The 1044516-nt window shown below is 34.8% G+C and overlaps 19 protein-coding genes, 2 long non-coding RNA genes and 1 other non-coding gene across 41 annotated transcripts in view; 17 read left to right on the top strand and 5 right to left on the bottom strand.

Moving 5' to 3' along the window:
• The first annotated feature begins 5079 nt into the window (after positions 1-5079).
• Positions 5080-33890, top strand: LOC135840103 (uncharacterized). Of its 2 annotated transcripts, none has more exons than XM_065356449.1 (3): positions 5080-5322; positions 30677-30757; positions 32363-33890. In XM_065356449.1, exons 2-3 carry the CDS (start codon positions 30684-30686, stop codon positions 33186-33188), a joined length of 900 nt encoding a protein of 299 aa, XP_065212521.1. In that variant the 5' UTR covers positions 5080-5322; positions 30677-30683; the 3' UTR covers positions 33189-33890. The 2 variants fall into 2 exon arrangements, with proteins under 2 accessions (XP_065212521.1, XP_065212519.1); XM_065356447.1 differs by lacking the exon at positions 5080-5322 and adding an exon at positions 28230-28593.
• A 1539-nt stretch (positions 33891-35429) lies between these two features.
• LOC135841870 (uncharacterized) lies at positions 35430-76063 on the bottom strand. Its single transcript, XR_010558007.1, has 4 exons — positions 75788-76063; positions 74359-74548; positions 36316-39743; positions 35430-36156 (listed from the first exon to the last, which is right to left on the bottom strand). It is a non-coding gene; the product is annotated as an uncharacterized LOC135841870 (long non-coding RNA).
• LOC135841869 (uncharacterized) lies at positions 49013-56080 on the bottom strand. Its single transcript, XM_065359075.1, has 8 exons — positions 55146-56080; positions 54943-55064; positions 54759-54825; positions 54521-54611; positions 53821-54428; positions 53503-53730; positions 53149-53430; positions 49013-52977 (listed from the first exon to the last, which is right to left on the bottom strand). The coding sequence occupies exons 4-8, from the start codon at positions 54589-54591 to the stop codon at positions 50690-50692; spliced, it is 3477 nt and encodes a 1158-aa protein (XP_065215147.1). The 5' UTR covers positions 54592-54611; positions 54759-54825; positions 54943-55064; positions 55146-56080; the 3' UTR covers positions 49013-50689.
• Positions 76064-96452: 20389 nt separating the features above from the next.
• On the top strand, positions 96453-188595 carry LOC135840435 (GATA-binding factor 2-like). 8 transcript variants are annotated; one of them, XM_065356975.1, is made up of 10 exons: positions 96453-96920; positions 140707-141622; positions 161648-161796; positions 164877-165212; positions 180589-180758; positions 185501-185629; positions 185759-185923; positions 186597-186669; positions 186933-187023; positions 187698-188595. In XM_065356975.1, the coding sequence occupies exons 1-9, from the start codon at positions 96887-96889 to the stop codon at positions 186980-186982; spliced, it is 2022 nt and encodes a 673-aa protein (XP_065213047.1). In that variant the 5' UTR covers positions 96453-96886; the 3' UTR covers positions 186983-187023; positions 187698-188595. The 8 variants fall into 8 exon arrangements, with proteins under 8 accessions (XP_065213047.1, XP_065213044.1, XP_065213043.1 ...); XM_065356972.1 differs by having other exon boundaries at positions 186597-186750; XM_065356971.1 differs by lacking the exon at positions 186933-187023 and having other exon boundaries at positions 96454-96920; positions 180592-180758; positions 186597-186750.
• Positions 188596-192584: 3989 nt separating this feature from the next.
• Positions 192585-221457, top strand: LOC135839590 (uncharacterized). The gene is made up of 11 exons (XM_065355681.1): positions 192585-192744; positions 211065-211235; positions 214119-214415; positions 214501-214607; positions 214722-214948; positions 215085-215331; positions 219081-219253; positions 219369-219497; positions 219604-219715; positions 220172-220352; positions 220578-221457. The coding sequence occupies exons 2-11, from the start codon at positions 211069-211071 to the stop codon at positions 220660-220662; spliced, it is 1725 nt and encodes a 574-aa protein (XP_065211753.1). The 5' UTR covers positions 192585-192744; positions 211065-211068; the 3' UTR covers positions 220663-221457.
• A 1634-nt stretch (positions 221458-223091) lies between these two features.
• On the top strand, positions 223092-223173 carry TRNAS-CGA (transfer RNA serine (anticodon CGA)). The gene has a single exon. It is a non-coding gene; the product is annotated as a tRNA-Ser (tRNA).
• Positions 223174-235253: 12080 nt separating this feature from the next.
• Positions 235254-278425, top strand: LOC135840425 (GATA-binding factor A-like). 3 transcript variants are annotated; one of them, XM_065356956.1, is made up of 7 exons: positions 235254-235624; positions 255763-255904; positions 268610-268754; positions 276349-276585; positions 277096-277268; positions 277354-277609; positions 277747-278425. In XM_065356956.1, exons 3-7 carry the CDS (start codon positions 268694-268696, stop codon positions 277995-277997), a joined length of 978 nt encoding a protein of 325 aa, XP_065213028.1. In that variant the 5' UTR covers positions 235254-235624; positions 255763-255904; positions 268610-268693; the 3' UTR covers positions 277998-278425. The 3 variants fall into 3 exon arrangements, with proteins under 3 accessions (XP_065213028.1, XP_065213027.1, XP_065213029.1); XM_065356955.1 differs by lacking the exon at positions 255763-255904 and having other exon boundaries at positions 235255-235624; XM_065356957.1 differs by lacking the exons at positions 235254-235624; positions 255763-255904 and having other exon boundaries at positions 268615-268754; positions 276353-276585.
• A 5438-nt stretch (positions 278426-283863) lies between these two features.
• On the top strand, positions 283864-285342 carry Gar1 (Gar1 ribonucleoprotein). Its single transcript, XM_065356559.1, has 5 exons — positions 283864-284019; positions 284213-284294; positions 284385-284461; positions 284545-284760; positions 284858-285342. The coding sequence occupies exons 2-5, from the start codon at positions 284213-284215 to the stop codon at positions 285167-285169; spliced, it is 687 nt and encodes a 228-aa protein (XP_065212631.1). The 5' UTR covers positions 283864-284019; the 3' UTR covers positions 285170-285342.
• A 1179-nt stretch (positions 285343-286521) lies between these two features.
• LOC135840156 (neuroligin-4, X-linked-like) lies at positions 286522-322767 on the top strand. Of its 3 annotated transcripts, XM_065356532.1 has the most exons (12): positions 286522-286711; positions 292542-292892; positions 293141-293314; positions 293391-293452; positions 311244-311396; positions 312630-312821; positions 316842-317115; positions 317242-317371; positions 317507-317725; positions 317818-317969; positions 318587-318705; positions 320532-322767. In XM_065356532.1, exons 3-12 carry the CDS (start codon positions 293241-293243, stop codon positions 322328-322330), a joined length of 3174 nt encoding a protein of 1057 aa, XP_065212604.1. In that variant the 5' UTR covers positions 286522-286711; positions 292542-292892; positions 293141-293240; the 3' UTR covers positions 322331-322767. The 3 variants fall into 3 exon arrangements, with proteins under 3 accessions (XP_065212604.1, XP_065212603.1, XP_065212605.1); XM_065356531.1 differs by lacking the exons at positions 286522-286711; positions 292542-292892; positions 293141-293314; positions 293391-293452 and adding an exon at positions 299566-300401; XM_065356533.1 differs by lacking the exons at positions 286522-286711; positions 292542-292892; positions 293141-293314; positions 293391-293452; positions 311244-311396 and adding an exon at positions 311996-312171.
• A 39-nt stretch (positions 322768-322806) lies between these two features.
• On the top strand, positions 322807-339201 carry LOC135840157 (transient receptor potential protein-like). The gene is made up of 19 exons (XM_065356535.1): positions 322807-323200; positions 326795-326975; positions 327135-327279; positions 328294-328389; positions 330153-330295; positions 330380-330581; positions 330652-330822; positions 330895-331129; positions 331215-331355; positions 331602-331747; positions 331862-331968; positions 332118-332251; positions 336538-336661; positions 336746-336941; positions 337044-337205; positions 337387-337621; positions 337725-337986; positions 338334-338524; positions 338592-339201. Exons 1-19 carry the CDS (start codon positions 323188-323190, stop codon positions 338939-338941), a joined length of 3234 nt encoding a protein of 1077 aa, XP_065212607.1. The 5' UTR covers positions 322807-323187; the 3' UTR covers positions 338942-339201.
• Positions 339202-339264: 63 nt separating this feature from the next.
• LOC135840158 (neuroligin-4, X-linked-like) lies at positions 339265-981503 on the bottom strand. Of its 2 annotated transcripts, none has more exons than XM_065356537.1 (11): positions 981155-981503; positions 869015-869157; positions 805477-805548; positions 591036-592391; positions 496121-496276; positions 472368-472568; positions 427822-428287; positions 422930-423314; positions 402297-402448; positions 375603-375721; positions 339265-343958 (listed from the first exon to the last, which is right to left on the bottom strand). In XM_065356537.1, the coding sequence occupies exons 4-11, from the start codon at positions 591601-591603 to the stop codon at positions 342970-342972; spliced, it is 3036 nt and encodes a 1011-aa protein (XP_065212609.1). In that variant the 5' UTR covers positions 591604-592391; positions 805477-805548; positions 869015-869157; positions 981155-981503; the 3' UTR covers positions 339265-342969. The 2 variants fall into 2 exon arrangements, with proteins under 2 accessions (XP_065212609.1, XP_065212608.1); XM_065356536.1 differs by having other exon boundaries at positions 981159-981503.
• On the top strand, positions 353617-357229 carry LOC135840168 (uncharacterized). Its single transcript, XM_065356558.1, has 7 exons — positions 353617-353796; positions 355738-355796; positions 355911-356005; positions 356245-356407; positions 356504-356599; positions 356710-356865; positions 356968-357229. The coding sequence occupies exons 1-7, from the start codon at positions 353748-353750 to the stop codon at positions 357097-357099; spliced, it is 750 nt and encodes a 249-aa protein (XP_065212630.1). The 5' UTR covers positions 353617-353747; the 3' UTR covers positions 357100-357229.
• On the top strand, positions 360638-363800 carry LOC135840161 (uncharacterized protein DDB_G0271670-like). Its single transcript, XM_065356546.1, has 7 exons — positions 360638-360790; positions 360978-361060; positions 361174-361268; positions 361952-362114; positions 362229-362324; positions 362438-362581; positions 362730-363800. The coding sequence occupies exons 1-7, from the start codon at positions 360748-360750 to the stop codon at positions 363492-363494; spliced, it is 1389 nt and encodes a 462-aa protein (XP_065212618.1). The 5' UTR covers positions 360638-360747; the 3' UTR covers positions 363495-363800.
• Positions 369445-371435, top strand: LOC135840162 (uncharacterized protein DDB_G0287625-like). Its single transcript, XM_065356547.1, has 2 exons — positions 369445-369624; positions 369798-371435. Exons 1-2 carry the CDS (start codon positions 369582-369584, stop codon positions 371003-371005), a joined length of 1251 nt encoding a protein of 416 aa, XP_065212619.1. The 5' UTR covers positions 369445-369581; the 3' UTR covers positions 371006-371435.
• Positions 381296-382773, top strand: LOC135840172 (dentin sialophosphoprotein-like). The gene is made up of 2 exons (XM_065356561.1): positions 381296-381513; positions 381691-382773. Exon 2 carries the CDS (start codon positions 381709-381711, stop codon positions 382312-382314), a length of 606 nt encoding a protein of 201 aa, XP_065212633.1. The 5' UTR covers positions 381296-381513; positions 381691-381708; the 3' UTR covers positions 382315-382773.
• Positions 402327-472222, top strand: LOC135840164 (tyrosine-protein kinase Src64B-like). 2 transcript variants are annotated; one of them, XM_065356548.1, is made up of 8 exons: positions 402327-402468; positions 466735-466809; positions 466884-467146; positions 467234-467374; positions 467478-467734; positions 471078-471228; positions 471351-471482; positions 471616-472222. In XM_065356548.1, exons 2-8 carry the CDS (start codon positions 466778-466780, stop codon positions 471822-471824), a joined length of 1185 nt encoding a protein of 394 aa, XP_065212620.1. In that variant the 5' UTR covers positions 402327-402468; positions 466735-466777; the 3' UTR covers positions 471825-472222. The 2 variants fall into 2 exon arrangements, with proteins under 2 accessions (XP_065212620.1, XP_065212621.1); XM_065356549.1 differs by lacking the exon at positions 402327-402468 and adding an exon at positions 449226-449366.
• On the top strand, positions 510089-568257 carry LOC135840159 (uncharacterized). Of its 2 annotated transcripts, none has more exons than XM_065356539.1 (7): positions 510089-510400; positions 510609-510692; positions 563405-563766; positions 564220-565086; positions 565185-565294; positions 565378-565724; positions 567715-568257. In XM_065356539.1, exons 1-6 carry the CDS (start codon positions 510329-510331, stop codon positions 565719-565721), a joined length of 1839 nt encoding a protein of 612 aa, XP_065212611.1. In that variant the 5' UTR covers positions 510089-510328; the 3' UTR covers positions 565722-565724; positions 567715-568257. The 2 variants fall into 2 exon arrangements, with proteins under 2 accessions (XP_065212611.1, XP_065212610.1); XM_065356538.1 differs by having other exon boundaries at positions 510090-510400; positions 565378-565701.
• On the top strand, positions 571268-582779 carry LOC135840167 (uncharacterized). 4 transcript variants are annotated; one of them, XM_065356555.1, is made up of 3 exons: positions 571268-571733; positions 576783-576843; positions 581507-582779. In XM_065356555.1, the coding sequence occupies exons 1-3, from the start codon at positions 571727-571729 to the stop codon at positions 582483-582485; spliced, it is 1047 nt and encodes a 348-aa protein (XP_065212627.1). In that variant the 5' UTR covers positions 571268-571726; the 3' UTR covers positions 582486-582779. The 4 variants fall into 4 exon arrangements, with proteins under 4 accessions (XP_065212627.1, XP_065212629.1, XP_065212628.1 ...); XM_065356557.1 differs by lacking the exons at positions 571268-571733; positions 576783-576843 and adding an exon at positions 576868-577590; XM_065356556.1 differs by lacking the exons at positions 571268-571733; positions 576783-576843 and adding an exon at positions 576869-577657.
• On the bottom strand, positions 613336-614168 carry LOC135841287 (uncharacterized). Its single transcript, XR_010557886.1, has 2 exons — positions 613859-614168; positions 613336-613773 (listed from the first exon to the last, which is right to left on the bottom strand). It is a non-coding gene; the product is annotated as an uncharacterized LOC135841287 (long non-coding RNA).
• LOC135841051 (putative per-hexamer repeat protein 5) lies at positions 616421-617426 on the top strand. The gene is made up of 2 exons (XM_065357839.1): positions 616421-616629; positions 616723-617426. Exons 1-2 carry the CDS (start codon positions 616544-616546, stop codon positions 617072-617074), a joined length of 438 nt encoding a protein of 145 aa, XP_065213911.1. The 5' UTR covers positions 616421-616543; the 3' UTR covers positions 617075-617426.
• LOC135839077 (uncharacterized) lies at positions 691465-696499 on the bottom strand. The gene is made up of 12 exons (XM_065354944.1): positions 696270-696499; positions 696013-696156; positions 695821-695882; positions 695400-695541; positions 695032-695202; positions 694761-694911; positions 693716-693780; positions 693190-693333; positions 693014-693075; positions 692551-692692; positions 692129-692299; positions 691465-692037 (listed from the first exon to the last, which is right to left on the bottom strand). The coding sequence occupies exons 2-12, from the start codon at positions 696151-696153 to the stop codon at positions 691888-691890; spliced, it is 1401 nt and encodes a 466-aa protein (XP_065211016.1). The 5' UTR covers positions 696154-696156; positions 696270-696499; the 3' UTR covers positions 691465-691887.
• A 59183-nt stretch (positions 981504-1040686) lies between the features above and the next one.
• LOC135840165 (rhodopsin-like) overlaps positions 1040687-1044516 on the top strand; it is a 15798-nt gene continuing 11968 nt past the window's right edge. The window contains exons 1-2 of one of the 2 annotated variants that reach the window (XM_065356550.1): positions 1040687-1040854; positions 1041243-1041399. In XM_065356550.1, the coding sequence (XP_065212622.1) occupies positions 1041263-1041399 (137 nt within the window). In that variant the 5' untranslated portion in view covers positions 1040687-1040854; positions 1041243-1041262. Of the gene's footprint in view, positions 1040919-1041242; positions 1041400-1044516 lie in introns of both variants that reach the window. The other variant, XM_065356551.1, reaches the window with a different exon arrangement.

Here is a 1044516-nt window from a genome sequence, read left to right as displayed (position 1 = left end):
GTAATATTGAGCTGGTGTGTGGGATTTGAAATTATTACATGTTAAATTAACTTTGGTATGTGTAGTGTGTACTTGAGCAATTTTGCTGGTGTTAGAGTAATTTCTGCATTGTCTTAGTCAGTAATTTCGATGGTAGGTATAGGTATTTGTCGTTTGGAGGCTTTTTGAAATGATACGTAGCCACGTAGGGTAGGTAAGGGTGAAAAAGCCGGGGAAGTGAATTTTGATGAAGTTTGATTGAAATCCGATGAAATTTCGATCAATATTCTCCTGAATATTCGAATTCTCCCAAAAAAACTAAAATCTGCTTTGAATGAGTTGTTTTTTTTTAATTTTCAAATTAAATAGAAAAATAAAATAAAAAACAAACAAACAAAAACGATTAAAATGATGTTTTGTTAGTATAATCAAGAGTATAAAAGATTATTTTTAGTTCAATATCTAGCCCTAGAATTGAAGTCCATCACCCAAAGTCTTCCCAGGACATCTATCTGAACGATGAGTAGACTGCCGAATAAGTTTCTGTTCTGTTCGAGTGAATTAAAAACAAATTTTTTAATACAGTTTTTTATTTAAGTGATTTTTTGGCGCTCGCCCAATCAACGTCAAATGGAATTTTTATCAGTTATATGACCTCATATACCTGCCTTCTTCACAATTAAGCCTCATTTTAAAGCAATACCTACGCATGACAAAGTAATCTCAAATCATCAAAAATTATTCCACTGCATTATTCATTTTTTATTCGTAGGTAAGTATGTACATATTTTAATGTGATTTAAATGTGATTTTTTGGTGATTTTTTTGTGATTTTTATTTTACAAATACCCTTTCATTCGTACGTTCTTTTTTTTCTCATTTTATCAACTTTTGCAAATCCCCCCCCCCTTGATTGGCCTGCGGATAGTGGTCGAAACCACCTTTGACATTTTTAAATGTTGAGAATCGGGCAAAATTTTGAGCCGAAACTTTTTGTAATAAAAAAATATGATTACGTACCCAGCTACCCACATAAATTAAAAATAAATCTAAAATTTTCATTTCTGTAGGAACTTGGAGAAAATATTTGTTTGCCCCAAATTTTAGAATTGAGTAATGTAGGCCCTGATTTCGCTGAGATTTACCTGAAAAGTTTGAGAATTTTTCAATATTTCAATAATCACTAATCAGTTAAAATTAGGAAAAATAAAACAAAAAGACACCCTACCCGAAGTCAAAATTGGGGATGATTCGAATCATGGTTCAGGCGGAGTCAATTTTTTTTAGCTATGGCCTTTCGTGATTAAAAACAATAAATTATAAGTCATCAATCACGTTTAAAAAAATTTTTCGTGATTTTTTTTTACATTTTATCCAAATTTTTCAAGTATAAATTTTAAAACATTGTTTGAACCACTTGTTGTCAAGTTTACCTCAATATTGTAGTAAAATTTTCCCAATTTTTGGGGTTTTTCCAATTATTTTAATGCCCCTTTTGCCGTTTTTATGATATTTCAAGTAATTTTTGCCAAATTTTAATCCACTTTGATCACATTTGATGAATTTTATTGATAATGGTTAATAATTTCACAAAATTTTCATGAAATTTTACTCAGGTTCATAGATATTTTATTATTTTTTAGTTTTCAATCGTTCAACAAGCTTTAGATTTGCTTTATTCATTTTTGCTTGAAAATAAATTCACTTGGTAGATACTTTTTAACAAATTTCATTACTTTTTTTTAAATTTTCACTCCAATTTTAACATTTTTTCAGGGTGTTTTTGGAAACTTTTTCTGTAATATTGCCAGTTTTTGACAATTTAGGATGAGTTCAGTACTTTTTCAGTATTTTTCTCTCATTTAAACAGGAAATTTTTCCTAAACTTTACATTTTATGTAAGAACATTTTAAGCAATTTTGGCTAAATCCAGCCAAAGTTTACACGCAGTTTTCGAATATTTTTCATTTTTTAAATGATTTTTTAATGTGTTTGTCATTTTTCCAACTTGTTATCACGGTGTTTCATGAAAATTATAAAATTTACTATAATAATGTTGCTAAAATCATTAGTTTTTGGCAATTTTGAATGATTTTAATGCTTTCGCAAATATTTTTATGGTACATATTTTATCTAACATATTTTAACGACGTTCTATAATATGCACTGAAAATGCAAAATCCTGCCAAGTTTTGATGAAATTTTGTTAATTTTTGGTGATTTTCAAAATTTATCTACGCACTTTTACTTAAATTTTCATGAAATTTCATCATTTTTTGTAAATTCTTGATAATTTTAATGATATTTTCATGTTTTGATATCATTTTAGTAAGTTTTTAAGCCTGTTTGAAATTTCTACAATATTTTTTAAAAGTTTTATTGGAATTTCATAATATGTACCTACCAATTTTTGGTGACTTGAAATCATTTTGTGTGATGCTATCAATAGTAAGTTTAGGTCAATTTCCACTTGTTTTGAAGATTTTCGTTGCTTACAATTTAATGTACCTAGTACCTACCTACCTGTAAGAAAACCAACTGAATAATGATGAAAAAATAAAAAAAATTTCAGCCGTTTGACGATGCATTTTAAATTCTTTCTGAAGTGTTTAGAACCCTAGTCCTGCTTCTATTATTGTGAGTTGTTTTTTTTTATTTAAAAGGTTGAAATTAAAATTGAACTTCTCTTTTTAATTCCGAGTGAGCCAGAGACAGGCGAAGAAGTTGTTCATTGGAGAAAACATAAGGACTATAAAAAATACAGGAGCGTAAAATGCTCGAACACAAGACTAAAAATTCTGAAATTTGTATGCTTGAAATTTTTAGTTTTATAAAAAAATAATGCTCCGTTTGACTTTTTCCATGCCTCCCCCCCCCCAAAATACACCAGCTAAGCCATCCCCTGCCAACCTTAAAAAAATAAAAAAAGATTTATCAAAAATTTAGATTTCTGCATCAGAACAGAATTATGGTATTCTATGTAGGTAGTAGGTAAGTAAATGATCTTCTCTTTAATTAAGAAAAAAAATCCCCCACAATCCGCCAACCAATATTGATTGTTTCGTAATACACTTGATTCTATTCTAATTAATCAGATCAGACGGAATTTCCACCTCACACAATTTGAAATAGGAAATGGCTTATTTCAAAAATGATTTTTGTGCCAAAATTGTTGAATCTCTATCAAAACAATTAACCAAATTTTGCTTAATCAAGGATCCCCCTCCAAAACTATATTATGAATTTTTCTATAATAGGTACAATTTGGGGTAGATTTGCTCCTCAGTAAACTTAAGAATAAATATTAAATTTTGAAATGTAAATTTAAATCCGAGTTTTAGAATTAAATTATATTCATTTTTTCAAACCTAAAAATCTAATTTTATGTCTTAATTTTAATTCAAAAATTTTAATTCAGATCTACTCAAATTTTGTTGTAAATTTACCAAATCATAATTTTTCAAACTTCAAACCAAATTTTAATTTGAAATTATTTGGGGAATATATCATGTTTCAAGGGTGAACTTCTTCACAACTCGTATATTCAACAAACAACCATAGTTTTTGGCAATTCTGGAGTCTCCAGCGACTTTTAAATTTTCTTCAAAAACTTCAATTATAGATTACTAAGGCTATAAAGCAAAAATAAACTATCCTCTTGACGTCTTGACCACTTTAAATGGTTACTGCGAAATTCCAGGTGTGCCAGTTCAAAAGTAAATGTTTGACACGCTCAAAAATTCCAGAAAAAGGTAAAAAAAAATTTAAATTTAAATTTTTAAAAAAAAGCTGTTTTTTGGCTAGATATCTAATACCTATTGTCTGGTGTGTCAACACGATCAATCGACCCGAAAACAATCACAATTTGGTCATTTTAGAGCCTCCATCAACAAAACTCTCTGAAAAAGGACCAAAAATGGATTCTAGCACCTGTAACTTTGGCCAGTACTTATTATAAGCACCCTCTCAACCGTTTTTGATGATTACTGCGAAATTCCAACAGTGTCAGTTCAAAAGCGAATTTTTGATCAATTTGTAAATTCTAATAAAAAATGTGAAAAAATCAAATTTTCCAAAAACGTAAATTTTGGAGGTTTTTTGTGAAAGGTCATTTACTCGTCGTTTTTCCACAAACAAGGGGTTCAAAAAGCTTCCAACTTACTTATTCATGAATGATTCATTCATCAAAATATCGTATATCTATCAATAGATCCCATTCAAACTACCTATATTACGTATCTGTTTCTCATTTTTATCACTCTGCCTTTTAACCATGACCATTCATCATCATCACACCCCAAATACACTCCACTCTCAAGTCAGCTCTTATAACCAAACACGATCACGAATTCACAACTACCTAGGTCAACATCGTTTGAAACCGAACCCTTCAATGTAACTTCCCATCCTGAATGAAAAAACCCAACACCATTGACACCATAAAAAACCTCTACAATACCATCATGCAGGCACATCTCAATAATAAAATCGTTTCCATGGTCATCGGCGACTCGACTCGCGACTCGTGTTCCATTCACTTATCCGTCACTCATACTCATACACGAGTTTGTATTACGTGTGCTAAACAATTTATCAATGAAATGCCGCAACCGCAATCAAATCGCCAATAACGCCGCGTTCATTGAAGACGAAACTCGTTGTTCACACATATGTATAGAGAACCGAATACCTACGAAGCGTAGGCAGAATTTTGTAGCCCAACCTTTAGCACGCTAAACTGGTCCCATAACTAACAATATTTAGTCCATATATGGATTATAATACATACCCGGGTTTCGGTTTTGAGTTTTTTTTTCTCCTCTCTCATACCTACAAATAGGTAAGTTAGTACCGTATCTGTAAGTAAGTATATTATACCATCTATGAGTACGCGTATATATTTAAAAAAGTTTAATAATATACGAGTATACGGTGGCTTAAGTCTATAACCGCACATGTAGTACCATACGAGACAAAAAAAAATATAATCACACCTACAGAAAACTCCTCTCTCTTTCTCCGTCTTTCTTTCTCTCTCTGACAGATTCGGATTTTGTTTTCCAGTCGATATTTCACTACACAACGGACAACTCGGTTCGATTTATTGTACTTTACATGCAGACTCGATCGAGTGGCTCTTTTGCACAATTCCACAAACGTGCTGGTCGGTTTGAGACGACGTTCATGTGTGTGATTTTTTTCCCCATTAGTAAACATATTTGTGAAATTTATTGTGTCTAGTGACTTGTGTGGTGGTATTTGTTATTTTCTTAAGAATTTATTTCCAGCAAATTTTCCGCAACGTAGTTCAATTTTATCACTATTTTACAAAAATGAAGTAAGGTACGTAATGAAATTGTATAATTTAGAGTGTTTTTCGTGATGTTTTAAATTTAATTTTTATAATTTCTTATCGAAATTATCCAATAAAATTGTTCAAAAACTGAAAATATATCTATCAGAAGATAATTGTAGAAGAAGAATGAAAATGCATTATAAACATGGTAAAAATATTGCTGGATTTAGATTGAAATAAAATTATCAATATTCTAATAAAAAAGGAATTTCTTACAAAAATTAATATACTTATATCGTATATAGGTAAATATGTATTTCAAAATTTGTATTTTTTGAAAATGGAACCTCCAAAAAAAACGATGATAGGAACTTCAATTTTCTACAACATTGGTCTTTACTATTTTTGTTGTGAAATGCTTCGTTTCACGTCCAAAAGACTTCAAAAGTGTCAAGTATTTCATTTCCCATACACCTTCACAATGGAAATTTTTATTGTATCTGCAAGAAAATCCACGAAAGGTGAAAAGTGGTTGCCTACGTTTAAAATAATTGCTAAAAATACAAGTCATATTTTACTAACGCATTGAGAACGTTGATTATTTTTCAAAGTTTCAAAATTAAATAAAAGATTGGGCAATTGTACCTATGTAACTTAGAACCTTCCCTTGACTTGAAAACATGCTTAAAATGGAGCTAAGCATTATAGAATCCTATTTTTGAAGTTATACTTAGGTACCTCACAAGAGAGTAACAGAAGTGTGATAAAAAGCTCTACACATTACCTTTTAGCATCTTAAATAGAATGCCCGCCTGCTTCAATAAAATTCTACAGCATTTGGAAAATTAAAACTTCAAATTCAGTTCAAAACACACCAAATGCTACCCAACTGAGATGAGCTGCAATAATTTTTGAAGTCCAGTACCTAAGATATTGGGTCGATATTTAATGAAAAACGCAAGAAATCATTTTTTTTTTTTTCATAAAATGGTTTAAGAATGAATGTTATAAAAATAGGAAAGATACAAAAATTTCTCAAAGTTATCAGAAATTGATAAAATAACAGAAAACAGTCAAAAGTTGAGAGAATTTTTTCAAAATGTTGATGAGATTTTGCAAAAGTTCCTTGAATTACTGAAAATTACTCAAATTGACCGAATACTTACAAAATTGAATGAGTTGTGAAATTTGTCTCCCAAATATTGAAAACTATACGTGTATCGTAAAATTGATTTGTAAATCAAAACAATTCAACATGATTTTGTGAAAATTGCTTGAAAATCTGTTAAAATATCATCAAAATAGGTAGGTACATATATAAAATTGACTAAAAATTGAGAAAACATATCAAACAATCAGAAAAATATCTCAAAAATGCTTAAATTTAAAAAAAAAAAAGTACTTAACAGTTGGTAGTATAGAATATTTTGTGATTTGAGCAAAATCCTGTGAAAATAACCTGGATCACAAAAAAAGATTTCATAATTAAATGTTTTCAAAATTGTAGAAAGTAGATCGATATTATAAAATTTGTCAAACTGATTTCTCAGTTATTAAAAATTACCATAAAAAATTATAACAAATCGCACCTCGGGAGTAATAAGGTCACATCTCAAAAAAGTAAAATTTTACAGGAGAGTGATTTTCTTTTTTTTTAAAACTTGATTCATTATTTTTATCAACTTATAATTAATTGTGAGGAATGAATAGCACCTCATTTTAAAGATCTGGTATCCTACCTTCATTTAGCATAAGAACACTTTGAAAAATAAAATCTTAAAGAGGAAATATTTCAATGTTTGGAAAACATTTTGAGTTATAACCTTTCATTAAAGTTGATGTGGAGGCGAAAGGAAGCGTCCAAAGAAATTTCACGATAGCAAAGTTGTAGAGAATTAAATTTCCAATCGACATACTGTCGTTAGTTTTTTTTTAGAGTGCTTAGTTTTTGAGTTTTTCTCAAAAAACTAAAATTTCATGATATGTGCAAATTAATTTTTCTGAAAAGTGATCAATTTTAAAAAAATTTTCCATTTGGTACAAACCAATAAAAAATGCACTCCTTGTGACTATTTCTAACTGACAAACATTCAAAACAATCAAAACTATTTGTTAACACTTTGTATGTACGAAATTTGCTCAAAAAAGGTGGAGTTTTTTGAGATGTTCACTTATAACTCCAAACAACTTGCAATGTTGTTGAGATTTTGAGTTAGGCCATTTGCGTTTTTTACAAGATCTAGATAATGTACCCAACTCAAAGTGTAATTTTTGGTTGAGGGGGGTCATACAAACCCCAAAAATGCAAAGACATCAAAATCAATTTTTTTTTGAGATGAGACCTTATTACTCCCGAGGTGCTAAATTAGCACAATTGAGAAAACTTCACAAAAATTTATAAAAAATTAATATTATACATATTTAAATTCCATGAAAATAATAAATAAAATACCTAGTTGAAGTTGTTGAAATATCTTAAAATTTGACTGAAACATTCAACAAATGGTAAAAAATTACGAAAAATTGATCAAATATTATCAAGTTGAACTAGAGATGTGCAGCCTGAAAAGTGAAAAGTGAAAAGTACTTTTCTTTCAATGAAAAGTTGAAAAGAAAAGTTCCTACTTTTCACTTCACTTTTCAGTTTTTACTAAAAAAAAATCGAGTGACCAATCAATTTACTCATCAAAGATCACTGACCTCAATGATGAAGTCAAATAACAATAAGTTTCACTCTCTCCACTCCTCCACCATCGCAATTCAGTACCCATTTTTGATATTTTTCACTACATTTTTTTCAAAACTGAAAAACCCAAAAATGTTAGAGGCTCTAGAAAGGCTCAAAACTACCACTATTCGATTAATTACGTGGAAAAAAATGATTTTGTTTTTTGTGTGTTTTAGATAGGCAAAAAATACATCAATTTGAAGCTCTTGCAGAGAGCTTTAAAATGAGACTCGCACGATTTACTTTTCACACTTTTCACAACTTTTCACACTTTTCAAAGAACTTTTCACTTTTAATTTCACCAAAATTACTTTTCTGAAAAGTGCACATCTCTAAGTTGAACAGTGGCGTAGGCAGGGAGGGGGGGTGAAGGGAGATCATACCCCTTCCTTGCGGGAGAAATATAAAATAAATAATGCAAAAATAAAAGTTTTTTCCTTTTTTGGTTCCAATTTTTCAAAAAAAAATTTGCTCTATTTATAATCATCACATTTGACCCAAAGTTTTCAAAAATTACCTCTAAATTTCGATTTTTCGAGCTTTAAAATCTGATTTTGTCTTCTCCTTGAGAAAATCACCCGTCATCGTCACAGAAAAATTTTAAAATTGAGCCAAACAAACACCCTAGAAACGCTTGCAGAAATTGCATAAAAACAATTACAATCTCACAATTTGAGGAGAATTTTATGCAATTTGCGTTGACTTTACAACAATTTCGATAAAATTGACCAAACATCATCAATTTCGACAAAAATTACACAAAGTGTCATAAAAACTGTAAAATAAACGTAAAAATAACTGTAAATTGCCAAAAAATAATTAAATTCTAGTCAACTTGAGGCGAACTTGGCAACAATGATTAAATAGTTTTTTTTTAAAGCCGTTAGTGGTTTAGGGAGGAGGGAGGGGGATAATTGACAGTGTTTTGAGTGATTCGAAAATTTCTTTATTTTTCAACGATTAAGTAGGATCCGAGGTTTGAAGTGTTCGAATATCGGAAGAAAATGAAATTCATTGAATGTAGTGACATTGAAATTTAAATAATCAAAATTTTACCACCACCCCCCCCCCCCCTCCAGAATATATCTTTCCCAGGTATTTCTGCTTCCCTATGCCAATGCCTCCAAGTAGGTGCTTAAATCATAGAAAAGATTAACTTATGGAAATATGTAATTGAAATTCTGATTTGTCTACGCCAATTTATGAAAAAAAAAAAAAAAAAAAATAGATGAAAAATCCAAAAATTAAGTAGAGCCGGTAGCAATTTCAGAAGGAGATCGAAATCGTCACCAAGTCAACCAATTTCGAACGTTAAAAGTAGGATGTGTGCCAAATCGAAGCTTTGAGTATATCTTAAAGATGAACCTTAACTGGATCAAATTATTTTAATCGTATTTATCATAAGCTATCAACATTTTTCATTACAGAAGTGAAAAGTTTGAGCTCATGGCTCCGGAAACATGATTCTAATGAGAGGAGATGAGAGAAAAACTGAAATTAATAACACTAAAATCCTTACAATTTTAAAAATTTAGTAAGATTTCATTTTTGATGACCGTGCGACCCCAAACCCCAAAATTAGCTCCAAAGGGTAGGTGCAAAATTGAAAATTTCCGAGGAAAAAAGTATGGGTATCAAAATCTTTGGTTTTAAGAGTGCAAAACTAATTTTTGAAAATCATTTAAGCACAAACCCCAAAAATAAGACTTCAATGGGAGGTTCAAAATTTAAAATTGAAAAAAAAAACAATATGGGTATCAAAATCGGAATTTTCAAAGACGCACCCATTTTTGAAACTACGTATTTGCTCCAAACAGGAGTCTCAAAAATAATTTTTTTTAAAAATACGATATTAGTAAAAGGCCCCACATGGTTGAAAGAGATGGAAGTCGCTTGGCCAAAGGCAATGAATTTACAATTTGAGTCCGAACCTGAACCTGAACTTGAACCAGTACTTATCTCGAATAATGCAGCTGTAATTGAATCGGTCAGTGCAGAAAGGTAACAAGTCACATTTTTGAAAAAAAATTTTTTTGCGGAAATGGGGGTTTCAAAGTATGGCGGATCGACTGGTGATGTCAGATTTCCGCAAAACTGCCGAGAAAGTGGTATTTGGGCGCAGAAAAAGGGCGGATCCGCATTTATGACTTTTTTGTAAAATTTTTTAAATTCCTTGAAAAATAACTAACATTTTTGAGAAGACCATTTTTTGAAATTTAAGTTAATCTCTGAACTGAAAAATGATGAAAAAATTAACAACTTCGACAAAAAGTCTTAGAACTCAAGGGGTTTTTGGTCAATTTAAACGGGATAGCAGTCTAAATGATGTGCTTAGATGTAGAATCAAGCCCCATTCGTGCCCGAGAAATTTCGAAAGAAATTTTGTCAATTCAGTGCAGAAAGGGTCTAAGTCCCATTTGTTTAGGCAGCAACAGCACTGGCGCACGTGAATATTTTTTTTTGGAAACTGCGCTAAAAGTTGTGTCTTGGGGTCCTCTTTCAATGACCTTAAGCATGTTTACTGAAATTTTTTGATTTTTGAATGAATCAGTTTTTTGTTATTCCTGAAAAACGCAAAAATGGACTTATGCCCTTTCTGCACTGACCGATTCAATTCAGCCTCCGTTTAAAATCGATTGTAGGTACTCAATTTAAAACCCTCAACTATCTACTTGATGCAACGTTAAGCTATATGAAAAATGTCAATTCGAATAATATTGTTCAGAAAACCGAAGAAGCTTTCAACCAGTGGATTATGTATATCCAAAACAAAAATTATCCTGATATTTCGCAACCTAATGCACTTGGTTAAAAACGTGATTCTCAAAATATTATACGTTGTCATGGACGCTTGGTTGAATCATGTCTCGACGATAATGTTAAAAATATTAAACGCGATGTAATCGTAAATTTATGGAAAAGATCTAACAATATTATTAATCAATTTTGGAACGTTTGGAAATTTCAATATTTAACTAGTCTTCGTGAACGTAATATTAGTATACTTAAAACAAAAGAAAAATGTAGTAGATTTAGTTCCTAAAGTAGGAGATATCGTATTAATCGAAGGTGATAAAAAATTTTGTCCTAGAGGAGAGTGGAAAGTTGGTAAAGTAATTAATGTTAATGTTAGCTCGGACCATAATGTTAGGTCGGCAATCGTTGAAACTAAAAATTCTAAACTTACCCGTCCCATTAACAAATTGTATCCCTTAGAAACATTGTAATCTCGTTTATACTTATTATTTTAAATTTAAAAATTCGTTTTTCGTCGGGAGTGTCGCGGATTCGCGATTATTAATTATATTTGGCTATGTTTTCGTTATATTTCAATTTCGCGATCTCGATAATATTCGGCTGCAATGTTTGTTATCTTGAAGATTCAAAAGTATTTTGTTATTGTTTTCATTGATAAATAAATGGAGTTACAGAAAAGGTTCGTTTTTGAAGCGATTAGAAATTAATCGCCCTGTTCGTTGAATTCCTTTTTCTTTACCGTGCGACCCCAAACCCCAAAATTAGCTCCAAAGGGTAGGTGCAAAGGGTATTCCTGGTTAAGATAGGTGAAATGGCCCTGTTCTCAGATTTGGAAAATCATGATGGATTATTGTTGGGTACCTCCAATAAAAATTTTCGAGCGGAATTTCCGCCCCCCAACCCACCCCCCTTGGTCAGTATAGCCAAAAAACGCGTTTTTTGCGCGAAAAATTCGGTATCCATGAGTGGTGAGGATAAAATTCTGGTACCACGCGGAATGTGTAGGGAAAGCCTGGGCCTTTCAACACGATTTTTTTCAAAATTTTTTATCGTAGTGGTGGGGGTAAAATTGACAAAAGAAAACTTTGAAGCGCCACAGCTCCGAACTGAAGGGTACTACACAAAAACTGTTTTCGCCAAAATGTGTCTTTTTACTAGTACTTTCTTCCTACTGATCCATGAAATTGAAATTTTGTCTGCAAAAGGCTCCTATTTGCAAAAAACTCTGAAAAATACGCGTTTTTCGCGTTTTTTTGCAAAATTATGCGAAATATGCGAAAAATGTATAGAACAAAACATGTTGAGCGTCGAATTTTACCCCAGAAAACGTGTTCAGAAGGTTGTCAAAACGCTCATCTACTGAAGTTAGCTTAGATTGTAATCATGAGCTCTCAGAATAAAAAGATACCAAAAATATTCAAATTGAGGTCAGAGCGATTCAGTTATAATTTTCACAGTCTTCTCATTTTAAACACGTTTCCACAATGCTTGGTCAAAAAAATTCTTCAAAATGAAAATATCGCAAGTCAAACTTACAAAAAGTTACCAAGAATAGGCAAATTACCCAAAAATTGTTCAGAAATCCAACTCGAAATCAGTAAGCATCTAAGCAAAAAATACAAATTTCAATTTCAATTTCAATTTTCAAAAATTTCAACAAAATCTTTTTCAAATCCAATAGGTACCATACATACATGTTCAACAAATCTGACCAAAATTCAAAAACTTGACCCATCATGAGGGACAAATTGTTTGAAAAATCAATTTTTTTTAGCATTTTTGAAGATCCTTTACCCATACTACATATTCTGTAAAAAAAAAAGTATACGTTTTGTATCTTATCCATAGATTGATGTGATAAACATAGGTACCTATCATTTTATTTACAAGTATGTATAATTGAACATTTTTTTCGGGTCAGAATTTTTCTATTTTTAAAGAGAACTGTAGAAAATGAATAGAAAAAGAAATCGAGAGAAAAAATACTTATAAAATTACAAGTATTGATTTTAAAAATGGGAAAAGCAGCACTTTTGAGACAAATTCTGATAAACCTTAGGACTTTTTGACAATTTTTTCAAAAACCGTACCTTCAATCTATTTTGGCTAACACGAGATTTTACTAACCATTTTGGCATAAAATAGATTTTTTTGGATAATTCATCAGAAAAAGGCCTTTTGCCCACAATATTTCGTCAAAAAAGTGGAACTTGCAGACAATTTTGACAAAAAGCAGTAGTTTTGAAAATGTTGGCTAAAATCAGAAGTTTTTTTTCCGATACCTAGGCATGTAATTTACCTATTTATTTTGAAATAACTATTAAGAAAAAATTAAATTTTGACAATGATTTGCCAAAAACAGGATTTTTTAAGGATAATTTTTGGAAAATCAAGAATTCTTGCCAATTCAGGCAACAACATTTTTTGAACATTTTGGCAAAAAGCAGGAATTTTCTTTTGGCAATTTTTACAAAGTTAAGAGTTTTTTTTTAATAATTTTGACAAAAAAGGAACTTATATTTACGATTCTGACGCAAACGAGATCTTTTTTAAAATTTAGGCAAGAGCAGAACTTTGCAGACAATTCTGGCAAAAAACGTAACACGTACTTCTTAGGATCATTTTGGCAAATGAAGGAAATTTTGAAATTTTGGCTACTAACAAAGTTTTTTGGTCATTTCTGCAAAAAATATTAGGACTTTCTTGATAACGTCAAAAAAAGGTATTTTCTCAACAATTTTGGCAAAAAACTGGGCTTTTTTGGAAATTTTGACAAAAGTTGAGATTTTTTACTTAGTTTTTTTTCACAATTTTGGCGAAAATGAGACTTTTTTTACAATTATTCTGGCGATAAGACTTTTTGAATATTTTGGCATAAAACATGTGCTTTTTTGGCAATTTTTACAAAAAGTCAAGATTTTTTGATAATTATGGCAAAAAATTGGAATTTTTGAAATTTTGGACAACAACAGGTTTTTTTGCTCATTTTTACAAAAAATATTAGGATTTTGATACTTAACTTTATTCAGAAGAAAATGTGTTTTCAACAATTATGACCAAAAATAGTAATTTTTTGATAATTTCGACAGAAGTTAGAATTTTTTTATAATTTATACAAAAATGTGACTTTTTTGATAATTTTAGCAAAAGCAGGATTTTTTGACAAGTTTGCAGTAGCGATTTTTCGCCTCATACTATGTAGCGACATCACCAACGTGACAATTATCACTTTATCAGATAGCGCACAGTGAGGTGCCATGGACCTCATCTCATGACTTTGCTGTAAAGATGTGATGTGTGCGCCCGCTTAGCTCAGTAGATGAGCGTTTTGACAACCTTCTGAACACGTTTTCTGGGGTAAAATTTGACGCTCAACATGTTTTGTTCTATACATGTTTCGCATATTTCGCATAATTTTGCAAAAAAACGCGAAAAACGCGTATTTTTCAGAGTTTTTTGCAAATAGGAGCCTTTTGCAGACAAAATTTCAATTTCATGGATCAGTAGGAAGAAAGTACTAGTAAAAAGACACATTTTGGCGAAAACAGTTTTTGTGTAGTACCCTTCAGTTCGGAGCTGTGGCGCTTCAAAGTTTTCTTTTGTCAATTTTACCCCCACCACTACGATAAAAAATTTTGAAAAAAATCGTGTTGAAAGGCCCAGGCTTTCCCTACACATTCCGCGTGGTACCAGAATTTTATCCTCACCACTCATGGATACCGAATTTTTCGCGCAAAAAACGCGTTTTTTGGCTATACTGACCAAGGGGGGTGGGTTGGGGGGCGGAAATTCCGCTCGAAAATTTTTATTGGAGGTACCCAACAATAATCCATCATGATTTTCCAAATCTGAGAACAGGGCCATTTCACCTATCTTAACCGGGAATACCCTTTGAAAAATTTCCGGAAAAAAGTATGGGTATCAAAATTTTCGGTTTTAAGAGTGCAATACTAATTTTTGAAAATCATTCAAGCCCAAACCCCAAAAATGAGTCTTCAATAGGAGGTTCAAAATTTAAAATTGAAAAAAAACCAATATCGGTATCAAAATCGGACTTTTCAAAGACGCACCCATTTTTGAAACTAAGTACGTATTTGCTCCAAACAGGAGTCACAAAAATAATTTTTTTTAAAAATACGATAGGAGTACAGGGGTCGGCATAAGTTAGTATTCCTATTCGAAAACTGGTGCGTTCTTTTTAACACCCTGTTGTGTGTAATGAGTAGATAGAAGGTCTTGTAGGTAGTGCGTTGTGTTCATGGAAGTTCCACCAACACTTTGGTAATAATAGTTTTTTTCCCCGCTATGTCACTACAGAAAAAAATTCATTTTCATTTGAAAAAATTTTCGTTTGTGCAAATCAGAATACTAACTTATGCCGACCCCTGTATAAAAATTTGTGTTTTCTTAAGGGCTTAGAATTCATTGCCCCAAACCTCAAAATGGATTCTTAAGAAAAAGTTCAACATTTAAAATTGAAAAAAAAAATCAATTGGTAAAACTATGGGTATCAAAGTATGAATTTTCAAGGGTGCAGAATTCATTTTTGAAGACTACCTATTCGATCCCAAAGCAAAATCAGCATTCTAAAAAACTAATAATTTGATACCCATAATAAGTAGCTTCTTACTTGTTGCATTTTTGAAAAAATTTTGAATTTCGTCTCTTTTTTCTTCCTTTCTAGGGGAATATTCTTTGTTTAAAACAATTCTATACCCATGTCGCATTTTTTCACAGCTTAGGTCAGTCTTTTGGACGAAAATTTTTCATCTGGATCACTGTTCTCCCCCCCCCCCCCTCTTCTCAATAAAAAAAACCTGCAGTACAAAAATTTCCAAAAAAAATGGGTAATGGTTTATAAAATTTACTTGATACAAGGGTATTGAATTCAAAATACGAATTTTATTGCCCATTCGCGAGTTCAAGTGGCAGCAAATGAACGTGTGTTTAAATTGAGTAGGCACCTACAAGTATTTTTTTGTGATTATTTCACTCGACGATAAATTTAAAAGTGCTGAAGATGAGTTCGAAAAAAATCGTACATGTTTTATCATTGTCAAAATTTCATTTCGAAAATGAAAATCAATTTAGAATTGGCATTGAAAGATAAATTATAGGTAGGTGTATTTCATTTGCTCTTTTCTTCAAGATGAGCCCAGAAAAATCTGTTCATGGCCTCTTTTAAAAAATCTTCATTTTTTTAGTACACAAATCTTCATTTTTCAGTACAAAAATTTAGATCTGATGGTATGGTACTCTCATAGTTAATCCATTTGGAGACGAGAGGAATCTAATAATTATTCGTTTCCTATTGACGACCACTTAATCATAACAAATCGACGATATACCGTTACCTACTAACAAGCTGCATAAATAAATTTTTAAAAAATCGATTATACATCCAAACTAAGTTAATATAAAATAGATCGAGTATATGTACAGAAGAGGGCAGAGGAAATCCATTACAGGCACTTGAATTTGTACTCGCATCCAAGTACTAATATTCCGGTACCATAAGGTAACAGGTTCCAGGTTCCTTGAACACATACGCTATACTACGCATCGAAGCAGATTACCGATGCAGTTTCATTATAAAAACGCATCGATCGGTACATTATACTACGAGTACCTATATTATGCATAGAGAACGATTAAAAAAATATATAGGTAATAATTACTAGCTCGCGAGGTTTTCTAAAAAGCATAAGCGAAAAAAAAAAACGTTGTCTGACGTCCACACCTTTTTATCTACAATGCACTCGTAACTCAAGAACCGAGACAAGTTTTCAAACCTACACGTTGTGAACGAATAAGAACGAACGAACGAAAAAAATAAGAAGGAACGCGGATCGTCGACCCACACGATTATCGCGCTTTTAATACTCGCAATTTCTAATCACCTCGTAGCCTATGTAGCCTATCGATGTTGGGTGAAGAGAGGAGGAAGGTGTTGAGGTACGAGGTACTTTTACTTTTAATATTTGGTCCAGATTTATGAAAATAATAGGAAGCTGTTGTATCGATGTTAATAATGAAAAGTGTCCAGACTGTCCACTCGTATGTTAGAGATTAATCTAAGGATGAGTTATAGAGATGATCCTCAAATCTTCAGTTCTCGAGACTAACATTTTTGAAACTTGTAAATGAGGTGTGGATAAGTATTTGGTACGACTTTTGAAACACATAGGTAGGCAGGAAAATGAACGTTGTAGAAGTGTATCATCCTTCTTGGAACATAGCTGAGGAATGAGGATGAACATGGGATTGAGCGAGAAATTGTACTAGTAGGAGCCTAATTCGCCTACCTATACTTGAGAGTACCAGTATCAGACATGCTAATGACTAATGACGAGTAAATATCCCAGAACATTATTGTGACTAATAATAAACGATATCGACTCGAACAAAATTCCAATATTGTATAGTGTGTGGTATGTTTCTATATACCTGGTCCTGTATTGTAAACTTATACTTAGGTATACGTACGATAATGGGCGATCAAAAAATTACAACAGGAAGGTATCAGATTGCGCGAATTATACCAATTACGGTATCATAATTTATGCGCGTAACTATTCGATTTGATTTTTACTAAATGCAACTTCCTACGCTAAAATTTGTGTACGAGGCGAACGACGAAGCAGAGAGATCAGGAGGTTCGGTAATAAAGAAACAACATTCAAACAATTATACACCTTTCTAGGTTAAGATTTTGTTTGTCTCGGAACTCACAATCAGCTATATGGAAATATAGAAGGTTGACGTGTGTGAGTTGAATTGTTGTTGTCGTCGTGTTAAGATGGATGTGTGATCTCACTTGGTATACGTGTTATGATCCAGAGGCGAATTTAACACAAGGGGAAAAAGGACGATAGCACAGTGGGCCATGGCTCCGATGAAAAATGAGTTTATACTTGGTAAAATGGGCCCCTTCTAATCATTTAAAGTACATATTTTGGTTTTTCATCCATCGAGTGTTTTAAAAGCTGCTCACAGGAAAAGAGCACTGAATCAAGATTGAGCAGGAAGGTTTCAAATCTTCAAAAAGTGTATTAAATAACTCTTATTATGTAGGTATATATTTGCTTATGACCAGACATGTCAACTTTGCTTGGCATATACCTATGCTGAAAAGTGAACAAAATTTTAAAATTGGTATAATTTCTGTTCTAAATCACTTATCAAAATTTTATTTGTAGATTCAATTTAATAATCTATGTGTTGGAAAATGTATTACAAGAAAAATTTTGAAAATGGAGTCGAAGTAATTTGAATTTTAAGAAAGTTAAGACACCACAAGAAAGCTTGAACAGCATAAAAAATTTTGATGTTTCTAATTTTTCCATGGGCCAATAAAACACTGAAAAATTTCAAGTCAAATTTGTTGTCGTGTACACTCAGGTCTCAGGTTCGATGTATTTACATACATCTCCACCGGCGCATCACATTCCACTCACTACAAATCGACTGCAGACCCTGCGTTCATCCTCGCGCCTTGATTTCTAAGCCATGCGCCCTCTGCTGGAAGTTTCTGAAAACTCATAGTTGACTTGTATAGTAAAATTAACCCATTCATTAGTTGACAAGTCTGGATCAGTGATGTACCTTTACGCGTCAAATGGAATAGTTGACATTTGACATAGTTGACATGTCAACTATGTAAACTATGTCAACTATGTCAAATGAATTGGCCAATCAAAATTCATTAAAAATAAAACTCCAGCCAGGCACCAGCCCATGGTGGTACGATGTACGTGTATGGTTCACGTAAAATTGAAATAATTAATAAATCTATACGGTTTTTACTCGCATTTTTCAAGTTGTTGATGCTTTGTTTTCAATTTTCATTCAGTTTTTGATCGAAATTCGAATATAAAAGTTTGACATGTCAAAAAATAGTTGACATGTAGACTATTGGTTTTTGACTTGACATAGTTGACGTCAACTATGTCAAACTTTTACCTACCTATATATATTTTTTTTAAAGAAAAACTTTGTTGCTTTGATATACCTATTATTTTCTTGATGGGAGGGCTATTTACCTAGAGCGAGTGTTGATCTTGGTTCTCATGAAAAATAATGTTCTCCAACTTTTCGAATTACATATTATTTTCAAAAACTTTTTAAAAATGCATTAAAATCTCTGAAAATCACCAAAAACTTGTGAAATTCTAGTAAATTTTTTCATTAACACGAAAAAATGTTTCAAAAAAAACTAAAATGATTCAAAAATAGTGGAAAAAAACATCAAAAATCCAGGGGTTGAAACTGTTAAAAACCCCAAAACCAAAAATGAAGGAAAACCAAATATAAATCTGTTTTGTGCAAAACTCAAAACCAAAAATAAAAAATATTTGATCACACTTAACCAAAAACCAAAAATAAAAAATATTTGATCAAAACCACTTGACCAAAAACCAAATATAAAAAATTTAAAATTTAAATCATCAAAAATGTCAAAATATGCACAATAATTAATAATACTAATACTACCTAGAATTAGGCGGCATAATGCAACAATTGGCAGGAAAAAAACCTGAAAACTGAAACCAAAAACCCAAAAAACAAATAAAAGTAGCAAAAACTGTAAACCAAAAACCAATTATCAAAAGGTGAAAACTGAACTGAAACCAAAAACCAAAAATCAATTTTTTAACAGTTTCAACCCCTGCAAAAATCACTAAAATTGAGCAAAAACTCCTAAAATTTCAATGAAAACTGACAAAATGCATGAAAAAAATGTTGAAAACGCGTTAGAATTGTGTAAAAATAGTCTTAAAAATTGAAATTAATGAAAATTATCAAGAAAAAAATGATAAAATTTTGGTTAAAAGTATTCAAAATATGCTAAAATAATGATAGAACATTTAAAAGCATCGGTAGGTCAAAAAAATATCAAATAGTGATGAAATTTTAGTAAAAAATTACTCAAAATACACAAAAAGGTTGTAAAAATCGTATTAAATTAATTAAAAACACCCCCAAAAAAAACCATAAAACCACCAGAACATACCCAAAAATACTAAAATTTCTAGAAAAATATTGGAAACGAGTTAGATTGAAATAAAAAATGCCTCAAAACTAATGAAATTTCAGCAAATATGGGAAAAAAATACATATAAAAAGTATCGAAAACCTGTCAAAATGATGTAAAAATAGGTACCTACCCAAACAAATCAATAAAATCACCGCAAATTACCAAAAAATAATAAAATTTCATTGAAATTTACAAATAAAGGTATGAAAATGTGTTTAAAAAATGTGTTAAAATATTGTAAAAATGTCAGAAATGCATTGAAATTGTTAAAACTTTTATAAAATAGACGAATTTTAGTAAAACTTGCCAAAAGTGCACAAAGAAATGTTAAACACGAATTAAAATGATGTAAAACTGCTCGAAAAAAGCAATAAGTCACTGAAAATTGCCGTAAGCTGCTTAAATTTAGAAGAAAGTTTCACAAAAATGTTTATAAAAATGTATTAAAGACTAAAAACTTGAAAAAAAAGCATTAAAATCACTGAAAATAAGAAAGAAAGTAACTAAATTGCAGTAAAAGTTGCCGAAAATGTATGAAATGTTGAAAACGCGTAAAATTTGATAAGTATGTATTTGTAATATACTTAAAAAAAAAAAAAAAAAAAAAACCATAAAACCACTAAAAATGATCAAAACGTGCCAAAATGTCATTGAAAAATCTCCAATATTCACGAAAAAGTGTTTAAAACGCGTTAAAATGGCGTCACAAACACTTGAAAAAGCATTAGAAACACTGAAAACTACCGACCAAAAAAAAATGGAATTTCCGAAAACTTACCAAAACACAAGAAAAAAATGTTCAAAATGATTTCAAGTTTCAAATGATGTAAAAAAACATTCGAAAAATGTGTTCGAATCTCTGAAAATTACCAAAACATGATGAAATCTTAGTACCTATATTTCTCTGATAAGCATGAAAAAGTGTCGTAAAATTTTCAAAATGCTATAAAAACGTCCAAAAAAGTAAAAAATTATTACCTACTTAAATTCAGCATAAAAATACAAAATTTCAGTAAGTATACTTTTTCCAAAATGCACAAACACTCAAAAAAAGCAACACATCGCTAAAAATTACCAAAAATAACAAAAATTTCACATAAAACTGTTCAAAATTAATCAAAAAGGGTTAAAATAGGTAGGTACGTACAACTTGTCAAAAATGCTTTAAAATCGTTGAAAACTACCCAGAAATTATTGATGCTGGTGTTTTGAAGGCATTTCGAACGATTTTTTTTACTATTTTCCTGAGATTTTGTATTTTTGACAATATATTGTTCAAAAATTCTGTCCATTCTAATAGCTCCATACTTTGGAGAAAAAAAATTGCAGGAATACAAATTTCCATGTTTCTCGAATTCTCACCAAAAACTGGAAACTCAAAATTGATTCCCAAAACCATTGGGGATCCAAAACCCCAAAATTGTTATCAAAATAGGTAAGTACAGTTTTTTAAAAAAATGTCCAATATTCTGTTTTATTTTGTTTCATAACGTCATTTTCAAAGCTGCCAAGTACAAAATATCAACAACGAACTTTTTTTTATTCGACCACTGAGCCTCGAATTTTCTGAAAATGGAAAATTGAAAAAATCGTATAGTTTATTGGGGGTTTGAAAGTTTTATCTTTTGGAATAACTGGACCATTTTTCTCAAAACACATAATTTTTCAAAGTGATTTTCAACTGAAAATGAAGCTTTCCCCAAATTTGGTCAAAATTTTTCGATATTTTTTTTCGCGATCTATACCAATGTAGCAATAAATATATGGTGTACATCTCTCTTGAAAATAGATTCATTCGTTCTCGAGCGAATCAGTTCCTCGTCTGTACTTGTTCACAAATGGCATTGAATTTTAGAAAATGATTAGGTATCGAAAATTCCAGAATATTTTTGGGAATCCCTTTCTTCATTTCAAATTTTGATATGTATCCATATGGTAGGTAGGTACATTTGACAAAATAAAAAATTATTCTTCCAACCACCGACCGTAAAACATATGCACGTAATTTGCAAAAAATTAGGCGCGATTTAATTATTATTACGTCGCGTCGATGAAATCTTTATATTGTACTTATTAGGACATTAATTACATTCGTAAAAAATTTTATAACGCCTTTTACAAGTAATTAATCGTACTTACACAAGAGGTGGCTAGGAAGGGTAAAGGGCAAGTACTCGTAATCGCATCGTTTAATTTTTAACACGATATTATTTCAATATGTCCGAACAACTTCACTCCAGTTTCCAGTGATACTTAATTACGTTCGTATAAACTAGTATACGTAGACGTATGTACGAGTAGGAATGGTTTTTAATTTAACCCGAGGGGAATTTTTTTTCTTCCTTTTTTTGCCACTCTTTCAACATCTAGTGCTGAAGTACGCTTATCATTCGTGACACGTGCGATGAAATATTATACCAAGTGAAATTAATTTTGGGCCAATGGCAGGCTGGACTGAGAGTAGGGCAAATTTGGATGTAATATCGCGTGCTTGTAGTAATTTTAGAAGCTCTGGTACGTACTACGTACCTATAGTAAGTTAATATTCATAGGTTTAGTGTAGAATTGAATAGACATCTGATTTAAAATTGGAACAAATTTTACAAAACAATTCATATAGGTAATTGTTTAATTTTGACAAACTTTGGACGAAGATGTTGCCTATTTTGAGAGTTGAAGGGGTTGCTCCGATTTGAAGAAATAAAAGTAGAATGACATGAAGAGATAGGATAATGGATATTGAAACAAAATACAAATACTATCAAAAAATGAATCGTTGGGAACAGGTAAATTATCGAAGAAATTTGTAACAAAAAAAAAAAAAAAAAAAAAAAAACGATTTGAAAAAAAGACAATAGGTACCTATTATTTAGTCGACTTCGGTATAAAAATGATGACACAAAAACCTTCGAATCACACAATTAACACGCATACTTTCTATTTCAAAACTCATTCCTGACACTTACGCACATAAAACTGAAATAATTCTATGTATTTTAACAAAAGATTCAATTTATTGTTACGCATTTGCAACAAATGTCCATATGCGACAACGGCAACGCCACCTCAGATATTAATATTATATCGCAACTTTAACACCAAAAAAAAAAAAAAAACACGTGCTCCGTTCGCTTTAGAAAATGACCTCAAAACGGATTAGAGAAAAAAAATCAGAACAAATAAATAAACATTATAAGTTCATCACATATGCAAACTTAGCTTGGTAGATATTATTTATTATGCAATTTATACGTGCGTTCTTTTCTTTCTAGTTTCTTTGAATACCTCTACAAATCCACCCACGAAATTTATAACAAACGTATACACGTCGTCGTGGTGAAAATTACTCGTCGTTGCGAACAATAATATAAGGTATTTTTTATGGCCTAGAATTGTTAAACAAACATTAGAATTACCATATTAACTATATACTCGTACATATACTCTATGAGATGAAAATCAACCGCGCGAATTTAACATTGAAAACGTTACATTACATCGCGAAATACGCTGTTATTTTTGTACACGTTTTAACCGCATAAATGAGAAAATTTTCGTAGAAAATTTGGCATTGAAAATTAGAAATTAACCTATCAATAGGTACCTACAAAAATTATTTCGAGTTGAAATAATGATTTCTTGAACTGATTAATTTTTTAATCTTCTGATGCAAGATTGGAACTTTTCTATCAAAAGTATAATTTTTGATAGGTACTCTTAAAAATGTTAGTGACTTCTTCAATTTTGAATTATATGAAATAAAACATGCATTTTTTTATCTTTCAAGAAAGATATCCCAACAGGAAGGAAAATTCAAGAACATGCAAAAATGCATCTCTAACCAGAATTTCAGGAACTGAAAAGAGCATTTTTCGATCTTTGTTGAATTTTAAAAAAATTAAAATTGGACAAAAAAATTCAAAAAAATTGAAATTTTATCCTTTTAGGCCAGAAAGCTGAAATTTGGTATTAATCTTGTTTTTGACACCCTGAATCGATTGAAAATGATTCATACCCGTTTTGAGTAGTTCTGGAGCCTCCAGCAGATTTTTAAAAGTTGAAATTTCCACAAAATTTTACCCAATGAAGCTGGAAAACTGAAATTGACTATACTTAATATATGTAGGTACCACAATTTTATTTCAACATGATTAGTCGATTGCAAATGGTCTCAAGCTGCACGTTTTGGAACCTCTAGAATTTTTTTTTGAGATTTCAGTTTTTTAAAGAAAAAGTTATGAAATCTATCCAAATCGACTTTAGCACACGTGTATTGAATGCAATTGGAAGGTACTTTGTGAGAAGAGAGGATCGAAAAGTGACTACCTATTACAAAATTTCAGTTTTCGAAATCGATAAGGTGAGATTTTGATTTTTTGCATTCAAGGCTCAAATTTGAGAGCTCAATAATTTCTTCAACAAAAAAAAAAAAAAAAAAAAAAAAAAAAAAAACTTAAAATCTCAAAAAATGTTTTATCCAGGTCCTCATATTTCAACTACCAACGCATTTTGGAGACTGATTTCAACGATTAGTGAGATAAAAATGTATTCTTGAGAGCCTAAATTTACAAAAAGAAAAAAGTGATTTCAAGTTTTGAAATATACGATTGAGCACCTTCAACTCTGAAAATTTTTCATCTTGGTCCCGAACCTCGTCATTCCAAATGCCTAAACGTGGACAAAAGTTTCGTTTTTGGTCAAAAATGCAGAAAAGATCTGTTTTCTGTTCAAACTTTACAAAAGTCTTGTTTTTTCACGAAATTATTGTGAGAACGATCCATTTTTTGTAAAAATTGCCAAAAGGTCTGTATTTTTTTTTTTTTTTTTTTTTTTCAACAAAATCCAAAATCTTGTTTTGTTTGTCAAAATTGCAGGAAGCTTCATTTCTTTAGATCAAACTTTTCAGAAAGTCTTGCTTTTTCTGTCAAAAAAATCTTTCTGTTTTTAATAAAATTACCAAAAATCTTAGATAAGCACTTCCTTTTTTGCAAAAAACTGAAAATGCAAAAAAATCCTACTTTTTTATAAAAACTGTAAAAATTAAGACCCATTCTTTGTCAAAAATACAGAAAAGATCTGTTTTCAGTTCAAACTTACAAAAGTCTTGTTTTTTGTCAAAATTGTGAGAACGACCTATTTTTTGTGGAAATTGCCGAAAGGTCGGTATTTTTTTTAAAACAAAATCCAAAATTTTGTTTTGTTTATCAACATTGCAGGGAACTTCATTTCTTCAGATCAAACTTTTCAGAAAGTCTTGCTTTTTCTGTCGAAAAAAATCTTTTTTTAAAAAAAAAAACAAAATTACCAAAAACTTTTATGTATTTGTACTTTCTTTTTTTTGCTGAAACTGCAAATGCAAAAAAATCCTACTTTTTTTCTATAAAAACTGTAAAAATTAAGACCCATTTTTTGGTCAAAATTGCCAAAAAAAAATCGAGTCTTCGCCCAAGTTCCAAAAAGATTTTTTTCTCGTCATTATTTGTCCAAATTGCAAAAAAATCTCACTTCCTTATCAAAATTGCAGAGATGGCCATTTTTTTGTCAAAATTGTTTATAAGTATCCTCACTGGCGTCGCTAACCGGTGTGCCCGGTGTGCACGGGCACACCTGTTCATTCTCAAAAAAAAAAAAAAAAATTACAAATGAATTACCTCCGGGTATAAAAAAAGTTTGAACTTGCAATTTGGTTTGCTAAATGGTTGTATTGATTCTTTCGCACGGATTCTTACATCAAAGGAGGATGATGAGATGATAATTGAAGGAAGGGCAAAACAAAATCAATAGATGTGTTCTTTTTACACGGATTTTGGCAGCTTTTTGCGAGAATCTGGATCTTGGCAGATTCATAAATCCACAAAGATCGAATCTGCTTGGGTAGCAGCTTTTGAAAATGGATTTTGGATTTTACATAGGAAAAGAAGACTTGAGGTTTTCAAATATTGGTGAAAGTACTCTCAGAAATGTTTAAAAAAGAGATTTAAAAAAACATCCAAAATCCAGATTCTCGAAAATCTTAAACTGATCAGAATCCATACTGTGCATAAGAATGACAAAATGAGAGACAAGAGACTGCACAGGAACAAACCCGTACATCATTTAAAAAAGAAGAACATTTTTGGGTCAGAATGAGAATTTTGGTGGGAGGGGGGATGGAAATTTTACAACTTGATTTCATAATTTTGAAAATTGGCACACCTGTTCAGATTGTCTAGCGACGCCACTGAGTATCCTAGTTTTGTTACTAAAATTGCAAAAAACTCTTAACATTTTAAAGTCAAGTTTTCGGAGAAAATTCGTTCAGAGAACTATAACTCGGGAAATAAGATTTAAGCGAATTGAGTCGCCAGGAAAAAAAACATCTATACTTATTTTTTCAGCATTTCACAACTTTCTTCAAAAATTTCACCCCCCTTCCTCCCCCCCAAAAAAAACAAAGAAAAAAGTAAACTTTTCGAATAGATCAAGCATTAGACAAAACTTGATTTTCAACTACCCAAATCTATTTTCTCTCCTTTTGGGAAAATTGTAGGATTCTTGGGCAATCTAAAATCGTTTTAAATGCTCCGTAAGGCAGGACATTATGAAATTCAGTTCGATGAGAGAGTTAATATTAGTTTCCGGGCTAATTTCCATCACTTTTCTGAATACATACACCTGTAGGTAAGTAAAGTATATTTTTGAAAAAGCATACATCATCGAAAGATGAATTTTGAATTTTCAAAAATTCGCTAAAAATCGAAAAATCAATTTAGGCAGCTAAAATTTTGGTTATGGAGGTTTTAGATCACGCTCTATCTGAAACACACAGTCTCATGTAACCGAAGCAGACACCTTGAAAGGTTTCCCTGTGAGTTCGAGCTTGAATATTCTCTCTGTTTTTACATAGAATTCGATCCTTCGTAGCGTCCCTGGCTCCCCATTTCGAGAAAAAAAGAGCAAATCGAGTATAGGAACGAGAAAATTACTATTTTATTTTACAATCAATTCAACAAAATTGATTTTTCCAATAGCTTAAAATCAAACGGTGACAATGAAATTACTTTTCAATCTCTTCCATGTTTTTTAAATGTTGTCTTCAGGCTACAGAAATCAAAAATTGAAAATAGGTAGTTTTCGAAAATTCATTCGTAATCACCTGTATTTCGTACTAAAACTTCGAATGAAAAATTTTCAAGCAATCAAAAAATATTTCCCCAAGATTACCAGCTTTTCAACTTTTTATCATTTTATTTCAAAATTTTATGCAATATCAATAAAACATGCCTTTTTTGGGCATATTATTAATTAATTTTTTCGAAAATTGAACCAAAATTTCACACCCCATGAAATCTTGAAATTCTCTCGATTCTATCGATCAACAGTTACTATCATGTAATTTCGATATTTTTAAAAAAACAACACTGTTTCTTCGAAAATTAAATCAACTCGAATCAACAAGAAACCACAAAAATGAAAAAATCTTGCCACTCGAAGCATTAAAAAAAAATTACAATACATATTAAACAATCTAGAAAAAAAAATTCGCCATTTACGCATCATCTCGTTTATTTCATCAACACATTCGTACAAGTTACTTATTACTCGGTCTTTTTTTCTCACTTCGACTAAACATAAACACGTGCTGGGCTAGGAAAAGAATTTCTAAAACGGCAGACACATGCTTCGGTAAATATTGCTCGTTTAAAAAGATTCAAATCTGTTCCAAGTAATTTGAATATACGCCTAATTAAGCCATGTACGTAGCCGACGACGCGACGTGATGGCCAAATTTAAAAAATATCCGCAACACGATGTAACTAATTCCTTCGCAGCAATTTTCAACTTACCGAGTTACGCAAAGTCCGAGTTTTGCCTTTAAAGTCTTGGTAATTAGTTTAGATAATACGAATATCATCTTTGAGCACGTGTTTTTCCATCCAATCTCCATCCTGATCATAAATTCGAATTTCAAATAATCCGAGCACGTTAAAAATTGGAAACATTTTTTTTTGTAACGTTTCGGTACCGATCCCCTATCCCTGCTTAGAAAACCACATCAAAAAAATCTGGGGGTCGAGATTATAGGCCATATCGATCATAAAACTATTTATAACGATGAACTTTCGCGAGAGCTGCTCTTATAAGGAAATATTTACACGAACAATATTGGTTTTTCAACTATGCCAAATCTGCTCGTAAAAAAAAATCCGCTCGATTAGGTAATTAACGAACGTAATTTCAAATCCAGCTCGGTATATCGCTAAAATAGTCGCAGGTCGAATAATTCATTCGTCAATCACCTCCCTACAGCGAGAAGAAATAGCCTGCGAGGAGAGAATTCAATAGCTAGAGGCGTCTGGTAACACTGTAAATTAAACATGTATAACGTTAAATATAGAAAAAGTAAAACTATATACGTGTTTTGCGAATGAACGCTTTATATAAAGACGCCCAACAAACAGCATCCAAATATGGAGCAATCTCATATTTCTACCGAGGTCTGAGATGAGCGTCCGAACGCTTCTTCCAAACTCAAATCACATGTACTCAACGGCGCGCCTAAAAAACACCAAATTTATATGCATTTTTCATCCCAATAGTGATTTTGATTCTTTCGGTCTCACTCTCTTGGTATAGCCTATCTTTCTTTTGCTCTCTCTCTCTCTCTGTCTACGATTATCGCGAAAACTCAGCTCTCTTTGTTTATGTTTTGCGGATAATTCGTATTATTTTTTTTGTTTCGATGACGAAGGTGGTTTTTTAAACTGTGATGATCGATTGATTGTAATTTTCACCTGGAGAATTTTTTTTAAAAAGGTGAGAAAATGCAGTGTTGGTATTTTTTGAGTGATCGGTTCTGTTGTTGTTTTTTTTTTTTTAGTATGGTTTGCTTATGTGAAACTAACGTACGTTTTTTTTGTGGCTGTTTCTTTTTCTCGAATTATTTAATGAAATAATTCTGAAGTGTTTTTTTTGTTTTCGTTTTTTTAAAATATTTTCGTTTTGTCATTTTTATTGTTTTTTTTTTTTTCAAAACAATATAATATTTAATTAATAAAAATTTTGAATCTAATTCACTAATTTGAAAACTTTTTTAAGCATTAATTGTTCCAAAAGATTCTACAAAAAATGATTCAATTTAATCTTTCTGTTATTTGTGAAAAAAAATTAAAAATATAAAATCGATATAAGCTCAAGGATATTTTTTTCTAAAATTAAAACACTCTTGGACATTTCCTCGGTTCATGAGAATAACAAAATGACTCGCAAGTTTCAACTACATCGTCGAAAAGTTCCTTCGAATTGAATATTACAAGAACAAAAGCACACGTAGTTAGAAATATGCGATTAATGATATTCGAAGAAAGGTTTCATTTTATTTCGATAACCTACGTTGTTGTAGTAACTTGACAATACTTCGAGAAATAATTAATTTTACAGATGTTGCTTTTAATTTCTTCAAAGAAATAAATACTTCTTACCTAGGTTTGGAAATTCGTCTGGGTTTATAAAAAAAAAAAGTAGAAATGATACGATCATTAATTAATTAATTTCAAAATTTTCCAACACTTGAAAAAATATAACCAATCTGCAGATTCGAGCTATCTACTACATTTATGAGAATACTAGCGTTGATATTATCATTTTTTAAAAGAAATATTTCGTAAAAAAAAAATACATAATTATTATTGATTGTAATTCAAAAGTTATCTCAATTCAGAGCCATCGAAAGCCAATGAGGACCCGGGGCAAATAGTATAATTTGGTTCGATTTCTAGAGACGAAACTACGATATTTATATAGAGTTTTTGAGAAGGGGATGGGGAGGTGGATTTGACTGAGAATTTGCTGACTGATATTAAAGAAAAAAAAAAAAATTTTGCCAATTGATATCAAATTCAAATGATTTATAATAATTTTCATTTTCTGTTTTGAATTTTTGAGGGACCAGATATGAATTTTTTCATTTTAAAACATGAAACAAATTGACCCCAGCAAAGCAAGGACGAAAGCTTTTAAAAATTTGATTTTAAAAGGCCTAAAAATTATGTTTTTTTTTTGAAGGAAAATGATTTTGAAAAAAAGAGAGGATAATTTTTTATTTTTTTTTGGGAGGGGGGGGGGGTGTTTTTAATTATTAGATTATTATACCCTTCGTCAGGAGGTTTATATAGGTTATTTTAAGAGGACTAAAAACTTTTTTTTTTCATGCAAGAAGTTTATTTTTTGGCTTTTTAAATTTTAGAATTTGAGAGATTTGTTTTGTGATGTTTATTTTTTTTTTAAAAGAAAAAAAATACACATCCAAATGAGGGTAGAAGCTCTTGAAAATTTGTATTTTGAGAGGCTGCATAAAAACGATACTTTGTATGCGAGAAGTTCATTTTTTCAGTTTAAAATTTACAAGTTGAATGATAGGTATTTTTTTTTAGAAATTTTAATTTTGAAAAAGAAATGAATAAACAAGAGCTTTCAAAAACTCATGTTTTGAGAAGTAAAAAAAAAAAAACAACAGAGTTTTCTTTCATCACAGGTCTTTCTTGTGCTGGACTCTCCAAAAAACACTTCATGGGGGAAATTGCCCTCTTTGCCCCCTCTCCAAGGCCTTGGTCTCGATCTCAGCATTCAACAAACTGATCATCTACACTGCATTTATGCTCAACACTGAAAAAGAATGAGAAAAAAAATGAGTGAATGATTCGTATAAGAAACTGATTGAAAAAAAATTATCTAATTATTTTTATTCGTTTACCTAATTTCGTTTTTTGATAACACTATCGTCTCAAACAAACATCCATCAATTTGACTAACATTAAACCTCTTATCTGGCCCATGAACAGCTGAATCCTAATTTTGTCGAAGCTCCTGCGATGTTAACGTTATGCATTTATATTTACAGACACGATATGCAAGTGAACGGCAATCCACAATGTAGGCAACCAGCCGTAGCTGATACAGCAACGAAAAATTCAAATAACCGGTAATGCATTACTCCTTTATACATAATTAAAACTAGTTACACTTTGTTGCTCATAATTAAGGCGTCTATTCAGATCATAAAACATGGAAAATTCTAATAGGTATTCAATTGAGAGTAAGATATTTTTTTTTTGAAAAAAGAAGTTTAATTTCAAAATTTTGAAAAAAAAAAGTCTTAAAAAATTCTTCAAAATTAAATTGGACCAAAAATAGAGAAAAATTAAAATTTCACCAAGTGAACCTAGAAAGCTGAAATTTAGTATGCGTCCTATTTTTGAGCCTTTGAATGAATTAGAAACGCTTTGTCGAACCGTTATTTTAGCAGTTCTGGAGCCTCCAGCAGATTTTTGAATACCTACACCTACCTATAATGTTAATAAAGTTTCCACAACATTTTAACGAATGAAGTTGGAAAGGTGAAACTTACATTGTACCCTAATCTCAGCATGCTGAGTTGATTACAGGTGGTTTTCAGCTGTTCTGGAGCCTCCAGCCATATTTTGGAAATTCCAATTTTTTATAGCGTGTGAAATATACCAAACAACTATTGCGTTTGTACGAGCTAAAGTTAATTTGGACGATTTGTATGGCACTTCTCGAAAATTTGAAATTTCCAAAATGTAGCTGGGGGCTCCCAAACAGCTTGAATTACGTATAAACGGCTTGAAATCGCCTCTTGTCGATTCAGCACACTGAAATTAGAGTATACAGTGAATTTTAGCTTTCCAACTTCGTTAGTTGAGATGTTGTGGAAGTATTGCAACTTTTGAAAACCTGCTGGAGGATTCAGAACTGCTCAAAACGGTTTGAAACCTTTTCCAATCGATTCGAAACCAAATTTCTGCTTTCTACGTTAATTTGGTCAAGTTTTGATTTTTTTTCTCGTTTTTGACCCAAATTTGATTTTTAATAATGCACCAAAATCCAAAAAATAGGTATTTTGGCATCTGAAATTTCGACAGGTGATGTACTTTTGAATGCTCATTCGATTAGCTGTGTCCGGTTCAAAAATTGTCTGCCAGTTGTCATATCTTTCTTGTCAGAGAGGAGAGAAGTTGGCTCAAAAATTACATTTTGAGTTGTTTTTTTAATTTACGTATTATCCTAGATTTCGAAGAAGATTGGAGAAAAGTCTACTCTGAGGGAAAGCGACTATTCAAACCTTCAAAATATTTGAGCTTTCTACATGAATTTTAAGAAGAGTGGGTCTCAAAAATTACTCAATATTTTTTTTCAATTTCAATAAGGCCCAATCCAGCGTTATTTTTTTCCAAAATGGAATTTTTACCGCTTGAAAATGCCTCAAGATAGACATTCATACCGTTTGATGTATGAACTAGAAAATAAAATTGCAAAAATTAGGTACTCGCGACACAGATTTTTTTCATTTTCAACCAATGTACCTAATAAAAATATTTTTAGGCAACGTAAGATCCAAAACAAAATTCATACAGAACTCAAAAAAGCTTAATCAGGATTTTGAAAAAATTTCTACTTTTATCACCATCCATCATTGAATATTCATCCTTCCTTCATAGGCTATAAATTCTCGAATTTGTAACAAAACCTTGATCTAATCTCACATTTCATCTTACCATGTTTACAGAGGCAAACGAAAAGCACGCTGGAAACTGAAATTCCACCACCAAGCTCTACCTCCGGAATACCTAGACCACTACGAAGCTTCTCTACAGCAAAACAAAGACCACCAACAACAGCAACCCAAATCACCAACAATAACACAAGCCACAACATCATCCTCGGGGACTACATCCACATCAAAGTCATCTCCCAAACCTTCAACGTCGTCGTCCAAAACTCCACCATCTCCATCTCCCTCACTACCAGGATTAACTTCTCTACAATCGACAGTTCGATACAAAGACTTGCCATACATGGGTGAGATGACTTTAGACAATGCGCGGCCGAGACGAGGACGTAAACCTAAAAAGGCTGATATATGTCATCTGATTTACAAAAATTACGGCACAACTGTCGTCGACGAGCCTTTAAATTTATGCCTGCGTGACCTCCAAGTTCAAAATAACAAAGAGACGCCTCCGAGCGAGGTATCCATGTGTAAGTTTAAATTCACCGGAGGTGCACAGCCTACGTTACAGGAGAAAAAATCAATGTCTTTGGACTCGACTGGTAATCTAAGACTGCTCGCCAATAGTCGAGCTCGTAGCAAAGAATTAAAACGTAAAAGTAGAAAATCACTAGCGAGGGAAAAACTGGAGAAAACTTTTAAAGAAAAAGGCTTCTTGATACAGACTCAACAGCTGGAGTCGGCTCAAGGGGCAACTTATTGTAAGTTTAGACAGTTACGTAAATTCACCAGGTATTTGTTTCGAAGTTGGAAACATCATTTACCGGGAGATATTGTCAATAATAACAATACGAATACGAGTAACAATAATAATAATGTTTAGGATGGTTTTTAAAAGGGACAGAAGAGAATTCGATGATACTTAGAGGTGAAAATGAAAAAACATGAATTATTGAGATTTGAGAGAAAAAATGCTCATACTGCCATGAATACAATATTTAAGTAGGCCTATTAAATGATAAGTACTTTCTTATATTCTTGTTTCTTGAATCGAACTCTTCTTCCTGTCTTTTTTTTTTCGAGAAAAAAAATGAGCATTTGATTGTTTTTATTTTTACTAAGTATACTTACTTAAAAATCGAATTAATAATAAAATACAATATAAGTAAACGCATAATCGGGGCTGTGATAAGATTATGTATACTGTGCTCTCGTTTTCGACTTTACCATAATTCTGGTCTTTACTTTGTAATTATCGTTTGATTATGTAAGTTCCTATTAATAAATTTATTTATTTCACGATGAAATAAAATTCATTATTGATTAATGCAAATAAATATCTACCAATGTAAAGTGTACCTTATCCGAGAGACAATAATACGATCTGTTCATGGATAAGGGTTTCTATAAATATTTTTTTTAATATGTACCTACCACTACGATTTGTAGAACCATAAATCGAGTGTTTGTTCATAAATCGCCCGATCACGTTAATATTTTATAATTAAAATTTAATTCATAAGCAATGTGTGATATTTAGATTTTATTTACGAAATTTTTATCAATATATTTTATTTACCATTTTTTTCAGTATTTATTACTGCCTATAAGTATTATGAGTACTGGGTGGGTACATTTCAGGAGCATGCTCGTGACCCCGTCTTGCCCTCTCCAGAGAGAACCCTAAAACTAAAACCAACGAACGACTTGTTCCTTCACCCCCCCCCCTTTCCATTTGAGGCCCCAAAATTTAGAAAAAATTGAATTTAATTTTAAAAATGAGGGGACAAGTTTTCATTAAAAGTTCGAAAATTTTTAAATAAGTGGAACTTGATTTTTTTACGCAGGATCAGTGTACTTTTTTTTAGACATCTCAAGCAAGTAAAAGACATTTTTTTTTATTGGAAATTGAAAAAGTCGTACGTAAACTCAAAAAGCTGAAAATTGATAACTACCTACAACTTCTAAATAATTATTTTTTTGTTCAGCCTGTAGGATATTTAATTTATCAAACGTAGTGTGCAGATTTTTACTGAACGTTCAGTTGACTGGTTCATACTAGAATATAAAAGAGTAGTGCTGTATGTAAGCTCGAAAAGCTTGATTATCGATTGGTACAAATTTTTTATTTAATCATTTTATTTCGTCGAATCTGTGCCTATTGAATTATTTAGTGTAGATTGCAGGTTTTTTTAGATCAAACATTCAAAAAGTGGTGCTGTAAGCTCGAAAATCCAGATAATCAACGCTCATCAATATAGGAGTACAATGATTTTTTTGTTGGATGTCAGGATGTGCACTTTCTTCTACATCTACATAAGTAACATTTTTTCAATTCAGAGCATCCAAGAAATTTCGAAAAAGTTACATTCAGAGTGCTGTTTTAAACATTCGATGATAGGCATAAATTTTATTCCATTTTTCTGCATTTTTTCAGATTGATAAGATTATTTTCAAAGCGATTTTTACTCACTTGCTGAACTTCAAACTTTTTGCATTTTTTTTTTTTTTTTTCGTCTTTGAGAATGAACGAAACTTTTGAAAATAGCATTTCAACGAAGAAAAACTTTTATGGTGAGATTTGCGAGTTTGAATCAGACATTCAAGAAAGAAGTTTCAAGATTTTTAATTTTTTTTTTGTATGTAAGTACCTAACTCTGTTTTAAAAAAACACAATTGAATGATTTTTTTTTTCAATTTTGAATGTTCGAGAGTAACTAGGTAATTGACTTTTTTGCGAATATCTGAACAAATGATATCGATCATATCAAAAATTTAAAATGCATTTAATCAGATTTTACATACGATTATACATGGAATAGGTAGGTAAATACAATAAAATTGTAACAACTTACATAATTATAGATAAGTCAAGTACCTATGTAAAAATAACAAAAAAAAATCTTACAAACTAGGAACAATCACCATTAATAAACACATAGAAAAACTTACTGTGAATAGAAATAAAGCTGACTCCTAATAGCTAGTAATTTTGGTAAACGATTTTGATAGCAGTCCAAACAGGTCCCTAATTAGACTCTTAGCTCGCAAATGGTTACTCAGAGACCTATTTACTTGTTCATTCTATCTCAGAACGCGATGTAACGGAAATAAAGCAAACACATTACAGATAAACTGTGTATTGTTGACTAGATTTACACGAAATACAACGCACAACTTATTAACACACTAATTAACGCAAATTCGCACAGAAAGGTATCGTTAATACAATTCCTACCAATTAACATATACTATAAATTTAGACACCTATTTACGTTCCCAATCCACCTATACCCTACCTCACTGTAAAGCATACATTGGCAGACTAGGCAGATTGCATGTTGGACCCATCCATAGATAGAAACATTACGTTGACCAGAGATCCCCTACTAGTAGTAATTTCCCTTCCTCCTTCCTAGGGGTACGGGCCACATTTACAGTTACATTACAATAAAATAGAAAAAACATACTCGTTGTTTCATCATGATGATAATGGCATTTATAATAAAAGAAAAAACCCCTGCGTTTTATTGACATGCATTTTGCATGAGAACAATGCAAAAGATGTCTTAGTAACTAAGTAATATTTGTAGAAGCTAAGCAACAGTTACACACTATTTAAGACTATCTGGGAGGGTGCGTAAATAAAACAAGTAGGATATTCTATAAAAGTGTCTGCAAATATAGATGGTGTCAAAAACATTGGACCAAATCCAAATGAAGAAGACAATGATATCATGGAGAAAGTCAAAGTCCAGTAATGCCAATTCGATCATGGAATCTATTTCTTTTATCATAAATCGACAGCATGCTGTGTAATTTGGTTTTTATTGTACCAACCAATTTTTAATCTGTTGAACAAGTACAAATTAGTAATCAAAAAATAAAAGTAAAAAATATATGACTATCACTATCGATTCCCGAAAAAAAGCGTAATGAAAGAAATGTTTAATTTTCATTCGCTTGGTCATTAGTGTTGTTTTGTAGGTATTAAGTACTAGATGGTTTACCTGTAAGGTCGAGAAAGTTATTTGTAAGGGAGCTTTCAAGGTCTTCCACACAAGATCTGTTCGCTGCCATGACTTTGTCATTCCATTGGGCTGACTTTTCACCTTTGTTTATAGGACAGCTTGCTAATTGGAGCTGTCCATGATGATATCTGTATTGATGGAAATGATTACCAGGATTTCCCCATAATTTAGGGTGATCGGATTTGGAGCCGTCTGTTCTTTGCTATGGGTTGTTTCCAGTTGAGGCTGGAACACATAACGCTAGAGCTACCACCACCATGGCCAGAATTGATTTTAAAATTTGTACATAAGTACATGGAGGTATCTTTGGTTGTTGTAAATCGCACCGGTTAAAATTAGTTGTGTGTTCTCGTAGGTACACTAGTTGTGCCAGTTGAGATAGAGGCATGCTGAAAGGCTGCAAAATGTACATGTACATTGGAGCGGTTGTTGCATCACCGGTGCTAGGTGTGATGTTACTGGAGTGACAACAGAGCTCATTGATGAGGTGTTGCAGACGATTGCATCAGCGATGCAAATAATTCTTTATAATTTTGGCTCTGAATTGGAAATATCTGAAGTAAGAACTCCGAAATAACCTTATAGGTATTAGTTAAGAATTTCCAACGAAATCAGATGATATTTTCAATGGAGAAAGTTTGATTACAAATTTCAGATCAAAATTACATATGTACTTAGGTACCTAGGTAAGAATTTCACAATGTATTTTAATGGATAAAATTTCTATTTAAAAAATTCCCTGTAAAAATTCCAAATGAAATCGCTAATACATATTTCAATGCAATAGGTGAAAAAATGAATATCACGAGAATTTTTACTCAATTTGTGAAATATAGGTAATTAGATCGTTAATAATACTATAAGTATACATATGAAAAAATTTCACATAAAATTTGGTTTCACTTTTCGCCGTTTTATTATAAATTGGTGATTATTCTTAAAGGGAATAGTTATCGTAGTAATTAGTAAAGTGGCACATATCCTTAAGAATTAGCTCATTTTATAAACATATACTTAATTGAATACACAGTTAGCTAATTACAAATTTTTAATTGAATAATTAGACTGTGTAGATTTGGGAAAGTTATCATGGATGAACTCGCTAACAGGATACATTTTTCGTTTGATAACTTCATTCCATATATTTTTTCATTTTTGAATACTTACTCGCATAGATGTTCCATGCTTGTAGTTTTCTAAATGTACCTATGTATAATAGGTATTTTGTTAATTGGTTAACTACATACTTTGATTTGAAATTTTGTTACAGATGAAAACATTTTGAAAGAATTAAGAAAATAGGTAATCATTTTTCTCATCATAAATGTTATTGTAAAATAATCTTCTTGATACATTAAGAAGGTGTAAATGAACAATATTCTTTCCTGTTCTAGACATACTTAGATTAACTACTGGCGTTGAAGAAATGCTGCAGCAGTGCAGCTTGATGGATAGCAGTTCTTCAAGTTTATTTTGTATTGTTTTTCTATATTTTTTATTTTTATTTTTTTACCTAAATCTACTCGTAACTTGTAACCCTTATTTGCAAAATGGCATGTACTTTGTTTATTTTTTTGTATCTATTAATACCTAAATTTTTGTATGTACTGCCCTGACATTGTAATACAGCAAAAGCTGTCGACTACAATAAAGAATATTTGAATTTGAATTTGAAGTTTTTCCTAAAAGCAGGATCTGTTTAATTTGATCATTTTACTTGACTGAAATTATTATTGAACTACCTACTCAACATCAACTCATCGTTGTTATTTGTGGTAAAAGAATCATCCAACATGGTAACTTTTGTACATTGTATTTACTATTTTTTAATGTGATACAGATACATTTTTTCAGCCTTTAAATTAACTTTGAAATTTGAACTTCGTTGAGCTTTCTATCCCAATTTTCCAATCACCATATTACACTTCATTTTCCGTTTAGAGGAAAAAAAGCGCAAGGAATTTTGAGTCAAAAATGTCAATATTGTTAAGGGATGGTCATGGGTGCACTTTACCATACAAGAAACAAAAAGACTGTCCATGCAGTAGGTCAAAATTCCTCTTAAGTCATAAAGTTTGATGTGTTTTTTCAGGTGTTTTTTCAAACTTCGACGCAGCTTGAGAGGAATTTTGATGTTTGTACTGCATGAATGGTTTTTTGTTTCTTGTGTGGCAATTAGTGCACCTCACCTACCCAAGTGTCGACTCTTTTTGCAATTTCCACTCAAAATTCCTTGCGTTTTTTTTTTTTTTTTTTTCAAAACGGAAAATGAAGTGTAAAATAGTGCTTGAAAAATTGGCATGGAAAGCTCAACGAGGTTGAAATTTCCAAGTTAATTTAAAGGTTGAAAAAAATGTATCAAATTAAATAGTAAGTAAATATGCAGAAAAGAAGTTAAAATATGTTCATAAGTAGAATCCGAATCTGTTTTTTTTTCTATGTCTTGATTTCGTTCCAGTTCCAAAGTTACAGGGTTGGAAACCTTACTTTTAAATTTACTCTCGTACTTCATTTGTGACCAGGAGAAGAGCACTGATTGTTGAGCACTAATTGTTTTCAAGAAATTAAAACTAAAAAACAAAGGAATATATACATGTGAAATTCTGATAAACCAAGTGGGAAGTTACCAAAGTAAGTAATTTGAGTTGTTAGGTTCCCTTCTGTGAAGGAAGATGCAATCGGTCAGTTGTTTTTTTTTTATCAATTTTTCTAAATTCAACTCATAAATTGGTAGGTACCTACTAATTATCATTACCATATACTAGGTACTTGAATATTCGCGAACATCACTTCACAAATTACCAAAAAACCAAGGTATCATTGATGCATGCGGAAGTCAGTTTCCTAAAAAAAAAAAGATCATTGATAATTTAATGATTTGCTGCAAGCACTTTGTGGAATCTAATTACAGTAAGTTCTGTTCATAGAAACAAATTTCATCATTAGTCAATATTTTGTCAAATAAAAAATCCATTATGTGATAGGAAAAGGAGAAGGAAAAGTAGGGGAGATTGAAAGTAGGTACCTACATAGATACTACATACAGCTGGTGGCCAGAAATATCGGGTACCCCTAAGAAAGTTTTTCATTAAAAATATAGGTTGGCAACGTGAAATATTAGATGCATATGATTGGTGGGATGTTATCTCTCCAGTCCAACAACCAATCATTGTGTTATCATTATTATCATTCACAGTGACCAACCGAAGTATTTAGTTAGAAAACTTTTTTAGGGGTACCCGATATTTCTGGCCACCCTGTACATACAAGTAGGTAAAGATCCAATAACAATAACGTCTCAATTCATCGACTTCGGTTTCATATCAGCAAGAATTTGTAAATTATTATACTAGGCAACTGCAGATTTGTGTTCGGGTTGAAAATGGGCTTAATCGGTACTTCAGACCCTAAAACTAAAAACAGAGTGGGGTTTTTAAATCAGAGTTGTTTTTGTGGTCAGGAGAGACAATCAAAGTGTTGCAAAAATGCCTGTTTTTGTTTTTGCCCTATGTACTTCAAGAGTTTGTAGCGACATCAGTATTGTTTTGAGAAAAAAAAAGTAATTTTTGGATTCTACGCGCTTTTTTAAGTAAACTACTTTCCCAATTTTTGATCTTTAAAGTTTCAAGTGTGTATGGAAGATTTTTATTTGTACAAATATTTCAGAACTCTGACCGCGCTACTCTGGCGTTACTCCACCACGTAATCGTGGCACGAAACTGTGTTCACCGGAAGTTCAAATTTAATTTTTTGTATGTGTTACCGTTAATGTGTTTACTCCAGGTAATTACATTAACGAAAAAGTACTTAATGCAAGTAAATTGTTCATAATTCATCTAGGTAATGTATGAAGAATCTAGTTATTCTATGAAATAGCGAGGTGGGATCAGTTAAATCATGAAATGAACTTAAAAATTGAGGTTTGCTGGACTCAATAGCAAATTTCTCTTAGAATTTTTTGATGCGGCTAATAACTGCACCATATCTTTAAATGAGAGTAAAAAAAATGGAATTTTTGAATTTTTTCCAAATTTTTGTTCTGCATTGAAAGTAGTGAAACTTTTTTACAAATTGAGATAGAGAGGTGAGAGGGGGGGGGGTTGCAGTACCAAAAATGTCTCACTTTTTCAATTCAAGGCAACTGATGAAAAGGATATGTCATGAGGAAAATTTTTTTAGGTTTTTTACAATAACAAAAAAAATGTCAATTTTTGAACATGTTTTTCCAATTATTTTGCTCGGTACAACTCTTCTTATTCATCTGGCGCAGTTATTAGCCATACTTATCAAAAAATTCTAAGTTGAATTTGCTATCAAGCCCCACAAACCTCAACACTCTACCTATCATGGTTGCTCAATGGTGTAATGTTGAAAGTAAAATACAAAAATAATGAAAAAAACTTTTTTTTGAGTGGCCAAAAATCTGCCTCTGGGGCTTGGAGGTTATTCTGAGGCGGGACACCCTGTTCTAGCTTTGAATCAACTTCCATTTCTTACTTTATCACAGTTCCTTCATTGATTTCATACTTTAACGATGCACACCTCGTGTATGTATGAAATAACTAGGTAAAATGTAGAAAAAATGCAATTTCACACTTTCTCAGGTGATGTATGAAATAACCTGATGTATGAAATAACTAGTGTGATGACAGGATCTCCGATTAATTAAAAAAATTAAAAGTTCGAAAAGTTTATTTAAAAAAAGTATATTGTTGATGAAACACACAAAACGTTAATCGCGAACAAGTAGGTATAACTTGATACACAAACTTTGATAAAAGTAACACTAGGTAGGTACTAGTAAAGTACATAAGTCAGCAAAGAAAGAGCTGAAGTTGAACTGATGATTTAGTGAGCTGAGAGCTGAGTATTTATTGGAAAAAGGTTGCATTGTGAAATATGGAAATTTACATTTGGAAGCCACTGCACTTTTTATGAAGTGGATTTCAAAGGAGAACTTTATTGTTTGATTGTTTTTTAGTATAGGAAGGTATAGGATGGATTTAAGAAGCCACTGGCGTTTTTATAGAAAACAATGGATGTACATTTTTAACAAGCAGCTCAATAAAACTTTGCGAGCCGCTTGTTTTTCTAAGTAGGAAGAAAACATTGGAAAAAAGTGGCGACACAGTAAAGTCAGTTTATGGTGGAAAGGTGAGGAAGAGGTATGGGATGGTTTTATAAGAGGCCGCTCTTTCTTATACATAGTTTGAAAGTATTTAAAAGAAGTGATAAAACTGAAACGAAGTAATACATATTTTACAGATGGGGTAAAATTATAAAGAAGTGAATACGGACGATTTTTTCGTCATTACACTAGTTATTTCATACATTACCTGGAGTAAACAGTAAACACATTAACAGTAACATATGTATTTAGAAAAATCAGTCTTATGCGCTTGAAACTTTGAAAATCAAAAATCAGGGAAAGTAGTTTACAAAAGTATGTAAAATCCTAAAATAACATTGGTTTTTTTCGCAAAACAAATACGGATGTCGCAACGAACTCTTAAAGTTGGGCAAAAACGGCCATTCTTGCAACTTTGCCACTTGACAGTCTCTCCTGATCACAAAAATAACCCAAATTTAAAAAACTCGCACTATTTTTTGTTTTAAGGTCTAAACTATCGATTAAGTAAGCCCATTTTCAACCCAAACACAAAAAAAAGGGTGCAATTTATCGTTACTTTAAAAAAGGGGGTTAGCACGATAACAATAGTGGGTTATCACGATAAATAAGTATTCACGATGAAAAAGAGGATTGCACGATAAAAAAGTGTATTTCACTATAAAAAAATGTATTGCACGATTTCTTAAAAAACGAACGATAAATTAAGTGGCATCCACGATAAATATGATAGTAAGAACAATAAAAAATAAACAATTTCCACGAGAAGTTTTTGACAGAATGAACGATAAATAAGTGATGTCCACGATAAATAAGGATAAATGAACGATAAATAAGTGATGCCCACGATAAATGAGGATAAACGAACGCCAAAAAGTATAAGATTCTTGCGAGTGAATAAAAAATGAAGTGTTCTGGTAGGTGCCTATTTCAATAAAGCTTCACGAGATAACGTCGGACAACCTCCTTTATGTTTTTGACCCAATGGGATGGATTTTGCTGCCAAGGGAGAGTTGAAATTCGGTAAATTTTCACCTGAGCCTAATACTTTTTCTCGAAATATCACAGATTTTTAATGAAATTACGAAAAATTCTATTTTTTTTACCTATTCGATGGCCTTTGCACCCTCCTGCTGGGGCCCCATTTGGGTTTCGAACCAAAATAAAGTCAAAAATGAATTCTGGAGCCCAAAAAACGTAAATATTGATACCCCGCCACTCGACTCTTCCAAAATATTTACCCCTTTGCACCCTCCTCCTGGGGCCCCCATTTGAGGTTCGAACCAAAATAACGACAAAAATGAATTCAGTGCCTCAAAATACCTGTGTGTCAAAAAGATTGACGTCCAAATTTGCATTCATTTCTGAAATATGATTTTTGACACCTTAAAAAATGAATCTGTCCCACTGTGTGCCAGCGTTTTCTTTTGTCAATGAAAAATATCGTGCTAATCAATGAAAAATATCGTGTTTATCAATGAAAATTATCGGGCTAACACCCTTTTTCAGTGATTGAAAAATGCTGTGCTTACCACTTAAACTATCGTTACTAAGCCTCGTTTTATCGTTCAAATGGTTATCGTGCAAACCACCTTTTTTATCTTTCGATTATATATTTCCCAAAAAAAAAGTCAAAAAAGTTGCCTAATGTTGTTGTAGTAAAGTGGCACATGTCCGTAAGAATTAGCTCAATTTATAAACATGAATAATTTAAATACACAGTTAGCTAATTACAAATTTTTAATTGAATAATTAGATTGTGTAGATTTGGTAAAGTTATCAATCATGGATGAACTCGCTAACAGGACAAATTTTTCATTTGGTAACTTCATTCACATATATTTTTTCATTTTTGAATACCTACTTACTTACATTAATGTTCCGTGTTTGTAGTTTTCCAAATGTACAATAGGTAGGTATTTTGTTAATTGGTTAACTACTTTGATTTGAAATTTTGTTACAGATGGATACATTTTGAAAGAATTGAGAAAATAATTTTTCTCATCAGGTATAAATATTAGTTATTGCAAATAATCTTCTTGATACATAAGAAAGTGTAAATTGAACAACTCTACTCAGTTCTAGACATGGGTAACATGACTGACTGAAATTTTTCCTAAGCAGGATCACGTGTTTATTTTGATCATTTTTCTTAACAAATAAAATTAATGAACAACTCAACATCAACTCATCGTTGTAATGCATGGTGAAAGATATCACTCGACATGGTAACTTTTCAGCATAAGTACATACCTATTTACTATTTAATTTGATAAATTTTTTCATTTTCAGCCATTAAATTGACTTTGGAAATTCAACGTCATTGAGCTTTCCATCCAAAATTTTCAAGCTCCATTTTACACTTCATTTTCCGTTTTGAAAGAAAAAACCGTAAGGAATTTTGAATTTGAGTCAAAATTGTGAAGGGTGTCGAGACAGACATAGGTACATTTTACCACACAAGAAACAAAAAGACCATCCATGCAGTACAAACATCAAAATTCCTTTCAAGCTGTGATTTTTTCAAACTTCACAGCTTGTAAGGAATTTTGATGTTTGTACTTGTGCTGCATGGATAGTCTTTTTGTGTCTTGTGTGGCAAAGTACACTTACCTACCTATTCCTCGACTCTTTTTGCAATTTTTGACTCAAAATTCCTTGCAGTTTTTCTTCAAAACGAAAAATGAAGAGTAAAATGGTGCTTGAAAAATCGGGATGGCAGACCACACATACGTTATTTTATTTTTTTTTTTAGTCATTATGTACACTAGTTTCTCCGGTTTTCCATCCGAATTTAATGATCAACCAAGGATGTGCGGGAGTATTATCGTCGGCAGTCGTAGATGCGCCGGAACGCGTCACGGGCATTCGAATACGTCGTCGAGAGCGCGAGAGAAATAAAGAGCCGAGGCTAAAGTTAAGAGCCTTTATTCGTGCATGTGTACACGTAAACGAAATTATACAGACTAAATTTAGTGCTAAATCAATGTGTCGCGAATATTCGCGTACCAGGACCAGAGAGCAACGAGAGAAGGAGCGTAAGGATAGCAACGGAAGGTGGCCCATGGTTTCTGTATAAAAAAGTTCTAGACAAAGACTTGCTAATATTACAAACTTCAATATCAAAGTAAGTAATTTGAGTTGTCGGGTTCCCTTGAGTGGAGGAAGATGCAATCGGTCAGTTGTTTTTCATCAATTTTTCTACTTCTACTCATAAATTTGTACTAATCATCATTATTATATTAGGTAGGTAGGTACTTTAGGTATTCGCGAACATCACTTCACAAATTATATATAGGTACCAAATAACCAACGTATCGTTGATGCATGCAGAAGTATGTTTCTTGGAAAAAAAATCACTAATAATTCAATGATCTGCTGCAAGCATTTTGTGGAATATAATTACTTACAGTATGTTCATAAAAACAAATTTCATCATTAATTACTTAGTAAATATTTTGTCAAATAAAAAATCTGTTTTGTGATATAAGAAACCAGGAGACATTTTGATTTAAATGAATTATTATTTATTTTCAAGTTGTGAGTCATTGTATGAAAATAGGTACCTACTCCAACTATTCGCAGTAATCTACCGGTACAAATGTGCTTGAGTTGATTTCAGGGTGTTTTTTTAATACAATGTAGGTACCGTACTTATTTTTCCAAAAGATGATAGGTAATAGGTATTACGATTTTCAAGTTCAGTATGGTAGGTATTGCGTAGCTTTTTTCACTCGATTCCTAACTTACCAAGAGCATGATTCATTATCGAATATTTCATTTCCAAGCTGATTTTCTCATCCATAGTTAGTAATTTGTTTACTTGATGCAATGAAGGGGGAAAAACTTTGTCAAAGGTTAGGTATGTATGTACCTAACATTACCACATTAACAAAACAAACTCGCATTGAAATTTTTCAGTTTATATAAACAATGAACATGTTCACCTAACAGCTCAAACAGCTGGATAAACAATATGCAGTTTCTTGTCATTATTTCATTGTTTGAAAAATCGATAACACTCGTAAAATGTAAAATGTATTACAAATGAAAAACATTATGACACGTAGCATGCAGGTTGTTTAAATAATTCACTATAATTGTTTCACATCAGTGAGTACCTACGATATTAGGCCAATTTTAAATTTTGAAATTTTCTTACCGAGTAAGTTTTTAAAAAAGTGTAAATAGGGGAAAGTCTCCCAATAGTGCGCACTTAGTACCAAAATCACTGTCATTCCGCCGCAAAGTTACCTAGGATCGTGATTTTTTGATATGTTGTAGCTGTATCATTCAGCTACATAATTCCAGAGTTTCAAAATTTTTCATTGATAACTGACTGAGAAATCCTACCTTGAGTAAAAAATGTCAAATGCGCACTATTAGGAGCCATGGGCTCCTTCAAAGTGCGCAGTAGGGTTCCTAATAGTGCGCGATGTGTAAATTTACTTCAAAAAAATTAATTCTTGACAAAAATCGCAATAATACGTTTCATTATCACGAGAACACTGAGAACAGATATAAAAAACATGAGTACTTGACGAAAATTGCGAAAATATGTTTTACTATGAGTAGGGGTTATGTGTGAGCTTATTTCTGCATAGAAAGCCCATTGTTCAAGTATTCTTTCACTCTTAGGAATGTTTCTTCACTGAAAACTAACACCCTTTAGCCTTTTACAGGTATTTAACACTCCATTCTATCAAAACAAAAGTCAGGTAGTGAAAAACACAAGCGTGTTTACAGATTTTCTAGGATGCGCACTATTGGGAATCCATGGTTCAAAAATATCCTCTATTTCTTTAAAAATTATTTTCAAGAAAACGAAAGGATGAATTTTCAAACTTTTACAACAATATTAAAGAGGATAAAATTCCCTACAAAATGATATAATATAAGTTATCTCATAAATTTTTGCAATTCAACGAGAGCAATACAAATTGTTAACTTTTCACAAAAAAAAATTACATCAGAAATTGAAAATTCACATTTTTTGACTTTGCACACGTAAAATTTAGCCAAGTGGCTCGTATGATACATCAAAATAATCGTCACGACACGCTCTTTCAAATGAGCTACCTCACGAATTTTTCAGTGGTGCCAATCGCGAGATATGGCACTGCGCACTATTAGGAGACTGCGCACTTTTAGGGGACTTTCCCCTATGTGACCATCCGGGACCAAACTGACCTTCGAGCCTAAAACAACTTTCTGAGAGAAGCGCTTTCGAAGTGTTGGCTTTGTATGAAGCAAAATCTACCGCAAGACGAAGTAAATTTTCAACTTAGTCCTTCAAGAAATTTGTACCCAACATTTAGCCTGTCCGAGCTAGAATAGAAATATGCTCAGAAAGCTCACCTTGTCCCTTTTCATGGATAAAACCAGTCCCCCCCCCCCACAATGGATTGGTCAGCACTGTTATTGTGATCAACATATCCGAATTCCAGCTTCCTACGTCTCATCCCCACTCCTTTCAATGTGGAAGAAGCCTAATCTTACCCTTATTTTCGGGGTTTTCCATCTTAAAAGGAGTGGGGATGGTCTAGGAAGCTGAAATTCAAATTTATGTTGATCACAATAGGAGTACTGACCAATGGTATGATTTTGGACCCTTTTCATCCATTTGGGACCATATTATGCTCCTCCAAAAAATTACCTTTCTATAATTTTCAACTTTATCAATTCCCATAAGTTACTTAATTCTTCTGTTTTCATTTTTTTTATTCATTTTTTCATTTATTCATCATAAAATATTCATTTTTTATTCCTTTTTAATCATATTTCTTTCATTTCAGTTCAATACATTCCCCCCTTTTTTTGGAAGGAGGAAGGCATTAATGTTTTTCAGTTTTTATTTCAATTTTCAAAATTATTTCCTTTAGTTTTTATATCGGGAAGTTGTGGTTTTTGAATTTTCACTGAAAAACGGGAGGGTTTCAGATAATTTTATTATCCTTATTGCTTGGAAAACTGTATATAAGTAAAGTCTGATTTCTTGTGAGTCTAAAACTTTTGAAATTGTTTCCTCTTTCCAACGATATCAAAATTCAAAACCATAGTACAATTCTTGATGTATTTTTCATTGAAATATTCACATTTGTATAGGTATATGCATCAGCTTCATCAGTTTGACAGTTCATCATTAGTTTTTGCATGAGTATAAAAGAGTTCTTTGATTCTTTTCAAAAAAATTAACATCTGTTCGATTCTGAACGTTTCTTCCGGCATTTATTTTTATTTCATTTCATTTAGAATAACGTATTAATTCATATTTCAAAAATCGATTCTTAGATTCGTGTGGATCATTTACATTACCTATATCAGAGTTGATATTTCAACGAAAAATAGTAGATATATTAAAAATTATGGTTTTTATATCGTTGGAAAGAGGAAACAATTCTGAAAGTTTAGACTCACGTAAAATCGAGTTAATAATTCAGTTTTCGAAGCAATATCATCCTATAGATATTACATATTTTGTTTAAGTAATACTGATTTCAATCAGTCAAATACATTCAATTTCTTAAAAAAATGCGAGAAAATGTGATACTTATTTGCAGTTAGTTAATGCAAAAAAACAATATTTTTCAAAATTTGAATTCAAAAAAAAAAAATTTTCAACGCAGTTTTTAATTTTTTGAAAATATTTTTGAGATGTATATGTTTTCACCGGACTTGGTTTGTACCATGCCCGGAGGGTCCGGACAAAGTGTTCGACTTGGTACAATTGTGTTGTGCAAAGTCCGAAATATGGTTTTATAGTGAATGAATTCGAATTTTACACCCCTTTATACACCACACATATTGAACCAAATGAAAGGAAATTTAAAGATGACTCTAAAATACACCACCAGCAAAATTTTCAGGTGCTGAAATTCATTTTTGATTTTTGGGGATTTTTTCAAGATTCAAATATTGCTATGCTCACTTCTCAAGAAAAAAAATAAAGGGTCGTATTTATGCACAGGCAAATTAAAATTTAGCATAAACTCGGGTTAGCCATCGATCTTTATGACCTTTTCGATCGATTTTTTCAAAACCATTTTTTACACTTCAAATCCAAAATTTTTTAAATTTTTTTAAAAATTAATGGAGAAATCAGCTATTAACTCAGAAAAATGGTACAAACCAAATTTCAGTCTTTCACGACAATTTGGTAAAATTTTGACTTCGAAAAATCCATAAAAAAATGAATTTGGAATCTAAAGTTGTAGTGCATAGTTTTCAAATGAGTAAGGTACGAGAATTTCACGACTCGAGAAGTTGAAAATAGAGAGTAAAAACCAAAAACCAAATTTCAGCATTTTAGTTGGTACCTCAATCTGATCTTTTTATTTTTTTTCTTGAGACGTGAGTGTAGCTGTTAGGGTAAAACAGGGGGTTCTTATGGTTTAGGGGAAAAGTCTTACTTTTGCCACCTGGTACCTTAACCCTAAAACAACCCAGTTCGTATAGAACACTGAACCCGCAAGGTATAAATACCTATCTCAGTCTACCCAACTACTACTCTCTACAACTCGTCGTAAATCAATGATCAACACAAATACATACGTTTCACCATATATTTATATCTCTCATTTGATGTACAGTGAATAAGAACGTTGCTACGATACTATTCAATACCATTCGTTTACACGAAAGATTCTGCTGGTGATGAGGCGTTTCCTAACAGACAGAGTTGGCATAAGCCAGCGTTAAACTTATTACTACTCTTTATGAAGATGGTTAGAAAACTGCAAGGCGGCTCGCTTCGGCAATCTCGGCCGTCGTCTCCACTGAACTAGTACACCAGATGGCGTTGTACCAGTTGCAGTGTTGCCGCCTGCCTGGGCATCAAATTACCACTGTAGAGTGGTAACATGGAGTCCCAAGTACCCTCTACATAATGCCCCGGCTGGGTATAGCTCGGGGGCCCGTCTGGATACGCAGCCTAAAAGAGGCCTACTCAGCGTCTCGTAGAGTACTTGGGCTCCCCCTGCCCCGCCTCGTATCACAGATGTGGCCTACTCGTCCTAAGACCCTATCAGACCCTATCTGGCTACTCGTGCAGAATCTTATAACAATACGCGAACTTAAGATTAACATATCTAAACATGTTTACATGAAATCATAATCTAATTACATTACTATGTTAACCTTAATTCTACACCATCCTTGGATTGGAATCTTGTCTGGAGCTCTGGATTGCTTCATTAATCTGAACTGGAACCTGTGACACTACTCAGGTGAGCTTCTCACTAATCTTGCTCTTTTTTCTTTCTGTTTCAGATTCTCGCTGGAATTCTTCTCACTGGGGCCAGACTCAGGTAACTACTCATATCTCTACTCATAATTTACCTCAGAGTGCTAACTCTTTATTTTCACAGATGCTGGCACTCGACACGTCTGGACCAGTTTAAACGTCTCAATTCCAGCTACTCACGTGAGTACTCCCAGTTACTCATACGATTACTTGAAGCTGCTCATCGATACCTATCACGGGACGTAATATTTTTACTTCTTTATTGCTCAAATTAAAGAAAAACTTTGTACTTTGTTCTTCGTTTTTCTTTTCACAGGTACCTCTGAGGTATTTTCGAGCTACTCAAGATCGTTATTCCAATACTCAACTTCTCGAATGGTGATATTCGCAACAAATAAAAACACCGTCTATTCCAACACGTAAGTTTTTATTTTATTTATCACAGCAGATTTAATTTCACCTCGTATGTTTGGTTACTCAATGATTTTAATTAAATTCCAAAAAACAATTCACAAAAAACATTGCTTTCGTAAACTAAACTACTCATTTGCCTGCACAAATTCACACACAAATTCACACTTATTTACATTTCGGCATACTCTACTTATTAGCACGCCTCAAAATTCAATAAACAAAACTTCATCTTTTAATTTGGCAAATGGTAGAAACAACAAACAACAAAACAATAGTATAAACAACAAATACCAAAACAAACTGCTCTACTCGAAAAATTCTCTTTTCCTCGAGGAGCTTACTCGTAATTACATCAAAAAATAAACAACAATAATAATAAAAAAAAACTTGAGACCACGATCGAGAAAAATAAAAAAATACAACATCAGGGAAAAAAAAATTTACCATTTTGGAACTACTTTCGTTCACTACTCGTAATACTGCAACGAATCGCGCGTGAGACAAATTTTACATCGAGAAAACAAAACTAAATAGACAGAGGCGACTCTTCGAAAAATTTTCACCGCATTTTAGCGTGCTTCTCTGCCATCATTCTGGTTCTGTTCGTTCTGAGGGTTTTGTCTTTCTTCCTCCGCCTCCAATCGCATTCGCTCGCGTCTCTCCGCCAGCCTGCCACGACCTCGTCCAAATCCGGCCAATCCAGGTGCTCGTGGTATAGCCACCTGTAACTGTCTTCCTTCTTGTGCCGGCTGCTGGCGACTCGGTCCAGCTTGCGGCTGCTGCTGCGGCTCAGGCATCTGTCGGTTCACCTCGTTGACCAACTGCGCGGCTCGCTCGGGCAGTAATTGACGATCTGCGCCAGGAAGGTGTCTCATCTGTCGCTGCACTCTTTCGATCAGCTCCCTCTCGTGTACTTCTCGTTCCAGCTGCTCGCGGACATTCCTTCGTTCATGCGCCGCCAAGGCTGCACGGTCTTGCCTCAACATCTCCTCGATACGTTGAAGTTGGTTTGCTTGGAGCTGCTCCACCGGACGCGGCGGATCCTGCTCTCGCGGAAACTGACCGTACCCCCATCTCCGCTCGACCGTTGCGTATTCAAATATCCTGACTAACGCCTCCGACGCTTGGTGCTCGTTCAAATACGGCGTCTCACCACGGAACGTCGCTGGAGGGCATCTCTCGATCGTTTCTTCTAATGCCTCCATATATACGTATCTGCCGTCGAACTCTGCTCTCGTCGGTCCTTGCCGTAGAAACTCCCGTATCCGGACGCGTATTTCCGGGCAGTGCGGCCACGTCAGCGGAGGCACCATCAAAATGTGTCGCGTACCCCGCCGATGCATCGCGCGCCAAAGTTCGAGGATTCTCTCGGTTACAATTTCGAACGTCTGCGACTCCATGCAAAACTGCCCCGCCGACATTACCACTCGCTGCGGCGCCCGCTGGACCAAGCTTCGTAGGTTTCTGCACATGGTGGTAGTTGGAATTCGTGAGCCCGCGAGCGGGTGCACACTCCACGCTCGCCTCGCCGCTACGTTTTGGTAGATCACCTCGCTTACCACCGCATGCGCGAGAGCATCTCCGATGACGACGAACGAGTTTATTACATAATACGTGGCGCCTCCACGGTATACTCGGCCCAGAATCCAAGCCCCGCCGTCTCTCTGATAATATAAGTCATCTCGTACCGTCAACTCATTATTGATCAAAATTCCTCGGCTCTGCATCGACTGTTGAATCGTGTCGCGCGTGACCGGAAAAAACATACCTCGAACGTATCTCTCACCGCGCGGCTCGTACCGAAACTCGGCCATCAGCCATACTGGCGCTGGTGGCGGCGGGCAATTTTCCAGCGGCTCGAAATAATCTTCTATTGGTCCGAGATCCATTCTTCCTTCACGTACTCTAGCGGCTTCTCGGTCGTGATGTCGCAACGCTATTTCCATGTTTCGTCTAAACTCGCGCTCTCGTTCTTGAAAGGCGCGCTGCGCCCGTTCGCCCGGCGTTAACTGCGCTAGACCAGGCTGCTGGTCCTGTAGAACTCGCTCTGGGCTCGGGGGCGGCGGCTGCTCAGGTGCCGGTACGTTCGGTAACGGTGGTCTTGATTCGGGCTGCTCCTCGAATTCACTCGCATCTGCCGCAAGCTCGAGCGTCTCTTGACTAGATTGGGTAACTTCGCCTTCCTCTACCGATTTCGACTCGCTTCGCGTCTGGCTACGAGTCTTCACTCCTTCAGGCGGTATTTCCGGCGTCTCGTCTCTCGCTACTGGGAGTTTACGCTTTACCGCCGGTTTCGTCGTCGCCGGTTTGCGTTTTTTCGCCGGTTTCTTTTTTGTCGACGTAACCTTTTTCTTCTTCGGCGACGCTTTATTCTTTGAAGTTGATTTGCGTTTCGTCGCTGCTCGCTTTCTTGACGACTTCGACTTTCTAGACTTCTTCGGTGGCGTTGACTCGGACGAATCTGAATCCGACTCGCTGGACGAGCTCCTCGATGACGCCCGCTTCTTTTCAATCGACTCAACGCCGCTTACTCTCGATCCGCGCGAACTACTCGATACATCCGTCTTTTTTGACGAGGAATCACCCGTGCTCGTGTCGCGCCTCCGTGACTCGCTCGTGCTTCGCTGCGATCGACTCGCTGAATCGGACGCCGGAGTATTCGGCGTGGCGTACCGCGGCTGTTGTTGCTGCGTCGTAATCGGCGTACGCTCTTGATTTTTCACCCGCGCCTCGAGTATCGATTTTTTGACTACGTTATCGGAATCTTGAGGCGTCTCGGTCTTCACCGTTGATGTTTCGTTGTATGAGTCGAGTATCCCTTGAATTCTTTCTTTAAGGTCTCCACGCGCTGCTCTTTCTAAACAGATTTTTAGCGAAGCATAAATAACCGAATCGGGTATAACATCCTCTAGCTTAGGGCTTTTTGGCGAAGAGCTCTCTTTAGACGACTCTGTACTCGTTCTTTTACGTGTCTCTCTTTTCGCACGCTCATCGTCAGGTCGAGGGCTTTCACCGTCGTTACTCTTACCGTCCGTCTCGATTCCGTCCAGGTTTACGTCTGGTGTGTTCGGGACCGAAGACCGCTTCTCTTTCGACGTTGATGGTTTCTCTTCGGTCTTTTGAGGCTTCTCAACTACCGCTTTCGCCGCCGGTTTCGTAGTTTCTTTCTTTTTCAGCGACTTTCTGGCTTCCAGACGCGCTCGCTCAGCTTCATCGTTGACTACCTCGAACACGTCGTCGTAACTTATCTCGAGCTGCTCGAGACGTCTGTTGAGTTCAATCATTCTTTGCACCGTCGGCTGCTCGATACCTAAAAAAGAAATACCCAGCGTGATATCTCGACTACTCATATTTTGCGACTCAGCGTTACTCAAATTCGTACCTGTCAATGACGGTAGCACGCTAATTCCATCGAGAACCTCTGACAATCTAACTTCTTTGTCCAGCGCTTCTCTGTCGATGTCGATTAAAACCATCATCCGTGCACTGTCGACCTGCGTGAATACTCTTTGTCGGTCTATCGCTTGCAGCGCCTCGTCGAAGTTCATGTTATTTTCTTCGATTTTCTCCGTAAACTGTCGGTAGCGCCGGTCGCGTTCTTCTCGGTTCACTATTGAAACAAAAGACACAAAAAATGAACGTAATTAATCTACTCATCGCGACCGCATTCACTTATGCGCTCCTCGAATTTTACACTTACGTCTGTCCAGCGATGACTCGAAACCGCGTCTCTCCGCCTCGGCTGCAAAAGCCTCCTCAGAGAGTTCCTCGACTGACCAATCTCTTGGACCTTGACCCGCGAGCAACAGCGCATCGTTCTGTACCACTAGCGTCGCAGCTCTTTGCTGTACCTCTGCCAACTCCGACTTGAGCTGCTCTATTTCGGTTTTCGCGCAGTTTAACTCAACTCGAATTTGCTCGGCTTCAGCACGCGGCGACTCTCTCGACGACTGGATCAGCGACTCGTTTTGCTCAATCAGCAATGTATTTTGCCGCATCTCTTTTATTAGCCGCTCGCGTAAGGAATCCTTTTCTTCTTCCGCGCACTTTGATACCTCGGTAGTACCGCCGCGTAATTTCCGCCACGTCTCAGGATCGACTCTGCCATTTTTCCGGCAGCCATTAACGAAGCAATCACACGGTAATTCTGCTTTCTTTTTCTTCAGGCACTTTTTGTGAAACTGGTGCCCACACGAAACCGCGAACGCCGTCGTATTCGATTTTTTCTTTTTCGGCCCTTCACCGATCGGCTTACCACATATCTGACACCGAAAAATTCTATAATGTGTGGCTTCCGTCTCCGAATCGCTAAACATAATACAAAACGACCGAAATTTTACTACTCAATTCTCACTCGTGTATTTCTACTTTATTTTTAAATAGGTACTCAAAATCTTTACCTTTCAGAATCGCTACTCTCGTTGGTATCATCCCAATCAGGTTGCTGCGGCTTCTCGCCTTTCATCGCCATCTTCTTAAGTCAAAAAATAGCTGCGAACAGTTGAACAAGTATAGGTAAGTTTTCTTCTCACGAAAAATGCATCAAGTTAGCTACTCGAAAATTTACACATGTATACATCTATTACGCTACTCATAGTTCTGAATAATTGTGCTCGAATTACTCCAATTTTAACTCACCTATTCTTCAGCGTCAAAAATCTTCGTCACACGAATCAGAATTCAATAATAACGTCAAATACTTCAGCTGAAACAGGTGACCGAACTAAATTAGTACCAACACATATTCTACATGTTTATACTCGTATACACATTTTATGGTAACGTATTCTGACTGTGAAAGCTACTCAATTGCTTCTCTTACCTTTCCGATAAAAGCTTCGTCCAACCAAAGTCGCAATTACTAATCGAGAAAAACTTTCTGGCAACTCAAAGGAATTTCCAACCTCAACTTTCACCACGTTGCTGCTCGTTTTGTTCTTTTAGCTACGCAACAATACATTAAATTACTATTTAAAAGCACCGAGCTTAATTATTTACACACGTGGTTATGTACTTTCAACCTACCAGGCACACGCGACGAGAGCTTCTCGATTTTTGAAATTCCCACGATTTTCAGCTAATTACACGCTCCAGATATACGAAACACAATACTTCTCGGCTATGAACATAGAAAACCGCGTATTAATATTATTCTAAATTGGACTTACTCAAATACCGTCAGGCACATTTCTGCTACAAAATTTTCCAACACCCGACCTGCACGAAGCTGCTCATTTCGCGAAAAATCACCGTAATTCAAAATTTCTTACCTTAATCGAACCGCAAATACGATCACGAACACGAAAAATTACTTTTTATACACCACCGATCGCAATTTACCGTAATAATTGCCAATAAATCACGAAAAAAATTCACATTTCAACAAACAAGCACATTTCAACATATTTCACAACTCAACGCAAAACACAATGGCCAAACCATCTGCCTTTTCATTCGATCGAAATATTTTTCTTATCAGTTGGTTGCCTGTTACAATGCAACCGGCTCGTTGTATTCGGCTCGTAACCACTCCCCGCCTACTCGCTTACACGCAAAACGACTCTTTGCTTCGTTGCAATGGTACGAGGGGAGCCGTTCCTTTTCGTTCTCGTTGCGTTCGGTTTACCTCTACCCCGCGCCTACTCGCTAGTACGCATAAATGCTTGCTGCTCGTAGTAACATGGTGCGGAGAGCCGTTCTCGCTTCGTTCTCGTTGTGCGGCGTGTCTAACCACCCCCCGCCTACTCGCTTACAGTACTCTTTTCCTATAGCTCATAGGCTGCTCGGGTAAAAACACTCTCGCTTTCGTTTGCCCAATACTGATGTACTGAAACCGATTAAAACACTTGCACGAGTAATTTTTGAATAAAATAAATTGTTTACAGGTAAAAAAAAAATTTACAGGTTTTGACACTGCAGAGCAATGTCTGGAACTCCAGCTACTCAATCAACGACTCTACTTCGCAATATCATCGTAATTTAAATACAGCTCGACGAAATTTATTCTATGGTGAGATTCCAACTTCTCTAACGCAATAAAATTGGCTGTTTTCTTTTTTCGCCTTTTCATACTCGTTGGAGGTACGTAATCAGGATCAGCTGATCCTGGTGGCGTCTCACCTGGCTTCAAAATTTTCGTACGTTTTCTCTCTTTATCTTTCTTTTTCGCATTTTCAATAATTTCTCCAGCCTTTTTACTCAAATTTACCGCTCTTTTTATACAGTCTTCGATTTTTTCATTCTCTTTATCATCCAACTTGCGCCTCGCATGTTTTTTGAGTCTCTGAAATTCCTGCAGTTTCTTACTTTTATTTTTCTCAACCTCTTCGAGTTCTTTCTTACGCATTTCTCTAGCTAGTAGCCTAGCTGCTCTTTCCGCGACTTGATCATGTATTTTAAGGTCAGTGACCTCTTCTTCGACCTCTTCCTCAATTTCTGACTTCTCGATTTCCTTCGGCGTTACTTTTTCTCTTATTTTCTCAATTAGGGGCCTATTATCGGCTTTTGACTGTAACTTAGGGTCATTTTTGAGCTTCTCTTGTTGTTCTAAACTCAAATAGATCGTCATTTGTCTGGCATTTACGATTTGTTCATCAGACTCATTAGCGATGCTTCTCACTCGGTACGCGTTATCACCAACGTGTTTCATGACCATGTAAGGTCCAAAACGCTTGGGAAACAGCTTTCTCGAGACCCCTTTGTCGTAGGAGCTCTGCCGGTGCTCTGTGAGCATAACTAGTTCCCCCTCCTCGTAACAAATGGGGTCACCCTTAAGTTTGTAAAATGCTACTTCGTCTCTAGATCTCTGTAGCTTTCTTCTCTCCCTAATGTACGAAATTAACGCCTGCTGCTCAGTCATTTCATCAACTCGTAAGTCTACTAATTCTTGGGTATACACTGCCTTACGTGCAAGCTTATCAGCTGCATGATTATTACGATCAAAGCTTCTCGCGGGGGTGTGCTTTAATTCAAACTTCTCAAATTTTTCTTTCAATTCTAAAATTTCTTGAAAAATTTCGCGGTGCACAACTGGTTTTCGACTCGCGTTCTTCCAGCTGTTGATTTTCCACTTCTCAACGTTATAATTAATCGCGGTTGTTAAATAGCACGAATCAGAAAAAATTTTTGCGCGTCTCGCACCTAACTTAAGCAACACCTTCATAGCTTTACTCAGAGCTACCGCCTCAGCTAAATTGTTGGTATTTCGGTACCTAGGGTGGTCAATTCTTTCAGAAATGTTGAATTCTCCATTAGGAGTCCAAGCCACCCCTATACCTGCGATGGCGTCACTGGAGCCATTGTTAGAGCAAGCTCCGTCCACAGCAGCCCAATAATAACCATCTTCGTCTCTTATCAGGTTTGAGAGCTCAATGGGTTTTTCCATGAGCGTCTCGCTAGTCACAGATTTAGGATTCTTTTCTAACATATCCTGCTGCAGCTTCTTGAGCAGGTATTTCGAATTTAACTTAGCCAACTTGGTTGGCATGTTGGCAGAAAACTCATCTTCGATGCCCCATACCTCATTTGGTTTTATGCCATACTCAGTAGGGGTGTTGTTTATCTCCGACTCAATTTTCTTAACATGTACATGCCAACCGTGGTGAGTATACTCATCATCTTCCGGCTCATTGTTTAACTTTGCTCGCAATCTATCACCAATTATGCGCATCGTGCGCTCAACCAGTGATGACTGCGGATTGTACGTCGTCGTATGGCCTACTTTTACGCCATTAGCTTTGAGCATCTCATTCCAGCTTTCGCTTCTAAACTGAGTGCCATTGTCCGTGATCACTTTACGAACTTTATGACCGAGCTTCTCGATATCTTCTAGTACTAACTCCATAGCGTGCACAACTGTCTCAGCTGGAATCGACTCCAATGGAATTATCCAAACTTTGCCAGTAAAAACGCACTTAGCTACAAACATGTACTTTGGTTCTCCTTGCTCATTCGCGATTGGTCCACATAGGTCCGCCGAGATGACGTCCGCTATGTTGAACGCCTCAATTTGAGAAAATTGCAAGCGCTTCTTCTCGCTATAGCCTTTGGTTTTTCGACAAGTAATACACTCACTTGTAATAATCCGTGTAGTTTTTACGATGTTTGGCGAGTAATAAAGTCTCTTAAATACTGCCTCCAATTTGTGAGCTCCAATATGACCATACATCTCATGCAGGTATACAATGGTATCCCTGAATAACTCGTCAGGCATCACTGGAATTCTCGAGCCATCTTTGAACTTTCTGTAGAGCAACTCTTTATCCTTCTCTTTGATCACTGCATACTTCGCCTGAATTCTTCTCTTCGACTCTAACTGCTTTGCAGTCATATCAAGCTCAAGAGCGTTCAGTTTGCGCACAATCTTTGTACACATCCTATCACGACTCTGGAAGATGTCCAAGCGTCTCAAGTGATCCAAAATCTCATCTTTGACCAACTCTACGAATGATACGTTTAACGGTATCATGTTGGACCAATTTGTGTCATAAATTGTCAACTCAGGCGCCTGAATTCCATACCATTGGCCACGTACTTTGTGTTTCAAATCGTACGTGAGATCATAACAATTCAACTCTGTTATCCAGCCAGCCGCCTTTCTATGCACCTTAGCCAGAGTTGTAAACTTGTGCACGACTGACTGGAGGTCTCCTCTCACATGAATGCGCCTCCCATGAAGCCACAACTGCAGCTTATTTATTACTCGAACCAAAGCATACATTTCGCGCTCAATTAACGTGTAATTTTGTTGGTGTTGTTTAAACGCGCTACTCACGAACATTACAATTTTATCTTCTCCTTTGATGTTTTGATACAAAACACCATTGATCGAATGCTCAGTGGAGACTGTGTCCAAGTACATGTCTTCTCCATCTACCGGTGTCATAAGCTCAAATTCTTTGGTAAACTCCTCAGTTAATTTGTCTACCGCCTCTTCTTGAGCGGTGCCCCATATAAATGGTACACCTTTTCGAGTTAAGTCATAAAGAGGCCTCACTATGTCTTGGTAATTAGGAATGAAGCGACTATAAATACCAGTTAAGCCAATCAATGCCAACACTTCTCGTACATTTCTTAATTTTACTTTACCAGTTCTAACGTTTGTTTTCTTTTTCAAATACTCCAAGTAACCTTCAATTTTCTTTTTTTGTTTTTTTATGCTTCTCGTTGAAATGTTGAAGCCAAGATGGTCCGTGGAGCTTGCAAAGAACTTACACTTGTTGGCATTCAGTCTCAATCCATTATCACGCAAGATGCCAAATATATAAATCATCAACTTCAGCATCTCGCGAAAGGTGAGTGACCTCAGTAGCAAATCATCTACGTATTTTGTCACTCCCTCCATATCCGGTATAATTAAATTAATGACTTTTACGAATTCCGCAGACGATATCTTCAGACCGTATGGCAACCTAATCATTTGATATACTCGGCCATCGACCTTGAAACCACAATACTTGCGCGACTCTGGGTGCAACACAAGCTGCCAAAAGGCTGTAGTAAAATCCAACGTTGTGAAAAAACGAGCGTCTCCATCCGAAGTAATAATTCTATCTAGGAGGCCCGCCTCATTATAATTAATCTGTAGTATAGGATTTAACTCTACTGGGTTTAAGCAAAGTCTAACGCTACCGTCCTTCTTCTCGTTAGGCACCAAAGGGTTAATGTAAGTTGTGTCAGACGGCTCTGCTACTCCCTGCTCGATCATATCAGCTAATGCACGCCTAACTTTTTCTAACTGCTTGTTTGAAGGTGTATACTTTGGGCCTACGAAGTTTGGAATTTTGTTGGGGTCAACGAACTTTAATTTGACCATTGCCCCAGTGTATTTTCCAGGAAAACGGCTAAAAACATCTTTAAACTGGAGTAGCTCCTCCAGCGCCTCTTCCGACTCAGCTCTCGTGATTCTCCCTTCTCGTACCGCCTCACCCAAATACCTCTTAAGATTTCTCTCAAAGATATCTGGACCATCATCCTTAGGCCTACCGTCTCTTCTAAAAAAGCTATGTAGGTCTGCTCGAGATACAATCTCAATGGACTCAGGTTCATACTCGTCTACAATCTGAATTTGGTTTGCAGAAACATCCTCCTCCCTGTACTCACTTCTCTTGACAAAAGCTACTTCTTCTGCTCTGTTCGTACCCGGGGGCTTACATTTAGCAGTACCTGTTTTCATATTCGTAGTTATTTCGAGCTTCTCGAGTGATTTGGAACCAATCAGTAACAACTTGTTGTCACCAGGCATCACGAAAAATGGCACCTTAATTTTGTGCTTACCAAACTTTAGAGGCACTACTATCGCTTTCTTCCAAGTTCTCACCGTTTGATTGTTCGCCAGTCTGCATTGCAATACTCTTTTCAAATGAATAAACTCGATTTTATCTTTATAATTATTTATTAACATATTTGCACATGACTCAGACATTATATTAGGTGTAGCACCGGAATCCAATTGTACGTACAATTTTAAATCAGCGAACCACAATGGCACCACACAAGACTTCGCTTCTTCAAAGTTCTCGATCTGGCTTCTCACTAGTGGCTCGACAGTACTTGGATCCGTACGCTTCTCATCAATTACGTCATTTTCCAGCGGGCTGCTCTGAACTGCATCCGCCTGATTGACCGTAACTGCTTCTTGATTGACTCTTGCCCCATCCGATTGCGTTGATTCTTCTTCTCCAGAACTTTCTTCGATGGCTTCACCTTTTTTGTTCTTCCAGGCTTTACACACCATTTTCACTTTCTTCTGCCAATCAGGTGACAGCTTAACTTCCATCTTGGTGAGGTCTTCAATGATTTGCGCCAATGGCCGGCTACTCTCTGGCATTTTTGCTTTTGTTTTTTCAACCGACTCTTTGGTGGTTACCAAGTAATCACCATCCGACTCAGTAACAACTTCCGCAGACAAGTTCGTGCTTGTTTCGACACATAAATTCTCAGAATTAAAAACTGACTTTTTTGGCTTAAACTTGTAATTGTAGCACTTTTTCAACTCGAATAATAGGTCTTTCTCGCCAGTTTCATTAGGCATGTATCGACTCCCTTTCTTTTGAAGTCTGTTATCTCGCGGAATAATCTTGCCATCTTTGTCAGGTTGAAACCTCAACCTGCCATCTTCGAGCTTGTTCAGTCTAATGAACACTGCTGCCGGCGACCACCACAATGTGACGGTTTCATTATCACAAACCTCCTCAAAGATCCTCCTCCAAGCATAATAACGTTTCGCCGTCACTCCTTGATTGTTTTTTCCAGCTGGAAAAATCATGGGAAAAAGCAACTTAATATCTTCAATGCCTTTCTCCTTCAGAGTGAAAATTACTTCTCGTAGTATGCGTCTCATATGGCTATCTCGAATACTACCTTTATTTATTTCATACGTGCCCAATGACAAAATTACTCTTTTTTTAGTAAATTCTCTTTTTTTTACATGTTCACGCACGGTTGCCATCGTACAGTTCTCAGAAATTTTTTCAACGCTACTCTTGCTTTCTTTTTTAGCATCGTCTCCGCTACCGTTGTTTTTAGCTCTAGCTTTTGTGATTTCGGTTAATAATTGCGCGAATGCGTCGCCAACTAAGTCAAACTCTTCGTAGGGGAGATCGGGCTCGGGGGGGGCTGTGGCTCTTTTCTTTTTTAAGCCTGCGTCACGTCGTCGTTTAAAGACGACGTCTGAGAACTGTCATCGGACACCTCATCCTCAGAGTAAGGTGGGTCATCCGGATTCATCTCAGAATAGCCTGCATCAGCCTCATTGGTGGTACCACCGTCTCTCGCTCTACGATCACGTCTGGCATCTCCTTTGTTATCGTCTCTTTTTGAGTTTGAGCCAGAAGCTGCGGCTCCGGAGTCGTTAGTACGTCTTCGCGAATCTTCTCTGTTCTCGCGGCTATCTCGGGAGTTTCGAGTATCATCGCGATTGCGCGTTCGGTTGTCACGGTTCTCCCGCGAATCTCTGTTGTCACGAGTGTCGCGGCTGTCACGTGAGTCTCGATTATCACGTGTATTTCGAGCGTCTCGGTTGTCAGATCTAGCTCTGTCGTCTCTACGGCCATTGTTGTCATTTGACCTATAACTACCACCGGTATTGTTGCGTCTCGTATCCACTGAGTTTGCTCTAGCGCCGTTGTTGTTACTAGCGCCTCTCTGCCAGTTATCGTTCGTACGATTTCTACGATTAACTTGAGGTTGAGCATTATCTTGAACTCTGAGCTGCAAGTTCGGTACTCCTTCAATGAACTCCTCGTTTTGAGTCATTTCTATGAGACGTCTCGCAAACAATACAATATCGTTACGCTCCTCATTCGTAATCCTAGTTCTTAAAATTGGATTAATTCGCGGATAGACGGCATTTATCATCTGCCATTCGGTGGTTTGCACATTCGAGACTACTCGCAACCAGCGCAGCGCCACTGTTGCCATATCAGTAGAACGTGTAGCAGGAAGTACTACTGCTCTAACGTGACTCATTGCATCTTCCTGACGCTGCTGGCTCCACATTGCTTGCAAGAACGATTGTCTCAACGCTTTGTACGATTTTTCGGTACCGGTGTTCGCTTTCCAGGTAGCCGCTTTCGGGTGTGTTACCAGTTGCCTAAACATACTAATATACATCGTCTCATTCGCATACATGCTCTCCATTGCCTCTTCAAATTGGCGCACGAAGAGATGCGGCTCAAACTCATTACTCTCATCGTAAATAATCTTTAATACTTGCAGCGTGCCTAACTTTGCTGCACAATTTCCCGCACCGTAGTTGATATTCTCGTTTAGCGGCTCATATGCAATTCTCAGCCCTAAGGCATTGCATTGCATAGATCTTATCAATTCAGCTTCGCTTCTGTGAGGCTGCGCATCGTTACTCAAACTTCCAAACGAATCTCCTCGACCCTCAGGTCTCGATTGCGCACTGTTCGATCGCGCATTGTTGGATTGCGCGTTATTCTGCTCAAATCTCACATCTTGTTGCGAAGCTTGTTGCGTTCTCATTTGGGGACCCTGCTGCCATCTTGCAGGAATGTCCTGCCACTGAAAGTGGTTGTCAACCCCGAATCTTCGGCCATCGGGTGGTACAGGGTCACTTTGGGGGATGTTAGAGCCAGTTTGAGCTTGTGAGAGTGGCCTCCCGCCTTGCGGCGCCTCAGCCTGACGCTCATTTTCCAACTCAACGACTCTTTGCGTCAATAATCTAATTAGACCGGCGTCTCGTTGTCTCGCTTGCCTTTCAACACGAATCTCATCGGCCAGCACCGCAACCGCGTCCATCGTTTGCGTCATTCTCAGACCTTCATTATGAATCTCATCACCGATACGATTTATAAGCCTAGAGTGTTTGGTACCCCATGCCTGTGCCATTTGGCGCATTCGAGCGGTACTCGCTGTGTCTCTATCAATTATATTATTTTGAATCTCACGGTATATTGTTTCCAAATCAACGCGAGTACGCGATAATTCGGTCTCAATACATTCGGCTCTATGGTCTAAGATTTCGCAATTATCGCGCAAATTAGGTATTTGCGCATTAACGTACGCGTCTGTAGCAGTTTCCGTTCGTCTATTTTCTACTCGGATAAGCTGGTGCTCAACGCCTAAATTCACCGGCCTAAAATCAAATCTTCGAATAGCTACGTTCACGCTCGGACGTGCGCGCGTAACTGCTGGTCTAGTCATTGTTTCAACTTCCTGTTGAAAATTGTTTTGAGCTCGTCGCGACTCGCCTCTAGTGCCTACTGGTGGCTGACCATTTGCGAGGGGGTCTACAGCAGAGTAGGGAGGAGGTGCACTCGGGTCCCTAGGTCTATTCTCGGATGGTAAAAAACCACCAAATAACGTCTCCCGGGGCCTAGTTCTTACGTTATTTAGGCTCAACTCCCTAAATCTACTCGCCATTTGCGCTTGCGCTTCTTCCTCGATGCTCATGGTGACATTTTCGACTGTCACCCCATAGACAGGTTCGCTACTCGCTCTTACACTTCGAGGGGGTGGTAGGGGGCTGATGCGCCTCGCAGTAGACCTTTGCACCGCACTTTGACTACCACTGGATTCACGACGCGATTCGGGGTTGTCTGAGACAGTCACCGTTCGTCCAGACTCCCTAGAACTCGATCGCCTCGGATTTATCGTCCTATTTAGTAAATCTTCAGCTTGCAGGTTTTGACCTGCAGCCGAATCGACATTATCTTGGTTTAAAGCTTGCTGTACATCAGCGTCAAGGCTATCCAACAGGCTTTGCATTGGGTTTGGCTCAGGTCTACTCACGACAGGTTCAGACTCAGCTTCATTTTGCACATTTGGAGCAGGTTCGTTCCTGCTCGAATTTGCCAAATTGGACATTGCTTGATGCATGTTCAATTCTGCTTGCGCCTCAGCTTCGTCTCTATTCGTCTCACTACTCTCACTTTCAAGCCTCGCTTGCTTTCTAGGTGCTTCCGAGCCTGCACTATTCTCATTTCTTCTCCTCGGAAAAGTTTCGTGAATTCTTTGGGTACAGGCCACTGCCGCATCTCTCGGTTGTCTTTGAGGGATTTGGGAAGCACTGGGAGTAGCTACACGATTACCATTCACGTTAGAGCCTATATTACGACGATAATCCTCTAATGATTCTAAATTATTTCCAGAATTCGATCTACTCAAAGAATTAGAGGAGCCACGCCCACCTCTGTTGGAACTCATTTTACTCAAATCAGGTAAATAATACTCAAATTAGGTAGGTAAACTTTCGTTTACTTCAAGAAAAATCCGGCTAAACAACGTCTACTTTCTTTGTTGCAGGACAGAACTGCACACAAATCAAGCAGGAATGGACTTGACCAGGTTAGTACAATCTTGCACAAAAGTGCAAATTTTCACTTTTTCACTATCCAAAACACTTCGCGAATTACGAACGATCGCGAATAAACGAATAACTTAACGAAATAATAAAACGTTCACCACTAACCTGGTTACACATGGGTTTGTCCGATCCGTATCCGAGCAACTTCGTTCCACTTTGCACAGTTGTGCAAACTTTCACTTCTCAACCTGCTCAGAACCTCTCAGAAAGAAACACCACGTTTATGGCGCCAATGTTAGGGTAAAACAGGGGGTTCTTATGGTTTAGGGGAAAAGTCTTACTTTTGCCACCTGGTACCTTAACCCTAAAACAACCCAGTTCGTATAGAACACTGAACCCGCAAGGTATAAATACCTATCTCAGTCTACCCAACTACTACTCTCTACAACTCGTCGTAAATCAATGATCAACACAAATACATACGTTTCACCATATATTTATATCTCTCATTTGATGTACAGTGAATAAGAACGTTGCTACGATACTATTCAATACCATTCGTTTACACGAAAGATTCTGCTGGTGATGAGGCGTTTCCTAACAGACAGAGTTGGCATAAGCCAGCGTTAAACTTATTACTACTCTTTATGAAGATGGTTAGAAAACTGCAAGGCGGCTCGCTTCGGCAATCTCGGCCGTCGTCTCCACTGAACTAGTACACCAGATGGCGTTGTACCAGTTGCAGTGTTGCCGCCTGCCTGGGCATCAAATTACCACTGTAGAGTGGTAACATGGAGTCCCAAGTACCCTCTACATAGCGATATTTGAATCTTTAAAAATTCCCCAAAAATCAACAAAAATGAATTTCAGAAAATTTTGCTGGTGGTGTATTTTAGAGTCATCTTTAAATTTCCTTTTATTTGGTTCAATATGTGTGGTATAAAGGGGTGTAAAATTCGAATTCATTCACTATAAAACCATATTTCGGACTTTGCACAACACAATTGTACCAAGTCGAACACTTTGTCCGGACCCTCCGGGCATGGTACAAACCAAGTCCGATGAAAAAGTAATATTCACGCCTGGTCTCGACACTTCGGAGATGGTACAAAATTGGCTGTACCAACCCCGAATTGTACAATTTCGGACTTGGTACACAACATATACACGTTGTTAACGTTGTTGACTTTCCACCTGTCTGCTGACTCTTTCATACATACGATATATGTAGCAGACAGTAGGTATCAATATCTTAGGGGCAAGTCAGGGAACTGGGCTAGGAAATTAGAAATATTACAATCCCAGATCGATGCTGAGAAAAATCTGACCTAAAACCTACGAACATAACCAACGTATTACCTATCTAGGTATGTATTTGTATAATTTGCGCATTGATTGTGTTATCTTTTTCGAAGGTAATTCTCAGTTAAATTAAAGTGTCAACATGTAAATTTGCACAATGAACATGAACCATTCACAGTAAATTTTTTTTTTCAATAATTGGTACATATGGTATAGGTACAATACTCGCATTAAGGCTTACATATTAACAAATTGTTATTTTCCGTTTTGAATAAAAGGAAATTTTAAAATATGGAATATTGTTTTAGCTTACGAGGGCAAAAGCTTTCAAAAATTCGTATTTCGAGAGGTACTAAAAGAAATGTTTGCTTTTTTGGCTCCAAAATTTTAGAATTTGAATGATGGGTTTCTAAAAATTTCAATTTTGAAAATGAAATCGCTGTGTGGACAAATCAGCGATTTTCTCCCGGCTTAATAACGAAAAATATTCTACTTAGGTATACTTAGAACTAGGGAGATTCCGAATCTATGTAGTATTTTTCAGGTGAAAAGTGTGTTCTGTTTGGTTTAAACGTTTATTAAAATTTGAAGGATAGTTTTTTTTCAAGAGGTCAATAGGGATAGAAAATACAGCGACCCGAGCAAAGTGAGGGCAAAAACTTACTTCGAGAGGTAAAAAACAATGTTTTTTTAAATTATTTATTTTACTTCACAAACAATTTTTTTTTTTTTAAATTATTTTTTCGACTCCACAATGTTGTGTGATGTCCAAGCCAAGGGATTACTTCAACGATTGCGGTGAGTTGTTTACATTTTTCTTGCATTTATTTCGACATTTTGTTGCAAGTGATTATTTTTCTTGAAGAATTCGTTCGAACTTGATGATGAATTGTTGACTATTTCGAAGATGATTATTTCCATCTTATGGATGATGGTTTTATCATCAAAAAGTTGAAAACTTGAATAGTCCCACTTGTCAAATTTTGCTTTTTTTATTTCGAGTCAAAATTTGAAAGGAATAAAGATTAATTTTTGAAGCAGATTCAGATACAATGAATTGAATATGTGAAAAATAAGTATTTCAAACTACGATGACTATAGGTATATCTACCTAATACCTACCTATTTGGATTTTCTAGATAGGTAAGGAGTGAGGGTGCTCGTCCTGTCCTCTGAATACATTAGTGCCCGGTATCAGGGGGTATAGGATTGGTAGGGTACTTTTTGTGTTTCTTTTTCTTTGCTTTGAATATACCGAAAAGCCGATGGCGAGGTGGTAAATCGCCAGACATCGGCGAAGCTACATGCAAATGATTGCTAGGTCCTCCTTTGGAAGGGTTGTCTTAAAGTTATCGTGAGTTTTCCCTATAGTTAAGTTCACCTACGGCGCAGCTTGGGGAAAATATTGCGCTTCAGTATTGTTTTGCGAAAAAATCCAAGGTCATTTTCGGATTCTACACACTTTTAAATAAACTACTTTCGCAGATTTTTGATTTTTGAAGTTTCAAGCGCATACGGAATAAGATTTGTATTTGTACATATCAGTGTTTTAAAAATCAGAGCGCGCGACGCTGGGCGTTACTCCACCACGTAATTGTGGCACGGAGCTGTGTTCATCCGAAGTTCAAATTGAATTTTTTGTATTTAGAAAAATCAATCTTATGCGCTTGAAACTTTGAAAATCAAAAATTGGGGAGATTAGTTTACTTAAAAAAGTATGAAGAATCCGAAAATAACCTCGGTTATTTTCGCAAAACAATACGGATGTCGCAACGAACTCTTGAAGTGAGGCAAAAACGGCCATTCTTGCAACTTTGACACTTGACAGTCTCTCCTGACCACAAAAATAACTCAAATTTAAAAAACGCACACTATTTTTTGTTTTTAGGGTCTAAACTATCGATTAAGCCCATTTTCAACCCAAACACAAAAAAATAAGTCAAAAAAAGTTGCCTAGTGTTATCCTAGTAAAGTGGCACATGTCCTTAAGAATTAGCTCAATTTATAAACAATTGAATAATTAAATACACAGTTAGCTAATTACAAATTTTTAATTGAATAATTAGACTGTGTAGATTTGGGAAAGTTATCATGGATGAACTGGCTAACAGGACAAATTTTTCATTTGATAACTTCATTCACATATATTTTTTCATTTTTGAATACTTACTTACATACATAAATATTCCATGTTTGTAGTTTTCTAAATGTATACCTACTTCGTAGTGGGAGAAAAATCTTTTTATCCGTCACTTGGTATACTGGGAGAAATTTACACACAAAAAGTTCAGTCACCTGTAATGGGAGAAAATTTCCCTGTCACCTAGCTGGGAGAAAAATTCTCATTCTCTTAAGCAGCAGAATATTTTTCTACCCCCTAGCGACAGATTTACCTACAATCATTTTAGTGGCCACTTATGACGTCAGTGACCAAGCCGCGGCAATTTTAACATCCTACTCAGTGGTGGTGGCCCTTACGTCCAATAATAATCAATTAATTCTCGAATAAGTACATCCGATTATACTTGAATATTATATCATCGTTTTTTAGGTGATGGCGCCAAGCTGTTCACCACTCTTGCAATAATAACCAATAGAAAACAAGTTAATCACGAATATCGCCGAGTATAGTCGAACATGATGTAATTCTAGCGCCAGCCGCTCGAGATAGCGCCGCTAGAAGCATTCAGCGCGTGCACTACTTACACCAGTCATTTCCCGCCCAATTTTTGTAAAAGCTAAGTTATAAAAGCTCTGATCCGAGACAAATAGGCAGGATTGCAGACATTGACGCCACCAAGTATAGATCAAACTTTACTTCCATCTACTGGGATGGGCTGGAGCACATCCAACAGAAGATACCAATAAATCCATCTCAAGCTTCAATATTTCCAACTGTATGTTCCTACTGTTTCCAGCTTTAGCTTCATACTCTTCGTGTTTTATTGAACTTAGATGAATTTTGGTGTCTGCAGCCTCAGACTTTGCCATCATCTTCAATGACATTGTTTCTCATGCTAAGTCCCTGTGGGTCAATTAGTGAATCTTTAGCTGTCTTGGATCACTCTTTGAAATGCACAGAGATAGATTTTAATCACAAGTGGTTTTGGTTCACATTATCCATCTTTAGTTTTAAGTTCGAGACCTTGGCTCACATTGTCTTACTTTATTTTTCTTTTTATTTGAAAATGACATATGGTTCACGACGTGCATTTTAGTTTCAAGTCCAGACAGTGTCTTTCTTTCTTTTTTCTTATTTTAATATTTATTTTCCTTTTTGTTGCTCCGACGTTTAGTCAATTCCCAAATTCCCCAGGGTTGCGATCCTTTTTATTTATCTTTGTTTAATCCTTTAATTAAGTATAAGAATAAATGTCCTAAATGTGAATTTGTCTTGGACTTTTTTCAACTTTCGGGACTTTGAAACTCCAATGAATATTTCCAACTCTATCACAAACATATCATTCCGTCAAAAGTTCAATCATTTTATAGCTCCATCGTAATTAATAAATCCAACTTTAACCCCACATATTATAAATATGTAAATATTTGGGAGGGAATAAACCAATTATTATATACATCCGCGATTCGTCCGATCCTGGGATCATGCTGAGCTAGTTATAGAATCACGAGAGATATCATTTTACATCACAATATTTCCATCACTAATTTTCTAACAGAACGAGAGTGCATGACCATGAACAGATATCCAGATGGTCAAAGAGGATTTGAATTAGTCTATATTTTCTTATCTTCAAAGAAATCAAGATTCAAAAATTTCCATTTTTGACCTCTTGGTGAAAATTCAAAAACTTCAAAGAAAATTATGTAATTTTTCCATCTATGGTAGTTTTTGAAATTTTCCGTTAGATTCTCCCTCCACAACTTGATAGGTATTTTGTTAATTAGTCAACTATTTTGATTTGAAATTTTGTTACAGATGGCAACATTTTGAAAGAATTAAGAAAATAATTTTTCTCGTTAGGTACATAAATATTATTGTAAATAATCTTCTTGATGCATAAGAAGGTGTAAATTGAACACCTCTACCCAGTTCTGAACATGGGCAACATGACTTGACTGAAATTTTTCCTACGCAGGATGTGTTTAATTTGATCATTTAATACCTAAGTAAAATTATTATTGAACAACTCAACATCAACTCATCGTTGTAATGCATGGTGAAAGAATCACTCGACATGGTAACTTTTCTACATAGGTAAAGTATTTACTAAGTATTTAATTTGATAATTTTTTCAGCCTTCAAATTAACTTTGAAAATTCAACGTCATTGAGCTTTCCATCCAAATTTTTCAAGCACCAGTTTACACTTCATTTTCCGTTTTGAAAAAAAAACGCAAGGAATTTTGAGTCAAAATTGTGAAGGGAGTCGAGACATGAGTGCATTTTACCACACAAGAAACAAGAAGACCATCCATACAGTACAAACATCAAAATTCCTTTCAAACTGTGAAGTTTGAAAAAACAATGTGTAGGTGTTTTTTCAAACGTCACAGCTTGAAAGGAATTTTGATGTTTGTAAATACTTACTTGTACTGCATGGATGGTCTTTTTGTGTCTTGTGTGGCAAAGTGCACTTACCTATTCCTCGACTCTTTTTGTAATTTTGACTCAAAATTCCTTGCACTTTTTCTTCAAAAATGCATCAAATTAAAATAGTAGAGGAAAAGGTACAAATATGGACCCCCTCTAGCTTTTTGGCTTTAAAGGGTAGAAAAAATCATCAAATTTTTTTTCGAATATACCATTCGAAAGGCCAAAGACTCTAGTATATTGTGTAAAAAAATATTTTTTTTTTTTTGTTGAAAACTCACGGAGAAATTTGAAATTTAGAAAAGTGACATAAAATGGTACAAATATGGACTCGGGTACAAATATGAACCCCCTCAAAAAATGAATAAAAATTTCAGAAAATTGAACAAAAATTTATTTGAAGATGTTTTTCGATGCTTTGGACTTGTCTTCTTTATTAATAACACTTTTCTCGATATTCTAAAAAACCATTGAATCAAAATTAGATGAAAAAAAATTTAGGGGTCCATATTTATACCCATGCAAAAAATTGGCCAAGTTTATGAAAAATGAAAAATCATGGTTCCATTTTCAACATTTTGGACTTGTCTTCTTTGCTAATAACACTTTTCTCGACATTCTAAAAAATATTGAATCAAAATTAAGTAAAAAAATTTAGGGGTCCATATTTATACCCATGAAAAAAATCGGCGCAGTTTAAGAAAAATGAAAAAAATTATGAAAATCAGTTAATGTAAAGACAAATATGAAAGTATATTTTGAAAGTACACATTGTAAGCTACTTACTTCGCTAATAATTTTTTTCCCAAACTTTATTTGAAGTTGATGAATTACCGAATGAAAAACTTGTAAAATTTTCCATTGTGAAGAAAATAATGCGCAAACAAAAACAATTGCTGATGAGAGACACCCAAGTTTGCATGGATCCAAAATAAGTACTTGGATCATCCATACTACACTACTAGTATATTTTTTAGTACCCAGAATGACCGTAGCGCTAGTGGATGTACACTAAACCATGGGGGGTCCATATTTGTACCTGGGTCCATAATTGTACCTTCTCCTCTAATTAATTATGTAGAAAAGTAGTAAAATGTTCTTAATCGCTTTAATGCGATGCTATACCTGCTTATTCACATTTGTTTTCAGAGTAAGAATGCAAATCACTCTGGGTCTGGAATTTACCAGCACAAAAAAAAACAATGCAGATGCCCATGACTCGCCATCCCCAGAGTTACTAGAGACAAGGCTGAACGTTCCTTCCATGCATTTATTTGAATTTCATTTTATTTAGAATAACGTAGGTATTAAGTAAGTAAGTAATTCATATTTCAAAAATTGATTCTTAGATTCATCGTGTGGATCGTTTACACCCGAGTTAATATTTCAACGAAAAATGTATACCAAAAATTATGGTTTTTATACTTATCGTTGGAAAGAGGAAACAATTCTGAAAGTTTTAGAATCACATGAAATCGAGTTTATAATTCAGTTTTCGAAGCAATTTCAATTCAAAGTTGCGAAAAACTGAAAATGAAAGAAAATAAATGAGCTCAACCGACCCAATAACTAAGTACGAACATAACCAACACATTCTTTGATTGTGTTAAATAGGTACCATACGTCTTAATTAGATTAGAGTAAGGTATAGGTAAATTCAATTCGATTGTTCGCGGAAAATTTTTTCTACGAGTTTAATCGGTTTGTTGAATTTGATCTTTATTCAACAAACGGAATGAGCTAAAAACGAAATAATTTCTCGGTTTGTTACATCGATGGAGAGATGATTATCTCAAATGGAAACATGCCTTTGCTACGTCACTGCGTGTTTACATTCTATGAATATAAAGGAAACATAATAGTGCTATCGACTTGCTTCAGCTGCTAAAAATACGATTAACCAAGTGTAAATAACTCAAACAGAGAAAAAAACTTAAACTGATTGTTTGTAAGCATAAAAATTCTTCGCACAATGAACCATTTCATGGTAATTTTTTTCTCAATAATTGGTACATAGGTACAATACTTGGACTCGTATTAAGGCTTAAATATTAAAAAATTGTTATTTTCTCTTTTGAATTAGAGAATTTCCAAACATGGAATATTATTTTAGCTTATGAAAGAGATAGGTATGTAGAAATAGACTCGAACGAAGCGAGAGCAAAAAAGCTTTCAAAAATTGGTATTTCGAGAGGTGGGTAAAAAACATTTTTAGAAATTTGTTTGCTTTTTTGGCTCCAAAATTTTATAATTTGAATGACTGTTTTTAAAAATTTCAAATTTTAAAATAAAAAAGCAAACAGGCCCTGAGCGGAGTGAGAGCAAAAGCTAGTTTCGAGAAGCAGAAAAACAACGTTTTTCGAGGTGAAAGGTGTTTTTTTTTTTTAGTTAGTACATTTCTTAGAATTTGAATACCCAATAGATTTTTAGAAAAGTGCTATCTCAATTTGAAAAAAAACGGCAGAGACCCGAGTGAAGTGAGGGTATAAAATTTCAAAAATTTGTATTTTGAGAGGTAAAAAACAATGTTTTTTGTGGTGACTGATGAAATTATTTTTTTGGCCACGTAATTTTAGCATTTGAATGTATCAAAAGTTGAAAATTCAGATTTTTAAATAAAAGAAAAGAAAACTGGCCCGAGCGAAGCGAGGGCAGAAGCTTGCAAAAATGTTTGTTGGAGAAAGTGAAAATATCATCTTTTTTTTGGTTTAAACATGGTCCTTGGGGGCCCCTTGGTGTCTCCGGGCCCCTGGCGATCCCCAGGCTACGTCATAGGCCAGTTCGCCACTGGCTTTAGGTAAGTTTTGACTTTAAACGTTTAGCTGATACAACATCAATTTACAAAAATTTCATAAGTAGTAATAGTGAAGAACATTCATTACCTACTACAATTTTTTTTTCATTTCATTAAATCGCATTAAAATAGAATTGAATGACATTTTTTTCATTTTTTTGTTTCACCTGAATTTTGAGAATTCATTTCTGCAAAAAAGCCTTTGAAAAAGCCCCAAAAAATGAACTTTTGGCTAGCTTTTGGCTTAGTGCAAAAATCTGCTCGGCTTTCAGCTTTCGGCTTTAAGCTTTTGGCTATAGCTTTTCATCCCTGAAGAAATGTTTATAACGCATTTGCATCACAAAAATTGCGGGTTTCAAATTATTTTACAAAATAAAGAGGTTTAGGTGAAATTTCATTGAACACAAAAATTAAAGATATTGAAATATAGTTACTATCGATTGGTATGATTATTTATAATTTTGAGCGATTATAACGACTTCGTAAGTGTTTTTATTCTCAGATTTTCACTGCATGCCAACTTCAAATAGGTATGAATTACTAAAAATTTCAATGAGCACCTAAACGTTTTAAAAAACCAATCGTAGATGGAAATCTCTACTGAAAAAAACGTTGTATAAATTTTTTTCCAACGTGGCTATTTTTCACTGTTTTGAGGGTTACAAAAGTTGAGGTGTATTTGAACATTTTGAACAGTTTGAAAGTTCGACATAATCGATATTTTGAAGAGCTGATATTGTAGAGGGGAATGTTTGCTGAAAAAAAAAGTTATATAAAATGCAAAAATTAAGCACGAAACCTATATCAAACGTATTTACCAGTACGTCAATGATCAAGGCACCCTGATTGAAAAATACTCGTACAAATTTGTCGCCGATTTCGTGAATGAAAAATAAAAAAATAAGCGACGGAATGGTCCGACTGAATAATGACTTTCATATTTAGGCTCTAGAGGAAGCTGAGCGGCGCGGCGGCGGCAAATTCCCAGAGTCAACTTTGCAGCTTCATCTAAAAATAAATACAAACAGAATATCGAATAAGCATTTTGACAAAAAACGGAAATTTTTTGACAATTTTGACAAAAGCAGTGGGTGGTTTTTTGTGCAAATCAGCATGACAAGAAAAGGACTGTTTGACAATATTGGCCAAAGTTGACCCCTCTGACAATTTTACCAAAAATGGGTAAGTACTTTTTGACAATTATATGACAAAATTGAGCACTCCTCGACTATTTCGCCAAAAATTGATGCTTCTTGGCACATTATGAGACTTGGGCTCTGGCAAAAAACCGAACTCCTGGAACAAGAAAGAAGTGAAAAAAGTTCTGTCTAGAAGGTATTCTGTTCAGAGATGAAAAATTTTCAAATACATACCTAACTTTAGTAGACATCAATTTTACATATTTATTTTTTGATATTTTTCTCTTTGGAGGCTTCATTAGAGTTCGGTATCTAACGGAATTTTTCAAGCGAAAATCACAACTTTTTCCCTACTTTTCCATTGCTATTTAGAATACATTTCTAGAGAATCTTAACCCCTATACCCCCTTATATTTTCACACCTTTTTTGTAGTATTCAAAGAACGTCGCCTTCGAAAACGGGGGTGATATTTTTCAATTTCAAAGCAATGATATCCAAAATCAATAGGTATTATTTTTGATTTAAAAAGTTGATTATGTTGATCTCGATATTATGTGTATGAACAGTAATTTTTCGCAAATTTCAATTTCGAACAAGAAAACAAAATGAGCCCTAGAGAAGCTAAGGAGAAATTTTTTGAAAATTCATGGTAATAAAGTACCTAACTTGAAAAGCGTTATTTTTATGCGAGAAGTCAATTTTGCTAGTCTTCGACATTTGACATTTTCAAAATCCTAACAACAATTTTTTTTGTTAATTTTAGAAAAGAAAATCATTGGCCCGAGCGAAGCGAGGAAAAAAGTTGTAAAATGTTTATATTTCAAAAAACTACATTCAAGATCATTTTTGATGCAAAAAGTTCGCATTTTTGTAAGTATTTATGTAATTGTCTTCAATGCAGACTATTTTTTATTAATAAAACTGCCCAAAAAGTGTGTCCTCGATTTTGATTTATTCTCATTTTTTGTGATTTTTTGAACTTCGAGGAGCCTCTTACTAAAAGGGCCAATATGGTTTTATAAAGAGTAGAGATACTAAATGAGTACAATATGATAGCTAAGTAGTACCTATGTAAAACTATGCACAAGCTTAATATACGTAACTTACCTCGACTAAGGGTTGCTAATGCGGGGCTAACCCATTCCAGGAACTTGACAAAAACAACTAAGAACAAGTAGGTACCTTACATTATACTGACTGTATTACCATAAAACGCGAAATACATGCACGAATATTTCACAAATACGAAAATACGAAAAGGTTAACTTGCTCCAATTCTTATTGCTATTTTTATACTTTTTCGCTGAGGGACGGAGCCCTCGTAACTTAAGATGCAGGTTTACGTGGATAGCCTCGTCCGACTTTTCCATGGATTGTGACGGTCGTGGCACAGTACTCTAGGCATCTTGGCTAAAGTGTTTTAGTCGGCTTAACCTATGACGCTCCCCGTCAGTGTTACCAGCTAGAAGTGTGCTATAATTATACTTTTCTTGCAGATGAGAGAAAAATTAAAAATGGAGAATTATTTTCTCACCCAAGGTAAGAACTTTGTCGGCTTCGCCTGGATGCGTTGGAACCGAGTCGGTTAAATCAAACTGACAGAGCAGAGCAGAGCAGAACGTCTCGAGCGGTTTTTTGACACGTATCACATCTTACAGAAGTCTTTATTGATTATATTATTGTTATTATTATTATTATTATTTATTTATTTTTATTTTATTTTATTTTATTTTACAATTTAGGTCTCTCCAACAGCGTAGGCCAATTACAGGAGAGACCATTTATAGCTAAGAGATAAAACTAAAAAAAAAACTGAAAAACTGTAGCTTACGAAAAATAAAAGTACATAGAACAAGTGAAAAAAAGCATAATAATAGACCAGCAAGAAACAATAGTGCATCATTAATATACATGTAGTTCCTCCCATTGGAAAAATAAAGTAAAACAAGCAAAAAAAAAGAAAACAAAAAGTATAAAACCAAATAGAAGAAAAGCAAGAAACAAAAGGAAAAAACCCAACAAAGGGCAGACAAAGGGGAAAAAATCTAGGACATAAAATGGCTCATAAACAGCTCCTACTGCACCCACGCTCCCATTCTCATGCCTTCCCCACCAAACGCCTAAAAGCAGACCTACCCATACTATAGATATCGGCATCCGCACATCTGCAGAGGAAAGTGTCAGAGATACCCATGATGCTATTCATAGGGGAAACCTTCATCCTAGATGTATTGTAATTGTGTAGGGAGAATATTTTTTTTGCCTAGAGTGGATTTTTGGTGCCCAGAAATTAATTTTTTCCAAAAGGTTGCTGTCTTTTACATTGCAGTGGATGAGATCATAATAGGAACATCACTGCAGTTATCTCTCTTCTTTTCACTAATAATTCTACCTCAAATCCATCTAAAAGCTCTTTTTGCGATAGATCATGGGGATAATATTCAAAAGTTTTAAAATATAGGTATTTCAGAAATCTGTTTTGAATCTTTTCAAGCTCTTTTACAAACTTTTTAGTATGAGGGAACCAAATTAGCACACCAAACTCAAGTATAGATCTTATGAATGAGAAGTATAGAACTTTGAGTGTACTTATCCTCTTAAAATACACTGAATTTCTGACAACAAAATAGGCCATCCTCCTTGCCTTCGCCAAGACAGTATTAGTGTGATATTTGAAGGTAAGTCCCACATCTAGATTTATACCCAGGTCCCGAACAGTGGTCAAATGACAAAGTTCTTCCTCATTAACTGTGTAAGTATAGGTACTTCAAAACATTTTTTTTCTCGAGTGAATGTTATTGTTGCACATTTGGAGATGTTAAGGGACAGTTTATTCTTGTTACTCCATTTCACAAGCCTATCCAAATCTGCTTGAAGACCCTGGCAGTCCTTTATATCTCAAATTTTCCTATATCTTTACATCATCAGCAAAAAGCTGTATTTCTGAATTATCTATCACCAAAGGTAGGTCATTTATAAACAAAAGAAAGAAAAGGGGACCCAAATTGGAGCCCTGAGGGACACCTGATGGACAGGGGTAAACTCTGGATATTTTATTTTTATAAGACACATATTGGACTCTACCATCAAGATAAGACCAGAACAATTTACACAAATTTTGAGAGAAGCCAAGTCTAGCTAGTTTTTTATCATTATTACCCACTTTTTTAAACCCTAAACTAAACCTCCACCCCCCCCCCCACAACTCCAGCAGGAAATTTCATGATTCCTTTGATTGCCTTCTACCAGAAGATCAACGTACCATAAGTTCCAGTTCCAGCCAAACCCATTATCGAACCCACGTGGAACTCATCCCAGTCAATCCCATTCCACACGAACTCATCAACCACATGGAAGAAACTGAATGATATCCCTGAGACCATCGGCGAGTATTTTCCCTAAATTTTCTGAACTAATAAGTACCTATCTACTTACTTTACCAAATTCATTTTATTTTATTTTTTCAACAGATCTCACAGGAGGACATAATGATGATGAAGAAGAAGATGGTGTTGTACCTACTTTGTTTTTTTTTTGTAGGTACCTACTTCAGAGTTCGGGTTAATAAGTAGATACTTAGTTGAAAACTTGAAATTTCATAATTTTATCGTCTTGGGACGAATCGGTTCGTCAAAACCATTTAGAACAATACCGCATACAACCACTCCGGGTCAAACTGTTCCTTTTGCCTCCTCTCGGACGACATTGTCTAATCTCAGCATTCAATAAATCAAAAAATTCATTTTTTACACCAAGCTCAACACTTCAAAAAGAACGAAAAAAAATGAATAAATGATTCGTAGAAGAAACATGAATGAAAAAAAAAAAATACCTAGGTGATTCTTTTCATTCATTTAATTTCATTTTTTGATATCATCCCATCGTCTGCAATTTCAATCATCCATCTGACTAACAATAAATCTCTCAACTAGCCCAACTGAATACTAATTTTGTCGAAGATCCTGCTATGTTAACGTTATGCATTTCTATTTACAGACACGATGTGCAAGTGAACGGCAATCCATATTGTAGGCAACCAGACATAGCTGACACAGCTACGAAAATTTCAAATAACCGGTAATGCATCGCAATTATACTTCTTTATAATGAAAACTAGTACATTTTATTGCAGCACTTTGAATTTTATCATGCATCCTAAGCTTCCTTCATAGGCTATAAATTCTCGCATTCGTAACAAAATATTGATCCAATCTCACATTTCATCATACCATGTTACAAAGGCAAACGAAAAGCACACTGGAAACTGAAATTCCACCACCAAGCTCTGCTTCTCTACAGCAAAACAAAGACCACGAACAACAGCAACCCAAATCCCCAACAATAACACAAGCTACAACATCATCCTCAGGGACCACATCCACATCAAAGGCTTCTTAATACAGACTCAACTGCTGGATTAAGCTAAAGGGGCACTTATTGTAAGTTTAGACAGTTACGAAAATTCATCAGGTATTTGTTTCGAAGTTGGAAACATCATTTATCGGGAGATGTTGTCATAATAACAATACGATAACAATAATAATGTTTGGGATTATTTTTAAAAGGGGGAGAAGAGAGTTTGATGATAGGGGTGAAAATTTAAAAAAATAAATAATTGAGATTTGAGAGAAAAAATACTCATGCTTACTGCAAGAATATTAAGTAGACCTGTTAAATTATTCTTGTTTCTTCTTCCTGCCTTTTTTTTTTTTTTTTTTTTTTTTTTTGAGAAAAAAAATGAGCATTTTATTGTTTTGGTACTTAAAAATCAAATTAATAATAAAATAAAAATAAGTAACTAAACGCATAATCGGGGCTGTGATAAGATTATACTATGCTCTCGTTTTCAACTTTACCATAATTCTAGTCTTTACTTTAATTATCGTTTGATTACGTAAGCTCCTATTAATAACATTTATTTATTTCACGATGAAATAAAATTCATTATTGATCAATGCAAATAAATATCTACCAATGTAAAGTGTGTACCTTATCCGAGAGACAATACGAACTGTTCACGGATAAGGGTTTCTAAAAATATTTTTCTAAATACTTACCTACCACTATACCTACGATTTGTAGAACCATAAATCAAGTATTATTGTTTTTAAATCGCCGAATCACGACGTTAATATTTTATAATTAAAATTTAATTTATAAGCAATGTGTGATATTTAGATTTTATTTACGAAATTTTTATCAATATAAATTTTATTTACTTACCATTTTTTTCAGAATGTATTTTTACTTATACCCATTATGAGTACTAGGTACACACAAATACGTAGGTACCTACTTCGTTCGCTAACAAATGCTAAGATTCTAGCCACAGATCGGAAAATTGAACGAAAGAGTTTACTAATTTTTAATGTTTTACTTAATTTTTCGAATATTTAAAGTAACGAACTAAATAAGGCAACAGAAAGGCTTATATTTTTCTTCCTAGAATTTTAATTGATAAAATCGGTACATTTTTAATTTTAAAAATTGACAATTTGACATTATTATTGGTAAAAAATTTGAAATAATTTAGGTCAGATCTGAAGCTGTTGGTCTCTGAAATGAAATAGGTATCAGATGAGTGGAAAAAAAAACAATTCGGAAATATTTTACTGCCATTATTCTTTCACGAAGTCACCACATAAGAGGAAAAAATGGGAAAAGTTCGATAAAAAATTTCAACATCATGATAACTTGAACTTTAGCTTCAAAACTTAGGGAAAAAATACAATTTTGCGTTTCTAAAGAATTATTGGTACCTAATAAAGTAACCAACTAACGATATTTTGAAAATAATTAATAATAGATACTTACCTTATTATTATTTTCTCTATAGCTTCTGAACAAGCATCGTACGGTATAATTAAAAATATCGGTACCCCTAACCTTTATGCTGATTGCATTGTAAGTTAGATAATAAAGGAAAAAACCGTACTTCAAATTCATCCACAAAAAAATGATTTTCAGTCTCCCTCCTTTTCATTTGCTCTCGCTGTAAATTTCATTTTTCAACGCAAGATTCTTTAAATTCATTTGCAGTCGAGTTGTGCTACTTTCTAACTTTAATAAATTTTCGACTGCGTAATTGCCTTCTGCCTTAAACTAATTATTACTATAGATGAAAATGGCGATAACACCAACATCACATGTATCGTACGTTTTTTATTGTATTTCGTACTTAATTGCAAGGTCACATGTCCAGCCAGATGTATCATTTCAATTTTCTGCGTAAAAAATGCTGTTTCAAAAACCTACCTAAAAAATTTGGTAATTTTGTTAGCAAATCTGTTACGTATTTTTGGGCTCTTTCAACTTTCACATTATTATTACCGGATTCAAATAGAAAAATATGTTTTAATAGAGGCGAGTGATTAAATTTTAGTAGGAATCAGCTCCCACCTAGCTAATAGATTAGGTATATAAATGTACCTAGTTTTTTCTCGTCGTGATCACAGGTCCCATTAAAAAAATTCATTTTTACATAATTTTAATACCATTGAGTTAGGAACTTAGGTAGGTAACATACTTATTTTGTATGTTTACTTTTTTTCACTATCGTCTCGTCGAGCTGATATCAATTTAAAAATTGATAGTAGGCAGAGGTGCCTAACTTGAATCCAAAAAATAAATAAATAAGGTAAACAAAAAGGAACAGATATTCTTGTTCAGAGAAAGACTTGAAGGTATTTAATCTTTTTAATGTTCAACAATCAAAGTAGATTTTTCATTCGACATTTTAGATTTTTAGAAGTCATTGCGAAAAGAGCTCTTCATTTCCTGTTGTTTTTTTCTCAAGCAAGGATGAAGCACCAGATTGAAAATATTGTTTAAGGCAACTACATATAAGTTATGTCCTTCTCTACTTCTGTATTGTAATACTCTTTGATTATATGTACCTACATAATTATGTAGTACATATTTCTTTTTTTTTTCGTTTTTTGTTTTTTTAAAGAATTAACACAAAAATTTTCATACTTATATTTTTTCAGAAACTTGAATTCGCACTTTCATTTCGGAAACCCAACCACCTTCGAATTATTTATCTCTTTGTTTACATTGCTGGAAGTTGGAAGTTACATGCTGAGTCAACTTCTTGTGAAAATTTCTCAATTCTCAAAATAATGAGGTAGGTACGAGCGCATATACGTTTTATACCACTTTGACAATACTTAAGTACTCCTCAAATTTATTGAAGTGTACTTTGGTTGGTATACTTATAGGTACAGTTAGTGCCGAAAATATTCGGTTTGAATTTAGCGTCATTGTTTATCGTTGCCTGCTCGCGTAATTATAACGATCGGTCAAAAGTAATTAGTGATTCTGAAAGCTCAAATCTTCCTCTTTCAGAATCACTATTCACTTTTGCCCGTTTGTGCTTTTAACTGGGAGAAAAATGAATATTCGTAAAACAAGTCAAAAATAGGCGTTCCATAAATATTCGGTTTCAATAAAAAAACAAAACAAATAATGATACGCTCCGGGAAAAAGTACAATGCGTCGGCAAAGGTCAAGTCGGAGATATTCAAAATACAAATACAGCGCATCTTTACGAACATTTCAAGACAAACCGTGCCCAAAAATGTTGAAAATTGCCGAATTTATTCAACTTAGAAGTTGAAGTATTGAAAAAGTTCATTTCGACATGAAATGACATGTTATCCGGGGTAATTTTTCGCGTAGAATTCGATGCTGCAGTCCAAATTTTTGTAAAACCAACTTGAGTACGCTTATTTTTGAAAAATTGTCTAAAATCTCACCGAAATAAACATGAGAAAATTTTCAGTCTTTTAGTTTTTCGCATATACAGGACGAACTGCACGTCCTACCAAAAATCTGTTACAGTGATCTGAAAGAGAATTAAATTTTCTACAATTTCGTTCATGAAATTTTTTGCTAGGATGCTTTGTTTCAAAACTGTAGATCTTTGAAGTTGGAGCAACTTTAAAAGCTCACCGAAATTGACATGAGAAAATTTTCAGTCTTTTAGTTTTTCGCATATGCCGGACGAACTGTGCGTACCAGCAAAAAGCTGTTACGGTGATCTGAAAGAGAATTGAATTTTCTACAATTTCGTTCATGAAATTTTTTGCTAGGACGCTTCCTTTCATAACTGTAGATCTTTGAAGTTGGAGTAACGAAAAATTGATCTTAAAGTTGATCTTTGTATGAGACCAACTTTTCGTTACTCCAACTTCAAAGATCTACAGTTTTGAAACAAAGCATCCTAGCAAAAAATTTCATGAACGAAATTGTAGAAAATTCAATTCTCTTTCAGATCACCGTAACAGATTTTTGCTGGTACGTACAGTTCGTCCGGCATATGCGAAAAACTAAAAGACTGAAAATTTTATCATGTTCATTTCGGTGAGCTTTTATACAATTTTTCGAAAATAAACGTACTCAAGTTGGTTTTACAAAAACTTAGACTGCAGCATCGAATTCTACGCGAAAAATTACCCCGGGAAACGTGTCATTTCATGTCGAAATGAACTATTTCAACACTTCAACATCAAAGTTGAATAAATTCGGTAATTTTCAACATTTCTGAGCACGGTTTGTCTTGAAATGTGCGTAATGTGTGCCGTATTTGTAGTGTGAATATCTCCGACTTGACCTTTACCGACGTATTGTACTTTTTCCTGGAGCGTATCATTATTTGTTTTGTTTTTTTATTGAAACCGAATATTTTTGGAACGCCTATTTTTGACTTGTTTTACGAATATTCATTTTTCTCCCAGTTAAAAGCACAAACGGGCAAAAGTGAATAGTGATTCTGAAAGAGGAAGATTTGAGCTTTCAGAATCACTAATTACTTTTGACCGATCGTTATAATTACGCGAGCAGGCAACGAAAAACAATGACGCTAAATTCAAACCGAATATTTTCGGCACTAACTGTAGGTATTTACTTAATAGCAATGATTTATTCGTCTACATATTTTTGTTACTTACATTTCAAATCACGACAAATTACAACCATTGAACCTGGAAGACGATACAGGAAGTGATAGAAAAAATAAACATCATTTTACATCCATCTTTATGTGACCGTTTTTGTTTTTCATTTCTCATTGTTCTTCATGTACGTACATTTGTAGAGCATACTGAAACAAATTAACACAAAGTTCAATATTATCACAATGTACACAAAAATAATAAATTTTCCATTTAAAATATCACATAATTTAATTATTTTTGCTTTCTACTAGATGCTAGCTGAAGAAAAAAATACCTAAATAAATCGAACAGTTCTAGTTCTAACCTCATCGCAAATCAGACGAATGAAAACCGCGATCTGCGTACCTAACTAATTAGTTCGGCATATGACAATAGGAGTAATTGCACCCCCCCCCCCCCGCCAATCCTCCGGGACGACTTTTTTCTTAAAGGGGACATCCTAAGGAACATTTTAGAGCGAACTTGCCAAAAAAAAGTTGGCCTTACTTACAAAATGGCGGCCATTTTGATTGACGGGTCAGCCGAAATCGCAGATTTTGCGTTTTAACATAGGACTTGCACGAACTCGAAAGATCATGCAAAAATTTATCATCTGTCAAAATTTCAAGTGCTAAAGTGCGTTTTTCGATTTTTGGTGAATTTTTGAAAATCGAATTTAGGCCAAAAATGAGGGAAAAAATCAAAATTTTACCAAATTGACCAAGAAAGCTGAAATTTGGGATATACCCTATTTTCGACATGCCAAATCGATTGGAAACGGTTTCAACCCGTTTTGAGCAGTTCTGGAGCCTCCAGCAGATTTTTGAAACTTTAAATTTTCACACAATTTTAACAAACCAAGATGGAGAGTCGAAATTCATTCAGCAAACTAATTTCAATACGCTACGAAGTTGACTGCTAGTAGATTTCAAGTCGTTTTGGAGCCTCCAGCAACTTTTTGAAAGGTTGTATGACGTTTTTTTGGAATATTGAAATTTCCTAAGAGTAGCTGGAAGCTTTAAAACCATTTGAAACCACCATGTAGTCTGCAAAGTAAATTTCAGCTTGCCAACTCCATTTTGATATGTAAATTTATGTTGGGAAAATTTCAAGTTTCAAAAATCTACTGGAGGCTCCAGTTTTTTTCAAAAAAAGTCGCTGGAGGCCCTAAAATTACTTGAACCCACCTGAAGTCGTCTTCAGAGGGTGTTAAAATTGGAGTGTAGAATAAATTTTAGCTTTCCATCTCCATTTGATGAAATTTTGTGAAAATTTAAAGTTTCAAAAATCTGCTGGAGGATCCAGTAATTTTCAAAAAAGTCGTTGGAGGCTCTAAAATGACTTGAAATCCACCAGAAGTCGTTTTCAGAGGGTGTTAAAATTGGAGTGTAGAGAAAATTTCAGCTTTCCACCTCCATTTGATGAATTTTGTGAAAAATTAAAGTTTCAAAAATCTGCTGGAGGCTGCAGGAATTTTCAAAAAGTCGCTGGAGGATCCAAAACGACTTGAAATTTGCCTGCAGTACTTCGTAGTGTATTGAAATTAGTTTTTAGAATAAATTTTAGCATTTTGATGGAATTTTGTGGGAATTTCGAGTTTCAAAAATCTGCTGGAGGCTCCAGAACTGCTCAAAACGGGTTGAAACCGTTTCCAATCGATTTGGCATGTCGAAAATAGGGTATATCCCAAATTTCAGCTTTCTTGGTCAATTTGGTAAAATTTTGATTTTTTCCCTCATTTTTGGCCTAAATTCGATTTTCAAAAATTCACCAAAAATCGAAAAACGCACTTTAGCACTTGAAATTTTGACAGGTGATAAATTTTTGCATGATCTTTCGATCTACCTTTGTAAAGTTTGAAAAAGTTCGTGCAAGTTCTATGTTAATACGCATAATCTGCGATTTCGGCTGACCTGTCAATCAAAATGGCCGCCATTTTGTGAGTAAGGCCAACTTTTTTTTGGCAAGTTTGCTCTAAAATGTTCCTTAGGATGTCCCCTTTAAGAAAAAAGTTGTCCCGGAGGATCGGCGGGGGGGGGGGGGGTGCAATTACTCCTATTGTCATATGCCGGACTAAATGTATCTACAAAAAAAAAAAGGATCCACATGGTTGATGGTAGGCCTCCTAAGGCCTACTTCTACGACAGGAAAACTCATGCTTGATCTGCAATTCTGCATACCTACAAATTGCATTGATAATGGTACCAATAACTTTATCGTAATCGGATAATACTTCTTATAGGTATGTACTTATGTAAATAATGATTCCCAATTCTCATCGTCTTACATCGTACCGTCCAACTTCAGATTGCATTGCATTGCATTGCATTGTATTGAATCAACTGAAAAGAGGCAGAGGGTTGATAAGGTACAGGTTTTTTCATAACAACAATAACCCAACCAAATACAAGTAAGTATGTCTATGTATACGTTTTTTCCCTTCTCTCTCCATCATCGGCCTTTCTGTTAAAATATTTTTTATTTTTACCACACAAAACGTTGTTTGTATTTTCACGAACTTCTAAATTGGAACGCATAGGTACCTAATACCTGTCTAGATCTACTACTCGTAATTGGATAACAGACCATCTATAATAGTCGATTGCTAATGCGAATATTCCGAAGATATAGGTAGATTCGTTATTCAATAAATTATTACTTTTTTTTACAAATTTTGAGGATGGAAAGGGTTAAATTAAACTAGACCTTGAGCAACATGTATGAATGTTAATGCTTACTTGATACGCACTTATCCGATCCTTTCCTCGTTTTACTCAGTATAATAAATGTAAATAATTAATTCCAAAAAATATTCAAGTTCGATATTGAATTCTCGGAACTGAAATACGCAGTATTACAAAGTTGACGAATTGGGATAAGCGCCAGTTTGGCGCCAACAACAACAACGAGGAACGACGACGACGACAAAATAATATGTAATTCGGATTTCGATTAATCCTGCAATGTTGCTATTCGCAGTATTTATTTACAAAGGAGTAAGCAAAGCGAACCAGTTGATTGTACAGTAGAGGTATGAGTATTTAAATTTATCTAATATTTATATAGGTACTTAGGTAAATGTCTAATGTTTGATGAATTTTGGTTTTACGAATTACTCACGTAGGTACCTTAAGCTACAATCAATTACTTAATTGGGGGTATGAGGGTCCATTTTTTTGAAATACTTTTCTTTAAAAAAAAAAAAAAAAAAAATTAAAAAATGTTATACCTAATCCCTGAAATTTTGAATGAATGAAAAAAAAAACATTAAAGTATTGAAGTATATACTCACGAAATGTGTATAATATAACAAAATGTAGAATCTCCTTTCAACTCAAAAAAGAAAAAAAGTGAAAATATTCACGAAAACTTACCTCAAACTGAAATTTTATAATTTTCATATGTTTTAAAGCTTTCTACAAAATCCCAATTTTCTCTGTATTTTTTTTCCCCCATACTTAGTTATCAAAAAATGTTCAAATTTTTATTTTTTGCAAACTAAAAAATAATACCCAAAGGAAAAAAAATCCACTTTTGAAATGACTGCTAAAAAAATAATGAAAAGAATAGGCCTAAAAAACATCCTACTGATTTGGAAATTATAACTATGAAAAAGGTAAGTATAGATATAAAAATGACGAAAAAACAAAAGTGAGAAAAGCTGCAATCAGATGAATTATTGTAGAAATAACACAAGATGATAACAAAAAGTTTATCGAAAACCCACGAAATAGAAATGTATAATTGTAAAATACCTTATGTTTGAATAAAAACGGTGAACTATTTTGAGAAGTCACGAAGTGTATAAAATTGAACAATATCAACTATAAAGATAAACGCACATTTATATGTATTTAAAAAAAGAAAAACGACGAGATAATTGAATAATTGTTGAAAAATATGAGGAAAACTCCAGTAAAAAAAAACACAAATTACAAATAACAATAAACATAGGTATAATTAACGTAAAAATTATCTAAAATGGTAAATAAATTTGGTAAACTAACATAGTTATGGAGAGGAGAATTCGTGAAAAAACACCATAACATAATGAAAATTAATGTAAAATTCCGTAGTAGGTAATACTTTAAAATTACAAAAAAATTGTAAAATTGTCATTGGAAACAATCTAAATTGACGAAAAAATTGATAAAGTTTCACCAAATCAATTCAAGTTTTGAAAAAATATCCTAAAATTACAGAAAATAATGACAGAAAAACATTTAAAAATAATGAGAAATCTATGAAAGTACCTACGTACAAAATTATTCAAAATTTAGGGGGCAAAAAGGTCTAAAAATTATTTTGAAAACGTAAAATTGACACAAAAAGAACTGGACACAATAAAATGAAAAAAAAATTACAATCATTTTTTTAAAAAAACTCCAAATGATTACAAAAAATGAGTAACTTTGGCATAAACCCCTAATAAATTGATAAAAAAAAATCAATGAAATATCGTAAAAATCATTTACATTTTGTAAAAACCTCCAAATATTATTTTTTAAAAAAAAACTCATAAAATCGAGGAAAGGAAATAATGAAAATTACAAAAAAATCAATAAAATATCATCAAAATTACGCGAAGTGCAGAAAAATGAGTAGGTAAAATTGACAGAAAATAACCTAAATTGACGAGAACATCAATAAAACACCACTAAAATTATCAGTGGCAGACTTGTCTATGATGTTGACTGGCGATCACCAGGGGCATCGAAACACCAAGAGGCCTCATGTTAAAACTAAAAATAGATAAATACTATTTTCACTCTCTCTATAAACATGAATTTTTGCAAACTTTTGCCCTCGCTTCACTCGAGCCTGTTTGCTTTTCTTTCATTTCAAAATTAAAATGTTTAGTTATTGCTTTTGGGGGAATTAATATTGATTTAAGAAATCGTTGTGTTATAGATCTGAGCATTTTTTGAAATTTTGAAACCTCGTGTCACAATTTGACGCTGATTTTCTGTGAAATTCTGAAAAGTATCAACGATTTTCAGGCACTTTTTGTCAATTTTTGGCAAAATTGTAGTAACTTTACAGTTTGCTATTCAAACAATTCTGATGGTAGGTACTCGAATTTGGTTCTAGATTATTATTATTATTTTTTTTTTGAGTTGTGTAATAATGCAAAGTATTTTCAGTGTTTTAGGAAGTTAAATTCAAAACTTTATGTAGCTTTTCTCTTTGTAGTACCTACATATTTCAATTGATTTCTTACTTTTTACCGACTTTTCGGAGAAAAGTGGAGTATTGTATTTGTTGCGATAGTGGAAGTTGGGTCGGGGAGTGACTTTTCTTTGCGTTTCGAGGGTCTGGGATCACGATAGGCTCATTCCCAAAATTTCAGGTTTCCTTATATAAGGTTTATATATATACATGTAAAAACCATACATTACGAGATCCGTTTTATATAAAATTGGGCATTGCGAGATCCTGAGATCCTTTTGCCGGATCTCGCAAGTTCTCTCATATGCCATGGTACTTGTGAGATCCGGGGGACCCTGTACACACATTTTCAGCCGGATCTCGTTTTGCCTACTATTCATATACTTATATACAATTTTTGAAAATAGATAAACGACGCATCTTGCGAGATCCACCCTCAAATCAGGTTTAGGCCGTTGGTGGATCTCGGTTTATGCGGATCGCGAAATTGATGGCGGCAATGCATAGAAAGGCGCTGTTTACACACTGGAACATGCGTTCGAACGAAGTTGTAGGGTTATTATTTGAGTTTTTAGCATTTTTCGAAATTTTTTGGGTCGGATCTCGCAATGCCTGTGTATATGTCGGATCTCGCAATGTACTATAAGACAGTATATATAGATAAATATTCTAGGGGGTAAACTCGTAACTTTTTTATAGATTAACCAGCAAACTCATAACGTTTTGACAAACTCGTAACCTTTTTAGGACGTGACTTTTCGATGAGGTGCCATATGAATCTACAAGGTGTGGGGAGTCTACTGGCAAAGTTTGAGCAGGGACGTGAGATTGCCGTTTATACACTTTCTCTTTTGACTCAATTTTCAAATGAGTGCATAGCCAAGTATTATGTACAAGGACATGAGGAAAAGGTGTTTATTGCCAAGAATCAATTTTTACGTTTTTTACGTTCTTTTTGGTGATTTTGGTGGTTGAAGATGTCCTCTTTCACATGGCGTGGTCAAAAATCGTCTAAAATAAATTTTTGACTGCTCAATTTTAATTTAGAGTTGATTATACAGGTCCGAATTTTCGTGTTTATCAGTCTAAACAGTGATTTTATGGGAAAAGTATGCATCCTAGGAAAAAAATGCAATGAAGGAAATTGTAGAGAATAAAATTTTCTTTCTGCTCAGAGCTGGTTATTTTTCTGTGGGATGCTTTGTTAAAAAGCTATTTGCGAAAAACAGAGACGTATGGGACTTTTAAAAAAAAGCTTTTCTGAAAAATTGATGTTTCGGCAATGAGATACCTCTCCACAGGTCACCCAAAAATCAAGTTAACGAATATAACGCGGCCTAACATCGAGTACTATCAGGCCTATGGGGTGACGCGTCGAGCGCATGCACAGCAACGAAGTTATAGGTGGGACGTGAGTTTGTATTTTATACAAAACGTTATGAGTTTACCTGTATGCGGCTATATATATATAGAGAGATTTATATATACAATTTTTTTTTGAATTTTTGATTTAATTCGAAAGCTACGAACTTTTGGATCGAAGTGAATATGCGAAATTATAGAGATCGTAGAGGCCTACTTAGATTTCAAGTTTCATCAAAATCGGTTCAGCTGTTTTCTAGGTAATGAGTTTTGAAAAATTTCGAAAAAAAATTTTGTCGCTCGATAAACTTGGAAGCTGCGTTCTTTTGGAACTTGATGATGATGCCAAAATGTTCGGCTAGTAGCCTAGTTGTGACATTTAAAATTTGATCAAAATCGGTTCAGCCGTTGCTGAGAAATTAAATTTTTAATAAATTTTGTGCAAAGTCACCCCCCGAAAATTTGAAAAAGCTCAATTTTGTTTTCGATTACGTAAGAAAGCTACGAACTTTTGGATCATGGTGCAAGTGCGAAATCATAGGAATGGTGATGGACTTGTGATATTTCAAGTTTCAGAAAAATTGGTTCAGTCGTTACTCAAGGTAATGATTTCTAAGTGAAAAATGTCGAAAAAAAATTTTGTCGCTCGATAAACTTGGAAGCTTTGAACTTTTGAAACACGATGATGGTGACAAATTGTCCGGCTAGTATCCAAGGGCTGACATTTTGAGTTTCATCAAAATCGGTTCAAAGGTTCCTGAGAAATAAATTTTTAAATGAATTTTTAAGTGAAAAATGTCGAAAAAAAATTTTGTCGCTCGATAAACTTGGAAGCTGTGAACTTTTAAAACACGATGATGGTGACAAATTGTTCGGCTAGTATCCAAGGGCTGACATTTTGAGTTTCATCAAAATCGGTTCAACCGTTCCTGAGAAATAATTTTTTTAAAAGTTCAATTTTAAATGAATTCGTATGCCAAGTCTTTACTTAAATATTTAAGTACTCGTATGTGATGAGGTGAATTTACACATAAAATTTAATTTCTCAGCAACGGCTGAATCGATTTTGATCAAATTTGAAATTTCAGAACTACACTACTTAGCGGAGATTTCGCCATCATCATCAAGTTCCAAAAGTTCAAAGCTTCCGAGTTTATCGAGCGACAAAATTTTTTTTCGACATTTTTCACTTAAAAATCATTGTTTTGAGTAACGACATGAACCAATTTTTCTGAAACTTGAAGTATCACAAGTCCATCACCATTCCTATGATGACAGACTTGCACCATGATCCAAAAGTTCGTAGGTTTCGCGCGTAATCGAAAACAAAATTTTCAAAAGCTCAAAGCTTTCAAATTTGTTGAGCGACAAAATTTTTTTTCAGAATTTTTCAAAACTCATTACCTAGGAAATGGCTGAACTGATTCACTAGGTTTGCTCGATTCCTATTAAGTATACGACCCTCAATTTTTTGTGAATCATTCGTGAACGAATTGATCAATTTTTTGAAAGAACCATTCGCCAACGAATCTTTAATTTATGAATAAATTCGTTCGCGAATGAGTCACTAATACGAATCAATTCGTTCGCGAATGATTCATTGAAAATTGAGTAAATGAATCAATTCGTTCGCGAACGATTCACTTGTACGAATCGATTCGTTCGCGAACGATTTACTTGTACGAATCGATTCGTTCGCGAACGATTCACTTGTACGAATCAATTCGTTCGCGAACGATTCACTTGTATGATTCGATTCGTTCGCGAACGAGTCACTTATACGGATCGATTCGTTCGCGAACGAGTCATTTATACGAATCGATTCATTCACGAACGAGTCACTTGTACAAATCGATTCGTTCACGAACAAGTCACTTATACGAATCAGTTCGTTCGCGAATCACTGTTTAAATAAAAGTGGATCAATTCGTTCGTAAAAGATATTTATTTTACGAAAAGTCGGTCTTCTCACGCTTAATGCGTGAGAGTTTTTTTATTTTGTAATTTTTACATCAAACTTAAGCACACTTTTTTTGTAATTCTGTAATTCTTATGGGTTATTTTTTCATATTTTAACCAACAGTTATGGTATTTCATCAATGTTTTTTTAATTTTTAGGGCATTTTTTTCAAAATCAAAATAACGTTAATGGTATCTCATCAATTTTTTTGTCAATTTAGGTTGTTTTTGCGTCAATTTCACTCATTTTTTGAAATTTTAGAGCAATTTTCTCCTGAATGTTACACAGTTTTTATGTTATTTTACCAATTTTTTATCATCCGTAATAATTTCTACGTTGATGTATCAGTTTTTTCCAATTCTTGGAATTTTTTTCAATATGTTAACGGTCGTTATGTTATTTCATTGACTTTTTTTTGCAAGTTTTATCGATTTTTTTAAAAGTTTTAATGGCGTTTTTCTGCATTTTACCCGTTTTGAAGATGGTTTATTGATTTTTCACATTACCTACTACCATTAATAGTAAAATTGACGAAATACGAAAAAAAAAGTCATTAAAAGTAACGAAAAATCTTTAGGAATGTTCTCAAAAATATTGTGAAATTGAAAAGAAAAAAAAACGACCATATGAAATTATCAAAGTGAAGCAAAATTGCTATAAAAACCACCTTAATTGACAAAAAAATGAAGGAAACATTAAAATCATTCAACTTTAAGATTACTGTCAAAAATTACAAAAAAAGCAAAATTAACGTAAAAATCAATAAAAATGTCGCAAAAATCATTAAAATACCATCAAAACTGTTTAAACTTGATTAAAAAACTTTCAAAAACTATACGAAAAAACGCGTAAAATTCATGAAAAAACTCTCTAAAAACTGTGAAAAATCAATAAAACATCATCAAAACGAGTAAATTGCAGAAAAACGCCGTAAAATTTTTAAAAAATGAATAAAATTTACAAAAAAAAATCAATGAAATAACATTACGATTACTTACATTTTGAAAAAATTCCAAGAATTGGAATAAACTGATACATTAACGTAGAAATTATTGAAGATGGTTGAAAATTGATAAAGTATCACGAAAACTGTGTAATATTCAGGAGAAAATTGCTCTAAATTTCAAAAAATGGGTAAAATTGACACAAAAACAACCTAAATTGACAAAGTTACCATTAATGTTTATTTTGAAAAAATTCTCTAAAAATTGAAAATAAAATTGATAAAATAGGTACCATAGCTGATTGTTTAAGACTTGAATAAACCTGTAAGAATTTTTTTAAAAATGTAAGTTTGACATAAAAAATACAAAACAAGAAAAAAAAGTAAAAAATCGATTAAAATACTACCCAGGTACTAAGAGAAGAGCTACCTATAAGTACGTACAGTTTTGAATAAACCTCCTAAAATACTGAAAATACGTAGCATTATTATTACACAAACAGAATAAAAAAAAAATTAATCAAGAACCAAATACCATCAGAATTGTGTAAATAGGCAAAATCTGTGAAAAGTGACCATAATGTTGCCAAAAGTTGACGGAAAAAGCCCGAAAATCGTTAAAAATAACTTAAAATAAATCAATCAAACGTACGATGAAGATGACATTTCACTGTAGGTATTCAAGTAATTTACCAACTACTAAGCGAGAGAGTAAAATTTAAATTACTAATTGAATTTCAATGTAACCTCTCATATACTCGTGCCCTGAGCACTGAACGTTTATCAATATTTTTCATCAATTCCGCAATGATTTATGATTTACTTCGAAAAATGTCACAATAAATCGAGAAAATTATTCGTCATTCTTTTCAGATTTTAAATCCGAACATTTCAATCATGAAATATGACAGCAAGGGTACCTATTTAACGATACCAAATACTTACCTATATACTTATGTGACTATGGAAAATTAAAATATTACGTATGTAGGTAGGTAAAAGTCATTTAGAAGTAGGTAAGGTACCTATAGAATTTTCGGAGAATTTTCAATACTCATACTATACGGATGCTGGTTGATGTATCAGATTTCAAATGTGACGAATGGAAATTCGTCATTATTATCGTCATACACTTCGAATAAAATGTATATAAATGGACGGATAGCGGCTGAGCTGACAACCGTAGTGATATTTCCGAGTAATGGTAGGTAAATTAGTACCTAATCTATGTACTTAGTTGATAAGTATAGGTAGTAATGTTTATTATCGTACGTGAATTTTAATAAAACGATGTAAAATGGACATAAGTAATAGTCCGGCATATGACAATAGGAGTAATTGCACCCCTACCCCCCCCCCCCGATCCTCCGGGACAACTTTTTTCTTAAAGGGGACATCCTAAGGAACATTTTAGAGCAAACTTGCCAAAAAAAAGTTGGCCTTACTCACAAAATGGCGGCCATTTTGATTGACAGGTCAGCCGAAATCGCAGATTATGCGTATTAACATAGAACTTGCACGAACTTTTTCAAACTTTACAAAGGTAGATCGAAAGATCATGCAAAAATTTATCACCTGTCAAAATTTCAAGTGCTAAAGTGCGTTTTTCGATTTTTGGTGAATTTTTGAAAATCGAATTTAGGCCAAAAATGAGGGAAAAAATCAAAATTTTACCAAATTGACCAAGAAAGCTGAAATTTGGGATATACCCTATTTTCGACATGCCAAATCGATTGGAAACGGTTTCAACCCGTTTTGAGCAGTTCTGGAGCCTCCAGCAGATTTTTGAAACTCGAAATTCCCACAAAATTCCATCAAATGCTAAAATTTATTCTAAAAACTAATTTCAATACACTACGAAGTACTGCAGGCAAATTTCAAGTCGTTTTGGATCCTCCAGCGACTTTTTGAAAATTCCTTTTAAATTTTCCAAAAAAACGTCATACAACCAGCAGTCAACTTCGTAGCGTATTGAAATTAGTTTGCAGAATGAATTTCGACTGTCCATCTTGGTTTGAAAAATTTTGGGGAAATTTCCAATTTCAAAAATCTACTGGAGGCTCCAGTAATGTTCAAAAAAGTCGTTGGAGGCTCTAAAATGACTTGAAATCCACCCGAAGTCGTTTTCAGAGGGTCTTAAAATTGGAGTGTACAGTAAATTTCAGCTTTATACATCTCTATTAATTGATGAAATTTTGTGAAAATTTAAAGCTTCAAAAATCTGCTGGAGGCTTCAGGAATTTTCAAAAAGTCACTGGAGGATCCAAAACGACTTGAAATTAACCTGCAGTACTTCGTAGAGTATTGAAATTAGTTTTTAGAATAAATTTTAGCTTTACAACTCCAACTTGATGAAATTTTGTGGGAATGTCGAGTTTCAAAAATTTGCTGGAGGCTCCAGAACTGCTCAAAACGAGTTGAAACCGTTTCCAATCGATTTGGCATGTGGAAAATAGGGTATATCCCAAATTTCAGCTTTCTTGGTCAATTTGGTGAAATTTTGATTTTTTCCCTTATTTTTGTCCTGAATTTGATTTTCAAAAATTCACCAAACATCGAAAAACGCACTTTAGCACTTGAAATTTTGACAGGTAATAAATTTTTGCATTATCTTTCGATCTACCTTTGTAAAGTTTGAAAAAGCTCGTGCAAGTCCTATGTTAAAACGCAAAATCTGCGATTTCGGCTGACCTGTCAATCAAAATGGCCGCCATTTTGTAAGTAAGGCCAACTTTTTTTTTGGCAACTTTGCTTTAAAATGTTCCTTAGGATGTCCCCTTTAAGAAAAAAGTTGTCCCGGAGGATCGGCGGGGGGGGTGCAATTACTCCTATTGTCATATGCCGGACTATAAGTATGTGAGGTTTTAGGTCCTAGATCAACTCATACAAGACCATGTGGAGTTTACTCGAACCTGAGTGAATAGTAAATTTGGACCTTGGGGTAAGATTTAGTTCCCAATCCCAACATATCCATTCCAAACGTGCACAGTTACACTTGTCACTCCCGAATAAGTTGTTCGAAATCCTCGACATGTTAAATTTTGATCATATTCCGAATCCTCGAAAGCTAGAATTCATTTTACATACAACATTCTCGATACAAAAATAGGCTACCTGAATAATAACATTCCTTCGAATCGTTCGGTTCCAAGAACCATACCTTTTATGTTCTTTGAGCCATTTCAATTCAAATCTTCGACAAGCCTCGACTAGCTATTTTCACCTTTGATCGTGATTCGTGATCTAAAACCTACAAGAAAATTTTGGTAGCCTTAGGTCCGGTTTTAGTACAACAAAGTAGACTTTAGTACTTCTACACACCACCTCACCTCCCACCATAGTTAAATTTTCCTTTTAGCTTTAACCCAACATACAACATGTAGTACGTAGTTTTACGTCGACGCAAGTCGAGTCGAGCGAAAAACAGTATTGGGTGTTGTTTCGTGCTTGTACGCTGCGCGCGCACCTGTTCGTCATTAATAATTCGGTTTTTATTCCGAGTCCGAGTTATTCGTACCCGTAAGTTCACGTTAAACGGCGATCGGAAATTTATCCAGGTTTTATCGCCGCTACTGAACGCTTACAATCATAATTTGATAAATTCTTCACGTCGTGATAAGTTTGAAAAACTGTAAAGCTTTTCTTTTTTGTGCATGTGATAAAGTATCACAATAATCTCTTTTTCTATTATCAATGTTTTATCTGAGTCGGGTTGAAAAAAATACTTCAAAAATCGTGATAAATTTCCCGTTATCGAATCAATTGATATAATTATCAGCCGGCTTATTTTTATTTATAATTTCTTTTTTTTTTTTTGCTAAATTTTTTCGCGTGTGATGTCCAAGCCAAGGGATTACTTCAACGATTACGGTGAGTTTGTTTACATTTTTCTTGCATTTACCTAGTATGCACTTCGATTTTTGACGATTATTGGTGAATTTTTTTTTATCTTTTTCTGCTGATTGATCATTGACCATTGTGTGATTCCGCGTACCTACGTTTCGGAGTATATTTTACGATAATGGCGGATGCGGGAGGGGGCGAAATGATCATCGTTGGAGCGAGTAATCATAGATGATTTGCACTTGGTAACTGGAGCGATTTTTTTATTAGATAAAAATCAGTTGAATTATTTTTTCAAATTGAAAATGAATTATTGATTTTTTTTTGTGATCTCGTTCGTCAAATCGTACCTTTATTTTTTCAATCATCGAGAAGAAAAATTTCTTTACACGAATTACCATCGTTATTCATTCAATTTTATAATAGGTAATACCTACCTATTTTCATTAATTAATATTTCGACATTTTGTTGTAAGTGATTTTTTTTTTCTTGAAGAATTCGTTCGAACTTGATGATGAATTGGTTGACTATTTCGAAGATGATTATTTCCATCTTGCAGATGTTTGGTTTTTTCCATCGAGTGGTTGAAGACTTAATATTAGTCCCACTGGTCAAATTTTGCTTTTTTTTATTTCGAGTCAAAATTTGAAAGGAATAGGATTGATTTTTGAAGCAGATAGGTGAAAAATATTTCAAAGTACGATGACTCGAGTTTACCTATACCAGTCAATGTTAATGTATCTCATTCAAAGAGCTATTAAGCAGCTAACCCATCCTTAGTCCTGATTCATTAGAACTACCTAATTAAGGACCAAGTCAATAACCTCTGAAGATGTGATGCTTTGTTTTTTGTTCGAAAAAGACCACTTTTTTTCTCATCGTGGAAGAGATTGGATTTAGTGTGCGAGAATAGGTACACATATTTTTAGGTAGGTATAGCCTATTGCGTGTTATTTTTATTTTATTTTTTCATCAGCTATACTCGTGTATCTCTCCGATGGTTTTTCGTTGAAAGAAGCATCTATTTAGAAAACCTGAATGAGGATTTCATGTTTTATAACTTATGATTGATTAAATCGTTCAAACTAAGGCAGATGTAATTTGAAGATAAGAACTTTAAAAGAAGAAGGGAAGGGAAGGGATGGGATGTGTTCGTATTCTATGAATATTCCACATATTGCGGAGAATTTTACGAACTGGTCCCCGAGGATTTCTAGCTGAAGGGGTCCAAATGGTAAATTGAAAGTTGAAAATTTTGGAGATTTGAAATTTATGAAATGAAAAAATTTCTTATCTCCCAAAAGAATTATACTAAAAATATGATCGAACCTTCAGATTTATTGATTCAATACAAGCTAAAAATGTGATAATTTTTTCTCTGGATTATGAAATTGAAAGAGTGAAAAATTATTTCATTTTAGACACTTATGATTGCATTTTCTTTCAATTTTTATGTATTGACGTCATTTTGAAAGTATTTAAGAACTATTTGGTCTTAATAAAGTCAAAAAAATGAAACATCATTCGAAATAATCAGAAAGCAGTAATTAATTGTGTGATAAAGCCATGCAAAAACTCAAGTACCTAGGTATAGGTATTTGGTTTATGAAATCCTTTTGTTACCAATATTTTTTCTCGTAAAAAAAATTCTGGTCAAAAAAGGTAAATGGACCCTGCTTGAGTTATTTATCAAAAGGTTCTTGATCGATCGCGATGATATTCTGGAATATAAAGCGAATGTAATCCCAGACAACGATTACGAGCAGGTTAAACATTTTTACGAAGCTAATCATCGTCTAGCTGAAAATTTCTACACCTGGATTTTCGAATCTCAACCTCGAATGAATCAATTCATCGAAGAAAACCGTCAAAACATGTGTTTGTTAACTGGCTGTTGTAATATCAAAATTACTTCAAAAGCTGTTGAAATTCTTCTAAAAAGAAGATTTTCCAATCCATTGACCTGTTTTAGTGACGAAGCTAGGGCGAAGGGAAGGGATGAAGTGGACAATTATTGCTCTCTTACAGATGAAAGTACAATATAAAAAGTACAAAAATTAGCGTTCTTGATTTTGGAAACATTTTGTAAAAAAAAATTGATCTCACTTTTGATCTTGTTTTTTTAAAACAGCCAAACGACGAAGGATTTTTTTCAGAATCATTTCAAATTTTGATTTATTTATATCCAAAAATCTCACTCGACCCTCCTTCGGGATTCATGATTACCCTAATGATCTGTTTTGAATCCCCCCCCCCCCTCAAAAAAATGGTAATAAATTTTGAAGGCTATATAATAAATTTACAAATTAGACTAAAAATTTCTGTTTTTCCTCTACCCAGGTTACTCTTTCAAGAGGAAAAATTTGTAGATGCAGGAATTTTGTTGTTTTTTTCTCTTATTTTTGTCGAATAGTGTTCAGTTATGGATAATGGGGGTCTCTGTTAGTATTTTCAAAGTCCAAAGTTCACGTTCAATTTCAAAATTCTCTTGATTTTTTTGAAAATTTCTCATTCCCATTTCTAAATTTTTCTGCATGATCCTTTTTTTCAAGAAAAAACTTTCGTCTGATCACCAAATTTTGTTGATTTCCTTTATGTAGGTATGACTTCTCTAAGTTGAAAAAAATAAATCAAAAAACATAACAAATTGCTCCCTGTATAAATTTTCTGATAATTTTTCATTTCTGAGCAGAATCTTTCTACGTGGCCCTGTTTTTAGGTGCTGTAAAAGCTTCCAAAGTTTAAAAAAATGAAAAAAATCAAGTCTCAAAAATTTAAAAAGATTTTTGATTTCCGGTCTGAACCCATCATCTATTTTCGAAGGACAAAAACCTCCTTCGATCTCCTAAACAATGTGACTTCCTTGTACAAAATTCCCCAAAGTTTAAAAAAATTAACAAAAAAAAACTCGTGAAAAACTTGAAAAATTTTTCCATTTCTGGTCTGAACCTTTCTGAAGATTCCCATTTTCAAAAAAAATACCTTTCTCGACCCCCCCCCCCAAACCAATGTTAACCCCCTTAGGTATATAGAGACCTCCAAAAATGCAAAAAAAATCTTAGAAGTGGTAGATAAAGTAAAAGTTGGAAAATCAATTATTTTTACCCAGAAATTTAGAGGGAACCAAGTTTTACTTTTTTATCAACTTGGGAGGAGGAAGGTGACTCGAAAACATTAATTGATAATGCTTTTCCAATGAAAATATGTTCAATTCAAGGATTAGAATGTAAAGAGGTAAGCATTTTACTTTTTTGATTTTTCTCATTTTTTAAAGGAGGAGGACGCATGATTTACTTTTTCATCATGTGAGAAGGTAAAAACTATTAAAAAGTGCTTCTTTGAAGGACATGGAGTAAATCCAAGAATTAAAATAGTGATATAAAAAACTTTTTAAAAAATGCATTTGGAAAACTTTTTCGGGGGGGGGGAATTTGTATAAGAGATGATTTTACCCATCAAGTAAGAACCTGCAGAGCTGAGATGTTGGAACTAGAACGTTGAAATCCTCTTAAAACTTGACAAAAATTTTTCTTGAAGCCGGTTGAGCGAGTGATTTAAAATCTCCCCCTCTCTTTGAGAGCCCATATCTTCCCAACGGATGTATCCAAGGTAGAAACGTTTTCGGGAATTTTTCAGATCAAAATAACAGCATAAAATTGGTCAAAAATTCAAAATCTTGTGACCATTTTTTCCACAGCCAGTTCAAATGACATCAAGCATCTTCCAAAAGCTAAATTAGAAAATTGAGGAATGACGTATACATATTTTTTACTTCTCCTCCCTCCCTTTCCCCGACAAAATCGGATTTTTTTTTGAAAAAAATGCTTAGAAAATTGAAGTTTTCTCCTTTGCCACTAATCTTTGGTTTGCCAGTCCATCAGCTTCGAATTTCGATCACCCTTACTCCCCTCGACAGTGCCTCAACATGGCGTCACTTTTCTCGAATTTTTTTTTCATTTTCCACCCATGACACACCAGTAAATAATTTTCACGACCCTAGGAAAAGTATAAACCAACACCTTATTGCTTTTTTCTCGGAACCGACCACATAAATTTTCCGTTCAAATAATATTACGCAAAAAAAAAATGGAAACACCAAATGGTCGACATAGAGTACCTATATCCTATACGAACGAAAGAAAGAAAGAAAGAAAAAAAAACATAAAAACCAACTATACACCTTGAAAAAGTGATTTCTAAACTTTTAAATGCATGTTCCGAAATATTAAAAACTGCCGAGTATTTTTTTCGTGTGTATTAGTGAATATGAACTTCTCTTATCAATTTGACGAACACACCGACACCGACACCGGTGGTGTTATAGTCGACCGTGTGTTAAATTTTTTCATTTATACTGAAAAACTTGTATGTAATATTCGTATTAGGCGTTAAGTACCTACCTACTCGCAGCAGTATTGAAAATACTCGAAGGAACTTTCGATGTAGGTCGATTTATCATTTACCCATATCGTAAGATTTTTGCTTTACACGACTGACCTGAAAAAAAAAATAGAAATTTTGTCAAAAAAAAAAAACTAGGTGAAGGTAGGTGACCAAGTGTTCGCTGAGGAGCTTGGTTTATTTTTCAATCGTCTTGTAAGTTCTAGATTGGAGAAAGAGAACTCTAGTTCACAAATAAATACCTACACATTTATGTACGAGTAGAGTATTCGAGTCGAATCGATTGCAAATTAGAAATTTAATAAGATTCGCATCATATCAGCGAGATTAACCCATTAAAATATTCTATCTAGGAGAAATTACGTACCTTCTGATAGATAAAAAGCTAATTTTTACTAGAGTATGTTGTTACCGCTCAATTACCCATACATATTGATACGTGTTGCATGCCTAAGAAACGATATCGTCTTTTAAAAAGAGCTATTTACGATGAGAATATCGTTCAGAGGAGATTTCCAAATCGACGAATACCTCAATACGAAAATACTTACTGAATTTGTACATACATGGACTGGTAACAAAGAACAAAAAATATAGACATTGCATTACAATATTTCTCATGAAAAGTTTAAAATATGCCTAGATCTTTCTCTCAATCAGTTTATCTTTCACTTGCCTAATTAATTGCTTTTCGAATCACTGATTTGGACTTTAAAATATTAATTTCCATATCTTGTATGTTATTTGGGGGTTTTGAAGAAAGTTTTGAAAATTGAGTAAGTAAGTATTACTGAATACATTCTAAACATTCAAGCTATATGCTTGTCATTATTGGTAATATGTACTCGTACTGATAACGATAGTAATAAGTCTCTCTGGAATACATGATCATTTTTCACTGATGAGAGATAGTGGGTAAATGAGGAAACGTTGGTTATGTTCAAACACCCATTGAACACAATTTCTATTTTATTTTGGAAATCTCCAACTGAAAACATTGATTTTTTTGTGCAAAAAACTTGGAAGACGTTCGAAAATTAATTATTTTAGGTATCATTTTTCTCACCTTACGTTTCTGATTTTCGTTGATAATTTTTTTTTTCTCGCAGTATAAACCAATGAGTCAGTTTCTCATCAAGCTGATTCTATTTTCATAAAAATTAAGTCTTCAAACTTCAAAGGAATTTTTTGCTGTAGGTAGTCTTTTCCATTTTTTTTTTTTTTTTTTTTTTTTTTTTTTTTGGAGTAAAGAAAAGTGGGAAAGTAAAGGGGCAGTCTCAAATGCATACATACATACTTACTTTTTTACATTTTTTTTTTCGAATTAAAAAAAATTAAGAATTCTAATGTGGGCCATATCAGCTCAAGTGAACGTTCAAAAAAGTTCACACATTTAACCCAAATAAGAGCTAGAATCCACAGTTTCAGAAAAATTGATAATTTTTGTTACTGTTTGTTCTGAATTACATTACCTATTTAGGTTAAAAATAAATTAAATCACCGTACAGCCCTCGAAAAAGTAAAAAAAACTCTCGAAAATGCTAAAAAAAAAAATAAAAAAAAAAGCATCGCGTTCATTTGGTGCCAAAAAATACTTTCAGGCGTGATTCGTCTTCGTGCAGAAATTTTTCAACTTTTCAACGTACATTTTTTTAGAAATTTTTGTGTACAATTTGAAGACTTTCAAAAATAGAAAAAATTGGGTTTTCACCACTTTTCTCGCCTAAATTTTTCAATTTGGGTCGATATTTTTTTTCTACAATAAGTAAGTAAATATTACAAAAAATTCCAAAACAACATCATCACTCATCAGCCTGAATTTGGATCAAATTCTTCAATTTTTTGGCGTTTTCAATTTTTATTAAAAAAAAAAAAAAAAAAATGAATCCAGACATTTTGGGAATCCTTGATCCTCCCTTTGAGGTTAATCTAGTGGACTAAAATTCATGTCTAGATCATTCAAAATCAAAAAAATCAAGAATCTTTGAGCTTTTTCTTTATTGTAATAATTAATGAGTGTATTTTTCCAAACTGAAAAAAATGTGTACTTTGACGACAATGGGGATCAAATTCGTCAATTTTTTGGTGTTTTCAATTTTTATTAAAAAAAAAAAAATTGAATCTAGACATTTTGGTTACCCTCGATCCTCCCTTTAGAGTAATCGACTGGACTAAACTTCATGTCCAGAACTCTCGAAGTCAAAAAAATCACAAACTTCGAGCTTTTTCTTTATCATAGCCCTAAGGAATGCATTTTTTCAAATTGAAAAAAAAATGCTTCGATGAAAAATGAATTTACAAAATCGAAAATTTTCAATTCTCGAAAAAATAATGCTTCTATTTTTATTAGAAATTGGATCTTCAAAAAAAGTGTCTGTATTTTTTCCATATATTTTTGAAGTGATGAAAGTTGGGGTGGTGATGGCAGGGATGATATCAAATAATTGCTTTTCCGCATTTTTTTCCAATTCAGGGGTCCAATGGTGGTCAAATTAACTCAAATTAACGTTCCAAAAATTTCAAATCTTCGATCCAAGTACATATAAGCTATAGGAAGAGGAACCACAATGTCGAAAAATTGGTCATTTTTTATTACTTTTCATTTCAAATTGCCTACATTATTCGAGTTGAAAGTGAATTAAATCACCCTTCAGTCTTCTAATGAATGAAAAGGCACAAAAATTCCAAAAAACTGCATCAAGTTGTACGAAAAACGAGGGGAAAATGTGCATAATGAAGAATTGAATTTATTAAAAAAAAAAAAAAAAATTCTGGAGATTTTTTGGCACTTTTAATTTTTTTGAAGGCTTCTTATTCATTCTGAACGAGATGAAGAATGTGATTTAAAAAATGGTGGAAAATTGAAAGTTTTAAGTACCTGACTTATTTTTCAAAATTTTAAAGCCACTATGATCTGAAAGTCTAAAATTTAAATTTTCGCTCGCTCGTTCAAGTCTACAGTACCTACATATTCATTACTCTTCACCCTTTAATAATTCGAAAAAAAAATACGACCCACTCTAGGTACCTACATTTACAACCACAATCAATCAACAATGGTTCGATAATTCTGCCAAGTCAAGTGATTCGGATCTAAACTACCTACTATTTTATTTTCCATCAATAATATTATAGATCCTCTTTTTGTACGCTCTAAACAGATATAAATCCACACCGATGGAACATTTTTATTTTATTATTATTTATTGTTGGCGCTATATTCCAATATTATTTCAAGACGAGCTGTTTTCTCTTTCTTTTTCCGAATACCGACCTTTTCGAAGTTGATACGCAGTGTTTTATTGTCCCGTTTGCAAAAGCAACAACATATTACAATGGAGGATTACTCAGAATGCCGGGTGGTTATTCGAAGTTATTTTGAAATTATGTCGCTGGTTTAGTCGCCTCATCATGCCTCAAACATACCAACAATCAAAGTGAATAATAAATCTCGAGAAAAAAAAACTCACACGACGCGATGGAAGGAATATAATTTTAATTTAAGGAATTAGGACTTGCAGTTGACTAACAATACGTTTTCTTTTCAACGTGGAAACTCAGCGATAATTTTTACAACTTTCGTATATTCATTAGAAAATATCAAATCAAGATCAGAAAGTACACGTGATATTGCTCTTGTATTGTACAGAAAATAGAAATGAAATGAAATCATTCTTTATTTCCTTGCTGTGTAAAAGGATGATTTTTCGATGAACTAAGTAATCATTGCTTACAGACTTCATTATTGATTTGCGAGTGATAATTTCTTCTTAGCTGTATCATTTTCTTAGAATTGTTTCTCTAGAAAGCTCATGTAAACTACCAACAAGAAAATTCATTGAATAAAATATTCTGACTCATAATTTAAATCGAATCTACTCAGTAGGTAAAAAAATACCTCCTTCCGAAACATAAATAGGTAGCTTCGAGTAACCTATTCAAAAAATATAGAGTTAATTAAACGATCCGGATTGAAATTTCCGAAGATAATTCATTCTCTCATAGTGCCTAATTACTTCATTATAATAAATTTTAACTCACGTTATTCACACCTTGTATAGTATACGTTTCAGCTGAATTATGGCTTTTTTTGTTTTTTTTTTCAACGTGCACCGTAATGATACAGAAATAAATAGGAATACGGATTGTTCAACCGTGGAAAAGTTAAACGTACTTACTTACATTCGAAAAAGCAAACTCGTTCGATTTATCTGACCAAACAGATAACCTTCTGTTCGCGATAAGAGCTCGGTAACATCATAATAACCAAACGATGAGAAATTATTTGAATGTATTTTTTTTTTTTTTTTTTTTTGTTCAAACCAAACGAAGGCGCTGTGTTTTTTACATTGTATTATTTTTTTCAAGTCGAGCTCGTTAAAATGTTCTCGATTCGTGAAATATACCCATTTTAATAGTTCATCGAAATTTCTCTTATCTTTTCCTCCCCCTTTTCGTTCCTTCTTCGGTCGGTTCGGTCATTCTGTTCTTATCAGAGTAAAATGAGTAAAGGCTGTGATTTTTTTCCAGTTTGTCCTATATTCGGAAACTGATAATTTTTCATCATTATTTTTTTCTTCATGAGTTCATTTTTATTTTTATTATTTTTTGTGTGTGATTTAATTTATATCGAGTAGCCTATTTATGAATGAAGGGGTTTTCCCATCGTTATTGAAATCTTCAAATTTCAATGAGTAAACGGTAGATAGGCCTCAAATTTTTGTTACAATTTGGCGAAAAAATTGAAGAAAAACTTCAATTTAAAAGCTGAATAAGTAATTGGTAGATTACGTTAAAATTTCAACGTAGAAATGTGGAGGGGAGAGGAGTTTGATCAAAAAACTAAATTAATGGAAAAAAACACATTTCGAACACATGTGAGGTAGGTATAGGATTTCCAGTTCGACATGTGACAATTCGAAAAAAATTTATTTTTCCTGTTTCTATTTTATTTTTAAAATCTAATGACTCATCTGGTAAATTCGAGGAAACGGTTTTATTTTCAATCATCCAGCTCATCGCTACGTTTCCCCACTTTTTCTCGCATAACAAAACAAACTTTCAAGAGAATTCTCCCATCCGAGCTGAAGGACTCGTCTGGAAAAACGTTAGCTCCCTGGTCAAAAAATTCAGAGTACTACAGAGTTTGAATTTTTCAAACCAATTTACAAATTATAAAAATATGAATATGAAATGAAAAAATTCAAAATAGGTATGATTAATTATTATTTCAAAAAATATTCTCTCTGGTACATTTTAGGGTAATAATAATAATAATAAAAAAAATATTACAATCACATTTCTAGGCCAAATTTCGATTTTAGTGAAGAAAATGCTGTAAAAGAGAAGGGGAGATGGGGTTAGAACTTTTCCAAAAAAAAATAAATAATAAAGAGTTATGATGAAGTGAATGTCTAAAAGTTGTAATTATTGATATTTTTCATGCCTCCTCCGCCTATTCCATTCCTCTTCTAAAAAACGGAATGAAATCATAAAAAACACCTCTAGTGATAATTTTGAGGAAAAAATTATTTAATCTCGTACTTAGTACGTTGATATATCGTGTCAATTTTTATTTGAAAACAATTCTATATATTTTTTTACTTTATTTCTATATTGTACTTCACATCCTCGTAATTAACATGGAAACCGTGGAATGATCAAATAACACAAAGATGAGTCAGAAGTTAGGAAAAATACGATTGTACCTACCCATTCTTGTGAAATATTTCGAACTAAAAATATTCCAAACTGATTGAAATATACCTAGCCTACTAATGGGTACTTTGAACTTGTCATTCTGTCCTTCAATTAGCGAGTGTATAGATCGTTCTATATTTTTCACCTTCTTTTTTTTCAAACGAGAAGAATTTTAGTGATCAAATTTATACTTGGTGTGAATCATTTTTTTGTTCGATTGTTTTTTTTTTCAATTCTCAGCTCTGTCAAAATATATATATATTTTTACAATTAATATTTTTGAAGTTGAATTGATTTCAAAAGTTGAGACTTGTGCTCAAAAATTATCTTGTAAGAATGGATTGAATTTCGAAAGGAAAAAGTTCAAGCTATATTTTGAATCAGTTTTCTATCGACGATCTAAATCTATTTCTAGCCAAATATTATCTTAATCGTTAATCACCAGTTTCAAAACATTTCTTCTTGTTTTTTTACCTACTTCTATTTATTGTTAAAAAATCATCGACTATTAAGTATAAAATACGTATAACGAACCACCCTTTCTGGAACCCACATTGCATCAGTCATTAGATGCAAAAAAAACACCAAAACCGTATCGTTGTCGAGTAAAAATCCCATTATTGAGAAGGTCGAGTTGTTGACTGTGCATATGAGATGAACGTGTTCGAGTCAGTTCGTAATAGTTAAGGTGTTCTGCATGCATATTGGAAGCTATAGCTGTCCTTATTGCGTTGGCACTACTAGCCAGACTAATTAGCTACTTACCTAATGATACCTCAATCGTGTATTTTGGAATGCGTACTTCAGTATCAAGTAACTATATACCTACACCTTTCGATCTAGCGGTATAGGTTTAGGTACAGGGTGCCCAGAAATATCGAGTACCCCTATAAAAGCTTTCTACTAAAATACTTCGGTTGGTCACAGTGAATGATAATAATGATAGCACATGATTGGTTGTTGGACTGGGAGCACCAATCATATGCATCTATTTCACGTTACCAACCTATTTTTTTAATGAAAAACTTTCTTAGGGGTACTCGATATTTCTGGCCACCCTGTATAAGTTAGGTAGGTACCTAACGAAAATGTTTTATGAGAGAACGATTAGTCGATTATGGCTTTTTTGTGTTATAATTATATTTTGCGAAAATCAACGTGTGTATTCGTTGCGTTTGGATTTGAAACGTTCTTTTTTTTTTTTTTTTAAATACTCGAAGCGAATCGTTAGTCGATTAAGTTAGAGGTGATTTCAGTGTCAAAGTATTCAAATGATTTCACGATTCCTTTCTTTTTTCCGAAGCAGGCCTGTGTAAAGAGTGAATATTTTTTTAGTAAAATTTGTAAATTCATAATAAATTACCTACTGTGTGTTGCTTTTATTGGGAAAAAGATGACTGATTTTTTTTTTTTTAATAATAAAAACAAACTTCTCTGAAGAAGGCGATTAGTGATGCGTAGAAAGTGTATAAAAAAGAGAGGGAAGGGTCATCTCCTTGAGCCATAAATTTGAGTGAGCACAACTTTGTAATATATACGAAGCCAGAAGCAGCCTTGCATGTAAAATATTGCTTATTATAATTTGAGGTTTTTGACCTTTTAACGTCCTTGAGAAAATCAACCTATGAATTTTAACAACTACATATCGCATGAGAAAGGGTAGACTGATAAATTGATTGTGATATTTGGGACAAAAATGAATTTGAGAATTACTTCAAAATTCAGAAATTCAAACGTAAACAAGAAGCTGGAAGCTAAAGTTGGTATATTGAGAATTCGAAGTCACGTGACTTGAGAGATATTTTCAATTCCTTCTTCCTTAATTTTTCGCAGAATTTCATTTTTTTTTTTTTTTTAATATCAATAGAAATATTAACAGCATCTTGTGAGGATATCTGATTTTAAAAAAAAAATAATTTCAGAATTTAAGGCTGATAGTTACTAAAGTCCTATAAGATGTTTAAGATGTTATATTACACTGATTAATTCATCTTGGGGTTGAATTCTGAAGTTTTGGAAAATCTGGCTGACTTAAAGTTGAGCTTAAATGTTGAATTCCTCTTTTTTTTTTTTTTTTGGAAGTTCAAATATTGTATATTAGATTATTATCAAAGTGTAGAAAATTGTTGTATCAAAGGAGTATCCTGCCCAAAAATGATTAAATTTCCCATACTTGGATTTTTAAAATTTTAATTGAATAATGTTGACCATCTCTAAACAAAATTTAGACCCGAAAATTGCCCCATCTCACCTCATCCTTCTTGACCACAATTCGATAAAACCTTCTTTTTTTTCAAGAGAAAAATCATACTTAACGTGTTTTGAATAAATTTAATAAAAAATGTCAATTCCACCTCAAAAAAGTAGAAGGGATGTCGGCGATTTTGTTCCCAAGGAGAGAGGGCGAATATTGACAAAAAGGAATTTGAATTATAAATTCGCTGCATCTTCGAATTCAATTCCATCGAATGGGATTTTTCTCTTTCAAAAATATGTTCAGACAAATACGTACTTTTTTAAAAAAATGTTTCATTTACCTACCAAATTGGTCATTATTTAAAAGTTGAAAAATCTCAAAAATGTGTTTTTTTATGTAAGTTAAGATAATGGCACCTGTGAGAAAAACGAAGTGGATGATAAAATAATTTCGAGTTTTCTAAATTCAATAAATAACAAAGTCATCCCTTCCTCCCATATTTCCCAAAAAATCCATATACAGTTCTTTCTTTGGATACACCCTTCTTAGTTTTTAGAGCAAAGGAATGTTGAAAAAATTACTGTCGTCATCATTCATATAAATTGAATCCTTTTAAATAAGAATATCATGTCACATTTTCTCTTGAGCACTCTAAAACGCCCCATTTGTACCTAAAGCTGGTTTTTGTGAAGAGTAGCAACATTTTCCCACACTTTCCCTCCTCCTCTAATGTAAAGAAAATGTCTCATTTTTACTTTCAAATCCCAAAACGATGCTCAGAATAGGTCAATTTTAGTACTTTCAACTCGTTACAAAAATTTTTATTTCATTCTATTTTTTTTTTTTTTTTTTTTTTTTCAATTCAAAAATATTGAAATTCATCTATTGGTTTTTTGAAAGTTCAATTTTTAAGCAATCATTTTTTGAAGTTCAAATTCGTAAATGAGTTTTTTTTTTTAATCAGAAACGTTTTCAACACTTTAATATGTAGATAAGCATATTTCTTTCCAAAATTTTTCATGATGTGGGAATTTTATTGCGAGCTCTTTCAAGTTTTCAATAAAAAAAAATCAATAAAATGCTGTATTTTTGGGCATAAAATTTTTCCTTCGTGATCATGTAGCTCAAAATATAGAAGGAGAGGGATTCGAAAATGTTCTAAGTGCAGATCCTTTTTCACGAAATCCGTCAAACTTCTTCGAGACTTCAAAAGTTATAACTTTCCTCCACCTCTCCCCCACCCTTCCAAAAAAAATATTTCAGATTCTGTGACTCGAAGTTAGACTGGCATCGTGTAATCCATTGGGTTTCTTTTGCCTTCAAAGTAAGTTCAGTATAAGCGAGTCTTCCGATTTTTCGGTCACCCGGTAACGAATACACACGAATATCTTTACATTTCACCGAAAATGAATTCAGAGATAGATATTCTGTGACTGGGAGATGAAAATTAAATCTGTGAGGAAGAACGTTTCCTGGGGCTTTTTCAATTCCTCTCTTTTCACACGTTTCTCGCTGTGTTCACGTTCAAGTTACAATGAATCGAAAGGAGAAAATTTTCCCAGATCAATGATATAGAAAGTATCAACCGTGTCTTGTCCCTTTTGGAATGTCACTAACCTGTCTCGACCATGAGAAATTTTTCCATCAGTGGATTATCTCGAAAGTTTCGAATTTCGATGACCTGGTATTTCCAGATGGCAGTTCGAGTCTTACAACTAGCACAAACGAACAAGTAGGTACTAGGTACCTTTGATCAGATCACGACCTTTAACTCACCTTGACCGGTTTACATCTCCACACGAAGAAAGTTTCGCCATTTATAAAGCTCATCTCGTTCTTCGTTTCCACTTCAAAATATATTCTTCGATTCGGTTTCTTTCTATAATTTGAACATCGATCTCACGTCACGATTACGTAGAATTTGTTAGATCGTCTCATCGGTTGTTTTCTTTCCTCGGCTCTCTCTCCTCTTTCATCAAGATTCGAGTTTTGTGCGTCATTTGACTATATTATTATTGAGCTCATTAGGTGTGTTCGTTTTCTTTTTGAAAGTTTTTTGAATATAAATTCAATTCGTTGGAATTGGCTTCTGTTCTCAGAAGCCATCTGTGGTAATTCCGAGATCTCCTGGGTAACCAGAGGTTTCAAAATCACGTACAAACTTTGGTTTCTAGCTCCCAACTCCCCCCACTACGTTATCGGTGTAAGAAACTTGGATAAAGGCAAAGCTGCGTTGGTAAATCGATGATAGTAGCCATCGCCGGCGATTGGTTTATCTGCAAAAGCGTCTCTCTCACTCTCGAGGAGGAGAACCCTTCCAAGGAACTGTTTACTTTATGCAGACCAAGGTTTGGCATGGTGTTGTAGGTAGTAGGTAGTGTAGGTATACTTAGGTAGGTATTATCGCTCGAAAAGGAAATAATATAACAATGTGTTTGGTGGCATAGGTGATATGATATTGCATTTATCAGCGCTTGTTTAAGTTCATATCACGAACCATATAAAACCCGAGAGTAAGAGAGTTCTTATCCTGTATAGCTCTCTCGATAAGATAATCTTTTGCCGGTTACAATATACGACTCAGAAAAAGCGTTTTTAGTTCTGTGTAGACATTCGACAAAGCTTGGGTATTTTTTTTTTTTAGTATAAATTTTTCAACTCGGCAATACGAAGTGCGATGCGGGATCGCGATCGGTCTTTCAAAAGGGTAATTTTTTTTCTCTCATCCGACGTCCAGATGAGAATATGTGGCGTGGCTCGTGCGCTTATGGCTGCGGATGCTGTGGAATATGTGGTGCGCGTGTAGAACGTGTGCTTGTGCTGGTGCGCCTCTCGGGCGATTTTTTTTCGGTGACGTGATGTACTCGTATAGTATGTGTAGTGTAGATGCGCGTTTAAATACGAAAATATGTATTAAATCTTCTTATCTGATTTATACCGTGGAGAAAGGCGATGTGTAATTAAAAAAATCGATCATCCAGAGTTTCAACAATAGTGATTTCCAAAATCTCGATCGAGTATCGATCGTCTGAATACACGAATCCGGATCGGTCTCGGTGATACCCGAACCTGACCAGGAGCAGTGACAATGTCACGAGGTACGAGAAAACGAAACCCCCTCGCTAAGGATGCTGCAATCGATGCACCAACTATGGCATTTAGTGAAATACCTTACGACATTTTGAGAAGTACTGCACGACGATGTGAACTTTGATACTTCATTATTGGGATTGCTCGGTGAAGCTCTTATCTCTTCGAAAGTACCAAAGTTGATCTTTGAATCGGACACGAGGTAAAATTAGAACTCACTAAAATCATCGTTTCGCTTGAAATGAAACACCAGACGAATGAATGTTTCGTAATCGACCTCTGATGAGATTTTTCTACTCGCTTGTATATCAAGATGAGAAAAAAAATCGAAAATTCGAAGGCACTCGAAGATATTTTTTCAAATTTTTTTTCACATGTAGGCTGAAAATAATCTCGTAGGTATTGAATTATGACTTCCAAAACGATGGTTTTTACGACGAAGGTACGTTGCGTTTTAGACTATTTTTGGGAGGGGGAGGGGGGTCCCATCTTGCTTTGGCAGGTTTCAATAAAATTGGAAAAATTGTCGGTGGTTTATTGCCTATAGATAAAGACTGATGAACCTCATTTGAACCCAAACTGTTCAAATAGTCTACTCGAACATAGCAAAATATTAGATTCTACAAATTATTATTCTATTTCCATAGCATCGTTTAAGCATATTTTACGTACGTAATTTCAGAAATTATAGTACCTTGCCGGACACCTGCAATGGTGTGTAGAATGGGAAAAAAATATGATAATATACACGTGACGTGGTTTTACACATAGATAGGTATACGACCATATATATATTTTTTTCTGAAAAAAATAAAAAAAAAAACGTCAATTCAATACTTTACGATTACTTTGCTGTACAGTACTGAGATAACGAAAAATTGCGCGCGTATTTAACGTGAACCCTATGGATTGGAAATACGAGCAGTGTTTGTACGAATATAACACAAACGTAGGTGAAGTTGAAGTACAATACATATTGTAATGTGTACGAGTACTTGTAATTTTTAACGATGCGTATACGTGTAAGAGTTGGTACCTGCGACGACTATGTGTGCGGTGAAATTATTTTCAAGAACGAGCTTCATCGACGACGACGGAGTGTAGTATTAAAATATTTGTTTTTTCCAATATACATATATGTGAGGTTAAAAACTTTTTTTTCTTTCGATAAGTTATCGCTGAATATTTGGTCACGGAAATTTGAAATTGTAGGATAAGACTTCCGCTGCTGTTACTGCTACAGTGCTACAATGATACATATTAGTGCTGCTACCTGTAGTGCGTAATTTTACCCCGTTTTTGAAAATTTTCCCCTGATTTTGGGCATGATTTTTAGTCAAGATTAGATTTAGGTTTGTAGAGTTCAGAGATATACTTAATATTCTATATTCAAAAAATTTCACCAGGTGCTTTCATTTTCTGAGACACCTGTATCTCTTTTTTCTCCCATTTCGAAAAATTGGCCAATTTCGTCAAAAATCGTTTTGTGTTTGTTTTGAAATGCAGGGTTGGAATTTATATTTTTGAACTTGACGAAGTTCACTAAGTTAAAGATTATTAAAAATTTGGATTTTTTCATTTTTTTCCTCCAAAAGGCTAGAAGGGGGTAAGATGAATGAATCAGTCTAAACAGAGGAATAACTTTGAGATTGAGATGTCTGCTTCTATACCTAATCTTAACGAATGGAATTTTTGGAAAAGTATGGTCTGAAATCTTTAAAACTAACTCGAATTTCAGCTGTCAAAATTGATTTTTCCATTTTTTGAAAATTCCAAAATGACTTTTTCTGAAAATTTATGTTTTCTCCCAAGTATAGGTACTCTCGAGTAAAAATTATTAAAATTCATTCTGAAGCTAATATTGACTTCTTCGGGTTGAAATTCCACAATATTTCTAACCACTTTTTGAGACTCCAGCACGATTTTCGATTTTTCAGAATTTTTGAATATTTCAATTTGGGAAGCTGTGAATTGGATTCTGGTTTATTCTCAGTCAGTTCAAACAGTTAATTAAAAATTTTGATGATTCTCAGTTGGACACCTCGAGTAGGTACGCTTTATTCACTGTTTTGGTGGGAATACAATTGGTCAGCAATTTTTGGTCACAAGAAGATATTCGAGGTGGCCGAATAAATTCAATTTTTAGCTGCTCAAATTTATTTCCAAGCCTTCCGAAGAAATTTAAAAATCCTGAAAAAATTAAAACTCTCACTCTGGGGAGTCCAGAATGGCTGGAAATTGTGGAATTCAGTCTTAAGGGAGTCAATATTAGCTTCTGAATTGATTCTCACCATTTTTAAAAACAAAGTACCTATGATTTATTTTATTTATTTATTTATTTTAACTTGAATTTCTATTAAAAATTTACCGAAAGTAGGAAAATAAATTCGAGTCGCTGAAATCGAGGTCGTAGGAGTTTCAGAACGTGCTCTTTCCAAAACTTTTACCATACTTCTGTTCAAATCGGAGGCAGATATCTCGACCTCGAATGGTTTCTTTTCAAGTCAAATTTCTTCATTCCTCAACTTTTGCAATGTTAACGTAATTATAAATTTTGAACCAATCATCACAATCTCGCCTTTCTATGGATGGAGGGAGAGGGAGAGGGGAGGTCTAAAACATATGACTTTCATAATCTGAGTTCGATAATTAATGGGCATTTATCATTCAAAATGAACGACATTTGACATGCTCTTTTTTGACCTCCCGAATCGATTTTAAAATTTTGAACCCCCTCCCCCTCCCTCTCCCCATCAACTATTGATTATGACTTACCAAAAAGTTAATTTTTGTACAGATTATTACTCAACGTATTCTCGAAACTCTCACTCTGAGGAGTTCAGAATGGCTGGAAATTGTGGAATTCAGTCTTAAGGGAGTCAATATTAACTTCAGAATTGATTCTCATCATTTTTATAAACAAAGTAGATTTATTTATTTATTTATTTAAACTTGAATTTCTATTAAAAATTTGGCTGCCATGCAATTGCGCCAAATATACCCTGAATTGCGCCGAGTAAAAAAATAAGCATACCAGCAATTGCGCCACTTAAAGAAATGTGTTCATGGGGAATTGCGCCAACCAAAAGAACGAATCTTCCCGATCCTTTGCTCACACTACGGAATGTCAGAATCGTAATTTTAGTGAAGTTAAAAAATTCGTTCTTATACTTAGGTGTAGACGTAGGGGCATAAGGTACTTATTGCTACTACTAAGTATATTTTCCACTTTTTATAAACATAAATTTTTGCAGTCTTAATACTTACATCGTTTTTTCACTTCTTGAAACAAGCTATGTCCTCGCTTCGCTTAGGTCTGTTTGCTTTTCATTTTCAAAATTGAAATTTTCAAAAAATCAACATTCAAATTCTAAATTTTTGAGCAAAAAAAGAAATAAGTTTTTAACAATTACATTGTTTTTCACTTCTTTAAATATACGAATTTTTGAACACTTTTGACCTCGTTTCGCTCGGATCAACTCCTACCTCGTTCCCAAATTAACAAATTTCATATTTGAAACTTCCATAAATTCAAAAGGAAACATTGCAATTTTTCAATAAGCTTTAATGTGTGAGTATTATAATATCAATTGGTGAAATTATCCTTTCATCTCCTACTTCATCTTAGAAATGCATCATTTTATCCGGCAAAATTGGTATTTTTTCCTCATACCGATTGGAAAATTTTCTGTCACCCTCCCCCAACCCCTCCCGAACAACCTCTAATTTTATTCCTGTTCGTTGGACTTATTTTTTGTGACATTAGGAGACGGAAGATTTTGGAGATGCGACTGAACGATTCGTTCGTTTCGCATTTTCTTAACTCGGCGCAATTGCCAGTATACTTTTTTAAACACCCGGCGCAATTCCGGGTACACGATTTTGGTGATTTGGCGCAATTGCAGGGCTCCCAAAAATTTAGGTACCAAAAGTAGGAAAATAAATTCGAGTCGCTGAAATCGTGGTCGTAGGAGTTTCAGAACGTGCTCTTTCCAAAACTTGTATGTACCTATTTCTGTTCAAATCGAGTCAGATATCTCGACCTCGAATGGTTTCTTTTCAAGTCAAATTTCTTCATTCCTAAACTTGCAATGTCAACTTAGGTAATTATAACTTTTAAACCAATCATCACAAGCCCATACCACTCCATGATTATAGGGGGGGGGGGTGTCTAAAACATATGACTTTCATAATCTGAGCTCGATAATGTACATATCATTCAAAAGGTATGACATTTGACATGCTCTTTTTTGACCTCCCGAATTCGATTTTGAAATTTCGAACCCCCTTCCCCCTCCCCACCAACTATTGATCATGAGTTACCCAACACTTCATTTCAATTTTTGCAAAAATTTCTCAATATATGTTCTCTACCTTTATTCTAATTTTTACAAAACTCTCTTCCTGAATAATAAAACCTAGGTACCTACTCGAAAGATCAAAAATAATAATTTCCTTACCCATGAACGTGCCTCTTTTGGGAATTCGTTTTCATCACCAAATTTTCGATCTTGCAGCAAATTGAATTACCTCAATTTTTACTTTTATCTCACGTTCATTCAGATAAATTTTCAAATACTTAGTTAATGCTTTCATTTCCATCCTATATAATCCGTAGATATGTACTCAATTTTTTAAATTATTTTAAGGTGATTTTAAAATACATATCAATATTACCTACCAAAAATTGAGCAAATGGTCGCCAAAACGTACACACCTTTTGGATCAGTTCAATTCCCTAAACACGAATCAGAGATTTGAGGTTGAGTTTGTGAGTAGGTATTGAGGGTTTTTTGGGAGGGGTGAGGAAGGAGATGAGAAATTCCACGACTTATTTTTGAAAACTAAAAAGAAAAAAAAAACGAGATATGAACGTGACATTTTTCAACGTGTGTTCTGAAGAAATTTTTTGAGAGAAACAAAAAAGAGTTATCTTGCAGCGTTTGATTACGTAGTTTTTGTTCCTGAAATCAAAACAATAGCGACGATAGGATACAATATAAGTTATACTTAGTTGAATCGGCCTGAATCTATTTTTTCAAATTTTTTCCTTAGTCGATCAGCATCTTACAGCAGTGAAATATATAATTTTTTGGGTGTTGGCAAGGAATGACCTCAAAATATAGGATTTTTACTCCTTTTAGCTCAAATATTTTGCATTTTTTGATAAAATATATAAATTTGTGGTTCTTAAAATACACAAGTACAGGATTTTCACATTTTTTCTTTGATTTTGAACGTGTAGAAGGCTTCCAAAATAAATGCCTCCAAATTATTTGAAAAAATTGTGAAGAATTTTTTGATCCATTCTACGAGTATAATAAATTTTATGAGGTGACGAAAATTTAATTTCATTCGAGTTTGATAAGCCTACTGACGAATTTCATTAATTATCTGAAGAATATGAAAAAAAGTATATTTTAAATCTGAACGCAGTTTTTATTTTTTTCCAATCCTGGAGCGAGATGAAGAGCGAATTAAGTAAGAATAATTTAAAATGTGCACAAATCTGCTGTTCAGTATTTTTTTTTTTTTTTTTTTATTCAAAGTAAGATTTTTACGAGTATTATATCAATCGATACGACCGTTGACCTCAAAATTCAAGATCCCTTCCAATTTTGCATTATTGAAAACAGGAAACCACGTGTATTATGTATATCATATGTAAGTGTATAATATAATAATTAATTCCATACTGTCTGCAGCACATGTCAAGGCACACTTTTTGACTGGGCGTTGCATGGTGAAACCTCCTTTGGGACTGGTTATACCGAGTGACGAATAACAACCGAGATGAATCTAACACTTATCATATCAGTTAGTTGCTTCATTAATTGGCAATAAAAGTTCATTGAAAGAAACCAAAATTGCCTCCATGTGTTATCGTTGGATAGAATAAAAAATTGTATATATGAAAACAAAAAATAAATCATGTTTATAATGAATAATTGAGGAAATGAGTGGTTCTCGTGAGTAATTCGATGTTCATCGTGTTAAACAAACTGGAAATTACTGAAATGACTGCAAATGCGGTGAAAAATTATTGAAAAAATAATTTTAAAATACTGTATGAAAATTATTTGAAAAAACTTCCATAAGTTTAAATATTATAAACACATGTCTGATTGTCTGTAGTGTGGAAAAATTCATGATGTTTCTGAAGTTGTACTCGACCATGTAAAAAATATCGCATAAAACTTCAATTTCAACAACAACTTCTGTATAGTGCTCGAAGGTACTTTTTCAAAATAATTTTGTGGGCGTGAAACGAGAAAAACGAACACCTGGATCGACCAATCGTATAAACAAGTTGCTTGTATCTTATATTCTTATATTGTATCCAACCTATCGATTCATTTGTGAGCTTGTGAGCTAGACTACAAGTTAAAAGAATTTTGGCTCAAGTGGAAATGAAGGTTCTTCCTTCGTTTTATAAATTTCACCCTTATGTACCTCTAAGGGGGTGGGGATTCTTACTTATTTGAAAGGACTCACTGATAACGAACTGGAAACACTTGCCAACAGTATAGGTACCGGACTACAGTCTCCAGGTACAGGACTACAGTCTCCAGGTACAGATAAGACATTGCAGACAGTACTGTGCCACCCTCAGTGTGATATTGCATTTGTAGGAATTTGGTTGTGCTATTTCTGTTTTTGTGAAACCGTCTTCCGCAGTATCTTTCAAAGGTTCGTTCAAAATAATGATTTTAAAATTCTCGAGCGTGTGTAATTGTGCCAGTATACTTTGTAAAGCGAATATGTTGGTAAGTTGTGCACTCATTAATCGTTGACTAAGCTTTTGAAACGTTTTATAAAACGCAAATACTAGTTTTTAGCATGTGAACCGGTATCTGAGTATTTATTTAAAGAAATTACCTACTTTTCGAATTGAACACGTGTGTAAGTTGTGCACTCACTATAGTTTTTCAGATTTTCAAAACGTGCAATCTGTATTATCATTTCATGAAGTTAAACGTGAAATTTTTTCCTCACTGTCTTCTATGTCTAGGGTTTTATTTCAAAAAATTAATTTTTAGATTAAACACAGGTGTAAGTTGTGCTCACTAGTATGTCGGGTTTTCAAGTTGTGCAAACTTAATCATTATTTCATAAAGTTAAACATCAATATTTTCATCTCTGCCTTCTGTATCTGGGTTGTTTATATTTTTAAAAATGATTTTTTAAAATTAAACACACGTGTAAGTTGTGCACTCACTATTTTTTCAGACTTTGAGTTGTGCCATTTTTATCATTATTTCGTGAATTTAAAAATCAGTTTCCATTAATTTTTTTCTCATTGCTCTCCTATCTTGTAAAATGCTCATCTTTTTGTCCAAAACTCTTATACGTTTTGCCAATAAATGCTAAATTTTTATCAAAAAAGCTCATTTTTTGACGAAAAAAAATATTCAGTTCGATCCAAAAATATTTTCTGCGAGGAAAGTTGTATTCCCAAAAGTGTGTGGTTTAGTTAGTAATACATTATTTTGTGGTTATGGTATAGATTTGTCGCACACAATCTTCGTAGATAAATCTTATCACTTGTAAATATGACAGAGAACGAAGGTCTCAATATATTTATAATGTTATCAGTCACCCACAATATCCGTTTACATTGCTTAGACACTTCCGCCCTCACAGACTGTTTGAAATATGTATCATAATAATCTATCTCGAAAACAGCGATGATATTTACAAAATGAATTTCACACCAGCGTATAAAATGAGAATAAAAATCAAGATCGGTTACTTTTGAACAAATGAGAGGCTCAGATAATTTCTAAAAAAAATCCTCCATCTTTGCTCTACGTATCATCTACTTCGATGAAAGAGTAGGTAGCAACCAAAGTTTTAAATTTATACCATTTCAAAGTTAACGATGTGGAAAAAAAATCACCACCATTTTCTACAGGTACACAATTCGTAGATTTAACAACGAACCAAATCATTTCAGGTTTAATATATTTGGAATGAGTAAGAAGGCCACTGTGAAAAAAAACAGGTACCTACTACTCGATGGGTGTTCTAAGGTAGGGAGTCTATTCACTAGGTACTTGTTTTTTTCACTGTTACTTCTTTTGTACCTAAATCTGCTGCGGTATCGATAGATCTTCTGATACGTGTGGTGAAGTTGAATAATAAAATGGTGGGGTTCCCTTAAGTATTGTAATGGCGTCAAAGTGGTCTTTGATGATGCTCGTCACGTCGGTCACCGCATTATCATAATTTCTTTCCTATTCTCTATATAAATAAAATGAAATAATTTTTTTATTCAAACGTTGTTATAGTTTCTCGCATCCCACTCGGATCTCATCTCAGACATGAGATATTTGTTTCGTCGAAATATTCAATAATAATTTACAGGGTGTGTTATCTGTGCCGCAGAATAACTGTGGAAAAAAAGTATCGCTACCGGTGATTTTTATCATTGAATGAGGCTTCCGTCATACTCATAAGACGGTTTCCGCTGGCAACCATGTCGATTCGAACGGTCACACTGCAGCATCCGGCTGACGGGGGTTTTGCTCCGAGTAAACCTGATGAAATACCGCCTTTGAATAGTGAATAATGGATAAAGTATGTGGTTGACGTCGAATCGAAGTTAAGCTTTTTAGTTTTTTTGACGTATCTAGGTGGATGATTTGCAACTCCCGTGATAATCGCCGGTTTCAGTCAGGAAGAGATAAACGTTGATCAGGAAATGATTAAAGTTTTCATCCGTTTGTTTTGTCGTTGAAAAGGCTCCTGATCCATCGGATAAAAAAATGTTAACTGATAAACTTTATTATTATGTTAAATATGAAAGTTTTTTAATTTGGGGGAAAATCCCGATTAAATTCGTTTCAAGAGAGAGAGAAATGATATGAAATTGCATGTTGAACTAAAAAATTGGAAAAAACATTGTTTTAAAATGGGGTATTTGCATTTTGAGTTTGACATGTGAAGTCATTTTCTTTTTTGAAATATCCGGCCATCCATGGCCAAAATGACAGCTGACAGTTCACCATTTTCAAATCTGTGCAGGTGGTTATGAAGCCTCTCACACGTACTCAATCTAGACCTATACTGGTATAGTTATTTTAGGAAAAATTACGAATGAAAAGGTTTTCAACAGTGACATTCACAAAATGGTACCTACCTGCTTAGTATAGATAATTCGTTTTTTTTTCAAAGCTAACCTTTGTTCTTCCATTGTTTAATTCTTCGTTGAAGCCACGAACGAAGGTAGGAGTACGAGTGAATGTATACGTTAGGTATTTCTAATGTTTTTCAACGTTCCATAAGACTTTGAACTGTTCATGGCGGACTTTGTATTGTAGGACCATTGAATATAGATATTGTGTGTTTGTTAAATAACAAAAGTTATGCGGTTCGTCTGTTTACTTTACTCGTATACAATAAATTAGGTAGGTACCTATTCCAATTCCCAATTTTCACTGAAAGACCAACACCAAACTCTAACTAATGGATGTTCATATGTACGATAAATTCGAACATTGATTCATTCATTATTCTTGTTTTTCAAGTAGATATGAGCCTAACAAGACATTTTTATGAACTAGAACCCTTCTTTTTGAACGAAATCAAGCTAGATCGAAAAAAGCATGTATTAAAACCCAAGTGATCACAATTTCAGTCCCTAAAATTCATTTTAGGATTTTCGACGAATTTTTGAAAGCATGAAAAATTGTTAAAAAGCTGTTTCAAGGGAGATTTTTTCAGCTTCTCCAGGAATTTCGAATTACTCTGAAAGGGACAAAAACGAACTTGAGAACCTGTAATATTGGCTAGTACAATGAGAAGCTGCTCAATAATCACCGATCAATGTTTTAAGTTCTCAAGTTCATTTTTGACCACTCCAGAATTTGAAATTTTTGAGAAAATGTGAAAAAAATTCGCTGGAAGTTCAAAACAAAGTTGAATTATGAATGTTTGGGAGTCGAATGATCGTGCAGACTCACGAAATAATATCTTGACCAAAAAATAGCTCGTTATATTACTTTCTTTGAAGATTGGATTTTTTCACATTCACTGAAACCTACAAATTATCAAAAATTCACTTCTAGACTGCATGGCATTCCAGGAGCTTCGCAGTAATTACCTCAAAACAGAGGGGTCAAGGATGCTCAATAAGCATCCTACCAAAATTATAAGTTCTGAAGTTGATTTTTAGGCCCTCTCTCGGATTTGAATTTTCTGGAGAAAATAATTGAAAAATCTCTGGAGGCTCCAGAATGATCTAAGACTAGTGTAGCAGACTCAGAATGTCCGCAGGTAGTGGAAGTAGTGAAAAGATAGTGACTTTCAGCAATTTTGCTCAAAAGGTAGTGAAAATGAAAAAAATTAGAAAATCCGATTTTCCACTTATTAAAAAATAAATATAAAAATCACTGCTAAAAATGAAAAAAAATCCCCATCTTTCATGACTTGAAAAAATGCTGTGCTCAAATTGATGAAAACTTATACTCCAATAATGTGAAAAATTGCAAAGTCCAAACCAAAAAAATGGGGAAAATGAAAAATCGATGGGGGGGGGGGGGTTGAAAATATTTTGAAAAGTAATAAAACAGTAGTAGAAGAACAAAACCAAAAAAAAAAAAAAAAATTAAAAAAAATTAAAAAATTAAAAATTTAATCTGGAGGGGGGGCTTTAAATTATGTTGGAAGGTAGTGATTTTTTTTTTGAAAAGGAGTGAAGAAGTAATGAAAACGCAGTAAAAGTCCAAACAATTGAAAAAGGGAGAAATGAAAAAAAAAATGAAAAAATCGATCTGGAGGGGAGGGGGAGCTTCAAAATATTTTGGAAGGTAGTGATTTTTTTTTTGAAAAGTAGTGAAAAGGTAGTAAAAGGTCAAAACCAAACAAAAGGGAAAAAATGAAAAAAATAGAAAAAATCGATCTGGAGGGGGGGGGGGCTTTAAAATATTTTGGGAGGTAGTTTAGGTAGTGATTTTTTTTTTTTGAAAAGTGGTGAAAAAGTAGTAAAAGAAATGGAGAAGAATGAAAAAAACGATCTGGAGAGGGGAAGGTTTAAAAATATTCTAGAAAGCAGTGATTTTTTTTGAAAAGTAGTGAAAAAGTAGTGAAAAGGTAGTGATTTTTGATCAATAAATCCTGCAGACACCCTCAGTCCCTCACATCAGTTCGCTTTGCTCATAACAATTTATATTTCATGAAAAAGTTCAAAAAAATCTCCTATAAAACAGCTTTTCCAAATTTTTAAAAATTCAAAAATCAACTTTGTGACATCAAATTTTGTTTACGGAGGGGGAGGGGGGGTTTTGAGCCTGACCTTTCGATATAGCTTGGTTCCGGTTCGAATCGGAGAGTGTCAGTTCAAAACCTTTCCTTGGAAAAAAAACAGTCTGTACGAGGAACCGGGGAGCTCACTCTTTAACCTTTTTTAAAAATTTGATAAAGTCCAGTATGGAATTTCGGATGAATTTTTAATTTTATGTCGAAAAAAGGGGACAAAAATGCGAGTATGCTCCAAAAATAATTTTGAAAACCGAAAATTCAAGCAATTGGAAAGTTTTTGATTTCAAATGGAAAAATTTGTTTTTTTTTCTTTCCAAAAATTTATCAACTTCAAAATTGAATTTTAACACATGAAATTTTGGTCTTGGAGTTTTTATAACGTGTTCGTTCGATCTACCAAGGTTTTTGTTCAAATTGGAGCATGTCAATTCAAGTGTGTCCTTCGTTGGAGTAATTTAGTTACATATTTTTTTTTTTTTGGGACTATCCTCTTTCAATTTATTATTATCATCAGCATTTTTCATCACATTTAAGCATGGTCGATTAAAATCTTAACGATTAATAATTTATGGGTGCAAAAAAATGCATTTTTGGTTTAAAAAATATTCGGATCTGGAACATTTCCACTGAAAATCAACCCTTTCTTCATGAATTTCACGACCTCCACTTCATTATTCATTATTTTTAGCTCTAATTGCCCGATGGACATCTTTGAAAATGTGATTTCAAAGATTGTATGAATGACAATAATACATTTTTGTAACAAAATGTGATTCAGAAAACCTGCTGCTAAGAATCTTCTACAACCAGAAACCAGAATCCTCGTCTCTCCAAATTCGCACCATCACTGTAGCCCATTCAAATGATACTTTCTCATACTGATTTCTTTCACTTCACACTCCTCGAAGCCCTATACCTACCTGAGGCCCACCGGTACAATTATCCCGGCGGTAAGGCACATGCAGCAGGCACACACTAGTACACATTCCAACCTGCTACGAGCGACCAGGCTGTAATAATAATGCACTTATGTATTGCACACATTAAACGCGCTCGGTGCATTGCATTGCAATTCTGGCACGTTTCGAGCGATTTTATTACCTTAATTCTGTACGTTTACATTATTTTTTATTTTAATTTATACGTTACACGTGTTTTATTTTAGGTATTGGTCGTCGTGGCTTCGTATATTCGTCAGAGAAGAAGTTTTGTTTTGTTTCATTTAAGTTCTCATTTTTTTTTTTTTTTTGCTCTCTCGTTGTAACGCGAATGTGTACCTAGGTACCTACCTACCTATACAAACACAGGTAGAAGTACTCGAATATATAAGTATGAACGACGAAAGCAGGTGAATGCTGGTATAATTTGTGCTGCCTTCTTTGCTTCTTTCTTAGGTTCTTTTTTTCCTCCTAAAAATTCCATACGCTAATACGATTTTTATTGACGAAGGTCACCGCGGTCTATGAGTAGCGTCTTAATATATTATGCTCGCTATAAAATCTATATACCTATAAGTACTTAGACTTACTTATGCGTACGTAAGTATTATGTACCAGAAATGGTAACTTATATTGCATTTATGCGGTTGTTTAAAATGGTATACCTGTATTCATTACTCATAATGTAAGACTGAAAACTATGAATGAACTTATATACGAGTACAGGTATAATATAATACATACGAACGAGAATATTTTGACAATGAGCCCGAGTATCGTAAAAATTTACCAATATGTAAACAGGCCTTCGACAGCACTCGACCATCTACCTACATATACAACCACATGGTAGGGTAGGTAAAAGGTACTTTCAGCACCAACGTAGCCCAATCTCGAGAAAGTACATAAATAATAAGGTTCTATGAAAAATATGGAACCAGTTGCAAAAAATTCTTATCAATTGTTCAATTAGTATTCGCGATGCTGTTGATTAAGTATACGAGAACTTATACCTAGCATTTGAATAATTTTTGTTATGTCTTTCGCGTCTCATTTTGCCAAACGAAGCAAATTTTCCGCATGTTTGAACCTTATACCCCTCCAGTTCGTGCTTTTTTTATTCCGCTGTAGGTATTTTTCCTTCAAGCATAAAAAAAATCATACCTGTTCTTCTTATATAGAAAATGAAACTACGCGATTTCATTTTTATTAGACCATGACCAGGGGTGGCAACTTGAATTTTCCCCGTGTGTAGCATAAAAACTTCGTCTTTTTAGTTGAGAAAATTTTTTTAGAATATCCAAAACTATTTCAGTGACTAGTTGCACTTTTCATTTTTGTGCCATGTGTAGCATGCTACACACGAAATCAGCTCGTGTGTAGCTGAAGCTACATAGGCAACAGGATAGTTGCCACCAATGACCATGACGTCTATGTGGTCGAGTAGATAAATACTAGGAAATATTTCGGGAGTTTATAGGTACTACATCAACTTTGTACTTAATCACCTTCCTTTTAATTATCCTTTTCTGCTAGTGCTGCTGTTATTGAGAGTATATCTATATTTCGCCTTCGCCTTCATTTCATATTTGATAGGTCGTTAGCCTTCGTCGTGATAACGTTAGGTTAAATTCTTTTTCAAATCTGCGCGATCAGAGGTTATCGACAGGGGAACAGATTACCTGCCGGCCTACGAAATATTCATCCAGATGACAAATTAGTGTGTAATTAGCGGTCGGTTGGTCGGTATTTACCTATACGTAGATATTGCATCGATTACTATTCAAGTAACCAAGTTCTGGAAGTAACTTTTGGCCACTTTTTTTAAAATTTCAGTTAAATACTAAAGTTATATACATTTTTTTTCAATTTTTAAAAATATTTTTCAAAAATCTCGTCCTTATTTCGTGAAGAAAACCAAAAAAAAAAGTCTCGCTTTTAGCCAAAAATTCCATTATTTTTTTCAAAGTTGCCAAGAGGTATTGTTTGTATGGTAAAAATTTCTAAAAATTAAGGTTTCTCAGAAAAAAATCCTAAAAAGTCTCGCTTTGTGGTAGAAATTATCAAAAATTACGCCCTGCTTTTTACTAAAAAGTTTGCAAAATGATTCAACTTTTTTGACAAAAATCACGAAAAATTAATGCTATTTTTTTCAAAGTTGCCAAAAGGCTTTGTTTCTATGGTAAAAATTTCTAAAAATTATGGTTTCGCACAAAAAATCCCAAAAAGTCTCGCTTTGTGGCAGAAATTATCAAAAATTACGCCCTGCTTTTTACTAAAAAGTTTGCAAAATAATTCATCTTTTTTGACAAAAATCACGAAAAATTGGCAAAAAGTCTTATTTTTGTAAAAATCGTCAAAGCCTTTCTTTTTAACAAAAATTATTGCTTTTTATCAAAATTGCTCCAAAGTCTCGTTTTCCCCAAAAATTACCATAAAGGTCTCGCTGTATTGCCAAAAATTCCCAAAAAGCATCACTTTTTGCAGCAATTATCAGTCTTGCATTTTGAAAATTTAAACTGTCAAAAATTATCGTTTTTTCGAAAAATTGCCAAAAATTGCTAAAATGCTCTGCCTTTTTGCCAAGATTATTGTCGAAGTCTTATTTTCTGCCAAAAATAACCAAAAGTCTTGGCTTTCGCCTAAATTATTGTTCCAAAGTCTCATTTTTTGCCAAAAATTGCGAAAAGTAATATTTTTTTTACAATTCCAAAAAGTACATATTATTTTCCATAACTTTGTCCAGTGTATCGTTTTTCTACCAGAATTCTTTTGCTGAAATTGTCAGAAATTTCGCTTTTTGGCTAGAAATTGCAAAATTCTCACTTTGTTGCCTCAAATTGCCAAAAAATCTTGATTTTTTTTTTGAAATCAAAAGGTTGCAAAATCAACTTTTTTAGCAAAAATTGCGAAAAAGTATCATTTTTTTGGGCACTAATTGCCAAAATATCATGTTTTTTTTTTGTTTTGCTAAAATTGTACAAGTTTCTATCGAGTTACATTTTTTGATTTTTATTAAAAACGAAAAGTTCCATTTTTTTGGAGAATTTTTTTTGAAGAAATGATTTTTGCAGACTTTTCTAGGTTTTTCATGCAAATTTGTGTAGTTTCGCAGATCTTTCAATCTCAGAATTTTTTGATTTTGACATACCAATTTCTTTGACCAGAAAACAAAATTTAAGAGAAATAAGAAGCGAATCTCACAGAATACGTAGTTATGATCTCACCAAGTCTATTTGAGGTGATTTATCCACAAAATTTTTAATAACGTAAAAATTTGGCAGATCTGAAAATTTTGTTGGCTAAAAAATTAAAATTGATAATTTAGAAACAGTATCTAGAGATATTTGGAACCTACGATGAATTGGAAGGGAAAAGGAGGGGCTTGAGATATCCCAAAATGTAAAAAATTAGTACTTACTTACTTCACTCAGTTTTGAACATTTTGTTGTCACGTTCATTTTTTACCTCTAAAAATTTTTTGCGAATCCTAAAAAATGTTGAAATAATTTGGGAGCGTTCAAACCTCTCTTGCAAATTAGGAATTCAGTTTTATTTTAAAAATAGATATAATAAATAAGTGCACATTTTTTCTTTCAATCCTCATCTAGCTTGTCCAGAAAAGAACGATCAGATTTGAACAGATGTGGTCAGATCCAAACTTCAATGTGATTAGATCAAATTGGATCTAGAATGTCCTGATCTGATCTGATGTAATCAGATTTAATCAAATGAGTATATAAGTTTGATCAGATCAAATCAAACTGATGTACCTAGATAGACCTGATGGGATTAATATCTGGACATTTTCTCTTTTGAACAGATGTTATTTTCAGGGTAGGCTGCGAAAAAAAAATCACCAAGAATTTTAACCAAATTCAGTAAAGAGCTTCATTTTGAGTTGAACGCCAGTAAGAAGAATTTTCAGTTCTGAAAGGTGCCGCTGGAGAAGAGATATGGATTCTCAAAGAAAGGGTATTAGTTTTTTTTTTTTTTTTTTTTTAATATCCCATCTTTGAGAACCCATATCTCTTCTCCAGGGGCACTTTGGGAGCTAAAAAATTTTTAAAGTGACTTTCAACTCAAAATAAAAATCTCCTCTAAATTTGATCAAAAATTTTAAATTTTTTTTCTCGCGATTTACTCCAATGATTTTCATATGTTTACATGAGCGCAGATGTTTTTAGATAATGTAGGGTGACTCATCTATCTTTTAGTGGAACATGAAATCCCCATTCACCCATCTGAATTTCAAATTTCAATCTCTCCTACACAGAGACAGATCACTCTATTTACTACTTCTCATCGAACCTTAATTTATTGTGAGAAAAACGAAGCAAAAAATCGGATATAATAAACCGTTATTATTTCATGATGCAAAAAGTTAAGTTCATTAATAACGAGCTTTTTTAACGTCACACGCGTTAAAAAAAATTAATTACAAGTTTTATCGTAAATTACGAAAATCACGTGTGCATGTTAAGCAGGTGTAAGGCGCAGAGTAAATGTAACATAATAATTACATCATTGATTTTGCGAAAAAAAATGTTACCTCTCGAAATTTTTTCTTCGTTGTTGTTTTTGGTTCAATAATTCTCAAGAGAGGCAAAAAAGATACTTCGTAAAAATCATTGAAATCGTTTCAAGCAAGGTAGACTTTTTTTCAAAAAATATTTTCCAATTTTAAATAAGTACCTATCAATTTCATGAGCAAATTTTTTTCAATACTTTTTAGGATTAAAAAAAAACGCATTCTTTACACTTGATTTATTTCTATAAGTATCACCTGTCTATCTTATCATGTATCAATTCAATACACATTAATGCCTCTTTCTCTTTACGTACCCACTACCCACCTTTATGTAAAAACTTGCACAGATTAGTTCAATAATATGAATACCTATATTACAATGATGAGCATTCTTATCGCAAAAAGCATACCCAATACATGTAAACTTCTTCGGGTTATGCTATACGTAAACGTAAATCCTTCGCTTTGGTCGGAACATGTAATGTTTTTCGAATGTTCTTTCTACCAGAAAATTCTTATCGCTTGAAAAAAAAAGTTCAAAGTCTTATGTTATCGTCAGTCTGCTGAGTTTGAACTGCAAAGCAGCTAACCCATTAACACCTTAAAAATACGAACGTGTGGGTGAAAAGGTGGAGAAGACGATCGAGTTTTATGTATTTCATTTCATTCGAAGTACGAACGTATAAGTATAGGTAATTTCACCAAATATACGAGTACGAACAGGTACATTGGTGGTTTTTTCCTCTCTGGCTTAAGTATATGTAGACCAAGGTATTGTTGCGATGTTATCAGTATTTGTCGGAGGAAAATTCCATTTCTATAAAGTTGAGAAATTATTCCAATGTACGAATTTAGAGCGAGTTTGTCAGAAGACCAAACATCTTCCATAATCCATCCTATGTAGATCTAGGTACAGGTACATATTAGATGACAAAAAAAAATTGAAAAATTTGCCATTCTCGACTTGACATAAGAACTGTAAGAGTTTTAGTTACGCGTTATTAGCAGGAAGTGTTATCCACGGACGTTTAGTTTAGGTTACGACTGCGAAAAAATATATACGCCAACAAAATACACCGTGTACGCATAAAAATGAAGGGAAAAAAAGTAGGGATAGGTTTAATTAGCTAAGCTCTCGTGTACCAGCCAGCATTGTAAAAACAAATCGAGAAAGTCGTAAAGAGCCAACATTCGCGTCCCAAGTTATTTTCACTATAAGGTGAATTCAGACTGGCCGTATCCATATCCATAGATCGCAGGTTCAACAAGGTCTAAATGCGGTTTAAATATTTCGCAATGTATCGTCGAAGGTAAAAAGAAATGTACTCAAAAAGTTCCCAGTTACCTTACCTACGTTGAGGGCAAAAAAACAGCTCTGACCTATTTTTTTATGGAGGGGGAGGGGGTCATCAAATTGAGTCCGTTCTCAGAAGCGTGGCTATTGGCTATAAAAAGGTCCAGTTAAAATTCGAAAATTACCCCCCCTCCTCCCCCCTTTTAAAAACTAAAAACTTCTTATTTTCCAGAAATTCGGTGATTTTGTTCTTTTTTTTTCAATTTTTAATATTTTTAACTCGGATTTTGACGATTATTTTTGAACTTTCTTACCTTACGCTTTCATTGAAGTATTTTTCACGTTCATTTTTTTAAATTAGAAAAAAAAAATGAAACAAGTTTTTTCAAAAAGGGAATAAAAAATCATGATAATTGTTATCTTTTCCGAACAATTCATAAGTATTTTATTAAAATGACCGAATAACTACGTCCACCTGAAAATTGATTCCATAAAATCATCGCACTGTATTTCTCCAGTTTTTCAATGTTTTTATTTACAACTTCCAAACTATCACTCGACAAACGATAAATTACGATTGTTATGAAAACATAGAGTTGTAAAAGTAATTGACCTGATAAACGAACTGTTCCCTTCGTCGCATCTCGAACCGAAAAGATAAGTGTATTAAGCGATAAAAAAGTGTAGAAAAAATGAGCCTTCTTTGTGTTATCTGAATCGAATGAACGTACGGTCGTGAAATATGCAACCTAATTCACACAAATGTCTTGTATACAACCTAACGTTTATATTTGAGGCATTTTTTAAAAAAAAATTCAGACTTGGACGAAAGGAGCATAAAATTATGTACCTATATCGAAAACAGAGAGTGGACTACCGAACAAGTTTGTCCTGCAAGCGAGACATAATGAATGTTGTATGTGTTTTTGAAAATTTATTGTTCATTTTTGAGTCATTCTTTCAAAAATTAGCTGAAAAAAACTCAAAAATTCTAAAAAAAAAAAAATAGTACAACTTTTTATTTTAATGAACATTTCAAAAAATTGTTTTGAAATTATTTCGTATTTTTGTTAATTAAATTTGAAATAAAAAATCAATTAAAAAAAATCTTAAAATGTAATTTTTTGAGGTTTTACTCCATGCTTTTATTAATCACACGTGGAATTAATTTTCAGACTACGTAAAATTTTCTAGAAATTATTTTTTCTAATTTTCATGTTATTAGGAGTACGATACCAAAATTTTAATTTTAACCCTAAAAATGAAAAAAAAATCTCAGAAAATTACAGAATCTCTGAGAAATTCCAACATATTTTTCAAAATCTTTAAAAAATCCTTTAATTTGGGGATCAATCCCATAAGTTGGCAACCCTGAATTTTAAGGCCAATTTGGAAGTGAACTGGATCTTTCATTTACAAAAAAACAACGTTTATGGTAATTTTTTTTCATTTTTTGAATACTACTTACTCAAAAAGTAATGTGAGGAGTACATTAAAATGCATTTTTTTAAAATTGATAAAAATATGTCAATTTTTACTATTTTGATCTTTTTGAAAAGAAGTAGTACATATTTTCTTGGTAATCTTTGAAATTTTCTGAATAGAGATTCTGAAAAAACGCCACCTGAGTTTTTCGATACGTTAATCAGTATAAAAAATTGAACTTGGGACAATTTATTCATAATTTTTCAGTATAAAAGTCCCTGAGAAATTCCATTTTTCAATTTTTCAGATAATTTTTTGTGCTCGAACAGATGGGAACACTGATTTTCACCACATCTCTAAAAAGCTCTTCTATGGACCCACGAACTGTGACTGTAACGTTTCATCAGAAATACTATGCTGAAAATTTTTCAAATTTCAACTACAAAATTGTTTTTTTTTTCGACTTAATTATTTTTTTACGATTTTCCAAATAGTCAACAAAATGTCTCAATTTTATTAATTTTTATCAAATTTGATAATTTTCAATTTAAAAAAATCTAATTATTGAAGAGGCACATTAAAAGATATATTTATGTACTTTATTTTTAATCAAGTTTTTCCCCGAAAATATATTTTATTCTTGAGGATTTAAAGCATATTTTTATTATTCTGTGGCATCAAAACCTTTTCTCTTCAAGCTTTTTTTTTTTATTGGAACTGTATCATCATTATTGAATTGGTCAATTTCACGAAATTTTTCACCATTAACTTAATTTTCGGTAGGAAAAAAGCCACGAGCAGAAAAAAATTCGAAAAAAATTATTGTGATTTCGTAATGTTTTTGGCAAAATAATTGCATGAAACAAGTTTAATTCCAGAAAGTTACTAAAACATCTGATTTCCGTTCTATGACGTTAAATACCCAAGAAGATGAAGAGAGAAAAGAGAAAATGAGATAAAAAAAAAACTTCTCCTAGAAATCATCATAATCGTACGAGTATCGAGTAACAGTTGAAAAAATGATGAGTAAATTTTTTCATCTAGATAAATTGAAAAATTTACTACAGATAGATTTTTTTTACTCTTCTTCTCAAATTTTTGTGACTTCCACTAAACGACTGAAATGGTCCATTTTTCATTACAATACTCGAAAATTCAAACTTAACTACATACTTTATACTAATACGTCGAAGCACTTGTTTAAATGAGCTCGTGCTTCAACAAAACCTATTGCAATTTGCATTACAACAAAACTAATAGGTACCTGATGGATTAATAACGAAGAACGTTAAAACACGACGATATTACGTCAACGATTATTACATATATCTGGCGGGAAAAAATTAATGACAATTTGTCACTAGGTACTTAATTAATAAAATTATTTATAACGTGTTTCTTCGAGTAAATTATAACATGCAACTTGGCATAGCTCTCGCTTACAAAAAGTGCTTCTGTGACTTTACAAAATCTATAAATGCTGTGCAAGTGTGCAACGATGAATTGAATTTTCACCGATGGATTCAAATTTTGAATAGAAAAAGATTCAATGAAAAAAATCAGTATCGATGGATTTAGAAACGAGTCAATGAGTCATCGAAGATTGAAAAAAAAAACAATCGTGTTACCAAAATTTTTACGTTATTTAGCCACGCCTGATAATAGTCGAGTAGGCAACTTATTATTCGAGTCTTTCGTTATCTATGTTAGCGTTTCGGTTATAGTTATTCAATTAGGGTGTTAACTGATCGCGAGTCGTATTCGAAGAAATTTTTATCAATATTAAAAATGTCCTGGAAGGTTCTTTAAATTTCATCATTTTACATAGATACGTTAGCAAAGTTACAAATTTATGATAACGAATACGCTTATAAACTTAATTATTGAATTTAAAAAAAAAAAAAAAAAAACATCATGACAGCTAAAAATAGTTGAAAATTCATCTGAAAAGACTTCAAGAATGGCTTAGTAAGTTGTAGCTTCCAAAAGTAAGTTGAATTGCTTTCAATCAATGGTGAAAGGGGGTGAAAATGGAGTTCATACAAAGTTTCTGTTTTTTAGCTAAAATTACTCAAAATTTTGATTTTTATTTCTCTTTTTTTCAAGGTTTAGAAAAATGAACTTCAGCGTCTGAATTTTCTGTTACGGATGTTTTAAGAGATGAACAAAGAATTATGACATTTTTTTCTGTAGAAATTAATTGTTCGAGTAAATTTGTCGGTGACTTTTTTTCCCATCTTTTTGCTCTTCGCCTTCAACTTTCGAAATCATTCCCATATTTGATTCAATTCGTATACATACCTATTAAAATAAATAAATAAATCCGAAAGTAGAATCCTAATCTGGAAAGTATAGGAAAATAATTATACCTATCGAGGTGGTAATTTCGAAAAACAGGGATTTCCACATTCAAAATAAGAGACGTAAAGCGTGCAAAGGAGTCTGAGAGAACGATGAGTCACATTCGTAATCACGTGACAAATGTAATAGATCTGCTAGAAAAATATGTGTGTACACTTGTCTGGCTCAGTCAAATAAGTAATCGTGTAGATAATTTTGTCACACACTGTCTAATCTAACGAAATAATTATGAGACGAGATTTTTGGCATATTTGAAACCCCAGACTAAAATATGTGCATATTAGTAATGTATCATCGAAGATACGAGTACAATTACCTACCAAAGTACAACAACGTTGCAATACCCTAGGGATCTGATAACCCAAAACATGTTGTTCGCAAGTCTCAACCCAAACCCACAGGCCATAATAGCCTTTGCCTATCCAGCAGACGAAAAATCGCCTCTCGGATCTCCGACTTAAATTGGTACGTTATTTACGATACCGCAGTAATTTACAATTCATTGATAAAAACGTCGACGCGTTTCATTTTTTTACTCAAAAGTCGAATTTCGAGATGATAAGCTTATCTTATAATTCAAGAGTCGTTGTAATCTCAGCACATAAGTATGGGTTCATCGATATCAGCTCAGCCTCCTCCTCGTGTCTTTTTCAAAACAAAACATTTATCATCGTCACTTTCAAAAGGTCTAGCTTGATGCGCGCACTAGTGGACGATTTCACGGATAAAATGACATATTTACAGCGTTAAACTTTTACTAATATCTCGCCTTCGCTTCGTTAATCATCCTCATCGCCCTAAAGCAATACGTCCGACGACACATCGATGTTTTGCGGTCATTTGTAGGCGTTACGTCATGTTTCTTATCATGCTCCTCGCAATCACAACTGGTTCGCGAGTTTATTTATTATTGTGTGTTTTTTCACACTTTTAACACTCTTATCTCTATAGTTCGCTTTCTTTGTAGGATTTTAGTGCTGTTTGGGTGTTCTAATGCGGCATATTGTTGCCTATATACATACATAGTGAAACCGATCGTCTCTTATTGTGACTTTTGAGATCATTATTTGCCTACAAGAATAGGCAGATGTAATTTCTAGGAGATGAAAGGCAATTTCACCCACAAAAAATCAGGGTATTTTGATAAAATTTAGCAGAGACCTTTATTTTGAGTGTTAAAAGCTACTCAGAAAACTTTTTAGTTCCAGAGGTGCCTCTAGAGGAGAGAAATGGGCTCTCAAAGAAAGGGAATTTTTGATCAAATCGTGGCTTTTTCACTCTTGACCTGTTTTGGGACTTTTAGAGTCCTTCTGTGCAATTAAAAATTTTAAAATCACTTATTTTTGGATACATTTATACGTGTTGAAAATTTGGTTCTTCTCTAATATTTCGCATTGATTGAGCCAAAACATCGAAATTCATTTTTCAGTCATTATTAAAAATTTCAAAAAATCAAAAAAATTAAAATTTCATAAGTTTTTGGTAATTTTTCTGGAAACTTTGCAATGGGCAATATAATTATAACTATCCGAAAATTGGCACATCTCCGTTCCAAAATATTTTCCCTGTTTCAGAAATTATACATTTTGATGTTTTGGCATGATTAATGCGAAATATTGGAGAAGACAAATTTTTCAAAACACGAATGAACAGGTTGGGTGGCGACAGGAGTGGAAAAACATGATTTTTTTTTTGAAAATTCTCTCTCTGTGTGAGTCTATTTCTCCCTTTCATGGGCACTTTCCGAAGCTAAAATGTTTTCCGAGTGACTTTCAACTCAAAGTGAAGATTTTTGCTGAATTTAATCAAAATCTGCTGACTTTCTCTCTTCTCACCCGAATTTTTACCACACAAAAGACAATTTTTTACTCTATTTCATGTTCTGTAGATTCTGTATCTAGATATAGGTATGAAAACTCCGAACAAAAAAATGATCAAATGATCTTTCAGTTGATCAAATCTAGATAAATAAGTATACCTACCTACGTAAAAGCAGAAAAAAATTGAATTCAAATATAACATCGATGCAGCAATATACAGTCAATTACCATCAATTTAATCATACAACGAGTACATCCCATAATGACGAAAATAATTAAATTCAAAGAAAGAAATGGAAAACATCTTTACCAATATTCGAACGTAAATTAGATTCGTTATCGATAAACGTGCCAGAGTATAAATTTGTCTTCAACGAACAAATCATCGAACCTGATAAGCAGCAGCGAAATTATTCCAATGTAATTCCTCATGTGTGTAAATTGAATTTTGCTTCGGATTATACGATAAGGATAAATTAAGTATACCTACTTACATGATGATGAACTTTATTGGAAAAAAAATCATCTCAAACGGAGATTTCTTCACGGAAACGTGATCTTTTTCTCGAAGAAGAGATTTTAAAAACGAATTTCAGCTGCTCGAAAAAGAAGAAAAAGTCCGATAAGGTGTAAAACACGAGCGAAAAATCGGTTGGCGAAGAGATTATCGCTGCTCAAACTAAAAGATTTACAAATATAGGTATTCTTATCTTCGTCCTCTCCCCCCATCCTCTCCCCTCCCCCACCCTTCAAACATATTCTACGATTTGAAAATTTAGAACATGAAAATTTGTGTTTTTTTTTAGGTATTTTTAAAAATTTTTTCATTTAGAAAGCGACATTGAAAAATGCAAAAGCCATATTTTTCACTATTTTTTACCACCGAAAGTATTGTCAATTTTGGTATTTTTTTCATTTGCAAGACATCATAAAAGGCCCTCAACATACCTACACAATCAACCTGAGTTTGGACAAAATTCGTTAATTTTTTTATGCTTCATAATCAAAAAAAGTCGAATCGCACTTTTTTGAAAACCCCTGATTCTCGTTTTGGATGACTCATCACAAGTACAAGACTCGAAACTCATCCTGGATATATTGTATAAATTCAAATAAATTTAAATCTTCTTTTAAAAAAAAACAAAAAAAAAACATGATAAGTGCGTTTGTACATATAAATTGAAAAAAAAACACATTATTTTGATAACCATCATCTCTATCAAAAAATTCCAAAACCCCCCTGTCAATTCTACGAAAATGAACCTGCATCCATCCAACATTACTATTCACCTGTCCTAAATTACAGCAAACAAGACTATCTCTCCAAATAGACTCAAATTCAATGACCATCCCAGACAACCCTTCTGAAATCCAAAAATTTATATTTAAATTCAAATTTTTAATTTTTCTGAAATTATAGGAGCATCAAAAATTTGTCTGATTTGACAATACGTTTGAATATAAATTAAAATAGAAAATCTGGAGACAGCAGGGTGGAGAGGGGAGGGGTCTGAAATGTCCTAAAATTTGAAAACTCAGATCTTCATTAATCATTTTCAAATATATTTTTGTTGCTGCGTTGATTTTTTTCAGCTTCAAAAGGATAATGTGGTACCCCATAAATGATAAACAATTTCAAGAACATAATATAAACCATCCTTCCCCAACCTATTCCAAGTCTCTCATGATGTTCCAAAATTAATTAGTTCTGTTTAATTCATAATAGGCTAGTAACATTCTTGAAATAAGCGAATTTTCATCCAAAAATTTGAGAGCACACAATAGCTCAGTAATTTTACACAATTTTTTCATACCTCTTCCTGTGAGATGAGATCTTCCCAAAAATAGGTTTTTCGCGTTTTTCGCCAAAAATAATTATGTTATGAAAGAAATTGCTAGGTATTATGCTACATTATATGCATAAAATTTGCAATAAAAAATTCTCTCATCATTCGTTTTATTGAACGTAGTTGAATGTTGACGACTCGTCAATTAAAAATTAAAATAAAAAAGGACGAATTTGAAGAATTTAATCAAAATTAACGCGAAAGGAATGGTAATCTGAGTATTTCGACATCTTAAAGGTGTTCCTGAGTAGACTTTTATGTTTTAATACCTATGCTCAAAAATTATTACAAACAAACGATGAAAAGTTGAATAATATTGGATGGGTTTTTTGCGATTATTGGTTCTCGTGGATTCGAATTCACCAAAACTGAATACAAGTAGTGAATCTTCGTAAGAAACATGCTTTTTGAGAACCGAAGTATTCATTCTTCATTTTTTAAAGGCTGCTTTGATTCATATTTTGCTTGCATTGTTCGGCTATTAAACTTGTTTATAAATGCTAGATCATGTGATGATGTGACCAAGAAGTCGGAGCACTCCAAAAACCGCACGTTTCTCGACAATTTTGCTCACTCAAATTCACTTTTTTTTCAAATTGAATATGAATTGTTTGTACTATACGGTTTGGTTATACGAGTAGGTCGCGAAATAAAATTATACTTAATAGAAGATTTTGACCGAATTCTGTGTGGATCATCATTTTACTTTGAAAATCATCTCAGAAAAATTTCAAGCTCCGGAGATCCTCCCTGGAGGAGAGATATGAGTTCTCAAAGAGGGAGCATTTTCGAAAAAATTGTGTTTTTTTTGCTCTAGCCTCTCCTGCTTTAGAAAAAATGTATGAGTTCCAAAAGATATTTTTAATTAAGATTTTGCATCGACCTCGGTCATTGTGATAAAAATCCAAGACCATCTTTTAAGCTTCTACTGACTACTTACTGAGCAATTGAAAATTTGGAAATCGCTTATTTTTGGGGTAAATTCGTGTTTTGAAAATATTTTCTTCTCTATTAATATTTTGCATTAATTATGCCAAAACATGGAAAGATATCTTCTTTGAAACCATATGAGTATTTTGGAATACAGTAGTGCCAATTTTTTGGTCAATATTGCCAAAAAAAACTTCAAAAAATTGGTAAGATTTTAGCTATTTTTATTGATTTTTTCCAAATTGGAAATAATGGTCGAAAAGTTGGCACTACTGCGTTCCAAAATATTTCCATAATCTTATAGAAATGGTATTTTCTTCTCTATTAATATTTTGCATTAATGCCAAAACATGGAAATATACTTATCTTCTGTGAAACCGAACGAGTATTTTGAAATACAGAAGTGCCAATTTTTTGGTCAATATTGCCAAAAAAAACTTCAAAAAAAATGGTAAGATTTTAGCTATTTTTATTGATTTTTTTCAAATTGGAAATAATGGTCGAAAAGTTGGCACTACTGCGTTCCAAAATATTTCCATAATCTTAGAAATGGTATTTTCTTCTCTAAAGATATCTTCTTTGAAACCGAATGAGTATTTTGAAATACAGTAGTGCCAATTTTTTTGGTCAATATTGCCAAAAAAAACTTCAAAAAAATTGATAATATATTTTAGCTATTTTTATTGATTTTTTTCAAATTGGAAATAATGGTCGAAAAGTTGGCACTACTGCGTTCCAAAATATTTCCATAATCTTAGAAAATGGTATTTTCTTCTCTATTAATATTTTGCATTAATGCCAAAACATATAGAAAGATATCTTCTTTGAAACCGAATGAGTATTTTGAAATACAGTAGTGCCAATTTTTTTGGTCAATATTGCCAAAAAAACTTGAAAAAAAATTGGTAAGATTTTAGCTATTTTTATTGATTTTTTCCAAATTGGAAATAATGGTCGAAAAGTTGGCACTACTGCGTTCCAAAATATTTCCATAATCTTAGAAATGGTATTTTCTTCTCTATTAATAGGTATTTTGCATTAATGCCAAAACATATAGAAAGATATCTTCTTTGAAACCGAATGAGTATTTTGAAATACAGTAGTGCCAATTTTTTTGGTCAATATTGCCAAAAAAAACTTCAAAAAAATTGGTAAGATTTTAGCTGTTTTTATTGATTTTTTCCAAATTGGAAATAATGGTCGAAAAGTTGGCACTACTGCTTTTCAAAATATTTCCATAATCTTAGAAATGGTATCTCTTCTTGTTTTGGCATAATTAATGTGAAATATTTGGGAAGAAAATATTTTCAGAACAACAATTTTATTTATTACCTACCTTAAAATAAGCGATTTGCAAAATTTCAACTCCTCAATAAGAATACTTAGAACTCTAAAAGATATAAAGTGATCTTGGATTTTGATGGCAATGTCCTTGGTCGACTTATAGAAACTCAAATTCATGCTATGTTTTTGGAACTGGGCAGTGAGCAATATTTCTCAAAGCAAGTTTAGTATGGAATACTTAATGAGAAAAAAACACATTTTTTTCGATAATGCTCTCTTGGAGGGGCAGTATCTTTCCTGCAAGTGCAAGAGTACCTTTGAAACTGAAATTTTTCAAACGTGACTTTCAACTCAAAATGAAGATCCCCAATTGAATTTAGTGAAAATCCTCCGACATTTTTTTGGCGATCTACTCCAAATGAATACATACATAGTTATATAGGAACCTTTTTTGTTGCAAATTTTGAAGAGATGAGAGAAATTTTGTCGAATTCTCGAACATTTCTCTCGACTGCGATCCCTGATTTGAACAGGATATCATCATGCTTGCTTAAAAAAAGGCATCGTATTCAATTCAATAGACATAAGTATCTCCTAACAGAATTGCAATTTGCTAGTATTATTCTTTCATTTATAGTTACCTTAACCTATGCAACTATAATGATCAATAATTTATTATCAATCAATGATAATACCAAAATCTAATCAATTTCGTTAATTTTCTGATTACAGCTCGCGAAGAATTAATCGAAGAAGAATGCGAAACCAGCGACCATCCGGCAGATCAGCCTCAACAACAACCAGTCTCCGGTCCGGTTCCGGCCTCAGTCCCTCCACCACCACCACCACCACCCTCGCACCAGCAACATACACCCGAGGATGGTGAACTTCTCAGCGAGCATAACTCGGTCGTCACGGCGCACGAAGATGAAGAAACCGGTCTCGACCAGCAACCGCTCTCGGTCGCAGGGTCGGATCGCGGTAGTGACGCGAGCGGACAAAATGGCGATCCGCTGGCAACTCGGAACTCTCAAACTCCGCCTTCTCCTGCGCATGGAAGGGCAGTACACATCACGCCTCCGGACACTGTTGTAGTCGAGCAGGAAATAGTCGACGAGAGTAAAGTACCGAGCAGTATAGTGATTAGAGAGCCCAACGGCGAGTTTCATTTGAGCTATGTTAGTACGAAGGAAGAGCATGTTATAAGATTCGCAGACGTTAATAACTTGGAAAAGCTTAATAGATATCCGGAGAACCTCGAACAGCCGCAGAGCCCAGAGATGACGTATCCGCACACGCAACAGGACGAGCACGCGATAAGATTTCCCGGCGACGTTGATAATTTGGAAAAAATACGCTACCCCGAAGCTCTCGAACAGTCCCACAGTCCGGACATGGCTTATCATCATCAGCAGCAGCAACAAGCGCATCAGAATTTTCTATTGCATTGTCAGAACAACGAAAACAACAATATTCATCCGAAAGAAGAACAACTGCCCATGTCACCGCATTTCCATCTGTCGCCTCACGAAAATGCCCTGTCAGTAGCAGCACACGCCGCAGCTCATCATCAGTCACACTTTCATCTCGCCCAACAGCACGACAATAATGCCCATGATCATCAAAATGTATCATCTAATTATTCAAGGTAAGCGTTACAACAACCGTTCGGTTTGTCTCATTATCTAATCTAGAATATGGTTTAGTGTTGGTGTTGATAATCAGCTGAGGGATGAGAGGAGGGCCGGAGGTGTAGATTATCTAGTTGCATGTACCATATTATATTATATAGAGATAAGTAATGTGTTTGAAATTTGACGTTAATCCGGGTTTTTAATTCTCATCCCAAGTGTGTGATAGAAATATGTAGATGAAAAAGTGTCGAGAGATTTCGATATAGTGATTTGACTTTCGAGTATGATTCAAATTCGAAAGGGCAGAATCCTCGAGGGATCTTTCAGAACGTTCAACTTTCACGTAGGGTCCTAAAATTGACCAATTTTTAAGTTTTTTTGAAAAGTTGAAGATGAAATGATTGATTATTTTTTCGTTTCGAATCGAATCAACAGGTGTGATAAGTTTCGTAAAGGCGAATGTTGTGTAAGGGAAGGGGGGAAAGTAGGGTAGGTATTGTTCTGGTGTGAAAATGCATAATCTGAATATCGAATCAGTCAGAAAATATAGGTCATATTATTTCAAATGTGCAAAAGCTCTCCCCCCCATTTCATCGCTTGATATACTTATTTGTAATTTGATAAGAAAAAAGGACACATGTCTATAAGTGAGATTACCTATCTATACCAGTTCTTGACATTTTGTGACTTGTGAGTAGGTATTGTAATGTGACAAGGAGAAAGTACAATATTGACCATGCAATACCCCGAATTTATTAGTTACTTCTGCTATGTATTTATGAGAATAAACTTATCATAATTTAAACATGAAGAAGAATTGAATGAAATTGAGAGCTTTCCGCTATAAGAATTTCCTACATATTGCTCTTATGTGAGTAATACAGGTCTTATCTTTAAATTTTCGACTAAAAGAACAAATTACATTCTGTTATCAGTTGTATTTCTAATTATTTCCTTTTATCGATTATAATAATAACATGTTTGCATGCGATGTACTTTTCTACCCCTACCTACCTCTACATTGAGAAAATTGGATTTTCAATTTCATCTGCGGGGTAATTTTATTTTCGAATTTAAAAACGATGAAAACGAAAGAATTTGTTTTTTTGAGATTTGGGTTAATTTTTATCGAAGGAAACATACCCCTCGAAACACACTTTCTCTTTTTCCGAAATGAGGAAAATTATTAGCCTAAAAATTGTTGTCTAAAAGTTTAAAACACAATTTGATAAATTTTCGAGATCTTTGACCAGAATTTTCATTTTGGAATTATTGTTTCGTAAAAAAATCTAAATTCTATTCGAGAATAAATTCGAATAATAAATTCGTTATTATTTTGAAATAACGAATGAGGGGGGAGGGAGTGTTTGGATTGATCAAAAAATTCTCAAAAAATCCCAACAATTTCAAAGTCGGTACCTAACTATCAATGTGAGATTTCCCACTCGATCAACAAATGTTCAAGGATGCTCACCATAACCCACAATATCAAGATTATGAGTGTGTGTTATTCTCACCCCCCCCCCACCACCAATAATTAAGGTTTTTTGAGATGAAATAGAACTACAAGCAATTCGAAATTATTTTTTGAATAATAAAAATGCATCGTTGAGAACTTTGTGTTTACTTTATTTACTTCTGAACTGAAAATTGTTTCATGAAATTGAATAAGTAGAATCCCATGCTTTATAATTTTGGGAAATTTTCATTTCTTGAACTGAAAAGTACAAAAATTATGGTCCAAGATCTCAAAAATATTTTCAAAAATGTATTTTAAATTATCGACTATTTTCAGACTGGATATTAATTGTTCATTTCGAATTGTTGGGGGGGGGGCATTTTTTCAATAAAAGTCAGCCTAGATCTTTCATTATAAGTGAAAAAAGGTTCATTCAATTTTCAATCATTTTTTTGAGGTGTACAAAGCAGAGGCGTAGCCAAGGGGGGGGGGGGGGTTTGGGGGGTCGAGACCCCCCCATTGGCGCAGGGTCACTGCTAAAATTTTACGATTAAAATTTCTCGTTTCTCCGCTGCACATGCATAATATTACGACAAACCAAATAGTTGGGTATAGTAATGAATAAATAGGTAACAATAAGTCAATTCGTATCACGTTCACATCCTCTGGCTACTTAAATTCTCAAATGTTACGTTTTTTGTTTATTTTAGCTATTCCTAGGTACCTGTTTTAAAATTTTCAGTCTTAAGAGACTTATTTGTCGACTTTTTTGGAACTTGATGGCACATTTTTGAAATATTTTGCTCTCATTGCTCGAGCTGAGTACAGTTTTTCTATTTCTAAATTTTTTTACACCTGTTCAAGGTACATAGAGCTACCTAACTCTTGAAAATGTCAAATGAAATTACGAATTGACTTCCTGTAAAAAAATCATAATTTACTGAACTGCTCACATTAAAAAAAAATTGTTACTTCTCAAAACATGATATTTCAAGAGCTTTTACTCTCACTTTGTTCGGGCCTTTTTGCTTAATTTCTAAAAAAAAAATCGTTCAAAAACTGAAATTCTGAAGCATAAATAATGAATCTCGTCCTATAAAAAAGCATTGTTCTTTTACATATCAAAATCATACTTTTCAAAAGCTTTTGCCCTCGCTACGCTCGGGCTAATTGTTTTTTCTCTCATCATGAAAAAAAATTGGACCTTTCTCCAACAACCAAACCCCCCCCCCCCCCCTCCAGATATGCTCTGGCTACGCCACTGGTACAAAGTTCACATTTCTGAACTGAACAAAGCTGTACTGAAGATTTAATAAATCATGCAAAAATGCATTATTATAACTAAAATTTTAGCTAGCTGCTAAAATGTATTTTTAGATTTTTGATGAATTTTTAAAAATTGAATTCGGTTCAAAAATGAAAAAAAAATCTAAATTTCATCAAATTGATCTAGAAAGTTGAAATTGTATACGTACCCTATTTTTGACTCCTCGAACTGATTGGAAATGGTTTCCAACTATTTTGAGCAGCTTGGAAGCCTCCAGCAGATTTTTAAGAGTTGGGATTTCTATAAAATTTTACTCGCTGAGGTTGGGAAGCTAAAATTTATACTTTATGCTCCAATTTCAACACATCGAGTCGATTGCAGGTGGTTTCCAGTCGTTTTAGAGCCTCCAGCCATGTTCAAAATTCCAATTTGATTTCTGCTAGTTCGAGATCATGTAATTTTCTCCATAAATAAGTATCAAAATCGCGACTATACCTGATGAGCTTTATTTGGACGATTTTTAGAGCAATCTTACATCTTTGAAAATCTGGAATTTCCGAAAATAGAATGATACAAACTTCAAAACAGCTCGAAACCTCATGTAATCGATTCAGTGTGTTGAAATTAGGTTATAAAGGGAATGATTTTACTTTTCAAACTTGATTGGGTAATATTTTGTAAAAATTTCAACTTTTAAAAATTTACTGGATGCTCCAGAACTGCTCGAAACTGTTTCCAATCGAATCAAGGGGTCGAAAATTGAATTCAAAGCAAATTTCAACTTCATAGATCAATTTATAATACAATTTTGTCAATTTTTACCACATTTTAAAAAATTTACCTAAAATCGGAAAATACAATTCGAGCCCTGAAATTTTATCTGGTGGTGTATTTTTGAAGGACCTTTCGATTTAGCTTTCCCTGGTTCAAAATTTTCTTCTTCAGTGGGATGGTCAGGTTATGCCTTCCTTGTAGGTGAAAATTTTGACAAAATAATAAAAAATCTTCAATTTTGATGAAAAATTTGAAACCACGATCGACTTTTGAACCTTTGGAACGAATTGCAGGACTCGAGTGTAGCTGTACTGGGTTTGTGAAAAGTTCTCAATCCAATTTGAATATGTAGTTGAATTCAATTTTTTTCAATTTTCTTATTTTTTCGAGAGTTTTCAACACTCATTTGACTCGAATAGATCAACTTTGAGACCTTTCCTAAGGTTGAGTATCTTAAAATTCGGATATTTTTCCTTATATGAGTATGATAGAGAGCCACCCTGAGAAGCAGCATTCTCACAAAAATATCAATAAAAGTGATCATCAGACTGAAAAATTCCAATTCTGTGAAGTTGACTACTTTTCTCACTAAAAAATTGGAAAAATAGTTGAAAAATCAGAGTTATTTGACCACCTGCTATTTTTATCCTTCTTTTACCTAATTTTCCTTCGTTTGATTCCACCCCCTCTACCTCTCCTTCTCTGTTGAAAAAAATTATATCAGATTATCAGATGCTTTTTTTGAACCTTTTTCTCGAATCTGAGTTGATGAAGCATTTCTGAAAATTGTCTAAATATTTTTTTTAAATCTATCTGATTTTGGTTTCTGTTATCAAAACCCCATTTTCTGTCAGTTACATTGTGAATTTTTTAAAATTTTCTCTCTCGATTTGTTTAAATCGATCTAAAGTAGACTACTAGGTACCTACTTGCTAGACCAGGCAAAAAGGTTTAAATCTGAATTAATCTGGGTTTTAAAAATTTACAAAATACATCCAATGAAATCCTATTGGGTTCATTGAATCAGATTTTGAATCATTTTAATGAGATTCGATCTCCCATTGAATCCAATAATTATTTACGTGGGTCAGGCAGATCAAAATGGATCTGTTCAGCTCTGTTTGAATGGATTTAATTAGAAGATTCTATTTGTAGATCCAACTAAATCAAAATTTTATCCAATTGGATCTCATTAAATAGTAGGAATTTTCAAAACTGTGAATCAATTTGAATCTAAAACTTTTTTCCTCAGAAAGTACATTAAAATCTTATGTAATCTTTAGGCCTTCTTGATTGGTTCATTTTTTCACATTGGAATTTTAAAAAATTGATAGGTAATTACATCTTTTCTTTTCCTCCAGCAAAAAAAAAAATACCATTACCTCAAGTACATGATTCCTCACAAAGCCTCAATTTCTCATTTTCGCCAACTCTCAACTCTCAAGGGAATAGGGAGTTGTCTCTTAGGTGCGTCAAATGACAAAATTCATTGTGGAAAAATTCGTTACACCGGTTTTTCTAGTCGTAGTACGAGAGAAAAAACAGCGAGAAATTTTGTTTTTGAAATTCGAAACATATTATTGCTATGTTCTTCCCGCCCTTTACGGCGCCTGAGGGAATTTCTGCGTGTAGATGGCATATAAATAACGTGTAGTCGTGTGTATATAGTACTTATTGGAACAGAATGAGTTTTGTAAATTTTTTTTTTGGTGTTAATTTATGTCCTCGAATAACAAACGCATAATTCTCGAAAGAATAATATTACATTACGGTCGTTGTTGACGATTAAAAACGATACCAAGTGTTTAACCATACACAGTTCCTCGTCCTAAAACAGGCATCGAAAAACGCTTGTTTTTATACCATTGGGAATTACCTTACCTACGTATAGTGTATAAGGCTATAGGCGCGAATTCTTCAGGCTTTTTTTTCTCCTTCGAAATCGGGTGCTTCGTGTCGAGTTGTTGATGTATTGTATTGCATACTACTTGCATAAATTCTCCAAGGGAAGTGCGAAGACCGGTATGGTACAAGGTTTGGCCGAGAAATCGTTACAAAAAGCCCGCATTTTTCTTTTACGAGCGCGAGGAAATGTTACGCGAGCGAGAAAATTCATCCTACATGGTGAAAAAATTGGTCAACTAAGTGTAGAGAAGAAGTGAAGCGAAAAAAGAGCCATCTGGGCGACGATGCGTGGCACGAGGACAAGGAACTGGCCACTGGGGGATGTGATGGTTCGTTTGATAAAGTAAAGACTATAAAGATGTTTAATTGATAATCGATGTTAAAACGAGGATTAATTATTTAGAAAAAAAATTAACCGAGGGGGCAGGCTAAATTTCAGACGCATGCTCTGGCACGTGGCTGAGTCTCGTGCTGTAGCGGATTTTAAAAGTCTTTTTTGCAGCAAGGGCGGGTGTTCATTGTTTAATTACTCAAGTCGGAAAATTATACCGTTATATCTTCTTTAAGAAGCATATTGCACATCAAGACACGAGCCAAGACCTATCAAAACACATCCTATGGGGGCAGCTGCATCTCTTATTGATATTTTTGTACTCTGATGTACTTTTTCCTTCAATTTTCTTTCAAAGTACCCGGAAAATATCTCTAGAGACGTGTGCTCGTTTATTGTGAAGGTTAAAACAAAAACTAATCACTTCGCTGATATCATTGTTCTAATGATTTATTTTCACACTGAGACATCTGCAAAAATGAAATATAGATAAACCACCCACAGTTCGCGGTCCAACTACGCAAAAAAAATCTGAGTAAAGAAAGATACTGCAGTCTGATAAAACCGCGTATTACGATTCTAAATGAGGAGATGTTTGGTAGACTGCATGGCCCTGCAAGTTCCTCTGACCTACTTTTTACATTACTTGTATCTTCTCATTCACCAGTCGAGGGCGCTATTTTTTTTCTACCTTATAAGAAGTAGTAGTTGCTCGCGAAAAAAAATCTATTATCGAAAGTGACAATAGAGACGAAGACAAACTAAGCCACCAGCATTCAGTGACTAATTGCAAGATGTTTACGAGGGTAGAAAACAAAAAAAGTCTTGGATGGTGAAGACGGTCTGAAACAATAGTCTTTAGTACATGAGGTATATTGGTGGTTTATTGGAAAAATTAGAATAAATGCGTAATAACCTAATTCCAGTTGCTGTGTCTATAGGTGTGCCTTCTGTATGGTGAAGTGAGATGCATTTGTCATCACCTATGTAGGTATATGGTAGTGTGTTGTACATCTCTAAGAAGGCTTAGTTCTATTGAATCAGGTGTCACGTAAAACAGTATGAAATCCTTTGTTTACTTTTTTAAGTAATGAAGATTTTAGTTTCTTTTTTTTCTAGTGAATGGCAACTCTTTTTTTTAAATTTTTCATCGAGTTATATTTTCATTAGGGTTGATAACAGATTTTTCTCGTTTATCTTATTTTTCTTATCTCTCATTATAATTAGTTTTACGCAAATTATTACTCTCTAAATTTGAAACAGTCAATTTCACTGCTTAGCAGTCACGACATTTTGCCTTTTTAAAGCAGTAGTTTTGTTTTACTGCAAAACAGTGAAAAATTACTGAATTGGTCAGTAAAAAATCATTTTGACTGACCAATTCAGTAATTTTTCACTGTTTTGCAGTAAAACAAAACTACTGCTTTAAAAAGGCAAAATGTCGTGACTGCTAAGCAGTGAAATTGACTGTTTCAAATTTAGAGAGTAGATATCCCTTCTACTCCGCAACCCACACAAACAGATGGTTGAAAATACGAGAAATGCTATGATATATAGAAAGAAGGAGAAATAGAAATAATGTATCAAGATTCTGACTGAAGTTCGGGTCCATTTTGGGTTGAAATACGAGCCTTGTTCTTCGAAGGTAGATGAATCAATCATCCTGCAAAATAGGATGAATGTCAAGTAAATTCGGAAAACCCATTGCTCATGCTAGCAGCTCTATTTTTCTCGGAAATGGGAGAGGGATAGAGTGAAATTTTACAGTAGATGACGAAAGATGTCGAGGGGGGGAATTTCGCCAATTTTTACTCAAAAATCAGGCAATTTCGTTATTAAAATACTAAATGCACCTGTTTGAAGAAAAGAAAAAATATGTGCCTTAATATTTCTGAAAATAGGCCACATTATTCTGATTAAAGATTTTTTTTGTCTGAAATATTGAAGTAAATGCTTCTAAAATTTTCGTGGTATGAAGGTCTTGAACGCATCGAAAGGCCGGAAGAGGTGAGAAGATTGAATGCTCTGAAGTTTTGAAAATTAATATTTGCTCCATTTTAAAACATTTTTTATTCACTTTGAGCTCTACAAAAACGAATGAGATGCTCCAAGATTTTTGTAATTACAATACTCTGATTTGAGGAATGAGAGACCTGAAATAGGCGGAGGAGGGAGGTTTAATGTTCACTTATTTTTTCAACTTTTCTTCGAATTTTATAACAATTTAACCCTCTCTCTCTCTTCATTTTCCTGTTCGAACTCATCCTGCATTGCAAATGTCTCTATTAGAGTGTTTTTTTCATTTCGCTTTTTAACACTCTCTCCCCCCCCCCCGGTTGATTTTATGAGAAAATACTCCCTTTTTTTCGTGAACTTTAAAATAATGGTCCCCAGTGTGCCCCTAAAGTTGAAAAAAAATACTGGTGAGTAAACTATTCGAGATGAAACTCTTCTGAATACACAATACACATGCAACATCTTTTCCAAGAAAAAATCTCCCTCGGTTTTTCAAACAGTATTTGCCCCTATTCCCCGCAGGCCTTTTACAGAGCCCTTCAAAATCGAAAAAAATCCATAATAATTGAAATCAAAGAAGAGTTGGTGAACCTTTTTCAAAAAAATACTCAATTTCTGCGCCAAAATTCGTTCAAATAGTCACATTTTTAAGGGGGAAAAAACATATCCTCCTTCATCAGCGTTGCTGCAGATTCCTTTGAGCAGAGTCCTCCTAAAATCGAAATAATGAAAAACACCCTCATGAATCTTCTAAAAAAAATTGAAAACATTTTCTTAGGTTCTTTTTTTTTTGACATTTTTCAACTTTTAGGGTTACAAAAATGTATCCAGAAAAATTGTGAGAACTTGGATGTTTTTGAAAATAACTATCGACTTCTTTCATATTTTAATTTTTTCCTATTTTTACATTTTGCAGTGCCTTTTCAAAAGGGGGGGGGGGGATTCGACATTACTTCGAGCATACGGAGTCATCAAAAATAATTCTGACGCAGATCTAATTTGAGAATTTTTTTCAATTATTTTTTACAACATTTTTTAAACAAATTTTCATGGGGGGAGGGGCTTTTGGCATTGTTTCATTTTCAACTGCCGAAGACCTAAAATTTTCAGAATCCCCCCCTCCCACTCCGTTAAATTATGAACTGTAGGAGGTATTCTTGGGAGCTCACTTTTTTGTATGTACCTTCTTTTTCTCAGTTTATCTTCACTCTCAAGGTCTCGATGCCCGGAATATGATCGAAGTAGGTATTTATAGGTACTTCAAATTTTCAGAGGAAAAATTCCTAAAATAAATGATTCAGCTGTAGGGGGCGATAGAATCCTAAATTTCAAAGTAAAAACCATCCCCTAATCCCAGATTTATGAACAATTAAACATTGACCAAACGTTAGTGGATTCATTGATAAAATACTTCACTGTAATGACGTTTGAAACAATTCGAATCCATCCCCCTGGTCCCTTCACTTCTGACCATTATTCCCCATCAGATTATTATAATTGAAGTGTAAAATTCATGTATCCTACTCTATCTCACACTTGAGGTTATTTCTGAAGGTTGATGCTGATAGAAATCTACCCTGGTTCAATATTCGTGTCGAGTAAAATGTATGGTTGCTATAAATTAATATTCACTCATACCCCTCCTCCCACCTCTTCACCAATTTTTGGACCATATCTTTATTTCTTTCGTAGAGTGTATCTTAGTTAGCAGAATGTCGAAAAATTTCCTAAACCCCACAAAAGACCTTACAATTAGATGAATATTTTTAAAAAGGAAAATAGGTCCACACTCTACCCCCCCCCCCAATTTCAAAAAATATCGTGTTACAAAATCACCAAAACTCAAGTACCTATCGAAGAAAACAAAGAAAATGCATCGAGATGACAAATCAACCAAAATATCTAATTATTTACCAACAAAAAAGGCAATCTAGAAAATTCGGGGGGAGGGGGAAGATTTTCCAGGAATTATTCGACAAGAAACATCATGCGAAAAGAAATATACGTTCCTTGACTGGAAGTATTCTGACACCTTGCATAAGTAGGTACCTATTTTCCGATAAAGTTCCTCAAAAACTGCGGGTTTTCCCTGCCAGAGTAGAGTAGGTATTGTTATCCGGAAAGAGAGACTCGAGAGGAACCATCAAGCCTCGAAAAAATTACAAGAAACGTTAACTGATAGGATTTCTGTCTCAATTTTTCATACAGGTTTAAAACAAACAACTTCTAAAGATCTTTTCTATTGTTGGCTCTGACAATAATACAGTACAGCGTGTTGGTCTTTTATTGGACTTTGGCACTTTAACTGCGTGTAAGTAAAATCTTTAGCCTGAAAACAAACCACCTCGAATAACAAAGTGTCTTGTATTGGTACAAAGTCTGATTTTCGCTACATCTGGCTATATTTACGAGTACTGTACATTATGTATCAATTAAAGCTACTTTAGTTCAATGTTGAATGACGTCAAAACAGCTCATCACGCCGATGCCTGTATCGTCAGTTGAGACAAACAGAGATGGTAAATTGTATGATTTTTTTGCGTTTCGATGTAGAAAATACATCTGAAATGGGAAAAAATGATGAAAAGAAACGCGAACAAACCCAGTAAAGAGATTTTTGCTTACTGTAGAGCATTCTTTTACTTTATTGTAGGTATACGACTCGTTGATGGAATGTCTTAGACGAGGTAAGAATGGTATTAAAATTCGCGTAATTTTTCTTATTCGCGATCGAAATTTGCATCGTGTTAGTTTTTTCATGTCTCATAATCGCAAACACCGCGTTTGAATGAATTGCCATTTAAAATTATAACGTCGTTGATGGTGGTTTTCATTATTATGGTTCGAGTTGGTTGCTTGAGTCGGGTTTTGCCTGATATACCTATATTTCATTTCAGTAGGTACCTACGCAGTTAGTTTGTATTTTTTTTAAAATAAATAAATAAGAAAATCTCTGAGATAATCCTGTTCCTGTTTGGAAAATAACCATAATCAGGTCTCAGTTTAGCTGAAATTCGAACCAAGAATAACAATAGATCGATTCTGGACTGATTTTTTTGACTGTCGAAGCCTAAACTTTTCCCTTTCTACTCCTCATCCAAAATATGGTACTCAATATGGACTCGTTGGGGTATTCTAATTATTCTGGAGACGAAAAAATTGACTCTCAAGTTCTTAAAATCCTATCTCTACATCCTGTCTAATTTTATATCTCGTTACAATCCTTTTTTCAGCTCGCCTTACGCGATATATATGTAGGATATGAACGAAGAGACTAGAATGAGATGTGAAACTGACAGTTCTAAGTTACGTACCAGGAAATCCTTTAGATAAATTTATAATATGGACGATAAGGGAGTCCTCTATACGTTTATGTACGAATAATATTCATTTTGTATGTATAAAAAACTTCAAACGAAAATTCTATCCATCCTGCATTCCTTGAAAATGAACGTCACGTCAGTCCTGTTGTCGAAGGTTTATACAGCCATTTCATTCTGTATTGTATAATATTATGTTAATGATGGAAAATTATTAATACATCTATCAATGTAATGCGGCGCTGGTAACATTTCAAAGTCAAACGCACATCGTCTCACAATACTCGTAACATTGTAGAGAGATCAAATTTCGCACAAGCGATACATTCTTGGCGGATTTTCTTGATCTTTGCGAGGTTGGCGTATTCGTCATATTTTTCATTCATGTATTAGTTTATGAAAATTACCGGTAGTGGCGACGGCGAGTCTACTCTTCGGCACCGGTAATAAAATAAAAATTAATATATGTAGCTCTAGACCGAGACTATAATATCAACGGTCAGGTTGCAGATGAACGACACAGGAAACGAAAATCATAACAAAGTAGACGCCGAGAAGCTAGAGTTTTGCTTCTTTTTTGTTTTCCGAGAGGGAGAGCGAAAAAAAAAGTGCAAAGGAATAACAATCTCCGAATACAGTAGCATAATAATATTCCATATCGAAATATTTAATTCTATAACTTTGCTCGAGTCGAAGAGTGTTAAATGAAAAGAACTCGTGAAAGTAAACGTAAACAAAGCATCGACTGAATATAGTAAACATGATACGAATGAAAACAAAATTTTCGTCGATCGATGTAAAATACGAGTACTTATAGGTAATGTGAAATATTACATCAAACAATAACTCATTGTATATGTACGATGCATATTGCATGCAGAATACTGCTTGATAAAGCAGATGATGATAGGTTTAGGTAGGTACATGAGTATTCGGTATTGCATTATAGGTATCTTTCTATGAGTGAAATACCCATTGAAAATCAACAACGAAGTGCTTATTGTATTAATCATTCGGATACCGAATAAGTATCTTACGTGTAGAGGACTATTGGATCTATAATGTATTATGGTTTATTTGTGCATATTTTATTATTAGTATGGGTTTAGGTATGCGTTTGTGTTCGAGCTTGGTCAGGTATACATGTCATCGAGTAAAATTAGGTAGGTGCGTGTCTTCAATTTCGGTGAAAGAAGAAAGCTGTTTAATGCGGAGAATTCGAAAGATTATCAGCAGAGATAAGGCATGAAGCTGAAAATAAACATTGGAGATTGAAATGAAAAAATGTAAATTATTATTGATGATTTTGCAAACGTGATTATTGAATGTCTGCAAAAATATCCTTCGTTCTGATCATTTTCATGAGAGTGAGGGGGGGATTTTTCTGGGTATTATTTTTCATTAATCTGCTACCTAAATATAATAACAATGATTCACTCTATTACGTGTTTTGAGATGAACATTACCCGCGTCAAGAGTTGATAAAAAATGCTTACGTCGACATCTGCAATAAGCTAGATGATTTGGTAAATTTTTGGACAAATTTTTCAAACAGAAGTTGATAAAATACTTGATATTTTTGTTCACAAATTCGGTTATAATTTTTTTGGAAGAAAGCTTTATGCTGTAGGTTAGCAGAAAAATGTTCTCTTGGGTTTTTATTTTTTCAAAACTGATATTTTTTTTCTTCATTTATTTTGAATTTATATTTCTATTATTTGAAAAAAAAATTGATCCAATTTGGATTTAATTAAGCTTAATCCTAGGTGTTTAAAAAAAAATCCTAATCCAATTGGATCAGGAAATACTTGATGGAATCCAACTTGATCTATCGACAACTCAGTATATCCAAAAAAATCCAAGCAGACTTGATCAAATCCAATTTAATTGGAAAAAGACGAGCTCCGCCCAGTCAAAATGCAATTTGACCCAAACACAATTGCGATCAAGTTTTTTTTTTTGGTGAATATTGTGTAGGGTGGTGTGCTGAAAAACATACAGTGGATCAAAGACCTCAAAATCAGTTTTTTGTCAAAAACTTCCGAAATATCAACTTTTGAGCAAAATGAGCTTAGTGATAATTTCATCTCCTCTCCAATACCTATCAAACGAGCTGTCAACCAACTCCCTAGCCCCAAGGGGGGTGGTGCTATGACCCCTCCAAGTGACGTAATTTTAATGTTTTTACATTTTATGACTTGGGACTTGGAACCTGTTCTAATTGATTAGGTAAATTAAGTAAAACTTGGGGAATTGGATTCTTTCAAGAGCTAGAGTTGACCTCTGGAGTGGGGAGGGTCAAAGTTGAAAATTACCAAGAGGTCATTTTTTTGGAGGGGCATAATATGACCTCAAATGGGTGAAAATAGTCAAAAATCATACCATTGGTCAGTACCCCCATTGTGGTCAAAATATCCAAATTTCAGCTTCCTGGGCCATCCCCGTCTCATTTTAGGCAAATTTAAGTTCGAACCTCCCTTATTTTGCCCCTATTTTTGAGTTTTTCCACCTCAAACAATCCGAACAAATTCCATCTAAACATATCAAAATAAATATATTTATGTATTTAGATCTGTTTGAATTACGTCATTTTTCGGATTACATTGAATTTGATTATTTTTTTCCCCCAAGTGGGAAGAGGCTGAAAAAGAGTTGAGAAATTCAGTTTTGCAAATACACTCGCTGTCTCGATTTTTTAGATTCAATTGGATCCAAATCTGATTTAATTCGATTCGATTTTTTTCGGAAGTTTCGCCTCTCGAGATGTTTGAAAATATTTTCCCCTTTCCCCTCTCGCCATTTCGAGTGTAGTTGATTAAGAACTGAAAGATTTCCAGCTCTCCCTTCCCTTCTCCCTCTCCCACCCACTTTCTCGACCACTCTCGACTGTTCTCTAATTTTTCTCGTTATAAAACAAAATAATATTGTAATTTGTTTAATAAAGTTGAGCCTTTTAAATTTTGATTTTGCTCAAAATGTTTTTAAAGAAACAGCCTTTATTGGAAAACATAAATTGCACTTCAATGATGAAATATTTCATGCTTCGGAAGGACCCTTCCTAGTTTTTTTCATTAGTGAGTGATTCTTGATTTTTCTCAATGACTAAATTTTTTGTGATGAGAAAAAAAAATGATCGCCGACATAAATCTTAGGTCAAGTTTTCCAAATATTGCTCAGGCTCAGAAAATCTCAAGAACAAAGCCTCTTTGAAAAACATTAATTACCTAACTTGAAAATGTGGAAAATTTCATTCTAATTTTTTTTGGCTTCGAATTTTTCATCGTGATTATAAACAATTGATTTTGTGAGAAAAATCAAAGAATTCTGTGAAATAAAATGAAAAAAATATATGTACATATATCACATTGAATTTCCCATTTTGTTAAGTACCTACATAAAAGTGCTATGTTTTCGAGATATTTGGAGCCTTTGGGAGACTTAATTCTTTTACTGGCAAAGGAATCCTTTGACTCCAAAATTTACGATTAGAACGTTAATTTAGTAGGTTGAAAATAGATCTCAAAAGACTTTCATCCCCCAAGTTTTAGCTACTGAAGTTTATTTTTAGATTTTTGAAATTTTTGTTCTGCAGGTAATGCAATGTTAATACAGTACTACTTATGATCATCAAATTGAATAATTTGCAGAGTGGGTGTGGCCGAATTCAGGATTTTGATCAGAAAATTGATTTTTTTGATTGTTTTCCTGTGACTTGGAGAAATCGCCATCTCCTCTTACGAATATTTCAGCAGCTAAAATTATTTTTCAAATTTAATGATAAAATAGCATCACCTGAGGAAGAACAATTTCAAAAATTTGGCAAAATTCTACAATAAATCAACTTCAACAGCTGAAAGTTGGTTGACGTTTCTTTCCCACGTCCTCATCCTCTTTCGACCTTTCCAAGTTTCGTTCCGATCGATGATTTCAAAGTGAAAGAATGCCTTTGTGAGCTATTCTCTCCCCCTCCCCCCTCCACAAAAAAATTAATAAAATAGACTTCCCACATTTTGTACTCATTTTTATGTTAAATGATTTCGCAACAAAAAAGTATTATGGGAAGTCTTACCATTCCAATTAGAACTCTGAAGGAAAGAGGGGAGGAAATTGATAAGACAGAAATAAATTCCCCTCCATTTTCAACGAGGAATGTTATTTCATCAATTTCTAATAATTTTGGCGTGATTTCTCGGAAATTAATATGAGAAGGGGAGAGGGGACTTTATGAGATCATCTCTGATAAATTAAAAAAATACTCGGAGCAAATTTATTTCCGAAGATTGTGAATAAAATTATGAAGAATTGGTGAAAAAATAGCAATCACGATAAATAATTTCAACATTATCATGAGAATATATAAACAGGATGCTGGATTGCTAAAGAAAGGGGGTGAAATGGACTGGTCTGGTACATATACGTCGTAATTCACTTCAAGAGTATATAGGTATGAGTAATATGCTACGTATAATAAATTCATCAGTATATTTTCAATTTGACAAGTATGGCATTATGTAATATAAAGTTCTAATAAAACGAACACGTTGCATTTTGGGTAAATCGACCAAAGAGAAAAAAGGCACGCTGACGATTCAGTTTCAAAGATGCCTTCAGATGGTTCAATATAGGCTGCTAAAGAATGCGATGATCACCTTGGTTTTTATTTTTCGATTCGGTCTTTTTGATCGAATCAGCATATTTTTAATTTATTACTTTCGCTCTCGTTCATTTATGTACTATCGTCGATATCGTGTCTACGAATTGGAAATAAATGTAAACAAAAAACGTTTCACGAAAATAATAATCGTCGTTGGTCGTTTTATATTAGTCGTAATACTCGTATATAGCATAGCCAAGCTATTGTGTTAGTCTCAAAATATAGACTTTATTGACCAACTTAGTCATCGTGTGTATAAAAGTGACTGAGATCCTATATTATAGAGAAAAGAAAAGAATTAACTCTCAGGACAATGGTTCGAAGTCGAATATTTCTCAACGTGGTGTGTTTATTTTATAATCGAATTCCGAGTAAACTGAATTTATTCTTATATTAATGGGCAGGGAACTTGTTTCTGAAGGAGGAAATTTTAGTCGAAGTAAAAATTAAAACTTACCGACATTCTTGGAATTGGAAAATGTCGTTATGTATTTTTGCTACGTATATGGAGTTATATGGTTGTAGGTTTATTGAAAATGCTTCGTATAAAAGCTAGCAGCTGATTTTGAATACGATCCACGATGACTGTTGCTGGATTAAATGTTATATTTAATTTTTTCCAAGCGTTTATAGTATAGGTATTGATGACTTATGCGAAAATGACTACGTGTAGGAGACCGGTAGGTGAGCCTTGGTTAACATTCTTTGCATTGTTTTGTCTATATTTTTGTCGTGGTTGTTGAGAGTAAAAGTGTATGCACAGTTATTATAGTCAAATATACCTAATAAATGTACCTAATTAATTTGAATTGGAAAATTTATGGAGTAATCTTCGAAGGTGTTTGAATTGTGTTTAGATGATATCTGAACCTATCTTTGAAGTGAGAGAAATAATAGTCCGGCATATGACAATAGGAGTAATTGCACCCCCCCCCCGCCAATCTTTCGGGACAACTTTTTTCTTAAAGGGGACATCCTAAGGAACATTTTAAAGCAAACTTGCCAAAAAAAAAAGTTGGCCTTACTTACAAAATGGCGGCCATTTTGATTGACAGGTCAGCCGAAATCGCAGATTTTGCGTTTTAATATAGGACTTGAACGAATTTTTTCAAACTTTACAAAGGTAGATCGAAAGATCATACAAAAATTTATCACCTGTCAAAATTTCAAGTGCTAAAGTGCGTTTTTCGATTTTTGGTGAATTTTTGAAAATCGAATTTAGGCCAAAAATGAGGGGAAAAATCAAAATTTTACCAAATTGACCAAGAAAGCTGAAATTTGGGATATATCCTATTTTCGACATGCCAAATCGATTGGAAACGGTTTCAACTCGTTTTGAGCAGTTCTGGAGCCTCCAGCAGATTTTTGAAACTCGAAATTCCCACAAAATTCCATCAAATTGGAGTTGTAAAGCTAAAATTAATTCTAAAAACTAATTTCAATACGCTACGAAGTACTGCAGGTGAATTTCAAGTCGTTTTGGATCTTCCAGCGACTTTTTGAAAATTCCTGAAGCCTCCAGCAAATTTTTGAAACTTTAAATTTTCACAAGATTTCATCAAATGGAGATGGAAATCTGAAATTTACTCTACACTCCAATTTTAACACCCTCTGAAGACGACTTCAGGTGGGCACAAGTCATTTTAGGGCCTCCAGCGACTTTTTTAAAAAATTACTGGAGCCTCCAGAAGATTTTTGAAACTTTAAATTTTCACAAAATTTCATCAAATGAAGATGGAAATCTGAAATTTACTCTACTCTCCAATTTTAACACCCTATGAAGACGACTTCAGGTGGGTTCAAGTCATTTTAGGGCCTCCAGCGACTTTTTTGAAAATTTCTGGAGCCTCCAATGGTTTTTGAAACTTGAAATTTCCCCAACATTAATTTATCAAATGGAGTTGGCAAGCTGAAATTTGCTTCGCAGACTACATGGTGGCTTCAAATGGTTTTGAAGCTTCCAGCTACTTCTAGGAAATTTTAATTTTCCAAAAAAACGTCATACAACCTTTTAAAAAGTTGCTGGAGGCTCCAAAACGACTTGAAATTCACCAGCAGTCAACTTCGTAGCGTATTGAAATTAGTTTGCAGAATGAATTTCGACTCTCCATCTTAGTTTGATGATATTTTGGGGAAATTTCAAGTTTCAAAAATCTACTGGAGGCTCCAGTAATTTTCAAAGAAGTCGTTGGATGCTCTAAAATGACTTGAAATCCACCAGGAGTCGTTTTCAGAGGGTGTTAAAATTGGAGTGTAGAGTAAATTTTAGATTTCCATCTCCATTTGATGAAATTTTGTAAAAATTTAAAGTTTCAAAAATCTGCTGGGGCTTCAAGAATTTTCAAAAAGTCGCTGGAGGATCCAAAACGACTTGAAATTCACCTGCAGTACTTCGTAGCGTATTGAAATTAGTTTTTAGAATAAATTTTAGCTTTACAACTCCAATTTGATGGAATTTTGTGGTAATTTAGAGTTTCAAAAATCTGCTGGAGGCTCCAGAACTGCTCTAAACGGGTTGAAACCGTTTCCAATCGATTTGGCATGTCGAAAATAGAGTATATCCCAAATTTCAGATTTCTTGGTCAATTTGGTAAAATTTTGATTTTTTTCCCCTCATTTTTGGCCTAAATTTGATTTTCAAAAATTCACCAAAAATCGAAAAACGCACTTTAGCACTTGAAATTTTGACAGGTGATAAATTTTTGTATGATCTTTCGATCTACCTTTGTAAAGTTTGAAAAAATTCGTGCAAGTCCTATGTTAAAACGCAAAATCTGCGATTTCGGCTGACCTGTCAATCAAAATGGCCGCCATTTTGTAAGTAAGGCCAACTTTTTTTTTGGCAAGTTTGCTTTAAAATGTTCCTTAGGATGTCCCCTTTAAGAAAACAGTTGTCCCGGAGGATCGGCGGCGGGGGGGGGGGGTGCAATTACTCCTACTGCCATATGCCGGACTATATGGAGTAATCTTCGAAGGTGTTTAGATGATATCTGAGCCTATCTTTGAAGTGAGAAAACAAGGGGATAATCTTCTCAGATGCTTGGGAAGTTTTCAATTCTAATTTGGATCTAATTTAATTCTTGTTTTAGGACAATGAAATGTTCTGGGGTGAGCCGAGGAGTTTCATTCAGCTCTTGCTGAAGTGATAAGTGTCCTTATCAGTGAAATGAATGATAGTATGAGGTTGAATGATTGACTCAGGAGGTCTTCAACCTTTCTCAGAACACAATACATGGTATCCAAGCTTGATCTGTGTGGCATGAAAGGGATAAAATGTATCGAAGTGGTGGGTTTTAGAACACTCTAAAGCTTTTTTATCTCCATTAGAGCATAATTATTGATGGCACATGTAGCAGTGTAACAGATAAGCGAGGATTTGTTATCATAACGACGTCGTGTATATAGGTACATTTCGCAGAGACGATTTTTATACTCGATCGATCGCGGTGTTTACGCGCTTCCCAACGCTGACGAAAATTAGGTGGCATTGAATGATCACATAAATCGTGCCACAATTCGTAAACATCTCGACCACCACTTTTGGTCACTGTGTTCGGTAGCCGGCTATAGAATGCAAGGCCATCGATGTCCATTCGAGGCTTACAATCGAGAACGAAAGTTTTTCATTACATATTTGTGTATTTTCTCGTACTCGGCTAGTCGTGTGTATCGATTCGGAATCGCGTAATGATAAAGAAATCGAAAGTGAAGCCAGGTTTTACCCTTATCGCTTAAAGGTGTGATCGCGATAACACTCTAGAGTCGAGTCCGCGTCCTATCTCGCGAATCAGGTGATAAAAATTCAAGCGCCGGGTCACAAGATGCATCTTCATCTGCATAGATGACGTTCTTAGTTCTTACCTACTTGGTGTTGGTAGATAATTAAAATTCGCATCGGTCTCATCGGGATGACTTGAACTGCATTGATCTCAATTCACGGTATGGTTCACTCTACGATAGGTTATTTTGCGCGGTTCGTTGTCCTACCTTGGAGCAATTTTTTTTTACTCTTGTGTGATCTGTTGATCGGGTTTAGGGGCTGGTGGTGTTGGGGTGAGTCGAGTGATTCCATAGTGACTTTGGATATATACTGACATGTTCGAAGTGGATATTAAACCAGCAGATTCTGCTAAAAGCTGGGAAAGGTGTGTGTGGGTTTTTGTATAGCACGTGTTGCGTTGTGTTGTGTTGTGATCGTTCATTATATTGTGTATAGAGATTTTGTAATATGTAATTATTGTCTTCGTATGTGGAATTTTTTTCCATCGTAGTAGTGTTATAATATTGTGTTTTTTGCTTCTGGTTTGTTTCAGTCCAATGTATTCCAGATCGTCGTCCATATATGGTAACAATGCACCCTCGGTGCCACCACACTATTTTTCACCAGCTAGTCCTGTCAACAGTAATGACGTAAATGTACATAGCATCAATGCTAGCAACGCCAATTTATGGTCAACGCAGAGTAAGTCTTACCTAATTTGATTTCGTTAGCCTTTTTGGTAGGTTTTTTTTTTTGAACTGGATCGGCTATAGACGAGTTTAGATTAAAAATGGTGTATTAAAAATTCCAAATTGATATTCCAAGTGTGGTTTTATGGCTGAAAGTGTAAAATATTTAGTGATATTGCGATGCAAAGAGTTGAAAACGTCAATTTTTGGTATTTTTTTTTAACAGGTATGATGAACAAAAAATTATTTCAGTTGCTAAGTTACTGTTTTGTCTTCTCTATTTTTCTTTTTAGAAAAATTTTCAAGATTTACGATACCTGTTTTTGACGTTGAAATAAAAAACAGCTTGAGAAATTTTGACAGTAAAATTACCTATTTTTGGACTTTGAGGAATTTCTGGAATTATTTTTCCAAGTCTATTCATCTTTCACTATCAAATACTTTTGAAAAATTAGAATGAGCAAAAAGTAAGGAGAGGCGAGTAATCGAACAAAAAAATGTTCAATTTGAATTAAAATCGTATCTTGAAGTTCTCCTTGGGATCTTCTAGGCAGTCTCATACGTGTAAAAGTTTGGCTATTTTTTCAGTGGTATTGAGTTTTTGAATTGAAAAAAAAAAAAAAAAAAATGAAAAACAGCAATGACAAAAAATCTTTTTAAAAAAAGGATAAAAATTCACTGAAAAATTCATCTTGAACTCGGTACGATAAAATCCTCTTTGATTGCGGAAAGATGAAATGAAAAATTGAGAATCGATTGAAAATTCTGAAATAGAATTAAAGAAACCTTTTGAACTCACACTTTCTGATTTGAACGAAACCAAAAGAGCATGACTTGAAACCTTCTTAATCAAAATTCAGGTGCTAAAATTAATTTCTGGAATTTTTACGAATTTTTGAAAATTTTGAAAACTCAAAAAAGCTATTTCAAAGGAAATTTATAAAGTTTTTCGTAAAATAATTTTTTTTGAGCAAAGTGAACCATATTGAAAATAATCCCTTCAATTCAAATCCCATACATCAACAACTAGTAGTTTTGAGCCATTCTGGGGCCTCCAGCGATTTTTCAATTATTTTCCAGAAATTTCAAATCGTTCTGGAAGCACCACAAAAATGAACTTTAGCACTTATAATTTTATTTGGTGCTTATTCTCGATTGTTTTTTTGGGGGTAGGGGGGGGGGGACAGAAAAATTCTAGGAGTGAGAGAGTTCAAAAGTTGATTTTTAAATAATTATGTTCATTCTAGAAAAAGTGAAAAAAAAAACAATTTTCTAAAAAAAAGTACGTAATTTTAAGTCGAAAGAGTGTCCAATGAGCACCAAAATCAAAGTTGTGAGGGCTGGTTTTCATTTTTGACCTTCCCACAGCGATTGAAAATTTCTGTAGAAAATTAAAAAATTGCTGGAGGCTCTAGATTGACTCGAAACTGCTAATTGTTGATGTGTGAGACTTGAAAAAATTATTGAAATTGGTTCATTTTTCTCAAAATAATGTGTTTTTTTAAAAAAAAGTTTGAAAATCGCCCTTGAAGTAGCTTTTTTGAATCCATATTAGACGATCATAATTGCACAGTTGCGTAGAAAATGTATTTGCAGTGAACTAGAGACACTAGCTTGAACTACCCACGTTGCTGTTTGATGAAAAATATTTTTCAAAACTGTTTTCTGGACCCTCATACCCTCTTCCTCTCTTTATTCAAAAAATAATGAAAATTGTAAGCTCATTTTTTTTTTAAATTTCAGAGTCACGAATTTTTTTAAAAATTGAACGTAAATCGTTATGTTGTCTTTTTAATACAAAAAAAAAATCCAATTTATTTCATAAGATTGCCTATACATTAAACTTGACAATGGCAGCGCTGCAGCGTTGAAAAAGCCAAAAAAGGCTTACAACTGAAATTTGTAAGATTGCAACGTCTTCAATTTTGAAGATGGATTCAGAAAGCTTCTTTCGTTCGCTAGAAAAAGTGATTTCAGTTCAACAAACCTTCAAAAAAAAAATATACTTTTGAAAATGTTGAGAATATGTCCCTTTAATTTCCAAAATCACAATTCTGGAAAAATTCAAAGTAGAGAACGGTTAATCATTATCCCTTATTCTGGTGACCAAAAGTAACTTCTGATCGTTTCCCTGATCGAACGAAGTGTATTTTATGTGATTCTCATTGGTCGTATTTGTGAAATGAGTTTGGCGCGCGTGAGTACGATATTTTCCACGACGTTCTCGTGGTAAACGTAACGCAACTGTTCGGGCTCTGTTCAGCATAATTATCAGGAATGCATTCTTCGAATCATCGTATTTACCGAAAGGAAATTTATTTTTGAGGTTTGAAGAGTATTATAATAAACTCTTCAGAACTAAAATGATAAATTTTAGAAATTATTGATTGGATGAGGCAGAGCTGTAATTAATCAAAGGACAATTTTCTTACGATGAAAGTGTAAGTTGAAAGCTACTTTTTGAAAATTGAAAAAAAATTACGCTGAAGACATTTTTCAAATGGGATCTCAACAACCTTTAGAGTACAAAAGCTCCAAATTTTTACCAAAATCTCTCATTGCTTCTTTAGTTTTCCATTTGATGAAAAAAAAATTCGTTAAAATTATGAAAATTTGGCGTGGCATGTCAATCATTAAGTATCTGATCCTCGAGCTCAAATATCTCGTGATTTTTTTGAAATCGATTCCTCAGTGTCTTTTTTTGCTCCTTTACCAGTTTTTCCAAGATGCCGAGAGGGGGGGTTGGCTGGTAAGATACGAAGTCTGCAGTAATTGAATGAAGCTTGTAAAAACACTCTTGGATAGAATTCTTCAAAATTTTCCAACTCTCTTTCTAAACAATTTCGAAATGATCTTCAGATCTGGAAACTTTTCTTCATTTTTTTTCAAGTACATTTTGCAAATACACAAAAAAAAAGCTAATGCATCACTTTTTCGTAAAATAGAATTATCCTAGAGAGGAATTGAGGAGATTTTTAAACAAAATCATCGCCTCAAATTCGATCCAAAAAGTGCCCAAGCCTAGACCAATTTAGATAATACCTATATCCAATATCCATTGAAATAACACCTTCTTGCAATCTACTGTTACAGTCAGTCCAGACGAGAACTATTCGCCGACCAACACGAAACCGAGCATAGGCAGTATACAAACATCCAGCGGCTCGTTAAACGCATCATTACCAAGGATTTCATCACGATACCTGCCGAATTCACACATTCCCACCTTTAGCCAAAACAGTCCTTCCTATCCAAACGTTCCAGGCGCTCCGTCGTTTTTAACCCCCGATTCACCTTGGCCGACGGCCGGATTGGGCGGTTATCCCAATACCGATGGACAGATTAATTACGTAACGATGCAGGTCTCAGGCAAAGGCAGAAATTCTACCTCGTTTACCCCGAATTCAGCCGCCTACTCTTTGGCAGCCCGTAAGTGAAATTGAATTTTTTATCACATGAAATTTTTGGGTGCATTTGACATTTTTATTTACTATTATACTAAATTACGGATATGCGTTATCGTACATATTTTACGCGTATAATCGTGCTCGAGTATTGAATCACGCATTTAATAAAAGTGATAAGAAGACCGAATATACAAGCGTTGAAAAGAGACTGCAGCATTAGAATCGTTATTGTAATTGCATAATTTACACATTATATTTTGCCAACATGTGCGATGAGTATGCGTAAAATAAAATACTCATCGTAATCGTGTATGTTATCTGTGCTCGTGTGTCTTACTAGTTAATAGGTCAGGAAAAACGAGAGCAGATAATGATAATATGTTTTCTGAATCTAAAGTACATAGTTTTCTGTTTTCTAAATTGGTGGAAAAATTAGTCATTTTTTTCATAGTTTCAAATTGATTTGTAAAACATCAATCATCAAGCCTATTCAATTGTTTGAGAAAATTATTTTTCTCTATTTTTTCATGAAATCGTCGAATCGTTTGCGAGCTATTTGCTTGAATTATAGTCGAGTACTACTCCTTATACTTGATATTGAGATACCTTCATCTTTCTCACGAAAGATTGATCCGAGTGTAATGGTTGTTTTGCTAATGACCTTATCTACTTATTGGTTAAAATTCATGATATTGTGTAAAAAAAATATGATTTCTCGTTCCTGTGAGATATGTTTTTTGGTTAGGCTCATTTTATGTTAATTATTTCATAAATGAAGAGTTGACAGAGCTACGAGAAAATGCTTAAATGAATTGCATAATTAGTCTAGAAAAAAAACTTTTTTTTTCAAACTCAAATGTTAGAAAGTAGGGTAGAGATTATAATTTTTTTTGAATGGATTAGCAGAGGATTATTCAACTTATGTATTTGCTTTTATTAGAACGTGTGAAAAGAAAGATGTTCTGATGTAACCTGAATTATTCACTTTGAAAATTGAAGATTTGCTCAAAATAATCAATAGGCTAATCGTGTAGATACAATACAGACGTAAACAAAAAGTTATGTGGTAATTACTTCAAAAAAAATTAAAAATCAACTGTTCAACATTGAAAATGTAAGACGATGCGATTGGATAGAGTCGATATTCTCTAAACCGTACAAAGGTAGATCGAAAGATCATGCAAAAATTTATCACCTATCAGAATTTCAAGTGCTAATGTACCTTTTTCGATTTTTGGTGAATTTTTTAAAATAAAATTTAGCCCAAAAATGAGGGGAAAAATCGAAATTTTACCAAATTGACAAAAAAAGCTGAAATGAGGGATATTCCCTATTTTCGACATGCCAAATCGATTGGAAACTGTTTCGAACCGTTTTGAGCAGTTCTGGAGCCTCCAGTAGATTTTAGAAACTCGAAATTTCCCAAAATTTCATCAAATGGAGGTGAAAAGCCAAAATTCATTCTGCGAGATAATTTCGATTTCGAATTTCAAAAATCTGCTGGAGGCTCCAGAACTGCCCAAAACGGGTTGAAACAGTTTTCAATCGATTTGGCGTGTCGAAAGTAAGGTATATCCCAAATTTCAGCTTTCTTGGTCAATTTGGTAAAATTTTGATGTTTTCCCTCATTTTTGGACTAAATTTGATTTTTAAAAATTCACCAAAAATCGAAAAAGGCATTTTAGCATTTGAAATTTTGACAGGTGATAAATTTTTGCCTGATCTTTCGATCTTTACCTTTGTCGGTTTAAAGAATTTCGTGCAAAAGTCCTAGTTGGAACGCAAAATCTGCGATTTCGGCTGACCTGTGTCAATCAAAATGGCCGCCATTTTGAAAGTAGGGCCACTTATTTTTGAGGACAAGGGCTAGAAATGTTCCTTAGGACTCCCCACTTGAGAAAAAAGTTGTCCTGGAGGATCTACCGGGAGGAGGGGGGCGCAATAGATCCTTATGCGGGATCCCCGACTAACATAATACATATTATATAGATACTTCGCTCTCATTTCTCAAAATTTTGGTCACTTTTTCTCAAATTTTTGGTCACTCTTTTGCTATTTTTCAGTCATTAAAGTCACTAAAAAAAATTAAATAGTAGATTTCATGCCTGCAGCATTTGCGAGATCTATTGCTGTTAGAAACCTTGTGCTGTCTCGAGGAATTTTTATATATATATATTTTTTTGGCCAATTTTTACAGCATTTCAACAAATTTTTTTCAGCATGAACCATTTTGAACAATATTTTTTTACAATTTATTTTTTCAATCAATTTTCACAGTGTTTTCTAGCAAATCTTGCCAATTACACATACCCTTACGTTACCAAGTTCAAATTTTGAGCTTTCATTTTTCAATTTCTATTTCTTTCTCATTTTCAAAACTTTTCACTCCAATTACAGAATGTGAACTTTTTAAATTTTGTTTACTTTCACGTTACCAAGTTCAAATTTTGAGCTTTCATTTTTCAATTTCTATTTCTTTCTCATTTTCAAAATGTTTCACTCCAATACAGAATCTGAACTTTTCACGATAAAAGTTGCACATTTTAATTAAATTTCTAGTCATTTTCACGATAATTTCATCTAATATTGTGAGACGTAATCAAAATTTCTTAGTTTTTTTTTTAAATTTCATTTTTTCCTGATGTGTTATTTGTCTACCTACTAAAGAAATTTTTCATCAGCAGGCCCAAATATATTTAGGCTGAATATCCTTTGAAAAATAAACGTCTAGAAGCAAAGTTTTATTTTCCAAAATTCGTTCACGAAATTCTTAATTTTGCTTTGATTGAGTAGAAAAATATTAATTGTGACCCTTCAAGATATGATTTCGAATTTAAAAATTTTTAAAAGTATTGAAATTTGATATTTTTATTACAAAAGCTGAAACAATTGTTAAAAAATTTTTCAAAATAGAAATTTAATCATTTATGAGAGCTTTGATCATTTTAAAAATTTCGAGTTACAGAACATTTGAAAGTTTTCTTCTTCAAAATCACACTGTAGGAAATTTTCAATTCAAGCAGTTGAAATCCAGAAGGAGATTGCCTCAAAAATTGAATTGGCTCTATTTCAGAACTCGAAATTTTTGGAAATATTCCCAAGTTTCCGACGAAGATAAATTTTGCACCCGAAAACGTTTGAATCTCAGACAAAAAAAAAATCAAAAAATTACGTTTATAAAAAAATTAAAATGTTGAATTTAATTTCCCAAATATCGAACAAATTTTTTGAATTCAATGTTTAACCCTTGAAAATCAATTTTTGATGTAATTGATTGCGATTAGGAAGCTGAAATTGAATTTAAACCTTATTTTTATCGTCCTCTGAAGTCAATTGATGGCGGTTTTGAGCTATTGAAAAGCCTCCAAACAGACCAATTTTTCATTTTCAAATTTCAAAAATTATTCACTGGAAAAAACTACGACTATCAAAACCTACAGAACCGCGTTTTGAAAAAGTCTGCCTGAATCTATCAGAAAGGCCGAAGAAATAGATATCTGGTGTAATTTGTTGTCACTGAATTTCATTTGAACTCATTTTTCAAAAAATTTCAGGATTTGAAAAATCCAAAAATTTGCTGAAAGCTTGAAAATTGCTCGAAACCAGTTCGAACTCAGATTGAAGTTCGAAAACAGCATTAGAATCATGCACCAAATTTTCAGCTGGTGAGAACGACTTTTGACTTAGTCTTAAAATCTTAAAAGAACGTAAAATTTCAATTTTTTTTAATTTTCAAGAAAATCAACGAGATGGAATTTAGCTTTGAAAATTTTGCAAAGTGTATCCAAAATTTCATTGGAGGGGGGGGGGGAGAGGTGAACCTTTTTTTCTGACCATTTCCATTGTAAATTATTGCCATAAACACAATAAACACAAAATGATCGCGTATTTTGGGTATCAAGAATCAGTCATTCCTTCTGTGTAAATAATTTTCCTCTCCAATTCATTAGAAAAATGGCGTTGAAAATGTCCTCTAAATTCAAACCCACCTCACAATCCACAGGTGAAAAAAAAGTAAAAAAGTAAAATAAAGACTATTAGTACATTATGGAAAACGGTTTCATTTGTTTAGGAACCAGTTGTTACTATTATTGTGTTGGTTATTGGTGTGTACGATTCGTATACGCCACGATGCGGGCAAAGACTATATTATATCGTCGTTGGGACGACGGTGGTTTTTCAGTCTTTTATTTCCTTTTTGAAATTATCCCAGGAAACTCACTACGATACATACGCGGTACAGTATACCACTGGACTTTAATCTATATATCCAGCCATCTAGAACCAATATTTGCATTTTGATAAGTGTGATGTACCTACACACGTTCATCGTCGTTGGGCAGGTTTCGTATTCGTTGTCTATGTATTGTACTTGTGACTATTGTATGTACATGCTGCTGTGAGTTGAGAACATTGCTAGGGCTGTGTGAGCTGTGAGGGTCACCAGGCAGGGAACAGGGGAATAAAATACTTGACAGATAAGAAGCTATAGGGCAATTACCATAGAGCGTAAATTCGAATTTCTCACAATAATGCGAAGAAAAATCCCTACCTATACCTACGTGTAGGTGGTTAGAATGCGTTAAAAAAAAAAATGAGGGCGACCTGCGAGCTGAAAAAAGATCCAAGTCGAGCGTGCGACGAGAAAAACCATCGTTATCAACATACGAGTCTATGAACCTTTGCTGATGACCGTTGAAAAAGCCACCTCTAGGTCTAATCTTGATTACTCCACAGTTCAAAGAGATCGAGCATCGGAGCAGTCGCTGGAAAGAAGATGCCCACAAACACCTGTTCACGTGTGGATATTTCGCGCTCGTCCTGACGATCAGAGTGAAAATCAGCAGCAAACATATGGTCTCGATTGAGTCTCTCGGCGCGGTGGCCACCGAATACTAGGCCAAAAAAAAAGCCAAAACTATACCAACACATAACCATCCTACCACGTGTGTGAATAAGCGCGCAAAACGTAATTTTTCGACCATCATTTACCCTACGCGACCTTTTATATAACTCGATCATCGATGTCATTAATCTTGCAACTAATTCCTCGTCATTCGACTGCTCCGCGAACTCTTACGGGTAGCCGCCTCCTTTCTGCAGTATCCCACTGGGACCGGTGATCATCATTATAGCCAACACTTCAGTGTTGTTAAAACAGAGTGTATACCGAATATTTACACGCATTTCAATAATTGCTTACAAGTTACACATATCTACGTACAACTAACCGAGCACCATATTAATATAGAGTATAATCAATATGTGTGTGTCTGGAAAAGCCAGTCTTGCGATGTTTTTTTCTTTACATTTTTTTTTACCCCCGAAATATACACTTCTCCTTATACTAATTTCTTAATTCGAACTGCGAACGTTTTTAGTGCGAACACATTTTCGATTTTGATGGGAATATCGTGAACGAATATTTTTTGTTACGATGTTATAACGTCGTATGGATTTTTATTTTTCGTAGTTTTGTTCCATTTTATATATTGTAATCCTTCCTAACGTCGAATGATTTCATTTTGTTTCATTACTTACTGTTTCATCTATGAAATGAAATCGTCCATGTAGGTAGGTCCTGCAGTATAGGTGTCCGGAAATTCATCAAGACCACGTTAGGTATACCGACGACAACGTTGAGTAAATATAGAAAAGGCTACGATACCGTTTGTTTCTCATTTTAATGCAGTATTACCGTTTCTTCGTCGTCTGCACTCTGCACCCCCGTCTTCTTATTGTAGTTCTTACTTTCGCCCTTATTTTGGAATCATTTTTTTTCCTTCCCTTAGTTACACGTACTAATTGGTAAATAAACATCTAAAAAGCATTACCGTTTCCTTTCATTTGATTAGTGACACCTTTTCTCGTATCTTTTATACTCTAAGCGCCGCAGTTGTATGTGTCATCGCTCGATGCTCACCTTCCACCTTCCACCTTCATCTACCTACCTTATAGGTAATTTACTCGTAATATCACTGTTTATAGTGGTTCGCATCACACACGAAGAAAAGATAACGGGTTTATTTGGACTTTTCGGCATATAGTCGAAAAGGTTGAAAGGAAAGTATTAATTAACCTGAGAAATGTACCTACGACGAGTAAATTGTCGTATAGTTTTCTTTTCATCAGGTATAGACATAGAGGTACCTTACCTATTCGGACTTCCAATCTGGGTAGCCAAATGTGCGCAGGTGCCAACTACGAAGCATGTATGCATCAATTAATTAACACGTTTTTTAATGTAAAAGGAGTATAAAAATTATTTCGTTTCGAAAAGTGCAACGGATCGCTGTGTGAATTGAAATATTAATTCAGTCTAAGAAGAGATAGAAGAGTAAAAAGGGCGGAAGTGTGATTTTTTCAAAAGTGTCTACGGTGCAAAGATCATGGAAGAATGAAAGAATGAGCACCACATTGTAGAGAGGCGGGGGAGGAAATTGAAATCAAAAATATCAAACTTCAAACTTGGTCACTGAACGTTTGGAATAGGTATTTTCTTTTTCGTAAAAAACTGAAATATCCAAAAAAATTACGAAGAACGACTCAGTCAGCTTCTTCTAAAATGTTGATCTGATTCTTCCATCGATTAGACTTTCTGGTCTGTTTTTACGCCTTTTTAGTCTTCTCTTCCTTTATTTTTTTCTTGAAAACAAAAAAGCAATGGTATCCATTCTACAGGACGTCCAATAAATTGAAGGTGCTATACGAACCCATTTTGAGAAAAAAGAAGATATTATAGGTATAGATCGCAACTTGAATACAATTTTCAAAGTGAATGATTCTGGTCACATCAGAACATCTATCTTTTCACACGTTCTAAAAGCAAATACCCAAGTTGAATACTCCTCTGATTACTCATTCAAAAAAATTTATAATTTCCATACTTTCTATAGCATTTTTGTTTAAAAAAAAAAAAAGTGAACTGATTTTTTTTATTACAATTTTTTGCCCAGAACTAAAATTTAAGAAGTTGTGAGAGCTCAAAGTTGATAAAATAATGATAAAATTGCGAACCCAAAAAGTTTGGATGTGAAAACTTATCAGATGTTAGTTCTAGTCAAAAGAAATTTAGCTAATTTTTGTATGTGTACCAAGCCACATTTTATCTCAAATGCACAACAATACATAGACAAAAGTCCAGTTATTTTTCCAAAATTGCATAAAAATTTCATTTTTTAAATTCAAAATTTGATAGAAAAATCTCTTTGATTGTCAGAATTATCAAAATGACCTTTTTTTTCATCAGTAATAATAAAAAGGTGTTTTTTTTGCCAAATTGCAGAAAAACACATTTTTCCTGAGTCAAACTTTTTCGAAGGTCTTGCTTCTATTTTCGTGAAAAAATCTGATTTTTTAGTTAACATTAAAAAAATTCAACGTATTTTCAAAATTACCTAAAAAATTTTACTTTTTTTTTACCGAAGTTGCAAAAAATCCTGGTTTTTTTGTAAAAATTGTGAAAAAGACTCGCGTTTTGCCAAAATTGCATCTTTTTTGTGATCAAAATTTCCAGAAAATCTTGATTTTTTATCGCAAAAAATCTGTGGTTTTTTTGGTTAAAAAAGCAAAAAAAAAACTTGTTTTTTATCAAATTATCAAAAATGTTTACTATTTTTGTAAAAATTGTGAAAAATTGTATTTGTTTTTAAAAAAAGGCCAAATTTTTTGTCAAAATTCCAAAAAATGAGTGTTTTGCCAAAATTACCAAAAAATGTTACTAACTTTTTTTTTTTATCAAAACTTTGAAAAATCCTAATTTTTTTTTATAGAAACTGTAAAATAAGTCCCATATTTTGCCAAAATCGTTAAGACGTCGTGATTTTTGTCAAAATTGCAGAAAAAACCTTCCTTTTTTTGGTCAAAATTTCCAGAAAATCTTGATGTTTTGTCGCAAAAAATCTGTTTTTTTTGGTTAAAAAAGCAAAAAAAAACTTGTTTTTTTTCAAATTTTTACAAAAATGTTTACTATTTTTGTAAAAATTGTGAAAAATTGTACTTGTTTTTTCAAAAAAAGCCAAATTTTTTGTCAATTCCAAAAAGTGAGTGATTGGCCAAAATTACCAAAAAAAGTCACCAACTTTATTTTTTATCAAAATTTCGAAAAATCCTAATTTTTTTTTTGAAGAAACTGTAAAATAAGTCCTATTTTGCCAAAATCGTCAAGACGTCGAAATTTTTGTCAAAATTGCAGAAAAAACCTTCCTTTTTTTGGTCAAAATTTTTCAGGACTCATATTCTTGCTCTATTGTTGCAAAAAAGTGAATTTTTTGTCGAAAAAAAAAACAGTTTTTATCAAATTACCAAAAAATTTTACTGCTTTTGCAAAAATTCAAAAGAATAATACTTCTCTGTAAAAACTGCCATAAAAAAACATTTTTTTTCAAAATACCAAAAAAATGATTGTATGACCAAAATTACCAAAAAAAGTAACCTACTTTTTTTTTTTACCAAAATTGCGAAAAATAAGACCCACATTTCGCCAAAATTGCCAGGACGTCAGAATTTTTGTCAAAATTACAGAAAAACCGTAATTTTTTTTGGTCAAAATTTTTCAGGCACCTAACTTGTCTTGCTTTTTTGTCGCGAAAAAAATTAGTTATTTTGTCAAAAAAAAAAAAAAAAAGTTTTTTATCAAATTACCAAAAAATCTTTTATGCAAAATTTTCAAAAACTCTACTTTTTTTGTAAAAATCAAAAAAAGAAACAACACTTATTTCTGTGCCAAAATTTCAAGAAAGAATCTGGTTTTTTCTTGTCATAATTTACCTACCTAAAAGTGTTTAATTTCTGTTTACCTACATGACAAAAAAAAAATCCTAGGTACAAGTATTTCTTCATCAAAATTGCAAGGAAAGGTGGATTTTTATCGAAATTGCTCAAGTTTTGTATTCATTCGAGGAAATGGTCGTTCGGGAAATCGAATTGAAGAATTCAGGGGAAAAAATTGGAGAAGAATTAGGATAATGAATTCAATTGATCGTCCCAGAATTCATCCAAATTCACCCTCGTGGTCAAAAATTGGATTTGATTAGGTTTAGGTATCATTTTCTAAAAAAGAAAGTCATCTAATTTGCCTCTTTCTCGAAGAACAGAAGAAACGAGCTTCGACAAATGAATCTTTTCGTGATTTAAAAAAATTTTTCCAACTTGAAACTCAGTCAGGGGGAGAGGGGGAGATGAAAATGTATGCCATTGTTCTTGGGACGATGGATCGAAAAAAGTTATCTTTTATTCTAAAAATCAAAGTACAATACGAGAGGTGAAAAAGCTGCTACCTGAATTTATCTGGTTTCTTCAAACTGTTGTTATTTCTTTAAAATTTTTCGAATGAACCGTTTGTTTTCAAGGAACTGTTCGTTTTGTCTGCCTCGGGAGGATGTGCCATTGTTCCTTTCTATATCCATGATTTTTTTATTATTAATTTTATTCTTGGATGATACAAAAGATGAGAAATTGTGGGATTCAAATTTTCCGAGTATTGTTAGGTACATACCTACCTGAAGAATATATTCACATTTGCTAAATTTTTACGTATTTTCCTCCAAAAATTTTCCAAAAACTGCCACATCTGTATTACGAATACTTACGTATATTGAAATGAGAGTTCAAACACAAAGTCTGTTCCTCGTTCGCGAAAAATTCATCTTGAAAATTTGAAACCATTGATCAGGAATTTGATCATTTTGACTCTAGAGAAGCAAAAAAAATCCCTATAAAAATTATAAAACTCAATCAGGAATTCAGGATTAATTGAAACGTGATCAAAAATGAAAATTTCGAAGTCTCAAGGGCATTAGGAAATTCCAACTAGTTAACCCAAACGTACGTAGAACATGCTTCATATAAACAATAAACTCCTACAAATTCGTCTGATATACTTGGAATACCCTCGGTTTGTTTCTTTTAAAACCAATAATAACCCTAACTACGTGTAGTAGGTACTACGAGTGCATATTTTGTTCCCATGCGTTAGATTATTTTGGTAAAACGTTTGCATTTTTCTCACGAATTAAAATCTCAACAACAATTGTCCATATAGCATGAAAAACGACAACGAGTAAACAGCCTGGCATGGCACGTTGACGTGGTAGCATTTTTACACGGACCGTAATAGGAATAAGGTTATTGACAGATTTACGTACAAGGGTTAGAGAGAGGTAGGTATGGTGTATATGGTACTCGGGCGTTGATGCTTTGGTCCGCCAAGGCGAAGGTTTCGTTTCAAAAAAAAGTCACGATGGACGAAAACGAAACAAAAACGATTGGCATTTTATTGTTATCGTTTAAATTGCTGCTGAATCGACATCTGATCGTGAGAGAATTACAAACACACTTGTGTGTGTGGTTCGAGTATTCGAATATTCGAGTATTCTTGGGTTATTTCGAATCATATGGTTCGAATTAATATGATTTATTCGTAGAGGCTTTGGAGGTTTCGAGTCGAATCCATGGAGTAATGTACTGCGTTTTTTTTTTGGTACATTTTTAGGCCAGATTTTTTTTACAGTACTCGATGGGTAATTTGAAGGCGCCTTTTAATAGGTTTCTTTGGGCCTCACAAACCAGGAAATACTAAAAAAAAAACTACATCGCTGCTTTAAACACATTCATCTGTTGAGTATGTCTATAACAAATGAGCTCCTGGTCAACAATTCGTACTGGAGTTAGCTCATGCAGCCTCCACATCAGACACGATGAAATTACGTATTTTACAAAAAAATGCCAAAACGTTATCGAAATCGAACAATTGTATTTTTCTATGAGCTTATCGATAAAGAGTTGCTTTTATTTGCTCATTTTTGTATACACAAGAATACTTACCTACGAATAAGTATTGGGTAGGTAGGCTACATATTTCGTTAGTTAGGTTTCAGCTCAGTATTGTTTAAACTTTATCGATTCTAGCAAACGTAGTTAATTTTGCAGATAAAACACAGGGAGAGGAAGAAGAAAAAAATACTGGTGGAAAAAGAATAAAATAAAAATTCAACTGGTCTTGGTCTCTATTGCCTCGTGTGGTGTGTGGTGTTGCTTGAGTAACCGAAGTCCCTCTTTTTTTTTTTAAAGCATATGTCACTGATAACACTTCCTTTTTTGCGACAATTGCATTATGCTATAGTCGATGAATTTATTATCGTCGTTAGAAAATTTTCTCGTATGTATTTTTTTTTTCTCGGCCATTTCCGACCATACGAATTGATAATTAGAGTCCGAATGCGCTGGTTGGTTCGGTATAATATATTTTAGCTCTGAGGAAATTCTGTTGGTTTTTTTGTTTTTTTAATACGAGCTATACGTAATGACCTCAATAGAAACCCTTCTTTTGTGGTACGTACTACGTAATTTATTCGACGTAAATGCGAGAACCATGAGGTAGGAATAGGTGCTTGGAGTGTGCTGACCTTCCTGTAACGTATAGGTATAAGCGAATCATCGACGATGAACTCGATTCACCTGAACGGGCTGTTTATGGTTTGTTGTGGAGAAGGAAAGGTGAGAAAAATGGCAGGAATTGGATCAGATCTGAATAGGTATCATTTTTGATCGAAATAGACTCTTTTATCGTCCAGAATCCGAAATAGAATGCTCTGAATTACTTGTGAGGAAGACTCACATGGCCCATGGGCAATTAAAGGCTTAGAGTTGGACTCTTGATGAGATGTGACTTGAATTACGCGACCAGGTTCTATTTGAGGTAATCGAACTTGCTTAAGGTATGGCTCGTGGTGTTTGATAAATAAAGAAAGAAACAAAATGAATCATTCTTTACTCGGGTTTCGTGGCTTTTCCAAGAAACGCACGTAGGGAATTGAATAGTTGAATGATTACGATCTGGTGTAATTTTCAGGACACTTTGTGTTTGAATTAGACGTAATTTTCTTTACTTTGGAATACTTTAGAAAATTCCAATTCATTTTAATGCCTAATACTACGATGGCAATAGTACAGAATCTTCAAAATATTTTGGCAATTTTTTTTTAGATTTTTGAAGCTTTTGAAAAGCTGATTTTTGGCGAAATTTTTAAACGAGTGATTTTGAATTTGGAGCAATTTATGTTAAGAGAAGGAATAGTTTGCATTAAACGTTGAAAACACAACAGTAGAATAATCTTCCTTCCCCTCCCCTCTCCTACCCTCCCCCTCAAAATTTGGAGAAAATTTTGAAATGGAAAGAGATATTGAGTGGGGTTCATGCAACTCACATTGCAAAAAAGTTCTTTATTGATAAGGGAGGGAGGGGGGAGTGGACAATGAGCATGTAAATAGGACGATTAGGTACAATATTGACTTCTTACTCCTGAAATTTTAAAATTACTTGTCCAAGATTTTCGAGTGAGCGTAAAGTTTAACTTGAAACAATTTTCAATCAATCTCAAAATACCAAACATTGTTAAATTATATTTTTTCGATATCATTCATAAAAAGAAATTCAAATTAATTTCTAGAAGAATTCCAGCAAACTTGTACCTATCTGTCCAAACGAAGCGAGAGCGATGATTTTTTTAAATTTTATTTTCAGTATTTTAAAATAAAAAGGTCTCAAAGGTCTCAGGGAGGGAAAAATAGTTCAAGTTATAGACATAGAGGACTGAAATTAAGGTTACATTTTCAATTTTCATTGAGGAGGGGGGAGGGGAGGGGGAGTCCGAGAGACTTGATATGCCAAGGTAGTGCAGTAAGTACGCAATTATTTAAAAACCAGAAAAATACTCTTCTTGAACTTTAAGTGTTTTGATGAGGGGTGGGGAATTAAGAATAATTTATTTGGGCCAAAATTTTTTCATTTTCCAAAGAAAAACTTTTTTTTCAATTTAAAATGTTCTAAAAGGAGATAAGAAACGTAAAATTTGGAATTTTAAGTAATTTGTAAATAAATAGGATTTTTTTTTGCGAATTTTGATTTTAAAAAAAAAGTCAAGTATAAAGTCTCTTTTCTTCTTAGAAAAGTTTTGAATCATGGAAAAGTTTTTTGCTCAAATTAAATCAATGTTTAGAATTCCAAATTAAAGAAAATTCTTAAAAAATATCAAAAAGTCTTTTTTGAAATTTTTTCTTATTGAGATGCAGAAAAAATGGAGGAAAAAAGTAGGTACAGAATAGTAGAATATTTTTGTAATTATTTTAATGAGGAAAAGGTAGATGGGGGGGGGTCATAATTTTTTATTATTATTAATATGGAAAAGCATGGGAGAAAAAAATCAAAATTCCGAAAAAAAATAAAATAATTGTAAAAAAAATTTAAAAAATAAAAATATTTTAAGAGGTGAGAAAAATGGAAAATTTGAAGTTTTGATTCATAAATGGAAAAAAACAAAACTCTTTCTTGAAAATGTTGTTTAACAAAAGGAAAATTTTGTGGAAGTTTTGGCAAAAAGTGGCGAAGAAACTCTTTGTAACGTTTCGACGGAGCATCTTTTATTTTCATTGAGAATCAGAAAACACGAAAAAAAAATTGAAATTCCAAAACTAAAGTGAAAAAAAATTAGCGTAGACTGGAATCGGCTTTTGGTTTTGGTAAAGGCGGCGGACAGTTAGAACTGGAATGCTTTCTTTAAGAAGAGTATCTTGAATTTCGTTGTCTGTAATCGAATAGGGGACATTTTTCATGACCATAGAAATTTTTTTCTGTTTAGGGTTACTAAATGTAAAGAATTGTCTTCTATCTTCTTCAAATTTTCTGGTCAAATTACAAAAATTATCAATGTCTGTCAAGAATATCTTAAGAACCTGATTCGTTGTTTTGGTTTCAAATTTTTTTGTGGTAATTTTCTTGATTTCTAAGAGTTCTGACATATAATTCACAACATCGGGGAGAATAATTGGAGGGATTCTAACCTTTGAAGTTTCTTTTGAAGTCGACGAATTCTCTTCAGGTTCTTCCACTGCTATGGAATTGAATTTGTTTTTCATAGAGATGTTGGATGGAGCAACATTTGTTGGATGTTTAACAGCTTTTTTAGGTAATTGGAATTCACCATCGTTTGGAACTCGAGGTTTGGCATTTTTCAATTCCGATTCGGCTAGTAAGGCCCTCTTGTTATCAATCGATTTCTTCAATATCGGATCGGTAATATTACTAGGCATTTTAATACATTGTATGAGTGTATACTGAGATGTTCACTCCACGAAGGTTCAACGATGAATGAGAATTTGAAAGTTTATGGAAAAAGCAGGACTTTTTGCAACTTTGACAAAAAAAACTGAGAACAAAGGCAGAATAGTCGGGAAAAAATAAGGAAAACAGGATGATGAGGGCTGTTTATTCAGACACCCTGAAACTTGAACCAATTTTTCTTTTATTGAGATAGTGATTTTAAAATTCAGTTTATAAAATTCGGAATAAATTTGCACGTATGGGGAAAATTCAATCATCTTTAGCATCAACAACAATTTCCAAAGAGAACTACTTCATACTCTCCAGTACTCCTGAAGGATGAGGGGGGAGGGGGGTGTCAGAAGAATCTCCTAAGAATCGGGAATAGGAAAATTTTTATAGCTAAAGAGTAAAGACTGGTTGAATTTGGAGTGAATCTGTTTGTGACATTCTGTGGAGATGAAATAAAATTGATACATAATTGAAAACCTGCGATTGAAGTTTGAAAAGATCGAGTTTCAACGTTCAATATCAGAGCTCAACTTTTCACAGTGAATGCAAATGTTGAAAGCTAAAATTTTTTGGGAAAATAATGGCAAAGACTTTTTTATATCCTCTTTCCCATAAACTAATTTTTAAAATAGAATCTCGCCAACCCTCATGAGCACAAAAGTCCTTAATTTTAGCCAAAATTTTAAAAAAATGTCAAAACTGCAGTGACATCTCGACGATTGTTATACTTACTAACTCGACGGTTCTGAGTTCGAATATTGGCTAATTTTTTCGATCTGATTCCTCTGAAGCCCTCTCCCCCTCACCACCCCCTCTCGTTCTTACTAATGATCTTGAACATGATCAGAATGCCAAAAAATTGAAAATAAATAAAATTCAGTGGTTAAGAAGAAACGAAAGGATCAGGTCTAGAATATAGATGGATCCTCCTGCTATTCTAAAAAATCCTCAAAAAACATAATGAACCGAAAAGTCATAAGCACAGTGTGTTTTTCCACTCAAAATTAGGTCAATCTGTCATTTTTCAAATATTGGTATAGGTATATTTTCAAAGACATCTACTTTAATACGCAAGATGAATAATATCACTCGTTGGCAAAATATAATGTGTCTATTTATTATGCTCGTCTTCAATTATACCTATTCTTAGGTATAAAAAAAAACTAGGAAACCTCGACGTACATACTTCGGTCACGAGTTGCTCGAAGAATAGAAAATCTGCGATGCTACGTAATTACTTACTTATTATGCACTGTACTACAAACGGTTAATACGAGGTGATTTTTAGCAGACGAAATGGATTATTACGCCGAAGGCAGAGAATGTGTGAATTGCGGAGCGATTTCGACGCCGTTATGGCGACGCGATGGCACAGGACATTATTTATGCAACGCTTGCGGATTATACCATAAAATGAACGGCATGAATCGCCCACTTGTCAGGCAGCCTAGAAGGCTGGTCAGTTTCAGAAAAACCTATTATTATAGAAGGAAAAAAACCGCTATTACTAAATACCTTCCTTTATTATAATTGTGGAACGATGCTTGTGCTCTGCTACGTTGGCAATTTTCCACATTTATTAACCTATACCTCTACCTCTACCTTCGGTATTGGAAAAATTTCAATAATTTGCTGTTTTGTCTCGAAAGAGAGGCTACAGAGCTGTATAGACCTGCGTGTAGTAGAATCAGCAAAGGAAGGTATTTCATATTACAAATAGAGGTGTTTTTATCCTTCTTCGTTCATATTCGCTTATGAGATATACTCGCTGGCTGGTAGGAATTATTTAAAGCAAGTGTACTTGTACATTTTTTACTATAAAACCACATTGGGAATTTATAAAAACAATTTTAAAAAAAAAATTAACATAACGATTTACGTAAGTAAAATTACCAACAACGCTTTTTTATACTCGGGCCTTTTTTTTAATTCTCATCCAGAGAGACCATTATCTTGTGGAAATCCCCTACCAGTCATCGGTTATCTTATAATGTGTGGGACGTATTCTAGTCGTTCAAGATGATGATGATGATGATGGTGATAATCTCGAGCATGAGATAAATTTTCAAACAAGAACAAAATTTTCACGTCGAATGCACCAAAAATATATAAAAAAATAAAAAACCTTGCGATTGGAAATTGTGTCTACACGAATGTTTGAAATTGAAAAAAAATTTCGGTGTTGCAGTGGCTTCCGGTCCAGGGGCTGGTTCAGGGGATTTCTGCAAGTTTGTTAATAACAACTACGGTCGAAACACTTTCGAAGAGAAATCACCGCGAAGACTGGTATGTATTTTTGTTTTGAGTTTTGTTGGTGTTCACTTTTTTTTCTTTTTTTTTTTTTTTGTAATGAAATATTGTAAAAAATATGGATTTTTTTTTACGTAAAAAGTTGATATTAAGAGATGAATAATTGAAAAATTGTTGAAATTTATTGAACGAAATTACCGCTATTGTTTGTCACGTGTGATTTTTTTCTGCTTATCAATGACTCGTGTTCGAATGACAAACAATAAAGTTGTACTTTATTTTCGAACTTTTCCTGTTTATGTTTGGTATAAATTTCGAGTTTACAAACTCGCAAAGTGTGTTTTGAAGTAATTCGACCAAAGCACGCTTCGTTTTCGTTGATTTTACTACTCGTATTTACCTACTTGATGGTTTTTTTTCTTCTCGTGTGGTGATTGGGTTTTTGTTTTTGAATGCTTACCAGCCTGCGAGGTTTAATTTTTAAGTTTTTATTTTACATAGATAATGAGTTTTATGCGATTTTCATCAGTGATGGGTAAATTTTAGTGGAAAAAGTACGCAGATTTTTCGATGTTCATTTTAATAGCAATGTCAAAGGAAGATGGATGAATCGACTGGAGTTTATTTTTTCACGTTTTTTGTAGCTTTTATTTGTTTATTAAAAAAAAAAAAAAAAAAAAAAAAAATGAAAAATTCACTTTTCCTCCTAGAAAGTCAGCTGATAAATTGTGGATTCGTATTCAGCGAGTTGAACTGCTCCAAAATGTAATTTTTTCAATTATTTTGGCACAATTTTTCGATTTTTAATTTGGAAGATTTTTCACGAAAAAAAAAATGTAAAAATGAGTGAAAATTAGAGCAATTTGACCAAATGGTACCGTATATTTTTTATTTTTTTAAAAACATTTTCGTCGATTAAAAATGATTTTAAAAAGTTAAAAGCCGATAACATTATGAAAAAATATGAAAGGATTCGCACTGGGAACCTTTTGTTTACATACTAAATTTCATGTCATTTGGCCTAAAAATGCTCAATTTGGAGCCAAAAAAGTAAGAATCATATTTTTTGACTTATCTTTCACCACAACAAATTAATAGAAAGCTGCAAAAAAGAATTGAAAAAATTTACTTCGGTAGGTTAATTCATCAAACTTATCCTCCTGCCTTATAAAAAAAAATTATTTTAAAATAGTGAAGAGATTTTTCCTCAATTTTTTTCATCATTTTATTCAATCAAAAATTATGTTATAACATCATTCGAGATGGAAAATAATGAAGTATTTGCCCAACACTGAAAAATACAGCATAAATACATTGATGAGTGATTTGGCGTTCTGTTCAATCACTAAATTAATTTTATTTATTTTTATTTTCATTTTTCAAAAATATTTTGAACTTATCGACCTTTGGAAAAAAATCAAAATTACTCGACTGTTCAAGTTTTTTAAAAATTTTGGATGTGGTAAGATCCAAAAAAAGATAAAGTACTACTTTTGAAAGTTGAATTTCATTACTGCTCAAAAAATTCCATTTTATTAATTTTTATGAGGTCGTTTTTTTTTTTTTTTTTTTTTTTTTTTTTGAACAAACGTCGTTCATATCGAAGACAAGTCGAGTAAGGACGGGGGAAGGGGAGGTTGCCCCTTTTCCAAATTTTTCATCTGCTGAGTTCAGACTGGTAGTTTTGATTTTTCAATATTGGTAAAAATAATCTTCCAGTTGGAAAAATGGATGACTATTGACTAAGTTGGAAAATTTCTAAAATCTACGATCTATTTCAACGTATTTGGTGAAAAAAATACTCCTGAGGGACCTTAAAAAGGAAGGGGACAGGGGAAAATACCATTTCGAGCAGGAAATGCAATTTTTTTCTATACTTAATATGATTTATTAAAAAAATTAATTCTGGCTTAAAAGTTTCATCTGTAAGATGAAAATGTCAACGGCTATTTATTTTTTGATTCGTCATTCTATTACGGGGGCAAGGTGGAGGAGGGTAGAGGGGAGGATTACTATTATTGCAAAAATAGAATAAAATTTTGATTAAATAATAAGAACAGTTTATAATGAATAAAAATTATATTGAAACAAATTTTTAAAAAAGGAAAAAAATCAGGAATAGCAAAAAAAAAATTTCAAGTGGTGGAGAATTTTGACCAAGCTCAGAAGATGACTTCATTGGTGTTGAAAGTCGCTCACACGCTCAGAAAAAATCTCAATTTCGAAGATTTCCTCACAAAGGAAGGGGGAGAATTTTTTTAAAAATTGCTATATTTCACTCTAGCCTTCGCTCAACCTGTTTTCTGAAAAAAATGGCCTAGTTCTAAAATATGGTAGGTACCTATTTGAGATACTGTGTTAAAATAGGTAGATAATAATTGTCGCCTCAAAATTCAGGACCACTTTTAAGGTTTTTCTGAGCGATTAAAAATTTAAAAATTGCCCATTTTTGAAAAATTTTCCTCTCGAATATTTCTCATTAAGAATGCTGAAACATGGAAAGTTATCATTCCTGATACTGAAAGAATATTTTAAAATACAGTAGTGCCAATTTTTTAGTCATTATTTACGCCAATTCCAAAAACTCGAAAAAAATTTGATCATTTTTTTGCTGTATTTCAATTTTTTGAATTGGCAACAACGATCAAAAAAACTGGCATTAAGTACTGTATTCCGAAATATATTCTCTCGAGTTTCGTAAATGAAATCTTTGATATTCTAGCCCAATATTAACGCACAATTTTCGAGAAGAAAATATTTCCAAAACACGAATTTAGCCAATTAGTGGTCTTGGATTTTGACGACGATGGCCTGAGTCAACGCAGTATCTCAAATACTACTCGAAACTGTGACATTTTCACCAAAAAACCAAGTTGGGCCAGGGTTAGAGCGAAAAAACCACGATTTTTTCTAAAAATCTCTCTTTTTGAGGATTCATTTCTCCCTTCCAGAGATATCTTCGGAGCTAAAAATTTTTCTGGGCGACTTACTTTTAAAAAAGGTTTGGAATTTTGGTCAAAATTCTTCGATTTTCCTCGATGAAAATTGAAGAAACCCCTTCCCTTCACTCGTATTGTTTTCAATTTTATTTTTCAATTAATTTTTCCAGGCATGTTTCCATTTATTTCAAAAAAATATATAAAAATGTATATAATATAGAGGATGAAAGCCAATAAATTTTTTTGTTTAAATAATACTTAAAAATAACAGCAGGCAGGTTAATTAGAAAACTCACTTTTTATTAAAACCTATTTTGAAATATTAAATAATACCTACCTACTGATAATTCATTTTGTTTTTTTTTTCAATTTTTAATTTCATTTCTCATTAACATTCATTAATTTGTACGTTATTTTTCACTATTATACAAGGGTGTCTGGAGAAATGATGTCGTATGAAACTTCAATTTAAGTAGGTATCGAAACACATTTTGAAAAAGCGAAACGTTGCCAATACTTAACATAAACAGATCAGTTCATTTAATTAGTTCTTACAAAATGAAGAAACCTACCAAAAAACATTTTTGAAAATTGTATACCTATTCGATTAAAATGATTTTTAAAGTCAAAATCCAAGATGAAACCCTGGTTTAAATTCAATAAACATATCATAGGTATATGACGAAACAAAACGTTGGTTTTTGGCTTATCTTTATCGAAGATGGACAATTTTTCAGTTTCAAGTTGCGATAATATTTTCTATAAAAAAAAAAAATGAGGGTGAATCAAGAAAAATCTGCAAGACAAGTTCAATAAACAGTGTATCTCTTCTTAATACCTACTCGTACGTTAAAATTTCAACAATTTTTCAATTTTATTCCCAATAATATTACTTCTTTCCACGATTGTAATTTTCGATTTCCTAAAATATACTCGTCGAATTTCCAAAACAAACACCTATACGGTCATTTAATAGATATTTTGTGTTGTTTTTTTTCTGACTTTTCGAAGCCGGTTATATGCAAAACAGAAATTTCATATCACGGTAATCGCCAGACACCCTATAATAAACCCCTTTCAAAGAAGAATTTCGCTCATCACTCATCAATTTCAAGAGCTTCTTGGCCGGGTGGTTTAGAGGTAAAGGGATCACATTTTTTGCTTTATCGTCTATACCATAGATACGATTTTTTTTTCTTTTTTCAAAACCCAAATTGTACGATATGATAATTTTATAATTAATGTATTGTTTTTTGTTTTCTATTTCAGACTGCTTCTCGTCGAGTAGGTTTGACTTGCTCGAACTGTCACACGAGTACGACATCGTTATGGCGTAGAAACGCGGTCGGAGAACCTGTGTGTAATGCTTGTGGTCTCTATTATAAATTACACAACGTAAATAGGCCATTAACCATGAAAAAAGATAGCATACAGGTAAACAGAAACTCATACTTGTACGAATATTTTTAATTTATACTCGTACGCCCGATAGGGATATATTTTTCGCGACTCTAAGGTCAGACATGAGGTACCTATTCGTGAGTCAGAAGCTTCGATATAGCTTATACTTATTCGAGTAGACGTCGTTAAGTTCAACTCGAGCATTGTGTAGTTGTCTAAACATATGCCTAAGTAATGATGGTTTATTAAAAATGAAGTAGGTACCTTTTATACACCTTTTGTTAGTGAGATTTACTCGACTAATTGCTATAAAGAGTGGACTTTGAAACCAAAAAAAATGAATAGATCTAAATATGGGTATGATTTTGAAAGAAATACTATTTTTGTAACTTTTGATCGACAAAATTGACATTACTGAAGAATAGAATGTGTCAATTTAGCATTTGAAGGTTTCAAGATGATAAAGTAATGAAATGAATCATTGTTTGTTCGATGTTTGAAAGAATTAACTGAACAAAACGAACATAACGGTATGAAATTATTATAGGAGGGAGGTAGGGGGGATTATTTCAGAAAGTGATCAAATTCGAAATCAAACATTGTACCTTGCTCATTCGAAATATAATTTTTCCAATCAACTTTCATCGTAACAAGTTGGAGTAAAATATATTTTACTTATCTATATCTTGATTTTTATATTTTTCAGACTAGAAAAAGGAAGCCAAAGGGTGGCAAAGGAGACCATTCTGCGCCGAAGGCCATCAAACTCGAGCAAAATGGTGAGTACGAGAAACCAGTTACATCAGGGATACCTAGGCCTACGAATCTACGTTTCGACAAAACGCACCGAAACCAATTAGGTATCTATCACAGAACCCTTCCCAAAAAATCCACCATCAACCCACCATTTATTGTGTACCTTTTATGTAGTAACAAAATCTTCAGGATGTGAGAATCATCCTTTTTTTCGAGGGCAAATGGCATCCTCTTATCTACGTTGCATGTTAACACTTTCCATTTACCACGAATTTTAATTTGACAGGTTCAGAACCAGAATATATGATCATCTCATACGATCAGTTTTCACTTTAAAAAATGTTTACCCTAAATATGTGTAAAAATTTATTCATCAGGTACAAATAAGTATTTGTTTTATCCATTTGAGTTGTCGCTTCAAGTTTAAATATCGCGTATGTGGTCTTAGAATTATTACGCACAGGGATGCTTAGCTTCGTTTATCTATATATTCTCATGCTTTTTACCTATCTACTGTACGAAATGTGGAAATGTTGGTATAGCTTTTTATTTAAAAAATTTCAGTCAGATGGGAGATGAGAGGAGAAATAGTTTGATGAGGAATAGATAAGATTTTTCATTGGAATATATTCACGATTGTGGGAAAATCAGAAAGAGGGTTTCGGAGGGTTCTTGGAATTATTCGAAAGTTGAATTAATTATTTTTAAAAAAAATACCACATGGAATGAGAAGTTCTTAGATATCGAGTTGATATATACAAAAAATTACGTAAAAATTGAATCACAAATTTATTATTTGAAAAAAAAAAACGATAAAAATTGAAAGGAATATTTGTATTATCCCTCTGAAGTAAACGATAATGGATAAAGCAAACCGTTGTACACGATTGACGATTATGGGACGCCATTCTGCATAAAATTTCGGCTTTAATCACCCGAATAATACTTAAAATTGCCATCATGTAACCCTTCCTCTTCATCACCTAACCACAATTTTTCCCTCATCGAATGAAATCTTCGTCTATTAATTTTCACTTTTTTCTTGTTCCAGGATACGAACCATCTGTTCATAATAACAGCGTCGGTGTAATTAGAGGTTTTTAAAGTCATCATCACGCGTTCGCGAACAAAAAAAGGATTGTTTTTTTTTATTTTGTTTGAATGTTTTGTTTTCTTTTACAAAGGAATACCTTTTAATGATAAATTGTTATACGTTTTAATGTTGATTCTTATACCAATGTTTTTAATTAAGTGAAAAAAAAAGAAACTATACCATTTATTTGATAGAAGTTTAATTTTACGTTTTATTTTTTTATAATGCAAAGAAAAATGTTACGAGTCTCGTGTTTTAATTTGAAAAAAGTAGTGTAATTTTTGATGACTCGAAAAAAAAATTTATGTTTTTTTAATTTCATGTAGACTAGTATAGTAAAACGTAGTGGTACTTATAGGACATAAAAAAGTTCTTTGTTTTGTTATGATTTTTTCCTTCTTTCAATTTTTTCTCCCCTTTTCGATGTAATTAACATTGAAGAGTGAAGGTTCTATTTAATATTTATAATGAATACGTGCTAATTTAATTAAGACTTAATTTTTTTAAAAGAGTTTTTTCGAACGAGTTTTTACTATAATTGTATCTCTGCTACTTTCTTTTTTTAAATGTCTCTCTCTTTACTTAAATACCTAGATCTGAACTTAGCATCTTTTTATTTCTCTGTTTTTTAACCCATTCGTATACTGACCGAATGGGGTTCTCGTTCAACGTTTGATCTGAATGATTCAGAATTTGTTTAGTTTAATTATTATACGTAATTTGTATCTATTATTTTTCGTTTGCCTTTTCGTATATAAAGTTGTACATTGATTTCAAATATTTCGCTTCGTTTTAGAAAATGTTACTAAGGCAACATTATGAAAATTTGTAAATAAAGTTTATTTTGATTTACCTACGTGATGGTTATTGGTTTTATTATGTTTTAGAAAATTTGTGTTTGAATTGAGGAGAAATGAAAACCGAGCTGGAGGCTACAGAATGACTCGATTCAGATTTCGATGGGTTGGTTTTGGACAAACTACAGCGATTCGAGTAAATTCAAAAGATTTCTTATTTCAACGCAGATAGAAAACTTTTTCATAGTCAAGTTATTAGGTAAATGAATAATTATCCACAATTATAACGAGTTCAAAATCATAAAAACGTGGTAAAGACTGATTTTTCTCAAACAGTTCAAAGAAAAAAAAAGAAGAATTAAAATCTTTCGAAATCGTTTTCGTTTTAAATGGGCGGGTATCTTAAAAACTAGCTGAAGAATTGAAAAAAAAAACGAATCAGATTTTGACAATTTTCGAACAAAAAATGAAACACTTTCAAGTAAGCAATTGCTACAGTGTCATAAAAATTAATAAACCGAAATAACGTTAAAAAAAACGCCATAAATGCTCTAGAATTATTTTTGAAATTGATTTCTCAATTTTATGAGAATGATTTCAATCATAAAAATAAAATCATAATTGTAAAAATTACACAGAATTTTATGCCATTAAAGCTTTGGGGAAAATCATAGAAATAAATTCTTGAAGGCAAGTTCTGCTAAATGCTCGTATTTTTGAAATGTCATAGGAATCGTTGAAATACTTATTGTACGAGTTTGAAGAGAATCAAAAACAAACTTTTTCAAAATCAATATCAGAATTATTTTCCATCATTTTTATTCCAATCGATACTTCAATATTTCAGTAATTTTTTCCAAATATTTGGTCATTTTATGAGCACTAAAATTCAAATTCAAACAGTCTTAGAAACCATTTTGGTTGCATTTTCAAGTTTTATGGAATTTTTAAAGACTTTTTATGAACTTTCTGTGCAATTTCTAGGCTATTTTCAGAATTTTAATGATATTTAGCCTTTTTAGATTTATACTATGATTTTTTCAAAGCGATTTTTCATGTTTTCATTTTTTTTTATGTTTACTACTATTCTTGGCAATTTGAATGTCATTTTTATGACTGTTTGAAAACGTTATTTATTTATTGCTGCTTTCATTTTGCATTGCTCAAACTAAATCCTAAAGATGGAGGGAGGGAGGAAAGGTGGCGGTGGCAACGTTATTCCAACATTTACAAGATCGTCGAGAGCAAATTTTGATGTACGTAAAATCAATTCTGAGCATCTGAAAAGAGAAATTATTTTGATTTTTTTTCTAATTTTAGTCTTGTTTTGATTAAAGAGACGGTGTCTTTCTTGATTTAGAAATTGAGTACAATATTGAATATATAAAATAATTTTTTCAAATTTCTTCAAAAACACGAAAAAGAATTTGGTAAAATTTTTTTCTGAATAAGCCTGGATTAAGCACTATTTTCTTTTTCATTTTTGAAATAATTACTTACTTTGGGTATGGTGAAATATCAAACATTACGAAACTAAACTTCTGGGAATAAACTTAATTTTTTTAATTGTGACGATAAATTCCAACTTGGTTTCATTGATATGTATGAATATGAATAATATCAAAATTTGATTTAGTCGAAGGAGAAAGTTTATATTTTGAACTATTTTGTATCTTATTTTTGGCCTTTCAAACCGAATGAGAAAAGTTTGAACCGCCCCGAGGCCTCTTAGAGGATCTATTAATTTCAGTTTTGGAAAAATTCCTATGAAATGACTCGACTTGAGTATCGCTTAGTTCTACAGACTTGAATTAATTTGTACATAAATATTTGTAGTTTTCACCACCAATTTCAAAAAAAATTTCCAACATCTGATCAAATTTTTCGTCAACAATCAATTTTTAAAAAAATGAGTGATATTTTCGTTTAAAAATAAACAGAAAATTGATTTTGGAAAATTGTGCCCAAAAATAATCAAATTTTCATTTCTTTTGCAACTAAGCAACTAAGTAATGATTTTTTCCTCTCAATCTCAAATTTACGCTTGAAAATCAGACTAGCAGAGAAATTAACTTTGAAGGTACTGAAGCGAGATCTAAACTTGATTATTATTTCAATTTCAAGAATTATCAAATTGTCGAAAAATTTTGACAGAATCAAGTATACCTTCACCCACAAAGCTAACATTCGAGCTGGGGGATCTCAAATTGGTCAAAATTGACAATTCGTACAATTATTTTCGTAACTTTTGTTGTTCTTGTATTTTTTTTTTTTCAATTGGCGTTTGCCTAAAGAAACATTCAAGGCTGTAAACAAAAAAACAAAAACAATATTCGAAAATTTGATCAAAATTGGGAACCTGTGAGAGTAATTGTTCTGTCCACCCCATGTCATGATTTTTTTTTAAAATTAATATATAAATTTAAATATATAAAAAAATTATTAAATCAAAAAATAGTTTACTAAAAAGAGGATGAAAAAGTGTCTCCAAAGCGATTTTTCAAATTTTTAAATGGCTTGGCAGTTTTCAACGTCTATAAATAAATTATGGCGAAGAATAGAGCTTCTAATACATAAGTATGGAGAGTCGAATTTGAGCCACTGACACTTCGAATTTCTCATTTTATTCTTTTAAATAGCTCATCAAACATGCTTGTCCAATCGTAAAGAGTTCAAAAATCACGAGATCCTTTCTCCCCCTCTTTCTCCTCCCCCTAACTTTACTGGAAAGGTATGAATATTTTTATAATTAATGTTTTTTTTTCAGAATTGGGTATCTGAAGGGGCACAATGAGACACCCTATTGAAAAATATCAACTGGACGCAGGCTGGAGATTAGTTCGGAGGGGTTTAATCAAAAAATAAGCAAACATTTGAACTCGACGTTTTCAAATTAATCGTTGTAAACATCTACACACAAAATCATCTCATTTTAGAATTTTTTTTTCAAACTTCAAAATGAGTAACCCTTCATGCCCCAGGAAGGTCAAGATCCCATTCTGAAAATTATAGGTAGGTAAACAAAAATGAAGGGGGCTCTTTATCTTTAAAAAAAATTGAACGAAATCAGAGAACCAGACTTTATTTTCAGTTTGAGTTGGAAGAAATTGGTTAAAACGAACGGTTATGGTTGTACAGAGAGCTGAGAGCACGCAGCTAGCAACATAGTGATTTCAATTTATCGAGTATGTAGACTTCAAAAATGAGCTCAGGGGATCAAAAAAGTATTAGTTATCGTCTGCACTTCTAACTCTTCTGAAATGTTCCCAACCTTATATTTTCATACTACACTTCGAGTCTTCAATGAACCTACTATCTCATTACTCTTTAGCTACTTCAAATTGGTTCCATCGAATAAAAACGAGGTCATAAAGGTCGGTGAGACGTACAGCTTGCAGTTGTACCAACGTATTTTGAACCTTCGAATCCACAGTATACCTACTTACCCACCTACAGTACCCACACCTGTGAAAAATCCATAAAAGCGTAACTTTGCAAAGCCTTCAGAACGCCTAAATCCATAAAAAAAATTATCTCTCTCAAGGACACACTTCGGATCAACCCAAGCCCTCTTCGTGCATCCAAACTCTCGAATTTTCAACAGGCTCTTCACTCAGTATGTGTTCTCAATCACAATGTATTCGATTCGATCTACACAGTACACAATACACATCTTATCTGTCAACCAAAGAAGGTACCTATCGAAGGTACCTATAATAACCAAACTATACCAAATTCGAGCGAAAGAAAAATATAAGCTCGTAAATGAAACATACGAATACGATTAACGCTGCCAGAAATAAGCGCCTCCCATTTCATCGGTGTATGCATCAAGCGTGACTTTCTGAAGTAAGCCTCTTCTTTCGACACTCTGTCGCCTATATATTACTACATATAGACTGAAAATGAAAAAAAAAAAAAAAACTAAACCGTACACGGCGAAATGATAAGCAAAGTAAACACGAATTTAGTGGGGACTGCGGTTATAATATGGTAGATAAGAGGATAAAAAATTCAGGTGTGTGGGAAAATACATATAGGAAAAAAAATGAGGGGAAGGAATGAAGCAATAATGAAGTGTGAAAACGAAATTGGTAATTATTTCTCGGTACATTTCAGATTAGTTTCTTGTTGCACTGTGTTTTCCAACTCAAACAGTTATCGCGTTTATCATTGTTTCGTTTAAAAAGTGTACATCTTCAAGATAGGTGAGAAATTTATCAGATTTATTTCATTATTGGTTTTTTATTATCTTATCGGTTGAAACACGCGATTGTATTTATAAGTAACGCGTAAAAATTAAAGTAAAATTGATAGTCGATTAGAAAAACTAACACAGGCCTGTGTTATTCCGCGGTATTAATCCGTCTTCTGGTCGACTGGACGGACTTGCGAAAGTTTAGCTTTTGGTGACCAAACACTCGAGGAGAGGTTCGAGTTTTAGATAAGTTTTATTGGTGTTATTTTTTTGCGTTATCGTTGCAGTTTTGATTAAATTGAGAGTTTTTTTTTTTATTTGAGTGCAGAAAAGTGACAAGTGATTTTAAGTGAAGAATTGAATGGGATTTTTTTTTTGCAATGCATAGAAAAGGTCAAAAAGGTGAAATAGGGTCGTTGTGTATTTGATTAGAAAAGTTAAGAGATCAATTATAAATTCGTGAACCAACTTACTTAACAAACGAATTATTTTGATTTTCGATTAAAAAATTTCTGGTAATGAAAATTCTCAATTTTTTTTTGATTTGGAGGAAAATGACTTCTACCCTCAATTTATCAATTTTTCCAGTTCCATCGAATTTATTTATTTATATTTCTACATTTCTACAAAACAAAACCTCTCTATAATAGAAGCGTTCAATTATTACGAAACAAAAACGTACCTACCTATACCTATACTCGTATTTTGAGAATTGGGAACAAAGAAATTTTCGAGGAAAAGAAACAGCTTGAAAGAAGGGAAAGTTCAGCTTCAATTATAATTAGACTTTTAAAATAATTATATGATCTCATTTCAACGTAAACAATTGGGACCTAATACATATAGGTACCTATTCATAATCATACCTACTCTCAGTCTAGTCTTGAAAGTTGAACCTATCTACCTAAGGAGCAAGTTTCAAGCGGTAAATTTTCAAAAATTATGACACAACAGGTGGTTGTTTTCGGTTATGCCAAAGGCTTGATAATAGTACTGGTAATAATTTTCCTAATCCATCATCAAATTACTAAGTATTTTTTCCAAAAATAATTTACACGCTACATTTACTTACTTGAAAACAAATCTCGATCCTAATAACAACACTGATTTAAATTTTCCATTATTTGAGATGAAAAAAATGGCTTACAAATTGAGTCGTAAAAATACCTATAAAAATATTAAAAATTATATCTAGGAGCGCGAATGGCCTTTAGAAAAATCGATGATTCAACAAGGTACATGCTATTGATAAAAAAAGAGCTCACTAAAACGAGTAATAGGCCTATTAAAATTAAATGTTTTTTGTTTATCTCAACTTTTAAAAAAATTCAACTAATCACCATACATTTTTGGCGCAGATTTTTTTTTAAAAAATCTAAATTTTTATACCACTTTTTAAATCACAAAACTATAACTAAGGAATCTCAAGCAACTGCTTATTGTTTATTCACCCCCATTTTCAAATTTCAGTCGATTGTTTCGAAGAGTGATTGGGGAGTAAGATTGCCCTTTTTCATACCTACTTGTGAAAATTTAACGATTTTTTTTTTTTTGGCTCCTATTCCTCAAAGTTGTTGATTTTTATGGGGGAAAATTCCTTGGAAATTTTTACCTCTCCCCTCTCCTGAAAATCAAGTCGATAACTGAACCTTTTCAAAGTTGAATCAAAAATTAAAGTTTCAAGAAAAAAAACGCCAAACTCCCTTCGTTCCCCGAATTCCTCAAATTGTGTTGATCTCCCCGCATACAGCCTCAAACAGATGAACAGCATCAAAATTGTAAAATGATACGAATTGTTTTTCAATCTTCACTGTTGCTCTAAATATAATTTCTTTAATTCATGAAACACCTTTCCTGATCCCTTAAAATAATGTTGGTAACGTCTGTGCAGTGTGCATCTGCATAGCCTCCCACTGCTGAAAATGAAAGGGTTTTTTCAAAAATGAAGGGGACGAAAGAAAGTTTTTTCTTAAAAACAGGATCATTTAAAGCAAATTCTGGCACAAAAACGAAACAATTTTTCAAAAAAAAGTTCAGTTATTTCATTTTGGGGGGGGAGGGAGAGGACGCTTCATTCAAGCATACTTACAGAAAGGCCATTATAGTAACTAAGGGTACCCTAACTCAAGAATAGAGCTGAGCTAGCTTTCGGCTTACGAAAAACTGCAAAAATTACTGGCTTTCAGCTTTTAGCTTTCGACTGACTTTCCAACTCAGGAAGATTAAAAAAATCGTCTTACTAACTTTGAAGGGTTCTCACTACTGCCTTTATTATCAAACTTGGAGGAAAATAGAAAAAAAAAATGTATAATTATTTTATCATAAGATCCAACAACTCCAAAAAGTGAGAACATAAAAAAGCACGAAACTTCAAAACAGAAGATACCTACCTGGGGTGAAGAGGGGGGGGGGGGTTTACACAGCTATCTACAGTTGAAGTTTCAGGTTTCCTGCTCAAGAATTCAGGGTCTCTAAAACCAATAACATTTTCAAAACAGGAATTATTCCCATGATAATTTTGAAAATAATAAATTGAATAAGTAGTCGATTGACAATGAGTAGGTAGGCTTTTCAAGCTTACAGTTAGCCCTAACTTTGTAAAAAAAAAAAAAAAAATACTAAGGCTTTTGACGTATCACGGGTTGCATATCGGTTTGTCTGAACTTTATCAATTTGGTGGGCATTCTTATCAGTGAGTATCAAAATTTCATATTTTGAGCAATTTTCACAAGATGTTTTGGAAATTTATAGCTTTTATTTAGTTTTTTCTTCAATTTTAAACGCTGTTAAACCCTGTGATGAAAAAAGATCCGCTCTTTCTCGAGGTTCAAAGACGTTTTGATAACTTTTTTAAAACTCGACGAAGAGAGGATCTTTTTCCATTACAGGGTTTATCAGTGTTTAAAATTGAAGAAAAACCAAATAAAAGCTATAAATTTCCAAAACACCTTGTGAAAATAGCTCAAAATATGAAATTTTGATACTCACTGATAAGAATGCCCACCAAATTGATAAAGTTCAGGCAAACCGACATGCAACCCGCGATACGTCAAAAGCCTTCTTGAGTATAGATTTGGAAAATGGGTGGAATTTTGTACATACTTTGTTAATTGAATTTGAGAATCATTATTACAGTCAATTTGTTCTGCTTCTAAAAAAAATGAATTTTTTTAATTTTCGTAGCAATTTTTTTTCATTTTTTGATTTTGAGGGGTGATTTTTTTCGTTGCATGTTTTTAGCCACTTCTTTCTATCACACCAAGCTATCGAAAGCTAAAACAGGTCCAAGCCAAATGCCATTCACCTCTCCCCCTCCATCTTTGTCTTATATAAAAAATTGACTCGTGATAAAATTGATTGAAGTAAGATCTTTTTTTCATCGATGATATTTTATTAAATACCTACCTACTTACCTAGTGTTTCTTTTCTTTCTTTTTTTTTTGTTGAAAAAATTGAAATAAAAATTTTTACATACGTAGGTAAATGAAGATAGTTTTAACAGCTCAGATCTTCCAGAAAATTAGAGTCTGAGGCCAATAACTCCATTATGCCGAGCACCCGAGCAATTTTAAGCAAAAATTATAAATTTCATCGTGAGAAATTAGCTTTGAATTCAAACTTTTTTTTTCATTGCAAAAAATTAATGCAAAGAATTTCCCAGAAAAAATTTCAACCAAGTATTTTTAAGGATAATTTCGTATTTTTGATAAAAATAGTGAAGTATGAACCTGGCAGGCAGAAGTGTTTCTTTCGTGTACTTAATAAATTCTTTTTTTTTTGTACAATGCGAATGACTGATATTTTTTCAAGTGAATTTTTCAAAAATAAGTACAACCAAAATTTTTTATGTTCTGTTAAAAAAAAAAAAAAAGTATTTTAGCTAAAAATATAAATGGGCTATTTGTGATTTATGTTCAGTTGAACTAAAACCCCTCGAAGGAAAAATATTGGATCCGATCAGGTCGCAATGTTTTGAATCCAATCAACCGATTAGATTAGGTCAGGTCAAATTGTACCCAATAAATGTCCGAATCTGATATAATTTGACTAAATAAGTCTGATCAGTTTTAATACGTACATAGGATCTGATCAGATTCAATAAAATAAGTTAAAGTACCTATAGGTATTTCAGCTCTGAGAACGGATATGATCCAACCAAAACTTTAATTATAGGTAGATCAAATCTGATTAGTACATTCGGTCACATTCAAAATTGAATCCAGAGAACTTTTGGACCTGATGTGGTCTGATCTAATCTGATTAAATGAAATAATTTTACACTGTGACTACAAAAACATTTTCGTTCATAAATAACAAAAAAATGAATTAATTTTTTCAATCTTGGTTATTTGTGATGTATTAGAAGGCAATTTGGAATACGAGTAGATAGTAAGTATATCCGATCCTAAGCTACCTACATGAAATTCCGTTCAGAGTCCATAAATATTCCACATGGCTTATAATGCTGCATAAATATACTAACAAATGCTCTGCAATCTTTCAGTTGTTCTCAAAAAATTGATTTTCGAGATAAATCAATGGGCCCTGCGATAAAAAAATAAAGGGAAGCAAAAATTATGGAGCATAAAATTGCCCATCAGTTCAGTATAAAGTACAATTCTTTGTATTTTGAGAACTGAATTTAAAAAGTTCAACTTGAATCGACTATTCATTATGAAAAATTGAAAAATTCAATTTTGTTCATCTTTTCCTCGCAAGAAACCAATTCTTGAGGAAACAGAAAGACCATATTAATTACGAAAAAAATAAAATAAAATAGGTAATACAAATAAACTTGAAGAGCATAAAATTCTCTGCAAAATTTGCATTTCATTTTATTTTTTTCAGAATGATATTCCGAACAAAAATTGTAAGTAGAGATCAACTAAAATACATCTATAATTTTTCATTGGAACCCTACATAATGAGCCACCTAAATATAAAAGTTCTATGCCCTGAAATTCATATTCGCCAGGCGAGAAAATCCCTTTCCCCTTTTCGTCTTGCTTCATGCATCGCTGATCTTACATATATTTGAGACTTGAGTTGATATGGGAGTTTAACGAGTCTTTTATTATCTATTTACAATAATGTAACTTAGTATTTTACACACATAACAACAGGCATATCATTCGATTGAGTTATTTAACGTCCATTCGTCAGCTCACGTGATAAATACGCGAGCTCGAAAGTTGTCATTTTTCAACAAGCTGAATATCCATTTAGAGTCAATTATACTATCGAGCGTTTTCAATCATTCGCCAATTTTGAAACGAGCACGTTACAATTTAATCTTGAAATAATCCTCGATCATTTATCCACTTGAATTTATTTCAAGTAACACAGCTCAGATGTGTGGTGGAAATTTCCCATCTAGATGTGTTGGTAGGTAGTTAACTTGTTCGATCGTCTTCCTCTAAGTACTTAATTTACATCTAGGACTAGGTAGGTACTGGCATTGAAATGAGTACTGGGTTACGCCTCTAGTAGTATCGTCCAAAATGAAAGAGTGGGAGAAATAAAAGGATTACCTAAATAAGATATTGTAGCTTTGAATACCTACCTACACGGACATACGTACATATGTTTTTTAAATGCAACAATTTACAGTTGCTCGTTCAAAAAAACGTCATAATCGTTAGAGAAGATGAATCATTTTATTATCGATGTAAAAATTGAAGGAGGACGAAATATATACGAGTACTATAGAGTGGGAAGTCATATGTAGAGTAATTTTAAAAAATATGCGTAAAATTGCTCTCGAGGGACGAACGACGAGAGAAAAAAAGAAAAAGAAACGGAAAAAATTACATAAATAATGCCAACTGATAATTCTAATGAAAGAAAATACTCGTACGAACGTATTCAGCTCGAAATTAATTAAAATGGGAAAAATTTTAGAAACACATCGAAACACGATGGGTATTAAATTTCTTTTTTCTCTCCAGTAAAACGAGTATTATTATACTTGTATTATAGGGATTATCAGCGAGCAGATTTAAATATACCAATTAAAAGTTCTCATCTTTGAAATTAATATCGTACGAGGCAATAAACTACGTATATAAAGCAAAGCAACAGATGGGTCAAAAAATTGGCAAAACGCCTAGTTCATCGCTGAAAGTTGACGAATAGAACAGGGCATGGGCAGGGGGAAAAGGTCAAACGGAGCCTCAGCATTAAAGTACTTGGTACAGTAGGTCCATTGGATATTTGTGGCGGTTTATGCTATTCGTGTATGTACTGAAAGTTTGATGCCTAGGCTACCCAGACCTCGAATTCAACGCGAAACTGCGCTTATATATATCGAAACTAGCTCAACAGATGGCTCAAAATGAGACTTTCGAGGAGCTCGATACCGGATAAATGGACTAGACACGTGATATGATCGATTAGCATTCGAGTATTATAAATTGATAGAATATATTTTCATATGGTTTATTATTAAGATACTCTAATCGATGAAAATTAGAACCTGAACGATTCCATAGTTGAACTAAATTCGTGGAAGTAATGCTATGCCTGTTGTTAGAACAATTTTCTTATTCGTGAACTTTTTCAGCGCTGATAAGGTTGAATGAACTTGTGAAAATATTTCCTTCGATACACGGTCAAGTCCATTTCAGGTGAAATCTAATCAATACCAATACAACACTCTTCCCGAAACACGCCTCGCTTATCTATAACCTCAACCTCATGTGAACTGATATCTCTCTTTCTCAAATCAAACACTTCGTTATAAGCTAAGAAACTGAAATGAAAAGAACAAAAAACAGGTACCTGTACCCTGCCTGTGTGCCTGTTTAATGAAATAATAGTATATTTGGTAGAGAAAAAAAAAAGGGAAAAATTTTTCCATCACAGTTCATCATACCATACTAGCTTAGTTAGAGTAAATTTAACCCGCACGATACATGGGAGTGTACATCATTCTTCCTTCATTCGTTATTTACTCTACACATAGTGTTATTCTATGGCTTAAGGAAATGGCATCAACTTTTTTTTTTTTTTTTTTTTTTACCATCGTAATCTGATAAGTAATTTCAACAACGCGTCTAAATATGACGCAAGCCCGATAACAAATGACAGCTACAATATACTTACACTCTTCGTGTTTCAGTACATATATATGTATTTCAAGTCGAGTAAAATAAAGAAAATCTTATAAACGACGAGTAAGGTGATTTAGAGAATCTAGACGCTTAGGATAGGTAGGTACTTAAGAAATATTTTTAATTCATATACGTGTGTCTGTGTATAGTATAGGTTAGGTAAGGGTAGAGGTACCTCTATCCATACATCGAGTGTTTGGTAGAATATAGCAGTATAAGTCTACACAGTCTGACAGCTGAGTTTAAAATTGCGAAAATTGTGACAGAAAAACCAACGTTTTATGGTAGGTGAGGTACTATTAGGTACATAAATTCGAGTTGAGAGGTTTTTTTAAGGTAAAGAAGGGAGATGAGGGGGGATTTCGTTTGCGATATGGGTTCAGTATGGGTGCGTTTTTATTAATTGATGAGTTGGCGAAAATGTACATATATTTTATATACGGTAGTCTGACGATATTGTTTTTGAAATGGATTATCGATCACATGAAATAGGATTAGAGAGATTAACTCACTTTTTTTAAAAATTTTAAACTGTCCTGTTCCTGTCGTTATTTTGATTTCATTTTTCAGGACAAGTTATTATTAAAGATTATAGAATAATACATAGGTAAATAATAATGTAGAAAAAATTTCGACTTGATTTGAAACGGATTGTTTGGAACTTATAAGAATATGGAATCTGGTTGAAAGAATTGACCAAAAACTCGACAGATATGTGGGGATTGCAAAAGTAAAACTTTGAGCAGCCGAGCAGGTCTATTAAAATTTACAACTTCCTAAATTTTTTGAATTCAATCTAAATCTTTTGATAATCGTCATTAAATGGACGAAGACCTTTATTTAACTGTTTCCAAAAAACGATATTAAAAAAAAAATGAGTTTAATTTCATTTTAATCTTCAATTCTGAACATGTGCAAAAGTTGAAATTATCAGCTCAAAATGGTTCGAACTTCGAAACTGTTTCCAATCGATTCAGCGGGTCGAAACTAGGGCAACAAACCAAATTTCAGTCTTCTAGTTTAATTTCGTACAAATTCTTCACATATTCGGGCCATTTTTTTCTTTCTTTTTTTAATTTTATGGTATTCAGAAATTCACCAAAAATTGAATAATGCACTTCAGCACCTAAAATTTTGTCTGGTGATGTATTTTGCATGCTCTTCCGATTTGGATTCATCCTATTCAAATTTGACCGGTTATAGGAAACCTCCCTTGTAAGTAAAAAATAATTACAATAATATGTCAGAAAATTTAAAAAAAAAATGAATTTGAATGAAGAGAAATTGATAAATAGAAAATGATCTTTGAGTAAATTTTTAAACAATATGCATTGGAAAATTAGCAAAGCTGGAAATATTTTAGTAAACATTTTTCAAAAAATATTGTAAAAAAAAGATAAAAAACTCTACAAAAATGGTAAAAAAAAAATACAAAAGCATCGTTTTGGTTTTTACTTTTAGGAAAATTAAAATTGTGATCGATATGTATTTATTAAATCACTTTGCCATGAGCAGATCATTTCAAAAATCGAACAATTTTCGACTTTCTTGAGAGTTTTACTTTTAATTTAGTTATAGTTATTAATTTTTTAGACTTTCAACATGTTTCGACTCAAAGCACTGATCACTGATGAACTGGTACAACTTTTAGGATTGTAAAACATGGAAAAAATTGAAAGAAAATTTCTTTAGTCAGGATTAAAAATTGTAAAAAAAATAGGTAGGTACCTATATGTACAAAAGTACCTAGGTGTATTTTAAAAAATGTTTGTTTTGCAACTACGAACATTTCGTGATGGGATTCTCAAAATCACTGGAGGGGGGGGTGAGTACAAAGCCCCCAAAATGAGTATTTTCATTATGTTTCCTTACTCCAGTGGAATCTCAACAAGACGAGCTGCCTTCCCTTACCTTTCTAGATTCTTTTCTGCATACAATACTGTATTTTCAAAGACCTAACACGTACTCGTATTAGGTATATACTTTCCACAGATCTCAATAATGTTGAATCTGAAGTTTTGGCTATATTGTTTTTCAATTTTCGCCTCGATCGTGCTCATGTTTGCTCCTAGCTTGCCATTTTATGATACGAGTGTTGAATTCATCTCGTACGAGCTCCTAACTCGATAAATGTCCCTATAAATAATAAATTAAACGGAGCCAAACGATTTACAGGAATGGAACTTGGCTCATTAGAACAAAGGGAAATTTTTATACTTGTGAACCTGACAAAGAGGCATTAAATAAGCATAAAAACTGAATTTAATTTTTTCAAATTTTCAAAAATTAAAAATTCAGATTAAATTTTTTAAAAAATTTGAAAAAAAAAAAGAATTTAATTAAATACAGGTACAGAGCTGGAATTAGGTTCAGACTCTGTTTTCGATCTACCGAATCGATCTGCAAACTTAATTTTACCATTTGTACCTATCACCCATTTTTACTTCAATCAGTTTTTGACGATTTAAATAAAAAAAATATTTCAGCAATTATTTTTGAAAAAAGGGACAAATCTCTTGTTTAAAGAGCACCCATAAGAAGTTGATATTTGGTTTATTCTTTATTTTTGATTTTTTCGAATCGATTAGCGATAGTTTCAAGTTTCAGAAAAATCAAAAAGCCAAAATACAAGAAAATTCAGCATTCATACACTCAGATTGACCACCTCGCAAACTCTCAAAACAATTTGGATTTTTAAAACCTACAAAAAAAATCCGGAACAGCTTTGAACTCCGATCTATTCCCGACTTTACGAGTTATGTAAGTCCAACTCCAATATAGACTTTCGCATGATTAAAATTTGAAGAAAAAAAAGTGAATTGCTAAAATTACGTTACACTTTCGAAAAATTGGAATAAAATTGGCGAATTCTTGAAATGAATACATGTAAAACTTGGAAACAAATTCAATTAGGGATCAGACTTCATAATAATACGAGTATGTTGTAATATCACGCCAGAATTTTAAAAACTGAAAAAAAAATGAATCAATATTCCAAAGTTGACATTTCATAATCGTACCTACTTAATTTTCAAGCAAAAACATACATTTATGATTCAGAACTTTTCTTTCGGAGGAGACTTCAAACCAATATTTTTTATATTCATTGAATTTTCATCTGTTCGATTCAAAAAAATGTCCACAGTTTGGCATATTTTCCTTCTGTTAAGGTCAAGGAAGTGAGGCATCAAATGCAGTGGCGTAGCCAGGATTTTCTCAAGGAGGGGGCAAAACCAGATTTTTAGGCATGAAAAATCGAAATGAGGGGTAATTTTCTGGAAATCTATTGTGATGTGTAGTGATTTCATGAAAAGGAAGCCAAAATTACTGCTCGAGCGAAGCGAGAGCGAAATTTTTTAGAAAAAATGGGTCCGAATAACGAAAAAACGTCCATTTTTGCGTGTTTTCTTTCAAATTTTTGCTCGCAAGGGGGGACATGGCCCCCTTTGCCCCCCCTTGGCTACGCCACTGATCAAATGGAGGACAGAGGAGTAGTCGTAGAAATTTGATTAAAATAATAGAATAGAAAAATTAAAAAATATATCATTCAGGTTCAGTTCTACATTGTTTGGTCGAGTAGGTAATCCTCTTTTCAACAATAAGCTCAGATTCATTTTTGTAGATTAGGTACTTAGTTAGAATTCGATCTGGGGACTAATTTTGAAATTTTCGAGTTGATTACTTACCACCATTGAACAAACAGGTAACTTATTTCAAATGGGACTTCTGTAAGTATCAAATTCTATTCTTGTATGTTTGATTTTCGTTTTTTCTTTTTTTTTTTTTGTATTAAAAAATATCTAAGTGCTTAAAAAAATCTATTTTTAGCACATTGTGAGATCAAGAGGCATAATTTCAATTTTAATTTGCTTTAGGTACCTATAGTACTAATCCTCTTAATTAGACCTACTAAAAATCATCAGGTAAAGTAACTTTTATAGCTTGGTATTCATTTGTAAACGTCATTTAATTACATAATAGGTATTACGATGGGCATTGTAAGAGTTTCAAATTCCTCCTTCACCCCCGCCCGCCCCCTCCGATAAAAAATGTTGAAAAAAAACTTTTTTTTATTACGTATTTGACCAGGAAGAAATTGATATGGTAATTAGGAGAATTGAAAAAAAAAAGATTCGATGACCTACTTACTTACCTATCAAAATCGGTTACAATTTCAAGAAAAAAAAAATCAAAAATTTCAAACAAAATTTCAAAACTTTTACTTGAGCATTTTTGAAGCATTACAACATTAAATTTGTTTGATTTTTCGGAAACTATCGAGAAAATGATACTATACCAAAACCAAAGCAGGTTAAAATCATACGAAAAAATCAATTATTCGAAATGCTCAGCAAAATGAGGCAGTGCTCAATACCAACCTGTAAAAAAATTGTAAAGCCCCGGCTATTTTGAAAATTGGAGGTTTTTGGACATCTCCGAAAATTCAGAATATATTTTTTCTGACATTTTAGACCCACGCATACAAAAATCCAACTGAATTTTTTGGGCCACGAAAATTCCAGCCAAATTTATTTTCTACCGATTTTTTTTTTTTTGCCAGTTGGACTGTGTAAGATAATGTGCCTAATCAAAAGTACTAAAGTAAGCGAGAAGGATTCAAATTCCTGACTTATTTTTACTACCTGCCTAGTAAAATTTGTCTTCAAAAACTGTAGGTAATTTTTTCAAACAAATTTTCCGAAAAAATATCACTATGACGAGAAATTTTTGAAATTTTTCTTTTTGAATGATCAAAATTGCACCAAAATGTGTAATTTGATGGAGTAAATTTTCAATTTCTCAAAAACATCAGTCGATAAATGACTATAGGTAAAATTTTAACCACCCAAATTTTTTACTGAAGTTCATTCAGTACGTTTTTGAATAAGTACTTCACACGAAGGAAAAAATTTAAAAAATTGGAAAGACACAAGCGAAGTAGGTAGCTACTTGCTACGTATGTATTACGTATATATAGGTACACAATATGTACCTACAGTACACTACACACTTCATCTATAAATTTATTCATCATCTTCATCCTAGACTACAGTCGACATTAATAAATTAAAAAAAAAAATAAACAAGCACAACATTGTCGACCCATTTAGTATAACAACGACACTAACATCTACACCGGTTCGTAAATCCATCACAGCATAAAATTTAACAACATTTGTTCACTAATACCTACTTCAGAGAGTCAGACCTCAAACGTGTCACTAGTCAGCTTTTTTTTTCGACCGAACGCGTGACATATGCGCCCATTAGTATCCGTTCAGCTGCGCAGCAGTAATAATTACACGTTAGCTTAGCACCCATTACTACTAGCGAATTAATTGACCGATGAAACAGCATAATACACACATAATATAGCACGCGAGACACGAGATTAATACACTTCATAAAGCGCTATAAACAATTAACACGAGCTCATCTGTATATTAAAAAGCATCATCACATCACATCACTGCACAAAAAAAAAACAGAACACTCGCATTAAGTAAGGTGAATAAGGAATTAGGTTCTCTAAAACGTATAAGCAAGCGATGGTCGAGCAAAATACAAGAAGCCACGATACACTCGAATAATTTCAGAAAAAGGGAACCTTTCGTAAACCACGATATTTTCAAACTGGCTAAGAACTGGTTAAATTTAAACCAGATAAGTATACGTATCATCGCAATTTTATCTTATTTTTACCTATAGATACGTATAAATATCTGAAAAAAAAATAGTATAATCTGTGGACGGCGGCGAACCGACCGGGTCCCCGAAAGATTAGACAAGAAAATGCTACGTTGTATTCGGCGTTATCAAAAAAAAAAAAAAAAGAAAAACAGTTCCGTTTTTATCAAACTGGTATCAGCTAAAGCAAATTTAGATATCCGTGTGACACAACATATTGATAAATAAATGAAAAATCAAGCACCTGATAAAAGCTTACGTAGGTATATAGGGTACATAAAACTCGTAGTTAAACAAATCGATTAATTTTCCTCACCAAGCTTCAAAGCTTTTAAAAGTATAGGTCTATATATTCGGCCTACTCATTAGGTAGGTCTGCAAAAAAAAAATTAGCCTAGACAAGTTAACTAATATGTTGCCATATGAGTATCATTTGTTTGTTTTTGTTTCGTTTTTTTTTTTCGCAACTCTTTGACGAAAGAGTAAAGACACGCGACCACCCAATTGCACACACTTATAAACCAATTCGTCACAATAATCACTTCTTCAAGAACAATACCACTAGTCGCCGCAGTTGCTCTTTAAGTAACTTCTAACGCACCGAAAGTAAATACCTACTTACGTAGTTTTTCTAGCCAAAATCTACGGAGGACTCGTGCTGGTAATTTCGGTCTGCGGAATAAATGGATTATTCGCCAGCCACCCAGACTCTTTGGCGAAATCGAAAACATAACTGGTTAAAAAAAGGTTTAAATGAATTCGCTTTCCGTTGCATTGTTTACTTTTAACTTGACTGGTAACGCTTTTGCTGTTTGTTTTTTTTTCATTTGGACGATTTTAAGCTACGTAGAAAAATTAGGTATCATTTAGATTAGGAAAAAAAAAACAGATGCGAAAAATTACTCATTAATTCCATGTCAATTTGACCAATTTTGCTCAAATTTTTTTTACAATATCTACCCACCCAATAAGTAAGAAACCCGCAATCAGTTTGGTCCTAGCCCTCTCAAGGGGCGGGTGGGGGGGGCTTCCATTATTTTCACATTATCTCGAGGTACTCAACTTCAGCAGCCCATTCCTCCAAAACTATGATACTTCGATCAAAACTGATTTCACAGTTCGAAAGGGTATTAAATTTTGAACTGAAGCATGTGTTTCCAAAACGCACTAAGTCCAAAAAAATATTGATAAGAAATTTATGGTACTTGGCACAATTTGGAAACGTAGAAGTGGACCAAATTGGCTGATTTTTTGATATGTTCTAGCCAAGACCCTTAGATACAACATATCAAAAAATCAGCCATTTTGGGCCGCAACTTTATGCTAGATGGCCTTGCAACCTCAGAATCTTTGAAAATGGACTTAGTGCGTTTTGGAAACACATGCTTCAACTTTTTAAGCATTTTGAAATTTTCAAAATTTGAAAGTTGAGCTTTCAAATTGAAAGTTCAAATTTCAAAATGGCGCTGTAAGTGGGAGCTACCATTTAAAATTCTGAAAAAATGCCCATAGATGAACCTTTTGATGTTTTTTCAAAATATTCGCAAGTTTCGAGATGGGATCTCTTAACAGGGGGGAGTACCCCCACTCCAAATTTTGGGCAAAACTTTCGAAAAATGAACTGGGGCATGTGATATATCGAATTGTATGTTCTTGATAACGTTAAACACGAATATGACATTAGATTTTTGATTGGACCCCATCCACGGCCCCCAGCACCTCCCCAAATGGGGTAAAAGTTCAAAATAGGTTTTTTTTCGTGCGACACATCAAATGGTATGTTTTTGGTGACGCTGAATACGAATATGACGTCAGATTTTTGATTGGACCCATCCACGGCCCCCAGCACCTCTCCGAGGGGAGTAACCTGAAAAAAAAATGGTTTCAATCGTGTGACACATGAAATAGTATGTTTTAGATATCGCTGAACATGAATATAGCCGTAGTTTTTCAAATCGACCTCACCCATGGCTCCCAGTCCCTCCCCCATTTGGTAAAAGTCCAAAAATATTGTTGGAGAGCGTAGATGGGGTCCAACCAAAAATCGGACGTCATATTCGTATTCAGCGTCACCAAAAACATACCATTTGATGTGTCGCACGAAAAAAAAACTATTTTGAACTTTTACCTCATTTGGGGAGGTCCTGGGGGCCGTGGATGGGGTCCAATCAAAAATCTAACGTCATATTCGTGTTTAACATTACCAAAAACATACAATTTAATATATCACATGCCCCTGTTTATTTTTCGAAAGATTTGACCAAAATTTTATTTAAAAAATTGAGATAAGTAGGTAATTAAAAGCAAATAATAATTTGCTAAATTGGGATGCTTTTTTTTCACAAACTTCAATGGAGTAGGCAACAAATTATTGTAAAATGGCTTTTGAAAAATTTGGTAAAAATGTGAAATTAATATTCCCGAATATTTGAATCATAGTTTTAAACACTTTTGGGGATTTTCAAGGAGGGAAGGGGAGAGGGTCAAGTCAAAATTTCTCATTTAAATTTTTGTACTTTTATAATGTCTTCAAACTTCTCAAGATTTTTTTTTCAGGGAAGTGATATCAAAAATATATAGGTAACGTTAACATTTCAATTTTTCATTTTATTTCGCACCTGTGAAGGGGGGGGGGTCCTCGAAAGCGCTGAACTTAGATATTTGATGATATTTTCCGCACCTAGATAAAACAGATGACCACTTGAGAGTGGTACTAAAATTGAAAGTTCCCATATTTTCAAAAAAGGTATCAAAAAATCTATGTTTCTCCTCCCCCTCTTTATTCCTTATTTTACGTACAAATTTAATCATGATTTGGGTGCAAGTGGTGTCATTTTACAAAGTGGGGGAGGGGGAGAGCCTACAGTTGGAACCAACAATATTTTTGAATGAGTAAGTATCTAAATAGAATAGATTTTTATCCCCTACTGATTTCAAATTTCGTCACAATTTTGTCTAAAATTCAACTAAGAGGCTCAAGAAGTCACTCAAGATGAATCCTCGATATTTAGAATTCATTTTTTTAAATTCTTAGATGAATAGATACCTAATGAGAGGAGCGTTTCTCGTTTCTTATTGGTTTCTATGGGGAAAAAATCCCTGAAAATTATTGCCTCCCTCACTTAAAATTAAGTCGAGAAAAATTTTCAAGAAATAAGATGAATCATTTTCTAACATTCTAATTTTTTGATTTGGAGCGTTTTCAATACCTACAAAAGCACTATTTGACAATTTTGAACCCCCCCCCTTCCAAACATGATTGAAAAAGGAATTTGGGCTTCCACAAAAAATTGATAAATAAAAATGAACATCAATAAAAGTATAGGTACCTATTCTAAACATTTTCATATTATTTTTGCATTCAAATTCTGGGATTTGGGCCATTTTTATCAGAAAAGCATCATTTTATAGTTTTGACTCTCCCTCCCTTCCCCCTTGATGATGATTAAGTGGAACTTGGACCCTCCTGAATTTCTAAATAAGATTTATTTGGCTCATCTACTAGAGGAATTCTGGCAAGGAAATAGAAAATTTGAATACACTTTTTATAGAACTTCTCAACATGAGGGGGCACAGAAAAGTTATTGAATCATTCTTACACACAGGTAAGAGATTTAAATTTTGTTTAAATTTATAAATATTTCCTCAATTTTGGATGACTCTATAAAAAGGGATCAACATTGTTTGGGGGATGAAATGAGGTTTTATACTCTTGAAAATATGTTTATTTGGAAGAATTCTGGCCAAAAATGAAACATTTTAAAGCAATTTTTTATAAATTTCCATTCTTATTATTTTTTTGATATTTATTAACTTTTAGTAGGATCGAGTTGGATTTTCTTTTGAAGAAGGAGTTATCTAGAAGAATTATTCTGACTCAAGAAATTAAAAAAAAAAATGATCAGCTTTGATATTTCATTTTTTCTGATTTTTTACGACTTTGGATGCCTGGATGGCTCATTACAAGAAGTTTGACCTAGCTTATTGGCAGACCACGAACAAATTTTTTCTTGAAAAAGGAATTAATTAGAAGAATTCTGACTTAGAAATGATTTTCGTTTATAGATTGTACCATAAATCGAATTTCCCACCTTTTTGGTTTTTTTTTTCAAGGGAGGGGGGAGGGGGTGTGTTTTCTTTACGACTTTTTGATTTCATGAGAAAATTGAAAAATATAGAATTATTTTCTTATAAAATCCGATAACTTCATGAGGGGGAGGGGGTGTGCGAAAAAGCAATATTTTAAAATAAGAGTCCTCTATTATTCCTGTTGAAATCTCAATTAAGGTGAAAAAACACTCAATAAAAACATTATTTTCTTTTCTATAGAATTAGAAATAAAAGTGCTATTTTCATCGCCAATCCACTTCATTTTGTTAATTTCTTATTGCTATTTCTCGATATAGTTCTCACTTTTCAAGTTCTTTCGTAGAAATAGAAAATTCCACCAGATAATACTTTCGTTCATCAAATGATTAAACATCTTTGATCCCTGAATCAACTTTTCTTTTCGCCTTGCTCTTCACTTACCAGAAACATTTTTCATCCTTAAATTTTCACAACACACTTACCTATTCATTTCTCCTCTCAAATAGAAAATAACACCTCTCTTCGTCCTTTCATCTAAATCCAGAAGACCCGTTACTTTGAAATAGCCTTCCATATGGGTAAAATCATCTTCACTTTCATTTTCTACGCGACATCGACACGACTCTACGATATGACAATAAGTATCTCGTTCTCGTAGTACACAGGTACCTATTTAAATACGTATCTCACATCTTCTCAGCTTAGATAGGTCCGGTGTGTGTGTATTTAAAACAAATACACGCCATTAGCTGAGAAATTTGTATGAGATCAAACTCCACTCGTATAATACGAATCCCGTTAAAAAAATGGATTTTAGAACATTGTAAAATAGTTTTCGTTTTCATTTACGGATCTATGTACTCGTTCATTACACTGGTATAGTCATCATATTTCCTACTACATCGGAAGACGAAGAGTTACTCTAGCATAGAATAAATAACTTGGTTCTCATCCGACTAATACATTACCTATACGAGTGTGAATCATTAAACAATTTTCTTAAGGTTATTATAGTATATATCGATGTGAACAAATATATAAAGTCGTAGTAAAGCGAAGGATATGACGCAAAAGTCAGCCGAGTACTCAAATAAAGACTTCCGGACATTGATGACCCGAATATTGGTCTTGGCCGATGGACAGGTGTGAAAGGTGAGAGGTGGAGGATGAAGGAGGATCGCGGATGAACCGGAAAAATCGTAGACTTGGGCAAATATGAGTACAATACTATGTTTCATATTATAACTATGGTGTATCATTATTATGTACTTACATAAACATAGTACTCACATAGGTTCATTCTTAAACCTAATATGTGTATACTTTCGTTCTTCTTGTAGTCGAAATAGAAAGGTTTCGCGTACCTATTTGTGAATTGCATGTAATTCTCAAGTACCTATTCGTTTTGCATTTTTTTAAAAATGGTGATCATCGATTACAGAAAAATGAGCGAAAAGAGCAAATCCGAAGATGAATGCCAAGGAGTTATCAGACCAGCTAAAACTATAAGGACTATAACAACCACCGGCCATATAACCACGTGGTCCGAAGATATCAACGAACAAGCACCAGACGATAATAAAGAACCTAAAAAAGATACCACAAATAACGAGTAAGTGGATACTTGATCTGTCATTTTTGTATACTGTTCGATATAATGATGATCCTCGAAATACTCGTGCTACGTATACGAGATAACCAAATCATTTTACAAAATGATTAGGTGTACCCGCAAACCTCCTGGGTTTATATATTCGAATTTCAAAACAAGTTACAGTATATACGAACATTATACCTAGCTTCTTATCTCATCGTTTCAATTACTAATTTACCAAGGCATTACCCTGTTGTGACTGTTTCTTTATCATCACAGATGATTTTTCCTCGAAAACAAAACAAAACATTTATCAAACTAGAACTAAACGCATCGTTTTAACACATTTCTTACTACCTACTTAAACGCTGCATGACACTAATCCCTTAGGTATCCCTTTTGTTAATCTGATCTAATCGACCTGGGTTCTTTCTGGCTTTGGGTTACTTGTCGACTTGATTTTTGAAAGGGTGAAGATAACGAGATGATTTAACCAGGGGGTTAATTTATTTTAGATACGCTTTCAACTTCAACGACTACGATGCAAAAAAATTAGAACGCCTATGAAGTATGTCAGTGTCTCAAAAATTAGACCCCTACTAAATATGAAAAAGTAAAACCCGAAATAACTGATCCATGAGAACTGAGGACATTTTATACGAATTTCTTAAGGGAAATTTAAATTCATTTTTTAAATTAATTACATAAAATTTGAAATCTAATAAAATAAATTGAATTTTCCTCTTTGAAAAACAATACAACAGATACCCAATAACATCATTCGGTCACTCATAAGTCGCTGATGATGACACACTCAAAAATGGATACTTAACTGGAAAGTAAATTTTTCACTTTTTCTAACTTTACAATCATTATTTCATTAAAATATAAAACTTTTGTACCTAATTCAATTAAAAAAAAAAAAAAAAAAAAAAAAAAAAAAAAAAAAAAAGTGCCTCAAAATAAAGTTATGATTTTTTTAGAACTTTTATTGAAAACACGAAATTTCCATCTTGGCTTTTATCATTAAAACTAACGATGTTTTGTGAATATTCTCATCTCAAAAATGAGAGTATTCTCAAATCTCTGTTTACAAATCCATGCCACACCTCAAAATGTGTGTCAGGTAAAATTGATCTTAAATATACTCATTCTTCTAGTAGGGTTGAAAGTCCTCAGCAATAACTTGAAAAAAGAAATCGCAAGAATATTGTAAGTAGTTCGTGAAAAGTCACAAATTCTCAGATTCTACACACAACAAAATGTCAACTGACTCAAAAAAATTTTGAATTAGACAAAAAAGGAATCAAAAAAGGATCTTAAAATACGCCAAGAGCGCAAATTTCAGCTGCTGAAATTCGTTTTTCGATTTTTGAGGAATTTTCAAAATTTCAAATTCTATTATTTTAGATGAAAAAAATCAAATTTTTTTAAAAATAACCGTAAAATGCTGAAATTGAGTTTAAAACATATTTTCCACCTTCTGAGTTGACGGTGAATGGTTTTGAGCCGTTATAGGGCTTCCAGTGGATTTTCAGATTCTTCAGTTTTCAAAAAAATTTCATAAATAGGGTCAAAATGAATTCTGTGAGTATAAACTCGAATTTACAGTCTTCGTGGCCCTTTCGATGGATTTTTGCAAGTGTTTTCAAAAGTAAATAATTTTGGCTTGAATTCGGTTTGAATCCTATTTGGGACCTTCCGAGAGAAATGATTATGGTTTTGAGGCATTCTGGAGCCTCCAGCAGATTTTTAAATATCTAAAGCAAAATATTTGAGAAGAAAAAGATTTTAAAATACGAACTTATCCAAAAAAATTAGCGATTTGCAAATTTTTAGCTGACCAGGAGAACTCTGAAGTGGTCTTGGATATTAATGACGATGGTCCAAGCTGTAGACTCTCCCTTCTTTGAAGATCCCCTTACTTATTTGATTTCTTTTCCAGAGGCATCTTCTGAGTTGGATTTTTTTCTGAGTACCTTTCAAATTAAAATTGATGCCTCCACTTCGTATTTGAAAATTCAAAAATTCTCCAAAAATTGAGAAATGAAATTTATAAATGGTGAAATTTGCCCTTGTAGTTTATTTTGAGGCTCTCTTTCGTATTCCCTTCGTTCGGTTCAAAAGTGTTTTTGTTCATACAAAAATTTTAAACATTGAAATCATTTCTTTAAAATTATGAAATTTTTATTTTTAAAAAAAAAAAAAAAACACGAAATGCAAAAATTGAAGTTGTTTTTAAACGAATTTCTATAATTTAAAAAACCGGTAAGTTAGACTTTTTTCAAATCCAATTTTCAAGGAATGATTAGTTAGTTAGGTAGTTACGTGTATTTTTTTCGCGAAAAATTGAAACTAAATTTTGTCATTTTATTACTTACTACGCTGTCCTCTCCACATCGTGTTTCCCTTGACAGAAAACAGCTTTCAAAGAAGCTCAGTTTTCAAATTAAGAATAATAACTCTCCATTTGAGACTAAAGTTTGGAATATAGATTGACCTAAAAATGAGAATTTCAAACACTTTTAAATTCTCTTCATAAAACTTACAATGACGTCTCTGAAAACGTTTTGGATTAGTTAACTAGGTACTCATCTCATTTTTCAGAGGAACAGATTTGAGATTTCATTTAAAAAACAATATTCCAACTCTCATGTTAATTTTTTAAAAAAATTAATAATTATAGCCAGATCGAAGCTGTCTTTTTTTCTCATACGTAAATAGGTACTTAATCTCTCTCCCACCTAGAAAAAAAAATGTTGGCTCATATTTGTCGACAGTGAAGAGACAAAAATCGAGCGTTAGTTTCTTTATTTTCAACAGATTCTAGTAATCTTACGATTCAAATACCACTTCAGGACACTAGTTCAATGATTTCACCATTAAAAATATCATTTCCAGATCCAAGACTCCGAGAGAATCGCCAACGTTACCTATGAAAATCGAACAAGCCGAAGAAATCAATTACGACAAGCCACAATCAAGCACCGAACTAGAAGAACACACTTACTTCAATCCACGATACGAAAATAAAGAGAAACCCGACCCTGAGAAAAAGATCAATATCCTAGAAGAAGCGGTAACTATTAATAATGAAAACTTGGATCAAAAATTTTACCAAGATGAAGAAATGCAAAGATACTCGCAACCGATCAATCATCGTTATCAGACAATTTTAAATCATTACAATTCGGAAAAGTAAGTCCTACTCCTATACGAGAGATGAAATTGAGTAGGTAAATGAATTGAGCGTGTGTAATAATTTTTTCCTTTTTTGACTCAGGTACATCAAGCACATAATCGTAGATTACCCTCAAGAAGGCCCGAATCAAAATTTCGACGAACAAATGCAGATGAAATACGACCACGAAGTTCAAATGAAAGTAAATGGTAATCACGTAGGTCACCCTGGCAGTAGTTACATACGTTAGGTTAGGTTAGAGTAAATCCAATCTCAGTAATAAAATAACCCGAGACAATTTTTTTGTTTACTCGATACTACAGATTATCAAGAAGAAAGTCCATCTTACGTACCAGAATCTGGAAATTACATGTATAAGAATACCGAACAAGAAAACTACACGTTTTATCAAGATACCAAAGACGTACCAGAGAACGAAAACGCATCTCCGGTCATTTATATGAAAGCTGGACCGAACCTACCTCCTGAAAAATTATACGGTAATGTTTTACCAGGCGGTTACGATGATCAGAATCAACAAAATAATCAAGTAGGTCTACGATAATCATTTTTTCAGCATCAAAATAATACCTACTTAGTTTAATTCAACTATGAAATGGTGTAAAGTATCTAGATAAAAGTTGCTAACGTTGTGTTTTTTTTTTTTTTTTTTTTTTTTGATAAAGGTTACTGTTTACACAAGCAACGGTCAATACATCAAAGCTTCTGGTATCGGAAACGAATACTGGCCAGCATGTTCACCTGGTACCATGGATTACGATCAATCGACCAGTAATGCTCCAGGTCCTCATGCCAGCGCTGTACTCCAAGTTGCTTCCGCCGATCACCAAAATAATCATATTGGGGCTCAATATGGTCTCTACAATGGCAACCAAAACCCCAACAATTGGTTAGAAGAACAGTACGATCCCAGTAAGTTACGAGTAAATAAAATAACGTAGAACTAATATTGTTTTACTTCGTATATACCTTATACTGTTGTGTGTTAGCTTTGAATACGTCAGAAGTCGAGACACACGTTGAGTTGCTATTATAGTAACTATTATCAGTGTATTATAAACTTTTATATTCGTTTGTAATCCGCCAACCTTGGTTTACGCATCGTAGGTATTCGCTTTTGGTACCATAAAATGTACATCATTAATATTGCTACAGATAACGGAAAAGAATTAACTTAAAACAGTGGACTTTCTAGGTAGGTAGAGGTACAAATAGGTGGCAAAAAGTAAAACTCGCTGGCTTAAAACAAAAAAAAAATTATCAATAATAAGGAACACAGGACAGGTGTTTGGGGACAATGTCCAGACGCGGAAATGGTTTCATAGTTTCTTAAAGCTCATCCGCATAAGAAGGAAGTGATAAAAGTAGCATAATAAAATTTTAAAATAAAAATCGCGAACAATTTTTTCCGAAGGTATATTTTACTCGAATACCTATTGATTAGAATGACGAGGTAGGTAGGTAGATGAAAAAAAAAAGTATCGCGAAACCTTTTATTCTTTGTTTCGCATTTGAATAGGTTTCTATGTCTATTGTCTACAGGGAGGATGTTTCCGTGATTTTATTATGAGGTGTTGCAGGTGTCTAGTTCACTGTCTAGAATCTAGATAGTGAACGCTGAAACCGAAAGGGATATTACACACGGACTACGAATAAAACTGGAAAAATTTTGGATAAATATGTTGCCTATCTCGAAGATTAGAGGAGTAAACTTCGTCTAAAGGGGAAAAACAATTTGTTTCAACTTTTTTAAAATTAATAAATAAAATAAGTGACAACATTCGAAGTAGTAATAAAAATCACAGACGAAAGGAAAGCATTTTTTTTTTATTTTCGAAGCTTGAAAAAGCCAATGGTTTTTTTTCAAATAAGTACTACTTAGTAACAAATTTACGGTTTAGCAAAAATTCGTTGATGGAAGTACCTAACTTTTGACCAGTTCTTCGTGAAAATATGCGACAAAAATTGACACTGAGCCAACTTTTAGGCACTTTGCGAGAGTTTTTTTTTACCAGCACAGCCTATAATAATACAGGATACATCTAAAATCGTACTGGAGGTTTCAGAATGCCTCAAAATGGCAAAATTCAGATTCTGGAGGTTTGTTAAATAAGCTAGGTAAATCACAATTGAGTCATTCCATGTCAACTCAACCAACGTTTTTGAGTCATGTCTTTCGATTTCGCTCAATTTTTTTTTACAATATATGCCCATCCAGTAAGTAAGAACCCCGCAATTTGTTTGGCCCAGCCCCCTCAGGGGGCAGGTGGGGGGGGGGGGCTTCCATTATTTTCACATTGTCTCGAGGTACTCAACTTCAGCAGCCCATTCCTTCAAAACTATGATACTTTGATCACAACTGATTTCACAGTTCGAAAGGGTATTATATTTGGAACTTTTTAAGCATTTTGAAATTTTCAAAATTTGAAAGTTGAGCTTTCAAATTGAAAGTTCAAATTTCAAAATGGCGCTGTAAGTGGGAGCTACCATTTAAAATTCTGAAAAAATGCACATAGATGTACCTTTTGATGTTTTTTCAAAATATTCAAGTTTCGAGATGGGCTCTCTTAACAGGGGGGGAGTACCCCCACTCCCAATATTGGGCAAAACTTTCGAAAAATGAATTGGGACATGTGATATATCAAATTGTATGTTTTTGATAACGTTAAACACAAATATGACGTTAGATTTTCGATTGGACCCCATCCACGGCCCCCAGCACCTCCCCAAATGGGGTAAAAGTTCAAAATGGTTTTTTTTTCGTGCGACACATCAAATGGTATGTTTTTGGTGACGCTGAATACAAATATGACGTCAGATTTTTGATTGGACCCCATCCTCGGCCCCCAACAATTTTTTTGAACTTTTACCTATTGGGAGAGGTTTTGGAGGCCATGGGTGAAGTCGATTTAAAAAACTATGGCTATATTCGTGTTCAGCGATATCGAAAACATACTATTTCATGTGTCACACGAATGTAACCATTTTGGGGGGGTCACCCCCTTTGAGGAGGTGCTGGGGGCCATGGATGAGGCCCTATCAAAAATCTAACATCATATTCGTGTTCAGCGTCATCAAAAACGCACAATTCGATATATCACATGCCCCAGATTCTCTATCGAAAGTTTCGCACAAAATTGGGGGTAGGGGTGCTCCCCCTCCATCAAGAGATCTCATCTCGAAACTTGAATATTTCGAAAAAAGCATCAAAAGGTACATCTATGGAAATTTTTTCAAAATTTTAAATGGTAGCTCCCACTTACAGCATCATTTTAAAATTTGAACTTTCGATTTGATAGTTCAACTTTCAACTTTTGAAAATTTCAAAATGCTTAAAAAGTTCTAAATGCAATGCCCATTCGAAAAATCAGTGTTGCCACTTTTTTTCGTACAAAAAATTAGCTCAAAAAGTTTCAAAACGTGGTTTTCATATCGTTCCGACTCTCAAAAATTCTGAAAAAAATATATTATGGACAACTTCTCATGCTGAACAACATATTAAAAAATTGAGATGGTAACATGTTGCAAAGTCGATTTAAAAAAATTTAAAGTTTGCGAAAAAATTGCGATTTTTTGATTTAAAACATGAAAAAAAGTTTTGATAGGTGAAGTTGACCCATTTGACCCCCATACGTACGTACCTGTTGAAAAAGTTGAAAAAGCCCTTTCACTCGATGAAATGAACTCCTCACAAAAAAATCAAAATTCGAAAAAAATTCAGTTTTCGATTTCAAACATAAAAAAAAATTCAAATTTATTCAGTTGTCTTATTTTGACCTCTTTCTGACGTATTTCGTGAAAAAGTTGTTAAAAATTACACTCACAACAAAAAAATAAAAATTCGTTGATTTTTTGAATCTTTTCGAATTTTTATTTTTTTGTGATGAGTTCATTTCATCGGATGAAAGCGTTTTTTCAACTTTTTCAACAGATACCTACGTGAAAATAGGGGTCAAATGGGGCAACTTTACCAATCAAAACTGTTTTTCATGTTTTAAATCAAAAAATCGCATTTTTTCGTAAACTTCGAATTTTTTAAAATCGACTTTGTATTAACATGTTACCATCCCACTTTTTTAATGTTGTTCAGCATGAAAAGTTGTCCATAATATATTTTTTTCAGAATTTTTGAGAGTCGGGACGATGTGAAAACTACGTTTTGAAACTTTTTGAGCTTATTTTTTGTACGAAAAAAAGTGGCAACACTGATTTTTATGATATCACCAAAAAGCTTTTCAAAATCTCTAACTATGGGAAAAAGTTCCATTTTGGTAGGTATCGCGGTTATCGAGTAACCCACTGCTGAAATGGATGATATTTTAGGTTCGCTGAAAACTTTAGACACTCCCTGGCTGCTTTTAAAAATAGGCTAGAGGGCTGCGATTTGCGCCATTGGTCATCCCTTCGGAAGGTCTTTCCACAGGAAAAATTTCAAAAAAATCGCCGAGCCCCCCTACCACTTCTTGGTCCAATTGACGTGGAATGACCCTCATCGAATAAACGTCGTGTACGTTTTTTCCTGGAAATCGACTCAAATGCGAATGAAATTTTCAATCAGATCGAGAATTCAATCTAAAAAAATCTACCTACGTTAATAAGTAATGGAAACTATCAACATTATAATTAATTATCATTAAAATCTTTCAAATCTCTGTTCCCAGATGGCATGTTAAACATCGACATAAAAGAATGCGTAAACTGTGCAGCGAACGTAACGCCTTTATGGAGAAGAGATGGAACAGGCCACCATTTATGCAACGCTTGCGGCCTATACAATCGAATAAATGGTGTAAATAGACCACCAATCAGATCAAATCAAAAGAAAATAACCCAAGTAAATAATCCTACAAGTACAATCGCGATACATATCGTATCACGAGTATTATTCGTATAAACGAATTCATTTTCAACGAGAGTATCTAAACCTACGTAAATTTTTACCTCAATAGCAAAATGGTAATAGAAGAACAGGCGTCGCTTGTGCCAATTGTAATACTTCAACTACAACACTCTGGAGAAGAAATAATAACGGTGAACCAGTTTGTAACGCTTGCGGACTTTATTTTAAATTGCATAGTGTAAGTCTTTATTTTACTCCTAGCACGTGTCTTAGTTTATGAAACCGTACTAGGAACCTAGTCCTGATTATTAATAAAATCACGTTTGTTTTTCTTTTTTAAACAGGTGAATCGACCTTTGACGATGAAAAAAGATGGTATTCAGACGAGGAAACGTAAACCGAAAAATCCTATGAATGTTTTACAAGCTAACGCAATGATGAAATCTGATATGAAAGGTATCGTATCACTCTCAATAGCAATACTCAGTGGCGACGCCAGACAATTTGAACAGGTGTGCCAATTTTAAAAATTATAAAACCAAGTTGTAAAATTCCCCACCCCCTTCCTTCCAAAATTCTCATTCTGACCCAGCAATGTTTTAAAAATTGAAGTAAGAAAAATGATGTTGATGCATCAAGAAATGAACTTAAAATTGTTCAAAAATAACTTTTGGTTTAACAAAAATTAGTTTTTGGTAAGGAATTTTTTAAATAATTTGTAAAAGTCAAGTAAAAGTACCTTTTTTAATTCTTTTTGGAAAATGAACAGGTGTGCCCGTGCACACTGGGCACACAGGCTGGCGTCGCCAGTGGCAATACTAAAACTGGCACTAATCGCATCATCAAATTCATATTCTTATTAATGAACATGAGAACTCATTCTTGAATCTTGTGGGTGTTTTTTTAAAAAAGGAAATTGCGATATTCCAACGTTATCGGATGGTACGAAGATAGTATTTCCGCACGTTTTCACTTCCTCTTCGGAATCGAAACAGAATTACGAATCTTTACTAACCCAGCAAGAACATCAATACATGACGCAGCCTTCTTTAGTAATTCAACCGAATAACTTACTCGGTCGTCAAATATCCGAGTAAGTAAAACTGTTCAAAAAATTAAAAAATAAAATTAACACTTCGTGACCGAAAGCCTTCGCAGTAACGCTTATACTACTCAAACACACACTGAAACCGAAGAAGTTGCCTAACAAGTTCGCCTTCTTATAACCTTTAACATCATTTAGACCATTTTTACAACGTTGTTCGAACATCAAAACAACATAAATTCGAGATCATTAATAATCTACTTTACCTTTCAGTATCCCAGCTTTAGAGCCAATAAACACCCGAGATGTTGTGACTAGCGTAATCACATCAACATCCAATCATCAACGACACGAATAATGATCGAACATGAATGAAAGCAATCACCGTGTAGTCACAAAATTATAATACCTATTTTATATATTATTATCGTTCGACAAATTACTGATAAAATGTTTGTTAAGATAACGAGACACTAGTTTAACTCGGTTATATCATGTTAAGGTGATTTGTTGTATCGAAATGGTTGACAATCAATGTAGTAAATTTTTTTTAATCGACTAGTTCTCCCATAGCTAAGTATGTTGTGTGTGATTTCGATACTCGTATATAGGTATAGGTACTCGTATTCTAGCGTGTTTAAATACTTGTTCATCACTGGTTCATTTAAATTATTCGATTCGATCGTATTCGAGTATTCGTGTACGAAAACCAGTGGTTCATGTACACTATAAAATGTTATTATTAATACTTAAGTATTTACTGAATATCAACCATCGTTTGTTTTTTGTTTTATAATTAGAGAGTAGGTACAATGCAGTATTTTTTTTTTATTTTTAGTTCGATTTTTTCCATTGTTTAGTCAAATGTGTATTATGTTGTAATTATTATTACCAATACGATGATTAATAGTACCTATTTAATTCAAATTATTTTAAATAATGTAAATATGAATTACTGTAGAGTAATTTTTTTCATTTTTAGTTCGATTTTTTCCATTGCTTAGTCAAAAATGTCAAATGTGTATTATATTGTAATATTATTATTACGATGATTACTTAATAATTAATTTAAATTATTTAAAATAATGTACAGTAAATATGAATTATTAGCTTCGTAGTAAACATCATAAAGTATATAATAATGTAATATACTTCATTTATTTTATTTTTCAGTATTGTGAAACCTCACACACAGTCACACAGCTTACACAGCTACCCTCGAATCATATTTATAGCTTCCTTCGATACTCCTATAGCTCTCATCCTTCGGTTACTCGATCACAGTATTTAATTCGTCGCATATAGAGGTACTTAAACAAAATCGAACATAGTATTACTCCTATAGATTATACAATCGAACTGTACAAGATTTTTATATTTATTCGAGTTCAATATTCGGTCCATGTACAGGTTTAATATTGGTAGTATAGCTGGTGTTTTTTTCCCCCTTAAAGTAATACCTCTTACGAGTGCATACTTTTTTACTTCCACACGCAGACAACGTCGTTTTAGAGAGAAGTCTGTAAAGAAAGACATAGGACAAGTCGTTAAGCATAATTGAGCTCCGGGACCGGTTGAGGTAGAGGGATTAGTCCATTAGTAAGATACAAGGCTATGCGCTTACAAGTGGCGCCCCATTTACTGCATTTTTTTTTCTTATATTAAAATAAAATAAAAAAAAAAAAAAAAACATTTGGCCACATGAATTCTTTATAACACGGGCCAGCACTCTAATGTCTTCAGCCGACCAATAATATAGACGAATTTATTATATTTTAAAAACTTGGACAATACGTAAATTTCATTTCATCTCTGGCTGCTGAGACCGAGTATGTAGGAATTTTTTCCAGCAAACAACAACAACAACAACACAGCTTTACTTAATCGAAATCATAAGCCTATAGTGTATTTTTAAAAAGGTTTCTGTGCTGTGTGTATGTATAACTTACCTTGACGTTACAATACACGTATAGTTTATAATCTCTCATTGACACAAGTACTGTTTTAGGTTACGACCTGGAAACGAAAAAAATAACATCTTGTAGTTGGTCTTCGCGTCCTGTAGTATAAGTAATAATAGCACACGCTGCGAAATTAAAACCACTCATCAAAGAGCTGCTTGTGTTGTGTGTTGTACCTACCTTAAGAATGGTATTTGTTGGCGGCTGCTTGTTTTACATTGTCTCGAACCACTTACTAAACTACCGTCGCGAAGTTCATCAGCTTCCGGTATATGTTGGCGGAAAATTTTTCTGTCGCGTGGCTTCCATCTATTTGAATTATTTATAGGCGATGTTACACCGAGCGAGCAAATTACGATTCCGGTGTGTGATCTGAGAAGCAGCGTAGAAGAATTCATTCGAGCCTCGAGGTGGTCTTTTTCGAAATATTGGATAAGGAATTGCATGTACTTCGAGTAATACCTGTACGAACAAAAAATAGGTACGAAATAGTTAGGTCGTATTGGTGCAAATATAGGTACCTACCTGAAATAACATGACAACGTGCCTGTATTATTTTCCATCGTAACAATTAGCTACCTATTAAGCTTATGGTAGGTATTCATGCTCCCCCTCCTTCCCCTCCACCTCACGTACATAATTGGTTTGAGAGCTGGTAACAGAGGATTTAAATTGGGAACTAAAAAACTAAAATATTGAAATTTCTACGCCTGCAAATAATCAAATAGGTAACAGAGATGCTTTATAATGAAATGATCAATAATCAACGCCAACGTGTAACACGTCAGTGAAGTTATAATTGCAGATTACGACGAGGCCTTGAAACGCTGCGGTGTCCGAGTGGTTAAGGAGTTGGACTCGAAATCCAATGGGCTCTGCCCGCACAGGTTCGAATCCTGTCCGCAGCGATGAAAGCTCAAAATTTTTTTTAACTGAAATTTTTTGTATTATTGCATCACCAACAAACCCAATGAAAAAAATTTCCACTAAACCTATAAATGCCGAAGATCTATACGTTCGATAATTAGTTCTATGAAAATGAAATGTGATCTTTCGATTTTGTTAATTTTAATTAGGTATCTCAGTTGAATCAGCACTCGTTTTTGTCCTTCATACCGTCTAGGGAGTTCGGGATTGGAAAGAGAAGAAGCTATACTCACACAGTTGTGATTTCTTTTCTTACGAAACTATCAAATCTTGAGGGCTCATATTACACTAGGGAACCTTTGGAACTTACGGTTTTTGATTTTAACGAAACTAAGCTAGATCGAAAAAACATGCCTTGAATCTTCCGTACTCAAAATTACAGGCGCTGAAGTTGATTTTTGGATTTTTGGCGAATTTTTGTAAATTCGAAAGATTTAAAAAAAGCTGTTTAAGGGTGATTTTTAAATCATTTCTTTATGAAATACAATTTTTTTTTGAGCATACGTGAATCAATGCGAATAATTACTTCAATTTAATACCCTCACATCAACAACGTACCAGTTTTGGGCAATTCTAAAGCCTCCAGCGATTTTTTTTATTTTTCTGCAGAAATTTCAAATCGCTCTCATGTTTTGGAAGTTTTAAAAATTAACTTTGATACCTAAAACGTTGGTCGCTGCTTATTGGGCTCTCTCTCTCTCTCGACCATTTCAAGTCTTTACTGTAAAATTCTAGTAGTGCCAGTACAAAAATGAATTTTTAAAAAGTTTCGTATATTCCAGAAAATGTGGGGAAAAAATCAACTTCTCAAAAGAAGTGAATAACGAGCAGTTTTTTAGCCATATTCGTCTAATGTGTCTACATACATTGATCACCCGACCAGAAAACAATCTAAATTTGACCTTTTTTGGGAGACTCGAATGAATTTTTAGTGAATTTTGGACTAATTTGTGAATTTGAGAAAAAGTGAAATAAATCAAATTTTTAAAAAAAAGGTAGCTTCTATAACTTTTGTTTGTGCATCGGACTGTAAATTCAAAAGTAAAATACTCTCAATTTTTTCAATTTTTTTTTTTTTGAAATTTATATTTGGTCAAAAATTTACTTTTGAATTCAAACTCGTTGAATTTTACGGTAACTAGGTACATCTACATACCTAAAACGACCGGGAGGGTGATCAATTAATAAGTACACCGAAAAAAGTTTATAGCTCCAGAAGTCCATTTCTGGACCTTCCAGAGCAATTTTAAATTTCCGGAGAAAATTGGTAAATCGCTGGAGGCTCCAGAATAGCCCAAAATTAGTTAGTTGTTAATGTTTAAGACTTGAATAGCAGGAGTTATTCACATTTTGGTTCATATTGCTTAAAAAAGTCTAAATTCGTAAAAAATTTTAAATCGCTCTTAAAACAGCTTTTTTGAATTTTTAAATTTTCAAGAATATGTCAAAAAAAAATTTTTAATTTTTTGTGAGGGTGAAGAGGAGAGGGTAGGGAAAATCTTGCATGCAGATTTTTTCGTTGTCCAATGTTTTTGAACATTCTACGATTTCTCGCTGTGGAATGACGTTGTATAAAATATGGTTAGCATACGAAGAGTGATATTCCAAAACTCGCTTTGTCCATTTTTATAAAAGTTGGGTTTTCAGTGGTACCTGGTAGATGAAGTATTAACTCATATTCCTACATCATCAACCTACCAAAATGAGGTGTTAAACTCACCTAAATAGCCAATTCACTAAAAATTAAAAAAAAAATAATGCTCCAAAACGTGCTTTGTCCATCTTTATTGAAATTTTTTTCAACAGTATTTAGTGGATGAAATGTATACCTACACTCCTACATCATAAATCCACCCAAATAAAGTGCCAAACTCGCCTAAAAAGTCAATTTACCCGTTTAAAGGGAAACTGTTTTTCCTCTCTCCTGAAAAGTTGTGAAAATGGACAAAGCGAGTTTTGGAATATCACTCTTCATATCAATTTTTCATTCGCTCGCAGAGCATTTACAAACACTTCACAATTTCTTTGGGAAGGGAAAGAGATCAGAATTAAGTACATCTACGCAACGATGTCTTTATAAACATTCTATATTTCTTCGAGGAGAGGAGGGTGTTTACAATACCTTTACCCATTCGATTTAAAAATTTTCAAATATTTACCTAATCTTTTTTGAGCGTTTTTTAGAAAAATTTTCATCACATTTTTTCGACGTATTTATTCTAAAAAAAAAAAACAAAACAAATTAATTCTCACAAAATTACTTTCAAAATAGCAAGACTGTCAGACACCCTGAATGATAGCTCCTCAGTGCCCTTCCAATCATTCAATTTTGATGGAATGAATTCGAAAATTTGTATTTCGAGGGGTATAAAAACGAGTTTTTCTTGTATAATAAAATATAAAGATGAGGTATTTATTACTTTTGCTTCAAAATTTTAAAATTTGAATGATGATACAAAAAAAAAAAATACACTTCATTGAAAAAGAAAAACAAGCAAGCCCGAGACCCGAGTGAAGCGAGGCCAAAAGCTTTAAAAATTCATGTTCAAATATTATATACAACATATAATTTGAAACCGCTGAGCTCAAATATTTAAATAAGTTATTTTTGAATTCACGTCTTTATAGTATCGTGCCCTTCCAGCCAATTCATTTTTTTTTTCAAACTGGGAAGCTGGAGAAACTGAAGGAGGGTATGAAAACACCCTACCATACCAAAAGTAAGGTCAATATGGGGTCTGAATCCACTTTTTAATTTTTCTCGCAAACTTCGAATTTTAAAATTCTGTTTTAATTTCATTGAAAAATTCAAAATTTGATCAAATTATTCACCGTGGTTTCGAGTCATCCTAGAGCCTGTATGTGGATTTTTAGATTCACGAGTTTCAAAAAATTCTTCCAAAAAAAGCCCAATGAAATTCAACAACGGAAAACTCGTGCTAATCGTCCTTGTGCATGACCAACTTCCATGGAATGAGATGAAAATTTTAAAAAATTTGATTTTGCCGATTCAAATCCAAAATTTTCTCCAGTACATTAGCAATTATTTTCGAAAAAAAAAAACGTTCGTTCAAAAACTCGTCCAAGTCTTCATAAATACTCGTATGTACCTATACTTACTCTATTTTCGATCGCTCGAATCTATTGATATTGGTAATAATTTCAAAGCATACAGGTCCCTTCAGCTGATTTTTGAATTTTCCAGTCGAAAAAAATTCTCATAAAAGGACCCAATAGGTATAATAGGGTAATTCTCAAAAAAAAGGTCAATTTTGATGTGCATAATTTTGAAAAATGAAAATCATTTTTTTGGAAAATTTCAAGTGTGAATCATTTGTATAGGTGTCCCAGATCCCTGTTCTAGTGTTGGGTTGGCCTCAATTCAATCCCCCCCACTGTGGACCCCGGCCCCCCCAAAACAGCGATAATTAGGATTCGACCCTCATTGATGTATAATATGTCGATTGATATGTTTTCGAGGTCGTAGAATTCGAATCTGGAGTTATTTTTTATGTAGAGGTGGAGGGTTAGGCGTGGGGAGGGGGAAAATGTCAAATTTTGCTTATATATTATCGTGTAATATGTCGATTTATGTTTTTCTGGCCGCAAAGTTCGAATCTGGACTTATTTTTTTGGTAGGGGTAGAGGTGAGGTGTGGGGAGGGAGAAAATGTCAAATTTTGCTTGTATTATCGTATAATATGTCGACTAGCGCGATAAAAGTACAGCTGTCTGAAATTTGGCCAAGTCGAAGGACAAATGGGCGCTGGACAAGCCGAAGGACAATCTCAACGTTTTTTCGTTTCTAGCCTTACCTAATGGACATTATTCGAGTTTTAACACGTAATAAATGTGTACTTATCATGTAGAATAACTTCCCTTTCTTAATTATCGTTTTTGGCGGGCTCATCAGGGTAAATGAAAAGGCAAGCCGAAAAACACCGATTTTGCGAAATATCATATTTTCAGAGACAAGTACGATCAGAACGAGCCATTGCGTAGGTTTTGAAAATAACATTGCGGGGTAACATTTTTATGAGGACAGTGAACCAGTGCAGCCACTCGCCAGAAAAAAATGTTGGATTGGGAAGCTATCAAAAATAATTGAAAATTGCTCTAAAATTTGCGCAAAAAGTGTGTGACAGTTTTCAAATGTGAAATGTGAGCTTCCTATGGACTTATTTCAATTGCAATTTGCACAATAATGAACCTTCGTGTTCTATGATAATGAGAATGTGTCAATTTTTCCCCAAAAAAATGAAGTTCGTGACACTTTATAACATTCATTTTCAAAAACATGGCGTGTGACAGCCAAGTTGAAGGACATTTGGGTTATAAAATCGAATGTACACCAATGAAAAGAGGGGCTAAAAATCTCAATACCATATGTGAAATGTGTGGAAGATGATCCTTGAATGGACCAAAAAAAAAAAAAAAATTCATGCTAAAACCTTTGAGAAATTTGCCATGTACACGATTTTTACCTTTTTTTGAGAATTACCCACAGTTAACACTCAGCATTCAAAAATGAAAATTAACTATCTTTATCGTGACTCCTTTGGTCGATTTAGATACTTTTTACGCTCACTAGTTCATACTCACTTTCAATTTTTTTGTTTTTGAGAACTAAAAAATTGAAAAGTCTACTGAAGATTCCAAAATCACTCAAAAAAATCACCAATTCGATACAATATTGCTACAAAGCTGCAAATGCTGAATTAAAAAAAAAAAAAAAAAAAAAAAAAAAAACTTGAAAAAGGTAAAATTACTCAGCATTAAGTACTGAACCTTTTGGTCTATTTTTATTTTGGTGGGTACAAAGGTAATAATTTCGAAAACTTTCTACATTCACTTTTTGTAAGTAGGTACATTTTCCAAGGCTGAATTTTTCCATAAACTTTTTTTTTAAATTTTTGGTTTTATGACTGACTATAGAGTAAGTATTTGTTCATGTATTTTTAAAACAAGATAAGTCTGTCGTTGAACTTTTTGTACGAAACTAAATGCAGGTTTAAGTAAGTATGGGTGATATTACCCTTCTCAGTACTAAAATAAACACAAACGACAGCTTGTTTTGAGAAATAAATACTGAGGTAAAATGTTTTAAAAAACTGAGTTGTAATTCAAGTTTGAATGAATTTCTCATTGAAAACATTTTTTTTTTTGTTTTTTTTTGCATCCCATAAATATACCTACTTATTCTTGCTTATAGAAAAAGTTGAACAAATAAAAAAAATTAAAATGAAAAAAATTCTCTGCAGCGTTACTGTCAGCTACCTCTTCATTTCAATTTATTGAATTAGGTACGTATAAATATATTCTATAATATTATCTTGCGTTATTTCTTCTAAACTTTTTTAAATTAAAAATAATTTTTCTCGTTGAATGTGAAAAAATTATACCCACGAGTGATAGGTATAGGTATTAGGTAGACTTAAGTAGGTATTCCTACCTCTTTGTAAACCGTTCTTAATTTCCAACTCGTGCCTTTCAGGTAGCTAACATGAATCACCAATTCAGGAGATACGGACTCGTGCGTTAACAATATAACGATGTCACGACGGGCACACCTTCGTAAAACAATAGTATAGTCCCTTTAGACTGGAAGCATGATGCCATATTGTACATTTCAAATGCTTCCCCAACAACACGTAGCAGTCCGACTGAACCATTCTGGAATTAAAACGACATTATTTTAGCATTAAGAATATACTGTTATTACGTTATTAAACCTTAATTATTAAAAATGTTCAATTGCGAAGAATTAAAAGAGTATGCGGTGTCGAGAGGAAATAACACGTTCGTGTGGATGGTCGTCGATCTATGATTAATGGATTCAGAAGATCTATTATACTTGTTTGAAAGTGTTAATTACAGGTGTCATATAGTAGGCATACGTAACGGTGACTATACAAAGTAGTTGATATAAGTATAGGCATACTTAATATGAATTAATATACCAATGGTAATTACAATTGAACACTTGAATCAGTCCTTAAAAACATTTTACGTAAAAAAAAATTGTGATGGTGTAATTTGATGTTATTGTTGTAGGTAGGTACGTTTTTTTCCCTTCGAACAAATACTTATAGGTAGGTAAATTACGAAAATCAGTACACCTCTACATGTAGTCAACATATTACGTCGCAGCCTTCTCAATATACTAAATAGGTAGTATTTCTCTATATTACAAAACACTCATGATGTATAGTGTTACGATTTTTTATAAAAACAAATTTACGAGAAAGTTACCAAATATGTCAACCAGTCGTGTCATTATCATTAGGTATACCTAATTAATGTTTTCCAAGAAAACGAATGAGTTTACCATAGCAGTTGTATAGAGACTATACGACTTGAAAATATATTCAATAAGTACGATGATACCTACGGATTGGCCAAGCTTCGTGATTGGCGTTCAAAGTTTCAACTTACACCCAAGAAGGTGAGGTACACAAGGTACCTGTGACACGTTTTTTTATCGCTCGAAAAATAGTGTAATTTCATTTAGCCACCTAGCCAACTATCTTTTACGTCGAGTAAAGTCGTTAAAATTTTCGGATAAGATAGAACTTTTGTTTTTGAGCTATTTATCGCTTCGCCAGTGTGTTTGAACTGAGGTAAATAGGTTCTGAGTTTTGTTTATGGGTATCGTAATGCTTGTGCGAATGAAAGTTTAAAAGAAAAAAATTTAAGTTGCATGATAAATGAGGTACGGATGAGCTAGGTTGGTGTTAAGGGGGAAATGAGTTGAAGACTGAAGTGCAGTTTTGTAAGTTAGTGAAAAAAAAAAAAAAAAAAAAAAAGGAAATAAAAATAAGACGTGTCGAATAAGGATTTAGAAAAATACATTGATAAGAATTTTATTGATTTAGTTTTTAGAAGATTGTTTCAATATGCACAGAAAGTCTTGAGAGTTTTGTTGAGTGTTTTATGGAGTATTAAAAAACATTTTCGTCGACTGAAAGTTAGCTACCAACATTTTTGGGGAAAATGATATTACATAATATTGAGGAAATTATTAATCAGATTCATTCATTTCGATTGGAGATTGGACTAAAAATCTAATCATCGTAATCAATGATTTAAAAATTTTTGTTTTTCTTATAAGTTGAAATTACCTACCTGTTAAGTGTTAACATATTGTTGTTTTTTTGCTTTTATCGAAAAATATTTCCAAACAACAAATACCTGCGCAGGTGAAATACTTGTTTTCGTTTCGGTCGTCGTTTTTAGTCCTCGCCGTATAGTATAATTGCCCAGTAAAATAAGGAAAAATTCCTATCAAAGAAATGTTTGTTGTGGTGGTCAGTACAAAGCTATTCTATTATAAACGTACTAAAAGTCCTCAAATCGTATTCGAAGGTCTTAGTTTTTGAGATATTTTGATCCAAATTTGGAAGACGATCAAAAACATGGCTTCTCAAGACTATAAATAACGAGTCATTTTATTTTTTCATAAATTTGAGCGATTTTTAAATTAAATTCTTTGGAAAATTCGAAACCCTGTCGGACCCTGAATTTTTTGTTCGGCTGGCTGAAAGTTCTTTAAGAAGCTGCTTTACGAATTCTCCTGTGTTATGGTGGTAAAATGAGCAAAATCGATGACATGGAGGATCAAGATGTTCTCTTGTCAGTTGTTTTACTATGGGTAATATATTAAGGAAAGCATCGTAACTGGCGGAAAAATTTTAAACTCAACGAAGCTAAATCGGAAAAGCTTGCAAAAATTTCAACCGAAATTTCAAGTGCTTAAATGCATTTTTCGAATGTTGACGAATTTTTGAAAATCAAATTTGGACCAAAAAATAAATGCTGAAAAATCAAACTTTTATACCAAATTGACTCAGAAAGCTTGAATTTGGTAAGTATCCTATTTTCAATCTCCCGAATCGATTGGTTATAGGATTTAGAATCATTTTTGAGTTATTCTAGAGCACATTAGCAGACTTTTATAAATTGAAATTCTCGCAAAATTTTACCCAGCGAAACTGGAAAGTTGAAATTTACTTTATATACTGTAATTTCAACATGCTGAGTCGATTAAATGGGGTTTAAAGCCCTTTCTTTAGCCTCCGTGTATTTTATAAATTCTAGATTTTCAAAAAGGGCCATTAAAACCGTCCAAATTAACTTGAGCATGATTCATAATTTAATACTGACAAAAAGGAACCTTTGAACCTCTTGAGATGAACGCCTCCAATTTGGATGGGACCACGGTTCTTGGAAAGAGCATTGTATGTACCTAACCCCCATAACCAAAATTTTTGCTGCTAATTTAATACTGACAAAAAGGAGCCTTTGAACCTTTTGAGATGAACGCCTCCAATTTGGATGAGACCACGCTTCTTGGAAAGAGCATTGTATGAAACCCCCATAACCAAAATTTTTGCTGCTCAAATTGATTTTTCGATTTTTTGTGCATTTTTGAAAATTCATAATTAGCCATTTTTGGCGGATTCTCTTTGTTGAAAAAAAAAAGTTAAATGTAGGGCCATTTGTGCAATAAAAATGATGAAAATTGGTCCTGAAACTAGTGTCAACTCTCTCGAACCGAATTTCATCATTTCTAGCCATTCTGAAGCCTCCAGCACGATTTTAGATTACTTCAGAATTTTTAAATTTTCTTAGGTGGCATAGAAATCAAGACGTTGAGAAAAGGTAAAAATTGATTTGTGGTTCATCTTTGGCTGATTTAAAAAATTTATTCAAATTGTAAGCGATTTCCCAGCGGACAGTTTTTATAACCAATATATTTTTAATGATGAGTAAATGGAGAACGCTGGTAAAAAAAAAACTCCCTTGAGGAGTTGAGGTGCCTGATTGGAAATCTGCTCAAATGTGGAAAAATTCTTTAAACAGGTCTAGGATGAGCCTCGTCAACTCATTTCTACGCCTTCTGGAGAAATTTTATAAGGAGTTCTGGAGATATCTAAAATTGCGCCAAAGGCTTCAGAATGGCTTGAAATTGCAAAATTCGGATGGAGGGGGGGGGGTAATTCTTTGACAAGTTATGGTCATTTGATGCAAATTGCAAAAAATTTCCATACAAACCGAAGAGTTTCGACTTTTTTTGAATTTTTTTCGTGAATATTTTGGTCAAAAAAATGCGCTTGAGGTACCGCCTGAAAATCGGTTCAAATTAGGAGAAATCCCTTAAACAGGTCGAGGATGCCCACAACTTAATCTTTAGCTGCCCAAATTCATTTTCATGACTTTTGAAGAAATTTTAAAATTCTTGAGAAATCATTTACTGGGTTTTAAAATTTATTAAGTAGGTACCTACCTATATATATCAGAGTTTTTGATTTCATTTTCACTTTTCGATTAAGTATGTTTTCAAGTTTTCAATTTGTTTCGAATTTTAAATTTCATTTTTCAACTTTACTTTTAGTTTTCAATTTTGTCTTCATAGTTTTCGGTTTTATTTTCTGGATTCGATTTTATCCTTGAGGTTTTCGATTTTTTGTACGTTTTTAGGTACTTCAATTTTTTCAGGATTTTAAAATTCATTTCAAGTTTTAAACTTTTTATCATCAATTTTCGGTTTTATTTTAAGAATTTTAGATTTGATTTCCAATTCTCAAGGTATTCTCGGGGTTTTCAATTCCATTTGTGATTTTCAATTTCATTTTTTTAAAGATTTTTAAATTTTATTTTCACTCTCTTATGTGATTATTAAATTGTGAGCCTACATGTCATTTGCTTAGTCATAATGTTTTACCAAGCAGCTCAGTTCTACGTAAAATTACCTAAACGAATATCTTTTATAAATTCTAGCCCTTAAGTAGGGTCATTCCACGTCAATTGGACCAAAAAGTGGTAGGTGGGTTCGGCAATTTTTTTGAAATTTTTCCTGTGGAAAGACCTTCCGAAGGGATGACCAATGGCGCAAATCGCAGCCCTCTAGCCCATTTTTAACGGCAGCCAAGGGGTGTCAAAGTTTTCAGTGAACCTAAAATATCATCCATTTCAGCAGTGGATTGCTCGATAACCGCGATACCTACCGAAATGGAACTTTTCCCAATAGTTAGGGGTTTTGAAAGGCTTTTTGGTGATATCATAAAAATCAGTGTTGCCACTTTTTTTCGTATAAAAAATTAGCTCAAAAAGATTCAAAACGTAGTTTTCATATCGTTCCGACTCTCAAAAATTCTAAAAAAAATATATTATGGTCAACTGTTTATGCTTAACAACATATTAAAAAATTGGGATGGTAACTTGTAACAAAGCCGATTTAAAAAAATTTAAACTTTGCGAAAAAATGCGATTTTTTGATTTAAAACATGAAAAAAAGTTTTGATAGGTGAAGTTGACCCATTTGACCTCTATTTTTACTTATCTGTTGAAAAAGTTGAAAAAACCCCTTCATTCGGTGAAATTAACTCATCACCAAAAAATAAAAATTCAAAAAAATTCAAAAAAAAGCGAATTTCATTTTTTTGCTGTGAGTGAGATTTTTATCAACTTTTTCATGAAATACGTCAGAAAGTGGTCAAAATAAGACAACTGAATAAATTTTAACTGTTTTTGATGTTTGAAATTGAAAATTGAATTTTTTAGAATTTTGATTTTTTTGTGATGAGTTCATTTTATTGAGTGAAAGGAGTTTTTTCAACTTTTTCAACAGATATGTAAAAATAGGGGTCAAATGGGTCAACTTTACCAATCAAAACTTTTTTTCATGTTTTAAATCAAAAAATCGCATTTTTTCGCAAAGTTTAAATTTTTTTAAATCGACTTTGTTACAAGTTACCATCCCAATTTTTTAATATGTTGTTAAGCATAAACAGTTGACCATAATATATTTTTTTCAGAATTTTTGAGAGTCGGAATGATATGAAAATTACGTTTTGAAACTTTTTGAGCTAATTTTTTGTACGAAAAAAAGCGGCAACACTGATTTTTATGATATCGCCAAAAAGCCTTTCAAAACCTCTAACCATGGGAAAAAGTTCTATTTTTGTTGGTGTCGCGGTTATCGAGCAATCCACTGCTGAAATGAACCCACCTACCACTTCTTGGTCCAATTGACGTGGAATGGCCCAGTAGTAATTTTGCCAACATGTAGGGGCGAGTTAATGGGAATAAAAATCAAAAAATCAATATTGTGCATCAAGATTCAACGTCTCAAATCGCATCTTTTCAACAGTGGTGTCAATTTTTTAGTCATTTTTGTCAGTTCAAAAAACCGAAGAAATTGTATTAAGTTGCTGTTGTTGGAAATTTCTCTAAATTTTTTCCAGCTGGTAAGAATGATCAGAAAATTGGAACCACCGTACTTCAAAATGTTTCCTCAGTCTCAGAAATGATTTATTATGTTTTAATTTTGGCATAATTAATGCAAGATAAGTTATTTATTAGGACGACAATTTTTTCAAAACGTGAATTCGCTAAAAAGTACACATTTTGCAATTTTTTACCACTAAAAAGGGTTTTAGAATTTGATGAAAATAACCCAAGTTGACGCATAAGTTCAAAAATCCTCTTTTAGAATTAAAATGAGTTTGGTAGAATGAGCTGGTGCGAAAAAAATGAAAATTTTCAAGAATGGCCCATTTCAGGTCCCATATGTCCCCCCCCCCCAGGACACCTCAGGAGCTAAAATATTTTCCAAGTGACTTTAATCTCAAAATGAACGGAATTTACAAAAATTCTTGAGAGAGATCGCATTTTCAAAATAATTTTCCACCAAGTAGGCAATCATTGTAACTCTACACCCCTGATCCCTGCAAAGGATATCACACACTTAACAAAACCTACATAAAAAATCCTTCACAACACTTATAAACCTCTCAAGCCTCATCCACAATGTCATCAGCACTTCCAGCTACAGACTTCACCTCACAAACGAGACAGTCTCCGCGTGCCATCCACATGATACCAAACCTTTCTCAACAGAACCCCTGCTGAACCTACAGGTGAACGACCTGCAACCAGAGCCACAGAACCAGCGACCAGCGATCTGTATTCAAATGGATCCGCGAGACCGCGACTCGAATTCTTTTTTTCCTCGTTGAATAATTTCCATTTATTTTCATACTCCTCGTACGAGTAATACTACTTACTCGTATTGTCGCGAAGGGAGGAGCTTGAATTGAAATTATTCGAGTCATGCGAGCTAATTCAGCTCCTCCTGCTTCATTAATATACAGCTCGAAGTAACGCCTTGAAAATACCCAACGTACTCTGGTGTTTATTCCGACAACTAAGCCAGGTAGCATCAAGTTATTGTCCTTCGATGATAACAGATCTTCACAAGTTGCGGTTTCAGGTAAACAATTCATCGTCTTATCGTGATCGTTTCGATTTGTGGGCACTGTTCGTTGTTTTTCGTGTGCCTTTTTTTGGTCGTTTGGTCTGAAATTTCGAGATTGTTTGTGATTTTTATGCTGGGTTTGATCGATGTGCAGATAGAGTTTTTACGTGAATGGTAAGTTGCATTTTTTTTTTTTTTTTTTTTTTTTAGAAAATTAATTTGCTAATTTATTAGGTAGTTTGTTTTTATTTTTTAAGCGAGTTAAGTATACGACTTGGTTGAAAAATTTGATGTGAAAATGTTCAATTTTTATCAATTTTTTGTTATTAAATTCATTTTTAATTTTTTTTTAAAAAAGAGTTATTTGACAGAATGGTTTCCGATTTTCAAATTTTTGGAGGAAAAGCATTGGCAAATTGTCTCCGCTTGGAAAATGATTTTTTTTTCTAATCGAATGTTAAGTACAAAAATTTATTTATTTATTAAGAAAACATTAACGTGAAAATCCTGATTCAGCAAATATTTGATTTTGATTAAGAACTTCAAAATGTTACAAAAAGACAAAAAAATTGTATGGTAAGCACCTTTGAAAAATTATACTTTATACAATAGGTAGGTAATGTAATTTTCAAAAATATTTTTATATTTTGGTACGGGTTCTTAATTTGAATTTCCCTCGCAACACAAACAAAAAGCTTCAAAAAAAAAAAAAAAAAAAAAAAAAAAAATGAAAAATAATCTGAATAAATTGAAATTGAAAAATATCCACGTACCATTTTTCAAATCACTCATAAAGATAATTGCTTTCAAGATATATCAAAAAATATATCCCATGAAACAATTAAGGTAATAATTTCCACGAGGCTAAAATTACGAATTTATTAGTTAAACCTCCAATTTAATTAAAATTCACCATCATATACTCTGACCTTTGATCATTAATAAATGTCGTATATGGCGTCTTTCAAACAACACCTCAGAGAATCCAATCCAAATACGAGGAACGAGCAAGGGTACAGCAGGAAAAGGGTTGACAAAATAAACAAAAAATATGACCACAAACACGCGTTTCGGTGATAAACAATATTTCAGAGCCCGGAATCGGCAATATTTAATCAAAATTTGATATTTTACGCACAACTAAAAAGGGGTGCAGGTTGCATGACTTGATTTCAGTAAAAGCTTATACTGGTTCTTGGTTTTTAATGTTTTTAAAGATAACATCTTATACCCAGCACCACACCCATTTACCGATTTCATAATTGCTCGCGTTTAAACCACGTTAGGTAGCTTTTTTGTTCACAGGCTGCAAAAAGTAAATAAATAAAATGTAAAATACAGGCACGATTTCGAACTGGCTAAATCGTATACTAGATATTGTAGTATTATTAAAAGAAATTATTGTAAGGTAATTATTTTCAAGATTATAGAAAAGCATGTATTAGGATTAGTTGGACAAGTAACGGGGTAGCGTGACTTGTAAGATTAATTTGGGCATTTGAAAACTTTGTTTGAGATTTTTTGTGTTTTTTTGGGGGGGGGGGGGGGGTGGGAGGAAAGAATTAAGATAGTAGAACTTTTAAATTGATTTAAAATTAATCACAAATGAATAGTGGGGTAAGATGGACCAATCGGCCTAAAAGTCGATTTTTTCAGATTTTTCAGCATACCCCTATAGACATAGTATTTTGAGTGAAAAAATATGATTTTAGAGCCCATTTACCACCATTACTACTCTTCAAGAGAGACGTGACCTTAAAATGTAGAATTTTCACACTTTAAACAGCAACCATGGGCATTTTTTTATCAATAGGTATTATAGGGAAGGACTTACCTAACCCAAGTATATTCAAAATTTGGTAGGTATGCTAGTTTTTTTTTAAAGACATGGTATTTCTTCAAAAGCAGACCATAAAACTTTTATTACCCCCCTCCCCTCCCCATATCTGGAGGTACCTAATTTAAGAGTTTGATCTTCGAAAAAAAAACATGAATTTGAAAACAGAAATTTTTTTCGGATTTACCCAAAGTATTTTTTCCAAGTTTCTCGAAAATGTTTTTAATTTAGTTATCTACTTCAATTAATAACGAAAATAATTACGTTTTGCTGAGCTCGTGAACATCTACCAAAAAACCACCTTTTTTAAGTTGGAAAATTCCGATTTTGAGGCAGAAGTGAAAATCGTTTTAATTTTCTAGTTGAATAAAAAATTTGAATCCTTTTTCGAAGGATTTCAAAAATAATGTTCGTTGCAATTATGAAAATTCACAAACTCGCAACCTGAGTAAAAACTACCTCAATTTTCAAAAATGTAAGAAAACAAATTGGTGCAAAATGTATATTTTTGAGACAAAAAAAGTCAGTTTAGGAGTCATATTAAAAGCAATCGTGATTTTCATGCAATAGTGCTATAGGAACTCTGTAACTTGAATGATATTTGAGGTAAGGAAACCAACTCTTTCGTAGCCCTGTTTAATTTTTCCATGCTTCTATCAAATTGAGAAAATAACTTTTATAATAAGTCTCTCCTCCAATAATGTGCAACATTGGGATTCGTTTTTAGATGAATCGAAACACAACTGAGTGTCAAATTATCTATTCTTTTAGAGAATATCGACTTTTCTGTACTTTTCCAGGCCATTTTTTCCAAGTTTTAAGGTCTTTAAATGACAAAGCATGGGAAAGGAGATATTTTTTCAAGGATAAATAAAAAACTATATTCAAATTACTCCCGATTTTTTAAAAATAAGGCGAAAAATTGAGAATCGAAATACCTGATGTCGTAATTATGTAGGATGAGAAAACTAACTAAACTAGGGTACAATTTTTCAAAATTGTATTTCTTGACCTTTTATTATATGTATAGATTTTTTCGTTCAAATGTCCTGTGCTTACCCCCCCCCCGTTCCCCGAGAAATAATACCTGCATAGTGTATTATTGTGAAACATTATTTTATACCTACGTTTACTTGAAAAATGCTGACTTATATTTTTTGAAAATAAATGTTTAAAAAAGCGATAAGAAGATTGAATTTGATGCCCAAGCGATTGGAATTTTTTTTTATTGGTAGCAGCATCAAAACAAGCGTTTGTTTTTGAAAAAATTTCCAGAACATGATCACTTACTCTTAAAACATTTTAGGATTAATTTCAAAGGTTTGATAACAAAATTTGATTTTCAAAATTTTTCTCAAACGTTAATTATTGAGGATGTTGTGATCGTATTATTTATTCAAAAATAAAAAAAAGAAGAGTCATTTTTTGAAAAGAGTTGAATAATTTGTAATTTGGTCACCACTGGTCTCAGGATAGTTAACTTACGTGTATTTATAATCCGTTATTTTCACAAATTTTGATCATTACCATTGTGAAAAGGTGCCCAGAAAACTGAACGATTGAAATTTTTGATTTGCTTTGAACTGAAGGTTGAACGAATCGTTTTGAGACAAAAACCTGCATGAAGGATCGAAGTTGCAGGGAATTAATCATTTCTCATTTTTCAATAGGTTTTTCGCTTCAAATTTTTTTTGAGATAAGTATACATATTTAATAAAATTTCATAACTTTGATAAACAATTGGAGCCGTCAATAAAACAATATAGCTTCAACATAAAAGTACATAGGTACCTATTATATGATACCTGGGTATCCATATCCAAATAAGAAAATACGAGCAATTTCAACCCCCCTCCCTCCCATCACTCAGAATTGCAAAGTAAATATTTCTACTAATAGAAAAAAACAAGGATGAAAAATCACTCTTGAGAATGTTTTCATGGTGAAAATATTGCGAGGTGCTAAAGCATAAAAACAATTATTCTTATCCAAAATTTTACTTTCTGAATTTTTGAAATATTGAAACTTTCTCTGATGGGTTAAGAGGCTCATGTTGAAATTTGAAATCATTTTTTTCATGTGTGGCTTCGCATCACGATATTTTTTTCAACTTATATTAGTAGGTATACCTATACTTATATACCCAGGTCTTTTTTTGTACTTCCTTCCTAAGGGGGACCCTATAAATTTGAAGTTGTAGGTCTCTAATTTTCACTACACCCCCCCCCCACTGTACTGTGAGAAAAAATCGAAGTAGGTACTTACCTACTTACCCAAATTATTTTTTTATTGTTTAAACAAATGAGGGGTTCCATGGAAAAGGGGCCTTAGTCATTTTTTTTTTTTACAATTTTGAATGTATTAAAAAAATGTTTAAAATCAATTTCACCATATTCAGTGCTGATATTGAGGCGTTCTTCCATGAAAAAAAAAACAAATTGGAAAATGTTTGCTTGTAGAAAAATTTTTCAAGTCCACTTGAACTTGTAAAAATCATTTTAAAAAAATTGACTAAGACCTCTTTTCCATGAAGCCCCTCAAATATTTTTGGAAATTAGGTAATAAAAAGTAATCTTTCGTTTTAATTCAAGTAAGTACAAGTTAGAGTATTAAGAGGTAGTAAAATGGACCACCAGTAGTTTCAGTGATATCCACTAGCGCAACCTGGTGAGAAATGACAGAAACTGGTGTTATTTGTACCTAATACTTCATTTTAGGTGACCATCACTCATTATTTCCGACTTTCGAAGTGATAAGGCAGTTTGTTTGAAATGTGTGAATTTCCCATTTTCAATAAAAAATTAAACATTTTGATTGGAATGCAGATTGTATTTTTTGTAATTAATTTTTTGGTGAACGATAACTTGAGTTAAGTAGTACATACTTTCAGCTTTATTTTCATCTATTGGACATATTTTTTTGGCTCGAGTTTTCATTATGAAATTCATCTGTAATGTATTTGTATCTGTCATACTTTGTGAGGTAGTAAAATGGACCACAACAATAATTCCTATTTTTTGATTAGATTTAGGCAATTGCGAAGTAATTTGATTCAATCTTCTTAAACTAGACATATTTACCTATCATTTAAGCCCTCGATGACCAAAAATGGCCAATTTGGTGAAAAGTAACCACAAAAATAAAAAAAGCTAAGGTGCTCTATTGTTCTACCATTTAAGTGTTTTCATGCGTTTTTTAAGGTGTTTTTTGCTGTGGTCCATTTTACTACCCCACAAAGTCAGACCCCCTTTTTTGATACCTTCGCCAAAATGAAAATTGCTCCACCTGTATATGTGACCGTCCGCGATAAAACCGACCATCCGTCGCAAAAAAATCGAAAATTTTTTTTCGCGAATTTTTGTTCCCTAAACCATTTGAGGCCTAAAAATAGGCGAAAAAACGTTTTCGATTTTTTGCGACGGATGGTCGGTTTTATCGCGGACGGTCACATATAAATTGTGAGGTAGTTTTAATAAATATTATTAAACTAGACACATGTATCTATCATTTAAGCCCTCGATGACCAAAATTGGTCAATTTGGTGAAGAGTAATCTCAAAAAAGGCTTAGGTGGTCCATTTTACTACCACTTACTCTACTTGAATGCTAAATTTTAGATTTAGATCAATTTCCAAATTTTCATCGTAATTATTCTGATCTCTTTTCCGCACTTTACTATTCTGATAATTCAAATTTTTTTGAAAAAGTTACCAAAATTTACTCATTTTTTCATTTTTTTCAAATTTCTTAAATTTTTTAGTTTTTATGGGAGTTTTTCGATATTTTGAAACTTTACTTTGGGGGAACTGCGCTGCGTCCCCCTGCGCTCCTCCACAAAAAAACCCTGCTTATACCTAAATTTGACTTTCCAAAAAATGAAAAATAAATCATAAAAATCAAAATGAAAATCATTAGAGGATCCTTCGTATTCAACTTTTACCATAATTAGTACTCCTATACAGATTTAGGGTGTCTATAGGACTTCTTTTACTAGCATTCAAACTACATACCTACCTACATTTTTAGACAATTTTTTACCCTTCCCGCAAACATTATCTAGGTACTTCAATTTCTTAAACTTTTTTTTCAGTTCGTTCAAATCAGTTCTTCTAAAATACTTGAATTTTTTATTTTTTTCCAAAATACCGACACCTGAGCCAGTGGCATAGCCAGGATTTTCTTAAGGAGGGGACGAAACTAGATTTTTAGGCATAGAACGATCATATTTAGAGGTAATTTTCTGAAAACCCTTTGTGATGTGTGATAATCTCATGAAAATGAAGTTGAAATTACTGCTCGAGCGAAACGAGAGAGAAAATGTCTCAAAATGGGTTCAAAACCAAAAAACATCCATTTTTGCATGTTTTATTTTAAATTTTCGCTCGTATGGGGGACAGAAATGGCCCCCTTAAAATTTAAAGTAGAATGCTTATAAGCTCTTTATCTACTGTAATTTTCAAGGGAAATTTATTTTTTGCAACAATCATTTTAGATGGAATTCAAAAAGTAGAGTAGATCTCATGGGTATAAAAAATCCGATTCCTCAAAGTTGCCCATCAATATATGTACGATTTAAACAGATAATTATTCGCTTCGATTCATTTTTAATTTTTACGATCTTGAAAAATTAAACACCTATAGAAAGTTAGAAATTCACGAAAATATTAATAGTCCATTAAGCATATCTGAATTTACTTAGAACCAATTAATAGGTAGATATACTCGTATACTATCATTGGAAAAGTAACATCGTTGCACTTTTTTAACAAGTCGTAAAATTTTGATAGTAAATTGGGCGCCGCTTAATAAGTTTTAGGCACCTATATTTCCCTCATTGGAGGATAGATGTTTTTTGGCATTTTAAAAATACACCACAAATTCAACATCAATCGTGATTTTATAGATACGTTGTTGTTTTTTTTTCGTTTTGTTTTTTAGTGCATGCGGTTCGATCGATCGCGTACAAAATTCAGCAATAAAATTCCTTATTTAACGACTTTCGATCTAATACAATAAAAAAATCGAAGATTCGGTAATACTCGATAGATACGATTGCTATTGCTATAGGATGAGAATAAAGTATCTAAAAATATTATGTAGATATCTTTTTTTTACAAAAAAAAAAAAAAACTGATAGATTTGATGTTATTTTGTGGATCATCATTAAAACATTTTCTCACATCGAAACATATTTGTATTAGTTTGAGTCTATAGGTAGTTACTCAAATGTGGATTCTTTAGCAAGGTATAGGTACTTAGTTCAAGACGTAAAAAATCTGATTTTAAAAATCTTTCGATTACTGATTTTTTATCCACATTTACTCAAACCACTCCTAAAATGGTTAAATTTTTTATTAGATAAGTGCATGATGTGCATTACGTTAAATTCACTTGCACGTTGCACAAATCGATCGACCGATCGTGACGACGATTTCTCTTTACAAAAATGAATTTTTTAGCTCACCAATCGTCGCATTTTACACAGATTTTAACGGACACTAACATGCCATTTATTTACACACAGATTAAAGTGTCATTTAAAACAACTACATCGTGGTGCAGTTATTATTAATCGTGTATCGTAATTCAACGCGTGCTCATATACTAATATAATAGTACTCGTACCTACTACTAAAAGTCATATACGCTGTTCTGCGACAAGATTTACAGACCACCCGGTACGAGGCTACGCGCATTTTTAATTTTTTTACCTCCTTTCCTCCTCGTCGTCGTTACAATTTCGACGCCAAATTCCAATAAAAAAAAGTTCGAGTTAATTAAGGCGCGCATTGGCGCCAAACAGATCAATCTACCAAAGAGGTTTTGTAAAAGTGTCAGGTCTCGAGCAGCATCACCGTTTTAATAGGTTTTATAAGATGAGCTACTTCCCAAGATAATGGATTGGATTAGATGGGTGAGCGATGAGGCGGGGTCGCGAGCTATGTTTTTCGAGTAGTGATTTTTTTTCTTACTTCTTACTCTTCGTACTCCTCTTCATGTTTACTATAGATTCTAGGGCCAGGGGTATCAATAAAATTCACATTATTTCACCAGATACGTACGTTACGTAGAAGAGTAGGTAAGAAAAATTTACGAGGATTGAGGCTTTACCGCAATGTACGTAGATATTTTTTTCTTGGTCAGCGATGTGGGTGTGGAACGATGGTGAATTCTTAACCAGAATTGGTCTGAATTGGAATTTATTTGAGGGTAGGCTGGGAAGTCGAAATGAGATTTGATACGGACTGAATTTTCTTTTCATGGGTGATAATGAACTGCTTTGCTTAGATAAATCAAACATGTGATATAAATAGATCATTTTGGAGAAAATTCTAATTTCGATAGTTCATTGACCTCGTTTTCATCTAATAGCCTACCTGTTCAATTTTACGTAAATTTGAATTCAGTGGAATTTTATGGTATTTGCATACGCACAAATTACTGATCATTAAAATCTACGTAGGTATAAATATTTCGAATAATATTAATATTTTCATAAACATCGGTACCTAACTACCTATCAATAATTCAATAATGATTGGGCGCTGAGCCAAAATAAAATATCTCTCTCTCTCTATATATATCTCTAAAAATCGTCCATTTATAAAGAAAATGACTCAAAACATCCTTTATAACTTGAAATCGATCCCCTTTTTTTATCCCTATTTCTCTCTCAAATCGATTGTAAGCACTTTTGGCCTAAAATTAGAGATAAACTTGACTCTTCAAAAAAAAAAAAAAAAAAAATGGTTGATTATTTCTGAACTCAACTCTTTTCAAAACTCTGTATCGAAAGATTCGAATGTTTATTATATTTTGTCTTTGTGCATCTGAGCCTATTCAAGCTGATAAAGTGAAGATGTGAAGACAGTTTTCACTGGAAGCTCAAGATCAGTTCGAAAGTGGTAACTGGTAACAATTGGTTTGACCGGGAAAGGGAGGGTCGACTTCTATTAGGTAGTAGAAAAACGCCTCTGTCAGATTCACATCTCAAGATTTTTTTAAAATATCAAAGAGTCTTGACAAAAATTTCAAAATAAAAAAGCAGAATTCTTGGCAGGACGTTTTTCAAACGCTTCATGATTTATTTAAAGGAGAGGGGTAGGAGGGGGGGGGTCTAACAGGATTTTTTTGGAAAAAATTACTACCTTTTTTCAACCCAATTCTCAGACAGCTCTCCATTCCCTCCTCATCCCACACATAAAAAAAATTAATAAAGTCAAATTTTTTACAGGAAAGTTTTCAAAAAAATTGAAATTGGAAGATAATTTACCAGCTAAAATGACGTCACATATTCCAACACTGTTGCCAATTCTATAAAAAATAAACTTTTTTTTCAATTTAAAAAAAATGATTTGAAGGTTTTTGTTGCGCGTTTGAATTTCATCACTTTTTCACTATTTTTTGACAAAGTTCACTACTTTCACTACCTGTTAGATACCCTGTCCAAATAAAATTTCTATTTTTTCAATGTCTCTAGACATTCTAAGATTTTTTCTTAAAAGGAGGGGGGGAGTCAAAAATGTTTTTATCACTTCAATTTTTGATCAGTGAGGAATTCTGCACAAATTTCGCAAGATTTTTTTTGGATGAGAGAAGAAGAGAGGTCGAATTTAACACCAAAATAACAATACTCGAACCATCCAATACATGTGCTCACAGAATCACAAGTATCAATTATTGTTCACTAAATAACCCAAGAGATAAATCTGAGAGGTTCGTTTAAAAAACCACCAATATCAAAAAATCAAATTGTGTTGGAGGGCAAAGTGACATTGTCGACGTTGTAGTTGCACTCCTATACAGGAGATAGCGTATATTTCCATCTATATTAGCCGGTTTCCAGCGTATATGATCGTTTATTTCAGGATCTTACAGGGAGAGTTGGCTAGTGAGTTTGTTGTTAACAGCTCTGATCGTTTCCTCCCTCTCGTCGATCTTTCTTGGATTTTCTCCTGTACCGCTAGCATGAAAATACCGTTTTCTCGTATTTTGTGAGCTAAATACTTTAGCTTTCTGTTTTTGATATCTTCTACCACGACTTTCCACTCCTCTCCTATTCTTGCTAATACTTCCTTGTTGGTAATGAAGTCCTTCCATGAGATCCGTAGTAGCCTTCAATAGCACCACATCTCGAAAGCTGATACTTTCTTCTCGCATTCTGCACTCATGGTCCATGTTTCACAGGAATACATACTTCAGATGAACAGTCCATACGTGGCATCGCATAATTCTCTTCCTCAGACCTATACCCCATCCCAATCTGTGATTTAATTTCTTTATGATCTCTACCATCATTGTTTACCAGCGCTCCAAAGTATCTGAATTGGTTTACATTTTCAATTTCTTGCGTTCCAATGTTGATTTTGACCTCTTTATCGTCTCCTTTTGTAAATCCCATCACCTTGGTCTTGTCTGCGTTTGTTTTCATTCTGTATTTCAATCCTGCGCTGTTAATTTGGTCGATCATCTTCTGCATCTGCGCTTCTGTCCCAGCAAGGATCACTTTATCATCTGCGTAGCTTATTTCGTTTATTCTCTTGCCATTGATCTTGAATCCCATTTGTTCGATTTTCGCTTCCCTCATTATTTACTCTGTGTACACGCTGAACAGCCTGGGTGAGAGGGGGCATCCTGGCCTCATACTTCTCTTTATTCCACATCAGGACCAGACCCATAGAACACGTGGTCTACCGAGATATCTCATTTTAACCCCCTGATTTTGGGCTCCTCAATTAATCAGCCAAATTTTTTTCTCCCCTTTTTTAAAGTGCAGGACAGTGAGCATAAAAATTCATTCAGAAATTTTTTAAGCGATCCGTTCTCCGAGTACTCAGATCCAATCTTGATGCTACTGCTTTGCTCCCAGTACAGGGTCCTGATTATTTGCAGGTCTTTGTCATCAATATTGTATTTTTTCAGAATCTCCAACATCTTCTCATGGTTGACACGATCAAATGCTTTCTCATAATTTCCCTATTTGCATTCAGTGCTCTTTGAATTGTCACTTTCAGCAGGACAATTGCATTCCTCATCCCTTTTTTCGCTACAAAGCCAATTGCGTTTCACTTAGATTTTCATCTATCTTCTTTTCAATTCTGGCATTTATGATGGAAAGTAGTAGCTTCAGTGCGTGGCTCATCAGTGAGATGGTCCTATATTCAGAGTTGTTCAACAAATTTGATAAACATTCAGAAAGTGCAAAAAATTCCATTAAAAAAAATTCCTGCATCAGAACTGTTGAAATAAATCCACAATGCCAAGCCATAAATTTGAAAAACGAGTAAGTATTTATTCTATAGAAAAATTGTCTGAAATTTCAGTTTCTATACAACCAAACTCCCCACTAGAAAATGACACGGCATTATAGGCTCCAAATTTTGGCAAAAGTTTCTTTACAAAATTGGATGAAAATTTTAAATTGCCTTCACTTTTGTGGAAATTGGTAATTGGTATCAAACTCATTGAGGTTCTAAATTTGGTAGCCAATAGCCTTCAAAAGACCTCGATGTCAAATTTTCCCCATAGTACTGATAGCTCAAGGCAGAGGGAGGGGTTGTTTCACCTCTCGCCCACTCCAGACAGAAAAATAATAGGGAAATTTGGTTGCCAATAGCCTTTGAAAGACCTTGATGTCAAATTTCCCCCAATAGTACTGATAGCTCAAGGCAGAGGGAGGGGTTCTTTCATCCCTCACTCCCCCCCCCAACCACAGACTGAAAAATAATAGGGAAATTTGGCTAAAGTAGAAAAAAAGTTGTGTAACCTGAGAAAATCAAAGAATTGCCAAAAACCATGGATTTTTACTTCATGAATTAGGTAGGTACCTACCTATAAAATTCATAAATTTTCAAAAGCTTTCGCCTTCTCTTTGCTCGAGCCAGGCCATTTTTCTTTTCCTTTCCCTGATCAAAATTTGAGAGAAGAAAAATTGACTCCTCGTATCAAAAATAATATTGTTTTATTTGAAATCCCACCCCCAAATCCAATGCATTCCAATCAAAACTGCCAGCAAATCCCAACTTCTGCTAAAATATCAAAGTTGGTTCTTTTTGAAAATCTGAAAGTTATGGCCTGGAAAAAAGTGAATAATTTCCTGAAATTCAAGAATGATGTCGTTTCACGTTTCGAATCATCAATTTTTTACTACTGTCACCCTTGCTTCGCTAGGGATAGATTATTATCCTTTCTTTTCTCTGACCAAAGTTGGAAAATAAAAAAAAAAAAACTATATTCTCACATCGAAAATGATGTTTTATTTTGAAAAATTAGGTATTTATTTTCAAAAGCTATTGTCAAAATTTTAAAATGTTGAAGCTATGAAAATCAACATTCTTGTATCAGTTGGATTACTCTTCAAATTATCAATTTTCTCAAAGCTTTTACCTCACCTCACTCGAACAGATTCAAGTTGTGTTGCACAGCAATTTTTCAAAAAATTTTCAAGAATGAAAAATTAAATCCAGAAATTTTTGTGAGTTTTCTCAAGCCTTCGCCCTCACTTCGTTTTGATAAAATTGAAAATTTTTCAAAAAATAATATTCTGTTTCTTTTTTCAAATTTTATTATATTTTCAAAGACCAAAATCCTAAAAAAAAACACGAAAAATAGGCAACAAAAAAAAACAGTGCGAATTTTGGATTTTGGATTTGAGTACCAACTTTACAATTGAACAATTCAAATTTTTTAAGATAATAGGAACATACTTAAAAGCATCGTTTTTTAAAATTTTATATTATTCAACATTTTTGTTTGCAACCCCCTCCCTCTTCAAAATTTGTTCGAACCACATCTGGCTAATTAGCTGAGGGTGGGATCTGGGGTTAAAAAGTTGGGAAAATGTAGCGAAAAAGTTGAGAAAATCTAACCCCCTTCCTACCCCCCCCCCCACTTGAATTTTCCAAAAATTACTTCAATTGATAAAAAAAATCCAATGATACCATTTCCATCACACTTTAAGGTGATGGGATTTATTTTTCATTTTTTTAGGGTGGTGGGGGGATTAAAATTATGCAATTAGACGGCTACAACTCCTGAGAACATTTCAACAGTGCTCTTCTACTAGGCTACTAGTTTTTTTTTTTTGGAAATGTCATATCGATTATTCTTTTCACACCTCTCTTCAGCAAGTGAACCGTAAAATGGATAAATAGGTAAGTCATTTGCACTTAAAAAAAGAGACAGAAAAAGTTGAACATTGCGATACAAACATCGACCCTCGTTTCACTATAAAAATATTAAATAAAATCTGCTACTGCCTATGTCTCATTTTAATCATATCTCAGTAGGACCTAATTCCGTATAATCTATACGAACCAAAACAAACAAAACAAATTAATCTGAAACCTATCAGCTTCTACATAAATATTATACTTCGTTGCCTACACCAAAAAAAAAAAAAAAAAAAAAACACCACGACAACCAACACAATACATAGCGAACAACTTTTTAACTCAGGCTATAGGTAGGTAAGTAAACTCAAAACTCGCTACAATAAATAATTCGATATAAGGATAGAATATTTTTAAAATCTTAATGGATCTGGTGGCTTACTAACTGGTTTATTTTAATTAATAATAAACGTCAAGATAACCGGCTTAATGTGTTACATTTTCGACAGATGGTATTACCTTTAATAAATATTATAAACAAAGCCCGATGCGGATAATTTTTCGTCAATTCTCCCGCCTCTCGCAGTCAACTATTCGACAATTATTGGCGATGGCGTGGCCAACCACCCTTATATGTTTGTATTTTCACCCTTTTTATTAATGGCACACTTTGGTTGCGTGATACACTCGTAGAAATGCGCATGTAAAAAGCCCATTCGTACTTGGAAGCTTTCGTGAGACTATGCTACAGAGTGGTGAAGAATACTACTATAACGCCATGTTGAGGAGAAGAAAATGCTCGACCCCCCCCCTCACTCCTCCCGTTATATTGGTAAAATTGAGTACAGTTTCAGAATCGTCCTCAGCTAGTATAGGTATACATATAAGACATGACAAACGAGTTAAAATAAAACTTATATATGAAAACAATGCGCGAGTAATAACATAGAAATCCTCTTAAGCATTTTATTCCATTTACCAGCAACCACGCCTGCGTATGCGGTTTTTTTGCTCACCTATGTATGAATTCGCGCGTGCAACTTGTAAAGTGCCATCTGTTAACGAAACCGAAACCGCAGCACGCAGCATATACTAGTAAGTAAGGTATTAAGAGGAAAGAAGAGAGAGAAAAAAAACGGAAATAAATGTTTTGATGCAACCGACATCACATCGCGACACAGGCACAAGCATTTAGCGCTAAAACGCCTACAGTGTTACCCTACATGTGTATTTCTATACACAAATTGACACATTAAATCAATAAGTCTATAAGGTATCCACCGACGAGATAATTCATTGAGCATAACATTGTATTGTTTCTGTATACCATACGATCATCGAAAAAAAACCTGAACCAGTTTGTGGCAGACGAGTTTTAAAACGTACCATATACGAGCCCACACTTCCAATGGGTAATTTATCGCGAGTACCTACTGTTATATCGATTGGCAAATTAATTTTATGCGTAAGCAATTTAGGGAATTGAAAATAATTTGGCTAATGGGTGAGTAAAGTATATTCAGAGATCTCACCACAATCTCAAATCCCCCCTCCCCCTACATTTCATGATCGACAAAAACCAGGACCTCAAGGAAATTCTTGGAAAAAAGAGATATTTTTAGCAATTTCTGCAAAAATAAATAAATAAATAAAATAACAGACATTTGGGTGGTTCTCAGAAGAAAAAATAGACCCTAGTTTTTGACAAAATAGCTAAAAATTGAAAAATGTTGTATAAAAGCAACAACAAGAGTGCAAAAAAATGACAAGGTTAGAAAAAAGTAGATTTTATTAGGTATTGGGAGGGGGGGGGGTGATGGGTACAAATTTTTTCAAAAAAGCAAGGTGGACAATTTTCGGAAAAATTTAAGACTTTTTGGAGTTCTCTCCAATAAATTAGCCCAAAAATTGTTACCATTTTAGCAAGAAGCATGCAAGATTTTGCGGCAATTATTGGCAAAAAAGAATTAATTTCGAATCACATAAAGATATACCCATATTTAAGCCAAATAAATTAACCCACACTGTGTCAATGAATATCTAGTTTTGAAAAAAAAAAATCTCTTTTCCCAAATTCAGTCCAAGGCTGATATACGAATCAATGTATATTTTTTATTTTTTGATGAATCACTGTTTAAACAAGCGCAAGCTTGTACTTTTAGAAAAACCTTTCCGAATTTTTTCTATTACCTTAAATTTTTTCTTATTTTGTTTTGTCTTTAATGTATCCGATAATCTGACCATCATTCTGAAACAAAAAACAAAAAATACATAGAATAATAAACTGTCGCAGTATGATAAAATTAAATCATACTTAACTTAGAACGCATTTATAAACAAAATTGAAAAGATCCCGGATTTCTTGAAGCCCCTACTTACAACAGATAAAATTACAATTCAAAAATCGTTCAAAAATTCAAAATTATAAACATCGATATACTTACTCGGTAGGTACCTACCTGCTGTACAAATGGACTTGAACGATTAGGATGCTGAGTGAAGTTGTTATTCGATCGATCCAATTTTGGAACTCCAAAACGATAGTAAAAAAAAAACAAAAAAGAAAGAAAGAAACACTTTTTAAACTCATCTTGAATTCGATAACTTTCGACCATGTAATAGAGCTATTGCTTCGTTCGATGCACTCGTTGGTCACTGATTGATCACTGATGCTTAATTTCAAAATTGCTCATTGGTGGTGAATTGGTGTCGACGATGCAAAAAACGATTCAGTACCTTCATTTTCAAAATTCCCACCTCCGACCCATCTTTTGGTCAATCTGTCACCTATAAATTAGTCTGCAGTTCGTCGCAGCAAAGTACGGAGGGGCAGGGATATATGTGATGAGCAGGTATGCCTTAATCACCTTGGTGGTTATTAATAGATACATTTTGTATACTGTGAAGTAACTGAAGTATGGTACGGTGAGAACTATCTTATGGCTACCTGGGTACCATCGCGGTGCTCGCCATAAGTCAATGACTTCACTCAGCATTGATATCTCAAGCTCGTCGGTACTAAATCAAATATGATGCAGATGCAAGATGCATACTACATATAACGATGTATAGGCAGAAGAGGACCCCCCCCCTGTTTAAGTAGATACCTACTGCATACTTATAATCAAAAATTTAATGAAACATCATTTTCCACATCCTTTGTTCTTCATGAATTTCTTCCCCTTAGATGACAATTTTTCACAAAAAAAAGTAAAAACGTATAAAACTAGTGAATTTTGTCAAAAAAAAAAACACAAAAAAAAACTGATGTTAATACCCAGATTAGGGTTTTAAACACATTTAAAACATGTTCGAAATGTCGAATTATGACAAATATGCTACGTTTCAAACAGAATTCTGTTACCAAAATAATTTTTTTTTGTTTTAAAGTAGATTTTTTAGAACTTTTTTTTAGGGGTTTCTATGTTTTTTATTTGTTTGTTTTTGTTTTCAAGAAATTTTATGATCTGTTTTTTATTTATTTTTTTTATTTTAGTGAAATTGTAGAAAAAATTCCTCTCAATTTTGATTACAAGACATTAGGCATGCGTTGCAAATAACTCAAATTTTTTTCACAGGATGTATAACAAAATTTCAAAATGAAAACGCAGGACTTTAGCAGGACATTTTTTTAATACTTGGTACAGCAACTACCTCTCTGTAGTTAAAGAAATTAACAAAGTGGTCAAAAAGACATACAACACCAAAATTCTTGGGAAATCGCTCAAAGTTCTTCTCACTGACGTCGATGACTTTAGAAATCTCACAAAGATTTACGACAACAACAAAATGAAATACCACACATACCTCTTACCTAAAGATCAGGAAGAAAGAATCTCTGTTGTTATCAAGGACATTCCTGTATCTATTGCTGAAGATGAACTCTTAACTGAACTTCGGAAAGACCTACCTGTTATCAAAATCTCCAGACTGTATAAAAAGAATCTCCCAATTCCAGTCTGTTCAATGCTCATCGAAAATAATGAACTTGGAAAGAAAGTCTTTGATATCTGTCATATTTTTCATGCAAAAGTTTGGTACCTTTGTTTTTTGTGTATAGTCTAAAAGGACTGACCCAAGTAATAAACCTCTCATCTCATCTCATCTCATCTCTTAATACTTGGGATTTCTTCAAAGGAGGGGGGAGGTGTGCGAGGCAAAATTTTATACCTATTCAAATTTTTCGCTTTTCTAATGTCTTCAACATCTCAAGATTTTTTCAAGCAAGCAGATGTCGAAAATATATAATTTCATCATTTCAATTTTTGATTTCATTTTCACCTTCAAGATTCTTGCTAATGGAACGAAATTTAATGAATAAAAAACTTTTTTCAATAGGTATATACCTAGGTACCTAATTTTTAAAAAATTAAAAAAAAATGTAAGGTAAAACGTCAAGTTTTCAAGTAAATAAAATTAATTAGGAGATAAATAAAATGACAATTTTTCCATTTGAAAGGTATATAATTTTGACAAAAATATTCATAACATACCTATTTAAAAATTTAAATTTCTTCTTCAAGTCTGGAATTTTTCAATTCAGAAAAGAGAAACAAACTGACCCTAAAGAAACTAGGACAAAACCTCTTGAGAGGTATAAAAAACGATGTTTCTTGTGTGATATCGATATCTTACTTATAAAAAGTTTGTTATTTTGCATCAAAATCTCAAAATCCAAATCAGATTTTATCTTGTTGAAAAGTTTAAAACTGAATAAAAAAGTAAATGGGCCCGAGTGAATAAGCGAAGGCAAAATTTCTCAAAAATTAGTATTTTGAGAGGCATAAAAAGTTTAGTTTTCTTGTACAATAAATGAAAAAGTTTATTATTTTTGCTTTAAAATTTTAAAATTAATTGAATGATGATTTTTTTTAAAAATGTTAACTCCAAAAAGAAAAGCATTCGAGCCAAAATTTTTCAAAAATTCATGTATTGAGAAGTTTACAAAAAGGTTTCTTTATGCAGGGGGGAGTTTGCTTTTCTGATTCAAACTTTGAACATTTCTTAAAATTAAACAATAAGTTTTTTATCCGGAGAAAAAAGCTCTCATAAGTGCGTAATTTAAGTTCTAAAAAATGGACAAATGAGTCCTTTTCTACGAAATTTTTTCAAAGTTGCGGGAAAAGGGGAAATAAATTAGATAATTTGAAGTCTGATTGAAAAAAAAAATCTTTTTCATGAAAAGTGCAAAAAGCAGGGACAACTACAGTACTTGCAGGACCGTAAGATCCCTTGTTTTACCACCTAAGTACCTACTAGATAAAAAAAGAGAATTAAGTTTGCAATATTTTCATTAGTTTATGGTAGTTGTACTAAGATCTACTTTTGAAACAGGGAGCCCTTCAATTCTCAATCAGACAATTTCAAAACCCAAGTTGGCCAATCTTTTGAGTAGAAGCTTTTGAGAATGTTTGGTTCTGATCGATTACATATGGTACCTACATAGGGTCTTTGAGTGTCTACAAAACCATTTGAAAAAATAACGTAGGTATTCAAATCAAAGTTATGGTATCAGCACAACTTTCAACTTACGATCTTCCCCTAAATATTAGATATAGGAATAGAAAGAAACAACCGACTGGACCAATCAAATAAAACACCTTCGGAAACTAAAAGGAAATAGGAAACACCAAACATAAAAAAATTAGTAAATTAACAAAAAAGTAGCCGGCTCGCGGCCGCATCCGTTTGAATGAAAAAAAAACACCACAGGACCACAGCACATAAAAGATGGTAAAAAAAGTCGTATTAGTCGTTTGCGGGAGTTGTTAAAGACAACGGAACGTATGTAAATTTGGTCCTAATTTGGTTTCGGCGCTACAACTCAATTAGGTATAAGGTGTTTTTTTCTCTCCACTTCTTTGATTTCAATAAATACGGATACTCGAATACGTCGTCGGCAACATTTAAGTTGTCGCCGGGTACGAGGAAACCGATTGGCAATTGCATTTACCCGAGCCACGAGCATAGCGACAAACACGAATGGCCATAGGCAATACAACCAAAACCCCGCCGCAACACAAAAACCCTTTCAGCTTGAAACACAACTTAATGGTTAAATGCTATCCATTAGTCTTGCAGTCTAGACTGCTAATATTTATTTATTGAATATATTGATTTTATATTAAACGCCGCGATTTCTTCGGTTTTAGAATAATCTGGCAGTCTGGTTTTCGCCTGCAGCGTGACCGAAGGAAGGTGTACACTGTACAGAGTACGCCGGGACGCTGCAGTGTACCTACCTATACTTACGTACTTAGTATTTCAATATTTTTCCGTTTGCCTCTTTTTTTCTCTTCTTTCTCTTTTCTTTTAATTTGATAACGTAGGTACTCTGTAGATAACGGTTTCAACATGAATTAAATAAATAGCACGCAGCGCGATTCGTATAGGTACTACCTATAGGTCTATGAGTAGAAGACTAGAGGTACTCTTCGCGATCGTTTTTTTTTTTCGCGTAAATATCTTCCATCTCTTCTTCTCTTTGGTAGGTTAAGGTATAAGGCACGATTAACCAATCCAATCGTTAAAGTCTATGTTGCCAATACGAATGCCATTGTAGTAGGTATCTTACCTACGTACTAGGATACTGTAAAAGCTTAGGAGTATGATTATTTATTCAAATATATTCTCAATCTCTTTGCTGCTTATCTATCGATTGAAACGTAAGTATTAAAAGCTCTGATTGGAGCATGAGTGTTCGCATTCGTAGCAATAGATACCCAATACCCATGTAGGTATATGTATAGTTGAACTGTATAAAGAAGGTTCCTTTTTATAAATGAATTATGTATCCTGTTTTATGGTCACGAATCCTGTTCAAGGACGTCTTACTCTTACTCGTCAATAAAATACACTTATTATACGATGGAACATGTACCGCGAGCTGATCACACCTCGTCGCAGTCGAGAATTTCAGGATTTCTTGAAATATCCCTGTTCCCAGAACTGGGAAATTAGTATAAATTATTCTGGGTATCTTACCTCTAAAAAAAAAAAAATTTGAGCAAAAATTTCGCCCCATGAACATCTTTCTGGCCCGGTATTTCTTTTGGCAAAATTTTGCCAAAAAATCTGTTTTCCAACTTTCAACAGTTTCAGTTTATACAAACAAGTAAAATTATTTTCGATTTTGGCCAAAAAAAGTAAGATTTTCTGATGTCAAACTTTGATAGAAGCTTGATTACAATTCTTATAAAAAAGGCAGATAGGTAATTAGGTAGAGGAGAAGGTACAATTATGGACCCAGGTACACATATGGACCCCCCATGGTTTAGTGTACAACCACTAGCGCTACGGTCATGCTGGGTACTAAAAATTATACTAGTAGTGTAGTATCGATGATCCATATTGTACTTATTTCAGATCCATGCAAACTTGGGTGTCTCTCATCAGCAATTGTTTTTTTTGCGCATTATTTTCTTGCCAATGGAAAATTTTACAAGTTTTTCATTCAGTAATTCTTCATCAACTTCTAATAAAGTTTGGAAAAAAAATTATTAGCGAAGTAAGTAGCTTACTATGTGTACTTTCAAAATATACTTTCATATGTCTGTACTTCAACTGATTTTCATAAACTGAGCCGATTTTTTGCATGGGTATAAATATGGACCCCTAAATTTTTTTACCTAATTCTGATTCAATATTTTTTTAGAATATCGAGAAAAGTGTTATTAACAAAGAAGACAAGTCCAAAGTGTCAAAATGGAACCATGATTTTTTAATTTTTCATAAACTTGGCCAATTTTTTGCATGGGTATAAATATGGACCCCTAAATTTTTTTTCATCTAATTTTGATTCAATGGCTTTTAGAATACCAAGAAAAGTGTTATTAATACTTAAAGAAGACAAGTCCAAAGCATCGAAAAACATCTTAAAATAAATTTTTGTTCAATTTTCTGAACTTTTTATTCATTTTTTGAGGGGGGTCCATATTTGTACCATTTTATGTCACATTTCTCCGTGAGTTTTCAACAAAAAAAATAATTTTTTTTACACAATATACTAGAGTCTTTGGCCTTTCGAATGGTATACTCGAAAACAAATTTTGATAATTTTTTCTACCCTTTAAAGCCAAAAAGCTAGAGGGGGTCCATATTTGTACTTTCTCCTCTACCTATCTAGTATCTACAGTTTTTACAAAAGAGTAGAGTTCTAGATTTTTTGTCATAATCTTGAGAAGAAAACTGAAAAGCAAAATTTTTCATATGTAATTTTGGTAAGCAACTGATTACTTTTTGAAAAATTTGGAGCAAAAAAGCATAGCAGACCTCAAAATCGAAGTAAAATTTCAGATTTTTTTATTTCTAACTGAAACAGTTGTTCAAATTCAAAATAATGTTCACGTTTCAACTTCTTTTATTACACTCTTTTTGCTTTAAAACAAGATTCATGGTATTACACTTACTCATCATCATCAAGTCGTATAACCGCTCGAGATGGTATCGCATACAAATCAACACGTACCCTTATGCCAAATTGGGTATTGGGCTAACATCCTTTATGTTGGTGTTGCCTCTATTGCGTTGATGACGTATCTCGTGGAGATTTATTTTTGACTTTTTGAGCTTCCACTAGTAGTTTCCCGCTTGCTTACTAGTGACATCTACTTACACAAGCACCTTGGAGCTAGCCAGGTAGTTTAGAGACCTTGAGCTCCTCACTTCCTCAGTGTTGACCTCTGTAGACGCTTGGACCAGTTTCATTTTTTTGAATCTGCTAACAGATGTCATGTGTGATCTGTTAGCTCGGCTGATAACTGGTAGTCCCCCAGTACTTGGCGTGTAATGTTAATAATTGAAAGTTCAAAAATTCAACAAAAAAAAGTGACTCAAATATTGACCCCCTAAAAAAACGTGTTAAAAATGAGTTTTAAAAAACACCCAAATCAAAGTCTGAAGGCATTAAAACAAATATTTATTACCTAATAAATACCTGAATATAAAGTACATATTTAGAACGTTTGAACGTTTTTTACAAATTATGAAAATTGGTCACTTACCAAAAAAAAAATACCCTAATATTTACCCCCTCAAAAGACGTGTTAAAATTTAAAAAAAAAGTCGTAGCAGTCTGCCGCTACGTAAGAGCCAAATTTTTGTACCAGAAACTTTCTAGGCTTTTCAAACACAATGGCAATGCTTGTCAATTAAACCATCAAATTAAATGGTGACACGATGAGTGTTTTTAAACATTAGGTAGGTATGTATTTACAGCTTCGCTGCAATGCTTTTTTCCTGTATGGGCTTTTCATCCCAAGATGTAAAATGTTCTTTTAGCATGTTTGCGAGAAGACTGGCCCTGAGGACGAAACCACTTTTTTGACCCTGTAGAGAGGTGAAATGGGGTTGGAAGGTTGAAACCTGCAAAAGGCACTTCGGGTACATCCTCTCATTATACTGTGAAAATTTGGACCCTCTAGATCAATTTGGAGGGGCTGCAGGTTTGGCTAAACGTCAAAAAACACTCACAAATCTACTTTTTTGACCCTGGAGAGAGGTCAAATGGAGTTGGAAGGTTGAAACCTGCAAAAAAGCAAGCAAGGGGCACCCTCTCATTGTATGCTGAAAATTTGGACCCCTAGATCAATTTTAGGGTTGAAGGGGTCAAAAGTTGGAGTCAAATGTGGTTTTTCCCATTTTACATAGGGTGGGGATGACTTAGGAAGCTGAAATTTGGATATGTTGTTTACAATGGCGATACTCGCCAATGGTATGAATTTGAACTATTTTCATCAATTTGGGGCCAAATTATGCTTCTCCAAAAAAATGACCTTTCTGTAATTTTCAATTTTGACCCTCCAAACTGCAGAGGTCAATTCTAGCTCCCAAGAAAACCCCATTCCCCAAGTTTGACTTAATTTGATCCATTGGAACAGGCTCCAGGTCATAAAACGTGAAAATCACCATTGGACTGAAACTTATAATATAAATAAATAAATAAATAAAATGACTAGCCTACCGCAAATAGCCCCATTTTTTACAAAAATTTGGCTGATGAGTGAAAAACACCAAAATCTAAGCCTGAAGACCCCAAAACAGATATTTATTACTTGACATATCAACATACAAGTACCTTAGAACATTTTACTGGAAACTTTGGCCCATTTCTTACAATTTTGGTTTATCTTTTGGCATGTCAGTAGCAAAAAACAGTCTTGAAATTTCCAAAACAATGTTAGGGGGGGGGGTCGAATTTAGGGCACTTCATAAAAGTACATAACTCTGACCAGAAATTTGAAAACTCACCATTGAAATAATCCAAAAAGTACATAATTAGCAATAGGTAATTATTCGTCCAAGTGTCAGCTTTAAATAAAAATGAACACGAAATTTACCCGCCAAAAACTATTTTCACAAGCTCACTTCAAACAAAATTTAAATGTTGACTTTCTGATTTTCGTTTTTTGCTTGTCATTTCTCACCATTTGGCTTTACAGAGGTGATTTTGGTCTCATTCGCTTTTTCTGTAAAAAAGGAATAAGGAGGCGAGTTGGAGGGGGGCCGATTTAGGGGAGGGGTCAATATTTGGTACCCTTACCCTTATTTTTTTGTGAAAAATTAAAAAATGAAAAAGAAAAGCCAGCGGGCGCGAGCAAAGCGATGGCAAAAGCTCTTGAAAATTAGTGTTTCAAGAAGTATAAGTGCTTCAAAATTTTAAAATTTAAATGACGATTTTTGAAAAAAAAAAAATCAAACTTGAAAAAGAAAAGCAAACGGGTTCGAATGAAGCGAGACCAACGCCAACAGCTTTCAAAAATTCATGTTGTGAGAAATTTAAAAAAAAAAAAAAAAAAAAACGTTCAATCAATTAAAAATTAGAATTTTTTTATGCAAGGTCCAGGAGTTTATCTATTTTTCTGATTTGAACTTTCAAAATTTTTAAAATTTGAACAACAAATTCTTTATTTGGAATAAGAAGAGCAAATAGCCTGAGCGAAGCGAGGGCAAAAGCTCTCAAAAATGGCTAATTCAAGTTCTAAAAAAGTCGACAAACGAGCCCTTTTTTATGATTTTTTTTCAAAATTACAGGAAAAGGAGAAATTAATGAAGTCTGTTTGAAAAAAATCAGCACTTTCCGATAAAAAGTGAAAAAAGCAGGACAACTGCAGGACTTGCAGGACTCATCGGCAAAAAGCAGAATTTTAGCACGACTTGCAAGGACCATTAGACACCTTGGAAAGGGTATTTCCAGGCAAGATAGGTGAAATGCCCATGTTCCCAGATTTGAAAAATTGCGATAATTATTGTTGGGTACCTCTAAAAAAATATTTCAAGCCAACTGTTTTTTGGGAGGAATGTATGGAGGAAAAATAATACTTGTACCTAGTACGTACCTTTATGAAAAATTAAGGCTTCGATTATCAATTTTTGTAGTCCATTTATCAAAATTTTTTAGAAATTTTACCGATTACTTACTTTTTCTTGAAAGCTTGTAATCAGTCAGACTTTTCCTTCGAACGGCATCGTTATCTACCACTTTCCAGAAATTATTACGTCAGTTCCTTTTCGAACACAATACTGTTGTTTGAATGTCAGTTCTTAAGAACTATTTTTTTGAAGAATACTCGTATTATGAAAAAATACGATTCAGTATGGGGTTGAGAAAATGTTACCACAACAGATTTCTAAATTGGCGCAGAAGCGTCTGAATAGCGAGAAACGAGTGTTTCCTCATCATATTTTCAATGATCCCTCTTCAGAATACATACCAATATACCAGTTCCTTTGACCGGAGGAGTGGGGGGGGGGAGTGGGGCAATTTGCCTCGTGCCTGCATTTCCCAAAGGGCCACGTTTTTTAAGAAAAAGTTTGTCAACTTCATTTAGTAAAGAGAAAAAATGAGAAAATGCAATCGAAATTATCCAAAAAAATTTCCTGAGTACAATATAGATTGACCATAGAAAAAAGGAAATATCTACTTACACTAATTGTAAGATTTTTTTCCAGAAAATATATAGATAAAAAATACCCAGACTGCTAAATCCCTACGAAATCTTAAATCCAAAAGCTATAACAAAATGGGAAATTTTCCAACCTCACGAACGTAAAATATTTCGGGGTATTGCGTAATCTACCTTATCCGTAACACGTAAACTTTTTCTAAAAAAACTTTTCATTCTTATCGTGTTATTTGAGGTTTCGTAACGACGAACATAAATTAAAACCTGAAATTTCGCCGATAACCCCGATAAGTTATTTTTTTCCACCACGATAACGTTGTCAGTGTCACGATTTTGTCCAATATACGCAATCATCCTTCACTAATGGTCATTTTAATGCTGAAATTTTCCAGCTAAAATGTACAAAAAAACGGACAATTTTTCAAGCTTGTCAAAAATGATTGATTTTTTTACGCAGTTTACGAGGAAAATATCCAAGTACATACAAATAGGCAAAGGTTCGTGCGCGTTGAACATAGAAAGAGGTGGGTGGGGGTGGGGGAAGAGTGATAAAAATTTATCAACGAATAAAAAACACGAGTAATGGGTTTTCAAAGGATAGCGTTGTCGGGCAAGGACTTGAGATAATGGGTTCATTATGTAGAATATAATAATCTATGGGTATTTTTATGATTCGAATTACCTCTTCAGATACTCGAAGAATCTATGATTATTATCTGATTGGGCATTTCTGATCAGTAAATTAATATTGCAGTTCGTAATATGTTGACTCGAAGTACCTCTTATTAAAATTTTAATTAATTATCAATTGAAAAAAATATATATGTAAAATACTAAAATGATTCAATGATCTGATAAATATAGAAATTAAAACTTACAAATTTCAATTTTTAAACAAACGAATTCATTTTTAAATTTGATCAACCCAACGTGTAATGATGTTTCTTTTTTCATTTACCCCTCCCCTCTAAAAAAAAATCATCAATTCTAAAAAAAAGTTCAAGCAGGGCCAATTTTTTTCAGCATTTTCCCTATTTTTGATTATTGAGGAGGAAGAGGAGGAGGAGCAGAAGGAGAAGAAGAAATTGACGGAGGCTTCCTTGCTCAATTTGGCTCCAAATTGAAGTATTTTGTTGCCTGCTAATTAAATTTACATTTTTAAACCACTCAAGCAAATACATCCAATTCGACGAGCACTCAAACTCAACAACACCTTTTCCAACACCTTAGACGCTGATTAGCCTATGATAAAATACCTCGAAATTAATTCAAATCCATGCACAATGGTTCTTCACTCGCACTTAGGCACATTTGCAGAACCTTGTGATTAATTTTATCGCTAATCGCGCGGAAAAACCTTGTAAACTATTATTGTACCTTACTATATCGGACCCCTTTTTTCATTCTCCCATTTGGCAGGCTGAAAAATAACTTCGCATCGAAATGTTTCACTTAGAAACAGAACAGTCAACTATCAATTTCCATTTCGATTCGTTGATTAGGTATGTTAAACAGACAAGATACGGGAGTCCTCAATTAGCATCGGTAATTTGAATTTTTTTGAAAGTGCGATTTTATTGTACGAATGAAGTTTTATTACACGTCCACGTCGACTACTGTATACCTATTCGTATGTATTATACCGCTGTCTTATCAAACAGTTAGTTAGTTAGTTTTTCAAGCAGCAAAAATTACTGATAAGGGGTGAAATAAGGGCATGCTTAAATGCGGGTTAACCAATATTCTACGTTGAAATATTATGCCGAAAGATAACACCGCGTAATATAAATAGGTATACCTGTGCGGCATTAAACATTATGCATTAATACCTACAGTAAGTAATAATGCCAACCTGAAATTCTTATCAGCCTATGACCACTATCATCTATTGTTACCACGATAAAGACAACAACTGTATCGACTTTTAGGTGTAAATTGAACGTATATACGTGACCCTATCCATATCCACACTATCGTCAATATAACTACTCCTTCAGATGCTTATTTAGCAACAATATTTACTTACTTAGGTAGATATATATGTACTTAGAATGCACCTAGTAAGTATAAATCTACCTTCGAACATCAAGTTAATAAATTAAACGTTCGCTGTTTTAAAATATAATCTCCATGTTTGCGAGATAACACATCGAATTATCTCGATATCATTTTTCCAATTAAACACGTTTGTTGTAAAAATATTATTAAGTAGGTATTACAAATTAATTAACTTGTTGTATGGTATGAGATGAGCTCTCGAGCAGGTAATTCTCATTATTAATTAAACTCCCGCGCATCGAACGAAAATTAAATTCCGTTATATTTAATGTCTTATTGAATATTTTTATACTGCACACGTATACCTAGGTCTCGTTATATTCAATGTTTAACAAATTAACAACCTATATCAACAACAACAACAACGACGATGCGCATAACCAGTTCAGTAGCGCGACCAGAATTACATTTTGTGTTTTACCTACTACATAATACTAAATATATAAGAATCTTGTTTGAAGATTCTTTAATTGTTTGTTTACAAAATAATAAACGTTGGAAGAGATAATTTGATGGTAATGATTGTTAATTGACAAGGAATCGTCGAATAAGAGCATTAAGGTGCAAGAATTTTTAGATAATATGGTCGAGTTATGCGTACAGAAACATATTAGATAAAAATTATTCAAAAGTCAAAGAGTTTAGTAAACATTATTATAGGCACATAATATTTGAGTAGAACAAAAATTTCTAGATACCTACATTTTACATTAGGATGGGTCATGTCATGAGAATAAATTCTGAGGATTTTAGTCAAATTCAGTTAGGACCTTTATAGTCCGGCATATGACAATAGGAGTAATTGCACACCCCCCCCCCCCCCGCCGATCCTCCGGGACAACTTTTTTCTTAAAGGGGATATCCTAAGGAACATTTTAAAGCAAACTTGCCAAAAAAAAAGTTGGCCTTACTTACAAAATGGCGGCCATTTTGATTGGCAGGTCAGCCGAAATCGCAGATTTTGCGTTTTAATATAGGACTTGAACGAATTTTTTCAAACTTTACAAAGGTAGATCGAAAGATCGTACAAAAATTTATCACCTGTCAAAATTTCAAGCGCTAAAGTGCGTTTTTCGATTTTTGGTGAATTTTTGAAAACCGAATCTAGGCCAAAAATGAGGGAAAAAATCAAAATTTTACCAAATTGACCAAGAAAGCTGAAATTTGGGATATAATATAACCTATTTTCGACATGCCAAATCGATTGGAAACGGTTTCAACTCGTTTTGAGCAGTTCTGGAGCCTCCAGCAGATTTTTGAAACTCGAAATTCTCACAAAATTCCATCAAATTGGAGTTGTAAAGCTAAAATTTATTATAAAAACTAATTTCAATACGCTACGAAGTACTGCAGGTGAATTTCAAGTCGTTTTGGATCCTACAGCGACTTTTTGAAAATTCCTGAAACCTCCAGAAAATTTTTGAAACTTTAAATTTTCACAAAATTTCATCAAAATGGAGATGGAAAGCTGAAATTTACTCTACACTCCAATTTTAACACCCTCTGAAGACGACTTCAGGTGGGTTCAAGTCATTTTAGGGCCTCCAGCGACTTTTTTGAAAATTACTGGAGCCTCCAGTAGATTTTTGAAACTTGAAATTTCCCCAACATTAATTTATCAAATGGAGTTGGCAAGCTGAAATTTACTTCGCAGACTACATGTGAGGGCGCATACGGAAAGGGACCTACGGACCAAAAAAAAAAAAAAAAAAAAGTTCTCTGAAATTGTTGTAGGAACGCTGTAAAGGGTTCCTACAACAATTTCAGAGAACTTTTTTTTTTTTTTTTTTTTGGTCGGTAGGTCCCTTTCCGTATGCGCCCTCACAATGTGGTGGTTTCAAATGGTTTTGAAGCTTCCAGCTACTTTTAGCAAATTTTAATTTTCCAAAAAAACGTCATACAACCTTTCAAAAAGTTGCTGGAGGCACCAAAACGACTTGAAATTCACCAGTAGTCAACTTCGTAACGTATTGAAATTAGTTTGCAGAATAAATTTCGACTCTCCATCTTAGTTTGATGATATTTTGGGGAAATTTCAAGTTTCAAAAATCTACTGGAGGCTCCAGTAATTTTCAAAGAAGTCGTTGAATGCTCTAAAATGACTTGAAATCCACCAGAGGTCGTTTTCAGAGGGTGTTAAAATTGGAGTGTAGAGTAAATTTCAGATTTCCATCTCCATTTGATGAAATTTTGTGAAAATTTAAAGTTTCAAAATCTGCTGGGGCTTCAGAAATTTTCAAAAAGTCACTGGAGGATCCAAAACGACTTGAAATTCACCTGCAGTACTTCGTAGCGTATTGAAATTAGTTTTTATAATAAATTTTAGCTTTACAACTCCAATTTGATGGAATTTTGTGGGAATTTCGAGTTTCAAAAATCTGCTGGAGGCTCCAGAACTGCTAAAAACGGGTTGAAACCGTTTCCAATCGATTTGGCATGTAGAAAATAGGATATATCCCAAATTTCAGCTTTCTTGGTCAATTTGGTAAAATTTTGATTTTTCCCCCCATTTTTGGCCTAAATTCGATTTTCAAAAATTCACCAAAAATCGAAAAATGCACTTTAGCACTTAAAATTTTGACAGGTGATAAATTTTTGCATGATCTTTCGATCTACCTTTGTAAAGTTTGAAAAAGTTCGTGCAAGTCCTATGTTAAAACGCAAAATCCGCGATTTCGGCTGACCTGTCAATCAAAATGGCCGCCATTTTGTAAGTAAGGCCAACTTTTTTTTTTGGCAAGTTTGCTCTAAAATGTTCCCTAGGATGTCCCCTTTTAGAAAAAAGTTGTCCCGGAGGATCGACGGGGGGGGGGTGCAATTACTCTTATTGTCATATGCCGGACTATTACTTTTATAGTTGAAAGTAGGTACCTATACTCGAAGAAAATTTGAGCTCCGGAGGTGCCTTTGGGGAAGAGATATGGATCCTCAAAGACGGGTAAGTGAATTAGTGTTTTGAACATTTTTTTCTCCTCAAATATTTCGTAATTTGCGCCAAAACATCGAAAGATATCATTTTTGAAACTGGGAAAATATTTTGGAACGCAGTGGTACCAATTTTTTGAACCTTATTGTTAATTTCAAACAATCGAGAAAAATAGCGAATAACTAACCAAAGTACGGTTGTTCTGAATTGGCGATAATGATAAAAAATTGGCACCACTGTTTTCCGAAATATTTTCCCAGGTTTAGAAACAATGCCTTCCGATGTTTTGACGCAATTAAGACGATATATATACTCGCAGAAGAAAAAATTTCCAAAATATGAATTTACCCAAAAATTAAGCAAATTGCAAATTTCCAACCAACCAACCAACCTACCAACCAACCAACCGCTCAGTAGAATATTAAAAGTGGTCTTGGATTTCAATGCCAACACCCTAGATCGATGCAGAATTTCAAATTCCATCTGTTGGAATTGGGCCATTTTTTCCAAAATAGGTTGGGTAAGGGCGACAGTGAAAAAAACCACGATTTTTCGAAAATGTCCCCTTTTTGAAAACTCATATCTCCCCTTAAGGAACACCTCCAGAGCTAAAATTTTTCCTGAGTTGTTTTCAACTCAAAAAATGAAGTTCTCCGCCGAATTTAGTCAAAATCGAGACTTTTTTTGCGACCCACGTCTGACCTGCATATTACTTTATTAGAGTGGATAAAAAAAAACATATCCTGGATTTTGAAGAAAATTATCAGGAAAGTTTACTTTTGAGTGGTAGACTACCCAGCAAATTTTTAAGCCTCCCAAATGTTTAAAGGGCTATAAGCCAGGAATCCTCAAAATAAAGGATCAAATTTATTACAATTTTCCATCATTTTTACAGCACTTTTCCACCATTAAAAATTCGTTTTATACAAAACCAACGTTGAATTTGTACTCAGTGGGTCAAAATACCCCAATCGCTACATTTTTCGAGATACTTCCGATCAAATTTTCAAAATTCATAATATTTTCCCACTCATTTTAGAGAATGCAAAAAAAAATTCAAACAAATAAGGTGAATTTGAACAGCTTGATCAAAATGATTGTGAAAGAAGTGGAAATTGGGATACTTTTACTTGCTGAACACGAATCCAGACGTTGGGTTTTCAGCAAAAAGAATTTTCCAGGTGGAGAAGTGCTTTCAAATTTATGAAAAGTTTTAATTTTCGCGGTCTATCAATCTTCAAGCTTTTGCTGGAGGGATAATAAAAGTGCTATTGAATTTTGAACTAAATGGGTTCAGAAGGTTCAGAAACTCAAATAGCAACTTTTGAGGAGGGGGTGACCGAGGGATTGAACTGCTTACACTACGCAAAGGTGGCAAAACGAACGATTTTTTCAAAAACTACCCTACTTTGAGGACCCCTGGCTCAGTCTCTTGTAGAGTTGTGGGGCTCAGCATTTTTCTGGATAGTCTGCCACTCAAGGTAAACTTCTCCAGATACCAATCTTTGTCAAAATCTGGGATACCTTTTTATTCTGACCAACCCACTAGACGAAGAGGGACAGTGAGGGGAGGAATATAGGTAATATTGGAGGAAACTACGTATAAAGTCTTTTTTTGGAAGCTTGGGCTTGGGCGATGGTTAACTATGAAAATTGGTTTTTGGAATACCAGTATTAGAAAAGGAGCAATAATCTTGATCAACTTCACAAAGGATCCTCTCAATCACTTGGTCTGCACCAATTTCGTTATTTTTTTTCTTGTGACATAAAGACTCTTGAAAATTTTTGTTTACAAAATTAAAAATTGAGGGCTCTTTCAAAGCTTTGAGTTTTGTAAAATTGTCTAATAATTGCTTGAATTGACGAAAAAAATCGAATGGTTGGAATTTCTGATTTTCAGCGTAACGTTTCGAAGCACAATTTAAACATACTTACCTAAATAAGAAAAATATTACTTACATATGTAACTTTTTAGGGCCCAAATCCCTCCCTCCCCCCCAAAAAAAAAACTCGTTAAATATCGGAAAATATACATATTTTTTTTTTGCAAATGTCAAAACATGAAAAGTGACCTAAGACATTTTCAAAATGTGAAAAGAATTAATAATACTCTCTACCTCATCAACAAAATAAATATTTCAAAAATTTATAATTTTCTGAGAATTTTTTTAAAAACATGAAGAAAACAAGGTAAACATAAACACATCCAGATAATAAAACAACGAAAATACATTTTTTAGTACTTATTTCAAAGTTCAAAAAATAAAAGAATTGAATCATTTTATTTTTAATTTTTTTTTTTTTTTTGATTAAGTACCTAAGATGATTTGAAAATTTGTGAAAAAGTAGAAATTTTTGAAAAAGAAGGACCATTGAGCAAAACGAAGCACTTTCCCTGTCCAACAGGACCCGTTGAAGACACTCTGCAATAAATTGCACGTTTCAAAATGGTTAGGAATGTTTGGAAAATTTGAATCCAAAAACAGCACTTTTTTCGCTTGGGTTGAAAGTGATCCTCAAAATACGTTAAGTAAATAGGTAGCTAGAATATGATCTAGAAAGAAAATTCTCAGAATTGCAACATCCCAATCACATAGTTGAAGATATTCAGTACCTAGTTTTTTTTAATGGACAAATTGGTTTATCGAAATGGAGCCAGGAAACGTTGTAGTTCAAATTTGAAGAAAAATAATAATTCATACTCATTAGATTTTTCACCAGTTCATCAAGTTTATGTAACAGTGTTGCCACCCCTTAAGATTTACCTTAGAATTGCAAGCTTTTTCATGCCTTCTCAAGAATCCAGTGTGAGTACCTACTTCAGACTTGCAGATTTCAATTAATCTCAAAAAAAAAAAAATTCAAAATATGTATTTCAATAAACAGAAACATTGCCATTGCCAAACAATTAAGAAAAAACCGTATTAAAATTTTATTGAAATTATCAATAATTTCGAAAAGTTTTCAATTTGGCATTCCCCTTCAATTTCGTAAATATGCAACTCATCATGTAAATACTTAGTTTTTACCGTCGATCGAAGGATTTGCATAACTCCTTGACCTTACAAAATGTGTATAACCCGTCATGAAAACATTCGTCTCTCGATGTGTATATCACCGATTATCATCGGTGCATCACTAAGTATTATAATTTATAAATATCGATAAATTGATGCAACAATAATTCACCTAACTGTAACTCGTCATTGTCGAACATCGCAAATCATGTGAACTACACGTACACACGAGTGCAGATATAAAAAATACTTTATCTTATTAAAAACACCAGCTAAATAAATTTTATTGACGCCGTTTTTGTTTCCAGGTTCAGATTATCAACAATTAGCCATCATCGCGAATAAAGAGTTAATTATCTGATGATGCATTTTAACTGATACGAGAACGAAGAATGTTTTCTTGTTCCGTACGAGCGGCGATTGCTCCAAATTACTCTGGTACGCTTCCAAACGGTACGTCGATGTCGATATTATTATTATTATACTTAATATTTTTAAAAATTAATAAATGGCGAAAATTAATCTGCCTTCATAACAGGTTTTAAATTGTATTTGGCAAATTGAGCATCTTCGAATTATACAATAATTAGTTTCGATGATGCTCTGCTCTTACAAACGTTCAAGTTGCGGGGAAAACTGGGTTAAGTATACTTACAATGAGGAAGAAAATACATACGAGAATTATTGAGAATTGGGCCGAGTTGATTATTGAAGTTGACATTGAGTGAATTTAGAATAGACTAAGAACAGACTTACCTATGTTTTGGTGGTGATGGTTCATTTGGTTCATATGTCCACATTCACATTCGATAGAAAAGACGAAACTTTAGCACAAGTGTTGCACGAAATTTAAAGTTATACTAATTTAAAATGTACGTTCACAAATTCTAATTCGAATTGTGGAAATATTACTCAGTGTTCATGTACTATTAGTAAATTGAGAAATTAGTTCGAAACTGAAAGTTGTGCACTCACCCAAATAACTATTTTGTTTTGATACGCGTCAACTGAAACACGAAACTCGAAAGAAAAAAACACAAACACAGACACACAGTTCGCACGATCGACGACGTTTTTTTCAATAACCAGTCACTGAGAATGTGAGAAATTTAAAACAATTCGATTCGATCAAAATTTCACGAAGTTATGAATTGATGATACAATTTACAAGATATCATTTGATTTGGTTTGCCTTTGCCATTGCAAATTAGCATTTCGAAATTCAATTCAATTCAACTATTTCAACTCAACTGGAAGAATAAGAAGACAAACAAAATGGATCCCAGTCGCTTGATAGCTTGAAAGTTAAAACAGTGTTGCTCTTTTGAAAATGATGACGTTAGTTTCCCTGGAATCTGGAAATTTGTATTTTGATTTGATCATCGACCTTTTATTCTACGTCGATTATTATTCGATATTCATCACGAATTCACGATTCATAATTTTTACTTTTCATTGTCCTTACTTATTTTGCCAAATTTTGTGATTTGTGTTACTGCTGAAGCTGCTGCTAAAATTGGTTTTCTGATCTTTGATACATTTTTGGCCAATATCTAATGGCGGAAGAAGCCCATCGATATTAATTTTCTACAAAAAGATTACATATCGGGATGAAAACTCAAAAATTATGTAGCTACATGCTACATGAGTACATGTTGAAGTGGAAGGGCCGAAGAAATCACGAGTAAGTACAATATTGTGGGACTAACTGAAATTCCATTTGAGCCATTTTAAAGAGAGTTTTTTAAACCAAAAATTCAGAAATTTACTGAAGGTGCCAAGGTGCCTTAAATCAACTTTCAGTCATAAGAAGTCGTAAATTCAAATTATCAGCTTTCTGCCTCGATTGGATCAAATTTTGATACCTACGATCCAGTAATATTTTGACACGCAGGAAATTTTGAAAAAGCCCAAAATTATTTTCTGGGACTGAATTTTATTTTTTTTATTATTATTTTTTTTTTTAAAGATTAGTAAGAATAATCTTTTTTAAAAAAAAATAATAAAAAAAATAAAATTCAGTTCCAGAAAAATTTTTGGGCTTTTTCAAAGATTTCCTGTGTGTCAAAATATTACTGTATCGTATCTACTCTTCTTTCGTTGAAATTTATTTTAAGCAGTCCTTTATATTTTTTTTCTCCTTTCAAAAACGCAAAGAAAACTCGAAGATGATGAAAAACTTTCGCATCAATTCACATAGGTAGCTACGTTTTCAAAAATTCTTGAGATGCGAGCTGCATACGTCTAAAAATTTCGTGAACGCTTTTTTTGTTTGAAGGCAGTGTAGCAATTCTTAACTTGCTTCAAGTCGTGAAAATTCTAAATCAGTTTTTGAGAGCAGGTGAATCGCGAATCCCAGTCGGTGGGTTGAAAGGATGTAATTTTATTCCTATAGGTACTCACTTACAAGGGAACCTCTTGAGGTGTCCGCCTCCGATTTGAACGGGACCACGATTTTTGGAAAGAGCATATCTAGTCTAAAACCCCCAAAACCAAATTTTCAACTACCCAAGTTCATTTTCGATTTTTGGCGAATTTTTTAAAATTCAAAATTGACTGTTTTTGGCGATTTATGCTTTTTTTTTTAAAAAGTACGTATACTTGACAAATAAAAATGGTCAAAATAAGTCTCAAAACTAATATTAATTCTCCAAATCCAAATTTCACCATTTCCAGCCATTCTGGAGCCTCCAGCGCTATTTTTCAATTTCTCCAGAATTTTGACTTCGCTCCAGAAGGCGTGAATATGCAATTGGGCAGCTAAAAATCGAGTTGTGTGTTACTTATACTCGATCTGTTTAACGAGTTTATCCAGATTTGAGTTGCCCAATTGCATATTCACGCCTTCCGGAGCAAATTCTAAATTCTGGAGAAATTTAAACATCGCGCTGGAGGCTCCAGATCGGTGGTAAATGGCGGAATTCGGTCTTGGGAGGTTAGGTGTGGACGAAATACAGCGATTCGCGCAAATTTGAAAAATTTCCTCGCAAATGGAAAACTTTTGATTTTTTTGGATTTTCCATTTGAAAAAATGCTGGTCAAAAAACCACTCTTGAGGTGTCCGCCCCAAAACCGACTCAAATGTGGATAAACTCGTTAAACAGATCGAGTATAACACATAATTCGATTTTTAGCTGCCCAATTTCATATTCACACCTTCTGAAGCAAATTCAAAATTCTGAAGAAATTTAAAAATCGCGCTGAAGGCTCCTGATTGGTGGGAAATGGCCGAATTCGGTCTCAGGAGGTTAGTTGTGGACGAAATACAGAGATTCGCGCAAATTTGAAAAATCTCTTCGCAAATGGAAAACTTTTGGATTTTCTATTTGAAAAAAGCTGGTCAAAAAACGACTCTTGAGGTGTCCACCCCAAAACCGACTCAAATGTGGATAAACTCGTTAAACAGATCGAGTATAACACACAACTCGATTTTTAGCTGCCCAATTTCATATTCACACCTTCTGAAGCCAATTCAAAATTAGCGCTGGAGGCTCCAGAATGGCTGGAAATAGTGAAATTTGGATTTGGAGAATTAATATTAGTTTTGGGACGTATTTTGACCATTTTTATTGGTCAAGTACGTACTTTTTAAAAAAAGCAAAAATCGCCAAAAACAGTCAATTTTGAATTTTCAAAAATTCGCCAAAATTCGAAAAATGATTTTGGGCAGTTGAAAATTAGGATTTAGGGGTTTTAGAACATGCTCTTTCCAAAAATTGCGGTCTCGTTGAAATCGGAGGCGGACAGCTCAAGAGGTTCCCTTGTTAGTTGAATTGAATCAGAAATTTAAAAGATTTAAAAGATCTCTAGATCGCCCTTTTTTTTTGTAAAAAAGTAGGTACTCAAAACTTCCTCTTGTACTCTGTAAAAAAGTGACTTTCTTGTAGCAATTTCAATTCGACAGCCACAAAATCCAATCCTACCATAATTTTTCAAAATTTCAGGTTTTAAAATTTGCAAAAAAAAATACAGTTTTTAAACTACTTACTTACCTCAGAAAATCGGAAATTACATTTAGTATATCGAACTTATATGACACGATCAGGATGAAAATTTCAACTGAAAAATTGATTACAAGGTATAACGCCTTCTGAACAGATTTAAAATTGCTGTAAAAAGTCAATTTTTGTTATAGACTCTGGATCGGATAAAAAATGATCGCAATCGATTCTGGGGATCGACTTTGACGTATACGAACTGATTTTCAATTTTTTCTTCAAGATTTAGTGTGTACTTGGACTCTCGGAGACAGACCTTTGGGGGGGGGGTACGCTTTTAATTTCTGGAATATTTCATTCGTTTTCAAAAATTCGCCCAAAATCTTAAAATTAATAGTCCGGCATATGACAATAGGAGTAATTGCACCCCCCCCCCCCGCCGCCGATCCTCCGGGACAACTTTTTTCTAAAAGGGACATCCTAAGGAACATTTTAGAGCAAACTTGCCAAAAAAAAAGTTGGCCTTACTTACAAAATGGCGGCCATTTTGATTGACAGGTCAGCCGAAATCGCGGATTTTGCGTTTTAACATAGGACTTGCACGGACTTTTTCAAACTTTACAGAGGTAGATCGAAAGATCATGCAAAAATTTATCACCTGTCTAAATTTTAAGTGCTAAGGTGCATTTTTCGATTTTTGGTGAATTTTTGAAAATCGAATTTAGGCCAAAAATGGGGGAAAAATCAAAATTTTACCAAATTGACCAAGAAAGCGGAAATTTGGGATATACCCTATTTTCGACATGCCAAATCGATTGGAAACGATTTCAACCCGTTTTGAGCAGTTCTGGAGCCTCCAGCAGATTTTTGAAACTCGAAATTCCCACTAAATTCCATCAAATTGTAGTTGTAAAGCTAAAATTTATTCTAAAAACTAATTTCAATACGCTACGAAGTACTGCAGGTGAATTTCAAGTCGTTTTGGATCCTCCAGCGACTTTTTGAAAATTCCTGCAGCCTCCAGCAGATTTTTGAAACTTTAATTTTTCACAAAATTTCATCAAATGGAGATGGAAAGCTGAAATTTACTCTACACTCCAATTTTAACACCCTCTGAAAACGACTTCTGGTCAATTTCAAGTCATTTTAGAGCCTCCAACGACTTTTTTGAAAATTACTGGAGCCCCCAGCAGATTTTTGAAACTTTAAATTTTGACAAAATTTTATCAAATGGAGATGGAAAGCTGAAATTTACTCTACACTCCAATTTTAACACCCTCTGAAAACGACTTCTGATGGATTTCAAGTCATTTTAGAGCCTCCAACGACTTTTTTGAAAATTACTGGAGCCTCCAGTAGACTTTTGAAACTTTAAATTTTCCCAACATAAATTTACAGTAGACTCCCAATTATCCGACTCCGAATTATCCGACTTTCGGGTTATCCGGTACAAATTCATCCGACTTACTTCTCGCATTATCCGACCCACCAAGGTCGGATAATCCAAAAAAACACCCAAATTTTTTATTTTGAAGTGTAAATAGATAATAATGCAGTGTGCAGCATTTTGTATTCTAATGGTGTTATTTTCCTTGAAATCAATCAAACCTATCTCAAAAAATTATAATTTGAGTCAGTATTTCATTGTCTTTCATGTACAAAAGTATATTATTTTAGTTTGATCGTAATTTTTTCGATTCTTTGTTCCTGTTTTGAGCCAAAACTTGATTTTCTGAATGAAAAATTGTCTTCTCAAGCTCATGCACTTCATTTCTACGCTAAAAACATCCATGTTGGATTATCCGACTTTTTTGGTATCCGACCTACCTCCCCCCCCCCGATTAGGTCGGATAATCGGGAGTCTACTGTATCAAAATGGAGTTGGCAAGCTGAAATTCACTTCGCAGACTACATGGGGGTTTCAAATGGTTTTAAAGCTTCCAGCTACTCTTAGGAAATTTCAATTTTCCAAAAAAAACGTCATACAACCTTTCAAAAAGTTGCTGGAGGCTCCAAAACGACTTGAAATTCACCAGCAGTCAACTTCGTAGCGTATCGAAATTAGTTTGCCGACTGAATTTCGACTCTCCATTTTAGTTTGATAAAATTTTGTGAAAATTTGAAGTTTCAAAAATCTGCTGGAGGCTCCAGTAATTTTCAAAAAAGTCGTTGGAGGCTCTAAAATGACTTGTAATTGACCAGAAGTCGTTTTCAGAGGGTGTTAAAATTGGAGTGTAGAGTAAATTTCAGCTTTCCATCTCCATTTTGATGAAATTTTGTGAAAAATTAAAGTTTCAAAAATCTGCTGGAGGCTGCAGGAATTTTCAAAAAGTCGCTGGAGGATCCAAAACGACTTGAAGTTCGCCTGCAGTACTTCGTAGCGTATTGAAATTAGTTTTTAGAATAAATTTTAGCTTTACAACTCCAATTTGATGGAATTTTGTGGGAATTTCGAGTTTCAAAAATCTGCTGGAGGCTCCAGAACTGCTCAAAACGAGTTGAAACCGTTTCCAATCGATTTGGCATGTCGAAAATGGGGTATATCCCAAATTTCAGCTTTCTTGGTCAATTTGGTAAAATTTTGATTTTTTCCCTCATTTTTGGCCTAAATTCGATTTTCAAAAATTCACCAAAAATCGAAAAACCCCCTATAGCACTTGAAATTTTGACAGGTGATAAATTTTTGCATGATCTTTCGATCTACCTTTGTAAAGTTTGAAAAAGTTCGTGCAAGTCCTATGTTAAAACGCAAAATCTGCGAATTCGGCTGACCTGTCAATCAAAATGGCCGCCATTTTGTAAGTAAGGCCAACTTTTTTTTTTGGCAAGTTTGCTCTAAAATGTTCCTTAGGATGTCCCCTTTAAGAAAAAAGTTGTCCCGGAGGATCGGCGGGGGGTGCAATTACTCCTATTGTCATATGCCGGACTATAAGTTCAGTAGTAAGACTAGCAAGAGTACCTATTTATTCTGATCTCAGTGACTCGGTGGTTCTCAAAGCATTTCTATCTTGAATTTCTTGAACTCATTATAAAAAATCAATTAGGTAGGAATAATTTTAATTTGGCAACATTTTTCTTCTTCAAATTTTCTAGTCATAAAATGAGCTCGTGCGAATTTAATATTACAACTTTTTTTAATTCTATGATTGATTATTTCCTATGAGGGAGTTTTTTTTAGTATTTTTCTTACAAAAATCGACCATAAAGAAATACAGTATTAGCATTTAGATAAGGAAACAAACAAAGCTACATATCTATACGCGTTTTTCAAACGTTAAACTACCTACTGAAAAGTGGTAGGTACCTGTAAATTATTTTCTGAAGTTCTTTCTTCATTACAAATTCAAAATTCATCCAAAAAAAAAAAAAAAAAAAAAACGTTTCTTACTCGTAAATTGAAATAAGGCTAATTTTTCTACAAATTCTTACAATGCGTAATATCGTGTTATTTTCAAGTTATCGGGCACAAGGCTTTCATTAACATTTTTCGTACACTTTTCCACGAAAACTCGTAAAATTAGGCAACGCTCTCGCGATAACATTTTCCTATTTGTACTTACCCGCTGAACGTTTTTTGAGCATTTAAAATTTTCCAAGGAAAATTTTTATGAAAATTAATTCTACTTGGATTCCATAGTATTGGGGTTTCATTTGATGTAAGTTGGACTTGAGCTATAATTCCAGTCAACTTAAATTTATAATTTGAGAGGAAGTTTTAAGTTTTTAACCAGAATATTCTATCGAAGGTGTTTTGAACTTCCATGATATTATGTTTCTTAATATTATGGTACTGAATAAAAATATTAATTAATTGGAAGACATGTAGGAAAAAAATTATTAATATTTCACAATTTCTACAGAAGTTTCAACTTTCAAGTTTCCAAAAAGAAATAATTACTTCTGAGCATACAAAAAAAATCTTGAACTTTTCATTTGTATTTAATTCATATTGCCTATAGTAGGTACCTACTCGTAAGTTTGAATTGTCGAGTATCGTGAATAATTTTTTATTTATTTATTTATCAATTTATTTATTGGTGCTTTTAATGACTACATTATTATACTTTTACACCCTTCGTAAAATTTCAAAGAATATTTCAATTTTTCAGATAGCTTCAGGAATCATCACCAACAACCAGTATACGTTCCTTGCAATCGGCCAACAGCCAGTATGTTCGGTCCTCAGTACACAAATTCGTCTCATAATACAAATTGGCACAGTGCTGCACATCCTTTGAGTGCCACAGCTCATCAAAATTCAGCCAATTCTTTAGCTAGTTCCTTTTATACAGCCCAAAACACGATGTTGTGGCCAAATCCTGCTTATCAGACTTCATCTCCGTATGGTAAGTTTAACGGTTTAGCTTTACTTATATTCACCTACTCACTCAATATTATAATTTTTTTAAATTAGAAGTATTCGATTCGTGGTATTGATAATCTGCATTATTAATTTTCAATAATGGGTACCTACTCATAATTTGAACTGTTTTCAAAACCAAAAATTTTACTTTAATTTATGGCTAAGTTTACCTACTTACAAGAGGACAGCTGAAATTAAGTATTAATCCATCATTCTTTTTCATTACCCATTACCTGATTAATTTAGCAACTAGTAAATATGAATAATAAGCCTTTTTAACCCCTCGTAGTCGCTTGTTAGAACTTATTTAAAACCATATTCTCCATATTCCAACACATCCGTCTGGAATGTGTTAAAAAAACGCATCTGGAAATCAGATAAAAGCATATCACTCTTCGTTCGATCTCTTTCATTGTACTATAGAATAAAAATTCTAAAATACTCTTACAACAAACCTTTTTACTTATTTTTTCAATTTAATTTTTTTCTACAGATGGAGCAATGGAATTTCAATTCGGCGAAGGCCGAGAATGCGTTAATTGTGGTGCAATTTCAACGCCTCTATGGAGACGTGACGGTACTGGTCATTATTTATGTAACGCTTGCGGACTTTATCATAAAATGAACGGTATGAATAGACCTTTAGTGAAACCTTCAAAACGAATGGTAAGTAAACATTACTCTATAATTCTATCATTTTGTACAAACATCCGTTTGAAATTTTTACTCAAACGAAATAAAAAATTTACAGACTTCGTCTAGAAGATTAGGACTTTGCTGTACAAACTGTGGTACTCGAAATACCACGTTATGGAGAAGAAACAATGACGGAGAGCCGGTATGCAACGCTTGCGGTTTATATTTCAAATTACACGGCGTTAATCGTCCACTGACAATGCGCAAAGATGGTATTCAAACGAGAAAACGTAAACCGAAGAAACCGCCTACAATATCATCCGGTGGCAACCAACATAACACATTGATCAATAGTATTTCCACTTCTCAAGGTACGTTCTACTCTACGTAACTTCATAATATTATAGGCTATGTTTTGTGGGTGGAGTTTCAATTTGAGCATTTTAAAAACCGTACCTATTTAAAAAATTTAAAAAATGCATTGTTTATATGGTATTTTATTTTACAGAATCTCTTAAAAACAGCTGTGATGACGAAAGAGGCTACCTTAATTTATTAACCAGTGGGACGCACGTAAAAAGTGAACCTTACACCGATAGTATCCAAGGATCCAACAGTAATCACTATTTGCCCCATAATTTTGCAGCAGCAACTCATAATCCGTTGAATTTCCCATTCCCACCGACTGGAACTTCGGATATTTACCATCGTCATTTTGCATCTAATCATAGCAGTTCGAAAATACTGTCTCCTACTTAGCATCATGTTTTCTTTTTTTAATTCGAGATTTTATATGTACCTATTATTTATTTTAAATTAGGCATCGTGCAATATTTAAGAAGACTGCTGATTTAGCATTCAGTACTTTCTTGTTTTGTTATGGTATCCTCTGCGGTGCGATGAGACCAAATATTATTGAGGTATTTCATCAATACCCATAAGTTAATTTTTTGCAATGTGTATTGTGTATTTGTTTTATAGCTTTTCATGAATCGATGAGTACATTTCTACTTACCATCTGCGTAGTATTGGGAGTGTTTCATTATTGTTTAGAGTATAATTTTGTAAAAAAAAAAAATCTGTAAGTTTAACGATACGATTGTGTACCTAGTTCTTTGTACAAATGTTTTGTTAATATAGGTAGGTATTTATTATGAAATAAAGTTGGGCCTGTGAATGGTGTGGTATATTGACTCTTATTTTATTGAAAATAAAAATTAAATGGTAGGAGGGCAAAGAGAACTCATGTTCACTCAGAAAATTGTTTAAGAGTTGAACAATTTTCAAGCAAGTCAATTTTCAAAATCTAGTGTGGGTCACAAAAATGAAAAAAAAATCAAAATTTGTCCAATTTGACCTGGAGAAAGCTGACTTATTTTCTAAAAGTCAAATCTGGACCAAAAAAAAATGGAAAATCTTACCAAGGTGACCCAGACAGCCCAAATGTAGGTACCAATTATTTTCGACTCCCTCGAATTTAATGGAAATGGTTTCAACCCGTTTTGAGCAGTTATGGACTATGGAGCCTCCAGCAAATTTTTGAATACTGAAATTTCCACAAAATTTCACCAAAGGAAGTTCCAAAGCAAAAATTAACTTTATAGGTACCCTAATTTCAACATTTCGAGTCAGTTGGAAATTATTTTATGTTGTATTGGAGCCTCCTGTAGTTTTTTTGAAATTTCAGTTTCTCAAAAAATGACATCGCTGGAAAAATACACGTTTACAAAGTGTCAGAAACCAATTTTGGGGAAATGTATTACAACCTTAGCAACATATTTTTTTGAATCGGACAAAAGGAGAATCGAAAGAGGACCCAAAATATACCACCAGCAAAAATTTCAGGTGCTGAAATTCATTTTTCGATTTTTGACGGATTTTTAAAAACTAAAATTTGGGTGTAGGTAAAGTGAAAAAAAATCAAAATTTTAGCAAATTGACTTGGAAAGCTTAAATTTGGTTTAAACCATATTTTCGACCTTCTGAGTCGATTGGTGAAGGTTTCGAACCGTTCTGGAGCCTCCAAGCACATTCTTATTTTTTATTTTTCACAAAATATAGGTAACCACTGAAGAAAATTTTGGATTTGAACAGGCACAAAAAGATTTTGGTAATACTTGTCTAAATCGATCGAAATGTTCGCAAAGATGGCACATCCCAGTTGATAGGTGATGAATTTAATTTTAAATTTTCACATTAATTAATAGAGCGTTTTTTCGAAAACTGGAGAAACACAAAATCCACTGGAGGCTCCAGAACGGTTCGAAACCTTCGCCAACTGACTTGGAACGTTGAACATAGAGTATAAACTAAATTTCAGCTTTCTAGGTCAATTTGCTAAAATTTCGATTTAAATTTAAATTAAAAAAATTTTCTAAAAATCGAAAAATGAATTTCAGCAACTGAAATTTAGACTTATGGTCTATTTTGAAGTCCTCTTTTAAAGTTTAGACTAGATAACCCGTTTTCGCGCATACTGCGCTCCTCTTCTAGACGTGAATTGTTCATTTTGAAAATTTTGAAAGTATCTTTTTTCGCTTATAATTCCCAAAAAGTCTTGCTTTTTGCTAACATTGTTATTGTTGCTTTTTGCCGGAAATTGTGAAAGTTTATGGCTGTTTTAATAATTGACAGAAAAAAAAATTGTTTCAAAGCAAAAATTCCAATAATTCTTACTTTTTCATCAAAAATAACCCAAAGCGTAAATTGTTCTCTAAAATATCCTGAAAAGCATCACTCTGTCATCGCTTCATCATTCATTAAAATAATGTCCTACTTTTCTACAAAAATTGAAAAAAAGTATCAGCTTTCTTATAACAATTGCCTGAAAAGTCATGGTTTCATTTAAAGTTGGCAAAAATTTCAAGTTTTAGGCAAAATTGCGAATTAGGCTACCTACTTATCACTTTTTTAGCAGAAGTTGCTGAAAAATTCCAAAAATACTTGTTTTTTTTCCTACAGTTGAAATGAAACTAACACATCGGATTAGATCTAATACGACATAACTGAAAATTTCAAAGTTTCACTTAACTTTGACCTGGAACTTTTTTAAGCTTTCTTCAAAACTGCGAATGTGTCAAAATGTATTTTATGGCAAGCTTTTTCTAAGCAGACTATGAGTACTCTAAATATTGGTTCGGTACTGGAGAATACTTCAATAAAATACTTACTTGACACAATTTTAGAAATATTCCAAGATTTCCGAGTCAAAAATGCAATTAAGAATTTCCTTAAAACGTGATTCTAATTTTGTGAAGGGCTCACAAAAAAAATTCAACCCCTCAGTTGGAAAATCTAAACTCCTACATATAACAGTAGAGATTTTCCCAAATAGTCCGAAACTTGCATAAGTTGATGAAAAAGTGAGATGCTAGATATAACCACTCCAGAACTCAAAAAAATGGAACCATGGTTCCAGGATTAATTTTGATACCCAATGTGCTAAAAATAGCACTTTTTCATGTGTACATCAACACCGTTGTTTTTCTGTTTTGAGCTATTTAAAAACTTTTTAAAGCTCCCTTCAGAAACTTTTCAACTTTTGATAAAAACTATCACAACTAAAGTTTAAAAGCTATTTTCAAATTAAAATATTATTGAGTAGTAGAGAATACTGATTGTATGAAGCTTTTTCATGTTTTTTAAGCTTTAGGATTTCATTTAAGCTTTCTTCAAAACTGCGAATGTGTCAAAATGTATTTTATGGCAAGCTTTTTCTAAGTAGACTATGAGTACTCTAAATTGGTTCGGTACTGGAGAATACTAATTTTTTATGTCATATCTGAAGCTTTCTAAAAAATTTTCAGCTTTAAGCTTTCTTCAAAATTTCACGAATATGGTCAAAAAGTATTTTTTGGCAAGCTCGATATAGGTAGACTATACATACTATAAAATATTCATTGGGCACTGGAGTATTCTAATTTTTACATCATATCTGAAGCTTTTTGAACTTTTTTCAGCTTTAAGCTTCCTTCAGAATTTTGCGAATATGGTCAAAAAGTATTTTTTGGGGAGCTCTTTTTAGGTAGACTATACATACTTAAAATATTCATTGGACACTGGAGAATTTTAATTGTTCTTATGATGTATGACGCTTTTTGAACTTTTCAAAGCTTTAAGCTCCTCCATGACTCACCCCACAACCTCACCAAAAAAATAACTGCAGATTCGAACACTACGACCTCAAAAACATATCAATCGACATATCACACAATAATATAAGAAACATTTGACATTTGAGCTTTTTTGAACTTTAAGCTTTTTTCAAAACTTTACGAATATGGTGAAAAAGTATTTTTGGCAAGCATATTCTAGGTATGCCATACATACATTAAAATAGTTATTGGGTACTGAAAAATTCTAATTGTTTATGTCATGTATAACGTTTTTTGAACTTTTTCGAGCTTTGAACTTTTTCCAAAATTCTACAAATATGGTCAAAAAACATTTTTTGGCAAGATCTTTCTAGGTACACTATACGTACTTGCTCGTATACATCGACACAGTCATTTATACTGCCTTGAACTTTTTGAAGCTTTTCAAAGCTTTAATCAGAACTTTCCAAAGTTTTGATACCACAACCCCACCAAAAAACTGACTCCAGATTCGAACTCTACGACCTCGAAAACATATCAATCGACATATTACACAATATAATATAAGGAAAATTTGACATTTGAGCTTTTCTGAGCTGTAAGCTTTTTTTCAAAACGTTACGAATATGGCCAAAAAGTAGTTTTTGGCAAGCACTTTCTGAACTTTTGACCAAAACCTGCACATCTACGGGTCAAAAGCTTTTTTTTGAGACATCGTCGAACAAAAAACACTTTGCTATTAATATATAGATATTGAGCTTTTTTTGAGTTTTAAAGCACAAATTTTTTGTGAACTTTTTTCTTCAACATTTGACTTTTTTAGATGCTCTTTCAAGGTATAATATACGTACTACTGTGAATACGTGATATATGCTACATATAGGCTAAAATCAATTATTGAGCTTTTTTGAGCTTTATGGCACAACTTTTTTGTAAACTTTTTTTTGACATTGGACTTCTTTCGATGCTCTTTCAAGGTATAATATACATATTTCTCTATATATGTCGAATGCACTACGTATAGGCTAAAATCAATTATTGAGTTTTTTTGAGCTGTAAGGCACAACTTTTTTGTGAACTTTCTTCTTCAACATTTGACTTTTTTAGATGCTCTTTCAAGGTATAATATACGTACTACTGTGTATACGTCGAATGCGCTACGTATGGACAAAAATCAATTATTGAGCTTTTTTGAGCTTTACGGCGCAACTTTTTGAACTTTTGATTAAAACCTGCACATCTACGGGTTAAAAGCTTTTTTTTGAGACTTCGTCGATCAAAATCGGTTCCGCCATTCCTGAGATCTCGCTGTCACAAGAATCCGGTCATAATTTTAATATATAGATTCCCCTTTGTCGTGTTCAAAAGTATTTTTGTGCTGGTTGCGTGGTTGGGATACCTATTACCTACTTCCTTTGTGACTTGTGAGCAGAAAGGTAATTGTAAAGTGGGATTATTTCAACTTTTCAATGACAAATTGTAACAGTTTCAAATTATTGCTGATTATGAACTATGAAGTTATGAACAGTTAATTTAAAAAACTTGAACATTTAAAACACGATGAACTTTTCCATTTGACTTTTTTAATTTGGATTTCAATTTTTAATACTTACAAATTACAATATTTCAAATTTTCAATTTATTATTAGCTTACTATGTACATAAACATAATAACATAAATGAGCTCTAATTCATGATTTTTTCAAGCGGACAATGACGAGCAGAGTTTGAAAAAAAAAATTAAAAACAAAACAAACATTTTTTTGTTTAAAATAGAAAAAAAACTGAAAATTTTATATTTTCATCACTTTTTTGATTTTTCCAATAAAAATACTTACAAAAACTGACTGAAAAATTTGGGCGAAAACAAGCTGATACAAAGAACATGTTTTAAATAGGTTTTTTTTTTAAGAACTTTTAAACGTCTTATTTAGTTATTTATTTTTCATAAAACTCAATCAATTTTTGTTGTAGTTTTTAACAGTTTTAAACTTTTAAGTTTTAAACATTGAGTTATTTCGTTTGAAACGTCCGAACTCTGCGGACAAGCGAAGCTTTCGTGTTTCCAGCATGCTTTCGATTCGATTTTCGGTTTGTTAACTGTTGAGTTGAGTTGAATAAAATAAAATAACTTAGGATTAAAAAAAATTCAAAATAATAATTACGAAAGCTTCATTTCAATCATTCATTTCGCTCAAATTCACAATTCGCAAGAAAAAAAACGCCAATCAGTTTTGATTTTTTGATTTTGAAAACTGAAATGATAAGAGATAAAGAATGATGACTTGATGACTGGACTCAGCTGAGGAAGTCAGGATCAAGTCATTAAGATTCAGGATCAGGAGGACTGCAAACTGCAAAGTGCAAACTGCAAAGTGCAAATGGGACATTATTATTAATTTATTATGTAAAAATAAATAACAACAACAACGAACCTAGGTGACGTGTTTTGTAACTAATAAAAGTGAAATCAGAATCGTTCAGAACTACGAACAGATCCATCGCTCATCGTAAGTAGTAAAAGAACGAAACGAGCCATACTTTCGAACAGAATTTCGTTGTAATTGATGTTCGTGTTTTTTGATCGTTGAGTTTCTTTTATCAGACGTAAACACCAACATACACACGTGCATTGAATACCGGGATAAAAGTATTAATTTTTACAATTAATTACTGTAAAAATAAAGGTAAGTGCTCATATTAATTATTAATACTGTTCAGTATTTCACTACGAGTGTTTCGATCATTTCGTGGTGCATTAGTATGTCTATATAAGATGATCTTTCATTCTCAATGTGTGTTTACTTATCCTGATAGTATTAGCTTTACGAACTTCTAATTTCAATTTTTGATATTTAATTGTAAATTTCATCTGTTCAGATGTCCTTCAGAGGAGGCGGTGGTTTCAAGAGTCGCAACGGACCCCCTAGAGGAGGCGGTGGAGGTTTTGGACGAGGCGGAGGTTTGTACCATATCACTATAAGTACGAATGTAATATCCATGCTGTATATATTGATGAACATTTTATAATGTATTCTTTTTATCGTTAAAGGTGGTCGTGGAGGCCGAGGAGGTGGTGGCGGTCGAGGAGGCTTTAATAGATTTCAAAACGACGAACCTCCAGAACAAGTAAATAATACTCAATCATACGAATCTATTCTATTCCCATATTAGTGTTACGAAGCAATACTAAAACTCTGCTCATCTTACAGGTGGTACCTTTCGCACATTTTAGCCATCCTTGCGGAAACGATCTAGTACTTAAAGTTGAAATGGAAGACGTACCTTACTTCAATGCTCACGTATTTTTAGAAAACAAAGAATCGATTGGTAAAATCGACGAAATATTCGGCAGTTTGTACGATTACTTCGTTTCGGTGAAGCTAACGAATGAAATGAAAGCTACCTCTTTTAAAGTTAATGATAAGGTAACTCTGTCGTGTTTTTTGATTTCACATGAATCTAGTTCGCAATATGTAGATTTGTGAATTATTTATTCTAATTTACGTTTTTATTTTTTCGTAGTTCTTCATCGATCCCAGCAAAGTGTTACCACTGAAAAGATTTCTACCTCAAGCACCCGGTCAAAAAGGCGAAAGAAAGCCAGGTGGAGGCGGTCGAGGTGGTGGCCGTGGCGGTGGCGGCAGAGGAGGTAGAGGCGGCGGCGGTCGTGGCGGCGGATTTGGTGGTCGAGGAGGCGGTGGAGGATTTGGCCGAGGAGGCGGCGGCGGTCGTGGTGGCGGATTTGGTGGCCGTGGAGGCGGTGGTGGATTTGGCCGAGGAGGCGGCGGCGGAGGACGTTTCAGCGGCGGTGGCGGTAGAGGTTTTAATCGATGATGAGCTTTCAAAATTTGGTTCTATTTTTTTTTATAATTTTGATAATTAATGATGAATTTGATGATCGCTGTTTCCATTTTTTAAAAGTTTTCATGTACATGTCGACCATGTATCGAGATATTTTCTTGTCTTTTTTTAAATAAGTATTTGAATAAACATCTTGTTAATTTTGATATGTTTATAGTTTTATTTGTTTCGAGAGGTTTTTTTTCTTCGATTTTTAGTTCGAAATGGGATCGAAATTTATGTGAATTATTCTGGTAAAAATTTTGTTATAAAATAATTTGATTCTTTTTTTTTTTAGTTTCTATCAAATAATTAATGATCTGAATTAGTTCCTGCTATCTTTATTTTTTATCACGAATTGAAATTTGAAAAATGGAAACAGTATATTTTGTAGATGTTCTTTTATGGGAAGGGAGAGGAGAGGAGAGGTAAAATTTGAGAATTACTTTAAAAGATAAAGATACGTTTGATTTAAAAGATCGAAAAATCACGAATAATGCTGGTGCCATTCAATTATTTCCCTCTTTTTATTTGAGATTTAAAAATTGCTCACCTATCGCTCATGGCAAATGATACGATGAAGAGAATTCGAACTAAATAGCTGTACAGTTTTCAAAATATTCTTCGTAGTGTTTGGTTAGCCTTTGTAGGCAGTATGATGGATTTCTGTACGAAACCGAAATGTAATATTGATGAATAAAGTAAGTAACTTGAAATGAGTGGAAATTGTGTCTTGTGTGCATCTTTAGTTTCGAATCGAGTTGAATATTTCATAAAATTCAACGAATAAGTACTACTGACATTTTTGAAATGTGGTTTCATTGACTTGAGTATGTACGTATTACATTCATTTTGTAATTTCTTGATTAATCCATCTGTCTTTATTTTAAAATATTTTATTACTAATATTTATGTATGATTTTGTATACACAATCCAAATCATATTCAAAGCCGGTGAAAATAGATCGTTTGAGAAATCATGAAAGGGAATACTCTACTGGAAGGTATACAGCATGCATGGATATTCCTATGTCGAATATCATCATGGTACACCTCTGACGTAAGTTTGTTTCTCTGATTAGTCTGATTCTTTCTAATTGGCTTTTCCATCTCAGTATCTAATTTTGTATTACGTAATTTGTTCAGTAGGCGGCGTCATAGAACGGAATGGTAACCCAGAATGGGGAACTAATAACCCAACCTCTCCATCCACTGCGAAAGGGTGACAGGAAATCGCAGATAAGAGTTGCCCAGGTTATGATATTTAATGCTGGTTAGTCGTCGTGATCTCGTGATGAATATGTGCAACTTAGCTATTAGTTAGATGAACAAGTGAAAATTTAGTATTATTTATTGCAGATGGTTAGTGATGAATACCGGTATGGAAACGAATAATGAAGGCGCTTTCAATCATCCAAACGCAAATTTAGGATATTATACGAGTAATAACTACCCTTCATATTTCGATCACAGAATTCATACTTGCCCTTGTGGATGCAACTATCCGTATCAATCGAATTACTACAATAATTTCAGGTAAAATGCATATTTTCAATGGTAGATTGATTGAGCTTGAGCATGCTTTTTTTATTTTTTTATTATTTGCCAGTCGTTTAATTGAAGATTTTATACCGTTTACTTTGGTTTTGGGTAATTTCAAGTGCTTAATACATGTTTGGTTATTCTAAATTTTGTTTCCGAATTAAATCTGCAGTACCATGTTATATTTCCTTGAATTTGGAATTTTTTTTGTAAAAGTTAATAAAAGATACTGATTATAGATCTCTTATTCTGAAACAACAAACCGTTTTGAAGAATCTCTCTATCCAAAAAAAAAAAACTTACAAAAATTTGACCAATATGAAAACAATGGCAGAGCTGTTCGCAATTTAAAGATCTCAGATTTGAAAATTAACAAAAGCTTAATCTAGAAAATTTTAAAACTGAATCCTAATTTTCTAAATTTAAATAAGTACACTACAAAATAAATGAACGTTTAAATGCCAATTTTCCCCAAAATTTTGTTTTTTCCCTCTCGATATTATGCACTACCTACCCATGGTTATATTATTTTTAAAATACTAAAACTCATTTTCGTAATTCATGTGAATGATTACCTCATCATCATTAGGTAAAAAATGACAAGTAAATAATTTTTCATCGAAGTTGATCAAATCCATTGTATACGTATGTATTTGAAAATTGAAGACAAAGGGAGAAAGAAAGCCCTTGAGCATTTTTGTGATTGGGGTATTTCAAAATCTTTTTTCAACGTCTTCATTCGCTTTATTGTGGCTTTTGATTTTTTTTTTACTGTAAACTCAAATTTAATGCGATAAATATCACACATAATAGCTTCGTCAGTAAAAAATTATTACTACATACCTACTCGTACTCAGATATTCTTAATAAAACTTCAATTTTCCAAAATAATGACTTGAAAATCATTCATTTCTGTAGTACATAAAATTCGAAAAAAACACTTTTCCATTTAGCAAAGATAATTAATATTTTGAACTAACGAGGAAACTTTTTGAACTGTCACTTTCCAATTTGGTGTATTGAAACCACCCCAGCCAAAATTTTAGGCACTGAAGTCGAGGTGTCTAATAATTCTGCTAAGGTTGTTAGTCCTCCTTTTGTCAGACTGTTTTTCAAATGAAAAGTCCTGCTTTTTTCTAATATCCGATTTTGAATTTTGTATTTTAAGGATATTCCTCGTTTGTGCAATTTTTTAAAATTATTTTCAAAGAATTGATGTGAGATGTGTTTTTTTTTGATTGGCGAAAGTTAAACAATAAAACAAAAACACGTTGGACAAAAATTTGATTCAAAGGTTTCAATTTTTGAAAAATAAAAACTTGAACCTATTTTTGACGACCCCTCGCCCCTGCCGAAAATTTTTAAATATTCGGTGACTTTGAAAAATTACCGTATATAATCTTCATTCCCCCCCCCGCCTCCTCTTCATCTTGAAAAAATTACGAAGTGTTTCAAAAATGTCTTGCCAAAATTTCTGACGAATTCCTGCTTTTCCGTTTCGAAATTTTGTTGAATACTTTGATGGTTCATTTTTAGAGTTTTAGCAAACTATTGCAAATTTGAAAATTTGGATAAAAAACAATAATTTTTATCCATTTTCTGACTTTTTCATGAATTAATTTTCTGCTCTCACCCACTATCACCCTCCGATTGCTTTGAAAACTACCATTTTCAGGCCATTCTGGAGCTTCTAGCGAATTTTAAATTTTTTTTTCAGAAATTTTGAATTGTTCTGGATGTTACAAAATTTTGTAAAAGCGGATCGTTTCCAAATTGAGTGGTTATGTGGTTCACATCAGACGATTCGTCCTGAAAAAAGCGCTCGTGGTGTACCGTTTTTTGAAAAATTCATTTTTCAAATTTTCTTTGGAATTCAGAAATAGTCAATGATTGTTTTTGAATTGTCATTTCTGAACGATCAGAGGGTGTTTAATAAACACTAATCAAAGTTAATAGTCCGGCATATGACAATAGGAGTAATTGCACCCCCCGCCGATCCTCCAGGACAACTTTTTTCTAAAAGGGACATCCTAAGGAACATTTTAAAGCAAACTTGTCAAAAAAAAGTTGGCCTTACTTACAAAATGGCGGCTATTTTGATTGACAGGTCAGTCGAAATCGCAGATTTCGCGTTTTAACATAGGACTTGCACGAACTTTTTCAAACTTTACAAAGGTAGATCGAAAGATCATGCAAAAATTTATCACCTGTCAAAATTTCAAGTGATGAAGTGCGTTTTTCGATTTTTGGTGAATTTTTGAAAATCCAATTTAGGCCAAAAATGGGGGAAAAATTAAAATTTTACCAAATTGACCAAGAAAGCTGAAATTTGGGATATACCTTATTTTCGACATGCCAAATCGATTGGAAACGGTTTCAACCCGTTTTGAGCAGTTCTGGAGCCTCCAGCAGATTTTTGAAACTCGAAATTCCCACAAAATTCCATCAAATTGGAGTTGTAAAGCTAAAATTTATTCTAAAAACTAATTTCGATACGCTACGAAGTACTGCAGGTAAATTTCAAGTCGTTTTGGATCCTCCAGCGACTTTTTTGAAAATTCCTGAAGCCTCCAGCAGATTTTTGAAACTTTAAATTTTCAGAAAATTTCATCAAATGGAGATGGAAAGCTGGGAAATTTACTCTACACTCCAATTTTAACACCCTCTGAAGACGACTTCAGGTGGGTTCAAGTAATTTTAGGGCCTACAGCGACTTTTTTTGAAAATTACTGGAGCCTCCAGTAGATTTTTGAAACTTGAAATTTACCCAAAATTTCATCAAACTAAGATGGAGAGTCGAAATTCATTCTGCAAACTAATTTCAATACGCTACGAAGTTGACTGCTGGTGAATTTCAAGTCGTTTTGGAGCCTCCAGCAACTTTTTTGAAAATTACTGGAGCCTCCAATAGGTTTTTGAAACTTCAAATTTCCCCAACATCCAACATTAATTTATCAAAATAGAGTTGGCAAGCTGAAATTTACTTCACAGACTACATGGTGGATTCAAATTATTTTGAAGCTTCCAGCTACTTTTAGGAAATTTCAATTTTACAAAAAAACGTCATACAACCTTTCAAAAAAGTCGCTGGAGGATCCATACGACTTGAAATTTACCTGCAGTACTTCGTAGCGTATCGAAATTAGTTTTTAGAATAAATTTTAGCTTTACAACTCCAATTTGATGGAATTTTGTGGGAATTTCGAGTTTCAAAAATCTGCTGGAGGCTCCAGAACTGCTCAAAACGGGTTGAAACCGTTTCCAATCGATTTGGCATGTCGAAAATAAGGTATATCCCAAATTTCAGCTTTCTTGGTCAATTTGGTAAAATTTTAATTTTTCCCCCATTTTTGGCCTAAATTGGATTTTCAAAAATTCACCAAAAATCGAAAAACGCACTTCATCACTTGAAATTTTGACAGGTGATAAATTTTTGCATGATCTTTCGATCTACCTTTGTAAAGTTTGAAAAAGTTCGTGCAAGTCCTATGTTAAAACGCGAAATCTGCGATTTCGACTGACCTGTCAATCAAAATAGCCGCCATTTTGTAAGTAAGGCCAACTTTTTTTTGACAAGTTTGCTTTAAAATGTTCCTTAGGATGTCCCTTTTAGAAAAAAGTTGTCCCGGAGGATCGGCGGGGGGTGCAATTACTCCTATTGTCATATGCCGGACTATAAAGGTACTATATTATGCAGTGAATTTCTTAAGAAATGAAAAAAAATCGTTGGAGGCTTCAGAATGGTTTATAATTTGCTGTAGTTTTCGAAGTTGATAGGTGTGTGGGGGGGGGCAAGGAGGCTTGAAATTTATTAATTATCCTTACTGGTTTATTTTGTTGCAAAAAAAAAAAAAAATGAAAAAGTTGATAAATCGTCACAAAAACTGCTTTTCAAAAATTTGTCAAAAATTCTCCAAAAATTCAAAAATAAACTAACAAGGAAAGCATCTGAATTCCCAACCGGCAGAAAAATCTTTAAATCGGACAGAAAGGGAATCGAAAGAGGACTCCGAAATACATGACAGTTTTTTTTTTTTTTAATGCTTTGGTCATTAATTTGATATGAAAGACTGAAATTGGGTTTATATTTTATTTTCGACCTCTCGAATCGATTGGTGACAGTTTCAAACTGCTCTGGAGTCTCCAGTAGGTTCAAATTCTTCTGTTTTCGAAAAATCCTTGTGAATAAGTATGGCGAAAATTAAATTCAGCATTTTCAAAGTTGGATTTACTTACAATCTTTCTGATCCTTTTGATCGATTTATGCACACATTTTCTAAATACTTTCGTACTGGTTCAAATCGGAAATTTACAATTTTTTCGAAAATGGGTGCTTGATTTTTGCTGGAGAAAATTTTGTATTTGAACCAGCACGAAAAGATTTTGAAATTGAGAGTCTAAATTCATCCAAGATGTCACAAAGATGGTAATCCAAGTTGTTAGGTGCTAAGTGTTATAGAGCGTTTTTTCGAAAGCTGGAGAATCCCAAAATCCACTGGAGACTCCAGAACGGTTCGAAACCATCATCAATCGACAGTCGGGAGATCAAAAATAGGGTGCAAACCACATTTCATCATTTCATATCATTTAGGTCTAATTTTGATTTTTTTTCATAAAAATTGACCAAATTTGAATTTTTTAAAATTCATCAAAAATTTAAAAATGAATTTTAGCTTTTAAAATTGTTGCTGATGGTGTTCTTTGGAGTCTTTTTACGATTGCGATGTTTCGATTTAGCCATAGTTTCGTTCAAACTGAAAATTGTCACAATTCAAGAAGTGTCGCACTTAATTTTAGGAAAGACCGGAAAGGGTTAGAGAAACTTGAATTTAGTTTCTTCGAAATGCATAAAAATTCATGTTTTCAATTTGTGCTCTAAGAATTGAAATTTTTTAGGTTACTGGAATTATGATTCAGGTAGTCAAATTCGAAAAAAAAATCGTTTTAAATCTAGCGCTTCTAATATGATTTTCTTCTAGCGTTTTCCTTCATCTGACGTGAGCTAATTAGGTAGATCTAGGTACATAAATTATGTTATCTTTTGATGGTTTATCGATTTACTCAAAATGTCGGACCATCTGAAAAATCGATCATCAGGGTCTTAAAATAAGTATTACTCATCGTTATCTAATGATTGAATTCTTATAGTGTCGGTCTTCTCTCAGTTCTCTGTATAAACACTACCTAAAGACAAAGAAATAAATGTTTGAACGTTGAAGACGTAAAAAAAAACGCGCAGATAAAGTTATTTTTTCCAAGAACCTGACGACTAAGTATAGCCCAGAAGATTTTTTTTTTTTTGATAAGTTCGATAGCGCTGGTTGTTTTTCAATAATTTCTTTTTCTCTCCTCCTACGAGCGTGAAATTTTCAATAAATACAATGATTCAGTCGCCAGTCTTCGAAAGAAATTGAAATCTATGTATGTGTAGGCAAGAATTGAACTATTCTTATCATCTGAAGACACCACAAAAATAACGTTGACAAAATATTGCTGTTTCACCGGACAGGATGTCCTTTTTTTTATACAGAGATAAAGAAATTCTGCGAATTGACCAGTGATGTTTTCAACCAGTTGCGTCATACGACGCGACGCGACGACGACGTGGCGTAAGAATATTTTAAAATGGTGCTTTGCTTCGAATTTGATTGTTGAATGCTTGGCCGCATGTCTGGAAACAATCTGTCAAACATTCATAAATATTTTCAATAGATATCGAGTGGTGATAGCTCGCTAAATAAATAATAATTGTCAATTCAATATATTTTTATTGTGTAGCTACTGAAGGTCACTCGCCATAATTTCAAAAAACATTCTGTTTCAGTCCGAGCATTGCCAGCAATTTATCATCAATTGATTCATATTATGGCACCTATGTACCAAACTCGAACATAAGAGTTCCGCCCACAAATGCACCGACGAGTACAACCACAACGCACATTCCTATTACCTCGTACGAGTATCCGAGTCCGAGTATCCGAGTCCGAGTATTTCAAGTAATACGTCTTCTAGAAATTCGCCATCATCAGCACAAACAGCAGCAGCCGGCAAACAGTTTCCAGATGACTCAAGTTCGAAGAATTACGTTAACGATTTTCACGATGAACGTGAAGTTTCTACCACATATCATTCGTTTACCGGTCCCAAAAAAAGCTATAAACAAAGATCGTCGAAGGTACTTCTACGTCGTATTATAGATTTTTGGAAGTAATATTCTTGAACATGTCTCGATGAGTTGATTTAATCGTGATTTTTTAAAAGAGGTAGAAGAGGGAGGGAAGTGTGAAATAAATTGAACCAATCAATGCTAGAAGATTTGTCAAATAATTTAAAAAATCACTTTTACGAAAAATAAAATTTTGAAGTGTGTGGGTTTTGATTCAGCCTATTATATTTCTACGAATTCGTTTGAATTTTTTTTAGATCTCAACGACACGAGAAATACGAGAATGCTCAAATTGTAAAACGCAGATTACACCATTATGGCGCAAACATTCAGCTTCAAAAGACCTTTTAGTCTGCAATGCCTGCGGCCTACATTACAGAAAATATGAAGAAAATAGACCACTGTCAAGGTGCAAGGGAGGACCCTATCAGGTAAATACATGATTATAAGATTTCATTATCGCTGAAAAAAAAATAGGATTTTTAATGTAAATTTTCTCTTTTTTAGGAAAGAAAAAGAAATAAACGATTACCATATGCAGAAACTTCGGTTTAAAATTACAGTTGCAGGTATCTATAATATTAAAAAGTATGCTTATATAAACAATTTAGTAATATCTATCTACATCATTATTGAATTATTGTGAATTTATTTTATTTTATTTTTTTACCTCTCAGAAAAAAGAATTTTTTTCTATTTTCATTTTGTTTCATATATTCTTCAATTTTGGCTAAAATTTGTAATTTGTTGGTAATTTTGCCGAACTTCCGAAAACAACTGCTTCAAAACATTCTGTAAAATGTTTTCCAGTCCGTTAATTCTCCCAATTTTTCGATTTCTATGCCTATGTGTATTTAAATGTACTGAGTACTGATATTGGTCTTTTTCTCTTCATTAGAAAATAATACTTATGTAAGTATTTTGAAGATTCATTTTACGAAGGACCTTCTTATAAAGACCTTCTCAGATTTAAACGATACCTCAAGATACGAATAAAAAAATCATGTTGTAAAAACCCCGTAGCAAAATTTTTTAGGCCAAACCTCATCTTTTGATTTTCTACAAATTGGAAATTTGTTTTGGTGATTTTTACTGCAGGATGGGCTAAAACTGGTAATTTTTTAATAATAAAGAAGGAAAGGGGTTGAAGTGAATCATTTATTTCTACTGGTTTATTTTGTTTGAAAAAAGGTGACGTAAAAGTTGAGAAAAATAAATATATATATTTTTTCACCAAAAATCCAAAAATGAATTTTAATACTTGAAATTTTCATATGGGCCTTTGTTCGCCCACCTTTTAGAAATTGATTGAAAAATTGAAAACTATGGGAAAAGTACAATGTTCTTTAGATTTATCTTTAGTTGTTTCTTTCTACACAAATGGAAAGCGTTAATTCAGAAGGTTCCTTTGTTAGACGAGAAGAGTAAAAAAACGAAATTTTTCATAGGGGGGAAATGCCTTTTAATGTTGGTAATTTCATTATTTTCGTTTAAATATTTTATCATCATCATCGCCGATGCTCTTCATTTTTTATGTTTTTTCGGTGTAATTATTTTTGAAACTTTACAATTTGCCTATTCTCAGGGAACCTATAGTTAAAAATCTCACTATTTTTAAGTCAATATTGTTGTAAAATTTTGTACCTACAAAAAGGTATGGTATAATGTAAAAAAAAGTGCTAATTGCTGATTACATAGGTTGTCTTGATTTTTTTTGTTTTTTAATTTGATAAGATGATCCAAAATTGAAAACAAATTATTGGATGACTTGAGACTTGAGAGACGTCCAAAGACTGGGCCATTAATTTTTTTTTTAATCTGTTGCTTAATTTCTACCGCCATTCGCCATTCAAGAGATACACGAATTTTTGCAAGCCTTTAAATGTAACCCTACGATTTTTTTTATATTCTCTCCGTAACTTCTAAAAATAGTTGAAAACAACATTTTAACTGACAAAAAATTGTATTAATGCTAATTCCATAACTAAACTTTGTAAATTTTTGAGGTGCTAAGTCCCAATTCATGTACTTACTTATAGTTATTTTGAAATATTTTTAAAAAAAAAATAGGTACAAAAATTATGAGTTGTTGATGATAAATTTTTTTTCAAGTCGAGTGTGATTTGAAAGCTAAAGTACTCATATCAAAATCCTGACTCAACTTGATTAATTCTTTAATTTTGGAAAACTTTTCGATTCGATGATTATCATTTTTTGGGTAAAAATATTATAAATGTATGCTCAATGCATATTATTTTGATAACATGGGTGGGAAAGTTTATTAAGATCACAGAAATGGAACTTTTTTCTAATACCGATTTTACAACTTCCAGTTTGGAGACTCCTCCGCCTCCACCTTCCAGAAAAATTAAAAACAGTAAATTTTCATTCAACTTTTGATAGATTTTTCTGTATTTAGGGTGTATACTTATTAAAATAATTGGGTAGGCTAATTGATTTTCGATGAATTTTGAAAAAAATTTTCTGAATAAATTATTCAAAAAAAATTCGGGTTTTCAAACATTCCTGTTTATTGAAAAATAGGTATTCTTTGATTTCACAGCTCACTACGGATATCTTTCATTTTTCTTCTTCACAAGGAGAGGGATTCTAACCTATACTAATATTTTTTGATTTCTGGTAAATCGAAATTTCGGCTGATTTTCCATGAAATGAATCAAAATTTGATCGATTTAACGTAAAGGACTGAAATTTCGTTTGTACTCTTTTGCAAATTTATTGTCGAAAATTCCCAAAAAATTTTTAGCAAAAATTACTAAGAAGCTCTGCCTTTTGCTAAAATTATTTTCGGTGTTTTCTTTTCTGCAAAAAATAGCAACAAGTTTCGGATTTTGTCAAAATTGCCAAGAAGTCTCATTTTTTGCAAAAAAATCCCGAGGTGTTACTCTTTTCCAAAAGTTTGTCCTTCTTTTTCTTCTTCTTTTTTTTGTTTACCAGAAATTGCTAAAAAGCCCGTTGTTTTTTCTGAAGTTGCAAAATTTTTTTTATTGCCCCAAATTGCAAAAATCTCATTTTTTTAAACAAATTTTTTAGCAGAAATTACGAAAAATGATAATTTTTTTGGCACTGATTGCCAGAAAGTTTCGTTTTCTGCTTAAACACTGAAAGAAATAAACAGTAATAGTTACATTAAAACGATGCACTCAGTGCATTAAAACGCGGTAATTTTGGTATAGGAATGAAACGCATTAATCAGTACAAATTTAGAGAAGTAACTATTACACAGGAGTGCAGTAACCATTCCATCGTTTTTATCCAGCAGTATTTAAATTTTAAAAAGTGGGGTTAGGTATTTTTTTTTTCTTTTTTATCAATTTCAAGTTTCTCTGCACATTCTAATGTTTTTCACTGCACCGAATTTTTCAAGACCTAATATCCCTACGAAAATTTTCCTACCTAACCGGGATTCGAACCTGCGACCTCTCGTTCTAACTGCCTGCACTTAACGACATGGCCGCGAGTAGAATGTTTAATTCAGGCCCTGGAAGTATTTATAAGTTTTTCACTGTTTGGAAATGTTTACCACTGACGATGTACTCAGTACATCGTTTACTGTATTCAGTAAATCACTACATGGTTCTCAGCCATGTTTAAGGAATGTAATCATTGCTTACTATACGATGTAACTATTACCCACCAAATGATGTTCTGAATACCATGTCTGCAGGACTGAGTCCCCAAAGAAATGTAATGAGAACATAGAAATGAATTTTGGAAGGTGATGCAATAAATCCATCCTGGCGATGTACTCATTCCATCATTTGATGCATTCTCTGATTTGAACTATGTAATCATTACATCAAAATGAGGTAATTTGAAAATTACTGTACTGTGCAGTAACCATTGCATCAATTTCGGGACTGAATACAGCGTTTTGAAAATCATTTCTTTCAGTGAATTATGCACGTTTCTATCGAGTTCCTTTTTTATATTTTAATTGAGAAGAAAAAGTTCTGGTTTTTTTTATCGATTTTTCTCTGCAATAAAATGTTTTGCTCATATTTTGTCACTTTTTTGGCTACTTTTTAGTTACTTGAATTACCTTTTTTCGGAGGAAAAAACGAATTATGAGGCCTGAACTTGGGACTTGGGTAGTCAAAAATGGAATGTAAACCAAATTTCAGCTTTTTTTGTTCGCACGTTCGCGGTTTGTATTTTTTTTTTTTTTATTAATTGCTTAAGGATATTGTTGATAGGTACCTACCTATGTGTATAGTCGCTGGATTTCAAAGGTATTATTGGCTCTATTTATAGCATTTTTTGAAAAACTCCAACTATGTAAAGTCGCTCCTGAGGGGGGGGGGGGGGGGTGTTAAATACTCCAGAACTTTGAAAATCGGTATTTTTTCAGTTTTTAAGTATTTTGTTTCCACAGATTTTGTGCTCCAAAATGTTCGAAAACAACAAAAATCAACCCATCTCAAGAATATTTTGATTGAGCATGAGAGACTCGAAATAAGCTGGTGAAGAGGGTTTCAATTTTTGTTCATCATTTTTAGGGCATCGCGTGATCTTCGTGAGCCTGAAAAGTGAATGAAGAATATCTTGATTTTTCAAATTTTTCCTCATTTCAACCTTTTCTCTTTTCCCCTCCTTATTCATCGTGGGTTCCAAATATTCCTGCTGTTTCCAGAATGTACGTATGTTTTAGATTTTAGTCGAAGTGCTGATAAATCCCTTTATAAATGGACTTTTTGAAGTCAAATTTATGCTTCTGGGTTCGTTTTTTACACGTTTTTCGGGTTTCCGATCAGAAAAGTCATTACGATGCCAGAATAGGCGAAAATTACTGATATGTTTCAAAAGTTTCAGGGCATTAATCCCCACCTCTCTCCCTCAGTTTCTTTAAAAACCCTAGTGCCCCAAATAATATGATTGGGTCGAACAGTAGCGTAGCCAGGATTTTCTCAAGGAGGGGGCAAAACCAGATTTTTAGGCATGAAAAATCGATATGAGGGGTAATTTTCTGGAAACCTGTTGTGATGTGTGGTGATTTTATGAAAATGAAGGCAAAATTACTGCTCGAGCGAAGCGAGAGCGAAAATTTTTAGAAAAAATGGGTCCAAATAACAAAAAAACGTCCATTTTTGCATGTTTTCTTTCAAATTTTCGCTCGCAAGGGGGGGCATGGCCCCCTTCGCCCCCCCTTGGCTACGCCACTGGGGTCGAGTTATGACTTCAGTTTTTGAGTAAAAAAAATCTTGGAAAGAAATTAAATTCCAAATTTTCAAAATAAAAACCACTCTAACCCTCACCCCTCCCCCTTTTCCTGAATCCTGATGTTTGCAAGATCTGGAAAGTTGTAAAATTGGTCTGGAAAATGGGAAAATCATTCTCTGCGAGATCAGACACACTGTTCAAATTTCCGAAAATTGATCAATTCAATCAGAATTCTTACTCAGCAGTGATAGTTAGTGGGAAACGTTTTAAATCATCAATAAATTGAATCGGTGGGTGCAGAAAGGGGCTAAGTCCATTTTCGCACTTTTCAGGAATAACAAAAAACTGATTTAGTATTTGAAAATCAAAAATTTTTGGTAAACATGCTTAAGGTCATTGAAAGAGGACCCCAAGACACAATTTTTAGCACTGTTAGGAAAAAAAAATATTCACGTGCGCCGGCGCTGTTGCTGCCTAAACAAATGGGACTTAGACCCTTTCTTCACCCAAACGACAAAATTTCTTTTGAAATTGCTCGGGCACGAATGGGGCTTGATTCTACATCTAAGTACATCATTTAGACTGCTATCTCGTTTAAATTGACCAAAAACCCTTTGAGGTATCAGACTTTTTGCCGAAGTTGTTAATTTTTTCATCATTTTTCAGTTCAGAGATTAACTTAAATTTCAAAAAATGGTCTTCTCAAAAATGTTAGTTATTTTTCAAGGAATTTAAACAATTTTACAAAAAAGTCATAAATGCGGATCCGCCCTTTTTCTGCGCCCCGTGCAAAAAAAATTCCAAAAATGTGACTTGGTCCCTTTCTGCACCCACCGATTCAATTTCAGAATATGATGCCAAAGAGTTTTTTTCACCTTTCTTACACTCCCTCCCTCCTTCCTTCCCAAAATACCCTTTCTTCATATCTTGGAGTCAAATTTTCCGTACATAATTTCCATGCAAATATTTTCGAATTTTTAGTATTTTACTCGTGTAAATAAATCAATTCTACTTTCGAGTACTTTCCATTCGTATTCTCTCGGCGAAATTCTCGTCATAATTTTCATCCTTTTATAAAATACAAACGATAAGTAGGTATCGAGTTGAATTCTGTTCAATCTGGTGGAAAAAAATTTCCATAATAGAAGCGATCTAATTACCCTCCCTTCATCATCGGTACAGTTGTACGTACTCCTAACTTTCTTATTGAAAAAAAAAAAAGTATAAATGTCGGGTAAGTTGGGCGTTTATCGCACGTGCTGTTGGAATGAGCGGTACACTTATTTAAAAAGTTATTCGAGCTCGATTATGGTAAAACGCCGGTATCGTCGGCGGCTACGAACTACGGTGACAGCGTTTTAAAAAGTTGGAATCGCGATTTTCGTCGACTTCCGCTTTTGGAAATAATTGAAGCAGGGTGAAGTACCTTACCTACCTATATAGCCATCTTTTAAAAAATAGTACTTCGCTAATTGAACGTATTCGTCGTGTTGTAGTTGTTTCGAAATACTCTCGAATGTTGGTCGTTGCTTTGGTACGGGAGAGATGCTGGTTAACGTGATCGTAGTGCGTATTTTTCTCTCTCTCTTTCTCTTTAGCTGACTATACGAGTACGACGATTCGGTGATTCGGTGCTACCTTCGGCTCTATTTTTATCACGTTTTTGTCGCTCCCTGTTCGCCAGATTCGCTGTGTGTTGGAATTTCGTAGATTCGAACGTGAAATAGACGAAGCCGCAACGTGGACGAGTCGTTTCGGGTTGTGAAATTTTTGAAATTTTTCACCAGTGATGCGACCCTACTCGCAGGAATCGCATGCGTTCGCGAGTACCATCGCCGATTATGTGGGTTTTTCCGATCGTCGTCGTCGTCGTCGTCGTGTATATTACGTTTCGATAATATGAAATGAAGGGTTTATTTTACGCCGCGGTGATCTTTCGAATAGTATCGTTGTACGTGGTGTCATCGGCCGAGAAGGAAGACTGGTACACGGAGATCATCACTTTGAAGCAGGGTGATATACGAGGCCGCATCATTAAACCGAAACGTAACTCGTTTCTGGGCGAAGTCGAGGTGTTCCTTGGTATTCCATATGCGGCCCCACCGGTGGCCAATTTGAGATTCATGCCACCGACCGCTCCGCTCCAGTGGTCCGGTACGTTGGATGCGTTCAACATGAAGCCGGTTTGCCCTCAAATGGTGCCAAATTTGGATAGCCAGGCTCAAAGGAAGATGTCGCCGGAGCGGAATAATGCCATCAAAAGGATGAAACAGTTTTTGAAAAACGAGAGTGAAGACTGCCTTTATATGAATATTTATAAGCCCAGACCTCAGAGTAGTAAGTTTCACCTTTTTTTTTCGTTGTCTTTCTCTCAATTTTTCTATACGTGTGATTAATATGTAGTACCTATTAGATGAGAGATGAGGGAGTGAAAAAGGTGGGAGGGGGGGGGGGTTATGGAGCTTGGCAGGAATTTTAGTCAATTCATTTCTATACCTACTGGAGATCAAAATCAACATTGTTGTTCATTTTTTTCCTTTAAATGTCACGTTCGAGAATATTTTTCAAGTGTGATTGATGTTTCATAATATTGTTTACTTACTACTCATACCTACGTCAGATCTCTCAACTGCGCATATTTCTATCCGGCGCCAGGATATTTACCACGATCATGAACGAAGTTTATAATTTTATTAAATTCAACAATTATTACAGTTCATTATTTCAACTTCAAAGCGAATTCTTTGGCAAGCATTTTTCCTGGTGAATGTTTCCCTGTTGATACTTAACGTTTTTATACGATCGATTATCCTATCTTAAATTAGGTATAACAATAAGATTTGGATGGATGAGGGGGAAGGGGAAGGGATATTTTATCGAATGTGTAAAATATTTACACTTTTGAAGTAAATTTGAGCATTTTTTTTTGGCCATTCGATCAAAATTGTGAATTTTATGTACTTGAAGTTATGTTCACAAAAAACTATAGTAATTTTTTTTTTTTTTCTAATCCAACTTACCGAATTTCCATATCCTAAAATTCTGGATCTTCCATCTCGATTTCCAAATTCTCCAGAAGGCGTGGAAAGAAATTTGGGCAATTGAAAATCGAGTTATGGCATTCACGACCTATTCAGATTTTACTCGATTTCCAAGCAGACTCTTCAAGTGTGTTTTTTTGACCAATGAAGAAAAAAGTTTTTAAAAATCGAAAATTTTGTGTTCTTGTGGAAATATTTGAAATTTGAACGAATGGCTGTGTCTCGTCTAAAATCAGCCCTCTAAAACTCAGAATTTTATAATTTCGATCAATTTTGCAGCCTCCAGTGAGATTTTCAATTTCTTCAGAATTTTAAAATTTCCCCAAAAGACTTGGAAATTAATCTGACCTACCAAAAACGAGTTGTTGCCATCCTCAACCTATTTTAGGAATACATCTACATTTGGCTCGATTTCCAAAATAACCTCTCGAGTGCGTTTCTCAATTGATCAGAATATTTAAGAGGGAAAAAAGTTCATATGGTTAGTTGAGACATTTTTTTAACCTGCACAAATGGCTATGTCTCGTTTAAAACCAACCCTTTAAAATCCGAATTTCACTAGATCGAGCCATTCTAGAGCCTTCGTCGTGATTTTTAATCTCTCTAGAAGCCCTGGACGTTGATTTGGCCTGCTAAGACTGCAGTTATGACCCCCCCCCCCTCCCGAAACCTGATTTTTGTTTTCAAGATTTTCTAAAAAGAACTTTTTTAAAAAGCATTTGCTTGCCTATTTCTTTTTTCTACCGCCTTTTCTTACCAAAGTTTTTGGACTTCAAATGCAAATAGTTATTCCTGGGCCTTTTTTTGTCACTTTTTTTTGGGGGTATGTAATGCTAATTCTCAAAAATGGCGAGTCCATAATTATTTTTATACCCCCACCCCCCCTCCCCATCAAACATCCAAAAAGAATTTATTTTCGCCTTATCTGTTTAAACTTGCTTATTATAAGGATCAGGGCTTTTTTTTGTCAAATATGCTCAAGTCAAACAGTTTTAAATTTTTAAAGTTGTCAAAAAGTTTCCCATTTTGGGCACAATTATCAAAAAGTGTACCTTTTGTGTCAATTTTTGTTAAAGTTGTCAAAAAGGGTCAATTTTTGCAAAAATTGCCTAATAGTCCTGTTCTCGTCAAAATTACCCAAAAAATTATCATTTTTTTCAAATTTTCAGAGAGTGTCAATTTTTGGCAAAGTTGTTAAAAAGGGCAAATTTTTGCAAAAATTTCCAAACAGTCCTGTTCTTGCCAAAATTTTCTAAGCAATTCCCGTATTTTTCAAAATTTTCAAAAAGTGTCAATTTTTGGTAAAGTTGTCAAAAAGGGCGAATTTTTGCAAAAATTGCTAAACATTCTTGTTCTTGCCAAAAATTTCCCAAAAAATTCTCGTTTTTTTCAAAATTTTCTGAGAGTGTCAATTTTTGGCGAATTGACGAAAAGTTGTTATGTTTTTTCGTCAAAATTCTCAAGAAGTGGTTATCTGATGAAGTGCATAGTTAGATGGTCGTAATTTTGGCAAAATTGCTGAAGATGCTTTTATTGCCAACACGTCCAAAATGCGTTAATTTTTGCATTGTCTGCCTAAAAACTCCTCTTTTTGTTTCAAACTTTGCCTCACACAAAAGTTCTCTGTTTTACAAAATTTCTTGAAAGCTTTTTTTTTGTCAAATTTCACCCCGCCATTCTTCCATTTTTTCAGTTTTTATGGCAATTTTACGTCACAAAAAAAAACTCTGATTATTCCTATTATATTCACGGAATGGAAGTTTTAACACTAACCGGAACGAGGAAGGAAAGAGAAAGAGGAATTAAATGCTCCCAATATGTTTAAAATTGATATTTTAGCGTTCAGCCAATTTTGCATTTGCACATGATTAAAAAAAATCAATGTATTATCATTTTTAGGGGTTGATTTTGGACTTTATAGAAAGTAATTATGAGAGATAAAAAAAACGCTTACCTATCAGGCCCCCCCCCCCAAAAAAAAACTGGCTATCATCCTCATTTCCTTCATAGAATTTGTCTAATTAAAGAATTTTGTTAATCAGAAAATTTCGAGTGAAGAACTGAAGGGTCTTAAGACAGACTAGGATTGGAAGAAAAGGATCCCCCCCCCAAAAAAAAAAACTGACAATCATCCTTATTTCCTTCATAGAATTTGTCTGATTAAAGAATTTTGTTAATCAGAAAATTTCAAGTGAAGAACTGAAGGGTCTTGGGAGGATTGGAAGAAGAGAATCCCCCTCCCCCCAAAAAAACTGACAATCAATCATCCTTATTTCCTTCATAGAATTTGTCTGATTAATGAATTTTGTTAATTAGAAAATTTCAAGTGAAGAACTGAAGGGTCTTGGGAGGTTTGGAAGTAGAGGACCCCCCCCCAAACTGACAATCATCATTATTTCCTTCATTTTTGAATATTTTACTTGCGCGTTGACTTTTTTGGATGTGAAACTGAATTTGTAGTTTTGAAGTGAACCTCTGGGAATAATTTTGGTCCCAAAAGAGGTCATGGAAGAAGGGAGCCTCTGAAGATGGAAAAAAACATGTACTAGATTTGGAAAAAAAAATGGCTAGGAAATTGACTTTGAAAGAAAGACTATCTGGAAAAATTCTAAGCCCCTCTAGCTGTTCAAGGAAGTGTGGATCCAGGGGTCCTCAAAGGAAGTCATTTTTAAAAAAAGTACGTTTTTTTTGTCAGTTTATGTGTAGTATAATAATACATATGTCCAGTTCCTCGGCCACCCCCTCCCCTCTAATAAGTTTCGATTTGAGTTTTCAAACATCTCTAAAATAATTAAATTCAAAATTCAAAACTACTTTTAGCGCGTTATGTTATTCACTTCGATCAAATTTTCAAACTCCATATTTTTTCTCCCATTTTAGTTGGAACTGGAAAAAATCAACTTCGAGCTGAAAAAAAATGAATTTAGGCAATTTGATTGAAACTAATATCAGTCAAAAAATCGGAGGTCCATTAAAGGGATTCGAATTTTTTAAAATGGGGTTAAAATTACCTTAAATAAAAATACGAGTAGATAGTATTTTTGAGCTTTTCAATTACAATATTCAAAATTTTGCCTTTTTCTTCCTGAACTATTTTTTTTTTGTTAAATTTTTTTTTCACTTATAAGGGAATTTTTGAACTGGCCATCTTTGATTTAAGTAATCTAAACTAAGCTTAATTGAAAGAGCACGTCCTGAAACCCCCTATCCAACCTTCGAAAGAGCCAACGTTCATTTTTGAGTTTTTTGCGAATTCTTGAAAAATCCAAAGATATTTTCAAGTAGATTGCAGTTTTTCAAAATTTTCAAAAAATATTTCGTTTTCATGAAAAACGAACCATTATGAATAATTACTCCATGTCGGCCTCCTTCCTTCGAAAAAACACAACTTTTTGGCTAATCTGAAGCCTCCAACTTGATTTCAATTTTCTCCACAAATTTCAAATTACGCTGGAGGCTCCAAAATAGTTCAAACCTGGTCATTTTTGGAGTAGAGGGTGAAGAAGAGAGGGGTGAAATGAAGTAATCATTCTCAGTAGTTCATTTCGTTTGGGAAAAAAAGTTTATGAAAAAATTGAAAAATTGCTCTTAAAATTGATGGAATTAATTTTTTTTATGAACGAGAATCTAGCTTTGGAGAGGGGGGGTTGTTATTCATCATGATTTCAAGTCAGGTGATTTTGATAAGTTCAAAACAACCTCTAAATAATATGTAACCAATGTGCTCATTTTCCCTCATCAAACCGCTCGGAAAATGATACAAAGATATACTAATGTTTTTCGACCTTGCGAAAAATATCAAAAATTCCCACATCAAAATTAGACGTTTACAAAAACAGCAAAGTAAAACGAACCACTCGCACTTTCGAAAATATTTCTCTCAGCCTAAATAAATTGAATTTGGCCAAGCAACTATGGAAAGAAAAACACTCGAGAATGATGTCAGCTCGAAATTTTTTTATAAATAAATTACCGCCGCGTATTGATCTCGTCCCGAAACTTCTCCCGCCACCACGTTCCCACCAACTTGAAAATTTTGTTTCATAAATTTGCTCAACTTTTATGATTTCATTCATTACACATAATATACTTACGCGATAGATAATCATAATTCGCAGAAGTGTGCCCTTCGCGTTTACTAATTGTTAAAAAATTTCGTTAAGGGATATTAAACGCAGGAAACACGTGTATCGCGTGGCACCATCGTCGTCGAGCTTATAGCTTATACCAACGCCCATGTGCGTTTTCTTATTTTTATTTTTATGTCGAAGAGCACTAACCTGCGGTCGCCAAATAGTAGCGATGATAAATGCGTACATTCTTTTGGACGCCATCATAAAATGTCCTACAGATGTGTCGCAATTTTTTTCCTTCTTCTTTGAACGACGCGATGAGAACGATTGCGAAGATTTTTGAAGTCAGGAACGGCCGGGCCGGGCTTGTTGTTTGATGACATCTCTAGACTCCGGATCCGGCCTCGTAAACTTTCCAAATCCTTTTTGTATAAAGTTTAAAACCTCATTTACCCAATTTACCTACACATAAGTGAGCCTCATCTCACGTGTAGGTAGGTATTTTTATTGCGACGAGTTTGATTCGTCCTCGTCGTATGCTTCTTACGTTCACGTTCGCAGAATCGTTCGTTAATTAGAATGTGTTCAGCCATGTTTATCGAAATTTGGCACCGGATGCTTCGTATTTCTACTACAATGTAACGAACCCTGTGAAAAATTAAAATAAACATTTAACTCGCGAAGCATTATTTATAAACTGGCAAATCGTATTTAGAGAAATTTAACCTATTTAGTGTGTTTTTTTTAAAATTTCATTTTCATTATTTTTTCATTAATAAACTGTAACAACGTCGCTCTCGAATGATTAATTTTTTCAAATTTTTAACCGGATGTGAGTAGTGTGGGTTTTCCACGCAACAAACTTGAAAAAAATTCGAGCTTATTTTTACACATTTTTACTTCTGAAATCTTGAAGTTTGGGGAGATAGTAATTCGTATATTTATGCCTTCGAATGAAAACATTTTAACGAAGCTGAGATTTATGACCGGCTCGTTACAAGTACACATTTTTGCCCTTTAAATATGTATAAAAATACTACTTACGTCAACTTCGTATTTTTCCAGTTTCTCCAAACTGTATAGAGCGGCTGTGGATGGTGTCGAGTCGAATGCATGTGTTTATCATCAATCGTTTTAAACAAGCAGTTATTTAGTACTATACGAGTAGTTATAAAATAGCTACCGTTTTAGCATTCGAGGAATTCTCTCGACGAGGAGGAGGACGAGGAGGAGGCAGAGGATTCGGCTATATGAACTGAAAATCTAGTTTATTATATTGAGTTATCGGTTATATGGTTTGCTGCACTTGATATTGACTGTGAGAAGGCTAAATATTAAAAACACCATAAATTGCAGAGGATTTGCCAGATATCTTCAAACCCATTCAAAATATTACGATTGGATTTTTTTTGGGGAGGGGGAGGGTTCTCTGATTGCTCATTTTGGACAACCAGCTGCTGGATCCATTTAGACAAACAGTGGGCATGGCTCAAGGCACAGAAAAAATATGGGTGAAGGAAATTCGAAATAAATGGAATCATTTCCCTCACCCCCCCCCCACCTCCACAAAATCTCGTCACATGCAAACATGAATGGATGAAGATGAACTCAAAAATGAAATACAAAAATTTGGACTCTGAATGAAAGCATCAACCTTTCAATTTCTCAAACTCACGAACGAGTATTTTTTTTTTTTTTGAAAAAGAGAGTCTAAGGATAATTTTTTGAAAACATTGAAAACAAATTAAAATTTGTTCTTAAAAAAGGCCACTTTTCTAAGTCTGTTGAGGAGGGGGGGTGGTGAATATTGAAAAGTAATAATTGAAAACGAAACGAATTTTCGCCGAAATGATTTAGAGTTCTTTGATTCTCGATCAGTTCGTCCCAAACCGACTCAGTGTGTTACCAAAATTGAAAAAATGTAACCATCTTGCCCCCCTACCAACCTCACTGCAATAGAACGCTAAATTTTATGATTGGGCTGCGTAACTTCGATTTTTTTATCAATGATTTTTAGTGTTTGGCCACTTTTAACAATGCACCTTCATCTTCTACCTATATTGTAGCTTCTTTTGCAAATTCTAGCTCAAAGATAGGTTCAGAGTCAGACTCATTCCATATCAATTTGACCCAGAAAAGTAATTAAATCAGTCTTCTGAGCTTTTAAGAAAACAGTAGAGGGGAGATTCAAAGTCAATAATTGAAATTTTAAAAGATCAGTGTAAAATTAAACTTTGAGGATGAAAGCTCAAATATTCATGATTAGGAGAAAAATTGAAAGCTTTGTTTGAAAAATTGAAAAAACAACAGCGAAGACCTCTTTTTGTTTTTCTTTTTGTTGCAAAATAATTTTCGAAACAGGATTTCAACATCTTCAAGTCTAAGCCTGATTTTGGGTCAAAAACGAAAAAAAAAAATTGAAGTGACATATACTGATTGTGACTTTAATAATGTAAAATCACTGAGTCCGAATATCGGCTAATTTTTTCAATTCATTCTTCTCTGAACCTCCTTCCTTTTTCCTGCTTTCTCCATCTCTCCCTTTGAAAACTTTTTTTTTTTTGAAATAGTGATGTTTTGTTTTTGGTCCTCAAGATGACACGAGTTTGATTTTTTTCACTTTTTTTTTTTTGAATAAAATCCTCAATGTCTGTTACTGTTGAGAGTGCTCTTTGTTTTAAATCTTCATTTTTTTATGCTCCCATTCCCTCAAGTTTTAAAATTCATCAAAAAATAATTCCCAAATTTTTAAAATTTTCGTAGGTTCGAAAAAAGTGGTCCCAAAAATTTCAAAACGTTAAAAAAAATAATTATGAAATTTTCAATGTTTGATCTGAACTGTTTTCTTTCTAAAATATCTCTCCTGGCCCACCAAGCAATGTTGACTACCCTTTATAAAACTCTCAGTATTGAAAAATTCAAAAAAATTGAAACAAAATCGTCGGAGAACTTTTTTTTCAAATTTTTTAATTTTTGCATCAAGGTTTCTTATACGTACAAACAACCTCATTTTTAAACAAATCTTCGATTCACCAATTCGTGTTACCCCCCCCCCCTTCCCAACTCCTTTCATAAGTTCCAAAAAATGTTAAAAATACAGAATTATTTTAGTATGTTTCATTTTTGTGTCAGAATTATTCTAAATACCTAATCTCATTTTCAAGAAAGAAAATTTCTTCAAAACCCCTTATTTTTGAAACATCTCTTTAATTTAAATTTTCATATCCTTGTCATTTTTTTTCAACTCTCTGGGGCTCCGTTTCAGAAGTTCTTACTGTGTATATGAGACCAGGAGAGCTTTTTTTGAAAAAAAAAAGTTTTTTTTTGATAGAAACAAAACATTCAAAAAAAGCTATTATTTTATTTTTTCGATTTCTTTTTTAACTTTTTCAGGATCTATGCTGGGGAACTATCATTATTTTTGAGGAACTAATAGGACAAATTGCTCTCGAGAAAAGGGGCCATCTGCTGAAAAAATTGTGGTGCAGAAATTGAGGATTTTAAATCCAAATTGTTTGTCGTATTTTTTTGATTTTTTTAAATTTTGGAAAGGTCCTGGATTTTTAGGTTTTTCTTAGGGGGAGGGGGGATTTTTAAATGGTTTTTCATTGTTACTGCTTACTCATAAATTTTCTGATTCAACTTACATGAAAAAAATCCCTGAAAATTTTAGTCTTCCCCAACGAATATTGCCCCTTTGGTCATCTTATTTTTTTTTAAATATTGAAAAATTATGAAAACTTGCTGATGCATGTAAATTTCTAGTAATTAAGGATGCTGAGTTTGGAAATTCAGTGATTTCTTGGATTTGAGTTTGACCCCTCCTCTTTCCAGTGCCTTGTTTGTCGAGTAGTTTTTCATTGTTTTGAAGTAATATTGAATTTTGTCGAACCGCCTACTTTGGTGTATTTTTTTTTGTATTTTCAATGTTTTTGAGGAATAAAAAAATATTCCTTTTAAAATTGCATAGATGAGGGTTTGATGTTGCTATATTCGCCTATTTTTGCAGTTTTAAAAGTTCTGGAGTAGAAAAAGTAATATACTAAATAATACAAAAAGGGGTCATACGATGATGTGAAATTTTAAAAACGAAACAAGGAATTTTTCAACTTGAAGAAATTTGATTTTAGTGGAGAATAAATCCGGTGTTTCGTTACCTACTCATTTTCGCCTATTCTCGTAGTGTTCTCTTTTATCATGTTTAGTTTTGTAAGTATCAAATCAGACTGATTGGCAGCTCGTTGAGTCGATTTTACCATCTGAATGTTTAAATAAAAATCCATGGAAAAAGGATTGGATGTGATCAGGGCTAACCAGATTAAATTGGGTTTAGGGTTCAGAGAATGCCCGAATCTAATCTCATCTAATCAGGGTTGTTCAATAGGTTTAGACAGATCTGACAGATCCGACCAGATCTTTTCAAATACATATAATCACAATACGATCAATTTCCTGGTCTGATCAGACGTGATTTTTCTCCTCGGGCAAGAAATTCCTCATCTATATACCTACTTACTCTTCTTTTAAATTAATTTTGATTTTGAACATAAAATTACCGCAGAATTGTCCAACAGATTATGTAACTTGGAGCTAAAAAAAGAGAGAATGTGCGAATATTTTTTGAGAAAACTCAGCGTTTTGCATTATTAATAATGTGTTACTTTGACCAAAAATTTGAAGAAAAAAAAAGCGAAAAATTATTGAACGGTTTTTGTGGGGGAAGGGGGGTTAGGAAGGTTGATTTGGGGAGTGAAAAACTCATCTATTGTTGAAAGTTTATAATAAGTCATTTTTAAGTGATCTAAATTAAAATCTTTCATGTACATTTTTTTTTCTAAATTGATTTTTTTTCAAGTTGAAAAAATACTTAGAACTGTTATCAAACTATACTGAGTATAACTTATGCTTCACAGATGGTTTAAAAATTTCTAATATTCATACTGGTTATGCTTACTCAATTAATGACAAAGTTCTCAGTTTCAAAATTCACAACTGTGCCTCAATTTTTACTGCTGAACTCACTGCCATAAAACATTGCCTAATAGATATAATTTCCAATCAATCAGAAAACAAAAAATTCTTAATCCAAAGCGACTCACTAAGTTCACTGCTATCCATTCAAAACATTTTTTCTGACCATCCCATAGTCCAAGACATACATAAGTCCCTTTTTAACCTCCAATATTATGATTACTCAATTAGCTTCATGTATGTTCCCAGCCACATAGGTATCACTGGAAACGAAACTGTTGATAGATTAGCAAAAACAGCCGCTACCCCCTCCCCTCTTACCACTCTCACTCCTGATGACATTAAATCTCTAATCACTCACAACACATTTACTAACTGGCAGAACTTTTGGTCACAACAAACTTCAAACAAACTCTTCCAACATAAAAAAACTACCCTCCCCTGGAAAAATCTAGGCCACCTGAACAGAAAAGAAGAAATCCTGATTACCAGAAATTACTCATAACCACTTATACCAAAAAGAACCAAAACCCTCATGCCAATTTTGCAGAAACGAACCCACATCCATCCAACACATACTTTTCAACTGTCCCCAACTAAAACAAAACAGACTTACACTACAGATAAAAGAAAACCCACCTACTATCCCTGACGAACCCTCAGAAATACAAAAATTCATCTCCCTAATAAAAAACATCAACCTCACAAACCAAATTTAACCCCCCCCCCTTACGGGTGTAATAATCTTGTAATTATAAACACCCAAAAAAAAAAAAAAAAAATCTTCTCAGTTGAAAAGGGTTTTAAAAAATCGAAGAATAATATCAAAATTGATTGATAGGTCATGGTCATCAATTCACTTACATTTTTGAAATTTATTTTTGCACCAAAAAAAAAAAAACATTATTATTATTAGAATTTTGTGTTCTTTATAGATACAGAGGCTCATAAATCCCTCTTTGGTCTTTACTCCCTTTTCACTCGTCTCTTCGAGTACGAACATGTTTATTAAATTACTTATGTAGGTATTATGTATGATTACAGTCATGTTAATTATTATTTTTTTTTTTAATTTAAATTTTTCATTTTTTTAGGAGAAGAATCGTCCAGTCAAAATTACCCGGTGATATTATTCATTCACGGAGAATCGTTCGAATGGAACTCCGGTAATTTATACGACGGTTCAGTCATAGCCAGTTTTGGAAAAGTGATCTTCATAACGATTAATTTCAGACTGGGAATTTTCGGTAAGCATTGAAAAAAAATCTCTTTTCAACTGTGCTCGATTTAGTAAGCCTTTAAAAAAGCATCGTGTATTCGACCCATCGAAATAAAAAATTACAACCATTCGAACAGATTTTGTCAGGTGATAAAAAAATTAAAAAATCGGTTTATTAGCTTATATACGAGTATAAAAAAAAATGCAAACTGCTGGAAACTGAAAACGACGACGGAAGATTTAATTACCTGATGACAAAAGTAGCCTAAAAAATGTCCGCTTGCACGTTGCGGAGATTACCTTCAAAAATATTTATAATTTCTTGAACCCATTTACGTTGGTGTATCCGATAGCTAATGAAAAACTTGGCTCTTCTCATAAACGGCTGTTTAGCTCTTGTTTATAGATCTGAATTGGCATCCGGCCACTGTTTAGTTTTTTAAGGCAGAAAACCCATACTATAGAACGGCAAGAGACCGAGGAGCTTTGTCATTTCGATGTTTGTTTAAGCTTTTTAGACGTAAATTTGAAATTTTTCTCCGATTTGTTTACATTGAATAATTTTTCTGGCGAATTTTTCGATTTATTTTTGATTTATTGTCGGCAAGGTTACAAAATTAAGTCCATATAAGTGGTCGCAGAAGTGCGACTGTTTCATTGTGAAAGTACACCTATAAGCTGAAGACGTTTGAAAAATTATCTTTGGCGTGACGTTAGTTAGTTTTGGTTTTTTCGACTTGCAAATGTGTATAAATACCTCAGGATGAGAGAACGTCAAACGTATACGTCGCATCGTGACATATGTGCGTGGAAAATTTGAAATTTCACATCACCTATAGTTGAACTATAATACTCGTAAGAATTTTAATGGCGTGGAAACGTATACTCTTTGTTGTGATGAATTTACTCATCGTCTGGCTCATGCTCCGATGTGCATTTGTTATAATTCAAGTGACCGATATCAATTCGACTATTGTTTGTAGCTCTTAGCTCGAATTTTTCCCTCATCGTCGTTCGAGTTCGAGCTAGCAGACGACAACGACAGTGACACCCCGGTCACATGTCGCGTTCGCGATTCCAAATAATATTTTACAAATGTCTTTAACAATAATATTTTGGTCCATATCCAAAATGTCTTTGTCGCGACCGAAACCGAACCGAACGCATGCCCATATATACTATTCGTTTCCAATGATAAATTACTTCTTGAAAGAATCTTTTTGAGATTTTTCTCTCACTAATGCCTAAAAATATGTCGCAGGGTTCTTGAAAGAAGGAATCAAGACGACACCTGGTCGTACGAATTTCGGACTCTCGGACCAAATAGCTGCGTTGCAGTGGATCAAAGGTAACATCGCCGAGTTCAAAGGTGATCCTTCTAATGTGACCGTGATGGGCTTTGGAACCGGTGCCGCTTGCGTGAATTTTCTTATGCTCTCGCCAGTAGCAGAGGGTAATGAGTTAGTATATTTAATTACATATATGTGTATATGAAAAAATGAGCGTATTGAAATTCTGATTTCATGATTAGGTAGGTGTTTGATAAGGTACCTACCTATATAATTTTGAGGCTGCATAGATTTTTAATACACCCGGTGTATCTGTAGAGGGTATTGATCTTAGTCAATCGTTTTCAATTTGGCAATGTAACAAACTTGAACTGCATCGAGTAAAATTAATTGATTGGGCGACTGTTTAGAGCAGACTAAAGATAATTATGTCTAATTAATTGAAAAATTCGATTTTTTTTGCAACCTACATTTTTAAAAAAAATATCTTAGCGGGAAAAGACATTATTTTCCCCCTATAATTATTGTTGTATAAAAGCCAATGAAACTGTCATGATTGAAAATTCAAAAATTCAGTTCTCTACAACTTAGATATTGTTAGTTTTTTTTTTTTTTTGATGAAACTTTCCGTTCAATCTCCAAAGAGCTTAAAAATGTCAATATGTGCTGTTTTTTGCAAATTCCAACTAAAAAAAGGTAAAAAAAACTCAAAAAATACATTGACGTATTCGTCAAATGTTTTGCCATATCTGCTCATTCATTTGAACTCATTTGGCCGACAAGGTTGGAAACCCCTGGCTATTTTCAAAATTCAAAAACGACCAACTAATCAACAACTGTAGGTTTCCTGAAAAAATGAAATTATTGCATAAATGTTAATGTCAATTTGTGATTTTGAATTGAGGAAATGGGTACTGTTTGAAAAACTTGAAAAAAAAATAATAATTCTGACAGAGGGCAGATTGGCCCCACTGCCGAAGGTAGTGCTTATGTAACATATCCCTTATAGTAAATGTAGGTAACGTGTATTCTTAAAAGAAGTAGGCTAAGTACACTATGTACTCGCGCATACAGGGCGGCACCCTTCTTTAAGAGAAAGGGTTCGCGAGCCTTTGACATTTATAGCTCGAGATGGGGATAGGGATTTTACAAGGCAACTGTCGCATTCTAGGAAATTGTAGTAAAAAACACCGGAACTAACGAAAGGTCCTGTTGTTATCAGTAATTTTCTACAATTTTCCTTCAATTTTCACAACAATACATTCCAATGTTTATTCGGGGACCTTTCATCAGCCAATCAGAAACAAGGCAACACTAGCGCGGCGACCCTCTGTCAAGTTCCTATTCTTGCCTCTTGGTGACATTTATAGCTCAAGATAGGAATTTTGGGCATAAATTAACAAAATCACATAAATTCTTCAATTTATGTGTACTTAGCAATTACGCTATTGGTACCCCACGAATAGGGGTGGAGACTTGACCATCTCAAGTCTCTTTATAATACCGATCTTCGCGCTAAAATCCTCAGAACAGTCTTGTCTCTTGTCTCGGCAATTTGCGGTGGTCGGTTCTGTAGCAGGACATTGATAAAAATTATGCCATGGGAGCACCTCTAGTGAGGAGACCATGGCAAAGCTCTCTTGTTTTCTCCATCTCTCTTTGATGGTAAATACTACTGAATAATTCCAGATTAATCAAACTATTTCGATTAATAACCAGTGTACCTTTTTGGCAATGTACCCTGAACCGGTCAGGTATGCATTGTGCAAAGAATTAAAGTAGATCTCTTTTAGTTAAGTTCCATCAAATGCCTTGGTATTAGGTAGGCACCCGAAAGAGATGGAAAACGTGTACAGTTTGTCGTAAGTGCTAAGTGGTAAGATAAGTACACTTATTTTATTTAATTACAAATCCTTCGCATAGATTCAGAGCAGGGTGTCTTAATCTATGATGACTAATTTTTATGTTGTTTTCTCGTGTAAATATTATCAAAATTACTTAGTTTCACATATCCTATCTTTCACAGGTATTTAGGGTAAAATCTCAAGTTAGATTATTGTTTCTATTTTTATGATCTACGTCAACACACGTATGGCGAGATCATCTTTAAAAATAAATTCATACTATCTTCAAAATTATAGATTATAACGTATGTCAATGAATTTATCGGTACCTTAATGCCAAATCCGAGTATGTCCATCCAAAAAAAAAAAAAAAATCGTCTTTTTGCGTCACTGATAAGACTCTGGGATGCCCTGAATTGAAAAATTTTCATCCTAGTGCAGTAAAAGTGCAACACAGAAGATGCACGAAGCTAACCGATGTTCAATCCGAACTCAACAAACTCTTCCAAGCATATCCGAACCCTTATCAGTGATGCGTAAAATCGTACTTTTTTTGGATGGACATACTCGGATTTGGCATTAAGGTAACGTTATGTAAAAAGTGTAAATATACATAGTAAGTAAAGCAAAGTCTTATTTATTTATTATGTATCATCTTTAAATGATGTTTTGGGCAGTTTAGACTGACTACACCCTTCTGAGCTATCTAGGTATTGGCAAATATTCCCCGCCTAAGGAATATTTCTAATCTTCCCCCAATGGTATTAATTCCCACCATATCATTATTAGGTAGTCGGGCCTTTCCCCCTTTTTCAAATCTAATGAAATTATAATAATTATTTTATTAATATTTCGACGATGATTTGAAAAATCGTGAAATTTTTCAATATTGATAAAAAAAATTTAAAAAAAAAACGTAGAAAAATATTTCGGTTTTTTTTTTGTTTCAACTACTCACGAGTACCAATTACCACAGAGGTGCCGAATAGAGGAGGGGGAGGGTGTCTCACTCTCTCAGACAGAAAAATTTAGATGAAAAGTTGAGAATTTTTAGAAAAATTAGTTGAATTGGAAAAAGTTGAGAAATTTTTTGAAAAATCATGTAAGCAAGGAAAATCAAACAATTACCAAAAACCATAGGGTTTTAGCCTTGAATAATTATAAATTTTCAAAAGTTTTCAATTTCACCTTCGTTTTGCTGGGGCCGGATCATTTTTCTTTCCTTTTTTCCAAACAAAGTTATAGAGTACAAAAATTGACTTCTCGCATCAAAAATTATGTTCTACTTGAAATATCTCCCCCCCCCCCCCAAGTCTCTTCAATGCATTCCATAATTCTAGTAAAACTATCAGAAAATTCCCACTTTTGCTGAAATATTAAAAAATGTCCTATCTATTTTTTGTTGAAAATTCGAAAACATTCGAGAGCTTTTGCCCTCACCTTGCTCGGATCCCATTCACATTTTTAAAAATATGTACATACAATTTTAATTTCCTGAGAACTGAAAATGCTAAGGCCATGAAAACTAATTTTTTGCATCATCAAAAATTTTATGTTTTTTTACGTCGAGTTATCAATTTTTCACAGCTTTGGTCCTCGCTTCGCTCGGTGTACATTATTTTCCTTTTCTTTTTTCTGGCCAAAGTTGAATGGTTAAAAATTGACTTCTTACATCGAAAATAATGTTTGTTTTACTGATGAAAGATTATTAATTTTCAAAAGCTTTTACTTTCGCTTCGCTCAAGTCTTTTATTCTCATTTTTGAAAATACATATTATAATTTCCTGAAACTATTGTTAAAATTTTTAAATATTTACAAGTATGAAAATCAACCTTATTTTAATTTTCAAATCATCAAGCTCGGACAGATTCGAATTCTACCTATTGTGCAAAAGGCTAAATAAAAGCGCGAAAAGTAGCTTGAAGAAAATTACGAATATTATTTGATTTTTGTACCAGCTTTGCAAGATAAGAGAATCAATTCATTAATTTTTTGTCAAGTATAAAAGCATTGTTTTTGAACATTTAAAATTATTCAACATTTTTATTTCCAACTCTCCCTTCCAGAATTTGTTCGAACCACATTAAGCTAATTAGCATGAAAAATATTGGAAGGGGTGTCTGGGGTAAAAATTTCAGTCCCCTCCCACCCAACATTCTTGCTTTGTTGGAAAAACGTTCTTAACTTTTTCAATTTTTTGGCTATTTTAACATTTTTATAAATTTAGCATTTTCTTCGGTAACTTTAATTCAAATGTTTATGTGTCTTACCAAGTAGACCTATTAAGGATGTATAATTAATTTCATAAATACATACTAATCTTCTTGATATTTTTGCAGGTCTATTTCATCGTGCTATTCTGATGGGAGGCACAGCTCTGTCCGAATGGGTTCTAACGGCTGTTCCACTTCATTACATTCATTTGGGCGAAGAGTTGAAGTGCTCTACCGAAAATATGATCAACTGTTTGCAAAGGAAACGAAAAGATGATATTATATCTGCTTTCAAGTCCTCTCAGGCTTTACCATTTGAAAACACTTTTACTCCTGTAGTCGACGAAGTGATTGTTTTGCAGTCACCAGCACAGCAAATGAATCATACTCTTTTTAGCAAGTATGCGATCATTATTAGAATTTTTCTTTTCAATTTTTCATGCTCATTAATCTCTAATCTAATGACTGAGTTTTGTTTGACTCAAGTATTACTTCTGTATGAAACATAATATTTGTATCATTTCAGGTATGATTTATTAGCCGGTGTTTCGGAAATAGAGAGCTATTATTTATTAGAAGATGATTTTTTAAAACGCGGGTTATTATTGGACGAAGCTAGCAAGTTGATCGAAACGTACACGAAATTAATTTACAAAGTAATTTGATAGTACACATTGAACTGCATAAAAACCTCTTTAATTTTTCAAAATTGCTGTGTCCGCAACTAAATTGTAATTTACTATATCTATCTATGTAATTTCTAATTTATTTTTTTCGATTAATTATTACAGAAAACCCCGGATATTGCCTTTGAAAAGACTGTTGAAAAATATCTCGGCCATTTAGCCGATAAAACGCCTATACCTGTTAGAAATTCAGTTCTGGATGCTCTGAGTGATATGCTGGTTACTGCTCCGTTGCTTCAGACTGCGAGATATCACGGCAGGACTCCGAAGCAGACATTTTTATATGTTTTTGGTCATCATACTACATCGGAGAATCATATCAAGGTGCACATTATTGGCCTTTGCTGATCAGTTTTTTTTTTGTTAATTTTTCAATTTTGTCGAATCTATTTTAATAATGACAATTTTTGTGGTAGGTTAAACGAACAATTTCTGGAGATGATTTACCATATGCCCTCGGAGTACCCATTGATGGGCCGTTTAATCATTATCAGTCCGATTACAATGCCGATGAAGAACGTTTGTCTGAAACAATGATGAGATATTTTACGAATTTTGCAAAAACTGGGTACGTATGAATACGATTGATGACTTGAGACAATTTTTTGAAGTACTTTTTCACTTTTTCGAGTTTAATATCTTCATCTATAGTTCTCGTACAATGTAGTAAAATAAAAATATCGTTCATTTTTCAAAATTACAAACGTTTTACTTCACTTTGTGGCAGAAAAAAATATAAATGTTAAAAAAATCGAAGCTTTCTAAAGTAGATAAATACATTTAGGTTTTTATTTTCATCTTTCTTTTTTCCTTAAAAAAAAAAAAATAACAAGAAACGAAATAAAATGAAAAATCATGAAAAAATTGCTTCATATTTCAATTATTAAAGAACTATTTTCTCTCCTCTACTGTTTTTTTATTTTTTTTATTTCAGTTTTTTGTTGAAAATTATAACTCATTTTAATTGTAACGAGATGCCGTTGATTGTGTTCCTCATGCCAGTTGTTATTTTGAAAAATTTTAACATCTACAATGGAGCCAAGAAAAATTAACTTTTTAGTAGATATCATTACTTTCATATCTAACATTTATTTTTTATTTTATTTCATTTAAAAAAATATATTTAAAATTTCCTAAAATCGTAATTTACCTACCTAGACTTTAATTTCTACGAATTTTTTTCAGGAATCCGAATATGCCAACAAGTTACGATTTTTTAACATTCTCATCTCATTTCGAGTTCAAGAATCATGCAGTGAGATGGCCTCGTTTCACATTGGATAGGCAACCGTACATGTATTTAGGTAAATGATGTCACTGGCAAAGAATTACTTCCCTCGCAGGGTGTCCAGTCTTTGGTAAACCTCTGAATCTGGGCAAACGTAAAGAATAAATTTTTGCGTCAGAATTCCTCTTGATAATCCTCTTATAAAGAAATGATGTTTCATGATTTCTCAAGTAATTTTGGCTCCCATTTCAGAGTCTCCAAAGGATAAGAATAATCAAACAAATTGAGCCATAAATTTTTCAACAATTTTCAATTTTTGTGTTAGCAATTATCACTCTGAACACGCACCTTTCAAGACACCCCCCCCCTCCCGGCTGACACTTGAACTATGTTAATCTTCCTGTACTAAGCCTCCAAGTTGAGAAAAATAAAAAATGATTTTTCAAAAATATTTTTGTAAAGCGAAGAATTTTTGAGGAAATTTGAAGCAAAAATTTGAAAATTTTTGAAAGATGTTTATCGATTCTTTTTCTGCTTTAGTTTTTTGATTTAAAAGGGGTTGCGCAGTAGGGCCAATCTCTCTTGGAAAACTGCAGGGGGGGGGCTTTTTCTTAGGAAGAAAATTATTTGAAATAATTCTAATGCAGCAACCTAGAATTTTAAAGAAATTTTCAATGATTCAAATTTCAAGGTTTTATGTAAAAGCGTTCAATTTCAGAAATAGAAAATCAAAATTCATCTATTGCATAAATTTTTTTTAACCTAGAAAAATGAAGAATTATTTTCAAATAGAGAGAGCATAAAAAATTGACACTTCAAAATAAACATTACCCTAATTATTAGAAATGATTTACTTCTCCAAAAGTCTTATTATTACTCTCAGAGAAAAACTTTTTCAGAATTTTATTGCTCTCAATTGCTAAATTGGTTCATTTTTTCCTAAAAATATGTTTTTTTTTTTAAATCTTAAAACTTGAAAATTCGTGTGAGGTAAACTGAACGTCAAGAAATAATTTTGTTCTCATAGACATTCATTTTGGGAAAGAGTTTCTGTACCTCAAAATTTTTAGAAACCGCAAACATTCTCCTAATGAAATGAGAGAATTTTTTCACGCAAAAATTAAAGTAGGTAGCACTTACGTAGATCTGAAGAAGCATCATGACCTTAAAATGGACAGGGGAGAGGGTTAAATAAGGGCAATTCTTTTAGAGCTAAAAAAGCCAACGCGGCAGCAAAATATTTGAAAATGAATATGAAGTGCTTTATTTTTGAAATTTTGTTACATTTTAAAGCAATCTTCCTCCCCCCCCCCATTCATGGAAGATCTTCAATATCCCTAAAGTCTCCAGATTATTTATTTAAATTTTTTTTATCGAAAAAAATGTCAAATCAGGTGAATTTGAATCCCCTAAAATGAGTTCCATGAAGTCAATTTTTTAGAGGTTTGCTTTTTATGTGAATATTTTTTGATCCAACTTTCAAAGTATTCAGGACATTCAACGCCACCCTCCCCTCGCTCCTCATCCTTAGCAAATCTTCCTCTCCAAATCTTAGCTTTGTGAAGTATTTGATAGAATTTGACAATGATAACGTTTAGAAAAATCTGATCTCCCTCCTTCTGCACCCTCTTCCCGGTCATTATTTCATTTTTTATGGACAAATGCTTGCAAGGTCTGGAGAATTCGAAAAATTCGTCCAAAGTAGGGGAAAATTATTCTTCAGTTCTGAAAGATTGGACACCCTGCTTTGAAAGTTGACTTATAGTATTTTTCAACAATAATCATACCTAAATAAAACTTGCATTTTTACCTAATTTTATTTACTTAAAAATTGATAAATTTCAAAATCATAATTTGAATATTTTTCCTCCGAAGTTGATAGTCTAATTACGATTCTTACAGGTCTAACGCCTCAAATCCGGTACCATTATCGCGAAGAATACGACAAATTTTGGAATCACGCCCTACCAAACGCGATTAAAAACATGAACGACGGTTTAAAGAATATAGACGCGGTAGAAAACGACGACGTGAATTACCCCATCAACGATCCAGATTTTACTTCTTCTCCAGATCGTCAAACTACTCACAAAATACCGTTCTCCTCATCAGAAGCGGTCTCCGCCAATCAGAACGTTGAAACTGCATCTATCACAGCTACAGTCTTGATAATACTCGGTGTATTATTTCTATTAGTCAACGTGACCACTATCGGTATTATTTTCTACCAAAGGGGTAAATCAAAGGTACGAGATAACCTGTTTCGGAATCGGTTTCGTTGTAAGGCGATCAGCGTCCCAGATATATTCGAAGAGAACGCCAACGGCGATATTTACGCGATAGCCGAAAGTCGTCAAAAAGAAGAGAGCGAAATGAAAAAACCCAAAAGTAAGAAGAATACGAGTACGTCTAATTGCGACGATAAATACGACGCGATCAGAGTAGCCAGCGTGAATCCGGAGGCGATCAGTGGTAAACGTCTGAAACGATGGCCTCTATCGAGACAGTGCAGTGGAAGCACTATTGTGATGGACTCGCATTCTAAGGTCCGAGACTGGATAGCGAACGAAATAGTTAGCAAATGTTCGCCTAGGTTTTTAAGGCGAAAAAAGAAACGAACACCGAACGAGGTGGATTCAACGGTGGCGAAGGCGACCACTTCGAAAAGAGGCTCACAAGACAAGAGGAAAGTTTCCATAGCGATAGACGCTACTCCGGCGGCCAGAACGGGCAGTGTTTTGAAACAGATCCCAATCGAAGTTACCAAATCTCTGGACGATGGTAAGAATCCGTTAACGAGTCAGATGAGGCCATCAACGTCGATGATGTGCATTCCTAAAAAACCCTCGTTCCTTCGCTCGTACGCTTTCTCGTCCGAAGACAGCGACGAATACTATAATCGTACAGGAACTCATAAGAGTTCGGCTCATATACGTCTAAGAACGCCGGAATTCTTACTAGACGTTTTGCCGGCTGTAGCTCATCATGCTCATTCCAAATCCGACGCTTCGCCGGAGCTGCAGGTGGAGGTGGATTCTCGTGAGTTGCTCTATACGCCGGTTAACAAGCAAGCTAAAAGACTGAAGAGTTTCGTCGATTCGTCCAAAAATACCAGTATTAACGATAGCGTAGAATCTACGTCGCATTACGAAGATATTAACATATTATCGTTGCACGAAGACTTAAACTCGTCTTGTTATCTAGCTCACGATCAATTATCCAACATCAAGAGGCGAAATTACCCAAAGGTTTTGCCCGATTTCCCCGACAACGAGAGGAAAAACTCGAAAAGGTTGTCTCTACCTTCGATTAACTTCGATCCGAAAGGAGCAGATTTCTCGAAGCATAGATCGAGAATACCTCCTGCTCCTCCTCCTCGATTATCATCGACATTAGGACGGAAATCTAGCTTGGATTCGGATAAACAATTCTCTCATATCACGGTCCAGCTAAAAAAACCCGAACCGGTTATCTTAGAGGAGAAATCAGCCGATATAATACAGACTGAAAGTAGCCAAGTTCCTAGTTCTGATTATCCCTCGGATCAGAATGAAAAACCTTCGCAAATACCTCGTTACAAATCCGACTCTACGAAGCCTGCCAAAGATGTACGATCGGTTACAACGAGTACCACAGGCATACCTAAACTTGTTCCTTATTCTAAGTCGAAAAATGGCAAAACTCAAGATGAAAAAGTATGAAAAATGCTTACGCGGTTATTTTTACTCGTATATAGTGATGTTATTTGCAGCTCAATAGGAGCTCAAATATCTGTAGATGTACGAAAGATGATATCAATCTGTTCGTACGTTTAACTTTCATTCGGGAATAATAAGCCTACGTTCAATTTTAACTGTTCAAATTCACGTAACCAAAAAAAATTCTCCAATTTGTAGTTCTTTTGTTGTGATCCCTTTTATTGACGAGCTAATTATTATTTTTTTATTCGTAAATCGTAAACGCGAACTGATTCATGTTTGTAAACTATTTTTCGTGTTTTTATAAGTTCGAAGTATTACGCTTGATAACTTTTATACCTACTAAATTATACGATTAAAATTTAAAATGCATTTTAAATAAGTGTTTAATGTTAGATTTTTTCCAGTTGATTTTTTTTAAAATAAATTTTTTGTACGAATTTTTTCAATTCATAAAATGTTTTAGAAATATGCTTCATCTATGTAGGTACGCGTTTTATTGCTCAGGTGTTTTTTTTTTCTTTCGTGGAAGTTGAAAGTTCTCAATTCATCTTGTATTTGTATATCGAGTTACTTAGGTACCTATACGAATTACCTACAATATATTCCAAAAAGTTTAAATACATATTGATTTAAGAATCCTTTGTACTACCAGCTGAAAATGGATATACATGGCACCTCCGAAATATACACTACTCATATAGACGAATATCCTAATTGGATTGTCTGTGAACCGATTTTCGAATTAGAGTATTTACTTGACATTTTCCTACGTTACCAGTCGTTGTGTTTTATATTGAAATATAACTATAGGTCAAAGCACTGTGAAACTGTATCTGTGTTGATTTCCAATTTTAAATATGGGTAAAAAAGGTGAGCATATTTTTAGAATATTTATATAATCGTTATTCTATTTATAAGTTCGAATTTTATCGAGTGCAAATAATCTTAGCGTTATTGCTTCATTTTGTATTCGTATAATGACTGATTGTGAGGAACGTTGAGTTCAGCATTTAGATCAGTTTGATTTTTAGTATACTCGTACCTATTTTAGATATTGAAACGATTCACTCACCTGCTAATTCCAATAGGAAAGCAAAATTAGATTTCAAGGCACAAAAAAGTCTAAATTTCAGCCAATTTCATAAAAATCTTCGAGTAATGGAGTAAAATTTTTTTTTAAAAAGTTTGAAAAGTAAAAAGATGCTCATTTTTGCTTTTACTTTTTTTTAAAAATCAAATTTTCAATCACTTGGGAAAAAGAATTGATTTTTTTCACCTGACCAGCCCTCGATTAGACTACACAACAAGAACTAGGTATTTGCTTTCATTTTTTTGTGATAAATTTCGGCTCTGAGAATTCCTACACTTTATTTAATTTTCATAGAAAGAGGGCCTAGAATACGATGGTAATCGTAGCTAAAATAATGAGCTTAACAAAACAAAATATTTTCACAAGGGAGCAATACATCTCGTCAGCTCCAATCAAGCTGAAATTTGGCTCACTGGAAGAACATATGTTATCCAGACCTCAGAATAGAATTTTCAGCGGCCGAAGTTGATTTTTCAATTGTTGGGGAATTTTTTAAAATGCCGGAAATAGCCTATTGGGATATTAATTTCTCTACAAAGAGAGAAAATATGGAGATAAAAATCTGGAACTCAGTTGATACACTAAAGTGGACCCCCTGAGTCGATTTCCATCATTTTTCAGCCGATCTGGAGCCTCCAGCAAAATTTGAATTTTCTCCAGTAATTTTAAATTGCTCCAGAAGGCGTTGTAATCAACTTCGGCAGCTGCAAATTTAATACTAGGTACATGTAATAAGTTTGACATTCCTAATCGATTACCTAAGGGTGGTGAATTACAAATCCAAAGTGACGAGTTGAAGATTGTTTAGTGTACTTTTTTACAAGTTGAAAACCGACCCTCGAATGAAAAAGCCTGATTATTGTGTCTTTTTACTTAATTGAACTATTTTATTATTATAATTTTTTTTTTAAATTTTATATTCCCTGTTCGGAAAGTTCGTGATACTTGCATCTCAGTTTACTTTTTTTGCTTGATAACTGGTCATTCAATTTTTTCATGAATTCGATGTAGGTACCTAGATAAGTACATATAATTATTGCATGAAATTTTTCGCAAAAATTTAAACTCTCTGTATAGGATCTCCAATTCTTTAATTGAGCTGTGTTCTTGTAAAGCCAGAACGCGAGCCTCGAGAAAATATAATTTTTCCTTCTCCTTTCTTTCTCTACAAAATACCTACTTACAAAAGAACAAAACTCATGTAAAAATTATCAGATTAATAATTAATTAGGTATTGATAAATCCAAAGTGGCGAATAAAAAAATAATTTTTGGAACCACTGAGTATTATTTTCAAAAACTTTTTTAGCGTAAAATATCTGTTCGAACCTGATAAACATTATACGAGGCAATTTTTCTATTTTCAACCCTCGGGGGTAGAAATTGGGAGGTTTTAATTTTTGAAAAATTTTGGAACCACCATTTAGAACCTACCTCTTTGAACCCCGCTAAAAAGCTTTCTACAGTTTATTAGTATCTGAAAGACCTCCATCCTACCAAATTTTGAGCTCAATAAAGTTTTGCTCTGGTACTCAAAAATCCAATTTTCCAATTTCTCGTAATTTTGATATTTTGGAAACCCCTGGAAAACTGGAAACTTGCGATTTGCGCCAAACGTAACGTTTTGAGGCATATATTCTATATTCAATTACCTTGGTGAGAAAGTTTAATTAAGCTCCCTGTATATTCGTAATTTTGAACCCTCTTTTTAGAGCCCCCCACTTTGGGCACCCCTAAAAATGGCATTAATGCATATTTTTTCAAAAAAATTGAAGAATTTACATTTGAAACACACTAGCAAGTGCCTGATAATTTTTCAATTGATTTTTTCTGTAACTTTCATATTTGAGCCATTTTTTGCCGAATTCTGAGATTTTTTACTCTTCCAAAAAAACGTTAAAGTCACGTTTTCACGATTTGAATGAAGTAAAATCTCAGAATTTGACCTAAAAAACCTCAATTATGAAAGTAACAGGAAAAATTGAATGAAAAATTATCGAGCGCTTGCTAGTGTGTTTTCAAATGGAAATTCTTCAATTTATTTGAAAAAAATATGCATGAACGCCTTTTTTTGGGGGTGCCCAAAGTGGGGGGCTCTAAACAAAGGGTTCAAAATTACGAATATACAGGGAGCTTAATTAAACTTTTTCATCTAGGTAATTGGATATATGCCTCAAAACGTTAGATACGTTTGGCGCAAATCGCAGGTTTCCAGTTTTCCAGGGGTTTCCAAAATATCCAAATTACGAAAAATTGGAAAACTGGATTTTTAAATAGGTACCAGCGTATGGTGGTTCCAAAATTTTCCAAAAATTAACCCCTCTCCCCCCCCATTTCTAACCCCGAGGGTTGAAAATAGAAAAATTGACTCGTGTAATGTTTATCAGGTTCAAACAGATATTTTACGCTAAAAAAGTTTTTGAAAATAATACTCAGTGGTTCCAAAAATTATTTGTTTATTTGCCACTTTGGGGACCCCTGGAGCCCAAAAAAACGATCATTTTGGGTTAACTAATCACGGATTCGTATTTGGGGGATTTATTACAACATTTTAAGAGTGGTTCAGAGGTATTGGGTTCAGTCGATAACTGCCTGGTGCCAAAAAATGGCCTTATCGATACTCCTCCTTTCGATAAATCCTGCACTTTTTTGATTCATACTTTTCTCTGCGATATTGTGGGCACACTCCCCTACTCCTCATTTTCAGAAAAAATGAACAAAATCGAAATCGATGATTTTAGTGATGCCAATCTTGTCCCCCTCCCCTTTACCTCAAGTTCCTAATTGTCTATCTATATAGGTATTTAGGATGTTCCATTTTAAGTTGAAAGATTGCTCAGAAAAAATTGAATTCCGGAGACATCTCTGAATGGAAGATATGGGTTCTCAAAGAAAGCGAATTTTTGAAAAAATTCTGATTTTTTTTAGTTCTAGTCCCAACTGAGGCTGTTTTGGGGAAAATTGGCCCAGCTCCAAAAATAGTCTGCGTCAACGTGGATCATTTCCATCAAAATCTAAGACAATTTTTAGAATTCTACCGAGCCTGAGCGATTTAACATTCACAATTCGTTTATTTTTGGGTAGGTGAATTCGTGTTTTGAAAATTATATTTCGCTTTGGCCATTTCGGCAATTTCAAAAATAATGAGAAAAATAGCTGAAAACTCAAGTACATACCTAGACCTACTTATCAAATTTTTCGGGTGTTTTGAAAACCAAATTTTTGCATTTCACTTTCTCAGATTCATGCATCTTATAAAGTTGTCCCTTTTCGTATTATGGAATATCATATTATGCACACATTAGAAAATGAATACCTACTTGATGAATAACACAGTGTACCTATTTTATTTTTATTGTCTTACTCAATTTATAGACAAACAGAAAACTGATGGAGCCAAATCCAACGGAAGCTTGACTAATTCACGAAAACGAGGAAGTAAACTAAGATCGAGTCTTTTGCTTTCCCAATTAGCTTCACCTCATTACTCTCTGACGCAGGTGGAAAAAATATTTTTACTTCATGCTGAACGGGGTGACTGTGCTTCAGTACAAAAGTAAGTACCATATAGAACCAGGAGCTAGAGACTCCAGAGTTTCTAAAATATTCAGTGCTGAGTACCCATCCCTGATAGAGTATAAGTACATTACATAGTACATAGAATAGTACATACCTACCTATTAAGTGAATACCTACCTAATAATTCTCATTTCAGAATAATCGATCAATATAAAGACAAGCCACCAGAATTCAATATAAATTGTTTAGATCCGTTGAATCGTAGTGCTCTAATTATTGGCATCGAGAAAGAAAACATAGATTTGATAAATTTACTATTAGAAGCAGGAATCCAAGTTAAGGTATGTTTCAGCTTTTGTATAATTTGTATCTTCACGAGATGCTTGGGGGGGAGGGGGATGTACAAAATCTATTTTAAAAATTGAATAAAAAAGGTCGTGTGTGTGATTGTCTACTTTTCCAGTATGAGTATTGTGTGTGTATTTGAGATATTATGAATGGAAACCGTATGTCCACTTCATTGCAATACCACGCGTGGCACGTTTACACATGTTGTGTAAGTTTTCATGAATGGATACCGCATGTCCAATTCATTAACATTGCTAAACAGCTGACGACGTACGACGTATTTGTTACGAATATCAGATTGTTCATCAATGGAACATATCTGCCCAACGTTGGGTGGGAATGGCCCAGTATATGGAACTCATTCCCTACACAGGTGACGCACCTTGTGTTTCATTATTATTGAATATAAACTAATATTGGTACCATAACAACCAAGCATGCAAAGTAAGGCTACATATACACGGGGAACCGGTTTGGGATCCAGCGTCCTGGATGCCCTTGACATATACACACACAACGACCCAGGCTCCTTGGCTCGGTTTAAGGGAGTACGCCACCACTCCCAGCCGATGAAGAGGTATTAAAAGTAAAATATAAATAGTATTTTCCTCATACAAAAAAAACAACATTTTTTTAGCCAAAATTTTTTTATGAATTTTGTTGGCTTATATGATATAATTCATGATGTACTACATCAAGCTTTAATTTTTTCCCCAAAAATTGATTATTCAACTACTAGGTTTAGGGTTGAATGCTGCGATAATTATGACCATTAAAATGTTTAGACAATTTATTTTCAAGCACTTTCTACGTGGTGTTTTTTCAAATGATAAAAAAAAAATATCGAAAAAATATTTTTCATTTTCTTCTTGAAAACAAGCGGAAAAAACTCACCATTTTTCCAAATTTTATCTACTGAATTTTCTTTTAATTTTTTTTTCATTTTTTTAAAACTTTAAGTAAGATGCTAGCAATTTTGATTAATTTTTATTCAAATCTAATTTTAGGATGCACTTTTACACGCAATCAACGAAGAATACGTCGATGGAGTGGAAATATTATTACAATGGGAAGAGAAAAGTCATATTGAAGGACAGCCATACGTAAGTTTGTTTGCCGGATTTGAATTTTTAATATTTCCAAGTTCAAGCATTATCCATATAAAAAGAGATATCTATCTAATATAATATTGTTTTGAATTTATTTCGTGATCGAACGTTTTTACTGATTCTTTTCGAGAATTAATTAACGATACCTAAAAATGTCGAAAAGTGTTGTGATGTTGATCAAATTTCTTTTTTCTTTTTTTTGCTCTAAAATTCCAGAAGTGCTCTTTTGACAAAAGTATTCTTTGAACAAGCTATAGCACTTTCCGATTTGAACGAAACCAAGCTAGATGGAAAGAGCATCTTCTAAAACGCCTGTAACCAAAATTTCAGGTGCTGAAATTCATTTGTAAAAATTTTTAAAATATAAAAAAAAAACTATTTTAAGCTCAATTTTAAAACATTGCCATAAAATATATTTTTTTGAGCCAAGTGAACCAATAGGACGAATAATTCATTTGATCTCGATCGATGTTATAGGTTCTGAAGATCCTTTGTATTTGACCCCTCCAGAGCGATTTGAAGTTTCTGGAGAAAATTGAAAAATATATGAAGGCTCCAGAATAGTAAAAAATTATAGTAGGCGCCTACCTAAGTACGTAGTTATTGAAGTGTGGGAGTTGAATTGAAAAAATTATTCAGATTGGTTCAATTTTGCTACAAAAAATTCACAAGGAATTTCATGAAAAAATTGAAAATTTGCAAAAAGTTCAAAAAGGAACTTTAGAACTTGTAATTTTGGTTACAGAGCTGTTTTAAGACTAAACTTACTCTTTCGACCTAGTTCGGTTTCGTTCAATTCGGAGAGTAAACGTTTTTCTCGTAGGTAAAAGTACAGGGTGCCCAGAAATATCGTGAACCTCAAAGAAAGTTTTTCATTAAAAATATAGGTAGGTGGCAACGTGAAATAGATGCATATGATTGGTGGAATTTTATCTCTCCAGTCCAACAACCAATCATATGTGCTATCATTATTATCATTCACTGTGACCAACCAAAATATTTAGCAGAAAACTTTTTTAGGGGTTCACGATATTTCTGGGCACCCTGTAGAGTTAGAAATTAGGTAGGTACTAGGTAGGTACTTTACGCTCAAGTGATAAAGCATATTTGCATACTCCTGAATATGAGGGGAGAGGGTTAAAAATTTTTATGGGGATACCTAATGAGGATATACATAACATACTGAAAAATTTTCAAAATCGGTTAAAATGGGGCTGAGAAAAGTGTTATTGATTTTTCAGAAAAGGGAAGGTCCCCAAAAAGGGGAGGGGGTGTGGATCTGAAATTTTTTGCCCAGATGTTTCTCTATGGTACCCAACTTTCATGCTAATATCAACTCGAATGCTTTCGGGGACCATTTCACCCCTCTTAGGCGCCTATAGCCTATATGTATTTTTCAGGGAACCCCCCCTTTTTTGAATGGTTGTGGTTCCACCCCCTTGAACATACAAGGAAAGTTGATACATCGTTAGATCGGAAATTTGACGTAGATTCTTTTATCTAATAGGTAACATATTTTTCGCTAAAATACAATGTGGGGGAGAAAATGACGAAAAACTGATTTTGGGGGCTAAGATCCACTCTGGGGGAGAACGCTCACGCGGTCGGGTGGGGGAGGTTGTGCGGTTTTACTTCTATGGACCTTATAAACATATTCCAACCATAAAATTTTTGTTCACAATTTTGTCATAATTCAGTTATTTTTAGTTCTAATTTGCCTGGACTATTAATTGAGAATTGAAATATGTACTTCGTAGAGTTGGGAATCGGTGGATAAATCATCATCTGGTTTCACAATAGACATCACACCTGTAATATTGGCAGCGCATAAAAATAATTACGAAATACTGAAATTATTACTAGACAGAGGAGCAACTTTACCAGTTACTCACGATGTTAGGTAGGTACCTAACTAAATTTTTAATTATGTAGGTAATTCCATCAGAAAAATATTCCCTCAAAAACCATCACAATTTTTGTACAGATGCGGATGTGACGAATGCGTCAGTAGCAAAGAACAAGACTCTTTGAGACATTCGCAGTCAAGAATAAACGCTTATAAAGCTCTAACATCACCTTCGTTAATATGCCTTTCGTCCAGAGATCCTTTATTAACATCCATCGAGCTCTACGCCGAATTAAAAAGACTCGAATTAACTGAAGCCGAATTTCGAGTCGAATACAACGTGAGTTATTAAAATTTCTTATCATGATAACCTTTATTCAAATACTTTAGCTCGTCTGTTTGTTCCGAAGGCAATGAGACACACTGTGCAGACTTTCGCTACAGCTTTGCTAGATCACGCTAGAACTTCCAGCGAATTGGAAATCATGCTGAATTATGATCCAGAAGGCGACCCTTGGGAACCAAATGATCGCCAGACACTCGCCAGACTGAAACTTGCCATTAAATATAAGCTCAAGATGGCGAGTAATTTATCGATTTAATTAATTAATTTTATTCCATACTTACCTACTTACATACATATTTGTTTACAGTTTGTTGCTCATCCGAACGTACAACAATTGTTAGCTTCGATTTGGTACGAAGGACTTCCAGGATTCCGCCGAAAAAATATGTTTTATCAGCTACTCGGCGTATTGCAAATTGCTTTTTCATTCGTACCCCACAGTATCGCTTACATGATATGCCCTTCTTCCTCGTACGGTGGTTTCTTAAGGAAACCTTTTGTGAAATTTATTTGCCACTCTGCGTCTTATGGATTTTTTTTAGGTGAGTTTTCAACTTCTCGCGAGCATTCTGATCATGAGAATTTTTCCAAGAATTTATAATGATTCAACTATTGGTAAATTTTCAGGTTTACTCGCTCTAGCATCTCAAAGGGTGGAAAGTCTATGTTACGAATTACTTTTCCAAGATTTTGCAACAGAATGGACGAGAAAAGAACGAGGTGCTCCGCCTGGTATAATTGAATCTATGATCATTGTCTATATTATCAGTAAGTCGTACCAAAATTCTTAATAATAAAGAGCTAGTAAATGATTTCAAAATAACATCTAACATCTACTAAAATTGTTCAAATAATTCTCAAAACTAAATAAATACTTAATAAAATTAAAATTAAAAAAAAATCACTGAAAAACCCCTGATGCAGTTCATTCAGCAGAACTGTAGGTATATGGTGTAAAGACTTATGCCTACTTGTTGCTTTGTGTATATTTACCCAAATTTCGTTTACTTCCAGGCTTGGTTTGGAAAGAAATGAAAGCTTTATACGTTGACGGTTTGTTTGAATATTTAAACGACTTATGGAATATTTTAGATTATATTTCAAATGTATTCTACATTACGTGGATTTTCCTAAGATTTACAGCTTTCTACGTTGTTTCGGTAAGTTTTTCCTTGCAATATGTGCGAGCAACGTTTTATAGTACATATAACGTTGTGGAATGAATTAGGAATCTATTTACATCGAAATTGTAAGTATTGTGTCGAATTTTACAGCTTGAGTATTCTCAAGGTTTTGACCCTTGGTATCCTAGGGATCAATGGGATAAATTCGATCCTCATATGTTGTCCGAATGTGCTTTTGCATCTGGTATGATTTTAAGGTGAGTTTAATACGTTATACCTTACTCGTTACTCGTATAAAAAGAGATAATAAGATTACATAATTAAGTAAATAAGTACATACCTAGGTACCTACTTGAAGTCCATTTTCAAATTCTTTTTTAAAATTTGACTCACTGTTTTATTGCAGTTTCATGAAATTAGTGAACATATTCAGTATCAATCCACATTTAGGACCTCTGCAGATATCCTTGGGAAGAATGATCATAGATATAATTAAATTCTTCTTCATTTATACCTTGGTATTGTTTGCATTCGGATGTGGTAAGAGTAATCATAGTTCTGGACAAAATTATTTCATATTTATTAATGTGCTTGAACCAAAAGTATAATGTCAGGTCCTCCGATTATGATAGGTACCTACCTACGTTTAAGGTTTTTTGCGCATGTTTCAAGTTTTGAAGGTTATAACTCAAAATTTGATAGAACTTCCACCAAATCTATCTACGCCTCGGAGTTTCAAAAAAACATATCAGAGATTAAAAATATCTGTAGCCGATAATTAAAATTCGAAAAGCTTAAAATCGAACTTTCACAGCGAAACCTAAACTATGTGATTACGAACGTTGAAAAAATCAGCCATTAAAAAATTAAAAAATACAGTGGATACCTTTTTAATTTTTTTGGGATCTGACCTCAACAAAATATACAGATTTTAAACCTTTTAAAGTTGGGGTAAAAAACCAATTTGAAAAAATTTCGAAGAATATAAACCCTCTCCTTGAATTGATACCCTGTAAGATTTAAATCATTCTTCAACAAAACAGCCTTTCAAACTAGTATAGTACACGTACATAAATGATACCCTTCAATTCAAATGAAACCAAGCTGGATCCAAAGAACACTTCCTGAAACCCCTGGAACCAAAATTTAAAAGCTCGAAGTTCATTTTTGAATTTTTTAAATTAATTTTTGAAAATTCATAAAAAATTTTAAATTTTTTTTGCACTGATTTTCCAATTTTTCAAACAAAATGGACGAGTGTCAATTTACTTCAGTTCAACCTTACTTTCCACCACTTTGAAAACGACTTTTTTCAGGCCATTTCAGAGCCTCCACCAAGTTTGATATGGGGGAGACGAGCATAACTACCTAACGTGATATAGGGGGGAACCAATACCAATGGGGGTTAAATTTAGAAATATTCCTTAGGCGGGGAATATTTGCCAATACCTAGATAGCTCAGACGGGCGGTAGTTTGTCTAATCTGCCCTATACATCATTTAAAAGAATATACGTAATAAACAAGACACTTTGATGCTTACTAAGTATATTTACATTTTTGTACACAAATTCATCGAAAGTCATTAATTAATAGTTTTGACAGAGAGTAAGTAATCCAATGAATTTACACATAGGAATGAACTCTGCATATTTACGAGATGCGAGTCATTAAGAAGGAGACAATAATCCTAAATATAAGATTTTACCCTATCAGACACAACAAATAGGATAGGCGAAAATACACACATGGAAATATATACACGAGAATAATCATATAAATAAAAGGTTTACGCGAAAAGCACATGATTTTGGTCACCATAGAGTTCGACACCATGGTCTACACTCCTATGGGAAAAAAGGCTTAATAATAAACGAAGTAGGTGCAAGCATCACTTACGTGAACTGTACACGTTTTCCATCTCTTCTAAAGCCCACCTAATACTTAAGGGCGTTGATGGAACTTAACTAAAAGAGGCACTTGTATCACTTTGCGTAATGAGGATATGCCCGGGTGCATTCCTCAATCACCAAATAGGTACACTTGTTATTAATCGATGGAAGATCGATTAATCTATAATTATTAAGTAGTATTAACCATGCGCGAGATGGTGTTAAATGAAAAAGAGCCATACCATGGCCTCCCCCATTTGGGAGCTCGTCCATGGTATTATTTTGTTAACACTGACTCAAGAACCGACTATCGCGAATATCCGAAAAAGAGTAATTTCTTGAAGCGAAGATCAGTATTATAAAAGCAGCGTAAAATGGTCAATCTCCCACCCCTAAAAGTGGTGGACCAATCACGCACTTGCTAAGTACATTTACTTACACATAAATTGTAGAATTTATGTGACTTTCCTTATTTATGCCCAAAATCCCTATCTTGGGCTATAAATGTCAAAGGAGCCGCGAACCCTTTAATAAGAAGGGTGCGCAGCCCTATATGCGCGAGTACATCGCAACTGAATAAGTATGTACTTAGCCTATTTCTAAAGTATTTCAGACGTTACCAATATTTTCAATATAAGGGGTTCATAACATAAGCACTACCTTTGGCAGTGGGGGCAATCTGCCCTCTCTCAAGTTCTCAATTTTTTCCAAAAATTTCAAAATTCTGTGGAATATCCAAAAATTAATTTTAGTCCTGAGTAATTATAATTTATTTGGAAGTTATCAGACACTTTTTGTTCATTTTCAAATTGTTAGTTGCTTAAATGCTTAATGCAGAATTCCAGTGGAGCCAGTTCAAAAAAAAAAAATGAAACATTGGAAAACGTAAAAAAGAAATAAAAAATTGTGCAAGTGGTAAGAAAGTATGCCGTTTTTGAAAATTTGAATTTTTCATTTTTTTCTGAAAATTAAAAATGGTTAAAAATCAACTCTTGAGCTCAGAATTTTATAGTAACGACGAAAGGGGGGCTCAATAAGTATCAACCAAAGTTACAGGCGCTGAATGTCGTTTTTGACTCTTCCGCAGCAATTTGAAATTTCTGGGAATATTGAAAACTCGCTGAATGATAAAGTAGAAGAGAGTAAGGGGATGTTTAAAAAAATGTCAAAACATGCAAAAGTTAAAAAGTTATTATAAAACTGATTTTTTTTTAAATTTTTTGAGTTTTTAAACATTTTTCAAAAATTCTAAAATGAAAATTAGGTATCTAAAATGTTGATAACGTTTTTAATAGGTACATGTTCTTTGGGTCTAGCTAACAAGGGAACCTCCTGAGGTGTCACACTCCGATTTGAACGGGACCGTGATTTTTGGAAAGAGCATAGTCTAAAACCCCCAAAACCAAATTTTCAACTACCCAAGTTCATTTTTCGATTTTTGGCGAATTTTTTAAAATTCAAAATTGACTGTTTTTGGCGATTATTTATGCTTTTTTTTAAAAAGTGCGTACTTGATCAATAAAAATGGTCAATATAAGTCCCAAAACTAATATTAATTACCCAAATCCAAATTTCACCATTTCCAGCCATTCTGGAGCCTCCAAGCGCGATTTTTCAATTTCTCCAGAATTTTGAATTTGCTCCAGAAGGCATGAATATGCAGTTGGGCAGCTAAAAATCGAGTTGTGTATTATTCTCGACTGGTTTAACGAGTTTATCTAGGTACATTTGAACCGATTTTGGGAGTGACACCTCAAGAGTGGTTTTTTGACCAGCTTTTTTCAAAATTAAAAAATCAAAAAAATCAAAAGATGACCATTTGTATGGAAATTTTTGAAATTCACGCGAATCGCTGTATTTTGTGCAAAACTAACCCCCCAATCCAAATTTTACAATTTCCAGCCATTCTGGAGCCTCCAGCGCGATTTTTCAATTTCTCCAGAATTTTGAATTTGCTCCAGAAGGCATGAATATGCAGTTGGGCAGCTAAAAATCGAGTTGTGTATTATTCTCGACTGGTTTAACGAGTTTATCTAGGTACATTTGAACCGATTTTGGGAGTGACACCTCAAGAGTGGTTTTTTGACCAGCTTTTTTCAAAATTAAAAAATCCTAAAAATCCAAAGATAACAGTTTGTTTGAAATTTGCGCGAATCGCTGTATTTTGTCCGTAACTAACTCCCCAAATCAAAATTTCACAATTTCTAGCCATTCTGGAGCCTCCAGCGTGATTTTCAATTTCTCCAGAATTTTGAATTCGCTCCAGAAGGCGTGAATATACACTAGTTTTGCCTTCATTCTCAGGATAAAGTCATAAATTATGAAGGGTTTTCAGAAAATCAGCCCAAATTTTGATTTTTCAAGTCCTAAAAATCTGGATTTGCCTCCCCTTGGTAAAATCCTACTGCTTTTAGAGCATTTTAAGGAGAGTGCCAGTCGAAATTTTTTGGAAAATTGATTGTAATAATTCAGATAGACCTGCCAATTACGATAAAATATTGCCTAAAAATACTTTAAAAACTGAAAAAAACGTTTTCAATCTAGGTATTCATAAAGATACTAAACCTACCCAAAATCTGATGGAAAAAAGTTTGTAAACACCCTTCCTTCTTCCTCTCAAAAAATTTTCATCCATCAATTATTTTATTTTGCTCACGAAGACAATAGTTGGCAGGTAATTTTAAATTATGATACTTTTTTCGAAATGTTTTCGTAGCCACTTCATTTGCAAGTTGGACTGAAATTCATCCACTCGGTTAAACTTTTGAAGACTTAAAATACTTCTTCACCTAGACCTATATTAAATGTTAATCCAAATATGGAGTTTGATCACTCATCTCTAAGAACATCTTATATTCTACAAGAGAATTTTTAATAAATATGTATATTATACTTACTTACCTGCCATTGTTATTAATTTTTACCTACCTTTATAGGATTGAATCAACTGCTGTGGTATTTTGCTGGTTTAGAAGAAGCCAAGTGTTACCATAATAACGATGGTATACCAGATTTCGAAGACGCTGACAAAGCTTGCACGATATGGAGAAGATTTGCCAAGTAAAAATCCCCCCCCACCTGGCTGTTTTTATGCTTGAAAAACTTACCTAATCATATTTTAAAACTCGATTTATTTTCTCTCAGTTTATTCGAAACATCGCAATCTTTATTCTGGGCGAGTTTCGGATTGGTTGACCTGACAGCTTTCGATTTAACCGGAATCAAAAGTTTTACTCGATTTTGGGGTTTATTAATATTCGGATGCTATTCAGCTATCAATATAATCGTACTATTAAATATGCTAATCGCCATGATGTCTAATTCTTATCAAATCATATCTGTACGTGATATTTTATAATTTTCTTAACGTTATTTACTAGTATAATGCTTTCTCACTACCTATAATACCTACCTTACCAACTATAAAAATAAATATTTTCAGGCAAGAGCTGACATGGAATGGAAATTCGCCCGCAGTAAATTATTCATTAGCTTTTTCGAAGACGGAGATACTGTCCCGCCACCGTTCAACTTATTTCCAACTTTTAAAAATATAGAACATTTATTTTCTTATAAGAAAAATAAAAAAACAGCTTCGAAAACGGTAAGTAAGCGTTATAGTGAATGTAAATTGTAAATTTCGTTCAACGTCGTCGTCGTCGAACGTATTAATTGAAACGTATTTCCTATATTAGTTTTTTTTCTCTTTTTTCCCTTCCATTTTGATGCACGATTCGATTTAAAAAAACGTTGTTTTTTTAATGTAAATTTTCGATATCGTTCAGAGAAAAATGGAAATAAATCGAGAAAAAGCGGATCTGCGATACGATATCATCATGCAATTACTTATCAGAAGGTACGTAACGGTAGAGCAGAAAAAAATGGAAGAATTTTCCGTCACCGAAGACGATATAGCCGAAGTACGTCATGACATATCCACCTTAAGGTTCGAGTTAATGGACGTCTTCAGTCAGAATAATTTCAAAGTACCGAAAATATCCAGACACGAGATAACTCCCGGTGAGTTTTTTTTTGTTCAAAAAAAAGTTACGTATAAAAAATATCCACTTACCAGGTTCAAACGAATACACGAGTATAAAACTTTCGTTCATTGTGTTTGCAGCTCAAGGGAAAAAAGAACGTATTATGGAAAGACGTATTATTAAAGATTTTCAAATAGGTATCGTCGAAGGCGTAGTCAATGAAATTATCTCTACCGAAAAAGTTACTAAAAATATATTCGGTAAAATTGCCAAAGCAATCGGACGAGCCGATTCGAAAAAGAGAGATTGGAATGCTTTAGTTAGACATAGCAGTATAGTTCATGATCCAATTGGCAGTACAAGCGAAGCTGAAAGAAAGCTGCGTCAGCAAAGCGTCAGAAGGTAAAAGTGTTTTTAATCTACAAAGAATTTACGAGAATTGTGCAGGAATTTTTTTTCACTTTCTCTCTTTCTCCTTCTCGTGTACTATATCTCTATGTCGAAAACACGAAGCTTGTTCGAGAGAAACTCAAATTCACATATTTAATACATTTTACGAGCTCGATGCACACAACGCGAAACATCTCATTAGGTTTTAACCGTCGTCGAGCAATCTTTTCCTTTACCCTTAAAATTGCCTTTTATATATTTCATCGAGAGTTTCCATTATACTTATACTTACTCGAGTGTTCGTGTTGAAATTTAACTGCATGGATAAATTAACGATATTTTACGCGTGTCCACGACAGGTATATTTTAGAACACCAAGGACCCTCGTTGATGGACATGGATCCGGAAAAATTAGTCGAATATAATCCACAGCTGGCTGAAATCAATCCTACAGCTCGTATCGCTTATGCTAAATTCAAAATGTCATTGATCAAGCAAGAGTACGAAGGCATTCGAGGAGTATCTATGGACGAAGGTTTATTAGATCAAGGTATTCATAACGAATCGATTATTCTATTTCCAGTCTACGAATATTTCTAATTTTCGAATAATTTTAGCAGGCAGTTTGACACCTAAAGGTAGTCAGTACAGGAGGCAAGATTCGATCATTCGACCACGACCTAAAAGTTCAAGTATGAAATTACGAGACGCCGAACCAGGCAAATTAAAATCAGAAGGTATTGTACCTGCATTGCAAGGCAAACATAGGGAATCTCTTCTGCACAGTTCGATCAAGGAAGAAGCTCCTTCAACGTCTCGTGCCGCAAAACCTTCAGCTCCAAGTGAAGCTAAAGGTGAAAAACCGAAGAAGAAAGATGAAGTTGTTTTGACTGTCGAACATCATCCTCATCCTCCCCCTCCCCCTACGTTTGTTAAAGGGAAACCTAGGGATGGCAGGTGGTTATAAATATTGTATGGAAGGACAAGGAGTAATAATATGAAAAATAATTCGCGAACTGTTCCAATACAAAAGTTTTGGTTTTCGAACGATTAAAAAAAAAACGCAAGAACAATATAAAAAATTAACAAAGTTTCGTTTTATTTAATTTTTCGTAATACATACTTCGTTTTCATGGTAAGAAATGTGTAAACAAGGATAAATTTATCGTAACATTAAATTACATGTACAAGAAACTTTTCAAGTATATAGATCATAATCTGAAAAAAAAAATCTTTATAAATTATAAGGTAACAAAATTACAAAATAATTAATTTGTACAATTAAATATTCATTTTATTTAATAAACCACGAGTGCGAAATACGAACAATCAATTTACTATAATATTCAAGTCGACGAATTTTTTTTTTTACTTTAATGACGTAGGTAGATAAATAGGTATACAAAACATAGAAAAATAATTATTCACTTACAGCAAAAACACACGTAGGTCGTTGAATGTACAATTGCTGGAAAATTTAAATGCAAATATGATTCAAAATCTGCAAACACAGACATGATTGTTGTTCAGATTTGAGTGAAATTTAGAACATACAAATGTTAATATAGGTAGAATATTTACTTCATTACTTAGTATTGCTTTATATCTATTTTCCTTGAAAAGAGAAACACAGATTCTTTAAATCGTGACCCTGGTTTTTTTCTGCTCGAGTAAACGGAATTTATTGATAATTTTTCTGATTCAATGAATTTTCTTTTACAAGCGATCAAGTTTAAAAGTATAGGTAAATAAGAAAATGGTAATATTTTGTTTGTTAATTTATATAAACACAAAATGATACAAAAGAATGTATTCACCAAGAAAAAGATGCCTACCTACTTACTTTTTTTGCAAGGTAGATACACTTTGTAGAAAAATTATTCGCAGAAATTTTATTATCTAATTATGTTTTTTATTTAATGGATACTTCGTCGAATTGAACATAATCTAGAGTGTTTGGTCCGCCTTAAAATCCAAATCATTCGTACTTACATATTAAATTTCACATTTACTATCGGTGAGATCTTATAAAAAAGAACAACTATAAGAGCGAACTTTCAACATTTCTAATTTCCAGCATAATTCTAGTCTCTCCTCGATGGATACGAGTGATGAAACCTTTTGCGTCGAGTTTTTTTTAGCGTTTTTAAAACGTTTCAAAGACAATTTAAAAATGGAATGAATTCGAAAAAAATCTTCAAATATGTTGAAGTCGACGAATGAAAGTTTCTACCTCTAATTGTAACTTCTCGCTCGGCCTCGTTTACTTTTCTTATTCAACAAAATTATTGTTTTTTTTTGGAGGAGGAGGGGGGATTAATTGCATGATTATTACACCTGTCGTGTGAAGGATTATATTAAGTTAGTTAGAAAGCTAGTCATTAAAATTTTAAAAAATAAGTATTGGATTTCAAAAACATACCTAAGTATACTTTTTGCATAAAAAATTAAAAAAAAATTTTTTTTTACTTTTCAAAATACGAGTTTTTGGAAGCTTTTGCCCTCGCTTTGCTCAAAGATCCTTCGTCTTTTTCAAATTTGAAATTTACAACAAAAAAAAGTTATTCATTCAAATTCTAAATTCTTGAACAATAATTGATCTCTGCAAACAAAAAATAATCAGTTTGTTATTCTCAAAATGATTTTTCGATAACTTTTTTTCTTGCTTTGCTCAGGCTTGTTTACTTTTCTTCTCAATTAAAATTTTCAAAAAAATATCATGTCTGATTTTTAAACCAAAAAAAATTTTTTATATAAAAAATATTGTTTGTTTTACTTTTTGAAGTACAAATTTTCGAGAGCTTTTGCCTTCGCATTCGCTCTTGTAAATTCGTCTTTCTTTTCCAAAATGGAACGAAATAGAAAACCAAAAATTTTTAATAGAAAATTAAAATTTCTATAAGTGATAAAATACGTATACCTATCAATTGACAAAATTATCATTTATTATCTCTTCAATATTTCTCTGGAAAAACTCGCCATTTTATTCGACAAAATTGGTACCTATTTTTTCTTATCCCAGTCAAAAAATTTTAGTTCACAGCTCTCTGAAAAAAAACCTTAGTTTCGTCTCTGAAGGGTGGCCCATTTCTAAGATTCAAAAGAAACGTCCAATTTATTAAAAATTTTACCTAAAAAATAAATTTAAAAAAATCCAAAACAGACCCAAAATGAAATTACATTTAACAAGTGGAAAATTCAATGGCCTTCCATTTTGTCCCTTTTTATTTTGTTTTCAGGGTCGTTCATTTTTCAAATCGAATGATCATACTTATTTGATAGAAAATATTGAAATCACAAAAATAAACAAAAAAAATTGAAAGCATAAAATTGCTCACTTAAAGAACGACGTATTTATACCTATACGTACTTCATTTTAAGGAAAAATGTTGTTTTTAATATTGAAATAAATTTAGAGAGTTTTAAACTCAATTAGAGTAACCTAATAATCTATCTATCTAATGATGAAAAGTTTGAAATTGTTAAGAACGATTATAAAAATCAATCAAGTGTTCGAAGAAACTAAAATTCCCACCCGGGGGACCGGGGAGTAGCTTGCAGGAGAGTACTCTTCATCGAACTCGACTTAATCTGCAGCTTTCAGAAAGGTTTCAATTTTCTTGGTTATTTTCAAAAGTGAAATGTAATTTCGAAAATTCACCATTTCCAATTTCAACTTCAAAAGTACTCTTCTGGAGGACAGAAATGTGCTTTCAAAGAGAGGAAATTTATGAAAAAATTGTGGTTTTATTCCTTTTAGCCCCTACACAGCCTGTTTTTTTTTTTTTTTTTTTTTTTTTTAAATGGCGCAGTTCCACAAAGTGACATTTGATATTCTGTGTTGAGCAAGATTATCGCCATCAAAATCCAATTTTCCCCCAAAAAATAGCCAAGGTCAATATTGTAGAATCTCAAATAGGTATCTATCATCTTTTGGAACTGGATCCTTTTTCTGAGACAAAAATTGAATAGAGACAAGAGCAAAAAACACGATTTTTTTGAAAACATTGAAAATGCCTCCTCTTTGATAATGTCTTCTCTCTAGAGATATCTGTAGAACTAAAATTTTTTGTGGATGACTTTAGATAATTTTTTACAGATGACTTATTTCAATCAAAATTGAGTTTTTTTTTCAATTTGGTCAAAATCTTCCGACGTTTTTTTTTCACGATGCACCTACTTAATTCCTACGTAGACAATTTCAAATATACTCACGTCATGATTTTTTGACGAAATTTCAAGTATTAAAAAATAATAAGTACCTATCAAAGTATTGAAAATCTATTTTTCAGTTCGTATTGACTCAATTAGTCATTTTAAATTTCTGCATTCCTTTTTGAAAATCGAGATTTGGTCAAGAAATCACACTCGAATTCTCGATGTGAATAATCTCAAAAATGAGTCATATAGGTACCTACCTACCTTATGATCAAAAGATCAACTTCAGTGTTTTTTTTGGATGGAATATATATTTTTTTTAAATGCAGAACCATAGTACAGGCTCCATTAGATTGGCTAAACATTTTAAAATTATTTTGAGAGGTCCAAGCGTTAAATCGAACATTCAAATCTATTGAGATGGGCTTGAATTTGGAGGGGGGGGGGGACGAAAGAAGAACCATCAATTTTGAAATCAGATTTAGATATTCAGTAGCCTATCCTTTTGTATCCATAGAGTGTGTTCAAAAAAAAAAATCGTTAAAAAATTACCAGCAGGCATCAAAAGGTATCGAATCGTATCCATCGAGGCTTCATCCAACTCAAAATAAACCTCATCATCTCACACCTCAAACATACAATCTATCCAAGGTCTCTTCAAAAAAAAAAAAAAAAACCACCACGACAAACAAATAAACGAACGTTTTGAGCAATAAAATGCAAACGTATAAATAAAACAGGAACGATAAGATTTGTGAAAAAAAAAATTGGAACTTAGTATTATATAAACAAAATTACCATAAATAAAGAACACTCTACACCACAGAATTACGAAGGTCAAACCCTCATTTCGCTGATCGCAGCAGCTGGAACTTTTAGTATACCGCCTTTTTGATGAGGCTGTATAGAATTACCCAAATGATGAGGTCCCGTATGGAGTAAAGGTTGAGACTCCGGAGGAGGGCTTGATTTAGGCGGAGGAGGCGGTTTAGGTAACGCCGAAGGTGGCATGATAATTGATCCATTCGGTGGCGAACTAACACAGTTTTCAGAAAACGTATGCAGCGATTTACCTTCACATATATGATCGCCGTTTTTGATGATATGTGATTTGGATTGATAATGCCGCGGTAACGTTGCTAAATTCGTTGGGTACTTGAACCCGTGCTGCGAAGATTTAGGTAACGTTCCACCGCTATTTAGGATCATCGATGCTGTATCCGGCTCGATATCTAACATTATACTGCCTGGTTGGTACCCTCTCGGAATGGTTTTAGAACCATAAGGCGAACTAGAGTTACTGCTTAGCTGTTGCTGATGCTGGAGTTGTTGTTCTTGTAAATTCTTTATCTCCATTCGGGTTTTATCACGTTGGTAGTAGACTCCGGCGAATATGAGGACGTTTAGAACCAGCAATGTGCAGCCTATGGCTATGGTTAGACCTAGAGTGGCCGAGTACGTAACTAATCCTTGAGGTTCTCCGGTACTATTTACATCTGTAGAGTTGTACGGTACAATATCACTAGTGGTTATTAGCGAAGGAACATTAACGCAGGTGGTTAAAAAAGGCTCCAGGGTTGTGATTGATTGGATGACTTGAGCCACTGTTCCATTATTGGTTAAGGTAGGTCTTCGCGTGTTTATACTCGGATTATTATGACGATCTGTTTTCACAACACCGTCGTAGAGATCACCTTCGTGGTTTCGGAACATGTTGTGCCTTAAGCTGACGTCTTCCATGCCAGCTCGATGTAGTTCTGGGATCAATCTCAGCCATACTGATAACTGGTGAGCTCTGAAGTGGTTTTTCACTTTTGGTTTGATGCCTGTGAACAGATAAACGAAAAAATATCGAGTGAATTGCTGATGATAAGAGCTCTAATATTGGTACCTATAGTATAGGTACATTTTTATGCAATAATTTTTGCTGCTGGAACATCATGCACATGTCATGAATTAGCAAACTGGAGATGATGGTTTTTTGGGAAGCCAATTTTTTCACTTTTTTCAAACATCATTTTCAGCACAAGTGAGAAAAAAGTGTAAAATTTTTTCAAAAAAATATCTCAAAATCTTGAAATGTATAATCAAGCTGATACGTAGGTAGGTACAATTCGAAAAATATTTTCTAGGCAATATTCTAAGTTCAAGCACATTTTAAGGACCACTTTCAACATATGTAAGTGAGAAAAAGTGTTTCTTTGGCTTGAATTTTCTCAAAGAAGGGTTCAAAATATCAAAATGAGCAATCATTCCACTGCAATTAACTCTGGAAATGTTTCATCTCTGGACTCTGGACCATACACATTGTACACTAATAACTATTGAGCATAAACATTTTATTTTTGACATTTTAAAATTTTTTTGAGAAATTTGAATTTTTGAAAAATATTATTTCCCCTATTCCTGTCAAAATTGACTCTCTGAGCATATTTGAATTCAAGTCTGACTAGAAAATGAGGTCTTCCGGGATACCTAAGTTGTCATATTTTAGTTTTTCTATCCGCTTACAAATGCAACATTTCGTGAACATTGGAAAATTCAAAATCCATCAAAAGTCTTCAATTTTCCATTATTGTTGCTGAAATTTTTCTGAAAATCACCCAGGTAAATATTATGTGTCTCTATGTTTTGGTAAAAAAAATTGAAAAATTGAAAAGTCGGTCACTGGGTGAGCAAACAATTTCCTAATGAAATACAGACAGGACAATTTTCCAAAGGTTACAATACTGAATAAAATACTAAAATTCATTTTCTTTGTAAAATTTATAAAAAAATTTTGTTTCAGTTTGGACTAAATACCATCTCCCAAAATTAAATTTCACCATTCCTAATACATCTGAAGTTTTCAAGTTATAAATATATTCAAACTTTTCTAGATATTGCTCGATTTTCTTCAAAGTTGCGAGAATTGATTACGCCTGCTGAAATTTATATTTCTGAAAATCCATTGTTCTCACAAATTCCAGCTGGACAAATCAGAGGGTGAAATCAACCGATCGTCCCTCATTCTGGAGAAAGAAATTCTTCTCTATACTGTCAAAATTCACCATTTAAAACCATTTTTTATTTTTATATCTACATAGATTTAAAAATTTGACTGTATAAAATTACTGAAAGTTTAATTTATACCGTCTTTTAGGGTGCTTTACTCAAAAATCCATTTTTTGTGAATTCAAATTAAAAAAAAAAAAATACTAAAAATTCTAAATTTGGGTAAGTATACCTACGTATCTACCTAACTGGCTCAGATATTTCCATAATTTTCTAATTTGACTACTTTCAATGTTTTGGGTTTTTAAAGGTTTAAACTTTAAAGTCTGATTTGAAAAGTTGCACTTGAGATTCATATTTGTCACTGGGCACCTTAGAGTAAGTGGAAGTCAAGTATTCAACTGTGTAAATTCATTTTCAAACCTTTTAAAAAATTGTAAATTTTGTAAAAAAAAAAAAAAAAAAAGGAAAGAGGTCAAATTCTCATTATAGAGGCTTAATGGTCATCTGAAAATGGCGTCATTTTCTTTCAATAAATTTATATCAGGTCAGAAATGAATTTTCATCAGTTTTATTGAAAATGTTAATAAGTAAAGCTAGGTAGGTGTAGGTACTGTACTGCATTAAAAAAAAAAATCACAATTATTTCTCTGGAATCAAACTCACAAGATTAGAAACCACCCTCGAAAATTTTCTTGATTAATTAAATTTAAATTAAATCAAGATGAAAATCAAAATTATTACCTAATAACCTATTAAAAAATTTGTTGAACGATTAAAAAGTGTAAAAATTGAACTAAAATTGATTCGAATCTGTACAGTCATTTTTGATTGATGTCACTGGTGGGGGGAGGCAGATTTTAGACAACCTATCGGAAATTTCTGTTTAGCAAGAAATTCCAAGAAACTTCAAAATATCACTAGATGCTCTAGGAAGATGAAAAAGTGCATCTAACCGATCTGCAATAGTTGAAAGTTTGTTTTTTAAATTCATTTGGCAAGATTTCGTGGGAACTGTATTTTTTAGAAATTTTCTAAAAGCTCTAAAATAAGTGAAGAGCTCAATTCCAAAATGTGCTTTGTCCCAGATTTTTGTTTTTGGCAAATCAAAAACATAATTCGTGAACACACAAAGATGTTTTAATGTCAATTTTCAATATCAGACAGTGTAGTGTAAAGTATTTCGAATATTTTCCCTGCAATTTTTTTTTTTCAAAATGACACCTATTTGTTCAATCTGTGTACGAAGTCGCCAAAAATGGGACTAAGCACGTTTTGGCACTGCATACAGATTATTTTCCAAAATTATCACGATGAAATGTGGTATTTAGCACGTTTTGGACTGGTACAATGTTTTGTTAGGTAACAGACTACTGCACCCAGTTGGACTTGGCACATTTTGGAGTGGTAGGTTGTTCAATAGATGTTGAATAAAAAGAATTTTACATAAAATTCTGCATTCAATGTACTGGATAGCGCGTTTAAAAACGAATTTTCGGCTATCTGACGTCCTACCTAACTGCGTAACAGTCCCATCTAACGGAATTCACTGAAAACGCATTTTTGAAAAAATTGGACAAAGCACATTTTGGAATTGAGCTCTTCAAGTATTGTAACCACTTCAAATCGATTTGAGAGATCATAAATAAGTATTAGACTTAGGGTTCATATCGAATTCAGCTGACAGAAAAATGCTTGAACCCGATCTAACTGGATGAAAATAAATCGAAAGAGTATGCAAAAATACATCATCAGCCAAAATTTCAGAGGTTCGAGTGCGTTTCCCTATTTTTGGTAATTTAAAAAAAAATCAAATTCGGGTCATAGATGAGTAAAAATGAATGAAAATTGCTCCACAGATTAACCAAACCAGCTTAGTGTCCAAAAAATCGATATCTTTTTTATAGTGGATATTAGTAGTACTTAGGGTGCTGAATCCGACTGTGGGGGTTGAAACGTTCGCGAACGATTCTCTTGACACTAAATCTGAGGTCAAAAAATAGAGCAACTACAGTAAAAGTTGAAATTTTTTTTTTTTTGATTTTCTCGAAAGGTATGTTTTGGGGAGTTGAAATACAGATTTTTGCAACAATCGGCCTTTGGAATTTGAGTAAGGCTTGAGCTGGAAAAATCAACTCTTTTCACATTGAACAAATTTGTTACAAAACGTGATAAATTTAATAATAATAACTTATTTTTCATTAATAATTCATACTAGGGTAGTTTTTGCAACATTTTTGGTGAAAAATTCAAAAAAATCAAAAAAATTTATTTTGGGAAATTTCGATTATTGCACTTGGCAACCTTGAATGCGATGATTTTGAAAAAAAATATCGGGTTATGTTGGCGCTCATGGGGGCCAAAAGTGGTGCAAGTTTCATGGACCTACAAATTTTAGATCGCCTGATACATAGACTCAAAACTTCAAATGCCCTTCCTGTAAAATTTACATTTTGGACACTAGGTTGGTTTTCTCGTGACATAAGCTGAAATTCAGTACCTATGTATAGGTATCTTATTTTCGACCTTCTTGAATCAATTTAAAGCAATTTTAAAGCCTTTTGAGTAAGTAATTCTGAGACCTCCAGCAGCAAAATTTTCAAAGTTGAAATTTTCACAAAATTTTACACTGCATTGAAGTTTGAAAGTTGAAATTATGTATTATGTAGTTTATTGATTAATTTCGACATGCTGAGACGATTGAAACTTGAAAGTGATTAATTACAAACCGTTCCGAAGCCTCCAGCTACCTATACTTGTGATCTGTCACGAGAAAACCAGGTTAGTGTCCAAAAAATCGATTTGGTTTTGTTATGGATATTGGTAGTACTCAGTGTGCAGAATCCGCCTGTGGTGGTTAAAACGTTCGCGAACGATTCTTTTGACCCTAAATTCAAGGTTAAAAAAATAGAGCAACTACAAAAAAAGTTTGAAATTTTTTTTTTTGTGATTTTCTTGAAAAGTATGTTCTGAGGAGTCAACTTGCAAATTTTTGGGGCAATCGGCCCACATTTGGAAGATTAGTGCCATTTTATTGAAATTTGAATGAGGCTTAAGCTGGAAAAATCAACTCTTTTCACCTTGAACAAAATTTTTAAAAAAATTGAAAAACTCAATAAATAACTTTATTTTATATTAATTATTCATTCTAAGTAGTTCTCGCGAAATTTTTGGCGCAAAATTTTTTAAAAAACGAAAAAATTGATTTGGGGAAATTTCGATTATTGGCCTTTGGTAACCCTGATTTTGAAAAAAAAAATGTCAGGTCATGTTGGCACCCCTTGTGGTCAAAAGCGGTCCAAGATAGGTCCACGTTTCACGGACCTACGAATCATAGATCGCCGAACACATAGATTCAAAACTTCAAATGCCCGTCCTGTAAAATTTACGTTTTGGACACTAACCTGGTTTTCTTGTGACAGATCACACTTTAGAAATTCCAGTCGTTGGGCTGGGGCCTATCTTTAATCAACTCAACTGTTGAAATCAGGTTGAAAAGTAAATTTTAGCTGTCCAAAGTGACTATAAGTAGGTAAAATTTTGTAGAAATTTCAACTCCCAAAAAAATCTTCTGGGGATTCCAGAACTACTCAAAAGATTTGGGACTGCTCCCAAACAATTTGAAAGCTCGAATAAAATACGTGCCAAATTAGAGCTTTCTTGGTTAATTTGGCGAAATTTTGACTCTTCTCATTTCTGACCCCTTGACTAATTTTTAAAAATTCGCAAAAAATTGAAAAATGCACGTATGCACTTGAATTTTTGGTGATTAAAAATTCACCAAATCAAACTTTTTTCAAGTTATCGATCAATATTGAGGTGTTCAGCTTCTGTTTGAAATACGTGGTTCCTATATGTATGAGGACTATAAGTATCTCTAAAATCAAGGCTCCCAGAAAAAACTGATGATATCGTAGAGATGGAAAATCGTATGCTTTATACCTTCTGCTCCTCTTCATTTTTTCATAACATCGTCGATTTTTCTCAAAAAACGATTGTTTCTAATGAAAAAGTTGGATTTCTCGAGTATTTATCTGTGTAAATCTTCCAATAGAATTAAGATTGCAATTTCATCCAATCAAAATCATCACGACAATGGCTTTTAGATCACCGTGACAAACATGCTCTAATCAACAACGAGTTCGAGAAAAAATCAACTATATAAGTAGAATGTTGATGAAAAGATTAAATCAATTTCAACAAAAGTAGCAGCTAAGAATTCACACCTAGGTGTAGGTATACGTAGAGGTACACATTGTAGTTCGTTGTAAATAAAAATAATCGCCGGTTTGCGGTGCTTGTGACAGTGTTTTCCTGCAGGTGGCAGGACGTTCGGAGTGGGATAGATTGTAAACGTTGCACCCGACACACGTGCATTGGATGAGATCCGGGGTTTGCCCACAGAAGGCCACATGCAACCAGTTCTCAGTCGCGAATTGAGTGGAATGCACTGACACAGTTTGCGGGTGTTTTCCGAAATACCCGATCATTTAGCCGCTGCCGGCGAACCGTTAAAGCTACCCAGATACCGTAACTTATCCCCACCAGTCAGGTCCCACCGCAATACACACATTGCAGACCAGAACGATTAGACCTCCTTTAGCTTGGATTACAGGAGCACGCCACTGCACCCGGTCTCTCGTGAGGATTTAAAAGTGGCATAGTAATTCGAAAATGAAATTTTCAAGAAAATTTTTTTACCAATTTTATTGAGTTAAATTATGCATTTGGTCATGTAGAGGAGTAGTACGCGAGTATTTCAAGAATGAGATGAATTTTTTGCAGAAAAAATATCATCTACAGTCTACACCTACCTACAATTTATTTACCTACTTACATAAGGTTACGTGTTCTATTGATTAGATCGAACTTGTAAAGAAAAAGAAAAATCAGTGATACTGAGTGATCCTTTGATTTTAAAATAATGCATTGAAAAGTTGCAAGGGAGTTTCTTGATTTTAAAATCAAAAATTGCTAATGCATTTGAACAAAAGAATAAAAATTCAAAAAATTACTGTTGCACTTTTCAACCTGTTTTTCTCATACCTAATGCTTTCTGACAGTGACAGAAGTTTCTTGATAAGTATTAATTCTGCGAAGTAGGTGTGGTATAGCCTACCTGTGTTACAATTTTCTACGTAAAAACACTCGTTCTTATCAATACAACAGTATGACACAAAAGTAGTGCCCAGTGGCTTTTATTTCTACGAAGAAAGAGCTAGAAAGATGAATGAAACGGCGTTGAGTAGGAAAAAATAAGAGCTTTCAAAAGCGACCTTGAAAATTTCCGGCCCGTGCACAGGGTGTCCACAAATTGAAAAATCGGATTGGTCAAAAAATTCAAACTGGTTTTTATTAGTGCAATGTATTCTACAAACTAAGGCGACAAAAAGTGATATGAATTTTTTGAAACCGGTTCATTAATTTGCAACCAGTTAACAAAAAATGCCCAAAAATTTTGGATAGAGAAAAAAGCTCGAAACGAAAGTTGTAGAGCGTGAAAAATTATACAATTCCGTCTAATCACATTTTGAAACCGGTTCATTAGTTCGCATTTAGCAACCCGTTTTAGACAATCACTTAAAAGTTGGAGACAGAAAAAAAAGCTTGAAAAAAAAGTTGTGAGGCATGGAAAATTACACAATTCTGTGCAATCACAATTTGGATTGAAACATTGGAACCGGTTTATTGGTTTGCATTTAGCAACCAGTTTTCGACAATCACCTAAAAATTGAAGATAGAAAAAAAGCTTGAACCAAGAGTTGTAGAGCGTGAAAAATTGAACCATTTTTGCTGATTGGATTTTGAAACCAGTTTATTAATTCGCAGCCAGTCACCAAAAATTACCCAAAATCGTAGATAGTGAAAAAAATTAGAACCAAAAGTTGTGGGGCATGAAAAATTACACAGTTCTGTTCAATCACATTTTGAAACCGGTTCATTGGTTTGCATTCAGCAACCAGTTATTGACAATCACCTAAAAATTGTGGATAGTGAAAAAAGTTTGAAACAGAAGTTGTAGAGTGTGAAAAATTGAACCATTTTTGCTGATCAGATTTTGAAACCGGTTCATTACATGGCAGCGAGCCATCAAAAGTTAACTGGTTGCAAGTTGATTAGCCATTTTCAAAATCCAATCATCAAACATGGTTCAATTTTCCACGCTCTACAACTTTAGTTTCAAGCTTTTTTTCATCTTCAATTTTTAGGTGATCGTCGAAAACTGGTTGCTAAATGCAAACCAATAAACCGGTTCCAAATTGTGATTGCACAGAATTGTGTAATTTTTCATGCCCCACAACTTTTGTTTCAAGCTCGATCTCGAATTTTTAGGTAATTTTTGATAACTGGATGCAAATTATTATGAACTGGTTTCAAAATCCGATGAGCGAAAATGGTTCACTTTTTCAGGTTTTTTTCTCTATTTCCAACTTTCAGGCGATTGTTTAAAACTGGTTGCTAAATGCGAACTAATGAACCGACTTCAAAATGTGATTATAGACAGAATTGTACAATTTTTCATGCTCTACAACTTTTGTTTCAAGCTTTTATCTCTATTCACAATTTTTGGGTATTTTTTGTTAACTGGTTGCAAATTAATGAACCTGTTTCAAAAAATGTATATCACTTTTTTGACGCATTAGTTTGTAGAATAGGTACATCGCGTCTATAAAAACCAGTTTGAATTTTTTGACCAAACCGGTTTTTTAATTTGTGGACACCCTGTGCATGGGCCGGAAATTTTCAAGATCGCTTTTGAAAGCCCTTATTTTTCCCTACTCAACGCCGCTTTGTTCATCTCTCTAGCTGCATTGCCTACATATATTCGCATCTTCCAATGGAATTAATATTGCAAATTAATCCCATCAAAATCATCAGCACAATGGTTTTTATTCGAAAAGAACACACAGTGAACGAACGTCGAACACGCTCTACTCAACAACGAGTTAGAGAAAAATGTATCTAAAACGTTGATGAAGAAATAATTTAAACAAAAATAGCAGGAAAGAATTCTTCAATACACATTATAAATGATTAGTTATACTCCTCCGTTCTAAATAAAATAATCGGCGATTCTCGGCGTACATGCCGCTCGATGTCTCAGAAGGTCGCAGCCAGGAATCTCACTGGCCGTCAGTGACAACATCCGTCAACGATGCACCCGACACGCATGCATTTGGATGAGCACCAGAGTTGGCTCACTAGGTACATATGTACACCTAATGCACCCGATCCTCATTCGCGAACTGAGTGGAATTGCATTGACATTGATACAACTAGCAAGTTTGGTCCGTTACAATAATGCCCCAATGCCAGGACATATCCCTACCGCAGACTCGACCGACCACCTGGGCATGCATCGTTGCCGACGAGCCATCCGATTAGACCTCCTTAGCTCGGATTACAGGAGCACGCCACTGCACCCGGTCTCTTGTGAGGATTTAAACGTGGCATAGTAATTCGAAAATGAAATTTCCAGAAATTTTTTTACCCATTTTATAGAGTCGAATGATGCATTTGTTCATGTGTAGGAGTATAGTACACGAGTATTTCAAAAATGAGATGAATTTTTCGCAGAAAAAATAATATTCACATCACAATCTACCATATACCTACCACCTACCTAGGTAGTAGGTACATGCATTAATTTATTTACCTACATATTCAAAAGATGATTTTGAAAATGAAAATCAGGATTACTACTCTGGAAAACTTGTAATTAAAAGTCAATTTGAACTCTACCAATTATACAGTATTTAGAAGAAAATAAAAACAAAATTGGTAGAATATTCGGTGTGCTACTAATTATATGTACTACATAGAAAGTGTGATTATGCCAGAGTTTAAATTATGGGAAAAAATCAGTGATATTAGCCCTTGATGTTTAAAATCACTGCCTTTTACACAATTTCAACACGTTGTCCTCAAAATGCTGGCTGACAGAAGTTTTATGAAGAAATCCACCCTTCCTCCTCCTCTCTATGATAACACACGAATAGGTATAGGCAGACGAGGCACAGAAAATTCATGATCTTCCATCAAAAAAATCATATTATTCTTCTGAAAAGGAAATGTTCTTGATACATGTTTTATTATATTATTAATTCTACGAAGGAGGTATGGTTTAGCTTATCATTAAGTATACGTTGGTACCTGTGTTACAATTTTTTACGTAAATACCTTATCAATACATAATATGTAGGTACTTAAGACGATTTCGAACTCGTTTGGACAAAAATAAAAGAAAAAAAAATGACACATTGAATTATTTGTAGGTAGGTATAGGTACTTATTCAAGCAATTTGATAGGTACTTCATTTTGATCCGATTTAGAATATTTTTAAATACAACGTTGCATACGATTGAAGAGAATTTTTGACAGTTCATCACGTCCAACGCGTTATTTATTTAGGTCCTTGAATCGAATAATTGGAAAAGATAAGATCGGTAGAAAATTTAGAATTTTTATGAGAGTCTATGCTCATCGAGTGTTTACCTGTATGTTCAGTTTGGCTATAAAATTATCAGTGTTAGGTGTTTAAATATTGAAAAAAGTACGGTACTGTATTGTCCATATTTTTGAAAGTATAACTGTGAATATTCAAATAAAGTTTTTAATCATGAAATTGTTCGCTGTGATCCTGACGATAATAATATGTGTTTCACCAGGTAAGTAAAATATAGGTACATGGGGAGAGGTCGTTTTTCTATTTTTTTTTTTTTTTTTTTTTTTTTTTAGAAATTTGATGGAGCTTAGCTAAAGAACAATGGGCATAACCTTAACATATGACGTTCAAGTCTATTCTCCTCTCCAGCAAGAGTTTAAAATTTTGATACTTTTTCATAGGCCTACGTTTCGAACAAAATCTTTCTTTTTTTGGTTCAGAAGATCTTTTGATGTCCTCTTTCACGTTCTGTTTCATGTTTGTTGTTCGATTTCAGTCAGGTAGGCCTGTAATCTTGAGGATAAGTAGGTACCTAGGTACCTACCTAATCACAAAATCAAGTTATCATATTTTGAGCGAAAAAATGACTTTGAGATTTTCTAATGGTTCAAAAGTGATGATAAGGATGTATAGGTAAGGTACTAAAGATATCGTCAAAAACATCTTAAACCAAGAAAATTGAAAAAAATTGAAACATTTGAGAAATTTTCAACTTTTTTGAAACTTTGAGCTTTTGTTTGCTACCTATTACGTTTTATTTGGCCATAGTTTTTTACTTAGATCTCTCAAATTAAAAAAAAAAAAAAAAAATGGAAAACGAGCTACTTAATAGGCGAATACCTACAATCCTACATGAACCCAATTTTCAAGATGAAATTTAAATTTTTTCATTTTCTTGATTTGGAAATATCGTTGATTATTTTCTAATACCTAAGTATTGGTCATTCTGGGAGAAATGATCTCCTTTGAGATAGTTTTAGCGTATTTAAACTAAAAAAAAAAACTTTTCAGCAAAGTTCAGTGAAGGGTTGAAGTGGTTTCTAAAATGGCGGGAGGAGACGAAATAGCCAAAAATGCCAACTCTCAAGATAGGTACCTATGTCCTAAAATTTCCAACTCATCCAATAAAATTTTACAAGTGCTTTTTTGCTTCACAAATTTTTAAACGATGTGGAGGAGTAGTTTTTTTTCAAATTTGAATAGGTAAAAAATAAATAAATAGGCCCGATTGAAACGAATGCAAAAGTTTTCGAATACTTATTATAATGTAATTCAAAAAGTAGAACATAACATATTTTTTAAAATGAGAAGTCAAGTTTTCCACTCTTGACATTTTTAAAACTTGGAACAAATCATTTTCCAAGTACGTGCAGTAAAATTGACGTACCTAAGTAATCGCTTTATGTACTTCAGAATAATTTTCTACGAACCAAATTTTCCTAAATTTTTATGAGTTTTAAATTCGTGTAATTTTCCAAGGTACTTCTACAATTCTAAAAGTACATTTAACGAATTTTTTGAATTCAGTAATTTTTTGATTTTTTTCAAAACGTTTGCACAATTTTTCAACCTTTTGGCAAAATTTTCCGATGTTTGTAGTAGGTAAATTGTTCGATTTAAGAAAGAAAAATCACCGAGGTGAGTCGTCATAAATTATAAAATTTGCAAATCGTTGTGACTAATTTTTCAAATTATGTATTTGAAAAATTTCATTCAAGTTGTCAAATTGATAAATTAATATGCTGTTTTTGATGACAAAATTTTTTGAAAATTGAATGATGAACTTCATTTTACTGTTAGGTTTCCATTTAATGATAGGCAACTGGAAAATTCTCTTAAATAGAGTAACTCATTACCATAGTTAAAACTCAATTTGATTCAAAACGAGGTAATTTGCACCTTCATAATTTATACCTACTTTTTTTATATATAAGTACCTTCTCAAAAAAACTTTAGTGAGCTTTTGGAACCTTTTTTTTTTTTTTGTCTAAACATGTTAAAAATGTTTTAAAGGATAGGGCTATCATCTTGAATGATTCACCAATGTCAGTTAATTTGCACGCTTGGTTTTCCTAAGTACTGCATTGCATAGGTACCTAAGTAAGTTCATTCATGTGAAGTTTAAAATATCTATTCATTTTATTCTGTTTGTTTTATTTTGAAGCATGCAAGTCGGAATCCACTACCGATGAACAAATTGTACCTGGGACATACCCTTCACACGTAAATAATTATTTCTTCCCCTTTTAAACGATCAAATAATTTTGCAACTTCCAGCTATACATACTCGTACCTATATCGAATTAATGAATTTAACACAGGCTGTATTCATTACAGGTTGTAATAAAGCTGGCTTCTACAGACTTTTGCATGTGCGAAGGCGTACTTTTGTCAAAAAATTATGTTCTTACTTCTGCGGGATGTGTAAAAAAGTGAGTAATTTTGCATTATATATATTTTTTATAATTTATGCACATATTTGTATGGATATAGAATACTCTGTGGTTAAAATTTTTTTAATGCCAACGAGGGGGTAAACACTCATTTTGCACTGAGTGTACCTACTGGTTCATTTTTTGGAAAATTTTCTCGTCTAATTTGTACCTACCTATTTGGAATTAACAACGTTAGCCTAATAATGGATTTTACTACATTTGTGATACTTGTAAAGGTACAAATCGAGCCTCAAATACTTGGAAGTGGTAGCTGGTATTATCTCAACAAAGGATATTAAATCGGAGAAAAATGCACAAATAAGACAAGTTACCGATATCGCCATTAATCCAGAATGGTTCAGTTCAAAACAACAGTCTGGAGATGTAGCCACTCTAAAGGTAAGTAGAAAAAGGTACCTAATATGGTACTTACAATAATAATGTACCATTGCATCGATGATCGACGTAAAATAATTATTTCTATACTCAATGCAGGTCTCTCCTTCGTTCGATATTAACAAATATGTTGATATTTCTGGATATGGAGGTGCATTTACAACTAATTCCAGCGTACGATTAGTCGGATACGGAGTAAGAATACCTAACCTTGCTTCTAATTGATGACTGATGACTGTTGCCTTCTTCGTCGTTACTTTAATACCAATTTTTTCAACTGTTTTTATTTTCAAAACCATGTGCAGGATGGTGAAAAATTAATCCAATCTAAACTGAGAGCAACTTCAGGTAAAGAATGCGGTTTTGCGGTTGCGAACGCAACTGATTCAAATTCAAGCCCGGCAACATTTTGTGGAAAAATTAGCTACGATGGAGAATACGAAAATACTTTTTATGATAGGGTAGGTAATCTATTTTATCATCTAATGCACCTACTTTGGATTGAACAGTAGGTTAGTACCTTGTGCGTGGGTTTCTGAAAATTATTTGTTTTTACTGTTCAGACGTATGCTGGAGCACCTGTATTGTCAGATGATGCTGATAAAAATGTACGTGGTGTGATGTCTGTTAACTACAATTCCATAACAAATGTTGCACATTATGCAGACTGGATTGAAGCAGCCACAAAAGTGTAAATGACACTAGAAATATTCGAATGGACTCAACTTAGTAAAAATAACGCCCCTTAATCGATCCAAATTTCAGCGATTTTTTTGTCTTTTATACCAGTTACAAATATATACAAATATACAAGTAGTATGATTATCGCTCGTATCTGATTTTTTAAAATTAAAATGTACCCATGTCGAGGGATTTTGACCAAATTCGGCGGAGACGTTAAGTTTGAGTTGAAAGTCACCAAGAAAAAGTTTTAGCACCGAAGGTGCCTCTGGAGGGGAGATAATATATGGGTGCTAAAACAATGATTCCCATTTATACACAAACCTGTGTCGGAAAAATGGCCCAGTTTCAACAGATAGTACCAACCTATTTGAGATTTTGCGTCGACCTAGGCGATCGCCATCAAAATCCAAGACCAATAATTTCAAGGTTCTCCAAATCGCTTATTTTTGGGTAGGTACCTAGGTAAATTCGTGTTTTGAAATTTTTTTAATCTAAAATATTTCATACAGTCAAACTTGGATAAGTGGAACCCATGTAAGTGGAAAACCTCTATAAGTGGAATAAAATTCGTTTCCCTAGCACTTCCCTATCTAAACCCATGTTAAAGTCACCTCTTTAAATGGAAACAGAACCTATGTAAGTGGAATTTTGTTTTGAGTAGCAGAACTTCTGGAACTGAAATGTTGCTTTCGTTTTACCTCTATAAGTGAAATTCTTTTCCTTCTTACCTCTATAACTGAAACATTTATCATAACAGCACCTCCAGAAGTGGAATTCGTTCCAGTTAAAGAGGTAAGAAGGAGGGAATTTCACTTATAGAGGTAAAACGAAAGCAACATTTCAGTTCCAGAGGTCCTGCTACTTAGAATAAAATTCCACTTATATAAGACTTCAACATAGGTTTAGATGGGGAAGTGGTAGGGAAACGAAAACCTCCGTAACTGGAATTCCAATTTGTTCAACCTCTATAAGTGAAACCTACTTTAGTGGAAAACCTATGTAAGTGGAAAAAAATCCGTTTCCCTTGCGATTCTACTTATCCAGGTTTGACTGTATTAATTTTCCAAGGTATACCTACTTACCAATATATCGAAGGATATCGTTTTTGAACCTGGGGAAATATTTTGCAATGCCAAATTTTTATTCATCATTGATGCAATTTCAAAAAATCGAAAAAAATTTAAAATCCGTCATTCAAATTCTAAAATTTTGAGCTAAAAAGATTAACAAATTTTAAAAAAAACATAGTTCTTTTACCTTTCGAAATACGAATTTTTAAACGCTTTTGCTCTCGCTTTGTTTTGATCAATTTCTATCTCTTTTCTAATCCACAAAAATCCATTTTTGAAACTTCCATAAATTCAAAAAAGAAAATAACAATTTTTTATAAACCATAATGCGAATTACGTCAATTGGCAAAATTGTCATTTTTCATCTTTTATTTCACTTTAAAATCTCGTCATTTTATTCGGAAAAAGTAGTTTTTTTTTCTCATAGCAAATTTTTCGTTCCCCTTTCCCAGCACCTCTATAGTTTTATTCATGCCACGTTGACTAATTTTTGCGAAATTGAATAAGAAGACAAAAAAAAATTAGTTGCACAACTTGAATTCAAGTTTTTGTTTGTTTGCTTATTTGTTTAATCGCTGAGAACAAAAAAACAGGATGAGAAAGACTCTGGGGGGGGGGGAAGGATACCTTTTGTAGGGGCCCCAACCGAAGCAGTCCAGTCCGCCACTGGAAATAAGCAACGAATGTTAATTTGAAATTTAAATATCCATAAGGCAATAAGTAAAAATTAAAGAAATTTTACGGAACCAATATATAAAATTCGTTTGCCCAAATTGCCCTCAATTTCAGAGATAGGCCACTTTGTGAGGAACTCTTTTTCGTTCGCCTTGAGAAGTTGAGCCAGAAACCATGGTCAATACGTCTTGCCCTTTCAATTTCTAGATTAAGGTACACAGTTTCAGAAAAAGTACTAATGTGGTTTACGTTATCCCTTCGAGCACATTACGTAGGCAAACCTTCGTTCACATTGGCAGTGAAAATTTTCAATCAGTCCCTGAAGGGTGACGTGCACTGAACACTTCATTTCTCTTAAAAGAAAACCAATTCCAATTTGAAAATTGAAGGGTCACGTACCCATTCGTTGAAAAATTTAAAATTATTGTCCATGGTCTCTCGCATAATTTTTTGAGACGGATAAGAAAAAGTTCTCACAAAATAGCTCATCTTCAAAAATCAAAACCAATACGGAGTTACGTACTCGTATAAGCTATTCTGCTAAAAAAAAACCTAATTTTTCTATCAATTTCTCAAAAAAAAATCCCATGGTAAGTAATTTTTCCAGATTAAAAAAGTCTTTTTGTAAAATTGCTTGCCTATTTCTGAACTCGAAGGAGCTGCAGGTAATGCATTTTCCCCCTAATTTATACGATTTTTCAGTGTTATGATTGTTGATTTCGAATAATTGACAACTTTTTTTTAAAAACTTGACGCATTGTTTTATAATTTGATAATTCGATATCGATCTTTACCAAGTATGGATAAACAATAACTTATTTCTTTTTAGAATGCCCGTTAATATTAGGTTTTAAAAGGATTTTCAAGGTAGCTATAGAGATTAGAAAATTAATATCGAGCAAGGGATGGAAACTTCGAATTAAAAGGTAAAAACAAATACCTAATCATTTTTTTTTTCAGAGAAAAAGAACAGAAATATTTTTTAAAAAATTTTTTAAAATAAATATTACTTACAATGTATCATCTAATTTTATTAATTAAGTATCAAGTATTTTTTTTATAGGTACTGAGATTATAATTAGGTACTCTTAGGTGTGTAAAAATTATGTGAATAAATTATTATTACCTATTGAAAAAAAAAAAAATGAGTACCTACCTACCTACCTATTAAAAATGGCTGATTAGAAAAGTTACTTAGTTTAAAATATTATGCGAGAAGTCCAAGTAGAGACGGATATCGGAAAATTGTCTCAAATTTTCAACTTTTCTGAAGAAATTCAGGTACCTAAGTTAAGTGATAGAACTTTGAAAATATTACCTGAAAGTTTTCGCAGCAAAATTCTCCGAACTCTTATGGGCTTTGACGTCTGATCGTGGCAAAAGAACCACAGATATACAAAATACAAGTACACATTGTACTGCAATACCTACTCCAAGTGCTCGATGACTAATTCTGCGAAGTGGATAGATAATATGTTTTTCAATTTCCCATACGTAAATACGTTACTCATTGTGATCTCAAATTCTCTCGTATATTTACTCACATGAACGCACACGAGAAAAAGAAAGAAAAACGAAATGACACATTGAATTACTTTTATCAACTATTTTTCAATTTTGGTCACATTTAGAATTTTACAAGTACTAATTAATTTACGTTAACCCAGAGAGATTCGATGACATATCGTCAAAGTGAATGAATCATCCGTCAAATTTTGTCTGTAGAGTTGAATTAATCATGAAGTGGATGTAAATTGGAAAAGATAAGATCTGTGATGGATTAAGAGTTGTTCCGAGTAGGTATTTATATTACATGATTTAGCCGCAGAATTTCAGTTTTATTCGATACCTATTGTACTAAAACGGTAAATATTTGTTAAAAAGTAAAAGTGAATACACGAATAAATTTTAATCATGAAATCGTTCGTTTTGATCCTGATGATATGTGCTTTACAAGGTAAGTAAATACCCAGGTACCTATTACCAGTGTGCTGTACTGATTAGGCAGTCGGGTGTAATTATGGATATAGGTACCGATTATAATTCAATTTGTTACCTAATCTCAATTTCGATTGTGTATTATAGTTTTCAATATCAATTCATTACCTATTTCTTTTAAAAAATATTTATTTTCATTTTAAAAGGCGCTCAATCCACGAATAATACACAAGCTGCTGCCGACGACTCAAATGATGAAAGTATTTATCCTGGAAAATACCCTTCTCACGTAAATAATCATTTTTTTCTTCTTAAATTTGAACGATCAAGTTCTTTATTCAAGTTTGCACAAATAACTACAAGTAGGCACCTATAATAAGTACATTTAACGCACATTTTCAGGTTGTGATAAAATTGACAAATAAAACCGCCTTAGTTTGCGAAGGCGTTATTTTTTCAAAAAATCTTGTTTTAACTGCTGCAGGATGCGCACAGAAGTAATTTTGCATAATTTATACATACTGCATACCTATATCATTATGTAGTTAAATAATTTAGTAACCGTAGATATTCAAATTCTAAAAAAAAAAACAAAAAATTGCTTTTTTTACATTTTCAATGTACCTATGTATTTCTCATCACTGATAATTTTTGCAAAATTTTTTTAATGGCGGTCACTGTTCCATCAATCCTATGATTGGAACAAACTCGAACAAAACCAAAATACTTAATCGAAAGAGCATACTTATCTACTTTTATGTAAGGACTTTAAAACCCCTTTAACCGAAATTTCAGTCGGCAATTTTTTGATACTCATTTCAAAAAATTTAGATTCTGTTTGAATTTCCAACTTTTTATTTTTTCTCCAAACGAAACAAAGTAGTGAGAAAAATTACTTTATTCTAACCAAAGGTTCAATTGGAATCATTCTGGAACCTCTAGCAAGTGTTAAATTTTCTCCAAGAATTACAGATTTATCTACATGATACAGATAGGTACAGAATATTTATTTCGGATTCTTTTTTGTACAAAATTTTCTATGATAAGGCAAAAGCCTCTCTATACCAAAAAAGGTGTAAGAGTCATGAGTTCAAAATTGGCCTACAAATAGGTTACCTTATACTTACATGAGTCAGTTCAGCTTCCTGCGTATAATAACATCATTTATTATATTGTTAAGGTACAAATCAAGCCCTACAGAATTGGAAGTGGTGGCAGGTATAATTTCAACTGAGAATATCCAATCAGATAAAAATGCACAAACAAGAAAAGTTATCAACATTACTATTCATCAAGATTGGTACAACTCGAAACAAGAGTCTGGAGATATAGCCATTCTAAAGGTAAGTAGCTATCTAGCTATGGGCACTCGCGATAATTTTTTAAAGATACCTTTCTTCAAGTTTTATTGATTTTTGAACTAATTCGAGTAAAATCACCTATTGCACTTGACATAGGTTTCTCCTTCGTTCAATATCAATAAATATGTCAACGTTTCTGCATACGGAGCACAACTTTTCACGAATGATTCCATAAGAGTTGTTGGATACGGAGTAAGACCATCTACCTACACTTTTTACTTTAATGAATGACTCGTTATTTGTTTTCTTTTTTTGATACTCGTGTTTTACTTACTTAATCATTTTCTTTCCAAAATTGTGTCCAGGAGAGTGATGACTTAATCAGTCATAAACTGAGAGTTCCTCCAGCAAAAGAATGCTACTACAGTGACGGTTCCTCTACGAATAATACTGAAAAGTTTTGTGCGAAAATCAACCGAGATGGATATGAAGAAACTTTCTGGGATAAGGTACATTCATCATTTAATACATAGCCTACTATTATGGGTTTAGAATGTGCGTTCACTGCATTCCAATGCCGACCCATCTTTTTGCACATATTTGTATACCTACGTATCTAGATTTATAAAATAACCTTTTAAATTTAAAATTGTTTAGTCATTTGCTGGAGCACCTATATTATTGGACGATTCTAATAAAGACCTTGCCGGCGTGATGTCTGTTAATTACAATGCTATCACATACGTTGAACATTATTCAGAATGGATTGAAAGTATCACAGGCGTAAGTAAAACCAAAAACAATCGAGTGCAGTCGAATTCATCAAATTCCATCTCGTCGACGACCACTACTCCTACTTCATCGCCGTCTTCAACGACAACTACGGTGCCTACAGGAACTACTATTTCGAGTACTTCAGCAAGTGCCTCATTTGAAAGCACATCGACGGCCACTACTACAGAATCTGCAGCTAGTACTACTTCATCGCCGTCTTCAACGACAACTGCGGTGTCTACAGGAACTACTATTTCGAATACTACAAGTGATACAACTACTGCAGAAGCAACCACCACCTCAGTTGCAAGCACAACCTCATCATCAAATGGAACGAAAACTGAGAGTACTTCAACAACTGCCTCATTTGAAAGCACGTCGACGACCACTACTACAGAATCTGCAGCTAGTACTACTTCATCGCCGTCTTCAACGACAACTGCGGTGTCTACAGGAACTACTATTTCGAATACTACAAGTGATACAACTACTGCAGAAGCAACCACCACCTCATTTGAAAGCACAACTTCACCATCAAATGGAACGACTACCACTGTAAGTAATGAAACAGGTGGTGATGATGAAGATGAAGATGAAGAAGAAGATGATGATGATGATGATGATGATGATGATGGTAGCAAACCATAAAGACGAATTAGTTATCTTTCGTAATTCAATCCATACAAACATTTTGAGAAACTAGCTATCATAATCCGCTCAATTGTACCTAGCTATAAATAAGGAATTGGATAAAAAGTGCTTCTATGAACAAATCAAAACGCGTGCAAATTGCAGCAATTTCAAAACAATACATAGTTAAGCAAACTTAAAAGTTTGAATGAATAAATAGGTAGTTAATAATTTCACTCACTAGCTTCATCAGCATTTTTGTTATTGATGTTAATGTGTGTTTTTTTGTAAGTATTCGAGTAATTAAAATAATGATTTTGAAAAATTCCGCTTTCACTTTTTGAAAATTTCATGGCAAATCACAAAAATTTAGGCGTTTTGGCAACGAATCCATTGTCGAGAGAATTGTGCACATGTTGTAAGGTAGAGTGGGGTAATTGCAAAAATGGGGTAATCGCAAAATAGTGACCTCATGCAAAAAAATATCAATTTTCTGTTTGCGCCAACTAGGGGGTGTCGAAGCAACAACTTTTACTGATATATTCACTTGCTCACAAATCGCGGCGTTCAACTTGTAGCTCCGTAGAAAATACTTTTATCGAAGCATGTTAAAATCACTTATAAGTAAAGTGAGAGGTGTTTTTTAAAAAAATGCACGTGAAATAGAAAAAACTGCCGATTTATCTAGAATTTTCACGATTTAGGGTCGTAAAGGATTGAAGTGTAAGATATCGAAATTTGGAATTTCCTTTTATTTCGGCCGTAAATTGCGTTTTTGCAATTACCCTAGAAAAAATCGACTTGGGGTAATCGTAAAAACGATTTTTTTTTCATTTTTTCAGTTACCCCAAATAATTTTTTGCCCTAAGCAGCTTGAAAATGGTTCGAAATTACAAAAAAAAATAAACTTCCACGGTCACATGATGAGTTACACGTTTGAGAAATGATTAACAGTTTTACTGAATTTTAAAATTATTGCCCCTTTTCAATGTTTTACTAATATAGGTATTTGACGAAAAATGTATTTCTATGATGAGTTTTTTTGCATAAAAAACATCAGAATTGATCAATACCGTACCTAGTTAATTTCTTGTTCATTTTAGCGAGTTTAAAAAAAAAAAATTTTTTCAACATTTTTTTACTCTCCTAAAAATTTTTTTGGGAAGTGGATATGTTATCGAATTTTTTTATTTTTAACCGAATCAAGACCACGAATACATCAAAAGTTAGCAAATGACACGTAAAATAGGAACAGTGATTGAGTTGAAAACGCAAAAAAATGAATAAATAAAAAAATCTCCACTTTTGCATTTACCTCAACATGGGGTAAATGCAAAAAGTTGGTTTTCAAATTTTAAAATTGCAATGTTCTCCATAATTTGTGGACCAAATTGTACCAAAATTTTGCCATTGGCATAAAACCCCCTGAAGTATAAGTGGTACAAGTTTCAGCTTCATCCGTGCAATAGTCTTCTCACAACGCCCTCTCAAAGTGTCATTAATCAAATTTTGTTTTGCAATTACCCCACTCTACCTTATACATACTTACACTCGCGCACTTCTCACCAATCTATGGTACCTTCTATCCACTCAAAATAACAATCGAAACAAAATTTTCGTCCCCCCCCCCATTTCATTGTGGTGCATTTTTTCAAATTAAAAAATACATACCTATCTATTACATTTATGAGCAAAAAAATCGACCGATAGAAATTAATACCTACTTATTGAAAATTTGTATTTTAATCAATCGAAAGGATAATGCAGGAAAATTCAACTTTAATTTTACACATTAAAAATTGTTGTCTGGTACTTGGTGTTTTCGATTTCTCTTTGCCTTGTTTGAAAATATTCTGTCAGTTAGAATACTTCCCTTATACGAGTAGTTAAAGATATAATTATTATTCTCTCCACCAGTTGGTCCCATTTGGGATCGCAAAATTGTTTTCTTGGACACAATTTGATTTTTCTGGTGCTTAAAGGCTCACTTTTGATATGAGAGTATAAAAAATACTCATTTTGAGCATATTTTTGTACTTTTTCAATCGCATAAAAAGGGTGATTTTGAGGTCTCCTCTTTTGAAAAAAATTTGCAAAACGAATAAGGTAAAAATTCAGATTTGAACTGGCTGACCGAAGTTATGTGTATTGTGTAAGTATAGGTGATAACTGATAAGTATTAAAATTCATGTTTTAGCTTTTCCAGAGTGATTTGAAGTTTCTGGATATAAAATTGAAAAATCGCAAAATATGACTCTGGAATTACCCGAAACTAGCAGTTTTTGACGTAGGTGTCAGTATGAGAGTTGAATTTAAAGAATTAGGTATTCACATTGATTCACTCAAAAAATTGGTATTTCATGAAACAGTTTAAAAATTGCTCTTACAATTAGGTAGAACAGCTTTTTAAATTTTTTTAATTTTTCAAAAAATGTACCATGTACCCACCAAAAATCCAAAAATATGCTTCTTTATCTAGCTTGGTTTCCTACAAATCGCAGAGTGCAAGTTCAGAAAGTTCCCTCTCAAGATCTAAATCTAAAGTAATACTAAATCACTTCGGAGCAGGATTTTTCATGAATACCAGCCCACAAAGGTAGGGAATACGTACCACGTACCTACCACAGTTTGATTTGAGTACCCACACCTCCTTGAAGCTGCCAGAAATTCACTATCGAGCCTACATTTTGGTTTTGAAGTGCTCTCCAAGAAGTTTCAGATCGTGAAAAATCATTTTTTTTTTTGTTTAAAAAAAAATAGAAAATATTATTTTTTTAAATAAAAATTTTGGTTTGTCGTTCTAAAATTTATATTATCCAAATAGTAAATTTTTCCAAAGGTAGTCTCAACTTGGATTTTGAAAAAAATTGCTTTCCTAGAATTTTTGGAATCTTTTAGGGGAAATATTTTTTGCTCGACAAAAAAGGGCGTCATCACGACAAGCATTTTTTCATTCATAAAAGATGAATGAACGACGAAAAATAATGATGTTCCACGCCAAATGACGCCCGACAATAAAGTAAATATTTATGAACGACTAATACGATTTAATTACGAGATAAGCAGTATTCACGACAAAATAATTTCATTTACAACAGAACATTGTCAGTTCAATTACAATTAAGTATATTTTGTACAAATTTTAACAAATAATCAACTGAGGGTTTCTTTCAAAAAAATTTGAGTGAAATTGTAACTCAGTAGAAGAGAACCAAATTGGTCTAAGCGAAGCGAGGGCAAAAGCTTAAGAAAAAAATGAGAATTTTTAAGACAGATTGGCGATTTTGTCGGCAAATGAAGATAATTAAATACATGATTGTAAGAAATTTGAATTTTTGAAAACTAAAACTAAAATAATGTTGGAATTTTTGTATTTTCCCAACTTTCCTGAGGTCAAAAGAGGAAGAGGGGTCGCCCATCAAAGTCCACAAAACATTACTTCTATAAACAGCAATTTTTTACATAAGTACCTACTTCGTTTTTTTGGTATCATTTTAATATTTTTTAAACGTTTATTTCTGTCGGTGAAATGCTTGTTTTTGATAGAAAAATTTTGTCGTGCATTGCCTTACATAGCAGTTGAAAGTAATAAAATGTCGCGAATTTTTTAATTCGTCGTTTGATACATTATTTTGTCGTTGGAGTACCTTTTATGTCGGGGTAAGCTCTTTATTGTCGGGAATTTCCAATTTAGTCGTGGTAATGATTTTTCTGGCGTGAAAGTGCCTATGCTTGTCGTGCTGACGCCCTTTTTTGACATGGTATTAAATCACCCCCAAAAGTGAACAAATTTTTAAAAAACATATTTTTTTTACCTCTCGAAATACGAATTTTTGAAATCAGTTGCATTTGCTTTGCTCGGGTCAATTTTTAGGCTATTGTTTTTTTAAACCAAAAAAATACATTTTTGATAGGTACCTACTTCTATTAATTCAAAATGATGAATAACAATTTTTTATAAGCCCTAATGCGAATTATACGTACTTATTATCAATTGGAAAAATTGTCATTTCATCTTTTATTTCACTTCAAAAACTCGTCATTTTATTCGGAAAAATTAGTATTTTCTTCTCATGGCAAATTTTTCGTCCTCTTTCTCTCCAAAAAAAACCTCTAATTTTGTTAGTGTCAGGTTGACTAATTTTTGCAAAATTGAATAAGAAGATAAAACAAAAATTAATTGCACAACTTGCATTAAAGTATCCAAGCTTGAGAAAACAACAAGATGAGAAAGACTCTTTAAGGGTAGGGGAAAAAATTTCGAAAGCCCCTAACCCACCCAGTCCATCACTGGAAACAAGCAACTAATCTTTGAAATTGAAGTAGCCAAGAGGCAATAAAACATTTATAGAAATTTTGAACGAATCATAATAAAATTTGTTTCCCCCAGCACCCTTAATTTCTGAGATAAACCATTTCGTGAGAAAGCTCTTTTTGTTCGCCTTGAAAAGTTGGGCCAGAAAACATGGTTAATTATTCAATCTTTACAACAAACTCAAAATACTTGCTCTTCAATTTCTACATGACAGGGTTTTAATGCTATAGGTTTCCCCTTGAAGTACAGTACGAAGGCAAACTTTCGTTCACAACGACAGTGACATTTTCTAATCAGCCCCTGAGAAGGGTAGCGTGCACTGAACACTTGACTTTTCTGGAAAAAAATCAATCCTAATGGAAAAATTGAAGTTTGAAAAATTTAAAATGATTGACGACGGTTTCTGGCATAATTTTTTGAGACGAATAAAAAAGATTTCTTAAAAAATAGCTCATCTTTAAAACCGACCCGGATTTACATTATAAGCTATTTACCTATTATGTTGGAAAAATGTGAATTTTTCTATAAATTTCTCATGTCAAGAAAAGTGAATCCTACGGTAACTTTTCTAAGAACTTGAAAAATGTCTTTTTGTAAAATTGCTTGCCTATTTTTGAACTCGAAGGAGCTGAAAGTGATGAATTTTTCCTCTGATTTTATACGATTTTTCAATGTTACGATCGTTGATTTCGAACGATTGGTAACTTTTTTTTCCAATTACTTAAGTAAGTATGGACACTAACAAACTTTTTTTTTTCTAGAATGCCTGTGTTAAAATTGTTAATATTAGTTTTGAAAAGAATTTTTATGGTAGCCAGTGACTGGAAGATTAAAATTGAGAAAAGGACGGGGACTTCAAATCAAAAGGAAACAACACAAATAATATATTTAAAAAAAAAAAAAAAACAAATATTTAAAATCAATTTTCAAAAAAGAAGTACTTACCTATTATAATGTATCATTTAATTTTATTATGTACCTATATTCTTTTTATAGGTACTGAGACTATTATAATAGTTGTGTAAAAATTACACAAAATAAGTTATTGTTTAAAAAAATTTTCCCATTAAAAATGTTAGAATAAAAGTTGAAGTTAGGTCAAAATATTGTGAGAGAAGTCCAAGTATACGGATATTGAAAATCAGCTTCAAATTTTCAACTTTTCCGAAAAAATTCATTTACATTAAGCGACCGAACTTTGAAAATATTACCTGAAACTTTTCGCAGCAAAATTCTTTGAACTCTTATGGCGTTTGACGTCTGATCGCGAGTGGAAGAAACAGACATACAAGTACATATTGTACTGCCATAGGTATACCTACTCCAAATTCTTGATGACTAATTTCTACGAAATGGATAGATTTACGTAAATACGTTACTCATTGTGATTTCAATTTCTCTCGTATATTTACTCACTTGATCTCACACGATAAAAAGAGAGAAAAACAAAATGACACATTGAATTACTTTTATCAACTATTTCTTAATTTTGGACACATTTATGAATTTTACAAGTACTAAGTAATTAATTCACGTTAACCCAAAGAGATTCGATGACAGATTGTCAAAGTGAATGAGTCATAGCTGCCAAATCTTAGCCGTAGAATTAATCCTGAAGTGGATGTAAATTGGAGAAGATAAGATCTGTGACGGATTATGAGTTGTTCCCAGTAGGTATTTATATTACATGATTTAGCTGCAAAATTTCAGTTTTTTCGTTACCTTTGAACTAAAACGGTAAATACCTACCTGTTAAAAAGTAAAAGTGAATACGCAACAAAATTTTAATCATGAAATCGTTCGTGTTTATCCTGATGATATGTGCTTTAGGAGGTAAGTAAATACCCAGGATACCTATATCAATGTGCTGTGCTTATTAGGCAGTCGGGAGTAATTGGATACCGATTGTAATTTAATTTACGACCCAATTTCCTATTTCGATTGTGTATTATAGTTTTCAATATCAATTCATTATTTCTTTTAAAATTTTTTTTCCTTTTTTATAGGCGCTCGATCCACGAATAATACACAAACTACTGTCGACGACTCAAATGATGAACGTATTTATCCTGGAAAATACCCTTCTCACGTAAATAATCATTCTTCGCCGAATTCGACATTTGCATCTAATGATACCAATTTTTCGCCGAATTCGACATTTTTATCTAATGATACAAATTCTTCGCCGAATTCGACATTTGCATCTAATGATACTAATTCTTCTCCGAATTCAACATTTTCATCTAATGATACCAATTCTTCGCCAAATTCGACATTTTCATCTAATGACACTAATTCTTCGCCAAATTCGACATTTTTATCTAATGATACCAATTCGTCGCCAAATTCGACATTTTTATCTAATGATACCAATTCTTCGCCAAATTCGACATTTGCATCTAATGATACTAATTCTTCTCCGAATTCAACATTTTCATCTAATGATACCAATTCTTCGCCAAATTCAACATTTTCATCTAATGATACTAATTCTTCTCCGAATTCAACATTTTCATCTAATGATACCAATTCTTCGCCAAATTCGACATTTTCATCTAATGACACTAATTCTTCGCCAAATTCGACATTTTCTTCTAATGATACCAATTCTTCGCCGAATTCAACATTTTCATCTAATGACACTACTTCTTCGCCAAATTCAACATTTTCATCTAATGACACTACTTCTTCGCCAAATTCGACATTTTCGTCTAATGACACTAATTCTTTGCCGAATTCAACATTTTCATCTAATGATACCAATTCTTCGCCAAATTCAACATTTTCTTCTAATGATACCAATTCTTTGCTGAATTCAACGTTTTCACCTGATGACACTGATTCTTCGCCGAACTCGACATTTTCATCTAATGATACCAATTCCTCGCCGAATTCGACATTTTCATCTAATGATACTAATTCTTCACCGATAAGCGGAACGACTTCTGGAAATTATACGAATCCGAATGAATCAACTACGAATGCTTCAGCTCTTCCAAAAACAACAACCGCAAATGGCACTGAATCATCAAATCCTCCTGTTCCATCAACTGCTCCTACACCACCACCAACAACTGAATCAAGTGGTAGGAATAATAATTCTACTAGTCCAACAGCTAGTGCAACTACTTCACCAGAAACAAGTTCAGCCACACAATTGCCGGATAAAGATGATGTAGATTATGAAGACCTGAACGACGATGAAGAGGATTAATCTTTTAGCAGTTCAATTCACAAAGTCTAGAGATTAATATGAAGAACTATGCCATCAAAATCCGCTCATAACTATCAATATTACAAACTTTGAGAAAATTTTATCGGCTAATCAATCAAAACGCATTTTTGGCAATATTTCAAAACATTACCAGACCTACTTAGAGGCAAACTGAAAAACTTGAATAGGTATTCCTTTACAAATAAGTAATTCACTTAAATTTTATCAACGTTTATTGTGGTTGTTTTTTTTTTTGTGAGATCTAATCACCTAATTAGGTAGATATAGCTATACTACGATTATATGTATCATATGATTTTATATACCTACTTATTGTGAAAATTAGCCATTAAGGTTAGGTACCTACTTATCTGATTTTATTGATCAACTTGTACATCATTCCACATATAATATACACTCTCGCACATCACACCAGTTTTGAAATACAGTTTCATTTACCTAAGTAGTACCTACATTTATGTACTGACTTCATTGAATATTACAATTGAAAGAATATAAGTATGTATATTTTTTCTTTCAATAATTTCATCGAGGTGAATTTTCTCTAACTGGGAAAATAAGTTAATTAGGTACCTAGGTATAGGTAAAACCACCGGTAATCGATTCGGAAGATTGAAAATAGGTGGTACGCAGGATACAAACCAAACTTCAGTTTTCTATGTAGGTACTTCAATTTCATGAAATTTTGAGTTTTTTTTTGTTGTAGAAAATCGGTCAAATTAAAACATGGAAACTCAGCTTGGTTCTAGAATTTTTACCATAGTGGTGTCCCACTCTTCACCTAATCTGAAATTTGTTCAGCCAGTTGAAATTCTCTTGTCAAGTTGAACTAAATTACGAAAGAGAGCTTGAATTAAAAAAAAAATCAAGAGAAATGCTTATATAAGATCGTTTTTCATGCCAATATCGAACCCATCTTGTGGAGTTCAGATTTGAAAAATGATACATATTAACCCCCTCTTCATTTGTAGATCCTTGGACTTCGATATAATTTTTCCACTTTAACTTGTTTAGTTTCACTCAAGCCTATGGTGTAGAGGAGGGAGGGGCAAAAGTTCGCACTCATTGAAAACTGTCACATCAACGCCTACTGAAGTGATTTTGAGCGAATTTTTTTATGCACACACCTAATTTCATCTTTCTCCTACATGTTCAACTGCTTAATTCATCATTTCGAGTTCTTAATTTTGCTAAAAATTTATTTTAACAAAAAGTTTCAATTAGTACTTTTGCCTCACTAGGTGGGGCAAAGGTACTATTTTTGTGAGGCAAAGATACTACGTACATACGATCAAAAAATCGTTAAAAAATGTATACCTTATCTACGTAATATTTATTAATAAGAAAATCGTGATCTACAAATCGTTTTTAACATTTACAATCATCACAAACATAAAATTCGACCTTGGAATTAAAATCTGTACATTTTATTCGCGCCCAATGCAGAATGTGAGGCAAAAGTACTATCAAATTTATTTTATCACACAGGTAATTAAAATAAGATATAGAGGTAACAATGAGCTTAACACTGTTTTTATTATGTAATTTTGCTAAAATATTATTGAAAAACCGCATCAAGTGTTGAAATTCATTGCTTTATATCATCTTATGTGGTAATTTGGATAGTACTTTTGCCTCACACCCTCATAGGACATTTACCCCGGATAAATATGCTGTAGAAATCTCGCAATTGAAGAAAATGAGGAGCTGAGAATCAAAACTCCCATTTGCCACCATAAACGATTTTGAGAAAAAAGCGAAAAACTGAGTTAGTAGTGTTGCCAGTTGAAAAAACTTATAATACCAAAATGAATCATTAGCTGATAGCGCTACTAGCACACGATTCCGTGTGTTGGCTGATTTTCACCTAGCTCCCTTCTGCTTTAATATCCAGACAAAGAATGGCAAATGTCAGTTTTGACTCCAAGATTTGCGATCAAATTTTTTTTCACTGTTTTAATTACGACGATAGGGAAAAGTTTGATAACAAGCTGAATTTTGGTACTTGGGGGTTTTTAGATACGCTGAACACGAATTTGGAGTGTCCAGGTGAATCCGGTGTACGCTTCCCCCTTTTTTGTGGACCTTAAGCCCCCAAATTTGTTTTTTTGCGTTTAAGTACGAAAATATGCAATTTTATGCAAAATTTATGTTTTTTGGGTCGCAGAATACGAATTTGACAATATTTTTTTGTAGGGGTGGGGGATGAGGGGGTGAGGGGGGCGAAAAATTCAAAATTTGACTATAATGATGTGTGATATGTCGAAATGTATGTTTTTGAGGGTGTAGATCACGAATTTGACAATATTTTTTTCGTAGGGGTCAATGGTGGGGGCTGAGGGGTGAAAATGGTTAAAAATTCAAAATTTGACTATAATGATGTATGTGATATGTCGAAATGTATGTTTTCGAGGTTGTAGATCGCGAATTTGACAATATTTTTTTCGTAGGGGTTAATGGTGGGGGATGAAGGGGGTGAAAAATTCAAAATTTGACCATAATGATGTGTGATATGTCAAAATGTATGTTTTTGAAGGTGTAGAAAAGGTGAAGGGTGGGGGATGGAGAATTTTCTATTGGAGAGCCGTCAAAGTCCCTGGAAGAAAAAATTTGTAACATTTAAACAAAATTCACCATGATTTTTCACTATAATTGACTGTTGTGGTCGCCGGGGCATTCGGGGGCAAAAATGGCAAATGACATCTTGAAATACACTATCTTTAGTACTAGCCCCTGGGATTTCCTGTGCATCTACGGGCAAAAATTTGTTCTATTCCTATTTATGTAGCAGAGTAGGCAAAACACGGAGTTTTAACGTAAATAAAACCTCTATAATGACTTTATAACAACTAAAATCGAGTAAATTGATGAAAATTACTCTTTTTCAGTTGAATTATTCATACTTGGTACATTTCGACATATCACACATCATTATAGTCAAATTTTGAATTGTTCACCGTTTTCATCCCCTTCATCCCCCACAATTCACCCCTACGAAAAAAATATTGTCAAATTCGTGATCTACACCCTCAAAAACATACATTTCGGCATATCACACATCATTATGGTCAAATTTTGAATTTTTCACCCCCTTCATCCCCCACCATTAACCCCTACGAAAAAAATATTGTCAAATTCGCGATCTACAACCTCGAAAACATACATTTCGACATATCACATACATCATTATAGTCAAATTTTGAATTTTTAACCATTTTCACCCCTCAGCCCCCACCATTGACCCCTACGAAAAAAATATTGTCAAATTCGTGATCTACACCCTCAAAAACATACATTTCGACATATCACACATCATTATAGTCAAATTTTGAATTTTTCGCCCCCCTCACCCCCTCATCCCCCACCCCTACAAAAAAATATTGTCAAATTCGTATTCTGCGACCCAAAAAACATAAATTTTGCATAAAATTGCATATTTTCGTACTTAAACGCAAAAAAACAAATTTGGGGGCTTAAGGTCCACAAAAAAGGGGGAAGCGTACACCGGATTCACCTGGACACTCCAAATTCGTATTCAGCGTATCAAAAAACCCCCGTGTACCAAAATTCAGCTTGTTATCAAACTTTTCCCTATGGAATTTTGCAAACAAAACTAAGTTTTGATTCTAACCCTTGGTTTTGAAAGTGAATTTCACACCAAAATGACTTTGATCCAAAAAAACCGAATATGTCACATTATAGAGTGTAAAACGGTATATCCAAATCTGCCATAAAACAGTTTTTTTTTTTTTTTTTGGCAAATGTGAGTTTTGATTCTCAGCTCCTCAAATATATTGAATTTATGCTAAAACAAAATATCAGAAGTTGTTACTTATCGAACCATGATTCAAAATCAGTTCTTGATATTTAAAATTCATCAAATATTTATGCCCGTAAATGAAATTTCATTATGCACAAGTTTTTTTTGAAAAAATCAACATTTTTACTATTTTTGAATTTCTCAGCTGCATCTATAGCAAGAAGGCTGTTTTTTTTTCTGGGAGTGTGAACAGTGTTGCCACACACTAAAACACAAAAATTTTCAATGAAAATTGTTTTGCACAGGTTTTATCTACGATAGTACTTTTGCCTCGTCGCGAACTTTTGCCCCACCCTCCTCTACTAGTGATGTTTTAGGTAGTTAAATGCACGCAAATTTCACAAATGAGTGTTATTTTCTTATATGTATTTGTGATTTTCAGAATGAAAATTTGTCCAACAAAATAAAAAAACGTGAAAAAACCGGACAAAGTCAAGACAGTTTTCAAATTTTATTTGAATGGAAGGGGAATTCCACACTTGACAACTCTCGAAAAAAAGAACAATTTCGCAGAAAAAATTTAATTTTCAAAAAATAGATCTCGAATTTACAATTTTGGAAGCTCCTACTTTTTCGATCACGCAATATGTTTTGGGTCTCAAAAGTCCCCCCCCCCCGTCCTTAAAAAAATCCGGGTCCAGTGCAATTGCACCCTCCTGCACCCTGTCTCGCCTTCACTGTATGAATCATAACTTTGATATTCCTTTATACCCGTGTAAAATCATCACTTATTAATATACTGAATCTGGTACCTACCTATTTCTAAATACTTCTGATGAATAGGATCGTATTCTTCCCACAAAGTACCACGAAAACGATTACGTTCTTTGCTGCCAACCAGAACAGGTTCTTGTTTCTGATATTCGTTCGGATTACTGCAACATTAAAAACATAAAAAATACAATTCGAATGCAATTTCATCCATCAAGCCAAACACTATAATAAATACACATAAACACGTAAACCATTCCCATAACATAATTTATATAACTCCATCAAAACCAATGACACCCATGATGGCCGTGATGGGTGGGGGTGCAAAAATAATTCCCTCATACACATAAAAACAATCGCGAATAACTTTAAGTGGTAATCTCATCGTGTAACCGTACCACGAATCCCGGACGCGGACGTTTTCATACAAACATCAAATTTCACTGCGAGTAAAATTCAATAAGTAACAAGTTACAAAGGTTTTATATTACATGAAGGATTAAGCTGTACGAAGAAAACTTTCGGCGGCTTTATTTCGCGTCATGGTAAAATTTAATATCACACCAGCAACAACAATACCAGATTTAAGCGAGCGCGAAGAAAGTGAAATTTTAACACATTCATCGAATGATAAGAAAGACACAAACCGTGCAAAGGGATTTCGGTTTCATATTTTACGAGCACTTAGTCGAACACTAGTGACAATAACAAAACCGTTACAATATTTCCAGCCGGAATATTTTAATGAAATTTTGTTCTAACGCTATAGTATGGTATAGCAAACGAAATACCACACCACCATCTTCTGTCACCCTCTCCTTCGGCTTCTGACATCGCGAACCAACCCTTAGGATACGTAGTAAGGGTTTTTCTAACATTTTTCTTGCCTGATTGCCGCTGCTGTTTCTGTTTTTCAAACGGCGATGATGATTTTATTGTATGAAGCGTTTTCAAAACTGCGATTTTCAATTGAATTTTTCACCCGTCGATAAAATTATTACTGTGCGATGCTTTGTTGGGAGGGGAGGGGGGAGGACTAGGGAAATTTTATTCCTTTACTTTTTTTTTTCAACGTTTGGCTATTTCATCGACTTAATTTATTAAATAAATCTACGGTACTCGACGTTCCTATATGTACACGTAATCATCAAATTTAATACAAAAAAAAAAAAAAAAAAAAAAAATAGAAAAAACGAATTTTAATTTTACACATGTGTAAATTCGATACTTTTTTCATTTTACTATTTTAATCGAATACAACGAAAATAAAATAATCACGTAGAATACACTCTACGATGATGTATAAAATTTATTCACATAGGAGGTACCTATGTAGTAAAACTGTACCTCTATGTACCTATTCGTCAACGTGTCTGCATTAACCAGACCCTTTTTATTTTCAAATCAAACAAATCGACTAAACAAATAAAAAATAAAAACCGGAGCAACGTTTTTGCCCGATTACTTTTAAACCTTAGGAAATAAACTTTCAACGGTATAAGTATGGTAAGTAAAATAGAATAATTACAAAGATTTACTCGAAATTCACGGTAGATTTGATCAAGCAAATGGTTCTAAATTATGAGAAAAGAACAGGTGAAATACGAAAGTAGCTAAACCTACTCCTACACACACCGGTCAAGATTAAGGAAATAAGTGACGAGGTTTGTTTACGGTTCTTAAAAAAGAATTACGCATCTATGACATTGTAGATTGTAAATTTTAAATGCACCAAGTTCTTTAAACTTTTGTCTCTGAATTATGGATGAATTTTCTTTCTCTTTACTCGTCGTCGTCGACCTTTTCCAACCTACAAAAATCTTTAATACCAGGTAGGTAGGTAGTACTTGAGAATGATTCGAAAAATTTGTAATCCTTATTTAAATATACCAAACTTATGCTAAATTTTACGCTTATAAGATTTCGCAAACAGTTATTAAAAAAAAGTACCTACCTACCGAGCTATATAATAATTCAAGTTTTAAAAAGATTTTTCAACTAACAAAAAAAGTCACCTTCTCGAACAAATTTTTACTCGAAAGTTTTTACTTACTAAATAAATATATTTTAATTTTTAACCTTCATAAATGCTGCTGCTCTGCACTATATACTTACCAAGTAGCTAATAGAAAATTACCAAAAAAAAAGACATTTTAAGCAAATTAATTTTTTTGCTTCATTCATAATGATCATTATACATTTTAAAGAAGTAATTACTTATTTTGTGGTAAAAAGTTTTTTCTTACCGAGACTTTTCTCGAATACAAGTCCGCTTAATTTGAACTTTTATATTCATCATAATTTTTCCAAGCTGTATTCATTTATTTTTGAATTTTTCATAAGTACGTAATGGCGTCTAATTTTTACAGGTTTTATAAGAAAGGTTATAAAGTTGTAATTAATGAGATGTAATATTCCGGTCAAATTAGAGGGTTTTTCTTTTTTTCTTTTTTTTTTCGTGAAAAAGAAAAGAATATAACTCGAGACGATGAGATGAGGTTTGATAATTTAGTGAAGGAAGACATCATTTTGTGCAGTAAAGTATCCTGGTGGATGGTTGCTTGTAGTTTTCATTGATTCGGAGGGAATATTACACTGATTAAGAAAGTGAATGAATATTTGGGAAGCCGTAAAATGGTTTCAAATCTTTTAAATAGGTACATCGAAAATAGCATAAAAATGTACTAAATGATTGAACCATGTACTGTAGATACAGCATGACGTTTTCTGGATAAAAATAATGGGTAAAGAAATTTTGAATTGTTTGAAATAATGTGAAATTGATATAGAATATAAAAATGTAGAATGATGAAATATTCGTAAGGAGTAGGTATTAGACAAACATTCGAGCATCTGTGGAATTTCAAACTTATGGTAAGATTAAATTTTCAGCTGCCGAAGTCGATTCCAACGAGCATTCTGGAGTGATTTGAAATCGCTGGAGAAGGGTCAAATTTTACTGGAGGCTCTGGATCGACCCGAAAATGGTGACAATGGATTCAACAGGTCGATTTTGAGAAGTAGTCGAAATTTTGACCAATTTTTTCCAAAAATTGACGATTTAAAAGAATTTTTTTTTTGGAGATCTTTCAACTCGTTATACCTATTAACCTTACTTTGGATTTGCGACTCACTGGTCTTTATCGATTTGGAATGTCAAACTTATGGTAATAATAAATTTTCAGCTGTCGAATTCGATTCCAACGCACTGCTGGAGGCTCCAGATCGGCTGGAAAATGATGACAATCGATTCAAAAAACTGATTTTGGTAGGTACATAAGTATGCAAACCGAGTTTCAGATTTTCGTTCCCACGTTTGTTCAGCTTGCAGTTCAAAATTAATATCTCAATCGGCTAATTCTGCCATTTTCAAAAATTCACCAGAATTCAAAAAATCAAAATTTCAACAAAAATCTAACTTACTATAAATGAACTTAAGGGCTTGAAATTTTGGTGACTGGAGTTTTAAGACATGTCCTTTTGATCTCACTTGATATCGTTCAAATTGGCGAGTTCTAGTTCAAAAAGTTTGATTTATTGGGTAGTTACCTTAACCGTACCGAAGTTGGTTTCAATGCCTTCTGGAGCGATTTCAAAATGATGAAAAAAATTCTAGATGTGCCTGTTTGAAAACTTGAAAAGGTCGAAATCTGGCCGAAGAATCAACAACCCTCTGACGTATGACATTTCATTTTTGCTAAGAAAATTACATCAATGCCACAATGTGATTGCTTTTTGGCTTCTGATAGCAGGAAAAATACTCAAAAAATTCAAAACTCAAAATTGGGCTTCTGGGAGTCCAAAAATCGGGTCAGACCGAAAGGACTGTTCACGAAATACTGTCAATAAAAAATGTATGTACTAAAGTAAAAAGCACAATAGTGCAACATGTCAGTGAATAAAAATACTCCATTTAGTAAAAAAAAAAATCAAATTGATAGAAAAATGCAAAAAATTTGGCGAACGAGTCCAGAAAAGTTAGAAAAATAAGTAACATAAAATGAAAATTGTCCGAACAATTAAAAAAAATAACAAAAACTCGTGAGAAATGTCACCTAAATTGAGTAACAGAGGTGTACTCAAAGGAGTGGGGGGGGGGGGGTAAAAATTGAAAAAGATGGACGTTTCTCAAAACACCAACCCTTCCTCTTTAGATATGCTCTGGCTACGTCTCTGTCGAGTAAATGGTCGAAAAATTGAGAAAATCAGTTGTAAAATGACCTAAAAAAGACTAAAAAATATAAGAAACACAAAAAACCTCGAAAATACCTAACATAAACAATTGAAAAAACTGGGGAAAAATTGTGAAAAAGAGCATCAAAAATTGTCTGGAAAAACGAGTAAAAATATAATGATCTAAAAATCGAAAGTGTACAAAAAATTGCTAAAAATACGTTAAAAATCAGCTAAAAAAGCGAAGAAAATAGCACGCTTATCAAAATCGGTTCAATTCAACTACCTACATATACGCGAATACTTAATGATTTTTCAAATTTCTATTATGATTAGGTAATTGAATGTGTTTTCAAGACATCAAACCACATGGCTGTTAATTTTTCCAGACTTCGAATCTTTCTGTTCACTTTTAATAAAGTTTACAAACAGAGCCAAAGTCAGTATAACAAAACAGCACCGAATGACTGTTAAACTTTTCTTGGAGGCTCGAAGGAGGTTAACTCCTTATTATCCGGACTTTTCGATTATCCGAACAAAATCCGTACCTATTATCCGGACAAGTATATGTGAATTACTTACGAGTACATAGTCAAAACATTTTGTAACCTTTGTTTTTGGTTTGTTTTTCTCTATTTTGTGAAGAAATAAAATTTATCTTTTGCACTTTTTATTAAAAATTACAAAAATACACCATTATCATTAAAAAACAGGCATTTTCTGCCAAAAATTCAACCAAAAACATACTAATCCATAATCCATATTATCCGGATTTTCGCTTATCCGGACAAACAAATTCCCCAGTTAGTCCGGATAATCGGAAGTCTACTGTAGTTATTTTTATAAAAAAGTTGATACATCGAATGGTTGTTTCATATACCTAGTACTTACCTATATAATTTTCAAAAAGTCGCCAAAAATCAAAAAATCAATTCCGACAGCTTAAAATTTCATTCTGAGGTAGGGTAGTTGGCTCTTTCAGTCTGATCATGGCAAATTTTGAACTTCTTTAAATTCGCGAAAAATTAATTTGGGCAATTGAAATGTTGGCAAGAGTAGGTGTAGTTTCGAAATTCGAACTAATTTTGAGTGAGTTTTAGCTTGATTTGATAAAATTTTGTGGAAATTCTAACTTCCTAAACTCTGACGGAGGTTGTAGAACTGCTGAAAACTGTTTGAAACTGTTTGCAAATTGCAATCGATTCTCGGGATGCAGAAACTTGTTCAGAATTCTGGGTCAATTTTGAATTTGGTAGGTAGATATACCTACCTAATAACATTTTGATTTTTTCTCAGTTTTGAACAAAAGATGTTCAAAAATTCGCCGATGAATCGAAAAATGCGTTTGAACGTTTGTAAGTAATAATGAATTGTTATGCCTTTCTATGTATCTCTTTGGTTATGGATGTAATAACCCGTATATAACCCGTTCTGTAGGCTGGAGCCATTGATCAATGGCTGGAGCAAAAGGGAGTTTCGATTCCCGGAATATCGGCTGGTAACTGGTTTCGTCTCGTCAGTCGTCGGCTCTTTTCCTCACTTCCTCAGTCCTCGTTCCTAGGTCGAAGTCGTAGTGTCGAACATTGCATCAGGTTGCGGTTCATCTGATTTTGAGGTGACTAACGGTGTTATTACTGTTACCTATTTTACTTTAAACTAGCTGCCTAAATGATCGTGCTTTTTTTCACCATCGTTCCGTGAAAGTTGAGAACTGTTGCGTATTTCGAATTACAGCTTTAGAAACTAGAAAGCGTGAATTTCGCCGTTGTTTTATTTTCCTGTAAGTATACCTAGGTACTTACCTATTATTGTCCGTTTTATTATTTGGAGTTTAAAATTATTATTTGATTAACCGAGTGAATGTGCTCTTAACGAATGTATTTTGTTCGAAATGTTATTTACTCGTACCTAAGTTGAAATAGGCATACAACGATAATACGATAATTTGATTTTTCAGACGATAGTTTACAGAAAAATGGACGATTCGCCGATGAATGTACAAAATTTGGCTGAAAACTCGATATACGTTCAACTACGAGTACTCGAATGGGCCTCAGGACCATCAATGGTCGAACTCCATGATCACTGTATTATGATGGGAAAATTCATGGCTGATTGCGCGGGTAATCCGACATATCCGTATTATTATAGTGATGATAGTACTACTAGTAGTGATGATAGTACTAGTAGTGATGATAGTACTAGTAGTGATGATAGTACCAGCAGTGATTCTAGTACCAGTAGTGATTCTAGCACCAGTAGTGATTCTAGTACTAGTAGTGATTCTAGTACTAGTAGTGATTCTAGTACTAGTAGTGATTCTAGTACTAGTAGTGATTCTAGTACTAGTAGTGATTCTAGTACTAGTAGTGATTCTAGTACTAGTAGTGATTCTAGCACCAGTAGTGATTCTAGCACCAGTAGTGATTCTAGCCCTAGTAGTGATTCTAGTACAAGTGAAGAAATTAGTGACGATAGCAGTGATGGTAGTAGTGATGATATTAGCGATGATAGCAGTACTGATTGTAGTGATGAAAGCAGTGACGATACTAGTGACGATAGTGATTATGATAGTGACTGAAGTAGTGAAAAAATCATCGGTGGTATTAGATATTAGCATTTGAAGTACCTATTTTTAAATAGGTATTAATTTTGATGAACGTTGAACATTTTTTTCATTTTTTTTTTGTTTGCACATTAAGTATTTTAAGGCTATTATTTTGTTTTAAAATTGAATCACCTACATAGGTAGGTATTTGAAAATTATTCTTAAATAAGTCGTATTTGATTTGCCTGTTTGTTTTCATACTTATTTTTTTACCTAAATTTTAACTTAATTAGGTATATATGTACCTAAGTTTAAATATTTTGAGTACGGATCCAGTACGAGATGATTGATTTATACCTACCTTAAGTACCTACCTATGCTTCCACAATCATATTAATATGCATTTTAATTAGAATTTACGATTTTTTTCTTTCTTTTGAAATATTTTTGTAATCAAATTTGGAATTGACTTATTTTTTTATGTGAAACAGACTGAGAGCTCAGGCAATTACTTTTGTCTATAATTTTAGATTGTTACTATTTTAGATTTAAATGAATAAATTTACAATATAGTGTATGTTACGTTCAAAATGCGTTTAAAGTTTTTGATCATTTTCAATTAGTTGTTTGTTGTTTGTGAATTTCTTCCATCATTCGTAGTGAATTTTCTTTCAGTTTATCAGAAATGAAATGTACCTCCATCAAACGATTCTCACGAGATGTTCTCAATCCCAGCGATATCAGTTAGATATGTTCCTCCAAATTTTTTGCAACTTTGGGACACTTGACTCCTTTTTTTTTTTGAAACTGGAGAAAATCAGAAACTAGGGAATTAATTTCTCCTCGAATCTAACGATTTTAGGTGATGGATGTGGATGGGGTAGTGAAAAAAAAAAAATGCAAAACCACAATATATCTTAGGGTCACCCTATTGGAACCATTAGGGGGGTTTACACGACTCTTTGGAAATTAAATTTCCCTTCATTGTAGAAAAAATTTTCTTAGCACGGTGAGCTGGTTGAATGCTGACAAATGTGACTTGATAGTTGACTGACTGGTTCGATAAAATATTTTTGTATTTTAATTCGTGTGAAAGGGAAGAATGAATTTAATATTTAATTGAATTTTCCTCAATGGACTGACTTCCATTTTGATTTTGCGAGAATTTTGAAATATATTGGAATCTGGAAAAAAAGAGAGGATGATGCGCTACCATTCTGAGGAAATTGAATAAGGAACCAACGTACTAGTTACATTTCTCGAAATTTTCTTCAACGCTCGATAGTTAGTTGTTTAGAGGTGAAATATAATTTCGGATCCCATTGCAACAGTCCTAACCACCTTCCAGATAGGGATAAGAGGGGGAATTTTGAATTCTTAATATAGGATTTTCACGTTGTTAGCTCAACCTTGGGTATTTTTTGCTCAAATATGGTGCAAAACTTGGCAAATTGGCTAATAAAAAAATGTTGGTACCCATATGTGATTATGAGGTGATTGATTATCAATCTGTTGACCCACGAATTTTTCATTTCTTTTTGTTTTTTCAAGCATTTATGATTTTGAGAAGGTTCGTAAGGTGAAAATAATTTGAGTAGGCACGATTTTATTTTAATGAAAAAAAAGAGTTTGATCGAGTTGTCTGATTTGAAGCCTTGGCCACCATGGAATGGAGGGAGAGGGGGTTAAATTAAAGTTTTCACGAAATAAGTACCTATAATTATACTGCTTCAAAAATTTGGGACATTTCAAACGTCTCCCCCTTTTCCTCCCAACTCTCAGTGAGCCCCGAATGTCTCTGGGTCCCTATAATATACTTATGTAGACTTCAGATCATCCATTTTTATTTTGTAGTTTAAAAAAATTGAAAAAATTGGTCCTGTGTGGCATCTAAACAACTCGTAACTTTTACCAATTCGTTGGTAAATAAAGTATTTCAGATTTCGATATCAGTAGAATCAAATGCTTGTTTTCTTTTTCTTATTAGCTTACTAGGAACGTTGGAAGGTAACCGAGGTGGCAAAAAAAAAAAAACTATTACATAGTTGAAAATGAAAATTTTTGACTTTTTGAGACTAAAAAAGGCATCTTTTTACATCCTATGTTTTTTAAAATAAATTATCAAATTTCGCAGCTGAAATTTCTGTAAAATTTCATCAAATGAAGTAGGAATTCTGAAATTCTCTCTGCATGTACCTACATTAATTTCAACATGCTTGTAGTCAACGGCAGCTGGTTTCAAAAAATGGATGTAGGTATGAATGGAAAATCGCTGCTGATAACATTTTCGGCAGTTGAAAAATGAAAAATATCATTTTTAAATTTTTTGAATTTTTTACAAACTAGGTAAATCTTATTAGGTATTTGAGTGACGAAAGTTCAATTCTCATTCATCCTAAATTGTTACATTTTTCTGCTCTAAAATATCAGGACTGGAAATAAACTGAAACTGAAATTAAAATGCCAAAAACTGAAACTGAAATTTGTTCAGTTTTCATTCTCTTTTTTGACCATTTCTCTTTTTTTTTGCCTGTGTATTCTTCAAATTCTAAATTCAACTTTTCTTTCTTCAACTCATAAGGCTCGAATACATTTTAAATTTAAAATAATCAAATTTCAATGTAGGACAAATAATAACTACACACAAACGGAGTAGTAATTTCTTGAAACTCCTCCTTAGAAAAAGAATTTGAAAGTTGAACTAATTTACGATTTAAAGACGACTAGAATTTGCATACCTATACTTACCTAAAACAGGAAAATATTTCACTTATTATAAAGTATTAGAATACGTAGGTAGGTACCTCAATCTATACCTTCCCAATTCCCCTATAACGTAATTTTCTGCAAGTTGATTATTATTAAAACTTGCTCGCTGTGTATAGATTTTATTACAGAGACAAAAGATTATTGAATTTGAAATTAGGACGATATCTGTGTTGAATATGCAGATGATACCGTTTATAGCGGATGAATTTCGGCGATTGGGAATAAATTCATTATTTATAATTAATCGTTGACCGATATTAATGAATATAGATATTTTATCGGCGCTTTTTGTACGTATAAATTTGGAAATATCATCGACGATGAGCAACGAGCGCAGCATTTTCAACGTTCTCGATGCCTAAATTTATTTACTTCGCGTCCATTAACGTGCAAATAAATCAATCGATATTAAACATTTATTTTCGCTAAATTTACGGTGCGTTTACACGAGTCGATTGGTTCTTTGTGTAAACCGTATATAGACCTACCAATATAATATACTTGAACGAAAAGCAAAAGGCAACGAAGGCAAGCTCCTCTCACGTGCACCGCCGTATACCTAATACCTCTGCAGGCTAAAGGTAAATCGTGTACGTATTTTCATCGAGAAAAGCAATACCTTCAGGAACTAAGTTAATTACTTAATTGTTGATAAGATGAAATAAAAGCTCGTAAAATCAAGCGAGCGAGTTAACTAAAAACAAGCTCGCTTTACGCGGTTTAAAAGCTCTATGGGAGCCCAGAAAATAGCTATAGAGCCCATAAACTGTCCCAAACTGTTCCTGATTGTAAAACGTTAAAGTCTTGTCGACGCCATATTTTTACGTGACTAGCGTCTCGTATATATGGATCGCCATATATACGCCCATCTACTAATTTTCGTTTCTTTAACAGCGTCCAGTATAACGTTGCCATATGTGAAAATCAGAATGTACGTGATTCGAATCTGCAGTATACTGCTTTAATTTAAAACGCATACCACTCTATATACAGAACAGAGTAGAAGAGAAAATGTAAAACACTATTCCCAAATTTAATATTACATTGTATAGAAAAAATTTCCTACGTACGTAGAACGACGACGACGTCGACAACGACCATAACGAAAACTAATTAATTTTCCACCACGACAAAGAATATAAAATAAGAGAAAAAAAAACAAATTACCAAAGTAAATAATGAAGAAGAAAAAAAAGCAAAAAGGGAAATCATTTATTTTAAAACAAAATGTAAATAAATTAATTAAAAATGAATAGTACATGGAAATAAGATGCATAAGAAAAAAAAAAAGAAGCAGACAGAGAGAGAAAGTGAAAAAAAAGGCAAAGGCAATTGGCCCGAAGTATAGGACTAATTCAGATTGAAAAGAATAGCGAACAATTTTTCTTGTTTAATTGAAAGTTAAAAGAATCGCGTGTCACTCGAATAATAGGGGGAAAAAGCCAAGAAAAACTCCCGATAAAAGAAAACAAAAGCGAAAAAAGAAAAATACATTAGTATTATGGGAGAAAGAGAGAGAGAGAGGAAAAAAAGGAAGCAACATTGCAAAGGAACCCGTCTCTTATTTAAAAGATTAATTAAACTTCGAAATGATAAGCTTGCAAAATTTCAACGCCGACCTAATGATTCTCAAAATTGGTTATAAATTTTCGCAAAAACAAAACAACAACAACAAGTGATCAAGCTTAAAACTTGTAGGTCCTCGATTGTTCAAACAAAAAGCGTACGCTACGTAATTTTCCTCTTCTCTTTTTCTTCCTCTTTAATCAAAACTTCAACTTTTTCCACTCTTTTATTTATCCTTTTTGTACATAAACTTTACCTACATACCTAATTTAAATTCGTCCATAATTGTAATTTCTGCAAAATATAAAAAAGAGCAAAAAAATGGAGGAAAAAGGAAATTGAACAAAGAATATGCAAACAACTTATCAGGAAATAAGGTCGTCAGTTTAGAAATTCAAAGCCGTTAATTTTAGCGTCGCAGTTGAAAGGAAACTGTTTTCGTTTACTATACGAACCTAACTATACGTATAGCTATAGCTATACAGTGATTCCAAAAACTTTCTCAATACAAGTGACATATTCGAAATTAGGTTAACTCGTAAACTACAATGACAAGTTTTGTATACTTCGTTGAATTGAAAATATTGCGAACAATTTTTTTTGCCATTTCTTTATAGGAAATATATTATAAGTTATTTGTTTTTGAAATTTTATTCTGAAATCGAAATAAAATGCCTGGAAAAACTTTGTGAGTACCTACCTACCTACCTATACAGGTAAGTTGAGAATTTCAGTTTGAGCACGTTGCTTGATGTATCCGAAGTTGTTTTTCGATGTGAAAAATGAAAATGAGTATTTTACATCAAGTGCATGTAGCGAAAGGAAGTATTCATGGATGGAAATTGATTGCGATTATACCGGTAGGTATATTTTTCTGCAAGTATGCTGAACTTTCTGATTATTTTACCCCACTTGAAACATTTCAATAGATAATTAGATACGTAAGTAAAGAAATTGAGCATTCCAAGAAATTATTTTTTTCCAGATCATTTGTGTCCGCCTATAAGTGTTGGGGGGGGAGAGGGGGAATTGAAATCATGAAAATGTCCATCATTATGGTCCTAATTTTTCTTAGCTGCATAATAGTCCGGCATATGACAATAGGAGTAATTGCACCCCCCCCCCCGCCGATCCTCCAGGACAACTGTTTTCTTAAAGGGGACATCCTAAGGAACATTTTAAAGCAAACTTGCCCAAAAAAAAGTTGGCCTTACTTACAAAATGGCGGCCATTTTGATTGACAGGTCAGCCGAAATCGCAGATTTTGCGTTTCAACATAGGACTTGCACGAAATTTTTCAAACTTTACAAAAGTAGATCGAAAGACCATGCTAAAATTTATCACCTGTCAAAATTTCCAAGTGCTAAAGTGCCTTTTTCGATTTTTGGTGAATTTTTGAAAATCGAATTCAGGGCAAAAATGAGGGAAAAATCAAAATTTTACCAAATTGACCAAGAAAGCTGAAATTTGGGATATACCCTATTTTCGACATTCCAAATGGATTGGAAACGGTTTCAACCCGTTTTGAGCAGTTCTGGAGCCTCCAGCAGATTTTTGAAACTCAAAATTCCCACAAAATTCCATCAAATTGGAGTTGTAAAGCTAAAATTTATTCTAAAAACTAATTTCAATACGCTATGAAGTACTGTAGGTGAATTTCAAGTCGTTTTCGAGCCTCCAGCGACTTTTTGAAAATTCCTAAAGCCTCCAGCAGATTTTTGAAACTTTAAATTTTCACAAAATTTCATCAAAAAATGGAGATGAAAAGCTAAAATTTACTCTGCACTTCAATTTTAACATCCTCTGAAGACGACTTCAGGTGGGTTCAAGTCATTTTAGAGCCTCCAGCGACTTTTTTGAAAATTACTGGAGCCTCTAGTAGATTTTTGAAATTTTAAATTTTCACAAACTTTCATCAAATGGAGTTGGCAAGCTGAAATTTACTTCACAGACTACATGGTGGTTTCAAATGGTTTTGAAGCTTCCAGCTACTTTAAGGAAATGTCAATTTTCCAAAAAAAACGCCATACAACCTTTCAAAAAGTCGCTGGAGACTCCAAAACGACTTGAAATTCACCTGCAGTACTTTGTAGCGTATTGAAATTAGTTTTTAGAATCAACTCCAATTTGATGGAATTTTGTGTGGGAATTTCGAGTTTCAAAAATCTGCTGGAGGCTCCAGAACTGCTCAAAACGGGTTGAAACCGTTTCCAATCGATTCGGAATGTCGAAAATAGGGTATATCCCAAATTTCAGCTTTTTTGGTCAATTTGATAAAATTTTGATTTTTCCCCTCATTTTTGGCCTGAATTTGATTTTCAAAAATTCACCAAAAATCGAAAAAGGCACTTTAGCACTTGAAATTTTGACAGGTGATAAATTTTAGCATGATCTTTCGATCTACTTTTGTAAAGTTTGAAAAATTTTGTGCAAGTCTTATGTTGAAACGCAAAATCTGCGATTTCGGCTGACCTATGTAAATCAAAATGGCCGCCATTTTGTAAGTAAGGCCTACTTTTTTTTGGGCAAGTTTGCTTTAAAATGTTCCTTAGGATGTCCCCTTTGAGAACAAAGTTGTCCCGGAGGATCGTCGGGGGGGGGGTGCAATTACTCCTATTGTCATATGCCGGACTATAAAGTTGATTTTTATTTTTAAAAATTTTTTTAATTAAATGAAATACCTTTTACGAAAATTGTTTTAAATTCTGCAAAAATTACGTATTGTTATACTCGTACGTACCATAAAAACATGGAGAAAATTGAAAAATCTTTGGAGGCTCCAGATTGGCCCAAACTGCAGTTGTTGACGAGTGAGAGTTGTATTGAAGAAATTATTCAAATTGATTCACTTTGCTCTAAGAATCTATTTTTTTTTTTAAATTTACGTAAAATCGCCCTTAAACTGTTTTTTGAATTTGAAAAAAAATCGCAAAAATTTAAAAATGAACTTGCGGATTTGAAATTTTGGTTATATCTATCTAGAGTTTTAGGCAATGTTTTTTTCGATCCAGCTCAGTTTTGTTCCATTCTGAAAGGATCAATTAAAAAGATACCCTGTCTCACTGGTACATATTTTTATGAAAAATCGATCTACTTACCTATAAGTATATTTTAAAAAATTCATCATAAAATTTAAAAATCAACTTGGGAACTCGAAATTCGAATGTTAGAGATCAGCAAAATGCTCATTTGGGGGTGAGACATGATCAATGTGTAATTATTTTGGTTTTAGTAAAATGCCTAATGCAAATTATGTACAATTACGGATCTGTTATATTCCCCAACCTTGATTAGTAAAAAATAAAATTTTAATTTGATAAATTTACAATAAATTCAATTTTGATTTTTGAATAAGTATAATTACCTAATCAAAATGTTAGAATAAATTCAGAATTTTGTAAAAATTAGAGTTGAATTTCAAGTTGGAATTTAAAATTTAGGTAATAGGTATTTATAGTTTGAAATTTCTCTTGAATTTGGATTTTTAAAAATTACATGAAAATTTAAATTTAGGTAAAAATTAGAATTTTAATCTAGATTTAGGCAAAGATGAAAAAAATCTTAATTAAATCAACGAAATAAATTCTTCAATGGAGACTTACTGATAATAGTAGAAATACAGGAAATTCATAGTGAGATTTCACCAAATTTGAAGCAGCAGGAGCAAATCTCAATTGTTCAATTCGCGGAAGAAATTATTGCCAATTTTAAAGTAGGTATTGAAACTTGTCAAAATTATTATGGAATTCGAATTCGCGATTAAAATTTCGTTGGAACAGTGAATTTATCGTGGAATTATGTACTCAATTGAACGTCGCAAAAATTTAATTAAGTATTAAAAAGAAAAATCTCAACGAATTCGTGAATAAATATTATCAACTTGAAAATCAATTGTAAATCACGGAAACGAACTTTAACTGCAGATTATAACTCGGAATGCAACTGAGAGTTAGCAACTACTTTGGGGGAAAAAATCACAAAATGCACATATTTGAAATGTAGGGTGACATTTACGATCGTTTTGAAAAATCCAAATACATATTTGAAAGAGGTAGCGAGGTATTAAGTTACCTATGCTAGGTGATAAAAAAATCGTCAATGTCATATTGAAACTTTGGATTGGTACTTGGTCATTAATTTTTAGGGGTGAGTATTCAAGTATTGGTCTTTAGTACATATTTAACAACACTTATACTAATTACCATGAAAGTAGATCTACCAAATAAGAGAATGTAAATTTCCAGTATGCTTCCAAATTTGACTTTTACGATTAGGTATGCGATTTCACCAGATTGTAAGGGCAAAACCTGAGCCTTCGGCCACGAAGATTTCATTTCTGACTTTTATGATCCATTCTAGATAGGACCAGTGAGAGTTCGGAAGAAAACATCGAAAATGTTGGTAAACGTTTGCACCTCTCAATATTATCTTATTCTACGTGCTGAAATTTCTTGAGCTATAAAGTTTTATTCGCCAATTTATTAACTGAAAAAATCACGAGTAAATCTTTGAATTAATTAAAGATCGCGTCATCGTATTCGTATCTGGCTAAATCTGGCAGGATTAAATCATGACGAAATGTGTTGTAATACCAAATGGTGCAATGTAACGAAATATAGGTAGTGGCTAAACCTTAGGCTAGATTTGGGCGGGATATCACAGATGATCTATTCATGGAAATGAAATTCTCGAAACTTTGATACACCATGTTGGATTGAACTTCTAATCGCAATATTGCATTAGTTTCTTTTTTTTAGGAGGCTTCATTTCGCAAAAATATGTAAATTTTGAAATTTCAAATGAGATGCTGTCGCGAATGCAACAAAAACGAGCGAAGAAACGTGCAATTTTATAGTTCAAAATTTCAAGTGTAAATATTACAGTGCATTATTTTTAATATGTACGTACGTAGGTAGATAACTTAGAATTTATAGCACAGTGGAAAAACTGAGAAATTTCGATTGTTCAAAGCGTACAGCTGTACACTCAACTGGCCATCCAATGAGCTTGGGTGGCAGAATAAAAAAATCGGTTTTTAATAGAGAGAAGTGATTGACTAAGGTATACACTAAAAATCTGTTGGCTTATTTCTTATGTCCGCCCATGGAACGAGTTGATTCATTATTAAGGTACGTACAATATTCGCGTTCGCGACATTCCAATAGAGACAAAGTAGAAATTGGGTGCTTTGAAGTTGAAGCTATAAGCCGCCTAGGCGTAAATAACATTTATTGTCACGGTATTTGAAAACGTCTAATTTATAGAGAGGCAATAAAAACACCATGTACTCCTATCGCGGTGTTTTGTTTTTCTTCTTTTTTTTTTTTTTTGTTACAAAACAGGGGAAAAAGCATCGCCAAAAGGTCTTAACTAATTCCAGAAAAGTCACGCATTCGCGAGTCGGTACCAAGTCAAAAGATTAAAAAAAAATAATAATAAATAATAAATGAAAAAGTAAGATATCCGGTTGTAAAACATCATTGGTACTCCGGTACTCGCATATACGCGAAACATTGGATTTTTTTGACCTGACGTTGAAGGTTCCTTTTCAATTGAAAAAAAAATACACAAAAGGAACACTATTTTTTTGAGAACTAAAAAAAGGCGCAGACTTCGCTTTCTCCTGGACAATAGGATCGTTTGGAATTTGGAAACTACAGCTGTTTAAAAAAGAAAAAAAAGACAGAGAACCGAAAGTGAGAAAAAAAATATAGAAGGGATGAACCAATGAGAAGTACAGGTAGATATTTTACCTCGAATAAGAGCATATCTTGGATTGCCCTAGTGATACACTTGAAATTCAAAGTTGTTATGATTTTTATGAATGGTTGGACCACGATTTCAAATCTTTCATCTTTGTCCGCTATTAAGTACGTCATCCCATTCACGTTTCTGTTGTCTTAAATATTTAACGAGCACCTTCGGTTGAAAATAAGGTATAGCCAATATGTATTCACGAGGTCTAATGGACCGAATATGTACATACAGACGCCGCTACTTTGTTATGCGTTGTAATAGTTACGCTTGTGAAGTGAGGCAAATCTACGTATAGGTACTCTTGTTTTAAATTTAATTGTTATTTCGCTAATTCGCTCTTCATTAAATTTCAGTGTATATTTCTCAAGGCTAGGAGTGGGCAGAATCGCGAAAAAATTGATTCGAATCACTTCGAATTATAATTAGAATCGTGATTTCGCGAATCATGTCAATTTTTCAAATCACAAATCGCAATTTAAAAAAAAATCGTTGATGTTGTCCTCATCTCTTTCTTTTATCGGTCATTTTTTTCGAAGGTTTACAAATTTAAGTTATTGATTGTAAATTTACTTAATTTTAAAATTGGAGTTAAATATGAAATAAAAAAAGAAACACTATTTTTATCGGGTGTAAAAAGTTTCAAGATTAAATTGAAAGAGAAAAAACTGATTCGAAGTATTGAAATTTTAGAATTTCGGATCACGAATCATTCCTTCATTTTGGCGATTCGAATTAGTTCAACTGTTCGAATCATTGATTCCTAAGAATCGATTTGAAAATGATTCGAATCATTTTCATAATTTCCTTCCTTAATAATTGCTTTTATCGAGCTCTACCTACTCGTTATTTCCGGTGACAGTGTTTTTCTTCTTCATCTTTATATCATGCTTATCATTATTTCAATAGGTATAACTCAGTAGGTACCTATTATTTATCTGCCACCGGTAGGTAAAGCAGCAGTTTTCAATTTTCATCTGCTTGGGTACTGCGATCTCAAAAGTATAAAAAAACTGAAAGAATTTGTTCATTATTTTTTCTCATAAACATCACACTTGTTTTGTCTCATTTTACATACCATTAGTTCAACTGCAGTTGAAACGCATAAGGCGTGGTCCGTTGCTTCCCTTAATTTTATTCTTCTCCAAAAATGCGTAATACGTGTTAAAATCGCCGCAGTCGGCGATTTTGTCAAACGAGGTAGCAAAAGCTATAAAATTTGTAATTCGACTCTTTGCAGCTGAATAGTTTTATATTTTTTATTTTCCTGCTGATTTTCTGTTCGGAAAGTTTGTGATGCGTAGCCCGTAGCATCAGATTTTTTATTATATTTTTTTAATAGGTATTCATGCTCTTTCTGCGTGAGTCGTGGTGCCTAGGTCCGTTAACACGCATTTCACGCAGGAACCAAGATACCGTGCTTTAAATGAGTCGATATGTACATATATAAAGCCACATGCGTGTGAGTTTAGGCGACCAAAAATTACATGCATACGATTTGCGTGAGATTTTCACCAAATCTTGTCTACTTGTACTGGAAAAAAATCGCGTCCCTATGTATGTATCAGTTTTATTCGGATATTTTCAATTACTGTGATGAAAGCTATCAATTTATCGGACCTTACCTCATATAGATTCTATTTGCGCCCAGTTCAAAAACGAATTTCTCGCCACCGAATCATTCTACCTAAATGTGTACAAAAATTGAAACTTCGACAAATTTACGTACACAATCAGCGATCTACACAATAATATAGGTACTCAGATTTAAATAACTCCGTCCACAATAGTTTCTGAACTGCACACAAATCGCATTTAGGTACCTCCTTCAGTCGCTTGAGTTTTTTTTTGAACGCGGCATTTTTAACCCTTTGAGACCCGAGAAGAATCTGACGGATGAAAATTGAAAAATTTCAATGTATGGGAAGGAGTACTTGTAGCTTCGTCGTTAAGCAGATTTTTTTTTTAATGAGGTTTATGGTCAAAATTTCATTTGGGAATTTGAGGAACTACTCAAAATGCGCATTTTTTTGATCCCGATTTCCAAAATAAATTTTTGATGTAGGGATACGAAAATTTCCCGAAAAGTTTTCTTTATAGGTAATACCAACATGAAGAAAAATTTGAATAATACTCATATTACTTACGTCAAAAATTTTTGAAGCCAAAATCCAAAATTTGATGAAAAAGTATAAAGTGATTTTCTGTACAAGTTGTGACAATTGAAAACGTGGGAATGACATAGTTTTCAAATCAGAAACATTTTTGGTCAAAAATGAAGAGATTGACGGTGGGTAATTTTATTTGTTGAAAAAATATTTTGTAAATTGGGTTTCAAGGTCGTTTCAGAGTTCATTGCAAAAAATATAATTTTTGTATAACTTTTCAAAGTCATCGTAAATTCAACCTTTTTACTAGGTATTTAATATCATGAACATTTTGAAAATCCTATAATATTATAGGTAGATATTTATGTATTTGCATGCACGAAAAAAAAAATATATATTTTTCACGGACTAATTTGAATTCCATTTTTCGAAATAATTTTTTCAACAAATAAAAATCCCCACTGTCAATTTCCTCATTTTTGATTTGAAAATTATACCACTCCCGCATCTGCAATTGTCACAATTTGTGCAGAAAATCATTTTTTATTTTTTCTCAAAATTTTGGATTTTGGCTTCAAAGTTTTTTGACATATTGTACCTATTATTTAAAATTTTCAGATTTTTATGTTGGCATTACTTGGAGAAACTTTTCGAAAATTTTTCGTATCCCTGTATCGAAAATTTATTTTGGAAATCAGGATAGAAAAAATGCTCATTTTGAGCATAACGTCAATTTAAAAAAACATCAAAAAATACTACTGAGATTTCCGCTTGGAAACCGGCTCAAAATTCAAATGTAGGCTACGTTTACTCGTTAAACAGTTCCAGTATAAGCCACATCTCGTTTTTCAGCTGTCCGAATGAGCGAAAAACTCATTTTTGCGACACTTTCCAGTTTCCACGAAAGTAGTGAAATTACTACTATCATTTTTTAGTCGAAAAAATTATAATAACGTGGATTTTATCAGCCATGAGTGTAAAGGGCGTGAAGGCTCACTGGTTCAGCCCTGATAGCGAGGGAATTATTCGAACAGACAAGAAAAATTGTGACCCTGAATTGGAAAAGGATGCTTCGGGTGAAGAAGGGCATGAAATGAACTTTATAGGTTTTCTGATAGAAAATTTAACGCTGAATCGAATGGTAGGTATGCTCATTTTTGCCGTAGGTGGCTTTAAAATTGAAGGACCTGTGGTCAGAAGAAGTTGGAAAATTGTGACAACTCAATTTTGTTTTAAGTAGAGAAAACGCAGTTCAAAGTTTACCTTCTATGTTTCCATGAGCAAATACTTGAAAAATCAAAAATGTCAAATTGATGTAAAATTGTAGCAAATTTTATGCTGAATTCAATGACATGCTTGAAATTTTTGTGACTATGAAAATCACTTTTCAATGTCTCTTTGAAAGTAGAAAAAATAGCTCGAGTTGAGAATAAGATGCAAAATGAAAAAAAAAAATGTATGAATGAAAATATGTAATTAGAAAAGTTTGCATTGATTCAAGATTTAAATTACATTATGAAGAATAAATAAAATAATGAACGATATAGGTAGTTCCATTAGTGTAGGTAACCACAATGAGCTCACAATGATCGATTGGAAAGACTTTTTCTCTACCCTTTTTCTATTCAAAAATCAATATTATTTTTTTTAAATCAAAACTATTTAAATTTTGTCACGTTTTTTTAAGTTTTGATTTTTATGTACAAAAATACATAAGTATGGCCTACGTATACGTCATCGTCACCAACCGAAAGGTTTATCAGCTGCAATGCATTCTTCGATTTTTGATGAATTTTTACTAACCACCTATAGGGTCGAAAATGTAGAAAAATTAAAATTTCACCAAATTGAACTCGAAAGCAGGAATTTTTTATACCTACGCCAATCTCAACATTCCGGGTCATCGATTGAAAACGTCTTCGTTGTTTTTCAGCTTCAAGCGACTTCTCAAAATTTCCAGCTTTACCCATTTCTGTGCCTACGTGATTTACAAAAATTCACGAAAATTCAAAAATTACGTCAAGGCGCCAGATTCTTTTTTTTTGATGATGTATTTTTCTAGCGTGGAATGCGTAATGCGTACTCTTTCCATTCAATTTTGACCGGTTAAATATTACACCCGGGAAGTCTGTTGTAGGATACCTAAAACCTAACCCTATACATTATGTAAACCGAAATTTCAGATTTTCTACTTTTCATTATAATGCTATTGACCAACTTTAGATTTCTTCAAGTGCGAATTGGAATTTCACCGCGTTTAACCCTTTCGGCTATGAGACAAACTGACGGATAAAATTTGAAATGCTTTAAACTGAGTGAGGTCGGTTGCTGCCTAGAACTCAAAATTTGCTGGAAATCGCACATTCAGAAAATATTCATGTCACAAATGGCAATAAACCTTAAATTGACTATTTTTCGATTTATGACATCGAATAGCATTATAAATCAAATTCAAGCCTTCTGAGGCATCTGATATTTCAAGATGAAAATATTGATAACAAGCATTTTTGAAAATAGAAAAAAAGATGAGCTAAAATAAAATAAGTTAGAGTAAAAAAAGAAATATTTGAAGAAAAACAAGGCGTGCGACTTCAGATGGTTATTCAAACTGCAAATGTTTGAAGGTAATTGCTTGTGGGAGGATTAAAATTGACGGAAAAATCGTTGTGTTATAGAGAGCATTTTTTGAAATTTTGAAAACTTGTGTCACAATTCAACCTGAAAAGTATGACATCATTTTCATTTTCTGACACATTCATCTCTCTTGAGGTGATTTGCTTGGGTGAGTAAGTTACCTCATAAGATGACTCGGTGAACTTTTGCAAGCATTTGAATTTTATGATAGATAGGGGAAAGTCCCCTAAAAGTGCGCAGTCTCCTAATAGTGCGCAGCGCCATATCTCGCGATTGGCACCACTGAAAAATTCGTGAGGTAGCTCATTTGAAAGAGCGTGTTGTGACGATTATTTTGATGTATCATACAAGCCATTTGGCTAAATTTTACGCGTGCAAAGTCAAAAAATGTGAATTTTCAATTTCTGATGTAATTTTTTTTTGTGAAAAGTTAACAATTTGTATTGCTCTCGTTGAATTGCAAAAATTTATGAGATAACTTATATTATATCATTTTGTAGGGAATTTTATCCTCTTTAATATTGTTGTAAAAGTTTGAAAATTCATCCTTTCGTTTTCTTGAAAATAATTTTTAAAGAAATAGAGGATATTTTTGAACCATGGATTCCCAATAGTGCGCATCCTAGAAAATCTGTAAACACACTTGTGTTTTTCACTACCTGACTTTTGTTTTGATAGAATGGAGTGTTAAATACCTGTAAAAGGCTAAAGGGTGTTAGTTTTCAGTGAAGAAACATTCCTAAGAGTGAAAGAATACTTGAACAATGGGCTTTCTATGCAGAAACTAGCTCACACATAACCCCTACTCATAGTAAAACATATTTTCGCAATTTTTGTCAAGTACTCATGTTTTTTATATCTGTTCTCAGTGTTCTCGTGATAATGAAACGTATTATTGCGATTTTTGTCAAGAATTAATTTTTTTGAAGTAAATTTACACATCGCGCACTATTAGGAACCCTACTGCGCACTTTGAAGGAGCCCATGGCTCCTAATAGTGCGCATTTGACATTTTTTACTCTAGGTAGGATTTCTCAGTCAGTTATCAATGAAAAATTTTGAAACTCTGTAATTATGTAGCTGAATGATACAGCTACAACATATCAAAAAATCACGATCCTAGGTGTAAGAAGGTGATTTTTCTCAATCTTTTTTTTTCCCTATCTTTTCGTTGTGTGCATCGTCTTGGTGCGTTTAGCGACATATAGTCGCGTGTTGGCAACCCCTGTCGCATGTTGGCAACCCCTAGTCGCGTATTGGTTCGCGGAGCTAAAAGAGAAAGTGGCGAACCCGAGTATGGGTATGTGTGAAGCGCGAACCTGTGTACAGGTATAGATACATGTACGCTATCGGAGGGTGCATCTAATTATATTACCCATTGAAGTTTGGGTTGTTTTTTCTAAGAAGCAAGATGCTTCTTACTATACTGGCTTCTTAGCTCGCGCTTTCTTTCTCTCTCTTTCCTGTTTCTTTTCTCTCTCATACCTGTGTAACAGTTGGGAGTGTGCCTTGTTGGTTTTTGGTGTAAAGGCTTAATAACATTTAATCGTACATTTCGCATGTACTCTCTCTCTCTCTCTTTACTGTCTCTTTTCTCTCTCACACCTATGCAACTGGTTGAGAGTATGTCTTGTTGGCTTTTGCTGTGGTGACAGATACACATATACACATTCTTTCTACATTCCATTGCCGGTCCTTCTGGTGGTTAAATATATTACCGAAGGGTTAGTTTAGAGACCAGGGTGAGTGGGGGACAAAGGTTCTCCCACTCATTTGGTACAAACATGTACCAGCAACAGTTTTGGCAAAGCACAGAGATCTCAGTTGATGTAAGACTGTGCCATTGGTAAGGTGCCTGCTCGTGTGTGTCGTTGCTATTTACCTGGTCGCCTAAGCTATACCTGTTTCGGTGTTGTACTGTGTATTGTCGATTACGATTAATATTACGCGAATACGTAAATTAACCGTTAGAAAAGTGCTTGCGTGTGTTGTCGCTATTTATCTGGTCGCCTGAGATATACCTTCTCCGTGCTAAATTGTCGATTATAATTAATATTACGCAAATACGTAATTGCGGGTGTTGTCGCTATTTTTCTGGTCGCTTGAGATAAACCTGCTCCGTGCTATATTGCCGATTACGAATATTATTACGCGTATATGTAAAATATCGGATAGCTAAGTGCTTGCGCGTGTCCTGCCGTTTTCCTGGTTGCCTAACCTATACCTGCCCTGGTGCTGTATTTTGTATTGACGATTTTGATTCGTATCACGAGAATACGTAAGTTATCTTACTGAGTACACTGATACATGAATACTTGTTTTTGTTTAGCATATTATGACCTGCTTTAATTATTTGTGTGATACCTACGTGCATTGTAGGTACGATGCCCGTAGGTATGTTTTATTGCATTGCTTTAATTATCTCAGTGATATCTTGTTACATTGTAGGTACGATGTACATAGATATGTTTTATTGCATTAGCCCAATGATTATGATTAGTACAGTGATTATGTGATTATGATTAGTACAGTGGTCCCCAGTTATTACGCGCATTGAACGTTTTGTCAGTGAGTCTATACCCTGCGGGGGACTCATCGAGGTACCACTATGCAGTATGTGTGACGAGCCATACAGGCGACGATGTGGCCTCGCGGATAAATCTGGGTTCGGCAACTAAAGCGTCTGTGGTATGACATTACTAGTTGACCGTTAAGGATCATTCCGTTATACTGACACTGATGGGTGAACCACGGGTCAATTATTGGCACTCGGGTCCGAAGCATCCCCACAGTTGGTCCATGGCCGAGATGGCGTGGCCTGAGACGGTAGTCTTTTGGGTGGTTAATATCCAAATAGATTAATTACGGGTTTAATTATAAATGATAGATACAAGTCTTGCTTGGTAGATGAGTAGTACATGTGTGTACTCAAAAGCGATTATTTTTACAGGTCGCTTATTATCCAGCCAAGCCTAGCCATGCCAGAACTCCGGACCTGCAACCTCGATTATTTGATTGACTGACTATCGATAATTATTTAGATTTATTTAAATTTAATTAGATCGTATTGATCGAACCTTTTATATTTAATTAATTAATAAAGTCAATTACTTCGTATTGGCTATTTCCTGACTCGGATTTCATTTAATATTTTTATACTCGACGTATAGAGTGTCGGTTATTATTTTTACGCCCAAATTTCTAGTACCAAATTTCGTACTTCTTACATAGGTAACTTTGCGGCGGAATGACAGCGATTTTGGTACTAAGTGCGCACTATTGGGAGACTTTCCCCTACTGTGTCATAATACAGCCCTCAATCTGTTTGTCATAACGAGATAATAAAAATAAAATACGTACGTCATGTTGTGGAATTACTGGAATTACTTTTTAGAAGTCATCTTACAGATAATGAATTGATTGAGCGCAGTCTTTATGACACAGTATCCATCATAAAATTCAAATGCTTGCAAAAGTTTACCCAGTCATCTTCTGAGGCAACTTACTCACCCAAGCAAATTATCTCAAGAGAGATGTATGTGTCAGAAGATGAAAATGATACATATTTTTCAGATTTTCATTGAAAATTAGCGTTGAATTGTGACATGGGTTTTCAAAATTTTGAAAAATGCTCTCTATAACACAACGATTTTTTCATCAATTTTAATCCTCCCACAAGCAAACACCTTCAAACATTTACAGTTTGAATAACTATCTGAAGTCGCATGCCTTGTTTTTCTTCAATAATTTCTTTTTTTTACTCAAACTAATTTTATTTTAGTTCATCTTTTTTTCTATTTTCAAAAATGCTTGTTATCAATATTTTCATCTTGAAATATCAGATGCCTCAGAAGGCTTGATTTTGATTTATAATGCTATTCGGTGTCATAAATGGAATAATAGACAATTTAAGGTTTAATGCCATTTGTGACATGAATACTTTCTGAATGTGCGATTTCCAGAAAATTTTGAGTTCTAGGCAGCAACCGGCCTTACTCAGTTTAAAGCACTTCGAATTTTACCCGTCAGTTTGTCTCGTAGCCGAAAGGGTTAATATTACACCCGGGAAGTCTGTTTTAGGATACCTAACAACCTAACCCTACATATACATTTATGTAAACCGAAATGTCAGATTTTCTACTTCATTATAATGCTATTGACCAATTTTGGATTTCTTCAAGTGCGAATTGGAATTTCACCGCGTTTAATTTGCGCTGGCTAGCCATGGTATTGTATACAGTCGGTTGGTCTTCGTCTTGTATTAATTTCCTAGAATATTGCAATATGGTAAGGATGGTTCGACGAATGTACGTAATACTACACGTAGCTACGTATAAAAAAAATGTAGTTAGCGTTAGGCGCCAGTCTGTCCCAGAACTTGCTACTGTCTTTCTGAGAAATGAGGATAGGGACAAGAACCTGTATTCACACCGGGGGGGGGGGAGGGTGTAAGTTTCGTGTAACTACTATCCTATAGTGCATTGTGCATTGCTTTGCATTACATTACACTAGTGTAGACTGTATGTACGCCGATGGCCGATACCTATGCCCCACTCATGACAGTCGAGGTTGGTTTTCTTTTTCTTCTTTCGTCATTGGTCGAGTTCAAGATCTAGAAGAAGCATTCTTCGACTAATTGTAACTGTATTCGCCACAATTCGCCATCGCCATCATCACTCCATTCGGTTTTAGGTTTTAGCCATTTCATTTCAACGTTTCTATCATTCAGTGCAGTTGCTGTGTTTTCTCTCCGATCTTTCGTAATCTCGAAATTTCACGTACACTTTTGTTCGCAGTTCGGGTTCGCGTACGAAAAAATCTTCCCTACACGGTAGGTTCGTTTAAATTCATCCAGACATCGTAATCGTATTCGTTTTTGAATGATCATATCGATAAGAACACTGTAATAAGTTAGCTCCACTTTGTTTTCTTATCTGAAATACTCGCAAGTCGCAATCGTCGTCTCGTCTGAATTCGAATAGGTTGGGTTGTTATCATAGGGCTACGTTGTTCGTGTTTTTACAAATCGTTTTTCGCCTTCGTGTGTTAGTTTATTATTTTAAAAAGTGAATAATTAATCTATTCGAGTTCTTGAAATTGGTTGCATTTAAATTGATTGTATGCATGTAAAGTAATACTATAACAAATTGTAACTTCAATAATTAATCTGTTGCTCATATTTACCCAGATCTCGCGAAATTGCCGACGTATATCATAAAAGCTTCGGATAACGCGATTTCGGACTTGGTGAAGTTTCGTGGAAAGTGCGTTAGGGATTCGGTTAGTGGAGCTCCGAATACGTAGGGTAGTTCTTCGCCATGAACCGTGCCCATTCGCTGAAAAACAACATGAACAGGTAAATTTTATTCAATGTACTTGACTACTTACTATTACCGAGTTACATTATTTTAATACCTATTTATATATCTGGTATGTACTATGAACTATTATTCTACCTACGTATAAAATTTAGCTATTTTTATGGAATCGGTGGTAGGTTAAACCAAAATGTGTCCTTAAGTGTTCTCCCCTTAATACGTATTGCGTTTTTTCGCTGGGTGGAGGAGTTAAAGGAGCAACAAGTATCTACCCATAGTATGTATTTAAAAGTAAATTTCATCAGCAAATTTTCAATTTGAGAATTTTTAGATTTATTTTGTTATATTCGGATCTTAATGGGCATACATTTTGACCTCGACCTCGTCGAGGATGAGCAGTCCATTAAAAAGAGCGACACATGAATTGAATTGATGAGTTTTTCATTCAATTACCTACAGGTGTAAATTGGGCTACGCTAGGGATTCTGCGAATAGATTTTGACAACTTTTTGTCCTTGGCTAAAATCTTGAAGGTCAATTTTTTTCGATATTTTTCATATTTTTTATTGATTTGAAACTCGGAACTTTTTGGATTTCAGTGACATTTGGTCAGGAATCCATGATTATACCTATCAGGATACTTTATTTGGACATATCCTTGATATCCTTCATAAATTTCTTTCCCATTAACTATAAATACTTGCATCTTATTATTTCAATTTTTAAAAAAATTTGAAAAAATTGTCATCAAAAAATCTGTATCTACCTATCTAGTAAGTACCTACTTTTTGCTTATTTACATCACAAAAATCTTAAAAATACGCCTGAGAAAGAAGTGGTCTTTGTACCCAGCTGATTCGAATAATTTCGAAAAAATCCAAGTTTGTTTTTACAAAAAGCGAGGATTTACTTGTTTTTGAGATTTTGGGAAGTGTTCATGTAGAAGAAACTCAAATCGTACTTTTTTTTTCTCTCAAAAATGTCACCAATTCCATCATTTGATGAGATTTCAAAACGTCATTTTTATCTATTTGATGTACTTAGGTAATTCCCTCTAAATAAAAAATCATAATTTTCGACGAAATACCTACCTAGTAAAAAAGAAACGTAAAAAAAATACAAACAATGAGAAAATATAGGTACCACATCTGTGGGTGGCCCATGAATTGAATCATCCTGCAGCCTCAGTATTATCCACCACTGCATATATTCGATCTAACTCAAAGGGAATGTTAAGTAGGTACCCCGAAAAATTTTTTTTGGTCCCATAGCCTCCCCCTCCGCAGCCAGGGGAGCCAAAAAACGTTTTTTTTTTCAGTGGAAAAATTCTGCATCAGCTCGTGTTTGAGGTGAATTTTTTCAGTAAACGAATATCTACATATTAGAGCGGGAGAATAACGTAGAAAAGCGAGGGCGAAAAGGAAAAAATGGGCACATTAATTTTTTCTTCGGGAATGTGTTCAGATGAACCCCCCTGAACTACCAAAAAAATCCCGACCCTCCTACACCTGGAGCTAATTTTTTTAGGGGGCTAAAACCGGTTGCGATTGATGTTTTTTGCGTTTTACTCCGCAAATATTAGGTTTACGATAGAAAGTACCATAACAAAAAATGTTCCCCTTCAAATTCTCTACAATTTGATTATACGCTCGATACCATCCCTCAAAAGGGGTGTCTAAAAAAAGGGGTGGAAAGAGTAGGTGTTTCAAAAAAGGTCAGTCCAATAAATTGATCAAAGTTACCACTTAATATCATTCGTTTTCGTTTAAATTTTTTTTACAAAGTCTACTCACCCGACTATCAGTCACACTACCATTGATTGGTCTTCATCCCTCCCTGGGGGTTGGTGAGGAGGGGGTGCTAGATTTTTCAAGTAACACACAACTGAATCATATATTATTTGAAAAACGAATCTGGACATGCGATATATCGAATAGTATGTTTTCGAGGTCGCTGAATACGAATAACAACTTATTTTCTAGGTTCAACTCCTCAAAGCCCCTCTGTGCCCCAAAAAGGGGGTTAAAATTTTGAAAAATCGTGAAAAATCGAGTGATATATCGAGTATTGTATGCTTTCGAGGTCGCTGAGTACGAATATGAACTTATTTTTTGGGTCCCACCCCCTGATGACCCTCTGTGCCCTAACAAGGGGGCCAGAATTTCAAAAAATCAAAAAGTCAAGTGATATATCAAATGGAGTGTTTTTGAGGTCGCCAAGCTCAAATATGAACTTATTTTTTGTGTCCCGCCCCACAATGTCTCTCTGTGACACAGAAAAAGGGCCAAAATCAGAAATCATTCTGAAAATGCATCTCAAAAACACTGACTGGAGTAACTTTTGGAGGAAAAAGGGGTGAACACATTCCCGAAGAAAAAATTAATGTGCCAATGTTTTCCTTTTTAAAATCGCTATTTGCCTGGTCTATATATATATATGTAGTTAGAGGATACATAGGAATTCCTCCCTGAATTTTTTCAGACTTTTTCATCGTATAGGGGGAGAAAGGGGAACAAAAGAAAACTTTAAAGCTACCTACTTTTGGAATGGAAAAACTAACTTGATATACTGAAGCGATTTTTTCGTCAAACTAGGACGTAGGGCACCATAACAGGGGGTATGCTGGTCCGCCATTTTCTTGCGAGAATACCAGACCCCCGGCCTGAGCGTAGAAACTCCGAAGAACGTATATGCAATTTTTCATGTAAAAAAAAATGCAATTTTTTGGTTGTTCTTGGGTTTGGGTGAACTGTTGTGTAGTCTTAAATTAAAGATAATGTAATTTAATTACCTATCGATTGATGTTAAATTTTCATCTCAAAAATAACGATTTTATGAATACTTCTATTTTACTGATTTTTTCATACTAACTACGTACGTCATCTTCAAACTAAAAATACTCGAAATGTTCATTGAATACATACGTACGTGTTTTAATTAATCAAAATGTTCGGAATTTCGCCCTCTTTAAAATGATTGTTTTCCCAAAACTCTACCTATCACCGTTTAAAAGTTCTCGAAGTTTGAAGTTGCAAAATCACGAAATGTGCAATTTGGCAGCTAAAACTCTTGAGAGTCTTCATTCTAAGAAATATTCCAACTACCAAGTACCTACTAATCAAATGCTTTTCAAGTCCATTTTTGAATTCAAGTCGGGGCAAAAAATGAGGGTCTCCTAAAAATTATTTATACCCCCTTCCTCCTCTAAAGCAATTATGTTTTTTATTTTTTGAAAATTTAGGTGGAAAATGAGTTGTTTACAGAATAAACGTTTTCCACAAATTTTTTTCGAAAAGGAGCTTCGTCTTTGCTGATGCTCTAAAAGCACGACGCATGCGCATGTGTAAAAATCTAAATCCAGCATTTCGAGTCAACTCAAGACTAAAAATAAGTAAAAAAAATGAAATCATAAAAGAAAAGGTTTGAAGAGTAAACAATGAATCAGGGGTTGAACTCATAAAGTCATTGAACAATTATCAATCTTGACGATTTTTTTATTGATAGAAGGGAAGGAGAAGGGTCGAAAAGTAGCATTCATTTTAGTCCGGCATATGACAATAGGAGTAATTGCACCCCCCCCCCCCGCCGATCCTCCGGGACAACATTTTTCTTAAAGGGGACATCCTAAGGAACATTTTAATGCAAAGTTGCCAAAAAAAAAGTTGGTCTTACTTACAAAATGGCGGCCATTTTGATTGACAGGTCAGCCGAAATCGCAGATTTTGCGTTTTAACATAGGACTTGTACAAACTTTTTCAAACTTTACAAAGGTAGATCGAAAGATCATGCAAAAATTTATCACCTGTCAAAATTTCAAGTGCTAAAGTGCGTTTTTCGATTTTTGGTGAATTTTTGAAAATCGAATTTAGGCCAAAAATGAGGGAAAAAATCAAAATTTTACCAAATTGACCAAGAAAGCTGAAATTTGGGATATACCCTATTTTCAACATGCCAAAATTTCCCCAAAATGTTATCAAACCAAGATGGAGAGTCGAAATTCATTCTGCACACTAATTTCAATACGCTACGAAGTTGACTGCTGGTGAATTTCAAGTCTTTTTGGAGCCTCCAGCAACTTTTTGAAAGGTTGTATGAGGTTTTTTTGGAAAATTGAAATTTTCTAAAAGTAGCTGGAAGCTTCAAAACCATTTGAAACCACCATGTAGTCTGCGAAGTAAATTTCAGCTTGCAAACTCCATTTGATAAATTAATGTTTGGGAAATTTCAAGTTTCAAAAATCTACTGGAGGCTCCAGTAATTTTCAAAAAAGTCGCTGGAGGCCTTAAAATGACTTGAACCCGCCTGAAATCGTCTTAAGAGGGTGTTAAAATTGAAGTGTGGATTAAATTTCAGCTTTCCATCTCCATTTGATGAAATTTTGTGAAAATTTAAAGTTCCAAAAATCTGCTAGAGGCTCCAGTAATTTTCAAAAAAAGTCGCTGGTGGCCCTAAAATTACTTGAACCCACCTAAAGTCGTCTTCCGAGGGTGTTAAAATTGGAGTGTAGAGTAAATTTCAGCTTTCCATCTCCATTTGATGAAATTTTGTGAAAAATTAAAAGATTCAAAAATGTGATGGAGGTTTCAGGAATTTTCAAAAAGTCGCTGGAGCCTCCAAAACGACTTGAAATTCACCTGCAGTACTTCGTAGCGTATTGAAATTAGTTATTAGAATGAATTTTAGCTTTACAACTCCAATTTGATGGAATTTTGTGGGAATTTCGAGTTTCAAAAATCTGCTGGAGGCTTCAGAACTGCTCTAAACGGGTTGAAACCGTTTCCAATCGATTTGGCATGTCGAAAATAGGGTATATCCCAAATTTCAGATTTCTTGGTCAATTGGGTAAAATTTTGATTTTTTCCCTCATTTTCGGCCTAAATTTGATTTTCAAAAATTCACCAAAAATCAAAAAACGCACTTTAGCACTTGAAATTTTGACAGGTGATAAATTTTTGCATGATCTTTCGATCTACCTTTGTAAAGTTTGAAAAAGTTGGTGTAAGTCCTATGTTAAAACGCAAAATCTGCGATTTCGGCTGACCTGTCAATCAAAATGGCCGCCATTTTGTAAGTAAGGCCAACTTTTTTTTTGGCAACTTTGCATTAAAATGTTCCTTAGGATGTCCCCTTTAAGAAAAATGTTGTCCCGGAGGATCGGCGGGGGGGGGGGGGGGTGCAATTACTCCTATTGTCATATGCCGGACTATTTTGCCTCGAGTTCGTTTCAGCTCTCTCAACTGCTTTCTCTCTAGACTCCCCGAGTATATTTCTCTCACTGTCACAATACGTTACTCTGTAATCTTTTTTTTCTTCTTGTTTTTTTCGTACCTATATACATAATCATCCCAACCAAAAGAAATAACCGCGAAGCACACAGGATATCGAATCCATACCGAAATCCTTCTAAATTACACAAAATAATGAAATCAGATCGATATTTAGCCTCACTAAACCAGCGTAAAAATTTCGTATCAGTATTTTTTCCAAAGGTTTCCTATTCATGCGATTTGATCTTTGAGCTATGGTCGGCCAGCAATCCATTCATATTGTTTTAATGGAGCTCGAAGCTCGTTGCAATAAAACAATGCATTCATCCGTGGAGAATTGCCGCCGTCGCCGCCCTCAAAAAAAAAGAAATAAAAAAAGCATAACCGCCGCTGTTAAATCCTTTGGGCGAACAGGAACAGCTATAGTACAGCAGCAACGTAGCAGCGCGAAAAAAAAGAGGCAAAAAAATTCGCCATAAAGGGAAACACAAACGTAAGGAATTAATTTTCAAGAGTTAAATATTTTAAAACAAATAGCCTACTCGTTTATCGCAGAAACAGGGATACGGTGGCTAAATTAATTTGTTAGATTATCCGATAAGGTAATTCGTTGGATGGTGTTTTACAACGCTACGTCGAGCCTATGTAGGTACCTTATATTATACCTATATATACGGTGTGTATATTGTGTGTATAGTATAGTGTAGTATATTTGTAATACGGCAAATATTTTATTTTCGCGTTTGAAAAATAATCCTCGTTACACGTTTTAATTCTTTGTACGAGCCGAGTAATTTTTCAATTAGAATTTTGTAAATGGAGAGGAGAAAAATCGTTGTACTTTGTAACACGAAGGGCGGCCAAATAGCTCGGCACAACGATAAAAAAAATTTCAAATATTATTTTTCGCTCAGTTTTTCATTTTTTTCTCTCTCTCTCGGTTCACATGTACATACTACGAGTACTACATTGAAAACGAAAACGATCCAACGAGGAAGGAGATAGAGGTGTGTTTTATATCAAGTGGATAAACACACGACAAATACGGCGACGACATTAATAACTATCAAATATTCTACGCTAAAGCCTACACATAGGGTTGTCTGTATAGTGTATCTCTACACACTGTATACGAGTAACTGTACATCTACATTCTACAATGTATTGTACATGCATATATACGATAAATAATCGCATTTCACGCGCCGGACGCCCGCAACCGTATATATGTCAACATTTTCAAAACCACGTACGCGATTAATTCGTGTGAACATCGAAGTATAGCCTACTACAGTACATGGTTCTGTGTCGAGCATTACACTCGAGCGAGGAAATGAAATGTTATGGTGAGAGGCAGAGTAAAGGAAAATGCGAGTAAAAGCCTATTTTTCCGTTTTTGAAGTAATTTTGTTGATCTTTTTTTAAAACTTCCCATGGCTGGATATGGAGGTAGTCTAGTTTGCGGTTTTGAAGAATTTTCTGCAAAAGAGACAAAGGGTATTCACAGGTAAGAGAGTCGAAATGGCCCTGTTGGCTGTTCCCAGGTTTGGAAAATTACGATAGATTATTGTTGGGTACTTCCAAAAAAAAAACTCCTGATTTTGGCTAAAATGTTCAAAAAATCCTTCCTGCTATTGCCAATTTGTTTTTTGTCAAATTATCGTCAAAATTCATTATTTTCGTAGTCGTAAAAAAAACTGTTTTTTTGTCAAAATAAATGAATTATCGTAGGAAAAAATTTCCGATTTTAACCAAAATTTTCAAAACTGCTGCTTTTTGTTAAAATTGTCAGAAACAACAAGTTCTACTTTTTTGACAAAATATTGGTTGGCAAAGAACTTTTTTTGACAAGTTATCCAAAAAATTATGTTTTATGCTGAAATGGTCAATAAAATCTTGTTGTTAGTCGAAATAATCTAGAAGTGCAGCTTTTGCAGAAATTTTCAAAAAGCACTAACTTTTGTCAAAATTTGTCCAAAGAAGTAAAATGTGCTGCTTTTTCCTTTTTTAAAATCAATCTTCGTAATTTTATATTTTCCTTTCGATTTCATTTTCTATTCATTTTTTCTAGTTCTCTTTAAAAATATAAAAATTCTGATCCGAAGAAAATGTGCAATTATATCTGTAAATAAATAATACCTATGTTTATCACATCCAGGTATAGAGATAAGATGCAGGACGTAATTTTTTCTCAGAATATTCAGTATGTGTAAAGAACCTTCAAAAATGCTAAAAAATCAGGCTTGTTAACCAGTTTTTAACCATTAACCATAACCAAAAATGAACCAGAAAAAAAATTAACTGGTAAGTTAACTGGAAAAAAAATTAACCTTAACCCTTAAAGATCCCTGCTAATCCTGAGATGTTGTGTAAAAATGCTTTCAATTTCTTGAATTAGATCATCACTAGCATCACTTTAACCCACAGTTCACCCCCCAGCCCCTTAAAGCCGTCTCGTAAAAGAGGTACCAATTTTTTCAATTATCCTCAGAAACTGAGGAAGCCAAAACCTCAATGAGGTCAATCATGGAACTGAATGATAAAGTATCATTAGATGTACTGAATGAGTGAAAGCATAATCCCAATTCTCATGATTGGAAACAACAACTTCTGCTCATGCAATTTTCATGGTGTAGAACGTCACCATCTAGGTATTGTTGAGGAGAGGTTGTGACCTCTTCATGAATGCTTGACTGTTATGAAATGCCAAAGATCAACAATCCTACTGCTACTAACTTTTGCGAGATGTAACTATTTGGTGACAAATATCGAGAAAGAATATCCACGGATTGATAAACGGATTTCCTGGGTGGATTGTAGATTTTCTGAGCGTCGGTCTGTTCAAAAGCATTTGTGTTCCTTTCAACTTTTTTTTCTGTCATTTCAAGCCTAAACTTGATAATATCTCCATATTATGTGCTCTGCGTATGCATGCTCTTGTTTTTTCGGGTTTTTATCGAGACAAGCGTATCAAATTTTCAAAAAATCGCTCTGGTCCACCCTGCACACACCTTTCATGATTTCATTTTGTGAAAGCTCTACCATCAATATGTTCATCCAAAAATGGAATATGGGTCCCTGTATTTTATCCCAACTTTTTTCAAAATTTGCCCCCCCCCCAAAAGGGGTGGGGTGTTCTTTGGGATTATGCTTTCACTCATTCATCTAATGATACTTTATCATTCAGTTCCATGATTGACCTCATTGGGGTTTTTGCTTCCTCGGTTTTTGAGGATAATTGAAAAAATCGGTACCTCTTTTACGAGACGGCTTTAAGGGGCTGGGGGGTGAACTGTGGGTTAAAGTGATGCTTGTGATGATCTAATTCAGGAAATTGAAAGCATTTTTACACAACATCTCAGGATTAGCAGGGGTCTTTAAAAGTTAATCACAAAAAATGTGTTTTTTGAAACATCATTAACCATAACCATAACCGTTCTCTGAGATCAAAATAAACCGTATTTTAAAGTGAAGTTTTTAAATTTATTTTTAACATGTGTGTTTTTCAATGTGATTTGTAGTGGTTTGAAATTTCAATCAAAAAAATGATCAAAATATGAAATTGAAAAACGTGAATAGAAACTTCAGAAAATTTGAAACCATACATGCATCATACTCATTAGTCATTAAACTATTAAGGCTCGATCTTGAATGATATTTCAATAATATACCTAATAAAAAATTGTTTCTTGAAAAAATTGTTGAATTTTGAATTCAAATGTTACCAGTTTTTCAATTTTCAAACTTTAAAATTTCAAACTCAGAAAAAGTTTAAAAAATTTCCAACTGTAATTTCAACCATTACTTAACTGAAATTTTAACCTCAACTGGAAAAAAACATCTTGCGCAGTTCGCAAGATCAACCGACTTTGCTCTAAATAACCCCCAGCAATTTACCAACATTTACCTCAGTAATTTACCAGACATTACCTCAAAATTTACCATATTTTTTTATGGCGAAGCACCTTCAATACACGACTAAAATAATGAAGAATAAAAAAAAACAGAATTCGGAGCTAAACATCATGGATCTGAATTAATGCATACGAGAAGTTTGAAATTAAATTATAATTATAATACAAAACTGAGTAAAGGAAGTGTGAGGATTCAAATTCCTAAAACGGGAAATGTCTGTAATAGGCCACTATTATTTGTATCTTGAACGTAATTTACAACGTACTTCCATTTTTTTGCGATCAATCAGTAAGGTACGTAATTAAAAATTCTCTTTATGAAAACTGAAAAAAAAATAACATCTTCATTCATTCATTCAAAATTTTAAACATAAACGAGTATGTAAAATCTAACAGGGGTAGTCTGTAATGAAAACGTTTGAAATTGAAAATTTTTACTCTTCATTGATTGCAAATTTTTCGTAAAAACGTTAAAAACGCGATTTTGAATTTTTTTGGAAATGGTTTTTGGGAATTTGGGGCCCAAGGGTGGCCCCAAATAAAATTTTTGTTAGAACCAAAATGTAGAAAAATGTTCAAGAAACAACTTTTATCACGTTATTTTTCTTGTTGGAACGATATTCAAGGTGGCAGGGGAGTTTTTGATGTGGGGGGGGGGCTCAAGAAAGGGGGAGGGGTAGAGATTGGAATACGAGCTAGATTCACTTGTTTCAATGTGAAAAGCAATAATCAATCATAAAATCGCATTCGAATCCTAAATCGACTGTATTTTCAATTAAAATAGCAAAAAAACGCCGATTCGCGACTTTTCAAACGAAACTGGGTGGGGTTAGCGGGGGTCAAATCAAAAAACCAATTACGTCATTCGATTCGTCATCTCAAATCGCAACTTTTGAGTGCTACCCGTTTTCGAAAAAAATGGTTATTGCTACTTTTAAATTCGAAAAACAGCGTTTTTTTCCAAAATGACCCTACTTTGGGGGGCCACAGTTCCACCGCAGGGGCACGTGGGGGGCTGAAAATTTTTTGGGGGTCATTTCAACTCAAAATCTCCAACATACTTCAATTTCAGCGAAATCGAAGACTATAAATTTTTTCCGCTCCACCCTAATCTATACCGTGACACGGGGTAATTTCGGCCACTTTTCGGGGTTTTTTCTCCACAGACCCTGCAATTTTGGGGAAGGGGGGCTGAAAATTCAAACTTAAGATACTTCTAACACCTATTAATGAATGACGTTGTTACATTTTACTCACCTCAATTACTCTGCTCCTGACATTGATTTGAATAGTGGCCGGAATTACCCCTCAAAACGGGGGAATTCCGGCCACCTTACTGTTTTTTCGAATAATTGAAAAAATGATACCACCATCTTACTGGAAATTTAATTTCCAACAAAAAGGTATCATCACTTTTTGCCTATCTTCAATCCCATGGACGCTATTGTCGCTATTCAAAGAATTCTTGACTTCATTTTTTTTTTTAGGAAAATTTTTTCATTTTTTCTTGAAATTGATATTTCTCCTCCAGTTTTGAAGATACCAAAAATATTCCAAGAACCTTTTTTGTAGGAAATTAAATTTCCTACAAAATGGTTTTTACACATTTTCGATATCTTCAAAATTGAAAGAGCTGAGAAGAAAAAAAGGAAAAAAATGTACAAAATCTTACTATGACTTTTTTATAAAGAATAGCCGTAAAAATCGCAAAAGTCAATTAATCGGGATGTTTTTTTCGCTAAAAGTTACTAGAATATTGGGCGTTCAACTGTACCTCCTTCATTTATTCCAAAACTTTTTTCAAAATATATTCCCAAACAAAGTTATTTCCATTATCTAAATTATCAAAATATGAACATCAAAACATCATGATCCATAGAATGTATAAATAAAATAGATTTGGTCATCATAGCACATAGATATACTATTTAAGATCTCCTCTTTCGATTGCGACCTGTGGCAAGTTCGTAACACCAACAGTAGGAGCTCTAGTGCAAGAATTAGTTGGAAAAACAGGAATGGCCGGAATTACCCCGGGTGTCCGAAATTACCCCAGATGACGGTATATCACACTATCAGTTCGCTGACTTCGCTTCACTTCGATTTTTTCACCGGCATAATAAAGTTTGTTCTTTTTGCTACAATTTCTACAACAATTTGTAGTAGTGTTATGTAAAATACAGAATTATTTACTACCACTTCTACAAAATCCTGCAATATTGTGGAAAATTGCAGGAAGTTGCAGCAAATAAAACGAAACGAACCTCTTGATTAATTATTTGAATTAGTGAATTACTCGCAACATAAGTATGTTTATTCCTTATTGTTTGAATAATTTTGACCAAAGAGGCTAGAGGCATACTATCATACTGCGTTCGATATATTTTTACTTGCATAGCGATGTAGGATTGTAGGTGGCTAAAGTCATTCATTATTTTTATCTAATTTTATTACTTTGCCAAATTGATGGTGATCGTGATCGAATTTACTCATAACGCATCAAAATGTTTCTCTTTCTTTTTTTGTATTTACATAAGCTTATTGTGTTAAGAATGGACGTAAAGTTATCAATTTTTCGATACCGCTTATTGATTTTTGCATTGCTAAGTTCAAAATTTAATAAAGATTAAAGATTTAAAGATTCGGTTTCGGCACAAGTGCAAGATTTGCGGCTGATGAAGGCGGAGCTTATCGAAACGCGAAGGAAAGGAATTGGCCAATCAGAGGGTGGCATAACTCCGCTTTAGCAATCGCATGTACAGAATGGATAAATGCAAAAAGCACCACAGCAATTTACTAAAATTTACCAATTTACCAAAAATTACCCCAGTAATTTAAATTTTCGACCAACTTTAATTACGAGTAATTCACCAAAAATAACTAATCATTTTATTTACTAAAAATTAATATTAATTCGCCAAAAAAAAAAAAAATTATCAAAAGTTACTGGCTGTTTACCAAAAACTTAATGTTTTTTGTTAAAACAAAAATTACACTAGAAATTTTTAAAAAATTTTGATTTTTTGTGTCAAAAAAATTTTGGACGAATAAAATTAACAAAATATTAACAAAAAAATCGACAAAAAAATTTCACCTCTTGACTCGCGCCCCTGTCAAGCCAAATTTGGATCAAGTTAGTCAATTTATTTTATGGTTTGTAATTATTTCCATTGAAAAACATAAATTGTATAAGTTATCATTCGGCTATTTTTGGAATTACTTTTTTCATTCACTTTCATGAGACGTTGACCAGATTTTTTTAAAAATCGCGTAAATTACCTCTTGATTTTGGGACAATAATCTGATTTTTAACTAATCCGTGATCTAAAATGAATTTTAAATGACTTTTTAGTACAATTTTGGGATTTTATTCAAAGTTTTTGAATTTTGGTAAGATTTCTTGAACACGTGTGTATGGTACTTGAAAATTGAAATGGAAATTTGTATTTTTTGTAATTAGGTACTGATTTTCAGTTACAAATTCTGAACCAATTCTTGGGTAATTTGCCCATTCTTGGTAACTTTTTGTAAGTTGGACTTGCGAAATTTTCATTTTCAAGGTTTTTTCCAACAAGCATTGTGGATACCTGTTTAAATTTAAAAGAATGTGAGAATTGTAACTGAATTGCCGGATCTCAATTTGAAGTTTTTTGGCATTTTTTTATTAACAGAGCTCATGATTACAATCCTTGCTAACTTCAGTAGGTAAGCATTGTGACAACCTTTAGAACATGTTTTTTAGGGTGAAATTTGACGTTTGACATTTTTTGTTCTCTTACATTTTTTGCATATTTCGCATAATTTTGCAAAAAAAAAAAAAGGCGAAAACGCATACTTTTCAGGTTTTTTTTGCAAATATGAGGCTTTTGCAGACACAATTTCAAATTTACGGATTGATGGAAGAAAGTACTTACTTGTATATGAAGACACATTTTGACGAAAACAGTTTTTGTGCCCAACCCTTCAATCCGAAGCAGTGGTGGTTTAAAGTTTTCTTTTGTAAATTTTACCCCCACCACTACGATAAAAAATGTTGAAAAAAATCGTATTGAAAGGCCGAGGCTTCCCCTACACATTCCACGTGGGGTACCAAAATTTTATTCTGACAAACGAATTTTTTGGATAACTTGTCAAAAAAAGTGTTTGCCTACAATATTTTGTCAAAAAAGTAGAACTTGTTGACAATTTTGACTTTACAATAATTTATTTATTTTGACAAAAAAACAAGGTGGTTTGAGATGGACTTTGCTGAGAGAGGATCATACGAGTACAATGAAGTAGCCTTGCTGTAGTCGAATATTTGATGATTACAAAACTGCTCTAATTCTCATTGTATTTCGCTAAAACTAGCATCAAGAAATTCGTTTAGCTTTGCGTTGCATTCATCAATAAAAATCAAACTTATGCAACGTGATTCGTGTTAACTTCCAATCCAACGAGGGGCTCGAGCGGTAGAAAAAAATCAGTACTCGAAGGCGCGTGAAATTACAATTAAAAATTTCTGTTTTTTGCCTCGATCGTCGTCGTTTTTCCTCCTCATAAGTCTCCCTTCTTTCGTTTAAAAGCCATTTTCTCGGTATAATGGTTCAACATCGGCACTGTCAATATTGACAAGAGTTGAACTAGTGTGGTAGAAAACAGATGCGGGGGTTCGAGGTGCGGGTAAGACGGTGGAACGTGTATACCAACCAAGGTGCAATTTAATATCGCGCGCCAACGGCTGCTTTGGCATTTTTATTGGAATTTCGCGAAAGAGTGAATTTTCTCTATTTTTCCGTTTGCTTTTAATCTATTTTTTTTTTCGCTTTTGCCGAAACGCACGCACGCACAAACCCGACACGAGAAGAGAAAAGAGGAGAGGCTGATGGTGATGGTATTTGGCTTTGGTTCTGCTGTGAGCTAGAGATGTTTTATAGTTGGTCGCCGTGCTGTCTTTTCTGCTCTTTAATGCATTATTCTTTGAGTTTCGTGCCTCAGACGACGCGACATGCGACGTTTTCTACTCTCTTTTAGCAGCGACAAAGTACGTTATTTTATACTCGTAAATTTACTCTCACGATAAAGCAAAGGAGAGAGCCGGAAAAGGGATGCAGAGTCGCCTCATCGCTTGTCGCTTCTGCGATGACATCGCGTCATAATAATCAACAACATTTCGCCCAAACGAAGCAATTATTTCGCTATGTGTCTTCTGCGCTCAATTTTGCTATCGTTGTCGTTATGTACGACGAGCAGTATTACGCGAATAAATTCTACGATGAGTCTCGTGTAGTACAATAAGCATTATGCCAAAAGTTTGTAGAGTATATAGAAATTTTCCAACAAAGTAAGAGTATTTATACAAAAAGATGACATTTTCAAAGCAGAAGGGGAAAATGCCACAATACCAGTCTGGTGTTGGTACATCTACGTATACATATTGATTATTTGTAATTTTCGTCACAAAGTTTTCAACAAATTTGCTTGTTTTATTTGGCTGGCGTGAAATTGAATGAAATTGATGTTTCCGGAAATGAAGAAAGGTTGAAACGTGATTAGATTTGTTTTGCGATATTCGTCTTGTATGCAGTTGTTACTTATAGTTGCTTAGTTGGTATCTAAGTCAAGTCGTTACTTTGCAGATTTGACAATGAAGCAAATGTGCAATTGGAAAAAAAATTGAGGGAAAAGGGATAACGAAATCGAAGAGCATCAATCTAATTAGATACCTACATTTGAATTGTGCGATAGGTACGTCGTGATTGAGATTCTCTTTTGTCATCCACGGGAGGCTTAAATCCTCAAAAAATGCTTTGAATTCAAAATTAACCACTTCGAAATTTCCATACAATTCCTCAAATTCTAAAGAAAGAGTAGAAAAAAAGAACGTGTATAAATGTAGGTTTGGTTTATATTTTGACTGACTCGTCAATGAAGTACAAAAAGAATCGTAGCTAAAAGATTCTAAGGGTAGCGATAGAAAGAACGACGAGACAAGTTGAATTAAGATTATTATTAGAACTCAATATGGCACTAACAATAAGTTGTGGACAGTAGAACATCCAATTGATTTAAAATTAATTAGGTCATGGTGCACTTCGTTCCATTTTATGAAACTATTAAAACTATAATAATGCAAAATGTAGATCTAGATCTCAGTGGACGAAGAAGAAGAGAGGAAATAGGTACACCATTAATATTTAATATACCGAAATATAACTTCTATTTAGTGTTTGTGCATAAATTCTAATCTATTGATTTGTACTCATTTGCAAGTCGTGTAGTCTTTTTTCCTTTTTTTTTTCATTTTTTTTATTAGGCATGCAATTTTTTTTGGCATGAATTCCGGTTTAACAAAACAAATTGCCTTTATAAAATATATATATATACGCGAGTATAAAAGCATAATACCTCGACTAGTGGTAGCAATGTTATACCCTGGTATAATTTGTTGCATTTATAGAGCGAAATAGATACCTACACAGCTCGGGTGCGAAATTTATAGCCGCCAAAAATGGGTCTGTAAATTTCGTGTTATTTTACACAGGCTCTCGCCTTTTTTTCTTTTCTTTTTTATTTCGAAATAATGAAGAATCGTAGCTGTAGAGTGCGGTAGGTCTGCCTTATGCATAGTGTCCCGTTTTGGTTTTGGTCAAAGTTTTTATTTTTTAATAGGTGGGGTGGCCGGTGGGTCGGCATAATACGTATAATTTTCTTTTCCAAATTTTGACAAAGCCAGGCAAAATTTTTTTAAAATGAAATTTATGGCATTACGAAGAGTAGTTCGAATATGAGGCCTCCTATTTGCTGCTATGCTTTTTTCATTTCATCCAATTTGAAATTTAAAAAAAATGAACATTAAAATATTTCATTAATTGTCAAAAATTTTTAAAAGGTTAAAGTTTCTAACCAAATTGTTTCTGAATCTCAAAATTCCAAAATCAAAATCTTACGCGACGTCTGAGCTAGTTTCATTCCATATTGTTATATTCCCAGAAAAATTTATGCAATGAATGAATTAAAACTAGTTATCAATTTAAAAATTGCACAAAATAAAACGGTTAAAATTTATAAAATTGATAATTTGTAAGAATAATAAAAATACCAAGAAAATTCAGTCAAATAAATTAATAAATTATATAATAATAATTAAAAATTTACAGTATCGATTCCTCGTTGCTCCAAGTGAAGTGAACTCAGAAATGAAAAAAATTACAAAATCTGAGATTTAAATTACATAACTAAAAAAAAAAAAAAAAAAAAAAAAATAGGTGTATAGTAAAACTGTACCTATACCTACATACTTGCAAAATTCAGAAATTGAAATTCAGATAAAACTAGGATAAGGTGAAAAAAAACTGCTTCGACTATTCCAGAAGTAAATCTTACGAAATTTGGATATGGACTGATTTTTAAGTCTCTCCCTTACGGCCTTACCTTGTATTTATATTAAATTGGACAATACAAGCAAGAGCGAGACTTTTGGGCACCTGGATGAGCTGTATGTTTTTTGTGGTTATTTTTAATAGCCAATTAATAAAGTTCCAATTGGGACGTAGAACAGGTATGGAGCGCTAGTGTGCATATTGTTGAGTAGGTAACGAAAAGGTGAACAACAAACCTCGACAACCAATCACAACATTGTTTCATTCAGATATAAATGGTTGCGTTTGTTCTTTAGGAGTGCAGAGAGGATGGCGGAGGGTTTGTTGTTCACCTTTTCGCACCTTTTCAATTTTGTCACCAGAGTTCAGCCACTCCACGCGCTACATACAAACATCGAGAATTTGTCGGCATCATTGCTCAAATGCTCAATGCTCAGTCATTCTGAGGTATGCGGTGATACGCGATAGTAACGAAAAGAACTGAACTACGGACTGAATGAATCACTTCCAAGATTTGGAGTTCGTTCGCGGATGTTCCAACATGTGTGTCAATATAACGCATCTCACTGTGTGTATTAAGATGACAATATTTATATTACAGTGGAATTGTGATAACTTGAAGCTGAAGGGAAAGAAGTTGACTTTGAGAACGGACCTTAGAGTTACTGGAGTTTTCAAGTTAAGGGTATTCTCTACCACTGCAAAAACGTTCAAAATGTGAAGCTGATTTGTTTGTTATTTTCATCATTCGTTCATAAGATTGTGTGTAATTGAGTGAACGAATTTAGTCATACTTATGTCCCACGACCCGCTCACATCAGAACTTTGGGCAGAGATTTCTCCAAGAATTTTCAAAATTCTTTCAATTTTTTTTACCAATGCTAATACTCCATCATTGAAAGCGTGGGTATGTAATCATATTTTCTAATTTAGCTTTTCCAATGGAGATCTGACAATGAGCATCAATAGTACCTCCATTCAATTCCAAATGACAGCCACAAAATGACATGAATCAAAAATATCTCAGCATACCCTCGCTTTTGAATGTTTTCCGAGTAAAATAACCCCATGAAAATCTGTCCAATAACGTAGCGTGCCCAGTGATCGACAGTGCTAAGAATTTTTTCCTCTAAATACTGATGTATCTTCAAAACAATTTAGGTTACTGAGCTGCATTTTTTTTATGTACCTTCTGGCACTATTTGGGTACACAAAATATATTTTACTTTAGATTTTTATTCATTATTTAATGTAGTAATTACGTATTTTCAAGATAAAGTCCAAAATCATACATGGACCAGTAATCGACACACATGTTCCAGTTATCGACAAAAAGGGTGCCAGTTATCGACACAATAAAATAAGACTTGTAAACTGCTTTTTGAAAATTGATTCATGTAGGAAAAATTAAATTATGCATTAAAATTTGAAACTTCGAAGAAATGAAATAATAAAACCATAACCACAGCTTTAATAATTTTATAATTTAGGTGGAAATATCAGCTGTCGATGATTGGTACTGAACTGAATAGGTATGGAATTGGATTGTACCAGTGATCGACAGGTTGCTTCAATGTACGTAATTTTCGAATTTTTTTTGGTGTTAGAATGGTTTAAAAGAAATTATATTTGCACTTCATCCGACTAAAAAAGTATTGAAACCACTCTAAATCAACAAAAATTGAAAATTCAGTGAAATTTGCATTGAAACAACAGCTGTCGATTACTGGTACGATATGCATTATTCGACACCCTATTATCGACAGTTGATATTTTCACTTATTATTTAAATATTCAGGCTTTCAGAACATCAACAAAAGCAAAATCCACTTCTTGAAACCTTATGAAATACATTTAAAATAAAATTTGCCACCAAAAGTTGATTTACTTACTCAGAAATCCTTAACCATTCGCCGTTGCTCCTTAGATTTGAACACCAAAATTTAGCTAAAAATGCCACCAAAATTCAAGCTGATAAAAACATTATTTTTTTTTAACTTTTGGGTCTTGAAAACAGACGATTTTGACAGGCATGAATAGTTGGAGACCTAATCGATTGTTTTTACTGCAGTAAAAGTGGTAATAACAGAAATGAATTTGTTTTTTTGCCTATGGAAATTAGGTGTCGATTACTGGCGACGTTTTGAGGCATGTCGATTACTGGGCACGCTACGTTAGTTCTCGCACAATCCCCGACCAAAGTTTGTAGTTTTCATCAAAAATCGCTACTGATAACAGGGGGTAGAGAATAGCCTTAATGGAGTTTGAGTACCTAATCTCGATTCCACTGCATTTATAATCTCAATGTTAACCAAAGCTTTATTTAATCAATTTTTTATTATCGGGTAAACAATATAGACTCATCCGAGATTTTGGGCAGGTGTTCATATACTTACCAAAAAAAAATATTAATAACAGTGGTGATTTAGTTAGCTCCTACTGAAAATGAGTAGGTAACCAATGTTTCATAATATTTCTTCATATTTTGTAATACAGTTTGTCCCAGCCCAATTTAATAACATTAATCAACCAAGGTATAACATAAACCGATTGAACAAAAAAGTGATTTTTTTGCCAAAAATTTTTATATAGTCAATTTTTTATTAGGTAAATATGTAGTTATTGAACTAAAATTTTGCAAAAATTGTGAGAACAAGTGTTGAAAATAGTTTAAAGCTTCAAAAAGTTATGAAAAAAGTATTAAAAAATAATGTCAATCAGAAAAAAGTCTGAAATTTCAGAAGAATTAGGGAAAAACTGGATGAAAAAGGGTTAAAAACATTTTAAAATTACATTAAAATGCAAAAAACTCTTAAAAATCACTTAAAAATTATAACATTATCCGATGCTCTAATTGCAATAACCGATGGAATTTCAATGTAATGAGATATAAAAGTTCGGGACCAAACCATTTTAATAACATAAAGCGATTTATAACATTAACCGTTATAATAATAAGCGACTGTTACTGTATTATGAAACACCCTTATATCTGTACCAATTTCAGGACTAGATTTGGCGAGATTTTGAAAGTATATGAATTACAATATTTGTTGTGAAGTGATAATTTTCTCCTCATGAACTGTCAAAGTACCTAGTTGTCAAAAAAAGAGAAAAAAACAATGAAGGGTTGTGTTCAAATTTTTTCTAAAAACGTTGAGAAGGAGGGATTGGAAAAATGTTTAGTTTATAAAATTTCATGGTAAATTTCTATCAACTTGGCCTCTTGTTTCCATTTGCATCTTTGAATTTAGCCTTGATTGAGAAAATCGAGGGTGGGTATCCAGAGCCTAATTTCCAAAGTGTGTGATGACTTGGATCAATTTTTTTCCCCAATTATCAATCCAATTTTTCACATGAATATTTTTCTAATCTCATTAGTTAGACTGCTATCAGAATAATTGTTTGTTTTCTAGCCTATTTTACTTTATTAGACAATGATGTATGCAACGTGAAGGGGAGGAAATGTAGTAACCAGGAGAATTTTTTTTCCATTATCGAATCAAGTCACGTATCGAGAAATACGCTGTATATTTTTCGTTCGTGTACGGAGGTATGTTTTGGGGTTATTTGAACCTGTGTCGATATTACGTTCAGTTTGTTGTACCAACTGCAGTACTAGGGCGAGAAAAGGACTGGGTGAAATTGCCTATACGAAAGAGAGCGTGAGAATGAGATTACAAATAGCAGATCGAAATTTAACAACAATATTGTCGTGTTATCTACCTTTTAATACATTTATCAAAATTGTCGTCTTGACCGGCGTACAATTTATTTTTTATATTTATGGTTTTCTTGGTCTAAAGTAGGTTTAGTAGGTTAAATGAGAGATAAAGAGATTAGAGATTCAGAAGTGACCTTGTATGTAGTTGAAACAAACTAAGACTAGTTAGGTACCTAGTAAATGAATAAATTGATTTGAAAAAAGATATCTGTACTAGGAATATTTTCCCTTACCTGAGGATAATCCCCATCCTTGGTTTGATAATCGAACACATAAAAGAAACTCTTGGTAAGACGAGGAGTAGAATTAACTTGATTCGTGGCACTTCCACCTCCTCCACTACTACTGCCACTGGAACTATGACCGGACGAAGATCTGCTGAACAAGTCACCAGTTTGTACCAGAGGTGCGACAAACTGAGCATCGCTGAGCGCCGCGATGGTCGAATCTCTGGTGTTGATCGGATGCAAAACAGTCCTTTCCCAGTCCGTATACTCGTTGACGATTGTGAAAAATATTTCAGATAAATGATAGTTGTACGTGTTCCGAACGTAAGTCCGCAGTATTCGATCACGTCTATCGCCCTCGAAACCAGATTGAATGTCGTTGTGGCTAAATCTGCACATTTGAATACACACACGAAAAATATTACTCGCGATAAATTTAGCGAAAAAATGAAAATTACGTAGGAGGCGAGCAAGCGATGAAGAAGCAACTGGTGCTATGCTATATCGTTGGCATAAGACCATCGACCCGATAAAATGAGAGTATTTGTTTGGATTAAAGGTTTACCATTTCCGGGTTTCCAATCTACACTGAACGAATACGACTGTATTATTTTGGATACGATACGAGTATAGGAAGGGTTGCGCATCTATGTGATTGAATTTATTGTTATGTGTCAGGGATTATAAGCTCGATGGATGGATATCTCTATTGACAAATGGTTATGAATTTGAGACGATTTTTTTCCCTCTCTTTTTTAGATCCCTTCGAACGTATAATATGAATAAGTATACGTACGAAATATGAAATGAGAAAAATTGAAAACATTTTCTTACGCAAATATCACATTTGTGGAAAGAGTTTCGATGAAATGTTTCGTTGTAAATTAGAATACTGTCATATATTTTAAACAATTTCTGCAAAATTAGACAGAAAACTATAACACTATAAACTAGTCGTCTGGTCGATTTAATCAAGCAAGAGAGAATATTTCAACCATTATTTTATCTTTCAATTTGAAACGATATCAAAACCAAACTATATTCGTGAGATTAAAAAGCTGAAAATTATTGGAATAAAGAACTCAGCTCGCAGACAATACGTAACTATTTGCAGATGAATTGCGAACATCAAGAGTTTAAAGAGGTAAAAGTGGAAAATTTCGTTCAATTTGCGTGCAACGTCTCGAGGGAACTTGGAAACTGTTTGGAAAAAAAGAACAACGAATTGATGTAGTATAATGTAGCAGGCTTTAGGGAACTTCCATCGACTGAATTTTCATGTATAAATTTCGCTCGGAAAGAAAACATTGAAATATTGAAGTTGAAAAAAAACGACGAATTGTTTTTTTTTTTGAATTAATTAAGCGCACACTTGAAAAAATAAATAAAGGGAGATGTATTGTGTGAATGAACTTTTGGTTGTAGGTTTGAAACTGGCATTTGGAGGTTGCAAATTGTGTGGTTTGAAAATTTGATAGGATAAAATTTTTAGTCTCTTGGCCCTTATAAAAAATCAATTGGTTGAAAAAAGTGAACATTTTTTTGGTTTTGAGATGGACATGAGAGGGAGCGGAATTAAATGCCCCAGAATTGTTGAAAATGAGTACTTCCTCCACTTTTCAATCATTTTGTCAAGTACCTACTTAGCTCGTTTATTTTATTAGGTCCAAAATCAAATAAGAAATTCCGGGCCCAAGTTGAATTAATATTCTGATTCGTGGTACAAAATATTAAGAATAGATCGAAAAAGAAGGTTTAAATGTACCTAAACGTTTAAACAGTTTTGGAGCCGAAAGCCGAAAAAGTCGACAAAATGTTCGAAAATGAGTGAAGAACTGATGTTTCAATTTTTGGAACATTCCAATCATCCCCCTTCTTACCACCTCATCGAGGATCCCAAATGTCCCCTCTATATAACTCTAGATTATATATTTCAATTTTTCCAGTCAAAAGTAGCCAAATCATAAGAATTTTTACTGTTTTTAAAAATGTATTGGGGGGGGGGGGGGGTTCTGCATCCCTTCAAATGAATTCTCCAGAGGGAAGCTTGGGCCTTAAAACGTTGAAAAAGGTGACGTGGGCATAAGATTATTATGATTTTCAAAGATGTTGATTCTGATTCTAAAAACCATTTGACCTCAAAATCAAAAATAGAGCTTCCTCCAGAGCACGACAATGAAGTTTTGAGACCGAAAATTTCAAAAATTCAATATTGGGGGTATGATTGTAGATTTTTAACGTCGCTGATTCTGATTTTAAGATCCAAATTTAGATTCCTAGATAGATATTTGGTCCCAAAATTCCGAAAAATACGATCAAATTTGGTTTTGGGGTCAAACAGATTTCAAAGTTGGAATAAAAACGACCCCCCCCCCAAAAAAAAAAACTTAATTTTGAACATTCATATTGAATTTATTCAAAAATTTTAGCCCCAATCCTCTCTTGGTGCATTTTATTTTGGTTTCTTCTGATTCCCTGGATTTAGAATGTTCGACTGGAGCTCGGTGAAGGGAATCTGATTTTATGTTTTAACCCATTTAAGAATCAAAATCGAAACCTCGAAGCCATGTTTTTCAATATAGAAGCTGCATTTTTCAAAATTGTGGGATCCAGTTTTGAGGCTTCAACAGACTCAATTTTTATTTCGTTGTTGAACGACTGATTTCAAAATTAGAATAAGTGTTTCTAAAAATCTCTATATTTCAACACTCAGATGGAATTTTTCAAAATTTTGAGTTTCAAGCCCCCTTCATCTGATGCTGCGATGAGGTTAGTATTGATTTTCAGGGTCATATGGATTTCAGAATCAGAATCATTGCTTCTGAAAGACTAGGGACTTTTCGATATCCCTTCGGAATTTTATGAAATTTTGGGCCTCAATTTTTGGTTTTATTGGGTCAAGTGGATTTCAGATTCGGATTTAGTATCGTCAAAAAACTACATATTTTGATATCCATTTTGGAAGGAACGACCTTTTTTGGAGCTCTGTCAGCGACAGGGAGGTTTCACTTTTGATTTTGGAGGACAATTTATTTCAAAATCAGAATAAACGATTTCATAAACCTTTAATTTTTTTAATTTTTTAAAAGTTTGGTTTGAAGCCTCCTTTCAAGGGATTTATTTTGATTTTATGGAGTCGGACTAATTTTAAAATCAGAATCAGTGTTCCTAGAAACCTAAATGCCGACACCAATGTTGCATTTTTTGAAATTTTTGACTTCAGGACCCCTTCTGATGCTTTGAGAAACTCAAGGGTTGAATGGATTCCAGAATAAAAATCTTTCGATACCAATAACTCCTACTTTTTTTGAAATTTTGGGCCTCGAGGCTCTTCTGGAAGGCTCAAGTTCTTGGTTTTTGGGTAAAATGGGAATCAAAATGGGAGTCAATGCCCTGAAAAATCTACACATTGATGCATACTTAATTATATTTCTCAACATTTTAAAAGCCAAGCTCTTCTTCAGAGCTCATGTGGGGGGAATGTGGGAGGGGGGGGGTCGTCTCAATTTTGATATTTGAGCTACCTAAACCTATTTCAGAATCAGAATCAAATGTCACAATTTTCTCATTTTTTGGCCTCAGCTCTCTTCTAGGGTCTCAGTGAAAATTAATTTTCATTTTGGAGTCAAAACGGTTTTAGAATCTGAATCAGTTTATTTTCAAAAACCCATAATATTTTGCTAAAATCTTATTTTTTTAAATTTTAATTGTCGATGAAGCTGATAAAATTTTTAAAAAAATTATGAGCATAATTATCTTTTTTTTTAAGGCTCCTCTTTTTGAATAAATTGTTAAAGTGTGAGGGAGAGGAAAAGTTGAGAAATGTGAATAAAATTGTAAAAAATGAGGCATTTTCTTAATTTTTCAATTTTTGTATCATTTTCAAATTCACTGAAAAATATTAACTTTTGTTCGGTTTTGAAAAAAATTTCGCAACGAATTATTTTTTTACCCGAAAAAAAAACTCTGCTTGCCTTTCTCTCAGAATAATAAACGTAATAAAAATGATAATAAAAGAGCATTCAGCGTACTTCGGCGCAACTAGACGTTGTATAACGACGTACTTTTTCTCTCTTGTACTTTTTTTTTTCGACGTGAAAACTAAGGGTAAAAAAACAAAGCCTAATTGTTGTGAAAAACGACCAAATCGTTGAATTTTTTCTTTCGAAAAAAGCCTCGAAAATTCCGGATTACGAGTAAAAAAAAATTTCCTAATGTTTTCGATAAGAAATTTTTTACTCGGTTGAAAAAACCAAGAACAGATGAGAAGGAAAAGAAGTCTTGGAGTGGCAAAGAATAAAAAGCCTCTAGTTTAACGAGAAAATAAACGTAATCTGGTACTTTGGAATAATACTTTTTTTTACTGTCCTTTTGTTTTCATTCAAATGTAAAATGGAGACAAGCCAAAAGAAAAATATAACCGGCTAAAATATTAAAAAGCAGAGAAAGAGAGAAAAACTATATAGCGGTTTAGTAGAATAACAACAAGAACGATGCCTATAAAAACTACTACCTACTATTGTCACATAAGTAAGTAGGTACGAAAAAAATGAAGAAAGACAGCATCGGAGGAGAAAAAAAAACAAAAGGAAAAAATCGATGACCACATTTTATCCGGTATTATTAAACACAGACACGGTGAGGAGGGAAAAAAAAGAGTAAGAAAAGGTATAAGTAATATGTTTGCTGGAGTTGAGTTTAAAGATATGAAGCGCGAGTGTGAGAGACACAGGAATAGAGATAGAAAAAGGATAAGAAAATGAGAAAAACAGCGAAGCTACGTTGTACCTTGGGCAGGGCGCATTTTGTCTTTTCGAAAAAGCAAGCACAGGCCAGGGCAAAAGCAAACCGAAAGCGAAAGAGGGGGAAGCAGGAAAACGCTCGTCGACAAGTATTACCTCCATAAAGCTTCGCTGGTGACACATCCGAATAATAAATCGTATTTATTCGCGGTGATCAAGGATTTGGAATCTCTGGGCTTGGAATTGGCGTGTAACTGCGAACCTCCTGCACCCCCCGATGAACCGGAGGCGCCGCCTGCGCCGGCTTTATTGTACGCTTGTAGCTCGGGTAATATATTGGTGAGTATTTCTTCTTGGTAATTGGTTTTTATGACGACGCCGTCGACGCTGGGCCCGAAAGCGTTCAGAAAAGTAGGCGCTACGATTTTGGCTTTCATTAATTCGGCGATGGGTACTTCGCGTAAGCAGTCTGTGATACGTTCGTGATTCTGAAAGGATTCTTTATCCGAGCCGGTGCAATTCATCTGACGAGCTATTTGTAAGCTGTAGATTACCGGCTCTTCGACGATCGCCCAACTACTCAGTGCTGATCCGGATAGCAATATTGCTCGATGGAATAAACCTGCAACAATGTTAACGTGTAATGTAACAGCGTGTTCAGTTTGAACGAGATACGATAAAAACAGATAAAGTGAAACGTAGGTATAAATGAAAGAAACATAGTAGAGAACAAGATGCGACGAGTGACGCTTTCTTGGTCGAAGTTCCTGCGAATATGCATCATGATTTTGTGCCACTGCAGTGGTACATAGTAACACTTTTCAGACCACTGTCTCTTCACATCGTCATTCTATGAGGATGAGACATTTAAAAAATCGCATAGTGTAAGCTTAAGAAGTGCTTCTTGTCAATTCACACGAAACTTTAGACAGGCATGAAACAAGGTCACTTAAAAAGTGACTTTGTCACTATTTCACGTGCAAGTCACTTTTTGTCACTATTTCAGCGAAAATGGCCAAAAAAAGTGACTTTGGTCACTTTTTTAAGACTTTGGTCACTTTTTTAACAATTTGTCGTGTAAAAAAGAAAAAGATTCGGCACCGCAGCAGTGCTGAAAGTGTAGCTCTGATAAAAGAAAAATATTATTTTTTACTTCTTGAAACACAAATTTTCGAAAGCTTTTGCCCTCGCTTCGCTCGGGCTTGTTTTATTTTATTTTTCACAATCAAGATAAAAATTTCTAAAAAGAATTAAGTTTTAAAGCCGAAAAATAAACTCTTTATCCTCACATTTAAAAAACATCGTTTTTATGCCTCTTCTCAAAATACAAATTTGCAAGAGCTTTCGCCCTCGCTCGAGCTTGTTCTCTTTTCTTTTTCAAAATTAACTTCCTAAAAAAACATCATTCTAATTCTAAAATTAAAAAAAATAAAAATAAACTCCTTGCATTTAAAAAACCTTGTTTTTAGGCATCTCGAAATGAAAATTTTCAAAAGCTTCCGCCCTCGCTTCGCTCGGGCCAATTTATTTTTCTTTCCAACATACGACCCAAGATGATATCTGCTCCAAAGTTTGCATGTTCAGTAACGAAAATAACATTTTTTACACCTTTCAAGTTTGGATTTTCCAAAATTTTCGCCCTCACTCCGCTCTGGCAAAATGTTCACCGTTTCATATCTATTTTATTCAACTTATTTGACTCAATTTAGTGTAGGTGCAAGTGGATTTTTTTTTAGTCATAAACCTGTAAATTTTTCAAAAATTTGTTTTATCTTTTTACGAATTCATACTTATAGGTTGACCTAATTCAGCATACAAATTCTAATTTAGTTCAGTAAATACGTAGATCTAATACACTCATTTCAATTTCGTCAAATTGTTCAATTTTTAAAAAAATCAGCAACTTTTTGCGTTTTTTTCCCTCAAAAGTTGACGAATTTGAAATTTTTAAACCTCCCTCAAAATTACAACATTGGCTAAAATATTCAAAGTAAAAAAATTCAAAAAAAAGTACACATGATTTTATTCGTTTGTTACACACTCCCTCCCCCCAATCATCGCCCCAAAAAAACTGGCGTCGCATCAGCAACTGGCGCCAAATCCCGGTACTTCGAAGTGCCCCATCCGCCCCTGGGTATACATCAACACTTTTCTACGCCCATGCAGGGGGCTGGGATGGTTACTAAAAAATTCTCCGATGATCGCTACATAATATATATTTTGTTCACATTTCTTAAAATTTTGGTCACTTTTTTTCAAATTTTTGGTCACTTTTTTGCTATTTTTCAGTCACTTAAGTCACTAAAAAAAATAAAATAGTGAGTTTCATGCCTGTTTAGACTTTCCCCATGTTTTGGATGCGTGAGAAGAGAACTTAGAGGAGGTGGGGGTGGAGGAGGAAGAGTGGCATAGCTCATGCATCTAAATATTATCAGATTATTCTGAAAAGTGTTTAATCTGGAAATTGACGAACCAAGAATATCTGAATTTTTGAAAACTAAATTTATGATCATTATGTCTGGGAAATATTAAATAACTTTCAGAAATGTTGAAATAAAAAATACAGAAAATTCTATACAGGGTGTCTACCAGGTAATGAAAGTAGTAAAAGTAGTGAAAAAGTAGTGATTTTCAGCAATTTTGCTTAAAAGGTAGTGAAAAATGAAAAAAAAGTGGAAACCCCGATTTTCCGCGCATGAAAAATTTTTGAAAAAATAGCTCATTTGTTAACTTTTTTAGGACTTGAATTAGGCACGTATTTTTGAAAAATTTTGCCCTCGCTTCGCTCTGGCTATTTGCTCTTCTTTTTCCATATAAAAAACTTATTGTTCAAATAGCAGAAAAATACTCCTTTACGTCCATAAAAAAAACTTTACTTCTTGAAACATGAATTTTTGAAAGCGTTCTTGGCCTCGCTTCATTCGGGCTCGTTTGCTTTTTTTTCATGTTTTAAAATTTTGAAGCAAAAATATTAAACTTCTTCATTCATCGCCCAAGAAACCAACGTTTTTATACCCCTCATTCAAGTTTTAAAATTTTGAAGCAAAAATAATAAACTTCTTCATTTATTATCCAAGAAAACAACGTTTTTATACCCCTCAAAATACTAATTTTCGTAGCTTTTTACGAAAAATTGGTATATTTTTTCCAAAATGTTGTTCAAATTTTCCATTAATTTTTTTTCAATTTTTTATTTTGAAGAAAGTTCTTTATTCGCCCAATTTCATTACAGTAACAGGAACCTTGAAGGTGAAAATAAAATGAAAACTTGAAATGACAAAATTATATTCTCGACATCCGCTTGTTTGATGAAAATCTTGGGATGTTTGAAGACATTGGAAAAGCGAAAAATTTTAATGTAAAATTTTGCTTCGTCCGAGTCCTCCCTCTCTTGAAAAATCCCAAGTATTTAAAAAATGTCGTGCTAAAGTCCTGCTTTTCTATTTTGAAATTTTGTCTGACTAGACACCCTGAAAAGTCGTTGCTAAAAATAAAAATAAAAAAAAACTTCATCTTTCATATTTGAAAAAATTTTATTCTCGAAATATCTAGTTGATTTGTCAATTTTTCGAGTAGCAATGGTTATAAAATCATTTAATTGATTTCAAATTGATGAAAACGTGTACTCCAATGTAAAAAATTACAAAGTTCAAACAAAAAAAAAAAAAAAAAAAAAAAAAAATGAAAAAAATGAAAAATTGTTTTTGTCTGGGGTGGGGGGGGGTCGGGGTAAAAATATTTTGGAAGACAGTGATCTTTTTTGAAAGGTAGTGAAAAAGGTAGTGAAAAGGTAGTGATTTTCGCCAAAAAAATTCCGGTAGACACCCTGCTATAGAACAGTTGAACTACCTGTATGAACAGCCTATTTTTAGGTCTCATGATCTTGAAAAAATGGTAATAATTTTAATCAACCTTGGAAACAGTTTTTTCCAGTTACAATTTTATTTCTTCGGAGTTCTAAGAAATTATTTTAAAATGGCATTTTCGTACACACAGATTTTTTTTCGAAAAAGACACTTGAAGCAGTTTTGTTTTAGTCTTTGTTTTTTTTCAAATTACTGAATATTCTATTTTCATATTTTTATAGACTTTTCAAGCATTTTTATGCAATTTAGCAGGTTTTAATGATCTTATGAGTATAATTTTTTCTGCTTTTTGCCAAATTTTTCTGTAATTTCATCAATCGGAAAATTTTCAATAATTTTTGTTCACTTTTTTTGGATTTGGTACATTTTAGCGATTTTGATAATTTTTATGATATTTTGTATACTCAATTATGAATTAATTTTATGAGATTTTCTAGAATTTTTTTCGGATATTTTTTGATTGTAATATTTTCCTTGTTGCAATATTTCGTCCTTTTTATTGGTTTGTAAGACATTTCAACGAATTTTAAAGCAGTTTATCAAAAATTTTGCCTAAATAAATATGCACGTACAAAAAAAAACTCGAAATAAAAGTTCTGGCCAGTGCTGATTATATATAAAGAGGATAACAAACCCCTTTTCCAACTTGAATTTTTTTGTCAATTTTGATTGAAATTTAAAAACAATTTTTTTTACCCTACCTACAAATTTTCTTTCAATTTCATTTTTTTTGTTGAAAATTTTCCTGTGAAAACTTTGACTACGTTAATTTTATTTATGTGTGAAAGGGGGGAGGGGGTTCGAGAGCTGAGCTTTCTGAAAATTTGGTTGAAGAAAGTAGTGATTTTTTCCAAATAAAAAAAAACGTTAGATACCGTGGTTATATATTTGAGCTATCTTTCTCCCCACCCAGTCTTCTTCCAAAATCTTGTTTATTTGAGATGCTTGAGTAGGGGAGAGGGAGGATGTTTTGGACATGTGGATGTTTTGGACAGTTGCTGGTTCGACGAGTTGGTTTGCTTTTTTTTGGCCGGGTTTTCACTATTATGTGGCAACATCGCACCACACCTGATATTTGACAACATTTACCGGCTATCAACTCCTGTGATAAAAATATTTTTAGTTTTTATTTCAAAGTGCTGTTTTTTGAGAAAATTGTCCTCTCACTTTTTCTGCTCTAGAAAAATAACCAGGAAGAATTTCATCAAGCGCCAAAGTGAAATGAAATCTCTGATTCCTCCTCTACAATTATCACTTATCACCTTTTTGTAAAAAGCTGATACTTTTTTCCTAGAGCCAGTTGAAGTAAAAATGTCACAGGTGGATGTTTTGGACACTTCGATTAATTTGTGTTAATTCGCTATGTTTGGGTGTAAGAATGCATCAGTTTTATCCGACAAATACAGGAAAGACTTTTAATGAGTCTGGAATGTTAAATGCTAATCAAGAATGATTTGAAGTTGCCTCCTGAAAATATGTCGATTCGAGCAGGCCAGCACTGGCTGAAAAATATGGCATAAAAAAGTGGACTCTTCAACATTGCCTCACTAATATTAAAAACAATCCGAGTCAACTGAAATCAAGTGAAATTGTGGACAGATACTGACGATTGATTTCTAATGGATTGAAATTTGGGATTTCCAAAAATAAACATTCAAAAAAACGTCTTTTCTCAGCATGTCCAAAACATCCACCCGTGGTGTCCAAAACATCACACCGTTGTCCAACACATCCACCCAAAATGGGTTTTCTTCAATGTCCCGTGGTTGGCTCAATTTGAAACTTAAAAATTTTTTGAGTAGGTCAAAATGTGCGCGTTGAGATCCTCTTTCAAATAAGACCAACCCCACCTTTCTAGGTGTTTCCTATCGCTCGCAATTTCAAATCAAAGAAAAGTGTCCAAAACATCCTCCCTCTCCCCTACTTGAGTAGTATAAAATATGGATTTGAACTGGCAGGAACATTTTGTGAGAAATGCCAAAATCTATCTTAAACTTCACAACAGCTCTTTATCTGAATTTCATTCTGGTTATTTGTATTGAAGATCCCAAGGAAGGCTCCAATATGGCTCTCGAGGAAGATCAAAAATGGGGTATGAATCACAACTTTCCACTACAATTAGATCAAATTTTGAGTTTTTCGTGAAAAATAAAATGAATTCCATTTTTCAAAGATTCCCCTAAAATCAAAAAAATGTATTCAACTTTTGAAAATTTTGATCACAAGTATGTGACATATCAAAGTATTTGTCAGAGATTGCTATTAACGAATAAACTAATAAAAACGCTTATCTCAACTCAACTCACCTTTCCCAAAGTCAGGAAATAAAATAATTCGAGCCATTTTTTTCGATTTCATGATTATTTCTTGGCGACAAGTGATGGATCTTGATTTTACTAGATCATTTAAGTAGGTATATTTCATTAATTTAAGCCAAAATAACTACCTAATAGAATTTTCTCATCTTCAATTTTCAAAAATTGAAATATTTGAAAAAGATGTTTTGCTGATAAATTCGACCCCACTCTCTGTTTAAAAAATATTGAGATACAATATTTTTGAAAAAATTGACCTGTTGTTTCATATGTTGAATCAAAGTTTTGAAATGTTCCATTTTATTCTTCCCATATTTTAAAATTTGAATTTTCAATAATTTTCTTTCAAGTAATTTAAATTTAGAAAAAAAATTATAATTTGAAAATTTGGGATTGAAATTTGAGCAATTTTTTTCATTCTATTATAATTTTTGGGAAAAGAGTGATAAATTTCTATTTTGTATTTTGATTCCCGAACGTTGAAATATTTAAAAACATCTTGCGCAGTTCGCAAGATCAACCGACTTTGCTCTAAATATACCCCAGTAATTTACCAACATTTATATCAGTAATTTACCAGACATTACGTAAAAATTTACCAATTTATCAAAATGCGCGGAAGTACCCAAATTTACCGATTTAATGAATACGAAAAGTCGAAAACATCGACAAAATAAAATAGTCAATCATAAGTAGCCATCATATTACACTTTTATGAAATTGATTTTCAAATAAAAATTAGCGTACTTATGAAGACGTAACCGTCATATTACAAGTGGAATAATATATCAGGAAAATTGTTGACAAAAAACAAAATTATTACCGAAATTTACCAATTTACCGAAATTTAGCTATTTACCAAAATTTACCAATTTACCAAAATTTACCAATTTACCTATTTACCAAAATTTACCTATTTACCGAAATTTACCTATTTACTGAAATTTACCTATTTACCAAAATTTACCTATTTACCGAAATTTACCAATTTACCAATTTACCGAAATTTACCAATTCACCAAAATTTACCAATTTACCAATATTTACCAATTTACCAAAATTTACCGATTTACCAAAATTTACCGATTTACCAAAATTTACCAATTTCCTAAAATTTACGAATTTATCAAAATTTATCAATTTACCAAAATTTACCATTTTACCAATATTTACCAATTTACCAAAATTTACCAATTTACTAAAATTTACCAATTTACCAAAATTTACCAATTTACTAAAGTTTACCAATTTACTAAAATTTACCAATTTACCAAAATTTACCAATTTACCAAAATTTACCGATTTACCAAAATTTACGAATTTACCAAAATTTACGAATTTACCCAATTTTATCAATTTACCAAAATTTACCACTTTACCAAAATTTACGAATTTACCAAAAATTAACCCAGCAATTTACTAACATTTACCTCAGTAATTTACCAGACATTACCCATTAATTTACCAATTTTCCATTTTACCAAAAATTACCCCAGCAATTTACCAACATTCACCTCAGTAATTTACGAGACATTTCCTCACTAATTTACCAATTTTTTTACCGAATTTTAATTACCCCAGTAATTTACTGTCAAAGGTTTTTACCAATTTACCAAACTTTACCAATTTACCAAAAATTACCCAAGCAATTTACCAAAATTTTCGACCAACTTTAATTACGAGTAATTCACCAAAAATAACTAATCATTTTATTTACTAAAAATTACTATTAATTAACAAAAAAAAAAAAAATTATCAAAATTTACTGGCTATTTACCAAAAACTTAATGTTTTTTGTTAAAACAAAAATTACACTAGAAATTTTTGAAAAATTTTGATTTTTTATGGCAAAAAAATTTTGGACGGATAAAATTAACAAAAAAATTATCAAAAAAATCAACAAAAAATTTTCTCCTCTTGACTCGCGCGGGATTCGAACACCCGACCTTCGGCGTACCAATCTGCAACCTACACACCCTAACCACCCCATCTGTTTGTTGGGGGTGAGCCGTTTGCGAGATATAAGGGTTTACACAAATTTCTGCTTATCCATAACGTTGAAACACACTTAAACGTTCATATCTCGTAAACGGCTGAACCGATTTCGACCAAATTAAAAATTTCTCTAGTTCAGTATCAAAGCAATATTTTGCCATCATCAGGTTCGACTTAAAGTTCGGAGCTTTTGAGTTCAGCGTGACACAAATTTATACATAAATTGATATATAAACTTATATATAAATATTCTAGGGGGTAAACTCGTAACTTTTTTATAGATTAACCAGCAAACTCATAACGTTTTGACAAACTCGTAACCTTTTTAGGACGTGACTTTTCGATGAGGTGCCATATGAATCTACAAGGTGTGGGGAGTCTACTGGCAAAGTTTGAGCAGGGACGTGAGATTGCCGTTTATACACTTTCTCTTTTGACTCAATTTTCAAATGAGTACATAGCCTAATTAATAGGTATGAGGACATGAGAAAAAGGTGCTTATTGCCAAGAATCATTTTATTCATTTTTTACGTTCTGTTTGGTGATTCTGGTGGTTGAAGGTCTCCTCTTTCACATGGCGTGGTCGAAAATCGTCTAAAATGAATTTTTGACTGCTCAATTTCAATTTGAAGTTGATTATACAGGTCCGAATTTTCGTGTTTTTCAATCTAAACATTGATTTTATGGGAAAAGTATGCATCCTAGGAAAAAAATGCAATGAAGGAAACTGTAGAGAATTAAATTTCCTTTCTGCTCAGAGCTGGTTATTTTTTTGTAGGATGCTTTGTTAAAAAAGCATTTGCGAAAAACAGAGACGTATGAGACTTTTAAAAAAAAGCTTTTCTGAAAAATTGATGTTTTGGCAATGAAATACCTTTCCACAGGTGACCCAAAAATCAAGTTAACGAATATAACGCGGCCTAACATCGAGTACTATCAGGCCTATGGGGTGACGCGTCGAGCGTATGCACAGCAACGAAGTTACAGAGGGGTCTTGAGATTGCTGTTTATACAAAACGTTATGAGTTTACCTGTATGCGGCTATATATATATAGATATGCAAAGGGTACCTCTACGTCACCTTTTATATACTCACGCGTTCTCTTGGTCACCGAAATCGGTGACGGAGGCGTTTTGCCGGTGACGAAAACGTTGCCCTGTGTATACCAAGTGCAAACGGTTTGTTTTCCCCTGAAACGTAAAAGGGCAAAAGTTTGTCCGGTGACGAAAAGGTCATGTATACACCTACTGTATACAGATTTTAAAATTTTTGTTCCATCAACACGGACATACCCTCGACGTCACCGTATATAAACAGTACCTTTTGGTCACCGCTTTTTAAATGCTTCCAGTTGTGTTATATTTTCGTATTCGTAGCCAGCGCAGTTGTAATCTATTAGGCAAGGCAGCAGGTGACAATTTGGTATAGTCAATATCTTTTTAAATACACAAGGTCACGGAAGAGATCGGTTTATAATCGGAGGCAAATTGGTACCATTCTCGTAAATTTTTTTTGTATAAACTTAAAGCATGTAAATCAAGTGGGGAAAAGAGTATAAGCACTATTACAACTGTGCTGGTTACAAATATGAAGTAAATACACCGCCGGAGGCATTTTAAAAGCTGGTGACCAAAAGGTACTGTTTATGTACGGTGACGTCGAGGATACTTAGGTCCATATAAATAAATATATATATAAACTTATCTCGTTTTGCGCCATATGTCTTATCGTGATCAGCACACTCCAAAACCTCAAGAAAACCCACCCCCACCCAATTCCTCAACCATCATGACAAATACAATACCTTACTTTTCCGTTTCCGGCAAAGTCGGTAAAAGGTGTCCCCTCTTTTTTTCTTTTTTTTGATATTTTGTACCTACTCACTTTTTTCTATTCTTTGATCTTGGAACAAAAACTTTGAGACTCCCCCTTCCGAAAAATATTGAGGGATTTTCGGGGAGATGTCTTGTTTTTTCATATTTCAAGTCAAAAACTTTCGAATTATTCATTTATTCTTCCCTTAGTTTGAAAATTTCTTCTTATGGAATGATAAAAATTGGGGGGGGGGGAGATATTCAAACATCAGAAAAATTGTGAATTGAAAAAAACCGAAATGTTTTTGTTCATGGTGAAAAAATTTATTGAAAATGTACTCACCTCCAGTAAAATTGATCAACATTTGAAAAATTGAGCAAAATATGGCATAAATTGCTTCAAATTTGATAAAATGACAAAATTGATGAAAAAAATCCAATAATTCCAAGAAATTGTTATAAAATTTCAAAAAGTATCGCCAGAATTGTTGAAACAGCATTAAAATCACTGCAATAATTTATGATAATACATACATTTGTGGAAATATAAAAATATTTCTCGAAATGTTGCGAAATTATGTCTTTTGAAATGTGGTGAAAAAAGTTGAAAATAAATTAAAAAATTGAGGACTCGAAAAAACAGGAAAATTGCCGAAAATTACGAAAACATGGCTCAAATAATGTCAAAATTAAATGAAATTTAACAAGAGTTACATTATACCTACATTAGTATCACAAAAACTGGAAAATTGAAAAAAAAAAAAACGAATTAAAAAAGTGTACAAAATTTCAGCGAAATTGAGCAAAACCTATAGGTAGAAGAAATCATTAAGATTCCAGTTAAAATCCCAAAAATGCTAAAGAACTAATAAGAAGGCCAAGATAAGTATACTCAATAATTTGTTCCAAAAAAACCGCTTCAAGGGTCGTGAGAACATATGTAAATTTAATTCTAACCAATATTTCCGCTCGCATGTGACGTGAAACGTATAGTGTGTGTACTTTTCTAAATTTAATTCAATACAGCCCGCATACCGATATACTTTTCATTCCAAACAACACGTGGAAATTGAGGTATATTTTCTTATTCCTGCAAGACATTCGAGCTGTTTTGCAAATCTCAAATTTCATCATAAAATCACTGAAATTCTTCTCAAATTACGTTCGAGCTAGAAAAACTTTTCGTTCGCTTCTCATTAAATGAAGCATTTGCCAATATCAACTTGCCAAATCCAGAGCAGTTGAAAGAGAAGGCAAGTGAAGAGGAAAGGTATCGCTTCGTCGGCTCAGGTGCCTATTCCTTCGATTTCGCGACGCACAATATGCGGGATTTGATTTCAAGGTTGAAATTTCCACAAAACCGTTGGCGTTTCAATTTTTCCTTCTTCAAAGACGATGGCTTATACCTAAATATTTCTAGATCCATAGTATTGAAAGCGAATTTACGCGAATAGCGAGAGTCAGTTCACGGTTTCACTTACGGGTACTCCTATTACTCGTGTATCTATACGCAGACTGATTTTCCTCGCGAATAAAATTGAAAAACACGTAATGAAATATGCGAGTATCAATTTACCATCGAGCTCTGCGAAAATGTTGGAAAATTATGCCTCGTCTCGAAAACCTAACTCAACCTGACTCTGTAGGTATAGGCTGAGCGAGTAATGTAAAGACAGAGGATAAAACCGAAAGAGAAAAATTTGCACCGAGAATGTAAAAGAAAAGAAAAAAAAATTAAACAAAGAAAATAATTTCCTTAATATTCGAACCGAAAGTGGAATAAAAATACGTGACATGCACGAGTAAAAGGTAATTTGAAAATCTTATTCCGCAAAAAGTATAATAAATCAGTTCGTTTGAAAACTGCTACGTGGTGCGAGGAGAAGGTGCGTTCAAGTGGCAGCACAGAAAACTACTACGATGTGCACAGAACGAGAAAGTTGAAAAGAAAGAAAGAAAAAAACGAGAAAAACTGGGACCCGAGCTCAACGAGCGCCTATTTCGTGTTTCCGTCGAATATCTTTTTACACGAGTTCTACCTTCTGTGTGTTTTTACTTTTGGTTTTTTATTGGTCGAATTTTCTTTCTTATTGTTTGGGTTTGAGATAATTTGGACTGTTGTATTAAAATTTTGCGATTTAATCATAAATTCTAGAGTTTATGCGATTTCCAATGTCCTGTAAAGGACAAGGAACCACGACGACGACGACGATATTACGAATGGAATCTCTCGATCATTCAGTCACCCTCCATTGGTGATTTTGTTCATTTTTTTATTCACTCATCATTAACCCTTAAAGGCCTAAACCAAACTGGAAGTGATCAGAAAAAATGCTTTCAATTTGTTGAATGGGACTTACATGAATATCACTTTAATGTGTAGTATGCCCCCTGGCCCCTCAAAACTATTTCGTAAATGAGGGGTCAATTTTTTCAAATTTTTGTAAATTACGAAAGAGCAAAATACCTAATTGGCCCAAATTTGAGGTAATCTTATATAATCGCATTCCACCCACCTAATTATTGAAAGCAAATCCTTGATGAGCCCCTTCCCATTTTTGGTGGGGCATAAATATGAAAAAGTTGACGTAAAATACAACCCAATGTCCCCCATTTTTAATTTTATGAATTTGTTAATATATGCATTCACAAAATATAATCACGAAGGGTATATGCAGTGGGGTACTAAGCGATTTTTTCAATTTTTGACTAACTGGTTTCGTAAAAGTTGCTGAAACATGAGACGTGAGTACATCAAGTACTGCATATGAGAATACACTGCACTTGAGTAAAAAGATATGAAAATTATAAGATGTATATACAAGCATGCCTGAGCTTTTTCAGGACTTTTCACTTTCAGTTGCACTAATATGTAAAGCTCATCTGAATAAATTTTACCCATCATTCGTAAAAGAACTGAAAATGGTACTTGCTGACAGTGGGTTACTACTGTACCCATACTGTAAATTCTCACTTCTTGCTAGTAGCTCGTAGCGAGTTGAAAAAATTTCACACTGGTTAACATTATAACTTGTAGCAAGTTGAATGTGTTGCCGGTGTCCCAGTATGACGTCATTATTGTCATCAAACACTGTCAAACGTCAATCGCACATACAAATGACATGTGTCAAAGCATAACTCCTCCCACTTACGCATTATCAAGGTTTGGGGTGAGTGCGCAGACTAAGTTCAAAATCAATCAGGTTGTGCTTGCTATATGCTACTATCTACACCCGAATCAACTCAATACCCCCCACTAGCGGGTTTAGCCGGTATTTTCACCAGATACTGGTTAGCGGGTAGTGTAACCATTTTCAGCTCTAATTCATAATTTGGAAGAAGTGAAATTTTTCAGATGATGCGGTTTACATGACTAAAAGATTGAACACACATAAAGGAATTATGATTAGTTACAAAAATTAATAACTAGGTATGTAAACAAGAATGCCTGAGATTTTACAGAAATTTAGGCTGACAGCTAATCACACTTGTAAAGCACATCTGTATATGTGACCATCCGCGATAAAACCGACCATCCGTCGCAAAAAATTGAAAAAAATTTTTTCGCGAATTTTTGTTCCCTAAACCATTTAAGGCCCAAAAATAGGTGAAAAAACATTTTCGATTTTTTGCGACGGATGGTCGGTTTTATCGCGGATGGTCACATATATTTCACACATTATCATACGTAATTAATTAGGATAGTGAAATTTTTGTATGATGATGCAGTTTACTCGACTAAAAGATGGAACACACACAAAGGAATCATGATTAGTTATAATAACTATGTAAACAAGAATGCCTGAGCTTTTACAGAAATTTAGGCTGACAGCTAATCACACCTGTAAAGCACATCTGTATATATTTCACACATCATTCGTAATTAATTAGGATAGTGAAATTTTTGTATGATGATGCAGTTTACTCAACTAAAAGATTGGGCACACATAAAGGAATCATGATTAGTTATGAAAATTAATAACCATATAGATGAGAATGCCTAAGCTTGTTCAGAACTTTGAGGGTGCCAGCTTTATAGATTTCTAAAGCACCAACAAGTAAATTTCACACCTGATTCATAATTAATTTGGATAGTGAAATTTTTGTACACTGATGCAGTTTCCTCCACCACATGATTGGGTACATCATCATCAATTAATCATGCAGAAATTTCACTATCCAAATTGATTATGAATGATGTGTGAAATTTATATAGATGTGCTTTAGAAGTATGAGTAGCTGAGAGCTTAAAATTCTGTAAAAGCTCAGGCATTCTTGTCTATATGGTTATTAATTTTTGTAACTAATCATGATTCCTTTATGTGTGTTGTGGAGTAAACTGCATCATCATACAAAAATTTCACTATCCAAATTAATTACAAATGATGTGTGAAATATATACAGATGTGCTTTACAGGTGTGATTAGCTGTCAGCCTAAAGTTCTGTAAAAGCTCAGGCATTCTTATTTACATAGTTATTAATTTTTGTAACTAATCATGATTCCTTTATGTGTGTTCAATCTTTTAGTCATGTAAAGGGCATCATCGGAAAAATTTCACTTCATCCAAATTACTAATGATGGGTAAATTTTATTTAGATGAGCTTTAGATATTAGTGCAACTGAAAGTGAAAAGTCTTGAAAAAGCTCAGGCATGCTTGTATTATACATTTTATAATTTTCATAACTTTTTACTTAAGTGCAGTGTATTCTCATATGCAGTAGGTACTTGATGTACTCACGTCTCATGTTTCAGCAACTTTTATGAAACCTGCAGCTAGTCAAAAATTGAAAAAATCGCTCTGTACCCCACTGAGTATACCCTCGTGATTATATTTTGTGAATGCATATATTAACAAATTCATAAAATTAAAAATGGAGGACATTGGGTTGTATTTTACGTCAACTTTTTCATATTTATGCCCCACCAAAAATGGGAAGGGGCTCATCAAGGATTTGCTTTCAATAATTAGGTGGGTGGAATGCGTTTATATAAGATTACCTCAAATTTGGGCCAATTAGGTATTTTGCTCTTTTGTAATTTACAAAAATTTGAAAAAATTGACCCCTCATTTACGAAATAGTTTTGAGGGGCAGAGGGGCATTCTACACATTGAAGTGATATTCATGTAAGTCCCATTCAACAAATTGAAAGCATTTTTTCTGATCACTTCCAGTTTGGTTTAGGCTAATGATGGTGATTTGGGATGTATTCGCCAAAAAGTCGAAGAATTTTGACCAAATTGAGTAAAAGACATTCATTTTGAGTTGAAAGTTGCCTAAAATTTTTTTTAGATCTGGGAGTGCCCCTATTAGGCTCGTTCAACAGGCTCCTCCAATAAGAGAGCACGAATGTGCCCAAACTTTTAATTTCTCTTCAATTTCACCAAAATATCAAATTCATTATCATCATTATTTATAATATTACGTATTATTTAGAGGGCATTAAACATAATACGAAGGTATTATATCACAATTCTCCTCCCTCGCACTCTTCTTCTCGCTAGTCAGCTCCTTTAATTCTCTACAAACATCGGTATATAGATGATAATAAAACACGTGAGAATCTTTAGTATTATACGACGAATTTTCCTTGCACAGGTAGAGAGGTAGGTATAGTATTTCTGTTTACAAACGAGCCTTCGCATTAGTGCGGCTTTTTAAGGTACTGTAAGTTTTGCTGTTTGGAATTAGCGGTGAAATAATACAAGCTAGTTTATTAATATTATCAACAACAAGGTGTTATATTCGTGTAAACGTGTCGCCTTTGCGTCTCACACCTCGCTGTGCAGTGTGCACCATCGAATAAAGGCACATGTGTATTGTTTACTCTACAGCTACCTATTCTATAGATACATCTACCTATCTATGCATGTAATGTGTGGAATAAAAAACAGAAATACGACTAGTTACTACTCGTAGATGACAGTTCCTCAACCCTCGTAGATCGGTATCTTTCACACCACAGGCTAGGAAAAACAGGGAAAACGGGGTAAAAGAGATCGTAGGAAGAGACAGTGATTCAATTGGTTACAGGAAAAGAGGTAAAAGAGATATCGGACATCTGAACTGGATGCAGAATACCCAAGGACATCGCGAGTGAAAGATAACGAGCGGTGAGGAGGAGGGAAATAGATCGTTACTCGAGTGTATTCATATAAAAAAAATCGAAATCTCAAATAGGTATACGGTTACATTGCTCACTTCTTTCATTTGCATAGTGATAAATTATGTAAATGAAAGAAATCAGCTTAATTTGTATATTTGAGGCATTTATTTAGAATTGAAATGGAAAAAAGAACAAAGCGATAGCAGAAACAGAAACACCATTGAGGATTAGATTGAATGGATGAATTTTTCACACTCTTTAAGTAAGAGGTATTTTAAAACAAACATATGTTTCAATAATGACCATCGTATAATTTACAAGTAACACTATACCTACCTAAATTAAATCTAACGCCTCAGCTAGAGGTCTTTTCTTCAACCTAGTCAAGTGTTGCCCACTAGGGTGCATTAAACTGGGTATGTGTTTAAATTCAAGACACATAAAAAATACATGAAAACGAAACAGGATAGGAAATGAAACAAAAGGACACACAGTACCAGATGCATTTTTTTTGGTTCATTCCCTTCTTTATCGTGTATCCTTTTACATAATTAGCCGTGAAAAACGAGGAAAGAAGCGACATATCCGAGGATAATTTAAACTGTAAGAAATGGTCACTTTTATTTACCATTTCTACAATTTATTAGAGACAAAATCGAGAGGCGAGAAACAACGGCAACGGCAATAAAATATACACCCTGTCGATATGCAAGGGATACCTCATAGTGAGTTTCGGTTCACTACACAGATGGGAGATACTCACCACTCAAATGCATATTTCGATACCTACCAGGTTTGATAAAAATCGGATCAACCGTTCCTGAGGAATTCAATTTTTAATGATTTATTCGTGTGCCATTTCACCCCAAGCGAATTACATAATTATTATTAGCGAATTTCCATGTCAGAAAGACGTAAGCTATTGTTGTTTTGCATGTCATCTGAACGATAGCATGACTCAACTCGACGCCACAAGCCGACGACGATTATTTTGAAGGAATCGTTTATTAACATGATGATCTGTTTTCGAACGAATTGTTTACTTTTAGATAAATTGAAATATATTCATTTTTCAGTGAATTGTTCGTGAGGGGATCAAATTCATTTAAGGGAACTATTCATGAACGAAATCACGGATAGATTCGTTATGATTCATCAAAAATTATTCAATTCGTTCGCGAATGATTCATCAACGATTAATCCATTCGTTCGCGAATGATTTACGAAAAATTATTCAATTTGATCGCGAATGATTCACGAGAAATTATTAAATTTGTATTTTTGTTCACATATGATTCCGCAACAAATTAATCAATTCGTTCGCGAATAATTCATCAAAAATTATTTAATTTGTTCGTGAATGATTCATCAACAATTTATCAATTTCACAATTTGTTCGAGAATAATTCACTAAAAATTATTCATTCGTTCGCGAATGATTCACCAAGAAGAATTCAGTTCGTTCGCGAATGATTCGCCAAGAAATTGATAAGTTCATTTGCGAATGATTCACCAAAATTTATTCAATTCGTTCGTAAATGATTCGTCAACAATTGTAATTAATCAATTCGTGTACAAATTGATTCATCAAAATACTTACCCAGAATAATTCAATTCGTTCGTGAATTATTCACCAAAAATTATTCCGTTCGCGCAATATTCATTAACAATTAATCAACTCGTTCGTGAATGATTCACAATAAATTATTCAATTCGTTCACATATGATTCCCCAACAAATTAATCAATTTGTTAGCGAATAATTCACAAAAAATTATTCAATTCGTTCGCGAATGATTCACCGAGAAATTGATAAGTTTGTTTGCGAATGATTCACCAAAAATTATTCAATTCGTTCGTCAATGACGTCAATGACTCGTCAACAATTGTAATTGATCAATTCGTTTACAAATGATTCATCAAAATACCAAGAATAATTCTATTCGTTCCCGAATCATTCACCAAAAATTATTCCGTTCGCGCATTATTCATCAACAATTAATCAATTCGTTCGTGAATTATTCACAATAAATTATTCAATTCGTTCACATATGATTCCCCAACAAATTAATCAATTTGTTCGCGAATAATTCACTAAAAATTGTTCAATTCATTCGTGAATGATTCATCAACAATTATTTAACAATTTGTTAACGAATGATTCACCAAGAAGTATGCAATTCGTTCGCGAATGATTCACCAAGAAATTGATAAGTTCGTTTGCGAATGATTCACCAAAAATTATTCAGTTCGTTTGTGAATGATTCGCCTATAATTGTAATTAATCAATTCGTTCGCGAATGATTCATCAACAATTAATCAATTTGTTTACAAATGATTCATCAACAAATAATCAATTCGTTCGTGAATGATTCACAAAAAATTATTCAATTCGTTCGCATATGATTCACCAACAAATTAATCAATTCGTTCTTTGTTCACGAATCACGAATAATTCACCAAAAACTATTTAATTCGTTTGTGAATGATTCATCAACAATTTATCAATTTTACAATTTCTTGTTCACGAATGATTCACCAAGGAGTATTGACTCTATTGAATTCGTCCGCGAATGATTCATCAAAAATTATCCAACTCGTTCGTGAATGATTCACCAACAATTCATCAATTTTACAATTTCTTGTACACGAATGATTCACCAAGGAGTATTCAATTTGTTCGCGAATGATTCGCCAAAAATTATTCAATTCGTTCGCGAATGATTCATCAACAATTAATCAATTTGTTCACTAATGATTCACCAAAATACCAAAAATAATTCAACTCCTTCGTGAATGATTCACCAACAAATTGATTAATTTGTTCGCGATTAATTCACCAAAAATTATTTAATTTGTGTGAGAATGATTCATCAACAATTTATCAGTTTCACAAATTATTGTTCACGAATGATTCACCAAGGAGCATTAAATTCGTTCGCGAATGATTCACCAAAAATTATTCAACTCGTTCGTGAATGATCCATCAACAATTGATCAATTCGTTCACGAATGAGTCACCACTCACCATGAAGGATTCAGTTGGTTTGCAATTCCGAATGATTCGTGAAAAAATTGATAAAATCGTTCGCGAATGATCCACCAAAAATTATTCAATTCGTTCGTGAATGATTCATCAACAATTATAATTAATCAATTCGTTCACAAATGATTCATCAAAATACCAAAAATAATTCAACTCCTTCGCGAATGATTCACCAACAAATTACCTAATCAATTTGTTCGCGATTAATTCACCAAAAATTATTTAATTCGTTCGTGAATGATTCATCAACAATTTATCAATTTCACAATTTATTGTTCACGAATGATTCATCAAGGAGTATTCGGTTCGTTCGCGAATGATTCGCCAAAAATTATTCAACTTGTTCGTGAATGATCCATCAACAATTGATCAATTCGTTCACGAATGATTCATCAACAATAAATCAATTCGTTCACAAATAATTCACTAAAATACCAAAAATAATTCAATTCGTTCGCGAATGATTCATCAACAATTAATCAATTCGTTCGTGAATGATTCACTAAAAATTATTAGATCCGTTTGCGAATGATTCACCAAGAAATCAATCAATTTATTCAATCACCAATTATCGTTCGTATAGGTAAATGATTTGATTTGATTCGCTTACTCGCTATGCAAACCGATCAATTTCTATGCAAATGTTTCACAAAAAGTGAATAACCGATCGTTCGTAAAAGATTCATGTTTAACGAAAAATCGATCTTGGAAGTTTCCTAGGTAATGCTTGGGCGAAAAAAAATGAACAAAATTAGTTATTAGCGACTTGGTGATCAAGCAGTTCTATTTCCAATAATTTCTTACGGAGTTTGTGACCCATAGATACCTTAGTAGTTCAAATATTCAGATGAGAATTTAGATCAATTCGAACTCCGATTCAAATAAATCACTTTTCATAAGATCATTCCCAACGCTGATCAGATTCAAATTCTCGTTGATTTCACATTCCTGTAGTAACCCATCAATGATTCGGCCAACCTTATACTCAAAAGAAATAAGAAATCGCTCAGAAATTCAGTCGGAATCTTACACTCTGAACATACGAGAGATATTTCAATTCCCTTTAGAAAGTTCTCTCAGCGAAAAATCGTCATTGAAATGAAAGCTATACATATATCCCAGTGTAAAGTCACACTCGTACAAGGGGCACGTATACACAGACGCACATTCAAACACGCAGAAAGTGTTAATCAAATTCCCCATTCAACAAGACGACAAAATTTCACGTCAACGTCGAAATCGCGTACACTCTACAGACTATAATATAGTAGTAGTATACTACACTACACGTATATTTTAACCTAATTTTACACGAGGTTTTTCATCATCGTGCCAATTATACATACTATATGCTATACCATACACAGCTACACATACAACATACATCTCTTTGAAAGATCCTTTCAGCCACCACCCTCTGCATGTTCATCATCCAGCTCAAAATGACGAGAGAAACACAAGTAGGTGCAGAACACCTCTTTACGTGTATTTTTCTCTCTCTAGGTTTCGAGCTATACTATACGCTGCGTGTCTCTTTTGGAACCCTGCGCTCTGCGTGATCGTACACCTACCATAACTTTGGAAAATATTACACACTGGGTACCGCTTGCTACATGTATCGAGCAACGACTACACAGTATAAAATATTATATTAAATAGATTTAAAGCTCTTTCGCCCACCCTGCGCCATCCCACCTCTTTGGCTCTTTCACGGTAGGTAGGTATCGTATCGGGTATACTATGTGCGTATGCGTGGTGAAGGGCAGACGAAGCGGGGGTGCGGCACCCTGACAAAGACATTATCTTTTATGTAGCCGGTTATGAAAGTGTGCTTTAATTAAAAGCTAGACATTTCGTTGTAATTAACATTTTAACGTTTAAATGCGAGCGTATTTTAATCAATACCTATAGTCTTCTTCATCGTCTCTCTTTCTCTTTCTTTCTAGCTCTCTCCACCGTTTCCTTCTACCATATCTCGCCATATGGAAAATCTGATTTTCATTATACTACAGGTACATCTACATGCATATTTGTACGTACCTGAATAACGTGCCTATGGCACGTGGCACGTCATTACCGTCGCCTTGTGTGAGCTCTACCACAACTCGTCACTATACATATCTACTCGCCAACTTATACCTGCACTCTGCCTTGCATATCTCACTTGTCACTGGGGAGGGAGAGGGATGGGGCTCGTCGGGTATTTGTATTTATTCGCAAAATTTCATTAAAACCTTCGGTTAAGGAACCACATTTTACTATGTACAAAATATGCCAAACTATGCGCTACAAATACTCGTACAGCAAAACGCACGAAAATAAAGCTATGTGAGGCAAGAGGATATGATTCAACGTGCTTCATTCTACCACTGTCCCCCTCTATTCTTTACTTTAATTCCATCGCTGAAGTCGACCTGCTGACTATTCTTCCATATGGAGCTTGTAGCGTACTTGTATGATGCACAAAACTAGTCAAATTATTGTGTGTTTTCGCGGTTGCCTAACGAATAAAATTCCCAAAACTTTATCCTGCTGCCTTAAATTTACTCCAAATTCCGTAAGTATATTTTTGCCTTTTATTCCACGTACATTGTACATTACATGCATAGGTAGTTGTATCTATACCTTGTTTTGCAAAGTTGGAATTTTCCACCTCATGTCCCCAAAGTTGTTAAAAAGTTTCCTTATTTTTGATTTTTCCCCTATCTGCAAAAAAGTGGTTCAGGTAGCCCCCCACCGTTGAAAAAAATCAGTTCATTATACCATTTTTTGTTTTTGCGTCAGAATTTTTATTGGAAAAAACAATCTGGAAAATTGTTCTGAAAAACCTGGAAAAGTCAGGGGAAAAACTTGTCAAAAATAATGGACACCCTGTACAATATATACGAGTAACTGAGAAAACGTGTTTTTTGAGCTCATTATTTTTTTCTTAAATATAAAATTTCAAAACATGCGATTAGGTATGCTTTTTAAATTGTTTATGGTGATTTTGAATAATAATTTTAATTGATTTTTTTCTGTGATTATTTTACAATTTTTGAAACATTTTAACAACTCGCGCAATATTGTAAAAACATGTTGAAAATTGTACAAAGAAACAAAGAAAAATAAATCTTGAAATCATTTAAGCTTTCATTAAATTACCTACACATAAGTAAGTTTCGAACGTCATTTTTTCATCACCCAATTCATTTTGAAAATTTTAAAATCCAGTAGCAACCCAATTTCTCATTTGTGCAGCTGAAATGTTTTCTGTAAACTGGTTTATTAGTTTCATGCCCTGATAAAAATATGCGCAAATCTACCAACGCGTTTTGAGGAGCATTTTTGACGGGAATGGGAAAAAAATTAGTGAGGTTTTTGAACTCAATTCGAATTGGTGCAATTGGGTGGCGATAACTTGGTGAATCTTTCCAAATCATTATCTCATTAGTCACTGCCAAGGCGTTTTGTAGACCACTTTTGACAGGTTGAAATGTGTAGGTCTATTTTGAAAAAAAAAAGTTAGTCCATACCAGAAATGATGGTTTCTTCTATTCGCATCAAATTTCATTAATTTGTGTAATTTTGAACCATTTTGGAAAATTTAAAACCTCGTACAACTCCCAATTTTGCATTTGGACATTTGAAATTTTTTTGATTTACCTGTGTGAGTTTTTTTTAAAGCGCGGAAAAAATAATAAAATCAATGGCTGTGCGATCCACAGGGTGTCCACAAACCTGGAAAAGTCAGGGAATTTGGTTAGTCTGGAAAAGTCAGGGAAGTTTGGAAATTTACAACGGTTTTTACTCAAAAGTCAGGGAATTTTGTGAAAGGTTACTTCAAACAGATTTTTCCATTTCTCGTAATGAAAAAAATCACCTTCGTCTCGCTTTGCCCAGGCAATTTTTTCGCTGGTCAGTCTGTCTTGTCATAAATTCCCAGAAAGTCTTGTTTTTTGCAAAAATTGCTGAAGTTTTGCATTTTATCAACTTATTGAGTTATGAGTATTGAGTATTGAGTATCATTAATAAATCTCGCTCTTTAGCGCTAAAATGTTTAGCTTTTTTGATAAAAAAATATGGTTAAGAAGCCTTGCCTTTTACTGAAATTGTTGTGGAAGTCTTGTTTTTTCTGTCAAAAATAGCAAAAAAGTGTGATAGTGCATATGGCCAACCTGGTGTACAACATACAATTAGGGTCTACTTCATATGGTAACACTGCATCTGTCCTTGTAACGCGGAGCTCCGTCAGAGCTACGAGTGATGAAACATTGCCAGTCGTCCGCTGTCGGTTATAGTGGATGCGAGTGCTCCCAGCAGCTGTCTCCTATCGGCCGAGGAGACAGCTGCCAAACAATGTCGTAACGTGAGTGCCCGTGTGTATATTGAAATGTTAACTTAATATATTCAGGTTCTCAATGTATTCGTAATATTGTTGTAAAGTAGTCGTAAAGTAAGCGTAAAACATAACATAACATAAACATTTTATCGTAATTGCGTCATTAAATACATTTTTACTTGTATGAGTGTGTTTATTGACGACGTATTTTGCATTGATTAATCGAGGCATTGCCTACATATTTGAGCTATCCGCACACAACAGGTAAGTCCACATAGTGGCTGATTTATTCCGTCTAAGTGGTATTTCCTAACCTCACTCCCTGCACGTGGTAATGTTTAGATTACTCTTTACATTGGCGCCCGAACTAATTTCCCACCCTCTGTGTTCAGATTTGTACACACAAGTGACTGACTGTCAAGGTCACAAGTGGTGCAAATCTTTTCCCCCCCTTCGGAAACTCTCAGTTTCTATATTACCCTTGTTTGTGTTGATCATTTCAATGGAAAGAACAAGGAAGGCTGTTGTCACGGCAATTTCAAGGGCGATTTTATACTTGTCATCCACCTTTCCTCAAGGTTAAAGTGTGTGGAAGATCACTTCCGCGGAAAAAACACTTTACACCGAAAGAAAAGGATGGTAGGCTCCTTTCTGGGGCTGGAATCAGGTCATAAAGTCATCCTTAAACCAAAACCACATTGTTCGCTTTTCAAGGTCATACTCTCTTTGACTGGAAAAAAGGTGACAATGGTGAAGTCAAGCGATTTCAAGCTTGAATAAAACAACATAAAAACACTAAGAGTTGAATTTCAACTCAGTTTTAAATTCCATCGTCTGCCGTATTTCCTCAAGGTCAGAAAGTGTGACGAAGTCGGTTACGCGTATCGACAGAAACGCAGCTTCTACCGAAGGAAACGACAGATAGGCCAATCTCAAGGCCACTTACGAGTTGATAATTCTCCTTAATCTCGAAAAAGTTCATCTTTTTGATGAACACGAGGTAGTCAAGGTCATTCCCTATCTTCTTTGTTTTGTTTCTCTCAGAAACCACGTTTGTATAATTTCAAGGTCAAACTTTCATTTGACCACGTGGTAGAGAAAACAATTCCATTTTAAGCTCATACCAGCTTAAATCCCTCCCTCTTTGTTCCGTTTTTCTCAGATACCACTTTGCACAATTTCAAGGTCATATTTCTATGTGACTACGTGGTGGAGAAAACGTTTCCTTTTTAAGCTTTCACCAGCTTAAATCCCACCCTTATTGTTTTCCTTTCTCTGGAACTACGTTTCCAATTAGTCCGTGCCAAGGTCACCAGTTTCTGACAATGTCCGTTTCGGAGTAATGTTGGATTCCATCGCGGCAATACACGCATTAATTTTAGCGTAGTAAAGCGAGATACGCATTTCTCTTCGTTTCGAATGACCTTGGATCCATAAACTTCATTTCGTCTCTGACTCAATATGTCGCAATATTGCATCATGTAACACCTATTGTGCGTAATGACTCTTAGCGCGCCGAGCACATATACAATTCGTTATCGAAACCGAACATATTGCGTCAGATTGCATCATCTAACTCCCATTGTGCGAGAAAGCATGGTCACGTAGCCCTTTACACTTCTGTGACCACGTGATCTCTTCACGCTCCCATTTACCCTTTTCTATCCTATTTTCCGTTAAATTCCCCAATCCAAATAGGCACTCACGCAGTGACGATTTTCAAGGTCACACGTGGTGCAAATCTATTTTCAAACCCTTATTTTCGTTGTATCTTTTCATAGGAGTCTCCTCTCTATGAAAGAACAAAGAAACAAACCCCATTCCCAATTCTGGTCGTATATTTTCGATTTGCTCCTTATAATCTCAAGTTTGCATTCGATTTTTCAAGGTCAAGGTTCTTGACATGGTTGTTTGTATACCTGTAACGCAACTTTTGACTACTTGAAAAAGCAAACAGGCTACTCTCGAAGCCAACTTACGAGCATTAATTGCGACTAGAGATTCCATAGAGATTTATTACAGCTCTTTCCCCATCCTACCACGTTTTCAAGTATTCCCAAGGTCAAACTTCAGACCACGTGGTACAATAAAAAGGCCAATTCCAAAGCCTATAGAACCCGTAAATTATCTCCTAAACTTCGTAAATCCCTCATTTGTACCCACTGTTACACGTGGCACAAATCTCCCTCTCATTCTTTATCACTTCTTTGTTTCGATCCGCAGAACTTATTCTCCGCGTGAAAGAACAAAGAAAATTATTCCAAAACTCTCGTCAAAGTCATATTATGATTAGTCTCTTTGCAGACACCCATTTCTCTTTTCAAGGTCATCTACTGCATTTTCGAGCAGAGGATCGCGACCAATGCTCAAATGCAACTGTTGACCAACGGAGGCTATAAATCAACTTCCCTTATCCTGTAAGAGAGTTCCCTTCTTTCCAATATCATATCCTACGACCTTGACGATCCTCTGAGATTAAGATCTTAGACAAAAAAAATTATAAAATTAAAAAATATAAAAATAAAGCCATAGAATTGGACAAAGAACATCATACTTGCCCATCTTATGCAGTCACGTGGCAACATCACTCATGCCACGTAAAAGGACTCAGAACTCGAAGTCGTAACTCATGGTTACGTAGCCCTTCACACTACGATACCACTACTCATTAACATCTCAAAAGCTAAACACGAAGCTTTCCAAAGTTGTATGTCAACTCGTCTATATCAATTCACATTGATATTATATCTCAAGGTCAAAGCCCGCCATGATCGATAAAAAACTCAAAAGATCAGAATATGGCTTTGTACTGTGCAACTATATAAAGAAGTTAAAATTCGTAGCACAGACGAGTATAAACTTCGATCAAAGTTGAACAAAAAAAAGAACTTACCTCATTGTCCAACTATGCAACCACATCAAAGGTTGCATCATACAACACCCATTATGTGAAGGCGATGTTCCCGCCGAATTCTCAGATAATTCGTCAAACAACATGGCTAACCAACGATTCTCACCGTTGGAACCATTGTTGAATATTGCGCAACATTGCATCACACAACACTCAGGATGCATGGCAATGATTACATTAACTCAAACACGAGGTGTTCAAGGGTGTGGTCACATAACGTTGCAATACGTTAATTACCACCATGATCCCTTATCCACTCAAGAAAGAAAGACATTAGAAACGAGCCAAATTTTGTGTGCGGCTATATTTACAGCTAATTCACGCATCAAGGTCATTGTAAACGAATTGAGACTTAGTTTACAAGTCAGAATTCGTAATTTCAAGGCCACTGGATGTTGCATCATCTGGTGCCGATATAATAGACCAACTCAACCTACGAACTTACACTCGTATTTCAAGGCCACACACCGAACGAACACACTGCCCGCGCACTTCATAATGGTTCAGCTATACTTCGAGCGCACCTCTCATCATCCGCAGTTGTTGTTTCGTGCTCGTTCTTTAACCACGTTTCTGATGCATCCTCGGTCGTTACAGTGAGTTATTTTACAGTTATACGCGTATCGCGTATTAACTTCAGATTCTAATGTTCCGAAAAATTTGGGAAATATTACCCGCATAAATCGGTGCTTTCTTATACACACAATCAGACATGCTATGCAATTCAGGCAATTCCCCAACATCAAAGAGCTAAAAAAGATAATTCACACGTCAAAGCTCATTCATATACACATATGAAAAATGACTTCTCAATCAAGGTCATTTCAGACCTGAATTCTGAGAGCACCGATAAAATTACGGTAATGTCTCAATCTTCCCAGATCGATATCGCGGATGCGTGTCCTGAAAACTGCAATCGCAGTCTCATAGATCTCAATGTGATCGAGACACTCAAGGACACACATCCGTATAACACTGATTATGACGCAACACCTACACCTGTTTCTACAGTGACGGACAGGGGCATGAGTATGATCCATATGATTCTCATCACTGGTTTACTTATCCTCCACACTTATGTAAGTGCCACTTATTTCGAGATTGCACGATTATAACACGTACGTTCACGTAGAAATGGGCACCCAAGGTCATAGCATATTCATTCCGGAAATTAACCAATTAGTCAAGACCATACCACTTATGCACCAACATTATTGTGCAAACTCTCATATGGTACAAGGTCACCAACTTGAAAGGACACATGTCCAAAGAAATCACCATCTATTTCCGGATGAATGCTACTAATATGTGTCGACAATTAGGAGATTCTCGTTTATCTCAGGCAATCGACACATACAAACTTCCTAATGTTGTCATTAAGAGTGTACCGATCATCGATATTATCCTTATTAAAGGAGTACGACTGTCATCGTACATCTCACGTGATGATTTTTCACACGGTACACTCAATTCTGAACTTCAAGGTCACAACTCAAATGCTTACCACCATCTTGCTGGTACAAGTCAATATAAACCACATCGTTAATCGTTCAATCTCTGTTGACATACTGCGGTATACTGCGGTGGAATACAGTAGGAAACATCGATAACGATGCACATTGTCAGCGACCTTGAAAAAACCATTATTATCGGATGTTCTTAATTATTTACGATCGATCGATACATTTGGATTGCCCATTTGTACACTCATTTGGCATCCATGGAAAACTTCGATCAACATATATTACGACCTTGAACTCCGGTAATAACATGACCGGCGCATATTCCTCATTGGATTGGCGCTAAGAACTCCAATTATGGAATGTGATGTAACCTGTCGTTCCCGATTTAGTATAAACTCGAAAAATTCAACTTTAATATATTGCACTAGCAATCTCTCGCAAAATCGGTTGACCTGATTCATACATCTTGGCCAGTCTCATACCATCACTTGACATTGTCAAACTTATTGAAGCCCAGTCCGTTCATTTCAGTAACGGTACTATTCGAGGCAACAAATCTCACGTATACGGCCAAGATGATGTCAGTTTTTGCTCAAGGTCATCACTTCCATTCCATTTCATCATGAACATTCGGAGACTTCAAATCCGAGAGATACCTCTGTCTGAGTCCATTACTCAAGGTATCAGACCTCAGAATTGAACTTTCTTTCACACAGGAAATCAGATCTTGGAAATCAGACTGTCTCCAACTTTCCGTGAAAGTTCGGTCTATGAGATCTATTTTTCCGTACATGCGAAATCTCAAACATGTCAAAATTTTATCCCTTCCTAAATATTGTGAGGTGTTGTCGACAAGTATCACATGTAATCACTCGTGATCAGTTGGCGGGAGATCTATTGTTCCAACCCGTGGATCCCAACCTCATATTTATTGCCAAAACCTCATGGTAAATGCTTACGAATTAATTACATTCGTGAGGGGCATTCGATGGCAAAATCTCAAAATTTTCTGTTGTCAATCACATAGCGTAGTCATGCCAAGTTCGCCAAACCATCTCAATTCGGACACTTCGAAACTCTCCGTAGACTTTTGTTCAAGGTCAATCACAAGACGAACTATGTGGAGCTGGTGAGCCCCGTCTTGATGAAACAGAAGTGTCCAGTTTATTTAAATAAACAAATACTCATATACGACTCACAGGCGCTTATAACATAGACTTCGGCGATTCAGCTACAAGTTGACACAGACCAATAACATCTTTTCAAGGTTAAATACAAAAAATGGCAATACTCAACACCAAGGCCATCTAGATCGGTATATAATCCTTCGATATAATTTCTGAAGACTCAAAATTTCAGAAGTGCAAGTACTCAAACACGACCTTGAAGTCTCTGACCACCTGTATACCCGATTATGTCAATCCAGGGGCAAGCTCAGACCATACTTCACAAAAAACTCATTTTACCATATGTTTCAAGGTCACCCCTGTTGCATCGTGATGTTGCAACACTCCATTGCGCAAGATGATACAAGATGACGAACAAACACTCAATGTTCGAAAATACCCGCCAAATTGTCCTTTGTCTCGATAGTAGGACAGGCAAGTATTTCCATCAATATTTGTAATATTTCGAAACAACAGTTTCGACGGTTAATACGCGGTAGTCTTGCTCAGAATTCTATCCCTTTTATATTCCAATACCAGCTTATCTATAGTCGCCAGGTCGTTACTTTTTCCGGACACTCCGGCACCAGGACAGCCATACTATCACGTGATTGCGAAATGTATAATTCCAAATCAAACTCCGTTCCACGAATCATTTTCCATCTAGCCACCATGGCATGAACACCTCGCTTTTACAAGGAGTTATCGCGATCACGTTGTCATATTTTTATTCAGTATAATTTATTTCGAAGACCTCCTGTCCTTACCATGTGCTCTTTGCGTATACCTCGTTTAACCTTGAAACTACTCGTTATTGCGTAAAGGTACGTAGCATATTCGTTGTATTTCGAATCCGGACAATTACGCGGGAACAATCCAACCACAAAACGAGTTGTTTACCGATGACTAAAAGCGCATTTTTGATGAAAGCCAACGCTTTCGTGGCAAGATAAACTGCAATAATTCGAACTTCGATATATCGGTTAATTGGGATAAAATATTCCTGACCCTAAATTTTTTAATTATTCCTGTGTTCCGGCTATTGCACAAGTACTGTCGTTTGTTGCAAAATTATCTTTCTTCTTTTCTTCTTTAGATTTTTCTTTTTATTTAAATTTTTCTCTCTTTCTCTTTCTTTCTTTTTTAATTATTCTAATCATATCCTATTGTATTTTCTATTTTCGATTTTCCTATTTACTCTCTTCTTTGTTTTTTCTTGATTATTTTTCTTTTCCCTTTCACCTAGATTTGCTTGCCTGTCTTACCAGTCTCAATTGCCCGATTTTGAACTCTTACGTTCGCGAGGGGCAGATGATTTAGAGACTAGTGGCAATCTCATGCGACAACCTCAAAATCAGTGATGGAACCATTACTGGATATCCTTTGTGAGGCATGCATACAACCTCTAACATCTGTCAGTCCCGTGAAGAAGGAGGAGGCTATAACACTCAAGCTCCCCCTTCACAATCTCGAATTTGATGATAAAATTTACACAGCTCCTTGTGCACACTTATACCATCTTAGTTGCCTCACGAAGAGACATCGTGAACTAAACTCGAATAGTGGACTCTCATGTTGTGCACATAGTGGTTGTGAAAACACCAACTTGTTTACCCAACTTTTTAAGTTGGAACCCATACTCAGACCTCGTACACATACGATAGCATCTACGTCGAAGGACCATGACGAAACTCAAACAAGCCATGTGTCATTGACGGATCTGCTTAGTAGTACGGAAACAACACTCCGTTCGGTCCAAAATCAATTCGATAAACTTAACAATCGATTTAACCAACTTAGTATTGTTTACGACAATACTAAATCGAAACAGGACAATGCTGAGCATACACACCCGGTTGAAGTACTGAAACAACCGGAGAATACGCCTCCATCTCAGGCAGAGACTCCACAAAGTGCAAAAACTCCATCGTCAATGTCTTCCGACACTCTTGCACACCAGGTTGTAGTACTCAGACGACCGAAGAAACTCAAGGTCACGAGTAGTGCAAACATACCGGCATTACTGTCCTTGAAAATCTCCGAATGTCATACTGTCCAGCCCTCTCAGGCTAAGCAAGCTAACCAAAATGTGAAAAACCAAACACATTTGGCGGCTAATGGACAAAAAAGTCAGGTTGAATTACTCAAACAACCAAGCGACCCGGTTATACTTATCGAACAACCGAAGAATATGTCGCCACTTAAGGCAAAAATACCACAAAGCGCAGTAGTTTCCGCGCTCCAACAGTTACAAAAAGCATACTCTTCCGCCAACTCAGGCGAAGCATGTGAAGAAAACGCACAAGCATTTCACGATCGCTTTCAAACCGATCCAAACAAACTTGCGCCATTTTACCCTCGAAATATATACCCTAGCTATTTCACGCTAGCAGGGATCTCATGTACCAACTATGAGCAGTTATCTGTCATCTTTGCTCACAATGTGCTAATTGTTGGAGACGGGCATGCTGTTGCTCTTGCCCAGTACCTATGTCAGGGTGAACCATTTGGTAAAACCCTACACCCGGATTTGTACAATCGACAAATGTCGATCACCGATTTAGTCAGTACCTTGGCATCTCTTGAAGGCCTCCCTTCGAAGTTACTCATTGCCATTGGTACATACGACATACAGCAAAATATGAGCGACTCTATTTTCATCCAGTAGTGGTATGATCTCATAAGACTATGTCTCAAAAGTTATGTCAAAGAGCTGTATGTCTTTCCTCCGATTATTCACTCATCTCAGACTGAGACTCAAGTCAACAACATCTTAACTATCATCAATCAAGATTGGGGACAAGATAAAGGCTTTTCTTATGAAATAGCTGACCATCTTATTCGAAACCTCACGGAAAATGAGATCTCAGCTGTGATGGATAAAATCGGACCCTACTATCCGAAGTATTATTATCTATACATCAGCAATCGCATTCGTGAAGCTCTAATTCCCAAGGTCAAAGGTGAATACCGAGTTCATGGTCTAATTCCTGACCTCTTTTCGGCAATCACCGATGCTCAGGAAGCCTCAACTGAATCCTCAGATTCGGAGTACGAACCTAAACTTACCATCTCACAAGCGCTAAAAGACGTTACTTCACGAAATACTGCTATTCCAACAGCCAACTCAGAGCCAGCAGCCAGCGCACAGTATACTGGGGCAAGTAATTCGGATTTACAATCCGATGAGCCAATCTCGAATGTCGATCAACTTACCGACCAAGACTCTCTATACCCAAACAAGACAATTTCACCTAAACACGTGGTGATTGACACTAACACGAATCAAGGTGTAGTACAATACAATCAAATACCATCTCAAAAGTCTTCAGAGTCTAGAGTATCTCGTTCAAGATCGAGAAGAACACCTAGACAAATTCAAAGTCCATATAACACTACATCAAAGACTTTGGACATGAATTTCGAACTCATGACACCGAAGAAGAGTAATTCCATCCTTCGATCTCTCTTACAAGGTCATGTTCATGTTCCAAAGCTCTCAATGAACAAAACTGTATCGTCGAAACCGACGAAGATCATTTTAACATCCAAGGTCAACACGGACACACCAATTCTCCGTTCCCACCTTGAAGGTCAAATTCCTGATCGCTATCCCTCCAATTCTGAACTGGTCTAACAGCGTAACTTACTGCCGCTATCTGACCGGAATACCGTCATACCTACCTGACGAAGTCTCACAATTCCAAAAACTCAACGATTGTCAACCACGACAATTCGGAACAGAATTGGAGGTGAAGCTGATTCAGAAGCTCTAATCTCAAACGACCTTAATGATCTCAATATATACTGGCCAATCTCACGCCGATGCCCTTTCTTCTCAAGTGAGGAAGGCTGTAAACAGCAAATTTTTTTTTTATTATAAGAGTTTGTATATTTTTAAACCTTTTATTTTTTATCAAAGAATTTTTTCATTTTTTATTTTTCCATTAGTATTAAGATTGTTTAATTTTCATCATCAAAACTTCAATGAATTTTGTGTAATTTCACATTTGAAAATTTTTTTTTTTTTGATTTATTTGTAATTTTTCTTTTTTATACTATAATTTTATCTCTTTTAATGTTCCAAATCATTGATAACAATTTTTTGTCTATTTTCCACTATCTTTTTATATTTGATTTAGTATATTCGTCTTCTGTCATGTATGAATCATTATAACCATGTAATAGTCCGTTTTTAATTTTAATAACTGTAATTCACAATTTGTCATTTATCATTTTCATCCGTATTTCGTTCATTTTCGAAAACTTGTATATTGTACCATTCTATATATCTGTAACATTTGTAAAATCCGTAATCAAATTTTCTCAAGGTCAACTCATCAAACCTATTCGATCCGGTCATATTCAAAGACAATTCACGATTCAATTCCGCTCCATTCGTACATGTGCAGAGGCGATAATTCAAGGCCACTTCACTTCTACGACTATCACGAAGCATTCCATTCGACGACCATAACTGAGATATTCGACGACGACAATTAATAATGATTCGAAACCCGCAGTACCACCAGATGCGAATTTAACAACAATTTATAACTTTCATGTGTTAATTAATATTAAGTTGTAAAAAATCTCACAGCTTATCTAAAACTAATGTCCAATCTCAAAGCTAGCAAATTGTCTCATCTCAGTAGACAAATTATACGACCGACTCCTGCTGAGGTAAATTTCGTAGACTCAATTCGAATTCAATCTCAATGCTTTGTTCCGTCCTCTCATGGCAAACAATGTCAAGTCATAAGGGCAAACTCAACAGTTGTTACCTATGTACCTTCACGTCCTAATCTCATGACGACCTTGTCATCGTGTCCTTGAGCAGTCGCCGTTCAAGGTCAAGTGTTCTCTAGTTAATGCGTTGGTTGTTTAACATCCTCGGACATTGGCAGCTGACGGTTAACTGTGGCACTGCCTTGTGCGGAAGTCTCTCTTGTGTACACAACCAGAAATTAAACTTTTTGTTTCTCCGTACTGTTACTCACATCCGACGAAAGTACGGGGGGCAGAAGTACTACAATTGTAGGTTGACAACAGGTTTACATATTGCTATCCAGTTTTTATCCGTGCTTTCCTCCAATGGTGAGGCCATTACAGCTAAACCTCAGAGGGGCATATGTGATAGTGCATATGGCCAACCTGGTGTACAACATACAATTAGGGTCTACTTCATATGGTAACACTGCATCTGTCCTTGTAACGCAGAGATACGTCAGAGCTACGAGTGATGAAACATTGCCAGTCGTCCGCTGTCGGTTATAGTGGATGCGAGTGCTCCCAGCAGCTGTCTCCTATCGGCCGAGGAGACAGCTGCCAAACAATGTCGTAACGTGAGTGCCCGTGTGTATATTGAAATGTTAACTTAATATATTCAGGTTCTCAATGTATTCGTAATATTGTCGTAAAGTAGTCGTAAAGTAAGCGTAAAACATAACATAACATAAACATTTTATCGTAATTGCGTCATTAAATACATTTTTACTTGTCTGAGTGTGTTTATTGACGACGTATTTTGCATTGATTAATCGAGGCATTGCCTACATATTTGAGCTATCCGCACACAACAGGTAAGTCCACATAGTGGCTGATTTATTCCGTCTAAGTGGTATTTCCTAACCTCACTCCCTGCACGTGGTAATGTTTAGATTACTCTTTACAAAAGTCTCACTTTTAGCCTGAATTGTCAAGAATTTTCTTTCTTTTTTCTTTTGAGCATCCGAAAACTCCCACTCTTGTCCAATAAAATAGTTCTAACGTGTCGTTTTTTGCCAGAAATTGCTAAAAAAAACTTTTTTTTGCTGAAATTGTCAAAAGTCTCCTATTCATTGCAAGAAATCGCTAAAATTCTCAATTTTTGGTCTAAAATATTTACCAAAAAAAATAGTCTTTTTTCAATCAAAAAGTTTCCAAATATTTCGTATCGTAGTTCAACTTTTTTGGCAAAAATTGGGGAAAGGACTGTTTTGGCTTATTTGCCAAAATGTTCTGCTTTTTGCTGAAATTAAACAACTTTTTATCGAGTTGAGACAAAAAGACGAAAAGACAAAAAGACAAAAAGACGGACAGATGGAAAGACAGAAAGACACCCTTTTGAAAAAAATACCAATAACTAGTTTCGAAAAACCAATCAGTTCAATCATTCGTTTTAAGTTCTAATGAAAGATGTTTGAGGGTTCAAATAAAAATTTAAAACATTTTTTGAGCTCAGCACGTTAAAATCTTGATTTTTCCAACTGAAAAACCAAAAAAAAATTTTCCCACCAAGTTTAAAGAAGGGCCACCCTATTGAGCACACAGTCATGCTTGAAAAAAAAAGGCACAACTGTAGGTCTATTAACGATGTTTGGAGCTTATGAATCTCATGATGTTCGAAAAAATTTGACACTTCAACCTCCTCCCCCCCTACCTGATCGCGTGTGTAGTTCATTTTTCAAGAATCTGAAAAATTGGAGAAATTGGTCTGGAAAACCTGAAAAAGTCAGGGAAGATCATTTCCAGAAATGAGTGGACATCCTGGATCCAGATCTAGAGGTTCTTTTGCAAGAGCCAGAATCAGCAGCATTAATGGAGCTTGTTGCATGTAAAAAGTTCCAATTTCAGTTGCCCAAATGATTTTTCAATTTTTGTTTAAATTTTTATATTTTCCATCTACATACTTACATACATGTTTCAATTCAATTCAACGATTAATTTCTCAAAAATGTGCACTGTAAGATACATATTTTTAGTGAATACCTACGTATGTACCACAGTGGGCTGTGAGCACCCTTAAAACGCCTGAAATTCAAAAACTTACAATGAATCCTATAACAATGGTACAGTGATATCCTCCCTTATGTTTTTGGGGTCGCAGAATACGAATTTGACAATATTTTTTTTGTAGAGGTGGGGGGTGAGGGGGGTGGAAACTTCAAAATTTGACAATATTGATGTGTGATATGTCGAAATGTATGTTTTTGAGGGTGTAGATCACGAATCTGACAATATTTTTTTCGTAGGGAAGAATGGTGGGGGGTGAAGGGGGTAAAACAGTGAAAAATTCAAAATTTGACTATAATAATGTGTGATATGTCGAAATGTACCAAGTATGAATAATTCAACTGAAAGTAAGTACTTTCCATCAATTTACTGGATTTTAGTTTTTATAAAGTAATTATAGAGATAAGATTCTTCTTGAAAACCCGTTTTTCTCCTACTTGGCTGCACAAATTGGAATAGAACAAATTTTCTCACGTACTCTCACGGGAAATTCCAGTGGCTGGTAATACTTGAGATAGTGTATTTCAAGATGTCAATTGCCATTTTTGACCGAAAGTGACCCAACGACCCCCATAGTCGATTGTAGTGAAAAATCTTGGTGAATTTCGTTAAAATGTTACAAATTTTCTCTTACTGGGACTTTAACGGCTTCCCAACAGAAAATCCTTCATCCCCCACCCTTCACCCTTTCTACACCCTAGAAAACGTACATTTTGACATATCACACATCATTATAGTCAAATTTTGAATTTTTCACCGTTTTTACCCCCTTCACCCCCCACCATTCGCCCATACGAAAAAAATGTTGCCAGATTCGTGATCTACACCCTCAAAAACATACATTTAGACATATCACACTTCATTATTGTCAAATTTTGAATTTTTCACCCCCTTCATCCCCCACTATTCACCCCTACAAAAAAAATATCGCCAAATTCGTGATCTACACCCTCGAAAACATACATTTCGACATATCACACATCATTATAGTCAAGTTTTGAATTTTCACCGTTTTTACCCCCTTCACCCCCCACCATTCACCCCTACGAAAAAAATATTGTCAGATTCGTGATCTACACCCTCAAAAACATACATTTCGACATATCACACATCAATATTGTCAAATTTTGAAGTTTCCACCCCCTTCACCCCCTCACCCCCCACCACTACAAAAATATTGTCAAATTCGTATTCTGCGACCCCAAAAACAGTAGGGAGGATATCACTGTAGCATTGTTTTAGGATTCATTGTAAGTTTTTGAATTTCAGGCGTTTTGAGGGTGCTCACAGCCCACTGTGCGCGGGGTACTCGTATCTGAGTAATAAATACGATTTTCTGACATTATCATTTGCATCATTCTGAGTTTTTTTCCCTTTAAAATTGTGATATTTTTCTCAACTCTTTAGGAACAAAATAACTCTTGAAACCTTCAAAAGAATGTACTCCCCCTCGACCCCCACCTATAAAAATTTCGAAAATTGGAAGCAAAAAAGTAAAAATTGAAAACCAAAGGATTTTTCAATTTTGAAACAAATTCAATATAACACGATGTACGACGTAAAGAAAACTAAATCATAAAAAAACGACAGACAAAGTATGAAAAAACACTTAATGCATATTTTCGATTTGTAAAAAAAAAAAATAAAGTGAAAAAAAGAATACGGTTGTTAAGGAGAAAAAGAATCAGCACCACGAATACGCATACAGTACACAGACGTAGTAAAAACGTATCAAAACTAGACCTTGTTGCGAGCCACAGAGGCATTTTAGAAAGAGAAAGGGTGCAAAGACACGAGGGAAAAAAATACTCGCTAACAACCATCCTCGGTTGTGCGAATGTGTGTCTATATCAAAAGTACATAAGTATTTTTGTATGGTAGCATAGAACTTACGTATACGTAGCTTACGTATATATTCAACGATGAAAAAAAAAGAGGAAGACGCAAGAAGAGTGCGGTAGGCGAGAAAGCGTGTAAAAGAAGAAAAAAAAATGTACTATAGGTACTCGGTTAAAAAGGCACTAACGCGAGAAGAATTATCGACAAAGGGAGTGGAAAGGGGGGGATGAAAAGAGGCCCACAGAGCGAATGTTTGTGTGGAAATATTTGCCTGTTTTTCGCGTCGGAATCTGCGTTTTATAGCTTTTACTTTGGTAGTAAAACTGATCAAGATGCAATGTATACGGACTTAAAATGGCGTTATAAATTTTCGCGCCGAGTTGCCGAGAGGTTGAGGTAGAGGAAGAGGATGGAAAACGCGTTATTCGCTTTCAAAGATACACGACTTACGTATAGGAGCTGGATTTCCTCTTACTTCACTTGGTCTTAGTTGTGGATTGAGAACACCGAAGGAGTAAATTTTTTCTCGATGCTGGCATTTCGGTACTACTCGTAGAATGTTTTGTTGGGCTGTTTTTTGGAGCTCGAGATGATGAGGCAGGAGCGGTATAAGACCGACGACGCGGCAAAAGGTGTGACTCTTTATTTACTACCTTTTGCATTTTCTAATGTAGCCGAATTACATCAACTGCGACTACCACCATTACCATCGAGTTGAGTGTATTGTATATCGCACGATGAAGGAGCAGAGATGGGTTTTGTGCGAGGCCGAGGCGCCGAAGCGTCGTAAATCTGGTTTTAAATTACTCCGCGTTTATCTGCTGCGAGTAAATTCTTCTTTTCTCTTCGTCGGATTACTACTTTTTCTTTTATCGTTTATAACGGATTTAATTAAGAGTTACGACGACTGTACCAGCGAGAAAACATTGTAAAATCTAAGGTAATTGAAAAATTTTTTCGCGTAAATGAAGATATAAAAATGAGCTGCTGAAGAAGTCTGTTAGTACTATGCTTTCGCCTCTCATTCGTTGCTCGAGTATCCGGCCGATTTTCGGCCCGGAATACAATTTTTTCCATGCTGTATTTTTCAACAACCGAGAGTCGACTACGCTCGAGTATTTAGTAGACATTTTTATGGAAGGAAAATAGGCTGCGAGCAATTTTCATTTTGGCTCGTTTTATCGTATTCGAAATATTGTGTCCATGACTTTCCCTTATCGTTACTCAAAGGCCTATGCAAGTGATTTTTTTTCGATTTTTTTTTTGAAGTCTCCTATTGTATGTGCTTGTGACGGTGAAGAATAATTTTAGAGTTCGTGATAAATCCTACCACCCTCTGGCAGAAAGGGTTGAAGGAAATAAATTGTTGAATTATGTCGATAAAATTATGTAGTACAAAGTGTTGCGTTCTTAATTATTCTTACTTTGTATTTTTTTTTTTTTTTTTGCAGCTCTGCTCTTAATCACTAGAGAAAAGGAAAAAGCGTCAAATTCATGGCCGGTAGTACTTTATATCAAAAGGAAGAGTAAGCTGAAACTTTTAAATTCGACAAATCATATTTTATGCTGTCAATGATACCTACATTGTGTTTTTTTCCAGTTGGTTCTTCGGAAAAATCACGCGTAAAGACGCCGAAGAACTACTTATGAGCAAAGATAATCCTCAAGGAGCGTTTCTTATCCGAAATTCCGAAAATGTGCCAAACGGATATGCGCTGAGTGTAAAATATTTGCATGAATCACAAGGATACTATTACGTTCGTCACTATAAAATAATTGGGGTGCACAAAAAAGCGCACTATATTTGGCCTAAGGGTCCGGGTCCTACGTATCCAACGCTTCAATCTTTAATTGCCGCCTACAGTGAGTAACTATCCAAACAATTCGTTTTACCAACGAAGATTTTAGTGATTTCTCATTCAATATGATGGTTGTTTGTGTTTTCAACAGAAATCCAAGGTTCACGTCCCTTTTTGGCTCAGCCATGTTGTAAACGAAAAGCACAGCCAATGGATCAGTGGGAGATCGATAGACGGGAAATAAAATTTATAAACAAATTGGCCCAGGGATGTTTCGGTGAAGTGTGGTACGGTAAGTATAGAGAAAGGGACTCAGCTATGCTGTGCCTACGTAGATACTTTGATGATTCGAGCTTCATTTGTTGATTTTATTTTATTTTTTTGAATTTTCCCAGGCATATGGCGTAATACCAAAGTGGCTGTTAAAATGCTCCGAAAAGATACTACCATGTCGAATAATGCATTCTTGCAAGAAGCAGCCACCATGAAAACATTGAAGCACCCGGGTATAGTCGCATTGTACGCAGTTTGCTCCATACAACAGCCTGTTTACATAGTGGAAGAATACATGAATAAAGGCAGTTTATTAGAATTTCTACGCGCCGAAGGCCCAGCTTTACTGATCAACGTCGTTATCAACATTGCTATTCAAGTAAGCTTTTTGTGTGTTTAAGAGAATCATTTCACATTAGGTTGAAAATCCACTGCGCACAATGAGCCAGCATCGCTCCAAAAATGAATTTACAAGCAAACAATGCCGTCCACCTTCACCAAAGGCGATTTTTAACTCTGAAAGTGAAAAAAATGACGTAATAACCCCAATTCATCACCTCCACTGTTTTGTACCTTCACGTGTCAAAAGGATTTGTACCTATGCATTGTCAGATCGCCTTTTGATGTAGAGTAGAAGATACCTAGCTAAATAGATAGTATTGCATGCATAATTAGCTTGCTCGGAGTCATGCAACAAAAGAAACTGTTTAGTCCCCTCATCTCCCACCCCCAAAGTTGTTACCTGGGGTGAGAAAATAATTCCCCAATTTTGTATTTTTTCCCTGCCTGTGTAAAAAGTGGCACTAGTAGTCCCCCAAGTTGGAAAAAAATCAAAAAGATTCAATTTATGAAAAATTTTTGTTTCTGCGTCAAAATTTATCTGAATAATCCCCTTTTCAAAGAAATTTTATCCGACTCTTCAAACCATATTTACCCCTTTGTAAAGAGCACCTTAGAGTTGAAAAAAATCACAAAATAATGAGAATACCTACCTAAATCAAAATCGGGAAAATTTTTTGAAAACTGGTATCTCATTTTCACATTAAAATTGTTCAACATACCCGCTTTTTCAAGAAAAATATTTTGTTGGACCCCCAAATGATGTTACAGCTCCCCAAATTCGAGAAAAACAAAAAAATTGACATCTTTAGACATTTTTTGAAAATTTTTCATTTATACTTATACTTAGGTAGGCAGAATCTTTCTAAATAAGCACTTTTTCAACAAAAAAAAACCTTCCCTTGGTCACCCAAATCATGTTAGTTCTCTATAAAGCCCCTCAAAGTCGAAAAAAATCAACAAAAAAATGAGTAGGTCAATTTTTTTTAAAATGTTTCATTTCTGATCAGAGTACTTTTGAATGATTACTTTTTTGTTGAAAAAAACCTCCAATCCTCAAAAATGATTTTGGATCCCCTGTACGTATGAAACCCCTAAGTCCAGATGAATTATAGCTCAATAAATAAGGGAGTTATGTAGAAAAATGGGAATGAAAGCTTGGAACTCGTATTAAAATAGGTATTTACCTACTGGGGGGTTTCAATTAGCTGAATACAAATTAGAGTAGTCAGAACGGATTGGGCGGATATTTCTCCTTTTTTGCTGATCTTAACCCTTTCGGCTACGAGACAAACTGACGGATAAAACTTGAAGTGCTTTAAACTGAGTAAGGTCGGTTGCTGCCCAGAACTCAAAATTTGCTGGAAATCTCACATTCAGAAAGTATTCATGTCACAAATGGCAATAAACCTTAAATTGACTATTTTTCGATTCATGACACCGAATACCATTATAAATCAAAATCAAGCCTTCTGAGGCATCTGATATTTCAATATGAAAATATTGATAACAAGCATTTTGAAAATAGAAAAAAAGATGAGCTTAAATGAAATAAGTTTGCGTAAAAAAAGAAATTTTTGAAGAAAAATAAGGCTTGCGACTTCAGATGGTTAGTCAAACTGCAAATGTTTGAAGGTGATTGCTTGTGGGAGGATTAAAATTGATGGAAAAATCTTTGTGTTATAGAGAGCATTTTTCGAAATTTTTAAAACCCATGTCACAATTCAACGCTAATTTTCAATGAAATTCTGAAAAAAATGATATCATTTTCATTTTGTGACACATACATCTCTCTTGAGGTGATTTGCTTGGGTGAGTAAGTCACCTCAGAAGATGACTAGGTGAATTTTTGCGAGCATTTGAATTTTATGATAGATACTGTGTCATAATACAGCCCTCAATCTATTTGGTCATAATGAGATGATAAAAATAAAATATGAATATCATGTTGTGAAATTACTGGAATTGCTTTTTAGAAGTTATCTTACAGATAATGAATTCATTGAACGCAGTCTTTATGACACAGTATCCATCATAAAATTCAAATGCTTGCAAAAGGTCACCTAGTCATCTTCTGAGGTGACTTACTCACCCAAGCAAATCACCTCAAGAGAGATGTATGTGTCACAAAATGAAAATGATATCATTTTTTTCAGAATTTCATTGAAAATTAGCGTTGAATTGTGACATGGGTTTTAAAAATTTCGAAAAATGCTCTCTATAACACAAAGATTTTTCCATCAATTTTAATCCTCCCACAAGCAATCACCTTCAAACATTTGCAGTTTGACTAACCATCTGAAGTCGCAAGCCTTATTTTTCTTCAAAAATTTCTTTTTTTACGCAAACTTATTTCATTTAAGCTCATCTTTTTTTCTATTTTCAAAAATGCTTGTTATCAATATTTTCATATTGAAATATCAGATGCCTCAGAAGGCTTGATTTTGATTTATAATGGTATTCGGTGTCATGAATCGAAAAATAGTCAATTTAAGGTTTATTGCCATTTGTGACATGAATACTTTCTGAATGTGAGATTTCCAGCAAATTTTGAGTTCTGGGCAGCAACCGACCTTACTCAGTTTAAAGCACTTCAAGTTTTATCCGTCAGTTTGTCTCGTAGCCGAAAGGGCTAAGCCCACCTTTGGTATTCTAGATTTTCATCCCAAAACTATGCCCAAAGTATAAAACAAAAAAAAAATGTACGAAACAACAAAATGAAAAAAATTCTAGTCAAAATTTGGACTTTTTCAGCTGATCTTATCTTATACTGACTGTAGTGACTGTGTGATTTCAAATTACATATATCGTTTGTGAATACATATAATAGTTTTATCCCCTTGAATCCGAACATTTGACTGATACCTAGTTACCTACCTTGGAATTATGATCGGAACTCCCTAAAAAATTAACTGGAAGGTTCAAATTGAGCATTAAAAAAAAAATCGATCATGCTGAGACTCGACGGAGATTGTAAGGGCTTTCCAATTTTGTACAGGAAAACGAAATTTAAGCTCCGATTACAATAGGTGCTGAAGTTCATTTTTGGCCTTCAGAGATGTTTCCGTTCCGTTTCCGCAGCACTGATTGAATTGAAGGTTCACTATAATTACTTATCACGAAAAAGTTTATAAATCACCCTTGAGACAGCTTTTTTGATTTTTTTTTAATTCTCTAAAATTCTCCAAAAATTCAAACTTGAAATTTTGGCTGCGAGGTTTTAGGACTATTTTTTTGATCTAGCGACAGTTCCCAATTGGATTTTTCTCCTTTCTACGAATTTCTACATCAGTGTGCGAGCGAATACCTAAATTCGAAATGGAACTTTTTTGGAACTGTGATCATTAATTTGAAGTTTGAACATATGCCGTTGATTTGTCCAGGTTGCCAATGCAATGCAGTATTTAGGAAAGAGAAAACTCATTCATCGTGATTTATGCGCCAGGAATGTGGTGATTGGCGATAACAACGTGGTAAAGATATGCGATTTTGGCTTGGCTAGATTTATGAATAATAACGCGTATTTTTATTGTGGTAGGCATTTATTTAAAAAAAAAAAAATGGTTTTTAGAGGATATTTCGAGACAAAACCTGTTTTTCTTCTACGAGTAAATGAGCAGATGATGTTCATTGAACAAGTTTGTATGTTTTCATAGGTCCGCCATTTCCTATAAAATGGACCGCTCCGGAAGCCATCATTTATAGTCATTTCTCGATCAAATCGGATGTCTGGTCATATGGTATATTTTTAATGGAACTGTTCACCTATGGTGAAGAACCTTACCCTGGTCAGTATTTATTTGATTTCGTAGCCTTCTCATTATCATGTACCTATGTAGCATTGTAGCTATACTAGCTGGTTAGGTGTACTAGTAACCTGTATTAGACATTTTATATCACTCGTTCATTGTTTTTCTTCAGGAATGAGTACCCAACAAGTGTTGGAAAAGATCAAACAAGGCTACCGTATGCCTCAACCTACCTGGCTATCTTTCCCCGATGCTGTGTACAACCTAATTTTCAAGTGCTGGAATCAAGATCTGAATAAAAGACCGACGTTCCAGAGCTTAAGTCAGTCCATGTCCGATCTACAACACTTATATTACGGAATCAAACTCTTCATCTACTAGTATTAACGATGCATTTCAATATTTCCTTTCCGCGTTTTTTTTGTTTTTGTTTTTTTTATCAAAGGAACAACATGTAAGGTGTGGGGTTTTCTGCTACGCACCTAGATCATCATTTTTTTTGTTGTATTTTCTGTCTTCTGTGCGTCTAATAATTTCTTTATGTAGCTGCATTCCAAAATTATAATTATCTAGTCAGTTGAAGGTGGCTGACCTTTCAATTCTTTCTTAGCGGATTTTATTTTTGTATTTTCTCTCTTTTGTCGTATAATAATTTCTTTATGTAGCTGCATTCCAAATAATATTATCTAGTCAGTTGAAGGTGGCTGACCTTTCAGTTCTTTCCAAGTGGATTTTTATTTTTGTATTTCTTTTCCAAATATAATATGTACCTATACGTAGTAAGTTTTTAACAATCTTGATTTTTGTATTGTCGCCCAGATTTGTCAAAAAGTGAAAAAAAGGGCGACTTACTCCGGAAAGAATCGAGCTATAATACACTTTGTAGCTAAAATATCGTAAAAATACTTGTCTCTTTCTCCTTACCTGGCATGACTGCTGGCGAAATCATGAGGAAATTAATACACGCTGCACCGGTTCCGTGTCCCATTAACGTGATGTTTTTCGAATCTCCACCAAAATGGCCGATGTTCTGCTGTATCCAGTGTAACGCGGCTATCTGATCCATTAAACCGTAATTAGCTACCCGGGCTTTTTGGTACGGTTCCGAGTTCGTGTTTAAAAATCCTGCGAAACGAAAAATAACCAGATAGAGAGAAAACCTCGTATTAGCTTTTTCGATATCAAGATTTAACGCTGCAGCGTTGACATCGTATAGAAATTAGTAGTACGTTATATTATTACTCGTACGTTACGTGCAAATAGAGAAGTATAGCTTACGTATTCCTAGTATATTAATGTAATTCGCGTATGTTGTTCCTGAAATTGGTGAGTTGAAGGATGGGGGGGGGGGGGAGAGGAATAGGGTGAATGGAACGGTAATAATGAATTTCAAAATGTATCGATACTTCTGCTATCGTGTTGTACGTAGATATTGGTCAATTTGGCTCCACAATGCGATGGTGCTTTTATTCGTATTCGTTGTTAATTGGTTCGGTACATATTTAATTAGAGCTTTAATTGAAATATTCGCGTTTATGGATCTTCTCAATTTGCACGGATATAGAGATACTCTTCGTTAACTTTTCAATATCGTACCTACGTGGTTTTTTTTATGTATTTTTTTTTAGGAAACAAAACGAGAGTATCATTTCGACGAAATTATACCCTCGTTATTTGATTTGGCATTGTTATAAATGTCCTTTTGTATCAGTTTCTATTTTGGTGACATTTCGTAAGAATTTTAAAGTCGAATATTATTTTCTAAATCATTTTTCACGTAGGTGTATTTTTTCTTCTCGTTGAAAAAAAAAAATTGGCGTATTTGCCAGAGATTGTTTAATATTTACTTGCCTGAAACAAACGATAAGGGTTGGTGTGAGGTTTCAGAAAATTCATACTTTTTTTTATTTATTTCGTAGTGGGCGTTTGTGTAGAAAAGAAGGTAGGTGTATTAAAATCTAGGTATTTGTACTCATTTGTAGAGAAATTTTGCCTCAGGCAGAGTGGAATTTCCCACTAAGATACAAAAAAATGGTGAATTGTGAATTCCTATATGGCTAAAAGGAAGGTGGATAAGATGCTATCCAGACATAGTGGAAAAAATACGTTTTGAAAATTATATGAACACGTTTTAGATTTTATATTTGAACTTTTCACATATTTTTAAGAAAAAATAGCACACGTAAAAATGATTACCACTTTATGTTGTCTCCTCATAGTGCTTCCAGTCATCGTATTTATAAATAAATCAAAGCATAGAAGGGATGGGACCGAAGAAATAAGGCCACTTTGTGTCCAGCATCTTTAAAATATAGGGCCAATTATTATCTGTTAGTAGTAGGTGGGTCACTTTGGGGGTCCTAGACTTTCCGGCGCCGACCCAAAGTGTCCCGTCTACTTTTTTTTTTCAATTTTTTGTTTGCATTTTTATTTTTAATATTCTTTTCCTGTGTGTTGACGATGTGTATTTTCACCTAACCTAACAGAGGTCTGTTGACTATGTGTATTTAAACCTAACCTAACCAAGGTGTATTGACGATGTGTATTTGAACCTAATCACCTCTATTTATAAGATGAAAATGTGGTGGGGGTAAATTCCAAACTTGAACAGCTTTATGCTAAAAATATTTTTAAAAAGTTGTTTTAGGTATCCCTATTTTCGCATATACTGAACGAACCGTACGTCCTATCAAAAATTTGATGAGAGTGATCTGAAAGAGAATTGAATTCTCTACAATTTCATTCGCGGGAAATTTTCCTAGGGCGCTTAGTTTTGAAACTACAGCACTTCAAAAGTTGAAGTAAAAAAAAATTACTTGAAAAAATGGTTTTGTCTTTTAGTTTTTCGTATATACTGCACGAACCGTACGTCCTAGCAAAAATCTGATGAGAGTGATCTGAAAGAGAATTGAATTCTCTACAATTTCATTCGCGAGAAATTTTCGTAGGACGCTTAGTTTTGAAACTACAGCTCTTTTAAAGTGGGAGTAGGAAAAAAATTACTTGAAAAAATGGTTCATTCATGTAGTTTTTCGCATTTACCGGACGAACCATACGTCCTAGTGAAAATCTGATGAGAATGATCTGAAAGAGAATTAAATTCTCTACAATTTCATGCGCGAGAAATTTTCATAGGTTGCTTAGTTTTGGAACTGCAGCTCTTTAAACATTGGAGTAATATAAAGAATTGCTTGGTTTTAGTGAAAATATGGGCAAAATGATTCTTTTTTCAAACAGAGGGTGTAATTGAGGGCATTTTGAGGGTTTTGTAAAAGCTCTCCAAAAGCTCCAAAAGTTGCAAGTGGGGATATTTTTGGAATCAGCATAACCTCAGCTTTCTAGGTACACCAAAATAACTTTTCAGTAACGGAAACCGAAACATAACTTTATTTCGTTATTTTAGCGTTATGGTTATTTGCCTACACTCATGCTGACTGCTCAGCAACTTGATTCAAAGCCTTCAAAGGTTCAGAATGTTAAAAGTAATGAAATGTACTTATATTTATAGTTTTCAAGAGACTGCACTGACACAAATACTGCATTCTGATTGGTTGGTAGGCTAATTCAAACTGACCAATCAGAGAGCAGTATTGGCCAGAAGGTATCCTTAAAAAACTATAAATACTGGTGTAGTATGACAGACTTCTCATTATGCAGAACAGCAGAGCTCTGGTACACAGCTAGTCTATGAGTGTATGTATACCCTGCATTGTTGAATGGTATACTTTACTACTCTTAGATAAAGTATGTAGCCATGTCTATATAAGGTGGAAAGCATCTTTTTCGAAGGTTTTCGTGCAAATTCAGTCAACTTTTCACAAAATTGTGTCTTTCAATCAATTTTTAATGATATATTTCACTAGTAAGCCCATTTTCATTTTAAAATATTTTTATCATGCATTAATTTTTAGATCTTTTTCGCTGATTTGATGCAATTTTTCAGCTATATAATTTTTTGGTTCTTATTCCATAACTTATTTATCAACTTTCAACACTTTTGTGCCATTTTTGATGAATTTCTGGAAATGTCGGTGCATTTTGTCTTCATTTTGTGTAATTTTTTAGCATTTTTTTGTTATCAAGATTTCATCATCAATGTTGATTTTTGGCATTTTTTTATTCAAGAAACTTCGAAAATAATTTTCAAAGAAAAAAGAATTCTCAAAAAAAAAATTCTGGCAACTTTTTGTTGAATTATTTTTGAAAATTGAAAAATGAAAATAAAATAAAATTTTTCATACTTACCTACCTACTTTCTGGCAAAACGGTGCTTACAAAACTACATATGAGAAAAACGACAATTTGGATGCAGGTGAAGAGGAGGGAGACGGAATAAATACATTTAAAAGCATTCAACTAATAAACATTTTGAATAAAAATTGAAAAAAATTAAACTAACAAGGAAACCTCACTGCTCAAATTAATTTTTTAATGTTTGGAGAATTTTTTGTTGATTGTCATTATTGGAGATTTTGGGTTTAATTTTAATTTGAAACTAAATTATTTCAATTTCAATTTCAATTTTAAATTAGATTTTATTTCCAATTCGATAAAATACTTACATTTTGGTATGCAATAATTTTAATTTCGAGTTGAAATCCAATTCTATTTTTGAATACAATTTCTGCTACCTATGTAAAAGTTGTATTTCGAATTTTAATTTTGAATTTTGAATTTGATCATGAGACGTTTGAAAATCCAAAAAGAGACCGCTTTTCCCCTTGTGTTTTTAAGATGAAATCATTCGTTTCGTTCATCCACATAAATTCCATTAGTTCAATTTTCAAAAAAAAGTGAAAATTACGTTCAACGTTACGTTTCATGTTTTTCTTTTTCAAAAAAAGGAAAAGAAAACAACTCCGATTCTCCAATGAAGAGAACCATAATGAGATGGGACCTAGCGAGAGGTAATTTTGCATCAATATTTTAACCAGCAACATTATCGAAAATTAAATCCAAAAGGAGACCGTTTTTCCTCTCGAACCGGCAACGATGAACAGAGAACAGAAAACGAGAGTTGTCGAGAAAATAAAAAAAGAGAAAGAAAGAAAGAAAAAGAGGAAAAAACATGCCGAAAAACTCGCTTAAAATAAAAATACTCAGAGAAACGAAAGGGAAAATAAAAGACGAAGTGTAAAGAAAGAGAAAAAAAAATGTCGGAGAAAAGTGAAGAAAACGAGAATATTAAAAAAGAAATAAAAAAGAGACGAGATATACACTAAGGAAAGGAGAGTGAAGCGATGGCCGGTAACTCGTATACTTATAGGGTAGTTTTTAAAGAAAGAGAAAAAGAGAGAGAAAAATAGTACGTACAATAAAAGTTGAATTAGCCAAGTGTAGTGGCGGCGGCGGTGATGACCGAGTAAGTGTCGAAGGGTTGAGGGGGTTAAGAGGGTATAAGTAAATAGCGTGCAATATAGTACAAGAAGCTCGTCGTGGACGACATTTTCACGACAGTGAAAACTTTATAAAAACTTTTCACGCGCGTTACGCGGTGCTTTCGAGATAAGGAAACGACATTTGGCTTCGTTTAAATAATTTTTAAACGACGTCAATTAATAAAAACTTTACCGAAGAACGTTCCAGTCGTCGTAATTTCCATTCCTGGACAGGTTATCTTATACTAATTTCACGATCGAAATGAGCCGAGCGAAATGAAGATGTAAGCAGAAGCGATAGAGCCGAGGCGAAGACCAGAGTATTTTTTTATCTTCGTAATTTCGTGCGAGTATAATACTTATTACAGTGCGGTGGAAAGAAAGAAACGGAATTAGGTTTTTATGAAATACACGCCAAGGTTTAATTTATTGTTTTGATTTCATTTTTTATTTATTTTTTCTTCCGGTTAATAGAATTTGGAACGAATAGCCAATTCCTTATGTTTGATGGTGGGGAAGGGGGTACCTATTTTTTAGAATATTTTGGACGGAGATGTATTTGAAGGTGGTTTTTTTGATTTTTTTTGGGTTCTTTTTATTTGACAATACATCACTACATCACATACAAAATTGAAATTGGTTATTTGGAGCTGGGTCATTCCACGTCAATTGGACCAAGAAGTGGTAGGTGGGTTCGGCGATGTTTTTGAAATTTTTCCTGTGGAAGACCTTCCCAAGGGATGACCAATGGCGCAAATCGCAGCCCTCTAGCTCATTTTTAACGGCAGCCAGGGGGTGTCAAAGTTTTCAGTGAACCTAAAATATCATCCATTTCAGCAGTGGATTGCTCGATAACCGCGATACCTACGAAAATGGAACTTTACCATACGTAGTTAGAGGTTTTGAAAGGCTTTTTGATGATATCATAAAAATCAGTGTTGCCACTTTTTTCGTACAAAAAATTAGCTCAAAAAGTTTCAAAGCGTAATTTTCATATCGTTCCGACTCTCAAAAATTCTGAAAAAAATATATTATGGACAACTGTTCATGCTGAACAACATATTAAAAAATTGGAATGGTAACTTGTAACAAAGTCAATTTAAAAAAATTTAAACTTTGCGAAAAATTGCGATTTTTTGATTTAAAACATGAAAAAAAGTTTTGATTGGTAAAGTTGACCCATTTGACCCCTATTTTCACGTATCTGTTGGAAAAGTTGAAAAAACCCCTTTCACTCAATAAAATTTAAATAAAATGAACTCATCACAAAAAATCAAAATTTGAAAAAATTCAATTTTCAATTTCAAACATCAAAAAAAGCTTAAATTTATTCAGTTGTCTTATTTTGACCACTTTCTGACGTATTTCATGAAAAAGTTGATAAAAATCTCACTCACAGCAAAGAAATGAAATTTGCTTTTTTTTGAATTTTTTTGAATTTTGATTTTTTTGTGATGAGTTAACTTCACGGAGTGAAGGGGTTTTTCAACTTTCTCAACAGGTGTGGCTTTGGCTAGGAATTAACCGTGAACATATGGCTTCCATCACATCAGATATTGGAACAGGTACATATTTCTAGTACAGGTGAAATTCTTAGTGACTGCTTTGCTGCTAAGTCTGCTGTTTCATTCCCCAAAATTCCTGAGTGGACTGGAATCCAGGCTATGGTAACATTCATGTCATATTGGAGAGATGAGATTTCTGAGGCAATTGGATGTTGCTTGTTGCTTAGATTTAGATCTTCGTTGAGAGATGGAATTTAGTGAATCAGTGAAGATCACAACTTTGTTGAGTCTGCTCTCAGTGGCGACGCCAGACAATTTGAACAGGTGTGCCAATTTTCAAAATTATAAAACCAAGTTGTAAAATCCCCCCCCCCTCCTTCCAAAATTCTCATTATTCTGGCCCAACAATGTTTCAAAAACTGAAGTACCTAGGTAAGAAAAATGATGTTGATGCATCAAGAAATGAACTTAAAATTATTCAAAAATAACTTTTTGTTTAACAAAAATTAATTTTTGGTAAGAAATTTTATAAATAATTTGTAAAAGTCGAGTAAAAGTACTCTTACGTTTTCACTTGAAACGTAACGAGAAACAATCGATCAAATCGATTAACAGACGTGGATAGACTTTCCAATCACGAAAAATTAGAAATTTATTTAAATAAAAATTTCAATAAAAAAATTGAACATTAAATTCATACGTACATAACGTATTTACAAATGACGATGTTATCGTCATAAAAATTCTCGGAGTAATTAACTCTCTCAATAACATTCAAGACAGAGTTCAAAATAACGGACAAAAACGCTGCTAGCCAGCAATAACTCTAATTACGCAAATGCGTAAATTTAGGGTACTCCGCCTGGCGCAGCCACATATTACCGAACAAAAACGTTTACGAATTTAAATTTAAATAATATTCCTACGTACTGTAACGAAAATCTTTACACTCCCCCTTAAAATTAACATTTTTTAAATAAAAATAAATTTTACAATATTTCACCGAACGAACGAACATAATAAATGGGGTGGTGTATACAATAACGCGTAACATATGTGGGAAGTCGAAAATAAAATAACAACAATAAAAGGTACGTTTGATAACGTTTGTAATCAAAACATGACGATTATTTCAATTTATACATTAAATTGAACATTTTCTTAAAAATCTTTCGCGTAAGGGATTTGGTCATTGCATCTGCAATTTGGTCAGTCCCTGCAATTTTAACGAGTTGTACGATATGTTTCTGTACGAGATCGCGAACGTGATGTACAGAAATATCAATGTGTCGCGTACGTTGACTTTCCGTAGTACTACCGATAGCAATCGCCGAAGAGCTATCAGAGAAAACGGGGATCGTTTCGATTTTTATATTTAATTCCGAAAGAAAATTTCGCCACGAAAGACCCTATTTAGCCGAATAAGAAAGCGCGATGTATTCCGATTCAGCACTCGATGTACTAACACAATTTTGTTTCTTGACCGACCAATCGATCAAGTTACCATAATGGTATATCATTACTCCACTAGTAGATTTGCGATCAATTAAATCCCCAGCAAAGTCGGCGTCTACGAATATTCGAAAATTATACCGGTCTTTAAAGTAAGAATCATACTTTAATTTTGTATTCAACGTAGTTTTTAAATATTTCAATATGCGTAATGCATACTGATAAATTTCAGAATTTGCAAACTGTTGGTATCGTGACAAGAAATTTACCGGAAACTCAATGTCAGGTCTCGTACCACGAGAAATATATCCTAAACTACCTAACAGAGCTCTCACTTTGGTCTCGTACGATTTATCGAGTTTGGGTTTAACGATTTTAAGATTCGGTTCCATTGGAGAATAAACGTTATTGGCACTTTCGAGACCATACTCCTTTATCAGCGATTTGATATACGCTACCTGGTGTAAGTACGTACATTTATTACTTTTATTTCTATCGATTTCAATTCCCACGAATTTTTTACTCTCCCCGAGATCACGAATTCCAAATTTGTTTTCAAGAGAATCGACTAACCATTTGATTAGTTTAGAATCCCTACCCGAAATCAAAAAGTCATCTACGAAAACTACAAAGAAACATCTCAATGGATCTTTGCTATCGAAATATACGCACGGTTCCACTTTGGATTGTACAAATCCCAACGATAATAAATACTCGTTCAATTTAGAATTCCAATTTTTAGGGGAGATTTTTAACCCATAAAGTGACCTTTTTAAAACGAAAATTTTTCCTTTATTTTCAGGTGAAGAACCCTGAGGTGGCTTAAATACAATCGTACGCGTAATGTCGCCGTTAAGAAAAGCAGTCGACACATCTAACTGATGGAGCGGCCAATCATTCACCGTAGCAATATTAATAACCTCACGAATGATAGGATTATTTGGAGTCGGCGCGTAAATTTCTGTTAGCTCGTACTTATGGAGGTCTTTAAAACCTCTCAAGACGAGTCGAGCTTTGAATTTTACTCCCCCTTGGGTATTGATCTTCTTGGTCAAAACCCACTTCGAGTCGACTTGAGAGTAACTATCGGTTTTAAGCTCATCCAGCGTACTTTCATACCAAACTTCCTTTTTCTCCATCGCTTCAAGCTCTTCTTGAATTGCCTTACGCCAAAATTTACCCTCCGGACCTGATATCGCCTTTTCGTAGGTCAGTTCATTCGACTGTTTTTCGTTAGTAACCAAAGCACTTTGTTTTGTTGATGATTCATCGTTAGTTTCAGATTCATCATCGTCACTATCCGAAGAATCATCGCTCGAAGAATTCACCGAAAGAACATCGCTACCTATACTACTCAAGTAATTTTGATTCATGGCACCACTGGTCGATGGTATTGGATTTGCCAAACTCTCGCTGTTTTGCGTAAAGTCGATAAAGTTATTATCTACGGTTTCTCCGGTCAAATCAGCGTTATTATCTACGGTTTCTCCGGTCAAATCAGCGTACGTTTTCGTTTCATCAAACTCAACGTTCGACGAAGGTACGATTTTGTTACGTTTTACATCGAGCATTAAATACCCAGTATCTGAAAAACCAGCCAAAATCATCGGTTCGGATTTTTCATCCAATTTATCGCGTTTTTCTTTTGGTTTCAGAACAAAACCTACACTACCGAACAATTTCAAATGAGACAGATCGGGACTACGTTTATTCCAAATTTCATACGGTGATTTCAAAGCCAACGAAGAATTTGGAATTCGGTTATACAGAAACGTTGCAGTGTACGCTGCATATACCCAGTATTTCTTCGGGAGATTCGCGTCAATAAGAAGTGAGCGCATTTTTTCTTGTAACGTACGGAAAAAGCGCTCGACAGCGCCATTGTGTTGCGCTTCGTAAGGCTCAGAATTTTGCATCGACATGCCTTCTCGATTAACTACTTCCTTAAACTTTCCACCTACCAACTCAGGCGCATTATCGCATCTCACTCTCGCTATTTTTCGATTAAAAATATTTTGTACCAATTTACTATACGAGTCAAAATAGTACCCTACTTCGTCCTTTGTCTCCATGGCGTAGGTTACCGCAAAACGCGTACAATCGTCTAAAAAAGCGACTACGTATTTTTCCCCATCAATACTTTTCGAAATAGGCCCCATAATATTGACGTGAATTAAATCCAGAGGATTTTTAAAACGATACCTAGTATTTTTATAACTATGTTTCTTTTGTTTTGCTTTACAGCACGTAGAACACTGATTTAATCGAGGACAATTACAGTTTTTTAAACCAGGAATCGAGTATAAAACTTTTTTCGACGAGTGTCCGAGCCTACGGTGCCAAATATCGGTTTTTAATTCATCGCGTTTAAAATTTGAATTTAAATTTAAATTTTCCATATTTCGAGTTATATCGTTTACATCACTGTTAATTGCAGAATTATCTGCATTGCCATTACCAGGAGTAGCAGAGTCCGAAGAATCTGCTGAATTTGAACAAAGTGCAACGTTGTACCAAGCAGAAGGAAAGTTTATTAAAAATTCCACTACGAATAAGCCATTCACTTTCTTCAAATACGTTACAATTGTACCGTTCTTATCTACTATACGAGGTTTCGCGTCGAAAATTACACTAAAACCATTATCGGTTAATTTTGTCACGCTCAACAGATTACAAGATAGATCTGGTACGTAAAATACATCACGTAAATCGAATTCGCGATCGTTTTCACCGAGAATTGGGAGATTCCCAATGCTTTCTTTATCGAGATACACATTTTCTTTCGCAACTATTATTTGTTCATTAAATAATTTCACCTCATTTTTCAGAATTCCAGGGAACCTGATCATGTGATTTGTGCAACCGGAATCGACGATAAAAGATATAAAATCTTCACCGTCGTTACAATTAACGTTACCGAAAGCTGTCTGTAATGCTGAATCAGAGCAGCCTGTTAAATTAGCTAAAGCACAGATCGACGCGTTTCTACGATTTAGATTCGAATTATCAATCAAATTTTGACTCACCGTTACGGACGACGAGGCAGGCGACGAAGCGGACGACGGAGCAGACAATGGAGCTACGTAACCAGAAGAAGTCGACGGTACTGGATCAATTGAGCCAGACACTGATCCATTTTGGAATGCAATCATAGCGGTGGGTGGAGGACGACCTCCAGGTCCCTTGCCAGTATCATTCCTCTTGTTCTTCGCGTCCTTGCTTCGCTTTTCATTCGCCTCGTCTCCGTAACGAGGGCACGATTTTCCGAAATGGCCTAAGCCGTTACATCTGTAACAGCGAACGGGTTCGTTTGGGTTTCGATCACGTTTCGTATCATCGAATTTTGAGCGACACGAATTTGCTTTATGTCCGACCTTGCGACATTTGTAGCATCTCGGCCTATCTTTCTTGTCCCTATTATCAGACGACGAATTCGACTTTTTCCCTTGTTCCCCAGAAGGGCCAGGTACCACTAATGCTGCACCCTTCAACGATTCCTTCGACGACGACGATTTGTTTCTGTCATCATAGTCCTTCAACAATGATGCCAGTAACTCAGGATCGGCTGGTTTGCCGTGTAATGCTGTGCGGGCCGAAACGCAGATATTATCGAATCTTTTTTTATCTTTGATACCCGTTAATATGTACGAGTATTTCTCCGCAGCGTTAACGACAACCCCAGCGGCCTCCAGTTTGTTAATGAGCAACTGAATTTCATCTAGGTAGTTCCTACACGTATCGAACCTATCTATATCGACTTTGGCCAAGGCCGTACGGGTCTCCACTAACGCGATCTCATCAATTTGCCCGTATTTATCGTCTAATTCTTTAAATAATTTTTTCGGACACCGTTCCTCTTTAATAAGACGCGCGATCGTATCGTGTAAACGTTCGAATATGAAATTAAAGGCTTTGTCCCTTTGGTCGGGTGTACAATCATCGGGGGTTAAAACGCACTTCTCGAGTTTTTTAGCGCGGAGAGCGATTAATAAACAACGCTTAAACATTACGTAATTACCTCCGACTGTAAATAACGAATAATTGGTTTCTTTTTTATCACCCGACATAGCTGAATAGTACTCGTCGCTGGTTCTACACGATGAACTGCTGCTGCACGAAGAGCTACGACTGCTAGAACGTTGCGAACTGGAACTACGACTGCGATTACGTATACGAATTGGCGACGGCGTTGGAATCTCAGCGTTTGACGGCGGATTCTCAATCGGCGGATTAATCGGCGGTTCTACGTTTACCAACGGATTCTCAGACGTAGGCGGCTCGACGGATTGCTCGACAGAAGCAGAAGACGTTTGATTTCTAGACGACAACGGAGTAACGACGGATACGTTTTTCGATTGATCACCGCTCGCGGACGACGCTGCAGCTTTCTTCAACTCGAGAGATTTGCGTAACAACTTCTTACGCGCGTTATGTTTGCGATTACGAGCTGTGCGGGCACTACCAGTAGTAAACCCACGACATTCACCAGATTCGTCCAAATTTAACGAATCGTCGCTCGTTTCGGAATCGGAAACTTTTTTCGTCGAACTAGTGCCCAAAATAGCACTCAACATCTACGTAATCGAAAATAACGTACTTGGAATCGGATCGGAAGGTCAATGAACCTTAGCTCTTGCTACCATCTTACGTTTTCACTTGAAACGTAACGAGAAACAATCGATCAAATCGATTAACAGACGTGGATAGACTTTCCAATCACGAAAAATTAGAAATTTATTTAAATAAAAATTTCAATAAAAAAATTGAACATTAAATTCATACGTACATAACGTATTTACAAATGACGATGTTATCGTCATAAAAATTCTCGGAGTAATTAACTCTCTCAATAACATTCAAGACAGAGTTCAAAATAACGGACAAAAACGCTGCTAGCCAGCAATAACTCTAATTATGCAAATGCGTAAATTTAGGGTACTCCGCCTGGCGCAGCCACATATTACCGAACAAAAACGTTTACGAATTTAAATTTAAATAATATTCCTACGTACTGTAACGAAAATCTTTACAAGTACCTTTTTTTCTTTTTGGAAAATGAACAGGTGTGCCCGTGCACACCTTGCACACACCTGGCACACAGGCTGGCGTCGCCAGTGTCTGCTCTCAATTGCCATGTTTAAAGATGTAAGGATAGCATATAGTTCACATGAAAGAATACTGAACAAGCACTGAAGTGGAAATTGCAAAACCTCACAATCACGAATGACCAGACAACCACATTGATCCATGGATTTTGATCCATCGGCGTAAAACAAAATGAAATCATTATACTGAGCAGTAAAGTTATTGATGATTTGAGTATTTAGTTGAGTGTGTTCAAGCAATGATGTATCAAATGAGAAAATAGTATTCTTAGTTTTTATAGGATTTTCTGGATAGAATGGTGGAAGAGGATATAGCTGAATGGAGTTTAGAATAGAAGAGGCTTTATGGATTTGAGATATGAGTCATAAGCATATGGAAGGTTGGGATCAATTTTTAAGTCTATGGTGAGAGGGAGACTGTCAAACGTTTTAAGGTGAATGAAAAATTTTGAAAGGATGAGTTTTGATTGTATAGAGGGGAGGATTTCAGATGCTTCCTGATATAATAAGTGTATGTATAGGAGTAGTTTTGAGGGCTCCAGTTGCCTGTCGAAGAGCTGTGTTGTGAATAGTGTTCAGTGATTTGAGTGTTGACTGTTTAGCTGATAAGTAAGTTGGCAACCCATAATCACATTATTTTTGAGCGAATCAGAGCTCTATAAATTCTGAGTAGAGATTGAGTGTCTGCTCCATTGTTACCTATATGCTTGTTTTAGATGGTTGATGTGGTTTTTCCAGTTTAGTTTGTTGTCAAAGCATAGACCAAGATATGTGATTTGGCTTTTGCAAGGTAGTGGAGTATCCTTTAATTTAATTACGCTTTGGTGATTGCACCCTCTAATACGGCAAAAGTGAACTACTGTAGATTTGCTCTCAGACAGCTGAAGCCCTTTGTCTTTTGACCAAGTAACTATTTTATTTGTTGATTGTTGAAGATCAGCTTCAGCCAGTGTTGAATTTGTTGAGGATGCAAATATTGTAAAATCATGAGCAAATATCGAGAATTCAGTTGGGAAGTTAATTTCATCTGCTACAGAGTTTATGCCAACACAGAATAGTGTGAGACTAATGAATTCACCTTGTGGGACTCTATTTTCAATTTCAACAATTTATGAAATTATGTTTCCTAAACTGATATATGCAAGTCGGTGTATTTCCCTTTTATATTCCATAAGAGGAGTTGATCAATAATATGCAGTGTTGGAAAAAAACGGTTTTTTTTTAAAAAAGACAAAACAAACGGTTGTTTTTGTTTAAAACGTTTTTTTTTGTTTTAAGCATGGTTTTAAACTGCTGAATCCTCATGTGTTTTAAACGTGTTTTAAACATGTTTAAAATGTGTTTTAAACACGTTTTTAACACAAATTCATTTGTTTTGGATTCAGTTTTTCAAATATATGTTATCCGGTCATCAACTTTCAAGATGCAACGTCATAAAATAGTTATAAGGTTCAAGAAATATTGAAAAATTGAAATCAAAACACAAAATTTGCCTTTGAAAAAAATTATAGGAAGAAGAATGAAAATCTAAAAATTCAGTTCCTTCAATTCCACTACTTTTTCAACAAGAAATTGAAAAAAAAACGTGTTTTTTTTTTAGGGAATTGGAGTTGAAAATAAAACTTGTTTTAAACGTTTTAAACACACAGTACTGTTTTAAACTGACAACACTGATAATATGCTGTCTATTTGCATTTGGGCTTATGAAAAATTCTTATTTTCCCTTCTAAATTTATGGAAGTTTCATAAGTGGTTTTTTGGTTCACAGAAGGGATAGAAATTGACCCGAGTAAAGCGAGGGCAAAATCTTTTAAAAATTTGTAAGTATTTCGTCAAGAAGTAAAAAAATAACATTTTTGAAAAGTTTGTTCACTTTTTTAGCTCAAAATTTTAGAACTTGAATGACTGTTTTTTTTTAAATTTCAATTTCAAATTTGAAAATGAAAAACAAACAGGCCCAGAGCCGAGTGAGAGCAAAAGCTAGTTTCGAAAAGTAGAAAAACAACGTTTTTTGGGGTGAAAAGTGTTTTTTTTTGGTAGAAAATTTCTTGAAATTTGAATAGGTACCTACATAACAGATTTTTATAAAAGTTGGATCTCAATTTGAAAAAAAAACCACACAGGCCCGAGTGAAGTGAGGCCAGAAAATTTCAAAAATGTTTATTTTGAAAAGTAATAAACAATAATTTTTGTGGTGACTGATGAGTTTATATCGGGATAGAAAAAATTCCTATTTTGAGCATTTTATCAAATTCAAAATAAAATTTTAACTTTTGAATTAACCTGGATTTTTGAAAAAAATCTGCCCAACGAAGTTTATACTCCTTCCCATAATACATAATGAAATTTTCCAATGTTATCCTTCAGATTCTTCTCGGGTCTCAAAGTGTTAAAATACAGACCATCCAAGCTAAAAAAAAAAATCATTCAAAACTTGTACAAATACTTTAATGGAACGAGCTGCAATTTGGTCGAATCTCTGCCTCTACACTCCACAAATATAACGGCAGCATTTTCACGCAGAATGGAATTTATTAATAATAATTTCGGGGAAATGGGCGAAAATTAACGTCATTCGACGACGTTCGTGGCAAATTCATCGCACATCGTCATTCATGTATCCGATTGAGTGATGGAAAGTGGCCCCGTTTGTTAAAAAGCTTTGATGTAAAGTTACAGATAATAGTGGAGGGACGCCAGCGAGTTTTTCAAACACTCGCTGTCGTCACCAGAGCAATTCTATTTATAAAATGTACTACCTCGCGTATTATACAGAACGTCGAATTTAATTGCGATGATTGAAGCTTATAGCGATGTACCAAAAAAAAACCTTTTCACTCATTCTGCTCTAAAAAAAAAGAACAACAAATGGATGAAAAAAAAAATGATAATAGGTAATCGTAGGCTTGTAAATTTCGAATTGAAATTCAACAACGCGAAATGATAATGAATTGGGTGTTTCAGAATGTTCCGAAGCTCGTCATTTTGTGTTGTGATTCGTCGAAAGCGAAAACAAATACGAATTGGAAGGCTTTTTGCGAGATGAAAGGAGAAAAAAAAGATGTTTATCGAAGAACAGCTCTTTTTTTTATAGAAGAGCAGCAGTTTAACCCACTAAGGTTTTCGTAGCGTTGGGTAATTTGACTTTTGCAACGTTTAAAAGCGCCTCTTAACTCCGGCTCGGCGTTTTCCTCGTATTTAATCTCGTACCCGTAATTAGATTACATACTTTGAAATTTTAGATTTTTTTCTCGAAATTTTCCTCTCTCGATTGCGCGAAACATGAAATCGCAAAACTACCGAGAGGAAGAGTTTTATAGTTACTCGAGTTACCATCGTCGTCGTCGCATCACCTCCCCTTACCCCTGTTTTGTTATCCTCGTCGTGTTCAATGGGACTTGGGATTTTTCTTGGAGGCGAAAAAGCGTAGTTTTTTTTGCTCGCTCATTTTCTTCGAGTGGAGTCAATCCGATGACCTAGTTTTTGCCATAAACCTGGTATATATACTTTTTTAATTAAAATAACTCTCGGTTGGAGAGATTTTACACCCCGCAGAGAATTCAACACAGTCGAAGAAATATTTCGTCGTTGAAGTGCGATTGGATACCTTTATAGTAAAGGAATCCCCTCCTCTGAGTTCCTCCAGCCTGGTCAATCCAGCCCTGTCACGACAACGGAGACCTGAGAAATAGAAATATATAATTTGAAAGAGAAAAAAAAACTTTTGCAAAGTAATGCCCCAAAGGAGAGGAAATTTGTGAAATCGCAGATTTTCCTCGAGATGCTCGTGCTGTTGCGCCTTGTGTTGCCTATTATACTCGTCCCGAAGAACTTATTATCACTTCTAATAGGCGCCTGAGTTGGACTTTTGTGTTTTTTTCTCTCTAGTTCTTCTCGATGTCGAAAAAGTTCTTTATTTTTGGGCCGTTGCTGTTGTTTTCGAAAGGGTTTACAAGTTCGAGTATTTGCTTTGTTTATGCGAAGAATTTTAACGTTGTTTTTCTGGTAAAAAAAAAACGATGTAGATTGTAGGTTGAGTGGGTAAGAGGTCTTTCAAGCGCCAAATTTGATCTCAGGAGGAAGGACTAAGGTACATGAAAATGTTAAATGTGAAAAGAAAAAAAAAATTATAACGTGTGAGCAAGCGTTTATTTAATGAAAAAACTCCTCAGCTTACCTACGAATGAAATTTGAATTTAATAATTCAATTGCTACTAAAAATTTATGCACATTACGTTCCAAAAATTCTAATTTTCAGAAAGTATAAAATAGAAAAATGACTTCACGTTCTTGAACTTAAACGTTTTCTCAAAATGAAAGTTTCAGGTGTTCATCAACCCAGATTGAGAGAGATGAGAGGAGTGAGTAAAAAAAATTTGCAGAGGAACCTCTCGAAGTATCCACCTATAATAATTGTAACAAGAACACGATTTTTAGAAAGAGCGCGGTCTGAAACCTCCCTAACCAAAATTTCAGCTGGCCAAATTGATTTCTCGATTTTTGACGAATTTTTGAAAATGTAACTAACTCCCTCGAACAGAATATTTTTCTGTTTGTAGGAAAATTTTTAAAATTTGAACGACGGTTGTATCTTGTTTAAAACTACCCCCGTTCGTTCCTTTCTCCCTCCCTCCCTCCCTCCCTCCCTCCCACCTAGAATCCAAATTTTGCAATTTTGAGACACTCTGTAGATTCATCCAGCTTAATTTTTGATTTCTTCAGAGGACGTGAAAATTAATTTGGTCAGATGAAAATCGAGTTCTGGATTATCCTTGAATCGCACGATAGGTCTTTTGATCTGTTTAAAGGATTTAATCACATTTAAGGCCGTTTCCAGGTCAACACTTAAAAGCAAATAGGTACACGTTTTTTTGATCAACGTATCTAGGTATTTTTAATGGTAAGTAAAATGGAAACCGTTGGTTAAAAAAATGCGCTCGAGGTGTCCACCTAGAAATTAGCTGAAATGTGAAAATAGGCCGAAAATGATCCAAAAATCGATTTTTAGCTGACCAGATTAATTTCCACGTTCTCTGGAGAAATTTTATAATTTTAGAGAAATCGAAAATTGCGCTGGGAGCTTCAGAATGGCCTGGAATTTTTGATCGGAGAAGCGTTTAGACAAGATATATTAACCATTGGTGCAAATTTCAACAAAAATGTTTAGAAAAAATTTAGATTTCTTGAATTTTTTTTTGTAATTGTTCGGTAAAATAAACGCATTCGAGGAGTCCAGCTGGAAATCGGCTCAAATGCGGATGCATCTTTTGAACAGCATTTATCTGACATTACAATATTTTATCTGACTTTCAAGAACTTGGAAAAAATTACATTCAATTCCAGACATTATGCTGGACTTTTGAAAACTTGAAAAAGACTCATAACTCATAAGAACTTGAAAAAAAAAATACTAAATTGCTGAGAGGCTCGAGAGATAGGCATACGACCTTGGGAAGCCATACAGAAGGGTCAATGACCTTAGGCAGTCAGACAGACGACCTTGAGAAGTCAGGCAAACAGGTCAATAACTCTGAGAAGACAGATAGGCGACCTTGGGAAGCCAGACAGATGGATCAGTGACCTTGATAGGGACCAGACAAGTAGACATACGACCTTGAGACGCAAGACAAATAGGTCTATGATCTTACGAGACCAGCCGGACGGTTTTGAGAGGCCAGACGGTAGCCTTGGGAAGCTATAGACAGACAAGTCAATGATGTTGAGAGGTCAAACGGGAAAACAGATAACCTTGAGAAACCATAGAGCCGGGTCAATGACCCCTGCCATGGGTGACATGGCAGATTTATACGGGAGTAGTACCATCTTGTAGCTCTCATCACGGGGAACAAGGGGCACTGCCTACAAGCCCCTCTATCTATTCATGGGAAGAAACTACGGGCCTCTAAAGTCTAGAAAGTGAGCAAAACCAAAAAATGAAAAATTTGACCAAGGGAACTTGTAGAACATTTTTTTATATGAAAATTGCAATTTTTGGGATTAGCCTACTTCCATTTTTGAAAGATCCATGCAATTTTGAAGTTTTGAAACAGATCAATTTGAGTAAATTTGAAATTTTTCAGAAATTCATCTGTTTTAAAACTTCAAAACTGCGTGGGTCCTTCAAAAATGAAGGTAGACTAATCCCAAAAATTGCAATTTTCATCTAAAAAAATGTTCTACAAGTTCCCTTGGTCAAATTTTTCATTTTGGCAAATTTTCATTTTTTGGTTTGCTCATTTTCTAGACTTTAGAAGCCCGTAGTTTCTTCCCATGAATAGATAGAGGGGCTTGTAGGTTTTTTTTTTTTTTTTTTAAAAAGGTTTATTAATGAATATTATTTACATCTTATAATTACTTATCCCTGCGGTGTGGAGGGCGGAGCCTAAGCCCCGCCCCTTCCGCAGAAATAATACCAGTACAATCTTAAGTTTAAGGGGAGGGTGATGTAAATTCTAACACTAAATGACAAACTTAATACTAGAATTTAGCTATAAAACTATGTACAACTTAAACTAAGCCAGGATTGAGAGTGTTTCAATTTTGCTTAAGACTAGGAGGGGGAGGGGACGGTTCGGCCACCCAGTGGTCCTGGAGCCGCGGTGAGTGGGAGGCCCCAGTTTTGGTTGGGACTGCTGACCCACCCCCCCCAGCACCAGGCCAAAGGCCCGGAGCTCCTAGGCAGTATCCCAGAATCGCTCCCACCACTTTGGGGTTGAGGGAGTGGTCACCCTAGGATGTAGCCCATTCCCCCCTTCCGCGGATTTGGAGCGACCCCCGACCCATCTCCCATTTAGGGGTAGGCCTAGGAGGTCTCCGGGCACCACTGTACCCTTAACTACCTCAGAAAGAGATCTCCTAGAGCAGGATTGTCCAAAAGGATATTATTTCTTATGTGTGAAAGTGGGAACACTCGGTCCCACCTTACATAGTGGATAAAGTTGAAGTATTTTTTGAATGCTGAGGATGGACACATACCATAGGTTTCTTCCATCCCTCAGCTTAGGGTAGTGCTACAATATACAGACTAGTGCCCCTTGTTCCCCGTGATGAGAGCTACAAGATGGTACTACTCCCGTATAAATCTGCCATGTCACCCATGGCAGGAAAGAAGTCGACAGACGACCTTTGGAAGTCAGACCTATAAGTCAATGATCTTGATAGGGGTCAGACACACAGAAAGACGACCTTGGGAACCCCAACAGATGGGTTAATGACCTTGATAGAGACTAGACTGGTAGACATACAACCTTTGGAACTGGGAAGCCAGATAGATGGGTCATTGACCATGATATGTCAGACGACCAAACAGACGACCTTGAGAAGTCAGTCAGATGAGTCAATGGTCTTGAGTGATCAGCTGGATGATTTTGAGAAGCCAGACAGACAGGTCAATGGCCTTGAGGGTCCAGACAGGAAAACAGATAACATTGAGAAGTCAGATAGCCGGGTCAATGACCTTAAAAAGCCAGCCAGCCAGCCAGACGACCTTTGGAAGTCAGGCAGATAAGTGAATGATCTTTATATGGGTCAGATAGACAGAGAGACGACCTTGTGAACCCAGACAGATGGGTCAATGACCTTTATAGGTCAGACAACCAAACAGACGACCTGGAGAAGTCAGTCAGATGGGTCAATGACCTTGAGGGACCAGCCGGACGATCTTGAAAAGCTAGACAGTAGACAGACAGGTCAATTGCCTTGAGAGACCAGACACTGACAGATGGCCTTGGGAAGCCAGACCGACAGTTCAATGACCTTGAGAGGCCAGACGGGAAAACATATGACCTTGAGGAGTCAGACAGCAGGATCAATGACCTTGAAGCCATGACACAATAGGCAGACGTCAGGCTGAAACAGACACATGGGCGTAGCTGGGTGTCAAACTGTAGTAGATTTTGAAACTTTCCTTGGAGAGGAGACGAGACTTCATGCCCACTTTTTTTCTACATAAGTAAGTAGGTATGCAGAATTAAAGCAAATCCCGAAATCCGTTAGAGGATCCAGAACTTCTCAAAACCATCATCAGTTGATTTAGGAAGTCAAGAGTAGGTAGAAAGTAAACTATTTTTTTCTCATGCAAAATGAGCTTTTAAATTTTCAAAAATTCAACAAAACTTAAGAAAATAAATATACTTAGGTACTTAGTTTTTGAGATTTGGTCTGATGGTGTATTCTATTGATGCTGCATCGATCATTTTGTTTGATCTAAAAAAAAATCCATCGCGTGAAATAGGTACCTACTTCCTTTGGGAGAAAACGGGTTAAAAACTCCTATTCTCATCAAAATTTGTGTGGTTAGAACATCTTACAGATAAAATGATTAGGCCGAGGTACAAATACAAACATTTTTCTTGCGTTAAAGAAGAAGTATAGGTACATACAATGAAATTCAGAATGTCTGCTGCAAACTATACCTACTTTTTTACTCGCACTGCAATATCCTTGTTACTCGAACATCGTTGAACGATTCCTTCACTCACAATTAGATGTCGAAAATCGTTCATCTTGATGGATTTTCGAATTACACAAAGGTAAACTGGAATGTAGTCTCATTCCAACAAAGAATTCGAACAATTATAGGCCATTAAATTGCTCTAAACATCGTACAAGTCGAACTTTGAAAAAAAAAAAAATTCATAAAATCATCCCAGTCAAGCTATCTGCAAGGTAGGACTAGACAGTTGTTTCAATATTGACTCCAGACATCAGACTTTTTCTGACCTTGATAAATACCATAACAGACTCGTATCAGGATTAAAGCAATACTCGTAAAATACCGCACCGATACCTTTTTCAAGCTAACGAGTAATAAGTAATTGTGTGTTTCGTATAAATGTAGGAATTCCATCGACGATCTGTTCGTTAACACGAAGAAATTGAAATTTCGTTCACGTAAAAGAATTTCCACAAAGAGAGAGAAAAAAACATATCGACTTTCGAGCTACAAAAATAGAAGGTTCCAGAATGGGAGAAGTAAAAAGAGCATACTTCAACTTCTCTATGGCTTTCTTTTTGCTTTTCTTCTTCTTCTTGGGGGTATTTATTTTCTCATCAATTATTTGCAGTGCGGTTATAAAAGTGAAATTGTTCATCAATCAAGTATTACGAACAGTTTTCAAAACAACTTTTGCTAATTTGTTTTAAACCTCGCTAAGTATTGCACAGTACACAAAAGAGTCGAGTCGACGAACGAGTTACTCGCTCGCCTTATATATTTTTGAAAAGATTTCCTTTTCTTTCGTCGCAGCGTCCTCGTCGTCCTATACCTACGTCACTTTTTTATTCAAAAGTATACACTTCGGCATATAATACGTACGTACCTACCTAAAAAAAAAGGAAGAAAAAAATGTGACGGATGGAGCAAGAGCTGCTGGGCAAAGAAAGAAAATTGTGGCTGGCGATCGTTCAAACGAACGAGCGAAGTGAACGGATTACTTGGTACTCGAGAATCGAAATTCCTCGACATGGTTCAGCGATGGAATTCGGCGAAAGGGTTGATGGAGAGGTTTGGAATGAGGAGGAAAGGAGATGTATCCGTTTCGTAAGAAAATACGGTAATGTATACAGACTTGTTTATAACGATCATTACACTTGAAATGTGTTTTCATTTTGTTAAATGTTTGGAACATGCAGAAAAAAAAACACCCTCAAAGAAAGAGACCAAGACTATAAGATAGAAAAAGAAAGGAAAACCTTCGCGAAACTGGAAACGTGTACCGAATCTGCCCTCCCCTTCGTCCGCTTTCTCGGTCGGTTAAAAGAAATTTCGTGTATTTTGAATGGTTGCTTAAGTGATTTCTTCTTGTAACATACCAACGCATTTCCGAAATTCTTTACTTATACTCCGGGTAAATTCGATTTTGAATTTTTTTTCCTCGTCGGGTGTTTTTTTGCTGTACGACGTTGTTGTTGTTATTGTTGTTATACGTAAAAATGCTACTCACCCTGAAAAGGTTTTAGACTTGAAGTATGTGACAGTTGGCAATTTACCTTTTATTTGGAAATTTTTTATCATCCCACGGCAGCAAAGGTCTCTTTTGGCTGGCTCGGGTATAGAGAAACGTTGTCGCATTTATTTTCCTTCAAAGGACCCACCCGTTTAACATAAATCTTCGTGAAAAACGCGTGTTTCTCGAATTATTGGACGGGTAAGAGCTACCTGCACCAATGCTGCAGCTATAGCGAGGTTGTTATTCTTTTTAGAAGAGAGATTATTTAGATAAACGCTCGTTCTCGTTGAAACAGATGTTGAATTTTGTCGTTCAAAGTACGTGTAATTGTATCTACTAGTTCACGTACCATGTACCTACCTACATACGAGGATCCGCAGCGAAATGAAATTTCGTGATTTTTTTCACCATTTTCATCACCCTGTTGTAGGTAAGGTATGGTGCCATATTTTGACACGTGTAACGTTACAGGGTAAAAAATTGTCGCCTAATTGTCGACTATACACATACGTATACGATGTTGTTGGTTGAAAAAAAGGTACGAAGAAAGCAGCGAGGAGAGAAAGCTCGACGTGCTTTTCAATTTTTTTTTATCCGCTCAAAAGGTGCTTGCGAAAAAAAGTTCTATATTTTATATCGACGGATTTCGGGTCGTTTTTAAGGAGGATCGGGGTAAGAGGAAGAATACAGTACGTGATGTTTGAACGATAACTGAGGTTTATTTGTCGGCATCTTTGTTTATACTGCTGTGCTCGTGATAATACATATTAGTTATTTTTGGATATAGATACTCTAATACTTTGATCGAGTAGGCAAGGTTTTCTTTTTTCTGTATATATTTTTTTTGGGTTCGTTTTTTTTTTTTTTTTTTTTTTTTTGATATATTACCAGCTATACCTATTTCTGGTTCTCAAGGACAGTTATTGGAACAGCTCCGGGAAATGGTGGCAGTGGCATAGCGAAATACCTGTGATGCGAAATTTGCTCCGTACGATTTACAGTCTATGTCAGTGTTTTTTGTAAACAGTTTTTTTTTTCATTAGAAAAATATTAGTTTGATGTGATAATTAATCATTGATAAAATCTTTCCATTTTTGGACCCCTGAATTTTAGCTCCCATGTGGAAAAAAATGAGATTTATAGGTGTAGATGACAACATCCTCTCATATTGTTCATTTGGAGAAAACGAGAAAATTGAAATTTTAAATGCTGGTTCTGCTTCCTTCACTAACAAATACCTAGGTACTTATACTTACATATAATACCTAAATCTGATATGAAACTTACCCAGAACGCCTAATCTGTAATTAAGAGTGATGATAATCAGATCGGAGTAACTGGCCAGTACTCGACCATCGTATGGATTTCCAGAATTCCAACTGTAGGATTCTCCGTGAATGTAAACAACTACTGGATACTTCTGCTCGGGTTCTTCTCTGTTACCTACGGACATATTTCAATATAAATTTATTAATTATTAAATAATTATAAAACAGAATAAAAATTACCGAATTAAAAAAAAAGACTGAATCATCATTCTGGAGCAAAATTCTAGATTGTAAAATTTATTAGGTATAGGGAAGTGAAAACAAATTTGTTTTCGGTTTTAGCTTTTAGTCATTGGGTTTTCAGTTACAGTTTTCAGGTTTTTTAGGTTAATAATTTTGGTATTTGTGGTTTTGATTTTTTTTTTTCAATATCTATTTTAAAGGTGTAGTACCATAATTTAAACGCTCGAAGGTTTGTTGAAAGTGCACAACTTCACATTGTCGAGTGATAACATTTAAAATTTTGAATTTTGAAATGTGAAGTGTACCTACATTTTTCTGTAATTTTTGAGTGTTGACGTTTGAATTTTGAAACATGAAAAATACAAGCTCTATAATACATTGTTTTTAAAGTGCTGTTATTTGTATCAAAGTGAATTGTGTATTGTGATAAAGTGAAAAAAAGCTAGACAAAATGTGGAAAAACAAGGGAAAAAAATCACGTTTTTTTGAAAAATAAATTAACCTTTTTTTCGAATGAAATGTGAAGATTTTGAAATATAACGTGCCCCTGGATAATATACATATTTTTGTGTAATTTTGTTGATTCCAGTGTCCAATGGTAATTACCAATGAAAGCACTAGTGGTACTACCACTGGCATTTTCAACAGGTACTATTGGTAACTATCCCACTGGGATACCGGTGACCACTGGTGCCCAGTGATATTGGTATCAATGGTACCTGTCAAAAATACCAATGGTGGCATCACTGGTGCTTTCTTTGGTAATTACCGCTGGTATTTTTTCGCGTGGGCTCAGTTCCAATCTCGATGTTTGCACTCTGCTCCCAGTACAGGACATAGGTTCTTGATTATTCACAGGTCTTTGTCATTAATATTGTAGCCTATTTCTTCAGGATCTCCAACATCCTCTCATGGTTGACAGGATCAAATGCTTTCTCATAATCAATGAAGCAAGCAATGATTTCCCTATTTGCATTCAGTGCTCTTTGAATGATCACTTTTAGCAGGGCAATTGCATCTCTCGTCCCTTTTTTGGCTACAGAGCCATATTGTGTTTCGCTTAGATTTTCATCTACCCTATTAACAAAAATTGTGCGTACAACATGCTGAAATGCATGCTTTTTTGCATATCACACTCATGCGTAAATTTGGACTTTTTCAAAAAATCGCATGCTATTCAGCCAGTGAATAGCATGCTAAAAAGTAAACCAAAAGTATGTACAAAAAGTGCTCAAACTCACTGGCAATACTATCTACTGATTAATTGTGAATTTTAAGACATTCTAATAAATAATTTTTTCAAAAAAGTTGAAAAAAAATTAAAAAATGTCCGTCATGTGCGGGGATTGATCCCAGGTTCCTGCAATGTGCGGCTATGAAACTCACTCGGCCACCTCGCCACTTATTAGATTATAGTCTGTTCACCGAAAGAAGGGACCGAGTCTAAACGGAAAGTTTTGTATTTTCGGCCAAATATTTGCGTTGCAATTTTCACTGAAAACTAAGGGTGCGCTTACTTTCAAGTACAAAACACATTACATGTTACGTAAATCGAATAAGTATGTAGAATGAAGTACAAATTCTGATCTAGAATGAAATGAAATATTGATTAGAGGTATATGATTGAAATGAAATAGGAACATGGACGTGAAAATGAAATTCATTATTGAAAATTTGAATACTTCTTTGCTGTTTATTGTAAGCGTACCTCGAATTCTCAATGATGGTCTCGATCACTCGCAAATATTTTGGCCACAAACAGAAACTTTTCTGTTCAACTCGGTCCCTTCTTTTGGTGAACAGACTATAGAGGTTATTTTTGCATAAATGTTATCAATTTTTGGACTTGGAAAAATTGTTACTCACTGGTGCATTTTAGAAAATACTTGGTTGCTTAGATTGCTTCTGTTTAGCATGCGAAAATGTACATTTTTAACGCGATAATGCACGCTTTTACACCAGTCCAAAATCACGCACTGTTATGCATGCCTTTCAGCATAATTTTGTCAATAGGGTACATATCTTCTTTTCAATTCTGGCATTTATGATGGTGAGTAGTAGCTTCCAAGCTTGTCCGACCAGACCAAAAAAACCGGACCGGACCTTGGACCTCTAAAAAAAATTTATGCGAATATTGACCAAACAGATGGCCCTTTTCAAAAAAAATAACAGGGACAGACTGATACCAAAGATCTTTCTAAAAAATCGGACCAATGACCGTGGTTTGGACCTCAGTTATGTCCAATTTTTCAAATTTATAATGCCATTTTAGATACCTATTTCGAATAAATTTCCATTGTGATTTAATTTCTTTCTAAGTTTCAATGTTTTGAAAGTAAAAATCCCATTTTTCAACTCATCTTATGTGTTAGGAAGCTTTTTTCTTTCTGAAAAATGAAGACTGTTTTTTGGACCTGGGATGACCCATGACCACGATGAAAATTTCTGGTCAGGACTGGACTGGACTGACCTACAAAGACAAAAAATGCAGAACCGAATGCCCGGAATAGACCATTTGAAAGCTCCAAACTAGGACCTTGATTTTGGAGCAACAGTAAAACCTGAGTGGTCCTACAAGCCTGGTAGCTTCAGCGTGTGGCTCATTAAAATGATGGTTCTAAATTCAGAGCATTTTTGCGAGTTATTCTTTTTTGGTATTGGTACAAACTTTACTGCTTTGAAGTACTGCTGCTGCATACCTTCCTTGTTGTATATTTCATTTATTATCTTCAACAGCTTCTTTTCATACTCTGGTGTTAGATGTTTAATCAAGTCTACTGGTATGAGATCTTCCCCCACTGCTCTGTGGTTTCTGGCTCTCTTCACTGTGTTCCTCAGCTGCCCACATTTCAATTTGTGATGGCTTCTCTATGAAAATTCCATTTGAGCCGGATGTGTGTCATCTCTATACAAGTTCTTATATGTATTTAGTTGATCCAGACCTCTTCTGTTTCTTGATTGTTAACACGATACTGTCTGTCTTTTCTTCACATAGTATAGGTACTTATGCTATTCCACTTCTCCTTTTCTTGTGAGCGACCATCAAATTCTTGAACTGGTCAAAAAAATTGAAGAAGAGTTCAAAAATACGAGCTAGTACTTACAACTTACATCGCAGGCTAATTTCATTTTTTTATTTTCTGCGATTTTTTGACAATCTAAATTCCAACAATAATTATTTTATAATCTGATCCGAATTGGTCAAAATTGAAGTAGAAAGCTGAAATTTTGCTACTTAATAGGTAAGTAGGTACCCTTCTTCTGACCTTTCGAACGATTACTGATGGTTTCGAGCAGTGTTGGAGTCTTTGGCGAATTTTTAGATTCTATTAGAAAAATTGCCAGTAAAAAAGACCAAATTGAAATTAAGCAACTAAACTCCATTCAAAACCACTCATTCACCTTCCTGTTTCCAACCATTTCATCACTTTTCTAATCAATTCAACAACCAGAAAAAAATGACGAAACTCGATCGATTTAATAGGTACCTAATCTACCTACCTATTGTAATGCTTACCTACCAGAAAAAAATGAACGTATAGCTATGTAATTTCCTCGAATGTTTTCACTCGCTGGTTATTTTCACTCGCATTATTATCTTTCGCGAAACGAATAATAATTCAAAAATTGTTATATTCTCATTAAAAACGTGATTTAAAAAGGGATGAAAAACACACCCGAGTTAATCTTCGCATTCCAAAAACCAAAAAAAAGGGGGTCAATTTCCATATTTTTTTTCACCTTTCGAGACAATTTCAACGTACAAGGGAGTGGAAAAAAATTACAAACACCGAATTTCTCTACAACAACAACTGTATTCCGCTCTGGCTAGGCTGATGCGACGAATGAACTACCACAAATATTTCAAAAAATCCGCAACTCTTTACGCGCCAACTTACCCTTTTTTTTTTCAGGCGCCATATTTCACTGAAACATAATTATTTTCGTATTTTTTTCGCCATAAATTAATCACACGCGTCACCTCATAAAGCTCGCAACAACGTTCACGCGACCTAAAACCTAAGCTTGTGCTAAAATAGGTGAAAATGTGCCCTCGCAACACTGTATCCTATCCTTCGAGGTATATAGTAAGTACGAAGAGAAGAGGAAAATCCTTTCTGTTTTCGCTTCGCTTTTCTCTCAACTGAGGTATAACCAAAAATGCATTCTAACCCCGTGAAAATTTTCTTCGTCGATGAAAAAACATTGTGCGATGTGTTCGCGTTTCGCCTTCTTTCATCTAACACGAATACATAAAATGAAACCACCGCCAGCGCCACATCACCGTGTCTCTTTTGCCGCGAGTTAAAATCACTTATTTTGTCTCATTTTCTTGTACATCTACCTACTCTTCTCTCATATATATATTCGCTGCACAAAACCGACTTAATTAACCCACCATTTATCATCTTCTCCTAGCCGTTTTCCTTTGTCTATGCTCAAAGTTCGTAAGTTGCTCTACGTACAGCACCCGCAGCGCAGCCGGAATCAATCAACCGACACACATCTCATCACGTATGAGTCTATGCCAATATCGTTCATTCAGTTTGAATGGAGAAAACTTGCTGACTAAAGGCTTTTTACTGTAAACTACCGCGAAACCTTCAAAATCAACGATCCACATTAACCAGAGTACAATGTATCAGACGCTGTCTTGTCTTTAAAACTAAATTAATGCTCGACTTTTTGCCCTTTTGTTTTCTAATTCTACGTAAAATCACGCGAAAGATAAAATTAGGCGGAGTATTCGATCATTAATTAGATCATTTTGATGGGTACATTTCCCCGTACCCCCCCCCCCATTTTGGAAGGGGCAGTAAAAAGCATCTAGAAGGATAGTGCTGGGTTAGTGCTGGTTAGTGCACGTATCGCCGACGTTAGTGCACGCCCCCTTCACCCCCATTTTTTAAAAAATATGTGGGGGGGGTACAGGGAAACGTGGTACCCCCCATTCGCGGAAGGGGGTTAAAAACCACCTAGAAGGATAGTGCTGGGTTAGTGCTGGATAGTGCACGCATTCCCGACGTTAGTGCACTCCCCCTTCAACCCAATTTTTTAAAAAATTTGTGGTGGGGGGTACAGGGAAATGCTGTACCCCCCCCCCATTCACGGAAGGAGGTTAAAAACCACCTAGAATGATAGTGCTAGGTTAGTGCTGGATAGTGCACGCATCCCTAACGTTAGTGCACACTTTCTTCACCCCCTTTTTTAAAAAAAAATGTGTGGGGGGGTACGGAGAAATGATTTACAAAAAAAGGGGAAGAACGTTGTTGAAAGGGTTAAAACCCACATAGTTCGATTCAGTTTCGTTAGTGCTGGTTAGTGCACACACTTATACCATTATTCCCCCTCCCCCTCCCTCAATATTAATTAAATGAATAATTTTACACGCTATGGTCCAGTAAAATGAGCATCGAATAGGGAAAATCAAAGTGGCAAGCTGATTTTCGGTATATTGGTCCATTTTGATGTCCTGAAAACGAATCCGAGGAGTCCCCCACTGTACCGAGTGAGCTCCCCCCCCCAAATCGGAGGTTTGGCCAAAATCTCGAATAGTACATATTGACTCTAGCGCAAAAATGGTTTTACAAAATGTTCTTCTACTTGTACGTTAAATTTCCCATCAGATGAGCCATTGATCAATTTTCCAGTCCCAAGGGGGGGGGGGTGGATCTACGGCATTTCGAACATAAGGGGGTTTGGGATAGCTTCATAACGTTGATAGTTAATCATCATTAAATCGGTTATATTGTTGTTTTACCAGGCGAATTATTTGACTCCTGTTACGAGAAGTATTTTTTAACTGTTTCAATGACTTTTCAATCCCTCACCAAGCGGATTTTCTCACACTTTTTCGCAAAATGTGATTTTGTGTCTTTGCTGAAGACTCATCTCTTCCCCTCAAACTTCCTTCAATTTTTCTAAAAGTCCCGTTTCTGTAACATTGAACAAAAATTCCCTTTAGGTACATTTTTTTAAAAGCGTTCCCATAGCAGTCCTGCTAAAAAAAAAATCATTTTCCTCACAAACTTCTAAAAGTTTGGAAGGGAGGAGTGGGATAGGAAATCACTGTAATCCTAATCTGCACTCTTCATACTTTCGGTTTTATGTGAAACAAACAAATTTTGGAGACTCTCATTTCCCAAGACTTGAGTGAACTTGAAGCAAATCTGATTGTGGAATTTTAGAAGAATTACGTAAGGGATTCCAAATCAGTGATAAAATTTGAAAACTTCAACTTGAAATTGGACTTTCAGGCAAACATATTGAAGTTAAAATCTAAAACTGAAAAAAAAAATATTGCGAATACTTTTTTTAGATTTTGTGTGTTTATAATTTCCTAATTTCACAGTTTTACGCTGCCTATTACGATTGAATTGAAAATTTCATTGTGAGAACGAGAAGGTAGGTAGGTGGTAGGTAATAGGTATTCAATGATTAGGGGTGAGAAATATGAAGGAAGGTTCCTTTTAGGGTCGTGCTAGATTCACCGACTCCCAGTCCAAAAGAGTCACTTCACTTTGATGATAATGAATGATACTTTACCAATATTAATTTTATTTGGTGTTACCGTACTATAATGTTATTATTATTATTGAAATGTGTAGTCTGCTTCTCTTATTTGAAATGCCTTCTTTGATCGATATTCGATTTTGAAAAATTATTGTGGTCACTATCAATCAATTTATTTTGAATTTTAATTTTGATTAAAACAATAACTGTTATGAAGTAAGTTGTTACTGGAAAAAATTTCCGAAGTTTCTAAAAATTAATTCAGCGAAATGGGTTTCAGTTTTCAACTCGTAATAATTCTAAAAGTACATAGATAAGTAAGCACTAACATTAGTTATTATAAAATTCATCATTCATGTAGGAAATAGCTAGGAATGATTAGCAGCTACAAATTGAGTATTGAATATTACATATAAAATTTTCAGCTTCTAACCAAGGAGTAAGCTGAATTTGTTGGAGCTCGTGAAATGGATTCAATTTTTTGATAATCTGTTTCAACTTTCAAGTTTTGAAGTTTTGCTGTTTTTCTTTGTTTTTGTTTTTTTTAAATAAAATTGCTCTGCTCTAAATAGTCTAGGTAATTGAATTGTTCATCATTTTTTTTTTTCAAAAACAATTAGGTAACATGAAAAATAAAAATAAAAATTAATTATAACTTTAACTACTTACAGACAGATTGTAGTGCATAGAAATGAGAAAGTTGGTACAATGTGACAGGACTTGGAAAATTTTTAGAGAAAAATGAATGAAATGAAACTGAAAGAGTGAACAGTGAAGTCGAGTGATGATTTGATTTAGATGAACGACTGACTGATTCATTTCAAGTTTGGACTGGAGTCGGTGAATCCAGCACGACCCTTCATTTTATGGCAAATTACATGAATTAGAACAGAACAATTGCACAATTTTTCCAATTTGACCCATATTGAAGAAGATGGATAGGAAAAAGTTGCAGGGGGCTTGGGACCCACAAAGGGTGTTTGCTGTTTGAAACTGGTATTAATATTCCATTCGAGATTTTCACATTTTTTCGTACATTTCAATTCACTTCACGTACGTTATATGGGCAAATAACTAAATGGTGAGGGGCAGGTGGGAGGGGTGACACTGGTAGTCCGCTCTGTACCTCAAAAAAAACAAAGTGAATCACCATCATGCCATTTTTGAATGATTAAAAATATTACGATCAATATTAACTATCAACGTTATGAAGCTATCCCAAACCCCCTTATGTTCGAAATGCCGTAGATCCACCCCCCCTTGGGACTGGAAAATTGATCAATGGCTCATCTGATGGGAAATTTGACGTACAAGTAGAAGAACATTTTGTAAAACCATTTTTGCGCTAGAGTCAATATGTACTATTCGAGATTTTGGCCAAACCTCCGATTTGGGGGGGGGGGGGGGCTCACTCGGTACAGTGGGGGACTCCTCGGATTCGTTTTCAGGACATCAAAATGGACCAATATACCGAAAATCAGCTTGCCACTTTGATTTTCCCTATTCGATGCTCATTTTACTGGACCATAGCGTGTAAAATTATTCATTTAATTAATATTGAGGGAGGGGGAGGGGGAATAATGGTATAAGTGTGTGCACTAACCAGCACTAACGAAACTGAATCGAACTATGTGGGTTTTAACCCTTTCAACAACGTTCTTCCCTTTTTTTTGTAAATAATTTCTCCGTACCCCCCCCCACATTTTTTTTAAAAAAAGGGGGTGAAGAAAGTGTGCACTAACGTTAGGGATGCGTGCACTATCCAGCACTAACCTAGCACTATCATTCTAGGTGGTTTTAACCTCCTTCCGTGAATGCTGGGGGTACAGCATTTCCCTGTACCCCCCCACCACAAATTTTTTTAAAAATTGGGTTGAAGGGGGAGTGCACTAACGTCGGGAATGCGTGCACTATCCAGCACTAACCCAGCACTATCCTTCTAGGTGGTTTTTAACCCCCTTCCGCGAATGGGGGGTACCACGTTTCCCTGTACCCCCCACTTATTTTTTTAAAAATGGGGGTGAAGGGGGCGTGCAGTAACGTCGGCGATACGTGCACTAACCAGCACTAACCTAGCACTATCCTTCTAGGTGCTTTTTACTGCCCCTCCCAAAATGGGGGGGTATGGGGAAATGTACCCCATTTGGATTAAAAAAAATTGATTGTTTTATCACTAACGAAATATTTCGAAAATCCAAACTTTTTGGCTAGAAAGAGTTTTTATCGATCAAAATATTCAGCATTCAATACGACTAAATTGGGGAAAAAATTAAATTCCGACGTAGATTTTTTCTCTCTCAAATGCCTCAGTAAAGGAGAAAAAAACGACTCGAGAAAAAGAAACTTTATCGACATCAGTCCATTAAGCAACCGTAAAGTATTCGTGACATTTCTCGTTTCACTCGTCGAATATACTGTATTAAATTGAAAATCTAGACGAGAAGAAATCTTCGGGTAAACTTTATCGAAGCGTTTATAACGAACTCTATTGAAAAGGATATCGCGGTCAAGGTAACCTCGTGACATATTATACCCCCTGTGCTGCCTTTATCCGCCGGTATGTGAATAACCGATGAAGCGTAAATAGAAAATTTCCTCTTTTTCCTTTAAACTTGACCCGAGAAATTTGTTACATAACGTACATATATTTTGAAAACACCATAAACGTGTCTTGCTGCGCCTACATTTCATCGAAATATACAACGATGAGATGGTCGACGATGACGTAGATTTTCCTTTTTGACTTTTTTTTTTCGTCGTTCAATATCCTATCTTATTCCTACGTACGTTTCGTACATTGTTTAAAAAATAGATAACGATTGAATGGAAACGAGGGCGGGGGATCGAGAAATAATGATCTGGCGACATCGAAATCGAACCAATAAAATAAACCAACCAACCAACAACGCAGTTAAAATGCGGAAAAAATGCCCTCCGAAGCGAGTTCTTGGCTCAATGTTCGATGATATTCTCACTCACTGCCTTTGAAATATCGAGTTTGATGTCAACGAGATGAGAAAAATAAGGGAAAAAAGATCAACGGAGGAAGACACGATGTCGATACGACCACCGAATAAGGAGAGAATCGAAACCCATCCAACCATATATATATACGAGGAGGAAGTATACGTAGAAGCGGATGAGAAGACGAGACGTGAAAAAAAAGGACCAGAGTCAATTGACCGAGTCTCTCGTTACGACCCTCCAGCCTCCCTTTAGGAAAAAAAGCAAAAAGAAAACAAACTCACTCAAAGCCCACCGATTAAAATCGCAATCCTAGAAACTATTCGCCACAGTAAAGATTTTTTTGACGATAATAAAGTTTACGAAAGCTGTTACAAAGGGCGATGAAGAAGGGAGTAAAGTTCTCGGAATAGTATCGTGATTATATTTTGGAGGTTTTTTCTTTATTTTTTTCTCTTTTTTTTTGGTGCTTCGTGTCGCGTCTTGCACGTTTAGGCTGCCATGCCACAGAAACCGGTGTAATTTAGATCTTACTTCCGGTTCCTGTTGTGTAGTTTTCTTTTTTATGTGCATTGTTTGCGAATTCGCCGAAAACAGGCCAAGAAAGATGGGAGAATATCGGAAACGAGGCGAGGTAATTGGAAAAACGAAAGAGAAAACTCATCAGCTGGTTTTTTGCATCGTTCATTGAAGTTGTAGTTGCTGTTGTTTTTTTTTTTGTCTTATAAGCAGGTGTTTACGAGGGGACTTTTTGAACCGGCACTCTTCGATTTGAACAAAACCAAGATGGATTGAAAGAGCAAGTTTTAAAATCTCCGTAACCTTCAAGTCTTAAAATTCATGTTTGGATTTCTGGAATTTTTGAAAATTTTGAAAATTTAAAAAAGCTGTTTCCAGGACGATTTTTAAATTTTTTCATGGAATAAAAAATTTGCTTAAGAAAAGTGAGAGGTGCCAGTTCAAAAATTAACTTTTGATCATTTTACGAGTAAAGGAGGAGTATCGATAAGACCATTTTTTGGGCCCGGACAGTTATCGAATCGACCACTCTTAAAATGTAATAAATATACCAAATACAAATCCGTGGTTAGTTGACCCAAAATGACCACTTTTTGGGCTCCAGGGGTTCCCAAAGTTGCGAATAAAGAAATAATTTTAGAAACCATTGAGTATTATTTTCAAAAACTTTTTTAGCGTAATATATCTGTTTGAACCTGATAAACGTCATGCGAGATGAATTTTTTATTTTTGACCCTCGGGGGCAGAAATTGGGAGACTGATTTTTTGAAAATTTTGGAACCACCATTTTGGACCTATACCCCTTTGATCCCCGCCAAAAAGCTTTATACAGTTAATTAGTATCTGAAAGACGTCCATCTTACCAAATTTTGAGCTCAATAAAATTTTGCGCTGGTACTCAAAAATCCAATTTTCCAATTTTTTGCAATTTCGATATTTTGGGAACCCCTGGAAAACTAGAAACCTGTCATTTGCGCCAAACGTAACGTTTTGTGGTATATACTCAAGAAGTATCCAAATGAAAAAGTTTAATTAAGCTCCCTTTTAGAGCCACCCACTTTAGGCACCACTAAAAAAGGCGTTTATGCATATTTTTTCAAATAATTTGAAGAATTTACATTTGAAACACACTAGCAAGTACTCGATAATTTTTCACATGATTTTTCCTGTAACTTTTAAATTGAGCTATTTGGGGTCAAATTCTGACATTTTTACTTCGTTGAAATCGTGAAAACGTTATTTTCACGTCTTTTCGAAGAGTTGAATCTCAGAATTTGACCTAAAATAGCTCAATTTTGAATGTTACAGGAAAAATCATATGAAAAATTATAAAGCACTTGCTAGTGTGTTTCAAAAATAAATTCTTCAATTTATTTGAAAAAATAGGCATAAACGCCTTTTTTAGGGGTGCCTAAAGTGTGGGGCTCTAAAAAAGGGGTTCAAAATTACGAATATACAGGGAGCCTAATTTTACTTTTTCATCGAGATTATTGAATATATACCTTAAAACGTTACGTTTTGCGCAAATCGCAGGTTTCTAGTTTTCCATGGGTTCCCAAAATATCGAAATTACGAAAAATTGGAAAATTGGATTTTTGAGTACCAGTGCAAAATTTTATTGAGCTCAAAATTTGGTAAGATGGACATCTTTCAGATACTAATTAACTGTAAAAAGCTTTTTAGCGGGGCTCGAAAGGGTAGGTCCAAAATGGTGGTTCCAAAATTTTCAAAAAATCAAACCCCCCCATTTTTGCCCCCGAGGGTCGAAAATGGAAAAATCACATCGCATAACGTTTATCAGGTACGCTGAAAAAGCTTTTGAAAATAATACTCAGTGGTTCCTAAAATTCTTTATTTATTCACAACTTTGGGAACCCCTGGAGCCCAAAAAATGGTCATTTTGGGTCAACTAACGAAGGATTTGTATTTGGGACATTTATTACAACATTTTAAAAGTGGTTAAGTCGATTACTGTCCGGGCCCAAAAAATGGCCTCATCGATACTCCTCCTTTCAGAAAAAGTAAAAAAAAAAACAAATTTTCGAAGAAAGTACAAACGAGCTAGTTGAGAGGGTGTTCAATAAGTCCCAACTAAAATTATGAGTTTTAAAGCTCATTTTTGGCCCTTCCAGAGTGATTTGAAATTTGGAAAATTCGCATGGAAGCTTCAAAAAGGCCAATTTGCGAATTTTTTTGAATCGGATGACGCGTCAAACACACTAGACGATATCCTGTCAAAAATTCACTCGCTTTGTATATATTTTTTTTTTACAAATGTTTTCCGAAATTTTCAAATTGATCAAAACTTTATTTTTGAACTGAGAATTCTGGAATTTTGGTTCATTTTTAGATCTTCCAATGCGATTTGAAATTTTTGAAAAAATTCGGAAAATCGCTGGAGGCTCCAGAATGGCTTGAAACTGATATAGATTTTGATGTCTGGAAGTTGAATAATTGAAAAAATGATTTACATACCTATGTATATTGGTTGCGGTTCACTTTTCTCAAAAAAATGTAAGTAGGTACATGGTACATATAAGGTATATCATAAAAAAGTTTAAGAATCACCGTTAAAATTTAAATTTTCAAAAATTCGTCAAAAATGAACTTTAGCACCTGAAATTTTGGTTACGAAGGTTTTAGGACATGTTACGTATTTCGATCTAGCTCGATTTCGTTCAAATCGAGAAGTGTCAGCTCAAAATGTTCCTTCGTTAAGTTTCCTTCTTTATTATGACTAAAGAAATTTTGTATTTTATTTTCAGACAATTTGTTCAAAAAAATTAACTCTCAATCAAGTACGACAAAAAAGTAAATTTTTCCCAACTTTTTTCAATCTTTTAGGTTATTCTTGTCGTGTTCTCCCCCCCCCCTCTCTAACGAATTTCTCGCTGTTTTGGGTGAACCAAAGTAACGTAACAAATTGAAGCCTTCATGCAGAAGTAAAATAAAATGAAATACTCATCGAGTGAAAAAAAGAGCTGATGTAATCGTTAGAAGTGATCAAAAAAAATTTTTCGCGTGAAAAAATTTTCCAACAACTTTTTTCCTTTATTTATTATTGACTTTGAAGCTTTTTAAAATTACGACAGTGATTGGAAAATTTATAAAGACTGTCTCTATAGTATTTTTTTCACAATTGTTTAACTTTTCTTCGATGATGGTCTTTTTTTGTTCATTTATTCGTTCGCTCCTTCGTTTATTTATTTGTTTGTTAGGTCTTTAATAGGTATACATTGTTTAGTGCTGTAGTAGCCTATTTTTGAAAATGGTAGAAATCGAGGGAAGCAACAGAAGAAACGAAGTTAATGAAAATAAAGTTGAAAAAGTTGCCTTATTTCGACAACAATTACGACGAGGATGAATTTCAGCTTCAAATTCGAGAATCTTTGTCGCATTGATGACGAATTACAAATGTATCAAATCACATCATAAAATTGTGTGTCGAATAAGTGAACGATTAATTGATTTGTGTAGGTACCTACTAATATTTTGTAAACGATGAAACGAGACTGGACATTTTGCGATTGTGTAGAGATAGAGAACTAGAGACTTCATCTGTTCATTGAAATCAACTCTGGTCTCGTGCACACTTCGCATATCTCAAATCGTTGATTTCCTAAAACGTAACTGAAGGGAAATTAAATCGAATTTAAACTTGAAAGTAATTCAAGTTCCTAGAACAGACTGAAAGAAGAGAGGGCCAGAGGGGAGTTGACTAACGATATCGAAGTACCTACTCATTGTGAAAATAATTTATATTTTTCATGCGATATGCAATGATAAGTGATTATATGTATTGCATCTGTTATCTCAATCTATTGGTTTCATTTGGTGCGACTGTTCTTCACGTTTTAGCTCGTTGCTTCTTATAAAGAATAGGTATAGAGAATTTCGGTCGTATATGTTGCTCAATTCAAAGTGACAAGAATTTTATAACTAATGTCGTGTTCGTAGAGTCGATTTTTTTGCTATATTTTCGGTCGAGATGCTCGAAAGAATAATGGAACGGCGACGAAGACTCGAAATTTGGAATTATGAACCTATCGACTTGTCTAAAGTGAGTTTTTATGTCTTTTTAATCTAGCTCGTAATATTTCTCGTTCGTAATTCATAAGATGGTTCCTTGATCGCGTTTGTATTTTGATTTTAAATTGCTAAAAGAGTATTTATTTCATGTGGTTCTTGAAATGTTTGTGGACATATTGTCATGAAATAGGCCATCTTTTTTAATTGATTGTTTTTTTGTTTGTGATTTTTTTGGTTAGAAAAAAGTCGTCGAGTTGCAACAACAGAAGATGGAAAAGCGAAGAATCGAATGTGAAAATTACGAGCCGATTGATTTGACTGAGGTGAGTTTCCATGTAATTTTATTCTTCAGTTTCGTGTTCGTATTTTATGAAGTAGGTTAAGGCGAATACTCCAAGTTGGGCGAGATCTGACCAAATCAGATCCGGATGTCGCCTGGATCCAATTCGATCTGGTCTGATCTGATTAGGTCTTGGCCAGGCCACAGCTTTGACCGGTTTAGATCTGATTCTGTTCAGACGTGATCTGATTAAATAGGAGAAACTCTTAACTAGTTGCTATGTGAACAGATCTGGAGAGTTGTTTAAGTATTTCTTTTCGATCTGGTCAGATGAGATTAGATATTATCCGATCCAGACATTTTCTAGATCTAGCATTTTTCATCTGATCGTATTGAGATCGTAGTTATGATCTGTTGAAAGGCAATAAATTAAGTAACAAGAGAAAATAGTGGAAGAGAAGGTGTAACTACGAAGTTTTCAAGAATTACAGCAGGTATTTGAAAAAAAAATGTTCCATTTGTGAGTTCTTTTGGGTACCTAAATTTAAATGCGATTTTTGAAGTTGAAGCACAAGAATATGTTGCTTGAACGTACCTACGTATTTATTTGAAAATGACCAATGTTTTGAGTGAATGTTTGTTACTTTTTCAAGTTTCACATGATCTGATTGTGTATCTCTATCTAGGTAGGTACAATTTTTTAAAGGAAAAAACATGAATGGTTGATAGTTTTTGTAAAATTTTTAAATCATTACACGAGGAGATTTAAGCTGTTTGAAGATTCTTAGAAACAGATTAACGTAATTTCGAAATGTGGCCTGAGCGTACCTATTCAATTTTAAAGGAGATAAGGATGGAAATTAAACAAAGTGAAAAAAGAGAAAATTTTTTAAAATTTACTAAAAATTATAAAATTGAAAAAAATGAAATTTTTTATCACAGTTCTGCAATATAAAAGGTACCTACATATTTTCTTTTGAACGAATTAAAAGCTGCTGCGTAGCGAAGGAATACGTGGAAGAGGTAGAGAGGAGCTAAGAGTTGGAAAAAACATTTTTTATAAAATAAAAAAATAAAAAAAACGAACAAAACTATTTTTTCTTAGTCTTATAATTTCACCATAACGAATGAGTTAGTATTTGAATATTTTCTGCCAAAGTTGCTTCGAAGAATTTTAAATATTTCTTTGGAGGGAACTTTACATTTGACCAAGGTATATGTAGGTAGATACCTATTTTGGCGAGTAGTAAAAAAAGACGAATTCTTAACGTTATCATTTTTTTTTGCTTTTGTTGAAAAACAAGCTGAGCAATTTTTGCAGCAGTTTTATGTACTCGTAGATATCTACTTAGAAAAGATATTAGAAACCTAGAGAAAAACTAAAAAACTTGTTGAAATCAGCGTATATTGCTTAACAAGATTCAGTACCTACCTATTTGTAAGTACAGGGTGCCCAGAAATATCAAGTATCCCTAAAAAAGTTTTCTACTGAAATACTTTGGTTGGTCACAGTGAATGATGATAATGATAGCACATGATTGGTTGCTGGACTGGAGAGATAACATTCCACCAATCATATGCATCTATTTCACGCTGCCAACCTATATTTTTATTGAAAAACTTTCTTAGCGGTACTCGATATTTCTGGGCACCCAGTACTTGAAAGCTCTAATTTTATTAGGTTGACCGAAAAAAATTATAAATTACAAAAAAATGAGCTCTATTTTTTTCATCTCTCCGGCATTTTTTCTGTTTTGTCAATATTGTAATCACATAGCCTAATTCAAGGTTTTTTTTTCACAAATTATTATCTAATCAATTGAGCTGAAATTGAAAAAGATCGAGAAATTAAATTAATAGTTGGTAAGTAAACATAATTTGCTCGGGTTTTTATCGAAAAAATCCAATAGACGTATTTTAACATGTTGTTTTTCATAAGAAACATTTTTTGAAACTTTTTTGGGATCAAAATTGGTCAAAATTTGCTGTGAAAGTTGCTCTTGTTTCGTTTGTTTTCATATAAAACCTAAAGGTATATTTAAGGGGTATGAAATCATATTTATTCAATTTTTTAAAGTGTTTTTTGAAAGCCAATATTTGTAACAGTTATTCAAGGTCATACAATCATTCAAATTTTTCCCTAAAAATGAATAATATTCTTTCTTTGAGAAACAGACGTTAGCGAGCTAAAATTCTGAAGATAAAGGGATAGAGATGGTAAAAAAATTAGGGAACGAAAATTAAAATAGGGTTCCTAAGAAAATGGGCTCAAATATTTCCCTACTTTTTTACCACCTTTAAAATTTTCACCAAACAGTTCTGATGAAAAATAACCAACTCATATTAGTTATAAGACCAGAGTGTGTACAATTCAGTGATGTACTCATAAACTCGTTTTGATGGAAATTAGCGTGTCTAATTCTTGAAATACAAAACACATTTTTTACTAACTTCTTTTTTTTTTCAAGGAAATCGACTAAAATTTGTATTTCATTTTTCAAAGTCCCCAGAACCATGAATGGAAAATGAAGCTTTTCAAGGGCATCGTGTTCCAAAAGAAGCACAAAACATATTGAAATGGTTTTCAAATCGATTCATTACTTTTGTCGCTTATTTTTGACAAAATTCTTGAGGAGTAGGTAAAAAGGAATTTATGATAAAATTTAAAAAATTTCGTCGTCAAAATTTCTCAAAAATTGTAATTCTATGGAAATTATGCATTTGATTTCATAGAAGGGAAAGTAGGCAAGTAACATTTTTCACAGTAATTTTCACAGAGAAAGATGATGAGTTCAAAAATTCAAATGCGAAATTCTTGAGGTTGAACAATTTTTTTGCATGAAGGATGACGTTAAAAGAAAAAGAGGATGGATGAGAAAATCTTCAGAATTGCTTAATTTTAATTTAAGATTAATTGGCATTATAGTTTTGCATTATTTGATGGCTTCCAATACAACTGTCATTATGTGCATCTTTTTTCTAGTTTTGAGAAAATCGCAAATTGCGAACGAAAAAGTATTTTCGGGCATAACACTTTTGTATTTTAGGTAAAAACATTGTAGAAAAAAATTATGTACCTTCGAATTATTTTTATATTTAAAACCCTTCAAGAAACGCAATCTTGTAATAAGGGGGATAGGATAGACTGGCTGTGGTGAGAATAATAGCTAATTACGTGTTAGGTAATTATCTTCGTCTAACGGCTCATATGAAAAAATCTAAGAATTATTCCTTAGGAAAGGAATAATTGCTCAGAACCTGACTAGCTCTGGGAACAGGCTCTTAGTCGATCTTTACCCAAGTACATTATAAATTGAGAGTATAAGTACCAAATAAATACTCGAAAGAACACGTAATGTCTCCTGTATTGGTCATGAAAATACATTACATGTTAAAAAGACTAAGAATAAGGATGCATTACACTTAATCATAAAGAAGGGAGAATACAGCAGAACAAATTACTGTATCTCAAAAGAATATTACAAAGGCTCAATAATCATATAAATATCAATTATTGATTAAGGTAAAATTACATAGCAAGGTTGAGTATGACGAAACCACGTCATCTCGCTGTCTTTTAATTAATTACGATAAAGCTATAATTAATCTAGGTGGAGGAACGCACTCCGAAGTTTTAAGCTTTTTTCATTACTTACACTGTTCACGTTAGTCATCTGTTCAGTGGCTCACCAATACTAGGCTGGGCCACTGGCGACGCCAGCATGTGTGCCCGGTGTGCACGGGCACACCTGTTCATTTTCCAAAAAGAAAAAAAATGGACTTTTACAAATTATTTATAAAATTCTTTACCAAAAACTAATTTTTGTTAAACCAAAAGTTATTTTTGGATAATTATAAGTTCATTTCTTGATGCATCAACATCATTTTTCTTACTTCAATTTTTAAAACATTGTTGGGTCTGAATGAGAATTTTGGAAGGAAGGGGGGGAGGGGAAATTTACAATTTGGTTAAATAATTTTGAAAATCGGCACACCTGTTCAAATTGTGTGGCGTCGCCACTGGGCCGGGCGATGACACTGGGCCGGGCAATGACACTGGGCCGGGCGATGACTATGAATAAAATCTCTAAGTTCACGTTAAGACAAGATCACACTCTCATGTCCGGATAATGAGAGGTGATCCAAGATTCCAAAATAAGGGTTGATCCCTTTGATACGAACCACGAATTTACGTTAATATTACACATATTTAACCGAACCAGCAGGTAATAAGAATTAGGTTAATCGAAGTGCAAGATGGACCCCAATTGGGGGAAAAGTCGCGCAATCGCGGATAAAAATCGCGCGCGTCTTTTTGGTACTAAATCGCGAGTGTTTTTCGCGTGAATAATCGCCAACGAATTTATGCGCGACAATCATAGCAATTACCACCATAGGAAAACGCTTATATTGTCGCTTATAAATTCGCTAGCGAAATTTTTCGCGTATTAACGTCGCGATTTAGTACCAAAAAGACGCGCGCGATTTTAATGGTGCGACTTTCTGAGCGTTTTTATTTGAATGTCGCGTATACATTTTAAAATTTCGAATTTCAAAAATTGAAAAAGAAGGGAAGGTGTGTACGAATTTATTTTATTTCTTCACTGATGAGATGTTCACACTGGTCTTCATTTTTCCTGCCCAATTTGGATCACTAAAATTTCCTGACCTATCTGGGGATCGAACCTGGGACCTCCCGTTCCTAACGCCCTACACCTAACCCTATAACTACCACTGCCGCGTACAGGAATGGGCATAAAATCAATTCTTTTGCGTGAAAGCGAGCGTTGCTAATTTATCTGAATTTATGGTTATGGCATGTTTTGATTTATGCAGAAACGTTATTATTGATATTGCATTCATTCGAGTCAAAAAAATTTACACATGTTTATATTGTCACCTGCCTATAAAAAAATTCTTGTATAGGTACCTAAATGATTTTTTTTTTGAATTTCAAAGCTAAATTCAGAAATTTTTAGACATTAAGTATAAAAATAAAAATAAAAAAATAATTTCAATTAAATTAAATTTTTAATTTATTGAATTAATTTACAAATTGATTTTTTTATTTTCATTAATTTGAGAAAAAAGTAGGTAGGTATTATAATAATTATTACTTTGTAAAATGAAATTCGAAAAAAATGTCTGAATTTAGCTGTAAAACTCAAAAAAAAAAAATCATTTACATAAATGAATTTTTTTATAGGTAGGTGACAATAAACATGTGTAAATTTTTTTGACTCTAATGTGTGCAATAATGAAAGAATTTCTAAACTGTCTTTTTCAAACTCAATTAAAACTTTATTTTTAAAATAGGTACTAATTAGGTACCCACCTAATTCGTTGTGAAAAAAAACAGGTTACTGATACAATTTTAATCGGTATCAATGAACAATTCAATATTCTTTAAATTAAATTTTTAAAAATTTTTAAAGAGAAAAAAATACGTTTTCCTCAACAGTTACCTACTTACTTTCTTCTTTTAATTTTCAAATGAAATTTTGAAACATTTTTAGAAGATAATTAAGCAGGTAAGTGTCAATTTTTTTGTAAATTTTAAAAATTTTGAGATTGAGACTTCTTAAATTCATTTTTGTTTTGTTTCAAAATCAGCCCATTTTTTTTAATTTTTAAAATTTTGTTTTTTTTGTGTGTGTTGGGTGAGGAGGGATTGAAATTCAAGTGACTGCATCCAGTGATTTTTTTGAGAATTACCCACAGATTTTTCAAATTTTTATATTCAGCTTCAAAATTTTCGTTTTTTCAAAAGTATTCCACTTAGATTTTTTTGATAATTTGGTTTGAATCATTAAATTGCATTGAATTTTTCTTTTTGAAACATGAGATGACTGTGGAGAATTTGTTTCAGTAAGTTCGAAAACGATGAACACTTTTTTTAGTTAAAAATATTTAAAATCATTTCTATATCTAACATTCATTTTTCATCGTTTTTTTTTTGTTTTTTGTTTTTTTTTTTTGATTTGAGCAACGGCGGTGAATTTAAATATCTCAAAATAGATACCTCACAAATTATTTTGCATGTTTTTTTTGTGGTTTTTTGTTTCTCATTTTTTTTAAAATTCGAGTGGCTGTAATGAATTTTTGGTACCTATGCTAAAAAAAAAACAATAATAAAAACTGAAAAATCAATTAAAAATTGGAAAATTCAATTTCCTTTGGATTTCAAAAAAAGTGTCCACTTAAAAAGTGAAAATTTTTCAAAATTAAATCAAAATTTAAGGGCCAAAGTGATTCATTTTTTTTTTGAACTTTCATCCAAAAATGACATTTTCTATTTTTTTCAAAACTCATAGCCGTAACCAATGCCTAAATTTTTAATCAAGTTGCAAAAAAATTGTACGTAAGAATTTTGAATGGGTAATTTTTTAAATTTAAAAAAAATAAAAATAAGTTATCTTATTCAAAAACTCAAAAATATACAGTAAATATCAATTTTGGAGGCATTTCGAACAAAATTACCTGAAAATTTTAAATAATGTGCCAATTTGGATTATAAAACGGATGCGTGCGCATAGGACAAGTTCCCCTTCCACAAAACAGTTGAATTTCATGTGTGCGTCGATTGGCGACTTTTCAGGCGATTCTATCAAAATTATTCCCACAAGAATTTTGTTTGCGACTTTTTTCGCGAATTTGCTGGCGACTATCTGGTTGTTGGTAAAATCGTGAAAAAAATCGCAACATGATTTGCACAGCGCGTATTTTTTGGCAACATTTTGTGTACGAAAAATACGCGAAGTGCGATTCGCGTCATTATGCGTGATTTTAACTGCTAGAAAATTGTTGGGCTACATTTTGCGCGCAATTATTGACGATTTTGCATTTTTCTCCATGCTATCGCGCTTTTTTCCAAGATTGCGCGACTTTTCTCCCAATTGGGAAAGTCGTTTGTTGACGAGAAGATCTACCATGGCTGCGGATAAGAACTCAAGTGAGAATCGGCCAGGATTCGCATAGAGACGAGCCCTATGCGAACCTGGGAAATGTAGGTAATAGACCGGTTCATGGTGAGATATTCGGTTTTAATAAGTGTACGGGTACAGCGTGAATTTAACTAATACTAGAAAACCCGTTAAAACCGCGCATACTGCGCGGTTCTCCTAGAGCGTGGAAGTATAAAATTTGAAAATTATGAGAAAAATGTAATTGTGTGTTTAGCAATATCAAGCTGATTGAGCATTTTGATATTCTTTTAAAAAGTAGTACTTACCAAAAAATTAAAGCTTTGCGATTTAAAATGTTGTTTAGAGATCAACAATAATTAATAAAAGTAGTGTCAAGCTTTTTGAGCTGGTAAAATTAGGAGTTGAACTCGAGATCAATAATTTGTCCGACGCCTTAACCTGTTCGGCCACCAACGCTGATGGACTACTTGCTAAATGCCGCGTTGTGATTGGCCGCATTGTTTCTCGGCCTTTTTGAGTTTTTTGACCAACTTTTAAAACTTTCAAGAATACCCCGCAAATCAATGCTTCACAAGCTTTCTATTGAGTGATATTTTATAAAAATCGGTTGAGTACTTACTGAAATCTCATAGAATCAAAAAAACTTTTCTGAATGCAGCGCTGTAATTGGCCGAAATGGTTTCTTGAGCTTTTTGAACTTTTGACCTTTTTCGAACTTTTAATAATAGCCTGAATATCTAACTACACATTCGCAAGCTTCGTATTGAGGGGTCTTTTATGAAAATTGGTTGAGTACTTACAGGGTATCTAACAAGTAGTGAAAGTGGTGAAAAGGTAGTAAATTTTGTTGAAAAGGTGTGAAAAAATGAAAAATTTAAATGCGTTCCTTTTTCTCAATCTTCATTCTGTAGAAAAGATCTCATTTGTAGACTTTTTTAGAGCTTGAATTACACACTTTTGAGAGCTATTTGCTCTTCTTCCTGCATGAAGAAACTTTTATTATTACTCGTACTTCTCAAAACGTGAATTTTTGAAAGCTTTTTGCCCTCGCTTTGCTCAGGCTCGTTTTTTTTCAATTTTGAGTTTTTCAAAACACTTCTCAAAATACTGATTTTTGAGAGCTTTTGCCCTCGCTTCGTCAGGGCCGGTTTGTTTTTCTTATCCGCAATTGAAAAATTCCAGACTTGAAGGAGAAATCAAAATTTTTATACCTACGTTCGTTGTATGAATATTAGGCAAAATTGTACCTTTCAAATGACAGAATTGTTATTTCATCTCCTACTTATTTTACTTTAAAACTCGCCGTTTCATTTCGAATAATTGGTATATTTTCCCCCCTAAATATCGTTCAAGTTTTCCATAAAATTTTTGTAAGTATGCATGTATATTTTTTGAAAAATTTTTATGTTGAAAAAAGTTTTTTATTCGCCCCGTTTCATTACATTAGCACGAACCTTGAAATTGAAAATAATTTGGATTTTCATAGCAGATAAGGTTCCAGTTATTTGTTTCAAAATTGGTGTATTCCAGTCTCAAATATATTTTTGTCCATCGATTTCATACTTTTTTGAAAATTTGAAATATTATCCTTCAGCCTCTGCTTGAGGAAAGACAAAAATTCAGTTAACATTCCATTTTTAACATTATTCCGAAGTGAATTGCAGGCCATTTCAATCCGCTTTGCTTCTGTTTTTTGAAAAACGTCACAAAAATTTGTCCGAAATATTTTTTGATTTCATTTTGCATCAAAACTTAATTTCTAGTCAGCAGTAGGTAGCAAAAATAACAAAAATTGAATCGCGAATCACGATTTTTCGGGAGAATTGTCCCAATTGAACCCAATTAATTATTTTTGTTAATCACCCCATCACTGGTCTCGTGGAATCAAAAAAACTTTGCTGAATGCTGCGTTGTGATTGGCCAAAATGGTTTCTTGAGCTTTTTGAACATTTAGTCAAATTTTTTGAACTTTTAATAATAGCCTGCATATTTACACTTCACAAGCTTTCTATTGAGGGGTCTTTTATGAAAATCGGTATCTCTGGTCTCGTGGAATCAAAAAAACTTTGCTGAATGCTGCGCGTTGTGATTGGCCGAAATGGTTTCTCAAGCTTTTTGAACATTTAGACAAATTTTTTGAACTTTCAATAATAGCCGCCTGCACATCTACACTTCACAAGCTTTCTATTGAGGGGCTTTTTATGAAAATCCGTTGAGTACTTATTGAGATCTCGTGGGAATTATAATTGCCAAATGCTACGTTGTGATTGGTCGAAATGATTTCTCAAGCTTTTTGAGCTTTTGGCCAAACCTTTCGAACTTTCAAGAATAACCTGCATACCTACATTTCACAAGCTTTCTATTGAGGGGCCTTTTATGAAAATTGGTTGAGTACATACTGAGGTCTCATCGGAACAAAAAAATCAACATCATTCTAATCGCCAAATGCTGCGTTATGATTGGCTGAAATGGTTTCTCGAGGTTTTTGAGCTTTTGGCCAAACTTTTCAAACTTTTAAGAATAGCCTGAAAATCTACACTTCTCAAGCTTTCTATTGAGGGGTCTTTTATGAAAATTGGTCAAGTACTTACTGAGATCTCATGGGAATAAAAAAACTGACATCGAATGCTGCGTTGTGATTGGCCGAAATGATTTCTCGAGCTTTTTGAACTTTTGGCCAAACTTTTCTAACTTTCAAGAGTAGCCTGCAAATCTACACTTCACAGACTTTCTATTGAGGGGTCATTTATGAAAATCGGTTGAGTACTTGCTGAGATCTCGTGGGAACAAAAAAACCGACATCATTTTAGTATATAGGATTTCGTAGTCGAAGGGTTTTTTCTTTTGTTGTGTGAGGGTTCACCGGGTTCACTGGGACAACTTTTGCATAAGAAAAACAATGCTTAGACACCCACTATATTCACACAACACTCGTACGCCAACGGGTCTATTGTCACCTTGTAACCTTCAAATCTCAACACGTTAAAAAAGAAGTTTACGTGGTAAACGAGTAGTATTTTAATATCTATACGATACCTAGTTATTTTAAGAATAAAGGATACGTGGTAAGTACAATAGGCACTACTATACGTATATAGTGGAGGCATTCCTGCTCATCACAATCTCATTCTCACCAGTTGAAAAACTTGTAAAAATTGTTGTCGAAGTTGATGAAACACCCTGTACCTTGTTCGATTTAAAAAGCTCGATGTGATAATTAAATTATTGTAGCTTTCTTTCGCTCGAATGCCCTAAACTGGAGGCTTTACATGAAAGTAAAAATGTAATAATGTAAGACGTGAATACAGAAGTATAGTCTACACAGTGCACGGTACCATATACCTAGACGTACGTATTTATACCTTCGTAACACATACTACATACCTACAACCTACACAAGCCAACCTACATTTTTCGAGGAAAAGAAAGAATTACGCGAAAGAAAATTAAATTTTCTAGTTCTCTCATTACTCAAACATAAGTTGTTAGAATTCGTTTTTCCTCGGTCGTGTTCTTGCTTTTTCTTTCCAAAGTATATAATATTTATTACTTATACGTTTCGAAAACCTACATCAGTATATCCTATCCTATATTTTATAAGTACCTATACACAGTATTGAGATACACGTGGCTGCCTTACTTGCATACATAGATACTTATCCTTATAGCATTCACACATCGCAGACCTAAGCTAAGAAGATATTTCTTCGTTCAGATGCATGGATGTGCAAAATTCCATGAAATTAGAATTGCAAAAATAAATTTTTACGTGACTACATAATTATCTTGTAATATTACTGTAATCATTTCAAAAAAGGGATAGGTACGTTTTATGAGAAACACAATCAAGTATTTTTTTTTGATCACTTAGTAGTTGAATCGTTGATGAAAATAGTGCATGAGAAACTGACGAAGATGATGAGACGATGAGCTTCATCTTAGTCAGCTTTCTGATTTGAACCTTTTATAAATTTTTCATCACACAGAAAACGAACAACAACAGCAACAACTTGATGTCGCGAGAAAAAGCGATTTGTATGGAAACATTGAACGCCGACGATGGCAATTATTAATTAAAATTCTTGCGCAGTTGTCTTTTAGAAACCGAACTTCCTTTCAAATATAATGGAACATTGTTTTCCTTCGCGCTATGTGTACTAACCTGTTTACCAAATATATATACACAAGTTTTCGCCTCCGCCGAGCCCTGAATTTAGCCCCTGCAGTTCAAAAAATTAACGACTACTTATGACAATGATATATTACATCCATTCAGCAACTCTTTAAAGTTTTCCTTGGAGCGTATTTTATTTGTAAAATTCGGATTATTATTATTGTGTTGTGTTGAAACAATAACGCCGAAATATTTCTCTATATTGTGAAGTTTTTTCCTACCATAAATATTTTGTTTATGTAGCTGTGTTTTACATTTTATACTATACGTTGATGTTTTCACCGTCGTCGTCACTTTTACTTACCTGTATGAATACCTAGGTTCCTGTATAGCTAGAGCTATATTTCAAGATGAGAAATTTATTTTGGTATGCGACAGAAATTTCAGACAGGGTGGCGACATTTTTTTAGTTTGTAGGTGTTGGATGATAAGATCCCCAAAAAATTTATTGAGGAATAGGCCTACATTAAAATGTATCAAAAAAATCACGTTCTCTTTCAAAAATGACTCAATTTTGAGAACCCCTGGCTCGGCCATCAGTGGAGTTGAAAACCTAAAATTTTTTTAGAGACAACTCCTAACCTCCCATTAAAAAAAAAATCATTTGCCAATTTTCGTCACATTACTTCCCATCGTGAAATTTTGGGAGAACTCGATCCTCTGGGACACCCTGTATAATACATACTTACTCTAAATTTGCATTTTCCCATTTCGCCTCATTTTTTCATCCCTTCTCCGCCGTTTCTACTCATATTATTATGTAGATGGAGAAACGCAAATAAAATTTATAACAAGCGGTGATGGGGGGGTCTAAGGAGGGGCACTCATTTTGAGCCGAAAAAAGATCGCGCCACAGTCGTCGCGATGCTTTTGTTTAATATTCAGCTCACGTTAAATCGCTGCAAACGCTAAATATTTCACATGGTGTAACGCTTATCAGAAAATATCTCTTTTTATCTTTTTCTCTTCTCTTCCTTGTATTCTGTTGTATATCTACTCCCTTCGCAGCCAGCTCTGGTGCGCTTTTCGTCTTATTTATTATTCTTTTTGCGAGGACTACTGGAAGCAAAACGCCACCGCGCCGCGTCGTATTTTACCATTAATCAGAGAAAAAGGTTTCAAATTCAAATTCAAATAATTTATTGCTGTAAGAGACCGCAAGCGGCATTTACAAGTCATGTTACAATATATATTATTACATGGTATTGCCTATTGAGCTACTCTACAACATTAAAAATACAATAAAATGAAACGCATAGAAACAAAACAATAAGATAAAGTAATGGATACATATAACTAATTAAATAGGGTTAGAGTTTAGGAACTCATCTACATCATAAAATGACCTTTTTAGTAGCCATTTATGAAGAGTTTTTTTAAATAGCTTTGTATTATGAATATCTCTGATTTGTGGAGGGAGACTATTAAAGATTTTGACTGCCATAGTATCTATTCCTTCCCTGTTCACTTTAGTACTCATTTGATCAGAAAAGATTGAGTTTACCCCTCTAGTATTATAAGTGTGGGTCAGTACTGAAGGCTGAATAATATTTTTTTTTATCATTAGTGATACCTGTAGTATATATAGGGATGGTGTTGTAACAATTTTTTCATCAATGAAGGTTTGTCTACAGGATTGGGTAGGGGCTAAATTAAACATTGTCCTAATGATTCTTTTTTGGATAAGGAATATCCTATCTAGAAGGGTTTTGTTTCCTCCCCAGAATGCAAGTCCATATGACATATTAGAGTAAAACAATCCATAGTAGGCTACTTTTAGTGTGGGAATGGCTGCTGTTTTCTTCAATTGATATAGAAGGTAGTTGTAAGATGTTTTTTTTCCTCCTCGTAGGAGAAAAAAAATTGCACGCATCGTCGATACTAATACTCGAGTAGTTTCGTACTTAGACTAACTACGAGTATACCATACATTTTTGCTACGTGTGGTAGGCCTGTGTGTGTATTTTTACGTTTTAACCAGATATCCTCTATATTCCTCCCTTTTGTATGCCCTTTCACCAGTAAAATTTTTTCAAATTTATAAAATACTAAATCGAGTTAGGATAACGAAACCGCCAGCGTTATTTACGTGGATTCGTGTAGTTTGTTTTTTTTTTTTACATTTTGAGGCAGTTTCCAGTCTCCTTGCATGATTAATTTTTTTGCAAAACGAAAATTTACAATACAGCTCTAGACTGAAAATATTTTACGTAGGTACCTACATTAGAGTGAGTCGAGAAAAAAAAAATGCTGGAGGATTTTGACCAAATTCAGTATAGACCTTCATTATGAGTTGAAAGTCACTCAGCGAAAATTTTAGTTCTAGAGGTGCTACTGGAGGTGAGATATGGGTGTTCAAATATTTTAGGTGAATTTTCAAAAAATTGTGATTTTTTCGCCCTAGCCCTTACACAACCTGATTTGGAAAAATCGACTTAGTTCCAAAAGATAGTAATTTGAGATTCTGTGTTGTCTTAGTGCATTATTATTTGATCAATTTTTTTTAATGTGAGGTTGCTTTAATGGAGGTCGTTTTATGAGGCATAACCTTATCTCTTTATGTGTTACCAAACTTGAGAAATGTATTTCTCATAAAAATGCAATTATTGTTCGATCTTGTTTCAAGTCCAGGTGCAAGTTTGTTGAATGATTTTTTTGTTCAGATTTTGTTTTCAAGTTTTTTCCATTTTTTTATAGTTCTCAATTTTCATTTTAATTTTGTAGTTTTTGTTTTTCGGTCTTCAGTTTGTGTTTTAATTTTTTTTTGGTCTTCAATTCTGTTTTTATTTTTTGGTTTTCAATTCTGTTTTTTTGATTTTGCTTTTCAGTTTTTGTTTAGTTGTTTTTTTTGGTGTTCAATTCTCAGTTTTTTTGTTGTGTTTTGTTGCCTATTTTTCGTTTTTTTTCGATTTTCACACCCCTGGTTTAATTGAATTTATGAATATTGAATACCTATACATGCGATTGGAAATCATGATTTGAACAAATTAATGAACCAATATTCTAACGAATTCGTTTCAGCTTTTTTTTTGCTTTTTAAATGGAAAAATTAGATCATTTTTTGGAGGTCAATTTTGAGAGATCTTTCTTTTTTGTATTATAGCTTGAGACTAATAATTTGAAAAAAACATCAATTGTCTTGACCTTGTTTCAAGCTTACAAATAGGATTGTGAAAAAACTTTTTTTCCCCTAAAAATCAGTGACATTGTCAGGATGTTTTCAAGGAAGGGCAAAACCAAACTTTCAGGCATGAACAATTTTTTTTCGAGTTTCAGGATTCGGGACTTCAATCAAAAATTTATTAGGTCTTGTTCTTGGATTGGGGTCGAGAAATTTTGGGTTTGGGTTTCAAGTCTCAGAGTTTGGGGCTTGAATGAAGTTTTGAGGGCTTTTCAGGACTTTTTGGGGCTTGTAATTGCAATTTTGATTTTTGATGAAGGATGTACCTACATATAGTGAAAACTTATCAATAATTTATTTTTGATATTTTGATCGATATTCTGTTGAAAAAAAAAAGACTTTAAAGGCAGATTCCGAATTTGTGAATACGGTTTTATTAATTTGCAGGCAGACTGGCAGAAAATTTGAATTTATTGGTCTGATGGGAAATTTATTGATTTGCTTAGTGGTCTAGTTAGTACGTAGTTCTAGTTCTCAGAATTTACCGACTGAAATTGACTGTAATTTGAAATACAAGTTCTTTGAGATAGTTTATTGCACAATATATGGCGTATGCTTCAGCTTTTTTCAAAATCTAATTTAGGTAGCAGTTTTTTAAAAAAAAACAGAATTAAAATTTTTTGAAATTTTAAATAAATTGTCCAAATTTTTTAATTCATAATTTTTAATGAACAATGAACTACAAGAATCAAAAAAAAATCTGGCCAGGGTCTTATCCCTGATGAAAAATCGAAATTATAGGTAATGTTCTGAAAACCTTTCGTGATGTGTGATGATTTTATGAAAATGAAGGTAATGTTACTTAAATTAAATTACTACTTGAGTGATGCAAGAGCAAAAATTTGTCAAAAAATTGGCTAAAAAACGAAAAACCGTCCATTTTTGCATGTTTCATGTTAAATTTTCGTTCCAAAGGGGGGGGGGGGTGGAGACGATGGTCCCCTTCGCCACCCAGAAGAAGACAAAATATCTAGATACTTGTGATAGGTAGTTTTAAATATATTATCTCATTTTGTAATTTCATGCTGAATTTCATCAATTTTTTTTACAAATCTCAGTATTGCCTAAAAACCACTTTTTTTATTTTTAAATTAATTATATTTTCATTTCTTCTTAAATTACCTACTAATTCATGATTATTTCAAGAACAGGTAGATAGACAGTTATTATCATATTTTGTCTCGGAACGTTTTCTATTCATCTTTAATAATTTGTAGGTACACAAAATCTGAGCTGAATTTTTCGACAATTTCATTCTCGAAACTGTTACAATATCGCTTTTTAGAAAACTGACACCATGTTCCATGTTCATAGTACAAATAGTAGATAATTATAAAGTTTTCTATTTCCAGCATCCTCATTTAACTCAAACTCGACGTAATGCTGGCGTTCGTTGGAACACTCTCTTGTTTCTGTATTCGATTAGTTGATAATTTTCAATTTCTGAAGTTTCATTAGCCATGTTCAAGTGTTGTTGTTAAGTTTGTTGAAACTGTTGCAACTTGGACGTAATAATCACTTCTTAATATTTAATCGTTAAACTTTATTGCTGGACTGATTAACAAAGTTGCTATGTTTTCGAATTTTTTTCCGAAGTGATTTGCTTTCAACTTTAAAACGATTCTATTCTCGAAGCTTAATTTTTGAAATTATGTTGATGTGTTTCAAGTACCCATACTGGAAGCCAATTTAATAGGATCCTATTTCGAATTTCATATGTGGAGCTTCGAAAGCAAACTTTTTCTGAACAATTTTTACTCCTATAGAATAATTTTTCATCTTTGGAAAAATTGATTATTTATCTAGGTACATTTTTAAAAATTCCGAACAAGATCACACTCTTAAAATGAATTAAAGACATACTATCCAATTTCTTAACAAGGTCTTGTCTAAAATTCCAAAAAGTTGATGTTTTTTTTTCGACCTAAGACCAAACTTCTCTCGGTAATTTACTCAAACTGACAAATTTTCTGTCAATTACCCACCTCACTCGTACCCTGCAGCCTCCTGTAAGGGTTCATTCATCTCACTCGAATTTGCGAAGCAACGTTAAATAATTTTCTTTTTTACAAACCATATATTTTCATTGAAGCTACTCCTCGGCAGCACGCGTTAAAGTTACCAAGTGAAAAGGCAGCAGCAATGGATGGGAAAATTTCAACTTCCAAGCTTAAAAACTACCAGTAGAATATAACTTTTCCCAGATGAAACAAGAACCAAGCGAGCGAGAGCGTCTTCTTCATCGTAGATGCGTAATTTATCTACGTATTATATTATGTTGTTGCGTAGTCGTATCTACGACTCCCCCCTTCACCCCTTTTCCTCATCAGAAGCTAATCGGCCTACGATGATGGCGATCTCGTCCTACACCAAGACTCGAGAACTTTTTCAAATTCGCCTTATCATTTTTTACTCGTTCCTTTTCCCCCCTCCCCCCTGCTCCGCTAGTTGATAATTTTATTAGGACTTATAGGCTTTAGTTGCACGTTGCGTTAATCTTATATGTATGTATACGATAGCCTATCTTTCTCTTTTCATTCTCCCCTCCCCCTTCTCATGTTTTATTCCGCGAATTTATTAATGAATGTTTTTCACAAAATGTTGCAAATCATATAGGAAACTTGCTTCGATGAAAGTTATTGCTGCAGAGTTGAAATTTTTTGAAAATTTATTCGCTCTAATGAGTTATTTATTGCTATTATTTTCGATTAAAAGAGTATACAGTAAGCGGCAACAATGTATTTTTTTATGGCTATACTAAATTAAGTTTAAAGGCGCAATTTTAGAAAAATTTTCGCTCGATTTTCTCCAGTTCTTTGGCAATTTAATGAACTTTTATGTTCGCTGAAAATAAAATTTAATCTTGATGGCCAGTTGGAGAAATTGTTTCGAGTGGAAAGGGGGTGAAATATGAGTTGCTCGGCGGTCAAGATGGAGAAATATGTTCGAATTTTTGCGCATGATTCACAAATTACTCGATTTTTAGTGGAAGAAAATTTTTTGAAGATTGGAATGCTCAATTTTTTTCAATTTCTGGTAAATTTGAATTTTTTTGAGCAAAATCTGATACCAAAAATTGTGAAAATCTAACACAACTCACTCCAAATACTGAAATACAGATCAGAGAAGTAGGTAAACCGAATCGATTCCACGATGAGCTTTACAAGTTCACTCGTTCTCAAACTGTAACTTTATTAAAATCTCAATTTCTTATAAAATTGTCTTTCGTCCTCGTCTCAATTCGTTTATCGTTTCCATCGTCATATTCGAAACTCGAAGCAAACTGGCCATTACATAATAACGCGTGTGTGCCAGATAAAAGAAGAAAAAATTTAATTTATTTCCTATACTCTCGAACGATGAGGACAACAACCGAGTTCAATTTTATACAATTTCATCGAATAGATTCGTATTTTCACCATAGCACAGCTAGCGAACAGTGTACAGCCAAATAAATTAGATAATGATAAATTTAGTTTAACAGAAGAGTACGTCGAGCATGTAATTTTGCGAAACAATCGTCTGAGAACGAAGAGAAAAAAATTTCATCGTTTTAAAATTGCCTTTACATTACTCATGATAAGAAAGTACACACTTTCGCCCCTTCTATGCGGGGCGAAAAGCCCTCTTTTCATCCCGGCACTTTCGACCCGCGTCAACTAAACACGTACAGAAGTTTTCCACCCGCGTTAACCAAACACAAGCCGAAACCTATCGAAAAGATAACAAACGCGAGTAGGCTTACATGAGTAACACATTGTTATGAGATTATTGAGATTTTTCTGGGTTTTGCGTTAATCAAGCATTGAATTATTTTGTTGTTTGTGAAGTCAAAAGTGTGTGGTTATGGTCAGTTCTTTCGTCATGTGCATGTGCTGTGTTTGTTCGAATTTTGTTTGAATAACGATTTATTTATCTTACATATTTCATTACCCATGTAATTAAAATTAATAACATGCACAATATTATACTCTGCATTCTGCAGAGACTCAAGACTCAACTGAATACCATGGTCCCCACATACTAGCAGCGACGAATGCGTATACTTTCTTATAATTCGTAATGTAAAATATCTTACATTATAAGGTGTGAGAGTGAACTTTTTAACGACGAGTAAATTTTGCTTCACTCGCCTTCGGCTCGATCAGCAAACTTTTGCTACCTCACTCGCTTCGCTCGTTCGGTAGCAGTTACTTCTCTCACCTTCGGTTCGTTCAGTAAACTCGTCCACTTCACTCGCCTTCGGCTCGCTCAGTGAACAATACTCGTCGTTAAAACGTCCACTTTCGCCCCTTATGGTGTAATATACTATTGCGCTCTTTTGTCCGAAATCTTTTCAGTGTGAGTTGTTGTGAAAACGCAGGCATCGTGTCTAACAAACTGGCTATTTCGTTTGGTCAAACCCTTCCCAGTTCCGATCCTTTTTACAGTTGCTCATTTTATAGGTTCCTATGTAAGAGTTAATATTGAACGTAGAAAGGAATCTGATCCATAATAACCAATCATAAACAGGAAAAGAGAGAGAGAAAATCAATTTACACATTTTGTAATCTAAAACCCGTTAAAAATACTAGATATTTGTTAAATTTTTACACGAATTGATTTTTCATCCACCTTATATTCTTTCTCGTATGCTTTTCGTTTTGGTTTGGTTGGTAGTTGGTACATTACTTACTTACGTAAAATAATCACGTCTCATTTTTATAAAGTTTCTCCAGTAGCTCAAATTTATATGAACTCTGGTATAGTTTGCTTATGTTCTGTCTGCTGCTTGTCTATTCTGACTCGAATCGACTTTTTGTTTCATCCTTCACTTTCGCAAAGCTCGATTCACCGCTGCTTTTATTTTTATTTCGTTGATTTCTACACTTTCTTTTTCTATTTTTCTTTTTTCTTTCGTTTATTTATTTAATATGCAGGACTCTATCTTCTGCGTACGTCATCAAAAAGCATCGAATGCTCGATTTGAGAAGGAAACTTTCGTACTTTTTTTTTTTGGTTTAACTTATTCTGGATTTTTTTTTTTTGATCTATAATGCCAATATTAGAAAGGAGGAAAACTTTCATTTTTAATGTTTTGCTTCCTGTTTTCGTAGTTTTTTGTGACCGAGTTTACACGTTGTAGACCTAGTAATTTTTCCATTTTGGAACTTTGTGGGATTTAATTTTTAAAATAGACATTCTCTGTTTTTAATTTGGATTTTGTGCATTTTTTTCTGATCTAATTGGACAGGAACTCTTCGAGTTGAATGAAACATATCAAAAGAGCATATCTCAAAATTCCTATAACTAAAATTACAAGTCCTAAAGTTCATTTTGCAAATCTTTTGGAAAATTTTTTGAAAATTAAAAAAATCCAAAAAAGCATCTTTGAGGACGATTTTAAAAATTTTTCACAAAATATAATTTTTTGATAATTTTTGAGGAAATACGAGTACCTACAAAAATTTATCATAATTCGCAATCTAGAATAATAAAAAGAAAGAGGGTAAAAAAAAATAAAATTTGCGTAACGTTGAAATAGGTAGGCACCTACTACCTACTCAGTTGGTTCTGTTCATTCGCATCCTTTTATCCTCAAACTCCACTACCCTATACTTTTTGACAATGAGGACGAATTTGTTACGTATCACTCGAAAAACGACAAATGAGTATTCGAAATGAAAAAAAATTACGATCGTGTCGTAGTAGGTATAATATTCGAAAACAACAGTTGGCTTGTATTTTATCATTGTCAAACGCAAACCCTTTCCTCTGCTCGTGCTGCTCGTTAAAGGTATTACGATATTGTAAAAAATTACTCATTCAATCAATCACTCGACGTTTGAAAAATTTCATAAACCGAATCGTATCGTCGAATTTATGCGACAAGGCGCGAGGAGAGACGCGGAACATCTGTTTAAATACAAAATTAATGCATCCTTTTTATAATATTATGGAGGTCGTTGAGAAGGGGGAAAGGATGCAGGAGTGGGGGCAAAAACAACGAAATGAAAAGAAAATGGGTGAGGTGAGATGAGATGGAAGATGGATGCTGTTTATTATCAATATATTATCGGAAGAGGTACTTTCCTATCTTTACCTACCACGAGCAGAGAGCAGGTAGGTATATTTTAAGCTAAAGCGGTAGATAACACAAATATTAATACGCTTGTTTAAGGGATTTTGTTCATCGCTGGGTGCAGCTTCGGCGGCAACGGTGGTAAAAGCTTGACAGATGCCGGTTTGTATTTCGAATAAAATTAATTTAAACGTCGTTATTTAATAAATAATAATGATACTGTATCGTTCCGACTGTCTCACGTCAGCTTTGAGCCTTTTGCTGTATGAACTATGTAGCTATCTTTTAACGGATTTCATGGTTGTATTAATAACAAGATTAGCTGTGGTTTTGCAAAAGATGATATTCTATTCCTAGATGAGATTTGTGAATGTATAAAAATTCGAATCAAGACAAAAAAATCTCGAGTTGAGACTGAAAAATCATAAGGTCTAAAATTTTGAAAACCTAGACCGAAGAATCTCAAACTAGAGACAGAAATATATCCAGAAGCACCAAAAAATGTCGAGTTTGGGTTAGTCATTAATAGAGACCAAAATATCTTGAGGAAAGACAGAAAAAACTAGAGTCAAAACTTGAATAATCGAATGATTCTCAAGACTAAATAATCTCAAGTCAAGGTCGAGAAATCTGGAGTTGAAACAGAAAAATCTGTAGATCTATAGTCAATGAAAAATTTTGAATGACTGAAACATCATCACTAGGAAAATATTTCCAGACAAAGCCGGAAACTCTCAAGTTGAAGCCGAAAATTTTTCGAGTAGGGAGTCCAGACTGAAAAAAATTGCGACTGAAAAATATTAAGTAGAGACCATAAGAATAATTATTTCAAGTCAAGACTGAAAAATCTTGAATCAAAACCCAAAAATTAGGAGTTCAAGGCGAGAAATCATGAATCAAAAATGCGATTTCAAGTTAAGATAAAAATATCTCGAGTTGAGGTAAAAAAGTTTTGGTAGAGACCAAAATATCTCATGTCAAGGCCTAAAAATCATGAGTAAAAATCAAAACATCCTGAGTCTGGGTTGAGAAATTTTGAGTTGAAACCGACAACTAAAGTATAAAGATAGGAAGATCTCGTGCTGAGGCTAAAAAATCTAAGATAAGTATAGCCTGAAATTCCTCAAGTCGACTTCAAAAATCTTGAATCAAGCCGAACAATCTGGAATAAAGACTGGAACACTTGGATGCTGAAAAATATTGAGTTGAGACCAAAAAAATCTTGAGACCAAAAAGATAAAATCTGAAGATCTTGTCGTCGGCGTAGTTGCACTCCTTTACAGGAGATAGTATATATTCCCATCTATATTAGTCGGTTTCTAGCGTATCTGATAGTTTCTTTCAGGGCCTTACAGGGAGAGTTGGCCAGTGAGTTAGTTGTTAACAGCTCACCCTACTGACAAGAAAAACGCGGTTAAATGCTTAAAACTGAGACCGCGTTTTTTGGCGCGTTTATGTCCGGCGTAATCGCGTAAACGCCGTACGTAATTGCTTTTATGAAAGACCCCCTGGAGTGCGAGATGGCATAAACGCAGTGCGGATGCAGTGGAAAAACGCGGTCTACTTCAACAAAACCGGTTTCAGGTAGAACATTGTGACAACGGATTTGAAAAAAGCTGGTGGATTTGATAAAACGCGGGCGTAATAGCTGAAAAGTGAGACTAAAACGCGTATTTCTTGTCAATAGGGCAGATTGTTTCCTTCCTCTCGTCATTCTTCCTTGGATTTTCCCCTGTACCGCTAGCATAAAAATACCGTTTTCTTGTACCTATTTTATAATATTGCTAAATCTGGTACTTACATATGTTTATGTAAGTATTAATATACCCACACCTAGTTGACCTAGTTCGTGTGTGTCTTTCCCAGCATAAATCATTTCATAATCTTTATCTGCCCAGTTTCTACCATTTCCAGTCCATTGGGTCTCACTTATTCCTAATACGTTGATTTTGTAATCTCCTGGCTTCTGTAATTACATTAGCGAGTTTTCCAATTTTGTACAAAGTTCTCACTTCTCACATTCCAGGTTGAGACGTTGATGTTGTTCCACCTTGTTTTGACTCCGCATATTCTGAGCACCCTATCCGGCTGCCTTGGCGGATGAGGATCAGCCTAATAGAGACTTCGGACCGTTACTAAATTGAAGCATACGTTTCCAAAACGCACCAAGTCCAAAAAAATATTGATAAGAAATTCATGGTATTTAGTACAATTTGGAAATGTAGAAATGGCTCAAATTAGCTGGTTTTTTGATATGTTGTAGACAAGACCTTTGGGCACAACATATCAAAAAATCAGCCATTTTGGGTCACAACTTTATGCTAGATGGCCTTGCAACCTCAGAATCTTTGAAAATGGACTTAGTGCGTTTTGGAAACGTATGCTTCAATTGATGTCTACATAATTCTAGGGAAATGTAATGGTGTTGGTTTCCCATTGTCTTCCACCATGATTTTCTGTTGGGGTTTAGGTACTGCCTTAGTCAAATTTGTCTGTTTTTAGGCACTGGTATTTGCCTTCTCACTCTAAAGCTCTTGCGCATCACTGGGGCTAGAACAAGTGAGTTGTTGGTGTTCTGCAGCTCTTATGCATTCTTGTTTGTAATCAGTATTTATGTAGAGGCTTGGCCTTCAACTTGCCACTCCTCCCCATTTTTCCACCAACTGGTGAATTCTGCTCTAGCCATGTTTATCAATTCTGAGTCCATCAAACAGCAACATGTTACCACCCCACACGATGTGGACACCCAGAATACCCCTGGTGTTGTCATTGCTTTCTCATCTGTTCTGGAGGACTGGCTCCTCTTTGATGATCCGAGCTACTACCTAGAGACTTCTAGTGACAACAACCTGTGCCCTCGCGGGGTCTGAGTATCTAGGGCATGAAAAATATCTCCAGACAAGGCCGAAAATTCGAGTCGACGCCGAAATCTCTAAAGTAGATACAGATACTTACATCTGCTGAAAAATCTATAAAGACACAAAAATCTCAGAAAACAAAAATTTGGAATAGACATCAAAATACAAATATTTCAAGTTGAAATTGAACAATCTTGAGTTGATGCTGAAAAATCTCAAGACACAGAAATCTCAAATCATGAAAATTTTGAGTAAAGACAAAATTGATATCTCCAGTAAAGACTGAAAAATCTCAAAGTTGGGATCGAGAATTAAAGTCAAGGTATGAAAATCTTGAGTTGAGATTGAAAAATTGAGTAGTAATTTAGTGAAATTGTTTTGTTTGTTTTTTTTTCAAACAAAACAAGTCTCTATTGTGAAATTTATAATTTGCCTGCTGAATTCAAAACTTAGGATGATATAAATTTTTTTGATCAAATAATGCCGTCCCAGGGAAATTCTATTTTTTTTTTTTTTTGAGATCACCAGGAAGTAGAGAGATTATTGTGATAATGGTCTCCAAATAATTACCTCTTATACCATCACAAGTAGGAGCCTACTGAAAAATTTTGAAAACTACTATTGTTTTTCCAGAGAAAATCGAAAACTCACTGAAGGCTCTAGAATGGTCTCAAATGGGATAACTTCCCTAGTTCTCACAGATTCGTTTTGTTTAAAGAAAAAATAGGTACCTATTTCATGAAAAAATTGAGAATTGTGATATGAAACACTGAAACAGCTTTTCTAAAATCTCTAAAAAAAAAATCCAAAAATTGCGGCTAAAGAGACTTTAAGACGTGCTCGTTCGATATATCTAATGTTTTTTTTTCTTTTCTTGTTTTCCATTTTTTATTTTTTTTGGAGGTAATAACGTGGCCACAATTCATTTGAATTCGTACATACTCGTATATTTCTGAAAAGTTATGATTTAATTTGGTGGAACGTTTTTCTGACATTAGAAAAATAAGCAAAGAAAAAGAAAAAGATCGCATTTGAATGATGGTGTTTTTTTAGGTTTTGTTTCTCAGCAGTAAATTTTCTTTTCTTTAGTTCTTACTTCTTACAAAAAAACCAAAAAAGAAGAAAACTCTCGACCACTTCGTGTGTTAATATTCGAGTAGAAATATCACGTACCTTAAGTACATTTTAGCGTCTCTAATCAGCTATAAAATTTTTAAAAGTTTTCAAACAGCCATTTCTTTTTTCTTTTTTCCTCTGTTTGGACGAGTTTTTTTTTCTCTTTGCGAGTAAGTTTTTAATATTTTCGCTCGTTATACGTACGAAGGAAGTTTTTCGAGGGTTTTTGGAAATGGCCGAAGAAAGAAAGCTGAGTTTGGTTCGATTCGAAGAAAACAGAGTAAGTTGCTTATGTGAGATATACCTACTTGTAGAAGTAGAGTGTAATTTGGAGTAATGATGGTTTCCGATATGCTTATCGAGGAGACATTTGCATAGGTAATTTTATATCTTCTAGATTCCGGATTGATTTGATGTCTTCTTATATGCAAAATATCCTATTTATTTTGATATATTCAACTCCACTTTTCCGACATCAAATCTTATTCCTAAAATTAGATCTCAAAACTTTAATTTCGTCAGTCAGTCAAAAAAAAATCATAACAAAGAAACCCACCAGCAAGTTTATTGCTATTTTTAGTACTTTTCGCCTTTATCCTTGCCTATGCTTCATCAACTACCACGATCAATTAACCATATCGCCGTACACAGCACCCACACACGTAAAGCGAAACGATGCCAAAAAAGTACCAACACCAACACATATATGTAGAGGCCAGGCACCCTGGACGTAGCATTGGGCAATTCGTGTGTGATGGATTTAGTCGTCTGAAAAACAATCAATCACTCGCAGAACCAGCCAGCAGACAACAGTCTCGGGTATATATACGTAATACGTATACGCTATATACTCGCATAAGGCAATTTATTAGCAGTATAAAGGCCACACTAAAGCCCTATAAAGAGAAGCAGAGTGACGTGGGTACAGACGGGGGAGGGAACGGCTCGGACACGACGGACGACGGAGCTTTTTACATGTATCACCGCGTTGGCTCGTCTTTCCCTTCGGTCCCTGCGTCGTCCGTATCATTATTCCTCATTTTACTCGGTATAGTCAGGTCATCTTTTCAGCATCCAGTTTTACACTATGATGTGGCCGGACTTGTTTTCTTTTTAATCTATAATGTAGGTCGTATAGGTAAAGGTATGCATATTATTAGGTAGTAAAAAAGCTTCATTCTCAAACATCAGACTAACTTTTGAAGGGATAGGATAATAAAATGATCTCAGTATCGATCCATACTTATATTAAGACCGAGATGTGCCTAAAAGTTCAAAATTGAGCCATATTTCTATCAATAATTCATCCCATGTTTCATGCAGAGATTATTTCTTCTCGCACGATGCAAATGTTGCCACTTTCAACCCAGTTTCAACATTCCTGAATGATAAGTAGATGAATCAAACTAATCTGGAAACTTAATTTTTCGGGCTTGAAAGCTTATATTTTTATAACATTGGTATGACGACCATAATATAGAAAATTTACCAATTCGTTATTTAGTTGCGGACTTCATTGAAGAGGAGGAGAATCAAACCAACCCAAAAATCGAATAAAATCTCACTCTTGAGAACAGATGAATTTTCATACTTATTTATGACGAAGATACGAGATTATCATGGATATCTAAGATGCTGATCATAATATCTAAGCAAAGTAATCTGACACTTTTCTGAAAAATTTCAACGAAATTGAGTTGCTTTGTATCTCATTATCAATATTTCAAAATTTTGTAAATCATCTCGATTTCTTTAATTTTCAGGAAAGCGTTCCCAAAAACTTAGTAAGCCATGGGGTTGGGGTATGTCACGAGGTTTAGGAAGTTTTAGAGTTTATAAAAATGTAGCAATGGCAGTGTTTGAAGGGCTGAATCAAAAAAAGATCAGTTGATATATTTTCTACTCGTATTCAGCGTCCCCAAAAATCCAATAAACCGCATGTCACACAATTTCTTCAATAGGTATCCAGAAAATTGATGGGTTTTAAGGGGGGGGGGGTTGCTGAAGGGATAAAATGAAGAAAATCAGGGTTCAATTCCTATCCATTGCTCTCGAAAATGTATAAAACAATAATACTTATGTCACAAAATATTACATTTTTTGAAAATTTTGATCAAAATTTTAAAGCGACATTTGATGGAAGTATTTTGTCATTATTAAACATTAGTGAGCGAGTTGTTTTGACTTTTCTTCTAGTAAACAGGATGTAGCTCAATTTTTCACTATTGATTTTGATTCTTCAAGTTTGACATCATTCGTTTATTGCATTTAAGTTGTTTTGTAATTTGTCCATTGTAACATCTGGATCAAAATCTTGTGTGGTAATTGCAGTATAGTCAGCAAATGTCGCCATTGTGACGTCGCTTGTCAAAGGGATGTAACCAGTGTAGAGAAGATATAATATTGGGCTCAATATGCTTCCTTGCGGTACTCCTGCTCAGATTGTTCTGAGGTCAGAGAACTTATCCCCTTGGGGGAAAATGGAAAATCTGCCCATACGCTGAAAAAGATGCCAAAACCAGCTGGTTTATTGACATATTCTGAATATACCTACGCATGAAAAAGCGCTATTCAGAAGGCGGATTGGTGCACCAAAAATAATATGCCAAAAAATATGCTAAGTGAATATTACGTAGCGTATATTTTGTGTTTTTTCACGCTGGAACAAACCAACTACAAAATATGCCACTAACCTGTTTTTTGGCGTATTCTTTGGTGTATTTACTAAATACACGCGTAGGTACCTAAATGCAGTATTTTATGTGAATAGAAATATTTGCATTCATTCCATTGCATGTCCTGGTGGTTAGGTCAGTAGTAAGTCACTCTCCAACTCAGAGACTCGGGTTAGAGACCCAGGTTTGATCCCCAGCAGAGCCAAAAAAAATTTCATATGTACCTTATATTGGACATTATTGGCAGAATTTATCGCGTAAAAAATATGCTTGCTGATTAATGAGCAGAAAAGTATTGGCGGAAAGTGTTGCAATTCCTGCCGCGTTTTTTGTTGTGTATCATTGGCAGATTTTCACCCAATAGGGTAGATAGTGAGCCAGAAGATTGTATAGTATGTCTGAAAACTGATTTTTAAGTTTCATTAAGATACCAGCATGCCATATACTTGATCAAAAACTGGGCGTACAACAAGAAAAGCTGCAGTGCAAATTTTTTCATCTTCAGGAGAGTTGTTAATTTTTTCAACAAGATGATATGTACTTGCGGAATGCTGAATAGTATTGTGTTTTGAACGAAATCCGAATTATATTTCACCCTAAAAAAATTTTTTGAAAGGAAAAAATTTGCCCTGGGTAGGGATTGAACCTAGGTTGCCACTCACTTCTATCACGTTCTCTAACCACTATAGACCATTGCCGCTGATGAATGGAGAGGCCTTAAAAGAATATTCAGTCCATCTTATTCTGGACTTGGAAAATTTTTCTAATTGTACGAGGTCTGTCAAATAAGTTCCCTGATAGCTATTTTTTCGCGGGGTGTGGTAACACTGGGGTGCTATCGAGGTACGTACCATGTTCTTACATCTATCCACTAGTAGTATTTGAAGTTTCAACTCGATCCGTTACGTTCTCAAATTTTGGCGAATTTTTTATCGAGGTGATAGTCGTGCCACGTGCCGAAATGGAGCTCGACTAAAAAATCAAACAAAGAGTCGTGATGAAATTTCTGGTAAAACAAACAAAGATATGTTGTCGGCAGTGTTTGGTGATCGTACCATGTGTCGTTCGAGTTTCTAGGAGTGGATAGAGTGGTTCAGAAAGGGACGTACCTCGGTAGCACATGATCCAGGAGAAGGAAGGCCAGTCACAGCACGCTCGAAAGAAAAAGTGGATGCAATCCGAACTGAAATCGACGAAGACTGTCGGAAACCACTCGGAAACCACTCAGAGATGTCGCTAGTAGTGTTGGAATATGAAAAAGTCGCACGGAGCCAGATCTGGTGAATAGGGAGGATGTTTGACCCAAAATCGGACAACGGTGCTCGAACACCCCCCCTATTTGCCAGATCTGGCACCATGCGACTTTTTCCTATTCAATAAGATCAAGGATTCCTTGAGGGGGACTCATTTGGGCAGTGCAGAGGACATAAAAAGCGAATCGGCGCGGCTCCTACGGGCAATTCCGGAATCCGAGTGGGCCAGGTGCTTTGAAATCTGGAAAAATCGAATGCGTAGGTGTATAGCTGCGGAAGGGGATTACTTTGAAGGGGGACCCTGTAAAAAATCGTAATTTGTAAAATAAATCATTTTTCTAGACAGTGTCCGGGAACTTATTTGACACACCTCGTATTGTCGACTCAGACATCGACAAATGAGTCGGCAACACTTCGAAATTTCTAAAAATATTTTATAGATCTTGTAATCGACATCAAACTTCCTCATCAATTAACCAGATGGTTGATGTCGATTACAAGATCTACAGAAGTATCTACTCAATGACGATATTTTGTAGATACTTTGGTAGACCCTATAATCGATATCGAAATTCAGGTCGTCTTGCCGATGCTAAAGTTGATGACAGTTATTAGATCGACAAAAGTAATTATAGTATAAGATCAAAATTTTGTAGATGCTTTTGTCGATTTTATCGTCTACATCAACTTCGGATCGACAAGTAGACGACCTAAATTTCAATATCGATCATGGGTCTACAAAGGTATCTACAGTAAGTATATCGAAATCTTGCACATGACTGTCGATACAAATGTAGGCAGCAATGACGACCATCAGCATTTTCACCATAGTTTTTGAAAATAGTGTCAATTTTTAATCAATCATCTTAAACGTAGTTAGATTAACCCCTTTGTGGATAATGTTCCGACTTTTTTCAATCAACAAACATGTAAAATCATGTTGATACTTTTGTCAAGGCTACTGACGATCTTGTCAGTGCTACGCGGGTAAGTAGTATTAACAATTTCAAAAAATTGAGAAAAACAGCCAAAAAGTTATGAAATTTTCTCAATTTTTCTGAATTGGCAATTATGACAAAAAAATTGGCATTACTGCGTTCCTAAATATTTCCTCAATTTAAAGAGTTATATTTTTCAGTATTTTTTCTAAATTAATGCAAAATGTTTGCAAAGAAAAAAAATTTTCAAAACACAAAATCCAAAAATGAATATTTTTTAAATTTTCAACCACTCGGTAGAACCTTAAAAAAAGTCTTGGATTTTGACGAAAATAGCATGGATCGACGCAGACTTTCAAATACTTTTATTTGGAACTGAACCATTTTCCCTAAAACAGGATGGATAGTGACAGGAACGAAAAAACACGATTTTTTCAAAAATACCCTTTCTTTGAGAGTCCATGTCTCCCCCTCCAGGAGCACTTCCAGAACTAAAATTTTTCACGAGTAATTTTCAATTCAAAATGATGATCTCTGCTGAATTTGGTCAAATTCTATCAATTTCTTTCTTTCTTTCTTTTTTTTGGGGGGGGGGGAAGCTCCTTTTCAAACATACATACGAGTATAGGTACTAAAGCAACGAAGAACACATGTTCAATTTAAAATCACATAAGAGTACCACATCCATAAATTTACAAACTCGACGATACATAAGTACGCCGATAACATACAAAAATACAAATAGAGACATTCGATGCCTTTCGTGCCTTTATTAAAGTTTCGTATAGCCTATGGTCTCTCGAAAAAATTTCACACACGCATCCTACAGCAGCAGGAGAAGGATGAGAAGAAGGAAGATGAAGATACATTCTGTACGTAGTATAGGAAAAAGCAAGCAATGCTGCACCTTCCCATCATCATCGTAATACACAACAAAAAGTTACACTACAAATAAACTCGGTCATATTCAGAGCACGTTTAAGTATTTTTTCGTGTGCATGATTCCACTACACTATGTAGGCCTGCGTAATGCACAGTACGCTACAAACATACGCTCAGCCAGAACTACGCATATTGGGCGAAAAGGTATGGAAGGAAGGAAGATACCGTTTACTTGATTTTTCTCTTTTTTTTTTCTTACACGTTTTATAAGTAGGTATAGTTTGTTGTACTCGTACAATCAAATTTAAGAAAAAATTGCCCAATTCTTCATAAACTAGATCGCGTTTGAATACACGAGTGATTCATTCTTAGATATTTTCAAATTTCAATATTCACGAATATCCAACGCATCCATTAGTAAAAGTACGCCAACTTCTTCACCCAAATTTCAACCCCTGCTACATCTCTCAATGCAGATAAAAATAATAACGAGTAACGACCAACCAACAATGAGGAAAACTCCAACTCTGTTGCAAACATTATCGCGAACGAAAACTGAGGTCACGTTTAATTACGTTCGACTGAATATTTAACACATATAGAATCATATTAACATCATCTCTACCAAACCAAGCCCGGTATGAATTTTGTTATCCCCACATAGTAGGTACATGAATTATACCACACAGCTAGCTTTTCACTCGCTATTATTTCTGCGAATAAAATCAAAAACGTAAGCCTTAACCGCCGACGAGACGAGACACGACGTATACATCATAGGTTACAAACTATACATAGGTGGAAGTCTCGTTCTGGTAATTAAAACCACACACCTATACCTACGTATACCTTTGACTACCTACATGTGCGAACCTGCAAAGAGCAAAAACACCGAATAGCTAACCATATTGCACGAAAAACGAGTAAAACCAGCCACGTTACATTGTAGTCTCTCGTCATGGAAAATAATGTTTGGTTAATCGTACGTCGCGTTGTGTTGTCGATTTTGCATCGAAAATTAAATTTAACTCGAACCATGCCTTTTAATAAAATTCTCTTTGATATTATGGGCTTGTAAAAAGCTAGAATTATGGTTCGTAGACGTGTGTCGTTTAAGTGTTTCATTATTTTGGTGGACATTTTCGTCTCGGTTTTTTTTTCAGAGGTTGAGATTTTGGAATTTTTAGTTTAGGTGAAATTGAAATTATATAATAAGTAGGGGTATGCGAATTTCTGAGTTTTCAAAACACGTCTGGTTGTGGCCTGACAAGAAAAGTATTCCAACTAGGAAAAAGTTTTTGAACCAGGCAGGACAGAGCTAAATCGAAAGATTATGCAAAAGCACACCACCACCCAAAATTTTATGCGCTGAAAAACATTTTTAGACGTTTGGTGAATTTTTGAAAATCAAAGGGGCAAAAATGAAAAAAAAATAAAAATTTCACTAAATTAACTTATAAATCTGAAATGACCTTCTGAATCGATTGTAAAATCTCTCATTTCATCACTCTGAGTCGATTGGAGGTGGTTTCAACAATTTTTTCAAAATCGGTTTCATTGAATTTTTTTTTATTTTTGGCCCTTTAATTTTTAAAAATTCACGATGAAAGTTTTTGCTATTTTTAGACCTTATTCGAGCTAAGCCTAAAAATTTTGAAACCTAGAATCCGATAGTTTCTTTTTTTGGATTGTAAGTAGATGCATATTTTTGATCTTTTCTTACTGTGATAGAGTGAGATCTGGCATAACTTGGTGAGAGAGAAATTACCTGAATTCCTACCTACGTGATTAAGTTAAGAAATATTCCCTTAGGTAGGGAATATTAACCTTGCCCAGGATAGCTCAATACTTGGAGAGGTTTCAGTCATACCATCTACCCTTCACAGCAATAATCTCCGATCACCAATAAAACTCATACTATTTACACGAAAGTGATAATATGTTTATTGTTAATCAGAAATAATATTAGAAAAAGGGGAAATATTTTTTGCACGACGAAATAGGGCGTCATCACGACAAGCATTTTTTCGTTCATAAAGTATGAATGAACGACGAAAAATGATGAGGTTTCACGCCAGATGAAGATCGACAAAAAAGTATTTTTGAACGACTACAATTTAAAAACGAAATAAGCAGTATTCACGCCAAAATAATTTCATACACGACAGAACATTATCAGTTCGATTATGGTTAAATTAACGACTTTACAGTTATAATTTTGTACAAATTTTGACAAATAATCAACAGAGGGTTTCTTTCAAAAAAATTTGAGTGAAATTGTAACTCAGTAGAAGAGAACCAAACTGGCCTAAGCGAAGCGAGGATGAAAGCTTAGGGGAAAAAATGTGAATTTTGAGGATAAGATCGGTGATTTTGTCGGCAAATGAAAGATAATTTAATACATGATTGTAAAAAATTTGAATTTTTGAAAACTGAAACTAAAATATTGTTGGAATTTTTGTATTTTCCAAACTTTCTGGAATTTCTTACAATTCCCCAAGTTTTTCCTACTTTTGCGGAACCGGAGGGGTGCTTACTGTCACCCCTTAGCCCCCTTTCGCTTCCTCCCTGAGGTCAAAAGAGGAAGAGGAGTCGCCCATCAAAATCCACAAAACATTACTTCTATAAACAGCAATTTTCTACATACCTACTTCGTTTCTTTGTATATTTTTCAATGTAATTTTTATATTTTTCAAAAATTAATTTTTGTCGGTGAAATGCCTGTTTTTGATAGAAAAATTTTGTCGTGCATTGCCTTATATAGCAGTTGAAAGTAATAAAATGTCGTGAATTTTTTAATTCGTCGTTTGATACATTATTTTGTCGTTGGAGTACCTTTTATGTCGGGGTAAGCTCTTTATTGTCGGGAATTTCCGATTTAGTCGTGGTAATGATTTTTCTGGCGTGAAAGTGCCTATGCTTGTCGTGCTGACGCCCTTTTTTGTCGTGGTATTAAATCACACCCTTAGAAAAATACACATCAAAGAGGTCATGGAGTATAAAATAACTATAGGGTTAGGTATTTTATAATAAATAAAAGCTCTGGCTTCTACTTTACGACTCGCGTTAATGAATTAGACTATAATTAATATACTTTAATGGATAATAGACGGTAATTACATACCCTTGAAACTGTATGCAGTTTCGGAATAAATGGTGACTTTCTCACCAGGCACATATACTGTCCACTAGGCCCGGCGGCAGAAATGTATTACACGAGGTACCTTTTCTGACGAGAAGTATTTCCGATGGCTAGCAGGATCGGAGAATACCCATTGAGAACGCGATTAAATTCGATCGATTATTTAAATCACGAAAACGAGAAACATTTTATCCACTATAGAAGTGGGTGATTCTTGAATAAAAGGGGATGAGTGTCCCACTAGGGGGACCTCATCCGCTCGTATCTACATAAAGTCACTTTTTGACCAAGAACCAGCTTCGCGATCACCGAATCCAAGATCAAGTTCATTTACAGGGAAATACAACTTGATTGGTATTTCAACCCATTTTAAATATAACTAGTTTGGCTCGCGGCCGTGTTGCTCTATTTATAGTCGTAGGTGCATCGTTCGATGCGCTTGCCGCGGATGCGGATATCGATGACATTGAATTGTCATAAAAATGTACCTAGTAGTAGGAGTAGCAATGTAGTAGGAGTTATCACATTACCATACTTGCAGTATAAGGGAGTTATGCTATTAATCCTCGCTAGGGTGATGATTAATTTAATCATCGCTAAGGCGATGAAGGCATATTTCCTCATATCAACTGTTCTGCTCAGCTCATTTGTTTTTTTTTTTACTCGCCGTTCCTTGTTTTGCAGCTTTCACCTTTCACGTTTTCTTTTTACTTCGTAACCACGAACTCTCCCCTTCGTACTGCCGGATGGTTCTGTATTATTATACTATATTTTTTACGATATTGGTTACATAGTATACCACACATCTACTCGGTAACTCACCACCCTACACGTAACAGCGTATACCGCAGAAATTGAAAAATATTCTCGTCGAACTCGTGGGAAATACATTTTAAGACGAAGTTGTATGTGTACCTACAATACCTAGGAGTTTTCTCATCCCCTATTTCTCTTTCGTATGTACGCTCATTCGTTGACATTCCAACGATTGTAAAAAAAAAAACAGCAAAAAATAAAAATATTTCTCGCAATACCTTCCATTTCAATTTCGTCTCGCCTTCATCGTATAGTACTGCAGCCCCGTCAACACACGCTCATAAAACAAAGGTGATGTAAACAAAATAAAATACCGAGACTTTTGCCCAGCTACGGTTACGTCGACCTCACACTCCTTCTCCTCCTTTCACACCTTTTATCTTATGGCTGTAGCTCTTCTCCGTTTCGATTCCATTCAAATATTATACGAGAATCCCTCATCCCATAAACTTATCCTCTTTCCTTTATTTATTCATTTTTTTTTTCATCGCCCTCGTCCTTTTCAAAACAAAACGTAATCTGTATTTTTTTTGCACTTGATTCGTACCTACATAGAAATGTTATGTTGTGGTTTTCTTTCACGTCTGTCTCTCAACTTACGCAGCCTTTCAATTTTTTTTCTTTTTTAATTTGATTAAAATTTGAAGTATGGTATAAGGGGTCATGAAAATAGTGACGAACTTACTGACAAAATGAAAGGAATTGAGATCGGTCTTAAGAATTGAGGAACCGCACCCGAATGTTTTCTGAATATTTTCGCATTTATTAAAAATTTATTCTCGAGAATTTATACGTGATGCATATGAGGGCGTTTAGATGTTGTAGAACTCGTCTGACTCTCTGGATGTTCGTTCTTTTACACTAATTTGTGCAAATACCGCGCAACGAAAAAGTTTCTTTCTTATTCGTTGCTTTTTCGCTAGCTTCTTTGTGAATTGCAAATATATCTAAGTGTGTGTGTTCAGATGTTCATATATCGCAGCTTTTCAAACTGTATGTAAGAAATAGTAAGAAGAATACACACGTTGATGAAAAACAGATTTCAAAACTCGTTAACTTTCTCACAGTTTCGATGTATACGAGCTCGTGTGTCATGCCATGTCACCGGAGGTTGCTTAACTTCTCGGTGATGGTGAATTTTTTATCGTATTTTACGAGTTATTGTACCCTGGTGCGTGTCTGCGAGAATTATTCGAGATCGAGGAAAGGAATGGGTCGAGTAATTTCTTGGTTTATATTTTTTGTTACGAAGATGGTTCTGAGGATAGAAATTGAATGATCGAGTATTATGTTTTGGTACAAGAACTTTAAAATATGAAAAAAAAAAACAATTAAAATTGATTTGAAAATTTCAATGATAAGCTGCAGAAATTTGAATAAAAGCAATATGGAAAGTCTCATCAGGTCATCAGTGATTTTCTGCAGGGTATCTAATTTCTTGGAAATAGAGAATTGACTTCTTTATGACGTTACAAATGCATGAAAATAAATCTTGGAAAAACATTTTCATCTGTAAGGGACTCATTTGTGAGAAGGGGGAGGGGGGTGTCATGTATCCCAAAATTTAAAAAAATCGATCAATTTAGGAAATTTTTTGATCAAGATTTGAAAAGAGTATCGTACTAATATTGAGGAGACAGTTGAGCATCAGGGACTTGTGGAGAGTTGAGAAGAGAGGGACTCGAATGTTCCCATGCTTTGAACTTTTTATAGCCATGTTGGCATTTTCAAGATGTTCAAAGTACCAAAATTTAAAAATTTCACCAAAAAATATTTTTTAATGCTGCTGGTAGAAAAATTCTCTATACGAGTATCTTAGCACGTGTTCAGTTCTTAGAACTCGAATTGATGAGTAAATGGAGCTGGAAGTGCTCAAAAATATGTATAGGAAATCGAAAATCCTAGCACTAGATTTTTACTGTAAAAAAAATACTCGATCTTAAACTGAACGTGTAATCGTTTTAACTCGATTATAGTGCCTGTTTCTTCTCCCTTTACACCTTCTCTTTCTCTCATCAACTACATTTATCGTGAAAAAAGAGTAGATAGGTATCTAGATGCTATAGATGAGTACTTTTTTCGTAATAGAAATTAGCAAAGGACACGAAACAATGTTTTTTCACCTCGCCTTCGTTGTACGAGTATACTATCGTATTACAAAATTAATTAAAACTTTTCCATTATAGAAAGCTGAGGCACTTGACCTTCAGCACGTGAGAATTCTTCGCAAAAAGAGCTCTTTTTTCATCAATTTTCCCTCGATTTCTTCTCGCTTTTGCTGCAGATTTCGTAAACGTAGGTACCTATCTACTGTATTGCTTAAGCATCACTGTATTATAGCAGTAGCTAAACTCTGCTAAATGCTTTAAGTATACCCAGAGTTGGAAAAAACGCATCGTCTCTTTTCATAATCCATCCAGCTGAAAACATCATCAGCTTTATTTATTAATTTTCCACCTTTTATTTGTACTCTTGTGTACCTACTTAATTTTGCACCATTTAACACGAATTTACAAATAGGTACCTATACAGAAGCTGCCAACACAAATATCTTCGACAAAAATAAGTAGTGATGGACGATAGTAGACGAAGCAGCCCTTTCGTGTACGTAATCCACTCATATGCTCGGGAACAACTGCACAAGATACAGGATACAGAATTGAGCTACTCTCAGAGTAGTGAGTAGGAGTACCTACGAGTACATACAATATAATACGTTGTTCTAGTAACCTTTTGTCCAGAGCAACGGCGGCATCGACGAGTTCCATATACCAATTTACCAAAACATGACCAGCATTTTATATTGAATTATTAAGGCGGCAAAAATGCTGTTTCGCAAAATGGTCGGTCACTTTAGTACATTTTACACGTGTACGGTACGCGAACGTTTTCGCAGTATAGTTGGGCATACGAGTAGCAAGAGAGTGTAGTTGTATCTTTAATATTCGACGAGTACGACACCACGACCCCTGGTAACCCCCTCATATACTCTCTCGGTCATCCCATGTTGATGTCGCTGCATCTGCTATGGCCGATGACGGTAGCAGAGCGTATATTTTTGGACCCGTTTCGAGCCCCCAAAATATTATGTATGGTGGATATTTGGTTTGGTCACATCGTTACCCTACCCATCTTCCTCCATTCGTCGCATTTCCTTCTTGAATAACTTTATTACGTACACGAGCATACCCTTATGCAGCTATTCAGCTCGTGTGTGTTAAATTATTTTCATATTCTGAACGTTACACCGCATTTTGATGCTGCTGCAGCGTTCTCGTGTGTACTCGTACCTTAAATTTCCGAAAATTCTCTTCCTCGAAGGATCGCACTACGAGTATTTGATTCGTTTGATTGTATTTCTAATAAAGCTAAGAATACGACTGCAGTTGAGGAAATGAATGCGAGAAATTTTTTTAATTGTTTTTCACGTACTTTTCGATTAATTTTATGAAAGAACCGTTACAAATACAAATCGACTCATTTTTAGCGAATCATTCGTGAACGAATGATTAATTAATTAATGAATTAATTCGTTCACGAGGGAGTGACTTATATGTACGAAACAATTCGTTCACGAAAGATTCAGATTCACCAACAATTTTTCAATTCGTTAGTGAATGATTTACCAATACCTAATAATTAATCAACTCGTTCGCGAATGATTCTCCAAAAGTGATTCAATTTGTTCGCGAACGATTCACCAAAAATTATTCAATTCGTTCGCGAATGATTCACCAAAAAATATTCAATTTGTTCGCGAATGATTCACCAAAATCCAAAAATTATTCAATTTGGTCGCGAACGATTCACCAAAAATTATTCAATTCGTTCGCAAAAGATTCACCAAAAATTAATCAATTCGTTCGCGAATGATTCACCAAAATCCAAAAATTTATCAATTCGTTCGCGAGTGATTCACCAAAAACCAAAAATTATTCAATTTGGTCGCGAACGATTCACCAAAAATTATTCAATTCGTTCGCAAATGATTCTCCAAAAATTAATCAATTTGGTCGAGAATGGTATTCACCAAAATCCAAAAATTTATCAATTCGTTCGCGAATGATTCACCAAAAAATATTTAATTTGTTCGCGAATGATTCACAAAAATCCAAAAAATTATTCAATTTGTTGGCTAATGATTCACCAAAAATTACTCAATTTGTTCGCGAATGATTCACCAAAAAAATATTCAATTTGTTCGCAAATGATTCACCAAAAAATATTCAATTTGTTCGCGAATGATTCACAAAAATCCAAAAATTATTCAATTTGTTGGCTAATAATTCACCAAAAATAACTCAATTTGTTCGCGAATGATTCACCAAAAAAATATTCAATTTGTTCGCAAATGATTCACCAAAAAATATTCAATTTGTTCGCGAATGATTCACCAAAATCTAAAAATTGTTCAATTTGTTCGCTAATGATTCACCAAAAATGGTTCAATTTGTTCGCGAATGATTCACCAAAAATTACTCAATTCGTTTGCGAATGATTCACCATCATTAATAGGTAATTAATCAATTTGGTCGCAAATGATTCTCGAAAAATTGATCAATTTGTTCGCGAATGATTCACCAAAAAATATTCAATTCGCTCGCGAATGATTCACCAAACTCCAAAAATTATTCAATTTGGTCACGAACGATTCACCAAAAATTACTCAATTTGTTCGCGAATGGTTCTCCAAAAAATATTTGATTCGTTCGTGAATGATTCACAAAAATCCAGAAATTACTCAATTTGTTCGTGAATGGTTCTCCAAAAAATATTTAATTCGTTCGTGAATGATTCACAAAAATCCAAAAATTACTCAATTTGTTGGCCAATGATTCACCAAAAATTACTCAATTCGTTCGCGAATGATTCACCAAAAATTACTCAATAAAACCCAAAAATTATTCAATTTGTTCGCGAATGATTCACCAAAAATGGTTCAATTTGTTCCGGAATGATTCACCAAAAATTACTCAATTCGTTTGCGAATGATTCACCATCATTAATAGGTAATTGATCTATTTGGTCGCAAAAGATTCTCGAAAAATTGATCAATTTGTTCGCGAATGATTCACCAAAATCCAAAAATTATTCAATTTGGTCACGAACGATTCACCAAAAATTATTTAATTTGTTCGCGAATGATTCTTCAAAAATTAATCAATTCGTTCGCGAATGATTCACCGAAAATTACTCAATTTGTTCGCGAATGGTTCTCCAAAAAATATTTTTAATTCGTTCGTGAATGATTCACAAAAATCCAAAAATTATTCAATTTGTTGGCTAATGATTCACCAAAAATTACTCAATTCGTTCGCGAATGATTCACCAAAAATTACTCAATAAAACCCAAAAATTATTCAATTTGTTCGCGAATGATTCACCAAAAATTATTCAATTCGTTCGCGAACGATTCACCAAAAATTATTCAATTTGTTCGCGAATGATTCACCAACAATTGTTCAATTCGTTCGCGAATGATTCACAAAAAATTATTCAATTCGTTCATCGTCAATGATTCAGTAATAATAATCAATTTGTTTGCGAATCATTCATCAACAATTAATCAATTCCTTCCCGAATGATTCACCAAAAATTACTCAATTCGTTCGCGAACGATTAACCTAGAAGTACATAAAAAATTTATTCAATTGTCAATCATTTGTGAATGATTTGTTTCGATTCGCTTAGCTTGTGAGCAGATCGATTTCTATGCAAACGTTTCACAAAAAGTGAATCGATTCGCTCTCAAGAGATTGCATATTGAACGAAAAGTCGGTATTCTCACGCATAATGTGTGAGTGTTTTATTCTTTTTGCTACACCCAGTTTCTATATGTATAGGTACTGAAATACATACCAATATATTATCAAGACGTATTCGTTTAGTAAGTCTAAATTGGAGATATTTCCCCTACACGGTTCGAAAACGAGAATATGACGTATCATTATAAAATACCATAACATATTTACCTATACTATACCAAAGATACGAGTATAGCAATACCACGAATATATGCTACGAATTGGCGAAGAGACGTAAGGTGAAGTGAGACGAAGTGACGTGACGTGACGCGGAAGCGATTTCTTTTGTGTTTCTTAATGACGTGTTAACACTCTCGTCTTTGAAGAGGTTTGTTCGTTTTTAACCAGGTTTCTCACCCGGGTAAGGTTAAATCCAGAGACCTGTTATAGGTCTTTGGTTAAATCAGGGGTAAAAAGTGGAGAGCGGAGTAAGGAGAGTAAGGAAAGTGTAGACCCGGTTAGACCGAGTAATAAAAACGAACAAACCTGATGTCTATTTCTTAAGAGCAGGAAAAAAGCCAGGAATTTTTTCTACGCCTGTCAAAAACACACGAAAACCAACCGATAATGAAAGGCTGTCGCGGAAACTGTTGGGAATCGCGAGCGTCAAATTTTCCCCCTCTCCCTCCCGTTCTATGGTTTCGATTTCATTTGATTTTACCCCTCGTCTTTCTTTATTCTTTTTTCTTCTCCTGTCTCCCTTTATAGACTGGACATATTATGAAGTCTGGCTGAGTATTTAATTGAAGATTCGCGGTTCGGAAATGGTGGTAATTTTTCTTCGATATGATCGTCTATAATTAGCTCTACACATAAGTATAGATATACGTACGCATTTCACTTGCAATGAGTTCTTTTCTTTCTTCTCCAGCCGTACCTATCCCTTTTTTCTCTCTTTATAGTGTAAAATTATTACCTACTCATTTTCCAAATTCTCAAAATTTCACTCGAAGAAAATAAAATTACACCGTAACTTTAAGATCCTCGATAACTACCTACCTCTCATCCTCACTCCTTCTCTTTCTGCATTATAAACGATTTATCGGTACCAACAATATCGTCGTACCCTTTAAGGCGTCTTCGTTGGAAATTATGTTCGTGCGGAGGGCGGGAGATGGAGGGGTCAAAGCAGAACATCCATGCTGGAAAGTGGATCGGAGAATATAACAGCATTTTAACATTCTCAAAGAAGACTCAAGACGATAAACTGCACGAGCAAGTCTGTAATCCAAAAAATAAAGATGGAAGGGGACAAAGTACGACGACGAAGACGATGGCTAAATTTCTGCGCTCTTTCTACCGTGTCCCTCCTTTTCTGCACTCCGTTCATTATTCATCTAGTATTTCACACTCCACCGCTGGAATATTATAAGGATCTGGGAACGGGAACCCGCGAAAACCTGCAGGACTTAACGTTTGGCCGGGCGGAAGTTTCGTGTAAACTATTTGGGTAAGTTGTAAACTTGTTCGAAACGTCCGTTTAGCATCCCCGCATATTATAACTGAGCTTTTATACCCCCTCCCTCCTCCTGCCTTTCGAGCACAGGACATCTTTACCGTCGTCGAAGTCGCCTTGGTCTGTAGAAAAGTTTATTCTAATTATTTTCTCTTCGATTCGATATATTTAACTGGTTAGTCGCTTACCCCCTCCCCCCTCCTTTTAGCACAGATATAGCGGTTGTCTATACGGTGTCTTGGGTGTCCCGTTTTCTATTCTTCGTCCTCTCTTTCTCCACTTAGTTATCCCTGTTCCCCTTAGGTCGCGAAAGTTTTCCTTTTACTTTTGTGTTCTTGCAGCATTGTCGCTGGCTGGGTTAGTTGCAAGTATTCGAAACGAGGAAATTAATTTTCTTCGACAAACGTATTAAAAGTTGTTTGAGAGATTCTAATTCTAATTGCGTCAATTTGTAACGACCACGATGTGATTTCGTTTTGGGTAAAAATATGGAAAATTGTTCATCTGGAAATATTCTTTGTTATGTTGAGTGGGTTGAAGTGTTATTCTTATTATGGGGGTCTGTTTGAGATGGAAATCGTAAAGGAAGAGTTATTCGACGTCATTCGTCTGGTGACTAATTTTTTTTATGAATTGGCTCGGATTGACTTTATTTTTAATCTTTATTGTGGCTCCACAAAAAAGTTTATCTATTTCCATAAGGAGGATTGCATATGAGTACATACCTATAATACCTATCTTCTGTACTTCGTGTACTTACATTCTGTATGAACGGCTGAAGCCGAAGGTGTATGGTATACGTAATGAATACATGTTTATCGATCAAAGAATGGGTACAAAATGGGTCAAAAAATACGACGACGCCTCGTATATGAAAAAGAAAATGAGAATTTTTTTTCCAACTTGAATGCCTTTTTGATATTACACGGTTGGTATGCCTTATACATTGAAAGCTACGTTTGCTGTGTGGATCTGAAAAGAGAATGTGAAGAGGAAAAAGAGGAAGACGACAAGTGGTATAGAGCGTCCGTGTGTTTATGCTCACCTCTTTTCTTTCTCTCTCTCTTTTTTTTTTTTTTTTGTTACCGACGATTTGATTGTTTTTCTTGATTTAGTTTCGTATTTGTTGATTGCTCTTGCTTTGTGTCGTTGGTGTGGAAAATTGTTACGTCGAGTGGCATCATCGTTGTTGGAAGTTGAATTCCAACGATGCAATAATAGTGAAAAGAGAAACAATGTAGAGGCTGTGAATGTTTTGTCGATCGATTATTCTTCGTACTCATTTGACGAATAATACCAGCTTCTAATGCAGGATTGAGAGTCGACTCATTGTCAGTCGATGTTGTACGAGATTTTCACTTATTTACATGATCTGATGATAAACTTGCAGTGACTTTGAGCAAGTTCAGTTGTCAATTTGAAAATCATTGTCGTAAAAAAAGGTAAAAATGAGTTTGTCTGAACTCAGAATTGACTTAAAGACCGGAAATCTGAACAGATTTTTTTCTTGTTACTATTCATCTGGTTTTTTTTGTTTTTTTTTTCAACAATCATAACTCAACCCCACTCATTTATGCTCAAGTGTTAATACTGTACTTACGGTTGGATTTGAAATTTGAGCTTATTGAAGTTGTATAACTCACCTGAAACAGAAATATAAAGATAAAAATTAGTCTTAGTTCCTATTAAAAAAAAAAAAAAGAATATTTCCAACGAGTAACTACCTATCTACTTAGCTGAAAGTAATAAATTTTAGCGTTGTGAGCTATTTTCTTGGAAAAAATTTTGAAAATGAACATAAAGATTGCGATTATTATTCATATTCGAGCACCTTTGAATAGATCTGCGAAGATGAAAATCTGGTTAGGTGGTCCCATTAGTTTAAAATATACTTCTTGATACTACTTATGGGTCATTCCGCGTCAATTCGACCAAGAAGTGGTAAGGGGGGTCGACGATTTGTTTGAAATTTTTCCTGTGAAAAGACCTTCCGAAGGGATGGCCAATGGCGCAAATCGCAGCCCTGTAGCTTTTTTTTAAAGGCTGCTAGGGGTTGTCAAAGTTTTCAGTGAACTTGAAATATCATCCATTTCAGCAGCGGATTACTCGATAATCGCGATACCTACCTAAATGGAACTTTCCCCAATAGTTAGGGGTTTTGAAAGGTTTTTCGGTGATATCATGAAAATCAGTGTTGCCACTTTTTTCGTACGAAAAATTGTCTCGAAAAGTTTCAAAACGTAGTTTTCATATCGTTGCGACTCTCGAAAATTCTGAAAAAAATATATTATGGATAACTTTTCATGCTGAACAAAATATTACAAAATTGGGATGGAATTATTTCGTAAAATCGATGTAAAAAAATTGAAAGTTTACGAAAAAATACGATTTTTTGATATAAAACATGAAAAAAAGTTTTGATTGATGAAGTTGACCCATTTGACCCCTATTTTTACATATCCGTTGAAAAAGTTGGAAAAACCCTTTCACTCGATAAAATGAACTGATCACAAAAAAAAAATTAAAATACGAAAAAATTCAATTCTAAATTTCAAACATCAAAAAAAGTTTGAATTTATTCAGTTGTCTTATTTTAGTTATTTTGACCTCTCCTGACGTATTTCATGAAAAAGTTTATAAAAATACACTCGGAGCAAAAAAATTAAAATTCGTTAATTTTTTGAAATTTTTGAATTTTTTTTTTGTGATAAGTGTATTTTATCGAGTGTTGCGCCATTGGCCATCTCTTCAAAAGGTCTTTCCACAGGAAAAATTTCAAAAAAATCGCCGACCCTCCTTACCACTTCTTGTTAGTCGAATTGACGTGGAAGACCGTTATGTAAAAAATTTCTCGTTCATTATGTTGGTGTTGTTCACGGAAAAAAAAATTATGGATAATTTTTACTATTTCATACAGTAACCGGATCCCATTCAAAAATATTGCGATTTTTACTATGAGATTAGTAAATTTTACTATGAGATTAGTAAATTTTACTATGAGAGTAATAAATTTTACCTAATTCTATAGTAAAATGTATTTTTTGGCTGAGTAAAAATCACTATTATTTTTGGATTGGATCCGGTTACTGTACTGAAATAGTAATTTTTATTGTTTTTTTTTTCAGTGTTGTTTTTTTTTTTGTGAAAAGTGATATATGTTAACGATCCTAACTGGTAAAAAACTTTTTGAACTGGACCCAACTAAATCGAAAGAGCATGGAAAAATATTTACACAAATAGTCAAAATTTCAGGTTCCAAAATTTATTTTTCGTAAATTTTTGGTCAAAAAATAGAATTTTGAATTAATTTGAAATTTTCGCCAAAATGTCAATCAAATAAAAGTTGAGAATTAGAAATGTATTTTATGCTATAATTTTAACGTGCTGAGTTGATTTTAGCACAAACACAATTAGTGTTTGTTTGTAATTCACTTGACCAAATTACACCCCATTTCCCAAAATATTAGGTTTCTGCCCAGATCGGGAACGAATATTTCTCTAGTTGTTTCATACTTTAAAATGTTAAAAATTCACTACTCGGGACATTTCACGAAAACAACTGAAATTCAAAATAATTGCCCTATTTTAGACATTACACGGTGTAGTGGAAATAATTTTAGGTAGGTAGTTTCGATCCCTCCAGAATTTTCTAGGCAGTATTACAAAGGAATTTAGCCACGGTGCCTATTTTTCATCTGCATTCCTTTTCTGAAGGTTCAATTTGATCTAATCTAATTACCTATACATTTGATCAAGCATGTTCAACCATAAGATCTTGATTCAAATGGTATTCTTTGGGACTAATTTGATCAGACCAGAAGTAAAATAGAGAAATCTGGTCGAATCTAATCATACCTGTCTGATGATCAGATCAAATCCGGACACTTCTTGGATGCAACTTGAACATGGTCAGATCAGTTCAGATTAGATCAGATCCAGTACCTATGAGATTCCAATCGAATCCGATCAGATATCACTGGATATGTTTAATCAGATCAGACTCAGACATTCCTTTGGATTCAGGTCAGATTTGGTAAGATCTAACGAGGTTTCTCCCGTTGAATCTGATCAACACTTGGAGCTGCTCAGATCTGATTAAATCTGGTCAGGTCAAATTGCAACTGTGGAATGTTCTGAACTGATCATATCAAGAAAATTACCATATCTGAGCAGATCAGGCGACGCGGTAGCCGTAGGTGGCGGTAAGGCAACACCGCGGAGTAATATTCTCAAATTATTTTGGACAGCCCTGGACATCACGCCAATGCAATTTTCTCGAGAAGTATGAACTTATTTTAAAAAGTAAGAAGGCCGATCTTTTTATTTTTTAAAAACCTTTCAGAAAATATATATAACAATTGTTATATGACGAACAACCACAAAGTTTCAAACAGCATTTTTGCTGTTATTTTGGTAATTTTCTTCTTCCACACTCAATTCAAGATTGAGAGTTTGGCCAAACCAAATTTTACGAAATTTGAAATATAGAATGATTTGATTTTACATCCATTATGGAATAAAACAAAAAAATTGTCAAAATCTTGAAAATTCAACCTTCACGCCCTGATTTGGCCCCCTAAAAATTTTAAAAATTTGGTGAAAATATAAAAAGGAACTAGCTCTATGTTCAAAGCATATATATTTAAAATTTCAGCTTTGTCTGAGTTGTAGTTTTTGCTGTAGCCTTGTCTAAAGAATCAATTTTTTATGAAATGAATCATGAAATCAGCGTTGACTTATATTGAACCAAAAAATATTGAACCCTTTGCTGAGCATATGTATTGCTAGGCATTTTATATATTTTTTCAGAAAATTTTCCGAACTACCTTAAGCATCGATCCGTATCCCCAAAAAATGAATGTGATTAAATGCAAATTAACGTTACTGAATTATACACATGTGCTTACTACTTCATTAAAAAAAATGACTGATATCCACAAAAAATCTTTGGGAAAGAATTCCAACCCCCGCCCACCCACTTTGGAAACATTCAAGTATTCTAAAAATAGAAATAATCTGAAAAACAATATCAAAAAAAATTTTAAAAAATTAAAAAAAATAGAAAAAAAGTAAAAATTTCAATTGTAAAATCTACTTACATAAAGAGAGTGTGACCCCGTCCGTCATTTAAGGCATTATAAAATTATTTAATTATGAATTATGGATTTTGATAATGTAATTCAGTAAAATAATGACTGCATTTTACTGTCAAAGAAAATAAAACAATTTTTATAATTTGATTGATGAAAATATATGATTCAAATTTGTTATGTTTAGAAAAATCTACATTAATATTTTCTAATAAAAAAATAAAAATAAAAAAAAGGCGGACAAAAGCCTTACACTTTATTATAACTCAATTCGTGAAAAAAAAATGATAAAATTCTATCTAATATGTAGATACAAAAAATGGGGAAAAGGCTTTTGTCCGCCCTTTTTTTTATTTTTTATTTTTTTATTAGAAAATATTAATGTAGATTTTTCTAAACATAACAAATTTGAATCATATATTTTCATCAATCAAATTATATAAATTGTTTTATTTTCTTTGACAGTGAATTCATCACTTATGCAGTCATTATTTTACTGAGTTACATTATCAAAATCCATATTCATAATTAAATAATTTTATAATGCCTTAAATGGCGGGGTCACACTCTTTATATTATCAGTAAATTTTATTGAAATTTTTACTTTTTTTCTATTTTTTTTTTTTTTTTTTTGATATTGTTTTTCAGATTATTTCTATTTTTAGAATACTTAAATGTTTCCAAAGTGAGTGGGCGGGGGTTGGAATTCTTTCCCAAAGATTTTTTGTGGATATCAGTCGTATTATTTCCACTCGAAGGAAAGTGATCAGATCTGATTAAATCCTATCAGACTTGTTTAAGACGGTTTGACTACACCTTATCAAGTCTATTTGGACATGTCTGATCAGATCAGATCTGGCTATACCTAGCTACTCCAAATACAATTCAATCTCATCTGATGCAATGCAATAAGATCTGGTCTTCTGGTCGAATCAACATTTGAATCTGATCTTTTATCAGATCCTATAATTTTCATCAGAATCATTGAACCGCACAGATAATAATATTGATACCACGGGGAAGGGGCATGAGAGAACGAAAGAAGTGATCCTTAATTCGGAGGTTATACCTCATCCCATGACTATAAAACTTGACTCCTCTATAATTTTTCATTCAAGATACGTTTCAAAAATAATTTTTTCATCGTTCAAACAATCATAATTTTGTCGATCTTTCGAAATTATTGAAACAAAAAACATGTCAAGTAATCACAATCCGATTGATTTGATCTTGATTAAAAATTCATTAAATTATCACGTGAAAATTGAAGTTAGGTTCCTATAATGCATTTTTCGGTTACCTACGTTTGAATGCAAAATGCAGCTTAATTGTCTTTCTCTCGTTCACTCTCTCATCACACCACTCTTTGTTGCACCCGCGTTAAGTCATCATAGCTTATACTGCCTACATGTCTGAGCTCTGTGATACCTAATCCTACAGCCTACCCACAAAGTCGCAGGCGATTTATAAATGGCGATAAATCCTTCGAACAACGATGGCAACGTACGATGTGATACCAGCATCTTATCCATCTGTCTTTATCTTCAGTTCTTCGCGATACCTACGTTCTTTCCTCGTTGGTGATGCTGAATACGAAGCACGTACACACCAAAATATCCGTAATCGTAGAATAATTCAGCACGGAAGTAATTCAGCGGTAAATGCTTTATCTGGTGCTTCGATTCATTCTTTCTCTCTCTCTCTCCATATTTGCTTTTTTTCATACCACCCTCTGCTCATTCCACTCATACTTGATATTATTGCTTAAAGGCAACAATGAGCCAAAATTTAGTCTCGGTGCCTGCCTATCGTCTCGTTATGAGAATTATTTCCACCTTTTCAATTTCGTTTATGCAAAGTGATGACTGGCTGCGATGGACTATATGGTCTTTGTCCTATTCTATGTCTTGTTAGTACCTAGGTATTTTTTTTTTCGCACGATATAGGTACCTATATAAGGAAGTCTTCTTTATTTATTTTAACCCTCGAAACCCTAAAAGGTAAAATATTTTATATTTGGAATTTTTTACCGCCCCAATGATGGGAGAGTTTGATTCCTGGAAAATATTTTTATTACGCTTTTCACGTAGGTATTCTATACCACCAACGCAACGTATCCTATCTTTCTCGGGCTTGGTTTATTATCGACTTTATCTACCTGGATAATTTAAGAAAATTTCAGAGCAGTGGAATCTAGAAAGAAGAAACGTGATTCGAGGAGGCAAACGAATTATATATTATGCTAAAAAGTACAGTAGGTACCTACCTACACAGAGAAGAAAGAGAGCTTTTTCGTCTCTTTCGATAGTTTCACGTTACCTACGCGAAAGAGCGAGAGTGAGATGAGAAACGAAGCGAAAGCGGAATGAATTAAGTATGAAATAACGAAGTCGCTCTCGCCATGTTTATCCTTGGCTTATACGAAGCGTGTTTATTGTACTAACTGAAGCTTTACTCTATCTGCTTTTCGGCGATGAAAAGTTAATTGGAATAATTAATTTTAATGATTCCCATTACGTCTTGTATACGTAGGTAAGTGCACAGAGAGTATACCTAGACTTACCACTTTACGTTAACGTAATTTTTTTATACCTTATGCCAGCTACTACCTCACCCAATGTTTTGCGAAAGGTCGACGAAATAGTCAAAAAAGATTCATTACTCGAATGATGAGCTTTTTCTCTACCCTTCATCGTGGTGGTAAAAGTATATTATACGAACGAGAATAGGTATTTGGAGGTTTGGAAACGAACTCCCGAATGCTCTTTTTTCTTTCTCACTGGTATGCCTTTGCCTCTCTTTGGTGTGAAAAATCATCCGCTACGTAGATTTTCATAATACCAAGATGAACAACTGAAAGGTCGTCGCTGTAAGAAGTGAGGGGAATTTTGTGTTTCTTTATTTCATCATAGTTTTGCAACACCGTAGTAGGCCGTAGGATATAGGAGAATAGGTAGAGAGGTAGGTAGGTAAAGGTATATGTATGCGTTGTACATTAATCATAGCGAAATCTCATAAGTGTAAAAATGTCGCCCTGAGTGAAACTCATTTAACGCTACATCGAGATTTTATCCCATATATTCGAGTATCCTGGTTGCATTGGTATATAGACTATACTCACTTACAGAATGAAATTCAAATTTTGGTTGAGGGAAATGCAGGGGGTAAGAGAGCGCATATGTGCATGTAAGTGATATTCTAATATCGCCTTGTGTGAATAAGAAAATTTTTCATCGACCGAATGAGGTGGTAGATTCCGTAGGTGTGATTAAATTGTGTACTGAGGGTGTTTATTTTGTGTGCGATGAACTACACGTACATAAGTAGAAAGATATCGTCGTACAAATACAAACGAGAGCTGTTGATTTATAAGAATTGTACTTACGTATATTGTATACCTAGTCGTAAAGTGGAAGCTAATGTTTCATCTGATGTTTAATTTGCTGTGCAAATACACCGCATACTTACACACATATTACAATACGATACTTACTTATGTTTACAACCACAAGATATCATACGTAAAAGCACAAAAAGTAGGAAGGAACAAGATTTGTTGAATTTGGATTTTTTTTGTTTCCAATTTATTTGCAAGTGAAATTTCTCACCTGCCGAAAAGCGAAATAATTCCTTTTTTAATTTGGTGTTTTTTTTGTTGCCAATTTTGATCATTTTTTCCCTTGAAGTCGTGTCTGTTTTTAAAATCTTTAGCTAAGTATATAGGTACTCAAGTTGGATCGAAATTGTATCAAAAATATAGGAGATTTTTTTATAAAAGTCACAAAATTGTGTTTGAATCATTTTTTTTTTTTTTTTTTTTTTTTAGAACCAACATTTTACCCTGTGAGATTCGCCTTTTCAAGTTCAAAAATTCAATCCATCGTCTTCAGATTTGTAAGCAGCAAGTCAAATTACCTCGGCGCAGATAATTTCGCTCGAATCCTCAAATTTCATTTTCCTTCTGAAAATGTTTCTAATTCACTGCTAAAAATTGAGAGCCAGGACGAGCATTTAAAAAATCACTCACGCATTTAGCGTGAGAAGACCGACTTTTCTTTAAATAAAAATTCTTTACGAACGAATTGATTCACTTTTTTGAAACATTTAGTACAGCAATTGATCTCTGTTACGAACAATTGGCGATTAAGTAAATAAATTGATTGATTTCTTGGTGAATCATTCGATTGATTTGTAGGTGAATCATTCGCGAACGAGTTGATCAATAGTTACTAAATCATTCGCGAACGAATCGATTCGTACAAGTGACTCGTTCGCGAACGAATCAATTCGTACAAGTGACTCGTTCGCGAACGACTCAATTCGTACAAGTGATTCGTTCGCGAACGAATCGATTCGTATAAGTGGCTCGTTCGCGAACGAATCGATTCATTTTCTAAATTTTTGGTGAATCATTCACAAACGAATTGAATTATTTTTTGTGAATGATTCATCGAACGAATTGATTTGTATAAGTGAATGATTCGCGAACGAATCGATTCGTATAAGTGGCTCGTTCGCGAACGAATCGATTCATTTTCTAAATTTTTGGTGAATCATTCACAAACGAATTGAATTATTTTTTGTGAATGATTCGCGAACGAATTGATTTGTATAAGTGAATGATTCGCGAACGAATCAATTCGTGTAAGTGGCTCGTTCGCGAACGAATCGATTCGTATAAGTGGCTCGTTCGCGAACGAATCGATTTATTTTCTCAATTTTTGGTGAATCATTCACAAACGAATTGAATTATTTTTTGTGAATGATTCGCGAACGAATTGATTTGTATAAGTGAATGATTCGCGAACTAATTGATTCATATAAGTGACTCGTTCGCGAACGAATAGATTCGTGTAAGTGACTCGTTTGTGAATGAATTTATTCGTATAAGTGACTCGTTCGCGAACGAATCGATCATCTGAGCTGATAAGTTTGAGACCACTTTTAGAGTTCTAATGTGAAATTGAAAATTCGAAAATCGTTTTTTTTTTGTGACTAAATTCGTGTTTTGAAAGTACAAAGTACATAATATTTGCTTTTCAACTCTGGAATTTTTTTTTGAATCTACTGGAATATTTTAAAATGCAGTGGTGCCATTTTTTGGTCATAATCGCCAATTCCGAAAAATCGAATACAAAGTTATTGCGCAGAAATTGATCAAATGTTTTCGAGTTTTTGGAATTGACCATAATGGCAAAAAAAAATTGAGCCCCTGCGTTTCAAATTATCCCTCAGGTTTCAGGAATATATTTGAAAAATGTTAACTTCTGACCTGATGACAACTTTGACCTGATTTGATCTGATCACATAGAATTGGATTCAAGAGGATGTGATCTGATTCTGAATGATCAAACACCTGTTATGATGTTTAGTCAAGCTAACTTGCAAGTCGGAAACATCGAGAGACGAGATTTGACCTGATCATATCGTATAGATACCTACTTCGATGCAATCATTTTCAGCTGGGGGGGGGGAGCCAACCCTACATTTTCGGATTATGGACATGAAGACATTTTTAGCATTTCAGAAATGTGTACTTCGAACAAAGTTGTTCCAACTTGCTGGCTTCTGTGGCATTCGAACTGTGAAGAATTTTATCCAATGTTGTTGTTTTTTTTTCAAGAAGAAAAATAGTAGAAAGGAATACTTAAGTACTGAATTTGGGTAAATGATGACTCACGTCGAATTTTTCTGCAAATTGAGAAGTATAATACTTGAATGAAAATATGCCCACACCAACCTTGCACATCTTTGTTTATAGAAGACGAAGATAGAACAATTAAGGGTTTTTAGCGCCATTTGATTTATCTTCTCTTTTCTCTCGCTTTAACAGCTGTCTCATTAAATTAATCAAAATGTTTAGTTTACATATCCAAGTTCTCCGTTCGCTTTTTTCTGTGTTTATCTTGATTTTACTCGCCAGCGCAGTACTTACCATGTTAATATTAAGTATGTACGAGCTGCGTCTCGACGTACCAAGTTCTGTCTGACGTGGTTTTTTTTATCGTCTTGTACCCTTCGTCTTCGTGTCATCGCCGCATCTTTATTCGCCAATTTTTAAATTAGGTACACGAGAACACTAGGTACCTACATAGTACGTACAGTACCTACCTACCTATAGTTACAAAAGCAACGAATTTACCTATTCGTGTATTTGTTTAGTAATCAAATTAATCTACTTCATTTCTATGTAATTAAGTAATATTAATGATTGAATTACTTTTAAGAACTTGGGTACCTACTTATCACAAAAAAATTAGGTATGCCATCATCAGTCAAAAAAATTAGAAAAATTTCAAAAGTCTGTGTATGTAGTGTACGTTACGAAGTTTAGAACCTTATCACTGATGTTAATTTATTTTTCTTTTTTTCTTTTTTTACAGCGAAATAAGAAAACTACAGAATCTAGTATAGATTTACACGTTTCAACAATTTCACTCATGGAAGAAGAAATGTCAAATATCGATACCGAATTCGGTCTACATCTGTCCTCGATTTTCGATCCTTCTGCATTTGACGTGGCAGACCAACGAGATCCACCTGCACCGAACAGAGTCCAACCAGACCAAAATCAAGTCCATCAAAATCCTTTCCAGCCTGACGAAGTTGAACAAAATTCATCTGCAGCTGATGACACAGTCCAAATAGTGGAGGATACGAGAAATGCGGCTCGATTGATTTATCTACAAGCTGAACGGGATTTTCATCATCTGATATATCGTACCTTATCGCATGAAGTCGAAGCGTAAGTAGATACCTATTACCTACTAGTTTGTCAAATAAATTTATATCATTCATTCCCACATCATGCACATTATCTAAGGGGGAAAATATTGGATAGGTATGTTTAGGTCTGAACAGATTTATTTGGAATTTTGATCAAAACTCTGATTTGATCTGGTAAGATCAAACTGAATTCGAAGAATATCCGAATCTGATCAAAATCTGACCAAACCTGACCAAACCTGATCAAACCTAATCAGGCCTTCCTTGTTGGATCTGATTAAGTTGGAATAAATCTAATGCAATCGAAACGGTGATCTGATTGGATCAGGTCGGATCAGATTCGATCCAGGAAATATGCAGATCCAACTCGATTAGTTTTTATTGGGTTTCCAATTGAATAATTTCATATTTCTTCCAACTTGATAAAATTTGCAGCTTTCCAAATAGCTAATTTAAATGTTCAAATTTTCAGGCAATCTAAAAATTCAAGCAGCTGGCCGATATCGGGCTCCAAAATTATAGCTCTACAGAACAAAGCAAAAGTGTACATCGATGAACTCAAGGCTTTAGCTGATAACACGACATATGACCATAACAGCCCAGCTGCTGCAATGTCACCAAATGAGGAATCTAGAATGAAAGACTACTCTCGCGACACTTTTGGTTATCGAATTGTGTCCATCGATGAGAGTGTGCTGGATGTTCCAGCGGACAAGACGACGTTTGACGATAATATCCCAACCCTAATACCACCAAACGAGGACTCTAGAGTGAAAAACGTCTCACTCAACACTTCCGGTAATCAAATTGTGTCTGTCGATGGTAATAGTTGCAAAGCTTTAGCTGATAACACTAAGTTTGGTGATAATATTCCAACCACAATACCATCAGACGAGGAATCTAGATCGGAAAACGTCTCATTCAAATCTTCCGGTAATCAAACTGTGTCTGTCGATGAGAATAGTTGCAAAGCTTTAGCTGATAACACTAAGTTTAGTGATAATATTCCAACCACAATACCATCAGACGAGGAATCTAGATTGAAAAATGTCTCCGTCGACACTTCCAGCTCTCAAATTGTGTCCGTCGACGAAAGCATGTCGTATGAACCTAGCTATAACATCCCATCTGAATATTCCTCCTTTGACACTTCCGGTTATCAAATTGTGCCCGCCGATAAGAATGGGCGGTATCGTCTTCCACTTGTGACCAATTGGAGCAAATTGAGCACTCTTGGTTATGTGCAATTACTAAAAATCGAGCAGAACTGGAGGAACGCAACCATGTTTACAAAAATTGGAAACCGTGAAATTTATCACTCCGATAAAATACCAATATGGTAAGTAAGAGAAAAATAATCAAAACAAATAGGTACTTACAATTAGAAAGTTGAGCAATAAACATTTGTCCAATCATCAACTCTTCCTGTTCCCACAGGGATGCAACCAATCCACAGGCGACTAAACCTGAGTTGCTAAAAAATTATGATTCTCACAAAGATGATACGTTCAAAAATGGTTTCGCTTTACCGTTCGATCACGTTTGCAGTGAGTGATGAAGCAAACTAGTGTTTCTCATTTCAAGAATGCAAAATTTGTGTACCTATATTAATTCGCGATTTTTGTTTTAGTGTTTGTTTTCGCGTGCAGAAAAAATACGTGTCGTTATTTTCACGATGTCCTTAGTTCTGTCCAGGCACATGAAAAAGCAAATGGACATACTTTTTCTTATACGAAACGTGCAAGACCACAAGACGAAAAATCTGACGAAGAATATGACCATGATAAAACAAGCGAGAAAAATCAAAGTCGAGATGTAGAAGAATTCATCTGCCTAGAACAATCATCACGACCGAAGAGACGCTGTACTGAAAAAAAGCTATCCCGGTTTCAGTCCGAGCCTTTGGTACTACATGGTCGAAGGTCCAAGCCTCAAAACAAGCCTCAGTCCTACGGTTTGTGTACACTATTTTAAATGGTGAGGGAAACTCGATCACAATTTGCTTCATATTCTCCTATACGTAGACAAGGCACAAAAAACAACAGTGTTACCCATATTTTTTCACAAATTTTGAAGCGAACAAAATTCTCAATAGGTAGTCTCGATTTTCTCATGATGGGCAATGGGCATATCATATCTTTGGGATGAAGAGAGTAAGGAATCTGGTAAAAAAAGCAACATTTCAACTCTCGGCCTCGAATTACAATTTTTTTTTTTTTGAAAAGTCAAGCGTGTTTTTTTTTTGAAATTGAATGGCAAAAAACGGAGAAAAATCGAAGGTTTACCAAATTGACCCTGAAATCTCAAATTTTGTATAGCTATATGCAGTTACTTACCTACTTCATTTTCAACACCCTTCCCCTCCACCCACTAATCGATTGTAAAATGTTTCGAACCTTTTGAGCAGTTCTGGAGCCACCAGCACATTTTTGAAAATTGAAATTTTTGCCCAACGAAATTATGAAGTTATTATAGGTACCTAACTTAATATTTACTCTAATTTCAATTTTTCGATTCGATATCTAATGCCAAATTTTCGACATGTCGCCTCGAGTTTAGAGAAGATATTCTTGGCTTTTTGGATCTTCCAGAAAATATTTGGAAATTCCACATTGTTAAATCAGGATTATATCAGGATGTAAAGCAAATTTTAGCTTTCCAACGGAACTGAGTAAAACTTCGAAAAACATAAACTATTCAAAACGCATTCAACTCGTTTCTAATCAATTCAAGAAGTCCAAAAAAGATTGCATATCAAAATAGGATTTTTACAAATTTAGCTCTTTCATGAGAACTTTGTGATACCTACAAAATTTGACTTGAAAATTTACAATGTTTTAAATTTTTTTTCTGGTAGCTTGATTTGACCTCCTTAGTCAGTTTTGGAATTTTAATACCTAATTACTCGTAGATATTCCAACACCTTCAGTTATGCATTCAAAAATATTTTCATTTCTTGCAAATGTTTCAAAATATTACCTATACAATACATAGGTATTCCTCACCTTTATACTGACCAGTTTTCAGCATTTTTTTTGAGTAGGTATAGATACGAGTATACCTAATGAAGTCTATTCATTTATTAGAACGTCTGAAGAAACTTATTTTGACAGCCTTTTCTGCCTTAGGCACAGCTTGAATGGATCAAAAATACTATTTTCGTGATAATATGTAATTTTTCATGAAAAATGTTTAAAAAATTAAACTGAAAAATTCACTTTTTCGCCCGAAAAGTCGACCCATGAATTTTGAATTTGTCAGCGAGCTAAACTCCCCCAAAAACACATTTTTTAGCAATTATGTTTTTTGCTTGAATTTTTGATTCGATTTTCCATGAAAAGATGTCGATTTTGTGGTGGAAAAATAAACATTAAAATTTTGCTAAATCATTATAAAATTGGAAGGAGGCCGGAGGGGAGATAATTTAATTAGTTTGGTTCAAATATGGCGATGAAAAAAATCTTGATCGAATAGAGTTGTTTTTTAGGAGGAAAAATGCTGTAAAAAGACACGTATTCCTGATCATTTAGATAGGTTTCATCATTAGCGAAAAGGTAGGGAATAAATTAAGAAAAGAACAGCCGAAAAGCAAAATTTTTGTTAACGCATAAGGCTGAAGATGTGAGGATAATTTTAAAAATTCCAAAATCGATTTCCGAGGTCGAAAAATCTGAAAAAATTGAAAAAAGCTGATGCGTTACTTACTGGTTATCATTTGGCATTTGAATAAAAAATGCTCTTGAATTTATTTTAACTTCCTACGTGCTCTTTTCTACCCAATATTTGAAAATTTGTTGAACCTAAGGCAAAATATTGGAGTAGGTAGGTAGGTTTCTTGAATTTATTGGATACTTATTTAAAATACCTATTAGGGCCTTGTGTACCCTTATGAGTCTTATTTCTACGAGCTGTAACACTTTGTAAGCTATCTACTCGCAATGTTTTAAAAAAATGAATCTATTTTCAGTTCCACCGACTGGCTGCAGAAGGAGTAAAAGAAACGTTTGGAAGTTGGCAAATCCGCCCCAAACAAACGAAAATCATATTCTGACAATAAAGCTCGAGAGTTGTCAATAAGACGTATGTTATCTACCTCGTATCCAGAAAACCTATATTTCAGGATCGCAGAAAGGAGCTATACAGAAGAACTTGTGTCCAGCAAGTAGATATAATTTCGTTTTAAATGATTCGTTACCGTATTTCTTGTTAATTATTTTATTTTTTTAAATTTTAATTTGTGATTTGACATGTCTCGAAAGCGTCATTCTAAAAGATACTTACAGCTGCGATCTCATGTTTAATAAGGTCTATCTAATTACCCAAGATGTTTAACTGAGATTTGTGAAATCGTTGAAAAAGAGAAAAGAGCTGACGCTTTCGAAACTTGATGTTTCGTTTGTTTTTTATTTTTCGTTTTATTACTAAGCTTATGAAGTTATTAACATATACCTACCTAATTCTATTTGTTAAGTATTTGTATCGGTTTATTTAATGTAGGTAATTTTTATCACTTAATACGTATTTATTTCATCTTTTTTAAAGGAAGCACCTCCATCTAAGTATACCTAGGTAATGATGGAGATCATAAGCTATGGAAGTTGGAGTAACTCTGAACAGATATAGCTGATTAGATGCTGCAATACGACGAGCTTTTGGAATCATCCGAAAGACAAAATGAAGAATTGTACCAACCTATAAAGCTCGTGCATTTAGCATTAAAAGTGAACGAACTCCTAAATACGATCCACTATACACATATCGATATTTCCATAATCAGTAAATATACCATAGGCGAGCCTAAAAAAATAAATATCCGATGCAAAACACGCTTAAAATGTAAAATAAACCCTCACGTCTGGTATCGTCCTCGTGAAAAATTACCGTAAATCGCTATTTACGATAAACTATACGTAAAGGCTCCGGGGCATAAAACATTTCGAATATTCGCGTTTTAAATTTTTTCGAAACGTGTACGAGAGATGACCGAACAATCGGGTATTTTGCATTCGAAGCCACGCGCCTTGGAAAAAAATATATTACCGAGATATCACGTATAGAGTCAGAAAGAGCTTTCTACTCGAAGAAATTCGACAACGAAGACAACTTACAGTATACGTCGTATAAGATTAATTGACACGACGATAGTGTTCGATTTTCGAGTGTAAACGAATGAATACTGATACCGGACTCTGTGGACCAGTATCATCAAAATTCGTAAAGCGATGACGACGACCTGCAGACGATCTGTTGTACCCTTTTTCTTTCTTTGCTGGGATGGGTTCTCCTTTTTTGGGATACATGGCCAGATTTGGTTTAATGAATTTTATCGAAGGATTTAAACGAATTAGAGAGTAACGATGGTTGAGTGATCGGTCATCTGAAAATTGTACAAATATTGTTTCGTCTTTCGTTAGAGACTTAATTAGTCGACCTCTTTTTGTCTTTTGTTACGAGTTTGGTTGTGATTGTGGAATATTTTATTACGGTTTTTTGTTTCTGTAAGGTTGCCTATACCTTAATTGATGTTGGTGAGTTTCTTGGACCAAAGATAATTGATTAAGTAATGGAACTTTTTTTTTTGTTTTTTTTTTTTTAGAATTTATTTCTAAAATGATTTTGAGAAAAAATTTATAATTGTACTCAGATGCATGGTTCTTCTGATTTTGGCCCATTCTCGATTATTTTATTCACACCTTCCCAAACACCCTGTACATCCGTATGATTTACCTTTATTCACACAACGAATACTAGTTATGAAAGTAGGTACCTACCTCTATATAATATAGAACAAGGCAAGAAACGCGATAATAATTAACATTTTGCATCGCAAAACGTGAAACTTCACCTAATACAGTACACTATGTGTAGGAGATATGTACCTTTTTGAATTATGACAGGGTAGGTTAGGACGAGAGGGATGCGCGCCACCGCCAAAAATGAAATTAACGCGACGACGCGATGATTTCGATGTAACGTCGCGTTAAAATATCCGTTTTCCGCCGTACAATTAATTTATTTACGCTATTCTGACGATGACAAGGAAATTGAAATCAAGATTAGCCTAAATGAGTTTCGACTGGATATGTATGTAAATTTTCGCCATCGCGTGGTCCGGGTCCCCCTCGAAATTGTGTAGCTTGTACCCTACAGTATGGGATATAGCTACGATTTTGAGAGCTCGTAATGTGAAAAATTACATATCTGTGTGTGGGGTGTGGAGTGGAGGGTTTTATGTTGCGAAGGTGACTGATTTTTCGGAGCTGGAAAAAGTTGGGATGAATTTTATGGCAGAATTGATGGAAATTTATTTTCCTGACTAATTTTTAAGTTTAACTGAAAAAATATGTGATTTATTAAGTAATTCATCATCTTGACAGTTTTTAAATTTACAAAAATAGGTCAGAAATACAAAATTCCATTTGTGGAACCCGAAAATGCTGATTAAGAATGGGGTGTTCGGAAACGTTTCTTTCCAAAGCAGAATAAAAAAAACGTGGCCGGAATAAGTTGAATTATTTTTGACTTAGGTATTTATTTATTCTGAAATTGACAATTTTTGATTTCCTAAACTATATCCTATTAATTTTTAAAGACGTGTGAAAGTATCGTGAAAAAAATGCCCCTGTAGTGAGTAGTGAGGAAGTGATATTATGACTCTTTCCCCTCACTTCAAAAAATAATCATACCTATGAATAAAAATGAGAGGAAAAAATTAATTTAGGTACACTTCAATTGCAATTGGTCTATAAAAATCCTATCAATAGGAATTGACCCAGCAACATCGGCTGCTCGTTGAAATAAAAAAAATAAAAAAAAACATGTACCTACTTGGGGGCCAAAATTTTCAAAAACACGTATCAAAAAATAATTTAAAATTGAAATTTTTTATCAAAACGTGGGTATTTCCCATTTTTAGTTTTACTTTGTAGAAAGTTGTTTTGGAAAATATTCAGCTTCCTTCGAGAAATTAGAAATATCGTTTCAATTTGATAGGAAATGAGGATTTTTCACCAATACCTCTATCCTTTTGAAAATAATCCTGCTTACCCAATGTACAAGAAAATTATAACTTATATAATTCATTAAAATAAATTTTTATTTCTTCATTTATTAGAAAGTTTATACTTAAATCAATTCCTGTTTTCTTCTTAAATATTTTGAGGAATAGAAATAAAGTTTTTACTCAGGTCTTTCTCCTTCTCATAGAAAATTTTTGTAAAAGAAAACTGAAAATAAAAAAATTTGAAAGCAGTTTTACAATGCTTTCAAATACAGTTTTTCAGGTTAAAATTTTCTCTTGAATACAATTGTTGGTTCCATCTTCCTTCTCCCATTTAATTGAAACCGTTGAAAAAAATTTCTACGAAGAAGTTCTGATTTCTTGCCAAAATGAAAAAAGTCTTGTTTTTTCCATTTTAAAAATTTTTTCCATTTAAGTATGTACCTACTGTTTCAGCAGTACTAATTTTTTTTTTCATTTTTTGGTTTGAGGAAATTTTTTAAAATGGAATTGGATCTATCAATTCTATAGTAAGTATTAAAAAAATTCGAATGGCTCAGAATATTTTCTAAAATTGAGTCGAATTATGTAAATCATATAATGTACCCATCTAATCAGATTTATTCACATTCAATTTGATCCTAAGAATGACTATCCAAATAGATCCTAATTCTGAACTGATCTATTTTGGTCTATTTGAATCGCACCATTCTTAGGATCAAATTCAAATCGAATCTGAGTAAATTAAATTATCTACCCAGGAGAAAAAGGTTGCCAGGTTTAATCAGATTCGATTTGAGCCTAAGAAGGCTGCTAATCAAACACGTTTGAAAATATATTTTTTGACAGGTTTGGATAATGGGAATTCTTGGAATTAAATCAAATCTGATTCAATCCAATAACCCAGGAAAAAAATTGTGGATCTACTCGTAATTGAATCTAAATTATATCAAGATCCTAAAGGAAGGTTTACCTACTCATGTCAGGTATTTGTATATAGGTGTCAGAAATTAGAATGTATCTGATGAGATCCCAGTATAGGATCAAATTTGAATCCAATAGGATCTGAAGATAAATTCAGTTGAATCTTATCAGATTGAATCTGATTTGATTTGACCATAAGAATGACGATCTTGAAGTAGGTATCATCTAATTTGAATCCAGATGGAATCTTTTTTTTGGGGGGGGGGGGGTTGAGGGGGGGCAATTTGTGATTCCAATTGAAATCTAAAAAAATATCTCTGCTGACCGTTCTGATCATGGATTTAAATGAATGTAGTTGATCCAACCTAATTCAATTGGTATCAATTGGATATCATTGGATACATTCTGATCCAAATGGATGAACATTTTTTCAAAACTAGGATTGAATTGGATTTTGAGTCCGATTGGATCTTAAGAATTTTTCGATTGCAGACCTAATTTTAGACGCAATGCAACCTGATTCAGTTGGATACAATTGGGTCTCATTGGATACATTCTGATTCAATTGAGTAAACTTTTTTTCATCATCATCATTGAACTTTGACCAGGTGATCTGATCAGTGCCAGTTGGAGTGTATTCTTTGACTTTTTGAGGGAACCGTTCATCAGGCATTCTGTCATCGTGTTTTATCCATTTCTTTCTGTAATCTTTCACTTGTCTAATGATTGGCTCTGCTTCTAGCTCCTTCAGGATGTCTTCGTTCCTTTTCCTATTCGGAGTTGACGAACATGTGTTGCACTCTGGTGGTGAAATGCAGGGGACTGCTTGTTTCGCCGCGCACGTTTCACCGCGCACGTTTCGCCGTGCACGTTTCGCCGCCACCGAAAAAAGGTCATTTCTGAAAAAGCGTTCGTTTCGCCGCCGTGCTGATAAATGAGCCAAAGGTCGGAAAAATTCCCATCAAGAGGGACTTTTTCATAAAACGTGTAGAATACCGCCCTAACAACATACTGAAAGTCCCCGCCACCGCTACGGGGTGTGCTAACCTCAGGAGGGGTCCACCCCCAAAACATGTTTTTCGTCATTTTCTCCCCCCGTATTTCATTTTAGTGAAAAATATGTGGTTATAAACAAAAGCATCTACGTCAAATGCCCGATCTAGTGATGTATCAACTGTCTTTGTATCTACAAGGGGGGGGGGGCTGCAGCCATTCAAATGAGAGTGGTTTTATGAAAGCTATAGGCGCACAAGAGGGGTGAAATGGCCCCCGAGAGGGTCCGGGTTGATATCAGTATGGAAGGCGGGTTCTAAAAACTTCCTTGTGGAAAGTTTTAGACCCCTGGCCCCTCCCTTTTTTGAGAAACCCCCCTTTTGTAAATTACTATAACATTTTTCTCATCCTCATGTTAACCAATTTTTAAAGTATGTTGTAGACATCTTTAGGAAGTATCCCCACAAAAATTTACAACCCCCTCCCCTCATATCTACTTATGATTTTATAATTTTCATTCTAATTAATACATTTTCATTTTTTATCTAAATTAAGTAATCTTTCACCACGGCGGCGAAATGAATGCTTTTTCAAAAATGACTTTTTTTCGGTGGCGGCGAAACGTGCACGGCAAAACGGGCGCGGTGAAACATGCGCGGCAAAACAAATGGTACCCTGAAATGCATGAAATACATGTTATCATGCTGAAAGGGGGACATTTCATACTCACGCATGCTTACACACATGCACACTCAACTTGTCGAGATGCGATTCTCTACAAAATGACGTCAAAATGTCCCCCTTTCAGCAAGTCGATGGTGGCGCCGCCACGAGATGTCAACGCCAAATCTCATCTAGTATATCCTGCTGTGGCTCACATGAATCTCATTTCCGCTGCAGTTACTCTGCTTTTTACATCCTTTCTCATTGTCCATGTTTCACTTCCATACAGCAGCATTGGTCTTGCCAGCATATTGTAGATTCTTATTCGAGTTTTGGCTCTGACTTTTCTTGGAGGTATGGCTCGGTTTATAGCTCCGCTTATTCTCAGGAATTTACTGATCTTAAGTTGTGCATCAACTTCTCCTTCATATGACAGCTCACATCCGAGATATTTAAAGCTTTTAACTTGTTCCACTGGCAGTCCATTTACAACGATTTCACTGCGTATTGGTTCTTTCCCCTCAAAGGCCATCACCTTTGTTTTTGACGACGAGACTCTCATTCTGTACTTATCAGCTACTTTCTGAAGGTTGTACAATGCTCTCTGCAAGTCATCTTTGTTGTCAGCAAAGACCACCTGATCATCAGCAAACAGCAGGGTATTGAGATGGGCGTCGTTGATGTCTAGCCCTTTTGGCTTGGTTTTCAGCCATTCTTCAATCATGTCATCAAAGTAGATGTTGAACAGGCTACATGACATTGGGCATCCCTGTCTTACTCCTCTTCCTATCTTTGCTTCTGACAGTTCTGACATGTTTCCTGATCTTACTCTTATTACATTATACGTGTATATCTCTTCAACTAGGCGTACTATTTGTTCATTCACTTCAATTTTCCTCAGGATTTCAAACAACGTCTTCCTTCGTACTTGATCATACGCCTTCTCCAGATCAACAAAGCACATGTGAGACTCTATGTAGATTATATTCTCGTCTCTTCTCCATCAGCAGATTTGTTGCGTATACCCCATCTATGCATGATCTTCCCTTTTGAAATCCATTTTGGCATTCCAATATTATTGGCTCCGCATGGCTCTGGATTCTTCTCGCTAGCATCTTTGCAAGTATTTTGTAAAACTTGAATTAAATTGCATTTTTGATACAATTGAATCCAAAGGAATTTTTTCGGCCCAAATTCTAATTTAGATTCATTTTCAAATCTATCCTGATTTAGTTGGATCCAATCAATTTGTATTGGATGTAGGTATTCTTATCCAATTGAATAAGTAAACATTTTTTTTAAAACTTAAATTAATGTGGATTCAATTATTGGATCTAAAAAAATTGTTTCTGTCTGATTTCAATTCTGGATTTAAAGATCCAACCTGATTCAGTTTGGTCTAATTGGATCTTATTGGATACTTTGTGATCCAACTGAAAAAACATTTTTTTTTAAAATTTGTATTAATTTGAACCCAATTGGATCTGAAGAGTTGTTTGCTGATTCTAATTAGTTGGATCCAATTTAAGTGCATCAGAAACATTCTGATCCAATTGGATAAACATACCTATCTTCAAAACTTGGATTCATTTTTGCCCAATTTGGTCTAAAGAAAAATTGTTTCTGGTTAGTTCCAATTCTGCATTTGATTGAAGATCCAATCCTGATTCAACTGGATTCAATCCAATTGGATCTCAATATTCTCATTGGATACATTTTCATAAACATTTTTCCTAAATCATGTATTATCTTAATTTGGTTTCAACTGGATATAAAGAAATTGAAAATCCAAATCCAACCAGATTCAGTTGGTTCTATTTGAATTGCATTGGAAACATTCTAATCTAATTGGACAAGCATTTTGTCAAAATTTGAATTCATTTGGATCAGATAGATTTTTATTCATTCTTAAGTCGAATAAAATTTTAAAAATTTGAAAAAAAAATCTGAAAAATGATCAAAAATGGTCCCTCTAATACGAGGGGTTTGAAGGTTTACGAACACAAACATACAAAACATAACAAATTAAAATATCGAATAAAATAAAATAGAAAAACTCCAAAAGAAACTTGACCACCACATTCCTATTTACTTTCACCACCACCACCACTAACAACAATACCAGCAATATCTTCACCACAGCACCTTATACAGTAGGTATTGAAATTGCACCAAACACGACGGTATGGTGTTAAAGTTCAGCGGTTGCTATTGCTGCAAGAACTTCGGTGGTGTTTTTTTCCCTCCATACTATTTATTTATCGTTACCAGCCTTGGAAAAAGTTTCGGTTGTGGTGAGCTCAATGTGGAATGCAAAAAGGAGCAGGTGAAGGGGAGCAGCTTACCTATATCTACAGCTAGTACAGCTGTACGCTATAGCTCGGTGTGCTGGCATAATTTACACACATTCGGCTATTGCAAAAGTTTCCAAATAACCGAGGCCGAGACCGAGTCGACGGCGACGACGACCAAAGTTGGCTAAATAATTTAGGGTCGATAATAACGCGAAATAAAAAATAAATCAAAAACTTTCCATACCTCGGCAAGAAAATGTCGCCCGACGGGTTCAACATTATATGTATTACTATGTGCTCAGCAGCGTTATAACCAAAGCAAACTAAAACCAAACTGTACAATATTGATATTGGATTTTAAACTTGTCGATGTGAACAGGATGAACGGAAGGGCAGCACCTAATACGTATGTTAATTAGAACGAGAGAGAGAGACGAATAGAGCAAAAAAATGTCGCAGACTTCAGACATAAACTCAAATCCTCCCGAACGAGGAAAAACATGTATGGGTACATAATACGAGTAGAGGTATTTGTAAAGGAAATTTTCATCTTCTTGTAGCCACCTTTTCGGATTTTATCGTTCTTATTACACATACCTATAAGACCACAAACACACCCTTGCCCTTCTCCTATAGTATAACTGAGTGTACAGGTCTGTTATCCAAAGAATGGTAAACCACCGGAAATATGTCGGTGGAAAAAAAGCTACGTAACCGGACGAGATTATATTATACCTATGTCAAAAAGAGAGAATTTGTTCGCCCCTTGTCCCTCGAGGTAGATATTTTTTCATTTTTATTTTTTATTCTGGTTTTTCGGCGGTTTTACCTGCGAAAAAATTCTCTGGCGTCGTTTTTCGCATATTACGAATCGTAATACATTCGCGAATAGCCAACGAGTTCAGCTTACGACGCGATGTGGGTTTTGTGGTCGGCAAATATTACGAGTACGTAACGAGGCTTCTTTGTCTTAAAGAATTTATTACGATGCATGCTTTAGGGACGCAGGTACGTGAAATAAGATAAGGGTAGATAAGCATGGTCATCGTATTTTGTTAGAATACCTAGCATACGTACTATAGTATAAGTTACCGAAAATGGGGGTTATTTTTGTCTGATTTACTTCTTTTTTTACCTTTCTCTCTTCTTTTTTTTTTCTAGGTATAGCAGCTATAGCAAAGGCGTTGAAATGGTGTTTGCTGTTCTGTTCAAGTGATGGCGGGTAAGTGATAAGGATCTACTTATAGTATTGAGTATTTTACATAAGATACAGATTCTCAGTGAATAAGTATTATGGTGCTAGGGAAATGTGCGAGATCCTACGAAAGTGAATATTTCGGAGTGGATTTTTTGAAATTGATTGAAATAAGAACTGAAGAAATTTTACTGATTGTGAGCTCAAAATTATAAATTAAAAAATAAAAATAAAATTCATAGGTAGCATATTTTAGGTAATTGGCAGATTTGGTTCGTAGTTCATAAGATCACTTGAAAAAAAAAAAAAAAAAAAAAAAAAAACTGCCCAGAACAAGTAAATTTATAAGTATGACACACGTGAATTTATTGGAGGCAAAGTCCACAAAATCACTCAAATCCTGACATCAATACCCATTGATAAAAGTGGTTAAAAAGGTGACTCATCGAGTTCTTTTATCTACATAAATAAACAAGTTAGGTCGTTGGATACCTCTACCTACTTACGAAGTCAAGTTTTCCAGGGTTGAAAGAAGAAAATTAGACAATAGACGAGCCCTAACCGACTCAATGATTGGGTACACTATACCTGTTCTTGTTTTTGTTTGTCGTCGGGATTGTTTACAACTTATTTATAGTTACATAGAACAGCATCAGTTTGCAAATTATATCTTGGACTTGATACTATTAGTTGTGGATGTTCGGTTAGTGCTCGTTAGCTTTTTTTTTTATTGGAGTTAGTTTCTTGAAGTTTCTTGAATAATTTCTAATGAGAGTGAGTTGAAGTTTAATGGTGTTCGTCGATAATTTACCAAGTTGATGAGTTGAAAATTTCAATATTCGTAAGTTTATTGCCTATCGATGGTTATTTAATCGTGTTCTTGATTTTATTGTTGAGTTAATTAATTTGCTAATGAGTTTAAATTACGTGATTGGAAAGTTTTACTTCTTATCTACTTAGGTATAATGTGAAACGTTTTTAAATTTTTGAAGAGTTGAATTTCCATCTCAATAGTGATGAAAATAAAGTAGCTGTCATTCGAATAATTTCAGTTACCTAGTTGGATTACAGTTGAACTTGATTTTTTCTCTTGAAAATTCAAAATTCATGTTTGAAGAGCAAAAATGATCTTTTTCTTAGACGTTTTCTTTTTCTTTTTCGTTTTGAAATTCATTTGTTCTCTTGCTCTTCTTATTATTTCACACGCGTTTTTTTTCTATTTATTTTTATTTTTTTAAATGAAATTTTCTTGAAAATGAGCTCTAATTATTACACAGTTTACTTTTGAATATTTTTTATTTTTTGATGATGATTTTCAAAACTGCGATTTCGAAATTTATTTCTGGAAGTGAGTCCTTGTGGTCCAAAACCACTCGTGGCAAAATTTTCAGATCGCTGGAGAATCTTATAAGTTATAACTCTTCCAAAAGGTATGAAATAACATATTGTTGTGAATAATTCTCTTTTGCAATTTTCAGCCTTCATTGCTGAGGTATAATTGGTGCTTTTTTCCAAATTGGAAAATAAAATAGGTACCTGTAGTTAAATTTGATAAAATTAGCAGGAAAACATAGAAGATTTCTATTTTTTTTTCTTCTGATGTTGCAAGATGATCTAAGTATTTCATCTTGATCCCAGACGTAAATTTTAGCTTAGTGGGTCGTATGGGGAGGGAGATCTGCAGGGGTTCCTAAAAATTTCGTGATCCAATTTTTTCAATGCAAATGATTGAAAATGAATAAAATTAATGAATTTGGTATCAATTTGGATTGACAAAAATTAACCAAAATTGACCACTTTAGACGAAGAAAATCGTTAAAAAATCAATTTTACTTGAATTTTTTTATATTTTGCTATTGTACAAAAAATAGGCATTGTAAAAAATAGTATTGTTGTATTTGTATCTAAATCTTGGCAAAACACACAATATTAAGTAAGTAGGTAAGTATGTAGGTATATTTTTTGTAGGTAATAATTGCATCTTCAAAGGAAGTTGCAAAAGCTAAAAAATACACGTCTTGCTGAGAAGATCAATTTGTAAAAATTTCAAAAAAAATTTAAATGACCCTTGGAGCTTGGTAAATGTCGAACTTTCCTGAAATTTTGAAAAAATTTGGTTGATGATTACCAAAGATGGAAATTTTTAATTGAAATGTGAATTTCAACACTTTTTGAAGAGGCTTGGAGGTGATCTAATCGGTCTGAAAATTTGGTCACGTTGTAGTTTTTGGACCTCGAGGATCCAACTTCCATTGGTTGGTTTCAGAATTCTAGCCGAGGGCAGATTCATCATTCTCAACCAATTTGCTCCAGGATTTTCAACTCAGTTTTATCAATTTTTTTGTTTCTTAATTTTTTTGACCAATGTAGGTATTGAAAAAAAGTGGGAAAAAATTAAGATATGGATCAAATTAACGTACTATAGGTGGTTCAACATTGAGTTGAAAACGACTTGAATTTTGTAGACTCGTTAGAGGAGCTGTACAGCTGCTACTCAAGTACCCAAAAAAGATAATTATTTTCAATAAAAATAAATAAAAAAAAAAATGAATATTACATTTCTTATTTAATTAGGCTTTATGAATGCCTTCCTCATATTGAGATCAGGTTTTAGACCATTTTAAGGGTGAAAAGCGTCCATTGAAAAATTGCAAATCACGAAAACCAAAATGTTTACACGATGTGTTTTTTTAAAATTTTTATTATTTACTTTTTTTCAATATTTTTTTTTTTTTGGTATGTACTTTTTACAAATATGAGTAAATTTAAACTTATTTTGGAAGCCCATAGCTCCTTTCTCCCTCTGATATGGTGGTCTCAAACTTTCATGGAAATTTTTCAACAAAATTCAAGCCATCTCTATGAATTAAAAAACTTTTTGAGTGAGAATTAATTTGAAAAAAAGTTACGATTTTTATTTTTATTGTGTAAGTGCTTATCTTCCAATTTTGCATTTTTCGAAGAAAAGTTGCCTTCTTTACAATTTTTTGGTGATTCTTTTTCGATCCATCGTTTCTTTGCAAAATATTAGAGGTTTTTATAAAACTTCCTGGAAAAATTAACGAATTTCGCAATCATTACACTACCTCAAATTTTTTTTTGGAAGCTTCAGAAAAAATTGAATAGTTGATTTTTTTTTCAGTGATTGATTTAAAATGAAAGTTGAATTTTTTGAAATTTGAATTGCTAGGGATGTCCCAAAAACTCAAAATCACTGAAAAAAAATCACCACACGAAAAAAATTTCAATGTGTTGAAAATGGCCAAATTTTTGAAAGATGAGTAGATTTGCCAAAACAATATAAGTACGTATGACATAGTTTCTGTCCTATCACATTGAGGAAGTAAAAAAATTAAAAAATTAAAACAAATCAAGAATTTTTAGTGCTATGCAACTTCTGTTTACCCGTTTATCGTATGCTTAACTAAAACTAACCTCATGAATTGATTTTTGGAATTCATTGATTCTTTAGAACCGATTCATTTGTCCAGAGTATAGTACAGTATAAAGAAAATCCTAATATTGTATTTTTTCATGTTCAAATTTCTTCATAAAAAACTCGTTCTTAATTTTGAGGACACTCTGTATACAAAGCTTAAACTTCTCCGTCCAGTTTGAAGAAACTTGCCATCAAAAGGGGGACTGCTTGTTTCGCCGCGCACGTTTCGCCGCGCCCGTTTCGCCGCGCACGTTTCGCCGCGCACGTTTCGCCGCCACCGAAAAAAGGTCATTTCTGAAAAAGCGTTCGTTTCGCCGCCGCGGTGATAAATGAGCCAAAGGTCAAAAAAATTCCCATCAAGAGGGACTTTTTCCTAAAACGTGTAGAATACCGCCTTAACAACATACTAAAAGTCCCCGCCACCGCTAGGGGGTGCGCTAACCTCAGGGGGGGCCACCCTCAAAACATGTTTTTCGTCATTTTCTCCCCCCGCATTTCATTTTAGTGAAAAATATGTGGTTATAAACAAAAGCATCTACGTCAAATGCCCGATCTAGTGATGTATCAACTGTCTTTGTATCTACAAGGGGGGGGGCTGCAGCCATTCAAATGAGAGTGGTTTTATGAAAGCTATAGGCGCACAAGAGGGGTGAAATGGCCCCCGAGAGGGTCCGGGTTGATATTAGTATGGAAGGTGGGTTCGAAAAACTTCCTTGTGGAAAGTTTTAGACCCCTGGCCCCTCCCTTTTTTGAGAAACCCCCCTTTCGTAAATTACTATAACATTTTTCTCATCCTCATGTTAACCAATTTTTAAAGTATGTTGTAGACATCTTTAGGAAGTATCCCCACAAAAATTTACAACCCCCTCCCCTCATATCTACTTATGATTTTATAAATTTTCATTCTAATTAATACATTTTCATTTTTTATCTAAATTAAGTAATCTTTCACCACGGCGGCGAAATGAACGCTTTTTCAAAAATGACCTTTCTTCGGCGGCGGCGAAACGTGCACGGCGAAACGTGCGCGGCGAAACGGGCGCGGCGAAACGTGCGCGGCGAAACAAATGGTACCCCATCAAAAGCACACAACTTCGTCAGATTTTCTAATAATTTTTTTTTTCAATTGACTCTTAGGTTATAATAACCTATTATCCGTTCTAAAATAGGTTTTAAACTGAAGTATATTTATAAGCAGCCCTTACGTACTTACCTACTAAATAATATTTGTATAATTTTTGTTGGTTACAGAACAGTTCATATTCATTCCGATAGCGAACGATTTCATCTTGATATGGATTCAAAAGATACGCAACCAGCTAACCTAAAGAATACTAAAGTAAACACCTCCAGTTCGAATCTCAGCTCCCAGAAAGACTCACCAAACGCTGAAAAAATCAACGATAATTCGAAAAAACAATCAGGCCAAGTCGACGAAACCGAGTGTCAAAATAACGTCCTGGATCAACTATTGGAAAAAATGCGCACAGGCGAAGCTTTCAATCGCAGATCCCGAACATCGCGAAATTCATCGTTCGAATTACTCCGTCCATCGCGAAGACCACCTCTAAACTCGCCCAAGGCGATGCTCAAATCCTACGTTACAACGACTCCACTATCGCCGAATTCAACACCTAGTAAAGGTCAAAGTACAACAACATCGAGTTCGAATCAACCTAGCGAACTTTTCCTCGATACCAGAACACCTAAAACGGTAGCTGAAATACTCGTCGATACGATCACCCCGAAACCGTACACACCTCCTAATGATACTCGTAGTCCGATTTTGTTCATCGAACAATTCGAAGTATGCGTTGAACTGCTAAACTTGAACGATAAACAAAAAACAGCCCTATTTGCTCGAATGGCTTTCGTTGACGAGACTGTCAGTTACGAGATCATGAGAAAGAAGTCAATTACGTACGATCAAGCCAAAGATTACTTTTTGAAGATGACCTGGTCGAATCGAAAACAAAAAGAGGTTATCGAGCAGCTGAGGAAATGCGATCACGTCGACGGCGATGTGGAGAAATATGTGAAGATATGGTTCGATAGAATCAAAGGCATGGAAAGCGACCTGTTGCGTGAAGCTTTTGCTATTCTGAAGTCACGTATGTCTTATCCGTATTACGAGTTTGTTTTAGAATTAGAAAAAACCATGGAATTGAGTCAGTTTCTCATTCAATGCAGTACGTTCGAGGATCCGATCCGATCGAGTGTGCAAAAGTGAGAGCGAATTGTAGTTTTAAAACCATCCATGATGGGTAGGTATGTTGGCAACAAGGATAGATATATTATTTTTATTACCTGCTAACGTTGAAAGTACCTGTGTGTATGTTGATGTTCTAAAAAATTAATTTGTTTTAATGATAAATGTATTTATAATCGATATATTCGTTAGTCGTTATTCCATTTTGAAGATTTATTGCTTAATAGTCGACATACTTTTTCAATTAAAATACGATTTTTCAGTTCCATTTGTTTTTTATGTAACTCAAGTACAAATAAAAAATTGTGTTGAAACTAGAAGTATTGTTGTCTAATATTTTATTGATATTTTACCTACATAATACCGTATTGAAAAAAGAAAAATCTGAAATTTTTCAAAATTACCTGAGTACTTAGCTTTCTGGTCATCAATTACTTATTGCAAGATTCATACTTATCGGAAAAATTGTATAATAAATCTATCTACTATCTACCTACGTATATATTCAAAATGACACTATCTACAGAAGCAGGAGTACCTAGGTAAGTACAATTACGTCAATTATGTAACATTGTAACATTACTTTTCGTGAATAATGAAATTAAAGAACAATTCAATTAAAAAACATCAAGTATATAGTTGTTCCAATTTTCAATATTTTTTGTTTCCAAAAACAGAATTTTCATGATGGTAGGTACTTATAGTTTTTGAAAAACAATTGTTAGGTACCTAACAATATTTGTCCTTTCAACAAACAGTAATAAATTTGATTTAATGGGATTAAAAAATGGTGAAAACATTAAAATGTGTTTTCATTTTTTTGCAAACAATGTTGCGAGTAATAAATATTGTTAAAAAGCTAATGTGCTTTGAAAAAACTTTTTTAGAAATATTTTTTTTGAACGGAATTTTTTTTTTTGAAGAATCGAATATTGTGGAGATAGATTTTGCACATTTACCAATGTGCAATTGATCGTCACCAGTGATGGTTAGTTACTAGTAATTTACTGGTAACTTACCAGTAAGTTACCGGTAATTTAAGTAACTTATAAAGTTTCACCAAAATGGTTCAGAAGATCAGAATTGAGATGATGGTTACCATAAAATCATCCAAAACTCCCAACAACTAAAAGAAATGGCTAGGGACTTGAGCAGATTTCCCAATTTCCCAATTCTGCTCATTTGGGCTAGGGCAGAACCAAAATTGCTGCCCCTCCCACTCATTCTTCAAAAAATTCCCAATCACAGCGCACCCCAACAATAATTTTCAAAAAAAAAATTATTATTGATGATTTCTCAATTTTTTTCCAAAATTCTTTCACATTTAAAAATAAAAAAATAAAAATGAATTAAAAAAAACAAGTAAAATGTCTGATTTTGAATTTTTGATGATTGTTGATTTTGCTCAATTTCTGGGATTTCTATTTTCTTCGCTTCTTTAGCAATTTTTTGATTTTTCACCTTGAAAAACCTTTGAAAATTTGATAAGTAGCTGTGGATGCGTTAACTTTTCAATTCAAATTTCAAAAAGTAAACTAAAATTAAAATCAGTCATGAATCATGATGTGAGATTGTGAGGTACTGAAATTTTAATTTCAAACCACAGTTTTTTAGGAACTCCTCACAGGGAAAACCTAAACAGCCAAATTCAAGAACAAAATTAGGTAAGTATTATGGCACAGAAATCAAATTTTATCAACATCAATTGTTTCTCAAGTTCAAGTTCAAACCACACAGACACAGCATTCAAAAAGAAAAAAAAAACCACAACTTTTGAAGATTTGTAATAGGTACCTACCTATTTATTTACACATTGAAAAATTGTAACTTGTTGTATCTAGACAGCTATAGGAGCACATGCAAACGTCCAAAATTGCCCTTGACAACATTTCTATCAAAAATTTATAAATTACTGTGGTAACTTATGGTAATTTATGTCATAGTAACTTACTGGTAACTTACCAGTAAGTTCTCGGGGAAGTTACTGTGGTAAGTTTCCATGCATCACTGATCGTCACAGATGCTAGCTACCTATGAGGTTCTAGTAGTACCTAGCTTCTATGAGCTTCCCAGGTACCTGGCGACTTACTGCCTTGTTACCTATTTTTCGGACACTGATTGTTTATTTACGAAATAGGTACACAACACAGACATTTACCTCATGAAATACCTAAGAAAAGTCTTCAGTTACACTTTGCATCGTTTATTGTTCAATAACGCAATTACATAGTACAGTGGAACCTCGATAACTCAAAATCCAAGGGGAATGGTCATTCATTCGGCTTATAGAGGTTTTCAAGATAATCAGTTTCGAGTTATGCAGGTAAGATTTTCAGAGCATTCGAGTTATAGAGGTCTTACGAAATGAATGAATTGAGAGATATGTAAGTGCATAAAAGATAAAAGTATGAGTTGAAATATTCGAGTTATAGAGGTAAACACCAGACAACGTACGAGTTATAGAGGCTTTCTCACTATTTTCGGTTAAAGTTTAGCTTATGGAGTTACAACTGAGATATGTAGTGCATAAAAGATAAACGTATGAATTGAAAAATATTCGAGTTATAGAGGTAAACGCTCAACAACGTACGACTTATAGAGGCTTTCTCACTATTTTTGGCAAAATTTTAGCTTCGAGTTACGACTGGTTTGTGTAGTCAATTTCGACTTATCCGAGTAAAGTTAACATTGAGTGTTACTGAGATTTCAAGGGGAATGGAGGTTGGTTCGGCTAATAGAGGTTTTCGAGTTGAAGAGTTTCGAGTTATCGAGGTTCCACTGTAATAACTTACTCATGCTAATTATACTGAGCCTGTACAGTCTTACATAAATGAGAAGTAGCATTCTAAATGCCTTTAAGGAGTGCTTTTAAGCACATTACCACGGGGAAGGGAACAATAAACGGATGTGGGAAGGTCCATCTACGTTACTCTTTCAAAAGAGATTTGAAATAAGGGTGAGCTTCATAGTTTTACGTAAACCAAGCACCCAAGTGCATTTGACAATCTCAATCAGTGTAACTGGAACTGAATCTATTTCGAAATAGATCACTTGATCTTAGCTTCACCAGTTCATATTTCGAAATACGACTGGACTTACGCAACTAGTTTGGATAACTAGATTTATGCAAATATGAGAATAGGTACAAGCCTATCTCATCTCCGGAACGCCGATGTACCAATGTTATCTCATTGGCAGTTGCCAAATGACGGGTTTCTCTAACATTTCTGTTGAAAATACAGCACAATCTGTCTCTACAATAGGTATTTAACAAATTTTTTTAACAAAAAATTAAAAAAAAAAACGCGATTGATGTGGGGTGAAAACTGAAAGCTATACCTAAGCTGAAATCTAAACTTCTATTAGAAAAACTCTCAGGTATGCAAAACTTGAAAATACATAAATAAAAACAAAATCATGACGATTGAGAAGATATCATTGAATTTTGTCCCAAATAGCTATAGGTAGTAATTTGAAAAAAAATTAAAATCAATAAAAATTTTCAAAAATGAATGTTTGCCAAAAATTAAAAAAAAACATTAAAATCATTGAACATGACAAACAGTGTGATAAACATTATTGATGAAACACAAGTGAAAGATTTTTAAAAATCTGAAAGTTGGTAAGCCATGTATCCAATTTTGGAGCCATCCTCCAATTGCTTGTTTCGAACCGTTTTTTAGCAGTTCTGGAGCTTCTAGCAGATTTTTGAACGTTGAGATTTCTAAAAAACTTTACCCAATGAAATTTAAAAGCTGAAACTTTCTGTATACCTACCCTAAATTCAACACGATGAGTCGATTTTAGGTGGTTTTAAGCGGTTTTGGAACCTTTTCCAACGGATTATTACAAATAGGTTGTTTAGTTTTGGAAAAATTGTCATAAAAAGATGAAAAATATGAAATCCATTGTCTCTTCGGTACAGGAGTGTATAAAAATATACTGGATCTGGAAGTCGTGATTGGCTTGAAATTCCCATCAATTGATATGAAAGCTCAAAAATCAGATGTGAGCCAAATTCCAGGTTTATATCTCGATTTTACCTTTTTAGGAAAAGTTCATTTCACTAGTCAAACTTTCAGAGTTGGAATTTCGAACTTTCAAAGTAAAATGTGAGTATGGGTAGGTAAGTACCTAATTGATTGCTCAAGATTGCAAAAATTTTAAAATTTCAAATATAGTGACATCAGTAAAAATGGTCAATGACATCTCCCTACGACTCTTCAAATGAAAAACAGAGCTCACGGATTTCGATCGAATTTGAAATCTTTTGCAAGTAATAAACACAACCGAAAACGTGAATTCACGAAAATTGTAAAAATCTAGGCAAAAAATAATCCTTTGTGTAATTTCATATACTGAAATTTCATCGCACATTTCTATCCTTTCTGGACCAATTACATAACAAGCCTTTTTTCAAAAATCGCATCGTAACATTCCGAACTTCCTCTATTATTATAAAAACAAAGCGTTTTTAGCCGAAAGTTGATCCATAATTAATATTTTGCGGCCTTTAATCGGGTTCGAATCAACTTTCAAGCAGCACTTCATCGATAACGTGTATAGCACTTTGGAGAACAATATCGTGAAATGGAAAAATTCTCACCCAATCCATCCCATCCCATCGACATCTCGCGAAATTACCATCGCTTTATTGTTAACGTTGATTTTACAGTCAATAAAATTTTACGATCGGTTCGCCCTAATTCTATTTTCGCAAAATACTGCAAACAAGTACAATTATTCATTTCGAAAACGTCGAAAAAAAAGAGAAAAAGTACGGAGGAAAAAAAACACAACACGTACCGCAAAAACCCCCATATCTAACGAGGAAAAAAACTTTGTAACTACTAAACCCATAAAAAGCGAGCATGAATACAAAGCTAAATTCTTTTTTTTTTTTAAACCAAGTTTTCTTTTTCTCCTTCTCATATACATTCTTACTCACATACATGTACACATCGAAGTAGAAAAAATAACATCGTCCTAACTGACCGAGTAACTATATTTGCCGGCTCGTAAACTGTAAGATTTTTGCCCCGATGGTCTACGGGTATTATTCGTACGATAACTCAGTCTATCCCTTTCTGTTTTACGCAATCTTTTGCCAATGCCAGTTCAGCCTCGGTTTGAACTTTCCTCGCTTTTCGTTTAAACCAGCCGGCCAGCAAACTTTTTCTGCACCTACCGTTCCTCTCTGTTGTTCTTTGCGACTGAGCAAAAATTTCACGTGCTCGTGGTAACGTTATTTTTTAATTTAAACAAAACAATAAAGCTTGTTTTGAGAGAACTTCTTTTTAAAAAAATTCTCCGCCACGCGCAGCCCTGGATGAAAAGTGAAAATACCTATCTACAGCCAGATGCTTTCTATCATTTGAAAAATCGAAAAATAGGTACTGACTTGAAGTCAGTTATAAAATGTAAAAAGCAATCATATTCCAAAAAAACATATTCCTGCAATTTCTGAAGATGTGCAAGACTTTTTGGATTTTTTTAAACGAAAAACCAACACTTTTTAGCCATTTTACTGAGAAACAAAATTTTTTTGATTTTTGAAAAAGCAAAACTTTGACAAATTTTTGCGAAAAGGAGGGCTTTTGGCCCAATTTTTGGCAAAACAGTGAAACTTTTTTGAAATTTTTGAAAAAAGTTGAACTTTTCAAAGTTGTAAAACTTTTAACAAGAGCTAAAAAAGCGAGAACCGGTATTTTTTTCGCAATTATTGTAGATTTTGTAACCTTTTTGTTTTTCTAAAAAACAGAGATCATTGGGTAATATTTTGGAAAAAAATTCCCCTTTTTTCAGCAATGTTCCGAAAAAGCGAGAATTTTTGTGAATTTTTGGCAAAAAGCAAAAATTTGACAATTCAACCTAACAGCTGAACTTCCTGATAAATTATTGGGAAAAAATTATACTTCTTCCCAATTTCTGTCAAACAAGCAAGACTTTAGGAGAACTTTGTCAAAAAATTGGGCCTTTTTGAAATTTAGCAATCTTTTGTCATTTTTCTGAAAAGCGTAAATTTTTGATAATATTTGAGAAAGCGAGAATGTTTGACAATGTTTGACAATTTTTGGCTCAAAAAGCAAAACTTTGAGACAATTTTTGAAAAAAATACAAATTTTTTTGAAGCTTTTTGCAACCAAAAATTTGTTGTCAATTTCTGGACGAGAATTGACTTGTTCTGAGGAAGAAAGAGCTGAAACGCTCGCCAACCATCTTGAGAGGGTGTCCCAGTCACATGAAATGGACTCACCTCCCCTCCCATGCCTCAATATGGTGAGGACATCACTGGCACCCTCTACCTCTCTTTAGACCAGTGGAAATCACCGGGGAAATAGATCAGAATCTAAGCTGCAAAAAAGCACCGGGCATTGATGGCATAAATGGTGCAATGCTGAAGGAACTCCCGAAGAAAGGCTTAGTACTGATAGCAATCATATCCAATGCAATACTGAGACTTGGCATTCTTCCTGAAACATGGAAAAGGGCCAAAATCATAATGATACCTAAGCCTGGCAAGCCACCTCAAAGTGCAAGCTCCTACAGACCAATCTCACTCCTCTCAGTGCCATCCAAATTATTTGAAAAACTACTCCTGAAGAGATTGATGCCAATATTCGAGAAAGCGATGATACCAGATTTCCAGTTTGGGTTTAGGTGAAAACACTCAACGGTAGATCAGCTACACAGGGTTACTAGCACTATCAGCTGTGCACTGGAGGAATGTAAATTCTGTGCAGGAGTATTTATAGACGTTCCTCAAGCATTCAACAGAGTTTGGCACCAGGGCTTGAAGAATAAAATTTCAAATTTGTAAATGGCTGAACAACAAGTACTATGACATTTATGCTCATACATCGAAAAACGCCAGTTTTGTGTGGCCCTGGGAGATGCTCTATCCTCCTGGAGAGGCTGTGAGGCTGGTGTTCCGCAGGGAGGAGTTCTACTTATCTCCTCTTTATGGCAGACATTCCGGTGGCAAATGGAATAGTAGCGTGGCGCCGCTGTTTGCTGATGACAAGGCTGTTCTTGCAGTAAGCGATGACTTCAAAGAGGCAATTACCTCCCTCCAAGCAGCAGTAGACAGCATTGCTCAGTGGATGTGGACATGGAAGATTGATGTAAATTGTGAGAAATCTGTACTCATTGATTTCTCCCTGCGCACTCACTCCTACTTGCCAGTTGGTATTAACGGTGCAATTGTGCCCTACTTGAACTGCACAAAGTACCTTGGCATGTATTTAGATTCAAGGCTGAATTGGACACATTCGTGCAAAAGAGCTCCAGATAAAAGAAAAAAATGTGAGAAGTACACTGGCTCATGGGGTGCAAATTGAGGCTAAGTCTTGAGAAGAAACACCTTTCATACCTGGCAATAATCCGACCTATCTGGCTCTACTGTATCTCTCTTTGGGGCTGTGCCTCAAAATCAAACATACTGATAATATAACGATGTCAGAACATAATCATAAGAATGGTGGCAGGTGCATACTGGTTTGAACAAAATGTCGACCTCCATGAGGACCTGAAAATGAGTTATGTCGCTGAGGAGATTTGCAGGCAAGCAGAACGTCACGAGAGCAGACTTCACAAGTACTGCAACCCCAGCCCCATCCAACTTTTGGACAATTCGAGCGCTTGGCACAGGCTGAGGCGATTCAAGCCATCCCACCTTCCAGCAAGGAGAATCAACTAAGGAAACAGAACAGTCAAGCTGCGGTGGAATTGTCAATGGAAAGCCGACGATGGATGCCCAATGTGGCAGGGATCGTGAAAATTTGAAAAAGAATTCTGGACAAGAGAGAATTTTTGACCATTTTTGGCACAAGGTCATACTTGACAATTTAACAAAACGTGGGAATAATTGGACATTATTGGAAAAATAGTGATAGTACATACTTTTCACATTCTGTCAAAGAACTTGAGTAATTTTTTGAAAATAAAGGGATGTTATATTGTCGCGATTTATGTTAGAAAAGTGAGCATTTTAGCAATTTTCTGTGTCAATAAAAAAACAAGACTTTCGGGTAATTTTTGGCAACAATCAACAAAGCAATTTTCTTATTTTGGGTGTTTTTTGCAACAAAAAAAAACAGACAATTTTTAGTAAGAAACGAGACTTTTGGCAATTTTTACAAAAGGCAAGATTTTTTACTATTTTTGGCCGAAATTGAGACTTTGACAACTTCAGAAAAAGACAGACTGATAAAAGGCAGTGCAGCCAGTTGGAAAAAAATGAAACATCGTATACGTCAATTTCCAATCCTTAAGGTTTGGTGGTTAAGTAAAAATATGTGCCTAGACTGGCCGACTGGGCAAGTTTCAAGCTTAAGCCGTTTCCATCGAGTTGCCCCTTTATTGGAAAACTGCCTTGAACTATAGGTCCCTGACTTGATATGAGGGGCATATGCCCCTGAGTGAAATACCTATTTAGGTGCGTTCTTTCGATTCAATTTTCTCCAGTTCAAAAAACATTCTACCAGGTTTACAGTGATGATACATACTATAGGTACGAGTAAGTACCTAGCTAAAAAATGACTTAAAAAAGTAGATTTTTCTTCATCTTACCTTGAGCCGGTGCGAATATATTTAAATAAAGGCAGTCTTCACTCTGATTCTTCAAATGAGGCAGCAACCTCTTCAAATGCTCCAGCCTTCCCCTGGGCATCCTTTCAAGAGCCACTGTCTCGTTACTTATATCTGGTAACCATTGAGGACACACTGGACCATACGTGTTGAACAGTTTAATACCCTCCCAGGGCGTCAGCGCCCTAGTCGGACTGAACCGGTTAGCCCCCGTCGGGGGAGTTGCATACGGTACACCGAGAAACAATTCAACCGGTTTCAAGTGTTTTGCCGATCCAGACGACGATTTAACGATACCCTGCATTTTACCATATCTCGTATGCACGATTCTAGTCAGCGAACCGGACCCGGATCCGGATCCTGGACCGGAATTTCCTTCGACTACGTTACCGCAAACCATTATCGATAGATACGCGATCACGAACACGATACGGAGGCGAAATTCGACTCTGCTTAAAATTTGCACCGATGATAGCGACGATTCCAAGTATCTAGATCTGAATACAGAAGAAGATTTGCGATGAAAAACTACTCGATTCGGTGTTCCCATATCGCATGGGAAAGGTTACATGTTTTTTTCCCTCCTCCTTTGGTTTTTTTTCCAGCACCTTTCCAGCTCAGCTCGCCTTCATGTTTGGTTTGTATTGTCGCGTGGCCGGAATAAGCGAATCGAGAGTAGTAGCCGGCCAACAAAACGACCGGGTGATTTGTGAAGACAGCTGGGTCTGCTCAGGATCAAGTGACCCGGACATGAGTTATGGCTCACATTGTGCTCGGCTGCTGGAAATTAGCTCGGTTACGCGATCTCGGAATAACGTTGGTAATTAAAATAAGTAGCGAGGTGTCACAAAGAATAAGAAAGTAGACAAGATGATGGCGATGATGATGATGGAAAATAGGCTAAAATGCGACCTACGAGGATCTCTTTCACGTGTACTGTGTGCGCTGGCAAAAGCGTTATCTTCTTTTATCGTCGTCTTATTTATTACCGCGCAAAGGATATTATCCTTTGTGGAGGTTTATTTTTTATTTTGTTTCATGGCGAGCGTGGTTTTTTTCTCCGTTGTATTTCTCTTTTGGAATCTCGAGGTATTCTTCGCTTAACACTTTTTTCTTATTTTTTCGTCGGTCTAATTTATCAAGATTTTCTCTTTCGACGCCTGCTGCTGTTGCCGGCTGTAGGTACTTTCTTCAACGAGGAGTGAGTATTATATAAGGGGTTAAAAATATTGTATAATCCTCGAAATGCCGAGTGCCATTTTGATTTGCTTTTTCATCCGTCGTCGTCGTCGGCGTCGTAATCGCCACTCTTGCTTTCGGTGGCTGCAACTGAAGATACTGTAAACAGAGAGAAAAAAACAAAAAAAATTAAGGAAATGAATTAGCATTAGAAAATGCTCGTTTTACGAGCTCGAAATTTGTACCGAAGACGACGACGATGACGACGTCATCATCGTCACTACACGATATCTCGAGAGCAAGGTATACAGACACTGAATGGCGATAAAAGCCGAGTATTTTTTCCTCATCGCTTGAATTACTTACTCGGTATCTACTCGAGTATAAAATTGAGGATGTTATTTATCCGCGATGAAGTGACATTGACGATAATTTACCAACCTCTCTGCCTCTCACACTTTGTTGTCGTGAAAAATATGCGGGGGCCGGGGGGGGGGGAGTGCAAAAGAATACGCTAGCGAAAAATACTCTTATAGCGAAGTGATCGTCAGTGTCGTTAGTCCTTTGGATAGGGGAAAAGGAAATTACCTACGCGAACGAAATACTTATTTGGTAATTTTTTTTTCTTTCGCGAGCTCTTCTTGGTAGGTACTGCTCGTGCTCGGTATAGTATAATAATTGTTTAGCAGGGTAATTTTGTTCGGAATACGTGTAAGAATGTCAACCTTGGGTGGTGGAAAATGGAACGTTAAGGGATGTTTTGCTGGCACGCATGATTGATGGATGGTTTAAGCCCACGGTATTTTTTCGAAAATTAGACTATATCTTTAACGACGATAACTTCTCTGAATCCTTAGCTGACTGTAATTTTTCATTGTTGAGGCGGAATTGAAGAGGAATGTGTATGAGTGAGAATGAACAGTTTTTGTACGAACGAGGATGGTTTTCATTGCTAAAATTTTGGGTGAGTTTCATCAAAATTGGAGAAAGGGCCGCATTTCACTATCTTATCCTTAAAGCCTCTTTCAAAGTTATAAGACTTGAAGTATGTATATTTTGGTCTTCCCAGAGCGATTTGAAGTTGTTGGAGAAAATTGAAAAATAGCTGGAGGCTCCAAAATGGTTCAAAACAAGTAGTTATTGATGTGTGAGAGTTGAAATGAACGAATTATTCAAATTGATTCACATTATTTGTTCAGATTGGTCTCTAGAACATCCCATCAAAAGTTGCACCTTGCAACTTGCCGACTACCCCCCCCCCCCCCCCGCAAGAGGTCATTGACCTTTTTCGATACAGGTTTTACGGCTATATCGCCGAAATGAAGGGTCAGAGGTAAAAAAGTGATTGAACTAAAATTATTCTACCTATAATCATGCCCAGTTCAGTTAGAATATATTTTTCGATTTTTGGTGAATTTTTGAAAATCTTTAGCTCAAAAATTAAGAAAAAATCAAAATTTCACCGAATTGAGCTATGAAGCTGATAAATTTGAGTCATACTCTATTTTCGACCTGTCAAATCGATTGGAAACGATTTCAAACCGTTTTGAGCAGTTCTGGAGCTTCCAGTACATTTTTGAAACTTGAAATTCCCACAATATTTCATCAAGTGGAGTTGGAAACCTGAAATTCACATTGCAATCCAATTTAAACACGCTATTAAGTTGACTGCTGGTGGGTTTGAGTCATTTTGTGGCCACCAGCAACCTTTTGAAGATTCTTGCAGCCTCCAGTAGATTTTTGAAGCATGAAATTTTCACAAAATTCCATCAAAAGCAGTTTGGAAAGATAAAAAGTCATTTTGGAGCCTCCAGCAACCTTTCTAAAATTCCTAGAGTCTCCACCAGATTTTAAAAACTTGAAATTTCATAAAAGGCAGTTGGAAAGCTAAAATTCACTCTGTAAACTAATTTCAATACGCTATGAATTCGACTACTGGTAGATTTCAAGTCGTTTTGGAACCTCCAGCGACTTTATGGAAATTACCGGAGCCTCCAGCAGATTTTTCAATGCTCGAAATTTCCATAAAATTTTGCCAAACAGAGACACTTCATTTTTGACATTATTCTGAGGTGGATTGCAGGCAGTTTCAATCCGTTTTGGAGTCTCCAGCGAATTTTCAGAAACTTCTGTTTTTCAAAAAATGTCACAAAATCTATCCGAATTGACTTTTCGGCTTTCCAACTCCATTTGAGGAAGTTTTGTAGAAATTGCAAGTTTTAAAAATTTACAGGAGACTCCAGTTATGTCCAAAAACTCGCTGAATGCTCCAAAATAGCTTGAAATCTACTTCCAGTTAACTCCCTAGCGTATTTAAATTAGTTTACAGAATGAATTTTAGGTTTCCATTCATCATTGAACCTTCATGGAGTGAACATCTCGGTACACTCATACAATGTATTAAAATGCCTAGTAATATTACCGATCCGATATTGAAGAAATCGATTGATAACAAGAGGGCCTTACTAGCTGAATTGGAATTGAAAAACGCCAAACCTCGAGTTCCAAATGATGGTGAATTCCAATTACTTACCTAAAAGAGCTGTTAAACATCCAACGAATGTTGCTCCACCCAACATCTCTACAAAAAACAAAATTCAATTCCATTGCAGTGGAAGAACCTGAAGAGAATTATTTGTCGACTTCAAAAGAAACTTCAAAGGTTAGAATCCCTCCAATTATTCTCCCCGATGTTGCGAATTATATGTCTGAACTCTTAGAAATCAAGAAAATTACGACAAAAAAATTTAAAACCAAAACAACAAATCAGGTTCTGACAGACATTGATTATTCTAGTAATCTGACCAGAAAATTTGAAGAAGATAAAAGACAATTCTTTACATTAATTAGTAACCCCAAACAGAAAAAAAATTCTGTGGTGATGAAGAATGTCCCCTATTCGATTACAGACAACAAAATTCAAGATACTCTTCTTAAAGAAAGCATTCCAGTTCTAACTGTCCGCTGCCTTTACTTACTGAAACCAAAAACTGATTCCAGTCTGCAGTATTGATGTTCATGCAAACAAAGCAGGCAAACAAATCTTTGATCTTAAAAGTATCTTCCATGCCCTCATTAAAGTAGAAGAACGTCAGAAACCCAGTGGTCCCGTTCAATGCCATAATTGTCAAAATTTTGGACACAAAAAACTTTTGCAGACTCGATCCACAGTGTGTCAAATGTGCCGGCAGTCATTTAACTTCAGCCTATGAGCATGGAAACGTAGCTACTCCAAAGTGTGCGATTTGCAGTGGAGACCACACTGCCAATTTCCAGGGATGTCCTTTGTATCAAAAAGTAGAAAAAGTGAAAGCGAATAAACTGACTGAGACAAGTCTTCCCACATCAATTGCTACATCGAAAACTAATGATTCATCTTCTTCAGAACTTTGTAAATTACAACCAAGAGATTATGCACAAGCAGTTTCAGCTACTCAAGTTACTCAGAGCTACGATGTTCTCTTATCCCAATTCGTTGTGGTATTGAAACCCTTACTTCCTTTACTGGAACCCCTTCCCCTCGTAAGTATCGCGTTATTATTGTATAAAAATTAATCACTTCGTGTATAGCGTTTAGACGCTGAGCCAAATAGATAAATACATACTTTTCTCTTTAGGTTTCCAACTGCTTTTGGTGAAATTTAGTGGAATTTTCAAGTTTCAAACATGTGCTGGAGGCTCCAGAACTGCTCAAAACGGTTTGAAATTGTTTCCAATCAATTTGGCAGGTTGAAAATAGGGTATGGGTATGACCCAAATTTATCAGCTTTATAGCTCGATAATTCGGTAAAATTTACTTAGATTTTTTCCTCATTTCTGACCTTTTGATTTTCAAAAATTCACCAAAAATCGAAAAATATATTTTAATTGAACTGGGCATGATTATAGGAAATTTGACGTAGAATAATTTTAGTTCAATCACTTTTTTCCCTCTGACCCTTTATTTCGGCGATATAGCCGAAAAACGTAGATTGACAAAGGTTAATGACCTCTTGCGGGGGTAGCAGACAAGTTGCAGTGTGCAACTCCGGTCAAAATATTTTCGAGGCTACCGTTAATCAACTTCACGTTTTAAATTGTCGATTTTCACTTTTAAAAACAATTTTCATAAAATTAACAACTTTACCCCCATCCTTAGTAAGGGTGAAATCGTCATTTTGGGAAAAGCTGAACTGCAGGTCATGCTTATAGGAAATTTAGCGTAGAACAATTTTTGTTCGAACATTTTTCCTCTCGGACCTTTCATTTTGGCAATGCAGCCCAAAAACTTGTATCGGCAAAGGTTAATGACCTCTTGCGGGGGTAGCCGGCAAGTTGCAGGGTGCAACTTTTGATGGGTTGTTTTAGAGAATAATCTGAACAAATATAATGTGAAATTCAGCTTTCGCCCAATTTTTTCGAGGTTTGATCAAAAATTTTGCTAAAATGACTGGTTCACTGATGGGGACGGACACTCTGTAGGTATAATAATGTCAGTATGCTATCTGAAGCTTTGAACTGAAAGGTGAAAGAGAGAAAGCGAACAAATACGAAAGAAAAAACTTTTAAATAAAATTACTCTACTTTTTAGCAATGTTTTTTTTTCATCCTTTTTTTTGCTTCATCTTTTACACGTGTGTTAGGTTTACGTCTATGTACCGACCCTAAAATTCACGAATACGATGAGAATGGCGGCTATCGAGTTTTTTTTTCTCTTTTACCGTGTCGCCATCGCCCAACTCTCGTCTCATCTTGTACACTTTTGGAAAATAGAAGGTAGGTACGTATGAAAAAATGAACGCGAAAAGTTGCAGCTTGGAATATTATTTTCGACTCTGCTGCTGCGAAAAGCGTAAACTTTCAACAACGTTTCGCAAATTAAGGTGATTATTTCGTCGAGTTGTGATTCTATACTTCGTCATGTCGTCGAGAGAATTTAGATACAATTTCGCCTTGTTGTTGTTTTTCTTCTTCATACACGTTACGAATGGCACAAGGTATTAACGAGCGTTTAATTAGCGTTGAGCCATGTTCCCTATATGGCTTAGGAAGGATAAGGAAAGGCGGAGGGGGTAACCTGGTGAGAAATTTTTGAACCGTAATGATATGTGTTTTATTGTGATCATTTCGCGTATACGATTTATAATTTCATTGGGTTTAAGAGTTTAAAAAATTAGTATTTTAGGGATATTAAAATTCGAATAAAGTGACGGTACGGTCTAATTCGTTAGGACCTGGATACGTAATAGGTATTCATCATCGAAACCGACGAGACCACGATATATTATAATAATGAAGGCAGAGACAGGAAGTTGCAAAGGTGGGCGAGGATGTTGTGTTTTTGTGTGGGCAGGCGAAATGATATGATTTATTCGAGCTGAACGCGCTAAATCCCTTTTTGGCTTTCGGTGATGTAAATTTAAAAAGTTTTTATCTTCAATATTGCTTCATTATTTATGCCGGCGAATAAAATAGCAAGAGGCAGATCAACATCGTATAGATAGGTACTTAGGTTGAAGAACAGCAGCCCGGAAGAGAGTATAGATTGCACTTTTATAAGTTGAATTTTTCAATCTCTGAATTGAGCTGGGTGTGCACTTGAAGAGGCTATATGTGCCAAAAAAAAAAGTGCAAAGTTGATACCTTTGTCTGGGAAAGTTTAAGGCAATCGATTCGCAAAAATAATCCGCGATAATGTTTAAAAATGCTAATTCATTACTTACACCCTTCTCTTTTCTTCATCGGTCTGTCTCTGTCTTTATTTTGAAACTCATTTTGGTTCATTCTTATGGCATCGCCAGCGTGTTTTTGTTTATTAAACTTTTTTTTTTCAACGTTCGTATCTCGTTGTCGTCGATTTTGGCGGATTTGGCGAATTTCATAGAAAATGAATAAAAGCGTATCGTAGACGTTGTGTTGAATTTTTTACCTCGTTTTTTGTCGATGCGACGTTACATCAAGATGAAGAGAAGACAACCCAGACACTATGCGATGACGACGTGAGATGAAGTGGAAAATGCTGACGTGAAGGTTTTGCCTTTGCCTCGCGCGTTTTGATTCAACAACTCTATGCGATAATTTCTCGCGAGGCGTTTCGATGAAAATCAACGTAATGCTGTAGTTTACTAGATTTTGATTAATTTACAGTTTTATTATTCGATACTGTATACATTAAAAGGCGCCAAAAGCTGAACCAGTGATGACGACGTGATGACTAATGAAAGGAAATTCAACGCGTTTGGTTAATTAATAAAACACATTCTTTAGGTGTAGTTTGTTAATTCTTAGATGAAAAACGAATGAAGGTGAAAGCTAAATGAAAATGTCTCGAATTTTTGAAAATTTTTTAATTGGATGAAAGTTTGTTAAAAAATTGAAAAAAACGCATACGATTTTGGCTATTTTTCTAGATTTTTCAAAATTGGCAACAAGGACCGAAAAATTGGTGCAATCGCGTTTTTCAAAACGTATTTACCCAGTTTCAGGAATGATACCTAGATATCTTTCAATATTTTGGCGTAATTAATGCGAAATATTTTCGATGAAAAAAAGTCCAAAATACGAATTTACGAGTAGATATAACCAGAAATAAGCGGTTTGTGAATTTTGAAGTGGCAAACCATGAGGAGAACAAGTATGAGCCATTCTCTTGGGAAGAGCTTGATGGAGCCTTGAAAAGCTCCAGAAATGGAAAAGCCTCAGGCAGTGATAAATTACCAACAGACTTATTCAAGAACGCCACAATAACCATTAAGGAGAGACTGCTAGCTTTATACAATAAAATACTATCAGGTGCGACCATACCAGAAGACTTCCGCACTGCAATTGTAATACCCATCTTCAAAAAAGGATACCGAAATGACCCATGAAACTACTGTGGAATTAGCATACTAAATGCTGCTTACAAAATACTTGCAAAGATGCTAGTGAGAAGAATCGAGAGCCATGCGGAGCCAATAATATTGGAATGCCAAAATGGATTTTGAAAGGGAAGATCATGCATAGATGTGGTATATGCAACAAAGCTGCTGATGGAGAAGAGACGAGAATATAACCTAGAGACCCATATGTGCTTTGTTGATTTGGAGAAGGCGTATGATCGAGTATGAAGGAAGAAGTTGTTTAAAATCCTGAGGAAAATCGAGGTGAATGAACAAATAGTAAGTACGCCTAATTGTAGAAATATACACGGATAATGTAATAAGAGTGAGATCTGGAAACATGTCGGAAGCAAAGAAGATAGGAAGAGGAGTAAGACAGGGATGCCCAATGTCATGTAGTCTGTTCAATATCTATTTTGATGACATGATTAAAGAGTGACTGAAAACCAAGCCAAAAGGGCTAGACATCAACGACACTCATGTCAATACACTGCTGTTTGCTGATGATCAGGTGGTCTTTGCTGACAATAAAGAGGACTTGCAGAGAGCAATGTACAACCTTCAGAAAGTAGCTGATAAGTATGGAATGTGAATCTCGTCGTCAATAACAAAGGTGATGGCCTTCGAGGGGAAAGAGCCAATATTAGGGTGACAATGAAATACACAGGGAAAAAATTTTTTCATTATTTTTTACAGCACACCTGAAAAATGTGCTATGAGGTATCAAAAAATGATCCCCAAAGTTTCATCCTCCCAACTTGATTTTAACCCAGTGCTGCCAGCCCAATAACCTCAAAAATCCGTATTTTTCATGAAAAAGGAAATCCGTACATTTCCGTACGCTAAAAAAAACCAAAAATATCATGTTTCTTGATTTTGAACTCGTGCGAAACTGACCTTTTAGACATGAAAAATTGAAATCAGACATAGTTGTTTGAAAACCTTTCGTTATGTGTGATTATTTCAAAAGAAGGAAGGTAAAATTACTGCTCGAGCGAAGCGAGAGCGAAAATTTTTTGAAAATATGGTTCCAAAAACCAAAAAAACGTCCATTTTTGCATGTTTTATAGGGTAAAAATTGAGAAATCCGTACATTTCCGTATTTTTTGGCAAATCCGTACGTTTTTCCATACATGCAATCCGTACATCTCAAAATTCCGTACAAATCCGGACTTTTCTGTACGTCTGGCAGCACTGTTTTAACCCGTGCCGCAATGGCTCCAAAGTTTGGAATGTAACGCCCGAGCACGACCTTATGAGTCTCATGGCGACACGTGGTGGATAAATCGTTGAGTACGCGCTACATGTTTGAAGTGCAATAGAGTAATGCCACACCAATTTTTTTTGGCGATAAGTTGATGGTTTTTTTTTCGTTACAAGCTGACTCTAAAACATTTTTCAAATTATATATTTTCGGCGAAAAAACATGATTTTTCTATTTTATTTTACTGTAGAAAAAGATCAAGCCTTTAAACGCACGTTATTTGTATGTGGATTTAGTTTCTAGCCAGTATATAAGGTAAATGATGGCATTGATGGCCATTGGACATAGTTGGTGAGTGAAGAAATATTGGATAAGTATAATACGAGAATTTTATATCATTGTAACCTTCTGGTATAAAGAAACGTACAAAAACTTGAACAGAATTGTGTTGAAAGATCAATTTTTTCTCAGGGCAGAATAAAATTAGAAAATTGTGTTTTTTTTTGTAGAAAATAGAATTAAAATACTGTTTAAAAGAGTTGACTTGTGACCAAAAAAAACATCAAATCACCAGCAGAAAACAAATACAGGGTACCATTACTCTATTGCACTTTGAACATGTAGCACATACTCAACAATGTCTCCACCACACGTTGCCGTGAGACTCGTAAGGTCGCGCTCGGACGTTTGGTTCCAAACTTTGGAGCCATTGCGGCACAGGTTAAAATTAGAGGGATGAAACTTTGGGAATCATTTTTTGACACCTCATAGCACATTTTTCAGGTGTGCTGCATTCAAAAATCCGAATTTTTTTTTTCATTGTCACCCTAGCCAATATGCAGTAAAATCGTTGTAAATGGACTGCCATGCCAGTGGAACAAGTTAAAAGCTTTAAATATCTTGGATGTGAGCTGTCATATGAAGGAGAAGTTGATGCACAACTTAAGATCAGTAAATTCCTGAGAGTACTAAGCAGAGCTATAAACTGAGCCATACCTCCAAGAAAAGTCAGAGCCAAAACTCGAATAAGAATCTACAATACACTGGCAAGACCAATGCTACTGTATGGAAGTGAAAGATTGACAATGAGAAAGGATATAAAAAGCAGAGTAAGTGCAGCGGAAATGAGATTCATGTGAGACACAGCAGGATATACTAGACAAGATAGGAAAAGGAACGAAGACATCCTGAAGGAGCTTATGTTTTCTGTGTAGCGAAAAAATTAGTGCAATATGCTCAAAAAAATCAAAATCTTGCATAAAAACGTGCTTTTTTTTCATTTTCCCCCCATGTTTGGACTTTCAAGGTTAAAATTTCTGAGAAAAAATGAAATTTCAAGCAAAGTACCTACATAAAAAGACACAAAAATAATAATTTTCTATTTTTGAGCCTCAAATGTAAATAAAAACAAATAAAATGCAGTAGCAAACAGCAAGTAAACTGCATTTCATGATAGAAGCATGAAATTTGGCTTGAGTAATGACTAAAAGGACCCTAAAACAAAATTTTCAAACACGGAATACATTCGCTAAACCGGTAAACCCCATAGAAAGGGTCCAATGAGGGATGGGTCAGCCCCTATTTTTCAAAATTTTGTTTTTTGACCATTTTTGGCACCATTTTCATATAATTCAAACCCGCTGGATTCAAAAAGTCATTGATTTCAAGATTCGAGGTGAAAGAGTGTCTCTTTGAGAATTTCCTAATAATTTTGCCTTTTTTCTCAAAAATACCCCAAAAATGCAGTTTTTTAGGAGCACTCAGTAAGCAACGACAAAAGTTATTGGCACTGCGACGCAAAGTGGCTGACATCTAGCGGCGAACGCTCGAAATGCTGAAAACGGGTCCAGTTGTACAGAGAGCATAGGGAGAAATCGCGTTTTTTAATTTTTACGCAAAAACAGTAGGGTTTTTCACCAATTATATAGGGCATTATTTGAAGGGAATTTAATTTCCGATTTTTTGGTGTAAAAAAAAATGAATTTCGACCATTTCCAACGCGACAAATTCAATTTTCGTGTAGCAATTTTCACCTGTTTTCAGAATTTCACAAAAAAATATATCGGTAAATCCAATTTTTTTAATTTTCTCAGTAATCAGCATTCTCTCCTCTTTACATTAATATAATCACCAGATTTTTAGCTTCAATACTCGCGGAGAAATTCAATTAAAAAGTTGTGAAATGCTCAAAAGGGGTGAAAGAAATTATCAAAATTCAATTTTTTTTACACCAAAAAATCGGAAATTAAATTCCCTTTAAATAATGCCCTATGCAATTGGTAAAAAACCCTACCGTTTTTGCGTAAAAATTAAAAAACGCGATTTCTTCCTATGCTCTCTGTACAAGTGGACCCGTTTTCAACTTTACGTTTCGGCGCGTAGCAGCGCGCTCTATGCATGCGTCGCACAGCCAATACGTCTTAAACTTGATTTTTGGTAGGTACGAGTATTTCCTGAGTGATTTGGAGTTTTAGGACTAACTACAAAGGTAAAATCACTGGAACCTATGTAGTTGTTGATGTGTAGGAATTGAATAGAAGGAAATATTCACATTGGTTCAGTTTGCTCAAAAAAAATTGCCTTTCAACCAGTTTTTTGAATTGTTTAAATTTCCAAAAATTAGCTAAAATTCTAAAAATAAGAGCCTGGTTAGGGAGATTTTAGAACATGCTTTTTCAATTTACTTTAGCCCTGTTCAAATCGAAAATTTCCAGTTCAAAGAGTTCTCTTTTAAGATAAAGTTGCAGGATACTTGATACGTTTTCAATGAGCAGAAAAATTGCTCAAAAATTCAGAATGTTGATAAAAATGAAAACTAGAATCATTCAATCCACTCCTACTTGGAAAAAATCAACACCACTTTCATATGTTTTTTTTTTTCATATTTTCGATGCTTTTTGAAAAGGTGATTGAAAATTGAATCAGTCATTTCGAAAACCCCGTAAATCACCATTTAAGAGGTTTTTATGTTTTTCACTGATTCTGATGGTGCTTTGCGAGCTCTATCGGATAAAGTTGGAAGGTAGCTCAAAAGTGCATATTTCAGCGTTTGTCATTTCGAAAACCCCATAACTCCTGCATTTACAGGGTTTTTGAAATCATTTTTTTATAAGACAAACAAAGAACATTAATTTCATGATCATCAACGTAATTCAATTTTTTAATTTATGCTGTGAAATGGATAACATTTTTGTTGCTTCTTTATTACATTAAATTAATTGAATCGTAGATTGCAGGTATAACTTCAATAAATGAATGAAAATCCATACTCAATCATTTTGGGTATTGGAGTTTTTGGATTTTCTAGGATTACGTGTCACTTTTCAGGTTTTTAAAAAAAGTCATTTCGAAAACCCCATAATTCCACGTATTTCACAATGGAGTATATCGCAGTGTACAAAATTTCAAGTTCTGGTAAAGGTACTGGAATATTTGTAATGATAAGACCAATCGATTAGTTCATAAGTTTACAGTTTTACCATAAAAATACAGCACACAGACAGTTTTTTTCGATTCCTGAAAAATTAAAAAAACGCCAGATTGGGGTTTTCGAAATGACTGATTCAATTAGCTCTGAAGAAAAAGATGCTGAATAGAGCTAGATAACTCGACAACATTCCCAAAAATGAAAAAATCGTTCAAAAATCAAAATATCGACGAAAACATTTATAATAACAACATTCACTTTTGCTCGATATTTCATTAGAACACTCTCGTGTGGGTATATTTTTACACACCAGCACAAAATTTTGACTAAAAACCAAAAATATCTCAAAAAACCTACTCCTTTACCTGTACAAGATTTCTTTCACGAAAGTTTTTTTCCCCGAGACATCTCTTTAATGAAAACTCAGTGGGAAAACGAAGACAGAAGGGATGACAAAGTAAATAAAAAAAAAGCTCGAAGAAAGAAAAGGTAAAAAATAGTACACATACCTACTTACCTACATTCGTACAAAAGAAAAGTAGATAATATCACCTTGCTAAAACGCATTTGTTGCTTTGATAAAAGCCTAAAAACTTTTTCGTGTATCGTCCATTATTATTTTATATGACCAATCGAGAGCAGCGCAGCTCAGCTTTTCCATTACTTTATTAGGCCTATACTTATTCGACATTACAGCATCACAACAAGGTGAGTGTGCATACCCTTTTTTTTTATACGAATTGAAAAAGTACAGTGCACATTGGCTACCAGTGGAACGTAGTATCAAATTACCTAATCCTACCTCCTTCCTCCATTGTCAGACCAATTTCACCTTTAGACAACGTACCATTATTGTCATTCAGCATGACCTTCTACTAATATTGTAGGCTATATCCATCCAACGTACGATATTCGATGCATTTACAAGAATGAAGGAAAAAAATCCAACACAAGTTACATAAGATAAAAAGAAAAAAAAAATAATACCTAATATACTTCTCACAGTCCTACAACACGATGTGAAATTCCTTCTTCATTCGCGAGAAAAAAAAACTTTGCTCGAGTTTCAAAAGTGGGTAATAATGGAAAAGGAACCAGAGAAAAAAAAACCCAAAGTATAATGTGTCAAGGTCGAAAGATATTATTTAAAGCTCATCGCTAGGACGTGAGAAGTCGTATGAGAAGCTTTTTATCGAGTTTTGGAACTTTTTTTCTATATGGGAAATCTCACGGGAGAGTACGATGAGTATGAAATAATACCTTAGGTACATATCATAATATTATAGGCTACGAAGGCACTGTCATACTCTTAACGGTACGTGTGACGCTGGCCAGTCTCAAGCAGCACGTCATAGGGTGTTCGAAAAAGCACGAAGGTATTTAAAGTGAATCTTCGAGTATTAACGAACTGGAGTACTTTTTTTGATCGTTTCTTTCCATTAATAAAATCTGACTAGATCTTAGATATCAACATTTTCTTCACATGTTTGATCAGATCTGATTGCTGGATGATCAGACAATAATTAATCAGATCTGGACACATCCACGAGATTTGGTCAGATCAGAAGGAAATTGACTGTAGTTGAGCAGATTAGATTTGACATGCAATTATCTGCTCCTAAAAATTACAAATCGCTCTGGAAGGGCCAAAAATCAATTTTAACACCTACCTATAAATTTGGTCGATGCTTATTGAGTACCTTCTAGGCCATTTTGGATGATTACCGCGACATTCCAGCGGATTGAGTTCAGGGGTGAATTTTTGGCCAATTTACAGGTTTTGGAAAAATGAAAAAATCTCATTTTCAAAGCAAGGATGGAACGAATACGGTCAAGAGGGTGTCCAATAAGAACCGATTGAAATAATAGGCACTCAAGTTCATTTTTGGCCCTTCCAGAGCAATTTGAAATTTTCGGAGGAATTTGAAAACTCGCTGGAGGCTTTGAAAAACTCAAATTGGGATCATTTTCGAGTCGAGTGATCATTAGTTTTCTGAAACTGGGCAAATATTTTGCCATTATTGCCAATTTCAAAAATATAGCCAAAAAAAACTTATGAAATTCAGATTTTATGAAATTGGTAATCTCTCTATATTAAAAAATCAAAACCCGTCAAACAACTTCTGGACGAGAGCGAACGACTCGGAAGTCGGAGATGTGTTAGTAAAGCGTTTACAAGACGTTTACAAGACGCTTTATGTTTGTGGTAGTGAGAGCCGAAATTCACCGAAAATGTTCGAGTGGTGGAATTGCAATGTGACGTGTATTAACATAGTACTGTGCACTGTGCAGTAAGGAACAGGAGAAAGGAGAACGGACAGTGTAGGTGATGAAAGAAGGTAGAGGGACAAGGAGAGCGGGAAAGCAGTACATTATATTGAAAGAACTGGTCTGGTTCAAGTACAGGAGAGAAGGATAGATGAAGCGAGGATGCGGATATCACTAGATCGCCGAAGTAAAGTATGTCATGCTATTTTTTGATGGGAGGGGGGGGGGATATGGTTGCGAATTTTCGTAGTTCCCGCGTTATAACGAATTCGTTCTGCGGTGCCACCGTGGGCAAGAATCCATCGACGCTCAAAAAATGTTATGTGACTTCAATCATCCTGAGGCATCGGTTAGATTTAGTTTTGAGATTTTAAATTTAAACTTTCAGGATTTTATTAAATTCAACTGTATATCGTTATTATGACTGGTTGATTTTTTTGTGAGTTGAAGGAGCCAATTGCTTCGCAAAACTCGAAATTTACGGATTTTGAAAAAATCATGGGCTTAATAGATGTTTAGACCCTAAATAAAAAAGAGTGAGTTTTAATTTCAGTTGTTTAAGGTAGTTTTCAGATTCTACTGACTTTTTTACATAAACAAATTTCCCTGATTTTTGATTTTCAAAGTTTCAAGTGCGTACGACTAATTTTCCTTTTTAATGTTTGATATTCGAAAAATTCAATTTGAACTTCGAGTGAACACAGTTCCGCGTGTTTTTTTCGCAAAACAATAGTATGTTGCTACGAATTCTTGAAGTACACAGTGGTGAGAGTTGAAATACACTGAAAATGTTCGAGTGGTGGAATAGCAAGATGACGTGTACTAACATAGTACTGTGTTTGTAGTGGTGAGCCTTACATTCAAGCATGTTAGGCTGTTAGAGCTGACGTCACAACGTAATGCACTGATTTTTTTTGTTTTTATAAAGGAAGAAAAAAAAATGTAAGGAAAGTAAAATTCTCTACAAAATTAGGTATGTTTGAAAGTGCAATAGAAAACAAGATTTTAAAGCTCAAGTACAAAAAAATATGAAATATCAATTTTTTCCAGAAGTTTTCTTCTATCACGCAGATGACATAACCCACTCTACTTTGTACAGAAACTTTACTTCGCAATGCTATATATTTAATTTCATCTTACATAGATTTTCCTTTAGTTGTTGAAAGAAAAAAACTACGCTTCTTTACCGTCACATGGCAACCATTTAAATGAGGGAGGTTTTCTGAAAAATACATAAAGGCTATAGGCGCCTAAGAGGAGTGAAATGGTCCCCGAAAACGTTCGAGTTGATATTAGTATGGAAGGTAGGTACCATTGAGAAACTTCCGCGTGGAAAGTTTCAGATCCACACCCCTTCCCCTTTTTGGGGAACCCCACTTTTCTGAAACTTCAATAACACGTTTCTCAGACCCATTTCAACAGATTTTGAAAATTTTTCAGTACGTTATGTATATCTGTATAAGGTTTCCCCACAAAAATTTTCAACCCCCTCCCCTCATTATTTAACCCTCAAGATGGCGTTTTTTTCATTTTTTTTATGCATATCAAGAATCAAGATTGCGAGGTACAGTTTTAGAAACGCGTTTTTTGGATGTAATTTTGACCCCCAAACGTCATGTACTTTTTTCGACATTTTTTCAATGGTGCGGCGTGCTGAAAAGTTGGAAAAATGTGTCTTAAAGGGGGGGGGGTGAAATGGGAATTTTGGCAAATATAAATATCAATGAGTAGGGTGTCGTTTTCTTATGATTCGGTACCGCTGAGCACGAATATGACGTCAGATTTTGTTTTACACTCACACAGCCCCTCCGGAGTCCTAAGCCCCCCTCAATTTTTAATATTTGAAAAATAAACTTACTTTGATTTCATCATCACTTGACAGAAAATTTTTAGAAATTCATATTTAAAAAAAATGATAAGAAGAAAAAAATGAATAAATGGGAAGTACAAAAATTGTTATTTAAAATGTGAAAAAACAAATCATTTCCTCTTAAAAATAGGTACTTCAATATTTTTCAGAAGGGAGTGTCTCAAATTTTGTTTCATGATTAAAAAAATAGAAGAAGTTAGTAGACTACAAAGTGTCAAACAAACAGGACGTCATGTAAAAAAGAGGAAAACAGCAGAACTTTCTGGAGTGAAGGACAACTTTTTCAAATATTTTAAACGTTTGGAATCAAATGAAACCAAAATTCATCACTTTTCAGTCTTTACTGAGAAATTGTTATGGAATAAAATTAAAAACGGCTCAAATCATTCGATTTTCTGACTTCGAGGAGGTGAGTTGAGTTGATAGCGTTTTTATCAGTTTATTCATTAATAGCGACCTCTGGCGTGTATTTTGATATGTCACATGCTTTTTTCTTCACGCATATTTCGCGAATTTGCTCGGTGAGCATTATGCTCATAACATCACTAAGGCTGATGGCTTCCCAGGGGCTATGTGAGTGTAGCAGAAAATCTGACGCCATTTTCGTGCTCAGCGGTATCGAATCATAAGAAAACGAGACTAAAATCATCAAAGTAAGTTTATTTTTAAAAATATTAAAAATTGAGGGGGGCTTGGGGCTCCGGAGGGGCTGTGTGAGTGTAAAACAAAATCTGATGTCATATTCGTGCCCAGCGGTACCGAATCATAAGAAAACGACACCCTACTCATTGATATTTATATTTGCCAAAATTCCCATTTCACCCCCCCCCCCTTAAGACACATTTTTCCAACTTTTCAGCACGCCGCACCATTGAAAAAATGTTGAAAAAAGTACATGACGTTTGGGGGTCAAAATTACATCCAAAAAACGCGTTTCTAAAACTGTACCTCGCAATCTTGATTCTTGATATGCATAAAAAAATGAAATAAACGCCATCTTGAGGGTTAAATAATGAGGGGAGGGGGTTGAAAATTTTTGTGGGGATACCTAATACAGATATACATAACGTACTGAAAAATTTTCAAAATCTGTTAAAATGGGGCTGAGAAACGTGTTATTTAAAAAAAATACAATTTAAACGAAATTTTGAGTGAGAACATAGGTGTTTGAGGTAAGGAAAATAATCTACGTAAAATTCTCTACAAGATGGAGTAGCTTAAAAAGTTATCCATGCGATAGAAGAAAAGTTATAAAAACTAAAATTTGGAAAACTCTTGGAAAAAATTGTTTTTAGTACCTATTTAAAATAAGTACATATCTACCTACAAATTTACTCGAAATGTTGAATAAGGACATACGTGTTTGGGGTATGGAAGACGATCAAGGCTAAGTTCTGTACAAGATAGAGTTAAGTTAGAAAGTTATCAGTGCAATAGAAAACAAGATTTTAAAGCTCAAGTATCAAAAAATATGAAATATCAATTTTTTCCAGAAGTCTTCTTCTATTACGCAGATAGGAATGGTTGACGGGCCATGAGGGGGGTTTGGGGGGCGGAGCCCCCCAAGCGAAGTTCCGAGGGCGCAGCCCGAGGAACGAGTCGGGGGTTGGGCCGCGAAGCGGCCAGGGGGCGGAGCCCCCTAGTAATGACTAAAAAATTAGAACCACTTGTGATGAGCAGGACTGCCCTGACCACCTATACGTGGTCTTAACGTAATTCCTCCTCAACGTAGTTTTATGATCTTGCTGACCTTAGGCAAGATTACGCGAATCTTACTGTAGGGGCGCGCTCAAGGCTATCGTGTGACAATTCTGTCGAAGCTGAGGTTCAGCTCCAGCTTCATATTCGATTAAAAATCAGTCTTAAAAGTAACGAGTTCGCGATAGTTTCTCTTAAGCTCTAACCAGCTAAATAGGTTACCAGGGAGCCCTGCCTCGGCTCTCTGGAAACCACACATTGAAGTACCCATCCGTAGATGGTGATTTTGTACTTATAACGTGTCGCGTCATTAATTTCCTCGTATGGACATGGTACTATTTTAAATAACGCAATCTTCGTTAATTTCCCGCGTAAGATCGCGGTACTTTTTTAGTCACTGGCCAGATTTATCTGGAAATCTGAGCCTTTGTCTCCACAAAAATGTAACTCCGACCCAGACCTGCTGAAGTGACTATTATTGGGGTTGCCAGGGAGAGGCAGGCAATGTGAACAGTCAAAACAGAATTGTACTCAGACCACCTTAGGTAATCGTGTATCCTTTTATTCAGGGTTACGTGCACCCTTAATTTATCTAATTACGTTAATAATACATCTAGCGTAATTGTATCAATTGGTAGATGATGATGTGTTAATCATCTATCAAGTGATCTATTTTACCTAAGAAGCTGTTTTATTTCGCTTCTATATGTACTTTAATTCACCCTTAAACCAATCTTCCGAGCCTAGCTCGCGTGTGTTGTAATCTCGCCGCATAATCTTGGCCACTTATGCTGTCGCCATCGAATCTCATGGCAATACAGAATAATTTACGTTTAGACTCTTGTAAATTATTTGGTACACTTTGCTCAACTATGTATATTTTCATGATTAAATAATTGTACATAATCGCTCCTTGCGTTATCATTTCATTGAACCAAAAAGGTAACCAAGGATTGTTCTAAGTGAATAGTGTAGTTTGATTGACGTAAGTCTCTCCATCTTGAGCTAAGCAGGCATCTAAGAAATATTTCCCTCTTAACGAATATTTCTTAGAATTCACCTAACACAAAATTATAGGAATTTCTCTCATATACAGTCATTATCACTCTCCTTCTTTATACCAGTTATTCCAACTCTCACTATTGCACACTGCGTTCTAAAATGTTTCTCCAGTTTTAGGAATGATACCTTTCAAAATTTTGGTATAGTTAATTCAAAATATTTGGGAAGAAAAAATTTTCAAAACACAAGTTTATTTAAAAACGAGCGATATGCAAAATTTTCAAACGCTCAGAAGAACCCTGAATGGTCTTGAATTTGCACAACAATGGTGTAAATCGACGCAGAATCTCAAATATTTTCATGTGGAACGGGTCATTTTTCCTAAAATAGGTTTGGGTAGCGACAGGAGCGAGAAAAATCACGATTTTCATGAAAATGCTCCTTTTTTGAGCAACCTTTTCTCGTCTCCGAGGCTAAAAATTTTTCTGAGTAACTTTTTCAACTCAAAATTAAGGTCTCTGCTGAATTTAATAGAAATCCGTCGACTTTTTTGTGCGACCTATCCTCACCTGTCAAACTATTATCAGATACGGATATGTCGGATATTCTCCGAATTTAATTTGATCAGATAGGAATGTGATCAGATCAGAACATTGACCATATATTTAAACAGACCTGATTATTTCGTATGCAGTATTCTGACCAGATAGAATCATCTATGATAATGGTCCCTTTTTCACTGCACCCTGCTCCAAATTCGTTCAAAATTGCTAGAGTCGACTTCTATGAAGTAGAAAATGTTTTGAGTTATTTTTTCCATGTTTTTTGTATCAAAAAGAGGGAAATTTTGAATTTTTTCAAAATTTGCAACACGTGCTCTAATTGATTCGAAATGCCGAACTCATGATAGCGTTTTATCAATTAGCTGGAGCGTTTTAAAATTTTTGGAGGAAAGTAAATTCTTGCTGGAGGCTCCAGATCGACTCAAAAATAATTAAAATTGATTTTACAGTCTGATAAATTTTGTCAAAAATCAAAAAGTCAACTTTAGGAGCATAAAATTCGGTTTTGAGGTGAGAGTGACGTGCTCTTCCAATGGGCTAAATTTTAATTTGATCAAAGTGCATGGATTGTGATGTTTTTTGGACACAAATTTTGGCTGCATATCATTAAATGAAATTCACCAACCTTCGAACCAAAAATTTCAAAAAATAATGAACGTAAACTATAGCCATCTATTAGCTTAGCAGCAGTTGCAGCGGTAACAGTCTCAATGACGTGCTTTTGGAAAATTTGATGGCGAATTTCGTGTTCGCTTGTAGTGTGTATACAGTACACGTGCATGGTAATACCCACTTGATGTTTTAAAGATGAAATAAAATTGCAATACGTACTTAAGTTTAGGTACGACGTACGAGTATTTGACGTATTACGTTGCTATAAAGGCCCTGCGGTGTTTGGCTGGTGCGGTTAGATCCTCTCGAAGTCAGCATTTTGTCATTCTTGACTTAATCTCACCTCGGTTCTGAATATCGCCTGTAGGTACGATTTTTCGTGGGCGACGCGGCTCAGAATTAATTAACTTTTCGAATTTTCCTTTAACGATTGAATTTTCCCCTTTTCGCAGCGTGCAAAAGTACGAAATATTCGAAGAATTTAACGCTTGTTTGTGGAATGTGGATATTCTTCGTGTAGACGTTCATTTTGACAATGATATAATTATTGCTCGCGATTTTACTGTAGGTAGGTTGAAATCAAGTTACGATGCCTCGAGTCGATTCTCGTAGGATGATTCGATAAATTCTTAACGTATCGAGGATCAAATTTTCGTGGTCTCTGATGCACGTTCAAAGATAATTTGTGAGTTACATTACCTCACAATTATACCTATGTATACGTTGTATGAGTAGGTGTACTAAATAGTGTGGGGGTGTCGTGTAAATAAGTACTTATTGTAATTTCTCAGCAACGGTGATGTGATTTCACCTCACCACTTGCCTTAAACTTACGTTAACTGACTATGTCGGAGCTTAATACTTAAACTGCACAACAACTCACTAGTCAGCGTCGTCTAAGGCGACGGCAACGAAGGCTGCAACATGCACCACACACACCATAAGCAAAACATAACTACAATAGTATAATTTCGTCGTCTACGTCAACGACGCCATTAAAAATAATGGGACTTGGGCTTAACGATACGTCATTAAAAAGAACCTTTCTCGCTTCGCTTGCTTTATTTCAACTATTGCCATTTGACGAAAAGCGCGCGCGTAGAGTGAGCCCCCTCGACTCCTTTTTTTTTCACTTTTCAACACCTCCTCATCAGTTTGCAATGCGATGTGATTTTCTTTGAGTGTAGTATTTTTGATGATATTTTGTTTGAAATGGGTATAATTTTATTCGAATTTACTGCTGCGAGGACAACGATACGAATTTTTGAGGGAACAAGTAAAATAACTTGAAGGCGATGAGTGAAGTACAGATGATGGATTTTGGACAAGTGAGCCATATGCTCGTGAGAACTAAAGAATCATTCTCACTGCTTGATTTTCTGATCAGAGTATTGCGTGGGCACTTGAAATTGTGCGTGGATCCTTTGCAAGAGATTGAATTCTTGTGGATTTTGTTTCATTTGATGAAGAGCTGACTGTTTGGAAACATATTCCATCCACGTAAGCTAACAGTGTGATGTTCTTATTAAATCAGCAGATACCTATTTCAACTTTTTATTTAGTAGGATAAAATATAAATTTTAGAAAATTTTCTGCAGATATGGTATGAATTTTTATTAAAATTACCTACTGATACAATAATGGTAAAATATGGGTGTACAAAAGATCTATAAGGTCCCCAATAATATCGGGCATTGCTGGCGAGAATTTTTGTACGTTAGCGACGCTGAGCCAAATCAAAATACACTGATTCAATACTGCGAATAGTGCAAACCCAAGAAAATCCTCACCAGCCATGTCCAATATTATTGGAGACCCTAGACCTACAAACAGTGCAATTTTGCCAAGTACATATTACAGCTTACTCATGTATCTGTTGAAAAATTCCCAGTTTATTTGCGAACAATATTTTTTTTTGAAATGGTTTCTCTACAAGTAGGCAGGTACTAGGTAAGTAGGTACGTATATTTTTTCATTTTTTATTGCTTACGTGAATGTAGTTATCGTCCAACCGCTTGGCAGGGCCTATCACTACCCCTGAAAAAATAATAATTTATTTTACCTATGTGGCTATCTGCATTATTTTTCCCTACAATTAATAATGTAATGAGTTATTCCTTACGCGTTTGCCATTACTATTTGGCTGACGATTAAAATCGTTACGATGACGATACCAGTCCAATAAGTGATCTGCATTGCGAAGTAGGTATTGGGTAATTTAACCAAAAAAACACGAGAATAACTAATCTTTCAACACGTATTTGTTTCAACTAACAATAAGTACTGTATAACATTGAACTTTGAAGTGTTCACATTTTGTCAGAACCGAACGACTTTTTTTCGGTGTTTTTAGCACGTTCGTTGATAATGAAAAATTCAAGTAGCTAGGTACCTTGTAATAAGTAGATAAAGTAGGTACCTAGTAGATAAGGTGTAAGGTAACTGCAGCGAATCAACATGACGTAAAAACCGTATTTTTTTGAACCTCCAAGGTTGCGTTCAGTTTGCACCGAAAACTGCTTTGGAAAAACTGTATTTAGATTCTACCAAATCCATTATCTCGAACTGTTATCACTCCGAATGACCATTTCACCGAATACATTTTTCCCGAACGTTTTTTCCTTGACTACCTACTGGAATCACGATATTCTTCGAACGACCACTCTCCCGAATGAATTTTCCCCAAAAAAACATGATTTCCAAATCAACTAACAAGGGAACCAGTCGAACTCGCACTGTCCAATTTAAACGAAATTAAGCTATATCGAAAGAGCATGTTCTAAAACTCTAGTAACCAAAATTCCAGATTCTAAAAAAAAATTCCAAAAAACTGTTTTTAAGGCGATTTTTTCGACTTTCTAATGAAACATAATTTTTTTCAGCAAGCTGAACCAATTCGAATAAATTGTTAAATTTAGTTTTCATACGCCAACAAGTAGTAAATTTTCATAGAGATTTTCGGTTTTCTCGCGAAATTTTAACCCATTTGCATAGGTCGCATGTTACAACAGACTGATGGCATATGTACTTGAAAAATGATTCATGCAATTTTTTTAGCTCAAAATTTTCATGAAACACTCAAAAAAAATTTTCATTGAAATTTTCGGTTTCCTCGCAAAATTTTAACCATTTTTTATAGGTCAAATGTTACAACAGACTAAAAGTACCTATTTGAGAAATGATTCATACAATTTTTTAGCTCAAAATTTTCATGAGACGCTCAAAAAAAATTTTCATAGAGATTTTCGGTTTTCTCGCGAAATTTTAACCCACTTTGATAGGTCGCACGGTCACGTTGTCAAAATGTCACACATCCATTTTTTTTAATGAAATGGCCCGGATGCGTAACTTTGAAAATTCACTGCGGGTCATTGTGCCGGCCGTTTTTCACAAAGTTGGTCTCTATCAGCGTGGGATGAATGGATGCAATCATGTAGGTGCGTATTTTTTGCCCCCCAGGCCGTATTGCTTCTACAGAGTCGTTTTTATGTGAAAAAGTGCCAAAATTGGCAAAAAATTGCCTTTATGCAGCTCTGGAACGCAACTGTGCCGGAATCCAACTCAAAAAAAGTATATCTATACTCGGGAGAGTGTCCTCTACCAAATTAAAAAAAAAATTTTTCCCCCCGCCAACTTCGAAAAATGGGGGTTTTGAGGCTCCAGCTCCCTATTGTGCCAGTCAAAAAATTCGAAATGTCCATTTTCTTGAATGTGAATAAGATACTAACGAAATGCCAACTCTTTTTTTTGCCCCCCAAAATGGTCAACTCAAATGACACTTTTTTGCGCTTGGACTGTAGACTAGTAGTTTTGGACCATTTTGGAGCCTCCAGCGAGTTTTGAAATTTTTCCAGAATTTTAAAAATTTTTTGGGTGGTTCAAAAATTAACCTTCTCGACCATTTTAGATAGTTGGCGCCAAATTCCAGGACGGTGACTTCAAAAGTGAATTTATGGAGAAATATCAAAACTTTCTGGAGGCTCCAAAAAGGTCAAATTTGGATTGTTTTCGAGTTCTATAATCGTTTCGATAATCCAGACGAAGTATTTCCGAAAAAGTCGCTCGCGATATACCTTCTTTGAAAATTTGATTTTTTCGCACTTTTCCTGAAGAATTTTTGAATTGGTCAAAAATTCATTTTTGAGATCGCTGTCCTGGAATTTCAGGGTTATCACCTAAAACGGTCGAAAATGTGCTCAATTACCACCGATCAAAGTTATACGTTCTAAAGTTCATTTTTGAACCTTCCAGAGAGATTGGAGAAATCTGAAATTTCAAAACTCGCTGGAGGCTCCAGAATTGTCCAACCGCAAAAAGTGGTAGAAGGCATTTTTCTTGTATACCTACTCGTAGTTACTTGTTTAGTAGGTTCATAATAACATTAGCTTGCTAACCTCGTTGTCATCTGACTCTGCTATCATACTAAACCATATACGTATTTACTTTTTATCAGTCTAAAAATGTCTAGGAATTGGTAGTATAAATTTTGACCTACTTCCGTCAATGCTCAATTGCTTACCTATGTCAATAAGGTACTTATCGAAACAAATGCCTACTACAGAGTCGGTATCACTCAAGGCACTTAAGTATCAGTAGAAAATCCTTCGGTTCTAAATTATTGTATAGATACCCCAAATACCTTGAACAAAATATTCACTCCAAAACATACCTATAGGTACTTTTTCGGTGACAATGTGGAAGTGCTAACTAAAGGAATAATATATCTTCATATACGAGTATTGCATTACCTATATTTTCGCGAAGTAAAACACAATTATCACAAAAATAATACTGCAGTGGAAACAGTATGCGGATTAAATGCTGGTCATGTATCGTAATTGTTTTGACGATTCTCTTGATTAGTCAAGCTGCGCTGATAGTAATGGGTTTCATGTAAGTACCCGTAATTGATTATGAAATCGTGAGGAAATGTTGGAAAGATTCACATTATAGGGTACTATTTATGAAGCGTTGGATATTTTTCAGAATCATTCCTCTCGAATTTCCCTCCAATACTGGCTTTGAACCAGGGCCTGACACTTCTTCTGGTTTTTCGAGTTGGGAGTCAGGATTAAGTTTGGGTGTTGCAACACAACCTGGATCGGGATCGGGATCTGGATCAACATCAACATCAGCATCAGCATCAGCATCAGTATCAGCATCAACATCGGGATCGGGATCGGGATCGGGATCGGGATCGGGATCGGGATCGGGATCGGGATCGGGATCGGGATCGGGATCGGGATCTGGATCTGGATCTGGATCGGGATCAGGATCAGGATCGGGATCGGGGTCGGGGTCGGGACCTGGTTCTGGCTCTGGATCAGGAAGAGGATAAGCTTAAGACTCTTGCTAATGGCTGTCAGTTTTATAGAATTTAATTATAAGCTGTTGTGTATACCTACCTATACTTAGATATCTTATTCTCAATACGTTTTATTTTGCAACCTAAATTTTAAAGAAGAAATGAGCATTAAAAAAATACACACATTCAAAATTTTAGTTAGCATTTCTAAAAAGTTACTTATATACCTATTAACCTACATATGCGTATAATACATAATTATTGTTGATAGATAACTATTATTTTATGAACTTGGGACCTACCTTGAAAGGAATCGCACATTTTAGTACCTATAGGTGACATGCTTATAGATAGGTAGATATGTAAACCTTTCGAAACATGTTCATATAACGTTGATAAACATTTTTTTGCATTGTAGGTGGTATTTGTGTATTTAACCATTCAACTGCGATAAGTGTTAAAAAATAGTAAGAAAACATACATATGAACGAAAATATTCAAAACATCGCTCAATTGAATAAAATATAGTGAATTTAAAATAAAGCTTTAGTGTAGGTAAGTAAGTACCTACATGAAATTTTAAAATTTTATCAAAATGATGTAAAAAATAAGTTTTTACTCATTTCTTTCAAATTTTTTTTAAAAAAAAGAAGACTCCGAGTAGAAATTTTTTCATGTGTTATTCATGTTTGGTGAATTCAATTAGCTAAAGGAGGCTAAACCACTTCCTCCTTCAACGTTTTTCTGATAAACTTGGAAAATTCAACTCTCGCAAGCATAGACAAGAAATATTACTTAAATTTCTCCAGTTTTTCATTCATTTACTCATTGTCAGTTATTTTTGTTTGTGAACTGGAAAGAATTATCAAGTGGGAAAGTATGAATTACAAGATTAGCTAAAAATTTAAAAAATTCAATTTATTCTTATTTATTTGGAGATTTTTTTTTACAAAAAATTCAAATTCAAATCTCATTTTTTACAAATAGGGATTTCAATTTAATCACAACGTACATATTGCAAAAGAGATATCCGAACCTCCGAAAAGCTAGATCACAAAAAATACAAAATATAATCATTTCTCTCCAGCTAAAATTTCTGGTAAGTATACCTACATACACATTTTATTGTTTATTTTTCGAAATTTGGAAAAGGGCCAGAAATCAAAAACATTGAAATTTTACCTAGGTCCTAGATAATCATCTCTTGTCCAGTCGGCAATACTATGTATCTAAATTCCCTTCTTGTCCCAATATTCGAGGAATTTCATTCCCTCGCCGTCATCAATCATTGTCCAGTCCAGTTTGTCTGTGTCGAAGTCACCATATAATTGACCCCTGAAATGGTGTCTGTCATCTTGTACCTAGCCACACTCGCACAGATCATCATCAGCCGAGTGCCATCTGTGTAGGTTGAATTACAACCCGGTAAACACGCCGAACGCGAATCGCCAGCGGAAATCGCGGTCGCGAAAATCGCGTTCGTTCGCCGGCGAATAGAAGGCAGAAATCGCAGTGAAACAAATGAAAAATCTCGTTGCAAAAATCGTAGGCGTATCGCGGGCGAATAGACGGCGGAAATCGCAGTGAAAAAAATGAAAAAACTCGTTGCGAAAATCGTAGGCGTATCGCCGGCGGATTCAGCAGTGATATTTTCAACGCGATACTCGCGTTCTATACGCCGGCGAATCGAACGCGACAATCGCGCTGAAAAAATTTGAAAAAAACACTGCTGAATCCGCCGGCGATACGCCTACGAATTTCGCAACGATCTTTTTCATTTTTTTTCAGCGCGATTTCCGCGGTCTATTCGTCGGCGAATAGAAGGCGAATTTAGTAGAGTTCTTTTACAATATTTTTCATGCGATTTTCGCATTTGTTTCGCGTTCAATCAAGTGAGCATTCAGATGTTCTTACGCAAGCATGCAATAACGAGCAGAATGTTGTGTTTTTTTTTATCTTTTCGTTCGTGTTTATTCCAAATTGGTTTTCTGGTGTTGAATTTTGATTAATTTTTTTTGAGTGATAACGAACAATTTTTTTCGTGGTGTGTACATAGAATAAATTTTTCGGCGATGAGTCAGATTGGAATTTTCTTGTGATTATTTCTAATGAATTTTTTTTAGCAATTTTTGACACTTTTTTGTGATTTTTAAAATACATTTTTCACTGTATTGATTCAAATTTAATTTTTTTATTCAGCTTGGAATTTTTCATGGTGATTTTGAACTGTTTTTTAGTGATGAATTCTGATAAATTTTTGATGATTTCAAATGGATTTTGTATGGTGACTTAGAATAATTATTCTAAATCTCCATAATTCAATTTTTGTGTTTTTGGTTATTTTAATAAATTACAATTGATGTTGTTGCATTCTTGTGTGAAGTGATTTACCCAAGTATAGGTACTTCATCGTTTTTTCTTTTGTTATTTCCTAGTTTGTCTTCCTACATCAGAATCAGAAAGCATTCTTCACTTAATTTACTCGTTATTTATTTTGTTTTCTTGATTTTTAATTATGTAAACAAGTAAATTACTCGTAAAATTAATTGAAGAATACGTTCTGATTCTAATGTGGGAGAAAAAACTAGGAAAAACCAAAGCAAAACATCATTGCGATTATCGCCTTCGAATCGCCTTCGAATCGCGTTCTGATATCGCTGCGATTTCCGCCGACGAATCGCCTTCGAATCGCGTTCTATTTCAACAGCGATATCGCTGCGATTCCCGCCGGCGTATCGCCTTCGGATTTCGCTGCGGAAAAAGCGGACATTTTCGCCGGCGATTCGAACGCGAATCCCGCCGGCGATACGACGGCTGCCAATACGATGATCGCCTTCTATTCGCTGGCGTATCGCGTACTATGTGTTTACCGGGAAGTGTGATGTTCCGCTTCTAAATATATTCAGGGTTTTCCAGAGGCTGTACTTCAGTTGGTTGCCTTGGGGCAATGATTCGCTGATATGTAGTATTGCTACTTAATGCTATGTTCCAGATTTGACAGCATTCAACTTTGGCAGGAGCACTCAATTCATTCACTGTTCTCAGGAAACTGTGTCTAGATTTTAGCCTGCTCTCTGGTAATTTGTTGTAGCCATGCATGGGGTGTAGGGGGTTGTGTGTTGTTTTAGTTTTTTCTGCTTTGGCAGCCACCTCCCTACGCACTTCGGGTGGTGTAATCCCTGCGAGACAATGCAGAGCTGTGAGTGTAGTTGGTCTGAGGCATCCTGTCACCAATCAACAGGCTTCATTCAGGGGCACATCTACTTTTTTAGCATGTGCTGATCATCCCCATGCTGGGCAAGCATACTCTGCAACTGAGTAACACAGCACTAGTACTGATGTGCGCAGGACCTGTGGTTTAGCTCCCCATGTGCTACCTACCAGTTTTCAGATCAGGTTTGTTCTAGCAGCCACTTTCATTTTGGTTTTTTCACAGTGTTGCCAGTAGGTGAGTGATCTATCCAGTGTCACTGCTAGATATTTGGGGTGGTCATTGTGATTCAGTGCAGTGTTTCCCCATTGGATGTTGAGCTGTCTCTTGGCCTCACAGTTTCGCAGGTGGAACAAATAGGTTTCTGTCTTGGATGGATTTGGCCTAAGGTGGTTGGCTTTATAGTATTTGTAGAGTTCTTCTATTGCCTGATTCAGTGTGTCTTCCACCACTACAAATGTATCACACTGTGCTGAGAGCGCCGAGTCGTCTGCATAAAGGAAGTGACATGCAGGTCCTCCAATTGGTTGGTCATTGGTGTAGATATTAAAAAGGATGGGTGACAGGACACTTCTCTGCAGCAAGCCATTCTTTTGCCTTCTCCAAGTGCTATCCTTTCCATCTAAAGTCACATAGAACCTCTGGTCTTTAAGCAGTGTTGTGAGATAATTAAGTCATAGAAATCTGAAAATTGGTGTAAACTCTAAGGAACAAAATTAGGGGGTAAGACCTTAAGATTTCAAAAAAAAATGTTACATGAGCCACCCTAATGTACAACTTGAACCAACGATTCATTTTTCAGTTTTTCCTATCTTGTTTTTTTTTTGAACTGATCTTTTTTCAAAAATTATTTTTTTTCAAAAATGTGGGAAAAGTTGATAAATTTTTGTATTTTTGGAACTAGAAACTTAATTGGTTCAATTTTACCAATTCTTTACATAAAAAAGCGCTAATACTGACAAAAAATCCCCAAAAAATCAAAATTTCCGCCTTTTTGAGCCAAAATAAGCATTTTAAAGCATTTACACACACAAAAAAACAAAAGCACCATCAATTTTCACCATTCGCCTCAGAATGCAATGAACCGCAAAAAAATGGATTTATGCCGTATAGGGTGTTGCTACAAAAAAAAAGCATTATCATAAAAATCCTAGCCCTAATCATAACCTTACTCCCAATCTCGTAGACTGATTGAGGACGGTTATGAGTCGTCCAAGAGAACCTCCAGTTGTACTTTGAAAATTCCAGTTTTCTAAAAAATATATCCAAGTCTATAGGTATCTACCATAAAATCTGTTCGAATGAACTTCGACACCTCCAACACGTTTTTTTTTTTTCAATTTTTGAACCAATCTACCCACCTCTCTCCTCCAGTTTCCCTTTTTCTTCTCGATTTTCCGGAATAAAAAAATCGTGATATTCGATGCAATAATATTCTCGCTGCCTGCATCGTCGCCAACACAGCTGTCATGCCACTTTCAGAATCCTCAGAGTTGAAATGGTTTATTGTATCGCCGGTCCATAACCTTTCTATTTGCTGCATTATACTCGTATACTTCGTCGCGTACCGTACATAAGAAACTATATACGCGACGTGGTGCAGCATCGGGAACTTTATAGAATCTATTTCATTTCGGTCGTCGTAGCTGGTGTAATTTCGACGAGTATAACTGGTCGTTAAAGGGAGACTTTATATTCTATTATTTTAAGGTTACTCATCGAATCGCAGCGCGAGAAACCCCATCCAATAAAACGTTCGCCGAATAAATTTCGATACCGTTGAGCTTTTCGCTATACTACATAAAGACTGCAGCGAATGGCGCTAGTGGCGGCTACACAGCTACCCGAGGTGTTCATTTTCGCGACACGTACCCTTCTCCGAGTCTATAGTAATAATATGTACTACGAATGTAATATTTATAATATAATAAAACTTACACAATAATTGAATTCAGTTTTCCGGCATTTTCGATCCCCTTTTCGTCTCAATTTATGCCAAAAATAGAATACAGAATTCAAGGCAAAAATCGCGTGTCACCAACAGAAAATTATGACGTGGTTTGCGATTTGTGCTGTAACCTCTCCCTCTAGGTATAGTCTATATTTCATCGTTTATGCGAACGTGTGATATTTGCCGCATATACCTATGTGAATTATTTTTTCGCGTACACCGAACTGAAAATTTTCTCGACTTGTTCCCTTCTCCAATCTCTTCACGTTGCTTTGAAAGTTTATATGAAATAACTTACGATATATACGGGTCCTACATCGATAATATTCGTACATTCTGGAGGAACTTGCTGCTGGTATTGGTACCTTGCCTATACACACATATGTGTACCACGTGTCAGTGAGAAAATCCTCCCAAAACTTGCAGCAGTGTAGCTAATACGATAGAAGAAAAAAAAAGGTTACCCAAAACCAGCACCAGCAGAAACAACAATAACAGTCAAATTTATCGCAGTAATTTCTAGCATTAGGATCGTGTATAGCCTCAGTACACGTACTACATTGTACATGGAAAAGTCGACGTATAAACTTCAACGTACATACCATGTATACTATTGTACGAACGTTTGTCGTTTTCACCCTTCGTTTTTCTTACTTTTTGGTCTTTTCTTGGTTTATGTAAAACCGTGTGCGAAAGGCGAAACCATAAGCGCAACGACGCTGACGACGGTGGTTTGTTCGAGGTGACGTTTAAAATTGAATTTTATATGCGTCTACACGTTGGTTCGTACGTTTCAAAAGCAGCCGGAATAAAAGCTCAGAAAATTGTACTCATATATGACGACATTAAATAAGAAATATTCGTTCCGGTAGTAATAAAATTTGCTAAAAGTAGCGCCACCCGCCGCTGCTGTGCCACAGTCGAGCCAGTTTTTTGCCCAGGTTTTGCATTCTCTGCTGCAAAACATGATGGAAGAGGGTTACTATACAAGCTTAATTTCAACATCACCCTGAGCCTGAGCGCGAGAACAAACTTAAAAGTTGCGAAACTAGTGAAAAAGTTAACATGCCACATAGTCGTACAGTCGACTGTTTGTATTTGTTTACTTTATTATACTGTAACATGCATGTGGGAATGGTGTTGGTAGAAGGAAGCGAATATGATACGTCTTTTTGAATAAATTTTAAGCCAAATTTTACCGAGAAAAGGTTGTTTGAGAAGAATTTGAGATGATTTAGTTATACGTACCTATAGGAATGTTCTGTCCCTATACATACATATAAGCCAGGCTAATAAAAATTTTCGAAATCACATTATTTCTGATACCTGGACATTCCATCTCGACATATTATGTTGATGTAAAATTCGATGTTCAAAATTTACATCCACAATTAACTCATGTCAACCAATTTTTCAGAATTAACTCATAATTTCTGTTTTCATGTGATAAAATTATGTATTCATTTTTCCATTGTTTGGAGTTGTCCTTGTCCATGATAAATGTTGATGTGAAAGTCCACAAATACATCAACACCAACCTCGACCAAATTTTCAAAGATTTCTCAAATTTAGAAAATGAAGTTGATATTGTGAATGTACAGCGAAATCTCGTTATAACGCTCTTCAAGGGACTGAAAAAAAAAAAGCTTTAAGGGTAAGGGCACCAATTATCAACCTCCCCCCCAAACCGACCCCCCCCCTCTATCTCATCTGATAATGTCACAACATTTTTGAAAGTATGTTTTTCTCGTTCCTTTTTCACAGAAAAAGCGAATGAGACCAAAATCACCGCTGTAGAGCCAAATGGTGAGAAATTATGAGCAAGAAACAAAAATCAGAAAGTCAACATTAAATTTTTAATTTTGTTTAAAGTGAACTTGTGAAAATAGTTTTTGGCAGATAAATTTCGTGTTAAGGTACTTATTTATTATTTATTTAAAGCTGACACTAAAACGAACAATTACCCGACAAACCATCTAGATCGTCAATTTTAGGTCGAGTTTTGATTGAGTGCAAATTGATCGATAGTTTGATCGTTTCTGTGTCGATTTTAAAAATCGATCGAAAATATCAAAATATTCGCCTGAAAGTTTTTAACGGTTTCAAACAGAATACAAGTTTGAGAGCAACTCGATCTTAAATCGCTATATATTTTCTTGCATAAATCAATGACGATTTTTTGGTCGAAAATTCACATTGATTTTACGTCGATTTCTGCCTAAAGTCAAAACCTAACTTCAATGTTTCACAGATTTTTCCTTCATTATAGACGTTGATTTTCCATATGTGACGTGCTCTACGAGAATCGACCTTAGGTAAAAAAATGTGTTTTGAGAAACATGCATTTAAAGTTTTGAAGTGTGTTTTCGCCTTATTTTCGGGTAGGTATGCAACAGAAACGTCTCCAGTAGTTTCGTCTAGGTCCCCTTTAGCTCTGTGACTGTTCGTGTAAACCAGTCATAACCGCGTGGTCCTATGCTGCCACGCTAGCCGCGTGGCGCAGCTGATGGACTATCACACAGGAGGTACTGAATTCAAATCCCCCCTAAGCCAACAATTTTTAAAAAATTTTTTTCAGTTGTTTTTTTTATTTTAATATTTTTTCAAGCAGATTTTTCACTGAAAATGAAATTTATTCTACTTTTTCTTCTTTTAAAAAATTAATGAATTAACAAGTTTTTATGAAGTGAAATAACGAATGGGGCTTGATAAGTGTTTGTATGCAAATTAGGTTATTTTTTACTGCCAAAATCATAAAAAATAAAAAAAATGAATTTTGAGTTGATTTTGGCCCTACCCCTCAACTTTGGGGTCGATTTCCAAGGAAAGTAAAAGAGATAGGAAGTTGCGGTTTGCGCCATTGGAAAGAGCGTTTTTTTTTCTATAATAATCGCTCATTAACTTGAAAACCCTTTTTTTGACCTAAGGTCGATTCTCGTAGAGCACGTCACATATAGAAAACTGGATCGATTTTAGGTCGATTTTTACTACACAATAAAAATCATGTGAAAATTGATTCCAAGTTGTTACAGATTTGTGGCACTATAATCGATAACTATTTTGTATCAAGAAGTATGACCGATATTTCGTCAATTTTTCGTCAAAATACAAAATATGCCAAGACAAGCCAAGACTTAACACTAAATGTTCACTGATTTTTCTCAGAAAATTGACTCAATTTTGCAAACATAAGTTGGTGTCGATTTTAGGTCAATTTTTTTAGATAAATGAAGATAAGTTTCGAGGTTGGCTTAAAATAGAGGCACATTTGTGGAATTGCAATCGATGACGATCCTGTACTTAAAAATTGGGTCGATATTTTATCAATTATTTTGTTTGAATAAGAATCGATCAAAACTCGACTGTAAAGGTTCATTGATTTTTTTCTTCAATACCTATAGGCTAGACATTGATTTTGCGTACAAAAGAGTAAATTGATTTCTGATCGATTTTTACCACATCATACAAGCGATATGAAAATTGATCAGTGGCGGACTGGGTCGGTTTGGGGCCCCTGGCAGATGCTCCGAATGGGGCCCTCAAAAATTGTTCCCTTCCCCCTTAACAGTGGCGTGGCCAGGATTTTCTCAAGGAGAGGGCAAAACTAGATTTTTAGGCATGCAAAATCGAAATTAGGGGTAATTTTCTGGAAACCTTGTGTGGTGATTTAATGAAAACGAAGGCAAAATTATTGCTCAAGCGAAGCGAGAGCGAAAATTTTTAGAAAAAATGGGTTCAAACAACAAAAAAAAAGTCTATTTTTGCATGTTTTGTTTCAGATTTTTGCTCGCAAGGGGGCAATGACCCCCTGAGCTCTCCCTAGGCTACGCCACTGCAACCTTAAGAATCTTTCTCGTTCTGTTTTTTTTTTTCAAGGTTTGGATACATGAACGCAAGTTGTGGGATTGATTTTTGTTTTTGTCTTTTTATTCAATATTATAGCCAAAAAGAGGAGACTTTTTGAGGGAGAGTGAACAAAAAATTTTTCATAAGAAAAAAATACCAATTTTACCGAAAAAATGACGAATTTTTACAGTACTTTGTCAATTGATTGTATAATTCGGATTTGGGCTTATGAAAAATTCTTATTTTCACTTTTGAAATTTTATGGAAGTTTCAAAAAAATGGATTTTTTTGGTATTAGAGAAGAGATAGAAATTGACCCGAGCAAAGCGAGGGCAAAAGCTTTTAAAAATTCGTATTTCGAGGGGTAAAAAACCGATATTTTAAAAAATTTCCTCACTTTTTTAGCTCAAAGTTAAAACTTTAGAATTTGAATGACAGTTTGTTTTAAAAAATTTCAAATTTGAAAATGAAAAGCAGAGCGGAGTGAAAGCAAAAGCTAGTTTTGAGAAGTAGAAAAACAACGTTTTTTTGGGGGGGAGTGCTTTTTTTTAGTTAAAACATTTCTTGAAATTTGAATACCTATGTAGATTTTTATTAAAGCTAGATCTCAGTTTGAAAAAAAACCACAGAGGCCTAAGCCTAAGTGAAGTGAGGGCAGAAAATTTCAAACATTTGTATTTTGAGAGGTAAAAAACAATAGAAAACTGGCCCGAGCGAAGCGAGGGCGAAAGCTTTTCAAAAATTTTTGTTAGAGAAAGTGGCCCATGGGGGCCCCTTGGTGTCTCGGGGCCCCTGGCGATTGCCAGGTAATATCATAGGCCAGTCCGCCACTGAAATTGATCCAAAGTTGTTGTAGATTTGCAGTATACCGTAATGAAGGACGATTTTACATCTGAAAATTGGATCAATTTTTTGTCGAAATGAGAATACACCAAAACTTGACACACCCTTTATTGATTTTTCCTTAGTAAATTGACTCGACTTTGAAAACAGAAGTTTGTGTCGATTTTAGATCAATTTTTTTTTTTTAATGAGGATGTCTCATGATTGGCCTAAAATAAAGGTATAGGTATTTGTGAAAGTGCAATCGTGATGATTTTATACATAAAAGTTAGGTCGATTTTTCATCAATTGTTGTGTCTGAATAAGAATCGATCAAAACTTGACGTTAAATATTTATCAATGTTTTTTAAAAAACAAATCTACATTTACTCTAGCGTGGAAATATTTTGTCAACTATTCTGTCTAAATGAAAATGGTAATAATTGTATTGATTTTAAGCAATTTTTTGGCCAAGTTGAAATAAGTGGTGTGAAAATCGATTCAAAGTCGTTGTATTTTCGTGGTTATGTTCTCACTGCATGTACTTGTACATAGATGTTAAACAAAATGATTTTTCAGAATTAAAATTTCTGTTTTAGTGTTAAAAAGTTCAGTGAACATTTAAAAATATGAACTTATTTAAAGAGGGAAACAAATTTTTAATAACATTGATAAAATCATTCACTTTTCCATAGTTTGGAGTTGTCGATGTTATGTCGATGTGAAAGTTGATCATCCACAAATACATCAACACCAACATCAACCAAATTTTCAAAGATTTCTCAGATTTGAAAAATTAAGTAGGCTACGTTGATATTGTGGATGTATTTGTTGATGTCAAATTTCACATCAACATTACCCTATTGACAAAATTATGCTTAAAAGCATGCGTAATAATGCGTGATTTTGGATTGGTGTAAAAGCGTGCATCATTGCGTTAAAAATGTGCATTTTCACATGCTAAACAGAAGCAATCTAGCAACCAAGTATTTTCTAAAATGCACCAGTGAGTAAAAATTTTTCCAAGTCCAAAAATCACAATGTCAAGTGATGGAAAAGTTCATTTGTGAAAAATGCAGACTAAAGAAAATTGAAGCCGAATATGCCTTTGATAAGTGCCATCCCAATCCGACCTTTTTCCAGAAAGATGACTGGGTGCTTATGGCAAACCATAAAACGTACCTCTAGAAAACTATACCAGAAAAAGATAGGCCCATTTATTGTGATCCAACAAAATGGTCACAATTGTTATTTGTTACAGCCCACAGACAATACCAACATCAACAGAGTTGCTAATATTCGTCAATTGACTCTTTTTATCACAAAAGAGAACCTTCAAAAACTAAAGAATGAAGCCTGACTCAAATCCAGCATTGACTCTTGTTCGTTGGAACAGAGAATCAAAGAATTTCTTACAGATTACCAAAAGGACTCCAAAGAAGAAAGTGAAGAAGATGAACCATATTTTGACTCAGACCATAACAATATCACTGAAATCGTCATTAGTTAGAAAGACTTTCCGTATGCCACACTTTTGCGGGATTGCAGCTCATAGATAAATTCTCACAAGGATTTTTTTGTTTTTTGAATGGCTTTGCTTGATTTGAACAAAACCAAACTATAGATCAAGAAAGCATGTCTTGAAACCCCCAGTGATCAAAATTTCAAGCAAGATGGATCATTTTTAAATTTTTGAAGAATTTAAAAAAATTTAAAAATCCAAAAAACTGCATTTTAGGTTTTTGAAATTTTAGTCACAGGGATTTGTTCAAATTGGAGAATTCTAGTTCAAAAAGTCTCTTGTTAGAAAGGTCCTAGATACATTTTCACAATATTTCAACAACATTTGGCAACTTTATTTTTATTGAAATCTTCTGGATAATTTTTGAAACAAGTTTTGCATTAGGTTGCTCAAACCAAAATTTTGAATACTTAGAGCAAAAAAAATATAATCGTGACCTAAAGACCTGAGATTTTTTATCCTCCTTCGACAGAGCAGACTGCAGATGCATCAATTCTCTGAGACTTTTCGTATAAAAAAAATAAATACCTTAATCACAACGATGAAATGATTCCGCGATATCATAAAGAAGAGAAAAAATACACGAATAAAAAAATAATCTTCTCAAATTACAAGAGTACGACACGACCGATGCTTGAACGAAAAAAACGAGTAAAAAAAAAGAAACGAAGACAGAAAAAATACAATGAATTCTACCGCTTGTAATAAGTAACAAAATTCTCTCAATACTTTTTTCCATATCGGATTTGTCGAAGTACCAGAGAAAGAGAGATGGAAAAAAATACCACTCTTTTTTTTCCGTTTTGCAAAAGACCTTAAGCATCAGATTTATACTAGATGAGAAGGAGAAAATGAATAATACGACGAAATACGAGTATGATACGAATCCAGGGGCAAGTAACAAAAGGGGGCCATCAGTAAGCAGCTTCTCGCCTGTGTAATATTTTCTCTTCTTTGACTCTTTACCTTCACTTATCCTTAAAAAAGCAGCATCGCGGAAACAAAAAGAGAAACGGTGGAACAGACAATGGTATACGTATATACCGATTCTTGGTAATTTATTTAATTTCAACGATATCAGCTCGAATACGAAAATTTTTTAAAAATAACGACTTTCTCAAATGAACGCGTTCGAAAGCACAGCTAGAGAGAGATTCGAACGAGAAAAAAAAAGAAGCGAGAGATGGAATAAGAGAGAACACGCTCTCTTCTCTTGATTGCGTAGACGACGAGAAAGAATAGCTGAATTGTTATATGTTTCGTGACCGTAATAACAAGTTAATGAAAAAATCTCCGTGATTTGAGCTCTTCTACCACCCACCCCTGACCCCTCGGCTGTTGTAGTCGCCACCGCGTGTACCACGAGACCGCTATTTTTTTCTTCTCTTTTCAGTCTTTCGCATTTGTGTTATGATTTTGAAGTTCATTTTGCGGATGAATAAATGTTTTGAAAAAAAATTCCCTACCTCGATTCTGATGTTGACATTTTTGTGGGCGAAGGGCGAACTCGACGACGACATGACACGAAACCAAGCTGAATGCTTGTTTTTGCAGTAATGTTTTACTTTCGAGCCTTAAAAAAATTACATCGAAGGAGGGGTGAGAAAAGGTGCAGATTACGAGTTTAATTAATTTTTCTTCATTTTTCATTCATTCTACTCGTGACTGTTGAAAAATGTGTGAAGGGAGGGGAGGGGGGTTAACCGGAGGAACCGACGATGGCGATGAAACTATTTACAAACAAAGTAAGTACCTACTAAACTCCTCAAATAGAAAATGAATGTGTTTTTATGTTACCTCTCGAAACTCAAATTTTCGAGAGCTTTTGCCTTCACTTCTTTCAGGCCTGTATAATTATGCTTTTCTTTATATCGAAGTTGGAATTTATAAAAAAAAACATACCTAATTTATATTTAAAAATTAAAAAAAAAATTCAAGTCCTCACATGAGAAAACATTGCTTTTTCACATATCAAAATACGAATTTTCCGAAGCTTTTGCCCTCAGTTCCTTTGGGCTTATTTGCTTTTCTTTTTCCAAGTTAAAATTCCTAAAAAATGATAATTTGAATTTTAAAATTTTGAAATCAAAAAAATCAAACTCCTCATTAAAGAAAACATTGCTTTCTCATCAAAGTCATCAATCAAAATAATAAAGTACGAATTTTCCAACGTTTTTGGTTTCAGTTCGTTTGAGCCTGTTGGCTTTTCTTTTTCGAAGTTAAAATTCCTAAAAAAAAAAAAAAAAAAAAACATCATTCAAATTCTCAAGTTTTGAAACAAAAGTTTACTTTAAAATGTTCCTTAGCGATGTTCACTTTAAGAAAAAATCTGTCTCGGAGGATCGAGGGAGGGGGTGCCATTACTCCACAAATGCAATATTATGCCGGACAACAATGCTTTGTAGAGGAAGCAAATTTCGGTGACTTGAAGAAATAAAAATAATAAGCTAACGTACAATTTTTACACTTCTAAATGCCTTTATTTCGTCATGAAAATTCTCTGGTACCTGATACGATCAATATAGCTCTTTATTTTATCGTACCCCTACTTATAATATTTAAGTTACACACCGGTGTTTAATTTTAATCATAATAATTCGTTGAAAAAACGCCTTTACTCGTCGATATTTTCAAACAGGCTTAGATCTAGATGTGTAATTGTGTACACATAAATAACTCTGTGCAGTTTTACATAAAGATAGGTCCTTTGCTACTTACAACGTCGATTCAGTCGAGGGAAAATCGCCTTCTTTTACCACCTGTTAATAAAGAAGGGCGAGGAGAGTGAAGAAGAGGGTTAGTATTTCTGTATGTGTATCCAACCAGGGCGTATTTATTGCTCGCTAGTCGAGAGCTTATCGGTTGGAAAAATCTTATTGAATGTTTCAACTGGTCGTGAAATGGTAAAAATCGTCGTCGTTATAGGAAAAAACCATTAGGTGCGTAACTTTCTACAACCAACGAATTTGGTAGGCTCTTTAATTTACGAGGAAATGTAAAAAGAAAAAATACAACTTTACGATAGGTATACTGTCGTTCGATCGCCCTTTCATCTCTATCTCCCTTTACACCTCAAAGTTGAAAATATACTACGTAGTTAGTTGAATACTAGGCAGACATAACTAAACCACCTGAAATAATTTTTTTCACAAAATAAAAATAATTTTGGTGGAAATTTCCACGTTCAATTTAGTGATGACGTATCATACCTATGCTGTAGGGCCATAGGATCAGGTTATAGCGCATCGACGTACGAGTTAGGTAATCTTTTGGTACGAGTAAAAATAATGATGAAAATCCCAACTTCGTTTAGGCATACTTTCACCCTCTTTATCAGGTGAAATTTTTCCACTCGGTTGGATGACTTTGCAGCGACGACGAAGCGCAGGGGTAACCAAAACTATAATAACCATACACGTTGCAAAATTCGCGCCTGCTGTGGTTTTTAATCTGATGATTTATTGTTATTGTCTTAGTGTACTTATTAATGCGAATGTATCAGAAGAGGGAGGTTTGCTGTTGAGAATAGGTGTGTGTATAGTTATCGTATATTATTATGTATCTTTAGCCAGGCAATCTAACAGCGGTTATTACCAAAACATTAAACAATGTTTACATGTTTGAAAAATGGATTTTAAAATGTTTATAAGAGTTGGTGCTTTTGAAATTATGTAGTGTGGTCGAGTCATACATAAGTCTTTGAGACGATGCTTTCTCTTCAAATCTTGTTGATTGGCTTAAATGTTTCGTGCATGTGTTCAATCGATTTAGCATACCTGGTCAAAGAAAGAGTAGACAGTAGCCAGTAGGCACATACTTTTGATGAGAATCAGACCTTGGCTAAGGTTTTGAAAATATTTTTGGGTGGTTAAGTAATTGTACATGTCGAGATGGCATGTCGAAGTGTCAGAAATAATGAGAAAATTTCAAAAATGTTCATTAACCTGGCTTCTTCACGGATAGAAGATTCTGATTAAATAACTTATTGGTCACTTTTCCTAGAGCAGGCAAATAGCGGTTTTAAAAAGGAAAAAATTGGCACATAAATTTTTTCTTCGGGAATGTGTTCAGATGAACCCCTTGAACTACCAAAAAAAACCCGAACCTCCTAACCCTGGAGCTAATTTTTTTAGGGGGCTAAAACCGGTTCCGATTTACGTTTTTTGCGATTTACTCCGAAAATATTAGGTTTACGAGAAAAACTACCATGACGAAAAATGTTCCCCTTCAAATTCTCGACAATTTGATACTACGCTCGATACCCATCCCTCAAGAGGGGTGTCTGAAAAAAGGGGTGGAAAGAGTAGGTGTTTGAAAAAAAGTCAGTCCAATAAATTGATCAAAGTTACCACTTAATATCATTCGTTTTCGCTCAAATTTTTTTTACAAAGTCTACTCACCCAACTATTAGTCACACCACCATTGATTGGTCTTCATCCCTCCCAAGGGGTTGGTGGGGGATGCTTGGTTTTTCAAGTAACACACAACTGAATCATATATTTGAAAAACGAATCTGGACGTGCAATATATCGAATGGTATGTTTTCGAGGTCGCTGAATACGAATACCAACTTATTTTCTGGGTCCAACTCCTCAAAGCACCTCTGTGCCCCAAAAAAGGGGTTAAAATTTTGAAAAATCGTGATTCGATATATAACTCTACTTTCCATGATTTTTCACAATTTGACCCCTTTTTTGGGCACAGAGGGATATTGTGGGGTGGGACCCAAAAATAAGTTCATATTTGAGCCTGCATGGCGACCTCAAAAACATTTCATTTGATATATCACTCAACTTTTTGATGATTTTTTGAAATTTTGGCCCCCCCGTTGGGGCCCAGAGGAACATTGGGGGGGTGGGACACAGAAAACAAGTTCATATTCGTACTCAGCGACCTCGAAAACATACCATTCGATATATCACTCGACTTTTCACGATTTTTCAAAATTTTAACCCCTTTTTTGGGGCACAGAGGGGCTTTGAGGAGTTGGACCCAGAAAATAAGTTGGTATTCGTATTCAGCGACCTCGAAAACATACCATTCGATATATTGCATGTCCAGATTCGTTTTTCAAATATATGATTCAGTTGTGTGTTACTTGAAAAACCAAGCATCCCCCACCAACCCCTTGGGAGGGATGAAGACCAATCAATGGTGGTGTGACTAATAGTTGGGTGAGTAGACTTTGTAAAAAAAAATTTGAGCGAAAACGAATGATATTAAGTGGTAACTTTGATCAATTTATTGGACTGACTTTTTTTCAAACACCTACTCTTTCCACCCCTTTTTTCAGACACCCCTCTTGAGGGATGGGTATCGAGCGTAGTATCAAATTGTCGAGAATTTGAAGGGGAACATTTTTCGTCATGGTAGTTTTTCTCGTAAACCTAATATTTTCGGAGTAAATCGCAAAAAACGTAAATCGGAACCGGTTTTAGCCCCCTAAAAAAATAAGCTCCAGGGTTAGGAGGTTCGGTTTTTTTTTGGTAGTTCAGGGGGTTCATCTGAACACATTCCCGAAGAAAAAATTTATGTGCCAATTTTTTCCTTTTCGCCCTCGCTTTTTTACGTTATTTTCCTGCTCTATCCATCATTATGTTGGAAAAAAACATTGTCGATGTAAATGTCGATGTCGACAATTGTTGTAGGGGAAGTACTCATGGTGGATAGGTTTATTATGAGAATTTTTCCAATTGTTTGATTGCCAAAAGGAGCAGGTGTTATTGAGTGCTTTTAGCCTTTTATCGCATAATTCGAATCATTCAATAATTTAACTTTTCCCTCCAATCCTCCTGGACAACTTTTTTCTTGAAGGGAACATCCTAAGGAACATTTTTAAGTAAACTAAATTTGCTAAAAAAAAAATTTGGCCCTTTTAATTTGAGTGACAGGTCAGTCAAAATCGCAGATTTTGCTTCCCAACATAGAATTGGCATGACATTTTTTGAACTGGACAAAGCTAGATTAAAAGAACATTCAAAAATTTATGACCAGGTAAATTTCAAAGACTTAAGTGCATTTTTTGATTTTTGGCGAATTTTTTGGGAAAAGTTGGAAACAAAAATGTCGAATAAAAAACATGAATTTTTTCATTGATTTTATTATGTTTTTGGAGTTTTAGATTATGTTCTTTCTATAAAAATTGAGTTCCTCTTCAAATCGCAGACATACTATTCGAGAGGTTCCCTGGAAAAGTGCCTTATCATTTTCAAATGAGAAAAACCTATACGCCTTTTCATTTCAAGATATTTTGCAACCTCAGTAAAATAAGTATCCAAATACGAGTAAAAGATACCTACCAACGAATAGAACGATTCACTTACGTTGCAAAAGAACGAATATATGTATAGCAAACGCTACTCTGCTGGAAATGTGAAAGCTGTTTTTTGGCGAATTCGGCTTTTTAATCTGGGCTAATCTTGAGAGGCTTAACGTAATTTATCTAAGATTAACCGCGAATAAACGACGAGCCGAGCGCAAATTACAAATCCTAATTACCCTTACACGCGACTCGACGCAAAATTAATCCGAAATCATTAAAAAGGCCGGCATCGCGGTCGCAGCGTGCAGCAGAAAGATTAACGCCAATTTATATAACCTAAAATCAACACACAATTGAAACACTGATGCATGAAGCATGCAGCGTCTCATCCGAGCATGGGGTAATACGAAAGGATGGAGGAGTCGTTGCTGTGGCTGATCTCTCGTTTCTCAAGCGACGCGTTCGCTTTACCACCACACGTACGAAATATCGTCTCTCTTAAATCTTCGACTTTCAAACTTTCGCCAAGACGTATAAGTACATATATTGTGCGAACTTGAAATAATCTTTCGACGGCAGCGACAGCGACGCGACAATCGCGTATTATACGATAAATGGCTGCGATACCACCACTGCCCCCATACACACTATACCCCCTCATCACGAAGAAATATTCCTACTCGTATACGTTATATTCGTGTGTACTAAACGCGATCTAATAAATCTTTTCTCCAACTTTGGCTCTTTTACTCACACACACGCACTAATAAACGTGTCTGAAAGCTTCAGTCGCTGTATTTCGAAAGACCTATAGTACATACTATATAAGTTCAAGTATGCACTTGACATTTGGCATTTTAATATCAAATTTACTCCTGCTTCGACTTCGACGAGACGCGGGCGCTTCAACAACTTCTTGAAAACATTTTCCAAAAGTCTGTCTGATGCTTCTCATACAACAACGTATACTAGAAGAAGATATTCGACGTCACCCGATGGAACACCTCCTTCCCTTCCTTATTTATTCCTGTATAGTAGGTAATGGCGCAAGAAAGCAGAAAGGAAAAATACTACAACGAAGACTATGCAGGGCTGGAGCTTGCGAAGGAATCATAAGTTAAACGATTCTGAAGAAAGGATATTACTTTTGATATTCATTTCACAAAGTAGTCAATTACCCGAAAATATCTCTTCTTTAAATCTTTCCTCGATGATATTATAATATAGTAGAAAATCTTCTCTCTACACCTACTCATCCTTCTGTTTTGTTTACTGTAGTGCTTGATGCTGATACCGTAATAGCAAATTTTTACGTATTAGGTACCCTTTTTTTTATGCCCAACTTTTTCTTGTTTGAATGATTTTATGAAATAATATTTCACGACAAAATAAGGCTCGTTGGGTGTTCTATGGACCACTTGGTAGTTTGGGAATTTTCCATTTGTTTGAAGCGAAGTTGAGGAAATCGTTCATATGTATATCAAATTAAACTTCAAATGGCGAATTGTTATGTTTTTTTGAGAAAGTTATTTGAGGTACGTAGTACGTACCTAAGGGAACAAAATTATATGAGTATATAGTCGGGGAGCCCGCATAAGGATCTCCTGCACCCCCTGCCGATTCTCCAGGACAACTTTTTTCTTAAAGGGGAAGTTCTAAGGAACATTTCTAGCCCTTGTCCTCAAAAAAAAAGTGGCCCTACTTACAAAATGGCGGCCATTTTGATTGACAGGTCAGCCGAAATCGCAGGTTTTGCGTTCCAACATAGGACTTTCACGGAATTTTTTAAACCGTACAAAGGTAGATCGAAAGAGCAGGCAAAAATTCATCACCTGTCAAAATTTCAAGTGCTAAAGTGCCCTTTTCGATTTTTGGCGAATTTTCAAAAATCAAATTTTGGCCAAAATGTGAGAAAAAAATCAAAATTTTACCAAATTGACCTATAAATCTGAAATTTGGGATATATCTTATTTTTGACCTGCCAAATCGATTGGAAACTGTTTCAAACCGTTTTGAGCAGTTCTGGAGCCTCCAGCAGATTTTTGAAACTCGAAATTCTTACAAAATTTCCTCAAATGGAGTTGGAAAGCCAAAATTCATTCTGCAAACTAATTTCAATACACTAAGAAGTCGACTGCAGGTAATTTTCAAGTCGTTTTGGAGCCTCCAGCAATTTTTTGAAAATTACTGGAGCCGCCAGCAGATTTTTGAAACTCGAAATTCTCACAAAATTTCATCAAATGGAGTTGGAAAGCGGAAATTTTTTCTGCAAACTAATTTCAATACGCTATGAAGTCGACTGCAGGTGATTTTCAAGTCGTTTTGGAGCCTACAGCGATTTTTTGAAAATTACTGGGGCCTCCAGTAGATTTTTGAAACTTGAAATTTCCCCAAAATTTCATCAAATGGGGTTAGCAAGCTGAAATTAACTCTGCACTTCAATTTTAGCACCTTCTGAAGACGACTTCAGGCAAGTTCAAGAAATTTTGGAGCCACCGGTGACTTTTTAAAAAGTTTCATCGCGTTTTTAGGAGAACTGAAATTTCGAAAAAGTAGCTGGAAGTTTCAAAACCACTTGAAACCACCATGCAGTCGACTTCATATTGTATTGAAATTAGTTTGCAGAGTAAATTTCGGCTTGCTATCCCCATTTGATGAAATTTTGGGGAAATTTCAACTTTCAAAAATCTGCTGGAGGCATCAGTAATTTTCAAAAAATTGCTGTAGGCGCCAAAACGACTTGAAAATCACCTGCAGTCGACTTCATAGCGTATTGAAATTAGTTTGCAGAAAAAATTTCCGCTTTCCAACTCCATTTGATGAAATTTTGTGAGAATTTCGAGTTTCAAAAATCTGCTGGAGGCTCCAGAACTGCTCAAAACGGTTTGAAACAGTTTCCAATCGATTTGGCAGGTCGAAAATAGGATATATCCCAAATTTCAGATTTATAGGTCAATTTGGTAAAATTTTGATTTTTTTCTCACATTTTGGCCAAAATTTGATTTTTGAAAATTCACCAAAAATCGAAAAAGGCACTTTAGCACTTAAAATTTTGACAGATGATGAATTTTTGCCTGCTTTTTCGATCTACCGTTGTACGGTTTAAAAAATTCGGAGAAAGTCCTATGTTGGAACGCAAAACCTGCGATTTCGGCTGACCTGTCAATCAAAATGGCCGCCATTTTGTAAGTAGGGCCACTTTTTTTTTGAGGACAAGGGCTAGAAATGTTCCTTAGGACTTCCCCTTCAAGAAAAAAGTTGTCCCGGAGAATCGGCAGGGGGGTGCAGGTGATCCTTATGCGGGCCCCCCGACTAATAAGCAAAAATCTTTGGTAACCGTTTGAATTGTGTTAAAAATAGGTATTTTTAATTTCACTTTCTCGTTTGATGAAGGAATGAAGCCGAAGGTTTTGTTTGAGTACCTACGATTTAAGTACATACATCTACGTAGTAGGTCTAATCGACATCTCTTAACAAATAAAAGAAATGCTAGCCAAAAAAAATTAATTAAACGACAATCACATACTTGCACGACAGATAAAACATCTCCAAGACAAATAAAAAATTGGAGGACTGCCAAATTATTCGCCCCATAATTATTGCAAAAAAAAATCTGGACAAATACATACACCTACCTACATAAGACAATTTTTTGAAAAAAATGGCACATTTTTAATTTAAAAAATTCGAAATTTGATTAAATTTACGCAGAAAACTAAAATTTAGTTCATTTATCCTAAGTATTTTCAATTCTCTAAATTGATTTATGGAGGTTTTCAACCGTTCTAAAGCCTCCAACGAATTTCTGTAGTGTAAAAAAATCACCAAAAAAATGGTCGAAGTGAAATTCAGCTCCTTTGAACTCAGGTTTACTACAATATTTTCGTAGTCTAATTTCATCGATCTAGCTTAAATTTTGAATATTTCTTTTTGCAGGTCCAAATTAATTTTTTTTTAGCGATTCATGTTTGAAAAAAAGGGGAAAATTCTCCGTTTTACGAATTCATAAACTAAAAAACCGGAAATTTAGTATAGGTACTTTTACTTATTTTTGATCTCCAAAATCGATTGGTAATCCTTTTAAGTAGGCTTCTGTGGATTTTTAAACGCTGAAAATGTTTGAGAAAATTTCAGTCTCGCCCTCCCCCATGGCACATCGCTTCGTCGCTTCGGTTTTCATGTTTTGACTAACATTTCTGATTTCAATACATTTAGTAATATAAAATTTCGACATCCTCTGCTCGCATACAGTGAGCAACCTTGCAGGAGATGGTTTGCTGAGTGGATGGCTCTAAGCCAGAAATGTACGGGCTTATGGCTTAAGTTTGGAAATTTTAGATCAAGGTTCAGTGTTGAATATTGCGAATGAAAATCTACCTAATGAATTTCGAAATACAAGAACCAAAATTGCTACCTAACTAAATTTTCGACAGACTCGTGAACACGAAATTAATCTTCTCGTAAAGAAAAATTCGAAATCGGATATTTTTATTTAAACGTTAGATCTGTCATTCCCATTTGCGATCAAGTAATGATTCATAATATGCTGGAATAGAACGAATTTAATGCGTCACGCAATTCATTTTGGTCGTCAACTCGTCGTCAGTATTATTTCTTATCTGGTTTTATTGTTGTATTATAAAAGTAGATAAGATTAGAAGGATCGATCGCTCGATAATTCAAGCAGTATGGTTCTGACTTCTGAGAATGAGGTAGTTGGTTGTTATCGGATCGTGGTAGCGTCAATCTCGTGTGTTATGTCGCGTCGGGTGTCACCTTCGGTCGTTTGAGATCTTCGAGACGTGTATGTTTTTCCCCCGAACAGTGCAAGTTGAAGTATGCGTGGTATCCGTGGGAAATGCGTTTCGGCTGTCGCGTCGTTTGTCGGTCATGTTAGCATGTTACGACGAGATTTATCGAATATCGATCGAAGTGATTATTTTATCGACTCTATTTTAACGTTAATCTGTTCGGTGATGCATTGATTTTCCATTTTTTCCAGTTGGTGAGTTATTCTTTCTTGTTTTGTTTTTGAAAATGTCGAATGTATCCATACTTGTATTAGGTACTAGGTATAGTCTATAACCAACTCTATTCAAATTTCAAAATGTGTCAAAATTTGTTCATTTTTACCTATTTTATTACATTTTAATTATTTTTAAACCAATTTTTAAACATTTTTCTTGAATAATTTGCTAAGTTTTCCTGACTGTCCCATTTTATGTGTATTCAACTATGGCGTAATTTTAGTCAGTTTTGATAATTTTTTTGGCATTTTTCAACAATGTGGACGGTTTTTGTATCGACTTGACACGAAATTCGTGATACCTATTTCATTCAATTAGTCGTTTCAATTGTTTTTCACATCATTCTATTGTCATTTTGAGAAGTCTTCCTAAATTTGTTGACAAATTTCAGTCATTTTTAGGCCAATTCATTCCGTAATATTTTCACGATACTTTACGCAATTATTTCAATGTTTCATCTCATTTTTGAAGTATATTATTGTGGGGTCATTCCACGTCAGCGATTTTTTTGAAATTCCTCCTGTGGAAAGACCTTCTGAAGGTATGACCAATGGTTCAAATCTCAGCCCTCTAACCCATTTTTAATGGCTGCTAGGGGGTGTAAAAGTTTCCAGTGAACTTGAAATATCATCCATTTCAGCGGTGGATTACTCAATAACCACGATACCTACCAAAATGGAACTTTTCCCAATAGTTAGGGGTTTCAAAGGGCTTTTTTGGAGATATAAAAATCAGTGTTGCCACTTTTTTTCGTTCGAAAAATTAGCTTGAAAAAGTTTCAAAACTTAGTTTTTATATCGTTCCGATTCTCAAAAATTCCGAAAAAAATATTATTATGGGCAACTTTTCGTGCTGAACCACATATTAAAAAATTAGGATGGTATTATATCATAAAATCGATTTAAAAAAATTGAAATTTAGCAAAAAAAAATGCGATTTTTTGATTTAAAACGTGAAAAAACGTTTTGATTGGCGAAGTTGACCTATTTGACCCATATTTTTACGTATCCGCTGAAAAAGTTGAAAACCCCCTTTTACTCGATGAAACGAACTCATCACTAAAAAATCAAAATTCGAAAAAATCCAATTTTCAATTCCGAAAATCAAAAAAAGTTTAAATTCATTCGTTTACCTTATTTTGACCTCTTTCTGACGTATTTCAAAAAAAAAAATTGGGAAAAATTACACTCATAGCCAAAAAAAATAAATATTTGTTTGTTTTTTCAATTCACTCGTCAGAATTTTGATGAGTTCATTTTATCGAGTGAAAAGGGTTTTTCAAGGGGTTAGAGGGCTGTGATTTGCACCATTGGTCATCCCTTCAGAAGGTCTTTTCACAGGAAAAATTTCAAAAAAATCGCCGAACCCCCTTACCACTTCTTGGTCGATTTGACGTGGAATGACCCTTTGTTCAACTTTTTGAAATATACCTACCTATTTTGATGTTTCGGGCATTCTTGTGAGATGAGATTCCAACTAATTTTATGGAATTATTTTATATCAGTTTTTTTAGTTTTTGAAATGTCTCTTTTCTCTCAATTTTTTTTTGCCAACTTTCGACAAATGTTATATGGTACTTTCTACGAGTCTATCAAAATTTTCAATTTTGGCAACATTTCACAATTTTTTGATTTTTGTTTCGATTTATCAGGTGACTTTTGCACGATTTTGTGCAAAATTTGAGATGTTTTAAGCCTATCGACTTTTGATAGTTTTTAATAATTTTTCACGTCGTTTTACTAAGTTTTGACCATGTTTTCATCAAGTTTCACTACTGAATTTCAGTTCCTTTATGCGAATTTCATCGTTCTTATTTAACAATAGGTATCGTATGCAGTTCTTGCAAAATTTCAATCCATTTTGATAACAATGTAGGTAGAGGTACCTAAATAGGTATTTTGCCAATGTTTTGTAATTTTTAAACTCCTTTGGGGTGGGGTGGGGGGTGGGGATTTCAAGCCTTTTGCATATTTAGTTGTAAGTACATACTCGTACTTATTTAATATTTTGATTTTTATCACGTTCTGCGATGTTACAACAATTTTTGATCATTTTCAACTATTTTCATGATGTTTGACCAAACTAAATTTCAAATAATTTTGACCAACGTTTGCATACCTTTTTTAAAGTTTTGTATCAAAAAGTCGACTTTTGCTACGGATACCTACGTCGCGTCAGTTTACCTAGGAGCAATAATTTTTGAAAAAAATTAAAAATTTTATTCAGTTTTGATAATATTTAATCATGGGCGAAACAAACCAATTCCACTAGGGGGAGGGGGGATCTTGAAAATTCCATCAACAAAATCGCAAATTTTCCAACAACTTAGCTAGTTCCTACTTCAAGATGAACCATGCATTTGCCTTGAATTCAACTTCTTTTCTATTAATAATCTGGAAAAATTGAAAGATATAGATTAAAGTGATTAAATAAAACGTGATTTTTTGATTTTGAAGAGTTTTTATAAATTCAGAAATTTTTCGAGGAATTTTGTTTGAAAAATAGTGGTTTTTAACAATTATTTTAAACACAATCCTGGAGAAAATTAGGTATGAATTCGAAACGGCACAAAAGATTTTGAAAATATGTGCTTACTTAATCCATCGAAGGAGTCACAAGAATGGTGAATCCGAGTTTATTGACTCTGAATTTCATTTTCACTTGAGTATATACTTAGGTACCTAAACTGTTCTTTTTTTCGAAAACTGGAGAATCGAAAAATCACATGGAAGCTCCAGGAGGGTTCGAAATCATCACCAATCAACTTGGGAGGTGGAAAATAAAAACCAGAATATTTTCCTTTTTAATGTCAGTTTGATCAGATTATGACTTTTTTTTTTGTTTAAGAAATGAGCCGAATTTGAATTATGAGAAATTCGCCAAAAATTGAAATTGAGATTCAGCAAAGTTGGGGGTCCTGTTTTGATATCCTTGGGGTCTGGGTTCAGTTCAAAAAAAATTCTGCCAAAAGTGAAGAAATCTCGGATTTTTAAAGAATTTTACAAGTTTCATAGTTGTCAGTTTATCATTAAACATTCAAAATTACCAACTTTTGTCAACTTCCAAAGTGCTCAACCTAGAGTGGGGGGGGGGGGTTGGAACCTCCCTGCCTTCAGTAATTTTCTGTGATTTATTGCAATATTTCTACATAATTTTTCTCAAACTTCAAGATATTTTTTCAACTTTTGAAGCTTCTGAAATTGATTTTTGAAAATCAAATCCAGCACTTAGATATAATGTCCATTGGTTCTACTTACAGATTAAATCCAAATTTCAAATTTTCGAATCATCGAGTCAAACGACCCACCAACTGAATATCCAATTATCCATCTTTGGAAAAAAATTGAAATAAAATTCTCTCACTCGGCATCAAAATCCAACTTTCCTTTAAATTTAATATCAATTTTTAATTACGTGAGATATTTTGCCGCGACGAAAAAAACGGATCGACATTACAATTTCAAGGGTGAAAAAACTTAATTAAACTGAAAATCTTTTTTTTTTAATAAGAAAAAAAATATATAACGAAAGCGGCGAAAAATATTATCGAATGGAAAAAAACGTGGCAAAGCTAGCGTGGACACTCGGGGATGACGCTGGAATAAAGAGACGGCACATTGTGCAGCATTTGCGACGATCAACGAAAAAGCCATCCGATGAAAAAGGAAGTAGATACGTAGAGACGTATACTAGAACAATGCCACGTAAAATGAAGGAAGGAAAGATGAAATTTTCAGCGGCAGAAACACCGAACAAAGCTTTTTTATGTTTTAGCTTACGATTTCGCGTAACACTTAATTTTATTTACTTAACAAAGCGAAAAAAAGCAGAGCAAAATTTGTTTTTTTGTCGTTTATTTGACGCGACGATCGATTGACGCGTGAAAAAAAAAAGGAAGACGATGAAAATGTAGTTCGAGATGAGATGACAATGAAGACGTTAGGGCAGTTTTTTTTCCTTTTTTCTCGAAATGATAACGTTGTTGGCATTGTTGGGTGGTGAATATTTTAACGACGATTTGTACCTAATCATCTCCCTTCAGTTCGAAATTATTTCCAATGAGAGCCAAATAAAAATTTAAAAAAAAATGAAAAAAAACAAGCAATATTTGATGGTTAATCGTTCTGCTCCCGAAAAATTGTACATTGAAAACAACCAGACAAGTTTCGAAGTATATTGAACTACATACAGTTGTTTGAGAAAAACTATGCCGTATATAAAAGGCAGGGTCAGACCAGTAGTAGCGATTTTCTTGAAAATATTATCAGATTGGAGAGTTCTACATCCGGGTATATCCGGATCCTCGGTAGGACGACGCAGGGGTGCAGGGTGCTCAATGAAAGGACGCAAAACGGCCCGAAAAGTACTCCGTTGTAATTTTCTTAAAGGCCGGATGACGATGAAATGAAAACGAGGCTATAGTGAGAAGAGCAGGACATGGCAAGGCATGGTATGGCAGGCGAGGCGCGGTCACGAGTTAAAATGGTAAATTATATCGATCTTATCTAGATATTCATTTCCCAAACGTTTAATTGACTCGGAATGGGTAATTATACGACGACTCGCGTACACAAAACGCGACGCATAAAGAGCTGAGCGGTTTTCGAAACAATTTAATTTCAGAAGACGACGAAGGGCAGTATGCTGGGCAAGGTTGCGTACGTGTATATGGCAGGCGAAGGCGACCGCGGCCACCAGGGATTGTACTAAAACTAAACGAGCCTCCGGTTTATGTATTAACGTTATAAAGTATTTTAAAAGTCGCTGCAGAGAGATGCTCTTGCTCTTCGGTGGCTCGAAAAAGCCAACGATGAGATGGGGCAGTAGCGAGAGGTACACGAAGTCTAGAAAAAAAAGTAAAGAAGTTTTAATTATTGTCCGACGACGACTACGACTACTACGACGAACAGAGGATAAGGCCGAGCAGAATGGCAGTGGAGGGAATCGAGGCAATGTTGGTGTTTCCTCCTCCTCCGCAGAATAAGTCTATTATACGAGTAAGTCGAGTTGAAATTTAATGTTTTAAACTTGGTGAAAATAACGCGAGCAGTTTTGCAGCGTGTTCGTAGTGAACCAACGAAATAGGTTACGAATTCGCTGGACAGAAAAAGAAAGCCCATATAGGCGAACAAAGTCGATGGAGAAGAAAGTGGAGAAAATTACTCCAATAATGTGAGCATTTTCATGTCGAAGTGAAGCAAAAGTTATAGATACTTACGCGGCAACTTGAATTTTTTTCATTTACCTATGTGTGTTTTGGAGCTGAAGCTATTTTTGAGTTATTAATTGAATTTTTTACAGATACTATTTTAACAGAATTCAAATAATATTCCCCGATAAGAGCAATATACGATTTCTGAAAAGATGTAACAGCAATTAAGAGCTGATTTTAAATTCTAAAAGTTGACAATTTTGAGAAATGTCACTCACGACAAGGTACATATAATTCAGCACTGACGGTGGCTTAAGCTTCACTTCACTCTTTCATTTTGTAATTTTTATGTGTTTATTTTCTTGAATATTCGTTAGCTTCCTGCATCACTCACCTGAAACAAAAACAGAAAAATTTCAAGGTCAGTAGGTACTTAAAAAAAAAATAATGAATGTGCATATGTAACAAACAAATTCATCTCAAATGCATCCACCAACCCTTCCCATCCACTCCAAAACCCAATTAACCCACCAAACTCTCAAAATTTTGACCATATAGAAGGACCCATTTCTAATTTCATCACAATGTTGAATGATCTTCAAATCAATCCTAAAACTCTCATCCAAAAACCAATATTATACCCCCCCCCTCCTTGGCTTCTAAAGCCTCCTCAAGTCAATCTACAGCTTATTAACTACTCAAAAAATAGCCACTCTCCATTAGTAATAAAACAGAACTATGTATCTTGAACTCTTATCAGAATACAAAAAATTCAATCTTTGCTTTACAGATGGATCAAAAATACCAACACTTCACACAGGATATGCCTACTCTATAAATGATAGAATTTCAAATTTTAAAATCCATATAGGTAACTGTTCTTCAATCTACACTGCCGAACTCACAGCTATTTTCCACTGTCTCTGTGATATACTCACTTATGGATCAGAAAATAAGTCCTTCTTAATTCAAAGTGATTCCCTCAGCTCATTAACTGCTATCCAAAATCTTTTTTCCAATCATCTTCTAATTCAAAATATTCATAAAACTCTATTTGACTTACAAAATTCAAACTTCTTCATACAGTTTATTTATGTACCCAGCCACGTTGGAATCTTAGGAAATGAAATTGTAGATATTAATGCAAAATCTGCCACCACCCTTTCTCCCCTTATAGGTATTTATCACAGCTGACGACCTCAAATCTATCTTCACCCAAAGCACACTTAAGAAATGGCAAAACTTTTGGTCCCTCCAAACCACAAACAAGCTCTTTCAACATAAAAAATCAGTCCATTCTTGGAAAAATCTCTCCCACTTGAACAGACTTGAAGAAATCATTATAACCAGATTGAGAATTGGCCACACAAAAATCACACACAATCACCTCTATGAAAAGGCCCCAAAACCCACATGTCAGTTCTGCCTGTCAGAATTTATATCTGTCCAACACTTACTATTTCACAGTCCCTCCTTACATCAGCATAGACTATCCCTACAAATAGATGAAAGATCCCTATTCATACCAGACGACCCTTCCGAAATTAAAAAATTCTTAGACCTAATTAAAAAACTTTGACCTTACCAACTCGATTTAAATCTCACACGACGGGTGTAGTAATCAAGTAATTACAAACACCCCCCCCCCCCACACACACAAAAAAAAACATTATTGGTGAACAATTTCTATGCAACTATATGTCCTACCTATCTAATCATTTTATTCGATTCGATTTAGCAAATACGAGTACAAGTATTAATTTGAGTGGGTAGATAATACTTTAGTGTCAATTTTTATCGGTAAACAAATTCAGGAATAATCAAACTCCTACCTACCTGCAGTGTTTTTTACTTTCAAAAATTGATCTACACATCTTAAAAGATTATTTTTCAACATTTTTTATTTTACTTTCAATTTCTAATTCTATTTTCAGTTTTTAATTTTATTTTGTGAGTTTCCAGTTTTGCTTTAATTTTTATTTTTTGGTCCTTTTTAAAGTTTCAAATATTTTTAATTGTATTTTTCGATCTGATTTTCAAATTCAATTTTCAGTTTTTGATTTCATGTTCAGTTTTTGATTTCAATTGTATTTTTTTTTCAGTCTCTGATATTTTTATTTTGAAAAGTTAAAATTTTCCGATTTCATTTTCTGAAACTTTATTTTTCAGATTTTTTGATTTTATTCCCATCAGTAAAACTCTTCACTTCATTTTCAGAGCTTCACATTTCACTTTCAGTTTTCAATTTCAAACGAAAGAAAGCAATATGAACAATAATTCAATTGCAACCCTCAACCCTCCTGTTTTTTGCCATTCTAGAGTCTTTAACAAGTTTTCAATTTCCTATGGAAATATCAAATTGATCTGAAAGGGCCAAAAGTGCGAAGTGTGTCAGTTCTGAAGCCAGGGACCGTACTCGGTTACTTAATAAGATTTTTTTTACGCTTTTTTTTTCAAAATTTTGTTTTCAGTTCAAGACTTTATTTTCAGAATAAGGTATTTCTATCAGTGCTTCGTTTTTCAATGTACAAGTAATTTTTAGAGTATTTTATTATTATTAGTGTCTCATCTACACGAGTAATTTCATTTTCAGAGTTTTCGTTTTTTTTTTTTTGGTCAGTTTCTAATTCCATTTTCAGCCCTTTTGAGAATTTTAATTTTTGTACTTTCATTTTTCGATATAATTTTTAAATTTCATTTTCGGTTTTCAACTTAATGCTCAGTTTTTGATTTCATATTTTTTTTTTAATTTTTAGAATTTTCAATTTTTTAAGATTGTCACTCTGTTTTTGGAGTTTTCTTCTTTATTTTCAGGTTTTTAAATTTTTCTCACACTTCTCGATTTTATCTCCAGAAGTACTTTATGTTTAGTCGCCTTCGAAATTTTAATTTTAATTTTCTTGATTTGATTTTCAAATACTTTTGATTTTTGATTTTAATTTGTTCAGTTTTCGATTTTGATTTTTGTGTTTTATTTGTATGATTTTCAATTAGGTATCAATTTTCAATTTTCTGATTTCATTTTCTGAGATTTGACTCTATTTTTAGACTTTTCTTCTTCATTTTCAGATTTTTCGATTCTTACTCCTGCAGTGTTTTTTATTTCATTTCCAGAAATATCCTCAATTCATTTTTCAGAGCTTTACACATTTCACAACACATTTTTAAGGTTTTATTCTCGCAGTTTTCAATTCATTTCAAAGGTTTCAATTTCTTTTCAGTTTTTCATCTAATTTTCAGAATTTTCAATTTCATTTGCAGACATTGATTTCACCTTTCACTTTCAAAGTTTTCAATCTCACTCTCAGCTTTTAAATTAATTTCAGTCTTGAATTCAACAACCCCCCTCCCAAAACCATTTTTTTCATTTGATGTTTAGAGTTTTTGATTTCATTTCCAGATTTTGATTTCATTTACTAAGTTAGGTAGCGATTTTGTTTTCAGTTACGATTCAATCTTTAAAATATTTTATTGCGGTTTTATTTTCAGTTTTTGATTTTTGAAAGTTCTTAATTTCATTTTCAGTTTTGTATTTTATAATCTGTTTTAAATTATACCTTATTTTCAATTTTTCTGATTTTATTTTGAGCCTTCTATTCGAAATTTTCAGTCCATTTTCATAGTTTAGACAAAAAATTCTGGATTTTGAGAAACGCTGATGAGGAGGTTTGGTTTCAATGGCAGATTTTTCAGGAAAATGTTGAGCTTCTTAGTTTTAGGTACTGGGAAGTGAACTAACAATAAGAGGTCCTCAGAATAGGCCACTTCTGAAGAAAAAACAGTTACACCAATGCAGTATCTCGGTCACCCCTTCCTTACCCTAAGAAGGTGCAATTGAGTCTCCAAACGTCAAAACTTCCTTGGCTCATTGACTTTGAAATTCGATACCACTTCTTGTAATTATAATTCTTTTTGTTTGTATTTTTTCAAATTTTGTACAAAACATGCAGTGAAAAAATATGAATTTTGAATATTATTGACTAAAATAGCTTTAGTTTTTCCAAAATGGAATTTTTAATGTTTGAGAAGAATTTTTCTGAAAGGGCAAGAGAGGCAAAAAAATATGGTTTTTTTTTTGTTCAAAAATCTACTTTTAGTCCCATTTTCCAGCTGTTTGTAATTCGCACAATTGAGGATCTCATTATATTCCTGGTTAGTAGACTATTCAAAATCAGTCTCATCGTCAATTTTCAATAAAATCTATCCATTTTTTAAAGGCTTATAATGACAAAAGCTAGTTGAGAAATCTTGAGCCCAATCATAGAGCACCTAATTGTAAGATCAACTGAAATCGACGTGGATAAGATTATTGCTTTTTTACGGCAAACTGGTTATGCAATTTTATTAACACGAATGATAGTGAAATGAATACAGATACTTTGCAGGTTTTGTATTGGGTTGGAAATCGTAGTAATTTTTTCGCGGTTTAAAATTTTTATAGTGAGGTGAGCTAAAAAAAAATATAGAAAATTGACAGCCCACATATGTAGCATAGATAAGATTATACAAATACTTGAATCTGTTGAAGCATTATACGATATCAGATAGGTACACGACACGACACCTTATTAGCTCAATCTACGTACTTGCTACTTACGAGTACGTACAGTTTCTTTGTCGTTGGCGTGAAATTTTTACTTCAAACGAAGTTCGGATTAAGTCATAAATTTTAAAGGCATTCGCCGCCGCGCCGCCGTCACGATGGCAGAAGCCAGTATACAAGTGTATACAAAGCGAAATAAAGACTAACCAACAGACTGCAGAGCAAGAGAGACAGAATGAGACGAAGATGAAGAGCGCGCGTACCCTTTTGAAGTGGTCATCTCGTACAGATCCGACTTTAATGAGCTTTATAATCTGGAAGTTCGCTATAACGTAGAAGAGAGGTTTTAGCATCTAAGTTTTCAAGTAGCTCTTGTCGTAATGTAAATAAAGGTTTGTGTTTTAACCACCACCATCAACACCCGTTGCCCATATTGTACAACGAGCGACGCACAGAAGCTATAGCAGCAGCAAATGGGAGGCATCGAACAACTATGCCAGCAATGAGAGCGCTTTTCTTATAGTGTACAGACTTATATATAGTCTGTATGTGTGAGTATTAAATGGACTCTATAATGGAGAAACCTCTTTTACGCCATTTCGCCTTTGTACGTGTATTTTGGAAATTAGTAGTATCTATTTTTCAAAGCTCGATATTGTTGACAAATGCTCAAGTACGGTAAAAGCTACCTATCTATCCTGTACGCTTTAAAGTGAAAACGATGCTGAAATTTATTATTTTAATGCCTCATCCGTATAGGTTTCGAAATTCAATTCATGTACCTGTGTACACTTCGTCGATGAGATGTTTATAAATGGTTGCGTTTGTCGATATGTTCGAAATGAAGGAGGTTCTCAAACATAGGGTAGGGGTTAAGAAATGGAACTGGAGTATTTTGTGATGATGGAAGATGAGGTAGTATCAACGAATTACTGATAAAATATTCTCAAATTCTGTAACTTTTCACGGAAAATTTGCCATTGTTTGAAAACTATAAACTTTGTGTTTTTAAAAAATCGTCCTTTTGTCAAAGAATCGAATTAAAAAATGTACTTTTCCACTCACCAATGAGGTATAAGTATCCCAACTAGTAAAGAAAAAATTGTATCTAAAACAACGTGCAACAATTAGCCCAAGCCAAAATTACAGGTTTTGATTTTACATAGATGAATTTTTTAAAATAAAGTTTGAGCCAAAACTGAAGAAAAAAAATTATCAATTTAACCTAAAGAGCTAAAATTCTGTTGATAACGGATACTTTTTGCAAATCTGAACTCTCTAAAATACAGCTGGAGGCTCTAGAACGGTTTGAAACTACTCACAGTTGACTGAGCTCATATTGAAATTATGAAGGCTATGACATGACGTTAAAGAGGATCGATAAGGCCATTTTTAGGTACCTGACAAATATTGACTCGACCACTCTTGAAATGTTGTAATAAATGTCCCAAATACGAATCCGTGATTAGTTAACCCATAATGACCATTTTTTGGGCTCCAGGGGTTCCCAAAGTTGTGAATAATAAAAGAATTTTAGGTACCATTGAGTATGTATTATTAAAAACTTTTTTTTTAGCGTCAAGATGTATCTGTTTGAACCCATCACCTCGCATAACGTTTATTGCAATAAACGTTATGCGAGGTGATTTTTAAGTATATTTTAGACCCTCAGGTGCAGAAATGTAGGAGGAGGATTTTTTAGTATCTGAAAGACATTTTGTGCTTAATAAAATTTTGCGCTGATACTTGAAAATCCACTTTTACAATTTTTTATAATTTCGATATTTTGGGAGCCCCTGGAAAACTAAAAACCTGCGATTTCCACCAAACGTAACGTTTTGAGGTATACATTCAAGTATCTAGATAAAAAAGTTCAACTAAGCTCCCTGTATATTCTTAATTTTGAACCCCTTTTTCTAGAGCACTCCACTTAAGGGACCCCCAAAAAAGGCGTTTATGCATATTTTTTCAAATAAATTGAAGAATTTACATTTAAAACACTCTAAAGTGCTCGATATAACTTTCCATTCAATTTTTCCTGTAATTTTCATATTTGAGCTTTTTTGTGTAAAATTCTGAGATTTTACTTCGTTGAAATCGTGAAAACGTGATTTCAACGTTTTTTCAAAGAATAGATCTCAGAATTTAGTGAAACTAGTGAAAAAGTAGTTAATTTCTCTCTTAAAAGTAGTGACAATTTAGAAAATATAATTTCACTTTCGAATTGTAAATTTTTAGAAAATTTCGTCCTCACTTCGCTCATCCGTCATTTTTTAGTGTGCATAGCACACTATTGGTTTCGCTTTGAGAAATTGAAATTTCAATTACAATGAATGTTCTCTTAAGCTATCCAACCGTTTTTTATACCTATTGAACACCATTTGAGAATCATTAAGGCGGAGGGAATAGATTAATTTTCATTCAATTCGGATGGGTAATTGCTGAGTAATTGCAATTTTAGTTCATTATTTTAATGCATTAAATCCTAAAAAAGGGAAAAGGGGACTTGTAGAACACCTGCCGCTCATTGTACCCTGCTATACCCCCAGTCTATTCCATCACCAGCTGTGTTTCATTGTACCCTGTTACACCCCCGGTCTGTTAGCTGTAAATTCCAAGTGGGAGTGGTTTGGTGGGGCGTTTACCAAACAAATATATTATTTTAATGCCCTAATCCTCGTAGCGAATTTGTGGCTGAGTGGTTAGGGCATGTAGGTAGGAATAGGAAATTTAGGGACCCAGGTTCGAATCCCCGTGAGGTAAGTAGGTAGGTGACGGATTTTTCGTAGGAAAATTGGATAGGTAAATGCTTTGGAGTTACCTATGTAAGTAGTACATGATAATGGGGCAAAAATAATGCTGAAATTGAGTTATGAATTATGATATCATTTGCTAACTAAAAATTCATTTCATTAATTTTTTGTCTACCTATAGCCATACCTAACAAGGGAACTACCTGAACCGGCAGAAACGAAAATGAACGAATCAAAGCTAGATAGAAAGGGGGCCACCTCAGGACCCCAAATCCAAAATTTCAAGTGCTAAAGTTGATTTCTCGATTTTTGGTGAATTTTTGAAAATTGAAAAATCCGAAAAATTATCAATTATTACCAAAAATAGAAAATATTCTCCAGAAACTTGAAATTGCTGTGGAACGGCTAAAAATCAACTTTAGCACAAATCACTTTATTTGGGGCCTATGTGGATTGCCTTTGACCATTTTTTGCGGTTGACGCGAAAATCGGCGTCTGCCGGTTCAGATGTGTATTTTTGGCCACTGGAATAAAATGAGAAAATTTGAAAATGTTAATGGATGCTCCAAAATAGTCGAAATGGAGGTTTCACCTATTTGGAACGTCGAAAATAGGTCAGAGCTCGATCTCTGGTAGGTAGCATCGCAAAAGATGAAATATTTGACATTTTCAAATTTTGTAATTTTTTCCAGTGGTCAAACATACCTACACATCTGAACCGGCAGACGCCGATTTTTGCGACAACCGCAAAAAACGGTTAAAGGCAACCCACATAGGCCCCAAATAAAGTGATTTGTGCTAAAGTTGATTTTTAGCCGTTCCACAGCAATTTCAAGTTTCTGGAGAAAAGATAAAAAATCACTGGAGGTTCCAGAATGGTCGAAATTGAGGTTTCACCTATTCGGAACGTCGAAAATAGGTCAGAGCTCGATCTTGGGTAGGTAGCATCGCAAAAGATGGAATATTTGACATTTTCAAATTTTGTCATTTTTTCCTGTGGTCAAAAATACACATCTGAACCGGCAGACGCCGATTTTTGCGACAACCGCAAAAAACGGTTAAAGGCAACCCACATAGGCCCCAAATAAAGTTATTTGTGCTAAAGTTGATTTTTAGCCGTTCCACAGCAATTTCAAGTTTCTGGAGAAATGATAAAAAATCTCTGGAGGCTCCAGAATGACTGGAATTGTGGTTTTACGAATTTCGATAGTCGTAAATGAGTTAGGGACACCATCTGAGCCACTTCCCGAGAAAATTCCATTTTTCATCAATATTTTCTATTTTTGGTAATAATTGATAATTTTTCGGATTTTTCAATTTTCAAAAATTCACCAAAAATCGAGAAATCAACTTTAGCACTTGAAATTTTGGATTTGGGGTCCTGAGGTGGCCCCCTTTCTATCTAGCTTTGATTCGTTCATTTTCGTTTCTGCCGGTTCAGGTAGTTCCCTTGTAAGTATAGTAAGAACTACCTTGACATGAATAATTTTTAACTTTTTACTTATAATTTAAAAATTACTTCAAAATGAGTAACTAAACTAATTTTTGTACAATTGAAACATGTAATTTTTATTATCATGATTTAGTAAAAATTATTAAAACAAAATGATTTTTACTATTGGTACCTATAGCAAAATTTAATAAAATGATAATTTTTACTAAGTATACGATTACAGTAAAAATTATTGAATGGGATCTGGTACTTAATTGTGCTAAATACCAGTATTTAGTTAAATTTTTTTGTGAAAATTACCCATATTTTTTTTTCGTGTAATTTAGAGGCAATGCAAATTCTTAAGATATTTTATAAGATTTAATTCTTAATTTAGAATAAAAAGCAAGTTCTGAAAATTGGTTTGAAAATATATAAATTTGAAGACAATGGAAATTCTAAAAAAAATATGTAATATGAAAAGAGACGCTGAGAATTCCAAAAATTGATTAAAAGTTCTGTAAGTTGCAGATAATGTGAACTTGAAAATTATATGAAATAAGTATTGTAATATTTATGAAGAAGATGAGAATTCTGAAAAATTGAAGGCGATGTGAATTCCAAAAATTGAGTAAACGTTTTACGATTTGTGGACAATATGAACTTGAATATTGAATTTGAAATTTTTTAATTTAAAGACAATAAGAATTCTGAAAAATTATTCAAAATTTGACTATTTAGAGGCAATGTGAATTCTAAAAATTGATTGCAAATTTCCTAACTCGGCAGCAATGCAAAATTCTGAAAATTTATTGACAACTTTATGAAATTGTAGCGATGGGGAATTCCGGAAATTGATTTGAAATTTTGTAAATTTTAAAACAATGGAAACTATGAAAAACAACTAGAAATTTCTTAATTTAGAAGCAATACAAGCTTATAAATTATTCTGAAATACCTATTGTAATTTGGAAAATATGAAAACAATGAAAAACAATTATTATTTTGAAGCAGTGAGAGTTTCAAAAATTCTCATCACTGTGACATGGTTGATTCACTTATGCACTACCTAGATGTAATAACGGTTATAGCTGTAGAAAAGGCAGCTAGCTACGCACACTTTGCAGCTAAGCTTTGCTTAGCTGTCTAGTTTCCAACTTGAAATCTCTAAAAAATCACCATTCAAATTATAAAATTTTTAAACTGAAAAAATCAAATTCTTTACACTCTTTCACATAAAAAGCATTGTGTTTTCACTCATTAAATGATTAAAATACGAATTTTTAAAAAGCTATTGCCCTCGCTACACTCGGGCTAATTTGTTTCTTTTTCACACACAAAAAAAATCCATGTTCGAGGCTTCTAAAAATCGAGAAGACGAAAATTTTTTGTAAGTCATGATAGGTTATCTTCATTTTTTTACTTTGACCATTTTTGATCTCTTTCCACCACAAATCACATAGAAAATCCTCATCTTCTTTTGTTTTGTTTTTTGTTTTAGTTACCTAGGAGCGTGTTTTCCCCTCTTAAATTACAATACCGCGATAACGTCGCACAATGAAACCATTCTACCAAAAAAATATAGTCCCGCCATCAATTTCCACGTCAAATAATCAACTCGCGTCTCGCGGCGGTTAGGTAGGTACGTCAATTTTAATGAAAATTTACCCCTTAATGACAATTCATTACTTTCATGCGTCGACTTATCACTCTGTAAAAGCTGTCAAGCTGCATCCATCAAAGACCTTAACCAGGCGAACCATCTGCTATGTTGAAAAATTCGTCGAAAACATTAGCCAATCGGTATAAGAAATTGCAACGATGAGGTAGCTAACTAAATTGCTCGTTATAGAAAATAAAGCCCCGCTTCGTCGTCTTAATCGCTTTAAACTCCTTCGGAATGATTGACAGGCTAAAAGGACTCGCTTCATTTAGGTACGTGGTTTTTTTTTTTTTTTTTTGGTTCGTTTGGCGCTTTTCGCTCGCTTCGTGTTAATTAAACTAGAAAAGAAGCGAATTTTACCTACGTAGTGTAAACGTTCTTCTTCGTACGAGTAAGTATACTGCTGGTATCGAGCACTCGACTCGACAGTCCGCAGTAAAATTAAAAGCATTACGACGCGAGAGTTGAATAACATTAAGATAGATAGGATAAATAGCGTACCCACTACCCAGGCCGAGCTACATAAGCCAAGGCAAACCATTGTAGAAGAAGAGAGGAAAAACTCGCCGAGGCGACGTTTAGTTTTCCATCCCATTTGACTACATTATTACAGCATAAACAGCGTACAAGTACACGTAGGTACTAGGTACTATACACAAAGATACTCGTATACATAACATCGTTGTTGTAGCACCATCGCCACCACCGGGCGTTTTTTTCAGTGCTTTTTTTTTTACAAATGTGTGAGTAGAGAGTAGTGGTATAGTAGTACACTGAAGCAGCAAAAGTTTTCTATTACCAGAGGTCCCCCATGAGGCCATTTACAACCTCGCGCGAGGCGCGCAAGAAGCTCTATCGCTGCTGCTGAGCAGCGCGAGAAAACTTAATGGAATGTCTTCTCATTTCTTTCTTTTTTCTCCCTCGTCGTCGCCTTTCTTCTGCTTCTCTTCGAGCTTTGCCTCATCATCTAGCGCGAAAGAAGATTCCACACTTTGTTCCATCCTGCCTGGGCAGCAGCTCCGCGTCGCACACGTTGAGATATTTCGCCATTAATCAAAAGTTGTTTTAAATACATTTTTATCAATTTTCGTTTCCATTACCTACGTTGCCGTTGTGCTGTGTGATGTGTCTTTTCCTGTCCGCCCATTGTATTATGCGCATTTTCTTATGAACTGAGCACCGTGTACCTACCTCTTGTTGTTTAACGATCAGCAAGGGTACTACAGGTATTATATTAAGGGTAAAGTAGACACTGCTACTTGATCTTGTAATTCTTCTTCTTTTCGAGAGCTCACTCCTCGTCTTCACCTCTATCGGAAAGCTTATTTTTAATTTTCGCTTTCTCTCAGTATATTCATTCGCCAGTAGAAAACACGCAATCTCAAATCGAGTCGCGAAATGGTAATTGAACTTTTACTTTCTTTCTTGTTACGTAGCTTTCGTTCTCGAATGCTATAAATTTTCATAAACCACTCTCAAGTTTTTTTTTCAGGAGTTCAGGACTTTTTCTTCGCTCGTCCAAACATCGCAAATCTTAAAGCACTTTTTTTTGGCAGTATTTTGCTGTATTAATGTGTTTCCCTCTGATTTGGGATATTCGTTTCAAGAAAATTTTGACAGATGTAATACGAAAATTTACAGAAAATTCAGGCCCTTGAGTAGTTCACTTTGGTTCCTCATTAAACTCAAATCTGTACTGAAGTATATGAGGTGCTTGAAATTTGTTCACAAGGTAACCTCTACAACCCGTCAGTAGGGACTAAACTAAACATTTGGTTTGAAGGGGGGGGGGGTTGGAGAGAGCTACCGAAAATTTCCCTACTGATATGAGAAAAAAATGCCAATGTTTTGGCAAATTACTGTTACTTTTTCGGTAATTTGTGGTGATTTTCGAGTTAACTATATGCTGTTGATTTTTTTTTGTTAGCCTTATGTTACTGCCGTAAACTGGGGTAACATTGAAATCGCGGGGTAACATTGAAGGGTACGGTTTTTCATCACGTTACGCTCCATGGCGGTGGAACTATGAAGTATGGAACAATTCTGACATCGGGAATGGATAGAGTACACTTTGGCAGTTATTTTTCCCATCTTATCATTTTCAACTATAGTGGTTCCAATACCAGTGAAAAAGTAAGCGAAAAAAAGAGGTGTTTTAATTAATTTTAATTAACATGAAAAGCTTGGTGTCTGGAATTTGAATTTTCAAATAATGAGGAGTAAAAAAATAATATTCAAACTGGGGTAACTTTGAAGGCTATAAAAAATCATGAAATTTCAGTAAAATTGGCCAAAAATGCATGAAAATGCTTGCAAACTTGTTAAAAACGATGCGAAAACTTGAAAAACAGCTCTAAAATCACTGAAAAATCATGAAATTTGGTAAAATTGGGTAAAATGCATGAAAAACGCCTGAAAACTAGAAAAATTTCAAATTATCATTTTGGAGCACTCTTTCATAAATTCAATTGTGCGAATATGGGTCATTTTGTAAGTGCTTGACGCGTATAAAGTGACCAAGAAGTGAATATTCATTTTTTTTGATAATTTTTGACCTTGAGCAAAGCACATTTCAAGGGGCCTTCAAAGTTACCCCAAATGTTGAGTAACTTTGATGGGTACCTACTTCTTTTGGCTCTTGCGCTTGACAGGAAAAAGGTAGGCAACTTCTGTAACCGCCAAAACGTAGTGCTGACATAGCTTTATCAAAATCATCACACACATTTCCCCTACCCCAGCCATTCATACCTCAAAACATAAAAAGTTCTGAAAAATCATTCAATGTTACCCCAGTTTACAGTGGTAATTTTTTTTTTGGTAATTCAACATCAATTCCTCGGTAAATTACTGGAAATTTTTGGGTAAACCATTGCCTGGTACTGGTAATTTTTTTGGTAAATTACTGGTTATTTTTTTGGTAAATTAGGAACACAAACCATGGATGACTCAAGAGATACTGGATCTGATGGAAGAACGAAGGAATGCAAACAGACCAAGTAGTGAATACACAGAACTAAATCACAAGATCATGGGAATGTGCAGAATGGCCAAAAATGAATGGTATGAGAAGTGGTGTCGAGAAGTAGAAGAACTGGAGAAAAGACACAACTCTAGAGAAATGCATACCAAAGTGAAGCAGATGATGGCTGCCCATAAGAAAAGAAGAAGTGGAATAGCATACATGTAGACATGTGCGCCGTTAGGAAATTGCACGGCGGCGGCATGAGGTCAATTTTTATCAGCGCGGCGGCGTTTTAACGGTGTGCGCCGAATTTCACGCCGGTTCTAAATTGATGGCGGCGCGGCGGCGTGAACATGGCGTATGGCGTACACCATAGTTTTAGTTTTTCCCAGAAAAAAGAAAAAATTTGGTAACGGAGGTTTTTGAGGGCCCCACTTTCAACTTTGAAGCTTTTGATCACTATTTGACCAAAAATCTAAAAACCTAAAAGGAGAGAATTGAAAATTTTTTAAAAATTCGACATTAGTACCAAAATGTGGGGTTTCAAGGGCTCCAAGATCATTTTTAAAGACCATTTTGCGCGCCGTTTCACGCCGATAAGACTTCGGCGCGTCAAAATTCGAATTATCGGCTGCGGCGCGCCGGCGTGAAATCGGCGGCGCACATGTCTACATACATGCGAAGAAAAGACGGAAAGTATTGTGTTAACAATCAAGAAACAGAAGAGGTCTGGATCAGCTACATACATACAGGAACTGTATGGAGATGACACATGTCCGGCTCAAATGGAAGTTTCATCCACAGAGGAGGCACCACAAATTGAAATGTGGGAGCTGAGAAATGCGGTGAAGAGAGCCAGAAACCACAAAGCAGTGGGGGAAGATCTCATACCAGTAGACTTGATTAAACATCTGACACCTGAGTACGAAAAGGAGCTACTGAAGATTATAATTGAGATATATGATGAAGGTACACTGCCTAAGGACTTCAAAGCAGTAAATTTTGTACCAATACCAAAGAAAAACAACTTGCAAAAATGCTCTGAATATAGAACCATCGCATTAATGAGCCATGCTCTAAAGCTACTACTATCCATCATAAATGCCAGAATTGAAAAGAAGATAGATGAAAATCTAAGCGAAACACAATATGACTTTGTAGCAAAAAAAGGGACGAGAGACGCAATCGCCCTGCTGAAAGTGATCATCCAAAGAGCACTGAATGCAAACAGGGAAATTATTGCTTGCTTCATCGATTATGAAAAAGCATTTGATTGTGTCAACCATGAGAGGATGCTGGAGATCCTGAAGAAATACAATATCGATGACAAAGACCTGCAGATGATCAAGAACTTATACTGGGAGCAGAGCGCAAACATCAAGTTTGGATCTGATTACTCGGAGAATGGATGTGGTATAAAGAGAGGTGTGAGACAAGGATGCCCCCTCTCACCTAGGCTGTTCAACGTGTACTCAGAAGAAATAATGAGAGAAGCGCAAATTAAACAAATGTGATTCAAGATCAACGGCAAGAGAATAAATGAAATAAGTTACGCAGACGACAATGTGATCCTTGCTGAAACAGAGGCGCAGATGCAGAAAATGATTGACCAAATCAACAGTGCTAGATTAAAATGTGGAATGAAAATAAATGCAGGCAAGTCCAAGGTGATGAGATTTACAAAAGGAGACTTCAAGGAGGTCAAAATCAACATTGGAACTCAAGAAATTGAAAATGTAAATCAATTCAGATACCTTGGAGCGCTGATAAATAATGATGGTAGAGATCATAAAGAAATTAAATCATGGATTGGAATGGCAAAAAGCGCCTTTAACAACCTAGCTAATGTGCTGGGAAATCGAACGATGAGTCTAGTTCTGAGGAAGAGAATTATGCGATGCTACGTATGGACCATTTTGAAGTATTCCTGTGAAACATGGACCATGAGTGCAGAATGTGAGAAGAAAATATCTGCTTTTGAGATGTGGTGCTATCGAAGGCTACTACGGATCTCATGGAAGGACTTCATTACCAACCAGGAAGTATTTAGCAAGAATAGGAGAGGAGTGGAAAGTTGTAGTAGAAGATATAAAGAATAGAAAGCTAAAGTATCTAGCTCATAAAATACGAGAAAACGGTATTTTCATGCTAGTGGTACAGGGGAAAATTCAAGGAAGAACTACAAGAGGGAGGAAACGATCGGAGATGTTAACAACAAACTCACCGGCCAACTCTCCCTGCAAGACCCTGAAAGAAACTATCAGATACGCTAGAAACTGGCTGATATAGATGGAAGTATACGCTATCTCCTGTAAAGGAGCACGTGGTTATTTTTTTGGTAAATCACTGGTAATTTTTTTTGGTAAATTACTGGTAACTTTTTGGTAAATAATTTTCTTGGTAAATTACTGGTAATTTTTTTGGTAAATCACTGGTAATTTTCTTGGTAAATTACTGGTAATTTTCTTGGTAAATTACTGGTAATTTTCTTGGTAAATTACTGGTAATTTTCTTGGTAAATTACTGGTAATTTTCTTGGTAAATTACTGGTCATTTTTTTGGTAAATTACTGGTAATTTTTTAGTAAACTGCTGGTAATTTTTTAATGATTCAGGCAGGTACCTGAGCGATAAAATCAGCAGATCATCAAAATTAAAAATCTGCAAAAATCAAATTTGATCAATTGCAGTGAAGTCCCTCTTAAAAAAAAACACCTGCAAATGATTCGTTCATGAACGATTTGCTCGTAAAGGAAAAATCGTTCGCGAACGAATGAATCATTGTAAAAACAACTTAGGTAAGTATGAATAACAAGACCAAATTTGACGGTTTGAAATCTATCGTCAAAAACTGAACCCAATTTGTTCGCGAACGATTTGCTCAAATGGTGAAAATCGTTCGCGAATGTACGAATCGCTTAGAAAGAAATTGGTTAATACATGACAAGACGAAATGATACGTTCTTCGGCCCATTAATAAAAATCCTCGCAAATGAGTCGTTCGCGAAGGATTTACTCCTGAAAGAGAGATCATTCGCGAACGAATGAATAACTAAAAATTGAAATTATTGGCATGGATGATACGACAAAATTTGTGTTTTGTGGCAGTTTCAACCCTATGTCGTTTAATGCTGAACTCAGTTCGTTCGCGAATGATTTGCTCAAAGGAGAAAAATCCTTCGCGAACGAATGAATCATTGTGAAATCAAATTAGGTATGAATGACATGATAAAACTTGATAGGTTGGAATCCTATCGTCAAAAAGTGGACTCGATTGGTTCGCCAACACTTTCATTCAAAGCATATGGAAATCGTTCGCGAATGAATGAATCACATGAAAATCAAATCAAGATGATACATTAAGTAAGGATAACACAAAATGAAACATTCTTCGATCCATCAATCAAAACAATTGTGAAATGATTCGTTCGCGAACGATTTGCTCGAAAGAGAGAAATCATTCGAGAACGAATGAATCGCTGAAAAATCAAATATGGTCTACTTGAAAGTTCTATCATCGAAAACTACAGAAATCGTTCGCGAGCGATTTGCTCAGAATCACAAAATCATTCAAAAACGAACAATTTATTTACAAGGAAAAATAACCTAGTTGTTTGGAATACTTCATTCGTGAAACAAAAAATAACAAAACCACGCCTCTAAAATAATTTCATCGTCAAAAAGATAGGTAATTTCCCCGATAAAAAAATGAAATTTTTTTCTCATTGAGTGGGTGTAATTCTTTCTACAAGAACGACCGAAAAGGAAAAAATTGGCTACGTTTTCGCTTCGCATTTCGTCGGTGAAAAACAAATTGCCTGCTAATCGGTATTACAAATTTTCGAAGACATAGGCACATGTGCCTGTCTAAACGAATCAGTAGTAAAAAAAAAAGATGTAGGCGTCTCATTACCTCTAAATTCTAGTAAGTATCGTAATCTGCAGCACATAATTTCGTTAGACGATACACGATAGAAAAAGACGGAGAAAGTTATTATCGTCGTTCAATAGCAGCCTGTACGCGTACCAAAGGCGAAGATCACAGCAATGAAGAAAAAAAAATTGAAAAAGCTCGTTATTTTCGCGAAAGTTCCATCATACAAGGGAGGAGACAACGGTGCGAAAATTTACGTAATGTAAAAAATTACTTAAATGAAAATAATGGTTGCGACGAAGAGACGATGAAGATGCGAGTCGACGTCAAAACGATATCGTTTGGAAGCAATCCAACAAGCATTACCGAATATTCGCCTTATAGTCGTCTTCGTATACCTACTATTCGTCGTTGTCGTGCAGATGATGCGTTTAATTTCTCGTCGAACAGATTCTTTTTTTCCCCCTGGTACGCTTCTTTCTTCAGTAAGTACGAGTACAAGAGATCATCAAAGCGTGTAGATATAGAGCTGGGGAAAGAGGTACGTATTGCAAATCCATCGTGTCGTCGTCGGTAATTTAGAGGTATTAGTGGAAAGCTACGTATACGTAGGCAGAGGTACAGAAGGAAGGTAAATTTGTTAACGAGGTTTACTCCCCCCGATCGTTTGTTGAGAAAAAGCAAGGGAGGGATTCGAAAGAAGGGGCTGAAGATTAGGTACGTTTATCAGTTGGTAGCTGGTTGGAATCGACAAGACAGTAATGCGGTGTGGTAAAGCGAGGGGATTATATGGATAAATGATAAGACGAGCGTGATGAGGAAAAAAGGTAGGTATGCCTATAACGAGAATAAAGTTGACAAAAAATTGACGTCGAACGAGACATGTGCAATGACATATTAAACACCTACAACGTGTAGATTTACCTAATGGGGTTTATCAAGGGTGTTATCTTCTGCTTCAGAATGTGTGTGCGTGTATCATCATGCCGTGTGGGCAAGTACCTACTTATTCCAATTACGTACCTATGAGCTAAGTATTTGATACGATTTTCTGCTAGCAAATTTAACTATAGATTGTTGGTTGAGGAGATTGTTGAATGAGAGGCTGAAGGATATGTGTATAGAAATTCAATTACGGATTAACGCGTTGAATAGGTCGAGAATAAGCCACAACCCAATTTTAAGCTATCCAGATCGATTTTTACTACACTTTCTGAAGAAATTTTAAAATTCTGGAAAAATGGAAAATTGCGCTGGAAGCTCCAGAATGGTTTGAAATTGTTCAATTCGGATTCAGAGATAGGGCTAGCTGTAGAGAAAATACATGTCATTTGTGCAAATTCCAAAAATTTCCCTGCAAATAGAAACATTTTGATTTTCCGAATTTTTTCCTTATTCGTGGTCAAAATAGCGCCCTCAAAAATATTGTTCGCAAAAAAACCACAACTCAATTTTTGGCTACTCGGGTTCATTTCAACAGTTGGAGAAATTTTCCAATTCTGGAGAAATCGACAATCATGCCAGAGGCATCAGAATGACCAAAAATGATTAAATTTGGTTAGACAGGGAGGGAAGGAGTTGATATTTGTTTCAGGACTGATTTCCATCATTTTTACTGCATAGTAGATAGGTACCTATATCTATCTATCTTCTTTCTTCTATCTTCTACCTATCTATCTATCTATCTTATTTTTTTTATATTGAAAGAATCCTGAAAATGTTGTTCCAGTTGGTGAGCCTCTCCCACTAGACCAATTTTGCTCATTCTTGTTTTAAAATGTTCCTTATGACGTGTAGATAAGCCATCAAACATTTAGAATTCAAAATTTTTTAGTTTGAGCCCAAAAAATTAAAAATGCATCATTTTGAACAATTGTAACTTTGAGCTTTAATTTGACGGCCGAATATCTCTCATTTGCTAGGCATTTTTCTTATCATCAAAATTCGAAATACAACAAAACATCCAGCTTATACTTTGCAGCCAACTATTTCTCCTTCTAACTACTCATTTTGTTTGAAAATTCATGATTTTTGAAGAAGTGAGGAAATCTGAATAAAATGAAAGAAAGGAGAAAAAAAAACCAGAAACAACTGGTCGTCGTCGTTTCCTTATAAGCGGTAGGCCTGTTGGCCTGTCTGCTGCGGTGTGGAACCTGTTGAGGATGAGCCTGAGGTATCCGTGAGTTTCCTCCTTGGTCTCCCTCTGCTTCTCTTCCCTGGCCTGCGATTATGAACTTTCGTTACAGTTAACGAATTCGTTAACTCGCATATTTTTTCTGTGACCTTTCGTTAACTTTTCGTTAAGCCATGTTAAGTTTACGTGAGAAAATATCTCTCGTTAAGTTAACGAATAGTTAACGAATTCGTTAACTGTAACGAAAGTTCATAATCGCAGCCCTGTTGGTGTATATTGAAGGACCGGTTTTGGTGATCTTGTTTCCTCCATCCTTTTGACATGATTTCTCCAATCTTTCCTATACTGTTGTATCTTCTTCATGACTGGCTTCACTCCGAGATCTGCTGTTATTTTCTCAGATGGGACTCTGTCTCTGAGAGTCACCCCTGCCGTTCTCCTCATGAACTTCATCTCTGCTGCCGTTATTCTTCTTTTATCAGATTTCTTCAGTGCCCATACCTCACTTCCATAAGTCGTCATTGGTATTGCTAGGGTATTGTACACCTTCAATCTTGTTTCTTTTTGCACCTTACTGCTTCTCAGGGTCCTATTTATCAGTCCTGTGACTCTCAGGAACTTTGCAATCTTTCCACCAACATCTACTTCTCCCTGGTATGATATCATGTTTCCCAGGTATTTGAAATTATTGACCTGTTCAATGATTTTTCCATTTATTACAATCTTGCTTCTTACTGGCTCCTTTCCTTTGAAGGCCATTGTTTTTGTTTTCTCTGATGATAATATTCTCATACACGGAAAAAAATTTTAACATAAATTACCTGTTAAAAAATAATAAATGTCCGCCAAAAAATATATTTTACCCAAAATTAGGTAGAATTTACAAACCTCATAGTAAAATTTACTAATCTCATAGTAAAAATCACTCAACGTGTGGTTCAATTCGTGATGAAAGTAAAAATTACTTTTCTGTATAGTATTTTTCCCCACAAAATTCAATGTAATTTTTACTATTTACGGATGGTAAATTTTTACTATTCTGTTCTGGTAAAAAATAAAATTGTATGATTGAATAAAAAGTACTGCACCAGGTGGTATTATCTGTTGCGATTGTAACGGTAATTTTTACTATTCACGGATAGTAAAGTTTCACTATTCTGCCCAAGTAAAAATTACTCAGTTATAAAAGTAATTTTTACTATTATTTCTAAGTAAATATCACGCATTGTGAGAGTAATTGAATACTTTTATGCAAGAAGGGCCTATACTTCTATGTGTCAAAATTGCGCGCATGCGCGCATCGTGATCGGCCATCCTTTGGCTACCTACTCACCAAGTATCAACTTCGTGCTGCCTTCCTACACCCTACAATGACATCACAAAATGTAACCGAACACGTTTTCATCCAGTATTAGTCCAGTCAAATTAGCTCATATGAGAACTCGACCTGGAATAAATATTGGGGGAAATTTTTTTTTATGCCAAAATGCTCAGGATGGTGTCCTAAATGACATACTAAAACTCACCCTAAATCCGCGTGGTGCTTCGCCCCCCCGACCCACATTTGTGCCCCCAAAATCAGTTTTTTGCCATTTTCTCCCCGCATTGCATTTTAGCAAAAAATATGTGGTTAGATAAAAGAATCTTCGTCAAATTTCCGATCTAATGATGTATCAACTTTCCTTGTATGTTCAAGGGAAGTGGAACTACAACCATTCAAAAAAGTGGGGGTTTCCTGAAAAATACATAAAGGATATAGGTGCCTAAGGGGGGTGAAATGGTCCCCGAAAGCGTTCGAGTTGATATCAGCATGGAAGGTGGGTACCATCGAGAAACTTGCGCGTGAAAAATTTCAGATCCACACCCCCTCCCTTTTTGGGGACCCCCCCTTTTCTGAAATTTCAATAACGCTTTTCTCAGCCCCATGTTGATTGATTTTGAAAATTTTTCTGGAAGTTATGTATATCCTTAGTAGGTATCCCCACAAAAATTCCTTTCATGAGATATTACAGTGCAAATGTGTGTACTTCACCTCCAGATAACCAAAATGCTGATTAATAATGAAATTTTCGAGTGTCAAACAGTTGTTTTATGCAAAAACGACACATAGGTTTGAGCTTTATGCAAAAAAGACACATAACTGGGGTGTGTATTTCTTGTCATTGCTCAACCTGAAATCAAGCTTTGGACTCGCCGTTTGCGGCATTTTATAGTCAAGGGATAGAAGAATCACTGGTAAAATTTTCAAAAATATTGGTCACAATTTACCCACTTTCGCGACGTTCTGAAACTTTAAATGCGTTTTTCTCGAAACTCACTTTTTCGGCATAGGTCCTTCTTGCATAAAAGTATTCAATTCTTTCTACATGGAAAACACGAATTACTGTGTCAATATTAATAGTCCGGCATATGACAATAGGAGTAATTGCACCCCCCCGCCCCGCCGATCCTCCGGGACAACTTTTTTCTTAAAGGGGACATCCTGAGGAACATTTTAAAGCAAACTTGCCAAAAAAAAGTTGGCCTTACTTACAAAATGGCGGCCATTTTGATTGACAGGTCAGCCGAAATCGCAGATTTTGCGTTTTAACATAGGACTTGCACGAACTTTTTCAAACTTTACAAAGGTAGATCGAAAGATCATGCAAAAATTTATCACCTGTCAAAATTTCAAGGTCTAAAGTGCGTTTTTCGATTTTGGTGAATTTTTGAAAATCGAATTTAGGCTAAAAATGAGGGAAAAAATCAAAATTTTACCAAATTGACCAAGAAAGCTGAAATTTGGGATATACCCTATTTTCGACATGCCAAATCGATTGGAAACGGTTTCAAGCCGTTTTGAGCAGTTCTGGAGCCTCCAGCAGATTTTTGAAACTTTGAATTTTCACAAAATTTCATCAAATAATGGATATGGAAAGCTGAAATTTACTCTACACTCCAATTTTAACACCCTCTCAAGACGACTTCAGGTGGGTTCAAGTAATTTTAGGGCCTCCAGCGACTTTTTTTGAAAATTACTGGAGCCTCCAGCAGATTTTTGAAACTTTAAATTTTCACAAAATTTCATCAAATGGAGATGTAAAGCTGAAATTTACTCTACACTCCAATTTTAACACCCTCTGAAGACGACTTCAGGTGGGTTCAAGTAATTTTAGGGCATCCAGCGACTTTTTTGAAAATTACTGGAACCTCCAGTAGATTTTTGGAACTTGAAATTTCCCCAACATTAAATTATCAAATGGAGTTGGCAAGCTGAAATTTACTTCGCAGATTACATGATGGTTTCAAATGGTTTTGAAATTTCAATTTTCCAAAAAAACGTCATACAACCTTTCAAAAAGTTGCTGGAGGCTCCAAAACGACTTGAAATTCACCAGCAGTCAACTTCGTAGCGCATTGAAATTAGTTTGCAGAATGGAATTTCGACTCTCCATCTTGGTTTGATAAAATTTTGGGGAAATTTCAATCTTCAAAAATCTACAGGAGGCTCCAGTAATTTTCAAAGCAGTCGTTGGAGGCTCTAAAATGACTGGAAATTCACCAGCAGTCAACTTCGTAGCGTATTGAAATTAGTTTGCAGAATGAATTTCGACTCTCCATCTTGGTTTGATAAAATTTTGAGGAAATTTCAAGTTTAAAAAATCTACTGGAGGCTCCAGTAATGTTAAAAAAAGTCGTTGGAGGCTGTAAAATGACTTGAAATCCACCAGAAGTCGTTTTCAGAGGGTGTTAAAATTGGAGTGTAGAGTAAATTTCAGCTTTCCATCTCTATTTGATGAAATTTTGTGAAAATTTAAAGTTTCAAAAATCTGCTGGAGGCTTCAGGAATTTTCAAACAGTTGCTGGAGGATCCAAAACGACTTGAAATTCACCTGCAGTACTTCGTAGAGTATTGAAATTAGTTTTTAGTATAAATTTTAGCTTTACAACTCCAATTTGATGGAATTTTGTGGGAATTTCGAGTTTCAAAAACCTGCTGGAGGCTCCAGAACTGCTCAAAACGGGTTGAAACCGTCTCCAATCGATTTGGCATGTCGAAAATAGGGTATATACCGAACTTCAGCTTTCTTGGTCAATTTGGTAAAATTTTGATTTTTTCTCTCACTTTTGGCCTAAATTCGATTTTCAAAAATTCACCAAAAATCGAAAAACGCACTTTAGACCTTGAAATTTTATACGATATCCCGGAAACACAGAAAATACACACACAAACATGTGAAAAAGCGCTATCCAATCAAACTGCACGCAATAAATAAACAGTAACGTGATAAATAGCACCACGCGTTTGCAAACAAATATATTCTTTTAACCCTCGTTTATTAATAGCGTGGTCATAGCCGAGTAGTTAAGTTAGGTAGTTAGGAGAACATAAGGTACCAGGTTCGATTCCCCGTTAGGTCATTAGGTTAGGAAATTTTCGTAAGATATTAAAATTGCAAAAAATCCTCCACATCGAGCACTATCCAATGGTGCAAAAAAAATTCAAATTAGCGTAACCCTTCCCCTTTATTTTAATTTTTTAAAATTTCATTTTGAAAATTGATATCATTGCTCCAAAGTAAAAATTACCTCACCACAAGTACTTTTTATTTCTCAAACAGTAAAAATTACCTCAAAACGAGCATTTTTTACTTCAACGCCTATTAATCTTTACACAATTGGTTCGAGTAATTTTTACTATTAAAATATAGTAAAAATTATTACGATAGAATAATTTTTACTTTTCAAATAGTAAAAATTACTTCAAGAGGAGTATTTTTTTCTTCACCACACATTAATTTTTACATTATTGGTTCGTGTTATTTTTACTATAATGGTACAGTAAAAGTCATTATGGAGGAATAATTTTTACCATGCTATCACATTAAAAATAATTTGTGTGACCAGTTGAAAGTACCAAGTTCTAAAATAAATTCTACTGTATTTTCGAATGGGATCCGGTTATTGTGCTAAAATAATAAAAATTACCTATACTTTTTTTTTCCGTGTATCATACTTTTCTGATGTCTTTGTTAAATTATACATTGATCTCTGTAGGTCATCTTCTGTTTTGGCTAGTACTGCTTGATTATCTTCTGGATTTACTGATTGTACTGCCCTCTGTAGTTGCTCATAGAACTCTTTGCTTTGTTCCTCTCTTCCCTCTTCCGGTGCATATACTCCGATTATTGTAAGAAAGTCTTTTTTCAATCTCATCCTTGCTGATACAATTCTTTCATGCCATATGTTGTATGAGTCGATGCTTTCGCAGTGTTTATATGTATGTGTAACATCACTCAGCCTGCAGCTCTGGTTTTCTTGTCAACTCCACTATAGATAACGATGTAATTTCCAGATTCGATTGTTCCACTTCCTTTCTTCTTTGTTTCAGACATCACGGCAAAGTCTATATTTCTGCTGCTTAGAATTCCATTTATTTCTGCTTCCTTGACTGCATATCCTCTTACATTCCAGTTTCCGAATTTGTATTTCCTTTCGTTAGAGTGTGTTTTTATTTTAACCAGGGGTTCACCTCCGCCTGGGATCCCATAGTTCCATCCGTTTTCTGTTGTTTGTGAGTTTTGAGTAAGGTTGATTTTTGTCTGACTTGGTTACCAGCCATGCCAGATATATCACGGTGATAGGGCTGCTATCTAGGCCTCCATGCTTGCCTTGTCCTCTTTTAGTCGCCTTTTACGACCGGCAGAGGGTACCATAAGGATATTAAACTTGAGAAAAAATAATACCCCCCCCCCCTCAAAAAAATAAAGATGTATTGAAGTGAAATAAAACAAATATGGTTGAAAAGGAATAAATATGAATTCACGATGAATAAATGAAAAAATGAGGAAAGAATAAAACAATAGAAAATGATAACAGAAAAGTTATGGGAATTGATAAATCCAATAAAAAATGAGATATGTATATCTAATGAAAAAGGAATGAAAAAGAATAAATGTTGAAAATTGATGAATAAAAACAAGAAAAAATGATGATGATGAAAGTAAAAACAATTTGAGTAGAAAATTCAATCAATCAATTAATCAATTTTATTTATTTGGTTCAGTTTTTACATTGAAACATATCAAAACAAAAAAAAAACTAAAATCGAGTGTAAAACTGACAACAAGAAGAAATGCAAAAATAAAACCGAAGACAAAAACTTGAAAATAAAACATTAAAAAAATAAAAAATTATAATAATAAAAGTGAATTTAAACAAAGAAAATTGAACGACATCTAAACAAAGAAAAACTGAAATTGAATCAAAAGCTGAAAACTAAAAATGGAAACCTTGAGATTAAGGATTTTTTACATTGGAGAAACCCGTTGCCAGTTCATCAACAATTTTGAACTTTTTGGGGAAATATTTTCAACTTTTTTTGGTGGGGGAGGGGCGCAAGCCGTGGTTAGGGCTGTGGAGCAGCCGGGGGCGCGGAACACCCTAGTATTATAGTATATAACTATAAATATTTTTTTCAAGAATAGATGTCGAAAAATCTATTTTGGATTTTTAAAAATACATCAAAAACGGAAAAATTAATTTAGGCAGCTGAAATTTTGGCAAGAATTCCTCTAAGTGGTACATTTTTGAAATCCTTCAATTGATTTTTCTTTTTGGGGTGGTGAGAGAATTCTTACCCAAAAAGTCCAACTAATTTCGACAACTCTAAAGTTGGTAAATTAATCCCGTTAATTTGTTGTCCTAAAACAATTTTTTTTTCAATTTTGAAAACTTCGAGAATAGAGTCACAACATTCTATTGATGAAATTCTCGTAGATGACCTTTTTCGTTCACTCCAAACACTTTCATTCACGAGCAATATCTCTGGTAATATTTTAACTCCTTACACCAATTACCGCGTAGGCGCTACTCCATTAATAACCTTTTTAATATCCCGAGAAGAGAGAGAAAAAAATAATCATAATAAAAAGCTTCTATACGCGGCTGAGTAGCTAAAAAGCAGTTCGGCTTGGCGTAGCTTGAAGGGCTTTTTTAAAGATAATTCTCGTACTTTTTTAACGTATATATAAATTTAAAGAGTCGAGCTCGCCGTATTGCTATTTTTTTCCTTCGCCGGTCTCTTTATTCAGTCGGCTCGCTCGCGTCGTTTGATTTTCTGATATTTTTGAATAAATAATGATTTGTAAGAACAACATTTGGCTTAGGGAAAATACCCGAAGCCTCGGCGTGTTTTTTCCTCATTCGAGACGAAGTACAAAGTGACTCTGGTAAAGGTTGAGGAATAATTTATACTCGGTTGTGTGTTCTCGACTAAAACACGATGCAAAAAAAAACTAACTAATGCTAAATGGTTTTTAAAAAGTCGACTATTCTATCTCTTATTATTATACGTACAGTTTTCGCAGCATCAAGCAAAATTACCCACGCTAAGGCCAATCGGATAAACTTACGTTAGACATTAGGTAAACATCAAAAATATGAAAAATTGAAAAAGTAAAAAGAAAGGTGTGAAAATGTGTTGTAAAAGTGTATTTAAAGAACTCGCAGAAGCTGCAGGTTATGTTTCCTACACAACGAAAATGTTGTTGGTATTTTGGTCTCGCGAATCCATTAAAAGAAAGATGTTATTTTACAACAAGGATGAAACGAAAGGGTTGAAACAGTGCAAGGTATCGTACAACAAAAATCCGGCAGGCGTGACGTTTACCCTTTATCTCGCTACACCTCTTCGCTCTACTTGCTCTACCTATAAAAGCATGCCGAAAAAGAAACGAAACGAAAACCACCGTAAGAAAAATTTTTTCAGCTGTGTCAGCAAAATACATACGTGTGTATATCTGAGTACAGTGTAGGTGTACTTTACGTTCTTGTTGATGACGATGAGGACGATTCACGCTAAGTACGCGAGACGCGAACTAAAGCGGAAAGCTTTTTCTACGTCATCGCTGCTGGGCACTAATGAAAGTAATTTTTTACGTTATACATCCCATATACGACACAGAGTAGAACTAACGCGTACAACTATATAAATTAAAAGAGTGGATACGAGAAAAACATGGGATGGACGGTGACATGGTGTCATGTGTGAAGATGGTCAAGATGAGGCCAAAGTGACAGATGGAAGTTACCTAGCTGACATGGCCATACATTACGAGGTTCTTCAAACTGCGGACGGTTGTAAAAAATTATAATTATGAATGATTCATATTAGGTTTTGTTTCATTTTTTCACCATTTGTAAATTCTTGAATGTTCAGTTTTTGACGATATGGTCAAAAGTGTAAACAGTTGTCGTCGTGTCGTCCATGTCTAATGTTATTTTTCAGTGATTCATTCCTTCGCGAATGGTTTTTCTCCTTTGAGCAAATCGTTCGCGATCGAATTGAGTTCAGTTTTTAAACCTTTCACGCTGGCCGGGACAGCAATGTCTCAGCAACATTGAACAAATCTGCTGGGAACTTGTGGGACACATTTTTCCCGCGGATTGGGTCTCATCCAGTGATGTACCTTTACGCGTCAAATGGAATAGTTGACATTTGACATAGTTGACATGTCAAATATGTCAACTATGTCAACTATGTCAAATGAATTGACCAATCGAAATTCATTTTAAAAAATCAGATTTCCTCCAGCCACTCATGATGTCAACAATTTATATTTTTATTTTTAATTTCTTATTTTGATTTCTTGTTTCATTCTCATGTTGTCGTGTGGAAATTTCGAAATTTATTAAATTTTTAATAAATCTGACAAATTTACAATGTTTTTCTGTTGAATAATAATGAATTTGACGTAGTTGACACATAAAATAGGTTGACATGTCAACTATGGTTTTTTTACTTGACATAGTTGACGCCAAGTTGACGTCAACTATGTCAAATTTTTAGTTGACGGCCAACACTAGAGATGTGCACTGTGAAAAGTGAAAAGTGAAAAGTACTTTTCTTTCAATGAAAAGTTGAAAAGAAAAGTTCCTACTTTTCACTTCACTTTTCACTTTTTACTAAAAAAAAAAAACGAGTGACACATCAATTTACTCATCAGAGATCACTGACCTCATTGATGAAGTCAAATATCAAGTTTCACTCCCTCCACTCCTCCACCTTCGCAATTCAGCACCCATTTTTGATATTCTTCACTACATTTTTTTCAAAACTGAAAAACCCAAAAATGTTAGAGACTCTAGAAAGGCTCAAAACTACCACTATTCGATTAATTAGGTGGAAAAAAATTATTTTGTTTTTTTGTGTGTTTTAGACAGACAAAAAATACATCAATTTGAAGTTCTTGCAGAGAGCTTTAAAATGAAACTCACACGATTTACTTTTCACACTTTTCACAACTTTTCACACTTTTCAATGAACTTTTCACTTTTCATTTCACCAAAATTACTTTTCTGAAAAGTGCACATCTCTAGCCAACACTGGTCTCATCAGTAGAGTAAAGTGTCAGGAATCGATTGAGACCACTTGCAATTTTTTTGCTCGTGTTATAGCAACACTGTCAATTATTTTTTCCGCTAAAACGTGTTTTTCAGTAAAAATGTAAAATCTGAGCAACTAGTTGGTAGTAATTAAAAATTTATTGCAAACACAGGGAGTGATTGTGCCCAGCAACGAATTGATATTTGAAAAAAAAAATAGATAGAATAAGCTACATTTTGGTATAAAAAAAATTGATTTTGAATAATTTTTGAGGGAGCAAATCGTCGTCTTAATATGCAAAGTGGCCAACTCCATTTTTGTAAATTGTTCAGGAAATGCGAAAAACAGTGTTATCAACTTTTGATGGGTGTTACATAGTTTTAAGGTTATTTATTAAAGTAAAAAAAAAAATCTGCCAAAAATTTTTTTCACTTGACACATTTTAAGCCACTTTGAGTGGAGTTAGATATTTTTCCCAACTTCAAACGCGGATACTACTCCAATGAATTCACCTGAGGTAATTTTCAATGTCGGAAGTTATTTATGAAGTGTTCACCTTTCAGATGGTGTTCATAACTTATTTTCAAGTAACATAAAAATGAAACAGTTTCGGGTAGCTAAATACACAGTGCATTATCCTTTGGCAGAGTTAGATAATTTTCCCGACTTCAACCACAGATAATAGACAAATGGGCCTGCATGAGTGTGTTTTTAAGATGTCAACTTATGAATTAAGTGAAGAAAAATCAGATGACGCTCATAACTCATTTTCATCAAAACTTGGAGTTAGCCACTTTGCTAGGGTGGTTCAAAAAACAATAAAAAAAATGTTATGTTTTAATTTTTTGAGCTTACCCCCTAGAAGTGTTCCATTTGGTCTGAAAACACTTGACAAAAAATTTCAGGTCAAAAAAATAATATTTAGAGGTCGCACATGAGAGTTTAATGTTGGAAAGGTATGAGCGCGTCGAGCGAAAACTTCCCACGGTTGCGCGCTGGGGAACGCAGCATCGCGTCCCCTCGTTGGATCGAAGCAGATTTCAACACGTTATCCCCTCTACAATGCATGATAAGTAAGTCTAGTCCTTGGTGGGCTTTTTAAGATGTTATTAATGACGAGTCAAGGACAATTTTTCAATTCCGAAGATCACTGAAGGTGAAAATACATACAAAAGATTTAAAAAGTAAAGAAAAAACTACAAGTATGAATTTGAGGTTGTATTATTCTATTCAACTAGGAAACCAAAGGGAAAAAATTTATGGGATAAATTTATGTTGAAATATGAATATTTTATAAGATTCAGCACTTCAAGTTGATGTTTTATCCACTATTATCAATTTAAGAGCTATTACTTAGTAAAAATGGAATTTTTTGATTTCTAAATTCCAAGTTCCATAATTTTGGGTTCAAATGAATTCTACGGCCGAAAAACCATAATCAATACTTTGGAATAGTTGTTTTAAAACCCCTCAAAAAATTGGTATCATTTAATAAGTTGTAGTGGGGATGCCACTCTCAGTACAGTTGAGTAGAATCAACCCCGTTGAGCTTCATTGCGTTTCCCACGGCGCCGTTGTGGGAAGTATTGTGCTTGTGCGCGCTCGTAGCTCTCAACATTCAACGCTCGTGCGCAACCTCTAAATATTATTATTTTTCAACAAAATTTTTATGGTGACATTTTTTCATCAAAAGAAACAAAATTGGGGGGTAAGACCTTGAGATTTCAAAAAAAATGTTACATGAACCACCCTACACTTTGCGTATTAAGACGACGAAATTCAAAAACAAAAATGTAAATAAGTTTTATTCAATAATTTTTTGATATTTTTGAGCTGTTTTGGGTGTTATTTTTTCAAGAAATTGAAAAAAGGACGATTTCAGTCTGTCAGGAATGTTTTTCTGCATATTATGTCCAAATTTCATCGAATTTGATGCATTACCTACCCACACAACAATTGTCGACGTTGACATTTACATCGACTACGTTTTTTTCCAACATAATGATGGAAAAGTGATCAATTAATGTAGGAATCTTCTGTCAGTGCAGAAGCCAAGTAAATGAAAATTTTCGAAATTTTCTCATTATTTCTGATACCTTGACATGCCATTTCAACATGTAGATGTAAAATTTGATGCTCAAAATTTACATCTACAACACTATGTAGACCAATTTTTCAGAATTAAAATTTCTGTTTTAGTGTTTAAAAGTTTAGTAAACATTCAAAAATATGATCTTGTTCAATGAGGAAAACAAATTATTTAGGGAATTGATGAAATTATTCACTTTTCCACAGTTTGGAGTTGTAGATGATATGATGTTGATATTGTGGATGTATTTTGTTTATGTCGAATTTCACATCAACATTAACATCAACATGTCTAGGCATGAAAATGGATTAGTTTAGTACTCTGTACTCTTAGATAAAGTATTGCACCATCTTTGGTATAAGGCATTTCTGTTCAACTTTTTGATTATACAGAATTTTTGTCTGTGCTTCTTCGGAAGTGTACTTTGCATATGCTTTGCATCGATGCTATTTTCAGCATGAGCAATAGCCTTATCAGAGGAAATCATTTTTGGAAAAAAAATTTAACATTTTAAAACTCAAATTTTATAACTTTACAAAGCAGGAGGTCGACATAAATTTCGATGTGAATGTCGATCCACCCACATCTGTCACTTTTGGATGCCCCATGTTGATGTGAATTTTGACCCTGTGTCGAGCCAATTGTTGAATGTCGACACAAATGCAGATCAACATCAGTCGACAATTACATCAACAATTAGCTAGACACAGGGTTGAAATTCACATTGACATGTGGCATCCTAAAGTGACGGATTTGGATGGGTCGACATTCACATCAAAATTAGCATGGTCATTGTTGTGTGGGTACTCACTGAGAAATCCTCTGTCAAAGGAAATTTATGTCTCAATTTTGGTAAAATTTCATAAAAATGTCAATTTTTTGAAAATATAAAATTTTATTAGCAAAAGTGTGTTTTTTTGAAATTTTTTCTCATTTGCATCCAAAATAAAAATTTTTCACATGACTTTTTGCATACTGGAATGATATTATTGGTATTGTCCCACTTGTCCCAGCAATTTTTGCAAATTTTAAGCATTGAGTGGACATATGCTGTTCTGGGACGAATTTTCAAAGTCCACAGCTGGGACATACATGTTTCCACCTCAATATCTTGACTTGAGTGTGAGTTGAGGAAAAAATCTGTAACAAACTTATGTTGCTTAGAGATGCCCAAGGAACGATTTAATGTAAAAAAATTGGAGGATGGGATGCAAAACCAATATTCGACGCAAAAGGGTTTTTAACCAAATAGAGTTGAAACTGCCACACAACACAAATTTAGTCATATTGTCCATGTTTAATATCAGTTTTTAGTTATTCATTCGTTCGCGAACGATTTCTCTTTCATGAGCAAATCGTTCGCGAACGATTCATTTGCGAGTATTTTTACTGATGGACCGATGTATCATTTTGTCTTGTTATGTATCAACTGGTTTGATTTCCAAGCGATTCATTCATTCAGGAACGATTTTCACTCTTTGAGCGAATCGTTCACGGACGAATTGGGTCCAGTTATTGAAGATAGAGTTCAAACTTTCAATTTAGGTCTTGTCATTTTTGTACTCACCTAAGTCGATTTTACAATGATTCGTTCGTTCGCGAACGATTTCTTTCTGACGAGCAAATCGTTCGCGAGTTTTTATATGAGCGACCGGGGAGAATGTTTCGTTTTGCCATTTAATGTATTCCGAGTGATTCATTCATTTGTGATCGATTTTTCTATTTTGAACAATTCGTTCGCGAACGAATCATACGCTATTATTTTTATTAGTGCATCGAGAAATGTTTCATGTTTCTTTGTGTAGGTCTAGTCTAGGTATACATATGTACCTAGTGTATTATCTGATTTGATTTCCAAGTGCTTCAGTCGTTCTTGAACGATTCGTCGTTTCTGAGTAAATCGTTCGCAAACGTTGTTGGTAGAAATGGTGAAATGGATTTGTGAATTTGTGATGTCCAATTTGATAGGTAGTAGGTATTCAGTATTCTTTTCTCTGGTTTGGTTTATTGGCGAGATTCGATTTGTTCATTCGTCTCTTAGTAGTCGATTTTTTGCTTCATGATTGAATCGTATGCGAACGAATAATTTTCAGTGGTGGATATTCGATAATGTATTTCGAAAATTGCTAAGAATATTGATAACATTTTCCAAAATCGATCAAAAAATCAGCAAGAATTATTGCAGGTAAGTAGGATAAGTATTGTATAATAAAATATGAAAAAATTTACGTGGATTTTTTTTTTAGATCAGGGAAACTAACATTTTGAATAATCAACCTGAAATTATTAATGATGATTTATTATACTGTGAGTTTTAATTCTTCAAATTTGAATATACTAATATCTCACGAACGCTTTACCTAGCAAACCATACTCAATTAATCGACAATCGAAGAAACATTATTATACAATACTAAACAATAGAATTAATGGAATCGAATTCGCGCTGAAACTTTCAAAAGAAAATTTCACCATCGTTATTATTATTAATATCGAAATGAAATTTCAAATCTACTCTAAATCGAAACCAACACTGCTGCAGCAACAACAATTTCTATACTAGCCGTAGATAAACTGACGCTGGGAAAACGATAGAATTCGACGAGTGCGTCTTTATTTCCTCATCGCGTTCCATTTTTCCTCCATATACTTAAAACGCAACCCCATCATCTCGAATTGTTTCATCGTTCTTTGCGTAAAACTCGAGCGATGCGACGGCCAAAATTGGTATAAAATTATCACTTAAAAACTATTCGACGAATTTATCCTACATCGTACGGTACTAATTTTTACTGCGTGAGGTTCTCTTGGCGTGTAGTCATACCTACCTACCCAATATACCCATGCTTAAGAAGACGAGAAAGCTACGAAGCGATGGAGCTCGAGCTGCAGGAGAGAAAATACTAACCACGTAGCACATTCGTCGGTATCTTCGTAGCCGGCGGCGTCCAAATGTATCGTGCAACGATATAATCTGGCGCGAAATTGCGCGATTTTCAGCTCTAAAGGGGCCATATTATCCGAATATTTTGTGCTTGTATAAATTTGAAAGACTTCTTTTACAGACCTGCCTTCGGGCTCGAAAGCGATATGAAAATTTTCTTTGTATTATATTCCTCGTCGTTTTTGGTTAGCCGCCATTTTAAACTATTGCCGAATCTGTATATCCGTCTTTTTCTTTCGCTGTGCTTGTTTACTCGGTTAGCGGGTTCGTCGTCGTTATCGCCATTCGTCGTGTATTTTTTCATTTTCTTCCTCTTCCTCTTGGTCTTGTTCTTACGTAACTATATTCTTGATTTTATTCGTGTATTTTCTTTTTGGCTGAAAATATGCGGAGAAAATTGGCCTAATGTTGAAAAATTTCGTAGAGCAGAGTTTCATCATAAATATGTATTTTCTTCTTTTTTTTCGAACGTCACGAGAAGGGAATTTTGTGTCGTTCTTTATCATTTTGAGAATTTATGTAGGTTTCTGATGTATTAAGTTAACTGAAGGTCTACTCAAGCCCTCGTTCTCAATATTGTTTGGTTTCGAAATCGTTTCTAATTTGGCAAGTAATTTTGAAACCATTAGGATATCTATAAACCATTTTGAAAGTGAAACCAATTCTCTGAGAAAATTTTCTTGCGAAATAGGTAAGGTGCACCGGGGGAAGTCAGAATTCGGGGTAAGTCAGAAAAACTGCTCTAGCTCTTAGAGGCTTATATCTGCCGAAGCGCTACCCATGGGTAACTTGAGGGTACTACCCCTACTTCATCACAGCATAAAAAATTTCGCGACCCACTTTCATTTTACAGGCTTTTGATTGGTTCTTTTTTAGTTGCTGTTTTGAATTTGATTTCAAATTGTAACCAGTGTTTTTCAAACTGCTTTTTACCTCAGAAGAAATGATCAGTAAAAGTGATATTATAAGTGAAAGTATTCCTAAAACAATAATGTAAAACCCCATGCATTCAATTTTTTTAAATTTTCAATTATTATTCATTATTCATATCGCGTTTTCTGACTTTCCCCCTGAATTAGTGCTATGGGGTAAGTCAGAAAAGTGAACATTGATAGTTAGGATTCGACTTCATCGATGTGTAATACGTAGAATGATATGTTTTCGAGGTCGTAGAATCCGAATCTGGAGTTTTTTTTTGTAGGAGTGGGTGGGTGAGGCGTGGGGAGGGGGAAATTCCAAATTTTTCCTACATTATTGTGTAATATGTCGATTGATATGTTTTCGAGGTTGTAGAATCCGAATCTGCAGTTATTTTTTTGTAGGAGTGGTTGGTGAGGCGTGGGGAGGGGGAAATTCCAAATTTTTCCTACATTATTGTGTAATATGTCGATTGATATGTTTTCGAGGTCGTAAAATCCGAATCTGGAGTTATTTTTTCTGTAGGAGTGGGGGGTGAGGTGTGGGGAGGGAGAAATTCCAAATTTTTCCTACATTATTGTGTAATATGTCGATTGATATGTTTTCGAGGTCGTAGAATTCGAATCTGCAGTTATTTTTTTTTGTAGGAGTGGGGGTGAGGCGTGGGAAGGAGAAAATTTCAAAATTTTCACACATTATTGTGTAATATGTCGAATAATATGTTTTCAAGGTCGTAGAATTCGAATCCGGAGTCATTTTTTGTGGTGAAGGAGGAAGGTGAGTCGTAGGTTTGTATGGGTGGGGGATTTCAAATTTTGCTTATATTATTATGGTGTAATACGTCGATTGATGTTTTCGAGGTTGTAGAGTTCGAATCTGGAGTTGGTTTTTTGGTAGAATGAGGAAACTAAAAAATTCCAAATTTGGTTTTTATTTATCTCAATGTTTTCTTATACCACTGATGTTCAAAGTTGACAGTTTTTTATATAAAATCAGAAGTCAGAACATGTTTTGAAAAAAAAAAATGCTATACAATCATGCAGGCAATATCATGTGTTCTTTTCTGCAGGATGATGTCAGATGTGTATTATGGAGTGGGGATTTTTTGCTTTGTTTTCTCAGATGATTATTATTTTTTCTCCTTGCATGAGTTTTCCAGTTTCTTACAAATACATTTTTGTACTGTACAATAAATTGTCAGATGAATTGTTTTTCTGAAGTCACCACAAAGACAGCCAAAATGCCACTATGGGGGAATTAATAGGTAGGAGGGGGAGTTTTCTACAAATCGCCATTTTCATGCACATCCGTGTTTTTGAGCGGAAGGTATTTCAAATAATCATTAGCTAGCTCATTTCATTACTGTTCCGCCACAACCCCCCTCTCCCCAAACAGTGATACTTGAATAGCACTCGACCCTATAAACTAGCTCAAGATTCGAATTCTGCGACCTTGAACACATATCAATCAACATGTTACACAATATTATAGGCAAAATTTGAAATTTCTCCTCTCCCCTTGCCTCGCCTCCTACCCCTGCAAAAAAATAACCCCAGATTCGAATTATACGACCTCAAAAACATCAATCGACATATTACACATTAATATAGACAAAATTTGTAATTTACTCTCTCTCCCCTTGACTCACCTCCCACCCCTACAAAAAAAATATCTCCAGATTCGAATTCTACGACCTCGAGAACATATGTATTATTCGATATATTACACAATAATGTAGGAGAAATTCGAAATTTTCCCTCTCCCCACGCCTCACCCCCCACTCCTACAAAAAAAAATAACTCCAGATTCGGATTCTACGACCTCGAAAACATATTATTCGACATATTACATGATTAATGTAGGAAAATTTTGAAATGTCCCCTCTCCCCATGCCTCACCCCCCCACTCCTACAAAAAAACTCCAGATTCGGATTCTACGACCTCGAAAACATATTATTCGACATATATACCAAATTTCAGCCATATTGGTTCATTAGTACGAGAATAACAGCTGATCAAAGTTGAAATTGTGAAAAATCGTTCTGACTTCCCCAGGTGCACCTTATTGAAATGAAACAGCTTATGGCATCAATTTTTGAAACTCTGGAATTTCTCAAATGGGACTGGAAGTTCCAGAACATCTCGGAAGTTAAAACCAGACTCAATGATCGTTGAAATTAACCATTAGGGTATACAAGAAGTAGAATTATTACGTGTGTTTGATATTGAGTATGAATAAAAACACTGCAGAAATACATTACACGCAAATTTTTTATTGATTAAGAAATACACCGAACGTTTCGGCAAAACTTGTTGCCTTCATCAGCGGCGAATGGAAACTGAAAACATGAAATGCGAGAGAAGAGTAAAAATAGATAAAACTATGTACAGAGCATATTACATGAATGGACTAGATAGAAAAGATACAAAGTAATCAATGAGCCTAACCTATAACTAGACGATAAATCTCGTTAAAACTAGCTAAATCAGTTCTGAAATTTATTGCGTTTTTTTGTTGGTTAATAAAAATGCATTCAAGAATGCGTCGTTTTAAAGTATTTTTTTCAAAGGTCAAAATTTTAACATTATCGAAGTCGAACGTATGACTCGTAGATGCAGAATGTTGAGAAAGGGTAGTGGTGGTTTTAGACGTTCTTATGTCATATTTGTGCCTATATGTGAGGGCGCATACGGAAAGGGTCCTTATGACCAAAAAAAAAAAAAAGTTCTCTGAAATTGTCGTAGGAACCCTTTACAGAGTTCCTACAGCAATTTCAGAGAACTTTTTTTTTTTTTTTTTTTGGTCAAATGGACCCTTTCCGTATGCACCCTCACATATGTATATACGATTGGCTAAATAGGTACCAGTTTCACCAATATACACACCATCACACTGGTTACATTGAATAGAGTACATTAAATTACTGCACTTAAAGTTATCGTTCTTATCTTTGAGCCTGGAGTAGAATTTCATTTTGTTATTATTGTGGCTTTTGGCGGCAATTTTGTTAGTTTCAGAGTTGACAATATGTTTGATACGTTCATAATACAATCCAGTGTAGGGAATAGATACATATTTAATACTAGGTCTACTACTAACATTCTCAACAATAGTATCATTCTCCTTCAATACATTAGGTTGCGATTCGAAAATTTTTTTGGCTATAGTTTTGGGAAAATTGTTGAATTTCAAAATTTCAAAAAATTGAGCCTTGATATTATTATAAAACTTAGGTGAAGACAGACTGAACATACGATTTTTGAGATTTTTGGCAGTATTAATTTTATAGTGAGTAGTGCTGTAGCTCCAAAAATTTACGGACTGCCTAAAATCCACAAACCTAATGTTCCTCTTAGTCAGTGTTGTCAGTTTAAAACAGTACTGTATGTTTAAAACGTTTAAAACACTGTTTTAAACGTCGAGAAAAAAACAGACAGTGTTTAAAACAAAATTCTGTTTAAAATGTTTTTTTTGTTTTAAACAAGTTTTTTTTCAGCTCCAATTTCCTTAAAAAAACACGTTTTTTTTCAATTTTTCGTTGAAAAAGTAGTGAAATTGAAGAAACTGAATTTTTAGATTTGCATTATTTTTCCTATACTTTTTTTCAAAGGCAAATTTTGTGTTTTGCTTTCAATTTTTCAATATTTCTTGAACCTTATAGCTATTTTATGACGTCACATCTTAAAAGTTGACGACTGGATAACGTATATTTGAAAAACTGAATCCAAAACAAATAAATTTGTGTTAAAAACGTGTTTAAAACCATTTTAAACATGTTTAAAACACGTTTAAAACACATGAGGATCCAGCTGTTTAAAACAGGGTTTTAAACAAAAAAAACGTTTTAAACAAAAAAAACCGTTTGTTTTGTCTTTTTTTTAAAAAACCGTTTTTTTTCCAACACTGCTCTTCGTTCAATTGTGGCTTTTAAGGACTCACCTACTTACAACTTGGCCAAATTGATAGCTGACATACTTAAAAATGTTCGTAACGTTGAGCTCAATTGTAAAAACTCGGAAGAAGTCGTTCAAGCACTCAAAGCTCTGACTTTCAATGCATCAGATAAGATGGTTTCCTTTGATGTAGTCTCTTTGTTCACGTCTGTACCTAGGGACCTGGACATAGCAGCAATTAAAAACTGGTGGGAAGTTATCTCCAATTTCACAGACCTCAATTTGGAGCAGTTCCTCAATCTGGTAGAACTTTGCTATGATGGAAGCTATTTCACCTTCAATAATACCATTTACATCCAAACCAATGGTCTTCCGATGGGCAGCCCTCTATCACCTATATTGGCTGAATTCGTGCTCGATGACATGTTCTTAAAGCTACTTAACCTATTCAAAAATGACATCAAATATTGTACAAAATACGTAGATGACAGCTTCATGATCGTTGAAGAAAATAAAATCAATTCCATCTTGGACTTCCTCAATTCTATCAATCATCGCATCAACTTCACCACAGAGATGGAGCAAGAAAATTCTATCAATTTCCTGGATTTCACTGTGTACAAAAATGATGACTCTACTCTCTCCACGAAATATTATAGAAAACCTACAAAGTCCTACCGGATGATCAACTTTTTATCTTTCCAACCTACTCACTATAAAATTAATACTGCCAAAAATCTCAAAAATCGTATGTTCAGTCTGTCTTCACCTAAGTTTTATAATGATATCAAGGCTCAATTTTTTGAAATTTTGAAATTCAACAATTTTCCCAAAACTATAGCCAAAAAAATTTTCGAATCGCAACCGAATGTATTGAAGGAGAATGATACTACTGTTGAGAATGTTAGTAGTAGACCTAGTATTAAATATGTATCTATTCCCTACACTGGATTGTATTATGAACGTATCAAACATATTGTCAACTCTGAAACTAACAAAATTGCCGCCAAAAGCCACAATAATAATAAAATGAAATTCTACTCCAGGCTCAAAGATAAGAACGATAAATTTAAGTGCAGTAATTTAGTGTACTCTATTCAATGTAACCAGTGTGATGGTGTGTATATTGGTGAAACTGGTACCTATTTAGCCAATCGTATATATAGGCACAAATATGACATAAGAACGTCTAAAACCACCACTGCCCTTTCTCAACATTCTGCATCTACGAGTCATACGTTCGACTTCGATAATGTTAAAATTTTGACCTTTGAAAAAAATACTTTAAAACAACGCATTCTTGAATGCATTTTTATTAACCAACAAAAAAACGCAATGAATTTCAGAACTGATTTGGCTAGTTTTAACGAGATTTATCGTCTAGTTATAGGTTAGGCTCATTGATTACTTTGTATCGTTTCTATCTAGTCCATTCATGTAATATGCTCTGTACATAGTTTTATCTAAGTATTTTTACTCTTCTCTCGCATTTCATGTTTTCAGTTCCCATTCGCCGCTGATGAAGGCAACAAGTTTTGCCGAAACGTTCGGTGTATTTCTTAATCAATAAAAAATTTGATTAGGATATAGAGAAAATTTTATCCAACTTTACTGGTCAGAATTTTTTGTCAATTCCAACTTCCAGAGCCGTACTGGAGGCTCCAGAACAGCTCAAAACAATTCAAAGCCATTTCTAATTTATTCTAGGGTAAGTTAGGTTAGGTCAGGTATACCGCTGTATTACGCCAAATGCTCCAGTTTTCGAAATCCTCGAATGGAAATTGATTCTGCTCGGTGAGTTGAAAGGCACAACGACGACTATATACATAAACGATGGCATAGCATGGCACACAGTAATCGCATACAGTACGTCTACGTACAAAAGCCATAATTCTTTCTCGGGCTGGTACTCTTTTCTCATACATTTTACTTGGCGTAGCGTATACCAACATTTGAACGTTTGTCTTCGTTTTGGCTAAACTAGCATTGCAGCGTTAACGCTAACTTTTTTGGCGTTATTAAATTTCCTCGTGTCGAGACATTCTCGTTATTTACAAAGCGATTCGTCTTTCGCTTCTTTTTTTTTTACGCTGTTGGCCATTCTTCGCCTCTCGTTCTCCTCGAGCTGCCGTTGCTACTGATGCTAATGCTTCCCATCGTCACATCTTTGAATTATCTGCGACAAAGACGAAATTACGTAATAATGTAAATTTCGTCGAGAAAAATTTTTCCTATTTTATCGAGCTGAAGCGAACGAACGAGGAATGAACGTCGTTCGTCGTGTCGCGTCCAAAGAAATTTCCTTCTGAGTGTATCCGTTTTCGAAAGATATGTATTATACGTAAATGTGAAGAAGGAGTGAAGAAGTGAGGGGAAATAGCTTCGACTTCGATACTCTTCGTGCATTAAGGGATACCTACTTAACACTCGTCGGTCGTAGTTTATCGTATAAACTTGAATATTCCACTTGTACTCCTCCTTTTTTTTTTTTTATTCTTCAGACAACTTATGGAGTATTTCTGGATCGACGGACTCGACGAAGGATGATTTTCTTCATCGTCTCGACTCGATGTAGAAAATTTTCTTATAGAGTTAATTTCGAACAATTTATTGTACTAAATCGGCTGCTTAGACCTTGGTTATCGTCTACTGAGGCTGGACTGCAACCTTCGCGTTAGTATATCTAGATACTTGATATTTGCCATTAAATACTTATATGAGTAGCTATATCTCGAATCTCGTACGACTATTACGAGTAGGTATCTATATAGCTACGTATAATATAGACCTATTGGAGAAAAAAAATAAACTACTTGTAACTTTTTCGAGTGGTCCTAATGTCCTCATTCTTCTCTGGCTCTCATTTTTGCCTATCACTGCGTTCTAAAAATCTTATATAAAACTTTCTAGGCTGGAATGGCAGGATATTTGCTATGTTCGAGGTTATTTTCGATTTTAGTAAATAAAATATTGAATATTAAATCTAGGTTAATTTTGAATATTTTTTTAACATAAGTAGGCATCATAAAGATTCATTCATCGAATTTGTGTTTTTCTTACTTATAAGTATAGGTACAACAATAATATTTTGAAGAAAGCTTCAATTTAAAAGAATTTTTCGCACTCTGATTTCCCATATCCATTGCATAATCATTCGCTTACTTATCTTTTCATATTATTATTTTTCACGCGAATCATAAAAAGCTTACTTGCGTAGGATATTATAATTTTGCTTCGTTGTGAAAATTCTTCGAATTACTCACCTGAAACAGACAAAATAATGAGGAATCGATTAGTTGATTGCTGATGGATCTAGTTGGTATAAATAATGAAAAGCAGTATGTAGGTATTTTATTTTTTCTTTTACTCGAGGTGTCCGCCTCCGATTTGAACAACGAACAAGATCGCGATTTTTGGAAAGAGCGTGATCTGAAACCCCATAGACCTAATATAAATTTCAGCTGCTCTAATTGATTTTTAGATTGTTGGCAAATTTTTGAAACTTCACAACCGACCATTTTTGGCGATTTTTGCTTTTATAAAGATTTACAAGTAGGTACATACTAAGTAGGTACTTATTTAGTAAAAATGAGGGAAAGTGAAACTAATGACATCTCTCTAGATCTGAATATTTCACCATTTCTGGTCATTCTGAAGCCTTTAGCATGATTTTTGATTTCTTCAGAACTTGAAAATTTCTCTAAAGGATATGGAAATTAATTTTGGTGGCAAAAATCAAATTGTTGCTTAGTTCCAATCTATTTTACCCAGGCGGACACCTCAAGTGCGTTTTTTTTTTTTTTTTAGTCACAGTATTTATCACTTGGTTTCGACAATTCGTGATAGTTGGTTCCTCGTCAAATGTTGATACAATGCCATAAGGATCCTCTAAGAAAGGGGTGACCATGGCATAGTCTTTTTCAATTAATATTTTTAAGATTAACACCATCTCTGGCATGGTAAATTCCTTTTGTTTTCATATTTAATGGTCCGTTGACTTATAAATACTTCGTATCTTCTTGGTAGTAAGGGGATGAACCAGTCATCACCAAATTACGCTGAGTTCAAAGTGTGCCTCGTTTAGTTAAGTGCCATCGGTGCCCTTAGTATTAGGGGGGCGGGGGGCAATGGAAAGAGATGGTAAACGCGTAGTGTTCAAGTAAGTAAGTGGTGAAATACACCTACTTAATTAATTATAAGTTTTTTCTCATAGATTCACGTACCAAGGTGTCGTAATCTATGATCGATATAATTAGAATTAGACGCACATAATTTCAACGTGTCGGCACCAAATTCACCTAGAGAAGCCAACAATGGCTCAAAATGACAGCCAACTATCCTAGTTTCATCCCCTGAAATTTCAACCCCCCCCCATTTTTTTTGTTGGAATTTTGCCAATCGTTTTAGTAGAAGTGTTCAAAATACAATTTTCATTTTTTGGGTTCTTAATTCCAACCACCTCCATTTTCCCCCAAAAATGGGTCTCCAAAATTTTGGAAAGAATATTTCCTGGGTTATTTTTCACAAACAACCCGAATAAGACCGCTGTGAAGTCCCTAAAGCAAAAATTCACAAAGTTGTTTTTTTTTGAAAACCAAAATTTCTTGGTGCAAATCAATGGTGTATCAGGTGGTCAGAATTAGAGCGCTCTTTACCTCGGGGCCTTTGATCAAAAATTACTAATACTTGTTGAAAACGCTTTGAAAAACTAATTACGGCGTTGAAATCATCATCAAATTCACTAGTAAGACAAATTAATTAAAAAATCATACACGAATCACATAAAAACTGGAAATGCTGTACATTTTGACCAAAATTACATATTGGGTTTGCAGAAAACGTTTTTGTACAATTTCTCGGCGAGATTTGGCTTTAGGGAGTTTGGGATGGTCTTATTTGTTTTGTCTGTAAAAAATATGTCAGGAAACATTTTGTTTCGAATTTTTCGAGGCATCCGTTCACGAGATAAGTGGGTGGTTGGATTTAGGGCACTGGTTGATATTAGGTCACTTTACCCATTACCCTTATCTTACCAATATTAGATTATTGTCATTATTTTGCAGATGTACCTATCACACACATAGACAGATCATTTACGTTTCTAAGTTTCATTCATTTACATATTATATTGAGAAATATGTGTTACGATGTATCTCTGAATCATCTTCTTTGTCCTCACTCTGATTGGGAGACAATTGGGATGTCACTGAATTTACTGCCATGGTCATGGTCTGAACTGTCTGAAGGTCCAATTTCGCTGGTTTACCCTCAAACATCACATTCAGTAGATTGCACATGGTCACTGTGTCTTCTAGGTCTTCAGGAGGAGTATCTATGACAACGTATTTATCCTTCTTCTCATCAAATTGAACCAATTGTACCGCGGCGGGAGGTGCATATAACGTAGGAGGTTTATTTTTATTGGCAACCAAATTGCCATATTTATCGACGTTAAACGGTTTTGAATTCGATATAGAGGTAGTCGGATTAGGTTTTTGTATGGACACTGCTTGAGGAGTCGCCTGAGTAGTCTTAGTCACTTCGGGCCAGGGCTGTAAGGTAATTTATGTTGGTAAATTACGGCGGTATTTTACAGTATTTTACGGTATTTTACCAAAAGTTTATTACCGTATTTTACCGTAATTTACCAAAAACTAAAAAGCCAAATTAACACTTTTTTTCCAGCTTTCCTTCATAAATTTCCAAATTTCCATGGAAATTTATGATTTGAAAGACGTTACCAAAAATTTTCCCCCTAAATTTCCAAAAAATGTCCATGGAAAATTTTCTATAATCTTTAATAACACCTAAAACAGATGAAAATTCACTTCAGAGACAGGTCAGAAATTCAGAACTTTGAAGTCAAACTACAAAAAATAACTCTCCATATCCAAATTAGTAAAATACCATAAATACCGTAAAATACGGTATTTTACCGTATTTTACCGCCGTATTTTACCAGGGAATAAATTACGGTAATTTAACAGCCCTGCTTCGGGCTTATCCTTGTTGGGATAAGTTGTCGCGTTTTTATTGTTTTGAGTTTTTGATTCCTCTGAGGGAATATTAACGCAATTGTATCGATGTTTCAATATTTCAATTTTTATCTTTAACATTTTTTACACCTGCAGGTTTATGGAGCAAAGTCCTTCAAAAACCTACAAAAAACGATCTGAATTTGGATACAAAGTGTGTGTCAATTTTTTTCTCACAAAATTGTGTCATAAATACTCATGTCCTCAAATAAAAAACGTGTTTCTCTTTGAATTTAAAAAAAAAAAAAGATTTTTGCTGTAATTTTTATAAAATTTTCACGAATTTTTTGTGTTATAGGTAGTTACTATAGTTGACTACAACTTATATGTTGACCACAAAAATGTATCATAGTAACTATAGTTCACTATGAAAATTTTCGTAGTTATTAGTTGACTACAACTTACTATAGTTGACTACAAAAATTTGCATAGTAACTATAGTTGACTTTCGTCAACCATAATAGTATTTTTCCGTACAGGAAATAGTGTAAATATACATAATGGGCGTCTTATTTATTAAGTAACCACCTTTGAAAGTGTATAGTTATTTTACGAAGACTACCCCTTCTGAGCTATCTAGGACTTGAGCAATTATTTCCCTCATAGGGAATAATTCTTAACTTAATAACCATCATAGGGAATATTATCAATCTTTTCCTTATCCCAAGGTCTGCTAGAATTAACTAAGTATATCAAAGTTTTTGAGTGAATAAATAAATGGAGCCTTTCATGTTTTTTCGTTGGTCTTCAATGCAGATCATTTTATTCAAATATTCATTCATTTAAAAGAAAAAACGTAAATCAAATTCCAAAAAAAACGAAAGTATAATTTCTATACTTATTCAGTCAACAATCATTAGGTACCTACTCGTACTTACAAGGGAGCTACCCAAGGTCTGACACGCAGATCGAAAAAATTTTTTCACAGGCGGATAGAGCATCAAAAAATATGTTATGAGCCAAAATTTTAGCTGCTGAAGTTGACAGGGGGAGAAACCACGGGGGTTTGAATATCGAAAAATCACAAAAATACGCAAAAATATGCTGCAAAAAGTATAAAAATTGAAATCATTCGGCACCCTGTTCGCTTCAGCAGCTAATTTTTTGGCCACGATCTACCATCGATATATGACGACTTATGGTGGACAAGTCGCCGCGATCTGCGTGTCAGACCTTGGGGGTGAATTTTCCCCCACCCCCTAATTTTGGATGAAACTTTCGAAAGAAAATCTGGGGCATATGATATATCAAATTGTATGTTTTTGGTGACGCTGAATACGAATATGACGTCAGATTTTTGATTGAACCCCATCCACGGCCCCCAGCACCTCCCCAAAGGGGGTAAAAGTTCGAAAAAGTGTTTTGTTTGTGCGACACATGAAATAGTATGTTTTCTGTGACGCTGAATACGAATATAGCGTCAGATTTTTGATTGAACAAGTCGCTGCGATCCGTGTGTAACACCTTGAGGATAAATTTTTCACTTATTGAAAAGAATTTTAAAAATGTAAAATCAAAACAACTATTTGCTTTGCAGCTATTTTTTTTTTTACCGTGAACCATCGTCGTCGATATATGATGTCCAAGGGTGGACAAGCCGCCTGGATTGGCTTGTGATACCCGAGGGATGATATTTTTACTTGTTTAAGAGGTACTTTATCTCCTTTGGGGAGGTGCTGGGGGCCGTGGATGGGGTCCAATCAAAAATCTGACGCTATACTCGTATTCAGCGTCACAGAAAACATACTATTTCATGTGTCGCACAAACAAAAACATTTTTTCGAACTTTTACCCCCTTTGGGGAGGTGCTGGGGGCCGTGGATGAGGTTCAATCAAAAATCTGACGTCATATTCGTATTCAGCGTCACCAAAAACATACAATTTGATATATCATATGCCCCAGATTTTCTTTCGAAAGTTTCATCCAAAATTAGGGGGTGGGGGAAAATTAACCCCCAAGGTCTGACACGCAGATCGCGGCGACTTGTCCACCATAAGTCGTCATATATCGATGGTAGATCGTGGCCAAAAAATTAGCTGCTGAAGCGAACAGGGTGCCGAATGATTTCAATTTTTATACTTTTTGCAGCATATTTTTGCGTATTTTTGTGATTTTTCGATATTCAAACCCCCGTGGTTTCTCCCCCTGTCAACTTCAGCAGCTAAAATTTTGGCTCATAACATATTTTTTGATGCTCTATCCGCCTGTGAAAAAATTTTTTCGATCCGCGTGTCAGACCTTGGGTAGCTCCCTTGTTAGGTATGAAGTAGGCTATACGAACACATCGAGTTAAAAAAAATATTTAAAACATACCTAACCATATTATTATTTTTAAAAGCTGCTCCTATTTTAGACGAATAAAATTGAAAACATCGAATACCTAAGTATTCAAACCAGTTCTTAAATAAGTATCAAATACTTAACGAAATACTTAATCAGATATAATTAAACTTCAAAATTCGCGGACTTCAACATCTCGGTGATTTTTTGCGCTCCTTGATTTTCCACTTCTTTAAATTCTGGCAAAATTGTTTCGCCACGTTTTACGTAATCCGTAATCAAAGGATATTTTGCATCATTTTGCGGTTTTATGATCTGAAAATTATCATTTTTATAAAAACCAGAAAAAACTAATTGAAAGCAGACCATGACTCAAACACAATAATCTAGATTAGCCTATACTAACGTTCAACGTATTTAGGCTGGAAAGAAAAGAGAAATCTGCGATTGTCACATCGTTCCCTGCAATATATTGTTTTCCAGCTAAAAACGCTTCTACGAGACTGTAACCATTTTCAATGGGTGCTTTCAATTGGTCGGTGAGTTGGGTGATGTTTTTATTTAGCACTATTGTTAACTGAAATTAAAAACATTTAATTACAAATTACTTTATAGTGGTTGCTAATATGTACAAGACGTGACAGGCTACACGTGTTTATTTCGAAAAATCAATCAAACAGGTGGTTTACCTATCTTATTTAATTTTCAGTTTCATTAAAATAGGTATAAGGTATCTATCGGTTTCCTGTGTACGAATTTCGCAATCGAAGAAAAACAGTACAGTGGAAATCGGTCGTATTTTTAGTAAAAGGTATTTTAAAATCTTACGAATGTGTTCCTGAATGTAGAGAGCAGAACGCCATTATTGAAGTGAAGCCTTTGATTGACGATGGCTCGAGCTTTCAAATCTTTCGGATATAATTTATCATCTTTACCGTATTTATCCGCCAAATAAGCATTAATAGCGTGACTATTCGGAGAAAAAAAAATACAAATTGTGAGTAATAGTTCAAAGTCTTTTTCCACTTTCGTGATGCTTGATCAATTGTCTCTATACGATGCTACAGCTAGATTCCAGTTTGGCATTAAAATTTCACTATGTAGCTTAAAAGTGGGAGGGAGGGGGAGACGTTATTCAAAAAATCAGAGCGAATGAAAGTATTGAAATTTAATCTGTTGTGCATTCTGTAGGCATTTAGATACCTATGTAACTGTAAAAGTATTTTAGTATTTCAACCAATGAATATCGTTTTGAAATTTCAGAGCGATGCTTCTAGATATATGTACTGACCTCTCCCAAATGGCAAATCCATCTTCATCTTGAATTGTGGGCACGGTATGTTGAGGATTGATCTGTATCAGAAATATTTGGGTAAGTACATGTCACTTTATTGCTTTGATGAATACTCGGATTATTATTTTTAATCATCGAGAACCTCGAACTGATATTAATTTTTCAAGTTTTACCTTGAGAAATTCTTCTGAACGTGTTCCGCCTTTCCGTACATCTACTTCGATAAATTTATAGGGAACGGATAAAGCTTTCAAGGTATGCATTACAGCTCTAACCGGTGGACTAAACAAAGCACCGTATAATTTCACTGACATTTTCTAAAAAAAAAAAAAAAAAAAAAAATGACTGTGGTGAGTGATGGAATATGATTAAGATAGCTCTCTAATGATGAACTATATTTTAGAGAGATTAGGTAGTACTGTACTTTTAAAATTGAATGAATAAATGAGGTACTATTAACTTATTACCTAGGTTAATTTTTACAAAAATACAGTGAAGTGTCACTTACTTGTTTAAATTATGGTTCCTGCCTTTGAAAATTAATATAAAATTAGGAATTATTGTACGTATCAACAGAACTGTGATGAATGAAATTATTCAATACTGTAATTTATAGAAGTGAATTCGATCAGAAAGCTCAAGAATGTAAGTACAAAATGCGAGTATTTGTGTGATAAAATTGTGATAAGAATTGTCTACTTGTTTACGTTTCATAGCGGATGAGGAAAGGGGGCAGGTGGAAAGGTAGAAAACAGTGAACCGCACTAGAGAATGTAAAATAAGAAAAAAATATCACCGAGTGTGAGAATTTCGAGCCGTAAGTGGGGCTGCCCTGGTTGAATGGTGTTGATCTCTGGGTTTTTATTTTTGAATGCTATTTTCCCGCGCTAAATTATCGAGCTTTTTGGACCCACAGAAATCACAATTTGATAGAGCAGAGCTTGTAAGTTTTTTTCCAAAAAAATATAGGCCTAAAAATATGAATTTTATTATGTTTTAACACATTAAGTTAATAAGTTGATAAAAATGATTGGCTTAAATTTTTTTAATTAAAAAAAAATGTGTTTGATTTTTTTGCAATCTATTTCTTTTAAAAATGTTTTCACTTGAAGGTGTCTTGATCTGGCTTGTAATTTGGCAGTAGCATTACTATTTTCCCGCGCTAAATTATCGAGCTTTTTGGACCCACAGAAATCACAATTTGATAGAGCAGAGCTTGTAAGTTTTTTTCCAAAAAAATATAGGCCTAAAAATATGAATTTTATTATGTTTTAACACATTAAGTTAATAAGTTGATAAAAATGATTGGCTTAAATTTTTTTAATTAAAAAAAAATGTGTTTGATTTTTTTGCAATCTATTTCTTTTAAAAATGTTTTCACTTGAAGGTGTCTTGACCTGGCTTGTAATTTGGCAGTAGCATTTGCTGTTCAGTTTCAGTTTTAGCTTGACTTTTTTCCTCATCAAATTTGTTTTACCTGTTTTGGAAATTAGTAGGGGAAAATAAAAGGACCAAAAGTCAGTTTTGCTTTTTTCAATTTCAGTTTTCACTTTTCAGTTTTAGTTTTCCATCTGAGTATAAGTAAATGAAATTATTTCATTCAAGTACTAAGTATTTTTTCTTTACGAGAAATAAAATCAATGTAAATTAAACGCCATCATCGTTTTAAGGAATAAATTGGAAACACAAAAAAATTGATTTCATTCAGTAGATTGATCAATTTTAGTTATACATATTTATTAACTATATTTAATTTTGAAATTCGTCGATTTTAAAATTTCTACGACTTTTTGCCTTCCTATATCCTCCAATTCTTTAAAACCTGCTACTGTTTCACTGCGTTTCACATAATCCTTAATCAAAGGGTACTTTTCGTCATTTCTTGGCGCCATAATCTATAAAATCAGTCATTTTTTTGAATTAGATAACGAATTACTGTACATAGATTCATCCAATGATCTGAATCAATAGGGTAATCCGATAGTCATTCAAGGAATGGCTGAGCTGAAACTTACGTTTAGAGTATTGAGGGCACTAAGAATCGAGAAATCTGCTATTGTAATATATTTTCCTGCAATGTATTGCTTTTCAGTTAGGAATGTTTCCACAAAATCGTAACAACTGTCGACTTGTATTTTCATTCCTTCAGTCAATTCGGTGACGTTTTTCTCTCGAAGAATTGTCATCTATAAGTAGGTATAATTTAAAATTTTAGTAATTTGTTTTTAATCGCAGGGAGGTATTCTAGTACACGAGTAAATATTCCTATCTAGTCTATCGCAATAAAGTGCCCGCCTTTGTTCTACCTATTTAAGAATTTTTTATTTCAATTTTTAGTCAACCAAAACCAGAGGGAATTAGAAAATGATGTTTGAAATCTTACAATTGTGCGTCTAGAGCAAGTGAGTAGAATACCATTATTGAAGTGAAGTCTTTGATTCACGATGGCTCGATTTTTCAAATCCTTCGGGTATAACTCGTCATCTTTTCCATATTTATCTACCAAATAACCATTTATAGCGTGACTATTTTGAAGACAAAAAAAAAAAAAATGATGAAATTGATTATTGATTAGTAAGTACTAAATAGCGAATAAAGATGTTGCACTTGGTGATTTTTAATTTCTTCGTAGAAAACATTTAATACGTAGGTAGATATTGAATCGACCTAATGATTATTTTTGCTGCTCACCTATATCATAAGTTAGTAGTCTACGTTCAATATTTTGACGACTAAGTAATTTACCTATCTCTAAAAAATTTGAAGTAAACTCATTTCTACAAATTTTTACACTTTTTACTCGCCTTTCCCAAAGGATAAATCCATCTCCTTCTTGAATTGTAGGCACTGTATGTTGAGGATTCAGCTGATGCATCAGAAAATAAAAAAATAGAATCTTGAATTAAACTCGAGTGCTTCATCGGTAAATGTTTTTATGTAGCTATGTAGTTTTCGATGTCTCTTCATAATAAGGACGAGTCACACGAGCTCTTTACCTTTAAAAATTCTTCTGAACGGTTTTCGCTTTTCAATAAATTTACTTCGATGAATTCATAAGGAATACATAATGCCCTCAGAGTATGCATTACAGACCTAACAGGTGGACTGAACAAGGTACCGTATAATTTCACTGACATTTTCTGAAAAATAATTAGAAATTGTGTAATTATGAGTGGTTATGCATAAGAGAACGCGTAGGTAAATGAAGTTTGAAACGGTGACAAAAGAGTAGATATTATATTTTGGTACTTACTGCGAGACTGCGAGCACTTAGGTAAGTATAAGTATGTATGTACCTTTGTGTGACGATGTGAACTAGTTGGATATGTTGGTAAATGAGAAACGAACTACTTATTGATTTATACAACTTTGAATGCACGAAATTTAAGAATAATAATATAAAATAGGAGCTTGCTTTAGATATTCAAATCATATGTTTGATGGTGATAAAATTATCACAACCTATGATGTTTACATTTTTTAATCTTCAAGGTCTGAAGAGAGAGGTGAAAACTGACAAGTTCAGGCAATCGGCATGGCATGAGTTTGAGGTTTGAGTAAGTACAACCTGTTGATTACGGAGGCACCTATAGCATGAATATTGAACGCCATCTACAGCATTTTGAAATACATATGTAGAATCCGCTCTGACGTCACACAGTGTATAAGTGGTTGCGGATCTTGATTCCCCTTACATTCTGTAGGGTTCAAGCTAGTGATTGTTCTGTCCACTTTGCACTTTGATAAGTCCAGACTTTCAAACCATCTAATCTGCGAAAGTCTTCCTTGAGAAAATTAAAATTTACTTGATGAGCTGCAATCAGAGCTGGGGCGATTCTTTGATTTTAGCAGTCCGCGACGACTCTCGAATTTTAAGAGTCAGCGACTCTAAAAAGCGACTCTTTAAATGAAGGAGTCTGAGAGGAGTCCGACTCTTTTAGCTGTGACTCTTTTTGCGACTCTTTTTGCGACTCTTTTTGCGACTCTTTTTGCGACTCTTTTTGCGACTCTTGCGACTCTGATAAATTTATTAAGTTTTAAATCTGTAACATTCCCATAGTGCTAGAGTGACTTTTTCGATTTTTGGTGAATTTTCAAAAATCAAATTTTGACCAAAGTGTGGGGAAAAAATCAAAATTTTACCAAATTAACCTAGAAAGCTGAAATTTGGTATATACCCTATTTTTGACCTGCCAATAAGATTGAAAACTGTTTCAACCCGTTTTTAGCAGTTCTGGAGACTCCAGAAGATTTTTAAAACTCGAAATTTCCACAAAATTTCATGAAATGGAGTTGGAAAGCGAAATTCATTCTGCAAACTAATTTAAATTCTCTACGAAGTTGACTGCAGGTAAATTTGAAGTCGTTTTGGAGTATCCAGCGATTTTTTGAAAATTACTGGAGGCTTCAGTAGATTTTTGAAACTCATCAAATGGAGATGGAAAGCTAAAATTAACTCTGCATTTCAATTTTAACACCCTCTGAAGACGATTCTAACTGGGTTCAGGTTATTTTGGGGCCTGCAGCGACTTTTTGAAAATTACTGGAGCCTCCACTCCACCAGATTTTTGAAACTTGAAATTTTTACAACATTTTATCAAATGGGGTAAGTAAGTTGAAATTGATTACTCTGCAAACTAATTTCAATACAATGAAGTTGACTGCACAGTGGTTTCAAGTGGTTTTGAAGCTTCCAGCTACTTTTTGGAATTATCAATTTTCCTAAAGCGCCATGAAACCTGTCAAAAAGTCACTGGAGGCTCCAGAATGACTTGAACCCACCTGAAGTCGTCTTCAGAGGGTGTTAAAATTGGAGTGCAGAGTTAATTTTAGCTTTCCATCTGTATTTATCAAATTTTGGGGAAATTTCAAGTTTCAAAAATCTACTGAAGGCTCCAGTAATTTTCAAAAAATTGCTGGAGAGTGGAGACTCCAAAACGACTTCAAATTTACTTTCAGTCGACTTAGTAATGAATTGAAATTAATTAGTTTGCAGAATGAATTTCTGCTTTCCAATTCCATTTCATGAAATGTTGTGGGAATTTCGAGTTTTAAAAATCTGCTGGAGGCTCCAGAACTGCTCAAAATGGTTTAAAACAGTTTTAAATCGATTTGGCAGGTCAAAAATAGGGTATATACCAAATTTCAGCTTTCTAGGTTAATTTGGTAAAATTTTGATTTTTTTCCCCACACTTTGGTCAAAATTTGATTTTTGAAAATTCACCAAAAATCGAAAAAGTCACTTTAGCATTTGAAATTTTGACAGGTGATGAATATTTTGCCTGCTCTTTAGATTTACCTTTGTACGGGTTAAAAAATTTCATACAAATCCTATGTTAGAAAGCAAAATCTGCGATTTCTGCTAACCTGTCAATCAAAATGCCAAATGGCCGTCATTTTGTAAGTATAGGGCCACTTTCTTTTTGAGGAAAATGGCTACAAATGTTCCTTACCTTAGGACTCCCCCTTTAAGAAAGAAGTTGTCCCGGTGCCTTTTTCAATCGAAATCGATAGGAATAAATGTTTAACTAAACTGCAATCTGGCAATTCTTTTTTTGAAGAGTTTTAAAGATAAGTTTTCTAGGGAGACATTTCCATAAAAAATTTAAAAATACAAAGTAGCTTTCTGAAAAGAGACCTTTCACCTCCATTTTGGATCTTAGCTTCATGAAAATCTGGCAACATTTTGTGTAGGTATGTATGCCTATCAAATTGATAAAACGCATCGCCGATGACATGAAAAAATTCAACTCCTTCTCCCTCTCTTGCTACGAGTATTTTTCGTGCTGTCTTAAGTTTTTTTTTCTCGATCAATAAAACTTCGACGAACACATAGAATTAATAATCACAATTTCCCGTCTTTATTTTTAATCAGTACTGAAAATCTCATCATTAAAATATAATTAAAATCATTTAACGACAGATGACTCTTTTACATACTTAATGTATCAGAACAGAACTAAAAAATCGACCTATTTTTTCATTTTTCCCCCTCTTTCCAACATCATAATATGAGATAAAAGCGAGAGTAAGTATATACACGAACGAAAAAGCTACGTATAGTATAAGAGCAGATAGAGACCGAGAAGGAGCCAGGACGAAAGGCTTAGCAGCTTCGAACAAATTGGAAAAGTTGAAATAATCCAGAGATAGGCATAATGTGTTTGGTTACTTGCGCGTAGAAAATAATTGGAAATGGCTTTTTTGATCCAAATTTTCAAACAGTTGGTTAATTTTTCTTCGCATCTCGTTCTGTTTCTTTCTCGCTGATGAGATTGCGAGCACGTTGGACGTTCGGAAAAGAGTGCTAGAAAAATGTACATCTTACGTGCTCGGACGATGGACGCGAGGGTAAATTGAAATTGTCGTCGAGGTTTCGATAAGTTAAGTATGTACTCGTACGCGTCGTAATAGTTTTTTTTTATCCTCTATGTACTTTTTAAAATCAATTCTATAAAAACACACTGTATCTGGTATAGGGTATACGCGTATGAAAGTTTTTGCAAAAAAGGTTCTCCTATTTTATAAAGTTTTAAAACAGGACGAGGACGAGGACGACGACGACGACGGAGTACCGGATGATAACGCGAAGTATTTCCAATACTTTCCTACCTACCTGTACGAGCTTAGCTATTTTTAAATGAACCCACGCTTTATACCACTACGTTGATGTAGAGAAAGCTACTGCTATAAAGGTCTACCTGGGTATACAGAGAGTGAGTATACGTGGCTGTATTAATTTTGAAAGTTGATGGCGAGTTAGTGGATTTTTCGTGCCGCTTTTTTCTTTCTCGTCATTATTGGCGCCTATTGTTTAGGTTAGCTGCTTTTTCATCGTGCCGGGGAGAAAATTTTTCGTCGGCAAAAATACCTACTTACTTAACGAGGCGCGTTCTAACACGCCTTCATTCATTCGGTATTTAAGGCACGTGTTATAAAGCGATTTTCTGCGAATATGAGCGATTATATTATGCTTTCGGACGTTCGGCGAAAGGATATATAGGCCTTTTGCCGCACTCTCGTCCATCCTCATTCCTATGCGAAAAATTGTCTTATTCGGATCGGAAAAAAGAGAAATAAAACACTCGATAGTTGGAAGAGCAAATAGTCGCGATGGAGCAAGAAGGAGCAGACGAGCCAAAGCACGCCGACCAAATTATACACGCTTTGCACCGGGGAGACGACATGTTGAACGCGATTGGGTCGTTTAATGAATAATTCATTTTACGCGGATTATGTCATTTGCATTCTTGTTTAATGCAAGTACATAGTCGCGTCCTCCCCCCACCCTGTTGGCCACCCTGTACCCTGAAATCGGCGGCAATTCGTCTCGAAATTCGAAACATACGCTAGGCTGAGTCGCGACGATGTTCAAATTGAATAATCGCTTATTTACGTAGAAGGCTGTATTGAAAGTTCTATAACTGTTTAGAGAACTGGAGAAGTATTTTTGTAGTCTGACCAGGGGATCTTTTGAAAGGACACACTCTGATTTAAACGAAACCAAGCTAGATTGAAAAAGCATGTTTTAAACCTCCTATAATCAAATCTCTAGGTTCTAAAGTTAATTTTTCGGTAAGTAGGTGCTTACCTATTTTAAAATATTTGAAAATTCAAAAAATTCTAAAAAGTTGTTTCAAGGAAAATTTTTGATTTTTTTCTTGAAATGCGAATTTTTGGGTAAAGTGAACCAATTTGAATAATTCCTGCTATTCAACTCCTAGTGTTTGAGCCATTCTAGAGTCTCTAACAATTTTTCAATTTTCTTCGGTGCAGTGAATTGAAGTTACGTTGCTGGGTAGACCAAAAATGAATGTTGGACACTATAAAAGTTTGAAAGTTTCCTCATCAGCAAATAAAAAATTGTTTACCAAATGTCCTATCTTGGAATGGAATTTTCGGTTACCAATAAGTATTTCGAGAGAAAGAGGCATGAAGAACTCGTTAATTGCGATGAAATTGTGTTCGAAGGGTTTTTCTGGAGTTTAACGAGATGTTTTCAACTTTGGTGTCGTTTTAGGTATTGTAAGTGTGTACATACACTCTTATATTTGATTTTCAAGTATCACATTATGAATATCATATCTACCATGTCGATGGCGTGTGGATGATACAAATTTACGAACACCAAGTCCAACAAACGCGCGTGGCAATTTCATTAAAAAGGGTATACGCAATTTTTAAACGAGCTTTCATCCACTGTGCTCCATCCTTCATCAATTTCTTCCAAATAAAATGCTCGCGCTCTCAGATATTTTCAAAATAACGATATACTCGTATACGCGACTACAAAAAGTTTTAAACAACTTTCGACGACAATCTTGAAATATTTGATAAGGCAGTCCTGCTCGTTCGCAGGGTCTTTGTTTCGTTTTGTTTATTGTACTTATACCAATTCGTATATTTTATGAAACTTTGCATACTGTGTTATATGTATAAATTGGTAACAATCATTACGGAAAAGAACTGCTGCAAATGATCTAGTCTCTTTATGCTCTATCTGTATGTCTGTTCGAGGGCTTGTTTTTTTTTTCTTACACTTGTACGAGTATTGTAGGTATACTGATGTGTGTGATGGGTATGCACGTTGATTTGCACGCTAGTAAATTATAAATGTAAGGTATATTACTTATGTGTATTATTATTCCTTGAGCACACACATATGTAGGTAGAGGTACCTAAGTATAACATAACTATACTATCGTAGATCTTTCTTAATAGCCTAAGAAAATTAGCATTGAATAGGGAAACGCTGCCGTACAAGCTGAATTTCGGTATACTAGCCCATTTTTGTGCCCAGAACACGAATCCGTGGAGTCCCCACCTGTCCCTAGCGAGCTTCTCCCCCAATTGTGGATTTTAGCCCCCCAAATGAGGTTTTTCGCCCCTATGTCCTCAAATTAAGGTCCTAGCCCAAAAACGGGGTCTATAAAAGTTGTTCTAAATCAAATTTCCTGTCAGATGAGCTATGAACCAACTTCGTGCCCCTAAGGGGGGTGGACCTGTAGTCAATAATAAGAAAATTAGCATTGAAGGGGGGAACACGCGGGGGCAAGCTGAATTTTGGTATACTGGCCTTTTTTTGTACCCTGAACACGAATCCGTGGAGTCCTCACCTCTTACAAGTGAGCTTTCCCCCAATTGTGGATTTTAGCCCCCCAAATGAGGATTTTTAGATGTTTTCCCTCCCTACCGCGACAAATTGCGGTCCTAGCCCAAAAACGAGGTATAGAAGTTGTTCTACGTCAAATTTCCGATCAGATGACCTACGAACCAACTTCGTCCCCCCAAGGGGGGTGGAGCTAGACCCAATCAAATGTAGGGGGTTTTTGAATATGAGTTATGATAGGTGTGAAATAATGGGTAGGGGGTGTTCAGGGCAACCCCACTCGAATAATTTGTGGTCATAATTTATTTTCCTACGCTTTTGTGAGGTCAAAACTGATGTAAAGAACATATTTCTTGCTAATTATGACTCATATTTAAAAATTTGATTGAGTCTAGCTCCACCCCCCTTGGGGGGACGAAGTTGGTTCGTAGGTCATCTGATCGGAAATTTGACGTAGAACAACTTCTATACCTCGTTTTTGGGCTAGGACCGCAATTTGTCGCGGTAGGGAGGGAAAACATCTAAAAATCCTCATTTGGGGGGCTAAAATCCACAATTGGGGGAAAGCTCACTTGTAAGAGGTGAGGACTCCACGGATTCGTGTTCAGGGTACAAAAAAAGGCCAGTATACCAAAATTCAGCTTGCCCCCGCGTGTTCCCCCCTTCAATGCTAATTTTCTTATTATTGACTACAGGTCCACCCCCCTTAGGGGCACGAAGTTGGTTCATAGCTCATCTGACAGGAAATTTGATTTAGAACAACTTTTATAGACCCCGTTTTTGGGCTAGGACCTTAATTTGAGGACATAGGGGCGAAAAACCTCATTTGGGGGGCTAAAATCCACAATTGGGGGAGAAGCTCGCTAGGGACAGGTGAGGACTCCACGGATTCGTGTTCTGGGCACAAAAATGGGCTAGTATACCGAAATTCAGCTTGTACGGCAGCGTTTCCCTATGACCCCCTTTTTTTGGCTAATTTTCTTAGGCTATAACTCAAATTATACAACTGTATATACATGTTTCGTAATAATGACTGACGTGTACATGTATTTACTTGTCTACCTACTTAAGAGTAACGAAACACTAATGAGTAATCGTTAGTACCTATCAAAGCTCAACATGCGCTGTGAAAATAACTACAGTTCCTATCTACATGGTTTTTTCATTCATTTTTTTGTAGGGTTCTTACTACCTCAAAGAACTCATTACATTTTGTTAAAAGTAATGTAAAATAGCGTCATTATTTGTATTTGTTTATTTCATCGTAAATACAGGTAATTCGTCGAATATCGAGATACCTACATTGTATTTGAGAAGTCAACAAACATCAAAGATGACTTTGTAATATTTTTATACTCGTGATTCCGATTTTTGAATATTTTAACTAATGTTCCGATCACGCTAACGTTCGTATTATGGCGATTTTCTACAGTTTTAATTTTCCGTACATATTTTGTATTGTGCAAATATGTTTAAATACATCGTTTTATTTCGAAGTGCGCATCGTATTTTATTACATTTTAGTCATTTGTTTTGGTCTTAAAAATTAAAAAAATAGGTAATATTACTTTAGTGTCATAGACATAAAATTCAGACATCAAAATATGCAAAAACATTTCCTAAAAAGTTTGAATATGCAAAAATATTCCCGTAATTTCCTACACAATAGAGCTGAAAACGGTTACCTGCTACTTGCTAACCGGTATCGGGGTAAAATACTGGCTGAACCCGCTACGGCAGGTAACGAGTTAAGTTGGATACCAGATAGTATCGTATAGCGAGAACGACACGGTTTTATCAGCACTTGTACAGCGTGAGTCATAACACACATCGCAACACTTGTCACACAATGCCGCTCCCCCCACTGACTTGTAATCATCTACCACCTGACAATTGGGCGTGGTTTATAATGTCACGCTGGTCGCGGTACACAGGCGCGCATTCAACTCGCTACATGTTATAATGTGAACCGGTGCGACATTTTTTCAACTCGCTACCCGCTACTAGCAAGTAGCGAGAATTTACGATACGGGACAGTAGTTACCCACTGTCAGCGATCATACAGTTTTCAGCTCTGCTACACAATATGGGTATCATTTAACAGGGAAAAACAAAGTGAATTCAATGGTAACCTCAATAGTTTGATTAAGTGAAAATTCAAGGAGATACCTATTTGCAAGGAAAGGATAGATAATAAAATTCAAAGTTTTATGAGAAAAAATAAAAATTTGGGTTCAAAAAGTTACAAAAGAGCAAATTTTGAAGATTTTTAAAAATATTCCCTGAAATTAGGTAAAAACTGAAAATTGACTAAATATGCTGAAACATGCGCTAAAACAGGTGAAAATATCGATGACTTTGTATAAATACCACGTAAGTCCAAAATCCTAAATTTTTCAGGAGAACAAAAAAACGTTAACATTCATACTCGTATTTCGCTATTTTTGCAGTTTTAGATTGCATTATTATATGTATTTTAGAGGTCTTAATGGTAGGCCTGATGATATTTTATAGGTTGATGAAATATAATTAGTTGATTAAAGCAATTTGGAAGGACATACAAGGTTTTTAGTGATGACATATGAGATTTTCATCATACTTACGTACGACTTACGTGATTTTTAACAAGGACTTACGAGGTTTTCAAATTTACAATTGATGAAATTCATGTACTTAGGGTTTCCATTGATTAGAGCGCTAGGATGCGTTTTAGACTTTTGAGGTTTTTAAATTCGGATTCCTCGTTGTTTTTTACTAAAAAAACCACAAAAAAAGCATTTTCAAAGAAATCTGGACTTACAAGGTTTTTATACCAAGCCATTGATGCTAAAACGTGCATTTTTAGTCGAAATATGCTAAAATATGCAAAATAACATTGGCTCAGTTGACTGGAAATGTCTTGATTTGCAAAGATGTGTTTGATATTCTCTACCTAATAGCACAGAAAAAAATATGTCAAAGAATATGTTTTTCTGTCCTAATAATGACTGTGGATCTGACTGGATAACAGTCAGAATGTAGGCCTATTTTCTGACTGCCAAAACGGCAATATCTGACTGTGGCTCTGAGTGTGGACCTGACCAGTCAGATTCACACTCAGATCTCCACTCAAGTCTTCTGATAAGTCAGCGCCATCTTGGAATATCAAAAAAATACTTATTTGTGATTGGTTGATTGTAGTCAGACTGCGAATCTGGCGACTGTCAAAACGGCAATTTCTGACTGCATAATAATGAGCTTAGTCAGATATCACCAGGAATGTGCCAATCGGGGCAAAAATTACAAAGCATCTATGAAGCTGTTTAGAGCACTCAGTCCAGATATTGGAGCATTTCTATTTTCCCCTCACTCTTTTTTTTAAAAAAAATCTTGAGGTAGTGCTGCTGAAACAGTAGCCCTACCTATGCTGTAAAATCAGCTAACAGGCTTAAAGACATTTTTGGGAGGATATAGGAACCTAGGTTAGTGACCTTGAGAGTCCAGCCACATGTGTCAATGACTTTAAGAGGCCAGACTAACAGACAGACAGGTCAATGACCTTGAGCAGTCAGGTAAGTGGGCAGACGTCCTTGAGAGGCCATACAGACGAGTCAATGACATTCAGAAGCCAAACAATGAGACAGACAGCATTGAGAAGCCAGACAGATGAGTCAATAACCTTTAGAGGCCAGGCAGGAAGAAAGATGACCTTAAGAGACCAGACAGACGGGTCAATGGCCTTGATAGGCTAAACAGGAGGCAGATAAACGACCTTGAGAAGACATACGAACGGCTTATTTAATGATCTCAAGAGCCCAAATAGAAATACAGGTGACCTTGAAAAGCCACACAGACAGATCAATGACCTTCTGACCACCCTGAGAAGCCAAACACATGGATCAATGGCCTTGAGAGACTAGACAAACAAACAGACGACCTTGGGATCCCTGACAAACGGGTCAATGACCTTATTAGGTCGGACATGCGAGGAGAGAACCATGAGAGACTGGACAGGTAGGTCAATTACCTCATGAAGCCAGACAGACTAACAGTCGGACGGACAGGCAGGCAGACGACCTTGGGATACAGTGTCCACGGGTCAATGACCTTAAGGGGGTCGATAGACGGACAGACAACCACGTGTACGCCATTTTTAATTTTTTCAAAATTTTGATCAATCAAGTCTTTGTATTTTTCAGGGTGTTTGAGACACCATTTTAAAAATTAGTTCATTGAAAATGGAATAATAACATGTTTCCACTGTATCTCTACCTACTAATATTTGTTTCAATCTTTTAAGTGCAGCTAGCTTTTATATTTTGTATTCATCATCAAAACTCTGAGGTGGGTATCTATGTATGTAGTATATGTACTACTAATCAAATGAGATCTGTTGTAATCTTCGACTTTGTAATGGTCAGTTTTTGTGGATTTTTCCACCGTTTTCACCGCGATAATTTATCAATTTTTAAAATTCGCGTTGAAGAAACTCATTATCGAGCACTGAATTAAAAAGTAGTGTTTTATCGTTAAGATTACTTACATTTCGAAAGATCAATCTTGAATATTATCGCACCGTACAGTGCAATAATTGCAGTATATCAATAACTACTCGTAATTGAATGATATTATAGTGTTCCTACCTGAAACATAATAAAAAAAAATTATTTAATAGTTATTCATTTTGAATTTTTTAAAAATAAGTACTGATAAATTTAAAATCAGGGGTTTTCAAAGGTCTTGTTAGAGATATTAGTCAGGTCAGCTAAGTAGACTGAACCTTTCTATTATCAATTATCTAATGTGACGACATTCTAATTTCAAATTGTTCCCTTTGGACTGGTTGAGTTAGTCCTAAATTTCACTGCAAAAATTCTTCCGTCTAGGTAACAATTTTTTTGTCGACGAGTTGATCAGTTCGTAATTTTTTAGTATTAATATTTTTTTTTTGGTTTAAATTCTTACCAAGTGCATTGTACTTAGAGAGTATTGACAAGGATTAGTTTACGTATTTCAAAAGTAAATATAGCTTATATTATACCTATGTACGTAGACGTACCTAGATATTATATTAAAAAAAAAAAAAAAAGCAACAGGATAATACAGCATACTCGAGGAAAACAAACTATTGTTTGAAAAAAAAATCATGACAGTCTATAGGACGTAAAAATGAGTAGGTACTCAATAAGGGGTATAATAGGCCAAATTTTAGGAGCATTATCGCAATCAACGCCCTCGCGTATTCACAGGGTGATTGGAGTAAGGTACCTAAACGACGACGGACGTCAATTAGGTGTGCAACTCACCGCGTAAAACACCTCAATTACCTCGAAGTAATATTATTTTATGGGCACTTCGTACTTGGAAATTTAGGTAGGTAGGTACGTAGCAGGCTAAAGCGAAAAAAATGAAATTAAAATAACACCAGGTTATTGTGTACGTAGTAGGTAGGTACGTACCTAATACACCTGCAAATATCGGTATACCCGAATTAAAGCACTCATTCGAAACAGAAGGGAAAAGGAGGACGAGAGGTATAAAATGAAGAAAAATAAAACGTTTCATTAAAATCACGCGAATCGAGGTTTTAAGCTGTTTCACGTTATTATAATTCATCACGAGAACCAATTTTTCTATTTTCTCTGGCTAGCTAGCTATACGTATTCGTATTCGATATTTACCTAGAGCTTTTAACATTACCACATGTTGCGATAAGTTATACGATACAGGTGAATGATTCGATATCGAGTAAAATTTCCATACGTATAATATGCCGAATACAATTTCGCATGTTTATCCAATATCAGCCACCTATATGGTAAAACAAACTTATTTCCCGGTATCAGTATCGTCGTTTTTTCTAATAGAAAAAAAAGTTCCTCTTTCATGACTTCGAATAATAAAAATATAGGTGAGCTGCCGAATAATGAAAATATGGATGAAGAAAAGTGTCGAATGAAAATGGTGCATGTGGTCCTGTGTAGTTTGCAATGGTTACTCGCAGTCGTACCTATACGTACATTTCTGGTTAGAGGAGCTTTTGATGAATGTTCTCTTCACTTTGAACGAAACCAAGCTAAATCGAAAGAACATATTCTCCAACCTTAGTAAGTGACCGTAATTTCAAGAGCCAGGAACTGAATTCACTGTTCTCATGAAACCAACCTGGCGAAAATTCCCATCCGATATGCCTTCCCCCTGCCCCTCCCCCCTCCCACCGATAGTTGAAAAGTTCATTTTTGGGTAAAATACTCGTCGTATTTACGGCAAACCGGTTAGACAATTTTATTAACACCACCTGTTGCTCATCGATGAACACCGTTGATTTCTTGGTGCGGTTCGGATTTTTATTCCTCCCCCCCCCCCCCAAAAAAAACTACGAAACTGTGCTATAATTGAACACCAGATTCATGCTCAGCGACCTGAAATTAATTGGAAAACGTCGTGAAAAATGAGAAATTCAACGGATTTTTTCTGGATTTTTTTGAGCCTATAAAAATGGACCGTTTCGGGTAGAAGAAAGCACTATAAATTACGAGAATCTGACACCTGAAATGAATTCATCGTTCCGAATCCATCCCCCTCCTCCCATCAGCCCGAATTTCTACTCGATTCACGACCAGAAGTATTTTCTCCAAAAAATGCATTATCCTCCACCCCTGTTTGATTTTTTTTTATTTTCCCGAAATCGCAAACGAATTGATTGATTTTTGATGAATCATTCACCGAACATAAGTGACTGTTCGCGAACGAATTGATTCATTTAATCAATTTTTTTAGTGAATCGTTCAGCACGAACTAATTGAATAATTTTTGGTGAATCATTCGCGAACAAATTGTCTATTTGTTGGTGAATCATTCGAGAACAAATTAAATAATTTTAGTTGAATCATTTGTGAACGAATTGATTCATATAGGTAAGTGACTCGTTCGCGAAATCGCAAACGAATTGATTGATTTTTGATGAATCATTTACCGAACATAAGTGACTGTTCGCGAACGAATTGGTTCATTTAATCAATTTTTTTAGTGAATCGTTCAGCACGAACTAATTGAATAATTTTTGGTGAATCATTCGCGACCCATGCAAGAAAATCATAGATGAGTAGTACTATAGTACTATTTCAGTACTATTTCTGTTAAACTATTGAGTACTAATTCAGTACTGTAGAACTAAGTAGTACTTAGTATTACTTCAGTACTACTTCTGTATAACTATTCAGTAGTACAGGGTGACCAGAATATAGCTCCCATATTTCTTTTTGCTACTGTATCAGTGGTAACACTGCTACAGTGTCGACTGCGCGCGCAATCGATAGTGTAGGTCCGGCAAATTTGTTTTGATACGATTCCAGACACCACGGATCGCTCTATTGATAAAGAACGAGCATTTGCGTAGAAGACTGTATTTTCACGATAATAGAGGTGGGCAAAAATCAGCTTGCATCCTGGAAAATCGCGAATGCGTCAGTTTACCGCTCCTGGAGGTGAAACGAAGTCCTACAAAAAAATTACACCTGACCAACATTTTTTCTGGATTGGTTTTTCATTTTTTTTTTACCAAAAATTGAAAGTTTTTGAAATGAACTTTTGAAAACTTTTGAAAAATTTGCAAACTTTGTTTCATAAAAGTCGGTCTGGAGGCGGAACAAAGCACTCTACGGAAAAATGAGGTCAAGGAAAATTGTAGAGAATTAAATTTCGAATCGACATAATGCCATCAGTTTTTCTCTAGGATGCTTTGTTTCGCCTCCAGATCGATTCTTATGCAAATTTTTCGAAGTTCATTTAAGAAAATTTTAGTTTTTTGTTTAAAAAAATCAAAAACTAAGCATCCTAAAACAAATTAATGACATTCTATCGATTCGAAATTTAATTCTCTACAATTTTGGTCAGGTGTAATTTTTTGTAGGGTATGCTTTGTTCGCCTCCAGGAGCGATAAACTGATGCATTTCGCGATTTTCCCGGATGCAAGCTGACTTTCATAAAACTTACACTTCTAAGAAAAATGCTTGTGCTTTGTCAATAAAGTGATCCATCGTGTCTGGAATCGTATCAAAACAAATTTGCCCGTCCTACACTATCGATTGCGCGCGCAGTCGACACTGTAGCAGTGTTACCACTGATACAGTAGCAAAAAGAAATATGGGAGCTATATTCTGGTCACCCTGTACTTCAGTATTGGGATACCAAGTAATGCGATAGTACTATTCCAGTACTACTTTAGGTAAGACTATTCAGTACTACTTCGGTATTGTGGTATCAAGTAGTACTATAGTACCATTCTAAATACTACTTTAGACAAATTTCTCATTTTATGGTCTATGTTCAAGCTCAAACTTATTTGTTAAAAATAGGTATGTGAGTTTGAACTTCAATTATACCTGCCCAACACACGTTTTTTCTGAAATTTAAAAAATTAAGTAGCTAATAAATACGGCAATTATTTCTATATGCTCGAAAAACAGCAAAAAAAACGCTCATAATAAGTGATTATACAATCTAAAAAAAAAAAAAAAAAAAAAAAAAAACGCATTACATTAATATTATTGTGCTAAGAAACCAAAGACTGCAGAAATAAGTGCTATAAAACTGCTCAATCATGGGTAGGTATCAAAATGTAGGTACCTATGTATTTTCAATGAGCTATCAGAAAACCTAAAAAACATCAAACATTAATTTTTTTTAAAACACAAATGCATCGATCGTTTTTAATTTTCATATAGGCTATAAAAAAAAAATAAACATTCAGTTTTTTGTATTGACAATTTCAAAATTTTTGTTTTTTCCCATTTTTCAAACTGATTTTTGCTGTTTTTCTCCCACAAAAAAGCTGTAACGACCTGAAAAAACTTCAAAATCAACGTTTTTTTAAACTAAAATAAGCATTTGCATTTATTTATTCCAAAAATATGCGAAAAAATGCGCTATAAAGTGTCATCATTTGTCTCAAAATTGCATGAAACTGACAAAACGTAAAGAAAATTGCTATCTGCGGTATTTGGTGCAGCAAAAAAATATACGATATCATTAAAACAATTGCCTTACTAATAATGTACTGCAATTTTTTTAAAAAAAGGAAATATTTCAGAATAACAAGGATAATATGCTTATATTGTTCAAAATGTACTATATCCATTGAAGTCCCCATAGTCTAGTGGTTAAGGTTAGGCAGTTAGGAACGTAGGGTCGCAGGTTCGAATCTCAGGTTAGGTAGGAAATTTTCGTTAATGGAATTGGATGGTATATGAATCAATGATTCGATAGATAAAAAGTAAAACGATTACTGATAACATAAATTGTGCCAAATGTACTCAATATTTTTAAAAATTAATTTAAAAATGTTAAAATGTAGTACTAGGTACAGTTCTTTTGAGTAGTACTACAGTAATATGTCCTAGTAGTACTGCAGTAATACTTTCTCAGTAGTAGTAGTACTACAATAATACTTCTCAGTAGTACTGCCAGTAAAACTGAATTGCTCAATTTAGTACTACTGAAAGTAGTACTGCTTTTAGTATTACTTTAGTAGTACTATTTTTCTGCATGGGGAACAAATTAAATAATTTTGGTTGAATCATTCGTGAACGAATTGATTCATATAAGTGACTCGTTCGCGAACGAAATGATTCATTTAATCAACTTTTTTACTGAATCGTTCACGATTTCACGAACGAATTGAGTGTCCTATTTATTGATCTGTTTTGCAAGCAAAGTCAGTCGAGTAAATACAGTACTCGAATTTGGGGGGGGGGGAGAGAAAGTAATCAACTCGTGTCCTAGTACAGGTTGCGGGTAGGATTATCGCGTATTCGAACACATGACTTTTTTGGTTTTCAAAGTAATTGTATTTCTTCGCATAAATACAATTATCCTCCAACACTATGACCCATGAGGCCATGACTCTTTCCTAAGGAGCCTCATGAACCGAGGGTAATTCATGATTTAACGTGGATCTTGATATCGTGAAGCGCGAAGTCATAAAACAATAGAATGCGTCATAATTGGTCAGGTAGGAAGACCTGGTGATAAATATCTCAGGTAAGTATATTATATCAGGAGGAAATTATGACATCAATTAGCCAAATGATAAATTCATGTATTGGCTGCGTGAACATGTAATATCACGGGTTGCTCAAATCATATACATGAATGAGACTTCTATATTTAAATAATAATTATAAACTCCTAGTCAAATGCGTAATTAATCAAATACGTAATATTGTGGCAGGCTTTCAACATTTTTAGTTGTAAATTGAGCTCAAAGCCGGGAAGGCCATTTACAACCCCCCTTGGGGTCTTGGTTAAGGACATCGCGTTCTCTGGATTTCTGTGTCTACTGATGAGCTTTTAACCCCGACGCCCAAGTGCTAGTTACATTCCACAGTTCCTCATTTATGATCCTTCGTAACTTATATCCCATGATACAGTGGAGATACAAGAACATGTAAAGCGTGACTCGGTATGTTGGTCTGCAAAGGATGGGATAAGTTCCAAGCATCCTTAGAAAGTGTATCCGCAGCATAAATTCCAACTTGTAATCTAGACCACCTAGGTCTTTCACTGGGCAGCAAGAAATCAAGAACGTGAGGAGGAATGCGTACAGCAACTTCTCGGTAACGACAAACCTACCGAGGCCCTGGTTGACCTATGCGGTCGTAAATTATATGGCGGAGTATTTCCCACAATGTCCGCGCATATTACGCGACCTACCGCGTACCCAGTTACCCCAAATAAAACCTACGATGTCTCTAAGATGTAGGGAGACCCGTACCGTAGTCCGGATCGTTAGCAGCGGATTAATACCTGTCCGTACCACGCGGCCCATTCAGGTATTGGCGAGAGTGCGATCTGTACGTACCACAAAGGCCCATCCAAATCGCAAGGAGACCCATACCATGGTCTGGATCGCTAGGATAGGGTTAATACCTGTCCGTACCACTCAGCCCATTCAGGTATTGGCGAGAGTGCGATCCGTATGTACCCCAAGGCCCGTTCGAATCACGAGAGAATTAGGAAAATATCCGTCCGTACCACGCAGCCTGTCCGGATATGCAACAGAGCGCGATTCGTATGAATCACGAAAGAAAAGGAAATAAAGATGTCGCTCCTTTACAACTACACAAGTACCACTTGGCCCTCGTGTAGTTAAACAGGTGCAAGAGAGAAAGAATTGAGAGAGAAACACGCTTGTATGAATATACACGTACCACACAGGCCCGCGTATAGCTGAATAAGCGTGAGAGGGAAGAAAGAGCGAGAGAGACAGAGAGAGAGCGCGAGAACGAAATGATAGCGCAAACGAGTCAAGTAAGAGAGCAACACCAAGTTAAAAAGAGATGTTATTCGATTAGAAAAATGTACAAGACTGATTTTCAACCCTGGCTAGAGCTTGCAACACCAAGTTAAAAAGAGATGTTATTCGATTAGAAAAATGTACAAGACTGATTTTCAACCCTGGCTAGAGCTTGTATTTATATAAAATCTAGCCAGGGCCGAACTAAACGTATGACCATATATGGTCAAAAAGAAACGCATAAATTAATTTGTAGCTACAAGTATAAGGGTGGATGTGAGATGCGTCAACATACGAGAGTTCCGTTATAAGAAGGTACCGTTAGGTAGATCAAACCAGTGCGACGAAAACATGATGTAAATGACGAAAACGTAAACGTAAAGGCTCTCATATGCGCGACGCGATCTCACATCCCCCTACAAACTTGAACAGCTAGCGTGGTGAGTTGTTGGAACTAACAACTGAAGGAAAAACGCTTGTGCAGTAGCTTTTATAGATGAAAGTTCAACATAAAAGCGGTAGGGATGACGGATATTTGTTGTAAAAGTAGGGACATAACAGCGCACGTCGCGTGTATTTCATTGGTGGCAGCAAATTGGTGGTGGTATCGTGGAAGGGTTGAAGAGCCGCAAATATTTCTCGTGTCTGATGTCACGAATACTTTCAATAAAATGCATCTGATGTCACGAATACCTTATAGAATTACGTAGAATCGTTCATTTTCTACCGCCTATAGTGGAAAAAGCGATCATTTCGTTACCTTAATGCCAAATCCGAGTATGTCCATCAAAAACAAAATCGGCTTTTTGCGTCACTGATAAGACTCTGGGAAGCCCTGAATTGAAAAATTTGCATCCGAGTACAGTTGAAATGCACCACAGAAGATGCACGAAGCTGACCAATGTTCAATCAGAACTCAACGAACCCTTCCGAGCATATCCGAACCTTATCAGTGATGCGTAAAATCGTACTTTTTTGTATGGACATACTTGGATTTGGCATTAAGGTAAAGATTTCTACCGCCACAAACTTTCCATCGAAAAGTCGGTAAAACTGAGTGAAAATAGCAGGGATGAAAAGCTAGCCGAAAGCTTAAAGCCAAAAAGATTTTCGCACTAAGCCAAAAGCTAAAAGTTTGCAAGTTTCATTTTTTCCAAGCCAAAAGCTAGCCAAAAGTTTCATTTTTTTTGGCTTTTCCAAAGGCTTTTTTGCAGAATTGAATTCTCTAAATTCAGAAGAAACAAAAAAATAAAAAAAGTTTCATTCAATTTCATTTTAATGCGATTTAATGAAATGAAAAAAGAATGATAATTCTAGCAATGAATATTCTTCACTATCACCAATTATGAAATCAATGTACCTGATCTAATTTTAATTCCCTTTTTTTTTTGTAAATTGATAGTGTATCAGCTAAAAGTTTAAAGTCAAAAGTTTAAAGCTAAAAGCTTAATGAAATACCTATAGCTGAAAGCTGTTGAATTTAAAATAAGGGAAAGCCTTTGGAAGCCGAAAGTTTGGCTAAAGCAAGCCTTAAAAATCGAGATAGCCGAAAGCTAAATCCAAAGGTTTGAATTTTGAAATTTCAAGCTAAAAGCCAAAAGCTGAAGTTTCATTTTAAGGCTTTTCATCCCTGGAAAATAGGAGCACCGTGAAATTCTGCAAATGATAAGATTGAAAGACGTATCAATGCTCAATATGTACTTTTGCGGGGAAATTCGCTTAAAAATCGACTCGGGAAAAATACGAGTAATCCGCAGAGTAACGCCCATAGCATCATCGCAGCCAGAAGAAAAAAGTAAGAAATCTCTTTCGTTTCTTTGTCTGAACAGAAGTACACGTTGTCGACGACGATGGTGGTGGCGTTAATGCAAAAATCCAATTAAAATACCTTTTCGCCTGGGCCTTATCAAACGAGCTCTGCCGGGTCGCTGTTCACCGCCGCCGTCTTGGACGAGAAACAGTCGAGTCGAGAGATTAAAGAGATGAAGAAAAGAAGAAAATCTAAACACTGTACAACAAGCAGAACCTTATCTGCATTACTTGATTTTCCAGCAGCAAATACTAATTACCAGACATTCAATTAAAATTCTCATTCCGGCGAGTACAACAAATCACGAGGGATAAGGGAGTGAATAGATGAAAAAAGAAACCTCGTCGTCGACTCGATAATAAACAACACGATTGCCGTCCTCTTTTCTGCTCTTCTTCTGTGAGCTAGCTAGTAGGTAAGTATATAGTCACGAAAACGGACAGAATCCATAACCGATGCTTGAAGTAGATAGAGGATGTGTAAAAGAAGGGAGGAGGGTTGTATCGTGTGTACATTTTCATTAACGTAATCCTCGACGATAGCGGCAGAGGACAATGAACCCGGGCCTGCGGTAATACCTCAGTTTTCTCTCGCATCTCAGAGCTATACAGAGGAAATTTTTCGGCGGCGTGTGCAGCTCGACTTTCTGTCCGCACAGTCCGGTAACGCTTATTAATGGTCGTTTGAAATATATACGCGCGAAGCTAAATTGCGACGAGGACGTTATGTGCATTTGGCTTGGTAATTGTTTCATTTCCCGAAACCTAACTGACTAAACCGCCATGTAAAAGGGTAAGAGCATCTACGCGGAAAAAATCGTTATAGTGGATATCAATTTTTAACGTTGAGCTCAAGAGGAAATTGTGGAGAGGAGAGACGATCTCGCGTTGTTATTGTAGTTAATTGGGCAACGATGTATTTCCGGCGGTTCGAGGAAATTAACTACGAATGAAGGGAGAAATTAGCTCTAGCTTTCTCGCTCGTTCTGCTTTTCTCATTACCGGTGCGCGGAGAGCCGAACTGCAAATCCATACCTACGCGAGAATAGAGTAGGTACGAGTACATCAACAACAACAAAAACAGAGAGAAACATGGCACAACAAGAACAAGCTATATAATAATTGTACATAGAAATGCTCCAGCTTCTGTTTTCTGTGTAGTATCCGCGGCATGGCGTAGAGCTGCACAGCATAGAAAGGAGAGGAGCTGCAGGCAGCGAGGACGGATGGATACGTTTACTATTACTGTACTATGGGTAACGGGTACCAGTATAACGTTTGCCATTTTCGTCGTAAATAATAACTCTCCCGAAATTGCGGTTGTAAATTTCACTTTAACGAGTCTTTTCGCTCTTCGCACTTCGCTGTGTCCCCCTGGCCCCTGTTCGCAGTAGCCCGAGTCTTAACGTGCGAAGCTCTCGGTTGAGAAACTTCGCATGACGAAGGCGCGTAAGAGAAACCGAGCGAGGAGCTCTTTAAAATGAAATTTAGACTCTTTGTCAACTTCTCGGGGCTCACTCTTGTTAAAGAAAAAACTCCATAAAGATGTATTGCCTTCTATTGATCTCACCAATTCATTATAGAAACCATATTGAAGCCATTATGAAGATTTCGAATGATTTGGAGGGGGGGGGGGGTTCCAGGAATTTGAAATTGGCAAAAAATATCTACTTATCCAAAAGTTTATTTATGGCCCTTTCAGAGTGATTTCAAAAATGGTTTGAAAAAATTAAAAAATCGCTGAAGGTTCCAGAATAGTTCAACAATATGAATTCTATATCGATGTCATGATGTGTGGAAGTTGAATTCAAGGAATTAATCGCATTTGTTCCCCATGCTCAAAAAAATTCAATTTCATCAAACATTTGGAAAATTAACCTGAAAACAGCTTTTTAAAATTTTTAAAAATTCGCCAAAAAGTCAAAAAAATTAACTCTGGTGTCAGATTCTCGTCAAAGCGTTTTTTTTATTCAAAATGGCCCGATTTCGAGCTCAAAAACGGAGTCAAGAAAAAAAATCATTGAAGTTTGCGATTTTAATGACTTTTTTGACTAATTTGAGGATGCTTTTAGCATGAAAATATTCATAAAAAATTCAAAAATGAACTCTGGCGTCAGATTATTGTCAAAGCAGTTTTTAAATGGTCCAATTTTGAGCGCAAAAATGGAGCCTGGAAAAAGAAGCATTGAATTATGCAATTTATTGACGTTTTTTTGACTAATTTAAGGATACTGAGCATGAAAATGGCATTTAAGTCTATCCTCCTCTAGGGTGGTCTTTAACTACATGGTAAAAAAATGTGTGATTTTTTCCGCTCCCACCCCCTAAAGTGGTAACCTCTGGTGAGTAAATGATTCCCTATTTTTTATTTTTTCCATTTTCAAAAAATTCGGGCTGCGGTGGGCCTCTTAATTTTCAAAAATTTTGAAAAAACCTAATTCAAAGAAATATGTTCAAAATTCCAAAATTTCTAGTTCCATCGTCCCTAAAAGGTCTCTTTTGAGTAAAATAGACTCTCATGACGATTTTAGCCCCCTCCCATGAAAACCAAGCTGACCCCCCTCCCAGAATAGCTGAAATTCATATATTATGTGGGATGTCTTAAAATTTGTTAAAGTGTAACCAGGAAAGATTGGTAATAGGGGATTTTATGATAAATAATGCCTTGGGGGGAGTTCCAATAAATATTCCTTAGGGAAGAAATATTTATTCGGACCTATCCAGCTCAGAGAAGAGGCTGTCAATCTTTCTTAATTCAATTTAAACACTAATTCTGAATCTACCTATGAAATGAAACAGTGACGTAGCCAGGATTTTCTCAAGGAGGGGGCAGAACCAGATTTTTAGGCATGAAAAATCGAAATGAGGGGTAATTTTCTGGAAATCTATTGTAATGTGTGGTGATTTCATGAAAATGAAGGCAGAATTACTGCTCGAGCGAAGCGAGAGCGAAAATTTTTGGAAAAAATGGGTCCAAACAACGAAAAAACGTCCATTTTTGCATGTTTTCTTTCTAATTTTTGCTCTCAAGGGAGGCATGGCCCCCTTCGCCCCCTGGCTACGCCACTGAAATGAAACACAGTAGACAAATAATTTTACTCCTGTATTTGATGTAATTGAATAAAATGACTTAGCATAATTATACCAAATAATCTCAACTAGGTTAACATTATTCTGTGTTGACATGGAAGCATAATCTGCCCAGATTATGCGGATGATGTAAAGCTATCTCAAGAATAAACCTGACTTGTAATTGAAGGGCTAATTGTGAAAGTCGCCTTAGTCAGCAGTGATTTTTATACATATCAATGAAAACGTTGTTGTCCTACTTCAGTGATAATGTAAAAACTTCATGGTCAAGTATTAAAAAAACATCTTCAACTATCCCAGAATGCATTACAATACTCATTTTTCCCTTTAAAATTGATGAAATATGAAAACAAAATGTTTAAAGTTGTGTGAACAAAAAAATGACTAAGCGACTTTCACAATTAGCCCTTCAATTATTAAGCAAATGGTATTAATTATAAAAGTGCGGTGCAATTACAACTATTTTATAATTAATAGGATTGTGAAGGAAACTGGGTAAGGTTTAGGACACATCTCTTACCTCAAACCTCAACACTGTACACGTTCCCTCCTTGTTGGGGTGCTACTAATACTAAGCATGTTGGAGGGTAGGTATTGGTTAAAAGTAGGTACCGTAAGCAGGTGATATTTGGCAGGTTTTTCTGGGGGTTTTCAACTTTGACGCACTGTGTAGGTTGTATAATTGAAGATAACATAGGCAAATATATGCTTAAAATGATCGTCTATGCTAGTAGAGTAGAATGGGGATGCCAACTTACCCCCAGAGTTGACGGTATTAGCGTGCGGAAACCTCGCGCAAAAACTGCCAAATTAGCCGGCGATGGGGATATTTGGCACTACATGATAATCTGGTGGGTCACAGTGGGTAATTTGGCATTTTCAACACGAAAATCACACGAAAATCACACGTTTTCAACTAAAAAACCAACTATAGCGAGTGTTGGCACCAATGTAACTCCAACTTCATGTATACCATTAGAAAGAGGATAAAATTCTGCGTATGAAAATGTAACGCTCGCCAATGTAACTTTTCACCAGTTCGGTCGGTAGAGGTAACTTTCCAAGGTGACTTTTTGAATAACAATTAATATCATTTCGTAATTTTACTCTCAATTTCCTTAAAATGCATATCGAAAAGCGGTATTCGTTCTAAATTATTATTTGTGGACTTGGGAAGCCTAGACTGTGTGATAGCACTCTGCTGGGTGTTAATCAGTCCCACAGTATGCAATAATATTGCTCCATATGAGAGACTGCCAAATTACCCCCGGACTGCCAAATATCACCCGCTTACGGTATGTGATAGTGCATATGCCTAACGTGGTGTCAATGTACAATTGGGTCTACTTCTTATGGTAACACTGCATCTATACTCGTAAGCGGAGCTCCGTCGGAGCTACGCGCCATGGAACATTGCCAGTTGTTTCCCTGTACTCGAGAGCGTAGCTCGTCCGTTGTCTCCCTCGGTCCAACCACATGTAGCAAGGCGTAATCCAGAGGGTTATGCACGCGAACATGGGATGCGAGAGCGCGGCACAGCTATTGTCTCCCTCAGTATGGGGTTATGGCTGGACATCTCACTTATAATGAGATAAGGTTCCCTTAAATGGAGATGTTGGAAACTTACCCGTCATGGGAGTTGTCTGAGTGTGTTGTTCGCGTGTGTTCTTTATAGTATTAAGTCTTTACCCTCTTTGTATTATTAAGTGTTTAAGTATAAGTTCTTATTATAAGTGTGATCGTGACCAATAAATATGTGCCCGCGTAAGTGTTAATCTTATTTATTGTTCATATCTTGTGGTAATATCGTATCGTGTAACCGAGTAACCATCTGAGCTATCCGAGCAGGTAAGTCCACACACGTGGCATATTTATTCCATCTAGGTGGTTAATATTCACCTCACCCCCCAGGCAGTACTTCCGATCGTACCTGTCTATCCCGGTTACTCCTTATTATATTATTACAGGTACACATTCAATTGGGTCGAACCCCTAAGATCTGGATCAAATAGGGGTTCTTCCAAAAAACCACGAATTAATCGGCATAACGTAATTCACCACGTGATGGGAAACATTATAAAATAGGGAGAGTGGAATTGGACCACTTCGGCCTTGTGTAGTTTAACTCCATGACATTAGAACAGGAGAGCTCGAGGTACCTGAACCAAGTGATGTCCAGAGGTTCACGATCAGAGCTTGGAACCTCGGATAGAGAATATACACCTACAAGATCTTCCATTTACTCCATCTACTCATTACACACAACAGGGTGTTAAAAAGAACGCATCAGTTTTCAAATATGAATACTAACTTATGCCGACCCCTGTATTGTACACATAACCTTCAGTCCCCAATATGGAATAAGTTCAATAATCTTTGCTGCGAGAACTTTACAATATAAACCACCTAAAGCGGTTGGGCCATATCTCACCCTCACAAATTAGTTGTTTTTAGTCTTTCCTCCTCCCAACCCACAAAGTGATGTCTTTTGGTGAGAAAATAATTCCATTATTTTTTAATTTTTTCCATTTTTGAAGAATTCGGGCTGCGGTGGACCCCTCAATTTTCAAAAATTTGAAATAAAACCTAATTCAAAGAAAAATGTTCAAAATTTCTAGTTCCATCGTCTCTAAAAGGTCTCTTTTGAGTATAATAGATTCTTATGACGATTTTAGCCCCCTCCCATGAAAACCAAGCTGACCCCCAGAATAGCTGAAATTTGCATTTTAGGTATCTATGGGTGCTAAAATCGTCATGAGAGTCTATTTTACTCAAAAGGGACCTTTTAGAGATGATGGAACTCGAAATTTTGAAAATTCTTCTTTGAATTAGGGTTCTTTTAAATTTTTGAAAATTGAGGTGCCCACCGTAGCCGGGATTTTTCGAAAATGGAAAAAATAGAAAATAGGGAAGTATTTTCTCACCAGAGGGTACCAATTTGGGGGGGGGGAGCGGAGAAAATCCCAACTTCAAAAATAAGGACCACCCTATTACTATCCTCGTTGCAAACACTTTTTACTAGATCCTTCAGGAGCTGTACTCATTGTCAATCCAACGTTATTCTCATTTTACTGCGGTGTTATTTCTGACGATAGTTCTACTCGCATACATGATGATACCAATATCGCAATCACAACAACAGCTAGATCCTTTTGGAAATGAAAAAAACAAAAAACAAAAAATTCTGCAAAAGTGCTAAAGGATTAGGACAACATTATATTTTTTCGGAATTTTTTATTATGTACTATTAGTGTATTAGATGGACAACCTTCATATTTAAATGCGATATAGGCAGATTTTTTTTACGATTTTCCCACCTAAATTGGTCAAGTAATTCTTGCCAACAATTTTTTTCTCCTATTATTTTTTACTTGGAAAACGCTAACTACCTACACCATCAACCCGAATTTGTAAATTTTTCTGTTTTATATTAATTTTTACCTCTATGGAAAATTGAATCCAGCCATTTCGAGAACCCCTGAACCGCCTTGAAGGTGACCCATCTGGCGCAAATTGTGATTAGTGTATTTTTATGAATGGAAAAAAACCAACTTCATTAAAAAAAAAAGAGTTGGAAAAATCAAAGATTTTTAGAGCAGAGTATCAGTTCAGAAGTGAATTATTAATACATAATACTGTGGTATTATCTGCCGTTTTTGTATTTTATTTTATTTTTTTTCACGAACGTCAATTATACAAATACCTACGTATTTAGAGAGTTGATAGAATAGATAATGTTGAAAAATAACGCCATTTTTAGTACCTACTATTCGCTTTATAAAACGATTTCCATCACGTGTAATGACTCCCATCGTTACATTGAAGGCTTTCATAATAATTATATTCAAACGTTAATCTAGTATTTTTCATCGCGAAAGTAAAATAGTAGGTATGGTAGGTATCGTATATGTCTAGTTTCTATCAAATCTGTAATAATAGCTTTTCAAAATGAAGTGAAAAACATGCATCAAAACAAAAGGCCAACCAAGACCAATAAAAACGTTCCATATTAAATAATATTACAGAGTTTTGGGTAAAACAAAAAAAAAGTTATTTTAAAATAAACGTTCGTTTAAGTAGGTACCTAATGCACAAGTACAACGCACGTATGTCAGTTGTTGGGAAGGTGAAATTTATTTGGTGTGTTTGGTTGTCTAAAACCATCACAATATTGAACCACAGTATTATTATTATTGAAAATTTTGAAAGGTTCAACGTGCAATATTAAAAAAATAATATAGGTGCTCGTATAAATGTCGCAAACCTGTCTGTTCTTTTTAGCCTTTGCTATCAGCAAATCATTTACGGGCATATAAAATCGTGAAAAGTGAATTATTTTTATTGCAATATGACAAATTTCACATTCCTCGGTAATATTCCAGTGTCAGAATCAGCACTTTGTGCAGTAGGTAATGGTTTAATGTAGATATGCGTATAATGTTAACGTTTTGGTGGCGTTTTGATTACGGTTCGATCTAACTGCCATGGACAGATTGATTTCGTTTTGGAGATTCGTAATTCGCGTGATAATGATGTGGAAATTTACCTTTAATAATTATACACCTACAAGTATACTTTGGTGATTGATGTGTGATGAACGGATAATAAAAACATTCCAATATTATACTTACCTATCTATGTAATACTTTTATTTGAATTCCAGTAAGTTGAATTAGGAAAGAGAAGCAACTCGCATGTGTAAGTTTTTCATGTGCATATTATACTGTTTTTTGGATTTTTTTGATGGGTGAAATGGGAAGGGCGAAGGGTTGGAAAAAGAGGGAGTATTAGATCACCCTTAGGTTTATTTGAGTGCTCTGAAAATCGAAAACTTCAGACATGAAATCCAGAAAATTTGCCACATTCGTCGTCGTTCATCTGTTTGGGAAGAGTGTGTTTGTGTTGGAAAATTTTAGTCATCTAACACGAGTGTTTCTCTTTTCATTTCATGTCGCCTCATGCATCGCTTGGCGTAAAATCAAAATTCGATTTCGCTTTGGAAAATATATACCAGTCGTCAATCCAGATTAATTTCGTGCCCGGTTGAAGAAGATAACTTATTGACGTGTGTAATCTGGAACGAGTCATTAATGATGTATCTAATGTGGCAGCTAAGCGAAGCGACTCGACAATATTTTCCATCGTTGAGCGAATGCTCGATGTTGATGTTGATGTCTGGTTTGTGTATTTTATTTTTTCCCTATGATATAACTTTGTGACTGCTGCGTGGACTTGTGCGTGTACCTATAATATTTGAAAGTCGCATCGATGTGAGCTGTGAAGTCGCCAGAGCTTTTATTTTATATTACTTTATCGATTATAGGGTGAACTGATTGGTGCTAGTTTGGTTGTCCAAATGGAAGACAATATGGTTTAGATACAGGTTGATGGCAAGTATAAGTATTCAAAGTAATCGTTTCGCATATTCGGTCGACAGATTTTGACCAAATTCAACAGAGACTTTCATTTTGAGTGGAAAATTACTGAGAAAATTTTTTTAGTTCTGAAGATGTCCCTGAAGGGGAGAAATGGGCCCCCATAAAGAGGAAATTTTCAACAAAAAAACGAGTTTTTTTCGCTTATGTCGCCATCCAACCTCTTGGGAAAAAGGGTCCAGTCCCAAATGAAAGTACCTATTTGAGGTTCTGCATCGATCTATCTAGTCGGGGGGCCCGCATAAGGTTCACATGCACCCCCCTGCCAAAAAATTGCTGGAGGCTCCAAAACGACTTGAAAATTACCTGCAGTCGACTTCATAGCGTATTAAAATTAGTTTGTAAAATGAATTTCGGCTTTCCAACTCCATGTGATGAAATTTTGTGAGAATTTCGAGTTTCAAAAATCTGCTGGAGGCTCCAGTAATTTTCAAAAAATCGCTGGAGGCTCCAAAACGACTTGAAAATCACCTGCAGTCGACTTCATAGCGTATTGAAATTAGTTTGCAGAGTAAATTTCGGCTTGCTAACCCCATTTGATGAAATTTTGGGGAAATTTCAAGTTTCAAAAATCTACTGGACGCTCCAGTAAGTTTCAAAAAATTGCTGGAGACTCCAAAACGACTTGAAAATCACCTGCAGTCGACTTCATAGCGTATTGAAATTAGTTTGCAGAATGAATTTCGGCTTTCCAACTCCATTTGATGAAATTTTGAGAGAATTTCGAGTTTCAAAAATCTGCTGGAGGCTCCAGAACTGCTCAAAACGGTTTGAAACAGTTTCCAATCGATTTGGCAGGTCGAAAATAGGACATATCTCAAATTTCAGATTTCTAGGTCAATTTGGTAAAATTTTGATTTTTTTCTCACATTTTGGCCAAAATTTGATTTTTGAAAATTCACCAAAAATCGAAAAAGGCACTTTAGCACTTGAAATTTTGACAGGTGATGAATTTTTGCCTGCTCTTTCGATGTACCTTTGTACGGTTTAAAAAATTCCGTGAAAGTCCTATGTTGGAACGCAAAATCTGCGATTTCGGCTGACCTGTCAATCAAAATGGCCGCCATTTTGTAAGTAGGGACACTTTCTTTTTTGAGGACAAGGGCTAGAAATGTTCCTTAGGACTTCCCCTTTAAGAAAAAAGTTGTCCCGGAGAATCGGCAGGGGGGTGCATGTGATCCTTATGCGAGCCCCCCGACTAATCTTATTTCCGTCGAAATCCAAGACAACTTTAAGAGTTCTACTCAGCGATTAAAAATTTGCAAATCGCTTATTTTTGGATAAATTTGTGTTTTGAAAATTTTTCCTTTGCAAATCTTTCACATTAATTGTATCAAAATATTGAAGTATATCGTTCCAAAAACTGGGGAATACTTTGGAATGCAGTAGTGCTAATTTTTTGGTCATTAGGTACTGCCAATTTCAAAAAAAATGAGAAAAATAGCCAGAACTGATGAAATTTCTTCGATTTTTTTCAAGTTGCGAGTACCTAATGAGTAATGACAAACAATTGGCAGAATTGCCTTTCAAAATATTTCTCGTTAGCATCCACTACACGTTGAGTTGGAGCTAGAGCGAAAAAACACATTTTTTCGAAATTTTCCCCTCCTCAAAGACCCATACCTCCACTTCAGAGGCACCTCCAGACCTAATCTTCAACTGAAAATAAAAGTCTTCAATAAATCAAATCAATGTTATTCTCCGACTTCATATATATATATATATTTTTTTTTGTAATCCACCATCAATGAGCTGCATGCTGCAAGTAAATAAAATGTGTACCGATATTTCAAAAGGGCCCATTCGGTCGGTGCCGAGAAGGGTGTAGATTTTATTTTTCAAAAATTGGCACAATCTTCCAAAGTTTTCAAATTGATCTAAACGGCGCGCGAATGTGAAGCTTTCATGGACAGCTTCACACTCAAACACTGTTGAGATCCACCGGAGAACACTGGAAATTTATTTTGATGTTTGAAAAATAAAATCTATACCCTTCTCGGCACTGACCAAATGGGTCCTTTTGAAATATCGGTACACAAATACTCTCTATGGAAGTATTTCAATCGACTGGAAAATTCTTGAATCAGACAAAGCCAAATCATTTTAGGTGAACTGATCAAGAGAAAACTGATTTAGTAGGTACCTATACATTTATTAGATACCATGCAAAAGTAATAGTATGCTAGATATGCACACTAATAAGAAAAAAACAATCTTTCACCACAAAAACTCGAAAATTTTCTCTAAAAACATTTTAGACCATCTTATTGAAAAAAATCAAAAATAATATGCGTGGACCGTATTTCTACGTTCTACTCTAATTTATTTGCACGGTTCTTGAAATTATTCATGAACAAAACCTGTTTAGAGACTTAGTACCTGAGCAAAAATAACTCATTTTCAAAACAGAAGCTGCTTACTTACTTCAAGGATGATGCACTTTTCCACCGGGTAAGTAGGTAATTTGTTATACTAAGTCGGTGTGAAAATAGAAGAGGCTTAATCATCGATCATTCTCTCTAATTAATTTACTAAACGGTATTGAAAAACCCCTACCGTTATTTTCCGGTTTCATGTCCTTAAGACTGAAATTATCCGGCTGTATTTCTTTTAATATGATACGATTATTAGATATCGTACTGTACTACTCGTACCTAGTTTATCCATTTATGAGTTCTTAGCCAGAGTATATATGTCATCCCGTAACGATATTTTTTACGAAACGAGGCGACTATAATGGCCAAATATACGTACAGTACACGTACGAATGAAAGCTCAGAGCCAGTAGTCTCAGGGAGGAGGAAATAGTCGCAGAAAGTGAAATTCATTCAAACGAGGAAAGTATACTGGTACGTATAAGTAGGGTTGGCTCGTGTCGTACACGTATTCGTGGTGCTGCTGTTGTTGCAATCATTTGGAAATCCTTTTACTCGCACTATGTGTAAGTATATGGCAATCCATTAAGTTGTAAGCGAACCGCGCCTTGACGCCTTTTGCCTACTATATCTCTTCGCATATATACAGCTACACACGTACTCGTACACCTACCCATTGCTGCGTCGTCGTCGTCCTATAAATACGAGCACAGCTTAGTCGAAAGTGGTAGTAGTGACGATGGCGACGACGACGTCGACGAGGTCTTTCTTTTGTTGATAAGGTGCCAAAATTTACCGCCATACACACGTATCCTGGTAGTATCCTTCTGATACAGCAGCATATACTATAGGAGAGAATTTGTACGCTGAGCGTGAGACGATGAAGGCGACTGCTGCGACAAGCGATCTTCAAAAGCAACACGAGGGTGAAGGGGTACCGTAGCAGAAACGATAAAACCGTTCCATATATCCACATCCAGCATCGGCGAAGCCGAGTGAACGGGTTAAGGGGATGTATAAAACTTCGCATCTATCCTTTAACGATATGTTAGCCGGGTACAAAAAGCCATGCTTTTTCGTATAAATGGGCCGAGTTAAACATGTTAAACGAGCGTCAGCAATACGAGAAAAAAATCCCACGTCGAGATAGGTTTTAGTAAAAATAATTTAGAATAATGAAAAGTGGTTGTGGTAGTACTGTCGTCGTCGTCGACGACGAAAAATCTATTCTAAAACATTTAAACTCGCGAACGAAAGATACGAGATATTGGAAAATTGCCATATGTCGTTTTATCAGTGTTTTTCCTCCTCTTCTCATATCCAAGAATACTGGACGATATTTCTATTCAAAAATATACCAGTGGAAAAAAAATGATATTAAAAAAGAAAACCCACTCGACGTTGGAAAAAAAATATATCAAATTAGCGAATCGGAAAATTTTTTATTTATTTTGTAATTACGAATTTGACCCTTGGAAATGAGAGGGAAAAAAATTAGAAAATGGTAACGTTTTAGTATTCGGTTACTAAACTGTACGGTATTTAATACCTTGCTAAAAGTTTTTAATGGCTGGGAAAATTCTCTCGCCGGTTATTGCATCGACGACGACGAGGCGAACCGCCGAGGACTATGAAAAGGTCGAGGTCGAATGAAATTTTCCAAGTTTGTGTGTCGAATTACCTGGTTTTACGTGTGTTTCTCTCTATCTACGTACCTGTCTGCCATTGTGCTGCGTGTTTAATTTGAAGGGTTTATTGTGCGGTGGTGATGGATGCCGCAAGAAAGCCTAGCAGGGAGATGGTTGTTAAACGGCGAACGCGTGGATGAAGTTGTTGCAGTACCTACAACTCAACTACCGATGTCGACAACGACGTGCCACATTTAATGAATGTGTTAAAGTAAACTTGGCTCGCAAATCTATTCGTTTCTGGTTCAAATGTCTGCCAGAGGTAGTTTGATGTAAGTATTTTAGTTTCGGGCGTTTCGAATTAACGATGAATTTTACATAAGTCGCTTTCCCCCTTCGCCCTTATTCTGGCTGATGTATTTGATGACCCTGTGTTCAGCAGTTCAAATTGCAGTGTTCGCGTTTTGCGATAATTCGTCTTCGGATCACTGGGTTTTGTAAACTGTTGGTTATTTATAGAAATTGAGGTAACATTTCTTTGATTGAAAGTAAAAACAAGGTAAATATTTATCGAAGAAACGAATTCGAATTGATTAGGTATAAATAACGTGTAGGTAGGTATGGTATCGTGACATCAGCGAACGTGGTGACGATGAATTTTGTAGAGTTCATCAACACAGTAAGCTTCAGCTGATTATTTGAAAGGTTCACGTTCGTAGGGTAGCATCCGACGAGTATTCTCTACCCCGAAGGTCAGAATATTCTACTGCTTAAACCTGACTAGGAGAAGAGCAGTAAAATCATGAAGCTCCACCATTCTCCATCACTTGTCCGTATCTCATTCTCCCATCACTGTTTTGGTCTCCCCAGGACTGAGTAGTCTTCACCACCCATCGTTGACCTCCACTTCTGGCAACATGACCAGACCAGCGCCACTTCCTCCGCTTAGCTATCTCCATAATGTCAGTCATCCCTGTGGTCTCCCAAATTTTCTCCACTGTCCATTTGTCTCGCAGCATTATCCCCAGCATTGACCGCTCCATACGCCTCTGCATCTTGACAATTCGATCTTCCAGCTTCTTTGTCAATGCCCATGTCTCACTAGCATATGAGGCCACTGGGATGATGCATTGATTGGCTACCTTCCTTCACAGACACATTGGTACCTATTGACTTCTCTCTGATAATTCCTCGCAGCCTTGAGTATGTTGCCCATGATGCCTTTATTCTCCTGGATATCTCTCTGTTGAAATCGTTATTCATTGTCATATCTTGGCCAAGGTACACAAATCCATCAACCATTTCAATTTCATCATCCCCCAGCTGGACACATTTTTTATCAGTTACAAACCCATTGCACATAGTCTTGGTCTTCCCTTTATTAATTTTCAGTCCTACCTCTAGACATGCATCTCTCACTTAGTCCAGCATTCCCTGAAGTTCATCCATATCCTGTGCTATCAGCACCACATCGTCAGAATATAGCAAATGGGTCAATTTTTCTCCAGAGATCTCCAGTCCTCCTTCTCCCCATAATATATCTCTGATGCTGTTATAGAGTGTGGCTGCGAACAATTTAGGTGAAAGGGCATCTCCCTGTCTTATTCCCTTTTTGAGCCTTATTTTTGCTGTTTCTCCATTAACTGTAATAGAAGCTGTGGCATTTCTGTAGATAACTATACTCGATCCCACGTAGGTAGGCAGGACCAATTCCAATCTTTTCAAGAGCTGTCATCATAGACACCATTTTCAAAGAGTCAAATGCTTTTTCAAAATCAATGAATGCTAAACATAGGGGCATTCTAAACTTGTTGGTCTTTTCGATGATCTGGCGCATAGCATGAATGTGGTCAATTGTGCTTCTCCCCTTACAGAATCCCACCTATTCATCTGGTTGGGTTCATCAAGCTTTTCTGTCAGCCTTGTGGTAATTATCCTTGTGAATAGTTTGTACATATTGGAAAGTAGGCTTATTGGACGATAGTTTTTTATATTAGCTTTGTCTCCTTTTTCATGAATCAAAACGACTTCAGCATCATTCCATTCTTCAGGGATTTTTCCTTCTTCTAGGCACTGGTTGAATAGCACAGCCAGGTATTCGTTTATTTCATCTCCACCCAGTTTTATAATTTCTGTTATAACTCCATCTTTTCCTGGTGATTTATTGTTTTTCATTTGCTTCAGATTCTTCTTTATCTCTTGTATTGTGATTGGTGGGACTGAGGGGGTGGGTGGTATTTGGGAGTGTTGCGGCTGCAGAGTGTCATCATATAGTTTCATATAGTTAATGCACCCAAAGATAAAAGAGGAAAAAGAAAGCCCAAAAAATTTAGAAATATTTTTAATCGTGTAAATGATCTCTCATCCACTCTCGTCGTCCATTTCTTCCGAAATTAGTTTAAAATACCGAAGATTGCGAGCAATTTGGAAGCTATACTAAAGCATAAATAGATATAAAGTTTTTAATATCACGCATTCCTACCTAAATAGGTAAATTTATCGAGCTATGAAAATTCATCTAAACAAGTAAATTAAAAAATTCCTCGTACGTCTAGGATGAGCAAGAGAAAATCGCGTTGCATCGTCGCGTCCGTCATCCTGCAAATTGAAAGTTCGTAGAGCGACGCCTCAGTTCCTCTGCTGCTTCATCTTGACCTATCTGTACTCTCTTTTAATCCCGAATTGTGTCAATATTTTCGTTTTGAACAACAACCCATCCTCATCGTTTCTCCAGTGTTTGTGTTTGTACATACGAGTAAAATGCAGGTATGAATGTGTAATTCTTTATCTACAACGTTATGAAATTTTTAAATTACTATAAGCTTATATAAAATATTAGGAAAATGAGACAGGTAAAATTTTCAGAAAGAATTCACGTAGATGATATATAAATAAATAGTGCAATATACGATCAAAAGTACGTATAGTATACGAGCATCTGCATACCTAAAGAAAAATTCCATTTTAAGTGAAAAATCACAATAATGACAATACAGGAAACGAAGCGAGATATAAATATTCGTTTATCGTTGATATGAAAAGCGTTTTATTTGGAGTCGAAGCAAGGGTGTAACATCGCAGCTTGCGGAGGAGAGATTTAACACGTCAATGAACGTCAACATTGGTTACTAAATTTCAATGCTGCTTCGATGATGAACCCAATTTTCCGTATGGAATTGTATTGTTGCATATTTGAATGGATTTATATCCACTTTCGTATGCTCAGAATGTCTATTAAAGTATCCAAAAACTGATTCGATCTCTCAAAAGGCTTACCTCATTTAGCAATTATTTTAGGTAGGTAGGTAGGTAGGTAGGTAGGTACTATTTGAAAACCACTCAAGAATGGTGTAAGGAGAAGAGGGGGAAAGCACCATGAGCGAAGAAAATTTGAAATGAATAGTGCTCAACATGATTTTGCTGAAAGGCCATCTACTAGAACTAGATGCCTCAACAAACAAAACAATTCCATTCCAAATCTAATTTTGGGCAAAAAATCATTCTGTAACCAGAAGTAGGTAAATACTCTGCCTGCAAATATGTTGCAAAGCGAATATTGCAGAAGTGTTGATAAAATTGCATACTCAGTTTGCCGTAAATACTTTCATTCAATCCCCGACAATGACACTCTCCCCTTCCAGAATGAGCCAGGAGTGCCAAGGTTTTTGTACGGGTCTAAATGTGCGTACTGTGCTATGTTTTGTAGATTACAAGAAAGCGTTTGACTGCGTACAATGACAAAAACTGCGGAGAATTGTACTAGAGATGGGCGCTCCAATACATCTGGTCTGGCTGATAAAACAACTGTAAGAGGGGAGCATGGAAAACTGTTTGAATTACTTAACAGAGAAACAACGTCGGAGAAATTCCACCCAGAGAGAGGAGTACAACAGGGCTGCATTCTGCCCACACTCCTGTTTAATCTATAGGGTGAGGCAGAATTAACGCAACCCTAAATGCAACCTATTCGACTCTGAACATTTAATTTCAGCCAAAGAGGCAACACTGGTCCTTTCTGAGTTTCCTTAAAGCTCTTTAATACAAGTATGGAAATAGATTATGCTCTCAAGAAAGTCTTAGCATTTTACGTATGTATTACGTACTGCGCATGGCAGGTTGGTGTCGTCACGCGGTGAAGGTGGGTGGAGCAACCAATGGTGTGCAACGTTGTACGTGAACAGCTGATTTGATGCTTGCTCGCGCACTGCGCAGTACGTAAAACTTACGTAAAATCCTATGACTTTCTTAAGAGTATAATCTATTTCCATACTTGTATTAAAGAGCTTTAAGTTTCCTTAAAACTAGTTTCCTACAACAGTTGGTTTCCAAATCCAAGTGGTTGGAGTTGATCAATGTTGTTTTGCTTATGGAGCGCACATATTTCACTTTTGAATGTAAACGTTGCATACCTAATATGTAACGTAGATCAGCGTATTTTCAATTTGCGGGATTATTTTGGAACAAAATCATTCAAAACCATCTAGGAACATTTTAGAGTGAGATTCAAGCATGTTACTGTGTCGATTGAATAGACTATGAGTTATGACTATTTTTTATGAATCTTTGGGCAAAAAATGAGGAAAACAATCAAAATTTCACTAAAATTAACAGAAGTGTTCCGAAACAAGATTGTTTGCGCTCATACGCGTGTTTGATAGAGGTCATTTCCAGTATATTTACTATAATTTTCTTTTGTATTTGTGCCATTTATGTGGAATAAAGTTGAAGTTTTGATAATAGAGTTGCACTAATTCTGCCTCACCATGTACAGTCGGCCCCGCTTATTATGGATCCGCTTAATAAAATCACCCGTTTAATGTAATCAAATGGCTTGGTCCCGATTTTTTGTACCTAATTACACAGAAAATCACTCGTTTAATGTAATCAAACTCCCCGCTTAGCAGAATCATTTTGTGAAAATATTGAGGTATTTTTGGGAAAATGGCTTGTTTTTTCATACTTTAAATAAAAATTTTGGAATTTTTCACTTATTATTCTCTTATTTTTAAATTTTGATTTCTAACAACTTTCTCTCAAGTGATGATAAAGGGAAAAAGGTCTAAACATTTGAAAAATAGATATGTTATGTACCTAAATCGCGAATTCGGGAGTACCTATCGTAATTTTAATCCATCTTTTTAGTATGCATGTACATTGTGAATTTGTAGTAAATTTTTTTATGTGAAAATTGTGTTTTTTCAAAGGTTTGCTTTATAAAATCACCCGCTTAATAAAATCAATTTGCCTCGGACAAATGCGACCATAATAAGTGGGGCCGACTGTATATGGAGAATACATAATTTGTGAGACTCTGCAGCTACTTGCATCAGAAAGCACCAATGATGATGGCTCAGGCAAATGGCAGGGAGGAGTGTTGATTGGAGGTGTACAAATGTCAAACCTCCATTACGCTGATGACACAACCCTCATCGCCTCAAGTGTCAAAAATATTACCGGTTTGCTGAAATTCCTGGAAGAAGTTAGTGCAAAATATGGCCTGCTGATAAATAAAGCGAAGACGAAGATTATGATTGTGAATCGGCCTGAGAACAACTCGCCTGAGATCCAGGAAATTGAAGGAATTGAAGTGGCAAACGAATTTGTATACCTGGGAGAAGGCAATGAAGCCAAGAAGAGATGAAGAGTGCAAATCACACAAAGCGCCATGTCTCGCATAAAGAAGATTTGCTCAGCTGCAGTGGTGAGCAAGACCCTAAAGATAAGGCTTGTGAACACTCTGGTTTTCTCAGTGCTTCTCTACGCCTCAGAAACCTGGATGGTATGTGAAGGAGACAGAAGAAAAATTGATGCGCTCGAGATGTGGTGTTGGAGAAGAATGCTTTGGATCCAGTGGATGAAGAAAAGGACCAATGTCTCTGTTCTGGGAGAAATTAGTGTCCAGAAAAGGGTGTTGGTAGTGGTTCTCAGCAGAATCCTCAAATACTTTGGGCATGTCACAAGGGCTGATGCAATGGAGTCCCTGCTCATCCAAGGCAAGCTAGAGGGAACAAGAGGGCGTGGGCGCTCACCCACGAGATGGACAGACTCTATTTGCAAGACCTTTGGGCGCAGCTTCCCAGCATGCGTCAGGAGAGCCCTAAACAGAGACAGTTGAGGGGAGCTGGTGTATTGGGTCACAGAAACGGTGACCAGTGCATCATAATCACAATACCCCTGGAGGGGTGATATGGCACCACGAAGAAAATTTTTTCTCTACAGTACCCGAAGAAGTTCATTGACTGAGCTTATCTCCATGAAATTTTGGAATACCTATGGAATTCCATCAAGTGTTCTCAATGTTGGAAATTAAATTTTGAAAATGTCGAAATTTGCCCTTTTAGCCCCCCCTCCCCCATTTGGGGTCCCAAAATTTGAGGGGAAAAAAGGAAAACTAGTCTCAAAAAACCGAGTTTGTGAGTTGAAATGCATGAAATTCTTCGCCAAATTTACCTGAATAGCTTGAATCTGGCATATGCAGCTATAAACTCCATCAATATTGTCCCCAATCGATTCTGATCTATTTGCAGTAACACATAAAGGGTATAAACCGAAAGCTTATTTTGACGATGAGTATCTAGATGTGGTTGTAAGGGATAGAATGGAAAATGATAAATGGGGATATAGTATTTCACCGAGGAGTAGGACGACGACGACGATAGTCAAGAATAGGTACACATCTAAACATATCGAATTAATTAAACGACGACGCGACGTCTACGTTGTCGTGGTTCTCTCTGCTGCGAATATGATAATAAACGAAAGACGTAGACAGGCCATGAAGAGGAAGAGGGAAATTATCAGCGAATGCATGTATATAAGTACACATAGGTAGGTTTAGGTACATATACCTTGTCTCTACATACATGAGCTCAGTCATGGGGTGCATACGATATACCATAAACAACAAGAAATCCGTGCTACATGAGACAAGTAATGCGACATCAGTGACAGCAACGTATAGCATCGTGTAATATTGCAGAGTGAATTTCTTTCTCAGTTTCTCTCTTGTGTAAGTGTACCTGCGGTACAGCTATATTTCTACAAAAAAAAAAAAAAAATCGCAAGTATGAAAGACAAGCATAACCCACAACGACGGTGCAAATAACGAGGGTGTTATTACGATAAATAATGAAATTTACTCCACGTTCGTTCGTATGCATGTAGGTAAGTACTTTCCATTGGTTTTTAATGAACGACGGGGGTATCAGGATGAATGGCAGGCTAATATACATACGGTTTTTCGAATACTTCCCACGATGCGACGCAGTGCAAAGTTACTTTACTTCGCATCAGTTTTACCCCCAGCTTCATTCATCTGCTATACCGCATGGTATTATAACTTTTATATAGGTATTGTTTATTGAAAACTTCTCGCATATGGTGGAAAGTGAGATACTACAACGAATACACATTTATATGGTGCATACTGCATACCTATCTAGAGATCGTACATATAATACGTATCGAGTTTCATAAGCACACTAACAGAACGCGATTCAGGCGTCTGTTGAGCTCTTCTCTATTGCCTATGCTTAAAGTGTGTATTGGTGCTATTTAAAGTAATACACTGCCATACCTATAGGTACGTATGTTGTGAGTATACAATGCGGCTGTAATGCTAAAAGCTTTTGTAAAATTGTAGCCTATTCGCTCTGTGCTCGATGTTGGCGAGAACGATTAAAGCTGCGCCAATATAGAGTCCTGGGTCGTTGCTACAATCACGAAATGCATCGATTTAATACGCACATAGGATACAGTACAGATTAAGGTGAGCAGTATTGCACCAAAGTTCCAGCTTTGTTTTGAAATTTCAAGGGGTATATGCAAGTACATATGTACAAGGGTACCTTATCTACTAAAGAGGTGACAATACGCACAATTTACACATACATTCTGCGGTGTTTAAAATAGTAGGTACCTTACCTACATAATATGCACAACGTATCAATCATAAAGTTTCTTCTAAAAAGTGACAATGTTATTGGACGCGATAGACGATGCCATTTCCATTTTTAGCCGGGTGTGCCCTTTCACCTGTTCTCCCGATAAAAATTTTGCAGTGGTAAACGATTCGTCAATATTTGCAAACCTTGGTAAACATTGTGTCAATTTTTTCATCCATCTATCTTTTTTTCAGAGAGATGAATTTTTTACTTTAGGGTTACAGGAACACACGAGTATTCTTGCTTCCAAACATTGTGACTACAGAACGTTTTTGAACTTTTTTTCTCAGAACCTTCGCATCTTCAGTTTATTTGTACACAATTTCTATTAAAATTTTGTTTATCAGCCTAATAAAGTATGTACGATGGATCTTTCACCCTCAATTACTCCTTGGACAGTCAGATTTTTCAGGATACTTAGCCTCACTCAGTACTTGAATAGGTCCATGCAGCTCAAAATTAATTTTTTCATAACTCTTGTGACAAAGAAGGTACATATTTCAACCAGTGAAAAATTTTTGAACCGGACGAACCAAAGTTGATAAATTGTTATAAATACATATCTTTGAGTCACAAATGTGAAACAATCAAAATTCCAATAAATTGACCTAGAGAAAGCTTAGATTTGATTACATAATATGTAATAGATTATTTTTTACTCCCAGAATTTATTGAAAATAATTTCAAATCAGTTTGAGCAGTTTTTGAGTTTTCAGGAAATTTTTGAAAGTTGAAATTCCTAAAAAATTTACCCAATGAAGTTGGAAAGTTGAAATTTACTTTATATAGGTACCTTTATTTCAACTTACGGAGTCAATTGAGGGGAGGGGGACAAGTTCCGAGTAGTTTTGAAGCCTCCGGAGACTTTTTGAAAATACCAGTTTTGGAAAAGTTCCTAACATGAAATCTGTTCACATAAACTTTAGCACTAATAAGGGAAAGCCGGGTAAGTTGGCGACTGGGGTAAGTTGACGAATCGTGAATATCTCCCAAAATATTTCCATACTTATAATTACATGCAAATTTGAATTAGAAAACAAATTTTAAATTTTTTTTCACATATCGGGTAAGTTGGCGAATTCTTATCAGTGAATTTTTTCAGTAAATTTTACAGTTTCATTATGTCGCTAGATATGAACAAAATGCCGTTAGTAATGTATGGTGGCGATATCTCCGCAGTACGCCTCTAAATGTTGACAAAATCTCAAAAATTGTGTGATTTAAGAGAGAGTTGATTAATTTGGTGGGGAGGGGGGGGGGGGGGTAAGTTGGCGAATTACAAATACTTATCTTTCAACATATTTTTGTTAACATATACAAATTTTTACACATGATACTCCTGGCATGTGCACTTATCATGTTTTAACCTTTTTTATCCGACATTGCTTGTAAGTTGGCGAATTCGAGTTCTTTTACAATTTTGAAAATTACCTATGTGAAAAAATTATTATTAGACCATATTTTGATGGAATTCAGATAGCTAAAGGTTCAGGATACCATTTGCTGCTGAAAAATGTGTCGTATGTGTTATAAAAACATGAGATAAAGTCATCCAAACCTCAAGGTCGTCAACTTACCCATCTTTCCCCTACATGCGATTCGTTCTTATTACAGTGATCCATTTGACCGAATGGTCGTCATTTTTCCAAAATTTGTTTCTGCCAGTTTGAAATCGTTAAAAGAGAGGTGTAATAGTATATTACTATATAAGGGACGTAGGCAAGCCATGACTGCCGTGAGCGAATGATTGCGAACGAGCCGAAGGCGAGGGAGCAATCGCTCGAGGCAGTCATTGTTGCCTACGTTCCTTACATTGTAAGATATTTTACATTGCATTCGTCCCGTTAAATGTAAAATAACTGACGTGATTTTAGCTGACGGAATCTGAAATAGTATATTTAAAAATCAATTATAGAAAGCTGGAATTATTTATAGTCTTGTGCGAAATGAATCTCTAAAAGAAATACATGGTTACTAATTCGTTGTTTACACAAAATTTCATGGTGGTATCTTCTGTTTCTTATCTATCGTGTCATAACTGCGGGATAAATCACTTTCCAACCTTTTTTTATAATTTGTTTCTTTCTAACGTTTCTTATAATTTGTTTCATTTCATAATTGTTTCTAAAATGTCAAGTAGCGAAAGCGAAGAAACGGGAATAGTATTTTGGAGCAGTGCAATGTAAAATTCAGAACTACTGAACATACTTTGTAGAGAGAGGTAGGTGGATTACTTACCTCCCTAGAGCCGGACAGTATCAGTATTGTCCAGCTCTAGAGCCGGACAGTATCAGTATTGTCCAGCTCTAGAGCCGGACAGTATTAATATTGTCCAGCTCTAGAGCTAGACAATACAGTATGCTGTTAATGGCTTCCAACGTCCCTAAAATTACGTCAGTTATGGTACACTTACGGGGCGGGTGCAATGTAAAGTAAATTTCATCATTTTCAATTTTATTGGGTAAGATTTTGTGAAAATTCAAACTTTCAAAAATATGCTAGAGGCTCCTGAAGTGCCCGAAATATGTAGGTGGTTTTAAATCGTTTTCAATCGGTTCGGGAAGTGAAAATGGGACAGAATTTGTTTTGAATAAAACCACTACTTTTTCACTACAGCTGTCTTTATGAACCAAATTTTTAGAAAGCTCTTCACTCGACCCCCTCCTCACATGGAAAAAAATCACAAAATCACATTTTTTACAGGAAAATTTTCAAAAAAATTGAAATTGGAAGAAAATACCTACCTACTCCGTATGTAAGTGTCCAAAGTATTTCTTAATTTCAATTATTTTTTTCAATAATTTGAAGGTTTTTGTTGTGTAGGGTAGGTATTTAAATTTTGTCATTTGTTCATCACCTTTTTGACTGTTTTGAAAAAATAAATGACGCTAAATCTGTTAATTTGGATGGACTTTTTAGAAAATCTAGAATTTCCAAAATACACCCGAAGGCTCCAAAACAGCATGAAACCACCTCCAATCAACTCATCATATTAAAAATGAGGTTCTCAGTAAATTTCATTTCAACAACTCAATTGGGTAAAAATATATGTTGCGGAAATATCAATTTTCAAAAAATCTGCTACGGTGCTCCAGAACGACCGCTCAAAATTCTTTGAAACAATTTCCAAACGATTTGAAAATTTGAAAACAGGGTACACACCAAATTTCAGCTTTCTAGGTCTACTTAGTAAAATTTTGATTTTTTTCCATTTTTGACTCATGTTTAATTTTTCAAAAATTCATTAAAAATTAAAATCGTTTGTGTCGTGAACTAAAAAATTTGATCTACTGTGTCTAATTGCTATTTCTGAGGTTCTTTCTTTGCTATTCAATGATTGCTTAGCACAAGAGGTCTTCCCAGACTGCTTGAAACATAGCATAACAACCCCAGTATACAAGAACAAAGGTTGAAAAGATGACATCTCAAATTTCCGGCTAATATCTATAATACCAGTCTTTGCAAACATTTTTGAAAACATCGTCTATACTTACTTGTACACGGATTTCATCTTTTGTCAACTCCAAAAATATTATAAACCCAAATCAATTTGGATTCAGACCAAAACTTAGCACTTCAGATGCCATCTATGAACTAGTCAACACGATCTCAGACATGCTACAATAGTACTTATATTACTATACAAGAGTCGAACTGGAATTATTACGCATTGAGTGCATCTGATTGCTGATCGAATGAAGCTCATTCAGCATATACACAAAATGCGTAAAATTCCAGTTCGATTCTTGCATTAAAAGATATTTTTCATAATTAATGAAATGAAACAAACCAATTTACATTTATAATTAACAAAATACTTGATTGATTATCTCCTTCCCTTGGGTGTTTTTTTTTTTACCAATCGTTGCACATTAAAACATAAACAAGTTGGGAAAAAATACATTCAACTGTATTGGTATGTAATTCTAGCGTTTCTCAACATTTATCAAGTGTGTTATACCGACGTTTCATTGCATGTAAGTATTATGAAAAATAATGAAAAACCTATTGGCATATTTTGTGACTTCTCCAAAGCTTTTGACAGAATAAGACATACTATCCTTATGGCTAAATTAGAACATTATGTTATTCTAGGGGTTGCCAAAAACCTTATAAAATCCTACCTATCCAAAAGGACGCAAAGGGTAAAACTTGTCTCTAAAGAAGGGACTGCAATATCTGACCCAGAAAATGTTACCATGGGAGTACCACAAGGTTCAAACCTAGGGCCATATTTTTTTCTCATATGTGTAGGTAAATGATTTTCCCCACTGCACCAAAAATAAAACCATACAATTTGCAGACAAAAACACAGCAATAACAAAAGGAATAAATTGGACCCTAGCAGTTGAGGGAGCTGAGAAAACCCTCCTAGAAATGCAAACGTGGTTCACAATAAACAGCATGGAATTAAATCTAAAAAAAAAACAACAAAACCCTCAACTTTGATCTCCCCAGACATCTTAAGTTATCTTGGTCGTACCCAAACTTGTGAAAACACCACATTCCTTACTCGACCAAAATTTTGACTTCTCAGATTGATTTATGATATTGTTTGAATGTGGTTAATTGATAAGTTGAAAACTGCCAGTATATTTTTTGATAGTTAGAAGGATTTACTATTTGATAAATAAAATTGTCAAAATCCTGCTGTTTGCCAAAAATTGTAAAAAAATCCTCACTTTTTAACAAAGTTTCCAAACAAACTTAGTAGTTTTTTCAGAAAATTTCAAATTTTTCATTTTTTTAAAAAAATTGTTCAAAGATAGTTAGAAGGATTTACTATTGCCCCCTTTTTGCGCTTATATCGAGGTTAAGGTGGATATATGAATGCTAAAATCGACATTAGCGACCCTAAAACCCCTATTTCGATACCCACATTGAATTTTTCGAAATTGCACGTTTTGCACCCTCTCCCCAAATTGAGGGTTCATTTCGAAACTTTCTTTGGATGGTTCATTTCAAAGGTTAAAGTGAATATGAATGCTAAAATCAACTTCATCGACCCATATAAAGTCCTATTATATTTTGATATCCATGTTGAATAAAGAAAATGCCTAGCAAAATAAAATATTCGGCCAAAAAAATAATGCATTTTTAATTTTTTAGGCTCAAACTAAATAATCTGAGCGGCACGGTAGTGCCGCCCCCCCCCGCCCTCCCGTTCCGAGATTTCCATGGAAATCCGCGGAAAATTTTGAATTCTAAATGCTTCATAACACATCTACATGTGATAAGGAACATTTTAAAAAAAAAATTTAGCAAAATCGGTTCAGTAGGAGAGGCTGGCAGACTGTCACCAGATTAAACAAATTCTTTTAATATAGGTAAGTATATGATATGAAATGAATATGATGATGATGATGATGATGATGATTATTTATTATGGTTACGGTTAAGGGTTACGGTTATGACCCAAAAGAATAAAGGTTATGGTTAAAAATAAAGGTTACGGTTTTCTTTCATTTATCAAAAATTAATTGCCCTTGAATGTCAAAAAAGTGCGCCTGCGGCCAAAAAAACGAAAAACAACGCAATTTCACAGCCATTTTTTGAGTTTGAAGAAAATTTTAGACAAATGGAGTCCTTTTTTTCTCAAAAATCATAATAAATGTCATATTTTACACGAAAAGTGAGATTTTCACTTTAAAAAAATAACCCTTATGTACACGGAAAAAAAAATTATGGATAATTTTTACTAAGGTAAAGTGGGGTAATTCCGATGGTAAAATTTAAAATTTTAGCAATTTCTCATTTTATGGATTTCCTGTACATTTTGGGGAAAAAATGATAAAACAACTTTATTCCTACGTCCTTCAGCTACACATTCACTATATTGAAGAGTGATTTGTGCGGAGGCTTCATACATATAATTTAAAAAACATTTTGTAAGGTTGAGTTATCGGAATTACCCCATTTTTGGGGTAATTCCGATAATGAGTTAATTTGAGTTTTATAAGGAAAGTAATTTCTCCTGGGGTAATTCCGAGCCAGTAATGTTGAAATATACCATTTATTGCATACTTGGGTTTTTATTTCATGTTAATTGAATCATTAGAACAAAAATTGAAAATTTTTTACAAATATGCATTTTTGAGGCATAATTTTCCAAAACTAGACTAACTAGAGAAAAAAGCCCCCTTCTAAGGATTTTCGTTGATAATTTTGACCCCCCAAAACAATACTACACCAAAACAGAGAAAAAAACATTACAGGGCAATTTTGCTAGGGCTATCGGAATTACCCCAGGGCATGAAAAATGATCGACATGTTTAATAATTCAATACCACCAAACAAATAATTATAAAAGCAAAATCAAAAGAGGTACTGACACTTTAACACGTATCCATCAAATTTCAACTTCTAAACAGAATTTTTCAACAAGTTTTCAACAGTAAAAATGAGTTTCAAAAATGCACTGTTTTTTGCGGCAAAGGTTTTGGGCATTCAGATTTTGAACACTGCACAGACTTGACAAAATGGAGCAGATGGACCATCTGTTCATTAATGGGTGTAGGTTAGCACTAAAACTATCTACTGTCTTCATCATTTGTGCCAAAATGTGTTTTGCAACAAAGCTAGGGCTTGCTATCGGAATTACCCCACTTTACCTTATTTCATACAGTAACCGGATCCCATTCAAAAATATTGCGATTTTTACTATGAGATTAGTAAATTTTACTATGAGAGTAATAAATTTTACCTAATTCTATAGGTAAAATGTATTTTTTGGCTGAGTAAAAATCACTATTATTTTTGGATTGGATCTGGTTACTATACTGAAATAGTAATTTTTATTGTTTTTTTTTTTTCAGTGTATTTAACCAAAACAAAAAAATGAATCGGTTAAGGTTATGGTTAAAAAATTTCAAATCAATAATTTCGGTTATCGTTACGGTTACGGTTACAGTTTTTGCCTCATTTTAGAGGTTAAAATTCATTTCGGTTAAAAATTTCGGTTACAGTTTCCATCCCTGAAAAAAACAATAAAAACATCCACAACATCCTATCAGTACCCCACAAGAGAAATAGAAACAACCTTGCAGTAAACTATTTCAAAACAACAACTATACCATCCAACATTGATACCATGGCAGCAAAAATCTGTAACGCATTATCCCCTGATCTAAAAAACATCAATTCTACAAAAACATTAAAAAAATATCTGAAAGCATGGCTAGAGCCAAAGGCTTTCTACACAGTGCAGGAATTTCTTGAACTTTGTTAACTCTGTGATTATAAGGTTTAAGATGCATATATGTAGAATGTACCTACTACCTATACCCACATTAACTTGTACAGTACAGAATAAATAATTGAATTCAATTGATGCTCAGATCACCTCAATTCAAACCTAGTAGATAATTATTTCAGCTTATTTTCAAATTCCGAGATTTTAGAATTTTTTTTTGATTTGCCATTGAAAATAAAAGGACACTACGTAAATTTTCTCATAAGATTATAAAATTACTTACTTATTCTCATACTCGAGTTTGTATTCTACCATTTTTGGAAGGAAATTTGTACTCACCTGAAACAAGAAAAATAAAAATTAAGGTGGATCAGTTAGTTATAAAATTAATAATAAATCAACAGATATAATATGAAATAATAATGGTCGAAGGCCAAGGTAAAAATTCGGACGATCTCGACGCTTAATAAAGAGCTATATAAATGAATATTCACAAATATAGTGCTCATACCTATCATAAAAATCGTAAAATTGATTGTGAAAATCACTCAAAAATATCAAAAATTGATGGACCATCAGAAAACGACAAAACACTCTAGGTTTCCTCCTGAAAATCGACTAAAATGTGTTAAACCCTTTGAACAGTTCGAGAATCAGCCACTATGTGATATCCAGCTGCCCAAGTCGACTTCTTCGCCATCTAGAAAAATCAAAAATCACGCTGGCGGCCACAGGATCGCTCGAAATCGTGAAATTCAGAGGTTTGAGTGGTTTTCTTGTGAGAAAAATCAATGCAGGATTCTCAAACTCACACATCATCGATTAAACACAGAACTGCGAGGAAATCGACCCAATGGGGAGGGCCAGGCAGGAAAGAACATCGAGGCAAATTAACTAAAACAAATTATGTACCTACAAATCTCAATAAGATCTAAAAATCACGTTTTCATTTTCTTTATCTTTAGCCTAACAGTGCCTACGCGATGAAGTTGGAAATTAAGTAGAGGTATCTCTATAGCTTTCAACTATCGATGGTCGGAACGAAAAAAAAAGCTGAGAGAGTACAACTTGGCCGTACGTGAAAAACATTTACAGATATTTGTTTTTTCTTATATATACGTGGTGTCGCTGTTTCTCGCTTTCTCTAACTTATCGACTTTCTCACTCCGGCACACACATGCTTTTTATACACTACACAACTAAGTTAAAACGTAAACTACCATAAAATAGAAAGGAAATACGTCGTATTCTGCTCGCACACACAACGCCGAAAATCAACATCGTATCGTCTACAGCCCCGGCTCGTTTCGCTCCACCTTAATACTCAGAGAGCATCAGCTTTTGCCAGTTAATTAATTTTCTTTTAATGCGACAACTCGCTAAGAGAAGAAAACAAGTAAAACCAATAAAAACACGAAGTTAAATTAATTATCCTTCTTATAGTCTCCAACAGTAGACGTATCCTGTCGTCGACGTCGTCGTCAGCAGAGAATACGTATAGAGTATTCCCCCCCCCTCCACCTCGAATCAGATCCCCTGGCTCTCAGTCTTTTTGACGTCGACGTCGTCGTCGCCGCCACCGATTTTCACGTGTTCCACATACGTTCATGGTTCACGACTAAGAGTAAGACACGTTGCCTCTCTATAGGATAGCTAACCTATTCGCTGTGTCGTACTACTTGAGCAAGAATCCTCCATTAACCTGCGGTTGTGGTGGTAACGACGATACTTTTGTTCGATTAGCACGCAATGCTCTTCTCAAAAGCCTCAAATTGCCTATCGAACTCGAAATTAACGGTAATTTCGTTTCAGCCTACTTTTTCCCAGTCGCGATAAACAATGCTGCAAAAAGTTATACTTACTCGTACGAGAGCTTTTATCAAAACCGGAACCGAGCCAATCGTCTACTACTACTTAGTATTTTAGCTTTTTATTTTTGTTCTTTTTCTTTACTTATATATACCAGAATGTACAAGAGTCTGAGAAAAAAAAAAAGTTTCTACTCATTTATCCGGTTATGTGGAGTCGTATAATGCTACATGCAGTAAACAACAAAACACCGTAGATATATCCTCTGTACTTTTTTTTTTTTTTTTTTTCGTTTGTTAAATGCATCGTGTTCTTGTGATACTGTTTTCCCCTTTTGCTTTCAACCAGTATAGCAGTTTTCACTTTTAAAACACCGCCAAAGTACTCGCATTACACACATATCCCCAAGTACTTACTCAACTCGGTACATTTATACTTACTCAACGAACAAATTTATGACTTTCGCTCCGCCCAATGTTATGGCTTTAAATAAGTTCAATTGTTGTTACATGCATACGCGTATGTGAGCATGCTAAATGTTTGCCTTTGCTGCTCGATTCTTCGTGGTTATTATGCATTTGTACAATGCTTTCAAGTTTTTACTCTCTTATTCTTTGTAGATAGGTACCTTCTACTTAGGTAGGTACTTATTAGCTATTTTAACTTCTAGCTTGTGTAAATATGAGAACTGGCTGTTATATTTTACTCATTCGCAAACTTAAGATTATGTTTCAAATTTCATCAAATTGCTTATAATTTGGTTTGTGGTACCCTTTAAAGCCCCTTTACTGATGTATATGTACTTACTTATTTTTTAAAATTTGTTCTAGAGAGATCTAATATAACTTTCAGAACCTGTTCTAATGTTCATAAATGGAAAGCTCAAAATGGTTGGGATTTATTGTTCTCTCTCAGTTTGGTTTCTTGGAAGTTGGTTCATCCTAAACAACGTTGGACTTTTCTCAAAGGTCATTGACCTTCGATAATTTGAAAAAAAAATGCATTGGCTAAAAATTTATGTATATTGAAATTTGAGAGAGTGTAGGTATTTGAAAAATAACCAATGAGTATTTAATAGTACGCCACTATGGTGGGACAACTTTTGGAAAATTGGAGGAGGGATTCGATAAAAAGTTGTAGAAGGACTTCAAAAGACTGTGTGAAAAATTTTGTATCCCCAACTTGAACCATCACATTTTCACACAGGGCGGGGTTTCAAATTTTACATTGTAAATAAAATAAAAAAAATTATTTAATTGATCATTAGAAGTGAGAAGGACTTTTTTGATATTTTTCCACTCTTACAAGGGTTTTGCATGGCTTGTGAAAATGATACATACGATTTTGAACCCATTCAAAAGTTGTACAAAATCACCTACCTACTTAAAATAGTGAAAACATTTCAAAAATTGGCTTTTACTGACTTTTCTTGAGAAAAGTGAAGTATACTGTACTTGTTGCGATGGCGAAAGTTGGGCCAGGCAGTGACTTTTCTTTACGTTTTGAGGCTCTGGGATCACGATGTCGAAAATTCAGGTTGCCTTATATGTACAAGGTTCATAATAATATACCCACCATTCCTAAAGAACCTTTTATTATTAACAAGTGTATCTGTTTTCAAACGAATTGTTTACATATAGTACAAATTGATTCAGTTTTCAGTGAATTGTTCGTGGGAGTATTAATTCATACAAGGGAATCATTTATGAACGAATTGATTAATTTTTTGAAAGAACCATTCGCGAACGAATTGATCAATTCTTCAATTTATCAATCAATTCGTTCGCGAATGATTCACCAAAAATTATTCAATTCGATCGCGAACGATTGGCCAAAAATTATTCAATTCGTTCGTGAATGATTCACCAAAAATTCAGTAAATGAATCGATTCGTTGACGAATGATTCATCAAAAATTACTCAATTTGTTTGGGAATGGTTCATCAAAAATTGAGTAAATGAATCGATTCGTTCACGAATGATTCATAAAAAATTATTCGATTCGTTCGCGAATGATTCACCATAAATTAAGTAAATGAATCGATTCATTCACGAATGATTCATCAAAAATCATTCAATTCGTTCGCGAATGATTCTCCAAAAAATTTTCATTTTGGGCGAATGGTTTACTAAAAATTATTCAATTCGTTCATGAATGATTCACCAAAAATTCAGTAAATGAATCGATTCGTTCGCGAATGATTCACCAAAAATTATTTGATTCATTCGCGAATGATTCGCCAAAAATCAAGTAAATGAATCGATTCGTTCACGAATGATTCATAAAAAATTGTAATAGATATATATATCATTATACCGTTATAGATATAAAGATTGGATGTATCACTTATAGTAATAGATCTAGGAAATATCACTATAGGTGATAGGTATTTGCCCGAGCTAGGGTAGTGGGATGTTATCCTCTATTTACCTATTACAGGTATCAATTGCTCCCTGCAGATGAGGTATCAATTGATAGCTACCACACCGATGCTTCAGATGCTCACCTCCCCCGCATTCCTACTACTGGGTGTGTCTCCTACTACTTACGTCGTCATGCTCGCGGAAACTAGAGCTTCACCGCATGAGTGGTAGGCGTACCGTTATGCCACTTAAGTCATAACGGCCCTACCGATTACCTGGAGGGTACGAAACCACCTCACAAAATCACCATGGGGCTAGCCTACGCAGGACCACTCCCTCATGGATCGTTTGCACACCCTAAGATGTGCCCTAGTGCTGAATACGCGAAACGGCCAGTGGACACACACCCGAAACGGCCAACTCCGAACATACGCCTTTCACTTCACGTACGCGGCACTCCCTAAAGACCTGGGTCTGCAGACGATTCCCTTGGCAGCATCCACGCAGAGCATGAATGGGGCACACCCTAACAGACTATTTCCCTAACGACTGCACCCCGAAGGGTACACGAGTGTGCCGAGACAGGCCACGATGATGGAATTAACCATCAGACAAAGACCACGAAAGCACTTGCCCTATGTCAGATACACTGCCTCGACAGCAACGAACATAACCGCGAACCACACCACATACAATGTCACCGCAGATGGCGACCTTGTAAAGGCGAGACAGCCCAACACACACGGAATAGCACAACCGAAACACTCTACTGCTCCTAACCAGGCAGCTGGTGTGCCAGGTCCGGAGCAGTAGCGAGACAGCTACAGGGTGGCCAGAAATATCGGGTACCCCTAAGAAAGTTTTTCATTAAAAATATAGGTTGGCAACGTGAAATAGATGCATATGATTGGTGGAATGTTATCTCTCCAGTCCAACAACCAATCGTGTGTTATCATTATTATCATTCACTGTGACCAACCGAAGTATTTAGTTGGAAAACTTTTTTAGGGGTACCCGATATTTCTGGCCACCCTGTAACTACTAACGTTCTAGTCTCTCGTAACCTCGCGCTTCGGCTCGGATACTGCCACGTAGCCATGCCCATCGGCGTTGCTAGTGGGAGCTAGACGCAGTGTTACCACTCATACGTAACCGTAAAGTACCGCATAAACATGCTGGCCATAAAGTATATCACAAAATTATTCGAATCGTTCGCGAATGATTCACAAAAAATTATTCAATTCGTTCGCGAATGATTCATCGAAAATTATTCAATTCGTTCGCGAATGATTCATCAACAATTATTTGATTCATTCGCGAATGATTCGCCAAAAATCAAGTAAATGAATCGATTCATTCACGAATGATTCAGCAAAAATCATTCAATTCGTTCGCGAATGATTCTCCAAAAAATTTTCATTTCGGTCGATCGCGAATGATTTACTAAAAATGATTCAATTCGTTCATGAATGATTCACCAAAAATGCAGTAAATGAATCAATTCGTTCGCGAATGATTCACCAAAAAATATTCAATTAGGTCGCGAATGATTCACCAAAAATTATTTGATTCATTCGCGAATGATTCGCCCAAAATCAAGTAAATGAATCGATTCGTTCACGAATGATTCATAAAAAATTATTCGATTCGTTCGCGAATGATTCACAAATAATTATTCAATTCGTTCGTGAATGATTCACCAAAAATTAAGTAAATAAATCGATTCGTTCGCGAATGGTTCGCCAAAAATTATTCAATTTGTTTGTGAATGATTCACTAAAAAATTCAATTCGTTCGCGAGTGATTCACCTAGAAATCAGTGAATTTGTTCAATCAGTTGTGAATGATTCGATTCGATTCGATTCACTTCGTTTGAAATCAGATCAATTCCTATACAATTGCAGTTTCACAAAGACCGAATCAATCGTAAATTAATTGATCCGTTTGCGAAGGATTCACCAAGAAATCAATGAATTTACCTATATAATCACGAATCGTTCGTAAATGATTCGATTCGATTGTCAGTTTAAACATATCAATTGCTATACAAATCAACAAATGTTTCAAAAGAAGTGACTGAATTCGTTCGTTAAAAGATGTATTTTTTGAAGAAAAGTCGATCTTCTCACGCATAATGCGTGAGTGTTTTTTTTTCAACTTTTAAATGAATAGGTACCTATAATGATCAATGGACGCAGGGAAATTTTTTTTGATTTATTTTTAATGTGAATTTTAAGACCTGAAACTCCGGTAGGAATAAGATGGTGGTTCAAGTAATAGATCCGAAATTTTTCTTACAGTCTTTGAGTTCCCCGTACAACTTTTTATCGAACTCCCTCCAATTTTCCCTCAGAAAAGTCGAAGTCGATTCATCGTACTCCACCACTATAAATTTTGGCGAATTTCAATAAAATTATATTCAATCTTTTTGAACTAACTGGGGCGGAAATCCGAATTTTCGGTGTTATAAAGTCGTACTTCTATCCTGAAACACCTAAACATTACCTACATAATACATCAAAACTGAAAATAATTCCCAAATTCAGCTCTTTTATACTTATACCAGTAAGTAAGTACGTAAAATACTCTCAGGTAAATGTACTCGCTCATCGAGAACCAGTACTTAGTACCTAGATGGAGTGAAGAGACCTCCGTGTTTTCGTTAATTGAAAAACAAAATATAATTCGTAATGAAAAAAACAAACCCAGCAGAAGAATCAAATTAAACCCGTTGAAACGAATAAAAGAAACCAAAGCGACATTTTCCTTCTTTTTTTATCCAACCATAGCGTAACTTACAAGGAATCGAAAATGTTAGATGAAATTAACTTTTAGTACAACCGGAAAATTTCCATTATAGAATGAAATAGCTATAGAAGAAAGGGGGAAAAAAAGAAGGAAAGAAAAAAGCTCGCTAAACAACCGAAAAAAGTATCAAAAAGCGAGACAAAAAGGTTAATTTGGTATGTGTAATTTTATGTTACAGGGCACTTTTGCATACCTACACTTGGAACAAGTTTCGCAGAATTACATAGAATGCCAGAAAAAGGTGAGTAACGTTTTGTTTAGCTTCCTGTTGTAATAGTTATACTTTTGTTTAATTAGTAGATGGATATTTCATTGATAAATACGTCTGTTGTAATTTTGCTTCTAAAACTTTTAAGTTTTCCTATAGTAGTACGTATGGAAAAATGTGAAATGTCTGTTCTTTTGCTGACAACTTTTTATTATGGCGTGAGTATCAGATCGATATACCACATCGTCAAAAATTCTTTCCACTTCTGTGTCTTGGTATTCTATTCTTACCGACTATATGTGCAAAGAAAGTTGATTTACAGCTGCCATTGGTCTTTTCCCCTCCTTTCTTCTTATTTTCTGCAAGGTGTGCAAAATGTGATTAACGATGAAAAAGAATTTAATTTAAATACCGAACAAGTTATTAGCGGTAGAGAAACACTCGGTGGTTGAACACATTTTATAGCTCGTATTTTATACTCCGTCATTTAGTTGTTCTTTTTCTTTCGTTGTCTATCTGTCTTTTTCTTGCTCTCGGTGTCTGGATTTTTCGCTTTTTCATTGTTTTTCGTATCTCGTTACCAAGTCGCAGTAATATGTATAGAACGAGTACTAAATTATTAAACAATTTAATTTACTCCATTAAAATTATTCCTTCTCGTTTTTATTCTTTTATACGAGCAGGAAGAAAAAGGATAAAAATGGCAAGATTTACGTTAATCGTTTTCCGCTGCTGCTGAGGCAATAGAAAACATTCTTATTTCCGTGCAAATGGAAATTTATACGTATGAATTTAATGTAGGTACGTAAACATATTACTTTAAATGCTACGTTACGTCGCGTCGTTTTACTGGTGTTGCATTTTTACGCTAAATGCATATGAATAATATACCTACGTGATCCATGAGATAGTGTTGATATTCTCTGTATTGAGTGAGGATATGAGGGTGACAGGGTTGAGGAATGAGGATGCTTCGAATCATGATTCGAGTAATTTTTTCAGGCGTTATTCTTGATCAGTGATTCCAATTATTTTTCATCTTTGATCTCGTACAATGATTCATAACAATTATGAGCCCTGAAAGAGTCACGTTCACAATACTTATACAAGGGACCCTCTTGAGGTGTCCGCCTCCGATTTGAACGGTACCGCGATTTTTGGAAAGAGCATGTTCTAAAACCACCAAATCCAAATTTTCAGCTGCCCAAGTTCATTTTTCGATTTTTGGCGAATTTTTGAAAATAGTTCGCGGAGGTTATATGTAGTACTCGTATTGTGATGCACGTATTTTGCTGTGTTCATGGCAGCACATATGCATAAGAAACGATTTACAATTTACCTATTCGAGTGTTTTTATTTGTAAACAATTAAAATACTGCGCGTCGGGAATGTAAATAGTGAAAAATGTGAACTATGATGAGTATGAACGATGCTAACAGCTATGTACAGTGACATTGTGAAACAGAATAAACTTCAACAAAATTACGAGAAGTATGTAGCTCACTATCAAGCCAAGTCAAAAGAGGATGAAAACCATCTCAGCGAACAAGCATCATCAACAGACGAGTCAGAGGAAAATCATAGCAATATGACAATAGACAGCATTAAATCTATCCAGTCAAAAGAAACGTACAGTGAAAAACTCAAAAAGAAACGTATTCCACCTATTTACATAAGTGGAATCAAAAATATTACTGAATTTACTGCAATGTTGGAAAGCATGGAAGAGTGTGAAACCCCTACAATGCAAACCCTCTCTAATGGAGATGTTAAACTGGCATGCTCAAATGAGCAAAGCTTTAGAGCAGTGTATAGGGCACTGGAGGCTATAAGGAAGAATCCTAGTCACAAAATGTATGGAATTGGGCACCATACATATCAGTTGAAACAAGATAACCCCTATCAGGTAGTTATAAGAGGGCTACACCCCTCCACTTCACCTGAGGATATCAAATTAGAATTGATTAAAATCGGACATGATGCCATTAATGTTACTAATGTAATTATTAAAACAGAGGTGAAAAAAGATGTATCTGGAGAAATTGTGAGTAAGAAATCATATAAGGTGGCATTACCACTCTTTTATGCATATCTCAGCCCAAATGAAAACAACAAGACCATTTATGAAATGGGGTTCTTGTTGCACACTAAAGTGAAGGTAGAACCTCCAGCAAAAAAGAGGGAGCTACCTCAATGTAAAAACTGCCAGCAGGTTGGTCATACCAAAACATACTGTGCAAGGAAACCCAAATGCGTTAAGTGTGGATTAGACCACGAAACAAAGCAATGTAGGAAGAAGAAAGAAGACCCAGCCAAGTGTGCCAATTGTGATGGTAATCATACAGCCAACTGGAGAGGGTGTCCAGTATATCAAGCAAAAATTGCTGCTATATCTAAACCAAAGATGACAGTAATTGATCGTGTCAAGCAAAGGACCACTCAAAGCTAGGAGCAGATAACAACTCAGAAACCTGAACAAGCAAAAATTGTCAAAAGAAACCTTCCAAAGAATAACACGGATGAATTGGATGAACCAGTGGAACCAGAAGAGCAGGCGAGCTTAAAAGACATTTGGGAACTGCTTAAAAAAATGGATAAAAGAATTTCTCAAGTTGAAAACACACAAAACAAGATTAAAGCAAAGAAACATCCATCAGTTAAAACCTCACGACTTAGTCATAGATATTATAAAAAATAAATAGAGTACTCTCACTGGAGAGACTTTATAAAATAGCAGAGTATACTCTCACTGGAGAGAACCCTGCACATGTCATGTAACTAACTTGTTCAAAGTCAGAAATATTACTTATTGAAGATCTCCTTAAGATTGTAATAAACCTTGTTAAATAAAATTTAAAAAAAAAAATTGAAAATCCAAAATTGACTATTTTGGTGATTTATGCTTTTTTTAAAAAAAAAAAAAAAAAATACATAATCAGTAAAAATGTTCAAAATAAGTCCTACAACTGACATTACCCCCAAATCCAAATTTCGCCATTTCCAGCCATTCTGGAGCCTCCAGCGCTATTTTTCAATTTCTCCAGAATTTTGAATTTGCTCCAGAAGGCGTCAATATGAAGTTGGGCAGCTAAAAATCGAGTTGTGTGTTATACTCTATCTGTTTAACGAGGTTATCCACATTTGAGTCGATTTTGGGAGGGACACCTCAAGAGTGGTTTTTTGACCAGCTTTTTTCAGAATAAGAAATCCAAAAAATCAAAATTTTACCGTTTGCGAAGAAATTTTCCAAATTTGTGCGAATCGCTGTACTTCGAACACAACAAACCCCCCGAGACCGAGTTCCGCCATTTCCAGCTATTCTGGAGCCTCCACTGCGATTTTTAAATTTCTCCAGAATTTTCAATTTGCTCCAGAAGGAGTGAATATGAAGTTGGGCAGCTAAAAATCGAGTTGTGTGTTATACTCGACCTGTTTAACGAATTTAACCATATTTGAGCCGATTCTGGAGCGGACTCCTCAAGAGTGGGTTTTTGAGCATCTTTTTCATAATAAAAATATCCAAAAATTAAAGGGAGGCCCAAGAAAGGCTGGAAATGGCTAAATTCTCTCTCGTGTGGTTAATTAATGACGAAATACAGCGATTCGCGCAAATTTCAAAAATTGTCTCACAAACGAGAAACTTTTGATTTTTGGATATTTTTATTTTGAAAAAAAGCTGGTCAAAAAACTGCTCTTGAGATGTCCCCTCCAGAATCGGCTCAAATGTGGATAAACTCGTTAAACAGGTCGAGTATAACACACAACTCGAATTTTAGCTAGCCAACTTTATATTCACGCCTTCTGGAGCAAATTAAAAATTCGGGAGAAATTGAAAAATCGCACTGGAGGCTCCAGAATGGCTGGAAATGGCGGAACTCTGTCTCAGGGGGTTTGTTGTGTTCGAAGTACAGGGATTCGCGCAAATTTGGAAAATTTCCTAGCAAACGGTAAAATTTTGATTTTTTTTGGATTTCTTATGAAAAAAGCTGGTCAAAAAACCACTCCTGAGGTGTCCCTTCCAGAATCGACTCAAATGTGGATAAACTCGTTAAACAGATAGAGTATAATACACAACTCGATTTTTAGCTTCCCAACTTCATATTCACGCCTTCTGGAACAAATTTAAAATTCTGGAGAAATTGAAAAATAGTGCTGGAGGCTCCAGAATGGCTGGAAATGGCGAAATTTGGAATTGGGGGGTTAATATCAGTTGTAGGACTTATTTTGAACATTTTTACTGATCAAGTACGTACTTTAAAAAAAAAAAGCATAAATCACCAAAATAGTTAATTTTGGATTTTCAAAAATTCGCCAAAAATCGAAAAATGAACTTGGGCAGCTGAAAATTTGGATTTGAGGGTTTTAGAACATGCTCTTTCCAAAAATCGCGGTCCTGTTCAAATCAGAGGCGGACACCTCAAGAGGTTCCCTTGTTAGGTATAACTATGCTTACTATTTTTGATCATTGCAGCTGTGCGCATTAAATAAAGATAAATTGGGGTCAGCAAAAAGTATGGGGGAGGGCAGCAAACTCCCGGTACACGTTCCCGCCAACCTGAGCAATGGAAATTTTCAAAAACTGGCATCTGTCTTTCAAAGACAAAATTAATCTCCATCGAGGCGATATCTTACCACCACCACCTAATTTTAAACTCACCTTACCTTTTTACTTGAAAATAAACCAACCTCTATTCTTACTGTAGTAGGTACCACAAAGATTCGAGTATAACTTGAATCAGAGAGCGAAAGCGATAGAAAGAGAAAAGCAGAGTGTTTCGCGCTCGTTATACGAATAGTTAGGATACGTATTAGACAAATGTTCTTCCCGCCAGTGATTTATGAATATTTAGCCACCCCGGTATAATTTTATTCGCCGCCGAACGATATTCTCTACCCCTATCTACATTGTGCGGATTTTGTGAAAAGTAATAAATCATACATAAACGAAGTTTCCTTGGTAGTACTGGGCTCCTACTCTACAACACTATACTGGCTGCGTTGCGGTTTTCGAAACATTACTCAAAAACGCACACACCAAAATAGATATTACCTATGTAGGCAGGCAGGCAGCTATACTTCGCAATGGTACAGCTGCCCGTCGTGTAGTTTATTTATTAATTTTTACGCGACCACTTTTGGCGGTTTAAATCGGCTAATTATAGTGGTTTTCTACGCGAACAACGACGATGGCGCGGTCTGGGGGTTCTGCGCCAGGAGCACGGCGAAGTGGATATTTCAATTACCCTTCGAGTCGCTTTTCACTTCGTCTGGTGCTGCTGGCGCGCGTGATGAGAGAACAATTTGCAGATTAGTGCGTAATCTCCTACGAGTATAATCGAAGAAAACGTCGAAGACGAAAGTATAAAATATGAACGGTGGGCGAGCACAAAGCTGAAGGGGGAGGGGGATACAGAAATGCTAGATGAATTTTCCAACTTGTAATACACACGTCAACAACTATTATGTACATAATTATATTCGATGAAATTATTATATACGTAGGTAGGTAGGTATACGATTATTGCGCATTGTTCGACAAACGATAGACGCCAGAAAATAGACGTCGAGAACGAAATATGGGCGAGGGGAGGGAAAAGAGCGCGACGCAGACATCATATATACTACGTGTATTTAACGTAAGCTTCATTAGTAAGTTTTAATAAGCTTTTGCCGTGTTATCTATATTGATAATGTAGGTGTGTATGGCGTTAGTTCTCGGTACAACATAACGCAGCTGGTGGGTTGGGGCAAGAGGGAGCGTGGCGCATGTTCCAGTTTAACATCGGAACGATATGACTGCTGCGTATAAATCCGAAATATTAAAGCTTTGCCACGAACAAGAGAACAGTAAAAGTGGAGAAAATATGGTGGGAAGATGAAATTTGTGTGCCAGCAGAACCTACTTGAGCATCTAACAGGACGTCTTTTAGTCCAGGAAAAATAGCATTCCATTGGGAAAAGTGAGGTAGAAAGCTGAATTTTGGTATACTGATCCATTTCTTTGTGCTGAACACGAATCCGATGAGTCCCCGGTCGTCCCTGGTGAGCGTTCTCCCCTATTGTGGATCTAAGCCCCCCAAAACCAGTTTTTTGCAATTTTCTCCCCCGCGTTGCATTTTAGCAAAAATGAGGTTAGATACAAGAATCTACGTCAAATTTCCGATCTAGTGATTTATCAACTTTCCTTCTACCCCCAAGGGGGGGTGGAACCACAACCATTCAAAAAAGGGGGGTTCCCTGAAAAATACATAAAGGCTATAGGCGCCTAAGAGGGGTGAAATGATCCCCGAAAGCGTTTAGCATGAAAGGTGGGTACCATAGAGAAACCTCCACGCGAAAAATTTCAGATCCACACCCCCTCCCTTTATTTCAAAAATTCGTGAAAATTGAGGGGGGCTGAGGGGCTCTGGAGAAGGGGTAGATGAGTGTAGCAGAAAATCGGAGGTCATATTCGTGCTCAGCGGTATCGAATCATATGAAAACGACACCAACATCATCAAAATAACTATTTATTTCGAAAGTCGTGAAAATTGAGGGGGGCTGAGGGGCTCTGGAGAGGGGTAGGTGAGTGTGGCAGAAAATCTGAGGTCATATTCGTGCTCAGCGGTATCGAATCATATGAAAACGATACCCTACTCATTGATAGGTATTTTTTTCAAAATCCCCATTTCACCCCCCCCCCACGATACATTATTCCAAGTTTTCACCACGGCGCACCAAAGCTAAAATTTCTAATATAGTATATGATGTTAGGGGGCCAAAAATACATCCAAAAAACGTGTTTACAAAATTATACCTCGCAATCTTGATTGTTAATAGGCATAAAAAAATGAAAAAAACGCCATTTTGAGGGGTAAATATGAGAGGAGGGGGTTGAAAATTTTTGAGGGGATACCTATCAAGGATATACATAACCTCCAGAAAAATTTTCGAAATCGGTTGGAATAGGGCTGAGAAAAGTGTTACTGAAATTTCAAAAAAGGGGGGTTCCGCAAAAAGGGGAGGTGGTGTGGATCTGAAATTTTTCACGGGGTAGTTTCTCGATGGTACCCACTTTCAATGCTGATATCAACCCGAACATTCTCGGGGCACATTTCACCCCTCTTATGCGCCGATAGCCCTTTTGTGTTTTATAGAAAACCCCTCTTATTTGAATGGTTCCTGCTCCACCCCCCTTGGGGGTAGAAAGAAAGTTGATATATCATTAGATCGGAAATTTGACGTAGATTCTTTTATCTAACCACATACTTTTCGCTAAAATGCAATGCGGGGGAGAAAATTGTAAAAAACTGGTTTTGGGAGGCTTAGATCCACAATAGGGGAGAACGCTCACCAGGGACGACCGGGGACTCATCGGATTCGTGTTCAGCACAAAAAAATGGACCAGTATACCAAAATTCAGCTTTCTACCTCACTCCTGGACTATGGAGGCAATGTGAATTCTGAACGTATTTTAGGATTTAGTAATTTAGAATCAAAGGCAAATTCTGAAAATTGATTTGAAATTTTGTACATTTGAGGAAAAAGGAAATTCTGAGAAAGTAAGTACATGAAATTTTGTAATTTTGAAGCACTGAAAATTCCAAAAATTGGTTTAAAGTTCTGTACTTTGTAGATAATGTGAACTTGATAACTGATAAGTATGAAATATTGTAATAATTATGAAGATAACGATAATTCTGAAAAATTAGAGGCAATGTGAATTCCAAAAATTTAGTAAATGTTTTGCAATTTGTGGACAATATGAGCTTGAAAATTGATTTGAAATTTGGTAATAGGAAGACAATAAGAATTCCGAAAAATAACCTATTCAAAATTTGGTCATTTAGAGGCAATGTGAATTCTAAAAATTGATGGGAAATTTCATAACTCAGTAGCACTAGCAATGCAAAATTCTGAAAAGTTATTTAAAACTTTGTTGCTTAGAGACGATCTGAATTCTGAAAATTTATTGAAAACTTTATGAAATATTGTAGCAATGCGGTATTTGGGAAATTAATTTAAAATTTTGTAAATATTAAAACAATGAAAACTATGAAAAACAACTAGAAAGTTCTTAATTTAGACGCAATGCGAGCTTAGAAATTATTCTGAAATTTTGTAACTTGTAACTTGGAAGATATGAAAACACTGAAAAACAATTATTATTTTGAAGCAATGAGAGTTTCGAAAAATATATCATTATTTCTCATCACTGTGACATGGTTGAGTCACTTATGCATTACCTATTGTAATAGCGGTTAAAGCTGTTGAAAGGCAGCTACGCAGACTTTGCTAGTTTTTTTATTTTATTCGATCAATTTACCTATTTGTAACGTTAAACAACGTGCTACCAAGTTTTTCGAAAATGACCACTCTTTGTTGAAACCAGACAGGCTGACAGACGACTTTTGGAAGCCAGATAGGCATGCAGGCAACCTCAAGGGGCTAAGCAGGCAGACAGACGACTGTGAGGTGCTAGATAGGTAGGTCAGGGACCTTAAGAGGTCATACTGGTGGATCAATGACTTTAGGACACCACAAAGACAGGCAGACGGACGACCTTACACAGCTAGACAGACAGGTCCATACCCTTTAAAGGTCAGTCAGGGAAACAGATGACCTTGAGAAGACATAGAGACGGGTCAATGACCTTGGATCACCAGGCAGGTGATCATATGACCTTGCAAATGACATACAGCCAGGTCAATGACCTTTGTAAGCCGGCCATGAAGACAGATAATCTTTAAAAGGCGTGCCTTGGGGTCAATGACCTCGAGCAGATGACCCCTGATGAGTCATACAGATTGGTCATATGACCCTGAGAAGCTAGCCAGAAAGGTCAAGGACATTTAGAGACCCAACCGGAAAACATAGGATCTTGATAAGAAAGACAGACAGGCATACGGGTCAGTGACCTTGGAGTGCCAGATAGAAAATAGATGACCATGCAAAGTCAGTGATACAGGTCACTGACCTTTTAGTTGCTAGACATGAAGACAGTCGATTAAAAAAAAATCGCACAGATGGGTCAATGACCTTGGACATATGGCCTTGAGACGGCAGACGGATAGGTCAATGACTTTAGGAGGTCAGACACGCAGGCAGCAAGAAAAGATCACCTTGCGAAGTCAAACAGACGGGTCAATGACCTTCATTAGTCGGACTGGAAAACGGATTAATTTGAGAAGACAGACAGACGGGTCAATGACCTTCGATAGACAACCCCTGATAAGCCAGACAGACAGATTAATGACCTTGAGAAACTGAACAGGCAGACAAATTGCTTTGAGAAGCCAGATAGACGAGTCATGACCTTATGAGGCCGGGCGGACGGACAGGACAGACAACTTTGGGAAGATAGGTGCGTTGGTCAGTGCTCTAGTTCATAAATTTCTTAGAGGTGACAACAAACTTCTCGTATAACGGCTTGAAATCGTTTCGAATCGATTTGGCGGGTCGAAAATGCGGTAGGTCTGGGTACAATATTTATGTAGCAACTTCTAGTTTTCAAGGTCAATTTGATGAAATTTTGTTCGGGTCACTTTTGGAATTTTGGAATTTTAAAAGGACCACTTCTGGGAGAAAATTACAATTTCCAAGAGGAAATTTTGTTTGCAAAGTTTCATTTTTAGAAAATGAGATGTTCAAAAGATGTGATTTTCTTTCTACATTTCTAAAAAAAATGACTCCCTCCCCCTCACTATCAAAAATGAAAATATAAATCTCCCACGATTTCACTCCAGATACGCCACTGTTTTTATCAAAATCTTAACGACGACGAAGTCTAGACATTTTTGAAAATCATCTCGAACTCGAATGCGAATAACACCCATGTCCTATACCTCGATCGTCGTCGTCAGGAGTCTCCGACCTTAAATTTCATCTAGCCTCGCATTCGAGTTGAGCGCGCAATTTATAGCTCTGTTTTTATCTACATATTAACGACGCAAATATGTTCGGCAATAACTTCACGACAACGGCGAAAATTATCGATGGCAAGTTGGTCGACTATATATATGTACGAGTATTTTCGCCAACTCCGCAGCAAAGGGTATCTCTAATCGAATAACAACGATGGCGTTTGTGAATTATTACGCGATACTTTTATTTTACGATTTGATGATCGGTTCGTGCCAGTAGTAAAATTCCTTCTCTGTCGCATAGACCTGTCCTTTCCAACGATTGGAATTTTTTCCTCTCCTTAGAACGTATAGCATCGGCCGAAGAACGAGTATAATAACTATACTTTGAAATAAATCTTACGTCATCGCGTCTTATGGTAGGTACTCGTATTTGAGACTGCGACGCGACTTTGACTCGATTCATGCGGAGAAATTTATTCCCACACCGTACCTCGGCCCGGCTCAAGTTGTGATTAAGCCAATGTAAACTTTTTCAACTTTTCAAAAAACCATTCGCGTTCGCCGTTCGCTCGGGCAGAGCCGACGAATACTCCGGTGTAAAATCTCGCCGACTTAATCATCTCAACGATTAAAACTTGCTTAAATTTTAATGAGAATTCGTTTCATTTTTTTTCCTTCTAGATTTCTGCAAAGTTCCACGTACAGAAGAACAGCAGAAGTGGGAGTAAGGTTGGAAAAATACGGGTGGGAGAAAAAAAATAGAAGCATAAAGAAGAAAAGAATTTTACAACTTATTTCTTTACACCTCGTTGCGTTTAATCTTAATTGGCACTACCGGAGAATATTTTCATCTCAATTAATACAAAGGAATAAGACTACGTGATGCGACAAGACGAGACGAAACGCGACGAGCCAAAAAGAATAATACGTTCGCAATTAAACAATATTGAAAAGATACAGAGTTTTTTAAAAAATTAAAAAAGAAATTTTTAATTTTTAAAAAATATTAAAATCGAAAAGGAAAACTCTACGAAAAGCTTATAACGGAAATTAATTTCTTTCTGTCTCCAAGCTCTCTCTTCTCTGCGCTGTAGAATTATACTTCGATGAGAAAAAACCAACTCGAGCGAGAACATCTTACACCCTAACGTAATTTTCGATAAGCGCGAAAGTATTTTTTAATTTTCACCTTTCTCCTCGCCTTTTTTTTTTTTTTTTTTTTTGTTACTTTTTGATGTAGATTTACTTTTTCGTGCCCTGATGGCTCTTCACCTTATTTTCGTGACAATTCGGTGCGTAGGTAGTGACAATATTGAAGAGAAAATCATTCGTGTTTTATAATTATTTTAACGCAAAGTTTGCGTCATTTTCAAAAATGATGTACCTATAGTTGAATATTTATTATCAAACTTGGACTACGAATGTTCCTCCGAAATCGAACAAATGAGGCTCATTTTTGGAATTGTTGTTAACTTTGGCTCAAGTATTTTTGATCATTTGACCACCTCGAAAATTTTTATTTTTTCAAGCATGGATATAGCAACATTACTTAATAGAATTTCTTCATAATTTTTATATGTTAAATTTAACATTTTTGACACCAAGCAACAAATTAATGTTTGAAAATAAAAGAGAAGAAATTCATGAATCCTTTTTCATTTTGTTTTTCAACCTTAATTAAATGAAAACTGAAACTGAAACTGAAACTGTAAACTGAAATGAGTAAAATTGAAACTAAAAACTGCAAACTAAAGCTAAAAAAAATAAAACTGAAATTGAAAACTGAAAACTGGAACCGAAACTAGAAAGTTTTGCCATCAATGTTGAGTGGGGACTAGAGCGAGAAATCTGAGCGTACGTTCTCTTAAAAATCTGAAAACCCAGGAAATAATTTTCACACAAAATCGCTGAAATTTTGAAAAAAAAAACGATCAATTGCATAATCCTAAAGTTTTGCTTTATTTAGACGATTTTTTCCAAACATACTTGCCAATGGCCAAAATGAGATCGAAAAGGTTTTGATAAACACTAATTTTATTGCTGATTGTCTGTATGTCGAAATAGTGTTTGTTGATTGGCTATAAACTGAAAATTCATTAATTTTTTGTCATTTAAAAACTGCGTAGGAATTCTCAAGCAATTAAAATCACATAAAAGTCGTTTAATCAGGTGGAATTGATTAAAACATTGCAAAAATTGAGCAAAAAACGCTACTGAAGTTTTTCATTTTCAATCATTTTGCAATTCGTTCGTGAATGATTCGCCTAAAATTGAGTAAACGAATCGATTCGTTCGCGAATAAGTCACTTTTACGAATTGAATCGTTCGCGAACGAGTCACTTACACGAATCGATTCGTTCACGAACAAGTCACTTATACGAATTGAATCGTTCGCGAACGAGTCACTTACACGAATCAATTCGTTCGCAAATGATTCATCGAAAATTGAGTAAGTGAATCGATTCGTTCGCGAACGAGTCACTTACACGAATCGATTCGTTCACCAACAAGTCACTTACACGAATCGATTCGTTCACGAACAAGTCACTTATACGAATTGAATCGTTCGCGAACGAGTCACTTACACGAATCGATTCGTTTGCGAACGAGTCACTTACACGAATCGATTCGATTGTGAACGAGTCACTTACACGAATCAATTCGTTCGTGAATGATTCACAATAAATGATTAAACTCGTTCGTGAATGATTCACCTAAAATTAAGTACATGAATCGATTCGTTCGCGAATTAGTCACTTACACGAATCAATTCGTTCGCGAATGATTCATCAAAAATTGAGTAAGTGAATCGATTCGTTCGGGAAAGAGTCACTTACACGAATCGATTCGTTCGCGAATGAGTCACTTACACTAATCGATTCGTTCGCGAACGTGTCACTCTTACAAATCAATTCGTTCGCGAATGATTCACCTAGGAATCAGATTTTTTAAATGAAAAGTTGGTCTAATTCTCACGCTAAATTCGTGAGCGTTTTATTATTATTACAGATACTTAACGTTGGCTATACATATCTATAGTAGGTAGTAAATCTTCAATCGTCGATGCTTCGTATTTACGGCAAACAAAGTATGCAATTTTATCAACATCGGTATGTGGTTTAATATTCTCTGCGTTCACAGGCAATTTAGAATCATCTCTGCGGGCAGCGTAATTCGTTGGCATAATAATTCTCAACTTCTGTGTTTTTTGATTTTGCTCATTTTAAGGGGTAGCTGGAGGGGACATCTTTCGCGAATTTTCAAAACGTTGAAAGTTTAATTTTTTGTCAAATTCTTAAAAAAAAAAGTGAGATACCGTTAGTTGGAAATATTACGAAAGCAATAAGTCTGCCTGAAGTATAGAGAATCTCTGATTTATCGAGGTTCGGTTTTATCAACATAGGAAATGCGAACCTATACGGGGACCATAAAGTACGGATTTTTTTAATACCTGTACCACGGTTTGCTTTGGATGAGGGATAATACGTAGAAGGAGCGAAAAATCTGCAGAGAAACTATTAGGAGATGGGTAAAGTCGTTAATGAGCGAGATTCGTGCGAGAATGCGAAAGCGAAAGAGTTGGGCAAAATAGCTCGGTAAAAATACCGTCGGTCGTTGCCGTATACAACTATCCAGGCAGCCGCAAAGGGTATGGAATGGTGGAAAAGTTTTACACTTTAGTCGACGACCGACGAGTTTTCAAAATTAATTAAACGTCTCCGCATATACGTTATACTCGAACCTATAGGTAGGTAGTAGGTACCTATAGTAACTGGGTAAATTAATAAAAATCGCCGGGTACTTTACGGAATTCTTGATAAAGAATTTTTTCCCATCAGATTGTTACAAGTGTCTTGGTTTGTGTTCGTGTCGTCTATGGGTATGCGAATACCTGGGTAATATATTAATCGACGCGAACAAGAGGGACGAGGATGGAGGTGAACTACCTAACGAGATTTTTTCCTATCTCGATATTATTTTCTGTTATTCCGCTATACCTATACTGGAAACTGGAAGGAAAAAAGACTCGCCGGAGGTAGGACTTTTCGACAATAATCGAAGCACGTACCTTACGATACTATGCGATGCTCGTAAATTAAAATATGTGGTTCTGTATCCTGAGCAGGCGAAGGTGGGGCTATATTAACGATGAAATTACGTCATTAAGTTAGGCGGTAAATTTTTTAGACTTTTTCAACTGCTATTACGCTGTCGAAAGTTTTATGGCTTCTGAAGAAATACTATAGGTAGTACATACATATAAACGAAAAAGAAAGCAGAAAAAACTATTTCAATATTACCCAGGACTACGAGTGACTATACAATGTATACATATATGGGACCTATTCCGACTTACTCTTACTCGTAGACAGTTGCTACGTATTACCTAAACATACGCTAACTAGAAGAAAAAAGCTACCTAGAATGAGAGAGATTTAAAGATGCGAGGTAAAAAAGAAAAGTAGGTATCCAAGGAGGATGAAGTAACGTCGATGACGATATATAAGATTTTATTAACTCTAACCGAGACTTAAGACTGGTCGAGTAAAAACTGCCTACCCTACTCTACACTCTGCTTCCTCTTTGTGTTCATTTCATTCCTGTATGTGCACTTATGGCTCTCGTACAGACGTAGACTGAGTGAAAAAAGTGTGCAAATTGGCTCGATATTACACGCTTTATAGAATCGTAAACGTGAAACCGCTGCAAACGATTTTGTGGCGGCGATTTAACTATGTGTATACGGTACGGTGAACGTGTGTACGAGTATTTGCAAAAGCCCTAGACTTTTTACGAGTTCGACGAGATGTACATATACCTAGTTGTGTAGTTTTTTAAAAATTACTTCTTATTTGAGGATGAAAAATGCTACTTTTACTTCATGTTGAGGTGTACTTGGGTGTTTTTTCTAGTGCATGTGTAATGGGGATGGAGGGAGGGGAAAGATGAAAATCATGGTGAAATTAAATCAAAACGAGCCATCAGCTATATGCTGATTGCAAGATAGTTTTTGCATTTGCTTTAAAAAAATATATGAAATTTTTTCATTTAGAGACACTGAGAATTCCAAAAATTGATTAAAAGTTCTGTAATTTGTAAAAATACTTAATGTGAACTTGAAAACTGATATTAAATATTGTAATTAAAATAAAATTTCAGTATTTAGTTCGGTAGGTATTCAGTTCAGTTCAGTATTCAGTTCTGTTCAGTTCATTATTAACTTCAGTTCAGTTCTGTTCAGTATTCTGTCCAGTTCAATATTCAGTCAAGTTCACTGTTCATTTCAGGTTCCAATGAAAGATGTTTGAGGGTTCAAATAAAAAAAATTTATGATTGGATGAATAGATGAATCAAAAGATGAAAAGAAAGACGAAAAGACAAAAAAACAAAAAGACAAAAGGACGAAAATATGAAAGGATGAAAATATGAAAATACAAAAAGATGAGAGGATGAAAAGACAAAAAAAAGACAAAAAGACGAAAGAATGAAAGGATGAAAGGACAAAAAGACGAAAGGACAGAAAGATGAAAAAACAAACAGACTAAAGGATGAAAAGACAAAAAGATGAAAGAACGAAAGGACAAAAAGACGAAAGAACGAAAGGACAAAAAGACGATGAGACCAAAAATTTGAAATTTCCCTCTCCCTACACCCAACCTTCCACTCCTTTCAAAAAATGACTCCAGAGTCTAATTTCATCATTCATGTCCTCAAAAACATATCATTCGACATTTCGTCGTCTTAATACTCAAAGTGGCCAACTACATTTTTGTAAATTGTTCGGGAAATGCGAAAAACGTCGTTATCAACTATTGATGGGTGTTACATTACATAAGGTAGTTCAGGTTATTTATTAAAGTAAAAAAATCTCCTAAAAATTTTTTTCACTTGACACATTTTAAACCATTTTGAGTGGAGTTAGATATTTTTCCCAACTTCAAACGCGGATACTACACCAATGAATTCACCTGAGGTAATTTTCAAATTCGAAAGTTACATAAGGTAAACCTGGGTGAGATGCCGCACCTTCAATTTGGGTATGTTGGCAACACTGATTCAAAAATCCAACAGTGTAGAAACATTCCTTATACCCAACTACCTTACACGCAACAAAAATATTCCGCCGACCTAACCTATTTTGGCCTGTGGAAAACCTTAAAGTTAAAAAGTGATAAAATTTTTTGAAAAATGAATTTTCATGATTTTTTAAAATAAAAATTTTCGTTCAAAATACATTCTGAAATTGGTTTTCAAATAGTCCAATGGAAAGTACATTTAATACAGATTAATTTGAGCTACACAACTTTTTCAATATTTAATGATTTGTGAGATCAATAATTTACAAAAAATGAAGAAGTCTCAATATGGGAGAGATGCCGCACATGGGTAGAAGGAGAGATGGCTTATGAATATTTCATAGTAATAACAATGTTTTTCATTTTTTCAATGGAATTTTTTCAATTTTGGCTCACTGGACACATCCAACACAAAAGACTACTTTTGAGACTTCTGCTCATCTTAAATTTCAAAAAAAAAAAAAAAATAATAAGTTTTCAATTATTTATATGTAAAATTCCATAAGCCATCTCTCCCATACACATGGGAAATTATTGACCAAACAAAAATTGTTCATGGCTACAGGTACAGAACCTGTAGGTAGTACTTTTCACAAAGTATCAAATTTTTTGAGTCATTTTTGCTGAATTTATGACAATTCTAAGAATGGTGTATCATCTCACCCGGGTCTACCTTACAAAGTGTTCACCTTTCAGATCCTGTTCATAACTCATTTTCATGTAACATAAAAATTAAACAGTTTCACTTTGTTAAATACACAGTGCATTATCCTTTAGGGGAGTTAGATAATTTACTTGACTTCAACCACAGATAATAGATGAATGGGCCTACACAGGTGTGTTTTTAAGGTTTCAACTTATGAATTAAGTGAAGAAAAATCAGATTGCGCTCATAACTCATTTTGGTCAAAAATTGGAGTTAGCCACTTTGCATATTAAGACGATGATATTACAAATCGACAAGGTCATATCCTAATTATCACTGTTCACTGTTCTGACTTACCACATAACAATAATATCATATGGGGAAGTCAGAACAAGTGATATATGTAAGGTACACCGGGGGAAGTTGGAATTCGGGGTAAGTTAGAAAACTTGCTCTAGTGCCTAGAGGTTTATATCTGGCGAAGTGCCACTAAAGGTGACTTGAGGGTACTACCCCTACTTCTTCACAGCATAAAAATTTTCGCGATTCGGTTTCATTTTAGATGTCTTTGGTTCAATTGTATTTTGTTGTTGTTTTGAACTTATTTTGAATTTGGTCTAAAATACAGACTTTCTATATCTTAGTTTTTCGCATATAGCGGACGAACCGTGCGTCCTAGTGAAAATCTGATGAGAGTGATCTCAAAGAGAATTAAATTCTCTACAACTTTGTTCCTATGCAATTTTTCTAGGACGCTCCGTTTGTGATCTACGCCTCTGCAAAGTTTAGCCTCTTCTGACTTCCCCCAATTGGGGAAAGTCAGAACAGTTTATATTTTATTCCACTGAGCGAAAGCTACTGCGTCAATCGCGCTCAAATTTTCACCATAGGTTAAGAACCCTTATGGGAACCTACATAAAAAATTTGATCCATATTGGTTCATTAGAAGGGGAGTAACAGCTGGTCAAAGTTGAAATTGCGAAAAATCGTTCTGACTTGCCCCGGTGCACCTTACCTAAATAATGAATAATGAATGTTTACTTAATTGAAATTGAATACTTGGATCTATAACATCACTTTTACTAATCATTTCTTCTGAGGTAAAAATCAGTTTGAATATCAAAATCGAAACATGCAACAACCAAAATAAAATCAAACCATGTAGAGAGAAGATATGTGGGAACTTTGTCCTCCTGAGAGGATTTAGTTCCCTGTGTACCTGTCCTGGGTATGCTTGGCTAATTAATACACTTCACCTTCCCTCATACAGATTGTGTGTAAGTCATTAAGCTCCCAAATAACATAAAAGATGATAAATCACTTTTAACACTTTATTGAGATTCTCTTAATGAACATACAATGCACCACTAATGGGTAATACCTAGAGCTATAATATTACACACGTGTCTGTGCAGTTCTGCTCAAAAGGCTTGTTGTCCTAACGGCTGTCCAGAGGAGAGCGATTACTCTAAGCGACCTGAGACAACTGCAAAGCGGACATGGCAGGTAGTTTCGGTCCTCATCCTCCCCATCTTGCCGAACAAATCCGCTAGATAGCACTGCACTGGCAGTGTTACCGATGACTGAGGGCATATATTCCCGGCTATAACGAGTACTTTGGGTCCTCATCTACCCTCTACAACCAAAGACATGTAAAATGAAACTGGATCGTGAAACTTTTTATGCTGTGATCAGGGTTGAAAACCGTTTGGAACCACAACCCTTTGGAACCACCACAACCGCTTTTTTAGGTCAGGTGAAGGAAACCAGAACCATCAGAACCGTTTCAAAATTTGGAAAAGAGAAGTACCAAAAGAACAACCATATAGAATGATTTTGAAACAATTTAGAACCATTTAGAACTGATTGAGTTTTTTAAGGAAAGAACAACCCGAACAAGAACCAGCACAAGTTTCAAATAAGAAGAACCATCAGAACCCTTTTCAGGAATCGGTTCCTTTTGGTCCCCTCATCATTGAAACTTCGTTTTTTTTTTTTACCAAAGTGAAATAAGAGTTCGTGTTTTTCATGCAAAATAAGCGAGGTAAAGGGGAATTTTTTCAAATTTTCAATTTTTTGCCATTTTTTGGACCTGGAACCATTTGGAACCATTTTTTAATTGGTGGAACAACCAGCACCACCAGCAAAATATCAAAGGAGGAGTAAAAGGAACCACCAGAACCATTTGAGTTTGAGAAGAACTGAGAACCATTTTGGAAGAACAATGTGAAAGGTACCTTTTGGAACCAGAACAAAACAAAACCATTACAAAGCCATGTCTGAGAACCTTCTGGGAACCGAAACCGGGAACCTCTAATATTCCAAGGTTCTAAGAACCACCACCATCACAACCGATTCAATTTGAAATGGTTTTCAACCCTGGCTGTGATGAAGTAGGGGTAGAAGTTACCCCTGGGTAGCGCTTGGCAGATGTAAACCTCTACACGCTAGAGCAGTTTTTATGACTTACTTTATGTTGGTAAATTACGACAGTATTTTATTTTATGGTATTTTACCAAAAGTTTATTACGGTATTCTACCATAAAATTTACCAAAAAGCAAAATTGAACTCTTTTTTTTCAACTTTCCTTCATAAATTTTCACATTTCCACAGAAATTTATGATTTGAAAGTTACCAAAAAGTTTCCATATAAATTTCCAAAATAATCTCTAATAACATCTAACTGATGAAAATTTACTCAGGGACAGGTCAGAAGTTCAGAACTTTGAAGTCAAACTACAAATAATTCTCCTTATCCAAATTGGTAAAATACTGTAGTTTACCATATTTTACAGCCGTATTTTACCAGAGAATAAATTATGGTAATTTAACAGCCCTGATCCCGAATCCTGACTTACCCTGCTGCACCTTATTATGAATATTGGTTCTTTTTTTTGTTTTTTCATGCACCTAATGAGTAATGAAACATATCTCGATGTTTTAAGAATTTTTTGCATGTTTTTATTTGTTTTAAATTAAAAAAATTAATAATCAAAGAGTACAAAGGAAGGGTAAAATTAATTAAATTTCTTATGAGTCATTTATTCGCAATAAATGATAAAATGTACATACAAGTGCCATCACTCTACAGTTTTTTCATAATCTTCAAATTTTTCTTATACTATGTAGTAGGTATATTTTCAATTCAAAGAACACAATCGAGGGGGAAGCGAACCGAGCAATTTACATTTGATAGAATTATTAGGGATAAAATTAGTAATACAGCATTCAGCCAGTATTTCGCAAGCCGATCGTTAAATGATCTTAAATTATAGTTAGTATGACTGGTCGAATAGGATTTAAAACCTCAAACACTTAACGATATCGTCGTAAAGTTTGAACTTATATAAGCTGGAAGGGATCTTATTCATCTCGCTTTCTCAGCCGTGGGCCAATTTAGTATACTTACTCGTAGATGCCAACTGAATACATTTTATTGGGTAATTCTATACGCCCATTCTAAGTAGGTAGATATTAACGAACAATAAAACTCATTATCGAGTAATATAGGTACACCTACGCGGGTTGTTTTACAACTCGAAAAACATGATCCTAATAGTGTCTGAATATGACGGTTTTTGCGGGTTCTTAAATAAGTATATGTACGAGTGATAATTTGCAAAAATTCGCCTGCTTTTTTCTCCCAAAAATGTTGTTTTCGGTACAGCGACGATGATAGTTACTCGTATAAGTAGGTAAGTAATTTTTAAAAACATCCCTAGCGTGCCTATTTAGACGAAAGGAAGATAAAAAAATGAACGAGTAAAAAAATAAGGCCACCGAATGGGAATACCTGCGTATGTGGAGAAAATTATATTATTTGTAACCTTATATTCCTCTCTTTTTCGGGTAAGTAAAGTACTTTACAGCAGGCACCTAAAGATCCGCATAGGTATACCTATCTGAACATATAAGGTCTTCACGTAGGTATGCTTTTAGGGGCTACAAAAAGACGCGGCCTGGAAATTAATATGGCAACGTTGATGAAATTATCTCGCGATAATAAACTCCTAGAGGATTTTATTAAATGATATTTATAAGAATGAGGAAGTGACGCCGGAGCTGGCAAACGGGTTACTTTTCATCATTTTTAACGCAGGTATATTACGATTACACTACACGCGGATATACGAGTCGTTTCGTGAAAGGGAATACGAGCGAGCCTTAATTAATATTTATGTATATATTCAAAGGGTAGTAGGGGTGTAGTATTTTTAGCCCGAAGTATATTTCATTTGAAAGTTTTGCCTCGGCTACGACCGCCTGCGCCTTTATTTCTACCACTCTTCTTGCAAAAATGTTAATTTCGTCGACATTCTGCTGCTTATTATATGGCTCTTCTTCTTCTTCTTCGCGTGCTAAGTTGGTAAAAATTTTAATTGTTCGTAATACGATATAAGATGTCGCGCAGGCATTTTTTCTGGACCTCTTTCTCGAGTATTTGATTGTTTTGCGAATGTCTTTGGTTTACTAAACGTTTTAGTTGTAGTAGTGCTCGTAGTTTACCATGATGAGGAATAAGGATGGCCCATGCCGGACTAAAAAGTTGTCTTTAATTTAATCGGATACGTTTATACTGAAAGTTGTTCTCTGCATCGGAAACCCTGCTCATTTTGCCTAGCTTTTCTTACTTCAGGCTTCGAGCTTGTGCGGCATTTACATATAACTGCTATGTGCTATGTAGTCGTATTTGTAGTCGTACCATGGTCGCAGATTTCGCTTGTTCCGCAAGCATTATCATTTCTATTCATAACTTTACTCCGAGTGTATAATTTATTCGCATGATGGTTGTCCGGTCGTGCCTTTCCTTTCTCTCTCTCCGTCTCTCGAATCCACATGTTGTGGTAAGTTTCACTGCGAGAGGAAAATTACCAAAGTGGAGCAATTTCGAGTTATGTATTGTGTGCCTACTGGAATACGATAATGCTTAATGGTGAGTTTACTAGGTTGCCAGTGTACTTACTGGGCGAGTATTGTGTGGTAACGTAGTAAAGGAAAAAAAGAGGTTTCGAACGATTAGTAGCTATATAGAAAGTGATTTTATGATTGAATCATAATCTAGGACGTATTTAGAATAGGATCAGCGAGGGTCTCATTTTTCTTGAGGATCCTGTTCTTTGAGGGTGTGTATTTGGATGGATCGCCAATGAAAGAAAAAAAAAGTGAGAGGATTTCAAAATTTTCAATAAAATCCAGCCGAGATTTTTATTATTTTCAAATTGAAATTCATTTAGAAAATTTTTTAGCTCTGGAGATATATTTCAGCAAACATAATTTATGGGTTCTCAAAGTAGAGGCATTTTCGATAAAATCGTGGATTTTCAGATTGTACATTATTTCTGGCAAGCCATTTTCCTCGTTTTGAGCAGTTCTGGAGCCCCCAGCAGGTTCCCAATTGGGAGAAAAGTCGCGCAATCGTGGAAAAAAGCGCGATAGCATGGAGAAAAATGCAAAATCGTCAATAATTGCGCGCAAAATGTAGCCCAACAATTTTCTAGCAGTTAAAATCACGCATAATAACGCGAATCGCACTTCGCGTATTTTTCGTACACAAAATGTTGCCCAAAAATACGCGTTGTGCAAATCATGTTGCGATTTTTTTCACGATTTTACCAACGATCAGATAGTCGCCAGCAAATTCGCAAAAAAAGTTGCAAACAAAATTCTTGTGGGAATAATTTTGATAGAATCGCCTGAAAAGTCGCCAATCGACAGACACATGAAATTCAACTGTTTTGTGGAAGGGGAACTTGTCCGATGCGCACGCATCCGTTTTATAATCCAAATTGGCACATTATTTAAAATTTTCAGAAAATTTTGTTCGAAATGCCTCCAAAATTTATATTTACTGTATATTTTTGAGTTTTTGAATAAGATAACTTCTTTTTATTTTTTTTAAATTTAAAAATTACCCATTCAAAATTCTTACATACAATTTTTTTGCAACTTGATTAAAAATTTAGGCATTGGTTACGGCTATGAGTTTTGAAAAAAATAGAAAATGTCATTTTTGGATGAAAGTTCAAAAAAAAATGAATCACTTTGGCCCTTAAATTTTGATTTAATTTTGAAAAATTTTCACTTTTAAGTGGACACTTTTTTTTGAAATCCAAAGGAAATTGAATTTTCCAATTTTTAATTGATTTTTCAGTTTTTATTATTGTTTTTTTTTTAGTATAGGTACCAGAAATTCACTACAGCCACTCGAATTTTAAAAAAATGAGAAACAAAAAACCACAAAAAAACATGCAAAATAATTTGTGAGGTATCTATTTTGAGATATTTAAGTTCACCGCCGTTGCTCAAATCAAAAAAAAAAAAACAAAAAACAAAAAAAAACGATGAAAAATGAATGTTAAGTATAGAAATGATTTTAAATATTTTCAACTAAAAAAAGTGTTCATCGTTTTCGAACTTACTGAAACAAATTCTACACAGTCATCTCATGTTTCAAAAAGAAAAATTCAATGCAATTTAATGATTCAAACCAAATTATCAAAAAAATCTAAGTGGAATACTTTTGAAAAACGAAAATTTTGAAGCTGAATATAAAAATTTGAAAAATCTGTGGGTAATTCTCAAAAAAATCACTGGATGCAGTCACTTGAATTTCAATCCCTCCTCACCCAACACACACAAAAAAAACAAAATTTAAAAAATTAAAAAAAATGGGCCGATTTTGAAACAAAACAAAAATGAATTTAAGAAGTCTCAATCTCAAAATTTTTAAAATTTACAAAAAAATTGACACTTACCTGCTTAATTATCTTCTAAAAATGTTTCAAAATTTCATTTGAAAATTAAAAGAAGAAAGTAAGTAGGTAACTGTTGAGGAAAACGTATTTTTTTCTCTTTAAAAATTTTTAAAAATTTAATTTAAAAAATATTGAATTGTTCATTGATACCGATTAAAATTGTATCAGTAACCTGTTTTTTTTTCACAACGAATTAGGTGGGTACCTAATTAGTACCTATTTTTAAAATAAATTTTTAATTGAGTTTGAAAAAAAACAGTTTAGAAATTCTTTCATTATTGCACACATTAGAGTCAAAAAAATTTACACATGTTTATTGTCACCTACCTATAAAAAAATTGATTTTTTTAGGTTTTACAGCTAAATTCAGACATTTTTTCGAATTTCATTTTACAAAGTAATAATTACTTATTATAATACCTACTTTTTTCTCAAATTAATGAAAATAAAAAAATCAATTTGTAAATTAATTCAATAAATTAAAAATTTAATTTAATTGAAATTATTTTTTTATTTTTATTTTTATAATGTCTAAAAATTTCTGAATTTAGCTTTGAAATTCAAAAAAAAATCATTTAGGTACCTACAAGAATTTTTTTATAGGCAGGTGACAATATAAACATGTGTAAATTTTTTTGACTCGAATGAATGCAATATCAATAATAACGTTTCTGCATAAATCAAAACATGTCATAATCATAAATTCAGATAAATTAGCAACGCTCGCTTTCACGCAAAAGAATTGATTTTATGCCCATTCCTGTACGCGGCAGTGGTAGTTATAGGGTTAGGTGTAGGGCGTTAGGAACGGGAGGTCCCAGGTTCGATCCCCAGATAGGTCAGGAAATTTTAGTGATCCAAATTGGGCAGGAAAAATGCAGACAAGTGTGAACATCTCATCAGTGAAGAAATAAAATAAATCCGTACACACCTTCCCTTCTTTTTCAATTTTTGAAATTCGAAATTTTAAAATGTATACGCGACATTCAAATAAAAACGCTCAGAAAGTCGCACCATTAAAATCGCGCGCGTCTTTTTGGTACTAAATCGCGACGTAAATACGCGAAAAATTTCGCTAGCGAATTTATAAGCGACAATATAAGCGTTTTCCTATGGTGGTAATCGCTATGATTGACGCGCATAAATTCGTTGGCGATTATTCACGCGAAAAACACTCGCGATTTAGTACCAAAAAGACGCGCGCGATTTTTATCCGCGATTGCGCGACTTTTCCCCCAATTGGGTTTCTAAGAGTACCTATATAAGTAAAATTTTCACAAAATTTCACCTAAAATAGGTAGAATTGAAAAGGTGAAATTCACTTTACGTCCTAATTTCAGTATTAGAATTCTGAGTCGACTACAGGTGATTTCAAGTCTTTGTTGAGCGTTGAGAAGATGGCTAAAATATTTAGGTAGGTACCAGGTACCTAGAAATAATTTAAACTAATCTTCAGAATTGGAGCACTTAATGTAAACATAACACCGTGGGTAGGGTTTGTTTTGCTTCTGGCTCCTCTCTCGCTTCTGTATAATCTTCCGAGTGCACAACTAGTTCCTTACGGAAGACTTCTCCTTGAGTTTTGACCGAATAAGCGTCAAGTTACCCTCGACGTGAGTTCGATTCGAGTTAATCTCCGCATCCTTATACACCAAATCGACGAACCAAGGTACGTGTTGTGTATAGAAAAATAACACAACGACTGTTGAGAAACTTGAATAATCTGTTTTGGAAAAACTTCAGGGTAGCGTTTTACCTTAATCCGTAAGTCGCTTGAATCGTCGAATCACGACTTATGTCGTAGTGACGAACTTTACTCTCTCTACGTATATAATTGGACGAGGCTAAATTTAATACCTAATGTAATTTAAACGTGCGAAAAATTTCAAAGTGGTCTACGTTGCGGAGGACAAAAAGAGTGAATTTTTTCACCTTTATTAACGGTCACGTTATTGTTGCAAGACGCGATGACAACGTATAGGTACGAGTAAAAAGAAAGACAGGGTGGCGAAAAACAAGACATTTTTACGGCTGGAAAATCGCTCATCCGAGGCGTATTTATTTTTTTATTCGATAAAACAACGTTCTAACAGAGGTATCCGCCGAGACGAGAAAGAGCTCGTCGACGTCGGCTATGGCTGTTGGGCGATAAAAATATCTCTAGTACTTTTTCGCCTGTTTTTCACGTTTCATATTTCGTTTATAGCTATTTCATCGGAGACACGCAGCACACCCTACGCCACCGTCGTCGCAAGGGGATCGAGACCGGGGGGGGGGGGGAATTACGCTATATATCGAAATAAAGATAGAATCTCGGCACCGTGTGTGTTACGTTATTCAAATTCGAATTTGTAAATCGAGCGGAATAAAAAGAGTACAAGGTAAAGGCTTTGCTGTTTCGTGCAGAGCACAGGGAAAAATCACGTCAGATGTGTAGGTAAGAGTAGGTACGTCTACGTATAAGCTCGTTCCGACGCGGGACATGCTCTCAAGAGTGAAAGTTTTCTTCTATACTGTGTCGCAGTTCGCTCTTTTTCTTTGATTTTACGTACCAACACTTATCGTTAGTCGTCGTCAACGTCGTCGCTCCTTCGCGTTCCTCATCGTTCAATTTACATACGAAATACGCGTGAGAATACAACGAATTTCTAATGACAATACCATTCATTGGAATCTGCCTACCTATGTACCTATACCTACTAAACGGCGTGACTACCTACGCGTTATATTCATACACGCACATGAGAGAATTTGTCGTCTTCAGCGATGAAAACGTAGGTAGGTAATGAAAAGTAAAAGCGAGCACCCCAAAGGATGTCAAAGAGAAACAGAAAAGCCCGAAGAAGCGGATACGAGTAGCATGAGAAAAGGATGGATGGTGTTAACCTTGATGAAAAAATATGTCGAAAATGTGCTCGAAATGTGTCACTTCAGTTGTGTGTAGCTCGTACACGTGAATCTAGATTAGCGTGGCAATTGAAGCAAGCAAACGAATGTACGAGGATTACTTACATGAGTAAAAGTAACTGGAAACTCAAGTTCTGTACTTTTTATATGACTATGCCTCTCGTTCTCCTTCGCCCATCTTACTCAATCAATCAATTCATCAACCGTTCAAAATTTCGCTACGTGAAAATGATCAATACTTACATTCTCAGCATTACACCCTGTGAGAGCTTGATTCAACCATTTTCTTCATGATACTTGATTGTCAACATTTTAATTTAAAATCTAGCCCACGAGACGTCGGTCAATTGGTATGTATTATTTTTTGCAAATGGTCTGAATTGACCCTTGGTTACCTGTTACCTGCTACCTGTTGGTTGGTCACCGTGCCATGTACAGCTACTAGGTTAGAGGCACGGGTCATTTTATACTGTTACATTAATGAAAGGAGGTTTGATTTTTGGAGAAAGGAGAGTAAGACTGAAGGGTTTTGAGCTATTTCAAGTAGAGTTTTAGGAAGCTTAAGTGAGTTTCTTAAATTTGAATGATCTTAACAGGAGAGTAGGATGTGGGAGATGGTGAGTTGTACTTTGAATGTAGAGCATATTGGAGGCGATTCTTTTTTGGAATGATGGGAGTGGGTGAGGAGGGTATGGCCTGTACGTACACGGCATAAGGCAACAGCCTGCTTCTGGGACAAATCTTGAATGTTGGTGGTGTGACTTTGGCTGGGAATTAGGGTGACAATGAAAAAAAAAATTCGGATTTTCGAATGCAGCACACCTGAAAAATGTGCTATGAGGTTGATATAGTTAATTTATGAATGACTGGGTATGGAGATATTATTGTAATTTTCCTGTATGAGAGAAGGCTAAATATCACTACGTAGGTAGTGAATATTTCCCTATTACCTGGCTAGATTACGAGTCGGAGAGCGATAAGTCATCCTATCAACTATATGCAACTTATGTTCCTATCCAATAAAAACAAATACCATCAACACATTCGTGCCAATATGTTTTATTAAAATTAAGATAGAACATGTCAGGTGAATCCAAATATAAAATAATTCAACTTATTTTATATTATTATTAAAGGCCGCAGCCTGAAATAGACGACACGCGTTAATGAATTAGGGTACAATATTTTAGTTGATGTATTCAAATTATATTGTCGTAATCGAAGGTGTTCAAATAAAGGGTTATCACACAGATTAAATTAATTCCCTGTATCTAGAATATTCGTGGATGCAATGCTTGTTGCAGAGAACCACGAATATTTACATCAAAAGATGGTACCAAGAGTGGTCTAAATGATAAAAATATCACTTACCCATACACTGTACGCATTTCTTGCCTCTTTCGGGGGAGCTCACTCAAACTAGGCTCATCGGCAAGAATGGATTACAAGAAGTACCTTTTAAACGAGAAGCACCACCGATGCCCGGGAAGATCGGTGAAATGCCCAATAAGTACCATAATTTATTTAAAATATTAAACAAATTACGTTAAATTGCACATGTTAACCACTTGATAAAGTGGGTGAAATCAGGGAAGAGGGGGCCAGGGGGTACCTGGCCGCCCTACACGTCTGCGAAGATACACTTTTGACTTAACACCGACGAGCTCGAGATATCGACACTAAGTGAAGATGCTCTCATACACCAAGTACCGAGATGGTACGTACTTGGTGTATAAGCGGAAGTCTTAATAGTCCCCACGTTACGTACGCTTCTAGCTCTGTATAGAAGTCATTGTACGAATACCTACCTAATGTATTCAGGCCATATCTCACTATATCATATGCCCCCCGTGGGGTTAACTCAATTTTGATAAAATCGTGGGAAGTCACGGTCATGACAAGAAAAGAGTGAGAGATATGCCTGATCCCCCTCTTCCCCTCCTGTCCTGATGAGGCTATAGCTCACCCCCTGCCCCCCGTTACTTGCTGCGATTGCAGACTATTTTGAGTTGACAAGAAGGATCTAAAGATGGGTGGGGGCAGGAATAGAAAGACAGAGGTCACGAGGTCATTTTGCTTGAATGCCATCCACTGACCATCAGTGAGCAAATTCGAAAAGATGAGCACTAATGTTCAATCAATAGACAACTATTGTCTCGGAAGGTCAGTGACCTATCAAAGAGAGAAGATAAGAGAAGGCTGTGGGGTAACGACTATTGGGGGAGAGTAAAAAAAAAAAAAAAATTGGTTATTTGAAGTGAAAATGAAGGTGAATATTGTGAAAAGAAATGCGTTGAATGATTAATCATTCTAAAATTTCAACAGAGGTTGGTCGGAGTAAAGTTTCACTTAGCACGATACTTCATTATTTAAGTACTTAAGTACAGCAGGTAGGTGCTAAGTAGGTAAGTGTATAGGCAGATATGTAGGTAGTTTTTGAATTTGTAGAAAAGTTTCTAATATAAATTTCTTATGTTGCAGGTCGAAGAGTTCCAGAAATCCGGGATCTTTTGAAGTTTGTATATGCGTTTCAATTTTAGTATAATTAATTTTCAATGTCCTGCAACTGTACTAATCTATGTTTTTTGTTTCAGGAATCAAAGTCAAAAGGGTGGATAGCAAAAGTGTCAACTCCGAATGTGAGGCATATGTAATAAATGCGACATTGAAAGGTAAAGACTATTTTGGATTTTATATTAAAAAAAATAGGGAGGTCCTGAACGTACGAAAAGTACAAGCTTGTTGCTCATAATGATCGTTTACAAATAAAGTTTTGAAGTTTTGATAAAAAAAAATAAAATGTTGGCTATTTCTCGGCATACTTGATGAAAATTTTAGTTAACTTGATGAATAGAGGCTTCGGTACGACAATTGGAACAGTGTGGTGGAAAAAATAATAATAATAATAATAAATGAATAAACTAATCAATCAAGTCCATAAATATAAATAGAAACAAAGAAGAAAAAGAAAGGATGAAATAGGAGTAAAAAAAATTTTGAATAACATTTGCTACTCGTAAAAAAAAAAAATTTAAAGAAAGAAAAAAGAAAGAAAAGATAGAAAAATGAAAAAATAATACAATAATTAAGAAGAAGAGTAATCATAGTGGGTTAATAAATATTGAGTATTCGTATAAGGTACATATGACACGTCTTTTGCATAGAGTAATTTTTTGCAGCTAAAATTATGTTTGTTAATTATTCTTATTGCATAAATAGATGTGTAAAATTAAAAAATACAAATCTTCTCATTTCAATTGATCGTATTATGTTGTTGTATTTATCTGCAGGTTTCATGATGATCATTGTAGTTTAACTCGTAGAAGTCATGAAGAAATATTTGGTCGCATGTATACTCGAAGATGCTCCTTGAAAAACTGTTGCAGCTATAGGAGAGAAAACATAAGGTAAGTTTCAGGTATTTTTGTATTGTATGGTTAGTTTTTGAATAATTGAATAAATAAAGAAAATTTTGAATGATCAAAAGGGTATTGTACTGTTAAGAACAAACAAATTTTGAAAGTGGTCAGAAAGAAAAAAAAATCAGATTTGTTAGCATTTTTGAAAATTTATGAAAGGTTAGTTTATTGAATAGAATTGTATTACTTTTCATCTCGAAGATTGACTTATTCTCTAAGGAATAAGTTCAAAAGCTGATGCTGAAAAAGTACCAAAATATTTTAATTAGCTTGAGGTTCTGAAATAAAAAGCTTGATTATCGTGCAACAACAAAATACTACAATTATAGTCAAAAACAAGTATAAAATTCAATTATGTTTTGATTCTAGAAGACATGAGTAACATGATTTACCAAATTAAATACGTTGGCACTGAAAGAGAAGATTTATAGATTAGTGCAAGGTGAATAAATAATAAGGAAATTTGATACCCTACATAATTCACAAAGTAAATGAACAAAAACAAAGGAGAATAAATACAAAAAAAAATTCAAATGTCGTAGTCGATATCTTTACCATAGTTGTTGACTAGGTCCCTCATTGTTATCATCATTATCTTCTCCCACCTCAATTTCTTTTTAGAGCACATTTCCTCTGATTGTTTGATGGTGGGCTTGATCAACAATTCAGGATTTAGAGCTTGAATGGCTGCAGGAATGTGTTGAGGTGATTGTACTGAAAGCTTTGAGATTAAACTGAAATTTTATTTGTGATTCAAAAATTGAACAGCTGTTGAAGGAAATAAGAGGAAGAGTATTCAAGGCAACTGATTTGTGATCTGAAGAGACTGAATTTTGGAAGAAAAATGAGGGGAAAAAATGGGTACAAAACACATTCATAATTTGCTTCTGCAATATGAAAATGCTTTGTATTTCTTGGCTGAAAATGGAGAAAACTTATCAAGCAGAAAGAATCAGTTTGTGGTCTGGGAATCAAAAAGGCAGAATTTTTTGCTGTTGATTTAAGGTATGTATCTATTTTGAGTATGAATAAAATGATTGCAATTTTGCCTATATTCTTATTGAAAATTTTTGCATTTAAATTTAGATTAATTTTTGAAATGGAAATGTAATCATTTTTCTTATAGTGATTTAAATTATTATGAGGCAATTATAAAAATAAAATAGTCTAAAAGCGGATGGATTTTTTGGAATTTCATCGATAGATGGAAAACTTGGAAAGTAATTTTTAGTAAAAAATGATTTTCAATTCAAATTTGTGAAATTCAACAAGTGTTGAATGGAGTGAGTTCAAGGAGAGACAAGCAGCGTAGGAAATTTAGGGTTGAATATTGTTTAAAAATGAATAACTTTGAAAACAGAAAAAAAATATCAAAATGACAAAGGCAAAAATTAATGACTAAGAGAGTGCATATGATTTGTGTGCTTTTTGGTTTATTTTTAACAAATACTTACATTTTGAAAAATTTAGGAGTACCTGATTTTGAAAGGGGGAAATAAAATGGTGGGTGCATATGATTTAAATTGGAAATAGGTAGAAAAAGACGGAGAGTGGTCAATGAGGAAAAATGAAGGTGTTTTTGATATGAAACATTTTTGGAATTTGGGAAACTCATATGGCATATGTTTTTGAATTATTTGAGGTTTTTTGTAAGGTAATTGTTTTGAAAATTTTCGTATACCCGACGGTGCCAAGTATTTGCCATAAATGTGCCATGCCACATGTCACATAATAGAGCATATAAATTTCGTTTATCATGCAACATTAATGTAACATGAGCAGAGGCCTTTTTCATTGGCATATCTATGAAACATTTCTGCATCATGTTAAAATTTCATAAATGGCACATGAAAAACGAAATTTATAGGCTGTATTATGTGACATGTGCCATGGCACTTTCTAAGTACAATTTCATGTTACATAAATTTTATCCCTCCCAAGTGACAAAAATGTTGCATGAAAAACGAAATTTATATGCTCTATTATGTGCCATCAGCTATGGTACATTTCTGGCCTGATCTCATGTCACATAAATTGTGTACTTTCCAGGTGACAAAAATGTTGCATGAAAAACGAAATTTATATGCTCTATTATGTGCCATTAGCTATGGCACATTTCTGATCTGATCTAATGTCACATATGTGGGCATTCAAAGTGCCTAGTGCACCATATTTTTATCACAGAATATTCATCAAGATATCATACCGAAGTCACATTAATGTCACATTTATGGCACATTTGTTAATTTTAGCAGTATTTATTAATTAACTATTTTTATTAATTATTAATTCAAGTTTTTTCATCATTTATAGCTGTATTACCATTCTTAACATATTTATTTATGAGATACTTTTCTGGAACATGCTTCAATTTTTAATAAATTTTCTGCCGGACGGAGGATTCGAACCTGGGACCTCTGGATTACTGAGCACAGATTAGTGCAGCTAGCCACCCTGTGAATATTTCATATAAGGACAAAAGTGGAATATAATTGTTACTGTCCTCATAATTTGTTACATATACATGCCATTAATGCCACAATTTTCCTTTTCACATAATTTTAAGGAATTTATGGTGATTTTATCATAGGTACTGTTGATATCATTTTCATCATGGCATAAATGAGTGTCCTTTCATGACTTATTGCTGAAATGATATACTTATCACTTTGTTTGGTATATTTTTATGAGCTTTTTTCAAGCACTTTTATGATACAATATAAAAATTGAAATTATGGGACATAAAAATGTAATTTTATTTGGTTTAAATTTGCTGCAAAGTTGAACAATTTCCTGCAGATTATTTTGATGGCTTACTGATAGCACATAAATGTTTCTTTTGGAAGTGCCATTATAAGCACTTGCTTATGGCACTTTATTGATACAATAAAAAAACAATAAAAGAGGAACATTGATGAAAACTGAAAATTTGATCTTAATGTACCTATGTGTTGAGTATAAAAACTGCACAATTTCCAAAGAGTCATTGTATGGTATGTTGATTAGACATTGAAGTTTTTGTTGCAAGTGCAATTTTATGCACTTGATTCTGGTACTTTTATGATACAGTAAAACAGTGTAAATGATGGTACATAAAAGAGAAACATTCATGAAATCTGAAAAATGTGGTCTTTGTGTGCTGTAAAACTGAAAAATGCTCATGTGTCATTTTATGGTTTGCTCATGAGACACTAACATTTCTTCTGCAAGTGCAATGTCATGCACTTGCTTCTGGCACTTTTATGATACAATAAAAGAATGAGAGTTATGAGAGATAAAAGAGAAATTTTGGTAAGAACTGAAAATTTGACCTTAATATGTCATAAAAAATTCACTATTTCCAAAGAGTCATTGTAAGGCATGTTGATTGGACATAAATGTTTTTTTGGCAAGTGCAATTTTATGCACTTGATTCTGGCACTTTTATGATACAATAAAACAGTGAACATTTAGGGACATAAAAGAGAAACATTCATGAAAGCTGAAAATGTGGTCTTTGTGTGCTGTAAAACTGAAAAATTTCTTATGTGTCATTTTATGGTTTGCTGATGAGACACTAATGTTTCTTTTATGAGTGCAATTTTATGCACTTGCTTCTGGCATTTTTATGATACAATAGAAGAATGAAAATTATGAGGCATAAAAGTGTGACATCAATAACAACTAAAAATTTGTCCTTTATGCGCATTAAGGCACACAACTTCCTGCAGAACTGTGTTTGTCATACTGCAAGCACTTTCATTTCACTCTGAAATGATATTTTTTCAGAGCCATTACAATTGGCATTGTTTTGTAATTTGCTGATATGACATACATGTCACTTTTTTAGAGCAATTTTATATACTGCTGTAAGGTAGCTTTATGTTATCTTATGTGGAGTGCAATTATGGGATAGATCAAAGTCCCTTATATGTGAACATAAACTGTGACATTAATGTGACGTTAAACCACATGATTTGCTGCATGACATGATAATGTCACATTTCTGAACAATTTCAGGTAGTTTTTCATGTGCTATTATTATGGGCCATAATATAGCATTAGATGAAAATATATAATGACACATTTGTAGGTGGCATTATGAGTACTAAGATGATTGCTCATATTGGTAACAATAAAAGGACACAATTCATGCCATGCCATTTTCAAGTCACATTTTGATCCACTAAAAATGGTATTGAAATGTGACCTTTTGAAATCACATTCATGCCACCAGAATATGGTTTGATTTGTTACAATTGAAGCACAATTTTAATGGTATGACATAATTGTAACATTTTTCTGTTACATACCTTGTGCAATTTTTAGAGCATATTAATGTAGAGTCATGAAATGGCGGAATTATGTCACTTTTATGAGCCTAGAGTGTCATAAAATTTCGTTTTTGGCACCGCCGGGTAATTTTGAGCAGAGGTTGGTTTAGTGGCACACAAAATCAATTTTAAAGAAGGAGGATAAAAAAAAATTAGAAGTTTACCACGAGTTGATATGATATTTATAAAAGTGGAACATAGTTGAAATGGTTGTATGCTATGAATATTAGACTTTGTGTACGTTAATATAGAGGGACATATGATATTTGCAAGCTGAATTTTTTGTTTAAATTTCAGATGGAAAACAAGCCATAAAAAAGGTACCTAAACAGAAAGAATCTCCGAGTTGAGAGAAGATAAAAAAGCTGTGAAAGACTAATCTACGATGTCAGTTCTCCAGTAAGTAAAATTAATTACTCGTCGTCGATATAGTACACAGCTGGAGAACATAAACATCAAGAAAAAAAAAGGGCTGAACGAACGACCGTGACAACATTATAGGTATGATGTGCCAGAATGGTTGCAGATTCACTAGGTCTAGGTGAGCATTATTTCTATTTTTATCTAATGTAGGTCAACTTTTGTACTAGTTATTTTTTACAATTTTTGTTTATGTTATAAATAGAGTAGGTTAGTTATTTACTACTGATGCATTGAACTATGAAAAATAAAGCTAAATTGAAAACCAAAAAATATTGAGTGTATATTATTGCTAATTTTTACCTCATTTCAGTGTACTTAAGTGGGTTCTTGTTCTATTATTTTTTCATCTTTTGAGTTGGTCCATTCTCCGCTACCATTTTCAATACTTGGAGGGCACCTTCAGTTTGATGTAATGTGTCCTGTAAACTCAAAGTATTAGTGGAAGGAGAGCTGGAGAGGGGTGTCAAACACAGAGAATTTTGCCCCTTTACAACGGTTGAAGGGTTGATTACAATTATACGGAGAATTTTGATGTTGAATAGCACGCTGTTGCAAGCTATTCTGGTAGCAATAACTTTATTCTTCATAAACTCATTTAGCAAATAAGTGGGTGCACTTGTGGATAAACTTTTCCATTGATGACAGGATAGATTTTTTGTAGATTTTCTCAAAAATTTATTGGGTGGAAGGATGATTGAGGATCTAGCTCATATTTTGGAATCCAATAACTTGTAGCAAAATTGATCTCGTTGAAGATGTGATCTTCAGCCTCTTGAATCGTTGCCACAGTTTCATTGAATTTTTGAGGATTTATTTTAGTTCGAGCGGAGCATAGTGCGGGTCTTACTGGTTCTCCAGGTGGCAAGAGAAAAAAAAATTAACAACTATTGGTTTATTAGGGTTGTGGTTGCAAGTTAGAGTGCAGTTGTGCACATCCAGTGTGATTTTCTGTGATCCATGGGTGCAAATGATGATAAAAGATCCACCACTGGCTGGGATATTATGTTGGGTAGTGCCCCGGTATCCAACTGTAGGGATGTATTTTGGTCCAACTGGTACCCCAACTGCACATGCAAGGTCTTATTATTTGCACTAAGAGTTGTGCCAAAGTTACCAAAATTGTTTGGAGTTTGAAATCGTTCTGCAGGGCTAGGAATTGGGTCGGGTAAATTCTGCAATTAAGGAGCCTAAATTATTGTCGACAGGAAGTTCCACATATCATTTTGAATTTTTCCATACATTCTGGGAGGAGCAATTTCTAGTCCAAGTTTTTCAGTACTCGAGGCTGATGACAAGTGGCAGAGCTTGAATTTCAATTTTCAGTTCCGTATGTCCAGGGTGCAATCCTTGGCTTGAAAACTTGTTTCACATTTCCTTCAGTTGTTCTGTTTTGAGGATTTTGAGTATTTAAAGTGACTTTCTCAAGTCTTATGAGCTCAGCTTTATTGGCATTGGTCTGAGATTGTTTACTTGCTCCATGTATTCAAGCTGGAGGAGTGTACATGAATCGTGAAAATAGGACAAGGTCCGATGCACATGAAGCTGACACAATACATGATCCGATGGTTGGGGCTGTGTATTGAGCTTGAGTGTCCAATTCGATGGAAAAGTTGAGGTGGAAATGAAAATTTGGAGATGAAAATGAAGGTTTGGTGCAAAACTTGCTTTTATTATTTTCCCATGGAATCTGCTGAGAACCTCACTGGTATTACTTTCTCACACTGAATTTTCTAGCTTTGGGCTATAAATTTTTGTATACAAGTTTATGTTTTTGATCATTAAACTAATTGGTTCAAACTGGATCAAATTTTGTTAAAATTAATATTTCTGCAGGAAATCATAACAATTAAGAAGTCGAGAGCCTCTAGTTACTACAATTCGCTGGTACAAGAATTCTATGGGGTTATTAGATTTTATTTTCTACTATATGGGTATGAAAAAATAAAAATTTTCAACTAAATGTGTGAATATTAAAACTGAAATTAAACTGGGTATTTAACTATAGCAATTATGTGTGGTTTGATTATCTTATGTATTTAAGCATAAGAGAAAAATAAAAACGAAAATATTAAAAATGAAACAAAAATATTAAAGATGAAATTAAACGAACTATTGTAGTATGTACGTAGATGCGTATGTACTTGCTTTCTTATACTCATAAGCATAAGAAGGTCTAAAAATGTGAAGCTATTTAATTGGTGAAGATATTAATCAGAATCTTTAATTGTTTAGTGCGTGAATATTCCTATTCTCCTACCTGGCCAGTATAGAAAAATAAAAATTAATATTCACGAAAAATATTAAAGAAAAAATTAAATCGAATAGGTGGCTATTGGTTTTATTGGTGAATATTAAAAGAAAAAAGAAAAATCTACGCTTTTATTTTTCTAAGCGTAGCACAGTAGTTACTTTGATCACTCGAAGCGGAGCATCTACATATAGATTTATTCAGGGCCCATCTGGCATCTTTTTTTTTCGTTAAACGGTAATCTGGCTTCTTTTTTACAAAGTGGCATCATTTTACGGATGCCGGATTAACATCACTGTTTTTTGGCTAAGTCTAGTCGTATAGATGCCGGAAAACTGGTCAAATTGTTGATGCCACAATACCATATATACTACCACCCCTTACCCCTATGATGTACGCGCCAAACGGGTAGAGTGCGCTGCTCGAGCGTTTGTATGACGGTTTTGGAATTGTTGTTAAGGGACAAACTCGCATCAATTTTTGGCAACGGTGCTAATAGACGATAAATGGTAATGCGCCATCATAGTTTTTCCTGGAAAGGCTGATGCATTGCTAGGACGATGCACAGTTGGCTGTGAGCACCCTCAAAACGCCTGTAATTCAAAAACTTACAATGAATCCTAAAACAATGGTACAGTTATATTCTCCCTTATGTTTTTGGGGTCGCAGAACACGAATTTGACAATATTTTTTTTATAGGGGTGATGGGTGAGGGGGTGAAGGGGGTGAAAAATTCAAAATTTGACAATAATGATGTGCGATATGTCGAAATGTATGTTTTTGAGGGTGTAGATCACGAATCTGACAATATTTTTTTCGTAGGGGTGAATGGTGGGGGATGAAGGGAGTGAAAACGGTGAAAAATTCAAAATTTGACTATAATGATGTGTGATATGTCGAAATGTATGTTTTTGAGGTCGCAGAATACGAATTTGACATTATTTTTTTCGTAGGGGTGAATAGTGGGGGGTGAAGGGGGTGAAAAATTCAAAATTCGATCATAATAATGTGTGATATGTCGGAATGTATGTTTTTGAGGGTGTAGATCACGAATCTGACAATATTTTTTTCGTAGGAGTGAATGGTGGGGGATGAAGGGGGTGAAAACGGTGAAAAATTCAAAATTTGACCATAATGATGTGTGATATGTCAAAATGTACGTTTTCGAAGGTGAAGGAAGGGTGAAGGGTGGGGGATGAAGAATTTTATGTTGAGGAGTCGTCAAATTCCCGGTAAGAAAAAATTTGTAACATTTTAACAAAATTCACTACGATTTTTCACTACAATTGACTGTGGAGGTCGTTGGGTCACTTTCGGTCAAAAATGGCAATTGACAACTTGAAATACACTATCTCAAGAATTACCAGCCACTGGAATTTCCCGATTCACCCCTACGAAAAAAATATTGTCAAATTTGTATTCAGCGACCCCAAAAACATAAGGGAGGATATTATTGTACCATAGTTTTAGAATTCATTATAAGTTTTTGAATTACAGGCATTTTGAGGGTGCTCACAGCCCACTGTGCGACGGGACGTTCCAACTACTATCTCGAGTGTTTTAAATTTTTTTCGTTCAACTTTTTGATGTATTGCACCTTTGAAAACATTGACCTGCTTTTGACATTTTTTGAAGTCCATTTAATCAAATGTTTGCTTTTGATTTGAAATAAAATAGCATTTGCCTACATGTAGCAGTTGTTTAGCGACCTTTGCAAAAATTCTTGGTGTTTTTCTTGAACCATATTGAGCTTTTGAATGCGATAACCTACTTTTGAATTTATTCAGACTAATTTTATCAAACTTTCGCATTTCTTAGGAGAAGGGAACGCTAATGACAGATGTAAAAAGATTTTCCGGCGACTTTTGCAAATATTTTATTTTTTTTAGATTCGCTTTGGAGTATTGATCTTTTGAATGAGCTGTACACGTATGGGAAAACTATTTCCATCTCAAATTAAATGCGCAAAGTCGATTTAAAGGGGTCTGAAAAATTTAAATCACTCGCAAAGATCGTCGAATTACCTTTACACACCTACCAAAGCGTTTCTATCTCGATTCAAATGCAAAAGCCTGATTTAAAAACTTCAATGGTTGATCAAAGACAGAAAAAAAGTACAAATTCTCGCAGAATTACTCGAATAACCAGAGATGGGGTGATTCGAATCGCGCATCAATTTTGAATCGCATTCAGAATCGAAATTTTACCAGAGCTGGAAATCCAAGGTTTACTCTGTACTCCACTATCAACAAGATGTAAAATCCACTGTAGATGGGTTCAAATCATTTTGGAGCCTACTGCCTTTTTCTGAAAATTTTTAGAACCTTCAGCACATTTTTGAAATTTGAAATTTCAACAAAATTTCTTCAAATGGAGTTAGAGAGCCAAAATTCAATCTGCAAACTAATTTCAGTACGCTATAAAGTTGACTGCAGGTGGTTTCAAGTCGTTTTGAAGCTTGCAGCTACTTTTTGGACCTTCATGGATGACAGAGACACAAAATTTTTAGTCTTGCTAAAAGTATTTATTTGCCGAGTATTTTTGGAACTTGAATAGCACATTTGTGGCTCAGGCTCAGGCCTGTCTGTTTTTTAAAAATCAAACTTTTTAAAAATCTATCATTCAAACTTTAAAAAATATTGATCAGTAAAAATGATTTTTACTGACCAATGCAGTAGATTTTTCACTGTTTTGCAGTAAAAAACTACTGCTTTTAAGAAGCCAAAATGTCGTGACTGCTAAGCAGTGAAATTTCACTGCTTCAAATTTAGAGAGTAGGTAGCTGTGTTGCTTCGATTTCGGAAATTGCTTTATTATCAGTGATAATGTAAGTTTTTAAAATTGTATGTACAATTTCGGATACATGCGCTCAAAATCGCAATGGTAGGTAGTTTGAAAGAGCAGGCAAAAATTCATCACCTGTAAAAATTTCGAGTGATAAAGCGCCTTTTTCGACTTTTGGTGAATTTTTGAAAATCAAATTTAGGCCAACAATGAGGGAAGAAATCAAATTGACGTACTCGTAGAAAGCTTAAGTTTAGGGTATACCCTATTTTCGACCTGCCATATCGATTGGAAACTGTTTCAAACCGTTTTGAATATTTCTAGATCCTCCAGCAAATTTTTGAAACGTGACGAACTTCATTCCGCAAACTAATTTCAATACGCTACGAAGTCGGCTGCAGGTGAATTTCAAGTAGTTTTGGAGCCTCCACTGGCTTTTTTTAAATTACTGAAGCCTCCAGTAGATCTTTGAAACTTGAAAATTTTCACAAAAATCACATTAAATGTAGGTGGAAAGTCGAAGGGGCCGAATGATTTTGGAGCCTTCAGCAACTTTTATTCCTTGAGTCTCCAGCAGCACATTTTTAAAAATTGAAATTTTCACACAATCTTATCAAATGGAGTTAGATAGCCGAAATTTTCAATTCGATATGAAGTGGACTGCAGTGGTTTCAAGATGTTTTAGAAGCTACCAGCTACTTTTTTGAAATTTAGATTTTCCAAAAAAACGCCATAAAACTCGTTCAAATAATCTAAAGCTTGCTTGCTCGTGAGTGGTGCTTGTTAATGACATTGACAGATTACGTACTTACCCGTTATTTTTATTTAAAAAATCGGCATCGCGACTCCGGTTTGAAACGTATTTTTGTGCATCAATTTATTCGATTTCACACTTCTTTGAAAATTTCAAAAATTTACTCTTCCTCCTTGGTTTGAGGGAAAACGATACAATTCAGTTAACATCCTCTTTTGGCATTTCTCCGAAATAGATTGCTGGTAGTTTCAATCCATTTTGGAGCCTTCTACACCTTTTTGAAAACTTTAGTTCTTTAAAAAATGCCACAAAATCTGCCCGAATTGATAGTGCGTACTGCGCATAGTGAATTTCGGCTTTCCAACTCCATCTCATGAATTAATTTTATTAAAATTTCAGGTTTCAAAAATCTCCCGGAGGCTCCAGTGATTTCTAAAATATCGCTGGAAGCTCCAAACGATCTGAAATTCACCTGCAGTCGACTTCGTGGCGTATTGAAATTAGTTTGCAGGATGAAGTTTGGTTTTGATGAAATATCATGGAAGTTCAAGTTTCAAAATTCTGCTGGAGGCTCCAGAACTACTCAAAACTGTTTCAAACATTTTGCAATCGATTTGACAGGTCGAAAACAGGGTACATCCTAAATTTCAGTTTTCACATCAATTTGATTTTCTCACTCATTTGTGGCTTAAATTCGATTTTCAAAAATTCACCAAAAATCGAAAAGTGCACTTAAGCTCTTGAAATTTTTGACAGGTGTTAAACTTTTGCCTGCTCATTCGATCTTACGAGCAAGTCCTATGTTGGAACGCAAAATCTGCAATTTCAGCTGATCTGTCAATCAAAATGGCAGGCATTGTGTGCGCATGGCCAGTTTTTTGAGGACAATGGCTAGAAATGTTCTTTAGAACTCCTCCTTTAGGGAAAAATTGCCTGGGAGGATTGGCAGGGATGCTCAGTAGATCCTTATGCGGGCCCCCAACAATTTAGGCAGCTTCAACTTTTGGAAATTGTTTTCGACAGTGTGGACAGTTATGATAACTTACAACGAATTAATTTTGAAAAAAAAGTGTCTGCAGTATTTCGAAAAATTTGATAGACCTGCTTTGCATTTGAAAATTGTCTTTTTTTCTCGTAATATAAATTCTGTGATTTTTGAGCGAAATTTTCAAAATATGTGTTCAATATAGTACATATTTTTAAATCCAAAATCTTCAAAACAAAGTTTCCAAAAATAACGAAAAATCAATTTCAGAAGCTGTAACTGTTATTTTTGTGCACACTGCTTCAACTTTGGAATTAGCAATTTGTTTCCTTTGGAAATGTCTCAAATAATCTAAAGTTGTCTCTTCAAATTTTTTTGTAGTCTTGGATTTGGGGACATTTTTTTTTGAAAATTTTAGGCCTAAGAAACGTAAATTTTCAACATCAATTATTCAAACTTTAAAAAATGTTTAAATTCGAAAATAAACTCCTCACATAGGTAGTATACAATTTTATTTACTTCTCAAAACGTGATATTTTGAGAGCTATTGCCCTCACATTGTTCGGACCTCTTTGCCATTCTTTTTCAAAACTGAAACTTCTAAAAAAATCAGTCAAATTTTGAAATTTTTAAGCCAAAAAATTGGTGATTTCCCATAAAAAACATCGCTCTTTTACTTATCAAAATAAGAATTTTCAAATGCTTTTGCCCTTGCTCTTCTTAGGCTAATTTGTTTGTTTGTTTGTTTTATTTTTTTTACAAAATCGAAAATGAAATGTTCTTATATGTAATTACAGTCAGGGAGCCCACATAAGGGTTAATTGCACCCCCTGCCGATCCTCCGGGACAACTTTTTTCTTAAAGGGGGAGTCCTAAGGAACATTTCTAGGTCTTGTCCTCAAAACAAATGGCCCTATTTACCCTACTTACAAAATGGCGGCCATTTTGATTGACAGGGGTTAGCTGAAATCGAAGATTTTGGATTCCAACATAGGACTTGTAGAAATCTTTTAAACCGCACAAAGGTAGATCGAAAGAGCAGGCCAAAATTCATCACATGTCAAAATTTCAAGTGCTAAAGTGTCTTTATCGATTTTTGGTGAATTTTCAAAAATCATATTTTGGCCAAAAATGTGAGAAAAAATCAAAGTTTTACCAAATTGATCTAATAAAGCTGAAATTCGGGATATACCCTGTTTTCGACCTGCCAAATCGATTGGAAACTGTTTGGAGTCGTTTTGAGCAGTTCTCAATATGCTACGAAGTCGACTGCAAGCGGATTTCAAGTCGTTTTGGAGCCTCCAGCGACTTTTTGAAAACTACTCGAGCTTCCAGTAGATTTTTAAAACTTGAAATTTCCCCAAAATTTCATCAAATGGAGATGAAAAGCCGAAATTAACTCTGCACTCAAATTTTAACACCCTCTGAAGACGACTTCAGGTGGGTTCAAGTCATTTTGGAGCCTCCAGCGAATTCTTGAAAGGTTTCATGGCGTTTATAGGAAAATTTAAATTTCCTAAATGTAGCTGGAAGATTCAAAATCTTTTGAAACCACCATGCAGTCGACTTGATACTGTATTGAAATTAGGCAGAGTATTTCGGCTTTCCAACTCCATTTTGATGGATAATTTCAAGTTTCAAAAATCTGGTGGAGAATCCAGTAATTTAAAAAAGTCGCTGGAGGCTCCAAAATGACTTGAACCCACCTGAAGTCGTCTTCAGAGGGTGTTAAAATTTGAGTGCAGAGTTAATTTCGGCTTTTCATCTCCATTTGATGAAATTTTGGGGAAATTTCAAGTTTCAAAAATCTACTGGAGGCTCGAGTAATTTTCAAAAAGTCGCTGGGAGCTCCAAAACGACTTGAAATCCGCTTGCAGTCGACTTCGTGGCGTATTGAAATTAGTTTGCAGAATGAATTTCGGCTTTTCAACTCCATTTGATGAAAGTTTGTAAGAATTTCGAATTCCAAAAATCTGCTGGAGGTTCCAGAACTGCTCAAGACGACTTCAAACAGTTTCCAATCGATTTGGCAGGTCGAAAACAGAGTATGTCCCAAATTTCAGCTTTTTTAGGTCATTTTTCTCACATTTTTGGCCAAAATATGATTTTTGCAAATTCACCAGAAATCGATAAAGGCACTTTAGCACTTAAAATTGTGATGAATTTTGGCCTGCTCTTTCGACCTAGGTACCTTTGTGCGGTTTAAAAGATTTCGGACCTGCTTTTTAAATTTTTTAGAGTCCATTTAATCAAATTTTTGCTTAGCAGTTGTTTATCGACCATTGCGAAAATTCTTAGTGTTTTTCTCGAACTATATCGCGCTTTTGAATACAATAACCTACTTTTGAATGCATTCGGACGGCTTTTTATCAAACTTTCGCATTTCTTAGTACAAGAGAACGCTAATGACAGGTGTGAAAAGGTCATTCGACGGTTTTTGCGAATATTTTAATTTTTTGTAGTGTCGCTTCGGCATACCTAGTTACTGATCTTTTAAATGAGCTTTACGTAGGTATGTGAAAAGCATTTCCATATCGAATGAAATGTGCAAGTTCGATTTAAAGGGGTCTGAAAAATTCAAATCACTCGTAAGGGTCGTCGAATGACCTTTACACACCTGTCAAAGCTTTTCTATCTCGATTCAAATGCGAAAGTCTGATTAAAAAATTTCTGTGATTGGTCAAATACTGAAAAAAAAAATACAAATTCTCGCAAAATCACTCGAATAAGTAACATTAACTAAACTGTTGAATAAAATTAGACAGCTTTTGACCTAATTTTGAAGTATTTTATTTGAACTGACGCATTCGATTTGAGATAGAAACTCTAGATCACGAGTCGTAGGAGATTGATTATGGCTGAGGCATCAAAAATATATGAGGTAATTTGGCATCACTCGTATACGTGGTAAAGTGGCTTCATGAAGTATATAGGGTAACCCGGCATCACCAGTATATGTGGTAACGTGACATCATGAAGTATATGCGGTAACCTGGCATCACGTGTATATGTGGTAAAGTGGCTTCACGAAATATATATGGTAACCTGGCATCAATCTTTTTGGCAACATCGCATGATGCCACAAAGTCGTTTACACACCAGAAGCCACATTACCAGCAAAATTATTTTCTGCATACCTGAACTTCGTAAGTGAATATAAGTCTTCAGTTGATAAAATAAAACATAACTGTGCCTTCAAAGTTGAAAAAGTGCAACACTGACATAGGGATGCCAGTCTCCCGTATATATTCTTGGATGCCAGACTACCGTCCAACGACTATATATACAGGGGAGGCAGTGGGGAAGAGAGGTGTATCATTTTATCTATTTACATATTACTAAACGAATTCGTCAAGAGAAGATAATTACACTGAGATAATGGTAAGGCAGTAAAAAAAAAAAATATTTTTCTCTGTACCAACAAATAGGTGTAATAAGGCTCGCGCTTCTGTTAATTGTTTTGTGCAGGAAGTACAGCAATTAAGAGACACGCGAGTATAACCAAAGGTGTAAAGGTCTTCTACATGGACGATGATAATTTCTAGAATTAACCACTGGAGTTATAATTTTGGCTATTATCTTTGATTTTTATAAGAATACACTATGAGAACTCGTTGATGATTTCTTTCCCACTGTGAAATTGAAAATTTCTTTCCCACTGTGAAAACTGTGATTTCAAAAGACCTATAAGATTTCTGCACGTGTATGCAGGTGAATGCACTAGACATAAAAAAAAAATGGAAAAAATCACGCTCTTTTCTTATTGAGAACTGAATATTTTTGTCTCTTGGTTTTCGAAGAGATTTTTTCCTCAGAGATTTCAGAGTCTTGAAACGATCTTTTTGCACTGAATTTTCGAAGTTTTTTACAGCAGAGAGTTTAAAAAATTTACAGAAAAACACTGCCAGTTTGCAAATTGATCAAATAACCCAATTTCAGATTATTTGACTATTTTCTCCCTGACAGATTGAGAAAATTTTATGTACATAAAATAAGTAAAGAAATTTGTCCCTAAGTTACCTAAATGTCTAGAAAAAATACTCTAAAAATGCTCAGATTTTTGAGCATCAAAATGCTATGCTATTACATACTATTTATCTAAAATGAGCTATAGTGGTCAGAATTTTCAGGGAGGAATGAGTTTGAGTGAAGTTTTTCTAAATCTGACTACAAACACGTTGTTCTAATTTCTACACTATTTATAAAAATTTTAAAATTCATTCTTTAGTGTTTGTGAGCAATTTTACAGTTTTTCCAACAGAGGGATAGTTTCTAGGTGTCTTTAAATTGTGCAATTGAAGGAAAATATTGGTGAGGAATGGGAATAAAGTGAGGTTTTTGACAAATGGGTAAAATTACTTCTTAGGGTCCAATTTTGAGTCTCAAAAATTGCTTTCCACTTCGATGAATAATTCCAGTTTCCAAAAAGTACATTGAAGGGATTTGTATAAAAACGTGCAAGTCCATTGCCTACCCAAACAGATTTTGTAAAAATGGATTCCAATGGGGGTTTATTCTCTCTAGTAGCTGCCCCAGGAGCATTCGGTGTTCCTTGTTTCCCAAAACTGGAACTACTTCATCCTCAGATTCTGAAAGCACCTCTGTTGTCATCAAATTTAGAGCTGTAGGTGTAGGTAGCAATTCTAATTCTTGAGGTTTTTCCACAATCTGGGATATTGTTTTTGAAGTGGTTTTTGTCATCAATTAATTGGTTGTCTTTTGAATTTTCCGATTCCAGTTTTTCATCAGAATTTTCATCAAGTTGAGTATTTTCGGTAATTTCAGTATTTTCGCTGATAGAAGCATTTTCTGAACTTTTTTGGGTCCAAATTGTTGTCGAATGTGATTTAAGTTTAAGTAGTTGTTTCAATTTTGGATGGAGAGGTTTCTTCAAATGGTAGAAGGCTCTTAGAATTTTCTGTTAATTTGATCTAATTTTTTTGTTGAATGATGATTCCTCATTTTTAGCTCTTGATTCGAGGTATCTATCTATTCTTTCATCGAGAGTATCTGTTGGTAAATTAGGATAGAGAATGTCTTGAAAATTTTGAGTTGGTTCTTTCAATTCAATGTATTTGTCTAATTTTTCCAATGGCTTCCTCAGTTCCTTTTTCTGAAATTTTTAGAGTTGAAAAGGTAGGGTGTTTCAAGACCAGATCTAGATGATGACAAACAGTTTTCCTCAGGCATAGATTTTGGTGTACACGTCTGAGAATCTTCTTCAATTTTTGGATTTGTACTCATTTTAAAAGAAATAAATTTAAACTTCAGGTATTACTTTCAAAATCCAAAATTCCAATTAACTGAGCAGTATTACCCAACTGTAGTTAAGCAGTTGACTGGATACTAGAAGAGAGAGATTTGCACTACATATATGAGACTTTTGTCATAATGATTTTTCTTAAAAAATGTATCGGAGCTTTTATCCATCAAAGTTTCCAGTAGGAGTGCATTGCACTTATTTTTTGAAGATGTTTCTCACGCTCATGGTCATAGAGGAGCGGATGTACTTATGGGTTCATTTTTACAATGTAATTTTAGTAGAGTATCAAAGGTGTTAGTTTTCTTATATTTAATTACTCTATGTATGTTAAACTAAGCTATGTACAAAGTTGCATATAGTACATAGTTTTATTCCAGCATCTCCGAGTATTTGGTCATTAAATAAAGGAAATATTAAAAAAAATTGAATTTTGTGTGGATTTTTATTATTGGGAATATTAAAAAGACAAAATATTATTTGGTGGCTATGTACTCATTTTAATCGTTTTGAATATTAAGATCTAGAGCCGAATATTCTAATGATTATTAGGTAGCATCACGGAGTATTTTTTATCATTGAAAATATTAAAAGACAAGATATTTGGTAGCATCTTTAATCGTTTCAACCATTAAGCCTCGAAGATTTTAATATTTTTTATTATTTTAGTCGTGAGTATTTTTATTGATCCAAATATTGAACCATGTTCAGCTATTAGTTAAATATGTATAAATGAGAATACATACTTGAGTACGTATTTGTATGTATTGTTTTAAATGGGCATGGTCATTAGAAAAAATATTAAGAAAAATATTTTTATTATTGTTTTAAATATTGGGCTATGTTCGGCTATTATTTTAATGATTTAAAGCGAGAATGCGTTGATTTTAAATGGTATGACTATAAAAGTAATATTTTTACCTATGTAATTGCAGTGTACGAGAGAAGATTTTATTTTCTTAAATCTGCTAATTACACTATCTATTTGGTATACATACTACGTACCTACAAAGCAAAGCAAATAAGTACGTAATATGTATTTATCTGGCGGGAGGTGGTGGGGTTTGGGAGGTTATTTTTATTAATTTCTATATGCTCGTGTGTATTTTCATACAGAAAAATAGTGATTTTATTGATTTGGTTCCCATGAACTATAGACACAGGATATGGGAGGCTATTGAACTTGTGGTGTGTTAAACAAAGAGCTTGAGAATATTGTACATTGAAATTGATTCGGAACGAAACGAAAAGATTTTGTATAGGATAGGACAGAAGAATTTGAAAGTAGATTTTTTCAAAAAAGGTGTACTCGAAAATGCACAGGGATATGTAATGGGTATAGAAGAATTTTGAAAAGAGATGAAAGTAGGTTTTTGAAAAATCTATGGTAAATTTTGCGATTCTTTTCCTGTTCACTAGAAATATTTTTCTCATCTACACCAGCAAATACTCCGAGGTTAATTTTCGTATTTTTTCATTTACGAAAATTTCAAGCATCAAAATATTGTCTGATGTTTCTATAGTGAGCAAGAAACGAATATTTGGGACATAAGATAGGTGGAAGACTGTTTTAAATTAGAGCATAGAGTATGTATGACAGGTGGTTTGAAATAAAGTGGGTCATAGAAGGGGTTTTATGAACAAGTATACTGAAGCATATACTTAGATTTGGAGACATGCAATATGGTTTTGTGATTTTTGAGGGAAATTTTGATTAATTGAAGTGGTTAATTTATGAAAATGGTTCGTTTTCTGTCCGCTAAGCACATTCATCTATTTGACTTAATTCGTTCATCGGAAATATTGAAACATGCCAGTGACCAAAAAACTCTCACGAGTTCAATATTTTTTAAATATTGACCAATGTGACTTAATAGACAGAGAAAACCATAATTTTTGGCAGATATATTTATAATCATGCTGACCTATTTTTCACTCAGTGAATATTATGACGTTTTTACTATAATCTGGACCCACCTGTATTCCAGCTTGGCACTTTTTCTTATTCAGAAATGATCAGATTCATTACGTAATCTGAAAAATACAGAAAAATGTGTCGTCTGTAAAATGCATGTAGAGTCCAGATTACCATATTTTCGAGTGTTAAAGCTCTGAAAATATGTGATAGTTGAGTCGTTTTTACAATTCGTTGCTGAATTGAACCAACTCTCAATGTCATTCTACTCCCTGGGCAAATTGTCAGTCAACAAGGTGGAACCATTTGCCCCCTGTCCCCCTGAATTTCTTCAAAGGAACACAGGACAAACAGATTCGATCTATATCTTTCAAAATCTTAGCTACGAGTTTAAAATTTTCATTTTAAGAGATCAATTATTTTTATTACAAATTCGAGACTATTTTTGAGGGGAATTTTTGATGGAGAAATTTAGAGAAAAATGGGAATTATTTTAAAATTTTATCTGGGAGAATTTATTGAAAAATTGTTATTTTTGATTTTTGGGGGTTTTAACTTGGTCTTGTGATGCATTCTTTAACTTTTATTCTGTACCTTTGCAAGGATTTTGACACCTATGACTATCGTTTTTTTATTAACGAAGTCATACATTGCCAAAGTTATGCTGATATATCCTAATAAGCAAAGAATGTCACAAGTTTTAGAACTAAAAACGTAATTTTCATTGAACTGTTTTTGTCCCTATTCAACAAAAGCATGACAATTTTCACCACAGTTTGAATTTGGTATCACCTTTGATTAAAAAAAAAAAATCGTCTGTGAGTGCAATTACCATTCAAACTTTCACATTTACGAGTGTTTCTAGCTCATGAAAATGTGTGGTTTTTTAGTTTTTGCAATTGGATTGCATCAACTTTATATTGCCAATTTCTTCAGTTGGGTAGTTCACAGGCCAACAAAATGGGATTTAGTTTGATTTTGAGACGAATTTTTTGATTTCTGCAAAATTATAGAATTCACAAAAAATAGTTTATTTATGCTGGATCCAAGATGTTTAAATTGAAAATTTTTGAAAAGAATTTTTACATATCCTCATTTTTATGATTTTTATGAAAATTTCAGAAATATACCAAGACCTACGATATTTGGGATTTTAATTCAAAGACATACTGGGATCTAAGTTTCTTACATGTCCTCGAGTTTGTAATTTTATATGAATTTTGAAAGTATACTGGGACATTTATGATCTTTGGAATTTTTTGTATACTTTTGAGTTTATAATTTTATGGCGATTTTTCATCCGAGAAAAAATGGTTAATTTTTGGAAATATTTTTATTAATTTGTGGTGTAAATTTATTAAGTTTGGACATATGGGTTTATTATTTTGACGCATACATTTTAATGGAAAAATACACGATTAATGGGACATGAATGTATGAATAGATCGAGAAAATAATATTTTGGGGTTATTCTTGGATCCAATTTGGGTGATTTTTACGTGAATTTTACTTTTAACAAAAAATTTTAATGGTTTTTACAATTTTTGAGTCAAATACATTGCATAATTCTGCCTCCTGAACACTTCGCGAAAGTCCCCAGGAGTGCTCCTATTACTGTATTTTACTTCCGAGTTGAATGGATTGCATATTTTATGTCTCTGTGTATTGCAATTACAAAGACCCAAAAACTGCAATCATTCTGTCTCGAAGTGCTCAAAATATTATTCTTAGAGGGTTACTGATTACTAGTAATTTATTAGCAAAAAAAAAAAAAATCTCGAATTAGTAAACTTCAACTCGTCACTGAATTTTTATTTTGGATACAATTTAGTTAGCTTTTGAGTCAGATACATTGCTTATTCTATCTTTTCGTGTTATTTTTACAAAAATTTCTCAAGAATGCAATTATCTCACTCAAAAGAAAAAATGCTCAAAATGTTATTATAGAAATGGAAAAATTGATCTGGGTTAGTATAAGCCATTGATTGAACATGATTCGCTAGGTTATAATTTTCGAATTTGCTACCAAGTTATTTTTTTTAAAAAAAAATCTAAGAATTTTTGAAATTATTGAAAATTAAAAAATATGGGTTATTAACGAATATTTTTACGAGTTTAATTATGTTGATAGAATAATTTTTTCACTTGAATTGTGTTCCTTAGGGGAACCTTTTGGAATTCAAGTTTGACAAAAATTGAAAAAATCGAAAATTTGAAAATTTTGAAAAAATTTGAAATTTTGGGTTAGGGTTTTTTTAGTAAGTTAGACTGAAAATTTTTTAAATTTGCAGAATACTACCGCGATTTCCGGGCGCCAAAGATGATATAGTTAATTTATGAATGACTGGGTATGGAGATATTATTGTAATTTTCCTGTATGAGAGAAGGCTAAATATCACTACGTAGGTAGTGAATATTTCCCTATTACCTGGCTAGATTACGAGTCGGAGAGCGATAAGTCATCCTATCAACTATATGCAACTTATGTTCCTATCCAATAAAAACAAATACCATCAACACATTCGTGCCAATATGTTTTATTAAAATTAAGATAGAACATGTCAGGTGAATCCAAATATAAAATAATTCAACTTATTTTATATTATTATTAAAGGCCGCAGCCTGAAATAGACGACACGCGTTAATGAATTAGGGTACAATATTTTAGTTGATGTATTCAAATTATATTGTCGTAATCGAAGGTGTTCAAATAAAGGGTTATCACACAGATTAAATTAATTCCCTGTATCTAGAATATTCGTGGATGCAATGCTTGTTGCAGAGAACCACGAATATTTACATCAAAAGATGGTACCAAGAGTGGTCTAAATGATAAAAATATCACTTACCCATACACTGTACGCATTTCTTGCCTCTTTCGGGGGAGCTCACTCAAACTAGGCTCATCGGCAAGAATGGATTACAAGAAGTACCTTTTAAACGAGAAGCACCACCGATGCCCGGGAAGATCGGTGAAATGCCCAATAAGTACCATAATTTATTTAAAATATTAAACAAATTACGTTAAATTGCACATGTTAACCACTTGATAAAGTGGGTGAAATCAGGGAAGAGGGGGCCAGGGGGTACCTGGCCGCCCTACACGTCTGCGAAGATACACTTTTGACTTAACACCGACGAGCTCGAGATATCGACACTAAGTGAAGATGCTCTCATACACCAAGTACTGAGATGGTACGTACTTGGTGTATAAGCGGAAGTCTTAATAGTCCCCACGTTACGTACGCTTCTAGCTCTGTATAGAAGTCATTGTACGAATACCTACCTAATGTATTCAGGCCATATCTCACTATATCAAGGTGTCAAAAAATGATTCCCAAAGTTTCATCCCTCTAACTTAATTTTAACCTGTGCCGCAATGGCTCCAAAGTTTGGAACCCAACATCCGAGTGTGACCTTACAAGTCTCACGGCAACGCGGTGTGGAGACATCGTATAGTTTGAAAAATGTTTTAGAGTCAGCTTGTAACGAAAAAAAAACCATCAACTTATCGCCAAAAAAAATTGGTGTGTCGTTACTCTATTGCACTTCGAACATGTTGATGTAGCGCGTACTCAACAATTTCTCCACCACGCGTCGCCATGAGACTTGTAAGGTCGCGCTCGGGCGTGACCTTCCAAACTTTGGAGCCATTGCGGCACGGGTTAAAATCAAGTTGGGGGGATGAAACTTTGGGGATCATTTTTTGATACCTCATAGCACATTTTTCAGGTGTGCTGTAAAAAAAATAATGAAAAAATTTTTTCCCTGTGTATTTCATTGTCACCCTACTGGGAATTAACTGTGAACATATGGCTTCCATCACAATATCAGACACAGGGACAGGTGTTTCTGGTACAGGTGAAATCCGTAGTGACTGCTTTGTTGCCAAGTTTGCTGTTTCATTTCCCAAAATCCCCAAGTGGGCTGTAATCCAGGCTGTGGTAACATCCATGGCACATTGGACAGATGAGATTTCTGAGGCAATTGGATGTTGCTTTGATTTAGATTTTAGTTGAGAGATGGAATTTAGTGAATCGGTGAAGATCACAAGTTTGTCAAGTCTGCTCTCAATTGCCATGTTTAAAGTACATGTAAGTATAGCATATAGCCCAATTGGCACATTTTTCTGGTGATATCTGACTACTCATTTCTGCAGTCAGAAATTGCCGTTTTGACAGTCAGATTCGCAGTCTGACTACAATCAACCAATCAGAAACAAGTATTTTTTTGATATTCCAAGATGGTGCTGACTCGTCAAAAGACTGAGTGGAGATCTGAATGTGGATCAGACCAGTCAGATCCACACTCAGAACCACAGTCAGATATTGCCATTTTGGCAGTCAGAAAATACATTCTGACTGATATATTGTGGTAATAGGTATCCCTAGTCAGATGCACTGTCTAAAAAATGCCGTTTTGCCAACTGGGAGTTCACATGAAAGAATATACTGAACAAGCATGGAAGTGGAAATTGTGAAACCTCACAATCACAAACAATTGAATAACCACAGTGGTCCACGGATTTCGACCCATCAGTGTAAAACGAGATGAAATCATTATACTGAGCAATAAAGTTATTGATAATTTGTGTATTTAGTTGAGTATGTTCGTGTTATGATGTATCAAATGAGAGAATATTTTTCTCAGTTTTTGTAGCATTTTCTGGATAGAATGGAGAAAGAGGATATAGCTGATTGGAGTTTAGAATGGAAGAGGCTTTATGGAGGTATAAGTCATAAGCATTATGGGAGATTATGATCAATTTTTGAGTCTATGGTGAGAGAGACACAGAGAGACTGTAACAGTATTAAAGTGAATGAAAAATTTTGAAAGGATGAGTTTTGATTGTATATGAGAGGAGGATTTCAGATGCTTCCTGATGTTGATCAGTTAAGCGCTTCAAGATGATACATTCTAGTAACTTAATTTGGAAAGTGAAGTCAGTAGGCTGATTGGTCTATAGCTAGCAGGAGAAGTTGGATCAGGACTTTTCTTTGGGAAAGACTCAAACCAAAACTTCCTCAAAATTTCTTTTAAGTTTCTTAGTCCTAACTCTTTTCTTTCTCAAGTTTTTTTTTTTTTTAAGTATCCTATTTGTAAAATTTGTGAATAGCGCTAAATTGTGCTGAACCAAATAATAATAAAACTTTCATTCATTCATTCATTCAATTTTCTTTCCATGCCACTTCTAATTTAGTATTTTTTACTGAATTTTGTGCTTTTTAGGCGTTTTAATGTAATTTTGGACATGTTTTGACCATTTTATGTGCTTGAATAACCTAGATTTTGCTAGAAAATTTCCAGTTTTTGGTAATTATTTTTAATGATTTACACTGTTTTTTTTTTTTTTTTTAGGTATTTTATGTCATTTTATTTGCCAGGTTTTAAAGGAAATTTGCAATTTTTGCTACAATGTTATCAGATTCTGGCATTTTGAAAATGATTTTTCATTGTTTTTTTTTTGGTCTACTTTTAATGAGATTTTTCAACCGTTTTTTTGTAGTTTAAAATGGTTTTAGTATTTTTTGGAATGTTTTAAAGTTGTTCTGTTCAATTTTACTTCAATTTTTAATGAAATTACGTTAGTTTTAGTGATTTTCAGTGACTTTAATTTACTTCGCGTTTTTCTGTTGCAATTTTGATAGGTCGGTTTTTTAATAACGTTCGTGCAATTTTTGCCTAGGTACTCTTGCTAAATTTCATCGGTTTTCGCTGTTATTTCTTAATGGTTTTGAATGGTTTTTTTCTTTAAAGTCTTAAGCCATGTGATTTTCCATCAAATTATATCGTTTTCTGATGGTTTTCAATGATTTTTGATTTTTTATGTATTTTTAATGATTTCAACTTTTTTTCTCGCAATTTTTTCAAAATTTTACCAGTTTTTGTCCAAATTTCTGCAGATTATGGTAATTTTCAATAATTATTTTAATGTTCGTTTTTTTAAAGTGTTTCTGTGATTAAGTATTTTCAACATATTTCCACAAAGTTTCATTCAAACAATGTTATAAGTATTTTTAAAAGTTTTGCCAAAGTTTCATTATTTATCTATTGCTGCAATTTTGCATGATTTGATGAAATTTTATCAAACTTCGAAAACCATGCCAAAATGGCATGAAACTACTTGACGATGACACTAAAATCATCAAAAATGACTATAAAATGAACATTAAAACGCTGAAAAATTATTTGAAGAAAAATGTGAAGAAATTCAACCATTTTTTGGTAAATTCCCATGTTGTGTTTTTATATCATTTTAATTACTCTTTGTGCTCTATTTTCTGTAAAACTTCAGTAGAATTTCATCAGTTTTGATAATTTGACAAAATTTTACTGAAATTCTGTAATTTTTGTGGCTCCAGTTTAACGTATAAGTATTAAACAATTCGTTAAAATATTCTGTACGCTTCTCCTCTTCTTCCATAAATCTTGGCTAAAGCTACACACGTTGCGTGACTAGTTTTTTTTTTTTTTTTTTTTTTTTTGAGAATTTGGGGCCTAAAAAAATTTTTTAACTCATGGGTAGCCTAGTTGGAAAGTGAACTGAGCATACGATTTCTGCATTTGTAAGGGGGGATTTTTTGAATAGTTTTAGCATAAAATAACCCACCCTTTTCTATTCATTTCAAAAGTGGGCTTCAATAAAAAAAATTTTAAAAAAACACTTGAACGTTGTAGGATCCCTTATGAATTATATTCTTCGTGGCCTTACTGTATCCTTCACATTGAAGTTTTTCTTGAGGGCACCTTTTGACCTTTTCATAAAATTATCAACAGAGGGCGTAGAAAAATTTTCCTGAGCTGACCCGGCCTTTCATAAAATAATAAGTATAGGGGTTACAAAAAACAAAAAAATTAGGTACCTACGTACTTATAGCAGGCGAAATCATTTTTAAACAATCACTTCACCGTACGGATAATAAATAACCAAAACTTTATACGATCGAAGGTACAACGCTTTTAATAACGCTTTCAATCCTAAACTTTACTCAACCCCTCTACCCCCCCCCTTCGATCAAAAAAATAATACGAAAAATGTTTTAAAAATTCAACCGAGCGTGTATAAAATAATTAACTTCTTACCGAATTGTTTATCGTCGACCATTACGAATCAGCAGCAGCAGCGTCTTCTTCGTGCTAATACGCATTTTCATTCTGTAAAAACAAAGCAAAAGAAAGCGAAATTTGAAAATACGCAATAAAATCACACCATTGTGCGATGAAGACGAGCATTGGGGTGGTAAAAGCTTCTCAAAGAAACTTGTTCGGTTCCACGGAGATTTACTGCTCGAGAAAGCGAGAGAAAAAAATAGACGAAATCGAGATGCTATAGGCGTACGTAGGGTATAAGCAAGGAAGGCTAGACGAAGAGAAGACGACGACGGATGGGTAAATATTAAGCAGTAACATTAATGAGCCGAGCAAAAACAAGGTGTTTTTCTTTTAATATTTTCCCGATACGAGCGAATTAAAAACTTGCAAATTATAAAGTTATTTTAAAATTACGTTACAGCCGAACGAACTTTGTAAACTAATAATAAATTTATAGTAGAAGTGGAAATTTTGCGCTTTGAAAACTCACGATAGTTTTAATTTTTCCACCTCGTACTCTCGCCACACGACGACGAATGAATGAGCTCGCAGAAAATTTTCTAGTTTCTCTTTCTTCTCAACACTTTGTAACATTTTGTACTTCCTCTCCAGCTACCCTACCGCAATGATCCGACGACTGTACAGACTACAGAGTGTATAACTTTTATTATGGTTTGAGAGTCGAGAGGGGGGGAGGAGGATTTCCACGAGCTTCGATATAAAAAAGGCTCTTTACTTCGTCCACATTCAATCAGTGAAATACGAGTTATAAAATATCGCTAAATTTTCAGCGTTGAAACGAGCAGGGGAGAGGGGTGGTGCAAAACTCTTTCGATATTAAGAATGTATGTAAATGTAGTGCCGCGTTATCGCGTCGTAAAATCGTTGGAAAGCTGAAAAAAAATAGGTAGGTAGGTACTCGACTTGGCGTCGTTTCATCGTTTGCGAGAAGAAAAAAATCCTCGGTAATGAAATTACTCGGTAACAACCCCCCTCCTCTTCCTCCTCCCACCGATCCTATGAACGGATTTTCTCTGCTCTTGCTTTACGTACAACCGGCCTGTCTTTATCGTGGATTTCTCTGGTGTAGTCGTAATTGCCGAAGTGAAAATCCGATCAATATGTCGTTAGTGAAGATGGCGATGATGAAATTTCCACTGTGGATGATTAAAACACTGTATCGCTTTTGGTTTTTTTCTTGTGATGTTTTGGCCTGAAGGATTTTTCGTCTCGAGATTTTTCAGTCTCGAGATTTTTCATGTTTTTTGTTTTTTTAAAAAAAAAAAAGATTTTTGGTCTTCAGATTTTTTGTTTGGTGACCCTCTTTTTTCATTTCAAGGTTTTTCTCCTGTGGATTATTATTTTTCGGTCTCGAGGATTTTTCATCAAGAGATTTGTTTGTCTTGAGATTTTTGGTCTTGAGAATTTTTCATCCGGAAATTTTTGCTTTGAATCGATTCTTTCGCGAACGAGTCACATGTACGGACCAATTTGTTCGCGAATGATTCACTAAAAAGTATTGAATTCGTTCGTGAATGATTCACCAAAAATTGAGTGAATGAATCGATTCGTTCGCGAATGAGTGACTTATACGAATCAACTCGTTCGCGAATGATTCATCAGAAATTGAGTAACTGAATCGACTTGTTCACAAACGAGTCACTTACACGAATCAATTTGTTTGCGAACGAGTCACTTATATGAATCAATTCGTTCGCGAATAATTCATCAAATACTGGGTAAATGAATGGATTCGTTCGCGAACGAGTCACTCACGCAAATCAATTCGTTCGCGAATGATTCATCAAAAATTTGGAAATGAATCGATTCGTTCGCGAACGAGTCCCTTATACGAATCAATTCGTTCGTGAATGATTCATCAAAAATTGAGTAAATGAATCGATTCGTTCGCGAACGAGTCACTTACACGAATCAATTCGTTCGCGAACGATTCATCAAAATTTATTTAATTCGTTCGTGAATGATTCACCTAAAATTGAGTAAATGAATCGATTTGTTCGTGAACGATTCATCAAAATTTATTTAATTCGTTCGTGAATGATTCACCTAAAATTGAGTAAATGAATCGATTTGTACGTGAACGAGTCACTTATACGAATCAATTCGTTCGCGAATGATTCATCAAAAATTGGGTAGATGAATGGATTCATTCGCGAACGAGTCACTCACACGAATCAATTTGATTCGTTCGCGAACGAGTCCCTTATACGAATCAATTCGTTCTCGAATGATTCATCAAAAATTAATTAAATGAATCGATTTGCTCGCGAATGATTCATCAAGAAATCAATCAGTTCGTTCAATCGCCAATTGGTCGTGAATGATTCGATTCGATTTGATTCACTTCGCTTGAGAAGAGATCAATTTCTATGCATTAGTTTCACAAAAACCGAATCAACCGTAAATTAATTGATCCGTTTGGGAATGAATCGCCAAGAAATCAATCAATTTATTTAATCGCCAATCGTTCGTAAATGATTCGATTCGATTGTATACAGATCGGATCAATTGCTGTACAAAATATGTTTCAAAAAAAGTGAATCAATTCGTTCGTAAAAGATTTTTATTTGAAGAAAGGTCGGTCTGGTGTTTTTTTTGTTGAAAATTGTAATATTTTGAGGGGGCCCGAGTTTCACTTTTTCACCGTGTCGGATGGGGAGGGTCAAAACTATCCGAAGAGCATTGCGTTTCTAATAAAAATAGACAAAATTCAAAGATTAGAATGCAACAGCTTGAGTGCAATAGAGATTTTTCTTTCAATTTTTTCAGCTAATTTTTAGTTCTTAAAAAAATTACAACACCCATTTCCACCATATTTTTCAAAAAGCACTTCTATGAGCTCACAAATAGGCAAAAGTTCCAAGTTTGTACCATTTGTAACTCTGTTCAAATTAAACGATATTTCTATTTTTCTCAAAACTTTAAGCTCCCTTATCTACCCTGCAAATGTACTTTGAGAACTGCGATTTGCGCCATTCGTCATCTTTCATCGAGGTCTATTCACAAAAAAAATATATTTGAAAAAATCGCTGACCTCAAGTCCAAAATGCTTGACAATTTGGCATGGAAATTGGAATCACTATTTTGGAATATCTATTTCGTGCTGTATTTTGCCTGAAAAATACATCCCCCTCGCTATCTATTTCACTTCCATCCATATGTTTCATCAATAACTCCTTTCGATATCAGCACCATGCATGCAGCCTCCTTTACTCCATCATCTCATCGTTACTACACACACTTCACTTCAATCTGATGGTATAATCAGTAACTTCGGAGGGAAAAAATTTACACCTACCCTCGTACTACATAGTATACATATGATGCACGTCACCGCAAAATTACCCCCCTCTCCACCCTCCCGGCCCCTCCAACCCATATAATTTCTTTCAACTAACGACCATATGTAGGTACTGTAGGTACAGGGCTCGAACCCTTATCAAAAACTCTTCGACTAGAACGAGCGAAAACTGTCAAAAAACAAACCCTCCGCTTCATCGCCTTACGTTGGCCAACTTGGCACGAACAAAGTTGCGAAAATTTCCGATAAATCCTACATGCAATGTGCCTCGTCTGGTTTATTCGACGGCTTACATGTGTTAATTGCGACACTTAAAACCAATACGAAACGGCGGTACTAATTCGTGACAAATGTGCTTGTATGGGTTTTAGTATAGGTTTAGGTAGTACATGGGCTATGCGACGAGGTATCTTTCTATTTTCTCTTCTGTTTCCCCTTGTATATCCCTGTACTACTGTGTGTGCTTTTGCCGATGCGATGTGCGAATTCGATACACGTATCCAATTTCTCTAATCTCGTTAACATAATGGTCGTTTAATCGAAACCTATATATATATTTACTATTATATGGGATCGGATGTGAAATTCAAGTACCTGTCCATAATACACGTGCGTTGTTGTTTCAATCTATTCGTTATTTTCGTCTTCACGTACTTATACTAGTCTGACGAAGACGAATGAAAAGTACATAGGTGATATTGTGAAGGAGCATAATTATTCGTCGAATGTTGATATCAATAATTTTCGTTTTCGAGGGGTTTTAAGGAACATCACCAGCTCGAAATGACCGTTTTTTTTATAATTTTGTAGTATTACGGAAAGAAAATTGAAAATTCTAAAGCTTCAGAAACCATGCTAAGAAGAGAAGAGGACGAAGTGGGAATTCCTGCCTAATTGGTTGATCGACAGAGGCGAGCCAAACGGGGTATGGGGGTGGGGTGATCTGAGATGGTGCTCATCCTCCCCCCTTCCACAATAGAAAAATCCAGGCGAAAAATTGGAAATTTTTGGGAAAAATTGAGTCAGTTGAAAATAGTTAATAAAATGTGGAGAGTTGGGAAGAAATTGTGTAAGTTCTCCAACCAAAGTTACAGAGTAGAAAAATTGACTTCTCACATCAAAAATGATGTTGTGAACATTCCAGTCAAAACTGCTAAGAAGTTCAAATTTTTGCTGAAGTATAAAAAAGTCTGCTATTTTTTGCCAAGAAAAAAAGGTTGTTTTTGAAAATATGTACATAAATAACATAGATTAGAGTGGCGCTTATTTTAGTGTTTTTTGAGAAAATGTTATTTTTTTCTTTTTATTTCTTCCTTTTTTTTATTTTTTGAAAAAAAAGAATCTTTCAATTCAGATGAATGTTTTTTAAAAAGCAAAAAATGAAAAAAAGAAATAACGATTTACTTATCCAAAAATTTTACATTTTCTGCATCAATATATGTTGCAGTGAAGGTAAGATTTATCCGGAGGTATAGTGGATGTGTGCATGATTATCTTGTGATGTTAGCTAAGAAATATTCCCTACGCAGTGAATATTTTCCTCTGACTATGGCAATGTCTTACTCGCCATAAGCACATTTTCAGTTCTTCATCAAATAAATACATATATATATTCATGCCATTCGATATGATTTTATTATTGATATATCGAAAGAGTTACATACAAAAATAATAAAGGATAAATTAAGACTATTATTTTGTAATGCAATGCGAGATAAAGCTCACATCGCGTAAAGTTTAATAAGTACCTAAACTAATAATCACTAAGTTCTACCTTGAGTAATATTATTATAGCTGTGTTTACTATTCCAATCTAACTAAGAACATGGTGAAATTATGTCTTTCGACTGAGATAAAATAAATATCTCCTATACATCCGCTAATATACTAGGTGTATTTACCTATTTTACCCATCCCAATTAATTATAATTAATTTATAATTAATCAACTTAATCTTACTTGGACACTTTACATTTTTCCTACCTCTTTCCAATGCTCACACTAAAACCAGATGCTTTGGTAGGAACATCTAACTAGAAGCTCGATGTATACTTACTTAGATGAGAAATACTCTCGATTTCTGGAAAATCAAGGTGTATTCAAAAGAACCGAATTTAATAAACATAAATTATCAAAACGTTCAGAGAAACACTAATTACCATGCTAAAAGTGGATGAACATGAAAAGAAGGACAAAAGGGGAGAACCCTATTTGTGCTTGTACATCTATTGTGTCAAAATAGCTAACACATCATCGTTTTGACAAGGAACAAGTTACTGCAGAATTATAAGACCAAGTGAAGCTCGTGGCTCGCCAAAGCAACTTTGTGCTTAGAAGATTGTTCATCAAAAATAAATAGATCATTTGGTGGGAACGAATGATCTTCTCATATAATCATACGATATTAAGGGGGATCCTTCCAGATATTTTGGGATCCTATGAGCGCGGTCAAATTCAGACAAGCCTTTGGCAATGTTGACACTCCAAAGTCAAGGGGTGCCAAAGTGGGTGATGTGGTGGAGATATACAGCAAAGGGAACTATGTTTTATATACAGTAACCAAAGAAAGACACCAGGACAAGCCGACAATAGGAGACTTTGTACAAACAATGAAAGCTCTGGCAGCCAAATGCGTTGAGCTAAACATCGCAAAATTTGCAGTACCAAGATTAGGGTGTGGCTTGGACCAACTTGAATGGCCACTAGTTAAACAAGCGCTCCTAGAGTGCTTCAAGGGCCTTCCTCCCACCAAACATGAAAGTGTGACTACCTGAACAAGATGTCAAAAACCAATATTGTCAACTGTAAATCAAATAGACCGGTTTATGGTGAGATATTCGGTTTTAATAAGCGTATGGGTACAGCGTGAATTTAACTAATATTTCGTAGTCGAAGGGTTTTTTTCTTTTGTTGTGACGGTTCACCGGGACAACTTTTGCATAAGAAAAACAATGCTTAGACACCCACTATATTCACACAACACTCGTACGCGAACGGGTCTATTATGCCCAAAGCCAAATTCAAGACATGAAGTACTCAGGACCAAATTTACCTGAATCTTGAGATAATCCTAAAATTTACTATAATATTTATCTATAATTGTAAATAGTAAACTTATAATACAGAAAACAATCTTTTCTTGTGGGCAGTTGGTGAGAAGCCCTAAGCAAGTGCACCGACTGCCCACAAAAGTCCAAATAAACCTCGTGGCAATAACTAGGGGGCCTAACTTGTGGGGATCACCTCTAGGCGGAATCACTCCCCCTTCAAACTTCACCCTGAGACGGGTTGGGAGCTCAATCATGATCGGAATAGGTATGTGTGGAAACAAAACCTGGGAAGTGACAACTGGGCCTTAGGCAACTGCCTAGGGGTTTGGGTGGTGGTGGACAATCCGTCTCACCTCCCCCTCCCCCTCTCCCTTCCCTGCTTAGACTTGTGGTGAAGCTATAATTATATTTAGATTTGTATGTTTATTCTGGTAACCCTTAGTCTAAGTTTTCTTTTCTTTAATAATAAAATACCCCCACTGGTGCGGATTGGGGAAAAATTTTAAAAAAAATTGAAAGGGAGCTAAAGTTTTATTTTTGGAATTGAAATTATTAGCTATAGGTACCTGCCTGAATAGGCTTTCCTAATGAAAGTACCATAGGTATAAATCAAAATGTAACTCAAACATTTTTTTTGAAGAGTAATATTTTGAGGGGGCTCATCAAGTTTTACTTTTCATCATGTGGGGCGAGGGAAGGTCAAAACTGTCGAATGTGTATTATTTTTCTAATGAAAATGGGCCAACTTGAAAAATTAAAATGCAACAGAACGAAAATTTTCATTTTTCTCATTTTTTGAGAACTTGAGGAGAAGAGAAGACTCCCTGGTACGACTCAGTTTCAATTTTGAATGCTAGAATTTTCAAAAAAAAATAAAATTTCTCGTAAAACCCATCAATGAAGAAAAAAAAATTGCAAAAAAAGTTGTCCCTAGTATGATATGAGAGCCATCCTAGAAACGTGGCACGAACTTCGACAAACCAAGCAGCCACGTCGGACCGGACTAGAGAAAAAAAATAACCAACTATACGATGAAACTGTCCCAAGGAGCAAATTTCAAAAATAACACGTTTAAGTTACTGTCAAACTCGTGTACATCTACTTTTTGGCATTACTCGTGCACTCGTTCCTTGGAGAAATGAAACATTCCATTTTCTTATGACATCAACTCTACAGCAAACTTCCTCGCTGCACATACACACGGATGAAATTGTTTATCCAACACTGTACACTTGGAATATAACGAGCACCTCGACGTGCCCCATAAAAAACGAACAGAAAACAAAAAATATACGCACACATCGTATACGTAGGTATAAGTACACCCTGGCTAAACAATTCGGTTCATTTTTCTTTCAAATGAATGACGTTTTCTTCATCATGAATCATTTCTCTGCTTTACTTATACTTATACTTACCTTGATACGTTTTTCTTTTCTCATACGTAACATGTGCCCAAAAAGTAACACGTGCCCTGGCAACACTACGTATACTAGCTTCCTTTAGCAGCAACAACAACCGTTTTACATTCGCTTACCTCTTATCACTGCATTTCCCGAACACTTTCGTAACAAAAAGAAGCTAGAAGATTGTTACTATCCATCTTAACTGCATAAATATACTCATTTTTTAACAAATTTCAAACAACTACTGTTTTCTCTTTTTTTGCCCCAACGACAAGGATTTATTCCTGGTAAAGACGCGAGATGTGTAGGTAGTAGGTACCTGCTCTCGCCTTTATTGTTTTATATTTATTACGTGGCACCAAAAGTGTTGTTTTTTTTTCAATCTTTTATTTCATTTTAATCTCATAACAGCGTACGAGGTTTCACGATGTAATTTACCGTAGTGTAATATCAGAAGAAGAGTAAAACACGAGAAGAGAAAAAGCCTATGGAACAAATTCATATTCATCGTGTTATACTCGTATAGTAAGAAACCAGAAGGGGGGAAATGTAGCGGAAGAAATTCTTATTCGTCTCGAGATCACGTTCCAGAACGGATTCGAGCATAACATACCTATACCCAAATTTCCCTATATTCTGTTCTTTTTTTCATCTCAGCTTCTGAGGCAAGTCAAAACAAAAAAAAAAAAAGAAAACGAAACCGAAGAGATTCGGCTACCAATAATAATTTATTCGTCAAACCACGAGTAAAATTCGTCGTACAGGTGTTCGACATGTCTGAAAAAATCTCATCTTCGAATACTTTTTTTTTATTTTACCTCTATCGATGAGGAAAAAAACCCTGCTTCGAGGTAGCGATATTATTAATGAAATACCTTCATAGGGATAATTTATTTATCACCTGGTCTCCCTTAGCGAAATCGCGAATCTGTAAATCTTACCTACGGTTAAAATACCAGTATTAGACGAGTAAAATATCTCCCCCCCCCTCTGCCCCCCGATCGCCTTATCTCGGTCACATTTTGCAAATCTCGCGACAATTTTTATTAAATGCAAATTTCTCCGCTTCGGAAGAAGAGAGCTTTCGGCGTCCGTCATCTCTCGGGGCAATTTACACACAATTCGCAGCGAGTAAATATAGTACCTCTACCTACATAGTACGACAAGGGAAATCGATAAATTTACCTAATTTATTCATTCCGCAAAGACAGATAATTACCGATTACCTAAAGCGAGCGTGTATTTTGCGTCTTGTGTCGTCCCGTATCTTCGCTCTCCCCTAAAGCCCCCTTTCATTGTTATAGGTAGCTTTAACACGACGACGACGACGAGTAAATAGGACGATAACGACGACGAGAGCAATGTGTAGGTAAGTAGTTCTAGTTACACGTAGTACGTATAGAAGAAGGGACACCAGAAGCGGTATAGAAAAGGCTGACGCTACGTTTCCTTTTGACGAACGTCACGTATCCGTTGAATAAATGAAAAACGATTTCATTTTTTAAATTTATACTTCGATTCGTGAATATAAATTAAAGTGGATTTCGCCTCGAAATATTTACGGCTGGCGCGATTCGACGCTTGCTTGTACACGTTTAAAAAAGACGAACGAGAAGAGAGAGAGGGAAAAAAAGGTGAGAGGAGAGAGAAAAAAAACTCGTACATTCTGAGATTTATGTAACGATTGCTTCGCGTATAACGTGGTATCTTTCCTTGGAGGCTTTTTTTTTCTTTTTTTCGTCTTCCCTAATATACGTACCTTGGTGTTGTCGTCTTCGTTTGTTCTACACGTTCCACTTATACCTACGCGTCTTCTCATCTCGCTTTCGTTTTGACAAATTGAAAATTGAAAAAATGACGATCTCGAATAACACTGGGGTCGTGATGCGAGAAAAACGGTACGCGAATTATAATCGGACGTGGTTTTTTCCTGGATTTTTTCTCGGTATGATTTTTTTTTAGGGTGTTTCTCGGTGTAAGGTGGTTTCTTTTGCTCTTCTATAAGGGGGCATGAGTTTTTGAAAATTGAATTTTTTTGGATTAAGTTTGATTTGAATCGAATGATAATTTTCAATAGTCGTGGCGAAACGTGATTACGTTTCTCAATTGGAAAGAACCCATTTTAATCTGCACAGGTGTTAATAAAATTGCATACTCAGTTTGCCGTAAATACTGAAGTGGCTCTTATTTTAAAGTTTCTTTTTTTGCGGCCATTCCCAGCCTCCAGCCCCCCCCCCCATCACTCTAGGTTGTGTGATTTTTTTTTTAGATTTAAGCCCAAAAAATGTTTTTGAAAAATAAAAAAGTGAAAAAAAATTAGTAGGTAAAAAGTTTACATTTTTGATCAGAATTCTTCTAAATATTCCTCTTTTCAAGAAAAAAACCACCTGCACTCTCCCAAACTGTGTTGGTCATTTTGTGCAAAGGTTTCCCCTTCCATACAATTTATGAGATTTTTTTTATTTTGAAAAATAGAATAATAGTCGGGTTGCACACATAAGGATCTGTTGCACTCTCCCCCCCCCCACCGGTCGATCCTCCGGAAAATTTTTCTAGCCCTTTTCCTCAAAAAAAAGGTGGCCCTTGATTGACAGGTCAGCCGAAATCGCAGATTTTGCGTTCCAACATACGACTTGAACGAAATTTTTTAAACCGTAGAACGGTAGATCGAAAGGTCAGGCAAACATTCATCACCTGTCAAAATTTCAAGTGGTAAAGTGCCTTTTTCGATTTTTAGTGAATTTTTGAAAATGAAATAATTTAGGTCAAAAATGAGGGAAAAAATCAAAAATTTACCAAATTGGCCAAGAAAGCTGGAGTTTGGGATATATCCTATTTTCGACCTGCCTAATCGATTGGAAACTGTTTCAAACCGTTTTGAGCAGTTCAGGAGCCTCCAGCAGATTTTTGAAACTCGAAATTCCCACAAACTTTCATCAAAATGGAGTTGAAAAGCCAACATTCATTCTGCAAACTAATTTCAATACGCTACGAAGTCGACTGCAGGTAGATTTCAAGTCGTTTTGGAGCCTCCAGCGACTTTTTGAAAATTACTGGAGTTTCCAGTAGATTTTTGAAACTTGAAATTTCCCCAAAATTTCATTAAATGGAGATGGAAAGCCAAACTTCTGCATACTACATTCAATACGTTACGAAGTCGACTGCATGCTGGATTTCAAGGCGTTTTGGAGCCTCCAGCGACTTTTTGAAGGGTTGTATGGCGCTTTTTGGAAAATTATTACTTCCAAAAAGTAGCTGGAAGCTTCAAAACCACTTCATGTCGTATTGAAATTAGTTTTTAAAGTAAATTTCAGCTTGCCAACTCCATTTGATGAAATGTTGTGGGAATTTCAAGTTTCAAAAATCCGGTGGAGGGTGGAGACTCCAGTAATTTTAAAATATCGCTGCAGGCTCCTGAATGACTTGAATGCACTTGAAGTAGTCTCCAGAGGGTGTTGAAATTGGAGTGCAGAGTAAATTTCGGCTTTCCATCTCCGTTTGATGAAATTTTGGGGGAATGTAAAATCTGCAAATGTTTCACTTTCTTGATAAAATGGTTAAGAAGCACAACCTTTTACTGAAATTATTGTGGAAGTCTTGTTTTCTGTTAAGAATAGCAATAAGTCGACTGCTACATAAGCGGCAACTAGCAACCTGCAACCAGCAACTGGCAACTTGGCAACCAAATAAAAAAATTTTGATTTGGTTGCCAATTCCAGCCAATAACCGAGCAACTTCTTATCATTTTTGTTCCACTGTCGCGAAGTTGCTAGTTGCCATTTATGTAGCAGTGCACTAAGTCTCACTTAAAGACAAAAAGACAAAAAGGCAAAAAGATGAAAAGACAAGAAAACAAAAAGACAAAAAGACAAAAAGACGAAAAGACGAAAAGACGAAAAGACGAAAAGACGTAAAGATGTAAAGACGAAAAGACAAAAAGACGAAAAGACGAAAAGACGAAAAGACGAAAAGACGAAAAGACGAAAAGACGAATAGACGAAAAGACGAAAAGACAAAAAGACGAAAAGACGAAAAGACGAAAAGACGAAAAGACGAAAAGACGAAAAGACGAAAAGACGAAAAGACGAAAAGACGAAAAGACAAAAAGACAAAAAGATGGACAGATGGAAAGATGTACACACCCATGTGAAAAAATACCAATATAGGTTCAAAAAACCAATAGGTAGGTGTTTTCATCATACAGGGTGGCCAGAAATATCGGGTACCCCAAAGAAAGTTTTTCATTAAAAATGTAGGTTGGCAACGTGAAATAGATGCATATGATTGGTGGAATGTCATCTCTACAGTCCAACAACCAATCATGTGCTATCATTATTATCATTCACTGTGACCAACCGAAGTATTTGGCAGAAAACTTTTTTAGGGGTACCCGATATTTCTGGCCACCCTGTACTTATGTGTATGGTTTACCATAGGTTAAGCATTGGTTAACCATTGACCTATTGTATTTTAAAACCCATTGGTATTTTTTCACTATGCAGGAAAGATGGAAAGACATAAAGACTGGATGCAAGAATGAATTAATAAAAATATAAAATAAAATAAAATTTCAGTATTGAGTTCAGTATTTAGTTCAGCATCCAGTTTGGTATTCTGTCCAGTTCATCATTTGTTTCAAGTTCCAATGAATGATGTTTGAGGGTTCAAATAAAAATGTTCAAAAGGTTTTTTTGAAAAATGATGTTTTTCCATTGGGTCTATGCTTGAATAGCGAATTTTTAATACAATTTTTGTTCTTTTAACAGACCAATTCTCTTTTTAAATATTTTGATACCATCGATTGAGCTCAGTACGTTAAAATCTTGATGTTTTCCGCTAAAAAACCCAACAAAAAAATTTCCACCCAGTTTAAATTAGGGCCAACCTATTGAGCACGCAGTCATGCTTGAAAAAAAAAATGACACAACTGTAAATCTATTAACGATTTGGAGCTCATAATGTTCGGAAAAATTTGACAACCCCCCCCCCCCACGTGTTCTCATGTGTAATCCATTTTTTAAGAATCTGAAAAATTGGAGCAATTGGTCTGGAAAACCTGGAAAAGTCATGAAAAAAAACACCAACCTCGCCCAAAAACCAAGCCATATTGGTCTCTCTTCGTTGAGCTGACTCCTCCTCTAAATTTTGAAAAAAATCAAAAAACTAATGTCTTTTCATTAATCAACCCACAAAAAAAATGAAAAATGAAATAAAATAAATTGCACTCGGTGAAAATGGGAGGATTTATACATCAAGGGAACCAACATTGGAGATTAAAAAAGGATTTTCTTGAAATGGGATCGTGTGATGAGTATTTAGAAGAATTTTTCCACAAAAAATGAAAATTTTCAAAACACAGTGTGAAATTCATGAAAATGGACTTTCGTGAACCTGAAACATATCTTGCGTATGATCCTCCGAAGATCCTGGAATGACGATGAAGAATATTTGCCTGGTTTTTCGACTGTTCTAAAAAAAAACTGAGCTAAAAATAAAATGTGACGATAGATTTTTTCCTCTAATTTATAGTCCAGTCTATCGATAAGGACCTGGAGACATACGTACGACTGCAGGTATTCATTCTGCATTATTTTCTGCAGCGTGATTTTGGCAATTAACAAAATAATAACGTCAATAAATAATCACCAGCTCGTATATCGTCGTTCCTTATCTAAATTACCACCATTCGAACGCGCTGGTCCTCGGTGCACGAGTTACCTACTCAACGGTACCTATTCAATTCCAGTCCGTTCTCAAGATAACGATAACGAAACTCACCATAACGTGATTATAAAGCAACGAATGACCGCAGAATAAAAAATAATCCATCGCTTCTTTCTCTATCCTCATTTAACCTATATATATTCTCGTCTCTCAATATACTTCACGTACTTACCTACAGCAGCACTTAATATACAATCCACATATAACCCTATCCGACTACCAACGCGCGAAACAGTATCTTCTCAGCGATGAACCACATCCAAAGGCACTCGAACAACAACAGACTATCGAACCGGTGAAAAATTACTTCATTCTTGGCGCTACAGCTACACTACAACGAGAGGGCAAGAAAAAACGTAATTTAAAAATAACGAGCAAATTTACAAAACCTCTTCTTCTTTTTGCACCCGCGTTCCGTGTTATTGTGAAAATAACGCGGCGGTGTGGCGATACTTGATAAATTCACGAAAATTTTTCACTCGTCTAACAGAAGAAAGCTTACGCTTCGGTTACCGAGAGAACGTTTCCTTCCACATGCAATATTTTTACGTCTAGGTGAGGCGAGCGTTTGTTCAATGTTTGCTCGTCCATTGCCACAGAACGGACCATCCTTTTAAAGGTTTTCCACGACCGCTTCTAATTAATATGGACGGTGCAGCTAAAAAGGGCTTTTTCACTTACCAAACTCGTACATACGAGATATATTCGTACTCGTACACTACACGCCGAGCTCGCTACGATACGAGTACAAAAGCCAAACGACGCATGGCGTCTCTCATTCTATCGCACATATAACTCTTTCGATAACCACAGACGCTTGAGTAATTTCCTTATTCTATTACAAACGTCAAATGAGGTTCGTCTTTCTTCTACGGTACACGGTACGATATACCAGAGTAGTATATTTACATCCGGCAGCGTGCTCTGCAGATCTTCTATCGTGGCTATCTTGGTAAGCGACCACGAAATTCTCGTCCCTCGGTCTATATTTTAACAACATGGTGCGCGTTTTTAATAGTATAAGGTCTATTTGTTTTAATTTTGAATGGAAATGCTGCAGATGCCTTCCATTTTAGGACACGTGGCTCCTAAATTTTTAGAATCTGAGCTCCTTTTGAACATGTGGAAATTTTAGTTGACCTGTTTTTGATTTATAAAATAGCATCTTGAATAATGTAGAAAAATCAAAAACCTTGCCGGAAAGATCAGCTGAAGCTTAGAGCACTCAGAACCAAGTTGATTTAGAAAAACCCTAATTTTCATTCATTTCACTTCAGAGACGCCTGATTGTGGAAAGGACAATTATAGTTCCAGGACAAATTTTCGCCATTGAAAAAAAAGTGGATAGGTAACTACCTAATTGCCGAAAATAGTCAATTTTGAATGTTCAAGATTTTGTCAAAAATCGAATGATCAAATTTGGGCAGCTGAAATGTTGGTTACGTGGGTTTAATCGCAATCCCATTCCAGTCAGCTGGAGGCGGACATCTCGAGATATTCCCTTTTTTAAAGCCAAAAAATGAGTTTTCCAACAATGATTTTAGGTACAGGTTAAAAGATCAATTTGAATATGGTATCTTATTTGTTATTTTACTAAAACATTTGTTTTCTTTTTTGTCTGTTTCAGAGGATCGAGGATGTATTTTCAGTCGTAGGAGAATAAACCATCAGGTAGTTTTTCATGCATGTTATTTCATGGTACATCTACTTACATACAAGTTGATAGGTAAATGAAAGAATAATTAATAAATTCACGATTGATTGGAAGCATTTTTGTAATAAGCCCATAAATAGCACATAGTCACCTAATCGACTCCAGACCTTCCTACAGTTCACTTGATTGAATGCAAGGCCTTCGTGAGAGAGGGCAAGGCGGCTGTCTCCCCGGGACCCACCCTTTCATAGGTGCTGCGATGAAAGAAAAACATCATTTTTCACTTCTGGAGACATAAATTTTTGAAAGCTTTTGCTCTCGCTTCGTTCGGGCTTGTTTTTTTTTCTTTTTCAAGATCAAAATGGAGATTTTTGAAAAAGTTGAGTTTATTAAGTTAATAAAAATATTTAAACTCCTTACAAAAAACATCGTTTTTATGCCTCTCGAAATACAAATTTTCATTAGGATTTGCCCTCCCTTCGGCCACGTTCTCTTGTCTTTCCTTTTTTTTTGTTCGCGAGAGATTCATAAAGAATTATTCTATTCGTTCGTCAATGATTCACCAAAAAATGAATAATAATCAAATGAATCGATTCGTTCCCGAATGATTCACTAAAAATTACTCAATTCGTTCGTGAACGATTGACCAAAAATAATTGAACGAATTGATTCGTTCGCGAACGAGTCACTTAAACGAATTCCTTCTTTCGTAATTGATTCGTCAAAAAACTATTAAATTCGTTCGCGAAGGATTCATCGAAAATTATACAATTCGTTCGTGAACGATTCACCGAAAATAATTGAATGAATCGGTTCGTTCGCGAACGAGTCGTTTATATAAATTGATTCGTTTGCGAATGATTCGTCAAAAATTAATAGATTCGTTCGCGAATGATTCACCGAAAATTATTCAATTCGTTTGTGAAAGATTCGCCGAAAATAATTGAATGAATCGGTTCGTTCGCGAACGAGTCACTTATACGAATCCAATCGTTCGTAATTGATTCACCAAAAATTATTGAATTTGACAATTTGTTCGCGAGTTATTCACTAAAGATAACTCAATTCGTTTGTGAACGATTCACCGAAAATAATTAAATTAATTGAACCGTTTGCGAACGAGTCGCTTATATAAATAGATTCGTTCGCGAATGATTCACTAAAAATTACTCAATTCGCTCGTGAGCGATTCACCAAAATTTAATTTAAGGAATCGATTCGTTCGCGAACGAGTCACTTATATGAATTGATTCGTTTGCGAATAATTCACCGAAAATTATTTGATTCGTTTGTGAAAGATTCGCCGAAAATAATTGAATGAATCGGTTTGTTCGCGAACGAGTCACTTATACGAATCCAATCGTTCGTCGTAATTGATTCACCAAAAAATAATTAGAAGAATCGATTCGTTCGCAAACGAGTCAATTATACGAATCAATTCGTTTGCGAATATTCACTAGAAATTACTCAATTCGTTCGTGAGCGACTCACCAAAAATCAATTTTAGGAATCGGTTCGTTCGCGAACGAGTCGCTTATACGAATTAGTTCGTTCGTGAATGATTCACAAAAAATTATTGAATTCGATCCCGAGTGATTCACCGAAAATTAAATGAATGATTCGGTTCGTTTCGCGAGCCAATCACTAATACAAACCAATTATTTTTTGAATGTTTTGCCAAAAATTATTCAATTCGTTCGCGAATGATTCACCAAAAATTATTCAATTCTTTGGCAAATGATTCAGCAAAAATTATCGAATTCGTTCGCGAATGATTCACCAAAAACTACTCAATTCGTTTGTGAATGATTCGCCAAAAATTAATTGAATGATTCGGTTCGTTCGCGAGCCAATCACTAATACAAACCAATTATTTTTTGAATGATTCGCCAAAAATTATTCAATTTGTTCGCGAATGATTCACCAAAAATTATTCAATTCTTTGGTAAATGATTCAGCAAAAATTATCGAATTTGTTCGCTAATGATTCATCAAAAATTATTCAATTCGTTCGCGAATGATCCACAAAAAGTTGATGATTCCGTTCGCGAATGATTCACCTATAAATTAATCAATTTGTTCAATCACTAGGGCATATACAATTTGGGCACATTCTCACTCCTGGCATACAAACTGGGCACACTGCTAGAAATCGCCCTCTAATGACACATACAAATTGGGCACATACAAACTGGGCACACTAGGAAAAAAAGAACGAAAAGAGCACATACAATTTGGGCACACAGGAAAGAATGAACCTCGCATTTAAAACTTTTATTTAAAAACTTGAATGTAAAAAATTTGTCACACCTAACCTGCGCATAAATACGCAAGTAGGTACCTAGTTTAGGTACAGTACTCTAATACGGATAATAGGGATGGATGTAAGTTTAATTTTATGTACCTAACAAGGGAGGTGCCCCAGGTGACATTCACCGATTTCAAATATTCTTGCACCATTAGATAGAGGACATCAAATTCAGCCTAACCACAATTAATTTTCAGGTGCTGAATTGATATTACGATTTTTGAGAGCGATTTTTCGATTTTTCACATCTCGTAAGTATAAATCCGAGTAGCAATTTTGAAAAATTGATCAAAAATAGCCGGCGCAGGTCGCATATCGAAAACTTCCATATTATTTGGGAATTTTAATACATATGATGACACTAACCCACAGTGAAATTTGTTGCTGCTGAAGTTGATATTTTGGCCGTGCAGGGCGATTTTTCGATTTTAACATTGCATATTTTGAAATAAAAATTGGTCAAAAAATATCAACTTCAGCAGCTGAAAATTTCACCATGGGCTAGTCTCATGATATGTATCAAAATTCCCAAATAATACGAGAGGATTTGGTATGCGACCTGGGCCGACGATTTCTGGGCCATTTTTCAAAATTGCCATGTGAAAATCGAAAAATCCCCTGGGATTACTGAAATATCTACTTCAGCAGCTGAAAATTTGGGGTTAAGCTATGTCCGATGTCCTCTATTCAATGGTGCAAAAATCGTTGAAATCGGTGAATGTCACCAGGGGCGCCTTCCTTGTATAAGTATTGTAAGTACATGAATTAGCAGAGTAGGTACTAGGTACCTCTACCTACTTTGTTGATGAGTACCTACATATGTACAATTGTACATCTTGGACGAAATCTATTGAGAACATATGTGTGGATGCATGCCCTATCTATTTTACCTATTTGATTATTTTCTAGTGTGTCGAAATAGTATGGCTTCTTTTCGATTTCGTTCATTTTTTCTAATGTGCCCAATTTGTATGTGTTCCTTTCGATTTCGTTCGCTCATTCTAATGTGCCCAATTTGTATGTGTTCCTTTCGTTCTTTTTTTCTTATGTGCCCAGTTTGTATGTGTCATTACTGACCCCCTGGTGTGCTTGCTTATCTTGTGCCCAAATTGTATATGCCCAATCACTAATCGTTCGTGAGTGATTCAATTCGATTGTAAACAGATCAATTTCCACACCTATTAGGTTTAGGTATACCTACATTTTTCACAAAAGTGAATCATTTCATTTTCGTTCTTAAAAGATTTTTATTGAACGAAAAGTCGGTCTTCTCACGCATGATGCGTCTTTGTCTTTCAAAATTATTCAAGTTCTAAAAATTTAGAAACCAAAAAATAAACTCCTCTCATTAAAAAAAAAAAAAACCGTACGTTGTCGAGCATTATGACAGTGTGGACCAATTAAAATAATTATCCTCGCACAAAATTTCTTCAAAACTCATGTAGTATTTCCACGTCATTATTACAGTTTCATAGAACAATCTCACCACCAACTGTTGCCATACGCGTATAGTGCAAAAGCTACCCACGTAATTCTCGCATCGCTGTTATTCTATTCTTGAAAATCATCATCGTCACACACGTCATATAATCCTTTCACAGGGACGAACGACGACGACTACGATGAAAAGAAAAACAAAATCTCGACGAGCGAACAATAAAACGAAATCGTAGCGAGCCTTAACCATTATTCAATCTTATTTGTGCGAATTTTCGCTAAATTCTCGCCCAAAAATTCCTCCACTTGAGGTAAAATCGTAACTTTCCTTCACACACAACTCGTTCTATACGCGTTTTTCTCTCTCCCTGTGAACAAGAAGAAAAAAAAACTATCATTCTGTTATTTCAACAATATACTCGTCGTCGACTCGAGCACACAGTAAAGAACTCAGAAAGGGAAAAAAAAACCAAACGAACGAGAGACAAAGGAAAAACACTCCTCTCTCTCTCACACTTTCACTCACACACACATAGACACACAGCAGCGTAAAAATCGTTTCATCAACCGACATTCCGCAAGATAAATAACTCATACGAGCACCGTGAACGTTTTTATCTGCGAGGCCACGCAGATATACAATTTATTTATCAACTTTTTTTTCATCTTCTTCTTCTTCTTTTTCGTATACGTCACCTCGACAAAGTACCCGACCAAGAAAATGACAAACCACCGTACAAGAATATTATCGCGCCGAGCTGTGTAAACTCGCACACGCCGGCCGCTTCATCGAGCTACAGAAGATATACAGTCGCATGCAGGATACACACCCCTTTTTTCGAAATTCCCTCATCGTCGTCGTCGCCGCGTGTATAGGTCATATCGTATTTCTCGAGCACCTCGTATAAAAATCTGTCTGTGTAACGAACGAACGCGAGAGAGGAGTAAAGAGCTACATATTTAAAGCTTTTAAAATTTTTCACACGAGCCAAAAGCAACGTCTAAGTGCTTTCTGTATATTTAGGTACCGGAGCGAAAATTATGTTAGGCGAGTAATGCTGCTGCGAATATCGTCGAATAATTTTTACACGAATTTTCGTCGCGAAATCGTGGAACTATTGCTGTTACGATAGAGAATTTGATTTTCGATTGGAAGTTGAGCAGAGAAGTGGAGGAAGAAAGGGGACAAATGGATTTATTTTTTATTCCAAATTGGGGTGTCTTGGGTGGTGGTTGGAAGGGGTACGTTGAAAAATCAAATTGGAATTGGAATTCAGCGTCTTCAAAAACTCCACAAATGGTACATTATGTCACATTGGGATGGATCACACAAAAAAAAGTCGATGGATTTTTACCAAATTCAGCAGAGAACGTCATTTTGAGTTGAAAGTTACTCAGAAAGATTTTTAGCTCTGGAACTACTCAGGTGGGGAGATTTAAACTCTCAAAGAGAGCACATTATTGAAAAAATTGCGATTTTTTTCGCTCCTGCCACTGCCCAACATGTTTTGAGAAAAAAGGCCCAGTCTGGATCTGATGAATCAATTTTTATGAAACTTGAAATCTCAAATGTCCACCGCCGTTTCTACAATTGACGATCATCATTCATCACCATAATCCAAAACTTTACAGCTTTCGAGTTCAACTACAGACAAAATCGAGTTTTTAGACATTTTCATGGGGTGACTTTGCATAAAATTCATTAAAAATTGAATCTCTCAGGAACGGTTGAATCTACAAATATATTTTGATCAAATTTGAAATTTCACAACTAAGTATAGGCTACTAATCGTAGGACATTTTGCCAATGTTTTCAAAAGCTCAAAGGTCGAAGCTTTCAATTGATTCATTTCTCAGTGAATTGTTAGTGAGAGTATTTATAATTAATTTAAGAGAATCATTCAAGAACGAATTGATTAATTTTTTGAAAGGACCTTTCACGAACGAATAGATTCAATTCTTCAATTTATGGATCAATTTGTTCTCGAATGATTCACCAAAAATTATTCAACTCGTTCGTGAATGATTCACCAAAAATTAAGTAGGTGAACGAATCGATTCGTTCGCGAATGATCGTCAAAAATTCAGTAAATCAATCAATTCGTTCGCGAACAAGTCACAGATTCACCAAAAATTATTCAATTCGTTCGCAAATGATTCAACAAAAATTATTCAATTCGTTTGTGAATAATTCGCCAAATATCAAGTAAATGAATCGATTCATTCGCGAACGAGTGACGATATGAATCAATTCGTTCACGAATGATTCACCAACAATTTTTCAATTCGTTCATGAATTATTCACCAAAAATTAAGTAAATGAATCGATTCGTTCGTAAACGAGTCACTTGAACAAATCGATTCATTCGCAAATGAGTCAATAAAAATTGTCAAATTCGTTCGCGAATGATTCACCGAAAATTAAATAAATGAATCGATTTGTTCCCGAATGAGTCACTTATACGAATCAATTCGTTCGCAAATGATTCACCAAAAATTAAGTAAATGAATCGATTCGTTCGTGAATGAGACACTCAAACAAATTGATTCATTCGCAAATAATTCACCAAAAATTGTTCATTTCTTTCGTGAATGATTCACCAAAAATCAAGTAAATGAATCGATTCATTCGCGAATGAGTGACGATATGAATCAATTCGTTCGCGAATAATTCACCAAAAATGTTTCAATTTGTTCATGAATTATTCACCAAACATTAAGTAAATGAATCGATTCGTTCGTGAATGAGTCATTTGAACAAATCGATTCATTCGCAAATGATTCACCAAAAATGATTCAATTCGTTTGTGAATGATTCGCCAAATATCAAGTAAATGAGTCGATTCATTCGCGAACGAGTGACGATATGAATCAATTCGTTCGAGAATAATTCATCAAAAAATTAAGTAAATGAATCGATTCGTTCGCGAATGATTCATCAAATGTCATTCAATTCGTTCGAGAATGATTCACCAAAAATTAAGCAAATGAATCGATTCATTCGCGAGCGAGTGACGATATGAATCAATTCGTTCGCGAATGATTCTCCAACAATTTTTCAATTCGTTCATGAATTATTCACCAAAAATTGAGTAAATGAATCGATTCGTTCGTGAACGAGTCACTTGGACAAATCGATTCATTCGCAAATGAGTCACCAAAAATTGTTAAATTCGTTCGCGAATGATTCACCAAAAATTAAATAAATGAATCGATTTGTTTGCGAATGAGTAACTTATACGAATCAATTCGTTCGCAAATGATTCACCAAAAATCAAGTAAATGAATCGATTCGTTCGTGAATGAGTCACTCAAACAAATTGATTCATTCGCAAATAATTCACCAAAAATTGTTCAATTCGTTCGTGAATGATTCACCAAAAATCAAGTAAATGAATCGATTCATTCGCGAATGAGTGACGATATGAATCAATTCGTTCGTGAATGATTCACCAAAAATTTTTCAATTCGTTCATGAATTATTCACCAAAAATTAAGTAATTGAATCGATTTGTTTGCAAATGAGTTACTTATTATACAAATCAATTCGTTCGTGAATGATTTACCAAAAGTTTAATTTTTCGTTCGCGAACGATTCATCTAAAAATCGATCAATTTGTTCTGATCACCAATCGCGGTTTTGATCGATTCGATTCGATTCATATCTCTTGAAAAGTGAAAACAGACCTATTCGGTTCCCGGACATTTACCCGAATTATTAATCCATTTGCGAGTAATTCACCAAGAAATCAATTAATTAATTTAGTTAATCAGTAATCATCAATCGTTTGTAAACGATTCGATTCAATTGTAAACTAAACGGATCAATTGCTATTTAAATGTTTAAAAAAAAAATGAATCATTTCGTTCGTAAAAGATTTTATTTGAAGAAAATTCGATCTCCTCACGCATTTACGAGTGTTTTTTTTCTTTTACCAACTTTAAAATTGTTTGAGTATTGGAAATTAGAATTTTCATAATTGACCAAAGCTTAAAAAATGGAATTTAGTTCCAGTAATTTGACCTTATGATGGTATTTCATCACAACCCAACATTTTTCAAGTATGGTAGCCTATGACGAAAGCACACCAAAAACTTTATAGATCTACGTAGAGTCGTAGGTATTCTTTAAAAAAAAAAAAACAACTCATTTTCATGGCTCAAGTACCGCAATCATTAATTTATACCATTTTTTTTAAACTTGTAAAAACGATAAAAAAAAACATTTTTTTTTTACATCCTGGTTACTCTATGGCAGAGAATTTGATCAAAATTCTTAAACAAATTAAATATTCCCACACAATTTTGAAACAAATCTAGACCATTGGTTTGTTTAAGATACGATGAACCATGGTCAGGCGTAAATTGATAGCCCAGCAGCAGTATTTCCTTTGTTTTATGGGTATATTTCAAAGGAAGACAGACTAAATTAGATTTTGCGAGTTTATACGTACTCGTATCACTTTGATACGAACTACATTATCTATCTATCTCTTCACTAACACAACAATCCAAGCCATCGCCTAGCTTACCATTCGTTTCTCAAACTAGGTCACAATATGTCAGTTTTGAAAAACTAAGATAAACCTTATACTAGGTATGTTTAAGGTGATAGCAATTCATATACGAGTAATACTAACGCGTCAAAATATATACGCTACAGATGATAGAATTAGCGTTTTTCTGGAAATACCTATAGGTACTCGTTCCTACATATACGCGACGGTAAGTAAGCAAACACAGCATCACAATGTATCATCAGCAACAGCAGGCAAATCTCGCAGCTCAAAATATAGACACAGAGTGAATGTACGAGTATCTATAGGTATTTGATGAGATTTAAGAGGATAGGTACGGTGCAAAGTACGTGGCAGGAGGTAAAACTTATTAAAACTATATATAATATGCGAAACGATGGCGTTATGTCAGCTTCGGCGATACCTCAATATACGCGTTTAAAATAAGCTATTATTATTCCGTACAAGTTTTCGAATCTATTATCCGATAAATTTATCAATCAAGTTTTCGTATACTATATTGTATCAGAGAGGAAGAGTAAGAGAGGAAGGAAAGCTCTAGCTCTGGCTGCTCTGTATGTATTTAGCGTTTATATTTAGATGGCGCGCAGCGGTAACTTTATAAAGGTCATTCTATGTATTTTAGACCTTCTCGTATATATACAGAATAAAGTACCTACCTACTATACTCGTACATATTGTGAAACGGTCATAAATTTACCATTTATATCCGTCCAGACTAAATAACCCAACGTTAGGTGGTACGAGTAGGTATATCTCTGTACCACGTAGAATGGTAGAAAAATAACTTTTTTCGTGTATTTATTTAGAAACTGAAATTATCATATGAAATGGTTGCGGCGTTACAGCAGTTTCTGAATGAATTTCGAAGCGAGAGAAAAGAACACAAACGAAAATAACGAGTACATATCGCAGGTGCTGCGTGGTCCGATTTTTTTGATTAATATACCCATAAGGTCTAGGCGTGGGGCATGTGTTTTAATGAGGTATGCCTAAAAAAAAAAAAAAAAGGCAAACAATTCGTTTACTGCATAATTTGCTCTGTTGAGTAAAAATCTGCGCTGAAATCAAACCATTGAAAGTCATTCATTTTGTTTTTTTATTCAATCTGTCTGTATTTGAAAAAATTTTGAGGTCCAATTTGAGATTGGAATTTTCAGAATTTTGATATGTATTTAGATTCCCATCTTGGGGCTCACTTTTGGTCGCCGCTGAAAATGAATGCAAAAGCTGAAATCAATGATGTAGGAAAAATGAATTTTGATAACCGTATTAAAATTTAAAAAATCTTGGAATTTAGATCCCGATTTGGCTCAATTTGAAACCAGAACTACGAACAAGTGCAGAAGATGAGATCAGCATTTTCAAAAATAAAACTTTTGATAGGTAATTACCCTTAATTTTGAGATTTTCAAAAGGGTATTCCTGGGTAAAATATGTGAAATACCCCTATCCTTGAATTTTCGAAAGTTTGATGAAACATTGCTGGGTACTATCGAATAATGTTGCCCCCCTTTTCACAATGGCGAATACACATTTTTTCCGAGGATACCTAAGTACTTCAACTAGCTTAGAATAAAAACTTTTGAATTCAACCGAACTATATTTTCAAAAATTTTTGGCTTCTCCAGGGGGGGAGTATCGTCAAAAGAAAATTTGAAACCGCCATACCTATCTCCGAACCTAATTCTGGTACAAAAATTTTTTTTCTTTCAAAAATTCTTCAGGTACGTGGGTCATTTATCATATGAATCGAACTCGCCAAATACAAATACCGCAGTTGGATCCTCCTAAGGGTCACATGGGGGGAGAGGATTTCCCAAAAATCCAATAATTCGTTTCAAAATATTTCCTCAGTTTCAGGAATGATATTTTTTAAAATTTAGTCGTCATTTATACGTAATATAAGCGAAGAAAAAATTTTCAAAACACCAACTAACCCAAAAATGAACGATTTGCAAATTTTCAATCACTCAATCGTACCCTCAAAGTGGCCGTGGATCTTGATGGCAATAGCGTAGATTGACGCATACTCTCAAATAGTTTCATTTGAGACTGTACCAATATACTTGAAACTAATTAGGTGGGGGCTACAACAAAAAGTCACTATTTTTTTTTTATTCAGAAAATTTTCCATCTTTGAAGGACCATATCTTTCCTTTGGGGACATTTATGGAGCTACCATAATTCACATTGCTAGACTCATGTCTCTTCCATATATTTTCGGTGAATTCAAAATTTTTTATTCAAAACTTGTTCAAGTATGTATGATTCCCCCCTCCCCAAAATCGGGGTTTTCGCCATTGTGTGAATGGAGGTGGTGGGGGGAATTTTTTTGATTTCAACATTTTTTCAAAGGTAGGTAAGGTACCCAACAATTTTTTTATCAAACTTTCAAAAATCCGAGGATGGGGACTTTTCACCTATTTCACTCTGGAGTAGGTACCCTTGAAGAGTTACCAGTACTTATAAAACAACTTAATCAACCTCCTTTAAATTGGCCAATGGGACGAGTAACAAATATACATTTTGGAAAAGATATTCAAATAAGATTAGTAACTTTATACACAACAAACAAGGCACATGGATTAACTTCCAAAACATCTTCATGACAATGGTTCATAAAAATGAAAATATGACCAACCTTGAGAAGAATATTTCTCTGCGCAATTGCCTTGACAATGATGACGATGAGCCAAGTACCTACTGAGATAGATAGTTGTTTTCAGCTATATCGATGTTCTTTATGAGATTTTTCACATCACCTTCAAGGCAATTGTGAAGAGAAATATTCCTCTCAAGATTGGTCATATTTTCATTTTTATGGACCGTTGTCATGAAGATGTTTTGAAAGTTGGTCCATGTGCCTTATACCTACACCGTAAAATTTTGGCAGATTGGATTGTGGAATTGGTCATATTTTCATTTTTATGGACCATTGTCATGAAGATGTTTTGAAAGTTGATCCATGTGCCTTATACACCGTTAAATTTTGGCAGATTGGATTGTGGAAGTCTTATCAACAAAGTCTGTTGATTTTGATTCTTTTCTAGCGAAGTGCAATGGGCAATTAGTCGATTAAATAGATATTTGTACATTTGCAGAGATTCATTTTTGTTCTTCCAGGTCAACGTTGTTATCCAAATTGCAGTTGATTGATTTTGCTTGATAGTAAAAGCTCATTATAACGCTCTTCAAGGGACTGGAGAAAAAGAGTGTTATAAGCTGAAGCGCGTTATAACCAAAAGTCTCGTTTTAACGCTGATTAGCGTTATACTGCGAATTCTCATTTTAAAGCAAAAAAAGCGTTATAAAGGAAGTGGAAACATGAACTTTATTTTGAATTTTAACAACTGTTCCAGTTGGAAATAGAAAAATCTGAAATTTTACTTTGATTTTGAGGTCTGCTATAAATAATATAAATGATTTTTTGGCAAAATTTTGCCATAAAAGTTTTTTTTTTGCTTTTTTAAAAACCAAAACTACAAAAATTGCAAAAAAAAAACGGTTGCTACTGCCAAAATTGTCAGAAAGTGATAATTTTTTACACATGAGTAAGCTTTTTTTCGCAAAAAATTGGGTTCTTGTTGTTAAAATTATGAAAAAAATGTGATTTTTCCTGAATTTTAGAGTGTTGAAACGCGATTTATAATTGCTCATGAGCGTTATATCGTGATTAATTTTACATTGGTTTAAATGGGGATGTCAAGGGACCAGAAGAAATCAGCGTTATATCCGAAAGCGTTATAACGAGCTTTTACTGTACTTCTCTTTTAAATTCTGCAGTTCTTTCAATTCTTTGTTGATAATTTTGAGTAGTTTAGAGAGGGGCTCATTGTCAGTTTTAATCTTTTTTAAGCCATCAAAAATTATTTGTCATCTGAATTACCTACTCCTTGTCAAATTGGTGTTGGTATCATCGTCGCTATTGTCACTGATTTCATTTGCTTGGAGATGATCTCCATTTTCGGATGGTGGTGGTAAAAACATAGGGCCCCTAAGGACCAATTTGTTAGATAACGAGGAATAAAAATATAACTTTTAGAAGTGGATTGTATTGATTTTGAAAACATTATGATGAGATTTTACAAATACATCTTATACATAAGCTTATTTAATTTTGCCTAGAAATACAATATTTAGGTTGTGTATTTTACCAGTTATGATTTGGGGTCGGATCTTGAATCAGAAAGCTGAAAATGAATCAGCGACCTCGAAAATGTAACTTCAGACATCTAAATTGAAATTTTCACAATTTCAGAATCAAGGGCCCATTTGAACTTTAATTTGAAATATATTATTAGGGTCTGAAAATGAACGTGAAAGCTTGAATCGGTGACCTCAAAGATGAAAGTTTTGTATTATTTTGGCGTTTGAACTCCCTATCTTGGGTCTAATATCAAAATTATAATTTTTGACATCAATATTGATGTTTTTGAGAATTTTGGAATTTTATAGCCTCTTTGTTTGGGGACCAATTGAGAGCTGTGACTGAAAAATAATACAACAGCTCAAAAAATAAGTGATTTTGAGAGTATATGCCTTTTGATATCCATATTGAGCTCAATTTTGAGCTGGGAGCTACAAAGGAACGCAAAAGCTGTGGATGTTTTTAAAATTTTTCAATTCAGATTTCTCATTCGGGGTTCAATTTGTGGTTGAGATGAAAATCGTATCTTCTCTGGGTAGCTAGGTAAGGTACGCATATTGAAATTTTCACCAACACTGTGCCAAAAGAGTAACCGTCCTACTGAAATTTGGGAGGAAAAAAACATGTCAAGATTTATGAGACACCTTCTTATACCATTCTGAAGAAAAATTTTTCATATTGAAATCGAAAACTCTTCTCTGTGTAGCTTTTCAAGTCAAAAAATAGAAAGCATTTATTCACCTTCGACAAACATTCTTATAATCAGCCATAACTGCACAGCCTGAAAACATGAATAAGTAGAATGCACAAGTGTTAATAAAATTGCATATTCAGTTTGCCGTCAATACGCAGGATGGACCATTAGTATTTTTGCAAATCACACGTTCATTTCGTAATTCAGGCTTTTTGGGATTAAATTCGAAAAAAAATACGCAACGTGGAGGAAAAATTCATTCCTGAGAACTTTTTATCGACTGATAAAAAAAAAAAAAAAAAAAACTCATGAAATCAACTCAATCAACTCAATTCAATTTTCAGGTCACGTGATTTTCTCGCTCCTGTCATTACCCAACCTGTTTTGGAAAAAAAATCAAAATCCAAGTAGCTATACCAGCCAAGGGAGGAGGGGTTTGGCGGGCAAATTTCTGACTCGAAAGTTTTTTTTAGAGATACCCAACAATAATCCACCATAATTTACCAAATCCAGGAACAGGTATAGGTACATTTCACCTATCTTTTCAGGGGATACCATTTTGTTTTTTGTATCTTTGGCCCAAATACGTACAGTGTGCCTTTCTCGTAAGAAGTCAGGAATCCTAGCATGAGCCCTTACAAGCTTCTCTGTTCAGTCTATCCAGCAAATGACTCTAGCTTCACGAATGAAAATGTTCTCCATGGTTATTAAAATGCAAGCTTTCGAATCACAATTTCAATTAAAATTTTACACGTTTTCACTTCATCGTATTTGTTTCGAATAAAACAAACAATAAATGTGGTGTGTAAGTTTGTTGCTGCAAGATTTTATAAGCTACATTTCATTGGCATCTAATTAAATTACTCGTAAATGGAATTTATACCAAAAAAAAAAAGGGGGGGAGAAAACACCACCACTAAAATGAGAAAATGCTCACCCTCGAGTCGTATAAAATTTTAATAGCGAGGTTATAGTAAAGAAAACACCCCTATTGAAAAAAAAAGAACAAGAAGAAGATAGGTAGAAAATAAATTCAAAAAATATACCTGATGAGCTTAGCTCGTTGAAATACGCGAAAATAATTAATTTCAACGACAACGAATAACATCAGTTTGAAAGTCGTCGCCGACGTCCCACCCCCCTCCTTCTGTCTACTTCTTGTTATTCTCGTAAACTTCACTCTTAACATCGTCAACGTAAATTGGGTTAAATAAGGAAAATAAATTTAAAAACAAAGTGAAATGAAACGTTCATTTTTCTTGTATAACGTGTTTTTTTTCGGTCGTTCGTGTTTTTTTTTTTTTTTTTGAGGGGTATGCTACTCGAGAGAGCGTTGAGTAAAAAAAAATGACGTTCGAATGTTAATTACATCGAATAAATTTTCGAAAAAGCGAACGATTGTTTTAGTCGCTCTAGAGAGAGTGAGGCGAAAAACGGAGAGGTGAGAGGGGGTGGAAGAGAGCGAGCATTTACTTTAGCAGTGAAAGGTCGAGTATTTTTTTTTTTTTTCATCGTGGTCCAACAAGCGAGGCAGGCGCCGGCTTGGGCCACACCATATTACATTGTTTACGCGGGTATTGTTACATTATGGAGAGAACTATACGTGCATATGAAGTACCTATTAATACTATCTCCTCGGGCAATATAATGTACGAAAATACAAACCCTAATGAAATAAATTGTTTTTTAAAGGTATTCTCCGGAGATGTTTATTGATTGTACATGTTTTTATAATTTTATTATTCGGGTAGAATTGCAGCGAGATGAGGGAAATGGGGAAAGAAATTTGCCCAAGTAGAATTCTCAATTGATATTAGGTACCTACCTACTGCATAGCGAGGCGCGTAGAAATGGCTATGGGTACTTAGGTGTGTTTTTTTTCTCGATGGTTCGGTGTCCCTATACCTGGTGCGAATTTATTTGCAGCGTAAAAATACCAATTTAAAGGTTTTAATATGGTTTAGTGGGTACCTTTTAGGTGTATTAGGTGTGTTCTCCTTTATATAGTATCGTCTCTATCGTTGTAAGTATACGCACCCTTGTATGCAAAAATGCCTTTATATTGTATGCTTTGCATGTTCAAAACACTCTTTAAAGATGGTACTATTATCGAATCGATAGTCGACCTATTTATTTGTATGATTTCAATAATAATTGTGCTCGCGTTGGCTCACAAATTGCATCGTTTTGCAGGCTGTTATTTGGCGAATTTTCTTGCAAACGATGCTAAGCTGGTGGAATAGAGTGTTGGAAAGAGAAATCGGAAAACTGAGTACTTGGTGCCTCGAAAGTGTGGCTTTTTTCAATAGTAGCTGACTACATTTTGCCGATTGAAATGAATACATTGGGTGAACTTGAATAATACATTATTAACCATGCTCTAGCCATAGGAATAAAAATATAGGCACCTAGCCTAATTCTTTTCATTTTCATGGAGACGGCTATCTTGGTTACGAACAAGTCTCATTGAAAAATAAATGGATTTGAAATATTATTCCGAGAAAAACATGTACCAATCGCCAGTTCCTATAGACAATAAAATAAAAGACCGGAGAGGAAGTTGAAGTTATCTATGTACCTATACATATATTATGTATTCTAAGAAACCGACACGTGTACTTAAATGCACCAACTAATTTCCAAGTCCTCACTGTCATCAGGGAGTGAAAAGAAATAACTTGGACAATAGAACGTTGCATTCGCGTCTATGTGGCGCGTTCGCATTTCGTGACCAGAAAAAGGATTCCAGGAAAACAATTGAAGGATCCAAAGGCGAACGCTGAACGTGGCTTGTCCAAGGACTGGCTTACCAGAAAAAAGTGGGGGTAGTGATCACGTACGCATACAGCAGGTAATACGAACAGTGAAGCGATTTTAAAATCTGAAGTCATTTCATTCTCGACTGTACTACTGAACTGGTTGTTTTTGCGTTTCGAACGAATTTTTGTCAATGTGGTGTAAATTTTTTATGTCTGTGCGTTTAATTAAGTGAATTTGTTCGAGATATTACCTTAATTGGTGAAATACGTAACGTATTTCGAAGTGTATTTTGAAGCTGCTAATAAACGTTTGGTAAGTTATGATTGATTTTTGCAATATTAGTTTGTGTGTTTTTTTGTTGTTCTTTTTTTTAAGGGTTTCATATGAGTTGAATTTGTAAAGATCTTGGGTATTTTTTATGCATTATTTTTTATATATTCCCTGGAGAGTTTGGAACTTCTGAAACATATTGAAATTTTAAAAGCAAACGCTTTTGGTAATTTTTTTTCATTTTGAAAATTTGAAATCCGCCATCAAAATTCACGTAACTAATCGTTGGTACCTACACATTTGAGATTATAAAACGTTTCATTATATTTTGACTAAAAATTTTGTGAGAATTTTTCTGTGACACGTGAAGCTCAATAAATTTTTTCCTAGTAGGTACAAAATTTTATTTGTAGACTTTTTTTTTATCCAGCATGAAGTTTTATTGTGGTTGTAGTATTTTTCAACTTATTTTAATTTTTTTTTTTTTTTTGAAAACTGTCCATTTTTAGTTCAAAATTTTGGAAGTTGTTTGATACATATTTTTTTACAATGCAACAAACTTTCTATCTCTCTAAATTTGAAACAGAAAATTTTCACTGCTGAGCAGGCATAAATGTCGTGACTGCTAAGCAGTGAAATTTGACTGTATCAAATTTAAAGAGCACAAAAAAATCATAAAATTTCAATTTTTCGAAAAAAATTCCATTTTGCATCATTGCATGCAACGTGGTAGTGCGATGTTGCCAAACACCACCTTTCGGCAGTTTTGCGGAAATCTGACAACGTCATTCGATCCGCCATGCTTGAAATATAGGAACATCCGTGAAAAAGTGAATGACGCCAAAAGTGGACTTGCTCCTTTTCTATTCTTGGCCGATTCAGTTTTAATTCCCATTATTTGTGCTGTCTTTTTTCAAACTTCATTGGGCATTTTATGAAATTTACTTGTTTCCCCTACGAAGCCTATTACAAGTTATACATCAGAATGTCTTTTTTTTGTGTTCTGAAACTTTAGCTCGCCTTATACCTACCCATTTTCTTAAATGTTTAGGTATATTTTCGAAACCACGAACAAAGTTGAAAAATATCGATGAAACGTAAATGTGAAAAAATATTTTGGAGAACATAGATTTTTCAAAAATATGTAGTTTTATTCTTGTGACTCAAATTTAATAGAATATTATCAACTCAAGTATAGGTTTTTCAAACTTTTCTATCTTGAAAGTGATTTTTTGAACTCTTCCCAAGAATAATATTTCTTTCTTGAAAATCATTCATCCTGGAAACAATTTAGGTTACTCGAATGTCAATGAACCTGACCGAATGAGGAAATGGTATAGAGCAATTTAAAAACTTATTGGAGGCTCAAAAATTATCCAGTCAAGTTTGCTTTCGGGTCGGGCGATCAGTGATCAAGTATACACATTACACAGCAGAGAATATCTTGTTGAAAAAAACCACCTGTTGTTCATTTTATTTGAAAATAGTATCCATTTTTTTCGCGTTTTCTGCAATTCACAAATTGATCAAAAATTCACTTTAAACTCTAGCAGTTGTGGAATTTTGCTATAACCAACTAAAACAGTCAAAAGGATGCCTAAAATGAGCAGAGATATAACTTACAGCACCAAAATTCATTTCTGACCCTTCCTGAACGATTTGAAATTTCTGAAAAAATTTGAAAAATTACAGGAGGCTTTAAAAAACAACAAATCTCGATTTTTTTTCTAGCTGAGTAATTGTGGAGACACACACCGGATGATATCTTGTCAAAAAAAAACCTCTCATTAATTATATCCTTTGATTTTTTTTCAATTTTTTAGAATTTGTTGGTAAATTGGTCAAAAAAATCACTTCTAAACTCACCCTCCTGGAATTTCGCGGTAATGAATTAGAGGTTCACTCTGTTCAAAAAATTTATACTTCACACAAAAAAAGTTCAAAATCACCTTTAAAAACAGCTGATTAAATTTATTTTAAATTTTTGTAAATTTGACAAAAATTAAAAAATGAACTTTGAGAAGCCTCTAACAATGTGTATTGAGATAACTAGTCATATGCAAATTTACGATGATGACTAATGATTAATTTTCTCTAATTACAGAACGTTCCTCATTCACTAAGCTGAAATGGCACATTTTGAACTCATACCAGTTGATCCTGTAGTTGTCAAGTCACATCCAGCCATGATTGGAGCATTTTCCAACAACTTACCTCACCGCTATCAAGTAATACCAACTCCGGCAACTGGCTCACATTCATCACCAGCTGCTATTCAAACTGAAATCACAGCGTATAAAATGATCCCGGTGGACCCTGCAGTTGTAAAATCTCATCCACCTATGATCGGAGCATTTACTACTCTCTTGCCTCACCGGTATCAAATAATACCATCCTCAGCTGGCTCCAATTCAGAGCGTACTATGTGAGCTCGTCAGACATCAGCCTCCCAGAAGAAGTTGAGTTTATTTTTATTGAGTAATATTTACCAACGTTTTATCGTAAATGGGTATTAATTTTTTATAATCAACTTTGTATGGTTTTTGTTTTTACAATGTGTGATGCTACATTTTTTTTGTACCAATTTTTTAATTTTTTGTCATTTTGTGGTATGTACCTAGATTATTGTTTAAGTGCTATTTTTGCTTCGATTTTGTAATTTTTTTTTTCTTTGTAAAGTATTTTATGTAAAATTATTGTAACGAATCACCTTACTTTTTATCTATGTCCTGTACCTTATTATTATAATTATAATTTAGATGTTAGTTAGTGTTGATTTAGCATGTGCCTACATAAATGCTATAATACATAATTTTCTTAAATCTAGTCTTTGTTGTTCCTTATTATTATTTTACATATGACGCATCTCATTAATTGGTTACCTGGTCCATATGGTGAAGTGAGCAGTAGGTAAATAAGTAATTAAGTACAGTTTTTAGAAAAAAGCTGAAGAGATTCTCAAAACAGTTGCACATATGGATGTATAAACAAGATGGAAAGCTCAAGTCGTTAGTAAGTATGATTCAAAATTGAAAGTAAGTAAAAAATATATTTTTGGAAAAAATTCTAATTCTAATCAAAATTAGATCTAACTTTCACCATCATGTTTGGAAAAGAGCCGAAATGATGAATTTGAACTTTGAAGAATGCTAAACTTGATTAAAAAAAACAAGAGTAATAATAATTATTTTCAAAACTCCAAGAAAATTGGGGAACTTTGTCAATTACTTAATTCCTTACATATTTTTAATAGATAATCAAAGTTTCTTTGAAAATTTAAGTACTCTTCCAAAACTAATCAAGAACATTTTTTTTGGGAGGGGCATGAGATATTTTCTGGTATGTCTACATGATCATCAAACTCGAAAACAATAATAATTGCAATTCGACCTTTCTGAAGCTTTCAGCAAGTTTTAATAATTTGTGAAAAAAATTCAAATCGCTCTGAAAGGACTAAAAAAATATGAGGGATTTAAAATTTGATCAAAAATTAATTTATAAACTCACATTCTTGGCCCAGAGTGATTTGAAAATTTTGAAGAAAATTAAAAAATGGCTGAAGGCTCCAAAACGAGTCAAAGCCAGTAATGGTTGAGGTATGGGAGTTGAATCGACGACGGAATTTTTTATATTTCTGTACCTTGATCGAAAAAACTATGTTTCGTGGAAAAAATTAAAAATCACCCTTGAAACTAATTTTAAAAATTTTTGAAGTTTCAAAAATTCACTAAAAATCTAAAAATGAATTTTAGCAGACACCTGAAATTTTGAAAACAAGGATTTTAGAACAAACTCTTACGTTTTAGCTTTACAATTGATAAATCCATCCGTATTTTGCTAAATTTCCAGGTTCACTTCTTGAATGCGTTTTTTTGATCAGAATATTTATTTTAAAAAAAAATATTCACAAAATCAAAAATTGGATAATTTTTGAAAATTACACGAATATAAAGCTTCACCTCGTCTGAAAGCAACTCCAGCAATCCGAATTTCACCATTTTGAGTCATTATTCTGGAGCCTCCAACACGATTTTTGATGTGTCCAGAATTTTGAAATTTCTCCATAAAGCGTGAAAATTAATCTGGGCACATGGAAAAATCGAGTTCGCGACTAATTCACAGCCTATTCAACGAGTTTAAGGATAGGTATTGGGGAATGGTAGTCTAAAAAACACCCTGGAGCTATGTGCACCTGGGAATCGGCTCAAGCAAGAATGAACGCTTCTAACAAGTCGAGAATAATTTACAACTCGATTTTAAGTTGCCTGCTGGCTAGAGCCTCCAGAATGAGCGGAAATGGTGAAATTCGGTTTGATGAAGTCATAATTGGTTTCAGGACTAATTTCCATCATTGTCACTGGCACAAATCATCCAAAGTGGTCAATTTTAAATTTTCAAAAATTCACCTAAAATCGAAAAATCATTTTAGACTGCTGGAATTTTGGTTAATATGAAGGTTTTAGACCATGCTCGTTCCAATATTTGCGACCCTACGAAAAAAAAAACAAGTTTTTTCTGCCTTCAGCAATTGAACCGAAGCTATATCTGCGTTTGAAATTTTCACAGGACGCCATTTTGTAAAATTTCAAATGCTCATATCTCTGGCGAAAAAAAATCTAGAGACCTCTGAGTTACCAAAGTTATTCGTCATCAACTTCGACGTCAGTTTTACATCCACCTGCGCAAATTCTTAGCTCTATCACGATACCAAACACAAGTACTTTGGAATTCGATAAACTTCCACTTGCTTTTTCCATCAATACCTTACACGAGCATACTTATACATATAGATGTAGCTAAAGCTTCATCATTACAAACGCAGCAGCTCTCTTTACGAGAGAAGCCTGTACTCGAACCTATACTACTACATGTGTAAACCTATAATCACTTTTTCCCCCATCAATAGGATCTCATTTCTCGCACCACATCGTGTCGTTTGAGAATGCTTTAACAACACTCGTACACCGCACAGTGAACGCTTTCGAGATTTTTTTTTCTCTCATTTCTGCGCGCTAACAACCCTAATGAATTTATACGCTTTTAGATAATGTATTCGTCGTCGTCGTCGTCGTCATCGTCATCGCGTCGTGCTCGTCATTTACAACGACGTTAACCCCGTCCTGGCGTCCTCCCCCATCGCAGCTGCCTTTCTACGGCAGCGAATGCCTGCCTCATCTAATGGAAATATTTTTTTCGTTCGATTAAACGACGTCGAGGCTTGTTCCATCGTTCATTCACCGCATGAAAACGTCAAATAACGACGTCGAGTGAAATTTTTTTCAAAAAATACTGAAAAAACGCACCCGGTGTCAGTTCATTTAGCCGACTAGAACTATACAGCAGAGGTGACGGTGCAGTGGCGTTGATGGCGGATCGAAGTGCAGAGAGAGAAATGTGTACACAGTTGGCTCGTGATAACGCTGAAACAGCGAAATACTATCGCTAGACCCGGCGACCCTATTATTCGGCCAGTTACATCATAATTATGTCCCAGTAGCTGTTTGTGTGAACGATACGACTGCTGGTAATGTATATCTCTGGACCAAGGACCCGGCTCGGTTTCGTCGGTCAGCTGATTAAATTACGTGTGAGAAAGTTATGTATACTAATAAGATGATACGACCCAGTAATATTTTGCTTTCATATTTTTGGGGTTGATTTTGTATCCTGTTGATTTAAAATCGATTTAGGTGCAGCAGTATTTAGATGTGTCGACTTCTAGTAGGTAGGTAGTGCTATTTGTGAAATCAAAAATTATTCCTGTGGGTATCAAATTAAATTCAATCACCTATACTTACTTATTCCCTAAAATATCGCAGAATTCATAAATATTCAACTCAAATTGATCTTAAACATCTCAACCAATATCTATATAGTATAAATAGACAGTGAGAATAATTCAGAAAAACTAAATATTGAAGTTGCCCCAGTTCAAATAATCTACCCATCATTTCAAGCCATTCTTACACTTTCCGCAACAACTCCTCACGATAAATCAAAAATAACATCCACCAATTTTCATTTTCTCTGCTCATTCATCTCAAATAAGGCGCAAGGGTAGACTATACCCATCTACACTGCCGACTTCGGACACGCGTTATTAGATTTTTAAAGAGAAATTCTCCTCCCTCGTGTTCTGTTTTCATAAAGAGACCGCAATGTAAGGTATATATTATAGATTATAATAAAGAAGTTGCTTCTGACAATGATAAATGCCCAGAAACGCAGGAAGGAAGTAGCCAAACACCTCTTGTGGAAAAAACCAGCGGCCACCGCGCCGATGGTGGTGTGGTCGCGTAGGTACCTTGCACCCTTTTTCATTACTTACTCGTACGTAGACGTAGGTATTACCTACGTATAAAAACGACTACTTTTTATTTCAATTTTAGCCACGAAACACCCCGGATGACAAATTTAATCGTCGAGAAATGTAGGTACACTTCATTGTGAACCCTCGATCTGTGGCGAATCAGAATCTCTGAGGAAGTAAGCAAAGAAGAATCTATTCAATTGACTCAATTAAAATTTCACTGTACGTATTGGGAGAATGATCATTATAACTAGATGCCAATTTAACAATTTGAAATATCAGAAATTGATCCATTTATTCGTTTCTTGACACATCAATAAAAATAAAGTTCATCTACTTACTTGATGAAAAAATTTTTAAAAATGGGATCGTAAAACATCCTTGAGTTGTGAGTTAAGGATTTGCTCAAATATCACCGCCGATTTGGAACGAACAGTGATTTTTAGAAAGACCACCAAAATTCCAGCAGACCAAATTGATTTTTCGATTTTTTTCGCTCCACAGACCCCAGAACTGCCAGAAATGGTGAAATTTGATTTTTAAAAACATAAAATTGCTAAAAATGGTTGACTTTGAGTTTTTTAGAATTCGCCCAACTCCCAAGATCCAGAAATGCTATTTACAAAAAAAAAATGCTCGAAAAATGACCTGCTGACAGTCCTGCTAAAGGTCTAAAGTCCTACTTTTTCATTTTCAACTGTCTCTAACCTTAGGGGGGTCCATACAAGGGTACGAAATAAATAGCTTAGAGGACTGGTGAATGTTCTTTCTTGAAAACGAGGATCATCCAGAAAAATTCTGATGCAGGAGGGTCATTGTCAATTCGATCAAAATAATGCGATTTTGAAAGTCATGCCTGTTAATTTCACTCAAATGTTTTTTACAATGTCTCCAACTCGAAAAGTAAGAAACCTGCAATCAGTTTGGTCCCAGTCCCATCAGGGGATGGTTGGGGGGGGGGGGCGCGGCGCGCTTCAATTATTTTCACAGTCTCAAAGTACCTACCCAACTTCAGCAGCGCATACCTCCAAAGCTATGATACTTAATGATCAAAACTGGTTTGGCAATTCTAAAGGGCATTGCGTTTTAAACTTTTCAAGTATTTTGAAATTTTCAAAAGTTGAGAGTTCAAATTTCAAAATGACGCTGTAAGTGGGAGCTACTATTTAAAATTCTGAAAAAATGTCCATAGATTTGCCTTTTGATGCTCTTCTGAAATATTCAATTTTAGAGATCGGATCTTTTAATGGAGGGGGAGAACCTTCTCCCCCAAATTTGGGCAAAACTTTCAAAAAATAAATCTTTGATATTTTCATACCAACCCACAAAGCAATACCTTGTATGTACTAAAAGGGATAAAAGAGATGGGCCAAATAAACCCTGCTGGTGTGGAGAAAGTTCTCAAAGAAGCTGAGAAGGTACTAGAAAAGAGAATCCAACACTCCAACTGTGGAAAAATAGAGACCCAATCAAATGGGATCTTCACCCCAGAGGAATTAGAGGATGATCTGATGAGACAGTTCCTGCAGTTTGCCTTGGCCCATTGTTTCAGCTGAGACTTCAGGATGTCCAGGGGCATTGCGCTCCTGTTCAAACAAGCCTTCGGCAACCAGAACACTCTGTGGTCAAGAGGTGCTATGGTTGGTGAAGTACATAGTTGAGCACAAAAAAAAAATGGAAACTACATCCTTTACACCACCACCAAAGAACAGTACAATGATAAGCCTTCAATCAGTGTTGCGGAGTGGAACTGAACCGGAACTAACCAGAATGAACTGGAACGCTAAACCCCTTAGAGGCACTTTGGGAGAATTTTAGCGGAGCGGAACGAAATAACCTGGACCCGCCGCGCCGCGCCGCACTGTATCTCGACAGCCCAGATTAATTTAGCCAAAATATTGAAAGATATCATTCCTGAAACTGATGGAATTATTTTGGAATGCAGTGGTTCCAATTTTTCGGTCATTACCGCCACTTTCACAAAAATAAAAAAAATTGTGTGTTTTTGGCTACTTTTCCCAAATGTTCAAAATTGACTATAATATCCAAAAATTTACCTTTTATCATCAATACATGCAATTTTAAGACTATGAGCTCAAATTTCCTTCAGACCATCAATCTTTCTCTTTTGGTTGATCTGAGTTTTTTTTTTTTTTTTTTTGAAAGCTTCTCTATTGGTTCCCACGCTGTGGCAAAAATGGAACAAAATTCAAAATTGATGTTTGGGTAACCGACCGATTATTACCATGTTATTCAACCTCAACAGTGAACAGACCACATCACCAAACACATTGCTCATAATCTTGACTCAACTCATCGACCGATCTTAAATATAAGAAAATAGAAGAAGAGTGAGACCTCGAGACTCCTTTTGTATACTCATTTTATCGACTCGCAAAACTGTTTGTAAACTTTTCTGGTACGTTTATTCACGAACGATTCTTCAAAGTGTGCTCGCAGATTATAAACTATATAATACTTCATCCATGAAATACCTACCTATAATAACCGCTACACTTACTACATGAATTTTTCACAGTTTAATTTTGAATAATGACAAGAAGTTTAGTAATTGGAAACGAGCAAAGTAGATATATACAGCGATACATTCGAAGAAAGTGGCTGTTCGCCTTCATTAATGTTTCAAACTTGTTGTACTGCGAAAGCTTTAACCTCGTTATGTACGCTCGAATTCAAGTGTATAGGATTTCCCCCTTTACTCTTTTCACCGCCACGTGCAAGGTACAGGGACAGGCACCTATAGGTAGTATGTTGTGTGTACTTTTATGTTACACAACTTCGGTACGAGTATAACCTAGCCTCATCTTGCTCTTCGCCTGTTCCATGATCCTTTAACGCGTACTTCTATACTCTACATACTGTATCAAGTAGGACGTAAAGTGAATTTATCAAAGGACTAAACGTGAAAAACGTTATATTTTCTATTCGTGTGTGTCGTAGATTGCCAGCAATTTACCTATGTAATGTACAAGCTGAAATTCTGTCGTGTTTGTTTTCGTTGCTTTTGCTATGCTCTTATGTATACACACATAGAGAGATTCTACGTAGGTACTAGGTACCTTATAGGTATATACGTGCTATGTATTAGGTACCTCTACCTACTAAAACAAATACCAAACAAATTTGTTTACGCCTATGGTGATGTCGTCTTCTTCTTTCGTTGTTTAACGAGAAAAGAACCTAGCTATATGTAAAGAAATTTCGCTACACTTGGTATACATGCTCACTTACTTAGATAGACGAAGGTATTATATTGACTCGTCACAGAGTGAACAAATTTATAGTATACGAGCAAAAAGACCTTTCTTGTACGCCAACTTCAACATCAAAGATCGTTTTATCAACGTACTATACGCTAAATAAAAACGAAAAGTGTAACTTTAAATTTGACGAATAAAACGACGATTTTACGTGTACCTATGTACATTTTCTTTTCTCTTTCACCCTCTTGTGAACGCTCGAGTGTTTCGGGATGAGAGGAAGAACGCATACGCCAATGTTTATTCGGTTTGTACGAATCGTTCTTACACATAGTTATCTGATAGGTAGGTAAGGTACCTATTTTAAACATGGAGAATACTATATGGCAATCGGCAGTAACGATGATGTCGTTTAAGCTGTCAATTTCCAGGAGAGGACGCCAACTAGAAGAACGAGGATTTTGTTTTATCTTCGTATGTATTTACTCGCGAGCTATATCATTTTTTGATTCGTGTCGTGTTTCTGTCGTACATTGTCATCCTGAATTTATGATGGCAATGATTCGATGACAGTAACTTCTCGAAGGTGAGATTGACAGTTTTTTTTTTTTTGAAGACGAGTCAGTCTCAATCTCGCTGACAAGGGAACTTTTGAACTCACGCACTCCGATTTTAACGAAATCAAGATCTACATCAAAAGATGTTATAGTACAATAGGGCGGGTCGAAAAAAAACGTAGGTCTCGGAATTTTCTGAAATTCACATATGTGGTTCCTTTTGAGTTGAAACCGCCCCAAAAAAATGTTTAGCCCCCCGCGACACCATGGGGCTGAGCCACGTGGCCTCAAAGAATCTTGCCATAAGAATTTTTGTTCGTGAATATGAAAGTAATTCATGTACAGGGTGTTCAAAAACCATAATTTGTTGAGGGGGATTGCATCTTGAGGAATAGGGTGTACAAAAGACCGCAAAACGCATTATTTTTCTCAATCGAGAATATCAGGTTGAAAGTATTGAATTTCTGATTTAGAATTTTAGGTATAAGGTGTCCAAAAATCGTAATTCTGATAAATACCTATGTACCAACCTCGAGTGAAGACTTGCCTACGAATTCAGGCCTGCATACAAGGTGTCAAAAAAATAACCGAATGTGTTTGTCTCGATGGAATTAAATTGAATGAATAGTTTTAGGTATACCTATGTTTTGTATGTACAAGGTGTTCAAGAATTGCTACTTTTTTGAGGATATCTACTGATATGAATGAAATTCCATGTCATCATAATACACACAGGGTGCCAAGTCCTATGTTGGAACGCAGAATCTGCGATTTCGGCTGACCTGTCAGTCAAGATAGCCGCCATTTTGTAAGCAGAGCCGCGTTTTTTTATTTTTTTTTTTAGGACAAGGGCTGGAAATGTTTCTTAGGACTCCCTCTTTAAAGGAAAAGGCTGTTTCGGAGGATCGACGGGGGGGGGGGGTGCAATGAATTCATATGCGAGCTCCCGACAATGAATCGAAAATTGTAAATCAACCGTTATAGCTCCTTCAATGCTAAAGGTATAGGCATAATATGAGCCAAATGTGAAAGATGCGAGTTGCTGCACCCCAAGCGTTCTCAAAATGTACCATAGAAAGTGATTCGAAACCAATGTTCTTATACTAAAAGCGATTCATCAAAACAGAATAAGAAACAAAAACACCTCAATTTGAAACGTTCGTCGCTAGCGAATACGTACCTACCAAACTTTGCTGTGAAACCCAAACATCGCACATCTTGCGCCATCGAAGTTGGCAAAACAAAAAATCTCTCTTTAGCTCTATTCTCAAGAAATCAGGCCGAGTCAAGGGAGAGGCAAAGAGAGATTAGGTTATGTTAGAGAAAATTAATTCAAACTTACGACGATGACGCCGACGCCTCCCAGAAGAATGGTGAATACGTCTACGTATATTCGCAGTCAGCCTGGTGTACCTAAGCCCAGCCTCTCGACACCTTTACTATACGCTTATCCTTATACGTTGTTCTGTGTACTCTACATCATCACAATATGGATTTAAGGGTAGCGAGGAGATGTTTTCTGAAAACAATTCATCACGAAAAGCGTTACCGATGCCGCCATATGTACTAGAAACTTTTTTTTCCATGCTTAGTTGTTGAAGGGGAGGACGCAGAGAGGCGAATCGATAATCGTGCAAATTCTTCAATGCTTGTAACATTTGTCCATTTCACGAGCCTTTTTAAAGGTGCTACGTCTGCGTTGACTACTACACATATATTATTGTGTAGCCTCTGTCGCTAAAATTTATCACTCGATGGTCTGATTGTGTACGTACATGTAGAAACACAATACCACTCTACCAAGCGAATGGCAAAAAAAATAATGATAATAATTCGCGCAATTTGACAGCAGAATATACGAGGGTGTAGAAAAAATACCGCACTCTGCACGTAAATCGTATTTATTACGTAGAAGAATGATTTTTTATTGCGGATGAGCAAAGGCAGAGTTAGGTGAAGGGGTAGGCATAGCTGTAATCAAAAATCGCGTATAAAAATATTCGTTATATTTAATTAGTCAATTTTGTGCAACTGCGAATATAATTTTTTACTCGTAGTGGTATTTTTTACGCGATGCCAATCCGGTGTTTGCGGCCGCAGCGACACCAGCCTCAGTCGTTTCCGAGCATTGGTTACGGATGGGTTGCCAGCGCAGGGGTTCGATACACGAGACGAACGTGTTGTTTTGTTTTGCTTTGCTTATGTAAAGTAATTACGAGCAATTTGGACGGCTGAAATGGCGCCCATTAAAATCGCACAGCGTATACTTTGAACCCGGCCCGGTCTTTTTAACAAAAACCCACCTCGTCTCCGGTCTTCCGGCTGTAATTGCGTATGCTGCGTTGTGGTATTTCCAAGCAGCCAGCACAGTTGTGCGTAACGCACTCGCCGCATAAGTACGTGGCAAATTGTGCGCTCGTAAGATGATTATAAGTACAACACACGTAACGTGCTAATGTGCTGTATTGTCACTTTGGCTGCCTATCTCGACGCTTCTTGTCTCAGACTTGAACGACGAATCATCTGAACACTCCGAACACGGTGTACGAGATAATCTTGTGCGAAAACGATTTGAACCAAAGTGCGCTGTTTTGCGTTTTCTAATGATCCCTTAATTTTTTTAATTTTTTTTTTTTTTTTTTGGTTCCGCGACACACAAGGTACTGGGGGTTTTCTCTAATGAGCATATTTATTTACATGTTAAATCTAAGACTAAATCTAAGCAAAATGTAACATTTTAATTTATCCCTAATCCTAGATCTGAGATTAGGGAGGGAGGGAGAGGAGGAATAGACGGGTTGTCCACCACGACCCATATCCCCTAGGCGGTTGCCAAAGGCCCAATCACCCAAGCAGGCTTCATTATTCACGCGTGCCAGTCAAGTAGACTGAGTTGGTGAGTTCCCCAACCAGTCTTGGGAAAAACAGATGTTAAGGAAGAGAATTTGGTGCCGGGGGAGGGGGTTCAACAAGTATTGGTCTCCCCTTTGCGTTACAAGAGTTTCGGATACGGGAGAATTCTGTGAGACACCCGCGCTGGTGCACTTGCTAAAGGCTTCTCACCAGCCACTCACATTGGACTTGAGAATATGAAAATTACTTTAAGCTGAAAAATATAGGTACAATTAGTTAAGATGGTCTAATTTAGCATGTATGTACAATATTACAATGTAAGAATCATCATCGAGTCGTATAACCGCTCGTGGTGGTATCGCGTACAAATCAACGTGTACCTACCCTTATGCCGAGTTTGGTATTTGGGCTAACATCCTTCACGTTGGTGTTGCCTCTATCGCGTTGATAACGTATCTCATGGAAATTTATTTTCAATCTTCCACTAGTAGTTTCCCATTGCTTACTAGTGACATCTACACAAGCACCTTGGAGCTAGCCGGGTAGTTTAGAGACCCTGAGCTCATCAGTGTTGACCTCTATAGACGCTCGAACCAGTTTCAGCTTTTTGATTCTGCTAACAGATGGCGTGCATTATCTGTTAGCTCGGCTAATAACTGGTAGTCCCCCCGTACTTGGCGTGTAATGTTGATAATTGCACAAAAGATTTTTAATTACACACACAAGCTTGCCTCTGTAGCTGGGTTTGAACCGGGTACCTCGTGAACGGAGGTCCGCGGCTCTACCTACTACGCCACCGAGGGATTTTACAATGTAAGAAACTCACACTAAATTAATTTAAGCCTCCACAGGTTATTCACATGACTTCTTCAGGTCAATATTGGGTTGATGCCTAGATCAGGATTGAAGCTGTTCCTCCTATGGGGTGCATACTGCATACTCTGATAGTGACTGAGTGGCCTTTGAAGCATTTAATGATGGATTGCTTCACTGTTGGCCACTCTAGTTTATCTAGACTGCACCCTAGTCATGGTACCGCTATCATTTTCGATCTTAAGTTGGTCACATTTGGCAGAAAGTGCTTTCATCATTGTTACAAAATCCTTGATTGAAGGCAGTGTTGCGGAGCAGAATGAATTTCATTCTGGGTTCAGGGTTCAGCTCCAGCTAGTGTTGGCCTGAGAATATTCTCAATGCGCATAATCTGAGTTCTCAAATGCTTGGAGAATATTCTCTCAAAAAAATGAAAATCATGACTTTTTTCAAAAAATTCAAAGGTTTTTCTCTAATTTTCCACAATTTACAAGTTTTACAACTACTTTTCTTCATAAATTTCCAATTTTCTTTAATAATTTGAAACCTTTTCATGGAAAGTTTCCTATTACCTCTAAACTACAATAATTGTTCTAATTTTTTGAAAAGAATCTGCGGAATATGCGCAAGAATATGCGCATATTCTTGCGCATGCGCAAGCAAAACAAGAATATTCGCAAATTTGCCCAACACTAGCTCCAGCATGAAAAATGATTCTGTTCCAGTTTCTTGTATCATTCCGCTCCGCTTAAAAATATTGTTCCGTTCCAGTTTAGCGTTCTATTCCACTCAGATTTTTCTTTTTTATTTTAGAGGAGATTGCATTCAAAGTACGTCCAAATTTTCATATCTGGAGCAAAAATTGAAGTTGAAATACCCAAAATTTTGAAAAATGGTTGAATTCAGAGTGTTTTAATGAAATTTAAAGTCCATCTCACATAAAAGAAACACCAAAAACACCTAATGAAATTTGGAAGGTTTTACTTAGTGTTTTGACTGTTTTGGATTTGAATTTTGATGAGCTGAAAATGGTCCATTTCATATCATTTACCATGTCTTGTTATAATTTTCTGGTTTATTGAGATAAAATTTCAGCAAAAACACCTGTTGTTCACACTACAATCTTGCAAAACGTTCATTAAAAGGTCAAAAATTTTGTGAGGTTGGAGCGTTAAAAACCCATATTTTTATTCCAGTTTGGTTCTGGTTTTGCTCCTGTAATTTTTTGTAAATCACTCCATGTATATAATTTGGCTCTATTTCTGGGGACGAAACCTTATAGCGGGTGTTTGAGAGGGGAGGGGGAAGTGGTTCGACTGAAAATTTGCCGCCTGATGTAGGGGAGGGGGAATACCAATTGTACCACAATTAATATCATAATTGATAGCGGGGGCCTTAATGTGAAATTTTTCGTTTTAAAACTAGAAATCATTTGGTTCGAGCGAAGCGTGGGCGAAGCTCATCTTGAAAATTTGTAGTTTGAGAGGCATAAAAACGATATACTTTTAATGCGAAACAAGATTCATTTTTTCACTTTAACACTTTAAAAATTGAATCATTTTTTTTTAGAAATTTCAATTCGGAAAAGAAATGAAAAAGCTTTCAACAATTTGTGTTTTGAGATGAGGTTCAAACTTCTAAACAAAACCTGAATCACAATGCCCTTAACAATTTCACACTTCATTTGAATGATTTGAGGTTCAAGTCAAAGTTCTGTAACTTTTCGGACGTTCCTTTGACCTTATTTTACAACATTTTTTGACTTCCACCTCCAAACTTTCAACAAAAAAAAAATGAATTTTAGCGTCAGTAAAAATTGGTATACCTACTTATACAATTATTATATTCTGTATACACCTTTTTTACTCCATTCTTGAAGATATTGCTGAACGATGAGCCTTTGTAATTTGAGCGCGAACCTTTTCCTACAGCAGCAAGATTAGTCTCCGCCACCACTTCCCCACTATTTAACCCTCTCTCTTTAACGTAATAACCTCGTCGGCTCATTCGAGTTATTAAACTTCGACGTTACGCGAAGCGCAAAAAAACAGCCGAGAGATGAAGAAAAAAAAAGGGTAAAAAAATGCTCCTCGCTCTCTCGAGGAGAAAAAATAAGCCTGGTTCTCGCCTTCTCTCTTTTCTGTATGCGATGCCGCTTTACCGCATTAGTCAGAGTTGAGCTCCTCTTCTCATCTGTGTGCGAAAGAGTTTGCTCGCTTCGTTACACATCACTTAACAAAAAAGGGTTAAAGAAAATTCGCCTCCTTGGTCTATTTTCCACAGTTGAATTTTCTTTCGCAAAATTAAGATTTACCGATTTGGTACACAACTAACCGTATTTTCATCGTTCGTTTACGTTTGCCTGACGTGACCTTACTATCTTCCTTTTATTTCCCTTCCTTGGAGCGAAAATTGAGCCTAAATTGTGTATAAATTGGTTGCGGATTTTTTAAAAGACTGGTACCTACCTGTTAAAATTGGAGTGCAGTGTAAAGGGTACCCCCGGATAAGATAGGCAAAATGCCCTTAACCTCAGATTTCGATAAAACTCACAGGGTATGTTTAGTACCCCCAAAAAATAATTTTGGGCCCATAGCCCGCTCCCCACCCCACCCCCCTCAGCCAGGGGGGCCAAAAAACGCGTTTTTCGGGGGAAAAATTCTGCATCAGCGAGTAATTGAGATAAATTTATTCTGTAAACGAATATAGTTAGAGGATACATGGGGGTATCTCCCTGAATTTTTTCAGAATTTTTCATCACATGGGGGGAGAAGGGGGGACAAAAGAAAACTTTAAATCGACATTACTCCGGAACGAAAAAACATACCAAAACGATTTTTTCGTCAAATATGTATTTTTAGGTTTAATTTCTATAGAAATCATCACCCGCGGCCATTTGGAGTGGTGGGTCAAGCTCAAAAGCTCAAAAAACTCTCAAAAAACCACGTTTTTTGCGTTTTTCTCCAAAAATATGGACAAATGGCGGAAATCGAAGTGCACCAAGTTGTTCAGCGTGAAATTTTACTTCAGAATTGAGTAATTGAAAATTCTTTTACACCGCGTGATCGTAAAACTACATGCGCAGAAGTATTTGTGCTTACATCAAGATAGCTGAAAGGGTATTCCTGGGTAAAATAGGTGAAATGCTCCTGTTCTCGGATTTCTGAAATTTTGATGAAACATTGTTGGGTACCATTGAAAAAAAATGTCGGAGGCAAAAAAATCCCCCCACCCCCTCCCTTGCTCATAATAGCGAAAAAAGGGCCTTTTTCGGGAAGAAAAAATCCATGCTTCAACCAGTTTTGAAAAAATCTGTACTTACTCAAAATACTTGATGGAGGTATGATTCTAGCAACTTGAAATTTTTTCAAAAATTGTTGATCCCCCAGGAGAGGGATATTGACAAAAGAAAATCTGAAACCGCCGTATCTCCAAACCTAATTCAAACACATGAATTTTTTTTTTCAAAAATGTATCTGCATGCGAGTACTATAATTGGTATTTTTTTCAAATTTTCCGTCCAGGTGGGCCATCTTCAAAAACTCAAAAAACACTCAAAATTGTGTTTTTTGTGTCACAGCACCACCAAAAAATGTGATCCATAATTTTGGATGCTGGCCTCCAAAAACAATAGAAAACCAACCAACTTCTTTAAGGCTATTCTCATTTTTTGATGAAAAATGGTCAACTTTGGGCGGGGATTGTGCCAAAACTATTGAACGGATTTTTCTAGGGTTTGATTTATTTTGCTCAAAAAACATTCAAAAGTGAGGGTATGTCGAGATATTTTTGATTTAGGACGTTTAATGGCTATCTATAATAGGGAATTTTATGGAGGTACTTTAGATGCTCACATCTTTGTTGGAAAAGCAAAATTAGAAAAAATGGCTACATATACCCTCGATTTCATAGATGAAATATCAGTATTGGTGAAAAAACATTGGAAGAATTCTGAAAATTCACGGAGAAATCCCCATCTGAAGTTTAGATGGGAGCGAGTCGCGGGACATAAGCACGACTAAATTCGTTCAATCGATTACACGCAGTCTTACGAACGAATGATGAAAATAACGAAAAAATCGGTTTCATATTTCGATCGGTTGTCGAATTAGAACGCTCTCCGTAGAGTATACCCTTAAACTCCAATTTTTTGGCCATAGGCACCTCCTCTCCAACTTTTAGGGCGAAAGTAGACTGACAATATGGGTATCGTTATCATATGAACCGAACTCGCTGAACACGAATATGAAGTTTGATTTGCAGTTGGACCCTCCTAACGGTCACATTTGGGAGAGGGGTTGCCCAAAAATTAGAGTTTTTGTGGAAAATGTTTCATTATAGTTCTATTTACGCCATGCAACCTCTTAATCAAGGTTTTCTTGAATTACAAGTAGCCTACTTTTCAAGTACATGGTATCAAACTCAAAACTATCAGAAAGGTTTCTTTTTGGTGATGATAATTAAATTTTTATGTGAGTTACCAAGTACATTGAAAACATAGGTTTACCTACGTACGTAGTATGTACTATGTAGTAGATTGGGTAGATCATGAAAAGAAAAAAAAAAAAAAAAAAAAAAAAAAAACGGTGGATTTTTACCAATTTTAGCAAAAACCGTCATTTTGAGTTGAAAGTTGTACAGAAAAATTCTGGCTCCAGAAGTGCCCCTAAAGGGAAAACATGTGCCCTCAACGTGGGTGTATTTTCGAAAAGTGTTTTTTTTCCACTGTAGCTCCTGTACCCAATTTGTTTTGAGAAAAATGACGATCGACCCAGTCCTAAATGAATATATCTGAGATTCTGCGTCCATTCTATGCTATTATTTTTTTTAATTGTTTTTGTCAATTTCGAAAAATCAACAAAAGTTTAGGAATTTTTGCCAATCTTTCTCGATTCTTTGAAACCTAAAATATTGGCATCACTGCGTTCCAAAATATTTCCTCAGTTTCAGAAATATATTATCTTTCAATGTTTTCTCGTCATTATAGCGAAACTTTTGCGAAGAAAATATTTTTAAAACACCAACTAGGTAAGTACTTATACCCCCTCTCCAAAAAAAAAAGATTTACTTTTCAATTGCTCAGTAGAACCCTAAAAGTGGCCTTGGATTTTGATGGCAATAGCATAGATTGATGCAGAATCTCAAATACCTATGTACTTTCATGTACTGTCTCCTCCATAAATTTTGAGTGAATACAGATTTTTTTTTTTCAAAACTGGTTGAAGCATGGATTTTTTCTTCCCGAAAAAGGCCCTTTTTTCGCTATTATGAGCAAGGGAGGGGGTGGGGGGATTTTTTTGCCTCCGACATTTTTTTTCAATGGTACCCAACAATGTTTCATCAAAATTTCAGAAATCCGAGAACAGGAGCATTTCACCTATTTTACCCAGGAATACCCTTTCAGCTATCTTGATGTAAGCACAAATACTTCTGCGCATGTAGTTTTACGATCACGCGGTGTAAAAGAATTTTCAATTACTCAATTCTGAAGTAAAATTTCACGCTGAACAACTTGGTGCACTTCGATTTCCGCCATTTGTCCATATTTTTGGAGAAAAACGCAAAAAACGTGGTTTTTTGAGAGTTTTTTGAGCTTTTGAGCTTGACCCACCACTCCAAATGGCCGCGGGTGATGATTTCTATAGAAATTAAACCTAAAAATACATATTTGACGAAAAAATCGTTTTGGTATGTTTTTTCGTTCCGGAGTAATGTCGATTTAAAGTTTTCTTTTGTCCCCCCTTCTCCCCCCATGTGATGAAAAATTCTGAAAAAATTCAGGGAGATACCCCCATGTATCCTCTAACTATATTCGTTTACAGAATAAATTTATCTCAATTACTCGCTGATGCAGAATTTTTCCCCCGAAAAACGCGTTTTTTGGCCCCCCTGGCTGAGGGGGGTGGGGTGGGGAGCGGGCTATGGGCCCAAAATTATTTTTTGGGGGTACTAAACATACCCTGTGAGTTTCATCGAAATCTGAGGTTAAGGGCATTTTGCCCATCTTATCCGGGGGTACCCTTTCGGCTTTCCATCTCCATTTGATAAAATTTTGTGAAAATTTCGAGTTTTAGAAGTCTACTAGAGACTCCAGTAATTTTTAAAAAGTCGCTGAGACTACAAAACGACTTGAAATCCACCTGCAGTCGTCTTCGTAGCGTATTGAAATTAGTTTTCAGAATGAGTTTCGGCTTTCCAACTCCATTTGATAAAATTTTACGGGAATTTCAAGTTTCAAATATCTACTGGAGGCTCCAGAACTACTCAAAATGGTTTGAAACAGTTTTCAATCGATTTGGCAGATCGAAAATAGGGTATATCCCAAATTTCAGTTTTCTAGGTCAATTTGGTAAAATTTTGATTTTTTCCCTCATTTTTGGCCTAAATTTAATTTTCAAAAATTCACCATAAATCAAAAAATGCACTTCTGCCCTTGAAATTTTGACAAGTGATAAATTTTTGCCTGCTCTTTCGATCTACTTTTGTATGGTTTAAAAAATTTCGTGCCAAAAAAAAATCACCATTTATATCAAAATTAACAAAAATTGAGTGAAATAAAGGTTCATGGATACAGGGTGTCTGAAAAATTGAAATTTTGTATTGAAAAACTGTACATCATCACTTGCGAATAGGACCTGCACGTCTACATGCAGTCAATATCTAAAGATTCAGAGTTTTCATTTAAAAAAAAAAAAAAAAAAAAAAAAAATGAGAATGAACCATTTCAGCTCATTGTAGCGGGAGTTCAGTAAATTCGAAATCTGATTTTTCTTGAAATGAGTGAGTCAATTATAAAATTACAGGTTTATACTTATTAGATGCTGCGTAATTTCAAAAAAAAAAAAAAAATGTCCGAAAATTGAACGTCATGAATGTTAGATTTGCTTTCAAGGTAAAATCTTGATAAAATCGAACTTTGGTAGGAGTTTTGGCTCACCTGGTGAATTATCGAAAAATCACGATTTTTTTCGAGAAAATTGAGAGGATTTCAAGTCAAGTCAAATACAAAGTGTCATATAAAATCAAAAAGGTTTTTTTTTTTCCAGAAAATTGAAATTGATTTTGAGGTTTGAATTAACTGCCTATAGTTCAACTATTAATTTTTCGAAATTCAATAGATCTAGCTTCATCATGTTTACGAGTTCTAGTCAATTCTGAAACATTTATAATTATGTTGGTACAAACAGCTTTTTAGTGTGAGTAGCACACTATTACTTTCGTTCTGAAAGTTGAAAAATTCTTTGGCTCGAATGTTCTTTTAGAGGAATGGGCCGATTTTTTTGAATCTTTCATACGTAGGTGAGGCTTAACTTGAGGCAGGGAATGTCGTAATTACTCAAGTAGCTTCTTGAGTAATTGCAATTAATTACAAAAAATTGTACTAACAAAAAGCAATAAAAAAGAGGAAAAGGGCCATATCAAAAGCGAAGCTGACGTCAGTTAAATTTCAAAATTTATGTAACACCACAGGGGTTGTAAAATCTTTTCTATTGTTCAATAAAATTTTTCAAAATTGAACAATGGAAAAGATTTTATCAAAAGCGAAGCCGACATCACTTGAATTTCAAAATTTATGAGAAACACCATAGGGGTTGTAAAATCTTTATGACCCCTGTGGTGTTATATTTACAAAAGATGCCGATTGGCAAACACAATAGGCCATAGAAACCATTTACAAAAATTCAAATTTGATTATTTTCTAAAAGTTATAAGGTGCACCGGGGGAAGTTGGAATTTGGGGTAAGTTAGAAAACTTGCTCTAGCGCCTAGAGGTTTATATCTGGCGAAGTGCCACTAAAGGTGACTTGAGGGTACTACCCCTACTTCATCACGGCATAAACATTTTTGCGATTCAGTTTCATTTTAGATATCTTTGGTTCAATTGTATTTTGTTGTTGTTTTGAACTTGTTTTGAATTTGTTCTAAAATACAGACTTTCTATTTCTTAGTTTTTCGCATATAGCGGACGAACCGTGCGTCCTAGAGAAAATCTGATGAGATTAATCTCAAAGAGAATTAAATTCTCTACAATTTTGTTTTTGTGTAATTTTTCTAGGACGCTCCGTTTGTGATCTACGCCTCTGCAAAGTTTCGCCTGTTCTGACTTACCCCAATTGGGGGAAGTCAGAACAGTTTATATTTTATTCCACTGAGCGAAAGCTACTGTGTCAATCGCGCTCAAATTTTCACCATAGGTTAAGAACCCTTATGGGAACCTACATAATAAATTTGATCCATATTGGTTCATTAGAAGGGGACCAACAGCTGGTCAAAGTTGAAATTGCGAAAAATCGTTCCGACTTGCCCCAGTGCACCTTAAGTAAATCAAAATGATTTGCTGCCTATTGATTTTCAATGATCCATTGTATTCGCTTATCTGTCTCGCTTATACCTAAATGTAACACCACAGGGGTTATAAAATTTTCTTCATTGTTCAATTTTGAGAAAGGTTCTTAAAACTTCTGCAGGTGTTTCATTTACACAAAATAATCCAGTACCTAGACAACAAAACCAGGTAGTTACCCTTTCTGAATCAAATCCCACCAGTCATTTGTGATTTTGCAGTGCTCCCAAGAGGTTTATTCAGAACAGTAGTGCTTTTAGAGTCGCATTATGCTTTCGAGATATATCGCTGTGTGCTTTGGAGCTTTCAGAACAGCATAGTAAATTTGGAATTGTGTTGTGCTTTTTTTCAAAATCGCGTTGTGCTTTTTTAAAAAATTTTTCTGTGATTTTTTTCAAAATTGGGTTGTGCTTTTTTTTACAAAATTGTGCTGTGATTTTTTTTGAAGTTGCTTTGTGCTTTTTATTCAAAATCACATTGTGCTTTTTTTTCAAAATCACGTTGTGCTTTTTTTTGAAATCGTGCTGTGTTTTTTTTAAAATCGCGTTGTGCTTTTTTTCAAAATTGCGTTGTGCTTATTTTTTCAGTATTGTGTTGTGCTTTCAAAATCCAAATCGCGTTTTTTCAAAATTGTGTTGTGCTTTTGAAATCCAAATCGCGTTGTGATTTTTTTTGAAACTATGTTGTGCTTTTTTTTCAAAATCGCGTTGTGCTATTTTTTCAGAATCACATTGTCCTTTTTGCCAAAATTGCGTAGTTTTTTTCAAATTTGCGTTGTGCTTCTTTTTTGAATTTGCATTGTGTTTCTTTTTCAAAATTGCGTTGTGTGTGTTTTTTTTTGAAAATGGCATTGTGCTTTTTTTCAAAATGGCGTTGTGCTTTTTTTTCAAAATTATGTTGTGCTTTTTTTCGAAGTTGTGCTTTTTTTTGAAGTCTTGTTGTTCTTTCAAAATCAAAATCATGTTCTGCTTTTGAAATCTAAATCGCTTTTTTCAAAATTGCGTGTGTTTTTTTCGAAATCGCGTTGTGCTTCTGTTTCAAAATTGCATTGTTTTTTTTTTTTGAAATCATGTTGTGCTTCCCTAATAACATAGGCTACGCACACTGTTGCTGTCTAGTTTTATACTATTGGTTTACCTATATTATGTGCAGCATTTTCAAAATAGAAACTTGCTCTATTGCATTTGTAGTTGTTTTTTTTACATTTTACAAATTCGTTCCAAAAACAGAAAGCCAGTTTTATAAAATCTTGTAAAATGAATAGACCCTCTTCAAATAAACCAAATTTTTACTTTGAAAATTTTATTTTTTTCAAAGTGTGTATCGATGGAATAGCTATTTATGAAGGTAGTCTATAAAAAAGAAGTGAATTAACGACGATGAAGTTCGCCTTTTTTAAAGTTATACCTACCCAGGTCTGATTCTGAAGAAATTGCAACCCTGCTTCTGAGCAAAGCAAAAAATACCTGCCGGTTTAAATGCCGGATGCGGTTGTGATAAACGATTATACCTACTCAACAGTCATGCATTTTCATAGAAAAAGAAAATTCTACAAAGCGTTATACACAGATATTCGCTCGTGTACTTTATGCTTCACCTTGCTACTTTCTTGTAAATCCGAATGTATCTGCTATATACTCGTATAACTACGAGAATATTTCGTCGGAAAATTTCTTTTCCAACCCGTCATCGGTTTCACGGTCGGCTACACTGGTTCTATACTGAGGAGAAAAAAAGAACGATAAATTTTCGTCCTATTTAAACCTCGTGTAATGCACTAGGTTAGCGTATAAATTCGCGACTAAACGTATACGAAAGGCGCGAGGATACCTACACGAAATTTTATACATATAACGTTTATTTTTTTTCTGCTTGCCTCCCTCTCTCTCCGAGCGGTTGTTTATGGGTTCTCGATGTCAAGAGTTGTATGCTATATCGTCTTCCATTTTTTTCCTTCGCTCTTTTTACGGTTATGGTTTTCGCGATGCTGGTGTAAAAGGATGTAAGGAGCTTTTGTTGTACAGTATTTATGCAGTATTATAACCAGAGGTGTTTTGTGGTCGTATACGCGACTCCGGTTGCTGCATAATGTGACAAATCCCACAATAGGGGTTTATATATACGACGAAGCGATGTCGGTAATCGCTATTTTTATCGTGGTGACGAGCAAGAATTGAATTTCAATGCGGTCAACTATAGGTACGTTGATAAATAATCCGTAAATGAAGATTGGAAGTTTACTTACTCGTAAACAGTAGGTATACGCTATACAAGTGTCGAAGATCCGGGATTATTGTCGAGCTCGTTCGTCGACGAATTAGCAACAGGTGCGGCGATGATAGGTTTTTTTAAGTATGCTCGAATTACTCGTATAAGTTCACTGTATGAGGGTCGAGCTTTTCAATAAGGTACTTTTCTTTTTTTACTATTTGTCGAATGATACATGTGCAACAGATTGACTCAATTGGTAATTCTACGTGTTCGAGTAATGTTGCACTGCCATCTACTTCAAGTTGTAGGTTTCTCAGGAACATTTTTAGCGTTGGAAGTTCCCCTGCTGGGGCCTGCTGGAGAGATATGAGCCCTCAAAGTGAAGCCATTTTTCCTAAAACAGGTTGAGTATGAGCTAGAGCGAAAAGATCACAATTTTTTCAAAAATTCTATCCTTTTGATGCCTCATATCATCCTTTCAGGGACACCTTGTGAGCTGAAATTTTTCATGGAGAACATTCAACGTAAATTGAAGGTCTATGCTGAATTTGGCCAAAATCGCCGAATTTTTTTGGGGGAGGGGGAGGGAACGATAAAATCACGTTGAAAAAAATTCGAAAACATTTTCTGCACAAATTATACGAAACTGTGCCAATACACTTGTCTCTCTGGTACGAAAAAACTGGCCTTAAAAGAAACCATCAATGATACTGAAAATTGAATCATCAAAAAAACCACCGATTACACCCACCTCTTTTCATCTATTGAAAAAAAAATGATTACACGTGCTTATCTACAAAGCCAATACAGCAGACCACCCCTTCTTCTTTCTCACTCAACATCAAACAGAAACCCATCTCCCACACAGTAAAGCTTCGCGCGGGAAAACCCTATTCGACGAACTTTGCCTCATCATTCTCATTGAATCGGGTGCGAAAACTTCGCTCGAACTATTCGATATAGAGAGAAAATCACATCAGACTGGGTCGTTCAGCCTTAGAGGAGGCGCAGGGTCGTGTATTACACGATCGTGTCGTCGGTCGTGTCGCATCTACACATAGAAATTACTACACTGAGAAGAGTGAAAGTAAAGCTAGCCGGAATTTCAACCTTGTTGCAAAGGCGAGCTAAAAAGCCGGAGGTGTCAACGTTATAGTAACGATTTCAAATGCGTACCGGGTCGTTCTTTCCCCGTCTCTGTGTCTTTTAGCTACGGTACGGGTTTATGAAAGACATTTAATGAGTAGTATTGTTCTGGCGCGCGTATAACACCAGTATATATCCTCGCTCTTCGTACCCCTCCGGTGTGAATTTTACGACGAGCACGAGATGGGCGATACACGGGCCGAGCGAATAAAAGAGGAAAAAACAGCGACGAGATCTCCAGCTTGGTCAAAAATTACGCCACCGTCGTCGCCCAAATTTGACGCGTATTTTTTTCCCTCTATAACCTAGCTGAGCTCTATTTGGTTCAAAATACAATACGAGTATATCTAACTTTTACCCGGCTCTCTTTCCATCTTGTTGCGTGTGTATCTTAATGACCTTTATAGTTTAGAGCGTCGTGCGTGAGCCGCGTATAATTATTACTGCGCAGTTCGTATCCAGCCGAGATTAAAGGAATCTGGGTTTGTGGAATATTGTCTCGAAAAATATACCTACCTATATGGTATCTCTGAGGCGTATCGTGAAGCAGATTTTCTCTATTCAATTGTCATAGCCTTTGCTCTTATCAACGGGTATAGAGAGAGACCTATTGGGGCGTTTTGTTGGTGTGAGATAATTAAGCGAGAACTACTCTCTAAATTTGAAACAGTCAATTTCACTGCTTAGCAGTCACGACATTTTGCCTTTTTAAAGCAGTAGTTTTTTTTTACTGCAAAACAGTGAAAAATTACTGAATTGGTCAGTCAAAATGATTTTTTACTGCCCAATTCAGTAATTTTTCACTGTTTTGCAGTAAAAAAAAACGACTGCTTTAAAAAGGCAAAATGTCGTGACTGCTAAGCAGTGAAATTGACTGTTTCAAATTTAGAGAGTAGGTGCTTGGGAGGTACGAAATCCTGAAATTCCCTTTAATAGGTAATATTGACAATTGGCGTTATTATCGTCCAACAGAATACTAATATGTTCAATTATTGGTCATTTATGTCTTCGTGTAAGCAAATATTGACAATTGGCGTTATTATCGTCCAACAGAATACTAATATGTTCAATTATTGGTCATTTATGTCTTCGTGTAAGCAATTTAATTCGCCACATGAAAATATTTTAACGAACGATTAAACCAAATACGCGATCATCTAAAATTAGGTACACATCGAATTGAAACATTCTTTTTTGCATTAATTTTTCAATTTACCTACTCGAAATTCGAGCACCTCTTTGGTAAATCATCAGTACAATTTAAATTGTACGCAACTGGTAATTTTCACCAATATACTTACTTGAATAAGATAGGTAATTTTTGTTGAAGTATTTGAAATTTTCTGTATGTATTCGTGACAGGTAGAATTTGATACCTAATTATGTATTCCTAATTTTTGGTATACCTACATTGGTGGTAATTTATTTGAGAAATCACCGGTAATTTTTTTGGTAAATTGCAGGTAATTTTTTGGTAAATTATGGATAGTTTTTATTGTTTTTGGTAAATTACACCATTGACAAGAAATACACGTTTCAGTCTCACTTTTCAGCTATTACGTCCACGTTTTTTCAAATCCGCTCCTTTTTTTCAAAATCTGCTGTTACTCTGTTCTACCTGAAACCGGTTTTGTTGAAGTAGACCGCATTTTTTTACTGCATCCACACTGCGTTTATGCCATCTCACACTCCGGGGGGTCTTTCATAAAAGCAATTACACACTGAATTTACATGATTATGCCGGGTGTAAATACACCAAAAAACGCGGTCTCAATATTACACGTTTAACCGCGTTTTTCTTGTCAGTAGAGTACAGATAATTTTTATATTTTTGGTAAATTATGAGTACCTAATTTTTGTGATATTAAACTACACTACAGGTATTTTATTTGTAAGTTGCTGGTAATTTTTTTGGTAGGTAAATTACTGGTAATTTTTTTGGTAAATTACTGGTATTTTTTTTTGGTAAATTACTGGTAATTTTTTTGGTAAATTACTGTTAATTTTTTTTGGTACATTACTGGTTATTTTTTTGGTAAATTACTGGTAATTTTTTTGGTTAATTATGGACAATTTTTCTGGTAAAATACAGGTACTTTTTTTGGGAAATTATGGTTAACTTTTCTGGTAAATTATGGGCTGTCGTCATTGTAGTCACACTCCTTTAAAAGAGATAGTGTATACATCTTTGAGTTTGATATATACAGTAAAAGCTCGTTATAACGCTTTTGGATATAACGCTGATTTCTTCTGGTCCCTTGACATCCCTATTTAAACCAATGTAAAATTAATCGCGATATAACGCTCATGAGTGATTATAAATCACGTTTTAACGCTCTAAAATTCAGGAAAAATCACCTTTTTTTTATAATTTCAACAACAAAAACTCAATTTTTTGCCAAAAAAAGCTTACTCATGTGTAAAAAATGATCACTTTCTGAAAATTTTGGCCCCAACAACAGTTTTTTTTTGCAATTTTTGCAGTTTTGATTTTTAAAAAAGCAAAAAAAAAAACTTTTATGGCAAAATGTTGCCAAAAAATCATTTATATTATTACAGCAGACCTCAAAATCAAATTAAAATTTCAGATTTTTTCATTTCCAACTGGAACAGTCGTTGAAACTCAAAATAAAGTTCACAATTCCACTTTCTTTATAACGCTTTTTTCGCTTTAAAACAAGAATTCGCGGTATAACGCTAATCAGCATTAAAACGAGACTTTTGGTTATAACACCCTTCGGCTTATAACGCTCTTTTTCTCCTGAATTTTATAGCGTTAAAACGCGATTTATAATTACTCATGAGCGTTATATCGCAATTAATTTTACATTGGTTTAAATGGGGATGTCAAGGGACTGGAAGAAATCAGCGTTATAACAAAATCAGCGTTATATCCGAAATAAGCGTTATAACAAGCTTTTACTGTATATGGACATTGGACATAAATTTAGCAACAGCCCTAAGTCTCTGTCAGGCTGATCCTCATCCACCAAGACAGCTGGATAGGGTGTGAAGAATAATGCAGAGTCAAAACAAGGCTGAACAATATCAAGAACAGAAAGCTGAAGTATGAAGAGCATAAAATACATAATGAGAAAACGGTATTTTCATGCTAGTGGTACAGAAAAAAACCAAGGAAAAACTATGAGAGGGAGGAAACCATCAGAGCACAGAGCTGTTAACAACAAACTCACTGCCCAGCTCTCCCTGTAAGACCTGAAAGAAACTAGGTATCATAATATATGCTAGAAATCAGCTAATATGTTGATGGCTTGGTTCAAATAGCACACAAGTCCAAAATTATAAATATTTCAGGAGAGCAAAAAAATGTTTAAAACATTCAGATGCTGTTATTTGGACTTTTAGATTGCATTATTATTAGACATGTGCGCCGCCGATTTCACGCCGGCGCGCCGCCGCCGATAATTTGAATATCGACGCGCCGATGTCTTATCGGCGTGAAACGGCGCGGAAAATGGTCTTAAAAATGATCTAAAAGCCCTTGAAACCCCAAATTTTGGTACCAATGTCGAATTTTTAAAAAAAAACTTCAAGTCTCCCCAATTGAAGTCCCTTTATGTTTGTAGATTTTGGGTCAAATAAAGATCAACGATAAAAGTGGGGCTCTCAAAACCTCGGTTACCAAAACTATTGGTTTGTTAGGCTAAATATTTCATCTGAATCATCGTACGCCATGTTCACGCCGCCGCGCCGCCATTAATTTAGAACCGGCGTGAATTTCGGCGCACGCCGTTAAAACGCCGCCGCGCCGATAAAAATTGACCTTACGCCGCCGCCGTGCAATTTCCTAACGGCGCACATGTCTAATTATTATATTTTAGGGGTCTTAAAAGTATGGTCTGATGATATTTTATAGGCTGATCAATTATAAGTAGTTGATCAAAGCACTTCAAAAGGACATATGAGGTTTCTAAAGACAAAATACGAGGTTTTCATCATACTTTGCATAGGACTTACATGGTTTTTAACAAGGACTTGCCAGGTTTTCAAATTTAAAATTGATGCAATTCTTGTAGTCACATGGTTTTTATACTTGATAGAAACCTTGTATGTCAGAGTTACATGTTCTTCAATCTTGGATTTTCACCAATTACAGCGCTAGGGTGCGTTTCTGTCTTATAAGGTTTTTAAATTCAGATCCGTCATTTTTTTAACTAAAGAAACCACAAAAAAAAGTTTATGAAAAAAACCTGGACATACACTATGTGCTATTTGAACCAAGCCATCGATATATAAAAGTATACGCTATGTAAGGCTTGAAAGAAACTACAGTAAGTCCGGCTTATTAGAATCGATTTGGGACCAGGTACTTATGTTTGATTCTATAAACCAGTGTATTCTATAAAGCGGAAAGATAAAAAATGCAAGATTCCAAATTATGTTGAGATTTTATCACTTTTTGATGTGTTTTGAAGTTGATTCTAATACTTTTTCGGTTTTTTAGTTACATTTCTCCCATAGCCAACTTTTCCAGTTTTTAGGCGCTGGTGTTTGCCTTCTCACTCTGAAGCGCTTTGAGCTTTCCTGGGGCTGGAACGAGTGAGGTTTTGGTGTTCTGCAGCTCTTATGCATTCTGGTTTGTAATCCGTATTTATGTGGAGGCTTGGCCTTTGGCTTCCCATCACTCCTCCCAGTCGTTCCACCAACTGGGGAATTCTGCTTTTGCCATGTTTATATCAATTCCAAGTCCATCAAACAGCAATATGTTGCAGGCTTGTTAACCAGTTTTTAACCATTAACCATAACCGCAAATTAACCAGTAAATTAATTCAAAAAAAATTAACCTTAACCAAAAAATTTGTTTTTTGAATGTATCACTAAACCGGTTAGAAATCAAAAATAATAATTTGAAAAGTGCTGTTTTTTCATTTCTTTTTATTATGTGGTTTTTTTCAATGTGTTTTGTAGTGATTTGAAATTTTAAACAAAAAAAAAATGATCAAAAGATGAAATGAAAAAAACGTGAATAGAAAGTTCAAAAAATTTGAAACAGTAGTTGTTGCATCATACTTACTTATTAGCCATTAAACTATTAAGTAAGGCTCGATCTTTAATGATATTTTAATGATATGAAATAATAAAGAATTGTTTCTTGAAAAAATTGTTAAATTTTGAATTTAATTAATGTTAATGTTTGGATTTTAAGCTGTTATTTTAACCATTAACTGATTAATCTCAACTGCAAAAATTACTACCAAAACTGTAACCTTGACCTAAAACCAGTAACCATTAACCGAAAAAAATGATCACCAATAACCGTAACCGTAACCTGAACCTTAACTGTAACTTTAAAAAATGAATAACCTCAACGTAACCTTTAACCTAAATTTTGAATTTCTTGTCTACGGTATTGCTATCAAAATCCAAGACCACTTTTCGGGTTCTTTTTTCGTCATTATTGGCAATTGTTGCGAAGTACATATTAGGTAGGTAAGTACATATTATACGATCGATTGACATTTTTTGAGTTTTTTTAAACGCATTCCACTTCAATTTAAAACCCAGAGAAAATTATTCCAAAGATTCTCGAACTCGATATTACGTAGGTAGAGGTAGCAATATTCGTTTTCTCATATAGTACTCGTACGTGGGTAGGTTTATGCAATTTTACGAAGGAAATCTAGCACACGAAAGGTTACATACTCGAGCACAATATCTTGTTGGTATGAGCTATGGCACAATACAAACAATACGTTTAATATTGATACACGTAATAAACGGACGAACGGAAATAAGCGGAAATAAATGGAGGGTTTTTGAATAAATATTAATCAAAATACACGCGAAAGAGTCGTGCGGAGCTGTTTTGCGAAATATGCATACCAGCACATCCAAATCCACGTATACCTACACGTACTACGTATATAGATCTACGCATGGAAGCTCGAAAGTCAAACGAGATGATGGAAAGAGTACGTGTGGTACTGTGTAAATGTGGCGATAACCAAGAAAAAGAGCGACAGAGAAACAGAGATGGAAAGAAAAAGCAACGTTCGCTATAGGGTGGTTCTAAAAGATATCCCTGGTGAGTAGAATAAAACGTAGGTATAGGTACTCCTATCTACGTGGAAATTCTCAGCTTTATTCGTTCATCGTTGGAAAGCTTTTCTCAGGAGGGAGATTCTTGGTATGTGGAATCTATTTTGATCGTTGCTCTTTCGCGTGGCGGTGTCTTAAGCTAAGCTGTGCAGTGGTTTCGATTTCAATCTGAGGGATGTATAATTATATTTAGCTGAAGCCTATGGATGAAGTAAGGAATGAATCTTGTCATAATATTTGAAGAAATTTATCTTCGAGTTGAGGAATTGGTTTTTAGCTGGGAGATTGAGCCAGGAGTTTTTAGGAAAAAGGTGCTCGGATTTCAAAACCATGCAGTAATCATTTCCCCAGCTTTCCTTCCTCCATTATGTACTCGACTCTTACTTACTGTTCTTTTATTAGATAAAAATTCAATATGCTCAAAAAAAAAATTGAAAAATTGGAAAATGAGAACTTCGATTAATAATTTTTTTATTTCCTTCCACCTGTAAATTTTGTTTCAGTAACGAAACATTGCTGAAGATACCAAAAGTAAATCTTCTAAAAGCTTTGCTCGAATTTAGTCGTGATTTTCGAAACATACTGTACATTATAAACACATATTACATATTATATCGCATACGTACATATCGTATACGTATATAAGGTAGATATATAGTAAGTTATATGTCCTTTAAAAACTGAATGTATAATCGTCTTACCCCTTTATCACAGCTTCATTGTCGTTTATGTTGTCGTTTTGCATGATCGCATTTCCATTATTGCTTTTCACTGCAGTTATTTTATATTTTCACGTAACATTTCGCTTATTACTTTGCAGCGCACGTTGTTATACGGTATTCATCTTTGGAAAACATAGAAAAAAATGAAAAAAAAAAAAAAATAAGTATAGAATAAAGAAAAACTTTAAAAAGTTAGCTACGTGTATATAAAAAAGTTTACTCATTCGAGGGTCGAATTTATAATAAAAAGAGCTTTTTAAAAGCACGCGGAAGTGGAAAAATACTCTCGTATTATAAAGTGTATGTGCGTTGTATATTTTGTATATATACTTTAATAATACCCTTTGCTGTCTTCTAATAAGTAGTACGATACTATGTGTACCGAAGTGATGATGCGGTAGTATAGCCCGCCAACTACCCAACTACCTACCCATCTACCTTACTCGGTTGCATTAGGAATTAAAGTACTCGCCAACTCGTATGCTATAATATGGATGTGGCTGTGATGGCGTTGATGACGACGATGACGGTACCGAAGCGTAAACTACCCAGTTTTACGAATTTCTATGTAATTATCAAATTTCTCGTCGTCAACGTGTAGTGTACGTACCCTGCTGCCTTCTCTTCTCATTTATGTACTATAGGGTACCCACTGCTGTTGCCCTGCTTTCTAGAAGCGACCGCTGTAAGTACATTATATTACGTTCGTAGAATGATACAGTGGTGCTGTTGCGAAAATGGGAAAAAAAGAGGAATTTTTTGACGCGAACTGTACACGATAGGACAAATGACTACGAAGTAGAACGACGAAGGTTCATCGAACCGTGAAACAGATAGCGACAAAAGCCGTCGTTAAAACGGTCTACTTTGTGACGTATGTGTATGGATACGACTATACGAGGTTGGTTCTCGGTACGATTGGGACTCGGGAGGATTTTACTCGTATTTTGTCCGATTGTCTGGCTAGAATGTTTGAACAGAGTGTTGCGTGAAAAGATTGTGAAAAATTATCGGGTATGTGTGCGAGTAGCGAGTACTTGGACTTGCAAATAGTACAGAGACAGAAAACCATAGGTATCCACCTCGAGGTATTGGTATTATGATTTTTATGTTGATAAAATGTTGTTGTTTTTGTCATTGTGGCCGAGTGGAAAGGTTCTGAATTCAAATGACGTACAGAGGTAGTTTTCAAAACTTTATTTTATGATACCAGATTCGAAATTCGTTGAATTGGAAATTTCTGTTGGATATAAATTGGTAGAATGCATTGAATTCGAGTATTCAACAGGTAATGCGAGTTGTTGCCCGAAGTGAAATTTGTGTAAGTGAATTGTCAGAAATGTAATTTCAAAAGGAATTGAATGAATGCAACGGTCGTTGGTTTAATTTGGTGTATTTTTTATTCCTTGATTTTTTGGGTGGGGGGAGGTGGAGATGTGCACTTCTCAGAAAAGTTATTTTGGTGAAATGAAAAATGAAAATTTCACTGAAAAGAATGAAAAGTTTTGAAAAGCGTGAAAAGTAAGTCGTGTGAACGTCTCATTTTAAAGATCTCCGTATAAAATATTGTGGTGTGTAACAATTTTAAAATGGATTAATTTTGGACACGAGGTTGTCAGTTTCAATTCTGTACTAGTATCAAAAGTTGGTAGGTATGAAAATGTGTCATTCCGTAGGTAAAGGGCCCATTTCGTCGTTTCTATTTATCGAGATAATTGTGTTTTTAGTGAAACAGTTGAAAAAATCGAAAATCGAGGTTTTGATGGATTTCGATGTAGAACATATCCGACTATCTCGTGTCGAAGTATCAAGGCCGCAGAAGCGCCCCAAGCAGAGAAAAACGGAATTAAAGTTTTTCTATAAAGGGCCCATTTGGTCGTTTTTGCTTTTTAGCAGTAAATAATTCGCTTCCAAAAAAATACCCTACAAATTATACTGCACCTAGTTGCCAGTGGCAACATGTATACCATTCAAAAACACGTCTTCAGTTGATGCAGCGTTAGCCGTGTGACACTGATAACGGATTGCGGAGCAGGCGGTCTGGGTTCGAATCGCGCCCGCGGAGGAAATTTTTTGAAAATTTTTTTTCATGATTTTTATTTTTACAAGTTGAATTTTGACAGAAAATGTAATTTAATCATTTTTTTTCTGCTTTTGAACAGAGTAATGAATTTTTATGCAAAATTTAAATTTATTAATCATTGTTTTTCAGGCTTAAAATACTCATAAACATGAAAATATTGAGTAAAAAAAATCGCTATTACAGGTGGGTAGTAATATTTGACATCAGAAACAATAATCTTCAATTTTAGGTATGAAGGTTTTCGGATTACGTGAAATTTCAGCTTTTTTCAGAAAAAAAACTTTGAAGGCAATTTTCTCAAAAGTTGAGTTTTTCAAATTTTTAGTTCTGGATTTTTTTTTGGAGGTTTTTTTTGCACTTTTTGGGCTTCTATCCAGCTCATATGATTGCTCCGGAGGTCTACTTTACGCCCCCACCCCTAACTCAATATCGACCAAATGGGCCCTTTACCTGCGGAATGACACAAATAGGTATCATAAGGAGAAATTTTAAACAGGTAGGTAGGATCAATTAAAGTAGGATGGAATTAACAATAAACCCTAACACACCACATAAGCTTCTCGATAATATCAATAGGTAATCATTCTCGATTAAAAGAAACTAAAAATCCTTCTCCTTAAAATAATTTGGAAACGAAGCCAAGAGGGAGATGAGATTGAAGATCTCATCTAAATAAATGTTGGTTCACAAAATCAAATATTCAAACTCAAAACAAAACGAATAAAACTAGGTTCAACCAACTAATCTTGGTAAGGTGCACTGGGGGAAGTTGGAATTCGGGGTAAGTTAGAAAACTTGCTCTAACGGCTAGAGATTTATATCTGGCGAAGTGCCACTAAAGGTGACTTGAGGGTACTACCCCTACTTCATCACGGTATAAAAATTTTCGCGATTCAGTTTCATTTGAGATGTCTTTGGTTCAATTGTAAGTATTTTGTTGTTGTTTTGAACTTGTTTTGAATTTGTTCTAAAATACAGACTTTCTATTTCTTAGTTTTTCGCATATAGCGGACGAACCGTGCGTCCTAGTGAAAATCTGATGAGAGTGATCTCAAAGAGAATTAAATTCTCTACAATTTTGTTTCTTCTGTGCAATTTTTCTAGGACGCTCCGTTTGTGAACTATGCCTCTGCAAAATTTAGCCTGTTCTGACTTCCCCCAATTGGGGGAAGTCCGAACAGTATATGAGGCCACTAGAATCAAATCTCTACTTCTCCATTTTCGAACTTTTTGAGAAAAACGCAAAAAACCTTCCTAGCATTTATCGTAACATAAAATACCGAGGTAATATGTCTAATATTTTTGTACCAACAAGACGATAGTGACCCACATGTTTGTTTTACCCTACGCGTTGCCGTAAGAGTTCCTGGGCAGTTTGAAGTTAGGAGAAGTTGAGTTTTGTCTCCAACCGTACACTTTTTACATCGTTTTAGGGCACTTAATCAAAAATTTTTCTAGTAATATGGTGCTAAAAGTTGAAGAAAGCTTGGAAAGTTTGAGAAATTAAAATAATATTGCATTTTTGACCATTCATTTGGAAATTGAAATTATTTTCCTTTTTTTTTCAAAGTAAAAAAAAATAATTTTTGTTAATAAAAAATGAAAGGTGTTTTTTGGGGGAAGGGTCCTCACTTGATGAATTTATTCAATTTCAAGCCTAATTTCAAGGCATAACACTAGTGTTTCATTCGAAATCCGCCAGGTTCGTTTGAAAACTCGACTTCTCCATTAAAAAAGTAGAGTTTTGATTCTAACCCCTAACTTTACACGCTGTTTTACCATACTTCCTTGACCGAAATTCAAATGTTGACATTTTCATCAGATGCGGGACATGTTGTAGTATACCAAACCATGCTTAACTCATTTTCGAAAAAAAGTGGAGAAGTAGGCATTTGATTCTATAGGCCTCATATATTTTATTCCACTGAGCAAAAGCTACTGTGTCAATCGCGCTCAAATTTTCACCATAGGTTAAGAACCCTTATGGGAACCTACATAATAAATTTGATCCATATTGGTTCATTAGAAGGGGAGTAACAGCTGGTCAAAGTTGAAATTGCGAAAAATCATTCTTACTTGCCCCGGTGCACCTTAATTTGAAGATGGAAAAAGAAAAGGTCTCATTTATCGAGACATATCATTAAATTTAGAAATCAAACTCGATTCATTATGGAATCATATCAATTTAAAAAGCAAAATAAAAGGTCGTGTAAAGTCCTACTTGACTATTTCATACTATACAAAATATACATAAAACCATATAATCATGGTATATCTTACGGGACGTTTGTTGCTCACCTACTTAGGTCATGGCAGAGCCATGCCTACACTGGTAACGGGACGCTTCCCCAAATCCACTTTCCTGAAAGGTGTTTTCCCGAATGTCAAAATCCCGATTTTTTTAATCCTGAATCCATTTCCCCGAATCCGTTTCCCTGAAAGACTTATGCCCGAAAATCAGGGCTGGTGAACGAAACAATTGTTTTGTTCTGTTCTGTTCAGGAACGCTAACTTTTTGATAATGAATGATTTGTTCTGGTATTTTGTTTATGGTCAAGAGACATGTACTGTTCTGTTCTTGTTTTGTCCAGGTTGATTTGGTTCTATTTTGTTCTGTTCTGTTCTCACTTTTGCAGTCATTTTTTCTTCACTTACTTTACCTTGAAAATTCAAGCCTTTTACTGCCTTTAAAAGACAAAACAAAGCTAAAAATGAAGTCTAAAACATGAAAAATAGTGAATAACGTTACCTTAATGCCAAATCCGAGTATGTCCATACAAAAAAAGTACGATTTTACGCATCACTGATAAGGTTCGGATATGCTCGGAAGGGTTCGTTGAGTTCTGATTGAACATCAGTCAGTTTCGTGCATCTTTGGTGGTGCATTTTAACTGTACTCAGATGCAAATTTTTCAATTCAGGGCTTCCCAGAGTCTTATCAGTGACGCAAAACGACGATGTTTTTTTGGATGGACATACTCGGATTTGACATTAAGGTAACGATAATTTGAATTAAATTGGAAGATATCGTTCTGTTCTGATTATTGTTTTTTGTTCAAAACGTTGAATCATTTTGTTCAGTTAGCGGTCATTTGATCAGAGCATCAAGTATATCGTTCATCTGTTCGGGTAACGTTCAGAAAATTTGAAAATTTTAGTGTTTATCATTCCGTTCATAGTGCTCTGTTCTGTTCTGTTCACCCACCCTGCGAAAATTGAGTTTAAAAAATTGTTTATTTTTTTAATCTCGGAGGGATTTGCAGGCAATGCCGCTCGCCGACTCCTTCGCAACTGCTTGTTCAGGCTCTGTTGATCCGGCAGCTGGCTGAGGACCTCCTCGGGAACTCCTTGCAACTCAGTCCGCAATAACTGAGCAGGTGGTTGCTCTGGATGTTCCCAGGCTTTTCGCTTCATGGTACTGCGCAACGTTTCAGCGCGACATTCATCCTGATTCGGCGGATGTTGGTGCACCGACTTGTCAGGGCCTTTTAGAACAATCAGTTCCCCGTTTCTTTGAACTGCAGTTATTGCCCTCGACTTGCACTCTTCCTGCCTCACTTTTCGGCAGTCCCAATACGTTTTGCTTCCATCTGTACTCATCTTTGATTTCACGTACACGTATCCTTGCAACAATAATTTCTCATCACTGATGGCGGCCATTTTTTTATACTCATAGAATATGTATTCAATTTGCATATGAGTAACCTGAGGTGCTTACATGGTATAGGCATATTTCCATGGTAATTGTACTATTATTTGGGATATACCGAGGCGTTCTGGATGTAGGCGTTCAGGATATAGGCACTCAGGTTACAGGCATTCGGGATTTCTGACATTCGGGTTACGGGTTTGGGTACACGGCATTTGGGTAAATGGATTCGGGAATACACAAATCGGGATTTTGTCATTTGGGAAAATGTCTTTCGGGGAAGTGGATTTGGGAAAATGTCCGATAATCGCCTACACCAGCACCCTGGGTGCAGTGACTTGCGCTTCCATAATCAGCCTGATGAGCACTTCAAAAAATATTTAAAAATCACAAACTCCAAGAATAATTAAAATTCTCGATTCCAATCATAGTATTTAATCTTCTTCAAAAACACATCATTATGTAAGTACATAAAAAATAGGAATATCGCGGTCAAAAACCAAGTCATCTCGAACAAGGAAGTTTATCTCGATGACTACATATTTTTCCCTTTTTTCCCTTTACCTCCTCCATTTTCCTCATCTAAAGAGAATAATCTTCTGTAAGTAAAATACATAATTACAAGGTAATATACCTATTTTAGTCCCTCGGTGGCGTAGTAGGTAGAGACGTGGACCTCCGTTCACAAGGTACCTGGTTCAAACCCAGCTACAGAGGCAAGCTTGTGCCTGTAATTAAAAATCTTTCGTGCAATTATCAACATTACACGCCAAGTACCGGGGGACTACCAGTTATTAGCTGAGCTAACAGATAATGCACGCCATCTGTTAGCAGAATCAAAAAGCTGAAACTGGTTCGAGCGTCTATAGAGGTCAACACTGAGGAGCTCAGAGTCTCTAAACTACCCGGCTAGCTCCAAGGTGCTTGTGTAGATGTCACTAGTAAGCAACGGGAAAATACTAGTGGAAGCTCGAAAATAAATTTCCATGAGATACGTCATCAACGCGATAGAGGCAACACCAACATAAAGGATGTTAGCCCAAATACCCAATTCGGCATAAGGGTACATGTTGATTTGTATGCGATACCACCACAAGCGGTTATACGACTCGATGACTGACTGATACCTATTTTACGCTCAGTGGCGTAGTGGGTTGAGGCGTGGCTTACTGAACAAGAGGTCGTGGTTTCAAATCCTGCTAGAGACGCAGGCGTTAACCTATAATGTATACATTGTAGTGCATTTAACATCTATTACAAGTTAAGCTCCACAGCAGAGGCAACAGAAATGCACGCAATCTGTTGCCGGTATCAAAAAGCTGTAACTCATTGAGCAAGGTGTTGATAGCAGTCATGTTCAGGGCATTATGAATAGGTTGATAGCTTGGTTTTCGGCAAACAAAATGATACTAAATTTAAATAAAACACATTTCTTGGGATTTGGTAAGGTACCTTCTTCTATAACAGAAAGTTACAGAATAATAGATTCAACTAAATTTCTAGGAGTTCTAATAGACTCGGACTTGAAATGGAATAACCAAGTGGACCATTTAATCAAAAAACTTTCCACTTATACCTACTTAATACGACAGCTCCGTGAAATAACACACTCTCACACTTTAAAACTTGCATATTTTGGCCTATTTCATTCTAATCTGAGCTATGGAATAGCACTTTGGGGTGGTAATCCCAGTCTACTCCAACGTGTACTACTAATACAAAAAAGAGCTGTAAGAATAATGTTTCGAAAACATCCAAGAGAATCCTGTAAACCAGTCTTTATTGAAAACAACATACTGCCAGCTCCGTGTGAGTACATACTTCAACTGTGTATTATGATAAAGAATGGAATAATAAATCTCAAGGTACCTTCTCACACATATGAAACAAGATTCAAACATTTGGCAATGGGTGAAAATTTAAGAACAAAAATTATGCAAAATAACGTTGATTTCATGGCCTCAAAAATTTATAATAAAATACCACAAGAACTAAAAAATATACAATCCAAAAACCTTTTTAAAAAGAAACTAAAAAATTGGCTACAGAGATATGCGTTCTATGATGTTGAAGAAATGCTGCAGCTAAACGCATAAGTTTACTTGTTTTCTTTGTTTTCTTTTTGCTTTTTTTTTTATTCATTTATTTTCATTATTTTATTTCATTTATGTATTTCTTTTCTTTTTTTAATTCCATTTTCTATAATTTTTATCATTTTAAACCCTTCTATAAATGTATGTAACATTGAAAAAATGGCCTGTATGCTACATGTTATTGATACCTATCTGTATTAGTACCTATATTTTATATGACATTGTAAATGCAGCGAAAGCTGTGACCTGCAATAAATATTTGAATTTGAATTTGAACTATAGGTTGTGGTGATTACGGAACTCAAGGTTGTAAAAACCCGGCTAGTGATGTATGAGCTACTTTGAACATAGCGTAGAAAGCAATGGGAAACTACTACGTGAAAGCTCAAAACAACATTGATTCCCCAGAATAATCACAGTGGCAATAGGCATTCGCCTTACCCTGTTAGGGTACCACAAAAATGCGATTTCCAATGTCATGCAAAGGACAAGGAACCACAACGACGACGACGATACCTATTTTACCACAAACAGCATTATATTGATGTATTTTTATTTTTTTCCTTTCTGAAACTCCCAAGAAAAACAAGATCATATTTTTTGACCTATTTTAATCGAATGGTGGTAGTTTTGAGTCGTTCTAGACTCTGGAACTTCCAATGGACTTTTGGATTTTTAAGTTTTGAAGAAAAAAAAGTGATACCTACTTATGTACTTATAGAAAAGGTCGAAATGCAATTCAGCATCCACTCGCTTCACCTGCGTCTGTTTATTTTTCATTTTCAAAATTGAAAGTTTTAAAAACTCATCATTTAAATTCTAAAATTTTGTATCAAATGAAATATGTAGGTAGGTAAACAAATTTTTTCAAACGTTCGATTCGTCACCTTTAATCCATCCAAATGAAGTCAAATCGACTGGAAAATTTGAAACAGAATGGAGTTCCCTTCAAAATATACCTACCTAGTTCTAAGAAACACAGTGTTGTTTTTGTTCCATGCATCGCTCGCACGCATATGTGACTGATGGAGACTAAAAAAAAAACGTACGCCTACGTATAAGCGAACGTATTAGCGTAAGGTTGACTACAGCGAAGACGTCGCTCGAGTCACCCCACGATGCATAAATTTAGTCTTACGAGGAGACAGTCAAGTCGAAAGTTGAGCAACTTTAGACGAACGAGTAACATAAGTACGACTATCGAGAAGAGAACCAAGGAACAGGATGAAAAGACTTAGAATAGGGTACGAAGTAGAGTAAAAAATCCCCAACACCAGGTATATAAAGTTATCGTCGGTGGTAAGTTGGTAAAAAGTTTGTTGGTTATTTGAGAACGCGTTAACTTTGACAGCAGAGAGAAAGCTAAATTGAAACTAATTTCGCAACGTGCAAGTTGGGGGTTGAAAAACCGGTTATATGTAGTGTAATACCGGAGGTAAGAAGACGTGTATTGTTTCGTATTAGGGATTTAAGGACGCGCGATGACGACGAACTAAATCCAAAATATCGCCAACCATCAGCCAGAAGGGTGGAAATTTCGTAATGAATTTATTCGACGTTATGGTATATGGCGATGGCGGCGGTGTATCGTCGAGGGTATATAGTATCTCACCATTGGGACGATATTAATGATTAATTAAACTTGGATTAAACGTCGACGTGCGAGAGAACGCGGGCATTATATACTCCAAGACACTGGCCGGAAGGCGAAGCGATGAACGCGGAGGGGAAAAAACGCAGGCAATTCTACCGTAAATCAATGTAAACTTTTGAAAAAGTTTAATTGCGCTTTTTTTTTTGCGCCATACCGCTCCAACGTCACTTTTCGTGAAAAGTTTTTCCATCTAATTCGATGATGTAAAAGTATCACGAGCAAGGGGGGGGGGAATTCGCCTTGGACGGACCGAAACGAAACGTCGACGAGAGTTTTCGAATCGAGACGAAAAATTTGGCGCAATTTTTTTCCACGTGCCTTGGACTTTTCTCGTGGGCCGGTCGTTTGAGTTGGGTTTGGTTTGAATATGGAATTTATGTTTTTCTTCGCCAGCTTCGAATAAAAACCGCGAAGTATTTATGAGGAGTTGGTTAGGACTTGGACGATGAAAATTAGCGTGTATAGTAGTTGTCGAATACGTGCGCTCATCGCTGGTATTTTTTTATAGGTAGTTTAAAAAAAAACAAAAAAAAAACTACGATGAGTATACGAGTAGGTTGGTAAATCTAACATGAAAAAGTTGCACGATTTTTTTTCAGCTTCGGTTAAAGTTTTTTCTCTGCTTCGAAACTTTGAGGTTTTGGCTTCTTCGGCTTTGAAAAGTACCAGCGAATGGGCTGAGAAGAAGGTATTTGAACTTGATTACGTTTGTTAGATTTTACGAGCCGAAGTTGACTTTTTTCTACTTTTTTAATGGAATGTGTATTTTCTCCTTTTACTTTATGTGATGAGTACCTACCTAATGTGGACTTCATTTAAAACGTCATCAGACGTGAGTATTTTTTTCCTTTAAATTTCTATCTGCCTATAATGTAAGTGCAAAAAAAAACAACGTAAAACTTTTTGCTGATAATTTTACATTAAAAGTTCCATATCTAGTATCTATTGAATTTTATTCTAAAATTGTGTTCACCGCACAAATAAAATGCCTAACACGGTCGCGCTCTAAAAAATGTCGTATTTGTTTTTTCTCATTTGAACCATTCCAATGCCAAATTCACGCGTAGGGTGATTTTTATTCGACAATGTAATTTTTTTTTTCAAAGAAAAGGAGAATGATTGATTCGTAAAAAGAATTTCTTCTCAAGGTTGATACCAATAACAATTGAGCATATGAGACGAAATCTTTGTAAATGAAAAAGAAAAAGGAAAATTTTCAATTCGATAAAATTGTATATTTCTTGATGATGTATATTTGTTCGAATGTTTCTGATTGAATGATAGCAGAATAAGCTTGCTTCTTCGAGAAAAAATTCGAGGTATTTTTTTCGAGCTTTTATTCTTTGAGCATTGAAGGGTAAACACAGCTGAGGAAATTTTGCTAAAAAGTCAGACGGATCATGGTCAATTGAAAAATTTTACGTACAGGGTGTCCGAAAACTCGCGATAAAAATTTTAAAAAAATTGACCACATAAACCTGTAACAAAAAAAAAGTGAAACTGAAATTAAAAACTGTAAACCGAAAAAAGTGAAACTGAAACTGAAATGTAAAAGTTTTGCCTTCGCTGAAGGCTCCAAATCAGTCCAACAAATGAGTCCAAAAATGGCGGCAGTCGATTCGGGGAGATCAACTTTAGGATGGTAGGTAAAGTTCGAGGTATTTTTTGTGAAATTACCAAATTTTGGAAGATTTTGAAAATTTGAGATTTTTCAAATTTAAAAATAAAAATATATTATACTTTACAAGTCGTCGCTTCGGATTTTCGATTCACCGAAACTGATCGATTTGGATTACCGAACTTATGACAGGATTAAATGATTTTTTCACGGGAAAGGGGCCAAAACTGAAATTTTGAAAAATCATCGAAAACTGAGAGATAACAGCTTTCAGCAGCTGAAACTCACGCTCGTAAATCTACATACCTAATACAATTTCACACTTAATTTTGTTTGTTCCTTTTTCTTCTTTATTTAATTCACATTGGTACCTGCTCATCAACTTTACCCTTGAGTTCAGGCTGAGAAAAGTGCCTCGTTCGGAATGCTTTCTTCATTAAAATAATACTCGACTTTCCATCTTTCCTTGGGCGCGTGGCGTGATGCCAGTGGTGCAACGAAAAGGAGAAAAAGCCGTCCTTATTCTTTGGCTTTGGAAAGAAAGAGAGGGCCAGAACGAGCAAACTTGAAGAGGCAAGGGAGGGGAGACGATTTTGAGAAATGTTCTCATCCGCTTAAAGCCTTACTTTAATTCATTATTTACCGTTACCCGTTACCCAGTAAAATTTCGCAATCTGTTTCGCGAATCGGTTGAATAATTTCTCACTTTCTTCTTTAATTACCTCTCCACCGCCAGCACCAGTACCGATTCTGTATTTCTTCATCGTGACGGACCACGTCGCGTCACGCTGCACCTCGCACCACACCCCTTCATCGTACTTTTCTGCTATCCATATCATTCAGTCGTGGTTTTCCACTCGCATTAACTTACACGTGTACTGTTGTACGATTAGGTAATTTGAACGTTCAAGTTATACTTTTTCTCCTGATATTTTTTTCTCTGAAAGTTGAACTTTGAGCACGTATATACGAACTAATTTACTGTATTTGACCCATCGGTCGAATGTTGTTGACGTGGAGGTCTTACAATAATATTTCGTATGGGGTTTTGTAGAGATGTTAATAAAATTGCATACTCAGTTCACCGTAAATATGTATGCGATATCGGAGATTGAAGATTTATTTTCTACGCATTTGAAATAGTTCATAGAAGACGTCGTGTTGTAATCAACTTTGACAGTTGAAAATTTAATCCTACTATAAGTTCGATATTCCAGATCAATTAGTGTCGCTGAATTGAAAATCCGAGGTGACGAATTGTATGTACCTGTACCAAGGTTTTTTTTAAACAATACAAAAATCTCAAATTTTCCAAAAGTTTCAAAATCGTCAATTTTTGTCAGAAATTGCTCAAAATTTTGCATACTTATCTCATAAAGTCGTACGTTGGTAATAAACTTCAACTGCTGACTTAATCAAATTGACGTCAAAAGCTGAAAACTGAGAGGAGATTTGAGCCCACAAACGGGAGGCATTTTTGAAAAAAATCATTGCGCAGCTGAAAAGTGTTCATTATGGACCACATTCGGGGGTTCCGATGACTTCTTATTTTCAAATTGCTCCAATGTAAACATACGTAAGTTTACGTATGGTTCTCCTTTTAGATGCATTCCTAGTTTTAACAATAAAGATCATCAAAGAGTGTTTTAATCAGACTTTTTGTACAACTAACCCCCAAGGTCATAATGGCACACAAAATGCTAACAAAAAATAAAAACAATGACATTATTTTACTCATACCTGTTGCATGTATCATAGTTGACAAGGCGATGGATCAGTTGATCACTGATGGTGAACTGGGCCATCCCTACTCTCTGATATTTTCATATCACAAATATACCAACCCACAATGCAGTACCTGGTACTAAGAGGGATAAAAGAGAGATTCTACAGCCCAGTCAGGCCAGCTGCTGTGGGTTGTCTACTGCCCTACAGTGATTACCTACAGATGGACCAAATAGACGATTTCAATGAAACGTCACATTGACGTCACTTGATGGACAGCTGTGCTGTGATTGGTCAGTTTCATTATCAACAAACAAATTCGGCCCTCAATTATCATTACGTTAAATGGGGAATTTAAAATCTATAAAGAAATAAGGAAAACGCTTGTTAAATTCAGATTCTGCGTTGAACAAGATCTTAATATCAAACAAGCTTTCTCCTTATTTCTTTATAGATTTTAAATTCCCCATTTAACATAATGCTAATTGAGGGCCAAAAACGTTGTCAAAAGCGCTTTCAAACAATTGTCGCTATACCATTAGCCAATCACGTTGCAGCTGTCTGTCAAGTGACATCATTGTGACGTCTCATTGAAATCGTCTATAACCCTGCTGGGGTGGAGAAAGTTCTCAAACAAGCTGAGAAGGAACTAGAAAAGAAAATCCAACACTCCAACTGAGGAAAGATATAGACCAAATCAAATAGGATCTTCACCCTGGAGGAAATAGAGGGATGATCTGATGAGACAATACCCGCAGTTCACCTTGGCCCATTGCATTAGCCGAAATTTCAGAATGTCCAAGGGTATTGCGCTCTTGTTTAAATGAGCTTTTGACAACCAGGACACTTTGCAGTCAAGGGGTGCTATAAGGTTGGTGAAGTAATTGAGCTCAAGAAAGATGGAAATTACATCCTTTACGCCATCACCAAAGAACAGTACAATGATAAGCCATCAATCAAGGACCTTTGTAACAACAATGAAAGCACTTGCTGCCAAATGTGACCAACTCAAGATCAAAAAGATAGCGGTACTAAGACTAGGGTGTGGTCTGGAAAAACTGGAGTGGCCAACAGTGAAGCAATCCATCATCAATGCTTTAGCGACCACTGAGTTCCTGTCAGAGTATGCACCCTGAAGGAGGAACAGCTTCAATCCTGATCTACCAACCAAACATTGACCTGAAGAAGCCCTGTAAATAACCCATCAAGATGGTTTGCATTACCTCAAGCTGTAAATAACTACAGTGAAACTGCGATAAGTGCAAACTCAAGGGACCGGAAAAATTAGTGCACTTATTGAGTTTTTCACTTAAAAAGGTTTGCACTAAGCAAGGTTATTTTTCGAAATTTGCATTTATCAAGGTGAATAAATTACGCGACAAGTATTTCCTTTTTAGGACCCAATTTTGATGATTTTTCATTCAATTTTACGTTACCTACATCCATATTATGCCAACTTTACCCGTTTTTCAATTTTACACGATTTTTTTGGGCATTCTACTATTTTAGTGTAAATGTTGGAGAATTTTTTGAATATTTTCTACATTTTTCACTGTATTTTTTAAATTTTTACTTTAGTTTGAACAATCTTCACTAAAAATTCGCCAAATTCATTGCACTTATCGAGGTACTGTTGCAGTTATGGAGGTGAATTTACATGGTAAATGAACTGTAGGGACCGGGGATTAATTTTGGTTGCACTTAACGCGAATTTTCACTTATTGAGGTTGCACTTATTGCGGTTTCACTGTATATGTAGTTATATTGTTCAAAACCTCCTAGTTGGGTGAAAATCTGCTCTTAGGCGACATAAAAACGTGGGCAGGAGATTTAACACTTTATGCCTATGTTTTTTCTGCTCATTAATCGGCGCGTATTTTATTTACGCGTAAAAATCTTCCATTGATCAATATTCTTCCAGCGGGGATCGAACGTGAGTCCCCGAATCTGTGAGCAGAATCCTTGCTACCTACGCCACCAGAGAACTTAGTAGAAATGAATAAATATCTATATACTAGTCTAAAACACACGCGCAAAATACCACATTTACACACGTTTTTCAGCAAATAAATAAATATGCTACGAAATATTTGCGTAGCATATTTTTGTGGCTGGTTTTTTCAACGTGCAAAAATACACCACATAATTTAGAAGCGTAGCAGCTTTACACGATTAAAATACGCTACGAAATATTCTTGTGGCGTGTTTATCAGCAGAAATTTTTTTCTGATGTGCAGAAAATGTAACAACCTAAAAAGTCACTTCAAATTACGCCCATGAATTGCAGCGCAATTTTGAAAACTGTAAAATCTGCTGCATGGCAGCAGTTTAAAGTCGTGTTGAAGTATAAAACGCCAATTAAACTGCTCTTTACCATGTATTTATTGGCAGAAGGGCAGATTTTCACCCCACTGGGCTATGCATGCCCTACATAAATATATTTTTTGTCTCAAAACCATAAGCTTAATAGTATATTACATGACAGGAGCGGAAAGTGCGATTAACAAGTGTGAAGTTTAGGGAGCAAGGCGAAGCAGAGCAACTTAAATCGCACAAGTTAATCATGTTACTGTCCAATCCTGTTGCGTATACTATTTTAATTTCATATGAGAGGGAAATAAATGCTGAAATTTTTAAAAATGACTAATTTTGAATTTGTAAACATGTGCGGAAAACAGTTATTTTCCTCCCTAGGGAGGACAGTAACTGTTTTCCGCACATGTTTAGATGGATGCGTTAAAGACGTATTTTCCAACCACAAAACTGTCTTGGAAACTACTCATTTTCAGATCATATGAAATTAAATGAATTTAGTGTGGGTTTCTTGTATTTTAATACCATACATATTTGAAAAATAGATCAATTTCACTAATCGTACCTATTTTCCTACATTTTTCAACTTAAATTAATTAGTCATAACTAGTTTATACTCTTAAGGGTGAGAAGCCCTTAGCAAGTGCACCAGCCTCCTTGCAAAAGTCTCCCCATATCTGAAACTCGTGTAATACAAAGTGGAAACCAACACTTTTTGACCCTCCCTAGGCACCAAATTCTCCTCCTCCTCCCTATAATCCTTTTCCCAAGATGGGTTGTGGGACTCAGTCTACCTGAGGGGCATGTGTGAATAACAAAGCCTGATTGGATGATTGGGCCCTTGGCAACTGCCTAGGGGGTATGGGTTGTGGTGGACAAACCGGTTTCCCCCTCCCCCTTCCCACCACCATCTTAGATCTAGGATTAGGGCTAAATTAAGATATTACATTTTGTTTAGATTAAGTCTTCGATTTAAGATGTAAATAAATATGTTTATTAGAGAAAACCCCCGACACCTAGTGTGTCCGGGGAACCAAAAAAAAAAAACACTTCGGAGATTTGAAGAAAAAAATTTCGATTTTGAAAACCAGAAATTTAAAGGAAGGTGACTGGTCTGAAAAAACAAAAATATGGGCCACCTCGGCTCATTATTTTCTTTGTCCCACACCATATGTACATTGTACATCTCAGATTATAAGCGACCAAATGTAAAACTGTTTCGTACCCTTTCATCTCGAGTATAAATCCAGCTCTTACCCAACACGAAGTCGATACTAATAACAAAAGATTACAAACCACAACGACACGAATTTCGTTTACAAGTCCCGCAGTGCAAGTGATTACCAAGCTTTCTGAGTCGAGTGTAAAATTCGATACAATACTCGTTCCCTATGTGCTTGGCATCCAAGTCGTACGTACGTAGATTTTATTATATGTACCAACCATACTACGCACTCACACTACCTCCCTGTAACACTCTGCTTCTCCTGTGTCTCCCATTTTCCATAATATACGCTGACCTTTTCGTTTCTGCTGTCGGTATACTCATACTCAGCAATAGTGCTCGCGCTGGCAAAACAAAAATCAACCTATCGTAAGCGTAGTACGAGTAGGTACAAAGTACATATATACCTATATATATTATGTACACTGCGTAATCATTTTCGATATCCTGGACTTTTTGAGAAGGTTGCCGGCGGCGGCGTTTCTATATTTACCATCCATCGTTCGGCAATTGAATGTTTATCATTTCTTTGGCCGACGCGATGAATTGGCACACAGACAGAGCTATGAAGAAAAAGGTAACCTATTTTTCAAAGTTCAAATATACCCGTCGTATTTTACCACACTTTATCCTACCTATCGCCAACGCGTTCTTATAAATTTTCTTTTCCTATTTTCAGCTCTTCTTCGTGGAATTCGATTCCGTGTTCTGGCCACGTGATGTGTTTGAGCAACGTTTTCGAATCGCATTCGACGAGAATATTAATCAAGGTGGGGAATAATTTCTAGCAAATTATCGCCCTTAATTTCGCTGAACATAGTTTGTTGGCCTTGTTTTGTACGCGAGAGTTTGGAAAATGGTGCGTTAAATTCGTATATTATCGAAGATGTATTTTTCGTTTACTTTTTAAATTTTACAAGGGTTATTGGGTAAATTAGTAATTCGATTCATTTCGTTTTAAAATCAAAAAACCGTTTGAGAAATTCGTCGAAAAAAATGATAAATTATCAAAGGAGGTATTTTTTTCTCACTTTTTCAAATTAAGTACGTAGAATTAAAAAAAAATGAAAATTATATGAAAGGTAAAAGGAAATTTAAATTTTCCTTTCATTTTTTAAATCGAGTTGAATTTTTTCACTGGAAAATTTTCAATTTGTAACAGATTGAGAGATCTTACAAAATTACACCCGGAAAAAGCCTGCTTCGGTGTTAAATGCTTTTTCAAATAGAAAACAAAATTACAGAAGACCTCAAAAATACCCCAACTTAAACGCTCGCTCCATTTATATATATAGTCGAAGACGTTCAAACCACACCTCAGCACACTTCGCTTCCAATCTCTCACAACCAAAGTATAAATCCGTACCTTGTAAATACATTAAACAAACAGAATTTATTCGCTGGCCTGAGATCCGAGAGAGTCATCGAATCGAGAAAACACGCCGCAAAGAAATCCTGGCTGCGTTTTGGTAACAAGAAAGAAAAAAAAACTTACTCGTAAATCTCGACTCGAGGTTTATTTTAAACCAAACTCTGTCGTCTTGTGCGCTGGCTAAGGCGGTGATTTTATTCTTAAAATAAACAAATCGTCTGCGAGATTGTATCGACGAAAATTTTCACAGTTGGCCGAATGACGAAGACGACGAGGACGACATCGGCTTACATCGTCATCGTCATCGCCACCGCTACTGCTACACCGGTGTGTAAAACTCCATTGTAATCTAATTTCGTTTTCGTCGTCAAGTTTCCGGCATAGTTGAAAAGTTGATAGTCAAGTTCAAATGGTGTGACATCAATAGAAACTTCACGATGGAGAACACCGAACCGAACGGTGTAAATCTAAACCTCCCCGCGACCGACGTATCGCCTCGCCCCCTTCGTGCAATAAACGAGATCGTCGGTTGAAAAGTTTAAAATTTTATCAAACTTTCAACAAGTTGACTGGCAAAAAGAAATTCCTCAAGTTCAAACTTGATCAAGTTAATGTTCTCGCGAGTATAAAACTATCCATAGACAGGCGAATGCAGCTGCTGTACAGATACGGATGCCTGCCTTTCCGTCGTCACTCCCTATCTCATCTCGATAACGTTGTATCGCCAGAATTTCCTTTTCAACCGAAGTGTACCTAGTGTATAAACCCTGTCGTAGATACTGTATTATATTATAGGCTGATGATTATGGTTTATACTTAATTTAATAGAGTTCTCAACTCTCTTCGTCTATCGCTTTCTCTCATCTTAACATCGTGAAATCTTCCTTATAGATACTTGTCTGCTCGAGCACTTCACTTCCTAGTTGCTGGCGAAGGCTACAAACTCTATAACTTGGATAAGACAACTCGTACTACTCTGTCCAACTAAGCTAAAAACATATTCGTAATTGAGTCGATCGATCGGCGAGCACTTTCGACCAAGCCAACCATATCGATGTGAAAACTTTTCAAACACATTTCACCGCTGGAACTGGTCCAAAACAATTCAAACAATCACACACCTCATTGCACACGTATACATATAGTATATCGTACGTACATCAACTGTAGCACATACCTATATGTATTATATTGGTGCATCGAAAAATATCGTGCTTTTGAAACTCGAATCGTCGGGATGAAGGGGAGGAATCGGGGTTGAACAATCGTACATAGATTTTAATTAAAGCCATACCAGTAAGACTGATTACTGCTGGATTCGATTCAATGTACTTAGGTACTCGTACTTGGGTTTTTGTACAGCAATTGACCTCTTACGTAGTACGACGATTCGTCTGTTTTGGGGAATACTCTTAGCAAGGAGAAAAATTCAGATCAGCGAGTTCAATTATTAAAATTTTCGAATTGAAAAAATAAAGGAAAAAACACAGAATAGATGAAAAATTACATGAAAAAATTGAAAAAAAAACCAACCACTATAAAATGAATTAAATTATTGGTTTTTGGTTAATCAGAAAAAAAAACATTTTTCAAGAGTTATGAATCATATTTTATGGTTTCGATTTAAAAAAAATAATTTTTGGTTACCTAGTTGGATTCTGGTTACAAATTTTCATAAAATAATAATTAGTTACATTATAGGTTATTGTTTAATGGTTATTATAGTTCCAATTACCTCTCCTGGTTCCACTGAGTGATTAAAAAATTGCAAATCACTTATTTTTGGATTTTGTGTTTTGAAAATTTTTTTCTTCGCAAATATTTTGCATTAATTAACTCAACCTTGGAAAAATCTATCCCAACTAAATAGACTGGAAGAAATCATTGTAACCAGATTGAGATTTGGCCACAGAAAATCACCCACAATTACCTCTATGACAGAATCTCAAAACCCACATGCCAGTTCTGCCTGTCAGAACTTCCATCTGTCCAACACTTACTATTTCACTGCCCTTCCTTACATATATCAGCACAGACTATCCCTACAAGCAGATGAAAGATCCCTATTCATACCACACAACCCTTCTGAAATTAAAAGAAATTCATAGATTTAATAAAAAAAACTAGACCTTACCAACTCGATATAAAATCTCACACGACACAACAAGTGTAATAGTCATGAAATTACAAACACCAAAAAAAATAAAATAACAAATGCAAAAAATTGATTTTCGTAGCTTCAACATTTTTGAATTTCAACGATAGTTTTTAGAATTCAAAAATAGAAATAAAGGCTGGAGCAAAACGAAGGCAAAAGCTTTCAAAAGCTGATAATCTTTCAAAATAAAACGACATAATTTTCGATGTGAGAAGTTAATTTTTATACACTCCAACTTTGTCTGGAGAAAAGAAAAGGAAAATGATCTATATTGAAAATTTCTATCAAAACTTTTTTTGATCACTTTAGAAACATTTTAACCTCAAAGTTGGGTCATGAAGTTTGAAATTTTTGAAAAAAAAGTCAGGCGACTAATCGAAATGAGTTTAAATTTTGTGAAAAATTAAAATATTTCAATGAAAGTGGTGTTTTGACTATTTTTATGAATATAGCCCAGTCAAATAGCAGAAAAAAATGGGCGAACCCAAACATAATTGCAAACGAAGGTTTTTTGGCGAATATTGTCTAGGGTGGTGTGCTGAACAACATACTAAAAGTCCCAGCCCCTACCCCACGAGCTAACCCCCCCCCCCCCCCCCACAGTAGATCAAAGCCCCCAAAATCAGTTTTTCATCAAAAACTCCTGAAATATTGAATTTTGAGTAAAATGAGCCCAGTAATCATTTCATCTCCTCCCCAATACCTATCAAATGAGCTATAGACCAAGTCCCTAGTCTCAAGGGGATGGCGCTACGACCCCTCAAAGTGACGTGATTTCAATAATTTTACATTTTATGATTTGGGACTTGTAACCTGTTCTAATTGATAAAATGAAATCAAACTTGGGGAATGGGGTTCTTTTGGGAGCTAGAGTTGACCTCTGGAGTGGGGAGGGTCAAAGTTGAAAATTACAGAAAGGTCATTTTTTTGGAGGGGCATAACATGACCCCAAATTGATGAAAAGGGTCTAAAATCATACCATCGGACAGTATCCTATCTGTGATCAACATATCCAAACTTCAGCTTCCTAGGTCATCCCCACCCCATTTGAAGTGGAATTAAGCTAAAAATCCCCTTATTTTGCCCCTATTTTCGGTTTTTTCCATCTTAAAAAGAGTGGGGATGACCTAGGAAGCTAAAACTTGGATATGTTGATCACAGATAGGGTACTGTCTGATGGTATGATTTTGGACCCTTTTCATCCATTTGGGGTTATGTTATGCCCCTCCAAAAAAATGACTTTTCTGTAATTTTCAACTTTGACCATCCCCACTCCAGAGGTCAACTCTAGCTCCCAAAAGAACCCCATTCCCCAAGTTTGACTTCATTTTATCAATTAGAACCGGTTACAAGTCCCAAATCATATAATGTAAAATTATTGAAATCACGTCACTTTGAGGGGTCGTAGCGCCACCCCCTTGAGGCTAGTGAGTTGGTCAATAGCTCATTTGATAGGTATTGGGGAGGAGATGAAATGATTACTGAGCTCATTTTACTCAAAATTCAATGTTTCAGGAGTTCTTGATGAAAAACTGATTTGGGGGGCTTTGACCCACTGTGTGGGGGTTAGCTCGTAGGGTAGGGGCGGGGACTTTTAGTATGTTATTCAGCACACCACCATAGACAATATTCACCAATAAAACCTTTGTTTGTAATTATGTTTGGGTCAAATTGCATATTATTGACTGGGCTAATAATGTTGAGTCCAATATTTGGTACTGTTGTATGAGAAATAGGTGTGTACAGAGAGTGAGCTAGTTGGATGAGTCAGAGTTTGAGGAATAGGTTGAGGAATTGGCGCCCAACGTGGGGCCCGATTCTGTCGTATGAAATAATTTGGGCCGGGCATCCGCTGCGATCGCTAGTGTCGCACCAGTGGACTTTGATTTTTATCAGGACGAAAACGTGATAGAGAATGTGTTGATATACAATTTCAGTTGAATTTGAGTGTGTTTGTTAATTGTTTTTCTCCATTTGAACACATCGATCCACACGAAAGTTTCTTCAATACAAATCATTTTGAAAAACTTCGAACTTTATTTATGTCAAATATCAAAATGTCACATTGATTTTCAAAAATCAAAATTGCAGGAAAATTTAAAAAATGTGTTGAGAGGTCGATCCAATTTTTTTTTTAAACACAATACACGGCGAAATTTTTCAAAATCCTGCCATAACAAACTCGAGTATTTTCTTTCGCAGCGTATAAAAATGTTATAAACAAGTTTTCTCATCGTAACGGACACAAATGCGAATTTATTTATCTCAGGTGAAAAAATTTTCTCTTCGTCTTTTTCATACGTGGAAATTACCCAGCCGATGGAAAATTTCTTTCATTTTGAATTAAATAAGAAACGCGAAAGTAGTGCAGAGAGTAAAATAAGCTCCAAATATACGTAGGTAGGCCAAACAGCTAGTATATAGTGTTGTAGGTTTCTATGACGAGTAAGCGAGAAGACCGGGAGAAGGGTATGACGAGAGAAAATTTCGTGTACTACATGAGATTTTTACGGCAAACGACGACGAAGAAATTTGCATATAAATAACGCGTACGCTGGTAAAAAGGCTAGAAAAAAGTTTTCTTTTGAAGAGATTTCGCCGTGTATCAAGATTTTTACACCGTACCGTACGCTGCCTATGCTCGGTCTTCTCGCCTTCGAGTTACTCGTTCTACGTATCCTATACTGTACAGCAATGAGCACACGAAACGAATATGTTATCAGAACTGGGCCACTTTAGTTTTTCAGTTTATTTACAACTTAATCTCAAGTTTCGCGATGCAATCCACAAACACTGTGAGAAAATTCCTTTATGTATTATGGCTCCGCATTGTTGTTGCGTTTCTGTGTAGGCTTTTCTTGTTTATTTTGCTCTTTTTTCTTTTTTTTTTTGGACGATATTTTTCTCTCTAGTTTTATTATTTTCTCTTTTCAGTGTGTATGTAGTTCGTTTTACCAGTGTCTGGTTTTACAGCCCATTATTCATTTTTACTTTTTTGGGCGAAATTTTATTTTTACATCGTAGTTAGATATACTATGTATTATTTTGTCGGCGGTGATATATTGCAGTTTCTTATTTCGGTTTTGTTCAAAATGCTGAAGTAGGTAGTATAGTTACTTGTGAATTTGAAGACTCGGTTCCCCGAAGAAATCGAGTTTCTGAATTTTGATAAGGTGTTTGTCGACACGTTGATTGGTGATCGCGATTCTGGTATTTTGTGTTTGGGTTGGTAATGCATTTAATAGATAATTCAGACCCTCAAACAAACAAAAAGTGAGCTTTTTAAATTTGAGTTGTTTTGTTTTTGTGGTCCTCACCTCCTCAGAAGAGGTAGCTAGTCAATAAAGTTATGAAATCACAACTTTGACCGTCTCCCATGACTGCAAAAATAATGAAAATCGAAAAACCCCACTCTGTTTATTGTTTGTTAACCAGTGTAATTTTTTTTGGTAAATTACTGGTAATTTTTTTGGTAAATTACTGGTAATTTTTTTGGTAAATTACTGGTAATTTTTTTGGTAAATTACTGGTAATTTTTTTTGTAAATTACTGGTAATTTTTTGGTAAATTACTGGTAATTTTTTGGTAAATGACTGGTAATTTTTTGGTAAATTACTGGTAATTTTTTGGTAAATTACTGGTAATTTTTTTTGGTAAATTACTGGTAATTTTTTGGTAAATTACTGGTAATTTTTTTTGGTAAATCACTGGTAATTTTTTGGTAAATTCTGGTAATTTTTTGGTGAAATACTGGTAATTTTTTGGTAAATTACCTGTAAGTTATTTACTTACTTTACTTGTAATTTTCTGAATTCTGGTAAATCACCGGTAGTTTGGTCAAGTTTGGTAAGTACTCGTAAGTTTTGAAAATCTTGAAAAACAAATTGTTAAATTAAAATAATTCAAATTTTTAGAAATTGGATAAAAAGTGATCAGTTTTTGACATTTTGAGAAACACTGAAATTGGCTCTTGGACCTTAAGTTTGACACCTAAAACTTGGAAAATCAAATGGTAAATCGTTAAATTCATACTCGTACCAATGTTTCAAAAATCATTTTATGAAATTCTGTTGGACGTTAGAAAGCTTGAGAAAAATCCTGTAGAGTTTCTAGCAATAACATTTTCATTATTTGGTGCATGGAAGAGTTCGATAGAAAAAAAATAAGCCAATATTGAAACTTGGCGTTTCGATTGAAATTCAGGATTTTGTCCACTAATCGTATCGCTATCTGGTGAGAAGCAACCCAAAAAATGAGCTAAATGCAATTTCGAGTCTGCGCATCCAAAAGGGTAAATAAGTATTTTTTTGACTTCATGATTTTCAAAAGATCGTCGGGCAACTGCAACTTTAGAAATCAGGTTTCAATGCCACAACTTGAGTTTTTTCTTGGGGGGGGGGGGGGGGGGATTTGGGTGCGATTCCGAGTCTGCGTATCCGAAAGGGTATTTTTTGGGCCCAAAATTTTCAAAAATAGATTCCCCAAAAATAGTCAAAATATATTATGGGCAGCTGCTCTGGATATCGTCTTTTCTAGTCTCAATTCGAGTTTTTTTTTTGTTTTTTTGATTTTGGTGCGATTTTGAGTCTGCACATCCGAAAGAATATTTTCTTAAGGGCCCAAAATTTTGAAAAAATTCCCTTAAAATGGTTAGAAAATGGGATTGAGCTGCTACAATTTTTGAAATCGTCTGAAACTTGACTTGTGGCTAGAAAAGATGATTTTCAAAAAAAAACAACCTGTGACTGGTAAAAGACGATTTACAAAGTCGTAGCTACTCAATCGCATTACTTGGCCATTTTTGGACAGATTTCCGAATATTTGGGGCTTGAAAAATATCCTAAATATGGACCCTATGACTTTTGACACCGGCTATATGCTGAGAATCACTATTCACTGTTCTGAGCATATTATTTTCTTATTTTTCATTGGCCGGATTGGCCCAAAAGTATGTCACTGACTAGCATCAACCACGTCGATGAAATGTCCTTTAAGTTAATTTAGACAGTTTTCAATATGGCACTTTTTGAAAATCTGGAATTTCTAAAACATATAACTATATAGAGGTTCCAAAACGACTTGAAACCACCTCCAATCGACTCAGCATATTCAAATCAGAATAATCTATCTCATTTTAGCTTTTTAACTTCATTTGGCGAATTTGGATCGAGTTCCAAAAGCTCAAAGCTTCCAAGTTTATCGAGCGACAAAATTTTTTTCGACATTTTTTAAAACGCATTACCTAGAAAACGGCTGAACTGATTTCGATGAAACTTGAAATCTCACTAGACCTCCACTATTCCTACACAAGGGAACACAATCACCATGGTCCATAAGTTATAAGTTTCCAGCTTTCGGATTTTTAACAAGAGGATCTGTTTTCAAACGAATAATTCATGAACGAATTGATTAATTTTTTGAAAGAACTATTTGCGAACGAAATAATCAATTCTTCAATTTATGAATCAATTAGTTCGCGAATGATTCAGCGAAAATTATTCAATTCGTTCGCGAATGATTCACCAAAAATTATTCAATTCGTTCGCGAATGATTCACCAAAAATTAAGTAAAGGAATCAATTCGTTCGTGAATGATTCACCGAAAATTAAGTTGATGAATGCAATTCATTCGTGAATGATTCACCCAAAATTATTCAATTCGTTCGCGAATGATTCACCAAAAATTATTCAATTCGTTCGCGAATGATTCACCGAAAATTAAGTAAATGAATCAATTCGTTCGCGAATGATTCACCAAAAATTAAGTAAATGAATCAATTCGTTCGTGAACGAGTCGCTTATACAAATAAATTCGTTCGCGAATGATTCAACAAAAATAATTCAATTCGTTCACGACTGATTCATCAAAAAATTCAATTCGTTCACGAATCATTCACCAACTATTGATCACTTCTTTCACGAGTGATTCACGAACTAATAATCAATTCGTTCGCGAGTGATTCGCCTAGAAATTGATCTATTTATCCAATCCTCAATCGGTTGCGAATGATTCTATTCGATTCGATTCACTTCGCTTGAACACAGATCAATTCCTATACAATAGTTTTACAGAAACCGAATCAATCGGAAATTAATTGAATTGACTCAATTTTGTTCGTAAAAGATTTGCATTTGAAGAAAAGTCGGTCTTCTTACGCTTAATGCGTAAGTGTTTTTTCTGTCTAGTTTGGTTCTGTCTAGTTTGGTGTAGTTTGAAAAATTTTCCATCCAATTGGAACACTTTTTTTCATAAAAATAGAATTGAAAGTAAAAAATTATAAAACCTCGATTTCGCTCAATTTTTTGCCCCTGTACACCCGTTTCTTCCACTCTCCCATCTCTTCCACCACTCATCACTTTGAAAAAAAAAATCAATCCAATAATTTATTCGTCTAAATCGCACCTACCACATTATTACATAAACCACCACCAAATTCTCCTCCATCTCCATCAGCGGAAGATAAAACTATTAGCCCGTCAGAGTGTTGGCTTACCAGACTCTCTCATCAGACCTTCGTATTTGCGGCGAACCGCATATGCAAACATTTCGACACCGTCGCGTCGTCGGTCGCGTCAGAGTGCTCGCGTGTATAATAACGACACCTCCGACGAGCAAAGTGCCATTAAAGTTGCCTATATTGTTTGCCGTAAATACTGCGGTGGAATTGGTTAAAACGCCGTAAAAATTAATGTATCGTGGAAAAACGCCACCGTTTGGAAAAATAGAGAACGAAAAAAAAAAAAAATTGAAAAATAAACTCCATGGCATGGCAGAGTGTATTCGAAACTTCTCGTTTAAAAAGCCGTCCAGTTCGACTGTTCTAAAAAAAAAAAAAAAAAAATGGAATTAAATGAATAAAGTGCCAGTTATTTTCGAGATACTGTACGCTTCAAAAAAAAAGCTTACAACGTTTTTTTTTTTTCATCATTCTTTTTAATTAACGAATTACGGAGGTATTTTTCAACGTGAATTCAACTGTTGTTGTTGTTGTTGTTGTTGTATGTTTAGGTACGTATAGTTAAATGTAAAAAACCAGAATGAAACGAACCATACATCTCGATTCTCTGCTTCTGGACTGATTCTGATTCGATGATGTGTTGAGTTCAGATACTAAATCTATGATACATTGATACACGTACATTATTATTATACGTACGAGTACAATAATAATTACACACATATAGCCAAAGCCAAAACTGTATCTCGACTACAAATTCGCTATGTTTGGTTCAATTATCAAATTATAATAGGATGATGTATTGAGGTAGGAACGACGTCACGAACATGTTTTCCAACAATATCAATATAACAAAAATAACGATGACGATAATGATAATGATAAAGTACCTACATAGACGCGGTTGAGGTATGTACATACATCTCACAAAAGTAAATTATATACGTGATACTCGACGATGTAATAATAACGCTGAAGCAGGTATAGCAGAGCGGGGCAAAAGGGGGGGGTAAGCAAATGAAACGTAAAGTACGGAGAAACAATAAAACTCGGTATCTGTTTGACTCTTCGCCTCGCTGCAGCTGGATGGGATCCTGGCGCAGAAGTCAGTCTACAGGTAGAATAACGTACGCATGTCGAGTACCACTTCTCTCAGCTGGTAGGTATTTATCGGATAATGGAGCAATTTTACATTTATATTATCGGATCACTTGAGAACACTGGTAAACGAGCCGTGTTAAACATTAATTTATATATCGTCGTGTAACATTCGACGCACACAGCAGAAGCAGTGTTTTGGAAATGTTTTCAAATAATTTAACGCCGCTATTGGAAATGCATTATTTGTAATACGATCTACACGATCAGAGGTTTATAATTTTACCTTTGGGAACACGTCCCAATACCCTTCTACAGCCTCATCGCCATTCGGCGTCGGGCTCGGTTCTCGGTTGCTTTCGAGCTTCGAAACAGGATAGGTATCTTTTCAAGCGGCAAAACTTAGCTTATGTTTTTGACGCTGGTGTATACGCACTCGTAACTCTTCTTCTGGCTTTTACTCCTCAAACCTCACTCTTTCTCTCTGGCTCGCTCTCTCTCGTTCATCGTATAGTACTCGTATATTATTTGTAAATAGAAAACGCGTGTGACTATCGTTATTAAACTCAAATCGAAAGGGAGAGAGAGTGTGTGTGTTTATTCTTCGGTAACTTTCGATTCTGAACGAGTAAGTATACATAAGATGCTCACAGCTCATCGTATTGTATTCGCTGGCGTGTACGCGAGATGAACGAAGCTGCGAAACGAAAGAAAAGGAGCGAATGGTAAAACGATGCCTATATATATGAAATAGCGAATAAGCGAGTGAGCGAGAGAGAGAGACGTATACGAAGGCTAAGTGTATATAGACATAGACACGGCAAAGTGAAAAATTTAATGGCGTTTAACGAAGCGTAAAATTTTTAAGTACTCGTGTTAAATTGTATATAAAATAGTATCTCTTTATTACGTGCGACGAAGACGACGACGGTGGCAGCAACGATGGTATTGTCTTAAAGACTGGATGAGGATGAAATTAAACGAAGCAAAGTACAAACCATGGTGTCGGTCGGGTCGTATTTGAAAATTTAATAGATTCGAGTCGTCTCGCGACTTGGCAGCGATGGTCTTGTTAATAATACGCCGCGGTGAACCGAATGTCAAAGAAAAAGGCGCTCGATCGACGAGATTTAAATTAAAACCATATGCTCGACGAGTAATAAGAACCACCGCAGCTCGAAATGCAAAGAAATTCCGTCTCGTTTTACACGGGTGTGAGTATTTGACGCTTTGATCTGACCCGGCCCTGGGGCTGTGGCGATGAGCGATGGTCTCTTTATGTAGAAAATTGCCACGTGGGGATATTTTCGACGATAAGGATCGAATGATACTAGATTTTAAACTTACTTATAGGTTTTCTGTCTAAGTCGTTCGCGTACATTTCAGATTTTAATATATCGTTCTCCTGTAAGTATATTAGTTGATCTTATACTTAATTTAAAAAAAAAAAAAAACGTTTAGGGTATGGCTCATCAAAGTTGGTGAACTCGACAGGTTTTACCTCTAAACGTTTAAAAATAAAGGTGATCATGGCTGATGATGGAAAGTGACTTGGTGGCTCGTGAAGATGAGTCACATGAGCCTCATATCCACTTGGAACCTTTTGGAAATACTGGGATGCATGAAATTCATAAGCAGATCATCTAAAAAGAGGAACTTTTTTTTTGGAAAAATGCACATTTTGAAAATGAAAAATTGTTTTAAGGATAAAAAAAAATCAACACTTTTCTACTTTTGGTTTATTTTTATAGAAAAGTATAAAACTTCAAAAAAAAATTCAAAAAGTCATTATTTAAAAAAAATTGAAATCAATTTTCGTCAAAAATACCACTCTAATGGAAAAATGGATGTCAAATTTGGAATCTACGACATCGAAAACCTAACAATTGAAGACGTCATAACAAAAAGGGGTATATATGACACATATGTCCTTGTTGAGACGAATCCATATTGTTATTCTTCAGACCTTCCTCTATCATATGAGACCACCCCCACTTCACAAAGTCGAAAAACCAGTGAGCTATCGCCATTTTAAAACTGCGAAGTTGATTGAAAATTTACTTTTTCAGAGATAATGGGTTACTCATGGTTGATTTTGTGTTTTCAACCATTATTTACCTGGTTTAAATCAAAAAAATTTACTCAAAACATTTGGTAAATCAAAAAAAAATTTGGCCAATTTTTCGCTTTAAAAAGGACATATAATTGGAAATATTTGAACGCTTACCACTAACACACCGTTTCCTCCAGACTGACGGTTTATAGCATTTCGTATGGTTGGATAGTGGGAAAATAAGATAAAATCGTCACCGTGTTCAAATATGCACATTTCTAAACTTCACAAGCACTCAAACTTTCAAACAGCTTTTTCTCAAAAAACAACTTTCACACATATGTTTCGATTTCTAAATTCCAAATTCAGGTCCAAATGAATTCTACAGCCAAAAAATCATAATCAATACTTTGGAATGGTTGTTTTAAAAATCCAAGAAAAATTAGTATCACTTAATAAGTTGTGGTGGGGATGCCACTCTCAGTATAGTTGCGCCGAATCAACCCTGTCAAGCTTTATTTTGTTTCTCATGGCACCATCGTGGGAAGCATTGTGCTTGCGTGCCCTTGTTGCTCTCAACATTCAACATTTGTGCATGACCTCTACATATTATTATTTTTCAACAAAACTTTTATGGTGTCTTTTTTTCATCAAAAGGAACAAAATTAGGAGGTAAGACCTTGAGATTTCAAAAAAAAAAATGTTGCATGAACCACCCCACCACTCATGTGAGTAGATCCGCAACATTTCAATGCATCATTTTCTGAAGAATACCAAAAATTGACAAAATGGCACTCAGCTTCTGTCGTCTTTTAGCTCTTACCGATTCAATTGCTGAATTCAGTTAAAAGAATGGCACAAGGAGCCCCACCCTCTCAAAAAAAAGATAATTTATTGGTAGGGTGGTTGCAGGTTAGTTGCCGGTGTTTTGCAGTATTTTGAGTCTTACTTTCATAATTTCCATCAAAATGTTTTCAAATTTGCGCGAATCAGTAGAGCAATTATTCCTCTATACATATTATACTTACTAGAACGGATTTAGCAATTTGAAAAAAAAACCAACGTCACTTTTTGACCGGCATATACCCCACATGTGTGGGTTAGATGCTGATTTGGTGTGGGATAGATGCCTCTACTAAAGCCCAGAACAATGTCGTTAGTTGTTACAATCAACATCGCTTAGAAGTTGTTAATGATACTGTTAGTAACAGGTTTTCTTCTCAATGAATTATTCACATCACTTTTTAACAAGTTTATTTGAAGTGATGTCGTTAGTATTGCTTTTGGTATCGCTATTGCTATCGCTTTTGGATACTGACTCACACACACCGTGCTCATATATGCTGTGTACTGCTAGAATGTCAGTTTACCTTTTGTAGGTCAGTAGGAAATGGAGGGACGCCGAACTTATCAGAAAGCATGCGCAACCATTCATGCATTCATACAACAGATAAGGATTTTGTTGGATATGCTAAGAGATGCGAAAGCGATAACTGAGATAATCGTTTTATAAAAAGTGATTGTAACAACTAACAGGTTTGGGTTTCATTTGGTGATACCGATTACTAACAGGTATCCTTTTAAGCGATGTGATAGGTAACTGTTATAACTACATCACTAACGGCATTGTTCCAGGCTTTAGCCTCTACCCAACCCCCTTCTCAACAAAGGCTTCTGGAATGTGCACAATAAATCAAATAAACATCAACAATTCACAATGGCAGTTTAAATTATGAAATAATCACAAAATAAAAAGTTTTTTTTAAAAAAAATTGACAATATGTGTTAAAAATGAACGTAATTCCAAAAATCAACGATGCCAGTTGAAAATATTTAAAAAACCATCATTTGTGGACCTTTTTGCGGCAGTATTCTCAAAAGAAAATTTCACCTTCCTCACTACCATTAAATTACTATGGGCATCTATCCCAATCAAGAAAACCGGCAACTACTGCAAAGTGATGGATCAGATACCAAGTTCAATTTTCATACCAGAATTGAAACAAACTGTTGTCAAATTGTGTAAATATTTTATGTATAGTTTAAGGTCTATAGTTACGTGTTAGATACTTATATGCCATTTTGGATTCACTTTTTCTGGAGCAAAAATGCGTCTAAAAAACTACCTATGTGAAAAAAAATTCAACACTTTTTCCAGCATAAATTTTTTCAACTGCTTATCAAACCATGTTGACATATACTGTCACAGATCACAGCTTTGACACAAACTATGTTCACCTTAAGGTATAATCTGAGCTAATCAGTTTTCAGAAAGCGTGGATAGGATCTAACCTACACCGGCACCTAAGCATCTAACCCACAACCACCTTTTATAATGAAACCAAAAGCTCAAATGCACTCACTACGCAAAATTAAGCACACCATGATATCAAAAGCACCACATGAAATCAAAAGCAGAACGTGATATCGAAAGCACTATGCAAAAACGAATGCTCAAAAGCACAACACAATTACAGTGGAATCGCGATGACTCAAAGCTGAAGGGAGACTGAGTTGACTTAGAGTTATTGAAGTTTTTGAGTTATCGGTGTTCGAGTTATGGAGATTCCTTTTTGGTATACTTCGAGTCAACAAAGTTTGAATTAGGTGAATGTTTTTCAACAGAATGAAGTGGAAACACAATGAGTAGAAAAAATAAAAGTAAGTATGGAATGAAACTGTTTCGAGTTATAGAGGCAGAACGTTGACAACATTCGACTTACAGAGGCTTTTTCTATAATATGTATTTTTCAACAAATTTTACTTCGAGTTATCGAAGATATCAGACTTATGTTGAGAAAAATAAATGAATTTTTCATTGAGTCTTATGGAGAGTTGAAGGGAAACATACTTCGCTTTGAGTTACCGAAGTTTTCGAGTTATTAGAGTTGAGTTATTGCGAGTCCACTGTACATGTCTAAAAAGTTGTAGATCATGAATAACTTACAGGGTGCGGCATCTTTAGGTTATCATTTTGGTAACGCTGCTGTGGTCTCTTCCGCGTGTCCGAGAAAAAAAATGAATACATGGTTGGAAAGAGGATAAAATGCCATTTTAGAAAAGTTCATTTGATTTTAAAAATTACATCTGCACAATGTTTACCAGTACCTTTTACAAAAGTTGTCGTTTTTCAAAACTTTAAAACATTCTCCAAAATTGGTTTGTCAATTGCGGCACATTCAGCACAAGTTCTTTTCTTCAAATCTTCCAAATCATGAACTTAGGTTAAATATACTTTTTTTCTTAAGACGTCACCATAGAAAAAAGCCACAGGCATTGCGAGATCCGGTGACCTCAGTGACCAAGGAATGGAGCCGTTTTTTGAGATGATTCTGTTCCCAAACATCTTCTCCAAAAGTTGAATTGTCCTTGATCCTTGAACAGGGATGTGCGGTGGCCAAATCTTGTTGAAAATAAGAAGTAGACAATATTTGTTTTCTATGAAGAGCAGATGGAGCCACCGCGCACTCGTTCAAGGATCAAGGACAATTCAACTTTTGGAGAAGATGTTTGGGAACAGAATCATCTCAAAAAACGGCTCCATTCCTTGGCCACTGAGGTCACCGGATCTCGCAATGCCTGTGGCTTTTTTCTATGGTGACGTCTTAAGAAAAAAAGTATATTTAACCTAAGTTCATGATTTGGAAGATTTGAAGAAAAGAACTTGTGCTGAATGTGCCGCAATTGACAAACCAATTTTGGAGAATGTTTTAAAGTTTTGAAAAACGACAACTTTTGTAAAAGGTACTGGTAAACATTGTGCAGATGTAATTTTTGAAATCAAATGAACTTTTCTAAAATGGCATTTTATCCTCTTTCCAACCATGTATTCATTTTTTTTCTCGGACACGCGGAAGAGACCACAGCAGCGTTACCAAAATGATAACCTAAAGATGCCGCACCCTGTAGAACTTAAAAAATTGTGACATGAGGTAGGTACTGAGAAAGAAGAAAAAATTGGAATTGAAATTTGACTTCAATACCGACCTATCGTAATGCTAACTAACGTGTTTTGTTTGTCGTACAATTGCGGAATGTTTAGAGCATATAGGGGAGGTTTTTTTGCCCTTATTAGTTCTGATCAGCTTTTACTAATTTTGATTAATTTTTCAACCACTTCGATAAGCTTTTCCGATCAATATGAATCTTCAGTTAGCTTTGATTCGTACTTTCACCATTTAAAAAAATTATGTTTTGATTGCCTAAAAATAATTAATTTCATTGTTCAATCGATTCATTACCTACGTTCAATTCGTCTCATTTTGTACTCGTACTTTGTACGTATTTACTCGACGTTTCTTTGTAGGTAGGTTAAATACTAAAGTATAAGGAGAAGAATACTAAATGAAAAGCCAGTTTCTCAGCCTCTTACGTTAACGTATCTTAGAGTTAGCTATTCTGTCTTCCCTTTTCTGCACGTAATAGGTAGCTGTACTTTAGAATCATACAACTCACGCCCACGTGTGTTATTACGAAAAAAAATTCAATTTTACGCGTTACCGTCGACAAATTTAATTCAACATTTTCTCGTTTCTGTTATGTATACCATATCCTGGCTGCGTACACAGGATACAACACTATAAGTAGGTAGGTACTCGTATAATGTGCACTCGTCGGCTCATCGGCACTCTATGGTGGAGAAAAATAAGAAGGCGAGTAACGCAGGTACACGAAGGGGAATTTATGAATGTGTGTTTGTGGTGTCTGTATTGTACTCATATGTAGGTATATAGCGTACCTATATTCAATCTAAGTAGTTATAACCCCATAAGCGGCGGTAAATTTTATAAGCACTTGTTCGCATTTATTTTTACGACCTCGTAATACTGTCGCACTCTGCGTCTCGTATGATATCACCTAAGATGAAATGTATAATACACGTATAATTTTTCGAAATCGATATTGTTCATTGAGAGAAGGACGAAGAACGTATCATTTCCACAAATTAGCACCTTGTTGACTGATTTGATCGAAAAAATTGAATAAATTTATCTGAGTAAAATGAAGTACATATCTATTATTCAAAATGTACAATTGAGAAGGGGATTGAGGGCTGTTATCCAAAAATTTGGAAACGATTGTAAGCTATGTTTTTTTTTTTTTTTGAATTTACCGAATGGATTGAAATGAATCGACTTTATCGACCTTTCAGATGGGGGGAAATACAAATATTAGTACTTATTGTATCGTAAACTGTTCTTCAATGCAACAAGCAGAAGAAGGAATGCAACTTGACGACGAACATTGCCTCCAAAAGTATAGCCATTAAATTGGTTCGAACAAAACTATATACGAGAGATCGCAGAAACATACGATTATCAAAATATAATTATGTACCTACGTTTATAAAACACGACGTCAGGAAGTAAAAAAAGCAGGGGGTTGCAAAAAAAAAAAATGAAATAATGAAAGCATTTTTTCACGATCTTTATTGCCTCCTCCCTGCTTTCTCGCCGTGTGTAATAAATCCTAAATCACGTAACGTTTGCCATCATCGTTCGCGTTCCCAAACCAAATACACATTATGTGTACACACTATACACACATCTACCTATACTAAGTATGGAAAAAAAGGTTCGATTTTCGGTTCAGCTCGGGAGAGCTCGGGAGATTTTTATTGGTAATTTTTATTTATCGCGTTAGAACCCCGTAATATGAGACAAGCTAGCTTTTTTCTGGACCCCTCGCCGTTTGGTGGCCGTGGCACCGATGCTGGAAAATTGTTAATAGTCGCAGATAACCGCCGGGATTCCGGTATAGCCACCATCCCTGCGCCACTGTCTTTGCCTAGCTAAATCGAATCGTACTATGTATTAATGGTTTAACCGTTTAACGCGCCCTGTATTTATGTGGAATTTAATTTTTCGTATTTACTCGGCTATGCGGTTATCTTACTCTGGCTCCGGGGTACGGGTTGCTCCTGATGAGGTTTACTGCATTGCGTGTATAGTTGGGTGTTTATTTCATTATACAATTTTGTTGGAATGATTGGAGAATTTGGCGGAAGATGGTTGAGTTAACGAATCTCTTGAAATACGAGCGATAATTTTTAATTATATTTTTCAAAATTTCTCTTCTTTCCCATTGATTCTGATGGAGAAATTGTTGTGATGCCAACTTTCAATGTGCTTGTTTTTTTTTCAGGTTCGATTTGTGTTCCAGAAGTTCAAAGACTGCGCGAAGATTTATTCGCTTTGTTTCTTCGAATACACAGATGAGGAAAAAGGTAAGTTGAAAAAATTACTGATTAGGTATTTATAGTTTTTCGTGAATAACTAAGGCTGGAATCACACAGGGAGGTTCATTGAAAATATCATCACAAATGAATCGTTCAATTACCTACGTTGAACTTTTTAATATTTCCGTGAAATATACCAACCTCTCAATTTATAGCTTCCTTTTGAAAAACGTATGGGATTTTTTTAGCAGAAAATTGTATTCCCTACGATTTTATTTACTTCTATTTTGTAAACAGGATCCTCAATTTTTTCAAAAATTAATTTTTTTATGTCACAAAACATTGAATGTTACAAAAAACTACCTAATAAGCATTCCCCAAAAACAATGAAGTACATAACAAAATTTTAGAGTATGATGAATATTTTTTCTTAAAACGATTTTCTGAGAAAAACTTAGGATGTTCAACATGATTTTTTCATGAGTCAGACTTTTAAAAACTTGGAAATTTGGTAGATTACCTGTAATTAATATTAAATTACCCTTTTACATCTCAGTTTCAGTTCCTCTTAATTTTCCATGAAATTTGTAATATTTTGGAAATTTTGAGAAATAATGAACTACAAATTTCAGTTTTGTTTCTTCAGTTTCAGTTTTTGGTTTTTAATTACAGTTTGTAATTGTCAGTTTCAGTTTTAGTGTCAATTTCTTCGTTTCAGCTTCATTTTCCATACTTTATTTTTGGGTAATTTATACCTAGTTTTTAAACCAAAAAAAACTGGTAATTTTTGGTAAATTACTGGTAATTTTTGGTAAATTACTGGTAATTTTTGGTAAATTACTGGTAATTTTTGGTAAATTACTGGTAATTTTTGGTAAATTACTGGTAATTTTTAGTAAATTACTGGTAATTTTTGGTAAATTACTGGTAATTTTCGGTAAATTACTGGTAATTTTTGGTAAATTACTGGTTATGTTCTGTTAATTACCTACTGATAATTTTCAGTGAATTACTGGTCATTTTCAGTGGTGTTGTTAATAGCTTAAGAGTATACCTGACATGTAACGTTATCTCCAATACATAATTATGTAGATTTCAATTTCAAATTACCTACTGGTAATTTTCAGTATATTACTAATATTTTGGTAAATTACTAGTAATCTTTGGTAAATTATGAGCAATTTTTTAAAAAACTTGAATATAGGGTAAATGACTTGCTGTCACTTGCTTATATTTTTTGAAGAATAACTAGGTAGGGATTTTTGGTAAGTGACTGCTAATTTTTGGTAACATTTTTATAATTTCAGGAGGTAGGTACTAGAGCTGAAAACAGTACTTGCTGACAGCGGGTAACTACTGTACCCGTATTGTAAATTCTTGCTTCTTGCTAGTAGTGGGTAGCGAGTTGAAAAAATGTCGCACCGGTTCACGATATAACTAGTAGCGCATTGAATGCCTAGCCGGTGTACTGGCATGACATCATCATTGTCATCAATCATGTCAAACATCAATCACACATACGAACGACAGGTGTCAAAGCATAACTCCTCCCACTTACGCATTATCAAATTTTGGGGTGCGTGCGCAGACCAATTGCGAAAACATTCGGGTTGTGCTCGCTATATGCTACTATCTATACCCGAATCAACCCGATACAACCACTAGCGGGTTTAGCCGGTATTTTAACCAGATACTGGTTAGCAGGTAGCGTATCCTTTTCCAGCTCTAGTAGGTACCGATGGTTTTTTTTGGTAAAATACTGATAATTTTCTGTAAATTGCTGATATTTTAAACGTACAATTACTAGTAATTTTTGGTGAATGGCCAGAATGGCTAATTATTTTACTGCATTTTTTTTTTTTTTGAAAATTATCTTTTGTAATTTTTTGGTAAACTAATGGCAACTAAGAATTTTGTAGTTGATTATTACTTAAGTAGGTAGTGATTTTTGGTGAATAAGTGATCGTTGTGGTCGCACTTCTTTATAGGAGATAGCGTATACTTTCTTCTATATTAACTGGTTTCTAGCATATCTGATAGTTTCTTTCAGGGTCTTACAGGAGGAGTTTGCCAGTGAGTTTGTTGTTTGCAACTCTGATCCTTCCCTTCCTCTTGTCATTCTTCCTTGAATTTTCCCCTGTACCCCCAGCATGAAAATACCGTTTTCTTATATTTTATGCGCTAAATAATTTAGCTTTCTGTTCTTGATATCTTCTACTACAACTTTCCGCTCCTCTCCTATTCTTGATAATACTTCCTTGTTGGTAATGAAGTCGTTCCATGAGATCCATAGTAGCCTTCGATAGCACCATACCTCAAATAAAGCAGATACTTTCTTCTTGCATTCTGCACTCATGGTCCATGTTTTACAGGAATACTTCAGAACGGTCCATACGTAGCATCTCATAATTCTCTTTCTCAGACCTAGACTCATCTTTCGATTTCCCAGCGCATTGGCCAGGTTATTGAAAGCACTTTTTGCCAGTCGGATCCATGATTTCATTTCTTTATAATCTCTACCATCGTTGTTAATCAGCGCTCCCAGCTCCCAGGTATCTGAATTGATTTACATTTTCAATTTCTTGAGTTCCGATGTTGATTTTGACCTATTTATCGCCTCCTTTTGTTACCTGCGTTTATTGTCATTTCATATTTTAATTCAGCACTGTTCATTGGGTCGATCATTTTCTACATCTGCGCTTCTGTTCCAGCAAGGATCACTCCGTAACTTATTTCATTTATTATTCTCTTGCTGTTGATCTTGAATCCCATGTGTTCGATTCGCGCTTCTCTCATTATTTCTTCTGCGTACATGTTGAATAACCTAGGTGAGAGGGGGCATCCTTGTCTCACGCCCCTCTTTATACCACATTCATTTCCAATCTTGATGTTTGCACTCTGCTCCCAGCACAGATTCTTGATTATTCGCAGGTCTTTGTCGTCGATATTGTATTTCTTCAGGATCTCCAACATCCGCTCATGGTTGACACGATCAAATGCTTTCTAATAACCGACGAAGCAAGCAATGATTTCCCTGTTTGCATTCAGTGCTCTTTGAATGATCACTTTCAGCAGGGCAATTGCCTCTCTCGTACCTATTTTCGCTACAAAGCCATATTAGTGATAATTTTTGATAATTTATTGATCATTTTTGACACTTTGGTAGGTAAGGTATTGGAAACTTTTATCAATTTATTTGTAATTTTTATGTATGTACTTTGGCTGGTTTGTGTGACGCTAAAATTTGAAAATTTGAGAGAAAAATTTAAATAATTTTCTAATATGTTGAGTAATCAGTATAGGTAGGTAGCTAGGTACAACTACCTTTGAATGTTTCTAAAATTACGTCAAATTCTCAAAAATGACTTTCTGAATTTCGACATTTGGTCAATCTGTTGAAAACTTTTGGAAAAAACCACGTCAAATTCCTGAAATTGTGCCAGACTGACATTCTGTCAGACTTTCTTGAAAAGTCAGAAAAATCAAAATATTCCTTATTCGTGAGGGTACCTATAACATAATGTATACTGTACATTGCAGATGGATACCTATAAATACTATTAAGGGCAGCCAAAAACAGGTAAAGATACGCGATACCACACGACATTGCAGCTTTATATATACTTACCTACGTTCGATCTCTCGGGAGAATACACTTCGACCTCAAACGATCCCTTAAGGAACTTTACCTACCTTTTTAGAATCGTTAACATTATTTATCGTTGTAAACTTAGTTAGGCGTTGTGTATGTACACACAACCACTACATACTTAGTACGAATAAAGAAGAAGGCACAAAAAAAGGATACCCAATAAAGCAACGCATCTCTCGCTGCACCACCATCTCGCAACCAATCTTCCCTCACCAGGCATAACCTACATACACACAATTTTCTCCAGTTCATGTAATATTTTTATAATAAGAAGTGTACAACAGCATAATACAATCCATCGAGGGCGTATACTTTATTTTTCTTGGCGTATCTCGACCCTAGTCTACTCGAAAAATATTACGAAACATCGAACGTTTTCTGTAGCGCAGGTAGGTCTAGGTACATACATCTACAAATACCTGGTAAAAAGAAAATCTGCACGGAGAGTGAGGTGAGAGGGGAAGACTGAGGCAACGAAGCAATTTATTTACTTAACGTGTTTTACAATACAGCGTTTATCAAAAGGCAATACATATTGTTTTCCTTTTTTTTTATCGTTACGTTTCTGAGGCAAAAGATTCGCAGTATCGAGTCTTGCTACGTATGTACTTCTCCTCGAGTTGAATATTCGAATTTTAACAACGGCCTTCGCTACGCTTTGCAGTCGATTTGATGGGGGGGGGGGGAACTTTCGACAAAGGAAAACGAGATAGAGTTAGTGAAAAAAAAGAAACCGCAAATGTCAAGTCAGTTTCGTTGTATTTTTATAGCACATGCACGTTACGCCAAAAGCTCTATACAAATGTTACCAACACACGTGTAAGTTTTCGGATTAGGGATTCCCCCCCCCCCACCCACATCGCTGGAAAAAAATACATACGTTTCGTATTTTATACTCGCGATAAAGGTTTTAGATACCTTGTGTATGCAATTTTTAAACCGTACCAAGGCGGAAAAAAAAATTTTACTCAAAGTTTTTCAATCCGTTTGGTAATGACGTTTTAACGTATTCGTGTACTCAACAGTTGTACGACGACGACGACGAGACAAGTTCTCGACTCGTTGTTCACCTTCGGGGCTTCGTATACGTGTATTTTTTCACCCCCCCTCCCCATTTTGTACTCGTACACATACAGGGGAAAAAAATAAATACAGATACAAATCGCATAAAATAATGTACGAATATACGGTATAGGTATAGGTAGGGTGTACTTGTTGCGCACCCTATGGATTTTCTATACGTACGCAATCTGTAAATCGGATTAATTACGTTTTCATGTCGTCGTCGTCGTCGTTGTCGTCGTCTCATCGCATATTTGCCAGCTCTCTCGTAATACGAATTATTTTGTCATATTTTTTGATATAGGAATAAAGCAAAAAAATATACGACGGATAAAGTTTTGCGGGAAAAAAACCTACTCAAAGGTAGACACGAGGGGAGCTTTTTTTCTCTCTCCCTTTTGCGCGCATTCGTGAGAAAATACGAAAAATATGAACCTCTCGTATAAATGCGAGTTGCTTAACACGTGTAACTTTTCTTGCGAAATGTGCAAACTTTCGACTTTTTTTCGTAGCTTTTTATATTGCTTACGTTGCGCCTTATATACTTATACTTATGTAGTATAAGTTGATGGTATACGTTTTGGCTTATGTGTATTGTGCGTATAGGGCCAGGGGGCTGGGCGCCATCGCCATCCGTATAGCCACGTCGTTTTCGCGGTGAAGTGAAACGCTTTAACGTCTATTTCACCAAATTATCAATCAATATTATTTTCTTTCAAGAGGTGCCTTTGAAGGTTTTCCCATCTCACTCTGCACCTCATACCCTATATGAAAACCTTGTTCCAGACGGATTTAAGTGGCTTTTTAGCGTATTTTTTCAAATAATTTTTTAGCATAAGATGGTATAGTGGTACGAATTGGGTACCTACTACGTCTTGGTCTGGGTGATTTCGACTTTTTACCTGCGAAAGGGCTCGACTTTTTAACGAGTTTTTAACGCACGTGCGCCTTTTTTGTTTGGGAATGATGGAAGGTTGTGGATGGATGGGGTATTTTTACGTGCTCTTTCGATCTAGCGAGCCCAAGACAATTTTTAGTGGTTTGGATTCTTTTGTGAGCCAGAATCAATTCTCAAATTATTTGTTTTACAATTAATAGTGCAAACATCGCCATCTCAACTTTTTCATTCAAGCGAAAAAAATCATTCAAAATTGGTAGGTACTTTCAAGCTTAAAATTTGGCATTTCAATATTCTCGCGATGAAGGCGAAATTAATCGAGTGTTGCTTTTAATCAATTCAGCCGTTCAATTCCGTCTTCGCGATAAAAAAAATAAAAAGTCATTTAAGCGTCGACGTTCATCGTTACTCTATCCCCCCCCCCCACCCAGTTCGAATGAATTATACTCGTCAACTGTAAGATTCGTCTCTCTAGTCTCTTCCCCTTTTCGTATTTCTCGTTCTTTCGTCGTCGATGCGACACATTGAGAAAATTTTAAATAAATCTCGGACACGCCGGATGATAAATTTATCTCTGGTATAACTTTAATGGTTTTTTCAATTCGTATATTTCCGCTTTTTTTTCTTCTTCTTCTGCAGGCTGCGTCTTCGTGTATTTATGGGAGTTGTTGATACTCCCGCAATGAAAAAACAACAAGAGATGATTACGATGTGCAATCTCGTTCTTTTCTCAGTCAGCGTCTCAGCTGATGTTTTCAATGCAGTTTCTTACTTCTGATAGATTTGGATAATCTATTTGAATGATTTGATGAACTCCACCTATTCATTTCGTTATTTTTCTATTGCTAAATTTTGAGTTGACTGTTTTTGGTGGTGGGGGGGGGGGAGAAAAAGCGAGCCGCAGGCCCTAAAAATTAAAAATAATTTCTGCATTAATTCTGACTTCGTCGACTTTTTGTTCTTAACATTAAACTCCAATATTCTGTGATGTGAACATCGTGGAATAATTTTGATCCCATCAGGCTTTGCGAATCAAAATTTGATAAAAAATATAAAACTTCAATAAACGTACAACAAATACATAGAAAATTGGTTAAAAATATGAAAATAAGTGAGTACATGTTATAAAACAAGGAATCAAAATTCGATTAAAAAGTTGTTAATCGTAGGTAACAAAATTTAATCATTTAATATTAGAAGCCCTATTCAAGTAACCAACTCTTTTCATGAATTCAAGACGAGACATTCAGTTTTCTTGGTATTCCAAAAAGATATCCAAAATTTTAACAATGCCATTTGTTTTGAACTACCATTCGAGATATCGCGAATTTTAATTGCAGTTTCAATTTGGATTTCTTCAATCTGTATGTGTATACCTTCCAGTAGGATGTCTAAATGTTACTAACAAGTTTGGGAACCCTGGCTACACTGACAAAATTATAATATTAAAAAGCGCAAACGATCTTGAAAAAAATACATCGTTTGCGCTTCCTGATGAGAACAATGGGAAGCGCAAACGATTAAGCGCAAACGATGATTTCCTGACTCAGGATAGACTTGCAGTTGGAAAGAGGGTAGGTGAGATAGGTACCTCTCTCCTAGGGTGATGTTCATTCATACATGACGATTTTTTTTTTAGAATTTCATCACTCCCAATAGCTCGATTGATTCATAATCCCCAAAAAATAGGATCTTGAAAAGTGTACCTCAAAAAGTTTATTTTGACACGTGCACTGAGGCCCCCTATCTTCTTGAAAGAATTAACATTATTCCTACTTAGAGAAATATCGTGAATTTTTTTTTCAGAATTACATATTACCTATGCATGTAATTTCAGAGAACCCGTTTTTACTTTAAAATCCCAAAATATATTTGTACTTGAATGGTGAAGACAGTATATTTCTTCATCATGGTTCAAAATTTTTTTTACCAATACGTACATTGTTGTGGTTAGAAATTCTTTCTGTATTTCCAAATCTTTGAGAATTGTATTGTTCTTCACATACCATGGCATGTTTATAAGTTTTCTTAGAAATTTGTTCTGGAATTTTTCGATAATCAGGATGTTGGATTCACTAGCCAAACCCCATGGTTCCCCCCATTGGCTGAAAATGTGCCAATGGTACGTGACAAAAAAAACACCACAGCAGGAATTGCAACACTTTCTGCCAAATACTTTTCTGCTCATTAATCAGCGTGTGTATTTTTTTACATGATAAATGCTGCCAATGTCCAATATTAACGAAAAATTTGTTGGCTCTGCTGGGGATTGAGCCCAGGTCTCTGAGTTGGAGAGCAACTTTTCTACTTACCTAACCACTGGGGCATGTGATGGCATAAATGCAAATATTTCTATACAATGCTAAAACATTCGCGTAAAATAGTGCATTTACACGTGTTATTCAGCAAATACGCAAAAGAATAGGCCAAAAAACAGGTTAATGTTGTATTTTGTAGTTGGTTACTTCCAGCGCAAAGAAACACACCACGTAATTTGAAAGCACCATGGTCTTATGCAAGAAAAATACACTACCAAATATTTGATGTAGCGTATTTTTCAGCAGATTTTTTTTTGGTGCATCAATCAGCCCTCAGAACAGCACTTTTTATGTGTATATTCAGAATATGTCAATAAACCAGCTGGTTTTTGGGTCTTTTCCAGCATATGGGCAGATTTTCCCCCAATGGGGTCAACACCATACAACCAAATTGGTTTGAATAGACATTTGTATATCAAGAGGCCACTTGTAGGACTCTTGGTCAAGAAGTTGAACTTGATGTAACTGGTCAAAGACAATGAGTTAAGCTTAGTTCAGAATTTGGCCCAAGATGATGTATGTACATACATATTTCATTGTTATTAAACACTAGTATGAGTGAGTTGTTTTGACTTATCTTCTGGTAAAAAGGACATAAGGTGCACCGGGGGAAGTTGGAATTCGGGGTAAGTTAGAAAACTTGCTCTAGCACCTAGAGGTTTATATCTGGCGAAGTGCCACTAAAGGTGACTTCTGGGTACCACCCCTACTTCATCACGGCATAAAAATTTTCGCGATTCAGTTTCATTGTAGATGTCTTTGGTTCAATTGTATTTTGTTGTTGTTTTGAACTTGTTTTAAATTTGTTCTAAAACACAGACTTTCTATTTCTTAGTTTTTCGCATATAGAGGACGAACTGTGCGTCCTAGTGAAAATCTAATGAGAATGATCTCAAAGAGAATTAAATTCTCTACAATTTTGTTCCCATGCAATTATTCTAGGATGCTGCGTTTGTGATCTACGCCTCTGCAAAGTTTAGCTCCTTCTGACTTCCCCCAATTGGAGGAAGTCAGAACAGTTTATATTTTATTTCACTGAGCGAAAGCTACTGCGTCAATCGCGCTCAAATTTTCACCATAGGTTAAGAACCCTTATGGGAACCTACATAATAAATTTGATCCATATTGGTTCATTAGAAGGGGAGTAACAGCTCATCAAAGTTGAAATTGCAAAAAATCGTTCGGACTTGCCCCAGTGCACCTTATGTAGTTAGATTTTTCACTATTGATTTTGATTCTCCAAGTTTGACACCATTGGTTTATTGCCTTCAAGTTGTTTTGTAATTTGTCCATTGCAACATCTGGATCAAAATCTTGTGTGGTACTGCCCGGTTGGCAAAACAGCATTTTTTAGACAGTGCATCTGAATAGGGATATGACCAATTGACCACATATCAGTCAGAATGTATTTTCTGACTGCCAAAATGGCAATATCTGACTGTGGTTCTGAGTGTGGATCTGAAGTCAGATCCACACTCAGATCTCCACTCAGTCTTCTGATCAGTCAGCGCCATCTTGGAATATCAAAAAAATACTTGTTTCTGATTGGTTGATTGTAGTCAGACTATAAATCTGACTGTCAAAACGGCAATTTCTGACTGCAGAAATGAGTGGTTAGATATCACCAGAAATGTGCCAATCAGGTGGTAATTGCAGTGTTGTCAGCAAATGTCGCCATTGTGATGTGGCTTGTCAAAAGGATGTCACCCATCAACCTTTTATTCTCCTCATCTGGACCGCTATTCCAATGGTACATTTTGATGCAAACCTTCCAAATCACATTTTTAAAGAATGCTTCTGCATATTGCGCAAACTCTTCTATTACCTTACCCCACATATAGTCCGATATAGAAGTTGCCTCCCTCACAACAATTGTCGACATCGACATTTACATCGACTACGTTTTTTTCCAACATAATGATGGAAAAGTGATCAACTAATTATTTAGTAGGAATCTTCTGTCCGTGCAAAAGCCAATTAGGTAAATGAAAATTTTCGAAATTTTCTCATTATTTCTGATACCTCTACATGCCAGATCGACATGTAGATGTAAAATTCGATGCTCGAAATTTACATTTACAACTATGTCGACCAATTTTTCAGAATTAAAATTTCTGTTTTAGTGTTTAAAAGTTTAGTAAACATTCAAAAATATGATCTTGTTCAATGAGGAAAACAAATTTTTTAGGGCATTGATGAAATTATTCACTTTTCCACAGTTTTGAGTTGTAGATTGTAGATGATATAATGTTGATATTGTGGATGCATTTGTTGATGTCAAATTTCACACCAACATTAACATCGACATGTCGACATGAAAATGGATTAGTTTAGTACTCTTAGATAAAGTATTGCACCATCTATGATATAAGAAATTTCTGTTCAACTTTTTCATTATGCAGACTTTTCGTCTGTACTTCTTCGGAAGTGGACTTTGCATCGATGCTGTTTTCAGCACGAGGAATAGCCACATCAGAGGAAATCATTTTTGAAAAAAAAATTTAAAATTTTTAAACTCAAATTTTATAATTTTACAAAGTCGGAGGTCAACATAAATTTCGATGTGAATGTCGATCCATCCACATCCGTCACTTTTGGATGCCCCATGTCGATGTGAATTTTGACCCTGTGTTGAGCCAATTGTCAACAGGAATGCAGATCAACATCAGTCGACAATTACATCGACAATTAGCTCGACACAGGGTCGAAATTCACATCGACATGTGGCATCCAAAAGTGACGGATGTGGATGGGTCGACATTCACTTCGAAATTAGCATGGTCATTGTTGTACGGGCTTACCCCGCATATTCAATTCTTCAAAAACGTGATTTGGAACAGTAAGTTGGAAGCATTGTTGGAAGTTTGCAGCAACTATTCGCTTGATTTCCAATAGGAACAGAGGTCCAGATGAGAAGAATAAAAGGTCGATGATGTCACCCGTGTAGAGAAGATATAATATTGGGCTCAATTCAATTCCTTGTGGTACTCCTGCTCTGATTGTTCTGAAGTCAGAGAAAGCATCCTCATATTTGACTATAAATTTTCTATCATTTTTTCTAATTAAGGCAATTTTCCAGAATTAAGTTTTTTTTGACTGAATTTAAGCAAATACATACGCGGTTTGTATTTGGGACATAAAAACCTCGAGATGGACATGAGAGTGAAGGAGGTGGGAGGAGGGGTTCAATGCACTAAAATTTTGAAAATGAGTAAATTTTGCAATTTTTATACGTTCTGTAATTTACCCTAAGAAATGGGTGGGGAGGGGATCTTGGGCGGGATTATGGATAAATCTATGTAGGTCAACATCTAGGTAGCTATTGGGAGCAATAATAAGGATCATCCTCAGTCAGGGGGAGGTATCTTACCTCCCCTCTTCCCCTCCACAAGTTCATACCCGATCTTTTGTACCCCAAATACAAATTAAAGATTCGCTAACATTTTTTAGCCAAAAAACTCCTCGAATTGAGCGAATATTCATTGCTTGAAGAGTTTTGGAGTTTTGGAACTCAACCCATTACCCATCATATGTTGTTCAATTTCATTTTTTTTTTTTTTTTTTTTTTGCAATTTACGTGGATACCTATTAATATTGCTATAGTTATTTAGTTTTGGGTTTTAAAATTCAATGTAAAGAAGGTAATAGTAAATTACCTACAATTTTTCTACATTTGGATCGTTCGAATAAATCGTTCGGCCAGTATACGTTGTTTTTCCATTGAGAGAATATCAATTCCCGTGTATTATGGAGGCCGCTGCTGCCCGTGCTTTTTTTTCAATCACGTCAAAATGCGATTATTCGAAACGCACTGAGAGATGGTATTATTTTCCATAACATAAGCTTGATCGGGAAAAAAAAAAGATTATATTTATTAAAAGATAAATTCATTTTTCTCTTCGGTTCGTTCATTCGTTTTATAACGTCGACGAGATGTGTTGTACGAGTGGTGTGAAAGTTCCGCTGACAAATTCACATATAAAAGTCGTTATTCGAGCGAAATGTACGCTACCCCGTATAGATGAAGATCGGGGGGACAAGCGGCAAGGTGGCAAGACCAGGATATAGGACACGAGGAGAGCAGTTCGGCAGCTCTGCTGGATGGAATGGAACAGCTTTATAATGAAAATAGAGGAAGGATAAAGAATGGCGCGCGAAGATAGACGCGTTTTTCGCTCGCGTTTCGATATTAAATTCATTTTGACAAACGAAAAATACATACAACTGTTGCGGTCGTGGCCAAGAGGGCTAAGGGGGAGAGCAGCGTAGCGTTTTTGCGAAATCAGATTTTTACAGATAACGTTTTGTTATTAGGGTTATGATTGAATGATTTCATAGTCGACGGTCGAAATTGAATTCGCCAGGGTGCGAATTGTTTGACGCGGCGTTTTAGCCCGGTTTATCTAATCAACGCCTCGCCTCCTCTTGACGGGCCACCCGAACAGGCTTTATATTGCTATTGTTGTTGTTGTTGCTGTTGCTGGTGTAAAACGAACGAAAACGAGAAAGGGCAGACTTGCGATATAAATAAACGTTTCGAAAAGCCCATCGAAGAAGCAATTTTTCGTTCTCGTACTATTCTCGTTTTGTTCGCATTCGATACGTTAAATAATTTTTTCGACGGCGATGTTGGGAAAATTGGCGCTGGCGGCTGGCGGTTGTTTGAAAAATCAAAGCGTCAAATTACGAAATAAACGCGTTAGCAACAGTTTTATATGTGTTAACGAGCGAGCGAACGAAGGAGCGACGAGGCACAGCGAAATAACCTTCGCGTTTTACATGGTGGGAAAAAAATCGACCCCTGGTATGCGGTTGGAAAAATTTCATTTTTTTGTCGTTTTTCTTTCTAAATGGATTTTAAAAAGGAAAAAATTATATTAATCGGCGAGAGCGAGCGCAGCGCAGAGATACGCGAGGATAGGAGGAAAGTGGGCATATTACGATTAAATGGCTAGAAAAATATACGTACGTAATTTCTGACCAGGCCGGAGGAGGTGCGAGGTGGTTGTTCGAAGTCGTTAGCGACGACGAGCTTTTTTCAATATATTTGGTCGCATTTTTATACGTTATCGTCGTAAAATGTGTGCAAAAGGAGAGGAAAAAACCACAGAAGCTTGGCTGCTCGGATGAAGAAAGACGCGCAAGAGGTAAGGGGAGATGAGCAAGGGGAGTTTGGTACATTGGTGCGGTGGTGATGTTTACAAAACGTCAAAATACGATAAATAATGGCGCCCCCAATGTGGCGGTGATAAAAAAAAAAAGAAAAAAAAAACGGGTTTCCCAAAATTAAGTATCATTAAACACGAAACTACTTTAGAGGGTAGCGTAATTTCGGTTCATATCTCCGCGTGGGACCTATAAAAAGATGTCGGGGGTGGACCCCACCCGACCGCGTACGGCCCGTAAAGATGAGAAAAAAATTGATAATATTTTTATCTAAGGGATGATTTATAGGTTATATTACTTTGGTTATGTCGTCTACACGACGATGCCACGAGCTAAGTTTTTTCGTTGTGGTACTTAGTGCTGCGTTTATTTTTCTTTTCCCTTCCCCCACTCTCTCTATCTTTCTGTGTACGATCTTCCTCTCTCTCTGACTCTTTCTAAAGAGTGTTTATTTTGCTAGACGAATTATTGTCATGTGTTGTATGTAGGCCATGGTGCAATATTGTGCATTAGGGTGTATCGCGATATAGAAATGGGATGGGGCGGATTTTGACAAAATTCATCGGAGAATTTTTATTTCGAATCTGGAGGTGTCTGTGAAGAAGAGATATGAGTGCTTAAAATCATTTTAAATCATGAATTGACTTACGTATGTACGTTTCATCTTACGTGGGATGCATGTGATTCTAATTACTTATGTTTTCATCAGAAATTCGTACTCACCTGAAACAATGAAAAATACAATTGATGATTAGAAGATTTTAATTAATCATTTCATAACGAAATTCATTATAACAATTAAGCATGTATGTCCAAATTCTATGTTGACTTTGGTCATTGCTGTGAAAATCCAGAATCAGCCTTTTGAGCTGACTTTGCAGGATTCCATGTTTTGTGATGAGGGGAGGGGGAGGGGGAGAGGTAAAGTCGATTCAGCTACATATTTGGAGAAATAAAAATCAAAGTTTCTAAACACCTCACCACGTGGACTTTTTTACGTTTTATTGCAGTTTTTTGGCTATTAAAACATTGAAACATGCAAATCCTTACCATGAGGGAAGAGTCTTAAGTAAAAGAGTTCTTCGAAAATTTAAGGAAAAATGGTACCTTTTCGATTTGTCGGGCTCAAAGCTTCAAATAATGGTGAAAAAACTATGAAAATGTGAATCAAAAAATGAAGAAAAAAATATCGTAAATACTCCTCCAGGAGATGTAACTCTGTACCAAAGAATGATCATTTTTTTCTTCATTTTCACCAAAATGACGTTTTTTTTTCTTCAAAATAATGCAATAAAATGGTCAAAAACGCAGGAAGTGAAGGAGTAAAAGGGGTGAGAAATTTGTGAGACATTTTTCTCATCGAGTCATCTGACACCACTCCTTTGTGAGATTGAGATGTTAAGTTTCAACCTTGGTATAGAATAGAATTTTTATGCGCCATTCAAAATTCCGTAACATGACGCAATCAAATTCAATTCGTTGGCAATTAACGATGTTCTCATTTTTTGGATGGGACGAGTCGTTCGCAAAGTCACAAACGATTCCAACTACTTTTTAAATGATATTACGTATTAAAATTGTCAAATTTCATCAGGCAGGTGATCTATAATTATGTATTTTCAAGTTGATTTTTCAGTGATTTCTTCGTTCGCGAACGATTTCTATTATTTTCATGAGCGAATCGTTCGCGAACGAATCATTTATAATTTTTACTGATGGATTGAAGAATAATTTAATAATTTATTTTGTCTTCATTGTCGTATACGAATATTACATGATCTCATTTTCGAATGATTTGTCAGTTGTTCATGAATTATTCATCAATTCTCAGTGAATCGTTCGCGAACGAATCATTCACAATTTTTATTTAAAGACTAATAAAAGGTTTCATTTTGTGTGGTCGAGTCGTGTCGTGTACTTCATGATTTTATTTTCAAAAGATTCAGTCGTTATAGAATGATTCATCATATCTGTGCGAATCGTTCGCGAACGTATCATTCAAAATTTATATCGATATATTGCTGAATCTGAATGCTTCATTTTATCTTGTGGTGCATTGCCTGATTTTATTTTCAAACTATTTAGTCGTTTCATGAATGATTTGTCAGTTCTCGTTCGCGAACGAATCATTCACAATTTGTTATTGAAAGTTTGATCAAATATTTCATATTGCGTGGTCGTATCGTGCATTTCGTGATTTAACTTTCAAAGGATTCAGTCGTTCTCGAATGATTCATCATTTCCGAGCGAATCGTTCGCGAACGAATCATTTGAAATTCTAGTTGATATATTGATGAATGATTCATTTTACTATGTCGTTTATATTACATGATTTTATTTTGAAAGACTCAGTCGTTCCTGAATGATTCATCACTTTTCAGCGAATCGTTCGCGAACGAATCATTTAGAATTTCAGATTCCTATTGAAAGGGTGAAGAATGTTGTATTTTATTTTGTCGGGTATTATTTGATTTCAATGTTTGGTGATTCAGTCGTTCTTGAATGATTCGAGATTTCCGAGCGAATCGTTCGCGAACGAATAATTCACAATTGTTACTGATAGATTATAAAATGATTCATTTTATAGAGTCGTATATTAATATCACATGATTTTATTTCAAAAGGTTCAGTCATTTTTGAATGATTCATCACTTTTCAGCGAATCGTTCGCGAACGAATCATTTAGAATTTCTATTGAAGGGTTGAAGAATGTTTCATTTTATCTTATCGAGTATTATCTAATTTCAATGTTTGGTGATTCAGTCGTTCTTGAATGATTCATGATTTCTGGGCGAATCGTTCGCGAACGAATCATTCACACTTTCTATTGATAGATTATAAAATGTTTAATTTTATAAGGTCGTTTTTTACATGATTTTATTTAAAAGGATTCAGCCATTCTCGAATTATTTAGCACTTTTCGGCAAATCGTTCGCGAACGAATCATTCAAAATTTCTATTGATATGTTGAAGAATGTTTCATTTTATCTAGTCGAGGATTATCTGATTTTAATCTTTAGTGATTCATTCGTTCTTGACTGATTCGTCATTTTTGAGCGAATCGTTCGTGAATGAATTCACTCACATTTTTTATTGATAAATTATAAAATGGTTCCTTTTGCATGGTCGTGTATTGCATTGCGTGATTTTATGTTAAAAGATTCAGTCGTTCTTGAATGATTTTTCACTTTTCAGAGAATCGTTCAAAATTTCTATTGATTGGTTGAAGAATGTTTCATTTTATCTTATCGAGCGTTACCGAATTTTAATATTCAAAGATTCAGTCGTTCTTGAATGATTCATTATTTTTGATCAAATCGTTCGCGAACGCATGAACGCCAATTTTTTATCGACAGATTTTGTAATGTCAGGTTTGAAGGTATAAGTACCCAATTTTGTGTCTCTTCTAATTGATTGGCGATTCAGTCGCTCCCGAACGATTTTTTCACCTTTGAGTGAATCATTCACGAACAATATCATCTTCAATTCATATTAATGAATTTGAAAGAGTAAAATTTTGCCTTATTAGGTAAGTATCTTTCACTGGATTCAATAAAGAGACGATTCAGTTGTTCTCAAATGATTTGTCAACTCTGAACGAATCATTTCAGAACGAATTTAGTGCTGTCCGGATTTTAATGATGAAACTGAGCTGCCCGCTTTCGTTAGGTCGTCTGTACTTGATTGAAGTTTTCAGTGATCCTTTCGTTTGCGAACGATTTCTATTTTTTGAGCGAATCGTTCTCGAATGAATCGTTCACAATTTTTATATCACCAGAGATTCGAGAATGTTTCGTTTTTTCTTGTCATATAATTGTATCATCTTATTTGATTTCCAAAATGACTTAGTCGTTTTTGAATGATTATTCGTTTCTGAGCGAATCGTTCGCAAGGAAATTATCTACAATTTCTGTTTTTTTAAGTGAAATTTTTTATGTGGTCTGATTTATTGATAACTCGTGATTCGAACGATTTTGAAAGTATGTAGATAACATTTTATTTTTTGTAAATCTGTTTGATTTTTGTTTCGCTTCAAGAAAGTTCACAATTTCTTAGACTCTTCCAATTTTTATTTATTTATTTATTTATTTTGAAATAAGTTTATGTAAAATATTGAAACCAGAGCGACGCACAAACCAGAAGTTCATTTAGCTTAAAAGCTGAAAAAACTGGAAAATAGGAAGAAATTTCATTTTTTGGTCGATATCATAATGGCAAAGAATCATTAGATGAAACACTGTTTGCTCTACCTAAATCTTACTGCAGCACCACCACCAACAACAACAACAACAACAGTAAAATAACAAAAACCCACAACATCCGAATACAATAAAACCGCAAAGTGAAAAACTGCGAAGTAAAAAAAAAAAGTAGGTACTGTAGAAGGACAACACATTTCATCTCGAAAATGTACAAAATATCCTACCATCTCCAGCAAGCAGTGCGGCGCCGGTTTGAGCGCAACACGACGACGGAAACATAAATTAATCCGATAAAAAAAAATCTCTTCGCTGGTAACTTGGATGCTGGTAACACCAACCCATCCGCCCACCACATCTCTTCTCATCCCAATCCCGACTGCTCATCGTTGCGAACAGCAAACCAACAAAAATACATCACCGAATTACTAATCTAGGTGCTTTTAATTATTCACACCCGAATACAACAACAACAACAGCAACAGAATCGTGGCCTCTCTCGTCGGATCCTTACGTACTATAAACCGAATAAACTCATTAACTTATACATATACGCGTACCTACAGCTCGTTTGCCAGAGCGCCAGCAATACCATACCCCTAACCTAACCTAGCACGTAGGTATACGAAAATCCCGAATTAGAAAAGAGAACGCCGAAAGCTCCCATACACACATATTACTCCTCACGCTGTATATGTACCACCTACCTACTCGTATATTTACTGTACGAGAATATAGTTACTACTACTACTCGTTGAAAATGTACACAACAGAACGAGGCGAGCGAGACTTGCTTATACAATTCTCCTTTTACTGCATTTCTATTGCCAATTAAGCTTTAATTAGACACTTTGCAAATAATTAGCTCGAAATTTCGTTTACTTACTCACGCTGTACATAATGGAATGACTTCACCTTGCCCTCACTGTTCTTCATCTCCCCACCGATTCAGTATAATCATCGCATACCTGTCTTACTGTCTCACTCTTCTATTACCTCATATTCCGACTGTTCTCTTTGTCTTACGTTTCAGAGGTAGGTACTGTGCCACAACAAATACACCACCTTGCAATTGACTTCACCGTCAAGTTTTCTTGCAATTTTCCAACCATCTCGTAAATAAGCATACAGAACTTATTCCTATAAGCCTCCTGTTTACTCGAGCAAATCATCGTACTTCGTGCTCGAGTTTACTTATACCGCACGTTTGCTGCTCGTACCGTTTACGCCATCGTTTCTGCTCGAATTATCTCATCACTTTTGCACTTTTGGCTGCAGGTAGATTGGCGTTTCGGCGTCTTTACTCCACTTACGTTATTATTATCACCGCGATTGTATACCACAAGTGTAATTCGAGGTTGTTTTGTGAGAGATTTGCGTGAATTGAAAGTAGTTGGTTGGAGACTGAAATTTACCTATTAGCGGATCTTATGAAAAGTTCTAAGAGTACCTAGGTACCTAATACCTATTTCTGATAGATGGAGGATTGATAAATACTATGTTGAAATTGCATTCGTGTCCTTAGTTGTGAAGCAGTCGTCATCAATTGTTGGTGATCCACTTCACCGATTTTAAATCCTTTTTGCAAAATTGATTCGAACAAATCTTATGGTGTTTTTCGAAAAACTGTTTTTTTTTTTCAAACCGTTGTCTACGAAACGACATGAAACCACCTCTAGTCGACTCAGTATGTTTGGAAAATCAGGTGCAGAGTGATTTCTGACTTTCCAATTTCGTTTGGTAAAATTTTGTGCAAATTTTAAGTTTCAAAAATCAACTGGGGACTACAGAACTACGTACTCCGAACGGTTTAAAATTGTTTTCAATCGATTTGGCGGGTTGAAAATAGGATATATCTCAAATTTCATCTTTCTAGGTCAATTTGGTAAAATGTTGACTTTTTTCTCAGTTTTGACCCAAATTTGATTTTCAAAAATTCATCAAAAACCAAAATGCACATTCTTGGAATTTCATTTTTTGATTTTTAGCGAATTTTTGAAAATTCAAATGGTCTATTCTTCGTAAAAAGAAAACAAAATTTGATGCTTGAAATCGAGGTAGGGTATGCTTTATGTCGTATCATCTTTCAAATCGATTGATGAAGTTTCACATCTTTTTGCAGCATCTTCCAGCAGATTTTTAGATGCCCCATTTTTAGAAAAATTGTTGTAGAAAGAACGACCAAAATGAAATTTTATCGTCTTTTTGGCAGAATAAAGCATAAAAACCTTCTGGGAACTGTGAAAAGGTTCAGAACTGCTGCCAATCGATTTGAAATGAAAAGTCAAAAGTGAATTGTGAACAAAAATTCTGCTTTTTTACCTCGATTTTATCAGATTTTGATGATTTAATAAAAGGGTAATTCCACCAATTTTACACTTTTTCGCGTTCCAATTAAAATTTTGTATGAATAGTGCATATATTGAATTTTTTTTTGCGTGGAAGTCAATCATTGTCACCCCCTCTATCATTCCCCAACACTGTCGAGTTTCGCACAACCCCCTCCACTTTGAGGAACCATCCCCCTTCACAGTGAATTTTCCTCTGCCGTGGCTGTAGCTCACCTTGTTTTGAAATAGTTATATTTTTATTCACGGAAGTGAATTGAAGTTCTGCAAAAACAAATATGATTTTTCCATGTTAAAAAAGCTCATTTAACACAGGGCACTCGTAGAATTTAGCCACATGCCTCTAATAAGGTCTGAGGTGACCTCAAACCTGTGCGGTACAGTTTTATTCCACTGCCGTGGTCAATTTTTGTTTCTTTGGTACTATGACCACTTGACCAACTGTTTCACATTTTTTGTGTTCAAAAATAACTACACTGCTTCTTATACGTCACAAAGAATCTCATCCACATTATAAAACATTGTTTCCAAGTAGTTCTATCCAGCTGAGGAATAAAAGTCTTTGAAAACTGTGTTGTTTACATTTTTTCACCTCCACTACCGTGGGCAATCACCAATCAAATAGGTACGTGCAGCTACAAAATTTCAACAATGCCGAGAAATATTTATTGGCGAAGTACTAAAGCAGATCCTTTGAAAAAAAAAAAAAAAAAAAAAAATGAGTTTGAGACGCCGTTGAGGCTTCTTGAATGCCAGATATTCCACTGCCGTGGCAAGTACAAAATTTTTGCCTATTTATTTCTCAAAATGATCCAAAGTTACTAATTTGACACCAATATTTCCTAATCTAACTACAACAATTACTTTATGCCTGTATTGGTGCCAAAAAATTGTAAAAATTAATTTTTTCCTGTTTTTTATTGTTATTATTTTTTTTTCAAAAAATGTTTCCCGATTTTTTTGTATTTTTTCAATTTTTGAATTCATTTGGTAGGTATTTTTTTTTCAAATGTTCGCGTGTAGTTTCTATTTTAAATTAGTTCAATTCTTGAGGCTCATCAACGTTGAAATATGCTGATGTTGCTGACCATCCGCAGGAGGAAAATTTGAAATGGCTATCCCCCTCCCCCAAGAGGTATGAATTGAGCAGAACACTATACGTGAAGTCTAGGGTAGGTTAAAGTTCTAGATTAAGGAAGTATACGCATACGCCATTTTGGTTCGACACAACGGATGTAAACAACATTAGAACGTATGTACGCATACAATCTTACGTGTAAAAAATGCAATTTTTTCGATTGTTCGCGGGTTCGGGTGAATTTTTAAGTAGTTTCTAGCTACAGACGATGAAATTTCCTATCGATTGATGTTAAATTTTTGTTATTTCGCGCAAAATTGACGATTTTCTGAATACTTATATTATCCGATTTTTTCATACTATATGTGTCAACTTTAAACTAAAAATACTCGAAATCTTCAGTGAACACACAGGCATTTTAATATAGCAAAATGTTCGTAATTTCTTCGTCTTTAAAATGAGTGTTTATCGAAAGCTCTACATGCAACCGTTCAAAAGTTGTAGAAGTTTAAAGTTGCGAAAACAATGCAAAAACCAACCGCGGATGGTAAGTATTGAACTTTGAACTAGAATTACTCAAAATTTTCAACGAACACATAGGTATATTAATACAGCAAAATGTTCGTTATTTTATCCTTTTTAAAATGGGTCTTTACCGAAAACTCTACCTTCTACCGTTCAAAAATTCTTGAAGATCAAAGTTGCGGAAAGTGTTCAAATTGTGCTATCACTGTTATCAGTCACTTAGTGTTGATTGCAGAACATTTTCCGCAACTTTGATCTTCAAGAATTTTTGAACGGTAGAAGGTAGAGCTTTCGATAAACACTCATTTTAAAGACGAAGAAATTACGAACATTTTGCTATATTAAAATACCTGTGTGTTCACTGAAGATTTCGAGTATTTTTAGTTTAAAGTTGACACATATAGTATGAAAAAAATCGGATAATATAAGTATTCAGAAAATCGTCAATTTTGCGCGAAATAACAAAAATTTAACATCAATCGATAGGAAATTTCATTGTCTTTAGCTAAAAACTACTTAAAAATTCACCCGAACCCGCGAACAATCGAAAAAATTGCATTTTTTACACGTAAGATTGTATGCGTACATACGTTCTAATGTTGTTTACATCCATTGTGTCGAACCAAAATGGCGTATGCGTATACTTCCCTAATCTAGAACTTTAGGATAGGTGTACTACCAGTTCCACCCAAAAAAAAATTCTCAAAGCACCCTTTTTTTTTACAGGTAAGTACTTAAAAAGTGTAAAATTGATGGAATCACCCAAGAATTCGGGCAATTTCAAGATTTAGAGACTGCCCGGTTGGCAAAACGGCATTTTTTAGACAGTGCATCTGAATAGGGATCTGACTACATATCAGTCAGAATGTATTTTCTGACTGCCAAAACGGCAATATCTGACTGTGGTTCTGAGTGTGGATCTGACTAGTCAGATCCACGCTCAGATCTCCACTCAGTCTTCTGACGAGTCACCGCCATCTTGGAATTTCAAAAAAATACTTGTTTCTGATTGGTTGATTGTAGTCAGACTGCGAATCTGACTGTCAAAACGGCAATTTCTGACTGCAGAAATGATTAGTCAGACATCACCAGAAATGTGCCAATCGGGTGAGATTTGTCTTAGTGAACTGTTTCTGGGCGCTCTCTTGACTTTTTTCTTTTGGTACAAAAACTCCCTCACGTCCGTGAAGGGAAAGAGCAGAAATCAAGATGATGATTCTATAGACCACGCTGAGAGGAACTCATGAGGAAAAAATTGATAAAATCGAGGAACCCTGGATGAGGTTCGGGTTGAAATCACGTGAAATATGGTTTTGCGTATTTATGGCAAACTAAGTATGCAATTTTATCAACACTAATGTGATGCGCGATATTCAATCGCTTTCTTAGGCGATAGAATCGTAAATTATTATTTTATCTCATGTTTTTCGATCTCACTCAAATTTTTTTCTCAACGTTTAACCACCTGATAATTGAGGCAAACATTCTCAGTAGTCCTGAGCACCCCTCAAGTGGTTATAGGGAGGGGCTTTGTGTATGAACCCCCCCCAGCCCCATCTTGGAAATTGAAAAATTGGGTGGCACATAGTTTCATGTTTTTGAAGAAGCTGAATACGAAAATCAACTTATTTTTTTGGATTTGACTCCTCCAACGCCCTCACTGGCTCTTCAAAAAGACAAACATTTTTAAAAAGGGTGACATTGGAAGAACCAAGGGTGTTTCTTCTTCAAAGGGGTGTAATTTTTCATCTTTTTGATTTTTTTCAACTGAGGAGCTTAGGACGAAAATCAACTTATTTTTTGGATTTGACTCCTCCAACGCCCTCACTGGCTCTTCGCAAAAAGACAAAAATTTTTAAAAAGGGTGACATTGGAAGAACCAAGGGTGTTTTTTCTTCAAAAGGGTGTAATTTTTCATCTTCTTGATTTTTTTCAACTGACGAGCTTCTTACACGGTACCTAGGAACCGACGTTGAGGGGGGAGGGGGTAAGGAAAGTAATTTTTTGAAAGGGAATTATTTCGAAAAATTCTGCCACAGCAATAAGAAATTTTCAACGTTTTTTGCGAATTCCATTTTTTTCTTTTTGTATTTTTTTTGGGGGGAGAGGGTAGTGAGGAAGGAGTGCTTTATACGCGAGGATCGACCGAGGTGGCTTGGAAGGCTGGATAAAGGTTTCTTTCTTGAAAACTTGATTACATAGAGTGCGGATTTTTATGTGTTGCATAAATGGTACATACCGGTTTCTTTCGCTTGAAATGATTGGGCTCATCAAGTCAATCTTTGCGTCTCATAACTTTCTGAGTGGAATGAGCTCAATTTTATTTTGCATATTTAGGGTTAAATATTTTAGTCATTTTTGGGTACCTACATATTTTGTCCATTTTCCCTCTTTTCGTACTATTATTTTACAAATGTTGACAAAAATCTACTTTCAAAACCACCCGTTTTTTAAGGCAAAAAAAAATGAAAAATGCTTCAAAATATGAGGGGGAAAATTTAAAATTAGTTCCTTCCCTTTTTTTAAAGTTTTTTTGTTCAATTTTACAGATTCAAAGAGAAAATAATCTAAAAAAATAAGTGTTCTAAGTTATCCTACTTGAAAAATCTTTTTCAATGATACCATGTACTGGCTGTATTGATTTGGCATAATTTTGCAGATTCAGCTTCATAAAAATGCATATTTTGACATTATTTGCTATTTATCACCAATGTAGGTACTTACTTCGTTTCGTAAGGCTTGTAAGCACTTTTTTCAAGTTCTATCTTTGAAAGCTTATGTAAATAATTTATTTTTTAAATTTTAAACAGTTTTCAAGCACAATTTTTCAAGATGAACAAAAAATATTATCACAAAAATAGTGTATCTTGGCAATTGAAGGATGCATGCCTGTGTGGGAAAATGAAATTTTGAATTTGTTATTGCCCCTTCAATTTTACAATATTCATTTTTTGCTCTTCTTGCAAACTTACGCTAGACTTTTAAAGACAAGTACATGAACAAAATTTTAATTTTGGATTTATTCCATTGAAAAAAATCATTTTTTTGAAATATTTAATTATTATATCAGTGGAAACTGGAAATTTCTGAAATTCAAGTTACTGATCTGTGAAAAATTTCGCTTGAAAACTGATTCAGAGTTTTTTAATCGAAAATCTACGCAAATTTGTATAGGTAAGTAATGTGATTTCAGCTTCCCAGGTCATCCCCACTTCTTTTAGGGAGGACAAAACCGAAAATAGGGGTGAAATGAGAGGTTTTCCACCTTAATTCCGCCTTAAATGGGACGGGGATGACCTAGGAAGCTCAAATTTGGATATGTTGATCACAATGGGAGTACTGACCAATGATACAATTTTGGACCATTTTCATCCATTTGGGGCCATATTATGCCCCTCCAAAAAAATGACCTTTCCGTAATTTTCGAATTTGACCCTCCCCACCCCAGGAGTTGACTTCATATCCCAAAAGAATCTCATTCCCCAAGTTTGACTTTATTTAATCCATTAGAACAGGTTCCAAGTCCCAAAGTCATGAAATGTGAACTTATTGAAATCATGTCACTTTGAGGGGTCGTAGCGCCACCCCCCTTGGGGCTAGGGAGTTAGTTGATAGCTCATTTGATAGGTATTTGAGAGGAGATTAAATAATCAGTGCTCATTTTACTCAAAAGTTGACATTTCAGAATTTTTCGATAAAAAACTGATTTTGGGGGGCTTTGATCCACTGTGGGGGGATTAGCTCTAGGGGTAGGGGCGGGGGCTTTTAGTATGTTGTTCACCACATCATCCTAGACAATATCCGCAAAAAAACCTTTGATCCCAATTATGTCTGGGTTCACCCATTTCTTCCTGCTATTTGACTAGGTTAACGCCTTGACTCTCACTTGCACTTCACATACGAGTACAATCGTAAAACTCTGCCTCACTTCAACTTTTAGAAAGTTTTTCTGTAATTTATTACTCGCACAACAACTATGTAGCAAGCCGACGAAACACAACCTAATGAAATCTTCAAACGAACGACGAAGCCAAGATTCGTCTAAGCAATCAGAATTTTTCACCGATGGAAAAAGTCAAGATAGCGTATTTGTATTTTCGAATTCACCAAAGAGATTTCCGGTTGAAGGAGGCGATTAAGAAGGGAGGCGCGAGGCGTGACGACGACGACGAGGTCTAACAGGGTGAAAAAACCTATCTCCGTCAAAAACATCACTCTTCTGTGATAAACTTTGGCACGAAACTGTAAGCTCGGGTAAAATTTAACGCATTACAAAGGTACCTAAACCAATTCCGTTCTGCGTTCATTTAATAAAGTTGGCTTAACGCAGGCACTATAGGTGGTTCTGCGTCGTCATCCATGCTGCAAGGTAAAGAGAAAGATTATTTGAAAAGTCTCTTTCTCTCGCTCTATATCTAGATACTTGTGTAGGTAACATCCAGTCATCGCAGTCGTCGTTGCTTGCCGGCAAACATACCGACAGAAAAACAGAAAGGAAAGGCTATACGGGAGAAAATTCATCATTTTCATTTCGTATAGCAGCATCAAAGAGAAAAAGCGTGTTTCATATTTTCGCTGGCATGGCGTATGTGTTTTAGCAGCTAGTTCGCTATTTATGAAGAGTGAGCGAAACAGAGAGACAGTGATGATGAAGATGATGAACCAGGCTAAAGAACAGTTTCACTCTGTATTTGTACGTATGTGTTGCGGGTTACCTACTTACGATGGATGGGGGAAGGGTGAACTGAAGGAGGAGAGATTGCGTTCAAGAGGCCTGGGAGGTTGACGAAATAAAAACTTTTTGGTAGGGCGGCTTGACTGTGGCATGAGCGTTAGTGGGTAAACACATTTACTCTATGTAAACAGAGACAACCGAGTAAACACACCCTAAAATCATTACCAGCACTTGGAGAATTTTAGGTCAACTGTAAGCGTATTTGGTGAGTTAGGATTATGATAATTACTTCGGTATACACCGAGCTGCGAGTATATGCCGAGCAAAGGTTTAAAATTGTGTGAAAGGATCACGTCGGTCTTCCTCATCGTTTGCCTGCACGAGGACCAAACTAAAACGCAACTTGCAACCTATCTAATATGTGGCCGCTTTTTTTGCCCTCGTTGTTGTTCAACATTTCCCTCTGATTGTCCCTCCTTTTTGTTGCGATGGCGTGAGTCGAGAGTATGGTACACTGTACACTCCCTCTCACATCCTCTTGGGTTGAATTAATGGCCAGAAGCTCTCGGTCTCGGGTTCGGGTACAAGGATGACATAGAGGGGAATGGATGGGTATAAATGGACATCATACTAACTACATACTACGAGTTGTATGCGTACCATACACATATAAATACATCAACATAGCACGAGCTCTGTATAAGGATGCGGGGAAATCTTCTTAGTTTATAATATAGCCATATGGCCAGCGATGTCTGACGTGGATTATCAAAAACCGCGTTGCGGTTTCGCCTTTTTAAAGCACAGTATAATACACATTACATATACGGTGTGGTAGATGAGTATACTTAGTAGGTACCTTACCTACCTATACGTATATTTTCAGAATACGAAAACTCGTTTCAAATACCGGCTCAAAATGTACAAGTAGGTACTCGCGGTTTACTCCTCACCTTGTGTGCCACTGACTGAAGAAGCAATCATGCTGCGGAGGTGCTTTTTAAACGGGTAAGTATTTGTGTATGTGTATATGTGCACGTTCGTGGAAAACGACGATGAGGGAGACAGAGAGAGAGGAAGCTAAAAATACGAGTACGAAATACGAAATTAAATTACTTCGCCGTCAAATACTATACCAGGCTATCTCATTAGTTTATTGTAAAACAACATGTGGAGAATGAAGATTAGAGCTGCTTTATTACCATCGAGATTTGCGAGATGCGCGGATTTCAACTTTTTGATACCTATTATTGTTGTGGAAATATTTTTCCATGTGTGCTGGAATACCTAATGAACGATTTAAAATGGATTGTTTTACGTGGTTTGATTGCTGCTAAAGAGAACTTATTAGAGATGTAGTGGATATTAGATTGCAATTCCATCGTTTCTTTTTGTTTTTGTTATTGTGATTAAGTTGATGTGAAATTGATAGGGATTCATTTCACCAAACTGAATACTTACATGACACTTTGACCCATTCCATACAAATTCACATTGTGTCTTTTAATTGGTGATCTATTCAAAAGTTAATCATCATTTTTTTAATCATTTCTTTCCAAGAAAAATGACGTCTTCGTATAAACACAAAAAACAATTTAAAAAAAAAAAAAACAAAAAAAATGTTAGTGATATTATCAAAGAAAGATCGCTAGCAATAGATGTGAATAGAATTTCAAAATTAGAAAAATGTATTATCAAATTTTCATCAGAAAAAAATGGACAGAAAAAACACAAAAGTTCAGAAATGCAAAATTCTTATTGAAACAAAACCTGTTCAAAATGTTTAAAAACGAAAAATAAAAACAAATCACTGTTACATCCTTCTCAAAAATGCAATTTCTAAGAAATGAATAATTGATCAGCACTTTTGAAAGGGTATGATTCATCGTTACGGCCAAAAAGGGCGAATGCACAACAAAAGTAAGAGGTCCAAGCGACAGGAAAGGTACTATACCACAGATCAAAGAAAAGCACCTCAAAAAATTATTCCTCCAACGACAGTCATTTTATTTCAGGCGCGGACTGGGTTGGTTGGAGGTCCCCGGTAGAGGCACCGAATGGGATCCTCAATCTTACCCCCCCCCCCCCACAAAAAAACTTCTGTTTTTGGAAAAAAATTTATTCACTTTTGCGGAAATGAGTTGTTATAGTTCAGATTGGGATTAGCTGGGTTATAGTGAAGTCTGGAATGACCTCTTGGCAGGGTATGTACCGCGGTATTAACCTGGTATACCAAAAAAAAAATTGTGGTACTGGGATTGGTACATACATGGTATTGGTAAAATTTAATTGTGGTATTGAGATCGGTATATGGTATCAGTATAGATGAATATGTAGTGGTATTGGTATTTGGTATTCTGTACCCTCATTATAGAACTTGGTACACGGTATTGGTACACTGGGAAACATCCAATTTTTCCCAGTACATGGTATTGGTATACCGGGAAGATGAACCATTTTTTTTACTGTTATCTCCTGGTAATGGAAATACCATCCCAATACCGCGGCAAATCCCTGGTTTTTGGGTATCCCGTCTGGTAATAGTGAGGCAAATAATTTTTTTTCTTCAAAAATCAGTGACTTGTGGTGGAGAGGTATCCTCCTAGGTCATGAAAATTCAATAAAAACATACAAATAGGGACACCTTTTGTTTGCAAACCAGTGTTTTTTTTTGAAAATTGTCCCTCTAGCAGTCTCTAGCAATAATTTTACCTGCATTTTTATGTAATAATTAGTACAAAATCTACCTAAAAATCTTGTATTGTCTTTTATGCTCTCCCCAGTGAAGTACCCATACAACAATGACCATGCTAATTTCAATGTGAATGTCGACCCATCCACAACCGTCGCTTTTGGATCCCACATGTCGATGTGAATTTCGACCTTGCGTCGAGCTAAATTGTCAATGTAGGTAATTGTTGACTGATGTTGATCTGCATTCATGTCGACAATAGGCTCGACACAGGGGCAAAATTCACATCGCCATGTGGCATCCAAAAGTGACGGATGTGGATGGATTGACATTCACATCAAAATTTATGTTGACCTGCTGCTTCATAAAGTTATAAAATTTGGGTTTAAAAATTTTAAATTTTTTTTTCCAAAAAATGATTTCTTCTGATGTGGCTATTGCTCCTGCTGAAAACAACACCAATGCAAAGTCCACTTCCAAAGAAGTACAGACAAAAAGTCTGTATAATCAAAAAGTTGATCAGAAATTCCTTATATCAAAGATGGTGCAATACTTTATCTAAGAGTATTAAACTAATCCATTTTCATGTCGACATTGAATATTACATTACAGATACTGGTACAATACCTACTGGTAAATTACCCGGTATTGGTATGTAGCAGTTAATATCTGATACCGGTATTTACGTAAGTATAGTAATGGGTATCCCATATTGAGTTTCTGGTATTGGTATGTGGTATTGGGTACTTGGTATTCATGTTCCATGCATTGTATTAGTAAGTATTTGGTATTTGGTACTCTCATTACAGAACTTGGTATGAGGTATTGGTAAACTGGGAAAAATCCAATTGTTCCTGGTATACAGTATTGGTATACCAGGAAGACACACCAGCTCCCATCAGTAACTGCTGGTATTGGGAATACCGCCCCACTACTGGGACAAATCCCCAGTATTTCAGTATCCAGTAATACCAGTATAACAACGCTGCCTCTTTTTGGTGGAATCAGTCAAGAAATATTCCCTAGGTGGTGAATATTTGCCTCTCATCCCAGACTAGCTCGACGATTCTTCTCTAAATAAAAACACATTTCAATTGGCTGTGCGACGCATACATAGAGCGCGCTGCTACGCGCCGAAACGTAAAGTTGAAAACGGGTCCACTTGTACAGAGAGCATAGGAAGAAATCGCGTTTTTTAATTTTTACGCAAAAACGGTAGGGTTTTTTACCAATTGCATAGGGCATTATTTAAAGAGAATTTAATTTTCGATTTTTTGATGTAAAAAAAATTGAATTTTGTAGGGGGAGATTATGCATCTCTGGGGTGCTTATTACTTCGATCCTTAGTTTCTAAGTAAGGACTTGCGAAAGTAACGAATCTCTCTACATGAACAGGACCCTCTGAGTACCATTGGTTCAGTCCGAGAACCTCATGGGGGTCCAACCCTAAATATCGGTATGGGTTTGAGCCAGAATTAATAAAAACTCGTAAATTGGGAATTTACTCCTTGTTATTTCTTCTGGGTGAGTGACCAAGCATCCAATATTATCATAGGACGAATTATAGTGTCGGGAAACGAATATGAATTACGTAAATAAGAACACAGATCTTCTTCAAGTACATCTAATTACTTCAATTGATGAGAAAAGAACAACATAAGTTGATATCTCTTGAGAGTAATTATTGGAGAAGGAAAGGGAGGATGAGAATTACTACAAATTTGTAGCCTATTCTTGGATGGTATGTTTTGGATAAAAAATTGATAAAGAAAAGGTTAAATACCTGGGACTGTGTTGAGTTGGGAAGACAATATAATTAATTCCACTCATGCTAGGAATTAATTAAAAATTGCTTGTTGCATGAATACACACTTCCGGAAGTTCTTCTTGCTCTGACTTTATAGAATTAATAATTATAGGGAGTATCACAAGCCAGTGTGAAGAGATTCCCTATCCAATTAAATTGGACACGTAAATAAGAGGCACTTCCGTAAATAGTGACCCCTGAGCTCCACATACTGGGCTAGTTTCATCCATCTGCACTAATAGAACGAATAGAACTAATGTGAACGAATATTTTGACCCCCGAATCCACCATGGTAGCCCCCTAGCATCGGAGTCTAGGAGAGCTGACCAGGCAGTTTGACAGTTCATTGGATACTGACTGTACAGTGAAACTAGCAACTATGAGCTTAGGGTAAAAATGAGTCTGGACCAAGCAGCAGAGGCAGCGGATGCGCGCGTTTCTGGGCTATGATTGGTTAAATATTATGTCATAAGATCGCGGAAATACCCATCTAATGATAGTATCCGCGAGCTGAATATTCGCGTCAGGTTGGGCAATATAGGAAATGTTTTTTCTCCCAGTTAGGTAGCAGAAAAAGCTGTTTTTTCTCCCTCTACAATTTTGATAATTTCTTTCACTCCTTTTCAGCATTTCACAACTTTTTAATTGAATTTCTCCGCGAGTATTGAAGCTAAAAATCTGGTGATTATATTAATGTAAAGAGGATAAAATGCTGATTACTGAGAAAATTAAAAAAATTGGATTTACCGATATATTTTTTTGTGAAATTCTGAAAACGGGTGAAAATTGCTACACAAAAATTGAATTTGTCGCGTTGGAAATGGTCGAAATTCATTTTTTTTTTACACCAAAAAATCGGAAATTAAATTCCCTTCAAATAATGCCCTATACAATTGGTAAAAAACCCTACTGTTTTTGCGTAAAAATTAAAAAACGCGATTTCTCCCTATGCTCTCTGTACAACTGGACATCTCGCAGGTTCTAAATTCCATTTCATACTTGGATAGTCCATTAGCTCGTACTACAAAATTTGACATTTTTGATCTTCAAATTGAAAAATTTTAGAGCTTCAGTTGAAAAATTCTCAAAGCCAATCATTTTTCTGATGAAAATTGGCACTTGATTAGAAAAAAATTGTGTTTTCAAATTGGAAAATCAAAATCAGTAGAAAAATAAATCTTTACTTTTTCATGATTTTTTACCTACTTGAATTAATTTTAAGCTATCTTTCTTACTTACCTAATCACTGCACTTATTAGGATAAGTATTGAAAAATACAGACTTGTTGATGCCATTTTAAACCTTGTAAGAAGCACCACGAACTAAAATATCAAACCGATCATTTAACTGGTTCTTCAAAATGTCATTTGTCGTTATATCATTTCCATTTCAAGTTCAATACTTTAGGCATATTTTCCCTGTTACGAGTGCTTCGCTTCTGAAATCATCAGCATAATTTACCAACACGATTCCAGTCTGATTTTCAGCATAAATAAATCCTCTCAAATCGAATTTAATATTCCATTCGTCTTTTTCTGCGGAAACACGTTCCGTATGTAAGTATACAATAGGGGAAATCTCGGTTACAGTAAATATCGAAATTTACCCATTTTCTTCGCCATAGACTTAGCCAAATGTTCGAATACCTACTCGTAGGTACTTTGGGACGATAATCTGGAATTCTGCGGCATCACCGAGGTGAATAATTAATCGATCTTTTACTACACATTGCTCTTTAATGCGTGCAAACTGAAACTTTCGCGTAGGTAGTCAGTGGTGGACCGCGAGTAAAAACCTTATGACGATGACGGTGTATGACAGGAAGGAAAAACTTTCAGTCTGCGACGACGATTCGAATGGAAATCGCCAAAAAATGGAAATGGAGCGTAAGAATATAGGGAAAGTCTTTATTTGTTTATTATAGCGAGTTTACGATACTCCTTCGCAAAAAAAAAAAAAAATGATCGCTGTTTAACGGTACAGTTGCCTCAGCTTCCCGTCTCTTCCTTCCTCCCTTCGTTCGTCGCTATTTTTATTTTTATTTTATGAAACCTATAATATTATCATAATATAACAGTCATCTACATAACGCAATAAACACGCTGGTTTGCTTATGATATCGATGAAAGAAACGGGCTTTCTCGAGCGATTTTTTTCCTCCTGTTTTCATCTTTGCGATTAGCATTCGATACACGAGTGACGATGTTTTTACAAATAACCCCCAAAAAAATGCTCATTTTTGCGCTACTTTACAAACTTTTGAAAATATTTCAAGGGTGTGTTGACCGAAGAGACAGGTTAGCGATGCGAAAGAGTAGGAGAAAAGATCACCGAGTACGAACATACTTACATACAATGGGTAGTAGAAATAAGATTTACTTATCCATTATTTGCAATACGACGAAAAGAATTAACGGAGTTGAAAAATGAAAATAACAATCGTCCAAATAGTACAGTACGAGTAATTCTCGAATGAATCGCGATGCTGAGGACAACCCAAACAACCGCAACCGATACCTAACCACACAAAGCTATCGTTCGCTTTTCTCTCCCCCGCCCACTGTCTCATTCTTCCGCATCCAGCTGCCCCTTTTCTTTTACATTATACTCACTCGCAATGTAGTATATATACTTGTACCATATATCGAGTTTCTAATGCACCGAACAAAAATAACAACTACGTTCGGCAGCCGCAGCAGCCGATGAAAAGTCGATTAGAAAATTACTTTCAAGTCCGCATTCGTTTAATTTTATTTCACCAAAGTGCTTCGACCATTACCCCCCAACATCACGCTAAAGAGAGCTTTTACCATACATACAAACGAAGGGAAAAGCAGAAAAAAATACACCGTATACTCGGAGAGAAATTGTTTGAGATACTAAACAACCCCGCAAAAAAAACAACATTTTTATTTTTCAGTTTTTTCATCTCGCTCTTTCTCGAGTCTTCGCATAGTATCGTTGTATGTATATAAAAGTGTGTATTTTTTTTGCCGAAAAATCAATATTAATATCAAGAAAGCGGAACGAATATTTCAAAAGGAGTTTACTCCGAAAAAAATATCACATTTCTCACGTACTCAAACAGCTACCGGCTTTTTAGCCGTCTTTCTATATTGCTCGATTGCGAGAAATTGCGTTTTTTTTTGTTTTTTTTTCCTCTTCTTCCTTGTTTATTTTTTATTGTGTTGCAATTTTATTATTTTTCTATTAATTTATTTTAAGAGTTTTTTTTTTATTTTTATTGTTTGCGAATTGATTTGACACCGTTTTGATTATTATTATAGGGAATGTTTTGTCAAACGTTTCGTTTAATTGGTTATTTTTTAGAAGCGTTTCCTCCAATTTTTTGATATGTTGATCAGCAGGAAAAGTTATAGAAACTTGTAGTCGGGGAGCCCGCTTGAAGATCTATTGCACCCCCCGCCCCGTCGACCCTCCGGGACAACTTTTTTCTTAAAGAGAGAGTCCTAAGGATCATTTCTAGCCCTTGTACTAAAAAAAAAAGTAGCCCTACTTACAAAATGGCGGCCACTTTTAATTGACAGGTCAGCCGAAATCGCAGATTTTGAGTTCCAACATAGGACTTGCACGAAATTTTTTAAACCGTACAAAGGTAGATCGATAGATCTGGCAAAAATTTATCACCTGCCAAAATTTCAAGTGCTAAAGTACGTTCTTCGATTTTTGGTGAATTTTTGAAAATCAAATTTAGGCCAAAAAAGAGGGAAAAAATCAAAATTTTACCAAATTCGCCAAGAAAGCTGAAATTTGGGATATACTCCATTTTCGACATGCCAAATTGATTGGAAACTGTTTCAAACCGTTTTGAGCAGTTCTTGAGCCTCCAGCAGATTTTTGTAACTCGAAATTCCCACAAAATTTCATCAAAATGGAGTTGGAAAGCTGAAATTTATTCTGCAAACTAATTTCAATGCGCTACAAAGTGCTGCAGGTAAATTTCAAGTCGTTTTGGAGCCTCCAGCGACTTTTTGAACATTACTGGAGCTTCCAGCAGATTTCTGAAACTTTAAATTTTCACAAAATTTCATCAAATGGCAATGGAAAGCTGATATTTACTCTACACTCCGATTTTAACACCCTCTGAAGACGACTTCAGGTGGATTCAAGTCATTTTGGAGCCTCCAGTGGACGATATGAAGTCGACTACGTGGTGGTTTCAGATGGTTTTGAAGCTTCCAGCTACTTTTTGGAAATTTCAATTTTCCAAAAATGCCATACGACCTGACCTTTCAAAAAGTCGCTAGAGGCTCTAAAACGACTTGAAATCCACCAGCAGTAGACTTCGTAGCGTATTGAAATTAGTTTGCGGAATGAATTTCGACTTTCTATCTCCGTTTGATGAAATTTTGGGAAATTTTAAGCTTCAAAAATCTTTTGGAGGCTCCAGTAGTTTTCAAAAAAATCGCTGGAGGCTCCAAAACGACTTGAAATCCCCCTGTAGTTGACTTCGTAGCGTATTGGAATTAGTTTGCAGAGTAAATTTCGGCTATCCAACTCCATTTGATGAAATTTTGTAGGAATTCCGAGTTCCGAAAATCTGCTGGAGGCTCCAGAACTGCTCAAAACGGTTTAAAACAGTTTCCAATCGATTTGGCATGTCGAAAATAGGGTGTATGCACTGAGAAAAATTTGAATAGTATAAATAATCATAATATATAGTAAACGTGCTCCAGTTTGGGCATTATAGTCAAAATTACTATAACTATAGTAAATGAAATACTATACGTATGGTAATATTTACTATATTATAGTATTTTTTATTATAATTATAGTATTTCATTTACTATAGTTATAGTAATTTTGACTATAATTCCAATACTGGAGCACGTTCACTATAAATTTATTGTAATTTATACTATACATTTTTCTCAGTGTGTGTGAATGTGTGATAATGTATAGGACCTTCGAAGTTGGAATAGCCATATGTAATCGTACCTTAAAACAAGGGAAATAACGCAAAACTTTAAACCCTCCTCTTGTGAAATTTTACTTTTGGTCGTAAGGTCCCTTTCCGTTTGCGCCTTCACATATATTTTTAATGAAAAACTTTCTTTGGGGTTCACAATATTTCTGGGCACCCTGCATTTCATCGATTTTGTGTACTTTTAAGCAAAGCATGCATAAATTAATTGCTCACAAGTCACAAAAGTTGAAAAATGTCGCAAAAAATTTGAAAAAAGACATAAAAATGGGTTATAAATTAAAATTTTACAAAAACTGATGACTTTAGAAAGAAATAAGTGAAATAAAATCATAGAAAATTCTAGACAGATAGGGAGTCGAACCTGGGACCACCTATGCGGGAAGCCTCCAGTACAGACGTCCAGCCACTGACACCAATTTGCAAATTAGGCTTTTTAATAGGTAGTAGGTATAGGTAATTAGGTATTATGCAAAAATTCTGTAAATGAATTGTGTGAGGTGTTTTTTGCTCTGTTTAGAGTTTTTGCGTGAAGCGCAAAAAAACTATTGTAACCACTTTTTCATGGTCGTCGTCGTTGTCATCTTCGTCATCGTCGTCATCTTCGTCATCGTCGTCATCGTCGTCATCATGTAGATTTTTAAAATGCTAAGCAATATGCAAAAATAATTAGCTACATTTATTTATTTCTAAATTCCGATTTCAATTCAAAACTTTATTGTAGATAATATTGTCGTCTTCGTCGTAGAATTTTAAAATGCTAAGCAATATGCAAAAATAATTAGCTACGTTTATTTGTTTCTAAATTCCGATTTCAAACTTTATTGTAGATCTATGTATATTGATATGAAAATGAAGATAAAACGGTGAGGAAGTATGTAATAAGCCAAAACTGAAATTGTAGATATAACTTTGGCGGGTTACTTTCATTTTTTTTCCAACAACAAAAAACAAATCGAATCGGTGAAGATTGTAATTTTCCAAAATAAAATATAACGATATTTCGTGTAGCAAAATTCCAAAGATTATGAATTTAATTTTATAAAAATCGGGCATCTTTCTCAGTATCTATACAAGAATTGAAAGGGTAAATTCAGAAAAATTAATAATTTTTCAAAATAAAATAAATTATGATATTTCGTGTAAGGTGCACCGGGGGAAGTTGGAATTTGGGGTAAGTTAGAAAACTTGCTCTAGCGCCTAGAGGTTTATATCTGGCGAAGTGCCACTAAAGGTGACTTGAGGGTACTACCCCTACTTCATCACGGCATAAAAAATTTCGCGATTCAGTTTCATTTTAGATGTCTTTGGTTCAATTGTATTTTGTTGTTGTTTTGAACTTATTTTGAATTTGGTCTAAAATACAGACTTTCTATTTCTTAGTTTTTCGCATATAGCGGACGAACCGTGCGTCCTAGTGAAAATCTGATGAGAATGGTCTCAAAGAGAATTAAATTCTCTACAATTTAGCATTTGTGCAATTTTTCTAGGACGCTCGGTTTGTGATCTACGCCTCTGCAAAGTTTAGCCTGTTCTGACTTTCCCCAATTCGGGTAAGTCAGGACAGTTTATATTTTATTCCACTGAGCGAAAGCTACTGTGTCAATCGCGCTCAAATTTTTACCATAGGTTAAGAACCCTTATGGGAACCTACATAATAAATTTGATCCATATTGGTTCATTAGAAGGGGAGTAACGGCTGGTCAAAGTTGAAATTGCGAAAAATCATTCTGACTTGCCCCGGTGCACCTTATGTCTGAGGTGAGATTATATTGATCATACCATCAAGATTTGTTGAAGAACTATTCAAAAGCATACAGCATTAGAATTTAGATCACCCAATAAGCAAAATGTAAATGCAAAAACTCTTGCAATCAGCGAATAGCTGATGGCTTGTTGAGCATTTACAGACTCTTTTAGGGTAAAATATTGATTATTACAGGTATTAATGGTAGCCATGGGCCATATCTGTATGATGGTGAAATGTAGATATTGTGGCATCATTAAGTCTTCAAAGTTTAAAGTGCCAAATAGGTCGCTAGTAGAGCTGAAAACAGTACTCGCTAACAGAGGGTAACTACTGTACCCATACTGTAAATTCTTGCTACTAGCCAGTAGATGGTATCGAGTTGAAAAAATGTCACACCAGTTCACATTGTAACTGGTAGCATGTTGTATGTGCAGCGGGTGTACCGGCATTACGTCATCATTGCCAACAATCACTGTCAGATGTCAATCACACATACAAACGGTATCAAAGTGTAACTCCTCCCACTTACACATTATCAAATTTTGGGGTGCGTGCGCAGACTAACAATAAGTGGGAAAATGATTGGGTTGTGCTCGCTATATGCTACTATCTGTACCCAAATCAACTTGATACATCCACTAGCGAGTTTAGCCAGTATTTTAACCAGATACCGATAAGTGGGTAGCATAACTGTTTTCAGCTCTGGTAGCTAGATACTGAAAAAGCAAAGAATAAAGAATAGAAACAGCTTAGAGTTGATTTAGTTTCTCTTTTCATGAAAAATCAGCTGTTTTATGGTCTTTTTATGAATGTCAAAAAACTTTTGATATACGTATGTGTATATCAATATGAGACCTTCGATATTTTGACGATATTGATATCCCAAAATATCGATAATACATACATATCACATCACTAGTGAATTATATCCTACTCTTCTTATATGCCAGAGTAGCTACATTGATGTAAAATTAATTATTGATGAAGTTTGTCATATCCCATTGAGCTATCCATAAACCACAAGAGAAGATTATAAGTTTATCACTTATCTATAGGTGAATATTCTGATCTAACCTGTAATTGGTCATATGTACTATACCCTTCTATGTAGGTACTTCATTTATTATATGGCACCCTGGGAGTACAGGGTGGCCAGAAATATCGGGTACCCCTAAAAAAGTTTTCTAACTAAATACTTCGGTTGGTCACAGTGAATGATAATAATGATAACACATGATTGGTTGTTGGACTGGAGAGATAACATTCCACCAATCATATGCATCTACTTCACGTTGCCAACCTATATTTTTAATGAAAAACTTTCTTAGGGGTACCCGATATTTCTGGCCACCCTGTAATAAGGTTACCTACATCTCAAAAAAGTGAAATTTTACAGGAGTGTGATTTTATTTTTTTTAAAACTTGACTCATTATTTTTATCAACGTACTTATAATTAATTATGAGGAATGAATAGCACCTCGTTTTAAAGATCTGGTATCCTACCTTCATTTAGCATATGAACACTTTGAAAAAAAAAAAATCTTGAAGAGGAAATATTTCAATGTTTGAAAAACATTTTGAGTGATAACCTTTCATTAAAGTTGATGTGGAGGCAAAAGGAAGCGTCCAAAAAAATGTTATGTAAACAAAGTTGTAGAGAATTAAATTTTCAATCGACATAATGTCATTAGTTTTTTTCTAGAGTGTTTAGTTTTTGAGTTTTTCTTAAAAAACTAAAATTGCATTATATGTATGTGCAAATTCATTTTTCTGAAAAGTGATCAATTTAAAATTTTTTCCCATTTGGTGCAAACCAATAAAAAATGCACTTCTTGTGACTAAGTATTTCTATTTGACAAACATTCAAAACAATCAAAACTGTTTGTTAACACTTTGTACATACAAAATTTGCTCAAAAAAGGTGCAGTTTTTTTAGATGTACCCTTATAACTCCAAACAACTTGCAATGTTGTTGGGATTTGGAGTTATGCCATTTGCGTTTTTTACAAGATATAGATAATGTACCCAACTCAAAGTGTTATTTTTGGTTGAGGGATGAGGTCATACAAACCTCAAAAATGCAAAAATGTCAAAATCAATTTTTTCTAGATGTAACCTTATTACTGCCGAGGTGCGATATTATGTAATTAATATTTTTACAATAAGCATTTTTCTCCATTTATTGTGAAAAATCAAAAGTTTAGATTTTGAATTTTCGTTTGTATACCTACTTCCCCCCCCCCCTCCCTCACCTTGCCATACAATTAATTTGGCTATTGAAACAGTCGTTTAGAGAAGCCGGTTGGAATCATGTTTCCTTATCGTTGAACCAACATTTGTAGTTCTGTTGTTATTCTTCATCAGATACAGAAAAATTTTCGTATCACTTTTTTCTACGTGTTGTTTAAAAATTTTCACGTTGCATTTTCGAAACGTGAAAGTAAAAGGTCAAAAATGACCTCACTTTCACGTTTATAACGAATTTTTGTACCAGCTGAAGAAGTTTCTTCGTGCTTATATTATCTCCAAGTAAAGTATCTCATATACTAAAGGTCAACCGGTAAAATTACGTTAGAAGGAAAAAAAATTGTATTTTCTCCGCTATATAGATAGGTAATTACGGTTCGCATTTTATTTTGCCGCGTGAAAAAACAACGCGAGCTTTAATAAAAAATAATACAGAGTAAAACGACGTTGAAAATTGATACCTGGAAAATTAGGCAATTTTTCTCATTAATTTTAAAGAGGACGACGAGCTCGGCGAAGAAATTTTCAAAGTAGCGAATATTAATGATAATTTTTTCTCGGCTCGTTTTACAGAACTTTGTTCATTATAAATTTTTCGGCTGGGTGTTTTTTATTATACTATAAGGGAATACCCGAAGACGAAGAATACGACGCGGATTTCTCGTATACGAGTATGAATATTGTGAAGGGGGGAGGCGTATAAGGGTGACAATCTTTTAAATGACCTGTTTCGAATAATTTTTGCGGGCGAAGCATCTGTCGTTCGAGGATAAACCGAGAATTAATTAAAAAATGGCGAAAGAACGAGTCCCACTTTCGCCACAGAAGGATAACTTTGTCAGCAGTATTTGGATTTAGTCGAGTTGGCGATGCAGCGAGAGTGTCACGACGAAGACCACGGTCGGTACTTCGATGAGCTGAATTTTCAAAACCTGCTGTAAAAATAACTCGCTATTTTACCGGCTTATACAGCAATGGCAACAAGAGCACCAGAGGTGGCAGGGATATCAACCGAGAACGAGTCGAATTTCAAGGCAATAAACGAAATTAAACGAGTATCTGGGGACATATTGATCTTACGATTTACCATCTTCAAAATTGCGCACCAATGAACGCTTTTCTTTAATTGGAAATATTACGCTGGCAGTCATTGTTTTGCCGGATAGATGATACCGCAGGCGAGGGGTCCTGAGCAGGGTATGAAGTGTTTATACGCGGAAGCAACGTGTCCTTTAAAGCGCCTTTAGAAAAAGCTTCGTGTATACACAAGTACTACATAGCAGCTTCATTATGCAGCGTAGGGCTGATTGAGATGGAGAGATGTGTTGAATAAGTTGCATACTCAGTTCGCCGCAAACCCGACTGCGTCATATTGATAAGAATCAAAGAAGTTGCGGCAAATATGGCGCCGAAGAAATCACGCGAAGGATTTCCGAATTCATTATTGGACCATATTATTTAAATCACACCCTTTCCAAAATACAGTGATTCTTCTTCAAGATTCATCTCTTTCACATACCCTTTTGGGGCAGCTGGCGGCACTCAGAGGGTACAGCACTTTATCACTGCAACAGATATTTTGATAAATTAGGTAAAATAGAAGCGTGTAAGTTGGCTAATTGGCGAATTTCGCGTGATTCGTTGCCTTATTTAATGGGTCTCGACGGATTTCACGAAAGGGTAGGGGTAAAGGTCAATGCTTGCTGGTTTGTTATCTTGTCGCATTCCTCTATGTCTCGCTAATTGTTGTCATTTAACATTCGGCCTACAGCACAAGCTCGAAAAGGTAAAAAGGGTAGTACACGGTCAACGAGGGGCTTACGATGCTACATTCTGACTTTCCGTTGGTGATATGAGCATAACATCGAGCCTTGCAGATCAAAGACTAGTTGCTGGATTGCAATGAGCTTGTAAAAAGCTCAGCTTTTCGGCTCTCGGATCTCAAAAGACAAGCGAAATATACGTGATACCATAAAAGACATCCGTGCGAGTTACCTTTGCCTCGTATAAATAGCGTTGGCGTATTTTTCGCAATGGCAAAAAGGTAACTATAGGTACACATTCGACGAAAGAGAAAAGAGAACACCGAACACGGCCGCGTGTTAAGATAATAATCCTCGCGGGATGTTGCTGACTTTGGATTTTCTTCTCTTTACTCGTTTCTGCTGTGAGCTCTGCTCTGCTCTGCCTTTCTCGCTGTCTATTTATCTCTCATTCTCTGGTGACATTTTAACACGAAACGCGAACACCTCAAATGTTATCTTTTTGTTTTAGCAAGGCGTTCATTTTGTTGACCATTATTCACGCTGTCTGGTTTTATATGTAATTTTACCTGACTCTTATACTGAGCTGGTGGTTCCTTTTTTTTTTCTCTCTCTCTCTCAATTGGTGGGTATGGTATCTGGATGAAGCTGAATGATGGAGATCTATGTTTTCTGAAAGAATTAACAACCAAAAAACCATCGGTTTTTACTTCTTAAATTATTTTGTCAAAGTTTTCGCCCTCATTTCACTCGGGCCAGATCATTTTCTTTTTCCTCTCTCCTACCAAAATTAGAGAGTAGGAAAGTAAACTTCTCACATTAAAAATAATGTTGTTTCATTTGAAATTTAACCCCCCCCCCTCAAAAAAAATTCTCTCCAATGAATTCCATTTGTTCCATCCTCAACCAACCTGTTATGGGGTCATTCCACTTCCATTTCAAATCGCAGATCACTTTACACTTGAGGTTGGTGATTTTTTTTGAAATATGTGGGTTCATAGAAGTGCTTTTCGAAGATGTGGCGAAAATCATTTTTGCCAACTTTCAGAGCATCAAAAATCAGTTGAAAAAGTCGAAAAATGATATGTATTTCTCTGCTCAAAAATTCTAAAAAAAAACTACCCCAATAGTCGGGAAGCCCGCTTAAGGATCTATTTCACCCCCCCCCCCCCGGTCGATCCTCCGGGATAACTTTTTTCTTAAAGAGGGAGTCCTAAGGAACATTTCTAGCCCTTGTACTAAAAAAAAAAGTGACCCTACTTACGAAATGGCGGCCATTTTGATTGACAGGTCAGACAAAATCGCAGATTTGCGTTCAAACATAGGACTTACACGAAATTTTTCAAACTGTACAAGGGTAGATCGAACGATCAGGCAAAAATTTATCACCTGTCAAAATTGCAAGTGCCAAAGTGCGTTTTTCGATTTTTTGGTGAATTTTTGAAAATCAAATTTAGGCCAAAAAAGAGGGGAAAAAATCAAAATTTTACCAAATTCACCAAGAAAGCTGAAATTTGGGATACAGTCACACACCCTCCAACGACCAGCAATTCTGTTGATATTATCAAGAATTTTAGGGTATTAGTTTTGATAAAAATCGTTTGCTGCTGATTGTGGCAGTGTTTTTCGGTTCAACTTGTGTTTTTTATATAGTTTCACATTAAAGCTAGTTATATATTGTTAAAAAATACATTTCGTAAATCGATACCGGCGGCTAGGTGTATGTACCTTGCCGAAAGTCTTCGATTCGAGTTCCGCTATTGGAAAATTTTGTTAATGATTTTTTCCACTCATGTCTTATTAAAGTCACGAGTTTTTGTAAAATTTTCATTTTTTTACGCGTTTTTACGTCTTTTTTTTAATTTTTTGCGTCATTTTTCAACTTTTATGAATGATAAATGTATGCATGCTTCGCTTAAAAGTAAAAAAAATCGATGAAATAATAAAAATTGGGGCCTATGGAGGGTTCTACTCGATTTTTAAAGAGTCCCTACAAAAATTTGGCGAAGAAATAGAAAATTGATTTTTTGGTCATAAGGTCCCTTTCCGTATGCGCCCTCACATATGTAGGTTGACAACGTGAAATAGATGCATGTATATGATTTGTGGAATGTAATCTCTCCAGTCCAACAACCAATCATGTGCTATCATTATTATCATTCACTGTGACCAACCCATATATTTATCAGAAAACTTTTTTAGGGGTTCGTGATATTTCTGGGCACTCTGTAATAAAAATTGGGGTCTATGAAGGGTTCCACTCAATTTTTGAAGAGTCCCTACAAAAATTTGGTGAAGAAAAAAAAATTGATTTTTTGGACATAAGATACCTTTCCGTATGCGCCCTCAGATATGATCTCTGTCTGTGTCTACGTGATGACTCCCCCCTATACGGAGTATACCGATCTATGCACTCGAAGTACAAGGCCCCTTGCATCATACTGAGAACAGCTCTCATCACTGCACAAGTTATCTTCAACTGATCAACTTTGTTCAAGTCGTCATGCTGGTGTATGTCCTCGTAGACTTGGGTAATCTAACTTATTTAGTGTAAAAGTCAAAGTACTCACTAGGCTGATCACCTCTTGAGCCCTAAATTGGTCGTGTCATAATTGTATTTTTGATGTTGATTTGATTTAATCGCGAACGTGATCGTTGTTTCGTGTAATTATCGGCTAATTGTAGATTCAGTACTGATCAATTAATTTCTACTGCGTACACGGAGAATTGGTTCAACTTTTGGTGCTTTTAAATGTACAGCCCTTGACATATGGTAAGGTACAGTTTGTTATATTAAATCTACAATCTGTGTGCTAATTATCAGGTGTAACTATATTATTGTGAATATATCGCAAATATATGAGTTAGATATATCGATTGTTGCATTATTATTCGATCTACCTGTGTCTGTATTAGGGTGGTCCTTATTTTTGAAGTTGGGATTTTTTCCGCTCCCACCCCCTAAAGTGGTGACCTCGGGTGAGAAAATAATTCCCTATTTTTTATTTTTTCCATTTTCGAAAAATTGGGGCTGCGGTGGGCCCCTCAATTTTCAAAAATTTGGAAAAAAAAACAATTCAAAGAAAAATTTTTAAAATTTCAAAATTTCGAGTTCCATCGTCTCTAAAAGGTCCCTTTTGAGTAAAATAAACTCTCATGACAATTTTAGCCCCCTCCCATGAAAACCAAGCTGACCCCACCAGAATAGCTGAAATTTGTATTTTAGCTTTTCTAGTGGGGTCAGCTTGGTTTTCATGGGAGGGGGCTAAAATTGTCATGAGAGTCTATTTTACTCAAAAGGAACCTTTTAGAGACGATGGAACTCGAAATTTTGAAATTTTAAAAATTTTTCTTTGAATTGTTTTTTTCCAAATTTTTGAAAATTGAGGGGCCCACCGCAACCCGAATTTTTTGAAAATGGAAAAAATAAAAAATAGGGAATTATTTTCTCACCAAAGGACACAACTTTGTGGGGTTGGAAGGAGGAAAGACGAAAAAACACCAATTTTAGGACATCTCACATAATTATACGAATTTCAACTATTCTGGGGGGTCAGCTTGGTTTTCATGGGAGGGGGCTAAAATCGCCATGAGAGGCTTTTTTACTCAAAAAGGACCTTCTAGAGATGATGGAACTCGAAATTTTGAAATTTCAAAAATTTTTCTTTGAATTTGGTTTTTTTCAAATTTTTGAAAATTGTGGGGCCCACCGCAGCCCGAATTTTTTGAAAATGGAAAAAATAAAAAATAGGGAATTATTTTCTCACCCGAGGTCGCCACTTTAGGGGGTGGGAGCGGAAAAAATCGCACATTTTTTTTTACCGTGTAGTTAAGGACCACCCTAGTCTGTATATTGACGAATACTACAAAAGAGTGATTTATTGTGTTAATATTCCCTACTCTTCTCATTAAGTAGGTATATGTAAGTATATGCCAGAGTAGCTACATTGATGTAAGGTTAATTATTGGCTGAGTTTGTCATATCCATTAGAGCTACCCGTAAACCATAAGAAAAGATTATAATCACTTACGTGAATACTCTGATCTATTTTACTGTCGCTATTTATGCTATCTTATATCCCCTTTATACTCTTAACTCATTCACTATCTATTTTACCTTTACAAAAGTGAGATTAGAAAAGACGATTCTCAGAGTTTCAGCAGCCCAATCCCGTTTTTCGACCATTTTTAGACAATTTTTTGACAATTTTGAGGCCTAAATAATATCTACTCTTTCGGATGGGCAGATTCGAAATTTCGTTTGGTTCATTTTTTGGATTGCTCCTCATCAGAGTGAGATGAGATTAGCTCGTATGTATGTACCTAGCTGAGCTAATATTCGACGAGAATCTATCGTTTGCACAAATGCTCGAAAGCTCGTCAAACTTTTTAGATGAATTGTTCATTCGTTTTCGCCCTTCTCAAATTGTCACCTTCTCCGCGGAAGTTGCTGTTTGTAAAAGGAAGGAAAATACCTGAGATGAAATCCGAACGTGTTAAATGGTCCGAGGTTTCGGTCGAACGATTATACGTACCTACCAATATACCCAGACACGAAGATACCGAGATACGTAAACGTATTTATAAAATATGAATCGACGACGTTGCAGCAGGGGCAGGAGAAGAGATGCGAGTATATCTCGTAATATGTATACGAACGCTTGTAATATTTATTCGATACGACGATGTGTGACGGTGGTGGCGGTTTTGATAAACGAAAATTGGACCGATGACGGGACCGGAGATGACAATAAAATTTGACTGTCGTCGTTTATTTATGATACGAGTACGAGTATTTTCTCTGCGGTCTGGGTTTGTGTTGTTGTTGTGTACGTATGTGGGTTTGTGTGCTTGGTACCCCCCGTCAAGGTACGATCTTGGAACGTATTACGGAGTATAACGTTGGTATATGTGCCATATATGTAGTATAATTCTACGTAGGTATTCGATGGATATTATATTGACCTTTTAGATATTCGTCGTCGTGTCGTATTTTCGCTCCTCATCATTTTTCGCTCGTATGCACAATAGGAATAATATCCAAACGTTTAAGCAGAACGATAGAAAAATACAAAGCTGCCGAGAACCCAGGGCACAAGGACGGAGGGGTGCAGGGCAGCATATAGTACATATAGTATAAGGTGGGATCAAATATGACCATATTTTTTCATATATATGTATCTTCGAAATAACGCGACGATTTTTTTTCATTTTTTATTTTTTCGCTATTCTCGAAAAGGATATCTATACTATATAAAGTAGAAGGTGGTATATACTATGTGTATACGTGACCAATATTTACGCTAACTTGTATCCAATTCTCACAGTGTCAATAAGGTCTGGGCCTTTATTCATCCCACACTCGTGCCCTTTCTCGCGTCGAGATCGCTTCAGCTTCAATCCAAGGATACGGTTATTTGGCGCGTGTACTGTAAATAATAGAGGGCTTAGTGTCGTAGAAATGGGATAAGAACGAGTACGAGTTAGACTGTGTGAAAGAACGTGATGAAGGTAGCCACCCGAAATACTGTTGAGAGTCGAATTTCTTCGTATAATGTTTAATATAAGGTAGTAGATGTAAGAATAAGTGTGATGCTAAATTGTGAGATTTTTGGATAGGTACTTGGGAACGTGGGAAGCATTTAAAGAGACATTGGAATAGGTAAACGAGAAATGAAGACTTGTTTGTGTATTAGGAATAAGAAAATATTTATGTTTTTGGAGTTTGCTATGGTGAGAAATTATAATTTTTAATTTGAGAAATAATCGTGTGATGAGGTTTGGAATTCTTGCAGAGTGTTTCGTTCTCAGTTCACCATGTTTGTTTTGGGTTCTGTATAAAGCAAAGGTGTAATTTAGACCTTGAGATTGAACTCTTGAGTGTTGAGATGAACTATTGAACGTTTTTTTTTTTTTTTTACTGGAAAAGGGTACTCGAGACTTGTAGGAAAATATATTAATTTCTGTGTAATGTAATTTGTTTCTCAATGCCCTAACTGAGGTACATTATTTGAAAAAAAGACATCCAGACTGAAATTTTTCAGTATTTTTGAGCAAAAATTACTCTGCGCAAATTTTTTCGGGTATATTTTTCAAAAAATGTGGGTTTTTATATGATTTAAAAATTTTTTGAAAATAAAACAAGTAGAGATGGGTCATCCAGTTATCACATGTCAAATTCAGGTTTTCCGATTTTGCTCGAAATTTTTTTTGTTGCTTCCTTGGATCGAGAAAATTGGAAAATTGCCATCTTTAGCTTTACAAAACATAAACTAGAAGGTTTTCGCAGTGAGGTTTGTTTTTTGTCAATAGTTGAAGTTTGACATAAGGCCCCTACTTTAAAGTCTGACTTTAGGGAACTGCTCAAACTTGAAGAGAATTACCTACATGTTTGAACTATTCTTAAAATAAGGAGAGAAGCACTATTCAACAATTTTAATCAATGTGTGAAGCAACTTTTTTCATACTTTAATATTTTCTAGTTAATTTGAAAATTATTTTGAAAACTTTCAAAAAATTTGATTCAGCAATCCCAAAATCAAAAATTTTTCAAATTCAAAATTATTTCAAATATTGAAAAAATTGATAATTTCTTAGATACTAGAGCGAAAAAATTACCACAATTTTTTTTTTGAAAATGTCCCCTATTTGAGGACTCATAAATCTCCTCCCCAAACGCACCTTCTCGAAGCTAAAACTTTTTCTGAGTGACTTTCAACTCAAAATGAAGGTCTTCGCTGAATTTGGTCAAAATCCCTCGACATGGGCACATCTTAACTTTAAGAAATCTGATACAAGCGATAATCATGCTATATATTTTCAAAAAAAAAATCGTAAAAATTCAGACTCATTGAATTTGAAATCTAAAAAAAATTGAAATTTGTTTCAATTATTCCAAAAAAATAACTTAAAAAGTAGGTAAGTACATAAATTTTGAATAAAAAAAACAACAGGTAGGTATTCCATAATAAGTAGTATGAAAAAAAATGTTTACACTTCAATCATTCCAAAAAAAATAATTTGAAAATTCCCTATTTAATTTTTGAATTGTTAAAATTGTTGAAAACACCATTTTGAATGGCCCGAGCGAAGCGAGGGCAAAATTTTTGGAAAATTTTCAATTCGAAAAGTAGAACAACATCAATTTTAACAGAATAAAAACTTGAAATTTTGCTGGGATAACTTCAATTTTTCAGAGATTTTTGATGTGAATTCTTGGAAATTTTCTTGCTTTTCGAAGGAATTTCTATACTATTTTCTAACTTTCTTGCCACCCAAGCGAATTTCTCGCCTTTTTCTTACTTTCTTGCTTTTTTCTTGCCGTAATTATTAAAATTGGGTGAACAAATTTGGAATAAAATTTCATCAAAAAGCACATTCAATCTATTCGGTGTATAATTGGTCGAAAATTGAATTTGAAAAAAAAAAACGATTTTAGAAACTTACAAAATACATAATTGGAATAGCTTTGAAAATTATTTTGTAAATTTCTAAAAATATTATAAGAAAATTATAAATCTTTTGTACAATAATTCCAAAAAATGACCAATACATTTTAAAAATGCATAATCATAATAAATTTAATTAAAATTATTTTTTGAAAATTTATTTCAATCGTTGAAAATCTTATTCAAAAGATGATGCTATTTGGGGAAAAAAATCAGTATGGTCGTTTTTTCGTTTTTTACAACAATTTTTTCAACAAATTTTCGCTCTCGCTTCGCTCGAGCAGTAATTTTAACTTCATTTCCGTAAAATGATCCTTTATTGTGAAGGGTTTTCTGAAAACAACCTAAAATGTCGATTTTTCGTGTCTAAAATTCTGATTTTGCTCTTCCCTCAATCACAAATAAGAATATACCTAAGCTCTTTCATGGTTTGATCCAGTAATTGTATATGTCACTGGTATTCAGCACGTTAAAATTTTGATATTTGTCGGAAAAATAACCATTTTTTGTTGGAAAAATAACATTATACTCCCCCTCCCTCAAATAACACGACTTCGATCCGCATTCGAGTTTACTTTTCATTTTGTTACTGTTATCATCATAGAATTGAATTCACTTCAGTAGACTTGCCTCAACGTTTGTTTTTATGTTTTTTTTATTACTACATAGGTACTTAATTATTTTTTCATTTGAGAAATTAATTCACTTATCTGCTTTGAAGAATAAATTTTTGAGAAATTTTGTTTGGGGGGTGGGTTTAGAGGGGTTAGCGAAGATTATCTATGCGTAAATATGAAGAGGGGTAAGAAATTTCATTTTTGGAAGCAAGAAAAAAGCAAGAAAAAGGTGAGAAATTCGCTTTTTTGATTTTAGTAGACACTCTGAATTTATGTATTTCAAATTGACCTTGAAAACTTTCAAAAAAATTTAATTCTATGCTCCCAAAATTACAAGTTTTTCAAATTCAAAAATTGAAAAAAAAATTAATTCCATATTTTCAAAGAAATTTTCAAAAAATCAAACTCGTTAAAAAAATGATCAATTTTTAATTACTTATTTTGAAAATTTTCAAAAAATTCGATTCGAATATGCTTAAAATCAACAATTTTTGAAAGCTCAACTCATCACGTTGAAAATTAATGCTTTGAAATTTGAAAAATTGCTGTTAAAACATCTTTTTCACTGCCCATTTTAACAAACTAATTTTCAGAATTGAAGATCAGCACTCCTAGAGGTGGGAGAAGAGAACAAAGACCCGAATCCAAGAATTTGTTGGAGGCTCCAGCTCGAAACCATCGCCAATTTCAACCTCTTATCTGATCGAATTTAAATAAATAAAATGATTTTTTTCAAGGGAAATGGGCCTAAGTTGAAGGAATGAATATTTCAGCTACTGAAATTTGAAGGTCCTCTACTGTCTCTTGACTCCCTTTTGTCCAGTTCAAAAAATGTTGTGCTTATTGAAATACCTATTTTGTTGATATCTCACTTCCTCATCATGTGTGGTATTTTCGCTTCTCTCTTCCGAGTGGAAATCCGGCTAAAATGAAAACAATTCCATTCGCGTATTTAGTGGGTAAAAATATGGCCACGCTCGCAGTAGCAGCTTAGCCAGCAGCTACTCGTACCGCGCCGGAAAGTCGAAAAGTCGAGCGTATAAGTAATCGTTATCGTAGTGAATTTAACGATACATAAAAGCTAATTACGTAAAAACGAGAGAAAAAGAAGTGAGCTATTTAAAACGCTTTTAAATGGCAATGCAAGGAAAAGCAAGGCAAGGCAACGCCTAAGCTCGCGAGCAAGAGATTCCCTCCAAGTAGACTCTCCTCCCCTTCTCCTCAGCTGAAGGGAAACAGAAGACGAGTGCGAAGAACAGGAGGAAATCAACTTATGGTGCAGATTAGATTGTGGTGGGAAAGTTGCTATAGGTCGAAGAGGGCGAAAGAAAAAGCTCCATTACAGCGTATTCCTAAGAGAGCTGACACTTGAAAAGTGTACCTTTAAAGGTTTATCTGTAATTTCGTTCACGAGTTTGCGTTTTTTTTTTCTTCTTCTTCTTCCTTACTTACTCGTCGTCGTTGTCGTCGTTGTAGTAGCCTCCCTTTCTTCTCGAGATTGTGGCTGAAATTGCCCCGCCTGCTTGGTGTGTCAAGCGGCGAAAAACTTATCGTTAATTTTTCGCGCGGTTTTTTTCCATTCTTTTCCTCCCCTCTGTGTCTCTTTCTACGAGCTCCAAGCCGGTATAAAAAGTAACTATACATATAGTTCTATAAGATGAAGGAAAAAAAGTAGGAAAATTATTCTAGCGAAAACAATTATTATTTATAGTCAATTTTTGCATAGAATGAAGAGGTCGCACGACCAGCGCGGCCGACAACTAGAGACGAGGATCCGGTGCTGCGGCGGAAATTTATGAAGCCCGAGACTTTTGTATTATTCGAATGCGAGAAGAGAAAAGACGAGGTTAACGCTTTCTATCGGTCTGGAAATTTATTATGATTAAGATCTTTTACGATCTATAAATTATAAGTCATAAAAGTCGATTCATCGGGTGCTTTCGTAAGCGAAAAGAAAAAAAGCCACCTCATCGTTGTGCTCCACACCGAAGCTCTTCGTAGTTCACGCCATCAACGCCCGGAGTCTCTCTTGTTATCAACGAGCCTTTTAAAAGACACTCTCGCGCGAACGTTTGCGTTGGATTTTCACTCGTACCTCCCTACGTCTCTCTCTGTCACGATGGGTACATTTAAAATGGAATCTGCGACGAGAGACGACGACGACGACGAAGACGGTAAGCAGCGTGGTTTTGAAAATTTGCCGAAACGTGCCGAGTTTTATTGTGATGGTAAATTTATGCGTGTGTCGAGAAATTAATACGAGCCAGGCAGAGTTGCTCGAATACACGAGACGTAGAGATGTCGAGGAGTAGTGGAATACCACCGACGACGTCGTCTCTGCCGAGCACTCTATCGTCGTCGAGAGAATATGCAGTTGAAGGAGCTTTTATATACATCGCTTTCGACGAATAGCCCTCTTTATGAGCGTATTAACGCGATATTTCGCCGTTCTGCCGTCGTCGTAATCGCGCGCGCACACAATCAATTTGTTTTGCTGTCGGGCTGTATATGTAAATACGTATAGGATGAACGAGGATGAGGAATGAGGATGTGCTAAAGGGGCACACACCGAAGAGGTATATAGGGTATGTTTTTGAGTGGATTTCTCTTTTGCTCCAGTTACGACAATAGTACGAGAGTCTCGATAACTCGAAGCTGAAGGGAGAAAGAGTTGACTTCGAGTTATCGAAGTTTTTGAGTTATCGGAGTTTGAGTTATAGAAGTTTGTTTTTGGTATATTTTGAGTTAGCAAAGTTTGAATTAGATGAAGGTTTTTTTTTTACCATGGAATGAAGTGGAAACACGTATTATACCTGCGTATTTGAGTGAAAAGTACATGTTTATGGACATAAATATACCTACTTATAAGTAACTCCGATGTGTTATGTTGAGAGGTTTGCATCAATGAGATTTGAATTAACAAATTTCTTCAAGAAGAAATTCAAGTTATAAGGGTAAGGGCACCCAAAACTGACCACTTTTTGTAAAACCACCACCAATCAAAGACTATTTCACTTAAAAACGTGGTAAATGGCTTACAAGTAAAATGTAGGTTGAACCTTTCCCTAACTCATATCAAAATTTTGGCGCAAATGAATAATCCTTAATACATTTTTTGAATTTTTTTCCGAAACAACTCAAAAACAATTTTTCAAAATTTGGTATCCCAATCCCGACCACCTCCAAAAAGTTGGGTACCCCTGCAATTCCAACCACATTTGAAAGTGCAGCAACCAATAAAATACTATTTCACATGAAAATACAGTAAATGGCTTAAAAGATAGATTGAACCTTCGCTTTTTAGAGAGGAGCGATATTCCAAAATGCCCTATGTCCATTTTAAAAAATTAATTTTTAGTCTGGTAAATTGGCTATTTAGGCGGGTTTAAAACTTTATTTGGGTGGATTTATGATGTTAGGAGTGTAGCTATACTTTTCATCCACCAGATACCGCTAAAAAAAATTCAATAAAAATGGACAAAGTGCGTTTTGGAACACTTTTTATTTTTAAAAATGCAATTCGAAAAAAATGCATTAAGGGCGTTTTGGAATATCGCTCCTCAATTTTCTTCTGAGGCACCTCAAAAATGACTGTTTGAATTTGGTACCCTAATCCCGACCACCCTGAATTTACATGATCTTATGGGTGGTCAGGATTAGGAGACCCATATTGTTTTACACTTTTGTAAAAATTTTCTATACATACCTGCGATTGATTACAAAATCGGCAATACCATAAAAATCTCACTTTCATCACAATCACAAATCATATTTAACACCACATAATTAGTTATAACAAGTTGAAAATTTTTGGTGATAAAAAAATGGCGAAAAACAATTTTTTGATCATGGAATTTCTTCAAATTCAATTTATTTCTCGAGTTTTGGCTTTACAGTGGCTGGGAATGTCTCAAATTAATTGTCTGTGATAGAGGAACACGCTTATATCACTTTTCAATAGGTAGCACTAATAATAGACAAGATATACATGGTGGTTGGGATTAGGCACCGGGCTGAATAGGGGTACTTTACCCTTGGAGGCAAAACGTTGGCAACGTTCGACTTACAGAGGTTTTTTCTATATTTTACAAAATTTTACCTCGAGTTATTGGAGGTTTTGGACTTTTTGCTTAGATCGAGGTAACAAAGGGAATTTTACATTGAGTCTTATGGGGAGTTGAAGGGAAACAGGCTTTGCTTCAAGTTACCGGAGTTTTCAAGTTAACAGAGTTTGAGTTCTCGAGACTCCACTGTATAAAGATAACCACCTGAAACCAAATCCAACAAAGACAGAGACATGCTCTTTGAGTTCTCAGAAATTGTGAAGCAAAGTAGCAATTGAATATTCAATTGGGTGGGACAGATCTGAAACATGCAGATAACCCCAAACACCTACAGGGTGCCCAGAAATATCGAGCACCCCTAAGAAAGTTTTTCATTAAAAATATAGGTTGGCAACGTGAAATAGGTGCATATGATTGGTGGAATGTTATCTCTCCAGTCCCAACAACCAATCATGTGCTATCATTATTATCATTCACTGTGACCAACCAAAGTACCTATTTTAATAGAAAACTTTTTTAGGGGTACTTGATATTTCTGGGCACCCTGTAGGTGTAACCCTAGATAGGTTCTTGACCTACAAAAGGCACTGTGAGGCAACTAAGATGAAAGCGGCAGCAAGAACAAATATAATTCGCAAAGTAGCAGACACTCCCAGACAGCAGTTGGGGAGCTAAGCCCCACGTTACAAGAACATCTGCGTTGGCACTGTGCTATTTAGTGGGGGAGTATGCCTGCCCTGTTTGGAGTTGTTCAGTACATGCAAGTAAAGTTGATATACCCTTAAACAAAGCATGTAGATTGGTGACAGGGTGCTTTACACCCAACACCATTGGATAATCTTTGTGAGTTGTGTGGAATTGCCCCACCAGCAGTCAGACATGAAGTTGCATCTATGACAGAGAAGACAAAGATACTAAAAAATCTGCTGAGTCCTATGTATGGATATGAAGAACTGGCAGAAACCCGCCTCAGATCAAGACACAGTTTCATGATAACAGTTGAAGAACTAAGAGATACTCCAAGCACAGATAGATGTCGCATAATGGAATGCAAGTGCTGAGGGAAGAACCAGGCAGGAAGCCCTACTAAGTGGAGAATATCTGAAATATGGACTGTGGAAAACACTTCACAGATTGAGGAGTGGAGTCACAGGATGTAAGTATGTACAACCTTCATAGATGGCAGTTGGCTGATGATGATCTGTGCAAATGCGGCGAAGTTCAGACTGACGAGCACTTATTTGAGTTTGAATTATCAGGAAAAATCAATCCTAGAAAATTAAATGGGACACTTGACGATGACTCAGTTAGATTCCTCAAGTACTGGCAGGGGCAGGAGAAGGGTATTTAGATTTAGATTGAGTGTTTTTTTATGTCAAGTTAGGCATGTCAACCATATATAAGAAAAAAAAACACCAGATGAAGAGTAGGTAAAAACGACTACTTAATTGAATTGATTAAACCAGCACTTGAACCGGAACGATACGTAGGTACCCAAAAATTATGTTCATTCTGTCGACGACGAGACTTCAAAAAGTACCTACGCGAAGTAATGGAAACAACGAACCATCCCGCAATGCATCGAACTAATTTAGAATTCTTGTCACGATGCAACGCGCGATAATTATTTAACGTTGACGTAGTTCGCGGAATATCTTCTTAATGGCTCGAATCCCTTCCTATCTTTTCTTTTAATGGTGCTTCGACGTGTAATATATGACGTGATAAGGGTAAATCACCCGAGTAACGAATTTTTATTACTTGACGAGGTGTTTTAAGCAACGTTTATTGTACATTTAGTCGAGTAATTTCAGCAATTAGGTTCGTGGAATTTGGCATACAACCGACGGGACTCGACAATGACGACGATATTCAATTTTCTGCTTATTTGTTTGTATACCTATTGTGTAGTCGTTATTCTGATGTGATAATAAAGCGTAAGGAAATTAGCCTTGTAATTTTGAAAAGTCGAGGATTTTGGAAAATGTGTGAATATCTAACCAGGTAATTGGGGTGATTTAACTTTTTCTTTCTTTTTTTTTCAACTTAATAATTTTTGATCTTAAAAAGTGGAAATATCGACCACAAAATTGGCACCACTGCGTTCCAAAATATTTTTCCAGTTTCAAAAAAGAAATATTTCGATGTTTTGCCCAACATATGTAATTACCTACCTAATGCGAAATATTTCAGAAGAAAAAATTTTCAAAACACCAATTTGCCTGAAAATAATCGAATTTTAAATTTCCAATCGTTCAATAGAACTCTCAACGTGTTCTGGGATTTGAGTGACAATACTTAAGCCAACGCAGATTCCAAAAAACGATGCCCTTTCTTTGAGGACCCATATCTTCCCTCCAAGCGCACCTCTTCCGGAGCTAGAAATTTTTTGGAGTGATTTTCAACACACCCTTTCGAAAGTGGTTCCAAAGGGCAGATTTTTTTTGAGGGTTCTCCAGTCCCAACCTTGCATACTCTCCCGATAAGGTACAAGCCATGAAAAAATATACTTTTGCAACCCTCTAAACCACCCCATCACTTCACCTAATTGATAATTGATTTCCTCACCTCGAAATGATACAAAAAAAAAAAAGAAAAAAAAAACAGAAACAGATTGTTTTCAACTGAGAGGACCTGTACGTAAGCCTACCAACAATACATTACACGAGCCGTTAATTTGTGCTCTGTTTGGGTAGATCGATGACAAATTTAATTAACAGCGCCTACACCTACGTATAACACTTGTTCAGGTAAAACGTGTTGAATGGTCGAAAGGGAGAGCTGCACCAGCGATAATAGTGAGTAGAGTACGAGTATTTTACCAAAGAAACTACTCCACCTGAGCCTTTTCATTATTAATGAAGTCCTCGTTCAGCCTTCTTTTTTTCCTTCTACTTCTTTCTACTTCGATACTACTTAAACCTCGCTAATGGTTGTCGCCGAAGAAAGAAACGCAGCGAAAATTTACAGGCAATTTTACGAAATTACTTTAAAAATATTTACATTTGCTGGTTGTGGATAATTTGGTAAATTGTTTTGTGCACGACGCCGCTAAAGGTTAAATAACGAGATACGCCGTATATTTTTTTCTCGGCGCTTTGTTTTTCTTTCAGGAAATATGGCTATGGGAAGTTCTGTATGCTTTTTATACTGCATAGTTCCCACTATGGTGGCTGTTGGTGGTGTATGAAATGGCGTATTAATTTGAGCGAAATGTTATTAAAACTATTTAGGCTTAAAATATTTTATAAAATTATGAAATTCTAGGTTATGAACTGTTTTTAAAAAATACTTAGCGTCGAGAGTCGTTCAAATATGTACCATTAAATTATAAATTCACTCAATTTTATAGGAAAATGATTAGATATGAAGCTTTCTTCAATCAATTTTTCAAGAGATTAGGTAGATTTATTTAAGTGGGTAATATGCATAGATGACATAATGTAACGAAACTCGACAGCTGCAATCCTATCATCAAAAGCTGGACTAAATCCGTTCGCGAATGATTTTCTCAGAATTGGCAAATCATTCGCAAACGTCTTGATCACTGAATCAAATACATATTAGGAAAGAGTACGTGGCAAATATTGACTTTTTCAAATTACTCATCTATAAAAATTACAGATGATTTGTTCGTAAATGATTTTCTTAAAAGTGGAAAAATTGTTTTCTTGTTTGAAAATTTCCAAAATTTGGATAAAAAATCAAATTTGAAATCAGTACAAAAATTTAAAATTTGAATGTTCAGTCGATCATTGACTACCCTCAGCCAAAAGAAGTAGCTGGCTTGAAAAGGTTCATCGGTATGATGGGTTATTATCGTCGCTGTATGGCAGGTGTTGCTGACGTTCAACGCCGACTCCAGGCCATCATTCTTACAAATACATAAAAAGAATGATAAAACGCCACTGAAGTGGACACCTGACGCAGAATCCGCATTCGCGGAGCTCAAGTCGAAGTTAGCCGCAGCTGTCCTCCTCCATCATCCTGACCAGTCGTTGAAGCTCATACTAATGACAGACGCTTCCGACTATGCCATTGGCGTTCTTTCGTAAGCTGTCAGGCGCAGAGACGCGGTACAGAACCTACGACAGAGAGCTGTTGGCAATTTTTGCTGCTGTCATGCATTTCCGATGTCAGGTGGAAGGTCGTGAGTTCACGGTGTATACAGACCACCGCCCGCTGACATATGCTTACATACAGTCGAATGATAAGGCATCTCCAAGACAGATGCGACAGCTTGACTGGATTGCGCAGTTTACCACCAATCTCCGATATGTCACTGGTCCAGAAAACATCCCTGGGGATGCTATGTCGAGGGTATGCACGCTCCAAGCACCAGTGACAGTCGACTACACGGAGATGGCGAAAGAGCAGCTGGCAGACCCGGAGATAAGCGACATGGTGGCTGGTAAAATTCCACACAGCCTAAAACTCGCTCCATCACCAGTACCAGAGTCCACTGCTCTGCTGTTATGTGATGTGTCAGGCGCCAAGCCACGTCCACTTGTTCCTGTCAGGTTCAGACGACATGTGCATGACAGTGTACACAATTTGTCTCATCCTGGCGCTAAAGTGACTGCTAAAATGGTCGCAAGTTGCTTCGTCTGGCCAAACGCGCGTCAAGACTGCCTCAAATGGGCTTGCGCATGTGTCAGATGCCACAGATCCAAAATCGGACGACACACCAAGTCGCCATATGGCGAATTCGCGTCCATTCCTCGTTTTCACCATCTGCACATGGACATAGTTGGACCACTTCCGCTATCCAATGGATACAACTATGTCGTGACGATGATTGACCATACCTCTCACTGGCCTGAGGCATTTCCTGTGTCGGAGATAACTGCCGAAAAGATCGCCGAAATCCTCACTAGAGAGTGGGTACCCCGTTTTGGCGCTCCTGCTACGATTACCACTGATCAAGATCGGCAATTCGAGTCAACCTTGTTCCAGAAGCTGGCTGAGCTTTTTGGTGCTCAACGTAATCTCACCACAGCCTACCATCCACAGTCGAATGGCCACATCGAGAGATGGCATAGAGCTCTGAAAGCAGCAATCATGGCTCATCAAACACCTAAGTGGTTCGATGCATTACCCATGATCCTCCTTGGTTTACAATCTGCACTCTGCAGTGACCAAGGAGTGTCCGCAGCTCAGCTCATGTTCGGCACAGAGCTCAGATTACCTGGCAACTTTTTCACCCAGTCTGAAGCTCCGGTGGATGAGCTGGAAGTCGTACATGGTATTCGTCAGGTGATTCGTAGAATGACAGAGACAACGCAAATGCGCAAACAAGGTGCAATCTACGTTCCAGACGCTCTCAAAGACTGCTCTCATGTCTTCCTTCGAGTCGAGACACAGCGTCGAGCATTACAGCCACCTTACACTGGACCTCATAAAGTTATTCGTCGTACAGACAAGACTGCTGAGGTTGAGGCTGATGGATGAACAATTGTCGTTTCTCTAGATTGCCTGAAACCAGCCTACTTACTTCCAGATGAGTCGACAGAAGTTCAGGAGCCAAAAATTATTCTAGGGCCTCAATCTGAACCTCCAAAGAAACCGAAATAGAAGGTCAGATTCCAAGGAACCTACTCAAAATAGTATCCTTTTTTCTTTTTTATCGCTTGTTTTATTTTAAAATATTATGTATTGTAATAATTTTATCGTTTTATTTTTTATTTTATGCATTTTGATGTGTTAATTCTAGTCATTTTTCATATTAATTTTTCTCATTATTTTACTCGTTTGTTTTTTACTTTTACTTTTACTTTTTTTCAAATTTCGTAATGAGTTTTTAGTGTATGTTTTATATGTGTATATTTTGCATCATTTTTATGTTTTTTGTCGTATTCGTATCGCGGCTTCCCCGCTAGGGGGGAGTACTGTGGCATCAACTGGCAGGCGTCTGCCAGTCTGCCAAGCGCAGCTGCGCGCGCAGCTCACTGTGACATAGTGGGAGGCATAGTACCTCTAGCCACAGACACAGTTCATCAATTATTCATTACGTTATTACATTCATATCTCGCGCGCAATTATCATGTTTGTTATTTTGTATGTTCCTCTAATAAAGGTTTGTCAATTGTCATACACCTGTCTGTTGACTATTTATTTATTCAAGTCGTAGCTTGATGATTTCGAGTTGAGGCCCAGACCTCACAAAAAGCTTCCAAAAGAAAACCTGATTTTTCACCATCATGTTCAAAAGTTGAAAGCTACCATTTAAAAATTTGAAAAAAAAAACATAGGTAGTGAGGACGTATTTTCTATTTATTTGCACAAACCGATTTTCAAAATGAGATTTTCACACCTCAAATGGGCATAAGGGCCTCTAATTTTGGTTAAAATTTGAAGAAAAAAAATCAAAAATGATGTGACATATTGATTGCTACTGATTTGAGGGCGCTGAGTTCTAATATTTGGTCGTTTTTCGATCCAGACCATCTAGGTTCCTTTTGTACCTACATATCGTATGACACATCTTCATGCTTCTTCGTCCGTCACTAACAAAGAATTCCATAAAGCTTCCGGAAATTATCGTCAATTACCTACCTACCTACCCTACCACAAAATCGCGATAAGTCGACGTTATTCGATTGAATTTTTTTCATTGTTTTTATAAAAGGTGAAAAAGAAGAGAGCACGTTATAACACATCAGACCGCAAATGGTGTAGGTCTAGGTACGTAATACATGAGAGTATCAAATTACACATCGCACTTATATGAAAACGATGCTGTGAGCGACGGGAGGAAGATGAAGATGAGGTACAGCAAGAGAACATATAACACGGTGACGACGGTAGGTTTTTGACGTGAAATATGAGATTATAAGGGCATCTCCAATTCAACGTACGCGTACACTACAGCGTGTGCTCGAGGATGTGATGTTTTTTCAAGTACTTTTTTTCGTTTTTTTCCTGGTTTTTTTCTCCTCTGCCGTTTCGAGTATGCATTTTGTATGTAGCTTAGATGAAGCCTACATGTACCTACGAGTAACATACCTTTACACGAGCAGCGCCGACCAAGTATCGAAAAAAAATATATTACATTTAGGTGGCGAGCGGCGCGGAGCAGAGATTTTTTCCCAGCGAATAACGACGACGGCGGCGCTAGATTTTAAATTAATTTTCTAAATTGAAATAGCGTGTAACAACGTAATTAAAAACCGTAAGGTTTCCGCACACGTCGACGTGGTGTACGTCGTCGCTCTCGCTTTCGGAATCGTCGGCAGCGGCGACGACGACGACGACGACGACGCAAGCAAAGAGTTAATTTTCTCCGCTGTTTTGTATCGTTGTTGGCTGATGCGATGCTGTTGTGTGGTGCCGTTGAACGAAATTATATGACGATGGTGATGCTAGTACCTACGTAGAAGAGCAGAAAGCACAGGAGGACGTGAAGGTTTTATGTACACGAGAAAGAAGATGAGATTTTGGCGAATACGACGACTCGACGTGTGTTTTTTATATACACAAAGATTAAAGAACCGGAAGAGTGGAAAAAGGAGAAGAAGAAGGGTTGCAAAAAAAAAAGAAGAAAAAAAAGAAACAGAGGCGAAACTAGAAATTGCAGAGATGAGACTATACGTTAAATGGAATTATAAAAAGGCGCGCGTGAGCCACCGAGCGACGGAAATAATGGAAAAACGAAGTAAACAAAGTAGCAAATTCGCGCCAGACGAAAATACGTATACCATGCACGCGCAAGCGAGCAATCGCTAAACCGTATGTACGTATAGAAAGCGCCGTGAAACAAATAAATTTAAATGAAGCGATGATTCAAAAATGAGTAAAAAAAAGTGAAAAAAAGAGAAGACCATAGGATATTGAATTTCCGCTCTTAATGCTAATAAATTTTCCATTCGATCGAGTTTACTAGTGTAGAAATTAATTTCAATTGGTAATCGCGTGCGGATTCGTAGAGCAACTGAGGAGTCCGGGATGTAATTTAAAATGAAATATCGTACGTCGTCGTGTGAAAAGGAAAGGGATGAAATTATGGCACTCTGGAAAATTCCATACACAGATCTGGTCACATTCGTCGTGAACTAATCACAAACTGATATTCGTGCACTTGCGTTCTTGAAATGTCCTTTCGGAGCAAATCGTTCGCGAACGAATGATCCACAATTTTAATTGGCAGATCAAATTCATGTTTCGTTTTGATTTTTCGTAAATCATACATGGTGTGATTTTCAAGTGATTCAGTCGTTCGCGAACGATTCTTCTCATTGGAGTAAATCGTTCGCGAACGTATCATCCACAATTTTTATTGATAGATTGTAGAATGTTTCTTTGTGTCTTGTCGTTTACTATCAGATTTGATTTCTAAGCGATATTCAGTCGTTCTCGAATCATCGTTTCCGACCAAATCGTTCGCGAACGAATGATTCCCAATTGTGGTGTATTATTTGATTTGATTTTCAAATGATTCAGTCGTTCGCGAACAATTTTTCTTCTACTGAGCAAATCGTTCGCGAACTAATCATTTACAATTTCCTCTGTTAAATTGGAGAATGTTTCGTTTCTTCTTGTCGAGTATTATCGGATTAAATTTCCAAACGATTCAGTCGTTCACGAATAATCGTTTCCGAGCAAATCATTCGCGAACGAATCATTCACAATTTTTATTGATAGGCTGAAGAATGTTTCTTTGTACCTTGTCGTGTACTATATTTGATTTGATTTCACAGTGATTCTGTCGTTTCTCGAATCATCCTTTCCGAGCAAATCGTTCGCGAACGAATGATTCACAATTTTCATTTTTCAATGTATAATTAAGGAATGTTTAGCTGTTTACTTTGTTCCTGTCATCCTGTGGAGTATTATTTGATTTGATTTTTAAATGATTCAGTCGTTCGCGAACGATTTTGATTCTACTGAGCAAATCGTTCGCGAACGAATCATTTACAATTTCGTCTGTTAAATTGGAGAATGTTTCGTTTCTTCTTGTCGTGTATTATCGGATTAGAGATTTCCAAGTTATTCAGTCGTTCTCGAATCATCGTTTACGAGCAATTCGTTCACGAACAAATCATTCACAATTTTCTCTGGTATATTAAAGTATGTTTCGTTGTTTTTTTTTTTTTTGTATATTATGATCTCATTTTGAGATGACACAGTCGCAGTCGTTCTACATTTATCGTTTTCGAGCAAATCATTCGCGAACGAATCATTTACAAATTTTTATTGGCAGATAAAATTTATGTTTCGTTTTGTCTTCTCGTATATGAGCTGTTTTCTTTTCGCATGCTCCGAGTAGCTCCGAGTAACTCCGAGTAAAATAGAGCGTTCTTTTCGCAAAATAATCACTTCCTTTTTACTCTGTGCTGGCGTTCTTTTCGTTGCTCTGAGTAAAAAGAACCAGTTATTTTTGCTCGTTCTGAAAAGTGGTAGTAAAAGGAGTAAAGTAGCAATGGAACGTTTTGTTTTGTTTGGATTCAAATTAAAATGGCGGGTATTTTGAAATTATAGTGGTTTTATGTAAAAAATGTACAAATAAATTTGGAAAAATGGACATTTGAATAGAAAATGATTTTGAAAAGGACATTTGTGATGACAAGTTATTTTTATTTCACTAAATAAAGTTCAAATGTGCTGTTTTGTGTACAATATTATCGTTTTCAAATGTTTGAATAATAATTTTTTGTATTAAAATTAGTCTTTCCTTGGATTTTATAATTTATTTTATATTTTCAACTCGCAATAATCAGAAAAAAGTCAACTGAATGCATTATAAACTTTCAAGTCTAATTTTTAAAAGCAATTTTCATCTCGCCTGAACTAATTGCTATCAAAAATGTTACTTTACACCCTCCAAGCGTTCTTTTCGAACACGCACTTTAGGAGTAAATATGACAATTCCAGTTTACTCCGTGCGTTTTTACTCCTTGCTCGGAGCATACGAAAAGAAAACAGCTATGATATGATTTCAAGTGATTCGGTCGTTTGCGAACGATTTTCCCGTGTTGTGCGAATCGTTCGCGAACGAATCATTTGCATTTTTTATTGGCAGATTAGATGATGTTCTCTCTCGATATGTATCATCTGAATTGATTCCAAGTGATTTAGTCGTTCTCGAATCAATCTTTCAATTTTTAAAAATACGACTAGGATACCCAATACATACCTGCGATTGATTACAAAAACGGCAATACCATCAAAATCTCAATTTAATCATGATCACAAATCATATTTAACACCACAAAATTAGTTATAACAAGATGAAAATTTTTGACGATGAAAAATGGTGAAAAACAATGTTTTGATCATGGAATTTCTTCAAATAGGGCAAAACGCGCATTTCAGGTTGCATACTTGCACCCTTAGTTTTGTGGGCTAAACCTTACAAGTATAGCTGTAAACAATGCTGTTCACTTCTACTTTTCAGCTCGTTAAGTCAATTTTCTCAAGGAAGACTTTCGCGGATTTCAAAATCTGTAGTACCGTTGGAAAGAGGACAAAATCCTCTACAATTTAGAGCCATAAAATAATGGGGTCCTCGAGATGGTTTAAAAGTTCTGTCGCCTCAAAGTTCAAAGTGTACAGAAAAATATGTTGAATTGGCTACATATTTCAGATCGTTAAGTCAATTTTCTCAAGAAAGACTTTTGAGGATTTCAAAAAATTTATTACCGTTGGAAAGGGCACAAATTTCTCTACAATTTAGAGCCATAAAATAATATGGTCCTCGAGATGGTTTAAAAGTTCTGTTGCCTCAAAGTGCAAAGCTGCCAGAACAATGAGTTGAATTTTGCCGCATTTTTCTGCTCCTTAAGTCAATTTTCTCAAGGAAGACCTTTGAGGATTTCAAAAAATTTAGTACCGTTGGAAAGAGGACAAAATCCTATACAATTTAGAGCCATAAAATAATGGGTTCCTCGAGATGGTTTAAAAGTTCTGTTGCCTCAAAGTGCAAAGCTGCCAGAACAATGAGTTGAATTTTGCCGCATTTTTCTGCTCCTTAAGTCAATTTTCTCAAGGAAGACCTTTGAGGATTTCAAAAAATTTATTACCGTTGGAAAGGGCACAAATTTCTCTACAATTTAGAGCCATAAAATAATGGGGTCCTCGAGATGGTTTAAAAGTTCTGTCGCCTCAAAGTTCAAAGTGTACAGAAAAATATGTTGAATTGGCTACATATTTCAGCTCGTTAAGTCAATTTTCTCAAGAAAGACTTTTGAGGATTTCCAAAAATTTAGTACCGTTGGAAAGAGGACAAAATCCTATACAATTTAGAGCCATAAAATAATGGGGTCCTCGAGATGGTTTAAAAGTTCTGTTGCCTCAAAGTGCAAAGCTGCCAGAACAATGAGTTGAATTTTGCCGCATTTTTCTGCTCTAAGTCAATTTTCTCAAGGAAGACCTTTGAGGATTTCAAAAAATTTATTACCGTTGGAAAGGGCACAAATTTCTCTACAATTTAGAGCCATAAAATAATGGGGTCCTCGAGATGGTTTAAAAGTTCTGTCGCCTCAAAGTTCAAAGTGTACAGAAAAATATGTTGAATTGGCTACATATTTCAGCTCGTTAAGTCAATTTTCTCAAGGAAGGCCTTTGAGGATTTCAAAAAATTTATTACCGTTGGAAAGGGAACAAATTTCTCTACAATTTAGAGCCATAAAATAATGGGATCCTCGAGATGGTTTGAAAGTTTTGGCATATCAAAATGCAAAGAGGACAGAACAATCACTAGCAACATGCCCACAATATGTAAGGGGAATCAAGAGATACCACCATTTATACACCTTGTGACGTCAGGGCGTTTTGCCCTATTCAATTTACTTATTTCCCGAGTTTTGGCTTTACAGTGGCCGGGAATGTCTCAAATTAATTGTCTGTGATAGAGCGACACGTTTATATCACTTTTCAATAGGTAGCGCTAATAACAGACGAGATGTACAATGTACATGGTGGTCGGGATTAGGCACTGGGCGGAATAGGGGTGTTTTACCCTTATTCTTTGATTTTGTTTTCAAATAATCAGTCGTTCGCGAACGACCATTCCTCTACTGAGCAAATCGTTCACGAACGAATCATTTACAATTTCCTCTGTTAAATTGGAGAATGTTTCGTTTCTTCTTAAGGTGTATCATCGGATTAGATTCCCAAGTGATTCAGTCGTTCTCGAATCATCGTTTCCGAGCAAGTCGTTCTTGAACGAATCATTCACAATTTTTATTGATACATTAGATCATGTTTCGTTTTATCATGACAATAATATAAAAATATGGGCTTCCTTGATTTTTTTTAATTTTTGAATTATGTCCTCGAAATTTTGGGAAGCTTTGGAAAAGTAAGCTTTCAAATAATGAAGCTCAATTTTGATTTTTGAAATTTTAGGGAAATGCTTTCAAAACTTACCTATTTTAATTGCTCTTAATAAAATTTTCTTCAAGTCGTTACAGTCTTGAGCCATCAACTTCCCAAGTTGTTATATTATACATAGTGAGAAAATTCAACTGCTGTCCCCCTTCTCCTTCCCGCATGCTCTAATAGAGATTCGAATGCCAACGATGGCGATTTTCCTTCATTTGTAGAGACCATTTTGAGGAATTTACAAAAAAGTTTCGAATGAAATCGTCGGATCTAAACCCGAAACAGGGCTGCTTGGACTGGGAATGACCCCAAAATCGACTGAAACTCACGTGTCAGAAATTTCAGACTCCCATTCCTTAAAATCGCTGCTTCAAAATCTTGAAAAAAAAAATGTTTTTTCGATAATTTTTCAAATGTTTTTATTTTTTGAAATTCTCATTCATCAAAACGTCTCTTTTTCCAGCCACTAATAAAGTTTCACACGAAACGATGATAAATAACGACGAAATCGTGAGAAAAGAAACAAGACTCAAATGCGTATGAAAAGAAAACGGTAAACTGCATCTCTAAATCAACCTGCATACTCTTCGCCTTGCGAACAAAAATTCATCTTACCACCTCGTTAAACTTGGCGATTTCTTTACTCCACTCTAACGCACGCTTCGCCACACAAACCAAACGAAAATGACGAAAATCGTCGAAAAATTAACCATTACGGGGTAATAATTCACTCTCGGTGGATTTGGACGGACTAATATTTCACTCGACTCAGGTTTCTTCGAGTTGGAATATAAATATTACATAATACGCGGCAGTAAGGCAAGAAAAACGACCTCTCTTCTCCCTCGAAACAGAAAACAGAAAAAAAAACTCCAAAGAATGAAAAAAAATGACTCGAATAAACAATTATTTACGTACGATTCGCGAGATAGAGTTGTACCGCTGTGCGAACAGCGTGCTGGAGTTTTCCTCTCCTCTCCCTCTCTCCACCTCTTCTGCCATGCTGGCTGCATGTTTCTCTTTATGAAAAAGTACACGCACGCGAGTCGTTATACATTTCTGCAATAATGTTTTGTATAAATAAACAAAAGAAAAAATTTACATATTTTTACGATGAATAATTTGGTCGTGCTTCTTTGAAAAGCTCGTCTATACGTTTTTTAGCGGCGATGTTTTTATCGACGCATTCGTCAAAATTGTGTACCAACCACGACCGACAAAAAACGAAACGCGATGTTCACTTTATTATTATTTTTTTCGATGCTGCTTTTTGAGATGACTTACGAACGCTCGCTCATTTTAATTTCAAAAAAAAAAAAAGGAAAAAAAACCATCGTCATTAGGATAACAATGTCCGAAAAATTATTACGTTTTTCTACGACAGCGACAACGACAACGACGCGATACTATACAAATACAAATATGTATCGTGTACTTCTCTCTTCATCGTCATCTTATATCGTTACGTATAGCTCGTTAATTTAAAAACTTAATAAGGTCTTCGTTATGGTAGGTACTACTAGAAAGTATAGCTCTCCAGAAAACTGTCGACTTGTTCGTAACGGAGCCACAGAGCCAAGTAATATACATTTGCCATTTGCCTAACAATCTGAATAACCCTAGTAACATTACGATGCCCTCTTCTGCCACCTTTTTGTTAGCTGCTTGCATTTCGGTTCATTCTACACTAGTACAATACGGTTAAACAGTTAAAATAGTAATTCAAAACTTATCTGATGTAATTACCTATTTAATATGTATCCCGACCCTTGTAGGGTAGCAATTTTCATCTACGAGTAGAACTCCGAGTACCGACTACCGAGCTATATACGTAGCTGCAATATTTTCTATGAGTTTTACCATTATATTACATGCATAATCATTTATATCGTAGAGAAAGTGTGGTTTAATATACATTATCAAATATGTGTCTCTGCAGGTTCTTTTGCAAAGGTATACATGATAATGGCTTCTCGCTATGTGCGGTATACTACGTACATTCTGTATTCTGTATTTCCATTTTTCCTCTCTCGTCCTGCTTCTCCCTCTCCGGTAACGTAGTTGGAACGATTCTTCATTAAGGAGTAGGTAGAGGTACCTACTTATACTTTTACAAGTCTGCTTTCTACTATTCTTTCAGAAAACCTAGTTAGTAGTTACTAGTTAGCTGCTAAAAATGTGTAAGTATAGGTAATATAATATTACTGTAGCTTGATGTGCCATACATAGACACACTAAAGCGTAACATTCGTCGACTAATTAAGCTAAATCGTCACCCGAATTCGTTTTGTTCGAAGGTGTATTAGGTACCTCTATCTAATTTACCTTCTGGCTGATGTCCTTTTTTCCCCTCTGCATCTCTCGTCACCCTTCCAGTGTTGGAGCTTATTTCGAATAATGTACCCACACCCTGTATAATGTATATCTTTAGCTACCTGTGTAAAAAGGGTTCATTGTCATCGCGTTAAGCGCCAACTTACCCACCCAGACCCACACCCCGTGGGCAATATGTGTCACGCTTTCAGGTTTTGTCTATGTCTGGTGTAGGTGGAATGATGAATGGTTAACAACAGGGTATCTCGGGAGATAACTACCTACTCGTTTTAGATCAAAATACTTTTAATTAATATTTTTTTTTCTTTGCCATTGTTTTTAGTTTTGCAACGTCGTTAAATTATGATACTGGTATTTTTTGTGGGATCCTTTGATGCAAAACTGCAGTAAAACATAACGTAGGACTGCATCTTCCAACATTTTTTTCGTTGATTTGAATATGATATTACTGTGTGCACAAGTTTAAGGATCATTTTCATTTGGATTTACCACAAAAAATTTTCTCGCGAAGCAATTTTTTGATAGGAATTTTTTTTACAAGGTTTCTCATTTTTCAACATGAAAATCCATTTCCTATAAAGCTTAGTACACATGATCCAATATATTTGACAAACTCGATTTGTCAAATCAAATTGAATTTATCAAACATATTTGGTTGTGTGGACGCTCTGATGATGTCTTTCTAAAATTTTTAACGTTTTGTTGATCGGAGACACCATAGACACCAACTCTGAAGATAATTCTGAGAATATAAATAATTTCTATTTTCAGAATTGGTGTCACCAATCAACAAAACGTTGAAAATTTTGAAAAAAAACTTAGATTATCAGAGCGTTTACATGATCTAATATATATGACTTTCCATGTAACCAAATATATGTGATAAATTTCATCCAATTTGACAAGCCTGTTTTGTCAAATATATTGGCTATGTGTGTACCAGGCTTAAGCAAATGTCGAGGGATTTTGGCAAGAAGAATTGACAGTTATTGGCAGAAATCAAAGTATTAGCTATTTTAACATAATGAGGGGCTCCATGGAAAAGGGGCCTTGGTTGCATTGATTTTTACTATATCAAATGGACTTGGAATTTTTTTCTATGTATAAGCGAACATTTTCCAATTAATTTTTTCTTCATAGAAGAATGCTTCAATATCCCTGTTGTTGATAAACACAAATTCCTCGGACTTACATTTGACCAAAGACTTGATTGGAACCACCAGATCCACTACATCCCAGGAAAATGTTTTCAAGGATCAATCAACTTAAAAATTTCCAACCTCAAAACTGGCGCGATGGCACTGACAATTCTACTCTTCTCTTAATTTACAAATCCTTCATCCGATCTAAACTGGACTATGGCGCTATAGTTTACAAACTTCAAAAAATAACTGTAAACAACTCTAAATACTTCAAAACACAGCTTTACTGTGATATACTACTACGCCGTATGTAACATGTATAGGGGAACCCACCTGGTAACACTGCGTTGTACCTACTGGCAACACTGCGTTCCATACTCATAAGTAAAGCTCTTTAATACAAGTATGGAAATAGATTATGCTCTCAAGAAAGTCATAGCATTTTACGTATGTGTTACGTACTGCGCATGGCAGGTTGGTGTCGTCACGCGGTGGAGGTGGGTGGAGCAACCAATGGGGTGCAACGTTGTACGTGAACAGCTGATTTGATGCTTGCTCGCGCACTGCGCAGTACGTAAAACTTACGCAAAATCCTATGACTTTCTTAAGAGTATAATCTATTTCCATACTTGTATTAAAGAGCTTTACTCATAAGCTGGCTGCTTGAGCTGAGCTACGAGTAGAGGTCTGCGCCGCCGACTCACGCCGCCGCCGCCAATGAATTTCTGAGTGACTGACTCGCCGCCGCCGAAAAGAATTCATGATGGCGCGCCGCTGGCCGCCGCCGCCGACGATTTTTCGGCGGCGTGAGTCGGCGTTGGGCTCTTTTTTCGTTAATTTTAGTCTTTTTCATTGATTTTAGTCACTTTTCTGTATTTTACAGAAAAATTAGAAATCACTGTTTTTAGAAGAAGATTTCTTATCCTCAAAATACTCACTTTTTAGTGCTCACATAACAATAAATGAAGAAAATTCAGTGTTTTCATTTTTCAGCATACTTTGAGGCTTGTTTCATCGGCGTAGTGGGCCACGCCGGCGCGCCGATTCACGCCGCCGCCGCCGACCAATTTTACCCATTACGCCGCCGCCGCTGTTTTTCTGTCGGCGCAGAACTCTAGCTACGAGTGTAGGAAATGTCAGTAATGTGTTCGAGTCAACGCGGGCATGTTATTTATCTGCTAATCGGTTAATTCTTCAGTTAGTTTATAAGTTTTACTCTCAGTGTTAAGTGTTTATGTTTAATTCTCATTTAGTTAGTTTTAGTTAGTGTTATTTTTTTTATTAAGGGCCGATTCCGCATACTTTATTGCATAAGCAGCAGGCAGAATCCTTGACTAAGATTCACAGGTTGCAAGTTTACTTAATTCAAGTACATTCACTTTTAAGTACCTACTTGATCATTTCTGATCAAATGAATTTACTTGTATTTATTATTTTTCATCGTGAAATAGAATGGATAATCTGTCAATTAATTAAAAAATCAAGTTACTTGCAGTAGTTTGAATTGAATAAACTAGCAGCGTGTAAACCTTGCTTATCAGCATACATCTTCAGATCTGGAGATCTACTGAACAGAATTAGATGAAATTTGAAATATATATACTTTGAAACGATTAAAAGAAAATGTCGGAAGCGATTTTCATTTGATTGAGTATTTTTCACAGAATTTGAAATTTAAAATGAACGAAATTTGAACACTTTTCAATCATTGATAATTCCAAAACTATTCAAGTAATTAAAAATCCCATCCGACATTTTTTTCTAATTGCTTCATAGTATCTATATTTCAAATTTCATCGATTTTCGTCGGATAGATCTTGAGATCTCAACACTCGAAAATCAGGCGGACCGGGTATGCAATAGTGTATGCGGAATCGGCCCTTAAGGACCCGGTACAGTGATGACGTGATGAGTATGGATTGGGCAATGGTGTTGCATTTGATCCTGCTTGCGATTAACGGAAATGCGGACAGTGTCCCATTTCCACCACAAATACAATTAAGATTGCATCGTTGAATGCTATTGGGAACTTCCAATGAGGAGTACCTTTTCACCATACACCGATCGAGTGCACTAGCTTAGTTATTAATCACATGTTAAATAGTATAATTACATTCATAGATGTATTCATACTGTACATGTTAAATGTGTTGTAAATATTACACACATTGTAATATATTTCATTATGTTCATCTGTGTTGTTATTTATGGTGTGTGTGAACATATGTTAAGAGTGTAAATCATACTTTCCTACTCACGCCCATAGCCGGGGTAGTTATATTCTGAGGAGTATTTAATAGAAATACTCTTAGGGATATTTCCAGGAAGCAACATGATATACCTCAAGTACCTTAACCCAATACTACATGCACTTTTACCCTCTTACATTACGACTAACTCTCGGTGCATTTAGAACTCGCAAAATACAAAAACTTCACAAAAACTTTCACTGATGGTTCAAAAAGATTAAATTGAACTGGTTATGCTAGTATAATCCACAATCGTCGATACTCTGTATCTGGAACACTCAAACCAAACTGTTCTTCATATGTACCTATACTGCCGAACCATTTGGAATTATACATGCATTATCACTAATCACCGATATTTCCTGATCCATGTGAACTCTTAGTTCTCTACAGACAATCAACAACATGGAAAATGAAAACAACAATCCACTTGTTGACCAAATTCACTATCTACTACGTATATTAACATCTCAACCAGAGCTGAAAACGGTTAATCACTGATATGTATTTCCTGCTCCATGTCAACTCTCTTAGTTCTCTACAGACAATCAACAACATAGAAAATGAAAACAACAATCCACTTGTTGACCAAATTCACTATCTACTATGTATATTAACATCTCAACCAGAGCTGAAAAAGGTACTCACTGTCATCAATCACTGTCAAACGTCAATCACACATACAAATGACAGGTGTTGAAGTGTAACTCCTCCTACTTACGCATTATCAAATTTTGGGGTGCGCGCGCAGACTAAGTGTGAAAACAATCGGGTTGTACTCACTATACGCTACTATCTATACCTGAATCAACTCAATACCAGCCACTAGCAGGATTAGCCAGTATTTTCACCAGATACTAGTTAGTGGGTAGCGTAACCATTTTCAGCTCTGATCTCAACAAAAAACGATCACATTTTTCTGGATCTCCAGACATGAGAGACTAACCTCCAATGAACAGGGTGATGAGGTGATGACCTAGCAAAACAAGCATCAGAAATGTTGATCACTGAAAAATTAATACTGTGTTACGGTGTTACAATCTCCAAAATCAATGGAAAAATGCAATCTTACAACACTGGACATTTAAATGGAATCAAACAAATATGGGTAAGGGTGCCAATTATTAACCTCCTAGTTTATTTTTTGAATTTCTCAGAGCCAAATTGAGCTAGTAATGGAGGTGTGATGGCTTAAAAGATAGCTTGACATGTCTACTTCAACACCCCAAAGCCCCAAGACCCAACTTTTTCATTTACTATCTTTTTTTTACATTTTCCGAAAAATTTCAAAAATTCAACAAAAAAAGTGACCCAAATATCGATCCTCTAAAAAAACATGTGAAAAATGAGTAAAAAACATCTAGATCAAAGTCTGAATAAGGTGTTACAACAAATACTTATTCATTACTTAATACCTGAATATAAAGTGTTTAGAAAGTTTTTACAAATTGTTAAATTATGAAAATTGGTCTTTACCAAACAAAAAAAAATGACCCCAATATCAACCTCCTCAAAAAACGTGTTAAAATTTAAAAATGAGTAAAAAACACCAAAATCAAAGTCTGAAGACATTAAAACAGATATTTATTACTTGACATATCAACACAAAAGTACCTTAGAACATTTTACCGTAAACTTCGGCCCATTTCTTATGATTTTGGTTCATCTTTTGGCATGTCTGTAGCAAAAAACAAAGTCTTGAAATTGCTAAAACAATGGGAGGTGGCAAATTTAGGGCACTTCATAAAAGTAATTTTGACCAGAAATGTGAAAACTCACAGTTGAAATTATCCAAAAAGTAATTAGCATTAATTATTCGTTCAAGTGTCAGCTTTAAATAATAATTAACACAAAATTTATCCGCCAAAAACTATTTTCACAAGCTCACATCAAACAAAATTAAAAATTTAATGTTGACTTTCTGATTTTCGTTTTTCGCTTGTCATTTCTCACCATTTGGATTTACAGCAGTGATTTTGGTCTCATTCGCTTTTTCTCTGAAAAAGGAATAAGAAAAAAGTCTTTCCAAAAATTCTGTAGCATTATCAGGCATAATAGAGTGAGGGTTGGATTTAGGGAGGGAGTCGATCATTGGTACCCTTGCCCTTAACCATCTAGCATCATTCAAAAAAGACACAAAATACCTTAAAACTGTTTAAGCATGCAAGAAACCAAAGAAAACAAAATCATCAATATATGTACTTAGTGATTAGAACAGTGTTTATCGGACATACTAGAGTGACACACGAGCACATCCTAAAGAAGACACCAAGACCTCAGACAAGTCCCTCTTGTTTAGAGAATGGATTTGGATTTCAGCAAGACCAGATTCAAGTATCTTTTGCTCTAGGCGAACTCTTTTTTACCTTCAACCCCTCCCTCCCACCCACCCTCCCAAAAAGTCCCAAACCGTGGATACTATTCGGATCAAACAAAACAGAGTTGATAAAGCCCACAAAAATATACCGCCAGGGTAAATTAGGCGAGTACAATCATTGAATTTCATTTCTCAATTTGTGACAAATTTGGAAAATTCAAAATTTCTGGGGTTTTTATTGAAAACTTGAATATCTATAATCACATTAAGATAAGGGGCTTAAATTTGATTCAGGTCGCATTTTTGCCTCTCAAATCTACTGATGGGGGTTTTATACCCTTTTAGAGCCCCCACTAGATCAATGTGTTGGCATTTTGATTTTTTTTTTTGCAGTTTTGGCACCTTTTAATTTCGAAAATTCATTAAAAATTGAAAAAGTCTCCTTTGCTGCATCTGCGGTTTTGGCTGAAACAACGTCCAAGTCAAAAAATGATCTGCATGATTTTTGTTGAAATGAAGAAAATAACAGGCTTAATCGGTTCACTCGGGCACAAAAATTGACCAAATAAATGTCATTCGAGAGAGTAAGTAGTATTACACTAGAAATGAAAATTTTCTCAATTTCACGCTTTCTAGAGCTCTTATTGATGGAATTCTTACATTTTCCTTTTTTCTGGCCAATTTTCACTTTATTCAAAATTTTTCACGATGTGGGAGGTTTTCTACCCTAGATAATTTTATTGGTTGACCGAGGATGAATTAATTTAGACAAATTTTGACTCAGAAATGGTATAAATTTTGAAAAATTGTTTTTGTCATTTATTCCATTTCCTTCCAACTTTCAGAGTTCCCATACTAAAAGAACACCGAAAAATAGGTTGGAAGACCGTGAACAGGGTTGTCTTGAAATTGAGTTTATTTAAAAAGTCTAAAATAAAAAACAGAAGTCGGATTTTTTCTTGTTATCGAAAAAATAGGGAATTTATTTTCGTTTTAAAGGGAATTATTTTTTTGAATCCGCAACTTCGAGGAATGGGAATGTAAAAAAGTGTAAAATTTCAATACATATAAGTCGAGCAACCCCATATTGGTATAAGGTATATTGGTAAATAATATTCCAAATGATTTTCTCAGAAAATTTTTCATTTGTCAGCTAATATTTACGTTTTTCCTTTTTTTTTTCAGTTTGCGAAGAAATAAAAAAAGAACTGGACAGTCTTTAATCCCAGAAGTACAATTCTCTTTATGGTTCTACGAGACTTGAAGCATTTCATGTTTGACAGCGTAATTGGATTGAATTTTCGCAGGAAGTGGGTAAGTTGTATCAACAAGTACAGGGTGTTTGAGAAATTCATCATGCTTGTTTGCGAACAATTATTTCCATTCGGTATGAAGACATTGGTTGATTTAAATACCTATTACCTATACATTATTATAGATACACGTTGCTTGAAAATCCTCCTTCCCCCCACCACAAAAAATATTTATAAAAAATACTGAAACCTTTGAGGAAAAAAAATCGTTTTTTGAAATTATCAAAATGATGTAGATATACGTACGAAGTGTTGTTTCGTGAAATTCTATTCGTTTCTGCGAAGGTTATTTTTTCCATGCTACGCATACCTATGTTTCGAACTACAAAAGAAGAAAGAAGCGAAATTTCGCTCTTTGATAGATGTAAAAAATGAAAAAAAAGGTCTATTTTTACTTTACGCGCGTACAAGACGACGAAAGAGTTATTTTTTTGATTTTTCAAATATTCCGTAAAGTTTTGAAAATACTTTTTATCTGATCTCGCTTCTCGCTGTTAACAGATGGGAAATTTTTTTTCTTGCCAAAAGGGAAAAAAATTAAAGAAGCTCGTAATTCGTCGGTAAATTTCAATGTTATTATTAAGCCCACGAGTTTTCTGAACGTCTCGCAAAAAAAAAAAAGAATCAGATTAGGTGGCACAATTTTGCGAATTTTTTCCCCATTAAAGGCGAACCCATTGTTATAAACAATGTTCAAAAAATGGTTTCAATTTTTTTCTCGTCGTGTTTTAAAAATAATCTTCTTTACTCGATGAAAAATTGATTCGACGAAAAAAAAAGAATTTTTTAACTGTGGATCTTTGCTGCGATTTTCGCTTGGGAGAAAAAAATAATAAAGCTGTATGGAGTTGTTAGTGTTGTTGATGGTGGATGGTGTTGAGACGTAGGGTGCTCCGGTTAGTATAAGAAAATTTATAGGCTTCATTAAATGTAATTGAAATAACGCACAAAAGCCATTAGAATACCTTTTAAAGTGGTAAAATTGAATGTGTAAAAGTAAAGTGGAGTTTCGTACAAGGGACCAGAACTCAGCTAGTCGCCGTGTTCGCGTTTGAATTAGGATCTTTCTCTCGTTTACTCGAGATGCGATGCTGTGCCCTTGTTCGGCGTTCGGCCCAAAGTAAAGCTCTATCGATGGCGATTTTTTTTTTTTTACTCGGAAGAGCAGTATGAAGTGTTTGGAAGACGACCATAGTGAAAATGTTGTCCGAAAGAACAAGAGGTTAGTATCTTTCTAGTGGACTGGGCACCTTGAAGGGAGCACAGGCTTCGAAAAGGTTGCCTGTGAATTTCGAGTGGATACTTTCACGAAAATTCCAGGTGCATTTTGAGTGTCTTTGAGAAAGGTGTAATTAATATTTACGTTTAATTTCGATTTGATGGAAGTACGAAGGAGTCGATGATAGGGGAAAGGAAAATGAAATAATCAAATTTGATCGAAAAACTTACGTTGGTAAAGCTACGTATGAAAATATTGAAAAGCTTTTAAAAAAATTGAAAATTTCTCTTACCTACCAAAAAGTTTAGTCGAAAATTCCACCTAACTCGACTCGCGAAGAAATTTAATCACAAGGGAAAAAACAAACATAACGAATTTTAAGCGAAAACTCGAAGAAAATGAGGGGGAAAACACGATAAAAAGTACAGATCACAATTTTTTGCTGGAAAAACCGCGAACAAAAAATTTAAAAAATGGTTCGATAGCGATAAAAAATTGAAAAATTCACCAACACTCCGAAAGTGATAAAATTGTAAAATTACGCGAAAAAACTTTCGTCGCGACGAGCCCCTCGAACGAAGCCGGCCAAGACACGAGCAATGCGGCCAAACGTTCCGAAATCCGAACTTGTACTAAAGGGACGACAGTGATACGCGGACGTAAAAATGAGCGCGCGAAAGAGCGACAGAGAAAGAGAGAGAAAAGTTGGGAAATTCAACTCCGCGGAGCAGGCGCTTTGCCAAAAATTTTCCAAGCTCGGCTCGAACGTTTAACAATTTCAAACATGCCCCTAGCTCTTTGTGTAATCGATAGAATTTATTTTAGATATGTTAACAAACCGCTTTCTTCGGACCATTTTCGTCTCTCTGGTCTCAAAAAATGAGTCTACCGTTTCCTCCTGCTGGTTTGGTGCTGGAGAAGAGGACGCGGTATACGGAGCTCGCAGTGACGATGATTTTCGAACTTTCGACTTTTACTAACTCGATAATATACTTCGGCGTGTCGTTGTAACTTTCACGACGTGTTGTGCACACGTAAATTGTGCAGATTGGAAGATTGGATCGAGCGTAGGAGTGCCTGTCTGTCTGTGCGTGAAGAATTAAGAATCGCTGGACGGGTTCAAAAAAGGTGAGCTGTATTATCTGAAATCGAATTACTGGAGTTTTTTTTTTTTTTTTTTCGATCTGAGGCACATTTATATTCGTTTTAGATGTATGAGTGTATTTATTTAGGCAAAAAAAAGTGCTCAAATGTACCTCTAAGGAGGCATATCACAATTGGAAGAAACATTTTTGAACGTACCGTGCATCACCAGCCAAAGTCTCTAACCCTGAAGGGTGTATTTTTTCGATTTTGGGTGAATTTTCGAAAATCAAATTTGGATAAAAAATGAGAGGAAATAACCACATTTCATCAAATTCATCGTAGAAAGCATAAATTTGGCGTGAACGTTATTTTCGATTCCTTGATTCGATTGGATACAGTTTCGACACATTTCGAGAAGCGCTGAAGATTTTGACAGATTTTTGAAAATTGAAATTTTCACAATTTATTATTTTACCCAATGAAGTTGAAAACGTAAAACTTACTTTATTAGGTAGATACTTATCTACCATATTTTGGCAATTCCAGATTTTCCTTTCAAAAAAAGTTCAAATTGATCTTAAGTTGGGGTGGAAATTAGAGTTTTTGGGAAAGGTGGGGGGGTTAATTTTTTTATTTTCATTTTTTTGGTTCCCCGGACAAACAAGGTGCCGGAGGTTTTTTCAAATAAACATATTTATTTACATTTTAAATCTAACAAGGGAACCCTCCCACATGATAATCTCCGATTTGAATGAAACTTGGACTGGTGGAAAGAGGACCTCAAAAAACCCCATCCCCCAATTTTCAGCTGCTGAAGTTGATTTTTCGATTTTTGACGAGCGTTTGAAGTTTTGTGTACACAGGTAAAGTTGTTCTGTAAATTCGAAAAATGGCCGTTTCTCCTCACCGCATGAACTTCAGCAGCTGAAATTTTGGTCAAAGGGTCTATGCATGATACCTAATTGACTAATACTACCGCCGGCCGGATCTGGAATTATCATCAGAAATCGAATTTTTTGCCCAACTGCTGGTTTTTAAATGCCATTGAAAAATTTGAAAAATGAGTCAATTAAGCTCTTCTAATGAACTTCAAGGGCTCAAATTTTGGTCAAACAGTTTCTGCCGAATACCAAATCGACTCATGCCATCATTGGCCGGATCCGGCCATCCGTTCAGGAAACAAGATTGTTTACTGTTTTTTCCCATGTTATGAATGAATTCAAAAAATGGCCGTTTCTCCCCACCACATGAACTTCAGCAGCTGAAATTTTGGCCAAAGGGTATCTGCTTGATACCTAATCGATAAGTACTACCGTCGGTCAAATCTGGAATTATCATCAGAAATCGAATTTTTTGACACATAACATGAGAAAAAGTATAACACAAAACTACACGCTCGCCAAAAATAGAAAAGTCAACTTCAGCAGCTGAAAATTTAGGGATGGGGGTTTTTTGAGGTCCTCTTTCCACCTGTCCAAGTTTCATTCAAATCGGAGATTATCATGTGGGAGGGTTCACTTGTAAGAATAAATCTAAACAAAATGTATTATCTTAGTTTATCCCTAATCTTAGATCTAAGATGCGGGGGGAGGGGGGAAGACGGGTTGTCCACCACGGCCCATACCCCTAGGCGGTTGCCAAGGGCCCAATCACCCTACCAGGATTCGTTATTCATGCATGCCCATCAGGTAGACAGAGTTCCCCAACTCGTCTTGGGAAAAGGATTTTTGGAAGGAGAATTTGGTGCATAGGGGGGGGGGGGTCAACAAGTGATGGTCTCCCCTTTGCATTGCACGAGTTTCGGATATGGGGGACATTTGCGAGGGCTTCACACCAGCCTCTCACATTGGACTTCAGAGTACAATACTAGACATGACTAATTAAATAGGCTGAAAAATTTAGGAAAATATGTAGGATTAGTTAACTTGGTCTACTTTGCAAATATGTACAGCATTATAATACAAAAAAGAAATTAAGAAATTATAATACAAGAAAGAAGCCCTCACTAAATTAATTTAAGCTTATGGTTTTGAGAAGTATATACATATTTAGGGCATGCATAAGTTTCGAAAAATCTAACTACAGTGGAACCTCGATAACTCGAAACTCTTTAACTCGAAAACCTCTATTAGCCGAACCAACCTCCATTCCCCTTGAAATCTCTGTAACACTCAATGTTAATTTTACTCGGATAAGTCGAAATTGACTACACAAACCAGTCATAACTCGAAGCTAAAATTTTGCCAAAAATAGTGAGAAAGCCTCCATAAGTCGTACGTTGTCGAGCGTTTACCTCTATAACTCGAATATTTTTCAATTCATACATTATCTTTTATGCATTACATATCTCAGTTGTAACTCCATAAGCTAAACTTTTACCAAAAATAGTGAGAAAGCCTCTATAACTCGTACGTTGTCTGGTGTTTACCTCTATAACTCGAATATTTCAACTCATACTTCTATCTTTTATGCACTTACATATCTCTCAATTCATTCATTTTGTAAGACCTCTATAACTCGAACGCTCTGAAAATCTTACCTGCATAACTCGAAACTGATTATCTCGAAAACCTCTATAAGCCGAATGAAGGACCATTCCCCTTGGATTTCGAGTTATCGAGGTTCCACTGTATTGTTATTTACAGCGCAAGGTAATGCATTTTAATGGGTTATTTATTACAGGGCTTCTACTGGTTGATGTTTGGTTAATAGATCAGGATTGAAGCTGTTACTCCTTCTGAGTGCATACTCTAACAGTAACTGGGTGGTCCCTGAAGCATTTGATGATGGATTGTTTCATTGTTGGCCACTCCAGTTTATCCAGACCACACCCTAGTCTTGGTACTGCTATCTTTTTGATCTTGAGTTGGTCGCATTTGGCAGCAAGTGCTTTCATCATCATTACAAAGTCCTTGATTGACGGCTTATCATTGTACTGTTCTTTGGTGATTTGGACCGGACACTCACATAGGGGCGCTAGTGAGCTGGCTAGAATGTTTACATTTTTCAGACGGGGCTTTCTTATCAGCGTTTACGAAAGCATTAATTTCAAGGGTTAAAACTGAAAAATTAATTCGATGTACATTATTTTTACGATTATTATTGCATATTAATCATGACCGAATCATATTTTCATTTTTAACTCGTAAATCCAACGTTTTGGTAAAATACGACTGATAAGAAAGGGTTAAGAAAAAAGCCCCGTCTGAACTCTAGAACAATGGGCACACTAGCGCCATCTACGTGAGTGTCCGGCCCGAATGGCATAAAGGATGTAATTTCTACTTTTTTGAGCTCTACTACTTCCCCAACCTTAGCACCCCTTGACCTCAGAGTGTCCTGGTTGCTGAAGGCTCGTTTAAGTAGGAGCGCAATGCCCTTTGACATCCTGAAGTATCTGCTGACACAATGGGCCAGGGCAAACTGTGGGTATTGTCTAAACAGATCATCCTCTAATTCCTCCAGGGTGACGATCCCATTTAATTGGTCTCTATCTTTCCCGGGGGTGCTGTGATGGGGTTTTCTTGATGAGTAACTCTTCAAATGAATTTTTTGGGGGGGAGTGGAAAATTTTTCATATTTCCTCTTCCCCCCCAAATTAATCTCAACCCCCCCCCCCCCCCCAGTGAGAAAACATATATTTAATTTACCATACAAAATTGGTAATTGCGTGTAATATTTAAAATTTTTTCTCCCCCTCTTCGCTCGGGCTAGATCACTTTCCTTTCCTCTGACCAAAGTAAGAGGAGGAGAAAAATCACTTCTCCCATCAAAAATAATGATGTTTTACTTTGGAAGAATTGCAAATTTTCAAAATCTTCAGCCCTTGCTTCGCTCGGGCTTTTATGGTATTCGATTTGCCTACTCACCCAAAGACAAAAAATTTTGAAGCCATGAAAACAAAGTTTATACCTACATGATCAGGAACAGTATTATTTTGCACCTCATATTATTACTTTTTCACGGCTTTCGCCTGAGTAAACCTTTCTTTTCTCTGACCCAAGTTGGAGGGTAGAAAAATTGACTCCTCACATCAAAAATAATTCTGTTTTACTTCTCAGGAATTGTGAATTTTTAAAAGCTTTTTCTCACTTCACTCAGGCTTATACTCCTAATTTCAGAAATAACAGATACCTATTATAATGTTATTAATGTACTTAATTTTTGAAAATTTTTAAGCTATGAAAATCAACTTTTTGAATAAAAAATGACTTTGTTTTCTATTTTGAATTATCAATTTTTCACAGTTTTCGCCCTCGCTTCACTCGGGCAGATTTGAATTCTACTGCACAAATTTTAGAACATTTCCTAGAATGGAAAAATGAACCCTAGAAATTATATAAATACATATCTACTACATTAATGAAAAATTTCAATTACACTTAAATAATTACCTATTCATCATTTTTGTTTCCAACTTCCGTTTTTATAAAAATGGTTCAAACAATCTCTGGCCAATTTATTTGAAAATTTTTTGTGGAAGTACATATATGGAGGGGGGTGAAGTTTTCCTGAGAACAGGGGGGAACTCATCAAATGCTCAGGGGGATCACAGCACCCCTGAGTCTTTCCCCAGTTGGAGTGTTGGATTTTCTTTTCTAGTTCCTGCTCAGCTTATTTGAGAACTTTCTCCATCCCAGCTGGGGTTATTTGGCCCATCTCCCACAGCGGCTGGCCCAACTGGGCAGTAGAATCTCTCTTTTATCCCTCTTAGTACAAGGTACTGCATTGTGGGTTGGTATAAGTGATGTGAAAATATCAGAGAGTAGGGATGGCCCAATTCACCATTGGGAATCATGATCAACTGATCCATCACCTTGTCAACTATGTTACATGCCACATTTTGGTTTTCGATATCAGCAAAGTGTTTACCAAGGATGTTTTTGAATTCAGAATGCATCTCAAAGATAAGGGCATTCTTGATTTCTTAAAAATGTAGGAAACTATGTACTTTACGTATATTTTTTTTGAGGGGGGAAGGAGGAGAATTCAGAAAACGTTGTTCAAATAAATCATAATGAAGGAGGGGTAACACAGTATTTTTTTTTCCGTTTCAAATAATATTGTGTAAAATTTCAACAAATTTTAAAGAAAATTCGGCTGGAAACTGGCAATTGAAATGAATTTTAAGCAAAAAATGCAGTTTCATGCCCATTTGAAGAAATTAAGGGTGATGTAGATATGTGAAGATTTCATCACCTTCAGTTGTTAGGTATACACATGCAACAGAAAATCAATTTCCACTCTCATCTATGTATAAATCTCTTCATACGTATTTCGTCTAACCCACGTGTCCTGTAAAATCACAATGCGCTATATTTGCGCGAAACAAACAACAATCTAGCCTAACTGAATGTAGTGGCTCCGCTTCAAATAAGCGCCGAGTTGTTAAAGGGTTATAATCGAGTCGTAATACGATTTGCATTCGCTTGCATCAGCCCCACATATCGAATTTATTCGCTATTCACCAACTTACGTACAAAAGGCTGCTGCAGTAACCACAAAATGAAAATCATATGGAGCAATACGCCGGCTTAATTCTTCAGGCTATTCGCAATACCACGTATATAATAATATACTTCTTCGTAATACGAGTCCTACCTACTACCTTTAAGTACTTACTCGTACAATAAAGCGAGCCACGAACCATCGATCCTATGTAGATGTATAAATCACTATCCTTTACTTAAACTTGACACGGCGCCGCGGCGCTCTCGGTGCGACGAGAAATATTTCATTTTGAGCAGCTTCAAAAATTCCTCCACACGTGGCCTGTTTTCGAATGCGAATGAATCTTGTCGCAGCATGGTATCCTTTCTTAATAACGTGTGCGCACAGTTTTGAGGAAAGAATATGTTCACTTATAGGTGTGTAGGTACATGTGAGTTGTTTGGTAGGTAGGTAAATATACTCGAGAGAAATAATATCTTTAATAAAAAGGCAAAAGCTGGAAGAAAATTTCGCGGAGACACCGATCCGAAAGCTCGTCTGGTGCAGGTGAGGTTAATTACGAAAGAACTAACATTGGCACACGTAACTCCGACCGACTAAGGTAATTTCAAAAATGAAATAATTTACGACCGAGGTTCGTGGCACGCCGTGGCAAAAACTCCCTCTCGATTTTTCTCTCGCTTCTAGCTTCTTCGTTTCTCGAATTACACTCCGATGCTGCTGCCTCCCTACGAAGCTATTTCACTTCGCCCAAGACGCTATTTAAATCTGACTCTGACACAGTGTGAAAGTGATGCGAAAGGAGTAGAGAGCAGGGCACCACGCAGCTATTCGACGAATGAATTTTTTAATACGCGAGTACAACAACTTTCCGGACCAGTTGGTAAATTCAAATTCAGCTGTCTCATTCGTCGTATCTACCGCGAGCTGAGTGAATAAGTAGATAGGTGAGGTACGAACTCTATGCAGACAGGTTGCACAGCTCGAAATACCGTATATAAACGAAACTTCACCAGAGAAGATCCTTCATTCGAGCTCTAACGTCTCGACGAGATAATCAATTCGTTGGTTGATTTATTTATTTTAATTTACCTCGACGACGACGACGGCGATGAGCCAAACAATACGCGACTTTTTAAAATATTTTTTCCCTCAGAGTACAACAAGATGAAATTCGGAGCGAGTTAGAGGGAAAAAAAACTAGGTCTTAATCTCGACAACACAAAAACTTTCAACTCACCGTAGCTTGTTACACAATCGCCTCGGCTAAACGAAGAATTAACAATTCCATTAATTCCACTTCTTTTTACCATTTTCAAGAGAACTCGACGATACCGCTCCTCTCTCCTTCATCCAGCTCCCTTCTGGCTATCTGGCTGCTTCAGCGCGTCGTCGAGGCCGCTTTTACTCGAAAAGTTACGTTAATTTAACCCTGACGACGACGCTTTTTCTCGTTGATTTGTGACCTTTTCTTATATAGTCGCACCCTTGTTCTGGTATCCGCGTAGGTACTCGGATTTTCTCGACTTTTTCGCGAAATTATTACAAAAATGTGTATTTGCCTATTTTGCTTTTGTATGTAGTATATAATATAAATACTTAACCTGGCTACTATATCTACTTGAATTGGGGGTCAGACGGCGTTGCAGGCGGGTTTGCGTGCATTCAGGCCAACAAGAGAGAGACTGATCGTATGTAAAGTAGTGATTTCTTTCGATCTGTGTTGCACAATTTTGATGTAGCCAAGGAGATGAGGAACCGAAATACATATGGTAGATAGAAATGCCATATGAAGTCGAATTCTTAACAATGAAGGGTCCACGTAAAGAACCAGACAAGTCACTTTTTTAAACTTTTGTTTTACGGCGTTTTAAAGTATCAAAATGGTCTAATTTTGTAGCGAATTTGAATTTCTTAAAAGTAATGACTGGAAACATATCACACAACATCCCACAAACACAACTCGAGGCATAATACATAGAAAAAAAAATCAAGAAATACGCAAATTACAAGTAAAATTAGCGTTTTGCAACAACTTGAATTCGATGAAAATCGATTATCATGATGACATAATGAATAATTTTCACATTCCAAATAGGTACCTACTTACTAATGTTGAAATTTTCTTCCTATTGCCTCAGATTTGGTCTCGGCTCATTTCTCTCCCTCCTCTATTTTTTTAAAGGTAATTTTTACTACAAAAAATCAAATTATTTCAAAATTCAAATGGACTACATTTTTTTACTCCTCATTATGTGAATTTAATTCGACTGTGAACTCATTTTTGAAAATTTTTGACTTGTCTGGTTCTTTCCTTGTGGTCTTCAAATGATCTGATCTGATTGTACTGTCAAACGTTATTTTATTTGTGTATAATCAGATAGATTTCACCAGCCCCCATCAGTTTCTGGAAAGAAGGGGGACCCCCTTTGAAAGAATAGAACATTTGTTGGAGCAGCCCCACCTGCCAGTCTGGGTTTTGAAGAACGTCTAGAATTCTACCGGGCCTCCTAAGATCACTAATTTATCAGTCTGTCTGACTTAGTGGCTTATGAAGGCTGTCTAGAGTCCTGACTGGTCTCTTAAGGTCATTGACTTGTCTGTCTGAGTGTTGAAGGCTGTCTGGCGCCCTGTCTGACCACGTAAGTTCAGTGACCTGTCTGTCGGGCTTCTTTTAAAACTGTCTATGAAGTACTGTCTGGGTTCTAAAGGTCATTGACCTGTCTTTCTGGGATTTGAAGGCCGTCTGAAGCATTGTCTGGCATCCTAAAGTCATTGACCTGACTTCCCAAGTTTTGAAGGCCGTCTGAATCATTGTCTGGCATCCTAAAGTCATTGACCTGACTTCCCAAGTTTTGAAGGCCATCTGGAGTACAGTCTGGCCTCCTAAAGCCATTGATTTGGGTGTCTGGCTTCATAAGACCTTCTGACCACCAGCATGACCTTCAAAGGGCATTGACCTCTGATGTCCGGATTTTCAACTTTGTCTGGAGTTCGTCTGTCTAACCTCCAAAGGTCATTGACCCGTCAATACGTGTCTTGAAATCTGTCTGTCGACTTGTATGCCCTTGTAAGTTTGTTGACCTTTCTGTTTAGATTCTGAAGGTCGTCTGGCTTCCAGTCTGGCTTTTGAAGGCCACTGACCTGTTGTTCAGGCTTTTGAATAAGGCCAGCTGGAGTCATGTCTGGTCTTGTGAGTTCATTAACCTGTATGTCCGAGTATTGGAACCTGTCTGGCCTTGTAAGTACATTGACCTTTCAGTCTGGCTTTCAGTGTGGATGACGTTCAAGGTCATTGACGTGTTGTTCAAGTTTTTGAGACCCAAGTGAAGCCCTGTTTGGTCTTGTAAGTTTATTGACCTGTGTGTTGGGCTTTCGAAGGTCACTGACCTGTTGTTCAGGCTTTTGAAGGTCATCTAGAATTACATCTGGTATTGTAAGTTCATTGACCTTTCGGTATGACTTCCAGTCTAGCTTTTGAAGGTCATGGACCTCTCTTTCAGGTTTTCGAGAGCCGTCTGACGTGCTGTCTGGCTTTCGAAGGTCATTGACCTGGAATTCATGCTTTTGAAGACCGTCTGGAATCCTGTCTGGTTTTGTAAGGTTATTGACATTTTGGTCTGCGTTTTGAAAGCTGTCTGACGACCTGTCTGGACCTGTAAGTTCCTTGGCCTTTCTGTATGGGTTCCAGTCTGGGTCTCGAAGGTCATTGACCTATCGTTCATGCTTTTGAAGGCCGTCTGGAATCTTGTCTGGTCTCGTAAGGTCATTGACCTGTCTGTCTGGGTTTTGAAAACTGTCTGGCGAGTTTTCTGGACCTGCAAGTTCATTGACCTTTCTGTATGGGTTCCAGTCTGGCTCACGAAGGTCATTGACCTATCGTTCATGCTTTTGAAGGCCGTATGGAATCTCGTCTGGTCTTGTAAGGTCATTGACCTGTCTGTCTGGGTTTTGAAAACTGTCTGTTGACCTTTCTGGGCCTGTTAGTTCATTGACCTTTCTGTATGGCTTCCAGTCTGAATTTCAAAGGTCATTGCGACCCGTCCTTCGTGCTTTTGAAGGCTGTCTGGAGTCCTGTGCAGTTTTGTAAGGTCATTGACCTGTCTGTCTGGGTTTTGGAAGTGTCTGGTGACCTTTCTGGGCCTGTAAGTTCATTGACCTTTCTATGTGGCTTCCAGTCTAGATTTCAAAGGTAATTGCGACCTGTCCTTCGTGCTTTTGAAGGCCGTATCTGGAGTCCTGTCTGGTTTTGTAAGATCATTGACCTGTCTGTATGGCTTCCAGTCTGAATTTCAAAGGTCATTGCGACCTGTCCTTCGTGCTTTTGAAGACCGTCTGAAGTCCTGTGCAGTTTTGTAAGGTCATTGACCTGTCTGTCTGGGTTTTGGAAGTGTCTGGTGACCTTTCTGGGACTGTAAGTTCATTGACCTTTCTATGTGGCTTCCAGTCTGGATTTCAAAGGTAATTGCGACCTGTCCTTCGTGCTTTTCAAGGCCGTATCTGGAGTCCTGTCTGGTTTTGTAAGATCATTGACCTGTCTGTATGGCTTCCAGTCTGAATTTCAAAGGTCATTGCGACCTGTCCTTCGTGCTTTTGAAGACCGTCTGTAGTCCTGTCTAGTTTTGTAAGGTCATTGACCTGTCTGTCTGGGGTTTGCGAAAGTGTCTGGTGACCTTTCTGGGCCTGTAAGTTCATTGACCTTTCTGTATGGCTTCTACTCTGGATTTCAAAGGTAATTGCGACCTGTCCTTTGTGCTTTTGAAGGCCGTATCTGGGGTCCTGTCTGGTTTCGTAAAATCATTGACCTGTCTGTCTGGGTGCCTATCTGCCTTTCTAAGGAATCCAATTTTACAGCTTTGTAATGTTACTTTGTGTTTGTTACCTACGACTTTATTCCATTTCAATTACATATTATGTATGTATTTTGACAATTATGTTCATAATTTTCAAAATTTTTCTAAATATTTTAGATTTTTTTGCGATATTTTGCTCAATTTTTGTGATGTTTCATCAATTTTTAGTAAATTTTAAAGTCTTTTCTTAAAATAGCGTTGTAACTTTGAGCAATTTTCTCAAAATATTGCTCAATTATGTTGATTTTTTCATCTACATACATAAATGTAGCAATTTTCAGTAACTGGGAAATCAATTCAACAATTTTCATTATACCTATCTATACCTACTCGTACCTACTTTCTGGAGTTTTCATATTTTTGGCGAATCTCCATTCAACTTCCGAACAGGTAAGTACAAATATTTGTATATAGGTAGGTATTTGATTATTTTTTTGGGGAATTTTCTATTATTTAAAGCATTTCTAGCTGCTTAAAATTTTTTGTTACACCAAAAGCAATAAGTTTGATGTTACATTTTTTGCTCATTTTACTTCGAGAAACCCACGATGTAATTATTTTTTTAAAGAATGCGGAGATTTTTGCATTTTTTAGTTTTAAAATTCCCAACTTGAGTATGGTTTTTTGCAGCAGCAGGCTCTAACTCAAAGCTACTCGGAATAGCTGCATGTTTGGTGGGGTAGGCGGTCTAAAGACTATATACCTATCATGGAAATCTCTTGGGAGCAATTCTCGAGGTTTCCTGGTACCTACCTACGCTAAAAGAATCAAGTCTCATTGTTCTCATATGGAGTGATTTACACATACCTACATATCTTCTTTGAGTGCACACTATGCAACCCAACCAGCACACCATCGTTTACTTCTGGTCTGCATTCAATTCGTATAAGAAGAAGGTCAACAACACCTTTAAAAAAACAGGTGATTATCTTACGAAGTTGTCTTCGCTACTACAAACGTGAACTCTCGTTAGGGTGATAAAATGCGTGTTTTCCAACACTCCTCACTCCTCAGATCCCTTCCAATATATCTTCCTTCTCGCACAGTCTTGAAGCACACACAAGACACAATTCTCGACCCTATATTTGGTACTAGTACTGGTACTTGTATTTTGAAACGAAACCGATACGCGCACCTTTTAAATAAGGCGAAGTGCGATAAATCTTAGCCCATAATTGACGGGCTCCGATCGCAATAAATACAAAAGTAAAACAATTCTCCCAACAAATGGCCGAGCCGGTCGGGTAGGTGATAAATTAAAAAATAAAATAAATACAATTCCGACGAACGAGAGAAAAACAGATAAGTGGCGAAACGAAAACGAGTAACTACAAATTAAAATGACGTTTTGTAAGGGCGGCGAACGAAGAGGAACGACTTTTGCTCTCTTCTTTCGGGGGAGGAAAAAAAACCTGCCCAAATGTGAGCTTAAAACATCCGAAAATTAAAAATGATTAGTATTTTCTCCAAATATAAGGGATATATTTTGATCAAATATTAAAACTTTTTTTTTTCGTTTTGCTGGAAGAGAGAACTTTATAGTAGGAGGTATTTCCATTTAAATTGATTGAAAAGTCGATCTGCTAATTTCAGCGTACAACAAAGTTAGAGGTACCAGTGTAAAGTTCACCGCACACGTTGTACCGCAGAATAGGATAGGGTTGGGGGCAGTCAGAGGGGAGCCAGGTGCTTCATTTATTAATCCGTATCCGCGTCGTCAGGGCGAAAATTTCGCGCGGTGTAAATTACGAGAGGAAAAAAAAAGTTTTCTCGAGGGCCGCTCAGTTGACTTTTTCGCAGCCTTTTGAGGAACCCAACACGACGTTATTCGTAGGAAGGAAGAGCTTTTCAAAGCTCTTATAAAATGCTTAAGCACCGTGCTTCGCTATTTTTAACCGTGTACCTATCTACTTTTCTTTTTTTTATTATTATATTCATTTTTTTTTTTTTGTTATTTTTAATCGTCGTTTCCTTCCCGCGATATTATTTTTTTTTGTTTGGCTCTTTTTTCTTTCTTTTTTTTTTCAAATTCTACTTGTATTTTTTCTTTAATCTGTAGCTTTCTACCTGGGTTTGTTGCTTTTGTTATTAGGTAATAAAAGTGGTTTCGGTACAATTCATTAAGTTAATGTCGACTTGAGAAGATTTTTTTACGATAAGAATTAAATAAATATAATCTTTGGTGTACGCGGCGCGGCTTAAAAGGCGGAATTTTTTTTATAGCGGCTGCCTTCTCTTTCGAGCTCGTACACCATTTTTGCCATTCTTTTTTGCCGCCTTTTTTTTTCGGTCGCGTGTTTACTTTAACGATTTAATTTGGAAAATGGAAAAATTTCCGCTGTAAAAATCCGCAACATGGTCGTAAAATTGCGCCTAAAGCGGAGCTGGAGAAAATTTCCAGAGGGTAAAAATTTACTACATAGGTATAGAGAAATGATGATGATGATGATGATGATGATGATGATGATGTTGCATATACGTATAGGTACTTCCGACTTGACCCGGATACGCCGTGCCACGACGACGACGTTGTATGCTCTGGTCTGGTCTTCTCTTCGACAACGTTTTAATTTGTATGCAACTCGGCTAATTTTCAAAGATAGAAATGACTAAACTTTAATTTATAATTGTAATTAAAATTCGCGCAGTCACGTTCTAAAGGTATGCTTAGGCATTCTTAGGCATTCCGTCAAAAAAAGAGAAACGAAACACGCGGCAACCAACGCCATAGCGAAGGCGAGATGCAGATTTTTTTGAAAAATTTAATTAACGGCGTAAAAAAACGTCGTCGTTGTTGTCGTTGTCGTTCTCGTTTCCCTTCTTCTTCGTTTGTCGTCGTCGCTGTGAAATCTAATTTCGCGAAATCCAATTTTTTATTCTTTTTCTGTCTTACCCTCTGATCGTCTCTTGCCCTCGTAGCGTTTCTCTTACATTGACCAGCGCGTTTTTTTGGTACGTTTGTATGGCCCATTGACTAAGTAAGCAGGGCAAAATGCCGGTTCGAATAACGTTTATTTTGTTATTATTTGTTTTTCACTGTCGTATTTTTCATCTTCGAAAAGTCTTCTGATAGTTTCAACGCGTCGTGTCTTTACCTCGAGAATTAAGTATTCATTAGGTAGGTATTACATTTTGAGTCTGGGAGAGGGCAGTCAAAATGTCTGTGAATAGAAATGTCATTTTTGTAAGGAGCATAGTCTGAAAACCCCTTAACCGAAATTCCCGCAATCCAAATTGATTTATCAATTTTTGACGATTTTTTTAAATCTCAAAAATGACGATTTTTTAAAGTTTTTCATGTTTTTTATTTTTAAATGGGGGTTTCCAAGTCAATTCGATCAGAATTTCGAAGTCATACGTTTCGATTGCGCGCAAATTATTTTGCTTCTGCAACTCCCCGCCTCTCCCCTTTTTGACAACTAAAAACCACCATTTTTAGTTAATTTACAGCCATTTAGGAAGATATAAGAAGAGTGAAAGAGCCTTGTTCATTTTCAAGGTATAGGAGGTATGTACTCATTTTGAAACATGAATTCTCAACGAAAATATATATTTCATTTCGGAAGTTGCATTTTGAGCTGCTTGTTTTCATGCAAATTAAATTGATCATGTGGGTGAAACCATTCATTCAAGGTGGATTTTTTTCATCATGCATAGTTTTTGAATAATTTGCCAAAAAAACTGAAATTGTATGATGATGAGGAATTTTAGTTTTCTGAACGGAGTGTTCAATTTTTACGTTTTTTTAGCCAAATTTTTGTAAAAGTGATGGCTATTGCGGTGGGCCAAACTTTGGATAAAAAGGTCGGGGGTCAAAAATTTTGATAGTTCTCGACGTTTTGAGCTCAAACTAGACGATTCCCAGTGTGTCAGATTTTATTGTGGTACTGCGACTTTTTCTCCAACAGATTTTCTCTAAAACAATTTTTACTAATAGAAAATTTATCTAACGTCAATTTCTAAATGAATGAACGTAGGTAGATAAATGATCTATCTATTTGTAGATAGGTAGATCAGCAAAGATAAGGTGATAAAGTAGTATTGATACTTTATCCATCTGACTCACAGGTAGAGTGGAAGCACTGGTTCACAGAGAAAACAATTGAAACAATAGAAGAGCGAAGAAAGCTGCTTTGGACCACAGAACAGGACAGGCAGAGGAAAATTCTATCTCGGCGCATAACTAGGCTGTCACAATGGGATAAAAATGCCCACATTTCATCAATATGTGAGGAAATCGAGATGCACGCTGAGAACAACGAGACCCTGTTGCTCTTTCAGAAAATCAAGTCAATTACGAGAGAATTCAAGGCCAGTAAGCAGATCATTCGAGATGAAGAGGGAAAAGTTAAGACTGATGCAGAGGAGCGAGGTTGCTGAGACATGGAGAAAGTACTGCAAGAAGCTATACGCCAAGGAAAAGGAGTAATGATCCCAGGTTCAACACCATGGATGAGAAGGAGCCTCCAATTCTACTTGATGAGGTCATAAAGGCCATTGAGTACTTGAGAAAGAACAAAGCTCCGCAGATAAGGAGACAGCTAAGGTCTTTAAAGCTGGGAGTGAAGAAGTCACTCACCAAATCCACAACATATGCAACTGGATATGGCTGAGCGGCAAATGGCCAGAGGACTGGGTACAGGCGACATATGTCACTCTGTATACAAAAAAGGATCTCCGGAGAATTGCAAGAACTACAGAACAATCTCTTTGATAAGTCATACCAGCAAAGTATTATTGAAGATTGTATACGATAGGTTATACTCACTCGTGCACAGTCAACCCTCCAGAACAAGCTGGATTCATGAGAGGAAGGGGAACTACGGGGCAAATCCTCAACTTCAGGCTACTGATTGAGAAAGCACGTGAATACAATGTGTGTACTGTGCTGTGTTTTGTAGATTACAAGAAAGCTTTTGACTGTGTACAATGGCAAAAACGGTGGAGAATTCTACTTGAAATGGGTGCCCCAATACATCTGGTGTGGGTGATAAAACAATTATAGGAGGAGAGCATGGCAAATGTCCGAATTAACAGAGAGACAACATCGGAGAAATTCCACCCAGAGAGAGGAGTAAGACAGGGCTGCATTCTATCCCCACTCCTGTTTAATCTGTATGGAGAATATTTAATTCGTGAAATGTTGCAGCTAATTGTATCAGAAAGCACCATTGAAGACAGCTGAGGCGAGTGGCGGGGAGGAGTATCAATTGGAGGTGTACAAATGTCAAATCTTTGCTACACTGACAACACCACCCTCATTGCCTCAAGTGATATGACCAGCTTTCTGAAATGTTTGGAAGAGGTCAGAGCAAAATAAGGATTGCTAATACAGTGGAACCGCGATAAGTGCAACCTCCATAAGTGAAAATTCACGTTAAGTGCGACCAAAATTAATCCCAGGTCCCTACAGTCGATTTACCATGTTAATTCACCTCTATAACTGCAACAGTACCTCGATAAGTGCAATGAATTTGGCAAATTTTTAGTGAAAATCATTGAAACCAAAGTAAAAATTTGAAAAATACTGTAAAAAATGTAGAAAATATCCAAAAAATCCTCCAACATTTAGGCCTACACTAAAATAGTAGAATGTCCAACAAAAATTGAAGAGCTCTATTCCAAAGTGGGTCAAGTCATTTTGAAAAAGGACACATTTTACAGAGATTTTTGCTTCAAGAAAGGGTCAAGTCATTGATTTTTCAAAAAAAAATTTCTACAAGCAATTGTTCAATGTCCAAAGAAAGGAAAGGTGCACCGACCTTTTGAAACAGAACAAATTTTAGCATCAAAAATTGTAAACACATTTTTGGGAGGAAAAAATGACTTAACCTGCTTTGGAATAGAGCTCTTCAATTGTGTAAAATTGAAAAACCTGTAAAGCTGGCATAAAATGGATGTTAGGTTATGTACTCGTAAAATTAAATGAAAAATCATCAAAATTGAGTAAAAAAAAATAGGTACTTGTCGCGTAATTTATTCGCCTTGATAAGTCGATGGCTTGGTATAAATACCACGTAAGTCCAAAATCCTACATTTTTCAGGAGAACAAAAAAACGTTTAAAACATTCATATTTTGTTATTTGCAGTTTTAGATTGCATTATTATGTTTCAGAGGTCTTAATGGTATGGCCTGATGATATTTTACAGGTTGATAAAATAAAATTAGTTGATTAAAGCGCTTTGGAAGGACATATGAGGTTTCTAGAGACGACATACGAGACTTTCATTGTACTTACGTACGACTTACGTGGTTTTTAACAAGGACTTACGAGGTTTTCAAATTTACAATTGATGAATTTCATGCACTTACCTCGTAAGTCGGACTTACGTGTTTTTTAATGTTCGATTTTCGCCGATTAGAGCGCTAGGGTGCGTTTTAGACTTACAAGGTTTTTAAATTCGGATTCCTCGTTGTTTTTTACTAAAGAAACCACAAAAAAAGCATTTTCGAAAAAATCTGGACTTACGAGGTTTTTATACCAAGCCATCAAAGTGCGAATTGTGAAAAAATAACCTTGCTTAGTGCAAACCCTTTTAAATGAAAACCTCAATAAGTGCAGTAATTTTACTGGTCCCTTATTGAGTTTGCACTTATCGCGGTTCGACTGTAAATAAAGCAAAGACAAAGATCATGATTGTGAACCAGCCTGAAAACAACTCGCTGGAAATCAAGGGCATTGAAGTTGTGAGTCAGTTTGTATACCTGGGATCCATCGTGGATAACAAAGGAGGCAGTGAAGCTGAGATACCATGCAGAATGCATATTACAAGAAGCGCCATGTCTCGTCTAAGGAAGATATGGTCCGACACAGCAGTGAGCAAGGCTCTGAAGATAAGGCTGGTAAATTCTCTAGTTTTCTCTGTGTTTCTCTACGCTTCAGAAACTTGGACAGTATGTGAGGGAGACAGAAGAAAAATTGACGCGCTTGAGATGTGGTGCTGGAAGAGAATGCTTCGGATCCCCTGGACAGAGAAAAGCACCAACATGTCTGGCCTGGGAGAAATTGGTGTCCAGAAAAGATTGTCAGCAGTGGTACTCAGCAGAATCCTCAAATATTTTGGGCATGTCACAAGGGCAGATGCCATGGAGTTCCTGTTCATACAAGGCAAGATTGAGGGAACAACGAGGATGAGGACGATCCCCCACAAGATCTACAGACTCCATTCGGAATGCCATTGGATGCAGCTTCCCAGCTTGTGTCAGGAGCACCCTAAATAGAGACAGCTGGAGGGAGCTGGTGTATCGTGTCACGGAAACGGCTGCCATTGCATCATAATCACGATACCCCTGGAGGGGTGAAACGGCACCAAGAGAATTAAGAACATGTTGAATTTATGTCTTTCACCAATATTTACAATCATAGATTCTGACACGCGCAGGTCAGATAATCTATTAGAAAAGCTTAATTAATAAACAGGTAAAATTGTATTTGACCACTTACTGAAACACCGTACGATTTTTTCCATCTCTTTCAGTGGCCCCCCTAATACTAAGGGCGTTGATGGAACTTGATCAAACTAGACACACTTTACACTTTTCATTATTCAGATACCCGGGTGCATTCCAAATAACCAAAAACATGCTATCAATTTGATCATCAGAACAAATAATATTTTAAACAAGTTAAATTAACCATGTGCGTGATGGTGTTAATTAAAAAATACTAATGCCATGGTCTCCCAAAAGGGCACCCCCATGACATTAATTATATGTATCAACATGCGACAGGGAACCAGCTAACATGTATTTGCCAAAACCAAGTGAATATTGCCGCAAAAATCCCTTTGTTATATATGTAGATGTGAGATCTTCTTCTACATCATACGCTCACTCACGTGATCGTAAGATCCTCTGGTCTTTTGGCTCATTACCAAGGACTTTCAGCATTACAAAATATTATGAGAATATCCCCCTTAAATGGTAAAGGCATACTGCACTATGTCAGATTTTCAAAAATTTTCAAAAATTGCATAAAAAATAAATTGAGCATCAAAATATTATGAAATTTTTTTTAAATTGCCAAAAATTGGTAAAAATGCATCAAAATTTAAGTGCGTTGTTAAAACATTTATGTACATATGTAATATAAAAAGATCATAAGTTGAATGGGACTTGAGACTAAAAATTGTTCTGTTTTTACGAAATGATCCTTTCCAATAATTTTTTTCGTCGGTAGGTACTTCATTTTTGGATTATGTCGTTTTCATTTCCAGACAAATTTACCAGACACAGAAAAAAATTAGTAGCATTTTTCTGCTATTATTACGGTGAAAATTAATCGAGTCTTCTCATCGTAAATGATGGATAAAACTCGAATGAAAAAAATAATTGCCTTTAAAATAGCTGTAAAAAATTACATCTCGAATTTCAATACCGCATGTAGATACGATATCGTCAGCAGTGAGGTCGCGTCGCTGATGAAAAAAATACAATTTTAAATCCACGTATTAAAAAATAACATCCGCGCTACCGAGTTCGAGCGTTTTGCGACTGCGACACTTTATTTATAGGTACCTATATCTATGGTATATAAACCTGAAAAAAACGAACGTAAAAAAAAACAGAAAAAATAGTAACCCCAAAAGTATAGGTAGATGCACGGTGTACAGGACAGGAATGGAGAAAAAAAAATGTATACCGGCGTGATTAATGAAATTTACGTGTAAACCTTAATGAGGGAGACAGGGATATGTTAACATTATTTATAACATAATTAACAATCTCAACATATAGTCATTTTTCTTAGCCGCGCGAAATAAAGTGTCGCACAGTGTCCCATGTCCTTGTCCAGGTGATGTGAAAAGAAACGCGTGTCGTACCAGGTTTTTATTTTTATTTTCGTTTTTCTTTTTGGTACGAGTAAAAGCAACTCGACGACTGCAGGGCGAGGTACGAAGAGATCGTATTGTGGTCGAGAATGAGAGTTTTTGGGCGACATTTATGCGGATTCGAGATGAAGAATCGTCCTGCCGGTAGACACAAAGGTATTTATAAGAAAAGCCTCGTAATAGGAAAGCCCGAAGCGTGCTTTAAGCTGCGGATAAAACGAATACAGACCGAAGTTGAAAGAAAGTATTTAATTGGAAATTTCGAAAGCGGACCAGCGAACAGGGCAGGAACACGTGCGAGATTCGAAAAGCTGACAGATTTTTATAAATAATCAGCTGCTGCGGTTGAATGTGCCTGGCGGCGTCCTTTCTGAGAGATGTTTCTTTTTTGGTTTTAGCGTTGGTTTTTATGCGAGTTGGTATAGAAAGAAGGCGGAGAGGTGAATTTATACTTGGATTGAGGTTTATGGTAAACTTGACGAAATCGCGTGCCACGTGATTTCTTTGAATTTTTATATGACTGTGAGTCAATGTCATGGTGTGTGTGTGTTTTTGTTTTACATACTTTTCTGTTTCAAATTTTTTTCAATTTTTTTTCGAGGGATGGTTTATATGCTGTGCTACTTATCAAAGATTACTAATCTGTTTTTTTTTTTTTTTTTTGTTTCAGGTGAGTACTATTTTTTGACCATCATAGAGCAGCTTAGAAAATACCCAATTTTCCTCGTGGGAAAATAGAAGTGACTATGTAATTTCATTATTATTTACGAAATAATCTCCAACTACCTACGTAATTAAGTAGGTGAAATTATCGCCATTTTAATTCGAATATTACTCGTGAGCCGTGATGTTCAAATATTCTTGTATCCAGAGATTATTTTGGAATTTCTTCGAAAATTTAATATCAATTTGTAGATCAAAAAATCAGAAATTTTTAACGTACTTTTTTCGTTTATGTTTTAGAAAGTGCCTAAAATTAAAATAACATCTCAATTTTTGCAATCCTTTTTTTTTAAATATGGGTAAATCGAAGATACAAAGAGTATGAATGAGGTGTCGGATCAAGTAAATAATGTCATACTATTCGTGTTTAGCATCTTCTTCGAAAACATAGGCGACCTATTATCAGGTTCAATTCTATCGCTGCGCCTGTAAACGTTATGAATACCGTAACTCACATTAGTGTTAATAAAATTGCATACTCAGTTCGCCGCAAATACGACTAGAGACCTATTCCCCATAAAGGGACCGAAAACGAAGTCGGGGCACTTCGATTTACCGAATTTATTTTACAAGTTGCTCTTGATGGTCTAGAAGTTCTGAGGCTCTGAGGAGGGGGGGGAGCTGAGAGTGTGAGCTCCAACAATTTCACACATTCGTAATTTTTCAGTTGAAATTTTCATGTTTTTGCATTTTAATCCTTAGATAATATGGTCCACTTTTGTCATGAAATCGCTGGTTATTCATTGTCTATATTTTATTCTCCCTCCCTTTGAATGATTGAGATGTGCAACTTACTCCTCCTCTCCCATACGTGTAAATAGTTGGATTTACTGCCCAGGGAGATTCTTCAAAAGTTCTTTGTTCAGAAGGATTGTGACATAGAGAAAATATTTAAACATTTCATTTTATTTGATTCGTTTTTTGAAAGCCACTATGATATAATCGAAGGATAACTTGAGGAATCAAGAAAGCTTTTATCTTGGAAAAAAAGAGGATTTATTCAGAAGTGTTTTACTTAACTACCTATATATGAACAATTTTTGGAGGCTTAAATTTTTCTTTAAAAAAAGTTTCCTATTTAGAAGAATTATTCTGAACTATAAATGGTAGAATTTAAAAAAAAAGGACCAAGTTTTACTCATTTTAGTTTTCTTGGACTTTTTCAACTCCCTTTAAAACGTTTTAGACACACCCAAAAATCTACATCTTGAATTATAAATTTTCTTTGTCAAAATCAAACTTTCTAAAAATCTACTCGTATTACTTATTCACTCGTCAAAAAATTTAAAAATGAACTCCTCACATGAAAAATAGACGTTTTTTATTTTCTCAAAACTCAAATTTTCAAAGGTTTTGCCTTAAGTTCGTTCAGATCTGTTTGCTTTTCATTTAAAAAGGTGGAATTTCTAAAAAACTATCATTTAAATTCTAAAAATTTTGAAACCAAAAAAATCAAATACCTCGCATGAAAAAACATTGCTCTTTTAGTCCACTCATTTTCACAACATTTTCAGTGGAACTTCGGAAAAATTGGGGTAAAGCTGAATTTCACATTATTTGTTCAGATTGGTCTCCAAAACTACCTATCAAAAGTTGAACCCCGCAAGAGGTCATTAACCTACGACTCAAACCCACCAGCAACTTATTAAAAATTCTTAGAGCTTCCAGCAGATTTTTGAAACTTGAAATTTCTACATAATTTCATCAAAAATGGAGTTGAAAAGTCGAAATTCATTCTGTAAACTAATTTCAATACGCTGGGGAGTCGACCGCAAGTAGTAGATTTCAAGTCGTTTTGGAGCCTCCAGCGAGTTTTTAGAAATTACTGTAGCTTCCAGTAAATTTTTGAAACTTACAATTTCTACAAAATTTCATCAAATGAAGTTGGAAAGCCGAAAGTTAATTCGGATAGATTTTATGGCATTTTTTGAAAACAAAATGTTTCTATAAAAATCTGCTGGAGACTCCAAAACGGATTGAAACTGCCTGCGATCCACCTCAAAATAATGTCAAAAAAAGAGTGTCTCTAGTTGGTAAAATTTTATGGAAATTTTGAGCATTGAAAAATCTACTGGAGGCTTCAGTAATTTCCAAAAGGTCGCTGGAGGCTCCAAAACAACTTGAAATCTATCGGTAATCGACTTCATAGCATATTGAAATTAGTTTACAGAGTGAATTTTCGCTTTCCAATTACTTTTAATGAAATTTAAAGTTTCTAAAATCTGTTGGAGGCTCTTAGTCCGGCATATGACAATAGGAGTAATTGCACACCCCCCACCGCCGATCCTCCGGGACAACTTTTTTCTTAAATGGGACATCCCAAGGAACATTTTAAAGCAAACTTTCCAAAAAAAAAGTTGACCTTAATTACAAAATGGCGGCCATTTTGATTGACAGGTCAGCCAAAATCGCAGATTTTGCGTTTTAACATAGGACTTGCGCGAACTTTTTCAAACTTTACAAAGGTAGATCGAAAGATCATGCAAAAATTCATCACCTGTCAAAATTTCAAGTGCTAAAGTGGGTTTTTCGATTTTTGGTGAATTTTTGAAAATCGAATTTACGACAAAAATGAGGGAAAAAATCAAAATTTTACCAAATTGACCAAGAAAGCTGAAATTTGGGATATACCCTATTTTCGACATGCCAAATCGATTGGAAACGGTTTCAACCCGTTTTGAGCAGTTCAGGAGCCTCCAGCAGATTTTTGAATCTCGAAATTCCCACAAAATTCCATCAAATTGGAGTTGTGAAGCTAAAATTTATTCTAAAAACTAATTTCAATAAGCTACGAAGTACTGCAGGTGAATTTCAAGTCGTTTTGGATCCTCCAGAGACTTTTTTGAAAATTACTGGAGCCTCCAGTAGATTTTTGAAATTTGAAATTTCCCCAAAATTTCATCAAACTAAGATGGAGAATAAAAATTCATTCTGCAAACTAATTTCAATACGCTACGAAGTTGACTGCTGGTGAATTTCAAGTCGTTTTGGAGCCTACAGCAACTTTTTGAAAGGTTGTATGACGTTTTTTTGGAAAATTAAAATTTCCTATAAAAGTATAGCTGGAAGCTTCAAAACCATATTTTGAAACCACCATGTAGTCTGCGAAGTAAATTTCAGCTTGCCAACTCCATTTGATAAATTAATGTTGGGGAAATTTCAAGTTTCAGAAATCTACTGGAGGCTCCAGTAATTTTCAAAAAAGTCTCTGGAGGCCCTAAAATGACTTGAACCCACCTAAAGTCGTCTTCAGAGGGTGTTAAAATTGGAGTGTAGAGTAAATTTCAGCTTTTCATCTCCATTTGATGAAATTTTGTGAAAATTTAAAGATTCAAAAATCTGCTGGAGCCTCCAGCAATTTTCAAAAAAAGTCGCTGGAGGCTCCAAAACGACTTGAAATTCACCAGCAGTCAACTTCGTAGCGTATTGAAATTAGTTTGCAGAATGAATTTTGACTCTCGATCTTAGTTTGATGAAGTTTTGGGGAAATTTCAAATTTCAAAAATCTACTGGAGGCTCCAGTAATTTTCAAAAAATCATTGGAGGCTCTAAAATGTAAAATGACTTGAAATTTACCACAAGTCGTTTTCAGAGGGTGTTAGAATTGGAGTGTAGAGTAAATTTCAGCTTTCCACCTCCATTTGATGAAATTTTGTGAAAATTTAAAGTTTCAAAAATCTGCTGGAGGCTTCAGGAATTTTAAAAAAGTCGCTGGAGGATCCAAAACGACTTGAAATTCACCTGCAGTACTTCGTAGCGTATTGAAATTAGTTTTTAGAATAAATTTTAGCTTTACAACTCCAATTTGCTGGAATTTTGTAGGAATTTCGAGATTCAAAAATCTGCTGGAGGCTCCAGAACTGCTCAAAACGGGTTGAAACCGTTTTCAATCGATTTGGCTTGTCGAAAATAGGGTATATCCCAAATTTCAGCTTTCTTGGTCAATTTGGTAAAATTTTGATTTTTTCCCTCATTTTTGTCCTAAATTCGATTTTCAAAAATTCACCAAAAATCGAAAAACCCACTTTAGCACTTGAAATTTTGACAGGTGATAAAATGTTTGCATGATCTTTCGATCTACCTTGGTAAAGTTTGAAAAAGTTCGCGCAAGTCCTATGTTAAAACGCAAAATCTGCGATTTTGGCTGACCTGTCAATCAAAATGGCCGCCATTTTGTAAGTAAGGTCAACTTTTTTTTTGGCAAGTTTGCTTTAAAATATTCCTTAGGATGTCCCCTTTAAGAAAAAAGTTATCCCGGAGGATCGGCGGCGGGGGGGGGGTGCAATTACTCCTATTGTCATATGCCGGACTATCTAGGAATTTTCGAAAAGTCACTGGAGGCTCCAAAATGACTTGAACTAACCAGCAGTCGCGTTGATAGAGTATTGAAATTGGAGTGCAGAGTGAATTTTGGACTTACAACTACTGAATTCTTACGCAGGAATGAAAAAATTTGTGAATGAATTGATTTTTTTTTAAAACTGGGGTTGAGGGCTTTCAGAATTACTCTTATTGAAGGTTGGCGAAAATCGAAGAAATAGACAATTATTTTCTCATGAAATTCAACAACATCAGAAGATGGGAGTGTAAAAAAGTGAAACTCGAAAAATGATAAAAACAAACCTTCATTTCTACACACGAGAAGGAGAACGAAATGAAAAGTACCTATAGTGGAGAAAATATGCTAGATCTGGGTATCTATCTATCTATTCATTTATTACGTAATTTGTTTCCTTGATAAATCGGTACCTCCATCTATTCTACATACACCGTAACTATAGGTACTTAACCCTCGCCGAGCACACACATACATAAGGAACCTTGACAGTTCATTGTCACGGTTAAATGGCCATTTAATAGGATGATTTTAAATTAGAGGTGGTCGCCGCTGCGCCGCCATAGCTCAGTCGAGTTAAATACACATAAAATACCTATACATAAGGATGCGATGAGTAGTCGAGGTACGGGACGATTGTGCCCTTAAACCATGGTCGTATTACAGTCTGACGACATGAATTATACTATAGAATGTGACAAGTGCGTAATGGTGCTGGTTTAAGAGCGCGAAGCTCCGTTGCTCGTATACGAGTGTGTCTATGTGTAGGGATGTATTCGTAATGCATACGCTTAGAATAAGAGGAACCGAAATCAAGAGTGGTTGGTCATCGGGGAAAGTTTTTCGACCGTTTTTCACGCGCTGGAGGAACCCATGATACAGAGGGAAGGCTGCATGGAAGAGGACTAGGACGCGGCGGCGTTCGCTTTTGCGTATAATAAATCACGACGTAGGGCAATTAAATCGCTGTTAACGGGTGTAATTTGACCGTTTCAAAATTAGCGTATATAATCAAATTTTAGGCCACCTCGAACGCTAGTCGAGCTAGAGCTGTGGCGCGCAGAAACGCTGTAGTTGGGAAAACGATTCTTAATGGGTAAAGTTTGCTAATCAAACGAATACGTTACCCCCGAAGGGAATAAATGTCGGTGACCGAATACTAATGTCAGATGTTAGAAAACGACCGCGGCCCAGGCCGCGGGCGCCACCGACACCGACACCAAATTACCCTCTCGAAGGGCTACCGCCAAGTTGGCGGTTTACGAGTTATCAGAGAACGTTTTGTGCTGGGCGATAACGATATAACTATGTATAGTTTACCTACGTGTGTATAATATTGTAGTATATGTGATGTGTGTTTTATGTGGTGGTAACGAAGTATGAAACGAACGAGCTGACAGTTGTCGAGTTATTGAGAATTTTTCCACTGCCGATGATGATGAAATCAGACGATGACGAACACAAGTGCGCAGAGGGAGGTGAAAATGTGAATGTGTGTAGATTTTCTACTCGTATATATGTAGTATGGGAAAAGCTGTACTCGCTCGGTATATGAGCCTAATTTATAACGAACTTGTTAGGATTCCCAGTAATGTTGAGTCGACCTTTCAATGGTCAATTTGGGATTTAGTTTTTAGTTTATTTTTCCTCTTCTGGTCTCATTTCCAAGTCTTCCTTTTATTAAACACGGCGTACTGTATCTACGATGGCCTCCGAATATTTCGCTAAACCGAAATATCAAATTGTACAGGTCAAGTACATTCTTATAAGTAGGTATAGAATAAAGAGTATTATTAGTCTTCGATCGTTTTTATGCTTCAACTCTATATTAGGTATTATTACCTACTCATTGATATAGGTGCCTTATATGGTACATATATGATGGAAATTTTTTTTTCGTTTTTTCCCAGTTCCACCTCCTGTCTCTGGTGAGAAAATCACGCCATGAAATTTTCAACCCCCTCGATGAAAAATGAGTGATGCCGGCAAGCCTCTCAATTTTACAAAACATGAAAAAATCGAAGTATCAGACAAAATTTTTGAAATTGTGAGCTTTCCACTTCCAAAACTTCACTCAAATTCCTACTCAGCTAAAATTGACTTCAATATTCCCATTTCAGCCCCTTATCTCAACCCATGGCTAGTCTGTGGATTATAGAGGAGAGAGCTCTATGTCCCAAAGTTTTCGGGTTTCATGAAAAAAATTTCATCAGACATATGTTACTAAAAATAAGTCATGCCGGGAGTCCCCCCCCCCCCCGCCAAATATTCTCAAAATACATATTACGTGAGAAATCCGAAAATTGACATTTTCACGGTTTTTTTCACTCTCTAATCCTAGGATTTGGTCCATTTTCATCAGAAATACTGTCAAGTATTTTTGCCCCCCCGCCCCGGCATGATAAAAAGAAAGGTGGAAATTGTCCCCTTTTTCGAAAAAAGATTAATATATATTGTTTTTTGAATTTTAATCCATGGGTTTGGTTTTCCATCTTCATCAGAAAAACACTACGTAGGTAATGTTTTTAATCCCCCCCCCCCAATCACTTTTGCAATGAAAAAGTGAAAATTGCTCCCCACCCCAGTTTCTAAAAGTAATTTGATTTATTAAAAGATTAATTTTATAATTATGTAATTGAATGAGTTGAACTAGCCAAGGTTATTGCTTTGGGGAACCAAAACTATTGATTTCAGTTTAGTCACTTTCGGCGTAAAATTGTCAATTGCCATGATGAAAATTAAACATCCAACAAGTATGGAGATTTTTTCTCGAAGAGATTTAAAAGAACTCTGAAAGGAGATTGACTTGAAAAAAACATTATAATTTGTTTAATTTTTTCAACTTTGGAGGGCTATTCTGTTCAGAGATGAAAAATTTTCAAATAATTTGTACCCTACAGACATCACTTTTTCATATTTTTCGATATTTTTCAACTTCACGAGCTTTATGCAAGGGGATCACGATCATTTAGAGGATGAAGGGAGGATTTTTCTTGAAAATGTGATTATTTAAAAGTACCTACTCTGCCTAGAAATGAAATATTTTCAAAAAAAATTTGCAACACAGATATCAATTTTCCAAAAAAAAAATTTCGGGGGGGGGGTTCTTTTTTACGACCTGTAGGAGCTTCGGGAACCAACATCATTTGGGAGACCGATGAAAGGTTTTTCTTGAAACTATCTTATTTAGAAAGATTCTGCCCATAAATGAAAAATTTTCAAAAAATTTTCACAGACACGGATTTTTTTGTTTTTTTACGTTTTCCAAATTCGGGGGCTCCATACCAGAGAGCCAACATCATTTTGGGGATCCTACGAAAATTTATCCTTCAGAAAGGGGTCATGTAGAATAATTCATAATTTATTATCTATGTGGAAATGAGATATTTTCCAAAACAAATTTCCCAATTTTGATTTATTCTCATTTTTTCTGATTTTTTCATCTTTGAGGGCTCCTTTCTGGAGAGCCAATATGGTTTGAAGGGCTGGGGAAAGTTTTTTCTTGAAAAGGGGATTATTTAGGAAAATTCTAATGCAAAAACAAAGAATTTTGATGAATTGAGTTTTTTTTTTTTTTTTTTTTTTTTCGCTGTACATAGGTAGCAAATCAAAAATCTAAAGAAAAAACGTGGCAAAATTCCGCCCTCTGACATGGATTTGAAATATGAAAAAAAATTAGTTTACTTTCTCCAAACATGAATTTTTTCAAGCTTTTGTCTTCGCTTCACTCGGGCTAGATTGCTTTTCTTTTATTTGAAAATCGACATTTTTAATTGAGTATGCATTCAAATTTTAAAATTGTGTTGTCAAAATACGCATTTTTTAAAAATTTGTTGCTCTCACTTAACTTGGGCTTCTGTTTTTTGTTTTTTGTTTTTCAAATTGAGATCAAATTTTTATAAAAATCTTGGTACCTAGATGAATAAGGTATACTACCAGTTACGGACCGAGGTACCAATTACAGGTCTTTTTTTTGCGATGGCCTGGCTAGTTTGCAACTTGTGCAATAGGAGCAGTGGCGTAGCCAGGACTTTCTCAAGGAGGGGGCAAAACCAGATTTTTAGGCATGAAAAATCGAAATGAGGGGTAATTTTCTGAAAATTTATTGTAATGTGTGGTGCTTTCATGAAAATATTTTGGAAAAAATGGGTCCAAACAACGAAAAAACGTCCATTTTTGCATGTTTTCTTTCAAATTTTCGCTCTCAAGGGGGGGCCATCCCTTGGCTACGCCACTGAATAGTAGTGCCAATTGCGGCATTGTGTTGCCTTGAGTGTAGCCTACCCAGAAATGCATGGTCTTTGGATGTTGGGTGTTATCAGTGTGCTCCGCGGGTTTGTAATCAGAAAGTAAACATTTTTACAGCAAAAATTTTGTAAAATTTGTACAAGGGTTTTTAATTACTTAATTCAATTACATCGATCCAAAGAGTATATTTGACAAACATTTGGTTTCTATGTGTGAAGCTAAGTACCAAGAACTACTTTTTTGCATGTTCAAACTTTTTTGCGGATTTTAGGTTTATGTTAGGCGCTTTTTGGTAGAATGACAATGTTCAAACATGAAATCGCTGTAATGTTTTCAAAATTGATGATTATAAGCCAAGTCTTACGTATTTATGTTGCATACCACATATATTTTCATGTTCCTGTGAATAAACATTCAAATTGTGAAATTCAGTTTTGGTCCATAATTGGTTTGATCCACAATAATTGGTAGCTAATTTTTTTTTCTATGAAATTTTTAATTTCAAAAGGGTTATCAGGTAGTTACCAATTACAGACCGGCCGACCGGCCCACAACTGGTAGTTTTTCAATTTCAATATTTGTGAACTTTGATGATGAAAATTTTCTAATGTGGTTCTCAGGGTACTTTAACTGGCCTCAGAGTGAAAAAAAATTAAACGCTTCCATTCATATTTGCATGATCCATAATTGGTACCTCCTCAAAAACTGTCTTTTTTTAGACCTTATTTCAAAATAGGAATTAGGGAAATGAAAATTACTTTTTTTCAAAACTGAACACCTTGAAGTGAAAGAGGAAGCTTCAAGGATTATTTAAGAAAAAAAATATCAAAATTGGGTCATAAATGATGTCTTGGCAATTAGTTGTGAAAAAGTGCTCCATAACTGGTAGTTTAGCTTATTCAAATTTTAAGAAATGTTTAAACCAAAAAAAGACATTGATTTTCTACTTCTTGAAACTGGCTTTTGCTCTTACTCCTCTGGAGCCAGTTTGCTTTTCATTTTCAAAATTGAAATTTTTTAAAACACATCATTCAAATTCTAAAATTTTGAGATGAAAAAATGAGCAAATTTAAAAAAAATATTGTTTTTTTACCTCTCGAAGTACGAATTTTTAAAAGCGTTTGCCCTCACTTTGCTCGAGTTAAATTTCATCTCTTTGCTAAACCAAAAAAAATCAATTTTTGAAACTTCCATAAACTCAAAAGGAAAAGCCTGAATACGAATTATTTCAATTGGCAAAAATTTCATTACATCTTTTATTTTACAATATAAAAGTTTGTCATTTTATTCGGCAAAATTGGTATTTTTTCTCGTTTCAAATTTCTAACAAACACACCCCCCCCCCTCCTAAAGAAACTCTAGTTTTGTTCCTCTTAGGTGTACCTACTAGGTAATTTTGGCGAAATTGAATGAAAAGATGAAAACAAAAATCGATTTCACAACAGAAAGATTCTCATGGGTGGGGCGGGGGTGAAATTTTGAGAACCCCACTCGGTGCATCCGCCATCCAGGATCCTCCAACCGACCCAGTCCGTGCCGGTCTTTGTATTTATAAAATTCTGAACATTGAGTTGATTCGAGTTATTCAGAAATTTCCTTGAAGAAGACATACAAACAAGACAATCTACTTAAGTAATGCAACGTTTACTGCAACTTCTTCACATTGTCGTCGTCATAATCGTAGGTGGATAGATACCTACCTATTCGTACAACACGATTAAGATGGTGGGTGTCTAATGTCTAACGTTGTTGGTAAACTGGAAACTCGTACACCATTAATTCCAATTATTCCGAGTTACCTACTTTTCGATTCTAATTAAACGTGAAAACTGATAAGAATATTCTAATTGCAGTAAGTTAAAAACACGAACACATTATCAAAGACTTCGTTTTACTCGGTTTCTTCAACGTCATTCTTCCCAAGCGAGTAATTTTCATGCTTTCCGTAAAGAAAAAAAAATTACAATGGAAAATTTTGTTTCTATACCATCGTCTCTTGTGGCCAAATGAAACTCAAAGACCTCCCTGGAGGTTTTGCGATTTCGATTTTGAACCCTCCAAGGCTCCAAAGACTTTGATGCTTACTCTTCCTGGGTAAAGTATGGTCTGAAACTCTGAATAGAGCCGAAAAAACGTCGAGAACATTATGATTATTTTGTTATTGTGAAAATCCAAATCAACTCGCAGCGATTCGAATCTGTTTACTGTTGTTGGCCACCCGAGTCTTGTATTTTTCTATACTTATCGACGATCTTGACGCGATTGAGTCATTCATAATGAAATTTCTCCACCGCATCTCTGCAAAGCTCGATTTGTTCCACGTTCACATATACGAGTAAAATACGTACCTACGAAGCGGAAAACAATCGAATAATTCGCCGAGATATTGCGGTGTGTGAACATTCCTAACTCTACTACTACTACATACAACACGCCTCTATTTTCTTCGAGTCGAAATTTTTCGACGACTGGTGGCGCGGCGCGGCGCGGCGCAAATTTCGCTTCGCATTTCAAGTCGTAAAATGACATTTGCAGCTTGTTGGCAAAAATACTCGTAGGATAAATTTCCATTTCGTATGTGTTTTCTTTCACGCCACACACTACACGAAAACTTTGCACGTTCGTCGAGCTTTTTGCTGTTGTAGCCGACAAAACGCGCCACGTCGTGCCGCCAACTTTACCGAGCCAAAATCTTCATTTTTGCCATCAATTTGAAACAACATCGTCAAGTATTTCGAATTTATATAGACGGCGAAGCGGCGGCAATATCCTGCCTACGGCTTCGTCTCGCTTCTTCTAGAGGTAAATTTTTGATTTTCTTTATAATTTCCTCTTCTCGTTGGTGCGGCGTGGCGTCTTTTCTACACAGTTTTCGCGTCTTAAATACCAACGCCGTTCGCGTTCGTCGCTCGTTCGAGCTGAACAAACTTTAATATCGAAATTATTCCAGAAATTAGGTCCCGAATAATTCCTTTTTCAAGGTATCGTACACGAAGGTAGGTGGCAAATGCTTATAAATAATGGCATTCCATTCATTGCTTTAAAATTCACGCGCTAATTATAGATTGCACAGAGGCAACAAAAAATTCTCGCCGGCTTCTCTTTCATCTAGGTACTACGAAAAGGCGAAAAGTGTCTTATCTCTGTCTTAGAGAGGTTGTTTTCAAGAAGAAGACAGAAAATTCTCGACTATGCGACAAAGATTCTCATCTTTTTTTTATCACAAAGCTGTTCGGAGCTGGTTTGTATCAGAATTGTTTGATGGAAACAATCGTCGAAATAATAATGAGAATGTAGGTAGGTAAGTAGGTAGGTATGCTTTTCTTGTCGAAAATTATTGTTTTTATTTTTGAATACGAAAATAAAAATGAAAATTTATCAATTATAAAGTTTCCTGGTTTGGATTCGGAGGGGTTGTAGAGGGAAGGTAAATCTAGGGCACTCGACATTATGGTTGAAATAATCATAATTACAACGTCGAAAATTTGATTAAAATCAATATTATCTAGTGTATTATAGTTTTTGCCATTTGGCGTGAAAAATTAACGCTTAGGGAAAAACTTATAAGAAGACAAGTTGTAGAAAATAAAATTTCCAATCTCTATGATTCAACATTTTTTGGTCCAGAGTGATTCCTTAAGTTCATTGATTTCTATACAAAACCTATTTTCTGATCACCCTATAGTTCAAAATATTCTTAAAAAACTATTTGAGCTACAAAATTCCCACTTTATTATTCAGTTTATGTATGATCCCAGCCATATTGGAATCGCTGGAAACGAAATTATTGATACTTATGTAAAATCTGCAACTACTCTTTCCCCCCTTACCATTTATAATCACAGCTGACGACATCAAATCTTTTCTCAATCAAAATATATACATGAATTGGCAACATTTCTGGTCACAACAAACAACCAACAAGCTCTTCCAACATAAAAAATCAGTTCATCCTTGAAAAAACCTCTCCCACTTAAATAGACTTGAAGAAGTTATCTTGACAAGGCTGAGAATTGGACACACCAAAATCACACATAACCATCTTTACCTAAAAGCCCCTAAACCATCATGTCAATTTTGCTCTTCTGAACCCATATCTGTTCAACACCTATTAGGCTATTCCATTGTCCCCAATTACACCAAGATCGATTATCTCTCCAAATAGATGAAAACTCTCTCTCCATTCCTGACAGCCCCTCCGAAATAGAAAAATTTATTACTCTTGTTAAAAAAACACCACCTGACAAATTCAATCTAATCTAACGTATTAGGGTGTAATAATCTAGAAATTATAAACACCCCCCCCCCCCCCAAAAAAAAAAATTATCACAATTACTTATGTAACGGTTGACGAGATATAAGATGAAAATGTAAGTATTTTTTAAAGATATTTTATGCAACTTTCAAATAATTCTAAATTTTGTTATCCATCAACAAATACATACCTAAACAATAGCAGCTGAAAACCTGATTTTGGAGTTTCTCGGGCATGCTACCCCCCTCCCCAAAGTTGTTACATCAGGTGAGAAAATTATTTTCTGTTTTTTCATTTTCCCTTGTCTGTGAAAAAAGTATCACAAGTAGGCCCCTCCACCCCCCCCAACCAAGTTGAAAAAAAAATCAAAATTTAAAAAATGTAGTGATAAATTGTGATTGAAAATCGAAGCGGATATTTGTGTGCGTAAGTAAGTAATCTCATTTGTTCCCAACCTGCGGAAGCGTTCCATAAGATTGCATGTAAATTTGCTATTTTTCAGTTTCAATTTTATCTGAAATGAAATGTTGTGTTAAAAAAAGCTCATTTTATAATATGATATGTTAGAAAGTCTGAATTTTTGTTTTAAATAAGTTTTTTATCAACAAGTGTCTTATTCATTGAAAAATTTGAAGGACAAGCATGCCATTTTTACATGGTTTCTTATGGGACTACAGTTTTGTTTGGGACCGAATGGGCGAATGAGAACGTGAAATCTGGTAAAAATGTGCTGTGATGTAATTGTGACGTCACACTTCGATTCCCAATTGAACACCCCACGACAAAAACTAAAAGGGTTCAGCTGCAGTTTTTAACATTTACTAGGTAATGACGGATTCTCATGTAAAATTACCATCTGCGTCAAATGGTATAATATTCACAAAGTTCAATTGAAGCGATCCTACCAGAGTTTCGAGGTATTTTGTTTTGCATCAAAAGGGTTCAGAACTCTTTTTACCCCCCCCCCCCCCCACCCCACAGTAAACAATGTGTGAACATGATAAGAAAAGATGATTGTTGGTCAAATTTTGTGTAGTTGGAGTATGTTCATTAAAAATATTGTGTATATTGATTGAGTGTTAAAATAAGTTCAAATGAACAAAGCTTTCTATCCCTGATTTTTGTAATGTAGTGATTCATATAATGTACTGACTTTTGATATTTTTTATTATTTCGATATTGTAATACCTTATTGATCAAACGTTATGCATTCAATGACTCATAAATAATGTTTTATTTACGTATAAAAACTTTCTACTCGATTTTCAGAAATTGTGCAATTGTCCTGTCTTAGAAGGGCAAGTTAGAATCACAATTCATCTCTACACATTGGTGCCCCACGTTGGGCGCCAATGTGAAGAGGATTTAGGTGGGAAACAGGTCCTCTGGAGGGAGGAGAGTTGTCCTGGAACATGTCCTGGGTATGCTTGGTAAATTAATATCCTTCACAATCCCTCATACAGGTTGTGCATATGTCATTAAGCCCCTTTACAATAACATAAAAGACAAAAAATTGCTTTCAACACTTTATTGGGGTTCTCTTAATGAACATATCAAAACACCTCTATAGGTAATACCTAAAGCTATAATAACACACGCGTCCATGCAGTAGTTCTACTCAAGGCTAGTTGTCCTGATGTCCATCCAGAGGAGAGATTACTCTAAGTGACCTGAAAAAACTACGAAGCGGACACAGCAGGCTGTTTTGGGCGTCAGCGTATCTAACGGAACTAATCCGCTGGATAGCACTGCACTAGCAGTGTTAACAACAACCGAGGGCATATATTCCCTACTATTCAGAGTACTGTCCTCGTTTACCCTCTACAAAAAAATCCAATTTATCAAAATTCTTTATTTTTGTGTCATATTTTATTGGCTCTCTAGAAAGGAGTCCCCAAAGTTGAAAAAAAAAAAAAAAAAAAAAAAAAAAAAACAGAAAAAATTAACTAGATTGAACCAAAATTAGGGAAATCTATTTGGAAATATTTCATTTCTACGTACAAGTTATTCTATGTACTTACGTACATGAGCTCCTCTTCAAGAAATAACTTTTGTTGGACCCCCAAATTATGCTGGCTCTCTTATAGAAATGGAGTTATCTAAACTTGGGGAAAATAAAAAGTATAGAAAATTGATGTCTGTGGAAATTTTTTGATAATTTTTCATTTATGGGCAGATAATCTTTTTAAATAAGCACCGTTTCTAGTAAAATCTTCCCCCGGTTTCCCAAGTGAGCCAAATGATGTTGGTATTGTTGGTTCCCTTATATGTATACATACTATAAAGCCCCTCACAGTCGACAAAAATCCCATGCTGTTGTGTACAGTGTTGTTTGAAAATTTTTCATCTCTGAACAGAATACTTCTAGATAATTCTTTCTTCAAGAAAAACCTTCCCTCAGCCCCCCCCCCCTGGCACCACGATGTCGGTGACCTACATAAAGACCTCCAAAGTGGAGAAACATTTTGATTTAAACAAATTAGTATATATACCATACCTATACCTGTTATTCTTTTCTTTACTTTTTTCAAACTAGTTTGGGGGGGGCTTCGGGCACAACCTGATTCCTGGTTGGAAGCCTAGAATTTCCAGGAATTTTTGTTTTCATAATTATGTGGATCAAATCAAGAGGCAAGTCCTAAGTACATAAAAATCTGGGATTTAGTTGGTTACTATGTAAGTACAACTTTCTGCATTAAATAAGTCTAGTCTGGATATGTTTTGTTCTTGGATTAAGGAATCAATGTGACGAATGCTTTATTGGGTTTTCAGTGATAAGCCCCAATTTCTGGATCTGATTTTTTAGCCAAAATGAGCTGATTCAGCTTTATTATATGAGCGATGAACTATATGAACTTGAAGATTCCTCGACATTTCAAAAAATTCAATTCAAACCTAAACGCGAGAAACTGACAATACACCGCAGAACAAAATGTCTGAATTTCGAAAACATCTCAAACAACTAGTATATATCCACGATAGTATGGTGGGTGAAATTAGAACAGAGTTCCCGACAGCAAATACTGTTTGCTGACCAAATCACGGTTCATTATCAATTCTCTACTCTTGTTTAGTAGGTATTCACGTTTATCTCAAGTTTGCCTTCGCAACAAATCTCAATTCCTACGAAACAATCGTCCAAGTTTTAATTACTCGGCTGCTGCGGCGCACTTGAAAACTGTTACACAGTACACACTTTATTCTCAGACAGATGATGGGGAAACCAAGATGGAAAAAATCCGACGAAGAAACGTTGAATCTCATCAACGAGCCACTTGGAACAATTTAAAAAGCGATCACTCTAAACTTTGAAGAAAGGCAGGTACATCTACCACAGCCTATATGCGAACATTTCACAAGAGAAAGTTTCATGTCGACGACGACCAAGTTTTCAGCGATATTCGCGGCTCGCCAATTCGGCAAACTGATCTTAAAAACCTTTGCGAAATGAAACTTGCATGCGTTTCAATTTTTTCGATATACATGTTAACGACGACGATGTCGTCGTCGTCGTTGTGAAGCGAAGAAAAAAAACACACAAGAAAGGCGAAATTTCAAATAAGTTTAACCCGCTTGGCAAAGTGACAGTGATTTTTTTTTACCACCTTTACCGAAAAGCCTTCAGGGACCACAGTAACGAGTCCTCTTTTCTCTATAGTACAAGTTCGTCGCGTGTAAAAATTTTCTCATTATACGGTAAAATGTAAATGCTATTCTCGCGAACAAGAATTATAAGAATTTAAATACGTTAAGCACATTCCCATTTGTCCTACAAATTCTTATCTTTTGGAAAAATTTCGCTTCGTGAGGGTTCTTCTCGTCGTGTTTTATCGAAACCAACGACGAGGCGTTTTATTCGCCTCGTAATTATTCGTCGTTAATGTGAGGAGTAGAGGAAGAAGGAGACAGGGGGGTGGTCGTCTTGTTGGATTTCGAAATTTTCTTTCTGTATCAGAAAGATTAGTTCGTGACCGATCAATTTTCCTTCAAGAAGGAATACTAATGGCGGTTACTTGTAAACCGAATAGTCTCGTTGGTTTTTTTAATTCTGAGCATAAATCCAGCTGCCATCCGGGTTAAGGCTGCAGTACCTAATGCTTCTTGCAAATTCCATTCGTTTATAAGCCTTTCTTGATTTCCTTTTTCATGCATTGACCGAACCTACAACTCTTGGTCAGTTTGGTATCGGCGATAATACGTTTAGAAATTCTCACTCCTTCATGCTATGTCGTTGTCCTGATGACTTTCGTGTATTTTCACTTTACGAATAGTCATTTTTTTCGATTTTCGTACCTACAAAGTTTTTAAAAAAATTTTCTCAAAGTTGAAAAAAAAACAAATTTATTTTAAAATTCCCCATTTTGGTGTCAAAATTTTCTTCAAGATAATTCCATTCTTAAAAAAAAGCTGTCCCTGGCACCCCAAAACTATTTTGTTTGCCTGATTCAGAGTCGTCTGAAACTACATAAAACAAAACAAGCTAAGCATCTAGGTATTTGTTGAACTTCTGAAGTTGACAACAATTTTGAAATAAAAAAGATGTTAGTCTGTATAAAATACCTATTTTTTTTGAAAAATTTTTATTTCTGGTTAAAATCATTTTAAATAGGTACCTTCCTTCCCTCGGTCCCCCGAATAGTGTTGATATTCTAATTAAATTGGCTTCTCACTTTGGAAAAAAAGAATAGTACTTAGTTACGAGTAAGAATGAAAAAATCAACTTTGAACTTGAAGTTCTTGATTTGTTTTTTATACGAGTTTGGTACAAGGTACAATCATTTCTGACGGAAAACTGCATAAAGCATGTGTTTTGATTTTCCAGTGATTCAGTCATTCATTAATGATTTTTCTTCATTGAGGAAAACGTTCGAGAACCGAACGAATCATTCACAATTTTTATTGGAAGATTGAAATAATTTTGTATTTTGTTTTGTCACAACTCCCATGTTATTAGATTTGATTTTTAAGCAATTTAATCATTCGCGAATGATTCGCATTGTTTCTGAGCAGATCGTTCGCGAACGAATCATACATCATTTTTACATTTTTATTGATAAATTAATTTATGTTTCGTTTTGTCTTGTCGTGTATCATATGATTTAATTTTCAAGTGACTCAGTCATTCGCGAACGAATCATTCTCAATTTTTATTCACAGATTAAGGGATGTTTACAAGCGATTCACTCGTTTTCGAATCATTATATCTGGACAAATCGTTCGCGAACGAATCATTCATAATTTTTATTGGCAAATTAATTATGTTTCGTTGTGTGTGGCCGTGTATCACATATATGATTTGATTTTCAAGTGATTCAGTCGTTCGTGAACGATTTTTCTCTACCAAGAAAACGATTCGCGAACGCCACAGTGGGCTGTGAGCACCCTCAAAACGCCTGAAATTCAAAAACTTACGATGAATCCTAAAAAAATGGTACAGTGATATCCTCCCTTATATTTTTGGGGTCGCAGAATACGAATTTGACAATATTTTTTTTGTAGGGGTGGGGGATGCGGGGGTGAGGGGGTGGAAACTTCAAAATTTGACAATATTGATGTGTGATAGGTACGTCGAAATGTATGTTTTCGAGGGTGTAGATCACGAATCTGACAATATTTTTTTCGTAGGGGTGAATGGTGAGGGGTGATGGGGGTAAAAACAGTGAAAATTCAAAATTTGACTATATATGATGTGTGATATGTCGAAATGTATGTTTTCGAGGTTGTAGATCACGAATTTTGCAATATTTTTTTCGTAGGGGTAAATAGTGGGGGATGAAGGGGGTGAAAAATTCAAAATTTGACAATAATGAAGTGTGATATGTCTAAATGTATGTTTTTGAAGGTGTAGATCACGAATTTTGCAATACTTTTTTCGTAGGGGTAAATAGTGGGGGATGAAGGGGGTGAAAAATTCAAAATTTGACAATAATGAAGTGTGATATGTCTAAATGTATGTTTTTGAGGGTGTAGATCACGAATCTGACAATATTTTTTTCGTATGAGCGAATGGTGGGGGGTGAAGGGGGTACAAACGGTGAAAAATTCAAAATTTGACTATAATGATGTGTGATATGTCAACATGTACGTTTTCTGAGGTGTAGAAGAGGTGAAGGGTGGGGGATGAAGAATTTTCTGTTGGGAAGCCGTTTAAGTCCCAGTAAGAGAAAATTTGTAACATTTTAACGAAATTCACCAAGATTTTTCACTAATCGACTGTGGAGGTCGCCGGAGCACTTTGGAGAAAAAATGGCAATTAACATCTTGTAATACACTATCTTAAGTATTACCAGCCACTGGAATTTCCCGTGCATCTACGTGCAATAAAAATTTGTTCTATTCCAATTTATGCAACAGAGTGGGCAAAAAACGGTATTTTAACATAAATTATGCCTCTATAATTACTTTATAAAAACTAAAATTGAGTAAATTGATGAAAAGTACTTACTTTCAGTTGAATTATTCATTCTTGGTACATTTCGACATATCACACATCATTATAGTCAAATTTTGAATTTTTCACCGTTTTTACCCCCTTCACCCTCCACCATTCACCCCTACGAAAAAAATATTGTCAGAATCGTGATCTACACCCTCAAAAACATACATTTCGACATATCACACATCAATATCGTCAAATTTTGAAGTTTCCACCCCCCTCACCCCCTCATCTCCCACCCCTACAAAAAAAAATATTGTCAAATTCGTATTCTGCGACCCCAAAAACATAAGGGAGGATATCACTGTACCATTGTTTTAGGATTCATTGTAAGTTTTTGAATTTCAGGCGTTTTGAGGGTGCTCACAGCTCACTGTGGAACGTATCATTCTCAATTTGAATTTTCATCGACAGACTAAGCGATCTTTACAAATGATTCACTCGTTCCCGAATCATCATTTCTGAGCAAATCGTTCACGAACAAATCATTCATAATTTTCATTGACAAATTAATTAAGTTTTGTCTTGTCTTGTCGTGTATCATCTGATTTGATTCTCCAGTGATTCAGTCGTTCGCGAACGATTTTTCCCTGCTGAGCAAATCGTTCGCGAACGGATAATTCAATATTTTCACTGGTGAATAGAAGAATATTTCGTTTCTTCTTGTATCTACTTGTCTGATTTTATTCTCGAATTATTCGGTCGTTCGCGAACGAGTTTTCTTTTCGAAGAAACCGATTCGCGAACGAATCATTCTCAATTTGAAATTTGAATTTTCATTTACAGACCGAGCGATGTTTACCTGTAATTGGCTTTAGCTGTTGGAGAGACCTAAATTGTAAAATAATATAAAATAAAATAAAATAAAATAAAATAATATACAAGCGATTCACTCGTTCCCGAATCATTGTTTCCGAGCAAATCGTTCGCGAACGAATCATTCATAATTTTTATTGATACATTAAATTATGTTTCGTTTTGTCTTGTCGTGCATCGTATGATTTAATTTTCAAGTGATTCAGTCGTTCGCGAACGATTTTTCCTTGCTGAACAAATCGTTCGCGAACGGATAATTCAATATTTTTACTGGCGAATAGAAGAATATTAATTCGTTTCTTCTTGTATCTACTTGTCTGATTTTATTCTCGAATTATTCAGTCGTTCGGGAACGAGTTTTCTTTTCGAAGAAACCGATTCGGGAACGCGGAACGAATCATTCTCAATTTGAATTTTCATTGACAGACTGAGCGATGTTTACAAGTAATTCACTCGTTCCCGGATCATTGTTTCCGAGCAAATCGTTCGCGAACGAATCATTCATAATTTTTAAAGACAAATTAATCAATTGTTTTGTCTTATCTTGTCGTGTATCATCTGATTTGATTCTCAAGTGATTCAGTCGTTCGCAAACGATTTTTCTCTACCTAGCAACCGACTCGCGCACGATTCCTTTTCAATTTTCATTGACAGATTAGGAAATGTTCACAAGCGATTCACTCGTTCTAGAATCATTTTTTCCGAGCAAATCTTTCGCGAACGAATCATTCATAGATAATTTTTATTAATAAATTAAATTATGTTTCGTTTTGTCTTGTCGTGCATCGTATGATTCAATTTTCAAGTGATTCAGTCGTTCGCGAACGAGTTTTCCCTGCTGACCGAATCGTTCGCGAAAGGATAATTCAAAATTCTCAGTAGTGAATAGAAGAATAATTATTTTGTTTCTTCTTGTACTTATCTGATTTGATTTCCAAGTGATGTAGTCTTTCTGAAATCATCGTTTTCGAGCAAATCGTTCTTAAAAAAATCAAGGGGAAATATTTTTTGCACGACGAAAAAGGGCGTCATCACGACAAGCATTTTTTCGTTCATAAAAGATGAATGAACGACGAAAAATGATGAAGTTCCACGCCAGATGACGCCCGACAATAAAGTATTTATGAACGACTACAATTTAATAACGACATAAGCAGTATTCACGACAAAAAAATTTCATACACGACAGAACATTATCAGTTCAAATACAATTATATTTTGTACAATTTTTGCCAAATAATCAACTGAGGGTTTCTTTAAAAAAAATTTGAGTGAAATTGTGACTCAGTAGAAGAGAACCAAATTGGCCTAAGCGAAGCGAGGGCAAAAACTTGGGAAAAAATGACAATTTTGAGGATAGATCGGCGATTTTGTCGGCAAATGAACGATAATTAAATACATGATTGTAAAAAATTTGAATTTTTGAAAACCGAAACTAAAATATTGTTGGAATTTTTGTATTTTCTCAACTTTCTTGAATTTCTCACAATTTCCCAAGTTTTTCCTACTTTCGCGGAACCGGAGGGGGCAAACTGTTGCCCCTTAGCCCCTTTTCGCTTCGTCCCTGAGGTGAAAAGAAGAAGAGGGGTCGCCCATCAGAGTCCACAAAACATTACTTCTGTAAACAGCAATTTTTTACATACCTACTTCGTTTTTTTGGTATTATTTTAATATTTTTTAAACGTCTATTTCTGTCGGTGAAATGCCTGTTTTCGATAAAAAAAATTTGTCGTGAATTGCCTTATATAGCAGTTGAAAGTAATAAAATGTCGTGAATTTTTTAATTCGTCGTTTGATACATTATTTTGTCGTTGGAGTACCTTTCATGTCGGGGTAAGCTCTTTATTGTCGGGAATTTCCTATTTAGTCGTGGTAATGATTTTTCTGGCGTGAAAGTGCCTATGCTTGTCGTGCTGACGCCCTTTTTTGTCGTGGTATTAAATCACACCCAAAAATCAACTCCCATTTTTTTTGATAGATGTGTAATGTCCAGTTTTATAGTCAACTGAAAATTTGAAAAATATAATTACAGTTCCAAACCGGATTTCGCTCAATTCTAGTTGAAAACAATTTACACAGAAATCGAACAAAAGGATCACTTGGACGACCAGAACAGCTGAGAACCACGACCATTGATTTTCGAGGTGAAAAAAACTAAGGAAAAAGCTACCGAGACATTCGTTCATTTCTATAATTCGTTTTCAAACATCAAAAAAACGTAAATAGCGTACCTACCACGTATAGAATACTCCACCAACATTCTCCATCCCTAACCTCTTCAAACTACTACCTACGTCGTCGTAGCAGAAATTAAAATTCACATCGAAAAAAAAAAAACACATCCCAATATATTTCTGTAAAACTACCACGCTTCTCTTGGTACATATCGTTTTACAACTTCTTCAGCCTGCCACCTCAAACAATCGACATATCGCGTGTCCCGAACCGGCAAAAAACTTTCGCAGCACGATTTTTTCCCCATTTCGGCTTAAAAATATGAAAAAGTTACACTTACGGGAATTTTCCTCCTCTCTTATACGTATCTAGCGAGAGTAAAAAAAAAAAAAAAGGTTTCACAATCGATTGAAAACTTTTATCCAAGTTGGGCCAAAAAAAAAAATAAAGTTGGATTTTATAATTTATCAGGCGCAGTTCGGCGGTTAGATTTTGATGGGATGTTTGACGAACGACCAAGTCTTAAAAGGGAATAGATAACGCGGTGAATTTATCCGCGTGTAGCCTTTTCGTAACTCCAGCACTTACTCTTACTCTTATATTTTCGAACCCGATATGATAACTTTTTCATGCAGTTCGTGTCTGCGAATGGAAAATTGTCCCATTGTGCTCGAGTTCGCCAAACACCTCGAGATCTTTACGTGCAATTATTCGACAAAAATGAAATAAAAAACTACAGAGATATACCCGTCCCAATGAAGAAAAAAAACACCACTCGATGACGATATATACTCGTATATACAGTACGTCTTTTTGTCACATACTCGTACTCGATGTACATACAACATTTCTGCAATAAACTCGTCATAAAAAACTACTCGCGTACACGCGAACACACCACCAGCCACCGAGAACATGGGATAATAAAAGCTTCGTCAGCGTGTTCCATTTCGACCCCCCCTTCTTTTCACCAAATCTTCTTCACGCTAGCCACACAACACATCTCTGTGAGAAAACTTACCAAACAAACTTTATCATTAGTGGAATATCTCTCATTTCTGCGTGTCCTTTATAATCGCGCGAGAGAACAGCCGAAGTACATAACTCGCGCAGAGGAAAATTACTCGCCTGCCCCCTGCCCCACTCGTTTGTTGGAAAAAGTTTCCTTTTCAGATCAACTTTACGTGAGAATTTCTTTTCAAAGTAAATTTCATCGACTATTATTAAATATTAATCGCGAAAATTAGCGTACTTTATGACGAAATTCCCGGCGACGACGGTATATTAATTATACCAGGGGGTTGAGGTGGTAAGAGAGAGGGGGCGAGGTTGTCTAAAATGTCAAAAATAATACAAAGTAAAGCCACCGGGTATGTTTAGCTTATTTCATTGTAATGTTGCCCTCGTCAACGGATACAAATTAAACGTTGTAAAAGAGAAATACCTACTCTACTCCTGTATAGTAATGTAGCGAAAATAAAAAACAACAACAACAAAAGAGCTTCGGGTTACACGACGCTTTTTTATGAGCTAATTCGGTGAAAATTCACAGTCAAAATTTTCACCAACTAGGAAACAACGCGAATATAAGCTAAGTACCTAAATTGAAATTGATCCCGGCAGATGATTGAATATCGTCATTTCCGTCACTTTTTTGCCTTTTTTTCCCCTCGCTTTGGGTGCGAGTAAGTTGAGAACTTTCATAATTTGATCGGCTTTGCAGAATATTTTTCCATTTTTTTTTCTCAAAGCTCGCGAAGAAATATTTTTGTAGGGCGTAATATTTAATTATTTTTGTATTTTTCCATCATTTTTTTCCACGAGCCAGGTGTCTAGCTTGGTTCTTCGATAATGTTCAACTTTGGAGTTTGGATTTAAATTGTCATCATTAGGATGAAAAACGGTGAATGGATATGAATATTGACTGTCTTTGAAGTTGATAAGGCAAAATATTATTGAAAAAAAAACACAGACAACACAGTTAAATCATTAGGTAGGTACATAAGTAAGCAAAAATTAAATTTTCATGAATTTTTGTAGCATTTTTAGTGTATACAGTGTAGGCATTTTTTTTTTTCAAATTTCCAAAAGTGTAATCATGCTAAAATTAGGTTAAAAATGCATTTTTTGTAAACTTTTTCTATAATTTAGGCAAGAAAGAAAAATTTTTATGTCTTTTCCATCATGAAAATGAAAAAGTATTTCGACATTATCGTAGTCGTCATAGTCGCACTCCTTTACAGGAGATAGCATGTTGATCTTGAATCCCATTTGTTCACTTCGCGCTTTTCTCATTTCTTCTGTGTACATGTTGAACAACCTAGGTGAGAGGGGGCACCCTTGCCTCACACCTGTCTTCTCTTTATACCACATCCATTCTCCGAGTACCCAGTTCCGATCTTGATCCCTATTGACAAGAAATACGTGTTTTAGTCTCACTTTTCAGCTATTACGTAGCTCATGATTTTTTCAAATCTGCTCCCTTTTTTCAAATCCGCTGTTACTCTGTTCTACCTAAAACCGGTTTTGTTTTGTTGAAGTAGACCGTGTTTTTTTTACTGCATCTGCACTGCGTTTATGTCAATGTTGCAAGAGTGCTGGTTTCCGGAGAAGTGTTTTTTACTCCAAGCATTTTCATCATACTCCAAACTCCACTCTCCACTCCTAGTTTTGAAATTTACTCATTATACTCACTTCTTACTCACTCCAAAGGAACTGTGAACACTCTTACTCAACTCCTACTCCACTCCTTACTCTTATCATTTTTCATTATTTTTCAGGAATTTTGACTCTACAGATATTGAGTGGTTGATATCCATGAATTAAAGGTGTAAGATGGTAAAAGTATATCAATAATTGATCAAATGATATCATTGGCAATAACAAATGAGAAAAACAGTAAAATAAACAAATAAAAGAATTAAAAATACGTGAGTAACAGCAACATTTTGATGTAATTAGTCACAAAATTAGGAAAAAAATGAGGAGTAAGGAGTTTTGATTTGGCAACACTCCAACTCCACTCCTACTCCTTTTTGAAATGGTGGGAGTACTCCAGTATAGGAGTATGGCTCCACACTACAGCATGGAGTGCTCTTACTTCAAGCCAGGGATGGAAGAGCCTTGAATTCAGGGCTCCCACTCTTGGCTCTGGCTCAGCTCCCCGCAAGTTTCAGCTCTGGCTCGCTCTTGGCCCTTGGCTCTTTTTCTTTGCATGAGCTCCTTGGCTCCTTGCTCGCTCCTCAATTCTTTCCGACTCCGCTCTTTGACTCTCGGCTCCCTCTTCCAATTTCTCGGCTCCCACTCCAGCTCCAGCTCTGGCTCTTGGCTCTTTCAATTAGAGTTCAAAATTCGTGAAAAACGATGAAAAAAATGAAAAACACTGCATTTATTTTCATTTCATTTCTCAATGAGGAAAAAAACTTGAAAATTCTTCATTTTCTTCACAAATGTGAGTTAAAAGTTGAATTTTTGATAAAATTGTGCGCATTTTTTAACTTTTTTCTCTACTTTTAAGGAGCCAAAGAGCCTGAAAAATTTTGTGGGCTCCCACTTGGCTCTGGCTATGATGATGGCTCTCTTGAGTAAAATAAGGAGCTCTTTTGCAAGAGAGCTCTTGATGTTTTTCTGCACTTTCATTTATTTGGCTCTTGGCTCTGGCTCTAGTTCCTCAAAAAATCCGGCTCTTTCAGACTCTGGCTCCGGCTCGCTCCCGGCTCTTCCATCCCTGCTTCAAGTCAAGCATATACTCCTCAAAAAATCTCACTCCTTGTACTCCTTACTCCTACTCTTACTCCACTCTTGCAACGCTGGTTTATGTCATTTCACACTCCATGGGGTCTTTCATAAAAGCAATTACGCACTGCATTTACGAGATTATGCCAAGTGTAAACGCACCAAAAAATGCGGTCTCAGTTTTCCGCATCTAATCGCGTTTTTCTTGTCAATAGAAATGTTTGAGCTCTGCTGCCACTCTCCCAGTACACCCAGTTGGGTGAAAATCTGTCCTTAAGCGACATAAAAACATGGACAGGAATTCCGGAACTTTATGCCAATGCATATCTGTCCATTAATCAGTGCGTAGGTATTTGGTTTTTCTGCCCCTAAGCATAAAAATCTGCCATTGCTGTTAGTTCATGAAAATTTTTTAGCTCAGCCGGGGATCAAACTCGGGTCTCTAACTCGGGTCTCTACCTCGGGTCTCTGGATTGGAGAGTGAGAACTCTCATAGTTACCCTAACCATCAGGGCAGATGAAGTCAAGGGAATAAATATTTATATATGTGACCCCGCCTGACAAAATCGACCATTTAATTGACAAAAAAAAGTGTCCAAAATAATGATATTTAAAATGAATCTTAAAGGTTAAAACATCAGATTTTTGAAAAAAATATATTTTTTGAAATTTTGTCGAAATGGTCAATTTTGTCAGGCAGGGTCACATATGTACTAAGCTAAAACACAGGGGTAAAATACCGCATTTACGTATGTTTTTCAGTGATTACGTAAATATAAATAAGTACGCTATGAACCATTCTCGTAGCAATGATGTAAAAAGTTTGAATGATAGAAAAGAAATACTATTGGTTTGTTAGATATGAAAGTTGATGGTTTCTTTTGATGTGGAGAAATGCACCACTTGATTTAAAAGTGTAGGGAGCGGCCTTGCACGACAAAAATACTCTACAAAATATTCTTGTAGCGTGTTCTTTAGCAGAAATTTTTTTCTGGGGTGCAGAAAATGTAAGAACCTGAAAAGTCGCTTCAAATTACACCAGTGAATTGGCGTTTAAGTGCATATAAAACGCCAATTAAACTGCTCTTTAAGGCGTTTTTATCAACACAAGGGCAGTTTTTCACCCAATTGGGCAGATTCTTGATTATTCGCAGGTCTTAGTCATTGATATTGTATTATTTTCAGGATCGCTATCATCCTCTCATGGTTGACACATTCAAATGCTTTCTCATAATCGACAAAACAAGCAATGATTTCCCTATTTGCATTTAGTGCTCTTTGAATGATCACTTTTAGCAGGGTGATTACCTACGTATATCTTGTCCCTTTTTTCGCTACAAGGCTATATTGTGTTTTGCTTAGATTTTCATCTATCTTCTTTTCAACTCTGGCATTACCTACATGTAGAAACAAAAATTGAAATTTCTTACAGCAATTTTGTATTTACTCACTATGTTTAGAAATCATTTCCTCAAAAATATCAAAAACCATCATCGCATTTTTTTGATACATTTACTTACTTTTTACATAGGTAGATACTTTTTTCCATTAGCATGCCTATACTGCCACAAAGGCCAGAGACATGGCAGGTGAAAAAGTTACAGTTGTGTTAGAAGTCTGCTGGAGTGTAGAAATTTAAACAGGTTGACAATGGTCTCTGTGTCATCAGTTCATCACATAGAATCTCTAATAATGTATGTATTTGGTAACTTGAACTTATCTTTCAATCCATAATATTTCAGACAGTCAATTAAAATGTGAATGTGATGGATGGTGATTTGGGCAGAACATAAATATGGTACAACATGGAGGAGGTAAGTTTTTCTAGGAGTTGGTCATGTGTGAGTTTTGAGTGTCCAATACTCATTCTACATAGAGCTGTTTCCTCGTGGCAGTTGATTTAGTAAGAGGTGGGTCAGAGTTTAACTGCTGGTTTGATGGGTCTGAGTGTATTGGATGAGTTGATGAAATTTTAATTATTAGACCATTCTGAGCATAAGTCGTTGTTCACAACATCTTTGAAATCAGCACAATGGACTGGTATGTTTGGTACTGGTTGAAGTGAGGCTGCTTCTTTTGCCATTTTGTCAACTGATTTGTTTTCTGTAATGCCTTTAACCATGTCCGAATTGTCCGATAATCCATGTCATTGTAACTTGACTGAAAGGAAGTGTGGTCAAAAAGGATATTACAAGTTTCTTTAGCCAGTAGATGTTGAGAATGATGATGCAGATTCAGTAGGCAAAGAAGTGCACCAGCTGAGTCAGTAAGAATGAGAGATTTATTTTGCATGCTTGAAGTTTGTTGAACTGCTAATTTGATTGCAAGTAATTCAGCAGAGAGAATTGAGTTGGATGATGGTAAAGAATATCAAATGACGCCAAACTTGTCACTGAGCACTGCACGATTTCTAGCTTCCCAGATTGAATTCCGAGCCTTTCGGATGAAATTTCAAAATTCTAGAATAATCAAAAATCGCGCTGTGGGCTCCAAAATGCCCAAAAATGATGAAATTCGATTTTACAGAGCTTATATTCGTTTCCGGACTTATTTTCATGATGTTTACTGAGTAGGTAATACGAGTACCTAAAAGGGCGCATAGTTTTGTTTTTACCTATTATGCTATGCTCTTTTAATTTTTCTCTACCTGATTCGAACATTTTTCTTCTTGTTGGAATATCAGTTACTTTGCTTGTACCTAAATCAAATTGAAATATTCAATGTTGAAATCGAGCTTAGATAATGATACGAGTAGGTACTTGAAAACAACTCGATAAAATCAACTTTTTGTTTCAAATCACTTTCACACCTTGCGAGTTTCTCTCTGTAAAATGCTGCTTCTTTTTCCACCTCATTCGAAGCGAGATGCACGAAACTGTATTGTTTATCATCACGAATTCGTCACCCTCTCTCAAGCTCTTCGTAGTCCTTAGAGAGATGATTTTTGTAACAAAATGCGCTTTGCTTGCACTTACCTTACAGCTTGAGCGCTTACACGGTCGTATCTGTCACCTTCACACGTCAACTAGAACACGCCGAAGTACGCGATTTTTTTCACCATTTCAACCCTTACATCCACAGCCCGACCATACACGTAGGCAGAGGTAGGTACTCGGTGCAAACCATTTAGAAGGTATGTTTAAGTACCAGCCGAGTGTATGTATATTCGTCTATCATGGCGATGACGGGTAATTACAACAGTGGCGTGATTTTTACCGCCTGACTAGGCTCTTTGAGGAAAAAGCGGCGTTCTTTGAAACGTTCATTTTTGTTGAAATTTTCAAACAATCGTACTAGAAAGTACGAAAAAAAAGAGACGGAACGAGCAAGAGGGGCGAAAAAGCAATGTACGTTTTATCTTGGACGCCGACGACGACGACGCGATGATGCTTCATTTTAAAACCTCGTTTTGTTCCAGCTTCTACGTATGTATTTTTCCACAAATAAGCGACAATGAGAGAATAGCAGATGGAAAAAAAAGTAAAGCCTGTAATGTGCACCTACCATGCTTCTCTCTTTAGCTTCCATTTCCACTACGCTTCTCGCTGGGTTTGGCGTACAATATGTGTGAAAGAAATCGCGAGACTTTGTTGTTTTTCCTTTTTTTTGCACAAACGCACATAGGTACGTTATAGGTACGTACAATGTACATGGCACCATCAACAAAGTTACACACTTCTCATTTGTGACGCGATAACGACATACAGTGTGTTTTTTTCATCTTCTGCTTTCCTTCTTTTCCTTTTTATACCGATCTCTTTTTCTTTGGTGTACAAGTGAAATCTGCACGCCATTGTTTTCCCAAGTCTTCACAATCTTTCATCATTTTTTATTCGTCGGTGTCGTCTATGTCTTCCATCTGTCTTAGTATCTGAGATGAATGAATTTGGAAGCTGGGGCGACATTTTATGTTGGTAGGTAGGTAGTTCCATGTGTGTGCACTGTGCAGCTCTGTGAGAATCAACCGGTACATCGAGAAAAATGAAAAATAATTTATGTCGTATCTCTCCGAATCATGACTCATCCATAGAGATCACCACGAAGACTCGGATGTGCTCACAAGTCTCAGTATAATTATCAACAAGGTGTCGAATCTAGACTATAAGGAAGGTGTTCTGGTGTTTCTCATCCCAATTCGTTCAATTTTTTAGTCATAAGCCGAGCTGTACCCGCCCTGGCACTGTTTTGCAGCAATTTCACACAAAGAACCGTGATTTCTCGTCGTTTTGATCAGTGTGGGAGGATTTTATTGTGCTTCTTAGAAGGCTACTATGTTACAGTGAGTTCATAGTCAGTTTTTAAGGCAGAAAATCACATGAGATTACCCCCTTATGTCCCAACACACTGTACACCACCTTCCCAACTGATGCCCTGACCATTGCTTCAATTAGCACTCCTTTCATCGTCACTTTTCTGCTATTTCCGGAAATGGAACACCATTCATAGTTCATACGCTTGGTTCTCATAAAGGCACTCATCCACGAGCTATTCACGTAATTTTCAATAACTTTCCGCGGATTTTACGTGATTTTTGACCAAAAAACCAGAAATGATGCGTTGCGCAACGAAAATTAGATCGTCATTTTTGCTCATGGCTAAAAATACACTAAAAAGTGAGGCTTTGTGGTTCCAGCTGTTCTTTACGTTTCATAACACTCCAGTCTGTTATCCAGTGCAGCAACTTTTTCCAAACTCAATTTCTCACATGTCTGTGGGAAACTTCCGGATTATATTTGAACCACCCTCGTACAATGGATCATTGAAAATTTATTTAGGTTGTAAATCAATCAAACTGACGTCGACTTCGCTTCTGATATGGCCCTTTCCCCTTTTGAAAACTTTGAAATTGAACAATGCAAAAGATAACACTGTAGGCAGATAAGAAAGTAGATAATTTCTATTGCCCTTTGTGTTTGCCAATCTACCTCTTTTATAAGTGTAACACCACAGGGGTCGCATAACAAATTTTCAAATTTTATGTAAAAGGTTTCTATGGCCTATTGTGTTTGCTGATCGGCATCTTTTGTAAATATAACACCACAGGGGTCATGTTTTTCATTGTTCAATTTTGAACAAAAAATTGAAAATTGAACAACTGGCACAACAATTGTCGACGTCGACATTTACATCGACTACGTTTTTTTTCAACACAATGATGGAAAAATGATCAATTAATTATTTAGTAGGAATCTTCTGTCCGTTCAAAAGCCAGGTAAATGAAAAGTTTCGAAATTTTCTCATTATTTCTGATACCTCGACATGCCATCTCGACATGTAGGTAGATGTAAAATTCGATGCTCAAAATTTACATCTACAACTATGTCGACCAATTTTTCAGAATTAAAATTTCTGTTTTAGTGTTTAAAAGTTTAGTAAATACTCAAAAATATGATCTTGTTCAATGAGGAAAACAAATTTTTTAGGGCATTGATGAAATTATTCACTTTTCCACAGTTTGGAGTTGTAGATGATATGATGTTGATATTGTGGATGTATTTGTTGATGTCGAATTTCACATCAACATTAACATCGACATGTCGACATGAAAAATGGATTAGTTTAGTACTCTTAGATAAAGTATTGCGCCATCTTTGATATAAGGAATTTCTGTTCAACTATTTGATTCTTCAGAAGTGGACTTTGAGTTGATGTTGTTTTCAGCACGAGCAATAGCCACATCAGAGGAAATAATTTTTGGAAAAAAATTTTTAATTTTTAATCTCAAATTTTATAATCTTACAAAGCAGGAGGTCGACATAAATTTTGATGTGAATGTTGATCCATCCACATCCGTCACTTATGGATGCCACATGTCGATGTGAATTTCGACCCTGTGTTGAGCCAATTGTCGAACACAAATGCAGATCAACATCAGTTGACAATTACATTGACAATTAGCTCCATACAGGGTCGAAATTCACATCGACATGCGACATCCAAAAGTGACGGATGTGGATGGGTCGACATTCACATTGAAATTAGCATGGTCATTGTTGTATGGGAATGTAAAAGATTTTACAACTGCTGCGGTGTTACATAAATTTTGAAATTTACCTGAAGTCGGCTTCGCTTTTGATATGGCCCTTTTCCTCTTTTTTATTGTTTTTTGCAATTACTCAAGAAGCTACTTGAGTAATTACATTAATTACAACATTCCCTGTCACAAGTTAAGCCTCGCCTACGTATGAAAGATTCAAAAAAATCGGCCTATTCCTCTAAGAGAACATCCGAGCCAACGAATTTTTCAACTTTCAGAACGAAAGTTTAATAGTGTGCTATACACACACTAAAAATAGGGAACTATTTTCTCATCAGATATCACCGAATATCAACTTCGAAAATAAGGACTATCCTAAAGTATACATTTTTTTTCCAAAAAAGCACGAATCACCAAGAATGGTGAATTTTGAAAGTTGAAAAATTCACCGAAAGTCGAAAAACCAATTTGGGTCCTTGAAATTTTGGTTAAGGGGCTTCAGACCATGCTCTTTCCAAAAATCGTGGTCCCGTTTTAATCGAAGTCAATCACTTTGTGAGGTTCCCTTGTTAGAACCTGAAAACTTGAACGAAATTAGCTCAAACCCTATTGACAATTTTACTAGCATAACTAGCATGAGAGTAGCGCATGACTAGCAGATTTTGGTAGCACCTGTTCAAAATGGTGCAACCAATGCTATCATGTTGCTAGAATAATGCTAGCAGGTGGGTGGTCATGAAAGTCACAAAAACTCTTGAAAACGTCGATGTCGTGAAGAGTAGATCATTTTCTAAGTTCAACTTTGGAAGAGGTCGAACTTGAAATTTTTGGGCATTTCAATGCTAGAAAAATGCTAGCATAATCCTAGTGACACGCTAGCATGAAGTGCTAGCATGGCAGATGAGCTAGCGTAATACTAGCAAAGAATGTTAGCATTATGCTAGCTTTGATTTGCTAGCAAATTTGCTAGTAAGGTGTTCAAAATGTTGCTAGAGGTGCTAGCGAAAATGCTACAAACACTGCTAGCAAAATGCTACAAAATTTTGTCAACAGGGTGTCTGCATAGATGTCATGTATTGGATCTACCAGAGAGATTTCAACCTTAAATCGCGTGTAAGCTGAATGTTACTTTTTTGTAGCAGATTGCTTCTTTTGTTCCTTCAATAAATAAGTTTTGTAAAAAAAATTGTCATTAAAAGTTCGTGCAGTAAAAGGTGTTTTTTCTTGGTGACATGCAAAATATTAACAAAATCGACGACCTTTCGGGCAAATTCTGGATGATTAGGCATATGGGATGACCTTGACCTAACAGCCGTACGTTTATCTATTCAAATTTTCTAATTTTGTGTAAAAGTGGCATTTGTACCTACTGAGAACTTTATCTACAAATATACCCACCAATTCAAAAGTATCCTTTACCTTTGCAAATAAGGAGGTGATCAAAATACGAACAAATTAACTTTGGCCACTTTCACCGGCGTATACATCCTGTTGTAGCCTAGTTTTAAGGATTTGATATTCGTATCGTGACGGTCTGCCATCAAAATTCCACTCCAAAGGTAGACAAGGCAAACTTCGTACATTTGTACATACGTAATGCGTTTAACAAAGAATAATCTGATGATAAGTACATGCCTTTTAACGAATTTAAATGCGTGTAAATCTGTTGTAATTCTCTTGAAATTAAGCCGATTATGTCGTACGTATAAAAACACCATTGCGTTGGCGATGAAATTGACCTCGATTCATCATTGGCGAACTTAAGCAAGTAATTATATTCGTATCGACATACGATAAAAAATAATTATGAAGAAAGAAATAGAAAAAATTAAACTGACGCAACGCAATAATATAAAAATAATTATTAATCGTACTGCCTACCTACCTCAAGTTATTCCACGTGCAGTACAAATATTGACTTGTAAATTAAGGAGTCGATTTTTTTAATTACATTTTTCATCGCGCCAATTCCAACGACTAGTCACCGAGAGCAGCGACGAGCAACTTGACGATTATTTCAATTTTAATTACAACTTGTCGATAGAGGATGGAAGAAATAACCTGTGAAAAGTGTAGTAAAGCGAAGCGAGGAGCAAAGCAAAAAAAAAATCAACGAAATTAATTGAACGTCTCATTACGGTAACGCTCAGACTCAATCATCACAATTCTCAATGGATTTATTTTGAATAGGCGAATGTAAAATTATCAAAGCATAAGTAAAGCTTTCCCCGAAGGTACTCGTATTAGAATCTGTCCCCAGTAACACCTCTAACAAAACTCTTGGCTTTATTATACATAAATACCTACCTACGTAAAATTATCGCCATTAATAATTACTTTTTCTCATTTAAAAACCTCGACGACGGGCACTTCATCAAAATTGACATTAAGAGGAGACTCATTAATTATCACAGCTTTATTAGACATGGTATGCGGTAATTGTGGAAAACGAAGTGAATTTGGAAAGATAAGACGATGCCGAAAGAAAGAAAAAAAAGTTTAATACGCGGCAAAACAGCTCTTTAGAGGCCTACTCGATGAGAAAATACCTATTCGATAGAGCATAGAAATTCTCGCTGGCATTTTGACTTCTCTTGACTGTCGACGTAGCATTGAAGCTGCATCAACGATGCTTGCGCTTCTGGTAAAACAAAAAAGGAAAAAAATTGAGACGAATTCCTGCCTTACGCAGTTCGACTCGAGCAGTCGGCAGAAACGGAAAATACGCATTCTTAAAATACTTTCGCAGACAACCGGACAAGAAATATTTCGTTGTTAATTTAATTTTATCCCTTTTCGCCGACAAATATCGTGTATTCCAATTTTAAAGCAAATAACGACGAATGAGGCAAAAAAATCGCGATGCCGGATTACGCGACTGCGACATGGCGAAAAACGTACAGTAATTTGTATTTTGCCGGATTGAATATGTGTAATGGTGTTTATTTTATTACGTTTAGTGTGTTTCCTACTGTTTTTTTTTTCTCCTTCTCTCTCTAACAAACATACAATGTGTACTACATAGATCTGAATAGTACTACTCTAGCTGTTACATATTACACATTCGTTTGGTAAATGGAAAATTCTAGCCCTTATGCGTGCATATAGATACGAATTATACGCTCGGTTGTGTCTTAAAAGGGTGGCAGAATTTTTCCTACAATTGGATGTATTCGTATGAACGAACCATTCTTCGTGTTTTTACCCAGGCAATGGAGCTTTCAAAAAGTTTGCTAAACGTTTAGCGAATGAAATTCCGTCGTGTGCGGAACAATTTGTGAGATTTTTAATCTCTGTTGAGTACCTCTACCTACATATTTTATTGTGTTTCTTACACTGTTCTTAAATCCAAATTGGTGGTCTAGTATCAGCCTATTATTTTCCAGAATTGGCCATCGCCTTTGTAAAATTAGTTTTTCAAAGATTTTAGATAGGATTGGTAGTAAGCTAATAGGTCTGTATGATGAGGTTTCATGTTCTGGTTTTACTGGTTTATGGATGAGAATAACTTCGGCATACCTACATTCCATTGGTTGGGATAGAATCCAGTCGTAAGTATCGTGTTAAAAATTTGAGTAATATACTTACCAAATCAGCCAAGGTCGAAATTCTTTGATGATTTTTCCATTGATTTTGTCGTATCCCGGTGATTTCTTGTTTTTACCCCATTGGGTGAAAATCTGCCGATCATACGCGACAAAAAAACGCGGCAGGAATCGCAACACTTTCCGCCATTAGTTTTCTGCTCATTAATCCGCGCGCGTATTTTTTTACGCGATAAATTCTGCCAATGTTCAATATTCACGAAAAATTTTTTGGCACTGTCGGGGATCGATCTTGGGTCTCCGGATCGGTGGGCGACTTCTCTACTAACCTGACCACCACAGCATGTATTTAATTGAATGCAAATATTCCTATACTACGCGAAAACACACGCGTAAAATACCGCATTTACGCGTGTGTTTATTAAATACGCGAAAGAATTACGCCAAAAAACATACTTGTAGCGTATTTTGTAGTTGGTTTTTTTCAACGCGAAAAAGACGAACGCGTTGTGGCCTTACGCGAGAAAAATACGCTACGAAATATTCATGTAGCGTATTTTTTGGCAGATTTTTCTTTCAGTGCACCAATTCGCTTTCTGAACAACGCTTTTTCATGCGTATATTCAGAATACGTCAATAAACCAGCTGGTTTTGGCGTCTTTTTCAGCGGATGGGCAGATTTTCACCCAATGGGGTAATTTGTTTAACAATTTGTCTAACTTCATCAATTGTGATTTTTAGTATCGGAGTGTTGTTATGTTCTTTAGCAGATACCTATATTTGGCGGTGATGTACATGGTGGAGGAGGATTGAATTGTTTTTCAAGGTCAGCAGCAAAGATTTCTTAGATTTCGACTTTTTCTAATGCATGGTGTGCCCATTCACCATTTTCTTGTCTTAAAGGTGGTATTGTTTTGGTCTTTTTAGGTGTTTTGTTATTTTCCAAAGATAACAATCTGTGTCAGCTCAAGGTGTCATTTCTGATAACTTTTGAGTGAGTTGATTGTTGAAAATTAATACATACGAGTTATGAGAGTGAGAAGCGTTTTGGTCTACTCAGAGACCATTGTCAATCACGAATGGGTCATTCTATGTCAACTCAATCAAGAAAATGCAATTTTGAAAGTCATGTCTTTCGATTTCGCTCATTTTGTTTTTTACAATGTCTACCCACCCAATAAGTAAGAAACCCGCAATCGGTTTGGTACCAGCCCCATCAGTGGGTGGGTGAGGGGGAGCTTCAATTATTTTCACATTGTCTAGAGGTACTTAACTTCAGCAGCACATACCTCCAAAACTGTGATACTTTGATCAAAACTAATTTCACAGTTCAAAAGGGCATTGCATTTTGAACTTTTTAAGTATTTTGAAATTTTTAAAAGTTGAAAGTTGAACTTTCAAATTGATAGTTTAAATTTCAAAACTGCGCTGTAAGTGGGAGCTGTCGCTAAAAATGCTGAAAAAAATTTCCATACATGTACCTTTTGAAGTTGTTATCTTAGAATTGATAATGATCGGCGATGGAAGGTAGGGTTAGTACCTATTGTTTCGATGGTATCTCTCATAAATATCACCTTAGGGGGGAGATTTATTCGACTCCTGACTAGCTCAGATGGGAGTTCTCTTGAGTGACCACTAAAGATTCTAAGTCATCAAAGTACAGAAATGATCAACATTTAAATACCATTTATGTACAAAGGTTTATTCGGTCATGACATTCACTACATCTACGTTATTTATAACATATTGTAATATGTTATTTATTTATTAAATGTGTTCAATCTAGACAGATAGGATGGTGCTTAAGGCACTTCTCCTGGCAGATTATGGCAATTATACATGGAATTGAGACCTTACTAACCAAGTATTCTACTATAGTTATGTATGCGAAATAGGTTCATAATGACGTGAGTGAGGAATCCATGCTCCATCCCTCACATCTATTGACATCATCTATTAATTACGATAAAGTTATAATTAATATAGTGGCTGAGAGACCACCAAGTAAGCTTACACTTACCGAACACTGCTCACTGTCACACCACCTCTTTTCCTTAGCCTACCCCAATAATAGTGGCTGTCGGTGGCTGCTTTACGAAGAGACACACGTATCACACGCTTCATTCAAGATGCCTAGGAATATCTTGATATGACCGCAAAGGTTATAATCGTCGGATCATTACCTCAGAGAATTAATTGATAACTACCAACGATTACGATAAACTCAAATATCATCTTAAACATACGCGAGGTGGGTTAACCTGAATAAATGTAACTTAGGCCTAGGCCTGGTGTCACATACAAATTACTCCTTGACCACATACTTCGACGAGGATCTTGCCACTGCCGATCGCAAAAACCAAGTGATGATACCTTTCAACCGACAGAAGCTCGTGCCTCCTTCACGATTGAAAGGTATTGTTCACACCCTATGTTCCAATATTTTCCCACGTTACTGGAACCCTCTTTACTAAATAGCAATAAATCACATCGCGTAAAGGGTTACCCTAAGATCTATCACCTAGCAGGTGGAGGCAGATTGCACCATAACAAAGTTTTGATGCTTTTTCAAAATATTCAATTTTCGAGATGAGATCTTTTAATGGTGGAGAAGCCCCTCCCCCCAAATTTGGGCAAAAGTTGAAAAAAAAATATGGGGCATGTGATACATTGAATTGTATGTTTTTGGTGACGCTGAACACGAATATGACGTCAGATTTTTGATTGGACCCATCCACGGCCCCCAGCAACTCCCCAAAGGGGGTAAAAGTAAAAAAAATGGTTTCAATTTGTGTGACACGTGAAATAGTATGTTTTCGATATCGCTGAACACGAATATAGCTTTAGTTTTTCAAATTATCCTCATCCATGGTCCCCCAAAACTTCCTCAAATGGGCAAAAGTCCAACAAATCGGCAATGATTTCCATATTCAGAGTAAGATCGTATTGGAATAGTGGTATCGTCATGTCGAATACAATATTATACCTTTTGGCATTTACTTTTATGCAGTAAAATACTCGTTTGCAAAATATATAGCCTACCTATTCCAATACAATCGTACTCTAGTAATACTCTTGTAAACATAAACAAATTTCATGTAATTTTTTCTGTTGAACGTTATACACGTCGACGTCGTATATACATGCGAGTTTGCATCATGACTGAGCAAAGCCACATACGATATCTAGATAATCAATCACTGAAATTCGATATCTTCAAAGGTGTTGTTGCCTATATAGGAAAAATGCGTCGTATCGTAATTGTTAATTCTTCTCTTGATACCGAAGTAAGGTTTCTTTTAATGCCCGATAATTCGATTTCGCTTTCAAAATAAAAAAAAAAAGCGATGAATGGAAAGAAGGAATAAAAACACCTCAGAGGTGTTAAAAGGATTTTACGCCTTTATCAAAGTTGTCGATTCGAGGCTGATTTTGTGATTTTTTTCGGGTACCTAATAGTTTCATCAACGACGGTCGAAGTTTGAAAATGTGATTTTTTTTTTTGTAATAGTCGTAAATTCGAGGTAAATTTTTTCGAGTGTGTTTTTTATGATTATTTTGAGTGTTGTGGCGGTGTTTATGTACACAGTACGATTTGTATTGGTTTTAATTTTGGAATCGCGATGATCGATTAATTTTAAATGAGTGAATAAGCTAGTGAGGGATGTGGATTGAATTTTGCGACATTTTTTTCCTATTTATAAGTTTTTATTCTGGGTTTTTGATTCGTTTTTTTTTCTTACTTTTTTTTTCGTTGTATTCCTTTTAGATTAAGACAGTAAAACTTGTTTTTTCAAATAATTTATTTCTGGTTTATCTTTTTTCTTTTATCAGTTCTTATTTTTTGATATTATTTTTTTGTGTTCATCTATTATACCTACTGAATTCGTTTTTCTTTGTTTTGTTTTACAGAATTAGAAAATCAAACGAAAATGACGATTACTGGTATCTTGGATGTTTTAGGACAGCCTCATTTTGAGAGGCTGAAATCTGGCGGATCAGATTTCGGAAATGAATCAATTGTCGATAGAATCAATCCTCAAATGTTGTATTTGGTCGATTCGATGTGGTAATTATATCATTTTCTTTTACTTTGTATAGTTTTGGTAGCTTGTCTCTGTCTGCTGAAGACCCTGAAGACCTTATTGTAGTAGTGGAGAGGAAGGGTGGAGTGTGTCAGATATGTTACCTAATCCTCTACATTATCTTATTAAAAAATTTTAATACATAGGTAGGTAGGTATCTACATCATTTCTCATTCCTTTTATTGTTTCCATGCATAAAATCAGGTTCGTACGTATAAATTGCAAAAGTTGGGGAAAAATGATATACATTTACGTACCTACACAATCATTTATGAATTTTTAAATTTACCGGTACCGACGTAGGCCATGCAGACAGACAGACATAAAAATTTTACTAATTTGAAAGATTTTTTGGGTGATCATTTTAATGTAAATGACAAAAAAATGCAGAAATTCAGCGAGAATGAAAACTGAAAATCTATCAATGTACTTCAAAGACCTGAAAACGATCGAAAACCAAAAAACTACATTTAATTTTTACATCCTCGAAATAAAATTAAAAACAAAAAATTCTGCGAACAAATGAACGAAAAACAAAAAAATGAAAACTAATCGAAAATCAGAAGCAATCCTCACTCCCCCCCCCTCAAAAAAAAACAACTCATAATACAAAACCAAAAAGTAGAATAATTGATAGAGATAAGTATAGACACTAAAAAACTAAAGCTGAAATTCAGAAGATCTTAAATCAAAATCAAAAATACGGTATATAAATTTCACAACAGTATAACGCCGAAATCAAAACAAAAGATTCTAAGAACGAAAACAAGCCAAAAAAAAACCTCCAAAAACTGAAAATGAAAATCTTCAGAATGAAATTCAAAAAATGAAAACGAACATGGGGAAAACCTAAACAACAAACATGGAAAATGAAAACAACAAAAAAACTAGTAAATAACAAAAACTTGAAATAAAAGGACCTAAAATCCGAAATCAAAAAAATTGTATTATTTTCACATCCCGAAACGGAGAATGAAAAATGCTAAAAACGAAGTCGATCGTAAAAAAGGCAAGAGAAAATTAATCGAAAGCCAAAAACAAAAAAGTCCACGCAATGAAATCGATGATCAAAAACGTTCCTAATTTTCTGAAAACAAAAAATTCTATACCTAAATGAAATCGATCATAAAAAATAAAAACAAAAGTAACGAATTGAAAACTTTAAGCAAAGAATACTTCAAAATTGAAATCGAAAACTCTCTTTTAAAACAAAATCCAAAATTTGAAATGAAACGCGAGTTTTTTCAAAAACTAAACCGGAAACAAAGATAAAAAAAACAAAAACAAAAATTTTAAAAACATCATTTTCACTACCTTGAACCTATAAAAACTAAAATGAAAAAATTCTAAAATTTAAATCGAAATATTTGGGAATGAAAAACTCTAGGCTAAGCACAAAATTGCAACTTCTCAAAACACATAAAATAAAATAAAATAAAAATGAAATAGAATTTAGAAACCTACAAATAAAAACCCTAAAAATAATAAAAACAAAAATAACTAAAAACTTGAAAAAAAAACTGAAACACAAGAAACTTGAAACAAAATGAAGCCCAAAATCTAAAACAATGAATGATCTGATTTTGATGTATTTTCTGAGGTAATTGCAATTGCACAAAATTTTCAGTTTTTGATAACTCTGCCCTGCACGTGAGTATGCCCCCAACATGCGAGGGCATGAGCTAGGGGTTGAGGTTGCAGATAGACTCAGATGAGGAGGGGGTGCCCGTATCGATTATTTTAAATACACTTGCGGTATGAAATTTTCATTCGTTTACCTACTTATTGGGAAAATTAAAAGGCACCATCGCTACCTACATATTTAGGCTAATTTCGCAAATAACTGATCCCTCTCTAAATTGATGACTCAAAATTTTTCCTTGTGCTTTTTTTTTTGATAATTTTTGTTTTTTAGAAATTTTCCTCAATAGAAAACTGGAAGGTGGGTGTTTAGGTAACCTTGTGAGCTGTTTTCTTTTGAATAATTTTGGTGGTTATTTTTCCAATTATATTTACGTACTTACCTGAAATTACATTATTTTAAGCATTGTTGTAGTTCAAAATGGAAACGTTAATTGTACAATTTTTCCTGGTTGTGATTTTGTAATGGTTATAATTTTTTTATTTTTTGGTGGTGTAGTTGTGATTTTGGATTTTATTCCAACTTGTAACCTTATTTTTGGTGGTTCTGATTGTTTGTTTTTTCCCCTTGAATTATCGAAAATTCGCCAAAACTCGACGAATGAAGTTAAATGCCAAAAATTTTGACTGAGATGGTTCTGTTTTCGAATTTCCTAAATTCAGTGATCGCCACATAAAATATGCATACCCCATCAAAAAATATCGAAATCGTCCAACCTAAATATTCAAAACGAATATTAAGGCCTCCTGAAAAATCCAAGTTTTATCATGAAAAGAAGTTGAATTGGCGTTATTTTTTATGCATTATGAAGTTGAACCTGAACATTGAACACATCATGGAGCTCACCACAGAAAAAAGAAGAAGAAGAATAGGTACAAATTTGTTTTTAAGGCTATGGATGTGTTTCTGGATGAGCTTAAGTCGCTGATGGCATCCTGTAACAAGTCAGTTACTTATAAAAATAAAAAAAAATGAAAAATTAAAAAAAGAACACCATATTATACTTCTGCTTATTTGGCCTACTTATCCGAGGAAAAATCAAAATTATATAAAAATTTTTTTAAAAAATCCCACAAATTTAGAAATTACTCAGGAGTATAAACAAATGTGAAAATTAGTGGTTCAGCAGAGTTGGAGGGATAAATTGGTCTACCATTCTAGGGTTTTGGAGAAATGCAAAAATGACCCAAGGAAGTGCTGGAAACATAATATAGATTTGATCAGGGGCAGAAAGATAAACTGACAAAAATTGGAATAAATCAGGAGGCGGTTTTGGTTGAGGGAAATGAAATTAAGGCCTCAAATGTATTTAATAAATTTTTTATTGACTCTGTTGATAAAATCTCAAATGAATTCCAAAACCTTGAAACAAATACTTAGTGCTTACCCAGCCAAGAAAATTATAAATAGCCTGGGGTTCCCTCCAGTGACATGTGACGAGATTCATGCTGAGGTCTCA

The sequence above is a fragment of the Planococcus citri genome, chromosome 3, assembly GCF_950023065.1.
Source record: "Planococcus citri chromosome 3, ihPlaCitr1.1, whole genome shotgun sequence".
NCBI classification, from domain to species: Eukaryota; Metazoa; Arthropoda; class Insecta; order Hemiptera; family Pseudococcidae; genus Planococcus; species Planococcus citri.
The sequence above is the reverse complement of the archived record's forward strand: the minus strand, read 5'-3'. Positions and strand labels throughout refer to the sequence as shown.

Coding starts and splice junctions, on each gene's coding strand:
- LOC135840167 (XM_065356554.1), top strand. CDS start 578,122: ATGATGATTTTCAAAACTGCGATTTCGAAATTTATTTCTGGAAGTGAG. Junction 578,247..581,506: donor AGTTATAACTCTTCCAAAAG/GTATGAAATAAC, acceptor TGTTGGTTACAG/AACAGTTCATATTCATTCCG.
- LOC135840156 (XM_065356531.1), top strand. CDS start 299,969: ATGAAGGGTTTATTTTACGCCGCGGTGATCTTTCGAATAGTATCGTTG. Junction 317,116..317,241: donor AATCATACTCTTTTTAGCAA/GTATGCGATCAT, acceptor GTATCATTTCAG/GTATGATTTATTAGCCGGTG. Junction 317,372..317,506: donor ACACGAAATTAATTTACAAA/GTAATTTGATAG, acceptor TAATTATTACAG/AAAACCCCGGATATTGCCTT.
- LOC135840425 (XM_065356956.1), top strand. CDS start 268,694: ATGTTTTCTTGTTCCGTACGAGCGGCGATTGCTCCAAATTACTCTGGT. Junction 268,755..276,348: donor CTCTGGTACGCTTCCAAACG/GTACGTCGATGT, acceptor TCAATTTTTCAG/ATAGCTTCAGGAATCATCAC. Junction 277,610..277,746: donor TAGTATTTCCACTTCTCAAG/GTACGTTCTACT, acceptor TTTATTTTACAG/AATCTCTTAAAAACAGCTGT.
- LOC135840435 (XM_065356969.1), top strand. CDS start 96,887: ATGTCCAAGCCAAGGGATTACTTCAACGATTACG. Junction 141,623..161,647: donor GTATCATCTAATTATTCAAG/GTAAGCGTTACA, acceptor GGTTTGTTTCAG/TCCAATGTATTCCAGATCGT. Junction 185,630..185,758: donor CTTGGCCGGGTGGTTTAGAG/GTAAAGGGATCA, acceptor TTTCTATTTCAG/ACTGCTTCTCGTCGAGTAGG.
- LOC135840162 (XM_065356547.1), top strand. CDS start 369,582: ATGAAATCGTTCGTGTTTATCCTGATGATATGTGCTTTAGGAG. Junction 369,625..369,797: donor GATGATATGTGCTTTAGGAG/GTAAGTAAATAC, acceptor CCTTTTTTATAG/GCGCTCGATCCACGAATAAT.
- LOC135839590 (XM_065355681.1), top strand. CDS start 211,069: ATGAGCGAAAAGAGCAAATCCGAAGATGAATGCCAAGGAGTTATCAGA. Junction 214,416..214,500: donor AATCATTACAATTCGGAAAA/GTAAGTCCTACT, acceptor TTTTTGACTCAG/GTACATCAAGCACATAATCG. Junction 220,353..220,577: donor CTCGGTCGTCAAATATCCGA/GTAAGTAAAACT, acceptor TTTACCTTTCAG/TATCCCAGCTTTAGAGCCAA.
- LOC135840168 (XM_065356558.1), top strand. CDS start 353,748: ATGAAATTGTTCGCTGTGATCCTGACGATAATAATATGTGTTTCACCA. Junction 355,797..355,910: donor CTGGGACATACCCTTCACAC/GTAAATAATTAT, acceptor TATTCATTACAG/GTTGTAATAAAGCTGGCTTC. Junction 356,866..356,967: donor AAAATACTTTTTATGATAGG/GTAGGTAATCTA, acceptor TTTACTGTTCAG/ACGTATGCTGGAGCACCTGT.
- LOC135840158 (XM_065356537.1), bottom strand. CDS start 591,603: ATGGGAACACCGAATCGAGTAGTTTTTCATCGCAAATCTTCTTCTGTA. Junction 428,288..472,367: donor TTCGCCAGCAGTCATGCCAG/GTAAGGAGAAAG, acceptor ACATTGTTGCAG/GTTTATTCCATCGAGCAATA. Junction 375,722..402,296: donor GGCAATTTCGCGAGATCTGG/GTAAATATGAGC, acceptor TTAATGTTGCAG/TAATCCGAACGAATATCAGA.
- Gar1 (XM_065356559.1), top strand. CDS start 284,213: ATGTCCTTCAGAGGAGGCGGTGGTTTCAAGAGTCGCAACGGACCCCCT. Junction 284,295..284,384: donor AGGTTTTGGACGAGGCGGAG/GTTTGTACCATA, acceptor TTATCGTTAAAG/GTGGTCGTGGAGGCCGAGGA. Junction 284,761..284,857: donor CTTTTAAAGTTAATGATAAG/GTAACTCTGTCG, acceptor ATTTTTTCGTAG/TTCTTCATCGATCCCAGCAA.
- LOC135840172 (XM_065356561.1), top strand. CDS start 381,709: ATGGACGATTCGCCGATGAATGTACAAAATTTGGCTGAAAACTCGATA.
- LOC135840161 (XM_065356546.1), top strand. CDS start 360,748: ATGAAATCGTTCGTTTTGATCCTGATGATATGTGCTTTACAAG. Junction 361,269..361,951: donor GCTGCAGGATGCGCACAGAA/GTAATTTTGCAT, acceptor TATATTGTTAAG/GTACAAATCAAGCCCTACAG. Junction 362,115..362,228: donor GAGATATAGCCATTCTAAAG/GTAAGTAGCTAT, acceptor CACTTGACATAG/GTTTCTCCTTCGTTCAATAT.
- LOC135840159 (XM_065356538.1), top strand. CDS start 510,329: ATGCTCGAAAGAATAATGGAACGGCGACGAAGACTCGAAATTTGGAAT. Junction 565,087..565,184: donor TCCGATAAAATACCAATATG/GTAAGTAAGAGA, acceptor CTGTTCCCACAG/GGATGCAACCAATCCACAGG. Junction 565,295..565,377: donor ACCGTTCGATCACGTTTGCA/GTGAGTGATGAA, acceptor TTTTTGTTTTAG/TGTTTGTTTTCGCGTGCAGA.
- LOC135841869 (XM_065359075.1), bottom strand. CDS start 54,591: ATGGCGATGAAAGGCGAGAAGCCGCAGCAACCTGATTGGGATGATACC. Junction 53,731..53,820: donor CGAGTCATCGCTGGACAGAC/GTAAGTGTAAAA, acceptor TTGTTTCAATAG/TGAACCGAGAAGAACGCGAC. Junction 53,431..53,502: donor CGTGCTACCGTCATTGACAG/GTACGAATTTGA, acceptor TTTCTTTTTTAG/GTATCGAGCAGCCGACGGTG.
- LOC135840103 (XM_065356449.1), top strand. CDS start 30,684: ATGCAAGTGAACGGCAATCCACAATGTAGGCAACCAGCCGTAGCTGAT. Junction 30,758..32,362: donor ACGAAAAATTCAAATAACCG/GTAATGCATTAC, acceptor CCATGTTTACAG/AGGCAAACGAAAAGCACGCT.
- LOC135841051 (XM_065357839.1), top strand. CDS start 616,544: ATGCGGATTAAATGCTGGTCATGTATCGTAATTGTTTTGACGATTCTC. Junction 616,630..616,722: donor CTGATAGTAATGGGTTTCAT/GTAAGTACCCGT, acceptor GATATTTTTCAG/AATCATTCCTCTCGAATTTC.
- LOC135840157 (XM_065356535.1), top strand. Junction 328,390..330,152: donor ATATTGAAGGACAGCCATAC/GTAAGTTTGTTT, acceptor TGTACTTCGTAG/AGTTGGGAATCGGTGGATAA. Junction 330,296..330,379: donor CCAGTTACTCACGATGTTAG/GTAGGTACCTAA, acceptor ATTTTTGTACAG/ATGCGGATGTGACGAATGCG.
- LOC135840164 (XM_065356548.1), top strand. CDS start 466,778: ATGGCCGGTAGTACTTTATATCAAAAGGAAGA. Junction 466,810..466,883: donor ACTTTATATCAAAAGGAAGA/GTAAGCTGAAAC, acceptor GTTTTTTTCCAG/TTGGTTCTTCGGAAAAATCA. Junction 467,735..471,077: donor TTATCAACATTGCTATTCAA/GTAAGCTTTTTG, acceptor TGATTTGTCCAG/GTTGCCAATGCAATGCAGTA.
- LOC135839077 (XM_065354944.1), bottom strand. CDS start 696,153: ATGTCAGTGAAATTATACGGTACCTTGTTCAGTCCACCTGTTAGGTCT. Junction 695,542..695,820: donor GGATTTATCCTTTGGGAAAG/GCGAGTAAAAAG, acceptor TCTTCAAAATAG/TCACGCTATAAATGGTTATT. Junction 692,693..693,013: donor GGATTTGCCATTTGGGAGAG/GTCAGTACATAT, acceptor TTCTCCGAATAG/TCACGCTATTAATGCTTATT.